General features: G+C 43.3%; 1 protein-coding gene and 1 non-coding gene across 2 annotated transcripts; both read left to right on the forward strand.

The window, feature by feature from the left end:
* The first annotated feature begins 304,880 nt into the window (after positions 1-304,880).
* Trnat-ugu (transfer RNA threonine (anticodon UGU)) lies at positions 304,881-304,954 on the forward strand. Its single transcript has one exon. It is a non-coding gene; the product is annotated as a tRNA-Thr (tRNA).
* A 114,230-nt stretch (positions 304,955-419,184) lies between these two features.
* LOC126095072 (furin-like protease 2) lies at positions 419,185-894,140 on the forward strand. The gene is made up of 20 exons (XM_049909754.1): positions 419,185-419,286; positions 639,583-639,795; positions 652,743-652,877; positions 819,864-820,023; positions 833,617-833,789; positions 838,053-838,183; positions 838,657-838,802; positions 839,037-839,201; positions 839,416-839,533; positions 842,668-842,990; positions 843,288-843,518; positions 843,869-844,073; positions 847,474-847,661; positions 851,312-851,468; positions 857,589-857,860; positions 865,948-866,224; positions 866,488-866,687; positions 877,198-877,467; positions 887,669-887,862; positions 891,704-894,140. Exons 3-20 carry the CDS (start codon positions 652,770-652,772, stop codon positions 891,866-891,868), a joined length of 3,483 nt encoding a protein of 1,160 aa, XP_049765711.1. The 5' UTR covers positions 419,185-419,286; positions 639,583-639,795; positions 652,743-652,769; the 3' UTR covers positions 891,869-894,140.
* The last annotated feature ends 124,630 nt before the right edge of the window (positions 894,141-1,018,770 follow it).

The following is a 1,018,770-nucleotide window of genomic DNA, read 5'->3' on the forward strand; positions in this document are numbered from 1 at the left end:
TAAAGTATTAAAAATCGGATATATAAAGCCCGCAAAATTATAAAATACCCGTTACTTTTTCATCGCACCTTATATTAATAAATACCATCTGTAGTAATCATTCAAACCTGTGCTTTGTACTTTCAGTCGCAGGTTGTCGACTTACAAAGTGACGTAACAGTGTGCCGTTCGACGTACATTTCTCTGTGTGCATAGCGTTACCTCATACTGACAGTGGCAGAGTTCACAGTGCCGGCTGCAGTACAGCTCGCGGCTTGGGCCACAAAACGAGAACAAAGCTCTCCTCCCAACTGGGGCGCAGCCGACGCTCCGCGGCGATTATTCGGCGTGGCTCCTTCGCGGCCCGCCCAGATGCTAACCGCTTTGCATGGAAATAAGCCAGTTTCTGTCCCGCGCGCTGGATGCGGGGGCGAGCGAATGCGCCGGCCAGCCGGCACTTGGCAGAACGCTAACCGGCGAGTTCGTAATTGCTTCATTGATCACAGGGGGAGGTCTGGGCGCAGCCTAATTCATACAGCGGCCCCTGTATCGCGGCGGGCAACACTGCTCTTCCTCCTCCTCTCCCCCTCCCTCCCACCCCCACCCGGCCAGCTTTTGTTTGATATTCCAATTACAGCGCGAACGAACGCACAGTCGGAAGGACAGAGTTGGAGCCCGCTTCCTCGGTGCCGAGGCCCCCAAAACGAGGAAAGTAATTAGATTAAGCGGCCGCTGTAAATTAACGCAACAATCTCTGTTACAAGTAAATCACCCAGCAGTTAAATTACGCTGCCAGACGCGGCCTCCGGGTTAAAATGAAACTCCGGCTCGGCTGTCTCTCACCGGTTTTGAGGCACATTGAACGGTCACTGCGGTCCGATTAACGCGCTCGCTCCGTTGGTGTTGCGGAATGGTACGAGCGAAGCACCGAGGAATAGTGGACTGGAATACTGCAGAAGACCAGGCAGATTACATTTCTGCTGTTTCTATATCCAGGAAACGTCATATATTTTAAAAAAAATTGGTTTAAGTTGTAAACACGTTACTATGTAGAAACTGATCCGACATCTAGAGACCGATCAGTACTCCAGAACACACAGTTCAGTGTGTGGTGGAAATACACAAGGTGTATAATAATTACTAGCAGAAAATGTTAAAGTTTAAAGGACAATTAAGTGACAAGTCATGTGCTAGCGATATGCACGTACAAAGATGGCGATAGTATGGTGTACACAAGGTATAAAAGGGCAGTGCTTTGACGAGGCTATCACTTGTAATCAAGCGATTCATATGAAAAGGTTTCAGACATGATCATGGCAGCACGGCGGGAATTTACAGATTTTGAACGCGGAATGGTAGTAAGAGATAAACGGATGGGACATACCATTTCGGAAATCGTTAGGGCATTCAATATACTGCGAGCCACAGTTTCAAGAGCGTGCCGAGAATACCAATTTGAGGCGTTACCTCTCACGACGGACAGTACAGTGGTCAACGACCTTCACTTAAAGACGGAGAGCAGGGACGTTTGCGTAGTTGTCGATGCTAACAGACAACACTGCGTGACGTTGCCGCAGAAATCAATGTGGAACGCACGACGAACGTATCGGTTAGGACAGGGTGGCGAAATTTGGCGTTACTGTGCTATTACAGCAAACGACCTACGCGATTGCCTTCGCTAACAGTACATCTCCTGGGCTCGTGACGATATGGATTGGACCATAAGTGACAACAAAACCGTAGCCTGGTCAGATAAGCCCCGATTTCAGTTGGCAAGAGCTGGTGGTAGGGTTAGCCTGTGGTACAGACACTACGAAGCCATGGATCCAGGTCGTCAGCAAGGGGCTGTGCAAGCTGGTGACGGCTCCATAATGGTGTGGGATGGATTTACATTGAATGGACTAAATAATGTGGTCAAACTGAACGATCATTGACGGGAAGTGATAAATTCGGCTACTTGGGGGCCATTTGCAGCCTTTCATGGACTTGCTGCTCCCAAAGAACGATGCAATTTTTATTGGTGACCATGTTTTCGCGACTGGTTTGAGGAACATTCTAGACAGTTCTCGCAAATAATTTGGCCACACAGATCGCCCTACTTGAATCCCATCAAACATTTATGAGACGTAATGGAGAGGTCAGATCGTGCACAAAATCATGCACCGGCGACACTTTTATTATGGACAGCTGTAGAGGCAGTATGGCTCAATATTTCTGCAGGGGCATACCAACGACTTGCTGAGTTCACGCCACATCGATTTGTTACACTACACGCGATATTCCGAGGTATTCCATGATTTCTGTCACTTCAATATGGATGATAATACAAAAACACGTTCGTAGAAACCTGGGACTGCAGACGAGTCGTTTCAGATAAGGCAGCAACTTTAGGGTTATGAGATGCCACTGATAGAAATACTTACTTGTTAGTACAAATCTATTTGAAATGTAAACGTTCCCTATTAAGTCCCCATCAGATCGCGCTCAGATTCCACCCATGCTCAAATTTGGGAATGCGGCGCATGTATATGAGACTGACAAATTTTGCTGCTGATACAAAACACCTTATGGGCCAGTGTAACATAAAATTTGGAGGCCGAGCAAGGCCTGTGCCTTAATCGTGAAAATCATCTGACATGAGTCATCTGTATACTCGAATTCCTGGGAGCTATACGCCCGTGAGACCTGAAGTAGCGAAGTTTGCAATCTGGTCAAGATGTCCAAGATAAGTGGTTCTCTGAAAAGGCTTTAGAAAGAAGAAAATAAATTTACGACACTTGGTACACCTTCAACATGTGAAAGACCTCTGTTGGATCCCTTTCATGTTAATTTTTTAAAACTGTTGTAATTTACGATATACATTCCACTTCTAAATTTACTATGGTGTTTCTGACTACCTGGGAGGAGACTGAGCAGTGAAACGTGAAACGTGTTACTTTTACACATAATCAAGAACGATCTGTCACACTACTACACTTTAAAACACAGTTTATATGTAATTCCTGTCACACAGTCTCATACAGAACCTACATCCGCTTTCTTTTATATACTGTATATGATAAGATACTGTCATCCACCTTCCCTTTTGTGTGAGAGGATGAATGAGCAAATGTATTTCTAGTTGCATGCTTGATGGTAGCAGACAAGCCTGTCTGCTAGAGAACAGTAGGACCAACGTCGGAACAGGTAGCTACGCTTTCTAGAAGCAAAGAGGTTCCTATTCTTAGTATGGTCCTGTCCATACCTTGTCGTGTTTGTATAGGAAGCTGCCTCTCTGGTCCCTTCCGTTTGTATCTGTTAAGCACCCTCGGTAGGGGCCCAGGTCAGTCAGTCGGCGGCGAGCGTCTGAAGTGGTAAGATCTCCGGCTAAGCGCGTCTCTGCTAAGTCCGTAGGACAATGGATTTCTTTAGTTCAGCGTAAGTAAAAATTTAATCACCTTTATTTCAGGTTTAGATCTAAAATATCTAATGTTACCTTAAATTGCAACGCAGTGTAATTCAAGTGTGAAGTTCAGAATATCTTCCAGTAGTTGCTTTGTCACTACTCTGTGAGTGAAGTGGAACCATGTGTGGATGATCCGTAACTCTAAGATCAGTGTTAAATGCGAATGTGCGTGAGACTATAACGTCTCGTCTTGACAATATTTTTCAATATAGCAACTTCTCTCTATGTTCAACCCACGTGGGGTGTACTTTGAGACCAGTACCACGTGCTTATACAATTGTTTGACCCATCAGCTTAATACTAAGGCGATAGTAACCAGTTCGAGGTTTTACTTTTTTAATTGGTTTCGATGTAATTTAATTATCAAAATTGTGGAGTTACGCTCTTTGTGTAAACCAAGTTGACCACGTGTAGCATGTGGTGTAATCATCAAAGCAGCCCTCAGCTACTCTTTTTGGGAAGATTTCACAGAGAGTTAGTATGAATTTAGTATACCAGTGTGTGGTAATTTAATGACGGACAGGATTGCGCTACGAACGTAACTTCTTTGGGTGAAAATTGAATCGGTTGGTTGTGGTTAATTTCCTTTTGCATATGTTTCAACGTTCTTCGTGTGTTATTTTATGAATGCAGTGTTGTATGCAGTCTCCCAACCTTGGCTCCATATTTGATGTGTTCCGTAGGATTACAAACGTACATTTTCACAATCCTAAATAAGGGACCAGTTTAGTTATGAATCAAGTTTAATATGCTGAAATTTTAACGGAACAATGATCAATGTTAAAATAAATGCCCAAATATAAACTGATTTCTTTTTATTTAAATTGTCATTTCATATATATATATATATATATCACCAGTTACTGTAAGATGACTCCTAAAAGATTATAATTAATGTTAGTCTGGTTGGGAATTTGGTAAGCTAGACTGGATACCTGGTGAAACAGTTGTTCAGTAATGCAAGGTTAACTTCTCCAGATAACTCACACCTTTTAACCCGTAAACAAATCCATGACGCATAGTCTGTACCGCAGAGGCACCGTTCAACGTGTTTGTTATAATCGCTCCACTTACACTCCAATGCGCGGATGATAGGCGGGAAGGAAGATAGTTTGTATGAGCTGAAAGGTGTCAAATTTATACCTCGTCGTCGTAAACAAGAATTAATATTTACTGTTTTCCTAGAACAGATAATTAAAGTTAATGGGTAAAGGCACTCCATATTTCACCGTCCTTGAGGCGGCTCTAACACTCACTCGCAGACGAACACATTGTTGTAAAATACATGTTTCTTCTTAATCTTCCGCATCTCCGCCGCCCCCAACCCCGCAGTCCTCTCGGTATTTGTGATTCTACTTCAACTGTTGCTGTTTTCAATCCAAGGACTGGTTTAATGCAACTCTGCATGCTACTCTCCCGTGCGAGCCTGTACATCTCCGGATAACTACTGCAACCTACATCTTTCTGAATCTGCTTACTGTATTCGTCTCTTGGTCTCTAATCTCCCCCCCCCCCCCAACACACACACACACACACACACACACACACACACACACACACACACACACACACAGTTCTAAATTGGTGATGTCTTGCATGTCTTCGAATGTCTATCAACCGATCTCTTCTTTTGGTCAATTTGTGCCACAAATTGCTTGTCTCCTCAATTCTATTCAGTACCTCCACATCAGGTATGTGATCTACCCATTTAATCTTCAACATTCTTCTGTAGGACCACATTTCGGAAACTTCTATTCTCTTTTTGTCTAAACTGTTCGTCCACGTTCCAGTTCCATACATGGCTACACTCCAGACAAAAAAGACTTTGTGAAAAGATTCCATAATACTTAAATCCATATTCCATATTAACACATTCCTCTTCTTCAGAAATTCTTTTCTTGCCATTGCCAGTCTACATTTTATATCCTCTCTACTTCCGCCATCATATATTATTTTGCTGCCCAAATAGCAAAACTCACCTAATACTTCTAATGTCTCATTTCCGTATCAAATTACCTTATTATCACCTGATTCAATTGGAGTGCGTTCCATTATCCTTGTTTCGCTTTTGTTGATGTTCATCCTACATCTGCCTTTAAACACTACCCATTCCATTCATCTACTCTTCAAAGCCCGTTGGTGCTTCCGTATGGATGTGTGATGTATTTTAAGGCAGTCTATCACAGCGTTTCGAACAATAAGTATTTTTTGACCACTATGTATTCCATTCAGCGTACTAGGCGTTTAGAGCTCTTGTTTGTTATCTGGCAACTTCTTGCTTCCGTATTTGTCACTGTCATCATACGCCATAAAGGGAAAAAATACGAAATGGCTGATTCAAAACTTCACGTAACTGGATACTATTATGTTCCAGGTTACGATCGTGTCCATAGAAGTATATATTTATCAAGGACATCTTCCATGAAGTGCCAACACGACAAAGAAATAAAAGAGAAAAAGGCGTGAATATTTGACGTGGCTTCTTCCATTGTCAAAAAAGATTGAGTCCTCAAATGTCCTTACTGCAGCGATTAGTGGCCAAGTTGCTTTTGAGAGAATGGTTTATTGCATGTCACAAACACTTGCATATCTCAGGTACGACGTATGGATAAAGGCAGATAAATATATGTGTGGGTAGATATCCGAAACTGTTACTTTCTTGTAAACCACTCAAATTTAATGCTCTGGAACGAAAAATTGGAAGAAAGAAGATTGTCTGGGGGGAAAGAGTGGAAGATACAACTGTTCAGTCTTCCAAAACGGTAATAAGGTCGCAATCACGTCAGGATTATTTGCAATCTGACATCAGGGAAAAAAGATTTGAATATGATGAAACATACACGGTGTATAATTTACTACTACTCTTCTGATTTAGAGGGTTCATTTTTACGAGATTTGAGAAACACCGTAAAAAATCTCAACGAAAGCTGTCTCCTACGTTAATTGACTACTGAGGCTTCGCGCAGGTAGTAGAACGTTAACATCAGTTTCGTTTAAAAAGCTTAGAGTTTCCACATAAATTGTGAGGTATTACTTTCCAGCACGCCGTAGTAGACGTACCCCGACACAAGTTACAACACCGCTGTCCGAGAAATTGGACGAGTTGCGGTAGCAATCCATATTTTTCACGACAGCAAAGCGATTGGTAGCCATCTCTGAGAAGGCTATTGTGATACTGAGGGCGCAGTGGCATCACAGTGGTACACTACATTACACTGAGATGTGAATGCAAAAATTCTTCATATTAAACGTGATGATGCGTAGATAAAACAAGAGCTAAGTGTTAGACATTTTGCGAAGTACACGCAATATTACTGCAGAGTAGTTCGACCATATCTCTGCATTAAAATTTTCCAAACTTCTAGTTCCATCTGAGCATGGACATGCGGATTAGGTACTGGTAAGTTACTTGCCTGAAATAGTATGAACAACTGTGGTAGGGTAATTTGTTGGTTCGCGTCTCTTACATCGATGATCGAAAGTTGGAGAATCGCCTCCACCTTTCATGTGGGTTTTAGATTAGTTTAAGTATGTCAACTAAAGTGAAAATTAAGATGCGAACGAGTACTCATATAGACCAGTTTCAGGAGATAATTACAGCTCAATTCAGGACACCAGCTATTGAATTCACTGGAATTTCCTTCAAAACAGAGCCTCTATTATATAGTGAAAAGACCACAGACTACGTTACTAGTTGAGTAGCAACTAGCATCTAAAAACACATCGTATTGCAATGAAGCGCTTTGGAACAAAGTTGCACGGTGGGACTCTTGGTTGCATCCGCAGAGGCTGCGGCGTTACGAGAAAGTATTCGTTGGTTACCCGCATGACGGTGCGCACCGCTTTCAACCGCCACTGATAGTACACTTTTTCTTTCCAGTCATGAAAGCATTAAGCCACTTTCACGCTGCTGCTATGGCGCAGGAGAAACAGTTCAGCGCCATCATTTCGAGTAAAATCTAGGACTAAGCTACCGCATGAAAGCTGCTGCATGAGGGCGGTATCAATGGAACCTCAAAACGATCTTCGTAACCATAGTCAAATGTAGTGGTATTTTGTTGACCTCTTAACTAAGAACAAAATGCGATGAATCGGGTCAAGTTTCAGCCTCAAACATAGTCATCAGAGATTGTAATGTCACCTGGCAATTACCGTAGAATACATCATCGTAACGGTTACAATAATATGCAGTACGGTTCTCAGGTGATAAGTCCATCAGGTGTAATGCGTAATTAGGGTTTGGTTTTCGCTGAGAAGCTGTGGGGTAGGAGTACCTGGAGTAATCTATGAGTAAAGCTCTTCTGGACCTCAGCTGCATGGGAGCAACAGGTGTAGATCAAATGTGTAAGAGTACTTCCAAGAAACTAACTGTATCTGTACGGAGCTGCAGGTTAGGGTCCCAGGTATCTCACCGTGCAGCTATTTATCTAGTGGGCCTTCATTTGAGAGTAATCTACAAAAAACGGGGCTCAAACCCACAACCTTCATTATACTAGTATCATAAATTAATCGCTGGAGTACGGCACTGTTTCTAAAACCAGGCTCTAGTGGAGAATTTATTCCTCAGGTACTCGGAAACAAAAACCCACCAGGGTGCGTAGCTGCGGAGTTAGATGCCATGGATTCTATCCTACACCACTGTAAATGTGGTTTTAAAAAGTGAATCCCACCCATGGACAGAGATCTGAATTATGTGAAATACATGTATTTCAAATGCAGAATACCTATTTTCATTCTGCGTTTGAAATACAATTCCAAAAAAGCATTTTGTTTTGACATACTTACAACTTACCTATTCTGTATTCGTAAAATGTAAGATGTTGCTCTTAAATATTTTGTCTCATACTTCGTACGTTTCACTCATTCAATGAGCTGTTTGTTGGAACAAAATAGTTCGACGACGGGTACTGATGGTGCAATAGACAGCGAAGTATACCTGTCACGTGAATATAACCATAGCCCTGTTTATTGCAAAAGGCAGTGGGACTTCAGTATATATATTCACTGTTATTGTTTGTTTAATGTGATGTGTACCGAAATTATCGGATCACGCCTTGTGATATAATAAGGAAGTGAAGGTAGGAGGGAGCGCTGTCAGTATTGCATTTGTGTGTAATTAAGAGTTAAACACAGGCAGCAGTAAGAGAATTCATTAAGTGGAATAATGACAGCTATTTCTTTTGTAAACAATGTCTGCATCTATGGAGTACTTGAAAATTGCTTTTTGTTTCCGTCGTAACAATTAGTGTCGATAGTTATCAACGGTCATCGATAATTACGATATTGTTGTTGTACTAACGATGTTAATCCAACACTAAATTGTAAGTGCAGACAATGATTTGACAGTGGTGGTAGTTCCCGAAGTGATACCATGATACCTATATCAGTTGTACAAAATACATGCACTAAGGCTCTTATTGAAGGTATGCTGTAGTCATCTGTCCCACCAAAAATTAAGTGCTGCAAAACGTGTAATAAAAAAAAACTGTAGAACAGTAAACAAAATATGTAGAGAACACATAAGGAGCTTCGGAAAAGGTTAATTCCGTACGCACCACTGCTGATATTCGGTTATTCAAAAGAAGCTATCTGCTTCTAATGACTCATGGGATTGATTTAAGGGAACATAGTTACAGTAAAGTAGCTGAACAGATTGTGTACATTCATTCCGAATTTGATTTAAAACTGACAAAAACCGGGAAAACTATCACCAACAATGGATCAAATATGTTCATAACATTTATAATACATGGAGAAGATTCGGTTACAGGAACAGCAGAAAGATTCAGCTCGTATTCAAAATATTGAAGTTGTGCAAAATAATAATGTTGTTGGTGTTAGTGTTGATTACGACAAATTTCGGGGGCATCTGAAGATTTACCCGACTTGAAACTGCTTAATCATTAGATTTGCGCCACACACATTACATTTAATACCACAAAGAGAAAAGGCCAGATCTCAAAGTAATTCATACAAAAACTTTATAATACAGCCGTGTCAATCGGTCAAGCATTTTGAAATCTGTGTTACAAGTCTCCCAAAACTTGTGAAACCTATTTGGAATCAACTGGAAAATCAACTAGTTCTCCATGTCAAACACGATGGAATGCGTACTATGTCTATTAAAGATTTAATCACAGTCAAGGGTACTTCAAATGAAACGTTAAGGAAACTCGGTTGTAAAGAAATTGAAGTACAGTTTTTTAACTAATACAAAACCTATTGCTGACGGCATCAGAAGTTCAGAAGGGGACAAAGATACATGCTATGGATGTCCACCGCCACAACTGATCAGGCTAAGAAGAATGCTAAGCAGCTTGCAAATGGATAACCCTACGGTCTGTTGGGTGCAGATAGAAATCATTCAAAAATGTTCTAATAGGTACTTTGAGAAATTCTATAGATTAGAGGAACAAAAGGCGAAGAAAGACATATTAGCATATTACCCTTTACGCAAAATGTGTGGGTAAGCTAATAGAGAATACCTTAAAGAACTGTTTACTTCAGAATTGCGGAAGATGGAGGAAGAAGAAGAAGAAGAAGAAGAAGGGAAAAACTAGCAGCATTCCGATCAAAAACAAAAAGATTGACTCTTATTATATGTTTAGAAGTCTGACCCTTCGGTGGCGGTGATAATGCCCACACAATGGATCTGGACACAATATAACGTTGAAAAGATAATTAATCATAAACAAAATGAAGACAAGTAAACGTCACTACGCGGGATTCTGAAGTAAAAGTGCGCAGCATACCTGGTCGAAATGCTGCGGAACGGGGCTAAAGGCAATAAGTAATAAAGTACAGCTAAATGGAACACCCTATATGGAAACTAAAACTGTTTCATGCGTGCCTATTGCTTTGTGAGAACCTAGGAGCGGGACAAATGTGTGCTTTTTGTGTTTTTTCTCTGTTCGAAGACTAGCTACCCAGAAGTAACATTCCAGGCATATTTAACTGACAGAATACACTAAACATTTAGACAGAGAAATAAGTTCACGATGTGTCTGCTTTGAACATTTCATGCTTTCTAACGTGCTAGACTCTAGTTATTGTGATATAGTCACTAGGTATTACTGTGGAAAGAATGGCGATTCTGACTGCGATATGGGGATGTTCGCTTTCTGCTCGGGCTGGCAATCTACACAGTCCATACGCCAACAGGCAAATAAAATCATAATTGAAATAAACGCGTTTGAAAATAACACAGTAAACAGATTGGTTTAGTTTTCTGTTGGATTTTGGGCTTTAACGTTCTGGCGAACATTCTGGCGATGACAAAGTTACTACAGCCTGTGCATAGCTCTGATACAAAAAGAATGAATACAAGATGGGAGTGGACGAGAATATAGAAGAGAAGCTGACGTGGTTTTGTTCCAAAAGCATCCTGGTGGTGGCATAACGTAATTCAGCCACTCACGGGTAAAATAGACTCACTATGATTTTAAGTAAACGGTTGATCTATAAGAGGAAAAGTCGATTTCTCTGAGAGGCACATCTCCTGAAGTGTAACACTCTTCTTGCTTTAGATGTATACTCAAGCGTAACGTGGAGTGACGTAACATTATCTCCCCCCTCCTCCTGCCACGCAACGCCACTCCTTTGCCGCCCCCCCCCCCCCCCCCCACACACACACACAGCTCGCTCATTTTCAGCGTAGTCTGAATTCCGCTCGGACTAGCGGATCGACAATTTCACGGACAGAAAATAATACCTGTAATTTCACCTGGGGGAAAACTTAATTAAAACGGGCGATCGGTAAAGAGCGCACGTTACGCATACGAGAGGCGAAACTCGCATACTGAATGAGACTTCGCAGTGAAAAGAATCGTGTTTGTTTCCTGCATGACTGACTCCATTAGGAGCGGACGAGACGACACATTGGTTGGCACATTGGACTGACATTCGGGTAGTGGGGTTCAAATTTCTGATTGACGATCATTTCATAGCCGAAGTTTCTCTAAATCAGTCAAACGACTCTGTGGTTTTTTTAAACGGACACATTCCAGGTGGTGCTTCATACCTAGTGACCTCGTCGTCGATGGGACGTTAAACCACCATTTTCGTCCCTTTACACACTGCTTAACGTATGGGTAGACGTAGACTCTACATCACAAGTAACTTACAGCTTACAATCACGAAACTAACGGGTTTGCGTGCGCGCAGCTGCATATCTCATTCTACAAATAAATAGCGTGACTTCATGCTACCAACAAAGGACCAGCGCACAAATACATTAAGAATAAATTTTACCTCGTTTCCTGTAATATGGATATGTAAAAATTGGTTTCCATGTTTAATTCTAATCATGAGGTTGCAATACAGAACTGCTGAAGTAAGTTTGCTCGGAAAATGATACTTCATCACGCCACAGTATCAGCGAAAACAACATTTGTTACTCAAACATTTTGTTGGCAAATATTGCCAGCTGAATACAAGGCCAAACAGTATTACGTTATCGCATCGGAGCAGTGCAGCCAAACTCTAATCAAACAAGTCGATTACAGCTCCTTTTACACAGTATCAAAGTTCCCCAAGTTTCATAACATACGGAGCTAACAGAACGCACAAAGTGTGGTTTGAATAGATGCCAACAGCCGGAAGTTCAATGCATATGATTCTAAAGACGTGTAATTTACCTAGGGTATTGCTTTTCAAATATAAGGGGCGGTCAAATGAAAACCGAACAGCCAGTGGTTCCATTGAAAAGTAATAACCACACGCGTTAAGACATTTATCCCACTGGGAGACGAGCCAATAAGTACCTGTTCGGTAGAAAGCGGTCGGCCGCTGACTGATCCCCAGCAGCACCCACCGTTGCACTTGATTCTCCGGCAGAAACCGATGTTCACGCATAAGTCTTCAGGTCTCCAAAGATGGCAAAATCAGATGGTGAAAGACCCGGGCTCTACAGAGGATGTTACAGTGTTTCCCAGCCAAATCGCTGAAGCGTAGCCTTCATCCAACTGGGAGCGTCACGACGGGCGTCATTGTGTAACAGGATTATTTCGTTCGACGGCATTCGCGGGCGTTTTGATTTTATTGCGCGTCGCAGGTTTTGCAAAGTGTCTTCATGCTCAAGGAACGCGACGAGCAGAGGGCCCCAGCAGTCGGAGGTGGTCCTCATGACCTTACCTGAACTTACTGAACAGCTTCGGATTTCTTCGGCGGGGATGCGGGATGTTTCCTCTGTCATTTTTGGTATTTGCCCTCGGTCTGTCGGAAAGAATCATCCTGTCGCTCGATAACGCCCGCCCCGACACTTCCAGTTCGGCGAAGGCTGCGCTTCAGCGATTTGGTTGGCAAGCGGCAACATCCTTGGTACGGCTCTGCCGTTCAACATTCCCATTCTTCGTTGTCCGGATGAGGTCTCAAAAGAATTTAGTATTGACGTAATGAAGCTAAAACAAAGCGTGAAGTTCTCTAATTCTTAATGTTTTTATACAGGGTGAGTCACCTAACGTCACCGCTGGATATATTCGTAAACCACATCAAATACTGACGAACCGATTCCACAAACCGAACGTGAGGAGAGGGGCTAGTGTAATTGTTTAATACAAACCACACAAAAATGCACGGAAGTACGTTTTTTAACATAAACCTACGTTTTCTAAATGGAACCACGTTAGTTTTGTTAGCACATCTGAACTTACAAACAAATACGTAATCAGTGCCGTTTGTTGCATTGTAAAATGTTAATTACATCCGGAGATATTGTAACCTAAAGTTGACGCTTGAAACCTCCGACGTTCAGTTGCGTGTTGTAACAAACACGGGCCACGGTCGGCGAGCAGCATCTGCAGGGACATGTTTACGATGACGACCGTGTTTACGAGTGTGGCTGTAGTGCACTGTTGTGGTTTGGTCTAGCTGTCGGAGTGTCCGCATGTAGCCCTTGCTGCTATTGTTATTCTGCATTCGTCTCCGCACGCAGACCAACTGTAGTACACCGTGTTACCAGACGACTGTGATAGTGTAGTGTTGTAGGAGCTGTGGCCATGGTGTATTCGAACTCTGAAAAGGCGGAGATGATACTCATCTATGGCGAGTGTCGACGAAATGCAGCTGAAGCCTGCAGGGTGTATCCAGAACGGTACCCGGACAGAGAGCATCCAACGTGCCGCACATTGCAAAACATCTACCGCCAACTGTATGCAACAGGTATGGTCGTAGCACGCAAACGGGTCCGTAACAGGCCCGTCACAGGAGAAGCGGGTGCAGTTGGTGTGTTACCTGCTGTTGTCATGAACCCACACATAAGTACACGGGACATTGCGAGAGCCGGTGAACTGAGTCAAAGTAGTGTCATGCGCATACTGCATCGTCACCGCTTTCACCCGTTTCATGTGTCGCTACATCAGCAATTACATGGTGATGACTTTAATCATCGAGTGCAATTCTGTCAGTGGGCATTAACAGAGAATGCGTTGCAGTTCTACCTGTTTACCGATTAAGCGGGTTTCACAAACCACGGGGCAGTGAATCTACGGAACACGCATTACTGGTCCGTGAACAATCCTCGCTGGCTCAGACAGGTAGAGCGACAGCGACCGTGGACTGCAAATGTATGGTGCGGAATCATTGGCGACCACCTCATTGGTCCTCACTTCATTGCAGGGGCCCAAACAGCTGCAACATACATCGCGTTTCTACAGAATGATCTGCCAACGTTGCTCGAAAATGTCCCACTGGAAACGCGACGACGTATGTGGTATCAGCATGATGGTGCACCTGCACATTCCGCAATTCACACTAGGCTGACCCTTGACAAGATTTCCGACGGGCGTTTCATAGTACGTGGAGGACGTATAAATTGGCCAGCCCGTTCTCCTTATCTTACACCTGTGGACTTATTTCTGTGGGGTACTTTAAAGGAGAATGTGTACCGTGATGTGCCTACAACCCCAGAGGATATGAAACAACGCATTGTGGCAGCCTGCGGCGACATTGCACCAGATGTACTGCGGCGTGTACGACATTCATTACGCCAGAGATTGCTATTGTGTGCAGCAAATGATGGCCACCACATTGAACATCTATTGGCCTGACATGTCGGCGCACATTCTATTCCACTCCGTAATTGAAAACGGAAACCACATGTGTACGTGTACCTCACCCCTCATGGTAATGTACATGTGCATCAGTGAAAAAGACCAATAAAAAGGTGTTAGCATGTGGACGTAATGTGCTGTTCCAGTCTCTTCTGTACCTAAGGTCCATCATCGTTCCATTTGAATCCCTACGTAATTCGGTGCTCTCAGATACACACGATCGAACAGCGGAGGAGTGGTACTCAAGCGTCAACTTTAGGTTACAATATCTCCCGATGTAATTAACATTTTACAATGCAACAAACGGCACTGATTACGTATTTGTTTATATGTTCAGATGCGCTAACAAAACTAACGGGGTTCCATTTAAAAAAACGTAGGTTTGTGTTAAACATACTTTCGTGCATTTTTTTATAGTTTGTATTAACCAATTACACTAGCCCCTCTCCTCACGTTTGGTCTGTGGAATCGATTCGTCAGTATTTGATGTGGTTTACGAAATATACCCAGCGGTAATGTTAGGTGACTCACCCTGTATTGTGCTGAATTTTATAAGTGATGTACTCCCTATGTTCACCTATGGTATTAACTAATATTCTAATAGAATGTCGCTTGTAAAAAGAAAGTACAGCAATGTAATTCATTCTTAGGAGTCAAGTTTTTAGCGAACATTGTATTTCGCAGTTGGACTCCGTGAGCTTTATTATTGCAGTGAGGTGGTTTCCAGACTTCTCGAAGCCATGAAGTATTCCCGGTTGCGGCCATAAATCAGAGGGCAGCCTTAACCGCGTTGTTTTCTAGTCTGGCCTGTAAACGTTATCTACGTGACTACTCTTCGTTCAACATTAGTTGCCAGGTCGTGTGCACTAATTTACGAGAGGTGGTAGCCTTCCAACTGTCAGCTCAGAAATGAATAAATTATTTACGCTGCTTCTGCTGGTGCACTCACTTCTAGATGGGAACTGGTTTGCTGGACTAACATGACTATTAGTTCTTCACTTCCATACTTCTCAAGTCACCTTATAGTGTGGAGCGGAAGGTGCTTCGGGTACAATTATCCTCTCATTCCTTCTTCCATTCGCGAGTGTCGTCAGAGAAGGCCGACTATCGTGTGCTTTCTTGTCAGTTAAGTTTTATTGATTAAACTCATCGTGCTCCTTTTCAATAGTAATTTGTTACCGGACTCACCTTATAACGTACACCCTTGTAATTTTAACAATAATCCTCTCTGTGATGCACACGCCTCTCTCGTAGCGTGTCGAATTTCATGAGAATCGCCTTTAAGCTGTTGCGTTTATCAAACGATTCCGCCACTAAATGCGCTGCTCCTAGTTGCATCCTCTCTATCTCCTTCACTGGCCCTATCAGCTCAAACCCACCGATTGATAGTTAGTATTAAAGACACTTTCGGACGGGGAACTAGTGAGTCTTGTCTGTCGTGCGTGGATCAAATGTCCTTCATATTCGTGCAATTAATCTCCTGCTGGCATCTGCTTTTTCTGCAGCTGCACTGGTACGCGAAACTTACGAACGAAAGAAACTTTCATGTGATGCCACTGCCAAGTAATGTAACTCGATTAAACGTGGACCATGCATAGAAAGAGCTGTCACAATATAGTGTAGAAGGTAACTTAGATAAATACGCAATAAGACGAAAACAAATTACACTTCATTCAAAGCGAGTAGGTACATGAAAGTCTCAGCAATTTGATGGTCCATGGATATTAGGAAGCTTTAGACATGATTCTTAATAGGGTGACAACCCACGGAAGGTAATGCATGCATCTCACGTGCTCCCTTGCTAGCTAGAACTTCGTTGAGTACTTGTGGAAGGCCGTTTCATTCCTCCGCCATCGCGAGTGACAAATGCTGGATGGTCGTATGTGCATGTGGACGCTCTGCAATCCCCAATGCATCCCACATATGCTCAATTGGACTTAATCCGAGGAAACTGGCTGGCCAGTTCATTAGCGAATATCCTCTCGCTCCAAGATAGTCTTGACATGCTGCATGCAATGTCGTATTGAATCCCGTTTTTATTAGCAGCCTTTTGGCGCATGCGACGCACGCACACCCACATACAAACTGAAGGTGGAGGGGGAGAAGGGAAGGAACTATTGATGTTAGGTGCATCGGGATCTCCTGCTTACAAGGAAGTTGGGTTAACCACTCCGCCATCCGGGCACAGTGTTAACGGCAATTGCGCGGAGTGTCTGGGCACGCCTCCCGGCCAACCCACTCTCCAACATATCGCGACCTATACTTGAAACTTTGAGATTGCCGATGGGCGTCGAACGTATTTGCACAAATTCAGTGCATATGATTCTAAAGAAGTCTAATTCACATGGGGTATTGCTTTTCAAATATAAAGGGCGGTCAAATGAAAACCAAACAGCCAGTGGTTCCATCGAAAAGTAATAACCACACGCATTAAGACATTTATCGCACTGAGGTGGTGGATTCGTTGCTCATCGAGGCAAATTAATTACATAAATGCGTGGTGCCAGTTCTTGCGGACATGTCACAAAGAACAGATTCTACTCGGGATCCGCAGCTATAATACAAATTGTGCAAATTGAAAGTGGACAGAGGAGAAGGGAAAGGAATTAACTAACGTCAGCTGCGTCGGGACTTGCTGCGGAATCAACGGCGGAGAGTGAAAATGCGTGCCAAACCGGGATCCGAACTGCCCGGTAAGGAGGAGATCCCGGGTTCGGATCACGCTCAGTACGGATTTTCACTCGTCGCCGCTGATCCTGCGTAAAGTAACGATGCAGTTGACGTCAATAGTTACTTCGCTTTCCTTTAGTTTCTCTCCTGACATTTTCAATTTCCATACAGGGTGACAATTACTGAACTACATGAAATAAAATCGTCACAACTTCGGAACAGTTCATTTTAGAATGGTCAGACAGCACAGTTGGCCGCGGGGCTTCATGGGAATCAGTATGCGCTTTATGGTTTGGTTTAGCGACGGAGCCCACTTTCATCTGGATAGGTTCGCCAATAAGCAAAATCGGCGTATTTTGCGGACTGAGTCAGCATTTCGCGATCGAAAGGTCTCTTCATTCTCAACGCGTGACGGTGTGGCGTGCAATGTCCAGCGTCGGAACAATCAGTGCCATATTCTTTGATGACACGGTGACTACCGAACGGTAAGTGAAGCTTTTGGGAGATGATTTGATCCCCATTATTCAAAGTGACCCTAATTTCGACAAGATGTGGCATCATGCAAGATGGAGCTCGACCGCATCGAAGCAGGAGTGTGTGTTTGATGTCGTGGAGGAGCACTTTGCGGATAGCATTCTGGATCTGGGGTACCCAGAGGTCACTGGCATGCGCCTAGATTGGCCGCCATAGTCTCCGGATCTGAACACGAGCAATTCCTTTTTGTGGGGCTGTATTAAACACAAGATGTACAGCAACATGCCCATAACCATGGCTGAAAACAGCCATTCAAGAGGTCGTCGACAGCATCGATGTTCCGACACTTCAGAGGATCATGCAGAATTTCGCTCTTCGTCACCGTGTAATGGTTCTTTATTTACGTGACCGTAAGGGCACTCCAACCCCAGTTCTCGATACCAGTAATATCGTACTACTTTTCTGCGAGGTAACAGATTTTTGTGACAATATTCACATTTGGTTTTATTAATGTGTAGGCACTCCGATGTATCGATATATTACAGTGATATGGTTCTTGTGTGTGTTCATTTCTGTGAGACTGTCGTAATCTTTAACTTACTTGTAACCGTTTTGGCGCGAATGCGCACAGAGTAGTCTTCGTTTCACTTTGCAGAAGTTGTTATTTCGCTTTGTAAAAGAACAGTCAAGTCTTCCGTTTGGTTAAAGTGGAAATTAAATGTACAAGACGTTTAATAAAAATGTGGACCGTGAACATAATTTCTACCATACCATTTTCTGATCTGGGATTGTTTGATCATTAAGAATTTCCTGAAAAACGCATTTGTTAGGTCTTCAAATATTGCTAAAATACAGATCTGGATCTTCTAGTAGTCAAAGTGGAATCACCCTAGAATCAACAAGATGAGCCATAACAGCTTCGACGAAATCTACGTGGGAATCCATTCAAGATAAGTGCCAAAATTAATGACTTTTTACAGTGACGTCATTATTTCCATTCTGACAATACCATCCACAGTCTATAACTTTGTTGTTGCCCGATAAAGCGAACATATGCTGCGTGAGCAACATTGTTAATGTGATTTCTAACCTACTTTGCAAATGGTGGTATTTTTAGAAGCGCCACATCATAGCCAATGATGGCAGGCATATCGAACATGTTAAATGCAAATATCAGTAGTGACTTGTAAATTTTGCATAAAGTTCGTAACTAATTAACGTTTTTTTTTCGTACAGTTCAATAATGTACCCTGTAATAATAATTTTCAAGGTGTTAGTTTTCTTTGGTTTATTTGACGTAAGAATGACTGCGAATATTTGTGGGAAGGGTATGTAGCAGTGCTACCGGCCGACCCCCGCCCCCCCCCCCCCCCCTTCCCCATGGCCGAACAAGGATGGGTATCTGATCTCAAACGGCGCTGTTGATGCCACCACGGCTGCCGGCAAGTCAGGCCCGCAGAAAGCAATGCCAGGCCGTCAGCTGTTGGTGCCGCACGCTTTCTCGCCGCGTCTCCGCTGCTGGCCGGCTACTGCGGCTCGGCTCGGCTCGACCCGACCCGTCGGGCTGGTACCGTATGCAGGCGGTGCTGCCGACGCCCTCATTCCGCGCGCCTTGCGCGCCGTCCCGTGGTCAGCTGACCGGTTCACTTTCTCGCCGTCTCGCGCGAGTCGTGTTTCGCGGAGCTGTATCCGCGTCCCTACCAGCGTCTAGCGCCCGCGGAAGGGGCACGTCTGCGCCCGTAAAAGCCCGTCTCACGCCGAACCAGTTTCGCTGTAAGAAGACGGCACGCATGACTCGGGGCTAGCGGTAATGCGTTGCTAGCTTGCTCAAGTTGCGCGCCGTGTAAGACAGCGTTTCCCTATCTGGGGGTAATTGCTCCCGTCGGATGTCGAACGTAATTTTCTGAGTGGTAAAAGCAAAAGACTTGAATTGAGTTCAGATCACAAAACTGTTCTTAAAAGATCACGACTGTCAGAACTATTCCGTAAGACTTGTGATACTGATTACATAAGTTAGCAACAATGAAATTTTGCACAGATCCTAGCATTACCGCTCTTGAAACGAATCTAGGGACACCTTCCTCATATAGTCCACCCACTACACACACACACACACACACACACACACACACACACACATTCTCTCTCTCTCTCTCTCTCTCTCTCTCTCTCTCACTCACTGCATTGTATACTACGCATCTATGAAAGTAAAATTCAGGCATAAACATGACGTACGCTTAAATAAGTCATGAAAAAGTTCCCAAAGTTGCAGTTAGATCCCGCAATGGACTTACAGTAGTTTCGTTCTTCACTTCAGTAAACTAACAAATTTACTCAACACCACTACGGTAACTACGTTAACGCTACTACACGCCCGTAGGTGTACGCTATTATTATTGACACAGAGCATTGGCTATCGGTCTTCCAATTTCTGTCACTTCCGAATTTGTGTGTTCAGCAAAGAAGTGATCCACAAACAGTAGGCCTAAGTGCAGAGCGTCCATCTTCGTTAGACTGTTAACGGGGTAGTGAATGCGGATGAAACAAGTGCCGCTAGGTAAAAAAGTGGTGCAGAGGAAATAAGTTTCGTGACAAATTTCTACCCTAATGTGGATAGTTACATATTTGAGCGGTCGCGCTGTTCCGGACTGTAGCGCCTAGAACCGCACGGCCACACCGTCCGGCCGCGCTGCAGTGAAAATTGCTTCATCATTCTGCAAAAAATAGTGTGTTAAAAAGCCGCACCAATTGCCACGCTGACAAATTAGTTCGTGGATTCATAAAAAACTTACACACTAAATATTATCTGTGTTTTGAGTTTAAAAATGGAATTGTTAAAAGAAATGGTTTTTCGTTCTAAAGGTTCGTTAGTAGCTGATTTCGACGATGTGGGAGTGCGATGGAGAACGGATGGGAGGATAGCTCCAAAAGCTGGAAACCTTTGAGTGAACTGGACCACCACTCATTAGGGGTACGAACGCCCATAACAGGAAAACGTGGGCCGAAGCTATAAAACTTAAACCATGGAGCAAAGGAAGAATGTCATTTAGTCGAATGAGTTGTTCCACACTGTATCCAACTTCTGGTCCGCAGGTCATGGTCTAGGGGCTAGCGTTATTACCTCTGAATCTCTTGGGTTCGATTCTCGGCCGGGTTGGGGATTTTCTCTGCCCGGGAGATTGGTGTTCTGTTCTCATCATCATTCTATCATCATTCATGAACGTGGCCAGATTTGAATGGTGTTCGTATTTGAATGGTGTTCGTATGGGGAAATGGTGTTCGTATGGGGAAATGGTGTTCGTATGGGGAAATGTGTACGGGCGCTGATAACTGAGCAGTTGAGCACCCCATAAACCAAACATAATCATCAAACTTGTGGCCGAGTTTACGCACCAAGAACGAAACCTTGCGGGGCTTCAGTGATGATTCGGAGAGCAGTGGTTGCATTACTGGCAAGGGTAATGTGACTGTTTTGGCTGATCAGATCTATCCCAAAGTACATCATTTTTTGCCCCAGAGGCGATGCTCTGTTCCAATACGACGGGACTCTGTTCACACAGCTCGCGTCGTCCAGGAATGGTTCTGTGAACACAAGGATGAATTGTCGAATCTGTCATGACCAGTACAATCATGAAACCTCAGTATTATTGAGCCCTTGTGATCGCTACTCACCTCAGTTATCATTAGCTGAACTTGCATTGTTTTGCAGGGAGAACGGTATAAGATTTTCTTGAAAACGATGTAAGTCTGTGTTGATCCCTTCCGCGGAGACGGGAAGCTGTCTAAACATCAACGGTTTTCCTGCACCATATGAAGGATGGTAAATAGCAAATCGGATGAGAAGCTTTCCCAAAGATTTTGATGCGTATGGGAAGAGCCGGCCGGAGTGGCCGAGTGGTTCTAGGCGCCACAGTCTGGAGCCACGCGACCTCTACAGTCGCAGGTTCGAATCCTGCCTCGGGCATGGATGTGTGTGATGTCCTTAGGTTAGTTAGGTTTAAGCAGTTCTAAGTCTAGGGGACTGATGACCTCAGTGCTCAGAGCCATTTGAACCATATTCTTGTATGGGAAGATACAGCGAAATGCAGGAAGACTTAAAAGTATCGACGACTCCGACAGGGAAGGGAAATTAACTCTGAACGTAAACACATGTAGCGTAACACTCATAGACAGGCGACGGGATCCAAAAGTGTTTGATTACAGTACTACACTATTGGCAATTGCCATGCTGGTACTTAGTGGGAGAATTTTAAAGAAACCTCGTTCACCCACGAAAGAAGTGGCTTTGTTCGACAGATTCTTGAGTATTGCTGGGGACACTTAGCCGGAAGAATTTATACAGGCAGTCCAGGAGAACCATCGAAGAGCGGCGCGTTCTGTTCCTGGCTAATCTAGTAAGCACAAGAGCGTTACTGAAATGGTCAACCAGCTCTATTAGTAGAAGTATACAGTGAGGAGTTGCCATCTCCGAGTAGTGTCCTGTCAAGTTTCTGAAGAGGTCAAAGAATCGGTCACCATATTACTAGCTTTCGCAGTCTTCTCAGGATATGACCACGACGAGACAATAGTAGACATTTAAGCTAACACGGAGGGTTACCCATAGTCGTTCTTCCTGCGCGATGTTCGAAAATGGAACAGAGAAATTAGTGAACGACGATTGTACCAGAATAACGCTCCGCCATGCACCCCAAGGAAGTAGATGCAGTATAGGTGAACGTTGAGGTGGAAGCAGTAAGACTTTTATTTGTGGCTGCTGCAGAAGTAGGAGTGCAATGCAACTTGCCACAACACATCTCAGGTAACCTTTATAGTTTCTGCGGGAGAAAGTAGATGTTCTCTACCGAAACGGCTGGCAGAGGTATTTAAAGAGAGGAGGAAACACGATCCTGTTCGGCATCTGGACCTAGGTTCTTGGGGTCCGGAGCCGAACAGTAGACTACTTCCATTTTTTATGTAGTTACTCTTTTCGCATAAATCACGCTGACTCGAAGGAGACAAAGGAAACCGAACTACGTAGTCATGTTTCCGAGCATGCGGAACACGACTGTCACATTAGGTCCATCACTCTGCACCAAAGGGAGCGCGATTTACGCGAGAAGAGTGCCTCTTAACGAGAAACGTACAAACATAGCTACAAAGATAGTCGAAAGGAATAAAAAGGTAAGAACGAAGTACGGTTGTACTGCTGCTTCTCAAAAATACTGTCCACAGTGTAAAATTTTCAAGTATTGCTTATATGATAAATTGAAAGCCCCTAAGAAGTTAACAAAAATTACGTGGCTTACCGTGTTCGTTAGTTCACTTTTGGCAGTATTACTGCGTTTCGTAAAAGTGATTCGCCCCTCGTTTTACCTCGTCGTCACTCTTGAAAATGTCCCACCCCCTCTTTCTTTCCTTTTTCCACTGTTTCTTTTTTCTTTCCTTTTTCCACTGTTTCTTTTTTCTTTCCTTTTTCCACTGTTTCTTTTTTCTTTCCTTTTTCCACTGTTTCTTTTTTCTTTCCTTTTTCCACTGTTTCTTTTTTCTTTCCTTTTTCCACTGTTTTTTTCTTTCCTTTTTCCACTGTTCTTTCGTTTCTCCTCACTTTCTTATCTCCAGCCATCCTTACAAGAAAGGAGCTCCACTGCCATGTCGCCGTAAGCAGAGTTAACGGTGTCACTGTCATGCGCGGCATTTCAAATATATGTTAATTCCTAAGGGACCAAAATGCATAGGTCATCGGTCCCCAGATTTACACACACACACACACACACACACACACACACACACACACACACGAGGGAGGACTCGAACCTCCGGCGGGAGTGGCCACGCATCCCGTGACAGGAACCGCGCGGCATTTAAAAACATTGGCGAACGGTAGTAGGGGCAAGGGACATCCTAAGTAGAATTCTAAAGCGTCTACTCTTCGGGAGTCGTGCTGTACGTAGTATTAGGTCATACATATGTCTTAGTCTTTCGCAGTTCACGTATCCAACAATTCAAACCTTCGTTGGCGCAACCATGTTGTCATTAACACGGAGTGACTAATACCGTTGTGTTTGTCACTCCACGTCTGCGCTCTGTGTTTCTTGCACAGCACGTAGCCATTATGCGCCGTAGTCGAAGGTTCTTCTGCACTAACAGTGCTCTGGATTATACAGCCAAAAAATAAAAAGAACTTAAATTCTAGGTATTGCTCCGAATTGTCAACATACTGAAAATAAATTTACTATCGACATCAATGTGCTTAGAGATGATTTAGAACTCAGGTGGACAAGGAATGAGTAAGGATATAGCCTCGGGTTTTATTGATATAAGCATCCTGTTAGCTGCCTGAACTAATGTCAGAGAAATCACAGAGAATCGGAATTAGAATGACAGGATGGGTATTTAACCATCACTCCTGAATGAGAATCCTGTGGAGGTGTACTGTGTCACTACAAGTAACATAATGTTTTGTATAGCAGTTTCATTAAGACGCTAAAGTAGTTCTGGGACGAGCACTACGAAATTTTTCGCTCGGTAAGTGACTGACTATATTGTCAACGAACCAGCTACGGTTAAGTGTCAGAGTTAGTATGGTTGCTGTAGAGTGAAGCATCCAATGAAATACCTTAGTTCGGATTCCTTACGGTAATGGTAGACTGATTAGCCAGAACGTTATGGCTCCGAATGCGGAATAATTAGTCATGACACCCACCACAAACGGGGAAATCTATTGACATAAGTTTCTTGAATAAATGGCAGATTAATACGGCCCTGCGACTGGGAACAAGCATTTCGGAAAGGGCGAAGCTGGGTACTTTTTAGCCTTCAAATATTAGGCATCTGTGGAAAGTGGTTGAAGGACAGTGAAACGGGTAGGCTACAAGGTGTTAAACAACTGTGTCTCATCACAGAACATGGAGAACGGAGGCTTACCTGCTCCTAAAGCATTATAAGCAGTTAGCTTTGGCCATTCTGACGAAGGAACAAAATACTGGGGCAGCACGAGTGTTCAGGAGCACATGGTTGGGAACAGATCCCCACGTGTTCCCAGCTAAGTCAATAACATCGTCTGTCAGGATTGCATTGGGCGTAGGATCCAAGGATAATGGATCCCGGATCAGTTGAAACGCGCCGCTCGATTGGATGAATCACTTTCCTTGCTGCAGCAGGTCAGTGATGATATTCGGCTACACCAACATCCAGACAAAAGGCTGTTCGAAACCTGCATCACGCCAAGGATGCAGGCCGGTGAGGAAGTTAAGGTGCTCTGCCATGGAGCATTAATTGAAGGCTGCATGGCAGCCGTGGACCATAGGAAAATTGTTGTGGACCATCTGCATCCCTTCGCGTTAGATGTGTTCCCCTACAGCGATGCCATATTCCTTGTCAGAAGGCAAGAATCCTGCTGCATTGGTTTGGGGAACAGGATAGTGAAAGAGATTGATCACTTGACCACCACATTCGCTTGATCTGAACTCGATGGGATACACATGGGACGCAGTGGAGCATCTGCTCCGCGCCCACAAACCACTTGCCCGCTATCTAGAGGAATTAGGTGATTCTGCAAAGAAATCTAGTGACACGTACCTCCGAAAGCCTATGTGTAATCTTCGCCACGTCCAAATATGGCCTAACACGCTCTTAAGGTGGTGGTGGTGGTGGTGGTGGTGGTGGTGGTGGTGGTGGTGGTGAACACATCTAACACGAAGGGATGCAGATGGTCCGCAACAATTTTCTTTTGGTCCACGGCTGTCATGCAGCCTTCAATTATTGCTCAATGATTGGATGGATAAAGCCATATAGCTCATGAAATTTTATGCAAAAATTTCGGTTTCGTAGCCCTTCCATGAATACGTACGCTGTGGATAGTGCTGTTAGACTTAATAATGATCAAAGTTAGTCAGTACGCGCTATTCATCCCACGACTCCAATGGTACCGTGGTGCAATAAGACAAAAACATTATCTTCACGACAGTTACACTACGATTGAAGTTCAATTATTAGAAGTCCAACAAACAGCTCTATCGGCTTACATTAAGCGTCAAACCTTTGTGTGTTTCAAGAGTAGCAAATCCAAATCTGTATATTCCTGCAGTGTTCTCGCAATACTTATCACGTGAACGTACTTGAGAGTAATCTTCGGGCTGCTGGTGATAAGTTTCAAAGTAGTCTGCAAACCTTGTTAGCATCCAACAATATAGTAACGAATGAAATACTGTATGAGTTGTCAATAGCACCGGTATCCAGATACAGCTCCATACGTTGCTCATACATTGCTTGGTTAATTAGAATGTTAGGGGACGACCAAAGAACAGTTTATTTTCCTCCCTTGTGCTGCTCAGCAGGACGTGGAACGTTCACCCTATAACTGTATATAACTACGTATCTGCTGTATTTCTGTGCCTGATTACTAGTGTATCTATACATATAGCTGTCATGCTCAAATATGTTCTTGCATAATGTTCTCATGTTTCGTCTCGCTGTTACTTACAGACATATACAAATATTCAATTCCCTATCCGCAACTTCTGAAAAATTCTTACAGGACTTACAAAAGATAATTTTATTGTTAACCAGCTGTACCGGGCCATGCTTTGCTGTGACTGTCTGCCTAAATGGAAAAGAAAGAGAAGGAATACGTTTGTAATATTATGCGAATTGGATATACTTCCCAATCTGCTTGTGTACCCTGTCTCTGCCCTTCTCCCCTCTACCCATTTTTTGGCCATCTCTTTTTTCTTCCCATTCCTTCCGTCCATCACCTCCTCCCCTTCTCTCTGTCCACCTTCTCCTCTTCCCCCTCCTCTCTCCATCTCCTCCTGACGCCTCTGTCCCTTTCTTCGTTCCCGTTTTCCATGTCCATTTTCTCCCATTCCTCTGGCCTTGTCCTCTTCCCCCTCCCCCCTCTGACCTTCAGTCTTGTTTGTTATTGCACATACGTATTTTGTAGTAGTACTTAAGTTATATATAAGATTTTGGATACCTGAAACAGGCCCGTGTTACAGTTCAGCATTGTCAAAATTTCAAAGCAGTTGGTCAGGAAGGTTTGGAGATCGACAATTTTGAGCAAACTAACATTTACATACATTTAGGTGCATAGTCATTAAGATGGATTGAACTGGGACTATCCCAAATGTGTACCAACAGCAACTGATCAGTTGTTACAGTGTCAACAGTAGGTTTCTTAGAGCATAGTATCTCTGTGTATCCCCTGTTAAATATTCGCTCGTTCACTCGCTTCAGTATAACACATACTACATGAAAATTCCTTTTATGTCGGAATCTGTCCTTCGTTACGTGTACGTAATATCGTACCAGGGTTCGACTTATACTAAAGTACACTCTGAATTGTCAAAAACAAATTGTAGTATAAAATTTTCAGTGTTCAGATGGCTGTAGAGGTACTTTCCGAAAGCCGCTAAAGTAAAAAAGTATCTGCTCTTGCGAGCTGCACAGTTCATTCTTAGAACGTGTAAGTAGGCTGTTAAAGTTTTTATATTGGTAACGCCACGTAGCGCTCTGTATGAAAATTACTGACTGTGCTGTGTGCAGTCTGTGGCTGGTTGCCGTTTGTTGGAATATTGGCTATTGTAGTGTTTGGCAGTTAGATGTGAACAGTGCGTAGCGTTGCGCAGTTGGTGAGCCGCCAGCAGTGGTGGATGTGGGGGGGAGAGATGGCGGAGTTTTAAGAGCGGATGATGTGGACGTGTGTCCATCAGAGACAGTAAATTTGTAAGACTGGATGTCACGAACAGATTATATATATATTACGACTTTTGAACACTATTAAGGTAAATACATTTTTGTTCTCTATCAAAATCTTTCATTTGCTAACTATGCCTATCAGTAGTTACAATTTTTATTTAGCTGGCAGTATTGGCGCTCGCTGTATTGCAGTAGTTCGAGTAATGAAGATTTTTTTGAGGTAAGTGATTCATGAAAGGTATAGGTTATTGTTAGTCAGGGCCATTCTTTTGTAGGGATTATTGAAAGTCAGATTGCGTTGCGTTAAAAACATTGTCAGTTTAGTGTTTATTAGAATAGGTAAAGAGCGAAATGTCTGAGTACGTTCAGTTTTGCTCAGCTGTTTGAAAATAAAGTAACGTAAGGGGGTTTATCAGCACAGTAATTCAGATTTTTCTAAGGGGATGTTTCAAATGTTGATAGCATGGTAGTGACAATTTAAGAGGTTGGGAGACGAGGTGCATCAGTGGTGTAAGTTGTAGAATGAGAGGGGGAAGAGGAAGGGGCGGAGGGGAGTTGTGAGAATGAGCAGACGGGGAAAGTCGGGAGTAGCGGTGGAGACAGAAGCTCCAGAGTCACCTTAGCAGCGAGAGCACAGCGGAGCGGAAATATTGTTCCGTGATGTATGGATCGCGTTTTTATCGGTGCTGCAGTCGGAACGTGAGATTTACCGCCCGCCGTGCCGGCTTCAGTGATTCATAACTGCGTTCTTTCTGCACAGCTTTCAAGGCCGTAAGGTACGGCGATGGAACAAAAGGAAAGTCGGGGAGTCCCAGCTTGAAAGGAGTCTGTTGACAACATTCCCTTTCATCTCGCAAAAACTACTCACGACTTAGAGATTCGCAGCTTAAAAATAAAGCACATAAAAAAAAGGAGCTTGCTTGCCAAATTTTATGTAATGTAAGTTGATTTTGTTGCTTTACTCTTTGGCAGCGGACTACTCATCGGTAGTGAGAGACGGAGAGAACCGTGTGAAGTAGTTACTTAGATTCTGCAGATGGAAACGCGGTACTGTAGTTGTACTGCGTTCACATCATGCACGTATGAGCTCAATTGATATTTCACTTGGGCCATCAGTTGCCTAACATTTCTCATTTATGTAGACGTTGCTGTGTGTTAAAAAAACGAAGGTATCTGCTGCGGTCATGTTGGACAGCCTCCGATTTGGAAATGAGTTTTCTCCAACTCTTCGTGGTTACCGTTGTCCAATATCGCTCTCAGTTCACTATATTTGCCTTCGCGGCATCCTGTCAGAAACAGTGTGTCGCCGAATGCTTTCTTGATTTGTAAAATAATGTTGGTTGACAAGCGATTTGGAGAATTCATTCTGTGTAACATGTAACTCCCTCCCCCATGAACCATAGACCTTGCCGTTGGTGGGGAGGCTTGCGTGCCTAAACGATACAGATAGCCGTACCATAGGTGCAACCACAACGGAGGGGTATCTGTTGAGAAGCCAGACAAACGTGTGGTTCCTGAAGAGGGGCAGCAGCCTTTTCAGTAGTTGCAGGGGCAACAACTGGATGATAGAGTGATCTGGCCCTGTAACACTAACCAAAACGGCCGCTCAGCGATCGACAATTTAGTCTCGCTAGAGTCGGCTGTTCGTACAGCTTTTACTCGGCGAGAACATCTAGTTGCTGTTTTCTTTGATCTCCGGAAGGCGTACGATACCACCTGGCGCCATCATATCCTTCCTACACTGCACGAATGGGTTTACAGGGTCAACTTCCGATTTTTCTACGGAATTTCCTCTCCGGTCGCTCCTTTCGGGTTAGAGTTGGCACATATTTTAGCTCTGCTCATTCAGGGGAACGGTGTCCCGCAGGGCTCGGTCCTCAGTGTTCCCCTCTTTTTGGTGGCGATTAATGGTCTTGGACTCATCGGTCTGTTCCTCTCGATATGCCGATGACGTTTGTCTTTATTACAGTTCCCCAAGCATCAGTGTCGCTGAACGGCGGCTGCAGGGATCTGTCCGTAAGGCACATTTTTGGGCATCCAACCATGGTTCTCAGTTCTCAGCCTCCAAGACCCGAGTGATGCATTTCTGTCGTCGTCGCACGGTCCACCTCCATCCAGAGCTCTGCCTTGCCAATGAACTCCTTCGTATTGAGGATACACATCGCTTCCTTGGCATGCTGTTCGATGCTCAGCTCACTTGGACACCTCATCTTCGCGAGCTTAAACAACGGTGCTGGCGGCACCTCAACATCCTTCGCTGCCTCAGTCACACCGTTTGGGGGGCTGCACGAACAACCCTCCAACATCTCTATAAGGCCTTAGTCCGGTCCCGTCTCGACTACGGGAGCGTGGTGTACGACTCGGCAGCACCTTCAACGTCGCAGATCCTCGATCCGATTCTCCATTGTGGCGTCAGACTGGCGACAGGTGCCTTCAGCACTAGTCTGGTGACTATCCTTCTTGTAGAAGCTGGAATCCCTCCCCTACGATTCCGCCGACAGTTGCTTGCGTCATACATCGCCTGCGTCCATGCCTCGCCCGACCACCCAAACCGCATGCTCCTTTTTCCATCTTCTGCACTGCCCTCCCCACGACGGCGGCCTAGAACGGGTCTCCCGATCGCGGTCCGCGTTCGTTCCCTGCTCTCGTCACTAGAGTCCTTTCCCCTTCCTCTATCCTTCCGGCCCTCTTCTTCTACCCCTCCTTAGTCCCTCCCTCGCTTGCGGCTTTGATTGGATTTGTCCTGCGACTCCAAGTCATCCGTTCCACCTGCCAGTCTTCGTCAACAATTCCTGGCTCTTTCTTGCCTCATTTCGCGATGCAGATGTAGTCTACACCGATGGTTCTGTGGTCGGTGGACGCACTGAGTTTGCTTTCATCCACAGCGACTACGTTGAGCAGCTTTCCATGCCTTGTGGGAGCAGTGTTTTCACTGTGGAGCTGGCTGCCCTTTACCGTGCACTCACTCACATTTCCTCCTGCCCTGGGGAGTCATTTGTCATACGCAGTGACTCCCTGAGTGGATTGCAAGCACCAATGTTTTTCTCGGGACCCTTTGGTGCGCGGTATTCAAGATATTGTTTTTGCTCTCGCAGAGTGTGGTCGTTCAGCGACGTTTGTGTGGACCGTGGGCCACATCGACATTCCAGGAAACGAACGTGTCGATCGGTTGGCCAAGCAGGACACCACTTCGCCAACCCTGGAGCTTGGTCTCGTGGAACAAGACCTCTGGTCAGCCGTACCTCGCAAGGTCCATGATGTCTGGAGCTCTGAATGGTCTGTCTTGAACACGCCAAATAAGCTCCGCATGGTCAAGTCGTCCACGGCCGTATGGAACTCATCCTTGAGGGGCACGCGTAGGGACTCAGTTGCTCTCTGCAGTCTCCGAATTGGACATACGCGGTTGACGCACAGCTATCTCCTTCGTCGTGAGAACCCGCCCAAGTGTCGCTGTGATGCAGGGCTGACAGTGGTCCATCTTCTGGTAGACTGCCCCCTTTTAGCCCCCTTGCGGCAGTCCTTTAATTTACCAGCTGCACTTCCTTTAATTCTAGATGACGGTGCCTCTATACCTGACTCAGTTCTACGTTTTATCCGTGCAGCTGGGTTTTATCACTTGCTCTAGTGTGGGTGCTCTCGCATGATTTCTCAGGCTACACCCACTCCAGCGACTTTTAATTGCGACGTGGATACCAAAATAGTGTCTTTTATGGTAACAAGTTGTGTTGGTACCTCTATCAACGTTATCCAGCTGGAGGTTCTTCATTTGTAGTTGAGTGGTTGACCTTTTACCTGATTCATCAACCCCTGTAGTCTGTTTTACTCTAGTCAACTATTTGCTCTGCTCCTTTTAAGTGTCCTCTATTTTGTGTTACTCCGGTGTTCATTTTAGCTCTGTACCCCTTGGTGTTCCCTCCCTGTGGGTGCAGACGTTACGCTTTTACTGTATAGGCCTTTGTCAAGTATGTCTGCTTGGAACTGGGGACTGATTACCTTGATGTTTAGCCCTCATCATACCCCAAAACCAACCAACCAATCCCTATGGGGGGTGAAACGGAGGCTGAAAGTTTTTATGGAAATATTTCATCACGCTAGGATTCCTCAAGCTAAATGTATGAAAATATGTCTTTGGCTTCTCTGTTAGAAATAGAAGAAATGGATGTCACTGTTGTCAGAAATCCATCGCCTAAGGGGATGAAGTAGGGGGTGAAACATTTTATAAAAATATTTCATTTCCAAAGCATTTTTAAAGCTAAATCTTCAAAAACTGATGTCTTGCATCTCGATTAGAGATAAAAAAGAAGTTTGTGTCTTTCGAAATTCAACCCCTAAAGGAGTGCAATACAGGAAGTACTTCGTTACATCAGAAAATTTAAAGCTAAATTCATGAAAATTGTTGCTTAATTTCTCGGTTAGATATAAAGAAACATTTGTTAGGGCATGAAAGTTTCTTTGGAAAAGTCTCCACAAGTACACAGAAGACATGATTAATAAAAACCTTGGACTATAGCTACCAGAATCGCTTTTTGGTCACAAGTACATCCGGGAAAGATCTTGCTTATATATCCTTAATTATCTTGAAAACATTAGCTGGTGTTGCAGTTAGTGAAGAACGTAAAAGCTTGATTAAATCAAAGCAAAACGTCTCTGCAGGCGATACAGTCCACGCGAGCGAAGCAGTCCTCAGCTCGTGGTCTAGTGGCTAGCGTTTGCTGCCTGTAGATCACGGGGTCCCGGGTTCGATTCGCGGCTGGGTTGGGGGTTTTCTCTGCCCGGGGACTAGGTGTATTTGTTGTCCTCATCATTCCATCATCATAATCATTTGTGACATTGGCTAGATTAGATCGTGGGAAAAAAAATTGGACCGTGTGAAAATTGGGTCTTTGGACGGGCGCTGGTGATCGCGCAGTTGAGCGCACGCAAACTAAACATCATCAAACGCGGGCGAAGCTGAGGGCGCTAAGCTGTTGTGGAATATGGCATGTAAGTGACGAGTGCGTCAGAAAGTACTTACTACCTGTTTTGCATTACATCATTTCACAATATATTTGCTTTCCAGAATTTACGTGAAACATAAATACCACAGTTCTAATTAAGATACTCTGGGAACTTAATTGTTAGATCTGTGTGTTGGCTTGGGAGAGGGAGGAGGTGAGTCATCGATGTATGGAGTTCCGTTCAGTAAGCATAAATCTGAAACAACCTGGGACATAGTAACTACGGACCTGTGTCATACCTATTCCACTGGTGGTGCTGTTCCCGAAGGAAGAATTTCTGACAGCAATGTTTGAAAAAGGGGGAGGAAGGCAATGGGCGTGAATGTTTCTCTCTGCCCTGGAGGCGTGCTCGGATAGCCAACTGAAGTCACTGCTCCCGTTGGGCAGTAGATGTGGGTTCGAATTACAGTTTGCACAAATTTTGTGTTGTTCCGATAAACTTGCTATGGAGTCGATTGATGACAAATAGAATTTATCCATGCGTCGAACGTGCCATGACTCTTCAAAAGATCTCCTTAAATCAAAGTTCTTTAATCATACCTGTGTCGGTGCGCTCATTAAATCGAAGGGAATGTCGTGACTTTGCCCCCACGAATGCTGAGTAATTCGAAGTGAGCAGCTGTATAAAACTCCATAATTTGAGTGGTTTCTTAAACTACTCCCTGCTCTGGTTTATTGTCTCAGCAATACACAATTTAATCGTAATCCAGTACGTACGTCAGTTGTAAAACTGACTTGAAAAAAATTATAAGTGCTTTACATTTGTAGAAAATAATGAAATCATTGAGACCCTTGAATGAAGAGTGAAAAATAAGGATGTAGCGATATGTTCGTCGTCCATGATGTCTATATCCTCAAGTAGAAAAATAAGATTATTGGGAAGTAATACAGAGAGAGGGAGGAAGCGTATCTGACGAAATCAGTTCTCGCATCTTCAAGAATTCTTACTGAAATGGTTAGTCAGTCTAGTTGGACCCAGGTAGACAAGAGATACGACGGCTAGAAGCCCTGAAGGCTTGGTGCTGGGCGAAAAGTTACCAATGAAAAGGTGCTGAGAACAGTACAGGGAAACAAGTCTGCCTGGAGGCACATCAAAAGACGAGTAGACAAATTTGTGGGACACATTTTAAGACAAAATATCATTCGAACAAAAGTAGGAGCTATTGAGGGAAGGAATTCGCGGGGACGACCAAGGATGTCACACTTGTAGCGTATTATGAACGAGGTGGCATTCACTACGTATACGAAAATGAAGAGCATGGCAGACATGAAGGAATTGAGTACTGCTGCAAATAAACCTCACAATTGAGAGAGAGAGAGAGAGAGAGAGAGAGAGAGAGAGAGAGAGAGAGAGAGAGAGAGACGCCACAAACTTCATATGCTTCAAAAAGGCTGTCATTCTCTGTTGCTCACTGTGTTGAAGGGTTCACCACTAGATGAGTGACAAACTATTATTGGAAATTCTTTGTGGAGGAAGTGCGAGCTTTGACGATGATTTGCATTTGCTCATCATGGAAAAACAAATGGAAATGTACACTCCTGGAAATGGAAAAAAGAGCACATTGACAACGGTGTGTCAGACCCACCATACTTGCTCCGGACACTGCGAGAGGGCTGTACAAGCAATGATCACACGCACGGCACAGCGGACACACCAGGAACCGCGGTGTTGGCCGTCGAATGGCGCTAGCTGCGCAGCATTTGTGCACCGCCGCCGTCAGTGTCAGCCAGTTTGCCGTGGCATACGGAGCTCCATCGCAGTCTTTAACACTGGTAGCATGCCGCGACAGCGTGGACGTGAACCGTATGTGCAGTTAACGGACTTTGAGCGAGGGCGTATAGTGGGCATGCGGGAGGCCGGGTGGACGTACCGCCGAATTGCTCAACACGTGGGGCGTGAGGTCTCCACAGTACATCGATGTTGTCGCCAGTGGTCGGCGGAAGGTGCACGTGCCCGTCGACCTGGGACCGGACCGCAGCGACGCACGGATGCACGCCAAGACCGTAGGATCCTACGCAGTGCCGTAGGGGACCGCACCGCCACTTCCCAGCAAATTAGGGACACTGTTGCTCCTGGGGTATCGGCGAGGACCATTCGCAACCGTCCCCATGAAGCTGGGCTACGGTCCCGCACACCGTTAGGCCGTCTTCCGCTCACGCCCCAACATCGTGCAGCCCGCCTCCAGTGGTGTCGCGACAGGCGTGAATGGAGGGACGAATGGAGACGTGTCGTCTTCAGCGATGAGAGTCGCTTCTGCCTTGGTGCCAATGATGGTCGTATGCGTGTTTGGCGCCGTGCAGGTGAGCGCCACAATCAGGACTGCATACGACCGAGGCACACAGGGCCAACACCCGGCATCATGGTGTGGGGAGCGATCTCCTACACTGGCCGTACACCACTGGTGATCGTCGAGGGGACACTGAATAGTGCACGGTACATCCAAACCGTCATCGAACCCATCGTTCTACCATTCCTAGACCGGCAAGGGAACTTGCTGTTCCAACAGGACAATGCACGTCCGCATGTATCCCGTGCCACCCAACGTGCTCTAGAAGGTGTAAGTCAACTACCCTGGCCAGCAAGATCTCCGGATCTGTCCCCTATTGAGCATGTTTGGGACTGGATGAAGCGTCGTCTCACGCGGTCTGCACGTCCAGCACGAACTCTGGTCCAACTGAGGCGCCAGGTGGAAATGGCATGGCAAGCCGTTCCACAGGACTACATCCAGCATCTCTACGATCGTCTCCATGGGAGAATAGCAGCCTGCATTGCTGCGAAAGGTGGATATACACTGTACTAGTGCCGACATTGTGCATGCTCTGTTGCCTGTGTCTATGTGCCTGTGGTTCTGTCAGTGTGATCATGTGATGTATCTGACCCCAGGAATGTGTCAATAAAGTTTCCCCTTCCTGGGACAATGAATTCACGGTGTTCTTATTTCAGTTTCCAGGAGTGTAGTTCCCTTATGTATATTCGAAAATTTCGGTCTTTAGTTTGAAATGTGAAACACCTTTCTTGATTCCACTTTGATTAAAGTTTCCTTAAATCGAACTCTAAACTATTAGAGCTTTTTATCAAGTCCCATAGTTTCAGTACTATAGTGTCCACTATACTGTTCGTTCAGGATTTCGTTAGACATTTCATGGAATTCCATGTCATCATGAATTTCATCTCAGTGAATCTAATTCTATAAAATGTACAGTTTAACTGTTTGTCGGTGTAGATGTAACATAATTCCACTAAATATCAGTACGCTTATTATGTGCTAACCTTCAGTACTTGGCCTCAGCAGATTGGCTTCACAATTTACTGATGTTGACCAGTTAACAAAAACACGTTGTTGCAAAAGTGTGACGCACAGAAAAATGTGATTAAACAGACACGCTTGCATGTCAGTAAAACCTCTGTTACCTGGCGTGTTGTTTAGGTCGATCCATTGTGTGTAGCGGCGGTTCCATTCTCTGCCGCCCATCCCCCTACTCCTCCCCCAGCCCGCCCCAGCGCTGCTAGCAGCACAATCGCTGGACAGCTTCTTATTAAATTCCACGCAGAATTCTTTTCCTATTGTCAGTGAAACTCGGCAAATTACCCTCGCCCCGATATCGATGTCGATAAGCGCCTCTGCCGCAGAGGAAATTGGCACCGTTTGCACTGCCTCCCGCTGTAAAGGTCCGGGGAAAAATTACTGCTGCCAGGACAGGAGACACTCTACTAGTTTCAAAATGTATCCTTCGGTCTATCACATGTATCGTAAAAGTCTGAAGGTGAGATATTTGTTTCTCACATTGGGTAAAGAACATTAGAAACATGACATGTATCGCGTTAAATAATTTAAAATAATTAAAACTATCACGTAAGTAAAAATAATTTATCAAACATCGTTCCTCCTGCGGACAATTCGCGACTGGAACAGGACGAGAGGAGGAGGGAAGAGAGGGGAGAGGGCGAGGGAGAATTAATTGTGTGAAATAAAACTGAGACATCACCAGCCTCCAGTTCGTTTCGCAAGGAGTAAATTGAAACACAGAAAATCTGTCAGTAGCTATAAATGGCACGGCTAACACTGCACCATAATCACTGCTGTAGCATACGGCATTGCACGTCTGACGGACACGTATCTTGCACTTTATTAACCAAGTACTGGCGTCAGATGGACAGTAAATCGCGTTCAAATACACTACGGTTTGTACATTCCTAGTACACAAACTAAAAAGCTTGCTGTGGGGACCAAGTAGGTATTGAGGAAACTACTTTCAGGAATTCATAGTTTCCGTGCTACCGTGCTGCAGAAATCGTCGCTTGAAACAATAATTTGTACATTTAAACGTCTGTTGCAGGAAAGACGTGATAGGTAATTAACTCTTCCAATCGAGAAAGTCCTTTTTGTTATTCATTCGTTTTTGTGTTTATTCTTGTTATGATCAACATAAATTTAACATAGTTCGGCAAGCTTCCATTCCTGAACTGTTCACACGTTAACGTGCTTGTTTAACTCTCGTAAATTAGTGCAGGAAGAAAACAATGATTGTGGACTTCGTATCTAAAGATCGGGAATTCACCATCATTGTCTCCTAAGTGAACATCATACTGTTTTTACCGTCCTGTTAATTGCTTAAAGCGGCCATCCGTTTGTAGTCTTCAGTTGCTTTGTGTATAAAATTTCGATAATTGTTCCTTGAAGTTAATCGTTTAATGGAAAGATAGAAGATAGTGTAGGACATGGTAGTGATCGTTAACAAAATAAATAGGTGATAGCTTATTCATATAGAGACCAAATAATGAGAGATTGCCTATGGATATGCTGTATTGGATTTCTCGTGATACCGAAGGCTTAGAGGACGATCTAATGAAAGACGTATTGACAACATAAAGAAACGACCAGGCTATACTTAAACGCGAAAAGTTGAAAATACTGATACGTGAAGAAGATAAGAAGATAGGAAGATGCATATTGCCTGCTCTGCTGATACTGATGATATGACGCCGACGATCGATTTCGAAATACATACTCTCTCATTCAGATTTATACAACGTTGAAATAAGTTTCACGTAACAGGATGTTCGCGATAGTCACTTATTTCTAGACGAAATTACGTTGCACCCTTTTTGTGTAGTCCGAAAGTTTCAAAAAATGCAGCTTAATCTGTGGAGTAGAAGAATTAAATATATGCATACACCAATCGTAAATGGAGATAGCATCTGTGATGTCGCTGAATGAGATTGCTTCACATTCTAGGACCTTTACTAGGCTCTATAACAGCTAAGCAATAACACAATCTTCGGACGCTGTACGTTTGCGCGGAGGTTATGATTCTGGGAGTGATGCCAAAAGAATTTCTTTTGTAATTTCGCAAAGCAGACTACGTCACCCAAAACACAGAATGAGATTCTTACAAAAAAATACGGAGTAATTTAAAAGAGCATTCCTGGATTCATAACGTGTCCGACGATTCACGGTAATAACAACGGCAAATTATGGAAATGTTACAAAGAATCGTATTCTAATCACAAATAACGTTTTGATCATTATACATATAAAATGAAAGGAGAAACACGTGGCAGCGGAGATGAAAAAGGGACACACACACACACACACACACACACACACACACACACACACACACAGCGGTTGGGAGAGAGGAGCACAGAAAAGGCTTGGCGGAGAGGGGAGGGTATAGAAAAAGAGTCAGGAGGAGCCTGAGGCAAAAAAACCATGGTGGGAGCGAAGGGTCGCAGAAGCAGAGAGCGTTTCGGGTAACAAGAAATGGAACACGCCGCTGACCGAGGCGAGCCGCACGGACACAAAGCAGGGCGACGCGCGGGCACACATTTCAGCGAGTTGCTGGGGCGGAAGGAAGCCCGGCTCGCGCGCGCCGTGTTAATAAAGTCTGCCCTAATGTAGTCCCCCTAACTCTGCGACGCCGAACGAAAGGAAACATTAGCGGCGCTGCCCCCGGCCGGCCGGCTTGGCTTGCCTGCCTGCCGGCTGGCTGGCTGGCTGGCTGGCTGGCTGGCCGGCCAAGCGCCTGCCCTGCGCGAATAATGCGCCCCTCTCCTTGTGACCGCAGCTGTATACATTACGTGTGTGTGTGTGTGTGTGTGTGTGTGTGTGTGTGTGTGTGTGTGTGTGTGTACAACATGGGCTACGTGACACGCATTCCATCGGCCAGAGGAGTGCTGTTCGTTCGCTCGCTTAGAGAAGTACTGTTCGTGCATTCATCAGTGAATGAACAAATTAACGTCTGAAAAATGACAGAAGTAGATAGGTTAGAATTTAAAGTCGACGACGAAGTCGTTACAGACCTAGCATTAGCTCATGTGCGCGGAAATGGATATACTGCAGGAGCAATGAGCTTAGGGCAGTGTATTACAAGCTTTTTTTGGATTGGCGACCCTTTCCCTTTGAAGAGTTCAACAGGTTTAAATTCAGTAAAACATCTGATCAACTTTATAATGTGCTTTCACGAAACGTTGTCACTTCCATCTGATATTTCTACTATAGCAGTTGAATGTCGCGAAATGTCTTACCTGCCATGCTGCAAATTATGGTTGGACCATTTGAAGTGCTTAAATTGGAGTCACGGCTGCGACCGCGACGCCCTAGGGTCGCCACCCAGAGGTTGAAAACCACTGCTCTAGAAAAACTATTCCTTTATTTCGTCACAACTGATTTGCGGAAGCAGAGGTATGGCTGGACAGTGATTTCAAAAGCACTCCAACTCGAATAGGTGAACTACATAGTCACTTCGGTAATTAGACGGAGTTACACTGGGAATGGACGATTTTGTATCCTCATCTTATTCAGAACTTGAAGATTCGTGCCTTCACAGTTAGCTTCTCTGAAGCTGTGGTCTTCAACACGTATTCCTTGTTTCATTCTTTGTATCAGATTTATAATGCTGTCGTGACTTCCTCTTACTGTTAAACCCTTCATCTTCCAGTAAAGTTCGAAAAATGAATGCGTAGCGTAAATGGCGCATATTTTAGTGCTAGCATGAACGTTTGGTGTAAGTTAAGAGTGTCATACTTCAATGTCCAGTCCCTAACATAAAAAAATTTAGAAATAAAATATAAGTACTGTCATATAAAGCACGATGAAAAAGAATTTTTTCTTTTATATGTAATGTATAATAAGCTCACATGCATTACATGGAAATTTAACAGCGCCAGAATTCCTGTTTAGTATCAATACGTATAATGTTGAAGGTACACGTACTCAGTTTGTTTCTACATCGTACCTGCGTTTTTCCTGCGACGCCCTGCTTAAATAATTTTTGAAGATTATTTTTGAGATAGTTAAGAGATATTCGTAGACGTATACACGTCCTTATCTGCATTTGAGAGCAGCAGATTTCGCATGTTCGTGTTGCTTCTTACAGCTTGCTTCGAAAACGAAATCATCTTTTCCAAGTCTGTAACGGCATTATTTCCCCTCGTAAACTTCAGTTCTTTAATCTTAAATTTTCTGCTCACGAGATTACGTTTACCTTTCGTGTTTCCTGTGTTGAAACTGTCGCTGGCGATTTTTCCTTCGGATTCTTCCACTCTAACAGTTCTTTTCTAAATTCACTCTCACATTACTGATGTCTAACCATAACTTCAGACTGATACATTCTACAGGTGCATCCACAGTCATCAGGCCACCTGACGGTGTGTGGCGGACTGTGCTTTGTGGCAGTTCGCCCCCCCCCCCCCCCTTTCCTGTTCGACTTGCGAATGGTGCGTGCGAAGGAATACCACTAGTAATATTACTTACGAGCTCGAACCTCTATAATTTTACCTCCATGGTCTTTCCGCAGTATGTATTTAGGCGATTGCAGTATTTGCCAGCACACTCTGTTTTAGCAGTAAGTAGTAATTTCTTACAGCGCCTGGAAGTAGAGTTTAATGAGGATTTCCGCAACCTCTTCGTGCTTAACAAATCAACCGTCCATGAAACGCGCAGCTCTTCTTTGATTTCCTCTACGCTAGATCCACAATAAACTCCAGCAGAGCTTTGTTAAAGCTACTTCACAGCGTACCAGGGTACGATTTAAATATAATTTATTCCATGAATTATCAAAATCAATTGCAATATATTTTTTGTGATTAGCTGGCTGTATGGACAAGTTCTGCAAGCCAAATAAACAAGAAAAAAATGGAGCAATTCGCCCTTTCCTAATGATAACTTTCTCGATTTCGGTGACTTGCTTACAAAATGGTACTCGATGTCTGCAGAATGTAGAAAATACTTCTTTTAAGGAACGAGAATTGTAAGAGACGGAGGTTGTGGCATGTTTGTGGTACATTAAGAGTTGTTCCTGTTATATCGCGGAATATGGCAGTGGGAATATCGTTGCGGTCGTTCCTTCAATACCACTAAGGAGATGATTCTTGATTGATACAGGCCACGGCATGTAACTCTGGATTGGACGCTATTGTGGGAACACCTCAACCACTTTTTCCTCAATTTTCCGCTTCTGACACAGTTTTATGCAAAGATGTTACTGTTTTTTTCTGTGTACTTCCGTGTATTTGTCTGCGTACTTCAATAACAACTCACCTGCACATTTAGTAAGATATATTTTAAGAGTTTTATAGTATTACCGTTAATTGTAGACCACTAATAGCGGATTACTGAGAAACGTGTTATTGTAGTAATTTGCCTATTGGCTATCTCGGTACAATGTTAATTCGTTAGTAACCACCTGTGATTGGACTTAGTATTAAACAAAGATCCGGATTTCAGGACATACTTTTCCGTGGAGTACCTACCTCGAGCCAGGTAATTAGCAAGATAGTTCATACGAATAGTTAGTTTTCGCATCCTCGTCTAACAGAGCTTGCATGATGGATGAAAATATTTAATACAATAAATTTAATTAATACATTATTTAGTTGTATGATGTCTTAACGCAAAGAGTCCCAAAGTCGGTCCGATATCGTCTCTACTGTTTCACAGCACTAAATGAATATCCTGGAAATACCTGGAAGTAGCGCAATCAGTCGGACGTAAGTCTCAACTTGGCATTACAGGAAGCAAGTTACACGCTACTCTAAAACTCAGCTCTACTGGGCAAATCTGCTTCAAACGAAACGGCTCTGTCTTCGAAAGAGCCGTTTGTCAACGGCGTGCACTGTCATTGTAGCTGCGTTAGTGTTCTTTTGCAAGCAGCATGCTTTCAGTGACCTTGTTCGACGAGCTTGCTACATCATGGTTTGAACGATGTTAGTTCCGAGATGGGAAGTCGGCACATCGTGGTACTTGGTTGATACGTCTACCAAGGAGACGGTAGATTGTCATACCTTTGGGGATTTGAAGGTTAGTGCCGGGACATAAGTCTCGTAAGCTGTACAATACTTCCCGAAACATTTCCAAGATTTCAGAGCGGTGGGAAGTATAAAGAACATAGATTAGTTTTAATTACTGATAGTAAAAAATGCTAGCACTAGTATTTAACAGAAATTAGGAACAACAATACGAAGCGAAATATTATTCAGAAAATAAAATACGTCATTTCTAGAGATGGCGGATAAGTACAAACACAATATTAAAAACACGATGCCGAGTTGTATCGTGGTTCAGAACCCGCGATAAACTGTGTCGACATACAACTGGCTGTGTATATCTGTTAAGATGTCGAAGGAAGGTAATGACATACAATCACAAATAGGACCATGACTAGTAAAGCAAAGTGATCTTCAAACCAAGCTTAAGACTGATAGAAACTTCATCACATTTCACATGTTGGTACCAAATTTTGTTGAGAATAGTCACATCTTCATACGACTGGAAATTAAAACAGATGTTTTATTAAAAATTATTAATATTTGTTGATACTTCAATCCGTAATAAACACAGTACACGGACGAAAGTAAAAGAAAGAGAAGCGAATCAGCATCCCCGCGATTTCAACACTAGGAAAGGCCCTGTAAAAATTACAAATGGAAGAGGGCCAGTACGTAAGGTAGCCTTGGGAATCTATATAGACCAATCGATAACCTTCTAAATGCAGTCTCTTAAATACGTCAAAGAGATGTGCGTGTGGTAGTTTGGTGACCTTAGAGACTTTGACCTCGTGAGATAAATCTATTCACGCGGTAGCTGAATGCAGCTTTCCGTTGTCGCGTGGCACAGGCGGCGGTGGTGTCCGTGATGCGGTGGACTACGGTGGTAGCTAATTAGCCGCGTCTCGTCCTCCCTCCTCACATCGAAGTACCGGCCGTGCTGCAAGACGTCTGCTCGTTCTCAGAAATGTTTACGAGCTCCCGACGCTGCACCGCTCGTTCCAGGATGCTCGCTTGCCCTTGATCGTTCTCTCGATTCATCCGCGCTCGGTCGTGCCGCTAATGTAAGCTGCGTCATATGGGCTTGCCGATTACACAAAGCATAGCCGGCTGGGGTTCCCACAGACGTTGATGGGAGCACTTACCGCGGCGCCCATTCTCAGAAGCCGTTGCTTCTGTGTATTACCTGAACAACTTCTACAAAACGTAGAGGATTGTTGGTCGATGTGTGACTTACTGGCTTACATAAGTTTCCCGTTCGCACTATTGCAGCGCTTTCGTCCTGGTTCTGCATCTCGCGTCAGAGATAAAGTGTGTGACGACAACCACTCCAGCCGTGTTCTCCACCATCTGTTTCCACTGTACGTTTGTCGTGTACGATCGAGTCATTGAAAGAAATGTAATCTTTTCTCTCTGTCGATGTTAGTGTAAACTCAAAGATAACGATTTACTGCATGGCTTGTTTCTTCGCGCCAGGTAAATATCGTTTCCTAGAACACGATCATAGGACGTCATAATTTCATTGAGTGTACGTAAGCAGCTATTAGGCAAAAGTTCGTTTGGAAAGAATTGGCATAGGTGTGACTATCAGTTCTTCGTAAAATTAATTTATGCTGTCTGAAGAGTTGTGTGCGTTGTATAAACGTTAATCCCATATCGTATCGCCGTGAAGTAGGATGAACTTTGACTGGCTGAAATTCGTGAATCAAAATCAGGTTCAAATGTAATCGTCAGTTTACAGCGTAGTGACATATCAGAACGTTTTTCTGTTATACAAATAGCAGTAACAAAGGAATTCTTAATTAACGTAACTATGTGAGTATGCCACTCACTGCTGAAGCTATAAATACATTTTTCTACCTTTAAAGTTAGGTCAAGAAAATAAGGTATATACGTAATGAATACGGATAATTGATCTCATAACAATTCTTCGAGACGTCACATTTTTTAGAGTGTTAGCTCCTCAGTATAACAGCAAGAGTAGAAAATTTGAAATATTTGCTGTGAACTGGTAAGTGTGTTGATCCGTACAGCAACCAATAATGGCTGAACATATGTTCAGTTTACTTACTCAGCTCTAGGGTATTAGCAGTACAGTGCTTATTATTACCTTTTTCTAACTACCGAAAACATGCGTAAACTGCTATGCAACTTCTTGCACGTTGATGACCGCAGCGTATGCAAGAATATGTAAGTTCCTTAGAAACACGTTTCAGAGCCTGCTTCTATTGTTGTTTCGACAGCTCACAGGTTGCGTTCTAGCATACAGTGCAGATGGTCACAGCTGCGGGCCGAAGTCGGTTCATGGAATTTCTTTTCCAATTGATACTACTTACTCCATTGTAATGATCTTAAAGATAATTGTAACAACACTGTTCTTAAACCGTACTATACTCCCGTTTCCGAAAGTTCTGCGCCACTGGTGGGCAGCATTCTGTGCGAGTGCGTACGTGCTGTGAATTACATTGTTTCCTTCAGTTTATTTTACAAATACCTGGGTATTCCGATTTGTATACTGACGTCGACAAAGGACGAACTCATTTTCTGAATTAAATGAGAAATCATTAAGCTCTTTTGCTTTGACAAAAATTCCGTCAATTAGTTAGAACTAAGGCGAAGAGCGCGGAACGTCGAAAGTACCTGCTGAAATCAAGCAAAAAAAAATCAGCCACTGACTCTAGTGTGCGTGCTACTTTCAACGTTGATTATATGTTACAAAAAGCTTTCAGACGGTTGTTTACTATTTGTTTAAAACAGACGTAGCAACAGTTAACAGAGCTGTGCACACGGTATCGGTATGCTTTATCTCACTGAAGAAAGAATGCATCGAAATGCCCTTGGAACAAAATGTGAGAAAACGCAGTGTGATTTTTACCAATAGCGGCTTTACCTGGTGACTTAGGCGCTTTTGAATGTACCCTTATCCCCATGAAATCGTCTGGTCGCGAAAGTGCAGTGATATTTAGGAATCGTCATTGATAGTTATCATTACACGTACAAGCAGTCCCAGATGCTAAGCTTAAGTATAGCGTATTGAATTTTGTACAAAGCACCACATACAAATTCAGGACGAAACTCTACGGAGAATTTGTAGTCCTACAGAAAATGAAGCTAATACGAATCTCAAAGCATTGGATACGCAATTTATTAACAATGTACATGAAAAGTTCTTCTTGTTTCATAAACAGCTGTTTTTGCATTATATTGCTTCCTCATTTAGCCCAATATGATTTCCAGCAACAGATCTTTCTTGTATGGAGCCAAGTTCGAAGATCGCTTCTCTTTCATTTTACATTCCTCCATCTTCATAACAGGACAGATTGGATTATAAATATTGTGTATCTATAATATACTATTAATCCTTTCGTTCGAAGTGCAATAATTGTGTGTTGGAAAGCATGTTTTGTGCTAACATATGAGCCCTAGCCTTAACCTCGTTCGGTCTATCCAATTTCATAACTCGGGTTGGAACGTCACGTTAATGGGCTGAGCATGTTAGTCCAAACGCTTCAGTGTTCTAAAATCATAATTTCCTTAGCTGTTGGTAAATTTTCCTTAAAATAGGTTAGGGTATCTTGGGGAGATACAAAAATAGCTTCAGTTTCAAAGGGTGCAGGTCTAACATGGGAAGAACATAGATACAGGAACCATCGCTATAACAGTTTTAAATTGTGGTAGCTGTTTTGGGGAAAGTGCCAGAGCTCCAAGCCCTTATAGAAAGCAATGACGCTCAAATCCTAATAGCCACTGAAAGCTGGTTAAAGCTGGAGATAGTTCAGCCGAAGTTCATGCGAAGAACCTAACGCTGTTCCGAAACGACAGGCGAAACACAGTTGACGGTGACGTGTTTGTTGCTGTTAGAACTAGTTTATCTCGCTGCGAAATTGAAGCAGGTAGTTCCTGTGAGTTAGTATGGTCAGAGGTCATTCTTTGCAATCGGAATAAAATAACAGGATTCCTTCACACAACGAGGTTAAGGGCTCATTGTTAGCACGAAACATGCTAGCCAACACCGCTAAAAGCGGCTATCGGTACAATTATCGCACTTCGAAGGTTCCCACATACAAGTATGCACCACAAAATGTATTGGAGAATGATAAATACAAATTATACTGGAACAGAACCATTATAACAGATAAAACACCACCACATAACAAACCTGACATCGTACTCACCAATAAAAAGAAATTAACACAACTAATCGAAATATCCATACCCAATACAACAAATATACAGAAGATGACAGGAGAAAAAATTGAAAAATACATCCAACTGGCTGAGGAAGTCAAGGACATGTGGCATCAGGATAAAGTTGACATTATACCAATTATACTATCAACTACAGGAGTCATACCACACAATATCCACCAGTACATCAACGCAATACAGCTACATCCAAAGGTACATATACAACTACAGAAATCTGTAATTATTGATACCTGTTCAATTACCCGAAAGTTCCTAAATGCAATGTAACATACACCGTACAGTTAAAAGGAAGTCACGCTTGATCAGGGTCCGCGTCACTTTCCATTTTTAACCAGACATAACGTCTGAGAAAGGAAAGAAATAATAATAATTTGGTGGTGACTTCAGTTCATAATGGACCTGCTCTCCCTTGGTACACACAGCGGGACAGAACACGGTAGCAGAAACAACAAAATCATGCCAAATTAAAAGGAACGCAACATCTCTAAGATCGACGTTCTTTTTTAGAAGCTCGAAATTCATCGCGGACATAAGTGGGATATGCTTACAGTAGATTCCCCAACGAAACTTTACCTCGAAACCTGGCAGAAAATCCGAAGAGCTTCTGGTTATATACAAAGTATGCTAGTGACAAGACAGTCAATGCCTTCTCCGCGCGATAGCAATGGAAATGCTATGGACGACAGTGCTGCGAAACTAGAGTTGCTAAACATAGGCTTCCGAAATTCCCTCACCAAAGCAGTAATACTAAATATTTGAGAATTCGAATCAAGAACAGCTGCCAACATCAGTAGCATAGAAGTAGATAGCCTCGGAGTAGTGAAGCAACTTAAACCATTTAGTAAAAGCAAGTCTTGAGGTCGAGACGGATAACAATTAAGTTCCTTTCACAGTATGCTGGTGGTCGTATCAAGGCTGACACTATTAGTGGCCGTAACGGGGCTGTCGTTGGCCATGTCAGGACTGGCGCTTTATTAGTGGCCGTAGCGGGGCTCACACAGGAAGTGCTGAGTGCTGTTATCATCATCATCATTTAAGACTGATTATGCCTTTCAGGGTTCAGTCTGGAGCATAGCCCCTCTTATACAGTTCCTCCATTATCCCCTATTCAGTGCTAACATTGGTGCCTCTTCTGATGTTAAACCTATTACTTCAAAATCATTCTTAACCGAGTCCAGGTACCTTCTCCTCGGTCTGCCCCGACTGCTCCTACCCTATACTGCTGAATCCATGAGTCTCTTGGGTAATCTTGCTTCTCCCATGCGTGTAACATGACCCCACCATCTGAGCCTGTTCGCCCTGACTGCTACATCTATAGAGTTCATTCCCAGTTTTTCTTTGATTTCCTCATTGTGGACACACACCTGCCATTGTTCCCATCTACAAGTACCTGCAATCATCCTAGCTACTTTCATATCCGTAACCTCAACCTTGTTGATAAGGTAGCCTGAATCCACCCAGCTTTCGCTCCCATACAACAAAGTTGGTCGAAAGATTGAACGGTGCACAGGTAACTTAGTCTTGGTACTGACTTCCTTCTTGCAGAAGATAGTAGATCGTAGCTGAGCGCTCATTACATTAGCTTTGCTACACTTCGCTTCCAGTTCTTTCACTATGTTGCCATCCAGTGAGAATAAGCATCCTAAGTACTTGAAACCGTCCACTTGTTCTAACTTTATTCCTCCTATTCGGCACTCAATCCGTTTATATTTCTTTCCCACTGACATTACTTTCGTTTTGGAGATGCTAATCTTCATACCATAGTCCTAACATTTCTGATCTAGCTCTGAAATATTACTTTGCAAACTTTCAATCGAATCTGCCATCACAACTAAGTCATCCGCATATGCAAGACTGCTTATTTTGTGTTCACATATCTTAATCTCACCCAGCCAGTCATATTGTTTCCAACATATGATCCATGAATAATATGAACAACAGTGGAGACAGGTTGCAGCCTTGTCTTACCCCTGAAACTACTCTGAACCATGAACTCAATTTACCGTCAACTCTATCTGCTGCCTGACTATCCATGTAAAGACATTTAATTGCTTGCAAAAGTTTGCCTCGTATTCCATAATCTTGTAGAACAGACAATAACTTCCTCCTAGGAACCCGGTCGTATGCCTTTTCTAGATCTATAAAGCATAGATACAATTCCCTGTTCCACTCATAACACTTCTCCATTATTTGCCGTAAGCTAAAGATCTGGTCCTGACAACATCTAAGAGGCCTAAACCCACACTGATTTTCATCCAATTGGTCCTCAACTAATACTCGCACTTCCCTTTCAACAATACCTGAGAAGATTTTACCCACAACGCTGATTAAAGAGATACCTCTGTAGTTGTTACAATCTTTCCTGTTTCCATGTTTAAAGATTGGTGTGATCACTGCTTTTGTCCAGTCTGATGGAACCTGTCCCGACTCCCAGGCCATTTCAATTATCCTGTGTAGCCATTTAAGACCTGACATTCCACTGTATTTGATGAGTTCCGACTTAATTTCGTCCACCCCAGCCGCTTTATTGCACTGCAATCTATTGACCATTTTTTCCACTTCCTCAAATGTGATCCTATTTCCATCATCATTCCTATCCCATTCTACCTCGAAATCTGAAACATTACTGATCACATTTTCACCTACATTGAGCAACTCTTCAAAATATTGCCTCCATCTTCCCAAGGCATCCACAGGATTCACCAGCAGTTTTCCTGACCTGTCCAAAATACTTGTCATTTCCTTCTTACCTCCCTTTCGAAGACTGCTAATTACACTCCAGAATGGTTTTCCAGCAGCTTGACCCATAGTCTACAACCTGTTTCCAAAGCCTTCTCACGATTTCTTCTTGGATGCTGCAATTATCTGTTTGGCTTCGTTTCTTTCTTCAACATAACTTTCTCTGTCTACCTGGGTTCTGGTATGTAGCCATTTTTGATACGCCTTCTTTTTCCTTTTACAGGCTGCCTTGACTGTGTCATTCCACCAAGCTGTTTGCTTCATCCTACTTTTACACACTACTGTTCCAAGACATTCTTTAGCCACTTCTAGTACTGTGTCCCTGTACCTTGTCCATTCCTTTTCCAATGACTGTAATTGACTACATACAACTAACTGGTACCTTTCTGAGATCGCTGTTATGTACTTGTGCCTGATTTACTTATCCTGAAGTTTCTCCACTCTTATCCTCCTACATATGGACCTGACCTCCTGCACTTTCGGCCTCACAATCCCAATTTCAATGAAGATTAAATAATGGTCAGTGTCATCAAAGAATCCCCTGAATACACGTGTGTCCCTCACAGCCTTCCTGAATTCCTGATCTGTTATTATATAGTCAATGACAGATCTGGTTCCCCTGCCTTCCCAAGTATACCGGTGAATGTTCTTATGTTTAAAAAAGGAGTTTGTGATTACTAAGCCCATACTGGCACAGAAATCCAAGAGTTGTTTCCCGTTCCTTTTGGCCTCCATATCCTCTCCAAATTTACCCATAACCGTTTCATACCCTTCTGTTCGGTTTCCAACCCTGGCATTAAAATCACCCATGAGCAAAACACTGTCCTTGTCCTTTACTCTAACAACTACATCACTGAATGCCTCACACAAACTGTCCATCTTATCTTGATCTGTCCCTTCACAGTGCGAATATACTGACACAATCCTAATTTTCTTGCTAGACACTGTCAAATCTATCCACATCAGTCGTTCGTTTACATACCTTATTGGAACTACGCTGGGTTCCATTTCTTTCCTGATGTAAAGCCCTACACCCCATTGTGCTATTTCTGCTTTGACTCCTGACAGGTAGACCTTGTATTCTCCCACTTCCTCTTCTTTCTCACCCCTTACCCGAATGTCACTAACAGCTAAAACGTCCAGCCCCATCTTAGTTGCAGCCTCTGCCAGCTCTACCTTCTTCCCAGAGTAGCCCCCATTGATATTAATAGCTCCCCATATCATTACCATTTGTTTGCCAAGTCGTATCTTAGGAGTCCCTGGTTTGTCAGTTAGAGGTGGGACTCCGTCACCTCCAAAGGTCCGAGGCATTTTGCTCTGATTGTTGCCAGCATCATATTTAAAGTACCAGGGAAGCAGGTTGCTAGCCTTACTTGCCCCCGAGTCCCATTGGGTTTTACCCCTAACGGCTGAGGGACTAACCGGTGGATTTGGTAGTCTTTGCCGTATGAGCACAAAGGTGACCTCGACTCAGAATACGTCCGAGATGCCCAGCCTTATTCCAAAGTAACTGGTATCCCGACTGTCGGGACTACTTACTTGGCCACTCATACGTTGCCCGTGGTTCATGAACTAGGACATGACTACAGGAACCCACACACCATGAACCACGTGCTATTGACAATGGAGTTGAAATTGATTCCACACTTCAAGATTTCCAAAAGGCCTTTGACACAGTACCACACAAGCGGCTTGTAGTAAAACGGCGTGCTTACGGGATATCGTCTCAGTAATGTGACGGGGTTCGTGATTTCGTGTCAGTTAACAGTTCGTAGTAATTGACAAAAAGTCATCCAGTAAAACAGAAGTGATTTCTGGCGTTCCCCAAGGTAATGTTACAGGCCCTCTGCTGTTCCTTATCTATATAAATGATTTAGGAGACAATCTGAGAAGCCGTGTTAGATTGTTAGCAGATAATGCTGTCGTTAATCTTCTAATAAACTCCTCAGAAGATCTAAAAAAAATTGTTAAAAGATTTAGGAGAGATGTGTGGTGCAAAAATTAGCAGTTGCCTGTAAATAATAAAAAGTGAGGTCATCCACATGAGTGCTAAAAGGAATCCGTTAACCTTCGGTAACACGACAAATCTAAAAGACCGTAAGTTCGACAAAATACAAACGAATTACAATTTAAGTTCGAAAGAAAACGCAGAAAACTTGGGGCAGGGAAACCGTTTTATTGGCAGAATATTTAGAAGATGCAACTGATCTACTAAAGGGACTGCCTACACTACGCTTGTCCTTCCTTTCTTGGAGTGCTGCTCCGCGGTCTGGGATCCTTACCATATAAGATTAACGGAGTACATTGGGAAGTGCAGCACGTTTCGTATAATCGTGAAATGAGGATGAGTGTATCACGGACATGATACAGGATCTGGGATGGACACCATTAAAACAAAGGCGTTCATCGTTGCGGTGGAATATTATCAAAAATTTCAATCACCAACTTTCCCCTCCGAATGCGAAAATATTTTGTTGACACCGACCTACATAGGAAGAAACGATCGTCATAATAAAATGAGAATCAGAGCTCGCACAGGAAAATACAGGTGTTTGTTTTTTCCGCGCGCTGTTATAGGGTGGAATAATAGAGAATTGTTGTGAAGGTGGTTCGATGAACCCTCTGCCAGGCACCTTAGTGTGATTTGCAGGATATCGATGTAGATTCAGACGTAGAGAATATTATTTTATTTTACTTTTTAGCGAGTACAAAATGGTTCACTAATCTCGATCAGACATACATGTATTCATATGTACTTGCCCCACTTCCTGTGTACCCAGTACACCAAACGAGGGTAGAGGAATGTTACGTTGCTACTAAATCGCCGTAAAGTATATTAATCCACATTTTATTCAAAGGGAGTCATACACTACGCATTAGGTAATTGCAATCATTAGATGTCCAATAGTATGTTACGTAACGAATTAAGTACAAAATGAACTGTTGCATACCCTACTGCAGACGTAGAAATTAGGGTTAAGTCTCAAAATCCAGTGTGCATTGAAACGCAGACGTTCAGGACTTTAATTTTGGTGATATATACTATTATTTCAAAGAACGAAACTTCATGGGTAACCTATAGCATTAACTACTTGTCATCAAGAGTTCCATTTTGTTCCGTCACAAATGTTTTTATCTGAAATGTATTACACTAGCGCGCAAAATTTGCGGACGGAACTAACTTCCGCATGATGTGTTAGTGCAATGTAACAAAGCTCTATGAAACTACGACCAACCATAGAAAGAACTAATTCAGTCTGGTGCCGAAGGTAACGAAAAGAAATGCACAATGAGACGAACTGTAATGACACTCGTATTCAAAGACAATTGCACTAAAGTCAGCACTATTTATTATGGTCCCTTGGACATCACAAGACTGTAATAGGGTGTGGCATCACAATGGAAGGCATTGCATGCTCTGCAAAATGTTCCCATGCTGATCACAGGGTTGGCAAGGAGTTCTTCTAGTAGGGCGATCCACTCCTTCACTAGAGCAACAGACAAATGCTGGATAGTCGTTAGTGCATGTGGACGTGCTGCAGTGCATCTTCCCAATGCATTCCAAACGTGCTCGATGGAATTAAAGTCGAGGGAACGAACAGAACGGTCCATTCGCCGAATATCCTCTCGTTCCAAGAGCTCTTCCATCTGACCAGTTTGTTGGGACTGCGCATTGCCATCAACAAAAATGAAGTCGGTGCCGAATCCACCGCTGGAGAACGCACGTGGGGAAGGAGTACATTGTCACAATAACGTTGATCAGCGAGTGTAGTGTGTTCAAAGATTTGGAGGTCAGTACGCCCATGGAACAAGCCTCCCCACACCATAGCATTTGCTGGGACCACCCAAACGATCATCTCTGACAATGTTTCTGGCTGCATTTCGTATCCTCATACGACGAGAGGTGGGATCTGTTCCATGGAGCTACGCTACTTGGAAGTGACGCAACATGCGAAAGTTACTTTCGCCCTTCAGTTCTGCACACCACTATATTTTCGGTAAATATAGTACTAATGTTAGGTTTTTGTCACAATATTTTCCCAGAATTTTGTGTTACGAGAAGATTGTCGCAGTTAAGACGACGCAGTAACGCAAGATCGATAAAAATAGACGCACGTTTAATACTTCAGAAGTAATCATGATTGAAATATTTTGTATGGTTTCATGAAGACGTGAGTGTGCGCGCGAAGGTGATGCGTGTATGCCGAAATATATTTGTGCGTGCAAGTGAAGGAAAAATACTGTTTCGCCACGGGACGATTCACATTCGTAATAGATAAAGAGCTACAGTATTCATGAAGCTGATTACATTTCTTTAATCACCATTTCGGAGATGCTTGCCTCTTTCTCCACAGGAGCATCACATTCTCACAAATTTCGACTTTACTCTATTTTTTCCCTAATTTAGAGAGAAGAGAAAAGGCATTAACCTAGCACAGACCTTATTTTAAAGACCCCTCCGTTACCTGTATACAGCGATATGTAACCGTCTCTTAGGGCCCAGAGCTTAATGTCATGACGGAGCGATACCAAAGGACGAGGGAAGATTCACCCCAAATAAGTCGAAAGTGCCAAAAATGGAAAAAAATGGAAAAACGATTACAAGTCTCTAAACAGGAGGTGTACAGAGCTTCTTCCTTTTCGTATTATGTTTAATTTATGGGTATATATCTCTGTATACACTGAACAGATACTTGTAAAGTTCGCGGCAGAGGGAACTTCTTACTATGCCATACACAATGTTTCTTTCCGTTAAACTTCGTAGAATCATGAAGACGAATTCGTGTCATTTGACATAAATGCGTCGGAATGAATCCATCCGCTATATATAACTTAACCTTCATAAACGAATTGTGGGCTTGAGAGCGCAGAGTCACTACTACGAATCATGTCGTAAACAAATATTGTCATTGTCGAAAAATGGATATGTGGTTATCAAATGAGAGCATTATTCATTGTAAATACAATGTGACTAATGAAAATGCCAGGTGGGGATTAGAACCGAATTTCCTGCTTACGTCAAGCGGTCACCTTGCTGGAATCGCGCGACCGCTACAGTCGCAGGTTCGAATCCTGCCTCGGGCATGGATGTGTGTGATGTCCTTAGGTTAGTTAGGTTTAAGTAGTTCTAAGTTCTAGGGGACTGATGACCTCAGAAGTTAAGTCGCATAGTGCTCAGAGCCATTTGAACCACTCCCATTTATGTTCCTTCCTGATACTTACGAACAAGTATGGGCGGTTTTTCGTTTCGAAATAGGACCATCATAGGGACGGGTGTGATGAAGAAACGCGGCTTACCGAACCACGAGGGATATATTAATTTAATTAAGTATACAAGCATTCGATGAACGGCAAGGATGAGAAGGAATTAAATGAAATCAGATATTCTGAGCGTACTTTGTCATAATTACATTTTACTAGTCATCCTCGAAGGTTCCATAAAGTTCCTGTCAGCGTACTAAGTTGTTTCCTTGGTCTCTGTTTTTAGTGCCAGTGCCAGAGCTGATTGAACAGTAAATCGTTAACATTTCAATAGCAGCATCACTCTCGTTGCATTCTGGCTGGTGGGCCATCTGATGAAATGTGATCAACATTGTTCGCCGGCGTATTTTCTCACCACTTAAAGCCCTCACAGATCTTGTTAACTATGTGCTGCAAAAACTTAAGTGTTATCACACGCTGTTGAACCAGAAAGATTGTAATTGAACCGCCTGCGTCATGTTTCCGTTCGTCTCGCCCGAAGATAAGCGGTAACAGCGAAATGCGGTGCCAGGAACATTGTTAATTGCACGGGTCGCCTACTGGGCCTATTTATAAACAACAGAGAAATTGCGTTCGCAAGCTAATTTCGGATGGCGATGTTTACAAGTAATGATGACGATACGCTATTTCGCTATGTTTAGAAAACTCGTTTGTGTCCCTCGGGCAAGTGGGAAAAGGGAACGGGTGAGGCCTGGCACCGGCTTGTTTATTCAGCCGAATGGGCATGCTGATGAAAAAAGTTTAAATAACGAAGCTTTTTGCACTGCGTCACTCATTGTTCTGTAAGCAATCTGATTAAAATACTGAGTCGCTTATGAGGCACAGTGCACGATGGTAAGCGCACGGGCAATATGAAGAAAGAGCAGTTTCATTGCACTGTTACACAGCAATACCCTCAAGTCTTATTTATAAAACTTACGTACGTCCATCCTATGATGCTTGTTGCAGGTACTTCACATGTAAGGTACTTGACAGGTAAGGATCACACGTCGGTGCAAGGAGATGTTAATTCGAAGACACAGAAAACGCCGTAGTCGTGATAGTGCATGTTATAGACTGTGTATTTGATGTAATGGAAACTACAGTACAGAAAATATAAATATCAAAGTAACAACTACAATATCGTATGATCTTAAATGTTTTTAACGATGGAAGGTCGGATGCCAACTTACTTCAAATAACAGCTTTACAGTACAAAATTTGCGTCTTATATCACTGCTTCGTACTTCATAACAGTTACATGAGAGGAAAAATGACATTGTTTGTATAAAGCTACTTAACTTATTTGTCAGGAAAATGCGTTGTCACATGAATCTGTTTTAAAGTTGGCAGTAAAGTCTGCTCACAGACGAAGTTCCCAGTTGCGTATTCGACGTCACGTTTAGAGAGGCATTTCCAGAGGACATTCGGATATTATGTGCAATTGGTGCTGTGATATTTACTCCCGATTATGCAGTAGGTGGCAGACGACGTTGAAACAAGTAGTAGTTTCATCGCTCAGTTCACTGCATCGTTACGCTTATCCAGTGCTCGTTTCTGCGCAGCTACCGAATTATGGAACTACTGTTTCACAGTTGGTGAGCTTGTAATTTGTGCAGTCGTTACAAGCTGTGAAAAATTTACGGATGCCATTATTTCTTCACGACTTGGGTGCTACTTACCACCGAGCACCTATTCAGACTACTTACAACATAACGTAGTTCGAACGATTTCATACTTACGAAACAGTGTTTCACGTGTTGCATACTCATTAAAGGAAAAAATACGTTTCCCAGTTTCTTCGTTAACTAGTTTTTGTTTTATGACACGGATCAGGTTTGGTAATAGGTAATATGAGGGGGTGTACCAGGTGTACACCGTACCAGGCCCAGTAGTGTCTCCTTGGTGACTGCACGACACGAAGATTTACGCCTCGCCTAAGCCTGTCTACACCGATAATGGATTGTTAACGACTGGACAACTTCGGGCGAGTCTCTTTTCAAATCGTATCGAGCGGATCGACGTGTACGAGTATTAAGACACCCTGATAATCCATGGACTCAGCATGTCAGCAAGGAACTGTTCAAGCTGGTGAAGGCTCTAATGGTGTGGGGGTGTGTGCAGGTGGAATGATATGGGACCCCTGATCCGTATAGAAACAAGACAGGTTACGCATACGTGTTAGCATCCTGTCTGATCACTGGCGTCCATTTATGTCCATTGTGCATTCCAACGGACTTCAGCAATTCCAGCAGGACATTGGGACGTCCCACACGTCCGGAATTGCTACAGAGTGGCTCCAGGAACACTCTTCTGAGTTTAAGCTCCTGCTGGCCACCCATCTCCCCAGACATGAACGTTATTGAGCATATCGGGGATACCTAGCAACGTGCTGTTCAGAAGAGATCTCCACCCTTTCATAATCTTATGGTTTTATGGACAGCCCTGCAGGATTCATGGTGTCAATTCCTCCAGCACCACTACAGACATTAGTGGAGTCCATGCCACGTGGTGTTGCGATACCGTATCAGGCGTAATTCTTACCGTACCAGGTGTAATTCTTACCGTACCAGGTGTACACCTGGTACAGTAATATGGAAAATCTCCACTTCATCGCTGCCTGTGAGATGCTGTGTCCCATCATTCGTGCGCCGACTATAACACACTGTTCAAACGCACTTAAATCTTGATAAACTGCCATTGTAGCAGCAGTAACCGATCTAACAACTACGCCAGACGCTTGTCGTCTCATATAGGCGTTGCCTACCGCAGTTCCGTATTCCGCTTTTTCACATATATCTGTATTTAGATACGCTTATACGAATTTCGTTGGCGCTTCAGTGTATTCTGCCGACCTCCCCTGGAAGCGTACAGGTAGAGCTATGTATCTACGGCTGGACGATTTGTTCCGTGTTGCGAAAGTAAATTTTACGATGTGTGTAAATGAAGTAATGACATTAACTTTTCTCCGCCCTTTTATTCCATTGGCGTTAACACTGAACATTGACTACTTTAAAGTTACTGCCTTAGGTCACAGAGCACTTCCACACAGCTGTGCCGTAACTCGGATATCGGAGTAATTCTTAGCTGGTACTTCACAGCCATTTGAATATACTGAAATGCCTCAAAGCAATGTCGGTCGACGTGTTTTTTGTCTCTTGTCAACGGTAATGACATACTTCAGAGAATATTATTGAAGAATGATTATTATTAATTTATTAAACAGCTGGCATGTTTTCCTTGATAATAAATGTATTCCTAAATGTTTTTTAGTGAAAAAACGTAGGGACAGTTGAGACAGACTGGTGGTGGTGGTCGTCGTCGTCAGTCCAGAGACTGCTCAAAGTAACTGCTGCAACCTACACCCTTCTCGATCTACTTAGTGAATTTATCTCTTGGTCTCACTCTACGATTTTTGCCCTCCGCGCTTCCCTCCAATTCCAGATTGATGGCTCAGAACGCGTCCTACCAACAGATACCTTCTAGTCAAGCTGTACCACAAATTCCTCTTCGCCCCAGTTCTATTCATTACCTGCTCATTTGTTACGTTATCTACCCATCTAATCTTCAGCATTCTTCTGTAGCACCACGTTTCGAAAGCTTCTGTTCTCTTCTGGTCTAGATTGTTTATAGTCCATGTTTCACTTCCATACACGGCTACACTCAAAACAAATACCTTCAGAAAAGACTTCCCGACACTTCAATCCATACTCGATATTAACAAATTTCTCTTTTTCAGATAGACTGTAATTTTCTGTTCCGCTCCTTTATCTAATTTCGTATGACTGTACTGCTGTGGAGATAAAATGAGAATAATAACATATAGTTACAAAAAAATCGATGCCCAAGACACTGGAATCATTATATTACGATACTAGTTCTAGAGAATGCGCGATTCTTGGAATTACGGAATCTGAATGGGTACATGACAAATTCCTAACCAAAATCATTATAGATAAATTTTTAACTCTAATTCCAGTTAGTCTTAGTAAATATTAGTGCTATTGCTATTACTGCAAATAGGTAGTAGTTGAAATTTTGAATGACGGGTAATTTCAGGTAATTCGTGTAATTCTGTGGGTTATTTACATTGCTAGAGAAAACAGGTTATTGAACAGCTGCAAGACGGTCAAGAAAATAGAACCGATTTGAAAATTCTCAATTTAAAAGGGAAAAGATTATCTTGTAAATAAGGAGTACAAACAGTCGCATTCCAACAAAATGGACAAACATATAAAAGTGTTTAAAGTGCCCTCAGTATTCAAAAAAAGTACTTACGTACAGTGGTTGAGAACAATTTCGTAAGTTTCTTGCAGTAGTATACTATACGTAAAAATACTACATACAGACTGTCTACGTAATATAAACTATAACCTATTTCAAAAATTACTTTTAAACTTGAGTGTAGTTTTCCTTTTTTATCTATTATCCCAGGAATTGACCTTATTAAAAATGTAAAAAGTTAAATTTAGAGTCCAGTTTATTTGCCCTAACAACTCTCCTTAACCATAAAGCAGCTTTCTAAGCTTCGTTACCCAACCACTGTACAAGCAGTGTTGCAAAACACCTTTTCCAATACAACGTATCAGCTTATTTTTTTTTTTTTATTAGTGCTGCTTGTCAATCTTTAAAATGCAAAAATGGCTGATCATTTGTGAATTTTGGGCATTTGCCCCAACTTAAAAATGCCCTATACAAATACAGCTATGGCCTTATCATTGTCAGCCGATGACCTGGAAGTTGTTGAAACCAAAGGCCTTCGACTGCGAGGTTCACATTCAGCTGTCTTCCTTAATTCCTTAATTCCTTCATTCCTTCGTCCAAAAAATTCATAGAAGAACTTTATTCCTGCCGTATAAGCTCCGTGAGCGCAGTAACTACGGTGACAGCTTGAACTGACAACTGTAACCACCAGGTGCGCATTCGCCCAGTAAATTATGAGCAGGCATAGTTCGGTAGTAAACATTAGGCCATAGTGTGTCAACTCTCTTGGGTCAAAAGTCGTAATGGAGCAACATCTTCTAACAGTGTTAAAGACGTTCTCCAGAAAGTTTCGAAGAATACTAACGCCCACGCACTGAAACCCAGGGAGCAGATCGGAGCCCGAAGGAGGCCAGTCATTCGGACCCCCCACCCCCTCTCTAGTCCTTTCCGATCCAACGCTCAGCAGGAAACGTCTCATGCAGAAATATGGAATCAACCCCATGAGAGTGGGGTGGGAGAAAGAGACTATCTTGCTGGAAAATGACGTCGGGAGCCATTTATGAAAATCAGTAGTTCGCTTTCTGACTTTTGCGTATGCTCCATGCGACTCAGAGCTGTTCATGAAATGGTGAAGATCCTATCTTGGATAGCGTGTCTGTCGACTGCGTATTCCCCACAAATATAAAACTTAGCGTTCCTTTGTTGTAAGGATTTCTGTCTACTTCTAGCCCGGAAACCCTGCATATCACAGTCTGACAACTGGTGCGTAACATTCTTAGTACTGATTCACGATACAGCTGTGCTTTGCAACAGCCAATTTGTGTCGAACTATAATGATAGCCATAGTTTGGTACACAGGACACTAATTAGCACTACAAGTAATATGGTTCACGGAAGCAAGCCTGGAGAGAGAAACACTCGTGCCAGCCGGATATCGCTTCTGCGCACAGCAGAGTGCGTGAGCGTCAGCAACCCTGTGCCACTCCGGCGGCTCAAGGGCTCGTCCGCGCGCTGGCCGGAGAGCACTCTGCCACCGAAGACTGCGACCAATCACAGGGCGCCGTGTTGCCGCGTATCGGCCGCGCTGCTGCCCTGCAGCGGTACAGGATAGACCGTCAAACTGCGCATCACATGCGGGCAGACGGTCTGGCGCCGCGCGCATGCAATTGTGCCAATTGCAGTGCGCCCACGGCTCCATACGGCAGTAGCAGTGTCCGCCGCGGCGGTCATCCTTTCAAGTGTGTACAAACCCTTCTTCGGAGAAGGGACCGACAGCCTGTGTGGCTGATACGGATAGGACCATCCCCTCGACTAATTGAAGCCTCGCATCCACTGGAGCAAGGGGGCTTAGATTTCAACACGACGTAGCTCATCCAATGGGCGTAGTTTACGGAATTACCTCTACAATTAATTTTCTTTTAATTTCGGTTACACGATAAATAACACAAACTTAAAAGTTTCCGATTATACAACAACGCCTGTTGGGAAAGTAAGGTCGGATCGGTCATGGAAATCAGTGAAAAATCAAAAACGTTCTATTAGCAACAATTTGCTACACGTTCCAGATACTTCGCTAGGAGGGAGCCGCTTGTGCGTACCGCGACTTCTCTACACTGGTCTGTAGTTCCTCGTCTGTACAAAAAAGTTTTTTTTTTTTTTTGTAACCAGCGGTTCACGTGAGCAGAGATAAACTTCAGAGGGAGCCAAATCTCTGCTGTGTGGTAGGCAATCAAACCCTTCCCATGGAAAACGCTACAGTGTCCGTACCCTGTGCGGCTGAGAATTGTCACGGAAGAGGAAATGCATGACAAGTACGTTATGTGGGGTTGCATGAATCAGGCGAAACCTCGCAGTGGGCACCCATACTTGGTGGGAGACACTGTTCAAGACATCTTTACGTGCTCACTGTATGCTCGTAACGGAAAAGAGCGACATGACGCTATCAACAGGCATACTAGAGACACTCCGCAACCTGACTGTGCACAGATCACTCGAATTTTTCACTGTCGTTCCCATTCCCCGACCTATCTGATCTTAGCCCTCGTAAATACCAAGATACTACAATAAACAACTACTTCAAGTATTGTAAACATCGCACAGAAAATGTTGCGGGGGAGGGCGAGCCACACTGCGTTTTATTGCCAGAACACTCAGAAGATGCAACGAGTATACTAAAGTCACGGCCTGCACTACTACTATTTTTCGTTTCCTGCGGTACTGCTGTGCGATATGGGATCTTTACCAGATGGGGTTGACGGATGACATCAATGTTCAATGAAGGGCAGATCGTTTCACTAAATAAGGGAGTGTGTATCACGGATCTGATAAGCGACCTAGGATGACAATCATTATCACAAAGGTGTTCTCCATTGCTGCGGTGAGCTCTTTTCATTAAATTTAAGTCATAACTTTATCCTCCGAATGCCAAAATGTTTCGTTGGCAATTACCTACATAAGAACTGAGCACCGTAATAAGATAAGACTAATCAGAGCTCGCACGGAAAGATCTAGGTGTTCATGTTTGCCGGCCGAAGTGACCGCGCGGTTCTGGCGCTGCAGTCTGGAACCGCGAGACCGCTACGGTCGCAGGTTCGAATCCTGCCTCGGGCATTGATGTGTGTGATGTCCTTAGGTTAGTTAGGTTTAACTAGTTCTAAGTTCTAGGGGACTAATGATCTCAGCAGTTAAGTCCCATAGTGCTCAGAGCCATTTGAACCATTTTGTTCATGTTTCCCACATGCTGTTCGAAAGTGGAACGGTAGAAATATTTCGTGAAAGTAGTTGTAGGAACCTTCTTCGAGTACGAGTGCGTGAATTGCAGTCAAATCATGCAGACGTAGATGCAATCGAATGCGCTTCCTGCAGCCGTATTGATTATTTAACACAAGGGAGGCAAGTCATTCACGTTAACAGGCTGTAAATAGCAAAACTTTTTTCTGTATATTATTGTAATTTGTTTGGTTATGGTATTTTCTGCGTCGGAGATACGAGACTAGCCCCGCATTTGTCTAGACAAGCGTAGAAAACCGAAGATTGGCAGCTGATCGTAAACATAAATAAATCAGCATGTCAGTAGACCAGAAAATCCAACACGGTTGCGATGGTGAGCATTGTCTGGAATCGGTCACAACCTTTAAGTAATTGGGAGTACGTGTACGAGGCGAGGAACTACTGCATAAAGTTAGTAGTGGAAAGGGCTGACTGTCTCCTTCCATCAGGCGCAGATACAAGGAAATGGGACGGTCATGGTGTGAAGGTAAGTAATGACCCGTCCTGCCTAACAACGTTTTGCTAAAAGCTATTTATAGTGCGTATTTAAATATACAAATACACCGCTAGTCAAAGAAGTTTCGAGAGTAGATTTGAAACAAATAGAGAAGCGTTAAAGTTGTCGTTTTAACGCTTGTCATAGTTTCCTCCCAAATGAGAAAAACGCACACTTGGTTTATACAGCCATGTCACAAGCATTTCTTTGCGATGTTTTTTTATCTCGCGCGTCACATAGGCTTGTTGTAGTTTACGTCGTCAAATCGTTGAACTTCAGAGGTGAATTTCAGCAGTCTGTCGTTTTGTGGCAAATTAATATTATCAAGAATATTGAAACTTGCTGGCAGATTAAAGCTGTGTGCCGGACCGAGACTCGAACTCGGGACCTTTGCCTTTCGCGGGCAAGTGCTCTTCCAACTGAGCTACCCAAGCACGACTCACGCCCCGTCCCCACAGCTTTACTTCTGTCAGTACCTCGTCTCCTACATTCCAAACTTTTACAGAAGCTCTCCTGCGAACCTTGCAGAACCAGCACTCCTGAAAGAAAGGATATTACGGAGACATGGCTTAGCCACAGCCTGGGGGATGTCTCGAGAATGAGATTTTCACTCTGCAGCGGAATGTGCGCTGATGTGGAACTTACTGGCAGATTAAAACTGGGTAGCTCAGTTGGTAGAGTACATGCCCGCGAAAGGCAAAGGGCCCGAGTTCGAGTCTCGATCCGGCACACAGTTTCAATCTGCCAAGAAGTTCCATATAAGCGCACACTCCGCTGCAGAGTGAAAATCTCATTCTGGCCCTCATCAAGAATATTGTTCACAGAACAAGGGTGATACATCAGCTAGATACGAGACAACAGATCTGCACAGCAGTAGAGGCGGTGACGCCTGTCATCTTCATGAACATGTGGCGTGGAGTATCGTTCAGATATCTGTCGAGCTACAAACGGTGCCCACATTGAACTGTACCAACATCGATAAAAATGTTTGCGCTTTTGTGTACAATGTTAGACAAATAAACTTACAAGGCTGGTGGTTGTCAAATTTAGAAGTGGAGAGTATTCGCGCTTTAAAAAAAAGAAGTGAGTCGCATATGACCAACGGGCACTACAGCGATGCCCTCAATGAAAACAGCTACAAACTAGTTCCTCTTAGTCGCGTTAAGTTTCAATGTGTCCTGTTGGTCATTCTCTATGGAGGCACACATTGCAACGTAAATGCATTAAAAAAAATTTTTTTTTTAGGATCTGCTATTGCTTCAAATATTGCTCAAAGGTTTTACAGTGAACAGCAGCATCGTTGGGGCTGTGATATTTGCGTTGCAAGGTAGTACTGTCATTGCTAGATAAGGCAGCACACTTTAATTTAGAACTGAGCCTTCTGAGAGTATGATGCGCCACCAGATCGACGGCAGTGCTATGATCTGCGCGAAGGACACAGCAGCGACGGGTGGAAATCCTGGACGCTGCGAATTGGGGCACCGCGGCGCTGCCAGGTGGAGTAGCTCGCCTGGGGCCCGTAGGAAGGATGCGAGCCGGCTCCCCAGAGCATCTTGGCGCCGGCAATATCCGCGCCCGCAGCCTTGTGCAGTCACCTCCACGTCCCCGTAACACCAGCCTCCTGCCGCCGCCGCGGTGATTAGTTCTACGCGGGGGAATAGTGTCGGCGGTGTTGCCAACGCGTGGCTCAAGAGGGCTGTGCTTGCAGTCAGTCCCGCCAGCCTCTTTATCCATTGTCTTGCTACTGTGAAGTTCTATTAAAGGTTTTCAGGATGTAATACGAATTTCTGTCTTCCCAAAAACATTCATGGGAGGGACGTTGAATAAGTATTGCAACACATTTTTTTTCTCGTCTAGTCTCGGTTGAAAAATACGGAATTGGTTGCGAGGCATAGTGAAATATTCACGCGTCAGCCCCCTACAATTTCATAAAGTTCAGATAGGTGCCAGTGCAATACTTATACCTCAAAACGCCGTTTGTAACGGCGGTGATTTCCGAAAAGGGAATTGTCATTGAATTTCATTTGGCAGAACATCAGAGAATGGCTGATGCTAATAGAAGATTGCAGAGTATCTACGGGTATCTGGAAGTGGACAAAAACACAATGAGTCGTCGGGCAAGGCGTCTGTCATCACAAGGTCGCGCAAACCTGTCCGATCTTCGGCAAGCAGACTGGCTCACATTTGTATCTCCTGAAACGTTTTAAATTGCGGACACCCTCTATCGAGGTGATCGACGGATTACAGGCTCGCGCGCGCGCACACCCCCCTCGCTACACAACTGGACATATCTCTTGGTAGTGCTGACCCAGTCGTCCACCAGTTGGAGGCATACAGCCCGGATCTCGCACCTTCCGACTTCCATCTTGGGCCCAATGAAGGAGGCACTGTGCGGGAAGCAGTACGTGGATGATGTGGAGGTTACTGATGCAGCAATACGTTGGCTCCGACGTCGACCAGTAGAGTGGTGCCATTCGTGTGTACAGGCCCTGCTAGAAAGGTGGCGTAAGGTCGCCACATTGACCGGAGGTTATGTATAGAAATAGTGTTTTTAGCTAAATGGGAGGGGGAACAATATGGCGTATAGGAATAGAATTAATTCAGCGCCTCTCGTATATTGTCAGTGGCCTCTCCTACAGGGTGGCACACAAAAAACCGGCCTAGAGAGCAGACTGCCTGCTAGTTAGGTTCGGATTGCTGACGGACACGGGCAGATAGAACAACAGATCTACGGGTAATAATTAGATAATAAAGAAACAACCGCTAAGTTAATACTGTCTCTTATATTACTTTGCGATACATCAGGTACTAAAAATGACAGCCTGCTGCGTCAGTGCACTATACCAAGCGTCCTGTCGCGTTAATATACATTTTGCACAACTGTGCCGCGTCAGTTTTCAAAATTTCATTACGAATATTGTTCCTAAAGTCCTCTAACGTTACTGGGTCGTTAGAGTATAATTTGCTCTCAGACTGCTCCACAGATACGTCACAAGTGGTAAGGTCCGGCGAACGCGGTAACCACAATTCTTTGCTAACAATCCTCCTCCTGTGAATCTTCCATGGATTCATGGGACTGGCTCCCGCGAAGTGTGCGCGCCCCGCCCCGCTCCCTCTCCCCCATCCTGCTGAAACCGGCATACGTAAGTTAATAGGGGTCAGCTGTGGGTCAGATTGCTTACTACTTCACATGTAGACAGCAGTGTTTACTGTTATTCCAAAAATATGGGATCCACAATCCGACTTGCTGACACCACACAATGATTTTTTTTCACCGCTAAGATGTGCCTCATAAATCTTCCAAGAATTGTTCGTTGACCAGTATCTGGTGTTATGGGTGTTCACATGTTCTTGTCAGATGGAACCAGGCTTCATCGCTCCTGATACACAGCAGCGGTTCAGTCATTCCACTCTCACTTGTTTGACATAGCCACGTACGGTAGTTTACGAGTTTTGCCTTGTCTTCCTCCTCCAGTTCTTGGACACACATCATTTAGTAGGGTTTCATCCCTATATGGTATGAAACACGTTGACAAACATTTGCGAAACTTTCACCTGTTCTGAAAATTTACGGCACGACTTCTTCGGATTCTGGGTCATTCGTGCTCGAATATTCGGAATCACAACTGGTGTACGAACGAATGGGACTCAATTCTTTCTTGCAGTTGCAGCTCACCCTGTAGTGCGCCACTTCCTCATAAAATCCTGCATTCTGCTCTTTTGCTGGTGTGGAAACGCCAGAATAGTTTCCAAAAACATGTCCGCGTGTGCTTACATCACCCGGTAAACACGCACGCCTCCACTCCTGCGATTCTTTCTGGAAGAGGATACGTGTCGCCGAGATTTTACTTCACACGTCTTAACCATATCGCTACGGATTTCGTACTGACTTTACAAAACATACTCGCAGCGGCTTTGACACAGTGGATGACAATCGGTGGGCGACAATGAACACTGGTGTAATCGGAGCCGGTTTTTCATGCACAACCCCGCATTTCACTTCGTATAGAATTGCACAAGCTGTCACATCGGCACACACGGGATGTTCATAAACGATTATCATCTCGAAAAAATAGAATTGTTTTTGAGAGTATATGTCTGCAGTTCTGGTACACATAAATATCCTCCAGCCAAACGGAAGTGACGCTACTAATTGATAAAGTGGAGGAGTGTGCGGTAATTAGTTTTCTGCATTAGAATGGGGATAATGATGTAACAGTCAAGAGTTTGACATCAGTGCACCATGGTATGACCTAGTGGTATGATGGCGGAGGCGTTCACAGTGTGGTCTAACTAGTCTGAATGACGAAGAACGGAGTGATGGACCGTCGATATGCGAAGAATCGGAAATCACAAGGAAACTGGAAGCCCTTGTGCTCCAACACCGGCTTATCGTCGTAGCCGTAATGGCAAAAGTGATCAGTCAAGGATCATTTTGCAACGTCTTGCGTGACACTTTCAACACAAGAGGTCATCGCTAACTGGAGTCAACGACTGTTCACATCTATCTATGAAATCCGCCCAAACGAGACAGCAGCGGAAATGTTGTAAGACCAATCAAAATAACTTTCTTAGCTGCTTGGTCACCATCTCTGAGAGCTGGGTTTATCACTGTGACCAAGGAAGACAAGAGCAAAGCAAGCATCGGAAAGTTACCGAAAAATGTTGAAGTAAGATACTCAATTCGGTATTTTGTTCCATACATCATCTCAGTTCATTCTACACAGGACGTAGTTCCAGTATTTTTTGTGTGTGTGTGTGTGTGTGTGTGTGTGTGTGTGTGTGTGTGTGTGGAGGGGGGGGGGGGCGTAATACATTTGAAATAACGACGAAGTGATACTCGATGTGGAAAGTTTCCTGAAAAGCTCAGATCACGACTTACACATTCAAGGTCTCCACCAGGTCATCGGTTGTTGGGGAACTGCGTCACATTGAAAGATAGGTGAATATGTGGACATCCATCTCTCAAGGTGATAACGAAGTTGACAACTATCCTTCTTATCAAGATTCTATTACGGAATTTTTTCAACAAGTTATATGGATACGCCTTGCAGTTCAACACAACTCGATTCGTTGACCCAGAATGGTGAAAAGTTTCTTTCGGTGTTGGGCAGAGAAAGAAGTCACATGTGGAAAAGACTTACAATCAGTCGAGTATGCGCGTTCAGATTAACGTAGAGCTCACCTAAGCTTTCCCCTTCTTTCAGATTTTGAAATAATCCAGCAGAAGCAAAGATGTTACTGTACACGCCTGCAGCTGCTGCCCTCTCCGTTTAAGCGTTACTTCATACTGCATAAACTAACGGACAAAGAAATAAGCACTAGCCTTTCGACAGCACTCATTGTTTTCTCATTTTTGTGATATGTACATCATCAGTAACCATCTAAACGGATGTCTGCAGAGCATATTTAGTTAAATAACATTTGTTATGTAGAAGTACAACTCCACGAGGCGGCACTTCATTTTTACCTGCTAGCTAACACGTTAATAAACTAAAAAATTAAAAATGTTCTTTGTGTCAAACTTTAGTTGTGCAGTGATCAGTGCGAATTCAAAATCGTCATACTAAAATCAAATGTAATCAGATACTCGATAACTTACGGAAGATCGCCGATCATAACGGCACTTTCGCAAATATCTTATCACTTCAGACTTGAAGACTACTTTACGTAGGAGGAGGAACCAATGGGAAGATGAATACGTCATCGATACACGGGAAATGGAAAAAAAAATGGACGAATACAGCTCTGGTTCCACACAGTTAAGGTGAATAAAATGTTTATAAATTCATAATTCACATGAGATTTAGCCATCGATCATTCGCTAGAGATTTTCAGAGTACACGTTCCATACAGTTCTTATTGTGGAAGTGAGGGTGTAATAATAGGCGGTAACGGAACATTTTTTCGAATGTAAAATGACATTTTTAAACAAATAAAACTTTACCCAGTACAATTCTTGAAAATTACCAAAGTAGTGAGACATGACTGGTTAAAAGCCATTTTAAAAACTTTCGAACTCTCTTTGACTTAAATGCATATGAAACTATGAAAGTCACAAATATTGGCGACAGATTTTTTTTTAGTAAAACTTGAATCGCATCTAATGGTTGAACAGTATTAATGAAAACGTGTTCGCCCACAGCTCAATTTCCATTTCTCGTAAGAGATTATTTCTTTCGCCTTCCTCTCGTGTTAACCAGTCCTCCTAGGTCACTAAAAGACAAGCTGGATACACTGGCAACATTAGATTCTACTTCATTCCGAATTCCTGTAGAAAGGCCTACAGTGACATGACTAAAGCATCGGTTAACACGAGACTTGAGAAGCAAAATAAATTGTCGAAGTGGGCAAACGGAAAAAAAATAACTGTGGACGAACAACTATTCAATGGTAATAGTACTCAAAAAGCTCAGTCCCAGGTCTTAGCTTACACACAGTGACAATCTGCACTTAAGTCTAGCATAAATGGAGTTACACAAGCCGAACATCCGCGTAACAGGAGAAATGAACACACTATGAATTGGTGGTTATGTTGCTCGGCCATTGGCAAGACCATGGGGATATAACTGAAATGAAGGACAGCGACCAGACAGACAGGAGGGGGATGGGGAGGGGGGCTGTTAGTCAACAGTGAAATGACGTAAAACCTGTCAAATCTGTTGGGGTTGAGAAAATGTAAATTGAGGTGTAGACTTGCAGAGCAACCAGTTGTATGAAACGCTTGAAAATATTTATCACTGGTGAAACGTTTAAGAAATGTTAAGTAGAATTCGTCCAATATGCCAAATAAATATGCACCAGAATTCCACAGACTTCCAAGAGTTCGTAAGGGACAGTAAATCATCAATCCGTTTTGTAGTACAACGGAACAGCGCAACATCCATAGGTTCTAGTGGCCGACGCCACAATGTTCTTATGCGAAACGTTTCTCTTATCACGAGTGCAGTTACATAAACTTCAAAGCTATCGTAACAAGACGCCGTCAGAAGCGAAGCTACAATGTTCAGGCTTCATGAGATGCAAGTCTTAAAAAACAACGAATCTTAAGATGCCATAGAACCATCGGGTATCCTTCGCTAAATTTGGAGAACATTATTTAATGTTCATCATCTAATTTATTTACTTAATTAATAGCAATACTTCATCTTGGTGGAAGGCGTGTACGAGGCTAACCCGAAAAGTACCACATGAATTTAAGAGTTCGTTAAAATGTCGATTAGAAGTTAAAAGGTGATGTAGGTGGGAGTGAACTGTTGATGTGTTAACCGGATGAGAGGTGTTACTTTTTGTGACAGCTGCTCAGCATACGAATTTATAGGGGATGTAACAGCGGCATTCAATCATCAAATTTCGTAGGTAAGACGTCTTTCGCTTATTACTTACTATTTGGGATATTAGCGGTTTGAGTCATTTCAGTTATGAATCAGATAGAGCATTTAACGTTTTAAAAGGAAATCTTTAATTGAAGTACAGTGTAACCAGTAAATTTACTGTGCGGTTGAGACGTGTCTGAAGGGATGGGAGAAAAGGGCGAGAGAAGAATCTGCTTTTCGAAAAAGATCTGCTCACTTTTGAGTGAACGTCTTGCGAACAGGTAAGGAAGCGACAGTACTCCAAACTTTTTTATGACCATGAAGGCTCGTGAACGCCATTTCGGTAAAAAATACTGACTATACCACTCCTTGCCCTAGTTTTAGGTTGTTGCACGTTAAACGTATCAAGAAAAAACTGATAACACTAAAGTTTCACGAAATGCGGAGGGGTAACAACTAAAAATTAAGTCACATCCATTATCGAGGGACACACACCTTCCATGTAAACAGTGACGATATTTCTTCCGCGACTGGAATATCAGGCAATCGACGCAGTGGGTACGATTAAACAAGTAAATGTTGCTGCCAGTAAAATTGCCTTAGTAAATTTTTATGCGTGCTGGCCGCGCTTCTGATGGATAATGCAACAGATTAACCATCTAAGATCTTAAACTTAAAAACGTTGGAAGCACTCCCTGGCAGATCAAAACTGTGTGGCCAACCAGGACTCGAACCTGGGAATCTGCACACATTGCGCTGCAGAGTGAAACATTAGTATCGTGATGACTGGGTGTTGTGACGTCCTTAGGTTAGTTAGGTTTAAGTAGTTCTAAGTTCTAGGGGACTGATGACCATAGATGTTAAGTCCCATAGTGCTCAGAGCCTTTTGAACAATTTTTTTTGAAACATTAGAAACTGTTCGAAACATACGGACAGTGTCTTCAACAGGTGAGAGCATATTTCGCTTTTTCGTTACCTGTCTAGATAATAGCATTTCTAATACTTTGAAAAACAGTCATATTTGTACGGGGCATTTGATAGTGTGTGCGGCTGTGTGACATTAATGCATTTCCAGTCGACCTTCCATCAGCTTGTCGTTCAGTAGTTGTCACATATATTTCTAACACGATACACTGCTTTTTTGCGTCTCCTAACGTAGATTTAGTACAATCAAATACATCTTACTTCTCCATCTGCGTTTCTGTTCTGTTCTTCCGGTAATAAGTACATTAAGGCTTTTCAATATCTAGAATGGTTCAAATGGCTCTGAGCACTATGGGACTTAAAACCTGAGGTCATCAGTCCCCTAGAACTTAGAACTACTTAAACCTAACCAAACTAAGGACATGACACACATCCATGCCCGAGACAAGATTCGAACCTGCGACCGTAGCGGTCCCGCAGTTGCAGACTGAGGCGCTTAGAACCGCTCGGCCACTGCGGCCGGCTTCAATACCTAGCTTCAGCAGCTACCAGTACCAGCCATCCGCTCCCCACCCCACCCCGATTCTGTGGATCACTTTTGTAACTAGGAGTTAGATTCTTTAAACGTATGGTTACTTTACAATCTGTTTGACGTTCAGCATGAAAGCGAGAAACAGTTAATAATATATTTGAAATTCTGTGTAAGGTTTGTTGGAAGTCGCTAAGTGCTCTCATTCTCAAACACTGGATGATTATAGTCTACGGAACTTGAATGATGTGAGTTGCTCTGCCGTAAATAATAGCCTTACTAAGTTACACCTGCTACATAAGATTATATCTCTTAAAGATCGTGACAGTTAAAATTTTTAAATTCGGCCAGTAACTGTAGGTAGTATTTAAAACACATTTTTATTGCCCCCTGGAAGCCGTTAGACACTCCGCAACAGGCACTGTGCACGATGAGCGGGGTTTGGCGTATACATGGATGTTCAGTAAGGAATGCGACTCGCAGTTTTCTGAAAGCGGTTTGACTTTATTCAGCATTACTAAGCACCATATTATTCCACATTTTTTTGGCTGCAAATCTTGTTTTTGAGCATAATCTCCGTTCAATGCAACGGCTTTAGACAACTTCACTGAGAGGGCGTGTATGTCCGCATGGTACTACTGCATTGGTTGACGTCGGAGAGAACGCATTGCTGCATCAACAACGTCCCCATCGTCTACGTACTACTTCGTGCAAAGTGCCTCTTCCATTGGGCCAAACACTTGAAAGTAGGAAGGTGCTAGATCCAGGCTGTACGGTGGATGAGGAAGAACAGTCCAAAGAAATTCTATGAGCTCCTCTCCGGTGCGCAGACTTCAGTGAGCCCTTGCGTAGTCGAGTAGTAGTAGTAGTAGTAGTGGTGGTGGTGGTGGTGGTGGTGGTGGTGGTGGTGGTGGTGGTGGTAATAATTCGTTTGCACTTTTACGGGACGAACACGCATAAGTTCATACATTGCAGGAGTTACAGCTCTGTGCGGCCGCATGGCACACGCGAGATGAGAGAGGTTTGTGCGACTTCCTTGCGATAGTGACAGACTCCTCCCCCAACAACTCACCGTGCCAAGTCCCCGTAGACATTGTCCAAGCACCAAGGAGTAACTGCGGTCTCAGGTTTCCGCCATAAGCCACTAGTTGACAACTCCGTTCGAACGTTCCTCCGTAACAGGTGTCACTCTGATGATGGCTACGTATAGCGCCGCCACGTATCGGCAATTCTTGAAAGCAAAGGGGCTGAAGCGGGAATATTCCGCTATGTCCCACAACAAACTCCGCATTTTTTTCCACCGAAACTGCCAGAGAAAGGAAACAAGTTGCACTGCTTATTGAACGCCTCCCGTAATACAGAACAATGAATTCATTTAATGCGAAATGAGGACACGAACGTTCCCATCAGTTGTCACGTGACAAAGTTCAGTTTCTTCTTTCCCCGAAATACTTCTGACTTCAAACGCTGACGAAGTATACGACGTAATTTCCAACCAAGTATTGTAAACTTCGTGCCCAATATCGTCAGCCAAATCTGAATGTTTTAATTTGTGGTACAACGCGAATGTAATTCAGTGTGATGTTGTCATATATAAAGCCCTTCGTATATGGGAAATGTGCTAAAGTGGTAACAGACGTGCGTGCGCCAGCGATTCGACAAGGTTGTCCCGATCAGTCGGACCTTTCCTTCGTCGCAGATGCCATTCTGCCCGAAACTCATGGTTGGAAAGAACTGCGGAGCGCTTTAACAGTGCTCCGGCGGCCATCTGAGCTCCACTGCCTGCGACCGACCCCACTTCCCCCCCTCCCCGCATCGAGCTGCGGCGAGTAATGCCTTCCCCGACTTCTCTGCGACTGCCTCCGGGGATAAAACTTTACTGCTCTATTTGGACTCTTTATTTAAGTAGTAAAAATAAATTGTGCCCGTGGCTCTGGTCTCGCCTCGCTGCCACAATTCCGGGCTGTTGTTCCGCCACACATTGCCCGCTATGCAGCTTGTCGTGCTCATTACCAGATCTGGTGTGTGTGTGTGTGTGTGTGTGTGTGTGTGTGTGTGTGTGTGTGTGTGCCGCCACTGGAGTAACCTCCATTCGGTTGGAATAGACAGATCATTGGTTACCCCTCGCGGCGGAGCAAACCTTTTCAGATGACGCTATCCCACGTTGTGGCGAGGTGACCAAGGTAGAATTTGCGTAGTTGGACGTCCGCACAAAACGTTAAGCTATTGCGTCTTCTCGTTTTATGCCCGTGCCGCCACAGATTTGCGCAGGCGGTGTGCCGTTGGTGAGGGCATCAAGTGGTCTCCTTCCTATGTATTTCCAACTTCCTCCCACCACCACCACCACCACCACCACCACCACCACGTTTACTCCACCGAGGTTCAGTGCAGCGTTGTTGCATTTCAATTACAAGGAATTTTATGGCAATGTTTTGCGAAACCCTTGAATAGGGGCGTCATCATGTGTTGGTTGCTCCACACAGGTGTGTAGAATATATCATACTATATGCAGCACAGTTTTTCTAGTATGACGTAGCTTGCTAATGTCCTAAGAGGAAAGAATTAACTAACCGCTTGGGCAGTTACTTCCCTGTGTAGGCTATTCATGTTAAAGTTACCATCCCTCAAGTTACTTCTTATATAAAAAGTGATGACTATAATTACAGCTGTTTCACACGCACGCAAGAAAGAACGAACACTATTGGCCATCTGCAGCTGTAGAAACTACTTCTAAATTAATTCTCCAACTGAGAATACCTTGAAATCAGCTGTGCAACGCTTCGATCTACTACGCAGTATTGGCACATCCAGATTTTTACCGGACCGGGACTAGAATAAAGATTTTCCACTTATCGTGAGGGGTCATCTTAATCACTTCGGCGTTCTGTGCACACTCCCTCCATCCAGGCGGACCAAACTTTCACATGTCACATTCTCTACGATCATATGAGGATGTATCCTGTTCGGGGAATCAAAATGTTTCGAGCGCTGGGTGGTGATTTTAGTGAACGACTAAATAAGGATGTAGACAGTGTCACATGTCGAAGTTCGGGTCAGTCTGGGGAGCGTGCACGGAAAGCCCAAGTGATAAAGGTGACCGCCAGCGATGCTTGAGGAAAACCAGGTTCGAGTGCCGGTCCAACACAAATTTCCATGTCAGTACTGGGTTGTAGAATTCGCAGGCAGCGAGTCAATATCGAAATTAAAGTTTAGACTTAACATTGATAGTGGAGGGCTGACTAATCTTGAAATCCATCGTAATGGAGACCTTCCTTCCTCACAGGGTGTTTTGTGAAATAAAACGGATATTTTTAAGACTACATAAAGTAGAAAGTCTGGGCTATTTTTAAGTTACACGTAGCTGTCCAGAGCTTTTATTTTAAAAATGACCATCCAGTTCTACCAGAGTCTCTCACTTACAAGCATACGACCTTTCGGTACTCTCAGAATAACATAATCGATCAGAGATTTGATTTACGTTTAACAGATGTCGAATACGCCCTCTAACAGTCACGAAAGACATACAGCAGGTAGTCAAGCTCGTCACATAGCTTTGCTAACATGTCTGCACTTCCTGCATCCAATGTTGTTACTATGCGGCGTCGGAGTTGATCCAAACGAGAGGCTCATAGACAGTGTTCACAATCGCTTCCCCCCCCCCCCCCCGCCTCCCAAAGTAATAAAAAACGGAAATCAAATAACCTAGGAGGCAAATTGTGCATTGAGTCATCGGTACGCTATCGTTCCTTACTTGCAGAGCCAGTGCGGTAGTGCTGCTTCCTGTCTTACGCACCGATAAGAGGTTTTTTTTTTTTTTCAGATTTCTCGAGCCATCGTCGACTGCTTAGAACTGCGGGTGATACAGTGTCGTGCACCAGACCAAAATCAGGTCATACAGTTGTAACTGAATTGTACCTGTTAACAGGAGAAAGCAAGAAGTAGCTGCACAGCCACCGTCTCTACTAAACGCACATCAGGGAGCCAGCTTGGTAGCTAGTTGCGCCAAAGAAATGGTGTTCACAACTTACAACTGGGCCACTGTAAACATTCGGGTTCTATGCGTAAGTTAAAATTTAACAGCACGTTTCTATCTCCATACATATAGAAGGTACAGTTTTATCAAATCGGCGAGTATTTTCGGAACACCTGTATAATTCGCAATTGCAAAGTGACGATGACACTGAATTACGAGTGAGTGACGCTTAGTGTGCATTTCTGCGAAGTGTCTGGACGTATTGATGTTAAAGACGTAAACACTACTGTAAACATAGTTCGTAATCATGACAATGTGGTAAGTCAAGGAACGGTAAAGATTTCTGGTAATGCACGAATCAAAGCAGTTACCTGTAAACAGCTACGTTGGTTGAAACCTTAGTGTCGCGTTCGAACTGATGCAGGAACTTGTAGTCGTGGCCATTCAGAGTGGAATTCATAAACGGATAGATACAGTGTATTACACACAGTTACATGATGTCTGAATGTAGTAATAAATGTGGTCTCGGTGCTTCTGAGGAATAATTGCGTAGTAGTTTCCATATGGAAGAAACAGTGCATTAACTTCCTGTGCATATGTGACTGTTAAGTATTCACTTGTTTGATACCCGATTTCCAGATGGTCAAACTTCGAAAGTGATCAGTTGCTACGTACCTCTATCTGCTGCAAGATGTAAACAGTCGGCGAACTGACAAGAGGAAGTTAAGTGTCAGTTGTATATCTTGAAGGCAATAGAGAAGTTTACGTTTCTAGCCAAAGTCCCTTTTTTGTCCTACAGTTAAGGAATAATCGAAACAACATACTAAACTACGGGAAAGTCCAGAGCAGCAGCAGCATCAAATGCAACTAGTTGCGTGCGGAGTAGTCGTCATCTGGTGCCGCCATAACGCTTAGATGTCTTATGCCATAGATCTCATAAGTAGTAAGTGGAGGAAGAGATCCTTTGAGAGAGAAGCTTTAGAGTACAGAGTCAAAAGTCTATCACCAGTGAGGCATATTCGCCTGAATTATTGCCATGAAATTCGGAGAGATTCTGTAATTACACACAGGGTGGTCACAAACAGTCTGAAAAGCTTGTAAGAGTGTTGCAGGGTAGGTTGTGCTAAGAAATAATTGTTACGAAAAGCATTCAGTATGTTGTGCCGTTTGAGTTTATTAGTATTGATGGTAGTCAATGAAGCCGATGCGTGTGCAAATTCAAGCGGCCCGCCAGAGATGCTATCGCCAGACACGTGCTTCGTTCGTGTCTCTAAAACCGAACGAGACAGATACAAAGTTGGGCAGGGGACGGTAGTAAGGATTCAACGTGAGCCAAAGGCTGAGCAGTCTCGTGCGCTATCATCTACGTTATGAGAACAACGCAGTATTTGTATCTGGCGAACCACTTGAACTTGGGTGTGCAACGGCCCGATTGGCTAAGCTAAATGCTAGTTAACTCTAAAACGGCGCAACGTATCGAATTTTTTCTTAACGCCTATTTCTCAGCACAGCGTATCCTGCAATATCCTTACAAGCTATTCAGACAGTTTTTTACCTTCCTGTATAGTCGTAGCAATCTGCACCGACAGCGTAACGTGAGGTATGTGGAAAGCCTCCCCTCATTGTCTTTTCCGCTGTGTGTAGAAACCAAGAAAATTACGAAGGTCCTAAAATGATTGTTTCGTAATACAGATCGTTTGTTCTTCCCGCCAGTGAGCGAAGGAATAATACTGGACATTATTTTCGATTCTGAGAATTTTTTCTGAAGAGACTACATTAAAAATATCCCCTATGTTCATGTGCATTCTAGAGGTTTTCACTGGCATAGCTGTATTTAACGCAGTCTCCGGAAATCCCAAACGCCGAGCCTAAAAAGTTTTTACAAGCGCCACCAGGAATTAGAGATACGTGAAACACGCTATTTGGTCGCTGTTGTAAAAACATTGTACGTCTCATACTAAAGGCAAAATATTCCGTAAAGTATTCGCCCATATAACATGCGTAAGTTATATCAGTGCGTTCCGAGGGTACAAACTTTAAAGCCGTCCTAGGGGGCTAGAACGTCAAACGGGCAAACTAGGAACAGGAGAGGCACCACAGGACATTCTAATTTCCACTGTCCATACTTCTACAAATTTATAAAACGTTGTCAGCATGACTACGAAGGATTCAGGATTCACACTCACAGCAGTGAAAGTTCAAAAATATAACAAACTAAATTATTTTTACATGTGAAATTTCATCATTTTTCCCCTTACTGATGGCTGCATTTATTTCTTTAGGTACAATATTCTTGGCAAGTAACTGACATTCTTCCATGAATTTTGCAGAGCATACGAACCATACATACAGGCGTATGTAACTGTAGAATTAATTTAATTTATGAAAAAATTAGAGAGTTGTTCCATTTTAAACTTCACGTGTAGAAAAAACTAAAATTTTATAGTCAATTTTCTCAATTTTAACCATAATTTTTAATAGATTCGTAAAATCTATTAAAGCTGTGCAAGGATAATGGTAGTGCACATCCGGCATTTCGGACAAATATCTGTAAAAGTTGTTTACGTCACAGTGAAATATAGGTTGGTGCATGTAAGTTCTTAGCGTTTTTTCATAAGTTCAATAAACACAAAAGATACACATAACAGAGACTTCAGTGATCAATAATACAGTCTCTAACGCTATTTTACAATCGTCTACCAATGCCGAGGTAAGTTTCAGATTCCGCGACTGTAGAAATAGTGTGGTTTTGAGGCGAAGAACTCGACGAGCCATGTTCACAGAGCATTTTCATACAGAAAGGAACTCCCTTGAAGGTTACTCGATACGGAGCAGAAAAGGTGCAAATGTGAGGGCGCAAGATGAGGTAAATAAGTTACGTGCGGAATGACTCCCATCCTAACTCCTATATAGTGTTTCTCGCCAGACTAGTGGAATGACATCGCTTAACGCAAACTTCCAGGTCGTCCTCCTTGGATTGCATCTGCAAGATGTCTCAGTTGTTGACAATAAATGTCGGCAGTGATGGTTACACCTCCGGGAAGCAACTGCTAATACACTACACCGTTGGTGTTCCACCAGATGCGTAACATAATCTTTTGTGGATGCACGCAGGTATTCTACGGCGAGTTACGGCTTTGTTTGGGGGTCAACCATTACTTTTTTCCGTATGTCAGCGTCAAGACAAAATTTCTCATAGCGTGTAACGGTACAGGGTAGGAACGGTCGGTGTCGTTCACGAGCCAACTGATGGCGGGCAAGCAGGGATACACACATGGCCATTCACTGATTCTTATGATTTTGGTTTAGAGCATGCGGTACCTATAAGCCTCTCCCATTGAATTCAAATGTGACACGATGGTGGAATGATCACAGTTCATCACATTTGCCAGTTCTCAGTTACACTGACGAGGGTTATTGTGGATTAATGCGTCCAAACGGTCATCGTCAAACACCGAAGGACTTCCTGAATGTGGAGCGACACTAGTATCAAAACGATACTCGTCAAAACGCGAAAACTATTTCCTTGTCGTCCTCGTGTACCAACAGTGAACTAGAAATGAAAAACTATCTATTAATAAACCAGTCGCAGCTGGAATCATTCAAAGTGAAAACGCTAAAAACTGAGGCACCAACCTAACATTTGCATGTGTAAAGAGACTTTCTAGCCTCCTGTAGGAAAAAACCGAAGAAAGCCCACAAGCACGAGGCCGCAACATTTGCGGTGTAGCATGAGTGAGAGAGCCTACTTCACCTGAGCCAGTGTTAGGCCGAAGACAGGCAGTTAGTTACCCTATAGCGCCTGAAGGCTTTTCCATTAGCGCCCACTAAACGCGGGCAATCTGCCCCCTGGGGCTGGGTATAATGTGTACGTGTCGCTACCGCCGCCGCAGGTGGTAATGGTGGCCTACCGGTGAAACGCCCCGGCCGTTCCCTGCTGTCGCCTGCCAGGTGACAGCTACAAAGCATCAGAGTATACCGGTGCGGTCAGTTTTCCAGGATTCAGGTTTCACCACATGCATAATATTCCTTTGATGTCATTGGTGTAGTAATTATCAGTTAAAAGAGGTTAAGAATAACAGAAAGAAGAGAACAATTCGTCCAAAGTTCCTGAATAAGATATGTCCCTAAAATAGAATGTTACGGATTCGAAGGTACTAGTTTTAAAGAAAGAAACAAAATCGAGAAATCGGTTGCTAAACAAGACAATAAAATGGCTGTCAAGAGGATTTCGTTGATCTTAACTAACGTATATGCTTAGCAGCGACGAAACATGGATTATGTTTGAGAAGGTGCAACAGCTGAACCAGCAATGCATCCACTTCCTGAAAAATATACGTGACAAGATCTGGAATAAGACAATGTCCAATGGGCCGCTTTCCGTTTTCAATATGTCCCAGATCTACCTCAAACCTTTGGTCAGTCCATGCGGCGAATATACTCACCGACATCAGATTGATAGAGCAGAGCAGTTTGATTTGGAAGACACCCATGAGGTTGCTGTCTAACCCAAATTAATCTTCGAAAAGTCTCTCATGAGTTCTTGCTTACCTCTGGGAACTAACATAATTGCCATCATTGCTTCGATTTGCAACGAAAACGTGAAGCTCCGAGCGCGCATTCAATTTGAGTCTCTTTCCACAACTTCGCTGTGAATGCACGGGCTGTTGCTTCCGTCAAGAAGCATGTGTCGACAATAATCCCGTAAACTCAAGCGAGATTAGTTTCTTGTATCATCGGTTCATTCATGCTCCAATCTCCGTTTTGACGACTCCACAGTTAATTGCCTCGTTTATGCGCTGTCGTGGTGTGGACACATACTGCCAGTCGTATAGCACACATTCCATTTCCAGAGATCTACCAAACATAGTTCGCTTTGAAAATGCTTCAGGAGCGATTAAGGAGTTCCTGTTCGAAGGCCGTAGAGTCCAGGGTATGCCAGGTATACTAATGAGGCAATATTGCCGTGAGTATTGATGCAATCATCCCATCAACGAATTTGGTTGATGATGCCCATTTTGGTAAAACACTGTGTCCTGCTGCGTGAAGTAGTCAGTATCTACTGCTCATTCTCGTCCGACAGGAATCGTAGACACCTACAGACCACATTTAATGGACCGAAGGCGTGATAATCGCATGGGGAGAGAACAGGACTATAGGGAGAGTGCTCCAGTGTCTCACAAGTGAATTTTCGTAACTACTGCGTTACGACATAAGCGGTAGGTGGACGTGCGTTATCGTGAAAAAGCAGCGTCTCTGTCGCAGTTTCCCCGGACTTAACTGCAGGCAGTTTTGTTCATTCTCTTGTGGATGGTTGTGTTTGCCCTTCTGCAACCAAGAAAAGGATAACAGCATGTTGGTCCTGTTCGGACGCATTTGGTAAGAACGTGTACGTAGTTAACATACACACATCTACCGCACGTACTCCGTAAAGACAGGAATGCCGCAAGCCGGTTCTTGCTTACCTGCATCGCCATTTCACTACGTTAAACATACGCTGCAGCAACGTTCTCAAACGCAAACTTTTCGATCGCCCCCTAACACTTAGCGCGGCAACGATAAGGCAACACACACTCACATCTCAGGACACAAAAATACTATCATCCAGCCAGAAATAGAATTGTTTTTGACAAGCTAATAGAACAAACTATTTCTCATTAGGGCCACTTGGATTCAGAGATCAAACACATCAAAAGATTTTAGGGTAGAACTATTATAGTGAATGAGATACTAAAGAAACGAAAACAAGTAAGTATTGTCATCAAGAGGTAATCAGCGTGTAGTACTTCTTTTTTTCGGAACTATATAAAATGAAATAGGCAGAGTCCCTGTCAGACAAAGCATTAAACCCGCTTTCCAACCATGCAAGGAAAGAGACGCTGAATCCATTGAAACGTCGTCTTGGTCTCAGTATTCCTAGAGTTTATGAAGTACGTTGTTAAAGCGGTAGCAGTTCAGTTCCACTCTATACGTAAGATTTCAGATAGCTGCACAGAGAATTGACGCTAAATTAATTTCAAAGATTTTGATAAATCTGTTGATACAGTTTCATAAACAAAATTAAGACAATGTTCGACGAAACACTAAACCGTATCCTATGCATCTGCTTACTGGGATTCTCTTATCAAAGAAGTCGTTGAGATAAGAATGTACTAAAACTACTTCATCTGGGACGGCGGTTGTCCATATGTGCACTCCGCAAGCCCACCTTTTCTTGCCATTATTTTTCGAGACTTAAAGGGAAGGAGGTAATGTGTTCACCTGTTCTTCTTGGAATGCAAATTCTCTAAATTGCAACTCCAAAACCTCTACATCATGGACAACTATTACTGGAGCACAGAAGCCGACCATTGTGAAAGACTACAGAAAAAAATTTATCTATCATGTTACGGAATCAGCTTCGTTACTAACGTTCCTCCGTTATAGAAGTAGACATAATCGCTCTTACTGAGTCAGTGTAGCGGTGTTCCGGAGGTATAATGGAGATGGAGATGGAGTTAGACGGTACGTTGCTTTGAAGCCGCCGCCGTGTTAATAGCTCCTAAACATTAGCAGACGACTGTTCACGAATGCTTCTTGTTCTGATTTCTGTCGTGTGTACGGAATAGTTGTTTTCAATAGTAAATGTTAAAGTGCTTTCGTGAATAACAGAGTGTCAGGAAGGCGTTTTCGGGTGTTTTTATGGGCTTAATTGCATATGTGATGTAGTGATATGACGCATAGTCCAGGTTTTCACTGTTGCACACGAATGTTTTGACTGTTTATTACTGTTTACTGTATCTGCCTCTCACAAATAAATTAGCTGAGAGTTTCTTGATCTCAAAATACAGCTTTGTCACTCTGTTCGGCGACAAGAAATGCTTTGACACTTACGGTGGGATACGTATGGATGGGAAAGAGCGAGATATGTCTTCCAACGCACCCAATTGTTACCCGTAAAATTGTGCATCCACGCAATTACTTGCTTTAGCGATTACTTATTTTAGTTGGCGAAGTGCACTTTCAGAATAAGTTTTACTTCCGAAGCAGCAATGGTACTGTGCCCTTACAATAATAGGTTTGACTTTGCCTGCAAAGTTTCGAATTAGTTCGTTCTATAGTAAAGTGGACGTAAGTCTCTCCTGTTCAGACACGTTCGTACGTCTACCACTGTTCGCCTACGCCTTTCCCCTGAGGAATATGACTGTTACGAATATTTAATCTACAAGGAACGGCATCATGAGGGCTGCCATAGTTGATAAATACAAATGAAACACTTATCTGCGTCAGTCACTTGTTTTGCTATTACACGTTTCGATGGTCCACACCGTCGTCTTGCGGTTGTTTAGTTAGCTGGTGTCTGTGAAGAGCACAGACGCACGATCATACTTGTCCTCTCCACTTGACGTAAAAAATTCAAATTTCAGTGAATTGTAAGGGGCAGCAGAGCCGTAAAGAAAGTCCGCGTATTGCTACTTTGTCAAGTGGAGAAGACAAGTATGATAGTGCATCTGTGCTCTTCACAAATACCAGCTATTCAACAAAACAATATCCACCTCAAGCTGATGATGCAAACCATCGGAACGTATAGTAGCAAAATAAATGACGGACGCAGAAAACTATTCGTTTGTAAATGACAGCTCAAGTGGCCAGGCGTTGTCCCTTAAAATATTACGTTCGCCCTCAGTACTTCAATAAGAGTCCAAACAATTCTGGCTCCTCCTTCCCTTCGTCGACATTAGTTCGCCGGCCGCTGTGGCCGAGCGGCTCTAGGCGCTTCAGTCCGGAACTGCGCTGCAGCTACGGTCGCAAGTTCGAATACTGCCTGGGTCATGGATGTGTGTGATGTCCTTAGGTTAGTTAGGTTTAAGTAATTGTAAGTCTAGGGACTGATGACCTCAGATGCTAAGTCCCATAGTGCTCAGAGCCATTTTTGACATTAGTTCATTTTTGTTACTTCTGGTCTTCGTAACTCTCACCGACACTCTCCTCCGTTGAACACTTTCGAAATCTAATGTACAGACGAAAAGTTCAATGAGTCCTTACTCCACGAACCCATTACAAAGACAACCTGTTTTCTACACTCTTCGCTAATCACTCAAAACTTTTTCAGTTCATCCACCTCTCGTAATCAGCCCCATACGTCACAGTCTGGAAATTAGTGCGAAAAATCACTTCTTTCAACAATTACCTTTACGAACACATCTAATTCCCAATTTTGAAATCCACTTTCAATTCTCTCCGTGATAGTTTTTAATTGCAAAGGCAGTATTTATCCTACTGGGTGATAGAACTACTTCTGCGTAAAGTACGAAACTAAGAATGATATAGCATGAAACAATACAGTAAAAAGTACATGTACAGGTAATATAACACGCCTTGGAATATAAGCTTTACTTTGGCATTTGTACCAAAGAAACCAGAAAACCATACGTCAGTTACAAAATACTTCCATAGACAATAAATGAAAGGATAGTATTCGAATCGACTTTGCAGGTGAGAAAACCTCCGTCATGCTGGCTTGCGAAAATAGTTTTGGAAGTAGGGAAAGTGCTTAGCGTGCGCTCTGCCTCTGAGCTGTTTCAAGCGACCTCAACAGTTTCGACGTAAAGTTTGCCTAAATTACATTGTGAAGTTCGCTAAAAGTCATCACATCGTTTACAACGTAAGTGCAAACAACGAGGGACGCTTAAGTTCCAATAAACTGATTAACACCGAGCTATCAACAGTCATGGAATATCTCCCAATATCGCGTCGGACATCCTGTTGCCTGGCATAGTGCAGCAACTCGGCGTGGCATGGACTCAAGAAGTCGTTCGAAGTCCCCTGTAGAAATACTGAGCCATGTTGCGTATATAGCCGTCCATAATTGCGGAAGTATTGCCAGTGCAGGATACTGTGGACGAAATCACCGCTCGATTATGTCCCGTAAATGTTTGTGGACAATTCCAGAGAAGTATTTGGCCAGCCATTAATGTTCTTCACAGTAACCGCCAAAAATTGTGGCCTGGTGTCGTGGCACATTGTCATCCGTAAAAATTCCATCGTTGTTTGGGAATTTAAAGTCCGTGAATGATTGCAGATGGTCTACATATAGCCGAGCATTACCATCTCATCTACAGTAAGTGGAGCACAGCTATGTACGGTAGTGCAACATGGACTACGGGAAAACAGAACGGAAGAGAATAGAAGCATTTGAGTTGGGGTGTCAGAGGAATGGTGAAAATCAGGTGGACTGATGAGATACAGTTCCGGGCAGAATCTGAGAGGCAAGGAATATGTGGAAAACACTGACAAGGAGAAGGAACAGGATGATAGGATATCTGTTAAGACGTAAGGGAATGACTTGCATGGCACTAGAGGGAGCTGTAGAGGGCAAAAACTGTAGAGGAAGACCGAGATCGGAATACATCCAGCAAGTAATTGAGAACGTAGGTTGCAGGTCCTACTCTGAGATGAAGAGGCTGGTACAGAAGAGGAATTCGTGGTGGGCCGCATCAAACCAGTCAGAAGAGTGATGACTCAAAGTACGCTGTGCATGCAATAAAAGGAAAACGCAGTAGAACGTGCGCTTGACTAATCAGATCGCTTTACTCGCGGCGCGCTGTATTGCTGGCTGTGGCACCACGGTATTGGCGGCTCCGCCCGACTGGTGTGCTACACGCGAAGTGGCCGCCATAGGTGAAGGCCGCCGTGCTAGCGGTCCCACTGCAGCCCGCTTTCCGGAACACGCCCTCAGTTGCTCGATTCAAGGTCCTGCATCCGGGCGCGAGATAAACCTGCTCCGCTTTGCTCTTGCTTTTGTCGAGCGGCAACCGCTACAGCCGCAAGGACTTCATTTTTTTCACGCAGCCGCTTTTGATAAATGGCAGATATGCCCTTAGCGCTAGTCCGCTACTACAATGTCACTCGAAGAGGTTGCAAAGTTGACAAGGGCTCTGAGACACAAAGCTGTCATATGTCGTTGTTGGCGTATAAAAATGCGTGAAACTGGTTTCTTAGTAAAAAAAAATGGTTCAAATGGCTCTGAGCACTATGGGACTTAACATCCATGGTCATCAGTCCCCTAGAACTTAGAACTTCTTAAACCAAACTAACCTAAGGACATCACACAACACCCAGTCATCACGAGGCAGAGAAAATCCCTGACCCCGCCGGGAATCGAATCCGGGAACCCGGGCGTGGGAAGCGAGAACGCTACCACATGACCACGAGCTGCGGACGGTTTCTTAGTACTTCCATTCGTTATAGCCCTACATCCATAAATACAGTCGTCCGTTAAGCTTTTCAGACGACGTATTTCCATTTAAAGCCACCTAAGATTTTCTTTTTTCGTTGAATGAGCGCGGTAGCTAAATGTGTAGCCATTCTTGACGTCGCCAGTACATGCTGCCCTGTAGCGGCTGCAGCTTAAACAGTTCCGTATGTTTCTAATCTCAGCACTTAGACGAGCAAATGGTAGGAGCAATTTTTGTGTCCATTGCACGATTGTCTTTGTTTCCACGTTGTGATGGAGTTCGTTTCTTTGAAGTTTGTTTCGCGCATGGATTAACTACAAAAAACAGTCTTGTTCGAATTCATACATTGTGTATACCGATAGTAATTAAATTTATGTACTTATTTTAGTAATTAATTTGGTCGTTGCTTCTGAAACAATGCGGCTCTGTGGGTAAGATGAGAAGCTGTGACAGGTTGTTGTATTTATAGTTTAAAACGCTGTACTGTCGCAGAATAAAGGAAGAGGAATTTCTGGCGTGCCTTTTGGAAGGGATTTCATTTGTGCCTACTCTGATCGACAGTAGCAGTGAAGGTGGAGACGACGTGTTGGCTGAAGACATTGATGGGGATTTTCGAACGAAAAACTTAGTGTTGTCTTGCATTATTTCAAGGAGAGAGAGCAAAGAACCATTAGCAGAAAATGTGAAACTTTCGTTCCAGGTCAGAAACATACAACAGAAGCAAAGCATCCACAAATATATCGCACCTCAAGGCACTGTGTGCACTGTAGCACGAAGAAAGAACGTAAAAGCAGATGCACGTGTGCTTTCTGTCAAGTAGCCCAATGACTAACTGCAGTACGGAACTGCATTTTACATTATCACCAGAAGTAATGACAATTAAAACACAGTGGCCCTAACTGAAGCCACCCTGTATGTGTTCAATTAATATATGTGGCACTTGTTTTTCATATTGTTCTGTTTCAATGTACGTCTAACAATTCAACAAAATCAAGAAAATAAAAAAAAAGAATTCTTAATATTTAGAGTCTGCAAGGGTTAAACGACCGATCATTGCCGAAGATACCGCACGGGAAATTCACATGCTTTCTTGTGGTAGCTGTTCTCTAATGTCCCTTCTCCTTTGTGAGAAAGCGAGAGAACTTGGTTATTTCTCTGACTCACTCCTGTGCTAGACAAAGGAGGCTATCCGGTTATTCTTACATGCTAACGCGAAAGTTCATGCGAGGGCGACCTACACTTCGTATTCGAATCAGCAGGGGACCGTGCTGTTAGCACGTAATAAATTATTTGCAGCGTAATTGATAACGTGTGTAGACGGAAGGAAACATAGGGGGCGAGGGGGAAGGAGAGGGTAGGGGGAGGGGGGGGGGAGAGAGAGAGAGAGAGAGAGAGAGAGAGAGAGAGAGAGAGAGAGAGAGAGAGGGGTAAGTTACTTACTTAGAACAACACAGGTCAGCTGCTTTCTGTAACTCAGACACCACAGATTGTTTAGGAATTAATAAGAATACTTAACAAATACACGTATTTTAGCAGACCAGTGCTAGATTTGGTGGAAAAAGTGCGTAGACTAAGCACCCGAAACAAGTGTCGGAAGAAACGAACGACTTACCACAACGGGAAGAGAATTGATTGCCTGAATTTTGTGGAGACAGTGTTACGAAGGGAAACTAAGTTTGTAAATGGTGGCAGTACTGTCTCGTGAAGATTCTGTCAGTAAGACACATCTAGCTACTTCTATAATTTCGGAACACCTTAGTGTGTTTCCTGTATCCCGAGACTGACGAGTTTATCGTGGCAATACAATACATTGACAAGGACACGAGACTACGAGAAGTTCGTCTTGAAGATGGAAGTGTCAGACAATACAAGAAGTGTGACTCAGTGGGCGAGTTGGTTCAACATGGTGGCCTCGTGTTTCCAGAAAAGCCCTAATTGGACAGACGTAACCAGTTACCAAATCAATACATAGGCAACTGGATATTATTCTGACAGTAACGTAGACTCCTCATTGCGTTGTATCGGTGGAGAATAAAAGTGGAACTATGTTCCCCGCCCAACACTCATATCCAGTCTACTATGGAAGTGTTAATTTATAACCGGATTGACACTTTGAGTGAAAGATGCCAACCAGGTTGAGAACTGCGTGATAGTTGTTTGTCTGACGAGAATTGACGGAAATGTGGAAGCATTTATGCAGTTACAAGAATTAAAACTAATTACTTCCAATGAGATCGCAGTGGCTTAAGAAATATGCCCTCCTGTTCGTTCAGGATTAAACTTAGCGTTTAAGTATTTGGTCGTATTTTAATTTTCGTGCTTTCTGTTTTCCAGATTGACAGCGATGTGCATTGTATCCGTATTCAGAGGTATCCAGTGACACCATCAGAATCAGAATTTGTAGGTGATCAGCAGATTCAAATCTCGAAATCGGTGCGTAGTATTATGAACAGAGATGCTTCTAAACTTAACTGGCTCTGAGCACTATGGGACTTAACATCTGAGGTCATCAGTCCCCTAGAACTTCGAACTACTTAAACCCTAAGTAACCCAAGGACATCACACACATCCATGCCCGACACAGGATTCGAACCTGCGACCATAGCGGTCGCGCTGTTCCAGACCAAGGCGCCTAGAACCGCTCGGTCACAGAGGCCGGCGCTAAACTCCACTCCTCTGAATCTGTCTAGTGGAGTGACTGTCTCAAGCTTCTGTAATCAACAAGGAATACTTTATAATCAAACAGTTTAGTTCAAAAACACTGTTTTTAATTTATAAATTTACTAGAATGTCGTCTAGTACCTTATGTCATTTCTTCCAAAGGCACTCAATCCTAGCTTGTCCACATTTCCTGTCAGTTAATATTGACACTCTGTCTCTAGGAGAGGCACAGCAAACTAAAGAATGACAAGTAAGTATTCACTCTAAATCGCTAAGAGATCAAATGCTATAATAACATTGATTCGTCATTAGACGAAATGAAATTTTTTTAGTAAGACATAAAATAAAATCTAAAAGTACTACAGCAGAATATTTCCGCGACGTCCAAATACGTATGAACTACAGATCCTAAGCATATTTGATTTACTGTGCAACAAAGTGCTGTTACAAACTACGTCAGTTTACCAAAACTGATAAAAATTAAAAACGCGGAAGTGTCTTCTTACAGTTCAGAGTGAATATTTGTTGCGTCGGTCTACCTACCATTGCTTTCGGATGTTGACTACCTGACCTCTTGTTAGACACATGACAGTCGGCTACTTAAAGTTAACTGAGCGGATTACAGTGTTGCTGTTCAACATTTGGTAGTTCTGTATTGCAAAATTGTGATAAAACAGGTTGGACTACTCACTTATCTACGCTGTGCCTCTGTACGCACAATTGTCGTCGAGCTCGGGTATTAACACATACACAAGAAGTTCAAAGAAGAATTTCTTTTAAAGAAAATTAACCCAAAAGTGTATCGTGACATGGCCCGTATCATAAGATAGGTTCCTCTGCAACAGTTGCACTTAACAGGGGTTACCCTGTGTGGGGTAGATGTCACATGTTTCATCAGAAAATAGCACTATGAGAACGCAAATAAAGCCAAAACTGTCTGTGATAGGGAAGACTTTGATTGCAAGTTCAGAAACATGTTCCGGGAGAGCAGGTCTAGCGATCGTGAAGTTAGTCATCTATGGGCAGAAAAAAGCACAGACACTTAATCGTTGCAAGACGATCACCCCATAGGATTCCTTCATTTATTCTGAGCGACAGCAAGTAATACAGGCATAGTCCTGGGCAGACAAGGTACTCAGTTTCCCGACTACCAGAGAAAGTTAACGTGGTGTTGCACCCAGTGAAAGACAGCCTTGCATCGGTGTTCCTGGAGTTAATCAAATTCGTTGTGAATCTGTTAGCGGCTATACTGCTCAGTGAGTGCGTACATTTCATAATGTTGCACAGAGCACCGCAGATACCTACCACAGCTTCATTAACAAGAATAAGGCTATGTTTGATAGAACGGAGGTTTACGCTACGGGATCCAGTTATCAAACTAGTCGTTACATCAGTATTTTGTAACTTAGGTTACCAAACAGTGGCTACAACCGTAGTGGTTCATGGAAACGGGAGAAACCAACTGAGTCATCCACCATCCAACGAAGTCACCATTGTACAATACTCTTCAGTCATTCATAAACATTGACGTGTTCGCTGGTAGTGCAGGGAAGTTCCATGACATAACTAGGCGAACTGAAAAACATAAATGTAATCGCCTGACGATGACTGCATAGTCATCGAAGGTCAAGATAGACTAATTTTTCTTGCGAAGAACTCCGTGACTCATTTACTCGAGAACATAACATAATGAGAAAGGGCATTCGGAAATGGGCAGGAAAACACGACAGTCTGCAATTCGCTCCCCAATGCTATCAGATATTTCATTTCCCAAAATTGGCTTAAATCCTCTCGCTTTGAAAATTTTTTTTTTTTTAAATGTGCACATGCGTTATTGACTGCGGTACTTAAACTACTCCTATGCGAATAGACGAGACTGCTGAATTTATTGAATGACAGTGCCACAAGGTTCCTTTAAAGTTTTCTTAAAGGCTACGGGAAATTATCTGATACCCTGTGTGGTCTAACTCACAGTTTTCAATTGAAAGTTGTGCATACGTATAGGAAGAATTTCCACTCTCCATCCATAGTGTGACACGCTGACTGACTGAGAGAGGATATGCGAAGTTCCAGGCTTACAAGGGGATCATAAGAACTTAACGTCGTTCATACTTACAGGTCGTGTAGGGCACGACTAGGACTTAAAGTGCGTAAATAGCAACTCTCAACCGCTTTCGACAAAACTGACATTCAATGTTTTAAGCGTGGTTTCATACGTAGTACGGTCATTTGTAATGGATTCCGCAGCCAAGCGTATAAGCGCTTAGTTTCATAAGCGCGAGATCTGTGGTTTCTAAACAGGTGTGCATGGTACGCCACGCAGTTGTATGATGAGCGAGAGCCGTCTACGAATGTAATCAAAGTTCGTTTTGCAATAGATACATTCAAAAAAATCATGCACGAGCAAAGATTTGCCGTTCATTATAGGCGCTGTGTGTTGCAGTAATTACTGTTACCCATAATGAGATTTTAGCTCTGAAGCGGAGTGTGCGCTGATACGAAACTTCTTGAGCAAATGGAAGCTGATAGAGCACTTGCCTGCGAAAGGCAAAGATCCCGAGTTCGAGTCTCGGTCGAGCACACAGTTTTAATTTGCGAGGAAGTTTCGCTGTTACCCATTTTTCTGTTAAAAGTACCATCCTGATAATTACGGTGCTCCATAGGTTACACGTCATACTTACCACACAGGTAGATAAAATAATATAAATAAAATAACTACTCTGATTTGATCGAAAGTTCTTGTGTATCCATGTCCGCTTGTCTCCTTTTTTCGGTATATTTCAGAATAAAGATTATGAAAAAAATAGATGAATCGCTCAATGACAGTTTGCCCAGTCATAATTTCCTGGGTAGAAGAAAAAAGCGCATGGAGCGATATTCGATCTGTAGGCCCCGCGCTCCTGAAACTGACAGCTTCACACACTTCGCTGCAGGCTTCCCGGGTAATGACCATACAAAATATATAAATACGCGTGAAAATTTCAGACTCCATGTTCTCGGAAACGGTTGAGAGCTACGTCTTCGCCTTCACAGATCTTGAAGTCGTAGTCATACCGTACACATCCTGTCAGTATGAATAAAATCGATGAGGGAAGTTCTTAAGATCCCCATGTTAGTCCGTGGCGAACACGGTAACTGTCTTCACCCGATTTCCCAGAAACTTCGCTGTGGAAGAGGAGTCAAAATGAGCGACACGTGTCTCGGCGTATCCCTAGATACTCTACAGTTTTTGGAAAAACGGCGGTTTAAGTTTTCGAGGTATTTTCGATGTGTTTAGCGTGCTCTTTAGCGCTCCATATCTTCAGTGGCTAGCGTTGTGACTCTTTAATTTTGTGTGTGTTTTCGAAACCGATTATTGTTTTTATTTATTTTTATTGCTTTCATTTACCTACCTATTTCCGTAGAAGGTTAATATGCGAATGTTTATCACATTCGGGGGATACTAGGGCGTTACATTAATTGTAAAATTATAACTGGTTTTCACATTAAGTTTCACATCTATCATATAATATGTGTGTGTGGTATGTTGAGACGTTACTGTCTTCTTAAATTCTCACATTCTGATATTTCATTCTCATTTCAGTTCTTATCGTAGTTCTTGTATCTTATTCACATGTTTGTTATTTAGGAAGATCTGGTGCATTCCCTTCGATGATACTGACTGTAGAAATATTCCGAGCACCACAAGCACAGCGCGAAGGCAGATTTGCCAGTGACGTTTCTTCGTATGAATCTCTCAATAAAGAAACGTCTTTAATGTTTCTGAAGATTTCGCGCGTTGGCAGTAATTTAGGGGCAAACCTGGGTAACGGATTACTTTTCCGAAAACTGGTGCTTGTAATTCATTATGAATGAATGAAGACACACTACAGGAATTACACAAAAACAACTTAATTTTTTTCCTTTTTCCTTTTTTCATTTATCTGACATAAACTGGTAGACAAATACACACAACGTTATAATAATATACACTGGAAAACATTCCTGTGATTATCTTCTACAGGCGTGGGTATACAAAAGGAAAAAAGTAGTAGTAATAGGGTTTAGTACACGGAGCACAAAATTATGAAGACGAGACGCTAGGCACTGTGCCATTACTTAGTCCGACGATATCGTGCGGAGTAAGGCACACAAAGTACTGGGATAATAGTGCTACAACTTTGACAGTCGTTTTTTCAGAAACGGTCTAGTATCTACGGATAAGCAGACACACGTGTTCCCTTACTTTCACCCACTTTCCACAGAGCGAAGTTTCTGGGAAATTAGCTGATACCACATACCGTTTTCTCCTCGATAGTCCTGCGATAATTGTTTTAAAAACGTCGTTTCTCCTAGGGAACAGTCCTTTGTGAATGTGGGGAAAAACAAAGTATCCCTCTGACCGGATGCGTAGGCCGACTTTGGTGCCGGAAGTAGGCGACGAGGATATACGAACTTCTATGGATCAAACCAATCCTCTTGTTGGTGACTAATTCGGTTTTATTTAGTACCCTCGGTAATCTTTCGATTAGTGAAACGTTCGCGATAAAAGTGCAAAGAGCGCGAGGTAATAACGACGTTTGGCACGCCGCGCGCGTTTCACGATTATGCTAAGGAGTTCTACGACGGTACTGTGCCGGATATTGAGCCACGCCAGGCTAATGTCGTCGTTACACTGCGGCCAAGGCCCGCGGTACGAACAGAGCATAGGATCGTAGCGCGCGTAATGGGCTCGCGGCGCGAACCGTTCGGAGCACAGTGAGATGGTGGTTGGGGGGGGGGGGGGAGCGGAGGCTGTGACGGCGCGCTGCTGCGGCCCATTTTCGCCGGGGCCGGTTTGGCTGTGCTGCAGCGCGGCAGGCACTGACTGTCGCTCGTTGAGAGCGAGCAATTAGCGCAGCACAGCGCAGCGGACCTGACGTAGCGACGGCGTCGCGACGCCTGCCTTCCTGGCCCTCGCATTTAAAAAGTGAGGCAGCGTTTGTTCCAGCTTCACACGCTTTTGTGCGACGCGCCGAGGGCTTCTCCAGGCACGTGCGCTTTAACTCTGACGCTGTTGCACTGTTAGAAACGGGACGTCTGCTTGTGGAAAAATCGTTTCGGGTTCTCGTCCCGCACGTGTTCTTGCAATTAAGTACTAGCACAGTTGGACAAAGATGGGAAAGTGTATGGCCTCCCAAGAGATGTTGTTTAGGCATTCGGCTGAGTTTCTTTGTACAAGCCACCGCTACGTAAAACAGGGTAGCAAGTCAGGGATTCGAAACCAGTTACTCTAGATCATCGACCACTGCAGGGATGCTGTATATTCAAGTAGAATAGCCAGGCGCGAGAAAGGAGGGGTCAGCTGAAGAATGGAATGCAACTCGTTGTCTTTGACCAATGAGGTCGACTTCAACTCGGAGATACTAATTTATTTTCGAGCCATTCGATAACTCTGTTATCTTTCTTGGCGAAGCGTCATTATCATAGAAATAAATGAGTGTGAGATTAACAGACAGATGTTGTGTACACTTTTTTCGCTTGTGGTAATTACAAAGCATTTGTGTATGTGTTTTCAGTTCGTAAGGTTTGGAGGTCAGTACTACTACTGTGTAAGCTGTAAATAACTTTGGTTTAATGTTGCAATCTTAATACAGAAGTACATGCATTTACAAAGTTTACAATGTGACAACGTTAAGACAGTTGTCAAACGAACGTATCTCGTCCTCAGAAAGGGAAATAATCCTAAACCTTACAGTGGTAAATTGTAACTAGACGTTCCTTTACAAATTTATTCTTAAGACTACGTCATGATGTTGGCCAGTACTACCAGAAATCATCAGATTTGGGTTCAAAGTTCGGTACTGTTTAGGATGACAATCGCGTCTATGGAGGATGGTTAGTTTTGTGAAAAGTTGAGCAAAAGATTACTGAAGATCGCTCGAGTTTACAGTGGACGCAACACGTTTACACCTATGCGCGCGGTTTTTACCTTAGCTGCGATGAGCTGTCTTCTGCATGGCTGCTCTTGTCCTCTGAAATTTCTATAAAAACTAAGTCTTTGCTGATTTTCCAGCAGAAACTCTCCCTATGTTTCTCGTTATGCTAGGAAACATGTACTCATCCCTAGTGTGGCTGGAGCAGCGTGCATATTAAAATGCCCTCTGTCCTCTCAAGGACAATTCACTAACTGGCTGGTTCTTTTCTCCACGGTGGGAGCTCAATAACGCTTCAGCTGATATCTAGCTGAATGTCGGCCAAACGCAGTGTTCACTCAAATTCGTCCTCCGCGTCGTACAGAGCATTATGCGCCCCGTTCTGCGCTTGACGCCATTGCAGTGAAGAGTCCTCGATAATTTCGCACTCGTCTTTCTCGTTTCCGAACTCTCTCCCCACCTGGGTTCTTTCGTTCTCCACGTCACGACTTTTTTCGACCAGTACGAGCATTTTTCTTATTTTGTGGAAACACTCTCTCCCAATCGGAAGGACCCTACCCATGAACTGTGTCGAAATCTCGGCACTTGACTCTTCCCTAGTTCGTTTTCGAAAATTGGATGTTTTGTGCCCGCTCACATGTGTATCATTCGCTGTTCACGTGATCAACTGCGTCACTGGTTTTGTTCATATCCATTTGGAATTCCGAAAGGCAGTTTCCTAAAGCTTCTTTCTGTCGTACTTATGGTGGTCCATTATTTACTCTGCAGTATGCGTCACCTGTCCGGTCGCTCACTACCGCCGCGGTACACACACTAAGAACTTTTGCATGGTGCATCCTGTGGTGAGGCCTATGCGTCTGCCCGCGCTGGTTACCACACACAACGTTTCCTCTCGCTGCTTGTTTCACCTTCTGATCATTTGCATGCATTAGATAGGAGCGGTGTGTTAATACCGTCGATTGTCGTCCCTTTTGCATTACATACTTATAGGCATATCTGCTCATTACCGCCGAAGTAAGTTAGGTGTCATATTAACCTTCCTGTTACGATGTAAAAAACTCTTATGTAAGGTGCGAAATTGACCTTTATTTATTCTGACACCTTACAAGTTGTACCATTGCTGATGGTGAGTCTTCTCAATTGCTGTTTACTCTGCAATTCATCCGTATCTGTTACTATGTAGAAGCTGAAGAATGAACGCTACATCGTGTTCTTCTGTTGACCTTTATAGGTCATATCCAGTACAGGGTACAAATTTTACCGTTGTCCCTTTTTTTCCGCATTGGCTAGTATTAGTTTTATGTTCTTCAGTTAACCTATATAGGTCAGTTAGCCCGCGCTCTAGCGACGCTTATTGGTATTTTGTTCACGACCAGTCCTAGCGTTTTTGACGCACTATGCATTTTACTAGCAAATATAACTTCAAACACGGAATAAAATGTCTTCTGGGATGTAGGTCAGAGGTAAGACAGGCGACCGATAAATAACTAAATACATAAATAAGAGATTGCAGCTTAGCATACTGTGGGACTGTCCTATTCATTTCAACTGTAAGTCCTACATAATGAGAGGCTGTTCCGCCCGGTTTATTCCGATGTCAAAATCACAAGCATTTACAACTCGTAAACATCTCGAGCCTTCTTGCACCCCATACACTTAGTGACACCATGTAACACTCTGCTGTGACATTCTATCCAGAGCAGCTGCCTACGACACACGCTACTACTTGTTTCATACCTTAATCAGACCACGAAGCACTTAGCTCTTTTACAAATCTTTAACATATTGCAGCGTGTCAGCAACTGTGAAATGTACAGCAATGTGAAATGTACTTAGCTCTTTCCTTTTGGTTGCACAGACCATATGAAAATAAACCAAGAAAACATTTTCTCTTGAATTTCGCGGCGAAGCGTCAACTAAACTAATATGATGACGGCGGAAATAACACACGTACGGGCGAAATGGCCCCATGTATACACATTTCAAAAGACGCGGCAAATCAGATGTTTCTGGGAAAAGCCAGAAATATTCATACACACAGGACATAACTTGTGTTCTTATTCAGGCAATAAAAAGAGTTTAAAATTTCGCTTTAATATGCATGGTACACCTCAATTTGTTCGGTTGTATTCTTAAACTAAGACTACATCATTCACAATTCGCTTATCTCTAGAGTCCGTTCTTCTGTCCTGTCAGTTACATAAGAGAAAACACCATTACGACAACCACGTGCAGCGACACGGGGGCAAAACGAACTTGACACGACTAGAAACTATCGCACAGTAGCAACATTTCTTACTTCAGGCAGGTTCGCCCCGAGAGCGGAACAGTCCCGCAGTGCCCTGTTTACTTTCCGCGGATCGCTAGTATTCCCCGCAACCGTGGTCTAAGAGAGTATCAACTGTTTCGTCGTGAGTACGGGCACGCGACGTAGTTCCACGTCAGCCTACAGAGGACAGTGTCGGCATACGTCGCTCAGTTAAGCTTCGTTCCTGCTTACGTTGTTAGAGTACTGAGTTCCAGAAAAGACACATACGACACGACTGAAGTGAACAGTGTTTATTAACTGCAGACTCGTACTGCAACGGAGCTCAGTGGCGCGCGTGTGCTTGTGCGTATGCAACGTACAGGCGGTACCTGGTAGGAACCAAATTGCTGAGGTCATCGGTCCCGGTTCTTGGGCATTAGCGTCTTAGAAACGGCGAGGCAGTTCGGCTGTTGGCGTGCTGCTGTCAAGTATCATCTATGGAAGGTGGATAAAGGGTTTGCATATGCTGTAAAACAGAACAGGCGGCGATCTGCAGCAGATCAGAGGACAGCATACAGTGCTGATACAGGCACCAGTGTTTGGGAGCACAGCGTCCAGAGAATATTAGTGAACCTGGGGCTCTGCGGCACACCATACCATGTTGACCCAACATCTTATCTGAAGATTGGAGAGCGGGATCACAGAGATGGGACCGTGGATCAATTGCAACGTGTCGTATGTTGGAATGAATTAAGTGTATTCTAAAGAAAGTTCATGATCGTGGCCGAATACGCAATCATCCAGGCGAAACACACACCATGCCGCAGAGGCAGGTCGAGCAAGGCACTATTAGGTTGCTGGCGGACTTTCGCTTGGCCTTGCAAGGGGATTGTGGTAGTAATCGAAGACACCATGGTAGCTGAGGACTACTTGATTACTTTTATGTTCGATGTCTTACCCGATGGCGACAGCATTTTGCAGAAGGATAACTGTCCTTCTCAGAAGGCCAGAATATTACTACAGTATAGTTTGAAGAGCAGAATAACGAACTCAGGTTGAAGTCCTAGTTACCAAGCTAGGCTGATCTGAAACAGATGGAACCTATAAGGAGCTTTTGGGCGGCAGCTCCGCGCCCAAAAACTACTGTCATTGAATTTTCATTTGGAATTTGAGTGCCTGAGTTAGCTCAGGCGTCGGTAATGGAGGCCTTGACCTTGCCTCCGCACCAGCTGGGTTCTTCCCTCTTTTCCCTACATTTCGTCTCGTGTGTTGAGCTGTTTAATTTTCTTTCTCTTTTGCCCTTTTCCCCTGGTGTTGTCCCTGTTGCATCGTCGTTACGGTGTGGTGCTGGTGTCTGGATGGGCCGGTGGCGCCGCTGGTTCCCCACCGCGGGTAGCCTTTCTGAGACACAACTGCTCTCCCTGTTTCCAGCCACTTCCCTTCTGTTCTTCCCAATTCCTGCTGTCCTGACGCCCATTTTCTCTCTTTGTTCGCCCGTTATTCCTTTCCCTTCTCTCTTGACTGGACTGTGCTGTTCGTGTTGTTCCTCCCTTGATTCCTGCAATCTACAGAACACACGATGTATAGGAAACAGCTTCGTAACGTCCGTAAATTACCAAATTAATTATTCCACATAGTAAAATAAGTAAAACAAGTGTGCCTGAAGCAAACTATATGGCCACAGCACAGAATCGTGAAAATGTAATATTAAGGAATTTAAATTATTGGTGCGTTTTAGATAGTCCGAAGAAAGTTGGGGGTTATGATTCGGTCTTCTGTTCAAAAATGTCCAGCTTTTTGAAGATAATTGCGAGTAGAACTACACACCGATAGTGTTTTGAAAGTGCCACGCATTTGCTTTGTTTTTAACGCCAAACAGCTGACTATAACATGAAATGGGCCTCGAATGAATGTAACGGTGCTCGGAGGAAGAATTTCAATTAGGATCGGCAATCTTTACCGGGAAGATGGTTTTACACATTAAATTATTTTGCGCTTGGATCAGTTGGAAAATAGTATTCGGTCTTCAACAAATTGAACATAGTGACGGAGCTTATTGACGTACGGCTATCTCGCCTGGTTAAACTAAATACGATTCGCCACCTGCCAAAGTACGGGGAACGGACCAGATTGTATAATGCTATTGGAAAACGACTACGGGATATTGGTTCTGACGCAACGGCAGACAAAATGTTAGGCCGTACAAGAAAGAGCATCTATTTACAAATCACCGCGAATCTCTTTCTTCACTTACGCATTCAGTGGAGTAGACCTCACATAACACGGCGGATGACTCGAGCGATCGGCTTACAGCAAAAGCTTGTCGTTCAGTTACTTCTGTTTGCGAGCTCTGGGACGGGAAAGTAACGTAACTGTTATCGCTGTATCAGTTTGCTTTCGATCGCCAAGGCGTCCGTGAAGTTATTGGCGCTCGCTGAATCACTCAGTTTAAAGCAAACGCGATTCAATATTTGCGCAGTAATGCAACCTCTCCCTTTTCGGTGTAGGACGTCGTTTCCGTTAGGGTATTCACTGCCCGCTGATACTGTATCCGTATGTCCACATTTCGAAACCTTTTGTAGGGCGGAGCGAGTGTGTGTTCCTGTCGTGTTATCATCAGTTCTTGTAAAATTGTTTGTTACTACAATGACATAAATGTAGCTTCCTGCGTCTAAATTTACGGTAACCTACAAAGTCAAGGATACAGTGCCAGGGACTGAATAAAAGACATTACTTACACTGTGGGGCGTCGTATCTAACAGGTCATTAAGTTACTGTGTTGCGGAAGGAATCCAGTTATTGTAATTCCGAGTAGTGTCGCCTGCTTATTAAAAGTCCCATCGTGAAGTAGTTTCTGTACCAAATTTAACAAGACAGCGATCAACGCCTGAACAGCTAAACAATGGTTCTCAATATCTCTTCATACTCCCGTAAACTAAAGCATCAGCATCTGTAAAAACAACAAAAAATTGCTCATCGGTTAGGAGCAGTTCATCCGAGGGCACAATCGACTTAAAGGAAAAGGATGTCACACTGATAGTCTGAAACTCTGATCAGCAAGTAATCGGGAACAACGTTTGTTAGAGACAAAGCGTGCCATGATACTTCCTGGCGAAGCTAGGCGGCCGGACGTACATACTGTGCTGCGTGAGTATGCCGTATGTACTGCGTGTGCTCCAGTCATCTGCTGCGTATGAAAGGATGGTAGGCCCAGCGAAAACTGAGTTCCTCATCTGCTTCCAAAGTATTTTTATTACTCTTAAGTTTTTGTTATTGAAAATGACTCAATTTATTTGGGTAGGTAGCATGCAGCATACCGGACTAGTATACTCTATTTCAGTGGAATCCCTACGTCGAAGGACGACGAATAATAGAGGACGTCAGAATATTTTATCTCAAACAAAATGTTTCCACATGACTGAACCGTCAGTCCTTCATGTCTGATGCAAACACTTCGAAACACCTATATAATTTAAACAGAATGTAAAGTACTTGGAGTAAACTTCCATGAGTTTTTGCAAAAATTTGCACGAGATTAACTGTGGGTACAAGAACACGGAATATTTGAAAAACTAAGCGGAGATGGGAAACTCTCGGAGACGCAATATTCTACTAAAGAGAGAGGATGCACTGCAGCTTGAAGTAGATTCTATAGTTACGTGAAACACGACGATATGATATCCTGTGGGGTATCGTCAGGACTGCTCAGAGGCATACACAGCCACCCTCTGGAGCAAAACGATGTCGAGAGAAATTTTTGTTGCAAACGGGAAGTACGTTGTCCTCGACGGCAAGGATTCATCAGAGAGGATGATATTGTCAAGAGTGTCCCGGATAAGTGTCACAGGTGTTACGGCGTGAAGTCGGCGCCGGCTCGTCAGTCGGGAACGACAGAGAAAAGAAGGCTATGAGAAGAAGTCAGTCCTTCGCACGCTGACCGACCTCCCTCCAACACAACGCGACAACAGCGGCTCCTCGGTGAAGACATCAGCGCCGCGCCAACTGGTGGCAGGCCACTTCCACTTCGATAGCAGCTTCATTGTTAACCACTTGGTTAGCTACCTCTATGTAGCACAGTCTGAAGAAGACTGATATGTGTCGCAAGCAAAGGGCGACATATAAAATGAGTACATGTCTGATAGTAATAAAACTGATTAATACGAGTTGTTAGATTGTTTGCCTAGCAAACAGAGTATGCAGGATTCCTAGACACAATAGGACCGCTGTTATTTTCTATATACATAAATGATCTTTCGGGTAAGATGGACAGCAATCAGTGTTCGTTTGCTGATGATGCTTTGGTGTACGGGATGATGTCGAAGTTGATTGATTGTAGCACGATGTAAGATGCCTTAGACGAAACTTTTAGTTCATAAGTTGAACGGCAGCTTGCTCTAAACGTAAAGAAATGTAATTAATGGAGATGATTGGGGAAAAACAAATCCGTAACGTTCGAATACAGCATTAGTAGTGTACTGCTTGACGGAGTCACGCCGTTTAAATATCTGGGCGTAGCGTTGAAAAACAATAGGAAATGAAACGAGAAACGAAGATAGTCATAGGGAAGGCGAATGGTTGACTCCAGTTTATTGGGAGGATTCGAGGAAAGGAGACAGCATTTAGGAAGCTGGTGTAGCCTGTTCTTGATCACTGTTCTAGTGTTTGGGATCCATACCAGGTCGGATTGAAAGAAGACGTTGAAGCAGTACAGAGACCGGCTGTTAGATTTGGTACCGGTAGCTTCGAACAAAACGAAAGTGCTACGGAGATGCTTTGGGAACTCAAACGGAAATCATTGGAGGGGAGGCGACGGCCTTTTTGAGAAACACTATTCAGATAATTTAGAGAACCGGCATTCGAAGCAGAGTGCAGAACGATTCGGCTGGCACCAACATAAATTTCGCGCACGGACCACGAAGCCAAGAGAAATGAGGCCTCGTTTGGAGGTACATAGACAGTCGTTTTGTCGTCGCTCTATCTCAGAGTGGATGTAGAAATAGAGCTGGGTGGGCGGGTCATGAGTAGTGCCTGGCTACTTCAGTTGGTAAGAGAGTAGCTCCGGAAAGATTGTGTTTTGGGCTCATGTCTCGGTTCGGCGCATACGTTTAACCTGCTAGCAAGTTTCATTTCTCGTTCTACATGTAGCTTCCATAGTAAAAATCAGCTCTTAAACGAATTTTTTGGTACAGGCTCTTACATATTTTGTATCTTGCAACATTAAAGGGCGATGGACTTGAACACGAGATCTCCCAGCGTTCACCGTTGTTCATGAACTTGATGCAGCTATTCTTAAGTTTCAGTTCCTTACCGGTGATTGCGAGGGGTATTTAGTACTGTACCGACAGTAGTCAGTATTCAGCCTGCCGTAAAGAGTGACACCGTGTCGCTACGAACGGGCCACTTTCCCTCCTTACGCAATGGCCTCCAGAGAGAATGTCTTGTTGCGCGGCGTTTGAAGTAGACATACGGAAACAACACACAATGCTGGAGATAAAGCTATGAAAGATGGGAAAACCGGTCTATAAGCCTCCGTAAGAGATCTAATTTCTCCCACGTTATCTTCATGGTCCTTCAGTTAAATGTAACGTTGGCGACACTAGAATTGTTCTTCAGTGAGCCTCAAATGTCGGTTCTGTAAATCTGGTCACAGTTCCTTGCGGAAAGAGCATATTCCTACCAGGGCTTCCAATATGAATTCACGAAGAATCTCATTAATACTTCGTGTGCTAATGGAACCTACCGGTAAAAAAACCAGCAGCACACCTCTGAATTGATTCGGTGTCCTACTTTAACCCGACATGCTGGGGATCCCAAAGACTGTAGCAGTACTAAAGAATAGGTTGCACTAGTTCCCCATAAGTCGTCTCCTTCGTTGCCGAGCTACACTTTCCAAAATTCTCATAGTAACACGAAGACGAGCATTTACCTTCCGTATTCATGAAACGGTGTAAGTAACAACACACTTCAAGGAGAACGAACGTTGTTACGATGCCTCCGAAGAGAGGCAGATACGCAAAACTATAGACCTATGTCTCTGACGTCGATCTGTTGTAGAATTTTAGAACATGTTTTTTGCTCGAGTATCATGTCGTTTTTGGAAACTCAGAATCTCCTCTGTAGGAATCAACATGGATTCCGGAAACAGCGATCGTGTGAGACCCAACTCGCTCTATTTGTTCATGAGACCCAGAAAATATTAGATACAGGCTCCCAGGTAGATGCTATTTTTCTTGACTTCCGGAAGGCGTTCGATACAGTTCCGCACTGTCGCCTGATAAAGTAAGAGCCTACGGAATATCAGACCAGCTGTGTGGCTGGATTGAAGAGTTTTTAGCAAACAGAACACAGCATGTTGTTATCAACGGAGAGACGTCTACAGACGTTAATGTAACCTCTGGCGTGCCACAGGGGAGTGTTATGGGACCATTGCTTTTCACAATATATATAAACGACCTAGTAGATAGTGTCGGAAGTTCCATGCGGCTTTTCGCGGATGATGCTGTAGTATACAGAGAAGTTGCAGCATTAGAAAATTGTAGCGAAATGAAGGAAGATCTGCAGCGGATAGGCACTTGGTGCAGGGAGTGGCAACTGACCCTTAACATAGACAAATGTAATGTATTGAGAATACATAGAAACAAGGATCCTTTATTGTATGATTATATGATAGCGGAACAAACACTGGTAGCAGTTACTTCTGTAAAATATCTGGGAGTATGCGTGCGGAACGATTTCAAGTGGAAAGATTATATAAAATTAATTGTTGGTAAGGCGGGTACCAGGTTGAGATTCATTGGGAGAGTCCTTATAAAATGTAGTCCATCAACAAAGGTGGTGACTTACAAAACACTCGTTCGACCTATACTTGAGTATTGCTCATCAGCTTGGGATCCGTACCAGATCGGGTTGACGGAGGAGATAGAGAAGATCCAAAGAAAAGCGGCGAGATTCGTCACAGGGTTATTTGGTAACCGTGATAGCGTTACGGAGATGTTTAACAAACTCAAGTGGCAGACTGCACGAGAAGCACTCTGCATCGCGGTGTAGCTTGCTCGCCAGGTTTCGAGAGGGTGCGTTTGTGGATGAGGTATCGAATATATTGCTTCCCCCTACTTATACCTCCCGAGGAGATCACGAATGTAAAATTAGAGAGATTAGAGCTCGCACGGAGGCTTTCAGACAGTCGTTCTTCCCGCGAACCATAGGCTACTGGAACAGGAAAGGGAGGTAATGACAGTGGCACGTAAAGTGCCCTCCGCCACACACCGTTGCGTGGCTTGCGGAGTATAAATGTAGATGTAGAAGAGAGCAACAGCGCGTGTGAAAATTTTACTAAAATGAAAACGGAAGAAATATTTTTCCAGTGTTAAAGGAATCGGTAAAACAGTTAAACCTATAATTCTTACTCTGTGTAGGCTTACCTTAGTTTTGAAAGAACTCTGTGAAATTCCATGTAACAGCTTGTTCATCTACTGGTCGGAGGATATTTGTGTGTGTGTGTGTGTGTGTGTGTGTGTGTGTGTGTGTGTGTGTGTGTGTGTGTGTGGTGACTCTACTGTTCATTAATTGCTGTAAACACTCAAAGAATTTTTGCTTCGAGAACACTTTCCAAATTTTAAAATGGACTGTAAGGTATAATTTATGTTTAACTATTAAAAAAAAAAAGCGAGGAATCATGTGGGAGTTAAGAGATAAAGTGCTGCTCTCGCACTATTCGTGATACACAAGCGGCAACTGGTGCAAGCGTGTTGTTCATCTAACTTACGTCGGTTACGTTACAATTGTGTCATTTTTTCCGGAATCTTTCGAAACTTTTCATTGACGAAAGCTTCTCAGGTAACAATAATAACTAAGTTCACAAGTATCTATGGTGGTGTGTGTAAACACACCTGTCATTATATTCTAAATAATCGTAAGGGATAAACCAGAATATTTTTACACCCACCGTATCTCCCAATTTCGAAGAAATTGTCAGTGAACGGTATGCTTTAGAGCAGAGCTTCACAACATAAGTGCTCGCGGAGCAAGATGTGAGCAGCCAGGCGCGAGCGCGGAGCAGCGCGAGCACGCTACCCCCACTATCGGACCAGAGCGGATAGTGGGGAGAGTCACGTGGGGCATACAACAGCTGCCGCCAGTCAATGTAAATACGCGGCCACCTGCAGGGATATCACCCACGAATTATTACTGCGACAAATGAAACAAATAAAGGAGAATGTACACGTGCCACATAATTTTATTAGCTTAGTGTATGCCTCTACATTCGTATTAATTTATGAACTGTTCCACAATAAAAGGTGTCACTGAAGTGTGGGATTCTCGGTTGTCTTGTACTTTTTGCCCTTTACAATTGCGTCTATGTTCGGAGTAATTGTTCTTGTGCATTGTAGGCGCAGCGTGCAGTTTAAATTTCGATCAGACAACGCGTTTCTCAGGCGCGTCTTGTTACACTTCATTGCAGAGAGCAGTTGTTCACAAACATACGTGGAACCTAGCATTGATATTACTGTAGCCGCCAGTTTGTGCAAACGAGGAAATCTATCCTGAGGGAAGTGTTTGTAGAATTCCAAAATGTTTTTCTTGTTCTGAAATTTCTCTGTATTGTCACACTGCAGGTCAATAATTTCTAGTTGCAGCTCAGGACGAATCTCTTCAATATTCGCTGAATATGGAGAGGAGAACAGATCAAAACCACTGTCTAGTGCTGTCAGATCTTCAAAGCGTTGATCAAATTCTTCCTTAAGGGCAACTAAACTATGTGAATAACGTTCAGTCTTTGTGAACATCTTGCATGGATGATAATTTAGGAGAATGAGCTAGATTTCCTGTTTCCAGCAGACTCACCCAAAGTGTCAATTTCATTTTAAAAGCTCGTATTCGATCTATGAAATGAGTAATTAGCAGATCCTTACCTTCTAGTGAAATGTTCAGACCATTCAGACGGCTAGTTAAATCTGCTAAGAACGCGAGATCACATTTCCATGAAAGCTCTTTCAATTCAGGAACACACGTGTTATTTATTTCCATGAACATATTTATCTCATCTAATAGGCAAAAAAATAGATTTAATAATTCGTCACGACCAATCCAGCGGACCTCGCTGTAATAAGGCAGGCTACCATACTGGCTTTCTACATCCTCAAGAAAGCTTTTAAATTGCCTGTGTTGTAGCCCATGGTTCCTTATATAATTGGTTGTACGAACAACAACGCTCATCACATTTTTTAGAGTAATACTCTTTGCACATAAGTTTTCCTGGTGGATCAAACAGTGAACGCCCATATTTCATTCGGCACGGTCAGTTTTTGCATTTTCCCCTTCAACATAGCAACGAAACCTGATTTTGTTTTTTTCCCTGTCATCGCTGGTGCACCGTCTGTAGACACTGAAACTAAAGAATTCCACGACAATCTTATATTTTCAACACTTTCTTCAACACTGCTTAAAATATCACCTCCGGTTGTAGTGTTCTTCATGGCTACTACATCGAAGAGCTCCTCCCTCACCTGAAGATCTCTATTAACACCTCTAATAAATACGGTAAGCTGCGCTGTTCCAGTGATATCAACACTTTCGTCCAGAGCTAGAGAATACACCATAAAATCTTTACAGATATTTGCAAGCTGGCTCTGGACGTCGTCTGCCATGTCCTGTATGCGACGCATAATGGTCATGTTAGATAATGGCACAATCCGAAACTGTTCAACTTGAGATGGACACAAATGTTCCGCTGCAACTACCAGACATTCTTTTATTAAATCGCCATCAGCGAAGGGGCGCAGGGATTTTGCTAAAAGCAAAGCAATTTTGTAACTCACTATGAGAGCTGCCTCAGTTGATTTTTTTCTTCGTCGTCCAGATCTTCTTCGGATAGCTTCCTTTTAAGTTTAATAACTTCCTGTGCACGATCTGGTCCATCACATTTTCCACTTCCATAGTCTTTCGCGTGGTACGGTATATAATGTCGCTGCAAATTAAATTTCCTAAAAGAATTCAGCGTTTTGTGACATACTAAACATTCTGCAACACCATCTTTTTCCGTAAACAGATAAAATTCCTCCCAGTGGGGGTTGAACTGCGGAAGCATAGTGGGGTTACACAAAGGCGACTTGACATGATTCTTAACCAGCGAAGTGACTGTTAGAGCTGATGGTAGTACTTTAAACGTTACACAGTCGGCGCGAATTCAATAGGCACGCTGCGGCCCTATTCAAAAGTGCGCGCGCATTTCCCCTCCCTCCCTACTCCGCGGCCTTGCACCTGCTCGCGAGCCCGTGCCTGAGCAGACGCGAGTACTCCTGCTCAAAACCGGCTAGTTGTTAAGCCCTGCTTCAGAGTCTTAAAATGCAGACCCCAGTTAAAACAGTATGAAGTCAGTACTTGTTCTGTGCCCAGCGACAGTCATCGATTACAGCTCTTGACTCCTTTTTCGCTTCGGCCGTAAACTTCCATTTCCACGGATGTGTTACAGAGCGGGTAGCTTGGTACCATATTTGTGCGAAACGGATCTTCATTGTTGCATTGCTGCTGCTGCTGCAAACGTGATCACTAAGTAAAAGCTTTACGCCGCATATTTTAATTAAAATCTACCGTTTGTTTCAGGTGAGTGCTGAGCTACATATTCGCGGGAATCCACATGGGTGAGTTAGACTGAATGGTTTTTTGAGCATGCAAATAACCAGCATACTCATTGTGTTTTAAAAACGGAGTTGGTATGTTGCAGGCTTTCACCATGCGTCGTCGCTTGCCTTTTTTCCCCCTGCCCTAATGCAAGTATTACCAGCACATAATTTTTATACATAGTTGGTGTTTGTGGCTTCAGGAAATCAATCGTGACCCATTCCGAGAACAAGATTTTTACCTTCAGTTAAAGATGCGCTATACGTGTTGGTTATTCAGTTGTTCCTGGAATGAACTCATTCTGGTAGTAAATGTGGTCTTTGAAGAGTAATTTAACTAAAATAGATTTAAAATGCATGAAAGAGAGCATCTCCAGTATTTAACGCTCTGCAAATACTTTGCTAGGAAACACGTGTTGTTGTGCACTGTTAATACCAGTCTCTACGTACATTAAAGTTCATGACAGTACAAAATGCTTGTAAGGAAATTTTTGTCATTAACTGTTTAATTCCTTCATCTTGAAGAAAACGTGCGAGACCAAACCAACACGAATTACGTTCCGTCGTGATGAGAATTCCCGTTTGAGTGTGTGCGTTAATATGTTAATTTAATGCGGAAGCTGCATTGTAGTTCGTCGGTTTTTCTGCAATATGTATGTTCTTCCATTTTCAGTTCAACTGATTTTCGAAATATCACTAATTTGAAGAGTTACCAAAGAAGCGTATTTGCATATTAAGAGCGTTGAACATGGCACCAACACTGCACGACGAATATGACGTAAGTTGCAAATCATAAATTCGAAGGATATTAAAAATTGTAAATAAAAATGTGTGTTTCTAAATTGTGTTCCTGTGTCACTTAGTTATCGAGTTGTTGTATTCTTTTGTCAAAATCTCCAGGAGGAATAAACTCAATGCCTGAACTCAATAACGTGAAATGGACGCCAAATTTCTATTGATCACTATCATGAATCGTCACTGAATAAGTATTCAGCGCACTCATATGCGAAGGATGACAGTTCTTTCTATATAGTAAGTGATATATTTTTCTGGAACACACAAACAGCGAATTCTGTAGGCTGGCTTTCTAGCAGTAAATACAACATAACAACAGAGATACGAATACGTGTAAACATTCTTCACCGGACCCAACTACCGAGTCAAAAAGAGATCTGTAGATGAAGGAAAACATAGGTGAAGGAAAATGGTTTACTTTTTGTACAAGAACCAAATGCACCAAGATAAGGTAGAAGCACGAATAATTAAAGGCGCAAGGGAAGACTCCAACTTTTCTTCACTACTGTGTAACACGCACGTGGAAGTCACAGCTAAACATTTTCAAGTCAAAATGCCTAAAGTTACAACACAGTCCGATTTGTAGAGGACATAGTGTCAGTAATAGAAAACGTAACGGATTTGGAGTGGTCACTAACGAAATTTACCAACTTATTACCTGAAATACAGTGCTTGGAAATAAGATAACCACCAAAGTAAAGTAATATGCGCGGAAAAGGAGCGGAGTTTTCGCGTAAAGCTTTAAGAGAAAAAAATTTGCACAAGTTGAAACTTCTTTCGGCGAAAGAAATAGTAGGGAAAAAAGTTGAACAAGTAGAACAGCTGAGGTATCTGGGAGGTCTTAATTCTGCTGCGAAAGGAACAAGTGGACGTCCGCTGTAGAGGAGCACTTTGTAGGTAGTGTTTTGTTACCAGTTAGGAGTTGGTGAAGAAATTCTTCTTAAAAAAGTTTATGGAGTCTAGCAACAAAAGAAACCTGTACATTGTTGGAGGATAAAAAGCACTAAAGGCTTAAGAAATTTGGTGCTGGCGCCGAATATTGCTCGTAGATGCAAAAGTAGAACAACCAATAAGGAATTAATGACAAACGCACAAGAGGGACATACTTCGTTGATAGTAACGAAAAGGGACTCCATACTTACATCATACGTTTACTGCGTCACTCATATTTGGGTGATAGAAGTAGAAATGGAAGGAAAACCAATACCGGGATGACGAAGAGCAGAACACTTACATGACGTCAGAAGACGCCACCGGTATTGACAAGTAAAATGATAAACGCAGTGAAGATTGCTGTGAGGAGATCATGTTGCCTACCAACGGTGATGAGGAGAGATGAACGCTCAACACTACCGCGATCAACAACAAAAACAACACACAGCTGCAGTATCAACAATCTGAAACAGAAACAACTCCACATAAAAATCGTGATGTGTACGTTTGGACCATTGGGCACAAAATACGTAAATTATTGTGAAAAATAAAGCATTAGTATCTGAATGTTATCAGTAAGCTGTTTCCAATACTTGAGGGTTATTTTATAATGTCTCTTGGTACGGTACTGAATGTAGTCTTCTGCACAATACAAAGGACGCAGTTAGTATTATGCGGTCGAGGTCAAAGGAACGGCGGTGTACGTGACAAAGGCGCAAATTCCTTTTCAGGTCGCTCAAACACGGCCATGCAAGCTGTGACAGATACATAAAATGATGAGGCAACGTTCACAATGACTGTTCGTTAAGTCACGTTGTGCACTTTCACACTTCATCAGGAGTATTTGCGTAGGCTAGAGGATTCTGTAGACGAATGAATATTTTGCATTCCTCAGTTGTGCAAAAAAGGCACCGGAAGTAATAAAACGCAAACATATAAAATACGAAGGGTTAGTAAATTCAAATATCTTGGAGGTCCTCAGGTTTCAAAAGCATGGATTAGGAAGGTCGGCACTGGACGAAATAATCAATAAAATGAAATGAGTTCAACTAAACGTATTTACCTGACAAGCGCATCTCCAGACACAAGACATTTAATTACTACTCTGCAGTACATAACTATGTACTCCATTCATGACGAAGTAGTTCTGCCTCGCATGGTCCAAAGGAACTTCATGAATATAGCGATGAGATAATAATCTTCATATCCCTGCAAGTGCTTAAAACTTAGTTCTAGTATATCCAAGTTGTGTTTCAAAGATTAATCAATGGAAAAACAACGGGTTCAACACTACAGAGCTGTAAAATGAGAAGTAATGAAGAGAGTTACCGAAATACACACAAAATATCGGAAGTAATGACAAAATGCAGATTACTCTTCTGTGGACATGTTAATGGAATAATATAGTATAGATCAAAAATGCAATATTTCTGAAATTTCGGAAAAGTCAGTCGGGATCTGACAAGAAAGACTCTAAATAAATAACATTTAATTATCAAACCGGCAGATCGAGACGATTTGGGAACTAAGAGCCTCGATTCAGAAGGCTACCAAGGTGGAAAAAAGGATCAGCATGGACAGAAGGAAGAAACAGGCGGCGTGGGGAGAAGATGAATGATAACTGAAAGAAGGAAACAATGAAAGTAATCGAACCGTGATTTTTACTAGGCCATAGTCAATACTAAGATGATAAAAAGGACCTATGAGGACTGAATACCCTCTTGAATAGTGGTACACTACTAAGGCGAATTTTGTGAAATAGCACTCATTTAAAATGAAAAATCGTTAAGGCAGCTTACCACGAAGTTCATCGCTCCATCTGCAGAACATACTATAGTGCACCTGGGCTTGGTGGGTTCTTAAACTTCACCAGCTGCGATCAGGTTTATGGGAACTCCGATTCAGCGATCGGAAATAGATCTGATCGCTTGGGGCCCTGTCAGCATCATATTACGTAGTGCGTCTGCTCGTGGTATATCGCATCTTCGCCCACCACGTATTCAGCCACAGGAACCCAGTTAGGCTGTAACAGGACACCGGAGGCTGCTCGTAGTCATGTCAGTGGTATATAATTTCTCTAGGTAACTTTTGGATACATCGGGATAAATTGGTTGAGTACTATTGTTCATGTAGATCAAGTTCTCAGCTGTCTCTACTGAACAATGTAATTCTGTAGTCCTTTGTAGTAAAAGAGATACCACAAAATAAGTCCTGTAGAAGAGCGAACTATTATCAAGTAGCTTTCAGCAGTAATTTTGCAACCGCGGTTAAGATAAGACTTTCGCTGAGTCGCGAGTTGATAAATTAAAGCCGCTTCGTTGGAACTGTTCGCAGAGAGTGACTAAACAATCTTCGTAGAACAGAGATAAAAAGCCAAATGTAGTTCAGTTTGCGCACATGTTACTGTATACAGGATAAATGTGGAAATACGGACAATTTACTTCTTTACATCACATGGAAGTAATAGTTTCCCGTTTTTTGACCGTTTTATTCTACTCTGTTCGAAAGTCGGTCATTTGTGTCCAGCTTCGTGTTAAGTTTCTTGAACTAGCTCCTGCTTCTCGGAGGGCATGTGACGTGAACAACCTTTTGACTGACAATGAAGACAAGCCACTAAACTGCTTATAACCAACTGGAGGGGACTGCGTTGCATATGCAAGCATTCTGCGTGGTGAAAATCTTCAGCAGCCAGGGCTCCATGTAAGTGTCCTTATTGATACAATGAATCACTGGCTCAGCGAATGTTTCCAATGGCTCTGAGCACTATGGACTTAACATCTGAGGTCATCAGTCCCCTAGAACTTAGGAGTACTTAAACCTAACTAACCTAAGGACATCACACACATCCATTCCCGAGGCAGGATTCGAACCTGCGACCGTAGCGGTCACGCGGTTCCAGACTGTAGCGCCTAGAACCGTTCGGCCACATCCGGCCGGCTCAGCAAATTTCACCAGGCGTATTTTATTACGCAGTTGTTAACTTATGTACACGAAAGATGACAAAGACTTGAATAACTATCCTCCAATTGCCTTCTGACATTTTCCAAAATATTCGGAAAAGTAACGTGCTCATAGTCCCACATTTGAATATAAACAGTTTACTTACCATATCGCAGTTCGGATTCCAGAAGGGTTGCTGGGCTGAAAATTCTATTTATACATTCATTCCTATTTATACATTCATTCATCTTAAAATAGTACTAGCCACAAATTACAAAATGTCACCAGGTCGTATTTTTGTGATCCTTCTAAGGCTTTTCGTTAAGTAAATCATGTTAATCAGTTACAAATACCCAGATTCGTATGGAATAGATGGCCTTACACACAACGGGTTTGAATCGTATTTAACAAACAGAATGAAAAATGTTGTGCTGAATAATTCAATGTTGAAACGAGAGAAAATTCTAGAGATGTGGGGAAAATCACACACGAACTCCCAGAAAGTTCAATCCTTCCTATGTTGGAGGCCCTTCCACTTAGCATTGAGCATGTGGAATCTGTATTCTTCTGTGGACGATAGTAGGAGTACAACAAATCCCATTAGGGAGGAAGCAACACAAGATTGTCAGAGACATTTTTAAAGAATGGTTTAGTGATTCTCTGAGAAAGGAATCTCCTTAAATTTTCATAGAGCTAACAAATTTGAGCTCTGCACAACGAATAGTCATTCCAGTAATTCCTGTAGCACGTAGACAGGAGTCAATAAACAGGATAGGATACCCAAAAGTTTTTGGGTGCACATACTGATAAAAACTTTGACTGGATGAAGCTTGTTACTGAGCTGTTCACATACATCATCACGGCGGCTTTTTGCTCTTCTTATAATTGGTTGTCTTGGAAAGAAACCAATCAGCCTCATAAACATATTTTGCACTCAATGTGTTGTAAATAACTTTCTGGGGTAACTAAGCGATCCATCTTGATTTGAGAAGAATACGATGTCGATGTTCACTGGATTAGTCGATAACATTACCTTTATTGCTCATTATTAAAGCTGTTACTGGCTCAGAAAGTTAAACACATTTGGCAACTGAAATTGATCATTTTTCCCAATAAAATGTCTGACAGGTAGCAAAGCAAGTTTTAAAATCATACTTCCTGTTGCATGAATAGGACTTAAAATATGTTCAGTAATGTTACAATTAATCATGTTTAGATAACCTGTAAACTGACACGTTCCACATCATATCTATGAAAGAATCATTCGCATATATAGAACATCTAACCAACCAACCATCATCCCCAAAAACAGCTACTGATGACGACGGCGATGATGACGAAATTGCTAATACCATCACGGTATATCTACACTCCTGGCTGGCTGGCTCTGAGCACTATGGGACTCAACTGCTGTGGTCATAAGTCCCCTAGAACTTAGAACTACTTAAACCTAACTAACCTAAGGACAGCACACAACACCCAGCCATCACGAGGCAGAGAAAATCCCCGACCCCGCCGGGAATCGAACCCGGAAACCCGGGCGTGGGAAGCGAGAACGCTACCGCACGACCACGAGATGCGGGCTACACTCCTGGAAATTGAAACAAGAACACCGTGAATTCATTGTCCCAGGAAGGGGAAACTTTATTGACACATTCCTGGGGTCAGATACATCACATGATCACACTGACAGAACCACAGGCACATAGACACAGGCAACAGAGCATGCACAATGTCGGCACTAGTACAGTGTATATCCACCTTTCGCAGCAATGCAGGCTGCTATTCTCCCATGGAGACGATCGTAGAGATGCTGGATGTAGTCCTGTGGAACGGCTTGCCATGCCATTTCCACCTGGCGCCTCAGTTGGACCAGCGTTCGTGCTGGACGTGCAGACCGCGTGAGACGACGCTTCATCCAGTCCCAAACATGCTCAATGGGGGACAGATCCGGAGATCTTGCTGGCCAGGGTAGTTGACTTACACCTTCTAGAGCACGTTGGGTGGCACGGGATACATGCGGACGTGCATTGTCCTGTTGGAACAGCAAGTTCCCTTGCCGGTCTAGGAATGATAGAACGATGGGTTCGATGACGGTTTGTATGTACCGTGCACTATTCAGTGTCCCCTCGACGATCACCAGTGGTGTACGGCCAGTGTAGGAGATCGCTCCCCACACCATGATGCCGGGTGTTTGCCCTGTGTGCCTCGGTCGTATGCAGTCCTGATTGTGGCGCTCACCTGCACGGCGCCAAACACGCATACGACCATCATTGGCACCAAGGCAGAAGCGACTCTCATCGCTGAAGACGACACGTCTCCATTCGTCCCTCCATTCACGCCTGTCGCGACACCACTGGAGGCGGGCTGCACGATGTTGGGGCGTGAGCGGAAGACGGCCTAACGGTGTGCGGGACCGTAGCGCAGCTTCATGGAGACGGTTGCGAATGGTCCTCGCCGATACCCCAGGAGCAACAGTGTCCCTAATTTGCTGGGAAGTGGCGGTGCGGTCCCCTACGGCACTGCGTAGGATCCTACGGTCTTGGCGTGCATCCGTGCGTCGCTGCGGTCCGGTCCCAGGTCGACGGGCACGTGCACCTTCCGCCAACCACTGGCGACAACATCGATGTACTGTGGAGACCTCATGCCCCACGTGTTGAGCAATTCGGCGGTACGTCCACCCGGCCTCCCGCATGCCCACTATACGCCCTCGCTCAAAGTCCGTCAACTGCACATACGGGTCACGTCCACGCTGTCGCGGCATGCTACCAGTGGTAAAGACTGCGATGGAGCTCCGTATGCCACGGCAAACTGGCTGACACTGACGGCGGCGGTGCACAAATGCTGCGCAGCTAGCGCCATTCGACGGCCAACACCGCGGTTCCTGGTGTGTCCGCTGTGCCGTGCGTGTGATCATTGCTTGTACAGCCCTCTCGCAGTGTCCGGAGCAAGTAAGGTGGGTCTGACACACCGGTGTCAATGTGTTCTTTTTTCCATTTCCAGGAGTGTATGTTCATGCTTAATAGTTGAGCACTGTCACTTTTGTCGGACGTATAAAAACTGTTGCCTCCCAGAAATTTCCACGACTTAAAAGAACGACGGTGAAAGTCGTGTGACTCGCCGTCTGGGCCAAGCCTTTAGATTTGACACCACTCTGGCGGCGTGCTTTTTATTTGGCCTGTGTAGGGTGAGTGAACCCATATCTAGGACTTTATACCACGGAAAATTCCATGTTCATCACCAGGAATAGAGTTTCGGAACGTCAAACGAAGTTGGCGGCCCAAAACCATTCACCATGATAGCGGCCTGAGTTGGTAGATAGGAGCAAGCGGTTGTTCAGATACGCAACTGGTGTTACCAAGTGTGAAACACCGTCTGAATATTTAAATGCTCCATGAGTAACCTAAACAACGAAAAGATCAGTTAGCAATTTCTTTTGTCGTGACTGAACGTCAGAGTGGTATGGAATATAAAAATCATCAGGTCCATAATTCCAGTAGACGGCTCTGTTCTACAACTGGTTGACGATGATCAGAAAGTTAACCTAACTACCTCCAATTCTTATTAATCATCTCAGTGGAGCGCAGAATCAGACTTCCGGAATCGGGCTCCTTCTAGATAAGCTGAAATAAAATATATACCTTCTCTTAACACTGTCATTCGATCCGTACCTAACGTTCCCTCTCTTCAGTCGAAATGCACATCACCAAGACGATGATTATAAGCATAGCTGTACTTATACATCACTATAGTCGACGTGCTCCCTCGAATGCCAGTGTGACATCGGGTTCAATAGTTTTGACGAGCGTTGTTGGGAGCAGCATAATTAGTGCAGTGAAAATCTTATTTCTGTTCCGCGGGACAGAGCGAGACTGATAGCCCTCATTAAGACCTCTCTTGGTTTAGTAATGCAGTAAATGAACTCGGATCCACCAAAAAGTTTCCTATAAGCCCGAGGAACAATGCGTCGCTTATTGGTGTCTAGTCACTAAGAAACTTGTTAGGAAACAGACTACTGCATAATAGGTGTAAAGCAACTCACTTGGCTGTCACAGAGGGTAATGCTTTAAGCCTTAAACGACTGCCGTTATGTCAACAGTGATTGTGAGACCAAAGTTATGGATTAGACATTAAAGAATGTCAAAGGCATTGAAATTAAGGATAGCAGATCAAAAGCAGAAACGCTGAAATCGATTTTCAAATGTTCCTTTACAAAGAATTATCCAGGAGTGTTACCGAAATTGAATTCTCGTACCAAGACACAGGTGGTCAAATGGATTAGTGTGAACGACGTTAAAAAACAAATGGTTAAAATTGAGGAAAGCCGTAGTTGCCGATAGAATCCCAATCACATTTTATGTTTTCACAGTTGATACATCTCCTTGATTAGCTATAATACGCTGTAGATCCCTCGGAAAATAAACACCGTATCTTTGACTGGAAGAAAGCGCTGGTCACACTCCCTTTAAAAAAATGGCAGCAGAAGTGATCTAAAAAAACTACCGTCAAGTATCCTTGACATAAATTTGTTCGCAGAATTTTAACATGCATTCTCATCTCAAACCTCATATCTCGGGTAAAAAAGACCGCCTCCATGCCAACCACTGCGGATTCCGAAAACCTTGATCTGAAAACCCACATCAAAGTTTTATCGCTTGACATGCAGAAAGCCGTTTATCAAGGCCGTCAGGTAGACCTGTGAAAACATTTGGCTCAGTGCCAAATACACGCTTATATCGAAAGTACCAGAGTATGGTGTATTTAGAAATATTAGTGACTGGTATGAAGATTTCTTGGTAGGAGGAGGCAGCTCTTTAACCTGAAAGCAGTGTCAGTAGTAGAAGTAAAAGCCTGCACAAGGTAAATGTGTCGGTACTTATGGTGATCATGTTGTATTGCCAATGACGTTGCAGAAAATATTAATCGTAGTCTGACTCCTTGCAACTGATTAAGTAGTCTATAATGAAGCACTGTCTGAAAAAACTCTGCACAATATTCAGTCAGATCTTGATAAGAATCGTAGTTGGACAAAGATTGGACGCTAGATTGGAATGTTTCAGAAACGTGAAATTATGCATTTCATAAAACGAAGAACGTAGTATCGTGTGACTGCAACATCAGAAAGTCACATTTGGAATCGGTCAACATCTGCAAATTCTTGAGTGTAACAATTTGCAGAGACACGAAATGGAAGTATCACGAAGGTACAGCAGGTGGTGGACTTGGGAAAAGCGGTGAGTCTGCAAAGGAGATCGCTTACTAAACACATGCGCGACCGATCCTAGAATATTGCTGAAGTGTTTGGACCAGTACCAAATAGGAGTAATAAAAAAAATTACAAAGGAGGGTAGCACAAATGGACAGAAGTTTGTTTGACCCATGGGGATTATCATGGAGATACTGAAAAAACTGAACAGGCAAACACGCACCCATTAAAACCTATTTACAAGGTTTCAAGAACAAAATTTACGTGATGATTGTAGAAACATGTGTGGCTCCCGTAAAGACAAGTTCAACTACAGCTCGCACAGAGACGTTTAAGCAATCATTTCTTCAGCGTTGCATACACTAATGGAACAGCAAAAGGCCTAATAACTAGTACCCTGGAAAGTCCCTCTGCCGTGCCCTTCAGCGTTTGCAGAGCTTGATGTTCATCTAGCTGTTGATGTAATGTGTCTCAGGCGCCAAGAGTGCGTGTATTCTGATCACGGTCGCTCTTTAGACGTCGCGCGACGCCTTGACCTCTCAGAGAATGCAGAACGTTTCACCATCGGTGACTTAGCGTGTGTTATGCACTGTAGAAGCCGGATTTAGAAGATGGTATCCAGTTGAGACAGCATGGGATATAAGTGTGTGAGGGGCGTAGCCACCATGTAGAGGTACCATCAAGACATGACAAGAATGTGATCAGGCGAAACAACATGGTATATTCGCAGTCGGAGCTAGACTTTTTAACGTGGCTACGCACTTCGTATGGTTGTTCTGTAGAGTCGGTTACTAAAGATACCTATCTCTCCTTTGCCATTGTCCTGTACGTGTAGTCTTTTGGGAGCGGCGCGCCAGGAAGGAGAGGCGTGGCGCGTCGCGGGCTTTAATTACCAGGCTTTTAGCATACTCTGGGGCCTGAAAGCATTCCGCAGTCGCTCGCCGCCTAGAGTAAGAAGCGCGCCGCCTAGATACGGGGCGGTGTGCCCCGGCAGTAGGCAAGCGACGGCTCCCTCCTCCTCCGCCGTCCGCGGCGCCGACATTCCCACTAATTGCTGCTACAGTGGGCGACGGCAGCGCTTCCTCCAGAAGCTGAAAGCGACCTCCAAAGAAAGACGTTCTGTCGGCGCGAGAGTGGATCGACCGGCGCAAAAAGCGCGTGCCACTTCTGAACAAACCCTCAATGTGACGCCTGTGTCGGTTGCTGCTGCTGCTGCTGCTGCTGCTAACCGCTAAGCCGTAACTACTGCACTGGAGCACTACGCCCCATTGTTCACTCTCCGCAGCGGAACACATCGTCGGAGTAAGCGAGCAGTTACTGCGTAATTACGGAACATCTCTTGTTCTCGCGTGTGATTGTGTTGGAGACGGAAAAATCCCCTGTAATAATCAACACAGATTCTGTTAGAAAGATTTTGCAAACGCGAAGTCACTCTGCTCGCTGTCGTGATCCGGAAGATTGGAAGCAGTGGAGAAGTACTTTCCACTGCGTTCCTTGTCTTCTGGAAAGCACCCTTCGTAAATAAATGGTAAAGTCACTATTACAACCTCCTATATTCGATCTGAGTGTGCAAGGGCATATAAAGACTGTCGCGGGTACGCTGCAAAAAATGCAACCGTTGTCGTAATGCGGAAAAAGCGATTTGTCTGAAGTCGATAGAGGAATAATCATCGGCATTCGGGCCAAGGGTGGGAAGAATGTGCGTAACGGCTCAGTTTGTAAGATGTTCGCGTGCAGTTGTATTTAAAATATACCGATCATGGCAAAATGCCAACATCAAAAACAAGCACCGAGGCAAATATGGTACACCACGAGCCATAGACGACGGGGGTGAAGGCTTCGGAGAAGCGTACGGGCGAATAGACGGGCAATTGTTCAGCAGCCTACAGCCCAGACGAACTAAGGGGCTACGAACGGTGTCTACTCAATGATTGATTGTTCAGCGATCGTTGTTGCACGTAGGTCTCCGCAGCAGGCGCCTGGTTCATACACAAAGGGTGACAGCCGTTGATCGGCGCCGAAGTTTGAAATTTGCACGTCAGTACTGCAACTACACGGCCACTGAGATGAATCGCGTTGTATGCTCAATGGGACAGATGGCCGTTGACGTGTGCGGCATCAAAGGTCTGAAGGGAAACACCCTGATTCAAATGGCTCTGAGCACTATGGGACTTCACATCTGAGGTCATCAGTCCCCTAGAACTTAGAACTACTTAAACCTAACGACATCACACACATCCATGCCCGAGGCAGGATTCGAACCTGCGACCGTAGCGGTCACGCGGTTCCGGACTGTAGCGCCTATAACCGCTCGGGCACCGCAGCCGGCGGAAACACTCTGCAACAATCATCAGAAGGGCTCAGGCCTGAGGACATTGTCAGGGTGATTTCAATATTCTGGATGGCGCAATGTATCAAGAAAAGTATGCATCTATCGTAAAGGACCATGCTCACCCCATCATGCAGTACCTCATTCCTCGGCACGAAGCCATCTACCAGCAGGACAATGCAAAGTGTCAGACAGCTCCCGTGTTTCGAAGAGCACCAGGGTTAGTTTACCGTACTCCCCTGGCCCCGAAACGTGCCTAATTTAAAGCCACTCGGGAGTTCTAGGACCACCTCAGTCAGGCTGTTCGCGCCACGGATCCTCGACCGAAAAACGTAGCGCAGCTGGCTACGGCACTGGATCCGGTGTGGCTTCAGACCCCTGTCGAAACCTCTCAAAATCTTACTGATTCAGTTTCAGCACGTCCGCGCTGCAAAATGTGGCTGTTTAGGTTTTTGACAGTTGGCCTCATTAATGTGGCTGGACAGTGTAGAAATCACTTGGAAATCGGAATGAAATGTCGAACGTGGCTCACGTAACTAACTATAGAGCTGATTCTTCAACTTCTCCCGACGTATTTCTTGCTCGAACAGTCCATGGGTCTACTGCCGGTCCATAGTGTCCAACGGGCACAATATTTCGGCGATCAGACTTGTCGCCATCGCATTTTTTTTGCACTGTGTTGCAAAAATGTGTGCTTTTGACCGTTGGTGGAGACCCTCTTTCAGGGAGGTGACGCCTTTCGGAAATGACTGTGATATACAGAGAGGATTGGCAGGTAATTCCCTACACCACTCTATGTAAAACGAAAAAAAAGCTCATAAACATGCTAATACGTTTCTTGATGAAACGATCACAGCCGATCGCAGTAACTGTTTGATTCATTCGTGGATCAGTGTTACAAGGATATTGGGCATGTCCTGAAAACACAGCGTAGGACTGAAAAAGATTTTCATGTAAAAGCAGTTACATACGTAGAACTGGAGGTTTATTTGGCAAGGAATGGACAGATTGTTGGCCGTAATTCTTAAAGTAGGAACCATGATGGTTACTAGTAGAACTCTCGGGTGTCCGCTGTGGTCATGGGATCCAGGACGACACCAGAGGACTCCTAAAGTCAGAAGTGTGTCAGCAAAATAATCATGTCGCTTTCGAATGAGCCTCTAGCCAACGTGCGTGAACAGGACAGAAAAGCTCGAAGATGAGCTAATCTCTACAGTCTGAGTTGCACGATGTAAATGATACATATAGTTTCGATATTATGTGATCATAATTTTTAGTTCTTATTGTCGACATTTTGCCTAAAAGGTTTTGACCGAGCATAAATTAGAACGGTCGCATATGAAGATCACCACACATGGTCGAAACTAGTCATCAATCATTATCATGACAAATAAGACTGTAAACATAAATTTTAAGTAAATAAAGAATGCACTGTTACTAAAGGGTCTGTCAGTAAATTTGACGGCGTGAGAGAGACTCTCCCAGAATGACTTTGCGCCTCAGGGATGGGCATACTTACAGATCACAGAAACGAACGTTCGTTCATAATTTGACAAACGTGTGATTTCATCTCCTATAGCATACATCTCATGTATTATCCACAACTGAAAGAATAGAGAACTCCAGGGTTATACGGGGCGGTTCTGTTGTCCCTAGCGCAGTGGTTCTTAAACTTATTCCGAGCAAAGTCTCGCAGGTAGTTACCGCAATGTCTTCGCATTCGCGAAGACAACAGTTCAAATAGCCTTCCGGCCATCGTGTTTCAGATTTTCCGTGATTTCACTAAGTTGGTTTGTTCGAAAATGACACGGTCGATTTCCTTACCATTCTTCGGTAATCAGAGCTTGTGCTCCTGTGACCTTGTTGATGTCGACGGGAGGTGAAACATTAATATTTCTTTCCTCCTGACCTGTGGGTAAAAAGGTAAAATGAGATTCCCTTAGGGGTAAAAGAAAAAAGGGTATGCTTATATTCCGGTCACGAAATCAATTTAATCTCACTAATATTAACACTATTTCGTAAGAATGTAACAGATTATATTAAGTTATAAGTAATTAATTTTTTCAAATATTGTCATTAACAAATAACACCATGTGGTGCAGGTTACAGCTTGTGAAATGACTGTATGAAAACGTACTCCTCACACAGTCCTCACCCCCTGCGGGTCCGGGGATTAGAATAGGCCCGAGGTATTCCTGCCTGTCGTAAGAGGCGACTAAAAGGAGTCCATCCCCCTCACGGGGGTAGTTAGCGCCTGCGTCCGGAGACGGACGGTTTCACGACCTATAATCGTGGTCTTTTTGGTTTCTCACTTCTCGTTTCTTCCTTCCTTTTGTTGGTTCCTTTCTTTGCTCTTCTCCACCTCACTGTCTTCCTTACTCTTTCCCTTGACTTCTCCTTGCCTTCTCATTGCCTTTTTCTTCTTGCCTTCTCATTGTCTTTTTCTCCTTGCCTTCTCATTGTCTTTTTCTCCTTGCCTTCTCATTGCCTTTTTCTCCTTGCCTTCTCATTGCCTTTTTCTCCTTGCCTTCTCATTGCCTTTTTCTCCTTGCCTTCTCATTGCCTTTTTCTCCTTGCCTTCTCATTGCCTTCTTCTCCTTGCCTTCTCTGGTCTCCGCCTCGGCGTTTGAGACGGTCTGTCCTCTTTCTCCCTCTCTCTTCTTTTTCCTCTTCTTCCTTCCTCCCTGTGCGTGTCTGAAGGCCGACCCACGCGTTCGCACGCGTAGCCGGTGACGGGGTAACGCGTAAGTCCCCGCCCTGGGTAGACATGTAAGGCACGCGCGTACCCCCTGGTAAAGGCCAGGCTCGGGGAGGGGTGATTGCCTGAGCTGATACCTTCTGACCATGCCGATTGGTCCCTCCGTCTGTTTCTCGGGAGGTGTGACCTGAGGTGTAAACATTCACCTAAGGCGGGAGTGCCCTCTGAGAGGGTCCCCACAAGGAAGGAGCGCGCCATCGGAGACGCTGGCAATCATGGGGGATTCCTCCGCAATGGATTCTACTCCATCGCTTTCGACTTCGACCCAAAAACGGAAACGTGACCAGCCAACAGTGACAAAAGTACTACCGCCTGCCCCACAGTTCCTCGTAGTTTCTCGATCTGAGGACGGAAAGGATTTTTCCTCTGTCAACCCTTTCGTTATTCAGAAGGGCGTAGATGCCATAGCCGGATCTGTCAAATCTTGTACCAGGTTGCGTAACGGTACCTTATTACTCGAAACTGAGAGTGCCTTTCAGGCACAAAAACTGCTTCGGGCCACACTCTTGTACACGTTCCCTGTCCGGGTGGAGGCCCACCGAACTTTGAATTCGTCTCGTGGTGTAGTCTATAGTAGCTCCCTCGACGGATTGACTGACGAGGAGCTTCAATCTTTCCTCGCTGAGCAGGGCGTGACGGCTGTCCATAGGGTCATGAAAAAGGTCAACAATGACCTTGTACCGACCCGGACACTTTTCTTGACCTTCGATAGTGTTAAGCTGCCATCGCGCATCAAGGCGGGCTACGAGGTTATTTCTGTTCGCCCCTATGTCCCGACACCTACGCGCTGCTACCAGTGTCAGCGTTTCAATCACACTCGACAGTCTTGCTCCAATGCGGCTAAATGTGTCACTTGTGGCAGGGATGCCCATGAGGGTGACTGTCCACCTCCGTCTCCTCGTTGTGTGAACTGTCAGGGTGACCATGCCGCCTCCTCCCGCGACTGTCCTGTCTATAAGGAAGAACGCTGTATCCAGGAAATACGGGTCAAAGAGAAAGTGTCCACCTCGGCTGCTCGCAAGCTATTGGCTAGTAGGAAGCCCACGCTGCTCCCAGCGGGGAAATACAGCACTGTCCTCGCCTCTCCTCGGACTACCAGGGAGGTAGCAACCCAGACATGCGATCTGACCTTCAGCACCACGGTCGTCCGTTCGGCCAGCGCTAAGATCGCGCGGTCGACGTCTCCTCTTCCTCCCATCACCCCACAGACACCAGCCACTTCCTCAGCTTCTGCTAAGTCGAAGACCCCGAAGTCAGATGCACGGGCCTTTAAGAAGGAACCATCCCGTGCAGACTTCCTCCGTCCCTCGACCTCCCAGCCTTCGACCGGTACTTCCACCAAACGTCCTTCTAAAAAGGCGCATAGGAAGCACAGTTCTCCTTCTCCGCCACGGCGCCTTTCTTCTCCTGCGCCACCCAGCGGTTGCCGCCCCAGGCCGTCATCCGTTTCGCCTCGCCGCACCGCTGGTAGCCGAACATCTGTCCGTTCACCGGCGGAGGAAGCTCCCCCTCCCGGCCATCCTCCCGAGATGGCCGATGACCCTATAGACCCCATGGACGATGACTGTCCGCCTACTGATAGCGGCGGCAGTGCTCGCTCGAAGCCAGGCCCTAAGCGGCCTTCGAGGTGACCCCTTCTCTCATTTTCCTTTTCCTACAATGGCACTTATTAACTGGAATATTCGCAGCATTCGCTCCAACCGAGAGGACTTGAAGTTGCTGCTCCGCTTGCATCGTCCGCTCGTCGTAGCCCTCCAGGAAACGAAGCTACGCCCATGCGATCAAATTGCCTTGGCACACTACACCTCTGTGCGTTTTGACCTACCCCCTGTGGTAGGTATCCCAGCTCATGAAGGGGTTATGTTGCTGGTCCGGGATGATATTTACTACGATCCCATCACGTTGCACACCGGCCTGCAGGCAGTTGCCATCCGCATTACTCTCCCCACTTTTACGTTTTCCTTTTGTACCGTTTACACTCCATCGTCATCTGCCGTTACCAGGGCAGACATGATGCAACTTATTGCTCAGCTACCTGCACCATTTTTGTTAACTGGAGACTTCAATGCCCACCATCCCCTTTGGGGCTCTCCAGCATCCTGCCCGAGGGGCTCCTTGTTAGCAGACCTTTTCAACCAGCTCAATCTTGTCTGCCTCAATACTGGCGCCCCGACTTTTCTTTCGGACACATCTCATACCTATTCCCATTTAGACCTCTCTATATGTACTCCCCAACTTGCACGCCGGTTTGAGTGGTATGCACTTGCTGATACATATTCGAGCGACCACTTCCCGTGTGTTATCCATCTCCTGCAGCATACTCCCTCTCCGTGCTCCTCTAGTTGGACAATCTCCAAGGCAGACTGGGGGCTCTTCTCCTCCAGGGCGACCTTTCAGGATCAAACCTTCACAAGCTGCGATCGACAGGTCGCACACCTCACGGAAGTCATTCTCGCTGCTGCTGAATATTCCATCCCTCACCCTACTTCTTCTCCACGTCGCGTACCGGTCCCCTGGTGGACCGCAGCATGTAGAGACGCTTTACGTGCTCGTCGACGTGCTTTACGCACCTTTAAACGCCACCCTACAGTGGCGAATTGTATTAATTATAAACGATTACGTGCTCAGTGTCGTCGTATTATTAAAGAAAGCAAGAAAGCCAGCTGGGCTGCTTTCACAAGCACCTTCAACAGTTTTACTCCTTCTTCTGTTGTCTGGGGTAGCCTGCGCCGGCTGTCTGGCACTAAGGTCCACTCCCCAGTTTCTGGCTTGAAGGTCGCGAATGAAGTCCTTGTGGCCCCTGAGGCTGTCTCCAATGCCTTCGGCCGCTTTTTCGCCGAGGTTTCGAGCTCCGCTCATTACCACCCTGCCTTCCTCCCCCGCAAACAGGCAGAGGAGGCTAGGCCACCTGACTTTTGCTCCTCGAATTGTGAAAGTTATAATGCCCCATTCACCATGCGGGAACTCGAAACCGCACTTGGCCGATCACGGTCCTCCGCTCCAGGGCCTGATTCTATTCATATTCAGATGCTGAAGAACCTTTCTCCTGCGGGTAAAGGTTTTCTTCTTCGTACATACAATCGCATCTGGATTGAGGGACATGTTCCCGCATGCTGGCGCGAGTCTATTGTTGTCCCGATTCCTAAGCCGGGGAAGGACAAGCACTTGCCTTCCAGTTATCGCCCTATCTCGCTTACCAGCTGTGTCTGTAAAGTGATGGAGCGAATGGTTAACTCTCGATTGGTTTGGCTGCTTGATTCTCGACGCCTACTTACCAATGTCCAATGTGGATTTCGTAGGCGCCGCTCTGCTGTTGACCATCTGGTTACCTTGTCGACCTTCATTATGAATAACTTCTTGCGGAAGCGCCCGACCGCGGCTGTGTTCTTTGATTTGGAGAAGGCTTACGACACCTGTTGGAGGGCGGGCATTCTCCGCACCTTGCATACATGGGGCCTTCGCGGTCGCCTCCCTCTTTTTATTCGTTCCTTTTTAATGGATCGATAGTTCAGGGTACGTGTGGGTTCTGTCCTGTCCGACACCTTTCGCCAGGAGAATGGGGTGCCACAGGGCTCAGTTTTGAGCGTCGCTCTGTTCGCCATCGCGATCAATCCAATAATGGATTGCCTCTCGGCTGATGTATCAGGCTCCCTTTTTGTGGACGATTTTACCATCTATTGCAGCGCGCAGCGTACACGAGTCCTGGAGTGCTGTCTTCAGCGTTCTCTTGACCGTCTTTGCTCCTGGAGTGTGGCCAATGGCTTCCGTTTTTCTGCCGAGAAGACGGTCTGTATTAACTTCTGGCGCTACAAAGAGTTTCTCCCACCGTCCTTACGACTTGGTCCCGTTGCTCTCCCAATCGTGGAGACAACCAAATTTTTAGGCCTCACCTTTGACAGGAAACTTAGCTGGTCTCCACATGTGTCATATTTGGCCGCCCGTTGTACCCGTTCTTTAAATGTCCTCCGTGTTCTCAGTGGTATGCCGTGGGGAGCGGATCGAACCGTCCTACTTCGTCTATATCGGTCGATCGTCCGCTCCAAGCTGGATTATGGGAGCTTCGTATACTCCTCTGCACGGCCATCCATCTTACGCCGCCTCAACTCCATACAACATCGGGGTTTACGACTTGCGATCGGAGCATTTTATACCAGTCCCGTAGAGAGTCTTCATGCTGACGCTGGCGAATTGCCACTCACTTACCGGCGCGATATACTGCTTTGTCGGTATGCCTGTCGGCTACTGTCAATGCCCGACCATCCGTCTTATCGTTCCTTTTTTGACGACTCTCTTGACCTTCAATACGGGTTGTATGTCTCTGCCCTGCTACCCCCTGGAGTTCGCTTTCGTCGCCTCCTTCAACACCTTCATTTTTCACTCCCTGCAACCTTTCGAGTGGGCGAGAGCCGCACGCCACCTTGGCTCCAGGCTCAGGTCCGCGTTCACCTTGACCTCAGCTCGCTCCCAAAAGAGGTCACCCCCGGTTCGGTCTACCACTCCCGTTTTTTGGAACTTCGTTCGAAGTTCATCAACATGACTTTCATTTATACAGATGGCTCTAAGACCAATGACGGGGTCGGGTGTTCCTTTATTGTCGGGGCACAAAGTTTCCAATACCGGCTCCATGACCATTGTTCGGTCTTCACAGCTGAGCTCTTTGCCCTCTACCAGGCTGTTCTTTACATCTGCCGCCACCGACATTCTGCTTATGTCATCTGCTCAGATTCCCTGAGCGCCATCCAGAGCCTCAGTGATCTGTACCCGGTTCACCCTTTCGTACACCGGATCCAACGCTCTCTTCAGTGGCTGGTGGACGTCGGTCCGCCGGTTAGCTTTATGTGGGTTCCTGGCCATGTCGGTATCCCTGGGAACGAAGCTGCAGATGCCGCGGCCAAGGCTGCGGTCCTCCAGCCTCGGACAGCTTGTTGTGTCCCTTCGTCCGATTTTAGCAGGGTCATTTGTCGGCGCGTTGTGTCGCTGTGGCATGCCGATTGGGCTGCACTTACCGACAACAAGCTTCGGGCCTTAAAACCTCTTCCCGTGGCTTGGACGTCCTCCTCACGCCCTTCTCGGCGGGAGGAGGTAGTTTTAGCAAGGTTAAGAATTGGACACTGCCGGTTCAGCCATCGCCATCTGCTGACGGCTGCGCCGGCGCCGTTCTGCCCATGTGGGCACTTGCTGACGGTTAGACACATTTTACTGTACTGTCCAGATCTTAACCAACTGCGCCTCGATCTTAACCTGCCTAATACTTTCGATGCCATTTTAGCGGATGACCCACGAGCAGCTGCTCGTGTTCTTTGTTTTATCAATTTGACGAACCTCGCTAAGGACATTTGATGATGTTGTTTTTTAATCCTATGCCTGTCAGTCTCTTTTATCGTGTTTTCCCTTTTTAGTTGTTGTTGTCAACTTGTGCCTCGCGGTGCATTCTTAAAGTAGTCAGGGCGCTAATGACCATTGAAGTTGTGCGCCCTAAAACCACAAAAAAAAAAAAAAAAAAAAATCACACAGTCCTCGCCGTACACATACACTTCTGATATGTGTCTCACAGTAAAATACACACATGTTCCGTATGCTTAAATATCTAATGAAAATGCTTTGTCTGTGTTATGGGTAGTTCCCACAATGGACAAGAAATTATTAACATCACAACAGATAAATGAGCTAATTGAAAACAATAGTTAAAATGTAACTACGTTGCGGTAGGGTCTTCAAAGTATTACTATAATTATAATAATTATTATTATTACTACTACCATCATTATTATTATCTTCATCAGTGGTCAGGTACAAAGCATTGGGGACCATAAGTCATGAAGTTCAGAAGTAAGGAGTACAGCAGTAATGTGATCTACAAACAAAAAGTGTAGTGCAGACTACTTAAACTGGTGGATTTGAAATAGGGGTCGAGAGTGTGGATTAAAAAGAAGTGTCGCTAGGGATAGTAGTGGTGGAGAAGCATGTTTCGTAGCAAATGTTTATCTCGAATGTGGATTATTAGCTTTCTTTAATGAGGAAGAGTTACAGGTACCATTCCTGATGCAGTAGGAATTACTCCAGCATTTTGTAAAAAAAATAATAAATAAAATAAAAATAAGACAAATTGATTCATATGTATAAACGTTACGTGTCTTCCGTCATTCTAAATATGAAAGTGTTACAAAAATCCTTTTCCGGTAATTATAATTAGGCACTAAGGTTGGTGGTTGGGGGGAGGGGGAGCAGTGAGAATACTAGCTAATTGATTGCAATCAGGGGTAAAGGTCCTACAAGCTTACAGCCACTACAGTAGCGGTATACTCGAGAAAAAAGAGCTAGGCAGTTGTGTGAAAGAAATTGTACGATATACATAATCAACAAAAAAATGTATAATCCTTGCTGGTGAATGCTTCAGTGAAATTAGCATCTAGAGCGATCACTATGTCGAGACGGGAGTTGTGCAGATACGGCGCGAACGCTCTCTATGCTGTACCTTAGGTTTTCTCCGCGCGTCAATTTTTAATAAAGCGTTTGTTTTACGTTTAACTATCGGATCTCTTCATCGTTCAGAATTCTTAAATTGACTAAGTGGAATTTTCCTGCGCAATCAGCGATGGATTCATTACGCAACATTATCCATCGCAGTCTTTACCGGCTAAAAGCAGTTTTCCGTATCAGTATTCGAGTAATGTTGCAAAACTGCAAATAGATCTCAGCTCTTCAGCGACGTTAGCACTAACGCTAGCTTATAGAGAAAAAGCAAGAAAACAACCAGGTCTCCTTACTGACTACACTCCGCTTCGCAAGCTACAAACGCTTACACAACTGAATCGCTGGCACGTGTCACCAATCTGTTCCTTCTGACGTAAAACACGGGTCAACTGTTTGTATTAGACCACGGTCCTTAGTAAGAGATAATTTCTTTTCCCCTTTGTGAACTACAACCCTTTACCCCTCCCACCGACCTCCTCCAAATTACCCTCGTCTGCCTGTCTGGTGAATCAAAGAGCGTTTGATACACGCTAAAAGATAATCCAGCTTTATTTTCTGCATAAACTAACCACTGAAACATTATCTGTAAATCTATTTTTAGAGTGACGGTTTATGATCTGACTCGTAGTTTGACTTCGGCCTACTACGTAATAATTAAATCTGTGCACCTTCTGCTCACTTGGAAAGTTAAGTTTTTATGGCGGGACAGATTTCCTGAAACTGAGCGAACAGTTCTCTTAGGTTTACAAACGATTTGAATAGAAATGTACGCCTTTTAGCGGAAATGAACAAGAGACGAATATACAGAAATCCAACTTTCGACGTAAACATAAATTTTTAATGTTTGGAATGGGATGTAACATATAAAGAGTGTAAGTAAATACCCCAAAAATTTAAAGATTTGATGGTATATGTGTGTGAGTAAATAAGAACGATAGGGAGAAAACTGCCGTGCAGTGTTCAGGTACTGTGCTTAACAATTTTTTGTTGCAGCGAGACATTAGTGCCTACGAAGAATCATTGAAGGAGAATTGAGGCTGGGGACAGAGGTTCATAAGGACCTCAAAGGCTAAAAGGAAAAAGAAAAGCAGTGGCGATAGTAAGATGTTAACTGGGGCGGACAGAAACAATAAATGTCAGAATTCATAAATATAGACAGACCTGACTAAAACACATGACAAGGGAAGCTTTCCGAGGGTGGAAGTATAGGAAAGAAGGATGCGATCAAAGCAGAGAAGTAGTAAGAAGAGGGGGAAGAAGGAAAGTTAAAAATGAACAAGTAAAAGATGTCAAACAGTAAAACTGTGAACTATGTTGACGGAGTAGGCCTCCAAGGAAAGGAGGATGTGTAAAGGGTTACAACCGAAACATGCGCGGCATCGTCAAAGCAATCTTCCCGATTCGTGGGCCTACCCACAGTCCCGATCTCTTCCGATACGATTTCCATATTTTTGGAGTCTTGAAAGACATTGGTAGCCGTCGATGTGGTTCGGACACAGAGGTGCACGCCTGGGTACAAACATCGTTCCGTAGGCAACCTCAGACATTTTTCCATGCAACCATTAATTCTCTTGTCTCCCAGTGAGGTAAATGTATTACGGGAATTGCTTTTCAAGTATTAAACAGTTCACTTACCTTCTGCATGTTTCTGGTTTTCATTTGACTGCCCCCTTACATTTATGTTGTAGCAGAAAATAGAATGAATATGCAGTCCATAGTTCCGAATAGTGCAATTGGGTTGAGGTTTTATTGCACCTCGAATGTCACACACCAAAAGAGGCAAACACTTACACAGATACACAAAAAGCAAGCAGACGTTTGTTTTTAACAGGAAGCATCTAGCTAGCACTGCATAAGAAAAATCTGCCGTCACTGCCACAATAGTCGTAAGATATGCTGTCAAATCTCGTGAAGTAGGTTTTTTATTAACTTCCGAGAAAAATGTCAATCTAGGGTGCTGTTGGAAAAGAAAGTCTTAGTTGGAACCACGTAAGTGCAGCGTGGTACTCTGACTCGAAATTAATTACATCCACTTTCACAGCAAACGCAAAATCCAATACTCATAACTTAAGAAATTGTATTACCATTAAAAACCGTAACCGAATTTTTCAAGCTAGCAAGCTGCAGTCTATTAATAAATACAGTTCGATAAGTTCCACATATTGTAGTGTTGGACAATTTCACATTCCAATCACTCTTTCCTAATCCCGAACCGCTTTACAGTGCACTTCTCCCTTCGTAACCACAGAAATTACACATCATTATTATTAGTTCAAGTTTTAATCGTTCACGGCCAGATGGACTCGGATCGTTTTCTCGGATCGTGTCTTACTAACCTGCGACTTCTGGTACTGGTATGGAAAACCAGTAAAGTTGCACTCTCTTAATTCCTGCCTAGATTATAAAATAGAACATTTGAATAGATTATAATTGGTTTGTGTGCTGACAAGATACCTGGGTATCGTATAAAAAAATACACGCAATTTACGAGTGGAACTCGTTAATCGTCCCCAGAGGGGAAGAAAAAGTCCCACGCTTTTAAGCGTTACCGTACGATAGGACGTTAAACACTACGTCCTCCAATTTTTTTACGATTCATGAAGTGAATGTTCATGTAATTCTGAGCAAGTGCCCACTGACGATTCTCAAAATCGCGCATGAAATTGTACAGTATTTGTTAAACTTTAATACGGTTAAAGAGTAAGGTCTCCGTTTCTGCCAGGAGACAATACATTGTCTAATGGAGAGACTGTGGCTCTCAGGGAACGTTAAGTAGTTTTCACTTGGTAAATTAAAGTCCTAAGCCGTCTGTTACTTGTGTAGTGGGGGTATTATTGTGTGTGTGTGTGTGTGTGTGTGTGTGTGTGTGTGTGTGTGTGTGTGTGTTAAATCTTATGGGACTTAACTGACTTTTGCTAAAGTCATCAGTCCCTAAGCTTTACACACTACTTAACCTAAATTACCCTAAGGAGACAAAAACACACACACACACACACACACACACACACACACACACACACACACACACACACACGGGAGGACTCGAACCTCCGCCGGGACCAATCGCACAGTCTATGACCGCAGCGCCCTGACCGCTCGGCTAATCCCGCGCAGGTGGTATTAGTAATAGTAATTTTATTCATCAATGGATGGCTTTTAAAAGGACACTGGACTTGTCCTGCAGGTAAAGTACAAAAAGGCAAGTAGTTCAGACTGGCGTAACACATTTCCGGGTCCAAATGGCCAAGGATAGGAGTAGTATTTGGCCATTACGGTGGGAATCATACCAACATAGCCTCGAAGTAATTTAGGGAAGCGAAAGAAAATAACTCACCTCACAGAGCCTCTGGTAAATTGCAACACACCTCCGGCGCCACTCGGTTCAGCTAGCAAGGCAGTGTTGTGAGCAAATGTCGCTACGACCTTGGGTGAACGCCTGTAGCAGGGTTCCACAGTGCTGGCCGACCCTGTAGCGCAACACGTCGTGTCAAGCGGCCAGGGTCACGATTCGCACGCCGCAGGCAACTCCACGCAAACGGGTCGTGCGCCGTCGTTTTGCGTGGGCAGCCAGCTGCCACCACAGCATTAGTTTGCCAACATGCACATGCACAAGCATACGATAACGCGTCCATAAGTTTTCATGTATGCCCACACTAAATGAATAAGGGACGACCGAAGAATTTGACCGGTTGTCGTGGTATGAGCTGCATCGAAGTCACTCTGTCACCAATCAATGTTTCGCTCAACTATTTGACTGGCGCGTCGGTATAAAAACAGCTGTCGTCTTCATGAAGAGCTGTTTTATTTCTAACCCACCTTTTTGTTAGTGAACAGTCAAACGAATTTTCTTCTCCATGCAGTCCACCTCAGAAAGCAACTAGGATAGTGAAACGTCACTGATTCGGAATACTTCGAACGAGCCACAATCCCAATTCCTGAAAGTCCGAATTGTATAAATGTTTTGTAAAACATTTATATGAAGTGATAATTCAGAATGTATATGGTCTAAAACTTTGCTTCCGCCGTTTTTTCTTGATGTTAGAGGCTTTATTATGAAAAACTCACAAAAATAAGTAGCTCAGAGCATTGGACATCGCTGGCCACTTACTTTCTCCCATCTTCCGGGCAGCATATGAATACTGCGACGGGAGAACTGGGCGTCTTTTGAGAAGATCCGTGAATGTATCAAATTTCGCACTTGTTCATATAGCCGAAAGTGTTGGTCAGCCACGCTGTGTGCCGTTGATCTAAATAGGACGTAGTCAGAGGGAGAAACGTCTGCAGAATACGGCGAATGAGGTAGGGTTTCCCCACTTCAACGTTTTGAAGTGTGTTGTGGTGGTTTAGCGACGTGGGATCGAGCACTACCATGCTGCAAAATCACTTTTTCGTGTCTCACTGTATTGTGGCCGTTGGTCTTTCCGTGCTCGGCTTAGACGCATCAGCTGCTTTCGATACAGATCTCCTATGACTGTTTCCGCAGCTTTCAGTAGCTTCGAAAACCTCCACTCTTCCACCGCCATACCGGTCTTAGACGGCGAAATCACCGATGTTGAAGCGTTGATACTTATGTCTGCCCGTCCCTCCACTGATAGGTGCCTCACCATAGATGTTACTCAGCATTTTCTTAGCTTCAGCCACAGGTTTCTTCATGTTAAACAGAAAATTTAAACTTAGCTGAAATTACTAGTATTGGGTTCGTAATCTGATGCATTCGGTCGAGAATCTTACTGATGCAATCACAAATCGACTAATATTTTGAAGGCACTGTGTTAATATGCCTAACTTAGTGTATGATACCTACCACCTACACCACCACTTAGGTCCGCAGCTCGTGGTCTAGTGGCTAGCGTTGCTGCCTCTGGATCACGGGGTCCCGGGTTCGGTTCCCGGCCGTGTTGGGGATTTTCTCCGCCCGAGAACTGGCTGTTTGTGTTGTCACCATCATTCATAAAAGAGACGAGATTGGACTGAGTACTGTGAATTTGTACGGGCGCTGATAACTACGCAGTTCAGTGCCCCACAAACTAAACATCACCAGCACTCGCAGCTGATTCTAGCTATTGTAAAACGGCGGATGATGAAAATTTTTAGATCTAATAACACATAGCGTATGTAGTGGTTAAATGAAAACAATACGAATTACACAAAGCGTTGTTGTTTGCGCCAACTGTACATAGAGCTATAAACAGGGGTCACATTTGCTCTAGACGTCCGTCTTCCTTTACCGGCTAGCTCATCTTGTTTTAGCACAAAGTCGGAAATTTTATTGTGATCTTTAATGTCTTAGAACGTCGGCTTTGCACTGCTAAACACTATCACAATTCTCTGGACAGAGTAGAAGCTGGAATTTCATAAAGCTCATTCATTCAGCATCTTTTAAACCTAACGCTTTATATTTCTACGTCTACATGGATACTCTGCAAATCACACTTAAGTGCCTGGCAAAGGGTTCATAGAACCATCTTCACAATAATTCTCCGTTATTCCACTCTCGAACAGCGCGCAGATAAAAACGAACTCTTTTATCTTTCCGTGCGAGCTCTGATTCACTTAATTATAGTGATCGTTTCTCCCAACGTAGGTCGGCGTCAAAAAAATATTTTCGCATTCGGAGGAGAAATCTGTTGATGAAAATTTTGTGAGAGGATTCCACCGCAACGAGAAACCCCTTTGTTTTAGTGATGCTTACCCCAAATCTTGTATCATATCCGCGACGCTCCTTCCCCTATTTCTCGGTAATACAAAACGTGCTGCCCTTCTTTGAACTTCCACGATGTACTCCGTTTACCCTATCTGATAAGGACCCCCACATCGCGCTGCAGTACTCCAAAATAGGACGGGCAAGCGTGGTGTTAGAAGTCTTTTCAGTAAATCTGTTGCATCTTCAAAGTGTTCTGTCAACAAAACGCAGTCTTTGGTTCGCCTTCTCCAGAAGTTTTCTATTTGTTCTTTTCAATTCAAGTTGTTCGTGATTGTAATTCCTAGATATTTAGTCGAATTTACCGCCTTTATATTTCGTCTATAGCGTAGCCAAAGTTCAAGGTATTCCATTTAGCACTCGTTTGGACGACCTCACACTTTCCATATTTAGAGTAAATTGCAAATTTTCGCACCGCACATATATCTCTAATACCCGTTTTCATTACTGTCACGTATTGTAAGACACGGTGATGCACCTTCAAACGATCCAGTGGAAATTTAACACAGCTCGCCCCCTTTTCGCAAGGGAAATGAGTAACCTGGGACTGCGTTGCGTGCTTTTGACCAATAACGATAAATATTCTTCGACGACAGGTGAAGAGATGAAGAGAGGTGTTGCGTTCAACAAGTCACATGAAATGAGGGTGATCGGAATGATTGCCCGTACTGTACGGTGGCTTCCCACTTCGCATAAAAAAAGTCCTAATTATGTCGAATTTTGAACCAGTGAAGTGAGTGCGGTAGTGTTCTCTTCTGACAGTGTCTCCGAGACCTAAGGCTCGGATGTGCCAATCTGTACCATTATACGAGACATCTCGTCTGTTTCTGGAGGTTTGCAGTAATAAAAAATTTCTTGGACTTCAAACTTCTTAACAGTAAAACATTTTTTGTTCTTTAAAAAATTGTCTATTTGCAAGTGTTTCGGACGTAGGTCTCCCAGTAAGCGAGTCTGCAGTGATGTATGTTGTATTACCAAATGCAAGCCATCCAGGAGTCTTCGAATATCTCAGTTACTGCAATACATGGGAAACCACACTCTAGTTTTCCAATTTCCTTCCCTACCCCTGCCCCTCTCACTGTCCCTCCCCCTCCCCTGCCCGCCCCAACCCCCACTCGATTGGAACGTTGATTCTAGTCGGATAGTCTTCATCAGCGTTCATTCTCCGATAATGTTATATCCCATCAGAGCAAGTCCTTTTGTCCTGCCGTTAACGTTACTGTAGCCTTGTTAGCTGAAATGGAAAGTGGATTGGTCGGAGTAGATAAAGATGCCGTAGGCAACCATTGTCTTGAAATCTGTCAGTCACTTGGTCGCGCACTTGTTTTGTACCATGTCGGAACTACCGCATGCTGCTTTTTATTTCCAATCGGACGTGTTGCATTGTCCCTTTTCTCGCAAAACAATGGAAGTAATCCACAGCGGAATGTTCATTGCGAATTACGTAAGTTCTGAGAGGAGAAAGTCATACGTTGACGTTGCGCCTTGCGCGCATGTAGCTCGAACGGAAAATAAAACCACTCTTCTGGCCAGCGTAGCTTTTGTTCAGTAGGTTGCTAATTTTTTTCTCTGTTGCGTTTACTGCGAGTTGCATGTACTGGATAGTTAGTTCACAAAGTTTAGCTACTCCACAAGATCTACTGGGAAGATAGTTTCGCTAATGGATTATTCGACTACTAACTTCACAATAGTCAAATTGCACGAGGTTTGTCATCATGAGAATAAACGTCGTGTATAACATCGTACTATATTACTGTCGTTCATGGATTTCGACAAACTGATCACTTCCGATAATTTACAACATACTGCCTCTCCCGCAAAGCAAAATTTTGTAGGCCAAAAACACAAGGTACGGCCATCGTAATCTGTTTTTGACAGTTAATAAAGAAAAATGTGTCTTGCACCTCTATTCATACCATTTTCAGCGACGAAGGGGCTTGCGGAGATACCTAGCAGTTTCGTACTGGCTGACTATACTAACGTTTCTCGAGCGGTGTTGCTTGGAACGAGTATGATTCTCGAGGTTGGACGAAGACAGTGTGAATAAAGAAACCAGTTGGATCACTGTCCTTATTTGGAGGCTTTAAAACAATGGGAACAGCAAATGGTGATGGTGATGATACCCTCGTTGCTAGTTTTTACAGGATATCAATATTAGATGCAATGATAATTATAGCAAAATTTTTCTTACTTGATGATGATATTCGGTTTTATATCATGCTAACATCAACATGGAGTGTCCATTGGCACTACGTAGCATCAGTAATACAAGAGTGATACTGGGAATTAACTTCTTTATTGTGTGCCCCAAATCCAGAATGTTTTAATTCTACGAGCAGAGCCCGAGCGTAAAATAAAAAACAATAAAACAAAACCTCTTCACGCAGCTGGCTTTGCTTTGTTTTCCCAGCCTTCGTATATTGTTTGCTATCCAGCTGTTTTTGCTGTGGACTGACACATCAAAAGCATCATGTGATAGAAGTACCAGATAAAAATCACGTTACAAATGTCAAGACCGCATCTAGCAGACAATAAATGGGAGAAGCTTTTAGTGCACCAGCCACGCCACGTTCCATTAACCTTATAAATGTCACTGACACTTAGTTTGGCGGTCGATGGTTGCCAGCGATGGACGTCCGCAGTATGCATGTATCGAAGCAGATAACCTGAAACGTGCCACAAACTTTGCCGTAACTGCTGACAGTGAACCACGTTTGATACGGCCGCGTTTCTCCCGACTCAGATATTTATAGTTACTTACTTCCTGGAGGTATTGCATGTAGTTGCTCCCGTTCCGTTGGCTCTCTTTACCATCAAAACACTGAACACCGATTGATCAGAAACTTGAAATATGCATCATTAGTTCAGTAATTGTTAGTCTTACTGTTATTATACTGTACTATAAACATGTTGTTGTTGTTGTTGTTGTTGTTGTCTTCAGTCCTGAGACTGGTTTGATGCAGCTCTCCATGCTACTCTATCGTGTGCAAGCTTCTTCATCTCCCAGTACCTACTGCAACCTACATCCTTCTGAATCTGCTTAGTGTATTCATCTCTTGGTCTCCCTCTACGATTTTTACCCTCCACGCTGCCCTCCAATGCTAAATTTGTGATTCCTTGATGCCTCAAAACATGTCCTACCAACCGATCCCTTCTTCTAGTCAAGTTGTGCCACTAACTTCTCTTCTCCCCAATCCTATTCAATACCTCCTCATTAGTTACGTGATCTACCCACCTTATCTTCAGCATTCTTCTGTAGCACCACATTTCGAAAGCTTCTATTCTCTTCTTGTCCATACTAGTTATCGTCCATGTTTCACTTCCATACATGGCTACACTCCATACAAATACTTTCAGAAACGACTTCCTGACACTTAAATCTATACTCGATGTTAACAAATTTCTCTTCTTCAGAAACGATTTCCTTGCCATTGCCAGTCTACATTTTATATCCTCTCTACTTCGACCATCATCGGTTATTTTACTCCCTAAATAGCAAAACTCCTTTACTACTTTAAGTGTCTCATTTCCTAATCTAATTCCCTCAGCATCACCCGACTTAATTCGACTACATTCCATTATCCTCGTTTTGCTTTTGTTGATGTTCATCTTATATCCTCCTTTCAAGACGCTATCCATTCCGTTCAACTGTTCTTCCAAGTCCTTCGCTGTCTCTGACAGAATTACAATGTCATCGGGGTGGGGGGTGGGGGGGGGGGAGGGCGTCGGCAGAAAAAGAGTACAGTCGTTATCGAATTGCGATTTATGTGGCTGCCAAAAGAACTTGATCATTGGCTTTCGGGTCAAAGGTGGGGAAGTGTTTCCGAAACGGCTAAGCTGGTGAACTGTTCGCGTGCCGCCGTAGTTAAAGTATACCGTGCGTGCACCACAGGCCATTCACAAGAGTGAACGCCGATTGCGGAGGTAAGTACTGGCGAATAGACGTGCGGCAGCAAGCGCCTGGTTCATAACCTCATACTGCTTTTCAGGCTGGAACTTGCACGCCAGTGCCGCAAGTGGACATTCGCCGAGAGGCGACAGGCGGCCAATCAGTTGGAAATTTTATTTTCTGTCGGACAGATGGCCGTTGGCGTGTACAACGTGAAACGTCTGAAAGCAAACGTCCTGCAATAATTGTTAGAACGGTCCAGCCCTGTGGAGGGAATTGTGTTGTCACCTTCTAGTGAGCCGTCGAGGGCTAGAGAAGACTTCATTCGTGCCGCAGTTCATTAGCGCACTGTATGTATTCCGCTCGTGCGTCAAGAGGGACCCTTCCTCGAAACTGATGTGAAAATCGCAATTTTCGGTGTATTATTTATTAGCAAAACTCGTGGACAATAAGTTCCCAAAGTTTCAGTGATATCACGTCCGAAAAGCGTTACTTCAATATCTCCGGGCTCACAGGGATAACAACCCCTGTATTCACAAGGAGAGGTTTTCAAATTGTATTCCGGATATTCCGGATGTTTTCAAGCACACTTACAGGTGTTTTCATGGAAATGCTTAGAATTCAAATGAGTCTCTAAATTCAACCATATGGAATCGATGCTTTAAAACATTTTCGTCTGATACAATTCTTAGAATTTCAACTTAAGATGCAGTTATTGTATTTAATGATGTGAACTTATGGAGGTTTTAGTTATTAGAGAGAACGTGCTTTCAGATAGAAAACTACTCTCAAGAAATCATGCGAGAAATAGATTCACAGCGCCTCTCTGCAGCTGAAAATTTAATTGAAGACCTGGTAAAGGAAAGAAGGCAGAAAAGAAGAAACCAGGAGAAAACTCTTAAAGTGAAAGAGGACCCTTGCAACAAATGTGGGGCCTTCTGAAGAAGGGGCAAAAGAAAAAAAAAACATTATAGTGAACTTCAAATTGCATTTCCCGAAAATTGTTTTTTACAGTTCATGTAAATTTTTCTTAGAATCTATGAAGTCCAGAATCACGAAATTTTGTACATTTATTTCTGCAACCCAATAAGTGGTACCTCAAGACTAAGTCTTCAAATGGTGCGTATAATCTGAGATGCGGGCCAAAATGCTTGGAATTTTGCATGAATGTTATGGTGTAGCCTACCTGCAAAATTACAATTAAAAAAACACTAAAGTTCTTCTATTCGATATATTCAAGAAACCTCATGAGACAAGCTTACTATGTGCAAAGAGATTAAACACACAAAATTTATAGAAATCTGTTGAATAGTTTCTGAGAAAAAGGTACATACATTATTTTTTAAATAAAATTTTTAAATTCCAGGAAAAAGTTAAATACACGTATAATCTAGGGAACTTTGATAAACATTCTGCAAAATTTCATTTACTTATCTGAAGTCAGCTGTCGTCAGGATTGCCGCGACCGTCGGCGTACTCTTTCGTTTGGAGAAAATCAATTAAATGAGTTGGTTCCACGCATTATCCAGTGTTTAGCTTTTCCACCATACCTTTTTCCACGGATTTTTTAATAGTGTAGTTAAAAAGTGATGTTGCGGGGTCAAAATTTTTATCCTTACCGTTGCGGTGGCGAAAATTGTTCTTTCCCACTCCACTGAATGTCCTGGAGATACAATGTTGAGCAGTGGCGAAATTCCGAGTGTCATAAAAAATAACGTTGGCCACAGAAACAACGTTTCGCGACTTCACAGAGAAAGCGTGGAAATATCCATACCGGGAGATCAGATGGACTGTGTAAGCGGGTCCGAGTTAGACAATCTGTGGAACCCCATCATTTCCACGGTTTGTTCAAAACGAAGACAGAATACGCCCTAAGGAAAGCTGAGTTCGGAATTCCATCGATGACGCTTTCCGCCGTGCAGTGTGATCCGTCTGTCACCGCGGTCTGCGCTCTTAACGCATCCGTGGAAAACAAACAAATCGCAGGACGAGGGAAGTCTCCTTCAGTCTTAGATTGCTTACCTGAAGATAGCTGGCATGTGACAAGTCGAAATATCGTAGAAGGCATTAGGTTGGTGTATAAGTTCGTACCGCTTTTCTGTAAGTTTAATAAATACAACAGATACACGTAACAGTGATTTGACATCAAGAATATCAACGTGGTCTTCAGGTGAACGAACACGTCGAGCCATGTTCGAAGCGTATTTCCATCCGCAAAGGAAGTTCTTTGGAGGTTTTCATGGAGAGCGGAAAAAGTGAAAATCTGAAGGCGCAAGACGAGACTAATATTTTGGGGAGGAACTGCTTCGCATTCCAACTCCTGCATAGTGTTTCTTGTCGGACTAGCAGAATGCGAGTTGGTGTTATCGTGGAGCAGCATCACTTTCCGCAGACTTCCTGGTCATTGTACTTGCATTGCGTCTGTAAGAAGACTGTTGCTCACGATAAATGTCGGCATTTACTGTCACACCTCGGGGAAGCAATTCGTAGTTCACCTCACCGTCGCTGTTCCAAGAGACGTATAGCGTTACTTTCTGTAGATGCACGTAGGTCTTAGTACGGTGAGTTACTGCTTTGTTTTGGCTCAAACAGTCCTTTATTTTCCTTATATTAGCATAAATAATTTCTAGTCACCAGTACCGGTAACGATACAAGATAGGAATGGTCTGTGTTGTTCTCGATCCAATTTTTTTTTAATCTTTTGGGACTTAACTGCTAAGGTCATCAGTCCCTAAGCTTACACACTAATTAACCTAAATTATCCTAAGGACAAACACACACGCCCATGCCCAAGGGAGGACTCTAACCTCCGCCGGGACCAGCCGCACAGTCCATGACTGCAGCGCCTGAGACCGCTCGGTTAATCCCGCGCGGCCTCGAGCCAATTGATGACGAACAAGCAGAGATGCCCATATGGCCACACGCTGATTCTTACGATTTTAGCTTAGAGAATGCGGAACCCATACACCTGATTTTTGAAACTCCACCATTGCATGCAAATGTCTCGCGATGGTGTAGTACACACAGTTAATCTCATTTGCAAGTTCTCGAGTACGCTGACGTGGACATAATGGATTAATGCTCTTAAACAATCTTCACCAAATCCCTAAGGTCTTACTGAACGTGGAGAGTCACTGATGTCAAAATGGTGCTCCTTCAAACGAGAAAATACTTTTCTTACCATGCTCTGTCCAGTGGCATTGTCCTCATATACAGCGCAACGGTTTCTGGCTGTTCCCGCTGCTATCACCTCGCTATGGAAAAATATGTCGGAAATGTTAACATTTCTCCATGTGGCACTCCATTTTCTAGCTTCCTGAGCTCCGTAAGTGGAGCATCCAAATTACTAAATTACAATATGTAAACTCAAATAGCATCACTGAACTAGAAATAAAAAAGACAATCTGTAGCAACCGTATAGCAGGATTTAAAACAAAAACGCTACGTACTTATACACTGACCTAATAGTTAAAGACGACTTACAGCAAGACCGAAACTCCCTGTGAATGAAAGTTTTTACTAGCAACAATGCAAGTTTTTGCAACGACGTAGTAATAAGTCTGTTGATGATGAGGGTAAACTAGCGAGCAACTGCAATACAGTTAGCGACTTAAGGAGCTTCAAGAGGGGCGCGGCTGCAGCCTTCGGGCGCCATCTGCTTCGCTGCAGGCACCCATACGTCGCGCCGATCAAGGGGTTAGTATGTGTGTGGGTGTGGGCCGTGTTTTATTGCCGCGGCGGGCGCGCAAGAGCGATTAACATGGCACCCGCTGCGTCGGCTTTATCGGGCGCCCGCTCCCTACCCCCCTAGCCTTTCTTGAGGGCAGAAGGGTCGCTGTCTACATGCACCTTATCGACGTGGCCCTTGTCTTCCATTTCGAAGCATCCCAAGTCACATCATCAGCTGAGAATTTAATGCGCCCAAATTTAACAGGATCCAGAACATCTTCGACGTATTGTATTGAATTTGAAAGACATTCTCTCTTACTCCACATCAACTACATACGTTTTTTTTTAGTTTTTAGTAGTACTTGTGTGGTTGTATGTTCGACACCTATTATCAAAGGGATTTAAATACATTGGTAATTGAAGGAATTGAAACTTAAATGCGATAATATTAAACGAAATGTTACTTTCAATCGAGAATTAAGATGAATGAAATTCCATATGACAGCATTTGCTTTTTTTTGTAATCCACTCAAAGATCCGCGATCAGTTTTGCACCTGAAAGGTGCATCCTCAGGTGTATTTAAGAAATCACTTCATGACTGATAATAACGATACTACGGGGTGCAGCTATAAACGAGATACTCCTGAACTGCTGTCATCAGACCAAAAGCCTGTTACCGATGGTAAGCTTCCTAAATAATATGTATAAGCTGAGAAAATGTGGGTGTGAAAGTACCAATAATCAAAGAAGTGCCCACTAAAACTCTCACAGCAACGCGTACTGTTAGCTGTACAGAAAGAGGTGTGAAAAAGTGCCAATGACAACATTCAGCTAGATCAGATGGGCCCCACAGAGAACCTAATGGATCCTGGAGATACCACGGGGCATCTAGTATAGTTTGGCCCGGAATAGTGATACAGCTGACGATTGTCATTATCAGATTTTGTACACACATTTCTGTTAAACTAATCGTGTGCGTTGCTGTGCGAATTCCAGTGAGCACTTCTCCCTCTTATCGGAATTTTCACACCCACATTTTCTCGGCTTACGGATTTTATTTAGGACGCCCACGATCGGTGGGTAACAGCCTTTGTTTGATAACACTTAAGGGACCACTCACTTTCGTTTATATCTGCGCCTTGGAATATCGTAATTACCATCGGACATAAATTGATTCCTTAAATGCATCTGACGAAGCACCTTTAAGGTGAGAAATCGGTCGTAGATCCTTAAATTGGCTACAATAAGCAGCTAATGCGGTCATATGGAATTCCATTCATTTTAGTATAATTTTCTTCTGCAGTATTATAGTACAAAACTACCAGTTTCATCAGTCACGTATTGTTTTAGCTGTGGCTGCCCCGTCTATAAAGCATAGTTGGTGACGTTGGTAATTACTCTGTAAGTAAGTTTCTTACAGCTGGCTGAGGTGACTGGGTGTTGTGTGATGTCCTTAGGTTAGGTTAGGTTTAAGTAGTTCTAAGTTCTAGGGGACTGATGACCTTAGAATTTAAGTCCCATAGTGCTTAGAGCCTTTTGAACCATTTTGAACAGCTGGCTGAATTTAAAAAAACTTTACCACTTCTATTCATGCAAACTTTTTATTGCTGTATAAAAAGTGAGGTATTATGAAAAGGATGTGACAAAATGTGTAAATCGATATCGTGTACAAACACACACAATTTTAGACCTGTATCTCCAACAGTTCACTTCAAAACGTTTATCTCAAAAAAAGCAATTTTGCCAGAAATGGCGTCCAACAACTGTTGATTGTAGTTCCAGAGAATACGAACCGAACACATCTGTATGTATGGTTTTTTTTAAAAGCAGATTTCGGCTTTCGTGTAGCTTGCTTCTCTAAATCCTTCAATTTCCTGTTAACATTCGTCTTGCTCCCACTAAATATGAATGACACAGCACTGATGGCGTATTTTCCAAAGGACATGACTATTTATTTCTTTCGTTGAATATGATAATAGCAGCATATATTGCCAAGTGTAGGGCGTAATCTCTCTCTTCTTGTCTGTAGTTCTTGAACATTTACATGGGCACTTCTGCAAACACGAGAACGAGAGCGTGAATAACGTGTTGGCGAACAAAATTCTGGCCCTCATATACATGAAATTGCGTTGCACTGGATGTCTCAGTTCTCTCTCTCTCTCTCTCTCTCTCTCTCTCTCTCTCTCTCTCTTAGCAAGAGCTGTTTCTGGTCCTTATCTGGGCTTCACGAGGTTTATTCGGCAGAATCGCACCATGTTTGCACAGAACAAACAATACAGCTGTCTTTATTTGTGTGACTCTTCGGCTGAAACAGAAGCCTGTAGTGCCATGACAGCCAACACTGGGAATATACTCATCAGATATGTTACCTGTGAAACTACTGGAAAGTTCTAACGCAAATTTTCAGAAAAATATAGATATCAGATAAATACAGAACTTGTACGTTATTTCTAAGAGGAATGTCTGTACTGTTTGTCAGAAATATGAAGCAAGAAAGGTTTGTCTTTTGTCGGTGCTAGTCCCCGTAACTGGTTTTGAAATAGTTACAGAAGCATTCACCAACAAACGTGTACAACCAGGCACGACAGGCCATAATGAGAGCAACATTGTAGCATATAGATAGTATCTCTGTCCCAGCGAGGTGGCGATGTGCAAAGATACTGGATTCGTATTCAGGTGGTCAGCTGCTCAAATCACCGTCTGGTCATACCGACGTACGTTTCATCGGCCCTCTTAATTGCAACAGAGGCCCGCCCGGTTAGCCGCTCGGTCTAACGCACGGCTTTGCGGAGTGGGAAGGAGCGCCTGGTCCCCGGCACGAATCCGCCCGGCGGACTTGCGTCTAGGTCCGGTGAGCCGGCCAGTCTTTGGATGGTTTTTAGGCGGTATTCCATCTGCCTCGGCGAATGCGGGCTGGTTCCCCTTATTCCGCCTCAGCTACGCTATGTTGGCGATTGCTGCGGAAACAAGTTCTCCACGTACGCGTACACCACCATTACTCTACCAATGCAAACAAAGGAGTTACACTCGTCTTACATGAGACGTTCCCTGGGGGGGGAGGGGGGCAACCGCACAATATCCCTGAAAGAGTGGTTCGGCGTGGGGCTGCGCAGGGGTGAAGTGAGTGGACTGCGGTAGTCGTCGTGGGGTTGTGGACCACTGCGGCTGCGGCGGGGACGGAGCCTCTCCGTCGTTTCTAGGTCCCCGGCTAATATAACATGCAATAGAACACACTACAATACGGTACCTCAACAGAGCGAAGACATGGTAGAGATGGTCACGGCGCTGTCGCGTTCGTCATACTGAAATACACCAAACGCTGTTTCAACTCTTTCCCGATGTTGTGGGAAGGTGAAACCGCGGATCCAGTTGCATGGGGTCGAAATGAACATCTACTACCCTACTCTCTGCCCTGACCTTGCTTAAAGCATCGAAATCACCGTCTACCACAGGTAATTCGACCTAGTCCCCACAGTCACAGCATAATGATACAGGACAGAAGGGTGAAGTACAACTTAGGCAAATAGATTAATAACGAAACTCTAAAAATTCAACAAGGTATGGCAGGTGCTGTAATGAAACCTCACACACAAGCAATCGAAGGACACAATCAACATGAAGTAAAACACCTAACTGAATGAACCTTCTGTGACTGTATGACTCATTTACACACTGTCAACCTGTCGCTTAAACTTCAGGACCATGTGGTATGGAGATACAGTACCAGCCACGGAAAGACACTTCGACGCCAGAAGAAATCAGGTCCCCGCGAGGGAGAACTCTTGTCGTCTGTGTTACGTAAATTCTAGGGTTTTCCTTAGCCGACCTAATGGCGCTCATTCGAACAGTTTGGGGCAGGCTGCTCGTTTCCGTTAGGTTGCCGGACACTGGGTTTGTCCAACGGTGACAACTGCCTCTCTGGAGTTCTCATGTGACAATGACTATTCAGACACAGCAAACAGGGCTCCATTACAACGGAAACGCCGTCTTGGCCAAAAGTTAAACTTAGCGATTTAGCTGCAATTACACTAGCAAAAATTACAGGCAATACCTCTGATGCATTACTGTTTATTAGGTTATTTGTTTCGCCCTTGCAATACACAGTCGCGAATCCCGTTAAAGTCATAATTAATTATTCTGTATAGGAACATCATTACCACCTTGTAAGGCGTGTTAATTAACCTAATTCTGTTGTGGTGATTATCTTTTGCCACCTCTGGTCAGTGCGGCATCACGACATCTGACCGCTGTACTCTGTGTTGCCGTTTGATAACGGACTGAATTCGACTTCCGGAACAAATAAGTTTCCTGGAAACTGAAAATGTATCGATTATCTTGTGACCACTACATTAAAAATTTTCATTTTGGAAGTCAATGGTGCTCCTTAACATTAGTTCCTTTGTGTTATTTTTCCTTTTTAGGAGATACAAAAATAAGAAAAGGCTGTACTGGTTCCAGATAAGTAACAATTTTGATGACAATCTACTTATGCATGACTAGTCACGTCCTTTGTCTACTAGTAATCGATGTGGGAGTGCTCATTTTCCATTTCGTAGAAACTGCTCACAAAAAATGACATAGCTTTAATGAAACAAACTTCCTATTTCTACATGCCACTTCAGGCAGTCTCTGTTCCGGACAGTTCCTTTTAGTGTAAACCATGAGTTTTTTTATTTTCGATGCTACTTCGTTACGTGTACGCAAATAAATAAATCTATTTCAGAGTGAGCGGGAGGTTGTTATTTGCTCACGCAGCATAAAAATCCTCTGTGAGGCGCTTAATCTACGTATAGTCCGCCGTTGGGTCTTGTAACACTGTACGTTCACCTGTGTATCTCCTTCACATAGCCGTCCATTCTCCTGCGAACGCTTCTTTCTTAAGGCTGTTTTTGTCCACTGGATCAGTTTTCGCAACCCGTGTGTGTTTGCTAGCTGCTCCTATTGTTCACTAGCAAGACAGTGCAATACTATATTGCGTGTAGGCTATCCCCCATACGCAAATCGCCTGGAGCTACATGAATGGTGCTGCATCCTTTATTTGACGACAGGGTACTATTAACTGTTGCAACTGAATCTGTAAGATGTCGAAGACGCTAGAGTTATTCAGATGACAGCGGTAAGTTACGGCAGCAGCATATCATCTCTGATCAAAATACATAAGGAAGCGGTAGTACATGTGATCGCAATATGATACTTCCAGGTAAGGAACACCTTGCCGATACAAGTAAATCCACAAGAAGTTAAAAAATCTTAACGAATATAAATGACAATTGAAAGAAAATCGGACCTCGGTCATTATTTTCAACAAATTAATCTGGTTTCGACACTGCTAGGAGTGTCTTTCTCAGAATTTAAAACAAAGAATGGTCTATTTTCTATAACATGCTCACAGAGTTATGACTAAAAATGTGTGATAGAGTTTAAGTACGGAAAAACTGGCAGTACTTAAGTCATTTATAAAACAATAAATATGCCAAAAGGGCATTAGTCACAAAGACATGTAAGATACAGAAAACTGTGATGGGTTGCTCGTTACTTGGGTTGTGCAGGTTGCAGAACTGACTGAGGTGCCCGCGTTAACAAATGCGGCCAGGTGAACATGGCACTGCAACGAGCGCGCCATCTATTAGCCGTACATACAATTAAGCTACTTCATATTGAAATATAGCAGAAATGATTATAAATAAACGGTATTTGGTACATAATAGAGAACAATGTTTGTTTAATAGTAGCATACGACATAATTATTGTCTACATCAAAGCTTATAACAGTAAGATAAAACATGAAAACATCATTATGGAAAATGTAGATAGGACTGAATGACAACTTCGAGAAAGCAATAATTAATACAAATTTAGGCAAGTCGATGTATTGGAGATCGAGACGTAACGTTTGCGGCACAGACGTGGGGAGTGGAAACGTGCACTTGCACAATTCGCTTCTTGCGCACAACTATCTGGAGGGAGGGTCACCGATGCAGTGCATACGATCGTCATTTGTCAGCGTCTTCTCGTAATTTTCAATAAAGAAGTACGGAAAATAAGTGTAGAGGAAAGCGCCTAAGCGTGCTTGCCGCTAGTATTTTTTAGTAAAAACGAACTGTACTACCTAACAATGAAGTTATATTCTTCATAAATCTTGCTTTTAATTTCCAGTGGATTTTCTCAAAGTACAAAAAAGATACGGATTTACCCTGGACTGTTGAATAAAGGAAAACAAAGGCGCCCCCGAACGACTTCAGAGCTATGACAATCAGGGTAAACGTGGATGTATTGCAGCCCTACGTGAAATTACACAAAGGTATTGTCAAAGCGAACTGAAGATATGGGCGGAGTATCAGCACTGCTGTGTTGACGCCAGGGAAACGGGTATGCTGCGTATACTCCAGTATTCCTGGAAATGAAGCGCTGTCACACCCTACACTTCTATACGCCAAAGATCTGCCATAGCACAATAGAACACTACATCAACATCTGGGTGATAACTCTGCGATTCAGAATTAAGTGCCTGGCACAAGATTTGTTGAACCATCTTCAAGCTACTTCTCTACCCTTCCACTCTCGAACAGTGCGCGGGAAAAACAAACATCTAAATCTTCCGTGCACATTGTGATTGTCGAATCCTATTACAATCATCATCTCTGTGTTTGTTCGTCGGCGCCAAAACTGTTTCACACTGTGAGGAGACAGTTGGCGATGGAAATTTCATGAGAAGTTTGTGCTGCAGCGAAAAGCGCCTTTGTTACGAGTGCTACCCCAGTTCTTGTATCATATCTGTGGCACTGTTCACACTATTTAACGATAATGTTAAACGAATAGCCATTCGTCGAACTTTTTCGATGTCATCTGTCAATCCTATTTGATGCGGATCCCACACCGCACAGCAGCAATCCAGAAGAGCCCGTAGTGCATGTAGTCTCGTTAGGAGACCTGTTATATTTTCTAACAAAATAACAAGCACAGACAGGGTTAGGCACTTCTTTCTTCAATACTGCCCGAAAATTTCGATATCTATTCACAGTGAGGTTTGTATGAAGCCACAACATGCATGGATAGCCCACTGGCCGCTTTAATTCTGATTTCGTTTGGACGTCAAAGTTTCATGTAACATGCCGTTTCTGAAACTGTATCACCTCGTTCAAACACGACTCGTTCATATTGATACCTTTCAACACTAAACCCCACAGAGACAATTTTTCTGGTAGTTCTTTGGTAGCCTTAAAGTTTCAGTTCTGTACAATAAATGCTTGAAAGTATTGGAAAAGTTGGTATTTCATGCTATTGTTTGTAAAAGTGCAGATTTCTGCCTGCTAACACATTTATTCATATTGTCAGTGGGATGTTCATTGTGTACATTTCCCTGCTGCTGGTTCTTCTTTGGAATAGATATAGGAATGCCACTAGGCTTAACTAAACACCAGTGACTTCATGAACTTAAACAGCTTGCTTGAATGTCCCGGTAGCATAGTCACCCATATGTATTTCTCATAATCATTAAATTTACTGATCTTAAATGCAAGCAATTGGTGCTGCCTACAGAGATGTTTTCAGCGACTTCTTTCTGTTGCGTACGGCTTCATATACAATAGTAACGAGATGTGCGATGCAGAATGGTGCGGCAGTTGTCGTCCTAGAAAGCTGAACATCAGCAGAAAAAAATTAGTGAACAAGTAACACAACCAGAAGATTTACGTAAATTGTATTCCTCACAACGAACGAAGACTCACTGCAGATCCTACAGCAAGAAATAGTGTTTAGCTATCACATAGGCCACGGAAGAGCCTCTCTGTACTTCAGCATGAACGATGAAGACAAAGACGCGATCACGTGACGTGTGCGTAGCATCCCATTGCGAAGTGGATCCGGGCACGAGTGGGGTGAGACGCTGCCGCTGGCCGTCCTACATTGCGGCGGCAGAGGGCGCTGGAGGTACCGAGACGCTAGAGGCGTATCGCAGCGGGCATGCTCCGTTCGGTCCGCCGGATCCTGCACGACTGCTGTCGGCATCTGACGGAATCTTAGAGTTCCTTTCCTATTACGCCCGTGGGGTGGTACCTGATACCACACTCGCGAACTTGCACTGCGAGGTAACAACGAGCACTACTTCGAACTGGACTGTGGCTAATCGTCACGTGACCAAATTAGTTTAACTTCACAAAATAATTTAAACACGCTGTCCCACGCTAACGCTGTTGTACAAAAAGAGTGGCGCCTTACCGGAAGGGAGTGGTTTCTCTGGTTGAAATTTCTCTCTGTTAGAGATTGGAAGGAGTGCTGTATATTTCCTTCGAAGGAACTTGCAATAGCCAAGACCGCATTCGGTACCATTTATTCCTGATGACTGGTTTCAATGTGCAGAGTCAAGCAATTAAACATCTAACAAGCATCAGTGGAATGTTGTGTTTCAGGACAGCCCTAGTTACACAAAGTGCTTTTATAATTGTATTTTTATTTGTGACAAACGTGTTTTTATTTTTAATGACTCTGTGGAATGTGCCACATATGCCCTGTAATGCCAACACTGCATGTGTGATACAGGCATAACGCAACAGGATATATAACAAGCTTTTTGTAGATCAGAAGATCATAAAAACTCTTAAAAACGATCAGCAGGGGTGAATAGTATAGTATTGTGATCATGACTATTAAAAACTTTCTTTGAAGTAAGTGTTCTGGGTTTCATGCTGATACAGTTCTGCTGTGCCGGCCGGGGTGGCCGAGCGGTTCTAGGCGCTACAGTCTGGAACCGCGAGACCGCTACGGTCGCAGTCTCGAATCCTGCCTCGGGCATGGATGTGTGTGATGTCCTTAGGTTAGTTAGGTTTAAGTAGTTCTAAGTTCTAGGGGACTGATGACCTCAGAAGTTAAGTCCCATAGTGCTCAGAGCCATTTGAAGCCAAGTTCTGCTGTGATACCGATGACAGATAAATCACAGTATTTGGGTGAAATGGAAAATGTACTCCAACGTGTGAAGCACGTGGAACAGTACCGTCCTCCTCGGAAAAACGTCTAAACTGCACACGGATTCGCAATAGAATTCCAGCAGTATGTGGACCAAATGCAATGTCGCGTCCAACTGTAGTGAAATGGTGCCAACAAGGCCTCAAAGACGTGGTTAATGCTGATCGCCGAGGACGGCCATCGACATCGACCGCAGATGACCATGTCCAGGCATTAGAGTAGCTGATCCGCAGAAGTTCCAGGTTTCCCGACGATTAGGACGTGCACGCATCGGTTCCCGAGTGCCTCCGCAACCAAGGAGCGCATTTCCTTCTTCGAGCAATTGAACAATTCATACAATTGTTTACAAAAATTGGGTGAAGTTCGATACCAGTGTTACGTAGACTGCCTGTGTAGTGCCCCATTTAGTAGAAGTTACAGTGAGGTGACAAAGGTCAAGGGACAGCAATATTCACACACATAAAAATAGTGATAGTATGACGTACACATGGTATAAAACGACAGTGCATTGGAGCCGTTGGCATCACTACTCTGGTGATGGATGTGGAAAGGCTTCAGATGTGATTAAAGCTGCAAGTTATGAACGGCTATAGAGGCAGCATGGTTCGGTATTTCTGGAGGAGATTTAAAACGACTTTCCGAGTCTACGACAACCATAGGTGCTGCACTACGATGGCCGAAAGGTCAGACACCATATTAGGAAGTATCCCACGACTTCTCACCTGTGTATTTGGCCTGCTATAATAATGCGAAGAGTTCTTTTTAGAAGTCTCCCTAACCGCCCGAATAGCTACGCCCGTTAGCAAATGGCTTTAGAGATTCTGGAAGGCGCTGCGGTTCCGAAACGAATCCCCCTGCCAAATTAACGACGAGGGAAGGGTTGTCGGCCAGCCTGGATGTGGTTGTCAGGTGGATTTCCACATCCGGTTACGTGAATATCCTGTTAGTACCCACATCTCGCCTTAGTTACACTATTAACAAACATTTCGAACACGTTCTCGCATTTTCACATATCACACAGGTCGGCACAATTTCTTTTCGGCGTAGGTGTGGCGACAAAAAGGACATCCGGCCACGCTTTAGGGAGGCCTACCCCTAATATGACAAATCCAGGGCAACAGGCTGTCCCTGTGTAGATACGGGATAAAAAACGCCAAAGAAAAGAAGACTTCTTGAAGTCCTGTCATACTTAAAGCTGTGACCGGGTCTTCGGTTCGATTTGACAAGTCCTGCTTGGAAAAAAAATAGCTGTGTTGTGACTGGACATAATGAACCATGAACAAAACAAGTACAGTGACTTCGAAATCGTTACGCCGTAGTAACCTCAGTCCAGGGAAATAGGTGTCCACTGACGAACTGCGATGAAATCTTCATGCTTTGAGAAGAAGCTATGGTGTGTCGTTTTCGTATTCGAAGAGTTGTAACAGTGAAACGTTACTGTTAATTGATACTCCCTTTAAGACACTTGTTAAGAGATGTTCTCTCGTGTACGGCGTCCTTAGGCTTCGAGATGAGACAGAAACAGCGACAGGGTGTAAGTGTCGCAGCACCTAGCGGCCCTCGAGATAGGCAAGTAATTTAGAACGTCGCCGACAGTGTAGCAACGCCTAACAGCGCCTGACACCTCTTAGTGAGCTGAATTGGCTCTCGGGTGTGCTCTTGTATCAAGTGATATTAATTTCAGCACCGACGTCAGAAGCAGAGCGAGCTACTCCGCATTAACTTTTAGCACGTAGCTGCTCTGGAGTGGCACGGTTAACAAGAGACAGCGCCCCCTTCAAGTGCTGGTGTATGTTTATGCATAACGGCTAATAATGCGCCGGCTGTCCTCGCATCGCCTTCCTCTGACACGCTGCTCGCGGCGCCAAAGTCTGCGAGCGCGTATTTACCTTGAAAGTATAGCACCTTGAGCAAATCCTGTTAGAAGACGGGAGTCTATTTCTGTTAACTGCTCATATTAATGCATGTTCTGTGTTTCAGCTAGAAATTAATTGTAGTTCGATGCCGGGTAACACTCACCCAACAAGACTTTCTGCAAACGTGATGTCACTTTTACGTCATATGCAATATCGACAGTCGGTGCGGAAGGCGCGGTATTCATTTTGGTACATTTATGTGTTTTTATTGTAACCTGCAATATGCCGTTTCAAAGCAATGGCGCATTGAAAATTTAATTCAAACACGGCACCATTATCATTAAATGTCAGTTAATAACGCGTCGATGATATGAGACTTCAAGTGATACAAAAAATTCGGCTGGCCCCGTCGGAGGTTAGAGTCCTTCCTCGGGCGCGCGGGCGCGCGCGCGCGCGCGCGCCTTTGTGTGTGTTTGTGTGTGTGTGTGTGTGTGTGTGTGTGTGTGTGTGTGTGTGTGTGTGTGTGTGTGTGTCTGATGACGTTAGCAGTAAAGTCCCATAAGATTTTACACACATCTGAACATCATCTGATACAAAAATTACCTCGACGGAAAACTAAAATCACATGACAAATGGATCATGTCGTGGTTTGCGGAATCGAAGGATATGGCTTCACATACCGCTACATTTTTCATCTTAGCGTTGTTAATACGTTCTGGCACTTCCTTATGAAGGTAATGCAAATATGTTCTGCAATATTCAGTGTTTGCGTTTCCGGCTGATGTGAAAATGAAGAATGAAATAAATATTGACCGATTTCCGGTTTGTGGTTAGGCGGGAACGTAAGAGGGCAGCTTAAATCGTTGTGACTGAAACGAGGAGCAGTAATACTTACATTCTTCTTTGTCTCAAAATCTAAATCAACTTCTGCAGTTCTCCATATCCTTTGTGATTCCAAAGTGACGTCACGTTTGCAGAAAGTCTCAAGAGATGAGCGTTGTGCTTGGGCGTCAAACCTGGAAGTACCGAAATAATGGCTAGTCAGATGCACTTACTGTATAGTTACTTCTTCTTAGAAGCTTTTGAGTGTGTAGTTAACAAATCTGGAACACGTTTGGATGTTAACTCAAAAGAGTCACAAATCATGGTTGGATCTGTAACAAATTACTTTAAAATGACACTAAAATATTCAAGTGGGTTTGACTATTATCTCTCTATAGCCAGCATTAGGCGAGATTGGCAGTCTTCAGCCGACAAGTTCAGCTACTAAAATATTAAATCTGGCCGTAGACTGTCAGTATCGTTCTTCAGTGTTATTGGGTAATATTATTATTCTCTATAGACTGCTCAATAAAAAGTGCAATAATGTTATGTAGTATTGAGTCTGCTTCTGCTGTGCTAATCACCGTTATTGCAAGCAGAAGAAACAGATCATCGCAAAATTTTCTTATAAGGAGCGTCAAAAATTTCTGCGTTGTCCACTTAAGGAATCAATTTTTAATATGTACTTTCCATCGTAGCTGTGATATATTAGCTGAGGGATACCGCGTACTTTATTTATTGAGCAATAACTCATTCTTAATTTTTCGGATTTTAGGGTACCGTACCTCAGTCGGTAAAAAAGGAACTCGCATCTGGATCAAATTATTGTTTGTGTCCGTTCGTCTAGTAAAATCCCATTTTTCTCAGAAACGGGTAGACGTACCATCTGGAAATTATGCCAATTATTGAGGTGTAAGGTTCTTTAGCGGTGAAAAAAATTACATCGCTTTGCCTGTGTTATATATATATATATACACACACACACACACACACACACACACACACACACACACACACACACACACACACACACAAAGTTTTGCATCACCTCGGTTACGAGAGTTCCGGAATCTGTACAGAAAATTGGAATAGAGATCTATATAAACGTCATTTCCGGATTTTTTATTGCTCAAGAAAACCACAGATTGCATGTTGTACCACCATACAGCGAGACCTTCAGAGGTGGTGGTCCAGATGGCTGTACACACCGATACCTCTAATACCCAGTAGCACGTCCTCTTGCATTCATGCATGCCTGTAATCGTCGTGGAGTACTATCCACAATTTCATAAAGGCACTGTTGGTCCACATTGTCCCACTCCTCAACGGCGATTAGGCGTAGTTCCCTCAGAGTGTTTGGTGGGTCACGTCGTCCATAAACAGCCCTTTTCAGTCTGTCCCAGGTGTGTTCGGTAGGACTCATCTCTGCAGAACATGCTGGCTACTCTAGTCCAGCAGTGTCGTTATTCCGAAGAAAGTCATTCAAAAGATGTGCACGATGGGGGCGCGAATTGTCCATGGAGACGAATGCGTCGCCAATATGCTGCCGATATGGTTGCATTATCGGTCGGAGGATGGCATTCACGTATCGTACAGCCGTTATGGCACCTTCCATGACCACCAGCGACGTCGGTCGGCTCCACATAATGCCACCCCAAAACAGGGAACCTCCACATTGCTGCCCTCGCTAGACAGTGTGCGTAAGGCATTCAGCCTGACAGGGTTGCCTCCAAACACGTCTCCGACGATTGTCTGGTTGAATTCATATGCGACACTCGCCTGTGAAGAGAAGGTGATGCCAATCCTGAGCAGTCCATTCGGCATGTTGTTGTGCTCACCTGTACCGTGCTGCATGGTATCTTGGTTGCAAAGATGGACCTCGCCATGGACGCCGGGAGTGAAGTTGCGCATGATGTAGCCTATTGCGCACAGTTTGAGTCGTAGCACGACATCCTGTGGCTCCACTAAAAGCGTCATTGAACATGGTGGCGTTGCTGGCAGGGTTCCTCCGAGCCATAATCCGTAGGTAGCGGTCATCCACGGCAGTATTAGCCCTTGGGCGGCCTGAGCGAGGAATTTCAACGACAGTTGCTGTTTCCCTGTATCTCCTCCATGTCCGAACAACATCGCTTTGGTTCACTTAGAGAAGCCTGGACATTTCCCTGGTTGAGAGTCCGTCCTGGCACAAAGTAACAATGCGGACGCGATCGAACCGCGGTATTGACGGTCGAGGCATGGTTGGACTACAGACAACACGAGCCGTGTACCTCCTCCGTGGTTGAATGACTGGAACTGATCCGCTGTCGGACCCCCTTCGTCTAATAGGCGCTGCTCATGCATGGTTGTTTACATCTTTGGGCAGGTTTAGTGACATTCCTGAACAGATAAAGGAACTGTCTGTGACACGATTTCCACAGTCAACGTCGATCTTCAGGAGTTCTGGGAACCGGCGTGATGGAAAACTTTCTTTGATGTGTGTATAAAGTAAGATGCGATGTTCCTTCAGATATGCATGCGTGTCCCAAAGAACATTTCTTTGTGCTTTTCGATAACACAGGCACTGCTACTTCGAATTTATTCTCCAAATGAGGTCCTAGATTCTGAACAGATAGGTTCCTCCTGGACGGGAGTATACGTAACATATCAGGGCAGGCTATGACACACACACACACACACACACACACACACAGACAGACAGACAGACAGACAGACAGACGACGACGTAAGGAAGTTGGGGTCTGGCCGTGATTGGAGCACGGATCGCTGAAGCGGTTAAGGCGATCGCTCGTTTAAAACAAGAAATCCGGGTTTGAAACTCGGTGTCTCTCACCTACCTGATACGATTTTCAAAACTGTGTAAAACAGAACTTCAGATATTACATTAAAAAAAAATTTGATTTATAAAATGCGTTTATTGCATTTTGAGTCCAGGAAGTTATGTTGCCAAACTCTGTACTTCAAAAGGTTTGAATGAATGTGACCCCTTATGGGCGGCTTAGCGCTGCAGCGCTGTACGTAATACATACAAATAAAATTAATTTCTTTGGCACATTACATTTACAAAGAGACGAAAACATTACTGTTACACCCATTGGGTTGGTACAGTTTACCCTGTATTTTTTACAGGATGTACTGTCTTTCACGGAGAATGTGCGTAAACATTACGTACTTTCACCATCAGGCTGTTGTAAGGCATTTAATTAATTTAATTTGCCTATCTTGTTTCAGAAAAGTTTTCCTTTTCTTTCTTGACTTCCCTATTAGACTTCATAAGTCAGTATCTAACACGTACGCTCATAGTGGATCTAGGAGCTGTTTCTGTCGTCAGTACCCTGTCTGACTCATAGCACTTCCAAATAGAGGTATGTCATGGCTCTAATCGTGTGAACTCTGATAACTATTTTCAATGGGCCGGGCTAAAGGCGAAGTACGCAATCAATGCGATCCACGCGGTCAGTAATAGGTAACATGAACTTAAATTAACCTGTACTGTTAAATAAGTAACTAGCGAAATTCTGTGATACAACCAAAGACGTACTCAGTCAAGGCCAAGACGTGGATACGTATTTCATACTTAATTTTTAGTAGGCATCACTATGGTACAGAATCGAAATGTTTCCGGAAGTAAAAACGCACCAAAACTGTGAACCCGAAGTTCCGAAGTTGTAATGTGTGAAGGACATTGGCTACGTTTTGGTATGAGTGATCCGTACAGAACTCGAAGTGGTTGTCATGGAATATTGAGTTCTTCTCCAAGTGGGTTCCCCCCACCCCTCACCTCCCTGCGGATCCGCTGGTTAGAATAGGCCCGAGGTATTCCTGCTTGTAGTACGAGGCGACTAAAAGGCGTTGCACACGTTTCGGGTATGTCGCTCCATGCAGGTTGATTTCTCTCTCTGAATTCAGTATTAACAGTGGGTAGCCTGTCACGGAGTCATCCTCTTGGCACCCGATGACCAGATACTTGTAATGGGTGTGAGGCAGGCCAGGACGACAGTGGAACACCCTCTGTATTGTGGTAGGTCATGATTTAACACTGGAAACATCAGGTCTTACCTTCTTGGAAGATAAGGTCACGGGGACCCCGAGGATATGTCAAAACCACCCGTATTTACAAGTCAGAACCGAAGAGACTGCTGTCCAAACGACGGGCTATGCGGGCAGAGGTGATGGTGTTACATACCCAGTGAGACCACAGACTTAACGCCAGACACATTCCCAAATATTAATGGCGAAAGCAGTCTGGCAAAAATTGTACTTCCCCGAGGCTCCACACTTGGGGGAGGTCCATCATGATGCTGTACGCAGAACCGTTAATCGTATGAAAAGACGACGTTCGGTCACTACAGTGTCCAGTTGGTCTTCAAGCGCATCTGTCGGCGCGCCTCTCTCTAGTGTCACGTCAAAGGATACTGCAGTGCTGAATCTGTCATAGTCATTGCAGTGTCAGTGTGGATACTTGTCTTGCTGCAAAAAAGCCCATTATTTGACTCGATGTAAGAGACGTTGCTGTAAAATTCTGCACTGCCGTGTCTTCTCTATCAAGTCTAGTCGCTTCGAACCGAGAGGACCCTGCATGGCGTGGAATATGCACCCATCGATTCCTTACTCGCGTGAGCGTCGTGAGTCCCGACCGACGTCGCATGATAATAAGCACAGCGTCAATACGCCATAATCCTGCCGATGTCGGTATCCGTGTTGTGGAACAGTGCCTAACAGGATCTCCTCACCATTCAGAGGCGTCTTCTGAATGCGAAATACACTTCTTATTTTTTCTTTCGGAACAGAATGTAGATGGCGTCACTCGCAGCTGCTTTGTGTTATTCCGCTCAAGTTACAATCATTTGAATAATCAAGAGCGTAATACTTGTTGCCAGATCAAAGTTCCTTGCATACTGCCGTCATGGCGTTGCATTTTAGTGGCCAGCTATGTAGATAAGGCGACATGCAGGGGGAGTAGTTCTTCTCTCAAGACGCCTGCTGGGGTTAATCGTTGCCTGGAATTACGCAAAATTAAGAGGTATCTACGAAAAGACTCGAGGGGCAGTTACTTCGTTCAATTATTGAACAGCCATTTATTTGAGCGTGTAGTAATGCCGGCAAATGGTGCGCGTTGCGTGTCAGCTAACGGTGGCGCCTGAAACACGGCCAACCGAGCGTTAAGCGGCCGGCGCGGTTAAACAGATCGCTCGCAAACAGCCTGCGGGCGCGCAGCACGTGCTGCATATTTCGCCGGCGGCATCCGCGAAGCGCGGCGCTCCACTCCGCTCCCAGCACGTCCGCCCCCGCACAAAGCCGGTCTTGTTACTGGAGCCCTCCCTAATGAAGAGCTGCTGCTGCCGCCGCTGCCGCCGCCGCCGCCGCCGCCGCCGCCACTGTCCGTGGCACACCCCTCGCTATTGGGAGCGTCCCTGCAGTCTCGGCGCCCCGTTGCCGGCTACCTCTAAATGTCGAAGTGGCGTCATGCGTTTCAAATGGGACGGGTCTTCCTCTAGTAGTGTCCTGCTGTTACCGTAGACCGCTGGACTACTCAGAAAGGATGCTGGGTGTCTGATCGTATTATCAGGACAGCGTTAAATTAATGCGACACGCTACAGGCGTGTAAAGTTTCTGACTAACACAAATAAGGGTGGGTCATGAATTACAATGAATCGATCAATCGTAGTTATTCTGTTGATCGAGTATGAACGTACCGTTATTTCTTTCACGTCAATTAATTTTACGTAATCGGTTATTCTTGCGACTAATGATTCCAGTTTGACCTCCTGCGTTTTAAAGTCTGAGTGTTGACTACCTGCCCATAGCCTCAATACGGGAAGAAGTCAAACTGTTCCATAGTATTCATCGTGTAACGTCGGCACAGGTTGTGACAATTCGTGACGACTCCGTTATGTTTACAATTGTTGCCGACATCAGTGTTGTAATATTCGAGCCTCTTACGTAACATGACGAAGTCGCTTGTGTGTGTGTGTGTGTGTGTGTGTGTGTGTGTGTGTGTGTGTGTGTGTGTGTGTCAATTCAGAAATAAATAAGGTAACAAGCATGTTAACACTAACGTCTCCGTTATGTCCTCCCATCAAGCCTTGTTACTTCTGTCATAATTCGTACTGTAGCTGCTGTTAGGTACGACGTATCCGAACGCGAGAGTTGTCGACCGCGGAAGGTAATACGTAAAACATGCCCCCGTTTTACGTCACCTCACCACACGTGAGCCTATGAGCCAGTCGGACTCCGATCCGTGATCAACCCTTATAGTTAGATTCGCGCTAAGTTAAATTCCTGGCAAGCAATTGCAGTATGGAACTATGCTGAGAACACTGACAGCGGTTTGTGTGTTTTAAGACGGTGAACTTTCTGGTACAATAAGAAAACGGTAATTATGCATTTCATATAACTGAGCAACTAACTTCAGTTACAAAAACAGAAATATAAGCGGGCATCACGACCTTCTTTTTATAATGAACGTTTTGATCACACAAAATAATTGAAGGGAATTGCTTTGTAGCCATAAAAATAAACAACGTTATGATAAATCGATGCATTTATATACTTGAAAAGTCAGTTGTTCGACTTTCACTCATCATCGCCCGTACCTAACACAACTTCGTTTCTCCTAAACAAAGGTATTTAGTGTCACCCCCGGAACTATACGTGGATCAGGGTAAAAAAGTTATTGCCAGCTGTTTTTTTTACACGGTAGCTGCTAAGCAATGACCAGTCAGAGAATGATCTCGGTCACGCCTTGTATTCTGTTCACCAATGTCACGTCGCTGCTACCGAAACTGATGGTTGTAACTGTTTGTTGCAGAGGGCGCATGCAACCGTGTTCGTTTTTGTTTTTGCATTGTTTCTGTGTGCGGAGCATTGTACATGGAGTAACGTCCTAAGGTATTTGCGAAATGGCAGAAAAGTTATAAGACTATTACCAACCTGCATGTCGACGGCGGCGTGTGAACGTAAGCTGAAAGGAAACTAGCAGCTGTTTGGTACCACAGCCGTATTGTGCGCGCAGATGAACGTAAGGAACAACGTCGCCCACTCCCACGTACGTCTGCTCGCTGCAGACCATTGTGAACTGCATGGCAATATGCGCCTTCCATCGCATCAGTTATTATGGCTTCTGCCGTTGCAGTCACGTATGGAGTGTGAGAAGAATGAACGCCTGAACTGACATTGTAATTAATCTAGTCTTGGCTTCGCAATCTCTGTGGGAGAGATACGTAGGTGGTTCCAGTGTGTTCCTGAATTCGTCATTTAAATTTGGTTCTAGAAACTTTCTAACTACGCTGTCATGGACTAGTATGCATCTGTACTCAAGCATCTGCCTTTGCAGTTCTTCCAGCATCTCCGTGACCCTCTTTCATCGCTCAAACTTGCTTGCGACCTATCATTCGTGTTGCACTTCCTTGTATCGCTTAAATATCAACGGTTAGTTCTACTCGGTATAGGTCCCACACGCTTGAACAATATTTTACTACTCAATCTCCTTTGTAGACTAATTGGATTTTCGTAGTATTTCACCGATGAACGGAAATCTGCGTCCGCAGCTCGTGCTCTAGTGGCTAGCGTTGCTGCCTAGATATCGGGGGGTTGTGGGTTCGATTCCCGGCCGGGTTGAGGATTTTCTCTGCCCGGGGACTTAGTATTGGTGTTGTCCTCATCATTTCATCACCACCATCATTCGTGATAGTGGTTAGACTGGACTTCTAAAAAATTGCACTGTGTAAAAAATTGGCACTGTGTACGGGCGCTGATGACCGCGTAGTTAACGCCCCACAAACAAAACATCATCCGAAATGTGCCACGTGCTTTACCTGAGACAGAGCCTACGTCGTATCCCTGCATATGGTAGCACTCAAGTATTTGTAAGAGATCAGTGATTTAACTGTGACTCACTGATACTGTGGTCATAGGGAACTACGTTTCTTCGATTTGTGATGCGCACGATTTTACTTTTCTGAGAATTTAAATAGAGTTACAAACCTCAGCACAACTTTAAAATCTTACCAGGATTTGACTAAATGTTTTTCAGGCTGTTCTTCATTATCGATAATTCCAGGCTCTGCAAAAATCTGAGGTTACTGTTACAACGTCTGCAAGGTTATGCACAACATGAACAGCAAGGACCCTAACACAATTCCCTGGGGCCCAGTTAAAGTTATTTCTACATGTGTCTATGACTCACATCATAGATAACATGCTGTCGCCACCATCAAGAAATAATCAACCCAGTAACAAATCTCGACTGACACTCCGTATTGTACTTTTGATAGTAAGATTGTGTTTGGTATGAATCAAATACCTCACGGAAGGCAAGAAAATTGCCTACATCCGACTGCCCTGATCCATGGCTTTCACGATGTCATCACAGATTCGACTGTGAGTCACTTACTTAACTTGACCCAGGTATTTCAGCTTCAAGTCAGAATTAAGATCAAAGGAGCTTCACAAGTTTCTGCGATGTCATCTATCACAGTTCTTACTGTACAAAACATCTGACTGTAGACTGCAGTTACTGTGGGTAGATGGCAGAGTAAAATTCCAGAAACACAGGGTTGAGCCACCAGTTGGGCCAGTGACTGTTTCTGGCGTTCCCTTGCCCCCTCTACCAATGAAGTCTACGTATGAAAACACGTCTAGTTGTATTGTGCTTCGCCGGCCGGTGTGGCCAAGCGGTTCTAGGCGCTTCAGTCTGGAACCGCGCGACCGCTACGGTCGCAGGTTCGAATCCTGCCTCGGGCATGGATGTGTGTGATGTCCTTAGGTTAGTTAGGTTTAAGTAGTTCTACGTTCTAGGCGACTGATGATCTCAGATGTTAAGTCCCATAGTGCTCAGAGCCATTTGTATTGTGGTTAGAGACCCCGTTAAACTGTTTGGGATGGGGCGGAGAGCGTGCCATCTCAGGAATGACGATACGTATTAAAGCTCTGTGGTTTAAATAAAAGGTAACATCGAAACTTTTCAAGTCACCGTTCTGTATATCCGCAAAATACTGATACAGTGACATAATTTCCTGTAAATGTTTAAAGAAGCAATAAAAATACGTAATGTTGCGGAAGATAAAGTGGTTCACTAACTTTGCTTTATTTCTATATTTCTGCGGCGCAATCACATGAGCATTTCACAAACTTCAGTATTGTTTATAATTCAGTGGAAACCACTAGCAAGCGTATTCCTGCAGTCTGAAGATCACCAACCTCCTGGTTTATTAAAAGTGGCAACAACATCGTGAAATGTTAATGTGACTGTGTCGAAAAAAATACGAAAACAAAAGTATTCGTCATAACCTAACCGTGGAAATGGCTTAAAAATCATGGAAAACGCTTAAAAATAATGGAAAACCCAAATAAACTGAAAAAATAGCAAATAATTTCCTGCGCTACGTGTCTGTCAGCTGGCCCTTCATCGGTAGAAGGGAGATGTTCTCGCAGGAATTGCTAACTCGGCTCGTTGCGTAACCTACCACCGTGGGAACGGCCGCCAGTGTTAAAAGGCTGTGAACTAAATACATGTACACTATAGGTGTTGAGGGGAAACAACGTAAAAAATGATTGTGGCAAGTATAGTCAGACAATTACGCTCAGACGTCAGCTTTTCTTTCCGTAGCACCGTGAGAATCACCTCGGCTAACGTATTCGTAAAGTATGTTTGCAGAAGTGAATGTCAGTCGGTTCACTCTGGAAATATCAGATATGCCTTCATCGACCTAGGTAACAAATAATTATGGTCTTTGATCCAAGCAGCACGCTGGGGACCTCATGAAAAATCGCCAATGCCTCTTTGCGTCGACTCTGAGAATTCTTGCAGGAGCATGTTATGGTCTGAGGATACTGATGACGGGTGCGAAGGTTTGATCGGATTGTTAGGTACCATTATATTACTTTCTGCAAGTACCAGTGAACGTAAACTCCATCCATCTGCTCTGGCGGGCCTGTCACTACCGGCCGACCGCCATGTCATCCTCCGCTAACGGCATCTTTGGATGCGATATGGTGGGCCTTGGGGTCGGCACATCGCTCTCACGGCAGAGTCAGTTTTAGTGACCTGCAGCCGCTAGTACTTCAAGTAGCTCCTCAGTTGATATCACGAGGCCGAGTACATCCCGTTCCAATACTCCCATCAATGCCGGCCGATGTGGCCGCGCGGTTCTAGGCACTTCAGTCCAGAACCGCGCGACCAATACGGTCGCAGATTCGAATCCTGCCTCGGTCATGGATGTGTGTGATGTCCTTAGGTTAATTAGGTTTAAGTAGTTCTAAGTTCTGGGGGACTGATGACTTCAGATGTTAGGTCCCATAGTGCTCAGAGCCATTTGAACTCCCATCAAGGAAAAATTTCTGCCAGTCCCTACATTGCAACCCGGGTCCTCCGTATGGCAGTCAGCTGCGATTACCACTCGGCTATGGAGGCGGATGCAAGAATCATTAGGCCTGTTAATTATTTCTGTTTTAAGTGTCTGTCTCTCCTGATGATTTTTCATTGCGCAGAAATTTTTTGTCGCATAGTTATTACGGACATGGTCCGGTATGTTTAGTGTGAGCATGCTACTTCAAAGCTGCCGAAAAGCACTAAATTGACCGCCAGATCTAAACGTCCTCATTCGCCGGACGAATCATCAGCAACAGCTTCCTACTTTCCAACTTGTAAAGTAGTTCAGGATTTTACAGCTTTTGGTGACAAACTTTTGTGGTAAAAAACATTGTCACGCCATCTTCTCAACTGAGCGAAATGGTATTACATCGGTATTCAGAAGGAGCATCGTTTGAATCCCCGTCGGTCCACCGTAATTTAGGTTTCCTGCGGTGTTCAGGATAATATAAGAATGGAACCCTAATGCTCCTCCATTTTCTCTCTCTTGTGTACCAGGTTACAAAATAACTGATGCAAATTCGTTCCGTTACCTGTGTTGTCAATTAGAAGAAACAAGCGTTTATTTCCACGCTAGTTTCAACCATCCGTTGACCATCTTCAGTTCTACAAATGAAAATAAAATAACGTCAAGTACTTAATTAAGTAGATAAGAATAAGAAAACATCAGAAATTTTACTATACAGTTCTACTTGAGTGGTCACAAATCGTCATCAGTCATTTAAATAGCACTAGGGCAGAACTTACATCTGTCACACCAGCCTCAAAACCGTAGTGAGAATTTGTAATGGTGCCCTACAGTTCATAAAGGCAAATCCATGATGTGGAAAAATAAACTAACAATGAAGTCGGAGCAGGTTGAAGCCATCAGGTCGAACAAAATTTTCCAAATAACGGAAAATTCGGTGATGTGGAGCAGCAGGCCCAAAACAGCGGGCAGTCACTCGTTACGTCGTGCGGATTCGCTCGACGAGCTTACCTTCTAGTTTTCTCTTTACTTCATTATTTCGCTTCTGTTCACATAAATTTTACTCCGCGTATCCTCACTGGAATTATCTACAAGTTATACCTTAAGCGTTAGTTACGAAATCGGTTCAAAAAGAAATAGTTCAGTGTAATTTTTAATGCGTGGGTACGAAGCGTGCTAGTGATTTGCCATTTGCGGCACTGTATCCTCCACAGTCTCCCTAGTAACCTCATTACTTCATACGGCTTAGACATCGTCCAGTTTCCTGGCTGTGGTGTGAATTCATGGCGACAATTGTGTGTCTAAGTCACAGGAGAATGATATGGTGAAAGGAGGTGGTAAACATTTACGGTAACGTTCGAAATTCTGAAGCAAACTGAGATATGACGATCTAGGTCAAACGTAATATTAAGAAATCTATCCGCAATTCATAAATAGGCGTCAGTCATATGAAGACCAGTGCTTTCGACCTCAAGAGGTGCCGCTCACCTTCAGAAAAAAAAGGACATCGTACGCGCCAACTGTGCGCTGTCAGTGAACTTTAGTGAGACGTTGGTATCTGAATTGGAATGTGCAGTAAGATTTTAATAACAAAATTTATTCCTCACTTGATTGATGTCCGCAATGCATAAATACCGAGTGTGGAAGGAAGGGATGGACAGAGTGGGGGGGGGGGGGAGGACAGGAGAAAATGGACAGAAGAGGAGGAGGAGGAGGAGGAAGAGGAGGGGGCGCGCGCACGCACGCAGAGAGAGAGAGAGAGAGAGAGAGAGAGAGAGAGAGAGAGAGAGAGAGGGGGGGGGGGGGGAATTGATTGAGAGGGAGGATGAGGTGGAAAGAGTTAAGGTAGGTGTGCAACGTATGCGCCTAACGTGTACGCGAGCGAAGCCGCAGGGAAAAGGCTAGTCAAAAATAAACAGAGAAACAAGGGAGGGAATAATTGTGGGTCAGTGTCTGGAATTCGTGTCGGTGTGAGGAATTTGTGTTGTTACGCGCCGGAACAAGTATGTGAAAGCAGTGCTTTGAAGGAGACAGGTAATAAACATTTATAAAATAAATGAAAACATAATTACAGGTAAATTTGTTGATCTTTGAAGATACATTGTTTATCAGCAGTGGGAAATAATAGTGTGTGTGTGTGTGTGTGTGTGTGTGTGTGTGTGTGTGTGTGTGTGTGCGCGCGCGCAATTTCATGCAGCAGGTGTATTAACTGTGACGCGAAGAATTGCAGCATTGTGTGCAGGTAGCTTCTGCGCAGCGGCGCCAGCAGGTTGCGTGCAGTGGCCGGTGGCTGTACCTCGCGGAGCCGAGCCACCCCCGCCGGAAACTGCCGCTCCCCCCTCCCCCTTCCCCCCCAAACCCAGATGTTGTCAGACGCGACTGCTGGCCGGCGGCTATCTCGGCGTTTATCGCGCCGTCCGCTGCTTCCGCGCGCCGTGGGATGTGCTAACACCGGCCGTCTTATCTGCGCATTCGCTCTGACGTACGCCGCGCCGACCTTCACAGCCCCGTCTTCCGTTTACATCGCATTCTCTTTCCTCACCGCTCTAGGGCGATTTGAGTAGCAGTCCTACATCTCCTATTTTTAACAAGGTAAGCGATAAACTAAACACAAAGGTAGAGTGGAATCACGAACGTTCCGTTGTTCTGTAGCGGATCAGATGTGTTTACAGCATACATAGATTTATCATCCGATGTTCTTGCACACTGAAAGGTTGTAACGCTAGCAAATTGCGTAAATAGGCACGTTATTATTTCACTATACGATTGTCGACCAACCACTGGAAACAGCCACAATAATTACGCACGTGGAAGTATGCATACGGAGCATATTACTGTGGAAGACAAAGTAAAACTGATTGTAGAAAACAAATTTCAGATTAAAATTCATTGGAAGATTGATCGCGGAATGTTGTCCTCCCACGAAGAAGAAAGCTGTAGAACACTCATTTGACAGATACTCAAATGTTGTTCTTCAGCTGGGGCCGTTACTCAAGTAGAACAGAGAGAGGAAACAGTGAAGATCCAAATAAGAAGGGAAAACATTACGACCCTGTGATAGCCTAACTCTAGTAGCAGATGCTTCAAGACAGGCGTTGTGCCTGCCGTGTGATTTGCTGTTTCCTAGAACGGACTCAGCTAGAAGAGTAAAGCAACATACAGGTTTCCTCTGCACACACTATCTCATAGTGTCCTTACACGTATTAGTGGTCATTAATGTGGGTGTACGCACCCTTCGCGTTTATGACGGCTTGAACTCCAGGGGGACACGTCCAGTGAGATAACTGAATGTTTGTGGAGGAATTGCAGCCCATTCTTCCTAAGGATATGAAACCAGAGAAGGTAGCGATGTTTCACGCTGTTTCCAGAAACCACTGCCCCCACATAAGGTGGTTTATGACGGGATGACAGTGTGCATTGATATCCAGATACAATCAACGTCTCCGAATTGTTCCTCCACTGTACACAATACACCCTACTATAGTGTGTGCTCATATCCTTCAGTATTTAGCATTTTCTTAAACGCAGGGGATCACACCCTGCCATGCCATGGGGTATGGCATGATTCATCTGTCCAAACCATTCGTTTGCAGTCACTCACTGTGCAATAGCGTAGCTATTACCATTACCTCAAGCGACGCTTAGCTTTGACAACAGAAGTATATGGCTTACTAGGAGCTGTTCGAGCACTGTTCCCCATTCTTTTTAACTCCCTACACGCAGTCATAGTGGTAGCTGTACGGCTGGTAGCATTTTGGAACTGGCGAGCGACTCCTTCCGCTAATTTTATGCATTTTGTACAACCACCCTCCTCAATGCGCGAGGGCCTCTGTCCTTCAGTATCTACATCATGTCTGCCTGGCCGTAGTTCAGATGTGACTGCTCCTTCGCGTTTCCTCTTTACAATCACATCACCAACAGTTGACTTGGGCGGCTGTAGAAGGACTGAAATGTCGCTGAAGGATTCTGTACTTAGGTAACATTGTGACTAGTTTACGTTTGAAGTCACTGAGCTCTCCTAACCGATCAATTATGCTCTTACTACTTTCCTGCTGACAACACAATAATCCTCGCCTCCTTTCACACTGGCAACCGTCTCTGATGACATCTAGTGGTAAATTCCGCAATACATAGGGGTGTCTGGATATTTTTTATCAGTTTGTGCATATCTATTGAAAAGACATTGAACCTATAATAAGATCAGAGTTCACACGATGTCTTCCGTCGTTATTCCCGCACAAAACTCTCGAATCGAACAGAAACGAGAGGAAGTAGTGATAGTACATGAAGAACCCTCCGCCACACGCCGCAAGGCTTGCGGAGTATAAAAGTAGACGTGGAACCACTTCTATGTGTCGTTACTCCTATAATTAAAGTAACGTAAGTCATTCAAGCGTAGCGTCCCATTTGTCAAGGGCAACAATATCGTCACCAAAGCTACCGAAGCCAGGTATCGGGCTGTTATATATAATTGGAACATTGTCTCGCGGTACGGTACACATTCGTAAGTTTATTTAAGCAACTTAGTTTTTTAAGAATTTCACTTCCCCAACGGCGTTCGTGAGACCTTGAAAATAAATGTGATACAACGCGAGTAACATAAGCAGTTAAGAATTTCGCAAAAGTAACCAGTAAATGCGCTACAGGTTAAACTTAAGTCTGGTGGTCCAATGCATAGTCACTTTTATTCGGCAATGAAACATAACTTCACGGGCCAGAAGCTCTGCTCTTCTAGAAAACGTGTTACATTGCGCATATATCCTAAATATTATCGCCTCAATTTAACGTTTCACTTGACTTCTTAATAGCCGTCGCACGTCGCTTCAGTGAAAAGAAAAGCTTAGTTTTTTAAATGTCTCAATACCAAATTTTTTTGTCAGTAATATGTAGCAAAATTGCCGTTAAGTTGACGTCAAGTTATCGGTAATTGCTTTAGTATATCGTTAAATTGTTGATACGTAGTGCATATCATATTGTAATATCAAGATGATAGTTTGTCACTTTCCAAAAGGAGAGCTGTGATAACATTTCTTTCTTTTTCATAAATATTTCGCAATCATAGCCACATATCAAAAGTAATAGGCGCAGCTGTTCTCCCGGTTCGATTTTCCAAAGCAGTCATGTTATGTATGCGTTTGTGTTTTCTGTTCAAATTGATAAACTGGAGTCTAAAGCGCTGCAGTCATGGACTGTGCGGCTGGTCCCGGCGGAGGTTCGAGTCCTCCGTTGGGGGGGGGGGGGGGGGGGCGCGTGTGTGTGTGCGTGTGTGTGTGTGTGTGTGTGTGTGTGTGTGTGTGTGTCCTTAGGATAATTTACGTTAAGTAGTGTGTAAGCTTAGGGACTGATCACCTTAGCAGTTAAGTCCCATAAGATTTAACACACTTTTTAACATTTGATAAACTGGAATGTCATGCTGTCATATGAATAGTTTGCATTTAACGGAAATAAATCCTAAGTTTGCGAAAGCTAATGAGTCCGCTCTTCCATTTCCAAGAAGTAACAAACAGAAGTCTGAATTCAAACGTGGTTATGCTATACTCAAGCATAATCAGCGTGAAGTACATCTGCACTACGCTCCGAAAATTAACATCGGGTGTGTGTTGAAAGGTACTTACGATACCGCTGTTATTACGTTCCCTTTCTTGCTTAGTTAGAGAGTGGTGCGCATGAAGGACAGTTGCCAGCAAGCTGAGCTGTAGTTTCTCTGATTCGTCCCCCCATGGTTATTTCTCGAGGTGTATATGAGAGGAAGTAATGTATTACCAGTCTTCTTGGAACGTACTCCCACTCGGGATTTTAACAGTAACTCAGCGCTTAGTGCTCCAAGCTAGACTTAAAGCGTTTGCAATGGCAAATTGATGGCACTCTAAAGTTCACGTAGCGAACTCGAAATGCGCCGGTTTTCGCCATGTACTCTTTCTCCTCTATCAATTCTACCTAGTAAGGGTCCGACACTGAAGAGCAATGCTAGAGAGTCAATTCGTCAATGGAATACTACTATATTTCTGAAGGATTCTACCAAAGAGTCTCAACAAGGCATCCGTTTTCCTACGTTTATATGTTGTCTTTCCTCCTAAGGTCGCATCGGACACTAACTACTACATATTTAACGGTTCGTAGTGTTTCAAAGGATATATCGACATTAGCGTAATAGAACAAGAAGTCAGCCCACCTATGTATGTGGGACACATTTATTCGTGTGTTTGAAGTTAAACAGCTAATACTTGCCTACAGAACAAAACCTCCACAGGTCTCCCCGCGTTCCGCTACAGTTCTGTCAATCCGATCTTAAAAGAACGAGAAAATGCGCAATTTGGTACTGGACGACCAGTAGCTGTGACAACATGGAATTTTCTTGGAAATGTAACACTACGACAAAATTTTGTGCAAGATGGGCGCTGGATTTGTTGAATGCTAATCACAAGTAACTGCAAAAACAAAATTGTGTAAATTTTTTCAAGTGCTACTGATTTTTGGCATCGATTTATTGCTGTAGGTGACAGGTGGGATCACTGCTGCAAATAAATAGCGTATATTACGCTTTCTTTCTGGACCAAATCCATGATGAAATAAGTGAAAAGAGCGTCTATTGCAAGCGGAGGCCCACCAATACTGTCCATTAGCATCCTTTCGAACATGACTGGGCGGTATAAAACAATTCTCGTATTGTGCTGTGTAAAAAGATAAGCTCATTTTCTTAGAGACCAAAATTATTTTGATAAATTTATTTTTGGTAATGTCGGACGCCAATAACAGTACAATCAAAGGAGTCCTTGTATTGCAACTACGTGTCTACAGTATAACTATAGATAATACTACGGGCTACTTCCCGTATATTTTCAGTTTCCTCGCTGTCAGTTCCCTGGCGTCTTCTTTATGGTTCTTATTCGCTGGTAGGCAGCGGGACTGAGTGAATTCTTAATTCAGCCTTCGTGTGTTGCATGCTCAATCACTTCGGGAGCGACAGCACGATGTGTGGCGAAGGTTAATTCGTGTACCGCAGTCGCTTTCCTCCTTCCTTGTTCCAGTTGCGACTGGTGCGCGGGAAGAATAAATGGTTAAACCGGAGTATGAGCTTGAATATCTCTAATTTTAACGTCGTCGGATTGTAGCGGATATGTGTAGGTGGAGGCAATATATTAGCTGTCGCTCTCTGAATTTTAAAACTAAACCAAAACGTGATGCACCAGCGCCTCTCTCGTAGTGTCTGCGACTGGAGTTGAATGAGCATATTCGTGACGCGTCCGCGATTTCAAAACGAACCTGTGACGGAACGCGCTGCTCCTCTTTCGATTTTATTTAGTCTGACAGTCCTCTCTGGTAACGATTCAACATGACGAACGCTAAAAAAGGTATCACCGGGAGGAGAGTCTTTGAAGCTACCCCCTTCGTGGGTGCACTTAAAGTCCTGATGACTTTCAATGAATCTGTCTGGCACATGCCTTCCCTAAGATTAATCTTTTGTGGTCTTTCGTCTTATATAATTCCGGATGAAACTATCTACCGTGACTGTTAGGCAATCGTGTGGTCACACAGTGTCTTTCTGCGTATTTATGTGCGATACGTTATTCTTTCCTTTGCAAGGAAAGATATAAATTTTCGTTTTTTCCGCGCGTGTTATAGAGAGAAACGGTAGAGAAATAGCTTGAAGGTGGTTCGATGAACCCTCTGTCGGGCATTGACTTGGGAATTGCAGAATAGGTGTGTAGCTGTAGATGTTACGAGCTGATTGTCACTCGCTGCCACCAAGAATCGGCGCTTTGCAGGTCTTTCTACCTTCCGCTACAATTTTACAACGCTGCCGTAGGAAACTTCGAACTTTTTTCCATTGGGTCATCTACATCTATTGTGAACAGAAATGGTACGCCCATGGCATACACCCGAAGCTATTTTTACGATTGAAGATTGCTTCCCGTTAACAACGAGTGCTGTGTTACTACGAGTATTTGTTACGTCCAATGTGTGCACAGCCTCTGTTCAGCCTGCAGTGCACGTAAATACAGCAACGCTGGGTCTTTCTGGGAAAACTGCAGGGGTCGCTTCGGCGTAGCATGGTTTGTTGCCCTCGTTTACGTTCAACGAATTAGGGAGGGGAAAAGCAGAGAAGAGGCTTGCGTCCATCCTCCGACTCGGAGGCCGCTCAACATTCGGAAATCAATTATTTCAGAATTTTTACAGTCACTGGGCTACATCTGAAGTCTCCTCCGCGACAATGTATTATTTCAACTAAGAGTTTCAGTTACCCCTTCGAAAATTACTCCAATTATACAACTTCATATACAGGATGAACCAGATCGCCACCGACAAACATCATAGGCTATTCCGAGATGTCCTCCGAATGCTATCGTGTAAGGGATCGTGCGTCTCGTTACAGAGTAATAATGTAAAAAAGATTTACTCGATTTATTACCGCATCCTTGTTCGTCTGAAAATACCTTCACAATAGTGAAACAAAGTTCGGTTGAAATGTAATTACTGGAAGTTTAATGAACATCTCTATCGGCTCTACCTAAGTGCAGCTACACTGTTTGCGGAGAGGAAGACTATCGAAACCCTACGTTTCTACTGTGTCCTCGGAATATGTACCACCTAAACCTACTTGCAAATAATCTTCGGGCCGTTGGTCATCAGTTTCCTAGCAGCCTCCAAACCTTGTTAGCATTCAACGATAAAAGCAACGTTTAAAACATTATACGAGTTAGTCAGTACTGCCAGTATCCAAATACAACAACTTGCGCTGCTGATGAAATGCTCTTGGTAATTAGAATGCCAGTGGAATACCAAAGCACAGGTAACCGACTATATTCTGAAGTGTTATCTGCAGGATATGGAACGTTCATTTTATAAATGTATATCACTACGCACCTCCTATACGTATGTGCCTGAATTCTAGTATAAATATACGTGTGTGGCTGTAACATCCAAATCTGGTTCTTGTATACTGTTCTCATGTTGTGTCTAGATGATACTTGGAGACCTGCACAAATATTCAATTCTGTATCCGCAGCTTTTGAAGAATTCTTACAAGACATACAAAAGAATGCATTATTGTTAATTTAGATATATGGTCGTTATTATGGATACAATTTGAAATTTTCCAAATGCGTTCAAACTGTAATTTATCGTTTCTTGTTCTGTTACCAGTAGGATTTTTCATAGCATACTACCTCTTTGTATCCTGTGTTACATGTTCGTCTTGTTTACTTATTTCGATATACTGTGCACGTAAAACATGTTTTATGCCGGAATCGGCCCCTTGTCAAAACTCTAACTTCACACCTGGGTACGGCTTAAACTGATGTATACGCTAAATTGTCAAAGCAAACTATAATCTGTAATACAACATTTCCATTGTTGAGATGGTTGTATAGGCATGCTTCGAAAGTCAATAAATTTAAGAAAAAAAGTACTATCGCTGTGCGAACAGCTCAGGGAAAGCGTCGTGGTGCGGATTTTCCGTTGCATTAAGTGAACCCATAGACTAATATTTTGAAGAATCAGCCTCAGTTGCACAAATTTTCTAGTCTTGACCGGGTTTCTGCTAAATTAATCTAGCCTTCTTCAGAAGCAAAAAAATTCTATAACATGTACCACAGTACTACAGGTTTTAATTTTAATATTGACTGTGCCTTACTCAGGCTTGGTATAGTAACTTCATGCTTCTGAAGGAGGCTAGATTAATTTAAGCGAAACCTGGTAAAGACCAGAAAATTTTTGCAACTGAGGCTGATTCTTCAAAATATTAGTCTATCACAGTTGCTGACGGGGCTGCAATATACTAAAAATTCTTGAACACATAGACGCCTGCCGCTGTGGCCGAGCGGTTCTAGGCACTTCAGTTCGGAACCGCGCTGCTGCTACGGTCGCAGGTTCGAATCCTACCTCGGGCATGGATGTGTGTGATGTCCTTAGGTTTAATTGGTTCTAAGTTCTAGGGGATTGATGACCTCAGATGTTAAGTCCCATAGTGCTTAGAGCCATTTGAACTCACAGACGAATTGCATATCGGTCAACTTCAGTATATCCATACTGCTTTGTATCCCTTTTACCGTGCAACGAACATCGCCGGCATAAAAAAAGAGGAAGAAGCGAGCAGAACTGTATGCAAGCTTGAGGAAGAAGACAAAAGTGGGCATTACTGTTTTCAACAGTAAGTACTGTGAGTGAGTGGAAGGGTTTTTCAAACAATAAGCATAGCGCATAACGAACCGCAGGCATCACCGTTTCAATTGCAGTACAAATACAAAGCTAAGTAATACAGGAAACTAAACGAAATGCAGTATCGGTGTAACGAGCTGCCGTAGAACGTGGGTCCCTTACTCAAAGTGGTCAGAAGGTATTGCTGAACAACCCCTGAAAGTTTTCGAGCGGTGGTCCTGATTCACCCTGTCGAAAGCGCAAACCACTGCACAGTGTACCAGTATTACCGATTTTTGTGCCTATTGCATTCACGCCTTGAACGAGTGAAAAATGTCGGCTATTTTTTCTCAGTATGCTTCCTAACTACATCTAACTTCCTCTCATGATCCCTACGCCAGAAATCCAGTGGTGGCACCACAATGGTAGCGTAGTCTTCTTTTAGTGCAGGGTTTTTTAATTTACCCGACGGGGTTTCGTGAGAATTAAATCATCTTTCTTCTAAGCATTAGAGAGCATTTGCGCTGCGGGTTGGTGTGGGCTATACCGATCCCAACAGCGCTTTTGGACTTCCTTCTATATGTCTGTCACGCCTACCTGATAAGAACTCCAAACTCTTGAAAATACACTAGAATTGATCTTACTAGCATCTCGAATGTGAGTGTTCAGTTACAGATGCATTGCATTCTCTCAGAAACCTTCCAAGAAGTCAGTCTTCCTTTCCCCTCCTCGAATACTGATTCGACACCTGTTCTGAGTACTGAAGTCTACAAACCTGTCGCGAGCGGGAAAAGTGACTGGAAGTGATGGTAACTGTAAATATTGTTTTACACTGTCACTCCCACTGTCACTCCCATTGTAACAGCATATATAGTGAAGAACAACTGTCAGCTGTTTGCAGAATGCAACATACTCTCTGTACTTCTCCATCTCGTAAGACGTCATACACACTGTTGGTCACTTGAATTGCCGCTACACTACGTAGCTCGTACGGTTCACCTATCGCTGCAAGAAGGGAATATTTTTTCACATGGTTTTGGTGAATTTTTTATTATTAGGTCGCTGAGCTGTAAACCATAACTTTTGACCAGTTAGACACAGTGATCTGTCGGTGGATAATCTGTGCTGATCTCAATAAAATGGCTATTGGTAGTTAACAGATAGGTATTACATCAACGCCAATGGTTTTCAATTGCCCACTAAGATCTTTCTGGCACTGTTGGCAGTGTGCCGAGAACTACTGGGACCCCTTTCACTGGTTTACGCCAGTCACTGTAGCTCGATTTTAAGGTCCTCGCAATTGGTGCATTTTTCCAGTTGTTTCTCCTCGATTCCGCTATCACTTGGGACGGCTGTGAGCATGATCCACACTTCATTTTTACAATTTTTATTTCTGGTATTATGTTCCAGCGTTCAAGGTGTCTGAAACCGAAGTTCAACTATGATTTGACATGTTCTTTCCGGCAGCTCTTTCAGGCTTGTGGACCCACCACTTCGTTGCCGCCCGCAGATGGTGTTTTTGGCTGAAGTTACAGTGGATCATTAGTGTCAGAGCGCTGTTGCTCTGCTTGCCACCAGTGTGGGCGATCTTGTTGCAGTAGCTCTAGATGAGGTAGATTATTTCCTGAGCTTATTTGCAGAGACATCACATCCGATCGTCCACCGATTCTTGGATTCTGGCACTGATGACGTAAGTTCTTCCTGTGCAGGAAGAATCAGTCCTTAAGATTCCTTCCGTAGGGGTCTGTTCGTCAATCAAGATTAAGTCTTTTTACTTAACTATTTACTTAACTATTTTATTCTTGGTTTACTATACTTCCACAATCATTCTGTTAAGTTTAGAGCTAATTCTTGGCTATCTTCCACATAGCTTGCCAATGCATGTTTTTATCCGTCCTCCACCTGTCTTACTTTCAAGAGCCTTGTGCGGTTAGTCTTCGTCGGCAAGTACAGGCTGTCACGTCACTGCAATGAAGTGCGCAATGAATGTCATCAGCTTTTTCATTTTTTCCTCTCCATATTATCAAACTCTGCTTCCGTCAAGTTCACAATGTCTGCTGTCTAACTGATGAAAGGTATGGCCCAGGTGTCGATTGTCTTGGTGTTGCCGCCTTCCAGTTCGCGTTCCAAAATTTTTATAACCCCTTTGGTGTATTCTTTCCTCACTACACTTCCTACACGTCCGTTCTTGATGTCGCCAAATGCAAAATTACTTGGTATTTTTGTGCTTCCGGCTGGTTGCAATTGATGGCTTGTCCATTCGGCGTTTCGATACTTACGTTTTGAAGTTTTGCCCTTCTTCAATGCCAATGTAGCGCATTTGTCTAAATCAAAATCCATGCTGATGTTTCTGCTAGACATTCGGACTGTGTTCTTCAGAGACAGGATTTCAGTTTCACATGATAAGATTATCCTTTCGCTGAACGTAATTAGATGTAATTTGTGACTGAAATAGGAAAGTGCACTTCATTTGCGTTTTGATTATATCGCAGGCATTTCAGTGAAGTAAACATCAAGCGGAACAACGGCTACGTGATGAAGTAGTACACTTTTTAATAAATTCAGTAGCTTGCATAGAAATACCCAGTTTGCCGTTAAGCATCAAGAAAACTCCATTCCCTTTCTTGACGTGAAAATATGTGTCTTCCAATGTTCACAGAAAACCTATTAGTACAGACACCACCATATTAACTTCCACCACACATTCCACCTCCCACAAAAAAAGCTGCGTATAGAATAATGCTATACCGAGTCTACAAGTTTCCACTTCAACTTACAGATCTGTAACAAGAAATAAAAACTGTAAAGTGAACTGCGATAAACAATCGCAATGGTCCTTCACTCAGTAATAAAATGTCACAAAAGATAAAAAAATAGCGTGAACAAACATCGTCAAAGTACTCTAAATGCTGAAAGCACCCAGCCAGTTAAATATGTAAAAATGCCGTACATGTTATAATGACGGATATTCAAGAACTCAGAAGTAAAAATACGGTCCAGTACCAAGAACAACGTAAATAGGAAGCTCATTTAGAGAATAAAACGAGGTACAGACCTTGATACAAATTTGAAAACATTTGGAAACGAACTACACTCTCAGAATCTTACAAAAAATTTGAGAAAGGAAAAAGAATGAGTATCATAGAAAAAACGAAAATTTTCATTTCAAATATAGACTATGGAGATAATATTGTGAATGAAAGAACCGAATTCAAGAACTCAAAATTCTTCAGGAGCCTAAGCCACTTCCAACGCAGTAGATTTAAAATGTGCCAATGTGAAACAAACGACTACCAGTCAGTATCACGAATATCATCGTAAAATGCGATACGCGATACTCAGCCACATAATGCAAGGCGGCCATACTGTATTAAGTGTTTAGTGTTTAAATGTATGTAAAAAAATTTGAGCAGTAAATTACGTCGAAAAATAGCTCCAAAATAAATAGTGCAGTAGTGCAACGTCTCATAACAGCTTCGGCAGTGTACCAGTGATGCAAACGAAGCTTCGGGACGTCAAAATCGTAGTTGAACAAAAGTCAAATAAGTATGTCACACGATTTTCGTACTGCAACAACTGGTACAAAACTGTCTTACCCACACAGACTGTCATGTCAATCTTAATAAACGAGGCACAGCTCCACGCCAGTAGAAGGCAACCCTGGACATTATTTTCGGCCAGCCACTGCTTCCCGCCCCTATCTTTCACTCCAAATACCCCAACAGCCATATCAGGTGCGAACAGTTCACAAAATCTCCTATGTTACTTCACTTTAAGACACGTCATTTTAACCATTTAATGCCTGAATACATTCATAGACGAAAGATAAAAATAAATGGTGGTGCTTTAGAGGTGCGCGAAGCACTCAGTAGATGTCAGAAACGTTGGTATTTTCATGAAGAATCAATCTATGACGACTGGCATTCAAAAACAGTAAACTTCCAGATATTAACACAGCATTGGTATGACGCCAATTCGCGACACCCGCATTAAGGGGCTAAGGCACAATTTTCTGCGTGCATAAACGCCTCAAGATGAGCAGAACGTGCTCAAAACGCGTTGCAGAGTGTTAAATAAAACATAAGCAAATAAAAGTGACTGGTAGAAAATACAAATAACTACGCAATGTAAGTTTCGTGATCTAAAAACGGTTTCTGCCTTACCAAAAGGGCTGTTGCTGCTTTTTATCGCCTCGCATGCCACTTCTTGTTACGGACAAGCCGTGCGCTTCCGAGCGGGTCCTTTTCCATATAATTACTGCCCAGCGAGGAGCAGCCGAACGCGGGCCGCCGACGCGCTGAAGCCTATTATTCGGCCTGTTAGCGGAGTATTACTTGCTACCTCATCGCACAAACAAGTGATTGTAGCGGTTGCGGCAGTTGAGAGCGGCGCGCGCGGTATTACAGCGCGGATGATTAATCGCGGCGGCGTGTAGCGCGTCCCACGGAGCATAGCCCGCTAACAGCTCTCCCGGGAATTACATACACCCCCTCGCCTCCCCCCCCCTCTCCCTCAAGAATTCGCGAGCTGCTACTGACACAAGCTCTCGCTCCACCGAGAAACGTATTAATGACGCGTGGGACTCACCGGGCCAGGTCGTTATCCGTTGCTCTCCAGGCGAAGCTTTCGCAAGTTTAGTTGCCAACTTGCCTCTGTTTTGCAAGGAAACGATCACTTCCTCGTGAACAGGAAATTGTAATTCTGTCGCAGTTCACATTTTATAGTCAGGTATTGCTTCTGGAGTGTTGTCGAATAGAGAACGTTCCTGTCCATTTCGGTATGGCTGCTCCTTAGTGGCGATTGTTAATGCATGGTATTATGGAAGCAAATTGTTGACATATTGTTAAACATACTTGCGTGTCGCACTCTAGACACACAGTTACTGCTGTCCGGCGACCGTATGTTGCCAATGCCTTACCGCTGTAGAGGCAGGTGTTCGTCCTGCAGACTTAAGTGAGCTGTACAGTGACACTAAATAATACACTGACTTAGCAGATGCCATGGGATAGTGGGGCATATATGGCGCAGGTGTGTTCTATGCGCATCACACTCCGCTATGCCAGCATTCGAATGTCGTATGGTTGTTGGTGCCCGAAGGATGGGAATTTAGAGTTTGTCAGTGGTGCACTAATTCGGCGTCGAACGTTCACCCGTGTCCAGGATGTATCGTGAATGGCTGAATGAGGGTGTCACAGTCCAAAACAGATGAACTACGGCCGTCCAGCCACCCTCGATGACTGTGACAGGTGACATCTGAGACAGATCGCGAATAGTTCAAATGTGTTCTAGTGTGTGTGAAATCTTATGGGACTTCTGTAGTGTGTAAGCTTAGGGACTGATGACCTTAGCAGTTAACCTAAATTATCCTAAGGACAAACACACACACACACACACACACCCATGCCCGAGGGAGGACTCGAACCTCCGCCGGGATCAGCCGAACAGACCATGACTGCAGCGCCTAGACCGCTCGGCTAATCCGCGCGGCTCGCGAATAGTGACAGAATGGCAACAGTGTAACAAATCACGGCTCAATGCAACACGGGACTTGTCAGACACATCTTCCAGTTGGCAGACCGTAGGAATGTAGGTCCCACGGGATACTGGAAACGGCGCCGTACAAGAGTGCCATTGTTATCTCAACGTCATCGGGCACAACGGCTTACATTTGTCGTCAGTCAGCAGGGATGGACTCTGGAACAGTGCCGTAACGTAATATGGTCGGACGTATCAAAATTTCAACTGCACCATGCCGATGGAAGGCACAATGTGTGGTGCAGACGGCATGACCCGAGGATCCCGCCTACCAAGAAGGTTGGTGCAATGCGGTGGTGTCTGTTGAGGTCTGAGGTGCATTTTACTGGTATGGAATGGGCCCCTTAGTTCTTCTGGAAGGGACTTCGAATGGTCCGGGGTATTTTGAGCTGCTCGGGAACCATCTCCGCCCCTTTTTCTTTTTTCTTTTTTCAGTACCCTGACGGTCCTGCAGTGTTTCAAGATAACGCGCCGCCACGTTGCTCCCGCTTCGAACGGGGGCCAGAAACATTCTGGGAGGTCCAAAGACGGAGACGGCAACCCAAGACCCAAGATGAGAAGCCCTTCTAGATAATCTGGGATGTGACAGAACGTAGACTCTCTAGCGAGCGACACACACACACACACACACACACACACACACACACACACACACAGACAGAGAGAGAGAGAGAGACAGAGAGAGAGAGAGACAGAGAGAGACAGAGACAGAGACAGAGAGAGAGAGAGACAGAGAGAGAGAGAGAGAGAGAGAGACAGAGAGAGAGAGAGAGAGAGAGAGAGAGAATTGCCTGCCGCTTTCGATACGATTTTGTGTCAGCTGCTCCCGGTAGAGTGCCAGGCAGTTTTAGAATCACTTCCACGGCGTCTCATTGCGTCTGCAGGGCTAGAGGAGGTCCGCCCCCACGCGAGATTAGGTGCCTATTGCATGATATTTGCTAAGTCAGTGTATGCTTATCCCAGTTTTTTGTTAGGTTTAGTTTGACAACGCATGTAACGAACGCTTTGTTCACCAAATACCGCGCACGTCAGGCATAGATAAAAAGTTTTGTTCCGTTTTCATTATAAATGATCATGCTTGTTCCAGTTAGAAGAGGTTAACAATTCACTCTAAAATTAATCAGCAATTCTGTTGGAATTCAGATCGAATCACAGTAACACATCGAATAAAAAAAGCTTCCACGGAAACTTACCTAAGGTCTTACGTCGTGTTCTTTATCCGAGAAATATGAAAATACTTATGAGTGTGCCACTCAAGAGAGTGGCAAACACTTGCCAGACTCTGGTAACTCACCTACGGCTTGCCAAACTGAAGATACGTGATTCGCAGATCAAGAGATTTTATTGAGAAAAGTAAATAACTGATCCAGTGCACAACACGATGACCAGTGTACTGTCACAAGCAGCTGAGAATAAGGCGAGCGACAGGAATGCGGAAGCTAGCCAGGTGGGTCTGGCGAGGGGAAATAGTTCACTACGTTCGAACAACATTGCCATGAATGAATAGGCTACTTTTGTTTGCAATAGATTTCAACAAATTAAATATATCACATCACCACATTCTTTTAGGGCAGTCATACCTTCGGAATGGTAGCGATCACATTTTTCAATTCTGTAGCCTGTTATGTAATTAGTTTATTAGTGCTTAATCCGTGTATGCAACCACAGAAATGATTTTTCTCCTCACTACGCGCCAATAAAAACATTGTCATTCATGAGAATAACTAGACTGTTTTTACGGGTAGCTTACAGTGAGAATGTGATGTCTGCATGTATCTAGTATTACGTCTGGTATTCATATCCAAATAATCACAAAGAAACTTACATATTTCTGATCTCGGGCGCTTTTTATCTATGGGAATACCTGCGCAGATCCCCACTTCCCGAATTTCTGTAACATCGTACAAATATGCCAGCGAAGTAGATAACAAGGAGACAAACTTGCAAAATATTTAAAACTTCCTGTCTTACTTCCTGATAACATGATATTCAAATAGTCCTGACTACTTCACTACCCACAACATGAATCATCTGTCCCTTCTTTCGATTTGAAGACACTGTACATGCAGAAGATACAGGGTGTTTCAAAAATGACCGGTATATTTGAAACGGCAATAAAAACTAAACGAGCAGCGATAGAAATACACCGTTTGTTGCAATATGCTTGGGACAACAGTACATTTTCAGGCGGACAAACTTTCGAAATTACAGTAGTTACAATTTTCAACAACAGATGGCGCTGCAAGTGATGTGAAAGATATAGAAGACAACGCAGTCTGTGGGTGCGCCATTCTGTACGTCGTCTTTCTGCTGTAAGCGTGTGCTGTTCACAACGTGCAAGTGTGCTGTAGGCAACATGGTTTATTCCTTAGAACAGAGGATTTTTCTGGTATGAAACTTCCTGGCAGATTAAAACTGTGTGCCCGACCGAGACTCGAACTCGGGACCTTTGCCTTTCGCGGGCAAGCGCTCTACCATCTGAGCTACCGAAGCACGACTCACGCCCGGTCTCACAGCTTTACTTCTGCCAGTATCTCGTCTCCTACCTTCCAAACTTTAAGCTGTGAGACCGGGCGTGAGTCGTGCTTCGGTAGCTCAGATGGTAGAGCGCTTGCCCGCGAAAGGCAAAGGTCCCGAGTTCGAGTCTCGGTCGGGCACACAGTTTTAATCTGCCAGGAAGTTTCATATCAGCGCACACTCCGCTGCAGAGTGAAAATCTCATTCTGGAGATTTTTCTGGTGTTGGAATTCCACCGCCTAGAACACAGTGTTGTTGCAACAAGACGAAGTTTTCAACGGAGGTTTAATGTAACCAAAGGACCGAAAAGCGATACAATAAAGGATCTGTTTGAAAAATTTCAACGGATTGGGAACGTGACGGATGAACGTGCTGGAAAGGTAGGGCGACCGCGTACGGCAACCACAGAGGGCAACGTGCAGCTAGTGCAGCAGGTGATCCGACAGCGGCCTCGGGTTTCCGTTCGCCGTGTTGCAGCTGCGGTCCAAATGACGCCAACGTCCACGTATCGTCTCATGCGCCAGAGTTTACACCTCTGTCCATACAAAATTCAAACGCGGCAACCCCTCAGCGCCGCTACCATTGCTGCACGAGAGACATTCGCTAACGATATAGTGCACAGGATTGATGACGGCGATATGCATGTGGGCAGCATTTGGTTTACTGACGAAGCTTATTTTTACCTGGACGGCTTCGTCAATAAACAGAACTGGCCCATATGGGGAACCGGAAAGCCCCATGTTGCAGTCCCATCGTCCCTGCATCCTCAAAAAGTACTGGTCTGGGCCGCCATTTCTTCCAAAGGAATCATTGGCCCATTTTTCAGATCCGAAACGATTACTGCATCACGCTATCTGGAAATTCTTCGTGAATTTGTGGCGGTACAAACTGCCTTAGACGACACTGCGAACACCTCGTGGTTTATGCAAGATGGTGCCCGGCCACGTCGCACGGCCGACGTCTTTAATTTCCTGAATGAATATTTCGATGATCGTGTGATTGCTTTGGGCTATCCGAAACATACAGGAGGCGGCGTGGATTGGCCTCCCTATTCGCCAGACATGAACCCCTGTGACTTCTTTCTGTGGGGACACTTGAAAGACCAGGTGTACCGCCAGAATCCAGAAACAATTGAACAGCTGAAGCAGTACATCTCATCTGACACGTTGTCAAAGGTTCCGGGTAATTTCATTCAGAGACTACGCCATATTATTGCTACGCATGGTGGATATGTGGAAAATATCGTACTATAGTGTTTCCCAGACCGCAGCGCCATCTGTTGTTGACAATTGTAACTACTGTAATTTCGAAAGTTTGTCTGCCTGAAAATGTACTGTTGTCCCAAGCATATTGCAACAAACGGTGTATTTCTATCGCTGCTCGTTTAGTTTTTATTACCGTTTCAAATATACCGGTCATTTTTGAAACACCCTGTGTAATCCCTGTGGCTAATGGCTCAACAGTCATTGAACTGTGCCTTGTCTTTGACAAAAGAAAAACAATAACGAAACAAAGCAGCAGAATTACAGAGTTATGAATAACTGAAAAGTATTATGCACTAATGAAAAAGGCAGATCTTAAATGGCTAAAAACGAGCAATACAACAACTGCCAATACGCGCCGTGTCGAAGGGACCATGGGGGGACTGCTTTCGCGCTTCCCGCTCCATTTCTCCCACCTAGCGCGGCGCGCAGGGCGAGAAGCTTTGCCACAATCACAATGCCACGCGACCAAGTATAGACGCGAGTCGCTTCCCCATCGCGCCCCGTCCCAATTTGCGCGGTCCAACTTGAACCTGTTAAGTTACAAAAATTGCCACTGCCCTGCACCGCGCCACACGCGCTGCACGTGTCAAAATTTGCGCCTGGTCTTCGAAAAGCGGTTTATGTTCGGGACAGGTGAGTCGGAACTCTGCCTCGATAGCGAACACGTCGGGGCTCGACCATGTGGATGTGTACTGCAACTGAGTCACTTACCTTGGGAAACACCAGCAGAAATTATGCAGAATAGGCGAAGCAAATCCGAGCAACTTCCCGTGAACATTTAAAAGGACCAGTGACTCTTTCATGGGAGCATAGATTAGAGATAAGAAATGAGCTCCGTAGACTCGGTTTAAACTCGGGTGAGTCTGCGCCGCTGCCTACTCGTCACCTGAATCTGTTGTCTGATGCAAGTGGCCTGGACTGGCTCGGGAAGGAGAGCCAGTACACGAGTTCTCAAGTATAATGGCGAACTAGAGTTATTCCTGCTACACAAGCAGGCTTGAAAATAATCTCCGCCATTAAACTGTAAACAACTTCTCACTTACATAGGCATTCTGAGATGGAAATTGAAATGTCTCAAAATGTCCGACCTCCTTAAATGACAGAAGTCAGTTTTATACCAATATATCGACTGATAGGTTAGCAGTGGATGTTATGTTCATACATCTATTTGTATAGATAAAACTACTTCGAAGACCACTGTGAATCTATTGTAATACTTAATATCAATTGAGATCGTGTCTTCACAGTTAGGTTGACAAGGAAACATTTCGAGGCGTTACCGAGAGTGTAACGCCCATACCAGAAAATATTACACGAGGATGAAGTGCAATTTCTAAATTTGCATGAATGTATGAGAAGCTACACAATTCTCCGTTTGCCATGACCAAATGAATACAGAAATAGCGCGTTTCTTGTCGCAGGAATGTAACAGTGACATTGCTGTCTGCCCATGTTTCGTTTGACCCAGCACGTATGTTTTCGCATGGTGAAGGCGAATAAACACGAATTCAACCATTTTGTTGGCAATGGAGGAAATCACGTTTTTCTTGTGAAGTGTGGACTGTAGCGTGAAACTTAATCCAGATACCACTCCTCAAATGGGACCCATCTGCAAATATGTACTTTGCATCAGTCAATTTTCCTCCTACAACCTCGGCAATCTCACAAAACACAGCTTCGTTAAAGGCCGCGTGATACCTGCATCAGGTCATTTCACCTTGTCAGTGCTATTTACAGCAGCAACATGGTGTACTCATCTTCCTTAACTAACATTAAGCCCGCATCTCGTGGTCGTGTGGTAGCGTTCTCGCTTCCCACGCCCGGGTTCCCGGGTTCGATTCCCGGCGGGGTCAGGGATTTTCTCTGCCTCGTGATGGCTGGGTGTTGTGTGCTGTCCTTAGGTTAGTTAGGTTTAAGTAGTTCTAAGTTCTAGGGGACTGATGACCATAGATGTTAAGTCCCATAGTGCTCAGAGCCATTTGAACCATTTTTTTTACTAACATTAAGTCAAGGACTAGCCTTACACTCGTGCCTGCTTTAGTAAGAGCAAACTAGTAGCGTGTGAAGCGACCACAGCGCCACAGTTCTCGGACTTACTATACGCGCGGAACTATAGCGGGAACGAAGCAAGCCAGTTTGCGCTGATGCAACAACGGCGCTTTGATCAGTGAAGTCTGCAACCCGAACACTAGACTCGATCTGTGTATCTCCAACATAGACCCGTGAACAACTACTAATAACGACTTAAACAATTAAACTGTAAAATTTATCGTGTGTATCGGCTGTTTTTTGAGGGGGTTCTCTACAGTAACAACTGTTGCAAACAAAATAACGATGATTGATAGCCTACACCATCTTCTGTGTGTTGTGACAGCTATCAGCATAGGCGCTTGAACCAGGCACCTGCTACAGTAACCCATACGAGCAACGTTCGTTAAATAGTCGTTCAGGAGACGTCGACTAGGTTCATCCGGGCGGTCAGTTGCACATCCATTCTCCCGTACCCATCTCCACAGCCGTCGCTCACACGTGGCGTCTGTAGTGAATGGTACACCGCAGTTTCCTCGGTGCAAGGATTGCGCCGCTTTGCATTGCACGTTATACTGTACTTTAACAACGGCGGCACACGAACCGTTCACTAACTTAGCACTTAAGTAAATGTTTTCCACCCTTGGCTCGAAAGCCGATGATCATACCCATTCAAACGTAAGATAAATCGCTCCGTTTTCGAGTTACAACTGCAGTGTTAACCGCGTCCCCTTGACACGCTTAACATAACCTACACTGCTAATGCTGTCACCTGCTGTCTGTGAGTGGTTATTCCACATTGACGTCGAACATAGGCGGTGGTCACATTAACGTATTGATTTGTGTGTAACTGGGGGTCATTCACACTTCAAAAGTATCACAGATGACTACGATTGTATTATTTATGATAAAATATGTAGAATGTTTTAATACATTATGTTTATAACGATGCTTAGAGCATCTACGAAATTTCAGTTAAGAGAGACATAGCATTTGAAAAGCTATGAACTTACGAACCATATCGAATTTGTGATTAATAGCAGGTACGTACAGTCTGGAAATCGACGCTTTTACGTCGCCAGAATGATAGCTGTCGGGTCGTAAGCCCATCCACGTGGGCAGGCTGTCAAATAAGAACCAAAAAACTATCGTATGTTACATTCAGCTTGTAATTTATATAACTCCTTGCCGTTTCCGAGACCCTTAGTTTCATTTTACTTCATTCTTTGAACGTTAGCTGTGAAACTTGCAGACTGTAATAAGTAATAATGTAAACGCTTCTGCTGAAACGGCGTTGTAAGCGGAAACTGTTCAGAGTTGTGCCATAGAACATGAATTTGTCTGAAGTAAAAAGAACTTCATAATTTGCGTTTACCTTTCAAATGTTGTAGACGTAGTATGTATTATACGACTCCGCTGTCAATAACAAACTTTTAGATTGTTTTACATTTCAATTTATCACGAAAGTGGGTACCGATCCCCTACAGATATGCTCTGTATGGGCTCTAATCATTTCCGCTGTTGAAGGTTTCATCGCCTTCTGGAATTGTGCTGTTGGAAAAGTCCCAAAAATTGCACCAAAAAAGTGCAATGACGTTCTCCTTCATAAAGTGCAGTCATCCGAGCTGATGGTGTTATCGAAGCACGTGATTCCCATTAATTGTGGTTGAACTAATGTAATTTGGGCTCACATATAGAAGAGATAAATTTACAGTACACACACATGCGCTTGAATCTGCGATCAACAGTTCCCGAAATATTTACAAAAGCCCAGGCCAATACGACCATAGGCTGGCAACCTCATTGCACTGTAAAACCCATGCGGATTGGAAGAATAATTCTTCCTTTAGTACCCGGTAAAATTTGCACATACCATTTAAATTATAGACAGACACGCAGCAGTTCAATAGCATTTCTCAAGTACAATGTCCAAAAGCGTTTCATAACCCTTTCAGGCAATGGAATACCACTATGGTTTATTCATAGTTACCTTAGAGAACATCGCCAGAGTGCTTGAACTCAGTGTGCAACACAAAAACTAGGATAACTGTGAAGGCTGTTGGGCATTGTCGTAACCTAGTAGATGTAAAATTTTGTGAGAAACACTTTTATGATGCAATAAATTGTATTCCATACCAATTCAAACTCGCATTGCATCTAGATTTGTTTCAGTGACTTCTAGGTTCTTAGTTCCGCTGAACTTCCGGTGATACTTTAATGCAGCCAGTGTTCTTCGTATTGCGTTGCTGTTCTGGATACCTTGAGACAAATCTCATTAAATACACTAAAGCGCTAAAGAAACTGGTATAGGTGTGCGTATTCAAATACAGAGATATGTAAACAGGTATAATACGGCGCTACGGTCGGCAACGCATATATAAGAAAAGAACTGTCGTGCGTAGTTCTCAGATGGATTACTACTGCTTTAATGGCAGGTTATCAAGATTTAAGTGAGTGTGAACGTGGCGTTATAGTCGGCGGACGAGCGGTGGGACACAGCATCTCCGAGGTAGCGGTGAAGTAGGGATTTTCCCATACGACCATTCCACGAGTGTACCGTGAATATCAGGAATCCCGTAAAACATCAGATCTCCGACATGACTGCGGTCAGAAAAAGATCCTGCAAGAACGGAACCAACGACGACTGAAAATAATCGTTCAACGTGACAGAAACGCAACCCTTTAGCAAATTGCTGCAGGTTTCAATACTGGGCCATCAACAAGTGTCAGTGTGCGAACTGCTCAACAAAACATCGATATGGGCTTTCGGACCCGAAGACCCACTCGCGTACCCTTGGTGACTGCACGACACAAAGCTTTACGCTTCACCTGAGCCCATGAACACAGAGATGGGAATGTTGACGACTGATAATACGTTGCCTGGTCGGACGAGTCTCGTTTCAAATTGTATCGAGCGGATGCACCTATAAGGGCATGGAGACAAGTTCACGAATCCATGGACCATGCATGTGTCAGCTGGACTGTTCAAGCTGGTGGAGGCTCTGTAATGGCGTGGGGCGAGTTCAGTTGGAGTGATATGGGATCCCTGCTACGTCTAGCTACGAATCTAAAAGGTGACACTTACGTAAGCATCCTATTTCATCACCTGCATCCATTCATGTCCATTGTGCATTCCGACGGATTTCGGCAATTCCTGCAGGACAATCAGACTCACCACCCGTCCAGAATTGCTACGGAGTGGCTCCAGGAACACTATTCTGAGTTTAAAAACTTCCGCTGGTCACCAAACTCCCCAGACATGAGCTTGCTGTTAAGAAGAGATCTTCACCCCCTCTTACTCCTACGGATTTCTGGATAGTACTGCAGGATTCGTGGTGTCAATTACCTTCAGCACTACTTCAGGCATTAGTCGAGTTTATGGCATGCAGTGTTGCGGCATTTCTGCGTGCTCGTGGGGGGGCCCTACACGATATTATACAGGTGTGCCAGTTTCTGTGTCTCTTCAGAGTATAAGGTAGAGGAAAAAGCAGTGGCGAGTGGTTATCATGTGCTAATGTGCTACAGCACTCTGACAACGTTGCACTAAAATTGTGCCATTCGTGTTTTCTCTTAGAGTACGAGCCGAAAATTGCATTAAAATTACGCCATTTCTTTTTGAAACGCACAAAAACTTGTGTTGTAGCGCTCTCTCCACAATAACTGGAAACTAGTGTCGAGTGCTGAAATTACTGTTAACCGCACGACGATCAACGAAGTGAAGGGACGCAGCTGTACGTTTTCGACTGTGCATCCTCTGATGTGACATCATCCCTACCGGCGCTCTGAGTGCTATGTTACTCGCAGCACCAGGTGAGTGTTCTTCTTTGAAAGTGCATGTAACGTATCGCGAAAGCGTAGCGTGCGAGGTTTTTTTTTTCTTTTTTTCCCCTCCAGAAGCAGCTGATACAGCGGTGCTGTGGCCCTGTGGTCAAGCGAACTCACTGCCAAGGTTAGATTTCCGCTGCTACCACCGTTTTTGCATTTTATTTCACTCCATATTAAATATATTTAAAGCGTTCAATTTATGTATGTTAAATTAACATATTCAGTGTAGTAATCGAAACTAAAGTACGGTTATCACCCGCTTAAGTCAAAGGCTACAGGCCACCACAAAATATCACACTGGTAAAATTTTCCATGAGATGCCGCTGGAAAAAAAGGCAGTTCATTTCGCGTATCTCAGCGATTGCCAAATGCTGTTTTGTGCACGCCGTTGTTAAGATAAAGGTTCTTCTATCGTACGCTGACATAAAGACAATGTTGAATACATGCCATATTTTTCTAATACATCCGTTGTTTTTGGTAGCCGCCTACACAGGAAATTGGCCGTTCGTCGTTGGCGTGCTTTTACAGCTGAAGATCGGAGCAGTGTATTTTTATCTGCCAAATGGGAAATAAAAATCCATGAATATAACGAGGTATAGGTGAATTAGAAATCGGGTTTATTGCTACGCTTTCGTTTCGTGTCGGAAGCCGGTACATACGAGATTATAGCTAGCGCTTTGATTCTGTGATGCTGCATTTTTAAATATTTGAGAATATGTTAATTTTATAATTTCAGATTTCTCTCTGACGTTGTGTTGGGTTGTAGGTAAGAATTACAAATTAATGGACGATTTTATAAGACCATATTTTGACTTAAACGCAGCTTAAAAATATGTAACTTTTTCCTATCATATCAAGAGTCCGAAGTAAGAAGATATCATACCAACCTGGTATACAAGCCATTGCAGAAATGGTGGCCCTTTCACGTCACTCTCTCACAACGTGGCCTCGCCTGGCCTGGCCTGGCCTGGCCTGATCTGATCTCATGTTATCCGTGATATCAGTAATGCGCGTTCCTAGTTCGGTCAACACTGCTGCTATTGGAAGAGGGTAAACGTGGTTATCGTACTCCAGATAGATTAGGCCAGCGGTTACAGCTGTTCTGTGCGGGCATGCGCGACCGATTCAGTTGCTTGAAAACTATCGTTTTACTTGGTTACAGAACTGCTTTCGTTGTGTATGTGCTGATGCCTTGTCCTGAAGGAAACAAAACCGCTACTACCGCTACTCTCGCTGCTCCTGCTCCATTCATCTGCAATCAACTACGTCAATAGACAGTTGTTCCGTCACCTCGAGGTATATGTGCCCAATGATTCTCAGCCAAAGTAGCATTAAGGTAATTTAGAATCTGACATGCAGTGTCAAGGACAGGGTGACGTTACTCTGTTAGAGTTGTAGATAGACAGTCTCATCACTCATGATGATTAGTCCCGACAACCATACCTGTTATGGAAAAATCCATAAAAACGTCTCGAAAGCGGTGTCTCTTTGGAGTATCGGTACGCTGCATGTATGTACCATTTGCAGTTCGTACGGAATCCATTGGAATATCTTCCGTGGAACTGATTTTTTTTAACTATTCGTATCCAGCTGCTGGCCAGCTCTGCATCCTGTTTCTATCGCACCAGATGAAACTTCTGTGTCCTTGACGGTACGCTTAAGTTTCTATTCAGTTTTACGCGCAGTGTTTCGACGTTGGGGCTTGTTTTTTTCTTCCTAACGTCTATCCCTGACTATTCTGTTACTTCCTTCCGAACTTGATAACCGCATGCAGTCATTGTGGCACATGAGGTAGGAACTAAAGCCACGTAGAAACAACATTTGGGTCACCGTGTATTTTTATGTAATGACCTGTTTTGGTCGGATGTCCGTGTCATATTCAGATACAAAACTGGAGCTGCAAAATGGGCGTTTCTGAACAAAGCAGACGATTGTGAATTAACAGCAGTGTTGTTTTCATGAAGACCTCAGGTCTTCAATTATGATAAAGGATTACAACGTACGTGAACAGTGGTTGAATGTAACGTATTATAGATACAAGCCCGTCGGGGATGTCCGGGATGTGTCGAAGAGAAGTAATAAAACACGTCTACATGCACCAATGACTGTCCAGCGGTTGTCAGCCGCGCAGGTGGAGGAATGGAACGCCCAACAACAACAACAACAACAACAACGCCGCGTAACCACCGTTGTGGCCACCATTGAAGCACGTTACAGTGCATCCATTGTTGCCCGTTTTGACCATACACCCCCTATTAAGAACCATGTCGCGTCTATTATGTCCAGGGGTCCTCCACAAATCGCAATGATTTCTGTTCGTCTTATTGCGTGTTCTTTTGAGCAACCGTTTGTAGTATACTGTAGCAATTCTATGTGCGGTCAAAGTTTCATCGAGCTACGTTACTGGGCAGTGACACATTAAACGAAAGTTGATATCGTCCGTAAGTTTTGCAACCCAGTGTAAAATGTATAATGCAAAGCCCTTACTTCATGTGATCATAGTGAAATGAAACAGAACAATACAACCACAATAACTAGGGAGCCAGGCAGCTGTTCACTTCCGACGGCGGACCTATCGCCTGTCATCAGATTCCTTAGAAATTACGAGCAATTTGCGATCGATCTCTGGGATTTCCCCGCGCACGTGATATCTACGGATAGATCGCGCGGCATTGCAGTGGACTACTGCAATCCGCCGCTCGTGTTTGGGGCGCTTTAAACGGTAGCGCGCTGAAGGGTGAGTCAGTTACAGGCAGCACAGCGGCTGGGATGCCGCAGTGGGTCTCGGCGGCGCTTTTGTGCTGCCGTCTACTGGCTGGCAGCTTCCGACAGGCGAGATGCATCCCAGTCAGTCCTGCGTGCCCATTGAGTAAGAGGCTGCGCCGCAATGCACAGGGGAGCTCGCCGGGCCGGCAGATAGGCGCGCCTCCGTGGCTTGTTTCACTGAATGCATCCACAGCTGTCACTGGAATCAGGATCCGGACGCACAGTGGTAAAAACTACGCAAGCCCTACACATAACCCGCTTCATATTGGCACCTACCTGTGTTTTCAAGGGTGTAAAAGCGCAGTCACAGTGTGTCGACATCGTAATCATATTGGTTAAAGTATGAAGCAATTAAGTGGAACTTCGGTGTTGGGGCTGACAAGCTCTGGCATAAGGTTAGAAAGATTTTCCTGACCTGCGCTTCAGAGACAAGATTAAGCCGATGAGGCAGCGGGAAACAGTTATTTGCTCAGAAAATTAAGAGTACTTCTGCCTTAAGCACCCGCCATTAGTAAAACTTGTACGGCCAACCAATAGGTTGATCTCCTCTCCTCACTATAAGTAACAAAGTGTACCCTTAAAACTTCCTGCCTGTTTAAAGTCTGTGTTGGGCCAGACCAGGATTCTGGATCCGGAACTACTGCCATTTGCAGGCAGTTGGAGTGACAGGGCTAAACACGCACGAGTCAGGACACGCTCACTCAACTTTACTTGGCGCCAGTACCGCATCTCCTACTACCCAATTTCACAAAAGTTCTCCAGCGAAACTTGGATTACTACCACTCCTGAAGAAAGGGTGTTGGGAATAAATAGGTACGAAGGGGCCTCGCGAGTTCTTCTTGGATTGCTCATCCGGTAGAGCACTTGCCCGCGAAGAACAAGGCTCGAGGTTCGCGTCCCCGTCCGACCCACCACACACACCTTTAATACGCTGTAGAATGAAACTTCATTACGGAGCTTGCCTTTTGTAGCTACTAAAGCACCCAAGATTGATAAACCTACGCAAATGCCATGTTCCACCAACAGGAATGGAGCCATACACGTACTGAAGTTCCCGATGTCCATCCTAAAGATTGCCTCAGAGGCATGTGGAAATCTGAAGGATATGGGAAACCAGCAATGACACTACTACTACTACTACTACTACTAGTACTGGGACATATCCTGTATATTTCCCAGTAAGCGTTGATACCACATTCACGCATTGCGTGCCAGTTTCGCAGCTTATTTGTAGAGGCAGCCACTCACCATGCACAAATCCTGAAGGAGCTGGGGCCTTGGGGATCAGGAACATCCCCCTCAAAAAAAAGTTTTTTTCAAAATGTTGGAATCAACTTTGAGATTAATGAAGTAGCATGAAAATGGTGGCCCTCAAAACTGACATGGCATTCTAGAATATCAAAAGCAGGGCGTTGAAAAACACAACATAGAAGGGGAAAAGCCCTCCACTAGGAAAAAAGTCGTACTTTCCCAAATATCATCGGAAACAACTAAAAGGGACAGCCTTCCCTGCCATTTACACGCTCACGTAACCGTAATCTGCAGATAGGTGTTCACAGCCGTAGTACTGAGTACACATCGTGTAAATTACGACGTTAATATTAAAGGCTTTTGTTGCTGTTAAAATTCTTAAATCGTTTGCATTAAATAACGCTTAAGTCTTTTGCACGAGTGCTTTTCAAATGTGTTTCAGTTTTGTGATTTTTTCTTTTGTTTTAAAGTGATATACTTACCACTCATCTCAACAAATTATAACATTTAAACGTCTTGTATACGAGGGGCGTTCAATAAGAAATAACACTCTTTTCTGGTTTTATTGAGGTTTACAGTACGCATATTATTCCCACAAATCATATTTTTCAACGTAGTGGCCGTTCAAGACTACAGCGAAACGCGTTGCCTCGGAGGGACTGCGTGTCCGCATGGTACCGCTCTACTGGTTCACTGTTACGCAACGTGGAAATTGGATAGTTTCGCGCGATCTTGTTCCCATGATGACGCCTCGCCCGACGACTCACCGTGCTTTTGTTGCGATGATGACGCCTCGCCCGACGACTCACCGTGCTTTTGTTCACTACCACGCGTCCGTAAACTTCCCCTAGCACCTATTGATATTAGCGATGCTGTGGTTTTTCGCCAAAAGAAACTGGCAGCTGTCTACATGTAACGCACCTCCGTTACAGACGCCATTTGCAAGGCAAGATGTCACCTATCAGAACTTCACGAAACTAAAGGGCTGAAGCGAGAATATTCTATGATGTACTACAACGTATTTCACATTTTTTGTCAATCTAAATTGACCGAAAAAGTTTTGCGTTACTTACTGAACGCCCCCTCGTATTTTATTGTTACATTATGAAAATGAAAGCCACATGTGGCATTTTAAAAGTGAAGGTGACGGCCAGTTAAGTTTGGGAGAGGGTGCGATTAGAGCCAGTAACGGACAGTGACTCCTGTCCCCACTTACAATAGAACCCTCCATTCGCGCCTGCTTCTTAACAGGTCTAACGAGGCTGAGTGGACTTCATTCCGATGTTCTCACTACAGGAAACTCTGATGTCATCAGCGGGAATCAAGACCGCGCTCTCAGCGTCAGTAGCTACCAAACGAAGGAAAGGAGGCGATGTTGATTCAATAACCACTGCGGAAAAATCTTGTAACTAGCGAAGTACGTTTGTTTCTCAAGACAAGGGTGGAAACTGCAAATTCTTTAAATAATTAATGGAAAAGACGAGTGGTGTCTCTGGACTTAGAAACACGCCATAAATTTTTTACCATCGAAATTAAATTTTAGTCGCATTCTGTGCGCTTGTGTTGTAGATAGTTTTTTCAGTTACTGATGGTTCCAGAACACGAAGGATCATTTACAGGTGTAATATTTCAACTCTCAACTTCGTACATAATTAGTCATTGAGATAATGCACCTCCTCTTATCACCGCGGAGGGTAATACCGTTGTAAGCAATTGAATAAAATACACCAGTGCTCAGTGGTCGTAGTCTTTCATTAAATAATTACCCTAAGTTCCCCACAAATTAGTTAAGTAGGATTACTACTTAACTGGAGTACGCAGTTGAGGTTACACTCAATTTAAAGTTCTAAGTGTTCTACGTTTAGGTCCTGTCCAGTACAGACAGTAGCTTAGCACTCCACGTGGTCCTCAGGTTTCGTTGTTTCCTGTTCATGGCGTAGTTACTACAAGGTGGACAGTTTCACTATTGAGCAATCTCAAAAATTATCGTCCGGCTCGTTACGGTGGGAGACGGGAAGAAAAGCGAAAGCTGCACGGGGCGACGCTTGGTTCTCGTGCCTGCCGTCGCGGTTGGAAATTGTGCAAAGAAATGATTACGTAACGTTTTACCTGTCTCGGATCCTGCTTAGTTTTCGGGATTGCGAAATCAGTCCTCCTGTAAACCCACGAGCTGAGTAACACCAGACGAGTGAACTACCATGAACATGTAATGCATATACGTATAGCCAATACGTTTGAGCACCGTAGGTTCACAGAAAAGCCTCGTTGGTAAGTTACATGAAATGATGTTGCTTCATCCGTAATAGAAATGTCGAACTCGGCGAATGTTTGTGGAATATGTAGGTAAAGTAATAATACTAGTACAGTCACTAATCACCAATGACTTTTTCGCTATTCTCAGAAGAAATAAAATAATCCATAATTAGTGACTTAATAATTGTTTTTGTTAATATAAATTCTCACTAGCTGACTCCTTTTAAAAGCTTACAAATTTTGTTGTTATAAATAGATATTGAAATGCCACCCATTCGCGACGACACGCATTGGTAGCGCCTTTCGTTGTTTACCGGTATTGTTCTGTTACAATATTTAACCGGGTTCCATTTATTCGTATAAGGCGGTTTACGAAATAAAATCTACGTTCTGCAGTTTTATGTTCGTTAATGTCGAACCAGTACACGGCACCGTTCATATCAATCACTCACTGTCCACAATGCAACAGGCCGTACCTAAAGTGTTAACTGCATAGGTAACAAGAAGAGTTCAAAGTCACATGCCACAAGATCTAAAACACAGTCGCGTGTATCCTAAATATCCTTACGTGAAATAAAGTCACACTGTACATTTGAAAACGGTTAAACAAGTTTGTGTGGCTTTAACTAATTCTAGATCTTTCGTATTGGATGAGTAAGTTAAGAATATTTTACGACTTAGTACCGCAACAAAGTTCGTAAACGTTGACACCGTTGTGTCAATTAACATGTTTCTACACAAGAGGCACAGTTCAATTTGGTAGTGCTACTGAAGCTTCTCAGTGATTGTCACAAATATCTTTATGATGATAGATGATGTGTACATAAACACACCAGGTGACAGCACATTACACTTACTAGTGGGTAAAGTCCGCTTATACATTGACTTCTCTGAAGCATTATGACGGTTTGCGTAACGCGATTTACTTAGTAGTGGTAAGCGGCGGAAGCTGTTTAAGACTGTCCGCAGACGATGCGATTCTGTATGAGGAGGTAGGAACGCCAGAGGACAAAATCTGTTTGCAGAATGACCTGCAGAGGATTGATGAATAGTGCAGGTTCTGGCAGCTGACCATCAAGGTAAATCAATATAACATAGGAGAAGTCGCACACTCCTGCACAACTACGCGGTTGATAACGAGTTGATGGAAACAGTATCTGCCGTAAAATACGTGGAAGTAACTATCCAGAGCGACCTTAACTAGAATGACCATATGGAACAAATAGTACGAAAAGCAGATGCCAGACAGAGACTAATAGGAACCATCTTCAGGGAATGTAACTCATTCACGAATGAAGTGGCTCACAAGGCGCTTGTTTCACAGACTCTTGGGTATTGTTCATCATTCTGGGACCTTAGAATTGGTAGAGAAGGTCCAACGAACAGCTGCGCGTTTCGTCACGAGATAGTAAGGTCGGCGCGAGAGCGTGACATAAATGAGAAACGAACTCCGGTAGCAGACGTTAAAAGTTAGGCGTTGTGCATCACGGAGAGGTTCACCATCGAAATTTCGCGAGACCACTTCAGTGGAAGAGTCGGACAACATACTACCTCATCCCACACACACCTCGCGAAATGACCATGACGAGAAAATTTGGGAAATTAGAGCTGATACGTATGTTTACTGACAGTCATTCCTGCATTTACATCTATACTCCGCAAGAACACCTTACGGTGTGCGGCGAACGGCTATTTTGTGTGTTACCGCCACTCCCCGTTTCCTATTCCACTTCCATATAGTGCACAGGTAGAACTAATGGGACAGTAGAATTTCCACAAGCAGATGAATTTATAGGGCAAACAGATAAATTACCAGAGATAATTGAACATGGCAGCAGTTCTTCCAACGTACCACGACCCACATACAGATCAGCGATGAGACACATTCATAATGATGTGTTCCTAATTGTAACGGGGTAGTTTGATGTTGAGTTAGTTTTTATTCGTTCAGAGGAATTCAGATACCATCTAGCGGCGTTTTATGATACTATAAACGTCTTCAAAACCCTTGGCCTATACAGGGTGAATTAGAATTTCTATTACTCAGATGTTTAGTGGATAGGACTCGCGGCAGAAATATTTGGTAATAAATTGTCTGGAACTGAACCATTCGGAAATAATTGACTTGGAACGATGGAAGGCAATACACGTTACAGAGGTTGATGTCTCGTGTCACATGATATCTTGGGTGATGTCATGTAATGTGTGATCAGAGAACAAATGAATGAATTGTAGCACATGTACATCATCAGATGCCACTGACAGGTCGAGAGAAACTAATCATCCTCGGTGAAAGTGGACGAATCGGTCGTTAAGCTTAACGTCCTTATGACGAACGATTTTCGGGTCGTGCCCGTACAACACATGCCATTTTATTGCGAGATTGGAACCAGCACTATCAGGGCTAATAGGGCTGATTGTGGTCGTGGCCGAACGCGCCGCACTGTTGACGTGGAAGAGGTGGTCCTCCAACTCTTCGACCAGAACACATCGACGAGTACCGACTTCATTTCAGGTTCCATGGCTGTGTCCCAGAGTAGCATCTGGCGAGTTCTCCTTCAACAGCAACTCTACCCATGCCATCTCCATAGGTTGCAGGCAGTGTGTCCACCTGATTTTGTGCAACGTGGCGAGTACTGTGCATGGTTCCTACACCGGTTTTTTCCGAGGTTCCAGACTTTGCTCGGGTCATTCATTTTACCGATGAATCGCATTTCACAAATTAAGGTCTGCTCAACTTACGTAACAGCCGTATTTGGGATGAGGAAAACCCTCATATCACACATCCTCCTAGATTCCATCATTATTTCGGTATGTGGGCTGATACTACGCCTGGTTGTCTGATTGGCCCGTGTATTCTACAGCCCAAAATTTACTGGTGCAGCATTTGGAGGAACTGCCTGTGCATTTCCGTTGGAGATGTGGTTCCAGCATGATGGTGCGCCAGCCCACTTTTCACGCGACGTCCGTTAGCATCTTCACCAAATATTCGAGGACAGGTGGGTAGGTCACGGGAACCGGTTTGTTAACCACCACGATCGGCCAATTTAACAACTCTGGATTTTGTCCTGTAGAGCTACATGAAGGGTAGTGTTCAGGAGACACCCATGAGGTCAAAGGTGACACACATACCCGTGTAATGTCTGCAGCGCAGGCTATTCAGGATACTCCCAAGACTTTTGAAGTGCAACGAAACTCTTAGTCGCCACTTGGAGCATATGTTGTAGTTCACGCAGGTACGAGTAGGTTTATGCACTTGCGGCTTATTTTTTGACATCCTTTCAAAGTCGTTCAGCTACCAAACGTCGCATTTCCGGCCGTGGGTTTATTGCCAAATATTGCTGTTTAGTCACCCCAAAACATTTCTAACTATGTGACAGGATTTCGGAATCACCCTGTGAAGCTGTTTAGCGGCATCGATACTAATACAGTCATATGGCTGTGCAATGTTTTTCGTCTTACCAAGAACGTATGAATAAATAAGCGTTTACAAATTTGCAATCCATAAAACTAAATTGGAGGAACATGTATCTGGAATGAAAGGTGTATATGGGTTATGGTGAGAGTTCGAGCATAATTCCTATAGATACTGCGAACTGCTGAAGGCAAACACCGCCGTTATATTTCCATAGGACTTGTAACTTACCGTTGGATGTACTATTGTAATTATATTCAAATGGATGCAGGTTTCCGTAGCTATGTACAGATGACGAGGCTTGCACAGGGTGGACTTCAGTGGAGAGATATCTCAAACCCAACAACAATACGTAACGCATATCAGTGAAAGTGGGTCATCTGGTCGTATTGGACTAGTGCTAAATAAAATTAGTTGTCGTAGTTGGTATAATCTTTATTTAAAAAAAACTATGTTGACAAGCAGTAGTACATTACGTGTAGTAATATTTCTAATTTCATTCGTTGCCGATATGTAATGAAGAACATTACTAGAACGAAATTTTCACTCTGCAGCGGAGTGTGCGCTGAGATGAAACTTCGTGGCAGATTAAAACTCTGTCGGACCGAGACTCTAACTCCGGATCTTTGCCTTTCGCGGGCACGTGCTCAACTGACAGAGCTACCCAAGCACGACTCTCTCTCTCTCTCTCTCTCACTCTCTCTCTCTCTCTCAAGCTTCTGTGAAGTTTGGAAGGTAGGAGACGAAGTACTGGCGGAATTACAGTTACGAGGACGGGTCGTGAGTCGTGCTTGGGTTGCTCAATCGGTAGAGCACTTGACTGCGAAAGGCAAAGGTCCCGACTTAGTCTCGGTCTGGCACACAGTTTTAATCTGTCAGGGGGCTTCAAAAACATTACTGTTAATAGTAGTCATTTGTCTAAGAATTAATACTGAATATTATCGGATTGTAGATAGTAGGCTACCGTATATTTCGACTATAATTAATCAGTCTTTAGCTGGAACATATCTTGACGAGAGATACGTAACGTAATTATGTTTTCATGCGTCCATCATTTGAGACAGAAGTAGATAATGAAGACAGTTTCGCTCACGTGTCTACAGGTACACAGGCTATCGCACTGTGAGCAGTTCATGAGAAAAAAATGGTTTCCACTCTGAGGGATGAATGACCACCGCTTATGGCGCGTGTTTGTGCATGACATCGGCACCGACACAGTGCGTCACTGCTGGTAGGAACTACGAATTGCCTGCGGCGTGAATGTGAAACGGGCGGGAAACAGATAAGGCTCTCTGCACGAACATTCCGGAAAGCGGGTGAGTGGGAAGCATCGCAGGCTCCGCCAGCGGAAACTCTAATGCGGTGAGGGGCGAGGGGCGTGTTGTCAAGGATGCCTTATACATTTCTCGGTACGTGGTAGCTTGCTGCGTGAGTCACTCCCTGTGAACCGATTAACTGATGCTTGAACATGGCAGTGTAAGAACAATAACGTATCCAGAACTGGGTAATTTGATAACTTCGTGTTCGCAAGGGCAACAATAGCAGATCAGTTCGCGTTAAACTGCATCGAAAGCAACCACTAGATTGGAAAATATCAGCTAAAGAGCCCACCATGTGCATTGATGTACAGGGAGCAAATAAGGAAGAAAGGAAGTTCAAAACTTTACATCCTTTCGAAGTATAGGTCGTCAGAGACGTATTTATCAACGCATTTCGCCACGGATTATTTATCGAATAGTTCGTGACCTCCGGAATTCACGTTTAAAGATTTATGTAAAACACGTAAAACCTAAATCCGATGGGGCTGTAGGCGTATATTAAACCCCATTGCCCAACAATTGAAGAGATAGAAAACGTCTTAAGTGTAATTTTTTACAAAACGTATTTTCAATGCTTTTGGTTCACGGTAGTCCGTTGCAAGTGTGTAGACTTAAAACTCGCGTCAAGCAATGGGGAAAGCCTTTCAAAGATGCACTATTTTCAGTCTTAAAGCCAAGCTGTGCTTCGATCTGGAGTTCCCTAACTTAGGATATGGGAAGTGTGCTTTTTTAATACAATTCTACTAGTTAAAAGGCTAATTCTGTGTTTCTTTACTTGTATTATGGTAAATAAAACATAGTTACTTAGTAATAATGACACTAGACACACAAACTTCCTTGTCGCTATTTCATTGAAAAACGACACTTCTGAAACCATGGCTATGTGCAAAATGCAAGTTGATTCTTTCAAAGAAGAAAACAGGACTCACCCATTATTAATAATAGCATTTATGTAGGCAAATAACGTCATAAAAGGTTTCGAACCGACAACTTCAGTTTTACACGGCTGCTGACTTTTTTTTTACATTTGTTGTGGACACTACTTGCCCGGAAAAACTGCAGACAACAAATGTATTACAAATGTCAAAAGCCATTGAAGACGGCCGCTGTCGGTTCGAAAACGGTAACGGCACTACTTGTGTAAATAAATAGTGGTATTAACAGTGACTTTTTGCTGTTTTCTCCTTCGCAAAACTCACATGATAGGAACGTTCTTCTTAACACGTAGAACCAGTCGTTTCCTGGTATGCCACTTACAACGTTCCCAAAAGTATTTGTTTTGTAATGGTCTCATTTTTTTTGTAGTGGTGCGCTGAGGAGCATAATTGTTTCCAGAAAATTTTCTCAATTTTTTTTTTTTTTTTGTACAATTTAGGTATGCACCAACAGAAACATCGTTCTTACATTTTCCACATAAATGTCACACTCGGCGTTTACAGGGGGGGGGGGGGGGAGGAGGAGAGTTAAGTCAGTCCCCCTCACCCTGAAAGAAACTCAATAAAAGCGTTAATTTAAAAGGCTCTGGGATAAATCTGGGAAATAATGTAACATAATAGTTTTGAAATGGCAAGGACTTCTCAAAAATTAAAAGCCATGTTTGTCAGTTGATGCTTACAGGGAAGAGAGGTGTTTACATGCTGAGAGATTATCCAAATTATTATAACAAGCATCTGCATTTTTAAACAGACATTTCGCCACCACCAGTTGCTGCAGATATAAAACACCTGCATATTTTACAAATGACTTAGTACGCGTGGTGGTTGGTGCAATGCGATTCTGATGCATTTCTTTAGACAGTTCCAACAGGTAATCAGTAAAAATTGAGGACTCCAGTTGGTTGGGCGTTAGCGAGCCTCCAATAAAATTTGAAGTAGTTAAACTACACCTGTTTTTGAAATAAAATTAAAGTTGAAATTTCTTCGGCACTGAGGCGTTTAAAGCTCCATTGTAAGCAATTGCGCTCAAACTTCATCTGTCTTCATTAATTTTTCGAAAAGTTAGTTGTCATTGTGTATTCGATGGTTGTTTTCTTGTGATTGCATTTCGGAGTACGATTTACGAGATTATGAAAAGTCTTTGTATTTTTCCTTACTACGAATCATCTGCACGTGTATTTCATTACGCCTTTTTCATCCTCACTCATAGAACGTAATGAGAAACTAATTATCTTTAAAGCTTAGTGTTAGTATGATGGAAATTTCAATAACGAAAGTTTGTGAAAATAAATAATAATAAAGAAAATGTGTTCATGAAGCATTATATCGAAACGCAAGTATTTCCAACATGAAATATCACAGACGAGAAAGTCTGAAAAAATACGAAACACAGATATCACTATGAAGGATTTAACATGGAGAAGAACTAAATTAATTGGCAATATTTAACTTTCATGGAGAATAAATTTTGTTTCTTGTAAGTTGGTTTACACTGAAGTAACTAACTCACAAAGAGAGAAAAGGAAAAGCAGAGCTTCAACGGTTGCTAATGCAAACCTAAAAAGTAAAAGTACGATCGCGTGTAACTATGTACCAAAGTAGTCGAATTGTTTTTTGACCAAGACGTGGTGCCGGTTGTAAACGATTTAGACAGAGATCGTGATAAATACTTCATAACATGTTGGCCGTCCGAAGTATGGATTGGTACATATCTCCACGCTAGTCCATCTAATTTGCATTTATGCGTAACAGTTGAATCCCACATCAACCTGAACCTACGCAATATACGTCCGCCAACTTAGCTGAGAGGTCAGCGCGTGTGACTGCCATGCAGTGGGCCCGGGTTCGATTCGTTGCCATGTCGGAGGTTTTCTCCTCTCTGGAACTGAGCGTTCGGTCTTGATCATTTCGTCATCATCATTGATACACAAGTCGCCCTATGTGATCGTAACTGAACTGACTTGCAACTCGGCGGCCGAAGTTCCCTAGGTGGCGACGCCGGCCGTAAATGCCATAGGATCATTCCATTTTGGTTAGTATATGCAGGCCTTGGTATCTCTCTCTCTCTCTCTCTCTCTCTCTCTCTCTCTCTCTCTCTCTCTTTCCTTCAGTCAACTTTACCATGAAGTTACTTTCTTCTCAATCAGATTAAAGTTATCTTCATTAATAACTGTTTACTTCTATAACTTTACAAATTCTTCCGCGACACGTCATTCCTGAAGCTACTATTTTCCGTTTTCTGGGCCGTTAATAGCAGGCGTATCACTTCCAAGTAAATTCCGCAGAATATTGCTCATTAAATGTCCCAGCACGAATCCATTCACTTAGAAATCACCTTCGTATCGTCTGTTTGAATTGAAAGTAATCAGAACTTCAGGGGCATTCCACGGGGAGTATGCTGTCACTGTGAAACTAATCGTTATTTTACAGCTGCTGTCAACTTAAGAACTTAATAAGAGTATTATTGTATTCTAATTAAAATGTAATTTTTGTTTCAGGTGAGTGTCGAGGTGCATGTTCTTGGGAGTCAGTCTGGGTGAGTTAAACAGCGTGGCTTTCAGCGCGCGCGCGCACGCACACACACTAACACACAACCAGCGAGGACGGGTAATCAACAGACGTCTGTCGGATGTACAAGGTTTTTGCTTTCATTCAGCCACTCAGTATGTGCTTCCCTAAAGTCATCTCAATCGTCTTATCTGCAAGAAGAACTGAACATAAATCCACGTTCGGATTTGTTGTAAGTGATTTATCTTATGCAAGGAGAATGCTGTGGGGTTAAGACCAGAGACATACTGCTTCTCAGAGTGTTTTAGTGCCCATGTCATCGTGTCGGCGCATCCGAAGGGACGTCACAATTTGCCCGAGGAAAGTCGTCGGCATCAACTAATATCGCCACTTTTCTCGTTCTGGGAATTCGTTGGCACTTTTCCCACTACGAGAATCGTTCACTTACATGCTTTTAGCGTCGATGCATTTTTCAAAAACCCGTTTTATCTGAATTGCTGCGAACGGTATACGACGGCGGCACGTATGACCTGTCCTCATTGGCAGGCGTGCTGTGCTGCTCCGAAGAGCGTCATGAAAGTGAAAGCTTCCGATGGCGCGGCCGCGGACCGCTTCCTTAATACGCAGAGCGCTAATGGTCGGCGAGCTCTCAGCGGCGCGGGTTTCGTGGAAATGCTGGCCACGGCGGACTGACGTATGAGCTATCGACCGCCACGTGGCAGCGGTAAGTGCATGGACGCGACGCTGCTGCAACGGCCGGCGTAGCCCCTCTTGGAGCCATTGAGGCGGCCAGTAGGTATCGATCATGAAAGAGGCATTGTGGACGCAGGCGAGGCCAGCAGCATTGTCGGCTGCGGACAATGCCTGCCGTTACACGCCCGCGCGATGCGGCGCCCTCCGATGGCCATACGGACAGGGAAGCGCTGCTGAGTTGCAGACCAGTTGCTTTACTCGAGCGGACACCCAAGTAGCGACACATCTCCCATTTTCCGCGTTTTGTTTCGGAAGTCACTTCAGTCATCTTAAGCAGTTCTGTCTTCAGTGAAACAGCTGCAGCGAAAATGGTCACGTCTAACTACCAAAAACTTCATATAATTAGGTTAAATACAGTGTCACGGAAGTCCATTCGGGGTTTCAGAAGATGACTGCGTGAAAAGTAAGCGGTACAGAAGAGTGACGAACCAGTGAATAGAGCAGCTTTCCAAATTTAGGTTCGAAATGCATGCCATGGTGCAGTTGCACTAGGGGCCAGGCGTGTTATAAAATGTGGAAAACCATTCGCTCCATACTGTCGCATCGAATTAGTTCCGCCTGCATCCAGGCAACCCAGTGAACACTTACAAAGCAGACTGCTGTCCAGCCTACCTGACTCATTTTGTGTAAGCGACTCCAGCGAACTGCAAGCACTCAATGACGCTTGCCGCGTCACGAACGGTGCCCACGTTGAACACACGTAATGTCAGTTAGAAACTCTGTCTACTAATATGTTGTTTTTTTTCTGTATATCTTGAAGTTTTCACGCAGTCGTCTTGTGAAACCCCAGAGGTACTTCGGAATAACTGTGTGTAGCGCATACAACCAACTACGAAAACCGCAGTTGTACTTTATTGCTCAACAGATCACAGCATAGACGACTTATTCGGGTAGAAGGTACAGTCTGACAGTTTTCCGTGTTCTTTGACTCCCCACACTAAGTTCAAAGTTTGAATTGTACTGTTACTCCGTCAGACAGTATTGTCAGTTACTAGTCTCGCTAATGCATTGACATAATAATAATAATAATAATAATAATAATAATAATAATAATAATAATAATAATAATAATAATAATAATAATAATAGGCGACGAAAAGAACAAACCACTACTAGGGCTAACCCCCCTTTTATGGGGGATTAGTTGGTTCGGGACAGAACTAATGAAGCCTCGGACAAGCGCTGTCATGGTCGGGGACGACGCTTGAACCCTATGCCCGCCCACAATGGTAACGACACTGCTAGCCAACTGGAAAATGATTTAAATCCAAATAGAGGTGTTTTGCAGGATATGCTTCCTGCAACCACCCTAGAAGGAAAACAAAGACAGAGGATGAGATGGTCAGATGAAGTTAATCGACACCTCATGTTCTGTTATTACCAAGCAACAAACCTAGGAACCAACACAACTGGATACAGATCACAAGTATACACAACATTTATTACCAGATACCCGGAATTAAAATTTTTAACAGAACAACGACTAGCTGATCAGATCCGTGTAATAATAAAAAATAACAGGATACCCCAGTCGGAATTAGAAAACATCAAACAACAAGTACAACAAATACTGGAACAAAATAATGTGCAATCAGAAGAAGAAGAGAATACAGTAATGGACTCAAACATCCCAGAGCAAACAAACAAAGAACAACACGCATCAATTAACCAATCAGAGGAAAACGAAATCTTAAGACAGCCACCAGAACAAGCACAAATACAACACGAAGTGACACACATGTTAGATATAGAAGAAAAATTTCAGCTGACGTATATAGAATACAAAGACACAAATACAGACATTAGACCATTCTTGCATAGACCGCTAAATAACCCACAAGTCGAAACAACAACTACTACTATCAACACTATCATACACAACAAAATAAATGAAAACACAACTATGGAAGAGTTAAAACTACTTGTTTGTATAGGAGAACTCGCAACACTAAATATAAACACTAGACTGAGATCAGAACCAACCAACACACAGAAGAAACCCACAAAACCAACATGGCAACACAGGCTACAGATCAGAATACAAAAACTGAGAAAAGACATCAGACAGCTAACACAATTTATAAGAAATGAAATGTCAGAAAAAAACGAAAAAGGTTAGGTAAAATCTCACAACAAGAAGCGATAGAGCAATTAAATGAAAAGAAGCAGAAATTACAAGCATTGGCCAAACGACTTAGAAGATACAAAAAAAGTGAAAATAGAAGGAAACATAACCAAACATTCAGCACAAACCAAAAGAGATTTTACCAAACAATAGATAACACACACATTAAAATAGACAATCCACCAAACATAACAGACATGGAACACTTCTGGAGCAACATATGGTCAAACCCGGTACAACATAACAGGCATGCACGGTGGATACAAGCAGAAACACACATACAAGATGATACCACAAATTCCTGAAGTGATGATTTTGCAACATGAAGTCACCCAAGCAATTAATTCTACTCACAATTGGGAAGCCCCTGGAAAAGATAAAATAGCAAATTTCTGGCTAAAGTAGTTCACCTCAACACATTCACATCTAACTAAATTATTTAACAGTTACATTGCAGACCCATACACATTCCCTGATACACTTGCACATGGAATAACCATCTGAAACCTAAAGATCAAGCAGACACAGCAAACCCAGCTAAATATCGCCCCATAACATGCCTACCAACAATCTACAAAATATTAACTTCAGTCATTACACAGAAATTAATGACACATACAACACAGAACAAAATTATAAATGAAGAACAAAAAGGCTGTTGCAAAGGAGCACGAGGGTGTAAAGAGCAACTGATAATAGATGCAGAGGTGACATATCAAGCTAAAACTAAACATAGGTCGCTACACTACGCATACATTGATTACCAAAAAGCTTTTGATACTGTACCCCACTCGTGGTTACTACAGATATTGGAAATATACAAAGTAGATCCTAAATTGATACAGTTCCTAAACATAGTAATGAAAAATTGGAAAACCACACTTAATATCCAAACAAATTCAAATATCACATCACAGCCAATACAGATTAAGCGTGGAATATACCAAGGAGACTCATTAAGTCCTTTCTGGTTCTGTCTTGCTCTGAACCCACTATCCAACATGCTAAATAATACAAATTATGGATACGATATTACTGGAACATACCCACGCAAAATCACACATTTGCTATACATGGATGATCTAAAACTACTGGCAGCAACAAATCAACAACTCAACAAATTACTAAAGATAACAGAAGTATTCAGCAATGATATAAATATGGCTTTTGGAATAGACAAATGTAAGAAAAATAGCATAGTCAAGGGAAAACACACTAAACAAGATGATTACATATTGGATAACCACAGCGACTGCATAGAAGCGATGGAAAAAACATGCCTATAAATATCTAGGATACAGACAAAAAATAGGAATAGATAATACAAATATTAAAGAACTGAAAGAAAAATATAGACAAAGACTAACAAAAATACTGAAAACAGAATTGACAGCAAGAAACAAGACTAAAGCTATAAATACTTATGCTATACCAATATTGACCTACTCATTTGGAGTAGTGAAATGGAGTAACACCGACCTGGAAGCACTCAATACACTTACACGTTCACAATGCCACAAATATAGAATACATCACATACATTCAGCAACAGAAAGATTCACATTAAGCAGAAAGGAAGGAGGAAGGGGATTTATCGACATAAAAAACCTACATTACGGACAGATAGACAATTTAAGAAAATTCTTTCTAGAACGAGCAGAAACTAGCAAAATACACAAAGCAATCACTCATATAAATACATCGGCTACACCACTGCAATTTCATAACCACTTCTACAACCTTTTAGATCACATAACATCAACAGATACGAAGAAAGTAAATTGGAAAAAGAAAACACTACATGGCAAGCACCCGTTTCATCTAACACAGCCACACATAGATCAAGACGCATCCAACACATGGCTAAGAAAAGGCAATATATACAGTGTGACGGAAGGGTTCATGATTGCAATACAGGATCAAACAATAAACACCAGATATTACAGCAAGCATAATATTAAATATCCCAATACCACAACAGATAAATGCAGACTTTGCAAACAACAAATAGAAACAGTAGATCACATCACAAGCGGATGTACAATATTAGCAAATACAGAATACCCCAGAAGACATGACAGTGTAGCAAAAAATACATCAACTACTTCCCACATACAAGTATGCACCACAAAATGTACTGGAGAATGATTAATACAAATTATACTGGAACAGAACCATTATAACAGATAAATCACCACCACATAACAAACCTGACATCATACTCACCAATAAAAAGAACAAATTAACACAACTAATCGAAATATCCATACCCAATACAACAAATATACAGAAGAAAACAGTAAAAAAAAATTGAAAAATACATCCAACTGGCTGAGGAAGTCAAAGACATGTGGCATCAGGATATAGTTGACATCATACCAATTATACTATCAACTACAGGGGTCATACCACACAATATCCACCAGTACATCAATGCAATACAGCTACATCCAAGCTTATATATATAACTACAGAAAACCGTAATTATTGATACATGTTCAATTACCCGAAAGTACCTAAATGCAAAATAACATATACCGTACAGTCAAAAGGAAGCCACGGTTGATCAAGGTCCGCGTCACATTACATTTTTAACCAGACTTAACGTCTGAGAAAGTAAAGAAATAATAAAAATAATAAAATTTGGTGGAGGTACTGTTGCTCTCGTTACCTACAACCACAAAAGTAACAGAGGCTCATGGTTTACTTGATCAGGTAAACAACTGTACCCGTGAAAAATGCTACTTGCAATTCCGTCAGAATGACCACCATGCATATCAAATCAGCATCTATTGGACACCATGGCATCGCAGTCGAAATGACGCTTAAGATTGACGCAGTACTGCCCATTGTAACAGATACCTTCAACGAATCCTTAATCAGAAGTGTTTTTCCTGAAGCATGAAAACAAAGACGACGGAACTCTCTCCCTAAAAGGTACTTCGCAATAGCATCCTCTGACAACCATTCTTTCTGCGCTGTCCAATGTCTTAAAATATATAGTCCACGACCAGCTAAAAACTGCTTAACCACAATCAATCTGCTAGAAAAATGCCAATCAGGGTACTGGAAACATCGCTGCACGACTTCTGCCGCAATAAAGGAGTCAGATGACCTGAAGCTTCGAATGACTGCACAAGAGGCGATTATCACGTACTTCTTAGTCGTCAGCAAAGCCCTCGCCACTGTCGTCTTTGTTGTTTTACTTGACAAACCTCGTAGTCTAAATTTCTCGTGCAGTGCAGTGCAGTGCAGTGCAGTGCAGTGCAGTGCAGTGCTGTGCTGTGCTGTGCTGTGCTGTGCTTTCATTCACACCTGACATCGCACCATCAGTTCGTCGTTTTCAGCACCATAGTCACAAAGGAGGCAGGTGGTATCAGGCATTCCCCAGGGTTGGATATTAGGTCCTACATTATTTTCGTTGTATGTCAATGACGTGTTATCAGTTTTGTCCTACAGCAAGTACCAAATGTTCGGTGATGATTTGGAATTGTAACTAAGTGTGAAACGTGTAAATCTGAAGACAGCTATTGTGAAACTCAATGTAGACCTATGAGCACTACCAAAATTGGCGCAGGGTGTAGGATTCAAGCTCAGCCTATCCGAGCTATCGGTTCTGGTCTGTCATTCTAGGCTCATTAGTCCGAAATATCGGAAATCAATACCGTCTTTAACCCTAAATGAGACAAATATCAAGTTCTCTCTTTCAGCAAAGAGACGGATATTACCAACAGACGAAAATCTAAATTAGACTGAGCACTTAACAGCACTGTGCAAGAAGGCATCAGCATCCCTCCGTGCCCTACAAAACATGAAAAGGTCTTCCCTCTTGACCTGAACTTGTCCAAACGCTTAGCCTTCCTATTAATGATTCCAGCGATGTTATCCTGCAAAGTGTTTCCCACGAAAGCTCACGGTGCCAGGAACCGGTCATGAATGCCTGTGCGTTACGTCTGTGTCGTTCGACGCTTACTTTCATACATTGAAGAGCCAAAGAACTGGTACACCTGCCTAATATCGTGTAGGGCCCCCGCGAGCACGCAGAAATGCCGCAGCACGACTTGGCATGGACTTGACTAATGTCTGAAACCGCGATGGAGGGAATTGACAGCAAGATCCCTGCAGTACTATCCGCAAATCCGTATGAGTTCGAGGGGGCGGGTATCTCCTCTGAACAGCACGTTGCAAGGTATCCCAGATATGCTCAAGCGGAAGTGTTCAAACCCAGAAGAGTGTTCGTAGAGCCACTCTGTAGCAGTGTGGAGTGTCACATTGTCCCGCTGGAATTGCCAAAGTCCGTCGGAATGCACAACGCACATGAATGGCTGCAGGTGATAAGACAGGATGCTTACGTACGCGTCACTTTCAGTCGTATCTAAACGATCCGTTGCAGCTATGCGGATAAGATGCCTGTCATCTCGACTGCTAGTGATACGAGGCCGTTGGGATGCAGCACGGCGTTCCGTATTACCCTCCTGAACCCACCGATTCCATATTCTGCCAACAGTCATTGGATCTCGACGAACGCGAACAGCAATGTCGCGATACGATAAACCTCAATCGCGATAGGCTACAATCCGACCTTTATCAAAGTCGGAAACGTGATGGTACGCATTTCTCCTCCTTACCGCGGCATCACAACGGCGTTTCACCAGGCAAGCCGGTCACCTGCTGTTTGTGTATGAGAAATCGGTTGCAAACCTTCCTTATGTCAGCACGTTGCAGGTGTCGCCACCGGCGACAACCTTGTGTGAATGCTCTGAAAAGCCAATCATTTGCATATCACAGTATCTTCTTCCTGTCGGTTAAATTTCGCGTCTGTAGCACGTCATCTTCGTGGTGCAGACATTTTAATGACCAGTAGTATAGATTGTGTGTATGTGTGTGTGTGTGTGTGTGTGTGTGTGTGTGTGTGTGTGAGACACAGACACACACAGACACAGACAGAGAGAGAGAGAGAGAGAGAGAGAGAGAGAGAGAGAGATTGTGTACAGACCACTAGTCTACTAGCGGCAGAGACTGAAACCCCACGTCCACCGCTGGGAGTCTCGTCAGGCAGGCTTTCCGCGTTAGCTGCCGCTGAAAGAGGCACGGCGGGTGGCCAGTGACTACCCTCGCCTATTCTCCCTCGCAGCGTACTCAGGCGCCACTGCGTCCCCCGCGCCTGCTCCCACAGGGCTGCCGTAATTGGCCGGTCGCTGGCGTGTTGTCGCCGCGCGCGCCCACGCAGCCGCACGGCGGATGATAAATCATGCACGCCTCGCGCGGTAGCCCTGCCAGCCAGGCCGAATATTCGATTTCGGCCAGCCTTATCCCGCGGCGTGTTTACACCGGGGTGTTCGCCGCCGCTGACGCCGTCTCTCATAAAAGTCTGATGAGACCTTGTTATATACAGAGGACCTGCGCACGCGCGCGCGTCATTCGTCGTTATCATAGGCCAGACATCGTATTTCCTATGAGACGTCTTGCCGGATGCATTCTCGGCTTCTCGGCTTCTTTCTTACGCGCGTCCATGTATCCGATGCACGAGAGTTGTCGGTGCATTGTATTTGCCTGTACAGAGGTTTAAAACTGTTCCCTATTTTTTCAAAATTGGCCAACTGGAAACGTAGTTAAGTCTTACAGATTATTAACGTATCGTAAACTGCAGTCCACTGAATAAATTTTTTTTCTATCTGTAAAGGGGTACCCTAAAGAAGAGAGAAATTAAGACGCACGCAATCTACGTTGTGGTTATAATTAAATTTTCATTGCTTGAGAGGGTCCCGACTGCGAACGAGTGATGGTAGGACAATGAAACTCGATGGAAAACGCTTACAAAGATATGAGGAAAAGACATAACGAATTACTCTATCTAAGAGACCCATTTTAATTTCCACGTGAGAGGGTAACACTTGATAATTGCGTACAGTGTTCACTTTACGGGTTACAAACGTTGCTAAACGTGACTACCATCTGCGTCAATGGCAACCTGGAACAGCAGTAGAAATGGCTCTACTGCTGCCCAAAACAATTGTGGACCATGAAACTTTCAGCTGTCGTCACACAGCTCGTGCACAGCTTGAAGATAGCACATTTCGTTCATTCTCAGTTAAGGCAACGGTAACGCGTACTACAGTTGGTGGCGCAGTCGGCTGTAGGCCTCTTCGAGGAGTAATCCCCAAGCCGCAGTTCAACTGTAACTTCCGTATACTGCTCAACTCCTATGCAGAAAGAGGACCTCTAAATACTCCTATGTGTAGATACTGGCGTAGAGCAGCAATGTTGCTGTTGTTTTGATGAAATACCTTTACGAGTAGAACCCCGCTTACCTGGTCCAGGCCCATGTTGAATGTTCGCAACTGTAATGCACACAGATGCTCGTGTGTCAACCCTACGTCACCGTACCAGTGCCGTCGCCTAACGGCTAGTCATGACGCTAACACTGTAGTAACAACCCACATCCTGCACCTGTAAAGTTGGATACCCACACGGTAAATAGTTTCCGTCTGCATTGACTCAGGTAGTTAATGTTTATTTATAACCACTATGTACAACAAAGTGTAAAAAATACGTGGTAGAGAAAATGATAGAGTGGCTGCTAAGTGTTCAACGTGCTTGACAGCTGTTTGGAAGACTCCCTTTCAGTACCCACAGGGACATCCCCCTGATGGGAAGAATGGAATGGGGTGCACACAACTTCGTGACCTAACTGAGGAACGACTTGAATGAGGAACAGTGGTTACAAGGTCTGGAAGCAGACAGCAGCTTGGATCGCGGTGTCCTGACCCAATTTGTCTCCATACCACATCTGAGGACGTCATTGGCAGCTGAATGTGGCTAGTCGCTGTTCAATGGATCAAGGGGGGAGGGGGTCCAATTGAGGGAATTTCTAGTCAGGCATTCACCTGAAGGTGGACCTATTCGTAATTTTGCTGTTCAAGGACAGTGTTTTCCATTTTCCCAAACAAAACTTAGTGTGTGTGTGTGTGTGTGTGTGTGTGTGTGTGTGTGTGTGTGTGTGTGTGCGTCTCTGTCGCTAAGCGGGCTCATTTTAAACATTTTAAAAACGTTTGTTTCTAACCTAATTCCATGACTGACTGAGGGGACAATGGGTACCGGAACAGCTTGTCTACCCCATCCTTGAACAAAGTTGTCGGTGGTGGTGGTGGTGGTGGTGGTGGTGGTGGTGGTGGTGTCCTACATAGGATCGTGTCAGATTTTCCAAATGTAGAATATTACATAGCCCAGCTAATGGCTAGGGGTCCGTGAGTGGATTTGGTTGCTGTTGTATCAAGATGAGTGCAGTTCTCCCGCCAAGGCGTGGTCTGTAGTGGTGGCGGTGGCTGGAGTCAAACGTTGGTCCGTCAGTGAAACATCGCTGATTAAGAACGTCTTCTGCTCATGGCAGTTACAATCCAGAAATCGAATCTGGAGAGCGGTTAGTGGCGTCTAGTGGCATAGTCGGCCACGGTCGCTGCCATGAGTCTACTAGGAGCAAACGTTGGCCTTAATTTGAGGAAGACGTTTCTAAGAATTGTGTGGGGGTGAACAGGAAAAGGAAAGGTTGAAACGTCCTGCACAAAGCATTTAGTATTATGTCGAATAACAAGATTATAAATGAAGAGGTGGTCCACAGAATCGGTGGAGAGAGGAACCTGATCAAAACAGTGACAACAAGAAGGGAAAGGAAGATACGACATGCGTTAAGACATCAAGAAGTAAATTCTATGGTACTTGATGGAGGTCCAGAGGGTAAAAACTCCAGAAGATACAGACAGGGATACATCGTACTAGTATCTACTCGAAGACGTTGGCTACAGCAGGAGAGGAATTCAAAGTGGACCGAATCAAACCTGTCAGAAGACTAAAAGCCCCAAAAAAAGATCCGGGAAAGCAACAAGTCCTGGTTCGTAATGTTGTTACCAAAATCAGCGCGACAGAGCGTAAATGTTACATAACAATAATTCGATCACTTCGACACAGATTTCTTCATAATTGATGGGCCTAAAACATCTACGACCCTCGATGTTGTTACAGTAGGAGAAAAAAGACAGTTTTCCGCGTTGTTATCAAGCGTTGGTCAGCTACAGCGCGTGAAACCCCGGCGGTTTGGTGTGCCTTCGGCAGGCGACGCCCTGGACCCAGCCGAGGTCGCAATTAATTTGGACGGAATTACGGAGGACCGGCGGCAGCGGCAGCAGCAGTGAGCGCGCATTTGCATAGGCCGCGCGCGCTGCCCGTGCCGTCACGCGACGTGGATTACCCCTACCAGAGCCGCACCCGCGACCAAAAAAAATTGCCGCCGTCCGCTGGTACGGTTGCCACGATTCCCTGCAGCAAGGAAAAAAAAAATTACCCTGGGCTGCGCCGAGCACGGCAGGTAAATTAGGTGCCGTGCTCGCATGAACGGCCGTGCGGATTATGCGAATCGGTACAAAGTACGGTGCGGGGATTAAGCTTCAGAAATCACGTGTAATGAGTAGATTTTCACTCTTTCACTAGTCGCGTCGCCAGCATGCTAAACGTTCCCCTGCTGCAGAAACGTCCTCACTAGCAGGGCAGGTCCGAGAACGTTCTTTCACACAAGCGACATATTCACCCGTCGCCACTGCATAAAAATCACGCATCTGGACGCCCTCCCCCCCTCCCATGGGTTTCGTGCCCAAAACGGCGGCTTGTCACTTGGGCCGTAAACAAGCTTTGCCTTAGACACTGACAACGTACGCAGTTACACGGGTCAAATAGACGACTAGCACTGTGAGATCTAAAGCTACGCACACTAGAATAAATATATCTGTAAACAGTAGTTGCAATGCATTCGGTCGATCAGCCGACGCAAGATAACACTAAAGCTATTCTACAACGAAGGGCCGGCCGTGGTGGCCAAGCGGTTCAAGGCGCTACAATCTGGAACCGCGCGGCCGCTACGGTCGCAGGTTCGAATCCTGCCTCGGGCATGGATGTGTGTGATGTCCTTAGGTTAGTTAGGTTTAAGTAGTTCTAAGTTTTAGGGGACTGATGACCTTAGAAGTTAAGTCCCATAGTGCTCAGAGCCATTTTTTTTTTACAACGAAGGAAGTCGCACACGTAGAGGGTACAGCTCTCCTGACGTCTGTAATACGGCGAAGTTCATTGCTTGGTCAACGTGTTTTCCCATGAGCCATGAGCTTTCATTTTGTAATTTTATTTCGCCAGTCGGTCGTAAGCACGCACTGTACACGGATTTCGTGGTAAATAACCATACGCCGCCGTGCCGAACAGTTCGGCAAAAACGATGTCAGTCGCCCGTTTGCGGGAATTCGGATGAGTTGCAGACAACAACCTAGAGGCTGGCTGAGGTGAGGAATGTGATGCTGCGATCGCTTTCGAAAATTTTGAGGAGTCTTTCTGTGCAATCTCAGATTTAGTGTAGTAGCGCTCAGAAAGCGATGTACAAATTATTTGGTGTATGCCGTGTTCGTAGTGTGCAGCAAATCAGTGAGCAGCATAAATAAACGCGTCTATCTTACTGTACATTGTTTGTGTCATTTGTTGACGACCACAGACTCCCAGGATTGAGGATTGAACCCGTTTTTTCTTCACTGATGAGACGTGCTTCCTTTCGTGTGCACTTAAATAGCCAAAACACAATATTTTGGTCAATCGCCCTGCCATATAATTGTGCTGTAGTGTGCTGTATCGCTTCGTCGTTCAGGGAGTCTTATTTTCTTTTAACTACAGCGAACAGTGTTTTGTACCAATACATTATTCTAGAGTTTCTCGCTTCTTACGGCAGTTGAAGGTAATTGTGTGAGGCAGGTGAACGTTACTGTCTGTAGCTGCATAACGGTGGCGCTTTCCACACATCTAAAGAAACAGTTCATTTATTAAGCGAAATTTTTGCTGATCGAAACATATGTAAAGCATGTAAAAATAGTATATGCACAATTTTAGTGTTTAGAGGAGTTCTGAGAAACACTTTGACTGACGTCACAGATGCTCTTGACACTGATAGTGTTAAAAGACGGTGTTAAAACTCTTATGAGGTTAAAAGTGTTTCTCGGATGTTGTTAACTTGATACGCATTTCTTTCTGCGTGGGGAAATAAAGCGTGCTGTATATGAGACACCGATACACAGCGTAGAATTGCCTAAACTGCAGTCATTATTCGTGAAACACCTGCTTGTTTCAACAATGTCAGACAATCATTAGCATAGAAATGCCATTTGTGCATTAACGTAAACAAACGAAATTTTTCAACATCATCTGTAAAACTGTGTCATCACCACGGCTGTTACAACAAGGCATCTGAACATACCCACCGTCACAACGTTCAAGGACCCCAACCAGGAAGAATGTACGTCTGTGACACTTTAACCATTAAAAAGTGTTTCTTTTTATCTTCTCTACACACTCAAAAAATTTCGTTTATGTAGAGATTTTATACAAGGTACATCAACTTAATATTTCATGTGAGCGACTTTTCGGTCACGCTGTTGTAATATAATCTGTCAACAGCAACCGCTCAGTGTGTCGTGTACTCGAAAAAGAAGTAACTAATGCCTGGCGTGGAGCTCCTGAAATTCGTTGCGGTATTTTCTTTCTTTCTTTCTTTCTTTCTTTCTTCCTTCCTTCCTTCCTTCCTTCCTTCCATTTTTGCGTTGATGGAAACTTCATACTTCCTTCAACAGTTCCGATGTCGATCAAGTACGTGTCTACTTCTGGAACACCATCGTCTCTGACCCGACATAAGAACCCAAGGTCTTAGCCAGACGTAGTAAAATAGACGTATGGTTGCACTTCTCACGTAAAAATTGAAGGTAAATATCGTGAAAAAACATTTGATTACTCACTAGCGAAATTTAATTCACCGCAGTCTTTGCGCGCAGCACTGGGATACTGATGCTTCAGGAAGGTGGCATCAGCAGAATTAAAATAGTATATGGTAGGTACTGAAACCAGCACAGAAGCTGTCTTGAAAGAATGTTCGTTTCTGAACTGCTGTCACTTATTCAACATCGGTCTCATCGGGTTAAGGAAGGACGGGGAAGGAAGTCGGCCGTGCGCTTTCAAAGGAACCAACCCGGCATTTGCCTAGAGCGATTTAGGGAAATCACGGACAACCTGAATCAGGATAGCCGGACGCAGGATTGGACCGTCGTCCTCCCGAATGCGAGTCCAGTTTGCTAGCCACACTTCTTCAACAGAAAATGTTTCTTGTGCTGTAGACATGTCGTGGAAGCATTCCGATCCGTATTGTACCTGCAGGTTCAGCTGACTTCACCTTTTCATATACAGGGAGTGAAAATTTATGACAGCGATAATGTTTACCGTGTAGATGCGAATCTTGTTGCACTGCTGAAATCAGCGCAAGCATATAAAAATAATATATGTGCACTAAACGAAATAAACGAAACGAAAAGCCAATGACATTTCGGGTGTACAGACGCACACTCAGAATCAGCGGAACGCGGAGGAGAATTTGGAAAACACTATAAAAGAAAGGTTCAAATTTTCGACGACATTATTAGATGGCCTGGCAGGTATAAGCACTTGTAGATAAGATAAAGGTTCAACAGTGGCGTACTTGAAAGAACAACAGTGTGGCCCAGAAATTTGAATTGTAATTCCGCTACGTATAATGACCCTTCTTGAAGGATATTGGGATTTTTTTACCCATTTCACGTTTGGAGAAATCTGCTGGTTTGAATTGGAACTGACGTGCAGGCACGTTAAGAAGCATCAACGTTTGATAGGAATTAGCCCAAATGTCTTCCTTGTGTAGCGGAACAGCTGTGAGTCCGATGCTACAAGATCGAGCGATGGTTGAGATTCCGGGGGGGGGGGGGGAGGTTGGAGGAGGATGAGAATACGGATACTTACTGCAAACACACATTCAGTTAGCTGTAACGCGCCAGAATTGAAACTGGGTTTACGGAACACGACACAATCCTGTCTCTGTCGGTGGTTAGGCAGCATTCTGCATTCCCACGAGACGCAGGTTTGTAATACACAGATCTTGACAGAATGTCGATTAATAGTACAGCAGAAAATAGTTGCAATAGGAACAGACGTATTTGTAACATCCATGCTACACGACACTACCCAATGAGTAGTTAAAGTGCGCTGTCCACGCACGCTGAAAAACATGCTATCAATAACAACGCTCACTGTTACTCTTTACATAAACTTTTAAAGTTTTTTAGAAGGTAATGTACTTTTGGGTCGTTACTTAGTCTTGAAATAATGGAATACCTAGCAATTACAATTTAGATTACTGAGACAGCTATTTATAAATTGACTTAAGACATAATGAAACATTCAAGTGCTAAAATAACACCAGTCGGGATCTTTGGTTATATATGGGTCGTAAGACGCTGTTAGAAGTTTACATTTTATGGAACATGTGCTTCATTGCATGCCTGGTTTAGTTCTTATTTTAAAAACAAAGGCAGATTGTTGCTCTAGGTCGTTATACTAATACCAAGAGGGATGCCACATCAATTGCGTGGGGAGAAATTACAATGGGAGACCTACAGGGCTCGATAATTGACCCACTACTGTTCTTGCCGTATGTTAAAGATCTACCATTTTATTTGAAGCAGGAGGCAGTATTAATCCTATTCAAGATGAAACAAACATTGTTCGGAAGCTGATCACAAAAGCGTCACCAGAAAAAGTAGTAAATTGAAGTTTTTGTGAAATTTACTGACTGGTTTCACACAAGTGAGCTAACTCTAAAATTTTATTAAACACGGCTCATCCACCTTTGCACAGTCCAAAAGACGCAACTTCATATTAATTCAGTGTACCAACAAGAAGTAATAAATAAAGCGGTCAGAACGTATTAAGTTCTTAGATATGCAAAACTGGGAAGAAACACGTAGCAGACCTGCTAAACCATTTTATGACGGGAAGCAAGAGTCCACGTGAGACGTCGCTGATGCTAGTGGTGTGCCCCCATCATCCTCAGTTCTGCATTTTTCAAATTTTCTGCGCTCGTATCTGGATTCAGCGCTACAGTAAAGAGTATGATATGCAGGCGATAAATGTCAGCGGTTACAGATAACGTACCTAGGAAGCAGTTCATAGAAGGTGCTACCTTCGTTAAACCCTCTGTTAGGCGCTAGCATTTGGAGCTCTCTAATGGCAGTGGGCTGCATCTCGAATCAGCGAAGCGCGAAAGTCAATCGAGTCGTATGTATTACACTTACTACTTAAGCCGATATTGAGAAGAGAGGAAAAAATTCGGAGGCATTGCTTTTCAGCATTCCCTCGTACAACTTGTATTCGAATGGGTGCAGCTAGTGAAATGTTTCATGCGGATGCTACATTCCTTCGTTGGAATGCGTGAATTATTATACAATTCAGCGCTTGCTTTCTAAAAGCCGGTGGAACTTGCTAGTTCATGGTCTGTGATAACATTTTTGATGCATTCCCTGGTAATGGTGAAACCCTTAGACAAGTGTGTTGGGTGAAGCATAATATCTCGGGAGCTAGGAACGGGTCCTACGTGTTACTTGTTGCGTAATCTATGATGCTAATTCATCAGGGATGTGGCGCAATGGTTAGCACACGGGACGCGTATTCGGGAGGACGACGGTTCAAACCCGCGTCCGGCTATCCAAATATAGGTTTTCCGTGATTTCCCTAAATTGCTTCAGGCAAATGCCGGGATCGTTCCTTTGAAAGAGCACGACAGACTTCCTTCCCCATCCTTCGCTAACCCGATGGGACCGACGACCTCCCTGTTCACTATCTCTCTCTCTCTCTCTCTCTCTCTCTCTCTCTCTCTCTCTCTACCCCCCCCCCCCCCCCCCCAAAAATCAATCTCACAACCAACCAACCAACTCATAGTTAAAGTTGACCTGTGTCACTGATCTTTATTTCGCGTCCCAGATCAAATTCTGGCCATCATTCGGTGACCGTACGGCCATGCCCGTCATTTCCTTCCAGTGCCTGAAGAAACATGCGAGGAGAAGTATGACTTAATAAACTGTAAAAGATAAAAGTTTCACTGGCCGAAAGCACTCACTTATTCATTCTCAGCTGTATCCTTATAAAGTGCGTGCCACACACTCCTGAAACAAAAAACTGCTGAAGATAACGAGGAAAGTTTTCCCACAAACATTCGATTGGCAATGACTAGTCTTCATCTTTACCGGTGATGGGGGTGACACATTTTGTGTGCCCAGCGATTCTGCGATGTAGTTACGGCACAGGACTGTCGTCCAGGAGAAGCAGGTTTTAAATTCTGGTCCATTCAGCAAGTTTTTCGTTCTCAGTGGTGTCCCTGAATGGACTGAATTCTCATCGATTAGATGTTAACTCATAAGACTCATTCCTTATTTCATGTAGTCTGATATCACGCAACAGTAGTCTTAAAACGGAGCATCTTATCCTAGTAACGCATTGAAGAGGAGTTAACGGATACGACGCTCGTTAAAGTTACAGTAAAACACAACGCAGGGAGAAGAATATAGCGTAGTTAAAATTGTAAAAACTAGATCGTCGCTCGGTGCAGTTTCTCGTGTACTTCCATTTAAACAAAATGTGACTGGGCGTTGTGTCGGCTTCTCATATTCCTTGTTCGGCATATTGAACCTTCTTTCTAGGAAACGTTTCACAGCAAACACGAAGAGACGAATGTGATAGGAATTACGCTGTGTTAGAACATTTCATCAGATTTTTAGGAAAATATTTTAATTAGGATGCTGGGTTGCCTGGCTAGCCAAGTAATTTTAGAGAGACCACGCAGCCACAGTGCTCACAGTTAATCAAGCTATTCATGGGAAATACATGTGACAGGAAGTGTGTTGCCAGTTCACGTTTGAATTGGCGCATGACTTTGTCTACCACTTCCTCCCTTGTTTGTTCCACTCGCGAATGATTCGCGGGAAGAACGATCGCCCATCAGTCTCTCTGTGGGCTAGAATCTCTCTGATTTTATCTTCATGGTCTTTCCGCGAGATACACGTAGCGGGACTCCTCTGGGAAAGTACGCTCTCGGAATTGTAACAGTAAACCACACCCTGACGCGCAACGTCTCTTAAAGCGTCAGCCACCGGGTTTGGTTGAACATCTCCGTGACATTTCCATGCTTACCAAAAGAACCTGAACGAAATGCGCTGTCTTTCTTTATTTCGTCTATCAGTTTTACCTGATATTGATCCCATGCTAACGAGCAGTATTAAACTATTGGTCGAACTAGGGTTTTGTAAGGTACCTCCTTTGTTGACGAATTACACTTCCAAAGGATTCCTCCAATCAATCTGTCTGCAATCTGCTTTCACTCCAGTTTTATGTGGTCGTTACACTTCAAATCGCTCCGTACGCATAGTCATAAATATTTTATGGAAGTAACTGCTTCCAGTGATCGCTCTGCAATCGTGTATCTTACAGTAACTGGCCTTTCTGTCTGTGTGTGCGCGGTACGTTAGATTTGTTTATGTTGAGGGTCAGTTTGCACTCCCTGCGCCAAGCATCAATCGTCTGCAGGCCTACCTGTGTTTCGCCACAATTATCTATCTCTGCGAATTCTCGCTATGCAACAGAATCGTCCACGAAAAATTTCACGGAACTTCCGCCGTTTTATGAAGTCACCCTTACTTCTGAAGACGATCCTCCGTTGAGTGACTCGCTGTGTTTCGTTTGCTAGTAACTAGTCAGTGCAGTCATACAATTGGTCTAATATTCAATACGCTCGCATTTTGTTCATTATGCGGGAGTACGGAACTGTATCTGTTCTCTTGGACGAACACAGCAAGTTGTTCCACACGATTGTTTCTTTCGGAGCCCATGTTGATTCAGACTGAGGAGATTTTCGGTGTCCCGAAGTATCATAAGACGCGAAAGTAATAAAAATCCCAAAATTCTACACCAGATTGATGTCAGAGATAAAGGTCTGCTCGACAACCCTTCTTGAAAATAGGAATGACGTCGCGTAGCCGTAGTCAGCAGGACTACGCCCGCAGTCTTAGAGCTAAGTGAACTACTAAATAATAGTGAGTACGCGGTTCTGTTTTACAACATATGAACTACGAAATTGTCAAAGTTCTGAAAGTCTGTTTTTATTGTAGTCCGTCCAACTATTACATGACACAAGTTTCGGACAAATGCTTTTCGCATGATGTACATATGTGAATTGCAATTTTGTGGTGGTTGTGCAGAAACATGTGCTAATTACTGATACGAAAAAACCATACAGTAATAATATAGAACTGTTATTTTTCATATCTTAGTATCCTGTAGCGGTTTAAAAGGGAGATTTACTGCAAGGTGTTAGTTTCCTTTTTTGTGTGTGTGTGTGTGGGGGGGGGGGGGGGGGGCTGCAGTACAAATTGTGACACGGTCAAGAACCAATCCTAGATCAGGGCCTGGAAAGCCGCCGTCTACTAGGCGTGACTTTCAGACCACACTTGCTCATAATAGGAAAACTGTCTTGTAAAGGACAAATTACAGTGTTTCAAAGACCACCTTCCACTGATGTTTCGTGCTTAGTTAATTTTTGCGTTCACACTTTCCATAGTGATAGAACGCGGGAACGCCGTCTTATAACATGATATTTAGAAAGATTTTGCACCTGATTTTACGAAAATTACTATTTAACCTTGTGTTTCACATATTAACTTCGTTAAAAACTTAAGAACAGGACTTAAGAGACTTCGAAGGCAACGTAAGGTCTGGGTAAAAGGAGACTCACCGGACACTAGCGGAAACAAGTTTGTTGGGAGTCCGCGTTGACGAGGAGACACGCGGCGCGCTGAGGGAAGCCACCGGTGCGGCAGTCGCCAGATGCGGCTAACAGGCGCGTCAGGCGGCGCGACAGGGAAGCCTGCGGCCAGGCCGCAGGAGGACCGCAACAAGCAAATTGCCCGTCCGCTGGATGTCAACAAGCGTGAGCGGTCGGCCACCGGGCCGTTTCTGCGTATCGCGCCCGGCAGCTGCGAGCAAACAGCGCCATTAGCGGGCGGGATGAGCGTTAAAATAAACCAACATCGCTAACAACTTGCGGGGAAATAACGGTTCCTGACGTGGCCGTATAGACAGAAAACTAAGGAAGCTAACAAACATTCGCGAAAGTATTTGGAACTTGCCTTCGCCACTTGGTAGGATGTTTAACAAAATCGGAGTCACCCACGGCAAATGAAGTTAGACGAAACGGGCGGCACACCGTCAAGTCACATTAATGTTAGACTTCAACGTGCAATAACCGTTCGTAGACGCAGCACTAGTAGTGAAGGGTGTGTAAAGCGTGTCGGTGGGAAGCAGACACAGTGCAGTCGAAAGCGGAGCTATGTATCTGACGTCCCAAAGGTCATGATCATTAGCTTTTGGGCCAAGGGTGGAAGCATTTCCGAAATGGCCAAGTTCGTAAACTGTTCACCTGCCGCCACGGCTAAATTATACTGTGCATGGAAAAATCCCGCTATCCAAAATTGGAGGCGAGGCAACTATGGTGCACCACAGGCCGTAGATCACACGGCTGCGAAGATGTGTGCGGGCGAATAGGTGTGCAGCTGTTGAGTGCATGACCGCCTAGCAGCAATGTTTCCTCAACGATAGTTCAGCGAACAGTGCTGCGTATCGACCACTGCAACATGTTCCTGGTTCATGCACACATGCTGTCGCGCTGTTCATTAGCGACGAAGACTCCAATTTACACGCCAGTATCGCAACTGGACGGTCGATCTTTTCACATGAATTACCTTTTATGGTCCATTGGGCAGACGGCCGTTGGAGTGTACGGCATGGAACGTCGGAAAACAAATATGGGTACATTATGGTATGGGGAGTGTTTTCATGGAATCCCCTGGGTGATCGCCTTTCAAGAAGGCACAGCTGACCAACGCAAGTATGCATCTATCCTTGAGGTTCATGCCCACACCTAAATGCAGATTGTTTTTCCCCGAAATGATGGCATCAGCCAGCAGAAGAAAGCAATGTGACACCTCGCAGTGTACGTGCGTGGTTTGAAGAGCACCAGGAGTAGTTTACGCACTCCCCTGGCCACCAGGCTTCCCGGATTTAAATCCAATCGAGAATCTATGGGACCATCTCGATCGTGCTGTACGAAACGTGCCGCAAATGAATCTTTAACTGACATTAGAGGAAGCTGCTCACGGCACTAGAGTCGGCGTGCCTCCACATCCTTTTCGATATTTTCCGGAACTTTGACTCTTTCTGCACGTCTCGCATCAGTTTTCGCTCCAAAAGGTGGTCAGATTAATATGACTGGACAGCGTGTATAGCGAGTTATTCCCATAACAGGGAAAGAAATATTGACACCTGCAGAGACCACCTTCAATACTTGGCTTGGAATGATTTTTATTGCTTTCGATGTCAACTGAATATTTACATGTAAAAATTATCCAAAAATGCTGTGGATCAAGAGAGATTCAGTACCGGCTGGTGGATTTGACGGCATGTGCCTCCATAAGGAAAGTATATGAGCGGAGGGGAAATGAAATGAAATGATCGTGTGGCATTTTGGCCGGATGGCCCCATCTGGGGAAGTTCGACCGCCGGACAGTTTCGACCTTGCGAAGGGGTTCATACACGAATATTCTGAATACACCCAGAGAAACAGTTCACGGTATTGTAAGGCGGTCTGAGGTAAAGAATTCCATACAATCTCGCATTCAAAAGGACATAAACGCAGCTAAATGAAAGAAGAAAGCAAATGATTAAAAGGAGGATTAAGCGTAATTCTCGATAAGGTGCGCGTAATGTTACAGTCTAGACTGTATGAATGTGATACTCAAGTCAGCTGTCCGGAAGGCAATCGGGAAAAAAAGGCTACAACGGAAAAGTGGCAAGGTAAAAGGAATACGCCAACAAAGTGACCCTAGGCAAAAGTTCGCACTCGCAAAGGTCCCCATTACCAAGCGGCCAGAGTGCTGGAATGATAACACATTTGCTGAGGACTACAAATTTCAGCAGACTGAATTGTGCGGCAAACTGCAGGCTAAACATTTGCAATCGATAGTAAAACACGGACGTAAAACTGCATCTGAATGGGACTTCATTTCGTCATGTGCTGTGGGGTTAATACTTGCAGTGATACTACAATAAATAAGAAGGGAAATGTCAACACCCTGAAAGAAAATTGGCACGGGAGTACCGAAAGTTGGGGGCTAGATCAACATTCAATTTTTTCGAGTTGACTCGAAGCCCAAGTCAGTCCCTCTTTCAGAAGGGCTTTATCACTGTTTCGAATTCACTCGGGCACGAACTCATTCGCAGGCCCATAGCCCCACAAAATCTTCTAGGGACTAACTCGATAGAAAGGTTTGTAAATAGTATCTCAAAATTTGCTGATATTGACGTTTGTACACAGACCGTACAATCTGAAGCAACGCCAGTTTACCTATGTTTTGTAATTCAGCTACCCTTCATAAATATCGTCCTTTTTGCTACACAGGTATTTTGATATCTGTAATTTTGGTTTCCCAAAGGCTACCTTCTTTAATTCCAAGTGGCTACAATAACGCCTGCGGAGGAGGCCAAAGATATTAAGATGATGAACGCGACGCAGTGCAGACGCTGGTCTTTGTTTTTAACAATAAACGTTGTTAACTGCTTTTCTGTTTTATTTAAAAAACTGGAAGAAAAGGAACATGCGCACGTTAGTGGGGAGAATGTAAGATACATGAAAGAAAATATATTAATATATTAGCAGAAATTGTTCAATTGTGTTAATCATGCCAGTGAAGAAATATCGTAATTAAACTTTTCCAGAGTTGCCTACCTTTTATAACGTTAGTTGAACCTGCAATATCAGAAAACAATACCGAGAACTGAAACTGGACAGAAGACGTAGAAAAGAAGCTGAATGAAAAATGGGTTGAGTACCGCGCAAAATTCGTTGGTAATGGGCAAGAGCGTTTCAAAGTGCTAATAAAGCAGATGTATCCCAAGAAGTGTTGAGTTTCTGTATTACTTCTGCATTCAAGAACAATTATATCGTCACCAAATACAAAAGACACTACACAGAGAAACTGTGACATGTTAATTAAGAAAATGTAGTTTTATGCAGCCTAAGAAATCATACGCTACACTTTACACCTATTAACATACTGTACTGAAATTATATTTGCTTAGTTTGCAGTTTGTAAAATTACATTTATTCAGTAAATGTCTGTCTACGTATACACGTGGTGTGAAAAGCTTAACGACGAAAATTACGTCGTATGGCATGTTACTGTCGAGAGAGAGACAGAAGAGTGAAATTCGTACCATACGTATAAGTGTTAAAGTATATTAAAGAAGGTAACTGAAAAATATACGCAGTGAGAGGAGCAGAAATGACAATTTCGTTGAAAGACAATAATTACACTGAATTCGTTGAGATTCACGGTGGTACCCGGGACATCACAAAAGGATGGGCACGGTTCTTAATTGGATGTGTGATCACCACATACGGCAACGTACTCTCATGCTGCCCACAAGGCTTATAGGGATTTCTTCTGGTCGGGCGTTCCATTCCTCCACCACGGCGGTTCACATCAGCTGGATGGTCGTTGGTGCCCATGCTCATGCTCGTGCTCCAATACGTTCCCCAACGCATTCCACATGTGCACGATGGGAGTTTAATTGGGGAACGGTCAGGCCAGTCCACTCGCCGAATATCCTCTGGTTCCAAGAGCGCCTTCAACTGCGCGCTTTTTGATGCGGTCGCACATTGCTATAAAGTCAGCACAGAAAGCACCCCCCCCCCCCCCCGAAAAGAGGCACAGAGGGAGGGAATCCAGTGTCAAAACGGTGACTGGTGAGCGTGCCGTGTTGAAAGATTCGGAGGTCAGCATGCCCATGCAACATTACGCCTCCCCACACCATAACGTCTGGACCACCAAAACGACCGTATTCCTCAACGTTCCTGGATGTATTGTGTGTTCACACATCTCGCCATATGAGGGTCTGTCCAGCATGGGAGCACGCTGAGTGCATGCATCTTTATTTTCCTCTGTACAATGCCGTACCAGTCCTATGTATGGTGCAAGTTACGTAGAGCTATGTTACCTGGCAGTGGCAAATCATTAATTAGTCCTTACATTTCGCATATCAGTCTCCCGCCACATTTTTTCTGTCTGTATGTGAAGGATAATCTCAGGAACTACTGTAACATTTTCGATACAGGTTTCACTAATAGCTGAGCCTCGTGATCTAGGTGTAAATAAAGTTTCTGGAAACCATGTTCGGGATGAACTCGGGCCCAGACGATGGAATTTTTCAGTCTACCTTTAGTCTCCACCTCTCGATGACGTGAAAAGGCGTCAGGAACGACACGTGCTTCAGCTTCCATGTTAAACTGTAGCTCCCCTTCTCGCAGTTGGATAATTAATTGGGGTAGATTAGGGCACGCAAGTCACCGGCTCCTCCTTGACCTGGAGGATACTTTAGCACTATCAGTCTATGGCCCTCACGAACCTACCCATATCCCAGTCAGTAATAACTGCCAGCCAGACGTTCTGGATGTGGCCATCTTCAAAAACATCACCGCTCAGTTTTCACTGGAAGTTCTCCACAAACTGGCCTCTGACCATGAGCCAGTACTCTTGCACCTCACCAATGCTGCCCTTTCATTTGATGTTCGTTCCACTGCGACCCTCACCAATTGGGACAAGTTTGCCAGGGTACTAAATAACACCACTCGACACGACCTCAATTTGACAACACCGGCCAATATAGTCCGTGCTGTGGATTACCTTACCGCCAAAATACAGAAAGCAGTGAAGCTCTCCACCTCCACTGCACCTCGAAATTTAACACCCCTGGACGACTTGCCCCCTCTGTTACGAGAGCTGAAGGTGCAGAAGAACCGCTACCGCCGGAGGTGGAAGCAGTTTCGTGACCCTCAGGACAAACGCCAAATGAGACGCCTCCAACGCGAATTCAGCCACCGGCTCGCCGAATGGAGGTCTGAACAGTGGGAGGACAGGATGTCCACTTTCCTACTCCACCAAAAATCTGACTGGGCTGTCATTCGCACCCTGCGGCGTTCTAAGCCAGCGACTGCCCATCCTATTCGCACAGCAGCGGGCTTTTCTTATGATACCCTGCAAATTGTGGAAACGCTGGCAGATGCGTTCGAGGCCCAAAACCGCCCTCTGGTCCAGGACCTTTCTCCGAACGAACTACAGGAAGAACATGAAGTCCTGACAGCTGTTGCTGCTTTCCGCAACCGCCCACCCCAGTCTGCTCCCCTTCTTACATCCATGGCAGAAATTCAGCGCATCCTTCGACGGAAATGTGGCCGGTCGGCCCCTGGATTAGACGGAATTTTAAATGAACATCTTTGCCACCTTCCCCGCACACCACTCATCTTGTTCACCAAGATTTTAAACTGTTGTGTCACATCTGGCCTTTCCCCCCTCAGTGGAAACAAGCCAAGCTAATTGCGATCCCCAAGAGGTTCAAGGACCCTACAGTCCCCACCAACAACAGGCCCATCAGCCTCCTAAACACTATGGCGAAGGTCCTTGAATCTGTGATCCTTCACCGACTTTACCAACCTCTTGCAGCAGCTGGGACGATCCGTCCTGGACAGTTTGGATTCACTTCGCACCTCTCTGCTGAACTCCAGGTCCTACGGATCATTGAACACATCAGCAAAGGCTTCAACACTGCCAAGTCGACAGCTGCCGTTTTTCTGGACTTGCAAAACGCCTGCGACAAAATCTGGCAAGACAACCTCGTACACAAGATGCTGACACAGACCCCTATACCGGATATTTATGTCAAGATCGTTGATGACTTCCTCCGTGGCAGGACTTTCCTAGTGGCTCAACGGGGAATGCGTTCTGGCATTCGCCAATTGTCGGCAGGCACTCCGCAAGGATCGGTGCTATCTCCCATCCTTTTTAATATCTATGTCAATGATATGCCAGTCATCCCCGAGTGCCACCTTGCACAATACGCTGACGACACAGCACTATACACCACTGGCCGCATTACTGACGCCGTCGTCGCCCGCCTCCAGCGACAGGTGGACGCCACTATCACCTGGTGCCAGACAAACAAAATAGCTCTCAATGCCGCCAAAACTACGGCAGTTTACTTCACGAAACGGCGCTCAGTCCTCCGCCGCAATATCTCGATTGCAGGTGTGCAGGTGCCCTGGTCCCCGACAACCACTTATCTCGGGGTCCACATGGACCACAAGTTGCTCTTCCACTGTCATGCTGAGTATGTCACCAACAAGGGGCAAAAGCTAACCAGGGCTTTGTACCCGCTCTTTCGCAGTAGGGAACTTAACCTGCATACCAAGCTCCGCATTTACCGAACAGTTATCCTGCCTGCCCTCACGTATGGATCTGCTGCATGGGCCACGATTAGTGTCACCAGGATGCGGACATTGCAGCGCCTACAGAACAAGGTGCTCAGGTGGAGTCTGCACGCCCCGCCACTCACGAGAATTGTCACTCTCCACGAGGAAGCTGATATCGTCCCCCTAAAGACGATCATACGCAACAACGCTCGGCGGCTCTATGAGAAAGTGGATGCCGTGCGGGACACTGTCCATGGGTTACGCCACGTTGGGACCACACTTCCACGCCGCTGGCATCGACATCCGGTTCCCCTAACCATACTAGAGGAATCTGATTCCGACCATGGCTAACGATAGGTCTGGCACGCCCACCACGGACGCATCATTTGGCGGGACTAGCTCCCATTCTACGTCCAATACTTTCCAATCATACCTGCCCACGTTAGGCTAACTTTTTCTGCCTGACTCATGTAGTACTGTCACTGTCAGAGGGTGGTACGGGACTACAAGTCCCACCGCCACACCTCCAAAGTGAATTGCAGTGACGCAGTCACTGTCCTGTGGATAAATTTACTGCCTCACCAACACAGTTAGACCGCAATAGACCGGTGATGCTGTATTGTAACATATCACAAAAAAAAAACGAAGTGGTGTGGAATTGAGAGACTTGTACTTCCCAATGAGGCTCACGAAAATATTATTTTAATAAGTAGACAAATTAATGAGATTTGTCGATATAAATTAATACCGCTACGCCAGAGAAGTCGTACGGTCGTAGATGCTTAATGCTACACAGAAATAATGAAACGACCGAATATAGGTGTCCCACAAAGTGCAGGCACATTAAATAGTTCATAATTGAATCTATAGCTGAAGCAGTGTTTTCAGTAAAAGTAAGCAAGGAGGACAATGGTTTTACTGTATGGTGACGGTGGTAGGTTTTTCTGGCTGCCGAGCTAAAGAGAAACTACACCTTACTTTCGCTGTAAGGTTTCTTAGTGCATCAGAGAGGCTTCAGTGTATGCATCGGCCAGACGAGACGCTCAGTCCGCCGTCTAGACACAATAGCCGCTTGACACCGAGGCCGGCGAACACCTGTGCAGTTTGCAGTCGCACGTCGAGGGACGACGTAGGTTGTTCACCCAGCCTTTGTTGTATGTCTGAACAGGTAATGTACCTATCGCTGATCGGAACACACACTATCAAGCTGGAGTGAAAGCAGAAGTTTCCAAATATAAAGGCAGAGCTGACACATGGATACTTCTACATGGCAAGCGATGTCAACACTTGACAGAAGACAAATTGTCAAACTAGGGTGAGCCTCACAGAAATAACTTTCTTTCCAGTTTTATGTGGTCCTTCAGCCATGAGAATTGTCGCTGTATCGGCGCTGACACACCTAGATGCTGCTAGCCGACCTATTCAACACGCATTCAGGCGCACCGTCCGCACCCCGACCAGCGCCCGATAAATTACTCGCACACTAGCACTCCTGTGAGCATATTATTAATCTGTTCTTTAGTTACAGTGGTGTGTAAAATATATTTGTATAGCAGTGGTCCAAACCACTTCAGTTCTTAAAATAAATGTTGCGACGAACCTCATTACGATACTGCGTCTCGTGCTCCCAATCCATTTATTTGGTATGCAGATACCACAAAGAAGCGCAAATTAAGGCATCGTAGTCACTAAATAGCAAATCGGATACTACATTGTATAGAGACGCTCCTCGTCTAGGTTATCGGCTCCATTGCTAAACAGTTACAGGTAAATGTGTAAAAGACTTAAAACTCACGAAGTTAATGAAATTAAGATCCTACTCCATCTCATTTTTATATACATTCGGAAAAGCTAGCCTTCCTGTTCATTCGTAGAATAAAAAGAGCGTGTTTTCTCATGAACCGGTAGACGTATTAAAGTTACGATTTATGTCATACACTACGGTCCCTTGGCTGTACACAAATTATAGGTTTCTGAGTCAATGTAATCAAAAGATATGGTCGTTTGTGTCATAAATTTTGTTATCGCGAACTCGCTCATCAAATCTTCGATATTAATAAACTGCTTCAGCTGCATTTAGTCCTTTACGTATAGATCACTACCGGTTTTCTGGTACTAAGAGCCATGACCATATTTGACTGGAATTAATGACTCCGACTGTTTTATGAAATGACATACTACCTTTTAGCGGTATTTTATTATTATTATTATTATTATTATTATTACGAAGGAAGACGCAATAGAAGGTAAAAGAACTAAGTTAGTGTGAGAAACGAGCAAGGTAATAGGGTTCCGTGGCACAAAAACCTATGTCACCTCTCTGCTTCCACAAGGACAGTGGTGATCACCGGACGTGCTGATTACCAAACTTGAATGTTCTGCTTCGGATATGGGGAGAGAGAAAACGGAAGTGCACTGACGGAGAAAAACAGGAAAACAGAAAGACAAAAATAATGAAAACAGTACGAGATCACACGCTAATGTAAGCGCGAGACTGTAGTCCGCGGACTGCTTTGATGCAGCTCTCCAGGCTACTCTATACTGTGCGGGGTGATCCCTTGATACCTCAGAATATGCCCTATCAAACGGTCCGTTCTTTTGGTCTAGTTGTGCTACAGATTCCATGTATCCCTAATTCCTCATCAGCTACGTGATCGATACGTCTAATCTTCGGCGTTCTTCTGTGGCATCACGTTTCGAAAGCTTCTATTCTCTTTCTGTCTGAATTGTTCGTCAGTGTTTCACTTCATACACGGTCACTCTCCATACAAATATCCTCAGAAAAGACTTCCTAACATTTAAATCTATAGTCGATATTAACAGTTCTCTCTGCTTCAGAAATGCTTTTCTTGTCATTGCCATTCTACATAAATATATCCTATAGAAATTCTCCCAATCCATATGTGGCATACAGCAAACCAGTGCTCAACAGTATTGGTTAAAAACAGTCTTGATTGCAATTTTAGTTTTTTAGTTTTCAAATACGCGTTTCGCTTTTTTAGGCATCTTCAGGTTATCTTAATTTGGTATTTCTTAGTTGAATCCTTTAGTCAGTGTAGCCAAAGGGCATCTTCGAAAAAATCAGGCCAACATTGCCTTCATTAAACTCAGTAAAAACTTTTCTAGATGGACGCGAGTGACACCAAGATCTCCATAACCCGTTCCGTTCACAGGAGCGATTAACAGAATAAGTTGGGGGCTCAGGTAGTAAGCATAATGAACCACAGCCCGGTGACTGTGGTGCAATATGCTAGGAGGAGAGAAGTGCTGTGAACTCAAGTGTTCTAATGCACGATGGATCTCCATCTCATAATCCGTGACACATCTGGAGAGAACGGAATCGTGGGACGTCGTTCCAAACTGCACGACCACAAAGATCACCAGATTAGCGCCCGCGTGATTCCTTGGGGTGGGATTACGTCGAGGACAGGGTTTATTCACGGGACACTAACGCGTTGGAGGTCAACGATGAGCATGGCGAGGGATGAAGCGAACGTTGCACATGATATGTTTCGGGCAGCAGTTGAGCAGTCTCTAGTGCCTTTCCATGTTGTCGTGAATGCAGATGGTCGTGAGAGTGGGAGAAGTTTGTAACCTGGAGGGTAAACAAGGTACGCAACGTGGAAGTTAAAATGCATATCTCCCAATTGTTTATTCGTTACCTTTCTTCCGCATGTCCTTACTAATGTTTCCACAAAGCTTCAATCTCCTACGTTCATCCATTTTGCGTCGGGACTCTGTCAGGTAGCTAAAGTTTAATTATAATCAACCTGTATGCCTTGCAGGAAAAGATCGCTTCATCGTTTCTATACAGGGCACTTAATGAAGTTCTTGTTTCATCAACGCTGTGTGCCGATATGGGACTCGAATCTGAGACTTCATCCCTTCGTTAACAATTGATCTACCGATAGAGCTATCCAAGCACGACCCGCAACTCGTCCTCACAGCTTTACTTCCGCTGGTACCTTTACTTCTACCTCTCAAAGTTCTCTTAAGTAACCTGCGGTACCCGGTCCGGCACCCGGATTTAACCTTCCAGGAAGTTTCAAAGCAGTGCATACTCCGCTGCAGAGTAAAAATTCATCCTGGCGTACACTTACTTCCTTCACGCGTGTATTGTGTACAGGATTAACTGACCGTAGTATCTGTTGGAGATAAGCTGCGTAAGCTTCTTATCACTGCACTGAACTTGTTGTCGCCGTTAATGAACAACGCTGAAAATACTGTGCTAAATTTTCTAGACTTCATTTAAAAAGAATCCGTACAGTACGTGACTACCTAGATCGACTATAAATAGCATTATCCCATTTCCTCAACCACTTCCATAGCTACAGTTTCTGCAGTGACAAAGGGGTTGCCAGGTGGGCGCTTTGCGTGTTCAGCGGTTGTTTCGGGAGTCACGTAGGAAATTGACTATAGCGCCGTCTGACACGCCGTTGGTGGCGTGATGTAAGAGGTTTCACAGTTCATTACTGGTTTACGACCAACTGCCGAACTTCACGCTACCTCTGCTGTTCGCTTCTGTGGCGAGACTTTTGAGACTGGCTATCGGCGCCATCAAGAGAGGTGTCATCACGCGAAGGCGGCGCGGCCCGGCTCGTGTGACTGTGTGTGCTCTTCTCCGGCTACTCTCACTTCCCCTTTCAGTTGTCTTTTCCCTTTCCTCCTCGCTGCCGGCGGTTGCGCCCCTGGGGAGCCTGCGGCGAAATGGCTCTTTGTACCATCCGGTCTCTCTGAGCGCGAGGCCGCGAGAACTCCCTCGGCGGCGCGACCTCGGCGCCTTGTGACGGGTGACAACATTTGACTCGGCAAGGCGCGGGTGAATTTTCAGCTCGTGACGGAGACACGCTCTGCGGCAGCGGAGAATTTCTGTCTATTAACTCAACGTGTTACTCCAACTCCCGTATGAGTTGGTTAAAATCCCAGAGATGATCGAGGCGACTATAATGCAATAATTAACTCTACATTACTTTCGCCATCACGGAAGATGTACAAAGGAAGAAATTGGGAGATCAACATCCCAGAAGAAAACTGTATTCAGGATGGTCCATTGATCGTGACCGGGCCAAATATCTCACGAAATAAGCATCAAACGAAAAAACTACAAAGATCTAAACTGGCCTAGCTTGAAGGGGGAAACCAGATGGCACTCCATAGGTCAAACGGATATCTACTGCGTTTTTTTAAAAATAGGAACCCCCATTTTTATTACATATTCGCTTAGTACGTAAAGAAATATGAATGTTTTAGTTGGACAACCTTTTTCGCTTTGTGATAGATGGCGCTGTAATAGTCACAAACATATTGCTCACAATTTTAGACGAACAGTTGGTAACGGGTAGGTTTTTAAAATTAAAATACAGAACGTTGGTACGTCTGAACATTTTATTTCGGTTGTTCCAATGTGATACATATACCTTTATGAACTTATCATTTCTGAGAACGTATGCTGTTACAGCTTGATTACATGCAAATACCACATCAATGCAATAAATGCTCAAAATGATGTCCGTCAACCTCAGTGCATTTGGCAATACGTGTAACGACTTTCCTCTCAACGACGAGTAGTTCGCCTTCCGTAATGTTCGCACATGCATTGACAATGCGCTGACGCATGTTGTTAGGCGTCGTCGGTGGATCACGGTAGCAAATATCCTTCAACTTTCCCCACAGAAAGAAACCCGGGGACGTCAGATCCGGTGAACGTGCGGGCCTCGGTATGGTAATTCGACGACCAATCCACCTGTCATGAAATATGCTATTCAATACTGCTTCAACCGCACGCGAGCTATGTGCCGGACATCCATCGTGTTGGAAATACATCGCCATTCTGTCATGCAGTGAAACATCTTGTAGTAACGTCGGTAGAACATTACATAGGAAATCAGCATACATTGCACCATTTAGATTGCCATCGATAAAATGGGGGCCAATTATCCTTCCTCCCATAATGCCGCACCATACATTAACCCGCCAAGGTCGCTGATGTTAGACTTGCTGCAGCCATTGTGGATTTTCCGTTGCCCAATAGTGCAAATTATCCCGGTTTACGTTACCGCTGTTGGTGAATGACACTTCGTCGGTAAATAGAACGCGTGCAAAAAATCTGTCATCGTGCCGTAATTTCTCTTGTGCCCAGTAGCAGAACTGTACACGACGCTCAGTCGTCGCCATGCAATTCCTGGTGCATAGAAATGTGGTACGGGTGCAGTCGATGTTGATGTAGCATTCTCAACACCGACGCTATTGAGATTCCCGATTCTCGCGCAATTTGTCTGCTACTGATGTGCGGATTAGCCGCGACAGCAGCTAAAACACCTACTTGGGCAACATCATTATTTTGTTGCAGGTTGTGGTTGACGTTTCGCATGTGGCTGAGTATTTCTTTACGTACTACGCGAATATGTGATAAAATGAGGGTTCCTATTTAAAAAAACGCAGTTGACATCCGTTTGACCTATGGCAGCGCCATCCAGCGGGCCAACCATAGCGCTATCTGGTTTCCCCCTTCAAGCTAGACAAGTTGCGTTCTTTGTAATTTCTTCGTTTGATGCGAATTTCGTGAGATATTTGGCCTGGTCACTATCAATGGACCACCCAGTATATAAGCTGCCGGTACTGAATGAAATTAAAGAGAAGACAAAACTAAAACTCTCACATTATGGATACTTTGGAATCCATGACTGTTGAATATACAGGGTGGCCCACATGCAATAGTATTTCGTTGACGCATACGTTAGTAGTAATTTTCCGTAAGTTTAATGAATGCAACTGTTAAATTTAACAGGGACTTTAGTTATCAACAACATATTCTGCTTTTCTATTTACAACAGTCTGTCAACGCTGGAGTAACTTCTCGATTCCACGAATGCAGAAATCTCGTGCTTCTGAGACGGAGAACATGTCGAGACATGTTCGGAGCGCATTCTCATCCGGAAAGGAAGTTCCTGGAGGGTTGTTCCATAGAGAGCGGACAAAGTGAAATCTGAAGGCTCAAGAGCGGGTGAGCAATGTGGGTGCGGAATGGTTTCCCAACCCAACTACGGTATAGTGTTTTTTGACAGTCTAGCAGAATGCGGACGGGCGTTATCGTTGACTAGCATCACTTAACACAGACTTCTTGGTCTGTGTCCTTGGATTGCGTCTGGAAGACGTCTGAGCTGTTGACATGATGTCAGCATTGGTTGTTCCACGTCGAGGAAGCAATTCGTAGTACACCACATCGTCGCTGTTCCACCAGGTGCATTACAAGATGTTTTGCGGATGCGCGCAGGTCTTTGTACGGGGAGCTGCTGCTTTGGTTGGGCTCAGCCACTCCGTTCTTTTCGTTGTGCTATCACAAAGATAACACTTCTCGTAAATAGTAGCGATACAAGATAGGAATAGTCGATGTTGTTCACCAGCCAATTAGCACTCGATAAACAAACCCATAACAAACGCATAACAAACTTAATACCAACGTGCGTAACAAAAACGCTACGAACTTAAGCACCAACCTAATATATTTTGTTGGAGATGTGCTCCCACCATATATTGCGTCTAACCGGACCCACAGGATAAGTCATTCAGTAGAGTTTCGAAAGTTGGGCAGTGCTGGTGCATATTCAGGCAGTGGTGGAGTTACGTCGTCCAACGTGCAGTGCGTAGTGGAAGAGACTGCCATTCCCTGGTAAGAGATATAGGTCATTTCTCAGTAAATGACTGAGAACTTAATGGGAATCTTCCTTGAACGACTTCAGCGTTGTCAGTGACGGAACCAATTTCTGCGATATACTTTATTTCTTACAGACTTCTGTTGGGCTGTTCTGTGGTGGCAATGTGTATAGGACAGTTACTGTAAATTATATTGGTGTAAATGTGACCTAACCTCATAATAATCATATGAAAATGTACTGCACCTCGTGATACTCCTTGTAAGCACAGGAAACTGTGACCAGTCACTGACTATTGGTTTACTCCAATAAGCTGGTTTTCGGGCCCATCATCAGACTGACCAGCAGACCGTGACAACATAAAGGATACACTGTACCGAGCAAGACGGCGCAGTGGTTAAGACAATGGGGAGGGGGAGAAGGGGCAGGAGGAGATCAGAATGTGGAAGAACGAAGATAAGGGTTGAACTTGGCGTCGACGACTAGGTCACAACAGGGATTATAAGATATGATAAGGCGTGGATAAGGATATAAGGCTGAATACCAGTCTGTGCATCTCTGTTCGCCTTAATTGATTCAGTGGAACCAAGGACATTGTAAATTCGGATGGCAGGATAGAGATTCGAATAGCGCTCGTCTAGACCGTAACAGTAAGAAATTTCACTCTAATCAGTGCCTCATATCGCACAGTAACACGGTCGGTGTTGAATGTTACCACATGCGAAGGAGACATTAAAAGAATCTAGTATACAGGATAATAACTAAAAGAATGTGATTAGTGACTGAAACAGAATGTTACCGGCTACAGCTTGTTACGGTTCGCTAGTCCTTGACTTTCTCGAATGTTTCCACATTCGTACCTGTTACAGTATATGTTCGGTAGGAGTCCGTTTTGGATTGGTAATAATACACTGTATCTGGTACTAAAACTACGGAAGCACCTCTTCGTCCGATGAGACGAATTTTCTGGCTTTGTCAAAGCGTAGTCGTGGTTCAGCGTATTGAGTTACCAAAGTGCATATGACGTGTATCTCGAGGCTTGTACGGGGAGAGTCGTTATATTTTATGGAATTAGGGCTGTACAACTAACGTGTACGTCGGTAAATTCCCATATACATAGGGAAAAATGATTATCATGATCAAAAGAGAGAAATCAGATAGCACAGAAAGATAAAAGTGTTCGTTTGTCCCGCGCACCGCTCGAGTCTGGAACGATAGGGAAATAGCTTGATTGTGGTTCGGTGGACCCTCTGTTACGCTCTTGATTGTGAACTGGAGAATAATTATGGAGATGTATATGTAGACGAAGGCCTGCTGTTATTATCTTACCAAATAAATCACATGTTTGGATCACGGATGGAGGTGAAGGCAATACTTCAGCAGATGTCAGTACACGTTGGCGCTAAAAGGATGTAATATTTGAACCTACTGAATCTTTATAGAATTAACATTGGAAGTTCACTAATACCAGTAGATACTCAGAAGCTTGCTGAGTTTTCAGCTATTGTACCTTTCCCAGTGGTGTGTGTACTCGTAGCCTGTTGTAAACTGACTTAGCAAATCTGAGTACTTGTGTTTCCCGTCAGTGTGTGAAAAAAATTTCACATGCTTCATGCCGTATTTCCTTTATTAATAAAAATATGTTTACAAAGTAGGAAAAACGATAATACGATGTTGTGTGTCTTCAGTCTTCTTGAAAGTGTCATATGTTTTATTTATTTTGCGTATGTGAACCACATTACCGCACTTGCCGAAGTAACTGTCCTAATGTTGTGAAAATGATCAAGTATGGCGAGGGAGAATGTAACAGTTTTAGAGATCAGCTGTGGGCATCTGCTGAAAATATGTGTTACAAATAAATTATCGCCGTTAACATAAAGAAGTGAAAGATAAACAGTGGAAATTATAACTACGGAAAGCGAGCGAACTGTTGCCATCTGTTGGTCTTGATTTTCCTTGTTGTCATAAGCTTTCGACTTGGCCAAAAAGCAGCAATCGAGACGATAGAGTGATTGGTTGGTTTGGGGGAAGGGACCATACAGCGGGGTCATCGGTCCCATCGCATTTGGAAAGAATGGGGAAGGATGTCGACCGTGCCCTTTCAAAGTAACCATTCCGGCATTAGGCTGAAGCGATTTAGGGAAATCAGGGAAAACCTAAATCGGGATGACCGTACGCGGGATTGAACCTCGTCATCCCGAATGCGAGTCCAGTGTGCTAACCACTGCGCCACCTCGCTTGGTGAGACGTTACAAAAAGCACTTAATCATCCTCAGTACGTATGCTATACAGTATATTTAGCAGATCCAATAAAGCGTTTTGTAACTGAGATTAGCATCGAGTAAATTTCTTCATTTAATTAATTTGATTATTGGTTAACGAAGAATCGTACAGTATCTAACAGCTACCTTACTGAAATTTTCAGCTAACCGTCTGGCCTGGTAGAAGGTTGTTGCAATTTTAATCCTGCTGTTGGATGCGGTAGATCAGTTTGTAATACGCAATATTCGCCGCGCGACCTATAACGAATTTGGGGTTACGTGCACCCATATTTCGATATTCTATGTAAGGATGAAGATGATGGACGGTTACCTTGCGCCCCCCCCCCCTACTCTCTCTGTCTCTGAGTCTGTCTGTCTGCCTCTGTCTCTCTCTTTGTCTCTGTCTCGTGTGTTCGTGTAATTAATCATGATTCGAGTAGCGAAGAATCTGAATGTCAACCTTGGAAATTAATTGGGCAGTAGCGAGAGTGACAGTGCTGTAGAACAGCAGCGAAAGCTTAGAGACGTGGTGTGTAGATCTGTCATAACAGTCCAAATATAAAGTGAAATAACTGAATCGCAACAAAGTGTGGTAATTAGTAGTTCGTGACGTGCAGTTAATTGAATCGCTTCATTCGAGAACACTGTTTACTGAGAGTCCAGCTATCTTCCATCTCGTTTGTTAATAAATATCTAGTCTGTTAATAAATACGGCACGAGAACACAAAGAACATCAACATTCACATCTGTTGTCTTGTGTGACACTTTACCTGAACTCCCCTTGGTTCTCAGCGCCGGCTCGAGAACATTTTTGCACACAGGCAACATCATTTGTCGCCCTCTGCCCTACCTCTCCGTTACACTTCAGTTGCATTCCTTGGGCTCTTCCTTTAAAAATGTTGCATTTGAGCGTCTCTCGCGGGCCTCTCAGCTATGTAGGCTCCCGAAGCGGCTGCCTGTGTCACTTCGTCCTTAAACGGACTCTGATTGTTGCAGGGGTACTACGTAAGGCTCTGAGCAGTATGGTACTTAACTGATGTCATCAGTCCCCTAGAACTTAGAACTACTTAAACCCAACTAACCCAAGGACATCACATTCATCCACGCCTGAGGCAGGATTCGAACCTGCGACCGTAGCGGTCGCGCGATTCCAGACTGTAGCGCCTAGAACCGCTCGGCCACTCCGGCCGGTGGGTACTACGTATCGATAGGCGTAGTATAAGATCAGTGTACCGATATTACAGTGCGAAAGGCTAGTTTGATAGATAAACTGAAATACTGACATCAGATGCAGAATCACTTTGAGGAAGCTGACTACTCGTTACACGTACCCTCACCGTCCAATACCTACAGAATCGAATTTTCGTGATCATTTGTTTTCAGGCCAAGGGTGGAATTATTTCGGAAACGCCTAAGTTGGTAAACCGTTCGCGTGCGGCCACGATTAAATTATACTGTGCATGGGAACTTTGGTGCACCACGGGCCGTAGACGACAGAGTGAACGACGGCTGCAGAGATTTGTACGGGCGAATAGATGCGCAACTTTTGAGCAACTGACGGCCAAGGTGAATAAATGGGCTACCAACAGTTCATCACCAACGACCGTATCAGTGAATGTTGCTCCGTGTAGGACTACACACCAGGCAGCGGGGTGATGCTGCCATACTGACAGTTGTTCATCGGGGACGAAGGTTGGAATGAGCACACCAATACCGGAAATTGACGTCCACCGAGAGGCGATAGGTGGCGTTTCAGATTAATCACGTTTTATGCTCCATCGGACGGATGGTTGTTGTCGTGTTCGGTCCTGTAACAATCGTTGGAAGGGTCCAGGCAAGAGGAAGCAGCGTTGTGGTCTGGGGAATGTCTTAGGCACAGTAGATCAACACAAGTATGCATATCTCCTTGGCGTCATGTCTACCCCTACACGCACTATTTTTTCCTCGGCACAAGGACATCTAGCGACAGGACAATGCAACGTGTCACACAGCTCGCAGTGTACGTGCGTAGTTCGAAGAGCAGTAGGATGAGTTTCACGTACTTCCGCGGCCACGAAGCTCCCGGGATTTTAACCCAATCTCTTCGGGACAACCTCGTTCTGGCGTATGGATCCTCAACCGAGAAACTTTGCGAAATTCGCCAAACCACTGGAGTCGGCGATGCCTTCCAGGACTTAGGCGACGCTCTTTCTGCACATCCGCGCTGCAATAGACTTTTGACAGATGGTCACATCAATGTGGTAATCTTTGTATTTGAAGTACATGCGCTCATACGACCTGATGAACAACACTACGGTTATATCTGAGGCAATCAGTATTCGATACTGATGTTTGTGGTTCGTCGTCGTACATTCGCAGGCCAGACCGATATTTACTCGAAAGTTCTGACTTAAGCTGAAATCTTTCGCACGTGTCAGTTTTCGCTTCTAATTAAAATATACCCCTGTGTACAAATTTGTTTGTGGATATCTCTGGCGCCTCTCTGTTTGGCGTCCCATGCGGCCGCTTGAGGCGCTTGTACCTCACGCCGCCCGATGGATAATGTATCGTTGCCACAGATTCAATCGTTCCCCGTTAATTAGTATGTAGAAGGTGAAATGCTGGAAATCAATTGCTTAAAGTGCATATACAGGGTGATAACAAATAATCTTTCGGTACTTCAGCCACTGTAGATGGAAAACTATTTACTGTATGGGTAGTATTTATGGGAACGATGTTAAGACCGCGCGCTGGATGATTTTCGTTGTTAGCAGTGTTAGCGTCATCACTTGCCGTTAGGCACCGTTACTGGAACAGCGACTAACGGTTTATAAACAAGCATCAGTGTGCATTACGGTTGCAGACAGATGAGCAGGACGTTATTCATAAAACTGTTTTATCAAAACAACAGCAATAGTGATGCTGCGCTTCACTAGTATTGTCACATTAAAGGAATATGGAGGTCTTCTTCACGCGCCGGGGTTGATTTGGAAATTCGGATTAGCTGGTAATTTTGGAATTGCTCCCGGGAGTGGCCGACGGTCAATTGCGCCACAGACTGTTCAAGTAGTGGCTGTCGCTTCACAGAGAATAATAGACGCACTGTCCGTTCAAGCTGTGCACGAACTGTCACGACAACGAGACATTCTGTTTAAAAAGTGCTCCAAACGGTTGGTTGGTGGTTGGTTGGTTGGTTTGGGGAAGGAGACCAGACAGCGTGGTCATCGGTCTCGGGAAGGATGGGGAAGGAAGTCGGCCGTGCCCTTTCAGAGGAACCATCCCGGCATTGGCCTGGAGTGATTTAGGGAAATCACGGAAAACCTAAATCAGGGTGGCCGGACGGGGGACTGAACCGTCGTCCTCCCGAATGCGATTCCAGTGTCTGCTGCAAACAGCAGTATATTTGACTGTTCTATGGAGATCGTCTTACATGATAAATTATGTCATGTTATACTACTAACATGCTTTTCTTTTACGTCTTGAATTTCAGCGTTCTTTTATAAAAACGGAAATGAAATGAAAAAAAATTGAACGCCCGCTAAAACGCTCCATACGAGTAATGTGAAACGTCCCCTTTGAACAGTTATACATGACTGTGCTTAACCTGACACACAATATTTTTTTAGCGCAACGCAATCTGACTTTCAGATATCCCTACAAAGGAATGGCCCTGACTAACATTAACCTGTACCTTTCACAAATCACTTACCTCACAAAAATCTTCGTTACTCAAGCTACTGCAATACAGCGAGCGCCACTACTGCCAGCTAAATAAAAGATTCTAAAGGCACTAACTACTGATGGGCATCGTTAGCAAATGAAAGATTTTAATAGAGAACAAACAATGTATTTACCTTAATAGTGTTGAAAACCATAATATACGTAGCAGTTCATAATATCCAGTATAACAAATTTCAAAACTCCGCCATCTCTCTCCTCACATCCACCACTGCTGGCGGCTCACCTCCAACTGCGCAACGCTACGCGCTGTTCACATCCAGCTGCCGCTGCCCAACACTACAATGGCTGACAACAATGCAAACTGGCCACAGACTGCACACAGCACAGCCAGCGATTTTCATACAGAGAGCGCTACGTGGTGGCGACGTTACCAATATAAGAACCTAAACAGCCTACTTACAAATGTTATGCCTGTGACGTCACTGGCTAGCTCGCTGCTCCTATTGCCATAATGCTAATCGTTATTGACGTCTCGTTCTGGAATTTACTTCTCGGAAAATGGGTTACAAATGCTATGTAGTGCCATATTGTACAAGCACATGTACAAAAAACTGCTGAAAAGTTGTTTTTGAGTGCTCCAGAGAATAAGATGATCCGTAAAATGTGGTTGTACTGTACCGGCAAATTGCCACCACGTCGACACAGAAGTTCACTAACTTCGTGAAAAGGGGTTGTACTGTGAAGTTAACATGAACTTACCTCCGAGATATGCTCTCCCACTGTTTCAACGAAGGATAGCGTCATTCGGCGAAATTGAACTCCTAGTGAAAATTGTTGTGTTACTTAACTACACCTCAGTTGGCTCTGAGCACTATGCGACTCAACATCTGAGGTCATCAGTCCCCTACAACTTAAAACTACTTAAACTTAACTAACCTAAGGACATCACACACATCCATGCCCGAGGCAGGATTCAAACCTGCGACCGTAGCAGTCGCGCGGTTCCGGACTGAAGCCCCAAGAACTGCTCGGCCACCTCGGCCGGCTACACCTCGGCCGGCTACACCTCGGCCGGCTACACCTCGGCCGGCTACACCTCGGCCGGCTACACCTCGGCCGGCTACACCTCGGCCGGCTACACCTCAGTTGGGTGGGGTTGTTTGGGGGAAGAGACCAAACAGCGAGGTCATCAGTCTCATTGTATTGGGGAAGGACGGGGAAGGAAGTCGGCCGTGCCCTTTGAAAGGAACCATCCCGGCATTTGCCTGGAGCGATTTAGGGAAATGACGGAAACCTAAATCAGCATTGCCGGATGCGGGATTGAACCGTCGTCCTCCGGAATGAGAGTCCAGTGTGCAAGCCACTGCGCCACCTCGCTCGGTACACCTCCGTTAATCAGTAGCTCACTTGTTAGAGCGATAAGCTATCGAATTTTAGCAGACAATGTCCATAAATTGCTGGTTCAAATCTAACCCGGAGAAACATTTTAACTTAGTTGTAAAACGACTCGACAGTCGTCTCATATCAAAACCAAATCACAATTACAAAATTTCACCACACCGATCGGAAATAAAATATTACTGTGCGCTTACATTTGCAGTCGATTTCGACGCACACGTCACGTTCAAAAAGATATTTTCTAATTAGTGTGACTGTACACATCTACTTCATTAGAAATTACGTTTTTATCTTAATACTATCTAGCTAGGATCCTTATTGTTCAAACTTTCGCAGTTCAATCATCTTGCATAAAGATGAATTAAGACTTCTTCAGACGCTAACGTTAGTTTACACTTACAAACATTACAGCCCTTACCTTTATGACACCTGCCTGTATTATACATTTCATGTTTCTCAAGATAACATCATGGTCCCATAGCTCGTCGTACTGTTGACACACGGCTATCTTTTCACTTCTAGAAATGCTTTCCAAAAAAGTGAATTGTTTGTTCGCAAAGTTAATGCATTTATCCTCTGTCGACCGTTTCTCAGACAAAGATTAATGTGAAGCCGTGTATAACACATCCCACAATCGAAACGACTGCTGCAGTCAGTTCTTGCTAACGCTATTTTCATATTTCGTGTGAAGCTTTCAAAAGGTATATGACCCCTTCCAGGATTCGAACATGTGACCTCTTGCACTACAGTCGTACACGCTATCCGTTGCGCCACGGAACGCCTGATAAATGTACCCCCTCTGCTGAGTGTCTTCTACACAGGAAATCAGCACGAAGTTTTACCAAGTATATTTTTTTTGTGATTTGGGTCGTAGCTCATGACTGGTATCAGACAATCCAGTTGTAATATACGGACCCATATACAAAAGATCTACAGTTGCTTAGTGTTGAGTGAGTTCCATGGCCGGCCGTTGTGGCCGAGCGGTTCTAGGCGCTTCAGTTTGGAACAGCGCGACCGCTACGGTCGCAGGTTCGAATCCTGCCTCGGGCGTGGATGTGTGTGATGTCCTTAGGTTGGTTAGGTTTAAGTAGTTGTAAGTTCTAGGGGACTGATGACCTCAGTCCCATAGTGCTCAGAGCCATTTGAACCATTTATTTTTTTATAATTCCATGATGTCCGTCGTTGCACATATCGCCACTCTATGTGGCTGGAGCATAAACGATCAACTTTCGCAAGGCTTCCACTATCAGCGTTCACAAGATTCCTTCCTAATGTTACTTAACATCTGTAATAGCGTTTGCCTTCACTGAACAGCTAAACTGGTGGGAATAAAAGTAAGTAAAAACCTCGTAACTTCGGCTAACGCTCCTATAACGCAAGTAAAGCTTCGTCTTACTCCTAGTCTGCGACGTCATCAGAGCATCAGCCAATGTGTTTTAGATAACGTGACCAGATCTTGATATTTAATGATTTTAAGCTTTATTTACATAAAAATAACGAATTGTGTGAGAGTATTGACAGTAAATGCTATTTAAATGTTGTAATCAATCAGACTAACAACAGTCCGAATCATATTTTGAACATAGGAAAATAGCCTGTTGTGAAATGGAGTCTCCAGTACGTTTCCAAGCTGTTACGGAAGCAGATGGCCATCACATTCAGCAGCTTTAGTAACCGGGAACGTAATCGTGGTACGCAGTTATCAAAGCATATAGTCTCGTACTAATGATTCTACGAAGTTGCATTCTTCTACGATCACTCATTTGTGAATGGTGGGGGGGCGGGGGGGGGGGGGGCGAGCTCTCAAGTATCGGAAGTTTGATCGTAAACAACCTGTACATGTATGCAGTTCATTACTGCTGAGCAAAAATGAGGTTAGCCTGGGACCGCTTCCTGCAGTTTCAGCTAATACGTTTCCACCGCCAGTAGAAAGTTTAGCACGCGATGCAGCCGAACTTTCACTGGCCTGCATCCTCGGCTGAATTCAACAGTCGGTCGACCCCATGCGCGTGGAACGTTCCTTAAGAGCCAGGTCTTCTGGAAGTCTTTGTATTATTCAGACGCTTAAATGGAGGATGTAGTGACAGTTACCAATGTTCCTTATACGTACATATTAAGAGGATGAATAAAATATTGCCGAAAGAAAGCTAAAAACATGGATGGAAAGTTGTTTTTTCGCATTATAGAGCATCAGTCATAGTGTTAAGTTCACAAGTACGTGGCCAGTTGGTTTCACATTCCCTACTTCCTGCGTGTTTCGCAAGTGTGCACGCTATCGAATATTGTCTTCTTCATCGCTGATAAGCGTCCCCACTCCCAGGCTTCATGGTTGGCTGGGATGTACCACGGTAACAACATAGAACTACTATTTTAGACACGTAGCACTTCTGGACGTAGTTTAATGCAGTCATAGTCAACTGGTCCCTACCGCCCACTAGAGTTCGTTCCAGCTTTCATGGTGGACAGTGGAAGGGTTTTTCATCGGGTTTTCGGAAAATATTGACATAAGGCGTTTCGTAACTTCCTGTTACTCTCCTATATATATTTCATAAGGTACAGTTACTTTCCTGCTTCGTAAATCACGAGTGCTGTGGAGCTGATACGCGGTTAGAAAATTTACCACTAACAGAAATACGAAAGTGGCCGGTAAGTAAGAAAGCTTTATTGCCCCAGTTGTAATGCATACCGCCGCTAAAATTGTTGTTGCGTCGCAGTTAGTGATGATCAAAAAGTTTGCGTTTTGACGTTAGATCATCGATGGAACGATATTGCTAATAATTCACGAGTTACTATTGTAGCCGGTCACTGTAACAAAACAATAAGCTTCTGCAGATGTAGATGAACACCTGCTTGTAATATTTTACGCTTTTGCTGAGAATAGGTGACAATTTCTGTAAAGCTGCAGAAAAGTGACAGTGGTCTTTCCATGTCAAACGGCATCACGGGCCGTGCTCACCCGCAAGGCTAGTGGCTACCATCTAGCGGTGGAAGAGAGAACTACGTGCGGAGTCAGCTGATTGGAGCGTACTCTCTCTCTCTCTCTCTCTCTCTCTCTCTCTCTCTCTCTTGTGTGTGTGTGTGTGTGTGTGTGTGTGTGTGTGTGTGTCAACAAATATGTAAATCTTGTAGGTAATTCAGGACAAGGAAAGCAACATCATATTCAAGCAGATTTTAGCGGCGTCTAATGTCAGGCGTTAAATGTTCTCCTGGTCTAAATGCATACTTTAGAAACCATGATTCCATCCTGTTCTCGTCGCGTACGGAGTGCGGAACGAATTTATAATCACAGCGTGCACAGAAGCAGTTATGCAGTGTTATCTTCTCTGGCTCCAGAACGAATTTTCACTCTTCAGCGGAATGTGCGCTTATTTGAATCTTAATGACTGATTAAAATTCGTTATCAGACCTAATCTCGAACCTGGGACCTTTGCCGTAGTTGTTTTCATCTACACCTGCAAAGGTCCCAGATTCGAATCCTAGTTCGGCATATAGTTTTAATCTTCCAGGAAGTTTGTCTTTCCTTGCCTTCCCACACTCTACGGGAATGACACATTTAAATTAATTGTAGATCAGAGTTTTTATGGGGGAGGACATTACGAGTACATTTTTGTGTTTAGGTTTATGCTGTATTAACGTTTATGTCGAATGCTGGCTTCAGTATGTTACAATGATTTAAGTGTAACGTGCCTACAAGTGGAGAATAAATTCACGAATATATACCAATTATTAGCCTTTCCGTAACCTTTCAGAGGTTACTCATATCCTGATGTACTCAGGCGATGAAATTCGGACCCCCTACCTTAAACTTTCTAGCGGTATATTTGAGGTTACCGTCGCATTTGTTGATGACTCACCAGCATGGTACGCTTCCCTCCTCCATCCCATCCTCGACTTCAATTTTACGAATATGCAGAAAGATAAACTAGTGAAAAGAAATACGTTGAGGACTTAGATTTCATCACACAGCGCAAGCTGTCAAATCAGGTGAGACAGTTGAAATGTACCCTTAACTTATGGCTATACGTCAACACCGTTCTGTTTTGTGAACTTAGTTTTCGAATTTTCAGATAAGCACTGTCGAACCAGTAGCTGCTGATGCTAAATTTGGGCAGTGCTCATTATCGCTGTCAGTCAGCTCGTCGAAGCTGTGGATGGTTGGTAAGTGGGACAAGGATAGGGCCGCGCGCTGCGACTGGCGGAGCACCGTCGCCAAGGAGAGAGTTTTGGCGCGGCGTCCTTGATGCCCCATCACGCGGCTCTGTGGCTTACTTCCGCCCGCGAGAGCGGACACTCCGGCCGGACGCCCGCGCTTCACTTGACACCAGGCGAAAGGCGGCCCGGAGTAATGTTGGGCTGCAGGTGTCTTCGAAGAAAAATCCTTAACTCTGAGGGTCGCCGAATGATGCGTCTCCGACATTGCCAATGTATTTGTTCCGTCGTTAAAACTACAAGAAGCCTCGTTTTGTTGTCGCATCAGACGCGTTTTGCTTTATTGAGGTAAAGCATTATCAGCGGTCTGAAATTAAAGATATTTACAATTTGATTCGTTTTTAAGATCGAAAAATAGTTCGTTAACAATTTGCTAGCTTGTACTTGCTGTAATTTGTTTCGTTTCTCCCCTACATCAGGAAATGCCGTCTGTTAGCACGTCTTTGGTTTCTTTCTTTTAGACACTGATATTTGTAGTCTAATTTTTCGCTGCTTTGAAAATTATGCAAATTTATTTTACACATCACACTCTTCTTACATCACTATTCATCGTTCATTTTTGTGCTGCTAAATGTGTACTGTGTTTCGTAGTGTTGCCAAAATTGCCAGTATTTCGTGTTTGACATATACTTACTTTAGAGTTAATTATGTGTGTTACTCTATTTAACATGATGTTGTGTATTTATATACTGTGTAAGATTAATGAAGGAAGTAGTGTGATAGAGAGCTAGCAAGAGTGAAACGAAATTTGGGGTGGGTGGGGGCGGGGCGTTGTGTAGGAGAGGGTGAAGGATGGAAGACACCGTTTTCTCTCCCGTGTGGTTTTTTCAGTTACTTTACATAGCGTCCGGTTTCCAGCATTTAATTAGTCATTGAGGAACTGTTTATTTTTGTTAATGCTTTGTGTATCTGGGAATTTTCTTGGAACAGGAAGGGTTGTCTGTTTCTATCCCTGTCACTATTACTTCATTTCTTGTACACAGTATATAAATACACAGCAACGTAATTAAACAGAATAACACACACATAATTAACCACAAATAGTATATGTCAAAGACAAAGTAGTGGCAATGTTGACAATACCGTAGAACACACTCCATTCTTACAGGAATAAAAACAAACAATAAATGGTGGTGAGCGAATGAGTGTGCTGTGTAAAAAAATAAAAAATGAATAATTCTGCAAAACAGTGAAGAATTATACTAAAAGTAACAGTGTCTAATTAAGAAAAAAGACGTGCTAGCAGACGATATTCCCTGATCTGGGCGAGAAACCAAGCAGAAACTACAATAAGTAAAAACCAACAAATTGTTAATGAACACTTTCTCGATCTTAAATCAAATTGTAAATATCTTTAATTACAGACCACTGATAATGACTTATCTCATTAATGCGAAACGCGTCTGATGAGAAAAACATGCATTTTCTTGTAGTTCTAAAGACGGTACGAAAATACCCTCGGCAACCGTAAAGCAACTACGGTCAATGGGGCCACACAAAAGAATAGTTCAATACACATTCGTTTACCGGTCTGAAGCACCTTCGCAGTTTTCATTATTCTTACGTCCACAGCCTTTAAACATAGGCTCACGGTTCCGCTGAGGTGTACACTCCTTTCTGATACCAGTCTCCTGACTGATTTGATACGGCACGCCACGAATTACTCTCCTGTGCCAACATCTTCATCTCAGAGTAGCTCTCGCATCAAAAGTCCTTGTTCATTTGTTGTGTATATTCCAATTTGATTTTCCCTGCAGATCTTCCCCCTCACAGCTCCCTGTAGTACCATGAAAGTATTTCCGTGATGTCTTAAGATGCCCTACAATCCTATCCCTTCTTCTAGTCAGTGTTTTCTGTATGTTTCTTTACTCGCCGATTCTGCGGAGAACCTCCTCATTCCTTATCAGCCCATCTAATTTTCAACATGCTTCTGTAGCAGCAGATTTTGAATTTTTCGATTTTCCTCTTTCTCAGTTCTCCCACAGTCCATTAACAACTTTCGTACAATGCTGTGCACCAGACGTACTTCCTCACAAATTTCTTTCTCAAATTGAAGCCGATGTTGATATTAGTAGACTTCGTTTGGTCAAGAGTGCCCTCTTCGCATGTGCTAGTCGGCCTTTTGCGACCACTGCGCTTTGTCTATTATCTGTTACTTCGCTTTCAAGGTGGTAGAATTTCGTCGTCTACTTAGAGGCCCCCGATTTTGATGTTAAGTTATTGGTGATCACATTTCTGCTACTTCATTCCATTTGAATTTCTTCGGTTTGCTCTCAGTCCATAGTACGTGTTCGTTAGACCATTTCATTTAACAGTGACATATATTTCTCTATTCTCGATTTCCCCTGAACATTGTTGGGCTTCATTCTTTCACTGATCAATTAAAGCAAATCGTCTGTTACCTAAGGTTCCTTTGTACTTACCTTCCTTGCACTTATATTCCTCTGCCTCATTTCTATGACTGCCTGTGTTAGATATGTCCATTCCACTTAAACTGAAGTTTTTCCATATTGATTCTTTTACTCGTCATTACCTACTTTCCATCTGAATGTATATCTGCTCCTTGGTACGTCTTAGATCTCTCGCTGAACATGATGTAATTCAGCTGGTATCTTCACGAGTCTCCAGGCCTTTTTCAACATACACTCCTGGAAATTGAAATAAGAACACCGTGAATTCATTGTCCCAGGAAGGGGAAACTTAATTGACACATTCCTGGGGTCAGATACATCACATGATCACACTGACAGAACCACAGGCACATAGACACAGGCAACAGAGCATGCACAATGTCGGCACTAGTACAGTGTATATCCACCTTTCGCAGCAATACAGGCTGCTATTCTCCCATGGAGACGATCGTAGAGATGCTGGATGTAGTCCTGTGGAACGGCTTGCCATGCCATTTCCACCTGGCGCCTCAGTTGGACCAGCGTTCGTGCTGGACGTGCAGACCGCGTGAGACGACGCTTCATCCAGTCCCAAACATGCTCAATGGGGGACAGATCCGGAGATCTTGCTGGCCAGGGTAGTTGACTTACACCTTCTAGAGCACGTTGGGTGGCACGGGATACATGCGGACGTGCATTGTCCTGTTGGAACAGCAAGTTCCCTTGCCGGTCTAGGAATGGTAGAACGATGGGTTCGATGACGGTTTGGATGTACCGTGCAATATTCAGTGTCCCCTCGACGATCACCAGTGGTGTACGGCCAGTGTAGGAGATCGCTCCCCACACCATGATGCCGGGTGTTGGCCCTTTGTGCCTAGGTCGTATGCAGTCCTGATTGTGGCGCTCACCTGCACGGCGCCAAACACGCATACGACCATCATTGGCACCAAGGCAGAAGCGACTCTCATCGCTGAAGACGACACGTCTCCATTCGTCCCTCCATTCACGCCTGTCGCGACACCACTGGAGGCGGGCTGCACGATGTTGGGGCGTGAGCGGAAGACGGCCTAACGGTGTGCGGGACCGTAGCCCAGCTTCATGGAGACGGTTGCGAATGGTCCTCGCCGATACCCCAGGAGCAACAGTGTCCCTAATTTGCTGGGAAGTGGCGGTGCGGTCCCCTACGGCACTGCGTAGGATCCTACGGTCGTGGCGTGCATCCGTGCGTCGCTGCGTTCCGGTTCCAGGTCGACGGGCACGTGCACCTTCCGCCGACCACTGGCGACAACATCGATGTACTGTGGAGACCTCACGCCCCACGTGTTGAGCAATTCGGCGGTACGTCCACCCGGCCTCCCGCATGCCCACTATACGCCCTCGCTCAAAGTCCGTCAACTGGACATACGGTTCACGTCCACGCTGTCGCGGCATGCTACCAGTGTTAAAGACTGCGATGGAGCTCCGTATGCCACGGCAAAGTGGCTGACACTGACGGCGGCGGTGCACAAATGCTGTGCAGCTAGCGCCATTCGACGGCCAACACCGCGGTTCCTGGTGTGTCCGCTGTGCCGTGCGTGTGATCATTGCTTGTACAGCCCTCTCGCAGTGTCCGGAGCAAGTATGGTGGGTCTGACACACCGGTGTCAATGTGTTCTTTTTCCATTTCCAGGAGTGTATTTCCTCCTCTTTTGATGTGTTCACTATTAGTAGCTGAAGTTCATTCCAGAACTCAATAGGGGTTTCCTCTCGTTCTCCCTGCCAAGCTCACATTATCCTGTAGCTATTTCGTCTATTCATTCCCCCAATACAGCATTCCGATTAGAATTATTAACTTTCCATGCTTTACACGCTGAATTACACGTTCAGTATCATCAAGTATTCCCTCTGTCGCTGTACCCTACGTTTCTGACGTCAACCCCAAAGATCCGAGCGGTGACTAATACGGAATCCATTATTAGCATTTCTTCCATATTAGGCTAGCTAACTGCAACTGGACAGTATTTTTCACTGCACGTGTTTTTATTTAGAATTTAAACGGTAGGCGAGATCGAATCGAGGATTCAGGATATTTTGACTGCTAATCAAAGACGTTATGCGGAACTACAGCTGTGTAATACTGGTAAATGCTGTTAGCAGATCGTACAGTAAATAAAAATGAAAATTGGAAAGGCCGAGGCACGTCGAAATCTGTTGTCGATCGTATCAGTGTGAAGGTCAGTATAGAAAACAGACAAGCAAATCCATAGTACCAAGCCTTTCCAAATGAAAGTAAATCGCACTGCAAAACGTAATAACAGTTCAATTTGTTCTTAAATGTAACACACAACAGAAATAAATTTTCGCGTGCCTGTGTAGGAAGTAGTTATCAAACCACTTCCCGTGTGAGAGAGATATGCCAAATATTTCACCATAGCCTATCGAGACACCGAAATATGAAGGAAAAAAAATGAAAATTGCTCTACAGAGCGGACCTAAGCGAATGCGCAGTCGCACAAGGTTCACCATTATTCACTACCATTTACTCGTGTCTGTGGAAGAGCGTTCACAGTACACAAGAGAGAATTCTCATTCGCTCAACTTCTGTTCCATTCCATGTAAAGGGGGCTTAATATGTGTTTCATAGTCACGCAGGATTGACGATGCATCTGCACTCCTCTCCTTACAATTCACTGTGCTGTGAGAAAACATGGGGCACACAATGGGTTGAGTACTCCGTAATAATTTCCTTCAGTTTGTCAGTTATAGATAACGAACTACAACTGTGATTTAAATTGGGTATTTATTTGGGTGCAAATGCAGTCAGTCGGTTTTTTGCATTTTTGTCAAGATTTATTTTCTGTACCATTAACCATTCTTCGGGCCACTGCAAGCTGATCATCAGGTGGCGGCATCATAGAACGTTATACGGACCAGCGTCTATCGCATAATGGTCCACATAATGTTCCTGTAACCCATCTGTCAGATGATGAGCCTGCAGTGGCTCGAAGAATGGTTAATGGCACAGAAAATAAACGTATCAAAAATCCAAAATAGCGACTGGTTGCATATTTATATCCAAACAGAAAGTCGCTTTCTGAAAATGGATTTAAGCTTAAAACTAGAGAGAATAAATCGTTCGATATGTGAAACTGTGACTGGCTGCGAGTGTATATCATCGGGTCAGGTTTGGTTATATACATACACGAAGAATATGCTTCTTCACAGTCAATGTGCACACATTTCTTCGTACATGCTCACCCATTTAGAAAACCGGTTTTTGCAAGAAACTGGCAACCAGACGCAGAAGCCTTAGTGAGTTCCCCCCAACATGTTGGGTCAGATGAATAGATAGCAAGCTTTGATTTCTGGGAATAAATGCTCGCTTCCCTGTCGACAGGAAAGGAACCCGGCTCACTGTCAATAATGCTTCGGTCACCAGTACGGAGTAAATTATCTAATGAGGTATCCATAGCATAAATCTATATAACAGCGTTTTCTGGAAAGTTTTGTTTCAGTTAGCACGTAAGAAACACAGCTGTTGAGTGAAATTTATATGTTGTTCGAAAGTCAAGGTCAGTAATACAGTGTTTTTAGATACGAAATGTACTGTTCATATACGACTCAAAAATTTCTTTTCCGCATATCAGTGCTTTATCATCCGTAGTGCGTTAGTAAGCTCTACGCCTATGCCTTCTTCCGATCTGTGAAATAACTTAGTCGGTAAAGATTTCTGAAACCAGCGGTTGGTTTGAACCCCAAAGTACTATAGGTGGTGATATGACGTTGCCTCCCCCCGACCTTCGAACAGACTTCAACCTAGCCAGTTATAGGGGCGACCTATTGTTTAATTCGTGGTCCGAAGCATAATACAGCTTAGAATTTTTTCACTTACAAGAGTCATTGCCAGCTTTGAAAGAAGGAATAAGTGACAGAAAAAAATGGGGAACAGACTGAGCTCTGAACCGTGGTAGCGCACATGAGAATACAGTATCCTAAGTCAAAACCTACATACAGCCAAGTAGCTTTAACTTAAACTATTTATTAGATGAAAGTTAAAATGTGGTGCAAAAAAGTCTCGGGAGCACCGGGCATCGAACCAAGAACCTCCGTATTTCTGGTTCTCGCGAAGTTCCCTTTCAGCAGCGGCTGCCAGAGCCATCTCTTGGTCGATGTTGGAACTGCTGGCGACGGTCGGCGACTGGAGGCGGGAACATATTTTTAATGCGTCCATTCGCGCTGCATAACTTGCAGGGCAAAGGGGAAACGGAGAGGGGTGGCTTAATTTAAACTTTGCGATAAATTTCTGGTGTAGGATTTATAGCGCATTTATGAAAATAAGTCTTTCCTAGAAGTTACACCGTGAAGTTTTCGCGTGTGCGGAACTCCGGAAGTAAGTAGACGTTCTCTTGCGCAAATACTGTTGCAACAGTAATACGTTGTTTCTGTCTTACATATAATTTACATACTAAGCGGCCAGAAAAATTAGAAGGATGTAAGAGTACGCTCTCATTTAGTAACGTTCCATCAAGGGAGGTGCAGTAACAGTTGGCTCTTCAACCCTGAAATTAATGGTTAACCCATTTCTCTGGAGGTGCAAATTTACTGCAGTAAGCTGTAGTTAGAAGTTTTAATAGTATCACGCAAATCCATGCAGTTTGCTGCAATATATATATAATTTTTTTTTTTGCTGGAGGTATGAGTCAGAGCTAGTGAACTGTGATTCATTAGGGGAAGACAGTCTTAATCCATAAATGCAGATGTACTTCGTTGTAAATGTGTGCTTCGGCCCTTATCCGTATACTGTTTCGTCGTAAATGAGGATTTCTAATAGCTTACATGAAACAGTTTGCAACTGCATGTGTGGAAACTCAAGAGCCCTGCTTACGAATGTGTTACTAGTGTTTCCCCAGAACTGGAACTGTACATGATTTCTTTCGTTTTTAAAAAGAAAGTGATACCTTGTTGGTAGTGAAGTGTGTTCCAGTCGTAGTCGATCGAGTGGTAAGTGACACCACCTTCATTTAATGATTGAGAGATACTTTTTTCTTTTAGGTTGTTAATTGTTCATATTCTATGCGCTACACTTCAAAACTGTCATAGACTGACTGTATTTAGAGTAAAAGGAACACATGCGAAATACTAATTTTTGTACGTCTTTGCATTTTCACGGAACCGGAAATGTTTCCAGTGCCGACTAGGCTTTTCCTAGATCCCTTGCAGGAAACGGAGTTTTACTGTCTGAAATATGACAGTTTCGTCCCTCTTCCTTTCGGTTCTGTGCTAAGACTCTGTCGGCACTGTCAAAGACAAGAAAAGGAAGAGAACGGTATATACAGAATACATGTTCCTCTTATGTCCATGTTTCTTATTCTCCTCACAACTGAATGTGATTGTTTGCGTAGCCGTGACAACTTCACGATAATTTCACTTCTTGCCTTCCGCGGTGAACCTAATAAAATTATCCGTGGACGCTTGTTTGGATATATTTACATTGCAAAGGCTGAAGCCTTTAGGATGAGTAGTTTAATCCTTATTTTTCCGCTGTTCATGTGATACTTCTAGCAGCTCTTCATTCTGTACTGTTAAGTTCGCAGAACTGTGGAAGTAAATATGTAGTTCGCCAAGACGGAGATGCACAAAATAAGATTAGTATTTTTGTTTGTGCTATAAATGGTTGTACATATTTTTTCTTTGGTGTTGACGCCACTTCCGCTGATTGCCGCTGTAATATACTGTAGTTTTCCTTGTAAAGCTGATCGACGGCAATATACGTCTTACTGGATAATAGATTACTCCTTTCTCTCCTGTAAAGGCTTTGGATGTTTCCAGCATTCCGTCGGGTCTGAAACCTGCAGACGCATTCAGCAGACCAAATGGCGTTTAAATCTATTTGTAGTACTAACCGACCAACGCGGTTCATAGTCCAAAATGCCATTTGCAGTTTCCCTATTTAACGACTTCCAGAGGCAACAAAAAATTGATTTTGTGTATTTAATATAGTTATCATATTTGCGCAAATTGCCCTGACAGTATTTACCGAGTGTTTGAGAACGAGAGCACGTACTGACTTCCAACAAACTTCGCACACAATTTCAAACCTCACGTTTTTTTCTCGCCGTCACCCTTCTCAAAACGACGAAGAGGGGGGGGGGGGGGGGAAATCGTCGCCTACGACATTTTCGCTACTACATTACTTCAGCGTACGGCATGACGGTTTAATTTATTGCTTCTTGACTACTAACACCATTCGCAACACATTTTGAAGATAGCATAGACACACACACTATTGAAAGCAGCTGCAAAATTCCATGAGCCATTGGAAGCCATATGTGTGGGAAATGGATTCTTCAAAGAATCGTGGTTGCGAAAGATGAGTGTGTGGGTTTACCAAGTAGTGAACTAAGAAAGATCGTTCATAGCGCGTAGGTAACGTGCTAGTGCGTGCCAGGTAAAAACGATTTACGTTGGTGTAATTACGTTAGGGCCTGATGTTTCCGACAATACTTGTAACTGAATTTCGTAAGATTTAGTACACGAAAGTATAAGTTCGTTCATATTTTTCCATCTACTTCAGTACTGTGATAGCACCAGAACAACAGTCGTTACAGCTCCTTTGAGTCCAAAGTCTGTTATTCTATCCATAGTCACTAAATACCTGTTCGTAACCTAGCTTATTAAATGTTCGCCTGACGAGAAATACTTAGCTGGCTGTGAATTTCATTAGAGAAATTCTCCGTTTGATAATTTTGTAAATCATTAAGCATTCATACAGTGAATCCCACCGCTATCACTTCAAGCAGTGTGCATATTCATTACATTTCGGATTGATACTTCAGGTAGTTGGCATTGTGTCTGATAATGATAAATGACTGGCGCGAATTTCCGTCCATTTTGTTACATTTGTGTAACGATGAAATTCAGCTGCCAGACGCCGCAGCGTCTGTAGGTCCTGCCGATTATTTTCCGTTGATGTGGCCCCTGTGGATAATTCTGTTGCCAACGGATACAGTCGGGGAACGTAACGAGGTGACGTATCTCTTAATTTACATACGTTGTTAATAGCAGCGATCCTAAAATAATTCATTCGGGGACACGGGAATTGGCTACCTGTTTCTGACGACCATTTGACAATGATGTAAGATGCGGTTTCTAAGATTTTTTCCGGTGTGTTTTCGGTTTCTAACAGCACTGATTGTAACATTTTTGTGTTAAAGTATTTAGACGACAGTTCGCCTCCTGACACTCTTCGGAGGACCCGGTTCAGTTCTTGGGGAGAGGGTTCTTTGGTGGGAGGACTGTAACAGGTCTGTTCTGCCTCGTCATGTTTACTGAGGAGCTAATAAGCAGTAGCGGCTGTAAGGCCTGGAAACACGACAGCGGTAGGGACAGCGGTGTGCTGACACCATGGCTCTCCGCATCCGAATGACTCCGTACGGCGAGGAAAAACGCGCGCGCGTGTGCGTGTGCGTAAGGAAGCACTCCTCTCAAGTAGCACCAAGGCGGCCGTCGGGCTTCTCGGACGGATTGGGAATATCACGTGCTCTTATTCCGTGAGACAGTACGAAGAGGAATTGGCGCGAAGTCTAGTCATGTAGAACTCAATGCTTATCATTCTCTTCCCAAGCTCAATACTGGAGAGGAAAATTTCTTCCTCTCAGATCCGAACCGACTCACCACCGAGTGGAGCGTCACATCACATAAGTCTGCATTAGTACCGAACTCAACTACGGAGGAGGACGGTGTAAAGAACGGACCCGCATTGTTAGGGACCAGTATTCTAATCACCGGTTTGCTGCAGAATTATTGAGTATATTCTATGTTCAAACGTAATTTCCTAGAAAGTGAAACGCTTCTGTCCACAGATCAGCGCGGATTGATAAGCATCGCTCGTGCGAAACTCAGGTTGCCCTTATCTCATAAAATATCGGCCGAACCATGGCTCAATGGGAACTGGCAGATTTTCATATCCCTACACATTCAGAAAGCTTTTGTCACAGTGTTCTATTGCATATTAACGAAGTTCAGACATACGAGATGCGTTCTCATATATGAAGGTGGCTCGCAGACTTCTAAAGTAACAGAACCCAGTACGTATTACTGGCGGAGTGTGTTCATCAGAAACTAGGGTATCGTCAAGAACGCATCAGGGAAATCTTACACGACCGCTCTTGTTATCTGTATACGTAACAGATGTGACGTACAGAGTAGTAAACTGCGAGTGTTCGCTGATGACGCTGTAGTATTTGGGGAAGTGTCGCTTCGAGTGATTCTGGGAGGATAGGGGACTACTTAGACAGAATTTCTATTTGGTGTGGTAATAGCAGCGTAGTCTAAATGTAGAAAAATGTAAGTTAATGCTGATGAGTAAGAAGAAAGATCGTTAATTTTTGAATACCGTATTAATGGTGTGCTGCTTCGCACAATCATATGGATTAAATACACTTTGAGGCACCACGAGGGAATTCTCCGAATGGGCTGTACATTGGGGCTCATTACGAAGCGGGACTCTTCACTGAAGACAGTTCTACTCCAGTCAATGATATTCCAGGCCGAAGAAGTGTCTGGAGACGCCCATGGCTGCAGTGGAATATAAACTTCATTGTCGCCCGTTATGCGGCCGGACAACCGGGAGTGATGGTCTGAAGTGCCACTTAATTTCATAGTACAAACCCTTTGATTGCCATCCTCGGCACTTCTGTAGCACACCGGTACGTCGACGATACTGTACGCCTCGTTTTGTTGCCCTCGGTGGCAAGCCATCCTGGTTCTACATTTAAGCAAGATAATACCTGCCCGCACGCGGCAGTTGCGAAACTTTTCCTTGGCTGTCTCCGGATCTCTCCCCAATAAGTTCGTAGCATTATGGGCAGGATCTTGCAACCATCACGGGATTTTGACGATCTAACGAGCCAGTTAAACAGAATTTGGCACGCAATCTCTCGGAAGGGCATCTAACAGTGCTCTCAGTATATTCCAAGACGAATAATTGCTTGCATAAGGGCCAAATATTGACCAAAGCGTTACTGACTAGCCCAATTTGTAAAGCTTTTCCTTGTGAAGAATTCATCTAATTTTTCTCAAAATGTAATGATTTGTTTGTCTTCACATATACACTACTTGCCATTAAAATTGCTACACCACGAAGATGACGTGCTACAGATGCGTAATTTAACCTTCAGGAAGATGATGTTGTGATATGCAAATGATTAGCTTTTCAGAGCATTCACAAAAGGTTGACGCAGGTGGCGACACCTACAACGTGCTGACATGAGTAAAGTTTCCAACCGATTTCTCATACAGAAACAACAGTTAACCGGCGTTGCCTGGTGAAACGTTGTTGTGATGCCTCGTGGAAGGAGGAGAAATACGTACCATCACGTTTCCGAGTTTGATAAAGGTCGGATTGTAGCCTATCGCGATTGCGATTTATCGTATCGCGACATTGCTGCTCGCGTTGGTCGAGATGTAATGACTGTTAGCAGAATGTGGAATCGGTGGGTTCAGGAGGGTACTACGGAACGCCGTGCTGGATCCCAACGGCCTCGTATCACTAGCAGTCGAGATGACTGGCATCTTATCCGCATGGCTGTAACGGATCGTGCAGCCACGTCTCGATCCCCGAGTCAACAGATGGGGACGTTTTCAAGACAACAACCATTTGCATGAACAGTTCGGCGACGTTTGCAGCAGCATGGACTATCAGCTCGGAGACCATGGCGGTGGTCGCAGACTTCCGTTATATTGTCTCCATCTGCAGAGTATGCTGCCCAGGCTGGATGGAAGCATGCTGACGTACGGTTGAATGCCTCTTGAAGTCTTCCTTGACCTTCATGGATACTGTGGCTGCAACGTCGTCCAATATGAACCAGGTCGAATCGCTCCTTCGTGCTGCTTTGTGATCTCGCATCCTTAATACCTGACGTTCATTACTTGCCGCATCTTCGTAGAGCGCACAGTCCCACAATGTTTCCTGGTGTGCCCACACTGCCGCAGCCGCAGCTATCGTTCATATGTATTTTGATGTTTTAATATGTGATCTTTTATTGCCTTTTTCGAACTGGTCTCAGATCCAAGCACCCTTCTCACTACCATTGATTGCCTTTCTTTAACCAGTAAAAGGCTCTCCTTTTCCTAATGTCAAAGTCCAGTGGGCATATTTCTAGAATTACTTACGAAGCATCATTCGGGGTAGGGCAGTAGGTGCCCGTTAATCTTAGTAGCACTCCTCGTTAACCAGGCTGCTTTCACGAGCTGCAGTATGTGAACCCAAACGCTCGCACGATATCCTACGACTGATTCCAATACCGATTGGTGGTATACTCTAATTGTTATCAATGGAAGGGACAATTGCCTATTTGCAGTGGTTATAATTTTATTCATCACGTTTGTATCTTTTGTGCCTCCTTTCTCTGATGTGCAACGTTACGACGTTCGTCCAGAAAAACCCTTAGATATCTCGTTACTGCACTTCTCCTAATTGTTACATAATTTGTTTTATTTCAGTGCTTCTTAATAGGTTCCCTTTTAGCAGGAAGTACGTAGTAGAATGAGGTGTTAGTGACACCAGCCCTCAAGTTCGTGGAGCGCCGCATTACATTTGTCTTCTAGAATTCTTGTGGAATTCCCACTTGCAACGAATATCATGTCGTCTACAAATGCTGCCAGTTCGTTGATATCACCGCCGTCATGTGACTCCTGTAGTATGGGCTCCAGTGTTACATCCCCAAACTCTGCGCCAAACACTGATCCCTGCGGACAGCCTTTGTTTTGGCTTCGTTATTTTCATTCCTGGGCATATTAAAGAAGCATGTCGTCCGTGACAGTAATCGCTAGGACAGTTTTACAGCGCTTCCGGACACGTCAAATCCCTAAGGCGACTAAAGAAAGACGACCACCTTAGGTTACCGAAAGCGCTAGGAATATCAGTAATCATCACCAGAGAGTATATGTCGCTTGCGAAATCGCCTTGCGTCTTCAGTTGATTTGCCTCATCTAAACCCGTACTGGTGAGGGCTCATCCATCCCTTATGGCAGCCAGTGATGATGTAATTGTGTAACATTTTGCGGCTGGTCCCGGCGGAGGTTCGCATCCTCCCTCGGGCGTGGGTGTGTGTGTTTCTCCTTAGGATAATTCAGGTTAAGTAGTGTGTAAGCTTACGGACTGATGACCTTAGCAGTTAAGTCCCATAAGATTTCACACACTTTTTTGTAACATTTTACATAGCAGTTTTTCAGATATCTTGCCGAAAAAGTTCAAAAGACAAATTTTCGGATAGATCAACATGCAGGGAGGCAGCGGACTGCGGGCGCACCAGATTTGGAGGACCGGTAAGCTGCGTAAATCACACAGCCGGCAACACACAAGGAATACGCGGCAGCCGGCCGGAGTGGCCGTGCGGTTCTAGGCGCTACAGTCTGGAGCCGAGCGACCGCTACGGTCGCAGTTCGAATCCTGCCTCGGGCATGGATGTGTGTGGTGTCCTTAGGGTAGTTAGGTTTAATTAGTTCTAAGTTCTAGGCGACTGATGACTTCAGACGTTAAGTCGCATAGTGCTCAGAGCCATTTGAACCATTTGAATACGGGGCAAGTGGTCAGAGGAATTGCCATTCATCAGCACCATCTACGGTGGCAACGATGCGTTTCCGGACACACGTTCATAGGGCCTTAAATCCTCCATCAGACCTTGCAGTCTGTCCGTTTTGCTAATGTTCATCCTGTATAGAATGCATAGTACGCACGTACTCCTCCGCCCGTATTGACGTTTGTCGCGTCACAAACGGTGCCCATGTTAAGTATTTGTAATATCGGTTAAAAACTTGCAGAGATGTACTAATCGTCGGTTTGCGTCTATTTGCTGTATGTCTTCTATTAGGTTGGTGCTTAAGTTCGTAGCATTTTTATTTTACATGTTAATATCCCTGTGGCTGTGGATTTATTTATCAATTGTGATATTTTATTTGTAGTTCACTGTTGCTATTATGATTTAACGTCCCGTCGACGAGATCATTAGAGACAGTTGCTATTGGAGTTGACATATTGTCACTCCGTCAGTTAGAGATAGGAGTGGAGCTGTGGGCGCTTCAGATGGAGTGTCAAGTGGAGAAATCGGAGTATTTCCGACCTATTCATCTGTTTGAGTTCGACAGAGGGGTTCGAGCAGCGGAGGCAATCAGAAACACTTGCGGCGTGTATGGGGATGATGCCACTGGACGGAGAACAAGGAAATTGTTTTCTCGTTTCAAGGAGGATCGTTTTGACATTAGTGACACTCCACTTTCAGGAAGACATTAGAAGTTGGATGGAGATAGTTTAAACGCATTAATCCAGAACGATCCACGTCAGTGTACTCCAGAACGCAAAAATGTGATGAACTGTGATCATTCCACCATAGTGCAACATACGCACTCAGTTGGAAAGGTTCAAGAATCGGGTGTTCGGGTACCGCATGCTCTAAGCCAGGATCACAAAAATCAGTGGGTTGCCATATGTGCATCTCTGCTTGCTCATCAGTTGGCTCGTGAAAAACACAGACCATTCCTATGATGTATCGTTACTCGTGGCGAGAAAGGTCTTCATCCTACCGTAAGGAAAGAGAAAGAAATGGTTGAGCCCAAAGAAAGCAACAACTCCCTGCCCAAAGACCTGCGCACATCCATAAAAGAACGTGTTAAGCTTCTGGTGGTGTACTACGAATTGTTTTCTGGAGATGTAACCGTCACTGCTGATACTTGCTGTCAACAACTGAGACGTCTTGCAAAGGCAGTTCTGGTGCAACGAGCGGGAAGGCTGCGTGAAGTGATAGTACTCCACTATAACGCAAGCCCTCGTTCTGGTAGACTGATAGGAAATAAAATAAGAGTTGCGTTGGGAAGCCATTCCGCACCCAAATTATTCACCCGATCTTTCGCCCTCAGGTTTTCAGCTTTTCATAACTCTATCGCACAACCTTCCAGGAACTTCTTTTCCGGGTTAAAATGCGCTCTGAACATAACTCGATGAGTTCTTCGCCTCAAAGTCACGCGATTTCTACAGTCGTGGAGTCGAGAAGTTACTCCAGCATTGGCAAACGGTTGTAAATAGTAAAGGAGAATATATTATTGATGATGACTAGGGTCTCACTTACGTCTGCGTGTTGTGTTCATTGAACTTCAGCCTAATAGTTTACGTGTAGCAGTCTTCGGAACGTTGGAGGTGAACAACCCTGTATCTAGAAGTAGACCGAGGTCTAACAAGAGAGCAAAAACTAATTTTTCTTCGATTCGACTTGATATCTGAAAATATGCGACATTGTGTTCGCTACGAAGTCCTCACTCCTATGTGTCTCATATGCGGCAAGCGCGTGCTTTGTTTACTATGAGGCACCGTGGAACTATAATGCACTGTGAGGCAGCGGCCGTGCCTTTTATGTGCCTCGCAACGTAACCCCCTCTGAGGCGGGCTGTCGCTAATTGAAGGTTTCTGCGCCGCCTGCCCTGCTCCCACACCGCGCCCCTCCGGCTGCAGAGAGCTCAGGGGTTGACGGCTTGAAGCCTCGCAGCCCTGTAATTACTCGCACGAGCGGTGTCACAACTCTGCACAACTTTCAGCATGTAGGGGCTCTCGCCCGGAATGTCGACCTCTCCTCGTTCCTTGTTTCTCCACACCGCCCTCTTTGACGGCTAACTAGGAGAAACTGCAAAGAGTCACCGCCACTCGTTGGCCTCAAAATGTCACACTCGACTGCTACATGTCGCATTAAAATGCTGTACTGGCATCAGACAGAAGCCAGGCAGTGTCACCAGATACAGTTTTACTGTCTTGAGCTGATTTGCATGTAGACCAGGAAGTTCTGAGCTCTTCAGCATCCTTGACTTAACCGCCCGTCCGTAGAAAATGAAAAGGAAATTAACTGAGCTGAATAAAGTCAGTCTTGACGGGAAGAAATTGTCTGGTGTACTAAAGATGCAGCTCTCCAAATTTCCGACATCGTGCTTACTTGCTTCGCACTTCCAGCATCTCATGAGACCACTAGACTAACGCTGCATTACTGAATTCTCCTAATTTTTACGATTGTAGTATGGTATAGGACAAGATAGTTTATACCTAACTTAATTCGAAAAATTCTGTTGGAGATGTAATAATTGTAATTCACTAATGCAGAAACAATAAGTTGCGACTTGCTTTGAATAAGTTTGGAGAAGTAAAAATTACGGTAGTTTTTTTAGCAATGTAGCATTTTTCTCCCTTCAGTGTTCTAGGGTTATGGTGCGATGAATTAAATATTTATACGACAATTACGAAAGCAATCCGTTAATTTCTGCTTACTTGTAGTGCGTTCCATATAGAGTGGGAATGCCTGGAAGGAGTTAAGTGCATTTTGGAGCTAATGAAATCGCAGTGTGTTCAGTGCGCTCTTCTTAATTTGAATTTGTGTTCGTTCTCTCCACACAAGAACAACGTTCGCGCGTAGTGTAAGAGGTTACGCTTACAACGGCACCGTGCCTAATGGTCATTCCGATTTCGTCCACATTTATGGTATATGCAAGGCCTGGCCGGAAATGAATGTGACAAGAGTGATCTCCAGATGACCAAGCTTTTTGGAAAAAAAAAATTAGCATGTATAGGGCGAGGCACGAGTCGTTTATGTGAGTGTGGTTTCCAGGCAGCGCTTGGCGCAGCGGGAAGGTTACAAAACTGTAATCAGAGGGTCGTGCGGTCGTGTCCCTCTGCATGAGCCTTTTTTATTTACAGTTCCTGCGTTACTTACACTGCAGATAAACAGGAGTAATGCTCAGTGTAATGTACGCATTAATATTCACGCAAAAAGCATGAAGAGGAAATGCAAAGGATAATTTGGGATTTCTAGGAAGGGATCGTAACGCGTACACAAGAAGTTGGTGTATAAAAGCAGATACTTCATAATTTTTCTGTTCTTTCGGAGAAAACACACAACATACATACAATTGGGGGGAGGACGGCCAACGATAACCTCAGTGCGGATGCACAACGGGCTCGAAGTGTTACGGGAATCTGTAAAATGCCGCGAGTAATGAGGAAAATGGGCAAAGGGGCACTACATTAGTAGTGTGTGGATAAGTTTAGAATTTTGGTCCGACGGAATACGTGCTAGGGTAGCCGGTGCAGTTGGGATGACCTCTATGTCCCGATGGCTTACTTGGTCAGACCATCTCCCTAGTACGCAGGAGACCCGGGTTCGAATCCCGGTACAGTACAAATTTTCAACTTTACCCATTGTTTTCGATCGATACCAACTCGAAGTGGGTTTCTGTAATTCCATTCTGTCTTAATTCACAACTGCTGCTAGTGAAAATGGTGCCCGTCCTAGCCTTCCACAAAGAACGAAGTATCCACGCGGCGATATTATTGCGGCGTGATTATCGAGCACCGCAAATATTAAACCAAATATCAGTGACTTTTCCTTGAAACGTGTAAGACCGCATCAAGCACTGCCAGTCGCACTTGTTTGTTCGATAGCGACTAACGTAGTAACACTGCCAATCACCGAGCTAAACTGGTTAATGATTAGTCAACAGTTTCCTACTCGACCACGCACGGAGCATTTTCGTTAGAGATCGCCCTTCTCCGCCAATGTTAGTCACATTACTTAGATTCATTTGTTTATCATCAGAAAGCTTTTTAGTGAATAATGTTCTAGACATGGAAATTTGTGGAAAGTTCCTGTGGGACCAAATTGCTGAGGTCATCGCTCCATAGGCTTACACACTACTTAATCTAACTTAAACTAATTTACACTAAGAACAATACAGAGCCATGCCCGAGGGAGGACTCGAACCTCCGACGGTGAGCGTCTTAGACCGTGCGGCTACCCCGCGCGGCATTTCGAACATGAAACGTCAGCATGAGTAAGGATTCCAGTATGGTGAGCTTGGTTTTTTAGTCAGTTATTTACTAATTATTATCACTTCGAGTTTTGCATGTTACCGCCAGCTCTGTGTGGGGATTTGTATGGTGTGCTGTAACTCGAGGACAGTCACCCACTAACTGAACCTTCCTCACACTCCAGATACAGGTGTCTTAACTACCTGTCACATTCCAATACGATATTGCAGTGCCTGTGTTACAGGTGCTTCGCATCGTATTTCTGAACAAAGCAGGCATTGCACTATCGTATTTATCCACAGACACAGGGCAAGCGACTTTCAATTAAAATAACTCCCCTGTATGGGAATAAACATAAGAAATGTAAGAGTACAGGTTGTTAACATATGTTTGACGACGTACGAAAGTTTGGGTCTGGTCGTGAGTCGTGCTAGGGTAGCCGAATTGTAAGGCGACCGCTTGCGATAAGCGGAAAATCCTGTTTAGAGGCACGTTCCAGCACAAATACTCATTATCGCCATTCCATTACACAGCTGATGGTTGTACATATTCGCAGCTGAGAATACGCATCATGCATCTGTCAGAGTGGTGTGTGCAATCTTCCTGTCTTTCTGACGCACACAGCTGTAGTAGTGAATGTTAATTTTTGTTAAAATTACGGCAAGCGGCATGGCATAAACTACACAGTGTGTGTCATACCAGCATTGGGCTTAGGAATACTGAGCATAAAGCTACACGACAAGCCCATACGCAGTAGAAATTTTGGCGTTAATTTCATTGTTTATTTAGGTATGGTTAAAATGGCTCCGAGCATTATGGGACTTAACATCTGAAGTCATCAGTCAATTACAACTAATTGCACCTAACTAACCTAAGGACGTCACACACCCCCATGCCCGAGGCAGGATTCGAACCTGCGACCGTAGCGGATTTAGGTATGGCGGAAGTACGTATTCACTGAATTCTTTGCGGACCGCATAAAGCAAACACGCCGGTTATTGCATTGAGCATGTAATTTTTCGGAGCATCTAATTTTTTTCTATGGCAAGCGTAAGACACAAACAGTGGCACAATTTGGAGATTAGACCTAGTGTTGCCAGTTACCAGGGCAGGCAAAGACTGGATAGTGCGGCGTGAGTCAAGGAGCACACCACTGACGTCGGAAAGTACTCTCCGTCGTGCCCACGCTCCCTCTTTCTGAATGAAACAACGGTGCGTAATGGATAGGGGAGTACAATAAGAGCGCGTTGTTAAGGAAAGTCAGCACAACTGACGGTGAGTTGGGCCTGTTGCGCAGAAGCAACAGTGCTGTGAGGCGAGGCGGGGAGACCGGTGGGAGAAAGGGTTGTACGGAAACTGAAGGTGGAGCTGCGCACCTTCACGTCCCGCGGCCGAGAGCGTCAGCGCGACTGCTTCCTTGCGTATTCAGCGAGCTCCCAAGCCGCTACCTGCTCCGCATTAACAAGAGCGGTACGCCGCCCTACCTCCTGGCTCCGGCTCAGTCACTGCGCTCAGCCTCTTAGAATAGCTGCTTCAAAATTGCGTCGAGAAGACTCGGTGCAGCCCTGCTCCATATCGAAAGTAATCTTCGAAGACGTAATCGTTAGTTAACCTATCAACAATTAAAAAATAGAGCACCGCTACATTAAAAAAAATCGTATCATTATTAAATGAAAGAGAAGCAGTAGGTGAGGAGTTAGGCAGGGTTGTAGTCTGTGCCCCATGTTAATCAATTATACATTGAGCAGGGAATTTGAATTTGGGCGACGGATTTTTCTTGATGACTTAATTCTGTCGGAGACGCCAAGGTACTTCAAAGACCTGTTGAATGGAATGGCTAGTTCCTTGAAAAAAAGGCTATACGATGAACGTAAATAAATGTAAAGCAATGGTAATGCAATGAAGTCGAATGAAATAAAACTGTGCTGAGGGAATTAGATTAGAAAATAAGACACTAAAAGTAGTGGACGTGTTTTGCTATTTGGGTTGAGAAATAGGTGGTGATGGCCGAAGTAGGGTAGATCTAAAACACACTGTCGGTAGCAAGAAAAGGGTTCTTTAAAGAGAGATGTTCTAATACGAGGGTGAGTCAAATGAAAACCTTACATATTTTCTAAAAATATTATTTATTGTGCAGAAGTGGTACAAAGCTGTATCACTTTTCAACGTAATCTCCCCCACGCTCAATGCAAGTTCTCCAGCGCTTACAAAGTGCATAAATTCCTTTAGAAAAAAAATACTTTCGATAGTCCGCGCAACCACTCATGCACCGCGTGGCGTACATCTTCACCAGAACGGACCCTCCTTCCTCCCATTGCATCTCTGAGTGGTCCAAACACATGGAAATCACTTGGGGCAAGGTCCGGTGAATATGGTGGATGAGGAAGACACTCAGAATGCAGGTCTGTGATGGTTGCAACTGTTGTACGGGCAGTGAGGGCCATGCATTGTCATGTTGCAAAAGGACACCTGACAGCGATCCACGTCGCTTTGATTTGATTGCAGGCCGCAGATGATTTTTTAAGAGATCTGTGTATGATGCACTGGTGGCAGTGGTCCCTATAGGCATGAAATGCACCAAAATGACGCCTCTTTTTTTTCCAAAAGAGTCAGCATAACCCTTCCTGCTAATGGTTCTGTTCGAAAATTCTTTGTTTTTGGTGGGGAGGAATGGCGCCATTCCTTGCCTTAGTTTCCGGTTGGTGGTAGTGAACCCAGGTTTCGTCCCCAATAACGATTCTTGCAAGGAAGCCATCACCTTCTCGTTCAAAGTGCCGAAGAAGTTTTTCGCAAGCATCAACACGTCTTTCTCTCATGTCAGGAGTCAGCTGTCGTGGCACCCATCTTGAAGACACTTTGTGAAACTGGAGTACATCATGCACAGTGTGGTGTGCTGACTCATGACTGATCTGTAAACATGCTGCAATGTCATTCAGAGTCACTCGGCGGTTTTCCTTCACTATGGCTTCAACTGCTGCAATGTTCTGTGGAGTCACAACTCGTTGTGCCTGACTGGACGTGGAGCATCTTCTACTGAAGTCACACCATTTGCGAACTTCCTACTCCATTCGTAGATTTGGCGCTGTGACAAACACGCATCACCGTACTGAACCTTCATTCGTCGATGAATTTCAATAGGTTTCACACCTTCACTACGCAAAAACTGAATAACAGAACGCTGTTCTTCCCTGGTGCAAGTCGCAAGTGGGGCTTCATACTGATACTGCGACGGTATGTGTGCATCTGCTCTATTCTGCCACCTACAGGCACGCTCTTTCTAGCACGCTTACCAACTTACAGGATAACGGTCGAAATTTCGATTTGTTATTACAAATTTAAGGTTTTCATTTGACTCACCCTCGTATCATCTTCCGTATAAATGACCGGTACAATGGTCGTGGCTGTCTGTCTTATCACGCTTCTCCAAAACTTCTAGACGAATTTCCCAAAATCGGATCACGGGAAAAAGATAATCGCAATTTCAACTTTTATCCGTACTAATATGTTACATTTTCACAACTAAAACGGCTGAGCCGATTTCGGTGAAATTTGTTATGCAGAAAATTCGAACCCAGAGGAAGAACATAGCCTATTTCAGAAAGTGCATAGCAGAATATAGTTACCCATCTGAAGAATATTATGTGAATTAGGGAAACTTATTATTCTTGCAAAAAGCTATGTACTCTTTAACTTTAAATCTTAATGTTATTTGTGAAAATTTTACTGGTTGGTGTGTGATACGTGGTACCATTCAAAGAAACAAATACAACGCATACATAACTTCACTTTGTTCAATCGATACTTCCAAGCTGTTTTTTACTTAAAGCACACGTTGTATCTGTGGCTACTTCAATAGCACGATACGTAGATGGACGGCTTGCCGTTGCGCCTCCGTATGCACTGCTCTACCGCGACGCTGTCGCTCTGCGGCCGAGTCTTTTAAAAAGAAAGGTACTGTCTCTGGTTTTGGTTCTCCTGCCCTTTCTCCCTTGGCCACTCCCTGGGAAGGAGGACAGGCCCGCCGGCTTGGGGCGAAGTACTTCCCCCGCTATTTAGTCTGTTCTCGGACCGATGGGGGGACGTTGGCCACCTCCAAGCCCATGTTCTTTGTCCAGCACATCGAGGACATCTTCGGGGAAATCGAGGCTCTCAGTAAAATGCGTTCCGGGTCCGTTCTTATAAAGACCGCCTCCGCCACACAGTCGGCGGCGCTCCAGGCGTGCGACCGACTAGGGGACATCCCAGTGTCCATTGTCCCGCATCTGGCACTGAATAGGATGCAGGGGGTTACTTCTCATCGGGACCTCCTGCTGCAATCTGATGAGGAGGTCTGGGCCAACCTGGAGCGCCGAGGCGTGCATTTCGTCCGGCGAGTTCAGCGCGGCCCCAAACACCGTCGCATCGACACCGGAGCCTTTATCCTCGCCTTCGAGGGGGACGTTCTCCCGGAGAAGGTAAAGGTGATGTGCTACCGGTGCGACGTGCGACCTTACGTCCCGCCTCCTATGCGCTGCTTTAGGTGTTTGCGCTTTGGGCACATGTCGTCACGGTGTGAGGCTGAGCCCCTTTGTGGCGATTGCGGACGTCCTCTTCGTGAGGAACATACATGCACCCCACCACCTCGGTGCGTCAATTGTCATGGCATCCACTCGCCTAGATCTTTAGACTGCCCCACGTATCAGAAGGAAAAGAAGATTCAAGAATTAAAAACTTTGGATCGTGTCTCTTATTCTGAGGCCAGGAAGAAGTATGACCGCCTCCATCTCGTGACATTGACAACTTCGTTTGCCTCAGTCGTGTCCACTCCTTCCACAGTATCCTCACCCCTCTCCTGTCCCCCCTCCACCTCCTCACCCCATCCGGGGTCTATGCCTCCGCCTCCCAAATCCCTCCCTTCCAAATCCTCCTCCCTCGCGGCCCCTGTCCTCTCTGCCCCAGGGGCCACCCTTTCTCCTCCTCCCCCTCCGCCGCCTGAGAAGCGATCCTCTTCTCAGGCGTCCATCGGGGAAACGTTCCGGACTCCGGCTTCCGAGGTCCGGCGTTCCAAAACGGACCCCGCCCTTGCAGACCTTCTTCGGGTCCAGCCCACCATCCCCGTGCCTCATCGGACTTCCAAGAGGGCCTCCAAGAAGAAATCTTTATCCCCCTCTCCACCCCGGCGCGTTTCGTCTGACGCTCCATCCGTGAGTCGCTGCTCCCGGCCGTCCTCAGTTTCGCCAGGACGCTCTGCTGCCAGGCGCTCAGCTGGCCTCTCGTCGGCGAATGATGCTGCCCTCCTACGCAACCCGGGAAAGCGGCCGCCCCTGGCGACGACTTGATGGAACAGGATCCGCGTCCCGCCGGTTGTAGCGTTGTTCCCTCGAAACCTGGCCCTCCGCAGCCGTCGAGGTGACCAGCTCTTCACCCGTTTCGTTCCCCCTCTTTTCTGACTAGCGATGGCTGTGTTACATTGGAACATAAGAGGTATTCGATCTAATCGGGAGGAATTAAAACTGCTCCTTCGCCTGCACTGTCCGCTCGTCCTTGGTCTCCAGGAAACGAAGTTGCGCCCAACTGACCGTATTGCTTTTACCCACCATACCTCAGAGCGGTCTGACCTCCCCCCTGTGGACGGTATTCCAGCTCATGGTGGGGTCATGTTGCTAGTTCGGGACGATGTCTATTACCATCCCCTCCCATTGACCACCCCACTCTAGCAATAGCTGTCCGTATTACTCTTTCTGCCTTTACTTTTTCTGTTTGTACCGTCTACACTCCATCGTCATCCGCAGTTGGTCGGGCTGACATGATGCACCTGATTGTCCAGCTTCCTCCGCCGTTTTTATTGTTTGGCGACTTCAATGCCCATCATCCCCTTTGGGGCTCTCCTGCATCCTGTCAGAGAGGCTCCCTCTTGGCGGATGTCTTCAACCATCTCAATCTTGTCTGCCTCAATACTGGCGCCCCAACTTTCCTCTCGGACTCTACTCATACCTACTCCCACTTGGACCACTCGATCTGTTCTACCACTCTTGCCCGTCGGTTCGAGTGGTATGTCCTTTCTGACACCTATTCGAGCGACCACTTCCCCTGTGTCGTTCGTCTCCTGCACCACACCCCATCCCCACGTCCTTCGAGCTGGAGCGTACCGAAAGCTGACTGGGGACTTTACTCCTCCCTGGCGACCTTTCCGGACAAAGATTTTCGCAGTTGTGACAGTCAGGTCGAATACCTCACGGCTGTTAATCATCAATGCTGCCGAACGTTCCATTCCTCGTACTGCCTCTTCTTCACGTCGCGTTTCCGTCCCCTGGTGGAATGAGGCTTGTCGAGACGCTATCCGTGCTCGACGACGTGCTTTACGCACCTTTCGCCGCCATCCTACGTTGGCGAATTGTATTGGATACAAACGACTCCGAGCGCATTGCCGTAGAGTCATCAAAGACAGCAAAAAAGCTTGTTGGGCCTCTTTCACCAGCTCCTTTAACAGTTTTGCTCCCTCTTCTGTCGTCTGGGATGGCCTGCGCCGGCTGTCGGGCATTAAGGCCCGCTCCTCGGTACCTGGCCTGACTTCAGGTAATGAGGTCCTTGTTGATCCTGTGGATATCTCCAACGCCTTCGGCCGCTTTTTCGCGGAGGTTTCAAGCTCCGCCCATTAGCACCCTGCCTTCCTTCCCATGAAAGAGGCAGAAGAGGCTCGGCGACCTTCCTTCCACTCGCTGAATCTGGAAAATTATAATGCCCCCTTTACTATGCGGGAACTCTAACGTGCACTTGCACTGTCCCGGTCCTCTGCTCCAGGGCCAGATGCCATTCACGTTCAGATGCTGGTACACCTCTCTCCGGCAGGTAAAAGCTTCCTTCTTCGTACCTACAATCGCGTCTGGACCGAAGGTAAAGTCCCCATGTGTTGGCGTGACGCTGTCGTTGTTCCTATACCCAAACCCGGGAAGGATAGACACCTTCCTTCTAGTTACCGCCCCATTTCTCTTACAAGTTGTGACTGTAAGGTGATGGAGCGCATGGTTAACGCTCGGTTAGTTTGGATTCTTGAATCTCGACGGCTACTTACCAATGTTCAATGCGGCTTTCGTCGCCGCCGCTCCGCTGTTGACCACCTTGTGACCTTGTCGACATTCATCATGAACAACTTTTTGCGAAAGCGCCAAACGGTCGCCGTGTTCTTCGATTTGGAGAAGGCTTATGATACCTGTTGGAGAGGAGGTATCCTCCGCACTATGCACAGGTGGGGTCTACGCTGTCGCCTGCCCCTTTTTATTGATTCCTTTTTAACGGATCGAAAGTTTAGGGTACGTGTGGGTTCCGTATTGTCCGACGTCTTCCTCCAGGAGAACGGAGTGCCTCAGGGCTCCGTCTTGAGCGTAGCCCTTTTTGCCATAGCGAGCAATCCAATCATGGATTGCATTCCACCTGATGTCTCAGGCTCTCTTTTTGTCGATGACTTCACGATCTACTGCAGTGCCCAGCGAACATGCCTCCTGGAGCGCTGCCTTCAGCGTTGTCTAGACAGCCTATACTCATGGAGTGTGGCAAATGGCTTCCGGTTCTCTGAAGAGAAGACGGTTTGCATCAACTTTTGGCGATATAAAGCGTTCCTTCCGCCATCCTTACATCTCGGTCCCGTTGTTCTCCCATTCGTGGAAACAACTAAGTTTCTAGGGCTCACACGGTACAGGAAACTTTGTTGGTCTCCGCACGTCTCTTATGTGGCTGCCCGTTGTACACGTTCCCTTAATGTCCTCAGAGTCCTTAGTGGTTCATCTTGGGGAGCGGATCGCACTGTCCTGCTTCGCTTGTATCGGTCCATAGTCCGATCAAAACTGGATTATGGGAGCCTCGTCTACTCGTCTGCTCGGCCATCCCTCTTAAGCAGTCTCAACTCCATCCACCATAGGGGGTTACGTCTTGCGACCGGAGCTTTCTATGCTGAAGCTGCCGAATTACCATTGACCTACCGGCGCGACGTCCTGCTTTGTCGGTATGCCTGCCGGCTGTTGTCAATACCCGACCACCCCTCTTATCAGTCCTTCTTCGCCGATTCTCTCGACCGTCAGTATGGGTTGTATGTGTCTGCCCTGCTGCCCCCTGGAGTCCGCTTTCGTCGCCTGCTTCGACAATTGGATTTTGCCCTCCCTACCACCTTCAGAGAGGGTGAGAGCCCGACACCACCTTGGCTCCAGGCTCCGGTTCATGTTTATCTCGACCTCAGCTCGCTCCCGAAGGAGGGTACTCCGGCTGCCGTGTATTGCTCACGGTTTGTCGAACTTCGTGCGCGACTTGCCAGTCACACCTTTATTTACACTGATGGCTCCAAAACTAATGATGGTATCGGCTGTGCCTTTGTCGTCGGGGCCGTCACCTTTAAATACCGGCTCCTCGACCAGTGTTCCAGCTTTACGGCCGAGCTTTTTGCTCTCCATCAGGCCGTTCAGTATGCCAGCCGCCACCGCCATTCATCGTATGTACTCTGCTCTGACTCACTCAGTGCTCTTCAGAGCCTTGGAGCTCCATATCCGATCCATTCCTTGGTGCAACGGATCCAGCAGTCCCTCCATTCTTTTGCTGAGGGTGGCTCTCCTGTCAGCTTTCTGTGGGTTCCCGGCCATGTAGGAGTGCCTGGGAATGAGGCTGCCGATGCTGCAGCCAAGGCTGCAGTCCTCCTGCCTCGGCCAGCCTCCCGTTGTGTCCCGTCATCTGACGTTAGTGGGGTCGTTTGTAAGAGGCTTGTGTCCTTGTGGTGGGATACTTGGTCCTCACTTCAAGGAAACAAGCTCCGGGCAGTAAAACCGTTCCCAACTGCTTGGTCAACCTCCTCCCGACCATCTCGGCGAGAAGAGGTCCTTCTGACCAGGTTGCGGATTGGGCATTGCCGGTTTAGCCACCGCTACCTGCTCTCCGGTTACCCAGCCCCGCAGTGCCCTTGTGGTCACGCATTAACAGTGCGCCATGTTTTATTGTCGTGTCCCCGTTTTAGTCAATCTCGTGTTGTCCTGTCTCTGCCATCTACTTTACAGGATATTTTAGCGGATGACGCTCGAGCAGCCGCTCGTGTTCTTCGTTTCATTACTTTGACTGGATTGTCCAAAGACATCTAACTCTTTCACTTATTTTATCTGCATCTTTGTAAGAACTTCCTGGTGTCCCCCCCCCCCCCTTGAGTTTTATTAGATTCTATGTGCTCTAACAATTGTGACTGGGCGCTAATGACCTCAGTAGTTGAGCGCCCTTAAACCCCAAACAAAAAAAAAACAAAAAATAACGCGACGCTGTGCATGCAAACGCATCGTGCGTCAGGGACAGCTTGGGGGAGGGGAGAGCATGGCGCACATAACGAGCTGCGCTTACCCGAACATGGAGGCAGCTGATGTTATTGCAGGTACAGTAGACCACTCACAATAATAAAACTACTGATGAGCGAGTGCAGCTGCAGGTAACAAGAAGTTTAATATGAATTTCATAGCTTACGGAGCGGGTTCAGATGGAAGTTAGTGGCAGCAGTTAAACAGAGATAGTGACTTCGTTCACGTATCCGCTAACCGAGCAGTGCTTGACTGCCTGATTGATGTATGGAAAATGTTACCAGTTTCGTAAATATTTATCACCATCAATATTGAAGAGAATTACATGCGAAATAGAGACTAACTTCTACAAACTGTGTAATGCTCTTCAGGATTACAGGATGCTGGGTCAGGATTGTCAGCAATATGAGTGGTCCATTAGCGATAGATGAACATTTCGTTCATAAAGTGCACAGATAAAAGGGCTGATACGTGCTATTTCAAGAAGCTTGGTAATATTTCTAGCCACATTACAATACTGCCTTCATTGCTAACAGCTCTCGGCGACTGGACATTTTCACAGGACATCATACCCAGTCAACATACAAACTGGGGACTCCGTGCTACCTATCGTTCGACGCACAAAGATTGCAAATTTTTCGTTGCATGCGGACGGACGGAGTCCTGCTGAAATAAAGCATTTGTAGTTTCCTCAAGGAAGGGGTAGAAAAGCTGGCTGATGTAGCGCTTGCTGTTCATATGTGGGAATTGTAGTGATTGACGGTCGTGATTTTTTACAATGGATGATGACACAGTTACATTACTCCTATGCAGCGTGCAGCAGACGACTACCACCAGTCAACGCTGACGGGTCAATATCTGTTGCAGTGCTCTCTGTCGAGCTGACACTTCCTGCGAATCGGCACAGTCATTATACCTTTCTGGGAAAGAAGGTATTGATTTTGATCTGGGAATAACTACTAGCTCGTCGCTGCTTAAGAAGCCCTTGTATCCACTGGTTCTATGCAAACTTCATTATATTAGCGGCATGCACTGTACGAACAGTAGGGTCATGTCTTGGCTTACTCCCCAGAGATAGATCAATGTGACACTTGATAACGGAAGCCTGTGCCATTACTGACTCTCTTGCCATTCGAGACTGTGACCGCTGCAGCCATTGCCTTACAGGTCAGCTGATTACTAGAACCAGTAAGTTAAAAAAATCGCGTCTACTTATAGAACATTTTCGGTATGACGCGTCAAATGTGGATAACGCACTAAGCTTTCGACGATCATCAGTGCAGTTACCGTCAGAAGCATCTGACCGATACTGAGTTGTTCCTGAGCCAGACGATGGTGGCGATACTTGAAAATTTCGACGTAGCAGTAAAGCAGAGAAGGCGGCGTACAACAATGACGTCGCGAGAAACTTCGCTCTCAAATATACATATTTGTAGAAACATCAGTCATTTGAGCAATATATAACGGAAACAGTGTTTCGATAATACCGTTGAAAATGCAATTCATTTGCCCCTAGGTAATGACTTATTCTTTTTCTCGCCCCTTAGTGTGATTAATGCTCCTTCTGTTTATTTAGCCATAAATCTAGGTCACATAGTCATTTGTTCCACCAGGTAACCGATTCAGTTTATCGACCGTTACCAATTTTTTTTTTAAAAAAAAGGGCAGGACGCAGTCTCGTCCTGTGTCGCTGCTTTTTTAAAAGCTTGTGGTGGTCGTATATACAATGTCGTGTGACTAGGGCCTCCCGTCGGGTAGACCGTTCAGCGGGTGCAAGTCCTTCGATTTGACGCCACTTAGGCGACTTGCGCGTCGATGGGGATGAAATGATGATGATTACAACACAACACCCAGCAGCCCCTGAGCGAAGAAAATCTCCGACCCAGCCAGGAATCGAACCCGAGCCCGTAGGATTGACAGTCTGTCGCGCTGACCGCTCAGCTAGTGGTGGTCGTGAAGCTGATACATACTGTCTTGTCAAATAACTCTGTGTGACAAAGGTTGCGAATCTACAGTTTATTTAGATGAAAAGTCTCTGGTCTGCTCTAAAGATAAAAGCGCTTTCATTTCATAATTTGTATCTGCTATTCTGCTGCTTTACGCCCTGATGATGATGATGATGATGATGATGATGATGATGGAGGGGGGGCGGTATGATACGATATTGAGTAAGACAGTAAGAATAACTTACATGGTATTTAAGAGAGCCATAGAGGCGATGACTAGTAGGGGCAAGCAGAGATTTGAATGTATCGAACAAATAATTCTGGACGTTGCTTGCACCTGCAATGCTGACAGATGAAGAAATTGGCGCAAGAGGAGAATTCTTGGCGGGCCGCATCAAACAAGCCAGAATACAGCGAGGATGCCTCATACTGAGAATATTGGCTTGCACGCCATCGCCGACAAATGAATAGGGGGTTTATTGGTGATCAAATTAACGAAACCAACGACAGAGTTTTCAAACTTAATGATGAAATATTGAAAACGAGTTACGTGGTTACTAAATACGCTGTCCACTTAATACTTACGTTCCTTTGATCGTTATCAACTCCGTTTGATCGACAGTGTACGCTGTCGTACTTATGGGCGTCCATGTTTCTTATTAATAGCACGACTATTAGTTTTCGCGTTGCTGAACATTTCGAAAATCATGCATTGTTGCAACTATATGGCGAGAGAGTAGTCCTGTATATAATTTGTTCACGTTTGTGTGTGTGTATCATATTTAAAAAGGAAATATAGTTTTTATTCGTCCTGTGAAGCGGTAATTTTGTCGTTCGTTAACATTCTTTGACCGACACGCTGATTCGGTACAGGACGACACTTCTTCCTTCGTTCGAGGAGTGTGCGGTTTGCTGTCCTCTTTAAAGGTGGTCAACCGATCGATGCCGCCCAACACTCGCGAAATATAAAAGTCTACCCTACCTCCTTTCTCCTCGTACCGCAGCTGCAACAGGCTCCGAAACCATCTTACCCCTTCTCCTTCGCCGCCATTGTTCCCAGTGGCGCACGGACCTTTCTTTTCGAACCGCACGCTGGTTGGTCATTGTGTTGTGTGAGGATGAGAGTCTTCCTCACGTGTGAAATTCGCTAAACGAAGTTGGCATATCTGCGTTTTCAATATGTAACGAAGAAATATTGAACATACAGTGGCATCAAACTATCTACAACACACTAGTATCTTTTTGCCGTCCCAAACCGTCTCTCTCTCTCTCTCTCTCTCTCTCTCTCTCTCTCTCTCTCTCTCTCTGTCCATTCCATCACATGCGTACGCTAGGAGCTAACACTGATAACATGATGAACGATAGGACGTGCGAAGGAACGTTGCATCGTACCTCGTGAAACCACAAGCACTGCTATTTCGTATTTATTCGCCAATACCAGGCCCTTGACTTCCAGTAAATATGTCCTTCCGGTACGGAAATGTATGTAACGTATTATTGCAGTTAGTGACACGCGGACGAAAACACGCATAAATTTCCGTCTGGCATGATTCGTGCACTGATAGCCGAAGCGGTTAAGACACCGCTCGCATAAAGCGGGATATCCCGGTTAGAGTCCCGGTCCGGCACAAACTTTCATTGTCGTCATCCCAATCTACAGCCGATGGGGGTTAATATTCGCAATTGCGAACTGACTTTCTGTAACAATGAGAGAGACCACTCGTGGCTTCGCTGCAAGTGGCCAAACCAGGGCAACCTCTGTGCTAGGGGGTAGTGACTGCAGAGGAGATACCTTTCCACCAGTATGTATAGTCACTTCAATCATTTTACGTGGGAATTAGAGAGGCGCACACAGGCTTCGTGGAACATAGTCCGATGTTACCGAAATAGCCCTACATGTGCATTCAAAAATCTGTAGGAAATAAGAGTCAGGGTATCGAAACATTCCGTATTTGATAGTTCTTGTTACGGGAAGGTGCTACAGATCCGCAAATTTAAAGGTACTTTTGCCTTCATACACTGCGCGTGTCTCTTACTACATTCTATTACGTAGTTTAGTATAAAGATATCATGTACTAAAAGTTCTGTAGCCAAGGTGAAATCACCTGCTATTTTGAACAAAAGGATCTCGATAGATACCTTAGTAAAAAGCGCTGGAAGACAGAATGTCCTGCTCCATGGACCTCTGGATTGCAAATTTCGATCACAGAGACTGCATAACCGTGAGTAAGTCGTTCCAACAAGTCACCGTTCACGAGAACAGAAGAATTTGCCAGTACTAATTACTAGCACATTCCCTGTTCTTCGTTAGGTAGCGGAAGCGAGTGCTAGTTATGGGATTCTACTAGACGATGGAAACAGCTACAGCAACAAACACAATATGCTGACTGAAAAAGTGTATGGACCGTCTCGTCACAAAATGACCATGGAACAGTTGTAAGAGAAAAAAAAAAAACTTAATTACATTGATGAATGTACCATCTGGAGGACAAGGATTGTTGTTTCCACGGCAGAAAGAAAGCTTCACTGATTGTTTATTTCTTCGATGACAGACATGGTGCCGATGAGAAATGTATCTCTTAATGCAGGAATGCTTGGCAAGCGAGAGGTACTACGATGGAACTCACATGGGATATGGAACGCGGATTTATAGTAGCAATGAGAGTACAACTAAATTTTCATAGGATGTTTCGAAACACCAGGCCAGTGAGACTTGAAGGCTCAGATACGAAATGTGCTGTAGAATGCGGAGGCTATAATGTTCTGATGAAACAGCTTTACGAGTAAAGCCTGCCCTCCCCTCTCTCTCCACTCCCCTCCACCATCCCCTCTCACCCCGCCCTCTCTACCTCCCCCTCCCCCCTCTCTCTACCCCTCCTCACCATCTCTCACCCCTCCCTCCATACCGAGCGAGGTGGCGTATTGGTTAGCACACGGGACTCGCGTTCGGGAGGACGACGATCAGGATTCCCGTGATTTTCCTAAATACGTTTAGGCGAATTCCGGGATGGTTCCTTTGAAAGGGCAGGGCAGACTTCCTTCCAATCCTTTCCTAATCTGAAGAGACCGATGACCTCGTTCTTTGGTCTCTGCCCCCCCCAAATCAACCCTCCCTACACACCACCCTCCATTCCCGGCCCCAACACCCCCCCCCCCCTTCTCTCCACACACACCACACCCCTTTCCGCCCTTCCTATCTTCCAAGAAAGTGTAGGAATAATTACAGGCATGTAATGACGGCAGAGAAAGAGAAACGTATGAAACAGCAGTATGCTTTGTTGAAGTGATAGTGTTTGGTGTTGTCTTGGTCCGGTCGTTTCCGGCCGCCGCCAGCCAGCTGTGTAACGGGCGCGGCGCTGCCAGCCGTCGTTCCCCCGGCGCTGAGGGCTGTGGGGACTCCTTACCAGCCGCTGTAAAAGCGGGCGCCGCCACCCGCCTCCTGGTGCTATCTCCGGACCGGCTGTCGCGCACGTCGCCCATCCGTCGCAGAATCGCCACGGCCATTGCATCCTACCTCAAACTACTCTCTGCCATCCTCCCCGACAATCTCACTGCGGGTGTCGCGCGCGCGGTACAAAATAGGTAGCACTAGGCCTACGGAGAAACATTAGAACCGTTAAGGTGAAATCATTTCACCTTCTTCTTCTTCTTGTGTACCTCGTGTATTACGCCTTTCCCTGTTGCTGTGCCCATCTCTTCCTTATCCTTCCCAGATTTCATAATAAACTGACAGGGGAAAAAAGTCGCAACACCAAGCAGGAGTTGTGTAACTAAAACGAAAGTGCTAACATATGAAACATGGAGTCTTTCCAAATTTCGCTCCTGTCTCTTAAGAATGGATCTAGTAGTGCCGCTATGAGGATGCAAATCAAGCTCGCCTTAAACACACGCTCTAACGTTTGTGAGCATTAGCCAGCGTTCAGATTGGACGTGGTGAGCTGACGCAAGTCAAGAATGCGTTTAAGACGCCAATATCGACGCCTCACTGAGTGTGAATGAGGTCGTGTAACACGGATGTATTGGAAGGGAGCCAATCCACCAGCAATATCCCTCCTCCATCCCAGAACACAGTCTCTCTTTGTTTCTTCACGAATAGTTCCGGGCGTGGCTTCCAGAGACAAGGGCTCCCAGTATGCTTCCACTTCCTAAGACTAACGCTTCTTTTATCGAGTCTCACGGAAGAACCCTAACTCGTCACAGTGACTAGACACTCCAAGAACTCGACTAGATCTGTACTGTACTGTACTGTTGCACCAACTGTTGGCATATATCGACACGCTTTTGTTACTGTCCAATGGTGAGGGAATGGTGCACACACCTTCTGCATCTTCAAATCTTCATGAATCCTGTTGATTGACGTGTTGCCTTCTCTAGTTCATCAAACGTGATTTGCCTGTGCCCTGTTATCAAGTCATTGACATGCTGGGCATTGTTTGCTTTGCGCACAGTTGCTGGCAGGTTAGGTTATAGGTTAGGTTAGGTTATAGGTTAGGTTAGGTTATAGGTTAGGTTAGGTTATAGGTTAGGTTAGGTTATAGGTTAGGTTAGGTTATAGGTTAGGTTGGGTTATAGGTTAGGTTGGGTTATAGGTTAGGTTAGGTTATAGGTTAGGTTATAGGTTAGGTTATAGGTTAGGTTATAGGTTAGGTTAGGTTATAGGTTAGGTTAGGTTATAGGTTAGGTTATAGGTTAGGTTATAGGTTATAGGTTAGGTTATAGGTTAGGTTATAGGTTAGGTTATAGGTTAGGTTATAGGTTAGGTTATAGGTTAGGTTATAGGTTAGGTTATAGGTTAGGTTATAGGTTAGGTTATAGGTTAGGTTATAGGTTAGGTTATAGGTTAGGTTATAGGTTAGGTTATAGGTTAGGTTATAGGTTAGGTTATAGGTTAGGTTAGGTTATAGGTTAGGTTAGGTTATAGGTTAGGTTAGGTTATAGGTTAGGTTAGGTTATAGGTTAGGTTAGGTTATAGGTTAGGTTAGGTTAGGTTATAGGTTAGGTTAGGTTAGGTTATAGGTTAGGTTAGGTTATAGGTTAGGTTAGGTTATAGGTTAGGTTAGGTTATAGGTTAGGTTAGGTTATAGGTTAGGTTAGGTTATAGGTTAGGTTATAGGTTAGGTTATAGGTTAGGTTATAGGTTAGGTTATAGGTTAGGTTATAGGTTAGGTTATAGGTTAGGTTATAGGTTAGGTTAGGTTATAGGTTAGGTTATAGGTTAGGTTATAGGTTAGGTTAGGTTATAGGTTAGGTTATAGGTTAGGTTATAGGTTAGGTTATAGGTTAGGTTATAGGTTAGGTTATAGGTTAGGTTATAGGTTAGGTTATAGGTTAGGTTATAGGTTAGGTTAGGTTATAGGTTAGGTTAGGTTATAGGTTAGGTTAGGTTATAGGTTAGGTTAGGTTATAGGTTAGGTTATAGGTTAGGTTAGGTTATAGGTTAGGTTAGGTTATAGGTTAGGTTATAGGTTAGGTTAGGTTATAGGTTAGGTTAGGTTATAGGTTAGGTTAGGTTATAGGTTAGGTTAGGTTAGGTTATAGGTTAGGTTAGGTTATAGGTTAGGTTAGGTTATAGGTTATAGGTTAGGTTATAGGTTATAGGTTAGGTTATAGGTTAGGTTATAGGTTAGGTTATAGGTTATAGGTTAGGTTATAGGTTAGGTTATAGGTTATAGGTTAGGTTATAGGTTATAGGTTAGGTTATAGGTTAGGTTATAGGTTAGGTTATAGGTTAGGTTATAGGTTAGGTTATAGGTTAGGTTATAGGTTAGGTTATAGGTTAGGTTATAGGTTAGGTTATAGGTTAGGTTATAGGTTAGGTTATAGGTTAGGTTATAGGTTAGGTTATAGGTTATAGGTTATAGGTTAGGTTATAGGTTATAGGTTATAGGTTATAGGTTACGTTATAGGTTAGGTTATAGGTTACGTTATAGGTTAGGTTATAGGTTAGGTTATAGGTTAGGTTATAGGTTAGGTTATAGGTTAGGTTATAGGTTAGGTTATAGGTTAGGTTATAGGTTAGGTTATAGGTTAGGTTATAGGTTAGGTTATAGGTTAGGTTATAGGTTAGGTTATAGGTTAGGTTATAGGTTAGGTTATAGGTTAGGTTATAGGTTAGGTTATAGGTTAGGTTATAGGTTAGGTTATAGGTTAGGTTAGGCTATAGGTTAGGTTAGGCGCTCCATAAAAAAAAATTACCCGTGCACAAGATGTGAAAAAGCGTTTTGTCACCAGCCATTCATTCTGTACGGGAGCTTCTGCCATTGAAAGGGTGGGTTTACCACCCACTATCACATCGTCCACATTAACAAACATTTTGAAAAGAAAGTAGCAACTTAACCATCCAGTGACGGTTGAAATGCGGTTGAATGTTTACATGGGAGTCAATGTCAACTGTGGAAGCTGAAGTCCGATAGCCAAACTCACATTTCCGGAATCTACATTGGAGTGTTTACATGACCAACCCGATGCGTTATTGGAAAAGCGGTTTACCGAAAACCTAATTCAAATGGCTCTGAGCACTATGGGACTTAACTTCGGAGGTCATCAGTCCCCTAAAACTTAGAACAACTAAAACCTAACTAACCTAAGGACATCACACACATCCATGCCCGAGGCAGGATTCGAACCTCCGACCGTAGCAGTCGCGCGGTTCCGGACTGAGCGCCTAGAACCGCTCGGCCACCGCGGCCGGCAAACCTAATTCGGGAGCTATGTAACCGCCGTGTATTTGAACACCGCAAAGTAAAAGAATGGCATGATACGAAGGGTAACCACAACTGTGATGGTACATTCCAATTCGTGAAAACGGCAACAGAATCGGGTTTGCGTATACTGCTTATGTGACACTAGTACAGCTGGCCGCTGCAAGAGAAAGCGGCCCACTCATGTCCGGGCTAAAATATTCTCTTGTTATTTTATTCATGATGGTGCGTACTTCGTGACGCCAATTTCATGTTGGAAGACAAGTGACTTCTTACTCTTACTGAGTTCGAAAGGTCAACAGTTTATCTGAAGATGTGACAATGTCATGAAACAAGTCGTGAATAGTAAATCATTTTGATGCACCTGTTGCGGTGTTCATAAATTAAAATGCAAAAGAATCGTTCTGACAGCTATGGCCGGCCCATACGAATACGACGTTAGCTTTACTGCTATTACTTTTTAGTTTCATAGATATCGTTCTAACTGTTATCGCATCTACTCTGAGCCTGAGGTCTGCAGTTCTGTGAAAGGTCGTCAGTAATGTCTAAACCCCTGAATGAGCTTCAAACAGGCTACGTTTTTGCTTCTGTGATTACTGAAGAAATTAACAAGTGTTACGTAGTACAAAAATTGCATGCGTTAACAGAAAAAAATATTAACACTATTCCGTCCGGCGACACCACAGTGGTGTCTTGTGCGTAGTATAGCGCAGTGGCCGGCGACAGCACATTATTATCTTTTGCATTCTCTTGGCGTTTTGCTTAGGTAACAATAAGTTACACAGGTCAACAAGTTTCTTGTTTTTATAAGTACTTGTGTCCTTTCATCATGGGAGACGAAAGAGGCGATACGATTATTTACGATGAATGCGCGGACGTCTTGTCAGACGTTCCGGACGACTTGGCCGGTTGGGAAGAAGACATTGGATATCGAAAAATGAAATTGAAGCAGAACCGTCGGAAGACAGTGAAATACGTCCAAGAAGAATTCGGCGAACGCTACGGTTGCCAACTGATTCGGATGAATCAAACGATGAAGACAGTGCTTAGTGGCCAGACTTTGATTTACCGAGGACCCCTAATAAATTTGAAGAATCTCCGGGTCCAAACATATTTCCCATAGATACACAGAGCGTCGACAATATCGTCGAATTACATGTTGGAAACGATCGATTTGAACATATTAGCAACGAAACCAACAAGTACTACAGTCAAAATTGCAATAGATGAAAACTAAATTTAAAAATGCCAAATTCATCGCCGTTACGCGTCTCGAACTTATAAAATGGTTTGGGCGTGCTATACCTGTGGGAATTGTAAAAAAAGTAATGATTGACGATTATTGGTCAACGAATCCGTTGATAGAGACACGGATATTTCGCAAAACAATGTCCCGCAACCGATTCTGACAAATATCATTTTTACATTTTTCCGACAACAGCAATAAATCGGAAATTGCCGACCGGCTTTTCAAAGTGCATTTCGTAATTTTTTCCAAAAAGTTTAAATAAACAAATATTTGAAACAAATTTTGTGTTTCTTTATGTATGTATACCTTCGAAATTTCACGGAAGTAGGGGAACAGGATTGAGAACTTAAGAGAACTAACGATGAGTTTAGTAACACTTAACACTTAAGAATTGATAATCTCCCGATCATTTCAAGAACGGCCGGCGACAAGCAAAGTAATCCGAATAAACGCTGCCGGCGCCAAGCGAATCAATTTGTACGAGACGTACGGAAGGCAAAGTGTTAATACGGTTTGAGGAATTCGGTTTTGAGACAGAGTAAGGGAAATTCCACTCCCGCGAAAAAAAGAAAGTAAATAAATAAAAATAAATGTCAGTTATAGTGTACAGTTACGTTAAGATACTGCTAGATATAGCAATTATCAAACGACAGAACAAGTAAGAGACGATAAAGTTGATTACTCTAACTGTAAACTGAAGACTGCATTATAAAAATTGCAATTCCTAATGCTCGAAATAGCTATAGACGCACAAACGCCCCTACCTGTAGGTCTGATTCTTTCAACTACATGGAAGTTCGTTCCGTTGTATGCTCATCTACTTCCGTCCGTGAAGAATCTAAGCATATATGACGATGAAAAGCAGCATTAGACCATAGGTTCTTGCTCTAGAAAACACAAGTTATGAGAGACCGTACGTACAAATGGAAGACGAAGTTAGAGGCACGAAAGACATGGAAGGTTCATCTAAAGGACAAGAAACTGCGATAGAAAGAAAACAACAAACATTAAAAAAAAGTGTTCACGCCTTTATTTCGAAACTCATAGCGCAGAATGCAAAAACTGGCTCAAAGGCAGGCGTGTAAGTTCATTTGCAATGTGTCCAGGTAACTAAATAAATGTTGTATAAAGACAAAATCGTCTGTTTCCCATGGGGGCGCGGGGGTTCTCACCATATTCCTGAGCAAAACAAATAGGTCGTGGACCGACCCCTTGTTGGAATGCAGACTTGAATTCCTCGTGGCATCCCATCGATGAGATAATAAAGCCAGCCCTGGTCCAAATTATCCCACTCTTCAATGACGAGTCCTTAATGTCGCAAAGAGTACGTGGTCGTTGTCGACGTCAAAAACAGTTTGGCGATCCCACACATGTTCGATTGGGTGAGCGTTGAGGAAACAAGAAGATAACCCCATTCTGATCCTAGCAAGCTCAAGGAACGTTTTCGCCAGAATAGCACGATGAACACGTTAACTATCATCCATAAAGATGAAATTTCCACGAAAATGTTGGCGATTCGGTTCCTGTATCGTAGAGCAGTTAGATTGTCAACAACCACCTCGAGAGCTGTATGGTGGCCCTGTGTAATGGCACCCTAGAACATCACTGTTCCACCACCTTGGTTCACGTTTGGGATACAGCGTTGAAGGCGTTCGATATTACCGTCTTTTTTTCCCAAACATGTTATCTAGAATTATCAGGGTGCGCTTAAACAGATACGAATGTCGTCCATAAACAACAGACGCCATCCCTGGTGAATTCATTTTGCGTGATTTCCTGCCTATCTGTAACGGAGTCATTGATGGTGTGATGAACGACGTGATGCTTCTTCTTGTCGTCGGGAATAGAGATTGGCATCATGCAGTCGTCTCTCAACAGTTTCATCCGGCACGTGCGCCCTGTAGGTTCTTCTCATGCCAAATTCAGTTCTCGAGCACTCAGCCCACGGTCCGTTTGTCTCAAAAGACGTAGATACCAACCATTCCGTGCACTTGCAGAACGAAGACAGCCCGTATGGTGCAGGCCCTCAACATTATCTGTCAATTAGAACAGATTCCGCGTCCGCACCAGGTGACATGGACTCCGGTGCACACGTCCAGTAACTTCCCTGGTTGAGAAGCTTTCTGCGCGTAACGTGATACTCCGGAACTGATCGTTAATCGTAATTGGGCATCGTGGCATGATGAATGTACACGATGTTTTCTCATGCTTCCATACTGGGGCTTTACTTTCAACTGAAACGCTGCAATACGTTCCCGTGCAGCGTTGTAAGATTCGGTAGCGAATTTTTTTGTGTGTATGAAATCCGAAATTAATGGAATTAAAGTATAACCCTTCTGAAGTGTGTTTATGAACTGGACTCAGGGTGAAGCAGAACTCCACTGCCAAACTTTCTGAGGTGGCCATATGGGTGTGTTTATGAACTGGACTCAGGGTGAAGCAGAACTCCACTGCCAAACTTTAAGAGGTGGCCATATGGACCAAAACAAGAAAGAAGTTCAGTAAATATGCACTCCGTCTTCAGGCCACAAGTGACCCATCGGGCACATCAGACCGCCGTGTCATCCTTAGTTGAGGATCCGCATAGGAGGGGCATGTGGTCAGCACACCGCTCTCGCGGTCGTTACGATGGTTTTCTTTGACCGGAGCCGCTACTATTCGGTCGAGTAGCTCCTCAATTGGCATCACGAGGCTGAGTGCACCCCGAAAAATGGCAACATCACATGGCGGCCCGGATGGTCACCCATCCAAGTGCCGGCCACGCCCGACAGCGCTTAACTTTGGTGATCTGACGGGAACCGGTGTATCCACTGCGGCAATACATGCCTCCAGAGCTATGAGTATCGTTCATTTTCGCTACTATGAAATTTATCGTTTCTACTCAACAAATGCTCATAGCTCCTAAGGTATGCATTTTAGGACGCATTTTACTGCACACGTTATTCTTGTTTTACTATGTTCACTCTGTACTACCAACTATGAAAGTTTCGTTGGATGATTATTTCCATACCCAATGTATTCTACTCTACATAAGTGACCGTAACGTTTTTTCTCTAGCTGTATTTACTTTTTTTTGCTCCTTACTTTTCTGTTACTATATGGTGTTAATGTTGCATTCTACAACATGTTGTTCCTTTCACGTATAGCTGACGCCGCCCCCAGCTACGCAGCATCACGTAACATGAACAGCAGATACACATTGTGTACCCCTTATTTGCCTTTACCGATGTTTTTACTGCTTCTGAGGCAAACTAAATTATAACTGAGCGAATGTTTGAAGCCGCAAGCGATGTTTCGTTAGTCAATGTTTCCGCTGCTAATCACTGCCAGTGCCTCGTATGTATGTTTAGTGCTGGCCTGCCGATGGCGTGTTTGCACGTTGAAGCATGTTCATATGTAATAAGAGGCATCACAAAGCGGTTTGCGTCGGTCAGACACGAATGTCTGCACGCAGAGGTCATCAGCTGGCCAACACGGAGGCGTAATGGAGGCCATCACTAATTCTGTGTAGGTTTCCAGTCCTGCAGTCTTTGGTTGTTGGTTGTTTTGTGCCTCCGGTGGTGGACTAATTGGTGATAAAATTAGCGATGGTTTCTATTGCAAATGGCCTTCCTAAGAAGCTTTTGCTCACTCTGAGAAAACGTCGGGAGAATTTTACATATTGACAATGCGGTAACATACAAAGAAGAACGTTAGTGACTGTGAAACGACCGCGGAGGCTCAAGCTTATATATCTGTGCGGGTTATTTTTACTTGCTAATTAAATGTTCATAATAATTACTTATCACGAAGCTACGTACCAGGGAATTGAGATTCAAATCAGTCACACCGCTAACTGATAGTTTGTGCTTACATTGTTGCAAACTAGAATATGAGTGAAACTTCCTGGCAGATTAAAACTGTGTGCCGGGACTCGAACTCGGGACCTTTGCCTTTCGCGGGCAAGTGCTCTACTAACTGAGCTACCCAAGCACGAAGCACGACTCACGCCCCGTCCTCACAGCTTTACTTCTGCCAGTTGGTAGAGCACTTGCCCGCGAAAGCCAAAGGTCCCGAGCTCGAGTCCCGGGTCCAGCACACAGTTTTAATCTGCCAGGAAGTGTAATATCAGCGCACACTCGGCTGCAGAGTGAAAATCTCATTCTAGAATACGAGTATTTACAATAACATGCAACAGTATGATTTGTTGGGTTTATAGCATCGTAGTTGCTACAATACAGCTATATTCAATTATAGTAAAGAGACAGAATTACCTGACGCTGTAATTCAACGTACAGATTTTAAAAGCCATTGTACTGTACTTGGCTGAGACCCCCTCAACACTCCATTGCTTACCGGCTCCAAATACTTCGTAAGCGAAAACTCTGACAGAGACAGTTGAACTTCTGAGTATGATGTTTCTAGTTACATTTTCTGTACTAAATTGCAGATGTATTTACATCCGTACTGCCATTACTGAATATGCTTCTATTTTTTTATTTTTCAGGTGAGTTCCAGCCTGTGGACTGTTGTCTTACAGTGAGTATATATCGTAGTACTATCTTACGTTCCTGTTTCTGATAAGGGGATATGTGAACAATGTAACTTCTGTACTTGCTGAGGAGTTAAACGTTCACTTCGTCGTGTCACCGGAGATTCCGTGGCATCGCGAGGTTTTCTACCCGCCGCCACGGCCAGAATCCAAAGCCGTCCTCACATGCAAAGTGAAAGCGTATGTAGACGAGGCGTTTGTAGTTGCCTGACGTCACAACGCGAATTTCCCGTTTAGAGCATTGCGTAACGTGAAAAACTGATACAAGTCAGATGTTTGCTTTGCGGAGACAAACGTGGCCGATGAGATGCAAGATGGCTTTCTACACCACAAGCAGAGCTTAGGGGATTCCATATTGATTACTTCGTTTTCAGTAGAATTCCACATTTGGTGGGTTCTTAACTTACGTCCTAAGATGAGCTGCTTCAGAGCACTAATACAGTAAGAATTTCTCTTCTTTAATTAAAATAGTGAAATGTCCTGTCGTGGTTCAACAATTTTTGTTATTGGCTGTAATTTGCGTGTTATAAAAGTATGTCGTTTAAAGGCAAGGGCGCATTGGAGGTATATCAAAATCGTCGTTCTTAGTACAGTTTATTTTAATCAAATGTCTGTGAGTAACGTATCAGCGGTTAAAGCCTTCAGGATACCGTGGGCCCATTCTCTCTCTCTCTCTCTCTCTCTCTCTCTCTCTCTCTCTCTCTCTCTCTTCCAGTATGGGTTAAGGCCCCGCATTTCCTATGACATCTTCCTCCTACCATTTCCTCTCTTACCTTCAATCTTCCCCTCGATTACCATTTCAAGAAAGTGACATCTTATATCTCGTATCATACGTCCTAAGTAAGCTGTTTCCTTGCGTTTGACAGTGGTTAGCAGTTATCGGTCTCCCTTTACTATTCTCCAGCTCTCTTCATTGCTGTCCATGAATTTTAAGGATTCTTAGATATAACCAAATCTTGAATGCTTCACACTTTTTCATAGTATTTACTTTCAGCGTTTAGCTTTCCCCCCAATACAAAAGTGCTGACCACTCATAGTTCTTTATAAATCTAATTCTGAGATTAAGATGAAAGTCAGTGCTTGTAAACACTTTGTTAAATTTCATGAATGCTCTGCGGGCGTTCTCGATTTTGCATTTGATTTGCAAGTCGATTCACCGATTTTCGCCTACCCACATCCCCAAGTAGTTCAGACTGTTCTTCATTGCTATGGGTTGATTGTTATGCATTAGTTCTACATTTTGATGTTCGTTTGAATTGCGAGTGACTATCATAAATTTCATCTTTTTGGTGTTGATACTGAGGCCTATATTCCTACTGTGTTGTACCACTGCAGTAAGGAGGTCTTGCAGGTCGTTTATGTTATCACAATTGTGTCATCTGCATGTCTTACGTTGTTAATCCATGGTCCATTTGCTTTGGAACCTATCGCACAGTGATCAAGCGCCTCCTTGAGTATGTGATCTGAGTGTAGATTAAAGAGAAGTGCTGAGAGCACACATTCCTGTCTAACTCCTGTGCAGATTCTGTGTGCTTATGTCGCTTCAATGCCGATTTTAATCTCAGCTGTTCGATTCCAGTCAAGATTTTCTACGCAGCGAACATATTTTTCCGTCAATGTCAAGACCTCTCAAAAGCCGGCCGCGGTGGTCTCGCGGTTCTAGGCGCGCAGTCCGGAACCGTGCGACTGCTACGGTCGCAGGTTCGAATCCTGCCTCGGGCATGGATGTGTGTGATGTCCTTAGGTTAGTTAGGTTTAAGTAGTTCTAAGTTCTAGGGGACTGATGACCACAGCTGTTAAGTCCCATAGTGCTCAGAGCCATTTGAACCATTTGAACCTCTCAAAATCTGTATAAATCTGTGGTGTTACACTCAATCAAAAGCTTTTTCGTGATCTATCAATCACAGCATTACATCGTTCTTCTGATCGTAAAACTTCTGAATCAATACCTGAGTTGCGACCAATACTTCTGTCGTATACAGACCCCGTCTAAATCCAAACAGTGAAGATACAATCTCTTTCACTCTTCGCAGTGATTCTACATTGAACGATCTTGAGAAACACCCTTCAGGGTATGGCTTATTAGGCTACTCGGTTTGTAATCTGTGCATTTTGTTACATTGCTCTTCTTGGGCAAAAGGATGAAATGTGACATTAACCATATGTCAGGAAATGTACCCGTATTATAAATCCGAGAGAACACTATTTGGAGAAGTAAGAAACTGTTGTCATCTAATAGTTTCAGCATTTCAACTGGTATTTGATCCGGAACCGACTACTTTCCCATATCTTGCCGTTCCTACTGCTCTTCTGATCTCGAAAATTGTGATAAAAGAACCCGATAGACGTGCGTCAACTTTATTTTCTACTTCAAGGCTTTCATCTGCAGAAAGATTGTTAATATAGTCCTCCCAGATAGTTTTCTTTTGCTGATCGTCCTGTTCTGTTACTCCTTGGTCATTTTCTACAAATGAGTTTTTTTTACGATGTACGTTATACCAGCCGTTTCCTTTATCTTCTTATGGAAGCTGAAGTCCAGTACTGTCGCAGTCGTTTCAGCTATTCATTGTTGTTTCAGCCAGTTATTTTTTGCTGCTCTTAACTCATTTCGTATTACTTCCTGCGTGCCCCTATATTTGTCGGACTTTCTTTAGTTTTTTATATTTTTTGAAACAATGCCAGAATTTCGTCTGTCACCCAATTTTTCTTTGGTGTTTTCTGCTTGTAACCTATTTCACTCTCCGCAACGTTTGTCATATTTGTTTATCGATTTCCTTCCATGTCTGTTCCCTCCTCTACTTGTGATTTGACTGTAAGTGTAGTTCTTTACCTGATTTTTTTTTTTTTGTGGTTACCCTGTTTTGATACCTTTCTCTTTAAGTGTTTCAGTGTTGCACACGTCTCTTGTCATTTGTAATTTTTATTTTTATTTCTGCTGTTAGTGGGACACGATCTGAGCGTACGTCGACTCCCGGATAGGTACATACTCTCATTACCGAGATTCCAAAGCACTTCTTAATCAGAATGTAACCTGTTCGCAGTACGGAATCAATCAGCAGCAGATCTCCATCTGCACGGATGTCTAGGTGGTTACTTAAACCAAGTGTTCCTTACCTTCATCTTTCCCTTTTGACAATACTGATAAAGCCATTTGCCTCGATCATTTCATATCCCTAGCCTGTATGGACTTATTAGTTCTTGGAAAGTTCCTTCCCGAATTTTAGAGTTCAAATCGCCCATTACTAAGCTCAAATCATTTTCTTTCACCAGTTGAAGATATTTCAATTCCTCGTAGAATACCTCAGTTTCATCTTCAGTTGAATCTGATGTGGGCGCGTATGCTTGGATGATATTGACAGTAATTGGAACGGTATTAAGTTTAGGTCTGAATGTGTGAAGAAATTTGACAGTTAGGATAATTTTCCCTACGGTTTTTCTGTCTCTCTTATCCTGATTTGGTGAAGAACACATTTTCTTCCTGAACCTCAAACATTGCAGCATCTATCCACCATGTCTTTGCCACTCCTAGAATAAAACGCGTATTCTGTGCGTTCCTGATATAGATCCTTACTTCGTTTCGGGGATTCGTCTTCATTTTAGCGTATATGGTTCTCTTGGGAATAATTGTCGGAGGTGGTTCCCTGTTACCTTCCTCCCACCGTTGCAAAGGAGAACAAACGCTTCCGGGAAACCGCTCATCTCGAGTCAAACGCTTCTTTTTGTTGATCTAACTGCCGCCTTCGACACTGTGTGTAGGGAAGGCCTTATCTACACATTTCTCCGCATCATATCCTGCAGAACAATGCTTCGACTGATTAGCATATTAAGTTTGGCTTTACATCTGAATATCCAGTCCTTCAATCCAGCGCACTGCATCTGGAGTTGCTAGCAGGAAATCCTCTTCAGCGCCGTGATAGGCTCGGATCCTGCATTCGCTGACAATGTGGTGAACAGTCTGGTATGCATCCCCGCAGCCACAGGCTGGATTAGGCAGCTTCTTCCACTTAGAGGGAGCATCCCTGCATCGGCCATCGCCGGTACGGATTCTGTTGAGAGTAGTCCAGGTCTTGCGTGGTAGGTCGAATCCACTTGGAAGTTCAGCACCTGAGAGGATGTTATGCAGGTGCACTCTGTCACTGCTTCCCACCGACCTTTCCATTCTTCAAGAGGTTTGAAATCCTTAGCAACCATGTCAGCATCATCGCACAGAGTTGGATGGCGTGATTTCAGTCTCTTACGATTTAAAAGTGGCAGGTCACTATGCACGGGTAGGTTAGAATTCCTGGAGATCTTGCGGAATTCCCTCATAAGGGCAGTACATCTACGTAGATAAGGAGGCATTATACCAGTTAACAGTGGAAGCCAATAAACTGGAGTAATCTGATAGCGCCAGATATTGTGCGCATTGTCGCATTCAGCTGGGGGTCAACGAGCCTTGTGTGATGTCTGTGCATCCAAACAGGTGCACAATACTCAGCACTTGAGTACACCAAGCCCAGAGCTGAAGATCGCAGGGTGGTTGCTGAAGATCCCCACGTAGTTCCGCATAGCTTATGGAGGATGTTGTTTCGAGTCCTCAACTTTTGAACTAAGTTAAGGTGTTGTTTGAAGTATAGTGTACGGCCCAGGATGACACGAAGATATTTTGGGTTCCAATTATGACGAACAATTGTGCCTTTGAAACTTCCTTCCAGTTGTACGTTCGCCAACCAATTATTTAAACACATTTGTTTTTTTACTCACACTGGGTTGGAGTTTCCAGATTTTGAAGTAATTATCTAATACAGACAGGTCATTTGTTAAAATCTCTTCTATTGTCTTCATTTCCTGGTGTTGTGCAGCTAGAGCCAGGTCATCGGCATAGCAGAATTTTCTGGACGCAGTGTCACGTAGATCAGATATAGATTGAACAGTAACGATGAGAGAACTGATCCTTAGGGAAATCCATTGTTTAGCTTCCTCTCCTTACTTAAGTTGCTTCCAGTGATTACCTGGAACTTCCGATCGCTTAGCATGCCGGTAATCAGGGTATGATGCAGGGTATGATGCGGAGAAATGTGTAGATAAGGCCTTCCCTCCACACAGTGTCGAAGGCGGCAGTTATATCAACAAACGCCACAGATGTTTTCTGCTTCATTTGGTATCCTGACTCATATGAAGGATATGAGAGACAATACTTGGACGCAGCAACTACGCCCTGGTCTGAAGCCTGCCTGATCAACTGGAACATTCTCTAGAATAGCGCTACTTATTCTGTTATATAATAGCCTTTCAAAAAGCTTGTAGCAGCAGCTAAGTAGGACAATGGGGCGATAGCTTTCTACGATGTTGCTGGGTTTGGTAGGTTTCAGAACAGATATTATCTTCACCGTCTTTAACTCCAATGGAAGTTGACCAGTCAGCAGGTTGTCACTGAAGAATTCTGCCAGCCTTTTCGTAGCTTTTCCTCCCTTATGGATAAGGAATTCTGGATGGATACCATCGAATCCAGGTGCCTCAAGAGGTTTGAGGTCCTTCGGTCCAGAGTCAGTGTCTGAAACTGTGAAGGGATGGGCATACTCAGATGAGGAAGATGCCATCTTTTTCAGGACACGAGACTGTCGTCTGATACGTCTTGTATGTTCCTTGTCGGGAGGCACTCTTGAGATAGTAACGATGTGGGAAGCAATTTCGTCTGGTGTTAAGAATTTTTTATGCATGCTGGTGCACTTCCTCCAAGTCTTCTCAGAAGACTTCTTGCTTTCCTGCTCGAGTGGGTAAAGTCCATATTTTCGACTGTTCCTACCCATTTCTGCCTCCGAGACATGTCAAAGACGGACAATAGTTCCGTAGCTGTCTTTAGGTCACCACTTGGCTGGAAGTGTTGGTACAGTGTTTCACTTTTATCATTCCATCCCGGAACATATTCTTTTTGGTATCCTCTTGGCATACACTTCGTAGTTGTTGCTGTTACTGCACAAATGAAGCGTTGATAGTTCTTATGTGACGGGGCTATCCAACGAATGGTCTTATCTAGTTCCGTTGAAAACTACGTCCAGTCAGCTTTCTGGAAATCCCATCGAGCATGCGGGGTTGATCGTTTGACAGGAACCGTGCAGCCAGTTGGTATTATTACAGGCTTGTGTTGGCTGTGAGGAAAGGCATTTATCACTTTCCTTGTGGTGTTGATGGGAAAGCCACTTCTGTTGCAGATAACAAAGCATAAGTCAGGATTTGAATTCTTGTTCCAAGCAGCTGACCTGAAAGTGCCTTGATCTTTGGCATCAAACACTAGATGAAGATTCTCTTCAACCCATTCTGCAAGCATGCTCCCATTTTCGTCATTTTGAGAGTACTTGCAAAGTTAGTGGCGACTATTGAAGGCTCCTCTGTAAATTGCGGGATGTTCTGCTGTGTGTAGGAAAAAATCGGGCCATGTTGTTTTGGGTGGTTTGTAAACATTTGTAATAGTAATACCGTGCAATTGTATGACAACTGTACGTATATCTGCCTCCACACTTCCAGAAATCAGTGAAGTTTCGTTTACGTTGTTACGGACATACGCAGCAATTCCATACACCTCGTGGTAAGTTATAACAAGTGCAGAATATCCAGGAATTCCACATCGGCTTTGGAATATTTCTTCGCTGGAAACGCGAGTTTCCTGAATGGCCAAGACAGCGATATTGTTGTCCAGCAAAAATTGTGACAGATAGTCGCACTTTGCCCTGCTAACGCTTTCGATATTCAGTTGAAAGAGTCTGATAGTTGATCCACTGTTCCTTGTTAATGGGCTCTGAAAAGAACTGTTTCTGCTATGTAGTTGATACGTCATTGCCAGGAGATCCCTATGGACAGTCTGGCTGCCTGTAATTACTGTTGCTCAATTACCATCACCCAGGAGGCACGTGTAGGATTTTAAGGATAAACTTAAGGACGTGAGCAACGCTACCTCCCCGTAACTACACTGGCCTGTCGGAATAGCATGCCACAATATGTGTTAAATGTCATTGTTGCAATTTTAGAGAGGTAGATTCCTTTCAGAAAAATGTCCTCACCAGTAGTTCCCTTTTACACATTTCGAGTATTTATTAGCACACAATGTCATAAAGTGCAGGGGCCAGTCTGTGTGGTACAAAGAGCAGCGCTTTTGTATTATCAACAGGGTGCAGTACGTTGCCGTATTTTGTAAATGACTAAAACTAACGTATTTGCCCGGTAGCTGCGCTATAAAACTTTTGTGGGCAGAATCCAGTGACATTAATACGGTTGTTAATTACTTTTTTTAACTATGTAAACAGTTCCTGGTGGTTGACGTTGAACATTTAATGTTGGGGAAGCATACTAGCACAAACCACCGTTACGACATGCACAAATTTCTGACTAGCACCTATGACAACTAAGGCTGCTGTCCTGCGCTAATTTGTACAGAGTGTACGCGTCTAATAAGATATTGTAGAACCGGAAGTTACAGTTCATTTTACCCGCGAAATGTAGAAGTCATTATATTTAGGCAATAATTCAGTTTTCTAGTAAAGGTTTGACATAACTATACTCCGGAAGACATGGGTTATGCCTCAACATCGCGTTTAGATAACAAATTGGTAGTTACTAGGAAGTACTTCATATACTTCCGTGATCATTGTTAGTTTTTTCTGTAAGGTTCATAAAACAATTTTGCAAGATCACAATTGGCTTAATGAAATAAGAGTAAATTAAGTATTACAACAAGATACGTAACATGTCCATCAAATAATTCTAGCAGCAGCTAAAAACCTACAGTCACGTGTTTTTTGAACATTTCTTTACAGCTGTTACTACGCAAATAACAAAACTTACTAACGCGCTGTGACAATGTTACATTAATAATAAATTAAGATAGCTTTGAAATATCGAAGTATTTCTAGCTTAAGGGATTCTGTTGCACAGTGTTTAGAAGACGATACAATCGCGATAGAAAAAGTTAAAAACATAAGGGAACACGGCATTATATAGCTCCAAACCATTTCGCTGCGTTTCAAGGTGTCGTGCACAATCATTTGCATTTCACAAACATGCTCACTGTGGACAGTCAGAATCTAGCCCCTCCTCTCTCTCTCTCTCCCTCTGTCTCTCTGTCTCTCTCTCTCTCTCTCTCTCTCTCTCTCTCTCTCTCTCTCTCTCTCTCTCTCCCCCTCCTCTCCCCCTCCTCTCCCTCTCTCCCTCCCTCTCTCCCCTCCTGGTATAGTGTGCTGCTACGATCCCGGCCATCGGCGCACCGGCCCACCCGGGAACCCTCGTCACGTATTGTATGAGACTGCTCGCTGTCCGCGGGCCCCATTCCGGCTTTGACGTCTCCTGACACGTCACCGAGACCGTCGGCCAACTCCATGACTCCTGGCTTTGGAAATATCTTGCGTGACCACCGGCAGGTAACATCCTTGTTGCGATGTCCCAAAAAGTCATGTCTGCTGCACTATCGACACCGTGTTAAATGATGCGCTGAATCCCATCATGTTCCCCGTTGTTGGCTATTGTGTTCATTTTACTCTCGACATAATGTCGTTAACATTTTACGTCACCTGCCCCAGTGTTCAGAAACATACCAAATAGTAAAATAGTAGATACTGTCGAAGTTCGTTTCCATGAAACGACTGTAAAGATACTGGAACGCTGCCTCGTTTTTAATTACATGATTGATATTTAGTTACCTGTGATTGTTTCTACTTTTTATGACTTTCACTTTTAGTAATTTAGTATTATTCCTTCGAGCACTATCTCTCACAATTCTTTGTCCTGGTTTCACCGTCTTTTCAATAAAAATGTTTCGTCAGTGACTGCAAACTTTTTAAATTTTTTCATGGAGACATATTACAGTAGCTGGCAACAGCATTTATCAAAACGACTACTTGCATTAAGCTGGCGTGAGTATAGATAAATCCTGTCATTTACTGAGGAAATCGACAGTAGATACAAAGTAAAAGTGATGCCATTAGAAAGAGCTCTTAATGGCAATGTATGTCCCTGACTTACGAAAGGCTTGTCAAGCAGACCGTAACAAGACGATTTTGCCTCCGTTTTCAGTGAAATGTCTTTCTGCGAAGATATAAATCACGGCACAGAATATTAAAGTTACGTGACAGTGATTTCCCGTGCACTAAGCAGTTCGAGCTCATGACCTCGTATTCGGGTGCTAGCTAACGGTACGATGTATCGAATTTTTTTAAGCGTTCCGTATGCAAACAGTTCAGGTACTTGAAATTGCAGTAAGGTAGTAAGCTACAGCATTTCATATAGGGTCTTCCGTCACGGCTTCCGTGTGAAATCGTTGAAAACAACAGGTTATCAGAGCAGTTACGAATTGGAACGTGTGGCCGTGAGTATAAGTACTCCTATGATGTGGAGAGATTGGCGTAGGATATTTAGAAAAAAGAAAAGTGTCGAGCCACATCTAAGGACTCAAAATACCTATCAACTACGGAGCACAGTAGACGGAAACAAAAATAGATTCTCATCGTCATGCAAATACGTAATACTAAATAGTTACTTGGTAGTAGAAAAAGAGAGACATCAAGACAGATTAAAGTTACTATTAATTCGTCGATATTTTGTTGTTTTATTAAAACAGTCGAATTTCTCGTGGATGTTGGTGCATCACGCATAATAGCATACGCCTAAAATTAAAGACGAGGTCAATTCGTTCAGACTTTTGTGTGTTTCCTCCCCTCACTGGACCGTTCGCTACTTACCTTTATAAGTAGTATCAATTCGACATTGTTGCAGCCTTCATCAAACGCTATCGCTGGATGCTTATCACATTACGAAAGAGCTACTGCAACTAATCGAAATTGCTTTAGAAGTACCATGCTATGCAGCCAAGATTTCCTTACACGATGATTCCCGTACGTAGAAAAAACAAGTTACACATTGGTTTGTGTTCCACGTTGAACCCCACAGCCGCAAAACGTTCTTTGCAGAAATATGCGAAGCATCCATCAATAAGATAATAGCTAGTGAAATACTGTGGTGTTCTAACAGTTTTCTCCGCTTTGCTGACCGCCGTATTTTCACTCTTCTGCATGATTCAGATGTTGTCTGCTTGACAAGGAGACACAGACAGAGGGACGAGAAAGTCGCTCCAGGACACTATTCGCTATTGCGGTCCATGGAACAGGAACTGACACGCACCTAACACGAGCGCTTTTGGGCTACAGCGATTCTGATATTTGCACAATAGAAGAGCATCGGTGAGATCTGATAAACAGTTACATAGAACACAATGGTTGCGAATATGGTAGAAACTAAACATACTTCTGATTATGGAGGTATGATTTTTAGGGAGGATGATTACTGGCAAGATATTTGGTGACTTAGAATAATATACAAATTATAAAAGTTATAAATATACAAAAGAATCCGAAGAAGAAATCGTCTACGTACTAATTGAGAATAAAGCTTAAAAATAAATCACTTCGTGCCAGTCATTCTTTAGTGAAATTAAAAATTTGGAAAAGCCAAGAAGTCTTGCTTCCAACGCAGTGGTGGAACTTCGGAACGCCTTCGACAATATTATTTGTAGTAAATGTTCCATAACGTGAGAAAAACGAGAGTAAATTAAGAGTTAACACCAGCAAGCTGTTACATGTCCAAAATCCTGATAAGATTAATGAAAGCACAAAATACAGAAAAACAACTTCCTATTAAAGAGGGCCGGCCGCTGTGGCCGAGCGGTTTTAGGCGCTTCAGTCTGGAACCGCCCGACCGCTACGGTCGCAGGTTCGAATCCTGCCTCGGGCATGGATGTGTGTGATGTCCTTAGATTAGTCAGGTATAAGAAGTTCTAAGTTGTAGGGGACTGATGACCTCAGATTTTAAGTCTCAAAGTGCTCAGAGCCCTTTGTTAAAGAGGACGCACTTGACTTGCATCTTAAAGAAGCAACAGAACATAACGTGTGAAAAATGTGCAATGCGGAAATACTATGACAGTATCAGCGAGCCATTCTAGTTGAAAGTGAGGAAGTCTTAAATGGAATACTGATAAACTTTCTTAGCATACAGCCTGTTTTGAGATAAAAACATGCAGCAGAAACGACAATGATGAATGATAGAAAATACCTATTTGCTGAAAATTCAAGCTCGAATACTTCCAACTGCTGTAGTTAATTGTTCTGTGTAATCAAAAGTGTTCGTGTCTTGGGATTCAAGGCTACGAGCAATTCGCTCTTGCCACCTCCCTAAGGTGCCCACCTCAGTCACCGAAATACTGTAGAGAGAAAAATAAATATTACCTTCCTGGATAAGATCGAACAAAATGATATTTCAGGATTGTTCCTGATGGCTGAAGAAGCAAAGACTACATCAGCATAATATTCCTCACGTGTACCAATTTATTTAACTGTATTAAGTGTATTTGTAAAAACCGTGCGGGATAGCACAGGATAAGACAGTGAACTCGCATTTAGGAGCAGGGTGTGCAGATAGTCTCCATCCGACCAATCAACTTCAGATAACTCTAAATTTCTCGTGGTTCGTCTAAAATTATTAAGGCAATTTCTGGAATGGCTCATTTCAGGAGGACATCGCTTATTTCCTTCCCCATACTTCCACATTGCTAGCTAGTGCTCTAACGACTTCATCGTCGACCGGCGTTAAGGCCCAATGTTCTCTCCCCTTATTGTGTTAGTCACGTGAAACAGAAGTAACTAGTTTTGAAAGCATATGTCCTGGGTTTGTAATTCTACGTTAGTGAAAATATTGGTCTACGTACTTCCAACAGTGTATTGGTGTCAGGATCAGCAACTCCATAGATGCGTAATTCGTGAACTACGGTTACCACGAGAGTTGCAAATAATAATAATATTATTATTATTAGTGATTCGTTCCGAACTTTTCGTTCATTCTCATACCATCACTTACATTAGAAGATGCAATGTTATTAACAAAACCAGAAAAACAAAATTTTCAAACATTTTGTGTGCACAGATTGCAGCAGTGCCATAAATCTTTTGTGACGTACTTGAATAGGTATTGTTTCACTGCACATAATGTATTTATTTTTAAGTCATTTCAGTATAATAAATTTTGCTTGTCTCTGTTACGGTTGATACATTAAAAATTTGATGGGCTTGTGTAGTGGTGTGCATACAATAATTTTGACAGGCGCCTTCAGTTGTTCGTGTGTCCATAAGATCTGTCTCTCACAGATCATAATGTTAAAACTAAATACATAGATGCTGTGTTGGTAAAAGCCTCAGACATTATCACACTGTTTTATAAACTATTGGTTTGTCGTAACCTGTTTCAATGAATCACGAATCATTTTTAAAAAGGGGAACATAATATTCAGATTCGGACTGTTGGTTCATAAATTCCATCAATTCATCTGGCTCCTTAATCTTCCGTTTGTATGTGTCCGATTCTTAAAGTATGTCTCACCTTCCGATGCCACGTGTAAAATTTTCATCTTACTGTCATATCACCTGCTGTATATTTTGTGCTTCGCAAATGAGGGCCAAAACCAGTGTTGTGTTGTGGGCTGATAAGTTCCTTGTATCTGGTTACAGTTTGGTCTACATAAAAACGATCACATGTTCTACATTATAATCTATACATACCAGGTGCATAATACTTTTTTAATTTTTTTACCGTTTTACGTCTTAGTAAACCTTAATTGACCTGCAGTTCGAAATGCTGTTTTGAACTGTCTAGGGAAAGCGTGCACTAACTTTACGGTAATATGGCCATAATATTTCATAGTAATGAACTTCTTTCCTTTCTAATGTGTTTTTTTTTTTCGCTATTCGTCATCGTTTGCGAAGCGCGAAACGTAGTGTGAGTGGGTGGTATTGACAGTACCACGAAAATTTTACACGTGGCACCTAAGCGGAATGAAGTTAGACATACCTGAACGATTCGAAATACATGAAATCAAGGTTTAAGACGGTAGACTACGTGATGAACGAACAGTCCCAATTTAAATACAATAATTGTTTCTGCAGTTTTTGAAAATAGATTCAGTAAAACAGGTTACGACATACCAACAATTTATAAAACAATGCGATAATGTCTGAGACTTCGACCAATACTGCATCTACCTATTTAGTTGCACAATGACGATCTGTGAGAGACAGAGCTTATGGACGCAAATACACAACCGAAGGCAATTGTCAAAATTTTTGTGTCCAAACTACTACAGATGGCAATCGAATTTTGAATTATCAGGAGAACCATAAGAGTCAAACAACATGTTACAGCGATCTGACGTAAAAAAGCAGATGTGTTCCCTATAGTGAAATAATACTAATGCAGGCATTTCACAAAAAATGTATTGCACTGCTGTAATCTTTACACACAGAATATTTGAAAACGTTGTAGTTCATGTTCTGTTAACGACATGGGTTCTACATTCGTAATGGTTTGCAAATGAACGAAAAGAACGAAACTAGTCACTAATAAAAACATTTTCAGGTTTGACGGAAATCTTAATTAATAAATTACGAATATTGGTCTAAGTAACAACAAAATTCAACAGTTTCAAATGTGATGCAGCTGAAGGATGTTAAAAATGCAGTGGACATTTGACGTACGAAGCGAATAGGCACCAGAAAAGCTAGAAGAGAAGCATTTTGGAAGTTAGGAATTTTTTAATATACGCGCAAACGGTTTTAATTCAAGCCCTCAATCTGCTTCGCAACTCAAAGCAGAACTGCCAACTTTCAACCTAAACAAGACCTTGGGCTTTGTTTGTCACGACGGGCCACGTTCCAAAAAATAATATACACCCTAAACATATACAGTCTTTGTTCTGCTGTTTTCTGTTTCCGTATGTACAATGTGACACACACACACACACACACACACACACACACACACACACACCATTACGTCACCGGTCAAAGCAGACGTCTAACATGGATAGGTCGAATAGAAGCCTTCGATACACTCCGCTGACTCGTAACCAGTTACCTTTCAACCTAATTTAGACATAGAGCTACGCTAGATACATCTACTTGTACACACACACACACACACACACACACACACACACACACTCTCTCTCTCTCTCTCTCTCTCTCTCTCTCTCTCTCTTAGCAAGCCGCCTGCTTATGAATCTCTTCGATGTCTTCCGTTAATCTGACCTAGTGCTGACCAGAAACACTAGAGCAGTACTCAAGAGCCGGCCGCTGTGACCGAGCGGCTCTAGGTGCTTCAGTTCGGAACCGCGCTGCTGCTACGGTCGCAGGTTCGAATCCTACCTCTGGCATGGATGTGTGTGATGTCCTTAGGTTAGTTAGGTTTAAGTAGTTTCTAAATCTAGGTGAGTGATGACGTCAAATGTTAAGTCCCATAGTGCTTAGAGCCAGTACTCAAGAACAGATCATTGCTTTACACAGAAGAATAGTAGGCGTCCTCTCACACTTCCCTGGGGGCAATCCTGACGCTTGCTCTTGTCTCTATGAACACAACTGAACTAGGTTCATTCAGATGTCGAGGAACCTATTCTGTGTGCTCGTACCTTCGTTAGCAGTCTGAAGTGGATTACTGGCCAGTATCACAACTGTGTAACATTTTAACCTTTTGTATTTGTGATCACTTGTTCTGGTGGGAAAGGAAGATTAGGAGGCTAGGCAGGCAAGGATGGGCGTATGTAAACCGTGCTAGCGAGAATGTTAGCTGTTTTAGCTGTGTACACATGTAATGCGTTATCGCGAGATAGAAGGGCGGAGTCGAACCATCCAACAGGGTGATGGGATGAAAAAAGAGGTAAAGACATTGATCGAAAAGCAGCTTGTGTGGACGATGAAAAGATGAAATGATGACTGACAACCTCAGCTGCCGACAGGTGTTGTTGATATACCTCGATGTGGACAGCTGAAAATGTGTGCCCCGACCGGGACTCGAACCCGGTATCTCCTGCTTACATGGCAGACGCTATATATATATATATATATATATATATATATATATATATGCTACCCAGCCATTGACCTTCGTCTGTGCGCATGCGCACAGTTTGCCCAAACTCTTACGGGAATCGCCAAAGCGTGCGCGAGTAATGAGTGGGTGGACAAATGTCTATAAGGTACAATACATATGTAGAATTCTGGACAGTTGGGAATGTGAGTCTCACGGGAAGCGTGCAAGGGATAAGTCCCTGCAGTCTCGCTGTTCATCTGTGTCCTCGGTGGCTCAGATGGATAGAGCGTCTGCCATGTAAGCAGGAGATCCCGGGTTCGAGTCCCGGTCGGGGCACACATTTTCAGCTGTCCACATCGAGGTATATCAACGACACCTGTCGGCAGCTGAGGTTGTCAGTCATTTATTGCAGGGAAAAGCTGCACGGTTAAACTGTTCTTTCGAGAACAAGTTACTGTCTTCATATACGAAAAAAAGAAAGATTATCTTTTTTCTTCAGCGTCTGTATGATTAGCAAATATGTGCGGATTTTCTGCGTTATCTCAGTGGAAGGTCGGGCACATAGTTCGGTTGCTCCGCTGTCCACAGAACGTGCAGCAACGGATTACGCCATGAAGTTGGGCTACAGCGGCGGCGCCAAGTTTGCCAGCGGAGCCGCTAATTGGCAGTCCAGCGCCAGCGCGGGGCTGAGGGCGCTCCCCGCCGTCTACGGGGCCCGGGTTTGTGCCGGGCCGCTGATGCGTGATTTACTTTGCTGTGTCTCCCGTCAAGTTGGTGCTGCGATGCCTGCTGCTGTATCCGCCAGTCAGCCAGTTTCCCAGCGCAGGCCGGCCCGCTAATTACTGGTATCTGCTGCTGGGACGGACGCCGCGGCGAAAGTCTGCGTGTTTCGAATTTCTCTGTTTGTCCGGCACCAAGTTCCGCCGCAGTTATTCTGGGAAGTAGCGGCGGCGGATATTACGTGCACCACTGAACTATTTAATTGCCGCCTTCATTAGAAATTGTTAACAGAGTCGTACTTTGGCAGTAAACACTGAGCTTGCGAAGTTGCTTGCTGACACATACTGTTGTTACTCCACTGTACGCCACAATGCGCCTCTCAATCGAACTTCGCGAAAGCTCAGTATGTTGTACTGGGATTACGTTGCTAACTACCGTTTAGTTGTGCCTATCCTTTTTTCGTAAAATCTTCATGTTAAGTTTCCATCCCTGTAGCATAAGCATACTGCAAATTTTTATACTGCTGATCGCACTCAGTTGGCGTCAAAACAGGGGCCACACGGTGTCTTGAGCGGAAGTTACACTGTGTCCAAAGTTCGTCTTCCTGAAATCTCGTCAATTTCAAAAGGTTATATGTGTATATACACAATGATTCAAAACGAAAGAACAGATCTAATTTGTTTATTGCAAACTATAAAAGAAACATGTGGCGCACGTCACTAGATAGAGGAAGATTTAACGTTTTAATTTCATAAACACACTTTGCATATATTCAATACGAGCGCCGTGCGTTGCTCGAGAACCACCGAAACGATAGTCGATTTCATTCCACGTATTAATCAGCAGGTCCGTCTTCGTTGAATCGCCAACTCCAACAATGCGATTTATCAGGTCGTGAAGAATAGCTGCCTCAGGTGAGATAAAGAGCCTGCCGTGCATGTAGCACTCCCCCCCCCCCCCCCCCCCCCCCCCCGCCACACACATTAAGAAGAAAAAAAAAACGCGCTGTGTGAAGTTTGGTGACATGGAAGCCCAAAAGCAATGAACAAGATCTTATTGTCCACCCATTCCAGTCCAACGCTGTGGGACGGTGGTGTCAAGATAACGCCGCACCTAAAGGTGAAAGTTAGGCGTTTTGCCGTCATGTATAAAAATGAAGTCGCTGGAGTCCTTGTCAAGTTGTGGAAACAACCAGTTCTGCAGCATATCCAGGTACGGCGTACCTGTCACAATTTCGTCCGCAAAAGAAACATCCATAAACTCAGTGAACAGAAACGGTACAGAAGACGAAGTAAATATTCCAGAATTCGAGTAAAGAACAGCTGCCAACATGAGTAAAGTAGAAGTAAATGTCCTTGGAGTAGTGAAACAACTTAAATCACTTAATAGAAGCAAGTCTTCTGGCCTAGACTGTATACCAATTACGTTCCTTTCAGAGTGTGCTGATGCATTAACTCCATACTCAACAATCATCTACAACCGTTCGCTCGACGAAAGATCGGTACCCAAAGTCTGGAAAGTTCCACAGGTCACACCAATATTCAAGAAAGGTAGTAGGGTTAATCCACTTAATTACAGGCACATTCGTTAACGTCGATATGCAGCGGGATTTTGGAATATATTTTGTGTTCCAACATCATGAATTACCTCGAAGAAAACTTTCTATTGACACACAGTCAACATGGGTTTAGAAAACATCGCTCTTCATTCGCATGAAGTGGTGAGTGCTAATTTATAAGTGATTTCAGATTCTGTATTTCTGGATTTCCGGAAGGTTTTTGACACTGTACCGCACAAGCGGCTTCTAGTGAAATTGCGTGCTTATGGAATATCGTCGCAGTCATGGGACTGGATTTGTGATTTCCTGTCAGAGGGGTCACTGTTCGCAGTAATTTATGGAAGGTTATCGAGTAAAAACAGAAGTGATTTCTGGCGTTCCCCGAGGTAAGTGCTACAGGCCCTTTACGGTTCCTTAACTGTATAAAATATTTGGAAGACAATCTGAGCAGCCGTCTTAGGTTGTTCGCAGATGACACTGTCGTTTATCGACTAATAAAGTCGTCAGAAGATGAAAACAAATTGCGAAACGATTTAGAAAAGATAGCTGAATGGTGTGAAAATTGGCAGTTGACCGTAAATAACGAAAAGTGCGAGGAGATCCACGTGAGTGCTAAAATGAATTCGTTAAAAGTCGGTTACACGATAAATCGGTCTAATCTAAAGGCGTAAATCAAACTAAATACCTAGGTATTACAATTACGAATAGCCCTAAATTGGAAGGAACACATAGAAAATGTTGTGGGGAAGGCTAACCAACGACTGCGTTTTATTGACAGAACACTTAGAAAATGTAACAGACATACTAAGAAGACTGCCTACACTACGCTTGTCCGTCCTCTTTTAGAATACTTCTGCGCGTTGTGGGATCCTTACCAGATAGGACTGACGGAGTATATCGAAAAAGTTCAAAGAAAGGCAGCACGTTTTGTATTATCGCGAAATATGGGAGAGTGTGTCACAGAAATGATACAGGATGTGGGCTGGACATCATTAAAAGAAAGACGTTTCTCGTTGCTACGGAGTCTTCATGGAATTACAATCATCAGCTTTCTCCTCCGACCGCGAAAATATTTTGCTGACAGCGACCTACAAAGGCAAAACTATCACCACGATAAAATAAGGGAAATCAGTGCTCGTACGTAAAGATATAGATGTTCGTTCTTTGCGCGCTATACGAGATCGGAATAATAGAGAATTGTGGAGGTGGTTGGACGAATCCTCTGTCAGGCACTTAAATGTGATTTGCAGAGTATCCATGTAGATGCAGATTGCGTTGCGGTGAGTCTCTTTCAGCTGTCCAAGGAGCATGCATGCCCGTAATAAATTTAACGACACCAGTTAAAAGTGCTACTATACTTTGTAACACGAATGTTACTCGCTTTAAGCAGGCCTGAAGATGACATAATGTATTGTCGAAACTGTTAGTCTAAAAATAAAACCTAAATAACGGCGATTAGTATTGTATTATTGGACATTAAAGATAAGGTGTATATGCTCTTCCACAGTCGACGATGTCATGCTGGGACGGGTATGGCAAGCATTCGATTACCGTTTTGACATCTGCCTGGTCACTCATGGTTCGCATATACATTGTCTGTAAAGAAAAGTTTGAGTTCCTCCTCAAAATGCTATATGTACGACATCTGTACAGTGTTCAGTTCTTGTGCAATAAATAATTGAAAGTGTTCCCGGACTTCATGTACACTCTTTATATATTTGTTATAATAGTCTTTCTCTTTCTGTCTCTTAGTTTTCTCCTCTGAAGATAACTGTAATAACCGAAAATGGTAGAGAATAAATATACAGTTGTACAGCTGATAAAAATACGCGTTTTTTATGGTATCGAACAGCTGTAGACGGTCACATACAAAAGAGTCTAAAAAGTTTCTGTGAGATCAGTAGTAAAATAAAATTGTAAACATCTTTTTGGCAACCTTGCGCACACACATTAGATCGCTATATAATCTTTGCATTTACGAGTATTTTACGTTATTATTGTAGGGTTTGACTTTAAATCGATTTTCGTTCGCTCTGGAGGCTGCCTGCAGAACGTACTTGGTGGATGACATCGGATGTTCACTGAGGCTTTTTGCAGATGATGCTGTGGTGTATCGAGAGGTTGTAACAATGGAAAATTGTACTGAAATGCAGGAGGATCTGCAGCGAATTGACGCATGGTGCAGGGAATGGCAATTGAATCTCAATGTAGACAAGTGTAATGTGCTGCGAATACACAGAAAGATAGATCCTTTATCATTTAGCTACAAAATAGCAGGTCAGCAACTGGAAGCAGTTAATACCATAAATTATCTGGGAGTACGCATTAGGAGTGATTTAAAATGGAATGATCATATAATGTTGATTGTCGGTAAAGCAGATGCCAGACTGAGATTCATTGGAAGAATCCTAAGGAAATGCAATCCGAAAACAAAGGAAGTAGGTTACAGTACGCGTGTTCGCCCACTGCTTGAATACTGCTCAGCAGTGTGGGATCCGTACCAGATAGGGTTGATACAAGACATAGAGAAGATCCAACGGAGAGCAGCGCGCTTCGTTACAGGATCATTTAGTAATCGCGAAAGCGTTACGGAGATGATAAACTCCAGTGGAAGACTCTGCAGGAGAGACGCTCAGTAGCTCGGTACGGGCTTTTGTCAAAGTTTCGAGAACATACCTTCACCGAAGAGTCAAGCAGTATATTGCTTCCTCCTACGTATATCTCGCGAAGAGACCATGAGTATAAAATCAGAGAGATTAGAGCCCACACAGAGGCATACCGACAATCCTTCTTTCCACGAACAATACGAGACTGGAATAGAAGGGAGAACCGATAGAGGTACTGAAGGTACCCTCCGCCACACACCGTCAGGTGGCTTGCGGAGTATGGATGTAGATGTAGATACTTCCATCATTAACTTAGAGCGTCAAATGAGAGGTGCTAAGTAATTGATATCTGACTATAGGGAGCTCTTAGGCGCTCGACACACTGCGTGACCTGAGCATAACAGATTCCTAATAGACCGTACTAGATACGACGTCCGCAATTTCGTTACGTCCTTCCAGGGCGTGCAACCACCACTGGTATTTTTCGTTGGCGGAAGCTGTGCAACTGGCTTCTTTTTTGGTGAATCAGCGTTGAAAACACTCCCTTGTTACGCCTTCTTTGAAAAGTGCTTTTCAGACGTGCCCCTGCTGTGCAGGTTCATAAACTAGTGAAATGTGGACGGCTGGAGACGTGCGCTCGAGGACTGTGGGTATTATAGCGCGGGGTTGGGAGGGTGGGCAGACGTATTCGCCGGTGCCTCCCGCGGGGCGCGCCCAGTAAGCCGGGGTAATGAGGCGTTCTTATGCGGGCTCGCGCGCGCAGGACTCTGGCGCCGCGCCTGACGGCGGCGTTAGCCCCGGTTCCCAGCACAGCCGCTCCCCACACCTCGCTCCACCGCCACTGCACTGGTCCGGATCCCGCTGTCACCGAGGGGTCAACAACGTACTCCGCAGTAGATAAACACTTTCGCCACGTGCCATTGTCAGTCAGTAACGTGTGTGTGTGTGTGTGTGTGTGTGTGTGTGTGTGTGTGGGTGTGTGGGTGTGTGGGTGTGTGTGTGTGTGTGTGTGTGTGTGTGTGTGTGTGTGTGTGTGTGTGACTACGATTTTATTTGCTGTTGACTTGAGAAACCGCCATGTGACATTAAGATGGTCCTTGTTTTTTTTTTTCGAATTTTGTGTTTATTCAGGAACCCTCTTCGCCCACACCCCCTAGTTTTTTCCCTTTCGTTTATATATAATTTTAAGACCTATTTTCTAGAAATTGTAGATCAAGAACCCACGATTTTACTTCGCGGCGAAGTGCGTGCTGTTACGAAGCTTCTTCACAGATTAAAACTATGTGGCCGACCGAGACTCTAACTAGGGATGGCTGTTATCGCTGAAACAAAATGTTTTCAGTTCTAACGGTTTTTCCAACGCCAATTCAACTTGTGTTGAAACGGCTCAAAATAACTGGCTTCTTAAATAACAGATTTTAAGGTTTTTGTTCCTATTATTTCCTGTAATGTGAAAATCGGACAAAGTTCGAAAAATTTTGACTACCTCAGTTTGAGGTACATACAACCAAACAAAGTAAATAGGCAACCAAAAGAAAACTTCGTCTGTCCACCTTTCGCTGCTTTTCTCGAAAAGTTACAACTCGTTCATTACTACAAAATATCACTAGTATTCCCCTGTTTATTGTAATTTTTCGAAACTCCACTCAAAAATCACCTTGTTAACCAGGATCAGACCACTCTTTGGGCAGAGGCAGTAGTCAGTGGTAAAGCTTCAAAACTGAATTTGAAGAGCACTTTCGTCTTAATTGCTCCGTTTTCAAGGGCTAAAAGCATATTACACGGTCACAGGCAGCAGATTAGCTGCTTTCAGTTCTTATTGTAAACTAAAAATTAGTTTTGCTGTTACGATGTTGCATATTTGTTGTGGCTCCTGCCATTCCTAATCTTCTAAAAGGAATGTAGAATTGTACTTCCGTACACATGTACCAACCAATAGCGTACGTCACATAGTAAAAGGTACATTATCGTTTCAGCAGTGCTGTATCAATTCTTACGCCATCTTTTTGTTGTCCTTTCCTGTTGCTTCTCCCATTTTCTGCAATATCGCAATATTTCCAAGGAATGGAAATTTTACGAATAAAAATCACTCATATTTCAAAAATATTTATTCAGAAACCAAAACTTTTAGTACTGGTGCTACGGTTAATTGATATTTTAGTTTCTTACACGGTTACTAGCAAAAATAAACACTTTTGTGGCCGAGAGGAAACAAATACCGAAAAATACCCTCCATTTAGAACTTAAATAGCGATATCGGTTTTAATCTAACTATAACTCGGAACTTCTGCCTTTCACAGATGAGTTCTCTGACGACAGAACAACCCAAGCACAACCCACGACCTGTCCTCAGTTTTACTTCCGCCATTACCTCGCTTTAGATCTTCAAATTTCACAGAAACATTGCTGAGAAACTGCAGGACCAGCAATCCTGAAAGTAAGGATATTGCGCAGACGTGGCTTAATCACAGCCTGAGAGATGTTTCCAAAATTAAATTTTCAATCTGCATCGTACTGAAGAGTTCATTTCAGTCAAGATTTTGGACATCTTGCAGAAGTAAAGCATAGATTTATATTTCAAATAAACCGCCTTTTTCTTGGGATTCTAACACTTCATACCTTGTATTATAATATATGATATTATATTGTATGGAACTTGGGACCTAGAAACTGACGGAGAGGCTTCATCTCCGCCGTAGCCCTCAGTGGTTCACAACCTCACAACAGGCTCAAGCAGTCCTCTCACCTCACCACCACCCCATACCGAACCAATGTCACTGTGCAGTTCGGCACCCAGTGGACCCTCTCCTTCCCCTTCCTCGCTCCCCCCCCCCCACACCCTTCCTCGCTCCCCCCCCCCACACCCTTCCTCGCTCCCCCCCCCACACCCTTCCTCGCTCCCCCCCCCCACACCCTTCCTCGCTCCCCCCCCCACACCCTTCCTCGCTCCCCCCCCACACCCTTCCTCGCTCCCCCCCCACACCCTTCCTCGCTCCCCCCCCCCACACCCTTCCTCGCTCCCCCCCCCCCCACACCCTTCCTCGCTCCCCCCCCCCCCCCCCCCCCACACCCTTCCTCGCTCCCCCCCCCACACCCTTCCTCGCTCCCCCCCCCACCAACTTCCTTGGGAACATCTCACACCAGAAGAGTGTAGCCCCAAATGTTTGCGTGGTAGAGTAACGATGGTGTACGTGTGTGTGGAGACAGTGTTTGCGCAGCAATTGCCAACATAGTGTAACAGACGGAATAAGGGGAACCAGCTCGCATTCGCCGAGGCAGATGGAAAACCACCTCAAAAACCTACCCCAGACTGGACAGCACACCGGACCTAGACACTAATCCACCATGCAGATAATCGGGCAGGTACTTCATACCTTAGTGCCAAATATGCTACGAAGAATCTTAAAGTGACACATGGTTCTGCGGGAAGAGGAGTGTAGTTAATGTGAGATTTCAGTGGACTATTAACAGCCGATGAAGAACAAAAAGAATTAATTGTGCAATGTGTGCAAGATCACCTGAAGCAGTTCCTGATCGTAAAAAAGACACAGAAAATTGTGCTGAAACTATTACTGATTTATGTTGCGTTCACGAATTTGTCTGCTTGAATGAATTTGTCTGCTTGAATGAATTTGTCTGCTTGAATGAACGAATTTGTCTGAACATATTTGCCAAATATACATACAAAGGTCGATTTCAGTTGTTTATTCCAATTAAAAAAACGCAAACACGCTTATTTCAATATATATATCTCTTACATAAATATGTCTGTTGCAGTATGCGTTGATTTTATTTAATTATAAGGAAATCAGACACATTACCAAAACGTGGCAAAAGTAAAAAGCTGGAGGGGTGGAAGGTGCACAATTCGTTTGACATATTAACGTAACCCTCTTGTATGGATCACTCTAATAATAGCAGTCAAGCACACGCATAAGCTGTAATAAACAACACTTAGTGACATGCCGCATCATCTCGGCCACTGTGGCATGGGTTCCTCGTCTTAAGTTTCAACAAAATGGGTCTTACAATTGTTCTTGAAACGAATGAAAAAAAATTCTAGTGCATGAAGAAACACTAAGTTCGAAAAAATAAGGACCAGCCTAATACCACATCAGACAATTACGACAGTTATTTACAGCCTATAGCCAGAATTTTACCATCCCACAACAACAGTCTTATCTACCCTCACACACTGTCGTACACTCATTCTTAATTTTGAACTTGTGTACGTGGGTACCCAGAATCTGCGATAATGCCCCCGTAAAAGATCATAAAGTCCCAAATCTTAATTTTCACTGTCATTTACAAATTAGTCGTATCGCACTTCTATGTAAAGCTTCCAGTTGTTTTCCCTTGGTTGGGAAACGTGCCGAACGTCATCTGGCTGAATCGTATATAAAAGTGGGTGAGATTACACTTGAATCTGTCCTACGAAACCAAAACACTGTTCTTCTAAACTTCAGTTTCACTTTCAGGAAGTACCAAAAAACGCAGCGGGCTAGCTGATACGATTTTTGGAGGATGGTGCACACTTGTCATCATGTTTTTTGGTAGGTATTCCCTCAGTCAGCGAGGGGTCTTCTGGTAAAGCAACCAATCTTCGTGCTTTCATCTCTCAGGCCATTTGCACTTGACACTCTGTCTCCTCCAAACATCGGAGTAGAAACTCCGTGCACTGTCTGACCTACATGTGTTGTTGCCAAAATGCTGGATAGGTCTCTGAAGGAAAAGTCATAGATTGAATGCAAGATAACTCTTACTAATCCAGTGTTAAGCGTTTTAGCTTTTGCCAGCATCAGGTATCTCTTCAAATAAAATAAATCACATAACTACGTATGAAATGGGTTACATAAGCAGCATAGACATACAATGAAAAACATTAGTCATAAGAAGACACACATCGCTGGAACTTTAAGTAACCAATGGACACAATAGTTAAGTCTTGTAGTGGTAACAGGCATGAGTAGATTAAAAAAAAATACTGACAATTATATGAGGATAAAATTTTTGGACAGCAGATGACGCTGCGAATTTGGGTGTGGTATGTACAAATATAACACATAAACGAAGTAACAGCAACCACAATCCTACCTCATGGAAGAAATTCCTTATAGACAATTTCGAGGATGTCTAAAGAATCATTAACGTCTCTGCCAACTTGGCACGCCTTTCTGGGACGCGAAGAGGATGATGTGTTAGATACTTTAAGGATCTTAGCAGTACACCAATGATTAATCGACAGTGATGACCCTAGACAATAGTTATTGAAGTTTTACGTGTGTCATCGGGCCCCACACGTTATAGGTTTTTAACAGGTTCAATATCGAGAAAACTGTGCCCCCCGCGAGTTGGCACGCAAATCTCCTTTACGACCCATAGTGTACCGGTCATAAATTGTTCTCCATAGACGCCGGAGGGGCGCGTTCCGTGGATACCACATGTAAGCGTGTTGCTTTATGATAATCGTGCCAAGTGTGCTGGGATCATTTCGTCCAATTCTGCTTCTGTGATACGCAGTTCGTTGGGCGCCAACCGTCTTGGTCTCCAGAAATCTGTAGGACCTGGCTTCGTCCTGGTGTTGATGGACTGTTGAGTAGCGGGGCGATGACGGCACTGCGGCGGGTCGCGTGACAGACGGAAACCCGTTTAGCAGACGGGAAACCCGTTTAGCAGACGCGTCAGTGGCGGCGCCGCGAGGAAGTGTACTGATGGTTCGCTGCACTGTGCAGGTTGACACGCGACCTTCAATCACGTGACCTGTTACAAAATGGAGGCGTTCCTCACATCCAGGATGCGGTCATACATGTGGACAGGACATCCAACCAAGCGCGGGTCACAATAGCATTAAAAAAAAAATTGAGAAGTATATGCATTGTGAAATTGACATATAAAGTATAACGCAACAGAATGAAACGACTTCAGTAATGCAGTTACATATAAAATCGTAGTTTTCCCTCACCAGTGTGAGTGCATGACCTTGCACTAAAATTGTGAACAGAGGTCTGCTGACCGCTATGCGAACGTGTAAATGAGGAGAACGTTATTTCTTACACCTATTCCTGCCTATATTTGCGACTTTAGTGTTTTTCCTTTTTACTGGTGGAAGATCTCGTTATTTCTGCCTACATGTTCAGCTACATGTGGTTTGTCATTTCTAGCTGATGAAACACGCCTCTTCAGTAACTTCTGTACAATGACTTGTCCTCTGAACAGAGTTTTGTCATTGTATGATTTGAATAAAGAAGACCGTTGCGACTGTTAGAATTCTTTAAAGGGAGAACGCGACCGGTTTCGCAAATTAAATGTCAACCTTCAGGTGCTTCACTGCATGCAAAGTGATAAAAAGGAATTACCAGGCCTGTCACTATAACTCCCCCTCCCTAACACCCCCCCCACCCATTCCAAAAAGAAGGTTGTACGGAATATGACTGTTTTTATAAGACAGAGATAAATTAATTATAAACTGGACACGAAACTGAGAATCACAAAGTAGTAGAATCTTCTGCTACCGCGAAAGCAAAATCACTTTCGACAGACGAAATACGGTTGTCATAAACAGACAGCATAGGCGAGAAATGTGGAATTCCTAGTAAAAAAAAAGTCGGCTAGTATAAAAAATACGCCTTAATTTGAACAGGAAATTTCTGATAATTTATGTTTCGAGGCATAGCAGTGTACGGAAGTAAATCATAGGCTCAGGGAAAACCAGAGACGGAGAGGATTCAAGAGATTGAGTTGTTAAGCAATAGGATGTTGAAAATTCAATGATAAGACACGAGGTTCTCCGCAGAATCGCCCAAAAACGGAATTTGCAGAAAACAGTGACCAGAGAGAACACGGCAATCAAATGTTGGTATTTTTTTGATATTTATGCTAAGTGAAATTCAGAATCTCCCATGTCAGTTCCAAGCAACTGTCAAATATTCTCGAGAAAATCGAATTTGAAATTTTTCTATCGCGGTAAATATCTTAGATTAAGGTCGATTACTGAGCAGACGGTGTGGGTCCGTGGTACAATGCTCGCTTGCTACGTAGGTTATTCAAACATGAAATTCCTGAAATAGATGCTATTTAACATAAATAGTTTCCATTTTTAATGTAACATCAACGTCTTCTTATTTCTAATTGCATATCACTAAAAAAAATGTTGTTTTCAGTGCAAATATAAATCCTTAATTACCGATTTTTTATAAAAATGTATGAATTAAAAAAATATAAATTAAAATTTTTTCGTCTTCATGTTCATCACTTTCACAGAAAGCTCGTAGAAAATACACATTTGGGCCAAAACGTACATCAGCCAGGAGTCGAACCCAGGTCACTAAAGTGACAGGCGAGCGTCTACCATATAGCCACAATGCATGTCGAAAAATAGCTCTCAGTGTAAGTATTATAAACGCTCGCAGAACTTCAAATTCGATTTTCTCGAGAATTTTTGAGAGTTACTTCGAACTGCTTCGGAATTGATGTTTCAGTTCTTAACTTCGCAAATTATAAATATTTTAAAAAGTACAAAAATTCTATTGCCATGTCGCCTCCTTGCGGTGATCAGGAAGAGGGAGGGAGGGAGGGGGAAGACAGGATGATAGGACCTGATCATAGGACATGGTAGTCGAGAGAGCTGCAGAGGCTAAAAACTGAAGGGGGGGAAGAGATCCAAATACACAGACCGAAGAATATGTCGGCACCAAAAAATAATTACTGCAGAATAATGAAATTTTGGGAATAAACATGTCGCTGAAACATTTTTGATATACATTGCAAAATCACAGGAGAATGTAACTATGAGATCAGACATTGCAAATGCGAAATGCTAGTGCAGTTAATAACTGGTGTAACTGTCGGAATGTTGAATGCAAACATTCAGAGATGCATGAATTGTCTTCTGCTGGTGCCAGGGGTCCGTTTATGGAACGGAGTTCAATGCCTGTTGCACTTGGTCGGTCAGTAGGGAACGGTTAATGCTTCTTGTGTATGACGCTGGAGTAGTCGCCCAGTGATGCCACATAGCTGGTCGATCGGAGACAGATCTGGTGACAGAGCAGGCCAAGGCGCATTGCGACACTCTGTAGAACAGGTTGCGTTACAACAGCGGTATTGGTCGAGCGTTATCCTGTTGGAAAATAAGTTGTGGAATGCTGTTCATGAATGGCAGCACAAGAAGTCGAATCACCAGAATGACGTACAGATTTGCAGTCAGGGTGCGTGCGGTAACTGCTGTCACAAGAAATCGCACCGCGGATTATAATTTCAGATGTAGGCCGTGTGTCTAGCACGGAGATATATTGGCTGCAGGCCCTCAACTGGCCTCCACCAACACACGACCATCACTGGCACCGAGGCAGAACCAACTTTAATCAGAAAAAACTACAGACCTCCACCTTATTCTCCAGGGAACTCTCGCTTGGCACCACTGAAGTCGCAAATGGCGGTGGTTTGGGGCCAGTGGAATGCACACCACAGGGCGTCTGGCTCGGAGCTGCCCTTGAAGTAACAGATTTGTAACAGTTAGTTGTCTGTGTTGTGCCAATCGCTGCTCAAATAGCTGCTGCAGATGCAGTACGGTGCGCCAGAGCCACAAGCCGAACACGATGGTCTTCCTTTTCGGTAGTTGTACGGTAGCTATACTCCTGTCAAGTCTTCTGCAGTACATGCACAACGAATGTTCAGCCTCTCGTAGCCATATTACACGACCTGATCAAACTCCGTGGGGTGTTAATAATGACGTGTTCGTAATTTTGAAGGCATTCTTGACGAACATCAGCACACCATGTCCAATATCAAATGTAAATAAAGCTCACCACCGTTAGAGCGAGTATTTAAACATTGGCGCTACTAGTGCCACTCTTAAACGACTGGCGCGATATCTGAATAGACATCTTTCAGATGTTGAAACACGCCTACCGACTTTCGTTTATGTCGCGCAACTTCTTCTTGATGTTGCGATTTTTCTCCGTAGTGTATATCCATTAACAGGAATTCGCGTGCTGTTGCTACTCCGAGATAAATATATAGGTGGAGGAGAGGAATTCGTGGCGGACCGCACCAGATTAGTGAGATTAGTGACAAGGACAAGAAACGTATTGCTACAGTGACGTCTTACGAGAGGTGAGGAACAGTCTTGGCTTGCAGGTGGCTGTGGCAGTGCGCTGTTGTGCACAGCGAGGTGGGGCTCGTGCTGTTGCGTTCCAAAGCCAGTGTTTTGGGGGCTCTTTGAGTGTTAGCGGGGTGTCGCGTTTGCAGGCGGCGGCTCGCGGCCGTGCAAATCAGATTGCTCCCGTGGCCCGGCCTGCGGGCAATCCTGCAATTAGTCGCGCCGTTCTAGCAATTACGACGAGTAGGGAGGTGGCTGCCGGCGGAGCCGACTCTATTAACTAATCGGCCGCAAGCGCCACACTGCGCCGCCCTTTTAATCTTTTACAGTGGCTCCTCGCTCCGGCACCTTTTTTTTTGTTACGCTGGCCACCCGCCGTGACGAGCGCCCGGAGGCCGTGAAAAGTGAGCCTAATTAAAACACGGCTGCCTGGCGCACAGAAAATCCCCACCGCCCAAAACGGATTACGCTCCATCCTCGCAGAGTTTAGCGCCATTCGGTTGACCCGTACCGTGTTTTACCGTAAAGATAACAGGAGCTGCAGCGTTGAAACTGCATGGCCAGTGTAAATATTAGCCGGACCAAGCGAGCCGGCGGCCGTAGGTCAGTCCACTCCCCTGCGCCAATTCGAGACCGAGCTTCGGTGACGCGTGTGCAAATTCCGCTGTGTAAATCCTTTCTAGCGTGTTATTTCGCCACGGGTGACGCACACCTATGCAGTTAAAAACGACCACCATTGTTTTGTAAAACAGCAGTAACTAGGCCAGCAATAGAACTGCTAAACTCATCTTCATTCCTTACTTCTGTCCTGTAGTGTCGGAAGGAATATAACTCTGGGCATCGTCTGTATGTAGGTCTGTTTCTGATGCGTTAATGATGGACTATTCTCTTCATAATTTCTGAAGCATGACTAGAATCTCGGAAGTATTAGCTGATTTAAAGTTCTTGAGGGACTAAATTCGTGTGCAGGGGACCGAGATGATTCACTAGCTGCCCTCGTGACTTCAATTGCGCCACCACATTTCTTGTAGTTTCCAAATTATCGCGATGCAGCACACTGTTTTAATGGGTTAGGAAGTTCGATAGCATTGCCCCCCTCCTCTCTCTCTCTCTCTCTCTCTCTCTCTCTCTCTCCTCTCTCTGTGTTGAAATGTTGAAAATTGTTTTTACACAGTGCTCAGAAAACTTATAAAACAACTCATTCACTACCAAAAGGTGCTATCGCTGGGATTAAAAGAAGTAAAACCACTGAACAACGAAACGAAAGGCAAACGGATGTGACAGGCTAACCACTTACTAAAGATATGGGTGAGCCGCTCACCCTGTTCACACACTGAGACCATCTTCCAAAAACGTGAGGAAACAAATTTAACAAGTCACTGAACCTTAAAACTCCCACTACATTCGTTTGAACGTTACGTGAAATAGAAAGCGGATCTTTCGTCAAATCTGCTGCTTTCCTCTGGTCGAAAAATAAAATAGTCCAATAGAATGTGGCGCACGGTGATCTGTAAGCCACGAGCACCACATGTCGGTGGGTCCTCTCGCCAGAGCAAGAAGACAGGCGTCATATGCAGTGGTCTCCGCGAAGACGAGTAAGGAGAATCGCCCCCCCCCCCCCCCCCGCTCATATTATGCGTGGCTGGAAGGAGGTATACCACGGCCGCGTTGTGGTCTTTACTAGAAGGTGCTTATTATGTCACTTCCAGCCAGTCATCTTCTGATTGACACATTATTCTGTACCTCAATAGCGAGACCGTAGCCTACAGGGATGGCTCACTGAACTAATAGAGGATCACGACCCGTCTCCTTAGTTGCTACATCCACCTTTGGTTCCCCGCAATACCCTTGTGCCTTGGCACCCTGCAGAAGGAAATCTCTCCTCAGCCTCTGAAGTGGAGAAGGGCGTTCCGGGTGTCCTGGACTATTCTTTCGGCTAGATAAGTACGTTGCAGAGACCAAAGCCACTTAGGGAGTCGGAATACGCGAGGTATTTAACACTCACCGTCTTCCCCAGCGACTTCAAGATCGCGGGTACTTCGGCATCTAATACAGTGAACTCTGGAAGCAACTGAGGACACTATAATGAGCCTAGTGTTATTAAAACAGCTTCTGAACGTAGGGTGGAAAGTACGCTTGGGTGACTGATATATAAATTTTTTACTACTGTTACAAATTTTTCAATCTGTGCAGTAGTCACCCACACTATCGGCTCATTTTATTATTATTATTATTATTATTATTATTATTATTATTATTTTAAGTAAACAGCTGATGGGCAAAATCAAAGAAAACTAAAAACTTCTATATTTATTTTAAAATTCATCAGTGTTCAATAAAACGGATAACTTATGCTAAGTCTGTCTCAAAGCTGGTGCCTTATTTACTATTGCAAATTAATTAAGAAAAGTGTTACTCAGAGGGAGTTCATTTAGCATAAAATGTGATTTTCAAAGAATGGGAAACCGAAAGAATAGGAAACAGGATAGGCTACCGCATTCAAACAATGACACACAGATAGTTCGAGGGTACACAAAAAGGAAACCATAACCAATCCATTCTATTTAGGCAAAGAAATTCCGCTCCTCGCGTAGTCGTGTTACCAGTGGATAACCACAGACTGGTATTCCAAGTTTAGACAAAGATCACGGTGGTTCGATATGACCATAATCTCACAAAAATGCTCTATAAAAACCTTTCTAGAAATTGTGAAATAGGAAAAACTGCTCGCGATAGCGATTAAGTAAGTTTGAATAAGCGAAATATTGTGCAAAAGAGTAGCTGAGGGCTGGTTTTGTTACTACAGCACATGTTCCACGTGCACAAGTACATTTACAGAAGATATGTAATTCCACAAAGATTTTAATGAAGAAATCAAAACACATTAATTACAGAAAACTTCCGAACTGCGTTAATAAAGCCATAGTATTGACCCGATGGCTCGTTAAACGATTTTACGAGCACGTGGTACTGTTACTACAAAGCACAAACCACATAGGTTGAACACAACGAGAAATTACTAATTTGAAGAATTTCAACGAGAGAAAACCTTACAATCACACTTGTACGCACATTCACACTAAAGAGCGATGATTCTAATTAGAATTACACCTCATGACTTAACGTGCTTCCACATCCTTTTATTGGATTTCAAACAAAGCAACTCTCGCAATAAACTCCGAAACCAACACTGAAATTGCACAGCACCCCGATTTAAAATAATACAAAAAACATATTCAATCTAAATTTGTAAGAAAAGTAATTAATATTTCAGTTAGGCTGAAAACTTCAGAATTTCATTGTGCTTCGGACTCGTCGAACACGCGCTTATCCGACGATGTTACCACATGAGAAACAGCGCGCAGACGGCTAGCGTGGCCCCGGCCGAGGAGGGTATCCCACAGGTACAATAGGAAGTGATCAGAGAGGTAGCTCCCTTTACCAACTTGACAATGGACGGACAGAACCACAGCAAGGAGACAAACCTCTTTGCCTTAGGTATCGTATCTACCTACTCAGACGTTGGTACTGTTGTTCTCTAGCAGGCAGAACTTCTCTGCTACCACCGAGCATGCAACTACAAATACTCACGCTCATTCATCCTTTCACACCAGAATGGAAGCGGATGACAATATCTTAAAAACGTCATATACACTACGTCAAGGAGGCGTTTTATACGAAACTCTCTACGATAAGAATTCCATATAAAAACGTTCGAAAGTGTTGTATGACAAGTTGCTCGTGTTTATATGTAAATATAAAATATTCCACTCCTCAGTCTCCTCCCAGATCATTTTAGAAATAAAACAGTAAATTTAAAGGTGCAAATGTATGACGTAAACAACAAAAAATCGAGCAAAATAGCATGAAAGGAATCTAACAGAGACGTTTAATGCTATTTTGCTCGAAATATTGTTGTTCACATAGTTTCGTTGGCCATCTTGCTCCCTCTGTTACAGACTGGAACATTAATATTGGTAATACTTTATAATCTAAAATGAGTGAATGAAAAGCTTACGTATCAGTACATGTCCTGCAGCTTCAACGTCTCCTCGACGTCTTGATGTTTATGTTTCGGTTACATTATGTGTGATACAGTGTCCCGTCTCAGTGTGTAAACCCAAAAAAGTAATTGCGAATGAATAAATTAGACAAAGATGTCGTTCAGTTAGGGGTGTTAGTGGAGGGTAACCTACACCCAAACAACGTCTGAACGGATGAGAGCGTTTAGATAAGCATTAAAGAGGAAGTAAATGTGAAAAGACTTCACAACTAATTATTTGTTACCGTTGTCGGAAATTACGATTAACGACAACGCACGTGTGTTCATTGATGCTAACAAAGTGGAATGAAAACAAATTTTTCCGCAAGTGTTGCATATTCAAATCACGTCCAGTGTCTGCAGTCTCTCTCTCTTTATGGAAAGAACTGCTTTAACTATCCTAGATTGCAGGAAACGTTGAAGTTGAAAAGTCAATTGCTACACTGATTTCAAAGAATTTCCGGATAAAATTTTCTGAAAACGTGTTTTCGCTGTCTCTCTTTGCTTTGTTATTGCTCACGTAACAACTAATATGAGATAAAATATGTTGCTACGAAAAGAGCCCTGAAATACTTTTTAGGGATGCTGTGCTGCGACTTTCTTTGGATGATTAATTTTCAACAAAACAAAATATATTAGGTTCTTATTATTCTAGATCTGGCTTTCTATTAAAGGAACATTGTTTCGTTACTGTAACTCGCTATAAAGTTCAACATATCTTCCTTACTTTACAGTTACTGAAATGGTTACTGAAAATTATTTCGTTATCAATACTGATGTTACAGTACGCAATGTTTGTTCAACATCAAAATTTTGCAGTGGATTTTTGTTAACACTAAAACACTAATAAGTACCACGACTAACAGGAGAACATGAGACTGTTATCAGAGAAAAAGACGTTTTTACTATAATGTTTGCCAGACCAGAACTACGCTCAGCAAGATTTCTTTTAGGTTATGAAGGTAAATTATCTTTTTGCACTGATAATAATATATCATTCGCAGACCGCGTCCACCCGTAAAACACATCATAAAATCTGCTGCTCTGCCTTGCAATTCCGAAAGCTGAAGGAAATAATTTTAGTTCACTAATACCTGTCCGCTTCTTTGCGGTATGATTGGTTTCATTTAATGCCGTTTGAATGAGCCGCGGCAGCGGCTCGTTCGTTCGTAGCGCAGCTCTGCACCACGAATAATATTTAAATAGCTGAAAAGTCTTAAAAAGATGCGATAAAATACCAGGCAAGCTTATTACAAATCATAATGCAAGTTTTCACTAAGTAACTCTATTCAAAACATTTAGACACATTAAATTATTATACACTTTTACAAATCTGTACCTAATGGCGTCCTTCTCTCAGTCTTGACAAAAGGATGCTACACAAGCATCCAATATCGCGTCACAGGCTCTTCCTGCTCACCTAACTCCCAAGAAGACGACGACAGGGAAATTAATGCACGGTCACTACTATTTATACTCGTTGTGACACATTCTCATCTTTGTTCGATATTTAATAAGTGCCGTCTGTGGCAGTTTCAGTACTCGCCGACACAGATATTATCTTTAAAAAAATCGGTACGTAATTCTATACTCAAATGTGTTTCGCTAAGAGGCGTTACAGTGTTCGAAACAAGATAGCCACTTTGTTGAACAATGACGTTACGAAAATGACGATCGGAACCGACAGTCCAGTTCCCATATATGTTTATCTGTCTACCAATAATCTACTGCAAAACAACTGCTAAACACAAGGCGGAAGAGTCAAGAGGTAGCATAACCATAAACATGCTTTATCTCTGTGGTCTAGTGGCGACTCGTACTGACGATTACTCGTATTACGCATCGACTTAGGGTTGGATTTCCAGTGATATCTCACCTTCCTTCTCTAGGGCATCCGGATAGGTACTTCATTGTTCCATAGATTATTTGAACAATTTTTTTTATCGAAGTGATGTGGAACGAGTGAGTTTACTAGATGTGTATACGTGATTAGTTTTAGGGGAAGGCTACACGTTGCCCTTTTGTAAGTTCCTCAGTGACACACTGACCAAACGGAAACATTTATGAACATATTTTCCAGTCATGCTTCTGCAACTTCACTTCAAAGTGATGTGATTTTCCACGGGCTATAGGTTTTCATCGAAGATTCGCCTATGGAGTTGAAGTTGGGCAGATGAAATGACTTTAGACTACAGATGCATATTGTGAACATGCATTTAAAATGCCTAATTCCTCGAAGAGTTACCTGTAAGTTGATTGCTTGCGGATAAACATCGCGTATTAATTTTACTGCTGCAATCGGAAATATCTAAGTGTCGAGTTACCCCAGAATATTATTCAAAAAGACATTATCCCGTGCAAATGCGCAACATATGTTACGAGGTTGATTAGTTTGTTAGTAAGACCAGCAGTTACACTAAGAGACTACGTTCCTTCCAGTTCAATCATTAATAAGTATGAACAACCAAAATTGGGCGCACTTTATCTGACTGCTCATCCCGGTTTATGTCCTGCATCAGCTGTTAGAATGACACTGTTGTTTGGAAATGAACACAGCGTGTTTTCTCAAAATGTAAGGAGAGTCCCGTTGCAGAGACGCACTTAGTAATTCTTTGAGAAACATCATTAACTATTTCTTTTCTTGTTTTTCTCTAATGGGACTTCTTATCCCTAGTATCGTCAGCAAAAAGTACCGATTCCGCTTGATGAGTGTTAAGTGGAAGGTTATTCACATGAAGAGTAGGACTAGTAGTGAACCCAAAATTGAATCCTGTGGGATTCCTTTCGTGATTACTCTCCAGTCGTTAATTTTTTTTCTCCAACCAACAGTAACTAGAGGCTGTTTGATAAGCTGCGTAAATTAAGGAACAGCTGTGTTCACCCCCATGTCGCTGGAGTGGCGTCAATTGAAATGCCACACGAACATGTTCCGTCTATGGGACAAGATTTATAATTTCAGCAGATAGTCTGCCAGATGGCGTTAAAGCCAATACTGTTTTGTGGAACAAGAACTTGGACCGTGTTACACTCGTAGCAGACGTCTGCCTTCCTGTTGCTCGCGTCAGTGACGAAACTCAACGGGGCCTGCATATGGCAAAGCGTGGAAGAGTGTGCCTGGACGAGGCAGGCACGCGGCGTGTCGCTCTGCCGGCGTAGCCCCAGGGGTCGTCGGTGCCATGTCACCCCTGCCCAGAGTACAGGGCTGACGTCACCTGGGATAGCGGCCGCTACTACATACTACTAGAGGCTCCGCAACGCCAGTGTGTGAAATTGCAATCCAGGACATGTTCACGGGCTTCCACATTCTCGCTACGCTGTCAACAATGTTGTGTTCGTTTCGCTAAATAATGATTGCCTACAACTTGAACAGCAACCAGACTACGGTTACAAGTGTTAAAGAAGACGATAGGGAGGCAGTAGTTGAGAAGCGAGCGGAGAAAATGTTGCAGCCTATTCCCGATGTTATCCAATTTCTGCATTGGGCAAGCAGTAACGGAACTCGGGGAGAAATTAGGGAAGAAAAGTAAAGTCTAGTGAGACGAAGTAAAAACACGCTGAGGTTTGCTTGTGACATTGTAATTCTGTAGGAGGCGGAAAAGCACGTTGATGAATAGTTGAGCAGAATGGATAGCGTGTCGAAAAGAGATTAAATGATTAATATCGATGAAAGTAAAACAAGGGTAACGAAATACAAAGTAAACCAGGGGTTGCTGATGGAATTAAATTAGCAAATAAAGCACTGTAGAAGTGGTTCAGTTTCACTATTTGGGCAGCAAAATGATTGAGAAGGCTGAAGCAGAGATGATACACAGTGGAGACTGGCAATAGCACGAAAAGCATTTTTTTAATAGAAAAAGAGGAATGTATTTATATCAGATATAAATTTAAAGTGTTAAAAGTATTTTCTGATGCTATTTGTCTGGAGTGCAGCCTTCGGACAGAAGTGAAACATGAACGATAAAGAAGAAAATCAAACAAACAAAAGTTACCTTTTGAAATTTGGTGCTGCAGGGGAAAACTGAAGGTTAGATGGATACATTGGCTAATTAATAAGGTCCTGAATAAATGTGGATGGGGGCACGAAGTGAACGAATGAAGCGATCAATTGATAGGGGACTTCAGACACATCAGGAAATAAACAGTTTGGTAATAAAAGGAAAGTGTGACTGGGTACAAAATGGAGAAGACAAATGCTTTAAGACAGTGTAGGATTGGGATGGATGTAGTTTGCCGTGGAAATGCAGAGATGAAGAGCCTTGCACAAAATAGACCAGCGTGGAGGGTTGCGCCAAACCAGTCTTCGGACATCGCCGGAGGTGTGGGGCCTCACCGAAATCGGACAAGAAGGGAACAGAAAACTACATTAGGTTAAACGTAACGTACCTGCCAGGCTTCTAAATCTCTGAACGTAAAAGTTTTTCAATCAGAGTTGCAAAAATAAATTAATAACTATAATGGCAACTGTTAGAAATCAAAATTTACGTTTTTATCGAAAATATAAAGTAGAATCAAACGAATAATCTTGTAACTGCAAAATCTAGAAAAACTGAATTTTGTTGGTTACAGCGCCACGAATCGAAAAATGTTTTGGGTAAACCTTAAGTATTTTTTGGTGTGTAATACAATATATGGGGGGGGGGTCATTTGAAAATAAAAAGTTGACACTATGGGAGGCGGGGAGCACTATTAAGTTTTCGTCAGAAACATTATTTTCGTAAGATGAGTATTTCTTAAGATATTTAATTGTTCTAATTTAAAACAGTCGTCATGTGTGTGCCTTGGATGGGCTTGGTGAGACTGAAAAATCAGCAGCTTGTCTATCGATCAACTTTCTTAGCTCAGCACTTTGCCTCAACTGCTTGTGGCTGCAATTTCAACATTCCCTCTCCTGGAACATTTAGTACAGCCACATGATGGTAGACCTATTTACTGCTTGTTTACCACATTTTCTGTGAAAGAATTGTTAGGTTCGGCAATTAATACTCTCGGCTATAATGTTGAGCCCCATTTCTTCCTAAATTAAACAGTAATCATATATCCAGCAACATTCTACTGTAATGTTTCGTCACGTTTTGAATAATCTGTATAATATGATCGCAGATGTTTCGCTATTTTGTACCAGCTGGATTTACTGTGAAAACCAATTAGTTTTTTCCGAGTAATGTTTGCATCTCTCCTTCAGCATGCTTCACTTCGTGTTCAGGTTAAAAGTGGCGCGTATTTCCAATTACCCCTTGCGTTTGTATATGATACATTTCATACATTCACTTAATAAAAACTAAATTTATTTTACGTCCAGGCATTCAGAAGGTATCAGATCAAATTACTATCTATATTGAATTTAGTCTGGTATTGCATTTTTGAAATTTTACTCGCTCGGATACCCGTGCATGTTAAAGCGCCGCTTCCGGGACGGAGAAGTGCACTGGCCTCTGATTGAATCTGCCCGGCAGATTAACTATGAGGTTCGGTGTGTCGGCCAGCCTGGATGTGGTTACCTAGAGTAGAATTCGAGTAGCCATCTGCTAGGGCAAAAAGTAAGAGCCACTTCAAGAACAGATTTTACTGCTTGGCTTACAGAATTGTACACTGCGGAGATGGCAAACACTAACGTTATTTCTGTATGAGCCACGACTGCAGCATCCTGTTCCGGCTAATTCACTGCCATTTGTGTCATCACTATCATTACTGCAATAGCATCAGCACACGAAATCGTGTTAACAGCACTGGTAATCATGTCGACAAGTCGGCGTCCGTGGATCAGCGGTTCCCCATGATTATATCTCCTCCATTGCCAGTAGACCACATTACGCACCATCTGGCACACATTTCCGATTTCATCGTTGACTTCAGTTACGCACACACTCACCGAGCACGCACCTCCTCGAACCAAAGATTTCTACATCCCTCTACTCCGTTGGATACCTCGCAACAACATCTAACTCAAATATCCGTCGACGTGGTGACCCACGGGTGGGGGTCATGCCCATTAACGAATCCTTCCCTCCAACGTCCGGGCAACATGGTACCAAGTCACAGGGAGAAAATTCGCCACAAATCTTCTTCACACACAGTCGGATTGTCGGACACTGTGCTTTGTACAACTTGCCACCTCGTGGACGACGATACCACACCACCTGGCTGGTGCTGCCACCAGTGACGTTTTCAACGTGGTTCGACAACTCGTTGCTTGCTACAGCCGCTTTCCGCCGGACTCGATTGACCATGTACTTTCATCCATCCTGAAGATACTCATTTCCCTCCCACCAAGAATCGTGCGATTTTATGGGTCAAGGGATGGACAATCACTTACCTGTCTACTGATAGCGATAAATTACGCGTTGACTTCTGGCGGTATTTATAAACCACTCCCACTGAAATTGATCACCGATCGCGCTACCGTACCTTCTTCGCCAATAATTTCCGCGCCATTTTTTTTTTTACATCACCTCCGCTCAGCTGGATGTAGCCACACGCGGACGTCACTTACCCCCCCCCCCATTCTCCTTCATTTCTGTATCGTGCCCCAAAGTGGGGTAGACACATGGACACCCGCCCCCTTTCTTTTATGCACTACAGCAGACGAAGCCAGTCGTTCCCCCAACTCGACTGTCCCCTCCTCCTTGGATTCTGCCGTCTTTTCGTGCGCTTCTGCCCGATAATGCTGCCAGAAAACTGTGACCAGGCGTCGCATGTTGACTCAGGCCCATACGTCCCATCTGCCGAGTGGGAGATTGCCCGCAAGTCTTACCATGCTCCCACCCTCTCTTCCATTCTTGTCTGCGGTATCACATCTTTTCGCTTATTTGTTGTTTTTTTCCCCTCACCTTGTCAATAAAGATGTTAGCACGCCTTGTTGCAGTGTAGTGTCTAACGTTGGTTCCGCCGGAAATAGGTAAACGTAGTATTTATACTTGCACAAGTATAGATATTGTGTTTAACCTGCTTCTTGTTCACACAAAAAAGTGGTTAGCGTGTCTGAGTGATAAGCGGAGGACCCGGGTTCGATTCCCAGTACTACCAACGATTTTTCCTTGGTGGGAGGACTGGAATGAGGTGCACTCACCGTCGTGATGCTAGCTAAGGACTACTCGAAGAAGTAGCGGCTCCAAGGCCAAGAAAGCTGACAGCAACAGGGAGAGTGGTGTTGGGACACCATGCCCCTGCGTGCCGAATACCCATGATAGCATTGGCACAGGGGTGACACAGTGGTTGGTTGTCCAGATTGGCCCACTTGGGCCATAAGGCGGAACCTTGCTTTGCTGCTTGTTGATGTTGATGTTGATGATGATGATGATGATGTTGATGATGATGTTGATGATGATGATGATGATGATGATGATGTAGTAATAACAGCGAAAACTTGAGAGCGAGTACAACGAAAGGAGAAGCATCTCAAACATAAAGAAGGCGCAGTTGGCTTATTAAGAGGCTAAAAAAATTCCACTTACAAAATTCTGAACAGGCGGACAAAAACAACCTTGCGTGGTAAGAGCTATACTTAAGTGGCTCAAGAGGGTTGACTGTAACAGTAAAATGAAATGTAATGTGAAAAGAACATAAATAAACGCCCACTGAGGAATTAAAAAATGTGATGGAAACATAGATAGAGGGGGGGGGGGCGGCGCACACGCGCTCACACTCTTCAGGAATTCATATACTGAGCTTTTAAATGATACCAAAGTATGGTATATCATTTACTTTCTGGAAGGAATAAACATTGAAATTGTTGGAATATGATGCTAAACGTATCTAAAGGAGCAAAGTCTAGGCACTTTCAGTGCGTCATGTGAATATAATAAAGAGCAAAACTTACTCCTTTTGTGTTAGTGTACACATCATACGCAATCATGTAACACTGCGGTGCTTAACGTGACAAAATTCAGTGCTATGAACGTTCTACGATAAGAGGATCAGAACCTTTTAAGAACAGCAAATAATAAAACTTGATGGGTATCCTGATTGTACGACTGTCATGACTCTTTCGACGATCTTTGGAGTTTTCAGTTACACTTTATGCTGAGTGATAGAGATTTTTCTTAGACTTCTTTAGTCTAACATCCCATGCATATCGTGAAGACAAACTCGTTAGAAACAAGAACAAAAATGGCTTTTGTACGTGACATCCATTTTGTCTTACATGTTGTTTTGTATATAGGATTAAAACACCCTGAAAATTGGAGTCAGTCTCCTTCTGAATACCTCCTCTGATATTGGAACAGAAATGTTGTCAGTGTCGTAATATTATATTATCTCCAAAGTATTGAACGAAAGATACAAAAAGATTTGCAGTCGAAGACTAAGGATATCCCAAGGACTGGACTTGTCCGTAAGAATCTGAAGCCACCAGACAGTAATCAGATCAGGTATCGAGGTAATCGAATGGCGTGCAAGAAATTTGCTAATACGTGTTTCGGAAACAAGAAACGTATCGGCACTTTCATGTATGTCAGTACGGTAACATTGTGATTAAATCAGGCGATCCTGAGGGTATTTGATTAGGAAATGAGACACTTAAAGTAGTAGATAAGTTTTGCTGTTTGTGCTGCAAAATAACTGATGGTGGAAGAAGTAGGATATGAAATGCACACTGGCAATAGCATGAAAAGCATTTGTGAGACAGAGGAATTTATTAACATCTAATACAGATTTGAGTGTTACGAAGTCCTTTTTTTAAAGATATTTGGATTGTAACTTTGTACGGAAGTGAAACACGGACGATAATCCATTCAAATAAGAAGAGAATGGAGGCTTTTGAAATACGATGCTACAGAAGAATAGTGAAATTAACATGGGTAGATCGCGTAACTTAAGTAAGAACTGAATCGATGGGGGGAAAAAGGAGATATGTGCCATAACTAGACTAAAAGAAGGGATCAGATGATAGGACACACCTTTATGGATGAAGGAATTGTCAATTTGGTAACTAAGGGATTTGTGGGGAGGGGAGGTGAAAATTGGAGACCTAGTCATGAATACAGTAAGAAGGTTCAAATGAATGTGGGTTGCAGTAGTTGCTCAGAGGCAAAGAGGCTTGCACAGGATAGGCTGTACTTGAAAACTGCATAAAACCGGTCTTTCAACTGAACACGACTACGACGACGACACCAGTAGAACCAAAAGCCATATTTAGGTAGAGCAGGCGAAATGATGAAACATATATATACGAGTGGGCGTTAAGTAACTAATGAAACAATTTTTCTCGGCCAATGTCAGTTAAAAAAAATTTGGAATTTGTTGTTGCACTCCTTGAAATATTCTAGTTTCAGCAGCCCCTGTAGTTCCATTATGTTCCGATTCATGACAGCGCTGGAAGTAGCTACAGAATGGCGCCTGTAACGGAGGTCCATTTCAAGCAGAGAGCTGTCATTGGGTTTCTTCTGGCGGAAAAACAGAGCACCGCAGATAGTCATAGGTGCTCGAAGAAAGTCTGAGGAGACCTGGCAGTGAACGAAAGCACGACTCCCCCTTGGGCGAGGCGTTTGCCATTGTACTGATGAGGTCGTGCAAACCTGTCCGATCTCCCGCGTGCCGATAGGCCGCACATAGCTGCCTGCTACTCTTGCAATGTTAGAACGTGCGGACACTCTCATTCGAGGTGATCAACGGATCATAATCCAACACACTGAACTTCCCTGGCGGTAGCGCTGACACACTCCTCCACCAGATGAAGTGCTCAAGGTGTGCGCCAGGTGGGTCCCTCCCTACAGTCCGGATTTCGCACCTCCCGACTTCAATTTGTTTGGCCCTATGAAGGATCCACTCCTCAAGAAGCCGCAAATGGATGATCGGGAGGTTACTGGTGCAGCAAGATGTTGGCTCCGACGTCGAACAGTAGAGTGGTACAATGCGGGCATGCAGCCCCCCCCACCTCAGAAAAAGGTAGCGTAAGGCTGTCGAATTGAACGTAGATTACGTTGAAAAATAGGGTTTTGTAGCTAAAAGACTGGGAAATAATATGGTTTATAGGAATCCTGAATGAAACCAACCTTCTTCTTTCTTTCTTTTTTTTCTGAAAACACTCAGTTGCTTCGTGAACACCCCCTAGTATCACTTGTATCAGAGTAACTTGCTTCTCAAGAAATCGTTTACACGAGATGTAAACGAAATTTACTGTCCTGTTGAACGGGAGATGTTGCTTCCGTGCACCGAGCGTAAGCGCTTACTCCAGACATAAATTTACTTTAAAGATGTTAATTACTTCTATCACGGCTGCATTTTCTGAACAAATATTTGTTTTCAGACACTTTGCCCATCAGGCTAAGAAATAATTTTTTTATTAGCGTAGGTCAACCGCATTGTTATTAAAGATACGCCTTAGGAAGTTTCGGGTACTGTGAATTAAAAAATTAAAATATTTGAGAATGTTTTTAGCTGTTTGAAATAAAGAGAGGTCGTGGACGCTGTTAAATGAAATGAAGGCAACAGTGTTTGCATTAATTAGCGTAAGTATAATGAATGCAGATGAAGCCAGCCTGGGGTCACGGACATTGCTGCTGCCGCCTCTTCCAGCGGAGATAACGATTGTCTGACAGTTGCAGAGCATCGTGTTAGTTGAGGTGGGGGTAACGGCACGAGATAACGCTGATATACCACTGTCCGAGGTCGCCATTTCAGAATCCCTGCTAGGCGCAAATGGGGCCATTTCAGTTCCTCTCCATCTCATACTACTCTTCTTGCTGAATCTACGAAGTTCGCCAGTGGACACTACAGACTTCAACCATTGGTTGAGTTTATTTGTTCTGTATGACACAACATTGTCATTTATACAACGTAGCGAAGGTTCGCTAAAGTCTCGCCAGTATGAAATGATTCCTTCCAACACTGAGCGAGGTACAATAGCACGAAGTCTGTGGGTCATGCTTGTGTACGTGGTAGTGAGTATACAGCCCGCAGTGCTACAGCTGTAAAGTTATTAATCACTGTATTAGAAAGTTTGAGGAATCAAAGAAAGTAGCGATTGGCAACTTTTTCTTAATTTTTAGCAACAAACCTCTTTCAGGCTTCCTTCTAGGATCCTTCGTAGCACCTGTAGGACACTACAATAAAACCACTCATATTTAGATTGTCGAATTCCGAAAAATTATATTTTCTGGCATTTTTCCTCGGTGATCTTTAAACTCAGTTCTGTACTGTAGTGATCATCATCTTTATAGCTGGCCTGAGATGTTTTTGAGTCAATATAAAACATATATCGCTGTTCCATATTAACCTACTTTAGACACAGAATTACTATATAAAGCTGGTGAGATAACAAAGAATTGTCAACGTGACGTCATTAGCAACAAGATAGGCTACTCTTCTGTTATCATGAAATTGCCAGGGATTTCACTCGTTGACTTCAAGAAAAGTAGTTTTCGAAAATAGGTCTAAATTTGTCAACAATATAAATGCTATCTAGAGGATAGTAACTTCATTCATGTACTCTGTAGCGTATGCTACATGTCTTGGGTCTCGCTGTCGCGGCCGTCCGTTAAAATTCGCGCCATCCAGAGACGTTATTTTTATTCAGCGGTATAGCGTCGAGTGTGACTGATGACAAGTGAATCGCGGCTCTCAGGCAGCTTCTGCGCCATCCTCCGGAGGTGCTGTTTTCGCATGATACGATTTTTCTGCATAGTGATTATTCTGTGGTGTGTTAATTACATGGTTTGCATCTTCCATGATTTTTGTTCTGTTCTTGCTTGCTGTCACCCCTGGTTACAGTAGTTATTAGCTACCGTTGTGTATGAATATCCTCCCGCTCAGGAAAGATCTTGCTGTTCTGTCAAGCTTTCCTGACCAGCTACTTCTTGGACTGAAACTATTTGCCTGTTCGTCCTAGGCAATTAAGCACCGTCATTTTCTCAAGTAAAGAAATTAAAACCAGCGCACACTCTAGTGTCAATTTGAACTTACTGTTCAGAAGTCGGTCAGACCAAATTAAGCTGAACCCGACAAATTCAAATTTCTTGTTAGAACTACTGCACAAAAACAATTAGGCACTGAGGTAACAACATGGGGTACCTCCTAATATTGTGTCAGACTTCTTTTTAGCCAGCTTAGTGCAGCGTTTCGACGTGGCATGGACTCTGCAACTCGTTGGAAGTCGTCTGCAAAAATACTGAGCCATGCTCTCTCTGTAATCTCAAATAGTTGTGAAACTACTGCCGTTGCAGGATTTTGTCCAGGGAATGAGCTCTCGATTATGTCCCATAAGATTCATGTCGGGATATCTGGGTGGCCAAATAATTCGCTCGAATTGTCCAGAATGTTGTTCAAATCAATTGTGAAAGATTGTAGCATGATGAGGTGGCACATTGTCCTCCATTAAAATTCCATAGTTGTTTGGGACCATGATGTCCAGGAAAGGCTCCAAATGGTCTCCAAGTAGCTGAAGATAACCAAGTCCACACAATGATCGGTTCTTAAGACCAGAGGACCCAGTTAGTTACAAGTAAACACTGCCTACACCATTATGGAGCCACCAGCAGCTGCACAGTGCCTTGCTGTGACAACTTGGTTGCATGGATTCGTCATCGTACCAAATGAAATCTGGACCTATCTGACCAAGCCACTGTTTTTCTGTCGTCCAGCATCCTACCGATATGGGTACGAGCCGAGGAGAGGCGCTGCAGGCGATGTCGTGTTGTTAACAAAGGCACTCGCGTCGGTCGTCTGCTGCCATACACCATTAACGCCATACTACCACCATCTGTATGTTCATATCGGTATCCCAAGGTAACGGGAAAACGTTTGAAGTTAACCTGCAGTTTCAAGTAAGCCCATTTTACGGTACCCTGGCATATGTGTCATACGTTTCATAGTTGTCTAATAGATTGTAGTGTATCTGAAAACATTTCGAATTAACGTTGTCTGCTAGTATATTTACCGCTGTAGCACTTTGTTAGTCAGCATTGCATCTATATTGCGGACACATTCCAGAGTGTCGTAATTGGTGTGTGCAAACCTTCTCCTGCAGTTTCTTCGTCATGTTTCGGCCGTGTCGCAAATGCCCTGCTACATCTGTGGAGCGTAACGGACTGTCGCTCACGAGCGCTTGCGGTGGCACTCAACGTACTGCAGACCAGAGCAGAACAGTAGCGCGGCTGGTGCCCCGGAAATAGAGCCGGCACGGGCGGGCAGGGCGTGCCCCGGTCCGCGCACAATTTCCGGACGCTGCGCGACGCCTCGCCGCCTCCGCCGCTCGCCGTGTTCCGTCATACCGCGTCATATGGCGGCTATTTGTCTCGCGCGCTGCCCGCCCGCCCGCTCGCTTTATTAAGGCACTCGCCGCCAGCTGGCTCGTACGGCTTTCTGCTGCAGCTGCTCTCTTCTGGCTGGCTTCCGCGGAAAGGAGTATCTCTCCTATTGCGGGAGCAATTTCTCTCCAGATGCTACGGAGTGTCTGCTGTGGCGAAATGCCTCTACTCAGGACTGATTATTTGTGCCATCTAAAGACAGTCTCTAGAGTGTCCAATGTCATTGGTACTGCTCTGTTTGCAGAGAGAACTCAACACGTCCCTCTTAACGGAACAAAATGATAGATAAAAAGGTCATGTGAGAAGTACTTCAAGGACATGTGATAGGACCGTTACTCATTACAATGTACAGAGTGGCCAGTGTTGTTACAATATACATAAATGACCTTGTGGATAACATCGGAAGTTCACTAAGGCTTTTCGCGGATGATGCAGTGGTATATCGAGAGGTTGTAACAATGGAAAATTGTACTGAAATGCAGGAGGATCTGCAACGAATTGACGCATGGTGCAGGGAATAGCAATTGAGTCTAAATGTAGACAATTGTAATGTGCTGCGAATACATAGAAAGAAAGATGCTTTATCATCTAGCTACAATGTAGCAGGTCAGCAACTGGAAGTAGTTAATTCCATAAATTATCTGGGAGTAGGTGTTAGAAGTGATTTAAAATGGAATGATCACATAAAGTTGATCGTCGGTAAAGCAGATGCCAGACTGAGATTCATTGGAAGAATCCTAAGGAAATGCAATCCGAAAACAAAGGAAGTAGGTTACAGTACACTTGTTCGCCCACTGCTTGAATACTGCGCACCAGTGTGGGATCCGTACCAGATAGGGTTGATAGAAGAGATAGAGCAGATCCAACGGAGAGCAGCGCGCTTCGTTACAGGATCATTTAGTAATCGCGAAAGCGTTACGGAGATGATAAACTCAAGTGGAAGACACTGCAGGAGAGACGCTCAGTAGCTCGGTACGGGCTTTTGTTGAAGTTTCGAGAACATACCTTCACCGAAGAGTCAAGCAGTATATTGCTCCCTCCTACTTATATCTCGCGAAGAGACCATGAGGATAAAAGCGGAGAGATTAGAGCCCACACAGACGCACACCGGCAATATTTCTTTCCACGACCATACGAGACTGGAATAGAAGGGAGAACTGATAGAGGTAGTCAAAGTACCCTCCGCCACACACTGTCAGGTGGCTTGCGGAGTATGGATGTAGATGTAGACTTCGTACGCAGCGGCTAAGGAGAGGTGGGCTACAGAGTGGGGCAGCAACTGTCGTCGTAGGAAAGATGGCAGGAGCAGAAATGATGAGAAACAAGTTAACACAGTAAACGTAAGAGCTACGTAACTTGCCTTTCTCCAAGTGTATGAAGACTCATTACAGATAATGCAGCAAGAAAGAGAGTTTCGCCCTCAGTGTCAACATGGATGAGGGTCTCTGTAGTAAGCACGGTTGATGGAGATGGCTCGGCGACTAGGTGGCGTCTGCGTCTCGTAGCGACTAGGCTGCAAGGGCGAGTGGGCTGTCTGACTGGCGCCGACTGTCGTATATCACAGCAGCAGAGGGCGCTCGCAATCCAAAGCCACTGGAGTCGTGGGACAGCGGACGCCCACCGTTGGATTGCCAGGTGCTCGGCGACTGCTGTCAGCGTCAGACGAAAACCTTGAATTTCGTTCCCAACTGTGACGCCAGTAGGGTGGTATCGATACTTGAGACCATAGTCAGAACCACTCTGAAGAGCTCGTAAGCGTGTGAGGGGGTAGGTTGTGCTTAGAAGTAATTGCTAAGAAAAAGATTCGATACGTTTCACAGTTTCCGAGTTGATTTCCATTGAAGATGCCAATCAGGCCGTCGGAGGCATAATTTAAAGTGGTCCGTCAGATACAGTTAGTGTCAGTTGTTCTCATAGGGTGGATGATAGCGCACGAGACTGCTCAGCCTTTGGCTCGGGTTCGATCCGTACTACAATTTCATGGCACAAATTTTGTGTCGCTGTTTTGCTTAGCTTCAGCAAACCCGACGGTAAACTCGTTTGGCGACACCGTCAGTGCCCGGCTGCTTGAATTTGCGCGCAACAGCTTGATTCGCTATCTGCAATGCTAATTAAGTAGGAAATCGCATAACGTACCGAATATTTTTCTAAACAGTTATTTCCACGCACAGCCTACGCAGAAAACCCTTGCAGGAACTTCAGACTGTTTCTGACCACCCTGTACAAATAATGTATTAGAAAATGTTCGAATCTCTCTAAGAGTGTTGTATATGATGCATTTGTGGACAAGAAGGAATCAACGCCAGAAGACAGCAGCGATTTGCAAAAGGACTATGAGCCTAAATAAATGTAAAGTACTGTGCATACATAGGAAAGAAAGCTACTACTGTACGACTACACCACTTATCACAAATTTCTGGAAACAGTATCTACCGTAAAATATCCAGTATTACCGATGTGGAGAAATGTCCAGTGGAACGGCCACATAAAACTAGCAGTGACAAAACCAGACACTGGACCGACAGTCATACGAAGAGTCATAAGGAAATGTAGCTTATCCACGAAAGAAGTGGCTGACGAAAGAAACTTTTCTTCGCCCGATTGCTGAAAACTGTTTATCAATGTGGGATCCTCAACAGGTAGGGCTGATAGAAGAGATACAGAATATCCAACGAAGAGCGGCGCGTTTCTCCCCAGGATCTTTCGGTCGGCGCGAGAGCGTTAAGAGGTACTCTACAAATTCCCGTGGCATACATTGTAGAAAAGGAGAGGAGCTGTGCGTCACGGAATGTTTACTACTGAAGTTTCGAGTGAGCATTTTTTGTTGGGAAGTGTCAGACAACATACTTCTTGCACCATACGTCTCGCGAAATGACTACAACGCTCCCTTGAGTTCTCCGCTATAGTGCATCGGAGACATAGTTTGTTGAAATTGCATGAAGCATTTTAAAGTCACTAATTCTAAAGTTCATTGTGAAATTAATGTCTCTGTAAAATGTTAAGTTTTGTGGTTGTTAACATGTTGAAAGTACTACTGTTTTAGTGCATGCGTCTCAAGTTTTCTGAAGTCACAGATGCCTTCAGTTTCCTTTTTTATGTAATAGTGATTTACTGTAATAGTGATTTACTGGTGGTTCATGGTGTGGGTTCCTGTAGTCATGTCCTAGTTCACGAACCACGGGCAACGTATGAGTGGCCAAGTAAGTGGTCCCGACAGTCGGGATACCAGTTACTTCGGAATAAGGCTGGGCATCTCGGACATATTCTGAGACGTGGTCACCTTTGTGCTCATACGGCAAAGACTACCAAATCCACCGGTTAGTCCCTCAGCCGTTAGGGGTAAAACCCAATGGGACTCGGGGCAAGTAAGGCTAGCAACCTGCTTCCCTGGTACTTTAAATATGATGCTGGCAACAATAAGAGCTAAATGCCTCGGACCTTTGGAGGTGACGGAGTCCCACCTCTAACTGACAAACCAGGGACTCCTAAGATACGACTTGGCAAACAAATGGTAATAAGATGGGGAGCTATTAATATCAATGGGGGCTACTCTGGGAAGAAGGTAGAGCTGGCAGAGGCTGCAAGTAAGATGGGGCTGGACGTTTTAGCTGTTAGTGACATTCGGGTAAGGGGTGAGAAAGAAGACGAAGTGGGAGAATACAAGGTCTACCTGTCAGGAGTCAAAGCAGGAATAGCACAATGGGGTGTAGGGCTTTACATCAGGAAAGAAATGGAACCCAGCGTAGTTGCAATAAGGTATGTAAACGAACGACTGATGTGGATAGATTTGACAGTGTCTAGCAAGAAAATTAGGATTGTATCAGTATATTCGCATTGTGAAGGGACAGATCAAGATAAGATGGATAGTTTTTATGAGGCACTCAGTGATGTAGTTGTTAGAGTAAAGGACAAGGACAGTGTTCTGCTCATGGGTGATTTTAATGCCAGGGTTGGAAACCGAACAGAAGGGTATGAAACGGTTATGGGTAAATTTGGAGAGGATATGGAGGCCAACAGGAACGGGAAATAACTCTTGGATTTCTGTGCCAGTATGGGCTTAGTAATCACAAACTCCTTTTTTGAACATAAGAACATTCACCGGTATACTTGGGAAGGCAGGGGAACCAGATCTGTCATTGACTATATAATAAAAGATCAGGAATGCAGGAAGGCTGTGAGGGACACACGTGTATTCAGGGGATTCTTTGATGACACTGATCATTATTTAATCTGCAGTGAAATTGGGATTGTGAGGCCGAAAGTGCAGGAGGTCAGGTCCATATGTAGGAGGATAAGAGTGGAGAAACTTCAGGATAAGTAAATCAGGCACAAGTACATAACAGCGATCTCAGAAAGGTACCAGTTAGTTGTATGTAGTCAATTACAGTCATTGTAAAAGGAATGGACAAGGTACAGGGACACAGTACTAGAAGTGGCTAAAGAATGTCTTGGAACAGTAGTGTGTAAAAGTAGGATGAAGCAAACTGCTTGGTGGAATGACACAGTCAAGGCAGCCTGTAAAAGGAAAAAGAAGGCGTATCAAAAATGGCTACATACCAGAACCCAGGTAGATAGACAAAATTATTTTGAAGAAAGAAAAAAAGCCAAACATATAATTGCAGCATCCAAGAAGAAATCGTGAGAAGACTTTGGAAACAGGTTGGAGACTATGGGTCAAGCTGCTGGAAAACAATTCTGGAGTGTAATTAGCAGTCTTCGAAAGGGAGGTAAGAAGGAAATGACAAGTATTTTGGACAGGTCAGGAGAACTGCTGGTGAATCCTGTGGATGCCTTGGGCAGATGGAGGGAATATTTTGAAGAGTTGCTCAATGTAGGTGAAAATGTGATCAGTAATGTTTCAGATTTCGAGGTAGAATGGGATAGGAATGATGATGGAAACAGGATCACATTTGAGGAAGTGGAAAAAATGGTCAAAAGATTGCAGTGCAATAAAGCGGCGGGGGTGGATGAAATTAAGTCGGAACTCATCAAATACAGTGGAATGTCAGGTCTTAAATGGCTACACAGGATAATTGAAATGGCCTGGGAGTCGGGACAGGTTCCATCAGACTGGACAAAAGCAGTAATCACACCAATCTTTAAACATGGAAACAGAAAAGATTGTAACAACTACAGAGGTATCTCTTTAATCAGCGTTGTGGGTAAAATCTTCTCAGGTATTGTTGAAAGGAAAGTGCGAGTATTAGTTGAGGACCAATTGGATGAAAATCAGTGTGGGTTTAGGCCTCTTAGAGGTTGTCAGGACCAGATCTTTAGCTTACGGCAAATAATGAAGTGTTATGAGTGGAACAGGGAATTGTATCTATGCTTTATAGATCTAGAAAAGGCATATGACCGGTTTCCTAGGAGGAAGTTATTGTCTGTTCTACAAGATTATGGAATACGAGGCAAACTTTTGCAAGCAATTAAATGTCTTTACATGGATAGTCAGGCAGCAGATAGAGTTGACGGTAAATTGAGTTTATGGTTTCCGAGTAGTTTCAGGGGTAAGACAAGGCTGCAACCTGTCTCCACTGTTGTTCATATTATTCATGGATCATATGTTGGAAACAATAGACTGGCTGGGTGAGATTAAGATATGTGAACACAAAATAAGCAGTCTTGCATATGCGGATGACTTAGTTGTGATGGCAGATTCGATTGAAAGTTTGCAAAGTTATATTTCAGAGCTAGATCAGAAATGTAAGGACTATGGTATGAAGATTAGCATCTCCAAAACGAAAGTAATGTCAGTGTGAAAGAAATATAAACGGATTGAGTGCCAAATAGGAGGAACAAAGTTAGAACAGGTGGACGGTTTCAAGTACTTAGGATGCATATTCTCACAGGATGGCAACATAGTGAAAGAACTGGAAGCGAGGTGTAGCAAAGCTAATGTAGTGAGCGCTCAGCTACGATCTACTCTCTTCTGCAAGAAGGAAGTCAGTACCAAGACTAAGTTATCTGTGCACCGTTCAATCTTTCGACCAACTTTGTTCTATGGGAGCGAAAGCTGGGTGGATTCAGGCTACCTTATCAACAAGGTTGAGGTTACGGATATGAAAGTAGCTAGGATGATTGCAGGCACTTGTAGATCGGAACAATGGCAGGTGTGTGTCCACAATGAGGAAATCAAAGAAAAACTGGGAATGAACTCTATAGATGTAGCAGTCAGGGCGAACAGGCTCAGATGGTGGGGTCATGTTACGCGCATGGGAGAAGCAAGGTTACCCAAGAGACTCATGGATTCAGCAGTAGAGGGTAGGAGGAGTCGGGGCAGGCCGAGGAGAAGGTACCTGGATTCGGTTAAGAATGATTTTGAAGTAATAGGTTTAACATCAGAAGAGGCATCAATGTTAGCACTGAATAGGGGATCATGGAGGAACTGTATAAGGGGGGCTATGCTCCAGACTGAACGCTGAAAGGCATAATCAGTCTTAAATGATGATGATGATGATGATGATGATGAGTGATTTACTATTGATTTTCTAATAGTTGTAAGTAGCCATGTTCAAGACTGCCTTAAACTCCGCGATTTACGGTGCATCTTCTACCACAGATCTTGTGAGCAACTGCCATCCAAATGCGCTGCTTTGGAATTTACGCATTTCCGGTACGTCCTGACCGCCTTTGCACCCAGGCTAATAGACGTCGGCGGCTCGGCCGGGCTGGAAACGCCGCGGCCTGGGCCCAACGGCTAGCGCTCAGCTGCCGAGTCGCTTGCCTTAATACAAGTAAAGTTACATCATCCTAAGTAGTTGCTGATTCTATTAACCTAATCTTCAGCATTCTTCCGGGGCGCGATATTTCAAAAGTTCCGTTCTGCTCTTGTCTGCATTGCTTAACATCTACAGTACACTTTCACTCCAGGCAGATACTTCCAGGATTGACTTCCAAAAATTATATTAGATATTTGCTTACTTTACATACACTGAAATTTTTCTACCGACACAAATTTTGGTTGGTGTTATGAATGGCAGCTCGCTCTCACTCAGAAAAATGTAAGTTAATGCGGATGTGTAGGAATAACGAACTCTTAATCCTCCGATGCAATATTGGTAGTTCCGTGCTTGACACAGTCACATCGTTTAAGTATCTGGGCGCAACGTTAGGAACTGATATGAAATGGAACGAGCATGTGAGGATTGTGGTACGGAAGGCGGATGGTCTACTTCGGTTTATTGGGAAAATTTTAGGAAAGCGTAAATCATCTGTAAAGCAGACGGCGTGTAGGACCCTAGTGCGAGATGCTTTGAGTTCTGCTGGAGTGTTTCGGATTCGCACCGGGTCGGATTGAAAGAAGACATCGAAGCAATTCAGACGCGAGCAGCTACATTTGTTACCGATAGGTTCGCTCGACATGCAAGTGTTTCGGTTATGCTTCGGGAACTCAGGTGGGAATTCCTGGAGGAAAGAAGACATTCATTTCGAAGAACACTACTAAGTTCAGGGAACAGGCCTTCGAAGCTCACGGGAGGACGATCCTCCTACCGCCAACATACATTTCGCGTAGCGACAAGGAAGATATGATAAATTAGGCCTCATGCGGAGACACATAGACAGCAGTTTTTCCCTCGCTCTATTTGCGAGTGGAACAGGGTACTCTCCGCCACGCGCCGTCCCGTGGCTTGCTGAATACGAGGGTGGTTTGGAAAGTTCTCGGAATCACCACAGGACGTCAGCGCTAGCGCAACGAATTGTTCACGTGATACTCATTGAACTGTTGCTTGTCACGTGCCACGTCAGTACTCTTAGAAGAGAGCTGTGGCGGTGACGAGGCTCTGTTGTTCCCGCGTAGTGATTTGCGAAGACGGAAAAAAATAGAGATTCTAGCAGTGATTCAGTACTTCGTAATGAAAGGTATGATAGTGAAGGACAGTCACGCCGATTTCCAGAATACAGTGGGGGACTCTGCTCCTTCATATTCAACTGTTGCGAAGTGGACAAATTTTTGTGGGGAGAGCTTCGATGATGAGCCGCGCGGTGGTCGGCCAAGATGTGTCATTGCTCCAGAAATCATTGCAAAAGTGCCCAAAATGGTGATGGAGGATCGCCGATTGAAAGTGCGTGAAATCGCTCACGCTCGCCAGATGTCATCTGAAAGAGTATATCGCATTTTCACTGAAGAATTGGAAATGAAAAAATTATCTGCAAGATGCGTGCCGCGACTCTTGACGCTGGATCAATGCGCGCACGCACTCATGTGTCGTCGCCATGGCAAAATTACACGGACTAAGGTATGAATTGTCGCCGCACCCGCCTTACCTGATATGGCGCCGTCAGACTTCCATCTCTTCCCAAAACTGAAAATTATTCTTGGTGCGCGAAGATCCACTTCAAACAAAGAATTCGTAGCCGGAGTTGACAACATTTTGCAGGCCTGGAGGATCAAGGCACTGGAACATCGTTGGACCAAGTGCATTAATGTACAAGGAGACTACATTGAAAAATCAAAAGTTTCAGTGATGTAAGTTTTTATTCCATTCGGTTCCGAGAACTTCCCAAACCACCCTCGTATGTACGTAGATGCAGACATATCTACTGGCGGTCTGTATTTTATATCCTCTTTTTCCCCAACCATTGACTTTTATTTTGGTGACAAAGTAACAAAAGTCACCTTCTTCTAGTGTGTCATTCTCCAACATAATCCTTTCAACTTCATAACTAGCTTTCGAAACACTATCCATTTAGTTTAATTGCTTTTGCAATTCAGTTGCTGTTCCCGACAGAAATTTAGTGTCATGTGAGACCTCAAGAAGTTCTCCGTTTCCAAATTCCTTCTTGCTTAACTTCACAGCTCGTTCATCGCAAACATTTAAAAATAGGGAGCATAGTGTAAAACCCTGTCTCACACTCTTCTCAACCACTACCTTTTTTTCATGTCGTTCAACTCGTTTAAGTGCAGTCTCTTTTTATCCCTGATCACTTAATAATAGGTAATTATATATTCCATTAAGCATTGTCGAAACCTTTTCGTGAATTTACAAAAGCTACAAATGTTTTCTTGCGTTTCTTCAATCTATATTCTAAGACAGGTCGTTTGGCCAGTACTGCCTCGCGTATTCCTACATTTCTTAGGAATCAAAATTGATCCTCTCCCAGGTCGGCTTTTCCAGTCGCTCGATTTTTCTGTGGATATTTTCTCGTAGTATTTTACACCAATGAGCTAACTAGTGGTACGTTAGTACTCACACCTGTCATCTGACTAGTAAAATAAACTGACTGCATTTAGTCCATCCCGGGACATGGTTGGTCAAGTAGTCACATGACCTTTCTTAGCGCTGCGATTTTATTTATGTTACCATAGCGTAACGTGTTGGGCTAGTTGTTGTGTACTGTAAACTGAACTAGTTTCCTATTCTTAATTTTCATTTCTGTTTGTGATGTTATTCCGGACAACCCAAGTGCTGTGAATGCGTAGACGCTGACAAAATGAGTCGCCTAAAGTAGTGGAAACTATATTTGATTTAACTTTTACACAAAAAGTCAGAAAACGTGAAAATATAAATTAAATAAACTGTCCTGTGAAATTCTGTATTGCGCAGTGCAGTGAAGAGTGTTACGCTGCGCGACATAGTACGTGATTCGCTGTACTCACACACGCACAACACAATAAAAATTCTACATAAAATAGCAGATTAGTTTTTGAAAGAAAAACTAAAGTGCTTCTATAACCATGCCATGTATTTTAATGTATTAAAATAGACAAAATAAAATTCCAAACGCGAGTGTAACACTGCACTGTAAGAATAAGTATGTCTGCGTAAGAAGTGAAATCTGAACTAAATCGAACGTGATAATTTCGTAATGCAAAACTTAACTGTGAATGGTTTTACTGTATCCTCACGTATTGAAAGTGGCCCCCAGCAGGTTTTTGTAACATAACTGTGGCAGCGGAAACCCTCTACTGCTCGAAAGTGACTAACATTAAAATGCAGCGCAGCATACGGCCAGCTAAAGAAAAGAAAGCCTTGCGCACTGCAATGCAAGGCCATGCAGATCATGCCCCAGTTTCAGCCACTGTGTTTCGCGCAGTGCAATGCGAAAACACACAATAACAGAATTTTTGGGAGGAGACGGTCGGAGACATAGCATGTACTGAATGATGTAGAAGAGGCTAGCATTCAAAAACTATATTGTAAAAACAATTAGAACCATGTTATAAAAGTCACGTCTTATTAACGAAAATATTACTCCGCCTTGAAATTAGCTACGGAAATGGTAAAGGAATGGAGCTTTTATAACTCTAAGTGCAACATGTGTGAAGATATAACTTTACTTGATCACGTCTTCACAATCAAACTGACTGACACAAACCAATAAAGCCAAATCACAGAAATGTTGTCTTTCACAAACTCACCATAAAACATGTGCAAGCAAACAATGCAGCTACATCACTACCTGAAAAGCTTCACGCTTCTCAAAGCAATCTTTACCAAATGACATTTCCAAAAGTCAACATTTTCTGTGTTTGCTTCTGTGTTCACCTAGCTATCTCCAGTCACTTCGGACGCGTGAGCAACACCCGACACTCACTCACTCACACACTCTCTCTGTCTGTCTGTCTGTCTGTCTGTCTCTCTCTCATTTCTAACTGAAAGCTACTAGCAACGACACCACTTCTAACAGCCAGAAATCACATTTCTTTTACTCAGAACCTGTGTGACGTAAGATATCCACTATTGAAGAATTTGTTTGGAAAATATCCAGTGTACAAATGTCACGCCGGATACATCCAATATACATAGAGCTCAAACCACTTTCAGTGAACATCAAAATTAAGCTAGAAACATATAACAATGAGCACATTTCTATGGTTATCATTATTACTGACAATACTCTGCAATTCATTAAATGAGTGTTTAGTGACTCATCCATGGCACACGCATCGCTTTTACCGGGAGCCAGTGATTTATCGGATTCTGTACGTTACGGTACAAAACACTCTTAAGGGTGATATCATCAGAATAAATCGCAATTCCACGAGGCGCTATCGCCTTAATGCGAGGGGCATTAACGGAATACTAATGCCAAATTTTTCATCTCATGGGACAGCCGCTGAATTGAGTTTTGGGTGAGCAGAAGGGAGAGGGGCGGGATTAAAGAGTAGTTAGTAAACGTAGTGCTGGCGGCCGCTATAGCACTGTGTGCCGCGGCTAGGTATACGGCTCTGCAGTGTGGCGTCCTTCAGTGCCAACACACGAGTCGGCTACTTGCAACAGCCAGGTGCCACATGCGGACGGGATAACGGCCGCTGGCGGGCGCAGACCGCGCAAAAAAAATTGTGTCCTTTATCTCGCGCCCGCTGAAAATGTCCTCTACAGGGCTAATTTGTAATCTCCATTTTCATAAAAGTTTAATGGCCGGTGATAAGCGTAATGACGCATTCGCGCAGAGACTGCTGCTGCAGGTCGCCAGATATTTTCCGCCTCCCAGTGCAGCGGACAGGTTGAAACCTCTCTGCCCTTCTCACGCAGTACATACGCGCACGCCACACCAGCTTAACTCCACCAGACAGATACCTGAATCATTCTGTAACATTGGACAATGACATCCTCCCAGTACTAGCCCTCCGAAGATGAGTATTGATGCGCTGCTCAAACTAGTTGTGAGTAAACAACATGCAGACAGTCTCGTATTACTGTTTCCTTAGCTTTTATAACAACTCAGATTTGGCTGAAGATCAATAACAGTGATTCTACTCACTGATTGGGTAGCCCATTACACCGTGTAAATCAACATCTTCTGCCCTATCGGAGCGGTTAATTTTCCATGGCAATATCATATACACTCGCCACCGACCTTGCCATTCAAGGCTGTTCGTCTTTAGATAAATTCAAGTAATTTAATTTTGGTTGCACACAGAGGGACTGAAGCCCGTGATTCAGGGAAGCAGTCAAATTTGAGGCGTGCAATATAAGCAGCTCTAATTCAGACAGGCATGGGTGTTTTGAAGGTATTTCTTTAAAACATTTTTGAAGTAGTTGATGGCTGTTAATTACTGCAAGATTAGACTGTATTCCATGAGAGATCTAAATATATGCTTCTACCGACACGAAATTGCAATGAATGTATTTCACAAGTCAAGCTGCTCAGACTACCGCTGAAAATATTACGCATGGGGGATGTACAGCAAACACTAGGCGAAAGGTAGTCAGCCACGGTAGCTGTCCTCCAGTGGCAGCTTGTTTCTTTCCGCTCTGCCTCTCATGCCCTTCAGCATTGTGAATGGTCAACTTGGTTTTTGAGGTATGAGTAACAACTTGTGGCTAGCCGAGGCTGTTCGTAAAGAGAAAGTACCATAAAGGGAACGTAACTTAATCTGCGGTGAGCTATTGATAGTGTAATTTCGAAACATTATTGTTTGTAGAGCCTCAGAAATGAAACTTCCTGCGTCTGTTGTTCCTAATCTAAAATATTTTGAAAGCATATTGCCTTATTAAACGGGTTCAGCCGTCAAGATTTCCAACTTCTCTGCCCAGTGAGTTTCAGAGCGGCGGTTGACACGTCATTGAATGCGATGTGTTTGATAGGATGGGCTCTTGGTTGCAGAATATGCTTCAGACCTATTGGCTTTGTAAAACTGAAAAATATGTACTTGCGACATACTGTTTTTTCAACAGGTTAATTACTCCATGCTGAGCACGAAATTAGAAGGCTGTTGCAAGCACAATTACTGCATCGTATTCAGTCAGGAAAGTTTTCCCAAGTTCAGTGCGTTCACGCCTTAATAGATCACACTCCCATTGTATCCGTAAAGAACACACTCGTAAAATTAATTTTGCGAGAAAATGTATTATGGGTTTTCATAATAGCACGGTGAAAAAGTCACATGGAACAATAAAATCGCTAAGGTTTCGTTGCTGCTCCCACCCCAGGGGGTCGCGGTTCTTCAGCGAGTTCGTGCATGGCGCACAGAGGATACAGATTTATTGCAGCCCACTCTTCCTTCTGGAGCTGCATTTCCTTCACTGTGCCCCTTCCTCCCCATGCTGGCTCCTTTCCCACTGCCCCTCTCCTTTCCCACTTGCTCTCTCTCTTTGGCGTTGTTTATATCGATCTGCTTATCCATGTGGTTCTCTGTATTTCTTGCAGTTCCACTCCTCTTGTCTTTCATCCTTTGTGGCGTTTTTGATCTCCCCTTGGGGTTTGACATAGACTTCAAAATTTTCTGTCTTTAGTGTTAGCCATTTGAGCGTCTACGGCGTGGATTCCTCCCCCCCCCCCCCCTTATTTCTCCTCTTTTTTCCCCCACTGTAACTCATCTGCACCCCACTAGGTCACCAGTATGTGTACCCAGTCTGTGTGGTGGGGCTGGTTCGTACCCCTCTGGCTGAGCCCCCTGCCAACTGAGGGATCACACTACTAATACGTGATCTGTTCCCTCCCCATGTATGCCAAAGACTGGTTGTCATGGGTAGAGCCCCTGATGGGAGTGTGTGGTACCAAGGTAGATACTTGGGACATGAAGCCTACAAAGCTCTAAAAATCTGGCTGTCCTCAAAAGGCCATCTCTTTGAGTGGTAACGGATCATTGAATGCTGCTTGTTATGACCTTTTGATCCTCATTTCTCCCCCCCCCCCTTTTCACCATGGGATGAAACACTTCCCCTGCTATCTGGTTTCTACGAGGACGAATGGGGACACATTCACTGCCACGAAGCTGTTGTTTTTTGGGGAAAATGTAGAGGTCAAGTTCGGTGAACTTGATTCTTTCAATAAGATGAAGTCCAGCTCGCTGTTGATCAAACCAGCTTCTGCTTCATGCATTTTTGGGCATCTGTTCTCCCTCTTTATGCTGACTGTGGCTACACTGTCCATGAGGGAAGACCCTGTGTTTTAACAACTGTGTGTGTAAACTGTCATGACCGCCACTCTCCACTCATCAAATAGCCAAGCTTACAACAAAGAAAAGGAGATCCGAGAGTGGAAGTACGTAGATCGTCTGTCTCACACAGAGCCTAGCCAAAATGTGAGATTCCACCCAGCGTCGATTTCTTCTACTTCTGCGTCTGTTACATCGATGCCCCCCCCCCCCCAAACCTACCTTTTCCATACACAAGCCCTTTCTGTCTCACATCTCCCCATCCCTTGTAGTTCCCAAAATCTCCCCTGCAGGTGCCACTCCCCGTCCCTGGCTGAAGAAATACCTCCCCTTCCTCGGCGCCTGCTGGTGATGGGGCTTCAACTATGTGACCTCTCCCCTGGGCATCTCTAAGGCCTGGGGCCTGCTTCCTAAACTTAGGCACAGGACGCACAGTCCCTGTGCCCCAAGGTCGCCCACTCTTTCAATTCCGGATCTCGTGAAAGCCTGCTCTTCATCTGTGCCCTGCCCTCTCATACTTAAAAAAAAAAAAAAAAAAAAAAAAAAAAAAGCCACCCATCGTGGCCCCAAATGTGCCATCCCTCCCTTCGAAAGCGGAGTCTGACATCTTATTTATGGGTGTCACCATATCCTCCTTGGTGACGATCACTGACCCAGTGACATGACCTTCTCTTGGCTTCTTTCTATCGAACCTGGACTCTCGACACAATAATCCAGTGCTTCGAAATGGATATTACCGCCACCTACCGGAAATACAACAACTTCTTTCCTCTTACTCTGTGTTCTCTCCTGCTCTTAAAGAAATGCTGTTCCGTGATGACCTCTCTGTTTCATGGTTATCGGGCCTTCTGTCGGAATCACTCCAGCCCCAGGATAGCGTCTGGAAGGGGAGTGCAAAAGCAGTCTACCTTTTTTAAGCAGTGTAAAAACGAATGCTGGCAGCGCAATGTCTTCGCCCTGGGGATGTATGGAGCTTTATCGCAGGTTTGGTCCAACGTGGAAGCAATAGCAGTAAGAATGTGGATGACCCCAGCAATCACCATTTGCAATGTCTTCCTCCCTCCAAGTGGGCCACTTCGTTATGTTGATCTGCCTACCTCAACACAGCACTTCCCACTCCTGTACGTGCTTCTCGGAGACTTAAATACATACCAACCTCTGTGGGGGGAGTGCCACTTTGAGGGGTAGGGGTCTTCCAATGGACCATCTTATTACAGACTTTGATTTGTCTCTCCTCAGTGATAGCTCCCCTACCCATTTCAGTGAAGCACATTGCACCTTTTCTGCTGCTGATCGTATGGTCTCCTCTCCCATCCTCATAGCTTCCATTTATTGGTCATCCCATCTTCGTGACAGTTACCACTTTCTGGTGATTTTATTGTTCCCCTGCCGCCGCCAGGCAGACAGGCAGCACGATGGGCATTCCACAGAACCAGTTGGCCTTTATATACGTCTGCTGTGCACTTCTACACCTCCCTCTGATTGCATTGATGCTGTCATGCAAGACGTCTCTGCCACTACTCTCCATGCCTCTGCCACTGCTATCCCCCTACCCAGAGGTCACACTCGTCGTCGACCGGTACTGTGGTGGACCGAGGACGTAGCAGCCGCTATCTAGGATTGCCGACTGCCGATTTAAACAACATTCTTCACAGACCAAACTTACCACATTTAAACGTCTCCATGCTAAGGCTCTCTACCTTCTTAAGCAGGGTAGAAAGCAATGCTGGGAGCGCTATATTTCCAATTTGGGAATATTTGCCTCTTCATCGCAGGTTCGGTCCAAGCTCAGACATCTGGGCGACCAGCGAGTCAACTGTTCATGGTCTTACTGTACATGGTGCTCTGTGTACTGATCCATCAGTCTGCACGGAACACCCTGCAACACACTTTGCGACAGTATCCGTGTCCTGTTCCTATCGTGCTACCTTTCTCTGGGAGAACAGCAGAATTGAAGAAACCCCCCCCCCCTTCTGTTTCAACCCTCACAAAGCTGAATCCTATAACGAACGCTTCACGGAATATGCGTTCTTGCAGGTTCTTAACTCTTCACATGAGGCTCAGGCCCAGATCCCATCCACAACTAGATGATCCAAAACTTGGGCATTTCCAGAGACATCACGTACTGAGGGTCTTCAACTGCATTTGGCTCATGGGTGCCTTCTCCTCGCAATGGCGAGACAGCATAGTTGTCCCAATCCGTAAGCAAGAGAGATCCCAATGGAGAGAAGTGATATTTATTCCAACTGGCAATCCCACCCGAGGACAGGTATCAGGTGGGAGACATCTCTCGTTTGCCAAGAGGACGGGGTACACGGGGATTGTCGAATGGTGATAGTGTAAGAAACCAGGAATTGCCTTCATTATGAACAGGGTCAAGTAGGATCAGAGTGGATGGAGCTGCAGAGCCATAAATCTGACAACCATGATCTAGTCGGGACAAACCAGAGCGGAGTAAAGATGGAGAAGAGTAGCACAGTCAGCACCCTAAGATGCGTGGGACAGGAGGCGTAGAGCGTTCAAAAAATGTGTGAAATCTTACGGGACTTAACTGCTCAGGTCATCAGTCCCTAAGCTTACACACTACGTAACCTAAATTATCCTATGGACAAAAACGCACGCACGCACGCACGCACACACGCACACACACACACACGCACAGCGTTCAGATTCAGTCTTCAGATGGCATATATGGCGCAGTCACATCAGCTTTTTATCAAAAATAAGGCCTAAGAAATGGAACTGTGCTACCACATTGAGGCTGTGGTTGCCTAAATAAAGTTCTGGATCGAGGCATACTGTGGGTCAATAGCAAACATGGATAACCGGCATTTGGGGGGGGGGGGGGGAAGAAACTGGAAGCCGTGGGAGAGGGCCCATGCAGAGGTCCATCTCAACTCACTGGAATGTGCCCTGTGTATTTCCTACCCACCCCTCACACCCACCCGCCTTGGATGGTGCCTAGACCACGGAATAGGACCGACCTGTTCCAGGGTCGTCAGATCTCAGAGATCTCTGTCGCCCCCCCCCCCCCCCTCTACGATATTCCGGCGTCTTGCACTTTCAATCTTTGAAGAGTTCCACCGTGCTACCAGCTTCTGCTCCGATGGTTCTAAAATGATGGATAAGGTGGGATACTGGCATACACTTCTACGTCTCGTACTGGCACAAAACACCATTTACTGCGGGGATCATGTAGTGTTCTCACAGTGGAGCTGCTCGTCATTGACAGAGCCCTCCATTTTGTTTCTCAGGCCTCCATCCGCAGTGTTTTAGTATGTACAGACTCGGCGAGCAGCTTGCAGGCAATAGACCAATGCTACTCACGTTGCCCTTTGGTCTCTGCTATCCAAGACCTTGTTTCTGCTCTTGGCTGTGCCACCTGTTCCATTGTCTTTCTGTGGGTCGCAAGTCGTGGGCATCGAAGGGAATGGAGTGGCTGTCTGTTCGGCTAGAGAGGCAGGTACTGACCCGCCATTCGCTTTCATTGTTCCAGGTACAGATATATGGATACACACCAGATCTGTCTTCGCCCAAAAGTGGAATGACATTTGGTGCGCGACTGCTAGTAGTAATGAACTCTGCACCATCAAGGAAACTACTGCAGTTCGGCGATCTCCTTCCGCCCCTCTCGGAAGGAGTCCACTGTCTTACACTGCGTACACATCGGTCGTACTAGGCTCACCCATTGTTTTCTCTTGTGTAACGAGCCACTCCCACAATGTGGCTGGGGAGCCATGCTGATTGAATACCATGTATTGGTGGTATGTGTTCTTATTTTGGCTCCTCGTGTTAAGTATAACCACTGGATTACTTGTCTTCAATGTTAACAGATGATTCACGGATGGTTGAACTGGTCCTCATTTCCTGCGTGAAAGTGGCTTTTATTTTCAGTTATAAGGTTCTGCTTTATTAAGGGGCGGGGTGGTTGCAGCTGGAGCCTCTCTTCGTGTTTTCTAGGTCTGGGATCCATGACCACACCCCTGTGCAAAGAGCGCACTTCTATCCCTCTGTTTTCAAGTTTTTAGATTCCTATTATGCTTTCTACTGTGTGTGTTCTTAGCTTCCTCACATTATAGTTTGACATCTCTGATTGTATTCACCCACTTTCAGTGGACCATGTATCTTACACAAGTTAGTTTTGGAACCCGAGACTGACGACCTCAGCGTTTAGTCCCATAACCTCCCTCAGTTAGTCAATCGTTGCTGCTCATTCCACTGAATCTCCGTAAAATAGCAGTTTGAAGATATTTTGCCGTACATCGTATTATTACATGTCGCAAACTTAGTCTGTTACCTTCACGCTTCTCACCTTTCTATCTATTGCGCCGTCCTGTTACACCCTTCTCCAAATGTGTACATCGGAAGTCATACTTCTATCTGATGTATCTCCAAACCAATTCGGTTGCTGCTGCACTGTGCAGAGTTTGATTCCACAGGTAATAGTGTGTTCCTCGAATTACTTTCTCCAGAAATGTGTGTTCACGGAGAAAAGTTATTTCTGCTACCATCGGCCGGTTTCAGATGTGGTCGTTTTCAAGTGTACTTCACTGTGTGAGGCCATGAAACATGTCATAAGCCATCAATGGCTTCCAAACACCGAACAGTACTGCTGTACGTAAAGAGCGTTGGCATCTAACGATGTAATGTAAGAATCTCGATACTAAGTAACCAGCACAAAACATGTTCTCCTTCGTGCTTATAAACCTATTTCGAAAGGAACGAGTGCTATGGAACATACGTCGATATTTAGAGTCTCGAAATTACTTAAAAATTGAGAAATAAACAGGAATTGCAAAAACCCACTCCCTAGATCTTCTGCTATATCCCAAGTGCCAAAGAAGTGGGGAGAGAGAGAGAGAGAGAGAGAGAGAGAGAGAGAGAGAGAGAGAGAGAGAGAGATATCCTCCTCAGAACGGAAAAGACGTGTTCGATGTTACTTAAAACTTAAACATCCTGCCTAGTTCACTGATAATCTTGGTTTGATCTCTGTGAATACCCTAAGCCTCAACACTCGTCTATACGAAAAACAGAAAACTGTTGGCAGACCAAGTGTATACTTCGCAGTAGCAGCTAGATCGAAATGCTGAACAACCAATCATTTCTCCAGTTACCTTTCAGTGACGACGTGTGTGTTGAAGGGCACACTTAGTAGAAAGTCTCTTCCGAATTCTAACAATTCAACTTACTTTTAGTGTATGATATTAAATTCGCGAAGTGTGCGGCGCACAACTTGTGAACAAGCTTCTGGCCTGACGGTAGGTAGAGTGCAGCTTTTAGTTCGCAGCGGCACTAGGAGCGGGAGGGTGGCGAGACTAACGCCGTGACCGCCATTTACCGATGTTAACGGTGACCATAATCAATTTGATAGCAGCCTAAGAGTGCCTGGGACCTTGTTAAAGTGACAACGGGAAAAATCGTCGCTTCTACCCGTGCTTGAACTCGGGACCTCCACGGCTGGAGTCTAGCGCTCTGTCCGCTAGACGGCTACTGAAACGCCAGCGAAAGAAACGTTTAGAGTATGTGAAGGAAAGCTTTGAGGCATGCTTGGAGATAAACGTTGATCAGTTTAGCACAAACTATGAGACAACACTGTTTGGCACCGCTGTATTGTAGCATGTAAAACTGACGTCATATGCTTGACTGAAACTTGTAACCAGATCTTTGCCTTTCGTGATAAATTCGGCTCTTGTGCTGCGATCCCACAGGGCCTGGAGGTTGTAGGCTTACCGTCTCTGTAAAGCAGGATAGACTTCAGATCTGAAACGCATCGCCGTGTAAGTACTGTGCTGGTGACGGCACAAGGGTTTCGGAGGACACCATTTAGCAGTCGTTCTTGAGCATGGGGCTTCGTTGCAGATGACCCCTGCGTGTTCACATGCTGACCCAACGACGTAATCGATTATGCTTGTAGTGTGCACGGACCGTGGATGAATGGAAACGTGTCGCGTGGTCAGACGAACCACCTTTCTTGTTGCATACAAGTGGCCGGGTATGTTACCGCACGGGCGAACTTCTACTCCAAACATGCCCCGCGCCACGGACGTAGCCTGTTCAAAGCAGTATTATGCCATGAGGACATTAACCTTGGCTGCCCTGGGACCAGTGATAGCTATTGAACTTAACCATAACTTTGACTACATGAACATAAGTGTATCTGTCGTACTGCGTATTTCAAGTTACGTGCAAACATATCTTTGTGGAGAGCTCAAATACTTCTGTATACTTCTATATACTTCCGTGTACAAGTATCGTAACAGTTCGCGTGCCAAAGAATAGCTTAAAGTAATATCGTAATCAAATTAAAAAAGCAGGGCTAGAACCAGGCTTCCGTTGAGCATTAGCGCAAAATTTGTAATAATTAGCTACCGTCCTTAGGTTATTTCGTGTCGTTGTCATATTCATGAAAATTTTCAACTCTGTGTCAGTGATGTTGCTTAAATAACGGCGCCCCCAGTTTCGGGGCGGTTCAGAATGAGGTCCGTGCGATACAGAGCCACCAGCCACTGCATTGCTCGCTGAAACGTGCTGTCAGCAGACCACAAACATTTAAATACCGCAGCCCGGCGCACTAAAAACAACCTGTTTAGTAGCTATCCGAATGAATGAAAGGCTTGAAACACTGAGGCCGCACTAATTAAAGGTTAAATAATGTAGGGGCTCTTTACACATGCAGCCCGTACAGCAGTGACGCCACAGAAGCGGGCCATGGCAACGCCTACACGGGCAGCTACCGTTTGCTTGCTTGCTTGCTTGCTTGCTGCTCAGTCGTAATTTTTCAAATTTACGCGCGACCGCCAAGGGCGCATTAAGCGCAAACGTTAAGAGAGACGCCGCCGCTATTTTTGCAAAATTATGGCGGAGACAGTACACAACGATCGACGCAGCTCAGGACTTTCCATGGCACGTCATCGCTCAGCGAATACAAATGAAGCTTGATGCGGAAGAGGCGGGGTTAGGTGTACCTTCTCGTCTCACCATCACGCTATTCAGTCAGTGGCGACTCGCACTGTTGCGATCATACAGTTACGAAGTACTGCAGTGGGAAGCCCAGCTATCGACGCTATAAGACAGAGCTCGGACGTGAAGGGACATTTAGCATTTATGAATTTTTAATTTTTGTGTAGTGTGGTAGATGAGTTCCGGAACTGTCAGTTCGGTAAGACACTGAAATAGCGTTCAGGAGGACAGCGGTTCAAATTCTCGTTCAGCTTTGAATTTTCCGTGATTTTTCTAAATTGCTTAATTTAATCGAAGAGGGTTCCTTTGAAAGGGTGGGGCCGATTTCCTTCCCCATCCATACCCAATCCGAGATTTCCTCTGTCTCTAACGTCGACGTCGCGAACAGGACGCGAAATCATAGTTTCTATTGTGAATAATTCGTGGTAGTAGTAACTGCTCCATCCGAATGATTTCTTACTTCAGAAAAAACGATGAAAATCTTCGGGTTTTCAAGTCAGCTGACAGTGTCATAACACATCTTCTGTTCAATTTCTCCACTAGACTTAACTCATTTTTTTTTCAGAATCTGCACATGTTAGACGCTAACAAGTTATGGATTTAACTCTGTTTTCCTTCTTTTAACTTGTGGATGACGGGGGTGGTCATGTTGGCCATTTGTCAATTAACTTAGTTCCTACTCATAAGTTGTTTTTCGGGTTTGGCATCGCGAAAGAGGCTGTCAGTTTCCCACGTCGCTGTAGCTAATCGGCAAAAAATCACTTAAGCTGACTGGTCTTCCTGACATACTGTCGTCATTCACATGGTCAGATCCATGGGGGGGGGGGGGGGGGGCGGAGAGCTTGTCTTGCAATCGAGTGATCAGCGCGTTGGAAAGGAGATAATAATCGTGGCACTGGTCCAAACGTCGCGGTATTTCAACATTGCCATCCGGCTGGAAACTCGAAAGCTTCTCGTCAGTACTAAATACCGGGAAAGTGTACATTCACAAAGAAGGTACGTCAAAAGTTTGCCTATGTACCTGAAAACGTTAAAATGGTCTACTGTGAAAGTAAAGCCTGTCTTTATTGCCAGGTATCGTGCGTTCAACTAACACGTTTCCCAGGGCTAAACACGCATCCTGTAATACTAATTACATAAATTCCCCATAATTGTATTTTTTTTCAAATATTAACACTGATGCATGATATAATACCGAGCGAGTTGGCGCTTCGGTTAGCACACTGGACTCGCATTCGGAACAACGACGGTTCAAACCCGCGTCCGGCAGTCCTTAATTAGGTTTTCCGTAATTTCCCAGATCGCTTCAGGCAAATGCCGGGATAGTTCCTTTGAAAGGGTACGGCCGACTTCCTTCCCCATACGTCCCTAATCCGATGAGACCCATGATCTCGCTGTTGGGTCCCCTCCCTCAAATCAACCAACCAACCAACCAACGAAACGAACTATGGCAGTGAAATTGAGATATGTTTCACATATCATAAATTTAAACAACATAGTCTTTCGAGAACAGCGACCCGATGCTATATTTAAGTTAAAATGAACAGTCAAGATGGCAATAATATTTATCTACCGGTTTCGTCATATGCAAAAAGCCATCTTCTAGCTTGTAGTCCCCTATGGCTGGTGCTAGCGGTTCCTCGATTGTCTCGTGATACCACAGTACAAACGAGGAGCCGCCAGCACCAGACATAAAGGACTACAAACTCTGAAGATCGCTTTTGTATATGACGAAACCGGTAGATAAATATTATTGCCATCTTGACTGTTCATTTTAACTTGATATATCACATACGCTTAAATCTCTCATGAAAATGGGTCGTAGGGAGTCCCAGCAATAGACCAGAAACTGATTCATTCCTCACTTAGCGTGGTCAGACACAAAACAATGACAGCTCGCAGTCTTCCATTTTCTGCCATTTCAGAAGTACCGAGTCCAGCATTCGACTTACTAAACATTGAAGTACAGTACGAACATACACACAATATCTTGATTGCAGATCGGGGTGTGAGTGAATCAAATGTCTATAGAGAATGGGAGTGGTGCAAAGGAAGCGTATTTGGTAACTAGTCTCTACCCCAAATGTGGGTAGTTAGCTTTCTTCTCTCCGGAGGAGTTGTAGGTAGCACTCGTGGTGCTTCATTATTGTATAAAAATCGTTTATTAGAAATAAGCAGCATAAATTGTATCGGTGACGCAGTGGTTTAGTAAAACACCTACAAAAACTAAATATCATTTATCCTGAGTCATTCTAAAAGTAAAAGTGTTCGAAGAAAATTCGTTTCCTTTTATAATGTTTAGTTTGGCGCAAATTTTGGTGTTGGCGGAGGGGGGGGGGGTCGGTACTAGATAATACCTGATTGCACTTGGTGGTGGTGGTGGTGGTGGTGGTGGTGGTGGTGGTGGTGGTCTCAAAAAGGTTGTGAACCACTGGTATAGTTCAACGCATGGATACCTAGCTTGCAGGGCACGGTGGTCAGCAGAAACGGAACCATACTCCAGGCTGGCGACAGTATGTGTGGAAGAGCGGTCAGCTTGAGTAGCGTTAAGGCGGTTTGCTACACCTGTGCAGTCTGTCCCGTTCATCTTGACCACCCCAACAAATTTTTTGTCCAATAGCAAAATGAAAATGCATTAACTAAATTCTCTTCAGCTACCAGGACATGAACCAGCATGATCACCTTTCTTGATACTTTGTTCGCGCCAAAAATATGAACAGCAATAAGTCTTGTTCAAATAGAAGCCAGTATTTTTTATTCAGTAACGCACATCTTTCCCTCAAGACCTATTTATAAACGTGTGTGTACCGTTCATGTAACTTTTATTTGAGCCCACATTACTTTCATTCTCTCTCTAAGGGCACTATCTCACTCGTCAGACCAAGCTGTTGGACTCGCCTTGGCTTTTCTATGATGCTGACTCCGTAGTCTTGAGTTTTCTGCTATTTTTCTTTCTTCGTATCAAGTTGTTGTTCCTGCTTTCTTCAGGTATTCTTTCACTGCCTCGATCCATTACATTGCTTCAATTTTAGACTTACTGTGAGTTTCATAGATTTGTATAACCTGCCTAGTTGCTTCAGTTGGTCCCATTCTTTCAGTATGCCCGTAGAATTGTAGCTTTAGTTTTTTCATGTCCTTATAAATGTTGGCACACTTTTCAATTTTTTTAGTTGCTCTTATTCCGTATCCTCCTCCTTCGGCAAAATTTAGACCTAAATTTTCTCGATTACTTTTCGTTCTGTCGTTTGGATTTCTTCAGTGTGTCACTTTCCGTTTGATATGAATCTTTCAACCACACAAAGGTGTAAAGACACGCCGGTTTGAGGACTTTATATAAAGTCTGGGATATCCTCATATTTTGTGGCAGCGAGTTCCGTAAGCGGTGTTTTTGTGCTCAGTCTCTTGAATGGTTTCGTCTAAATATTTTACGTGAGAAATTGTCCCGATTCTCTCCCGTGTACTTCAGAATTTTGATAGAGTTAATATTGACGAACCAGTCAAATAACGAAGAAACAGACAGACGGCTTAGCTGTTGCAACGACCTAGCGATTCTATGCCAGGACATTCGGACAACCCAAAACGAGAACAAACTCTTAAAGAAGCAAGAGTGGCAGTTGCCTCGGACAGGTAGTGTCTAGTGATGTACACATCATTCACATAAGGGCTGAAAATATTTATTCACTGAGGCTAGCTCTGTGTTGATTTAAATAAACACTTAAGTAAGACAAATAACTGCCACAGATGCGCAATAAAACAAAGGTAATAAAGAACCAACCAGGTCCTTCACAGAAGCCACCAAGAAGTCGGCACTGGCCACGAGTGCTGGATGGGCCATCCCACACACCTTCCGCCTAACTTCGCGCAGCCGCTGGCCGTACAACGACATCCAGAAAGGCGCTCATTAGATTACATGTAACAGTTCTACAAGAGTGCCAGTGCAGTTTCTCTGATGTTGTTTTAAGTTAAAGTGATTAACAAAATACATACAGCCAGGAACACTGGCAGTACAGATGATCTACAGTGTGATAATCACACCAGTAAAAGAAACCACTGACCTTAAAACGGGTTAATAAAAAGAGTCAAATAGTAATCAACAATGTAAACGGGACAACTAGTTGCTTGTAATGATCAAAGAACTTTGTGAAAGCCGTAAAGAAGTTAAAGTTAAACCCAGCATAATTGGCTAGCAAAGATCGTCAGAATTTTAGTAAAACAGTAATCTTAAAGGACTTTCGGACTCGAAAATCTTAAGTCACAGAAATTCACAATATAAGGTAGAACAAATTGAAAGGAGTCTCTAAACATAAAATATACTATTTAAATGGTAACACTTGAAGGACGGCAAAAAATATCTGCAACGATCCTCGCCAAAAATTGCCGGAACACGCAGCCACAGGTGTGCTTCGCAGAAAACACAGGTGTTGCGGGCAAATGTTGAGGAAGATGCTCATCAAATTCACTTGCTACTTACGTCGTCCAGCGTTAAAAAAGTTGAACCCTGCATGCTTCAACAGCCAGAGCACAGCTGCGTCCAACGACTGGTTGCGACCGATCGTGCCACTTAGCCAACTGAACGTGGAATCAAGAAATTTGCCTAGAAGAGAAACTTCACAGTAAAACTAAAGGGGAAAAATCCGAGAACAGTTAATCTGTAAATATATCACACGAAAACAATATTGTTTTTTGTCATTTGTTATCCGATTTCAAAATTGAAATTAAAATATTCTGTGAAGCCTTCGAATACCTGAGAGCTATATCTTAAGAGTATCAGTGTCGATAACAGACAAAAATCGTAAAGATTCTCGATTCCTGGAGTGGACGCGCTATCGATAGACATCAGTGAGTCTGCACGGTACCCTCAGTGCGCGAGTCCTACTCACACCTGGCCATTTTTTATTACTGCTAAGACATACGGGGCATTCCCGTTACAAACTTCGAGGACTTCTAGAGAGGAGTATGTAATATTTTGATTAGAAATCAATGTCTGGAAACGTACAGTTTCCGTTCAACGACCGTTTCAGTTCAGATGCTTATCTCATCCACTTCTGCGTGAGGAATGGAATTAGGCATGAAGTAGTACAATTATTAGATAAGTTCTTTAGTAAACTAACGAAACCTAGATTTATGACTTAGGCACACATGTTCGCATTAACACTTAACATTAGGGGCCATTTACATTATTCCAAAACAAAAAAGAGCCCAGCATACTATACACACAGGATGGTACTGATAAATGACAACAGCGGCTCGATGTAGCGACGACCAACGTTGTTACTGACATTGTACCTATGAAGCAGCTTCTGATACAGACTCTCCACCCCACCTGGTGTGTCTTCAATTTTCAGTGCAGTGGCCAGAACTCGTGGCCGGCCGGTGTGGCCGAGCGGTTCTAGGCGCTTCAGTCCGGAACCGCGCGACTGCTACGGTCGCAGGTTCGAATCCTGCCTCGGGCACGGATGTATGTGATGTTCTTAGGTTAGTTAGGTTTAAGTAGTTCTAAGTTCTAGGGAAGTTAACATCTAAGTCCGATAGTGCTCAGAGCCATTTGAACCAGAACTCGTGCCAGCGGATTCTTCTGTTTCTACAGGTGTCTGGTAAACTAAACTATGCATACGACCCCTGGTGGCCCTCTAAAGTAATACCCGTCGTCCTGTCTGCTCGGTTGCACACTAGGGGAAGTAGCTCTGAGACTTTCCTGTCTTACACAGCAGATGCGGACGCGTTACAAATCTGAATTGAAACCGTCATAAAACGGAAACTGCACTTTTCCGGACATTGGGTCCTATTCAAGATATTCTGTAGTCACTCCCCTCTACAAGTCCTAGAAGTTTGTAACGGGAATTTCCGAACACACTGTATATCTCTGCGGATTGAACAGTTGGTGCGATTCGCCAAAACAGAATGCATGCTCTAGGCTGTGTCTTTCGCAAAATAAGTATGAAACTAACGACGGTTATCGTCGCGTGACGTGCCGTCGCAAGGCTGGCCAGGAGCCGCCGCTGGGAATTGGCAGCGTCGGGGCGGAGATGAGTCCCCGCCAGCGGCGCGATACGTCATGGACACGAGGCCGTGGCGGCGGACACTGCAAGATGGGCGCCCACGCCGCGGTGCATCCATCACGCGCGCCGCTCACCCTGCGCCGCGTCGCAGGGGAGCTCGCCTCGCGCCGTCTGAACTCTCCTTCATCCACCGAGACCTCCCGCTACAATACCGGTCGCCCGCCTTTCTCGCGAGCTACTCTGCGGCGCTTGGATCCCTGTAACTGGAGGTGGTAGGTCGTGACCTCAAAGTGTAATTTGGTCTAGCGCACGCAGTACGGTCACAGTGCCACTGATATCGGTGGTTTGCGACGACGGCCGACACCGGCCGAAGACTGCTGAGTTTTTCAAACCGCTGTGCCAGTAAGTGCGAGCGGTCGCAATTGCGACAGATTTCGTCGTCCGGACGTAAAGACTTCAGACGACGATCGGTGAAATTCGGATTAGTAGGTTTCCTTAGGTAGACGTTCTCCAACATGAAACACAAGGTTAGCGAGAAGTCCCCGTATCCCTGTAACCCCTGTTTTTTTAAATGTTGGTAGCTATTTTACTACTTCCAGTTGTTGGAATAAATTGTTGGAATTCACGTTGACAAGTTTCCGCAGTCGCTATCGTGTTTTAATTTCCAGCCACGGCAGATGTGAGTGTTCATAGTTAGAATACTGAGGAAAGCTTAGTTAAAATAGTGTAGGTGCATGAACGACAACACACAGGCAGACAATGAAACAGATTACGGGATGAGTCCAAGAAAGATTTAATCAGGCTCCATCGCGAAAGGCAACCCTTTAGGATTAGGAAATACGTGTTTTTGCTTTTGGCAGTGTTAGACAGGACGCGGAGTAGAAGGAAGACGACACAAGAAAAATATGTGCCGGAGTCTCTGCGTCGACTGAACAATCTCCTATGACGTAGACATGTAAACGTGTTTCAGAACTCGTTATACCGAGGACAACAATGCGAGATCACATGAAAAAGACATTAAGGTCAGACGTTTATACCGACGTTCGTAAACGAAATAGCGGATACAGACCGAAATTGGCGTGTTTTAGCATGCCGTGCTTTGTTAACTCAGTTTCCAAATACAGTGAAACGTGCCGAGGTTATGTTATCAAATGCATGTGCCATTTATCGTAGCACACGTGCTACAAATAATGCCGTTTGGGCCAGAGAGAACCCTCTCTACACGGTAGAGTTAGAAAGGAACCCGTCTCACGTTATGATGTGGGTAGCGATGACATAATCTGCTTGGACTGTACTTCCTTGAAGCGACTGTGAATGGCGCAAATTATTTGCACGTGTTATAAATATAGTTAAAACACCAATGTGAGGAAATGTGCCTCGTGGAACGTATATGGTTGCAGCAAGACGGAGGCCTCGTCATTGTGCTCTCGCAGTGTTTCAGTTCCCAAATGAACAGGTAGTGTTCATCGGCAACACAGGCTCCCTTGAATGGGCAGCAAGAAGTCCTGATCTCACCACACCTCGACAACTCGTTACAGGGAGTTATTAAGGCGCATGTATCGCCACGTCGTTATACTACAAGCGAAGAACTGTGAAATGCTATTGAGGAAGCATTTCGCACTGTAACACCGGACACGATCAAAAATATGCCAAGACGAACATGTAAGGTATGGTTCAATTGGCTCTGAACACTCTGGGACTTAACATCTGAGATCATCAGTCCCCTAGAACTTAGAACTACTTAAACCTAACTAACCTAAGGACATCGCACACATCCATGCCCGAGGTAGGATTCGAACCTGCGACCGTAGCAGTCGCGCGGTTCCGGACTGAAGCGCCTAGAACCGCTTGGTCATCGCGGCCGGCTGTAAGGTATGTAAATGTGTTAACAGCGTGATGGGGAACATATAGATACACTTGAACTACGTACTTCTGCTAGACCAAATCAAATCAATTAGAATTCCGTATTCGAGGGTACGGGGACTTCTCGCCCATTCTGTACGTACTGTGGGTATCAGTTAAGTTCATGTAAAGAAAATAGTGGTTTATTGAATCCTTAGGATGAAAAATACCATCAGGATGTAGCTCGGAATCCAAGAACTGAAATGGCAGCTGTACTGTAAATTTTAGACGTACATTACAATCTCAAAAAATAACTTGTTGAAGTGAGAAGGGTGGCGTGTCTTCCGTTCAAAGTTACTGTAATAGATCTGTTTTGGATAGTGGTACGGGGACATCAGCTGTCGATAAATTATTATTATGGTTGTATTGGTGTTCTTATGCCAGTAGGATGGTGATACTGTTCTGTGTGGTAGTTTGCAAATCTTGTCTCTGTTTTTCCGCGTACGAGTGAAAGTTAATTTAAGGTTAATTGACTTAAGTCTGTCATGCTGAATTTATTTGCAGTTGTTCAGAAAGTTTGCAATCTGACTCTGCAATGTCATCACGAATCATCTCGATTGTGTGTGTTTAGCAGAACGTTCCTCTCTGCATCTCGTATGTTTTTTAACATGTCTGGTTATTCCAATAACTGTGGAAAGTGTTTACGGTACTCGCCACGTTCTTTTAGAGACAGATATAACTGATTCACAAGTATTCGGCGCCTTTTTTTATAGCAAAGCAGCAATGCAACGCTCGCCTCCAAGGCGTCGTGGTATCCATCCTACCCTAGGATGTAAAAATGTAACCTACTTTTTATACGTGGAATAGATTTTAACGTAACCTGCGTGGCTCTGCCAAAAACTTACGAAAGATATACGACGCACTCTGACCTAACTGTGGGCCGATGTTGTCGGGTGATCTCTGGCGACGGCGTATAACGACCGTTGTCGGTGTCACTGTGAATGCAGTCTTAAATAATGCTGGTGCAGTTTATGACGAACAATTCGAGTAGGGATCGTGGAAGTCAGCGACCGACCGAGGCACATAAACTTCTTATATTGCGTCTACTCCAATTTAAAACTCTTTCCCAATTTATTCGTTTTGCTGATACTGCAGAGGCAAATGCCTCAGACGTTAACATGTTCGGACATGAATGAGGACAAGGGGGAGTTCACCGGCCTTGCGATAAACAAGTGGTTCCCGATATTTTGTGTCTCACCGAGAAGAGAGTGAGAGTGAAATTATCACTCCCATGTACCGGAGTAATTTTGGGTCAGGTTAATTTTAACGCAACGCCGTTGAAACTGTAATGATCGGTGGCAACCAAGATGGCTGCGACTGTTACAAGCTCCTTGGTTTAAAGGAAGCCACGAGCGCAAGAATACGTTCCTGCGTGGTAGCTAGCGATTAGAAACAGCCAGGTAGTGGCAACGCAACAGATGCGGAGAGCTTCCTCAGAACTCGATTGTATGATAGATATTTCATAGGAATGGGCGTTCAGGGTGGCAGTACAACCTACTAAATACCTTGACCGGCTACTGTTGCCTTGCTGGAACAGAGTTTCCACGTAGGGCCCAGCAGTGATCACAGCCTCATTTCTGTCGGTGTCCTGCAACAGTCAACACACAAAATCCGCGTAGCCTGTGTTCATCACAGAGGCCCTCATGCCAGGCGCCATTTTAGCGAAAGTCTGGCTCCAAGGCCTCCCTCTCTTAGAGTAATGACAGCGTTTCAAAATAGTGTCTAAAGTTTTCTATTCGCGAGACGTAATGATCTACGTGTTCACGCGATCGGAAGACAACCGCCGCCCACCGTCTGCATATACGGCGAGATGATACGACTTGCAGGCTAGGAAATATCATGATATAATTCCGGATACCTTGCTCTTGCAACCGGTTTTGTAAGTACTTTATTTACAAAACCGGTTGCAAGAGCAAGGTATCCGGAACTATACGTGTCGAACCGTCGCTCTAAATGTTACTTCCGCCGGCGGCATCTTTACGACGGTCACGCTTTTGAGAAATTACTGGCTGTCCACCGTTCCTACACGTCAGCACGCGGACCGACCGACCAGAGTCGCTGCGTGAATTGGCTGGGGTTGGTGGAGTGAGGGCGGGGGTGGAGGCTGGAAGACTTGAGGAGGGCGGCGACGGCGAAACTCGACCCCGCGGCCGCTGCGCGTCTGCGGGAGCCATTGTGCTGCTCTGCCCAGCTGACGACCGCACGCCATTGTCGCTGCGACTTCGGTTTCTTCGCCGCTGATTGGCCCGGACGGGCTCCCCGCGCCCTCGCGCCGAGGCGACAGACTGTCCACTGTCCGACTCGGTCGAAACAGACACTACTGTCTGTGCGTTACGAGCATCTGTCGATTAGTACGTCGGCGGCTCATAGGACTTTTTTGAGCTACGGAGAACATCCTACTGACTCTTTGAAACTGAAAGCCCGTAAATTTTGTACTACATGAGGCCACCTTGCGCCACCTCGATCGATACGAGAGGAAATACAACCTCGGTGAGGTGCGACAATGCACTGTTAAGTATTTCAGGGTTCACGCAAAGTTTTGCGGTTGCTGGTTTTTGAGCGCGCGCTGCGCAGCTGTCAGTTTAAATGGAGTCTGCGCTTGTGGTCCGTTCCGAACAATCGATCTGGGGAAGTATTCGAAAGACAGCTGAATAGTGCGCTGAATTTAACGCTCGTGCGTTGGAAGAATACAGGGTATGTCAGGAGACGAGGTGCTGTACATGCTGCGAGGGGTACCTAAACAATGAAAATCGAAATGAAGTCCCATGCTTCTTTACAGAGCGTATGAGAACGATGCGGGAGATCCGCACCGCTTTACTAGGCAAGGTCCTAGTGGAGGTGGTTTGCCATTGCCTTCCTCCGACCGTGATGGGGATGGATCATGATGACGATGACGATGACGATGACGATGACGACACAACACCACCCAGTCATCTCGAGGCGGGAAAAATCCCTGGCCCCGCCGGGAATCGAACCCGGGACCCCGTGCTCGGGAAGCGAGAACGCTACCGCGAGACCACGAGCAGCGGACCCCTAAACAATGAGCAACTCTACAAATTCAAATGATGACGACGTTGAAAAATTCCGTAACTTGCAGTGCATTTTGCAGCTCCTATACACGGCTGCTGTGTTGCTGATCTGAATTCATTCGTACGGTCCTTTACTTTAGGACATCCATGTAGAATACGAGCGCCCCCACAAATGGTGATCCAATGGGAAGGATCGCGTGACATAGGTGTCCAAGAAATGACTCCACGGCGACCTATCCAACGTCCAGCGAGGTACTGTGTCACTAGTCGTACGGAATGAGCAGGAGCTCCTTTGTGCTGAAATTATATGCGGCGCTGTGTTGCCGAAGGAATATCCTCAAAGTTTTCTGGAAGCACATTTTGAAGGAAATCAAAATATCATAAACCGTTAAGACGGTCATCTGAAACAACTAGACCGTTTAGTCGATCATCAGTAATACTGCATCGAAATTGTCGGTAAAGACGACACTTAATAGACTTACGTCGCTTAGCTTATATTCGTATGTGAGTGCTGATGGACATGCGACTGACTCCAGTGGTTTTCAAACAGCTATGTGTCAGAGATGGCTAAGAAAAGGACAGGTGTTCATTTGAACTTCATTTTTCAGCATCACCAATACTACCACCCCTCAAAGCATGAACGGTTGCTTCCTGGCTCATCCTGTGTTGAACTGTAGCTCGCACGTAGGCAATGTCGTCGTCCAAGAGTGAACCGTTCATGAAAGTGGAAGTTTTACTCGATTCTCGTGGCACGGTTTTGTTACCGCAGTTCAAAAACCGTTTTCGATAAACGATTTAACACACTAATAGTGCCACCTCAGTCCATTGTGCTTAACAAATTCCTCCGTATCGATCATGAAATATTGCCAATGCTGATACAATACACAACTGACAAGGAGAAAATAATTATCAACTAAGTCAGGAAACGAGAGAGCTTAAAACTAAGGGCATCAACATTCCATAGTTACAAGTGGAAGAAAAAGCATTTGGAGGAAAGACGAAGTCCAATACTATGCAAAGCAGACGTAATAGGGGTCATGAGTGTTTCTGCGCTGACTGAAATGGAGTGTTACACCATCAAGCGCCAGTCTGACATACATCAAACTTCGTTGAGAAGTTCATTACGTAACGTATATTAAATGATGCTTTCATTCCAGATGAGTCATCAGCTTCAGTGTGCGGCAGGAACGCACTCCAGCGTTCCTCTAGGCATGGAATCAAACGGCGTTATAGTCGGTTTTGACCTCGTAATCACGTTGACACTGTGGTGTATAGCTGGGCGTAAATGAGAAGTGTGTGGGAGAAGTTGGGTTTAGGCTGTTTCTGGTGGAGCATGGAGGTAGGAAGCCAATACACTTTGTGTTAGGAACCAGACGTTGCATTTCGTAGTGCATATAAGGCGGCGCTTGTTTGTTTTCTTGCATAGACAACTTGAGGAAAGTAGCGATGCAGCAAGATTGATATGATGTAGTCGCTGATTCTTGGGAAACTTGCCGTTGGCATTTGGTACCAAAACGCGCTGTCAGACGGAAGGAAAGGTGTACAGTTTTCCACACCGTCGATCATTGGACATATGGGCGTTTTGCCTCCAACGTGTTGCGGAGGGCGGAAGGGGAGTGGGGGCGGCGTCAACAAAAACTTCCAAAAGTGTTTCGCCCAGGTGGGTGTATTGTTGGAAAAGCATCGTGTACATAACAAAGTTCAACGAAATAGGTGGAAATGTGAGACAACACATGAGCAATATGCGCCACACGAATTTGTGTGTGTGTGTGTGTGTGTGTGTGTGTGTGTGATGCAGTGGCCCTGGTCTGAACACCGACTCCGTCTTCTGTAGGGTGGGGGGGGGGGGGGGGAAGGGTGAGGGTCTCGTATCGGATTTTGAAGGTGTTACCCCACAAATAATAGCCTACTTCTTCTGCGTAGAACGTAATTCGTTGACGTCGGTGCTTCGACCGTAGTGGGGCGTATAAATTGATAGCCTGGGTATCAAATAGTGTGAGGACCATACCGTGTTAGGAAATGAGAACAAAAACACCTGTGACTGGAATCGCTTCCCGGACGAAGAGGGCCGCTCTGCACTCAATATGACTGCCGACTGAGGAAGACAACTCAAACCCATAGACAGTCCGAAAGGTGACGAGACACACCTTTTGTAGAAGGACGTCGTTAACTTCTGACACCGTGAGCATGTTACGAAGCAGTTCAAACTTCACTGTATTGTTGTTCACTTTGGTATTGACATTGCGAACTGGTTTGTGTGGCATGTTGGTGCTGGGAGTGGATCTGCCATCATGAGAAGCGTAGGAGGTTGGCGTCGACGGACGTCACCACTCCTTGTGTCACGGAATGAATGGAAGCTCTGAGTACCTGGCTGCATCTCTGGTTGAGGTGCCGGTTCATCCTCGACGTCGTCGCCCCACTGCCCCATGTGGGGAGGGACTGAGTAATATCCAGATGGTCTTCTCTGAAGGGGAGGGAGTCTTGTGACGACTGCCGACTGCGAGGAGACTGTGGTCTCAACCTGCCTGACGGACGGGGAAACATAGTATTCAATGGCTCCAAGATAACATCGCACAAAGGTTTTCGTTACTGTTGCCGTCGTGGTGTGTCTTTCGGCCGAACAGGATCAGCGGCGTCATGGAGAGGAATGTCGCCGGATGCGGTAACTGACCGATGGCGACGTTTCTGTCTATGTGGTGGTCGTTGTTCACGACGTGTTCTTCCGTATCAGATGAGAGCAACGAGATGCGACATCACGACTCGAAGGCCGCCATAGGCTAGAAAAATGTGTCCAGCGGCCTTGGGATGGAGTTACTTCTTCCAGTGTGAGGTGGGGAAGACGATTGTAAGGCGGCCTCCTCATTGTTAATAACCGCAAAGACGTCCAAATGATGATGGGGAGACATACGACGTTGTCGGGGTGGCCACGCGACGGACTTGGAGTTGTTGTCGCCGTGAGTGAAGCCGCATACGTCACCGGCGGGACTGTCAGTCGTCGGGGTGGCATGTCCGTAAGAGGAAGTTGCCAAATACGTCACCGAACGCATTCTGACCATAGATGGCAGCCTTTTCCGCAACCAGAACATGTGCTTTGTTGACTATCGTACAAAGTGATGGCCCTGCAACCTTCGATCCGGAGGTAGGAGCGTTCATGGCTCCAAAGGCCGACGGGAACTCTACGAAAACCGTACGGGATAGGATATGTCGTTAACTGTGCCCACTTTCCGACAAAAACGCTGACGGTTCTGAGACCGAGGCTAGCATGGTCAATGGTGACTGCTCCTACGTTGCCGTTGGACTGACAGAAGCGTATTCCACGGTGGTTCTCTCGTACAATTTCCTCATGCTGCGTCGTCAGTCATTATCAAATAGACAGTAGACTATTACTGACCATGAAAAGATTGGTCCCGATAATGTCGTTCGGGGTCATCTTCGCTTCGGCGCGCGGGTATCGTTACACATCGAGCGCCTTGGTAGGGGCGAAATCGGGGCAAAAATTAAATCGCAATGTCGCCTTGCGATAGTAGGATTCCACAGTGTATTACCGTTAGGCAAACGACGGCACGTGGCTACGGCCGCGGTAAACACACATACCGGCTAGCTGCTCCACGCTGCGGAACACAGACACGTGTCCGCCCCGTAACACCGCTGAAGGCTGGTGTGTCTCGATGATGAAATGATGGTAAGAACCCAACACCCCGTCCCCGAGCGGAGAATCGAAAGCAGGACCGCTGCACGGCAGTCAAACGCGTTGATCACTCAGCTAAGTCGGCGGACACAGACAGGATGATGAGACATATGTTACGACATGAGAGAGTAACTTTCATGCTTTCGTGGTAGTAGAACAGCGGTTCCAAACCTTGGGGGTAATTACTCCTCCCCATTCCCATCAGAGGGGTAAAATTAAATCCTCTGAGAGGTAAGGTCTTAGTTGTGTTTTTGGTCACAAAACATCATTTTTAAAAGATCGTTACTATTATTACTATTATACATGTCTGAAATTCCGACTACGTAAGTTAACAGTGATTACATTTCCTTCATATACTAGCATTGATGCGTGTCAGAATGTGATGGAGGGTACAGCTAGTGAAAGGCATGTATGAATATACTTCTCCTCAGATTGCGCAATTTATATCTTGCGGCTATGGTAGTAAAACGGAGATACGTTCAAGACATATGCTTAAATGCCTCATGAGACTGCCTTTTCCCCACTTGCTGGTAGTTCATGGAATAGACCAGGAATTGCTTCCTTACTCGCTCCACAACAATAAACGAACCAGCTGGCTCTTCAACATCAGTAGCTATTACCTTAGTGACTAATTAGTTCTTGGTTTAATACAGCACCTACAAAAACAAAATGTCATTTATCTTTAGTCATTTTAAAAGTAAATGTTCAAAGAGAAATCTCTTTCTTTCTACAGTTTAGTTAGGCATTCATGTTGTCAGGAAGGTTTGGGAGCTACTATACAAGAGAGAGAGCTGTACAGACTGTCAGAGACTGGAATGTATCTTAACAAATCATTGAGGACGTTGCTTGCAATTGCTATTATGACAGTGAGAACGCGGCAGGTGTCGTTATACGATTTCCCATAAACTTCTCTCAGTAAAAGAGGAGCCAAAATAAGGGAAAACATCGACCGTCAAAGTTTTCGACGTAATTTAGATATCTCTTATCACTTTATAAGCTCAGGCCAATTGGTGGCACAGGGGCTAGCATCACGGCTTCTCACCTTTGGCCTCCCGTGTTTGAAACTGATTATTGCTTTTACTTATTTCTTCATTTCCCTATTCGTGTCCGTAGTAGATTATTATACAAATGTTTCAAGTTTGGGGGTACAAGGGCATTATATTACTTGTAAATTTAGAGCTGGGTTTCACAAAAGTGTCATCCTCTTATTGTATAACATACTTCTATATGGTATTTTCAGGTGTTAAAAATCTTCTTAATTTTCATATTCTTGTATTTCATTCTTACATCAATTCTGAACCCTTGCGTTGTATTTGTTATGTAAATTCTGAAGGAAGATAGTGGGCATTACATTGGCTTCTACTGATAGTATAAATGTTCGGAACATCACGAAGGCAGGTCTGCCACAGCAACAGTTCTTCGTATAAATCTCACTCTGGAGAGAATCGTCATCAACATTGCTAAAGATTTCACGCGTTAGCAATAATTTCACGTATCACTTTTACGGTAACTGGCTCTCGCTATTGGTTAGGAATCACGATGAACTACAGTAATTTCATCAAAAGCAATCTGAAATAATTTTCGTTGCTCCTTTTTTTTACAATCATTTGTCAGAGGTACTATCAGTAAACGAACAAGAACAACATTATTCCAATGCTTACACCATGAAACTTCGTGTAGCAGGTCTTCTACAGGCACGGGTAAACAAACGAGAAAAAAAATAATGCAATATAACATATACCGTACAGTTAAAACGAATTCACGCTTGATCAAGGTCCGCGTCACTTTCCATTTTTGACCAGACATAACGTCTGAGGAAAGAAAGAAATAATAATAATAATAATAATAATAATAATAATAATAATGTTTCGAACACGGAGCGCAAAAACGTGAAGTCGCTGAGCTAGCCGCTAGCCGCTAGCCGCTCGCCACTGTGCCGCGGCTTCGGTTAAAGAATTTATTCCCTAACAGGCACATAAACTACCTCGCAAAATGTGACCGTCGTTTCCTCAGGAACGGTCAAGTATCTACGGATAAGTCGGACCAGTATTAGCTTACTCTGACACAGAACGAAGTTTTTGGGAAATGCGGTTACGGCACCTACGTGTTGTCATCGTGAGATGCAGAGATACGCAGGAGATGAACTCGTGGCGGGCAGCATCAAAAATAATTGCGCTGCTGCGAAGTGAAGCAGCCATGGTTCAGCTGCTGCAGTTCAAATGCCAAGATTCCCTTTAGCGTGCTCGTTTTGACTAACAGCACGTGACATCCCTTGTAGTGGCCATACTAGCAACAGATCTCACCGACTGCGGGTTTACGCGGCGTCCAGTGGCACTCCCATACGCGACATTGTGTTATAGTCGAACTGGCATTACGGGTAGCATATTGGCACATAACGAACGTCAGGCAGGTCGATTGCCGGCTCTTGCGGAGGAAGGTAGCGTGTAATACGTTGCGGTCGGCGGAGCGTTACTGTAAACGCAAATGGACTGGGCGCCCGCTGAAATGTGGCGCCCTTTCGGCGACCGCCGTGCGCGGCCCCGGGAGGAAGGCTGTGGCCGCCATTAAGGGCCGGGGTAATTAAGTGGCCAGCGCAGGTGCCGCGCAGTTTGTTCTCTGCAGACGGTCTGCGACCCCGGGCCCCGGCTCCCGAGAGGCGGCAGTCGCCTGCAGTCGGCCGGACACGCCACAATTACAACCAATTTCTGCAAACGCGCGCTAATTTTAGCGGCCGGCCCCAACTGCACGTCCGCTCGTTAACTGCTTTGCAGGCGAATTCGCTGCGACCAACTTGCCTCTGCGCGTTTCACCTTGAGTCGCTTGACCTCCTTTTCCCAACGACGATATGCAGTATTTGTGACAAAATAATGGCGACACAGTTTGTTAAGTTGTGTTACGTAATAAAATTTTATCCATGCTACTGACTTACATCCTTTTTTTCCCCTAGAGTCTTCCAGTTGTATAGGGTCCCTTCTCAAATTGACTAGCTGTGTAAGCGGCGTTGCACAGATATGTATATACTCCAGTCTTCAGTTAGTGTGACTCTTTCTTCCCCCAGACTCCGTCCATCTCCTCCTTATCACGTCTCGTCCCCCCCCCCCCCCGGGCTCGGGCGTCTGGTCTCCCCCCCCGGGCTCGGGCGTCTGGTCTCCCCCCCCCGGGCTCGGGCGTCTGGTCTCCCCCCCCCCGGGCTCGGGCGTCTGGCCTCCCCCCCCCGGGCTCGGGCGTCTGGTCTCCCCCCCCCGGGCTCGGGCGTCTGGTCTCCCCCCCCCCCGGGCTCGGGCGTCTGGTCTCCCCCCCCCGGGCTCGGGCGTCTGGTCTCCCCCCCCGGGCTCGGGCGTCTGGTCTCCCCCCCCCGGGCTCGGGCGTCTGGTCTCCCCCCCCCCGGGCTCGGGCGTCTGGTCTCCCCCCCCCGGGCTCGGGCGTCTGGTCTCCCCCCCCCGGGCTCGGGCGTCTGGTCTCCCCCCCCCCGGGCTCGGGCGTCTGGTCTCCCCCCCCCGGGCTCGGGCGTCTGGTCTCCCCCCCCCCGGGCTCGGGCGTCTGGTCTCCCCCCCCGGGCTCGGGCGTCTGGTCTCCCCCCCCCCGGGCTCGGGCGTCTGGTCTCCCCCCCCCCCGGGCTCGGGCGTCTGGTCTCTCCCCCCCCCCCCCGGGCTCGGGCGTCTGGTCTCTCCCCCCCCCCCCGGGCTCGGGCGTCTGGTCTCTCCCCCCCCCCGGGCTCGGGCGTCTGGTCTCCCCCCCCGGGCTCGGGCGTCTGGTCCCCCCCCCCCGGGTTCGGGCGTCTGGTCTCCCCCCCCCTGGGCTCGGGCGTCTGGTCTCCCCCCCCCCCGGGCTCGGGCGTCTGGTCTCCCCCCCCCCCGGGCTCGGGCGTCTGGTCTCCCCCCCCCGGGCTCGGGCGTCTGGTCTCCCCCCCCCGGGCTCGGGCGTCTGGTCTCCCCCCCCGGGCTCGGGCGTCTGGTCTCCCCCCCCCGGGCTCGGGCGTCTGGTCTCCCCCCCCCCGGGCTCGGGCGTCTGGTCTCCCCCCCCCCCCCGGGCTCGGGCGTCTGGTCTCCCCCCCCCCGGGCTCGGGCGTCTGGTCTCCCCCCCCCCCCCCGGGCTCGGGCGTCTGGTCTCCCCCCCCGGGCTCGGGCGTCTGGTCTCCCCCCCCCGGGCTCGGGCGTCTGGTCTCCCCCCCCCCCGGGCTCGTGCGTCTGGTCTCCGCCCCCCCCCCCCCCCGGGCTCGGGCGTCTGGGCTCCGCCCCCCCCCCGGGCTCGGGCGTCTGGTCTCCGCCCCCCCCCCCCCCCCCGGGCTCGGGCACTGGTCTCCGCCCCCCCCCCCCCCCCCCTGTTAGGAGGTTGGTGGTTCTTGTTCTCCACAGCTTTTCTTTCCAGCCTAATTTTGTCTTAGTCATTCCACTGATTAAGGATTAGTTTTTTATCATTCACTTTGCCTGCACACACACACACACACACACACACACACACACACACACACACACACACACACATCTCAAATGTATTTCATGTACAGTGTGATTAAAACACACATTTACAAACTTGCATGGCACTAGTGGCATTCAATAAGGATCATTTATCACATAAAAACTGGGTGTCACCAATGCTACAAGAGGGCACTACAGTCACAAGGGGGAGTTCATTAACAGACATGGGCAGAGCACACGGATACAATCACTATTCATTCTGTAGAAGCATTGAGAGTAACATGGCTAGCAACATGCACCACGAAGTTACTATGTTGCATCCAATTTATGGCGTGGCCAATTGCAATGGACAAGAAGACATTCATTTGTATTGTGTAAAATACATGGCCAGGAAGGAGCCATGCCAAACTTCAATCGCCACCTTGCATCGCTAAATATGCAAAAACATCTTGTTCCATGTGCTCAAGCTGGATCCTGGTCAGCGTATGCAGTCATAAAGTACACAAAGTGTGCCACTGATACGCCCTGGCTATTTGTCTGGCGCATTGTACATGACGAAGACTGCATCTGTTCCATTTCCAGCACGTCCAGGCGTTGCAACTGGGGAACTATGACAAACACTCCGGATTTGGTAATGGATTCTGCAGGAGTCCTCTGCAGATTAAAGCTTCACAGCAAGTGCACTCTTCACTGATGAGACTGCGTTCTCATTTGAGGGTGTGATCATCGTTCACAGCCTGCATACATTGACAGATGAGAACCCACATGCTACTTATATGCATGTCTCACAGCTCAAATTTACACTTACTGTGTGGGCTGGCATCGTTGGGATATACATTCTCTCGGACCGACTTGAGGCTCAAATTTTTCTTGTATTCTCCAAACAGGTTGTGGCGGAAATGCTGAATGATGTCCCTATGCTTGTTCATTGCTGCGTTCTGTTACAGCACGACAAGGCCCCAACGCATTTCAGCAGTCGAATAAGGACACACCTGCCGGTAACTTCTCCTGGCCATTGGATTGGTCACGGCGGACCAGTCTCATGGCCACCAAAATCACCTGATATGTCTACAGTCGATGGTTTTTCTTTTGGGGATATCTGAAGAGTGTTGTGTATAAAGCACCGGGGTATCTGAAGAGCCTTTTGTGTGAAACGCTTGTTACATCTGCTTAAACCCAGTGGGCAGGATTATCATGGCAGCAGGATGTCTTAAGAGGTACTCGAGGTATCTTTAATAGGATGTGCCGTTCAATTCAGCGTCAATGTCAGTCATGTCGCGATGCATCTGGAAAAGACACCATTTGGTAGCCCCAGATGGCATTTCGGACCCCTTGTTGCTATGCGATTACTATTCATTGTTTTGTGAACTTTTTTTAAGTCACTCTGTATAATTAACATATTTCATGCATATTTGTACACATGTTCGACATGTTTGTCTAGCGAATTTTGCCCTGCAGTTTAGTTGTCACGCAGCTGAATGAATGTTTCACGTCGTACCTCGTGACCTACATGTTTGTACAGTGATGTATGATGTGGGTGACTGATGTTATGTGACTGATTTTTATCTACCAAGTTTTTTTTTCAACAAACAGTATTGTTCCCTTCAAATTATTTCCCTTGGGCAGTTTTACACTGGTGGAGTCGTGTCCCAATCTTGGTAGCAGCGCTGAAAGACTTCAACTTGTAGGTCCCTTAACATGTCCATCGCATTCTTTTGAACATTCTCCAGATTCTCAAAATGACGTCCTTTCAAGAATTTTTTTCATTTCTGTAAATGAAAAGGTAAAAAAGAATCAGACCAGGGAATGGGGATGCTGCGGAAAACCTTTTCAGGTAAAAAATTCCGTGATGGAAGTGGCCATGTGACATGGGGCCTTGTCAGGATGCAGCAGCCCCTTGTCTGCAGTGTCCAGTCTCACTCGATTCAGCCTTTTCCTGAGCCTTTCAAGGACTTCTTTGTAAACCACTTGGTTGACATTTTTTCCTGGAAGAAAAGGGCACTCACACGTACGACTTCGTCGTCGGCTTTTGAGGTTGGTCTGCTTTAGAGAAGTTCATTGTGTTCTCGGCCTTCGAAAAAGGTTTGTACCAGCGAAAAATAAGTGATGCACACGCTGCTCTATCCAAGTAGAACAACAGAGAATTGCCAGATCACTCGCAGTATTATCAGCCTCATTACTTTCTGACACACGTCGTACTTTTGTAGGTACTTTCAGCGACAAATGCGAGTACTGTCTGCAGGAAGTGTTACGAACAGAGTTTGTAGCAACGAAATAATAAATTTAAACGTCATGTGGCAGTTTTAGTGTATGAACAGTGAAGCTGTAGTTATCGATAAACTTGTTACCTTTCACGGCTGTTCCTTCCAGACAGTAAGTGCTTCGTGAACTAGTTTTGATAGAAACCAGTCGAGTGGTTTAGAAGAACATGTGGTACATACAAACATCTTGTCCACACAGTCGTCAGTCAACATTATGTCGGTTTTCGTATTTAGGGGCTTTTAGGGGCAATGAATGAGTGGGCTTCCACTGCTAACTGTCCCAACCTGCTGTACCCGAGCGCTAAAGTTTAGTGAAAACATAGTTCTTTCGATTCCGTCAAAAAGCAGTCTAACACACAAACCTCCCATAGTGTGCAACGGATAATTGTTTAAAGTTGCCTTGGGATTCTGAATGTGCATTTCACTGCCTACATATGCGTAATTACTACAACGGTAGAAGTTCCTCTGGTCCAGGTGCATATAAATCTCAGATAGTAAAAACCCCTTTCAAGGAATAACTATATCTCCCTGTAACATCTCACACGTAAATGAAAATTAAATTGAATTGTAATGTAATAAGTTCAAACCACGTAGTCATCCAGTCGCTTAGATACTCTGGTCATATAAAAGAAACGAATGAATCGCTGAACAAAAAAATCTTTGCTATAATTTGAAAAACATATTATACTCATTGCGCCTCCTATAAACCCAAATAACTGTCATGTCTATCAAACTGTATTAAGTTCAACTAAATATTAATAAATCTGACCTGACGCAATGAGTGATATGCATCAGTCTCAAAAGAATACACAAGTCCGACTGGTGCATTACAATACCTATGGTATCTGAGCAATTCACAGGCGAACCGGTAGATTTGTTACCAGTAGTTTTGGTAAACATGGGAATATTACTGAGATGATACTACCTGGCAGATTAAAAATGTGTGCGGGACCGGCCCTGCAGCCTTCCGCGGGCAATTGCTTTGCCAATTGAGCCACCAAAGCACAACTCACGACCCATCCTCAGAGCTTTACTTCCGACAGTACCTAATCTCCCACATCGTAAACTTCACAGAAGCTCTCCTGCGTAAGTTGTGGGACTAACACTCTCGAAGAAAGGATATTGTGAAGACATGGCTTAGCCACAGCATGGGACATTGTTTTCAGGATGAATTTTTACGCTGCAGCAGAAATTTCATGTCAGCGATACTCCGCTGCAGAGCGAGAAATTAGTTCTAGAGATGTTTCGTAAACTCAAATAGGGGAATCTCTGAAAAAAAGACGTTCCTTTTCGTGAAAAGCTATTGAGAAAATTTAGAGAACCGGCATTTGAAGTTCACTGCAGAACGTGTCTACTGCTGCCAACATTTCGCGTAAGGACCACGAAGATACGAAAAGGCTAATTAGAGCCGGTATGGAAGTACACAGTCAGTCGTGTTACCATCTCTCGGAAATGACTTGGAGTGGTTCAAGGTACTCTCCGCCGTGCACCACAGGGTGGCTTGCAGAGAATAAATGAAGATGTAATGTAAATATGCACAGACATTCCTTGCCCATATATTAATGCTGAATAGAACGTGAAGCCTCATCGCCATGGTTGCTCGAGGATTTGCATCAACCTACACGTGCATATAGTGACGAAGTACTACGCCATATGTCTTGAATCCTGCTCCATCTGAAAATAAAATTCACGTTGTGAACTGCGGATCTTCAGCCCATATCTCAACACGTATTTGTTTCCGGACATATGAACACCCTTCCCTGCTGTGTATCTCGTTCAAATTTCGTCGAATTGTTTTGAACGGTCCCTAGTGATGCCAATGTGTAAATTACAGCAACATTGTGGTTGTGCAACACTCCAAAGGCGTGTGATAATGTTGGAGATCCACGATGTTCTTAGAGAAAGAATCGTCTGGAGGGTGTCAGCATTGTCGAGATGGGTCTAGAACGTCGTTCTGTTGCTCATCGCACTGTAAACTGTCGATTTGGGTGGCGAAATGTGTGTGAAATGTCGATTCTGAGTTACGACGTGTCTGCAACCCTTTCCTCGGCCACCCATAAGAAAACGGTATTTCTGGCTTCCATCACAGACGCCTAAAAAGGAGTGGAATGCGGGTAAGATGGTTATGACGACCTTCCCATCCTGTGACGGGTTCACTGTGCCGTTGCGCAGAATTGTGTTGAAATCTGGTGCCACTGTGACATCATTACCCCAGCTCTAACCACACACGGCGTTCTAAGCCCTGGCTTGTTTTCACATGAGTTGACACCTTGCTCTTTCGAAGCCTAAGGGTGACGTCGTGGCACCTATGAGCCAAAATTCAAATATCTGCGGCACAATTGGAGACAATAATGAGGTTTCAAAAAATTGTCCCTTTGTGTTGCGCAGTTTACGTTATTAGAAGAGATTGTAGTGTTGGGTTCGATGTTCCGGAAACACTTTGTTTCTATAAGAACTTCTCAGATTCGAACCGTTTGTTCCTCTTTCAGATGTCGTATTAGATACTCTTCCCGTAAGTGAACTAGTGTCACATCTTAGTTCTCTTCTTTCCTAATCTGAAAAAAAATCACTTTTTGTGATACCCTGTGTTGATGATCTTCGATATGTATTAGGAACCACATTCGATGACTGGTCGCACAAAATATGGAATTCCTATCCCCATGTGACATACCTGTAAAGGGTACGTACAATTTCCTATTTTATAGATAAGAATCAAGTAGAAGACCTTGTGTCGACAGTTACGAAGTATTTTAACATTTTTGGTTCACCTTGGGGAAATATATAAGTCACAACGTACTACCAATACCCTTACAGATACTTTTACGTGGCGCACCTCAAATGCATTTTCTGAAACTAATTTTTGGTAATAAACTAATGCGTTTCTCCAGACAAGGGAAGAAAATTACAGGACTTGGATTAGCAAAAGTCAACGTGGAACATCGGATTAAAAATGACGAAAAAAAGGAATTCACTTTATTTTGACTTGAGTGGGAATGTGGGGGGGGGGGGGGGGGGGTCGGGAGAGGAGAGATAATAAGATTCTGGCTTACCGCTGTATAATTGTGGTAAATCCGTAAATCTTCATTTGTTTCCCAGCATGAGTTGTCGCGTACTGTTACAGATACTGTACAAATTCTATGCGCTCAGCCAAGTCTGCGAACCGAATCTGTGCAGCTACACGTCGTACGTGACGTATTTATGAAACAGAGCTAACACGTGGGGTACATGAGCATACAAAGCCTTCTATCATTCGCCGTTGGATTATATCGCCAGAATACCATGTTCTTCTTCTTTTTTTTTTTCTTTTTTTTCACGTTGTGCTTCCGTAATAAAACTAATCCAGTTTTCCTTCACGGTAAAGGATGGATTGCGCCAGCAAGCAGGGTATTCCAGTACATATTTTTATTTTTGCAGTTAGTGTTTTGCTATCTTTCGCTTAAACATACGTGCCTTTGTGGTGTGCCAGTTGATCTTAAAAGTTCCTCTTCAGCAAAATGTCTATTGCTGATATTAAGAGAACAGTTACTGATATCTTGTCAATGTTAATGTTATGAACAGTGGCTTTGTGAAAAAGAAACGGGTAACGCCTTAATGAAATTAGGAAGAACGACTAACTACCCAAAAAAAGCAAAAAAAAAATACTGGTACAGGTTTCCGTCTGAAAGGTACATAATCAGACGACAATACATTTTCTACGTAGCTCATCTACAGTTTTTTGTTTACAGTAAAATGTTGATTTATATCTGCCTTTTATTTATTCGCTGGCGCTGAAGTCGTTGTTGAGAATGATGGAGCCACAAGGAAACACATCAGAATTTTTTATTTCGGGCGTAATACCGAACTATAACAACCCCTATCGTATTTATAACAAGAAATGAAAATCCTTTGACGACTAAGGTTTTTATCGTTATGCTTTGTATTTGCACGTTTGAGAATCAAAACGATACGTGTTTCTTTCAATACACATGTGGAGATACTCTCGTTGAGCTCGGCTAATACTTCCAATGGAATGGATGGATGATGTATTCAGTAGCTGTTGTTTTGCATAAATTCTCTGTTCCCAACTGTAGTGCAATGCAAACAAGTGTGGGCAAAAGCCTGAATTTTTTTTCCATTGGTAATCTTGTAATTCTTCTACCATGTCGGAATGTAGTGTTCGCGGTAAGTGTGTACACAGGGAAGTCATAGCGGTTTAAATGTTCCTCCAAGTCCTGGTAAGGAACACGTAGCAAGTACAGTAGCTTATATAATGCGTTTTACTTCACGGAAGCTTAAATACCCAAACAAGTAACTGGACTAAGTCAGTACCAACCCCTCATTCAGAGAACGCAACTGCTACTGTATTTCGAGCAAGATTACGAACTCATAAACCAGGTAACAGAAGTACACAGTAATCTAAACTAATCAGAGAACCCAATAATTAATATCAGCAATTTAGCAACCCTTCTTGAGCAATGGCCATGAGCCACGGGTGTATGTACCGACGGGTGTAAATACAAGGACTCCATTATCTGTATCTGTGCTCCTACTAAGAATAATTACAGTGAAACATACAGTTTATCAAAAGAGGCGTCAGTTTGCACGGATGGACTCCTAGCCACTCACAGATCACTATGTTACCGCATGACCGTAGCGGTTCACCATCTTGTCATTGCCACTAATTCTCTCTCTGCGGTGAAAATGCTTACTATGATTGGTAAGAGCGAAGGGAGGTATTACATATCGAATACCTCCTGCTGTATAGCAGTTCTACCTAACCGGTAAGGGATCTCGTTTGTATGGATGAAAGACAGTATTGGGATTGTGGAGAACGAAAATGCCGACCATTTGCCCAAGGACACATGAAAGTCTGATATACAGGAGCGATGCATTCCCGCGGAAGCTCTTATTGCTGTCTCAGAGGCTTGACCAAAAGCGACTGGAACGAGGTCTGGGAGATTGAGGGTCAACACAACGGCACCTGGTACAGGTGAATCCATCCATATTAACCGAAGGCCCAATGGTATGCTGTGTAGGGAACTCTTTAACTGCAACTTGCCTGGTGTAGGGACCACGAGACAGTTTTTGAGGATCGGTGCCAGGCCGAAATTCAATCACGGCTGCCGTCGGCAACATCTTTATGGGTTCCGTCTCATACCATAGCCATAACTGTGACTATGAGGGCACCAGGACATCAACCACACCGTCTTCGGCTGCCCTTGATACAGAAGGGAATCCGACTGGCTGATTACACAGCTGCTCCGCATAGATCAAGTACAGGGTTATTATAAATGACTGAAGCGATTTCACAGCTCTACAATAACTTTATTATTTGAGATCTTTTCACAATGCTTTGCACACACACATACAAAAACTCAAAGTTTTTTTTAGGCATTCACAAATGTTCGATATGTGCCCCTTCAGTGATTCGGCAGACATCAAGCCGATAATAAAGTTCCTCCCACACTCGGCGCAGCATGTCCCCATCAATGAGTTCGAAAGCATCGTTGATGCGAGCTCGCAGTTCTGGCACGTTTCTTGGTAGAGGAGGTTTAAACACATAATCTTTCACATAACCCCACAGAAAGAAATCGCATGGGGTTAAGTCGGGAGGGCGTGGAGGCCATGACATGAATTGCTGATCATGATCTCCACCACGACCGATCCATAGGTTTTCCAATCTCCTCTTTAAGAAATGACGAACATCATGATGGAAGTGCGGCGGAGCACCATCCTGTTGAAAGATGAAGTCTGTGCTGTCGGTCTCCAGTTGTGGCATGAGCCAATTTTCCAGCATGTCCAGATACACGTGTCCTGTAACGTTTTTTTCGCAGAAGAAAAAGGGGCCGTAAACTTTAAACCGTGAGACTGCACAAAACACGCTAACTTTTGGTGAATTGCGAATTTGCTGCACGAATGCGTGAGGATTCTCTACCGCCCAGATTCGCACATTGTGTCTGTTCACTTCACCATTAAGAAAAAATGTTGCTTTATCACTGAAAACAAGTTTCGCACTGAACGCATCCTCTTCCATGAGCTGTTGCAACCGCGCCGAAAATTCAAAGCGTTTGACTTTGTCATCGCGTGTCAGGGCTTGTAGCAATTGTAAACGGTAAGGCTTCTGCTTTAGCCTTTTCCGTAAGATTTTCCAAACTGTCGGCTGTGGTACGTTTAGCTCCCTGCTTGCTTTATTCGTCGACTTCCGCGGGCTACGCGTGAAACTTGCCCGCACGCGTTCAACCGTTCCTTCGCTCACTGCAGGCCGACCCGTGGATTTCCCCTTACAGAGGCATCCAGAAGCTTTACACTGCGCATACCATCGCCGAATGGAGTTAGCAGTTGGTGGATCTTCGTTGAACTCCGTCCTGAAGTGTCGTTGCACTGTTATGACTGACTGATGTGAGTGCATTTCAAGCACGACATATGCTTTCTCGGCTCCTGTCGCCATTTTGTCTCACTGCGCACTCGAGCGCTCTGGCGGCAGAAACCTGAAGTGCGGCTTCAGCCGAACAAAACTTTGAGTTTTTCTACGTATCTGTAGTGTGTCGTGACCATATGTCAATGAATGGAGCTACAGTGAATTTATGAAATCGCTTCAATCATTTGTCATAGCCCTGTACTTCTTTTTCATGTGTTAACCCCCATATCAATTTAGATATTACTAGTGGCATTTGTTTTTGAAGTTAGGTTTAAATTATAAATGTACGTGCGTTCGTTCGTGCGCCTGCCTGTGTAAAGATGTTCTTTCACATTGTTGCAAAACAATATTAATTTCAGTGGCCGATGTATTTATTTCAGTATTATTCTAAGACGTGTATCGTTCTTTTGTATTATTCGCCGTTTAATCGAAGTTTCTCATTTTTTATTTTTGTAGCTTTCTAAGACGTTCATTTGGACTGGTTGCATGGGTGCAACCAAAGTCTAATAAACACAAAAAATCATGTAGCTTTCACTTGGCCGTTGAATCTAAATTCAGCAGTGTCGAAAACTCAGATTACAATGTTAGTCTTAGAAATTATTAACATAGACATTTTGGGATGAACTGTCTGCTGGTAAAACAATTCAGAGGCCCCGTTAAAAGGCGTGTTACATGTAAAAAGACTATTGAGGCTACCAGTCTCCCAATGTGGTCCACATCTTGCCGTCATGACGGGGCTCGTCTGGACTTGGTTAAAGTCTCAAGCCTCGTACTCAGCTTCTTCTCTGTTTCATTTCATTTGCAAATTTCTTCCTTTTTGAAAATATAGTCTTCGGCCAACCACTTGCGGCAGCGCTACCTAAAAGACCTGTCAGTGGTTTAAAAAAACGTTTTCTCCCCGTCGATGAGACAGTCCTGTGACCGTAGCATTAATTGACAACTGTCCCGGTCGCAGCTCTCAGCGTCCGTAAGCACTGGTGGCTGTACAGAGAGCACTCTTTGTAGAATAGCTGAAAGTAATTAATTCCGAACTTTGTGCTTGGGCTTTTGACGCGACGCTCAGTTAAGAGCTCCACCGTCACGAAGGTAATCAAAGCACCGAGTGCGCACATTGTTTGTAGAGACCCGGGTGGTTCATACGTTGACGTTGGTCGTTTGCGTTCTGTGCGGAACTGTCGACTGTTAGGAGGGGTTGGAGGGCCCTCTGACTTGGTAAGAAGTCACTGCACTCACTAAACTCTTCCCTACTTATCTTTATGGAATTTCATATGTTTTGATGTGTGAATCAGAATTTGTATCGGCATTTATTTTGCTTCCTTCATCCTTCCAAACTGGTGGGTCTATGAAACTGACGAAAGGACAACGTTACGCTCCCATAAGACACTTACATTTTAGACAGCGACTACAAAGTGCTCCATGCAATCAAATATTTCTTACAAGAATTTGCTCAAAATAAATATCTTAATGTTTTTGGAATCGCAGGTCATGAATTTTTGAGCGTTTCCGTATCATTGTTTGTAAAAAATTCTTGCCTTACAGCGTGTTCTATTCCTTTCGACTGTAATTATGAAAACCAGTTTTTTTACTAAAGAAAACAAGTGAAAACAATGTCACAATCATTTTATTCAAAGTATACATCTTAGAGGTATTCCGTGTGGTGGTGGAACACACTTCATTTCGGAATAGCTGCTGCAATCTACATACTTCTGAATCTTCTTCGGTCTCCCTCTTCTTCCATTTTCATCCCCCACATTTCAATCCAATACTAAATCGGTGTTCCTTAACGTCTCTAAATGTCCCCTATCAACCGACCCTTCTTTTGGTGAATTTGAACCACAGATTTCTTGTCTCCGCAATTCTGTTTAGTATCTCCTCATTACTTACACGATCCCACCCATCTAATACTCAGCATTCTTCTACAACACGCCATTTCCAAAGCCTGTATTTTCTTCTTCCTAAACTGTTGATCGCCCATGTTTCACTTACATACGTGTCTACACTCCATACAAATAAGTCAATCTATATTCGATGTAACAAATTTCATTTCTTCATAAACTCTTTTCTTAACATTGCCAGGCTACATTTTAGATCCTGTCTACTTCGGCTAAGATCAGTTGTTTTACTACCCAAATAACAAAACTCATCAGATTCCCTCAACATCACCTGACTTAATTCGAATACACTCCATTATCCTTGTTATCCTTTGTTGATGCTCACCCTACATCCTCATTTGAAGACGCTGTCAATTCCTTTGAACTGATCTTCAGAGTCCTTTGCTGCCTCTTGAGGTTTGCTGACGACATTGCAGTTTCTGTTTCTTCTCCCTGAACTTTAATTCCTTCTCCAAATTTTTCTGTGGTTTCCTCTTGGTTCGGCTTGTTCAGTATATCGATTGAATAACGTTGTGGATAGGCTACAATCCTATCTGTCCCTTCTCAACCACCACATCCCTTTCATGCTCTTAATATTAAAACTGCCGTCAAATTGCTGTACAAGTTGTAAATAGCTTTTCGGTCCCTGCACGTTACCTCTGGTATCTTCAGAATTTCAGAGAGTATTCCAGTCAACATTGTCATAGGCTTTCTCTAAATCTACAAATGCTATAAACGTATGTTTGCCTTTCCGTAACCTATCTTCAAGAGAAGTCGTAGGGTCAAGTACTGCCTCCCGAGGTCGGCTTCTAACAATTTTTCCAGTTCTTTGTTAAGAATTTGTGTTAGTATTTTGCAACCATGACTTATTAAACTGTTAGTTCGGTAATATTCACACCCGTTATCGCCTGCGTTCTTTGGAATTTGAATTATTACATACTTAAAGTCCAAGGCCATTTCGCCTCTCTCGTACATCTTACACAGCGGATGGAATAGTTCCGTCGCGGCTGGCTCTGGCAATGCTATCAGTAGTTACGACGTACGGTCGTTTATTCCAGGGACCTTGTTTGGACTTACGGCTTTCAGTATTCTGTCAAATTCTCCTCTTAGTATCTTATCTCCAGTGCGATCCTCACCTACGTCGTTATTGTTTCAATAATGTTGCCTTCAAGTTGATCTTCTTTGTGTAGACCCTCTATAAACTCCTTCCACTTATCAGCTTCCCCTTCTTTGCATAGGACTGATTCCCCATCCGAGTTCTTGATAGTCATACAGGTGGTTGTCTTTTCTGCAACGGTCTCTCTTAATTTTCGTGTGGACAATATCTTTCTTACCCCTAGTGATACATGCTTCTACGTCCTTACATCTGTCCTCTAGCCATTTTTCACCTCTTGCCCGTCTCATTTGTAGACATTTGTATTCTCTTGCGCCTACTTCATTTGCTGCAATTTTGTTTTCTCCTTTCATCAGTTACATTCAGTATCTCAAGTAATACGGAAGGATTCCTATTGGGCCACGTCTTTTTACCTATTTGATCCGTTGCTGCCTTCACTCTTTCATCTCTCAAAGCAACCCATTAGTTCTACGGTATGCGATTCCCCGTTCTAGTCAATCGTTGCCTAATGCTCCCTCTGAAACTCTCAACAACTTCTCGTCCTTTCAACTTACCCAGGTCCCATGTCCTGAATTTCCTACCTTTTTGCAATTTCTTCATTGTTAGTCTACAGTTCATAACCAAGAAATTACGGTCAGGGTGTACATCTGCCCCTGTCAAAAAACAGTAACAAAAGAACAGAAAGATGCTTGAACGCTCGAAGAAAAAAAAACAACAAAGTGAATATTAATTTGGTGAGTGAAATCCGGTGTGTCTTGCGGCTTGTGAAAATCCTGTCAGGAGATACAATAGAGAAAGAGAACACGGTAATCAGGGAGGCAATTACAGTGAAAGAAAGCTTAGGAGTGATTAAAATTTCTTGCAATGGGAAGGTCATTTGAGAGGTACTTAGTGTTGTAATATCATGAAAAACAGTTGAGTAATTATATCTGTTGCTATAAAATTTTTAGTTAAAGGAAAGTGATTATTATTGTGTATGGTATGAAGAATAATTTTACTGGAAAGTGATAGGCAAATACAGGCAAGTAAGGGTGAAAGTATTAAAGTATTGCTTCAGCTGGGCGTCCAAATTCCTTGATTATTTATGATCATTTCCTGAGACTGACGTGCGTTTTGTGGGCCATCAGTATCGAACAGTTACTCACCGGTGGAGACGCGGGTTAGATCAGGGTATGGATCCCATGTGATCAAATAAACCCGTCCGCAAACCGTCCGTGTCCGCATATCGGCAGACACCGTTTGAACGGTCTGCTACGATCATGGTCGTGGAATCGTCTCCCATTTTAAGTTTGCCTTCGGCGAGACTGTTGACTGATACATGCATGATACGTACAGCCTTAGCCGGCCGCTGTGGCCGAGCGGTTCTAGGCGCTTCAGTCTGGAACCGCGCGACCGCTACGCTCGCAGGTTCGAATCCTTCCTCGAGCATGGATGTGTGTGATGTACTTAGGTTAGTTAGGTTTAAGTAGTTCTAAGTTCTAGGGGACGATGACCTTAGATGTTAAGTCCCATAGTTCTCAGAGCCATTTGAACCATTTAGATACAGCCTTACTCGCTGTCGGTGTTTCATTCGTATCGGCTATCAAAATTAATAAGTGGAAACGAGAATTAATCTTCATCTATATGACTATTCAGCACTTCACCATTGTGTGCTTGGCAAAGGATTTATCAAACCGCCTTCAGACTATTTCTCTACCGTTCCACATACTTAACCGTTCCTGGGAGGAACGAACACTTACATATTTCTGTAAGAGTTCGGGTTTCTCTAACTTATACGACGATCATTTCTCCCTACGAAGCTAGGCGTAAAAAATATGTATTTGCATTCAGAGGAGAAAGTAGGAGAACAATATTTCGTGCCGCATCGAAAAATGCCTATATATTAATGATTGTCACCGCAACTCGCGTATCATGTCCCTGACTCTCTTTCCCCTCTTTCTCAATAGTACAAAACGAGCTGCCCTTTTTTGAATTTTTTGTGTCCTCCTTCGATCCTATCTTATGAAGATCCTATACCTCAAAGCAGAACTCCAGCACAGGACAGACATATTCTGAAAGTTTCTCTAAGAAAACTCAGTCTTTGCTTCGCTTTCCCCAGTTCACTATCTGTGTCATGGTTCCACTGGAAGTGGTTTTAATCGTAACACCTAAGTATTTAGTAGAACTGACAGACTTTAAATTTTTGTTATGTATCGTGTAACGTAAATTTAATAGATTTAATTTGCTACTCGTGTGGATGACTTTACACATAGCATTGTTAAGAGTCAAATGCCCCTTTTCGCACCATACAGGTATCTTATCCAAATGATATTGGAATTGGTTTTCATCTTCTGATGACTTAAATAGTTATTCCGTCTTCTTAATTTCATAAAGGTGTTGACTTTTTAAAGTAGTTTCCATGAATGTTCTGGAAAAATCACGTAGTTTTGCGAAAGCGTTGAGCGACGTCCAGACCAGTTAACAGCTCAGAAGAAAGCAGAAACATGCGGTCAAACAACTCAAAAATTTTTACTTTCTTATTACATTTAGCGAGTGCATTTTTTGTATATTGTCAGCATCAGTTTTCCCTCACGTGTCACCAAGCTGTTGCTGATACAACATATTCAATCTGCACTCCGAATTCTTAATTGAGTTACACGCATGCCGTGCTCCGTAGAAGTAAATAGTATTATTTTTTTTACGTTCAGTGATAATGTCTTATAAAAGAAAGATTGTACAAAGAAAAATATATTAGGTATGACTTCTGTTTTGTTGAAAAAGACAATGTCGAATTGCTACAGTGTGCTGCGTGTGATGTCTTAAGAAATGAATCACTGCGTCCTCTGCGTGTGAAGGAAGGAAGGAAGGAAGGAAGATCCGTTTAACGCCCCGTCGACATCGAGGTCATCAGAGACCGAGCACAAGCTCGGCTGGTGTCAAGGATGGGGAGGGAAATCGGCCGTGGTGTCTCAAGGGAACCAAGCCAGCATTTGCCTAAGCGATTTTGGGTGACCACGGAAAACCTAAACCTGGATGACTGCACGTGGATTCAAACCGTCGTCTTCACGAGTGCGAGTGCAGTGTGCCAACCACTGCGCCATCTTGCTCAGTCTGTGCATCTGGAACGTCACCTAACAGCAGCTCAACCGGCGTTGAAAAATAACCAAAGGAGTTTGTTGTTGGAAAAAGTAATTCTTTAAATAATATGAAAGTGGGCTATCCATCGTGGAAAACAAAACACGGCAGACGCATGAACGTAGAGAGGAGGTACGTAAAGAAAAAAAATTTCAACCACTTCATTGCTGTTCAGAATTTACCTTTTGACGTTGTCTTGAAACGAAGATTAAAGGTGAACATCAACAAAAGCAAAACGAGGATTATAGAGTGTAGTCTAATTAAATGGGGTGATTATGAGGGCAGTAGATTAAGAAATTAGACGCTTAAAGTAGTAAATGAGTTTTGCTATTTGGGGAGGAAAATAACTGATGGTGGGCGAAGTAGAGAGGATATAAAATGTAGACGGGCAATGGCAAAGAAAGCGTTTCTGAAGAAGAGAAATTTTTTAACATCGAGTATAGATTTGTCAGGAAGTCGTTTCTGAAAGTATTTGTATGGAGTGTAGCCATGTACGGAAGTGAAACGTGGACGATAAATGGTTTGGACAAGAAGAGAATATAAGCTTTCGAAATATGGTGCTACAGAAGAATGCTGGAGATTGGTTGGGTTGATGACGTAACTAATGAGGTGAAACTTCCTGGCAGATTAAAACTGTGTGCCGGACCGAGACTCGAACTCGGGACCTTTGCCTTTCGCGGGCAGGTGCTCTACCAACTGAGCTACCGAGTTCGAGTCTCGGTCCGGTGCAGAGTGAAAATCTCATTCTGGTAATGAGGAGGTATTTAATAGAATTAGGGAGAAGAGAAATTTGTGGCACAGCTTGACTAGAAGATGGGATCGGTTGGTAGGGCATATTATGAGGCATCAAGGGATCGCCCGTTTCGTATTGGAGGGCAGCGCGGAGGGTAAAAATCGTAGAGGGAGATCAAGAGATCAATACAGTAAGCAGATTCAGAAGGATATTGGTTGCAGTAGGTACTGGGAGATGAAGAAGGTTGCACGGGATAGAGTAGCATGGAGAGCTGCATCAAACCAGTCTCTCGACTAAAAACAACAACAACAGTAGCATAAAGAAAACTTTAGATATGAAAATGTTGTTAAATAAGTAAGACATAGACGTTTCCTTTTCGGCTACAAAGTTCTTTGAAACACGTTACTCCTATATTAGTCCACATTCGATATCCCTCTTTTACTCAAGTGTGGATTGGCGATACAGTTTCTTCGAAAAGAAATAAACAAACGTACGGGGTGATAATGAGCTGTTCTGGGGCTGCTAAGGGGGCACGGGGTGGAAGAAAGTTGGGAACCACTCGTTTAAGGGAACATTTATTACTGGACCGGGAGTTGAACCTCACGCTTGCCATGTACGAATGCACTGTGTGAAACCACAGTTTCTTACTCCGGGGAACGACTCGTGTTCCCAGGGGCAGGCAGACACGCCGGTGCGTTACACCTCTTCCCCCCCCCCCCCCTCTTCCTTACATTCGGCTTGCCCTCCTGCTAGCGGCTGACAAAGAATTGAGCTGCCGGCTGTCGAGAGCGGCTCGTTACCGCCGACTTGGCCGGCAGGTCGCCTAGGCGCGGACCGCAGCCGACGGCGACGGCGACGGCGACGCTGACAAACGACCTGTCGCCGGCGGCGGCCTTCCGGGAGACGCGCGCAGGCGGCCCGATAGACGCCGACGAAGAGATATTGCCGCTTACTCTAAAGGATCGGTCGCCGCCGGCCTGCGCCTGCCTCGATAACGCCCCGGGCCGAAATTCAATTAAGCGCCAAAGTTTCTAAGGGCATTTTCTGAATTTTTTGGGCTGCACGTATCCTCGTTGTTGCAGTTCATTTCGAAGCCGCAGGGAAGCCGCCTGTACATTCTTTCGACTTCAGCACGTGGAAAATTGAAAAAGCAGCACTAACCGATGAAACCTTAAATCAGTTCATAAAAAAAGTCAAGCATATTCCTAACGAAGTGTAATATAGTCCGATTAAAATTGCTTGATAGTTGACATCTATCTCTTTCCGCTACAGTGATGCCACATAGACTGTCGCTCGGTTACAGGTGACGTATAAAGGATCCGGTCATAACATGTCAGGGCCGTGTCTGTGACGAGACATGTCACTAGGACGACGAAATATGCCATTGAAGTAAATGTAGCGGTCCAGACATGACCGTGCCGTGCTCGAGTTATGCAAGTGAGCCGAGTGCGTGCTGGGCGGAATTTGGCCTCTTTAATTATTCACCTGACGGACGACGCGACGGTAGAATTGTTCTGTAGGCTGTGGAACCGTGCAACGCTGTTTTGTGTACAGAAACAGGATGTGGAAAGACGAATAGTAGTACTTCGTAAGTTTCCTGTGCAAATGTAAAACACCGGAATGCCGGGTACAAAGACAGTCTGGAAGAAGACATGCAATAGATTTACAAGCAAAAGTTACGGTAAAAATTTTACAAAGTTTAATACCGGTAAGATATTCATGTAATTTTATTTCGTAAACAGATAGGGGGCTTCATGTCATTGCTGTATCGCCAAGGCAATGTTTCGTATCCCGCCTGGAAGGCGGCGCGTGGGTCTACTGCTGTATACTGAATGGGTAGACGTTCCTCTGGATCCCAGGACACGTTGGTATCTGTGGAAATGAGGCGGCCGATATAGCGGCCAAGGCTGCAGTCTCTCTTCTTCAGCCAGCTATTCGCATGATTCCCTTCGCCGATCTACGGAGTGTTTCATGTTGTCATGTTGCTCTTTTATGGCACGCACATTGGTCGACACTTCCCAATAATAAATTGCGGGACGTGAAAGCTCTTCCCTGTGCTTGGACCTCTTCCTCCCGAACGCGTCGTCGGGAGGAGGTAATTTTAACTAGACTCCGGATAGGGCACTGTCTTTTTAGCCATCGACATCTTTTAAGTGGCGATCCTCCCCCCCCACTCTGTCCCCACTGCTCTCAGCTGTGGACGGTAAGACACCTTTTACTTGAGTGCCCCTATTTTACTCAGTTACGCGCCCGTCTACAGCTGTCGGCTAGTATATCTTCCATTTTAGCAGATGACACGCGCTCAGCCGATCGCGTTCTCGAGTTTATTAGTGCCAGTGAGATGATGTCAGTCATTTGAAGCTCTTTTTGGGGACAACCAACCCCCTTCTATAGTGGTTTTTTAAGCTTTCCTTCTATTTTTAGTTTCTCCAATTTTTTTTAGTTGCGTTCCTACTACTGCTGTTTTCCAGTTTCGTTTTTTTTTTTTCCTAAGTCACAGACCGGGCGCTGATGACCGTAGCAGTTTTGCGCCCTAAAACCATATAAAAAAAATTAATGGGTAGGCCAAATGTAGGAAGTGAGTAGGAGCAGGTGAGGTAAAATTCTTGGTACAGCTTTTTACGTGAAAGTATGTTTAATAGAGAATATTAGTCAATGACATACGTAACTTTGCACTGAAGAGCCCGTAGGTGCGAAACTGTTACTTCAATGATAGTTTGTGCTACTACTAATGGCTATTAACGTCGATGCCTATCCAAAGTCAGTAATGCCCCCCCCCCCCCCATATGAAGTAGAAACCATGTTGCTAGGTCGTCTCCTTGGAATCAAATGGGCTGGATCTGGAGCGGAGCTCGTAGATCTTCACAGCGCCGGCTAGAGGGCGCTGTCGTCGGTGTCTGTCGTTGTGCCAACTTAAGAATTTGCACCTACGCCGTGGCTTCGTAGCTATCGATACCACATAATGTGTTGTCAGTCCACACTCTTTTGCTGAAAACTGGAAGATTTTAGACGATCTCGTACAGCAAATACAGCATCTGCTGATCATCCACGAATTCGGGGTAGGCTTCGAAGATTTGATAAACTTTCTCGTCCTTCAGCAGTTTTTTTCCAATCCATCCTCTTCGGTTCTAGTTCGTTTAAGACTTGGTAGAAGGTGTGCTGCGTCAGCTGAAAATATTTATAAAACTTTCTCATCATCGATGAGTTGAGGTAATAATGTTCGGCGAAAACTCCCTGTACTGGTGTTGTTCTCCAGACAACGTGGATCCACATATTTCTTCCTTATGGCTTCTTCTTCTTCTTCTTCTTCTTCTTCTTCTTCTTCTTCTTCTTCTTCCTCTATAATAAGTGCTGTAAATACTAATTTACTGTTATGAAAATTAGCGAATATATTTACAGATTTCACAAACAAAAACACAGCCCACCACTTCAGAGACAGTACAACGAACCACAGAAATACGGACGAGTCTCGGTTATGTACGGTTCCTAGAAGAACTGGACGGAGCACTGGTGTCAGTTGTCCGATGCTGAGTCCTGATACGGCCCGGTCAGGTGCGACCGGACGTAAACACGGTGGTGACCGGACCTAAACACGGTGGGTCACTTCAGAATTGCTGTTAACGTGTAACTGGAGCGATGTTGGAAGTGGCCACCACGAGTTACATAAGAAGTGTGAGATTCTTTGTCGACAGCTAATTTTAAGTGAGCAGTGAGTAAACTGCGGGAGACAATGCTTTTTGTAGCTTTGTATTTACTCGTGCCTTGAGCTAACCACAGCCTCGTCATGTGCTGTGTATCTGAGAACACGGCCGTCAGCCATCTGCAGCCGAACTAAAATCGCGATCGCTTCGTTCACGGCGATTATTGCCTACCTCTACTACCACACTCAAGACGGAAAATAATGATCGAACGGGGTAGCGCAGTGGTTGGCACACGGTACTCGCATTCAGGAGGACGACGGTTCAAAACTGCGTCCGGCCATCCTGATTTATGTTTTCCATTATTTCCCTAAATAACGTAAGGTCGTAAGGCAAATGCCGGGATGGTTCCTTCGAAAGGGCACGGCCGATTTCCTTCTCGATACTTTCCTAATCCGAGTTTTCGCTGAGTCTCTAATGACCTCGTTGTCAACGGGACGTTTAACACTGATCTCCATCTCATCCTCCTCCTCCTCCTCCTCCTCGTCCTGAAAAAAACTTTTAGGGCTAAAAGCAAACTGTAAATTCTCGCTATCATTTGCTACCTGAAATTATGCTCACACTGGCTACATGAGCTGCCGCGTTACCAACCTACGATAAATCCTTGTTGGCACTCGGTTGCATGTTACAGGCGACACAGGCAGATTCCAAACGACAAAAAGAATGACAGGAAAAAGATTAGGGCAGATAAGAAGGGCAATAAGATGATGAAAATGACCCTGCAAAGTATTAGAAATTACATTTAAACCAGTTAAATAAACATAAATAATAATAAACAAACGCTTTTCATTAGATTTAGAAGTAAAAAAAAAAGTTCCGCTACACTTGAAGAGCTTCGAACCTAGACACTTACGCATTAATTTAATGCGCTAACCACTGCGCTATGCCACAACGCTGAGCTAAATAGTTACATAACTCTGGTGACCCAATCGCATCAATGAGCCAGTCTTCAAAAAATTCTGTTTCATGCAATGTCGTGCGAAGCTTGTATAATGTAAGCCTATTTCTGTGCTATGATACCTTTATATGTGACGCTGAATTACGTCTTCTGCGGAAGTATTAGGTAGTGTTCAGTTAGCGCTGCGTGTGAAACATTACTTCATTAGCATCGTTTGTGGGCGTTGTTTTTGGTTTGGTTGTCATGCGCGATGAAACACGAAATCAAAATGCCAGATCAATTATGAGAGATCCAAACACATTACGGAAAGAAGTCGGACAATGAATTGGAAGTCAACTGACACAGTTGTTGTGGCAGTATGCAACGACGACGGTTCGGATGAGACATTTAGCGCTCTGATTGCAGGACGCGAGCTCCAAAACGTGAAGTGTGAACTATCAAGTACTTGTAATCGCACTATACTTTATGCAAACGAGGGGCGCTGCATTCCATTTCCGACGTTTGTAGGCAAGAGTGCCGGTCAGTTGGCGAGTATGTATATCTCTCCCACCGGTGCGCTCTCTCCAGTTAGCTGCAGTACTGGTAACTTGCCGATCCGCCCGTCGATTGTTTAAACAATCGAACTCCCATGTATAAAGCAGCTTCAAACTTCTGATTATTTCACAAACGAATTTCTGTGTTAAATATTTGATGAATAAATTAATTATTTTATCAATATCGTCCGCGTAATTTGCGCCCGTGAGTTCACTTTTCCTCGAGGCGTGTACACAATTCCTTACTTCAACACTTCACTTATTCCTTTAACCCTTTAACATAATATTGTAGCTCTCAATGTGTAGCTCATGACAGTATTCTAAATTTTTAAATTCCGTCAATAGTTACATCAAAGATGGAAAAACCAATTTTATTTGCCCGTGGAATCCGTTAGATAGGCAATGTGGAATTGGGATTGGAACGTTTGAGCAGTTTAGTGTTACAAATTAGAGGAGTACCTGTGGCAACGGATGGGGCTGCCATTTGACGAACGATTGCAGGACAGTGGTAGTGTGCTCACTGGTATAATTCATGCGACATACGAGATGTGGTAATGAAAAACGGTTTTTGAAGGGATCTGTGTCAATTTCATCCCTTCGAAATAGATCCAATTGAATCTTACAGACGCTTGCCAGCATTTTTTATAATCCGGAAGCTGATCTTCGGGATAAACTTTAGCTGTCGTCGTGTTGCGTTTTTAATCTCATCTGTACTCGTAAAATGACAGCCCTTGAAAGTTTAGCTTTAGGATCAGAAAAATCACTTCGGACCCTGTCATGTGGATGTGGAATCTGATGCACCATAACAATAGTGCTTTTTGTCAAAAACACGCAAACAAGCAACTAAGTGTGAGCAGGTGCGTTATCGTCATGCCATAGCCATGAACTGATTCACCACAAACCCGGGATTCTTTTTCGCGGAATCAGCCACGCAAACGGCTTTGGACCAGTAAGTAATACTCCTCAGTGATCTTTTCGAGCTGGTAGTACGAATCACGGTGCACGATGCCGTCAAAACTGAAGATCACAGAGAGCCTAACTTTTGTATTTGACCGCACTTTCCCGTATTCTGTCGATCTTCGAGATCCAGAATGCTTACAGTGTGACGATTTAATCTTTGTTTAGACGCCATATCCGTAAACCCATGATATATAGCCGTTACCGGCATCATCTAACGACTCCTCATCAACTAGAACTAGGTGCTTTTTTTTGCTCGAAATTCAGAATTCTCGATATGATTCTGCTGTCTCTCATTATAGGTCAAAGATATCCGAAAAGTAACAGGGCGCGAAACTATTTATATACCAACATCATCAGCGACTTCTCTGATTGTGAAGAAGTTAACAGAGATTTGCGGATTCTACGCTAAAAATGCATTGTTGAGGATTTCATTTGTGGTCCGAATTATCAGCTCGTGCTTCTCTGTGTTAAGGTATCCTCCGCTGGGGACACTATCAATGAGGTTTCTGAATATCTGTCGAGAGTGGCAGTACAAGAACTGAAATCTGAGAAGGTAGTGATGCTGGAGTCTGGGGCGAAGTCGGCGTTTTACCACATTCCAGAGATATTCAGTTTGGTTCATGTTGGGACCATGAGAAGGCCAGTACATTTCAGGAATTCTACAGTCCACAAACAATTCCCTCACAGATGGTGCTTAAAGACAGCGTCCACCTTCATGCTGATACATCGACTCCGAACTGTCCTCTACTGTACGTTGTACACGATACGGTAAAATGGGTTCGTATCCTTTTACATCTAGCGTTTTATTAAGAGTTGTAACGGGACACACATAACCACGGAAAACACCCCCTTACCGTAACACCAACGCCTTCGTACTTCATTGGCACTGCCTATGTTGGCAGGTAACGTTCCCCGGGCGTTCGCCAAACCTACAATCTGCCACTGGATTGCTACACGGCACTAATGATTCAGCACTGCAGATCACTCGTTTCCAGTCATCTACTGTCCAATGACGTCGTTTATGGTACCATGGTAAGCGTCGCTTAACACTGACTACAGAAATGTGTGACATCCGCTCAGCTTCTCTACCATTGTATTTCATTCTTTTCAACTCGCCACCCACAGTCATTGTGCTAGCTGGGCTGCTAGCAGCAGTTGCAAAATTGGGAGTGATTGTTGTTGCTGATTTAACACGAATTTGTGCAACCACTCTCCCAGTACTTGACGGTTCCTGTCCGTCAGTACACGAAGTCTGGGCGGTCTTGCTTTATGTACTTCTTCCTTCGCGTTTCTGCTTCACGATCACATTACTATCAGTGGACTTCAGCAGATTTAGAAGGCTTCAATCGTCTCTAATGGAACTGTAACTCATAAAAATACTAGTCCACGTTCGAAGTCACTGAGCTCTCCTAACGCACTAACTCTGATGTTACTGCTTCGCTTCTGTCAACACAATATCCTTCGCCTCCTTTTATACTGGTAGATGGGCTTCTCTTGACATCTGGTGGTCAATTCCGCGTTATTGGGGATGTTCAGGCACTTCTAATCGAAAGTTGTACAGCGGAATCATTGTCATTGTATATCAGGTAAGTAGAGAAGTACAGCAATGTTGATTTAATCTGTGGTCCTCTTAAAATGTTTCGTGTCGAGCAGTTACTAATAAGTAAACCTTTTTAAGGTCTATAATGATTTTACTGATTGAGAATTGGCTTAGGAACTGAATCAAACACAAGAAGCCGCACAGTTGACACAAAACTACTGTTCCGGTATTTGATTCGAAAACTTGAATTCGATATATTGCGGACAGTATACCGTAGCATTTCGACGTGGAAGGTGTTGGGAACTATTATTGCGTAAGATACCGACCCCGGTCAGGCCTAAACACCTCCGGGTTCGCCAAGTAGCGTTTCCGATTAATGTACTGAGCAGTACGTCGGGTAATTTGTCTCGCGCGTCGCTGGACGCCAAGAGGGCGTGGAGTGCGGCCGCAGCGCGAATGTCGCGAGACGCCGCCTGAGCGCCGACGCTCTAGCGTTACGAACGTTTCAGCCTCCGTGTGGTGTGGCATACATATTAGGGGGACCCACTTTGCTTGATGTCTGTCTACATCGAACTACGACTACGCAGGCTATAAAGACGAATCTGTTCCACTCAACTTATGATCGTGAAAACGCGGTCGTTAAAAATACGTAATTGTTCAGTTCATATGCACAAACACGGTCTTTCCTGTACAGCCACAGGGCGCGCTTGGACTTCGTTCTGTACGCGGCCATTATTTTCTAGTACAGCAACATGAATTGGGAGAATTGCCCTGAAAATATAATGGTAACCTCAGGACATATTTGTGATGCGGCTGCAGAGTTCCCATGCCAGTATATTCACTTTGTCTTCAATGAGAGGAATGTACAGAAATGGTACACAGTTAGATAAGTGTCACCGAAACTAAAAAACTAGGATAGTATGTAATTTTCCTGAGTACTCCATGGAAGCTTTGACATATCGCAGGCAATGTAACACATTGCTGCCCGGTCATGCAGTGGTAGTCAGTGTTACCCAATCGAGTACTTTTTTTAAGGCAGATTTGTTGTCTTCAGAATTTCAGTACATCATATGATTTCCCAATCTTTCGCTGCAAAACCCTATTTTTCAATGTAATCTGTCAAGTGCGACAACCTAAAACAAGCTTAATGTGTGTGCCTGTAGGACCGCATGGGTGCCGCTCTACTGGTCGACGTAGGTTCTAACGTGTCTCGCTGCATCAATAACCTCTCCATTGTCTACGTACTGCTTTCTACGCAGTGCATCCTTCATTGGGACGAACAACTGAAAGTCGCAAGGCGCGAGGTACGAGCTGTAGCGTGGATGAGGAAGATCAATCAAGTGTAGTTTCGTGATCTCCTCTCGCGTGCGCAGACTTGGGTGAGGCCTTGCGTTGTCATGGAGAGGGAGAAGTTTGTTTGCATTTTTGTGGCGACGAACACGCTGGAATCGTTTCTTCAATTTCGTGATAAACGGGGAGGGGGTTGGGGGGGGGGGGGGGCGTGCGCGACCGACGGCACACGGGAGAATGGAGAGGTTTGCGTGACTTCCAATGGTGACAGACCCCTCACTCAACGACTCACCATGCTTTTATTCACTGCCAAGTCTCGTTAAACAGTCTAGAAGCGCCTGTGAATATTTGTGATGGATTGGGTTTCCGTCGAAAGAAACTGTGACAGTTCTCTGGTTGGAACGCATCTATTTTACAGACGCCATTTTAAAGGCTACTTACAGCGCTGCAACGTATCGGAGTTCCATGAAACTGCAGGGGCTGAAGCGGGAATATTGCACGATGTCGAACAACAAATTCCGCATTTTTTGCACCGGAAGCGACCGAGAAAAAATGCGTTGCGTTACTCACTCAACGCCGCTCGTATTACAAACGATAACTAAGTAGCTCATGAACATTACATTGCCGATTTCGGGGATAACGCCTGCGCAGTTCAGTAAACGTAATTTATAGTTTTCCACCGCATTTTGCATCACTTTAATAAAAAACCGATTTGTAGCAAATCGTATTTATTGATAATTAATAAATGTAGCTCAGTTATTTTGTATTGTAGGGAAGTCATTTACCAGAATAGAACGAGGTATAACATTCCATTCATCATAATGGAAATTATTATTATCGTATGCATCAATTACAATAGCACACATTTACCAAAACAAATATATATGAACATGTCAAATTATATACAGTACACAAGTTTTAAAACGGCTCAGACTCCACTCGGATGTTCATTGACTCGATCCAGCGGAGTGCCTCGTGGGATGCTTGATGGAGCTCCTCAATGCCACCAGGGAAGTGTCTGACTGGACATTAATTCACTATGTGGCTCATTGTTTCGGTGTCACCACAGTCACACACACTGTCAGTTGAAAAGCCCCACTTGTGCATGTTGTATTTGCACCTACCGTCTTCAGTCCGATATATGTTTAACTGCTCCCACACCTCCCTTGGTTGGTGGAAGCCTAGAACTGGAACTGTTGGATTGTCTAAAAGTTCGTGGTTTGGGGTTCTTGTAGCTTGCCACTCACGTTTCCACTCTGCGTCCTGGTCGAATACGGTGGATAGCATTTGGACTCTCATTTCATATACTGGTCTTCTAGGTTTGAGGTGTTTCCTGGGCAGTGTTAGCAAATCCTCATACAGAGGGATCGGGTTGTTTTCAGAAACTTGCTGACAGAGGTTGTAAAGATCAGCCTCTCGACGGAGGTCTGGTGGACAGACGTTTGAAAGCACTGGTAGCCAGCAAGTAGGTGTAGACCGGACTGTACCACTATGTGCAAGCGAGAGACCTCCACGTGAGCAGTCACTTTTTTCGCCTTTGAATGCATCTTCATGTGCCTTGATAACTGCCGGTGCTCCCTGGGCAACTATTTGGGCCCTTCCAATTAGGGTAACTCTCTCAGAAGGCGATTTAAAGATAATTCCAACAGCGATTACGAAATTAACAATAATATGAAACCCTATACAAACGGCAGTGTTCAGAGCCAATCTGGAAACGTGTTCAGAATATGTCAACTGAATGTTGAGGGACTACCTATAAATAAGGTCGAAATACCATCCATAAATGGAACTGGAAATATATCAGTAATGGCATGTCGGTGAAAGAGTAATCGCTAACGAAGAATCGCACATTTTAAAGGAGTAACAATTACTTGCACTACTTTCTCCGATGAGAACTGGAACTTGATCAGGGTCGTTACCATAGTAAGATGAGAGTTTTAGTTCCGCTGCGGAAATAGTTGTTTCCAGTAACGACTGTACTCGTAACCCACACGTAACTGACTCTTGTGTAGGCGGCGCACCTCCGATCCTCCCCCACCACCACCACCACCACCACCACGACCACACAAACAAAATTACACGTACATCCGTACGCGCAAACGCCAGGAGAGGGACACATGTGGCAGAATAATCGCGTCAGCATACAAGGTTGAGCACACGTTACAACAATGTAATTCTGAGAGCTTCCCCAAGCATACCTATTCTGCATAGCCAACGGAGATGCACAGAAAACACAATGACCTTTTGGTGATACTCTCCCAGGTCCGTGTAAGTCACAAAATTCAGTGCGGTGTGTTCATGTTGCACTGCGTGTTGCTCTCCTTCGAACAGTATAAACACTTAGCAGCACAACAGACCAGCTGTATGCAGACTTTTCCACGTTATTACATGAAATGCTCGAAGTAGGTCACCACATTCACTTGCATAAAAGAAAGCACGCATTGAGTACAATGTAAACACGATTACTACAGACGCTTCCTAATAAATCATTACAAAACGTATGCGTTACGCACAGTGTGCGATTTGTGGTTTTACCAGGGGGGGGGGGGGGTCCGCCCCAGTAGCTGAGTGGTCAGCGTGACGGATTGCCGTCCTCCGGGCCCGGGTTCGATTCCCGGCTGGGTCGGAGATTTTCTCCGCTCAGGGACTGGGTGTTGTGTTGTGTTCATCATCATTTCATCCCCATCCGGCGTGCAGGTCGCCCAATGTGGCGCCGAATGTAATAAGACCTGCGCCAAGGCGGCCGGACCTGCCCCGCGAGGGGCCTCCCGGCCAATGACGCCAAACGCTCATCATCATCATCATCACCAGTGGGGGGGGGGGGGAGAGATGTCTTACGGGGTTAGTATAATTATATATGTTACTAGCGTGGACCGTGGCGTTACCCATGGTTAAATAGTTAATTATAAATAGATTTTAATGCCGAAGCTCACTATTCACGTGTATGCACTATCAGAAAAGCTATCCCTTGTTGTATCTTTAAAAGTACGTTATAGGTAAAGCTTATTTACAAAATCATCTACATACAGGTATACAAGGGGAATTAAAGTAAAGGCATATTTGTGAAAAGCTGTATTTATTCTGATGATAGAAAACTGAAACATGCGTTATTTTTCTACGTGACCTCCCTGGACTTCAATGCAGTTTTCCCAACGTTTTACGAGTTTTCCCAACGTTTTACGAGTTTTCCCAACGTTTTACGAGTTTTCCCAACGTTTTACGAGTTTTCCCATTTCATCAGATAATACGTTTATCGGTTGCATCTGTAACCAATTTTGCACCGCAGCAATGACGTCATCACTTCGGTCGAAACATGGGGAAAATCGCTTGGAGCCAGGTCTGGACTGTATGGTGGATGTTACAGCACCTCGAACCTGAACTCCTTTATTCCGTCGGCTGTCCGTTGGCAGAATGTGGACGAGCGTTATCTTGCTGCAGGATGACACCTCTTCACAGTTCTCCACGACGTTTGGATCTGATTACAGGTTTTAGTTTCGTACGCAACACATCACATCCACCATACAATACAGACTTGGCTCTAAAGTCTCGTTTACGCTGGGGCGACCTCTTGCAACATTGTGGCATGCTACGGAAATGTGGCGTGCGTCGTCTTGTCATTTAGTTCTAAATGTTTTGAAATGCTTAACTACTACATAACACTTTTTCAAAATTAATAAGCAAACATATTAATAGTATTAATAGTAAACTTTCAGTGTTCGGCTCCACAAATTTAAATTATATGTTAAGTTTTACTCCAGTGCGTGGGAAATGAACATCCCAGGTTGGGATGCATAAACTAAAACTAGAGGAGGGGATGGTCTGATGCAGTGGGGGTGAAATCCCCCCCCGTCCCCCCCTGCAAATCGCACACTGGTTACGCATCTATTCAGTAGCAAATGAAAGAGCCTCTTAATCATCTTTATAGTAGAATAAGCTACTTCAGTTTTATGAATCAATCGCATTGGAGACGAGACCATGAAAGTACAAAAACACTGCTTAGATACTACAGCAGTGGTTTAGCAGAACAGTTAAGATAAAGTAAAACTCCAGGCATCGCGCGTGAGTTGACAGTATATTCTCGTCATGCGCTCCATGCTAGCATGCATCAACACGCTCCTGCACAGTCAGTTCCTAGACTGTCTGGCGCTCTGCCCGCTCGCCCAGCGTGGGAACTGCTCCCTGCTGCGCGTAACATCGATTTCTACCCACAGTTAAATGCTGGATAGAAGATTTATGTAATAGAGCTTGTGAAACCTGAAATGTTGAAATGTCCGTGGAACGGAGAGGGTTAAAGCCAGTGGACTTGCTGGAGATTTTCAAGAACGAAATACTCGATCACACAGGCCGCTTCTCATAGAGGAATATTCTCAGCAGCAAAGAATCGAGGACGTAGTACTCATCTAGATCGGTGAACCTGAAATTAGTGGAGCACACTTGAGATGGTGTTAGGAGGCATGCGGCAGCTTAGATCTTTTCTTTAAATCAAGCCTCACAGATAAGGAAGGGGACCTTACGGACAGGTTCTCTTAGAATTTCTTGATAGTTATTGGATCTGAAAGCCGAACGGCAAAACAAAAAATCTAATCAAAACAAGTCACGGCAAGAAAAGATTTTCCATACTTAGTGTGTGATCCTGTAACACTTCGACGGCATACGAATCTGCCTGAGATGAAACTTCTGTAATGATTATGTATGAAAGCCACTGTCGCCTGTTTTTAAATATCTGGTCAATATTTGTCAGAATACCGTATAATTCGCGTGTTTACAAGCAAACAAGTATAGTCTACTTATGACATTGTGGCCTTATACGGCGAGGCGGTTGGAGGGATGATTTTAACATGACAGTTTCTGCAACTGATGATTTTGATCTGCGACGCCCTGCTTGTTGCGGGTAACAAACAGCATTTTCCTTTGAGAAGGCTGAGTCCCCCTCCTTCCCATATTATGGGCTTAATGTTTTGCTGACGAATATACGTTTGAGCATGTGATTTGACATCACGAAGCCGTTCGTGTTCCTCCAAATAAAGGTCCGTACACAGCTGGAAGTGGTTTATTTGCTAATTATGGATTACTTCAGCTATGGTTGCCACAGCGCAAAACTATTTGTTACGGCATTTAACCCGTGTTATTCTACGTTCTCTGAATTTTCGGGTTATCCGGATTTACGAAAATCCGAATGTCCTAAGATTCCAGAAGTCCGGACAAACAACATTTCACTTTGCACAATGCTGCATTTATGAAGCGCGCGTTCTTCTCTGTTATGGACAGGAATTCCCGATTAAACAGGAATTTCCGGTACTGAGGACTTAACGGTTTCCTCTGTGGATCAATATTTATATGTATATACAAGGGGCTTTCAGTAAGTAATGCAACACTTTCTTCCTCGGTCAATTTCGGTTGAAAAAATGCAGAATTTGTTGTGGGACACAGTGGAACATTCCCACTTCAGCCCCTACTATTCCACGAAGAGAACGCTAGCATACAGCACTCCCCCACCCTCCACCCGCCCCTTTAACGCCGCGCAAGGCTGTCGCACTGAACGGAAATTGTGTTGAAAAATAGGATTTTGTATCCAATAGAGTGGGCAATAATAGGTTGCGTTGGAACCCTGAATAAAATCAACCTGCTTTCAGAAAAAGTATTGCATTACTTACTGAATGTCCTCAGTATATTTTACATGTGATATGTGCAAAAATTCGTTTCGTTCCACCATATCCGTAGTGCAACTATGTTACGTCCTCAGAGCGATAAATAAATGAACAGAATAGCGGTCAAGTACAAAAACGATAGGTTAGCCATATTTTTGTGACACAATCGAGCACACTCTTTTGCGAAGCCCTCGTTGTCATGTTCAGATATTCTGTAGGGAAAGAGGCAGAAGTGTGTGGCTCTGCACCATAGCGTGTGTCGCTGTTGGGTCCAATACTGCACCCCCTGCCCCCCCCCCCCCCCTCTCTCTCACTCTCTCTCTCTCTCTGTGTGTGTGTGTGTGTGTGTGTGTGTGTGTGTGTGTGTGTGTGGCCACGCCCTCGGATGGCTGCGCCCGTCCGTCTCGGAGACGCGCGTGGCCGGCTGGGCTCGGCGTGGCTCGCCTGCCCTGAATACGCAATTTGGCCGCGCGCTCCTCCGCGCCGGCTACTCACATGCAAATTCCAGCGTCTCCGCGCAGAATGGGGAAACATTAACCGGACCGGCCAGCCGACTACATTGCGCAATGCATGTTAAATTGCTCGCGCGGGAATGGGATTCCCACCCGGCGAGAGTGAGCCGGGCTGAGCACAGCGGAGTGCTCCGGCGTGCGGCGGGAGGTGGGAGTGTGCCCGAGGAACGCCGCGTCCTCCCAGGGCGGTTTTCGTCGCCTCCTCTCTCCATCTGAGTGCTGTTCAGAGAACTTGGTCTGCTCGGACCTGTGACGAGCAGTATGACAGCTCTAAAGCCCGTTTCACGTACAATGTCTGATCAAAAGTATCCTTGGAAGCCTGTGTAATGCGGAATTGACCACGAAAGGTCCCAAGAGGCGGACCCACCAGTGGAAAAGGAGGCAGGGAGTACTGTGTTGTGCATGGAGAAGCATTAATTGCAGAGCGGGTCGGTCGATAGATCTCGTTGAAATACGGTAGTAATTTGTCACCTCAGGAACAATCAAACAGGGACATTTCAACTCTCCTAATACTGTCCATGTCGACTGTTGGTGTTGTGATTGTCAGGTGCAAAAGCGAAGCAACAACCACAGCTCAACCAAGGCCCGGTAGACGGCATACTGTGGCGGACAGGAACCGTCAAGATTTACGGAGAGTGGTTGCAAAAAAAATAAAGTATGGAATCGGCAGAATGAATCACCCTTGGGTTTCAAAGTGCTACGAGCGAGCATCCAGCTAGCACAACGAATGTGCGTATGTAGTTAAAAAAAATGGTGCAATGACTGAACACGTCCGCATCAGCCACACATTTCTGTACATAGTGCTAAGCGATGTACAAGGTGTAAAAAAAAAAGCGAAGCCTCTGGGTAGTGGATGACTGGAAACCATTAATTTTGAAGTTACGAATAGAACCATACCCTGTGACCAGCCGATGAAAGGGTCGTAGTTTTGCGAATGGTTGGGGAAAGTTACCATTATATGTAGTGCAAGTGCGGGATATCGGTTATGCTTGTTGCATACCACTGTGATGCTATAGTGCAATCTCTGGTTACCTACTGAGAGGGGAGTACCACATATGATCATGCTAATTAATAAAAGGAAATAATAACGTCATTTAAAGGAAATCACGTACTGATCAGTAATAGGGGTCACCGAGTGAAGCATGACAATATGCGTACCACATCACGCAGATACACACATTAAAGAGAAGAGGAGTCATGGAACCTATAACGGAAAAAAGTGGTCTCTGTTGTGGGGTCCTGCCCACTAGTATCTTACACTGTGCCTAGATTGTTGCTTTCTCAGATAGATAAACAACAATTCAAGCAGATCACATTCATGGTTTTTATTACAATACTTAACTTGGGCTTACAATGTCGTGTCGCACGCTACCGGTGACTTGCAAATAATGTCTTTCGGTATATAGAATGTACATGCAAGTAGTGTATGTGGATCACAAGTAACAGCTCTTCTAGGGCTCTCTTGAAGTACGGGTCTACTTGCATCCGTCTTGTCCAGTGCGGCCGAGTTTGGCAGGAGCGTACTTTTAGCCGACGTAGTCTCACAGCCTTCTCTGCTCCTGCGTTCTTCGTGTTCTTGTCGGCGCTCGTCGTTACGCCGGAACATCTATAACACTCAGGTTTATTAACGTAAAACAAAACACAAGTGTTATGCATTGAGCTGAACTTGTCAACATTTAATACTTGGATACATGAATTCTGATGATGGACTCTAATCTCGACACAGGTTGGTGGCGACGGTAACACCACGACTAGTAAATATAAACATAGTTATTATATTAGTGGAAGAACACAGAAAAACAGATTCGAACAATAGTGAGATCGACAAAGTGCGTATAGAAAGCAAACTAGCAGGCTGCAAAGTATTAAGAAGGAATAAATGGCTGCTGAAGGGAGTGACCTAATGTGGAATCACTACGGAATTGAAGGTTGCAATGATGACCCACTTCACCAAACTCGCAGCGGAAGTCAGCAGCAGCACAGGCTGGAGAATCTGAGTTCAGATCTCTATCTATGCTCCGTGCTCAACTAAAAACATGCTTCCGTGCAGCCGCATGGCTCGCCCCATCAACCCTCCAGCAATACGTCTTTGCTCTGTGATTTCGCAGCAGAAAGCCTTTACTCCTTCATCTCTTAGCAGCAAGTTATTACTCTTCAAAAGCGTAATGTGAAGTGTACTTTCCAGTCGCATAATGGGAAGCACCCTCTTTCTGTACGCTGTCTAACTCGGCTGTTTTTCACCAGAGCAGGAATCTTGCAGGCCAGTTGTGGCACCTATTGAGAGTTTCATCCCGTAAAACTCAAGTAAAGATGTTAAACAATCTCCTGATCTTATGGATTTACGCTGTGTTTCGTCATTAGAACCGTGGTTGGGTAGGCGGGCAGAAAATCTATCCCACTCCGTGGTAAAAGTTTGAAAGAGAACAACGAGACGGCCAACACGTAGGCACGGACGAGAACGTGTTTGCTCTACATAAAATAACAGTAAGAACCAACCATAACATAACACTGGGTTCTGAAATTTAAACCGAACGTTATTTTACTCCTGAGGTAACGGCGATTCGCACAAAAACCTGTAGGAGAGTGACACTGGCTCCTTTTCCTTATCTTCCTATAAGGCTTCTACGAACAACGTTGCATTTTTTCCTACAGGAAAATTTCTTGTCTGTAGGCTGAGTGGACGCGAATGTCAGTGTGACTACCTAAGGTTGCGATTCAGCTTGGACGCTGAAGATTTTTACGATAGTCAGTTCCTCTTAAAAAGTTGCGTATCTTACGACAGCCAGCCCGTAGGCTTTTATCTCATGAGTCCTTTCACATTACTAAAAAATACAAATGAAAAGAAGGTAGTGAAAGGGACAGTTAGAGGAGGTACTGAATGTCGACTGCATTTAATGTGTAGCGCCAGTGACCCACTGCTTGATGAAGGGAGGTGGGCAATCAGAATATTCTGAAACTTGTTCTGTGACAGTTTCAGAGTAAACTGGCCACGTACCCCAACAATGTACTGTGGCGGAGGGGGTGTTTTTCGTAGTAGTGTTGTTATCATGTTGCACTTACGAAAACGTTAATTGCGGAAGCAGATAAAGACATTTCACAGCACTGTGCATTGTGTACAGAAGAGGAACAGTTCGGAGACAGTGCCTGTATCGTCACGACAATCCACCATGCCCTAAAGCAGCATTAGTGAGGCAGTGGTTTCGGAAAAGATAACATTGGTGAAGTGGACTGGGTTTCTCAGAGTCCTGTAGTGAACCCAATGGTGTACCTGTGGGATGAGTTACAACGTAGACTTCAAACATCAGTACCTCACCTGGTTTCGTTTCTCGAGGAAGAATGGGTTATCATTCTTGCATTGACATTCAGACACTCCTTGAAATTATCCCTAGGAAACTTAAAGGCGCCGTGAGGCGAAGGGTATACACACCACATATTAATGTCCACTAATAGGTATCCGAATGTTTATCTGCTACTGTACCTGTGAGTCGCGGTGTAGATAATAATATAGCGCGTTTGTGTGCAGGGTGTAGCAGAAACAGTGACTCATTGTAAATACATTAGAAGAATTAGAATTATCTATAATTAATCAGGTGAAGATTTGAAGTCCTCATACAGTCTTCTGCGAATGTATTTGGCACTTCATTAATTGTTGAAACTTGTCAGAGACCCATTAACAGCGCAGGGACCCATTCGGCCTGTTCAGTCACAAGCACGCCGGTCGCCGTAATACCAATCGACGCTTCAGATCCTCGACATAACTGTTCTGGGGAACCTTCACCCGATGCTCCTGATATTGCTGTGATCCATGAGATTCCCAGTGGGCCGATGTTGTCCAGCTAGGATGGTTGTTATCGAATTCTGTACACGCATTTCTCTCTAACCAACCTTGTGCGTTGCTGTGTGAATGCTAGTGAATAGTTCTCCCGCTTCTTGGAAATTCCGCACCTACATTTTCGAAGCTTACGGAGTTTATTTAGGACGCTCACCATTGGTGTTGAACAACCTTTTAGTTGGGTGACAGCCGTTGGGATCAGTCACTTTAGTTTATAACAGCATCTTGGAACATCGTAATTCTCATCAGGAAAGAAATGATTACTTAAATGCATCAGAGGATGCACCTGTAACATGCAAAACCTGTCGTGAGTCAATGGATTACGGATTACAGCAAACAGTTAATGCTGTCATACGGACACTCATTCATTTTAATTCTAAAATGTTAATAACACCTTGGGTAATATTATGGCATGAAACTTCCAATTCCACCAATCATGTAATATGCGAGGGTTGGAACTTAAATAGTGGCAACTATTTATTCGCAACGGATACAAAAGAGTACATGTTTGCACCTGTTACTGTCCTTCAAAGTAGTCACTTGAGTTGTGTAGAACCCGTTACCAGCGATGTGGAAGGCGTAGTATACCGTTAGCATAGCCTGTTCTGTTGATAGTGTGAATGGAGCGGTCTACTGCCTGTCTAATCTCTGCAACAGTTCTGAAGCGAATGCCATCATCAGTGCACAATATCACTGTTCGTTTTTGGAGCATCGCCTGCGACCAGCTTTGTGAAAGAAGCGGCTACCCTTTCTGCGCAACCCACCCATCATTTTGCACGACATTGCGCGGGCTCATACAGCGCAAGCTGTGGCTGCTCTGTTCGATCGATGGGACTGGGAAGTACTGTACCATCCACCATACTCCCCGGACTTACGTCCTTGAGACTTTGATTTGATTCCGAAAATGAAGGAACCACTTCGTGGCATTCGCTTCAGAACTGTTCCAGAGATTAAACAGGCAGTAGATCGCTCCATTCGCACCATTAACAGAACAGGCTCTGATAAAGATATACTACGCCTTCCACATCGCCGGCAACGGGTTCTACACGACGCTGGTGACTAATTTGAAGGACAGTAATAGGTGCAGACACGTAACTCTTTTGCATCGGTTGTGAATAAATGCCACTATTCAAGTTCCAACTCTCGTATATTTGCTTCTTGGTAAGTCTTCTCTGAAGATATTTCTGTGGACTGTAGCCCGTTTGGGAACTGTAACTTGGAAGATAAATAGTACAGATAAGAACAGTTTGAAATGTTGTGCTGCATCAGAATGCTGAAGACTAAGAGATTAGATTTGTTGAACGTTGGAAGGGTACTGAATCGATTAGACGATAATAATTTATGGGCCAGTTATACTAAAAGAAGGATAAAGTGATTATACACATGCTGAGGCGTTGGTGAGGAATCGTGAGTGTTGTGAGGAAAGGAAGCGTCTCTCTCTCTCTCTCTCTCTCTCTCTCTCTCTCTCTCTCTCTCTCTCTCCCCCCCCTCCCCTTCTCCCCCCCCCCCCCCACTGGAATCCGGAGTACAGATCTTTTATTCATTGCAAAATTCTCAAATGCTTCCAGAAGTGATACCCCTTAACTAACATTTATGTTTGTTCGGCAATTTTGCTTGCTTCCCAGTCACCTCCTGGATAAATTTCTGCGTCTGCCCTTGGTGTGGGGAGCTGCATCACACCAGTATTCGCACAGAAGACGAAAACAACAGTAGCAACTCTGTCACTACTACACATCTCCCAGTATGTTACGGGAATTTTGGAAGCCAAACATGTATCATTGCGCCACCAAATTTCATATCTGATTCAGGGGATACACAGACCGCGTCGAAGAATGCATTTGATGTGAAAATGTAGCAATTATTTGAGGTGAAATACCCCTGGTAATAGGAGAAAATTAGTGCCGATAAATGAGGGCTGCGCTGTGAGCAAGCTGGTGACGTAACTGGTGGTGAGGGCTGGCTGTATTCTGGTGTGGCGACCGCACGAGTATTGTTTTTTAGGGAAGGCACAGCTCGCGGCCGGCCGGACGTGGTGCGGCCGTGTTGCGGGTTGCCTACATGCCGGGCGCTGCGGTACACCGCAGCCGCAGCCGCTGCTGACTGTCCAGTGCTCGCCGCTTGTGCGTTTCACCACCGCGCAAAGTAGCGACCAGCCACTCCGATGCAACAAAAAGTACTCTGCCGTTAGTGCACACTTGCGTTACCTGCGCTATACAGATTTATTTAGCTGTAGAATTGTCAACTACATAAGACTTCGTTTCTGTCGCCTAAGAAGTACAAGGTATCTCAGTTCATCCGGGTAGCTTCTACTTTTTAACTTTTTTTCATCTTCATCTTCTTCTTCTGCTTTTACGGCCTCATTGGACCACTTCAGTCAATCCTTTCTGGTCCTCTTCTTTGGTATTTTCCCCTTCCGAGTGGCCCAGTATCTCTTCATTCGTTCCGATGCTTTTCGTCGTTCCTCATCTGTAAATACCCTTTTCATTGTATGTAGTTTGTCAATTTTTGGTTTAAATCTTATTTCTGTGTCCCTCAACTTCTTTAAATTTGGCGTTTTGTTCTGCAAATCATCTAGAGTTATTTCCAGTTCTTCCATATCCTCTCTTATTTCCTTAAGCCATCCTCCTTGTTGTTTCAAATTCCAGAGTTTCTCAATAATTTTCCTTGATAATCTGGTTTCTGGTGTCCTCAGAATGTGACCACAAAAGAGATCCTTTTCTTTCGTATAGTATCGGTGATTGGCTCCAGTTCTCTGTATACCACTTCATTTGGAACTATCCGCCATTGCCCAGCTTTTTGATATTTCTTATTTATGCATGTTCTAGCAATTCTTCTCTCTACTTTTAAAATTTTGTCACTTCTGTTTTTCTGGGTGACTTTAAAAAGAGTTTCACTTCCGTATGTAACCTCTGGTTGAACCACCGTCTTGTAATGTTTTAATTTTGTTTTAATTGATACATTTTTTTATTGTACGTAGACCATGTTAGTTTTTGAGCTTTTATCATTTTATTAGTTCTTGCTCGCCATGCAGGTTTCTCGTCCAATTTATGTGTTATAATTTCACCCAGGTATTTAAATTGTTTCACTATTTTAATTTCCCTATTGTTCACTGTGATGTGATCTATTACAAGTGGATCCGTTACCATTATTTCAGTCTTTTCAAATGATATCTGGAGTCCTAATTTTTGTGCTATATTTTGTAAGCTTGGTATTTGTTTCGTGGCTTCCTGAATATTATTAGCTAGTAATGCTAGGTCATCAGCAAATCCCAAGCAATTTAGGTTTATTTTATCTTTCTTAGTTCCAATTTTAATATTCATAGGATTTTCCTTGTACCATTCTCTCATTACATATTCAAGAGCACAATTGAATAGCAATGGTGATAAACAATCTCCCAATCTCAACCCTGTTTTAATCGTAAATGGTTCAGATATTTCTCCTCTAAATTTTACTTTGGATTTTGTGTTTGTTAAGGTTAACTGTATCATTTTTATTAATTTAGGATGAAGTCCAAAATTCCTTAATATTTTCATCATTGAAGATCTATGGATGCAATCATACGCCTTTTTGAAATCTACAAAGGTTATGACTAGTTGTTTTTGCCTTCTTTTGTAGATATCCATAACTAACTTCAAGGTGATTATCTGTTCTGGGCAGCTTCTCCAGGATCTAAATCCTCCTTGATATTCTCCCAGTTCCAGTTCTAGTTGATCTTTACAGCGGTTGTATAGTATTCTTGCCATGATCTTATACGTGCAGTCCAAAAGGGAAAGTCCTCTATAGTTGTCTGGATTTGATTTTTCTCCTTTCTTATGTAATGGATGTATTATAGCAGTAGTCCAATTTTCTGGTAATTTCTCTTCATTCCAGATTTTTACTATGCATTGGTGTAATGCTATCTTTACTGGTTCTGCTACATATTTCCAAAGTTCAGCAAACGTTTGATCTTCTCCACTTGCTTTGTAGTTTTTGAGTTCTTTCAAAGCTCTGTAGACCTCATTAATTGTAGGTGGATTTATATTTTCTGCTGGTGTTTTAATTGGGGTTTCTGTGTTTATCTGAAGAAGTTCTGGGGGATCTTCACAATTTAGTAACTTGTTAAATGTTTCTGCTAGAATTTCTGTATTTTTACTATTGCTATGGGCTAGGTTATTATCTTTATCTTTTAACATTAATGTTGGAGGATCATATCTTTGTAATTGTCTGCCAAATATTTTGTAATAGTCTCTTGAGTTTGTTTTTTCACTATTTGTTTCTATCATTAGAAGTATATCTTTTTGGTACTGACGTTTAACTCTCCTTATTATTTTTTGTGTTGTCTTCCTTTGTTTTGTGAGTTCCAAATATGATTTTTCTGTTTTTTTCATTTTGATGCCTTAACCAGGCTTGGTGTCGATCCAACACTGCTTCATCACATTCATCGTTCCACCACTGGTGTTTTTTCCTTGGATTTATAGGGGCAACTTGTTCAGCTATTTGTTTCAATTTGGGAATTATTTCTTACAGATCATCTGTTATTTTTATATCCCTGGTTTGTGCTTCATAATCCTCATTTTGTATCAGTTTATGAGGGTCATAGGTTCTCTTCTTCTTCTGGTGGGATTTTTTCTTTGCTAATGGGGTTAATTTAATTTTAATTTTTATCATGTAATGATCTTATCCGATATCTGTCCCTCTCAGTACTTTCACATTGTAAATTTCCTTGTGGTAATTCTTGTCCATGCAGACATGGTCCAGTTGCCATTCTCCTTTTTTCCAGTCTGGATGTTTCCAAGTTTTTAGTTTACTTAGTCTTCTCTTAAAATACGTCGACTTTGAGATCATGTCATGGTTTCTGCAAAATTCCACTAGTCTTATGCCATTTTTGTTTCTTCTTCTTTGTGCTGTCCATTTCCCTATTATGTCTCTATATCTCTTTTCCCTTCCTAACTGCGCATTGAAGTCTCCAATTAAAATTTTGATGTGATTTTTATTAATGTTATTCGTCGTTTGATCTAAGAGCTCCCAAAATTTTTCTACCTCTTCTGTGTTCTTTTTTATTATTTTTATCATTTGTCGGGGCATGGGCATTTATTATTGTGTACATTTTATTTGCAGCTTTTAGAGTTAATGTTGAGAGCCTGGGAGATTGTGCTTTAAATTCTATTATGGACTCTCTTATTTTCAGACTCACCACGAATCCTGTTCCAAATTGTGGACACTGTTTCATGACTCTTTTCCCTGGTATTCCCTTATAAATCCTATATCCTTGTGATTCTATCGGCTCCTGATCAGTATTTCTCATTTCTTGAAGTCCGGTTATGAGAATCCCCTTGCGATCCATTTCATCCGTCAGAATTTTGAGTTTGCCTGGTTGGTCTTTTACTATAGTAACTGTACAGCATTTCCTACTGGGGAAGGAATAGCGGCAAAAGTAGACAGTGTTCGCTGAATTCAGCCAATCGCCATACGCCGATTCTGACACGAAGTCAGTTAACTAAGTCAGCTCTGAGTTCTACAGCAATGCATTGCCTCAATGTCTGAGCGTAAGGTGGCAGTGTCGAAGGACAAAAAGTTCGATGCAATAAGGCTAGCCACTTGGGAGGCCACTGGATGAACAAATACGGACTCGTCGGAGTTCGTTGAAGGTATTTGCAAACATTCCAGGATGATGCTCATACGTAGATTTCAATGAAGTAAAAAACGGTCGGATTTCTTGTAACGCAACGAGAGGTGAGTAGGAGGATGGGCTGACTACGTGGATTATCCTTCACAACACTGATCGGAAAAAACGTTCCGTAATAGTTATCAGTAAATGTCAGCAGTGATGATCCCACCTCAGGGAAGCAATTCTTAGTACACTGAAACGTCGCTGCTCCGTCAAATGTATAACATTCTTTTGTAGTTGCGCGCAGTTCTTCGTACGGGGAGTTGCTGCTTTAAGTGGGCTCAACCATTCCTTCCTTTCACACATTTTAGCGTAAAGGCACCATTTCTAGTCAGCAATAAAGATACAGTATAGGGAGGTGGGTGGTGTTCACGATACAATTGATGACGAGCAGAGATGCACATATGTCCACCCACGGAGTTTTGTGACTTTGGCTTAGAGCATATGGTACCCATACACCAGATTGAATCTCTGCACCCAAGTGTCGCACGATTGTAGAATGATCACGGTTCATCACATTTGCCAGTTCTGGAGTACGCTGAGGTGGGTCGCCGCGGATTAAGGAGTTTAAACGATCTTCATCAAACCTAAAATGTTTTAATGAACGAGAAGTCAATAAGATCAAAACGATCCTCCTTAAAGCAAGAAAAGCATTTCCTTGACGAACTCTGTCCAGTGGCATCATCCCCTACACGCCGCAAGTGTTTCTGGCTGCCGCCGCCGGTGTGACCCCTCTGTCGAAGTCAAACAGAAGAATATGTCGGAAATATTGAGATTTCTCCACTTTCCGCAAGTTTTCTAGCGTCCACGGCTGCACTCACTATCACCAAATGACAAAATGGGAATAAGTAAACTCAAATGCAAGAGGGAAGTAGAAATAAAAAATGATAATGGATCATTAAAACCATAGCAATCGGAATATCACCATAGAAAACAAAAACGATACGAAGTAAGGCACCAACCTAATAGACGTCTGTCCCATGTGGTCGGAACATGGACCCTCGTATGCTGTTCAGAAGGCAGCGGAGGCTTTATCGATATCGTGAAGAATTTAACAAACAGGTGACGTTTCGGTGTTGCAGACGGAATAGATCCCCATTACGACAGGAACAAGAGGTCCGCAGACGTCGATGCCAGCCACGGTAAGCTGATAACCGGTAGTGCAGGAGGTGGCGTAGCGACAGCGAGCGCCACACGTCTGCTCCGGAAACCCACCCCGCGTTTGTGCCTCGGCCTGGCGGGGCCGGCGTGTAAGCGGCACCGTTATGGTTTCCTCCCCCCCGCATCCCGGCGAAATTGGATTTCTATTCACTTTGCCAGGAAAGCACCCCACTTCCGTCACTCGATTGTGGTCGGGAAACCAATTTATATTTGCTACCCTGGTCTGCCCTCACGTGACGGCAGGAGGCGCTCGGCGCGCCGTGGCGGCGGCGTCTGCCGTTCCGGTCGCCGCTTTATATAAACATCGGTTTCAATTTCCCGCCTCTTCGGCTGCTGTTCGCCCTGTCCCGTTCCCGTGACGTCTCGCCTCCGGTTCTCGTAAGATCACCCGTGCCCCGTGGAGCGTCGCACTCCGCTTCCCGGGTCGCATTCCGCAGCGGGTGGTTGTATCCGTCATCTGTAATGGAGTCTTGTACCACCAGCAAGAGCGGCTGACGCAATTAATTCCTAAACGTCATGTTGGTTTGCATGTAGGATTCCTGAGTCGAGCGGTATTTCTCCTCACCAATGCACTTGATAGTAGAATCAACAGACGTGCATAGGATTTATTGATCGAAAAAATAGTTCGACGAAGTGGTGCAAGATATTCGAAAGTCTGGAAAGTAGGGTTAAGCTACAGGGATAGGCAGTTAATATATGGTGATTTTTTATTATTTGCAAACCCCCGATACTACGTAGTAGACGCTGAGGCAATATAAGACAGATGCTGCCGCAAACGTCGGGAAATACCCAAAAAATTGATGACATATGACAGTTCCTACTTTCGCTGGTACGGAACAATGTCACATTAGCGCCGCTAGGCTGCTCTGCTTTTGTAAATGTAAACCGATTAACGTGGTCCTGCATTACCACTTTCACGATCACTACCGTATCACATCGGATAATGCAAGAACGAAAACAGAGTACCTTAACAGAGCGATGTGTGGCATTTCCCCTTACTGGCGAGGGAAGGATCGACAGGCCCAACCTCTGCACGTACGGCGAGGTACGTCATATGGTCACGTCACAAGTTCAACATTCGTCATCCACTTTAGAGGTATTTCCCGACATTGGCGGCTCCATGTATCTTATATTAAATTTACTTGCCTCAGCGTCGTCTACGTTGCTTCGGGGTATTCTAAAAGTTAAGAAGACCCACCTTGTATACAATAAATACAAGAACTAAGAGAGGGAAAATAATAACTTAGGCCAAGAATGAAATTATCCGATTGGAACGGGTGTAAGATGAGAACGTATTCCTTTGCCCCATTATGTTCAAGGAAGAAGAAATGATGGAAAGAAAAGAAAGGGTCGGGAGTGGCATTAAAACTGAAGGTGACAACATCGAGGATAACACAACTAGCACACAATGCGGATAGTAAGTAAACCGAAGAGAGGACGAAAGTGATCAGGAGTAAGCAATAAACTTAATGTTAAAATTAGGGACCACGAGGTCAAGGAATTCTATTTTCGAAGCAAAGTAACAAATAACGGACGAAGCAAGGAAGTGTCATAGAAAGAACTCTATCGCAAGCAGAGAAAGCAGTACTTTTCACAAGAAGTCTACTAGTATCTAATATCAGCCTTAATTTGAGGAAAAAAATTTTGAGACTTCATTTGTAGCTCAGGATTCTATGGAAGTGAATCATGGACTGTGGGCAAACCGGATGAAAGATGTGCTCTAGAAGAATGTAGAGAATCATGTGGACTGGCAAGAGAAGACATGAGGTTCTTTGTAGAATTGGCGAGGAGATCATCAGGAAAGCATTACAACAAGAGCGGACAAAATGATAGGGAATATGGTAAGACACAAAGAAATTACTTACATGATACTTGCAGGGGCTGTAGAGGAGAAAAATGTATGGAGAAACCGAAATTCAGATACGTGTATAGCAAAGAAGTAACAATAAATAATTAAGGAAGTAGGGTACATGTTCTATTTTGATATGAAGGGGTCGGAACAGGAGATGAATTAGTGGCGAGCTGCATCAAACTAGTCAGAAGTCTGTAAAACACAACTCTTGAGAAAAACACTGTGCCGTGTAGTAGGCTCCTCGGCCTGTAACTCTACGTGGTATGGATCAGGTAGAATGGTATCGACTATGGCAACACATACATGCTCGGGTTTTTCTGTTCTGAGTAGGCATCTTTTGTGTGCTGATCATATATTTGTTGTTACTGTTTGTGAGAGACAATTTTCTTAAATTTTCTGTTCTTTCGCTTGTTGCAGATCGGAAGTTTGAAAAACTACTTCCTGTTCGAACACCAGCATGTCCACAAGAGATCACTATCATCGAGCGACCAACACCACTCCCTTCTGCAACAAGAAAAACAGGTGAGTGCGGACAGCGCTATAAAGTGCAGTTCCCGTCTAAAATAGTTGATCTGAAGTTGGAAACTGCATAATAAGGAACAGCCAGGCTACTGCTACCGTTTTTGTACCAGATTAGTTGGACAGCTTCTTCCGTGGATAAGGCGAAACCCATGTCTTCAGTATATACAAAGAAAACAAGTTTCAAAACTATTGTCACTACTGTCACATGACTATCGAAGATTTTCGTACTGTTTCGTTGTGAAGCGTTCACTAATATGAATTTTTTGCGTACTCTGCGATACTGTTGTAGGCCGCCGTTAGACCTCGTGGACTGTTCGTACGATTGGAACAGAAAGGCTAAAGAACCTACTTAAATTTCAAGATGATCCAGAGAAAGAAGCCACGTAATTAAAAATGTACGCCTGAGGCTGAGGAATAAATAAGAATTGTTTTGAAATATGGAAGTTACGAGTTACATGTGGAGACGGTGAAGGTCAGTTCAATGTCGGTCCCATTATGCTAGTTTGTGTGCTGATAAATGTAAGAATGTTTCGTCTCGACGTTCATATAATGAATTTTCGACGTGTTTTTGTTAAAATTGAATGTTAACAAGTACTGTATACAGTTTTTTATATTTTTTCAGGAACTCCAGAATTCCGTTAAAAATGTACATCACTCTGTTTAAAATCAACTGTAGTTGCTCCACTGTCCCGGTACAGAGTATATGAGAGTTTCAGTTGAGCACTAATACATCTTCCGCTTTCCTTCATATCACTTGCTGAAACGAGGTTTTAACCATCTTCAATCTTTTATGTATTAGGGGCGCGTTGTATACGTTCGTATCTTGAGCAGACAAATGAAGACATACAAAGCGTTACGCTACAGGACTCGGCGTTGTACGCAGGTGAATAAAGGAGCAGCTTTGGCACTGTAGATTACCGCCCAGGCGGTGAGGAACGCACGTCTTAATAAAGTTCTGTAGCTGATACAACGAAAACAGGTATCACATTAGCCATTGGACGAAAGACAATCTAGCTAAATCATTCAGCGCAGAATTTTTCATGCATACGTAAAGCAGAAGTTCGAGCGGTTAAGAGATGTCAGTGTCTCTCAGATGATGATAAGAAGGTCTGTGAACGGATGGAGAGAAGGCTACAGAAACTCGTAATGAGAAACACGTCAACAGTGGTATGAAGTCACAGTTAAAGAAACGTGACGCGGAGTAAATAAGTTTCTTCTCCTCAAGAAGAGGTAGCGTTTTTGTAACGTACTGGTTAAGAATGTACGACGGTAGTTGACACTTCTTTTTACTGACACGCATGGCGAACGGACTAATATATATAAAAAAAAAAACGAAATTCGCATTCAGAACTGTAAATTTAGCTTTGCTTTGGTCGTTCTATACTGCTCACACGGTGACAGTTGTCGTGTATGGTACCTGACAAAACCAGATTGCATTCGCATGTCAACAGTTCGGCGCGAAAATTACACAGTATTGTATTCGCCTAAAACTTTGTTGCTATGCTTTTCATTATGGAGGATGACGCGCGAGTACCAATTAAAGCTCTGGCACTACACAAAGGCCAGCATTATAACAGGCAAACCCTGTTTCACTGTATTGAAATAATGATTTCCTTCGATTTTGCAGTTGCAGTGCTTGCCTCTGACAGCTATTTGTTGTGTGCTTATGTTGTATTCGTGACCTCGTGGTCTGTAGTGGCTTAGTATGTACTGAAAACAGTCTTGTATTGTGATGTGTTCTCTCTCTGTCTCCTAATTTTTAAACATGAGAAATTGTGCAAGATATCCTTTCAGTAGAACGCTGTGAACGTCATGTTACTGTTACCTTAGAAAGACCAAGGAAATGTGACACGCTATAGTGCTGTCGAACCACGGAGGAAGGCCTTAACAAATAGTCGTGTCCAGGAAGTGTGAATAAGTCGCACTTCGTAAACCCGAAGGTCCGAGGTTCGGTCAACACTCAGGTGTGTGACTTTTTCTATCAGTTGTTTCTTCTTTAACCTCTGGTAGATTCAGAAAATGGCGAGTTACATCTCGCTTCGGAGTCTTCTCTAACTAACTTGAGAGGTCGGAGAAAGGTCCAGTATGACTACCGGCGAAGTATCATGCTGGTAAACCAGATTCATGCTTGAGGACTAAGTAGATATCATTATGATGATGCGGACGTTAACAGTGAGAGTTTCTAAATATTCTTCCATATAAATCTGGGTAGAGTTCGCGTGTGAAATTTAAGTTTTGAGGCGTTCATGTTCTCGCCTGACATCATCCAAGTGAATGCCAGTAATGTTCTTTAATAAGTTAGTAGAAGATTATTTTAATTTTAAAAAGTTGAAGTAATCTAAATTGAATATTATGTAATGTGCATGTGTAGTTGTAGTTGTAGTACTCGTCCTCTTATTTCGAAGTCTGCTTTCATGCTCCTCTCAAAGCTTGTTTGTCCGCTGCAAGCCTAATTCATCTCTGCATAACAGCCATATGAACATGACTGCTGTAGTAATGCGTAGGTCCCCCTTCAAAAACTTTTCCTCAAACACTTTCCTCCATTATGTATGTGGTTGGGGGGCGGGGGGGGGGGGGGGCGGCGCGCTCTTCCTTGATGCCTCAGAAAGTTACCTATTAAACGATCCCTTCTTTCAGCTTAGTTCTTCCATAAAATTCTTTTCCCCCGATTAGGTTTAGTACCACCACATTAGACATTTGATAGAGCCAACTGAACTTCAGCATTCTTATACTTGCAAACTGGGTACACGTAACATGGGTTAGCATTGGCTGAACGATGTTTACTTAACGAAACATCACTGCGAAACATTTCAAGAACACAAATTTAAAATCCTTAAAGGCTTTATTGATTGTACTGTCAACAGTTGCAGTATTTATTAGGCGACTAGTTTCAAATGTTAAAGGTCCATTTTCAAACGTGACCTACTGAGACTGCACTGACTGTGCCTGATCTTAATAATAAACATTGAGGGGCAACACATGCTCTGTAAATGTTTCAGGATGAATGCCGCAATCCACATATGCCTGTTACCAAGTTAATTTGACTTGCATTACTGATTTTGGCAATAACGAAGTGTAACAGCATCAAAATTAACCTATGTTTCAGCACAAAAAAAATTGTGTAAAGCAATTTACTGTAGCATGTAAGCAATATTAAGGATGACCTCTAAAATTGTTAATATTACCGTGTCACGTAAATCCACGTAAGCTGTGCTAAGGGGCACAAGTTAACATTGTTTATTTGCGTCAATAAATAGTGACATTCACTTCGTTAACAATAGTTTTCGTTGCGGATTTGCGTTCGGGAGAGTATTCCGCATATTTATCTGAGTCGTAGTACAAATATTACCTGAAAAGCATTTTCCTGGCGCATTCACTGCACGCATTACTACTGCTACTACTGGCAACCATGTTTTTCGGTGCTTGTCATTGTTTATGTGGTATCACCGCCAGACACCACACTTGGTAGGTGGTAGCCTTTAAATGGGGCGCGGACCGTTAGTATACGTCGGACCCGCGTGTCGCCACTGTCAGTGATTGCAGACCGAGCGCCGCCACACGGCAGGTCTAGAGAGACTTCCTAGCACTCGGCCCAGTTATACAGCCGACTTTGCTAGAGATGGTTCACTGACAAATTACGCTCTCATTTGCCGAGACGATAGTTAGCATAGCCTTCAGCTACGTCATTTGCTACGACCTAGCAAGGCGCCATTATCATTTGCTATTTATCTTGTGATGCATGTACCGTCAGACCGATGTTCACCAATTATGGATTAAAGTTAAGTATTCCAGAAGCTACGTATTTTTCTTGCTACTATAAACTCCTATAACTGTTCCAGACCTCGCGCCAGCCTGCGTGAGCTTAGACACGTGCCTTTCGGCTACCAATCATAGTGGCTTGGCTGTTTTGCCAAGTCACAACAGTTTACATGCATAATCTTGACAAATTTGCCATTAGCGTTAGTCTGAAATTAGATACAGGCTCTCAGTTCATCGTGGAACTATCAACTAATATGAATAAAGGACACTTCTTACCGTGTTTTACATGCAATAACGTTGTCTCACATTAAGTGCTCTATTCCAGTGTTAACAGCCGAGGGTCTCTCATTTGCCATACGTTTTTTATCCTACATGTCCGTATCACGTCATCTGCTTTCAATCTCTTTGGACTCCTTTGATGCAGATATGTAACATGCCATACTTTTGCAAAGTCCACCTGAAAGCTCTTTTTGCGGAATTGCAAAACTTCGACGTTAATTAGAATTTGAAGTCTGCGTGCAGAAAAATTATCTTAAAGAGCTCTTTATTCTTGTCTAAATCGCGTAAATTGTCGAAGAGTAACCGTAGGATGGCTAGCATTAATTGATGCTGTGTCATTGCTTGGGGGACATCCGAATGTCAGGTCAAGGAGTTCAGTGTGTTTTTCCCACGTCTGTTTCTGCAATGACTGCGTCTCACAAGGGCGACCTTTTACGTCCTCTTTTTCTTCCTGTCTGTCGAAAGGAAAGGACGACGGACTCTGGGCCCTCTAATGGTCGAGGGGATGAGAGACCACTGTTTGATGCGAACACGATTCGGGAGGAGACGGCCCAACGGCCCCAAAGACAAGAAAATGTTTATCGGCGGCAAAAACTTGTGTAACGATGCCCGGCGTGGCCTGAGAGCGCTGGCCAGATGAGCGAAGGGCGGCAGTTCCGCCGAGGACAGAGTTCCGCGCCCTGCGCCCTTCGCAACCCCCCACCCACAACCAACTCCCCATCCCCACCCCTCACCGTTCCGCCCACCATCCCAGGGCGCGCGTAATGACCCGACCTGCCTGATTGCCACTATCGAAAACCGTTCCGCTACTCTTGAGCCTCCGTCTGCCCTCGCCTCCGCTCGTAAATAACCTTTCGCTACCATCCTCGGTCGGAGGCGTATCCGGCAGTTGTAGTCAGCAGAGCTCATGAAGACCGATGCCGATGCACCTTTCAGCCCATTACACGACTATGCAACTACCACTGGTATCAGTTTCTTTCGGGGATTTGAGGTGCAAGGGCTGCCTTTGCCGTAGTCCATGCCCGCCGTATTACACAATGCATAAAGCTATGTATCACATTCATGCACACTGAATAAGTGATGTGCGTGACAGACGGTACTATTTTAGATCATTCTTTTGGCTTTCGTCCTGCAGGCCATACAGCCATCTCTGTTTTTAGGAATTTTCTGGGATTTTGCAGGGCAAGGTAGTAGATCGATTTCAACCAAATTTGGCACAGAAACAGCAGGCCTCACAAGCATCAGAACTGTGGGTTTTGTATCCTCATAACACCAGTAGGAACAGAGATACAGGCCAAAACATGTTCTTTTTCAGTCTCTGGAGTACAGGCTGCCCTCATGACAGGCATATTGTGTGGAAACAGTATTGGTCTGCCAGATCAACGTGTTTGGCAGGGCAGCTACTTCCTAGGCCCCGAGAGGTAGGTTCCCTACATGACAAGCATGTTGGGTTAGAGTAGTGTCAGCTTGCTATATTGACCCGCTTCACATGGTGACCTGCACGTCAGGTGTAAATAAATGATTTTTGAAGCCCCTGATGTGTGGCCTTTACTGCGTGACAGATGTGTTGTGGGAGTACTATAGGCCTGCTTTTATTGTATGGCGTTTCTTGAACTGTAGGTACTGAAGAGAATGACTGAGTACACATTGAGATGTGGGAAGGAGGCATCGGACGGAGAGAGTAGAGGGTAGATGCATGAGGTGGATGGAAGGTGAAGAGGGGTTGTGGGCAGATAGAAAAGGAAGAGGCAGAGGAAAACATGTTCAGAGAGAGGGGAGGTTGGAAGATACGGGCAGAGAGGAGAGGTTTGAGTAAATGGACAAAGAGAGGAAGAGGAGGGGACATAGCAACAGAGAGTGGGAGGAGGAGATACGTTCAGCAGTATATGTTGAATGGATACTTCTAGTAAGTAGTCAGTACTGGTTAATAATATTTGATAAACTGCTGAAAGAAATTTGTTTGCTGTTTTGAGTACTGCCTGGATGCAAAGAAAATGTTAGTCATATTTCCTGTTGTTAAACCCGTCTCACATGGAGTAAAATTTGCGGTGTTCTTAAGACTCCCAAGTAGACATCGTCGACTGCTAGATGCCTTCTCTGCTGTAACCTGTTTACGCGTGATAGCACCGTGTGGTCCCCATGGAACAGTTCAGAGTGCTACCTGCACTGGTCAGTTAGGATTTCTATCAGCATCTGACGGACCTCGCCGCAAGCGCGACTATAGCAGACACGGCTGGCAGTTCCTTGGCTGAAACATAACTTCAGTGTGTCTTTCAGCTCCAAAATGGAGCAAAGAAAGCATTAATACTTCAATTGAAGGAAATAGAGAAGAGTCGTTCCTATATGCTGCCAAAACTCTGTTATTCTAACAAACAGCTGTACTTGAAGCGGACGTTTTGCCATGAAAAAGTATGCTGCTGACGTAGCACTTCGTGACAGTTTCAGCTTCGTTCAGCTGCAGTTCAAATGGTTTTGAGCACTATGGGACTTAACATCTGTGGTCATCAGTCCCCTAGAACTTAGAACTACTTAAACCTAACGAACCTAAGGACATCACGCAGATCCATGGCCGAGGCAGGATTCGAACCTGCGACCGTAGCGGTCGCGCGGTTCCATACTGAGGTGCCTAGAACCGCTCGGCCACCCCGGCCGGCGATAGCTGCAGTGTATTCACTGCAGAGCGTGTAGCCATATCTCGTGCACTTCACTATATCCGTTCATGCCCCGAGGAATCGTTTCTTCTGTGTATTGACTCCTTCAGTAGCCTACAAGCTATCGACCGGTGCTACACTCGCCATACTTTGCGTCCATCCAGGAGTCCATCTATGCCCTGGACCGGTCCCGTCATTGAGTGGTGTTTGTATGGACCCCAGGACACGTCGACATCCTAGGCAACGAACTTGCCGACAGGCTGGTCAAACAGGCTACACGGAAACTGCTTCTAGAGATAAGCATCTCTGAACCTGACCTGCGTTCTGACTTGCGCCGCAGGGTTTTTTTTTTTTTTTTTGCTTTGGGAGACGGAATGGCGTAACAGTACGCACAACAAACTGCATGTCATTAAGGAGACTAAGATTGTGTGGAAGTCTACCATGCGGTCCTCTCGCAGGGAATCAGTTGTCGTCTGCCGGCTCCACATTGGCGACGCTTGGGCGACACACGGGTATCTGCTGCGCCGTGAATACCCATCTCAGTGTTGGTGCGGCGCCCGGTTGACAGTGGCTCATATTCTGGTGCACTGTCCCACTTTGACTGCCCAGCGACGAAACCTTGGGTTACCGGACTCGTTACCTGTAGTTTTATCTGACAACTCCTAATTGGCTGATTTAAAGTTTATCCGTGAGTGAGTGTTGGTTTTATCATTTGATCTAAGTTTTAGCGCACGTCCTTTGTCCCTGTGTACCCTCCACCCTAGTGCTCTTAGGGTGGAGGTTTTAAATGTGTTGGAGAGGGGCTGGCTTTTCCCTTTTTATTCTCGTGGTCGTCCAGCCACTGTAATCTGCTTTCATGTTTTACTCTCTTCTGTTTATAGCGTCTCTCTGTTGTTTCCTTGTCTTCTGTTCCTTTGTGTTCGTTGCCTTTCCTTCGTTGTTGTGGTTTTTCCTTTCTTTCCATTTTGTGTTACATGTCTCGTCTGTTTTATTCTCACACTACTGGCATTGTTGTATTACGAGCAAGGGACCGATGAACTCGTAGTTTGATCCCTTCTCCCCTCTTTCAAACCAACCAACCAACCACTCCCCCCTTCCCTCTCCCTCCCCCTCCCCCCTTCTCGCTCTCCCGTGAGGCCTGCGTCACGTTCCGCGGTCAACCGCTGTCACGTGCGCCCCGCCAGACATCTGCGGGCACGGCAACTGCCCTCGGGTTGTCTGGCTGAGCAGCCGAGAGCCTCTGTTCTGCTGTGCTATTAATAATATGTAAGTTACTTTGCGTACCAGCGTCCTGTCACAGACGCTGTGATAGCAGTGTTCCGTTGCGATGTAAGCGTAATCTTTGTTCTGCAATGAACAAATATTGTGACAGCTCTGTCACCATATCCATGAAATTTCTACATACATGGGGTATGCGTTCGATGAAATTACACAGACATCCACAAAGTGTTAAATTGCAAGAAATAACTTTGAAGACCACAAGGAAAAACGGGGTAAATTCGTGTTGATAAATTAAAAAAACTGAAACTGAATAATTCAAACACCAGTTTACTGTTCCAGTAACCTCATTTCATCTTTCCTAGTACGTGGTTGTGCAAGCACTTGTACTCCATATATTAGGCAGAGAAGAATTGTTACAATATAAAACTCAATACAAACTTGTGCAACACGATTCTTCTCAGATTTAAGAGACATTGTGCCAAATTACATGTACAAAATAAATGATGTACATTCTGGGGTTTTGTGTATTTACGTTGGTATGAAGATACAATGCGCTCGAACATTATGGGTTACCTCGAACAAACACAACTAGCTATTTGTTCTCAAGAAGTTCAAAAATGGTTCAAATGGCTCTGAGCACTATGGGACTTAACAGCTGTGGTCATCAGTCCCCTAGAACTTAGAACTACTTAAACCTAACTAACCTAAGGACATCACACACATCCATGCCCGAGGCAGGATTCGAACCTGCGACCGTAGCAGCCGCGCGGTTCCGGATTGCGCGCCTAGAACCGCGAGACCACCGCGGCCGGCTCTCAAGAAGTAATGAGTGCTAGTGCTATCCACAGGGGATTTCAAATTGGTTGGATAGTTTTAAAATTTCAGAAGGCTTTGGCACCGTACGTCACAAGCGACTTTTAATCTCTGGAGTATAGTCTTAGTTGTGCGACTGGATTCGTGTTTTCCTGTCACGAAGAACACAGTTCCTAGTAAATGACGGAAAGTCATAGAGTAAAACAGTAGTAATAACAGGCGTCCCCAAGAAAGTGTTCCTGATCTACATATACGATTTAGGAGACAATCTGAATAGCTTGCAGATGATGCTGACATTAGCCGTCACGTAAAGTCATCAGATGATTAAAAAAATTGCAGAACGGTTTAAACAAGATATCTGTATGGTGCAAAAAGTGGCAGTTGACTCCAAATAAAGAACGGTGTGAAGCCATCCACACGAATACCAAGAGGAATCGCTAAATTTTGGTTAGATGATAAATCACACAAATATGAGTACTGTAAATTCAACTAAAGACTAAAAGGTTGTAATTATGGTTAACTCAAGTTTGAACGATCACATAGATGATGATGATGATGATGATGATGATGATGATGATGATGATGATGATGATGTGGGGAAAATGAACCAAAGACTTAGACTTATTGGCTGAACACAGAAAATGGCATACTAAAGACGGTGCTTACACTCCGGTTGTCTCCACTCTCCTGGAGTATTGCTGTACGGTGTGGGATCCGCATCAGATAGGATTGACGGAGGACATCGATGAAGTTCAAAGAAATGAAATTCGTGTTGTATTATTGCGAAGTAGGGGAGCGCCTGTCGCTGATAGGATACGCGAATTAGGGTGGAAATAATTAAAGCAAAGGCGATTTTCGTTGCTGCAAGATCTTCACACGAAATTTCATTCACCAACTTCATGCTTAGACAAACGTTGATGGTTTTTGGACAGCAACCAGCCACAAATTTACTTTCAGTTCCTTTATTCAAATGGTATCGTTACCGGTTTCGAACCGTTGTGATTCTTCTTCAGACGATTTACACGCTTTCCTTATAACATTTGGTGTGTTTTTTACAGATTGTCCTAAAATTTAAATAATACATAATTATAAGCACGACACACACAGATTGTTGCTTTACGGATTTTCGTTCCATGTGACTTCCGTGAGATTTCGGTTTGGAGTGTTTGTTTTCATAACATTCGTCCAACAGATGTTAATATATTCCCACTGTATTCTTATTGTTGCATATGCAAATTTTTTCTCACCGAATACTTTAGATTTGTCACAGAGAAGATTTCTACCACGCACCACTTGTTTAGATACGTGCAAAGAGCTTACAAACATATGAGTATAAAAGATGCTATGATATATCGTAACATTTGAAGATGCCTGTTTGGAGAGGATGATATTTTCACTTACGCAACTGAAATGCATTTTACATTAGTACAGAGACATTGATTTTTTGAGTTGATACTGTTACATTAATTATGAAGTTTTTTAGTGCTGTAGAGGTAAAATAGTACATTATTTAATTACATTTAGCATCATGAGAATTATAGTAACATATAAATTTGCTGCTTGATCTGCAGATATTCGTACTAATATTATTTGCTTTGGAGGTTGGAAAAAATAATTAATGTAACAGTACGAACTCAAAAAATAAATGTCTCTTTACTAGTGTAAAATGCATTTCAGTTGTGTAAGTGAAAATATGATCTTGTCCAACATAGGGCATCTTTAAATGTTAAGATGTATCATAGCATATTTGATACTTACATGGTTGTAAGCTGCTTCTATGTATCTAAACATGTGGTGCGTGGTAGAAATCTTCTCTGTGACAAATCTAAATTGTTCAGTGAGAAAAAAATTTACGTGTGCAACAACAAGAATGCAGTGGGAATGTATTCACGTTCGACGAATGTTATGAAAACAAACGCTCCAAACAGACATCTCACGTAAGTCATATACCACGAAAATCTGTAACGAAACCATCTGTGTGTGGCGTGCTTATAATTATGTATTATTTATATTTTAGGACAATTTACCTGTAAAAAAACACACTAAAGTTATAAGAAAGCGTGTAAAGCGCCTGAAGAAAATCACAACGATTCGAAACCGGTAACGATACCCTTTGAATAAAGGAACTGAAAGTAAATTTGTGCCTGGTTGCTGTCCCAATACCATCAACATTTGTCTTCAAATAACAGCCACAGTCTCCAACAATGTCATCATATGACAAAATTGCGTTTACGCTAAGAGTTTGAAAATATTATGTTGGGGCTACCTACATAGGGAGGAATGATCATAATAATAAAATCAAAGAAACCAGAGCTCCCACGGAAAGATTTAAGTGTTGGTTTTTCCGTCGTGCTTCTACAGTGGAACGGTAGAGCAATAGGTTGAAGCTCGTTCGATGAATCCTGTGCCCGGCGCTTAACTGGGAATTGCAGAGTGATCCTGTAGATGCAGATGTATATAAAAATAAACCTCACGAAGTGACTCGTGCAATTTTATCATGTACTGCACATTACGTTACGAACGTACGTCATAGTTAACAAGTGACGGTGTTTCACACGGGGCCAGCAGAGTCACGATCGATCGGCGTAAGCCCGTGGGCAGCAGCTCGCCGGCGGCCAGTTTTGGGGTCGGCCCACAACAGGCGCCGGCCTGCGGTCTGGCAGTGCGTGTTCTGACATGGGGCCAGCGGCCGGGGAGGCTGGCGAGCTCTGCTCGTGACAGCGGCTGTCCGTCTGACGTCACGGGCTTGAATCACGCCCAGGGGCGGCATTAGCCGCAGCGCACTGCCTGCCGGCGCCAGTCGAAAATGTCCGTCTGGGCAGCGGACTCTGTTTGTACCCTTCGTGCAGAACGTAATGCGCCCTGAACAGTATGGGCATTTTAAAAATGTCACCTACTGAAATTTCAAACATTGCATTTTAGCCATAACAGCACCTCAAACATTAAATTTGGAATACGTTGGAGGATGTACGAGGCTGGGCTTTCGTTTCTGTTTCATCTGTCGTATTTGATTGGTTGTACTACACAAAACTATCTCATCCGATTCCGATAAAGCTATGCAAGAAAAAGACGCAGAGGAAGAAGGTGGTGTTCTAGTCCATCAAAGCTGGTTTGAAAAAAGTTACGTGCATATGTGTGCTCGCGATGTGAAGTAAACGAACTTCAAAATTAATACTGAAGGGGGAAAAGCATTGAGCTTACCGTGGGACGAGTAGCGAGACTTCCAAGAAGTTTCCAAAGTCCGTTTAGGTAGCAGCAGGTAAGCACAAGTTGCTAACTGAATGGGCCCGGGTACGATTCCGGACAGAGTCGGCGAGTTTCTCCGCTTGGAGATTGGATGTTGTATTGTCTTTATCATATCGTCATAAGTGGCACGAAAATCACCTGTATGGCGTCGCATCTAAGTCTAAGCTTAAGTAACATAGTTGGTTCAAATGGCTCTAAGCACTTTGCGACTTACCATCTGAGGTCATCAGTCCCCTAGAACTTAGAACTACTTAAACCTAACTAACCTAAGGACATCACACACATCCATGCCCGAGGCAGGATTCAAACCTGCGACCATAGCAGTCGCGCGTGTACCAAAGTATAGCTTCGCATTGATGACTGATCTGAATTCTCGAAGCACACTGCCCTTCCGTCTTTCCAATGTTGAGACGGGTGTATGGTCACGTACGGGCTTGCAACTGGTAAATAAGTTTGGTGTTTTCTTCAGCTATTGATTTTTTTTACTGTACGTATAGCAGTTTCTTCATGTAGTACCAAACTGAAACCGATCGCCTCTGTCGCTTAGATTTACCAGGCGTCTGCAGTTTACGCTACGGGGTTAGATTCTGTCGTGAGAGGATTGGCACAAATGAGATAAAGTCCAGCGATAAAATTTTATGGGCATCGTCCCATGTAGCTTCCCAGCGTGTATATCGGACGATGTGGGAAGTTTATAATCTCTGCTAGTACTTTCTTCGCCTACACTGGACAAAGTTGGCAGTCCTATGCCATTGAACCCATATTCGGAGAGGGGATTGGGTGTGGGGAACGGTTCGAATCCTCATCTAGTCATGCAGATTTAAACTATCCGTGGTTTCCCTAAAACGACTTAGGTGAATCCCCCGATGGTTCCTTTGAAAGGACCCGGTCTATTTCCTTCCCTCCATCATTCCCCAAGGCGAACTTTTACTCCGTCTCTAATGACTTAGATGACGAAGGGGCGTTAAACCCTACTCTTACTTCGTTTTCTTCTCGGACGGAGTCTGAGAAATGGTGAAAGAATTGCGCGTTGGACACATTCTAACGTGCAAGAGTACAGAATACTCTACAAACTCAACACAGTTGGGGCGTAGGAACTTGACTTATTGGGAAGAAGTGGGAGGGAAACGAGGAACAATAAATTGGCATTAATGAAACTAACGAGTCAACCTTGGTGTTTCTCATTCGGCCACATACGCTGGAGGAAGCGATTCTAAAGCACGTCGGACTAGACGCTAACCTCACAAAGGTGTCTCCTTGATATCGGTAGTTGCTTGAACCGTCCTCCACTGAAGTGATGTGCTTATGCGCTGTGGCAAGATCGCAGCCACCGTATTATCGGTTGTTCAGCTCTGTGTAATCGGATGATGCTGAATCGAGTGTGATATATTTTTAAAATCGTGTTCTATGTCGGTTAGACATCTTACACAAAGATTTAGGAAAGAGATTTAGCATGTATTCAGTGCGCTTGGTTCGTGGTTGCTTTTAAATGATCAACGAGCCACACACATGTCAAGATATTTCCATATTATTTATTTTGTAGTTTATATTTACAAGCACCACATTTCAATCGATTTTTGTATTTCGATGACGTATCTACGTTCTGCTCCGTGGCAGTGCAATCAGGGAGCATCGTTGTCATATTGGGAACCTCCCAGGAATTTATTCTTGGTGAGAATACTGGAATGGTGAGTGCTCATCGTCGCATGAAGACTAAAGAGCTGCTTGGATGCAAAGTAGGAGTCCCAAGGTATGGAAAGCTGATTAAGACGGCGAGAGCGGTGTATTGTCCTCATGCCATGCAAAGCCCCGTAGTAACGACGCCATGCAGCATAGGATGACACGACAACCGGTCGGTATGGCAAGGTCTTGTGGCCTCAGTTACGTAGTTAAGTTTTTGAAGAATAATTTTACAAGACAGGTATAAACGTGCAGTATCAGGGATGGCTACATGCTGGAAGTTATGGAATAGGGCAATCTGTTCAGAAAAATGCGTTTTAGGTTAGATTTAAAACTTACTTTACAAGAAGACATGTTTTTTCTTTGTTTTTTAATCGAAAAGGATTATGAATAATTCTTGAGGCATACTGAACTCCTTTCTGAGAAAATTTTCTTGTGGTGTCGAACGTATGAACGTCGCTTTTCCTCTCAAATCGTGATGGATAATTTATGACAAATTTCGCTAGCTGTACATTGTGATGTTGAAGTTTCGGTGCTTAACTCCTTAAGTACATAAAGTATGAGGGCACGTGAATAGCATGTAATCTTCTTTCTGCTCGCTTTGAGCAGTCAATTCTTTCTTTCTGAGTTACCTCATAAAACTTTTCCCTGTGACAATATTGAGTATAAACGTTCAAAATACGAGGGACGTTAAATAAGTAATGAAGCACTTTTTTTATGAACGCAGGCTGGTTTTATTCAGGGTTCCGACACACCACATTATTCCCTTGTTCCGTCTACAAAACCCTGTTTCGCAATATAATCTCCGTTGAGTATGACGGCTTTACTGGGAGGGCCTGAATGCTTTCATGGTACCACTCTACAGGGCGACGTTGCAGCCAACGTATTGCTGCACTGGTAACCTCACAATCATCCGTGTACTGCTTCTCGTGGAGGGCATCCATCTTTGGGCCAGGTTGATACATGTCGGAAGACTGGAGATGCTGGCTGTAGGATGGAAGAGAAACGTCAGCCCAAAGAGTTTTTGTGACCATCTCTCTGGTGACCAGACTTCTGTGAGGCTTGGGTTGTCATGGCGAAGGAGAAGTTCATTTGCATTTTTTTGTCGACGAACAGGCTGCAGTCGTTTCGGCAGTTCCTGAGGGTAACGCAGCCGTGTGCTGCCGTCGACACTCGGAAGGTCGCACAGGTTTGCATAATCTTGTTGCGACGACGACACACACATCTCCCACCGACTCAGCATGCTCCCTAGACATTCTGCAAGCGCCTATGAATATCGGCGATGCTATGGTTTTCCGCCAGAAGAAACTCGACCACTGCTCTCCGCCTGCAGCGAACCTCAGATACAGAAGCCGTTTTGAAGGCTACGTATAATGCTGCCACATATCGGAAATTCATTTAACTACAGGCGCCGAAGCGGGAATACTCCACGGTGTCCTACGACACATTCTGCATCTTTAAAACTGAAATTGCTCGAGAAAATTCACCGCCCCTCTGATGTTAAGAGGTTGATTACCAAGCAATTACACGACGTGAAAAAGTAGCTGAGCTTAATTGTGTGAGCATGTTAGTATGTATGATGAGAGACGACTGAAGTGAAGTGTTTGGCCTGCGTATATTTTTTAGTTGCCGCGCTTGCCCCTCCCCCCTCTCCATTTAATTCGGCTTACATGCCAGTGCGTTCGCCATTGTTATCTTGGTTGATACAATTCGATAGGCGCGAAGTGACTGTTGCAGCGAGCAGCAGCAGGGATAAATGTGCGCAGCTTCGCCAAGTTCGGTGCGCCGATGGCTGGGCGCAGTAATAACAGCGGACTACGTGTTTAATGATGGAGGTGTGAGCGCGGCGCGGCCGGCGCGGATCAAATCGCATGGTGGCGGCAGGCGCTAATGGAGGAGAACGGGCCGACAAAGGCGACTTGCCGCGGAGTTTGGCCGCTGAATGCCGCGCTCCGCCGGCTAATCGCATTTTGGCGGCGATTATGCGCCGCGCCGCACGTCTGCTCCGCTCGGCGCCCACCATTTTGCTGATGAGGCTCCAGCACTGCGCTCCTCGGTCTGGGGTCGCGGCGCGACTGCGCTAGCAGCATTGGGAATGTGCCCGCTGTCGACCCGCCACTCTCTGCTCCGGGGGGGTTAATGTCCGCCGCTGCTTTTGTTCTCTTCTAATTATCCTGAGGGCTACAACAATTGTCTTAACAAGGACACCGCTCTGACTGGGGACACGAAAAGGTATCAGTCTTTCCTGTTATCGAATCGAATACTTCATCTCAACAGCCATACTTTTTTACCCGAAAGTTTCCAATTTACACACCGAATGTCCCAACATATGAGTGACGAATTTCTGCGATCTGCGAGATCGTTCAGTAAGTAATGTAACAGGCTTTTTTTTCTCGGTCAGTTTCGGTTGAAAAAATACGAAATTTGTTGTGGGACATCGTGGAATATTCCCGCTCAAGTACGTGCCCTTAGCTCTAGGATTTCACCCGTAACTAGTCCCGCCCGTTCACCCCCTTCCACGCCTATCCATAGTATAAGGCCCTCCCCTCAACAGTCGGCAGTTCCACAAACTGGAAGCTACATCAAAGTTGTTATCGTCACAGTCCAACACTTGTTACACTGTGATGAGATTCAGTAATGATAAGAAATTTAAGTTTTTCTGGATAGTAAAATAATATGAATGTGCATTATTAAAGAAATAAAAGTATTTATACAGAATTGAAAGCATCGCCAGCAATACAAAACAAAAAATAGCGTGATGTTATTTAAGGGCAATAAGGACGAATGTTCATTAACTAATTCATTTATTATTATACGTTTATTTGAGGGAAACAGCAGAGCAAACATACAGTGCGAAAACAATGGTCTTGAATCTGTCAAGTCGGTAGTAAAGCCACGGATGCAGTCGACTAACTCTGTTGTCTAAAATCAACGTTATATAGAAATAAGTGAAATTCGTTTTGTTTATATAGACCTTCTTAGTAGCGCGCGAAAATTAAAGAATATAAGAATGCCATAAAGTAGAAGTGCCTAATGAAAGCAGTAAGATATTTGCTTATATACCATATTTCGTTAGTATTTGCATGGGTAATAGGTGAATTCTAACTTGTAAGTTCTTCCACTGCCATACCTGCGCATTATAAACGAGGTTATAAAGAACTGTCGCTGTTTCTGTGTGATTAGTGTCCTATATGCTGTTGCAAACGTATCAGGAAAATAATCTGTCGTTATTCTTTGGCCTGTCTGTTTTAACAAAAGATTTATTAATTTCATAAATGGTGCAGTATTTAACGGCTGTAAAACGTCCTTCATGCTGAGCTAGTTCTTCTTCCGCCCCTAAAACTTTCCAGCAAAACTATTCAGTGAATAACACGCAAAAACAGCTTGGATCGACTTAGCAAGAACAAAGTAATTTTGATGCCATCTGGAAGTATAGTGAACATTGGTGGTTGTTTCACATCTATTGTCCGAGTTCTGAAACTTAAGTGTCAAGTATACTGTGGTTCCTCTTTCTCCAAGCAAATCTTTGAGGGTAGGTTTCTCCTGTTGTAGCTTTGGGTGCTTTTTCTCACGTAGAAGTATGTTTCTTCATAGGCTATTCATCTGAATACTGATTCTCGTATTTAAAGAATTCAGTGCTAAATTGTTTTCTCTTACGTTTGCTGCGTAAGTACCTGGCACAGCTGAGGCCAATTGTGCACGTTTTTTGTAACGTGTCGTTTAACCATCTGGCAATATTTAAGACCTAGCAAGATATTAATTTAATATTCACTCCAAGTGCAGCAGAACGCGGTAAACCACGTGGGTCAACTGAAACGATGCCCAGGCGCCGAACAAAGACCAGGAAAACCGAGGGTGAGTGGGCGGGACTAGTTCCGGGTGAAATCCTAGCGCTGACAGTTCCTCGCTCAAGTCCCTATAGTTTCGTGAAGTTTCGATAGGTGGCGGCTCTATACATAGCCTTCAAAATGGCGTTTGTAACGAAGCTGCGTTTCAAGCAGAGATGTCATACAGTTTATTGTGGCGGAAAACCAGAGCATCGCAGATCCTCGAGCCGACTTGCAGAACTTTTACGGAGACATGCAAGTGAACAAAGGCACTGTGAGTCGTTGAGCGAGAGGTCTGTATCATCGCAGCGAGGTCGCGCAAACCTCTCTGATCGCCCATGTGCTGGCTGGCCGCACACAGCTGTCACTCCTCCAATGTTCGAACGTGCCGACACTCTCATTATAGGTGATAAACGGATCACAAACACCTCGCTGCACAACTGGAAGTCTCTGTTCTCACAGCTAACACACTGGTCCACCCGATGGGGTACTCATAGGTGTATGCGCACTGGGTCCCTCGCCGCCTAACGGGAGACCATCTGTGCGGAATTGCTTGCGCGTTATGAGGCTGAACGTAACATTTTTTTGTCGATCGTCGACACAGGCAATGAAAAATGGATTAATTACTTCGAACTGGAAGCAAAACGGCAATCCATGAAGTGGCGCCACACCGTATTTTCCTCCGAAGGAAAAATTTCAATGTCGCACACTCAGCCGGTGAAGTCATGACGACGGTCTTCCGGGACTCTGAAGAGATTATTCTGTTTGAAACGATGAATTCTGAAGTGTGTTGTGCTACCCTCAGGTAATAGAAGAAACTTCTTAAGGGTGTCTGTCGCCACAAAAATGCAAACGAACTTCTCCTTCCCCATGACAACGCAAGGTCTCACAAGTCAACGCACCCGAGAGGCGCTCACAAAACTTAACTGGACTACACTTCCTCACCACTCTCACACTTTCAGACTTCAGTCTGTTTCACTCAATGAAGGATGGACTCGGCGAGAAGCAGTACGTGGATAATGGGAAGGTTACTGATGCAGTAGTACGATGGCTCCGAGGTCGACCAGTAGAAGTGGTACCATATGGGCAATTTATTCCCGCCCAGTTAGGTGGCGTAAGGCCATCGCATTTAATGGACATTGTGTTCAAAAAATTGGTTTTTGTAGTCAAAAGACCGGGGAATAATACGTTCTCCTGATTAAAAACAACTTGCTTTCAGAAAGAAAAACGTTTCATTTCTTATTGAACGCCCCTCGTAGCTGCAACGGATCGCTCGCCTCTATCCCGCCACACACAACCGATTTCCCAAACAGTTTCAACATATATTACGAACGCTACTGTGCCCTGCAGGTCTGCTATGGAAAAGGAACTGCTTTGTTCAGCAACAATGGCAATTGCTCTCACTACCCGCCACGAATACTTCTGAAAATTAATGGAAAAAAGAAGGGGATTGTCATTTATTAAACTTGATTTGAAACGCTTTTCTTGGCAATCGCAAGTCACTTTACAGATACTGTATTTTCTCTGGTGCCAAGTAGTTTGTGTGCATCTTTCTAGTGTACTAATACAATTCGTTCTTTATTTATTAATACTCAACTGATCTTTCATTCGTTAGTTTCGTAGTTCAAACTGTAAGTATTGATATAGTTCGTTTTGAAGCTACCATACTTCTATAGAAATGTTCCCAGTATCAGCGCTGTTGATTACCATAATTCCTGTTACAAATTTCGTGAGCGAACTCAGCTTATGTGTAATAATGACAAGGGACTTTAGTGCCAGTCTATTATGCAGACCGAGCGAGATGGCGCAGTGGTTGGCACACTGTACACGCATTCGGGACGACGGTGGTTCAATCCCGCGTCAGGCCATCCTGATTTAGGTTTTCCGTGATTTCCCTAAATCGCTTCAGGCAAATGCCGGAATGGCACCTTTCGAAGGGCACGGCCGACTTCCTTCCCCATCCTTTATTAATCCGATAAGACCGATGACCTCGCTGTTTGGTCTCTTTCCCCCACAACCCAACCCCTATAATACAGCTTAATACTAAACATTTAAATTAAAATGTTGACTTAATATCGTCATACATCATTTTCGTTAGAAGTTAAAAACCTTAAGAATGCTTGTAGAAACAACTCAATCATCAGATGACATCCCGGTATCGTCACTATTACTATGAACTTCCCATCTACTTACTCTTAAGTCCACAGCACATGTTTCACAACGATTATCACTGCAAAATGGAAGGGTATCAGTGGTTTTTATATTTGTGTTACTTGTGAACAAAACTGGCAACTTCGGCCCGAACTTCACTCCTTAGGGTGAGTGATGGTCCCAGAATAACTATAAATTGTAATGTAAAGTTACAAAGCGTGGGCAAACCGAAACGAAACTAAACATTCCTGAAATAGACCCGCCTGCCAATAGCCCCGAACTAAAACCAGTGGAACACGTTTGGAATGAGTCTGAATATAGACGTCACCGTTTCCAGCGCCCAACACCAGTATCTTGGCTGGTTTCGGCTCTGGAATGAGAATGGACTGCCGTTCCTCCTTCAGACATTCAAGCACATTATTGAATGTGTCGCCAGCAGAGTTCAATCCTTCATAGAGGCAGAAGGTGGACATACTTCAGTTTAATGCCCACTGATAGACGTCCGGATATTTTTGGTCACATAATATTTGCTAATATGGTGTCATCTTTGCATCCTCTTCCCCTCCCCCCCTCCTCCCGCCCCCCCACCAATGACGTCTAGCGGTGGAATGTCGTCAGGACGGTGACGAATGAACGTAGATAATTACGAAACCATTTTTCGACCATAATACCAGTCTTTGTCGAATATTTTTACATTTATGGCTTCTCACCCTTACTCCCACGTAAATGTATGGTAAGGGTATATTAAGTCCAAAGTATTTTTATACAAATACTGAGTCATGTGTATAAAAATATTGGCACCTCCAACATCGCACCTTTTAGAGATAGGAGGTTCTTACTACCACATCGTTTCTATCCAGACAGTTGTTCGAAACCGATCCAGTAGTTGAGGAACGTACAGATGTGTGTTCTAATGGCTGTCCATCTATCATAATGATAATCTCTTCTTCCTCTTTGGTCTTCCCAGCATTTGAAAGTACGCTGAGGTGAGAGAAGTCACGGGATACTTCCTGACATCGTGTCGTACCTCCTTTTGTCCGGCACAGTGCAGCAACTCCACGTGGTGTGAACTCGGCAAGTTGTTGGAAGTCCCAGTAAGAGCCATTTCCAGCCAATGTTCGATTCAGTTGAACGAGAGGACCCAGTCCATTACATGTAAACACAGCCCACACCGTTATGGAACCATCACCAGCTTGCGCAGTGCCTTGTTGACGACTTGGGCCAATGGCTTTGGGGCGTCTGGGCCACAATCGAACCCTTTAATCAGCTCTTACCAACTCAGATTACCACGCCACGGTTTCCCAATCGCCTAGGGTCCAACTAATATCGTAACGAGCCCAGGAAAGGAGCTGCAAGCGATGTCGTGATGTCTGGAAAGGCACTCTCGTCAGCCGTCTACTGTCACAGCCCATTAGCACCAAATTTCGTCGCATTGTCCTAACGGACACGTTCATCGTACGTCCGACATTAATTTCTGCCGTTATTTCACTCGGTGTTGCTTATCTGGTAGCATGGACAAGTCCACGAAAATGTCGCTGCTCTCAGTCGTTAAGTGAAGGCCGTCGGCCACTGAGTTGAGTTGTCCGTGGTGAGAGGCAATGGCTGAAATTTGGTGTTCTCAGCGTACTCTTGCACCTGTGGCTCGCGGAGTATTGAGTTCCCTAACGATCTCCGAAATGGAATGTCCCATGCGTCTAGCTCCAACTACCATTTCGCGTTCAAAGTCTGTTAATTCCCATAGTGCAGCTATGTTTACTTTGCAAGCCTTTTCACATGAATCACCAGAGTACAAATGTCAGCCCCGGCAATGCTATACCCTTTATACCTTGTGTACGCGACACCACCGCCATCTGTCTATGTGCATGTTGCTATCAGATAACTTTTGTCACCTCAGTGTATATGTCACCCGGCGCCCTCCCGTCTGTCAGCGATCCGCTCTTGCGCGGCTTTGTGGAACCGGGACTCGGCGCTTTCGCTGGTGAGCACCGCCGCTGTTGGATGCGGTGGCGCCTGCTCTTTATTCATGCGGAGCGTCGTGGAGGCGCCTTGCCCCGTTATGTAAACGGTCCGCTGCGTGACTTCCCGCAGCATGGAGGGATTTCAGGCCGGGCGATACCATGCCGACGGCAGTCTTCCCCGTTCCCTTCGTTAACCTCCGCCTCACTATGGCTCCACTCCCTGCGTACGCCGAGCCCTTCTCCAGCTCCTCTTGTTCATTCTGGGATCTGTTGCGGCCTTCAGAGTATAATTAGAAATCGCGGTGTCTGGTTCTGATCAGAGCTATTATAAGACAATAGGACACAATCACACTTCCACTCGTCATCACCATATACGGCAAGTACTACGCAGATGAACTTCAACTAGTGTAATTCGCTTCCATTAAAGAGCCAAATGTAAGACAGACACTGAGGTGCCAGAAGTCACGGGATATCTATATGCGCAAGTACATATAGCGGCAGTTACGGCTACAGAAGGTATAAAAGGACAGTGCATTGGCGGAGCTGTCATTTGTAGTCATGTGATTTCTGTGAAAAGGTTTCCAACGTGATTATGGCCGCACCACGGGAATTAACAGATTTTGAACCCGAAACGATAGTTGTAGCTAGACGCATGGGACTTTCCGTTTCGGAAATGGTTAGGAAATTCAATATTTCGAAATCCACAGTGTCAAGAATCTGCCTAAAATACCAAATTTCAAGCATTACCTCTCACCACGGAGAACTCAGTGGCCGACGGCCTTCACTTAATGACCGATTGCAGCGTCACGTGCAGAGAGTTGTCACTGCTAACAGATAAGAAACTGCGCGAAGTAACAGCAGGAATCAATGCGGGAGAGTGTGCGGCGAAATTTGGCGTTAAAGGGCTACTCCACCAGACTACCGGCGCAAATGCCTTTGCTTAACAGCACGACACGCCTGCAGCGCCTCTCCTGGGCCCGTGACCATATCGGTTTGACCATAGGGGACTGAAAATTGTGGGCTGGGCAGACAAGTCCCGATTTCAGTTCGTAAGAGTTGAAAGTAGGATTCGAGTGTGGCCCAGACCCCACAAAGCCATCGACCCAGGTTGTCAACAAGGCACTGTGCAAGATGGTGATGGTTGTATAATGGTGTGGCCTGTGTTTACGTGGAATGGAGTGGGTCCTCTAGTCTAACCGAAACGATCATTAACTGGAAATGGTTATATTCGTCTACCTGGAGACTACTTGCAGCTATTGATGAATGGAAGTTTTATTAATGACAATGCTCCGTGTCACCGAGTAATAATTGTTCCCGGTTGGTTTGAAGAACTTGCTGGACTATTCGAGCTAATGATTTGGCCATCGAGATCACCCAGCATGAATCCTATCCCACCAGTCTCATTTATGGGACATAATCGACATGTCATTTCGCGCACAAAATACTGCACCGGCAACTCGTTAGCAATTGTCGACGGCTATAGAGTCACTATGGTTCACTATTTCTGCAGGGGACTGCCAACAATTTGTTGAGCCCATGCTACGTCGAGTTGTAGCACTAATCCGGGAGAAAGGACTTCAGACGCGATTTTAGGAGGTATCCCATGACTTAAGTCACGTCAGTGTAATGTAGGAAAAAAAGTTCTGCCAATTTCTTCAGAAACAATACAAATATTCCAGAATGAGATTTTCACTCTGCAGCGGAGTGTGCGCTGATATGAAACTTCCTGGCAGATTAAAACTGTGTGCTGGACAGAGACTCGAGAACTCGGGACCTTTGCCTTTCGCGGGCAAGTTTCAATATAAAGAATAGTTTGTAAACTTAATTTTTTTTCAGTATTATTAATTTACAGACATATTTGTATTTCACGTTCGCCTCTGTAGCTGAGAGGTGAGCGCAGCTGACTGCCAAGTGACCCGGTTTAGATTCCCGGTATTGCAAAGGATTTGTCATTGGTGGGAAGACTGGAACTGGTTGTTAAGCCTGGTGATGCAGGTGAGGTGCTACTTCACCACGTAGTAGCAGCTCATGCTCACCAAAACTGACGATTGCCGCGAGAGCGGTGTGCTGACCCACGACCCTCCGTACCACGTTTTTAGCGGATGACACTGCCGTCGGTAACCACTGATGAGCCAGTCAGGGGCTGTGGACGGAGGCATCTTACGAGGATTCTACTGGAATAAACAATCTTTTTGTTTTTCGTATGTTAATTTTAGATCTGGTTCGACTAACCTCCGTGCTACTGTCGCCTTCTTTCACTTCACTTAGATAACTTCGACACACACACACACACACACACACACACACACACACACGTGTCGAAATTATCAGACATCTTATTTTCCACCACTCAATTTTGCATTCACGAAATACATGATGCCAAACAATTCATTGGTCCTTCGGAACTGCTTCTTATTGATAAGACGGGGATTGTGACAATTTTTGCTGGAAGAACTGTTCGTTTGCTTCTCTGTAGACAAACAAACAAATCAAACAGACAAATCAAACAGACAAGTTTATACCTAAAATTAATCCGTCTAACAACTGCTGTGTGTATTTTTCCAGAAAAATTCACTGAATATGTCTTTCATATACGCAGGCAGTTCGGGAAGTAAGTTCCGATGCTGTCTGTTGTACGGAGGATGGGGAGTAGCGTTTTCAGCGTTGCTGTGTCGCCCAGCTCAATAAGTGTGTGGCAGTGCCGCGGAAAGTTACTGAAGTTGTTCGCGCCATAACTGTAAATAAAAGTGCGTGTCCTGTCATCGCAAATGCCGGAGCTAGTGAATTACACGCTGTAATCCGTTTCCTGTGTGCGAAAACTGTAGGTATTTATTGTGAACTTCGTGCATTGTGAATGATAATGCTGTAATAAAATAGTGCCGTTTATTTCATAAAGATCTGATGAACGTTCACTACAGAGAAAGAAGTGGGTCACCATCTATTGCAACAAATGGACTAGTTGCAAATGTCAGTGAGAGAATGTGAGAAAGTCGCCGCTTCCCGATTACGGAATTATTAGTCAGTTTCCGTCTGATAAGACACACAATTCCTCGGTGTTAGGCCTGACAAGCGTCGTTACCATAAGTGTTACTCCCTGTGGGTCTCAAAGCTGCTGGCTGATGTCCACGAAACAAAACATTGGGAGCAACATTAACGTTTGCGATGCGACGCTAAGTTGTAGGGGACGAATTTCTGAATCACATTCTGACTGTGTATGAAACGGTGGTTGCAGATGTCAACGTGGAGACAAAAAAAAAATGGAATGTGATCATACTGGTCCCCCCATGTCAGCCTTTAAAGTACCGCCAAATATTTTCTGAACGAAACCAGGTGACAATTGTTTTTTGGGACAGAAAGGGAATACTCCTTGGTGATTTTATAGAAAGAGGCAATAGAGTTACGAAATTTAATGTAAAATACTAAACAAACTCAGAAGAGGAATGAAGAACAAAAGGCATGGGAAATAGTTCTGCTGTCGTTTATGTGCACGAGAATGCTAGGTCACATACTGCCGCTCGCGTGCAAACGGCGCTTAGCACTTACAACTGAGAACTGTTTGATCATATTCCGTGCAGCTTTCATTCGTTATGCTGTGATTTTTGACCTGTTCACGAAAACGAAAGATTGGCTAGGGTCACAGTGGTTTGAACATGACGACGAGTTAGACTGGATCAAAGCAAGACCCTGCTTATAGGTTGCAGAATCGTACAGCAAGGACATCGAAAAACTAATTCCTCGAAATGACAAATCCTTTAATGTGGGAGACAATTATGTAGGAAAAAGTATCTGGCAATGTTTGCTTTAAGTTTTACACTACCGGCCATTAAAATCGCTACACCACGAAGATGACGTGCTACAGACGCGAAATTTAACCGACAGGAAGAAGATGCTGTGATACGCAAATGATTAGCTTTTCAGAGCATTCACACGAGGGTGGCGCTGGTGGCGACACCTACAACGTGCTGACTTGAGGAAAGTTTCCAACCGATTTCTCATACACAAACAGCAGTTGACCGGCGTTGCCTGGTGAAACGTTGTTGTGATGCCTCGTGTAAGGCGGAGAAATGCGTACCATCACATTTCCGACATTGATAAAGGTCGGATTGTAGGCTATCGCGATTGCGGTTTATCGTATCGCGACATTACTGTTCGCATTGATCGAAATCCAATGACTGTTAGCAGAATATGGAATCGGGGGGTTCAGGAGGATAATACGGGACGCTGTGCTGGATCCCAACGGCCTCGTATCACTAGCAGTCGAGATGACAGGCATTTTATCCGCGTGGCTGTAACGGATCGTGCAGCCACGTTTCGATCCCTGAGTCAACAGATGGGGACGTGTGCAAGACAACAACCATTTGCACAAACAGTTGGATGACATTTGCAGCAGCATGGACTAACAGCTCGGAGACCACGGGTGCGGTTACCCTTGACGCTGCATCACAGACGGGAGCGCCTGCGATGGTGTACTCAACAACGAACCTGGGCGCACGAATGGCAAAACGTAATTTTTTCGGATGAATCCAGGTTCTGTTTACAGCATCATGATGGTCGCATCCGTGTTTGGCGACATCGCGGTGAACGCACATTGGAAGCGTGTATTTGTCATCGCCATACTGGCGTGATGGTATGGGGGGGAGGGCATTGGTTACACGTCTCGGTCTCCTCTTCTTCGCATTGATGGCACTTTGAACAGTGGACGTTACATTTCAGGTGTATTACGACCCGTGGCTCTACCCTTCATTCGATCCCTGCGAAACAGTACATTTCAGCAGGATAATCCACGACCGCATGTTGCAGATCCTGTAGGGGCCTTTCCGGATACAGAAAATGTTAGACTGCTGCCCTGGCCAGCACATTTTCCAGATCTCCCACCAATTGAAACGACTCTTGATGAACCGTGGTATCGTGTTGAAGCTGCATGGGCAGCTGTATCTGTACACGCCATCTAAGCTCTGTTTGACTCAATGCCCAGGCGTATCAAGGCCGCTATTACGGCCAGAGGTGATTGTTCTGGGTACTGATTTCTCAGGATCTATGCACCCAAATTGCGTGAAAATGTAATCACATGTCAGTTCTAGTATAATATATTTGTTCCATGTATACCCGCTTATCATCTGCATTTCTTGTTGATGTACCAATTTTAATGGCCAGTAGTGTATATAATAATAAATTTTCAATGTACTGGCGTTTGTTTGATAAAATAACAGAACTTCCTTAAGTAAAAAAGCGAAGCGTATGTAGAAATGAAATGGTAATATTGGAGGAAGAAAAAGGCGTTTCAGTTTGTAAACTAAAACGTGTAAAAAAGGGCAACCTAAAAGCATACTACTGCGTCATGATCTGAGAGTCACAAGGGTGAGTGAAGATAGCTAGACAGCTCCTGGATTATATGCGGTTTGCATCGTATATATGCATGTTGTTGTACGAAGAGTGGTCGACTGAGACGTAATAGGATTTAGCTAGAAAAATTGATCTACTAAAAAGCCGAACTAACATGTTGGAAGATGTACGTAATTATTTGATGAGAAAATCTGTCGTGCTACTTTTTCCGTCAAGTGCGGTACTGGGAGACAAATACCTATTAAGGCATTATTTTGGGAGCGCTTCGGGTGTACTTAGAAACCATACGTTTATAAGCAACAAAACGTAGAGTGGACGCCAAAGCGCGATGGAAATCCTGGCATGGCAGCAACGGAAAGGGGCCGGGTGGATGCACGCTCCAATTCAGCGCCAATTGGGTCTCTTCGACTTCGCAAAAAGTGTGAACCGTTGCCGGTGGCGCCAGCTGCAGCGTAGCCGGGAGACTGTCGCTCTGGCGCAGCTGGCAACTTTGAATGTGTTTACTCGTGCCCGGTTTAAGGACGAAGGTGGAAACTCGATTTGTGAAACGCCACAAGAAAAGGAGGCGGCCGCGGATCGAAGTTTCTGGTCGTTCGCTAACTTTGTCGGCGCCCTGCATTTGTTACATTCGGCTGAGACAGCAGAGGCCGCTAGAGTCGCTGTCGCGCACGTGGCGCTCTTCTAAGTGTCTCACTTCGTTATTTCTGGAGACTCTTAATTATAATAATAATGATAATGATCAGGCTGTTGTCTGTTCCGAACTTACAGTCATTCCCATATCTTTCGAGGTCATACGTCTTTTCCCATTCGACTTGTAGTTCAGGATCTTCTGACGTTCTCGTGAGGATTTGTTGTCTCTAATGTTCACGTAGCTTGGAGTTTCTGCATGCATGCTGGAAAAAAATTCTGTTCTGATATCTTTGTTCCTAATCATATATTTCCTTGTGCAGTCCTTCGTCTTTCTGAGGAACCTCATTTCTGCTGTTCGAATTTTATTTTTTATGTTTTTTGGGAGGGGGGAGGTAACCGAGCTTTCGCTTCCATAGGGTAAGACAGGAACCGCTATTACTTTATAGAATTTCATGGTGGTTTCCATTTGTACTCCATCGATCAATGTTCTGCGAACGGCACTACAGACCGCTTGGAATCTTTGTATTTTATTTTCTGTATCAGATCAAAATCAATATGTACAGCACAGCCTAAAGAGGAGATTTGATTCGCTTGTTCCAAGTCTGAATTATCCATAGTAAATTTTGGTCTAACTGGGTATTTTCCTTCGAATGCCATTATTTTTCTTTTGTTGCTAGAAGTTTTAAAGTTGTAGTTTCTGCGAATTAGTTTAGCTGAGTTATTGATCTTTGGAGGTCATCTTCCTTCGTTTGAATAATAACGGTGTCATCAGCAAACAAAAGTACAATCAGGTATTCCTCATACGAGTACATTACCTTAATTCCTTTGTTTACTTTACATTTCCATGTGCGAAGAATGAAGCCAATATAAATATTAAAAGAGGAAGGTGATAGTCCACGCCCTAGTCTAGCAGCTTGGTTAGTAATTATTTCTTCTTGTCGATTCCTACCTGTGTCAACCTGTGTTAATTATAATGCGTTTAGTTCTGTAAAAACTTTCCACTGCCTGTATTGTGTGATAATGGCTCTGAGCACTATGGGACTTCACATCTATGGTCATCAGTCCCCTAGAACTTAAAACTACTTAAACCTAACTAACCTAAGGACATCACACAATACCCAGTCATCACGAGGCAGAGAAAATCCCTGACCCCGCCGGGAATCGAACCCGGTCGTGGGAAGCGAGAATGCTACCGCACGACCACGAGCTGCGGACTATTGTGTGATAAAGATATGCACATGCAGACAAAATCTTCCAAGGGTTATGATGGCTCACGCGATGAAAGACCTCCTCAGGGTCGATAAAGGCCGTATGGGTTTCTACATAAAACTGTCAGTGTTTTTCTGTTATGTTTTTAATGACAAAAACATTGTCTGTGCATGAAAGACATGATCTAATACATTTCATTCTTAAGAAATAATAGCTTCTGTGATATTCTTCATGCGGTTATTGGTTATCTTTGAGTGTTTAGAAGACGAATGCCGCGATAGCTTTTATAGTCTTTGGAGAGAGAGATTACTTCTGCTGTATACCAAAGGTTTGGGATATTGAAGTTCGTGCAGCACTAATCTAGTGGTAACCCTCCATATTTAATTAGTACTGAATTTTTACCAGCTGTCTACAGTGTACGTCGTGTTCTAAGACACTTATGAGTCAGTCCCACGACTGTTGATGTGCTTTGCGCAGTATTTGTTTCGCAGCATTCCTTTTTATTGTGCAGGTTTCACTGCGCTCTTGTGTTTTTGTCTGTAGAAACTTCAAATAAGTTGTTCGTTTTTCTTTAATTCTGAGTCGTTTTTTCCCGTCTGTTTTCTTCCTTTTACCAGATGCTTCTCGGGTTGCTTGAGTAAAGCAGGTTCTGATATTATTCAGTTCTATATCGATGTCTTCATTGACTGGAAGTGAAGCAAGCTTTTATTGGCGTCTGTACTGATAGTTCCCCAGCAGTATATTCCGACAGGAGATGTACTCTGAACAATTCATGTCTTGGCTTCTTTTTGATGTTCTTTGTCTTCAATTTTGATAGTAACCGTACTTTAAAGACTAAAAGGAAGTGGTCGCTACCTATGTCGCTTCCTCTATAAAAACGTATATCTCGCTTAAAATTCTTCTTTTTATCATTAGTTAGTATGGAATCAATCACGGACCTTAATCGGGCCTTAATCCTCGTGCACTCCATGTCAACTTGTGCGCGTCTTTCTTTCTGTAAAATATGTTAGTAATTCGAAAATTGTTGGATTCGAATTGGTGTACTTCATGTCGATTATCATGAAGAATCTTTTCTCCAAATATTCGTACTATTCTTGGTGTTGGTAGGTTTCCAGCTCTTGCATCTTGCATTCAAATCACCAGAGGGGGACGCCACTGTAAGCCATCCAGTAATCTGTCAAATATTTCGTTTGTTTTAGTTTTCTGTTAGTTTCTGTTCTTGCAATGCCTACATCGCCCTTGTATAGACCCACTATATACTCCTTCGACCTTTCTGCTTTCCCTTCTTTGCTTAGAACTGAGTTTCCATCTGAGCTCTTGATGTTCATACAAGTGGTTCTCTTATCTCCAAAGGTCTCTTTAATTTTCCTGTAGGCAGTATCTATCTTACCCCTAGTGAGATAAGCCTCTACATCCTTACATTTGTCCTCTATCCATCCCTGCTTAGCCATTTTGCACTTCCTGTCGATCCTTTTTGCCTGCTTCATTTACTGCATTTTTATATTTTCTCCTTTCATCAATTAAATTCAATATTTCTTCTGTTACCCAAGGATTTCTACTAGCCCTCGTCTTTTTACCTACTTTATCCTCTGCTGCCTCCACTACTTCATCCCTCAAAGCTACCCATTCTTCTTCTACTGTATTTCTTTCCCCCATTCCTGTCAATTGTTCCCTTATGCTCTCCCTGAAACTCTGTACAACCTCTGGTTCTTTCAGTTTATCCAGGTCCCATCTCCTTAAGTTCCCACCTTTTTGCAGTTTCTTCAGTTTTAATCTACAGGTCATAACCAATAGATTGTGGTCAGAGTCCACATCTGCCCCTGGAAATGTCTTACAATTTAAAACCTGGTTCCTAAATTTGTCTTACCATTATATTATCTATCTGATACCTTTTAGTATCTCCAGAGTTCTTCCATGTATACAACCTTCTTTCATGATTCTTAAACCAAGTGTTAGCTATGATTAAGTTATGCTCTGTGCAAAATTCTACCAGACGGTTTCCTCTTTCATTTCTCTCCCCCAATCCATATTCACCCACTACGTTTCCTTCTCTCCCTTTTCCTACTCTCGAATTCCAGTCACCCATGACTATTAAATTTTCATCACCCTTCACTATCTGAATACTTTCTTTTATCTCATCATACATTTCTTCAATTTCATCGTCATCTGCAGAGCTAGTTGGCATATAAACTTGTACTACTGTAGTAGGTCTGGGCTTCGTATCTATCTTGGCCACAATAATGCGTTCACTATGCTGTTTGTAGTAACTTACCCGCATTCCTATTTTCCTATTCATTATTAAACCTGCTCCTGCATTACCCCTATTTGATTTTGTGTTTATAACCCTGTAGTCACCTGACCAGAAGTCTTGTTCCTCCTGCCACCGAACTTCACTAATTCCCACTATATCTAACTTTAACCTATCCATTTCCCTTTTTACATTTTCTAACCTACCTGCCCGATTAAGTGATCTGACATTCCACGCTCCGATCCGTAGAACGCCAGTTTTCTTTCTCCTGATAACGACGACCACTTGAGTAGTCCCCGCCCGGAGATCGGAATGGGGGACTATTTTACCTCCGGAATATTTTACCCAAGAGGACGCCATCATCATTTAATCATACAGTAAAGCTGCATGCCCTCGGGAAAAATTACGGCCGTAGTTTCCCCTTGCTTTCAGCCGTTCGCAGTACCAGCACAGCAAGGCCGTTTTGGTTATTGTTACAAGGCCAGATCAGTCAATCATCCAGACTGTTGCCCTTGCAACTACTGAAAAGGCTGCTGCCCCTCTTCAGGAACCACACGTTTGTCTGGCCTCTCAACAGATACCCCTCCGTTGTGGTTGCACCTACGATACGGCTATCTGTATCGCTGAGGCACGCAAGCCTCCCCACGAACGCCAAGGTCCATGGTTCATGGGGGGAGGACAGGCAACATAAAAGTTCAATAGTGCATTCTTCCTACTAATATTGCATACAGACATAAAGTAAAATTTCGTTATTCACTATCTTCTTGGTGTTAAGATTTAATGGCCTGTAGTGTACTTCCTCTCTAAGTGTTCACAGCTATGTGACGTAACACGGCTCATAGGTGCTCTAAACTCTATGGTGAGAAACGTAAAGCTAAATGGTAATTGAAGATGTAATGTGCACTGGGCGCTACGCTCTTTTCCAATGCACAAAATGATAAACACCTTCTAGGTCACGTCTTTATTTTATTTGATAACTGATTTCGGGCCTTCTCTAGCCAGCCTCCGATCCATCAATTACTAAGTTGCTAAGCACAAGCTGTCAGTTGGCAAAAATTTAGTTAAAAATAATAGTAGTGGATTTAAGAATTAGCGTAACCCTTTGAGAACCAGTGGTTTGTCCCTGAAACCAAAATTTTGTTTTTTAAGTATCAGTGTCTTTAGTGTGAAATCACCGATGCTGTTGCAAAACAGACACATTCTGGGGTACACTAAGCTACTTCAACGAATGTAGTATATTGTAGCAGTCAGATACAGCGTTCAAAGCAACAGTCGGCTCCGACATTATGCTACGAGTTGGTAGAAAATCTATTCTGATTTCAATTTATTCGATTTTAGGCCCATTTCTCTTGTTTTAGACATTAAGAATTCATGGAAGTTGAGAGATGAGGGACTGTGTCGAAGAAAATTGCGAAATTGCTTTCAAACATTTCATGAAATGAAAAGTCCTTGAAGACTTGCCAATTTTTTCTTGTATTCGTTGCTTTATATGATAATGAAGTTTAATTTTGTGACAAATTTTAAAATTGTTTTAAGTGAAACCACCTCCTTAAAACATTTAATTGTTTACTTTTGCCATTTTCTTTTTGCTGTCATTGTTGACTGTGAGAATAAAGATCAAGTTTGTCAAAAATTTCGAAAACAATTTTTTCGTATTATTTGGACTCCAAGGGTTAAAACCATTGAAACATGTTACACAATAAAATAAAAGGAACTGTCGTTTATGCTTCTCTACAACACAGGTAAATAACGTGACATTTATTGAACATACTTGGAATGGACACCACTGATTTGTTGGAAGTATGAACTAAACGAATTCATCGCAGTTTGAGACCAGTGAAAGTGGACACGCTGTTGGCCGACATTTCCACGGTTGGACGTGAGCGGAGAAATTTGCTACGTACGGCCCGCTAGCGGGACGACTCCATCGCGCGGCCTCCGGGTGTCCCTCGGCGAGTCCGCGATGAGGAGGCAATCAGCGGGGGCGGCGCCGCTGCCATCGCGGACCGGCGGCGCGGCTCGTTAGCGCAGGAAGCTGCCGTAACGAGCGAATACAGGTGCAGCTCCGGCTCATTACGGCCCTGCTGACCTGCCGTGTCCGGACGCGTCAGCCCTCGCAATCAGGGCCTCCGTCCCCGACCCATCGCCCCTTAACCTTATTTACGCAACCAGTAAGCGAGGCAGGAAGCTGCGCACCAAACACGGAAGGAAGACGGTATAAACTATCGTCCATGGCATGCTGGGATCGGACTCCGAAACAACAGAACTTCCTACTCGCTAGTGCAAGGGTTTAATTTCTTGGTGTCTCTACCACGGCAGGAGTTCCGTAACCCGCCCGTAGACGATGTGTCGGTCTGTTTCCAGAGAAGACATACATTTTCTTCGTTTGTAAGGCATTAGGAATTTTTGTAAGCTTGAGTACATCTATTTATGCTTGTACACTTAAAGTATTAGGCCTTTGCCTGTTAAGGTGTCCATATCTTAAATGCGTTTACACCTGTGCGACTTCCCGTCTGCGCTAGGCGCATGCGGTCGTTGGACAAAGAGCCGTGCAGTCGCATGCACCGACGCGAAGTCTTGCGTGCCCCTTAATTGTGAGGACGTGCTACCGTGCGCATGCGCTCAAGTCTCCGCATACCAGACGTGTGGGGGCAAACACAGCCGCACGGCGACTAGCCGTAGGCGCACTGGTGTAAACGAACTTTTAGGAGGTAACTTCCTTTTTACAGATAATCGTCTTTCTTTGTTAAAATTGTGACATTGTTTGTACATGACAAACAATTCAGGGTAGTCTCTTCATCTATTCTAATACCTCCATGAAACTTGGCGTTCACGCCCTAAACCGCATGCACGAGGGCTGCAGAAAAGCAGTGCCTCCGAATTTTTTATGTGAAAACTCTTAAAGCTTTTATTTATAAACTTTATTAACATCTAAATCTTAACTCGTAATATCATTTTTATTTATTTATTCGTACGGCTCACGTGCAATTTAAAAATACAGGTATATAACATTAGAATATTAAAATAACAAGAATGGAACTACATATAAAACCAACTAAATGACAAAATTTAAGTTCCTAATCCTTACAATTACTTTATCATCAGTTTTCATGCGTGTCTCCTACTCCCCTGATTGTAACGCAGGGGTCATTCATCTCTTATGTGCTTGATTGTTAGTAACAAACCGGAGACTCTGTAGCACCCCATTTGTGAAGAGTGTCTGCGCATCGTCCATGCCCAGTGCGAGCTCTGTTCAGTTTGACCCATAGTTCCCTGTCGAGTTCTGCACCACCAGTATCACATTTGTACTTTCGGAATCCCTCATGCTGTTCAGAATTTTCAGGGCCGGCCATTGTGGCCGAGCGGTTCTAGGCGCTTCAGTCCGGAACCGCGCTGCTGCTACGGTCGCAGGTTCGAATCCTGCCTCTGGCATGGATGTGTGTGATGTCCTTAGGTTAGTTAGGTTTAAGTAGTTCAAAGTCTAGGGGACTGATGACCTCAGAAGTTAAGTCCCATAGTGCTCAGAGCCATTTGCTCTGCTTGCCGTAACGGTGTGTTTCTTGAACGGAGTCAGTTTCATCGTAGACTTGATACGTCTTCCTGTATGGGTAATTCCAGGTTTTCCTGTTGCTTGCTGTATTCCCAAGCAAGGCCTCGCTTCCGCAGATTGCGGTCTGATGCATGTTGCTCAGCAGAGGAAGCCAATAAATTAGAAAGCATCTTGAAAACACTGCTGCCAAGATAAAAACTCGTAACAATATTATCCAAAAATTGTGTGGAATGACAGAGGGAGTTTGAGCGGATACCTGGCGCACATCATCCATTGCGTTGGTCTTCTTGGTAGTCGAGTATTGTGCCCCGGTGCTGTTAAATAACTGCCACACAACTTGATAGACGCCAGTTGAACCATATTATGCGGTTAATAACTGGGACAATCTGAGCAACTCTGACTAATTGGCTCTTCATCTCTACATATTCATTTCTCAACATTCACCGTGGCGACGAACACATTTCTCCCAACGAGAAACCAATGTGTTGATACCGCCACTGTAGTGTGGCTGACTTGCTTGACGGAACCACAACCTAACTTCTGCTTGCAACACCTTGTCGGTGTCAAAGTGAAATCCTCGAAGGCGTTCTTTAACTTTTCGAAACAATGAAGATCGGAGGGAGCCCAGTCGTATGTAGGATGACTGATAACAGTGAGCCCAAAGCGTCGGACTGTTACAGATGTCGCAGCGGTCGTGTGTAGTCTGGTATTGTCATGCTGAAGGAGAGGCTGCGTTGTGTGTGGACGCACTCTTCTAACAAGGGAACCTCCCCATCGCACCCTCCTCAGATTTAATTATAATTGGCACAGTGGATAGGCCTTGAAAAACTGAGCACAGTTCAATCGAGAAAACAGGATGAAGTTGTGTAGAACTATGAAAAAAAATAAGCAAACCCGTGGGTAGTGTGAGCAGCTGCGGAACGAGAGGTCCTTCGTTCAAGTCTTTCCTCGAGTGAAAAGTTTAATTTTTAATTTTCAGACAATTATCAAAGTTCAGGCACTCACACATAATCAACTTCGCTCTCCAAAATTCCAGGACATATTCAGATTTGCTTCGACGTATGCAGGATTTGACGATTTACACACGAAAAAAATTGAGAACGTTAAAACATATGTTTTGACGGAGCACAGGGAAAACTGTGCGACTGTGAAACTGTTGCATTCATTTGTTGCAGTTTATGTGACAAACTCCTATGTTTTCATCACTTTTTTGGGAGTGATTACCACATCCGCAAGAAAACCTAAATCAGGCAAGGTAGAAGAATCTTTTTACCCATTCTCCAAGTGTACAAGATAGGTGGGTCGACAACATATTCCTGTCACGTGACGCACATGCCGTCACCAGTGTCGTATAGAATATATCAGACGTGTTTTCCTGTGGAGAAATCGGTTGACCTATGACCTTGCGATCAAATGTTTTCGTTTCCCATTGGAGAGGCACGTCCTTTCGTCCACTAATCGCACGGTTTTGCGGTGCGGTCGGAAAACACAAACACTAAACTTATTACAGTGAACAGAGACGTCAATCAACGAAAGGACAAATCATAACTTTGCGAAAATAAAGAAAGTAAACTTTTCACCCGATGGAAGACTTGAACCAAGGACCTCTCGTTCCCCAGCTGCTCACGCTATCCACGTGACCACTGTGCTCCTGACTTCACACTCTACTTGATGTTACCTATCTTGCGCATGGACTACTCAGTTTGTATATTTTGCTTATTTTTTTCATAGTTCGACACAACTTCTTCCTGTTTTCTCGATTGATCTGTGTTCAGTTTTTCAAGGCCTATCCACTGTGCCAACGTATAACTAAATCTGAGGGGGGTGCGATGGGAGGTTCCATTGTAAGTTGGAAAAAGCGATTAAAGCACCCTGTTTCTAACGCACAGACCTAGCAAAGTTACACACCGCCGTGTTACATGGTACAAGCCGCAGCGCTCTAGCGACAGAGGGATGCAATTATATAGAAGTTAACAATAAAGATGTAGAATGTTAATAACGTTTGTGTCATTTAAAAAACGTACAGTTTACTCATAAAATATATGCAAGCAATCCTTTTTAACAGGCACTAGTACATATTAGAAAGCGTCGGTGAAATGATTCGCCCTTCTCTGAAAACGTGTGAATTCCTAAGGGACCAAACTGCTGACGTCATCGGTCTCTAGACTTCAACAGTACTTAAACTAACTTACGCTAAGAACAACGCACACATTGAAGTGCGAGGAAGGACTCGAACCCTTTTCTGACTCTCAGTACAGTTATGAAAGAAGCTGCCAGCTCTCCGTTTACATCTTTATAAACACTCCAGAAGCTGATGTACTGTACGTGAGGAAGGGTACATCGTAACAATATTATTGCTTTTATTTCCTGTTGTATTATCGTACTGAACGAAGTAAATGACTGTACGCTTCAGTTCGCGTCTTAATCTCTCTCATCTTACACTCACCATGCGTCTGCGAGAGCGACAGTGACGGCAGAGTAATACCGGTCGCAAGTTTTCTTAGATTACAGGTTACCCGACAGGGTTTCTCAAAACTATTTTATTTTTCTTCCAATGGCTGTTTTTTTAACTTCCCAGCCCATTTATTTTACAGTTCCGCATAGATTAATCGGACCTGTTATTAGTCTACCAGCGCCTCTCTATATTGGTTCGATGACTGATTTCATGTTTACTTGGTAAAGACGCCAGACGTTTACAAAACTACGCCCGAATAGGTCACATTTGCTTCTTGAATACGATTTCCTTTATAGATAGCAGCTTCTCAGTAGCCTTCGAACAAATCCAACTCTTTTATTCGCCTTTCGTAATACTGATTTATAGGACTATCAAATTTCAAGTCGCTTCTTAACATTGCCCATGCAGTATCTTAAGGCTGAGGAAGATGGCTTCGCCATCTTGCTCCCCAAGGAAGAAGTGGTACGGTATTCGCTCCTACACACCGTACTGACGGCAACTGTATGCACACTTAAGTCGTGCGTATGGCCTAGCCTGAGGAGTCGTCCACTTCCCAGAGAGGCTTCTGCTGGCCAGCTACAACGACAGTTTCCGTGTAGCAAACTACCACAAAAACTGTGACGACGACAATAATTTTAGCAAGTCTTGGTATCGCAGGGACCTCGGGAAGCCACCACTGTAGGCGTTACTTCTGCCAACACACGGCGTTCCCGTCGATGCAGCTAAAGTGGGACAATTTCCCTCTGCAATTCTCTTGGCTGAAAGTATTCCGCGTTGTACATCTCCATCTCGGCACTACTTAGTCATTATTTGAAGTTGCATCGGCGGCAATTGCGTTGACTGCTCCGCGGTTCCCCCTTTCGAGTAACTCCCGACTAGCGCCGACGCCGCCGATCCTGGGTTGACATCTTTAAGGGGACGATCAAAAAGGTTCCAGTTGAGAGCGTTGCTGCAGCGTATGTGAAAGGTAGCGCGATTCCGATGCGGGTATAGGAGCAGCGACATGTAGGCGAGGGATTAGTGTGGCATCCGTGTCTTCTGAGGTACAGTAAATACGGAAATGTGAATTATGTGCGACGTTACTACAAAATGCGTCCGAACAAGACTATCGTGCTGGTAGGTATCAATCGAAGAATGAAGAATGTGTAAGGGGTAGCTTCTCTCTCAAAAAGTAATCTTGTGGAATGGTGCGCGACTAGGGATTCCGCGGTTCTATGGTAATGCACGTCTCCATATAGCAAATGTCTTATTCCAGAAGTTACGCCAACTTAAGTGGGAGACACTCGTGTACTCATATTGCAGTCGTAATCTCTCCCTATGCGATTATCACGCCTTTGGTCCCTTAATAAAGGCCTTGAAATGTCGAAGATTCCTATGGGACGAGGATGTGCAACAGGCAGTTATGAGCTGATTCACACAGGGTGACAAGGGGTTTTACTAAATGAGTATCTTGAACGTCAGTGGAACGATTGCCTCATGCGCACGGCGATTTTGCCTCAGTAGTATACCAGACGGTACGGCCTGCGAAAGGAAGATTCTTGATCCCTCCCATACACGTCCAGGTGGACCTGACATGCAGCTTAACTCTCTTAGGGTTTCATTACGAACCTTCCAGTGGTGTTAGTTAATACGTGTCACTTCTTTCTGTAACTCATATCAGAGCCGTACAGTAATCGGTAATGTTATCTCTTCTTCTAATTGTATCTAAAATAAACTAGTTACTATTTCTAGTCTACTTGACTGTTGTTATTCCTGCGTGTGCCTTCACGACTCGCACACGTAGGTGCTTTAGTGCCTAAATAATTATGCGATGTGACGTGCTCGAGATAGTCAACACTAATCTTGTAATTAAACTCTATCGAGATATTCCTCTTTGTTACGTTCGTCCACATTTAAAGAGAGGCGCAATTCATCACTAAAAGTGGATATTTTGTCCATACCATTGTGTAGTTACCTACAACGTGACAAGATGATACTTTCTATACACAACAGCTTCATCAGCGAACAGTCTGTGTTACTCATCACGTACTATAATCCGTTAAAGTATTTTCACAGTATAGTTGGACTATCATGGGAGGAATTATGCTACTCTCGGAATATTCTTGCCAGACTTAAAATACTGTCCGTGACATATGTTGACTCATACCTGAATATAAAGGTATAAATAGTTCTACCAAGCAGACGATCAGATAAGCAAGAGAAACGGCAAAATTAATGAGCATGCATGTGCGTCAGATTTCCACTGCCGAGTTGCTGCCGTGAGGAGCTCGCGGCTCCAGCCTGTGCGCGATTCAGTTCCCGATAACCTGCCCCGAGAATATATTAGGGTTGTGAACGCCAGCGGCCTTTGTACTACGAAATGTACTCACGTCACTAGCGGCGGGCGGCGTTCTTGATTTGCGTAGTCGGCAAGTGCAGATAAATCACCCGCGCGGCGTCCAACACCGAGCATTGTCGTTTCGCAGAAGCAGTGACAGCTGCGAGAGATTCCCTCGTTGTTTTCTCTCAGTTCCGGATTTCCTGTCCGAACGGCGGTGGCCATCGATCAGCGATTCGTCCGTCAGACGCGCCAATGACCGCGGGAAACGGCTCCAGTTGTAAAACGGCAGGACCAGGAAAGCCGTCGTTTTCTATGAGGCGCAGCTATTCACTCTGCTTTGCGCAGCGGATTAAAGCAATAACACTTTCCAGGGAAAGCGGAATAACCTTGAATTGTTTCGCCGTTCTTTGTCATATATTTTTCAACTGTTACGTAGCTCGCGTCTGCCTGGCGCTTTTATCCCACATAGTAAATCTCTCTCTTTTTTTTTTTTTTTTTCACGTCTCTTTCCGCGTTTTTTTCGCACGCTGTACGTTTCCTCTACCGGGGAGGTACAATTTCTGTTTGTTTACTAATTTCGTCACGCTCATTAACAAAAGTATTTTAGATAAAATATGTAGTGTATCGAGAAAGGATAGTCATCACTTAAGCAATTAATCAAATTTATTTTGCTTAACACAAAATAAACGAAATACTGGTACCGGTCGGGTGGGGGTGGTGGGGGGGGGGGTGGGGGGTATACTCACGTAGAAGGTCGAGATCATTGCAGGTTTCAATGATCGAAAGCACAAATAAGAACATTCTGTCTGAACTTGTTCCAGCTTCACACTTGGTAGGGCAGTGAGCTCTAGCACCACCATATAATACCCCCCCCCCCCCCCCCCATTACCCTCAGTACCTCCAACGGCACGTCTTCCAGCTGGCCACGCAAGGTTACCGCAAGAAGTACATGTATGACTCGTCCCACGAGGCGGACACAAATAATCCCTGTCTACACACACACACACACGATGAACGGGTTCCGATGGTTTGCTGCCATCGTTCCAGAGGGATTCTCCGTAGCCTGTACACTGGTGTTATGAAGCTTGGCGATACCGCTGCTCGTTACAGTACCTTCATTGGTGAAATGGGTGGATGACAAAAGTTAGAGGGCCGTGGTGGCCTGTGCGATGAAGCAGCGACAACAGGGTCGTTACGGAGATAAGCCTGTAGCTAATAAGGCATGCACGTGCTGCAAGTGATACGGAAAGTGGTACGGATAGTGGTAGTTGTTAATGGAGAACGTTCCACACGGTAGCCCGGCATAAGCCATGTTGGCAGACCTCCTGCCGGATGGTGAGATGGTCACAGTCAAATATCTATTATCTCCACCTCCAAGTGGGTGTACCTTCTTCGCAACCTATTTCCAGCTGTGTGTTCATATGACATTACTTGCTCGGGGATCGTTTACTGCTGTTTGTCCCCATTTAGCAAAATCGTATGTGTACATTTGTGTGTTATTCGCTTCTCCCCTGATAGCATCTTTCATTGCTCCAAAAATATCGCGTAGTGTTTTTTTTTCCATCCCTTATTCCAACAGCTTCTTCAGTTCTTTGTTGCAGTCCACCTTTCACAGTGTTCGGAATGACTGCATATGTGACTTTCAGACGTGTATTAAGATTGGTCCATCATATTTCGGGCTTGCAGCCGGATCACGTTGACATCTTGGCACGATATTTCGGCTAACAAACATACAGCCATCTTCAGGTGAGTACGAGACTGAAGATTACTGTTTCTTTTTTTTTTTTTCCTTTATTGAATTTCAATTCCCCCCGAAGGGGGCGGGCTGGCAGCAGCTTAGGACGCCGCTCTGCAGCCTACAGATTTTCTGACAAAGAGCAGGAGAATAAATAATAATAAAAAACAGGCGATAAAATCGGGGACTTAGTGAGTAACAAGGAGAAAAGAAAATGGGGAAATTAAAACAAACAACAGAGTGATGATGAAGCGAATAAAAATACATACGGAGCAGACAGGGGAAACAATAGACAATTAAAAAAAACACGGCGACAGTCTGGATTCTGTTCGCAAAATATATAAAATGCACACCCAGCGACAGCATGGTTTCTGTTCGCAACACAACACTGAATAGTCACTAGAACACAGCACGAAAAAGGCGGCAAAGGTGACACCACAGTCGAGAGCAGGTGGGGGGAAACTGGACAGGAGATGGGAAAACAAAAAGGGGGGGGGGAAAGGAGAGTAAAAGCGAAGGGGGGGGGGAACCGGGAAAGGAGCGGATGGAGGATGAGGACCCATAAGAGGGGTGGGGGGCAGACACGACAGGGAGGGGGGTAGGCAGAGGAGGGGAATACAAAAGGACTGGGGGGGAGAAGGGAGGTAGGGAGAGGTGTAGTGGGGAGGAAACAGGACGGAAGGGGGGGGGGAGAGGGAGCCCAGGGAAAGGACAGAGGAAAGGAGGGGGAGGGAGGATCAGAGTTGATAGGAAGGATAAATGGAGGGAGAGAGGGCATCATCCGGGAGGGGGAGTTGACGGAAGCCACCTTGGGAAAGGAGATGGAGGGTGTAGAGATGGAGGGTAGGGGGGACACAACGGTGAAGACGGGGCAGGGGGCGAGGATGGGAGAGGAGAGGAGCAACCAGGGGGTGAGGGGGTTCAAGACGGCGGGAGGTGTAGAGGATGCGGATATGTTCGAGGAAGAGGAGCAGATGGGGGAAAAGAATGAGATCATAGAGGATCCGCGTGGGGGACGGGAGGCGGATACGGAAGGCGAGGCGGAGTGCATGACGCTCAAGGATCTGGAGGGACTGATAGAATTTGGGGGGGGCAGATATCCAGGCAGGACTGGCATAACAGAGGATGGGACGGATTAAGGATTTGTAGGTGTGGAGGATGGTAGAGGGGTGCAACCCCCATGTCCGGCCAGAGAGGAGTTTGAGGAGGCGGAGGCGGTTGTGGGCTTTGGATTGGATGGATCGGAGATGAGGGATCCAGGTGAGGTGACGGTCAATGGTGAGGCCAAGGTAGGTGAGGGTGGGGGTGAGACGGACAGGACGTGCGCAGACAGTAAGGGAGAAATCCAGAAGATTACTGGTGCGCGTCGTTCTATATATACCGAGAATTGGCGCGGCGGCGCCTGCGCAGTGGAGAAGGCTAATACCGCGCCCCCCTAATTTGGCGCGCTCTGCAGCAGAAGCGGGCCGCGCATGCGTAGTGGTGTACCTACATTTGCGCTATCTGTCGTAAAGCGCCTTCGCGCAGCTGAGGCGCGGTAGTCGAAAGTATAAAATCAATTTTCGTCAGCCGTCGCACTAGATAGAGGCCAATGTCTCTGTGAAGCGATTAAAGAAATTACAGGATCCCATGCTTTATCCATCTGAAAGCCGCCGTCTCGATTAATAAGATCTGCCAATCGTGTCTCCACGGACTCCTTGTTAATGGATTCCCAAAAAGATCTAGTTGTCGCTAAAATTTTTGTTCCACAATAATCCATGGAGTGTCTCGTCGAAATACAGTGTTCTGCTATGGCTGATTTGTTGGGCTGTAGTAGACGTGTGTGGCGCTCATGCTCCACGCATCTTTCCCGTACTGTGCGAGTAGTTTGGCCAGTGTAGGATTTGCCACATTGACAAGGGATCTTATAAATACCCGCCTTCCTCAGACCCAGATCGTCCTTCACAGAGCCAAGCAAAGCCGATGTTTTCGTAGGTGGTCGGAAGATCACTTTAACACAATGCTTCTTTAAAATCCTTCCTATTTTAGAGGAGACATTACCGACATACGGAAGGAACGCCCTGGACCTGACCACCTCTTCGTCTTCTTCTTGTTTCTCTTTACATTTCTTCTTTGTTACAGCTGTGCGGATTTGGCGTGTAGAATATCCATTCTCCCTGAAGACGGATTGTATTAAGAGTTTCGTGAAGATATTTCTGCCGTTTTAAGATGTTTGAGTGAGCCTTATACAGTTTAGTTGCGTTCTGAATTGTAATTTTTTATTTTTTATTTCTTTTTGCACTGAAAGCTCACATATTTAAATTCCTTAACTTGAGCATTTGTTTGAAGTTAAACTTCAGAACTCACCACTTCTGTCAGCGAAACATCAGATGTCACCAGCTTACATAGTTCGTGTAATAAGACATGCAGAATAAGGGTGGGCTTCTGTATAGTTCCTGCAGGTCAGTATTAATTTTTGCGAAGGGAAGATAATATGATACTGTTGGCTTGTGTTCTGTTCTATAATTTATTGCCACGTAGGCTTCAGTTGGCTACGGAGGGAGTTGGTGCAGTGGTAAGAACCAGACTGATGTTCGCGAGGGCGCTGGTTCAAATCCCCTTCCGGCCATCCAGTTTTAGGTTTGCTCGTGACTTCAATAAACTGCTTTTGATGTGAAAATTGTTCTTTTGAAACGTTACGATCGCTTTCATTTCCTAGCCTTCCCCAGTCCAAGCTTATGAACCATCCATAATGATCTCGTCGTGGCCGAGAAGTTAAATGATAACCTTGCTGCCTTTACGTGCCTAATCTGGACATAGTTTTGAACTTTACCTTGTAATTGTCTTAGACACTGAACTACCCATTCTAAACACACGACCTGCCCTGACAGCTTCAATAGCTAGGGCCGTAGGAAAGGGATGTTAATCGTGCTGGGACTGGTCATCGCTTAAAGCATTGGCAATAAAGGCAAAGCACTGGGTCCGGGTCACAGTCTGGCACACAGTGCTGAACTAATTTTGGTCATCTAGAGCTAAAATGATAAGAACATGCAACTACACAAATAATGATCAAAATTATCGAGGATCAAAATTATCCAGAAGCCTATTAGTGGACACCAACGTTGTGCGTTCGCCTTTATGACAACTTAAACTCTGCCTGGGACGATTTCAATGAGATGTCCGAAAGTCCATGTAAGAATGACGGCCGATTTTTCCTCAGGAGCCGACACCAGAGTGATAGTGATATTGGACGTTGGATCTGCAACGAAGTCGACTTTCTTACTCATTACAAAGGCGTTTCATTGGGTTCAGGTGTGGACTCTGGGTAGGGCAGTCCACTTCAGGAATGTTTTGTCCACAATCCATTGAGTCACACAAGTTGCTTTATGATAGAGGGGATTGTCATGCTGATAAAATCACTGTGTACAAGCTGTTCCTCTTTTGTAATCAGTACACAATAGTGTAAAATGTGTTCAAATCGGTCTGCATATAACGTTTTCTTCAGCGGAATAAGGGGGGCTACACGCTAACCACGAAAGTCATCCCTACACCATAACACCACGTCATCCATATTTCACGGTTGGCAATACGCTTGATGGTATGTAACGTTCTCCAGGCATTCGCCAGACCCAGACGCTTCCATCTGACTTCCATAGGGTAGCGTGATTCACCATACCGAACCACTCGTTTCCAGTCATCCACTATCCAGTAGCGTCGCTCTTTACCCCACATGAAGCGTCACATGGCGTTGACCACAGAAGTGTGTGGTTTACGAGGAGCTGTTCGACCATTGTACCTACTTCTTTTTTAACTTCCCAACGCACAGTCATTATACTAGCAGGACTGCTACTAGCACTTTGGAACTCCCCATTTCGCCATAATACAAAACGAGTGCCGTTCTTTGAATATTCTTTATGTTCTCTGCCAACTGTACCTGATAATGAGCCCATACCGCGCAGCATTATTCAATATGAGGCTGACTAGCGTAGGGTAGGTCTGTTGCATCTTCTTGGCAGAACACTGCGAATAAAATACTGTCTTGGCTTCGCCTACCATACGTCACATAATTTTCTATGTGGTTATTCCAACTGAAGTTCGGAGGAGGAGCAGGAGTAGAAGATTAGTGTTTAACGTCCCGTCAGCAACGAGGTCATTAGAGACAGAACACTAGCTCTATTTAGGGAAGGGTGGAGGAAGGGATGGGGCCGTGACATTTCAGTGGAACCACCTTGACATTGGTCTAAAGCGATTGTATGGAAATCACGGAAAATCTAAATCAGGATGGTTGCACGCAGATTCGCACCGTTGCTCCCTCTCCCGAATACGAGTCCAGTGTGCTAACTATTGCGCTACATCGCTCAGTAATTTCAGTTCGTAATTCTAACACCTAGGTATTTATTTGAGTCAACAACCTTTAAATTGATGGGATTTATCGCGTAACTGAAATCTAATGGAATTGTTTTAGTATTCACACTGAGGGCCTCACACTTCTACTATTTATGGTCACTTGCGAGTCTTCACAGGATGCAGATATCTTGTCTGAATCATTTTGTAGCTAATTAATTTTATCTCCTGATGACTTTAATAGACGCTAAATGACAGTATCACCTGAAAACGGTGCTCAGATGGCCTCCTACATCGTTTATATAAACGAGGAACAGCGAGGGCCTATAACACGCCCTTGGGGACCACCACATATCAATTCTGATTTATTCGATGCCTTGCTGTCACTTGCTACGAACGCAACCTTTCTGAAAGGAAACGAGAAATCCAGCCGTACAACTTAGACGATACTGCATAGGCACGCGATATGATTCGAATCTGTGTGGGTGGAACTGTGCCAAAAGCTTTCTTGGAACCTAGAAATATGGAATCGACATTAGATCCCCTGTCGATAGTAGTCATTACGTTGAGTCAAGAGCCAGTTGTGTTCCACAAGAACGACATTTTCTCAGAAAATGTGTTTGTTGTGTGTCAATAGTTCGTTCTCTTAGAGGTCATTCATGATGTTGGATGGCACTATATGTCCCTAAATCCCAATACAAATCGATGTCAACGATATGGGTTCAAAATTCCGCGAATTGTTTGTATTATCTTCGTTGTGTATTAGTGTGACCTGTACAACTTAATTTTCTTTTAGAACTAGTCTTTCATCGAGCGAGCGGTTGTATATGAAGGCTAAAAAGAGGAACTATATCATCCGCGTGCTACGAAAGTAATCTGATAAAAAAACCTGCACTGGAAGGTTCGCCTTTGAGTGCCATAAGTGCTTCGCTACAGCGAGGATATTTACTTCCAAATTACTCATGTTTGCAAGCTGCCATGATTCTAAATTTGATATGTTTATTGCGTCTTTAGTGAAGGAATTTCGGAAAATAGTGTTTAGTGACGCCGATTTATTGGCGCTGTAGTCGATAAAATTAGCATTATTTTAAACATAGCTGCGTAACAGCAACGGTTCCACGTAATCAGATGATAAACAGCCGACCAGTTGCGAAGGATAAAGTAATCTTTACCTAGGTTTCAATAGGTTTAAACCTATCTTCTTCAGAAGACGGCCTGAGGAAAATGAACATGTTTTATATGAAAGGTATACACATAGGTCAAGTTTAGAGTTTAACATATATTAGGAGGCTCTTCTGTTACAAAATATGAGATAAATTTCTTGTACTTACAGTATTACATTAACATGGCATGATACGTCGTTGCAATTTTTACAAACATCTCCATAGCTCCATTAGTTCAAATACAATATAGCCCTAAGAGTAGGGTTCGTCAAATAAATAAAATTAAGTACATGGAGGTCGGAGCGCGTATAAGCAACTGAGTAAAATCGGCCTGCGTGGTAGCAATGCGGCCAGGGCAGGTGGCGCTCAGGTCGCGTACTATGTGCCGATTGGCGTACTGAAGCAACATGTAAAATATAAATATTAGTTGCGTCTTTAGAAGGAGTGACAGTTTCTGTGGTATCAGTGGGGAGGTTATTACTCAAAGTAGAACAGTTTTGGGAAATTTTCTTATTAAGCAGGAAACTAAAAAATTTATTTCCATCCCTTTCTTGGGTAACATATCATATAGGATTAAACGTCTTCTAACTAAAAAATATAACTGTAACGTCTCCTTTTCTACAGACAACAGTTTAAAAAGAAATCTTATACATTCAGTAGAAATTGCTAACGATTGGTTTTCTAATTCAGGTGTATACAAAATAACCTGTAGTAACTGCCCCTCATATTATATTGGTCAAACAGGCAGAGCTGTTAAAACACGATATAAAGAACACCTATTAGGAAAAAAAGGAGCTAATGTTCACAACTCTACTTTTGCTGAACACCTCTGGATAGCCGGCCATACGCCTAAACAGTTATAAGACACGGTTATCCTACACAGACAAGTTAAAGGACGGAGATTAGATCTGTGGGAAGAGCTATTTATTTTTAAACATCTAGAGCTAAAAGACGGCAATATACTCAACGATCAGTTGAACCTTGCCTATAGACAATTTTTGGAAGGCTTTAAACCCGTATTATTTAATTCATAACATTAATGTTGATAACCTCAGTAGTCTTTTTCCTCAGGAAGCTATAATGCACTTTTATATCTCTAAGCTCACTACCTTTTATGCAATGTGATTTACTCATGATGTATGGCTGCCACTACACCGGCCCTCATGTAATTCTCGCTTATCTTAAAGCCTCGGATCCCAGTGAATGTATAATAACTAAATTGTGCACCAGGTTTCGTAATTTATGTCTTAAGATGCCATTAATATTTATGCTTAAAGTTTTGACTTATATGCGTTCTGTGTGCTTCACTAATATGGTAATATAATTTTATTTTGGTTGTATATGCCACTGCATGTAACTCATGGCGTATGCGCCACCTGCCTTTTTGATGTATGTTTCTACGTTACTATTTCTAAGGCTCCCACATTGTTATAATGGGAATGTTAAACGCTTTCATTTTGTTCACTGTCACTCCTTCTAAAGACGCAACTAATATTTATATTTTACATGTTGCTTCAGTACGCCAATCGGCACATAGTACGCGACCTGAGCGCCACCTGCCCTGGCCGCATTGCTACCACGCAGGCCGATTTTACTCAGTTGCTTATACGCGCTCCGACCTCCATGTACTTAATTTTATTTATTTGACGAACCCTACTCTTAGGGCTATATTGTATTTGAACTAATGGAGCTATGGAGATGTTTGTAAAAATTGCAACGACGTATCATGCCATGTTAATGTAATACTGTAAGTACAAGAAATTTATCTCATATTTTGTAACAGAAGAGCCTCCTAATATATGTTAAACTCTAAACTTGACCTATGTGTATACCTTTCATATAAAACATGTTCATTTTCCTCAGGCCGTCTTCTGAAGAAGATAGGTTTAAACCTATTGAAACCTAGGTAAAGATTACTTTATCCTTTGCAACTGGTCGGCTGTTTTTCATCTGAAAATTAGCATTATTACGCATTGGCAGTTAATCGATGGAAATTACGTGTTTGTAATCGTTGGGAAGGATTAAGAGTGTGTGGAGCGGTCTGGTGAGACATCTCCATATCCACGGACACGCGGCCTCGCTGCGTTTGGAGCAGCACCTGTTCCCAGTGGCGCCTGCAAGTTTCGATTCACTACTATTAATCGGGCGACGGCTGCTCGCGTTAAGCCTGTTAGGCAAAACCCCCTCCAGCGTTCCGCCCTGCTCGCTTTCCAGTCTCCCGTGTCATTTATAAAGCAAATTTACGCCACTAAAGAGATTCGGAACACGGCTACGGCGGTCGGTTTAACTCGACGGTAATTGCATTATGTTTCCGCGCAGGCGACTGCAAGGGAACCTTATTTTACTTCCTAGCCGAATAGGCAAACCACTTTCCTCGGGAATTCAAGCTGTTTAAAGACTGCGTCACAATCTGAATGGCGTCGCTCCGCGCACGTTTCGCCTCTTTCGCGCTGTTTCTTCGCCGTCAGTAACTACCCCCTAGCCACTGAAAGAGGGGGAAGGCGAAGAGGCGTTAGTTTTGTGAGACTCCTTCACGAGAGGTAAGCTGATTTTAGTACGAGGCTCATTCTAAAAGTGAAGATCGAACAAGTCTCCCCCATCCCCGCCGCAGTGTTATACACCTATCTAACACTTGGCGCCGGGACACACTAACAGCGACCAGGAACGATTGTTTAAGTAGTTTATTTTTGTAACTTTGTAATGTTAAACAAAATTCACGATCCCGCCAAATGTGAGATCCCTGGTGTAACACGGTTTATGAATATAAAAAATATACTCTCTCAAAATTTGCAGACGAATAACCGATGTTTATAGAAATGTGATGAATGAAGCTTCAGTTCGAAAACGGTGCTTCATGCGTAATAGCGAACAAATATTCGTGATGAACCACCATGAGGCGGACCTTCAGTTGTGACTGGTGAAATTGAATCACGGACTGAATAAAAACAATCAGCTGAATTGGACTGAGCTGTTGCTTTCCTGAAATTTAACGATCAGTTCTTTTTCACGCTGTGGCACACAAAAACAACGAATGAGAGCGGCACTATTGTATCAGTTACGAAAACGATGACCAGCGGTTTTTAGCAGCATGTTGTCGATAGTGTGACCTACATTTCACATGAAAGTCCAGAAACAAGGTACCAGTGAGTAGGACGGCATAATTCATCATCCCAACCAAAATTAAAAAAACGCGAATAATTTTTTTAATTTCAAAGATGTTGGCCTTGTGTTTCGGCATCGAAAGGGCATACTACAGAGCAGGGATCAGTGAGTGCCGAGTCTACTGTCAGACCCTTCTCTTTCTACGCCTCGCCGTTCAAAACAGACTGTGTGGTTTGTTTTGGTCAGCGGCATTGTGATTCGTTTAGTCCCCCTTAAACATCCCAACAACAACAACAACATTGTGATTCTTAGCGATGGCGCACATTCGCATTCTGCTGCGTTGCCGAAGGATTTGCTTCAGCAGTTTAATTGGGAAGTTTTTGTACATCAGCCTTATGGCCCAAATTTTGCTCAGAGTGACTACTATCTTTTTTCCAAATTTAAGGAGGCATTGGGCGGAAAGCACTATTGAAATGACAACGGACTGAAAGAATACATGAGTGACTGATTCAGCACCTTGGCGGGAACTGAGTATGCAGAAGGTACAGGAAAACTTACGGAGCGCTAAGACATATGTCCAAATATGAGCAACAACTACGTAAGGAATGTAGGTGAGATACCAAAATACGATGTAAACTAGGTTTTCTTTCATTATCTTGAATAAAAATGACTGGAGAAAGTAACGTTTCTTACATTTAGTAGGACTCTCGCACCTTGAATTTTTTTTCCCCTTTGCTGCGATAGTTTTCATAGAATATCGTCGTAAAATTATCATATTGATCCGAATACAAGCCAAACTTTTTCCCCGAAATTCGGTCACAGTAAATTAGAGTGCAACTTCACCTTCGCGTCCCCACAAATAGAGCTACATTTTCGCACTGTAGAAATCCAATCTGTAGTGCGCATTCGTTAGTTGGAAACCGAACAACAATATCGTGACACTTCCTGACATATTAACACTTTGTTCGGGCCGGGAACTTAACCTGGGAGCGTTGCCTTTTTCCACCGAGCAATAACTACTCTCCTTCGCAGTTTTACTTCTGCCAGTGCTAATTCTCCTATCTTGTAAACTTGACAGATGCTTCCTTCCGTTCTTGACGGGACTAACACTCAATGAAGAAAGGGTATTCGTGTAAGTATAGAAATGGGTTAGCCATATTCTAGGGCAGCATTTCTCAAACGTTTTTGGCGACGGAACCATTTAAAAATAGTAACATTTTATGGAGCCTAAAATGAGCGAAACCTAGTTGTACGTTCATTCTTTAATTACAATCATCAATTAAAAATACCCAAAAAAGGCACATTACACGCTACTGGCTTCTACGAGCCTGTAGGCCATGTTGTGGACGTTCATCACGAAGTCTGTACCAAAAATCATAAAGTGACGTTGTTTTGAACAATGTTTCCATTCTTGAATCTGATACCGTTTCTAAAAATGATTCATAGATTTCGTTTGACATATTTTCTGCCTTCTGAAAATTCGGTACAAAATGATTCTGAGGTCATGAACTCATTTCTTGTTTCTTATTCTGTGCTCTTCACGAAAATACGTATCAAACGATGCGCGCTTATCTTGAAGACATTCAAGCAGTTCTTGAAGTATTTTATTTGGTAATTCTGATGTCTCGCCGACGAACACATTCAGCTTTAAAAAGCTTTCAGTTTTATCCTGCAAACGCAAACAGTCGAAAAATATAATTTAATACCGCTATTAGCATTGAAAATCTGTCTGTTTTCCTTGTAAAAGTACACTTAATTCATTATTTTTGCGAATACATCTGACATAAACGCTAGTCTCAGTAACAAAGTCGCATTGCTCAAATGGTCTTCTAATTTAAGAGATATCACTCATAAAAGTTTGTAATTCAGCTCTTAGTTCAAATAATGCTGTTAAGGTCACCCGAGGTAACCAACTAATCTCAGTGTGGAACAGAAGTGTTCTATGTCAGCTCGCATATCTTCATACATTAGTGAAAACAATCGACTCTGAAGAGGCGGTGATTTAACGTAATTGATGATTTTTAGTGCTTCAGCAAGAACCAGTTTTAGATTCGGAGGCATCTTCTGCTGGTTGTAAAAGATCCCAATGTCACTGAGATGGACGCTCACACACACACACACACACACACACACACCTTTAATTGAAAAAAAATTTAAATAAACCAAAGCTCCCTGTGTGCTTCCTTACCTACGACATGTTTGCGGCACTTATTTTCTTATTATGAAACAGTGTATGTAAATACTAGGAAGTCCTCTCTGATCTTTGTGACTACGTGTTAATAACGGCGAGAGTTCGTGCAACCTTATCATTGGTGTACAGCAGAACTATGAGACGCCAGAAAGGCAGACGTACAGCTGTTACAGAGGTTCAGAAAAAAGATACTTAGTCATTTTGTACGTGTGCTGCATGGAAATCTTCCTCCAATTGCAGTATACGTTCATACACGATATCGAAAGTAGAGTGCTATAGAACATAGCTTGTACACTCAATAGCTGGAGCTATTGTTACTGTCGTTTATACAGAAAGTCAAAGGTGTGTGCGTTGCAGCGGTGTATTGCCTATTCGTCCATGCGACAGGTCGAATGTAGGAGAGGCACAATGGGAGGCTTTTGGGACCTCCATTGTGGACACACGGTTACCGCATGGTTATGCGAGGCATTTGTATCAAATAGTAGCATTATATTCGGTGTGTCAAGTGCAACAGTGGCAGAGGTAATGGCGTCAAATACTGGCGAGATGCGTCAGAACATTCACACTCTCTCTCTTGACAGTCTGTGGCAGTTCGACACTATTGTACAGTCTCGTAGATGGCTAATAAGAGGAATGTTTTAGAGAACCAAGGACAGAGGATGATTGGAAGACGATGTTACGGCCCAGTGACTCCCTTACATATGCATTCTAAGAACAGACCATTATTTATAGAAGTCGACTGAAATATTTTCTGCTAAGTGTTGATTATTTGTCAGTGGAAGGTTGAGAAGTGTGTGGACGGTGTGGGACGCAATGTCTTTTTGTTCAAATGAGTTTGTTCTTCGGAATATAGTTGGTATAACATCGGGTTGTATGTTATTGTTGTACATTCCACGCTGCCAAGTGTCGTGGACTGTATCTCTACAAATACTACACGAAAACATAAATTCAGCTCTATTCAATGATGTACAGTACACCTAGATTTCTGGGCGTGTTTAATATGACGCCCAATACTTCTTGCTTCGTACGATGGGGTCTTCACAGTTAAGCTAGCAAAACACATTCGCTGGATTTCCGTGAGCACCACATTCAGCTTTTTCCCCCATGGGTCCTCGCTTACTCCTATCTTCTTTAATCCAGTCTTTCATTGCAAGATCGTTTACAAAAGTAGTACACATTTTATTGGGTTACAGAAATTACACGATACTCCATCACAAAATGTTTGTTCCCTGTACGTAGATAGAAATTCTTAGTATTTCTTTAATTCTTTATCACTTCTAGATCTCTCTTCTGCGGCAAAATTCTGTTAAGATTGCAAAATTACTTCTCACATTTTCCGTGCGCGTGAAACGCTCTGTACCGCTGCTGGATGTAGGTAGTGGTTGCCTTCAGGCGACAGCTGGCAGCGGAGGCGTCCCCAGGCGATATGTCGCCGGAGAGCGGTTCCATTTAGCAACCGTTGGTCGTCCCGTGTATTCGGAAATGGGTATCATTAATTCCATAGAGCGCGGCGCGCACGCACGGGCCCACGCTTCCTTCCAATTACCTTAAAAGGTCCGGAAGCGGCAGTAAGAAAGCGAGCGGCAAGCAGTTTTCCGCTCGGACGCCTGCGGCTGCTTGGGTAGGCAGCCCGCAAAACGATAAGAGCCTCGTGCAGAGAACGGTTTCCCCAGCGACTCAGCTCGCTTTGCCATGGCTTGCGCTGTAGCTTTTAACCCTGCTGTTGCGTTCGGATTTTCTACACGCATGTACTCCTCGATTCAGTATGACCTGATCTATTGAAATTCGCCACAAACTGGAAAATAAAATGACTCGGAGCCTCTTGCGACGGAGTCCTTAGATAAAATTCCAGTCGGAATTTGATACTGCAGTTTAACTGATAACTTCTTATCAATGGAACATAATTCAAGTTTTTGAAGCAGTAGGTGAATGAACAGTTCCGTATTGAGTGGCATAAAACCTTTTAATAGTAATATAATTATTACGGTTCTTTATTAACGTGATACATTACTGTTGAAACATACGACAGTGATGACAAATTGGTACATAAATTTCCAATATGTCGTAACTTAGTTTGACCATCAGTACAAGTAAGCGTTACATACACATCTGTTTCAGTTTCTAAACTGTCGGATTGCCATTTCTTGTAGAACAATGTACGGAGCGGAAGGACAGTGTACAAAGCAAACATTTTGCTCTTTGTCCTGTTGTGTCCTTGCTAGACTGAAGTAGTATTTTCAAGTTTTTTGTATAATCTTCATAGTCGCATAGTGCTCAGAGCCATTTGAACCATTTTGTGGACGGCCGGCCGGCACCTGGGAGACCGGACAAGTTTGCGTGACCTTGTTACGATGGTGACAGACGCCTCGCCCAACGACTCGGCATGCTTTTGTATTCGGCCAGGTCTGCATAGACATTTTGTAGGCTCTTACGAATATCTGCGATGTTATAGTTTCTGGCCGAAATAAAGTCTATGACCTCACTCTCCTTGGAACGCACCTCAGTTACAGACACCATTTTCGAGGCTACGTATAATGCCGCCACGTATCGGAACTCTACGAAACTGTAGGGGCTGAAGCGAGAATATTCCACGATGCCCCACAGCAAATTCTGCATTTTTAAGCCGAAATTGGTCGTGGAAACAAGTGTTGCTTTACTTGTTGAACGCCCCTCGTAGTTTCCAGAATGGATTTTTCACTCTGCAAGAGACTAGGTTCGAGTGCAGGTCCGGCACACAGTTTTGATCTCCAAGTAACATAAATGCCAAGAAAAATGAAAAGATTTAGAAGTTGTCTCCAAGGCACTAGATGTAAGAAGCATGGCAAGCATATATAGAGTAGATAGTGTCGGAAGTTCCATGCGGCTTTTCGCGGATGATGCTGTAGTATACAGAGAAGTTGCAGCATTAGAAAATTGTAGCGAAATGCAGGAAGATCTGCAGCGGATAGGCACTTGCTGCAGGGAGTGGCAACTGACCCTTAACATAGACAAATGTAATGTATTGCGAATACATAGAAAGAAGGATCCTTTATTGTATGATTATACGACAGCGGAACAAACACTGGTAGCAGTTACTTCTGTAAAATATCTGGGAGTATGCGTGCGGAACGATTTGAAGTGGAATGCTCGTATAAAATTAATTATTGGTAAGGCGGGTGCTAGGTTGATTCATTGGGAGAGGCCTTAGAAAATGTAGTCCGTCAACAAAGGAGGTGGCTTACAAAACACTAGTTCGACCTATACTTAAGTATTGCTCATCAGTGTGGGATCCGTACCAGGTCAGGTTGACAGAGGAGGTAGAGAATATCCGAAGAAGAGGGGCGCGTTTCGTCACAGGGTTGTTTGGTCAGCGTGATAGCCTTACGGAGATGTTTAGCAAACTCAAGTGGCAGACTCTGCAAGAGAGGCGCTCTGCATCGCGGTGTAGCTTGCTGTCCAGGTTTCGAGATGGTGCGTTTCTGGATGAGGTATCTAATATATTGCTTCCCCCTACTTTTACCTCCCGAGGAGATCACGAAGGTAAAATTAGAGAGATTGGAGCGCGCACGGAGGCTTTCCGGCAGTCGTTCTTCCCGCGAAGCATACGCGGCTGGAACAGGAAAGTGAGGTAATGACAGTGGCACGTAAAGTGCCCTCGGCCATACACCGTTGGGTGGCTTCCGGAGTATAAATGTAGATGTAGAAAATAGTGGATGGCACAGGATCTACAAACATTCAACATTACTATGACACCAAATATTGTTACTGGAAACAGCTTATTCTACTGGGACGGCCACGTATAAATTTTTCAGTATCAATAAAATCGCCTGGAGCCTCATTAGTTAACCAGTAAATTGCTGGAGAACAGCCTATGTCGTGCAGTTCGAATCATACAGCGGAAGAAAGGGATAGGAAAATGCCTTTATAACTGCCGCTAGCTAATAGCAGTCTCCAGACGCCAGATTCATTAATTTGCGTGACGCTTGATGCGCTTAACACTTCGCAAGTATTCCAATAACGCCTGCCGCGGTTTGTATTAATGGAAGAGTGTAGCACTTTGCTCGGGAAGATATTTTCCTGTCGTTTAAGAGCGAATTACCAAAGTTGCCGACGAATTTTATCATCAAATTCCTGCGAAGAATTTAATATTAGGCTGCGGCCGTTGCCGCGGCAGCATCCTCGCCGGCAGCTGAGTGGCTCCGCAATTTCTGGACGGCTCGGCGCCGTACTGCACTGCCTGCTTGCCGCACCTCATCTCATTATTTTAGTCCTCTGCTCCTGCGGACCAGAAGCGAGCCGGAGCCGGAGGCGGAGCCGACTAGGCTACCTGCACAGACTGTTTGCACTGTTGCTGCGAGCGTGTAGATAACGCGCCGTAATTGAATTTTAACTCTGCCGCCCGGACCGGGTCGTTCGGCGCACCGCACTGCCCATCTGGCCGCGCCCAATGAAGTTTTAATTAAGACTTGTGCACCGCTGCCACTGCCGCCATATTGCCCTCCCGTTGCACGCCCCACCCCCTCCCCGCTTTCTACCACCCCCTCGCCCTAGGACCCCTTGGTTTGGCCAAGCGCAGCGTCCAGTCGTTTGTCAGGCATTACTTGCTCTCATCATGACGAGGACAAAGAAAACTTCAGGGCTAGTTCCACAAATAGTTACGTCAGCCAGTCGAATAGGCGCAGAACCTGTGTTCGATTCTATACAGTGTCGTAGATAAATATTATTTCCCCCTGAGTAAAAATTTCTCGGTGTACATGCCGCGTCAAATCAGGATAAATGTACACCGAGAAATTTTTACTCAGGAAATACGTCGCGAAAGACTTCGTAGCCACATTATTTCCCCCTCCTTCAAATGGCGCTTGGCGAAACGCCCAATACAAAGTGCCACAGATGATTAGTTTATATGTGTAAAAATCATTATATGTGTGTACATTATCTGATCAAAAGTAACAGTACACAGCTTCGAATTGCGGAATTGACTGATAGCCGTCACAAGTGGCCGACCGCGGGTATAAAAGGGGTGGAGGGTTTTGTGTTGTCTACAGAGGAGCAGTAACAGCAAAATCGATGGGTCAGTCAAAGTCAGTTACTTCGACGGTAGGTGACGTGATTGTGAAGTGGAAAGTTGAAGGAACAACCTCAGCTGAGCCAAGACCAGGCGGATCTAATTTACTGACGAGCAGCGGAGGATACTTGCAAAATTTTGCTTGAAACCTACGGAAGGAATCACTCCTGTGATCCCAACTTCTACCAGCAGTCCAGGTAGCACAGTGACGGTATGGAGTACAATAGCGGAGAAGTTTCTCATAAGCCGCGTATTTCTCAAGTCAGTGTTCACCGACAATTACGTTGTGTAAAGAGCTACACCACTGGACAGTGGATATGAATGAATGATTTGGAGTAATCAATGAAAGCTATACCTTGTGGCCATCCATCGGAAGAGTGTGTGTTCGATGAATGCATGGAGAAAGTTCCTGCCATCATGTGTAGTGCGAGCGGTGAAGTACGGAGGAGGTGGTTTTACGGTAAGAGGATGTCGTCCCCTTATTGAACACAACAGAACGTTAAACGTCGATAGATATGAACACATTTTACAACATTACACACTGCCTACAGCAGAGATACAGTTCGAAGAAGTAGATTGTTTGTATCAGGATGACTGTGCACCGTTTCATAAAGCAGAGTCTGTGAGGCGATGGTTTGTGGTAAGCAGCATCCCTGAAATGGACTGGCCTGGGAAGAGTCGCAACCTGAACCCAATGGATACCCTCTGTGTTGAGTTAGTGTGTCGATTTCTCTCCAGACCCCAGCCTCAAACATGATTACCGTATCTAGTTTCGACTCGTGAGAAAGAAAGGGCTGCCATTCCTCCACAGACTTCCATACGCCTCATTGAACGTATCCTCGGCACAGTTTAATACGCCATAAAGGGGGAAAATTAACATTCCCCATACTAATGTCTACTAATAGGTGTAGGGATTTTTTGATCAGATACTGTATTTATTTGTTTATTTATGTACGTTCGTACGTTACACATCATGTCCTAAAGCACTGGATTGACTTCAACCAGTCATGATACACGTATCACTTAGTATGTGGAAAGAAGCGCTGTGGGGTGTACACGTACGTCTCAAAAGGTTGAGGATGCCAAGACAGTGACATAAAACACGCAACTCAGGAATGCGTGGAGCAGTTCCAGCCAAATTTTGTATATACATGAGTAATTACGTATATACATGAGAAATTACGTGCATAATTATTTGTATAAAAATGGAGGTATGTGCCCCAACCATCCCAGAGGGAGTAGAGAATGCCAGTTGGCTGAATGCCACAAATACATTTAACGTCCTTTCTGGAGCGTGGTGTAAAATGGGGAGAATCAGACAGTTACCAGCGGCAATCGTATTTCTGTAAAGGACAATCATCGTTGTTGTGGTCTTCCGTCCGAAGACAGATTTGGAGCAGTTCTCTGTGCTACTATACTTATCCCTTGAGACTCTTTTTTTCCTCCGAGTAACTACTGCAAACTTCACAATCATGAATCTGCCTTCTGTATTTATTTCTTACTCCACGATTTTTACCCTAGGTTAGAAGATCAGAGTAAAATTCCCTAGTTATTGTTACCATTCTGAGGATAGCCAATTAATAAAATTCCTTTCACAACTTAAACATCGATGCCATGGTTCTCCACGTTGATCACATCGTCTTCGCTTTCTTAGATCTGACTAACCGGATTGTGTGTTTCTGGCGCGTAGTGGTGAATTTGCTTCAGCCGTTGTCACATACCGACGCATGAGATCACCTTTGTTTTACGAAAACGAACCAAACACTGTTTGAAAGTTCTGCAAAGTCTTATCACCTACACTGTGATCAGGATCAGTATTTGGACACCGATGTTACAAAAATAGGTTTACCGCTATATACTGTATTTTGTATCAGATTTGTTTCTGACATTTTGCTATGGGCCACGCATTAAGAGTCAAGCCGGCCAGTGTGGCCGAGAGGTTCTAGGTCTGGAATCGCGCGACCGCTACGGTCGCAGGGTCGAATCCTGCCTCGGGCATGGATGTGTGTGATGTCCTCAGGTTAGTTAGGTTTAAGTGGTTCTAAGTTCTAGGTGACTGATGACCTCAGATGTTAAGTCACATAGTGCTCAGAGCCATTGGAACCATTTTGAAACGAGTCAATGATTTTCTTTAGAACAAGTAGATTTTTTTTATTTAGCAACCTAAAGCTGCGATACGTATGTGCTGAGTCAACTTCTGTAGAAGACGATGCTGCTAATACTCGCCTCCGTAGAGACTATTTAATTTCCACAAGAGCACATTAATTCCCGGGCCGACAGTTGCCAGACTTGACTTGCTAAGGACAGGGCAGTTCTTTTTCTGTTCGCAGCTCCGTACTGCCCGAGCAGGGACGGGTATCACGGTTGCTGCGGGGACGAAGCCTCATCTCTTCCTGGGGAACCAGATATGAGCTATTTGAATTGATTTCGTGCCTCTCCCACCTGCCATTTTCAATCTTATTTCCTCCTTTTTTTCCCGTTGGCTGCCCCGTGCATCCGATTACTCGAGTTCTTTATCACGATCGGCGTGCGCCCTCGTCTTCTCCCTCCTCCTCCTCCCCCCCCCCTCCCAATTCCCTCGCCGTCTCCCTTTCAACGCAGAGGCGCATCTGAGCGCAGGATTCATCTTGCCGATCTGCTTGCCATTTCTTGCCGGTGGCCCTGCATGCCTTCTTAATAAGTAAAATTAAAGAGATCGGATTCTCCAGTCTTTTCCTTCCTGCTCAGGTAGAAATAGACGTAATTCGAACACCATTTTTGGAAATAGTCTTAGGTTCTTCTCAAAGTCATATTTAGATAGAATATGTTAATTCAGTCATTAAAATGGCCATGTACTTGAGCTGCAAATTGTCAATCTCGACTACAGACGTATGGTACGTAGCGACCCTCAGTTGTCCCAGTTTCTTGGAGTTCTTGCTCCCCTGTAAAATGCAATCATTGTTTTGAGCATTATTAATTACTCTCTGCAGTGCCCGGCCTTGCCCGGGATGTTTAATATCTGCCACACAAAGTGGTGAGCCCCTGTGCCTTAATGACACTTACAGTTAATGTAACCCGCCTGGGAGACTGCAATTGGTTTAAATGGAAGGGCGTATTTAAATCGGTGGGTATCAACCGAATGCGAGGAATGAATATCTCTTCACCTGCGACAAATACCGTGATGGTGGTGGCCTCGATTATGTTCGGCAATAGATTCTTCATGGCCAGCCTTGTTCCATTGCATATATAACTACAACTAATCAGTAAATAAGAGTTTGCAATCACGTTTGTGTCGAATTCTCGAGATTGCCCTAGTCCAACGATCTAGTGACGTCTGATTGTACTACATCCAAGACAGGTATGGCCACTGTTGTTTATTCTCGCGGTAGGAATTACGGTCAGTTTACCACGCTATATCTAATGTGTTAGGCATATTATTTTTAATTAATTTTCTTCATTGTTTCATCCGAATGTAGAAATTTGAAGTAAATCAGACAAGAACTTCGAAGTATATTGGTCAGGTATTCTTAGAGATGTTCGGTAACAACGAGTTTCTGATTTATTAGTGGAACGTCGTTTATGCGGACTCGATGAGACCGTAGGTCATGCAGAGTAATATAAAACGTTGTGAGTTCTGTAAGCTGAAGTAATCAGTAAGTTTTCTTTGACCCAGATTCCTGCGTGCAGTGCCACGCAGGCATTCCACAACCATTAGATCAGTCGTAGTTGTATCCGACTGGTATTCCAGGGTAGCTGCGTTGCTGCTAATTTTGTAAGCGCCAAGGTTCTCAGTCTTATTGCATTGAGCTATAGTTTGGATGCAGGTGAAAGGCTTCATTCCTCACTTCCTCTCTTCGTGTACGGCTGGTGGTAATAGACCATTCTAGGAAGGGAGACGACATACAGGTATTCAAAGCACTGCAGAAGTTGGTCTTATTCCAAAACATGGCTGTTTCATTTTTGAATCAGATGGAAGGATACCCATGTCACAAACGCTTTGTTACATCGTGCACAATGCAGTGTGTTCAACCGTTGCTGCAGTACCATCCAGTATCATTCAGCGGTTGCTATTACAATGGCCTTAACGACTAAAGTGTTCTGTGAAGTCATGTCGCGATGCCTCTGCTTTCACGCAGAGCACTGTCCACTGACGTCTCACCAATTTTGAACTATCGGCTCTTGGTTACCAATTTACAACCTACGTGTGATATTTTTCGGTATTTTATTACACAGCTACAGGTTGTTTTTTTTTTCCTCTCTTCCTAGTACCAGTTGCAGTATAGTAGGAGGTGCTGATGGCTACCGATCTGTACGTGATGCCTGACTTTGAGAAGTGTGGTGTGGAACTTAAATGCCATTACATGCCATGATACGCAAGAAAGAGGCTGTAGATACGTGTATACGATTCTGGTGAATCTAGCACAACGAGGCTTGTTAGTGTGTCTATAAAACATGTACAGAAGTTTCTAATTGAGCGCAACGAGCATGTGGTCACAAAGTGTACCGCAGATACGCTCGATGGATGACATATTATACGAACCTGCGCGCGACGGAAGTAGGGGTCCTCGCCCTCGGATTACGACTACTCACGGATTGCTTAATTACCCAGAAGCAAGAGGCTCAACTTCTTTGAGTTTATATCTCCTGGACAGCACCAGCGGTTGCAGTCTATAACTCTGACCTCTTCCTTGCCTTCCCATCTGCTTAATACATACAGTGTTAATTTCAAGCATTTTAATTTCCAAATTTTACGATTCCAAGCATATAAAGCTGCAACTTCGTTAAAACAGATAACAACGAAATGAGCGTCGTTTTAAGTACATATACATTTTGAAATCGTGAAAACATGACTTACCTTAATGAGTTAGTGTTCTGTCGAATTCAAATGGAAACAGAAGTTATTTAGCGCTAATATATGTATATAAGATCACTCTGCAATCACACTCAAATGTTAGGCAGGGGTTTCATAGCACCATTCCGAGACTCCCTTTCGAATAGCTCGTGGGAAAAGGAACATTTCCCTCCTTCCGTGCGAAATCATTTCTATAATTTCGTTACGTTTATCATTTATCCGTATAAAGCTGGGCGTCAACAAAATTTTTTGATACTGGGATGAGACAGATTGTATCTGAAATTCCGAGAAAAGATCTCGCTGTAGTTAAATGTAACATTACTTTAATACACTACTGGCCATTAAAATTGCTACACCAAGAAGAAATGCAGATGATAAACGGGTATTCATTGGACAAATGTATTATACTACAACTGACATGTGTTTACATTTTCACGCAATTTGGGGGCATAGATCCTGAGAAATCATTACCCACAACAACCACCTCTGGCCGTAATAACGGCCTTGATGCGCCTGGGCGTTGAGTCAAACAGAGCTTGGATGGCGTGTACAGGTACAGCTGCCCATGCCACAGTATGTCGGGAGTAGTGACTGGCGTATTGTGACGAGCGAGTTGCTCGGCCACCATTGACGAGACGTTTTCAATTGGTGAGAGATCTGGAGAATGTGCTGGCCAGGGCAGCAGTCGAGCATTTTCTGTATCCAGAAAGGCCCATACAGGATCTGCAACATACAGTCGTGCATTATCCTGCTGAAATGTAGAGTTTCGCAGGGATCGAATGAAGGTAGAGCCACGGTTCGTAACACATCTGAAATCTAACGTCCACTGTTCAAAGTGCCGTCAATGCGAACAAGAGGTGACCGAGACGTGTAACCAATGGCACCCCATACCCTCACGCCGGGTGATACGCCACTATGGCGATGACCAATATACGCTTCCGATGTGCGTTCACCGCAATTTCTCCAAACACGGATGCGACCATCATGAGACTGTAAAAAGAACCTGGATTCATCCGAAAAAATGACGTTTAGCCATTCGTGCACCCAGGTGCGTCGTTGAGTACACCCTCGCAGGCGCTCCTGTCTGTGATGCAGCGTCAAGGGTAACCGCAGCCATGGTCTCAGAGCTGATAGACCATGCTGCTGCAAACGTCGTCGAACTGTTCGTGCAGATGGTTGTTGTCTTGCAAACGTCCCCATCTGTTGACTCAAAGATCGAGACGTGGCTGCACTATCCGTTACAGCCATGCGGATAAGGTGCCTGTCATCTCGACTGCTAGTGGTACGAGGCCGTTGGGATCCAGCACGGCGTTCCGTTTATACCCTCCTGAACCCACCGATTCCATATTCTGCTAACAGTCATTGGATCTAGACCAAAGCGAGCCGCAATGTCGCGATACGATAAACTGCAATCGCGATAGGCTACTATCCGACCTTTATCAAAGTCGGAAACGTGATGGTACGCATTTCCCCTCCTTACACGAGGCATCATAACGACGTTTCACCTGGGTCAGTCCCATCAGCGACGGATCCCATACCGCGGAACAGTACTCCGTGCTTCAAGTCGTGAACAGCGCCCGGAATGGTCGCAGCATGATAGTTAATTCGACGTTACCAGTTAAAAGGTTTGGGAAGAAATGGAGGAGGGTTTTAGCCGGCACGCTCGGCACAAGCAGTTGGACATCGCATGAGTTGGGTGCACTGATGTTAAGTTGGAGATCAGCTGCAGAGAGGATTTATATTTCGTAACTGCCGAAACAGCCATAGCACTGTCTTGGCGTCGTGAGCTTTGCGACGCACGATGTCAACGCGGTGTTTCCGGCCACAGATGCTTTAACCATTGGTTTTCCGTCCGTCGGAGAAAGCCGAAATAGTGAGGATGCTCTGCCGACCATTTTGTAATGAGAACATCGCTTCACATTGATACACAGACATGTTTAGACGATCTTTTATTTTTACTTTTTTACTTTTTGTTTTTACTCTTATTTTTTACGTTTTTTGTTTCTACAACATATATGCAGCAAATTATTCAACTTATTGACTTACTTCATCTTTTTATGTCTTTTTAGCGTTTTGTTAAAATCTGTGTTTCATCTTTTTCGAAGCGGCAGTCGAATGGAATCAATTCTAATTTCGAAAATAGCATTTATTTCTTACTCCATCAGCGTCTTTATCAGAAACTACACGTTCGGAAGATTTAGATTGATTGCCTTTAGTTTCCTATGCCAACCTGCGACACCATTTGTGGTCCTGTGCCGCTGGTTAAAAACATTACACATTTCATTTGGTATGCTCGGACCTTCGACACATTCACTGTAGTAATCGTCTGAGAATTTCATGATCTTTCCTACAGTGGGCACTACCTCCATAATGGTCATCCGCGCTTCATCAACACTGGTGGAAGATGGGCCATTGCAGCGCACATGCGATGAAACAATCGAACTTCTTCCCTGTAATTATATTGTCCCTTTAACGCCAGTAATTGCATTTTCAACTACAGCACTAGTTGGAGTGAACCGGAAAGGACTGTTGCGGCGAAAACTGTTTTCATAGCTTTACCTGTAGTCATTTCAAAGTGTAGCAATGTAGTTTTCGGTGATGATGAAGACATGTTATTTTTCAGTCCAGAAAAAGGTCTTTCAAGGGTACTTTGACTTTCGTCTGGGAGAAAAGCAAATAAAACAGGAAATAGTTTCGTCTCTACCTCTGTGCTCGGGTGTCAACGTGTGCGGTGTACAGTTCTTTGAACTGTGTCATACAAGTGTCAAATGTTCTATTTTCAAACACGATTTTCTCCATTTTTTCACAATACAGCATCAGAACACTTTTTGAGGAACAGATGCTTCGTCAGTTAAAAAAAGAATGGAGTAATCTCAAAATGTGTTCGCTCGGTTGAATCTCCGAACTAGTGCCATGGTTCTGGGTCGTTCCAATAGATTCCTTTCTTGCTTCTGGACTGCAGTGTTGAAGTTCTCATAATTTTACATGTTGTTGTTGTGGTCTTCAGTCTTGAGACTGGTTTGATGCAGCTCTCCATGCTACTCTATCCTGTGCAAGCTTCTTCATCTCCCAGTACCTACTGCAACCTACATCCTTCTGAATCTGCTTGGTGTATTCATCTCTTGGTCTCCCTCTACGATTTTCACCCTCTATGCTGCCCTCCAATACTAAATTGGTGATCCCTTGATGCCTCAGAACATGTCCTACCAACCGATCCCTTCTTCTAGTCAAGTTGTGCCACAAACTTCTCTTCTCCCCAATCCTATTCAACACCTCATTAGTTATGTGATCTACCCATCCAATCTTCAGCATTCTTCTGTAGCACCACATTTCGAAAGCTTCAATTCTCTTCTTGTCTAAACTATTTATCGTCCATGTTTCACTTCCATACATGGCTACACTCCATACAAATACTTTCAGAAACGACTTCCTGACATTTAAATCTATACTCGATGTTAACAAATTTCTCTTCTCCAGAAACGCTTTCCTTCCCATTGCCAGTCTACATTTTATATCCTCTCTACTTCGACCATCATCAGTTATTTTGCTCCGTAAATAGAAAACCTCCTTTACTACTTCAAGTGGCTCATTTCCTAATCTAATTCCCTCAGCATCAACCGACTTAATTTGACTACATTCCATTATCCTCGTTATGCTTTTTTGATGTTCATCTTATATCCTCCTTTCCTTTTTGCATATATGATTAGTATCCGACACCCAGGTCGATATTAGACATGAGTCGATTGTCGAGCGCTACAGGAGGCAGTGAGAAGAGTGTCCAGTGAGCAGTGGTACTGGAGAGACGGGCAAGAATGATGGGCGAGTGAGTAGGAAACGGTAAATTCACCGGAGTATGACAAACGAGCTCGTCCTCCTGATCGTCGTGGGGTTGACCCTCATTGATACCGATTCGCGAGTGATATGAAACCAAAAGTGACAAGTGCCGAATTACGTATTTCGCGTCAACCGCGTCGGTCAGCAACAACCATGGATTGCAGTGAGGATTGTTGTGAATGTTAACCATCAGCATTGCGTGTGACGAAGTACCTAAAATCAGCAACCAATAAAAGATATATCTGTAAATAGACGTGTCACAGAATTTATGTGTTAATAGAAAATACATATCAACTTGTACATCGCAACCTTTATGGTCTTTAATAATAGACAAACTTTCAATCATTAACAATTCCGTCTCAGGACAGCCGCACTCGGTTGAAAAACACCCGAAACCACAGCAGAAAAACCTATAGCCTTCCATCCGTTAAGCACATGGTCATATAATCATAATAATTAACTTTTGGCGGTTTCGGTAAATCGCACAAAACCCAATAAAGGACATAACAGGGTATTTCAAAATCCTTAAACGGACTCGGTGCTAGTTTTGTTCCGAGTTCACGCACAACCAGTTCATATACTCACCAAGTCATCACATTTGCTGTGCACCTGGTGGCGATACCATCTTTGAGAAGACAGGGCTTCCCTTTCGTTGTTATAATTATTTGCACTAATAACAGTGAAAGTAACTCACGTAGCTTACGCGTATGAAGGCATACGGAGACTTACACTGTCGGTAAGGATACTGTCTGACTGATGGTGGTGATTACGCATCCGCTGCTGGTGGACGACTGGCGTAAATCAGCTGTGGGGAAGGCCTCTGGTCGGACGACCCACTATGTAAAAACGGCTCTGTCCACGGTACCTGCGGCACCTACAGAAGGCTCGGAAACCCCGCGGCCCACAGCCCTCTGTCTCGGCCCACGTGCGGCCTGAGGCAGCGTTCGCCCCTGCCGGCTGCCGCACCGCTTCCCGCTAAGCAGTCAGCAGCAGCCGCCGGCGCTGTCGCTGCTGCTGCCGCGTCGTCGCCTTTGCGACCCGTGGCCTGGCGCGGCCGTCTGCCCGGGGCCCGCGGTAAGCGGATTAGCGGCGTCGCGAGCCGCCGCCCGGGATAACACAATCAGCCGCCGCTAATGGAGACGGCCTGCGGCTGGCCGCCGCTTCGTTACGGCGCTCCGAGCCTCGGCACCGGCACTGCCACAGGCGCCGGCCGCAGAATGTCGCAAGTGGCCGGCAACGCTGCCCTTATTGGCCGGTTGTGGCCTCCCTTGACTGCGCTCAGCATCTTCTATATATGTTACTAAATTAAAGTCCCCCAGCTGCCTATTCCTATCTCTGTGAGAAGGCTAATCTCGGGTACTCCTGTAGGGATTTTGATACGTTTTCCGCTAATAGTTAGATTCGCCAAGAGGGCTTGTTAATGTAACTAACAAACACGGCAATGCTTCGCAATTGGTAAATACGTATGGGAATCCTCTCCCCTCTCTCTCTCTCTGTTCATCTCCTCCTCACCTCTCTCTGTCCATCGTCTTCTTTCCCTCTCTCTGTCCATCTCCTCGTTCCCCCCTTCCCCCCCCCCACTCTCGCTCTGACCAGCTCCTCGTTCCCCTCCCCCCCCTCCTCTCACTCTGTCTAGCTCTTCTCACTCCGTCTAGCTCCTCGTTATCCCCTCCCGCTCCTCACGCTTTTTGGCCCCTCCTCCCAATCCTATCGCTCTGTCCAGCTCCTCGTACCACCCCACCCCCCTTCTGGCTCTGTCCAACTCCTTGTTCCCCCGTCGTCTCGCTCTGTCCAACTTCTCATCTCTCCCCCCCCCCCCCCCTCCATTTGTACATCTATTCCTCTCCTCTCTCCATGTCCATTCCCCTCTCTCTGTACATTTCTTCTTCCTCCGCTCGTTGATTTTTAGCACTTTTTTTTTCTTCTATAGCCAACGAAACCTAGACTGCTGCTACAGGCTGTTTAGAATGTTATGAATTTTATGAATGTAGTAACTAAATGTTAATTTTAATTCCGCTGCCACATCCACAGTAGCAACAAAATGTTACACTTCTATAGTTCCTTAAGGGTGGCTGATTATACAGGATGACCCACGGGAGACGGACGGTTTTGAACTGCGTAGTACTGAGGACGCGGCGGTGGGAAGTGGTCGTGGTGGGGATAGTTCTGATCCACACAAGACGCCATTTCATTTACTCAAGTCTCTATGAAGCAGTGGGACTTGAAACGTCGAGTGTTTGTCTATGACAGTTTCGTGAAAAGTGGTGAGTATTATTGCTACGCAGCGATTGTTTCGTGCGCGGTTTAATGTCGGTCAACATGGAGCTGTTCCGAGCCGTAACACAATCCTCAGATGGGTGGAAAACTTCCAGTAAACTCGAAATATACTGGATAAGAAGCATCCTGGCCCGAGACGCAGAGTAACGACACCAGAAAATGTTGAAAGGGTAAGGCAAGCGGCATTCAGTAGCCCAGAACGGTCAGCTAGACGTCATGCTAGTGAGTTACGAATCAATCGTGAATCCGTTAGACGAATTTTGCATAAAGAATTAAAACTTCATCCCTACAAAATGCTCATTGGCCAACAACTTATGCAAACTGATTTTGCTGTATGAGAAGACTTTTCTTACAGAATGCAAGTGATTTTGGGATCGAATAAAAATGAAATTTTATTGATGAGCGATGAAGCTCATTTTCATTTAAACGGGACCGTAAATAAGCAAAACCTACGTTACTAGGGTCCAGAGCATCCACACCTTATGCACCAGCGTCCTCTACACTCAGAAAAAGTAACAGTCTGGTGTGCTCTTGGCTCTGTTGGCATTATTGGACCTTTTTTTTTTTTTTTTTTTTTTTTTTGAGAGAACGGGCCACAGTTACTGTTAATTCGGTTCGTTACATTCGTATGCTTGAAACATTCTTGAAACCAGAACTAAGAAGACGTCGAGTCCCTTTTAAACGCGTTTGGTTCCAGCAGGATGGGGCAACATCGCACACCGCAAACACTTCAATAACAGTTCTTAGACACATGTTTTCTGGCCGAATTATCTCACGTATTGGCAATCTTCCTTGACTTCTCTTGTCTCCCGACTTGTCAGTACGTGACTTTTTTCTGTGGGGGTACCTTAAGAACTGTGTCTATAACCACAAACCACGAAATTTGGACGAGTTGAAGAATGCAATCATTCAAGAAATTCCTGCCATCCTTGCAGAGATTTTAGCCCGTGTGCTGGAGGATTTTGTGAAGAGACTTGAGTCCTGCAAACGAAATGATGGACGTCACCTTGACGACATTATTTTTCACACACAACTTTAACTAAAATGGCAAATAATGAGCTTTGATTTTGTGTAAATAAACATGCATTAATTTTAAATTTGGCTGAGTATTATTTCGTTAAAAACCGCACGTCTCCGTGTGTCACCCTGTGTGTTAAACATTCCTTTAACAGTGCAGTAAAACAGCAAATATGTGGCAACACAATAAGAAATGACAAATAATATGTTGTAACAAAATATTACTTAAGTGAGTAAGTTTGATGTGTGACACATGATGTCCTCAACCTAATACAGTGGTATCTAAATCACTTCGCCATCTCTTGCTGATCTATGATATTGTCACAGTAATTGGTAGTAATGATTACAGACGCTCTTGATGGTGCGTTTACTTTGTTACTTGGTAAACAAAAAAATGGTTCAAATGGCTCTGAGCACTATGGGACTCAACTGCTGTGGTCATAAGTCCCCTAGAACTTAGAACTGCTTAAACCTAACTAACCTAAGGACAGCACACAACACCCAGCCATCACGAGGCAGAGAAAATCCCTGACCCCGCCGGGAATCGAACCCGGGAACCCGGGCGTGGGAAGCGAGAACGCTACCGCACGACCACTTGGTAAACAACGACTGCTAATTCGGAAAGTAACTTTCAGGCTACTACAGTGAGCTGACTGCAGGCAGTGGACTGAACTGTGTAATTTGTAGTCCGTAATTGTCTGTGTCCGTGGCGCATACTGTTTTTTTACCTTTCCGCGGAAAGCTTTTTGTTTCTGCCAGTACTAAGCGGAAGAACTGTAGACCACGTTTTAATACCGCTCCTTCTGGTAGCTGAGCACACAATCGGCGGATGATGACGTCGTGCTGAAAGTCGTGGCGTACAAGCAGAAATAGTCCGGGTCTGGAGGCTGCTGCACGGAGCTGAGAGACGCCAAGCGGTGGTTGTTTCTGTGAGGTGTTGACCTCTCGCGTTATATGTGGTATATCTGTTACTTGGTACACAATATCGAATAAACTCCTATTCTATGTAGGATCATTGCATCGATTGAACGTGCTCTTCTAAGGGAAATATATACCGCCAAAACTACCTCTTTTTGCCCACACAAGACTAACGCAAAATATTCAGTTAGTCTAAAATGTATGTATTGAGATGCTGAGAGAGGAGGGGGGGGGGGGTGTGAGACTAGAGCCTCCCGTCGGATAGACCGTTCGCCGGGTGCAAGTCTTTCGATTTGACGCCACTTCGGCGACTTGCGCGTCGATGGGATGAAATGATGATGATTAGGACAACACAAAACCCAGTCCCTGAGCGGAGAAAATCTCCGACCCAGCCGGGAATCGAACCCAGGCCCTTACGATTGACATTCTGTCGCGCTGACCACTCAGCAACCGGGGGCGGACTATTGAAATGTTGACGAAAGTTCTGAAACTACAGTAGAAATTCTAATCAACAATTCTCTTGAAGTGAAGCATTGCGTACAGCAGATTGACAGCGTAGTTCACGGTTCAATTGTCAAGACAGGACGATGATTCGACCAAACAAGATATCTCGTGTTTCCATCTACTGTGCTTAAGTCTAATGTCTGAGACTGAATTCCAGCAAACAAAACGTGATCCGTGATCCGTGATCCTTGATCCTTGATCCTTGAACAATGCACAAGACGTAAGTGTTTGTCAACAGGTGACGGGACCTTAGGTGACAGCGAGGACGTATTTCTCGTCCACACAGACTGACTTTGCCATTTCCGCACAAACACCTTTCCTCGCAGCTTAAGCTCCTCTTCTGTCTTCTAGTGGCGACGTGTCTGCCGTGATCACAATGACCCAGAATGCAATTACGCCCTGCTTGTGCTTAAGACAGCAAGGTGAGGTAGAGGACATCCTGGCTGAAGTGGATTCAGTCGTAAACGGAACTGTGATCGTATCATGCTGGGACTGTGGATGTGTGTGTGTGTGTGTGTGTGTGTGTGTGTGTGTGTGTGTGTAAAAGAAAAAGTGGACACAAATTTTTAAAGAAATTAAAAGTATGCCAGTACCTCGTCTCCTACCTTCCAAACTTCACAGAGGCGCTCCTGCGAACCTTGCAGAACTAGCAGTCCTGGAAGAAAGGATATGTCATATCAGTGCACACTCCGCTGCAGAGAGAAAATCTCACTCTAGACATTAAAAGTAGTAACCAGGTAACGGCAATAGTGCTGCTTCTATGAAAATATAATGACATTACCGATATCAATCAGACGTCTGTTCCCGTTTATAATGACATTTATGTTAATTAACTGTGACTGTTTATTTTTCACTTTTTTACCAGAACTACCCCGCAGTTTTGTTTGAACCGAAAGACAGTTAAAACATGGACTAGCAGCGAATAAAATACCCAGGATGAGAGAGATAGCAGCGATAATAGAGATGGAAACCTGTGGACATTGGTGATTTTTATACATGTCATTGAGGAAATATGTACAGTCGTGTGGAGTTCATTTTATCAGAATTTGTCTCATTCTCACACGTTCTTCTGAGGATGCGAAAACAAATCACAGTGTGAGAATTCAATTTGATAACGTAATTGTCCATATCACATGGAAGAAACTTCGTTAAATATTGATAGGTGAGAGGAAGCGAATATCCGCTGGTGTGTCTACATTTGTTGTTGTGGTCTTCCGTCTGAGACTGGTTTGATGCAGCTCTCCATGCTACTCTATCCTGTGCAAGCTTCTTCATCTCCCAGTACCTACTGCAACCTACATCCTTCTGAATCTGCTTAGTGTATTCATCTCTTTGTCTCCCTCTACGATTTTTACCCTCCACGTTGCCCTCCAATAATAAATTGATCAGTCGATGCCTCAGAATATGCCCTACCAACCGATCCCTTCTTCACGTCAAGTTGTACCACAAATTTCTCTTCTCTCCAATTCTATTCAATACCGCGTCATTAGTTATGTGATCTACCCATCTAAGCTTCAGCATTCTTCTGTAGCACCACATTTCGAAAGCTTCTGTTCTCGTCTAAACTATTTATCGTCCACGTTTCACTTTCATACATGGCTACACTCCATACAAATACTTTCAGAAAAGACTTCCTGACACTTAAATCTATACTCGATGTTAACAAACTTCTGTTCTTCAGAAACGCTTTCCTTCCCATTGCCAGTCTACATTATATATATCCTCTCTACTTAGACCATCATCACTTATTTTGCTCCCCAAATAGCAAAACTCATTGTGTCTACATATATCCTCAATAACTACTTTCTATTCAGAAATAGAGGACAGTGTTACTATTAAGATTTTCGTTTGTTTGCTGTAGACGCACATAATGTTTGATATAAAATCATTGAATCTATCATCTCTTGTAAATATACACTGAAAAGCGAAAAAATTATGACCACCTGCTTCTTGCCCAACCGTTGCAACGCAATCCAGCAGCGATTCCGCGTAGAATGGTTTTAACTAGTCCTTGACAGCTTTCTAGAAGTACGTACAATCAGACGTTTGCGCAGAGGTCACGCAGTTCTCGTAAGTAACGGGCTGTCCTACATAGGTTCCCTATAGTTCAGATCAGACGAATTTGATGGCCAAGACATCAGTGATAGTTCACCATAGTGCTTCTCAAACCACTACATCACGATTGCAGTTTTGAGACAGAAACAGTTACCAGCTGGAAGATGCCATCGCCGTCGGGGAAGAAACCAAACATGAAGGGATGAAGGTGGTCCCCACTAATACTAAAGTTGTGGTTTCGATTACAGCCACAGATCGCATGGGAGCCCAGATGAATGTCCCCCATAACATACTAAAACCCTCACCGGGCTGCAACCGGGGCACGTTTCGGGGAGCCATTTATCTGGATGACAGGTATCCAGACACGACCATTGACGTTGTTCAACAAAACACGATTCATACGACCAGGCGACCCTTTTTCACTGTATCACTGGTCAATGTCGTTGGGTCAACGTGGAAACAGTAGGTATACGCTGCTGCAAGACCTATGTTCAACCATGTGCGCTAAATGATTCGCTGTTAAACGTCTTAAACCTGCACCAGCGTTGTACTCCATCGTCGGATTCGTCACAGATAGTTTCCCACTATCATGCTTTACGGAGGTGGCAAACCTTCGTCCTTCACGTTGTGTTGTGAGGTGTGGGTGTCCAACACCTTGTTACCTCTTCACGGGTCACCGTGCTCCAATCATGTTACGTAGGTGCTGACTATAGTAGCACGCGTACAGTGAACCAGCTTCGCCGTTTCCGAGGCTCATTCCCAGGCGCCGGGCCATAACAACGTGCCCTCTGTCGAAGTATCTTATATCAATGGATTTCCCATTTTTGAGCCCGTATTGTCGTCACAATGATTCGCCATTCGTCTCTGTTCCGTTTATATGCTCTACTTACCGCGTCACACATCCGCAACGTAATCAGGCGGCATTCGAGTTCACTGTCGTAACTCGTCATAATCCTTTCTTCATCAGTGTATTTAGAATTCCATAGCGTACTCTACAATGCTAAACAGAATTAAAGGGTCACTTTTTCGAAACCTCGTACTTACCTCCCATCCCGATGCATAATTTTGAAATTTCGCTCAGAGGTGCCTTAAACATTCCTCTGTAATGTGCCTTGCGACATTGTCCTCGGGCTCAACAATACTTCAAACAATAAGGCACAACGCGGTGAGAGGCCAGTGCTCAGAAGTACATTTGACTTGTTAAGTGGGTTAGTGACGTCACATTGGCGCCAGATTTCACCACTATTATGCCCAACGCCACCGTGGACGTGTCACACGCTAGGGAGGTCGTCATAGCCCCTGTTACCCAGATTTCGCACCTTATTTTAACGCCTCTGTGATGGAGGTCAGAACTATGACGCCCAGTGATGAAATCACGTGGTTTTCGTTTGGGTGGCCAAGGAAAAAATTTCAGACACACCGCCACTGAGAATCGAAACGAAAAGATATCAGGGGATGGCATAAAGGGCCTCCTTGCCACGTTGATACCCGCACATTTCGCGGTTGACAACGATAGTTGGCAGTGTGATGAGCCACGGCACAAAGCTCTTGGCAGTGTTCGTCACTGCTGATTCCTCCTGGGCGTTTCAACTCTTCTCGACGGACATCACGGGTTTTCTACCCTACTGAACATAATCGCACCCCTTTGGACTGCAGTGCGACGCGAGTTTTGGTGTGATATACTGGGGGGAACCACTAGGGACTACTCAAAAGCATTCGACGAAATTTGAACGTCTTCCGAAGCAGCGAAGTGTCCTCACGCTTTTTCAGTGATACTGTTTCGTGTCCTCCCATAGGCTGATCATAGAGGGTGCAATATTGACACATGCATGAATAGAGCGGTATAGAGCATCTCTATGACCCCCTCAGTTTGGCAGAACACTCGGTGACAACTGCTCATATTTTCTAAGTATTCTAAAAAATGTTCCTTTACAGAGAGAAGCTGAGAAATACTTGCAGGTGCATGCAGGCAGGCCACTGCTCTCGGTGGCATGTTAAGAGAGAGCCTACCTGCAGGCACCTCGAGCTACTGCACAGGTTTTCTCGGTAAAGGTAAATTTTAAAAATTCTCAGTAAATGTTAGCGGGTGCCATCGAGGGATTTGTCGAATTGGGTGGGGTTGGGGGGGGGGGGGTTGTCTCAGAGGAACCCTTTGCTGTTTTATTCTCGCCAGTGTCAATGTCACACTACTCGTGATCATACCGCGGGAGGGCTTGTAACAGGAGCACTGACAAGGCATAAGGAATTTTCGCTACTTTAGATCACGTTCAAATTTCGTCGAATGGTTTTGAAAAGTCCCTATTGGTTCCTATCTACACATCGGAGAAAAAACGGCGTTTGTGCTGCACTCCAAAGGGGAACGTTAACCTTCAGTGGGGATGCAGTCCCACAATGTCCATAGATGAAGATTGAAATGAACTAGTGTGTCACAAACGTTGAAGGTTGTCACGAACAGTTTTCTATCACTCTTCACACTGCGAATTGTCGTTTTCGGCCGTGAAATATGTGGGAATAAACGTCCCGTTTATGACCCGTGTTGAGGCCTTATCCTTTAGAATTTTAAGCGGCGGCGGTGAAATTTGGTGCCAGTGTATACCATTAACCCATTTTAAACGTCAAACTTGTGAGCACTGACGTTTTTTTCGCATGTGTTGACACCTTGCTGTTTGAAGCGTCATCGAACCAGAGGCGGACGTCGCATGGCGCCACGCTTTTGTATCGTTACAGAAGTAGTTCATAGGCACCTCGAGCCAAATTTCAGATTTAACGTATGGAGTGGGAGTCAATTAAGGGATTTGGAGAAAGTTATCATTTCAGTCTGTTGCACAGTGTAATTACACTAACAAATGAAATACGTTAAAATGATTTAACGTTACGCTGAATCAACGTACATTTTATGGATATACATGAAGTGAGAAAGAGTTCGAATAAGACTACATTTTCATTCCCAATGTTTCGGAATTACGAGGATGAGTTGTAACTAAACAAACTTATCAGTTACATGACAGGCTTTATTATATTAAAATATGTTCGTGATCACCCTCCATTTTCGTAGTCTATGCAACATAAATTACGAGGTACCACTTCATTGGACGAAAAATCAGACCTGGCACAAGACCTGCTTGAGAGCTGCAACGTACTGAATGGGTTACATTGCGCCATCAAATTATAATATTCACAGATGCGGTGAAGTATACAAACTTGGGGATGCGGTGCAGATGCGGAGTGCATTTCTCCTATACTGTGGTCTAACGTTATGAAATAGCTCACAGAAAGCGATCTATTAACTCACAGTAAGCATGGATTCAAAAAATGCAGTTTATGTGAAATACAACTTGCTCTTCATTCACGCGAAGAATGCATGCTATCGAATTAGTATCGCTTGTTGATTCCATATTTCTAGATTTCCAGACGGCTGTTAACATGGTTACTTATAAGCGGCTTCTAATCAGATTGCCTGCCTATGAGTTATTGTCTCAGTTATGCGACTGGATTTCCTGCCATAGGTCATAGCTGGGAGTAATTATTTCAAATGCCTCTGAGCACTATGGGACTTAACAGCTGAGGTCATCAGTCCCCTAGAACTTAGAACTACTTAAACCTAACTAACCTAAGGACATCACACACATCCCTGCTCGAGGTAGGATTCGAACCTGCGACCGTAGCCGTCACGCGGTTCCAGACTGAAGCGCCTAGAACCGCTCGGCCACAGCGGCTCGGAGTAATTGACAGAAAGTTATCTACTCAACCCAGTATGGTACCTTGTGATCCCCAAGACAGTTCGTAATGTGTACAAAGAATTAAATATTTCATCTGAGCAGTCGTCTTTGGTTATTTGCAGATGTCGTTTACTGTGTAGTAAAGTTGTAAGGAAATAAAATTATAAAATACAGCGCGTGTGGAAACACGATAAAAAGTGAGGTCCTTCACAGAAGTACTTAAAAAATTGCATAAGTTTCGGATATACGATAAAGTCACAGAAATTTAAAGGTTGATTGAAGAGAAATACCTAGAAGTTACATGCAAGAACAACTTAATTGGAACCGTTACGTGGAAATATTTTTTCCCCGCCAGAATATTTAAGATACACGAAAAATTTACTGCGGAGACAGCCTCCAGTATGTTTGTCCTCTTCTGGAATACTGCTGCACCGTGTGGGACCTTAACAGATAGAATTAACGGAGGACGTCGAAAAAATTCAAAGAAGGGCAGTTCTTTCTGTATTATCGCGAGAGGATTGCGTGTCACGAATGTAGCAAACAAGATGGGGGTGGAAGTAATTAAAAGTAAGAAATTTCTCCCAGCCTTGTATTTTCACGAAATTTCAATATTCATCATGACCCTTCGAATGTCAAAACATTCTGTTGACTTTTAACTGCATGGGAAGAAATACTATCGTAACAAAATGAAGGAATCTAGAGCTCGCACGTAAAGATTTAGGTATCCACTTTTACTGCGTGCTGTTAGAGTGGACCAGTCGATAAATGGTTTGAAAGTAGTTCCATGAACCCTCCACCCAAACACTTCAGTGTTAAAATAATAATAATCACGTCGACATATATGGAAGTACCGGTATGGATGTATTCAGCTGTTAGCTGACAACTAATCATTAGACCTCTGAAAAGCTGGATTTTGAGCCGATTAGAGACTTAGGTCAAGCGTCGTAACTAGTGAACCAGCAATAATCGTGGCTTCTCTGCGAATTCGCAGCCCTGTAGCTCCAAAATATATAAAAAAGAATTATTTTCAATTTGCGACTAAGGGGAAAAATAAACCGTCACCCTTCAGAAGCTTGGGTCAAAATCGGATTACGTGATGCTGTTGCTATGAATTATGTTTTATGAAATAAAAATTGCGACTGGAGTGCGGCGGCGGCTGCCTTGCTTATTCCGTTATTTCCGCGCCGCCGGTGCGCCGCGCATTGCCGAGCAGTGTCGAGGACCCATTGTCGCTTCCCCGTCGCAGGTCCAATTTGTTTTCACGGCATCTGCACTGCGCTGAATATGTAAGCGCCGTTGTTGAAATATTGAACTAATTTGCGTGCAAATTAAAAATAAATAGCGGGCCCTGGACGGGCGCCTGGCGTAGCCCGGGGTTTGGGGGGAGGGGAGGGGGGTGGTTACAGGAGGCGCCAGTGTGGGGAAGGGGAAGTTTCCCCCTCTCAGCCTTTCTCTTGTTCTTTGCGTGCATTTACGTAGCAGTGAGTTTCAAGAGGACGTTCGCGCGGGAATGTTGGAGATGGCAAGGAACAAACCAGCCTGTACAACGTAGCGCCGGCACTGTAAATGGGAAGTTCACCGTTCCTGGTTGCGGTATGTGACTTGCCAGAGTTACGTTGATATACTTGTTTTTGTACCGTATTTGACAGATGGAACTGGGTTTGTCTGTTCACTGCTATGCTACAACACAGTTACGTAAAAATATCGAGGAATAATTACAATATAGGAATTTTTTTCTCGACGGCTGACCAATAGAACAACTTGTTAACTAAATAACACATTTAATGTTGGGTTCGTGGAAACATTTGTAGCTGTCTGATAAATGCAGTTACATTACTATCACAGATATTCCCAACCCTGTAACGTAACGCTACTGTGTGCATATGTACATGTGGCCGAAATAAGATGGCTATGTTTCTTTGCGATCGGTCAAGAAATAAAAACCATAGTGAAAATAGGAGTTCTGAGAAAGACAGTGAGCACGTAATCATGCCTACAACAATAGTGTCTCCCGCCAAGCGTAAAGCGCGTCTGTCATTTACTTTCTTCGTGCTGAGAAGGGCAATCTAGCCAAAATTCTTCGACGAATGCTAAGGTCTACGGTGAAACTTTGAGAAGTAAAAGCAAAATGCGGCAATGGTGCTGGACGTGCAAACGTTCTTGGTGTACGCTCAAGGAAGTGAATGTCAACCGATGACCTTGTTCAGCGATTGGATCATGCTATTCAAGAAAATCGTCGGTTCATAATTTCGAGGTCACCGCTCTGTACCATTGTGAGTGTGAAAGTACTACAAACTCTATACGAGATAGCTTCCCAAGATGCTGTTCAACTATCACAAAACACACGTGACGTATTTGCAGTTGCGAGTATGGGCAACCATCAGCTGTATTATGCGTCGCATCATATGACAAAACATCAGTTTTTTTTCCTTGTTTTAGTGAAATAGTCACAGAGGACGAAACATTGGTTCATTTCGAAAATGTAAAAACAAAATAACACTCCAAACAGTGCATACATTCTCATTCTCCGATTAAGTGAAAGAAGTGCAACCGAACTTCCTCTGTCAGAAAGAGTGTGGCTATTGTGTTCTGGGACCGAAGAAAAGTTTCGTTGGTGGAATTCATAGAACGCTGTACGACCACTGCTGCAGCTTCATACAGAGTGACTCGTAAACGTCTACGAAGGGCAATTCAGAACAAGCGAAGAGAAATATTGCCGTCGAGCTGTGTCCTCCTACATGACAATTCTCGGCCTGAAGCTGCCACAAAGACGCTCCTGCAGCATTTTCATGTTGTTACATCACTCGCCATGCAACCTGGATTTGACATATTCTGATTTCCGTCTCTTCGCTCACATGAAACGATTTGGTTAAACAAAGAGTTGCAGACCACCATAGAGAATTGGCTGAAAGTACAGGCGGCTGCCTTCTATGACGAGTGTATTGGAAAAATTACCACGCTACGATTAATGTATGTCGGAGCAGGTTGTTTGTAGAGAAGTAGCTGGAAGATGTTGCAAAATGTTGCAAATAAAACATTTTTGATTTTTTTACTGTGGTTTCCATTTCACGACTGATCACACCTTGAAGAGAGAAAAACGCTCGTATCTGTGTGTGTGTGTGTGTGTGTGTGTGTGTGTGTGCGCGCGCTTGCGTTGCTATTTTCGATTGCACCACCTCTACAAGCAATTTTCACTATACATGCACGGCATAGTTCTAAACATCGACCGATCTTTATTCTTATTAAATAGCATGATTGACAGTGTTTGCTCTTTTGCCCTTATTGTAATAAGTAACCTGTAAATATATGTAAAATTTTTACTTACTAGCACTATTTTTTATGTAATTATAAGTAAAAAGAGCAATATCATTAAGTGAAGAGTGTTTGTGAAAAGGACAACACGAATTTGATTGCAACTAAATGTCCTGTAATTAGGGAAGACAAGCGCAGAAGCTGTCAGTTTGTACGGTAACAGATGAGTCAGTAGAGAATTAACGTCTTCAGCTACATTTTACCAGCGACATAATAAGACAATTTGCTAACAACTAACGATACATCATCGTAAGCATAGTGTGAGGCATGTCGTGATATACATGGTGGAAATGGATAAATCTGTTTTGTAATTTACTCTTCATTCTTTATGCCACCAAGAGAAAGGCAGTCAAAAACAGCATCGTTTATTCTGTCAGTGGCGTAAAGAAGGTGTTCAGATGTGAACAGAAAAAGTAACAGTAACTCCGAAGGAATCTGTCTACTACATATTGCATGTCAGATACAGACAATAATTAGCCGAACAAAACTGAAAAATACACCTAGACATACAATTAATTGAACATTGAATCAGATTTGGAAATGGCTCATTCTGTCGGTACAGAGGCTGAATTTAAAATCCGTAATCCATCATTTACAAATGAATTACAAAAAAAATCCTGTAAAATTTGAATTCCAAGAAGGCAGTTCGCTGTGGGGAAAATAATGCGATAATTTGGTGTTAAATCTAAAGTGGTAACTCTAGCGCGTGAAATGTTTACGGAGACATTTCAAAGACTACAAACAAAGAGTGATAATTTTTACTGAAAAATTAAAGTAATGAGATACCATAATGCGACTGAGAAAAAGTTAGGAGTATACCGAGGTAGACCGCCTGACGCATGCAGGATGAGCCTTGCTATCTGAAAATCTGGCTGTCACAGAGAAAAATAAATGGATCCCATGGAACAGGTAATCAGTAGAGCGGGTATAAGAACGTAAAAGGGAAAATTTTTTTGCTAGTATAAAAATAAACTTTCACTGACACACATTGACCGAATGGAAAAGGCTAAAAATATGATGTAGAAGAGATACTTCGATAAAAACAGATTTAAAAAAATTATATCTATAAAAATATACACAGTTGATAGAGCACCTGCGTAACTAAAAGTATTTATAATAAAAATAGCGTATCAAGAAGTTTAAGAATTTGCATTAAGCAAGGTAGTGCAAGCACAATACTTGCTTGGAAATCCATTCTAGCTCTGATTTACAAGTTTCATGAAGTGGAATTAATACAAAAATGAACTATAACTAAAATTTTTAGTCCAGTAATAATCACGTCTAGAAATTAAGAACTAACAAAGAATTATGTCAAAACACAGAAAGTATAAAAAAACAGTAAGGAAAAGTAAGATGACATACCTTTGGGTATTCACACAGAATGAATGACAGTAGGCTACCAAAACAAAGTATTATGTGAGAAAAATAAATTAGCAAAAACCTGGATCCGATGAGCTAAGACATTTAGAAGCATCCAACATAAATAAAACAAGCGGAAGTAGTAGTTAAAATGTCTTCAGCAGACAAATGCTAAAATTAGGACGTCAACTTACAAGCAGCAAGAGAAAGTTTTTGGTCTGAGCAAAGAAAACAAACATGGTGGAAAAATGATAAGCGTGTTGGAGGAAGAGAAAATACGATACAAGTAACAAGGAATTAAAATTGCGAGTGGTACATAGTTAGCGATGATGATGATGATGATGATGATGATGATGATACGTCTAGCAGAGTTCACTGTCCTCCCACAGAAACCGGTGAAAGAGAACAGTGTACGTTACAGAGCCGCACCAGTAGCTGCGCGTCCTTATCTCTGGTGCCGGCGCTTAAAATACACGTTGGATACATTCACCCCCTCCGAATAAATTATACGCGGCCCCCCGTAATGATACTTTACCTTTTATCAGCTTTGCTACTGTGCGGAATATTTCGCCTGTTACAATAGGGCAGTGGCGTGTTTTTACGCATTACGGTGCCCTCGGGCTGTTCTTTGCAGGTGTATTCAGCGGCGGCGGATTTACATGAGAATTGCAAGTAACGCGCACGAGTTGAATTCATGAAACCCGTCGTTTCCCCACACCACCTGATAAAAACACTACACACTGAGCAACGTGTCGCGGCGGTTAAGACACCGGGCTCGTATGGCTCTATTCCGAAGGATGGCGCTTCGATTTGCGGTCCGGCCATCCAGATCTAGGTTTCCCGTCATTTTCGAAAATAGCTAAAGACTATTGCTGAGACGGTTCATTTGAAAGGATCTGGCTGCTTTTCTTTCCCATGACGAACTTCTGATTAATGTCCAGTGATCCACTGCCTAACAACGAAACTGTTTGGGACAGAAAAATAACCCATCCTCATGAATTTACAACTTCTGAATAAAAAAAATTAAAATGACTCATTAGCTCTGACTCTAGAGATAATATGACGTGTCATTTTTTCCGAATCAACATTTTTAGTTTGGGAGTAATTTTGTTTTTGGAGTTTTCATTTCTGTTATATCACAAAACAACGCATTCTCAGGATTTTGTAGGTTATAAACGCTATTATTGTTGATGGGTCAGTTGCATATTGTTTGTGTTGTAATTAGTGCAGTGCTCTTGAACAGTAAAATTTTTTAAATCAAAAAATGCTACAGAACACGTTAAATCAGTGAATAATTTTTGTTACATAGTTAGTGAAATAACATTTTCGTCACAGAAACGCAGTCTGGTCCCTCTTGTGAAAACTGCATCTCATCATTGTTTTGGTATGAAGTTACAGGACTGGGATAAGTCATGGGATTCTCATACCTGGTTCCACTCTTGTTCTATTATACAAATAGAGCCGCTCAAAAATAAAGAAAAATATATGTGACTTCTGCTGTGCATATGGCTTGTCGGGAGCCTACAAACCATCCATATAACTACTATTTCCGCTTGATTCCAAGTTTAGAGGTGATAAGTGAAAAAGAAATAATGGTAGTTAAATACCCTAATTTTCCATCAGCTATCCGACTTAATCTACATTCATAAAGCCTACCGGTTCCAACACCGCTCCTAAACTTAAGAAACTGGTTCGAATAGCTCTGAGCACTATGAGACTTAACGTCTGAGAGCATCAGTCCCGTAGAACTTAGAAATACTTAAACCTAAATAACGTAAGGACATCACACACATCAATGCCCGATGCAAGATTCGAACCTGCGACCGTAGCGGTCGCGCGGTTCCAGACTGAAGAGCTACAACCGCTCGGCCACATCGGCCGGCGCTAAATTTATAACAGTAGGGAGGAAGAACAGCCCAACAAGCCTTCTTCATCCCTTGAGTATGATTTTGGTAAAAAGAAGCTACTTGTGGAATTGCCACTGATGAACATTGTGAGAGATTTCATTACCATCTTAATTCTGTAATGGAACAAATATAACAGAGTTGTTGGAATGAAGTAACGTTTGCGGATTACTGCTGGCCTTTGTATAGGGAGGCTCTGAAAGTCAGTGATAGGAGGCAAGCCAAAAGACAATAATCCCATGAAGTCATCACCTAATTCTATTCAGACCCAACCAACTGCCAAGTACTCTCCCATCAATTTAGAACTGTTGGAATATAACGGTCATTAAAAAAAGGCTAATAACTATGCTTTGGCATACGTAATTAAAATGTATAGCTTTCTTTTAATCCGTTAAAATAGAATACTGTCTTCCACCTATTTTATATCAGAAAAATTAGAGCTAATAAATTTTCTTTGCCATATTCGTTTTTCTCAACCACAAAGAAGTAGTGAAGGAAACGTTTTTTTGGTGGGTGAGGGTGGGGACAGTGTGACCTTATCGTCGAGAGACATTAAACCGTAATGTTCTGCACCTCCATCTATACTCGGCAAGACGTCTTCAGTGTATGGCGGGGTAACTTGTGTACCACTGTCGCTAAGCCTCCGTCTTAGCTAGAACATTGCTAATTTCACCATCCTTTCGCGAGGTATGTGAAGGAGGATGGCGATTCCAACAACGTCCGCGCTCTGAATTTTAACAGTGAATCATATTGCGATGAACATGGCATGTCTTGGCCGGCACTGGAGTTGAATCAACATCCACGTGACGCTGCCTCGTTTATTAAACGAACCTGTGACGAAATACGCCGCTGTTCTTCGGATCTTCTTCTGTTTACTGTTTCAATCCAGCATGGTACGGGTCCCACAGTGACGAGCAATACTTCAGTGCCGGTGATCCGACAGTTTTGTCTGCTGAATCCCGCGTAGACGGGCTACACTGCTGAAAACTATCCCAGTTTGTCTTCGTTCCCTGCGATTAATTTTATTTGGTCGTTCAAATTTCAAACGCTCCTTACAGATGCTGACAAATATTTAGTGAATATGACTATCTGCAGTGATTTTTTGACCATCTTGTGATCAAGCAATAAAACTGGTCTTCGCGCCTACTAGTGTGTATGCGTTCCGTTTGTGTGTGTTCAGAGTCAAGTGGAGGACATCTTCGAAGCGTAAGTACTGAGATGGTCCGTAAGCTGTCAAGACGTACATGGAGACGCATGATCTCCACGTAAGGATGGTATACTAAGTTCGGGTTAGACCGAGTCGACAGAAGTCAGGGATACCGAAATGCACACACACAGACGGCGGTAGTACTGCGTACACAAGATATAAAAGGGCGATGCACTGGCGAAGCTGTCATTTGTGCTCAGGTGATTCATGTGAAAAGGTTTAAGACGTGGTTATGTCCGCACGACGGGACTTAAGACTTTGAACGCGGAAAGGTAGTTGGAGCTAGGCGAATGGGACATTCCATTCCGGACATTGTTAGGGACGTCAGTATTCAGAGATCCACAGTGTCAAGAGTGTGCCGAGAATACCATGTTCCAGGCGTTACCCCTCTGAACGCAGTGGCCGACACTCACTTAACGACCGAGAGCAGCGGCGTTTGCGCAAAGTTGTCAGTTCTAACAGATAAACAACACTGCGTGAAATAATCGCAGAAATCAATGTGGAACATACGAAGACCGTACTCGTATGGACAGTGCTGCGAAATTTGGTGTTAATGGGCATTGGCAGCAGACGATCGACGCGAGGGCCAACAGCATGACAATGCCTGCAGTGCCTCTCCTGTGCTCGTGACCATGTTCGTTGGACCCAAAAGTAACGCAGAAGATCCAGAATTTGGAGGAGCCTCTGATTCAGCTTACGTACCTTTTATTTCTACATCTTCAAATACTACTGCAGTAACTGATGGGAGTCGGAGATTTTTGTGCTTTTGATTCGTTGGTATGAATATTTATCACCCGGTAACTCTTGGTGGACTTGGAAATCCATAATTACTTTTCCCAAACAGTACATACTGACATATTTTCTGTTATGTTGGATAAAACATTTTGTCCCGTAGCAGGCTAAGCAGGTGCGGTCGCCGGTACTGCTATAGAAACTTTGGCGAACGGGCGGTATTTGTAGGAAAACAGAGGGACACGTTATGCCAGTCTTACAAGTGCAACGAGAATCGTATATCTATCGCATAGAAATCACACCATTGGAGGAGGATGACACGATGGTCAGTCGCTCCCGATTGGCCCGTCTGGGCCAGAATGCAGAGCTTTGCTTCTTCGGTTTACTTTTATCTTATGACTGTTTTTGCAATCTTTCGGTGCCTGTGTGTAAAGGGTTAAAATCAGACACCCAAATGGCGGGAGCGTGACTCCTGAAGCGCGCAACTGTGGATAACATTTCTCATGTGTTTTGTTTCCTTTTCTGCCGTTCCTCAGTTGCTTCAAAATTCACGGAGGTATGGCGTGTCTTTGCAGTGAAGCGAAATACTTCTTTTTGCCATACACGTATCGCCTCTTGTATTTATGAAGCATCTGCACTGGCTTGTGATACATGTTTGAACAAACATTTCTGTAGTAGTTGCAAATATGTTACTATATTACGTTTTGCCTTGTTCTTCAGATTAGAAACAACTTTCATAGCACAAGTTTCGTGAGGTTAAATTATCTTTTGGTGTTACTCAGGATTTCCAATGTTGATAGTTTAATGAGTTTATTCGTTCGCCTTACTCCAGTTTGAAATATGAAAACAGCCATTGTATATTTGGTGAAAACTTGCAAAAACATAGACATTAACCATCTAACGTGGGTGGATTAGTGGACATGAACCATCCAACACGGAACAACAAATGAAAATTTCACAGGAAAACATTTATATACAAAGAGTCCTTGAGAGTCCTTGCAGTGAAAAAGAAAGTAATTAATGAGCAACAATATCAGCAGTAACTACCTGATCACGTTACCCAATGAAACAATAACAAAGAGAAATGTGAAACATAACTAGAATAAACAATCTCCCCCCACCTCTCTCTCTCTCTCTCTCTCTCTCTCTCTCTCTCTCTCTCTCTCTCTCTCACACACACACACACACACACACACACGCCAAATGAAAAATATCAAACCACACAAATAGAAGATGAAAGATAAACACACAGTGAAAGTTGGGAACACTACGCACTGTAAACACACAAAAGTTGATCACGCAATGACGCAATGAGTTCAATTGATGTTGTTCTCAAGGACCACAGACATGGGCTGTTAACATTGGAAAACGTAAGTAACACCAAAAGATAATTTAACTTTATGAAACTTGGGCTATAAAAGTTGTTTCCAGCCTGAAAAACAATAGGAAAACATGACAAGACATAAAACAGAAACATATTTGTAATCACTACATAGTGCATATAATACTGCTGAAGATGGTTCATAAATAAAAGATGGGAAACACATGACAAAAAACAAACTCTTTCATTTAGTGGCAAAGATGGAACATACCTCCATGAACGTTCCTTAGCTCTGTGTATTGTGTGTACTAAATCACTGTAATGATGAACTTCACTTACAGTACCTGCAATGCGAGTGATGGGTACAATATACGGTTTGACCAATGAGTACAGGTACTTCTGGGACAGGATGGAGGACCTTCACGTGAATTTGACGAGCATGTTTCTGAAATGAGTTAATTTAAGAGCAAATTGTCTGCTTCCACTTTCCTAGAGAAGAATCCTGCTGGAGGGGAGGGGGGGGGGAAGAAAGAAAGAAAGAGAGAGAGAGAGAGAGAGAGAGAGAGAGAGAGAGAGAGAGATGGGGGGAGGGAGTCAGGGAGACTACGGAACATGCTCCAAGCGAAAGAAATGGTATGGTAGCGGTGGGCAGGGCTCGAGGGGGGTAGAATTAGAGCATTACGTGAGCAGTAGAAAAGCGCACGTGGGGTCTCGCGCGTCGCGTTAACCAACTAGGGGCGAGGAAAATTCTTCCCCTTTTACGACGGCAACGGCAGTAGTAGTGTGGTGGGGCGCAGTATCGGATACGCCGAGCCGAGTGGAGCGGGAGCGGCGTATAAAACGGGCGGAACCGTGGCGCGCTGCGGTCCGGGGTATTGAATGCGCAGCTGGGGCCGTTTTGTTTATTAGAGAGCCAATTGCCGGGACAAATAAAGCGGCAGGCAGTCAGTCCTCTGCCCTGCTCAGTGCTGGCCGGGGGTCGGGGCAGCGTGATGGGTGTGACCCGCTGCGGGAAGTCTGCTCAGAACTGCTCCAGCGTCGCTTGCTTCATGACCAAACGATTGTCGCCTAACAGAGCAGACTTTTGCTCCCTCAGTTCGTCTGTCAGATAAGCTGTGTGAGGCGGCAGGAGCTAAGGAAAACTAAAACCCCTAACTCTGTCTGGATTCTTTCTACTTACTTATTTGTTGTCTGTTTACTCTGATCAGATTAAAAGCTAAAGCACTTCGTATTTCAATAATTTAATTATCATATCTAAAATTACGTTCTACAGCAGACATGGTAGCCTATGAGGAAAAAGTATTAAGAAAAATCATTTCTGCGATAATGATGTAGGTCAAAGCACTGAATTAAAATTTGTACGAACACCGGGATTCGAACCCAGGTCTTTCCCTTAGTAGGCAGATGCACTATCCTTTACACCACGGTTTTTTAGGGCAGTATTTATGCAGTGTTGCGTTTCATCAACGCAGGAAAACTTCGCATACATGCATAAAACGGTATAATTTCCCAGATGTTTCTACCAGAAAGTATAAAATAGAAGCATACGTGTTCAGAAAATTGTCAGCTCAGTCAGCTGACTTATTATTATTATTATTATTATTATTATTATTATTATTATTTTGAGCTTTTCCTCATTACAGAGGCTTATCTCCAACATAATAATTTACTTGGAAATTACAAGACAAACAATCAACGTTCTTAAACTATATTCTCAAAATGTTCCTCCAAGTGTTTCGATCTTGTGTGTCGTCTTCCTCTGCGTCCATTCTCCTCATTGTGTGCTGTACACTTTGCAGCCAGGTGGTCATAGGTCGCCCTCTTCTTCTTCTCCCCTCCGGTTCCCACTCCAGTATCCCTTTTGGGATTCTGGTTTCCTCCATTCGTCGTACATGCCCGTACCACTGTAATTTCTTCCTATCCATCACGTCGTATATTCTTTATTTTATTTCCATTCTCCTTATTACTTCGGTGTTCCTTATCTTTTCTTTCCTGGAGATTCTTGCTGATCTTCTCCAAAAGTCCGTCTCTGGAGCTTGTAATTTTTTAATGTGCTTCATGTTAATTGTCCAGGTCTCGGTTCCATACAGAACCACACTCTCTAATATGGATTTGTATATTAATTTTTTAGTTATGCTCATTACATTCCTGCTCCATCAGACTGAGTTAAGCATCCCAATGACCCTCCGTCCGCTACTAATTCTTTTATTGATTTCTGACTCTGATTTTCCCTCGATTTCTAAAATGGTTCCCAAATAACAGAAAGTGTTTATCTTTTTGATTTTCTTTCCTTCAATGTATAGCTCATCTGAATCGTTAGTCAAGTATTCTGTTTTTTGTTAATTAATCTTCAAACCTCAAGTTTTGTATGCTACTGCTAGTTGATTGCACATATAGTTAGCATCCTCCCCATCTTGTGCTACGACTACTTGATCATCAGCAAATAATAAATGACGTAGGTAAACTCCATCTCTTATTTCTAATCCCATACTACAACATTTACGAGACCATGTTATAAGGCTAATATCTACATAGATTTTAAATAATGATGGTGACATGGGACAACCCTGTAAAAGGACTTTCCTTGTTCTAAATTTCTGTGAAAGTTTATTACCAACTTTCACTTGGCAAATGTTATCTTTGTACATCTGTTGTATTATTTTAATCAAGGAAGGGTTTATGTTTGCCATATGTAGTGCTCTCCAAAGGAAGCTGATTTAAGATACAAATGACCTGGGAATACAGTTGACTGATACTCGCAACAGAGATAATCAACGGAATCCGTGAGAACTTACAAAGGAAGAGGGTATCTTCGAGTATTTCAGCATTGCGAGTTTCGTGCAGTAAGACTGGAGAAAAATAATTTACAGAGATACGAATGGTACGGCATGTTGCAGAACTGCAACACAAAACATTCTCAAATTCTATGCATGCTTAATGTTTAATAATAATACTGATTAGTACAGTACATTTGAAACCGTGCACTGTATCGTATAATACGGACTATAAGACCCACTTCTTTCTGCGAAAAATTGCCTTCAAAATTCGGGTGCGTCTTATACTCGAAATTAATATAAAAGTGTCCAGTGTTTGATTCAAAATTCCCACCAGTCTTAAAAATGGGCAGATGTCCCGTGCCGCGGGAAACCTCTCTATCTGGCAACATTGGCTTCAACTGGCAGCAGCGATGCACCGATGCGACGAACATCAGTTAGGAGAATCAAAAGCTTGCGAACGCTGTCTCCCACCCGCCCCGCCCTTACAAACCCAGAACACTGTCTAGCCTACGATACGTCATTGCAGTCATCGGTGCCAGCGTACTTGAATTGAAAGTTATTTGTGCAGTCCATTACAATACAATATTTTTGTTAGTAGCTATTTTCCTAATAGAAAAAAAAGGAATGGTATGGTGAGGGCTGCAAATTGACATTAACAGCGTATGCAGAGCAGCTGAGCGGAATTTCGGCACCCCACCAACAGAGAAAACTATTGGCGATTGGCGTGCTAGAAAAGAACTGACAAAAAATAATGGGGAAGACGAAATGTGCAAATAGAGGACTGAATGCAAAACGGCTAAAACTGGATAACGGCATACTGAATTGGATCGAAGGAAATCGTCAAAACGACATAGGAATTAATACAAAGACGGTTCAAATACACGCTCTAAAGCTAGCGCTGCATTGGAACTTAGTCTATAAGGATGGAGTTTGCTGACGCTATAGGTTTATGAAGTGTCATGGATTTAGGATGCGAACAAAACCAAAATACCCCAGGAAATGCCACAGGAGCATGAAGAGAAAATATCTCTCCATCTTTATTACTCAGCGTTGAAAGAAAACCGATGTGCAACTAAGCCAAATAGCGAATATGTACGAAACTCCTCTGACATTTGATGCGCGGAGTAACGAAACCGTTGCCATGAAAGGTGCTACAACTTGTAATAGTACTTAAATTACGAAAGTATTACGGCACCACAACTCAACCTCTCGATACTAGCAGTACTCTACTGTGTTTCTGTAAAGTAGTTGACATATTTCTGAGACAACATTCAGATTTGATTTCATTAATGTAGAGGTACTTTGATACATCGATGTGTTCATATTGCAATGATATTATTCGTATGTGTATTCTTTCTTTTGTCACTATGATCTTTGACGTACTTGTAACTCTGATTTTTGGGCGCGTAAGCGATTATTAGTAGTTATAGAGTCGGACCTTGAGAAAGTCAAGTCTTGGACGTCATGTTGGAAAGACGCATATTGTAGTCAGTTTATAAAATGGGAACTTCAACAGTGAGGAAGATATTTTCAAGTATGTTTTGTATTGTGAAGTGATGTTTTGTGTGTTACGCGATATTGCAGCAAAAGTAATAAAAAAGAAGTGTAACTTAAATTTACACCACCATTGTGCTAACTTTGAAAGATTTAGTCTTCAAGCATGGTTTGTGAAGCGCATCTAGAAAACTTTTGAATATCGCATAATAAAACTCTGGCCTCTTTGCATCCGAGCTTGGAATCACCACCACCTAGATTTTCGACGATTAAGCCATGATTTCACAACGAGACCAGCGTGGGAAACACGAAAAGATGAGTGCCTAGTTTATTCATTATTACATGAAATGACTTTATTAACTGTGCTCTAATGACACCTGCCACATAATAACTATGTTGTTGCCCGAAAATGCAGTTTTTAGCAGCATGAGCAACACCACAATCATTATTAAATTCTGACCTTTGTTGTGGTAGGGTTGTTAGAAACTGTAACTATAAAACAAGTGGACATGAAAAAATTCACTGTTGCCCTTACGTACTGTGTTGAAGGTACTAAACGTAATCCATTTTCAGGCGCAACATAATGCCAAAACCTTCTGAAATACTTGTAGGTGGTGTTCACGTATGATATGGGTTGTATGGACGACGCTGGTATGAAGTTATGGATTAACCGTGTGTGCGATAGAAGGAAAGGTGCTTCGTTGAAGAAGAGTTCTCTTCTTGTGTTAGATCTGTAGTCATTTGAAAGATTCTGTGAAAGTGAAATTAAGACAAGAAAGTACGGAGCTTGCTGTTACTTCGGGAGGACTTACTTCCCAATTGCAACGTCTTGATGTGTCGACAAATAAACCATTTAAAGTGTTTATAAGAGAGGAATGGAACAAACGAATGATGGATTAAACACAACCTGCATTCGCGCTAAAAGGATCTTCAAAACGACCTACAATCAAACAAGTGTGTCAGTGGATAACACACTGAGCTGGAGTGAGAGCAGACATATTGTTCAATCTATCAATACGTACGGCGTAAGTAACGCTCTCGATGGCAATGAAGAACGTCTTATACATGAAGAGGACAACGATGAAGAGGAGGAGCAAGAGGAGGAGGAGGAGGAGGAGGAGGAGGAGCAAGAGGAGGAGGAGGAGGAGGAGGAAGAAAGTTCAGATAACGGTTTTCAGGGATTTTAATGGTCAGATCGGTTTTATAAACTGAGAATTCTTTTAGTCTCACTTTGCAATCTAATAATAAAAATGGTAAAATGTGATTTTTTACAAATTGCTTAAAAATTAAGGTGCGTCTTATAAGCTGTAGCATCTTACAGGCTGTAAAATACGGTATCATCAGAAACGGAAAGGATAATGAAAGAGGAGACGATTGCAATAAGAGTGACAATATTTTTTTGAAAAACAATTTTCAACAGAGGACAACGTAAACAACTGGGAGGAAAAAGTGATAGGGGAGGGAAGGGTTGACAAGTGTGAGCTGCAGACCATTACGTGGAGATGGAAGCGGTAACTGCCGTGATAGGTGGACCATTAGCTGTCTTTTGAAGTTTGAAAGGAGTTTAATTTCTCCGATTTTTCGAGGAAGATTGTTCCAACGTCTGGGTCCTGATACAGGAAATTACTCAGATTGAGAACGAGTATTTCTTCCTTGACGTTCATTTAAAATGCGTGTTTATTTTACCCTGCCCGTTTCGTTTTATTCATTTAAAACTTCGTCGGTAGCGTAGAATGAAACGCATTTACAACCTAGGTTTGCTTGTAGATCCAAAAAGAGTTCATTGCAGAAGGTAAAGATTTTTTTGTAAGCGGAAATCACAGAAAAATGTTGTATAAATTTTTCATTCAATACTCACTTCAGATCTTTAAAACGATACGCTTGTAAGAAAATAAATATGAATTTTAGGAGTTGCAAAGGCACGATTTCACATACCTGTAATAAACACAGTGTGAATTGACATCGTAACGGAAGATGGAAATTTGCTTATGAGTTGCAGCCGGACATCTTTTCTTTCATCAAAAAACGTCATACAGAACCTGCGAATGAAGGTGAAGCTTGTACAAGAAAACCACTTAACGTTGGGAGTGTTCACGAAGAAGGGGTTGTTAAAATCCTTAAAGTTTGCTTGGCAAGGTAAATAGCTTAAAATGTGTGCATAGTGGTGTAGATTATTTTATGTATTGCTTTCGTTAAACGTTACTTTACTCATGATTTCCCCCTATTGGGTTAAGGAGACGGTCATTGTGCTGTATACTACTGAGGAAGAAATGGCAGCTTTGTTTTTATCGTTGTTGTTGAAAACAAGTATTAAACCTACTGTTTCTTTTACGTAATAACCCATATGTTCATACCGAAGATCATAGAGGAGGAGGAGGAGGAGGAGGAGGAGGAGGAGGGGAATAAAGAATGATGATATAAATGCAGGTCGTTGCATTTCTTTTCCCTATGGTTACTTTACTCGTCGGAGGAATACTGAGCACGCGGTAAGAGCGTACATATTTCATGAAAGGCATTGCACCGGCCCATGCCAATATTGTACAAATAGAATGAACAATTACCTCTGTGAATAGCATCAAGACAATTAGACAGCGTATGTCCGTTATGCAGTTAATTTTTTTTTTTTTTCAGAGTAGCATACGCCAGCCCCTACTCCTACATGGACGAATTAATGTTAATTATGCATTTACTATGTCCAAAAATTGACGCCTCTCTTTCTTTCTTTACAGGTATGGTCATTAGAGCTACATGTTACTACTGATAATAGGCGGTAAGTTCATACCTATAACACTTGAATTTTCTGTTTGAAATTCGTTTCTGTGGACCATGAGTTACATTAACTATTCAGCTTCCTATACAGTTAAATGTGAAATGCAATGTTCACGTGTGTTGATAGTTATCCTGAACGTTGAATGTATAGATTTTTCTTCTCATTGCAAACTGATCTTAGAGGAACACAGAATGGTAATTTATTTTAAACTTACAGAACATTTTTGGCTAACTTTAATCTGGTGTAGTGAACACGAAGTACGTGTGCAACGCTCGCACTTTTCACCTCATAGAATTACGGGAACTTGATCTTTTATTAAGGGAAGCCGTTGACTCGACGTATTTGATCTCGTCATACTAAGATTACACTTATTCGACTTAGTGGACGGACGAGTCGGGCTCGGAGAGGAAAGTGCCCTGTCTTCCTATAATGTAACATAATTTTAAATTCTACACTCCTGGAAATGGAAAAAAGAACACATTGACACCGGTGTGTCAGACCCACCATACTTGCTCCGGACACTGCGAGAGGGCTGTACAAGCAATGATCACACGCACGGCACAGCGGACACACCAGGAACCACGGTGTTGGCCGTCGAATGGCGCTAGCTGCGCAGCATTTGTGCACCGCCGCCGTCAGTGTCAGCCAGTTTGCCGTGGCATACGGAGCTCCATCGCAGTCTTTAACACTGGTAGCATGCCGCGACAGCGTGGACGTGAACCGTATGTGCAGTTGACGGACTTTGAGCGAGGGCGTATAGTGGGCATGCGGGAGGCCGGGTGGACGTACCGCCGAATTGCTCAACACGTGGGGCGTGAGGTCTCCACAGTACATCGATGTTGTCGCCAGTGGTCGGCGGAAGGTGCACGTGCCCGTCGACCTGGGACCGGACCGCAGCGACGCACGGATGCACGCCAAGACCGTAGGATCCTACGCAGTGTCGTAGGGGACCGCACCGCCACTTCCCAGCAAATTAGGGACACTGTTGCTCCTGGGGTATCGGCGAGGACCATTCGCAACCGTCTCCATGAAGCTGGGCTACGGTCCCGCACACCGTTAGGCCGTCTTCCGCTCACGCCCCAACATCGTGCAGCCCGCCTCCAGTGGTGTCGCGACAGGCGTGAATGGAGGGACGAATGGAGACGTGTCGTCTTCAGCGATGAGAGTCGCTTCTGCCTTGGTGCCAATGATGGTCGTATGCGTGTTTGGCGCCGTGCAGGTGAGCGCCACAATCAGGACTGCATACGACCGAGGCACACAGGGCCAACACCCGGCACCATGGTGTGGGGAGCGATCTCCTACACTGGCCGTACACCACTGGCGATCGTCGAGGGGACACTGAATAGTGCACGGTACATCCAAACCGTCATCGAACCCATCGTTCTACCATTCCTAGACCGGCAAGGGAACTTGCTGTTCCAACAGGACAATGCACGTCCGCATGTATCCCGTGCCACCCAACGTGCTCTAGAAGGTGTAAGTCAACTACCCTGGCCAGCAAGATCTCCGGATCTGTCCCCCATTGAGCATGTTTGGGACTGGATGAAGCGTCGTCTCACGCGGTCTGCACGTCCAGCACGAACGCTGGTCCAACTGAGGCGCCAGGTGGAAATGGCATGGCAAGCCGTTCCACAGGACTACATCCAGCATCTCTACGATCGTCTCCATGGGTGAATAGCAGCCTGCATTGCTGCGAAAGGTGGATATACACTGTACTAGTGCCGACATTGTGCATGCTCTGTTGCCTGTGTCTATGTGCCTGTGGTTCTGTCAGTGTGATCATGTGATGTATCTGACCCCAGGAATGTGTCAATAAAGTTTCCCCTTCCTGGGACAATGAATTCACGGTGTTCTTATTTCAATTTCCAGGAGTGTATTTGAAATTTTTTTAGAAATTTGTGGTACGTTCTATGGGACTAAACTGCTGAGGTAGTCGCTTTCTAGCCTTACACACTATTTAATCTAACTTAACTTACGCTAAGGACAACAAACACACCCATGCCCGAGGGAGGACTCGAACCTATGACGGGGAGAGCCGCGCGAACCGTGGCAAGGCGCCCAGTCCACACGGCTTACCCTCGCGGTAAAATCTACTTGGGAAAGTGATAGTGTGGTGCAGTGTGAGACACCGCATTGACGATCAACAATCGTATTGTATTAAGAATTAATTCGAAATTTGCGATTATGTTTCCGCATCAGCTGTATATATATATATATATATATATATATATATATATATATATATATATTAGATCAAATGAAAATTTTGTGGCTGACCGCGACTCGAACCCGTTTTTTCCTCTTTTCGCAAGCGGTGGCCTTAACCACTTTGGCTGTCCGAGCACGCCTCCAGAGCGGCTCAAATCTCCACTTATCCTGGTGTCTTCACTCCCTCGTACATGCACTATATTACCGAGATTCCTACAATATATTGTAGATAATACGAAAGAAGTTGTGCAGAACGTGGCAGGAGATTGAACTTCGAGAAGTAGAGATTCTTGTCGCAGAACACAAGCAGGAAAGTCTCCTCTGTAACGTGCACTCTCATTTGGTCGACTCCGCTTTGTCGAAGGAGGTTTAATTAGTAATTCTCCCATCTCGTTTGCTGCTCACTTTCCAGTTCACTACCTACTGCATTGTACCGTTGCCATTCGTCAGAGATTTTTCAGTCGTCCTTCATCAGTTTGCTGCTCTTTTCATACAACGCACTGCTTACTCGAAGCATCTGTTTCAGTAATGAAGTGTCGGTATGATGCATGAGACTGTTTCATCTGTAAATTTTGCGTAAATTAGATATATTAGGGAGAAAAGTATTTTATATGAATTTTCCAAACTATCTTAGAGTGAAATATTTTCTGCAGTGCTGTGTAATGTTCCGAGAAAGCTTTAATGGGAGTAACTATATCATAGTCTTTTTGGAATTTTATTTTTGCGAAGCATTAATACAATTATACCTAAAGGAATATTTCTCCGTCGCATTGTGAGTTTAACCCCTGACACTTTATGCCTCTCTTGACGCTAGTAGCGGACATACCTGCAGCATATATTAGAACCGCCGTATCGGACTGTCTGCGTGGGCGACAAGCTTAGTGGCCTGGTTGATTGACGGCTAGAGTGATGGATGGGATCATTATGGGGCGACACGGACGCACACCATTTACTGTTACAGCCAGCGCCGCGGGGAGTCGGAAGGATAAGGACCAGCAGCGCCCTTGCTGTGGATATGTCGCAATATGCAGGAAAAAAGACAATACGTCACTTCAGGTAATACAGTGTCTGATTTGCCTGTGCAGATGGAGGATAGCGTTTGCGCTGCTACCAGAAAAGGACACGTTTATTGACACCGTGATTCAGCTTGTAGTCACTATGCTTGACATGTGCTTACCTTCTTAAGACATAAAAAATGTGAAATTTCAAGACGTACCTCCTAGTCAGGTTCGGAGTGTGTTAATATTTATGTGGATTCGAGTACGTACTGCCGTGGTAATTAATCGGTGCCTCGACTGAGGGCAAGTTAGAGCTGTTTATACACTGTCCAGTCACGTTACTGTGATCTCCACCTTCTTCGACGTCAACATGCAATAACTACTCAACAGACGGCAGGAGGCACCACTAGCAGTGGAGGGTATATAAAGATTGACGGGGGGACGTGGAAAACAGCACATTCGTTCTCGTAATGCGGAAAGGGAGCGATTTATCTAACGTCCAAAAGTGCGTCTTCATTGACTTTCGGCCCAAGAGTGGAAGCATTTCCGAAAAATCTAAGTTCCTAAGCTGTTCACCTGCCGCCGTAGTTTAAATATGCCGTGCATAGCAAAATGGCGCTATCGAACAGTCTCCGAGGCAACTGTGGTGCGCTGTTTCCGGCGGAGGTTCGAGTCCTCCCTCGGTCATGGGTGTGTGTGTTTGTCCTTAGGATAATTTAGGTTGAGTAGTGTGTAAGCTTAGGGACTGATGACGTTAGCAGTTAAGTCCCATAATATTTCACACACAGCTGTGTTGCACCGCGCGCCGTAGCTGACAGGGGTGAACGACGGCGGCTGTGGAGACGCATACGGGCGAACAGACGTGCAACTGTTGAGCAGCTGGCTGTCCAGGTGAACAGAGGGGCTACCAACTTCGTCTCCTCAACGGCCGTCCAACCAACGGTACTGTGTTTGTGTTTCTGCAGCTGGCGCCTGGTTCATGCTCCCATGCTGACAGCTGTTCATAGACGACGAAAGCGGAATTTGCACGCCAATACCGCAACTGGACGTCCACTGAGTGGTGGATGTAGATGGACTTCGAAATGAATCACGTTTTATACTGCGTAAGGCAAATGACCGTTGGCGTGTACAGCCTGAAACTTCTGAAAGCAAATACCATGCAACAATCGTCTGAAGGGTCCAGTCCAGAGAAGGGAGAATTACAGTCTGGAGAATGTTTATGTGGCATTGCTTTGGTAATCTCGTCATTTTGGAAGGTCAGTGGATCAACACAAGCATGGTTTTATGCTTGGGGACCATGTCCACCCTTCTTTGCAGTTCATTTTTCCTCTGCGCGATGGAATCTACCAGCAGGACAATGCATCGTGTCACACAGCTCACAGTGTACGTGCATAGTTCGCAGAACATCAGGATGAGTATACGCTACTTCCGTGGCCACCAAACGCCTCGGATTTAAATCCATTTGGGAATCAGTGGTACCGACTCCATCGGACTGTACAAGCCATGAATTCTCAACTGGGAAAGCTTGTGCAGCGGGTCACGATAATGGAGTCGACATGGCTCCACGTAGCTGTCGGTACCTTGCAGAATCTCATTGACACTGTTTCTGCACGTCTCGCAGCGGTGTGCACTGTAAAACATGTTTGTTCAGGCTTTCGACAAGTGGTCACATTAAAATGCCTGGACAGCGTAGTTTGCCGTTCTTGTCTGATCAGCACTCGGGACAAATAATTATTCACGCCCGGGAAACATCACACAAATACTGCGTAACACTGCCATGATAATAGCCTCATTTCCGAGAGGAATAGTTGGAAAGTTCCGTCATTAAGCATTCCAGCTGAAGCCAGTCATGGATTGTTAGATTCCACAGTGCTACCAGATTGCGAGGATATAGATTTATATGTTTCATCCCCTATGGCCGATAGAGCCAGAAGATTCCTATGGCTTAAAAATGAGTGGTTTAGCGGCCCAGTCGAGGTGCGATACAGTGGCCGAGTCCGTAAAATGAAGAAAGTGTCCTTGGAGCCCTGTGAACACAGTGGTTGTCATCATCTTGGAAGACGGGAGTTTCCACAACCAAACTTACGAAGATGTAGAAGAAAAGGCGACACTTGCTCAGGGAGAATATGTAAACAGACATCCTTTTTTATGTTCGCGTTAAGCTGAGTGAGTGGACCAACGTCATGCCACCAAAATACGATTCCCAAAGCAGCACAGAATTGTCACTGGTCTGAACTGCACACTCGCCACACTGCAGTTTTAATGCCTCACTGCGCCAATGGCGCACTCTACGCATTGCATCGTGTGAAAAGCAGCAAATTCGCGATTCGCCCCATCGCCCAAACCTGCCTGAAGCCAACTACCGTCCAGTTTCGGTGTTTTTGTGGTGCACTGAAGACTGCCACCTTTGTGCTGCTCTGAACATGGCCTTTCGCGTGGCACACAACTCCAGAGTCTATTTCACACAGTTTACTATTCCGAAGAGCCGCGAATACCCATACTTCATTCATCCAGTATTTGAAGAAAAAAAAAAAAAAAAGCGCTTCGTGACTTCAAACTTTACAGATAATGTTAAACCATTGTGAAACTTTTCTCGATTTTAACCCCCCACAAAATGATGAGTGGAAAAAGTTTATCGCTTACTAAATTTTCAGTGGTCGTACAGTGAAAGTGCCGCACGGAGCATGACATTTTAATTTATCACTTCTTTAACACCCTATTCGCAACAGATTCCGCAAACAGTAGTCACACCACTATATATGCCTGCAAAATTATGTCATTTTACAGCAAATAGTTATGAAAATGGAACTGCAGAACGAAATTCGCTACACATACAAGTGAAATATGTCATCGCCTGTATGCAACTAGGGGTATTCCTTTCATTGTAATTCCATCAACAAACATTGTGCAGTGACTTTTTCAACAAACTGGTCTCTCTGTGAGCGAAATCTGTTCGTCGCCACGGTCAATATGTTGTGAAATAACTATATAGACACGAAGAATGAAGATGTAGAACATTAATAATTTGTATTTAAAAAGCTTTGAATTTTCGAGTAAAAAATTCGGAGGCATTATTTTTCAGCACGACCTCGCATTTTGTCGGGTGAGCTCATGAGGACTGGCAGTTATGCACGGAATGTGAACTGAGCCTTACAGTCGACACGCTCGACTGAAAGATCCTTCCTTACACTCGGTAGATCCGGGAGAGGTTGTTGCTTCTAGAGCTACGAGTACTTCGAGAAGAATCGCTAGTTGTTATTGCCAGGAAGGGAAAGGGTCTTTCCGCGCCCCTAGGACGTCAACACGACACAAGCGACGCTTTGCAAACGTTGAGAGCCTAACGATGTTGGCGTTATATCCTAGTGTTTGCACTGCTATAAATGATAGTGTTGCAACTCTTCAGAATAGTAAATTTATGGAATGACGAGGTTCTGTTGGAGACAGAGGTGGGCACCAAATGCCGTTTGGGTGAACAGAATATCAATTCTCGCTTCTGGATGCTCTTTCAGCCAGTGGACGATATAAAAAAAAATAATAATAATAGGACCAAATAGTCCACGACCAGCTGTACCGAGAGATGAGCGCTGCGGTTTAATCACGGAATAGGTGGGAGAATATCATTCAGCGCTAGCGTGGTTTCAAGCAGCAACGAGACGCAGATTGTCATTCTTAGCTGTGCACGGGCATCCTTGTGAGAGTGGCTTTAAAACACACAGACGGGAAGACGCTGGTTTGAGGAAGATGGTGAATAAAGGCAAGTGTTTTTTCTGGCTGTTCGCAAGTTATCCTTTGACACTTTTATCGCTATATTTGTGCCTGTCGATTCCTTCCTTTCACAGGTGTAGGTGACATGATCATTCATAATTTAGTGCCAATCGACACCGTTCGGAAATTGAATCTTATTCGGGAAGAAACTTTAAATCCTCGGTCAACCATCGCATTTGGGTTTTCTGTGATTTTACTACATCAGTTCAGGTGATGGCTGGAGTGCACCATTGGAGAAGGCAGGACCGAATTTCCGCCTCACCCTCGTCCACCCGAGCTCTGCTCAGTCTCCAGCGAATTCGTCGACGTTAAACCTTTCCGTTCCTTCCTTCACTCCCATAGAGCTCATTCGGAGCGAATCATGCAGCAAGGCGAAGGGATATCACTGTAAGGCGTTCTAGCCGGAATTTAATCCTATTGAAATCGTCAGGGATTCGCTTGAAAGACGAACTGCAGCTAGAGCAGCAGCACGACTTTTCCAGAGCCCGAAGACTGGTCTGCTTTCATTCAGGAACTATAGTAATTCAACTCCATTCCTGCCACGCTTATGCGAAGCAGTACTGGTCGTTCGCTATGCCAAAAATAATGTTAGCATGCTGTAACTATTTTGCTTCATTCGTTTATAAGCTAGTTCACTGATGCAGAATGAAAACATGACTTAACGAGTCCCTACGTACTATATTTCCGTGTATTTAAAAAGTCATTATTTTGAGAATAGTTGAATATGTGTTGTACCCAACAGTTTATTTGTCCACAAAATTTGAGGCCAGAAACATAATGGAAATGATACGGTGCAGCTGACGAAACTATCTAATTTTCCGCTATCGTACGTAGTACATATAGCCTTTTGTTTTAGTAACTAAGCCTGTCGCTATTGTGTGTTCTTGTTAACCTAAATAATTTTTTCGAAAAGAGAGGTGATACAGGCTTAATTATAAATACCTTGATAATTTCCTTCTTAAATTTATCAGGCGCTCTGAAGTCGAAGAAGCAGACGACGTGTGTAGTTACCATTCTTCGTGCGATTATTTCCATGCTTTTATCGCAGTTGCTCAAATCTGAACAATCATAAGGAGAAATATCGGCAGAACTTCGGATAATCTCATTTTATTCTATGCTTCAAAATTGAAAAACATTTCTTTATTCCTCTCCATACAGTTTCGGACTAAGGATATTATTAGCGACTTAGAAACAGCTTAGCGGAAAGTTTATGTCCTTGCGCGTAGCAAGATATTATGGAGCGAAATGTTTGTCGTTGCGTGACAGGTTGCGATACTGTTTCGTGAACAATAAATAACTGCAGTGGGGGTCAGATTGCTCTGCGTCAGATCCTTGGCTGCTTGACGGAAGTTTGATTCGGGACACAGCAGAGTTGAGTTATGCGGGAAAACTGGCATTTCACTGTTGTTAATAACACAATGTAACAAGAAGCACGTACAGAATAGTGCGTTTGTTTCTTGTATATTTTTTTTGTCCGGTTCCGCTCAACCATATGAGCCAAAACTAGTCGGTTATGGAACGACACGCTGAGTCATTCACAGAATGGTGGTTATAAAACACACAATAAATCAATAAATAAAGAACGAAACGAAGAGTTCAGCGGTAGTGTATACGAATAAGTAATATATTACAACAGAAGGTTCTTAACTATGAGGTGGTACCAAAAGTACCCGAAATTTGAATTTCGAGCACAAATGATCAGAAGTACATTGAAATACCGTTAGGTTTCTCATCATACGTCCTTCTTGATCATTGTGGTAAGTGGCTGGGAGCTATGTGGTTTGGTAGGTCGACGGTGAACATATTTTCATTTTCGTGTTTCCGTGAGTCTGCGGTTTTAAGACTGTACACGATTTCGAGCATCATTTGGAGGCGTGTCAATTGTTTTTGTAACCCATTTTATTTCGTTCTTTTAGACAAAACATTTCATAGGTTTGGAATTTTTAAACTTTCAAGTTTTTGACGACACGTATTTTTTATTCGTAAAGTAGCTTGACCTTGAAGCGATGAACTTCTTGACACAGTGTACATAGTTTCAAACAATTAATTAAATCAGTTTCATTAACTAATTGAATATCTAGGCCTCACGCTGGTCAGTTTAATAACCCATTTGTGCATTTCCCTCTCTTTGTCTCCGGTCAAAGAAAACCATCGTAACGACCGGTAGAGCGGTGTGCAGACCACGCGCCCCTCGTACCGGCATCGTCAACTGAGGATGACACGGCGGTCGGTTGGTCCCAATGGGCCACTTGTGACCTAAAGACAGAGTGCTTGCTTGTGCTTGCTTGCTCTCTTGGTATGGCTGTGAAAAATCTATCAAAAATCCCTTGTGTAGTTTCTAGGGAGTCTCGTTATCGTTCCACTTAAACATTTGACCAGGAAGTGTGCAGATTTCAACCTTACCAACTAAATGGCATTTTCCTCATAATCTTCCATAAATATATTAGCAATAATAGGTGACAGAGGGCTCCCCATCGGAACTCTGTTCGTAGAAATGGTCATTGATTAAAAAGTAAGTGAAGTCAACACATTTCAAAATAAGTAAGATCTCTCGTTGCATTTGTGCCTGTCGATATATTCTTGCAGTCATGGACTGTGCGGCTGGTCCTGGCGGAGGTTCGAATCCTCCCTCGGGCATGGGTGTGTGTGTTTGTCCTTAGGATAATTTAGGTTAAGTAGTGTGTAAGCTTTTGGACTAATGACCTTAGCAGTTGAGTCCCATAAAGATTTCACACATTTGATATATTCGTCCGTTGCCGAAGACGTCACCCATTTGCATTCCCGTCAGTTTTTTGAAGATTTTGTACTCCGAGGAGAAACTCACGCTTGAGAAAGGTTTCGCAATAACTGAAGAACACCGAAGAATACAGAAGAAAATGACGTAACCTTTTCTTTGAATTAAGTATACCAAGTTCGACCAAGCTCGCAGCAGGCTACTACTCCTCAACGACATCATTTGAATATTTTTGGATACTACCTCGTACTTAGTGAAACCCCTGTGCAAAATAAAAGGAATATAGTTCAAGGAAGCTTTTAAGTTCGATTTGATTCTCGGGAATTATTTGCTTTCAATTTTTAGTTTTTGCTGGAAACCAATGGCAAAAGAAAGTGCGTGACAGTGCGTACGTTTCTGTGAAATAGTCGAGGAAGTGTTAGCCAATTAGAAACAGTTTCTAGTTGCAGTGTTCACCGAGTGACTATTGCTGTGTCTTCTAATAATCGTGTGCTGTAAAGCACGGCCCCCCTCTAGGGGGTTTGTTTAGAGGCAGGACAGGGATGGTAGCCACCTTCACAGACTGGGACGGAGCGATTCGCGTGTTCTACATTCCAGAAGCTAATGCCGGATTTCCGTCACGGTGTTGGCATCCCGCCTTGGCTTGGACCGTGGGTGTGGAAGCGCTTATTGGAAGCGCGCACCGGAAAATTGAGCTTCACCGCGCCGGCCCGCGTCTGGGGACACGGCGGCGCAGTAATTTGTCCGCACCGACGTCGGCCGGGCGCACACAGCCGGCGAATTATCGACAGGTGCCTCCTGTCAGAGGTCCAGTGTCGAGGCGATTAGACACAAGTTTCGCCCACGCTGATTTCAGACCGACAGGTCCAGGTAGAATATGATTAACCGGGAGAATTTACAGACTGTCCATCTTAGAGTCTTTCTATAGTTTTACGATTTGGAGATAAGGTAGTGTCTGGACATAAATTCCCTAAAGCAATTTAAGTAGTACACACTGATGAGCCATCCTGAGGTAGGTATTCTGTGATTTCCGTAAATCGCTCCAGGCAAATGCCGGAATGGTTCCTTTGAAAGGACACGGCCGACTTCCTTCCATAATCCGATGATCCCGGGTTCGATTCCCGGCGGGTTCAGGGATTTTCTCTGCCTCGTGATGACTGGGTGTTGTATGATGTCCTTAGGTTAGTTAGGTTTAAGTAGTTCTAAGTTCTAGGGGACTGATGACCTCAGATGTTAAGTCCCAGAGTGCTCAGAGCCATTTGAACCTAATCCGATGAGACCGGTGACGTCGCTGTTTGGTCTCTTTCCCCCCAAACAATCCAATCCACTGATGTGCCAAAACATCATAACCACCTTATAGCAGCGATTCTCACAAATGTATGTGAAATCTTATGGGACCCAACTGCTAAGGTCATCAGTCCCTAAGTTTACACACTACTTAAACTAAATTATCCTAAGGACAAGCGCGCGCGCGCCCGCGCATGTGCACGCACGCCCGAGGGAGCACTCGAACCTCCGCCGGGACCAGCCGCACAGTCCATGACTGCAGCGCCTTGGACCGCTCGGCTAATACTGCGCGGCAGCGACGGTTCTGCATGACATTGATTCGACAGGTACTTCGTAGGTTTCCGTGTTATGTGGCACGATACACTGAGGTGGCGAAAGTCATGGTAGCGATATTCACATAAACAGATGGCGGTAGTACAATGTGTATACAAGGAATAAAACGGCAGTGCTATGGCGAGCTGTCATCTGTACTCCTTTCTTGGATATGAAAAATTTTCAACGTGATTATGAGCGCACAGACCTTGAACACGGAATGGTATTTCGAGCTAAAAGCATGGGATATTCCATTTTGAAGATCGTTCGGGAATTCAGTATTCAGAGATCAACAGTGTCAAGACTGTGTCGACAACAACACATTCAGGCATTACCTCTCACCACGGACAATGCAGTGACGGACGGTCTTCACTTAACGACTGAGAGCAGCGGCGTTTGTGTAGAGTTGTCACTCCAAACGAACAAGCAGTGATGCGCGAAATAACCGCAGAAATCAATGTGGGATGTACGGCAAACGTATCTGCGTGGACAGTGCGGCGAAATTTGGCGTTAATGGGCTATGGCATCAGAAGATGAACATGAGTATTAAATCCATCGGCGAACAGAATGAAGTAAGTAAAATAGCTTAGAAGTGAATGTGTTTGGTGCAGGCTTTCAAAATAATTAATGGTGGCCCTCAACTACGTACCCTGAGACTCAGAGTTGAAATAATACAAGGTTTGGCAGGTTTCGTTAATGCAAAACACTTATTGGTGCCGATGATCCAGCAATTAAATAAAATATAAGTTGAATAAATGGGAAACAATAGGTTCCTACCTCACGTAATTAGTTACAAACAACAACATAGCTTGTGAGATATTCACTTCTAAACGCATACTACATCTTCACTGCAGAAGCCACGGAAATCTCTCAAGTACACAAGTCGACACTACGAAATATTTCTGTCTCCCGCAACCACGCCCAACCGGCTTAACACTCTCAAAGTATTTACTGCAACCATCCGTCGCACCTTCCCGTCCAACCCGATGCTCCTCCCTCACTTCCATCCAGTCTCGTATGTTAAAATGTGTGTGAAATCTTTCGGGATTTAACTGCTAAGGTCATAAGTCCCTAAGCTTATACAGTACTTAATCTAAATTATCCCAAGGACACACACACACACACACACACACACACACACACACACACACACACACGAGGGAGGACTCGAACCTCCGCCGGGACCAGCCGCGCAGTCTATGACTCGGCTAATCCATCCAGTCTCTCCATTGACTTCTGTAGTCGCCTACCAAAAATAACGAGCGCTGTGATTGGCTAGAGCGTTCCCGCCCTGTCTTCAAACCAACGCACACTCACATACTGAGAAACACATACGAAATGCTGGATTTACATTTAAATAACTTGAAATTAAATATTCCTGTGGCTTGACCATAAACACCCTCTAACATAGCAAAGGACTTGGAAGAGCAGTTGAACGGAATGGATAGTGTCTTGAAGGGTGGATGTAAGATGAACTTCAACAAAAGCAAAACGAGGATAATGGAATGTAGTCAAATTAAGTCGGGTGATGTTGAGGGAATTAGATTAGGAAATGAGACACTTAAAGTAGTAAAGGAGTGTTGCTATTTGGGGAGCAAAATAACTGATGATGGTCGAAGTAGAGAGGATATAAAATGGAGACTGGCAATGGCAAGGAAAGCGTTTCTGAAGAAGAGAAATTTGTTAACATCGAGTATAGATTTCTCAGGAAGTCGTTTCTGAAAGTATTTGTATGCAGTGTAGCCATGTATGGAAGTGAAACGTGGACGATAAATAGGTTAGACAAAAAGAGAATAGAAGCTTTCGAAAAGTGGTGCTACAGAAGAATGCTGAAGATTAGATTGGTAGATCACATAACGAATGAGGAGGTACTGAATGGGATTGGGGGGGAGTTTGTGGCACAACTTGTCTAGAAGAAGGGATCGGTTGGTAGGACATGTTCTGAGGCATCAGGAGATCACAAATTTAGCATTGGAGGGCAGCGTGGAGGGTAGAAATCGTAGAGGGAGACCAAGAGATGAATACACTAATCAGATTCAGAAGGATGTAGGTTGCAGTAAGTACTGGGAGATGAAGAAGCTTGCACAGGATAGAGTAGCATGGAGAGCTGCATCAAACCAGTCTCAGTACTGAAGACCAGAACAACAACAGAAACAAAAGTAGGCCTAATGTCTCTGTGCCTTCAAAAACACTGTAAATATTTAACCAATTTCTTCATGAATAGTATATATCAGATATAAGCAAAGACATAGACAAATAAATATATTTAGGAGCGTGTTGCTACCGTTTTTTTTCGTGTAAATGTGGAATACTTATGGCCTGACGCGATCAATAGTAATTGGCCACTATGCCCTCCAATAACTCATGTACTACTCGAGTTACATGCCTGTAATTCATACTAATTTAGGTTTACACTAACAGCTTTCGAAAGACACGTCGATCGACAGAATCGGATGAACCGTTTAGATTTTGGAAACTCGCTGCTGGGTGTTACTTGTATAATTTACAGTCAGATACTAAACTTTAAGAATCGTCGTGCAAATAATGGTAATGTACGTGTTTCCTTTTAAGGTATCATGATTCCTGTGGCTGTCATTAATTTCTACATGAACTGTGAAATGTCTGCCATTATGGTTTCACAAAGTCTGTCATCTTTGGCACTCCCAGCATACAAATCTCCTTCATCGACACAAAGCAGAGTCCTCGACACAGCGTCAACATGGAATTCCAGCCATGCGTTCGGCCCGGACCACACGCTGGGGCTACCCCTCTTGGTCCGGCTAACGTTCGGCACCACGCGGTTGCTGACGAGCCCCGGCTTGCCGAGCGGCCCGTGCGGCCACGCCAACTCGTAACTTAGAATATTTTCAGGGCGCCACAACTCGCCCATTACCTCACATTGGTTACCCAAAAATTGATCGCGACAACTGTTGCACGTTGTGAGCTGAACAGCCTGTCACTTTAGACATAGCTTCACATTTCAGATTTTCTGCGACGTGGGCGCAGCTGTCTGGTATCTTCACATTCATATAACCGTTCAGAAGAGTTAATAGTTCAATTGACAACGCGTGACTGTTTGTAGAGCGCAGAATTTCCTCTGACCTAGAACAGTACTTGCGGAAGTAACAACTTCAGCCCTGTCCAGCCTCCTGACAGAGAGCAATTAAATAAAATTTAATGTACATTTCCGATCGCATATTCTGATTGCTCCTAAAATTACAAATCCAGTGACACACATCATCCATTAAGTGATATTAAACCAGTGTTCCCTGGTAATTAGAGATCACTGTGGGCTTGGCCAAAGGGAGAACTATCGTCTCATGGGAGCGGAGTGATTTTTCCGGACTAATAATTTGCAAGATGGGGAAATTCTGCAGAAGTTTCTGAGCCATTACTTATATTCTCAAGCCACAACTACCTCAAGGTGCAACGATACCCGCCACTTCATTCTTTCCAACTTTCGAGCAGGGAGGCCAGTGTATCTCTGGCAGAAACAAATTTTTACCGCCACCATTGTTAAGTTGGCGACTGGGTACTCTTTCTGAGCCCCTGTGTACAGATTTGGACAAATGCAGCTATAAACCTTAATAGTTACTCATACACAAACAAATGCGTTTGTATTCGTGTAGCTCGGATACCTTATACTTTATTTATTTCATTTTGTCGGCTGATAAATTAATTGTATGCCACCTATAGCTAATTTTAATATTTGAACGTTCATTTGTAGATCTGAAGATTAGATGTATTGAGCGAAACGGGTTATCGAAACAACAACAAAAATTGTGATGTGGCCTCTGTGTAATTCAGACAAGTTAAAGAAGAGATATTAATTGAAGGAAGACTTTCTGAACAAGCCACTCGGAAAGAATCAGAACCAGCTTAATAAAGCTTAGTAATACTATTATCCAGTATTAACGTCGCAACGCTTAATTACACTGACGGAAAAAAATCGCGACACAAAGGAGGTGTTACGCGACATAAATGAAAATTGGTAGGCTTTTTTTTTTACATTTGAAAGACGAGGTATATTAAAAATTCGCGCCAGTCGCATTAGAGACGCTAGTAGCGCCACTATGAGGATGCAAATCAGGTTTATTTTAAATACCCACTGTAACGGTCGTGAGCGGTAGCTACCTTAGAGATTGGAAGGATAAGTTGATTTTAATGCCTTTAAGGCAGCAAAGTTTGTACGAGATAGTGTAATGCGGCTACGTGAAGCTGGAAGTTCCTTCTGCGGTACTGGAAGAAGACTAGGCAGGATTGCACCCACTGTACATGATTGCTGACAGCGATGGTCACGAGAACGTACAGTTGCGAGAAGGCCGGGCCCCAGACGGGCGCATGCCAGTACCGGGAAGGGAAAACCATCGTCTTCGGCTGTGGCTCCGGCGCGTCGTACTGCATCTACAGCAGCAGTTCGAGCATCAGTTGGCACCACAGTGACACAATGAGCTGTTGAAATCGGTTACTTGAGAGATCCCCAGTAGCGTGCATTTCACTGAACCCAGACCACCGCCATTTGCTATTTCATTGGTGTCGAGCGAGAGCTAATTTGAGGGCAGAACTGTTGGGTTTTCTGATGAAAACTGGTTCTGTCTCGGTCCCAGTGATGCCCTTATGTGGTTTAGGAGAAGGCTAGTTAAGGGTCTGCAACCAACTTGTCTTCATGCTACACACTGGACCTATTGGCTAAAATGGCTCTGAGCACTATGGGACTTAACATCTGAGGTCATCAGTCCCATAGAACTTAGAACTATTTAAACCTAACTAACCTAAGGACATCACACACATCCATGCCCGAGGCAGGATTCGAACCTGCGACCGTAGCGGTCGCCCGGTTCCAGACTGAAGCGCCTAGAACCGCTCGGCCACTCCGGCCAGCACACTGGACCTATTCCTGGAATCCTGGTCTGGGGTCCGTTTTCTTAAGATTTCTCGTGGTTATCCCACGCACGCGAAGTGCAAATTTGTCCATCAGTCTGGTGATACGACATTGTGCTGCTATACATGAACAGCTTTCCCGGGGGTGTCTACCAACAGGATAACTCTCGTCCACATATCGCTGTTGTCACACAACTTGCTGTACAAAGTGTCAACACACTTTTTCTTGGCCTGATCGATTACCAGATCTTTCTCAAATGGAGCACATATGGGACATGGTCGGACGACAACTCCACCCCATCCACTACCAATATCAACCGTCCGTGTGTTGACCGACTAAGTGCAACTGGCATGGAGCTCCATCCGACGAACTGACGTACGTCACCTCTACAGCGCAACACATGCACGTTTGCATTCTTGCATTCCACATTCTGGAGGCTACACTTGTTATTAATGTACCAGCATTTCGCGTCTGCCATGGCGTATCTCGCACTTACATTAACCAGTGATCGTGCAATGTTTATCACTTAAATATGTTATGTAGACAAATGTATTCTCAAGATTTCATTACTCTACATTAAATAATTTTTGGTGTTGCGAGCCGGCCACTGTGGCCTAGCGGTTCTAGGCGCTTCAGTCTGGGACCGCGCGACCGCTACGGTCGCAGGTTCGAATCCTGCCTCGGGCATTGATGTGTGTGATGTCCTTAGGTTAGTTTGGTTCAAGTAGTTCTAAGTCTAGGGGACTGATGACGTCATCTACATCTACATCCATACTCCGCAAGCCACCTTACGGTGTGTGGCGGAGGGTACCTAGAATACATCTATTGGTTCTCCCTTCTATTCCAGTCTCGTATTGTTCGCGGAAAGGAGGACTGTCGGTATGCCCGTGTGTGGGCTCTAATCTCTCTGATTTTATCCTTGTGGTCTCTTCGCGAGATATACGTAGGAGGGAGCAATATACTGCTTGACTCTTCGGTGAAGGTATATTCTCGAAACTTTGACAAAAGCCCGTACAGAGCTACTGAGCGTCTCTCCTGCAGAGTCTTCCACTGGAGTTCGTCTTATCATCTCCGTAACGTTTTCACGATTGCTAAGTGATCCTGTAACGAAGCGCGCTGCTCTCCGTTGGATCTTCTCTATCTCTTCTATCAGCCCTATCTGGTACGGATCCCACACTGCTGAGCAGTATTCAAGCAGTGGGCGAACAAGTGTACTGTAACCTACTTCCTTTGTTTTTGGATTGCATTTCCTTAGGATTCTTCCAATGAATCTCAGTCTGGCATCTGCTTTACCGACGATCAACTGTATATGATCATTCCATTTAAAATCACTCCTAATGCGTACTCCCAGATAATTTATGGAATTAACTGCTTCCAGTTGCTGACCTGCTATATTGTAGCTAAATGATAAGGGATCTTTCTTTCTATGTACTCGCGTCACATTACACTTATCTACATAGAGATTCAATTGCCATTCCCTGCACCATGCGTCAATTCGCTGCAGATCCTCCTGCGTTTCAGTACAATTTTCGATTGTTACAACCTCTCGATATACCACAGCATCATCCGCAAAAAGCCTCAGTGAACTTCCGATGTCATCCACAAGGTCATTTATGTATATTGCGAATAGCAACGGTCCTATGACACTCCCCTGCGGCACACCTTAAATCACTCTTACTTCGGAAGACTTCTCTCCATTGAAAATGACATGATGCGTTCTGTTATCTGGGAACTCTTCAATCCAATCACGCAATTGGTCTGATAGTCCACCTCAGATCTTAAGTCCCATAGTGCTCAGAGCCATTTGAACCATTTTAGGTGTTGCGATCTTTATTCGTGAGTGCATTTGTGACAGTAGTAACAGGACGTGTTGGTGGAAAAGCGACAGTAAAGACGGTAAAGTTTGTTGTGATCACGGTATGCTCTTCAGCTTGATGCTGAGAATGCAGACTGTAAGTGGTAACTGCATTAGCTGTCACTACAGTCAAGCAGATTTCGGCAGGCAGAGCGGGAGTGGAGCCACTGCTTGACAGGAAACAGCAGACCTGCCCGGCGAGTACAGTACAGTACCGTACAGCGCGGAGAAGCGCGCCGGTGGCGGGCTGGTGTTGACGCTGGGCTAATTGCGAGTTTTAATTACGTGTCGCCGGGACAGCGGAGCCGGCGCACAGCCAGCGCCGGCGCTTTCTTGCGTTTACCCCGGACATAATTACGGCCAGTCGCGTCGCTGGGCGAGCGCGCAAATTTCCGGCGGGCTACGCGCCGTCCACAATGTTTCCCAAAGAATTGAAATCACAGCCGTTGGGCATTTTCCCCGCCCGTATCGATCCCGTGTCCTGTCATCAACACGGAGCACACTCCCCACTCCGCTTGCTGTTAACAACCATTGTCTCTTAGGTCTGATTGCAGCGTGTCCGAGCAATTCATCATAATAATACTGCTGTGGCACAATTACTCTTTTAGTTCAAACCTTCAACGTTTTCATCGTTTTTGTGCGGTAAACGTCACTCATTATGGCTACTTTTGCTCGCTAAATAGTTTTTTCGGAGCTGAAAGTGTACACCAAGAATTATCACGACAGGTGAATGCAGCTTACTCTCCTCGTTGGCACAGACGATTATTTGCGGAAACTCTTACTTAAAAAAAAAAGTTATCGATGTAACTCTGCCATCTCTGTTATCAAGCGACCGCTACGATTGTAGGACTTCCGAAGAATAACCTCGAGTTAGAAGTAAACTATGGGCTGGTGGTATATATTGTGTGATGTGTTGAAGGCCATTAGCTGTGTAAATCACAATATATTTTTAAGTAAATTAGATTATTACGGTGTAACAGGAAAGAGGGCAAAATGGTTTGCATTCCATCTCTCTGTCAAGAAATAAACTTTCTCAGGCCTGTAATAATGTTTTATCCATCAGGGAGCTAATAACTTGCGATGTCCCACAGGGTTTCATCTTGGGGCGGCTAATGTCTCTTGTGCATTTTTATGACCTTTCATCAGCAACGCAAGTAGATGTTAAGTTTCTTTTATTTGCAAAATGGTTCAAATGGCTCTGAGCACTATGGGACTTAACATCTATGGTCATCAGTCCCCTAGAACTTAGAACTACTTAAACCTAACTAATCTAAGGACAGCACACAACACCCAGCCATCACGAGGCAGAGAAAATCCCTGACCCCGCCGGGAATCGAACCCGGAAACCCGGGCGTGGGAAGCGAGAACGCTACCGCACGACCACGAGATGCAGGCTTTTATTTGCAGATGATTAAAAAATTGCAATCAATTGAAACTGAAGTCTAGATTTAGAAAGACTGGTAAATCAAAAGTAAGTGGTTCCCAGGAAGATTTTGCCACTAAACTTGGAAATTACGTTCATACTATATGCAGTTGAAAATTTGTGGTAGGTTAGTGTTGCCTCCAGGATAATGGCGATTTCCGATCCGTAATATTTTGGAGCGCACAGTTTTTTCATACTAATTTTCTATTCAGTTGTGTTAGTTGTTTATTTTATTTGCTGTTAGTTTCGAACCCTTTTATGACTTTATATTCAGGCAGGGAGCCACAGTTACCAAAATGAAACGCCGCACACGCTTAATACATCGTGTTGCAGAACCACAGTGGCAGCGCGGTTAGAGGCATCATGTCACTGGCTGCGCGGCCTCTCCCATCGGAGGTTCGAGTCCTCTCTCGGGCATGGGAGGAACATGCATTATTGGTCCAGCGAAAACCCACGATGGCTTAGACAGGTGCAACATCAGCGTCGATGGAGAGTTAACGTCTGGTGTGGGATGCTTGGTACTACAGTTATTGGCCCTTGTTTCATCAGTGGTAGTCTAAACGGCACAGCTTATGCCAACTTCCTCAAACGAATTCTTCCTCCTCTCCTGGATGAAGTGCCGCTAAGAACCAGTATATCTACGTGGTATCAACACGATGGATGTCCAGCACATAATGCCTTGCGTGTTGTGAACCGAAGGTATCCTGCCAGAAGGAGTGGTCGAGAAGGAACAGATACTTGGCCTGCTAGGTCTCCTGATTTAAATTCTCTGGACTTTTTTCTTTGGGGATGAATTAAAGACGTTGTCTATCGCGATATCGCAACAACTCCAGAAGACATACAGAAATGTATCGTGCTTGCTTGTAATTCTCTTCAACAGGCAACACTGGAAGTAGTAAATCATTCTTTCATTCAACGAGTGCACCAATGTATCCGTGTTCAGGGTCACCACTTTGAGTACCTTCGAATGTTCTACTCCTGGGCAATGGTACATGGGAGTCAAAGTCAATTTTGTGATGTTTTTACTCAGCTTTCATTTATTATCTGTGAACTCCAGCAAGTGGACGAGTTTGTGATCCCGGGCTTCAAGTCAGTGTCGTGTTATGTAATTAATAACATTTTGTTTCAGTGAATGGTACACTGTGATACATTTTTGAATAGATCTTTAGGAGAGTAAGTGAAATACCGAATACATCCAGGGTATCATTTAAAGAAGTCATACCGCTGTTCATATCTTTGTAAAAAAAAAAAAAAAAAAATGCAAATCTACAACGAAGGGCCGGCCGCGGTGGCCTTGCGGTTCTAGGCGCTTCAGTCCGTAACTGCGTGACTGCTACGGTCGCAGGTTCGAATCCTGCCTCGGGCATGGATGTGTGTGATGTCCTTAGGTTGGTTAGGTTTAAGTAGTTCTAAGTTCTAGGGGACTGATGACCTCAGATGTTAAGTCCCATAGTGCTCAGAGCCATTTGATTTTACAACGAAGGCAATCATTCTTATTGATGTCCCCCTGACAGCTAAAAAACAGTCATTTAGGGTGGTCAAGATAAATGGGACACTCTGTATATTGCTTGACTGAGAAACTAATAGCTGTAGTACTGGTTGGATTTAAGCCATGAAGGCGGGTAGTGACTTGCTTGAATGGCTTATTTGCTGAGAGTACTGAAAGCGAAAGACAAGGGTCTGGATTTGAATCCCCACCCGACACACTACTTAGATTTGTCGAGTAGTGTTACCGTCACTGAGAATTTGATCCCAAGCAGTAGGTCCTATTGTTGTATTCATGTTGTGACGTTTATATCGGCGATCGTAGTTACGAAGTTAAGAAGGTAATTTACAGCGAAATATTCAGCTCGTTTAAGGAGAGGGATACTTTGATATCACTCGAGAAACTTCGCAAATTATGAGCAGCGATGTCGGGAGAGCGCCCTTGGACAACAGTGTGCGAGGACACAGAGTCGGTTGATAAAACCGTTAAGTCGACGAAACAGTCACTAGTTGTGTTACCGAGCTCGGTCATAAAACCGCGCTGCATGTAGCGACAGTTTGAGTGCGTCCAAAAGCCTATTACCACGGTGCTGGATGTAAGCCCTCCCAGTAGTTCATCCGTCCTCGCCTCTACTAGACGGGTCCTCCATTTCCGGAATCTGTCAATCCGACTCGACATCTTGTGGCAGTTGGCAGTTTAGAGCTGCGAGACGGCCAAGTTCTGATGGAGTGGCATGTCGTCGAGGTCGGCCGGCGCCCTTCAGCCTGATAGCCGCCAGAAATTCAGCACTCGCGCCCTCTCTGAGGAGTCTCACGACGGCCGGGACGTGCGTTTTACGGCGGCGGCGGCAGTCCGTACGCTCCTGAGGGCTCGCCTCGTTTAATAGTACCTTATAAAGGGCCAGTAGCCGGGGCTTCCGCCCCGCAAATGAAACACGGCCCCTCCAGCAGAGTGGGAGGGGGGGGGGGGCTGGTCGCCGGCGGCACTCGGTGCTACATTGATTGCAGCTTTCCCGGCTAAGTTACGAGCTCGGCCGAGTATCAGTAGGGCAATCTCTATAAATCTGACTACCCACACGCGACGCTGCGGCGCCGGCGCCGCCTAAGGTCAGCCCGCAGGCGAGCAAGTGGTCGGCGCACTGCTGCCGCTTCTCACGTCATGCTCGATTTCGTTGGCCTTTCATTCAAAAATGACTCTGAGCACTATGGGACTCAACATCTTAGGTCATAAGTCCCCTAGAACTTAGAACTACTTAAACCTAACTAACCTAAGGACATCACACACACCCATGCCCGAGGCAGGATTCGAACCTGCGACCGTAGCGGTCCCGCGGTTCCGGACTGCAGCGCCAGAACCGCTAGACCACCGCGGCCGGCGGCCTTTCATTCCTCGATTAAAAACGTGTAATAAAAAGACATGTCTCTGTCACGAAAAGACTAGGTATTCGGAAGAGCACTACCCACCACTAGAAAAAAACACTGCAAAACAGACAACAGGTACAACCTATATGAAAACGAAGCCTTTCGTGACGACACTGTTGTATAAAACATTCTCGCACTCTTTACCGCGTCAGTTCGAGATAAAACCTCGAGCTTTTGACTATTAACTCCATCGTCTTCGGCAGGAACAACTGATTGTTAAAACTGCTGCTGTGGTGGCGTTTTTTAGCCCAAAGACGGCTTCTGATTGGTCGGTAATTACGTCGTGCTGTCGCAGATAGTGTCAACGTCTGCGCTGTTGGCGCCACCGCCATAGCGTAAACATTGCGATGAATACCTCTGCGTCTTCTTAGCATCAAGAGCTCGCTTCCATGTACCGCTAAGATTATATCCACCGCCACGTTTGAAGATTTTCTCACACATTCTTATTTCTACGTCTCTTTAATTCCAGAGTCCCAGTATATGGAGCCTGGGACAAAACTTAAAACATAGATGTACACAAACATAGGAGGGTCTTTCGATAAGTAATGCCAACATTTTTTAAAAAAGCCATTAATATACATAGAGAATCGTCCTTGTCGGTGTTTAACATTTGATGTTTTTTCTGTGCGCCGGTGAAGTTTCGAACCATTCTGGGAGTTGGCAGAGCCGTAGTACGGCCTGAAAATGGCATCTACATAAGACTCACGTTACAAGCAGCATGCTGTTATTAAATTTTTGTGCGCAGAAAAAGAGACCATGGTGAACGTCCATAAACGTCTGTGTGCAGTGTATGGCGATGCTGCAGTTGATATGAGTACAGTTGGGCGATGGGTAAAGAAAGTTACGGCCTTAGGAAATGCAGACACAGAGCTCCATGATCAGCCACGCTCGGGACGTCTTGTCACAGCCACTGCTCCAGACATGCTGAATCGTGCGGATGCCATTATTCGTGCCGACCGGCGCATAACAACTCGGACAATTGGCTCTACAGTTGTGAGTCAACATTGGAAGTGCGTTTGCAAAGATCGAAATTCTCGGATATTCAAAGAGGTGCTCAGTATGGGTTCCACGAATGCTTACACCGAAGATTCAAAGAAAGGCCATTACATCTGAGTTGTTTGAGCGTTTTGAGACCGACGGAGAGGCCTTTGTCACCCCTCGTTACGGGTGACGAAAGCTGGGTGCACCACTTTGTGCCGGAAACAAAAAGGCAGTCCATGGAGTGGCATCATCCTCATTCGCCACAAAAGAAGAAATTCAAGACAACCCCCTCAACCGGTGAAGTCATTGTGGCAGTCTTCTGGGATTGTGATGGCGTCATTCTCGTGAATGTGATGCCAAGAGGGCCAACCATTAATTCATAGGCATACATGAGGACTCTGAATAAACTCAAGAATCGTTTCCGACGTGTTCGATCGGACGAGGATCAAACAGAAATCTTGATCCAACACGGTAATTCACGCCCGCACACAAGTCTGAGAACCCGAGAGCACTTCGCCAAATTGGGTTGGTCATCATTGTCTCATACACCTTACAGTCCAGACCTGGTACACTCGGACTTCCATCTCTTTCGGCCGCTTCAAGATTCTTTACGGGGAACACACTTTGAAGATGACGAGCGTGTCAGTCATGCAGTGAAAACATGGCGACGCCCGAAGGACAAGAGCTTTTACCAGCAGGGAATACATGCTCTTCCACAACGTTAGCGTACGGCCGTAGAACGTGATAGAGACAACATAGAAAAATAGGACATAGACAAGATATGTTGACTCTTAAGAGTGAATGTTCTGAGAAAAGCAAATGGGGGGCATTACTTATTGAACGTCCTTGTACTTCAGCACAAATTAACCAACGGCGGCCAAATTGCATAAAAAATATGTATGTAAATCTATCCTCCTGAACATAAGCTGAAACACTAACAGCCTCAAACCGTGAGTAGCATTTACAGTGTGCTAAATTTTTATGGATACAAGCGAATGGTGCGCGTACAAAACAATGAAACAAGCAAATAATCTCAGTAAACATGGATCCGGAAACATATGGTTTCGCAGATACAACCCCTGTTTCTCCAGTACTCGTCCATCTTCTCCATCCCCCTCCCCAAATGTTGTTTTTGCTTTCTTGTGTCTGTGGTATTATCGATTTCATCTTTGATGTAGCTCCTTTGTAGTTCTTTCTTATTTCTGTAACTCATGCTGTTGTCGATTTCTTCTTCCAGAAACACAAGAATATTTGTTTCGGTAGTCTGTTCTCATTCATTTGGTAAAGGTGGCCAAAAGAGACTAATTTTCTTTCAGCCATTACTTATGATATTTTCTCTCTTTTTGCAGGTCTTGCATTACTACACTTGTTTCAGCCGTCCATAGTTCGTGTTGTAACCATTATTTTTCTAGTAACCCGTCTTTCAAGTACCTACGTTCTGTCAAGCTTACAGTTCGTTACGCATTAACGTCCATGTAAACATTCAGGTCGCACCACTCTGGTATAGTCTTTTAGTTTTGTTTTTCTGGGTACGCAATTCTGTTGCACATATTCTTTGTCAAACCATATGCTCTCTTCATTTTGTTAACCTTTACATCTACTGCAAATTTTTCTAGTCCATATAATTTCTGCAACATACTGAAATTCATTTACTCGCTCTAGTTCAGCTATTTGTCTTCCTATTAATTTCGGTTAATTTTTTTGTATTTGTCATGAATTTTGATTTTTCAGCTTAAATTTTGAGACTCATTCTATCTGCTCTTTGTTGTAAAATATTTGAGTAACTGCATCTGTCAGTTTATGAAAGTATTGCAAAATCGTCTGCAAAAGCAAGGAAGTTTACCTTAGTTCCATTTGTTTGCCTTCTTAGAACTATTGGTTCGATTTTGAGAACTTTTTTTTTTTGCTCCAAATTCCAGACTCTTACAATTTTTTATAGAACGCAGCTGTCTGACACCAGCTTTTATTTCAAATGACTGAGATACTTCTCCCATAAATTTAACTTTAGATATCGTATTTGTTACAGTTTCGCGAATTACGTTCGCTAATTTTGCTTTAACACCCAATCCTCTAATGATTGTGTCTATTGTTTCTGTCTCTACCGAATCGAATGTTTTTTTGAACTTAATAAACGATACTATTATAGATTTTCTAGCTAACATTCTATGGCAAATTATTGATTTTAAGTTATAAATATGTTCTGTGCTGGTTATTCTTGTTCGAAAACCACCCTGATATTTTCCCAGTTATTTGCCTAAAGTTTCTACAACTGTATCTAGAAAAATTTTTGAGAAGATTTTGTGTGTCACAGTCAGAAGTTACTTCTCTGTAATTTTTAACATTTTGTTTGTATCCCATTTTAAATAGCGGGTGGATTAATGTTATTTTCCTCTCTTCTGAAATCTTTCCACTTTATATTATGTATATTATTGTTATGATATCAAGTTATTTACTTAACCTGATCTGATTAGGGCAGTTACATCCTCTTACATCGACCAGGGTTTTACGCGTACAATACCTTTTCTACGTCATCGTTACCTGATAAATAATAATTTCAATATGACGAAAAGTTTCAAATATCCCCACATAATAAAGCCAACATTTTCTAGTCAGGGTACCTGGGAGGCCGTAGTATTGGCGGGCAACCACCTATACGCTTGGTGTCGAAACGCTATGCAAGAGGATTTAGATGTCCGAAGTGGTGACAAAATCAAACGACATTGCAACTTACGCCTCACCTGCGGTATTTCGAAATAAACGTAGCCTTAGACATTAACAGCGTTGCAACATTGGCATGACGCCACTTGGGCATACGTCGCATCAGGGAAACCATTGATTCCCGCCTGGCCTATGTTAGCAGTATTTCCTTCTTTCATTAGCCTCTACACCCGCCTCCTCAACCACTCTGCCTCTTTCGTTTGCACACCCATTTTATAGAGCCATTCAATGTCCGCTAGTGGAAGAAACCCTTCAGCTCCTTTATGCATTACTCTCTCTGCGTCGCTATAGTAACATAGTTGTTGTGGTCTTCAGTCCTGAGACTGGTTTGATGCAGCTCTCCAATGCTACTCTATCCTGTGCAAGCTTCTTCATCTCCCAGTACCTACTGCAACCTACATCCTTCAGAATCTGCTTAGTGTATTCATCTCTTGGTCTCCCCCTACGATTTTTACCCTCCACGCTGCCCTCCAGTACTAAATTGGTGATCCCTTGATGCCTCAGAACATGTTCTACCGACCGATCCCTTCTTTTGGTCAAGTTGTGCCACAAACTTCTCTTCTCCCCAATCCTATTCAATACTTCCTCATTAGTTATGTGATCCACCCATCTAATCTTCAGCATTCTTCTGTAGCATCACATTTCGAAAGCTTCTTAACATAGAGATAAAATATTAATTAACACAGTACAAACCAAAACATTGTGAATTTCACTGTTGAAGCAAAGTTGCTAGAAAAGCAGGAGTACACTTCTGTTTGCCTCCGTTCAGTTCAATGTCTGCCAAGAGAAGAGAAAAGCCTCCGCATTTCTTTCTTTCTTTTTTTTTTTTTTTAATCCTAAAAAATGATAGGTAGCAGAGATTAAATTGCTCAAGTGAACTTTTAATCGATGAAAAAGGATTCTGGTGAGAAAAATGAAGAGGAAAGCGCTACATAAAACCATGAAATTAGAGAGATATGTCATAGCAGGAGAAGTGCGATATATTACAGTATTTCTCTCTAGGCCATCTTAGATTTCGTTCCAGTTTTACTTTCGGCTTTACGAAACTATCAATGGAAGATACTAACAGCTCTGTGAACAGGAATTTACGTATTTCCTGGGTAGGAACCTCTTAGAATGAATGGGCTGCAATAAGTCGCAGCAACATTTCAAATATTTTGGCAGTGTTGAAGTGCTGTATTTCAGCAAATAGTTGCTGTAAATCTGCATAACATGGCAAAATTTCGCTCAGTCTGAAAATTTCATGTAATTTAAATCACTGTTTCTCCTCTACGAGGCATTCAAAGTCGTCAATAAATTTTGTCGCCACAAAACTTCACTAGTTTAAGTAGCTCGATTTCCTCTCGTAGCTTTTGTCCAATAGCTTACTTAAAACACGGACTGGTTTTATCACTTTTAGGGTGTATAGATTTTGAGATTTATATGTGGCTTAATTACACTTGTGTCTCCAAAGGGACACCTGAGCGATACATGGGAGTTTAGTGTTGTACAGAAGTGAAATGTGAACGATGGACAGTTAAGAAGAGCGTAAAAGCTTTGTAAATAATGAATCGAATGGGGGAAAAAATCATGGGACAATTTAACAAGGAGAAGGGACCAGTTGAATAACCTTAGGCACAGCAAATGGTCAGTTTGGTAATGCAGAGAAGTGTGAGGGGTATAGAGGGAGATGAACGTTTGACTATAGTATCCATGTTCAAATGGATGATGGTTGCAGTAGCTACGCAGAAATAGAAAGACTTGATCAGAATAGACAAGGATGGAGAGCTGCATCAAACCATTTTCGGAACTGAAGTAGTAGTAGTAGCAGTAGTAGTAGTAGTAGTAGTAGTAGTCCTCATGCAATTTTTTTATCGTTAGATGTAATGCCAGTACATAAAAATGGAAAACAGAATATGAGTTCAATATGGCACATCTACGCCGTGTGTGTGTGTGTGTGTGTGTGTGTGTGTGTGTGTGTGTGTGTGTGTGTGTGTTTGTTTGTTTTAGAGGGAGGTAGGGAGGGAGGTATAGTTGTGAATGCTTCGTTTATTTCCTCCTCCTCCTCCTCCTCCTTCGTGTCCAGACTCTAGAGAGCTGATAGTTGGCAGCCTTTGTTATTGGTGCCAACAGCCGGGCGAAATGTTTGTTTTTGTGAAACGTAGGTCTCGTAAGCCGTGGTATTAAGCAGCAGCTTAATGCTTCCAGAACTCGTCTAATAAAGGCCGTTCTGGCGGGAAATATCCGGTCGGGAACAGTTGGTCGGTGAAAGAATCTGAAAGGAGCAACTGTGTCTTGGCAGTGTTAAAGGTTATCGACTTCTAAAGTTGTGTTGTGGTGTTAGGTGCCTATATGACAACACTTACCATTTTCAGAGAACACACTCACTGAAGCATACGCATATATTATAACTGCTTACATGTATAATCGAAAGAGGGAACCAATTTTATTCCTATGTTCCGTCATTAGAGTTCAAAGTGTGACGTTCGATGCCTGTCTTTATTTTCAGATGCGTATCTGATGAAATTCATCAAGAATTTCCTGTTACATACCCGGTTTTAAAATTCGGGTAGAGATCACTTGACGCTAGATCTCAGAACTAGAGCCTGTGATAAGTAAAAGAAGCAAGTTCGTTTCATTGGCAGCGTTGATGAGTATGTCCTTGGAGTGTGTTGGATATGTTGAAGAAGGAGGGACAAAGAAAGAAAGAAAGGGAAATGTGAAATTTTCCCTTATTCAGGTAGTGCAAAAAGGATTGAGCATATATTTTTCCAAGCCGTCTTACCTCGTTGAGGCAAATATACCTACATTTTAATGTCTACTAGAATTTCGCTTATAGGATCATACACGATTGTGAAAATAGTATTGCCTCTGTTTGCACCTCACCTCCAAAATGGTGACTTTTGGGCGATTACGCTCCTGTCATTTCAGAAAAAATAAGTACTCTTACTTCATTTTCCTATTAAGTACAGTTTCGATGTTAATATGTCAAGTTCAGTAGCTGTACTTTAAGTACTTGTAAAGATACAGTAATGGACAACTCTACTTCGTTTTTAAACAGCATCACCTACACGCTGTACTGGGGAATTCGGCATTCGTATTATTTTTCTTTTTGTAGGGTACTCGCATTGTTTAAAAATGGAACAGTATAGCAGTGGATGGGTCCAAGCGAGATAATTTAAATCGTCTATTCTTGATTTCACTTTCTGTCTGTGATAGAGTTAAAAGGGCTTTCAACAACCGTGGCAGCAGGTATCACGTCACTGAAACTAGATAACTTAAAAAGCTAGGATATTAACGTTGAGTAAACAGTAATACATCAGGGCATTTCCGTAATATTCCCGTCTTTATCGAACCTACTGGCAACAAATCCTGCAGTACGCGTTTGTATTGCTTCAACATTTTCCTTAAACCATTCTGTTGAGGATCTCAACCACTCGAACAGTACTGAAGAATGGGTCACACAAGTTTTCTGTACGCAGTCTCCTACACAGGTAAGAAACATTTTTTCTAGAATTCTCCCAACACACCGAATTCGACCATTCATCTTCCTACTACCGACCTTACACGCTCGTTCAGTTTCATATTGCTTTGCAGCTTTACCTGTAGATATAGTATAAAGTCAGGGGTGCAATGACCGCTACTGGATGGTGGGAGACGTCTTTGTCTCTGTCAGGAGGTGCTCGACTCACCCGGGGCGTCATGGATTCAGAAGACAGCGACGAGCACAGTAGTGACTGTGGGGTGAAACGATGTAGTATGAAGTGAAGTGGCTGGAGAAGAACATGAGCGTGAACAAAACAGTTCGTTGTTATTCTTCACCGATCTGGGTGGCGCAGTGGTTAGCACACTGGACTCTCATTTTGGGAGGACGACTCGACTGTTCAAACGTGTGTCCAGCCGTACTGATTTAGGTTTTTCGTGAATACTCTAAACCACTTCAGGCGAATACCGTGATGGTTCTTTTCGAAGGCCACGGCCGACGTCCCTCCCCTCCTTCCATAATCCGATGGGACGATGACCTCGTTGTCTGGTCCTCCTTCCCAAATCAACCAAACAACCAACCTACCTCTTACTACTCCTACTCCTGTTATTCCATCTGATTTGGAGCATCATTTGGGTTCGCCTACGTCTCTGCTACTGCTTGACGTTGTCCTATGATTTCCTATAAGCACAGTAGGCGAGGTAGGTGTAGCAAACAGCCTGTAGGAGACGCAAGTTGCCTGGTTGTCTGGAAGGTGCGACGGCAGGCAGAGAGGATCCCTCGACTGCGGAGTACGCCGTTGTTTTATAGTTTTGCCATGGACTCCCAGGCTGTACCAGCAGAAATTGCGTCGATGACTGACACGGCAGGCGCCATGCCTGGCGCGGCTGTGCTAAGGTTCTCAGCTGGGCCGCGGGTTTAATTGCAGCTGTCCGGTGCTGGCAATGAGTAAGGAACCACTTTTCTGTGCCACAGGGGAGTGTTTCGAATACAGGACAGTGACTGAGGTACAGCTGCTTCCATACTACAGTGGGTCAAACTGCAGAAGTTTCCCGAAAGTTGGCCGCTGTCCTGGCCTTTGGCTTGCACTCGTTTGGTGCGGAAACTTCTCGCTGCTGCTGAGGTCGCTGAGTAGGCAGATCGCCCGGTGCAGTCATTGCTCAGGTCTCAGCGCGTCGCATATAGCACTGAAGTACGGATTGTGAATCAGTAATATATCACATTTGTGTTTACATTCTCCAGCTTGAGTCCATGATAAACACTCCTAATAACCTCCACCCTTGGTGTTCAAAAATGGTTCAAATGGCTCTGAGCACTATGGGACTTGACTGCTGAGGTCATCAGTCCCCTAGAACTTAGAACTACTTAAACCTAACCAACCTAAGGACATCACACACATCCATGCCCGAAGCAGGATTCGAACCTGCGACCGTAGCGGTCGCACGGTTCCAGACTGTAGCGCCTAGAACCGCTCGGCCACTCCGCCCGGCCCACCCTTGATGTCCGTTTTTCCTCTAATGCAGTTCACTGTCTGACAACACAGGGTCATTAGGTCCTTGTCTCGTACTAGTTTTCTCCAACTTTCACGTTTTGGTCAATTAGCAACAGTGTCGTTCTACATGATGGGAAGGGAATTAGGATAAAGGAGGCATCCTATCAGTGTAGGGTGAGTAGTCTTCTCATTTAATAATGCCTGCTAAAATTAGCATTGCACATATTCTCGCATTACGTACATCACATTACTTTAATAACTAACCAGAAAACTGGAAAAAACTCCTTGAGCTATACGAAGTCATTTACATCAATCTACATGCACACTATGTGCTGCCTTATCGAAAAAAATTAAGGAAGACTATCTACAAACAAAGAAAGGTAACATTGCTATGTTGGCATATTTAGACGTTCTGACAAGGAGAAACAATGTCTCAGTGAACATAATGAACTACCTGTTCTTAATACAAACTTAATCATCATGATACATCACACTTCGCGTTAAACCTCATTATCTCAAGTAACAGCTACTCCCGTCTGAAAGACTAAAAATGATCCAGTGGTTCCAAGAGCTGTGTGATACCTCTGACTTACTTCCTGGGTCACAGTCGCGTTTCAGCTACCCTTCTGTGCCCTTAATACACCTTCGAAACTTGATAAAATTCCTTAATACCATACCCGTTCGCCCATCCTGTCAAAACTCTGACCCGGACGGATGTCGTTGACACATTTTTTTACTATCGTGTGCACTGAATCTTGACAGACCTGAAGCGGTTTAATTGATGAAACCAGCTCCAGTGACTTGTCTCACATCTGTTTGCGCCTCAGCTTACTGCCGGTTTGGGTCATTGTTACGTGACTGTTGCCACACGTAGACTCTGTTCTACTTCGTCAGCACTGTACCACCACTGTTGACGTCTGCATTATCTTCTTAAGACATGGGAACTTAGTATCATTTACTGACTATTATTCCTGCGGTAGTCACACTGTCACACTACCCTGTCTTTTAACACTACTCTGTTGAATATTATGTTAAAAACATGTATGTTCCTTGATACGCAAAGATTCAAATTTTCACAAATTCCATTTGAAAATTATTTTGACCTGTAATCTGAACCCATACTTAAAGTATTTAATGTATTCGCTCTACTTCATAGAATCCCTATCTACAAAAAAGCCCTAGTGCTACTCTGGTTTATTCCTAAACTTTCTTGGCAGCTCCAGTTTCCCACATCTGAGCCAGGCACACTCCCGGCACAGAATGGTATAATGTGATTCTTGGTGGCATACACAATAAATTCCATCTAGCGACTTTGTGTATAGGACTGTGTGCCCTTGTAAATTATCTGTTGTGCATGTTATCGGTTAATGGTTGGGCTTTCTGGCCTTTACCAAGTACTAAAAAAGTAAATAAAAAAATAAAGTAAAAACCAGACATAGTTGAAAACAAGGGTACAAGGATACAAGGCTCCCACATGTGAAAAATCCCAATTTTGAGCTGCTACTTACGTGTGTTGCTATCCCAACTGAACCACCATTGAAATATCTATCCACTTTTGTCACCAGTATTAAACGGACCTTCCTCGTTTCGAAACCATTCTGTTTCTGACTACATAAATGTAGCAGTTCGAGAAATATGATGGCCACTAGTGGTTACCAATGACCTCGCTGTTTGGTCCCCTCCCCCAAATCAACCAAGCACTAGTGGGTGGTATGAGCCATCTTGGTGTTTCTCAGGAGGTGCTAGACTCCCAGCTGGGGCGTCCTGAGTTCAGATGATAAGATAGATAGTAATGGCTCCAGCATGTGGTAGCATAGGAAGTAACTGGAGAGGACGATAATTGTGAACAAAACAGCTCCGTATTATTCCGACTGATTTGGACCATCAGATAAGTGTGCGGAAGTTTCTGGTGCCGCGTGACGTTGTCTCATAATATTTTCTCTCAGCGAGGTAGGCGAGTTGAACTTAGCAAGCAACCTGTGGCATATGTATGCTGCCTGGAAGGGGGGCTGCTGAGCTTGATATTTCTGACACATTGAGCACTGAGTTGATAGGACAGTTACAGCCCACATCTCGAGCAGGTGGCCTCTGGCAAGATAGCAAAGGCATCTCGCATTGTAGCTGATGGTGTCCTAGTGGCGCGATGGCATGTAGTGCCACCCAGGGAGAGGAACCCCGGGGCTGCAGGGTGCAGTGCTGCCTTATAGTTACGGCGTAGACTTCAAGGCTGCATCAGTAGAACTCGTGACAACGGACACACGACAGGCACCGTAATTGGTCCTGCAGTGCCAGTGTTGTGCCCCGCTAGGCAAGGGGTTTAAATGCAGTTGTTTGGTGCTGACTATGCAGAAGTAGCCACGTTCCTGTGTCACATGTAATGGTCTCAGATATAGGCCAGTGTCTGAGGTCGAGCTGTTGCCATACAGTAGTTTGTTGAACCACAGAAGTTTTCTGAAAGTTTGTCACTGTCTTTGAGAAGTGTTGTGTGGAAACTTCTTTCTGCTGCTGCTGCTGCTGCTGCTGCTGCTGCAGCAGTTCATTGTCCGGCTTCAGTAAGTGCTTCGGACTCAGTGATCGTGACAGGCCCAGGGCACTAGCTGTGCTCTAGGCTGTTACAATATTTAATGAACCTGGAGCAAGCAACTCATCCCACCAAGCAGAAATCCTGGCAGTCATCGTGTATTCTCAGACTGTTACTCATCGACCAGATTTGCATCTACTCTGTAGCATCATCAGCAAATCTATTGCTGCTTGCCCTACCTATCAGATCGTTTGTCCGTATAAAACAAGAGCAGTGACGTCCTACCTCCGTGCAACACACCTGATGGTACCTTTTATCTTCTGATGAACGCTCGGCATTCAAGGTAGCGTACCAGGTTCTGTTAAATAAAAAGTCTAGGAGCCACTCACACATCAGAGAGGAATTTCGTAAGCTCAGAACTTCATTAAAAGTCTGCGGTGTGGCACTGCATAAAACACATTTCGAAAATGCAGGCATTTGAAATCTGCCTGATGACTTTCATGCATGTTTCGCAGGGTGTCGTGTGGGAAACCGCCAATCTCAGTTTTTCACGAGCAGTGCTTTCTAAATCTGTATTACTCTGTGGAAAGTTACCAACCATTGTTCCGACAATTCAGTGTCGTTAATTGTTAAGTCATCCCACTGCCCTGCCTCCTCAGAGACGAGATACTAACACACAATTGTGTAGTGGCGCTTGACGTGGAGGCAGCTGTAAAACTTTCTTCCCGCCTCGTCTTTGGACGTTCGGGAGGACGACGGTTGGAACGTGCGTCTGGCCATCGTGATTTAGGTTTTCCGTTGTTTCCCTAAATTGCTTCAGGCAAATCCCGGTATGGTTCCTTTGAAAGGGCACGGCTGATTTCCTTTCGTATCCTTCGCTAATTCGAGTTTGTGCTCCGTCTCCAGTGACCTCACTGTCGATGACGCGTTAAACACTAATCTCCTCCTCCTCCTTTGGTCTTTGGAGCTTCCGTGGCGTTACACGAAGTCCCACTCGAAGACAGCTGACAGAATCTGCCCACTCACCACAATGTTCTGCCCGTCAGGCTAGTTACGCCACTTAGTGCTCTGCAGATTTTCTTGGAAACTTTTATTGGCGGATCTGGATTAATTTGCTGCGTTTTTACATTAGTAAGTAGGAGTACGTAAAGATCGCAAACCTCACTCTGACCTACGAGAAAGAATTAAAATTGCCACTAACACTCCACCACAAATGAGTGACCTCTAGTAATCCAACTACTATCAGTAATACAAATCAGATCACTGGTTTCTAAGGATGCCCACCGATAAGCTCCTCCAGTGTTCCGCGTCCTGGTCATAGATGCGTCAATCATACCCGACCAACCGCCGTGTCACCCTCTTCGAATGGCGTTATTGGATGCAGTGTGGGAGATCATGTGGTCAACACTGTTATTCCGGTCGTTGTCCAGTTCCGTAATCCTGGAACAGCTGCGATTCGGTCGAGTAGCTACTCAGTGTGCCTCACGAGGCTGAGTGCACCCCGTATCAGTCGTCCCATCATGGAAAAATCTCTGGTAATACTGGGAATTGAACCCGGTTTCTCCGCGTGGCAGGCAGTCCCGCTGATCTCGCAGCTACGGAGGCGACAAGCCCCTACAAAACCCAAGAGAATAAAGATTCGAAGCAATTACAAGAAAAGTAACACAATAGAACCACACCGCCACGTTATCAACTGGATTTTGGATTTTATTGGCTTCACTTACAGCTCTCCAAGGCTGCCTCTAATCACTGTCTCTAGCTAAGTATTGGTTCAACGAAAATGCAATCCACACAATATTTTGCCTCATTTATGACTATCCAGTATAGCCAATTGGAGACACATTCGCTTAATCTCAGTTAAAACTTCCGGGCTGACAAGTGGTAGATACACAAAATTGTTCCCTAACGTTTCGTCTCCGACTGCGAGAGACATCGTCGGAGGTAAAACGACAGCTGCATCAAGGGTTCGCGAGTGCACCTAATTTATAGAGCTGCATAGAATGCAGTGATTCCTTATGTGATGTCGATCGCGGGATTATCTGTGGCTGACAGCGTCGTTCTCGATTGGAAGTAATCGACCGTCGTTCTGTCGGCGCAAAGTGGTCACCCATATTTTATCTAACTTAACACCTTGTTTTGAAAACCTTTATGAACTTTATAAATCTTTGCCTCCCCCCCCCCCCCCCTCTCTCTCTCTCTCTCTCTCTCTCTCTCTCTCTCTCTCTCTCTCTCTCTCTCCAGATATATAATATGTAGTACGCGCATGATAATGTGATGTCTTCGCTAAAATATCGTCTCATTGAGTTTTATTTCGTGATTTCCGTCTTGGAAGACATCTTCTGTGACGGCCGATTTGTCCGAATGTCCCAGGTGGCATTTCCTCTTGCCTTACGTTAAACGTCTATTAACACTTCTTTTTGTTGTTGCATTGTACACTTGCCTCAAACTACAAGGAATTTTGTTTGCCCCAGGTGTTGCTAGTGGATGCCGTACATCTCAAACCGTTCTTAAAAATTTCTTCTGTCTTGTTTGCGGGTCTGGAGCTGTAGCTGAAGTAAACACCTGTCGAAAGTGTACACTGTATGATTGACTGAACAGGTAAAGACACCATTCACACCCTAAACGGGAAGTAAATGACTGACTTGCTTCAGTATACGGTCAGCGATAGGAGTTCCCTTAATAAGTAAATAACACTCGCAGTAAGTTTTCGTGCCTGTAGCCTATATTAATATTGTCCAATTTCGCGTGCGTAGTATATAATGCCTAGTTCGTCACGTCGACTGAGTTTGAGATATAACGCGCTTTACGAGTCTCCCCGTTCTGGCTGGGAGCAGCCCAGCTATGTCTTCGTCAGCAGCAAAGCGTCGCTGAGGAATGGGCAACGTTGGCCCTGTGACGGGCTGCACGCTCCTCCGGCGCGGCTGCAATTAAGTCTCTTCCGCACCACTGCCTTCCAAGCTTATGAAGCACTGGTGCGTTTCAGTACTTCCAGTTAATTCAACAGATTTTCTTTCCCCCTGTGTGTTTTATTTTTCGGAAGAAGCAAGAGTTCCAAAACTTTTTGACATTCTCTTCTATCCGTAGTACTGCACTCGTTCTACCTCACAAAAAAGGAAAGATGAGAAAAAACAATGGCCCTTCTCTCCGTTCTATCAAAATTTCGTAAGTCATTCACTAAAAACATCTACGAACCGCACATAGAAAAAGAGAATTTTAGTCGGGCAAAGGAACAAGCTGGCATTAAAGTCTCCGTCTTCCAACAATTTTTATTCTTCTCGCCTATCACTATTACCAAAGTAACTATTCCTCAGGTTGTAGTCTGTCAACCATATCTCGTTTTAGTCAAATCGTCTCATGAACATTTTTTTCTTTCCGATTCTATTCAGTACTACCTGCGTTCTCGTTCACGTTCTTGCTAATGCTTAACACTAAAGTTAAAAACTTCAAGAAGGAAAAAGCTATTCTTGCTGTTGCCAGTCTACATTTTACACCCTCTTTACTTCTGCCGTTTTCATTGATTCTGTTTTCCAAGTATTAAAAAAACGTCTACTACTTTCAATGTCTCATTTCCTGTGTGATTGTTCCAACATCAGCTGACTTGGTGCTTGTACTCTCCATTACGCTCGGTTCTTTAAAACACTGAGGTCATCAGTCCCCTAGAAATTAGAACTACTTAAACCTAACTAACCTAAGGACATCACACACATCCATGCCCGAGGCAGGATTCGAACCTGCGACCGTAGCGGTCGCGCGGTTCCAGACTGTAGCGCCTGGAACCGCTCAGCCACGTCGGCCGGCCTACAAGTGAGAACCGAGGCTTAATGGCTTAATATGTGCCGTGTATATAGTTTCACTATTGGTGTGCCAGTGCCGACTTTCATAACATATTTTTCGCAATAAATACGAAGAGACTCGTGTAACTTTTTAAAACTTTGATTTTGCGTGTAAATGGTAACTAGTACACCGAAATACCTCTAGATGTCTTTTCATACTGCTGTAAGGTACCGACAAGGATGTGGAGCCATGCCAACTTCAGTGCTTTGGCCAACAGCCCGATGTAGGTGGTCCCACAGATTCACTATTGGGCTTAAATCAGGGGTGTTTCGTTGGCAGGGGAATACGGTAACCTCATCATGGTGCTCGTCGAGCCACGCAGGTATACTGTGAACTGTGTGACACTTCCCATTGTCCTGATGATAGCTGTCATTGTGCCGAGGAATAACAAATTGTCACCAAGGATAGATGCAACTTGTGTTGATCCTTTGGCCTTACAGGATGGTGAGATGGCCCAGGGAACTCCACGAAAACTTTCCCCAGTCTATATCATAAATCTCCATCCTTAACCTTGGACCCTTTCGACGATTGTTGCAGGGCCGTACACGCCGTCTGTCTGACGGATCATAAAAAGTGATTCATCTGAAAAGGTCAACGGTCGCCACACTGTTGGTAGCCCGTTCACATCTTCGCAACTGTCGTTCGCCGCTGTCGTTTACGGCCCATGGTGCGTGGCAGTTGACTCTTCTCAGGTTTTGGATACCGTCATTTCGCCATGCACGGTATACGAAATACTTCCACTTCTTTTGCCCGAAAGCTAATGATCGTACCCTTTTTCTGGGCCGTGTGTTTGAACCGCCGTTTTTCCGTGAGTTTGGGACGAATCTGGACTCTACCGGACGCTAAATCCGCGCCCCTCGCAAAATATCGGTCCGTAATTTACTGGAACTTTGTGACGTGTGAACGAACATTTGGCGCCGCATACCTCCGAAACTTGAATAGGATTTCCAGAATCCAGACCAGTATTGCATTGCAAATGTGGACCAATATACTATTAAGCAGCCGGTGAGAATGTTTCGGCACATCAGTGTATGTTGACGGGATTGTTCGTAGAGAATTCATCTGCCCTGGCCAGACGATTAGTAAAGTGTTCCATCCAGATTTTCTAAGTCTTACAAGGGAAGATCTGAGAAGGAAGCTTATGCGAAAGTAGAGTACGAGCGACTAGATACTCCGCTATGACATTACAGGACTGCATACAGTCTACATTGTTTAGAAATTTTTTACTAAAAGTAAGATTATCCACTGTACTCGCTGTATGTAACTCCACATTGTCTTCCTGATTCCAAAGCTGAAAATTAAGTGGAAGGGGTGACGATTTGCGACAGTGGAGGAGATTCCAGGGAGAGTCGAAGAGGTTACTAAGCAACCTAACAAAGACTTATCGGATGAGTTTAAAAAGTGACAGATAATTGAGATAGGTATATTCGCTTCAAAAGGTATTACCGAGTGAGGTGCCACAGTGGTTACCACACTTGACTCGAATTCCTGATGACGATCGTTCAAATAGGCGTCCGGGCGTTTAGATTTTAAGTTTTCAGTGATTTCTTTAAATGCTCGAGACAAATTACGGGATGGTTCCTTTGAAAAGGCACGACCGATTTCCTTCCTCAGAAGTTGTACTTCGTTTCTAATGATCTCGTTGTCGATAGGACAAACCATAGTCTATGATGTATATTAGTCCAGTAACGGCGTCACAAAAAACGCTTTTGCTTGAAAAAAAAATGGCCTTTGCTTGCAAAAAAGGGGTAGATTTTTTTTGTCTTACGCATACAGTTGACAGTTCGTTGAATCCAGGCTTTACTTCCAAAACCCTTGGGACAACTTTTTGTGGCCAAAAATGTAAACAAATATTGGCCATTACTATGTACTTGATTTTCAATTTAGCAACCCACTCCTACCAATTAAGGTATGGATAAAAATGAATGAAAATACAAATGAATGAAGAAAATTAAAGAGGCGCACATAGCGAACACTTATCTGCTCATTACAGAGCAGTCTTCCCGCTGGAAATTTCAATTCATTGAATAACTATGACCTAAAAGAAAAACAACAAAATGGAATTACTTTGGCTTTCAAGTGTATGAACACTAATAGTTTCTAAAACTGAAAAGCTATATGCCATTGTAACATGAAATTTCGTGCTGTATAACTTTGACAACTGATTGGCCCCCCAGGGGGTCCACAACTCTTTTGTGGATACGTGCGTGGCGAGCACGGGGCCCCAAGCCATTGCAGCCTCCTTTCTCTCCAGGGCTGCATTTCCTTTCCCTTCCCCTCCTTTCCCCTCCTTGCTCCTTTCTCCTTTCCCCTCGCCCTCTCCTCTCCCTCTCTTGGTGTCCTTGCTTATGTTGGCCCCCGCTATCCTCCTGGTTCTGTTGGTTTTCCAATTCGGCTTTGTTGCATAATCATCTCCTCCTTTTGGCATTCCTTGGCCCCCTCTGGGGTTTGACCTCCATTACAAAATTTCTACTCCGTAGTGTGAACCGTTTGGGGAAGAGTACCTTACCTAGTGTCTCCGACGTGCGCCGCCCTAGTACATTCCACCTTTTCTTTCACGTCGTTGTCTGATACTAGGGTGCATAGCCAGCACGGTAGCCAGCCCGTGTGGTGGGGTCGCTATGTACCCTTTTGGTTGAGCCCCCTGAACACACAGGGATCACACTTCTGATACCTGAGCTGTGACCTCTTCATGCATGCCTTGGAGTGGTTGCTCGTCCTCCTGGAGCATCGGAACTCCCGGCAATGGCCGCCGTGCCAGACGGCCCTTGCTGTGGCTGGGTGGCGCCCGTGAGGAGAGCCCCTGATCGGAGTGGGTGGTATCAGGGCGGACGCTATGCAAATGAAACGCATAGGGGTCCAGAACTGGCCGTTCTTCTGCGGTCGTCTCTCTGCGTGGAACTGATTCCTCAAGTGCTGCTTCTCTTGCCCCTTCGGCCTTCCCTTCCATGGCTACCCCCTGGGAAGAGGGTCAGGCCCGTCGGCTGGGGGCAAAACCTTTCCCCTGTTACCTAGTTTGCACCAAGACTGATGGAGATACTTTCACATATACCAAACCTTTATTCTTTGTGGAACACATTGAAGACAAGTTTGGCGAAGTGGACTTCCTGAGCAAGATGCGGTCGGGTTCGTTGCTGATAAGTACTGCTACAGCTGCCCAATCTGCGGCCCTTCGTGCCTGTACCCGTCTTGGCACAATTCCTGTGTCCATTACCCCCCCCCCCCCCACCAGTCTCTAAATATGGTACAAGGTGTGATTTTTCACAGGGACCTCATCCTTCAAACTGATGAGGAACTTAGGGACAATCTCGGACGGCGGGGTGTTCACTTTGTTCGGCGTGTTCAGAAGGGTCCTAGATACCCCCCCTGAGAAAGTTAAGATTATGGTCTATCGCTGTGATGTGAAGCCGTACATCCCACCTCCTATGAGGTGTTTTAAGTGCTTGCTTTTTGGCCACATGTCTTCCCGCTGTTCCCAGGCCCCTCTCTGTGGTGACTGTGGACGTCCTCTCCATGAGGGGAGTCCCTGTGTTCCCCCTCCTGTATGTGAAAATTGTCATGGTAGTCATTCTCCACGTTCACCAGATTGCCCAGTATATAAGAAGGAAAAAAAGATACAGGAGTATAAGTCCCTCGATCGTTTAACCTACACAGAGGCCTGTAAGAAATATGCACGACTTCACCCTCTGTCCATGACATCTAGTTAGGCCTTGGTTACATATTCACCCCTTCCTCCCCCTTCCTTACCCCCATCCCGGACCCCTCTCCTCCCCCCCTCCTCTGCGGCTCCCACACCTTCTCCTATGGGCGCTGCTCCCCCTCCCCAGCCGGAGAAGTGTCCCACTCCTTCGGCGTCTGCCGGTCAAGGGCGCCTCTCCCGGGATGCCCCTTCCCGGCACCTTCCAGGCCAAAGGTCTGCTGCCGCGCGACGACCGCAAGAGCCACGGTCTGTCGGCCCCCAGGTCGCCCGGTCTCTTTCTGTTCCTGATCTTGCTGCAGCTGGCTCCTTTATGCCACACACCCCTCCTCGATCTCAGCCTGAAAAGAAGAAGAAACATAAGTCCCGGGACAAAGAGACTCTGGTGTCACCAGATGTCCCATCCCCGACCTCACAACCGAATTCTGACCTGTCGTTCATGGATGTCACCCCCTCCTTGTCGGTGACGGGTGGGGACCCGGCGGTATGACTGGATTTAGCGTGTTCAGCCCCCATTTAAACCATCGTACTGTGGTTCTCGAGTGGAATTGTAATGGATACTATCGTCACCTTCCGGAATTGATATCCCTTCTTTCGTCCTATTCTGCAGCTTGTGTGGTTCTCCAGGAATCTCATTTTACTGATGCTCACTCACAGACCCTCCGTGGGTTCCGCGTTTTCTGTCGAAATCGGGTCGGACCCCTGCGGGTTTCTGGTAGCGTTTGTACGTTGGTCCGTACAGACATTGCTAGCATGTGGATTCCTCTTCAAACTACATTGGAAGCGGTTGCTGTTAGGGTCCACTTAGACTCTGCGGTCACAGTTTGCAATCTTTATCTCCCTCCTGACAGGACTCTTACACCTGCTGCCTTAACTGCCCTTCTTCAGCAACTTCCTCCTCCCTTCCTCCTCCTTGGGGATTATAATGCTCATCATCCCTTGTGGGGCAGTGCCTTTCCATGTAGACGAGGTCTTCTTATAGACCAATTTATTGCAGACCACGACCTGTGCCTTCTTAATGATGGCTCCCCTACTCATTTCAGTGCCGGTCATGGTACCTTTTCTGCCATTGATCTTTCTCTTTCTTCTCCCTCTCTCCTACCTTCATTACACTGGTCGCCACACGACGACCTTTGTGATAGTGACCATTTCCCGTTGATGATCACGCTCCCTTCCCGCTCCCCGATGGACAGGTTACCTCGTTGGTCTTTCCAACGCGCCCATTGGCCTCTATACACTGCACAGGCCGTGTTTTCTCCCTCTTTGTCGGGTTGTATTGATGACATCCTACGTGACGTGTCTGACGCGATTGTTCGCGCTGCTAGCATTGCTGTCCCGCGCTCATCTGGACCATTTCGTCGCCAGCAAGTCCCGTGGTGGAGTACGGCCATTGCCATTGCCATCCGTGATCGCCGTCGAGCTTTGCAACACTTTAAGAGGCACCCATCCGTAGCCAGCCTTACTACCTTTAAACGCCTTCGCGCTAAAGCCCGTTATTTAATCAAACAGAGCAAGCGGATATGTTGGGAACGATTTGCTTCTTCCCTTGGTTCTACTGTCCCTCTGTCACGGGTATGGGCTACACTTCGCTCTCTCCAAGGTTGCCATCGGCAGTCCATCCTCCCAGGCCTTCACCTCCCAGATGGCATTTGTACGGACCCATTAGTTCTTGCAGAACATCTTGCGACCCATTTTGCAGTGGCATCAGCGTCAGCCTCCTATCCAGCTGCTTTCCTTCATCAAAAACAGCCGGCTGAAGCTTCCACCTTATGTTTCACCCCTTGTGAGTCAGAATTTTACAACGAACCTTTTACTGAATGGGAATTTCTTTCTGCTTTATCTTCTTCTCATGATACGGCCCCTGGCCCAGATTCAATTCATAACCAACTGCTTCAACATCTCAGTGCTCCACAATGGCAACATCTTCTTCGGGTGTTTAACCGTATCTGGCTCCAGGGTGACTTCCCTTCTCAGTGGAGGGATAGCATTGTGGTTCCTGTCCTTACGCCTGGTAAGAATCCCCTATCTGTTGACAGCTATCGGCCAATTAGTTTGACCAATGTTGTTTGTAAGTTACTTGAACGGATGGTAGCCCGTAGGCTCAATTGGGTCCTCGAATCTCGGGATCTATTGTCCCCTTACCAGTGTAGCTTTCGAGAGGGACGGTTTCCAATCGATCATTTACTTCGCTTGGAATCCGCAGTTCGGCAGGCCTTTTCCCAGCGCCGCCATTTGGTTGCAGTGCTTTTTGACCTTCGCAAGGCCTATGACACGGCCTGGCGCCATCACATCTTACTTACCCTTCATCAGTGGGGTCTTCGGGGCCCACTCCCGATTTTTATCCGCCAGTTCCTGATCCATCGGTCATTCAGAGTTAGAGTTGGTACTGCTTTTAGTTCTCCACAGACCCAGGAGATGGGCATTCCACAGGGTTCTGTCTTGAGTGTCCTTCTTTTCCTCATTGCTATCGATGGACTTGTGGCCTCTGTCGGTCCTTTGGTCGCCCCCTGCCCTGTATGTGGATGATTTCTGCATTTGGGTTAGTTCCTCCTCGATGGCATCTGCAGAACGGCAGCTCCAGGTAGCTATACGGTGTGCCTCTGCATGGACCCTCTCACACGGGTTTCAATTCTCTCCTTTAAAATCGCGAGTGGTCCACTTCTGTCGCCGTACTACGATCCACCCTGATCCAGAGCTCTATCTCGATGCACAACCATTGCCTGTGGTCCCACAGTTTCGTTTCCTGGGTCTTCTTTTCGACAACAAGCCTACTTGGCTGCCCCGTATCAGACTCCTGAAGGTAGGATGCTTCCGTAAACTCTATGTCCTTCGCTTCCTTGCCCACTCCTCTTGGGGTGCGGACCGTTCCCTCCTCCTCCGTCTTTATTGTGCTCTCGTTCTGTCTCGCTTGGACTATGGTTGTCAAGTTTATGGTTCAGCTGCTCCTTCCACACTGCACGTGTTGGATCCAGTCCACCATCGTGGTATCCGTTTGGCCACCGGTGCCTTCCCTACTAGCCCTGTTGATAGTCTCCTGGTTGAAGCTGGGGTCCCCCCCCTTTCTGTTCGGCGGTCCCAGCTTCTGGTGTGTTATGCACTCAGTATCCGTTCCTCTCCCACTCATCCTTCCTATTCTGTCCTGTTCCCAGACCATGGACGTCGCCCACCCGACTCCCGCCCTCGGGCGGGTTTACCATTTGGGCTGCGCCTTGCGTCTCTTTGCCGTGATTTTCAGCTTCCTTCTTTGTCCTGTCTTCCTCGCTCCCTCCCCTCCACCCCTCCTTGGTTAGTTCCTCGGCCTCGAATTCGGATGGATCTCCGCTGATCGTTTGGCTGGGGGAGCGGTTACTTACCCCCCCCCCCCCCCCCGTTTTCTGTAACCCCTCCTGCAGCGGATTTACGGCTTCACTTCAAATCCCACTTCGCACAGTCATGGGCCACTTCTTGGGAGGCTACTCCCCTGTCTAATAAACTTCGTGCAATTAAGATGACACCAGGCCCGTGGCGTTCTTCCTTTCACCTTTCCCGAAAGGACACGACCACACTGTGTCGTCTCTGCATTGGCCATAACAGGCTGACCCATGGTTTTCTTTTGCGTGATGAGCCACCCTCACTATGTGGTTGTGGAGCCTTCCAGTCAGTAGCCCACATTTTGGTTCAATGCCCCCTTCTTTTGGCTCTGCGTGCTAAGTACAGACTCCCCCACACTTTACCTTTGATGTTAGCTGACGATTCCCGGATGGTCTCTCTGGTTCTTGGTTTCCTCCGGGAAAGTGGTTTTTATTCTCAGTTTTAAGGTTTTTAATCTCTCTCTGGTGTTGGGGCAGGGCGGTGAGTGTTTGGGTGTCTCCCACTGTAAGCAGTGTTCGGAGATTCCCGATTCACGTTCCTGACCGAAATCCTCTTTTCTTCCCCTTTTACTCTGTTTTTACCCTTTTTTTTTTTTTTTAAGGCTTGGTTAGTCTTCCTATTCCCATATGTACTTTCTACATTCTAGCAGTTGTACCTTTTACGTCACAGGTGGTCTTGCCTATGCTGCTTCAGCATAGTGTAGGGTTCGTTCTCTTGCCGACTTCCCTCATTTTGTTTTTTACCAATGACAACATGACTGCCCTTTTACGTTTTTACCTTTTTCCGTTTTATTTTTCTGACTTTACTGAGATGTCCCATTAGCGGAATGGAGCATATTTGAAACAAGGGACTGATGACCTTGCTGTTTGGTCCCTTAAACCTCAAACAACCAACCAACCAACCAACAAGCGATTGGAGCCAAACGGCTGCACCGGTTTTGACATTCAAATGGGTCATTCGGTGCAAAATTTAATGCTCTTTCATTTTGGTTTGGGTAGTGTTTTCAGTAGGATGCATAGTTTGAGTAATAAGCGAAAACCTGAATAAAGTTCCAAAATTTCTTGGTTATCCAGCTACAAAAAGCTATCCCGATGGATTTGGAGGTTGAAAACTTGGGTTCAACAAACTCTTAACTGTATACACAACATAACAGAATAAAATCTTCTACCTCGTTTCTTGCAAGCAAAAAGTACCCCGTTGCTGGACTATATATGCAGACTGAAGCGAGGAATGAAAATTTGTACCAAGGTAGGGATTCGATGGTTCAAATCCGCGTCTGGCCATCCTGATTCAGATTTTACGTGATTCCCTAAATTACTTTAAGCTAATGCCGGGATGGTTCCTTTGAAAGGGCACAGCCGGTTTCCTTCCCCCACCCTTTCCTAGTCAGATGGGACCGATGACCTCGTTGTTAGGTCCCCTCCCCTTTATCAGCCAACAATTGGGGCCTCCTGGTTACAAGGCAAATGCGCTAACCACTACCGGCACCTTGGCATAGTGGGTTTTTAGAAATGTGGGGACTAATCTAGCACCCCCTTCTCAATCCAAATTCCCCTTCACACCTCAGTCTACTTGATATTTCCCTGTTCGATGCGGAGGTGCTATTCGAATATATTTGTAGAGGCTCTGCAATGCTGTTGCAGTATATGGGAACACCAAGTGGGCTGAGGAGTGAATTGGAGTATTTATTGAAGAGGGAGGGGTGCTATGGTAGTCTGTGCATTTGTGCAAAGCCACTGTGCCAATATTGCGCAGTTGTTAACGCATCTGCCTAGTGAGTAGGAGACCTGAATTCGGATCCCAGGCTTGATAAAAACTTTCATTCGTTGCTTCTATCTGCATACAAGCATCATAGATTTTTGAGCCTTGAAAATCAGTTTCATTTGATTAAACCTTACTCGTCCATTCTTCTTTTTGAAAGGGGATTAGTTCAAGGAGATAGTGCAGAATAGGACCTAGTAATTTTTATTTATACTTCAGGATCGATCTGATACCGCCGCGTAGTTGTTCTTGGGCGGCTAGACGCATATACAGATCTTGGGGATTTATTTCTTTATCTTATTCTTCCATTTGTAACGGCGCGGAGTGCCAAGAAAGTAGGCAGAAGCGCGGCCCGGCTGAGACGTTGTTGTCTTCTCCTACCAGCTGCGCGGTCCGGTAGCTACATACAGCACAGGGGCCGGACGAGGTCGCAGGCGGAGCCGTGGTCGTAGCAACGGCGCTGCCGGTCAGCTTTACGGTCACGCGGCCCTCCATTATGCGGGGGTGGTGGCACTGTCTCGCGGCGCCGAGGAAAATATTAAGCGGCCAGTGGCGGCGCCCTTCTTTATGGAAGGACACCGGATGGGCGAGCCTCGAGACAATGGGGCCGGCGAGTGGTGGCCGGCCGCGAGTTTATAGCGCGGAACGCGGACACGTCGCCAGTGTCCCATGGCCGGGGCCACTTTGTGGAAGCGGTGCGGCGCAGCCGGCCGGAACGCTACAGCACAGTACGGCGTAGAACGGCACGCCACGCTGCAGCCGCAGTTACTTCACCTCCCTCTTGAGTCAGGCAGGCCAGTTTCCTAGCAGGACCGCAGACACTCAACTGCACGACCTGTAATGCACGCAAGCCTCCTCCCCTCATCCTCACCTCTCCGCCTTGGTTTACGTAGAGGCTAAAGGAGAAAACTTAGTGGCTTACAACCGAGTACGTATTGTAACATTACCGCTACTGATCTGTACTGTTCGTTCGATGCATTATCTAAAGTTCCTAGTACTTGGCAGGATTACACGGGGCTTCTGTAATTTCAAAATACAGTGTCCATCGACGCATTGTGTTTACTTATTCACCACCATCGAAGCGACGCATGGAACACAAGAGCAGTGTTTGTCGACACTTCCCGCTGAAGATGCAGTAGTGTTCTGTACCTTGTCACGTACCGTGCGGCTTGTGACGACGAGTTCAGTGGCATGCTGTGACTTCAAACTACACGGGAGGGAGAGAGAGAGAGAAAGAGAGAGAGAGAGAGAGAGAGAGAGAGAGAGAGAGAGAGAGAGGAGGGGGGAGGGAAGGAGGGGAGAGCACTCAGAAGAAGAGGAGGAGGAGGAAACGAAACATCAGGGGTTAAGAGGGGATGCCATGTTACTTGAGTGATTACAAACACGAGTCAAATTCACGAAGAACTTAGTATGAAAAAGGAAGAAGGAAATATGGAAGGAAGGAAGATCACAGTTTAATGTTCAGTCTCCGTCGACTGTGGGGTAAATGGATACGAAGCACGAAGCTGGAGTTCGGACTGATGGAGAAGGAAATAGATTATGCTTTCTTCAGTTGTCTGGAACGATTTAAGGAAATCACGAAAAACCTAAATCTGGTACTTGAACTGCTGTCCTCTCGAATGCGATTCGCGTGTGTTGAACACTACGCCACCTCTCCGTGTGAGTCCACTTACCAGTTTGATGGAGCACTCCCTCTGGCCTGGATGCAGGCTCTGATTCCTTTGCGAAGGACGTCATAAAGCCGTTCTATCGTCTCCTGACGCTAACTGTCCCACAACTGTCCAGATAGTTCATAGAGACACATTCCAAGCGCAGACGAGCATGTCCTGTTGAAAAAATGGCACCAAAATACTGTCGCCTGGACTGTAACATCTGAGGATTAAAGATGTCTGTTACGTACCGTTGTGTCATCAGAGTTCACTCAACGACTACTCCTATGGCCAAGTCGTTTCTGTGGCGCCCCACTCCATGGCACCAGGAGTAATCATGCAGGGTAATGCAAAATCGCGGTTCACCACCGAACACAATACAACGCCATTCATCAGTAGTCCATTAATCCATGTTTACCGGTCACTGTACCACTCATAACGTAGCCGTTTGAATTGTTGTGTTACTAGCAGTCTAAACACGGGACAGTAGTTCCTTAGCTGGCTGCTGCTAGTATCACACCACTGGTAATGGATCGCACAGTGTATTGCATGGAGTGCATTACTTCTTCTCGGAAGGCAGACGCAGATGTGAAGAGATTACGGTGTGCTTTGTGGACGGTACTAAGGTCCTCCCTTGCGGTACTCAGAGTGGGTCGACCAGAAACTTGATCACGAGTATGGCTGCCCTCACATTTCCATGCGATCCACCATGCCCGGTAAAAATACAAACTACTGTAATGCACTGTGACAGCCGTTTTACCTGTCCCACAGAATTGCAAATCTAATGATGTACAAAGTACATACCCGCCGATGGTTTGTACATGTACAAAGTTACATTGACATCCTATCATGTATAAATTATGCATGTCCTTTGGAAGTCAGACCGGGAAGCTGGAGAGATTGAATAAGAAGAGTCCCTAACCGTTCTTTCCACCACCCTGTCGTCTTCTGGAGTTGTCCCCAGCGCGGAAGACAGCTCGCCGGTCGTGGGCTCTTCTTCGGCGGAGGCTGCTATGCCGTCATCTTGCAACCTGTTACTGTGCTTTTTATGGGATGCCACTTCTCCAGGTTAGTCTCCGTATCTACAGAGGGCAAGATCTGTAGTACTGACAGTGATGGTAGGCGACATTTCTCATTACTTTATCCTGTTTCATTATTATTTAAATCTTCATATACTTTACACTGTCTTTTACAACACTCGACATAGCTTCCTTAATCGTACGGTAACTTTTCTGACAACTTCCGATATAGAGTACGAGATGTCCGGCCGAAACAGAGACACACATCCTGCTCTGAAGAACGCCCGAAACAGTCTGACGCGTCCAGTCCTCTGGAACGACCGAAACGAGCTGCGCGACGGGACCTTCAGAACGCCCGAAACAGTATGACTAACGCAGCCGAAGTACTTCGCCTCACACGAACGACCCGAAAGTATTCGAAGCACTTCGCTTGCAAATCGTTGCTCTTACGTTTCTCAAAACTAGTGAAATTTAATAAACAAAAACGGTAGACTCGTAGGATAACCACGAGAGATTGTCATACTGAAAGCTGGGTTAAATACAATGAATAGCATATACCTAATTAATAAGAGAATTTAGGAGTTTTGGCGCCCAGCAACCCTAGTTTGCCGACCAATCAGAAGCAAGTTCAGTACAATTGGCTGACTCTCCCACAGGAATGGTACATGGTGTACCATCTGACGCTTGTGCCTCACTCCATTTTTGTACCATATGCTACTTCACGTGTATCAAGTCGCATCAAGGCGAGCTTCTACCAAGATGAAATACTACTGGTTACAACCAGGAATACCACACATGTCTTCAGGATGCTTCACTTTTTCTTCTTGCCAGGCTGTGTTCGTAAGGCTAGGACTAAGGTTAATAATCGGGTATTCTACCATACTTCGTAGAGAACAACTTTTTATGCATCACACTTCATCACGTGTGTGTTCATTGCCGAAGCCATTTCAGTATTGACAAACAGTAACATGATACACGGAATAGGTATCATTAGATCACCAAAAATGATACACAGTTCTGTTTGCCTGACTTAACTAGCACGTATATTTTAGACCGAGCTGTCTGAAATAGAGCAGTTCAGTTAATATTTTGGCTACTTGTGTAGGTCCTAAATCGACTTCATTAGTTCTACGTCCGATACCTCTGGAGGCCAACGCTTTACTGCCGTAGGACTGAGTTGAACTCGGTGCATCTTCGTTAGCACTCATGGGTGATCTGTGTCGAAATACGATCCCCAGTTATTACTAGTAAAATGTGTTTTTTGTGAAGTTGTCATTGTGAAGTAATTTGATGGTTACTGAATTTCGTGTTCCTTAATTGTGAACTTTTTTTAAGTGATTATACCATACCGTTATCCATTGGGAAGCTGAGGTTACGATTACCGTTTGCTTCTCTCAACGTACGTTCCCGCGCTGGTCGTCTGTTACCCCACTCACTCGCTGCCATCTACGGCTACATTTGCGGCGGTGGCTCGTCTCGTGCGCGACTTCCAAATACCTCGCTTGCTTGCGCTCCAGGCGGTTTGACACAGTGCAGCAACTCGTTATTAAAAGGAACGTACAGTTTCTGATGGAAACGTGACGTCAGTGCTCACATCTCAGCCTAGAAACCACTTTATTTACCCGTGTTTTAAAACATCAAGGTTCATTTTCATGAATCCGTCCGTCGTTGCTTGGTGCAATAATTTCTTTCTTACTTTTGGTCTTGGGTCAACAGATGCTTTGAGTTCTTTGACTCCATGATGCCTGCGACTGTTAATTTTTAATTGTATTTTCGTACAATTGGAAATGAAATTTTAGCCTCGGGCCATTTGCAAGTACATACATACGGTTATTAGCCCTTTGATCGTTAAGTATATGTATTGACAGATATTACCAACTTAAAAGAAGTTGTTATTACGGGAAAATTGTTGGCATATTTTTTTTGTAGCAACTCCTTCCACTAAATTGCAGTATTTCTGCCGTCGCATGTGTCGTATAAACAAAGCTGTAACAAGAGTATATTGATACTTGAAAATGGCTTAAGGTCGAAACTGTAGAACTATACGAAAATAAAATATTAACTGATTAAGGCATCAGAAAGCCCTTAAAAATCGCATGTGTCGACGAGGAATGCAGACGGGGGATATTCCACACCTCCAATTGAACTCCAAAAGAGGTTTTCGGCTTGAAAGGCCGTTGTCAGACACTAACTCATTATAGTCGTCAAAAGGGATAGAATCCTACTAAAAAAAGAAGTTGTTACACCTGGTGTTTGTGATGAAAAAACAGTGCAGCGTTATGTTTGAGACTGGGGTTCCAGCGTAGTTGAAAACACATAAGCTAAACAATAGATAAATTAAAGGGAACAAATTACGACTGAAAACTGGGGGAAAATTGCTCGTGTGGGAGCGTGCGTGCGTGCTTTGGAGGACGAATATTGAGCCGCGCATGAGGGAGCGACGGGTAGCGGGCAGGAGTATGAGCTAAGTAAAATCATGCTGTACCTAAATTTGAATTTGTAACTTACACAGCTACTGCGTAAAATTCGATTACAGCACAGTTAAAAAAATTCACGTTCAATTGACCGTGATTCTACACGAAAAGTATTTGTTCTCGTTCCGAACGTTGGTCATATATGGAGACAGGGAATGCTTCGGAAAACTATAATAGAGGGGCATGTCGACGGGAAAAGACATGGAGCGAGGAATCGACTGAAGTACACGATCTCATGGGAAAGCATCCGAACGCCCATCAGTGGACGTTAACACACGTTGTGTCCACCATTCGAACAATGTTGCCCTGATCTCCGCTAGAGATAAATGGCAGCCCATTCTTAACGTGCCGAAACCAGAGAGGGTAGTGAAGTTGGTCGCTGGGGTCTGGGGCGAAGTCGACGGTGTAAATCATTGCAAAAGTGTTCCATTGGGTCAGGTTGGGGCTCTCGGCAGACGATTCCATTACAGGCATGTTACTGTCTACAAACCAGATGGTGCTTTACCAGAAGTTGGATTGTTGTCCAGATACAGACAGTTACAGTCTCCGAATTGTTCCTGCGCGCAGTATAAAATTCTGTAGACTGCATTCACATCCTTCAACATTTAACGTTCGTATAACCGCAACGGAGGGTCCAGACCCTAACCACGAAAAGCGCCCTCATACCGGAACACCACATCCTCCTTATGTTACCGCCGGCACTACACATGATGGCAGGTAACGTTGTCTAGGCACGCGGCAAACTCAAATCCTCCCAATGGATTGTCACAGAGTATAGTGTGATCCATCATTCCAAATAACTCGATTCGAGTCGTTCACTGTAGCGTCGCTCTTCGAATCACCTCAAGTGTGGCTTTGCATCGACTATAGAAATTTGTGGGTTAGGAGGAGTTGCTTGACCATTCTGTCCCATTGTTTTTAACTCCCTGCTCAATGTCATTGTGCTACCTGAACTGCTGGTAGCAGGTTGGAACTAACAAGTTTTTCCTTCCGCTGACTGCGTGCTATTTTTTACAACCATCCTTCGCAAGCTCGACGCCCCTTATCCGTCAGTACTTAAGGGATGCTTGGTCTTCGTTTATTACTTTGCAGTTGCATTTCATTATCACCAGCAGCCCACTTGGGGAGCTTCACAAGTGCTGGAAGTCCTTATGGATTTGTTACTCCAGTGACAAGCAATGACCAGTTCACGTTCGAAGCCGCTGAGCTTCCCTGACCGACCCATTCTGGTATTACGGCTTCTGTATTGACAACACAGTATTCCCCCTCCTTCTTTCATATTGGCCCGTCCACATCTCGTAACATGTAGTGCTCAATTCCGCATTTATACAGGTAACCAGATACTTTTCATCAGTTAGTATATGTAGATCAAATAATAAAATACGTCGTCTGTAGCACCTTCATACACTGAAATGAAGAAGGAACTCAAGACTGAAGATCTGCTGGTATCTGTGCTGCTCCCAACAAATTCTCGGATTGAGCACTAAATGAAAGAACGGTAACAGCAATGTTTAGCTGTGTTAGCCCAGTGCTTGCAACACTGAATATATTAGGTTGATGCGTGAGTTCGTAGCTTTTTTCCGTAAGTTTAAGAATCACAACATACATAAGAGACTTTAATCGTCAGTAATATATTGTCCTTCACTATTTACAACAGTCTGCCAACGCTGGGGTAACTTTTCGATTCCGCGAGTGTAGGAATCACGTGGTTTTGAGGCGAAGATCTTGTCGTGCCATGTTCGGAACGTCTTTTCATCTGGAACGGAAATTCTGTGAACGTGGCGTGATAGTGTGTGGAGAGGTGAAAACCAAAGGACACAGGATCAGGTGAATATGGCGGGCTCAGGTGAATAAGGTGGGCGCGGAATGGCTTCCCAACCCAAATCCGGTATAATTTTTATCAGTATAGCAGAATGTGGGTGGGCGGTATCGTGAAGAAGCATCACTTCAAGCAGTCTTCCTGGTCGTTGTTCTTGAATTGCAAAACGTCTCGGTTGTTGAAAATAAATAAGGGCCAAAGTAACTGGTATAGGCAAGGGTGTTCAAATACAGAGGTATGTAAACAGGTAGAATACGGTGCTACGGTAGCAACGCCTGTATAAGACCAAAAGAGACTGGCGCAGTTGCTAGATCGGTTACTGCTGATTACAAAGATTTAAATGAGTTTGAACGTGGTATCGCACGAGCTATGGAACACAGCATCTCAGAGGTAGCCATGGAGTGGGGATTTTTCCCGTAACACACATTTCACAAGTGTACCATGAATATCAGGAATCTGGCAAAATATCAAATCTGCTACGTCGCTGCGGCCGGAAAAGAAGCTGCAAGAGTGGGACCAGCGACGACCGGAGAGAATCGTTCAACGTGACAGAAGTGCAACCCTTCTGTTAATTGCCGCAGAATTCAGTGCTGGGACATCAACAAGTGTCGGCGTGCGAACCATTCAACGAAACATCATAGATATGGGCTTTCGGAACCGAAGGCCCACTCATGTACCGTTGATGGCTGCACGACACAAAACTTTACGCCTCGCCTGGGCTCGTCAACACGGATATTGGAATGTTCATGACTGGAAACACGTTACCTGGTCTGACGAGTCTCGTATCAAATTGTATCGAGCTGGTGGACGTCTACGGGTATGGAGACAACCTCATGAATCCATGGACCCTGCATGTCAGCACGGGACTTTTTAAGCTGGAGGATGCTCTGTAATGTTGTGGGGCACATGCAATAGTAGTGACATGGGACCCCTGATACGGCTAGATACGACTGTCAGGTGACAGGTACGTAAGCATCCTATTTGATCAACTGCATCCACTCATGCCCATTGTGCATTCAGACGGACTTGGGCAATTCCAGCAGGGCAATGCCACACCCCACACGTTCATGATTGGTACAGAGTGGTTCCAGGAACACTATTGTGAGTTTAAACACTTCCGCTGGCCTCAAAACTCCAGACATGAACATTGTTGAGCATATCTGGGATGCCTTGCGATGTGCTGTTCAGAAGAGATCTCTACCCCCTCGTGCTCTTACGGATTTATGGACAGCCCTGCAGGATTCATGGTGTCAGTACTCTCCACCACTACTTCAGGCATTAGTCGAGTCCATGGCACGTCGTGTTGCGGCGCTTCTGCGTGCCCGCGGAGGTCGTACACTATATTAGGCAGGTGTACCAGTTTCTTTTTCTCTTCAGTATAGTTAATCCCGGGAAGCAATTCGTAGTACACCACACCTTTCGTTGCTCCACCAGATGAATAACATAATCTTTTGTGGATGCTGGCAGATCTTTGCAGCCTGCCGCTGTGGCCGAGCGGTTCAAGGCGCTTCAGTCTGGAACCGCGCGACCGCTACGGTCGCAGGTTCGAATCCTGCCTCTGGCATGGACGTGTGTGATGTGCTTAGGTTAGGTTTAAGTAGTTCTAAGTTCTAGAAGACTGATGACCTCAGATGGTAAGTGCCATAGTGCTCAGAACCATTTAGATCTTTGCACGGTGAGTTGCTGCTGTGTTTGGGCTCAACCATTCCTTCCTTTTCCTTACGTTAGAACGAAGACGCCATTTCTCATCACCAGTAACGATACATGATAGGGAGGGTTCGTGTTCATGCACCAATTGGTGACGAGCAAGCAGAGATCCACACACCGCCACCCGTGCGGTACCAATACACCCGATTTTCGAACTTCCTCATTTGCACGCAAATGTTGCACGATGCTGGAATGATCACATTTGCCAGTTTTCGCGTCCACTGCCGTTATCGTTGCGGATTAATGTATTTAAACGATCTTCATCAAACCGCGAATGTTTTTCTGAAGGTGGAGGATCAGGAATGTCAAAACTATCCTCCTCAAAACGAGAAAACCAATTTGTTGACGCTCTCTGTCCAGTAGCATTATCCCCATTCACGGTGCAAATTTTTCTGGCTGCCTCCGCTGCTGTGACCCCTCTGTCGAAACCAACCGGAACGCTATGTCGTAAATGTTCCGATTTCTCCACTTGGCATTCCATTTTCTAGCGTCTGCAGCCCCACTCAGTATCTCAGAATTACAATATGTAAACTCAAATAGCAACAGCGAACTACAAATCAAAAATGGCAATCGATAAATAAAACCGTAGCAACCGGAATACCAACATGCAAACAAAAACGCTATGAACTTAGGCTAGCGGCTGTACTCAGATTTTAGTCTACCAACTGTAGTTTTGTTTTACATAGCTGACCTAAATTGCTTTTGCGTACGTGGCGATCGTTGGACAAGGTCACGATCGATTCCAAGCCTTCATTTACCCCTTCGAGCAACTTGGTAGTAGACTCGGACGGCCTCGCTGTCTCCAGGATCGTAAACCACAACTACAACAAAAAAAGTGTATTTTGCTAGACTATCGCGCGAGTTGTTTTGAGTTTGCTGTGGCGGTGACTCACTGGGCGGCGAAAAAGCGGCCGGGGCGGAGTCTTCGGAACGGCCTGTAGCTTGTGCCGGCGCAGCTGCTGTCCTCGTGCTGGAGAGCCGTTTGCGCAATGACGCAGCGCGGCGCGGCGCTGTCGCCGTCTTGGTTCGAGCAAGTCTTTACGTCCTCGGCTCACGGCACGGCTCGGTACACTACTGAATGCACGGCTGCAGTAGCTTGCCCGGGAAACGGAACACACTGGCTGCCCGGTTTGCGACAGGCCGCAGTCACAAACATGCAACGTAAATCTTCGCTCATCGCAACGAAGTTCCCAACAGTCTGTCCCCAGGCAGGCCATGCTAGCAGTAGCGCATTCTAGTTTCCTTCCGTTGGTTCACTTAAGACTGCAGCTACTTTCTGAAACGTTTTCGGAAATCTCTATAGCGGTGGGGACAACATAAATCGCTGAAACGTGCCAAACGCTGAGAACGTCAAGTATCTTGCCCACTCCGTGGTCCCAAACAGTTTTATCGTCCACCTCGAAATATTTGGGAAACAGTTCATGCATACTACAAAGTAGCGCCATATAAAGTCTTTTAACAAAATTGTCTTTTGCCCTGGTAGGAAATTGCTCATAAACTAGTGTTCAACTACGTGAACACTCATGAATCGATTCAAGCTGTTTCACAAAGTCGAGCCAACGTCTGATGGTGACAGAAGCCATCCATGAATGAACTGTTAGAGTATAGCACACATGAGTGGGACGAAGGTATAATAATACGTGGAGGAAAGTCCTCTGTCTTATTGTTTCAATGGATCACAGCACTTCTATTTCAGTTCAGTGAGCTCCCCATATTCTATTCTTCCCTCTGGTAAAAATTCTCTAGGCCTTAAACCCGTCACCCATAAGAATAATTTGTATTGAAACAGTTACCGTATGTTATCAGCTTGATGTGCGGGAAGGTTGAATTTTTTTTTTTTTTTTTTTTTTTTTTTTTTTTTTTTTTTTTTTTTTTTTTTATTCCTTGTGTATTTGTATGGTTCATCTGCCTTCAGTAGTTCCAGTGCGTCTAGTACCGGACACGCAAGGAAGGGAGGAATGTAGGTAAGAGTTTGTTTCGTCCGCAGCGAAGTCATTAGAGGCGGAGCGCTAGTTCGGAATACGAAAGGATGAGGAAGGAAATCAACAAGCCTTGATGTCTAATGGAGTGTTCCTCACACAATTCTGGCACAATTCGCTGATGATGCTGTCATTCTGAAGGTAGATGTGGGCATGGTTTCCCGTATAGTTGTTGCGTGAGACGATGTAAATCTTGAATCGCCTCGAGAGGTTCTCGGCGTACTGCGTGCGTGTACCAACGTGTTCGGCGACTTATCACCACAGGAAATCATTTTCCTTTTTGGAGCATCCAGTGGTGGTTTTCTTTTTACTTGCTTATTTCTGAGAGCCGTGACGTGTTCAGTTTCATCGTTGAACTGTAAAACAACCGCGATAGTGTGCACATGCCACGTATAAAACACCAATATCTCCTGTCCACAGAGCCAAAAGAAAGAATTTACAGGCGAGAATACCTACTCGGCGAATTAAAACATCTGAGGCAGGCTTTAGAGACAACCGGGAAAAGATGTACATACAGCTCTACAACCACATAACAGAAAGCCGAAGGACAAGGATGGAAAAAACAATGGAAGAACACATTTTCTTTCCCTGTTGTTAAAAACGTAACGAATGAAATCAGTAAGGTTTCACAGAAACATATCAGACCGGGTTTTAGATCAACAAAGATAGCGTCAAGCTCTCAGACCTGTACAGGGTATACGCATGTCGGGGCATATAAAACTACATATGCGTTTGGTACCGTTCACATTCGCACTCCAAAGAGAAGCGTGAGTACACATCTCAAGGAGTACAAAAGTCTTTGCCGATGAGCGTTAGTAGAAATATCAGCTGTAGCCGAGCGTGCTTTGCAGCCAGGATACCACGAAGTGAAGTTTAGCCAAACTAGAATTTTATCTACAACACCGAACTACTATCCACGGCAATACAGAGAAACCATCAAAATATATAAACATTGGGACGCCTGTAAGAGAAGGAAGAAACCATGAAGCTTAGTGACATACGAACAGATGCTATACATAATCGATAGATGTTTTATCTTTGAGATACAACAGTTCGATAGTTACGGTACATTTTCGGAAATGATTCTCTCTGCCGTTCACGTGCAGACTTCTACGACGCCCCGTTTTCACGGTATTAACAGGAGACAAGACTTACCGGTTCCAGGAGTATTCTGAAGGTACTAACTCAGCTTCCGACGAAACATCAGCAACAAATGAATCTCACATCTATGTTTCAGACATTATTTTTACTTTTCGTAAGTTTATCATTTGTTGCATTTTAAAGGTTCACTCCACGTTGCTTCAGATATTCATAAGAAATGTTGATTATATTTACTATAATTTCCGTAATGGGTATACAGTTTAAATTCTGTGCTTCAGTTGGGTCGTATTCTGGAATATTAGTCAGAGTGCTCTTGATATTGAGGAGTCCTGACCCTATGGCCCTAATTTTCGGGAAGAATGACAGCAGTTTCCTCGTGCCACCTATCACGGATTTCTGTGGTTCCGTTCCTGTAGTTTATCGCCATTTGAGTCTTTCCATTTGTATCATATTGGACTGGAACATTAAGAAATATTGTTGTTATTTTTATTACTGTCGATTGGAGAGACGCCGCCGCAAGAGGCGGTAGTAGTTCTGATCCATTTATTTGACCCGTAGCTGTTGTGTCATCGTATGGACGACCCAGACGATGTTTTTTACTATGCTCGATCCGAATGAAAGGGCAAATGGCAGAGCATGCGAACAAAAAGAGGTGCTGCGAGGTCGTGAAAGCGTACTTTTTCTACCGGCCGGGGCAATCATGATGGAGTGCGTAGCTGACGCATGCCGCTCGCCCTAATGAACACTTACGGAAATTGGTGCGTACCTCTGCGAATGTGGGGACATTCCACAATACCTTCCCAGTGGACCTCTCTATGTATGTGACGGGGACCTAAGTAACACCTTAATGAACGAGAAAGACTTTGCCTTTCGTTCACCAGCTGCCATGTTTAATCACTCTGGGGCCGTTGAGAGTAAGTCTGCTATCTTCAGCGGTGCTTCTGGTTTGTTCGCCCATCAGTTTCGATGCTTGTCATTGCCAGTGACATTCCTCAAATCAGTAAAGCTGTGCACTAAGTCCCGTTTCCTTTGTCTGAAGATCATCAAACTTTTTACTCTCTTATAAAATCTATGCAACGGATCGTAAGTCTTTCATTATGAAACAGGATATTACTGTAGCAAATGGCGGTGCACAGACCTGAAGGGAAATACAATCGTTTATCCTGTACGACACAAATATCTTCCCAAGAGATCTAAGAATAGATAAAAATATGTAGTACGATACGTTACGATATTGCAGTGCTTGTGTTGTTCGTAATTACGATGCAATGTTATTTCGGACTTGGAGGCATGTCTGAAGAAACAGGCACCGCGGCGATTGTGGCCGTTATAAGAAATACATGAAACGTATTCCCAGCTGCGAATATGGACAGTCATCAGCTGTGTAATGGAATGACGGCAATGAAAATTTGTGACAGAGACTCTGGGTTCGAGTCCCAGTCCAGGACAAATTGTTATTGTCATCCCATTCTACAACTGAAGGTTGTCCACATTCGCAACTGCGAATACCTTTAATGTATAAAAATACCTAGAGTTTTCTCAGCTACCTGTATTTCTTGTCTACTATGGATTAATTTCTTAAACCTCAATAACTAAACATTAATATATGACTTGTCGCATAGATGTGCTGAAGTAGTTTCATAAAAAAAAAATTGTCAGTAGGTCTCAGATGTTTTCGTATACTTAACTATTTATTCTAAGACATTTTGACAACGTGCTTCCCATCTCCAGAGCGAACTGGCCCACAATATTGTCCTGTCAAGTGAGGCTGCATAAAACGACGCGTGCAGGAGCAGCTGAATCATGCTCTATATTAATCTTGTCATTGGGTTATATATATAGTTCGACGCTTCGCATTTTTATTTCTCTTGTCAATTTCGTTGTTTCTGATGGAGAAACCCACTTTATAAGACAACGTTTCTAAGAACTTTAAGAAAGTTTAAGAACTATAAACGTAATAAACTTATAGAGGTATACAAAACCTGCAAGACTACAACGATAATTACACAAAGAGAGAGTGGAGACACTTTGGATAAGTGTGACGGAAGTAAAGTATATCTTGGTGCAAAAATAACTCATGACCACTCCTACCTTGTATTTTTACAGTATGATTTCCTTTGTTAACAGTTGCCGAATTGTTTTTTAAAGGGTGGAGCCGTTTGCATGCCACACCGACGTGGTGGGTATCAGAGAAGTTCTAAAGTCACCGTCACCTCAGTATTTGTTAGGTACTAATAGATGGCTTCAAGGGGTGTGGGACCGTGATGTTAACCGTACGTTTGGGTAGGATTACCTACTAATACGGTATTATCGAAGAGATAGTGGATGAAAAGCGAACGAAGGGTAGCGGTTAGCGGTTTCAAGGGAGGGGGGCGGGGAGGAGGAAGGTTCCAAGGCAAGCTTCTGCGATAGTCTGGCTGCGTAGTAAGAGCAGTAAAGGTTTTCTTGCTATGTGCGGCAGATTTTGGCAGGTTTTGGACGGATTAAATAAAAGGTTGCGAACGCTAGGTGTTTTCTTTGATTTAACAAAGGCTTTTGACTGTGTTGACCACAAAATGTTACTGCAGAAGTTGGACCATTATGGAGTAAGGGGAGTAGCTTACAATTGGTTCGCCTCTTACTTTAAGAACAGAAAGCAGAAGGTAATTCTCCCCAATATTGAGAGTGCTAGTGATGTTCAGTCCGAATGGGGCACTGTTAAGTGGGGCGTTCCCCAAGGGTCGGTGCTGGGGCCACTGCTGTTTCTTATTTATATAAATGATATGCCTTCTAGTATTACAGCTGATTCAAAAATATTTATTTGCTGATGACACCAGCTTGGTAGTGAAGGATCTTGTCTGTAATATTGAAACAGTATCAAATAATGTAGTTCATGAAATGAATTCGTGGCTTGTGTAAACTAATTTGATGCTAAATCACAAAAAATGGTTCAAATGGCTCTGAGCACTATGCGACTTAACTTCTGAGGTCATCAGTCGCTTAGAACTTAGAACTAATTAAACCTAACTAACCTAAGGACATCACACACATCCATGCCCGAGGCAGGATTCGAACCTGCGACCGTAGCGGTCGCTCGGCTCCAGACCGTAGCGCCCAGAACCACACGGCCACTTCGGCCTGCTGCTAAATCACAGTAAGACTCAGTTTTTACAGTTTCCAACTCTCAATTCAACAAGAACCGCTATTTTGATCAGACAGAATGGGCATATTATAAGCGAGACGGAACAGTTCAAGTTCCTAGGCGTTCGGATAGATAGTAAGCTGTTGTGGAAAGCCCATGTTCAGGATCTTGTTCAGAAACTAAATGCTGCTTTATTTACCATTAGAACAGTATCTGAAATAAGTGACAGCTCAACACAATTAGTAGTCTACTTCGCATTTTTTCATACGCTTATGTCATATGGTATTATTTTTTGGGGTAATTCTTCTGATTCAAAAAGGGTATTTTTGGCTCAAAAACGGGCTGTTCGAGCTATGTGTGGTGTAAGTTAAAGAACCTCTTTCGACCCCTATTCAATAGTCTGGTAATTCTGACATTGCCCTCACAGTATATATTTTCTTTAATGTCGTTTGTTGTTAGCAATATTAGCTTATTCCTAAGAGTTAGCAGCTTTCACTCAGTTACTACTAGGCAGAAATCAAATCTGCATGTGGAATGCACTTCCTTGACTCTTGTGCAGAAAAGAGTGCACTATTCTGCTGCATCCATTTTCAATAAGCTACCACAAGAACTCAAAAATCTTAGCAGTAGCCCAAACTCTTTTAAGTCTAAACTGAAGAGTTTCCTCATGGCTCACTCCTTCTATTCTGTCGAGGAGCTCCTGGAAGAGCTGAAAAATTAAGCAAATTCTAGTGTTACATTGTTGAGTTTCTTTATTTAAACTTACGAATTGTCGCCTGAATATGTTTCTTATATTTCATTTTATCTGTTTCTACTATCGTGTTATAATTTCATGTATTGACTCGTTTCATGACCATGGAGACTTCTCCTTAATTTGGTCCCACGGAACAATAAATAAAATAAATAAATAAATCATGCAAGGTTGAGGTTGTTGTTAGTTTCGGGTATCGTGCAGTGCTTGCTGCCGTTGTCACAGCTTTGGTCGTCATAAAGTGTGTCAGTCCTATCGAGAAGGGGAACTGCTAGGCTGGACACCAGTGTGTAACCTGGGTCAGCTGCGGCGTCTGTACCTGTAACAAGCAAAGGTCGATCGCACTCTGTAAGAGTTTTGGTTGGGTTCGTTTGCGCTTTAGTGCGCAGTACGGCTTCCCTGCGTTGCTGGTTGGTAGTCTGGTTTATAGTTGGCTGGGGCAGTCAGCTTTGCTGTGGCGCAAGGGATCACTAGTCTTTGCTGTGTCTGTGTGTTGGTCTACCTGTAGGTGATAAATTGTCCCTAATTACTAGCGCTTTTGGACGGTTACGTTCCCACCTACGATTGTGATCGTAGTTTCCCAGGTAAGGGGTGAAACGATTGTTCGAATGTATCGTTTTCTTGTACAGTCGTGTGGCGAGTCGCCCAAAGCCCTGAGAGGGAATTGTATCTATCACGTGGCTGTCGCCTGGGAGGATACCGTTTCTGATATAGACGTAGTGCTATTTGCGTAAAACGGATCGGTAGGAGCAACTGTATCACCCTGTATGTAAATTAACATATTGCTGTATCATTCAGTATTGTAGAACTCTAATCTTCCATCCTCCCAGATCTTTCGCTGATTACGACGCCACATAATGACCAACGGCCATTATATTAAATGAAAACCCAAATACATAGTGTGCGGCCATTCTATGGATGAGTGAAAGTGTGTTCCATAAACAGTGTTTTGAAGCTTTGGTAACTCGTGGAATGGATGCGTTAGGAGCTGGAAATGGAGTGCTTTTCAGTTCGTTAGCTCTACAGCGACGCCCGTAATTTAACCTTATCCTAGCCGAACTGCGAAAATGACCAGTGTTGTAAAATTATTTCCAGTTTCTGCTATTGTCACGGCTAGGACTGCAAACTTGAAGCATGTTGTCAAAATTAGCGCTTCAGTTCGTATATAAAACTGTTAGTGGTTAAGACTCAGGAAAAATCCTAAGGGTTTTTTGTTATATGTAGTTACTTGAAGCTTCTATATTTTTACTCTGCAAACAATTGTGGCGTGCATGGCAGAGGGTACTGCAACACGAGTACCGCGTCTTCTCGTTCCATTCGTATGTAGCACAGGAACAAAGACTGCCTCTGTACACGCAGTAATCAGTCTGCGGGAGCGATACGTAGCCGGTTGCCCTAACACACCTAAACTCCTCATTTAATACGGTTCTAGAAAATTCTCTAAGGTTTCTCGAAGGGGTAGTTCGCGCAGTTCTTTGTTCGAGTGACCTACGGTGTATTAAGGTTGAAGTCGGAGCTAACTGAGACGGAAATTGTGTATAGAACTTCAGTATGTTTCCGATGTCAGGTGCGTTATCGGCAAGAATGGCTATGACTGATTGGTTATGTTTAGTCTCGAAATACCTCTGGTGGACGATAAAAAGCAAGAATACGGTGCAGGAAGTGTGTTTGGATTCATCGGTATTGGCCCGCAGGTCGTCCATACCCTGCGATCTAACGCCTGCCCTTTGCGCTTGTACCTCTCGTAAATGTTGGGGATTATATAAGTTTACTCGTACCTTTCACAAATAAATCGAGGCTTAAACGTCGATAGTTAAAATAAGCTTTCGGATAAAGCTAGTTAAACGTAAATGCAACTTACTCATTACAAAGAGGAAACAGTCACTAAATCGTTTTCCATTTATTTTATTAGGGCAATTTTATTATCCGTTTCCATCTGCGTCTTCTGCATATCACTTCAGGTAAGTATTCTACAAAATAAATTTAAAAAAGTGATAGCATCAAAACCGATAGCAGTGTATATCGGACTGGTTCTAGAGTGTTACCGGCTCGCACCATTAGAGGCTGTTGATGGAATTATTGTGTTAAACAGGAAAGATAAATTTGAGTGCCATATTTTCTTGTAAATGAGGGCAGCGTATTGAGAGAGGTTCTTGGAAAATCATTTACGTCAAAGTTTATTAGAAGGCACTGTTGTATAACGTAAGAACATTGAAACAAACCTAATAACACATTCCACATCCACCATTAATGAGGGTACTAGATTCATAACGCAGTTGTACAGTGAAGGTACATGTCAGTAATCCACCACTTCTATTTGAATAATTTATGATAATTAGTCTAGAGATGTTAAATTTTCGAAAATTTGAAGGGTTCTGCAATGACAGTTTTTTCGGGCGCAGGCTGCTGACGGAAAGACTACAGCGTGAAAAATAATTACACCTCTCTCTGTGGTCTTCAATCGTTGCAGCAATAAGGAAGGAAGAAAGGACAACTTAATGTCCGGTGAACGATGGGTTCATAAAAGACGGAGGACAAGCTGTGATAGGACAAAGATGTCGGAGGAAATTGACTTTGTCGTTATCAAAGGAACCGTTCCGGCATTCGCCTTCGGCGAATTATGGAAATTGACATTTATCTTTATTGGTGATCCGTCACCTAGTTAACTAAATGAAATATTTTTAATATTACTTTCAGTTGGCTAGGGATGAGAAAATTTTAATTTAACAGAAAAAAATTGTGTTATAATGAATACAGCTTTCCTTTAAATTGTAGGTAAGAAGCTACTACATACTAAATAAATTACCTCTTGTACAAGTTGTACAAAAAGACATTTTTATTATTTCTTAAATCACCTATTATGTATGTATTTGTTATTTTAACAAATAAATAAAAACTTAAAAATTGCGTTAGATCGAGAATTTGTTAGAATTTAACTTAAGATATTTGATCAGGAAGGGAAAAACAGAAAGGATAGAATGTGTAAGGTCACATCGCCAGTGGAATTTCCATATTCAACGGCCTGGGTTGTATGCTGATTCTAATCCTGATGACTGACTGACTGACTGTAGGGAATCGTCTCCTACTTCACGCGGAGTCGCTGTCCGAAGTGTCTGCTGTGCTAGTCTATTCTAATTTCTGTTCCGTTCACTTCCGATGGATTCTAAGTCCTTGTGTTGTTCTACATGTGTGATCAGTTTATTTCATCTCGACGAGTTAACATTGTAGGCGTTAGCCAGCACGAATGTGATCCCTGCGTCCATGTCATAGTTCACATACGTTTTAGACCTTGGGGTCTAATTTTACACTACGCATAGTAAGTGTTTAACATGCTTATTTATGCGCCGTTATAACTCGTAGGTGTCCGCGGATGTTACTGTTGTCGTCTGTTTGTGGGCAGTTGGTCGTCAGTTTGAGAGCTCTTCACGTGATGCTGTACACTGAGGTGATGCTTTCTAATACCGTGTCGGACCTCCTTATCCCGGCATACTGCAGCAACTCGACGTGACATCGACCCAAAAAGTCCCTGGAAGTCCTCTGCAGAAATAATGAGCCATACTGCCTCCATAGCCGTCCATAATTGGGAACGTGTTGCCGGTGCAGGATATTGAGCACGAACTGATAGCTCGTTTATGTACCATCAAAATTTGCTGGTATTCATGTCAAGCAATCTGATTGGCCAAATCATTGGCTCGATTTGTGCAGAATGTTGTGACATCGCGCATTGTCATCCATAAAAATTTCATCGTTCTTTGGGAACATGGAATCGACTGACGGCCGCAAGTGTCCGAACATAACCATTTCCAGTCAATAATTGGTGCGATTGGACCAGAGGACCCAGTCTATCACATGTAAACCCGGTCCACGACACAGTGCTTTGTTGACAACTTGGGTCCACAGCTTCGTAGGATCTGCGCCTCACTCGAACTCTGCCATCAGCTCTCGCCAACTGAAATCTGGATTCATCTGACCAGGACATGGTTTTCCAGTCGGATAGGGTCCAAGCGATATGGTCACGAGCTGAAGACAGGCGCTGCAGCCGATGTTGTGCTGTTAGGAAAGGCACTCGTGCCAGTCATCTGCAATATTGAATTCCCTAACGATTTCCTATAGGGAATGCCCCAGGTGTCTAACTCCCAACTACCATTCCGTGTTCAAAGTCTCTTAATTCCCGTCGTACAGCCACAATCACGCCGGACATCTTTTTGCACGAAGCATTCGAGTACAGCTGACAGTTCTGCCAATGCACTGTCGTTTTCCACGTTGCACACTTGATACTACCGCCATCTGTGTATGCGCATATCGCTACCCTGTGACTTTTGTCACCTCAATGTGTGCTCCAATTTTCTTCAGCTGTGTAGCTCATTATTCATTAACTGCAACAGCTTGAGCCGGTAGACTCGTTCTGTTCGGTGTTGCATACTACGCATGGGTCAGGTTCATCTAGGGTTGTTACCTGTCTGGTTCGCCTGTACGACTTTGTTTCATTGTATTCTTCATGTAGTGTTGCGTGATGTAGTGTCAGTGACCCTGTTCCAGTCTTCTCTTTTATTTCAGGCTCTTACGGATTTGTATATGCCGTCTTTTACGAAATTTATCGGGTCCGCGTGTGTAATACACAATATACAGGTATATGATTCAGAGTGGTCTGTTTTCCATAGAAACCCCGTGTGGCCTGACCGAACTCCACTAGATGGAAAACGACGTGAAACCCGAATATGGGTGTCGGAACGCTTATTTCTACCCAGCACTTAAAGAATGCGATCCCAGTGCCTTAAACTGCTGCTTAATGTTCTGCCGTTGTACCGCCCTGAGATGTCGACCTGCCATCGATATGAACGACGACGACGACACACCACAGTCGTGCATCCTCGTCGCGAGCTCTGTTGTTAATTACTCCGGCGTAGTCAGCGTGGCCTTCTAGGGCTGCAATTAGCGCGACGTTCACTACGGGCGCCCGCTCTGCCTTCTGTACTCGCACGTGATATCCTCTGTGCGGGTGGCGCGATGCAGCTGGCGCTCGCAACACAATCCTCCTCAAAGCTAGACCTACCGGGCGGTTATAATTAAAGTGCAGGTACTCTCGGAGGTCCAAGGTGGGCTGTAATTACCGCAAGGCAGCGAAACTTGATAGCTATGCTAATGCGTTAACGCGGAACCGATTTACGCTTGAAAAAGTTTAGTTCGAATTTCGGCCACCAGGTGCAAATCTGGCGCTCTACAGCATCTCGTTAACGTCGCCAGTGCTCTTAGCGACCCAATTATGTAAGCAGCAGTCAACAATAAGATCAGCGTTATGCCTTTCCCACTTGTTTTCTGTCCATGCCCCTTCTCTAATCAATTACATATCGAAACATTTCTGTACGTCTTCGTTGCATTCACAGCGCCATATTTGCGCCAGGTTGACAGAATTGGAACTAATTTTTTTCCGACTTAAAATGGTTCCGCATTAATGCATTAGCATATCTACGAAGTTTCGCTGCCATACGATAATTACAGTCCACAATGCACTCTGTGAACAGCTGCATGTCAGTTACAACCACCATCTACGTAGTATCAGGCGAAGTGAACTGTAGACCTAGCCAGGATAACAGCACCGTCATATTTACGCCGTAGTAAAAGGGCGTGGGGCATTTGTAAGAGTATTCGTGTCAGTGGAGTGCTGCCACATTACACTCGGCTATACCCCAACGCGATGCATAGGACAACAATTTAATACTGTGACCGGAGCTTCTCTTTGACAATACTCATCTTGATTTGAAAACATTGATTAATAATGTGATATGTTTGAATAAATTGCGGGCCACTTCGATCCTGATGCTTCATTTTTTTTTTTAATGTTGTGTTACACCACTTTTGAAAGTGTATCGTCTGGAAAATGATGACTTACTTGTTCTGGTACCTTTTGAAAATAGAATTAGTAAAAAAAATTCCTCAGAATTAAATTGTTAGGTGTGATGCAATGTTACCTGCAAATAAAGCTGTGAAGTTACCGCAAAGGTGGTCCTTCTCTGATTTGTTCATAATATTGCCGAAATTGATGCCTAATAACACATTTACCCATATCGTGAAAGGGATGTTTATGGTGTGCTCTTTGCGTCTTCTTATTTGGTGTAGATACTTGAATTCTCCGCCGCTCATCATAGTATCTATTTTTTCCGTAACTTGCACAACATAAACTTACTAATCTTTAATACTTCAGTTGCATCTTCCTTTATGTTTTCCTTTAGCACTTTTGTTCCATTCTCCTTCTCATCGTCAGTAAATTAAATTATGTAAAAAGGAAGCCGAAGCGCTATCAGTTCTCGTGCTCCATTGCGAGGTGCCTACGCGTGCTACTTGGAATTGTAACGTGACTGTGACCTAGTCAAGTGACAAAATTACTCTCTCTGCTGGTGGATCCACGGTTCGCTTTATAGATTAACACAGTACTACACTTTTCTGGCAGTGTGATGATGTTTTACATGACCTGAAAAACAAACACACACGCAAATATTTTTTTATATAATTCGTATCAGTTATCGTATGTGTTAATTAAGCAAGGTAATAGCGGCGATGGCTTCACCGTGTGGGTTACGTAACAGTTTTGTGTTTTACATTTACTACATTTATTCTCTGCCTCGTGATGACTGGGTGTTGTGTGATGTCCTTAGGTTAGTTAGGTTTAAGTAGTTCTAAGTTCTAGGGGACTGATGACCATAGATGTTTAAGTCCCGTAGTTCAAAAATGGCTCTGAGCACTATGGGACTTAAACATCTATGGTCATCAGTCCCCTAGAACTTAGAACTACTTAAACCTAACTAACGTAAGGACAGCACACAACACCCAGTCATCACGAGGCATAAGTCCCGTAGTGCTCAGAGCCATTTGAACCATTTTTTCTTTTTTGCTACATTTAATGTTTTATACGCTATCATTCTCGACTAAAAATATTCTCTTTTATGCTATTTTGGTAACACTGATCGATCAGGTCATTGTAATTCATCGAAACCAGTATTCAAAGAAAAATTTTGCAATCAAAGTCTGTTACAAATTGTACAAATCCAGACACAACTCCTTGAATTTGTTGGCTGAAGTTGTGATCATAAATTTTCGCCATCTGGGTACCAAGCGGCAGGTGTCTATTTAACTAATTCTCTAATGCTACCTTGGAATGTAAGTCACGTCATCATATTAACGGGAGCACACCTTTCTGCATCTGGTTTGTTACGAAATTAGCCGATTTCTTGATTTCCGTATCTGAGTGGCACTCAGTGACGTCGCTGCTGCCCCTTAGTAGCACTTGAAAGCACAAAGAGATACGAAATGCTCAACTTCAGCTATATTTTATCGAAATTAATATCTACCTTCTTTTACTGTGTAAGAGATTTTATACTTTCCCGCTGTCTTCCAAAACGAGTTTCATGAACTGGGAAACTTAGCGGTAACTTTAACATGGTGACTGCTCGGAAACCCTTCCTATTTCTGTAAAATGTCGATGTTCTCAAGAACGTTGAGTTTGAGTGAAGCCCAGCATACAGGTTTTAATCGCTCGTCACATTGTACCTAAGTCGTGTTATGAACAGCTTTCTGTGTGCATATTCCTGACGTCCTTATATGAATAAAGGTAAATTATAATATGTAGTTTTGTAAGGCGCTGATGGATAATGTCTGTGCCTCAGATGCTTTTACTTTGTAATTGGCGTACTTTAGAGCGAGTATAGTATGCACAGGAAATGTATGCGCAAATGTGGGCTTTGCATGGGTATGTGACAAGCAGTTATAGTAAAGTTGTGTTCTATTGGTAATGAGTGGTTATACCGTGGGGCTGTGTGTGCGCTGCGTGGACAGCGCTATCTGGTGGCCGGTTGTGAACCGCTAGAACCACAGCAGGTATGCCTGCGCGGAATAGGGCAGTGATGCTGCCGTCTGGTGTTACGCGAGCAGTGGTGGTTCCATCTGGTGACTTCAGTTTTAAATTTTATGGAAAGAATGACCATGAGAGCAGTTTTTTATTATTTTTCATTATTTTTTATTGGTTGTGACATTTATTTTATCAGATGGTCTGCCTCATGTGCCATGATGTTCAATATGGTTTTATAAATGTTAATCCTCGTTGCAGGTATGTGGTTCTGTAATAATTGTAATGTACATAGTTTACTCGTGTAAGCTCTCCCTCAAACCTGTTATACCTTCACAGATTCAATGATGGCACCTTCAGAGTGCTGAAACCGGTCATCTAGTGAACGATAATGAAGCGATCGTGGCTTTTAAATTATTTTAATAACTACAAATCGTACTAGTCACAAACGATAGTATTGTACACTTACTTACTAATTACTGATTGTCAGTCTCACGTGCTACGTTTGTATCTCAGTATGGTAACTTCCTACGGTTAGATGATAATATGGAAAGGCATAAAGAAAGCGGCATTATTATTATTATTATTTCCAGCGGAATGTAGAATTACACTCAAAATCCTCAATTCTGATTTCAGTGCGACACCGTCGAACACACAAGATGATACGGCAAAACTCGAGAAGAAAGAATTAAGTCTGTCCTAGTACCCTCCGTAAAATAGAAATGCGCGTGGGCTGCAGCACTGCTTTCTCGCAGTGTGAAACTGGAGGTACCCAGCTGACTGCATCTGGTATTTATGCGCTGCGTGTACGAGAGAATACTCCAGTTGGCCATAACCCATATTAATTAGGCTAAAATGAACATTCAATTTGGGAAATACGGTCGCACGAGACGGGGGTAGTAACCAGGCCGTTTGCATGCGAGCGGCGAGCTGCAAACAGCCGTGGAATGTTTGCCAGTTGGCACCTCGCAGCCCGGCGTAATGCGGCCGTCAACTTTTTATCTGCTCCGCCAGCCCCACGCGTCGCGGCTACCACCACACCACACCACACCACACAGAGCAGCAAGCAAGTACGCCCGCCTATCACACCGCTGCAGCGAACGTTGTCGGTTGTCCGGCGGGACATGACCGATACCCCCTACCCGTCTGAACATTTTACGTGTCGCGAGGCTGATTTATTTGAACTGATCGTAATATGCAGTGTAAATGTGCTCCTGCGCATATTGTTTGCACGCTCGCTTCTGTTCCCTTGATTTGGGCCATTATTTATTATATCGGGTGGCGTGTCGTCCGAACTGTATTATTTGTAGATTTATTGTATGCAAGGTACGGACAGCGAATAGTTTAACGTTCTGTTTTGTGCAGCGTGCTGTAATAACACCGCAGTACGGTTCGGCCTACACGACATGTGAGTGCAAAACGTTAACGGGTGTAATTGCGACGGTGGTCTCATGTTCGTTCAGTTTTCAGTGGCTTGTGGGATTGAACAACAATTGCATTGTAATGTTGCGATCACAGTTCACTGCTACATGTACCTGATATTGTAAGGCACTGGAACGTTCAGCATTTTCCACGACAGAGACGTTAGGCGCAGCGAATTTAAACACTTGCATCTTTTATTATTGTTGCGAAAGGGAGAAAGATTGAGTTTAACGTCCCGTCGACATCGAGGTCATTAGAGACGGAGCACAAGCTCGGATTGTATCAAGGATGAGGAAGGAAACCGGCCGTGCCCTTCCAAGGGAACCATCCCAACATTTGCCTGTAGCGGTTTAGGGAAATCACGGAAAACCTAAATCAGGATGGCCGGTCGCGGGTTTGAAGCGTCGTCCTCCCGAATGAGAGTCCAGTGTGTTAACCACTGCGCCACCTCGCTCGGTTATTGTTGTTACGCAGGCCTTCACTAGAATTGCATCCATACACGATCCACGAGAGTTAAACTAGGTGTTAGCAATCGCAAGTGTACACCAAACAGCCATTAAGATACATCTGTTAGTATAAGCTAGTATTCAGCAATTCGCGATTCTAGTGAAATTCTGCTTTACATACACCAGTGTCCGCAGCTCGTGGTCGTGCGGTAGCGTTCTCGCTTCCCACGCCCGGGTTCCCGGGTTCGATTCCCGGTGGGGTCAGGGATTTTCTCTGCCTCGTGATGACTGGGTGTTATGTGATGTCCTTAGGTTAGTTAGGTTTCAGTAGTTCTAAGTTCTAGGGGACTGATGACCATAGATGTTAAGTCCCATAGTGCTCAGAGCCATTTGAACCATTTGAACATACACCAGTAATTACATGATTTTTAACTAGCTTTTTCTTTGAGAATAGAGTTAATTTTAGATTTCGAATTTCAAGTTTCATACTGTTATACAGATGACTGTAGTCTTCAGTTCTGCCAGTCAGAGCACAGATAAAGTGGCCACCTGCTTGATCACCGCCAGCTCTTGTAAAATTATACCGGTATGCTACAATTTGGTTGCCTGTAACCTTTTGACTTACAATGGTAGTAATCGTAACTAAATTGAAGACATTAATTTTGTTTATATATATAAATTCAACTTTTTAAATAAATTGAAGTTTTGTAATTAATAATTTAACGTTGACGAAAAAATGTTGGTATCTGCAGGAATTGAACCTGGGGCTGCAAATTAAGTCTGTGCAATAGACGACAAACCCATGGTGCAGCCATGACAACTGCTCTTTAAAAGTCCCTCGTGGTCTACGCTTGCGCAATACGCTACACTCTTTCAAAAAAAAAAAAAAAAAAAAAAAATAATTATATATATATATACTCTGACCTGATGCTGTGAGCAACGTAGCATTCTTAGTGCTGAAATGCATAACATTACAACAGAGCATGGGCAGTAGAAAACAAACAGCAGCGCCGCGCGGCTCTCTCTGTCGGAGGTTAGAGTCCTCTCTCGGGCTTGGATGTGTGTGTTGTTCTTTAGAGTCATGCATGACCGAGTAAGCGAGCACAAAATACGAAGTGGGGCGAGCACACCCTAACTGGATAGGCTACCCGCACTAGTTCTTGTGACCGAGCATAGAAGCCGTGACCGAATACGTGGCACATAACTTCAAACACATTTACACTTGTTATTATCCGCGTGACACTGCAGCCAGTACGGGCTTCTCATTTGTGGTGTGTTTCTCTCTGTAATCATGCAGCGCGAGGAAGCTAGTGTAGTAAGACGTAAGATTGAAATCAATGTTTACACATTAAAGAAACGGGAAGGTCTAAAAAGCCAAGTATGGAGTACATTTCTGTTGGTTGTAGATGGAAACAGTGCGTCTACTGGGTACGTATCGTGCATAAAAAGCTCCACTTTATTGTTTTTCCAGTCGGAACCACTCATTTAAAGAAACACAGTTGCAAGAGACCTCACAAAGATCGTTTCTTTGGCCGTCCTTCCGTGATCTTAATATGCTGGAAATAACTGAAAAGCAGGAAATTCTTAGCATTGTGCGACAAATGTGTGCTACGCACGCAGGTTCAACATGCAATCATTAACATAATCGTTTTTGCATAGTTAGTGGGAAGTGTATTACAGAGAAATGGGAATGTTGTGACTCGTATAATATTTCATTAACGCAAAACATCTCGTTTTTATGGGAACGGGGGTCGGGTTTTTTGGGCTAGAGACCAAAAAGCGAGGTCATCGGTCTCTTATGGGAACGTTTCGATCATTTCGATATCAGTTCTGTATTAGTTGTCTCTCTTGTTTATTATCATAGATCCTTCAAGTACTGTGTCATCACCACCCAGAAAGAGAGATCGTTTCAAGGAATGGAGGAACAACAGATCATCCGCAGCAGATAAAATAGATCTGTACATTTTAATGCCCCCCGGAGATGACGATGACATCTTAAAGTGGTGGAGCAGACACGAAACAGATCTGCCAGATTTGACTGCAGTTGCAAGACGTATTTTATGTATCCCAGCAACAAGCGCACCTAGTGAAAGGTGCTCTAGTAAAGCCGACATGTTACTAACAAATTGCCGCAGCCAATTAAATCCGGAACGCGTTAGTGATTTCCTGCTGATCAACAATAACTATAATTTTGTTTATGTTGCAAACAATTGAAACGTATGACAAGTTACGTCTGTAAATGTTTAATGTTCTTTGTGTGCTTTCTTTATGAAGACGGTTGTCTTCTAGATTACAGGAAAAGCACTTAATGTTTCGTATAAATGAAAGGAAAAATATCTCTTTTGTTTGGAAATGAGACTCGTCTTCTATCCGCGATTGTATTGAAATATCATTTTACTTTCCAGGTGCTTTATGAATTTAGCTGTGTCACGTACCCATTCTTGGAATTGTTACTTTTGTATTAAAAGAAAGAGAGAGAGAGAGAGAGAGAGAGAGAGAGAGAGAGAGAGAGAGAGAGAGAGAGAGAGAGAGAGAGGCGTTGGATTTGTACAGTAAAGTACAGTGCAGGGAGCCGGGGCGAGGCGAGGTGAGACGTCAGCGGTGACCGGTCATGCTCGGTTATCCGCGTGTCCGGAATCCGGACAACAGACATGGGGCGAGTACGTGACCGAGCCGAGTCGTATGGGGGCCGGACATGAGCGGCTCGGTCCCCCCGTCAACAGGCGAGCCGTGACCGGTCAAACACGGAGCGTTGCAGCACTCTATTGTCCTTAGCGTTAGTTAAAGTGAGATTAAGTAGTGTATAAGCTTATGGACCGATGACCTCAGCCGTTTGGTCCCATAGCATCTTACCACAAATTTCCGAAGAGCAGTGTCCCTTCTCTTTGATGATCCTATCGCGGCTGAAAGATTCTCAGCACTCGCCACTGGTTTCTAGTTATCTCAGAGAGAGTGCTACAAAACATGTTTTCGTCCATTTTAGTTGCATATCAGCACACATCAGCAGAGAAAATGCATAATTCTGGTGCGACGATTTGCGTCTCGCATTCGCAGCGAAAGGGAATAACTGTAGGTCACTATTTGCAGTGTGCTGTAGCACATTCGCACATCGAATCGACAGTTACTGTGCTTAATAGTTCGTTGGTTCACCTATGGAACGCAGTACATTAGGTTTTCTGCGTGGCATTCATCCTGCCTGTCCTGGGTAGGTTTTCCAAGGTTTGTGGCACCATACGTCTATGCATAGGTTACGAAGTTTCCGTTAATTAAGGGTTATTGGTGTGCAGGCAGGAAGGTAGCACCCGTAGCATCCTAGATTTGTTTCTTCCCGTTCATATATGGCAGATTCGGTGTCCAAGGCATCAACGTCTGTTCATCATCATCATCATCATCATCATCATCATCTCCTCCTCCTCCTCCTCCTCCTCCTCCTCCACCACCACCACCACCACCACCACCAACTTCGGTAGCACGATTATGGCCTTCTGACTCGAACAGTTATCTTCCTGGAAGATGCCATCGCCATTGGGAAAGACATCAAGCATGAAGCGATACGAAGTGCTCCTCAGTAATATTCATGTAGTCAACAGCCGTAACGGGATCTTCGATATCTACATCAGTATTCCGCGAGCCACTTGATGGAGCGTGCGGATGGTATTTCTGGTATTTCTGCTGACGCTTTCTACTAGATTATTTATATGCATTGTAAACAGTAACGGTCTTATCACAATTCATTAAGGTATTCCTGAAACACTCTCCGTATCTGCAGATTTTGTTCCGTTAAGAGCGATGTGTTGGGTTATGCCAGCAATGAAGTCTTGTATTTGGTCGCAGATTTGATCCGATGCTCGGCAAGCTCGTATTTTCTTCACTTAAACGGCACTGCGGGACGGTGTCGTGTGCATCCTTAAAGTCAACAAATACAACAACCTGAACGCCGCTGTCTACAGCGCTGCGGATCTCATGGCGAGGCGAGTTTCACAATATTCCTACAGAATCCATGTTGATTTTTATGAAGGAGATTCATAATAGGTGAGCGTAAACAGTGTTCCATAATTCAGCAGGTTGAAGCCAGTGCTATAGGCCCAAAATTAGTTGCGTTTGTCCTACAAGTCCTGAAACGGAAATTTGGAGCAAGCTGCAACGCATGATCTCAGTAGTACCTTAGGGGTAATTCATTTGGTCCAGAGGCCTTTCCACTACCAAGCGATCGTAGTTGCTTTTCAGTTCCCTGATCTCATTTCTCTGTGTCTGCCATTTTGGCGTTGGTACGACGATTGAAAGGAGGGACCGTATTATGATCTTCCTCGGTGAAACAATTTCGGAGGACTGAATTCAGTATTTCGGTCTTCCCTTTGTTAACTTCCGTATTGTTGCCAGCATGGTGAGTGAGTGACTGAATAGATCATTTCGAATGGCCCACAGACTTTACGAAAGGCAAAACGGTTTTTAGTTAGATAGGTTGGAAAATTGTACATTCGAAGTTCTTTCAGTGCTCCATTTACGCTCATTTTCGCTTCGTTCACCTTAGGTTTTGACTGTCTTAAAATCTCTGATGCTCTCTGTCTTTACATAGCTGTTTTCCAACACGGCTGTAAAACCACAATATCTACCCCTGGAAGCGAATAACCAACGTTAATGCCCCCCCCCCACCCCCGCGTCTCAGTACTGTAATACAGCCTCGACCGGCCTGCATCCTTGGCGCGGAGCATCCTTCGACTAATTGTTCACCTGGATGACGGTGTATCTGGAGAAGGTCATCGGCTTAGTGTATCCAAAAACGTTATGCATCTAACAAGACGACTCGTTCCAATTGATCCACTACCGAATCTCTCTGGTCCCGAGCCCACTGCAGTCCAAATAGAAATGGTACAAATGGCTCTAAGAACGATGGGGCTTAACATCTGAGGTCATCAGTCCTCTAGACTTACAAATTACGTGAACTTAACTAACCTAAAGACATCACACACAACCATGCCCGAGGCAGGATTCGAACCCGCGACCGTAGCAGCAGCGCGGTTCCGGACTGAAGCGCATAGAACCGCTCGGTCTCAACGGCCGTCACAGTCCGAAATAGACGTCGCTGTCTGGTCAACATGGGAACAGTAAGGATCATCTGCTGTGGAGCCACATGTTCAACGACGTGCGCTGAATGATGTGCTTTCAAACACTCGTACCTGCACCAGCGTTGAGCTTCGTAGTCGGGTCTGTCGCAGAAAGCTGTTTATCATGCTGTACAGAGGGGACTAGCCTCAGATAAAGTGGTTCAGAGCACTATGTGACTGAATATCTGAGGTCATCAGTCCCCTAGAACTTAGAACTACTTAAACCTAACTAACCTAAGAACATCACACACATCCATGCCCGAGGCAGGATTCGGACCTGCGACCGTAGCAGTCGCGCGGTTCCAGACTGTAGCGCCTGTAACCGCTCGGCCACATCGGCCGGCAAGCCTCAGATCACCACTTCCTGTGGTGAACTGTGGGCGTCCAACACCTTTTCTCATATTCGTTGAGTGTTGTCACAGAAATTTTCATGTATGTGAAGACAAGTCCCGCACCGTCCCGTCCAGATTTTTTTAACTATCATTCTAGACGAGAAGTACTTGGAGACGACATGTGCAAAGACACTGGCCAAATATTCCAGGCGGAGGCAATGAAATTCTTGGAACTACGACGAAACGTTTTCGGCTTTAATCGTGACCAAACACAAAGTCATTAATCATTCCGAACATTTAGTGATACTTAAATTTGTATTTAAACTAGAAGTTCCTAGTTCGTGGTTAAAATTTGCGGCTTCTTCACACTTCTCTGAAGTTCCCTTTCCAACCACTGAACCTATCTGAACGCTGCTAGTGCATAGGATCTCACACCGATCCTCACCACTGTTTCTGAGGCATTCAAGATGCGGCAGTAAAACTCTGCTGCCAAATGCGCTGCCCCAGTGTACTAGCAATAGAGCAACAAAATTGATTTTAGTAAATATATGTATGTATCTTATCGCCCTGCGCACACTCATCATTAATTTATCCTTAGATTGCCATTTCATTGGAAATGTAAATAGTTCTCGGTAATTACGTCTGCAGAGTGAAATGATAGGTCACAGCTACAAAAGTAAATGTTCACCTTGATTGACATGGTGAAAGTGAGCTCTTGAAACTGAAGGTTCAAACTTACGTTTAAGTAAATTCAGTAATTTATTTCTATGCCTTATACAAAATACAAAAATTGTGTCAGAACATGTGTTGTTAATTTTGCAAGGGCGTTCGATCCGAGTTCGGACAGTGATTTTGTACTACACTTTGCTAAAAAATAGGAAAAATGTACAAATATTAGCAGAAATTGAAGCAACATGTAGTCAAAACGCAACAACATAGATAACCTAAAAAAGTTTTGATATGTGTGTCCCAAGAGGTAAGGGACGTAGCTTGGCCCAGGAAGCGTTTGACAGTTTCGTCGAACCCGATCTATGAATGCAGATGATGCAGAAGATAATCGCTCAAACGCAAATAACCTAGCTGTAATATTATTTTTAGTATGTGTTCGAATTGTAATTACACATCACAAATGGACGATTATGGTTGGTTGGTTGGTTGGCTTGGGAGAGGACGGTTATGGTTGGTTGGTTGGTTGGTTGGTTGGTTGGTTTGGGACAGGTCCCGTCAGATGCGGGAAGAATGGGGAAGGAAACCGGCCGTCTCCATTCAAGGAAACTCCCGGCATTTGCCTGAAGCGATTTAGGGAAATCATAGAAAACCTGAATCAGGATGGCCGCACGCGGGTTCGAACCGTCGTCCTCCCGAATGAGAGTCCAGTATGCTAACTACTGCGCCATCTCACTAGTGGACTATTATGAAGTACTGTGCAGTGTAAATGCATGTGTTAGGTTTCAAATTCGTTCTTCATTCGAAAAATTGAAAACTTCTGACCATTCCTTGTCAAAGAGTTAAGATACGTGATACACGTAGAGATGAACACAAGCCGACAGTTAAGGTTTTCTTTTAAACATGAATACTTAGGTCCGGGCATAAAGTGTCCTTAAAAAACAGTGTTTGTTGGTCTTTGTAACCGTTGTTTAATTAGGCGTTTTTATCGGTTGAACGGGTTTCTTGTGTACGCTATACTACTGCTTAATTGTGACAACCTAATGGCTGTTATCTGTATGCAGATATTGAAAGACTGGCTGTCTCTTCCCCTACATGCGGTTGGAGAACCTGTAGTATCAAGTCAGTTTGAATCACTGAACTCACCTCCTTCGTTGTCTGTATAGTCGTACTACAGCTGATGTTGCTTTTCGAAATTCGTTACCAAAGAATCGGAGTCTATTTCATTATGAGGAAGCTAGTTTGACATTGTTTTGCACTCCACCTGTGCAGAACTTCAAAAAGTGGGTACTTTTAAAAATTGAAGAAGAATCCATTTAGCACACCTATAATAAAATGAATTCGTCCCTGATTAGGTGTGCGAATGACCCTAATTGACTGAAGCTGCAATCCTGTCCCTCTTTACGTACGTTATCAAAGACTCTATTAATTGTTGTACAAGATCTTTCTAAAATATTCAGGATCGATACATATTTATGGCTTTGTCGGCATTTCCAGGTGGGAGTTTCTCACTCGAAATCAGCACGCGACTCGATTAACTAGCTCGTAAACTAAACCATTCCACGGAACACTGCTGTGTCTCGCCACCACTGCAGTAGCGTGTCCTCGACTAGAAACTGCTGGGAGACTAGCATTATCCCAGAGAGAGAGAGAGAGAGAGAGAGAGAGAGAGAGAGAGAGAGAGAGAGAGAGGGGGGGGTGGAGGGGCGACGACATCCATATATGTAAATTTCTTGCAGCAGTGTGATTGATATACGTGGTTTAAAAACATGCTATGATATTGCTAACTCTTCCGCTAGTTATATTTGGCCATATTTTTAGTGTAATGAATTCATAACATAATTACGACTTTTCGTTGTGCTCTGTAGGTGATGAATGTAGTTCGACAGGGACTCCAGCGGCCCGTGTGAATAGTAGAGTTCATGCTAAAATGGCTACTGCAAATGATGTACGGAAATTCTCAAACAAATATTAATGTAATTTTCTCTAGACACAACATGCATCTTTATTGGAAACGGGTGTTCTCAGTTCTTTTGCTGTATTTACACACGCACAGCAGTTGTTGTATTGCAATAACATTACAAGAATGGGTCGAGAGAGAAAACAGTTGCTTTCTTGCCCCACTTGGTTGAACTACATTTTGTGACTTAACAACTTCTTATTCTTCGATTTATTATTCTGTGATGACAGTGAAATTTCTGAAGTGTAGTGTTTCCGAATAAATCACGTGCTGGTAGGTCGTAGTCAAATTTGCACCGTTAGAAAAATCTACTATAGCAATTGTTCTGTATTATCCCAATTGAATTCTTATCTTAAAATGTACCATAAACTAACATATAACTTGGATTAACTCGAAATGCCCGTCTCACGGGTTAGCACTTTCTTCCACCCATCACTTCGATTTGCTATTGTTGGGGCAGAAGGGTGAAGTACTATTTTCCACAATTTCACTAGAGTCGACCAACTTAAAATTACGTCTGACTAAATTTGGACTGTATATTTCTCGTGGGTATCCGTTAGGTCAAAAGAGGGCACAGGTTCGAAAACTTGAGAACCCGTAGTTTTCATCTTCGTTTCCTTTCTCAGTTGGAAGAAAAGAAAATACAAAAGAAAAATTCATATTATAAATACAATAAAAAGCTCAAAGTAGCAGACATACTTCTCCCGCAAAAATTAGCAACGGTATTCATATTTAAAACAATACTCATCTATTCTTCAGTATTACCTGCACGTTTTTAATTACGTGATATGTACTCTGATACCATACTTACTAAATTCTATATACACACAGAAACAATTTTATGACTTAAAGTAGAATGTTTCTGAAAACATCCGTTCTTAAGGTAATTGCGATGGTGAGTCAGGTATTACTTTTTTCAGAATCTCTGCCATTCATATAGTTTCAAATTCTAGAATCTCCGTAAACTGCAGAATTTCGTACTGATTCTGCAAACTATAGAAAATATTTCGTACAAACGTGTAGAAGTATGTACAGCCCTGTCAGATACTGGCATATTCCTATGGTCGGTCACTACTGATTCTCGAGCACCTAGTCAAAACAACAGCGGTGGTGTTTTAACGTGGTTCTTTACACAAACGAGATCAAACTTTAACTAAAAATTATCATCCTAAGTTGTGTTCTTTTGAGTGTAAGCCGTGTTGTGGATTCCATTTTTATGCACATTAGTTTGACAACTGACCCAATCGTCTAAGACTTCTGATCGGGAGAAGAGAGCAGTAGATGCTGAATGAGTACTGCTCTCTAACCTAGCACTTCAAGATTATTCGCTGGGGATGAGTGCGCGATGAATAATTCTGTAGCGTCTAGACTTACCCGCTTACCGTCCTACTATCTGTTCGTCAGCAGCGACTAGGTGAAAAGTTTATAAATAATCTGGCGACACTTCGATCGACATAAGTTTTGACTGAGTTTTATTCCATTTATCGTGACCCCGTATGGTCTTTCGAAGCCAGATAGCTTACGCTTGGTATCAAGAGGAATTTTGATAAAACACCAACGATAAATTCTGCTGGATTTTAAAGTTTATTTAATAAAATTATATCAGTCACTTATCGAAATTCTTGAAAATAATGAAAACTGATCCAAGAGTGGATTTTTACCTCCTGCAATATCGCCTTGACTGTGATACGGAAGTCCATAAAGCATACCGAGCGAGGTGGCGCAGTTGTTAGCACACTGGACTCTCGTTCTGGAGCATGACGGTTCAAACCCGCATCCTGACATCTTGATTTAGGTTTTACGTGATATCCATAAATCGCTTCAGGCAAATCCCGAGATGGTTACTTTGAAAGGACTCGGCCGCCTTCCTTCCCCATGCTTCCCTAATCCGATGGGACCGATGACCTCGCTATTTCGTCCCCTCCCCCAAATCAACCAGCCAACCAACCAACAATCTTAGAGCATGATTACTACTGCTTCCCTTGTGGTTCCAGTTTCTTTCGCAGAAATATCGTTCGCTACGTCGTCTTCCGTCGTTCAGACGTGTTCGGCTAAATAAGAAACGTCTGCACTAATTTGGCTTGTGATGGTACATTTTTGTTATACATTTTCGCCAACTCAGGATCTACTGGATCGGAGTTCTTTCCTTCCAAAAGCAGAAAATGAAGACTATAAGAGACTTCATTTTATCAGTGCGCTGCGCAATTTTATTTTGTCACCTGTAGGGGCATGCGACAGAACTGTGAGGCGCGCATTTCAATGTGTGCCAGCACATCATTCATGTGTCTGCAAATAAAAAATGTAAAGTTTTTTATGGCAACTTGAACTTCACGTAGGCTGCTGCCGCTGCGCACCTGTTCAAAAAACCGTAAAAAACCGCCGCAGCTATGCAGCGGGGGAAATTTTGCAGCTGTATCCGGCCAGTCAGTATGACTTTTTTAGTTGCCTTATCACAGTGGGCCAGGACTGGGTGCATCACCGCGATCATGAGACAAAATGGCGAAGCGGGCTTTCGGAACAAGTGAATTCACCACAGTCGAAAAAGATCTACACCCAACCATCGTAGGGTAAAGTGATACTGATCTTTTTTTGATTTGCTGTGGTGCTAACAGATCATGCTGGTAAGGGACAAACTGTCGAAGGAGTTTGTTACCGAAACCTCTGACGCAGTTATCGGACAACTGCCAAGACGAAACGTCACAGGAAGCTGACAGAGGGGATGATTTGGCTTCACAATAACGTCCTGGTTCATTCTGCACAGTGCAAAGTCACACACGCTGTTTGTGTTGTCGGATGTTGCCTCACCTCCCATATTTTCTGTCTGGGCGACTTTTCCTCTTCCCTAGGATGAAGAAATTGCGTTGCAATCGTTTCCAGAGAGACGACGAGGTGATTTTCGAGTTGGGACGTTATTTGAACAGCCAAAACTCAGAGCCATACAATAAAGGTCCACATCAAATCTTCCATCTGTGGGGAAAATGTTCCGCATTGAAGGGTGGGTGAAAGTGTAGTAACAACTTGACCAAGTTTTAGGATCACATCGCTTCAAAATATCTCGATGTACTAAACCGATGTAAGAGTTTCCCAGTTCGCCTGCAATTCTGTAGGAAGTGTTATGAGTGACGTGAAATGTAATTGGTCAGCCTTCCCACCCGAGACTGCGCTAGTTAAGTTAACCGTTTCATAGATTAGTGCATAAGCTTTCCTCCTCCCTCATTTCTGTGAGTCTCTCGTAGGCGATACCCCTCGAAGCAGCTCTTATAGCATGTAGGATTCTTCATAAGATACAAGCAAGCTACCTGTGATTAAAGTGGACGAACGGTTAGCTAATTCACTTGGAATAAGTCGTGGGATGCCATTACGAAGCGGTTATTAGCAAACATTGTAAAAGAGTACCAGTTCAATATTTTGAAACGATTCCTCACAAAAAGATTACTTCAATAGAGAACATGGTGAGACCGTGCCACTACGAACGGGCTCAGAGTAGGTCCTGTCGCTCATTGGCGCGCCGTAAATGAGGCAGTTAAGAGGCTTTCATCGTGAAGCCTCGTAGCGCGTCGTACATCTCCGGTACAGTATTCATTTGTCTACCGAATGAACTGGTGTAATGCATGGCGATATAATGATATAAAACTGGTGACCTGTAGGCTCCTCCTATTTTTTGCTATTTCAAAAGTGGACGCTTGTGGTTCCCCTGCTTACTGGCTACCAAGCAAGATTCGCTCTCGAGGCTCGTGTACTTGTCCCTACTCCCATGATTCACTACTGTGCCGTGTAGTCCACTTATAACTATTACCTTCGCAGCAACGACCTTCTCCCTCGCTGCCATAGTATTCTGCAGCGCTGCCTAAAGGTGGAATTTCTATTCTGCGTCTGCCGTTATGCGTCTGACGTAGTACGGCCAATGAATAGCTGGCGATTCCTATATAACGTCTGAAACACAGCATTGGTTGGTGTCTTGCGTCTGTACCGAAAGGACGAATAAGCGCGACTTGTTGTTTTATCTAATGTTGGAAGAAATTGCAGAAATTACACTACACCTATGTGAGGGAAATGTTGAGAAACATCCAATTTTGGGAACAGGGACTGTGGAATCTTGTTTTCAACAACTCGTCGATTAAAAAAAGTTAGCGAAAATTTGGGGTTACTTCAGGGTGAATATAGCGAAATTGAACTATGTTCTCGACCTCGTCAAAACAGATACCAGGAAGGATTCCTCTCTCAGATATCCATAGCCTGTAAGCGCAGACGAAAAATTAGCTTTAACACAGAGGCATGTAGAATTAAAAATGTTCCTCAACGTGGTGGTGTTCTATTAATAATGCAGACAGTATAAAAAGTATCTAAAAATTTCTGCGCTCTGTTAAGCCAAATATTCCGCTTTTTTTCTTCCCCGATCATTCTAAAGACCGCTCCATTGGTTCACGGGCATCGCGTCGGATAATGTTACGGAAGCTGTAGAATATTTCCAACGATACATCTGTTCGTCATCTCCTGGTGCTTACCGACATGTCGCTGCAGCATTGCGTCAATAAGCCCCTGACGATAACGAGCAGCTCTCTCAACGTTATCAGACGCGACGTCCGTGAACCAACGAAACGGTTATTACGTCGGGAAAATCTCAAACAGCACAATTTGGTTCTTACTTGCTGTCTACAGTAGATATACTAGTGGAGAAAAATAACAAGCCTCATAATGAACTAAACACAAATGAACCGGTAGCTTCCGAATAACTTGGAGCATTAGCAAGAAGTGGCAGTTATGTCCATGCTCATGTATATTCTGTGCGAGATTTATTCGCAGAATATTTCAACAGCCGCGCAGGTGCAGGGATAATACACTGGCAAAGTAATCAAGTTAACAGGATTCAGTAGGTTTCGAACTTCGAAACGTCACTGAACATTATTTTTTAAAAAAATGGGTCCATATATTGATACAAATTAAACTAAAACGACATCCATCGGGCTCTGAGCTTCATTTTGTACTCTCTTAATAATAATAATAATAATAATAATAATAATAATAATAATTCCCGTGGAGGCCCGGGAAAAGAATAGGCCTCCGGTATGTTCTGCCAGTCGTAAAAGGCGACGAAAAGAACAAACCACTAATAGGGCTAACCCCCCTTTTAGTGTGATTACTTGGTTCAGGACAGAACTAAAGAAGCCTCAGACAAGCGCCGTCATGGTCGGGGACGACGCTTGAACCCTATGCCCGCCCACAATGGTAACGACACTGCTAGCCAACTGGAAAATGATTTAAATCCAAATAGAGGTGTTTTGCAGGATATGCTTCCTGCAACCACCCTAGAAGGAAAACAAAGACAGAGGATGAGATGGTCAGATGACGTTAATCGACACCTCATGTTCTGTTATTACCAAGCAACAAACCTAGGAACCAACACAACTGGATACAGATCACAAGTATACACAACATTTATTACCAGATACCCGGAATTAAAATTTTTAACAAAACAACGACTAGCTGATCAGATCCGTGTAATAATCAAAAATAACAGGATACCCCAGTCAGAATTAGAAAACATCGAACAACAAGTACAACAAATACTGGAACAAAATGATGTGCAATCAGAAGAAGAAGAAAATACAGTAATGGACTCAAACATCCCAGAGCAAACAAACAAAGACCAACACGCATCAATTAAACAATCAGAGGAAAACGAAATCTTAAGACAGCCACCAGAACAAGCACAAATAGAACACGAAGAGACACACGTGTTAGATATAGAAGAGAAATTTCAGCTGACATATATAGAATACAAAGACACAAATACAGACATCAGACCATTCTTGCATAGACCGCCAAATAACCCACAAGTCGAAACAACAATAAAAACTATCAACACAATCATACACAACAAAATAAACGAAAACACAACTATGGAAGAGTTACAACTACTGGTTTATATAGGAGCACTCACTACACTAAATATACACACTAGGCAGAGATCAGAACCAACCAACACACAGAAGAAACCCACAAAACCAGCATGGCAACACAGGCTACGGATCAGAATAGAAAAACTGAGAAAACACATCGGACAGCTAACACAATTTATAAGAAATGAAATATCAGACAAAAAACGAAAAAGGTTAGGTAAAATCTCACAACAAGAAGCAATAGAGCAATTAGATGAAAAGAAGCAGAAATTACAAGCATTGGCCAAACGACTTAAAAGATACAAAAAAAGTGAAAATAGAAGGAAACAAAACCAAACATTCAACACAAACCAAAAGAGATTTTACCAAACAATAGATAACACACACATTAAAATAGACAATCCACCAAACATAACAAGCATGGAACACTTCTGGAGCAACACATGGTCAAACCCGGTACAACATAACAGGCATGCACGGTGGATACAAGCAGAAACAGACAAATACAAGATGATACCACAAATGCCTGAAGTGATAATTTTGCAACATGAAGTCACCCGAGCAATTAATTCTGCACACAATTGGAAAGCCCCTGGAAATGATAAAAATAGCAAATTTCTGGCTAAAGAAGTTCACCTCAACACATTCACATCTAACTAAATTATTTAACAGTTACATTGCAGACCCATACACATTCCCTGATACACTTACACATGGAATAACCTATCTGAAACCTAAAGATCAAGCAGACACAGCAAACCCAGCTAAATATCGCCCCATAACATGCCTACCAGCAATCTACAAAATATTAACTTCAGTCATTACACAGAAATTAATTACACATAAAACACAGAACAAAATCATAAATGTAGAACAAAAAGGCTGTTGTAAAGGAGCACAAGGGTGTAAAGAGCAACTGATAATAGATGCAGAGGTGACATATCAAGCTAAAACTAAACAAAGGTCGCTACACTACGCATACATTGATTACCAAAAAGCCTTTGATAGTGTACCCCACTCATGGTTACTACAGATATTGGAAATATACAAAGTACATCCTAAATTGATACAGTTTCTAAACATAGTAATGAAGAACTGGAAAACCGCACTTAATATCCAAACAAATTCAGATAACATCACATCACAGCCAATACAGATTAAGCGTGGAATATACCAAGGAGACTCATTAAGTCCTTTCTGGTTCTGTCTTGCTCTCAACCCACTATCCAACATGCTAAATAATACAAATTATGGATATAATATTACTGGAACATACCCACACAAAATCACACATTTGCTATACATGGATGATCTAAAACTACTGGCAGCAACCAATCAACAACTCAACCAATTACTAAAGATAACAGAAGTATCCAGCAATGATATAAATATGGCTTTTGGAACAGACAAATGTAAGAAAAATAGCATAGTCAAGGGAAAACACACTAAACAAGAAGATTACATATTGAATAACCACAGTGACTCCATAGAAGCGATGGAAAAAACAGATGCCTATAAATATCTAGGATACAGACAAAAAATAGGAATAGATAATAAAAATATTAAAGAAGAACTAAAAGAAAAATATAGACAAAGACTAACAAAAATACTGAAAACAGAATTGACAGCAAGAAACAAGACTAAAGCTATAAATACTTATGCTATACCAATATTGACCTACTCATTTGGAGTAGTGAAATGGAGTAACACCGACCTAGAAGCACTCAATACACTTACACGATCACAATGCCACAAATATAGAATACATCACATACATTCAGCAACAGAAAGATTCACATTAAGCAGAAAGGAAGGAGGAAGGGGACTCATCGACATAAAAAACCTACATTATGCACAGGTAGACAATTTAAGAAAATTCTTTCTAGAACGAGCAGAAACTAGCAAAATACACAAAGCAATCACTCATATAAATACATCGGCTACACCACTGCAATAGCAAAATACACCAAGCAATCACTCATATAAATACATCGGCTACACCACTGCAATTTCATAACCACCTCTACAACCCTTTAGATCACGTAACATCAACAGATACGAAGAAAGTAAATTGGAAAAAGAAAACACTACATGGCAAGCACCCGTATCATCTAACACAGCCACACATCGATCAAGACGCATCCAACACATGGGTAAGAAAAGGCAATATATACAGTGAGACAGGATGATTCATGAATGCGGTACAGGATCAAACAATAAATACCAGATAATACAGCAAGCACATTATTAAAAATCCCAATACCACAACAGATAAATGCAGACTTTGCAAACAACAAATAGAAACAGTAGATTACATCACAAGTGGATGTACAATACCAGCAAATACAGAATACCCCAGAAGACATGACAATGTAGCAAAAATAATACATCAACAGCTTGCCTTACAACATAAACTTATAAAACAACACGTTCCCACATACAAGTATGCACCACGAAATGTACTGGAGAATGATGAATACAAATTATACTGGAACAGAACCATTATAACAGATAAAACACCACCACATAACAAACCTGACATCATACTCACCAATAAAAAGAAGAAATTAACACAACTAATCGAAATATCCATACCCAATACAACAAATATACAAAAGAAAAGAGGAGAAAAAATTGAAAAATACATCCAACTCGCTGAGGAAGTCAAGGACATGTGGCATCAGGATAAAGTTGACATTATACCAATTATACTATCAACTACAGGAGTCATACCACACAATATCCACCAGTACATCAATACAATACAGCTACTTCCAAACATATATATATACAACTACAAAAATCTGTAATTATTGATACATGTTCAATTTCCCGAAAGTTCCTAAATGCAATATAACTTATACCGTACAGTTAAAAGGAAGTGACGCTTGATCAAGGTCCGCGTCACTTCCCATTTTTAACCAGACTTAACGTCTGAGAAAGTAAATAAATAATAATAATATAATAACAAATGAATAATCAGAAGACATTGCTAAATATAAACATACTTTTGTCCATTACAGTTCACATTATTTGACTGAAAATACAGTAAACTGACAATCAGTCTGAATAAACTGTTTGCTCCATGGATTCCGCTATTTCCCTCCAAGCATTATCGGTCACAATTCGATCCTTGTATAGTGGTAAGACACACAGTCGATGCAAGGAAATTTTGAAACCGTCTCCACCAATTTATCTGCCACCTCCGTAAATAATACACTCCTGGAAATGGAAAAAAGAACACATTGACACCGGTGTGTCAGACCCACCATACTTGCTCCGGACACTGCGAGAGGGCTGTACAAGCAATGATCACACGCACGGCACAGCGGACACACCAGGAACCGCGGTGTTGGCCGTCGAATGGCGCTAGCTGCGCAGCATTTGTGCACCGCCGCCGTCAGTGTCAGCCAGTTTGCCGTGGCATACGGAGCTCCATCGCAGTCTTTAACACTGGTAGCATGCCGCGACAGCGTGGACGTGAACCGTATGTGCAGTTGACGGACTTTGAGCGAGGGCGTATAGTGGGCATGCGGGAGGCCGGGTGGACGTACCGCCGAATTGCTCAACACGTGGGGCGTGAGGTCTCCACAGTACATCGATGTTGTCGCCAGTGGTCGGCGGAAGGTGCACGTGCCCGTCGACCTGGGACCGGACCGCAGCGACGCACGGATGCACGCCAAGACCGTAGGATCCTACGCAGTGCCGTAGGGGACCGCACCGCCACTTCCCAGCGAATTAGGGACACTGTTGCTCCTGGGGTATCGGCGAGGACCATTCGCAACCGTCTCCATGAAGCTGGGCTACGGTCCCGCACACCGTTAGGCCGTCTTCCGCTCACGCCCCAACATCGTGCAGCCCGCCTCCAGTGGTGTCGCGACAGGCGTGAGTGGAGGGACGAATGGAGACGTGTCGTCTTCAGCGATGAGAGTCGCTTCTGCCTTGGTGCCAATGATGGTCGTATGCGTGTTTGGCGCCGTGCAGGTGAGCGCCACAAATTTGGACTGCATACGACCGAGGCACACAGGGCCAACACCCGGCATCATGGTGTGGGGAGCGATCTCCTACACTGGCCGTACACCACTGGTGATCGTCGAGGGGACACTGAATAGTGCACGGTACATCCAAACCGTCATCGAACCCATCGTTCTACCATTCCTAGACCGGCAAGGGAACTTGCTGTTCCAACAGGACAATGCACGTCCGCATGTATCCCGTGCCACCCAACGTGCTCTAGAAGGTGTAAGTCAACTACCCTGGCCAGCAAGATCTCCGGATCTGTCCCCCATTGAGCATGTTTGGGACTGGATGAAGCGTCGTCTCACGCGGTCTGCACGTCCAGCGCGAACGCTGGTCCAACTGAGGCGCCAGGTGGAAATGGCATGGCAAGCCGTTCCACAGGACTACATCCAGCATCTCTACGATCGTCTCCATGGGAGAATAGCAGCCTGCATTGCTGCGAAAGGTGGATATACACTGTACTAGTGCCGACATTGTGCATGCTCTGTTGCCTGTGTCTATGTGCCTGTGGTTCTGTCAGTGTGATCATGTGATGTATCTGACCCCAGGAATGTGTCAATAAAGTTTCCCCTTCCTGGGACAATGAATTACGGTGTTCTTATTTCAATTTCCAGGAGTGTACAAGGTGAGTCAAAAAAACTATGGAATGATTTTGTGTGTGTGTGTGTGTGTGTGTGTGTGTGTGTGTGTGTGTGTGTGTGTGTGTTTGCGGTCTTCAGTCCAGAGACTGGTTTGATGCAGCTCTCCATGCTACTCTGTCCTGTGCAAGCTTCTTCATCTCCAAGTACCTACTGCAGCCTACATCCTTCTGAATCTGCTTAGTGTATTCATCTCTGGGTCTCCCTCTACGATTTTTACTCTCCACGCTGCCCTGTAATGCTAAATTTGTGATGCCTTGATGCCTCAGAACATGTCCTACCAACCGATCTCTTCTTCTACTCAAGTTATGCCACAAATTCCTCTTATCCCCAATTCTATTCAGTACCTCCTCATTAGTTATGTGATCTACCCATCTAATCTTCAGCATTCTTCTGTAGAACCACATTTCGAAAGCTTCTATTCTCTTCTTGTCCAAACTATTTATCGTCCATGTCTCACTTCCATACATGGCTACTCTCCATACAAATACTTTCAGAAATGACTTCCTGACACTTAAACATATACTCGATGTTAACAAATTTCTCTTCTTCAGAAACGCTTTCCTTGCTATTGCCAGTCTACATTTTATATCCTCTCTACTTCGACCATCTTCAGTTATTTTGCTCCCCAAATAGCAGAATTCCTTTACAACTATAAGTGTCTCATTTTCTAATCTAATTCCCTCAGCAGCACCCGACTTAATTCGACTACTTTCCGTTATCCTCGTTTTGCTTTTGTTGATGGTCATCTTATATCCTCCTTTCAAGAAACGGTCCATTCCGGTTCAACTGCTCTTCTAGGTTCTAAGGGCTGATACAGAATTTTATTTAAATAACACATCTGCCGATTCTGTAACTTATCTCAATAAATTTTTGTATCATCCCATGAAGTCCTTTTTGACTCCGCCTGTACTTCTCCCTCGGTCATGCTCACTGGTTCTCCTTCGAGACTGCGTCTATACTGCTCTTCAACCGCCTCGGCCGCAACTGCATGCTGTCCTAGCGTCACCCGCAATTAGCTGACGCAGTGTAGGACGCAGTCCCTTACAATAACCATTTGTAACAGTACAGTGCGGCAGACGCATAACGGCAGGCGCATGTGTCATACGCCGCATGGGAATACCGACTTCGGCAGCGAATTACGTGCGCTATCTGCTGAGTTCTAGAAAACGTAAGATTTAGAAAACAGAATACATCCCAAAACAGGAGGAGCCTCACACAACTTTCGGTAAGGTGCAGACCGATGTTTTACGAGCTTTGCTCAGCGCGTTCGTGAATCCGGAGGGAAGCTCGCTAGTAATGAGGCACCGGCCGGTCAGTTCCGGCCGAGCCACGCCTTCCGCCTGTAATGAGGCACCGTATTGATGACGTAATTAAAACGCGGAGGGCTGCCAGCGTCCCCTCACCCTAACCCCCGCCCTGCGAGCTGACCGGGCGCCGCTGCTCTGCCGCTTTTCACAGCTCCGTGCCCCGAATTAAAAAGGGGAGAAGTGCGGCCGCACTGCGTGAAATCGACTACCGTGTGCACCATTTCCCGTTCGCCCGTGTTTTGGTGTTTTCAGCGTTTTTCGCGCTGTGGGATACGTTTGTGTGTAATGAATCGAGCCCACTCGACTTCACGCTGGCTAAATCAAAGAACTGCTGTCCTTTATGCTTTTATTACCTTTTGGTCCTTCTCCCGCAGCTGAGCAATAAAGTGAAGCGTCCCTTCATGACTGCTTCCATTGGGGAAAAATCGTGGGAGTGAGACGGGGGAAAAATAAACTGACAAATATAGAACATATATGACCATAGTTTTTACTGCCTCATTTCATCTTTATATTGTAAAGGCTAAGTCTTGATGTAACCACTTTGTTCGGTCTCTTGCTTCCGTTCAAATACTTGCTATTTCTGATGTCGCAGTTCCCTCTTTAGACCTTCAAAGAACTGTTTCCTTATCGACGAATTAGCTTGCGGCGGTTGAAGTGGAACTATGACGGCTTGTAGCTTTGCTGTAGCATAGAGAAGAGGCCTTCAAAAAACTTCAGTTCATTGATTCGTTGTTTATTAATGGTATTGTATCCTTAATGATTCGTATCTACAGGGGGTGGACAAAAAATTGAAACTCCAAAAAACGCAACAGTGTCTTAATACGGTGAGAAAAATGTTTGTCATTCAAAACTGCTTCAAGTCGGCTCGGAATGGATAAATACAGGTCCTGTAGAGTTTTCGAGGGAATCTGTAGTGACTTTTCTACTTGAAAAATGGTGCGAAGTTCAGTTAGCGATGATGAAGGTTGATGCGATCACGAACACTCTTCTGCAAAAGTAGACTACAAAGACTCAGTAACATTGCCATGGCTGTGGTGGCCAGGGGCCATGTGAAAATGCATGCTCTTGCTCACAGAACCAATCCTGGACGATGCGAACTGTGCTAACCCGGACCCTGTCATCCAGGAACATAGCACCACCTTTACGGAATAATCGGGACAAAAAATAAAACACCTACAGCCATCCTTATGATTTTATTTTATTTGGTCGCTGGCAGTTTCGATGCCTCATTACGTTATCTTCAGGCTGTTTCGATGCGGTACAGGATGATACGACCCCTATCCATAACCCTGACATTTGATGATTGGACTGCTGACACATTATCTACGAATCCAGTAATGCTGGCAACTGATGGGTTATGGATGGGGCTCCTATCAACCTGTAACACATCTAAACAGCCTGAAGAGGACGCAATGAAGCGTCGAAACTGGTAGCGCCAAAATAAAATCATAAGGACGGCTGTAGGTGTTTTTATTTCTGGTCACAATAGTAAACGGCCGTCGTCCCAGAGACGTCGTGCTAAAAGGATGGACAAACAGAAGTTTGCGGAATAAAGTTTAGTCCATGGAATGGACCAGATCATCCTGAATGGTCCCACGATGCTTCGCATTATACGACCTTATACAGGGTGTTACAAAAAGGTACGGCCAAACTTTCAGGAAACATTCATCACACACAAAGAAAGAAAATATGTTAAGTGGACATGTGTCCGGAAACGCTTACTTTCCATGTTAGAGCTCATTTTATTACTTCTCTTCAAAGCACATTAATCATAGAATGCAAACACACAGCAACAGAATGTACCAGCGTGACTTCAAACACCTTGTTACAGGAAATGTTCAAAATGCATACATGCATCCATTCTCCGTCGCATGGAATCCCTGATGCGCTGATGCAGCCCTGGAGAATGGCGTATTTTATCACAGCCGTCCACAATACTTGTACGAAGAGTCTCTACATTTGGTACCTGGGTTGCGTAGACAAGAGCTTCCAAATGCCCCCATAAATTAAAGTCAAGAAGGTTGAGGTCAGGAGAGCGTGGAGGCCATGGAATTGGTCCGCCTCTACCAATCCATCGGTCACCGAATCTGTTGTTGAGAAGCGTACGAACACTTCGACTGAAATGTGCAGGAGCTCCATCGTGCATGAACCACATGTTGTGTCGTACTTGTAAAGGCACATGTTCTTGCAGCACAGGTAGAGTATCCCGTATGAAATCATGATAACGTGCTCCATTGAGCGCAGGTGGAAGAACATAGGGCCCAATCAAGACACTAACCTGTTGATGCTTCGTACTGATATGCTTGATGCTAGTACTGTAGAGCAATGAGTCGCACGTCAACACAAGCACCGAAGTCAACATTACCTTCCTTCAATTGGGCCAACTGGCGGTGAATCGAGGAAGTACTGTACATACTGACGAAACTAAAATGAGCTCTAACATGGAAATTAAGCGTTTCCGGACACATGTCCACATAACATATTTTCTTTATTTGTGTGTGAGGAATGTTTCCTGAAAGTTTGGCCGTACCTTTTTGTAACACCCTGTAGACTAACTGTGAGGCCGGTGAATGCTACCATACGGCTGCCGTTTCATCGTCGCACCCTCGTCATGTTTCAATATTGGAGCGTAATCTCAACCAGAAGTTGGAAAAAGGATGGAACAATACTCATCCGACCATGTGTGTGTGTCCAGCCCCTGTATTACCAAGTCGTCATTAACATAGTCAGTGATTTTGAAGTACTTCATGGCAAACTCGCCATGGGAGTTCATGAATGTAACGTTGCGTGTGAGTTGGAAAAGTGATTGTGTGATTCTGCGAGTAAACAGGTGTCTTATTATATGTTGTAAATAGCTGTGCGATTGTAAAATTCGAACTCAATAAAGTAATTTAGTAAAATTATTTTCTTTTACTACAACTTACTGTTACGTGGTCTTTTTTTACCAAGCATTTTGCCCTCAGTCACTCAATATCCAATTCATGAGCCTCAGTATATGACCCACAAGTTTTTTACCTTCCTCCTTTCTCTATCATTGCCAAATTATGTTTGTTCATTTATTCCGTTGGCAGCCGGAGACACATTTCCGTCGTTTCTGTCTGCTGTTTTATAGTTTTTTAATCATTGCTCATTTCCCTCTTCCATAGAGCGGCATGTTTTAGACAAAAAGCCGTAACTGGCGCATGCTTCGTCTTCATATTCATGTAATACCTCGTACCGCCTAATTGCTATCTTATTTCCGGAGTGCACGTTCGGCGTGAGAACTTACGCGCCATTAATGTTGGAACTGTTATTCCCTGTTCTGGTTTAGATGTTCGTAGTTCCACATTTGCAGTGATCTCTTGAGCACTCCTGTTTTGCGTATTAACGCCTAACCGCGCAAGTTGTAACATATTAGTTTCCGACTCGGTCTTTGTCACTTGCAACGATCCCGACAGTCTTCCACCGTATCAGTGAGGAACCAAACACTTGGTGTGTTCTATTGTCGTCGTCCCTTCTTGTGAGAAGGAGCCCACATCGTACTTCACACATCTCAGTGACTATGAGGTCATGTCTCCTGGTCTGTACGTCGTGCAGTGATGTAATTTTGTAGGTGCATTCAGTGGTATATTTGGAAACTCTTTGCAAAATACGTTACGAATAGAGTTGCTAGTAAATAAGCATGAAATCAAAACGTCCAGCCTGTTGCTAATGTCTTACTGCATGAACTGGGAGAGTGTGGTATGCAGTGAACTTCTTTCCTTGTGTTGTTTTGTGAGTCTGTAAGAAAAAGTTTCAAAAAAAAAAAGGGCTGAAATAATATGTAGAAGTTGGTGGAAGTCGCTAAGGCTCTCATTCTCAAATACTGGCTAGTTACAGTTTGGGCTATTTTCATGCCGCGAGTTACACTACCTCTAAACATACGCACAGGGCCTAAGTGTAGCGCTTGTGCTATTGTGATAAACCTTTAGTGTAATATTATTACTCTTAATGATCAAATTATGACAAGAATGAGATTTTCACTCTTCAGCGGAGTGTGCTCTCATATGAAACTTCCTGGCAGATCAAAACTGTGTGCAGGACGGAGACTCGAACTCGGGACCTTTGCCTTCCGCGGGCAAGTGCTCTACCAACTGAGCTACCCAAGCACGACTCGCGACCCGTCCTCACAGCTTCAATTCTGCCAGTACCTCGTCCCCTACCTTCCAAACTTCACAGAAGCTCTCCTGCGAACCTTGCAGAACTAGCACTCACGGAAGGAAGGATTTTGCGGAGACATGGCTTAGTCACAACCTGAGGGATGTTTCCAGAATGAGATTTTCACTCTGTTGGTAGAGAACTTGCCCGCGAAAGACAAAGGTCCCGAGATCGAGTCTCGGTCCGGCACACAGTTTTGATCTTCCAGGAAATTTCAAATTATGACAACATCTTAAATTTTAAAATTCGTTTGATAGTAATATGAAATACTCAAAATCAAATATTTGTTGCCATTCGAAGCTGTTAGACAACCTGCAAACGCGTCTGGATTTCTGTTTTAGTCGTTTAGTAATGCACAGTATATGGCATCACACCATAACCATCACGAAAAAGGTACAGGCTCACCTATTCTTCATCACAAACTGATGATGTAGATGGGCTACCCTTCATCACCCACAAATTGTGACAATAGTGACAGTGGGCGATGTCGTCAGTTGTTCGTCTTGCTGCTCTTGTATGTCGCTCCGTACGCTACTGCTGACCCAGGTATTTAAACGAGGTGACAGTGTCAAGTAGGTCACTGCTATACTGTAACCGTTCATTACGGGTTTGTTTTCCTTCTCATATGCATTAATTTACATTTTTCTAAGTTTAGAGCTAGATGCCGTTCGTCACACCAACGAGAAATTTTCTTTAAGTCATCTTGTATACTCTTACAGTCACTCAACTTCGGTACTTTAACGTACACCACACCATCATAAGATATCAATCGCACTCTGCTGCCCACCCTATCATTTATGCATATAGAGAATAATAGCGATCTTACCACACTTCTCTAGACCACTCCTAACCATACCCTTGTTGCTTATGAACACTCGCCATAGAGGACAACGTACTGGGTTCTATGACTTAAGAAATCCTAGTCACGCACATATCTGGGAACCCATTCCGTATGTTCGCACCTTCGTTAACAGTTTACAATTGAGCACCCTGTCAAATTCTTTCCGGAAATTTAGAAATACGGGATATGCCTGTTGTCCTGTATCCATAGTTCGCAATATATTATGTGAGAAAAGAGCAAGCTGAATTCTGCACGAGCGAAGCTTTCTGAAACCGGTCTGATTCTTGGAAATAAACTCCTCGGTCTTCAGAAGATTTATTACATTCGAACTGAGAATACTTGCATGTTCAGGGACTCTGCAGCAAAACTGATGTTACGGATATTGGTCTGAAATTTTGCGGACCATTCTTTTGCCCTTCTTACACTCAGTAATTATCTGTGCTTTCTTCCTGTCGCTTCGGACTTTGCGCTGGGCTAGAGATTCACGATAAATGTATGGTAACTAAGGGGCAAGGTCCGTAGAGCATGCTTTGAAAAACAGAGTTGGGCTCTATCCAGTCTTAGTGACTTAACTGTTTTCAATCCCTTTAGTTACTTGTATACGCCAGGGATAATGATTATTATGGCATCCATACGGGAGCCGTTCGATTGTCAAACGATGGTATGTTCAAACGATTCTCCTGCGTGAACGATTTCTTGAATGCGGGATTTAAAATTTCCTCTTTCGTTAGGCTATCTTCAACTGCTTCACCAGACTGGTCAACGAGTGAGTGAATGGAAGCCTTAAAATCTCTCCTGTTCCTCTTCTCTTCCTGTTTCTCTGCCGAATCACCAGATCAAAGCGCATTGTACGGTTGTCAATTTCTTTTTTACTCCGTAGCCTTTACTCTTATCGGCCTAAAACGGCAGCGGCAAATAAGGATACAAAATACGCGTCATCAAGCACTGTGTTCTGATGTGCGAATTACGCTTGTAGTCATCGATTAGCGTCTTCTTAGAACATTACGGCAAAGCCAAATAGACAATAGAGATAGTTATCCGAAAGATACTTTGCCTCAAACTGCAATTAAACGGTCTTTTCGCCATTATCGATATCAATGCTTTTATCAAATCGACGCGGTTCACACATTTGTAGGGTAATTGATGTCGACATAACATCGCTTCCTAGCGTACTTATCACTCTTCGATTTGATGTCCCGAAATCGATAATAGCATAATGAAATGAAGACCATTTAATTGCAGTCTGAATCAAAGTTCATTTCCCCTAATTATCGATGAAACCGCGTTCCCTACAGCCCCGTCAACAACGGAACGCTATAGTACACAAGAGAAATCGAGTAGTATGGACTGTTGGCTTCGTGATTTCAATTGGTTCTCTCTAAAACAGTTACACAAATGGCCTGTAATGCAGCATTCCTATAACCATTCTGTATCGTCATTCACACACTCTAGTTGTTCATAAGGAAGGCCGAAAGTAAGTAGGACATTACTAACAACTCGTGTTCACATTTAACCTTTTTTATGGACATGATGGATATCACCGTCCGTCACTTTGTCGTTCTCAACGTGTTCGATGGACATACCCGCCCGCAGCATTCTGTAGCTTGTAGCTACTGAGAATGAAAGGTTTAAGGACAACGGTTGTTTTAATAATATTAATTAATTTCTGCTCTACTAGCAGGCATGTCCCTTCAGCGAAGATAATGCATTCTATGAATTGTCTGGAAGCTGTTCTAGATATATGTTCAGGATTTAACTGCTGCTACTGGTGAGAACGCTCGGTATGACAGACACTGTCCTAAGGAGAATGAGAGAAATTATATTGTTTCAGAACTTACTCATGATTTGTTCCGAAAGAATTATTGTATTTACCTCGACAACTGTTGTGCTAGTCCAGATATTGTTGACAAATTAACGAGTAAGAATTGTGACAGTTGACGCAATGCAGAAAAATAGAATTTCCCGAAGAAAGGGCGAATGCGTAAGAATTTATAGAAACAAGCAGATTTTTATAAAATGTAAGAGATATATCGTGACTCTCAGCACGTTTCATAACGACGCGTTTCAAGAATTAGATTTAAAGAATGGCATCGTCCAAAAGCCAAGTGTCGTCATGGATTACAACAAGAATATGAGGTGCATGGGCAAAGGAACCAAATGGCCAGGAGCAGCATGATAATGAAAAAAAGAAAAGAGAAGTATAACAGGCAATGGTTTCAATGGAGGTTCAAATGGCTCTGAGCACTATGGGACTCAACATCTGAGGTCATCAGTCCCCTAGAACTTAGAACTACTTAAACCTAACTAACCTAAGGACATCACACACATCCATGCCCGAGGCAGAATTCGAACCTGCGACAGTAGCGGTCGCGCGGTCCGACTGAATCGTCTAGAACCGCTCGGCCACACCGGCCGGCTTCAGTGGAGGAGCTGGAAATTTTTATACAAAACAAAAATGAACGAGATCTACTTCACAATGAAAAACTAGATCGTGAATCAATTAATTTTTTTCAGATAGTTCTCGTGCATATGATAACTGTAACAATTTCTATGAACATGTACATTACACCTTAGATTGCACTTAACATCTACAACAAAATAGAAACAAAAGCATTATTTCAGTAGTCAATAATGGTAAAAAGAATTTTATAACTGGCAGCTCTGTCTAGAAACAGTTTAAGTGATGAGTTGCGTGTGTGTGACATTCTGTGTAATGGGGAGGCACGATACTTCTATGAAGAAAAATAAAAATACAATCTCTAACGTATAAAAAAAAATTTCAAGATTCATTTGTCTGATTTTTCGATTACGTTAGGTCCTCCAAAAGACAACTAGAGAGCAAGAGGGGCAGAAAATGACACAAGCAAACGTCACAAAAAATGTTTACGTAAACAAATGCATTTGAAAATAAGAATATGTTCTCGAAAGGCGTTGTACTAAGCTTGAAAAATATAAGTAACTGTTGCGGTTTCACACCATTTAAACCATGAATGACACAATTTGCGAAAAATCTTATTTATGATGAACGAAATTAGAAAAAATATTATCAGAAGATTTTTCGCCTTTGAATGTTGCATGCACGTGTCCATACCCTCTTTATGAAAAACATGACATCGAGAAAAATCTGGTTGCCATCACGATCAGTGTCGCGGAACAGTTCGCCGTACCCTCTCCGCAAGAAGGGTCACATCCATCATCAGAAGCGACTCGTCTTATTCAGGCATTACCGAGGCATTCTTATTGGTGTGCAGAATCTGAAGTTCCTCTCTGCGCAGTGCATTGTTTCAGAATATTTCATTCGGAAAACTACCTGTCATGCTCTTCTTCAGCACACACTATTCGATCCTAATCCACAATACGTTTTCTCCATAAACCAGAGAAATATCTTAATGATGAGCAAGGCTTCAGGTGCGTTTTTGCCAGCCAGCTGCAGGGGAAAGGGGAGCGCGTCCAAAAACACGCTCTTGATGGGTTAACATAAATTCTTTGTCCGTTTGGTATTTCGTGAAGAGAACGCCTTGCTGGGAATATTATGGCTCGTCGCAACGTCCTGTTGTGGTTCTGGAGCGTGTAAGTTGGTACTCGAGGAAAGGGCTAGCAGACACAGGGGCGCCCTTCTCCGGCCGCTTTCGTCCATCTGCAGATAGGACGAGTCGGCCTCCATTACGGCGGCCTTTGAAACGCTGCCGCTCGGGCGATGCGCGCAGACCGGTTTTCCGCCCGTTACTCTCCAACAGTCTGGAGCTTCTCCACTCTGCTACAATGGGGTAAGGGCAGCCGGCCTGTCTCCTGGGAAACCCGCTCCGCTCCACCTCTTGTCTCCGTGAGCCTCTTAGCCCACATTTAAGTTCCCATCTCGTTACTAAGACTTCTTTGCCAGTCAGGAAAAAAATTGGCACTCTTTGTTCGTTGCTGACATGGTGAAATGCTAAAATTCCGACATCGCTTTAGGAAGTACGTAGGAACTGGGTTGCAGAATAGTCATATAGAAGTACATCAGCTCGCCGAACAAAAAATTCACTCGAGTGCGCACGCCCCGATGACTCCTCGACCGTTTATAGATCACGCAGCGAGCGTAAAACTTCAGCGAATTGTGAGACGTGTGTGTTTTAAGTGGACATTGTACTCAAATATGGGTAAATGTAAGGACTTCACAGAATATAAAAAAATGAGCAATGGAGTTTATCCATGCCCATGGCCATGCATTGTGTGAAGTTGCAGTATTTGTTGGTTTTTCGCAGCGAAATGTGCACAAGCGTCGGTGTAACACTCGTAGCCATGAAACACATCAGAATTTTGGTCAGAAAAAAAAGCTCCTGACTTAGAGAGGCCGGAGACGCGTTTCACGTCTTGTGAAACAAAATAGCTTCCATCCCCAACAGGAATTGTTGCAATCAGTGAATGAAAGTACATCCCAACCCCGTAGCAAGAGAACATTGCAAAGGAACTGTGGTTTTCTGTAACTCCCTCACCTTATTACATCGCGATTGGCCTGCAGAATCACCTGACTTGAACCGCATAGAAAATCTGTGGGACATATTCGAACAACGGTAAAACGCCAAGATTACCAACCCCGCCGTCGGCGGAATTCCGCGATTAAATTCTCAGCGGCTGGCCTAAGCTGGATGCTACGTACCTGAACAACTTCGTGGACTCACTTCCCTACCTGAACCAGGCGTTGATAAAGACCAGGGGCGGAATTACACGGTATTAAATGATGCTTGTAATGATTTGTCTAGGGGTTACTAGTTTTTTTGTCCAGTGTGCTTTTGAGGGTGAGTGAGATGGAAACCTTCAACATTTGTTGCATGCGATCTACTGAAGAAAAGTTGAAACCTCCCCTTAGAAAACATTTATAAATGACTGTGCTGATAAACCTCTACGTTATTTGATTTTCTAAAAGCTGAGCAAAACTGAACGTACCCAGACATTTCTCTCTTTACTAATTCTGATCATCACTAAACTGACACAATATTTTTAGCGCAACGCAATCTGACTTTCAATAATCCCTACCAAAAAATGGCCCTGACTAACAATAACCTATACCTTTCATGAATCACTTACCTCACAAAAATCTTCGTTACTCGAACTACTGCAATACAGCGAGCGCCAATACTGCCAGCTAAATAAAAGATTCTAACTACTGAAAGCACTAACTACTTATAGGCATAGTTAGCAAATGAAAGATTTTGGTAGAGAATAAACAATGTATTTACCTTAAAAGTGTTCAAAAGTCATAATATATATTTTAGTTCATGACATCCAGTCTTACAAATTTCCAGATCGTCCGCTCTCAAAACTCTGCCATGTCTCTCCCCACATCCACCACTGCTGGCGGCTCACCTCCAACTGCCCAACGCTACGCGCTGTTAACAGCCAACTGACCAACTCTACGATGGCGAATATTACTCCAACAATGCAAACCAACCACAGCCTTCACACAGCACAGTCAGTGATTTTCATATAGAGCGCTACATGGCGTTACCAACATAAAAACCTAAACAGCCTACTTATAAAGTGAAACACAAATTTGTTATTTTTCCATGTTGTCTGCCTGATTTGAGGCACATTTTACGCAGGTGACATGAAGCACACGGATTCCTGTCGAAAAAAGTTACTGTGGTCGTGTACACAGCCCCCGTACGCAGTCGGGTGGACCTCTTCATCGGAAGGAAATTCCCCCTCCCCCCCCCAACCCATCCTCAGTGTGTCCATAGACTAGAAGACATGTAGTAATGACTCGGAAGTTATAACTGGGGTGCATTAATAGAAAGCAGGTGTCGGGACGCAATACAACAGCAGGTGTTACCTAATGCGAAATTAATTACTGGAACGGGAAATTATCGTTCACAGTATTTCTAAATGATACTCTTGCCGCTAATCCCCCCTGCGGGTCCGGGGATTAGAATAGGCCCGAGGTATTCCTGCCAGTCGTAAGAGGCGACTAAAAGGAATCCATCCCCCTCACGGGGGTAGTTAGCGCCTGCGTCCGGAGACGGACGGTTCCACGACCTATAATTGTGGTCTTTTTGGTTTTTCCTTCTCGTTTCTTCCTTCCTTTGGTTGGTTCTTTTCTTTGTTCTTCTCCACCTTACTGTCTTCCTTACTCTTTTCCTTGACTTCTTCTCCTTGCCTTCTCCTTGCCTTCTCCTTGCCTTCTCCTTGCCTTCTTCTCCTTGCCTTCTCATTGCCTTCTTCTCCTTGCCTTCTCATTGCCTTCTTCTCCTTGCCTTCTTCTCCTTGCCTTCTCATTGCCTTCTTCTCCTTGCCTTCTCATTGCCTTCTTCTCCTTGCCTTCTCATTGCCTTCTTCTCCTTGCCTTCTCATTGCCTTCTTCTCCTTGCCTTCTCATTGCCTTCTTCTCCTTGCCTTCTCATCGCCTTCTTCTCCTTGCCTTCTCTGGTCTCCGCCTCGGAGTTTGAGACAGTCTGTCCTCTTTCTCCCTCTCTCTCTCTTCTTTTTCCTCTTCTTCCTTCCTCCCTGTGCGTGCCTGAAGGCCGACCCACGCGTTCGCACGCGTAGCCGGTGACGGGGTAACGCGTAATTCCCCGCCCTGGGTAGACATGTAAGGCACGCGCGTACCCCCTGGTAAAGGCCAGGCCCGGGGAGGGGTGATTGCCTGAGCTGATACCTTCTGACCATGCCGATTAGTCCCTCCGTCTGTTTCTCGGGAGGTGTGACCTGAGGTGTAAACATTCACCTAAGGCAGGAGTGCCCTCTGAGAGGGTCCCCACAAGGAAGGAGCGCGCCATCGGAGACGCTGGCAATCATGGGGGATTCCTCCGCAATGGATTCTACTCCATCTCTTTCGACTTCTGCCCAAAAACGGAAACGTGACCAGCCACCAGTGACAAAAGTACTACCGCCTGCCCCACAGTTCCTCGTCGTTTCTCGATCTGAGGACGGAAAGGATTTTTCCTCTGTCAACCCTTTCGTTATCCAGAAGGGCGTAGATGCCATAGCCGGATCTGTCAAATCTTGTACCAGGTTGCGTAACGGTACCTTATTACTAGAAACTGAGAGTGACTTTCAGGCACAAAAACTGCTTCGGGCCACACTCCTGTACACGTTCCCTGTCCGGGTGGAGGCCCACCGAACTTTGAATTCGTCTCGTGGTGTAGTCTATACTAGCTCCCTCGACGGATTGACTGACGAGGAGATTCAATCTTTCCTCGCTGAGCAGGGCGTGACGGCTGTCCATAGGGTCATGAAAAAGGTCAACAATAACCTTGTACCGACCCGGACACTTTTCTTGACCTTCGATAGTGTTAAGCTGCCATCGCGCATCAAGGCGGGCTACGAGGTTATTTCTGTTCGCCCCTATGTCCCGACACCTACGTGCTGCTACCAGTGTCAGCGTTTCAATCACACTCGACAGTCTTGTTCCAATGCGGCTAAATGTGTCACTTGTGGCAGGGATGCCCATGAGGGTGACTGTCCACCTCCGTCTCCTCGTTGTGTGAACTGTCAGGGTGACCATGCCGCATCCTCCCGCGAATGTCCTGTCTATAAGGAAGAACGCTGTATCCAAGAAATTCGGGTCAAAGAGAAAGTGTCCACCTCGGCTGCTCGCAAGCTATTGGCTAGTAGGAAGCCCGCGCTGCTCCCAGCGGGGAAATACAGTACTGTCCTCGCCTCTCCTCGGACTACCAGGGAGGTAGCAACCCAGACATGCGATCTGACCTTCAGCACCACGGTCGTCCGTTCGGCCAGTGCTAAGATCGCGCGGTCGACGTCTCCTCTTCCTCCCATCACCCCACAGACACCAGCCCCTTCATCAGCTTCTGCTAAGACGAAGACCCCGAAGTCAGATGCACGGGCCTTCAAGAAGGAACCATCCCGTGCAGACTTCCTACGTACCTCGACCTCCCAGCCTTCGACCGGTACTTCCAGGAAACGTCCTTCCAAAAAGGCTCATAGGAAGCACAGTTCTCCTCCTCCGCCACGGCGCATTTCTTCTCCTGCGCCACCCAGCGGTTGCCGCCCCAGGTCGTCATCCGTTTCGCCTGGCCGCACCGCTGGTAGCCGTACATCTGGCCGTTCACCGGCGGAGGAAGCTCCCCCTCCCGGCCATCCTCCCGAGATGGCCGATGAACCTATAGACCCAGTGGACGATGACTGTCCGCCTACTGATAGCGGCGGCAGTGCTCGCTCGAAGCCAGGCCCTCAACGGCGTTCGAGGTGACCCCTTCTTTCATCTTCCTTTTCTTACGATGGCACTTATTCACTGGAATATTCGCAGCATTCGCTCCAACCGAGAGGACTTGAAGTTGCTGCTCCGCTTGCACCGTCCGCTCGTCGTAGCCCTCCAGGAAACGAAGCTACGCCCATGCGATCAAATTGCCTTGGCACACTACACCTCTGTGCGTTTTGACCTACCCCCTGTGGTAGGTATCCCAGCTCATGGAGGGGTTATGTTGCTGGTCCGGGATGATATTTACTACGATCCCATCACGTTGCACACCGGCCTGCAGGCAGTTGCCATCCGCATTATTCTCCCCACTTTTACGTTTTCCTTTTGTACCGTTTACACTCCATCGTCATCTGCCGTTACCAGGGCAGACATGATGCAACTTATTGCTCAGCTACCTGCACCATTTTTGTTAACTGGTGACTTCAGTGCCCACCATCCCCTTTGGGGCTCTCCAGCATCCTGCCCGAGGGGCTACTTGTTAGCAGACCTTTTCAACCAGCTCAATCTTGTCTGCCTCAATACTGGCGCCCCTACTTTTCTTTCGGACACATCTCACACCTATTCCCATTTAGACCTCTCTATATGTACTCCCTAACTTGCACGCCGGTTTGAGTGGTATGCACTTGCTGATACATATTCGAGCGACCACTTCCCGTGTGTTATCCATCTCCTGCAGCATACCCCCTCTCCTTGCTCCTCTAGTTGGACCATCTCCAAGGCAGACTGGGGGCTCTTCTCTTCCAGGGCGACCTTTCAGGATCAAACCTTCACAAGCTGCGATCGTCAGGTCACACACCTCACGGAAGTCATTCTCGCTGCTGCTGAATATTCCATCCCTCACCCTACTTCTTCTCCACGTCGCGTACCGGTCCCCTGGTGGACTGCAGCATGTAGAGACGCTTTACGTGCTCGTCGACGTGCCTTACGCACATTTAAACGCCACCCTACAGTGGCGAATTGTATCAATTATAAACGATTACGTGCTCAGTGTCGTCGTATTATGAAAGAAAGTAAGAAAGCAAGCTGGGCTGCTTTCACAAGCACCTTCAACAGTTTTACTCCTCCTTCTGTTGTCTGGGGTAGCCTGCGCCGGCTATCTGGCACTAAGGTCCACTCACCAGTTTCTGGCTTGAAGGTCGCGAATGACGTCCTTGTGGCACCTGAGGCTGTCTCCAATGCCTTCGGCCGCTTTTTCGCAGAGGTTTCGAGCTCCGCTCATTACCACCCTGCCTTCCTCCCCCGCAAACAGGCAGAGGAGGCTAGGCCACCTAACTTCCGCTCCTCGAATTGTGAAAGTTATAATGCCCCATTCACCATGCGGGAACTCGAAACCGCACTTGGCCGATCACGGTCCTCCGCTCCAGGGCCTGATTCTATTCATATTCAGATGCTGAAGAACCTTTCTCCTGCGGGTAAAGGTTTTCTTCTTCGTACATACAATCGCATCTGGATTGAGGGACATGTTCCCGCATGCTGGCGCGAGTCTATTGTTATCCCGATTCCTAAGCCGGGGAAGGACAAGCACTTGCCTTCCAGTTATCGACCTATCTCGCTTACCAGCTGTGTCTGTAAAGTGATGGAGCGAATGGTTAACTCTCGATTGGTTTGGCTGCTCGAGTCTCGACGCCTACTTACCAATGTACAATGTGGATTTCGTAGGCGCCGCTCTGCTGTTGACCATCTGGTTACCTTGTCGACCTTCATTATGAATAACTTCTTGCGGAAGCGCCCGACCGCGGCTGTGTTCTTTGATTTGGAGAAGGCTTACGACACCTGTTGGAGGGCGGGCATTCTCCGCACCATGCATACATGGGGCCTTCGCGGTCGCCTCCCTCTTTTTATTCGTTCCGTTTTAATGGATCGACAGTTCAGGGTGCGTGTGGGTTCTGTCCTGTCCGACACCTTTCGCCAGGAGAATGGGGTGCCACAGGGCTCAGTTTTGAGCGTCGCTCTCTTCGCCATCGCGATCAATCCAATAATGGATTGCCTCTCAGCTGATGTATCAGGCTCCCTTTTTGTGGACGATTTTACCATCTATTGCAGCGCGCAGTGTACACGTGTCCTGGAGCGCTGTCTTCAGCGTTCTCTTGACCGTCTTTACTCCTGGAGTGTCACCAATGGCTTCCGTTTTTCTGCCGAGAAGACGGTCTGTATTAACTTCTGGCGCTACAAAGAGTTTCTCCCACCGTCCTTACAACTCGGTCCCGTTGCTCTCCCAATTGTGGAGACAACCAAATTTTTAGGCCTTACATTTGACAGGAAACTTAGCTGGTCTCCACATGTGTCATATTTGGCCGCCCGTTGTACCCGTTCTTTAAATGTCCTCCGTGTTCTCAGTGGTATGTCGTGGGGAGCGGATCGAACTGTCCTACTTCGTCTATATCGGTCGATCGTCCGCTCCAAGCTGGATTATGGGAGCTTCGTATACTCCTCTGCACGGCCATCCATCTTACGCCGCCTCAACTCCATACAACATCGGGGTTTACGACTTGCGATCGGAGCATTTTATACTAGTCCCGTAGAGAGTCTCCATGCTGACGCTGGCGAATTGCCACTCACCTACCGGCGCGATATACTGCTTTGTCGGTATGCCTGTCGGCTACTGTCAATGCCCGACCATCCGTCTTATCGTTCCTTTTTTGACGACTCTCTCGACCGTCAATACGGGTTGTATGTCTCTGCCCTGCTACCCCCTGGAGTTCGCTTTCGTCGCCTCCTTCAACACCTTAATTTTTCACTCCCTGCAACCTTTCGAGTGGGCGAGAGCCACACGCCACCTTGGCTCCAGGCTCAGGTCCGCGTTCACCTTGACCTCAGCTCGCTCCCAAAAGAGGTCACCCCCGGTTCGGTCTACCACTCCCGTTTTTTGGAACTTCGTTCGAAGTTCATCAACATGACTTTCATTTATACAGATGGCTCTAAGACCAATGACGGGGTCGGGTGTTCCTTTATTGTCGGGGCACAAAGTTTCAAATACCGGCTCCATGGCCATTGTTCGGTCTTCACAGCTGAGCTCTTTGCCCTCTACCAGGCTGTTCTTTACATCTGCCGCCACCGACATTCTGCTTATGTCATCTGCTCCGATTCCCTGAGCGCCATCCAGAGCCTCAGTGATCCGTACCCGGTTCACCCTTTCGTACACCGGATCCAACGCTCTCTTCAGCAGCTGGTGGACGTCGGTTCTCCGGTTAGCTTTATGTGGGTTCCTGGCCATGTCGGTATCCCTGGGAACGAAGCTGCAGATGCCGCGGCCAAGGCTGCGGTCCTCCAGCCTCGGCTAGCTTCCTGTTGTGTCCCTTCGTCCGATTTTAGCAGGGTCATTTGTCGGCGCATTTTATCGCTGTGCCATGCCGATTGGGCTGCACTTACCGACAACAAGCTTCGGGCCTTGAAACCTCTTCCCGTGGCTTGGACGTCCTCCTCACGCCCTTCTCGGCGGGAGGAGGTCGTTTTAGCTCGGTTAAGAATTGGACACTGCCGGTTCAGCCATCGCCATCTGCTGACGGCTGCGCCGGCGCCGTTCTGCCCATGTGGGCACTTGCTGACGGTTCGACACATTTTAATGTCCTGCCCAGATTTTAACACACTGCGCCTCGATCTTAACCTGCCTAATACTTTCGATGCCATTTTAGCGGATGACCCACGAGCAGCTGCTCGTGTTCTTCGTTTTGTCAATTTGACAAACCTCTCTAAGGACATTTGATGATGCTGTTTTTTAATCCTATGCCTGTCAGTCTGTCTTTTATCGTGTTTTCCCTTTTAGTTGTTGTTTTAAACTTGTGCCTCGCGGTGCATTCTTAACGTAGTCATGGCGCTAATGACCATTGAAGTTGTGCGCCCTAAAACCACAAAAAAAAATTGCCGCTAATGGAGAGAGAGAGAGAGAGAGAGAGAGAGAGAGAGAGAGAGAGAGAGAGAGAGAGAGAGAATTCTGTGATATACTGTAGGCTTTCACAGCCGGTATTGGCGATATTCCCGATACAATTACATGCGTGCGTTTCGTCCTCGTTTGCTGCAGTCTCCATCAGAAGTTTCAACGACTTTGAAAGCTGATACTGACTGCAGACAAGCTCAGCAAGCTGAACTGGCGTTGTCATACCGTTCCGTTAAAATCACAGAATCGCGCCGACGCTATGGTGCTTGTAGTTGTGAAGAGTAGGTAATGTTTGACTTGTTTAGCATTAAGGCACAAAACTTGTCTTATTTCAATTCTCCTTCTTTTCTGTTGAAAATGTTTGTGTTTTTGAATTTCTGTTGCCTCTCTGTACATCCTAGCGTAGTAATTATTAGGTGTTGCTAATACCACAGTGACAGAGAAACGAATTTGGTGGTATCCCGGTCCTATTGCTTGTTACGCTATTGCTGATTTATCCGCCTTGCCGAGGTGACAGTTGCTCTTGTGTTCCTTGAGGCGGGTATTAATGCTTCTTTCTGTTGTCTCTATGTACACTTGGCCGCAGTTACTACGCTAGGATGTGCAGAGACCCCATAGAAATTTGGAAGCACAAATACAATTTCAACAAAAAAGCAGGAGGATTGAAAGTAGACAAGTGGTGGGCTTAGTGCTAAATAAAACAAACAGGAGCGGGAAGGACACGAAGATGCCGCGTATTCCTGGGCGACAGCGCTATCAGCACTTGACCATATTTTTGGGGCATTGCGATGCGGCAGTAGGCCTATTTTGGATAGCATAGGAACTTGGGGTCCAGCATACTCTTCGTCAAGACTCTGGTCAACTACGTCTGATCACGGAAAGAGAGGATCGGCGTATTGTGCACAAAACACATTGTAACCCTTTCAAATCTGCGCCTTTCATCCGAGGACAAGTAATGGACTTCCTCTGTCACGCCGCACCAGTAGTCAGACTAGGGAATTACCATACTCAGTACGCTACCGTTAACTCCAGGACGCTTATAGGATTACATTTGGAGTGGTGCCGTGACCTAGAAACATGGACTGCTGACGAGTGGCGTCGAACTGCGTTCAGCGATGAATTGCAATTCTGTGCTACCCCGTATGACAATCATCGGCGAGTACGGTGGCGGGTCACTTTATTCCAGTGTTTCGAGGAGGCACCGCATTGTAACTTCTGGGTTTATGATGTGAGGAACCGTCTAGTATGACTTGTGGCCACGGCTGGTAGAGATCGAGGGAACACTGATAGCACAACGGTGCATCACGAACATCATGCATTGTCTTGTTACTTCCGATGTTACAGTGTCATGGTGCCATATTTCAACAGGACAGTGCTCGTCCACACACGGCGTGTGTCTTAAAGTACTGTATGCGTCGGGCTGAGGTACTCCCCTGGTCAGCAAGGTCGCAAGATCTGTCCCAGTACAACATGCTTTGGGACCAGCCCTGACAAGACTTTCGTCTCAGTGCCAGTATCCAGTATCTCGAGGATAAGTGACAAACGGTTGTGGGCCAGCATATGTCAGGACAGGACACAACGGCGTTAAGATACCATTCCCAAATGAGTCGGTTCAGGCATCCAGGGTAGAAGGAGTGCAACGTCATAGTGATAAGTGGTTTCACACTTTAAAGTTCCTTTTAAATTTGATTCGATTTTGTAATCAGTGGCCGGCCGCTGGTGGCCGAGCCGTTCTAGGCGCTTCAGTCTGGATCAGCGCGACCGCAACGGTCGCAGGTTCGAGTCCTGCCTCGGGAATGGATGTGTGTGATGTTCTTAGGTTAGTTAGGTTTCAGTAGTTCTAAGTTCTAGGGGACTGATGACCTCAGAAGTTAAGTCCCATAGTGCTCGGAGCCATTTTTTGTAATCAGTGAAATAACATGATTCATTTCGTTTCCCACTCGCTTTCTGGTTGCTTTAGTTTCTTTCTGTGGGGCGTACGTTCGCGATAAGCGGGAAATGCAACTACGAGTCCTGGTCCAGCACAGATTTTAAGTTCCGTTATTCCACTGTACAGTTGATGGTAGCCTTTATTCGCAACTGCGAATTCATTTGATGAGCTAATGAGACATGATCGACACAGTTTTACGCTAATCTTTCTTTCTTAGTTTATTCCTTCCTTCCTTCCTTCCTTTCACGGACTAAACTTCTTCAAAATGAAAAAAAGTTAGTCGAGAGGATAGGATTTAAAAGTATGAGTGAGTGCGTGTAATCAATTTATGGCAATTTTCTGCAGTAATTACAGTCTAAGCTATAAGTTTCAGGGAAAGATATGGCTCTTTCGTCTCTGACTGAGAATAGTTAAGATCGCGAAGCGAGCCGCGTGTACTCGCAAGTTTTTTGAAACGGTTAGAGGTCTGATTATACCACCCGAGCGTTTTACCACCTTTCTCCATTGCTTTTACTAGCCTCACTTGTATATACAACGCGTGCCGCCTGAGGGAAGAAACAGGGCAGATAAACGGGGAGGGGGGAAGCGCGTAAAAAAATCTTTTTAGTTTCGAAAAGAGTGCCGCGATAGGTCGGAAAAGCAGGACGTTCAGTCCACTCGGGGCGGGCCGGGGCTAGCTAAATAATGGAGCAGCTCTCACGAAGCAGCACGTCCACACTGCCTTTCAATAATAAAGGCTGGCCGGGCGCTCCGGAGCGCGAAAACAAAGCTCTCCAGCTCTGTTTTCCCACCGAGAGAGCGCAACAAAAAGGAGCAGCAGAGTGCCGGGGGTGGCGACGGCGGGCGGGCCGACCTGATCTGGAACGAGCTGCCAAAGAGCGGGACCGAGGTCCAGGGCCGGGGCCGCGGGGGACTTCTGGAGCCTGCCTCGCGGGCGGCCGCCGCGCCAACGCCAGCGTGCCGCTCACGTGACCGCTGGGGCTTCTCTCCTGCTGAGCGCATACCCCACGATTCAAACCGTTCAGGGAACTGGGCATTATTAACACAGTCGCCGGTAGCTGGTTGCGTTGCATAAATGTGTGGTAATCGAAAAGTAGGTGGTTCGAATCTCTTTAATAGCAACTTTCATTCCATATTCATTAACAAATAAAAATGTTAATTAACAAAAACTCACATTTTTAATACTCGTGTCTTTATTTTAATAACTTTTCCCCCGGAGGTCAGAGTTCAAAAATTTGGTACAAAATTCGCAACAGCAATTGGAAAATGAAATAAATGTTGGTTTACGTATATTGTTTGTATATGTATTTTCACTATTCATATCTGTATCAAAACTTAATTTGTTACACACTATCTTGTATGAAGGGCAACCACAGCCATAAGTAGACATCTTGAGCATTAACTGCCTGGCTGCTCCTGCAAATAATTTTTTAACGACCAGTTTCGTAGGTTAGAAGCCAGATATTCGCGTTAGATACGTTAAATCGTGACATTAAACTTGCGACATTGACGGGACCGAAAATTCCTTGTCTATGACTAAATGACGCAATTAGCGTTTCGTCAGGTAAGCAGAGGGCTTGGGTCAACGATTCCTCTTGTTGCTTAACGGTTTATGTTCGGCCTCCTGTCGCAGTTTCGGGATTCGTGGCACGCTTGAGGAATGGTGGACCCACGCTTTCTGCTTATCTGACGAATCGCTAATTTTTTCATACACAAGGATGTTCGGTCCCGTCCATGTCACAAGTTTGTCATGACTTAACGTATCTAAGCTAGGATGTGACTTCTAAGCTACGAAACCCGTCGTTAAATAAGTTACTTAAAAGTGCAACTAAGCGTTCAGTACTCAACAAATCTTAATTAGTTTCCATATGAAGAGTATTTGAAAATAGAAACGTTTTTAGTAAAAAAAATTGTTACCGGTTGTTAATGAATAATATCTTTTGATGATAAATTTGGAATTTAAATAAAAATAAAAAAGCTGTCTCTCACGATCTCTGAACCAGCGACTTTGATTACTGGCGTGTTACCCGCGCTCTACGCTACCGGAGATGGGCAAAGGCGACTTTTTCGAAATATTCTTAGAATTGCAGCATACTTTTTTACTGAATTTATGGCCCGGCACAGAATTTGAAATCTAGGGATAAAGAAAATCGAAGAGTGGCCAGTGCGTATCCTCTCCTTACCAAATAGTAGTGTACAGTGATTGGATACAAAGGTCTTCGTTCATGCAGTGTTATAAACGTTGAGCGGAAATAGTAAAATTGAGCTCGTAAAGGTTATTAATGCTCTTAACTGCACACGATGAAGAAAACCAGCTAGATAATAAGATCAGAGCAGAGCAACGCATGTAGAATTGAGAAAAATTTTCCAGGCAACCGAAGACCGGAAATGCGCATTGTGGAAGTACGGCCATAAAACGACAGCCAATCAACTCTTTTTGTTTCAGTGTTTTGTGAAATATTTACAGATCATAAAAAGAAGTTCTTTGACGTTATATTCAGTTCTTTGACGCTGTATTCAGTTCTTTGACGTTGTATTCAGTTCTTTGACGTTGTATTCAGTTCTTTGACGTTGTATTCAGTTCTTTGACGTTGTATTCAGTTCTTTGACGTTGTATTCAGTTCTTTGACGTTGTATTCAGTTCTTTGACGTTGTATTCAGTTCTTTGACGTTGTACTCAGTTCTTTGACGTTGTACTCAGTTCTTTTAGTGACAGAAAAGTAAACTCAAACTAATATGGACAATCAGCATTGTCTTTCTCCGCAATGTGACAAGACATAATTTGCAAAACTGGTTTTCCTGGATTCCTAGTGCAATACTGTTTAATTTAAATGAAGGAAGGCTAATTAGAATACTGAACACATGATTGGTAGTTCTCCCTGATCGCCAACACACTGTTATGATTAGACACAATGAAATATCTGCATAGCAATAATTACTGAACTCGAGCTGGCCACTAACAAACTCGGCATAAATTAGATTTTTCAGAAGTTCTGTCTCTTTATGTGATAATTATAGAAATCACCCTTCATCTTGAGGTTACACATCACGCAACGTCTCAAATAGCAATCTCTGTGCGGCACATCTGCTATCCAAGATGCTCATTCTGCGAAGGTACACAACGTCCTATGTCTACGACACAACTACTACTACTGCCCAAGCTGCGACAAGACTCGTCTGTTACTTTCTTGCCCGCGTTCTGCTCAATAATGCGAGCTCTGGAAACCAGAGAAGGTGTATCACTCATCTGTTCAGCATGAAAAGATTTTAAAAGTGGCAACATTGCGAATAAATTGATAATTTTCGTTATGTTTGCATTCAAAGATGCACGAAGTGGTAACATACCAAACTATCTGTGATTTACTACCATTTCATTTAGTGTATGAATCTTTCATTGTTCGCATTAAAGAAAAAAGTAATTGAAGAAGCTAAAAATGCATTCAGCTGGATTTTCAAAGCTAGGCGAGCTTCATATCCATGCTTGGTTGAATTTTTTGTTACGTGTACTGCGTAAAGTTTGACCATTAAATCAGTCACGCTTACACAGACATAAAGCCAAGAATTTGGTAAGATATTAAGCTATATTGCAGATACAACGCTGATGTGTGGTAGTCAGTATATGGTACTGTAAAGCGCAGCTTCTTTTTAGTCCTACGTCTTACGACTGATTCGATGCGACATTTCCTGACTCGGGACATCTTCAACGCGGAGCAGCACTTGCAACGTACTTCCCTCAGTTATTTGCTATATGTATTTCGATCTCTGCCTTCTCCTACTGTTTTTACTCTCTACAGCTCCCTCTAATACCACGAAGATTATTCTTCGACATCTTAACACATGTCGTGTCATACTGTCCTTTCTTCTTGTCGTTGTTTTCCATAATTTTCATTTCCTCGCCGATTCTGCCGAGAACCACCTCATTCCTTGCCTTGTAAGTCCACCTGATTTCCAACATTCGTCATTCTCTTCTGATTTTCCTGAAGTCCATGTTTCACTAAAATATAATGCTGTGCCCTAAAAGTAAGTTCTCAGAAATTTCTCCCCAAATTAAGGCCAATGTTTGATACCAGTAGATTTCTTTTATCCACTGTCCTTTTTGCCAGTGCTAGTCAGCTTCTTGTGTCGTCCTTGCTTCGTCCGTCATGGGTTATTTTGCCTCCAAGGTAGCAGAATTCCCTACCTTCGTCCACTTCGTCATCCAGTTTTGATGTTAAATTCATCACTGTTCCCATTTTGCTACTTCTCATTACTGTCGACTTTTCTTTGCTTTACTATCAGTCCTTAATTGTGCTCATTAGAATGTTCATTCCATTCAGCAGATATTGTCATTCTTCACTTTTTCTGAGGATAGCAATGTCATAAGCGAGTCTTGTCATTGATATCCTTTCACCTTGAATTTTAATTCCACTCTTGAATCTTTCTTTTATTTCCGTCACTGGTTCTTCAGTGTATAAGTTCAACAGACGGACGAGAGGCTGCATCACTGTCTTACACGCTTTTTCATCTGAGTACTTCCTTCTTTGTTCTTGTACATACTGTAAAAAAAAACCACCGTGTATTCAGTTCCACACTCTCAAGCTTGCAAGCAAGCAAGAGTTTAATTCAAAAAGGGTCTCTGACATGGATGTGCGATACATTTCTATCATTGATGCCGATTTCGATTTCAGTACCAGCAGGGAAACATCGATAGTCTGACATGATCGATCCCAAACATCGATATTAACTGATGAGTTTACTGCACAGCGGAAAGAGCAACATACAAATATATTTAAGAGATTTATTAATTTACAAATACAGAAATAAATAACGTTACAGATCCCACAGCTTTTTCTATACAGACTATCAAAATAATAGTTTCAGAGAAGTTTCACTTTCAGTTTACTGTGTTGTTGACTCGGAGCATATCCTGCTTCTAAGTACAGTCTCTGTTAGGCTAATGATGCGGACTATGCAGCTAAAATACTGAAGTGCAGTTTTTTGTACCTTTACACTGGTAGTACCGATGATATTCTTCCACACTAGTGATGCACCCTGTTTAAGATATAGATGGCGATCTTTTAGATAATAACTGAACTGCACTGTTCCAGTTTCCCAGCTATTCTTCTCTTGTGCTGCTTTACAATGTTTACTTTGTAAATCAAATTTGGTTTCTTTGTTCTCCTGTAATCTATTAAGGGAATGCTCATACTCACGCCGTCGGTTCAGCAGCTGCAGCAAATTCTTGACGCGGGTTCCCGGGTTCGATTCCCGGCGGGGTCAGGGATTTTCTTTGCCTCGTGATGACTGGATGTTGTGTGATATCCTTAGGTTAGTTAGGTTTAAGTAGTTCTAAGTTCTAGGGACTGATGACCATAGATGTTAAGTCCCTTAGCGCTCAGAGCCATTTGAGCCATTTGAACCATTTGAATTCTTGACGTTTACACTTGCCGAGAAGACTGAAGTCGCATGGGCCAGGCTCTGGATTTTCCTCCCAACATCACCCACGTCCGTGCGGCCTTGGTCAAATAGTTGGTACCATTTCGCTACGGCTGGACGCGGCATTGCATTTGGTCCACATGCTGCTGGAATTCTACTGCGAATCCGTGCGGAATTTAGACGTTTTGCCCACATGAATCGTATTGTAACGCGTATTCCAACTTTTGGAGTATGTTTCCAGTCGCCATGCCGTTTCAATCGCACACTGCCATCCACCTATTATCCGTACCGCAAGAGAACTGTTCATGCGGGAAACCTGGAACATGTACTCGCTTCTGAAATGCGACACTTGTTGCGCAATGTTCTTACCGTAAGGCGATATCAATTTCTGATATACTCTGCATTAAATGAACCAACAGCTACATTTTGATCTCTGATTAATTACAGAGGCAACCGGTTTCGGCATTCCATTATGTCACATCAGGCCTCCTTTGGTAACATGGCTTAACTTGTTACTGGCAGGCAAAATACCACGCAAAAGTGAACCAGTATCCGCACCAGCGTATGTAACACGGCTCTGCACTTGCAAAGAATTTCATATGGTTAGGAAGTGACTTGGCAAGGTTTTTCAGGTACGTCGCATCGAAGGTAAGCCACCCGCCGAGGATTTAATCGCGAAATTCCACGGACGGCGGTGTTGGTAATCTTGGCGTTTTACCCGCTGTTCGAAAATGTTCCACAGATTTTCTATGGGGTTCAAGTCGGGTAATTCTGCAAGCCAATCGAGATGTAGTAGGGTGGGGGAGTTTTCAGAAAACCAGTCACATATTTGAGCGTTCAAATTATTTACTAGTTTATAGCCGTATTAAATACGCTGTTGCGGATATTGGTTCGCTTTTGCATGATATTCTGCCTGGAAATAAAAGCTCAGCCTCTATGTTACCATAGGAGGCCTGATATGACATAGTGGAATGCCGAAACCGCTTGCCTCTGGAATAAATCAGAGATGAAAATACAGCTATTGGTTTGATGATTAAAATTCTTCTGGATGTGGTACTGGGTCATTGCATAAAATATTTTAACTATAAACTGTAAACTCATCGTTTCGATCGTATTAAAACGGACTTCTAAAAGCCAAGTATTACGCAAGTTTTGAAGTGTTTCATGCAGTGACGCGTTACGACACCCAGAATTTCGATCATCATGACGCTGGCCGCGGACGCCTATGTAGCTGCTTATTTATTTAATGCTGGTTATATGTACATCGGCTTTCGTCTCTCGTGGTAAGGATGGATGAAGTGAAATTGCTTTCTGAAGTCCGTACATGTGACTTTCTTCCAAATACTATTTCTAATTTTTCAACCACTCCACTAATGTTGTGAGACGTGTTTAGTAAAAAGATTCGTTTGAATAAAACCAATTCTTGACAGTGGTAAGAAGTAGACTGTTTTTTTTTTTCTTTTGCCAGCATCAAATGTGAATAGTTCGTATTAAACTTCGATTTTATGATGTTTCAGAGACGAGAGTATCGATGTTTAAACATCGTATTTCACGACAACGACAGTTTGCAAATATCGATGATCATCGAACATCCCTAGTTTCGGGTAGCTATACGTAGCACCCAGCTCTGCTCACTGCACGAGTCGGAGATACAGATGCACAGTGTTCAGCGAGAAACAGTGCGTAAAATGAAATGTCGGGACTCGAGAGGTCGGCGGTGTAGACGGCCTCGCAGAGAGTGCTCTGCCCCCACTGTGCTAGACAAAAGCGAGCTGTCGCGGCGTGGGTGTTCGCACCAGCGAGCTCTGAATTGGCCGTGAAGAGACGCATGTGATTCGAGTTAGGCAGCCTTTTGATATGGAGATGTAATTCAATTAGCGCAGGGCAGAACGCGGCAGTGCAAAAAGGGCTGCAGGGCCCTGCGACCTTCGTCTGGTGCCGCGCCATTAGCGGCCGCTGAGCGCAGCTGCACGCGGGACGCGAGTTGAATTTCCCCCAGACGTGCACCGCCGAGCACGAGTCCGGTGAGGCCACTACGTGTGCTAAACCAAACACTATGGCCAAGTGCCATTCCGGTCGTGGCAAAAACTACACGTTGTACGTTAAAATGGCAGCAGAATGAAGACGGCATGCAACAAACGTCAAATTGGTGTGTAGTGTAGTATGTGCTTGAATAGGCAAGTGATTAGCAGGTCTCGTAGGAGTGTAGTCAGGAATTTTCCAGATAAAGGTGCAAATCGTTTGTTTTAAGATGTAACTTCATAGTGATACGTAAGGTAATAAATTCGAGCACCTTCTGAAAAAAGCCTGATTTGAGAAAAAAAAAGTTAAAAATTTACTGTTTTTTAACCATTGTCTCAGTTTTCACTTTCATGAACTCTACTTGTAAGAATATTATAAGGTAAAAGGCACCAGAGTGGCACTTCTGATGCTGCGCTTCATAATGGAAGCAAGAGTGAAGAAAAATGAGTCATTGGAGTTGTCGACCTGGAAACAGCGTTCGACGTGGTAAAATGTTGCAAGAAGTTAACAATTCCGAGAAAAATAGGAGTCAGCAATAGGAAGGTGTGGAACTGAATGCACGGTCGATTTTTTTATAAATTTTGGTCCGTTCGTATACGAGTCTAGATACGATCATACAATGGTGAAAAATGGTTCCAGTCCAACCTATAGTTTATTAATGCCATTGTAGAATATGAACTGCATAAAATCACCGGTAACGGTAAACGGCTATCCTGGTTCAAGATTCGTGGTTCAGAGTTTGAATTCCAGGTTGCCTATCTAACGGCATCCACGAGCAGCAAGAAGCTGATTTTCGATACGTAGCGTAATTAATAATTAAAAAATTTAAAATGCTGTCATAGTCTACTCGTTTTAAAAGTATAATCTTATATGAAAAGCTTGACACAATAAGACAAGTATTAAATTTAGAAACTGGCTATTTGCATGTAGTGAGTTACGCTGCACCAAAATAGATACAGACTATATTTATCCAGTATTTATGAATGAGAGCATTTAGCGACTTCCTACAAACTAAAAAGATAATTTGAAATTTTTATAACTTTCCTTGCTTACGAGCCTAACGTCAAACATTTAATCCATTGATCTATTTGTACAGTGATCATAGGTTTGAAGCTCTTCTGCGCGTGGACGTTAGATTGGTTAAAGAATCAGGGGTTTGCTAGTCATATAATTTCTGGAGTGAGTTTGAATTACTTCTGTGCGGCAATTAGGTAAATTTTGACTCGAATTGTTTACTTCTCAGACATTCACATATTTCGCGACAAATAAATTTCTAATGCGGCACTCTGCTGTTGATAGCAGTGCGCAAGGTCTCAAACACTAAGCTGCTTCGCAGTATACATCACCAAGGTAGCTAAATATTTGTGAATTAATAAGTATAGCAACTTGTGGCTGTATGTCGCCCGGAAAAACTACATCCAACACGTCTTCACTGTACTACGCTCTAGGTGCAAGCTCTGAGTCACCAACAAGTGATCGGTAGTAAAGAATAGCTTGCCCTCCGAAACAACAAAATTTGGAATTCCAACCTAAAAAGTCTTGGTAGCATTCCTTGATACAATAAAATCTCCGCATCGCGTAATGTCGCAAGATCTAAACACATCTGTCGTTCAAGATAACGACACACCTTAATACTAATACTTCACCAGTATTTGGTCAACCAGTTACTGTGTGTTCGGTGGTCGCGGAGTGTGTGTACAAAGTTGACGTCTCTTTTACGGTGTCATCTTGATAAGCATTGTTGTTATCTCTAAGGATTTTGGCAGTGACATTAGCAGCTAGACAGTACTGATAATACTTCAAGCATTTGGAAGGGAGGCAGATTTTTTTTCTTCATCACTGTTCGTGACTCAAAACGTTATCTTTAAAGTGGAAAGGGAAATGACGATAACTCTTGACATTTCATACTTACAATTCGTGCATTTAGTTAGGTTTCGGTTTAATTTCTCTAAATAGTTAGTTTGAAAAGAACACTGCCGATTACCTTTTCCAATCCGAGCTTGTGCTTGGACTCTGAAGGCGTTATTTGCGACGTTAAACGCCTATCCTTCCTCCTCTTAATGGTACGGTTTTGTCCATCATCGTTGCAAACAACATAATATTCTTTGTGGTGTCTTATCTGTAATTGAGATTTGTTCCTTCAACGTAGCTTCTTTTGAAACCCTGTGCAATCTCCTGTGAAACAGGAGGCAGTGCGTGTAAATAATACTAGTATGTGGGAATTGCGTCGTTGAAAATTTTCCGTACAGATTGTTTCTCTTTTTCACATTGAGCGCGTCGCACTGTCCGACCGTGCAGGTTCTAAGTAAATATGCTTAATTACTTTATGCAAAAAAGAAGATTAAATATTCCGGACACGTTTGTCTCCACTCCGCTAGGAAGCTGCAGCACCAAACAAAAACTACGGGGGCACTCGCAGAATGAAGCAAATAACGCGAAAATAAATACGCTGTGAAACTGCAGCTGTGTATATCCGACGTCTGAATGGAAGATGAGAAAGTTTCATCTCTAAGAAGTTGCTTGTACAGCTGGTGATGTACTGAGATTGTACTACTATCATTTCGGCGGTCCTAGAAAATTAAGTGCGTTCTGTAGCTTTATCAGTTTTTAAAATAATAATCATTTTATTGATCACATTATTTCGGTAAACATAGTAACATTAGTCTTAGTGGAATCGCTTTCTTCTGATCACTGTTGGCACAATTTTGCCTTTGGTAAAGTAGGGACGTCAGCTGCCTGCTGCAGACGTGAGCTTCTCAAACTGAAATAGAGAGGTCATGGAGGGTCTTCCAAAAGGAAATAGAGTGCTCTCTTGTACGGCTATTTATTTAACACTAAACTAAATTGACACAGTATTTTACAGTTAGACTGTTACGTTTCAGTGGAGTTTGTTGACTCTCGATCGCTATGAAACGCACAGCGGTGACTTCGCCGTGATTGTTTATGTAATGACTTTGATGTGAGATAATCCTCCTCCCACAGCTCTTCTTCTACAATCAATCCTACTTCTGTGCATCGATACGAATTATGTTGCTGTTGATGCCTTTGACAAGATCTGCTTCGTGAGGGATTTCCACAGAGCACAATTTCTAGTAAGACAACCTTTCTGTCTCCAAAGAGAACTGTGTAAAACTTTCGGAAGTCTAAAGGTGCAAATATTATTGCATAATTCACGTAATAATGGGGGGGGGGGGGAGGAATGCTTATCAATTACGGGGTACTTAGAAATTCTAGACGAGCAGCCTCGACGTTGCATTTGCACTACTGAAATTACTTCGATTGGTCCTTTGACGTAACATTGGTGTTACTGCAACTTAATTTACGACCTAAAATATGAAATCCTCGAAACGGCCTCTCCTCATGAGCCCTACACAAGACACACATACGTGAACTGTCGACGAGGCAGGAAGTGGATCGTATACATAGCATCATGTATGGTACGCAGCTACAATCCAGAAAACTGTTCTGTAAATCGCTTGTCATGTAGTACGGGGTTAAACAGCTACCTCATCCATAACAAAACATCTATGTTCCCTCCAAGTGTACTCTCCTAAATTGTGTCCAAAGGGAACTTCAGCCATTTTTGCTTACTATGATAACCACATTAATAATAATTTCTCATATATCATTCCTTCCACGATCAAACGCCCTTCATTGTCTCGCCAGCATCGTCTGTGTTCATGGTCCAACTATTATGTCTCCACAATAAACACCTCTGCTAAAATTCTCCCGCAACCACAAACTCCAGTTAATCTTTGAGGTTTGTAGGAAATTTAATGTAGTTAAATTTTCTGTGAAATATATTTTTGCAGGAGAGCAATTTTCGAGTTAATGAAGGAAAACGTATTTGAAAATGTATCCCAGTGCAAAAAAAATTTAACTACACACGTCAAAAATGGTTATGCATCACCTCGGTTCCTAGAGTTCCGGAACCTGTACAGAAAACTGGAATAGAGATCAACATAAACATCATTTCCGCCCTTTTTATTGCTCATGAAAACCACACATTGCATGTTGAACCACCATACAGCGAGACCTTCAGAGGTGGTGGTCCAGATTGCCGTACACAACGCTACCTCTAATCCCAGCAGCACGTCCTCTTGCATTGATGCATGCCTGTATTCGTTGTGGCATACTATCCACAAGTTCATCAAGGCACTGTTGGTAGAGATTGTCCCACTCCTTAATGGTAATTCGGCGTACATTCCTCAGAGTGGTTGGTGCGTCACGTCGTCCGTATACAGCCCTTCCCAGTCTATCCCCGGTTCGATAGGGTTCATGTCTGGAGAACATGTTGGCCATTCTAGTCGAGCGATGTCGTTCACCTGAAGGAAGTCATTCACAAGATGTGCACGATGGGGACGCGAATTTTCGTGCGTGAAGACGAATGCCTCACCAATATGCTGCGGATATGGTTGTACTATCGGTCGGAGGATGGCATTCAAATATTGTACAGCCGTTACTGCGCCTTCCATGACCATCAGCGGCGTACGTCGGCCCCACATAATGCCACCACAAAACATAAGGGAACCTCCACATTGCTGCAGTCGCTGGACAGTGTGTCTAAGGCGTTCAGCATAACCAGGTTGTCTCTGAACACATCTCCGGCTATTGTCTGGTTGAAGGCATATGCGACATGCATCGGCGAAGAGAACGTGATGCCAATCCTGAGCGGTCCATTGGGCATGTTGTTGGGCCTATCTGTACCGCGCTGCATAGTGTCGTGGTTGGAAATATGGACCTCGCCATAGACGTCGGGAGTGAAGCTGCACATTATGCAGCCTATTGCGCATAGTTTGAATCGCAACACGACGCCCTGTGGATGCACGAAAAGCATTGTTCAATACCGTGGCGTTGCTGTCAGGGTTCCTCCGAACCATAAGCCGTAGGTAGAGGTCATCCACTGCAGTACTAGCCCTTGGGCGGCCTGAGTGAGGCATGTTATCGACAGTTCATGTCTCTCTGTATCTCCATGTCCGAACAACATCGCTTTGGTTCACTCCGAGACGCCTGGACACATCTCTTGTTGAGCCCTTCGTGGCACAAAGTAACAACGCGGATGCGATCGAACCGTGGTATTGAGCCTCTAGGCATGGTTGAACTACAGACAAAATGAGCCGTGTACCTCCTTCCTGGTGGAATGACTGAAGCTGATCGGCTGTCGGAAAAATGGCTGACATCGACATAAGCGTCAAAGGAATAGAAAAACAACTGGTAACACTCAACAGAGGAACGTCCACTGGACCTGACGGGATACCAATTCGATTCTACACAGAGTACGCGAAAGAACTTGCCCCCCTTCTAACAGCCGTGTACCGCAAGTCTATAGGAATGGAAGGTTCCAAATGATGGGAAAAGAGCATTGGTAGTCCCAGTCTCCAAGAAGGGTCGTCGAGCAGATGCGCAAAACTATAGACCTATATCTCTGACGTCGATCTGTTGTAGAATTTTAGAACATGTTTTTTGCTCGAGTATCATGTCGTTTTTGGAAACCCAGAATCTCCTCTGTAGGAATCAACACGGATTCCGGAAACAGCGATCGTGTGAGACCCAACTGCCTTTATTTGTTCATGAGACCCAGAAAATATTAGATACAGGCTCACAGGTAGGTGCTATTTTCCTTGACTTCCGGAAGGCGTTTGATACAGTTCCGCACTGTCGCCTGATAAACAAAGTAAGAGCCTACGGAGTATTAGACCAGCTGTGTGGCTGGATTGAAGAGTTTTTAGTAAACAGAACACACCATGTTATCAATGGAGAGACGTCTACAGACGTTAATGTAATCTCTGGCGTGCCACAGGGGAGTGTTATGAGACCATTGCTTTTCACAATATATACAAATGACCTAGTAGATAGTGTCGGAAGTTCCATGCTGCTTTTCGCGGATGATGCTGTAGAATACAGAGAAGTTGCAGCATTAGAAAATTGTAGCGAAAAGCAGGAAGATCTGCAGCGTATAGGCACTTGGTGCAGGGAATGGCAACTGACCCTTAACATAGACAAATGTAATGTATTGCGAATACATAGAAAGAAGGATCCTTTATTGTATGATTGTATGATTATATGATAGCGGAACAAACACTGGTAGCAGTTACTTCTGTAAAATATCTGGGAGTATGCGTGCGGAACGATTTGAAGTGGAATGATCGTATAAAATTAATTATTGGTAAGGCGGGTGCCAGGTTGAGATTCATTGGGAGAGGCCTTAGAAAGTGTAGTCCGTCAACAAAGGAGGTGGCTTACAAAACACTAGTTCGACCTATACTTGAGTATTGCTCATCAGTGTGGGATCCGTACCAGCTCGAGTTGACAGAGGAGACAGAGAAGATTCGAAGAAGAGCGGCGCGTTTCGTCACGGGGTTATTTGGTTACCGTGATAGCGTTACGGAGATGTTTATCAAACTCAAGTGGCAGACTCTGCAAGAGAGGCGCTCTGCATCGCGGTGTAGCTTGCTCGCCAGGTTTCGAGAGGGTGCGTTTCTGGATGAGGTATCGAATATGTTGCTTCCCCCTACTTATACCTCCCGAGGAGATCGCGAAGGTAAAATTAGAGAGATTCGAGCGCGCACGGAGGCTTTCAGACAGTCGTTCTTCCCGCTAACCATATGCGACTGGAACAGAAAAGGGAGGTAATGATAGTGGCACGTAAAGTGCCCTCCGCCACACACCGTTGGGTGGCTTGCGGAGTATAAATGTAGATGTAGATGAACCCGTTTGTCTGATAGGCGGTGCTCATGCATGGTTGTTTACATCTTTGGGCCGGTTTAGTGCCACCTCAGATCAGTCAAAGGGACTGTCTGTGATACAATATCCACAGTTGACGTCTGTCTTCCAGAGTTCTCGGAACTGGGCTGATGCAAATCTTTTGTTCATGTGTGTTCATTAAATTTCCTACAGAAAGATCGTGCTGACTTGTCTGTAGGACACGTAACAAAGGAGAGAATTTTAAAATCTTGCTTGTAGTATTTGAAAATGTTGAGGGTTGCATAACACCCTTAGGTAAGGGCAGGTAAATGACCCTGTGTGGTTGCATTGTGCTATCACCACCTCTCCCAGCCATCAGAGTAAAGCAGCAGGACCCACCTACTAACGACAACAACAACAACAAATGGCTCTGAGCACTATGCGACTTAACTTCTGTGGTCATCAGTCGCCTACAACTTAGAACTAATTAAACCTAACTAACCTAAGGACATCACACACATCCGTGCCCGAGGCTGGATTCGAACATGTGATCGCAGCGGTCGCCCGGTTCCAGACTGTAGCGCCTAGAACCTCACGGCCACTCCGGCCGGCTAACAACAACAGCAGCATAAGTTGTTATATACGTATGAATCAGGTGATTCACAGTCGTGATTTTTACGAGATTTCTGTACTCGAAGTAGCTCTACGTATTGTAATATATCTGCGTCCTAGCATTAAAAGAGCATCTTTAGTCATTATGTGAAATACCTTAGGCAAACCCTTCTTTCGCGTGGTCAGTTGGTTGGAGCACTAACGTGTCAACGAGAAACACCCTAAAAAGAATAATAAACAACTGATAATAACAAACATACGAAATACACACATGGGAGAATCATAATTGAAAACAAATTCAGGTTTTTGCCAAAGTATCGCGAGAAAGCTTCGCTCTTAGCCCACTTCAAGGAGTTGGTTGCGCTGCTGATAGGTTCGAGAGATACGTTGGGATTCAGATGAGTATTAGCAGAAGCTGCGATATGTTGTTACGAACTGCGATAGCATTAATCGTAACGTGTACAACGCTGCGGGGCCACTATAGCAGACGTGGCGTATTGTGTTGGTAGCATCTCCGCTGTCGCAATCATTCCGTAGCACTGAGCGCGCCCTTGTAGGGGGCGCAAATTCAGGGCCGCCGGTTGCGGAACAGATAAGTCAGCGGCAAACCCCCGTCCTGTCGCAGCTGGTGCACAGTGCAGTTTAATCAACGAAATCGCCGTAATATCTACTACGCAGCTTGCGTCATACCGGCTGAAGTTGCCGACTGGAAATGAGCTCTGGATTACAGCAGCTACATCAGTAGTTGGTTTAGTACTAGGCTGACTGACATAAAAAGGCCCATATACATCATTGTGACTTACGAAACAGAAATACAGTAATGGAGTATTAGAAAAATCTGCCACTGTATTAACGCAGTGAAGGCAGAAAAAGAAAAGGATGTCAGGGATTTATTTAAGTACATGAGTGACGAAAGTAGTTAGTGGTTATACAATATGCTTGGAGATAGTCACCAGCAACCTGACTTCATTAAGATGATCTACATCCGTGCAGAACAGGAAGTAGACGCAGAAGAGAAACAGAAGATCCTTCAGGAAGTAGAAACTATACCAGAGAAACTGTCCATCAAAATGTGTATGTAACACAGGACAAAACAGTGGCATTTTATTTGTATAGTAGTTGTTTTGTTGTTTTTATTTTTGTTATTTTTGAAGATCCCTTGATCGTAGGTATAATTATGTATAGTATTACTGTTGATTTTAATGTTCGTTTGAGGGTTAAAATAACATTTGAAAAATGAAATATTCTTGCTCATTCTAACCTACTGACACCGATTTACGGGAAAAAGTCCTATAAATTTTTAAGAGAAACATTATTTTTCACATCGAAAACATAGATTAAAACACGTAGTATGACGGGAAAAAAAATTATTTTTTGAAAACATTATTGGAGATATCAGCGATCAAAATGTAATCTCTGAAATTAATAGACCAAAATATGATCTCGGATATTAATTACAGAAGTCTAGATTTCAAGACAAGATTTATAAGACGCTGACCCGTTTCGATAATCACATGATCATCGCAGCTGGTGCACAGTCCAGTTTAATCAGTTCAGACCTACAACCACTTTGATCGGCAATTGCTGTGCATGGAACAGCTGACTATCGTCATTCAGCGGTTTCTGCTCCATGGACAGCCATCGTCCACCAATAAGGCTGTAGGTCTGGAGACTATCATCTGATGATCGAAACTGGTCACCTTTTAATAAGTTCGCCTTGCGATCTACACTGCTATAGTTAATTTCAGAGACATAATGGAAAAATTATTATGCAAATATATTAAACGTAAGTATTTACGCTTCTCTATCTCTAATAATCGTTCTGTTATATGAGCCTTTGTTCCGGAAAATGCCTCAATTATCTGTGTCTTCATAGACTTGTGTTTTAGCAATTCTAGCAGATACATGATGGTAGAAAAGGGACATCTTCGTATTTTAAAACCAGTTTTATTCGGTTTTAGCAGTTTGACCTGGTGTACTTATCTTCTTCTCAGTGGAGTGATGGATCAGTTAGAAATTCTGCACTTTATTTATTGCGAAAAATGCCTTTGACGTCAAAGCCTGGACAAGTAATTTTTAGCGCCATCTCATACGAAAACGTTTCTTTGCTGCGCCGACGTATTGACGGCAGAGAAGTTGAGAGTACAGGGGTGTTTGCGTGTGCTGTGCAGGTGGCGTGGGTGCAGCAGCAGCACGAGAAGCGACGCCGGAAGCGAGACTACACGGAGGCGCGCTTCGGCGGCGGCTTCGCCGATCTGCCGTCGTTTCTGGGCGCCCGCTCGCAGGCGCAGGCGCAGACGCAGACGCAACACCGCCAGCACTACCGCGGCATCGGCGTGCAGAGCCTCTTCCCGGACCCCCTCTACAAGGAGCAATGGTACCTGGTGAGTGCGGTGTGTGGAACTCAGTGACTGTTCAATTAAAGCGCAACTGGGCACATGAGTTGACGCTGTAGCTCAACGAACATAATATTCCGTTACCACACAGTCTGACGTGTTCTAATGAGACAGCATGACATTTTCGTAGCTGAATTCCTTTGTGTACTTATGCATCCGAGATGTAAATAAGTGCATTCTCGTATGCGTATTGACAAGTGAACGATGATGTCGTCCTCAGACCGAGGAATAGTTTGATTCATTTAGTCACCCTAGCCGAATCTTCTGAAAGCCTCATCATCCCTGCATAGATACTGCAACCTGCATCCATTTAAACCAGCTTCCTGTAGTCACATTTCTGGACCCCCTCTAAAATTTTTACACCCAAACCTCTTTCCGTTACCAAATTAACTATTCCTTGATGGCTCAGGATATGTCCCCTCAATCGATCCCTTCTTTTAGTCATATTGTGCTACGAATTTTTCTTTCTTACCAATCCATTCCAATTCAGTACATGTCTATTACACTGTACAGTCGGATTAATGTCACCACCTGTCTAAAGCCTGAATAACCACCTTTCGCAACGCGGTCCGCTGCGAGACTTGCAGGAAGAGTGTCGATGACGTTGTGGAAGGTACCGAAAGGTATGTGGAGCTATGGGGACTCCATTGTCGTGGCCAGCTGCTCTAGGTTTCTCGGTTGAGGGTCCATAGCGCGAACAGTACAATCGAGGTGGTGCCACAGACACAGCGAGCTGTGTGTCACCGTGCATTGTCTTGCTGGTTAAGAATGGCGGTGGAACATTCTGGAACATTCATGCAGAGAAGAACTGGCCTCGCAACATACGTACTCGGAGTGTAGGAGACTCTCAGAAGCCAAGTTCCGAAAAACCGAGCAATGGGATGCGTGGATGATGTAAGGGGTCAGTGTCGATACTTCTATGAAGTAGTTAGTCATCACCAGGGCTGGAACGAAAATATTTCTCGTCTCAAGCAACCTATCATTTGGCACCCTCCTTTCGCCCCCCCCCCCCTCCACAGCCCTCATTTTCTTCGTACGCTTTCACCCGTATCAGTTTTTGCTACTAGCTGGATATCCGTTATATTCAAATCTTGCGTTGGCACCCCCTTGCCGATGTCATTGTGATACTTCCTGCATAGAAATCCCACAGTTGTGGCGCTTCTGTCAGCATTGGGCCCCACGCGGCGAATTATATCGTTTGGGCCCTAAACCGGCCCAGATAGTGCACCCTACAGAATCAATACCTTCACTGCACGATAACAATGGTAATGTTACTATGGACAGTGCCACAGAAGCAGAGTGCCTAACACGGTTTTCCGAAATTACTTGATAGAAGATAACGAAGAAAATGTTCCAGAATTCGAATAAGTTACAACCGCCAACGTAAGTAAGTAACTACCGAGCGAGGTGGCGCAGTGGTTAGTACACTGGACTCGAATTCGGGAGGATGACGGTTCAAACCCGCGTCCGGCTATCCTGATTTAGGTTTCCTGTGATTTCTCTAAATCGCTTCAGGCAAGTGCCGGTATGGTTCCTTTGAAACTGCACTGCTGACTTCCTTCCCCATCCTTCCCTAATCCAATGGGACCGATGACATCGATTTGGGGGGAGGTGACCAAACAGCAATCAATCAATCAATCAACCAACCCACCGACCATAAATAACTTAGAAGTAGATTTCGTGGGTTAATCGAAGCAGTTTAAAACACTTAAATAAGGCAAGGCGTCCGGTCCGGTACGTATACCAGTCAGGTTCCTTTTACAGTATGGTGATACAATACCTCCTTACTTAGCAATGACACACAACCACTCGCTCGTAGAAAGATCCGTACCTAATGACTGGAAAGTTGCACAAGTCAGACCAATACCCAAGAAAGGAAATAGGAGCAATCGCTGGCTCACTGACCCGTATCAGTAACGTCGATTTGCATTAGGATTTTGGAAAATATGCTGTGCCTTAACATTGTGAATCACTTCCAAGAAAACGATTTTTTGACGAGTAGCCAACACGGATTCAGAAAATACCGTTCTTGTGAAACACAGCTAGCTCATTATTCTCACGCAGAAATGAGTGCCGTCTACAGGGAACGCCAAGTTGTTTCCATGCTTTTAGATTTCCAGAAGGCTTTTGACACAGCTCCTCACAAGAGACTACTAATTAAACTGCGTGCCTCTGGAATATCGTCTTAGTTGTGTGAATAGATCCATGATTTCCTGTCAGAAAGTTCTCAGTTCCTAATAATTTACGGAAAGTCATGGAGTAAAATAAAAGTAAAATCTAGCGTTCCCCAAGAAAGTGTTACAGGCCCTTTGCTGTTCCTGATGCGCGTAACTCATTTAGGAGACAATCTGAGCAACCCTCTTCATATGTTTGCAGATGATGCGTCTTTTACCGTCATGCAATGTCATCAGATGATCAAAATGAATTGCAAATTGATTTAGATATCTGTATTGTGCAAAATGTGGGAATTTACTCTGAATTATGAAGTCCTCCACATGAGCATAAAAAAGTATCCGCTAAATTTCAGTTACATGATAAACCACGCGAGTCTAAAGGCTGTGAACTCAACTACACACGTTGGGATAAGATTAAGAATAATTTAAACTGGAGCCATCACATTCGTAATGTTGTGGGGAAAGCAAACGAAACACTGCGATTTATTGGCAGAAAACTTGGAAAATGCAACAGGTCTACTAGACAGACTGCTTCCAGTACACTTCAACACTCTTCCGCAGTACTGCTGTGCGGTGGGGGATCCATGCCAGATGGGATTGACAAAGGACAGCGGAAGAGTTCAAATGAGGGCAGCTCGTTTTGTATTGTCGCGAAATACAGGAGAGTGTGCCAGGGATATGATGCGCGAACTGGGGTGACAGTCTCAAAGAAAAGGCGTGTTTCACTGCGACAGGACCTTATCATGAAACTGCAATCACAAGCTTTCTCTTCAGAGCGTGAAGATATACTTTTGGTGTCCACCTACATAGGGAGGAATGATCATCATAATAAAATAAGAGAAATAAGAGCTCGCACGGAAAGATTAAAGTGCCGCGCGAGATAGCCGTGCGGTCCAAAGCCCCTTGCCATGTTTCGCGCGGCTCCACCCGGTCAGAGGTTAGAGTCCTCCCTGTGTGTGTGTGGGGGGGGGGGGGGGTTGTTGTTCTTAGAGTAAGTTTAAGTTAAATTAAGTGGTGTGTAAGCGTAGGGACCGATGACCTTACCTGTTCGGTCCCATAGGAACTTACCAAAAATTTAAGTGTTCGTATCTCCCGTGCGCTGTTAGTGTGGAACGGTAGAGAAGTTCGGTGAACCCTCCTCCAAGCGCTTACCTCGGAGTTTCACACTGATCAAGTAGATGTAGATATAGAACGGTGCATCTGTGAAGCATTCGGTGCTGAGCGCGTCTTTTACGGCAGGGAGATCGTCTTGTTGTTTCGTTCACCAATGGCCAAGCTCTACCATTAAGGCGAATTTATCCGAGGCGAAGGCAGTTCTTGTTCGCGTTCATGTTTCGCATGATATGGTCTTACACGATCAGGTCGCGCCAAAAATAAATGAAGTCTGTAGATGGTGATAAGGTATGAGCTTAGATGTTTTGGTTCAAATGGCTCTGAGCACTATGGGACTCAACATCTTAGGTCATAAGTCCCCTAGAACTTAGAACTACTTAAACCTAACTAACCTAAGGACATCACACACACCCATGCCCGAGGCAGGATTCGAACCTGCGACCGTAGCAGTCCCGCGGTTCCGGACTGCAGCGCCAGAACCGCACGGCCACCGCGGCCGGCTTTAGATGTTTTCCGTCGAACGGTAGGCAACAGTGTGTTATTGATAGGTTTATACACGGAATTAAACACGAAATCACTAGACAGGTTAGTATCGTCTCTCTTAGTACCATCAGAGTTACACTATTACTTCAACGATTGTAGGGGCTACCTGTCTATCTGGAAAAGCGATACAACAGTGGCAGTCTTCAGTGTGAAAATGGAACTAAAGTAAATGCCAATATGAGTGTGGTTGGGTCTCGCCATTGTTAGAAAGTGCGTGTTATTTATGAACTCAAAATTATTGAGTGGTATAAACTGTTAGGCTTTAATAAAAACCTTTTCACTTACAATTGAAGAACTTAAATATTCGTAAATAGAGACGTTTTGTTGTATTACATAGCACGGCCAGGTTTCGTATGAAGCATGCTTGCACTCTTCACATCCGTTTCCTACGTACTATCGCCGCAAAGAAAACTGTTTCAATTAAGAATCTGCTAAAGATTAGTGGGAAGTAGGTTACAAAGAAGGCAGTTTCAGATGGTCAGAGTTAAAGAGCAGACGTGTCATACAGTCAGTCTGCGTGATAGTTGTGCCATGTAATTACTCATTAAACTTATCCATTATGGACACTGTGGACCAGCATGCCCGTATGTTAACTGAACATAAAAGCAGGTAACTACAACTAGCTCCGTGAATTACTTTTCGAGCTTTTTCAGGCTAATCTTCAGTGCTGGAGGTGTCTCCATGTGCGAGGGTGGTTAGTATTGGTGCCAATATTCACCAGGGAGCCTATCGGCTACAGAATACTGCACTGTTCACTAAAGATATGGAGTATTGCCAAAAAAACGCCCAGCACCCAGTAATGCTGTAAAACTGATAATACCGTTGCAGTTCAAATACTTAAAAAAACTAGAATACAAAAAACTTATTAGCAAGCAGTCCCGGAAATTTGATGACTGCATCATTAGAATATAGCGATCGTTGTAGCGTATATTAATGATAATGGAACTGTACTTAACTGCAAGGTTCGAAACATAGTAGGTCGACGTAGCACAACGGGCGCAGTCGTTTCGATAGAAGTCTTAAGCCGAAAACGATTTCAGACCGATAATCACTGTTTCTGGCCTCCACTAACGTTAGATTTCAATACTTCGTACTAATAAGCTAACATTATTGTAGCCATTCTAATACAATGTTAACTGCAGCCCGTGATTACGATCATAAACAAGGAACACCCACTTCATCCCATTTGTAACTAAACTGCTGTCAGTTGAAATTGGAACGCCATGAATGCAGTGTGCAACGAACGTCGAACTGTGATGAAGTGCTGTAAACTTCATATTTGGATAAGCGACTGACAAGCATTCAAAGTAGTTTTTTTTTTTTTTTTTTAAAATGTAGGAGTAAAGCAATTTACATTCTGTAAATAAAGATTATGCTGCGAGTTTCTCATTCAGAAACTGCGTTAGAATGTTGGTTGTTTGTGACAACATCGTCTTCTGTGTCTAGTAAGTAAGAGAGACGAGATTGCAATTTAGCGTTCCGCGGTGTTGCCTTAGTAGGAATCACAGGATTGCCATACGAATATAGAATTAATGAAGTCAGGAGGGCCATACTCGTCGCCATGCAGAACCTTCGACAGCCGCACTAGACTAGCGCCCGAGAGGACAAAGTGCAGGACCGTACAGCAGCGTCACGTAACTTCAGTTGCGAAATATGTTTGTTTGCAACAATGTAACTACCTGTATGGATAGTACGACGACGTCTAGAGCGCCACTGACTGTCAGCACGATTTTTGCTGCTTGCCTTGACGCAGCAGCAGAGGAGAGCGCGCCGATTGTAATGAGCTCAAAGCTCACACTGGACACAGAAGTGGCAAAACGTCGTCTTTTCATATGAATCCTAGTTTAGTATCACTATGAAGGTACCATGTGCGGAGCGTCTGAGAAAAAAAGTTGCCTGATTGGAGTCTACATACTTCTCTGCTAGTTAATCAACTGATATGATGGTACGGGCTTTCATTCGGACCGCAACAAGGTCACCTCTGTTTCTCATAGCACTGAATTTGGAAAGGATGCGTCACATTACTGACGTTTATGGCCGGTGACATGCCCTATCTTAGAAGGCTATGTGATGTTACCGTTCGACAAGATGACACAAGACAGCATGTCACCATTTTGTCCTGGCACTACTTCACATCTAGCGTATTGAGCTGTTCCTGTGGCCAGAACGTTTTCTAGACCTCTCGCCACATTAAAAATGTGATCGTCGTGATCACAGGTTGCCGAAAGACTGACACCTACCGTTTTCCAGCGTCTAGGATATATTATCTCCGTCAGAATCGAACCAGCTTGGAGCGACGTACCTGCATCTGTCTTCCAAGATTAGTAAGTCTTGATGTCCAGCAGTAATCATTGTTGCTGCTAGAAATGAACTGAACTACTTACTCTGTATACCCCAAAGCACCTACAAATCTGATCAACTGGAATACATAAAAAGAATACCCCCCCCCCCTTCACACACACGACTCGAACCTCCTCAGAGGGAGTTGCGCGAACCGTGGAAACGCGCTCGAGTTCTCGCGGCTACCCCGCGCCGCAAAGTTTTGCTATTTGCTACCGACATTGGTGTTAAAATTTTAAGGGGTAGCAACGCAATAATATGGTTCAGTACACTATCGAAAGCTGACAAGGTTGGCAGAGACAAGAAAACTGCACTATTGACTAAGGCCATTGGACTTAAATCGTCTGCCACCTCGTCGTGAGACTGCTTAGAGCGGATGATAAACACCAGTCCAGCCACACGTACGTGTTAAAAGGTTTATTTGCTGCCATCTCCCTGGTGCAGAGAAACTAACATAAAGTGGTGTTGAGGACAGCGCCCGAGATAGCAGCCAACAGTAAGGAGCGTGATGGCTTTGGCGCGACATTTATTTTGCGGTCGTACTATAATGCCACCATCGTTCCCGGAAAAATGCTTTCATCGGTTGGCGACCGTGTGAAGAGTCCGCAGACTTACTTCCGGACGTGGCGCGGTGATAACGAGCGCCCTCCAAAAGCCGTGAACGCGGCCATGCGGCTATCTTTATATCTGGGCCGTATCGCCGGCGCTGTCGTCCGCCGAGAAAATAAAAGGAAGGGTGCGTCGCGACGCTCTGCTGGGCAGTTTCCCGCTCTGCCGGGCCGTTCGTCACCAGACGACCGCTATTGCTGGTTGCCCGTCGCTGCTTTACGCCTTTCGGCCCACCGTTTGATTTGCCGCCGTCGCTTCCCCTCCGTTAGGTTTAAGCGCCTCTGGATGATGGCCGTCCGGACACGGCGTCCGCTCTTCGTTTCTCGCTGCTTCAGCTGCTCTAAACGGTGCAGGGCCCCGGCAGCACAGGCAAGCTGCGCCGATGATGGACACAGTTGGTTGGTTGGTTTAAGGATTAAAGGGACCAAACTGCAGAGGTCATCGGTCCCGGTGGACACAGTCTCTCTCTCTCTCTCTCTCTCTCTCTCTCTCTCTCTCTCTCTCTCTCTCTCTCCCCCTCCCTCCCTCCCCCTCCCTCCCGCTCCCACCCCCTCCCTCCCTGCATTCGTCTCACTACCCCCCTCTCTTTCACTTCTTCCCTCCCTTCCCCGCCTATCTCTCGTCCCCCCCCCCCCCGCCCCCACTAATTCTAGGAGTATCTCGTATACCATTCCGTTGATTCGAGACGCTGAGTTCAATTTTTTTTTTAATTTCTCTATTTTCAAGCCGTTTGATACGATTTTGTTTCTCGACATGTCCCGTCCAGTTATTAGCCGTGATACTGTCCTCCACCAGTTCCGAATCCTCTTCTTTAACAGAATCTGAATAACTAAATGCTTCTCTTAGTTCAATAACCCAAAGAGGCAGGCCGGTGTGTTCAGGAGAGGATACAACTTTGTACTCCTCCTTCAGATGTACCAAAATTTTATTATTATTACAGGATTAATCAATACAAAGATGAATTAATAACAACATTTTGTTGTATTCCTGTTACCCTCCGCTCAGCCTCCTTATCCAGCGCATCTTCCTAGTCGATTCTGCGATGTTCCATTACTCCATTCATGTGGTCTGTCCAAGAACGTCGTGGTCTTCCGCACTTACGTCTGACAGGTGGTTTCCATTCATAAACCTTCTTTGGCCGCCGATGATCTGGCATTCTCATAAAGTTCGTACCATTTTAATGATTTTCTTTCAGTTCTGTCACTGTATCACTTCATTCTGGCTCTTACTTCAACATCAGTTTTCCTTTCGATTCTTGAAATCCTGGCACTCCTACGCAAATAATCCATTTCCACAGCTATCAGTCGGGTTTTAGATCCGCACTTGAGATCCATAGTTATGATCCATAGCATAGCACTGATCCAACCCTTATCTTACCTACTGTTTTGTTATTGCTGTTGGAAATATTCTTATCCCACAAAAAGAATTCATACAACCTAACACATTTCTGCTTTGCTGTTTTCTATATTTTATTCCTGTTTGGCCCAATCCATTTTTGTCAATATGTGCACCGAGATACTTAAATTTCTCTATCTGTCTCATAACTGCTTTGTAATTGATGTGTACTTAAAATTTAGCATCACTATTCACCACCAGATACTCTGTTTCTGTTAGACTCATTTGTAGTCACCATCTGTTGTATTGCTGATATAATCGTCGTATAATGAACTCAAGGTCATAATCTTCTTGTGCTATAATAGCTTGATCGTCAGCAAGACTTAATGACAATATCTGTCCGTCGTTGACGGTGATTCCCATTCCTCTGCAGCTGCTCTTCCAATTTCTGAGAGCCAATTCTACATATAAATTGAACAAGATGGGTGACATACTGCAACCTTGTCACAAACCTTTATTGACATTAATAGGTTCTGATAACTATGAACCTCGTTTAATCTGTACCACATTATCTCTGTACATTTCAGTAATACCCTGTAAAAGGTGATCATCCATACCTACATCTTTCATTCCTTCACACAGCTTAGATCTAGGGACTGTATAGTAAGCTTCTGCTAAATCTAGAAAGGCAATGTGCTGCTCCTTCCCTACTGCTATAAATTTCTCCTTTAGTTGTTGTATAAAAAATAGGTTATCTGCACGGGATCTGTACGGCCTAAGTCCACTCTGGTCTTCCCTAATGTGGTGGCCAACATTTTGTCTATTTTTTTTTTCAAACATCTTGCCAAAGAAGCGGTTCATTGTACAGTTAGCACTAATGCCTCTATAGCAGTTTGTGTCTTTTCTATTCCCTTTCTTGAAAATAGAAACGATATATGACTTTTCCATTCTGAGGGAATTTCAATCCTTTTAAAACATTTGGTCAGCCAGGTTATTCGTATCTTCAGATACCTTCCTCCAGTCTTCAATAATCTAACAGGAATGTTTCCTGGACCAGGTGATAGGCCATACATCATTTTAATTAATGCGCAATTCACTTCCTCTTTTGTAATGTCCAGACTTCGATCAGTTACTTCCATCTTATCTTCATTCCCTTGCCTGTAATAGGGTTTATCTTCAGTTAAAAGGTCTGCATAATGCTTATTCCATTCCTTCAAGGCAACTAGGTTGTATACTGCTTTGTTTACTTGTGTTTCCTTCATACTGGTAATTGTCCTTTTGTACTTTTGTTGTTTCTGATTCACCTATTAGACTCTAAATTTTAATACATTTGTTCCCAAATCTTGTTATTTTCTAATTTAATTCTGTTTCTTAATTCGTAATTTGTTGTCTGGTAGTTTTGTCTGTCCTGTAGTGATTTAGTTGATAACCATTTTTGTAGAGATTTTTCTTTTCCCTAATAAACATCTTTAGGCCATCAGACATCCATGGAGGATCCCGTTTACTTAGACTCTTACTCTCTGTTCCTAGTGCCTCTAGAGCATTTTTTGTGAGTAGTTTTTTAATATTTTCATATTCTTCTTCAACATTCTCATCTTCTGGAGTAGCTTTTAGTTCATGTTCTAATTTACTCTGAAACAAATCCTTGATGCTGAACTGCTTCATGGGAAACAGATTATACCTTCCCTGCTCTAATTTCTCGTGATAGCTGTGGTCAGCCACTTGTCCAGTTGTAAATGACTTTCTCCTAAATGGGTATGTCAACTTTGCTAACACTAAGTAGTGATCAGACCCACAGCTGGCTCCCCGCATGACTTTGCAGTCCTGAACTACCATTTTTTGCCGTTGCTTGGTAATGATGTAATAATTTATTGATTTCTGTTTTAATGATGATCTCACCCATGTATATCTGTGGATATCTTTACGTGAATAGTGTGTGTTCAGAATTTTCAAGTCACATTGGTTACAGAATTCTAAAAGATTTTCTCCAAAACTATTAATGATGTTTTCTCCATATTTAATTGGTGTTCTTTTAAAGATTCTTTGCGATAGGCTTAATATAAATGACCACACATCATACGAAAATTTCTTCGTAAATAATCTTAATCTTCTTTAAAACGAAACTCATTCCAATTTCTATTAATGATTTCCAGTAAGTCTTAGGTGTTGTACAGGAATTGCTCTTTCGTTCTACTGAAACAATGACACATCGACTTGATAAAATACGATCGGTGTCAGATATTCTTTAACATCGAAAGATTTCGCGTTACAAGTATTCCATCCATAATGGAAACAGTTGAACTTTGTGACCTCCTTCATAGACTGTAGAATAATAACGACCCGTCACAGCACGTGAGTTCATCTGAAATACGATCGGTCTCGGGCTTGTGCCCATTTCAGGTGGTTTAGTTTCATTCACATGTTGCCATACTCAGTGCTGGAGGTCACTGTTTAAAGAAAAAAAAATGCAATCATGACTTGTTGTTGCTGTGGTCTTCAGTCAGTCATTGGTTTGATGCAGCTCTCCATACTACTCTATCGTGTGCAAGCTTCATTTCTGAGTAACTACTGCAACCTACATCCTTCTGATACTGCTTACTGTATTCATCTCCTGTTGGTCTCCCTCTACGATTTTTACCGTCCACACTTCCATCCAGTACTAAATTGGCAATCCCTTGATGCCTCACAAAATGTCCTGCCAACCGTTCCCTTCTTCTAGTTAGGTTGTGCCACAAATTTCTCTTCTCCCCAATTTTATTCAGTATCTCCTCATTAGTTACGTGACCTGTCCATCCGATCTTCAACATTCTTCTCTAGCACCACATTTCGAAAACTTCTATTCTCTTCTCGTCTAAATTATTTATCGTCCATTTTTCACTGCCATAAATGGCTACACTCCATACAAATACTTTCGAAAGGACTTCCTGATTCTTAAATCTATACTCGATGTTAAAAAATTTCTCTTCTTCAAAATCGCATTCCTTGCCGTAGCCAGTTTACATTTTATTTCCTCTCTACTTCGACCAACATCTGTTACTTTGCTCCCCAAACAACAAACCTCATCTACTACTTTGTGTGTCTCATTTTCTAATCTCATTCCCGCAGCATCACCTGAATTAATTCGACTACATTCCATTATCCTCTTTTTGCTTTTATTGTTGATCGTATCATATCCTTTCAACACACTGTCCATTCCGTTCAACTGCTCTTCCAGGTCCTTTGCTGTCTCTGACAGAATTACAATGTCATCGGCGAACCTCAACGTTTTTTTTTTTCTTCTCCATAGATTTGAATTCCTACTCCAATTTGTTTTTGTTTCTTTAACTGCTTTCACAAGATACAGGTTGAACAACATCGGGGATAGGCTACAACCCTGTCTTATTCCCTTCCCAACCACTGCTTCTCTTTCATGCCCCTCGGCTCTTGTAACTGGCATCTGATTTCTGTACAAATTGTAAATAGCCTTTCGCTCCCTGTATTTTACCCCTGCCACCTTCAGAATTGGTAAAAAAGTATTCCACTCAACATTGTCAAAAGCTTTCTCTAAATCTACAAATGCTAGAAACGTAGGTTTGCCTTTCCTTGACTGATCTTCTAACAAGTCGTAGGGTCAGTATTGCCTCGCGGGGGGACCAAACAGACACAAATCAAACATTTAGTAGTGGCTAAACGAGACGTGTTTAAAATATTATAGTACTTATTCACGAATGAATACAGTCCGTCTTTCGGCTACATAATTTTGATTAATACGCTTACGCAACACATCTGAAAGAACATGAGTTCTCAACCACAGCAGTTAAAGATAACCCGCAGGTACTAAACACTGTCACCAACGGAAATATTATGAATCTCCGTGAAGAGCTCGAAATCTACATACGTAGCTCCAAATCACCACACACAATTCTCAGTGAACAAGTACACCTTTCAAACAGGTCATTTCTACGCATCTTTAATGGAATATTTTAAAAAACCAAAAATGTGACTCGTGGCCTCCTCACAACTAGCAGTTTCTTGAAGAATCTTCTGCAAAAAATTAAAAAAAAATAGACTACTGTGTGAAACTTTTTTAACGCCCTTGTACATTTTAATTGCTTGTTTTGGACATTTCTTGAATGTCTATATCCATTATGTGAAGTGTAATACATACATCCCATAGAATGTTACACTCCTATGTCGCCCTCCGGATGCGCTTGGTGAATCAGTGGCATCTAATATTTTTCCTGTCGTAATTGTTAACACAATTCTTTCAGATGAGCTTACCGGAGACAGAACTTCCCACCTCACAATCAAGTGGTTCCCGATTAGTATTTCTGTGAGAAATATTAAAATTATAGTCATTGCATATCTTCACTAACCAATGCATTGCCCTTTGCACATCGTCATCGCTCTCTTGTAAAATATTTGGGCTTTACAATCATGCAACCATCTCAAATACGCGAGAAACCCTATTTTCACTTGTATAGTCACAGTATCACACGTTGAAGTTAGGTGCGTAATTCCATTCACAGATCTGCATGGACGATAACATGTAAAAATAATGCAGCTGATATAAGGTAATAGCTTTACACATTCTATTTCTTCCTGGGAAATCAACGATAAAACTGCGAAACGTATACATGATAATTCCATCCGCTCAAAAATAACTTGAAGTAGTTAAATTATTAGCCGTAAGTAATGGGATGGAGAAAACGGATTGATGTGCTCAGGTGTTCAACTGAGTTTCTTGGTTCCGCAGAGTAAGAACTGTATTAGTATTAATCGATCTTTGTCGATTCGACAAACATTTGCCCAGCAGGTAATGTCTGATTACATGTGTTGCAGAATGGTGGCGCTAAGGACGGCTTTGATATGAACGTGGCTCCGGCGTGGCAGAAGGGCTACACCGGCAAAGGGGTCGTCGTTTCCATCCTCGATGACGGTATCCAAACCAACCACCCTGATCTCGCCCTCAACTACGTAAGTACCGTGGTCTTCGTGACTGACTTCGAGGCTACTGTAACTCAACACGGCACATTATGTGCCGTGTAAAGCATTTTAACTGTAGTAAGCAAGCTCGCCGCACAAAACATTAGCCACCGCCTAAAAGAGCACATTGGAGCGATGTAAGTATTGTTGAAGTGGTACCAGGCGGTCACGTGACGCTCCACTGCTGACGTAAGCCAAGGTGGTTAACACAACTCCATCAAATAAGCTTACTGAAGACTGAACTTCGCACCTTACACTCAAGTGGTTCCTTGTTAGTATTTCTGTGAGAAATATGAAAATTTGTAGTCAGTGCATATCTTGCTTGCATGTATGGAATTACCGCAGTAAGGTGTGGAGACGTGACAGAGTGACAGAGACCAGCTGTCGTGTCTGAACGTACTGGTGACCACGCAGTGAATAAAGCTGCTCAATCTATTGGTATTTCAACGCGGACTGACCGGCGTTTATACTAGGACTGTTGCATCGCTCGCAGCCAGGTAAAACTGCCTAAGAACGGCGGTCGTGAAAAGATACAAACCGATAGTTCCCGGAGAGGAGTGTCTCGTGTTGTCACTGACAGTCTGATAGAAACCCTACAGACATTACTACTTCTAAATGATCCATTCCCATAGTCTAATTAAACAACGTGGTAGTTAAGTGACTAAAATTATTTCGTCGACGTTACTGTCTAAATCATTAGGCACAGAAATGTTTATAGTTCACTTCATCGGACAAGGATTGTAGACACACACCGCTTATGCTAATTGTTGTAGAAATAAGAAGTTAAAAAGTTCTACGCATCTTTCTTCTCTTGCTGTCGAAATACACGTTATTGCTCGTTGTCCTGTAGTAAAACGGGATTTGTTCGCGGTGAGATGGGTAAGGATTCGTCATGCTTCAGAACAAAATGTAACTCTTCCTGGAATGGATCTTTCGAAATTATCCAGTTATCAATCAATCAGCTTAATAAAGAAATTAATTTTCATTTTAGAAATAATGTAAATGCATAAACTGGAAATATTCTTCTATAAAACACTGCAAAACACCACCTTCTATACATTACACATAGTTAACAGATCTCAGCTTGAGTGCGGACGCTTCGTGTACGACATAACTTTATAAACGGATGCAGTGGAGACAGTTTTCAGTCTGGCCTCCTCACGTCTGTTGTAAGTTGACTTCAATCTCCACCAACTCAAATATTTTAAAATTTTGTTAACAGAATGAAGACGGTGATCCCCGATTGGTATTGGGGGTGGCGAAATACAGTATATGGGCCGATTGAATTTCACTAGATATAATTTGCATATCGCGATTTATTAGTCGCTGTATGGTGTATGATTGATTTAAAAAAAAAAAACCTCTGACTTCTTTTTCTGAATGACTGCAGATTCCACGCATACAGTAAGTAAGAATGGACGTTACAAAATTATAATGAAATCACTCCAGTGACGGGTCGGGGCAGCATGTTCCATCTTCCCTGCTAGAAATGCTGAAAAATAAAACTGATAATACAATGTATAATGAAACAAGCATGTGGACTGGATTATTAATAATAAAACAGCACTTAACAAACTCAAAGCCGGCCGAAGTGGCCGTGCGGTTAAAGGCGCTGCAGTCTGGAACCGCAAGACCGCTACGGTCGCAGGTTCGAATCCTGCCTCGGGCATGGATGTTTGTGATGTCCTTAGGTTAGTTAGGTTTAACTAGTTCTAAGTTCTAGGGGACTAATGACCTCAGCAGTTGAGTCCCATAGCGCTCAGAGCCATTTTTTTTTAACAAACTCAAAACAAGTTAGTATACTGTCAAAACACAACTGTCCACAGCTCGTGGTCGTGCGGTAGCGTTCCCGCTTCTCACGCCCGGGTTCCCGGGTTGGACTACCGGCGGGGTCAGGGATTTTCTCTGCCTCGTGATGACTGGGTGTTGTGTGATGTCCTTAGGTTAGTTAGGTTTAAGTAGTTTTTAGTTCTAGGGGACTGATGACCATAGATGTTAAGTCCCATAGTGCTCAGGGCCATTTGAACCAAAACACAACTACAGCCCACGACTCTTATATTCTGGAGGTTGAAAGCAGAAAGAAAAGCGCGAACCGTCAGACCTCTCCTACCTAGTTTGAAAAAATATTTTGAAGTCTGCGCCTTCTTTTATTATATGGATAACACAGATATAAACATCGACTCTTTCGTCGCGAACACTTCTACACCAATTTGTAGACGGAATATAGTTTTTTAGAAAGGAGTATTATAGTATCCACAATAAACATTTCATACCGACTCTCTTTATCCTAAGTGGACATCAGAAAGTAAAAAAAAAAAAGTTGTTACGTTTAAATAGTTCAGGAAGTTTCTCAAATATCGATACAATTCAACTGCGATAACTTTCGAGTAGAAAATAATATTTGAATGGCAAGTCAGTTTTGTAAAACATAAAGTGTTTGTCAATATTTCAAATATATCTTTTATAACGAATTTTAATACTTCATATTTGGCAAGAATAATTTTATCTTCTGACAGCTGGCATAGAAAACAAGGCTGATCACAAAAGGTAATTAATACTTTCAGTAAATAGGCGAAGAAACGGATATTGAAAAATCTAATGGAAAAATATCATAAACCAATTAAAAAAACTGCCATACATCATAATGGATCCGCAAACTCTTACAGTAAAAATACGTTTAGCAAATGCTACGAAATATGGTTAGAATATGACGGGTTTCGAGAGGTTCACATGGCAACTCTGTCACCTGCTACTGCACAGGTATCATAAAAGTAAAGGGTAGTTTCATGCTGTGAGTTAATGGGGGTCCGTCTGAACCAGCTTCCTAGTTACCATTGCGAAGGGAACTGCATGCATTGGACAACTGGAGTAGGTTACCTCCCAAAAGGACAGCGGGACACAGAACTGCACGTCGTTAGTGGAACAAACTTCACAGAAACTGCCTCTTCTTAAATGGCGCAAGGGTTATAGTTCGCCAAAGGCTCAGCGAGGCATTTAAATCACAGAGTATGGGAAGTGACGTTCAGGACAGATTGGTTATGTGCTGTTTTGAGGGCGTTTTTCATGCCTTGACTTGGATCCCAGTCACTCATTTTACCGTGAACATGAACGAGAATGTTTGACATCCTCGGTGATCAGGTGTTGGTTTATGTTGGACATATGCATTGGGGGAAGTCTATTACCTACGTGAGCTCAAAATGGGCGGGTGGGTGGGTGGAGAGATTCGGCAAAATCTCATTTAAGGGTGGGGAGAGGGAGGCAATTAAAATCTCTCGTCAGCTTTGTAATTCAGATAGTACACATTATTTTAACGGATAACATTTTGCTTTGTATAATTAATCACAAGTGTATGCAGTACTAAAGTGCCCACCAGTCTTCATGGCCTCTCTGAATTGAACCGAATGCCTTACACGTGTGCATGCAGGGTTTTGGGTTTATTTGGGGGAAGAGACCAAACAGCAAGGTCATCGGTCTCATCGGATTAGGGAAGGCTGAGGAAGGAAGTCGACCGTGCACTGTCAAAGGAACCATCCTGGCATGTGCCTGAAACGATTTAGGGAAATCACGGAAAACCTAAATCAGGATGGCCGGACGCGGGATTGAACCGTCGTCCTCCCGAATGCGAGTCCAAAGTGCTAACCACTGCGCCACCTCGCTCGGTACATGCAGGGGATTTCCTGATTTGAAGCAAGTGCCACACCAGTGTTGTATTTCATTTGGGGAGTTCTTTGCCGCGCCGGTCGAAATTACTGCTTATATGTCAATCAGTCGTGATACACAACGCACAGAAATCCTATGTTATTGTATTCAACTTGAATCTGTACCAAAACTTGCGAGCAAGAAGTTGATTTCTTGTGGAAGGAAGCTAAGCTGAAGCTGACCGACGAGAATTCCCTTAGTGACCATGTAAATGAAGAGATTGAAAATCAGCGTAATTTTGCGGTTAAATGAAGGTACAAACAATTTCGTCTTTCATCTGCAAAGTGAGTAAAGGTTCGATGAAATTGATGTAAATAAAATACCAATAAAAGTTCAGTTTTAAGGGATCCCTCGAACCGTTAATACTGCCTCCTCGAAGATTTCTTGCCCGTCTGTTTCTGTCTGTCCGTCCGTTCGAATACTACTCAGGTTTGAAATGTTTAAAATAGTGTTTTTAATCACGCGTTAAAAGCACTGTGTAATGTCCTTTCTAAATGAAACGTGTTTCTATTAAAGTATTTTAATGAATGTTTAAAACAAATAAAAGGTTTTAATATTTATGTATTTTTACCTGAATACGGGGTAAACCTAACGTGAGGGTTAGGGAGGTTCAACCATACCTCATCAAATCTCAGCAAGGGAGAAGGGGCAGGGAGTACAAACTTCGAAGAAAACCTCTCACGGAATTAATGGACGTCCCCTTAGAGTTAACATGTTTAAAATGCTTTCAATAACGTGTTAAAAGCACTGTGTAATACGCTTTGTAAATAAAATATACCTTTATTGATGGGTGTAATCAGTTTTTAATACAAAAAGGTTCCATTTTTACGTTTTTTACCCCACCTGGGAGCAAACATCACGTGAGAAGGGTCACAAAGCGTGGAGGACTCTCCAGCTTCTAAAGAAAACCCCGCGCGTAATTACTGGACATCCCCTTGAGAGTATGCTGAGCATCTCCCTTTTTCAAAGATGCCAGCCTCATTCTCGGGCAATATGATGCTCCTTCACTGGCCCTCCAAATAACCCAATCATAATACCACAAAGTGTCTGGATCTGTTCGGAACCGTAGATCAAACGTAGAAGTCGACATATCTCTTAGTTTCCCATCTCTACGGGATCTAACCATCAACTAGAGGCTTCAGCTGGATACTGCACACCGGAAGAAATTTGTGTATCCCCTTCCTCGGCGAAATGTCATTATCAAGGCAGGGGTGGAGTGTTGGTGTGATGCCTCTGCGGTGTAACTTAATTATTTGTCCACTGTGTTTGTGGTGGGTTATTTCGCCGATGAAGTAGATGTTAAATTGAAAAAATAAATCACCGGACTTGACAGTGATTAGTATTTGTTTGAGAGAAGAAGAGTATTGGAAAAAATGACTCCGTGGGAAGGACGGACCGAAGGGATAAACAGGTTGCCAAACGTCGTTGCTGGTTATCAGGAGACTAGGTGACGTACCGGTAGTCCCCTGGCTTCAGTATAGCAATGGACGGTGCTGTGATACCATAGAGCCTGAGGCAGGCGCACTGTGGATCCGCCAACTAGGGACCACGCCGCCGACGTCGTGCCCACGCATAATTGAGGCCGGGCCGTTGCCTGTTTGCACTGGTGCGGCCGCCGCCGCCGCCGCTGCCGAGGTTGAGCGCGCCAACTCATTAGCCTCTCCCCCCACCACCTCCTCCATCACCCCTTCCGCCCTGCCTCCGCGTCAACCGCAACCTCCTCCTCTTATTCCTCCAGACAAGCCAACGAACGCCTTGCTCCAGATTAAGCGGAAGATGGTGTGACCCCAGGTACGATGTATAAGGTTGCGAGTTCTGGGAAGTGCATACAATGTACGCTGATTATGTGTTTGCTTGAACGAAAGAGCTGACATTGAAGATAATACGGAATCTGATGCAGCATCAGATTCCTCCCACGTTTGGTGGAATTAGTGAGACGGCAGGTAATAGTGATACACGAGAGGCTAGTATTAAATAAGTCAAACAATGTCTGAAGGGGGAAAAAATGTAAAGACCGGGGAGAAATCAAAGAGTGCCACACGGTTCAATGTCGGGTTCACACTTACTCCTTGTAGGTGTGTGTGACCGACCTTCCACTTAACTAACGGTAGTTGGATTGATACTTAATGCTGATACTACAAATGTTATAATAAATACCATTAAAGAGAAAGCTGCGGAAGTAATTGTTAACGATGTGTTTCAAATAATTATTTACTAGTTCTCTGAAAATGGATTCTCCTTAATTTTGGAAACATGCTGTTTTCAGTTCCGTAAAACATACTCACATCAGCAAATGGAGTAGCACATTGACAGCAAACACAGTAGAATGTTGCAAAGTTTTGCTGATACCCACTGATGAAAACTTCAAGTGGAAGAAATGATTTTCTCTACTGCTCAAACAGTTGTCATCTACTTGTGCTCTTCGTGTAGTTGCTAGTCTTGGAGACGAACTAATTAGCCTCTTAACATACTCAGCGTGTTTCCACGCAATAATGACTTATCAAATAATTTTCTGCGGTAACTCACTACTCAGAAAGAAAGTACTGATAGCACAACAACAAGCAGTAGGAAAAATGTGTTCACTCGCAGTTAACTTGAAAGTACGTCTTCGAGGAATTAAACATTTTTAACTGCTCCTTCACACTATATATATTCACTAGTGAAATTCGTCATAAATAATGAATCACAATTTGAGAATACAAATGTCTATACATACGACGCTACATGGAAAAAAATTGCCTTTATTGCTCATTAAATCTGTTGGTGGTTCAGAAAGGAGATCAGTATGCATCGACACGTTTTTGATCATTTGCCCAATAACATGAAATGTGTGAGAGGTAGCAAAGCAAGTTATAAAAAAATTCTCCTGGCAACTTCGTCTATTGGAAGGGCGAATTTCTAATTAAAAACTGATAGGCTTGACGAAAAATTAAGTTTTTAATACATTTGCGTTAGTAGATATGAAAAATATGTTAATAATGTTAAATTTAGTCCAGTATGCCACTTGAGTACTTAAAAATGGCTATCATATAGCCGTGTACTGAAACTAAACGTGTTTGACTTGCATATCCTATAACCAGACACTGTCCACATCTTTTCGACCTCAAACAAATACTTCAAATGAGCTGTGGAACATGTAACTAACTGTAAAGCAGAAGCGATAAACAATCTTGGTTGTTAGGCGATGTATATCGCTTGAATTCACTGAAATCAACTCTCCAATAGTCTCAATAAGAAGTCAGTTGTGCACACTCTAGTCCACTTCTTCACAACGACATTCAAATTGTGTGTCATCAGATTCTTGTTGACTGGATCTGCCAGCTGTAAGCTGGAAGGCGCCATTCTCGTATACAGGATGCACAGTGGATGATGGGACGTGAAACAGGCCAGATTTACCTATTTGTTGGAAAAGAAGTCTGTAGTTGCACCGTGTCGTGGTGAGTATCGATAGCTTCCGGATTACTGTACAATGTCTTTCCATTAATGACTTCGTTCAGCTTCGGGAACATCTAATTGTGCCGCAAGCTAAAACGATGCGTTCATTATCCACAAAACCAGGTAAACTGTCATCTTTTGAATGACAAACAACTGTCACTGTGATTTTCTGTAATGATTCCAAGCTATTACAACTTGGAGAATATTGTATGAAATGAAGTTTAAGGGAAAAAAAGGTTTCCTATTATTCGTGAAGTGCCATGTAAATAACGCTCACTTCGAATGTAAGAATTACAACTGTTGATCACAGTTCGTACATTCAGAAACGAGCTTCACTTGACAAAAGGCCGGCAGACATCCACTGTGCTGTATGTGACATTTGGTCTGAGTTAGTAATGGATCACAATACATTTTCTCATTGACCGTACCATTCTTGTGTTGGTGTAATTCTTGACTGGAAAAAGATAACGTATCTGTGAGATGACAACGTTTGAACAGAAGCAGTTACGGCTGACCTCAGTAACTTAGAGATTCAACCTAGAGATCAAATGTTTTAGCGTCAAATTTTTGCCATCGGTGAAATGTGGATCACAGACTTCCAATCAGATTTGAAGTAACAGTCCAACGAGAGAAAATTCTTTCCGAAACCAAAGTAGTTCATACCAGTGACGATCTTGGTCTTTCGTAAGGAATTCTTGGTGTTCATAAACGGGTCCTGTTGTGCGACACGTGCGTAACAGTTTTCTGTCGTGACGTGAAGTGAAATATGCACAGAAAAATACACAAGTCGTGGGCCAAGTTGCCCTAAACTGACTGACTCAGTCTCCACGATAATGCATGCACACACACGTCGGAAGTGTACACATGAAGCTAGGGGAATGTGATTGACATTGGTTACTTTCTTTTATTGGAGTGTGGGTACACCAGTACAGCCAGTCCAAATTTACAGTGCCGACTGTTATTTGAAGGCATTAGTCTTTCCGAAAATTTCTGAGGTTTTTGTAACATATATTTCATTGACGCTGTTGATAGCACATAATAAAGTTCATTAGTCTCTTGGGTTAATAACAAAACAGGCACACGCCCACGCAGAGAGAGAGAGAGAGAGAGAGAGAGAGAGAGAGAGAGAGAGAGAGAGTTGCCGAGCGGCACTAGGCGCTACAGTCTGGAACCGCGCGACCGCTACGGTTATTAGTTAGGTTTAAGTAGTTCTAAGTTCTAGGGGACTGATAACCTGAGAAGTTAAGTCCCATAGTGCTCAGAGCCATGTGAACCACTTTTTAGAGAGAGAGACAGAGAGATAAATTGAACGGTTACAGTTTAATCCCGATTTACACAAAGTATTCAAGAAATGTTGTCAAGAGTAGTGACACATTCGAGGAACGTTCTTGACTCATGTGGGCCAACTCCGTAAGTATCCACTCTGATTGTCTTCTGTATCTAGGGCAGGTCGAAGTCTGTGTGGTTGGCGTCCTTGATCTCCCCACCACAGGCTGTGTGGTGCTGGTATGATGTGCATTCTATAGAGGTATTGTCGGTAATAGCTGCGGCTGAATGTCAGCCTGTCACTGGTCCTTACGGGCTGCCTCTTGTCTACAGTATTTGCGTTAACAGTACACATCACACTTTACAGGGTATAGTTGCGCCTTCAGTCAGTATGGACAAATCTGTTTGGACCTGGTGCTATTAGGCAGTTCTTTGGTCTCGCACGATTTGGTCCATTCGCTGTTGGCCGTGACTCTGGCTGCAGCCATTAGATCAACAGCTGAAATGAATCACTCCTCTACTCCATTCTTGGCTTCGTTTTTTGACAATTGGTCGGCTTTCTCATTCCCCACAATCCAAGCATGCACCTTGTTACGCCTTGTTTCCTACAGTCTGAACATTACGATCGTTGCTTTTGTGACTCTTCTCTGCCGAACAGTTGGAGAGAAAAGCCGAGATGACTTCATATTACCACCTCCTACGTGTTAGAACTGGCTAATTGAGAACTAGAAAGGCTTTATTGGAGCGTTCAAAAGCTGTAATGCGAAATAGATAGATATCTAGGTAAACAAAAGCTGTGTGCATCGTTCATGAAATGGCCCCAGGCAGTTGTGATTGCCTATGTAGTGGAGAGTACGAGCGCTCTGTTCGCTACATCAACCGCCTGGAGTGATCATTCAGTTACAAGGCAATTTTCCTGCGCATCGCAATGAACATAAATGCTACGTTCACACGCTGATGGTATCTTTATAGTGCAGTACACTTTGTTTATGACGTTGGCTAGTGATTGGTCGTCCTCGGCGGGACTGGGATGGCCCACGTAAACCCGAGAGCTGGTTCTCTTTTTGTATTACACACCAGGCTGTCAGCTGTGCATTTTGCTGCGGCGCCGACACGCCTGTCGGCGCGTTCTGCCCATAATCGCATTACGGTTATTTTCCCTCACGCTGCAGGATTAATGCGCTGCCACTACATGTTGCTACGTATAAATCCTGACGCTTATTGTTGGCTGCGTGTGTTGGCCCTGTGGAAATATTTAGCATGCGCAACGTCGGCTAGCATGTCCATCTGCGATTGACGTTTTGTACGGTGTTATTTTCGCGCTGCAATAAGGGGCAAATGCTATGCGCGCATTTGGTGGCACGGGGCCACATGTGCGCTGGCTGTTCGCTCGCTGTAAATACACGCCGCAGTTAACGGGCTCGTAGCGGAAACTTTTTTTTTAATATGTTGAGGGATTTAGTTTTTCTTATGAAGTCACCAAAGCCACTTCATTGTTAAGGAACATAATTAGGACGTTTATCTTTTTCTGTGCGATTCTGCTGTGATATAATTTTTTTATAGAATAGTGAATTTCCATGCAAATAGATTGTTTGACTTCAAACCGGCTCTAAAATAGGCAGGCCTCATGTGTTACGCTGAAAATGTTATAGCAAGTTCCCGTTTATGCGGCTTGGTGTGAATCCATGACTGCGCGGATAACCGAGGAACGTGGGCAAACCAAAATAAACGGGGTTTTGCCGGAAGCTGCTTGGGTATACTGACAGTAACTCTCTAGAAAATAAGACCTTGGTGCGGATTCAACGTTCGTCTCGTGTGTGTGTGTGTGTGTGTGTGTGTGTGTGAGTGTGTGTGTGTGTGAGAGAGAGAGAGAGAGAGAGAGAGAGAGAGAGAGAGAGAGAGAGAGAGGGGGGGGGGGGGGTTGTTTCGTTACATTCTCCGTGCCTCCATCCCATCAGAAAACATTGCTTACGGTGAGCCACGCTTTTAAAATGCCGTAGATATAGATAAAAACGAATTCAGTTTTGGTAACAATAAAATATATAAAATGGTTTAATATTGTAAGAATATTTTGTTTGTGTAATTCCTACATTGCCTTGGGATAAAAGACCAGCTACTGAGTTTATTTAGTTTTCCGTCATCAATTGCATGTAACCTTTAACGTTGATAGTTTCGAACGGTTGCTTACACTTCGAATCCATTGCCTCCGTTTCAATATTTGACCGTAACGTAATTACAATCGCACACTCCAAAGACTTCTGTGAAACAGGTGTGCGTAAGTAATGTTTGAAAGACTTATTCAGTGGGAACTATGTTACGGTTAAGTATAAAAGGTGAAGGCAGTGATTCGAAAATGAAAGGAAGCGTTCGAAACTTGTCACCATTAAATATTATAAGCAATTGTGAAACTAAATAAGTAATAAATAAATTTTTTGTCCCACCAGTACATAGTATGTCGCTTTAGAATAATATAAAAGAAATTCCATTCTTACGAAAGTTTGAGAACATGTGACAATTATTTTAAGAACTACGATAATAATGAACTCTCTTAACTCTGACAAGGACGTAATTTACGTCGAATTCAATCGTTCCCACCTACATTCGAGAAGACGGCGTCTGTGTTACATATATTTATTTATATATGCTGTTTCGGTTGTTAGTTTTTTCTTGTTTGGCGGTCTGCCTCAACCTGAAGCGAATTTTGAACCATACCGGGTTTGTTGTCGTTAGCCTAAGAAAGTGCTCCGTTATCTGGCTGGAATGTTGCAGGTCAGGACCACGTGAGTAGGCCCTCACACAAGCAACCAAATAATATCCTACGTTACTTGTGGCTTCTTAATTAAAGAATTTCTTGCCATTTTCGTGACATTTAATATTCATGATTCTCTGGAAATTAGCTGTGAAACTTTGAAATTTGTGTACTGTATGTCAAAATATAAATGCATATACTGAAATGTGTTTTGGAGGGAGGGGGGTGCTTTGGATCAGTGCATGTGTCAGGAAAGGGTGGATGTAAAACAACAGAAAATGTTGGAAAATTATACTCGTAGGTGAACTGAAAACGAGTGATACGAAATACAATTTGTTTTAAGTGTAGTTCTGTTTATTACTCGTCAGTTTGCAGTGAGCAACCCATAAGCAACGTAGGGGCTTTCAGTTGTGGCTTGTAGTATGTTTCCGTATCAAAACAGAGGAAGAATTCTCAACAGAATTGTCCCAGAACGAAAACTAAATCGCGTTCTTTTACTATCTGCTTCAAATGAATTGAAAAGTGTAGATTCTTTTTTTCTAGGTTTAGGGTTTGGCAAACACATAGACAGGAAATCGACCACAGACATCTACAAGCGAGCAGTCGCCACACTTACCTAACGATGAAATGGGGAAACCACGGAAAAATGCTTCAGTAATGCTAGACGGGGGAATTTAGACCCGCATTGTCTTCCGTCGGTTAAACGCGAGTCACACTCATAATAATGTATTCTAAAACAGTAGCATTCTTCCTAATTGTAACAATGTTTCAAGCTTCGTTTCGTAATTTTAAAAAAAATTTCCGTACCGTTCACGGGTAATCAACAAATGGGGTAATCAATATCCTCATAATCGGGAGCCTGCTGTAGTTTCGAAATCACGCTCCTACTTTGTTCAACAAAAGGTGAGGGTAACGATGGAAATCAGCGAGCAAAGTAAAAAAGTGCAGACTTGTCGACGTGCTCGCTTCATCATCTCCTGCGTCTACTGTTGTCTTAGGGCGCACCACTGTCTGAATGCCTTTCTGTGCTGCATCGTCTAAGGCATTTCCACCGTGCTCCAGAAATAGTCGCACACTGTACTTGTTTATGCTCCATATTGGTTCATTTCCACTGTAGTCGACATAATAGTTTTGAGAGATACAGCAAATGTGCAGATATTTTAGATAATTCTCATTTATTGTTCCCTCTCAGTTGCACATTTTTAATTAGATTACATATTTCGATCACTGAGGATCATCTTCAGATCTAAAACAAAACAAAACTTAATACGTACCATCTCATATTTTATAATGAAAATGAAAGATAAGAAATTGACATCAACGTAGAATTTACCCAAATGGTTGCGTCACCAAACTGTGTTTTCTACTCAGAGCCGCATAACTGAGTACTGTGTTATCCAGTTGCAGCAAGTGTTTTTTGGAGGTAGTGGGGAGAGGAGGAGGGGAAAGAAAGCAGGGAGTGGGTGGTGCGAATGTCATGAGTTTAGCAAGAGACGTCGCGCAAAATTATAGAACGTATAATTAAATAAAAATTTTTGTTGAAACGCTAATAGTGTAGAACAATGTGTGTGAAAAGTTTGAACGGCATATAATAGCGAAATTATAAAACGGATCGAGGGAGGAGGGGGAGAATTGAGAGCGGGCAAAGAAGGTAAGGGTGGGGGAGGAGAGGAAAGAGGGGTAGTGGCAGGATGTTCTGAGTTTATAAAGTGAGGGTTTTACACTAAAATTACAAAAAGTCAGTAACGTAAAAAACCTTACTTCAAGATACCAGAATGGATGCGCAAAACTGTAAAAGAGGGATAAAATAGAAAATCACAAAAGTATAAATGAAGTACTGATAACTAAATTAGTATGCGAAGATACTCAGTGTGAAACTTCGGAAGTATCGTCGTAAGTTTCAACTCTGGTGTAAAAACAATATTGTATGAAGATTTTTTCGTTAAAATATTAAAAGTATAGGCCTAGAACTGTGGGTGCATGAATAGTGAAATACATAAAATTACAGAAATGGAATTATGCAGAAGACGTAGGACTGCATCACTAAGTATTATGAATTTTAAGGAGCATTGAAAGTAAAAAACCGTAAAAATCTAAAACGATATATTACAAAAGTGAAAGTATGTGCAGCAACTAAAAGTACAGAGAACGGGGTGTGACAGTTAAGTTTAACTGCGTTTGCTTCTCTCTGGTGGCGTTCTACAGCGCGCAATTTTGTTGTAGGTTAAGGCAGCCAGTCTGCACGCCGGTCTGCTGCTAAGACGGTGTTCTACATATTTAGTTTTACTTCTAGATCCTAAGATGATCCAGAGTGATTGAAACATGTAATCTAATTAGAAGCATGCAGCTGAGACTGAACAGTAAATGAGAATTGCCTGTAACGCGATCATTTCCACGTGAAGGTACGCGGCGTAGTCGAACGATCCTGCACCCTGAGAGAACAACGTACCTGTGCTGTCGAGCGCTAGTCGCGTGGGGCTGCCGAGAACCGTCACCGGGGCCTGAATGTAGCTGTCCTGAACCCGACGATTCCGTATTCTAATGGCAGTCGAGGGATCCCACACAACACGAGCAACAAATATTGCGAAACGATAACCCGCGTCATCGATCCCCATGTCGAGTTCCGGCATCTGGTGGTAGACTTTCGTCATCGTTAGACGAGGCATAACAGTGTCTTCTTACAGACAGCTGACATTCTAATGACATTACTGAATTAGCAGCTCGCTGCGTAGTCTTTTACGCAATAGCTGACATTTCTCCTGCATACGCTGTCAGATTACCCTGAAATAATAATCACATCTGCATTTCCAAGCCACTTCGTGACAATTTGGCATTCCTTGCATTCCGTCTTCACGGTGCTGTGGTTTTAATGGCCAACAGTGATTCAGGCGGACTTAGAGGTGGTTTTGTGAGAGAGGAGAGCGCTGCTCAGTGCCGCTTGTCTGTGTGCGGGTCGGATGCACGTGGGCGCTGGGACTGCTCATCCTCCTGATGGCACCCTCGCCCACACACAGACGGAGTGCTGAGGCGGTGCTGGGGCTTTGGTGCTGCGTCCACCGGTAAACAGCGCGATCCATTAGCGAATCGATAGCAGCCGTCAGCGGCGTTCGTCGGCGCGCGCGGCCCGATCTGCGCTATGCCCTAATAGCCCGCGGCCCTGGCTGCCCGCCGACGGGGATTACGGGAAACGACCGCCTCTCTGCTCTTCGTCGTTGGCGGTCCTCGAGGCGCGTATTGATACAGGTGCCACGCTAGGTGAAAATCTCGTCCACAAAGTGGTTTTTCGCCTCACGAATGTAACTCAGTGAAACCTTTAATGCACAGACAAACTGACAAAGGTTGTGTATTATTTATTAGGTTGGCGCGTAAGTTCGTAGCGTTTTTCCACAAGTTCAATAAGCGCAACAGATAAACATAACACACACTTCAGTAATCAATAATGTATTCTCTTTCACTACTGTCTTCTAATCCTGGGGCAACTTTCTGATTGCGCGACTCTAGAAAACAGGTGATTTTGAGGCGAAGAACCCGACGAGCCATGTTCGGAGCGAATTCTCATTTCGAAGGGAAGTTCCTTAAAAGTTTTTCCATAGAGAGAGGGAAGGGTGAAAATCTGAAGGCGCAAGATGAGGTGAACAGGGAAATCGGTGCGGAATGATTTCCCAGCTCATCTACTGTATAGTGTTTCAGTCCAGAAGAATGCGGGCGGGCGTTTCGGTGGAGTAACATCACTTCAACGCAGTCTTCCTCGTCGTCGTTGTTGGATAGCGTCTGCAAGACGTCGCAGTGTCGACAGTAAATGTTAGCGGTGATTTTTATATAGTCAGTGTTCCACCAGAAGCATAACATCATCTTCTGTGGATGCGCGCAGCTCTTACTTCGGGGAGTTTCTGCTTTGTTTGAATGCAACCATTCGTTTCTGTTCCTTATGTTACCATAAAGAAACCATTCCTAGTCACCAATAACTATACAGGCGCCAGTTAATAAATGAGCAAGTAGAGATGCACATATGACCGCCCGCTGATCTTCGTGATTTTTGGCTTAGAGCATGAGGCGCCCGCACGCAAAATTTTTGAACCTTCTCCAATGCATTCAAATGTCGCACGATGGTGGAATGATCAAATATCGTCACATTCGCCAGTTTCAGAGTACACTGGCGTGGTTATTCTGTATTAAAGCGTTTAAACGACCTTCATCATACCCCGAGTATCTTCCTGAACGTGGAGAGTCACTACTGTCAAAAAATGTTCAAATTCGTGTGAAATCTTATGGGACTTAACTGCTAAGGTCATCAGTCCTTAAACTTACACATTACTTAACCTAAATTATCCTAAGGACAAAAACACACACACACACACACACACACACACACACACACACACACACACACACACGCCCGAAGGAGGACTCGAACCTCCGCCGGGATCAGCCGCACAATTCATGACAGCAGCGCTTTAGACCGCTCGGCTAATCACACGCGGCCACTACTGTCAAATACGATCCTCGTCGAAACGATAAAACCGTTTTCTCGGCGTGCTATGTCCAATGCCACTATTCCCATATATGGTGAAAATGTTCCTAGCTGTCACCGCTGCCTTCACCCCTCTGAACCCAAAGAGAATAATGTGTAGAATTGTTCAGATTTCTCCACTGTCCATTCCATTTTCTGGCGACTACTGCCCCACTTCCTATATTTAGAAGATAACGATACGTAAACCAAAATAGCAACAGTGAACTACAAATGAAAAATGGCAATAAATAAATAGACCCGTAGAAACCGGAATATCAATATGCAGAACAAAAATGCTACGAACGTATACACCAACCCAATATTATCTGCGTACTTTCTACCAGTAGTTTATAGCAGGTCGCTGGAGAAATGAAGGATATCTAGCGACTGAAAAAAAGCTCTAGTCATCCTCATTTACAAGAAAGGCCGTAGGACAGATATCCATAATTATAGTCCTATGTTGCTGACGTTTTAGAACTATGTATATGTTTTATGCTCACCAATTTTAACGTTTTGGAGAAAGAAAAATCTGTATAAAAATCAGTACGGGACCCGCAAACAGAAATCATATGAAAGTCGGCTTGCTCTGTTCGTCCATGAAAAGTATGCCACCTTTCGGTAATTTACACGCGCGAAGAGTTCGTACACACACAGATTTATCAATAAAAAGTGTGATCGTTTGTCACCACTTCAGATAGAGTAATCATGAAAGTTCTGCAAGCAATCAAATGACGAAGTCGAAAACATTTCAAACTTGTACCCAATGAACGTAACGCAGAATCACCCCTAACAGTTGAAACAGAAAACCATGCTGTTCCAGGAACATCTTGAACACGATTGAAGCAGTTATGATTCTGCATTGTTCATTGGCTACAAGTTTGGGTAGTTTTCCACCTCCTGATTTGATTGCTTATCAAACTTTTGTGTTTACTCAATCTGAAGTGGTGACCTGCAGGACTGAATTACATGCTTACTTAAATTATTCCCGCTGGTTCTAATAATTGTTGGGCTGTGCGCCTATTCACGCTTTCCTTAATCTGGCGGCCCCGCTTTTCCTGTTTGTCGCTGTGGCGCAGCAATGGTACGCCAACTCCCAAGGCTACTAATTTAATATATTGATCTTTTATTTTATGACATAATTCGATTGTTTTACAACAATGAGAGGTCACACAAAATAATTTTACTATAAATTAACCACAAATTCGGAGATTTATTTAGAAATCTGTATTGTTTAAGGTTCACACAAATTGTATTCAGACCTGTTCGTTGCGCCTGGCTTATAAGTTGTACATCATACGGTATTGTGTTGCTGGTAGCATAAGCGGTCGAGTCGAGCGTTAGCCACGGTCGTATACGCCGCCTGATGGTAGTAGGCTCTAGCACCTGTGGTACACGCCGGCTTGAAAGTATTAAGGGGGGACGTTCGTGGAAACTGGCAGAAAATGACAGTTTTCAATACATTTTTTGTTTTTAGTCGAACTCATGGACAGCAAGTTCGGAAAGTTACAATGATGAAATCGCATCCGTAGTGCCTGAAAGATGATTAAATGTGTGACGCGACATTCCTGCCACGGCCACTTTTTGAGGAAAGCAATACTAGCTTGGTGAACAGCGATTCCTTGGATTACTTTCAAGCAAACTTGCACGGGATACATCTAGAAAGCTGCATTGAACACTGCTTAGTTTTGTTGCACATCGGCAGTGGTTCTTGCAGTCCCTGCAGAGTGAATAAGTTCCCGCTTCACCATGTCCCACACATGTTAAACTGACCGGAGATGGGGTGATATTGCTGACCTGGGCGGGTGTTACGTGGGTTGCGTTGCCGCGACCGTATGCAACCCTGCATTGTCACGCTGAAAAACTGATCGAGAAGAGAATGGGCTCTACATTAAGGAAACGTGTCAGTGATGGAAGGGCAAAAGCCTGGAAGACGGGAAGGACATTGGTGGATGAAACTTAAAATGGTGATGATAGACACCCTTCAAGCTTGTTACAGCAAAGCTGTTAGACATGACCAGTCCAGCGTAAGTGACATGAAAAGCGCAGTGTGGACTACATATTTCAATATATTGTTAACAGAGGAAAACCTCACTTATCATCTATGCCACATTAGCTGGTGTACATATCTGCAGGATCAGAGGTATAACAACCACTACATTAACAAGGAGAGGCTTCCAGATTGTATTACGAATGAATGTTGTCAAGCCCATTTAAAGGTTTTTGGCCGATCATGAACTTTTAAGAGGCTGTTCATGGCATAATCCAGAATCCAAATGAGTCTGTAAGTCCACCTATAAGAAAACGAAGCCTTTAAACCACATTTCAGCTGCTACAGTTGTTTCACGATGCAGTTCTGTATTTAGTGACTGGAACTTAGGGTGGATGAAGTTACTAGAGAGAGGGCGCTTTCAGATAGGTAACTGCACTCTACAGCACCTCTCTGTAGCTGAAAAGTTATTTGAAGACCTGGTGAAGGAAACGAGGCAGAAAACAAGAAACGAGACGAGAAGCTTTCAAAGCAAAGAGGACCTTGAGTAAAAATCTGGGGCCTTCTGAAGAGGTGACATAAGAAAAAACGTTAGAATCGTTTCTGAGGAAAGGTATATACATCACTTTTAAAAAAATTTTGAATTCCATAGAAATGTTAAATATATTAAATCCAAGGAACTCAACAATAAATGTATTAATTTCATGTAAAGCAGGGTACAAACTTTAATTACTGTGTCGTCACAATTGTGGATTTGTTGCATCTTATAAATTGTGTGTATTCTTCATTAACCTTACCCCGTAAGCTTGTGGGTCGCCTTGTCACGCGACAGCAGCGGTCCTAGCGCGTTAAGTCAGAACTATTTATTGCGTTCGTAACGTTAACGTTAATGTTCATGGTGTAATGCAACGATATGAAGGGCATCACTTTCTGGACGCTCCAGTGCAAAAAACTATGCATCTAAACACGGTTTTAGAGGAAACCTTAATTTTATGTTCACCCAAACTTAAGATGTTTACATTTATTTACGCGCCGTGAACATTGTATCTTCACTTACGACTTTTTACAATAGCTGTATTAAAAACTTCAGTTACAAAATTCTGCAACGTCGTTGTTAAAGACATAATGTTCACGATACATAAATAAATTTAAATATCTGAAGATAAGTGAGGGGGTGGGGGGGGGGGGGAGAGGGTGTTGCTGGTTGGTATACTTGGCCATCGTCTCTCAGCGCTCCACTGCACAACACACGTTCGCACCAGAGTAAGTCGGCAGTAGTAGTGCGATGGAGCGGATGCTCACTATTACCGAATGTGAACGCTCTCATGGACACCTGGTCTCTGGAGTGTGGAGACAATATACTGGCACAGTCGAAACATTGCCACTTCGTTACCAACGTGGGGACAATACAACACCCAGTCCCCGAACGGAGAAAACCTCCGACCCGGCCAGGAGTCGAACCCGGGTCCTTCGCTTGGTAATAGGCCGCGCTGACCGCGGAGCTACCGAGGCGAACGAAGCATTCCCACTTGCCTGTTACGTTCTCGTGTGTGCTTTCAAACACTGAAGCCAACACTGTCGAAGATCTTTTATCTCCACGTGCAAGTGAGTGTACGTCGCTTTGAACGCATTTCCGACCACAAGGTCATATGACCTTCTTGCTCTTTATCCTCTCAGGAATTGTTTCCTGTCGTTTTTCCCCATTCAGGAAAAAATCACTGGAATTACCAAGAATCATTTTTTCCTCCTGTTTGATTGATATTAATATTTACCACCCCACACCTTATGGGACACAAATATAAATAATATATTTAGCAGATTTATTCATTAATATTACAAAATAAACTTTCTGACATGTATTTCATTTCTTGCGCGAAGAAACATATTGTCACTTTAAAGGTTAAAGCTCTGACAGTCACTTTCAGTACGATATTTTAATCCACTCTCCCTACTACGGTATTAAAGTTCAAATTTTAGGATATGGTAGTATGAATTAGGCTAATCATCGCACCCATCTTTGAATATAAGTGATATTATTCCACTTCAGGGCGATCTGCATTGAAATGAATCTGTATGCGACTTCCAAGCGATCATAAGCATGTATGGTGCTGTGTGTATGATATTTTATATAATGATTGTTTACCTTTCACATGCCGATGCAATATGCCATTTGTTTTCGTGAAATATCTGTTTATTACGTGACACAAATTATTATAAATATGGAAGAGCTACTTCTGATGTGTTGTTTATAAGATCCGATCACGGCAACGCAGTTCTTCCATAACCGGTCGTCTGAAAACGATGCTCTGCTGAAGCGATCGTGGCACTTCAAAGATTTTTGCTTATGGTTTCTCGTATCTTTGAAGTAACACATAATAGTATTCGTTATGTATCGGAAATAATAATATGTGTATTTAAAAACTAAAGGATACTTGTCCTGAAGGCAGTGAGAAGACGTGCAGAATTAGATATCGTCGACTAGGTAGTCCATGCACCTTCTCCGCACACCATGCAGTCTCTTCCACTTTATGGCTCATACACGCCTTTTGAAACCCAATTTCAGCTTTTAATGGAACCCATTGCCACTAATAGTTGTCCCATTGATACACTAATACTGCCCTTCCCGGGTTTTCCATCATTCATCTTGCCTCAGCTTAGCAAATTAGCCTCTCTCAAACGGTGTCCTAATTCGTTGACGGCTCTTGTCCGACTGACTTCGCAGTGGCTTGGTCTGCACTTACCTTAGGTCTTCCAACATTTTCTTTTGCCCCTCCGCCCATTCTCGACACAGAGGGTCTTAACTCCTGCTTTTCCCTATATACTTAACATTCCTATTGCAGGTCGACGTTGTAAACGTGTATCACTTTCTTTTCTTCAAAAAAAATATACATTGTATTTGTACAAATTCTATCATTCATTACAAAACTTCATTTACTTATATTTACAAACTTTCGTTGCATAAAAAATCTAAAAATAATTTTCTGTATTCTAGAACATTAGACTATCATAAATTGAAAACTCGCTTTCAAAAATCTAGCTTCGTTCAGATTTTAAGTGCAGAAAACAAGTTCCTTGCGATTATTTTTACGCGCGCCACTTCTGAGTTTGACTTCCGCGAATCTGTTCAAATTTGGTAGAAGGTAGACAGAACATGTAATAAATGGTCGTCCTGTTTTGTAAAAGTTTAGCCCTTTGCTACTATATAGCGATGTCAAATTTGACACAAATAAGATTTTACATAAATCGCACGTGCTAAGACGGCTTAAAGTGGTACGAATGACAATAAAAATATTATTTTACGTTAATTAGAAGCGTTTGCAAAATCTTTAATCGTTCGGATTTTATGTGCGAAAAACTTTAAGAATGCTTTTTTATTTTATTCATTTAACCGTTTCCGCGCATTCAGTTCAAGTAAGAGCGAATTTTATGTGCGAAATCAAGCTCGACTTTAAACCATCGTATCTCGACAAATCTCGTTTTACTTCAGTTAGTATCTGCCTTCGTAGAAAGTTTGAACAGATTCGTACAAGTTTAAAATGTAGTAATGACTCCAGGAAAACAGGTATTTTTTGCGCGTGAAACTCAAACTAAGAAAGTTTATCAGACGGTTAAAACTTACATGAGGCCATGGTCGGATATGTAGGCGGATAAAATTTGAACCATCTCTCTCTCTCTCTCTCTCTCTCTCTCTCTCTCTCTCTCTCTCTCTCTCTCCAGTCCGGAGTTGTTTAGGGGTAACTGATTTTGCGCGTAAAATCCGAAAAGTGCACGTGCAATTGATGCCATTGGGTGAGCTTTAATTTCAACCCAATCAACATCTTTTAAAAAGGAATTAATTAGGTCGCACAATTCAGGTGGGCGCCGACTCCGGTTCGTCGCTCAAACTGTGGTTAATACACTGTAACATGCTACAGTAAATATATGTTCGAATACCTGTGCAAATGGACGCTGGTTCGGGCTAAACCAAAAACTTTTTACCCCATGTTCCTAGCTCAAATGGGACCGAGCACCAACACCACCACCACCACCACCACCACCACCACGCGAAACTGCACGCGGCCTTTTCATTCATATTTACAACATTTCCGCGCTGTAACGATTGTGGCTGTCCTTTTACTTTTCTTGTAAGCTCTTCCCAGTCTTCGTTTCACCGTTTTTCTTTCGTGCTGAATTTTTTTTCTCAATTTCGCTAATTTACGTAGTCTTATCTCCACGTTTATACACTGTCTAAGCAAAGGATTGACACGCTTTCCCGGCCGCTTATTCTCACAGTGCTCAGTGGTAAATCTCTTTAACCGGTACGAGAATTGCTGTACTTCGGGTAGTAGAGAAGTCTGCTGCTTTTATGAGCTGAAAGGAAACACCCACACATGCCTCACGGGACGAGTGGCCTGCTTGCCGCAGAATTTATGTGGCGGAGGGAGGCAGTCGTGTGCCTCCAGACAACCTCCTCTTGGTTTCGTCCTGCAGTCCTGCAGCCCTGTTGCGGAAACCGCGTCATTGCTCGCTTACTCCTTTCGGTAAACCAATCCTAGTCAATTTCCGAACAAGTCGAGTAAAGCAGATTGTAGTCCCATTTCCTTTGCAATATCTTCACAATTACCTCTTGGGCGCTGAGAGACAGTTCCGTTACGGTTTCGATATCCGAAACTCGTAAAGCGTAACAACTGCAGGCAACAGTATTACGACCAGTTTCCGCTGTGCTCTACTTCTTTTATTCTTTCTCCCGCCCTTTTAAACTGTCGTTGGTGATAGCCTTGGTTTCTCTGAGCTGAAGAGCTGGAAGTTCCGTAGCATTAAGGATTTCAATCTACAGCGAAGGAAATAAAAAAGAACGTGCTAAGTATTCCTTGCTTTACGCGGCGACATCAATAAAAACAAGTGTAGGATGAATTTTCGTTATTCAGACATAGATACGTCAGTAAGTAAGTGACTGATGAGTCTACATATATATCTGTTTGGAATATTTCCGTCTTTAATTTTGGTTTATTATTTTCAGAATGGTAGTCTTCAGCTCAATGAAAGTTTTATACTGCAAAATTTCAGGGGAAATATTAATTGTTCCGTCCTGTTCTTCAGCCACAGTAAACACAAATAATAACTAGAGATGACAGTAACTCGGTTATCTTCGAAACGGGAATCAGCGTGTTTATTTTATTTATTTACCTACGCTTTTGTTAAATTACTCGACTTGGCGAACTGTAGAATTGGCCGTAGCTGGAACTAGCTTGGTAATATGACAAGGTAGAGCCACGTTCCAGTACAAAGTAGAGCACATTGTAACCTTGCAACCGAGCAACTGAGCGATGTGGCGCATTGGCTAGCACACTGGACTCGCATTCGGGAGGACGACAGTTCAATCCCGCGTCCGACCATCCTGATTTAGGTTTTCCGTGATTTCCCTAAATCGCTGCAGGCAAATGCCGGGATGGTTCCTTTGAAAGGCACGACCGACTTCCTTCCCCAATCCGATGAGACCGACGACCTCGCTGTCTGGTCACCTCCCCCAAATAACCCAACACAAATACCTGTTGTCGTGGTAAATAGAGCTATCGTAACCTCCCAGTGTCAAGACGGAAAGCGATCGTAGAAAAATGCATTCTCCGGGAGCCGCGACGGCTCGCTTTTAACGTGATTATGTTCATTGACTATAGGAAGGAGACACGACAGAAGATGCTGGCGAAGACTTTGACCAAACGCACAAATAATCTGTTAGAATTTAGTAAGATCGTGTGCAAATTACGATTGGAGGGACATAATACAGAACGAAGTGGGTTTCCAGTATCCATCAAAAAGATCAAGAAACAAATGGTTCGTTTGCGGCCCTGTGTTTACTGAGACTTTTTTGCTTGTAGTGTACTTTATACTGTATGTGCTTACGTCATTAGCTATGATACACCCTTTATTTTCGGAAAAGACTGTCAACGTCAGATTTTTACAAGAAAACGAATCGTCAGCAACCAGTGTTTTTATCAGACGAATGGTGGAGTCATGCATATTACACTGTGAATAAATTTATCATGGTAATTGTTTCGAAGGAGTATTATAAATCAAAACTACTTGTCAGAGTTCAGTTGTTGTGCCATGCAGGGCACCGACGTACCGATGTGTATCCTGTGACTTTGCTCCCCTTGTAAGAATACTACAGAACTAGTTGTTACTGCTTCCTCTCTGTTTCTCGGATATGAACACGATGCAGCTACCGCACTATCCAGGACTTTAAGGTATCTGGACACCTATTAGTGGACATTAATACGGGTCGAGTCCACCATTCGCTTTTTAACGGCTTTCACTCTGCTGGTACACTTTCAGTGAGGTGTTTGAATGTCTATGTAGGAATGCCACCCCTTTTTCCTCAAGAGAGGAAACCAGAGAAAGTAGTATGTTGGAGGGTAAAGTCTAGGGCGAAGAAGGGATTCCAACTCATTCCATAGGAGTTCCACTAGGTTCAGATCCTGACTCTTCGCAGGCCAGTCCATTTCAGAAATGTCATTGTCCACAGAGCTGCTTCATCACACAGTGCACTGTCAAGCTGATATAATAGGAAAAGTCATCGTCTCCGAAATATCCCTCTACTGCAAGCAGTATACAGGATGTTGCAAAATTTAATTCCTACCGTATCTAGCGTTTTCTTATTGTACTTTTAAAATTAGCTGCGACTTCTAACGTTTGGCTGGCCGGAGGGGGACGTGACGCCGTTGCCCAGGCAACACCAGTGACGAACCGGCTTTCCCTACCACGCCGCCAGCGGGTTGGCTGGTAACGCGCTTCTGTTGACAGACCACGAATAAAGAGTGCGCATTAGATGAATCAACTTTCGTCACTCCTCGTTGTAACATTGTATTTTCTGGCATTGAAGTGTTCTGTCGTCGTGAGGTATTGTGAACAAGTATGTCGTGTTGGTGTTGCATTAACAACAGTGCAATACATCTGAATGCGAGATTTTCAATAAAAGTGGCGTCCGAGAACACCTTCATTGGCTGGGAAGATAGTTCTACTGCAAAACATACCTCGAGATTAGATCATAGTAATGGACAAAACACATTACCACTCTGTTGTGATGCATAAAGCTCCAACAATGCAGTAAAGGAAAGCGAGTATTTTGCGGGTACAAAGAAATGCTCCGCGAGATGAAGGTGAACCTAGCATGTATAAGGCGAAGGTAATGGAACTTGTAGTGCTGTACAAGCAAAAACATCATGCTGCCGGATCAACGAACTAGCTGACTGTAAAGGGAATAGTTTAATCAGGCTTCCTCCGTACTATGCTCATTTAAACCCGACAGAGTATATGGGCCTAGGTGAAAAGTAATGTCGCAAAAAAGCAGTTTACGCCCAGTGAGTTTTAAATGCTGACCAGAGAAACCACTGGTTTTTTTTGTCAGCTATGCCAGGAAGGCAGTTCAGGAGACATTGATTCACGAAGGACTGTAAGAATTTTGATGGATACGTAACTTCTCTTGTTGTCACGTTAAAATCCGCTTCTTTTGTCAAAACACAGCAGAGTACAGAAATTTTCATCTCACTAACATTCTAATGCAGTTGAAATTGCGACAGAATCCTGAATTAGTGTATTATTAAACTAACGACTGAGTGCTGCTAGTCAGGTCAATAGTTTATGAAACGGCCCTTTTCTAGTATAAAAATAAACTTGTAATTTCTTCAGTTATACTGTCACGAAACGCACGGCAGTTCCCGTTTCACCAGCTATCGATGGCTGTCAATAGTTACATTATTGCACTGAAAAAAATCTGTAGTCGTTTGAATATCTCGGTAGATACGGAAGAATCACATAAACATTCTCGTCTTTGCGCACTATCATTTCCCAAAATCTTTGTTTGGATATCTCAAACCATTTATGAGTTACGAGGAATTTATGAATATTTTATTCTAGTTTTTTCAATGGTGCACGAGTTCGTCACGGAGCGCTTTTAATACATCAAATTTTCTCGAAATTGGGAACAGTCGGTGATATCCTTATAAGTTTGAAGAATAATTCAATACATCTTCTACATTTAATACGAAGTAATAGGTGACCTATCACGCACGAAATAAAAACTCATAGCCATGCCTATTTTTCATTGTAAAACTAAGAATTTCTTACAGTAGTTTACTTACTATGAAAATCTCACAATAACTATGGCCATTAACGAAATGATAACCGGTTCATTATGAAGCTGACAAATTAAACTGTAAGATGTGCGAGAATTAAAGTTTATTACCGAGTAGTTTCTTTAAAAAGTTCGAGGAAGATCGCAAATCGGTCCGCTTGCGCGGCTTTCTGTTAACGCTGTCAAGCGAGCCCGACAGGTTCCGCACCTAGTAGGCCTGGCATTATGCTGTGGTCGCCTGCTGACGCATCCGGCACACGCTGCCAGCTACGCTTCCCTCCATTCGCTCCGTACTGAACTGTAAAAAGTAGCAACTTATTTTAAACACTCTATAAGTACAATTAGGGGACCATTGCCTGTTGTTGTTGTTGTTGTTGTTGTTGTTGTTGTTGTTGTTTTCAGTCCTGAGACTGGTTTGATGCAGCTCTCCATGCTACTCTATCCTGTGGAAGCTTCTTCATCTCCCAGTACCTACTGCAACCTACATCCTTCTGAATCTGCGTAGTGTATTCATCTCTTGGTCTCCCTCTACGATTTTTACCCTCTACGCTGCCCTCCAATACTAAATTGGTGATCCCTTGATGCCTCAGAACATGTCCTACCAACCGATCCCTTCTTCTGGTCAGGTTGTGCCACAAACTTCTCTTCTCCCCAATCCTATTCAATACTTCCTCATTAGTTATGTGATCTACCCATCTAATCTTTAGCATTCTTCTGTAGCACCACATTTAGAAAGCTTCTATTCTCTTCTTGTCCAAACTATTTACTGTCCACGTTTCATTTCCATACATGGCTACACTCCATACAAATACTTTCAGAAATGACTTCCTGACACTTAAATATATACTCGATGTTAACAAATTTCTCTTATTCAGAAACGCTTTCCTTGCCATTGCCAGTCTACATTCTATATCCTCTCTACTTCGACCATCATCAGTTATGCAAAACTCCTTTACTACTTTGTGTCTCATTTCCTAATCTAATTCCCGCAGCATCACCCGACTTAATTCGACTACATTCCATTATCCTCGTTTTGCTTTTGTTGATGTTCATCTTATATACTCCTTTCAAGACACTGTCCATTCCGTTCAACTGCTCTTCCAAGTCCTTTGCTGTCTCTGACAGAATTACAAAGTCATCGGCGAACCTCAAAATTTTTATTTCTTCTCCATGGATTTTAATACCTACTCCGAATTTTTATTTTGTTTCCTTTACTGCTTGCTCAATATACAGATTGAATAACATCGGGGAGAGGCTACAACCCTGTCTTACTCCCTTCCCAACCACTGCTTCCCTTTCATGTCCCTCGACTCTTATAACTGCCATCTGGTTTCTGTACAAATTGTAAATAGCCTTTCGCTCCCTGTATTTTACCCCTGCCACCTTTAGAATTTGAAGGAGAGTATTCCAGTCAACATTGTCAAAAGCTTTCTCTAAGTCTACAAATGCTAGAAACGTAGGTTTGCCTTTCCTTAATCTTTCTTCTAAGATAAGTCGTAAGGTCAGTATTGCCTCACGTGTTCCAGTATTTCTACGGAATCCAAGCTGACCTTCCCCCAGGTCGGCTTCTACTAGTTTTTCCATTCGTCTGTAAAGAATTCGTGTTAGTATTTTGCAGCTGTGGCTTATTAAACTGATTGTTCGGTAATTTTCACATCTGTCAACACCTGCTTTCTTTGGGATTGGAATTATTATATTCTTCTTGAAGTGTGAGGGTATTTCGCCCGTTTCATACATCTTGCTCACCAGATGGTAGAGTTTTGTCAGGACTGGCACTCCCAAGGCCGTCAGTAGTTCCAATGGAATGTTGTCTACTCCGGGGGTCTTGTTTCGACTCAGGTCTTTCAGTGCTCTGTCAAACTCTTCACGCAGTATCATATCTCCCATTTCATCTTCGTCTACATCCTCTCCCATTTCCATAATATTGTCCTCAAGTACATCGCCCTTGTATAGATCCTCTATATACTCCTTCCACCTTTCTGCTTTCCCTTCTTTGCTTAGAACTGGGTTTCCATCTGAGCTCTTGATGTTCATACAAGTGGTTCTCTTATCTCCAAAGGTGTCTTTAATTTTCCTGTAGGCAGTATCTACACTCCAGGAAATTGAAATAAGAACACCGTGAATTCATTGTCCCAGGAAGGGAAAACTTTATTGACACATTCCTGGGGTCAGATACATCACATGATCACACTGACAGAACCACAGGCACATAGACACAGGCAACAGAGCATGCACAATGTCGGCACTAGTACAGTGTATATCCACCTTTCGCAGCAATGCAGGCTGCTGTTCTCCCATGGAGACGATCGCAGAGATGCTGGATGTAGTCCTGTGGAACTGCTTGCCATGCCATTTCCACCTGGCGCCTCAGTTGGACCAACGTTCGTGCTGGACGTGCTAACCGCGTGAGACGACGCTTCATCCAGTCCCAAACATGCTCAATGGGGGACAGATCCGGAGATCTTGCTGGCCAGGGTAGTTGACTTACACCTTCTAGAGCACGTTGGGTGGCACGGGATACATGCGGACGTGCATTGTCCTGTTGGAACAGCAAGTTCCCTTGCCGGTCCTGGAATGGTAGAACGATGGGTTCGATGACGGTTTGGATGTACCGTGCACTATTCAGTGTCCCCTCGACGATCACCAGTGGTGTACGGCCAGTGTAGGAGATCGCTCCCCACACCATGATGCCGGGTGTTGGCCCTGTGTGCCTCGGTCGTATGCAGTCCTGATTGTGGCGCTCACCTGCACGGAGCCAAACACGCATACGACCATCATTGGCACCAAGGCAGAAGCGACTCCCATCGCTGAAGACGACACGTCTCCATTCGTCCCTCCATTCACGCCTGTCGCGACACCACTGGAGGCGGGCTGCACGATGTTGGGGCGTGAGCGGAAGACGACCTAACGGTGTGCAGGACCGTAGCCCAGCTTCATGGAGACGGTTGCGAATGGTCCTCGCCGATACCCCAGGAGCAACAGTGTCCCTAATTTGCTGGGAAGTGGCGGTGCGGTCCCCTATGGCACTGCGTAGGATCCTACGGTCTTGGCGTGCATCCGTGCGTCGCTGCGGTCCGGTCCCAGGTCGACGGGCACGTGCACCTTCCGCTGACCACTGGCGACAACATCGATGTACTGTGGAGACCTCACGCCCCACGTGTTGAGCAATTCGGCGGTACGTCCACCCGGCCTCCCGCATGCCCACTATACGCCCTCGCTCAAAGTCCGTCAACTGCACATACGGTTCACGTCCACGCTATCGAGGCATGCTACCAGTGTTAAAGACTGCGATGGAGCTCCGTATGCCACGGCAAACTGGCTGACACTGACGGCGGCGGTGCACAAATGCTGCGCAGCTAGCGCCATTCGACGGCCAACACCGCGGTTCCTGGTGTGTCCGCTGTGCCGTGCGTGTGATCATTGCTTGTACAGCCCTCTCGCAGTGTCCGGAGCAAGTATGGTGGGTCTGACACACCGGTGTCAATGTGTTCTTTTTTCCATTTCCCGGAGTGTATCTTACCCCTAGTGAGATAAGCCTCTACATCCTTACATTTGTCCTCAAGCCATCCCTGCTTAGCCATTTTGGATTTCCTCTCGATCTCATTTTTGAGACGCTTGTATTCCTTTTTGGCTGCTTCATTTACTGCATTTTTATATTTTCTCCTTTCATCAATTAAATTCAATATTTCTTTTGTTACCCAAGGATTTCTACTAGCCCTCGTCTTTTTACCTACTTGTTCCTCTGCTTCCTTCACTACTTCATCCCTCAAAGCTACCCATTCTTCTTCTATTTTATTTCTTTCCCCCATTCCTGTCAATTGTTCCCTTATGCTCTCCCTGAAACTCTGTACAACCTCTGGTTCTTTCAGTTTATCCAGGTCCCATCTCCTCAAAGTCCCACCTTTTTGCAGTTTCTTCAGTTGTAATCTACAGGTCATAACCAATAGATTGTGGTCAGAGTCCACATCTGCCCCTGGAAGTGTCTTACAATTTAAAACCTGGTTCCTAAATCTATGTCTTACCATAATATAATCTATCTGATACCTTTTAGTATCTCCAGGGTTCTTCCATGTATACACCCTTCTTTCATGATTCTTGCCTAGCACCTAAAAATACCCTCGTGCCTCCTGTACACTTCACATTTGGCAATAGACATGATGGAAGGTAACGTTCTCCAGGCATTGGCCAAACCCAAACCCTTCCATGGGATTGCCTCAGGTTGTAACTTGATTCATCGCTCCAAATCACACGTTTCGAGTCATCCACTATCCAGTACCGCCGTTCTCTACACCACTTCAAGCGTCAATTTGCATTGACTGCAGATGTGTGTAGCATACGTGGAGCTGCTCGGCCATTGTACATTATTCTTTATGAGGCCCCAAGCACAGTCATTATGTTAGCTGAACTGCTGATAGGATTTGGAACTCAAGAGTGATTACTTCCGCTGATTTCACGTGATATTTAAGCCACCTTTAGCACTGCTCGACGGACCGTGTCCGTTAGTACGTAAGGTCTGCCTCGTTTTGGTTTAGCTATGGTTGTTTCTTTACGTTTGCATTTCTCGTCACTTTGAGTATCATTAGAACTGTTTAAATATCACTGATAGATTTGTTACTCTGGTGACATCCAATGACAAGTCCACGTTCGAAGTCACTCAGCCAACCCATTCTGCTGTGACAGCTTTTCTACTGAGAACACAAATCCCCCTGCGTCCTTCTTACACTACCGGTTGTGACATGTGGGAGCCAGTTCCACATTACGTGTGCGTGTACGTATACTTTAGATCAGAGAGTGCATTTCCTGTAGCGCTGTAGTGATCATTCCTGTGTGATGTGTTTGCCGTAACTCCTCTCAATTGGCCACCGTTGTGGAAGATGAACTATGCATGAAACCACGATTATTTCGATCGACGTGGCAGCGTTTATTCGGGATTCCTGCCATCGGTAGAACTGGCTGCGCCTCATAACGTTACACGGCATTTCCGTTATCTGAAATTCGAACTGCGAAGCTCCTGTCGGCTCCCCGAGATACGTGAGATATGGAGTCTGAATCTTTTGTACTTGGAATGGCAACAGTTTTATAATGACTAGCCTAACGTACAAGTGCGCAATGTGCATTCATAGAAAAATTGTGAAGTGCTGTCGGAAACAAAAGGGTGACTTCTTTCATGTTACACACTCGTAGTGAAAGCTGCAAGAATCAAACTTCATGCGTCAGATTCGAGGGATAGTGTTAGTTGATAAGACATTAGAGAAGATAGATGTTAGGGAAATATCTGCTCTTGTCTGCACATAACCAGGATAGCTGTGCAGATGATCGTGATATGTGATATATAAGAGTCGAATATCACAGATCTAACAAACATAGAAATTCATAACCAGATCCAGGCGCCGTTAGATTTCCTGAGGAAGGCCTTGCAGGATAACATCGCCGTAATCAATAATTACAAGCATTAGTGTTTGTACATGTTTCTTTTTCAGGCCAAGAGGGAAGAGCTTTTTATACTTTCGCAGGGAATGGAGAGATACTGATGCCCTTTCGTACACTAAACTTAAACGTTCGGTCCAATTTAAGATTTTCAACAGTTCTTATTCCTTGGCTCTTAGATGAAGTAAGGAAGTTGGTATTCGGTATTTAGAGCTAATGAGCCTGCAACGATCAGCCAGTATCGCTCAGGTTATGAATGGGTTAGCATTAATCCTATATCCTGCGCCCATTTTAATACTGCACACAGGTCGGTACTGAGGTTCTCGATTTCAGTCTCCAGACTTACAGATTTTGCAGTTAGTTACAACTGGAGGTAATCAGCGTTTTTGCGGTATTTGCAATAGGACAAGAGTAATGACACTTCAGTTACAGACAATGAAAAGATTATAGGACCTAATACCGGACCCTGGGGGGAGCGCCGGATACTAAACGCTTCCATTGTGGTTTTATGATGCCGGACATAACGCATTGCTAGCGAGACGTAAGGTATGAGCGAAAACGTAGCATTCCACTTGTCGAGAAATTTAGGATGCTACGTTTGGCAAGTAAAATTTTATAGTCGATGGTGTCGCAGGCACTGACATCTTCCTTCTACAAAAGCCCACCCATGCGTCACATTTCGAATTACCGTAGACTGCCAACAGTACGTTCATTTCGATAGTATTCGTTTCAGCGAGTGAAAAGTTTAGTCTTACGCGCTGTACGTTTCTGAAACACAGCGAATGACCATCCACCACAAACGCTGCTCTGCCTGCAATGCAAAAAGGTTTACCGTTCTCAATTGGCCACCGTAGTGGAAGCTGAAAGACGTCTTTTATATTTAATTACTAATAGCATGAAAGTGCCAGTATTCACAATGTATTAAGAGTTCGTGGCAAAATTTGAAACGACAAATAGAAAATACTTCTCTTTATTTGTAGAGTTTGAACGGTATTGTTGATGTATGTAGGCCTACATATTGTTTTCATTTAACAATAAGGTATTTCTCAAAACTGTCAATAGTTCATCATGCGACCACTAAGTGAAAATAAAGGACTACTCGTACTAAAAAATTGTCTGTATATTGTTAATTAACTTCGCTGTTTCTTAATAAACGTTAAATTTAAATGATCAAAAAAAAGTTACTACTAGCGAGATTCGAACAAGCGATAATAAAATTGCCGGACTTCTACTCTGTGCACTCGAACAACTGACTTCGTAGTCTGTTCACCACTAACAAATTTTCCGTGATGGCGTGGTAACCCATCGCCATCCCCCAACCTGGAGGACCAGGGTATTTGATTTTGGGGTAACCTTCCCCTGGCTGAATTGCTTTCTCTGCAGCTGTCGAGGTTCATCTCTTCTTTTCTTACAAATGTGAAAGGATGAAGTACAGGGACTGGAAAGATAGGTCGCTGTGAGACATACTTGGTCTGCTTCATCGAGCCACGCGGGATTAGTCGAGCGGTCTAAAGGCGCTGCAGTCATGGACTGTGCGGCTGGTCCCGGCCCAGGTTCGAGTCCTCCCTCGGGCATGGGTGTGTGTGTGTTTGTCGTTAGGATAATTTAGGTTAAGTAGTGAGTAAGCTTAGGGACTGATGACCTTAGCAGTTAAGTCCCATAAGATTCCACACACAGTTCAACAGTTGGTTCATCGACTAAGACCTGTCCGGCTTTGGAGGCCCTGCCAGTGGCTACGCTACCGCCGGCATAGCTCTTAGTGCTATCGGAACACGCAAACCTCTCCACTCACACGGACAGTGCTTCTTTAAGGCGGTGCCTCCTGGAAAGGCACTCTAACAACTACATAAAGAATTACAAATGTTTTTTAGCAAACCACATTCGGAAATTTACTACACTTCAAAGGCTATTTTTTGGTTGTTCTAAGAACTTCGTCGTACTTCTTAAGGAAACTGCTGTCCCTGCAATGTCTTGGTTAGAGAGAAATGGATTTGATTGGCTTGTTTGAACGAAGAGACCAAACAGGGAGGTCATCGGTCTCATCGGATTAGGGAGGACGGGGAAGGAAGTCGGCCGTGCCCTTTCAAAGGAACCATCCCGGCATTTGCCTGAAGCGATTCAGGGAAATCACGGAAAACCTAAATCAGGATGGCCGGACGCGGGATTGAACCGTCGTCCTCCCGAATGCGAGTCCAGTGTGCTAACCACTGCGCCACCTCGCTCGGTAGAGAGAAATCTAGGAATGTATATGGGGTGATTTTGTTATGATGATACAGATTTTCATGGATGATGGAGAAGAGTAAATGTCAGTTTGAGGTAGTGGACCTTGTCCGATAATGACCGAATCGAAAGTTGTGGGCGAAAATCGTCTTACTGGTGGAATACATGTACTGGCAGTATTTTTCGTAAGATCGTAGGCTAGGAAACTTTTAGAGGCGATAGTGCGGAGAAAACAAAAGTCCAGTAAATAAGGCCTCTAAAATGCATACCTTAAGAGCTGTGAGCTCTTGCTCAATAGGAGAGATGTGTTTCACAGTATCGGAGATGAAAAAAGTGCTCATAGCTCTGAAGATATGCATTTTAGGGCCCGTATTTATTGGACTTCCTTTTTCTTGTTTTGGTCTACACCGCCAACTCTGAAAGCCTAGCTTATGGTCGTATAAGCAACAGTACCGGTACATGTATTCGAATGTCAGAGATTCCGGCTTATAACTTTCGACTCGGCCGTTTCGACCTACGTCCTTTGCCTAAAATTGATACATTTAACCTTCTCCATCATCCCTGAATGAATGTTCGTAACATTATCACGGAATTACCCTGTATACTAGTTGGATCAGCTGTAAATGTAGGCTGAATATTGATATATGTGTGGGGAGATAAAGGAAACTGATTGATAATTGCTGCTTGAATAAGTGGAAAAAATTGTTTGGAAAGAATAGTTGATATTGGAAGGTAATTTCTTTATCTGTACACAATCCTGGATGACGTTAACTGATGCCAATATCAACAGACCTCCAATATCAATACATTCAAGCTCAATAAAAATGGTTCAAATGGCTCTGAGCACTATGGGACTTAACATCTATGGTCATCAGTCCCCTAGAACTTAGAACTACTTAAACCTAACTAACCTAAGGGCATCACACACTTCCATGCCCGAGGCAGGATTCGAACCTGCGACCGTAGCGGTCACGCGGTTCCAGACTGAAGCGCCTAGAACCTCACGGCCACACCGGCCGGCTTTCAAGCTCAATATTCATAATTTGCATTACGTACTGCTTCACATTAATTCCATTGTATGTGGTCTCGATTAGATTATAACAATGCCGATGCAGGATAGCTTCTCCGCTGCTCGCGCAAATTCCTGTTGTCTCCTCCGAACCTCCTTGATCCAGGATCCCGACGGTGGGCGAAATGATACACACACATTTCACATACGCGAATTAATTTTACATTTCTAAAAACTTTTTGTAAGTGTTTCATTGTACGGTTGAGATACACATTCTTTTCAACAATACTGGTACGACGGATCTAAGTATACGTCTGCACGCTACCACTTACAGAAACAAACAGTTGAAGATACAGGAATTCATAAATTGAAGAGCGTACTTCGTTTTTCATGCAGATGTATCAAAACATAATCCTTAGTACAAAACAACTCGTTAACTTACCTTTCGCGTTGTGTATATCACATTCAGTTTGAGTATAATTACGTGTATCAAAATAAAAAATAAAAACATATGATTCAACACAAGGTGGCGCACTTACCGCAGTTGAGAAGGAACTTAAACTTCCAAGAAGCCATCTAGTCCTGATGTTAGGTTATCTAAACAAGATTGATCGTCAAGGGTGAACTGTAATGTACATATGCATCCTCCAGGCTGTTCAACCATCACAATTCTTCCATGATAAATGTTGCCAGTATTAATTATCCCGCAGTTTTGACGTCCGAACAGCCAAAAAACGCATATTATGAGTTGCTGCAATAACGTAACCTTTGTTATTGTTAATCATTTCTTTCAACTTTAATTATAAACGATTTACTAAAGATTCAACATCGTTTTTTTTTTAATTGGGTTCTTGATAATGCCGTAAGCCGCGAAATATTCACTAGTGCATAAATAAATTACAGCCCATCAGTTGCAGGTGGAATGGGGGTCTTTTAAGAAAAACATTTAATATTAACAGTGTGTCAGTCACGCGATCGGTGACCGTGCAGGGGAGGAACTACAGACGCATTTGCGGAATCATGACATGGAGTGGCAACAGATGAAACGTATCACCTAGATTTGGAAAAAAGTGTACAACAGAATTACTTGAATACCTTGTTTTTATATCTGCAAAAAAATAGTGAATACTGCTTTTAAGCATACGCTTTTTTTCAATCATGAGATACGATCAAAACTCTGATGCTGCTTGTTGTCTACCTTTTAAAAGTATTTTAATATATGAGTAGCAGGCATTTGTGTGCTCTTGAAATATTGAAAACTTTGGTGGGGTAAGAGGACTGACAGACAGTAGTTTCTCGAAGTATACTACCTTACGTCGAGCCGAGCAGCTTCTGGGGTGAAAACTCAATATTGGACCGTATTCCTGGCTTTCCGGCCTCTTGCCGTACCCTTTTTCCGCTTTTAGTAACTGTCGTGTCGCTGTACAGATTGGTGGCCCCGGGTAAATGGACGGCAGCCAGAGTTTTGTAATTTACATCCTAACGAGTTCGCTAATAGATTCCTTTCAGTACAAGGGCCGTAAGTTGGCGGCAGTGGAAACTTGGCGGGGCCGTCTACCTGTTGACTGCTCTTCCCTAGGAGTCGGTGTTACTGCGGCCGCACGTTTGTTGACGCCCTGAATTGCTCTTGCGGTAACAAAAGAGCGCCCGCGGATAAAAAGGAGCTTTCCGCTGGGGGAAAAAAAACGGTTCCGTTTCTGAGTTTTTTTCTCTGCCCTGGTTTTGCCAACTGCAAAGTACCAGTAGTAAACAAAGCCAGCAGAACACCAGCAAAACACTTATTCCTTACAGTTGTGCAACATCTAGCACTAACTATTCAGCTTCAGGGATAGTTCCGCTTATCGATAAATTAAGACATTACAGTTTTCAAACAGAGCGAAGAGAGAGCTGGCTCGTAAGTGGTTACACGACGGCATTTACCTCAAACTTCGTTAGTAGTCCCGGTCTAAAAGTGTTTTGACAGAAAAGTAACGAAACTGCTCGCATTCCTTAGGATTTACTAACGTAACTTTTAGTGCTTGTCTGTTGTTCAGTTTCTGCACCGTGCACGGACCGTTCCAAGGCGCCCCAGACAGCGCGGCAACCCCGCGCGTCCCGTGTCGTAACACTGTGAATAATTTCACCGAAATTGATCAACTCGGTGGCAGTCAATGAGATGTTTCCATCGGACATGTCCTTCCGTTTCGCCGAAAAATGTCTTATAGTGGGTCTGATACTAAAGAAACGAGACCATGGCTGGAAATCTGTGCGTCCTGTTGTTGGTGGTAGTAGTCTCCTTCTGAGTAGGGTCCATTTCAGTCCACGGACTTCCAGATCGTTCATCCTACCGCTTAAAGCAATTTCTCATTTTGTCCTACTTGAGGCTGCGCAAGAAATACAATGGTTTTACCTTAGGCCGGAGTGTGAGAAAGCATCTGTAGTAAACTCCTCGCTCTCTGCTACTGATATCATGAGTCTTAAAGGAACTTGTCACAGTTTAAGCATACAGCACACACTGACGGGAGGACTACTTGTACTGTAGAACAGAGATAATCTATACGTGGATAATATTCGTAGAAAATGTAAAAGTGGCTGTAAGTGTAGATTATTTGCCTACTGCATGCAGGAAAATGTCAGACATACCGGTGTAGCCACATACCAAATGGCAATAAAAGGAACCCACGTAGTTGAAAACATTATAAACAACGTATACCGGTATTGTGTTTAGCTAATTATTTTCAGTTCAGATTCTTTCTAGATAATCATATAATCCACCTACAAACTTTCAGAGGAAAAAAAGTCCAGTGAACTTGGGCTCTAAAATGCATACCTTTGCAAGCTGTGAGCACGCGAAACACACTTCTTCCACTAAAGTGCTGATAGCTGAAAAGGTATACGGTTTAGAGCCTGTTAATTGATTTTTTCCCCTTGTTTCGGTTCATAGTACCACAGCTGAAAGTTAGTCGCTGGCGTTCTGGTTCAACCTGCACATTTACAGTATGCAATTACTTTAAGACCATGCGACGTTTTCTTTTCTTTATACTTGGCATCTTTAGGTATTATGACACTCCAAGAAGCCGTAGAGTGCTGTAGGGAGAACAAAACTGAAGGGGTTGTCGAAGACGCCGTCTGCGATCGATAACGACTGGACACAGTAGCTTGTCGAGTAAAAGTTAACAGTGCACTGATGCAAATATTATCGTCGGTGTTGTGCTGTAAGGAAATCGTGTAGGCTGCTGCAGATGCCTTGAAACTGCAGATTCTAGTTCGCGCTGTCTTCGTGTTTAGAAAATTCTTAAGTTTGCAAGAGGCACCTACAGGATACTAATTGAAGACTGCTAAAAAAAAAAAAAAACTGATCGCGTTCACAAAAAGGGGCAAGGAGTCCCTTTGATGTATAGCTTATCCCTTGTGCGTTGATTGCACAGACAAGTCAGCTAATTCTGTTCATAAATTTTTCTGTCTGCTTTGACAAATGAATGGAATCTTTGGCCTTCGCATTTCGCTCTGTGTGTATTGGAGCGTTTCTTTATATTTTTAAATAAATGAGGACAGTGAAACCTCCTGGTAGATTAAAGATTAATAGATTTGGAAGTTAAACCCTGTGGCATGTCTCCCCTGTGCATCTCTTGTCAAGTGAATCATCAGACCACTCTTCCACAAAGTAAACTACCTAAATCAGTTAACCACTCCCTCCACTTCAAAAACGTAACTTGTTTTTACTTAATTTTGGTCAAACCAGTGTTACGTCACGGATAATATATAGAAAGCACTCCCAGTCAAAAATCAGAATACTGAACTTACGGACCGATAACATTTAGGTGAGCCACAATATTGCCTAGGATATAAAAAATATCTAGGTACCTACTAAGTACATAATAAAATAATGAAAATGGTACACATCAACACGGTATAATCACAACTGCAAATTCGTAATGAGCAAAGAAGCGTAAGGAATATAGTGTATTTGATAATTCTGATAGGAGAGCGACATGATGTAAGTCATTTGTGACATAACCTTCGCCGGTTTGTCTAGGAATGCTTCCTTTGTCCACTATACTTCCGAGAAACCGCAACTGTGTTAAAATGTCGTAAAAGGTTGTCATGAGCCGTAACTGGGATTTCTAAAACGTATTTCTGTGCAAGTCAGTTGAGAAAAGTCCTTGGTCTAGACGTTCTCTACGAGTGGAAATCAAAGGAGCCGATAGGGTCGTAGACTGAATATCAGCGAGTTGGCCTCCCTTGTAATAAGACGTGACATTCCGTTCTTATTTCCAAGCAGAAGCCGACCTGTCTCGTAACCCACATCTACTAGCGCGTGATCAAAGGCAATGTCTCTGAATTTTTTATTCTGTTCTTAATATCGGTTGAAGCATTACATGTCATACTTACTACTCGGTCGACTTTCCTGCTTCGCTGACCCAAGATGCAACCGTCTGCGGCTAGAGGGCTTCGAATTGTAGCGTGTAACATGGCGGTGTGTAACGTCATTGTGTCGTTGCGTGAGAAAAATCGTGCTGTAATGGAGTTCCTCATTCCGAGAGTTTGCCCACACATGAAACACACTCTGCTTCAGCATTATGATGCCAGGTTAGACACGAGATCAGCGACAGCTGCAACAACTCTACGTCTCATGTTCGTTGTCATCGATCATCCTCCGTACAGTCCCGATTTGACACATCTGATTTTCATCTGTTTCCAAAACTTAAAGAACACCTTGTAGGACTGCAGTTTGATAGTGATGAGCCGGCCGGTGTGGCCGAGCGCTTATAGGCACTTAGGTTAGTCAGGGTTAAGTAGTTTTAAGTTCTAGGGGACTGATGACCTCAGATGTTGAGTCCCATAGTGCTAAGAGCCATTTGATAGTGATGAAGCGCTGGCGGCAGAGGTGAGATTCTGGCTCCGTCAACAAAGTCAAACAATATGCAGTGACGTTATCAGCAAGCTGATCTCTCGTTGGGAGAAATGTTTTCGTTGGCGGGATGACTGTACTGATAAATAAAATGTAGACATTAAGAATAAAGACGCAGAATGTTACTAAAGTTAATTTTATTTTGGTAGCATAGAGAGTCTTAATGTAAAACGTTCAGAGGCTTCACTTTTCACCACGCCCTCGTTTACCCGTACTCCGCAAGCCACCGTATGATGGGTAAGTATCTGTGTGCCTTCGAACTTACTGGATGGACCCGTGACGAAAGGCTTTGGATCTTTTTGTGATCTTCTCTATTTGCTCTGTAAATCCTATCTGGTCTGTACCAGACGCACATGCAATGTTCAAGTATTGCTCGAATAGAGAATTAGCTCCTTTTTAGTAGTATTGCAGCTCAAGAGCATTCTTACTATGAATCAAGGTCAGACATCTACCTTACCCGAGATTAGTTTAATATAGTCATTCCAGTATAAATCGTCCTTACGCATACTCCCAGATATTTAATGGAGGTGACCGCTTCCAGTGATTGTTCTGCAATCGTGCAATCATACAAAAATAGGTCTATCTGAATATTTATGAGCAGTATGCTACATTTGTGTGTATTAGGCTGGTGCATAAATTTGTTTCTATTTTGCGTGTTAGTATTCAGATTGTTATGGATTTGTTTGTTTATTGCAGTTTATTTATTTACAGTTCACTGTTACTGTTCGTGTTAAGGTATTGTCGTTATGTCATTTGGGGATAGTGACTGGAGCTGTGGACGCTGGAAAAAGGATTGCCAAGTGGAAAAATCGGAACACTTGTGGCATTTTTTCTGTTTGAGTGTAGTAGAGAAGTGACAGCACCGGAGGGATAGCCAGAAACATTTGCGCCGGGACAGAGCACGGCAGGAAAACGGTTTTCTCGTCTTGAGGAGGATCTTTTTGCCATTAGTGAGTCTCCATATTCAGGGAGACCTTCTGGGTTTGATGAAGATCGGTTAAAAGCATTAATCCACAATGATCCAAGTCATGTGAATCTGTTGTGACAATTAAACTCGTGTAAAAACGCTTTTAACTTACGCGTCAACCTAATATTAAGGGTAACTGCTAATCCCCGCACCGCACGAACTGTAAATCCTCATGATTTTGTAGCGTTGCGATTTCTGTGTGTATAACAGCGTCGTCCGCGAAATACCTCATAGAAGTTCGGACGTTTGTTCAATAGATAGTGTATATATATAGTGAAAAGTAACGGCCCCGTAATACTCCCTTGCAATACTCCATAAGTTACTTTCACATTTGAAGATTTATTTCCGTCAGTGACATGCTTTTATCTGTGAACGGGAGTTCTGCACTTCGTACTAATCCCATACGGGCTTGCCTCCTTAGGAAGTTCATGAGCACGGTTATCTCTCACGACACCAAAAAGTTCTTTTATCCAAATAAGAGTTAATGTTTTTAGTGTAACTTGACAAATTCGTAGTAGACTGCACGAATTTGAAAATACGAACAGCTGTTCTGCCTTTGTGGTATGTCTTTAAAAGTCCGAAAAAATAAATCAAGACCTGCCATAGGCTGAAAGAAAATTTGCGGGTCCCTTGTTAACAGATTCTGTGTGGTCATGCAATGAAAATTGAGATTTCTGGAGTTTAAATTACCTTCTATGACGTTTGTTTGAAGCGGCAGATCTTTGTAGAACTGCTGACTGTTCTAGTCGTGTTGCCTATCTCGATGAAGTCTACGCCGGGGTAATCTATGGAACTTCGTACTCGTTTGTGTGGGCTGCATCGATCTGCGGGCTTCCAGTCGAACAGCCACCAGATGACGCACTTTGCGCTCGATTTGCCATGGTTCGCCAGCACAATGCGTGCGCGTATTGCGAGAGCACCAGTTCTCGAGAGTTAGGAGACACGTGAAACCGTCTGCAGAGTGTGCGGAAAATTTTCGGCGACCACTGAACCCTTAAACGAATTGATATTTGTGAGTATTTTGGAGGTTAGTTAACATAATACCGAAAGAAAAATAAAAAGTCTAAAATTATCATTGACTTAGAACATTCTCTTCTATTTATACATTTAAATTCGTACTCTGGAAGCCACCGCACGGTGTTCGGTGGAGGGTGTGTTGTGTATCAACATTGATGACCTGCTTCTTGTTCATCTCCCGAGTGGTATCCAGAAAAATACGTTGTCGATATCTTTCTATACATCTGAACTTTGAAATGTTCCACAACGACGAACAAGTAATCTGTAACTGGTCAAACAACGGCTTGGTAGGCTGAAACATTTGCGGGTGAATTACACTCTCTTCCATTTATGACATTTCATCTCTCCTACCCCCACATCACTCAAGTGAGAAAAATTATGGAAAGTAAATAATACGTTACTGGTACTAATTGCGATATTCGAACGGAAGAAGTCAGAGACTTCTGCAGTTTCAGATTGCATACAGTACACACAATCTCTAATAAGACTGGAGAAATAAATGGAACAAAGGCAGCATTAAATTACTCCCATCAGCAAGGTAAGACTGTCATCAATCGGAAGGCTGGTTTGACCACCACAGATACGCATATTTACTGGGCGTAGTACTATATCATCTTCCTACGGCCTTTGAACCAGGTTTCTCAGCCAGGGGGACCTACAATTCCACTTTTACTCCCAAGCATAGTGCAAGTTGGCATTTTTCACTTCGACGATCATTGCCAGATGTGAAAGAAGCAGTAAGTAATAGGTAAAATCACCTTAGCGAGACCTGGCATGAAACTCAGGATCTTCAGTCATGCAGTGTAGAGCACGACACTGCATATACAATACGTTGGTGGTGCTCCACCACTGAGATACCGAGACGCACATTTATGAAGGCTAAACGAGTTTGCGTAATTGGCAGCACATTTTCGCACCAATATAATTTGCTTTAAGCAAGATAGGCGGACCCCTAAGTTAAACGTAATAGTTATTCTTTGTAGCTACATAAGAAGTCAAATCAGTCGGTCCTTGGTAAGCGGGAAGTGGTGTGTGTGCGTGTGTGCGCAACACTTGGGCAGGGATCTGAAGTATGGATCTAAATAGATACCATGTGTTCGAGAGATGGGATGCTGGGTAAAAAGTTTCTTTATCGTAGAACTTTGGGGCATTAAATGTAATAGGTAGTTTCAGACAAAAGTAGTAACTTGACTTGATATTTTGCTAACATTGTTTGAAGTTACGAAATAGCATCATATCGAGAAAAATTTTTGTATGCTATTAAGCATTACTAAGAAGCTTAAAAATACAGTCAGTCCCTCTTACAAGGCAACGAATAAAATCTGAAGTGGACTTCCTCTTAAGTCATGCGTGCCGTTTAGTAACAGAAATTGCTGTGGCTGTGCCCTCTTGTAATTTTTGGTAGCTCTTAGCTGGATGAGGAGAGGGTGCTGTGATAGTAGGGTGGCTGATTTCCTCTCACAACACCACAAAAAGCAGACGTGGTTAAAATATACTTTATTGTAGGAACCAATTGAGTACTTAACTTCTATGGTGTCCTATCTGAAGTTTTGTGATTAACAGCAATCAAATAACATTTACTTGAATCTTGTCCGTGTCCATACACAACTACATACACACATCAAAAAAAGTTTTGCATCACCTCGGTTCCGAGAGGTCCGGAACATGTACGAAAAATTGGAATAGACATCAGCATAAACATCATTTCCGCTCTCTTTATTGCTCATGAAAACAACACATTGCACGTTGTACCACCATACAGCGAGACCTTCAGAGGTGGTGGTCCAGGTTGCTGTACACACCGGTACCTCTATTATCCAGTAGCACGTCCTATTGCATTTATGCATGCCTGTATTCGTCGTGGCATACTATCCACAAGTTCATTAGGGCACTATTGGTCCAGATTGTCCCACTCCTCAACGGCGATTCGGCGTAGATCCCTCAGAGTGGCTGGTGGGTCACGTCGTCCATAAACAGCCATTTTCAGTCTATCCCAGGCATGTTAGATAGGTTTCATGTCTGAAGAACATGCTGGCCACTCTAGCCGAATGATGCCATTATCCTCAAGGAAGTCATTCACAATATGTGCACGATGGGGGCGCGGATTGTCATCCATGAAGACGAATGCCTCGCCAATATCCTGCCAATATGGTTGCACTATCGGTCGGAGGATGGCATTCAAATATTGTACTGCCGTTACGGCGGCTTCCATGGCTACCAGCGGCGTACGTCGACCCTATATAATGTCACTCCAAAACAGCAGGGAACCTCCAACTTGCCGCACTCGGTGGACAGTGTCTAAGGCGTTCAGCCTGACCGGTTGCCTCCAACGATTGTCTGTTTGAAGGCATATGCGACAATCATCCGTGAAGAGAATGTGATGCCAATTCTGAGCGGTCCATTCGGCATGTTGTTGGGCCCATCTGTGCCACGTTGCATGGTGTCGTGGTTGCGAAGATGGACCTCGCGTATGGATGTCGGGAGCGAAGTTGCGCATCATGCAGCCTATTCGCACAATTTGAGTCGTAACACGACGTCCTGTGGTTGCACGAAAAGCATTATTCAACATGGTGGCATTGCTGTCAAGGGTTTCTCAGAGCCATAATATGTACATAGCGGTCATTCACTTGAGTAGTAGCCCTAGGACGAGGCATGTCATCGACAGTTCCTGTCTCTCTGTATCTCATCCATGTCCGAACAACATCTCTTTGGTTCACTCAGACGCCTAGACACATTCCTTGTTTGAGAGCCCTTCCTGGCACAAAGTAACATTGCGGGCGCGGTGGAGCTACAGGAGGAGTTAAAATTAATGGTAATAAAACAGACATACTGAGAGTTGCTTAAGATACTGCATTATTACGTGAAGTTGCAAAACAATTAGAAGCGATGCTGGCCCTGATGGAAACAGTCATCAGCTCTTCCTATAATATGAAAATTAAAAGGTAAAACAGAAATCTTACTACATGAAATGTATTCGTAGGCGCTAATATGGACAACTATCAGATCTATAACGGAATGACAATGAAAATTGGTGTCGGACCAGGACTCGAACCTGGATTTTCCGCTTATCGTGAGCGTTCGCCTTACCATTAGACTATCCGAACACGCCACTCGGCCAGACCCATACTTCCCTATATTGTTAACCATGTGTCTACAACCTGTACCCATACATCCATTACGTATATAGCCGTACAGGGGACATATGTTACTACTTGACGGCCAGTGTGGCCGAGCGCTTCTAGGCGCTTCAGTCTGGAACCGCGTGACCGCTACGGTCGCAAGTTCGAATCCTGCCTGGGGCATGGATGTGTGTGATGTCCTTAGGTTAGTTAGGTTTAAGTAGTTTTAAGTTCTAGGGGGCTGATGACCTCAGATGTTGAATCCCATAGTGCTCAGAGCCATTGACATATGTTACTTGAAAGTCGCTTGCCTGTTGTCGACGGATAAATACCGTATTACAGTGCCTCTGCAGTATTCATTCGCACATGCTGTTGGTCGTCCATATTCGCAGCTGCCAATATATGTCATAAAGTTGTAATCGCCGCAGTGCCTTTTCTTCTCGACATGCATGTTTGTCCGAAGAGATATTGTAGCGTAATTCTTGCAACACACTCACTGAGGTAGCATAAGAATCTTAGTGGTGAGCAGACAGAACTACGTTGCCCAGTGCTCGCTTAGCAATGGACGACTGGAGACGGTCGAATCCTTTGCTTACTTAGGGAGTAAAATTACATCAGACGGAAGATCAACGAAGGATATTGAAAGCCCAATCTACCAAACAATAGCTGCGTTTAACAAGAGAAGGAACCTTTCCACATCCAACAGCACAGACAAACAGGTCAGGAAGACCGTCATGAAGAACTTTTTTTGTGTATGCTGCGGTACGGAAGAGAAACCTGGACACTCGGAGAAGCAGACAAAAGTAAAACAGCAGCCTTCGAGATGTGCGCTACCGTATGTGTGCTACCGTATATCTTGTATAGACAAGATATCAAACAAGGGGTGCTCCCCAGAGCGGAGGAAGAAAGCAATGTCTCCTGAAGGTAATTGAACACAAAGGAACACATGGCTCGGCCATCTTTTGAGGCATGATGGTATCATTAAAAGTATCATTGACGGGACAGGAGGAGGAAAAAATAAAAAAGGCAGCCGAGCCCAGAATACATCAGCCATATCAGGGAGGATACCAGCTGCACCCCCTATACCGGTATCAAAAGGAAGGCCGAAGACAGAAGTCAACCTGCTTGATAGTTGCAGACGAAGAAAGAGAAGAAGATTACTCTTGCGGCTTCCTTTAGAACTATCCACATCTTTCAGTAATACGAAATTGAAAAAAAAAAGTGCATTACAGTGGGTTTTGAGCATCATGCTCAGCTCGGCTATCAGTAATTACATTCTTGGAATCTTGAAGCCTTAAAATGAAATGGTGAAATGAGGAATACGTCGAAGCCTGGAGTGAACTGGATACTTGGCGGTTCGGTAGAACTACTGGATGGGGAGGGGATGTGGGGAGGACGACGGGGAGGGTGAGAGGACAAAGAGCAAATTTCTCGTGGAGTTATTTCTCCTGTACCCGTTTAACGAGAGCAGAGTGTGCTCGTCATTGTTGAAGGGGAACAGAGCAGTGGCGGAGCTCACGCGGCAGCAGTTTTATATGCGTTAGGCGCAGACAGTGGGCATTCCTGGGCGCGCCTTTTGATTGCGGCGAGGAAACGCCCAGGCAGCTACAGCGTTACTCAAAGGCCCGCGCCCGCAGAATTTTAATCTGGCCCGCCGGGCCGCAGCAACCCGAGCGTACTGGAACGCCACTGCCGCAAAGGCGGCGGACTCCGGCGCCGCCGTCGCCCTCTAGCTCTCATTCTAGCTCTTCGTGTGCGTCACAGTCACACTAAATACGACATACATTACCGTCTTCGCCACCGCATCCACGTACACTGAGGTGACAAAAGTCATAGGATAGCGATACGCACAAACACACATGGCGATAACATCGCGTACACTAGGTATGAAGGGCACTGCATTGACGGAGCCGTAATTTGTACTCAGGTGATTCATGTGAAAAGGTTTCCGACGTGACTGGCCGCACGACGAGAATTATGACTTCAAACGCGGATTCGTAGTTGGACCTAGACGCATGGGACATTTCATGTCGGAAATCGTTGGGGAATTCAGTATTCAGAGATCCATAGTGTCAAGACTGTGCCGAGAACACCAATTTCAGGCATCGCCTCTCGCCATGGACAACGCAGTGGCCGACGGTCTTCACTTAGTAACCGAGAGCAGCGGCGTTTGCGTAGAGTTGTCAGCGTTCAACAGACAAGCAGCACTGCGCGAGATGGCAGCAGAAGTTAATGTGAGCGGACGGCGAATTCATCCGTTCGGACAGTGTGGCGAAATGTGGCGTTAAGGGCTATGGCAGCAGACGACCGACGCGAGTGCCTTTGCTAAAAGCACGACATCGCCTGCAGCGCCTCTCCATATCAGTTGGACCCTAGACGACTGGGAAACCGTGGCGTGGTCGGATGAGTCCCGACTTCAATTTGTAAGAGCTGATAGTAGCGCTAGTGTGTGGCACAGACCTCACGAAGCTATGGACGCAAGTTGCCAACAAGGCAATGTGCAAGCTCGTGGTGACTGTATAATGGTACGGGCTGTATTTAGAACCAATCATTCACTGGAAGTGTTTGCTTTGCTACCTGGAGACCATTTGCAGCCATTCACAGATTTCATGTCCCCGAACAACGTTAGAATTTTGATGGATGACAATGCGCCATATCACTCGATCACAATTGTTCGCAATTGGTTTGATGAACATCCTGTACAGCGATTGAATTGGCCACTCATACCCCTCTGTATGAATCTCGTCGAAAATTTAGAGATCAGTTAGTGCACAAAATGCTGCACCACCACACTTTCCCAGTTAAGGACGGCAACAGAGGCAGGCAGCAAGGCTCAATGTTTCTGCAGGGGACCACCAACACCTTATTGAGTCCATGCCACGTAGAGTTGTTGCACTACGCCGGACAGCAGGACATCCTACATGATACGACGAGGTAACCCGTGACTTTTGTCACGTCAGTGTAAATGTACGTCGGAATATGGAAATAAAGAAGCAAAAATTCTCATTGAAACAGTGCTTTAGAGATCTGCAGGAACCGCTAGATACTGCAACTGCACAATCGAGAGGATAAAGAAGAAAAAGGGAAACATAACTAAGTTCTTCTCAGGGATTCACAACGTGGCAAAAGCGTGGAAGGAGGACAAGAACATTTCATTTGTAGGTAATATTGCCGACCACGTACTTTTGTGAGTGACACATATTTTCGATATAACCCATATTCTATATTTTACGTTGTCAATATCATACTCAGCGTATAAGAGTGTCTGTTCAACACAGTGACGTCACCGATCAGTCGTAGTTGTTCTTGTAAATTTGTTTGTGTTGAGATCGATCGTGACAGTCCAGTAGTAGATGTGTTTCTGTCATTTGCAAGAGTTCATTGCTTCGTCCGGCTGTGTTCGCTGGAATAGTGAGGTACACTTACTTGAACGTGTTCTCATTCGTTTGTGCCTACCTGAACAAGTTGTCATTCGCTGATGCCATAATGTAACGAGTAGCTTTAAGAGGAGGAACAAGGAGTTACTTTTTAAAAAAAAGACGCTGCTCCACGATACTGATACATCGTTATCGTCAAACGTATGGACACCCTCCAGGTAGATGAATTGCTCGCGCCTGGTCGCCGACAAGACGTCCTGCGGACAGTTGTCACCTCTCCCAACAGGTATTCCAGTGTTTCCCTTAATAAACTCCAAAGAAGAAAATAGAGGTTACATATTTCCACTTCCTAGAGGTTATTAGAACTGAGACGGCGCGTATATACAAATAAGGAGCAAGTCTTGTCGGAACGGCTTAAGATACCTTCTCGTAATCAATGCATGCCTATTATGACGAGCACTAATGGTTAGTTCCATTCTCATCGACTACATATCAGGTCGGTATGCAAACTTCAGTCTTTCCTTAGTGGAATTGTGGTGATAAGGTGTATGTACATTCAGCATTGATGGCACATGCAATACCATCACGCTAAATTTTTTTTCTGTTGCTTCTCGAATTTACATACTCCATTTTTGTGTGTTCGTGTCTACCATTTGAAACTATTGTACTCGTATATTTCCTGCCGTTCAACGCTGTTCATTTTTGGAACACAACCTGCGATCAGCTTGGAGACAGAAGTGATGACACTTTCTGCAGGACCTGACCATCATTTTGCCGGACAATGCTCAAGCACGTACAGTTCAAGCTGTTACTGATTTATTTGACGGGGGCTGCTAAGTGCTATACCACGTACTGAACTCCCCTGACTTAAGGCCTCGTAAATTCAACTCGATTTCTAAACTGAAGGAAACACTTCACGACATTCGCTTCAGAACTGCTACAAATTCGTCGGGAATTGACCGCGCCGATCGAACTGTCAACACAACTGGCACTGCTAAGAGTGTCCTACGACTTCAACATCACTGGCAACGGGTCATACACAATACTGGTGACTGCTTTGAAGGTCAATAACACTTTGAAACACGTATCTATTTTGTGCGAGCTGTAAATAAATAGTCACTATTGAAGTTCCAACCCTTGTAGAGGTTGTTACGACATGTTGCAGTTTTGTTTTAAATGACGACCTGAAGGCAAATGTGCGTCTCCCACAGGACCTGCTCTCTCTTTAACTGATAATGAGAAGAATTTGGTTCCTGTTTTAAGGTTTCATGTGATGTCAAGGCTCCTTCCTACAATATCTGGTGTGAGATTTTAACGGGTCGTAGAGCGGCTTGGTCGCCCATTATTTCTAAGTAGTTACCAAGTCACAATAACCTCAATCCTTTTCGTTATATCTGTATTGCTATTTTGTCATTAATCCTGTCTGGTTGTTCTGCTCTTTTATGTGAATTCTATGATTTTTTTTATTAACCTCACAATGTGTTGTTTTTAAATTCTTATTTGTTGATAGTAATTGGCTTTAGAATTTGTTATCTTTCGATATTTTTCACCAGCTTGTTCTCTACTTATTTCTTGAAAAGAGCGCAGATAACATAGATGGTTAGCGTTCTAAAACTATCATCATCATCGATACCATTTAAACTGCCCCTCGTAAAGCACTCTTGTGATTGCCTTCGGTTCGCATAATGAAACGGCACCTGTCACGTATGGGAAATTCCTTCGGCTTTTATAGCGTGAGCACGGTGAGGAGTTTGTTTGCTGGCCTGCCTTGGACGACGCTGGCTGCCGAGACGAGAACACACACGGTGGTAAAAAGCGCGACCGTGGCTCAGCAGCGAACGCGGGAAATGAAGTTCCAGGCGGTCGTCAGGCGCCGGAAATTGCGTCTGTGCAGTGTTCTTCCGCGGTTGCCGCCGCCTTTCTCCTCACGCGCCAGCGAAACAGCCCGAGCCACGGGAAACAGAGATCCGGTTCCCGCCGATTCCCATGCCGCCCGCCGCAGCCCCATGTTTTCGAACCACTATGATCAGAGCAGCCAAAGCTCCCCTCTCCTCGTCAGTCGTGTACTGGTCGTCATGAAACGAGTATTGGCATTGCATCTGGACGTAATACCGGGAAAAATGACCCCTACTTCGCACTGACGAATCATCAGAACACATATATCCTGCAACCCCTATAGCAGGTACTTTCGCATCTGTTATACGTACACAGTCGGCTGTTGCTAATTCGAACCCCCAATAAATCTAATCTTCCTGTAAGTCAGATTTCCTTATAATAAGTCAGGTTTCCGGATAAGTCAAATTTATCAATAAACCCAGTTTGTCGGTAAACATAATTAATATCTCGATAAACATAACTTCTCGAAAAATCGAAGTTTTCGAGATGTAGAATTTCACATTACATCAAATCTTACGTTAAATCGAATTTCTCGATAGACTGAATATCTGGATAGATCGTATTTCTCGAAGGATCGTATACACCGATAGACCGTATACCTCCATAGATGATATACCTCGATAGACGTCGTACGTCGTAAGACAGCGCTCCTCGAAAGACAGTGCTTCTCAATACATCGTGCTTCTCGATAAATCGAACTCATTGTTCGATTAATCGAAGAAATCCGGTGTGTTTCGGTACACTGCTTAAGTCAAATCCACTGTCACGACTGACGGCACAAAAACGCTGCTATGTGATACTCAGTAATTCGAATTGCTCAGATTGTTTCATTACTAACAAGGGAACCTCCCCAACGCGCCCCCCCTCAGATTTAGTTATAAGTTGGCACAGTGGCTAGGCCTTGAAAAACTGAACACAGATCAGTCGAGAAAACAAGAAGTAGTTGCGTGGAACTATGAACAAAATAAGCAAAATATACAAACTGAGTAGTCCATTCGCAAGATAGGCGACATCAAGGATACTGTAAGCTCAGGAGCGTCGTGGTCCCGTGGTTAGCGTTTGCGGCTGCGGAACGAGGTCCTTGGTTCAAGTCTTCCCTCGAGTGAAAAGTTTAATTTTTATTTTCAGACAATTATTGTCTGTCCGTCCGTCCGATGCGAGGTACCTGCGCCGTATTATGGGGACGCTACACCTAAACAAACATCGAAACACACGTCAGTCGACTACAGTGCACGGAAGAAAGAGTATTCGTGCCAACGAGGCTCCCTGGCTGGCAGTTGACTGTTCGCTACTTTGGACGAGAGCGCATTAAGTACGTGGGATGTATTCCGTGGGCAATATGATTCCAGCAAATATAGCTCGCGACTTCAATAACAAGGCCAATGAATATTTTCGGAACTGTAAGGAATCGGAAAGTTCCTTAAGGGATCGAACTTTGCGAAAATAAAGAAATTAAACTTTTCACTCGAGGGGGACTTGAACCAAGGACATCTCGTTCCGCAGCTGCTGACGCTAACCGCGGGACCACGGCGCTCCTGAGCTCACACGATCGTTGATGTTGCCTTTCTTGCCCATGGACTACTCAGTTTGTATATTTTGTTCATTTTTTTCATAGTTCGACACAACTTCTTCGTGTTTTCTCGATTGCTGTGTGTTCAGTTTTTCAAGGCCTTTCCACTGTGCCAACTTATAACTAAATCTGAGGGGGGGGGGGGGGGCGCGATGGGGAGGTTCCCTTGTAAGCTATTCCATACACTTGTTTGTTTCCTCACCCATGCATAACTTACTCCGTCCGACCAGAGCTCGGAAGGCCCGACGGTACCGACCTACCGCCACGTTATCCTCAGCCGATAGGCGTCAATTGATGTGGATGGACATGTGGAAAGCACACCTCTCTCCTGGTCTTTGCTGGTCTTTGTCAGTGTTCATGACTGGAGCCACTCCTCAATAAGCGTCACGAGGGCTGAGTGCACCCGGTCACCCATCGGAGACCGACAGTGCTTAACTTCGGTGATCTGACGGGAACCTAGGTTAGCACCGTGGCGAGGCCGTTGGCAATGCAGAATTTACCACACTACAAAAATCTGTTGTAAAAATGACTCCAAACAAGTGCTAGACTTTCGCAGAATAGATGCAGGTTATTGATGCCATATTATGTGGAGTGAATAAACAAAACAGGTGTAAAAAAAAGATTTTCATGATTTCGTCATCACTGGTCTACAGTCCTCGAGTAGAAAGATAAGACTGCTAAAAACATCAAAAAGAGACAGCAAACGGATCGGAGGAGGCGAGCTACCGCCTTTCGACAAAACGTACCTGTGGGAGGTTATATGATTTTTAAAAAAATCATTCGCTGTTACCTGGGCATTAAAGGATTCGCCGAAGTGAGAAGTCGCTCATTAATTCGTGATAAAGATATAATTTCGTTTTTAAGATGATTTGTGAAGAGAATGTGGGCTTTGATGAGTGCTCGTCCAGAATGGGGAAAACGAATTTACAGAGTCCTCGTGGATTCTTAGAAATTTGTGTGCGCTTTAGTTTGGAATACTAGAACAAACAAAAAATAATAAAACTGATGAAGAACGAACATAGAGTTGTGGTTATTATTTTGTTTCCCTTTGTATAGAAACAGATGCGCCATTGACACTACATCACCATGTGGTAACTTATATTTGGACTATTTCCTAATTCCATAATGATCAAGTAATCTTGCGGTAAATCGAACTGTCATTTGACCTTACGTTAGGTCCCTTCAACTTGGAATTAGTGGCACCTTATTGTATTTGATTAGTACAGCCTACTGTTAACCTCTTGCCTCTCGAATGTTCATAAACGTTTAAAGATTTCAAAATAACGGAGAGAGGTGTCATTTCTTACCGTGTACTCACTTGTAAGTTTTTAATCGCAAGAGGATTTTTTTTTAGATAGCCGTAGTGTATTTATAACATTATTCAAGACTTCCTATGCTAGGTTTACCTGAAAAGTAGCACTGTCGACTGCATTGGTAATCACATTTAGTTCTTAGCATCTCCCTCTTTACGCGAACAAACTTATTGAATAAATCAACCACTGCTATCTAGCCGCGTGGGCACGTGTCATACTACAAATCCGAAGGGTAGTTTCCCGTGTGCTCCTCTAACTTTCTCTGTCAATAACCGCATCTTTTACGTACTTTAGTGATTTGTAACTTTTGTTCGTATATGATGGATTAACACGGTGAACACGCCTTTTAAAAGGCATTTTTCATCTTACAGGCGCTAATTTTTTACTAACTCATTTACTACTGGCCAGTTTCGACTTCATGCAGATGCAGACTGTGGATTTCTAGCCATTGGTTCTTAATGAGGTTCGTGGGCTGCAGTACAAAGGTACTTCAGCATCAAGGATATATTGCCGTAACAAGTGAGCAACAAGACAAATAAAACCATTATAAACAATTCGGGGATCGAGTGATAGTTACTGTATGAAAACAGTACAACGAGCCAATATGAACTAACCTCATGGCATTGCCAAACAAAATTATTTTGTTAAACCAAAACGACTTCGCATTACAGTCTATTACTAAGATGAAGGAAGACGCACATTATTACTGGTAATCACACTGTAGCGCTTGCGTAAAGACCTAATTTTATTTTTAAAGTCAGTGTTTCCTTTGAGGATATTGTTTGAGTGTTTACTGAAGACACTGTAACTTCGATTGTTTCCAATCCATTCATAAATTCGTATTTACCATTCGAATCCAAAATTTTAAGGTGGTTTTCAGCATCACTAGTATTACGATTATTTGTGCGAAGGAGAAATGTCGACTGCTGTCATTAAAGTTCATATGGCGCCCAAGCCGCACAGAAAACATACCTGTGCCCATCTCTTGGTTTATGCGTAACATATGAATGCAGGATGAAAGAACGATATTGAATACAAACTAAGGGGAGTTCTACATATTACATATACTTCGTATGTCTTGTGAATTTTTTTTCTCTTCTTGCTGTGTTACATGTGTAAGAGTCCACTTTTACAGCCATGTCATTTATATAGTAAGAACTATTTACACTTCAGTTTTATATAGAAAACATCACTAGCAGTTGACGTTGGTTTAATCCCATATTAATTTGGGACGGAGATGTCATGAAGACACGGTTTCTCAGCTTCCAGTATCTTTTTCTAGAATTCCATGCAGCAACTTTTTCCCATCGTGTTCCTCACTGAATTCGTACGGCCGCGAATAAAAAAGCATTCTGACCAAACAGAGCTACGAGAGGAAGTGAGACACCTAGCTCTATCAAGCAGTGGGCGGGACATTCGTATTTAACGTAGGCTGAGTTATTATTTTGAGGGGGACGACAGGCGCAGAGGTATTCCAACAGCACTGGGCATAATGGCCACATAAAATGAATCGAATAGAAACCATTCGGCGGAGGCGAGACATTCCGCCATAAAACAGAAGTGCCGCATTTATGTAAACAGGTGTGGAAAATAGCCAGCAGACCACTGTCGTTTATCCGGTGCGCGTATTCGATCAGGAGCTGACCTACTTTCCGCTATATCGCTAGCCAACGGCGCACGCTTTGCTCTATGCCAACGGATCGAAGATACTTCATGTAAAATGAGAAACCTAACTGATCAGCAGAGAATGAAATGTTGCAGTTGGTCCACTGGTCTTATTTTCTGCTATGGGAATTGGTAAAAGAAGGATGCAGCAGCAGCGGTTATGGGATCACAAGAAACAGTGCCTCGAAAGAAGTTCAATAGGGGTAAGATCGAAGCGGACATATTGCAAGCGGGGAAGTGGAGCGCTTACACGCCCGCAATTCCGTGTTAACCCTCACAAAAGAAAACTGTCACGTCTGCGAAATGGTTAACTTACTATCTTGGATTCATGTGATGCGTGTCAGCGAGCGGTGTTATGCCCACATCTGGGTGCGATCACCTATTAGTGTGGTCGCATGTGCGAGATAATAGGCGGAAACATTAGAAGGGTGGACGTATAGAGCAGAGAAGGGGGAAAAAACGCTGTGGTGGATGATAAGGGTGCTGGTGGATTATGCAGCCAACAGTGATATTTGTGCAAGGGTATTAAGATTGTTAGCTATTGGGAGGTACTGTTTTGTTAGGATCCGGTGATGTCTCCTGGACCAACCGCAGCTGTCTCAGTCCTTTACACTGCCAAGATCTCCATCAGAAAGATCGATTTGATTGTAAAATCGGCCGATAAGTGGGAGTTACCGTGTGAATTTTGTTTGTGTCTTGTTTTCAGTTCTCTGATTCTAGGCTTTATAAGTGTTGAGAGGTCATTTGTATGTTTGAAATTGCTACAGGTGGCCAGTTTTCCCAACAAGAGCATGTTTGGTCTGCTGTGTGTGCATCTGTGGTTATCATCGCAGTTCCTCATATACAGGATAAAGAGATCATTCCAACATGTCAGATTCCTGTAAAATCTTTGGCGAATTTCTTGAATAATTTTCTGAGGGTCTCGAGGCAGTATTAATTGTGCACGTTGTCGTCCTGTGCGTGTATCGTGGAACGTTGCTAATGATTCGCAGTATCTTGTTGTCTAAGAGTTGCAGGCGGCGCAGTTGTGTTGGAGTTGGATATCCCCTGAATGGAACTTCGTACGTCATCGGCAGTCTGAGTTTCCTGTATATGGACCTAGACAGCCTCTCATCTAGAGTACTTCGCCTGCGCCGCTTATAGTTGTTTGAGCCTCGCGTGTGCTCTGTTGGCGACGTCCCGCAAGCCAGTTTTCGGTCCAGCCAGACGCCGAGGTACTTAACTTTTTCACGGAAGCGTACTAATCATGTATGTAGTGTCACTTGTCTAGAGTGTGAAATTTTGTGCTCTTTTCTTTCGGTTTGCGTATCAGCAAAACTGCTTCACAGATGTCGCGTTTGCTCTAAAACACCATTTTACCAGCCAAGGCTCGACAGTTTTGAATGCAGTCTGTAGTCTTGAGCTAATTTTCGATGGTTTCCAGTCGAGTTCCAGGATACCTGTGTCGCCAGCATAGATGGCCACTATTGTGTTAAAAATCGTTACATAAAGGTGAAGTGGAGGGGGCCGTAATATGCTACTTTCGGGAACTCAGGTCTGTACATCGTGTACGGTTGACAGTTTGCCCTGAAAGTCAGCGTTGATTGTTTTGTGAGGTAAGATTGTTTGAGACATTGGAGCCCGTCGGGGCAACAAACGACGCTCAGTTTGCGGATGAGGGCTTCCTGCCGGAGAAGGTAGACAGCTTTTGGATGCGTATGGACACTGGCCCTGTTGTGTTGTTTGTATTGTAACCGTCTTTTATGTATTCCATTACGCGGAGGGGGAGTTGTACTATTGAGTGGTGATTCCTGAAACCAAACTGACCCGGACTCAGTGTGTCATTGTTGATGCAATGCCTAGTGAGACGTTTTACAATCGCTGTTAGAGTAGGCTGACTAGTCGGCCATTTTGTGGTAGTGTGTGGTCTTTCACAGACTTTCCGAACATCAGGACCCGTGGCCACCTTCCGCAATGCAGATAAGTGTCACTGTTGGGATATAGCACTGATGTGGGTTAGGAATCGTAGTAGTTCGCAAACCATCCAGCCTTCATTGTATATGCAGTAGTTATTAAAAATACATAATCAGATGTTGTCCTGTCACTTCTAGAATAAGTCGGATGGTGATTATGATCGTGTGAAAATCAGGCATCAGTCATGTCGGTAGAAGTGTTACTCAGCCTCACTCTACGTTAATGACTAGTGAATTCGGTATACAGTTAAATCAAAGGATTTTAAGTACAAATTTCACGTGGGATGTTGATGTATGTGAGCGAAAACAGATATTTACTGTAGAAGTACTCTTAGCTGAAAGCAATCTACAGAAAATACACTCAAAGCAACAAGCGTCCTTAAAGTCAAAAGACTAACGGATAATTTAAAGTTTCCCACAGAACACTGATCACTTACTGTTAATTAAATCGTTAGCAAGTTCAGCACAACGTAAGAGTCAATAAAACGTAGTACTGTTATAATTACGTAACTTGAAACTATTAATACAGTGGCAAATCACTGTTTCATGTAGTTCGTATAGTCTGGTACTGGATGCATAAAATTAGTTACACAAGTCAAGTGTAACACTTCGTAAAAAAAGCTCTATTATGTATTATGGATTAAATAGATCTGTGTTGGACATTGAACAAACATAAACGTTACAGCCAAGTGTTTTTCTCTTGCTGTAGTCTTTTGAAATCAGAGTGGTAGGTATGAACAGTACCCGACTAAATCACTCCTGATAATATTAACAACATCAACACTACTGCCGCGCCTCGCAGAACACTTTGAAATCTTGATTACAATTTTAACTCCTCGTCTATGCCGCGTGGTCTGAGGTGCCTTGACACGGTTCGCACCTCCCCTCCCCCCCTCCCCCCTCCTCCCCGAGGAGGTTAGAGTCTTCCCATGGGCATGGGTGTGTGTGTTGTCCTTAGCGTAAGTTAGTTCAAGTTAGATTAAGTAGTGTGTAAGCCTAGTGACGGATGTCCCATAGGAACAAATTTTCACCTCGTCTATTCGTTCCTGTGAGTAAAAACTTACGGGTCTTCCTGGCGATTTTAGCTTAAGTGACTTCCTGTTGTTTAAAGTTTTGCGTCCATAACCCGATTGCATGTGCCGATGGTAGAGGATCGTTCAATTTAAAGTTGAAATGACGACGGTGCTGCCATCTAGCAGCAGCAACACAGTGATCGTTTTTGTAAAAGGCTTTCACGACCACAGTACGTTTAGATCCGTTCCAGCGCTCCATCTCTGCAAAAGGTGTCCTCACCTGAAACGTATTACAAATGTTCATGGTTGCCAGTAATAACATTTCAGCTTTAGAGACTAATTGAAACAGCCCGTTTTTATGCCACACTCCGTAATTATAGTCTTAAACCACACAAACTTCAGGGAAACTCGAAAAACTGTGCAGAGTATACGTCTTCAATACCGGTATACATTTATCACAGTTACACATCTTCGCGACAAATCTGTGCGGTACCCGGATGCAATCTTCCTCGAAAGTCTCTGTTTTATGAATTAATAAGGCGATTAAAGAAAATCAGATTTAATTACACATTATCGATTTATAAACAGAATTGTATTAGAAACATATGAAGTTACAGTGCAATGTATGAAAGAATCGCTAAGAGTACAGACATCATAAATGATAAAATTGTTAGTTCCAAAAGTTATTCTAAGGAATTACAATAAATTTTTTGGTATGTTCCGCCTGTAATCAGCTTCGTTGGGCAGAAATCACTTCACCAACCTTTGAAAATAGTTTTTCTGCTGGAACTGAAATCCCTGCAACAGATAAATAATTCCTAGCTATCCGATAGAAACTGGAATTGGTTGAGACATTTCCTTCCAGACTGTGACTGAGTTATCTCCAAACTGTCCCGGCGCTGATATTCGTAAATGTACTGATAACTGTGGAGAAGTGTTCCATGTTTACAGTTAATCTTTATTTTTTCTGGCTTCGACTTTGTTATTTCTGCCAGCGATCCTTCCGAGTCACAGGGGTCTACGAAAATACGCAATTGACAGAAGTCAGAATTTCCGTAAGAACTTAAAACTAAAAAAAAACTGTAGACACCTTTCTTACGTTGTAAATGATTCAGTACTACGAAGAAAGTAGTGCTGAGTTTTCTCTGTTACGAGTTACATCTACATCGACATACATACTCTGCAAACGACCGTAGGGTGCTCGATGGAGAGTATCGTGTACCACTGCTAGTCATTTCGTTTACTGTTCCACACGCATACAGATATGGCAGCAGGCCTCCGTACGAGCCCTAATCTCACTAAACTTACCTTCATGGTCCTTACGCGAAATGTATGTTGGCGGCGGTAGAATCTTTCTGCAGCGAGCCTCAAATGTTGGTTGTCTGTTTTCTCAAAAGTGCTCCACGAAAAAGAAAATCACCTTTACTCCAGTGATCCAGTTTGAGTTCCCGAAGCATCTGTGTAATACTTGCGTGTTGCTCGAGCCTACTGATAACAAATCTAGCAGCCTGCCTATGAATTGGTTCCATGTGTTCCTTTAATCCGACCTGGTGCAGATCCCAAACACTTACTCAGTACTAAAGAATAGGACACACTAGCGCACTATATGTGATCTCCTTTAAAGATGAACCACACTTCGCTAAAAATTCTCCCAATAAACCGAAGTCGACCAGTAGCCTTCCTACTACACTACTGGCCATTAAAATTGGTACACCACGAAGGTGACGTGTTACAGACGCGAAATTTAACCGACAGGAAGAAGATGCTGTGAAATGCAAATGATTAGCTTTTCAGAGCATTCACACAAGGTTGGCGCCGGTGGCGACACCTACAACGTGCTGACATGAGGAAAGTTTCGAACCGATTTCTCATACACGAACAGCAGTTGACCGGCGTTGCCTGGTGAAACGTTGTTGTGATGCCTCGGGTAAGGAGGAGAAATGCGTACCATCGTGTTTCCGACTTTGATAAAGGTCGGATTGTAGCCTATCGCGATTGCGGTTTATGGTATCGCGACATTGCTGCTCACATTGGTCGAGATCCAATGACTGTTAGCACAATATGGAATCGGTGGGTTCAGGAGGGTAATACGGAACGCCGTGCTGGATCCCAACGGCCTGTATCACTAGCAGTCGAGAAGATAGGCATCTTATCCGCATGGCTGTAACGGATCGTGCAGTCTCGATCCCTGAGTCAACAGATGGGGACGTTTGCAAGACAAGAACCATCTGCACGAACAGTTCGACGACGTTTGCAACAGCATGGACTGTCATCTCGGAGACCATGGCTGCGGTTACCCTTGACGCTGCGTCACAGACAGGAGCACCTGTGATGGTGTAGTCAACGACGAACCTGGGTGCACGAAGGCCAAAACGTCATTTATTCCGATGAATCCAGGTTCTGTTTACAGCATCAGGATGGTCACATCCGTGTTTGGCGATATCGCGGTGAACGCACATTGGAAGCGTGTATTCGTCATCGCCATACTGGCTTATCACCCGGCGTGATGTTACGGGGTGCCATTGGTTACACGTCTCGGCCACCTCTTGTTCGCATTGACGGCACTTTGAACAGTGGACGTTACATTCCAGATGTATTATGACCCATGGCTCTACCCTTCATTCGATCCCTGCGAAACCCTACATTTCAGCAGGATAATGCACGACTGCATGTTGCAGGTCCTGTTCGGGCCTTTCTGGATACAGAAAATGTTCGACTGCTCTACTGGCCAGCTCATTCTCCAGATCTCTCACCGACTGAAAACGTCTGGTCAATGGTGGCCGAGCAACTAGCTCGTCACAATAAGCCAGTCACTACTCTTGATGAACTGTGGTATCGTGTTGAAGCTGCATGAGCAGCTGTACCTGTACACGCCATCCAAGCTCTGTTTGACTCAATGCCCAGGCGTATCAAGGCCGTGAGGTGGTTGTTCTGGGTACTGATTTCTCAGGATCTATGCACCCAAATTGCTTGAAAATGTGATCACATGTCAGTTCTCGTATAATATATTTGTCCAATGAATACCCGTTTATCATCTGCATTTCTTCTTGGTGTAGCAGTTTTAATGTCTAGTATTGTATAATCCTCAAATGCTTGTTCCATTTCATATCGCTTTGCAACATTACGCCGACATACTTAAACGACGTGACTTGTCTGGCAGGACATTAATATATATACTTTAACGTAACAGGATTGTGTTTCCTACTCACGTTCATTAACTTATTTTATTTCTACATTTAAAGCTAGGTGCCATTCATCACACCAGCTCTATGGCAATAATATTATGCGATTTTATTGCCGCAAAATATCGATAAAACGTGTCGCGTTAATAATTCCGACATAAATATATTTCAATATATCGCCATCTGATACCCCAACTCTATGTGCAGCACAATTAACTTCAGACGCCGTTCATTGACACGTTTCAGGTTACTGTGCGCTTCCGGAACCCACTAAAATAGGAGCAAGAATGGTCTGTTTTTAAAGGGGCGAAGGGCCGGCTGCGGCTGACATGAGTGAAAAAGTATCGCCGTTGATACGCATTAGCGAGCAGCGATACGGCGAGGGATGATTGCGCCGGACGCGCGAGCGCGCCATATATCGCGTCCTGGGCGTGTCTGGGGCGACTGTGGCGGCGCCAAGTTGATGCGCGCGCCTGACGGATGGGCGCGTCATTTTTCACGGGGCTCTTCGGCCGCGGTGAGCTATGGACACGGAATCAAATCTAGACCGTGCGCGGGCGCCATAAATCGCCGCCCAGAGGCAGAGGCAGTTAATTGGGCGCTGTCTGGCGGGCCGCGCCTCGCCATAACTCGGCCTGTTTATCGCGGCCGGCCAGGCCGAGGGCCCGGGCCGTAGCCGGCGCCGCCGGATCAGTCCTAATCACCAGCAGCCGGATCAGCGCCCGCTGCGCCGCCGGGGCAACGCCGCCTCCCCCTCGCTGCCAGCCTGCACTTGCCCTTGGCGCTACAGATAGCGAACCATCCACATCTCGTGCGTAGGTCATCTGTTCTATCCATCTAGCGATCTGTCAGTTTATACATACACTGAGGTGACAAAACTCGTGGGATAGCCATATGTACATATACAGACGGCGGCGGTATCACGTACAAAAGGTATAAAGCGGCAGTCCATTGGTTGAGTTGTCATTTGTGCTCGTGTGATTCTTGGAAAAAGTTTCCGACGTGGCTGAGGCCGCACGAACTTTGAACGCGGAGCAGGAGTTTGAGCTAGAAGCATGGGACTCCATTTCGGAATTCGTTAGCGCATTCAATATACCAAGATCCATAGTGTCAAGAGTGTGCCGAGAACACCCCTTCACTTAACGACCGAGAGCAGCGGCTTTTGCGTAGAGTAGTCAGGGTGAAAGTTTACCGTCTAACCTCCTTGCTTAGGGACGCCAGATGAAAGTTGATGTCGTCAAGCCCTGAATGAAAATTGCGCAACGGATAACTGGGGAGGGGAGCTTGAGAGCGCTACCTAGAGAGCGTGCCCTTTCTGTACGATGCTAGGCAAGGGGCTGGAGGGCTCACATGCTGATGTGTGGGTCCCTGCATTCTATAGCTTTTATTTTAAATAAATTCCTTTAACTTGACTACTTTGTGATTTTTAAGGTATGTTAAAGATTGATGACAGTTGATTACCCATTTATTTTAAACATTATCACTCGACTTTACAGCGATTGCAGCAATTGTTTCGGTTTACACATATTACAATTTTACAACTTATAGCTCGGGTATATTATATACTAGTCTGCACGCACATTCCTAGAGGTAAGACGGAATTGCGTTGGCCAAATGTATACCACCAAAGTCTCCCAATATTTTTCGTAGGACATTCACTATGTGAGGAGGATAACGGGCAAACTGGGGACCAGATACATTAACACAGGGGGTCAAATTTCCTAAATTAACGAGATCATTCATTTCCTTACACAATCCGAAGCTGAAAATAAAAGAATTAGTACAAATATTCAAATACCTCTCTTCCATGCGTGAACATTGAGACAGACGCGCTGAGGGCACGTCTGCTCACTTACCCGTCTTCTGTAACACCCCACGAATATGGCGGGCACCCGGAGGTCTTCCTGGGCCCCGGTGGAGGGGGTGGTCGAACCACTTGGCCGTGACCAACCTCTCCACCCCAAATCTTGTGACACTGGAAAGTCTTTGACTTTTACCTGCCTGTGCTGTCTCTCTGATCCCCTACCCGAGAGTAAGGTTGGCACTACTATACTACAGAACTGCTTCCCAACATAGATTTGGCCACGCTTTACGGAAAGGTGTGAGGAGGATTAGGAAAGTTCATGTGCAGATTCACATTCACGTACAAGAAATGCATAATACATGACACATATAAATACCTATTATGAAGCCTGACACATTTCTTTCCACCCGTCCACATGGGTTCTGTTGCACCCGCGGCCGGCCGCGTCGTGTAATAAAATTGGCTGCGGAGCCGCCTCTGTTTCTATTTCCCGGTGCGAGCGAGCAGCTAAACCTGCTGTTTATAGAGCGGAAAAAACTGTACTGTTTCAAGTACTAACAGACAAGCAACATTGCCTAAAATAACTGCAGGAATCAGTGTGGGACGTACGACGAACGTATCCGTTAACAAAATGCGACGAAATTTGGCGTTAATGGGCTATGGTAGCAGACGACCGACACGAGTGTCTTCACTAACAATACGGCATAGCCTCCAGCGCCTCTTCCGAACTCTTGGATCGTTGACGACTGGAAAACGGTGGCCTGGTCATATGAACCTCGATTGCAGGTGGTAAGAGGTGATAGCAGGGTTGGAGTTGCAGCGTTGCTCTGTGGGGGCAAAAAGAAAAAGAATTGTTATTTATGTTTTTTTTAAAAAAACGTCGAAAAAGTGAGTATTTCGGTGGGCCACTTGGCAACAGAATCGGGGATTGATTACACTATTATAATAACATACGTTGAGCATTAAATACCTGAATAAGAGAAACATTATCATTTCTGTGCATTTTTATATTCGCGATGTAATCATACCCGGAACAACACTAAGGGACTAGATGATTTATAGACTTTAAAAGAAATGCAACACTACACAATTAAAAAAAAGTTGGTTCAGAAGTAATAGGAAAACGATAATGTTCCTTCTGCCTCATGCTGCGTTCGGCCCATCAGCGTGATCGTAATTTCTGGTGATGAACTAACGCAAAATAATTACTAATTAAGTAAATGAGGAGATGGAAATCATCAAGGTTAATTTACTAAAATAAGCACACTTACCTTCAACACACTTTTTTTAATGCTACGTACCTTTTCATATTAAATTACAATAGATGACCATTGTGGTTAAATACTTTATACATAAGTCAAAATGTCCTCTTGATGCTGTCTGTTCGTAATCAGTTACAAGAAACTACATGTTTTCTGATTGGAAAAATAACAATTAGCATATTTACTCAATATTTTCACATGAAATATAAAATACCGTTGCGGAACGCAGCAAGTCCGCGTCCGCCTTTCATGGAATACAAACAGTAAAAGGTGAGGCGCCAAATGCCTCATTTGTCTTGAAACAACAGAATTCTTTTTTTTATATCTTTAACCGATACATGTACATAGATATTTACAGGAACTGCGCAAGAACGGCAAAGATAAAGAATAGTAGATTCTGTCGCTGCTATGCGATGGTTCATTTCTTTTACTTTACAATTGTTCCATAACTTTAGGCCATCAGGCGTGTACTATTGAGCGTATATTACTGTTTGTGAGGCGAAAATTACTAATATTACAGTGTGTGGCGCACACCCCACGAAGACACGAATCCAAGTTGTCAACGAGGCACTGTGCAAGCTGGTGGTGGCTCCTTAATGGAACGGGCTGTGTTTACATGGAATGTATTGGGTCCTTTGATTCAACTGAACCGTTAATTGAATGGAAGTGGTTATGTTCGGCTTCTTGGAGAAAATTTGCAGCCATTCGTGGACTTAATGTTACCAAACATGCTCAATGTTACCGTGCCACAACTGTTCGCCATTGTTTGAAGAACATTCTGGACAATCCGAGCGAATAATTTTACAGCACAGATCGCTCGACTTGAATCCCATCGAACATTGAGACATCATCGAGAAATCAGTTCGTGCACAAAATGCTGCAGCGCCAACGCTTTAGCAGTTACGGACGGCTATAGACACATCGTGGCTCAACATTTCTGCAGGGTATTACCAGTGGCTTGTCGAGTCGATGGCACATCGAGTTGCTGCACTAAGACGGGAAAAAGGGGGTCCGACACAATATTAGGAGGCATCTCATGACTTCTGCCACCTCCGTGTAATATGAATGAAACTCTGCAACTGCGTTTTTCTGTCTGTATGTTGTTCTCTCACGTACTACTGTAGGTACGAGGCGAGTTTCGAAACCAAGGTCCGTTTGGTCGTAAAAAAATAAGTTTTGAAATAGTTTTTATTGACAGTAATATTTTACTACGTATCTATTTCACTTCACCTCATAATCCCCATTCACATACATACGAGGGTGAGTCAAATGAAAACCTCAAATTTGTAAAATAGAAATTTCGCGCCGTTATCCTGTAAGTTGGTAAGCGTGCTACAAACAAGGTGCAGAATGGCCTGTCCGTGGCAGCATAGTGCAGATTTACACATACCGTCGCAGTATCAGTATAAAGATGGCCGCCCCACTTGCGACTTGCACCAGGGAACAACAGCGTTCTGTTATTTGCGTTGTGAAGGTGTGAAACCTACTGAAACTCATCGACGAATGAAGGTTCAGTACGGTGATGCATATTTGTCACAGCAGCAAGTCTACGAATGGAGTAGGAAGTTCGCAAATGGTGTGACTTCAGTGGAAGATGCTCCTCGTCCAGGTCAGGCACAACGAGTTGTGACTCCACAGAACGTTGCAGCAGTTGAAGTCATAGTGAAGGAAAACCGCCGAGTGACTCTGAATCAGATTAATCATGGGTCAGCACACCACAATGAGCATGATGAGCTCCAGTTTTACAAAGTGTCTGCAAGATGGGTGCCACGGCAGCTGACTCCTGACATGAGAGAAAGACGTGTTGATGCTTGTGAAGAACTTCTTCGGCGCTTTGAATGAGAAGGTGATGGCTTCCTTGCAAGAATCGTTACTAGGGACGAAACCTGGGTTCACTTCCACCAACCACTTCCTCATCCACCATACTCATCAGACCTTGCCCCAAGTGATTTCCATATCTTTGGACCACTCAGACGCAATGGGAGGAAAGAAGTTCCGTTCTGATGAAGAGGTGCGCCACTCGGCGCATGAGTGATAGCGCGGACTACCAAAAGATTTTTTTTCTAAAGGAATTTATGCACTTCGTAAGCGCTGGAGGACTTGGATTGAGCGTGGGGGAGATAATGTTGAAAAGTGATACAGCTTTGTACCACTTCCGCACAATCAATAATATTTTTAAAAATATTTAAGTTTTTCATTTGACTCACACTCGTATATACGTTTTTTTGTAACTTTGCTCCAGCTGCTTTAACTCCTCTGCATAGAAATCTGCCGCCAGGGAACTGAACCAGGTGGTAACGACAGTCTAGAGTTCATCGTCGTTTTGAAATAGTTGTCCATCCAGCCGCTTCTTCAAATGCAAGAAGAGGAAATAGTCGCTTGGTGCAAGGTCGGGATTGTATTTAGGCTGATCAAAAAGTTCCCCACGAAAATCTTGAGATCTTTTCCTTGGTTTTTGCGGCGATGCGAGGGCGTACGTGTACGTTGTCGTGGAGGAGGATTATGCGAGACGACAGTTTCTGGCAGCGTCTCTTTGATTGCACATCTTAGTGTGCATAGCATTTCATAGTATACGTGAGCTGTAATTGCGGCCCATGAAATCAATCAAAAGGATGCCCTTTTCGTGCCAGAAAATGTAGCCATCATTTTTCGACTCGAGGCCGGAGATTCCTTAAACATTTTTTATTTGGTTCAGCTTCAATGGCGTCCATGCATTGACCGTTAGTCCAATTCTGCGCTGGTGTGCGATATCCACGTCTCGTCGCCTGTAACTGTGTGAGAAGAAAAGTCATCTCCATCTTGTCTAGCGCTCCAGAAACTGTCGTGCGCTACGCGTTTTTAATTTATTGTGGTGATTAGTGAGCATTTTTGCAACCCACCTCGCACACAGTTTGACATCCAAGCTGTCCAATGACAGGGTTGTAAATTGAGGTTCGAGCAACATTATGGAATTCATTAGCCAGACCATTAACCGTCAAACGCCTCTTACTTCGAAGTTTTTGGTTCACTTGATCAACGATGTCCTCTGTCTGAATACTGGGCCCGCCACTCCGCTGTTCAACATTCGGGCGGTTATTTTGAAATTCTCGACGCCATTTTCGAACTTGTATATCACTCATTATTTCAGGACCGTGCACTAGGCATAACTCACGGTGGATTTCAGCAGCTGAAGATGCTTGCGCTAGCAAAAATTTAATCACACCTCGCACTTGACAACTGGCGGGATCTACCATTGTCCCGGCCATTGCAATCTGCCCTCACCGACTGGCAGACGACGGCTGAATCATACCAACACCGCAGTAGTTTCCTAAAAAGCCGGTAGACACCGCTGCTTGCGTGGAACTTCGGTTAGGCCTACCATCAGTTAAATATTGGTCATCGGATATTATATTTGGAATACACCTCGTATTTTGATACGGCTTTCACTGATAGATAGGTGCAAAATATGTAATTAGATGAACATCTGCAACTGCGGAACGTGTTACTAGAATAAAAAGAAACCTCTTCAGTCCCCATTAATTTCTTAGTTATTGCACGATCGGTTTCGAAGCCTAAAGCTTCACCTTCAGGTGCCACCAAATGCGAACAGGAGGAGGAGCTACCAGCGTTGGAGAATGAAGTTCACATACAAAATGAAGACACCCATGTCAGACAAACGCAAGGGACTGGGACAGATACGCTAACGTAGAAAGAGGGATGCGGACAAAAATGAACACAGTAAATGAGTAACTAAATAAATAATTGCACTACCACATAGGACCAGCAACCGCGGCGTCCGCCTCGACATTACGACACGGAAGTGGAAAGTACACAGTGCCGCTGGCCAGGAAGTCAGCTGGCCGAGGGGGTGGAAGCGACTGACGTAGGAGCCAGTGAGATGGGGAACCGAAAAAGATAGCCGAAAAGTGCGGGAAGCAGGGGCGGACTGGCCCTTTCGCGTACGTAAGTGTGGTTCACAGGATCAATACAAAATGAACTGTAAATACAAGAATAAATATAACATCTTATAAGTATTAGCAAAAATGCCTAAAAGTGCATCAGGATAAAAAGCTGAAAGATAAAAATACAACTAAAACAAAATTCAGTGTATAAACTGAATAAGAGTATAGTGGCACACAAGTTCAGGTATTTCCTCAGAGATACTTCAGTTTTTACCAGTAGTAAAATGAAGCGTCATGGAAATACTGGTCACAAGCATCGCTGTCAGGCGTCAAGACTTAACTGACAGTCAAATACACTCTGAACTGATTGTCAGACTCAATTCACATCTGGTGCCGAGGTCATCGATTGTATAATTCGTCGACTGGAGATGAAACTGTTTTCGTAGTTGTCCTCAGGGCACTGATCACAGGAATGAATGCGTGATGCTGATTACAATGGTGCGAATAGGGCAGTTATTGGGGCAGCGATCTGTGGAACTCAGTCTTATACTGTGATGAGCGTGCTGGGTCCTCGATGATGGCTTGCGAACTGTATCGACTTGTGTTCAAGCGCCCTCGAAACTTTGGTGGCAGTGTCTGTTATTACTGCATTGGAGATACCAACTTTTGTAAATACCGAGACGCTTAAATCCACATAACTCCTTGCGTTCGGCTGTATCGCGAACCATTGTTCTATACGTAAAACATTTTGTAAAGTACAAATGCGTATAAACTTAATGAGTATCATGTCTCGGTGTTAAATGCCTGTTTGTACGTTAACAAAGGGAAACATAGTTTCCTCATAATACTTTTTTCATTATTTACGTATGTCTTCAGTTAAAATAGATATTTGTTGCACGTAACTCTAATGGATAAAATAATAGCAGTGAAAGTGCTTAACCGTTAAGTCCTTCAATTGGCTGTATTATGTCACGTAGATGTCACGAAGTTACGGAACTTTGGTATGGTACCAGAGATTGTGTGGATGCCTGTGACTGAAGAACGTTAGTAGCGGTGATGATTACGTTTAGAAGGTGGATGACGCGGCTGATTTCTCCGTTGCCTTTCAGAATCAACGGGCCATTCCTACACACCACTAAGACCGCAACCAGTCTCCTGGTTAAGGTTGTTGTTACACATTCTGATCAGCGTCTTCTTTGATGACAGATGCACGGGCTAAGTCTCTGTTTCATTAAACATAATCGTATTTATTGGGAAAAGGCTTTATTTGTCGAAATCGCGAAATTTAATGTGGCGTCGATGCTCTTCGTAGCGTTCCGGAGTTGCTCGAATTAACAGACCACTGTAACTGCTATCACGTTCACAAGGTATTAGGGGAGATCAAAAAGCTTCTGCTTGCGGAAGTTTCTGCTGCCTGCATGCAATGTAGCGCAACTCCAACGAGGGTGTATAAGCACCGACATGTACACAAGAGATTAATGTGGCATTCGTGTCTTCCCGACGTGCGTGCATTAAATGCGGAAACGTGAATTACCTGATGCGTGCAAGCAGGACCAACGTGCTGATACTCATCTGTTGTGTAGCGAAGGACAAACACTGGTAGACATCCATCGGAGAATGAAGAATGTTTATGGGGCAGCATCTCTGTCGAAAATCACCGTTGTGGAATTGTGTGACAATGTGACTTCTTCTGTGTCAGCATGATAATGACGCTGTCCAAAAAGCAAGGGTCACTTTTTTCTGCTACTGAGGGAATGGGGTGGACATTTTGGACTGGCCTGTTTCAAGCGCCGAGCTGAACCGCAATGAATTTTTTTTGTTTTGAGGATGAACTGGGAAGTCGGCTGTGTGTCCTGTCAATACACCCAAAAACCGAACAACTACTATTGACTGAGCTTAAAGAAGAATTCAAACAAATTCCACATTCCGAGAGAAAGGACTTGATGGAAAGCCGTGAAGGTTCGTCGACAGATTGTTGTCCCGTTTTCAGCTTTGCACTTGCAACTGAGGCTGTCTACACCGCAAAGAAGGCTTGCATTTCGTGAATACATGTTTCGTTGAAATAGAATGATGCACGTCTTAAACCATAGCTCCCGTCATTGGTAAAAATCTTAGACGGTATTTGACCGATAGTAACCAGATGTGATCAGCAGTTCAAGAAGTGCTCACGTATTTCGTAATGGTGTGATAAACGTTGTCCTTGGAAAATAAAGCGCGATGGTGTTCTTGTAGAACGTTTAGTCCCGAAATCCCAAGTTTATATCAATAACATCATGAAATCAAATGTATAAATACGCCACAAACGAAGAAATTTGAAGTCCAGTAAACTGAAAACACATAATATAATGCTAATGAACAGTTTGCAAGTAACACGTGTTAAACTATGATCAACATTGGCTAAGGTTATATAATCTGTAATGGGAGCTGATGGCTGTAGATGCCAACGAGGAAATTATTCGGAAAGTTAACGGTCGAGTCTCTTCAACACATTTCCCCAACCCGGCTTGAGCTCAATTGTCGTCGACGGAGCTGATTGATGTAGGAAATTCTTTTCGTAGTCGGTTCATTTGCTTGTAACGGTAAACAGCCACGTTAAATGTACTATTTCTTTTCCGTTATAGCCAAATTTTCCACTCAGTGTGCGCTGTGGGAACGTATTTTTCTTTTTTATGTCAGCATTAAATAGCGTGAAAGAACGCAGTGCAAAGCGTGGTGTGTCATTTAACGAGATGGTGGGAGACAGGTAATTTACTAGAAAGGGGATCAGAGAGAGATGGGTATGTGTCGCTAAGTCGGCGAAGCATAAAACAAATCCTACAGTGTGTGCCAAAAACACGGCAACGCTGTTCGGTTCCGAGATAAGCGCAGGAAGAAGAGGCGATATATTTCCCGGATCCATACCCTATCAGCGGGGGCTTAACGGGCGACACAGCCAAGCTTCGGCACAGTTCCGCAGAGATACGCTAGTCGCGGCGGGGCAGCAGTGTGTTTTATCACGAGCCGGGCTGCGGCGCTTCTTCGGTTGTGTATGAACGGCGAACGTCAGTGCTCAACTTAGGAAGGTCACTGTCTCCCAGGGCTTAGAGCAGTCACTACCCTACATTCTTTTTCACTCGTTAATCACTCATGTCTTACAGAAGAATGGAAAGAGAAGGCAGAAGCAGACCTTGGGTATGATCGTAACACAAAATACGATACCAAGCTACGACATCTCTTAGGAGGAGGTTAACGGGAGGCAAACCTAGGTTTATAGCATTTGTAGGTATAAAGAGAGTTTTTGACAAAGTTGACTGGCTTACACTCGACGACATTCTGAAAGTAGCAGGTAGCACAAGGTTATCAACAACTTGTACAGAAACAAGACAGCACTTCCAGGTATAAAGGAAATGAAAGGGAAGCAATAAATAAGTTACTCGGTCTGTACAATGAGCAAGCAGCGAAGGAAACCGAGGAAATTTAGGAAGTGAATTATAATGCAGGTAGAAGAGAGAAATTTTGACGTTGGCCACGACATTGTAAACTTAACAGACACAAAAAACGACTTGTAAAAGCAGTGACTGGAGTGAATGGTTTTTAGCTTATAAGATGAATACCACAAACATAAAACAGGGGTAAAGGAATGCGGTCGAATTAAATCAGGCCGAGGGAATTGGATTAAGAAATAAAACATAGTTTCCCTATTGACGTGTGTGCCCATTGCAGACACTATAGGTTAGCTGTCCCCGATTTTTAACGACACCATGGTTGATTAACTGAACATACCGTGACATCATTCGTATTTTTTTACATGGTGTAGAATATTTCAACCGGACGGACGGCGTCGCGATGGGGAGCCCGTTTGCTCCAATTGTAGCCAACCTCCTTATGGAGCATTTCGAGGACATCATCTCGTACGCGGCTCGTGCAAAGCCTACTTGTTTTTATCACTACGTCAAAAAAATGGTTCAAATGGCTCTGAGCACTATGGGACAACTTCTGAGGTCATCAGTCCCATAGAACTTAGAACTACTTAAAGCTAACTAACCTGATATCACACACATCCTTGCCCGAGGCAGGATTCGAATCTGCGACCTAGCGGTCGCGCGGTTCCAGACTGTAGCGCCTAGAACGCTCGGCCACTCGGCCGGCTGTCACTACGTCGACGACACCTTCTTCGCGTGGCCACATGGCAGAGTTCCAGGAACACAGGAGCCGCGTCCGAGATGATGTCCTCGAAATGCTCCATAAGGAGGTTGGCTACAATTGGAGTAAACGGGCTCCCCACCGCGACGCCGTCCGTCCGGTTGAAATATTCTACACCATGTAAAAAAATACGAATGATGTCACGGTATGTTCAGTTAATCGTTTATTAAGCTATCCTAGATGCCGTTGGCCTGTTTAATAAAAGAAGTCTCGTCGAACAAATTCGGTGTCAGTTTTCCAGTGCATGTTCAGATACAGCTGATTTTTCGCGATAGCATAGGCACAAACGCCTTTCGTATTCTATTCGGCGATATTCAATAGTACGGACAGTCTGACCGATGTTTAACTGCTTGCACTCAAATGGTATTTTGCATATTCCAGGTGTTTGGAGTCCCTGTTTTTTCACAGGCTTCGTTAGTTGCCGGATGTTTGCTGGGGGTTCTGAAAAATGTCGATTTTATGTCTCTTCAGGACCCGGATTATCTTACCTGTTACTGCACCACAAAACGGAAAAAACGCCATCTTCTTCGTTTCTTCCTCGGAGGCCTTCTGCTTTCATGGCTTGGGTGGAACTGCTTGGGGAATTTGTTGTTGTAACCGCTTTCCTCGAAAACTTTATGTAAGTGGTTCACTTCTCTCGGCAGGTTTTTGGCGTCAGACAGTTTCAGTTCGACGTACCAAGGTCCTCACAACAGACCGTTTCCGTGCTGGGTGGTGGTAGCTGATGGCGTGCAGATACCGATCGCTGTGAGCAGGCTTGCGGTAAATGCTGTGACTGTCCAGGAACGGCAAGGAATCATTCTTCTCTACTTCCATCTCGAAGTGCATGTCGTCGTTTTTCATATTAGGGGCAGTGTGCTGCCAGGTACTCCATAACAGCGACCACAGTAGTCATTAGACATCGCGAGACAGTAAAATGGGGCGCTCCGCGGAACTCACGGACATCGAACGTGCTCAGGTGATTCGGTGTCACTTGCGTCATACGTCTGTAAGCGAGATCTCCTCACTCCTGTATACTCATATGCCCACTGCTTCCAATGTGATAGGGAAGTGGAAACGTGAAGGGACACGTACAGCATATAAACGTACATGCCGACCTCGTATGATGACTGACAGAGGCCGCCGACAGTTGAAGAGGGTCGTAGTGTGTAACAGGCAGACATCTATCCAGACTATCACACAGGAATTCCAAACAGCCTCAGGATCCACTGCAAATACTACGAAAGTTAGGCGGAAGGTGAGAAAACTTGGATATTATGGTCGAGCGGCTGCTCATAAGCCACACATCACGCCGGTAAATGACAAACGACGCCTTGCTTGTTGTAAGGAGAGTAAAAATTGGACGACTGAACAGTGGAAAAACGTTCCGTGGAATGACGAATACCGGTACACAATGTGGCGATCCGATGACAGGGTGTGGGTACGGCGAATGCCCGGTGAACGTCATCTGCCACCGTGTGTAGTGCCAACAGTAAAATTCGGAGCCGGTGGTGTTACGGTGTGGTAGTGCTTTTCATGGAGGGGGCTTGCACCCCTTGTTGTTTTGCGTGGCACTATCACAGCACAGGTTTCCAGCACCTTCTTGCTTCATACTGTCGAAGAGCAATTCGGGGATGACGATTGCATTTTTCAACACGATCGAGCAACTGTTCATAGTGCACGGCCTGTGGCGGAGTGGTTACACGACGATAACATCCCTGTTATAGACTAGCTTGCACAGAGTCCTGGCCTGAACCCTATAGAACACCTTTGGGATATTTTGGAACGCAGACTTCGAGTCAGACCTCACCGTCCGACATAGATACCTCTCATCAGTGCAGCACCCCGTGAAGAATGGGCTGTAATTCCCCAGGAAACGTTCCGGCACCTGATTGAACGTATGCCTGCGAGAGTGGAAGCTGTTATCAAGTCTAAGGGTGGGCCAACACCATATTTAATTCCAACGTTACCGATTGAGAGTGCCACGAACTCGTAATTCGTTTTCAGCCAGGTGTCCGGCTACTTTTGATCACATATTGCATATGATGCGGGATAGAGCACCAGTGACGTAACTGGCGACGGCGCAGCTATATAAGCTCTGCAGCGGCACCCCCAAGACAGTCTAATATTTGACAGTGACAGAGGACAATCATCTCGAGAGATCGTGGACATTTAACCACTTGTCGCGGCTTGAAACCCGAGAATATTTTATTAATAAAAGCTGTTACTTGAGTACCAGAATAACCGAAAGTGGTCGGAATAGAGAGGGTATGAAATGCAGACAGCCGACAGCAACTCACGAGTTTATGAAAATGATAAATTTATATTGTGTGGTAACATATTTAAGTTCTGTGATTTCTTTTCTGAAGATCTGTCGGTAGCGTAGCTTTTTACGGTAGTGAATCGAGGACTACGAGCAATTCAGAGAAAAGAGGAGAATAGGAGAGTCTGAAAAGCGGTGATACAGAAGAATGCTGAATGTTGAATGAATGGGTAGATCTAATTAGTAATCAGGTGGTATTAAATAGAACTGAAGGCGAAAAGAAATGCGTGGTAAAACTTGACTAAAGGAAGGGATCAGTTAATAGGACACATCCGTAAGCTTTAAGAAATAGTTACTTTAGTAATTGAGGGAGCTTACGCAGGATAAAGGGTTGACTACAGGATACAGGTTGCCATTCGTTGCCGTCGGGCCCACGGATATGCTTGACGCACTTGATTTCCGTAAATGTTACTAAATTATCTCACGTTGGTCTCTTAATTTCAAATTTAGTACGTGGGACATTACCATCATTCTGTGGTTCAAATGGCTCTGAGCACTATGCGACTTAACTTCTGAGGTCATCAGTCGCATAGAACTTACAACTAATTAAACCTAACTATCCTAAGGACATCACACACATCCATGCCCGAGGCAGGATTCGAACCTGCGACGTTGCGGTCGCCCGGTTCCAGACTGTAGCGCCTAGAACCGCACGGCCACTCCGGCCGGCCATCATTCTGTGAATGGAATTTTTTTTTGTATGTCGTAGATGGTACACACAGCACTGAAAATAACAGAATAACTGGTAATTACATCCCTCGTCCAAGCATACAAAGAAGTAGAAACATGGAAGCGACGATTTTAACTTTGCTGGTATATAATAGAGAAATTTAAACTTCAATATAACCTTAAAATTTGTGAAACGTAGTATAGTACAGTGCTGTTTGTGATACAGATCTCAACCACACTTTGATCATTGATGATGCTTCAAAACAAACCGAGATACTTTCGGTCGAAATAAATAATTATTGTCTCTTCAAAAGACACGACAGTGATCTCGCCCATTTGAATTGAAGCTACGCACGTAAGGCCTCAAACGCAATCTTGTTTAGAGTCCCAAAGCAAACACTTTACGGGTGTGTTAATGAGTGAGTCAAAGGAGGAAGAAAAGTATCCTGAAAACCGTCCACAAATTCAACGTGGCTAGGTGACAAAACTCTTAATTCTTCTGTATGAATTTGTTAACTTAGTTTGTTAAAGTGGTTCTGCACGCGTCATCGCATCTGTAGTTTGGTTTCAAACAGTGAACTGCACTGCTTCCTACGAGTATAAAGTTCATGCACGCCTTTACTGCAAAAAAAGTCATGTCTCTCAGTACCTCTTGAACAAATGTAAATATTTTGTTTCAGTCGTACCATCGAACGAGTAAGCGAGGCAACTTGAATGCTGCATTTATATTCTAAACGAAGGGAGTTCAAATACGCGTTGGCCGTTTTGCTTTAGGTCTTCCGGATCTCAGCTTAAGTGTTGCTTTTTCGAGAAGTCATGACCGATTTCCACCACCAAATTCGTTCAACTGAACTGTACAAAACCTATGTTCTTTCGATCTACCCGACAGTCCAGAACGGTATCGAGATTGAATTAATTAAAAATAGAGAAATCGGATAAGTTAATGCTACAGTGATGGAAATACTGGAAAACACTATTACGTATTGTCTCCCCGACGTGAGTACAACGTACAGAACATTCATTCTATTGTTATGTGAGCTCTCTCTCTCTCTCTCTCTCTCTCTCTCTCTCTCTCTCTCTCTCTCTCTCTCTCCTCCCGGTGTGTGTGTGTGTGTGTGTGTGTGTGTGTGTGTGTGTGTGTGTGTTGTTGTTGTTGTTAGCATAAGTTAGTTTAAGTAGTGTGTAAGTCTAGGGACCGATGACCTCAGCAGTTTGCTCCCTTAGAAATTCACACACATTTCCACATTTTTATGTGGGTTTAACTGTCGGTTATGTCCTCAAAGCGTTGACCATTTATGTACATTCTGCATGTCGTCGTATTGTGGTAGGTTTGCATTAATAACGCAACTCTTGTCACCCGGGATAATTATTTCGCGAATTATCTACGTTTCGCATTTCAATGAAGTCGCGGTTGGTGTCCACGATCGTTGTTTCTGTTCGGCAGTCAGGGTGTGCAGGACAAACACACTTTTTTGATGTTCAAAATGTTATGGGAAATGTCTCCTTTACGATTCCACACACGCCAGAGGCTCGTTCGCTACTTAACACTGCTGCTCACTAGTGACTGCTCGAATGTACATCAGTTGTGTACGATTGTTAATTCAAACTGCGACCGTACTGTCTGCGCTAATCCCCTACTCTGTTTCCAGTTTGTCTTAACTCGCAGTAGATGCACCTTTCAAAAATTCAGCTACGCGATATTAAAGGTGGAAATAACTGCCTCAACACATCTCCTGACTTCCGTATTGCATCTCTTAGAATTGTGATGCTAGCGATGATCTCTTACTGGGATAGAATTTTTTTGGACGATGTGAACTATGCTATGACATATTGAAAGGTCGGTAGACTTACTGCAATATTTGGATAACCGGGTATGTTAATACTACGGTAATGAAATGAAAATACTGGCATGTTAGGGAGCTAGGATTAGGTACAGAATCAGTGCTTTCTGTTTATTTACAGAGCCGATCGTAAGATTGCCACATAACTGGACCACAAAACTTTTTTTTTCCAGTCTCAATGTCCTGTTCTCCACATCTGATGTAAAAGTCGTAAGTGAAGTTTGTTGATAATGTTAATTTAATTCAAGGAAAATTTTCACATTCTTCACAGGTCCCTGATATTGTTGAAGATGAGGGGTTACGTATTTCCGACTTCCGGTCTGAAAATCACTATGCAATTGCTGAGATATACTCTAGATACTTTCGTTTGCGAGAATTCGCCGCCTCCTTTTCATATCCGCAGCAGCCAAACCTCCTATTAATTACGAGACACCTGCTCTCTAGTGAAGTGAGATGATCACCTCATTATGAAAGCAACGTCAATACACGAGTGATGTAATCGCAGAGAACTAGGCGTCATTACTTCCATTTTGTCTTCGAGGATTCTTGCTGCTGGCTTCCAGTGCCACTGTAAGAGGTAACGTAAAACACGTGCACATTTTTCTTCATTCATCCCGTTAATTGGGTCATAAATAATCTTCTAACAGAAAGGCCATTAATTACTAGAGACAAATTTGATGCTCCGTTCTGGCAGTAAATTAACTTTCTTGCTTAACAGTCAATGGTTTTTGTACCGCTTGATTCCTTTATGCACTACGAAGTCATTTCCAGATTAGTACGCTGTGTGTCAATCACGGATTGGAAATAAACGCATCAGTGAAAAACATAACGTTACAGAGAATAAGTGGTGACACAGATCAATCTACTACGTATTGGGTAGTTGTTTAGATGAAAAACGTAGCACTCTTGCCGTATAATTATATTCGAATGTTACAGCTTCGGAAAAAAAGGTGCTCGGTGCCTTCTTTGGACATAGTAGTAGCATTGACATCATTCTAAAAACTTCAAAAGAACAGCCGTTTAGTCGCGTTTAAATATTTTGTGTTGTGATCGCACCATCAGTCTCAAACGACAGCGGTACTGACATCATTAACAATAAATTTTCGTCCGCGTGCATTGGTTTGCCTGAGGATATACCTTCAGACACACTTGATGGCTAACATAAAACGAAAAAGCTAAAATGCAAATCTCGCTTGAGACTTCACGATCATAGACATTTGGTGCTCGACTGCGACGACTTTAATTTTTAGGAAGTGCATCATTAAAGGCTGATTTGTAGTCACATTCTCACTCATCAGTCGAGAATCGGAAAGCAGTTTCGCATCCTGAAGAACGTCTGAGTCATCTGGTCCATATTTAATACGTCACATGTTTATCGACAGCGGCTGGTAAGCTCATTTACAAATAATGAAAGCCAATAAAGTAATTCCTCCATTCGTTTTGAATTTCGAATGATCCTTACAACTACGAACAGCAAAAACAAGTAAAATTAATGAATTTCGTTACCTGCTACAGTTTGTATTCCAAAGAAATATTTTTTTACAGTGCTATATGAGTGTTGTAAGCTTCACTGTTTAAACACTCTCCTTGGAAACACTGTGTATCACTTTAAATTTTCCTAATACTGTACTACGCAATTTACGTAGAAAATGCATTTGTGAAGTCGTTTTCCTTGAATTGTCTTGTGACCAAGAATCTAGGGGTTACAGAGACTTTCTCGTTGCGAGTGGTAACTGGTACTTATCACTGTGCAGTGCGCTGCCGCAAGTATCCCCCCCCCCCTCCCTCCAGCGCAGTCCATCCTCTTTCCTGTACGCAGATCACTTGGTTTCTGTTGCGCTGGAAAGGAAATTATAGGCAGGAATGATAAGTATTTTGTTAAAAAATCTACCCCAGCACTATTCGTCTAAAACGACGAAACCGTAAATAAAGTGATAGAGACAATGTTGTTTGTATATGTGCTCTTACTTCGTCTTGTATGTGATCTCTTACTTCGACGTGTGCAGTTCATTTTCAGGGAGCCGGTGGCTCATGTTTATGTAGTAGTCATTGAAACGAGGATCGGTATTCAGTCTCATAATCACACACAAATTTCGTCCCTCCCCCTGGAGACGTTACGCTAGCACCGTATGAAACCGTATTTAGCCTTAATAATGGGCTCAGTTCGGCGAGGAAGAGATCCCGCAAGTTTCTTCAGGTGGGATATATCCAGCAGCAGCCGATCATTGGTGATAAGATCCTCTAGAACTACCGTATTGATGTATGTTAATTCCTACGTTTTACTGCCTTTTCCAAATAGCTCCAGAATGCCTTTTGCGAGGTACCCAATTGCAGAAGTCCATTACGTGCAGTTCCATTCGCAATAGGCTATTTCCTCATCTTAAACATATGGTTCGGATTGCCGTTACTCTGAGTGATCATAGCATGAAAATAGTACTTTCGGTCAATATTTTCACGAAATACGCTATTTTTATGTACTTAAAGCTTAAAAATCATTACATTTCGAGATTGAAAACGCTCTGTTATCGGCTGAAGCCCTTGTGTCGTCACGGACTAGGTGTAAGACGAAGCTATACGTGTGTAAAAGCAGTGTCAGCCAAAGTTACTACTTTTTTCCGTATATTTCTGCAAAAAGTTCAGATATTTAGAGATGATGGGAAACACATTTACAACTTAAGTAACAGTAGAAAGGAATTTTGTGAAAGCTGATGGAGCACAGTGAATGAGCCTTAAGACAGTCATAGCAGCAGCAGCAGCAGCATCACAATGTAGCCAGTGGCGTCACAAGCATTACGTGGTTCAAATGGAGCGCTTTAGCAGGCTTTCAGATTATTTGAAGATCATTTGTGTTACTTTGAAATACTGAAATTCAAGAGGAATAAAGTTGATTAAAGCATAAAAGACATAATTAACCATTTAAGACGATTTACAGAATTCAAATACCCTGATGTCGCTAGGAAAGTGGTTGAGATCGACCTGCTTTAAACTGCCAGCAGCAGCTCTCGCCGGTTGTCACCGATAAGGCGTGACACTCGTCTCACGTCCCTGTCGGCTGGCATGATTTTCCACCGGAGTTATTACGCCATGTTACGTGGCTGCAAATGGTACACCGTTGCCAGTACACAAGCTGAACAGTCCACATTGGTACACCAACAAAGTGGGCAACTTCATTCAAGATTCAGTCCCGGGCGCGCTCAAACACGGTAACTTATTTTTGCCACCCGTTTCCATGTTGACCCGTCTTACTGTGCCGATTCAATAGAACAGACTGGCGTGTACACACTGCTTAAGTGCCATGGCCTAAGTCACCAGTGGAGGGTCACCTGACGGCTCTTTACCATCTGTAACGCTCCAAAGCGACCAGTGTGCTTCAAAGTCAGAGGAAGGGGTGGTTGAACAAATACTTTCACACTTGGACATTCTACAGAGAATTAGTAGACAGTATGCTGATTGATATTTTATTTTTGTATGTGAACTTGTTTCGGCTTTATTGCTGTCATCAGTATCTCTAAAACAATAGCATTTATTTATATCTTCTATAATATACAATTTACACTGTTTTTTTACACTGGATATTTTACTCACGTTCTGACGTTACAAAAGGACATTCACTGTTAAGCCAAAATATTATGACCGCTGCCCACAGCGACGTTGGAATCCGACTTGTGGCGTTGCGGGCACTTGCCGAGGTAATAAAAACGGAGCAGACACGGACGGGGGCTCACCATAGCGAAAACAAGAGTTCAAAATGGGTAAATCTACTGAGATAAGCCACTCTGACAAAGGGTAGATTCATGTTACGCAGAGCCTGCGAACGAGTATCTCGAAAACGGCGAAGCTGGTCGAATGTTCACGTGCTACTATCGTGAGCATCTATAGAAAGAGGTAGGACACTAAAACTACCGCTAAGCGCTAAATTGTTTAACGTCCACGACCGTTCACAGAACGTGGGGTTAGGAGGTTGTCCACTCTGTAAAGTAGGATAGATGGTGATCTGTGGCACGTCTGTGGAAAGAGCACAGTGGTGGTGCACACACAAGTGTTTCGGAGCGCACCGTTCATTGTACATTGTTGAACATGGAGCTCCACCGCAGACCGCATTTTCGAAGGCTTTTAATAGGCCAACGCCAACGGCCTTGCCACAGTAATTAACACCAACTCCCGTTAGATCACCGAAGTTAAGCGCACTCGGACTTGGCTAGCAGCTAGATGGGTGACCATCCGGGTCGGCCTGGCGCTGTTGGCAAGCGAGTTGCGCTCAACCCTTGCGAGGCAAATTGAGAAGCTACTTGATCGAGAAGTATGGCGGTTCCAGTCTCGTGAACTAAGGCCTGGAGTGCGGTGTGCTGACCACATGCCGCTCCATATCCGCATCCATTCACGCCTCTGAGCTGAGGATGACCGACAGTCAGGCGATACCGTTGGGCCTTCAAAGTCTGTTCGGACGGATTAAAATACTTTGAATGTTTCTTAAGTTCTGCTTCCGTTAGTAAGCGCAACGTTCCTAAAGCCATCTGGGTCGTCTTTTAGCGGATCTTTCTCATCTTATTCTTGTCAGCAGCTTGGAATCCCGGCCTGTTAAACTTGTAGTGCGACAGTTCTAGCGCTTACCTGCCCTTGCTGTCTTCAGAATTGCGTGGACGAGGTATTTTACGACAGTCTCCAGACACGCAGATTATAGGAACTTAACGTGTTCCTCCCTATCAGCGGTGTGTTTGACTTGGGATAGACTCGGTTGACGGGTTTGCGGCGAGGACGGGGCGTAGTGTGTGCCGACGGCAGCGTCACGGCCGCAGCTAGTGGGTAACCTCTGAGGCTGCTGCTCTGCTATATCTTGGCCCCTCGCCGCGCTCCCTGGACGTCAGTGTAATTGGCTGCCGTTCGGGCCGGCTGTTTGCCTTCCCAGGGGCAAACACCGGTTGGCAAACTGACTATGCAGCCGCCGCCGGCAGCCTCGCCTACCTGCTGATAAATAATTAGCCTACCGCCCACCGGGCCCTTCTCTCTCTCAGCCGCCATACTGATAGGACCCAGCATGCCGCCGCTCTGTATCAACTCGAGCGTGCCAAGCTGTCATTTCTTCACGTCTTCTCCCGGTTGAGCAGTTGACTACTTCAGTGAAAGCCATACCTTCACTTTGATGCGATCCCCAGAAACCAGATTTTGCATAACCTCTGTCAAATGCCGCAGGAAGTTCTCTAAAATTTAAAAACAACAATGATAATTTGACGAAAAAAAAGGTCCCAGCATCAAGAAATAATTAATGTATACCAATGATATTTCGGGAATTCATTTTCCTGGGTAACATATTTAAGTGATCAACATCGCAAGATCATACGTTGAGGTAAGCACGAGAAAAGCCATTGCAAATGTCAAATACTGGAACATTAGTAACTGGTGTAACCGCCAGAATGCTGAATGCAACCGTGCATGCATTGTATTGCGCATGTGCTGGATGTCAGTTTGGGGGATGGAATTCCGTGCCTATGAAACTTAGTCAGTACGGCGACGGTTAATGCTCCTTGTGGATGACGCCGGAGTGTCGTCCAGTGATGTCCCATATGTGCTCGATTGGAGACACATGTGGCGATCGAGCTGGCCAAGGCAACATGTCGGCCCTCTGTAGAGCAAGTAGGGTTACAACAGCAATATACGAGCGAGCGTTATTCTGTTGGAAAACATCCCATGGAATGTTGTTCATGAATGTCACCAAAGCAGGTCGACTCACGAGACTGACGTATAAATTTGCATTCAGGGTGCGTGGGATAATGACGCTAGTGCTTGTGCTGTTTCACGAAATCGTATCCCAGACCATTACTTCAGGTGTAGGCCAGTGTGTGTACCACGCTGACAAGTTGGTTGCAGGTTCTCACCTAGCCTCCTCCAAACCAACACACGGACGTTACTGGCACCGAGACAGAATCAGCTGTCATCAGGAAACACAACAAGATCTCCATCATGCCCTCCAATGAGCACACCCTTGACGTTGATTTGGCGTCAGCGGAACTCTACAGGGCGCCTGACTCGGAACTGTCCTTGGCATAACCAGTTTGTAACAGTTCGTTCTCTCACTGTGAAGCCAACTACAGCTCAAGTGGCAGCTGCAGACGCAGTATGATGAGCAACAGCCAGGCGCCCAACACGATGGTGGTCTTACCTCTCGATAGAGCCAAGTGACCGTCTAGAGCCCGGTCGTCTTGCGTCTATACATTCTCGTGACTACCGCTGCCAGCAGTCATGTGCAGTGGTTACAGTCATGCCAAGTGTTTCTGAAATACCGCAGAGGGAACATCCACCGTCTCGTAGCGCTATTACCCGACCTCATTCAAAGTCATTGAAGTTTTGATAGTGACATCTTCGTCACTTTAAAGGCATTCTTCATTAATATTAACTCACCATGTCCAATCTCAAAGGTTATTAACGCTTACAACTGTTACAGCGTATTTAAAAGAAACCAGGTTTACATCGCCATTGTGATGCTATTAGCGCCGCTCTTACGTGACTGACGCGAAATTTGAAGAGAAATAATGTTTGAAATGTAGAAACACGCCTACCAACTGCAGTTTATCTCGCGCAATTCCTTTTCGGTGACGGGATTTTTTTCTGTCAGTGTGATGATGATTATGATGGTGGTGGTGATATAAATGTTTTGAAATAATAATAATAATAATAATAATATAATATGTTCTGCCAGTCGTAAAAGGCGACGAAAAGAACAAACCACTAATAGGGCTAACCCCCGTTTTAGTGTGATTACTTGGTTCAGGACAGAACTAAAGAAGCCTCAGACAAGCGCCGTCATGGTCGGGGACGACGCTTGAACCCTATGCCCGCCCACAATGGTAACGACACTGCTAGCCAACTGGAAAATGATTTAAATCCAAATAGAGGTGTTTTGCAGGATATGCTTCCTGCAACCACCCTAGAAGGAAAACAAAGACAGAGGATGAGGTGGTCAGATGAAGTTAATCGACACCTCATGTTCTGTTATTACCAAGCAACAAACCTAGGAACCAACACAACTGGATACAGATCACAAGTATATACAACATTTATTACCAGATACCCAGAATTAAAATTTTTAACAGGACAACGACTAGCTGATCAGATCCGTGTAATAATAAAAAATAACAGGATACCCCAGTTAGAATTAGAAAACATCAAACAACAAGTACAACAAATACTAGAACAAAATAATGTGCAATCAGAAGAAGAAGAAAATACAGTAACGGACTCAAACATCCCAGAGAAAACAAGCAAAGAACAAAACGCGTCAATTAAACAATCAGAGGAAAACGACGCCTTAAGACAGCCACCAGAACAAGCACAAATAGAACACGAAGTGACACACATGTTAGATATAGAAGAAAAATTTCAGCTGACATATATAGAATACAAAGACACAAATACAGACATTAGGCCATTCTTCCATAGACCGCCAAATAACCCACAAGTCGAAACAACAATAAAAACTATTAACACAATCACACACAACAAAATAAATGAAAACACAACTATGGAAGAGTTACAACTACTGGTTTATGTAGGAGCACTCACTACACTAAATATACACACTAGGCAGAGATCAGAACCAACCAACACACAGAAGAAACCCACAAAACCAGCATGGCAACACAGGCTACGGATCAGAATAGAAAAACTGAGAAAACACATCGGACAGCTAACATAATTTATAAGAAATGAAATATCAGACAAAAAACGAAAAAGGTTAGGTAAAATCTCACAACAAGAAGCAATAGAGCAGTTAGATGAAAAGAAGCAAACATTCAACACAAACCAAAAGAGATTTTACCAAACAATAGATAACACACACATTAAAATAGACAATCCACCAAACATAAAAGACATGGAACCCTTCTGGAGCAACATATGGTCAAACCCGGTACAACATAACAGGCATGCACGGTGGATACAAGCAGAAACAGACTCATACAAGATAATACCACAAATACCTGAAGTGATAATTTTGCAACATGAAGTCACCCGAGCAATTAATTCTACGCACAATTGGAAAGCCCCTGGAAATGATAAAAATAGCAAATTTCTGGCTAAAGAAGTTCACCTCAACACATTCACATCTAACTAAATTATTTAACAGTTACATTGCAGACCCATACACATTCCCTGATACACTTACACATGGAATAACCTATCTGAAACCTAAAGATCAAGCAGACACAGCAAACCCAGCTAAATATCGCCCCATAACATGCCTACCAACAATCTACAAAATATTAACTTCAGTCATTACACAGAAATTAATGACACATACAACACAGAACAAAATTATAAATGAAGAACAAAAAGGCTGCTGCAAAGGATCACGAGGACGTAAAGAGCAACTGATAATAGATACAGAGGTGACATACCAAGCTATAACTAAACAAAGGTCACTACACTACGCATACATTGATTACCAAAAAGCTTTTGATAGTGTGCCCCACTCATGGTTACTACAGATATTGGAAATATACAAAGTAGATCCTAAATTGATACAGTTCCTAAACATAGTTATGAAAAACTGGAAAACCACACTTAAAATCCAAACAAACTCTAATAATATCACATCACAACCAATACAGATTAAGCGTGGAATATACCAAGGAGACTCATTAAGTCCTTTCTGGTTCTGTCTTGCCCTCAACCCACTATCCAACATGCTAAATAATACAAATTACGGATATAATATTACTGGAACATACCCACACAAAATCACACATTTGCTATACATGGATGATCTAAAACTACTGGCAGCAACCAATCAACAACTCAACCAATTACTAAAGATAACAGAAGTATTCAGCAATGATATAAATATGGCTTTTGGAACAGACAAATGTAAGAAAAATAGCATAGGCAAGGGCAAACACACTAAACAAGAAGATTACATATTGGATAACCACAGCGACTGCATAGAAGCGATGGAAAAAACAGATGCCTATAAATACCTAGGATACAGACAAAAAATAGGAATAGATAATACAAATATTAAAGAAGAACTAAAAGAAAAATATAGACAAAGACTAACAAAAATACTGAAAACAGAAATGACAGCAAGAAACAAGACAAAAGCTATAAATATTTACGCTATACCAATATTGACCTACTCATTTGGAGTAGTGAAATGGAGTAACACAGACCTAGAAGCACTCAATACACTTACACGATCACAATGCCACAAATATAGAATACATCACATACATTCAGCAACAGAAAGATTCACATTAAGCAGAAAGGAAGGAGGAAGGGGATTTATCGACATAAAAAACCTACATTATGGACAGGTAGGCAATTTAAGAAAATTCTTTCTAGAACGAGCAGAAACTAGCAATATTCACAAAGCAATCACTCATAAAAATAGATCGGCTACACCACTACAATTTCATAACCACCTCTACAACCCTTTAGATCACATAACATCAACAGCTACGAAGAAAGTAAATTGGAAAAAGAAAACACTACATGGCAAGCACCTGTATCATCTAACACAGCCACACATAGATCAAGACGCATCCAACACATGGCTAAGAAAAGGCAATATATGCAGTGAGACAGAAGGATTCATGAATGCGACACAGGATCAAACAATAAATACCAGATATTACAGCAAGCATATTATTAAAGATCCCAATACCACAACAGATAAATGCAGACTTTGCAAACAACTAATAGAAACAGTAGATCACATCACAAGAGGATGTACAATACTAGCAAATACAGAATACCCCAGAAGACATGACAATGTAGCAAAAATAATACATCAACAACTTGCCATTCAACATAAACTAATAAAACATGTTCCCACATACAAGTATGCACCACAAAATGTACTGGAGGATGATGAATACAAATTATACTGGAACAGAACCATTATAACAGATAAAACACCACCACATAACAAACCTGATATCATACTCACCAATAAAAAGAAGAAATTAACGCAACTAATCGAAATATCCATACCCAATACAACAAATATACAAAAGAAAATAGGAGAAAAATTGAAAAATACATCCAACTGGCTGAGGAAGTCAAGGACATGCGGCATCAGGATAAAGTTGACATTATACCAATTATACTATCAACTACAGGAGTTATACAACACAATATCCACCAGTACATCAAAGCAATACAGCTACATCCAAACGTATATATACAACTACAGAAATCTGCAATTATCGATACTTGTTCAATTATTCGGAAGTTCCTAAATGCAATGTAACATATACCGTAGAGTTAAAAGGAAGTCACGCTTGATCAAGATCCGCGTCACTTTCCATTTTTAACCAGACATAACGTCTGAGAAAGAAAAGAAATAATAATAATAATAATATGCTTATATTAATCCTTAGTAATTCTCTGTATCATAATTACATAAGAATAATAATTGATACAATATAAAATCGAAGCGTAGATTCACATTAATAGTATCTCGGTATTATCATTGTAAACACAGTTCGTCGGACTGCGACTACGCGAGCTTATAAGTGAGAGTAATTCTGTTCCTTTCAATCGTTTTCCTTCACGGCCAGAACGTCAGTGTTTTTATCTTTCTTCCCTTTTTTCTTGCTGTGCTCAGTTTTCTGTGGTTTGCTGGTTCTGCATGGGGACGAAAAAAAAGTGTCAGATTTGTTCTCAGTAGATACGGCCATTCTGCGAATAGGCTGGCGTGCTTTGTTTTCAGACATGTGTATAAAAAACTAGAATTCTGTTATACGAGCATGTACAGATAGTAAAGAGCGGTTCGCCTGTTGTTTAGTGGAAAAATAAAAAACCCACTGATGATACTGTAACTTCAGTGAAACATCTCTGGAAAAACAGTAAACAAATTGTGCTTGTTCAAGGCGGAACCTATCCAAAAACATGTTTGTCGGTACTTTGTATTGCACATGTACTGTAAAAATTGTAATGTTAACTCACTATGTGCGTTTAGATGTAGGAGAAGTCATGAAGGCCCTAATCGTAACAGGTGAGATAAGTGCATAAGTAAAATAAATATTACGCGACAAACTACAACGTTAACTCATATTATTAGCTGGGTACGTAGTACAGCCATGAACGGACGCTTATTCGGATGTAGCGTATCGAAAGTTTGTTGGCTGTCTTGCAGTTAAAAAGTCTTACGGTATCATGTCTTTGTTCCGTGACCAAATACTACCGGATAGAACGACTGCCTATTCGTACTAATGGCAATTCCTTTTAGAATTGCTGCTGGAATCAGTTCTTTGTCGGCGTGTGTCACAGTTCCTCAGCATCTGCCATATTTCGGTTAAGTTAGCACGTCGTTAGGGGATGAACTACATCAAACATCTCCACTTCCTTTGTTCTTTTAATTTTGCCGTGTAACGTCGGCACTTCTGTCCGCCTTTTGTAAAAGAGTGAAAGCCAGGCAAGGTTTGTGTCGAAATAAAGAACTAACGTGAGATGCCGAAGTTATTTTACTCCATGTAGGTCATGCTTGGCGATCAGCTCACCTGTGCTGCAATTATCCTTTATCGTTCGTATAAACCAGTTCGGAGACTGACCGGAACTGCATGGCAGCGTATTGCGCCACAGTCAGCCGATGAAGCTGCTATGTACGTAGATCAGGATTTGATTTAATGGTCGTTTCGTCCGGTCGCTAAGGCATGTTTTGTTGTTGTTTCTTAGATCCCCCATTCTTTCCCCTGCCCGCTACAAGAACTAAATATGATTGTACCGTGTAGTAAATCCGATAGAGAGCGGCACGGCGCACACACACACTTATTTTTACGAAGTCTCGTTAATAACATTGATTGCACAGAATACATTGCTTGTAACGAATTTTCATTCCTAAATGCAATGCGCATATAAAAACGGTATCTCATTACGGGTCCGCAACGTTCGGTCACCGACACTATGCGAGTTCATGTATTGTATTCAAGACTCAGTTAGAGATTACTGACTGGAATTAAGCAACGAACAAAAGCGAACGTCGACGACATGAGACCAATGATCGTCTCTTAAGTTTTTAAACCTCTACCTTTTGAATAATACAACGTTTTTGCTTTATTTATTCTTTACTTTTATGTTTCAACATCCGTGTGTCCCCTGAAGATTAGACATAGGTGTCGAAACAGGTTTGAGAAAACAATAAAAAAATGGAAAATAAACACTGTGTTGTGCAGAAGGGGAGTTCTAAAAACCAAATGCCTTGAATGCATACGAAGAGTGCGCTTCTATCAGCAGAACGAAGTTCTAAGCGTTGATGATACTTCTACTTTGTCTCAAAAACAGTTTAAGTGAGCAAACTGGTTTTGCAGACTAGCTTGTAGCTAGGGTAAGCACAGCTGTGAGTAATCATGTTGTGTAATAATAAATGGCTTCACCTGTTGTTGTTGTTGTTGTTGTTATTGTGGTCTTCAGTCCTGAGACTGGTTTGATGCAACTCTCCATGCTCCCCTATCCTGTGCAAGCGTCTTCATCTCCCAGTACCTACTGCAACCTACATCCTTCTGAATCTGCTCAGTGTATTCATCTCTTGGTCTCCCTCTACGATTTTTACCCTCCACGCTGCCTTCCAATGCTACATTTGTGATCCCTTGATGCCTCAGAACATGTCCTACCAATCGGTCCCTTCTTCTTGTCAAGTTGTGCCACAAACTCCTCTTCTCCCCAAGTCTGTTCAGTACCTCCTCATTAGTTATGTGATCTACCAATCTAATCTTCAGCATTCTTCTGTAGCACCACATTCGAAAGCTTTTACTCTCTTCTTGTCCAAACTATTTACTGTCCACGTTTCATTTCCATACATGGGTACACTCCATACAAATACTTTCAGGAACAGACTTCTTGACACTCAAATCTATACTTGATGTTAACAAATTTCTCTTCTTCGAAAACCCTTTCCTTGCCATTGCCAGTCTACATTTTATATCCTCTCTACTTCGACCATCATCAGCTATTTTGCTCCCCAAATAGTAAAACTCCTTTACTACTTTAAGCGTCTCATTTCCTAATCTAAATCCCACAGCATCACCCGATTTAATTCGACTACATTTAATTATCCTCGTTTTGTTGATGTTAATCTTATATCCTCCTTTCAAGACTCAGTCCATTCCATTCAACTGCTCTTCCAAGTCCTTTGCTGTCTGACAGAATTACAATGTCATCGGCCAACCTTAAAAGTTTTTATTTCTTCTCCATGGATTTTAATACCTACTCCGAATTTTTCATTTGTTTCCTTTACTGCTTGCTCAATATCCAGATTGAATAACATCGGGGAGAAGCTACAACCCTGTCTCACTCCCTTCCCAACCACTGGTTTCCTTTCATGCCCCTCGACAGTTGTATTTAGTCCTTTATTTTTATATCACTACCGGTTTCATGACACTAAAAGATAAATATTCAAGTGAACATATTACTAAAACATTAGAGCTGGAAAGATTGTAAATTGTCTCGAACATTCGTTGCCCGTAGAACCGGTAGTGATCTAAGAATGAAGGACTAAATAGAGCTGAAGCAGTTTAATAATATTCAAGGTGTGTTGTTATTTTTATGTCTTCAAGTGTTAAGTGTATTTTAAAATTTCCGTTTTGTGTTTTTGTCCGTAGTTCCTGAATTGGAGCGTTGGTAATTGGGTGATGTTAATTTTTTCTTCTACGTCTTTCGGCCTCCGGGGATTGGATCGTGGATGTGGGGGCCGTGTGTGTAGCTCTCTACGCTGCCGCTGCACGTGAATACACCTGCTTTAACGCGGCGTGCGGGGTAATGAAGCTCGTCTCCGGAAGACTCCCGCCCTTTGTGCTCCATTTACTCGTGCTTAATGACAAGTGGACCCGAGTGGACCCGTTAATTACTGTTTGGAGAAAGTTATGGCGGCGAAAGGGCGGTTTTATTTTTAATGAACTGTCGTCTTTCGCTCCATTTGAGCCGTCCAACAAATTACTGCAGCGCAACGAGGGCGCGATTAAAGAAAAATGTTTACCGTGTGAGCGAATGCAGCTCGAGAACACGAGAGGTTCAAAAATGGCTCTGAGCACTATGGGACTCAACTTCTGAAGTCATTAGTCCCCTAGAACTTAGAACTAGTTAAACCTAACTAACCTAAGGACACCACACACATCCATGCCCGAGGCAGGATTCGAACCTGCGACCGTAGCGGCCTCGCGGTTCCAGACTGCAGCGCCTATAACCGCGCGGCCACTTCGGCCGACAGAACACCAGAGGCCCCCCAGTAAATCTGAGTATGTGCAAACTGTGTCTCAGGATGCTCACTACAGCCTGCACGGAAGTCTCTAGTATGGGACGAATAGCTTAAAAGTTTGCACCTCTTAAATTTCGTGAGCGATTTAAGATATCGAAAATAGTGTCTCGGCAAATGATAGTACACTCAGGCGCACGTGATTTTGTCGAACGAGTTGCACTCTTACGCTGTTTTTCCACATAATCACCAATCAAATTGAGGCACTAATTGTACCATGGCACAAGTTTTTCAGTACCGTCTTCGTAGAAATATGCCGCCTGCGATTGCACCCACTGATTTATATCGACATGCAGTTTGGTGTCTGTATCAAAACGTTGCGTAGCCAGCCATGTCTTCATTGCTTGGAAGAGGTGGTAGTCCCTCGGCGTCAAATCCGGACTGTATGGTGGATGATCAAACACCTCTCATCCAAAACTCCGTAGGAACTCTAGAGTACGGTTGGCCGTGTGTGGGCGCGCGTTGTCGTGAAGGAAAAAAAGGAGATTTTGCGATAAGTTGTTTTGTATCGCCCGCCTAACTGTCAGTGTTTGACAATACATCTCAGAGTTAATTGTTGAGCCACGTTGAAGGAAATGGACTAGGATCACTCCCTTAGTGCCCCAAAACGCAGTAGCCATGAACTTCGTTGCTGACAGTATTTGCAAACACTTCCTTGGTTTCTTGGGAGAACTTGTGCAACTCTGAAAACTTTTCGAGAAAATCGACTCCGGATATTTCCAAGGGAATTTAGTAAATTAAAGCTGTTCTTAGGGTGGGCCGCGTGGCTCAGTCGATAGCGTCGGAGAATGGCAGCTGGGCACTCTAAGGGTTACTGGTTCGAAACTTGCTGTGGTCTTGCTTTTTGTTTTATTTTTCTCGTTCAGTTCGAATACACACAACTCCTGAATATAAAATTCTCAAACATATGCTAATTAACACTTAAGTAATCATTAATTACTAAGAAAAATGCGCATCATCTTGTTCCTAATTACATAGCACACGCATTGCAAATATAAATTTTTAATTATCGATATTTTATAAAAGACTGTTAGTAAAGATGGTATGAATCTAAAAACATTACAAATTCATTAACAAATCTTTTTATTTGCAATGAAAACTGCACTTTTGTGTGCGTTACGCAATTAAAAAGACGTGCATTTTTCACAAAAAATGATTTAATACGCGTTATTTATTATATATTTGATGAACTTCAATTTCAAATGACTGAGACATTGGAAATGAAACGAAATAAGAAACGAAAAAAGACCAAAGTGAGATTTTTACCAACGATCCATTGAGTACCATTTTCAAACGCTACCGAGCGAGCCACACGCCCACTCGTGATAACAGCCTATTTTCAGAGAGCTCGTACATCTTCAGCTTTCTCCAAAATTTTCGAGAGTTGTGTCGAACTACTCCGGAATACTGGTATTTGAGTTCTGAACTTCACATACGATAAATACAAAAAACTATAAAAATCCAACTGCCTCATGGTTTCTTTGTAGCTGTTCTATCAAACCTTTCGGCTGATTACTTCTTTCCAGAAAAACTGTTCATTGAGGCATACGGGTAAACATAGGAAATAATTTCACAAAGCCTCTTTTACGAGCTACAGTTTCATTCACAACAGTCGTAGCTGAACCTGTACCTATGTCGTATATTGCACGGCCAAAGAGGGAAGTAAGTTTTATCTCAGTAGTATAGGCCTGTCGTCTTGCTGCATATTACGACGTAGCTTGGCGTGAGAGCCAAATATGGCGGATATTATACTGCAAAAGCTGATACCGGGCTCCGTGCCTTTCAGATTTAACCCGTTTCTCGGATACTTCCGCAAACTGTTTCATACTAACGTTAACGAGCGTTACAGCACTACGCTTGTCTTCCCAAGAGTTTTCTAATGCCGTCAAAAAAGTATATCGTTCAATTTTTTTAAAAAAAAGAGCTTCCTTCACTATATGCAAAATTAGGTGCCCAACTGCCTACTATAATCTGCAGAACGTAAACGAAATAAAAGGGGGTTAAAGTTTGGTACGCTGCTGCTTGCTGAGATACCTGTCGGTATAAGAGTAACTTTCATAAAGGAATTACATTAACATGAATCATCTCGTTATGACATACTTTTTAAACAGGCTACATGTACTTCACCAATGCTGAATAAGACAGTAGTAAAACAATTTGTTTCGTTCCGAAGCTGAACGGCTCTGTAGTGCGAATAAAATAACTTGGCTCCTACCTGGATTCGCGAATCCCGTTGTGAACGGCCATAACGCTGTAGGCAAAGTGCGCTTCGACAGCCAAAGCCATAGCACAAACGCATACTCTCATGGTTTCTAAGGTACAACTGTCGAGCCAGAAGACATTTGTATTGACAGGTTATGTGTGAACGATTACAATTTGACAAATACAGGCGTACAAAATCAATAATGCCCGAGTAGAGTGCCGAAAACCATCATCACGCTCACAACGTACGAAGCAGAGTAGCAGGCGACGGCGACTGGAGCGGCCGCCCTATCGGAACTGGGAGACAGACTGGTCTAGCGGCGAGTCCGAGAATATGTTACTGCGCCTGGGCCAAGTTATCTTGAGCCTCCTCTACTAAGAGATACGTTCGTGATACATACATACATGCACAGCTGATCACATTTTTACTTCTAAATTTAATTTTTTATTAGATCGAACAGTTCACAGTGTTTGTCAGTGTCACAGTAACCTAAACTGGTCAGTCATTTACCCACATACTATTGATGTATGAGATCACTTTTTGGCTGTGGTGGGTCACTCAAAGCAAGTGTGGTCGTTACTGACAGTTGGGATATGCGTACATACAGGTTGAAAAGGGTGTAAGTCCAGGTATTTGTATTGGTGACTGAGGAAGGTCTACTGAACAACATTAGATCAGTATTTCCGTCAGTAGATCAGTAGGTCATTAGGTTGGTTAGTACTGCCAAGTACATGTGGCAAGATGAAGCCATTAATGCCTGTTTTCCTCTGGGCAGCAGGTCAGGTTTTGAAGTTCGCACGCGTGGACACACAACGTTTAGTCTATACTGAGAGTTGTAGTCCGCTTAGTGGTGCAATACGACCGTGCAGAAAACATGAGGTAGTAAAATTTGTGACGCGTTTGTTGGAAGACTGTTCCATGCAGAGGAAAGCAACTAACATAGTGGTATGTGTACATATTAAAGTACCACATACAAAAATATCTGAATTTACACCCGTTACACCCAGCATGTGTTTAAACTATCAAATTTATTGAATACTAATTTAATAATAACCTGCTGTTGATACGTCTACCTCTAAGATCGTTATAATTACACTAGACATAGTCCGAAACTCTGATGAACATTATTCACTGTCGTTCTGCTCTTAATAGCAATCGTTGATGGGCGCTGTTTACCTTGTCTGCACTCGCTCCTGTTCTTTCAAGTATGTTTAATTATGCACAGACGGTTATAACTAAACGTTCGCTACTTCCGTCAGTGTAGGCGGAAAACTATTTGCCATATGGATACCCAACTTTATAGGAATGAAGTTCAGTGTGTGCCGTGGACAATTTTCGTTCTTAGTAATGTTAGTGTTTGGACTAGCCGTTAGGCGTCATTTCTGGGACGGTGACGTAGCGTTCGAACACAAGCATCAGTGGGCATGACATTTGCACTCTCCTAAAGCTGTTTCATTAAAACAACAGCAACAGTGTTGCTGCTCTTTGCGAGTATCGATGCATTTTAAGTCCTCATTTCCGCACGGGGGTTGAAAAATACAATTTGGAAGTTCGAATTAACTGGCGATTTGGGAATTGCTCCTGGGAGAGGCCGGCAGCCAATGGCGCCACAAATTCTTGAATGAGTTATGCTGCCGTGGCTGAGAATGCTGGACGCAGTGGGTTCACGAGCTGTTCCACGACAGCTGAACATTACATAGTCCACCTTAGATGATTCTGGCAACAGTAGAGCAATCTAGTGCGGACCAGACTGTGGTGGATGCAGATGATCCTAACCCTGTCCGTCCCTGGTAACTGAGTGGTCAGCGCGACGGAATGTCATACCTAACGGCTCGTGTTCGATTCCCGGCTGGGTCGGAGATTTTCTCCGCTCAGGGACTGTTTGTTGTGTTGTCATCATCATCATCATCATCATCATCATCATCATCATATCCCCATCGACACGCAAGTGGCGTCAACTCGAAAAACTTGCACCAGGCGAACGGTGTATCCGACGGGAGGCCCAAGCCTCACGGCATTTCCATTTCAGTCATAACCCTGAGCAGCGTTTGTAACCTGGAACCTAAGCGTTGTACGCGGTTAACAAATACCACCCTCTCACGCCGAAATAAATATGTGTTTGCCAGTGTTACTCGTATATTCGTTACTTCTCTTCCACATGTCCTTAAAAATGTTTCCACAAAAATTTCATTGTCCTGTAAACACTCGTTTTCCATGGCAGCCCCTCTCCTGTATCGAAAGTTTAATTTTAACAACCCTATACTATAACAATAGTTACGTTAACTTATACTAAATGTCCACAAATTACACAAAAAGAGAGGGGCCAGATGGAGGCTATATCTACTTCACGTATTACGAAAAACCACCACAGTGTACCTTACACAGTTCGTTGTCTAGGCTTTTTGCGGACGAAGTTTCTCGCACGCTTGTTGGTCTGCTCTGCAGAAGCGAGCAGACATGGCATCTTTGTTGTGACGTTTTGGCGCCCTCCTACTACACGGTCCTCAGCGACATTTTATTCGCAAAATTGCACAACCGTGCCTGACTTTAAGCGGATGCGAACGGGGTAGAAGAAAATATATGCAGCGAGGTGGGGATGAAAACTCTTGAAACGCAGACGCGTCGCCGCTTTCTTCTCGCACCTCCAGGGAAATGAGTACACCAGATGTAGAGCTCTTTACGACGCAAATTCTGCCTCGGAAATTTTGTGTGCGGGAACGCCAACACGGGAAGACAATGGCGGTGCCGGAATTCTCGACCGCTTTGTGTTCGCCGAGCCGCTCAGATTCCTTAAAAGTTTCTACAGCTGACTGTGCTGCTTGTGTAGATGTAGTATTTAATGGCAAACAATAAAGAGAAGATTGTATGTGCTCTGCCAGGGACTCCGATGAGCGACGTTGTGTAACTGGAGGACGTAAATGGAATAAGTTTCTCTTCATTCGAACTTTTCACGTGGTTTCGGTCAGAGTTTTCGAACTGTAGGCTTAATTTCAGTTGTTCAGGGACAAAACAATGATACAGTCGTTGCCTTCTGAATTTAGTAAAGAAAGTACAGATTTTCCTAACTTTTTGGCCGTAGATCACTAAAGAATCTTGGCAACCGTTTTCTCATGGCTGGTTCAAAAAAATTTCTCCACGCAGGCCAAGTATAATATGGTGCTGTTTCATCCTTCCCTCCCTCCCTCCCAAGTTACACTATTGGCAATTAAAATTGCTACACCAAGAAGAAATGCAGATGATAAACGGGTACTCATTGGACAAATATATTATACTAGAACTGACATGTGATTACATTTTCACGCAATTTGGGTGCATAGATCCTGAGAAATCAGTACCCACAACAACCACCTCTGGTCGTAATAACGGCCTTGATACGCCTGGGCATTGAGTCAAACAGAGCTTGGATGGAGTTTGCAGGTAGAGCTGCCCATGCAGCTTCAACACGATACCACAATTCATCAAGAGTAGTGACTGGCGTATTGTGACGAGCCAGTTGCTCGGCCACCATTGACCCGTCGTTTTCAGTTGGTGAGAGATCTGGAGAATGAGCTGGCCAGTAGAGCAGTCGAACATTTTCTGTATCCACAAAGGCCCGTACAGGACCTGCAACATGCGGTCGTGCATTATCCTGCTGATGTGTAAGGTTTCGCAGGGGTCGAATGAAGGGTAGAGCTAAGGGTCGTTACACATCTGGAATGTAACGTCCACTGTAGAAAGTGCCTAATGCGAACAAGAGGTGACAGAGATGTGTAACCAATGGCACCCCATACCATCACGCCGGGTGATACGCCAGTATGGCGGTGACAAATACCCGCTTCCAATGTGCGTTCACCGCGATGTCGCCAAACACGGATGCGACCGTCATGATGCTGTAAACAGAACCTGGATTCATCCGAAAAATGACGTATTGCCATTCGTGCATCCAGGTTCGTCGTTGAGTACCCTATCGCAGGCGCTCCTGTTTGTGATGCAGCGTCAAGGGTAACCGCAGCCATGGTCTCCGAGCTGATAGTCCATGCTGCTGCAAACGTCGTCGAACTGTTGGTGCAGATGGTTGTTGTCTTGCAAACGTCCCCATCTGTTGACTCAGGGATCGAGACGTGGCTGCACGATCCGTTAAAGCCATGCGGATAAAATGCCTGTCATCTCGACTGCTAGTGATACGAGGCCGTTGGGATCTAGCACGGCGTTCCGTATTACCCTCCTGTACCCACCGATTCCATATTCTGCTAACAGTCAGTGGATCTCGACCAACGCGAGCAGCAATGTAGCGATACGATAAACCGCAACCGCGATAGGCTACAATCCGACCTTTATCAAAGTCGGAACCGTGATGGTATGCATTTCTCCTCCTTGCACGCGAGGTATCACAACAACATTTCACCAGGCAACGTCGGTCAACTGCTGTTTGTGTATGAGAAATCGGTTGGAAACTTTCCTCATGTCAGCACGTTGTAGGTGTCGCCACCGGCGCCAACCTTGTGTGAATGCTCTGAAAAGCTAATCATTTGCATATCGCAACATCTTCTTCCTGTTCGTTAAATTTCTCGTCTGTAGCACGTCATCTTCGTGGTGTAGCAATGTTAATGGCCAGTAGTTTAGATGCCTATCGATGGGCTCTTGGTCACAAGATAAAAATAAATGTCAATCTAGTGACAATGGAAACTGCTTGTTTTCGCTGTTAATTGGTACATCATCTGTACAAACATTGCAATAGGGTCGCCTGTGGTGGCCCTCCCATCCTGACGCCCAAAGCGGCCGCTTGTGTCACTTGGACCTCAAAACGACCCTGCGTTATCGTCTGTGATCTAAGTAAAATGCCGTTTCGCAGCAATTACGATGTATGAAGATGGAATCTGTGTGGTATGACATTTGTATAAACGGTTCCGCAGCGTATTACGCAATTGTAATGAGAATCTTAAGACAAACGCGATTCGCATTGTTCTAAAGCATCTTCGCTGATCACTGTAACCGTGTTTTTTTTTTTCGGCTTTGTTTGTTAGGATTATGAACAGTCCGCATTCTTTACTTTCTGCTACAAACAGGGTTAATTCTTATCGTTACTCCCGCTTTTTTATCTCTAGTTCGAAATGATACTAGCAAACAAAAGAGAGGAAAAAAACCATGTTGCAATGAACACTGAAGATGCTTAGGATAAAGCTAAACGCGTTTGGCCGAAAAAGCTGGTGTTAATCCGTACATCTCAAATATCTGCAATTCCGGAGAACAGAGACCGAAAAACGAAGAAAACATGCCTTCGTATAAAACTTGATAAACGCTTCACCGACCGATAAACGTGTGCCTTTGTTCTGCTTAATTTGAGGTAAAATGAAATTGCCGACTTGTAGCTACAGTACTAGCAAATTGTGATTAGTCACGGTAGGAGGTCACCATCGCCCAGTCCTTTACTCTCTGAGGTACTATACCATGACAAATTGTGCTACGACATTAGAGACGTTGTCTCTGTTCGTTATTATTTTCTCTCTCAATCGTTTTGTTTTTCGAACCACGTAAACACGAGGTAGCCTGAAAATCAGCATTTTAACGCAAAAGTGCTATGTTTACAAAGGGCGCACATTATAGAAATGTTAGTAAATATGCTGAAAAAGCATTTATTCTTCAGTCCCGCCAGTTTTACTGCATCTCTGCACCTACTGTGCGATTTCGCCTTATTTATCTGCTTGTCAGATAGTGTCCGCCCCGGCAACAACTCCTGCGGATTGTTGATATCTGATACAACGTGCCGGAAGGTTTATTTTTTCGCTAGAGTTTGCGTTTAAATACGGTAATTCGCTTTAAATACGGTAATTCGCTTTCCACAATCTCAGTTAGGAATTTTTGTACTCATTTGTTGTGTTACACGAAGAAACAAAATAAACTACCTTCGTGGTATCCCTTCAATCGGGGGAACTAGGATTGTAGTTCAGAGGGCACTATGTATGGCATGTATTGGAAGGATCGTTTTGACGAAAGTATTTGCTGCGCTTCTTAGTGAGAAATATTCGACGCGAAGAACAAGTAAAGATTCTCTCTCTCGGAGGTAAAAGCCATTTTGAAAACATGAAAAAATCTGGCTGCGGTGCCGCTAATAGAAGTATTAGAAACACAGTAGAATGTTCCGTGTAAATCGTTATTTCAGTAATAAATACGTTTACGGAAAACTTTTGGCAAAATAAAGCAGCGGAGAAAGGTTAAATGTCGCCTGAACTGATATTTTCGATGCTTTTTGTTCGTGCTTTTGCGATGGTTGTTGCAGTGGCAGCTGGTGAGTATACATTCTGGGTCTTCACAAATTTTTAGATTCAGATAAATCTGAGAGTGTGAAATTAATAGCATGTACTGTATAATAGTTCTGTTTACCAACAAGTTCATACAACTACAGCCACTGCCAATAATAATAATAATAATAATAATAATCCCCGTGGAGGCCCGGGAGAAGAATAGGCCTCCGGTATGTTCTGCCAGTCGTAAAAGGCGACGAAAAGAACAAACCACTAATAGGGCTAACCCCCCTTTTAGTGTGATTACTTGGTTCAGGACAGAACTAAAGAAGCCTCGGACAAGCGCCGTCATGGTCGGGGACGACGCTTGAACCCTATACCCGCCCACAATGGTAACAACACTGCTAGCCAACTGGAAAATGATTTAAATCCAAATAGAGGTGTTTTGCAGGATATGCTTCCTGCAACCACCCTAGAAGGAAAACAAAGACAGAGGATGAGATGGTCAGATGAAGTTAATCGACACCTCATGTTCTGTTATTACCAAGCAACAAACCTAGGAACCAACACAACTGGATACAGATCACAAGTATACACAACATTTATTACCAGATACCCGGAATTAAAATTTTTAACAGAACAACGACTAGCTGATCAGATCCGTGTAATAATCAAAAATAACAGGATACCCCAGTCAGAATTAGAAAACATCAAACAACAAGTACAACAAATACTGGAACAAAATAATGTGCAATCAGAAGAAGAAGAAAATACAGTAATGGACTCAAACATCCCAGAGCAAACAAACAAAGACCAACACGCATCAATTAAACAATCAGAGGAAAACGAAATCTTAAGACAGCCACCAGAACAAGCACAAATAGAACACGAAGAGACACATGTGTTAGACATAGAAGAGAAATTTCAGCTGACATATATAGAATACAAAGACACAAATACAGACATTAGACCATTCTTCCATAGACCGCCAAATAACCCACAAGTCGAAACAACAATAAAAACTATTAACACAATCACACACAACAAAATAAATGAAAACACAACTATGGAAGAGTTACAACTACTGGTTTATGTAGGAGCACTCACTACACTAAATATACACACTAGGCAGAGATCAGAACCAACCAACACACAGAAGAAACCCACAAAACCAGCATGGCAACACAGGCTACAGATCAGAATAGAAAAACTGAGAAAAGACATCGGACAGCTAACACGATTTATAAGAAATGAAATATCAGACAAAAAACGAAAAAGGTTAGGTAAAATCTCACAACAAGAAGCAACAGAGCAATTAGATGAAAAAAAGCAGAAATTGCAAGCATTGGCCAAACGACTTAGAAGATACAAAAAAGTGAAAATAGAAGGAAACAAAACCAAACATTCAACACAAACCAAAAGAGATTCTACCAAACAATGGATAACACACAAATTAAAATAGACAATCCACCAAACATAACAGACATGGAACACTTCTGGAGCAGCTTATGGTCAAACCCGGTACAACATAACAGGCATGCACGGTGGATACAAGCAGAAACAGACACATACAAGATGATACCACAAATGCCTGAAGTGATAATTTTGCAACATGAAGTCACTTGAGCAATTAATTCTACACACAATTGGAAAGCCCCTGGAAATGATAAAATAGCAAATTACTGGCTAAAGAAGTTCACCTCAACACATTCACATCTAACTAAATTATTTAACAGTTACATTGCAGACCCATACACATTCCCTGATACACTTGCACATGGAATAACCTATCTGAAACCTAAAGATCAAGCAGACACAGCAAACCCAGCTAAATATCGCCCCATAACATGCCTACCAACAATATACAAAATATTAACTTCAGTCATCACACAGAAATTAATGACACATACAACACAGAACAAAATTATAAATGAAGAACAAAAGGCTGCTGCAAAGGAGCACGAGGATGTAAAGAGCAACTGATAATAGATACAGAGGTGACATATCAAGCGAAAACTAAACAAAGGTCCCTACACTACGCATACATTGATTACCAAAAAGCCTTAGATAGTGTACCCCACTCATGGTTACTACAGATATTGGAAATATACAAAGTAGATCCTAAATTGATACAGTTTCTAAACACAGTAATGAAAAACTGGAAAACCACACTTAATATCCAAACAAATTCAGATAACATCACATCACAGCCAATACAGATTAAGCGTGGAATATACCAAGGAGACTCATTAAGTCCTTTCTGGTTCTGTCTTGCTCTGAACCCACTATCCAACATGCTAAATAATACAAATTATGGATACAATATTACTGGAACATACCCACACAAAATCACACATTTGCTATACATGGATGATCTAAAACTACTGGCAGCCACAAATCAACAACTCAACCAATTACTAAAGATAACAGAAGTATTCAGCAATGATATAAATATGGCTTTTGGAACAGACAAATGTAAGAAAAATAGCATAGTCAAGGGCAAACACACTAAACAAGAAGATTACATATTGGATAACCACAGCGACTGCATAGAAGCGATGGAAAAAACAGATGCCTATAAATACCTAGGATACAGACAAAAAATAGGAATAGATAATACAAATATTAAAGAAGAACTAAAAGAAAAATATAGACAAAGACTAACAAAAATACTGAAAACAGAATCGACAGCAAGAAAGAAGACAAAAGCTATAAATACTTATGCTATACCAGTATTGACCTACTCATTTGGAGTAGTGAAATGGAGTGACACAGACCTAGAAGCACTCAATACACTTACACGATCACAATGCCACAAATATAGAATACATCACATACATTCAGCAACAGAAAGATTCACATTAAGCAGAAAGGAAGGTGGAAGGGGATTTATAGATATAAAAAACCTACATTATGGACAGGTAGACAATTTAAGAAAATTCTTTCTAGAACGAGCAGAAACTAGCAAAATACACAAAGCAATCACTCATATAAATACATCAGCTACACCATTGCAATTTCATAACCACTGCTACAACCCTTTAGATCACATAACATCAACAGATACAAAGAAAGTAAATTGGAAAAAGAAAACACTACACGGCAAGCACCCGTATCATCTAACACAGCCACACATAGATCAAGACGCATCCAACACATGGCTAAGAAACGGCAATATATACAGTGAGACGGAAGGATTCATGATTGCAATACAGGATCAAACAATAAACACCAGATATTACAGCAAGCATATTATTAAAGATCCCAATACCACAACAGATAAATGCAGACTTTGCAAACAACAAATAGAAACAGTAGATCACATCACAAGAGGATGTACAATACTAGCAAATACAGAATACCCCAGAAGACATGACAATGTAGCAAAAATAATACATCAACAACTTGCCATAAAACATAAACTAATAAAACAACACGTTCCCACATACAAGTACACACCACAAAATGTACTGGAGGATGATGAATACAAATTATACTGGAACAGAACGATTATAACAGATAAAACAACACCACATAACAAACCTGACATCATACTCACCAATAAAAAGAAGAAATTAACACAACTAATTGAAATATCCATACCCAACACAACAAATATACAGAAGAAAACAGGAGAAAAAATTGAAAAATACATCCAACTGGCTGAGGAAGTCAAGGACATGTGGCATCAGGATAAAGTCGACATTATCCCAATTATACTATCAACTACAGGAGTCATACCTCACAATATTCACCAGTACATCAATGCAATACAGCTACATCCAAACTTATATATACAATTACAGAAATCCGTAATTATTGATACATGTTCAATTACCCGAAAGTTCCTAAATGCAATATAACATATACCATACAGTTACAAGGAAGTCACGCTTGACCGAGGTCCGCGTCACGTTCCATTTTTAACCAGACTTAAGTCTGAGAAAAAAAAGTCGATAATAATAATAATAATAGTGGTGGTGAAGAGGATGATCAATTATCTGACGCCTGCCGGGGTGGCCAAGCGGTTAAAGGCACTACAGTGTGGAACCGTGCGATCGCTACGGTCGCAGGTTCGAATCCTGCCTCGGGCATGGATGTGTGTGATGTCCTTAGGTTAGTTAGGTTTAAGTAGTTCTAAGTTCTAGGGGACTGATGACCTTAGAAGTCAAGTCCCATAGTGCTCAGAGCCATTTGAATTATCTGACAAAACAAAGAATAGTTCTGTGGTATTTTGTTGTTTTGTGTATAATTAAGTACAGTCTAGCGCAGTGACGAAGTAATCTATAAGCTTTCGCAACTCTCCATTTCGCATTTTTGTGTACGTGGGAGTTTCCGTGACTATTTTTCGGACAAATGTGCACGATCCCTAAAGGATGTATTACTCCACGAATTTACTTCCGGGCTGAAAATGAGATATTCTGAGGCTGCATCCACACAACGACTGGTGCTAACTGTACACTTCCTTGTTAAATGTTCACTTGTAGTCACGCTTATTTGATTTCGTCACTCTCTCAATCAAAGGATCCGTTCCCGGAGGGCCTGGTTCCTTTGTGGATAACTTTTCCTGGTAATTTACTTTTTCTTTTTCCACAATGAGATTTTCGCTCTGCAGCGGAGTGTGCGCTGATACAAAATTTCCCGGCAGAATAAAGCTGTGTGCCGGACCGAGACTCGGACTCGGGAGCTTTGACTTTCGCGATCAAGTGCTATACCGACTGAGCTACCCAAGCACAACTCAACGACCCGTCTTCACAGCTTTACTTTTCTGTTAGCATGTAAAATAGTTTTGACGTAGTTCATGTTTACATTGCATATGAAAGCAGATTCCCGCACAGGAGACAACCAACTCCAAGCACGAAGTGCCGTTTTTGGAAATGATTAATAATGTCTGCCAACATCCTAATTGTACGAGAATACAAATGAGGTGCTGAGATCCGTAAGGGTCTAAAGCACACAGCCGTCGATCTACATTTAAGTGAATATCAGAGAAACCAGTCACATAGCTTTTCGTGGATTTTCATGTATACAATGTGGCCTACCGCACAGATAAACTGACTCACGATAAGATCAACAGATTTCAGAAGCGTCAATAAATGCTACAGTCTGGCAATCGACGATGATTTGCCTTAGGCTCTTAGCATTCCCAGCGCCTCAGCTGGATTACTGTGTAATAAAATTCATAACTCAGTATAGCATAACTCATTCAGAAACCCACACAATAGATTTGCTGTCAGTACAGCTTTAAATATACTAACATGCAGTCTTATTTTATTGCAATATATAATAAGTGAACTAGAATATCTGAGGAGTGTGCTATCATCTAACAGGATTCATACCGAGCGAATGAAGATAAGTCTGTTTGTTTGGGTGTGGGTGTTAAAGGGACCAGATTACAAAGGCCATTGGTCCCAAATAAAAGTCTGCCGCAGTGTGTTACCACCTGGTGGCACTGATGCAAACTTCTAGTTGAGTGGCAAAGGCTAGCTGTGCACATCGTGAACTGTGCACGCTGATTATCCGTACATATTGGCCCATGAGGCAATTACGTCACGCGAGTCGCGCATGCGCGAAAGCTGCTTAAAACGTGCACAACTGAAGGTGTGCTCGCCACCATGACACCTAGTTTCATAGTCTAGAGGAGCAGTAGCGCGGTAACCTTTCAGATTGCAGCATCTACCTTACATTTAATAGCTTTCAGAGAAAAATTATCAATAAATCCGCAAGGTGTCGAAAGTTAGGTTGTTCTTGCACTCTTCCACAGCATCCGGCATTGGGTGAGTGTTCAGAACTAGGACTTCAGGACGAAGGCCTACGAATGTGTGGTCGTTTGATAGGATAATGTGAAGCTTATGAGTGAAGACGTGCTAGCTGTCATTGATCATTTAGAACCAGGTGGTAGCTTTGCACGAAATATTTGTTTAGCAAAAGTGCTTCCAGTAAGAGATGTTATTTCCCCTTTGTTAGCCTTCCATCAGCACATGTTCAGCAAAAGATGAATCCGACTTGCGGGATATCCAACAACGTTCATGTTCACTTAGTATAGCTGCACACATTAGTAGAACAAAAACACAGTTTGTTTCCGGTCTTAAATTATGAAGAATACACGTAGTTTCTTCACCCGCTGCTTTTCAGTTAGAAAGTAAAGGCTCATGCAGTCACAGTCCTGGGGTCGCAGCTTGAAATGTAGTGTACGAGAGTGGTTGTAAGAACTTCTGTATCTCAAAAATGTAAGAGTAATGCAATGCAAATAAACAGAGCATTTATTCCGGGGAAAGGAAAAGTACAGGGTGCCACTAAATAATGTATGCAGTCTTGGAAATGTATACAGTCTTGGAAACTGAATATCTCTTTAATTAAAGCAGATAGAATTGAAACGTTTTTGGTGCCGTATATAGTAAGGTGTAATTTAAGGTGACGTTAACTCAAAATGACAACCTGTCACCGCAGTGTAGCGTTGACAACGGTTTACAACAGACCAATATACCAGTTATACTGTTGAAGTGCAATGCAACAAAGTCACAGGCTTGGCCAATTTGCTTAGTAGTTCATACAGTGTTCATGGTTTTGTGGTGTGTTATTTCTTCTTGACAGTACCCCAGATATAGGAGTCGAAGGGGGGGGATAAATCTGGTGTTCAAATTGTATACTACACAGCACTTTCTCCTTTCGATCTCAAAGGGATTGAGAGAGTCCGTCACATCAAATTGGAAAAAGAGGCGTAGGACGTAGCCCCATCGTCTTGAAAATAATAATCTTGATCGTCAGAAATATCATTTGCAACATTCCTAGGTAAGAGAGACCTATGATGATCTCTTCAAAGAGTATGGTTCGATTAGCTCTTCAGATGACACACCGCAACAGACTGATGCTTCTGGTAGATAACTATGCCTTTCTTCTGTTACGTTTGGATTTTCGTTAATCAAGTACACGCAGTAATGGCGGTTAACTGTTCCGTCAAGTTTATGGGTCGCTCCAACCTACCAAAGAACCAGCTTTTTGTATCGTTCTTCTTCACTCATGTTGATGAACCACTCAAAAAACTCAGTTCGCCTATCGGGATCTTACTCGCTCAGACCATGGAAAAACGGCAGAATTGAGGGGTTCCACATCTGAATCCGCAAAATTCTGTGTACACTGGGTTTGCTGATCTCATCCCAGTCTCGGCAAAGCTCTGCTTCACAGACTTGTTCGGTGACAGTGTGTACGCCTGAATCAGTAAACAGCGCTTTCGTTGTCAGTTCCGCCATGTCCCTTTTCCACATCATGCACCCTTCTATCGACTTCAGACTAGTCTCAGATTGTTCGTAAAGGCGGTGGTGTTCCAAATTCAACTCTCCGACGTCGAACCTCACAAATTCTCTGTTTTCCAGTAAAACTAAGGGACCCTCTTCTGTTTTTGAAACGCAACAAAAGGAAGCGTTGCTAAATTTTTCGCTGTCCTATGGAGTGACACTCACAAATAATTATTTCTGATTAGAGGAAGTCTGTTTCAAAGAGCATATGCTGGGTGCAGAAGACATTCTACTACTCGTGTGCCAAAACTCGCCGCGAGCCCAGCTGTCTCTTCAGAGCTGACTGAGTACCAGTCATCATGAACACCTGCAATAAGTTGGTCTCTGTCGCGTTGACGAAATTCTCTGAAGACTGCATTCTGAAGTCTGGCCAACAGGGCGGTATAGGTTTTAAGTCTGGACTTTTTCCAGAACTCTTCTTCAGGATTGGCATCGCAGGAAGCGTCAGACATAATTCCTTTACAAAAAGACTTCTGGTAACAGTATTTCTTCTGACAACAAGGGTTTTGTTGTTGGAAATAACCATGTTTCCGCAGGACTGTCTACCAGTAAAGACTTTTACAGTTGTCCTCCGAACTCTGTTGCTGTCACTAACATCAGCATCACCTTTATCTACCCAAAAGTCTAACGTTCTGTGGATCAACACCCACTGCTTGAGCAGTTTTGGTGTTAGACATTCCACTGGCATGGAGGCCTTGAATCTGGGAACGAATGTGTTCACGTTTCGTTCCCATTTTTTAATGACGCCCTTAAAAAAAGACGAAAAGCGCAAATAACCACAGTACAGTATACAATGTTAAAAATTATTTAAATAAGCAATATGTAAAACCATTAAATTGAGGGAAATTAAACTGTTACAGCACTGGCTGTATATGTATCCCCTAATTAAAAATTAGAGAATGTTAATTATTTTTCTGTTCTTTTATTAGGTGAAAACATTAAAATACGTAAAAACGTAAGTGAATGACAAATTTTCGTTAACTTATCAGCTACAGGAGTGTTAAATATGCGAAAATTATCTACTTAGTAGTGCACCACTACACCATCACTTGCCAGCAGTAAACTACTATCCGAGCGTGTTCACTATGATTCATCAGGTAATACAGACTGGCATTAAATTCATACAGCGAGCCTCATCAGTTGATTTAAAGTTTAGTATCTCTACATATCAGACCTCGGTGGGGCTGTTAATAAAAATGGGAGAAACTTCCTGCTCATCTTATAAATTTGTTTGAAACACCGTGTAGTAGCAGCGATCACGGTATAACTGGCAGAGCTTCGCTGTCGCAGCACCGTTGCAACGTCGGGAGAGAGATTAAAAACGCACCTGCCAGCACGGCTGGAGGTGTCACGTGCCAGATTCAGGGGGTGGCGCGGAGAGCGCAGCGGAAGCCGTGCGGCGTGCGATCTCGTTGTCTGTCGCCTGCCTTTCGCAGGGGGGTCGCTTGTCGCCGGCACGGACAACGGACACGACAGGCTCGTGGGGACATTTGCAGGTGAGCGCGACCTTTTCACGGAGGCACACCGCGGCCACCTGCCAACGTGCGACTGCCGCTTTCGCCGATCACAGGCGCCGCCGCTGTGTGCGGTGACACTGTATTCAGCAGCCGCTGGGTTTTGGGCCTGTTCTCTGGAGAGCAGCCAGAAGCATACGGCTGCCGCGCGTCACGTGGCGTATCGCGAGGGCGGACGTCCTGCTGCGCAATTCACAGCAGTGCTGCAATTACTCCGGCCAGGTACATCACAGACCGGCGAATAGCTCGGCTGAGACGCGCATGTGGCGGCGGGAACATTGCAGCGACCTCCGGCAGTTAGGCTGTCCTCCCGTCGTGAATTTACCCTGACTCTGGGATTGCCGAAATAGCTGACGGCGGCCAATTCGATTCCTTTGCTTTGCCGCTCGTCTCGGAAACATCAGATGATTTAAAATGTCACCCACCTTTTCGGGAACTTCGCATCGGCGGTCAGAATTCAGCACATACATAATGAACCACAATACTGTGATCACGTGCTAATAATATGATGCTCCACCTTTGAAACACAGTAGAGCAGCGATTATGCGTGAAATACGTTCGGTAAGGATTCTAATATTTCTGCCTTTAGCAGCCGTCATATCTAACACGAAGATTCTTTCTTCAGAGCAGTTGAGAGCGCAGCATTAAGCAGATGACGTAGTAAGTAATGTGAGGTACCTTTAGTACAGGGCTTCACAACATACGTGCTCGCGGAGCAAGCTTTGAGCAGCCAGGCGCGAGCACGGAGCAGCGCGAGCACGCTACCCCCACTACCGGACCAGAGCGGAGAGTGGGGAGAGTCACGTGGGGCACACAACAGCTGCCGCCAGTCAATGTAAATCCGCGGCCACCTGCAGGGATATCACCCACAAATTATTACTGCGACAAATGAAACAAATAAAAGAGAATGTACACGTGCCACATAATTTTATTAGCTTAGTGTATGCCTCTACATTCGTATTAATTTGTGAACTGTTACACAATAAAAGGTGTCACTGAAGTGTGGGATTCTCGGTTATCTTGTACTTTTTGCCCTTTACAATTCCGTCTATGTTCGGAATAATTGTTCTTGTTCACTGTAGGCGCAGCGTGCAGTTTAAATTTCGATCAGACAATGCGTTTCTCAGGCGCGTCTTGTTACATTTCATTCCAGAGAACAGTTGTTCACAAACATACGTGGAACCTAACATTGATATTATTGTAGCCGCCGGTTTGTGCAAACGAGGAAATCTATCCTGAGGGAAGTGTTTGCAGAATTACAAAAATGCTTTTCTTGTTCTGAAATTTGTCTCTGTGTTCTCTGTCACACTGCAGGTCAATAATTTCTAGTTGCAGCTCAGGACGAATCTATTCAATATTCGCTGAATATGGAGAGGAGAACAGATCAAAATCACTGTCCAGTGCTGTCAGATCTCGAAAGCGTTCATCAAATTCTTCCTTAAGGGCAACTAAACTATGTGAATAACGTTCAGTCTTTGTGAACATCTTGCATGGATGATAATTTAGGAAAATGAGCTAGATTTCCTGTTTCCAGCTGACTCACCCAAAATGTCAATTTCATTTTGAAAAGCTCGTATTCGATCTATGAAATGAGTAATTAGCAGATTTTTACCTTGCAGTGAAATGTTCAAAGCATTCAGATGGCTAGTTAAATCTGCTAAAAACGCGAGATCACATTTCCATGAAGCTCTTTCAATTCAGGAACACTCATGTTATTTATTTCCATGAACATATTTATCTCACCTAATAGGGAAAAAATCGATTTAATAATTCGCCACGACTAAGCCAGCGGACCTCGCTGTAATAAGGCAGGCTACCATACTGGCTTTCTACATCCTCAAGAAAGCTTTTAAATTGCCTATGTTGTAGACCATGGTTCCTTATATAATTGGTTGTACGAACAACAACGCTCATCACATTTTTTAGAGTAATACTCTTTGCACATAAGTTTTCCTGATGGATCACACAGTGAACGCCCCTTATTTCATTCGGCACGGTCAGTTTTTTCATTTTCTCCTTCAACAGCGCAGTGAAACCTGATTTTTTTCCCTGGCATCGCTGGTGCACCGTCTGTAGACACTGAAACTAAAGAATTCCACGACAATCGTATATTTTCAACACTTTCTTCAACACTACTTAAAATATCACCTCCTGTTGTAGTTTTCTTCATGGCTACTACATCGAAGAGCTCCTCCCTCACCTGAAGATTTCTATTAACACCTCTACTAAATACGGCAAGCTGCGCTGTTCCAGTGATATCAACACTTTCGTCCAGAGCTAGAGAATACACCATAAAATCTTTACAGATATTTGCAAGCTTGCTCTGGACGTCGTCTGCCATGTCCTGTATGCGACGCATGATGGTCATGTTAGATAATGGCACAATCCGAAACTGTTAAACTTGAGATGGACACAAATGTTCCGCTGCAACTACCAAACATTCTTTTATTAAATCGCCATCAGTGAAGGGGCGCAGGGATTTTGCTAAAAGCAAAGCAATTTTTTAACTCACTCTGAGAGCTGCCTCAGTTGATTTTTCTTCGTCGTCCAGATCTTCTTCGGATAGCTTCCTTTTAAGTTTAATAACTTCCTGTGCACGGTCTGGTCCATCACATTTTCCACTTCCGTAGTCTTTCGCGTGGTACGACATATAATGTCGCTGCAAAATAAATTTCCTAAAAGAATTCAGCGTTTTGTGATATACTAAACATTTTGCAACACCATTGTTTTCTGTAAACAGATACAGTTCCTCCCAATCGGGGTTGAACTGCGAAAGCATGGTTGGGGTTACACAACGGCGACTTGACATGATTCTTAACCAGCGAAGTGACTGTTAGAGCTGATCGTAGTACTTTAAACGTTACACAGTCGGCGCGAATTCAATAGGCACGCTGCGGCCCTATTCAAACGTGCGAGCGCATTTCCCCTCCCTCCCTACTCCGCGACCTTGCACCTGCTCGCGAGCACGTGCCTGAGCAGACGAGAGTACTCGCGCTCAAAACCGGCCAGTTGTTAAGCCCTGCTTTAGTAGATGCTATGACCGGCATCCCTTTCTTGGGAAAAACGCCCGAATTGTTGTCCATCTCTGTGACTGGCTGCTGTGTTCGGAGGCGGCGTACCAAAACGCTTATTTTCTATCTTCAATATTATAAAACCTATGCATTAAATTGCTGCCGGCCGGGGTGGCCGAGCGGTTCTAGGCGTTACAGTCTGAAACTGCGCGACCGCTACGATCGCAGGTTCGAATCCTGCCTCGGGCATGGTTGTGTGTGATGTCCTTAGGTTGGCTAGGTTTAAGTAGTTCTAAGTTCTAAGGGACTGATGACCTCAGAAGTTAAGTCCCATAGTGCTCATAGCCCCATTAAATTGCTTTGACATTCAAATATATACATGTTTAAATAACAGGCTATTGCCCACTTATTTCAGCAGTCGTAATAATAAGCAACACTAATAATAGAAGTTAAACGAAAAGGCAGGCAAAGCATTTCAGCGCCTAAACTTCGCGCCCATGCTAATTGGTTTGCGCTGCCTAATAACTCTGGAACGAGCAGTCTTGAGGCGCAGACGCACTGCCTGCTGCGATCGGTTGTATTTCAGTTCCACGTAGAAATTTTAAATTCAGAACTGTTAAAAGGGTAAGTAAATCTGTTATCTATTACTGGTATTTAGAGAAAACTTTGAAGTGAGTTGCGAAATGATTTATAGATGATGGGTACAAATTGTAATTAGTAGTTTCTCGTGTTCTGTTAGAACAAATACTAGTGGTATCCGAAAAAAGGGAAAGAATCAGTCATTTAAGTAGAAACAGTTCGTCGCTAATAGTTCATGACAGCCTCGAGACAACGGGTCCACGACCTACTTGCTGTTCTGTGCGCAGGAAACCATGGAACATGAGAGGACGGCACGTTCGTGAACTAAATCAGAAACCCCCATTCATTCCACTGTCAGCAATGAAAGCGGCTAAGCACGTCATGTGTACTGCATTCTCAGTTAAAATGAGAACAGTGACACGTAATCTGTGGTAACACAGTGGAGGCAGATACTTGGGGAAAAAAAAAAATAGCCTTTCTCAGAGGAAGATTCTTCCCCGCCGTAATGTTTCCAGAGATACATTGTACCAAATGTCCACACACAGGTCACGCAATTCCCGTAAATTTGTGGGTACGGGCTTGGTACCCGAGAGCGTTACTGATGCGTTCCACTAGACAAAAAAAAAATTAATTTGGTGACTGAACCTACCTTCCGGGGTCTCCCAAGAAACAATGCCATACGACTTTTTTTTCAGTATCTCAGTGGAGCTGTGTCGTGCGTTAAAAAACTGTTACCAGACGTGTTGCCCTTCTTTCTATAGGTTCGATATCCGGAGTCTGCCCTTTTTGATACGTATCCCGCATTCTTGATCAGTATTCTAGGATGGGTCGTACGTGTGTTTCATAAGCGATTTGCTTTTTAGATAGACCGTATCGTCCCAGTGTCCTGCCAATGAATTTACGAACGACGGTGAGTCTATGCGACCATTAGTTTCATGCACCTACAAATTATTACATCTGTAGTGATGCACTACCAGAAGTAGATTTTCACTTATAAGCCATTTTACCTTCCTGCGCGATGAAAAGTTCTTTATTCTTCATCGGCCCAACGAAAGCAAGTGGAGCCGTGGTTAAGTCGTTGGGTTGATAAGCAAAGGGAAAGCGGCTTCAAATGCCCGTGTTGTCATCCAGCTTTAAGTTTTCCGTCATCAAGGGAATAGCTTAAAGCTGGAAGTCGGGATGGTTCCTTACGCATTCTTCTTCAGTCAGAGCTCGTGCTCTGTTAATAATGACATCGTAATCGACAGGACGTTAAACCTTGATCTTATTTTCTCCTTTCCTCCCCGTATCACTTACCGACGAGAACAGGGAGGTACGGTATAAAGGACGACGGCCGTTTTCCAACCGTGCTCACCAGCTGAACAGTTCAAAATTCAAAAGTGTGTGAAATCTTATGGGACCTAACTGCTAAGGTCATCAGTCCCTAAGCTTACACACTACTTAACCTAAATTATCCTAAGGACACACACACACACACACACACACACACACACACACACACACACACACACACGCCCGAGGGAGGACTCGAACCTCCGCCGGGACCAGCCGCACAGTCCATGACTGCAGCTCCTAAGACCGCTCGGGCTGAACTAGTCCCAATAAACTCCCTACACAGGCGAAATGCAATTTTGGGTATCACTTCATTTCCGGTAAGAGATACACACAAAATCTGAGTATGTTCCTGGAGAATTTGTCGCCCTTCGTTCCGTGCACCTGCGTTGTGCTCCAGTTACGTTTTCTTGCGTCCACAGACATGCAGTACGTTAGGGCTCTAGATGTCAAATGACACAGAAGGTAAAACAGTGGTAAATGAGAGTGCAGTATTGACATGAATTCGATAGAATTATTATATGAAACGCTACGCCCTACCCAATACACGTGCGGGAGTCACAGCTGGGTGTGGCCGACCGGCACGCGGGAGATTAGACAAGTTTTGCGTGACCTTATTGCGATGATGACAGACGTCTCACGCAACGACTCACCGTGCTTTTGGTCACTGCCAAGTCTCCGTAACATTCTGCAAGAGCCTTTGAATATCTGCGAAGCTCTGGTTTTCCGCCGAAAGAATCTCAATTATAGCGCACTGCTTGGAACGCATCTCCGTTACAGACGCCATTTTAAAGGCTACGTAGACCGTCACCACCTACAGGGACTTCATGAGGCTACAGGGGCTGAAGCAGGATGTCCCACAGCAAACTTTTTGTCGACCAAAATTGGCCGAGAAAAAAATGTGTTGGGTTACTTATTGACCGCCACCCATACGTAAATATTGTTGGCAGGCGGGCGATGTTCTTTTCAGAGGAAAGAATATTTATTGACGCACTTCACTTCATAGTGAGCTTCTTGAGAAAGGCTCAAAAGTCGAAACTGCGATCGTAAATACATTTAAATTTCGCAAATCACTGTGAAGCTCATGGCAGATGGTACGTCCCACTGTAACAGTTACTAGGGCTCATTCCCGTTCCATTCCGGTATGGAGCGCAGAAAAAATGATTGTTTAAACGGCTTTCAGCGTTCTGTAATTAAACTAAGCTTGTCGTCAGTATTCCTGCGGGAGCGATATGTAGGGGCTGTTTCATATCCAAGCCGGTTCATGAAACTTTGTCAATAGACTTGCTCGGCGTAGTTTACGTTCATCTTCAGAAGTCTACCAGTTTTGTTTGTTCTACGGTTCAGTTTGTTCTCCCGCAGGTCAAACAAACCTGTGATCATAAGTTAGATACCCCTGCCAGTCCTATTCGGTACGGATCCTTCGTGCTTAAGCAGTATTCTAGGGTGGGTCGCACGAGTAACTTGTAAGGAGTCTACTTTGTAGATTGATTGCGTTTCAGTGGTGTTCTACCAGTAGTCCGAAGTGTGCGGCCTCTTTACCCACGACTGCGCCTATTTGATTGTTCAACGTCATGTCCCTTCTAAGTGTTGTTCTGAAGTGTTTGAGTTCACGAATTCCAACTGTGACTCACTAATTTTATGTTCATAGGGCACTATGGCTCTTCGTTTTGTAAAATGCACAGTTTTACATTTTTGAACTCTTAAAGCAACTAACCAGTAATTGCACCATTTTGAAATCTTACCAACGTCTGACTGAATATCTGTACAACTTCATTCAGATTGTACTTCGTTGTAGATCATCATCTGCGAGAAGTCTGAAGTTACTAACAATTCTGTCCTGAAGAACACTAATATGCACCATGAACAACAAGGGACGCAATGCACTTTCTTGGGTTCACCCGAAGTTACTTCATCATCTGGCGATGACTCTCCATCCAAGATAACATGCTGTGTACTCCCTGCCAATAAATCCTCATCCCAGCGACATATTTCGTCTGGTATCCCGTATGATCGTATTTTTGATAATACGCTTAGGTGTGGTTCTGAGTCATATGCTTTCTGAAAATCGAGAAATGAACCCTTGAAAACAGAGTTAAGCATTTCTGCTTGTGCTTTGCTGCTCTGTTTGTTTCTTTCCCGTCCATGGGTGACTCATATCATTTGTAGTGCCCTTAACTGTTTCAATGCCGACCGCGGTGGCCGAGCGGTTCTAGGCGCTTCAGTCTGGCACCGCGCCACCGCTACGGTCACAGGTTCGAATCCTGCCTCGGGTATGGATGTGTGTGATGTCCTTAGGTTAGTTAGGTTTAAGTAGTTCAAAGTCTAGGGGACTGATGACCACAGATGTTAAGTCCCATAGTGCTCAGAGCACTGTTTCGATTAGTATAACGCAAGATAACTGCAAACCCGAAGTAGTTAAATGAAGGTCGCTGATGAATATATATTTCCTATTGCTGCCCTTCAGATGTAGTAATTTGCTTAATGTTTGCCCCGGTAACAATCCATATACAACAAAAAAATGTTTGTCTTCTAACGTATGGGGAACATTGGGGCGGTCTCATCGATTTGTAAATGTGTGCATGAGGCAACACGTCTTTCATGTCTCATACGTGTAAATTCAGATTTCTCAAAAATAATATTAATCGACATTCCTATCTCTCCAGTGTATATATATATATATATATATATATATATATATATATATATATATATATATATTGCGGAGTACTGGTTCAGGGTCTCCAACGCATGTATTTTATTTAGATTCCTACTTTTCTTTATTGATTTTATGAAAATTGTTTCCTCTCCAGTATGCAACAGGGAGTAGGTGGCCCGTTTCGTGACGGCACTTCCCTTACTCTCTTTCCTGAAACATAGCTAAAAATGAGAAATGTGCAACTGCAATAGATCTGTGAATTTTTAACCTTCAAAGCTGACTCCCTTAGCGTACCCGCAACAAGTTGTCAGATAGAGGCTTCCGGAAAAGCAAGATGACTTTTAGTCTCTGGCCACGGTTTTTTCTCGGATGTTTTCTCAGATGGCTTGGGCCGGCCGCTTCAGTGACAGGCCACCAATACGAGACAGCTGCGCCGTTGCAGCTTTCGACCGCCTGTCTTTGGTTAAGCTGGGGGAGCCGGCAAAGGACAGTCCAACTGACGTTCTTTTAACGTGACGGCTTACGTTGTGCGTGAAAGCTAAAAATTCTAGAAGATCCTTGTAACTTCTGTGCTCGAAGTATATGACAGAACTGGAATTCCGTAATTCCTTAAAAACTGTATTGTGTCGCCAAGTAATAAACAGTCAGATAATTCTTAAATAAAAATCAAACAAGTCATCGAGATTCACTCTCTTCAGGCGCTGAAATAAAACAAAAAAAAAAAACACGCACACATAACAGGAATACTATTCTCTCAGCAATAGGTTAAAATACATCATATATCGCAGCCAAAAACAATGATTCCGCGCGAGATATTCTTTCGCTTTGTAAAGCAACTGCCGGCGCTGGAAATCACCTCTGAAATATTCCCCATGTGGAGTTCACTTGCACCACTTCCGGTTCACGGGGATGTGTCGGGAAAGAATAAATATTTCTCAAACAGCCTATTTGAGTGTCTGGTTATCGAATGAAATGTGCTAAAAAGATACAAATAGAAATGTTAGCGATGTCTCCTTCCTCCCTCTCCTCTTTATGCTCTTTACTTACCAAAATTACTCAACACGAAATCGGCCTACATTGCCCAAGGACTCAGACGTGTGCTCCACACAAATGAAACAGCAGTTTAAATCAGAATATTGTAACTGTTTTCCCGATTCAGTGTAACAGTTTCTACCCGGCAAAGCGAACTAAAGACCGGGTGACGGTGGCAACACAGTCGCTTTTACGTTAGAAGGACGGGGAATAAAAGTGGAGCGCTGTAACATGTCTGTACGCTATTGCCCGACAAGCACAACAGATAATATTTTGAGCAACAATTTCGTTTGATAATAGTGTTCACACCCTTTGATAACATATGTTCAGAGTGTTATGAAACTATTCGTTCAAATTAATATGGGAGGTAGAGCACGTCAAAACAAATCAATTTCGATAAGGAACATACGGTATCTGAATCAACTTGTAATGTTGGTGAATATTTTGTTAGTTGTGCTGACGTAAGCTGTTGCGTCGTTGTTGGTAACCGGAAATGTCTGTTTCAATATCCATATTTAGCATGTTTGACCACATGTGAATCCACGAGACACTCGACCTCGTGCTCATCAACAGCGATACTGTGTTAATGTGTGGACTGGCATTATCTGTAGTAGGTTGATTGTACCATACATTTTTCCAATCCACCTCAACGGACAGACGTATTGCATCTTCGTGGAATGTGTATTGCTAGAACTGCTGGAGGATGTACCTCTAAATGTTGGACAAAGGATTTAATTCTAGCACGGTGGGACGCCAGCCCATTTCAGCAGTTAGCTCCGCAGCCCGCACGCAGTGGACATATCTCAGACCTTGTAGCTGCAAACAGGCCACACTTATCGACAATGTCAGTATAGAAACTGTGATTAGCGATCACGATGTCATCATAGCAACTTTGAGTACGAAGATTAATAAATTTGTCAAGAAGGCTAGGAAAGTGTTTGTGCTAGGTAGAGAAGATAAGCTGTTGTTAGCATCTCTCTGAGACAGTGAATTGCCTCATTTAATTACAGTAAGATTGATGTAGAGGAATTATGGACAGAGTTTGAGCAGATTGTAAAACGTGTTCTGGACAGTTCTGTGCCTACTAAGTGTGTGAAGGATGGGAAAGATCCAACTTGGTTTAATAACAAAATTAGGAAGATCGTGAGGAACCAAAGGCTGTTGCATTATCGGTTCAAAAGAGAACGCGCGTAGGACGACAAGCAAAGGTTAGTAGAGAGTAGTGTGTCTGTGAAAAGATCTATGCTGGAAGCATACGTCTACCACCACCGTCCACCTTAACAAATAACTGGCAGAGAACCCAAGAAATTCTGATCCTAAGTAAAATCGCTAAGGGTTCCATTCAGTATCTTCTTGACCAGTCTGGTGTGGCAGTGGAAGATAGCAAAACGAAAGCCGAAGTTTTAAATTTCATGTTCAAGGAATCGTTCACACAGGAGAATCGAGCAAACAGACCGTCATTTGACCATCGGACAGACTACCGTATGGACCGCATAATAATAAGCATCATTGGTATGGAGAAGCAACTGAAAGATTTGCAAGCAAGTAAATCATCAGGTCTGGATGGAATCCAAATTCGGTTTTACCAAGTGTACTCTACAGCATTAGCCCCTTACCTGGTCTGCATTCATTGTGAATCTCTCGCACAGCACGAAGTCCCAAGTGATTGGAAAAAAGGAGCAGGTAACTCCGCTATATAAGAATGGACCCGCCAAATTACAGATAAAATATCCGTAATTTCGGTTTGTTGCAGAATCCTTGAACATATTCCAAGTTCGAACATATTAAACTTTATTGAGACTGAGAAGCTCACGTCCACGAGTCAGCAAGGTTTTAGAAAGCATCGTTCGTGCGAAACTCAGCTTGCCGTTTCCTCATGTGATATACTGCGAACTATGGATGAAGGGCAATAGACAATTCCATATTTCTAGATTTCCGGAAAGCATTTGACACGGTACCCCACTGCAGTTATAAGCATATGGAATAAGTTCACAGATACGCGAGTGGCACGAGGATGCCTTAAGTAATAGAACCCAGTATGTTGTCCTTGACGCGAGTGTTCATCAGAGACAAAGGGATCGTCAGGAGAGCCCCAGGGAAGTGTAATAGGGCCAATGTTGTTAACAATATACATAAATGATTAGGCGGACGGGGTGGGGAGGAGTCTGCGGTTGTTCGCTGATGATGCTGTGGTGTACGGTAAGGTGTCAAAATAGTGACCGTAGGAAGATACATGAGGACTTAAACAAAATTTATAGGTGTGATGAACGGCAGCTAGCTGTAAATGTAGAAAGATGTAAGTTAATGTGGATGAGTAGGGAAGAGCAAACTGTAATGTTCGGATACAGTATTACTAGTGTCCTGCTTGATGCAATCCAGTCGTTCAGATATCTGGGCGTAACGTTGCAAAGCGATGTGGGATGGAACGAGCATGTGAGAGCTGTGGTAGGGAAGGCGAATAGTAGACTTAGGTTTGTTGGGAGGATTTCAGGAAAGAGTGGTTCAACTGTAAAAGAGCCCGCATGTAGAACGCTGGTGCGACCTGTTCTTGAGTACTGCGCCACTGTTTGGGATCCATACCAGGTCAGATTGAAGGAAGACATCGAAGCAGTTCAGAGACCGGCTGCTAGATTTGTTACTGGTAGAGTCGCACAACATGTTACGGAGATGCTTCGGGAACTCAAATGGGAATCTCTGGAGGGAAGACGACGTTCTTTCCGAGAAAGACTATTGATAATATTTAGAGAATCGGCAGTTGAAGGTGACTGCCGAACGATACTACAGCCGCCAACAAACATTGCGCGTAAGGACCACGAAAATAAGATAAGAGACATTGGGGCTGGTACGGAGGCATAAAGACTGTCTTTTTTCCCTCGCTCTCTTTTCGAGTGGAGCTGGAAAGGAAATGACAAATAATGGCACAGGGTACCCTCCGCCATGCAACGTACGGTAGTTTGCGGAGTATCTATGTAGATGGAGGTGTAGATTGCTATGAAGAATCATGAGCCACCTTCAGTAATGGGTGGACTGGCCGAGGTAACCCTGTGGCTTGTCCACCCAGGTCACCTGACCTCCATGTGTCTAGTGTTCTTCCACTGCGGACATAAGAAGCAGCTGGTGTGTGAGACCGTTCTGGAAACAAGACGACCTCGTAGCTAGAACTGCCGTCGCTCCAAGTACCATCACGGACTTGCCAGGAATTTTCGATCGGACATGACAATCAGTGGTAGAGACATACTGCATGTACAGGTCAGTGGTCGAGCATTCGAGTAGTTGCTGTGAATGTCACTGCTATCATTAGCATACTAAACTACCTTCTGTGTAAATCGTCCCTATCATCATAAATTGCCATCGGGGACCACATGTACCGTAACTAAATATATTTGTGTAATGTTCCCTACCTCCTGTATTAATTTCAACCAATAGTTTCGGAAAACACTGCATACGGTGTCGTGTGCATTAGTTTGTGTTTCTTCTGAATAAACCACGAGCCACTTCCGACGCTTCATTTTTACGCAGCATTAAATGTAGTATTCCTTCTTTTAAAACCAGATCTCATAGGACGACTAATTTTTCTCTAGTTTCCTTGCTAGCCATGAAGACCATTTCTATGACATAAAAGCTGTGAAGTTGGTATTTCATTGTAGTTTTTATATCATCACGGCAATGGATGCCTGATAGCACATTTGCGCGTATCGTCACAGCATCGTCCCCCTCTTGTCGTAATTTACACACCATTGATTTACTCAGTTTTGATATTTTGTTCGCACATTAAGTCAACTTCTCCGTCAACATTGTCACGTCTTTCTACTTCTCTCTTCATGACTGTTCAACTTGTACCTGTTTGACTTACCTGACAATTCGTCCAGAAAATTCTGCCATGCCCACGACCTGGCTTTTGGCCGTACAACTCCAAAAAATAGAGACAATAGAAGAGATCCTGACCAGACACTGGTCTGACTGGACAATTAATTCAAAATATGGCGAACTCAACCCACTGTGAGTAAAACAGATGTATTTTGCCTAGGAAAAAATGTTTGGCGAACGTGAATTCGAATATTAGTTTCTGAGGCAGAATTCTTCGTCACAGTGGGAACCCAAAATACACTCCTGGAAATGGAAAAAAGAACACATTGACACCGGTGTGTCAGACCCACCATACTTGCTCCGGACACTGCGAGAGGGCTGTACAAGCAATGATCACACGCACGGCACAGCGGACACACCAGGAACCGCGGTGTTGGCCGTCGAATGGCGCTAGCTGCGCAGCATTTGTGCACCGCCGCCGTCAGTGTCAGCCAGTTTGCCGTGGCATACGGAGCTCCATCGCAGTCTTTAACACTGGTAGCATGCCGCGACAGCGTGGACGTGAACCGTATGTGCAGTTGACGGACTTTGAGCGAGGGCGTATAATGGGCATGCGGGAGGCCGGGTGGACGTACCGCCGAATTGCTCAACACGTGGGGCGTGAGGTCTCCATAGTACATCGATGTTGTCGCCAGTGGTCGGCGGAAGGTGCACGTGCCCGTCGACCTGGGACCGGACCGCAGCGACGCACGGATGCACGCCAAGACCGTAGGATCCTACGCAGTGCCGTAGGGGACCGCACCGCCACTTCCCAGCAAATTAGGGACACTGTTGCTCCTGGGGTATCGGTGAGGACCATTCGCAACCGTCTCCATGAAGCTGGGCTACGGTCCCGCACACCGTTAGGCCGTCTTCCGCTCACGCCCCAACATCGTGCAGCCCGCCTCCAGTGGTGTCGCGACAGGCGTGAATGGAGGGACGAATGGAGACGTGTCGTCTTCAGCGATGAGAGTCGCTTCTGCCTTGGTGCCAATGATGGTCGTATGCGTGTTTGGCGCCGTGCAGGTGAGCGCCACAATCAGGACTGCATACGACCGAGGCACACAGGGCCAACACCCGGCATCATGGTGTGGGGAGCGATCTCCTACACTGGCCGTACACCACTGGTGATCGTCGAGGGGACACTGAATAGTGCACGGTACATCCAAACCGTCATCGAACCCATCGTTCTACCATTCCTAGACCGGCAAGGGAACTTGCTGTTCCAACAGGACAATGCACGTCCGCATGTATCCCGTGCCACCCAACGTGCTCTAGAAGGTGTAAGTCCACTACCCTGGCCAGCAAGATCTCCGGATCTGTCCCCCATTGAGCATGTTTGGGACTGGATGAAGCGTCGTCTCACGCGGTCTGCACGTCCAGCACGAACGCTGGTCCAACTGAGGCGCCAGGTGGAAATGGCATGGCAAGCCGTTCCACAGGACTACATCCAGCATCTCTACGATCGTCTCCATGGGAGAATAGTAGCCTGCATTGCTGCGAAAGGTGGATATACACTGTACTAGTGCCGACATTGTGCATGCTCTGTTGCCTGTGTCTATGTGCCTGTGGTTCTGTCAGTGTGATCATGTGATGTATATGACCCCAGGAATGTGTCAATAAAGTTTCCCCTTCCTGGGACAATGAATTCACGGTGTTCTTATTTCAATTTCCAGGAGTGTACCTAGTTGTCATCGTGGACCGTATCCTGTCTTTCAGACAGCACCGTCTGAACCTGGCTCAAAAGTTGAGAACTCGAAACAATATTCTCTGTAAGGCTATGCGGAACTAGCTGGGGATCTTCAGCAACCACCTTGTAATTTTCAGCCTTGGATCTGGTGTACTCACGTGCTAAGTATTGTGCACCTGTTTTGAAGAACAGTCATCATACAAGGCTCGTTGGCAGTGTTGACACGCAGCTGAATGCTAGAATGTGCGTCGTATCTGACGCAGTCAGATATACTCAAGTTCACTGACTTCCACAGCTAACCTGCATAATGCCATCTGATCTGCGCAGATCTACTGCCATTATGAGGAAATTCCACAAGTTCTCCAGGAGCCGTAGGTTACCCGTGCGTGCTGCCCTGCCATTTCTGAATCTTAAAACACTAAAATAGCGCCACCCATCCCCGCGTGATGCAGCTGACATGGGTGCCAAGGATTTTAGACGTCTCGATGAATGAGGTCGTCGGTGGGAGGCATTGACAGATGTGCGCCTGCATATCATCTTGAGAGGTGCTAGCCTTCAAAGTGGAGCTTGGCATCCATACACGATAAGGACTGCCTTGAACAGAAGCAGAACTAGTCATGGCCGGTGCAGAGATGTTGTTCACAAGTGGAAAAAAGTGCCTAATCGAGACAGTGATTACGGTGCTCCACGCCAGACTACCAACATAGTTCAAATGGCTCTAAGCACTATGGGACTCAACATCAGAGGTCATCAGTCCGCGCCAGACTATCCAGCGCATTGTCAGTGACGGCAAGATTAGAGTCCATCACGGTGAGGAAGTGGACTTCCTGCTGGTAATCCTAGATGCTGTGCATTGGATTGAAGGACTGGATATTTCGTTGTGAAGCACAACCTTTACAAAGTTTCTCACCTGTAAATACGTACATGTAAGCACTGATATGTCTGTATAAAACCGGCCCATGCTTGGCTAAGTGAACGTAATGTTTGTTTCTTCCACGCGACTTCACTGGGGTCTTAGAGACTCAATTTATATGAACTGTTATAACAGAAAGTGGCCCAGTTTCTTAAAGAACTAATGCTTGCTTCCGTATGGGACTTCAGTTTATAATATGAATGAGAAAGCTATGTTGTTTGCCTTACTGTTGACTGCATACATTTACGATGTTATTAAAGTTGGTATTGGTAGAGCGTGCGTTATTTCGCTAACTAATTAGTGAAAATCACAGTTCCGTAATAAATCACTTTCTGTTTAAAGCCTAGTTTGCAAAAATTCTTGGGTGGGCTTGTTTCTTTATTACTTAGAAAAGTTTCTCAGCAGTGAGAGATGATATTCCCTTGTAGTCGCTGCGCGTCAACGCTCAAGAATGCTTGGTACGCCTCTTGACTTTTCCTTGCGAATTATTATTCACAAAAAAAGATTCCTAATCTGAAACTGTCTTAACCATTTGCTTTAGTTCTTTAGCTTGGGATTTCTTTGAATTAATTGCTTTTTGTAATTAAGCGCTTTCGCAGAGAAGCTGTCTTCTAAGGTTAAGTTTTCTAACTATTCAGAACACGATAACACCATGAAATACTTCTCTGCAATATATTTTAAGATCACTTCACAAGACATAAATGGCTCACAACGAGGACGTACATTTGGCAAGGAGCAGTACTGGTAAGCATAATAGTAGTAACGATACTAGCTTAACCTCCAAAGAGTTTTATATTCAGTATTCGGTTACTTTGACCTTCATCATTTTTGGTAATTGCGCTATATTTATTACTAAAATATTACCAAAGTCGTTCAAAAATATAAAAAAAATTATAAAGAAAATGTTCGTAAAAACTTCAGGGTAATCCCCAGTCATATAAAGTGTGGTTACATGTACTAGCCATACGCTAAATAAAATAAACTTCTCATCAACAATAGATTCACCGACGTTTACAGCAAACCATCGCGGTTGCCTGTGAAGCCATTTTCCACGATCGTTTAGCATTTGCACTTCGAGGTGCACTATTTTGAACTGGAAAGTGTTAGTCGCTAGTGACTGAGTTCGGTTCCCTATGCGGCCTGGTCTATGCTTCGATCTGTCCAGTAACACTGGCCGAGTGCAGCACTCAGTTTTACCACTCGTTGTATGTCAACAAAATAATCGTAAATAGGTCGCGTTGGTTGGGACGGTTAAGGAGGCAAAAATGAATACACCTTGATTGCACAAGGAGAGACGTCAAAGGAAATGTGCTGCAAACAAGACGTAGTTTGGGGAAGAATCACTAGTACATGTACAGGGCTATTACAAATGATTAAAGCGATTTCATAAATTCACTGTAGCTCCATTCATTGACATATGGTCACGACACACTACAGATACGTAGAAAAACTCATAAAGTTTTGTTCGGCTGAAGCCGCACTTCAGGTTTCTGCCGCCAGAGCGCTCGAGTGCGCAGTGAGACAAAATGGCGACAGGAGCCGAGAAAGCATATGTCGTGCTTGAAATGCACTCACATCAGTCAGTCATAACAGTGCAACGACACTTCAGGACGAAGTTCAACAAAGATCCACCAACTGCTAACTCCATTCGGCGATGGTATGCGCAGTTTAAAGCTTCTGGCTGCCTCTGTAAGGGGAAATCAACGGGTCGGCCTGCAGCGAGCGAAGAAACGGTTGAACGCGTGCGGGCAAGTTTCACGCGTAGCCCGCGGAAAATTGGCTCATGCCACAACTGGAGACCGACAGCACCGACTTCATCTTTCAACAGGATGGTGCTCCACCGCACTTCCATCATGATGTTCGGCATTTCTTAAACAGGAGATTGGAAAACCGATGGATCGGTCGTGGTGATCATGATCAGCAATTCATGTCATGGCCTCCACGCTCTCCCGACTTAACCCCATGCGATTTCTTTCTGTGGGGTTATGTGAAAGATTCAGTGTTTAAACCTCCTCTACCAAGAAACGTGCCAGAACTGCGAGCTCGCATCAACGATGCTTTCGAACTCATTGATGGGGACATGCTGCGCCGAGTGTGGGAGGAACTTGATTATCGGCTTGATGTCTGCCGAATCACTAAAGGGGCACATATCGAACATTTGTGACTGCCTAAAAAACTTTTTGAGTTTTTGTACGTGTGTGCAAAGCATTTTGAAAATATCTCAAGTAATAAAGTTATTGTAGGGCTGTGAAATCGCTTCAATCATTTGTAATAACCCTGTAGATTGAGCAGCTCGCGTCGTGGGCAGTTGGTTGTCGCTGGGGGTACGTTGCGGGCCGCCCCTCTCGCACTCATGCGGCAATGGGGTCCCCCCCATCCCCCCCCCCTTCCAACCACCCCACTGCTAATTGCAGCGTACTGCTACTGGCGCCTCGGCAACTCCTCTCGAAATAAAAGAGCGTCGTTGTAGCGCCTGTAATTTAATAGCGAGGGCGCTCCCGTTGTTTGGCTTATTAGCACTGCTGATGCAGTTTTTGCGTCGCTGGGTCCCAAGTCGGACCGGCGACGTCGTCGCGTGCTCTGCAATCTGGGACGGTACTAAACTCCGGGAGATTTCTGCCTATGTTTTCCTGGTTTCATTTTGTGCAGTTGCGTCCTAGCCGAATCTAGAATCAACGTCTGCAGTTACACTCTTCAAAATGACCCTAAAATGCGTGGCAGAAAAGGTTTTTCTCGTTGCAGCGCCAGATAGAGAACGCGTGCCAATTTAAAACACTTTTCATTTGCTGGTATCGATTCCTCCACAACATCTTTTGACTTTCTCTGAAGAAGGGAAACGTAGACAAAGTCACACATCAGTCCATGTACCGCTCCGTCCTTTAAATAATCGTAATTTTATTATTTTCCTCCGGGATACATTTCTCTGTGCTGTTTCTTCTACTGTACTGCGTAATACTAAATATTTTTTTAAGCTTTTTGGAACCAGCTTGTTAATTTAGGTAGCTCCAGAACTGATGCGGAAGATACGTTATGTTAGCCATTTGCAACGCACGTAACATACTACTACTTAGCAGTTGGTACTCCTCGTCTTCTGGTATATTTCATCATTACTTCTTGATTTCAGACTTCATCGGTTCTTATTGCACCTAAGATTTTACTAATATATTTTCTCTGTAATGTTAGGAGTTTGATTTATAATTAGTGCTGTATACTCGCTTGCTTACAAGCAATTTAGTTACTTCCGTGTTACAGTGTGTTATTTTCGCATTTCTAGATAAGCACAATTTGTTGTAAATTTTGTGAATCTTTTCGTGTAAGGCAGTTTTCCCTAATTAGTTTTTTTGAATACCCTCTCCCAGATACTTGAACTTCATACGCTTCTTTATCTGGCCAAGATTCGGTACAAAAAGCTTGAAGTATTTTTTTACGATCAAAAATCTAGCTTTCTGTTCAGAGATTCGTTTTTGTTCTCCACAGAGATTAATTAATCTGATATACTAACTTCTTGAAGGCCAAGCGTCTACAAGATAAATATAGTACTTAAAAATCATCTGCAGACGCCAGTCAGTTTACTGTAATATAGTGTTTTGTTAGTGGAGCGTTTCTTTCTCAGCAGTGTCAGACACCTTGAAAGCTGCAAATGTGTTTATGGTATTTAGTTTCTGTGATGTGTTAGGGATTCTAAAACAAATGTCTGCCCAGGACATGATACGCTTCTTTTACATTAATCTTTATATTCATTTCAATTTTTATAAACAGTTTTCTCATTTTTTTCATTGACCCTACGAGCGACCAAATCATTCGTTTCTTCATCGGAGCGTAACAACTCACGTACTTAATTACGCACGTGTCGGTATCATCGCTAGACCTGATGTTTTTAATGAATACAATAAACACTCGGGCACCTTGCAACAGTGACTTGAATTTTTTACTGTGTTAAGCCTTGTGTCCCTCCCGTACTTCCTTCACGGACGAAGCTCAAGAAGAATTGTTGCTCATAAATGCCACACTAACCGATTTTCTCCGTCCGATAATACTCTCAGCGACGACGACTGAAGTCGTGCCACACTCCAGACGACTATATTCGTGACCTTGGGGTAGACGAAGTGGCGCCAAAACAAAAACAGTGTAGATACACTTGCGGCAAATGTATATGGATTTTGCAGATGTGTTGCAACCAGTCTAAGAGATACATCTTGAAAGACGAGCTGTCATTCTGTGTTTAAATATTTAACTTCTGTCGTTCGTCGTTCTGTCGTTCGTCGTCGCATGGGACGTATACGCTCATGAAAATGATGGATTTATCCAATTAATATGAATCGTTAGAGTGAAGGAAAAGAAGTGTCGTTACCCAAGAAATTTAGGTATTACCCGGAAAAATCATTATTATTAAAAATTCTTTGATTATTATTGATCATATTTATACCTAGTGTCGTCCGTTCTTAAACCAATTTACAAATGAAAAAAAAGTGTTTCGTGATTGTGTTAGTACGGAAGAAACACTTCACTTATCATTAGTTCACTACAAAAATGTTCCATCGGGACGATATTTAGTACACAGTTTTGAGAGTTGGAACTGACGACCACGCAGCGCTCCAGCCAGCGACGAAAACAGCTAGGCCGCACTGCATGTGGCCCTTACAGTCAGAGAACATGAGCTGATTTGGACAAGAGCACAAAATAAAGTGGCCTCTTACATCGTTTAAGAAACAGGCCATTGAGAAGAGATGAAGATCGACCAATTTAGAGCACTGTGGTAGATGTTTGTGCGGATTCGAGCCGTGTGTCGCTGACTGTTCTTTCGGGAACAGATACTACCTTCATATGTAGTTAAAATATGGCCATCCGGCCATTGACCTTCTTGTGCGAACGCGCACACTATGCCCCAACTTGTACGGGACTTGGTAGATTAATCTGCCACAAGTAATGAGTGTGATGGGCAAACATCTATTAGGCGCACTACGAATGTAGTAATGTGGACATGTTGGGAATGTGGGGGTCTCACGGGGAGCATGCAAGTGCACTATCCTTTGCGCCCTCGGTGGCTCAGGTGGATAGTGTGTCTGCCATGTAAGCAGGAGATCTCGGGTACGAGTCCCCGGTCGGGGTACACATTTTCACCTGTCCCCAATGACGTATATCAACGCCTGTTTGCAACTAGGGCGTCGATTTAACTATCTCAATTTCTCGATTAAATTCCAGTTGAAAGCGTCTCCATTGAGGTCGATTCGCACTTGACGGAACTGAACGTCCAAACATTCCACAGTGCATTTCCAGTCACGACATTCAGAAAAGGTCGTCGGTGGAACGAGACGTTGACATTGGTGGGGTTGGTGGATGAGGAGTGGGAGGGTAGATGGTGACGTCTAATAATTAAACCTGTTCTCGCCGCTGTGTGTCATACTGTCCCGGTACATTTTGTACTTCAGTTTATTCTTAATTATAATTGTTTAAGTTCTTTGCGTGTTACAAGGGCTCCATAAACATGGCTCTTTCTTCTAAGTGTGCTTCCACAAGAGAAATTAGATTTCTCAACGCCGAAGATGATTCAGGTTTTTCAGTGCCTGGATAAAGAAAAAGTCTACAATGTTCGTAAATAACATACAATCATGGAGCAATTTTTCTTAAATATCGGTTTCTTAACAATGTACAGGGACGCTCCATTGAAGGATAAAAATAGTTGTTTCTGACATTACTTGGTACTTCGAAACAAAACTACAATGCGATAGGAAAATAAGCTCTGGTATCTGTTCTTTCGAACATGTCCGAAAAAACAGACACCACATACATAATTCAACGCGATGACGGCCAGTGATCCCTTCAGTGCAAATGCGCAGAAGGCTCGAACTCTTACGGGAATCGGCGAGATACCGCAAGTAATGAGACTAACGTGCAGGGACACTACATTGGTAGTGTGTGGATAGGTTCAGAATCTGGTCGGATGGGAGGCGTGCACGCAGTTTTAGTGACCACTGTGTCCGCATCGCGTACTGGGCAAGGCATCTGCGCATTACAGGGGACCCGGGTTCGCATCCAGGTGTATCACAAATTTTCAACGTGCCCCATTGATATAAATCAATGCCCATCGTTAGTAATGTCTTTTAATTCGTTATACATTGCCGTTGTCTTAAACATTTGGACGACACTTTACTGTTTTACTTCCCAGGGGTTAACCGTACTGATTTTGCCAAGAACATTATTATGAATTTTTGGTTGGAATAATCAGCAGAAAGTTGCACAAAAGAAATTTCATTCCTTCATCGGTTTCAGGCAGCGAATGCCCTTCTTCAGAAGACTATAATTATCGCATTATTTGCGAGCGTCAAACGTAAGTAGACGTATAACATTCTGAAGAGGGTCACTAGGTGCCTGAAATCGGTAAAGGAATAAAACTTCTTTTGAAGATGGATACAATACTAAATTACGAATTTTGCTTCGCCATTAATATTCATTATCACAGCTTGTTGCTTAATTCTGATACTGTGTGGCAACTTCTTGCATCATTGGTGGTACCTCTTCATGACGCTTTCACTGTTCGTTAATCTTCTTCTTCTTCTTCTTCTTCTTCTTCTTCAGTAGCTCTAAAGCCCTTGGTGAGCCTTGGCTTCTTTAACAATCTTCCTCCACACTTCCCGGTTATTTGCTGCTCTTTTCCACCCCCGGACTCCCATATTGCTGATACCCATTATTACCTCATCGATCCATCTTCTTCTAGGTCTCCTTTTCACCTAACTGAATGGATCATGCTTTTCATCATTTTCTTTGGAATCCTCTGCCATTCTCTCAAAGTGTCCTAGCAAGGTGTGAAGCAAGGGGATAGTGTCTCCACTGTCCTATTCAACATAGCCCTGCATAGTGCAGTAAATAAAACCAACAAAAGAGGCACCATATTTATGAAAACTAGCCAGATATGTGCATACGCTGATAACATTGCTATAGTAGGAAGAAATACCAATACACCCCTAGAAACATACCGGGCAATGGAAAAAGAAGCCTTAAAATTGGCCTCATAGTAAATGAAAACAAAACAAAATACATGGTAATGTCACAATCTGAGGCCAGAAGAACCCCTAAAAACCTAAACATCAATGGGAAATGCTTCAATGGAGTGTCCTCTTTTAACTACTTGGGTGCCCTAATAACAAATGATAACAGTATTGGAAGGGCTATAAGGGAAAGAATACAAGCAGGAAACAGAGACATATTTTGCAAATATGCAGCTTTTCAAAAATAGCCTTGTTACAAGAAAAACTAAACTGCTAATATATAATTCCCTAGTCCGCCCAGTTATCACATACGGCTTAGAGGTATGGACATTGACAGAACACGATAAAAATACTCTAAGAAGCATTGAGCGGAAAATACTACGCAAAATCTATGGGCCAATAAGGGAGGAAGAAGGCTGGAGAATACGCTACAATGCCGAATTACAAGAGATACAAGGCAGGGACATAGTAAAATTTGTGAAATCACAGCGAATACGATGGCTAGGACCGTTCGGTAATGGGCTAAGGGAAGTGACGTTGTGTTAAGCTTCTGTCTTAAAGTCAACGCATCACCATTTGACGGTGACGTCGCGTTCGGTTTCGTTGTCGACCTTCAGTGCCTCTCCTTCCCAGAGAGAGGCCGAACACAGCCTCGTTGTGGTGTGCAGTATGCTACAGGCGACATTGTCGATTCTGTGGGCGGTGAAGTCTCGCCGGAGGCGCACTGTGTGACAGGTGCGTAAATAAGGAGCGGGCAAGCTGCAGCGGCTAATTAGGTCGGGCGTCTGCGCAGATTGAATTAATAATTGCTCCCAGTAGCGTCTGGCATTGGGCTTTACTGTTTTCATTATGCGGCCCACATCGCCTGCAGTTGCCGCGGTTTTGTGTCCTATAATGGGTAATTACCAGCGGCTGTACTTCGCAGTCGGGCGTTAATTGAGCGCGCCGTCGGCCGCGGCTTTTAATTATCAAAGTTTTCCAGTCTCGCAGTGCGCCCGCTTCGCCGCCCCGGGCCACAAAGCGGAGATGAAAAATTACCGGCATTAGTCACCGCGGCGTGATTTTTCTGATCCTCCTTATCACAAAGCCGCGAGACGCGGTGCGGGAACACGAGACGCACGCATCCACCTCCCCCTCCCCAGGCGGGAAATCTCTGCCATTCTTCACCCACTGTTCCGCGGCGCCTCCGCACAGTCCATTTCTTTGTTGTTCCTTGCGATGCGATATGAGGCCAGGCATCTTCTGCGACGTCACAGAAACTCTGCTTCGGTAGGCTCTCGTTAGGGCTGTTTCTGTAGTAAACCTGTGAGCGCGAACCCTCTTCGTATTCTTTTTTAGCCGCAGCTACTTTTGTCCACAACAAGATTGTGTAATTATCTCGTTGAGACGATAAAATTTTTCTTGTTTGAATTCTGTGCGTCAAACTAGAAGACAATGGCGCGGCGTGATAGAGATACTGGTTACGTATACAGGAAGAGCGGTTTGGGGCCGAGAGAAAGAGCCCGTCATTCTCATTTAAGGTTTTCGTATTTTAAACACCACTACAAGCAGATGCCAGCCCTGGCCCCTGAGTAAGACGATCGTCAATTCCTCTTTGTCTAATTCAAATTAGTGGGCAATCTCCAACCTCGATGTTAGTGAAGAGTAAAACGTTAAACTTCGTTTTTCTTCGGCATCAGCCCTGTGTCTGAGTGTAGGTAAAAACGTAGACAGCGGCTCCTGGGTGATTCCGATCCGTTGGACAAATTTCAGGATCTACAAAAGGACGAAATTAATAAAATATAAACGATGACGACTAACTCCAATTTTGTGTTCATTTTGTGTGTGTGAAGTGTCTATGAATATCCTATAAGTCCTGCGTGAATTAGACATAAGAATAAACATTGTTCTATTAGGTCTTACGGTCAATCCCTGGGAAAGCAAACCTATGTTTATTTCAAATGTTTATTTCAAATGAAATGAGTCGTACATGGATTAAAGGGAAGAGTGTAATTACCCTGAGTGACACACACACACACACACACACACACACACACACACACACACACACACACACGCAGCGGTCTCCTGAGTATTGTCGCCCTGCAGTGCTGTCCGAACACAGCGTCGGCCGGACAGTGGGTGGCGCAGCGCCTTGTCAAGAGGGCCTACGAGAAATATGGGCCTTGTCCACTGTACTTCACGAACGCTCGGCTCCTTACATGGCCCACAGAAAATCAATATGTAATTGGAAAGGTACACACTTACTCTGTCATGCTACCCACAGCTTGCATGTATTTAAATGTGCATTCAAGAAATAAAGTAGTTTCCCCGCAGGACATGGCTGCTGACACTCGTAAGTCCTAGAGTGTCACGTACTGTGACGTACGCGCCACAGCCTGTTGTGGGCCCCTGTCAGCGGAGACTCCGGGTCCGGACGGTCTCTGCTGATACCGTCCTCGTGTGTTGCGGCACTGCCCGTAGACTGTGCTGTCCAGCCGGCGGAAGATAAGTGACGAACGGCAGTGTCCCGCGTTCGTGGCGGGTAAGCTACTTCCCAGGGCCAGTGCTGCCCCGATGTGGTGTCGGTTCCAGGTCCCATGGTTTTGGGCAGACTGCCCTAACCCTGAGTCGAACTGTGGTCCACGAATACCATTCCGAATGGCGCCCAGGCGTCACATCCTCCTGGCAATATAACAGCAACACTGAGAGAAGTTACTTCAGTGTAGAATGGCAAGGTATATATATGCTTCCGAGCTGCAATTGCTGCGGCTTTGCTTTGCGGCACGGAAAAGGCTTCTGCTCTCCTCCAGTTAGGTAATGCTGTGTTATGTGATTCCACACCTCACCAGACCAGCTCTCCTCGTAACGTTGTGATAGATTTGTTATATTTTGTAAGGCATAACACTCGAGACTCCCTCAAGTTCATAATGTTGTAACAAAATCTTCATGAAAAATGGGTGAGTTAGTAACATGTCCTGTCTCGCAGCGGTCTGCTAAATTGTAAGCCGCGAACCAGCCAGAAGTTCTTTGGGATAGGTATGTTGGCACAGGATGTGCATGTGTTCAAGATTTGTGCATACTCTTAATTTTCTCTATGCGCGTTATTTTCATAGTTTTACCACTATAAAAACTGACTTCGCTCAGCAGTCGTATTATTCATGTGCGTGGCATGCTTCATTATGGTCGTAGCAAGTCCTTTCGCAGAAGTTTCTCGTAATGAATACGCAAACCAGTAATGTTATCCTCCGATTAGAATGCGGCTGTTGGCCTCTGTTGGCGAAAACGTTAAATTTTCCTGTCTCTCTCGTTTTACCAGATGGACAGAAGACGTTCCTACAGGTATGACGCAGCTTTACACGCTGGTCTATCATGCGCAAAGTTCATCATCTCTTTATGACAACAGTAAATTACATTCATTTGAACCTGCTTACGGTAATCAAGCTTTAGTCTCCGTCCCTCTACAATTTTTATCCCTCGCACTTGCCTCCAGTACCAAATTGATGATTCCTTGGTGTCTCAGAACTCACCCCACCTACAGGTCCCTTATTTACTCAAGTTGCGCCATACGTTTGCTCTTTCACCAAATCGATTCAATAACTCTTCACCAGTGCTGTCTAACCACGCAGTCCTCAGCAATGTAGTGCTCTATTTCAGACGCTACTACTCTCTGCTTGTGTGAACTGAACTGTTTCCGTGCAAGGCCACACTCTAGACAAACACCTTCAGAAAAGACCCACAAAAGTAGAAATTAATGAATGGTGTCAACAAATTCTTTTTTTTCCCAGAAATTTCTTGTTCTACAGCCACTCTGCATTTTACATCCTCTTTTCTTCACCTTCACCTACATCAACGTCTTTATTCCGCAAGCCACTTGACGGTGTGTGGCGGACGGCATTTTGTGTACCAAAATAACTTCTTTTTCGTGTTCCAGTCTCGTATGGTTAACGGGATGAACAACTGCAGGTGAGCCTCCGTGTGTGCTCGAATCTGTCCAATTATCGTCATGGTCTTTTCGCGAGGTATACGTAGGAGGAAATAACGTATTGGTTGACTCTTCTAGTAACGTACGCGCTCGGTACATTAATAGTGTTAATAGACTATACGTGATGCAGAACACCTCTCTCGGAATCTGTCACTGGAGACGAGTGAGTTTCTCCGTGAAGCTTTAGCGCTTACTAGATGAACCTGTAACGAAGCGTGCTGCTCTTCTTTGGATCTTCTGTATTTCCTCTATCTGGTAAGGATCGCAAACTGACGACCAAAATTCGAGTATAGGTGGAACGAGTGATTGGTAAGCTACTTCCTCCGTTGAAGCACTTTGTTTCCGGAGGATCTCCCAGCTAATTTCCGTCCGATATATGCCTGACGCGGGAATACTTCTGTGTGGCCGTTCCATTTCAAATCGCTTCGTACACTTACTCGTAGACATATTATGAAAGCAGCTGCTTCCAGCTACGTGTAATCATTAATGCGTTTTGTGTGTGTGTGTGTGTGTGTGTGTGTGTGTGTGTGTGTGTGTTTGCAACACGTTAAATTTCTTTATATTCAGGGTCAATCGTCGATACTCTCCAAATCTTCCAGCATTTCACTGCAATTTTTCAGCATCATCCGCGAAAAGCCTCATTGAACTTCCGACGTTATCTACTAGGTCGTTCATCTACACTGTGAAAATTAATCGTCCTATAACACTCCCTGTGGGCACGCCCAAAATTACTTCTCTCCGTTGAGAATAACAGGAAGCATTTTGTCTGCCAGGAGCTCTTCAACCTGATCACGTAGTTGGTATGATTTTGCGTAACTCGTATTTTTTTCATTAGACGACAGTGCGGAAGTGTATCGAACTCGTTGCCCGCGTATGTAAGTATCCACCCTTCTATTGCTCAATCTCCTCCTCCCTATCTCCCTGTCCATCTCCAACACCCCCTCTCTCTCTGTCCACCTCCTCGTACCCCTCTCTGTCCATTTTCTCCTCTCCCTCTCCTCTCCTCTGCCTATCTTTTTCTCCCTCCTGTGTCTGTACATCTCTTCTTTTCTTTCTGTGTGCATCTCCTCCTCCTCCTCCTCCTCCTCCTCCTCCTCCTCCTCCCCTTTCTGTCCTTTTGCCCTTCCACATCTCTCTTTCCTCCTTCCCCTGTCACCCTGGTAGAAGGCTCGTGGTTTTTAACCTTGAATATGTTTATGCAGATTGTAAATAATATGTATACCAAATTTGATTTAAATGGTTCCATGGTTTTGGCATGAGCTTTCTACCCGTGGCTTTGCTAGCATATGTACAGTACTGGCCATTAAAATTGCTACACCACGAAGATGACGTGCTACAGACGCGAAATTTAACCGACAGGAAGAAGATGCTGTGATATGCAAATGATAAGCTTTTCAGAGCATTCACACAAATTTGGCGCCGGTGGCGATACCTACAACTTGTTGACACGAGGAAAGTTTCCAACCGATTTCTCATAAACAGGCAGCAGTTGACCGACGTTGCGTGGTGAAACATTGTTGTGATGCCTCGTGTAAGAAGGAGAAATGCGTACCATCACGTTTCCGACTTCAATAAAGGTCGGATTATAGCCTGTCGCGATTGCAGTTTATCGTATCGCGACATTGCTGCTCGCGTTGCTCGAGATCCAATGATTGTTAGCAGGATATGGAATCGGTGGGTTTAGGTGGGTAATACGGACCGCAGGTGCTGGATCCCAACGGCCTCGTATCACTAACAGTCGAGGTGACAGGCATCTTATCTGCATGGCTGTAACGGATCGTGCAGCCACGTCTCGATCCGTGAGTCAACAGATGGGGACGTTTGCAAGACCACAACCATCTGCACGAACAGTTAGACGTCGTTCGCAGCAGCAGCATGGACTATCAGCTCGGAGACCGTGGCTGCGGTTATCCTTGACGCTGCATCACAGACAGGAGCGCCTGCGATGGTGTACTCAACGACGAACCTGGGTGCACGAATGGCAAAACGTCTTTTTTTCTGATGGATCCAGGTTCTGTTAACAGCATCATGATGGTCGCATCCGTGTTCGGCGACGTCGCGGTGAACGCACATTGGAAGCGTGTATTCGTCATCGCCATACTGGCGTATCACCCAACGTGATTGTATAGGGTGCCATTGGTTACACGTCTCGGTCACCTCTTGTTCGCATTGACGGCACTTTGAACAGTAGACGTTACATTTCAGATGTGTTACGACCCATGGCTCTACCCTTCATTCTATCCCTGCGAAGTCCTACATTTTTCCAGGATAATGCACGACCGCCTGTTGGAGGTCCTGTATGGGCCTTTCTGGATACAGAAAATGTTACATTGCTGCCCTGGCCAGCACATTCTTTAAATCTCTCACCAATTGAAAACGTCTGGTCAATGGTGGCCGAGCAACTGGCTCGTCACAATAAGCCAGTCACTACTCTTGATGAACTGTGGTATCGTGTTGAAGCTGTATGGGCAGCTGTACCTGTACACGCCATCCAAGCTCTGTTTGACTTAATGCCCACGCATATCAACGCTGTTATTAGGGCCAGAGGTGGTTGTTCTGGGTACTAATTTCTCAGGATCTATGAACCAAATTTCATGAAAATGTAATCACATGTCAGTTCTTGTATAATATATTTGTCCAATGAATACCCGTTTATCATCTTCATATCTTCTTGGTGTAGCAGTTTTAATGGCCAGTGGTGTATTTCACCCGTGTTTAACGTATTTAATGCGTACAAATATTATATTCCACCTGAATGTCCAGCGAATTTCGTACTGCAGATTCATTTCGACGCAGCCCAATGTTGTGACGTTTCTCCTGAACTATGCGCTGTAGAATGCTATGATTTTGCAAGTACATCCAGCAGTATATGTGAATACAGTCTGCGAAATGTGTTGCAATACAGTTAGTTGCGAAGTAACAAATTAAAACGTCATCCTTAATGTGGCAGTTTTACTGCATGTACAGCGAAAATGTAGAAGGCGATAAACTTTTTTCCTGTCGTCATTTTCTGGGGGTCGTTAGCGAGTAAAAGTTTTGTAAAGCTTAGAAATAGTGTGTAAAGTGCAAGTCTCGAAGTGTTACCATTCTCGAATACTGGATGACTAAATTATGGGTATTCTCGCGTTGTGGGCTGCACTGCATTTTTACCCCACCTACATCGCTTTCTTACCATCGTAGTGATTCTTTGCAGACTGTATGTCTACCAGTTTTGGTGAGATCGGTGCCGTGCTTTAGGAGATGCGGAAGGTACATTTCTGTAATTTTTATGGATAGTTTACTAAAGTCCTTAACAGTAATAGGAGATCGATGTAACGTAAACTGAAATGTGTTTCGTCTTTGTCGATACTCGTCGCAGGACGGCCCTGACTACGGCCAGTAGACGCCCCCACCCCTCCCACCCCCTCACGGCGGACCATTGCACTGCACCGCGTGGTCGGGCTACGCGGCGCTTTTACTACGGCCGCCCCGCTGCTCGGTACACAAAAAGGCTTTCAACGGCCGCCCGTGCAGCGAGCTGGACCGCTGCCGAGCGCCGGCCTGCCAATCACGTCCGTCACTGGCCGTGTACTGCGCTGACTACGCCGCCAGGCCGGCTGGGTCTCATCACGTAACATCACTTCTCAATTCGGTCAGCTGCTGGCCAACTTGTACCGCGATTGAAGGTCCAGGGAATATAAAAGATCTCTGGAAAGAACATTTTAAGAAACTGTTAAATGCTGAGGAGCAGGTACACGAGGAAACAACAAATAATGGAGAAATTGAGAGAAGTTGGGTAGCAGAATTAGGACAAATTACGCGGCAAGAAATGGAAAAAGCTATGAAGATGATGAACGGGGGGGAAGCCCCAGGACGTGATGAAGTATCAGTGAACGTGATAAGAACAGCAGGTCCAGTGGGAATGCAGTGGCTGTGTAGAGTACTATCAAGCGTGTGGAGAAATAGTACCATACCTGACGATTGGAGAACAGGAGACATTGTTCCCATCTTCAAGAAAGGCAATAAAAAACTTTGTAAAAACTACAGAAGAATAACCCTTATGAGTCATGCAGCCAAGATTTTTCAAAGAATTTTACTAAATCGAATAAGTGAAAAGATAGAAAAGCAGTTGAGTGAAGAACAGCATGGGTTTAGGAAAGGAAGAAGCACGATCGACCTGATATTTTCTATCCGTCAACTGATGGAAAAAAGTCGGGAGTATAACAGAAGGGTGGTAATGGCTTTTATAGACATAGAAAAGGCAAATGACTCGGTTAACATGGAAAGACTCTGGGAAGAAATGAAGAAGATACATATAGAAGATGGTTCCATTAATGTAACAAAGACAATGTACACAGGACACAATTATAGAATTAGAACACCATTGGGGAACTCTGAATGCTTCGAAATAAGACGTGGACTTCAGCAAGGAAGTATTCTATCTCCTGCACTTTTTAATGTTGTGATGGAGGTAATGAACAGGGCAGTTCAAGATATAGTAAAAGAAAATGACAAAAAGATGATTTTTGCAGATGGTATGGTAATATGGGGGTGATAAAGAGGTAGATGTACAGTTACAGCTTGATGCGTGGAAGGAAATAATGAAAAGGTGCGGATTAAAAATAAATAAAGATAAGAGTGAAGTAATGGTATTTGGAAGAGAGAAAGGGATCAACCGAAATATTACCTTGAATGGAGATCCCTCAAAGTGGTAGGAAGTTTCACTTATTTAGGGAGTGAAATATCTAGGAATCGAAGAATAACTAACGAAATTAATAGGTTACAGAGGGGAGGCAATTTTTACCAAACAATAAAACACCTGATTTGGAATAAGGAAGTTTCAGAAAAAGAAACTCCTTATGTATAAGAATTATTACTTCCCTATTGTCACTTATGGTGGAGAAACATGGACAATGACAGAAAAGGACTGGAGCAGACTGCAAGAAGGGGAAATGAAATTTCTTAGAGCAGTTCAGTAAAAAAACAGGAATGGACAGAGTAAGGAATGTACAGATTAGAAAGGACCTTAAACAAGAAAGTATGAGAGAAGAAATTGAAAAAAAAGGAATTAAGATGGTATGGGCTTGTTAAGAGGATGCATGGGCAGAGACTCCCCAAAATTATGGAAGAACTAAAGATGGATGGGAAAAGACCTGGAGGGTGCCCAAGAACACGATGGAAAATGGGAGTGAGAATCTCTGTAGAAAGGAGAGGTGTGACCTGGCAGCAAGTGGAGGAAGAAAAGTGGTGGGAGGACCGAGCGAAATGGAGAGTACTCGTCAGCAACCGGACCCGGCAGTAGCTGGAGCGAGATTCGGTGAACGGCAAGTGCGCGCATATGAAGGAACAAGTAAGACCGGAATTAGGTGCCAATAGCTTATGCTCATTGCAAACGTTCTAGCCATAAATAGTCTCGTTCACGCGATCTCTACCCGTGCGATTTCTGGTTGTGGGGCCATCTCAAAAGTATCGTGTATACAGAGCCCATTCTAGATGTGGAGACACTGCAGCAGCGTATTCGTTCTGCCTTTGAGTCTGTTCGGATGCAGGCTGGCCCATGTAAACGTGTGAGACAGAGCATGCGTTGAGGCACATGGAAATTATTTTCAACACATACTGTAACTGTGACTGCATGGTACAGCGCGTATTATGCCGCAGTCTACATCTACATCTACATCCATACTCCGCAAGCCACCTGACGGTGTGTGGCGGAGGGTACCTTCAGTACCTCTATCGGTTCTCCCTTCTATTCCAGTCTCGTATTGTTCGTGGAAAGGAGGATTGTCGGTATGCCTCTGTGTGGGCTCTTATCTCTCTGATTTTATCCTCATGGTCTCTTCGCGAGATATACGTAGGAGGGAGCAATATACTGCTTGACTCTTCGGTGAAGGTATGTTCTCGAAACTTCAATAAAAGCCCGTACCGAGCTACTGAGCGTCTCTCCTGCAGAGTCTTCCACTGGAGTTTATCTATCATCTCCGTAACGCTTTCGCGATTACTAAATGATCCTGTAACGAAGCGCGCTGCTCTCCGTTGGATCTTCTCTATCTCTTCTATCAACCCTATCTGGTACGGATCCCACACTGCTGAGCAGTATTCAAGCAGTGGGCGAACAAGCGTACTGTAACCTACTTCCTTTGTTTTCGGATTGCATTTCCTTAGGATTGTTCCAATGAATCTCAGTCTGGCTTCTGCTTTACCGACGATCAACATTATATGATCATTCCATTTTAAATCACTCCTAATGCGTACTCCCAGATAATTTATGGTATTAACTGCTTCCAGTTGCTGACCTGCTATTTTGTAGCTAAATGATAAAGGATCTATCTTTCTGTATATTCGCAGCACATTACACTTGTCTACATTGAGATTCAATTGCCATTCCCTGCACCATGCGTCAATTCGCTGCAGATCCTCCTGCATTTCAGTACAATTTTCCATTGTTACAACCTCTCGGTACACCACAGCATCATCTGCAAAAAGCCTCAGTGAACTTCCGATGTCATCCACCAGGTCATTTATGTATATTGTGAATAGCAACGGTCCTATGACACTCCCCTGCGGCACACCTGAAATCACTCTTACTTCGGAAGACTTCTCTCCATTGAGAATAACATGCTGCGTCCTGTTATCTAGGAACTCCTCAATCCAGTCACACAATTGGTCTGATAGTCCATATGCTCTTACTTTGTTCATTAAACGACTGTGGGGAACTGTATCGAACGCCTTGCGGAAGTCAAGAAACACGGCATCTAACTGTGAACCCGTGTCTATGGCCCTCTGAGTCTCGTGGACGAATAGCGCGAGCTGGGTTTCACATGACCGTCTTTTTCGAAACCCATGCTGATTCCTACAGAGTAGATTTCTAGTCTCCAGAAAAGTCATTATACTCGAACACAATACGTGTTCCAAAATTCTGCAACTGATCGACGTTAGAGATATAGGTCTATAGTTCTGCACATCTGTTCGACGTCCCTTCTTGAAAACGGGGATGACCTGTGTAACAAAGTATGATTGAATAAATGGTCTCTAGCTCGGAAACCACGCATTTCGTGACACAAGCTCATTAGACCCTTTTGTTTCGCATCCTCTCACCGATCAGTCCATAAAGTGTATACACGGTGGAAAAAATCACCCTGTATTTACTGATTTTAGGAACTACGTTTTCCAGCTGATGTGTTATTAAACGTATTTATTTGTTTGCTTATTTTTGATCGCAGTTTAGACTACACAATTCTCAAGTAAGAGCCCTCTGTTACAACCGTCACTGCATAGTCATTCCTCTTAAGAGGAAGGTGTACTTGTGTCAGCGATGTTTGCGTATTTTTGTGCATAATACAGTAGAATTCCCTGTAATCTGTGTAAAAGGAACTTTCTCTCCATATAAGTATTCCTATCGATTTCACGTCACACTACCCTCTTATTTATAACTCTGCGATCTTCAGGTCTGGCATTTGGCTATTTAGAATGCTTCCAACGAATTTCTGTCGTGCCTCCGCATTTTGTGAGTTTCTTGAGGCCCTTTACGCTAGTTCGCTCCGGAACTTTTCTGCAAGAAATTTTACCGTTGGTATTGTTTCCAGTGGTTTATTAAAAGTGGCACTTACCACTTGTCATGCAGATCGTAATAATATAAAATTATTTGTGTCGGAGATAAAGTTTGTCTCTGGACGAAACGTCGATCCTATGCACATCTTTCTGTATGTCCTTAAAATTTCCAAGCGTTATAAGTTTCTTATATACAACAGCATCATTCACGAAAAACCTCACGGAGCTTTAAACGCTGTTCACGAAATCATTTATATACAAGCTGTAAAAAAAAGATTTACACGACATTTTAGTGTTTCAAGAAGAGATCAAAAATTGATCAGGTGTGAGTAGGACTCGCACTCTGTGGGTTCCTTACAAACTCTATTAATATAGCCAATTCATCAATACACACAATGCATCGATCCCGGGAATCGAGAATATCGGTGAGTTTTGCCATTTGTCGGCATCGACATTGGCAAGATTTTTCGTTACTCGTACTGTGAAACCTTGCTTCTTGCCAAATTGCATGATTGAAGGTCAACGAGAAGTGCCCTATAGGTTCTGATGAGAGCGTTTCCGAGTATCAAAATATATGACGTCTATGGCCATATCTTTTGATTTCATTGACTTACAAGCTTCAGTTTTACACTGCCAGGTTTCCACACGCCTTAGTATGCGGCATGAATTTCTACTTCATACATCTGCCCGTTTACGAGGAAAAGGGTTCTTAATAGTCGGACAGACAGACTACAAAGTGACCCTGTAAGGGTTCCTTTTTTACCGTTTGAGATGCTGAAACATAAAGAGAGAAATTTTTATGTGATAGTCACCGGTTCACATTTTCCCCTCCAGGAATCTGTGAAGGTTTTGGCGCTCGTGATGTTGAGAGAAGCTGTTCAAACTACCGTGTGGTGAACGTTGTTTCAGAGACGTTTCTGAAGGTGTCATTCGTTTACATAAAAGCATAATTGGCATATTCGTGCTAATTATTGTTCGAAACTCCCACAGCTGTAGTGAAACGGACAAACAGCTCTTCTGGATCGTGTATTAGTCTCTCTTACAGGAAACGATTCATTCCTTCCCCTCCCCTTCCCCCCCCCTCTCCCCCCGTCCCTCAGTAAGAAATCCATTGGCGTAATAGTGGCCACGGTACTGGCCCACCCCTCCCAATCCAACAATTGGAGAATATATTGCCTCAGCGTTTTCAATCATCATGTCTCCATAAATGAGGCGCGTGTCAGCAATTAGTCGTCAAGAACCTATACACACAAGAAAAAAATTAAATGAAAAGAAAAAAATAACACAAACAATATTAAAGTAATGGTTTATCCAGTTACGTGGACACTGTTAAAAGTAGATGTAACTTTTTGTTGCTGCCACCGTCCTTATACGGCCGTGGCGCCAGCTGTGACATCACTGACGCTGGCTCTAGTGTTGCAAGGTTTTCGTTGCCACGCCTTACACCGCGCTTGAGCGAGCACCAGTGACGTCACAGAAGGCATCACGGCTATGTAAGGACAGTACCAGCAACCAGAAGTGAGTCACCTCTTAACGATGACGAAGGAGTACTGGGTCGTAAGCTCGTGGGTTTTAAACCACTTTACGCGGCTTGAAGCTCGAGAGAATTTTATCAGTAAAATGTAATCGTGTATCAAATCAATTACAAAATCGACTTGGTCAATACGAAGCAGTCGAAACAACAGTGAACATTGGTGTAAAGGAAGTCAAACACCAAATCCTTCAAGGACACCTACTGGCAAAAAGGTACGCCTGTGACATTTCAATCACATGAGAAAAAAATGGCTCTATGCACTATGGGACTTAACATCTGAGTTCATCTGTCCCCTAGAACTTACAACTACTTAAACATAACTTACCTAAGTACATCACACACATCCATGCCCGAGGCAGGATTCGAACCTGCGACCGTAGCGGTCGCGCGGTTCCAGACTGAACCAGCTAGAACCGCTCTGCTACAAGGGCCGGTCCAATCACATGAGAAAAGTATTACTTGGTATCTCCTCTAAACACTCTAAAATTTTAGTACATACTTTTTTACACCCTATATATCGCAAACAGTGACGATCATGTGACACTGCGTGCTGTTCTCCCAAAATTACTTCTACATCCGGTAGTATTCTCCAGTTACCTACTACGTGTTGAGTACTCGAAAGTCTTCTTTTAGAATTCGTTGCACCGTCGTTCCTTAAGGTCAGCTAGAATATTACGACTTTGAGTAAAGAAGGCAGTATGCGATATTTTGGTGATGGAGTAGTTGTCAAAAAATACAGCCAGTCTGCTTTTCTTTAGAATCAGAGAGCGCGTTGTAGGGACGATAGAACTAAAAGTTCTTCTTCTTTCACTTCCAGTTTTAGCTGGAGCTATTACTATATTATTAACAGACCGAAACCTAAATACATCATTCTTTGACCCTGCAGGAACTGCAACGATCCAAAGCCTTACCTTGTCTCGGTAATTAATTTTTGTGCTGAGACTACTATTGTTCGTGATCCCTGGAATACCAGATTTGGATGCCGTTTCCCCAAGTGAGTGCTAGCGCCACCACGCTCGATTGAGTGGAGTATTACGAGAAGAGTTAAATATGTAATGCGACACTTTTTTTCTGAAAGCAGGTTGGTTTTATTTGGGATTCCAATACACCATATTATTCCCCACTCTTTTGGCTACAAAACCCAATTGTTTAACGTAATCTTCTTTCAGTGCGACGGTCTTGAGCCACCTTACCAGAAGAACCTATATGCCATCATGGTTCCGCTCTGCTGTTCGACGTCGCAGCCAGCGTCTTGCTGCATCAATGATCTCCCCATAATCCACGTACTGCCTTTTGATCAGCCTCGTAACGCGCAAGCAGTTCCACACAAATGGTCCATCGTTGTTCTTTATAGTCTTCTGTTAGGCGGCTAGGAAAAGAGCTGGGACACACCTTTGAAACCCCATCCGGTAGCAGAGTGTGTCAACACTACCAACAGAGACGTCCAGTTGAGCAGCGAGGTGTTTGTGAGTGCTCCGTCGATCACCTCGAATGAGGGTGTCCGCACGTTCCAACATTGGAGGAGTCATAGCTGTATGCGGCCGGCTGGCACGCAGGTGATCGGACGGGTTTGCGCGACATTGCTACGATAATGACAGGCGCCTCACCCAACGACTCAGTATGCTTTTGGTCACTGCCAGATCTCCGTATACATTTTGCAGTTGCCTATGAATATCCGCGCTGCTCCAGTTTTCCACCAAAAGAAATGCTGTGACGACTTCACTTGAATTGCACCTCTGTTATAGATGCCATTTATAGCCTACGTATAGCGGCGCGACATATCGGAACTTCTTAAGACTCTATGGTCAGGAATATTCCACGACGCACCACAATAAATTCCGCATTTTTTCAGCCTATATCGGCCGAGAAAAATGTTGCATTGCTTATTGAAAGCGCCTCTGAGTTTGAAAGGGTGGTTGTCTTCAGATAATATTTAATGCTTGATGCTGCAAGTATGACGGAAAACGTTATAGTAGTGGTTGGATATGAGAATCGGTTGATTATCACTGTTGGAGGCGAGACGTTCTTGAATCTTTGACGTAAATTATAAAGCTTGTTTCTCAAGTCGATCTTGACTTTCGTGATGAACAAATCGACCATTGTAATATTCTGCTCTTCTTTCAGCCCTCATGCTCATTGTCCGTGATGGAGCGTTAGTGCCGGCCGGAGTGGCCGAGCGGTTCTAGGCGCTACAGTCTGGAACTGCGCGACCGCTACGGTCGCAGGTTCGAATCCTGCCTCGGGCATGGATGTGTGTGATGTCCTCAGGTTAGTTAGGTTTAAGTAGTTCTAATTTTAGAGAACTGATGACCACAGCAGTTAAGTCCCATAGTGCTCAGAGCCATTTGAACCATTTTTTTTTAGCGTTAGTGCTCAAAATACTATAGCTGCATCTATATTTTTTTTCAACACATTGTTATTACATTAAAGACTTGCTGCATTGGCATAAAACCAGTCAATACTCTTTGAAGTACTGATCCCTCTGCGTTTTAGCTACGCTAGACGGTTTTTGACAGCTGTACACTTTTTTCCCTTGCCGTAACTGTCTCTACATCTGCCCGGAATCCTGTTATTTCCGCTTCCACCGCTGGGCCGCACGCACCGCAGCGTAAAGATACCGGTGGGCGCGTGGCGTTTGACGTGCTTCTTTGATTCCTGACGAACCGCGCTGCAGTATTCCGAAGCAGCATTTTTGCCTTTGATCTCGTGCGGTCTCCTTTTCATGGCGTCAATCACGCGCGAACAAAACAGTCCGGAACAAAGCCGCACTCCACCACCTGTGGGGGAAAGTATGCTGCTTTGATGTGTCAGTAGTACCGATATTAACAGAAACAAAAATGCCCGAACGCTTGCGTGTGCTCTCTGGACTGCGAAAATCGCTTTAATCATCTTCAGATTATAAAGCTTCGAGTTTTACTCAGCCAGAGCAAAATTTTCAATATACCGCAAAATCTGGTACATACCTAAACTACATGCGAAATACTGATTGACGTAGTATCAAATATTGTGCCACAAATTTAATTGTTCTTGCCCCGTCTGTTTCAGAAATACACACACAAAAAAGTTTCATGTCACACTTCTGCTATCCTCGCGCCGTTTAACAATTGGTGTCTGATAAACCTATATCTGGAAAAAATACATGTGCGTCTGGGACATATTTCCTGTGTCACAAGGAAAATCTGATTAAATTCTGTCAGTCTCGTATGGTATTTTTCCTTCAAAATTGAATCCACAGAAATTCACTTACCGCATCCGTAACTGGTTGATGTCAATTACATGTCTGTTGTTACACTGCATGTAACTTTATCTTTCCCTCTTGGCCGTGGAGCGAAGATCGCTGGTTGCTTCATTTCTCTATGCACAAACGAGCGCCGTTCTGCAAGTAATGCAACAATTTTTTTTCTCGCCTAGTTTCGGCCGAAGATATGTGGAATTTGTTGTGGGATATGGTGTAACATTTCTGCTTCAGCTGCTACAGTTTCACGAAAGTCCGATAGGTGGAAGCTCTGTATGTAGCCATAGAAATGACGTCTGTAACGGGAGGTGCGTTCTAAGCAGAGAGCTGTCATTGAATTTCTTCTGACGGAAAACCATAGCATCGCAGATACACATAGCCGCTTGAAGAATGACTACAGAGACCTGGCAGTGAACAAAAGCACGGCGAGTCGCGCGGACCTGTCCTGTCTTCCGCGTACCGGCCGGCCCTACACAGCTGTGCTACCCTCAGGAAATTGAAGAAACGATTTCACCGCGTTCGTCGCCACAAAAATGCTAAAGAATTTATCTTCCTCTGCAAGCCCTGACATAAGTCTGCGCACCCGTGCGGAGCTCACGAAACTTCGTTAGACTGTTCCTCATCCACTCTATAGCCGCGATCTCACACTCACACCTCGACTTCCGTCTGTTGGGCCCAATGAAGGATGCATTCTGCGGAAAGCACTATGTGGCTGATAGGGAGATTACCGGTGCAACAAGACGTTGGCTCCGACATCAATCAGTAGAGTGGTACCATGCAGGTGGTATGGAGCAGGAAAACAATGTTTCTAGGACTGGTTCCTTAAAAATTTTTACTGGGGGATCCTGACAAACGATGATACGAAATGTAACGCAAAAGCCTTTTTATTTATGGATTCCTCCGTCGCTTCTTGATAGAAAAATTCCGTAGTGAGGGTTGAATAACACTTACGCGGCTTTTTGTTCTACTGATTTTTATTTGTATGAACTATTTTTCGGCTTATTAGGCCATCTTCAGATAACTACTGGCTATTATTTACAAGGAGCTTGTATTCTTACGAAACAAACATTCTGGACTAAGATACAACGCACTTACATACGTTCTTTAGCTGTGGTATTGTCTTCGGACTTGTCAAACGGGTCTTTCGACTTTTTGTGCTGTAAAACTCTTCTTTAACATAAAGAATCACATTTTATGGTTTGTCAGTATCATGTATGACAAAAATTAGAATTATGTAGAGCACACGTTATTAGAAATTATTACAAATTTACACTTTTTTGGTATTTGTTGTGAACAGTTGCACTGGACATTAATTGTTGGTTGTACAACAGCGATGTTTCCTTTGGCGGTTACATTTTATTAGAAAATTGTACATTAATATATACCAAATATTACATTGTTACAGTTAACACATAATGGATATTAACAAACACTTAGCCCTAAATCCCCAGCTGGTCCTAAATGACCAATTGCAACTGAGCACATCACCACTCTTAAACTTTACACAATAAAGTTATCCAGCTACTAACCACAAAGTGTCCCAATAGTAAACAAATTCACACCCCAATATAATGTAATATCCCTTATGTGTTTACATTCCTAAGTGTAATATTTGGTATATATTAAATGCACAATTTTCTAATAACAAGATGTATCCGCCAAAGAAAACATCGCTGTTGTACAACCAACAATGTCCAGTGCAACTGTTCACAACAAATACCAGAAAAGTGTAAATTTGTAATAATTTGTAATAATGTGTATTCTAAATAATTCTAATTTTTGTCATACATGGTACTGACAAACCACAAAATGAGTTTTTATGTTAAAGAACAGTTTTACAGCACAAAAAGTCAAAAGACCCGTTTGACAAGTCCAAAGACAGTACCACAACTAAAGAACGTATGTAAGTGCGCTGTATCTTAGCTCAGAATGTTTGGTTCGTAAGAACACAAGCTCATTGTAATCAATAGCCAGTAGTTATCTGAAGATGGCCTAATAAGCCGAAAACTAGTTCACACAAATAAAAATCAATAAAAACAAAAAACCGCCTAAGTGTTACTCAACCCTCAACAAAAGCCTTTCTTTTTGTAAAAAGTAAAAGGCGAATGTCCTATTCGTACTTATATTCACACGACAACCCACCATATATGATAGGAGAAGTGCATGTTCACATTCCGAGGCCCGAACGAAATAATTCAGCTACGAAGTTCAGGGGTAAATGTTCAACACGCTATGTGGTGTGCACAAAGCGATCGTATTTTGAATGAGGCTACTGTGTCTGCTGTTAAGCACTCTCGTTGAAGGAGCGAAAAAGGCTTTTGCCTCGCCGTATCGACGCAAATAGCTTTCGGTGCACTGAAAAACGATGAACACACACATTCGTAAGCAGGTAACCTCTTCGCTCGTTTCAGGAGGAACAGCAACTTGCATAGAATCCAGCGGGACTGAAATCAGATTATGGAACAATATGCACAATAGAAAAGATCATGCAAAAAAATTAAGTTTGCATTTAACGCTTCTAGACTATAGAGTTCCTCTGAGAAAAAGGAGCGCTTGCTGTCGGGAATGAGAGCAGAAATCGGTCATAGTTTATTCATGGTATAAAACGACGAAAATGCGGGCCCAGTGTTAACTTCTACCGGACTATATATGCCGAAGAATGTAGAGATAAGAAATCAACGATGAATATTGATGGAAGCTCTGCACTGCTCGTACTCATAGTAACCGGTTGTGATGTGTGCGTCGTTTCACAGCCTCGATTAGTTTTTCTCTCGTAGGTCACTTGCCATATTCGTTACGCTCCGCATGTCCGTATATTGGATGCGTCGCTCGATACTTACTAGTGGTAATTTTTGCACCGCAATAGAGGTACACGCTAAATTTTGGTGATTCGTCCTTTAATCAGTGCGTGTTTCTTGAATGTTTCGGGATGTTCCGAAATATTTATTTTCGTGTAGAAGGCGTTCACAGGCGACACTTTTCTGCAGAAGGAAGATGGGAGCGAGTTTCGCTTTTGATGCCTACGGCGTAACATCTTACGGGCGCAGGAGAGCGCAATTGATTTGATGGCGTGGCTCTTTTACGGTTTCTTCTTCAATCGCTAGCCTGCCTTAGAGGACGGAAATGTGATTACACTCATTGTGGCCGAGGTTGAAGCACATGTGCACCTTTATGGCTGTAGGATGCGAAGACGCCTTTTCACTTCCTGCCAGGAGAGATACTAACAAAAGTGGTGTGGTAGGACCGTCAGTCGCGCTAAGGTAGTTCGGTCTGTAAGAACATTGCGTTTCGTGGGCAAAGTCCCAGTCTTTCACACAATTGTGAACTGTGAGCAAATTTCATATGATAATTCTGACAAAGAAACAGAATGTCACATCATCTGTTTTCGACTCTGGCGTCTGATGAAATTTGGCAGCAGCAACAGTTGTTCCGGTATCAACTGTGTTCTAAGAAGTGGAACAATTTGACTGTCGAATCATTTCCAGAAAAGATTTTATGTTATGCTGTCCATATTTCATGTGCTAAAAAGTTTTTTTCCCAGTCACCAGTTTACTGAAAGGTTTGATGTGGCCTACCACCAATTCCTCTCCTACGCCAGCCTTTTCATCTGAGACTTGCGCTTGCACCCTACATCCTCAATTATTAGCTAGGTGTATTCCAGTTTTTACCCTCTGCAGCTCCGTCTAGTGCCAAGGTGATTATTCCTTGATGCATTAACACCTGTCCTGTCCCTTCTTCTTAGCTGTGTTTTCCATACGTTCCTTTCTTCGCCGATTCCACGAGGTACGTTCTCATTCCGTATCTTCCCAGTCCACGTGATTTTAAACATTCTTCTGTAGAACCACACCTCAAATGCTTCTATTCTCTTCTGTTACGGTTTTTCCACAGTCCATGCTTCGCTACCATACTGTGCTGTGCTCCAAACATAAATTCGTCGACGTTTCCTCGTCAAATTAAGGCCTATGTTTGATAGCAGTATACTTCTCTTGGCCGATAATGCCCTTTTTGCCAATGCTAGTCGGCATTTTATGTCGTATTTGCTTCGTCCGTTACGGCTTATTTAATTAAATACTCGGAATTTCACTTAGCCGCCTTCGCATGCCTGTGAGCATAGTGCTTATTTTACAGCTGTAGAGATCATTAATGGTGCGTAACGTGTTCTTGTATATAAGTAAATTCGGAGGAGAGCTTCTGTGAAGTTTGGAAGGCAGGAGACGAGGTACTGGCGGAATTAAAGCTGTGAGGACGGGGCGTGAGTTGTGCTTGGGTAGCTCAGTTGGAAGAGCACTTGCCCGCGAAAGGCAAAGGTCCCGAGTTCGAGTCTCGGTCCGGCACACAGTTTTAATCTGCCAGGAAGTTTCATATCAGCGCACACTCCGCTGTAGAGTGAAAATTTCATTCTAAGTAAATTCATGTCGAATATAGGTAAATGTGCATATATTAATGTATATCATGTAGAATATTAACGCATATAGAATATTGTTTCGACTCAGAATCATATGGCTACCAGTAGCATCTGTTTGCGGCAGGTAAGAATCTGGCTGTGGAATCAGAGCTAACATTTTACGGGCAGCGCGACGAGGGTATCATACAGTTGTGAGCCATACGTCACGGATAATTGCTTACAAAACAGACGATGAAGTAATTTTCCAGCCCTTAGCATGTCATTAGAATGTTGACGTCACATTTAACCCATGCACTGACTTCTTTTTTCCGCAGTGAAAGACATTACTGTACGACTGTTTTTAATTCACGTCGTGTCAGAAGTAATAGTTCGAAAAAAAAAATATTTTTCCACCATTTATTTTCCAACGCGGGAAGGGTGGGGCATAATGACATAAGAACCTCTGGCATTTTGGAAGACGACTGCCCAAAAATTGGAAGACATACAGAAAACAGATACATTCTTATATCAGTGGACAGAGAATCTCTCCAGGTTCTTAATCACTTTACAGGTAGTCTATACATGGGCACTGTGTGTGTGTGTGTGTGTGTGTGTGTGTGACGCTGCAAACGTCGTGCTTGCAATTCGCTGACATGAACCACCTAGGAAGGCGGGGCAGCAGCCCGCGTTGCCTATTTGCAGGCGTGAACTAGTTCGATGCGACGATACGGAGCGATTGATTTGCCAAATTTTGTGCCTACAGGTATAATCTGTAATTACGACGACTTACGTAAACACCAACAGGCTTCCCTTTACTAGTAGGACATTATACATAATAAAAACATGCAACAAATTCCTACTGTGATAATCTACCGTGGGACGCATACGTCCCAGAGGTGGTGAAAGAGTTACGGGGGGGGGGGGGGGGGGGTATAAAATGACCTACCCCGAATTGAGAGAGAGAGAGAGAGAGAGAGAGAGAGAGGTACGATCTCAGACAGTCGTGAGCAGCTACAGGCAGAAGAAGATACGGACTGCAGTGAATTACGGTGCATGTCCAGACGTACGGATACCATGTACGCAACCACTTCAGTTGTGGGGAAACTGTCGTACACTGTTCGGCACCAGGACAAGCAGCAAGACATTAAAACATGCTGACTATGACCGGCTGGGTTTATGTGCAGTTTTCCACTGTAAAAAGTGAATCCTCTATTATTTCATATGGTAGCCGGAACAAACTGCACCTCAACACATTTTTCTCCGATGATTAGAATTGATGGTTAAATCTGGGCTGCTCCCCCATCTCTTTGTGATTTTTTTATTCAGTAAATGTTGTGTTGCACATAGATAGATAAAAGGGGCGATAAAAAGTTTCCGTTTGAGGGCGTTGCTACACCGTATATGCAACCAGCACAACTACGTTGCCGGTATATAAGCACCGACATGTAGGCAAGGAATTTGTGTGGCATTCGTGTCTTTCGGAAGTGCATTAGGGAAATGCGGAAATATGAACAATGGCGGCCTTATTATCAGATGCGTCCAAACAGGACCAACATGCTGTTACTCTTTTCTCGGCTGCCGAAGGACAAAGACAGGCAGACATACACTGGAGGAAGAAGGTGAATGGGGCAGCATGTGTGTCGGAAATCACAGTTGTGGAATGGTGCACCAAAGGGTGCTGCTGCTTCATAACGCACGTACCAATATCGCAAATGTCATAACGAAGAAGCTAGGCCAACTCAAGTGGAAGACACTCGAGCATCCGCTCCATGCTCCTGATCTCTCCTCACGCGACTATCTCGCCTTCGATTGCTTAAAGGCTTGTAATGGTCGACGATTACATTCGGACGAGGATGTGCAGCAGGTAGTTACGGACTTCTTCAAGCAGCAGGACACGGTGTTCTACCAAACGGGTTTCTTCATCTTGATGCATCGGTGGGACGATTGCCTCAATGCTCATGGGTATTTTGCTGATTGGCTTGCCGATTCCGGACTAAAGTCTTCGAACAGAAACTTTTTGGTCGCCCCCTTACACATACATACATAATACTCGATAAACTGATCCCAGAATTCCAACTAAGCGCACTCCCTTCTACTTTCAGCTTCCATCTTCCCCGTTATCTTACAGCCCTGATATCTTACAGCGACGTAGGAACTCCCCTTTGCGCCCCTAGTCCGTAATGTTAAAAGTGAGGCGTATTAACTTTCGTCCTCTAGACGGAGGAGCGAAGTCGATAAATAGTTCTGTGTATACATGTGAGTACAAGCATAACGGGTCCGGGGTACGACAACGTTGCAGACTCGTTCTCGCCTGTTCACTTTCAAGATCAAAATGTTTCTCGTCATTACCCTACAAAGATGTGTTTTCATGCCAGTGTGCTTTGAAACAGCGTTTCTCAATTGTTTTCTTCTTTTCTACATATTTCCTTGCTCTACGTTCCGAGGAAGTTTTTCTTCCTTCTCCGCCGTACTAACAGCGTCGCAACCTCGCTGCAGCTTTCCCCTTGATGGTTGTGCCCTCTCTGCGGCCAACCGTAAATTTCCTTGAAATAACGTGCCTGCTACCTCTTGCGATGGGGTTTTACGTTATTATAAAAGGCAGCGGACAGGAAAGCATTGTGTCGTGAATTCTGTGTCAGAAAGAAACGTTAAAAATTATGGCGCCTGTTTTGGCAGTAAAATATTTCTTTTACGAGGCGTGTAAAGGCTTTACGAGGCGGCTGTGGCGTCCTGCGAAAAGTGTGAATCGCGCCTCCGGACAAGTCAGGTCGCTGATAACTGCAGCATTCGGAATCTGTGAGCCGACGAGTTACTGCCTGGTCCGCTTCTTGTGTTTCCTCCGCAGTAACACTTCCCTGTATGCTTTCCTTGAAGTAACTGCCGAGGAAGCAGAACCCCCCGCCCCCCCTTTCTTCCCCTCTCCACAGGTTTCGACGGAGTTTGGAACGTAGTGACAGTTCAGTATGAGTGAGTGCCATCTTTGAGTGCACTCTCTGACGTCATACCGTGCTAGTACCTCGCGAGACAGTCTTTGCAGTCTGTGTGTCGTGGACGGACTAGAGTATCCCGAAGTGAGTGTTCTCTCGACAGCGACCACGACTCCAAAGTTTTATTTATTTGACTTACACCACATTGGGAATTGTCGTCGTCGTCGTCGTTTCGAGGACTGATTTGAGGTAGCTATCCATGGTAGTCAATTCTGTGCAAGCCTCCTCTTCCCTGCATTACGAGATTGGAGCACATGAGCGTGGCAGAGAGAAGAAACCAAAACTCCCTCAGAAGATAGACCAAAGAAATAGCAGAACGTAAGACAGAAATTTAAAAAGTAATGCATGTAAATCACTCTTACCGGGGTAATCACGAGAAGTATTTCCGACCCTTTTATTACCAAACTGACGTTAGCCTCGTGCCTAAGGATGCCTCCTATTAACCGATCAATTCTTTTAGTCACGTTGCTAATTAAATTTAATTTTTTCCCCCATTCGATTCACTCTATTCGTTCCATCCCTCTAATCTTAAGCATTCTTCTATAGCACTACATTTCAAAAGCTTCTGAACTGCTTCCTGTCAGCATTTAGCTTGCATACAAGGCTTTTCAGGTAGATTAACATTCGGTGTTTGCATATTTATTATTTGCTGAAACACTTTTCTTGTCCTTGCCAGTCTGTGTTTTTTATCGTTTCTACTCGGCATCGTCAGTTATTTTCCTACACAAATAAACAAATCTTCTGTACTACTTTTAGTTTTTCATTCCCTAATCAAATTTTCTTGGGTAAAGGTGATTTAATGCGACTACATTCCATCACTATCGTTTCACTTTTTGTTGATGTTCATCTTTTTCTCTCTTCAGTATCCATGCCTTTCAACTGATTTCCAATCCATTGCCGTCTCTAACAGAATTACAGTGTTGCTGGCAAACTTGAAGGTTTCTGTTTCTTGTCCTTGAACTTCATTTGCCACACATCTCTTTGGTTTCCTTTAATCTTTGCTTGTTGTACAGCTTGAATAACATTGTGGATGCGCTACAACCCTGGTTCATCTCCTTCTGAACTAATGGTGCTCCATGTTCATCCAACCTTGTAACTACAGTCTCGTTTCTTCTTAGGTTATAGATGGCCCTTCGCTCCCTGTTGTTTTATCCTTGCTGCCATCATAATTTGAGTGTGTCTGTTCAAGTGAAGACCGTCAAGAGCTTTCTCCAAATTGACAATTGCTATAAATGTAGGATTGCTCTTGTTCACTAAGACTGGTCGTATGTGTTCAGCAAGAAGTGGCATTGTGCGATCTGGAACATCGTATGCAGGTAAGCAATTGTCTCGTCTATGGTGTGGCATGTATCACTGCATCGCTGAAACCATCCATTGTCCATGTCCAATTTTCGACTGCTGTGCCCACAAAACGCAAGGAGTCTTTTCATGCTAACGAGTTCTGTTCGCCATGAGAGCTTCCCCGTCGTAAAAAAGGTAGCGTTCCAATTGCGGCTGGGGTCTACTTTATGTGAATGTCTAGGATTTTCTACTTAACAGTAACAAATGTATGTACGTCTTGTCAAGGAAATTACCCATTTGTACCATTTATTAGAATCGACTCAATAAATTTCATCCGTTTGTTGTGTACAGTTGGTTTCTATAAATTTGTTAACTAACCTTTGTACACGGCCAAGTAGGAATGTTTCATCAGATTACGCTGCATGGCTGCTCTCTAGGAGCACAATGCCTCAGAGCGACAATTAATCGAATTGTGCGAAGCTGAAGTAACTGTGCCACACACAACGTCATTCTTGACCATCAGACTAGCGGTTTCGCAGACGCCGATGACTTTTGGTGTGTGTGTTAAAACCTGCCATTCAGTTTAACTCTGAAGTAAGTCTCTATAGTAACTTCAGACTCCATGACTCGTTTGTTAAGAACAGCCATACTAAGATCAATTTATCCTGGGTACATGCGTAACATTTAAGAATCATGATAGAAGGTTGTATACATGGAAGAACCCTGGAGATACTAAAAGGTATCAGATAGATTATATAATGGTAAGACAGAGATTTAGGAACCAGGTTTTAAATTGTAAGACATTTCCAGGGGCAGATGTGGACTCTGACCACAATCTATTGGTTATGACCTGTAGATTAAAACTGAAGAAACTGCAAAAAGGTGGGAATTTAAGGAGATGGGACCTGGATAAACTGAAAGAACCAGAGGTTGTACAGAGTTTCAGGGAGAGCATAAGGGAACAATTGACAGGAATGGGGGAAAGAAATACAGTAGAAGAAGAATGGGTAGCTTTGAGGGATGAAGTAGTGAAGGCAGCAGAGGATCAAGTAGGTCAAAAGACGAGGGCTAGTAGAAATCCTTGGGTAACAGAAGAAATATTGAATTTAATTGATGAAAGGAGAAAATATAAAAATGCAGTAAATGAAGCAGCCAAAAAGGAATACAAACGTCTCAAAAATGAGATCGACAGGAAATGCAAAATGGCTAAGCAGGGATGGCTTGAGGACAAATGTAAGGATGTAGAGGCTTATCTCACTAGGGGTAAGATAGATACTGCCTACAGGAAAATTAAAGAGACCTTTGGAGATAAGAGAACCACTTGTATGAACATCAAGAGCTCAGATGGAAACCCAGTTCTAAGCAAAGAAGGGAAAGCAGAAAGGTGGAAGGAGTATATAGAGGATCTATACAAGGGCGATGTACTTGAGGACAATATTATGGAAATGGAAGAGGATGTACATGAAGATGAAATGGGAGATACGATACTGCGTGAAGAGTTTGACAGAGCACTGAAAGACCTGAGTCGAAACAAGGCCCCCGGAGTAGACAGCATTCCAGTAGAACTACTGACGGCCTTGGGAGAGCCAGTCCTGACAAAACTCTACCATCTGGTGAGCAAGATGTATGAAACAGGTGAAATACCCTCAGACTTCAAGAAGAATGTAATAATTCCAATCCCAAAGAAAGCAGGTTGACAGACGTGAAAATTACCGAACAATCAGTTTAATAAGCCACAGCTGCAAAATACTAACACGAATTCTTTACAGACGAATGGAAAAACTAGTAGAAGCCGACCTCGGGGAAGATCAGTTTGGATTCCGTAGAAATACTGGAACACGTGAGGCAATACTGACTTTACGACTTATCTTAGAAGAAAGATTAAGGAAAGGAAAACCTACATTTCTAGCATTTGTAGATTTAGAGAAAGCTTTTGACAATGTTGACTGGAATACTCTCTTTCAAATTCTAAAGGTGGCAGGGGTAAAATACAGGGAGCGAAAGGCTATTTACAATTTGTACAGAAACCAGATGGCAGTTATAAGAGTCGAGGGACATGAAAGGTAAGCAGCGGTTGGGAAGGGAGTAAGACAGGGTTGTAGCCTATCCCCAATGTTATTCAATCTGTATATTGAGCAAGCAGTAAAGGAAACAAAAGAAAAATTTGGAGCAGGTATTAAAGTCCATGGAGAAGAAATAAAAACTTTGAGGTTCGCCGATGACATTGTAATTCTGTCAGAGACAGCAAAGGACTTGGAAGAGCAGTTGAACGGAATGGATGGTGTCTTGAAGGGAGGATATAAGATGAACATCAACAAAAGCAAAACGAGGATAATGGAATGTAGTCGAATTAAGTCGGGTGATGTTGAGGGAATTAGATTAGGAAATGAGACACTTAAAGTAGTAAAGGAGTTTTGCTATTTGGGGAGCAAAATAACTGATGATGGTCGAAGTAGAGAGGATATAAAATGTAGACTGGCGATGGCAAGGAAAGCGTTTCTGAAGAAGAGAAATTTGTTAACATCGAGTATAGATTTAAGTGTCAGGAAGTCATTTCTGAAAGTATTTGTATGGAGTGTAGCCATGTATGGAAGTGAAACATGGACGGTAAATAGTTTGGACAAGAAGAGAATAGAAGCGTTTGAAATGTGGTGCTACAGAAGAATGCTGAAGATTAGATGGGTAGATCACATAACTAATGAGGAAGTATTGAATAGGATTGGGGAGAAGAGAAGTTTGTGGCACAACTTGACCAGAAGAAGGGATCGGTTGGTAGGACATGTTCTGAGGCATCAAGGGATCACCAATTTAGTATTGGAAGGCATCGTGGAGGGTAAAAATCGCAGGGGGAGACCAAGAGATGAATACACTAAGCAGATTCAGAAGGATGTAGGTTGCAGTAGGTACTGGGAGATGAAGAAGCTTGCACAGGATAGAGTAGCATGGAGAGCTGCATCAAACCAGTCTCAGGACTGAAGACAACAACAACAACAACACATGCGTAACGCGTTAATGTTCAGCATTATGGAGAATTTAAAAATGGTTTTAGATCTCAACAAAATGGGGTATTGGATTAGTTGTACACGGCCACTTGTAGTTGTGGTTCTGTCTGGTTTAATGGAAAAGAAATAAACGCGAAAGTGGACGTTCCTAATTTGGATGGCAATTGGATATACTTCTCAACACCCTCTCCCTCTCTCCCTCCCTCCCTCCCTCCCTCCCTCCCTCCCTGTTCCTGTCCGTCTCCTCCTCCTACCCCCTCTCAGTGCCCATTTGCTCCGTTCTGTTCTGTGTGTCTGTTTCCTCTCACCCTGTTGTCCATCTTCTTTTCGCACTCACCTCCACCCACGCACCCACCCTTCAGCTTAAGCCTTGTTTGTTGCTATTGCAGTTTCAGATTCTGTGGTAATATTCCAATCTTAAGCCGAGCAGCCAGAAATACTACTTCCCTGTTCTGTATGAAAACCGTCTATGAAAAAGAAAACAGTACATTATTGTGTATACAGTTCATTTTAAAAATACACTCCTGGAAATTGAAATAAGAACACCGTGAATTCATTGTCCCAGGAAGGGGAAACTTTATTGACACATTACTGGGGTCAGATACATCACATGATCACACTGACAGAACCACAGGCACATAGACACAGGCAACAGAGCATGCACAATGTCGGCACTAGTACAGTGCATATCCACCTTTCGCAGCAATGCAGGCTGCTATTCTCCCATGGAGACGATCGTAGAGATGCTGGATGTAGTCATGTGGAACGGCTTGCCATGCCATTTCCACCTGGCGCCTCAGTTGGACCAGCGTTCGTGCTGGACGTGCAGACCGCGTGAGACGACGCTTCATCCAGTCCCAAACATGCTCAATGGGGGACAGATCCGGAGATCTTGCTGGCCAGGGTAGTTGACTTACACCTTCTAGAGCACGTTGGGTGGCACGTGATACATGCGGACGTGCATTGTCCTGTTGGAACAGCAAGTTCCCTTGCCGGTCTAGGAATGGTAGAACGATGGGTTCGATGACGGTTTGGATGTACCGTGCACTATTCAGTGTCCCCTCGACGATCACCAGTGGTGTACGGCCAGTGTAGGAGATCGCTCCCCACACCATGATGCCGGGTGTTGGCCCTGTGTGCCTCGGTCGTATGCAGTCCTGATTGTGGCGCTCACCTGCACGGCGCCAAACACGCATACGACCATCATTGGCACGAAGGCAGAAGCGACTCTCATCGCTGAAGACGACACGTCTCCATTCGTCCCTCCATTCACGCCTGTCGCGACACCACTGGAGGCGGGCTGCACGATGTTGGGGGGTGAGCGGAAGACGGCCTAACGGTGTGCGGGACCGTAGCCCAGCTTCATGGAGACGGTTGCGAATGGTCCTCGCCGATACCCCAGGAGCAACAGTGTCCCTAATTTGCTGGGAAGTGGCGGTGCGGTCCCCTACGGCACTGCGTAGGATCCTACGGTCTTGGCGTGCATCCGTGCGTCGCTGCGGTCCGGTCCCAGGTCGACGGGCACGTGCACCTTCCGCCGACCACTGGCGACAACATCGATGTACTGTGGAGACCTCACGCCCCACGTGTTGAGCAATTCGGCGGTACGTCCACCCGGCCTCCCGCATGCCCACTATACGCCCTCGCTCAAAGTCCGTCAACTGCACATACGGTTCACGTCCACGCTGTCGCGGCATGCTACCAGTGTTAAAGACTGCGATGGAGCTCCGTATGCCACGGCAAACTGGCTGACACTGACGGCGGCGGTGCACAAATGCTGCGCAGCTAGCGCCATTCGACGGCCAACACCGCGGTTCCTGGTGTGTCCGCTGTGCCGTGCGTGTGATCATTGCTTGTACAGCCCTCTCGCAGTGTCCGGAGCAAGTATGGTGGGTCTGACACACCTGTGTCAATGTGTTCTTTTTTCCATTTCCAGGAGTGTATATACAATGAGAATATATGCGTTGCGAGGCTAGATAATTAGCTTCATTGTAACGTAGGAAGTAAAGCATAACTCATACGAGTGCGTTAAATGGCACATTAAACAACAGAATAAAACATATATAAAAACAAAGAAAACATGTCAGTGATGAGCCAAAGGTAACCATTAAAACAGTTACCAATTCCGCGTAGCATAACACAGCACATAAAACAGCACTCCAGATGTAAATGGGAGAAAAATTTTTCTGATGGTTAAAACACCCCGCCATCGTAGTGAAAACCGCAAAATCTGAAATAAATTGATCCAGAACTTTTTGAGATTTTTAGTAACAAAGTTTTTTCTTTATATATTACTCATTTACATATTACATATATTTTAAAAATAAGTATGTGAGAAAGTCCGTATTCGAATGCTGCGTGGTTCAAAATTTCAAGTAAATCGACTTTTCGAGATTTAACAGTACAAACACCCTCGGACAATAGGATAGCAACGGTCTGCTATTATTTTTATTTTTTAACAGATCAGAACAACAAAACCGGTAACGACTGAATATAGTCCCGCGAAGGGAACAGAAATACTGTTGACCAGTTAGGCGCACCATTATTTATGAGTATTGTATGCATTTTCCTAACTATTACTTTGTAACTTTTATTTCTTGTATATCATCCTCGCACTCAACAATCGATGCGCTGTTGTGTACTTGTATTCGATCACGAATATCGAAGATTTCAGTGGCTTTACCTCATTATCGCAAAATATACACACGCCTAAATCCTGACAGGCAGTGTTTTTTGAAAAGCACTACCCCATCATCATTGAAAAATGCCAGTTACACTAGTGCGTGTCCTCTTATCAGCGAGCTGAAGAAATATTGTCTTATTAGGTCAGCGAGCAGAGACTATCGACACTAGTCTACTTCTGAGCAGGACACTACTTCTGTAGGCTGTGTGTAACGGCACTTATCAGATGTTCCAAAGAGGTATCCGTAAGATAAAAAAGGAAGCAACGCGCTGAAGCAGAGATGCTGTTAGATGAGATGTGACTGTTAATTTTTTAAGTTGGCAGAAAGAGAGGACGCGAACATTTTATCGCTCCTCCTATTGTAACAGTTTCATTAATAATATTGGATTTTGGGTTAATATAAATAACTTAATACGAAATGTAGTGTCTCTATATTTATTTGACAAACAGCCCATCTTACCACGTCGAAATATGAGTTCCTTTCATTGGGCGACACGGTCAACAATTAAGCAACTTCTACGGGTGCTGCATTCAGGACGACCATCGCAGCAGAAAGAAGGGAAGAAATTCCCCATGGACAAGATAGTACAGCTGAGAACATTTACTGTTAATTATCCTAGAAAGTTTTTCAGGTATGTTCGATGGTATCTGTTCGGTAGCCGACCGTAAAAGCATTTCATTAACTTCGATTTAAGACTTCACAGTTAAGTCACTAAACATTTCCAGTTCAAAAACTCTAATTCACTATCCAGTCGGTAGCGAAAATAGAACATCATACATGTGTTAGAGCTGATGTATAAGAGGCTGCGTTGGACTTCGAAGTGAGGCGCATTGTTCGGGTCATCTGTTATAACCGATGCCCAATGACGGATCTCATGTGTATAAATCCGGCGGGCTTGTGATTTTATCGGTAGGTGGAACTAGTTAAAAGTGAAAATTGCATGGGCTTGAGGCTGCTAGAGGTATTGCTGATAAAGTCTTAATAGAACGTATTATCGCGTTTCCGTGAAAGGCGCCTTCATCTGCGAACAGTGCAACATGTGGGCCCTTCCAATCCCGTGCTCGGGTAATTACAAGAGTTGGGCAGTTCTCATTAGCGAAGGCTGGGCGCTCGTTTAATCCGCTGTGCGGAACTGTGCGCGTTTGTATTATGGGCGCAAGCAGCGGCGGCACAAGCTGGCCTTTAGGAAGCAATCATCGCGGAAACGCGTCCCTTCCTCAGACCGCCACACCAAAGCATGCCGGCCTTTTCCTAATTATTTCGGTGGAAATATTTTAATTAAAATGATTACTTTTTAATAAGTTAGATCTGTTGAATATTTTCTGGCAGACTTCTCAACTTTTATATACCTCGCCTTTAGGGAACTCGTTTGTTAGCCATGTAATTTAAATTAGTATTCATTTGAGAGCAGAGCGCGGCACACGGAATGTCGCACTGAATGGGAAAGAAATCGTTCCGTGTATTCAAGTGAAGAAAAGCGCCACAAGCGCATCTCCGGTGTGTGCACTAGCAACAGACGAGGCGCATACTTGCTCGCAAGCATTGCTACAGTCTCATGATGATTCGCGATGCATCGTCTGCACTCATGCTTTATTTTAATTGTGCCTCTTCACATTGTCTTTTCCTTTGTCCTTTTTTGTTTAGGGACCCTTAACGTGGCTTCTTAACAAACAGAACCGCATTGTGTGCACTTGCGTTTCAACTGCGGATAACGTTACTTATTTACAGTGAAAAACACACACACACACACACACACACACACACACACACACACACACACACACACTGCTGTTGCTCCACCCAAATTTTGACAGCGAACCGACTCCTTTTTGTCATTATCTTGGGACATATTTAAGTGATGGCCATAGGAATATCGTGCCAAAGAGACAAAGGGGGTGTTATGAGGCTAACTGGAGTGTTCAGAACCAGTCTAGTTGAGTTACTGCTTGTGATTTCATGCGTATTACCAATTGATACTACCACAAGATATCTTGCTGCCTCACATTTGCTCGAGAATGGCGAGCTGGACCAGGTCGAGGCGTTAACCTCGAATGGAATGCGTACACGTTATAAAAATGAATGTATGTGTAATTGTATGTTCCACATCTCCTCCAAAACTGCTGGACAGTTTTCAACCAAACTTGGTACATATACCCCTTACTGTTTGGAAACAATCCCCATGGAGGTAAGAACTACTTACCTATCATAGCTCAGTAGATACGACGTCATAAACACAGAGACGCGTGAAAATCTGCCTCATTATGCATGACGATTGAATTTACTACTTGTTTGCTACTAACTCTGTTCGCATCATATTTTGCAGACAGTATCCACATTTGCCGCTGAATGTACGTAAACAAATACAATATTCAAATGAAATTATAAGGTTCCAGAGATTTTTTTCAAGTTTCATACATCTGTTCCGTGTACAATCAGACTGAAGCGACGAATGAAAATCTGTACCAAGTGAAAGTAAATTTGGATTGAGGAAGGAGGCCTGCTAGAGTAGTCTATGTAGTTCAGCAAAGCCAGTGTGCGAGCGTGGCGTAGTGGTTAGCGCATCTGCCTAGTGAGCAGCAGAACCGGGTTCGAATCCCATCCTTGGTACAAATTTTCAATCGTAGCTTCAGTGTGCACGTAAAATATATCATGTACGACTCATAGTTAAAGAGCCATGACGCAATGAACTTAAGTGTTGCGTGAAAAAATTACGCATCATGTATGAAGCTCTACTACATTCATTCTTTACTGAGACAACTACAGTCCAATAAAATTAAGGAATCTCTGACACCTGGCAGCACTTTAGACAGCTTTCAACTGCGGAGCACAAACTGCTGTAGGCGAAAGCAATAGCCAACTGTAGAGTTATAAGGAGGCGTTGCCATAGAGACGTTTACAAAATCGCGAAGTATCTGCGCCCAACATACCGAGGCTGTCAGAGGTCTTTGTACGACTGTTCGCAATTTCAAAGGTGTATCCACGAATACATGGAAATGAAATTTTTTCTTTATTACACAACACACACATTTAATTTTGTTTTCGCTTCTAATAGAAAATTGACAAAAGGAATACCCGGGTAGTGCCTGGTTTGACAGCTAGTTCGCAGTAAAGATCAGCTGAGATGTTGGCAGGTGGATACGTGGAAAAGCGACTGAAATTCACCTGATAAGGGATGGCGAGTCTGCGAAATCATCATAAACACCCGGGAACGGCTAAAGCTACACCATATTTCACTTAGTAGAGGCATGATTTAATTATTGACTGGGCACGGCACTTACAGCACCCATAGAATTCGGCGCCACAGGGGGGAGCGTGTGACTGGAGAACAGTAGGCTCCTCAGAACACACAGCACAACCTGCATAGATGAGAGATAACACAAGAAAAGCAATAACACTTTTTTCATTCTGTAGTAATGTGTTTTCTGTAGTAATGTGTTGTAATGGTTTCGATTATTCAGAAAATATGAGCAGAGCAGATTAAGTGCCATTTAGGATCGTAGTTTTCCTTAGGCACCACTCCTGAACTTCACAAATTTTGCGGAATGTACTCGGTGGCAGTAATCGTAGTCGCTGCTACTTAGTTTATTCCTGTTTCTAGGCTCGAGTTCAATTACTAGTTCTATATGTTTTGTTAATAATAGGTTTTTATGTACATTTAGTTGTAAGTTAGACTAAATAATTAAAGTATATAATGTGAATTTCTAAGGAACATTTTGTAGATTGCAACCCATTTTTAGATAATAAGACAGTGGGCTTAATATATGTACCAATAAATAAGGGGAAATAAGTAAGGCCATAGTGCATTTCGCTCTTAAGGTAAAGGCAAACAATAACACTAACACAAGTTTTTATTATTTTCATCAGCCTTTTGCGTAAGCAGCTTAGAATGCTAAACGAACTTCCTTACGTGACTCCCTGCACTGCGCCATACCGAGCGAGGTGACGCAGTGGTTAGCACACTGGACTCACGACGGTTTAACCTGCATGTGGCCATCCTGATTTAGGTTTTCCATAATTTGCCCGAATCGCCACAGGCAAATGACAGGATGATTTCGTTGAAAGGGCACGGCCAGATCCTTCCTCATCCTTCACCAACGCGAGCTTGTGCTCCGTCCATAATGACCTCTGTATCGACGAGACGTTAAACACTAATCTCCTCCTTTACCGCTATGTCATCAGAGATAGTCGCACGACTACAACAGGGAAGAACTCCCATCTGTAGCCGACGTCACTAACAGAGGTAGACAGAATGAATCCTGTTGTCCTAAAGTCTTTAATCACTTGTATTTCGTCAGCAAGGACACGTCTCCTAGTTACCGTCCTTCAGTTTCCTGGTCACAATTCCAAACTCTCTCAAGCAGTCTGTGGTGATAAGGATGATGGGCTCGGCAGCACACTTGGTCCTAATTGACGGTAGCGGCACTGCACTACTACTGGTCTATTGCCACCCCCCCCATCTCCTCTCTCTCTCTCTCTCTCTCTCTCTCTCTCCCTCCCTCCAAAAGCAAGGAATGAATTAATGTTGTAACCGGCACGACTAGGACTGTTGCGTACAGTATGTATTTGTTACTGATTAACGAATACTCCACTACACTGGAAATATGGTTTCCTTACTAAAATGTTTACTTCCCCGCACGCAGTTTGTGCTCCGTGGGGCGGAGTCGGCAGTTCGGTAGTTTTCGTATTCCTCCAGTTCGTCGCTCTCTGCGGAAACGGAGTAACGGAAGCGTTTCCTCTCAACCTCCTGTCTTACTTCCCGCACGTTTGTTTCACGTGATACTTCTGTTCTGTACGTTAACACTAACTCTTGTCCCTTTTTGACATATTTTCGTTATTCAGTATTTCAAACAATACTCCAGAACATAAATTTGTGCACACAAACAACGTTTTAATGGGAATTACAATATTCATGGGCGTCTTCAGGTGTGACTTCTTCTAAAAGAATGTAGTATCACGACGCCTAAACGTATATATTGTTAACAAAAAATGTAATTACAAGAAGAAATGCTGCCCTTCAACGAATTTCTAATAGGAAAACACCTTCAACTTTAAAAGTTGTAGTTCTGAATGGGTTGGTAGATTCGGAAGCATTGTGGCAGATGCAACGCCACTTCACACTCCGTGATTCCCACGTCGTTTCGCTTGGAACTTCGTGTTTCATGCGAACTTTGAACATCTTCGTTGTGTTTTTTTTTATTTTAGGTATCAGATCGATATGTTTTGGGAAAAAAGTCGAAGAGGTATTTCACCTAGCGGTGATTTTCCTCACTTCTGTGGTTCGGCAGTTGGACATTTTTAAAAATTATCAAATTATCTCTGCTATATTTATTCGGTAATCAACATATGGTTACTTCCTCTGAACGTGTACTTACTTTTATAGTGTACGTTTTGAATAGACCCATATCCGACACACACACACACACACACACACACACACACACACACACACACACACACACACAAGTTGTAACCGGCACGACTAGGACTGTTGCGTACAGTATGTGTTTGTTACTGATTAACGAATACTCCACACACACACACACACACACACACACACACCACACACACACACACACACAGACAGAAAAGTTTAGCCCAACTTATTTTTCTACGAGTGTGACCGGGGATGTTTAAGTTTGGTCCGTTCGTTTGCACGAGTCGGACTAGAGTACGGCAAGGGATTAACAGATTTGCGGGAAGTGCCCGGAACACAGCTACCGTACATCGCTATGCCGTGCTACTGCAGTGGTCGGTCGCCGTACGGCAGAATTGATTGTAGTGGCATATGTGAGGCAGTGACATAGCGATTCGGTTTCTAATTATTTTGATGAGGCAATCAGTTTAGTTCTTATAACTACGTCAGCTGTTAGTCGTAATGCCAGTATCGTCGTGGTGGCGACTGTTTATCAGCAAGTAGGAGAGGAAAAAGCTGCTCAGGAAAGAAATCCCACTCAAAAGACCCTTTCAGGAGCACGATCATAGCCACAGCTTGAGTGGTTAATAAAAAAGTGTACATTTATAATGACTGCGCCAGTAAAAACTTGCCGTTCCCTTTCACAGCTCTACACTGCGCACAGATAAGCATTTCCTGTCATCTGATGAGGAAAGGATCAATACACTTCATTTCATATTTCTGCAAATCCTAGTACAGTGATGTACATGGGTCACGACTCCCGGACATTCTGTTAAAGACTATGGTTCAATTGGTTCTGAGCACTATGGGACTTACCTTCTGCGGTCCTCAGTCCCCTAGAACTTAGAACTACTTAAACCTAACTAACCTAAGGACATCACACACATCCATGACCGAGGCAGGATTCGAACCTGCGACCGTAGCGGTCGCGCGGTTCCAGACTGAAGCGCCTAGAACCGCTCGGTTATTCCTGCCGGCTAAAGACTATGTTTGAGGTGATAAAGACACTACTAATTTACACTCAACAGCTTTTTTGCAGATCCCGAGTTGACGGTATGCAAATTTTTTCGCAAGGGGACTATTGTACGTGTGATAACGTTGATGTAAGATTACTTTTTTCTGCCACAGGACCCGCACGCCAGCACGGACATCAACGACAACGACGACGACCCGATGCCGCGCGACAACGGCGACAACAAGCACGGCACGCGATGCGCGGGCGAGGTGGCGGCCGTCGCCTACAACAGCTACTGCGGCGTCGGCGTCGCCTACAACGCCAGCATCGGCGGTGAGTGGCCCTGTCTCTCCACCTGCCGCGCACGCAGCTGCCAAGACCCCCACACACAGGCGGACGAGACTGCTACCAGGTCTGCCCCGACCATTCGCCTGTGTGTGGGGAATGGTCTTGCTGTTGGGTCTGTAGCATGGGTCCGTCGGTTCGACCGGCGGATCTCCACCTGCTTGCTCCCATTGTTACCTGGGAGCCCACATTCCACGAGTGCAGGTAGCTAGCGTCCACCAAGGAGTCGCCAGTGTCCACACACAATCTGACGGGTCGGCGGATTATTCGCGCTGCTTCTGCAGTTTTAGCTCTTACCAGTGCAACCAGTCAGCCTTGCTGTTCATCTTGTGCAATTTATTACATTGCCCACTTTGCAACCGATTGTAAGATCTCGTCAAGCATTTACATATACAGACGGAAAAAAATGATCTTTCATTAAATTATTTTGTGCTCGTACAGAATCACCTGAACAGTTCGTATTTTAGAAATGTGTACATTCGTGGATTACGATAGATGATACAATCGAAGCTTTCACAACCACTTGTCTTAGCTGCTGTTCAATCTTCCAGGTTCTGTGTTTGCGATCCATGAAGCTACGCTATCTGATGAAAAGTATACGGACACACATTAGTCGACATTAATATGGAATTTGTCCACTCTCTGCCTCTGTGACGGATTCAAGTCTGTTGGGGACACTTGCAGCGAGGTGTAAGAGTGTCTGTTGAGGAATGGCTCCACATTATTCCTCAAGAGCCGAAACGAGAAAAGACGTTGATGTTGGACTCTCGATGGCCCGAGCTGAATCGACGTTCTAACTCATTCCAGGTATTCTGTCAGTTTAAGGTTGGGACCCTGGCCTGGGCCAGTCCATTTCAGGAGTCTTATTGTCCACAAACCATTCCTTCGCAGGCAGTACCAGGATTTGTTTTCGTGCTGACTCAATTACCGTCTGCGAACTCGTCCTCTACTGTATGCACTGTGTTCATATCCTCCCCCATTTAGTGTTAACTGAAGTGCAATAAGCGGATAATGCCATAACCACGAAAAGCACTTCCACGCCACAACACCACCTCCTTTCATCGGAGTGCCGCAGGGTATAGCACAGTTAATTACTCGTTTCTAGTGATCCAATGCTCAGTGACGTCGCTCTTTCCACCACCTCAAGTGTCGCCTAACGTTCAGTACAGAAATGTGTGGCTTACAGGGAGTTGCTCAACCACTCTGTCCCAGTTTTTTCAACTCTCTAAGCATAGTCTCCCTGCTAGTTGGGCTGCTGATACCGCTTTGAAACTTAAGAGTGATTCCTTCCGATGATTGCATGCATTTTTTACAACCACCCTCCACTATACTCAACGGTCCCTGTAAGTCAGTAGATTAAGTTCTGCGAGGTCTTAGTTTATACCTGTAGTTTGTGCTTTGCGTTTCTGTCACTGATGGATTTGTTACCAATGTGACATCCAGTGACTAGTTTAAGTTCGAAGTTTGTTGGCCGACTCATGCTGCTGTTTAAGGAGATTGCAACGATCAAACAGTTCATCAGACGTACGTAGTTTGTCGAATTCCTTGGCTGTGCTGGTCATTGTTCGACATGTTTCTCAAACATGGACTGTCCGACGTATTTGAGAGAAATTTTGATTGACGGCTATCTGACAAGATCTCGGACGTTGTGTTGTTTCGCCCCGCATGTTTAGGGAGAAAGAGCTTTCCTCTCTGTATCGTGAGTTCCCACAGTTGTGGAAACTACTATCAAGTGAGTATATCGGTAAAAATGAAAGAGCACTGGAAGTCACCAGAACATCAGAGCTACTGCGTCTTTCCCACCTATGTATTATGTGGTAAGACCTTAAGGACAAAAGCGGCATCGCACAAGATAGTTCTCCGGTTCTTCCACAGATGATGATTGTTCCCACATCGTGTTCTTTTAACGAACTTTCATTAGATTTTCATATGTATATTTCTTATTTTATACCACTCAATGGACCAGGGTCTTGTTTCCTTGTTCGTCTTCATACACATTGTTAAAGAATGCAAGAAATGCTTTGTCTGCATTGGTAATTGTTCTTTTTAGTGTCAAAATAGTTTGTGACAGCTGTTCCAAAAGTTAAGTCAAATTTGACAAACTACGTTGGTGATGACGGGTGTGCTTTTTTGACAAACCTGTGGACAGGAAATAGCCTGTTTGACAAACAAGTTCGGTAGTTTACAGGGACCCTTTGCTGCTTGTCTACTGACAAGTGACAACAGAGTAATCCACGCTTCCTTTTATACTGGCGAGTCCCCCGCTCGTGTGATCTAGTGGCCAATTCCGCATTACATAGAGATGTACGGATGCTTTTGACCATACAGAGTATTTGTTCCTGTCGTTACGTCCAGAGCTGCGTTTCTGCTGTTTCTTACCGACGGTCTGGTCGGATATAGGGCAGCGAGATGATTGCTGTCAGAAGGGAAAGTGATAGTTTCCAAGTGATCGGCAGAGAGAATCCTTGTCAGAAGTAAAACTATCAAACTGTCATCTGATGAAGGTAACTCGGCCTTAGAGCTACTGTCAAAAAAAAATGGTTCTGAGCACTATGGGACTCAACATCTGAGGTCATAAGTCCCCTAGAACTTAGAACTACTTAAACCTAACTAACCTAAGGACATCACATACACCCATGCCCGAGGCAGGATTCGAATCTGTGACCGTAGCAGTCCCGCGGTTCCGGACTGCAGCGCCAGAACCGCTAGACCACCGCGGCCTGCAGAGCTACTGTCCATATGGCACTAAGTTTCATAGCGTCTTCTTTCTGTTGAAGTTGACTCATGCTTATATATTTCAGTGGGTTCTGTGTGCTGCTATATCGGCTACTTCCCTCGTGCAATGGGCAGTTACGATGAAATTTTCAAGTAAGGAAAAACAGAATAACAATCAGTAGTAAGTAGAAAAATACAAGCACCTCATAAACGTAATCCACTCGGAGCGAGATTCACTGCCAAGTAATCACTGTAGTGCGTAACCCTCGTAAGTAGTATCCGACCGGTATTCAGTGGACACTAGCAGTTTGACAGTAAGCACTACGAACTTCAGGATACCCGACGAGCAACTTCGTTCTTCCCGTGCTATGTCGAGGTTCAAACCTAGGCTATGTGCCTCCCTTACTGATCGTGATGTTGGGTTAGCCTCACCTATGAATACGAATTCCTTTTGGTCATTCATTGACAGTGGGATAGCCATAAGTGCGCGCGCGCTGACAAGTAGTGGTACAGGGTACCCTCCGCCACGCACCCTACGGTGGCCGCAGCGCCTCTCCTGGACTCGTGATAATGTCGGTTGGACCCTACACGACTTGAAAACTGTGACCTGGTCGAACGAGTCCCAATTTCATTTGGTAACAGGTGACGGCAGAGTTCGAGAATGGCACATACCCCACGAAGCCATGGACACAGATTGTGAGGGCACTGTGCCAGACACCAAGAAGCCGTGGAGCGAGATTGTCAAGGCACTGTGCAAGCTCGTGGTGGCTCCATAGTGGTATGGGCTGTGTTTACATGGAATTGACTGTGTCCTGGTTACGTTCGCCTACGTGGAGACCATTTGCAGCTATTCATGAATTTACTGTTCCCAAACAACGGTGAAATGAAATATTTATGCTGCGCCATGTCACCGGGCCACATTTGTTCGCAATTGGTTTGAGGAACATTGTGGACAATTCGAGCGAATGATTTGGCTACCCAGATAACCCAACATGAATCCAATCGAAAATTTATGGGACAAAATCGAGAAGTCATGTTGTATACAAATCCTACAACACCGAAACTTTCGCAGTTGTGGACGGCTATACATGCAGCATGGCGCAATATTTCTGAAGGGGACTTCCGACGACTTAGTGGGTCCATGCCACGTCTAGTCGCTGCGCTACGCCGGGCGAAAGGAGCTCCGACACGATATTAGGAGGCATTCCATGACTTCTGTCACCTCAGTGAATATTACTCTGTTAGAGTGGTTGCCAGCGGATCGGAATAGCATATGGTGCGTAATCGAAGTGCAATCTGTCCCAATGTGCAGATTTTCGGACTCTGTGACTGTCGATTTTTCAGTTTTGAAGGCTGGTGCGTGGTCTGAAACTTCTGAAAGGTCGTCTGGACCATTTCCAGCCAGTGTAGCTCTTCAAGGGGGATAGACGTAGAGCGAACTTCAATGTGCGATTTTGAAAAAGTTGAAGGCAGCTAGTTGGTTCGGAAGTTGCAACACCTTCTACACTTTCAACAGTTATTAAGGCCATAGAAGCACGGTCGTTTCCTAATGTACTTCTGACCAAAAACAGATTCTTGTAGCGGGAGTAAAAGGTTTTTGTTAATCATGCCTTTCGCGTTCCTGTGGATTAATTTCCATTGACTCTTCCATTCCCTAGGGCATATTTCTAAATATCTTAAGCAATTTTCGAAGATTTAGCTTTAAAAAATTTTTACTATAACGTTATTCCAAAAAACAGTGAAACACGTAATTTTTTATTTCTAACAGACAAGCCAAACACCAACTTTTTTAAGGATTTAGCTTTAAAAATGGTTTCACAGTGAAATAATTTCGTAAAAAATTTCACCCCCTTAGTGCTCGAATTTCCAAAAACCTTGACATGCGTGTGTTTTAATTTCCAACAGAGAAATCAAATTCAGATTTTCACGGAGTTAGCTTTAAAATTGCTTTCATAATGAAATATTTTCATAAAACATTTCACCCCTTATTTTACCCCTTAAGGGATTGAATTTCCAATAACACTGAAAAATTTAATTTTTTTATTTGTAAATAAATACTATTTTCATAGATGTCATTTTAAAAATAATTTATTAGTACTTTAATAATGATTTATTTTTAGAAAAATTTTTATCCCCTTATCGTAAATCCTTAGGGGTGGAATTAAGAAAAATTCCTTCTCCGACGCATACAGTATAAGATCAACACTTTCTTAAAATTTCAAGTTCCTGCCCGTAGCGGTTTGGGCTGGGCGTTGATGAGTCAGTCAGTCAGTCAGTCAGTCAGTCAGAACGTTGCTTTTTATATGTACAGGGTGAAGGAAAAATTCATGTACTCAGACTTAGCAGCGCAATTCCTCACCTACTGGCAATGCAAAAATGCCTGTCATAGAATTTCACCCTGCGCATATTTCGGGCATTAAATGGACGTCAAGGAGGGGTTGTCTGGTAACAGTGATTACATGTACGGTAACTACCTCTGTCAGCACATAAAACAGTGCTGTGCACTTGGTGCAATGGATAGCGTTTTGGTTAGCAAGCAGGAGCTCTAGGGTTCGATTCTGGGTCGAGGTTGATTTAGTTTTGTTTGCTAAGGTAATCTGCGTGATACGGTATAGGGCTTTTTAATCGTCATACTGAGATTACTGTGGGTCTTCTACAAAAAAATTGCAGTTACGTACTAAGAACAGAGAAATGGAAGTACAGTAGTTTCTACTGATAAGCTTTTAAAGAAGCCGTTTGCACGATGTGGACGCGAATTGCTCCGCGCCACAGCATCTTCTAGATTCCGAACATGTTTTCTGTGTAACCTCGCCCAAGGGTCAGATCGAAATCGTTTGCAAACCACGTTGCTAGCCTTACTGGTGACATCAGGTCGTAACGAAATGTAATGGTCCTGAACTTGGCAAGAATAATAGTTGCTACTAATCGATGGGGCCATTGGGGTGGGAGACACAGAAAAGCAGGTTTGGAATCTAGTAGATGCAGTGGCGCGAAACAGTTCGCGTCCATGACGTGCAAAAGGTTTTTTAATAGATGACTTTCGAAAACGATTGTATTACCATTTCTGTGTTTGTAGTATGTAACTGCAAATGTTTTGTAGAATATCCACTGCAATCGCTGTATGGCGATTAAGACACCTGCTACCGTACCATTCAGACTACTTCTAGCAAATGTAAACAATAACCCTCGACCCAGAATCGAACCCTCGACTTCCTGCATGCTAACGCAAAATCCATTCCACCAACATAACAGCACTACTGCTATGTCTTGACACAGATAGTTACTGTACACTGGATTACAGTGTTGCCAGATTGCTAGTCTTTAACGTCCATTCACTACCCGAAATACACACTGGACGAAATTTTATGAGAGACATTTTTGTATTGCTAGTATATATAAGAATTGCGTTGCGAAGTCTGAGAGCGCGAATTTTTCTACATCCTATATATAGATACCATCAGCATTGTACTACCTTCGGTAAGGGGCTATATGGAGTGGCATGACCTTCTTTTCCTAATCGCCCTGGTACAAAATTCGTGATCATGTTAGTAACATGCTGAGGATCATCTAGCGACAAGGATGAGAAGTTTGTTTATTCGGTAGCCCACCGATGTTTCCTTCGCTTCCCTGTCATTTTGCACGAGGTGCTAGTCATAAAAATACACTGTGGTGAAAACATGCAGCACACAGGATTATTTTATGTAACATGAAGGTATGGTAGATTAGCTCTGGATGTCATTACGGGTTGCTGAAATCTGATAGTGTGTGTTGCTGTTGACAAATACGCTGCTGTTCTGGGGTGTTCTTCGGCTCTGTAATTAATTATTAGCCGACGGACCGACGGTCTTCCCTCTCCCCGCCTCCCATTTCGTCTCTCTCTCTCTCTCTCTCTCTCTCTCTAACGCGCTTGCGCGCACGCACACACACTCGTGGTGGGTTGTTTGGCGTCCTGACCGTGCAGCGGAAGCTTGGCTGCTGCAAGTGTTTCGTGCTCTGTCCTGGCCTTCCCTCCCCGCCGCCGTTCTTTGTTTCCGCGAGATTACGCGACGTACCAATTACTGCCGGCGTTGATTTATGGCGACGGAAATAATTAGTTCCCCGGTTATCTTCATTTTGCCGGCCACGGCAGCGGGCCACTTAGTTTCGGCGATATTTCCCCCGCTGGCATCTTACAGCGCGTGGTCAGAATATCCTGTTGCAGAGTTATAGATTTATAACGGGGAATAAGAAGGCAGGGGGAAAAATATTGCGAAGTATGCCCCTACAAGAGAAACATACACACGGTGATCAGGACCGTAATTAACGTAAAAAAAAAAAGAAAACCAACAAATCGCGCATACCTTGTCACCAATCTCCATTCGCAGTGTTACTGTCTCAGTAGCTGGAAGCAGCTAATTTCATATTTATTTATGTATTTATTTACGTACTTACTTGCTGTGTACGGTTTTAGTCTTCTTTGCGTTAAGCAGATCGGCAAATTAATTTGATTTATGATTTTCATACAAAAGCAACCTATTCAATACTCGATTTTATAATTTCGTTACGAATGTAAATTAGACAAAACAGAATCTAAAAAAAAACTGATTTGTTCTCGTGCGTTTTTTAAATTTTTTTATTTATTTTTTCGGAGAAACAAGTCCACCGAACAGTCCTGCTACCCGTGCTTGCCTGTCCCAAGGCCCTAAGGAACATTGCATGGAATTATACCGACGCTCTAAAATACAGACACTGCCCTACTGTATTTCATGCCAAAGCATGGCAATGTAACAAAAACAATGTCTCTCCCTGTACGGCAATCAAACGATTTGTATGCGAGTACTGTATAGGACGTAGACACTAGGATATGGAAGTTTGGCTCTGGCCGTGAGTCGCGCACGGATAGCTAAATCTGTTTAAGGTGAATGCTCACGTAAAGCGAGAAATAAGTGTCCCGGTCCGGCACAAATTTTCATATGTTAGTAGTAAATTGTAGAGCCAGTGTACAATCGTATTCGCAGTTTGCAAATACGTTTCATAGTTTAATAGGGCTGTCGATCGTCAGCAGAGCCCACGGTTCTTCCATGGTTTTCACAAATTATGTTCCGGGAGGTGGTGGTGGTGGTGGGGGGGGGGGGGGGGAGGGGGGGGGGCATCCGGCAACACACTACCACTAAAATTGCCAGATCCAATAAGTAACACGCCGCCCCGTGAAGATGCTGGCTAAAGATCTGGGAAAAAAAGAAAATTTCATACTAAGGTACTTCGCACTCCTTTCAAATTTTAATTTCTTTTCATCTGATCAGTAATGAAAATAGAGATTTTATTTTATTAAAAATGATTTAGTTTTTGTTGAATAACATTTGCATTTGTTAATGAAAGTGGAATTCAGTTAAAAAAAAATTTGGTGTCAACAAGAGTCGACCCAACAACTTTAAAATTTTAGACTTCCACACTAAGCATTCAGCTACGGCGGACTTCGTTAATTAGCTAGAGATTTTTTTATTTATCAGAGGTAGGAAATCTTCCAATTTTCAACATACTTATCTGTGCAAAAAATTCTAATAGCCTGGATCACACTAAAAAAATAATAAAACTGCAATTTGCTGATCTCTCCCTCTCTCCCTCTTAATCTCCCTCCCTCTGTACCTCTCTCTTCTCTCTTCCCCCCCCCCCCCCCCTCAGGGAGTTTCCATCAGTCCTTAATGTCTCCTTGTAAATAATAGCGGATCCTTAGATTGTTTCATTGTTGGACTTGGCTGTGCAGAAACTAGGTGGGAACAATAAGATGAAGACTAGCAGTGTCGTCCAAGAGAGTCCGTCGAGATCTCAGCGCTGAGACTACCTGGCGGATGCGGGCTTTCATGTGTGGACCACGAGAAGTCCCAGGGGCAACCGTCGCCGCCGGCCGATATTGGAAAATTTCTTTTCCAAGAATTTGCAAACAAAATATGGCTGCTCCTGCATAAGGTACGCTCGACAGGGAACCAATAACTGGGCACACGGCCTGCGCTGCCGAAGAGATGCGCGGAGATTCAATAAGGGAGTCTCAGCTGCAAGGGGACAGGACGCAAATCTCATTACGAAATTCTTACAGCCCCGCCGTCACTTTTAACAGAGTTTGGAGGCGTCTTGCTCCGAAGACGGCTGGACACCAGCTTGCCATGTAACTCCAGATGCTGCTCTGTGTGTTTGTAAGTTCACTGGTCTCCGACTTACATTTTGCGTCGCGCTGTACTTAATTTTATGATATTTGTCTGCTACTATATTCCAACTTTTGTCATGAAACACTTTAGCTTAAATAAATTCAAAGGAGGAATTCCTTTCTCGTAGAAGAAAAAGGACATTATCAGTAGGTGTGTCAATAGCATCTCAGTGGTCGTAGTTGTCATAGAAGATCATAGAGGGAAGCATATCGCGGGGTGGAGGAAGTGGTATGGAAAAGTGGACGAGAAGAACCTGTATATAAAGGCATAAGTAACCATTGATCCAACTTGCTGACAAGAATAATGTGCAAAAGAATGGAAAAGAAGATGTAGTAGCTGTTGCATGAAGATCAGTATGGCTTTAGGAAAGGTAGAGGCGAATAGAGAGGCACACCTGACGTTGTGCTTAGTAATGGAAGCAAGATTTAAGAAAAATCAAAATACGGTTCATACGATTTGTCGACCTATAACACGCGTGCCACACTAAAATTGTGCAACATGCTCGAAATTCTTGGAAAAATGGGTTTAAGCTGTAGGGAAACACGAGTAATGTAAGAGGACGTGCTGAGAAGTAATGCGCTTAATATTTCAGATGAAAACTCTTACAGCTTTTTAAATTAAGTAAACATTTTTTAATATTCCACAACTTCATTCTATTTTGTCCATACATTGGCTGCCCTCTGCCGCTAGAATTCTACGAATTCTGGCGTGTAACATAGCAGCGTGTAACGTAACTACGAGGGTTGAATGAAAAGTAATGCCTACACCTTCGTTAATTGGATTGGGATGGGAATGTTTTAATAAATCAAAAGCAGAAATAATCCTTACAATGTGATCTTTAATTACCATTATTCACTTTTCCACATAATCACCAGCCAATTGGATACATTTCTGCCAACGATGAACAAGTTTTCTGAAGCTGTCACGGAAGAAGCCGACACTGTTTCTGCAACCACAATCTCACAGTTCTCTTAACGTCTTCATCAGGAGCATAATGACGTTCCTGCAGATCGTCTTTCATTATCGGGAACAGATGCAAGTCAGACGGTGCTAAATCTGGACTGTATGGAGGATGCCGTACGGTGGTGAGATTGTCTTTGAAGCTCTGCCGTGGTTGCGCGTAAAGTGTGTGGTTTGGCATTGTCATGCTGCAGGAAAACAGTTCCCTTTCCTTTCGGACCCTTTTTAACCGTCGTTTCAGAGTTTGCAGTGTTGTGATGTAAGGCTCTGAGTTTATTGTTGTTCCACGATCAAGGAAATCAACATGGATTACACCATCTGCGTCGAGAACAATGTGGGCTTCGTCTTGAATTTCTTTTTCTGGGGGCGAGTCTTTGTGTCGATATTCCATTGACTAACGTTTCGTCTCCGGGTCGTAATGGTATACACACGTTTCGTCTCCTGTCATAGTTGAATGGAGAAAGGCGTTACCTTCATTCTCATATGGTAATGCTAGAGGAGTTCCTGGCAAATTTCAAGTCTGTGCTCTTTCATTTCAGGAGTCAGCATCCTGGATACCCATAGTGCTCAAATCTTCCTACAGCCAAGCACAGCAATAATATGACCCACACTTTCTTGCGAAATGCCGATTGTGCTTACAATTTCTCTCTGAGTGATACGACGATCGTACTGAATCAATCTGTCACCATGTTGCTTGTGAAACTCGGTGGTTGCTGTCACAGGACGTCCAACTCTTCACCACGCAGGTCAGATCTTCCCACCCCAACATCTGTAAACATACTCGCCCAACGACGCACAGTACTCGCATCAGCACAACTACCATAAACTGCTTTCATTCTGTGGTGTGTCTACTGTGGGCTGACACTATCTGCTGTCAAGAATACAGTGACTGCACGCTGCTTTAATCGGACTGACCGACAGTCTGCGCAGGGTTCCATACTTTACACTGTAAAAACACAACCATTTAAACCATTCAGTGCTAAGGCTTCCCACCAACTGGAGCTGTAGAGAAGAAGCTACGGAGCAAGCCATTACCTGCCACATACCAGTGCTGCCAACTGTTGAAGAGTTATGGAGGTGAAGGCATTACTTTACAGTCAACCCTCGTATTTTGGTGCATGAGGAACAGTGTGCTTGAAATTCGAATAGTTCGTCCTTGCATGGAGCATCCTCTCCTTCAGTCTGGCAATGCCAGGCCCCATACGAGTGCTGCGACCCCTGCAATAATCCGAAGGCTTGGGTTCACTGTCACTTATCATTTTCCAAAATTCGGAGGCGTTACTTCTCAGCACGCCCTTGTACAATATGTACAAGAATAAAGAATGGAATACCTAGTAGAGTATATATGTAGATGGGAAGATGTAGATGGGGTGCTATAGTAGGACACTGAAAATCAAGCAGACTGATACGGAAAGAAATGAGGTGGTTCTATGCAACATTGACGAGGAGAGGAACATGGGGCAAACACTGACGAGGAAGGGATACAGAATGACAGAACATGGGTTAAGACATTGGGGGAAAACTTTCACGGTACTAGCGAGAGCTGTAGAGGGTAAAAACAGTATGAGAAAGCAGAGATCGGAAAATATCCAACAAATAAAACTGATTACCACATAAAAGCCACTAATGACTGGACAACTCTAGTAGCTGAAAATATAGTGAACATGAACATGGAAGTAAAATATTGGATTTAAAGTTAAGTTATATTATTTCCAGATTGCCTTTTTAATTTTGTGAATTTCAGGAAGTTAATGAAATGCTTCCATAAATACAGCAAATATTTTTCACTATTTTGCATGCTTGTATGAATCTTCATTCTGTTGAAATATTCTTGTAGCTTGAGAATTTCATAAAGTTTCTGAGTGGGTTTTTATTTTTGGTGCGCACTTTGTAGTGTGGACAGTGAAAAAAACATTTGGAGAAAAGTCATGAACTACCTGAAATTTCTCTTTTCAGTCACAGTATGACGTCTCTTCAGTTGCTCTAATTTGACTGTAAAGTTTGTGTCACTCAAGGGTAACACAATTTTTATTTGTTGATTAAACCAGTTTTGAATTTTCAATCATTATTCATAGGCCATAATGTTTCTTGGCAGATGGCTCTTTCTGAATGTGGTGGGAGTGAACAACTGAACATACACTTATGGTTGTTACTAGAGATTAGCACACAAAAGCTTACTAGAAGACAACATTTTGCACGGCTCTTACTTACAGAGTTAAATAGAAGTATGTACAGGCTATTGTTGAAAGCTATATGTTAACATGTTTAGATTGATGAAGTGTCAGTACCTGAGACTTGAGATGGTGCAGTGTTAGACAGATTCACTGTATCAAAAGATGAGTATACATGTCATTGTAGACATGTCAGAGGTGTTGAGATTTTCATGATATAATTTGCCTTGTGTCTCCCCTAGTGCTTACAATTAAAAAGTTAAAGCAAATGAAAAGAGACTGTTCTTAGTAGACAACAGCATTATGACATGGTTATCTGGAATTAATTTTGTAAGAAGTCTCAACTTGAAAGACATCTTTGTGTGTGGTTGAATTGGACAGTGGAAATAATAGTTTCTTCTTCTTCTTCTTCTTCTTCTTCTTCTTCTTCTTCTTCTTCGTACTGTGACTAGTTCAGTATTCCAGAGGGTTGACAACTCCTGTAATTTTTTTTACCAGTTACATGCTTTGATTATGGTAGTTTCCTTTGTCTTTTGTCTCTCTTAAACATATTCAAAAAAATAAAGATATTTAGGGCTCTAGGTCCAGTTCTGGCAACACTCCTGGTGGAAACGTGACTGAAAGATAAAATTTCTAATACGCGAAATTTTTGACCATGAGAAGTTATGACTAAAATAAAAACTGTGGAATGTAGTTATACAAAATAATTAAACCTAAATCTGTAACTTTGAAAATGATTTTACAATAATTCAAATTGTTTGTGTTGTCTAGAATATCATAGTGGTTGAACTAGAAATATGAAAACATGTAAACCCTGTGTGTTACCAAATCTTGATCCCTTATATGCTAAAGTATGTTTTAGTACTTTGAGTCATGAATTATAAAAATTAGAAAGTCAAACTTCACCATGAAAGTATTCTGAAGTTGTAACTGGAGTATTGAAAATAACAGATTTTCTGTTTCCATAAATAGGGAGGTGCCGTGGTTCTTTCCTTACTGTCATGGTGTGACCAGTACCATCCCCCCTTAGTAAAAAGAAAAATATTTTCATTTAAAAGTTAAAGCCATAACACAAATACTAACCTGAAAGTTCTCACAGTTGTACGGTGGTGAATGTTCTCAACTCCTACATAGAATTTTGTAAAATGGATGACACTAAACAGATTTATTTCCTTCCTTCTTTTTTAAAAAACAGTTGGTATTTCACCACAGAACAAGAAAACTTTATTATGAACACTTTAAGTCGTCCTTAGAAGTTGGGGTAAATTGAGGCATTTACCTGGAAACTGACATTGATGATACTGCATCATCAACATGCTCAGACTCCCATTTGCACTAAAAAACATATTTCAACTTTTGCTTTACATTATGTAAATCATTATGATAATTTATCGTGGACTTTTCCACTAGTGTAAAAGTTAAGTGTCTTTCATTAATTGCTGTTCATCTCTTCATAGTTCCCAAGTGACACAGGAGATTTGTGCAAAATGCTTTTGCATCTACATGCTTATCAAGAGGTGTAATATTATAATAATGAAACTATATGCTTGCAGGTGTACGTATGTTGGATGGAACGGTGAATGACGCAGTGGAGGCTCGGGCTTTGGGTTTGAACCCTGACCATGTGGATGTGTACAGTGCCTCGTGGGGTCCAGAGGATGATGGCAAGACAGTGGACGGCCCGGGACCACTTGCCAGGAGGGCTTTCATCTATGGTGTGACCAGTGTGAGTAACCACTAAATGCAACCTTAAAGATTTTGTGTGATCATGGTTATTTAGCTGTACAGCAACTACATTAACATTCAGAAAACTTTATTACTTTCATTTTGTAATACTAAAAGAAATCTTAAGAGATGCAACAACAGCTATAGAGCTATAACAACAATGGAGATACACTTCCAACAATACTGTGTATTAATAAGAATTAATTGCCACCAAACAGGTCTGTAAGCAGTGTGCCCACTTCCCAGCACCTCATGTTCCATATTTGTCACCAGTGCAGACAGTTTTCTGATTACAGGCATCATCTGTGAAAAGGAAGTGTGAGTCCACAGCAAAACACTGAATGTATTTTACTTTTATGTGGTGTGATACTTTTATGCCATGGATTACCCTGCTGAAGAGGTATGCACAGATATTTCCTTTTCCATCATGATATTTGCTCAGGTTAGGACTAAGCATCTACTGTGAGTTATTCATTCCACCATTTTCTCAGCAAGGTAGCAGGTTACTTCCTTCCTTTCTCCACATCAGCCAGTGTCCGGGAATGCTCATTATTCACCAAGCAGTTCCATTTAAGAAACCATTCTGGCCTCCTGGGGACCCTGTGCTGCTGTTGGCTCTAGTCATGACATTCAATACTCTACAGCACAGTTGCATTTATCAGTGAGAGTCAGCCACACTCATCACCCACAAAATCCTGAACCCCACTGTAATGAGTATGAGTGTGTGTCATGACCAGTGAAAATTTGTGCCAGACAGGAACTCAAATCTCAATCTCCTGCTTGCTGTGAGCAGCATATTTCACTAACATTATATAATGCTATTGCATTTGATTCAGTGATCTTCATCAGTTCCACCCATTTGATACCAGTGAATTTGACACAGTCTGTATAATATGCCATGTGGTAAGATAAATTATCATCATCCATACTGTTTCACTGGTGGTCCTATTCTGCTATGGAGACAGACAAGGTTTTATTTGGAAGTGAGAGGAGTAAATACAAATGACAGTGAATGTTTGGACTGGAAAGGTGCACAGGTAGCCTAACTTATTAAGATGACAATTCATGATAACCAAGAAATCTGGGTTTAGTTCCCAGCCCAGCATAAATTTTGTTTATCTTCATTGGCAAAAATTATGCTGTATTCAGTTATCTATTTCTAATGTGTGTAGCATCATGTATATGTTTAGTTGCTTCTTCAGAGTAATTGTAATTTTTTTCTAATAACGCTTGCTATCAATATCTTGATTCTTGAGACCCACCTGCCTCGGGTATCTCGTTACTGGGTATTCCGCAATCAATCAAGATCACACTTAAGTCAATCTTAAGTATATTCTTGCTGTCAAGACTAGAATTACGTTAATAATGAAAAGTTTTACAATGAAACATAACATGCATGCTCAAATATGCACCACTACTTTTATCCTATTGTAAGCTATGTTCCTCCTTGATAGATAATAAGTAGTTTGTTAGTTCTTGTGAGACAAGTCTTTTTGAGCTGAAAGCATGTGTAGCTAGGTGTTCCCAGTCAACCACAATCAGTACCTCCACAGTACCATACCATCTCAAGAAGTCTCTTCTGTACAGCATTGCCACCTGTGGCTACTGCATTTGTGGTGGAAAGCAGGGGGTGTTGAAATACTCTTACAACCTTACCAGGACCTTTATTGACAAACAATATCTCACCCAGTTCATCCATAAACAAATCTCCTCTGCCATTAACTCCTCTGACACAAGTACTCCAGTAATCAACCAGTAATCAACCAGTATCACTCTGATCTTGAAATGCTCAACCACCTCCTTCATCAGGGATTTGACTATCTTTGGTTGTGCTTTGAAATGGGGGATGATATACCAAAAATCCTACCCACATCACCTAAAGTAGTGTTGCGGCACCTACCCAAGCTACAGAATGTCTTACCTATTCCTACCCCAATTCTGCTCTGTCTTGTATCCCTTGTGGTTGACCCAGGTGCAACTCCTGTCTCAGTCAACCAACCACCAGCTCCTACCGCAATCCAGTTGCAGGCATCTCCTACCCAACAAAAAGCAGAACCACATGTGAAAGCAGCCACGTTATGTAGCATCTATACTGCACTAACTGTACAACATTCCATGTGGGCATGACAAGTAACAGATTATCCATATGCATGAATGGCCACTGTAAAACTGCACACATGAGTGTGCACCTGCTGAAAATGCTGTGCACCACCACAACAGCTGCTTCACTAGCCATCCCATTGGCAATTGTTACTCAGAACTAAAGGTTACGAATTCTGTCTCATCATAACCTATACTCTTGCAATCCCCCTTGGTCTAAATCCATGCTAACGTATTTTCCACTGCCTCACCTTAATGTTTTCCTTCCATCTTCTGCCCACACAACTTCTTCCCCATCCAGATTGTTCTCTCTCTCTCTTTCTTTCTCTCTCTCTCTCTCTCTCTCTCTCTCTCTCTCTCTCTCTCTCTCTCTCTCTCTCTCTCTCTCCCCCTCTCCCCCCTTCTCTCTCTCTCCCCCCCTTTCCCCCCTTCTCTCTCTCTCTCTCTCCCCCCTTCCCCCTTCTCTCTCTCTCTCCCCCCTTTCCCCCCTTCTCTCTCTCTCTCCCCCCTTCCCCCCTTCCCCCCCTCACCCCTTCCCCCCTTCTCTCTCTCCCCCTTTCCCCCTTCTCTCTCTCCCCCTTTCCCCCTTCTCTCTCTCCCCCTTTCCCCCTTCTCTCTCTCCCCCTTTCCCCCTTCTCTCTCTCCCCCTTTCCCCCTTCTCTCTCTCCCCCTTTCCCCCTTCTCTCTCTCCCCTTTTTCCCCCTTTTCCCCCTTCCCTCTCTCCCCCTTTTCCCCCCTCTTCTCTCTCTCTCTCTCTCTCTCCCCCCTTTCCCCCCTCTTCTCTCTCTCTCTCTCTCTCCCCCCTTTCCCCCCTTCTCTCTCTCTCCCCCCTTTCCCCCCTTCTCTCTCTCTCCCCCCTTTCCCCCCTTCTCTCTCTCCCCCTTTCCCCCCTTCTCTCTCTCTCTCCCCCCTTTCCCCCCTTCTCTCTCTCTCCCCCCTTTCCCCCCTTCTCTCTCTCCCCCCCCCTTTCCCCCTTCTCTCTCTCCCCCTCTCCCCCTTCTCTCTCTCCCCCTCTCCCCTTTCTCTCTCTCCCCCTCTCCCCCTTCTCTCTCTCCCCCTCTCCCCCTTCTCTCTCTCCCCCTCTCCCCCTTCTCTCTCTCCCCCTCTCCCCCTTCCCTCTCTCCCCCCTTTTCCCCCTTCCCTCTCTCCCCCCTTTTCCCCCTTCCCTCTCTCCCCCCTTTTCCCCCTTCCCTCTCTCCCCCCTTTTCCCCCTTCCCTCTCTCCCCCCTTTTCCCCCTTCCCTCTCTCCCCCCTTTTCCCCCCTTCCCTCTCTCCCCCCTTTTCCCCCCTTCCCTCTCCCCCCTTTTCCCCCCTTCCCTCTCCCCCCTTTTCCCCCCTTCCCTCTCTCCCCCTTTCCCCCCTTCCCTCTCTCCCCTTTTCCCCCTTCCCTCTCTCCCCCTTTTCCCCCTCTTCCCTCTCTCTCTCTCCCCCTTTTCCCCCTCTTCCCTCTCTCTCTCTCCCCCTTTTCCCCCTCTTCCCTCTCTCTCTCTCCCCCCTTTCCCCCTCTTCTCTCTCTCTCCCCCCCCTTTCCCCCTCTTCTCTCTCTCTCCCCCCCCTTTCCCTCTCTTCTCTCTCTCTCTCCCCCCCTTTTCCCCTCCTCTCTCTCTCCCCCCTTTTCCCCTCCTCTCTCTCCCCCATCTATTATCACCATCATCTTTTTCACATTTTATCCACTCCCCTTCTCCCTATTTCCATCTGTTATGTGCTCTACCTTCTGAACTTGTTCAGTCTTGTTGTGCAGCCACTGAGGCATCAGGTGAAAGACCATTTCACACTACCCTGCTACCACTTCCTTGCCTCATGCATCCTTCTTGATTCCCTCCCTACCCATGGAAGTGCTTTTGACAACTAATGTTGACTATCAGTCTCACTGCTACTGTGAGTGTGTGCATGTTTTGTTGCCTCCGTGGTTTTGAGTGTGATGTATGTGCTCTCATTAGGCCAAGGACAAGAGCTCAAAAGCTGATATTATCTGTTTTCTATTACATGATTCTGTGCACCACATGTCAGTCCTTTGTAGGCAATGGATGCCTTTCAGTTACTGTACATATTTTTCAATCCACGAATTTCCACCATTGTTATAAATTATCCATTGAGGTTGGTAATAGTCCATAGTTGATCAAATACAGTATAATTTTATATTCTCAACTGATTTGATTTATAGGGACGGAAAGGAAAAGGCTCAATTTTCGTTTGGGCCTCTGGAAATGGAGGAAGACACACTGATTCCTGCAACTGTGATGGTTACACGAACTCAATATTCACTCTCTCCATCTCTAGTGCAACACAAGGAGGGTGAGTCCTTCTAACAGTGGATTGATTTTCATTATTGAATATTTCCTGAATAAAAAATAATTCTGATTATTCTCTCAGGCTGCTAGTCTTCAAAATTCACCATGAGTTACAGTTTGTATGAGACTGTATCGCATCACCATATTTCATATCAAAAACTTCATTGCATGTTTTTTTACAAGCATATACAAGAAACTGTTAACAATTTTTTTGTCTGTAACAAATGTGTTGTTAATGTAAATTAATTTTATATCTTTAACAAGATGCGAAATAATTGGGATAGAAAAATACATGTTAATCATTCATGATTTGCAAGATCAAGCTCTACACTAGTTAAAGTGGACTGTTTGCTGCTTAGCTCCACCTATGGAACACAGAGTTCTTTGCAATGCTCAATTTTGTATGTGTATTTTGTTCAAATGCTGTAAAAATAAAAAACATGATTTTGTTCATTGTAGTGTATTTTGCATTTTTAGATACAAGCCATGGTATTTAGAGGAGTGTTCATCAACATTAGCCACTACCTACAGTTCTGGTACACCTGGTCATGACAAGAGTGTTGCAACTGTTGACATGGATGGTAAACTAAGGCCAGATCACATATGCACTGTGGAACACACAGGTGAATATATGATGTTAATTTTTATATTTGGAATGAAGATCAAAAGAAAGAGATGAATGGTGTTAATTTTTGAAGGTAATGAAAGGGTGTAGTTAAGACTGGCGTAGGGCTTGTAGTAATAATGAAGTATTAATTTCTGATGTAGCAAATACATTTAGTTTTCATGTGGTTTACAGGCAGGAATTTTATTTTTGGCTGTATGAAGGCACATGTATAATTAATTTATTTCCACAGGTACATCAGCCTCTGCACCACTGGCAGCTGGCATTGCAGCTTTAGCACTGGAGGCTAATCCTGACCTTACATGGAGAGACATGCAGTACCTTGTAGTGTTATCATCACGATCAGGGCCATTAGAAAAGGAATCGGGCTGGATAATTAATGGAGTGAAACGGAAAGGTTAGCACCACAAGGCTGCTTTTTTATGGCCAACTTTTTAGATTGATGAAATATGTACTTCATTTCTGATTAGAAAGAATCTATGGTAATTCTTTCATGTCATTAATTTCTTTTTTTTTTTTTTGTAATTGATTCAATATTTGATGAATTGTTAACATGTGACATTTATTTTCTTTTTGCCAACACAACTTCAATATCTCTCAATGTTTTCCAGTGAGTCACAAGTTTGGGTATGGGTTGATGGATGCAGCTGCCATGGTTAGCTTTGCAGAGCAGTGGACTAATGTTCCTCCACAGCACATCTGCAAATCACATGAGATAAATGAAGAACGGTAAGTGCAAATTATCTGCTGTGATAAGACAGTGGCTTACCACTAATTTAGAGGACAATATGTGTTGTAAAACTAACTTTATAAGGCATTGGTCTTAAATTATAGCCTCATGATACATGGTTGTCACAATCTCAGTATTCTGTCCTCAATTCAGTATCACAGATATGAATCAAGAGAAATAACTGGAGTGTGCCATGAAAATGTGTACCCTGGTATTATTTGTGTAGTCATTACACATAAGTTAAATGGGTCTGCTTGGTAAAAGAAAAGGAATAGGGCCTACTTACAATATAGACTTACCTGCATCCTAGAAATTATGATGCAGCTTGGTAAGAAAAAGACCTTTTACTAGTAGAGTGACAAATATTGCTGTACGATAGCTTTCAATATTACAAGTATTTAAACTTCATGGTGAACCAAGACTTCATCACAAAGGAGATAGTGAGCTTACAGTAATTTGTTGTTGTTGTTGTTGTTGTTGTTGTTGTGGTCTTCAGTCCTGAGACTGGTTTGGTACAGTTCTCCATGCTACTCTATCTTGTGCAAGCTGCTTCATCTCCCAGTACATACTGTAGCCTACATCCTTCTGAATCTGATTAGTGTATTCATCTCTTGGTCTCCCTCTACTATTTTTGCCCTCCACGCTGCCCTCTAATGCTAAATTTGTGATCCTTTGATGCCTCAGAACATGTCCTACTAACCGGTCCCTTCTTTTTGTCAAGTTGTGCCACAAACTCCTCTTCTGCCCAATTCTATTCAATACTTCGTCATTAGTTATGTGATCTACCCATAATAATAAATGAAAAGCACCAGTATTGCTTTTGTTCTACAATATTATTTTTATATATGCAATAAAAATAATATTGTAGAACAAAAGCAAACTGGTGCTTTTCATTTATTATTATAATGTTGTTCTACCAAGAACTGACGGAAGATTCTGTTAATATGATCTACCCATCTAATCTTCAGCATTCTTCTGTAGCACCACATTTCAAAAGCTTCTCTTCTCTTCTTGTCCAAACTATTTACTGTCGGTGTTTCACTTCCATACATGGCTACACTCCATACAAATACTTTCAGAAACAACTTCCTGACATTTGAATCTATCCTGAATGAGATTTTCACTCTGCAGCGGAGTGTGTGCTGATATAAAACTTCCTGGAAGATTAAAACTGTGTGCCCGACTGAGACTCGAACTTGTGACCTTTGCCTTTCGCGGGCAAGTGCTCTACCATCTGAGCTACTGAAGCACGACTCATGCCCAGTCCTCACAGCTTTACTTCTGCCAGGCAAAGGTCCCGAGTTCGAGTCTCGGTCGGGCACACAGTTTTAATCTGCTAGGAAGTTTCATTAAAATCTATACTCGATTTTAACAAATTTTTCTTCTTCAGAATTGCTTTCCTTGCCATTGCCAGTCTACATTTAATATCCTCTCTACTTTGGACATAATCAGTTATTTTGCTCCCCAAATAGCAAAACTCCTTTACTACTTTAAGTGTCTCATTTCCTAATCTAATTCCCTCAGCATCACCGGATTTAATTCGACTACATTCCATTATGCTCATTTTGCTTTTTTTGATGTGCATCTTAAACCCTCATTTCATGATACTGTCCATTCCATTCAACTGCTCTTCCAAGTCCTTTGCTGTCTCTGACAGAATTACAATGTCATCAGCGAACCTCCAAGTTTTTATTTCTTCTCCATGGATTTTAATACCTACTACAAATTTTTCTTTTGTTTCCTGTACTGCTTGCTCAATATAAAGATTGAATAACATTGGGGAGAGGCTACAACCCTGTCTCACTCCCTTCCCAACCACTGCTTTCCTTTCATGCCCCTCGACTCTTATAACAGCCATCTGGTTTCTGTATAAATTGTTAATAGCCTTTCGCTCCCTGTATTTTACCCCTGCCACCTACAGAATTTGAAAGAGTATTCCAGTCAACATTGTCGAAAGCTTTCTCCAAGTCTACAAATGCTATAAACGTAGGTTTGCCTTTTCTTAATCTAGCTTCTAAGATAAGTCGTAGGGTCAGTATTGCCTCATGTGTTCCAATATTTCTACGGAATCCAAATTGATCTTCCCCGAGGTCAGCTTCTACCAGTTTTTCCATTCATCTGTAAAGAATTTGCATAATTAATTAATTGAATAAAATTTTTTAATGAAAAAACTGCCTACAACTCAGTTTACATTATACAATTAAAACATGATGACTAGTTTCAGTTGTGCACAACCACCATATTCAAATCATAAAAATGAGTTCATTATACATTGAAAAATGTCGTCGATTAGCAACAGTCATGCAATGACATGCAGTTGTATCATGGGCCAACAAGATGAAGACAGTATGCTGTTGAAAACATCATCTAGAGTGAGCCTGGTTGTAAACAACTACCATCTTGTGAGATTATGCTTTAAAACTTGGCTCACTCTCGGTGATGCATTTAACAGTTCACTGTCCTAGTCTTTAGGCCCATAATATGAATGCATGCCACTGCATGACTGTTGCTACTCAACAGTGTTTTTCAGTGCCTATTCAACTTGAAACATCCTGGCAGATTAAAATTGTGTGCAGGACTGAAACTCGAACTTCGGCCCTTTGCCTCTTGCGGGTGAGTGCTCTACCCACTTATCTACCCAAGCATGACTCATGACCTGCCCTCACAGCTTTACTTTCCCAAGAGCCCCATCTCCCACCTTCCATACTTAACAGAAGCTCTCCTGCGAATCTGCTAGACTAGCACTCTTGAAGACAGGATATTTTGGAGATACAGCTTATCCACAACCTGTGGGATGTTCCCAGAATGAAATTTTCACTCTGCAGTGGAGTGTGTGCGCTGAAATGAATCTTCCTGGCAGATTAAAACTGTGTACTGGGCCAAGACTCAGACTCGGGACCTTTGTCTTTCACCAGCAAGTGGTCAGCTTGTTTTTATGATTTGAATTATATGAGGTTGGTCTTTATACACAACCAAAACGAGTCACAGTATTTTAATTGTGTAATGTAAATTGGGAGTCTATGCAGCAAAAATATTTTATATTAGAAATTTGTATTTAATAAATTACTTAGTCTTGCTCAATGCTTTTGTTTTATCATACTAAAAACACGTCTGTTGCATTTTCGTGTTTTAGGCCAATTGATCCAGCACCAGGTTCAACCCTGCAAGTGCAAATGGATGTGGATGGTTGCAGCAAGACACTAAATGAGGTTCGTTTCCTGGAACATGTGCAGTGCAAAGTGTCTCTCCGTTTCTTCCCTCGTGGTAACCTGCGTATTCTTCTTACTTCACCAATGGGAACTACATCTACACTACTCTTTGAACGTCCACGAGATGTTGTCAGTTCCAATTTTGATGACTGGCCATTCCTTAGTGTCCATTTCTGGGGGGAAAAGGCAGATGGCCGCTGGACTCTTGAAATTATTAATGGTGGAAATCGGCGAGTCAACCAACCAGGTACTTCCTTTTACATTCAGATCATTAAAGCTTCAAATTTGTAATGCAATTTGATAGAAAAATTAGTATATTGTTGCAGTCATTTATGTGCTATACTCATTTCCTTTGTCACCTGCTTTAAAATTTGTTTCTAACATGTGTAAAAATGAATTTCCCAGCAGATCAGAATTGGGTGCCAGGTGTTTTGTGGCAGCATGTGAATGTTGAATTCTGATATGTGAAAGTAGCAGTAAATAATTAAAAATTTTTAAGTGCAGATATTGGCTAATACAGTTTACTATTTTTTGTTTGTTGCAGGCATCTTGAAGAAGTGGCAGTTGATTTTCTATGGTACAGCAACAAATCCCATCCGCTTACGACAAAGTTTACGACTGGGTAGTGCACCTGGTATTCCAGTTTCTCAGGCTGCTGCTTCACAAAACTCCTACATCTTCCCAGACTCTCAACCAACCGGATCTCCTGCTGATGACTACTTCAATGGCTTCAATCCAGGCTTTCAAAATTTTCCCAACATCTATAGTGTATCAGGTATTACATAGTACACTAATGGCCTTAAATATATTGAAGAATGCACTGGACTCTTAAGATTCTGAAACTGAAAGAAGAGTTTGGTCCATTCAGTGCTTTACATGCAGTACTTGAAGTTTCATTGTCAAAGAATGTAACACCCATTTATCCAGAAAGAAAAAAATTAGTTGATAGGGAAACACTATTTTCAGTGTGTTGAGTTTCTTGCACTGAACTTAACCCATGAAATCCCAACCATACAAAACAAAAAGTGATAATTATCAAAGCTATGGACTTCTAAATAGGGAAGTTTGATTTCATGTTCTAGAACTATGTTTAAATAATAATATTTATTTTTATTATTATTTCAGGAAGCAACCCAGAAGCATCAGTAGCTCCACTTGAAGGTGATGAGATTCCAGATAATGCAGTGCAAGTAACATATGAAAAAGATAGTAGCAGCATTGCAGGTAGTTTGAAGGTGTTGCATACGTGTGATCCAGAGTGTGACTCACAAGGCTGTTACGGAAAGGGACCTACACAGTGCATTGCATGCAAACATTATAAACTGGACAAGTAAGTCCTTGTTTTCCCCTTCTTCCATTTATTTTTTTGCACCATTTTTTTTATGTTTCTCATATAAGAAACTGTTAATGTAACAAACTAGTTTGTTCTCGCAAGCATGATAAGTCTATCAGGGATCTTGGTCATTATAAACTATACTATTTGAAGCATTTCACTAATTATCTAAAAGATAAGTGTGTTATACTAATTTACTACAACCTTCATTCAATCTGTTTCAAGTGATGATAGAATTCTGTACACCACAATAGAACCCATAAAAGCATAGTATTGTTCACAAATCACTGAAACATTTTCCGGATTCTGTTGTGCTAAACTGAAAATAAAAAGCTTTTGTACATATCGGAAATTGGGAGGGAGAGGCGGAGGCATGGAGAGGCGCAGAGAGGGAGAGGGTAACCTGCAAGATGCACAAGAAAGGCGTGGCAGGAGGGAAATATAAAGCTAAACATCAATCTAGCAAGGTGATACATTATACTCACAGTTAGGACTGAGTGAGATGGTGTAGTGATAATACAACTGACTTGCATTTATACCAAATAAATTAACAAACGGCAGAGCTGTTCCTCCTTGGTATGCGAAACAGGTTAGAACACTGTTGCAGAAACAATGAAACAAACATGCCAGATTTAAACAGATGCAAAATCCCCAAGATTGGCGATCTTTTACAGAACTATGTTAGTGGCAAGGAAAAAATCAATGCCTTCTCTGTGTGATAGCAATGGAGATACTATCAAATACAGTACTGCCAAAGCAGAGTTACTAAACACAGCCTTGCGAAATGCCTTCACAAAAGAAGACTAAGTAAATATTCCAGAATTTGAATCAAGAATAGCTGCCAACATGAGTAAGGTAGAAGTAAATATCCTCATAGTAGTGAAGCAACTTAAAATCACTTAATAAAAGCAAGTCTTCTGGTCCAGGCTGTATACCAGTTAGGTTCCTTTCGGAGTATGCTGATGCATTAGCTCCATACTTAAAAATCATATACAACCGTTCGCTCGACAAAAGATCCATACCCAAAGACTGTAAAGTTGCACAGGTCACACCAATATTCAACAAAGGTAGTAGGAGTAATCCACTAAATTACAGGTCCGTACCATTAATGTCGATATGCAACAGGATTTTGGAACATACATTGTGTTCAAACATTATGAATTACCTCGAAGAAAACGGTCTATTGACACAAAGTCATCATGGATTTAGAAAACGTTAGTCCTGTGAAACGCAACCAGCTCTTTATTCTCATCAAGTGTTGAGTGCTATTGACAAGGGATTTCAGATTGATTCTGGATTTCTGGAAGGCTTTTGACACTGTACCACACAAGCGGCTTGTAGTAAAATTGTGTGCTTGTGGAATACCATCTCAGTTATGTGACTGGATTTGTGATTTCCTGTCAGAGAGGTCACAGTTCATAGTAATTGATGGGATGTCATTGAGTAAAACAGAAGTGATTTCTGGCGTTCTCCAAGGTAGTGTTATAGGCCCTTTGCTGTTCCTTATCTATATAAATGATTTGGGAGACAATCTGAGCAACTGTCTTGGGTTGTTAGCAGGTGAAGCTGCCGTTATGCGACTAATAAAGTTTCCAGAAGATCAAAACAAATTGCAGAATAATTTAGAAAAGATATCTAAAAGGAAATCGTTAAACTTCGATTACACGATAAATCAGTCTAATCTAAAAGCTTGATACGTACGTATTACAATTACGAACAACTTAAATTGGACACAACACATAGAAAATGTTGTGGGGAAGTCTAACCAAAGACTGTGTTTCATTGGCAGGACACTTAGAAAATGTAACAGATCTACTAAGGAGACAGCCTACACTGCAGTTGTGTGTCCTCCTTTAGATTCAGCTGCGTGGTTTGGGATCCTTACCAGATAGGACTGACGGAGTACATAGAAAAAGTTCAAAGAAGGGCAGCACATTTTGTATTATCAAAAAATATGGGAGAGAGTGTCACAGAAATGATGCAGGATTTGGGCTGGACATCACTAAAAGAAAGGCATTTTTCATTGTGATGGAATCTTCTCACGGAATTCCAATCGCCAACTTTCTCCTCTGAATGCGAAAATATTTTGTTGACACTGACCTACATAGGGAGAAACAATCACCATGATAAAATAAGGGAAATCGTAGCTCGTATGGAAAGATATAGGTGTTTGTTCTTTCCGGTCACAATATGAGATTGGAATAATAGAGAATTGTGAAGGTGGTTCGATGAACCCTCTGCCGGGTTTGATGAAGCCTCTGCCAAGGCACTTAAATTTGATTTGCATAGTATCCATGTAGATGTAGAGGATGGCAGTTGAAGTGCCTTTTCAGCCATTCAGATTTAGGTTTACTGTGATTTTGCTAACTCACTTTCTCACTTGAGACAACTATAAGAATCTTAGGCATCTGCAGTCAGCAAGGAAACTGGATGGTGATGGTCGGGGTGGGTTTAAATGTGGCAAGAGGGGGCATTTGGTTGCTGCCCCAGCCCTCTCCTCCCCTGGAATCCAGATTACAAACTTTCTTTCATTACAGAATTATCATACACTTCCAAAAAATATGAAAAACCATCAATTCTCTGGGGTGTAATAATATATTTGTGTCACCTATAAAATTTAGTTTTAGTGGCATAACATGTCTTAAAACTGATCAACCAGTTTGTACATAATTTTGCAATTTTTTGAGTCTGTCCCCCTTCACACAGGTAAATTTCTGTGTATACCAATGGTCAGGGTTGTTCCTTTGAAAAGGATACAGACTATTTTATTCCCATCCTTCTTTACTGTGAGCTTGTGCTCTATCTTTAATGACTTCATCACAAATGGCAAGTTGCACATTAATCTCCCTTTCCTTCAAATTTGGAAGAAACATAGTTCCAGTCATTAAAAAAATGTGTGTTAATGATTTAAATTTTCTGTACTTCCCATAAATTACCTCAGGTGATTGCCAGGATCATTACTTCACAAAGACCAATTCCTTTCACTGTTCCTCTTTTTCTCTCAGGCTAATCATCCTGACATGCATTGTTGTTTATTTTTTCTGGTCTGTGACATGTAAATTCTAGTAGGATAAGACTGTAGTGGCGTTACAGAATGTTTCCCAGTTTGGTAACTGACAATTTGTTTAAAATTTGTTGACTGTCAATTTCAAAACTTACTTTCTTAGTGTCTGAATTGAATTTTTATGTATTTGAAGTGGCCTTTGTAGTTATTGCACCATTAACATTAAGTAACTCTTCTGAAAGGTACAGATGTTCGATTTCATTTCCTCTGTGGAAATTGTGTGTGGGAATAAATGCATTATCTCACAATATATTAGTATTTAATAACTTAAGATATTTAAAGTGCTTAATGCCAAACACTGTTGTTCTGATTACACTGTATGATTTATTCCAGCACCTGTGTTAGTCGTTGCCCACCTCGCAGTTTTCCTAGTCAGGGTGGTATCTGTTGGCCATGTCATGAATCCTGTGAAACATGTGCCGGTGCTGGCCAAGACAGCTGCCTTACATGTGCACCTGCTCATTTAAGAGTCACTGACCTTGCAATTTGTCTACAGCAGTGCCCTGAGGGATATTACGAAAGTGAGTTTTTCGACAAATTAATATGAATAGAACGTTACTGTTTTTACATAATTATAACCACCATTTTCAGTGAAATAATGGGTAAATATACATCGTCCTATGTTTTTCTTCTTTCTTGTATCAAAGTTTTAGGTTGTAGTTAGGAGTAGTGTACAGTCAGTGTTCCAAGGAAATTCAGGAAGTTGTGTCTTACCTGTATTATTTGAGGAGAGAGAGAGAGAGAGAGAGAGAGAGAGAGAGAGAGAGAGATCGATCTTCAATGTACAGTTGATTTCTAAGGCAACATCACCAGTTGCATTGGTTGTTGTTGAGTCTCGGCATTTAACCAGCAAGGAAGACTGTAAAACCAGTGAAGTCTTCATTGAAATCTACTCCATATTGAAGACTGCTTGTGCATGTTTGATGTGCTCCAAGCTGAATACACGAAGCATTAACTTTTAGGGTGAGGAAACTATGAAGAAGAAAATTTAGATTTGATGTTTGTTGACTTCCTAATTGTATTAAATAGATGTAAGTTAATGTTCTGGATTTTTTCATTTGGGACAAATGAAATTCATAGTCACTTTGAGAATTGCAGTTCTGTTTCCTCAGAAGTAAGGGAAACACTATACTCATAAGCAAATGAATTAAGACACAACTGTGTAGGGGTGTGTTGCGTAGACCTGATTTTGACTTAAGAGGCAGATGAAACATCATGGGATCGACTCTTAGTGTACACCCAGAGCATTGAGTAATCAACCTGTTCCATGGTAGTTCAACCACTATCCACTGTCAACTCTTGGCGATTGCTGAGAGTTGTGCCTTGGGTGTACATTTATCATACAATTGTCTCATAGGTTTGCTTGATTAGATGAAGGTCAAAGTATGGGGACATGATGAAAGTACCTAATGTCTGTGGAGCATTGATGAAGCCATTTTGACACATTTTGGGAGCAGTAGGATAGTGGTGCATTTTCTTACTGAGGGTGTAAGTTGTCTGCCAGATGCATAAGGCAAACAAATGGGTGCATATGATAGCAAAGTAGGGTCATATATAATTATTTGGTCTGGGATTGTGATAATTTTATCAGGGTCCCATTTCAGTGATGTAAATGTTCCCTGAATGAGAATGCCTCCACCACCTGCCTGGATGTTTTCTTGATAAATGCTTTATCCCACATGAATTTTTTTTGTCATTCTATATCAGGATATTTCTGTGACATATTAGTTCAGGTAAGTTTTTTTCTATGCTCTTGTAAGATATGTGGCTTGATTTCCATGATCACAATATAGCACAGGAGAGCATATTAATTTGTATTAACAATATAAGAAATAACTGTTTCAGTGTTAACAATGCAGGAATATATGAGTGGCATCTAGTGCTGTACGCCAGCCTCACTTCTACTCAAGCTCTCATGTGTGAACTTTCACTGACTGTTGTCTTGGCCTGAAACACTCTTGTTCTAATGTTACAATCACTCTCTATAATCTTCATGAAGTGAAATGTTATCATTGATATTGCTTCTAGATATTCTTACCAGTGGCTATTGAAATGCCCATTGAAATCTCAGCAACAAGAAATTAAGTCGAAGCTGTTACACCACTTCTGATGTACATAAAAGTGTACTCGGGGAGAAGGGGGACCATTTTCCACTCAAAGCATTTGTTTCATCTCATAATTTCCTTTTCATTGGTATGGCATTACATCCTGATGTAGCTTCTTTCATAAGTAAAATCCATATTTGATCATTAAATTCTGTGAAAATGTGTCCTATTGGCTTGGAAATTGTGTTATTTAGTGATAATGATAGACATAGGCAGAATAACCACAAGAACATGATAGGCAGGCAGGAAAGGAAACATATGGATTGAGAAGGGTTAAAAGGAAGAATCTGGACTGCAGGAGGCAATATGTGAATAGTGACTGAGGTGGAAGAAGATAATACTGAAAATAACAAAAGAGATGACAATGTGATGTGGGAAGTAGGATGTCATTTGCCCATCAAAATGTGAACTACGTATTTCCTTCCATTTGTCATCAATGATAAAATCCACTACAGATGTAAAAATTATTTGTTTGTTAAAAAGGAAAACAGTACCCAGTTGTAGGACGTACGTCCCATCTTTGGGGGCATTTGCAAAATTTATAAAATGAATAATAATTCTGATGCAAGTGGCTAAGGTAATCCAGGATAAGCAAAACCAACAAATTCTTTGGGGGGGGGGGGAGAAATCTCTATCCCCATATTAAAATATGAGTCCACAAAGGATACATAACTAACGTTAAAATAGCTTAAAAATGTTAAAATAGTGCAGTCCTGAGCCATGTACTCATAATGTTAGTGAGTAGACTGCTCATGACACCTGATGGTCTAAATTTAGATTAATGTACCCACCAACAACAGGTCTAAGAAACCACAAACTATCATCCACCACAGAGAAAGCTAACCTCTCTCATGTACCAGTGAAGCACTAATAATGGATTACTGTGTCATTTTAAAAATTTTGCAGATGCACCTGAATATGGGACTATATCCTGAAAGCAGGTAGTGCTTTCCTTTTTTAGAAATAATTACCATTGAAAGTGAATAACAATTGTGGATGTCTCATGAACAGAAATGTGTGCCTTCCATTTCTGATAGATAGAGACGTAGTTAATGTTAATACTGTAATTACAGTTCATGTTAAGACCTTAATTAACTATCACTGTTAATGAAATGTATTGAATTCAAGAAAAATAGAATGTGATGTGATGATAAACAGGTAATTCTTTCATGGATCTTTTGTGTGGGTGGGAATAGACAAATGTTGAATGCAGGGTTATTCCCACGTAAGCTGACACAAATAAGTCAATGTAGTCATGCCAAAACTTGAAAATTACCATTAACTGTGACAGAAAATATTTGAACAAAGCCATGAATTTTGAACAACTCATTATAATCGAAAATGGCCACTGGAAAGATCTGTGCAGGAAAGAGAACTGCTTCCAAAAATTAAAATTGAGAATATAGTGTTTGTTGTGAGCAGTTTCATTGAACACACTGAATGTATGTCAGAAAAGTAAGAAATATGGTATGACTACAGAATATTTTAAATAGATATTAAAAATTTTGCTTTCACATTCGTGAATTTTTCATGATCTCTGTACTAGAAATCTCTTTCCTTCTGCAAGAGACTGCCAAAGCTCATTCTGCAGCTATGAATTACCTGTGCTATCTCTGGATGACATATTATGTATGTCAAAATGTATTTACAGCAACTGATCTTCTGAACTAGAATTGCACAACAGACCTACCTGTTACTCCATGCAGAAGTTTGAAACATGTTGTAAATGAGGCATTATCTCAGACTGTTCTCGTATTGTGTAAATAACCTGTAAAAGTAGAAATGGTTTGGGTTTTTATGCAACACTGTGTTAGTTTGTGGAAGACATACTATGTTTGAAAGTAGTATCTGTGTTTTCATATCACTTAATTTACATCAACTGTGAATCCGTGCTAATTAGGCTGTACAAACAGCACGAATTATCAGTTCACATTCACTGCTTTTTTTATGTTGTGACATCTGTATGTGGAAGTTTAGTGTCAAAAATTTCACTGAAAAATGAGAAGTATGACTGGACATTATTTTTAATAGATGTTGATGTACAGAAGTTTTTTTTTCAATTTCAGATGCTGAACAAAACACATGTGTACCATGTGAACCAAATTGTGGTAGTTGTCAGGATCGGCCAGATCATTGCACAAGTTGTGACCACCACCTGGTGCTATACAAAAACAAATGCTATGCTGCCTGTCCTATTTATACATATGAAATGGAAGATTACACGTAAGTACTGATCTGTAGCCTGTTTAAGATGACCACTGTGAATGTTTCCAGACCTTAAGAGCATTTCAGTTATGCACTTATAAATGATTAAATCGCTTTACTTTAAAAGTAATTTTGGCACTAACTTATGTTACAATGGGAATGCTGTGATACTGATATTGTTTTATTATGTTCATAAAAAATTTCTATTAATTTTTGTTTCTATTAGTTAGCTACATGTTCACAATAAGGAAAGCTTCCACTTTGCTGGATTATATTTGTATAGTGAACTAATTGGCAGTGTTCACTGAGCTACTTCATAAAAAATGAAAAAAGCTGAAAGTAATCAAGAAACTGTTTTGTATGTTTGTGTGGCAGATGGTAGCCATAAGCTAGGCACTTCTCAAACATACATTTTGTTGTCTTCACAAATGGCTTACTTTTGATTATAAAGGAATTATTTGTGTCATCTTAAAATAGCTCTGATTTGTCATTGTGACTAATGCTCATGTGGGGATATCGAATGTTTCATTGGCCATTTTTTTGTTTTGTTTGGTTTTTACTGTCTTACACTGTGCAGTGGTAGGCACATAAATTGCTGTAGTTGACAAGTTAACACTTTCTTGTTCACAATAGTCGTAGTTGAAACCTGAGTTGGCCTACTTTGTAATTAGGGAAATGCCTAATGTTCCCAAGATGAGAAGATCACTAAGGCTGAATTGTGAGTAATTTAGGCTGCTGTCTCCTTGTGGTACATGGTAGTATCTCTGGACCTGGAATATTATATTGCAGTTGAATTTAAGTCCCTTGTATTTAGAACTGTCACATTTAGGCAGTTATTGTTGTCATGAAGCTAAATACAGCTTCTTCTTTCTCTAAAACACAACCTAGCCTTTAATGGGCTTACTAGACATAGGGATGCTCATACAAAAACCTGTTATTCTTTCACAGTAATTTTACAGACATTAAATGTCCTGACTAGTATTGTATCATTGGCTTAATTAAAAAATCAGGCATTGGGTTTGCTGGTCTTGCTGCTTGTACAGTAAAAGCAGCTGAAGCTATCTTGTCTCCTTCAAAAAGTCTGTTTTCATCTGGATTCTTCAGTGGTTTAGCATTAGACAGAGGTTTAATTGATGGTTGGTGTATTACATTGTTGAGTATAAGTATTTTTGTTAGTGTTTCTTCTGAATCGTGCCATAAGCTGCCATCACACCAGTATTAACTATTGCTGTGAGTTAATAATTGCTTAGTGAGACATTGAGACATTAATCTATAAACTTTATTTATAGGCTTGAAGAAAAAGGATATTTCAGTTAAATGAAATTTACAGTAGCGTTAAGTGTACTTCCCATATTAATTACAGCTATGAGTAGGTGGTGTAACCATCTGTCACTCATTAATGTTCATCCAGTCTCATTTTTGTGATTGCAGATAATTAGAATGAACAGTTCCTTCAAAATAACATTTTGACTAATTCCTATAATACTACCTTTAACATAGGCCTTAATATATGTGCAAAAATATAGTCATAACCTATAACAGATATAAATACAGAACAGTAATTATGATAAGTGAAAAATAAGGCACACAATTTTAGAGTGCAAATATAATTCTTAATTGGAGGATAGAGAAGTGTGAGAACTATCGGCAATCAGCTTAGCAGCCCATGCATGCAAGTTGCTGACAGGGGTAATATACAGAGGAATGGAAAAGAAAACTGAGGATGTGTCAGATGGCAATCAGTTTTGCTTTAGGAAAGGTAAAGGCAAGAGAGAGGCAGGTGGATGAAATTGTGCTTCATGATAGAAACAAAGCTGAAGAAAAATGAAGAACTACTCATAGCATTTGTCAATCTAGATAAAGCTCTCTATGACATAAAATGGTGCAAGATGTTCAAAATTCTGTGAAAAGGAGGAGGTAGCTGTAGTGGATGTCAGGTAACGTACAATATGTGCAAGAACCAAGGGGGAACAATGATATCAGAAGTGCTGAGATTAAAAATGGTGAGAGATGGGGATGTGTTTCACTTCTACTTTCCAGTCTGTAAATAAGAAGCAATGATGCAATAAAAATAAAGGTTCAAAGTGCTGTTGAATGGAATAAACAATCTAATGGGTACAGAATATGAATTGAGAATATACAAGAAAAAAAGACAAAAGTAATGAGAAGTAGCGGAAATGAGAATAGCAAGAAGACTAACATAAAATTAGGTAACCATGAAGTAGATGAAGTTAAGGAATTCTGCTACCATGGACAAAGCAAAGAGAGCATGAAAACAGTATAACATAGGCAAAGAGAGCATTCCGGGCCAAGGGAAGTTAAATGTTATCAAACACAGGCCTCTGTTTGAGGACGAAATGTCTGTGAAAGTACTTGGTTTGGAGCACAGCATTATATGTAGTGGGTCACGGGCAGTGGGAAAACTGGAACAGGGGAGAATGAAAGTGTCTGGAATGTGGTGCTACAGAAGAACGTTGAAAATTAGGTGAAGGGACAAGATGAGGAGTGAGAAAGTTCTTCGCAGAATCAGTGGAGAACAGAACATATGGAGTGGAGAACAGAACATATGGAAAACAATGACAAGAAGGAGGTGCAGGATGGTAGATCATATGTTAAAAGGTTGGTTGGTTTGGGGAAGGAGACCAGACAGTGTGGTCATCGGTCTCATCGGATTAGGGAAGGATGGGGAAGGAAGTCGGCCGTGCCCTTTCAGAGAAACCATCCCGGCATTTTCCTGGAGTGATTTAGGGAAACCACGGAAAACCTAAAGCAGGATGGACAGACGCGGGATTGAACCATCGTCCTTCCGAATATGTTAAAACATCAGGGAATAATTCCCATAGTACTAGAGGGAGCTGCAGAGTGTAAAATCTTTAGGGGAAGACACAGAATGGAATACATCTAACCAATAACTGAGGACACAGGCTAAAAGTGCAAAAGGTATGTGCTTCATTGGTGACTGCAGTTTGGTCTGTTAGCTACAGTGGAGACTAAGTAAAATATTGTATTAAAAGGGGTTTTCCCTAGGCCCATCATCTTATTTTTCATGTCCTGAATATATTAATATTTAATGTTTTCACACCTACATTATGCAGTGCTCATTGTGGCACACAGTGGCGTTGAGCAGATTTGAAACTTGAACATTTTATGTGCATGTAAGTATATTAATACTTTAAAGAGACACATGTCTGCACACAAGCAGCATTAAGACTTCATTCACTGGTTAACTTTCATAGCATTATCATCATCTAGTCAAACATGCCATATTGATGAGTCATTGTCATCTTGTATCATTAATTTTTCAACATTATAAGCATCATACACTCATCGTAAATGACTAGTATGACTTAGTTCTCACCAGATTATCATAATACTATTGAAACTAGTTGTTGAGTGAAATAAAGTCGTACATTAACTTCCAAGTGGCCAAGTCTTCCTTTTTGAAATACTTAAAAGCTGAGGAGCACCATCTGCACACAATATACCAATATTAATATCAGTTAATGTTGCAGAAGTAGTCCATAAATGATTTATAAGTAAAGTAACAATGTACCAAATAGCAGAGGCACTGAGCTGTGGACAGGCACATAAACAAGATTGAAAACTTTGCTTGCTTTCGGGTGAATACTTTTTTAAGATGTAGGATTCTTCATAAAGTTAGCAGAATTTTCAGTCTTGTTTATTTGCCTGTCAAAGACTCAATGCCTCTACTATTTGGAGGTTTGTTACCTCTACTCCTAAATTATTTATATTCTGTGAGAACTTTCCATAGTATATTTATGAAACAAGTTCCTTGTGCGTTACGCTGATCAGGCTTGCTATATTTGACTCTCTTCAGGATGATGCTGCAAGCATTGTGGGCTACTTAATGTATTCCACTACAACAAAACCAACTTAGCTTCTCTTTTATTTAGTTGGTTGCATTGATCTGGTATGCTCTTCAGAATCATCGTCTACAGGACAATAATGATGTACAAGAAGTTAGAACAGATGAATCTTCATGGCTCTCTTTGATGAGTTTTCCACTAGACTTTATCATTTTTTATTTGCTAGCATATGTATTGATGAACTCCAAAATACACTTCAGTACAAAACATGGTAAAATAATTTTATACTGTAGAAACGATACCATGTAACACCTTAAGCTGCTGCTGAAAGTATTCTTCAATTTGCTACTGGTTTCAGTCAAAGACCATTACCCACCACTTGTTACACAGATATCACGGATACTGGAAAATTTCAAGTGGTAAAGGACACTTTGAAATTGTGGTAAAAATAAAAACAATATTTACAGTTTAATATTATTGTTGGTATATTTTGTGTTGGAAGTGCTCTTCATCTTCAAGGATTTAAAAAAAGGAAGAATTGACCACCTGGAAGTTGCTACACAACTTGATTTCATTCAGCAACTATTTCAGTAGTATTATGATAATCTGGCAAAAAATAATTAAGACATACTGGTTAATTACAGTCAGCAAACAATAAAAAATAAAAAGTATCAGATAAGTAGGAGAAAAATAGAATTAATAAAAGAAGAGCTAAAACCAGAAATGAAAATATGTGGTCCTACAATGTGCTACTCGAATAGCCAACAAGATTAGATAAATGTTATATGAAACATGAGTAAAATATTTTTGTGACTGAAAATACAGTTCAGTCCAATTCAGAGCATAAATCTGAATCAATATTCCACGACCATCTTTCAGGCTGCAGTGCAGTTGTTGCAGTATATATTATATTGGACAAACCATCATAAAAATACATACACAACACAAAAAACATTTTAAAATCAACGAAAGCAATCCATTGATGTTTACTGCACATTTAAGACATGAAAAACACAAAGCAGATAAAATTGATATTAGTGTTGTTATTTTATGAAACACAGGGAAAGGTGAAGTACATGGACCTTCTGTAATAGCTTGAAATTTTTTTCATCAACATACTAAAGAATCAAATTCCATTTTGAACAGATGAATTAAACTGAAAACAATATCACAAATTTCTGAGATATGTTGTTACTAAGGTACTTCTAGAATTAGGGCCAGTTGATTAGAATCAAGTCTGCACAATTTTTGAGTTCTTGATATTTTATGCTAAATAATGTTAATGATTCTTTGATGTTACACAGGATGTACATAAAGTCTGGGAACACATTCAATTTTTGCCTTCAGTCATTTGCTTTGCCTTCAGTCATTTGCTTTCAGTTACTTATTGCACAAGAACCAAACATTCTACACACATCATACATATGTCATTTCGAACAGAAACCCTGAAAGTTTTTCTACCCCCCCACCCCCCACCCCCCTCCGTGTACACCGCCACAGTGTGGTTTGGTAATTTGCCAATAGTCAGCGCTAGTTGCAAAAATGGAGAGTTTAGGTGCAGAGCGAGCTGTTTCATAAAATGGTCTCCCTGATCACCAAATCTCACTCCATGTGATTTTTTTCTGTGGGGGGACACATCAAAGATCTAGTGTGTGTACCACCTCTACCACATGATGTAACAGAGCTCCGGGAGAGGATAAGGGAAGCGACTGCCACAGTTGACGATGCCATGCTGGGATGGGTATGCAAGAATTGACGTCTGCTGGGTCACTTGTGGTTACAACTTGGGCTGTTAACAAGAAATTGTTGTATTGTTCTGCAGTTCTGAAATAATCTGTTCACCTGAAACTTTCCATATCCACTACATGTGTACAACAGGTGCTCATTGCACATTAAAGAGCACTTTTAGCAGCAGTTTGTGGGTTCGTGATACCATTTCTACAATTTGTCAGAGCTGAGAAAAACAATCAACAAAAAATATTTTACAATTTTATACATTTGAAAGACAGGAGAAATCAGTTTATTGATCATTTAGAAATAAAACCATGCCATGTGAAATAGTTTCCTCTTTGATACACAATGCGGCTGTGTCAGATGGAACATAAATGGAGCAACTGGTAGTAATTTTGGAAGGTGCTATTCCATGGCTTTCAGTGTATAGTTGTGTGTCTATTGTCACTGAAATACCTTAAGATTGCGAATCTTGATACAGTTAGACTAGCTCATTTGTATTTCACATTCATTTCCAGAGATATAAAGAATTTTCTTAACCAGGAGATCAAAAATGTATATTTCACACATTTGTTAACAGATGTGCACCATGTCATGCATCATGTGAAACATGTAATGGGTCAAGTGAAACACAGTGCTTGACCTGCCGACCTGGCAGATTTGAGCTGGCTGGAACATGCCTAGCCAGTTGTCCTGATGGATACTATGCTGATAAGAAACGACGTGAATGTGTTCGCTGTGCATTTGGCTGTGCCAGCTGCAGTGGTAATGTTTGCTTGGCGTGTAAGGAAGGCTGGACACTCAACCGCAAAGGCAGATGTGTTCCTGAAGGAAACGTTCATTGCACTAGATGTAAGTATCAATGAACACAGCACTGTGTGTAACTGTTTTACATTCTTCTAGATTCTTTGTTTCTTCTTGCCCTCACAAAAGGTGATTGTCTCTCATCTTGGGGTCTGAGTGTACTTTTTTTTAACCTTCCCCAACTTCTCCCTCTCCCCTTCCCAATGAAAGAAGTAATAGTTCTGAAGGCTAGGGTACTGCCATGTAGTTTCATGTGTTTTAGTGAGCAGTACTAAGTATTTTGCCTCCTGTAAGTATGTACTTATTCTCATAATAATTGTTACTGTCGAAAGGCACACACAAAAGCACATGACAATCTCTTGGTATTCAGAACTATTGTTTCTTTTCTTGGGCAGGAGAGAGGGCTTGTGTGGAAGCAGGTTAAAAAGGAAGAGCAGGTCACTCAAACCTCAGGATCAGAGGAGACCCACCTCTATATTTCTTTCCATACTTTCATTTTATGTATGAAATGTATTCTTTAATCATAGGCTATAAGCTATAGTATGTATTCTTGCATATTTTAAAAGTGCCCCTCCCCCATTCTTTTGGCTAGTTATCACACTTCAAGTAAAATGTGTATCTAAGTGGTCACCGATATTTTCCTTAGGTTCTATGATCATTTGTTTCACCAAAAATTCCTAATTGGGGCCCCCTGTTGCTAATTTCATAATGCAGAACCACCTGTACAAGTAAAACTTGTTCACTAAGCACAGACACTTACATTAATTCATCTCCCTTTATACAGTGGATATTTACTGCATATGGTTTTTCTGATTTAAGTTTTTATGAAGACTTTCATGTTCATATTTGTGGTTTATAGAATCTCTAGCACATACTTCCTCGATAAATTTTTTGCATCAGTGTTGTTTGATTTTAAACTGCCAGTGCAGCTGCCACTATATTTTAGGGAATTGAAGAGATTTTCATGTGCTATTGTGAAAACTAAAGCAAATCTGGCTTGATATTGAAGCATATATTTCATTATGTAGAACAATAAACGAAGTTGATACTAAGCACAGTGCATCCCATTCTGAAAGCTATTCACAAATGTGAAATGAACAGGTTTCCAATCATGACAGTTAAAAGAAAGTTCATCTTGTATAGTGGTATCAGAAAGTTGCTGCAAGTGGTTGTGTCCTAAGGGGCAACTGTAGCAATGTTCCTAAGGCACTAACTGTATATTGTGTAGATGCTGCTTACTCTACGTATATGAATGATGTTCTAACTGCCCTCCCCCGTTTTCCCCGGACCTCCCCCCTGAATGCAAGATGTTCTGTCCAGGAAAGGTAATATGAAAGGAGAACTTTGGGCACTACACTCATCGTACTTCCAAAACATAACAAGTGTGTTAAACATGACAATTACTGCTATTACTACATCTAATTCCACATAGAATATGCATAAGGATTGTTATCATTTTCTGTTAGGATGAAAATAACTGCAAAGGACTCTTGCATTTCCGTTACACCACAATAAGTATTGGTAAGAGATATCATCATCATCATGGTACTCATCTTACTTTCCAAAACTGCTTCAATTACATGTTGGTTACTGGAAGCTAATCAAAGCAAGGAAGCTGTACCAGGGATCTTTTTCAGTTGAAGCTAAAAGTCTACAAAAAGGAGTGTTCATGTGGTATGGAACAATGATGTATTTTTAGCAGTATAGAGGAAATATACATACATTTAAGTAAAAATAGTGTCTAAATGGAGATCATTTGTAGAACATTAAATGGCAATGATAGAACAAAGAAAAGTCATCAGTTTGCTGTCATGTTTTTGTTTTTGAATCAGTGCTTATCCATAATTTTAACAAATCGTTTCCATCATTTAAGTGCGGACTTTATTATTCTGAAACTGGCCATAAACAATAAAATCTTGTTAGAACAACTCCTCTTGTGGTTTTCTTCATTTTGTGAAAATGTTAATGATAGAATGAAACACATAATCAAAACCTTCTGCTGTCTGCCAGCCTCATGTTTAGACATAACTAAAGACGTCAGAATTTGTTATTGTGAGTCAGATGTAGCAAAGGCGATCACTGTTGAATAAAGGATTACAAAGGCAGTAAAGTCTAATTAATTCATAAGGTAGACAAGTATATACCGTATTTGTTGATATAAAAGACGCGCCCCAATTTTTAAGACTTTCTTTTAGGGTAATACATCTACTGCAAAACAATTTTAACACATGCACACACACATACATCAGATATCTAGGCAATATATGTAGGAAAAAGTGACCATCTTTTAACTTTTGTCCCCAAATCAACAAAATTCATCATCACTGATGAAGAAAGAAATACTTGAAGACACCATGTCAGAATCTGAATCCTCATACAGTAAATTATCCTGTGTACCTTCCAACGCATTACTGATTCTACACTTCTTAAATAATTTAATAACTGTTTCAGTTTTTATACAGTCCCATGAAGCTTTGAACCACTCACAAACTTGAGAAATGCTGGGTCTCTTCCTTCTTCCTGACAGTGTAGTTTCAAAACCTGTAGATTGAATCTGTCTGTTCCACTCCTCCTTCATAAGTCCCTTAACACTCTGCTATCCGGTGACAACACAATGGTGTCATGCATGAAATAGCGGTCAACAGCCGGTGACACCACAGTGGTGTTGTGAGCATAGAATCGCGCAGTGCACGGCGACAGCACTTCAATATCTTTTGCATTCCGTTTGTGTTTTTTTTAGGTAACAATAAGTTACACACGTAAAAACGTTTTTTGTTTTTATAAGTACAGGGTTATTACAAATGATTGAAGCGATTTCACAGCTCTACAATAACTTTATTATTTGAGATATTTTCAAAATGCTTTGCACACACATACAAAAACTCAAAAAGTTTTTTTAGGCATTCACAAATGTTCGATATGTGCCTCTTTAGTGATTCGGCAGACATAGAGCCGATAATCAAGTTCCTCCCACACTCGGCGCAGCATGTCCCCATCAATGAGTTCGAAAGCATCGTTGATGCGAGGTCGCAGTTCTGGCACGTTTCTTGGTAGAGGAGGTTTAAACACTGAATCTTTCACATAACCCCACAGAAAGAAATCGCATGGGGTTAAGTCGGGAGAGCGTGGAGGCCATGACATGAATTGCTGATCATGATCTCCACCACGACCGATCCATCGGTTTTCCAATCTCCTGTTTAAGAAATGCCGAAAATCACGATGGAAGTGCGGTGGAGCACCATCCTGTTGAAAGATGAAGTCGGCGCTGTCGGTCTCCAGTTGTGGCATGAGCCAATTTTCCGCGGGCTACCCGTGAAACTTGCCCGCACACGTTCAACCGTTTCTTCGCTCACTGCGGGCCGATCCGTTGATTTCCCCTTACAGAGGCATCCAGAAGCTTTAAACTGCGCATACCATCGCCGAATGGAGTTAGCAGTTGGTGGATCTTTGTTGAACTTCGTCCTGAAGTGTCGTTGCACTGTAATGACTGACTGACGTGAGTGCATTTCAAGCACGACATACGCTTTATCGGCTCCTGTCGCAATTTTGTCTCACTGCGCTCTCGAGCGCTCTGACGGCAGAAACCTGAAGTGCGGCTTCAGCCGAACAAAACTTTATGAGTTTTTCTGCGTATCTGTAGTGTGTCGTGACCATATGTCAATGAATGGAGCTACAGTGAATTTATGAAATCGCTTCAATCATTTGTAATAGCCCTGTACTTGTGCCCTTTCATCATGGCAGACAAGAGAGACAATAGGATTATTTAAGATGAATGTGTGGACGTCTTGTCTGACATTCTGGACGATTTGGCCAGTTGGAAAGAAGACATTTGATAACAAAAAAATGAAAGTGAAGCAGAATCGTCAGAAGATAGTGAAATACGTCCAAGAAGAATTCAGTGAACTCTACGGTTACCAACTGATTCAGCTGAATCAGATGAAGAAGACAGTGCACAGTGGTCAGACTTTGATTTACCGAGGACCAATAATAAATTTGAAGAACCTCCGGGTCCAAACATATTTTCCAAAGATACACAGAGCATTGAGGATATCATGGAATTAAAAAAGGGGAACGATCTATTTGAGTATATTAGTAATGAAACCAACAAGTACTACAGTCAAAATTGCTATAGAAGGAAACTGGATTAGAAAAAATGCCAAACTTGTCTATGTTACGGGACCTGAACTTAGAAAATGGTTTGGTCTCGCTATCCTTATGGGAACTGTAAAAAGAGCAAGGATTGATAGTTATTGGTCAACAAATCCATTGATACACACACCGATATTTCACAAAACGATGTCCCGCAACCGACTCGGACAAATATTATCATTTTTACATTTTTCCGACAGCAGCAATAAACTGCATAATGCCGACCGGCTTTGAAAAGAAATTTGTAATTGATTATTTTTCCAAAATGTTTAAAGAAATGTTTAATCTATGTTAAAACATATCAGTTGATGAAGGAATGATACCATGGCATGGACGGTTAAATTTTAAAGTTTACAATCCGTCGAAAATTATGAAATACAGCATACTCATTCAGATGCTGTGTGATTAGAGTATGGGATACATTTCCTCATTCAAGATATATCCTGGCACTGGACACCCTTCAGCAAAAAAAAGTGATGGAACTATTGACAACTTCTGATGGAAAGTGGCATTACCTCTTCATGGATAGTTATTATAACAGTGTTGAACTTGCAGAGAAGTTACTAGAAAAGAAAATTAGTTTGTGGAACGATACAGCAAAATAGAGGATTTCCAGAAAATTAAAGTGCGCAAAAGTCCATGTGTTTGAAGCCGGTTGTCGACAGAAAGGTGACAAGCGGCCGGCAACAAGCCAAGCAATCCAAATTAGTGCTGCCGGCACCAAGCGAATAAACTTGTATGAGTTGTGCAGACTGCAAAGTATTAAATGTTCTGTTTATACAACATCTAATGGTTGAAGTAAACTAGTTAGCCCATCTGGAACTACAGCTAACTGAATCTTCAATTCATTCACTCTGTTTTTAACATCTTATGTTCTGTGAGAACAAAACTGATCCCATACTAACAGAATGGCCCTCTTTAGACAGCCTCCAGGTCACCTAGACCAAATTCTATTTATCCACAACCTCATTCCTCTTCCATCCAACCAACTTCTATTGTGTACATGTACAAATACTCCTTTTGGCAATTGTTCCTTAGGAAAAATCATACTTGCAAAAATTAAAACTGACAGCAGTTTTGTTACATCTCTACACGAGGATAAATAGCTGCATAATCAGTCTTTTTGTACCCCAAAATTTTAACAATGTGTTTTGTGCCATTAGATTCCACAGTTCCATTAGAAGACATATCATTAGCACATATTGTCCATCTTTTCTTGCATTAATGGTAAGTTGATGAAATTTGACAATTTGTTCTTCGTACTCGGCTAGCGTCTTCTGTGATATTTGTGTCTTGATCCACATTGGAAGCCGGGACCTCTTAATAAATCTTGAACACTGTGATGTTGATCCAGTTAAGCTGACAAACCCTTTGTTAATGGAAAATTGCTTTCTGTTGCTGAATTATCATTTTCACAGAAACAAATTTTCACTTGTCTACTTTCCAAAATCCTTGTATTGAGTTCTACTTCAAGTTTTTGCCAATTAACTGTTCCATTTATCTGATTATGTTCACTATGAGATGCCTTTTTTGAAACATCTTCCTGATTTTGCCAAGTTCTTATCATTTCTTTCAGCTGGAAGTGTCCCAAAATTTGTTTGTGCAGCCCTGTTTATGTGCTCTTTAGCATATGCAATCACTTGCAGCTTAAATGCAGTAGTATAGCAATGCCACTTTTCAACTACAGTCTGCAAATAAAACCACAATATAGGTGTAACACTAGTGAATCTCCACACTAAACACAACAATGACTGAAGCGTGAACGAACAATATAAGAACTTCTAATAATTTCCGGGTATGCAGCCGGATCCCGTCGACATTCTGCCAAGATATTTCGGCCCAGAGACGTCCGGCCATCATCAGGTGAGTACACACAGTAGTTGTGTACTCACCTGATGATGGCCGGACGTCTCTGGGCCGAAATATCGTGGCAGAATGTCGACGGGATCCGGCTGCATACCCGGAAATTATTAGAAGAAGAAATACGCCGGGAAAACTTCAGAAGTCACATCAATATAAGAACTGTTAATGCTGGCACATGTGCATCCATTGAACTCTGTACAACTGGTATGCTCAAAATTTGTAAGAAAATTAACAATGAATTGCTCACAGCTGAAATGTAGAAATTTTGAAGAAATGGTTCTTATAGCTACCTACCTTAACGTATTTACTGGCATATGAGACACATCCAGTTTTTGGGCCTGTTCTAAAATTTAAATGCCAGCAGATTCAGTACCTATGTTGATGTGAACTATTAATTTCACAAAGGAAGTGAAACAAGTATAGGTAAATACTTACTACAGCTTCACAGAAGCAAGTGATCATTAGAATAATTAAAAGTGATAGATAAATTTCTTTATGTTGTGTGAAAAGATTGGGCATTCCTCTCTCTTCTCTCACAAATCTGTGAAGAAACAATGAAGAAACTCCAAAATGGTACAGTAGAATATATACTCTACTGTGCGCATTGCCATAGCGAAGGAGGCATTCAATGGAAAGAGGAGACTGTTACGAGGCAAGTTAGATAAAGGTCTAAGGGAAAGGACTGGCAAATGTTTTGTCTGGATTGTGGCAGAAACATGGACGCTGAGATGAGATGATGAAAAAAGGTTGGAAGCATTTGAGATTTGTATGTGGAGGAGAATGGAGAGAATAAGCTGGATGGAAAGAGTGAGTAATGAAAGAATATTGGAAAGGGTTGGTGAGAGATGATGTCTGCTGAAAGTTAAAAGAGAAAGGAAAAAGAACTGGTTAAGGGAGTGCTTGCTAGCAGATGCTTCGGAAGGACTGGTTTGTGGGAGAAGACTGAGAGGAAGAAGGAGACCAAGATGATAGAAAACATAAAGGGAAGAGGAAATAATGCAGACCTGAAGAGGATGACACCAGACCGGACAGCCTGTAGAACTACCATGTGAAAACCTGCCTTTTGGCATAACGACGACGACGGCCAGTGCAGATTATATCTTTCAAAATGTGGAAATTTGGCTGTGGTTGCCCACAATTTAAAATAACATGCTTGGAGCACTTCTGCCGGCAACGACATTGTACTCTGTCATCAGATGGGCTACAGACCCTACTTCAGAGTGCAGACAAGCCTCTGACCCCCATCTTCTGAGACAAGGTATGGGTTTCCAAATCCTTGTCACCAACTCATGGTTTCACTGGCTATCAACCACTCCCCATGTATAAATGATACTTAGTTGAAACCCTCAGCTGCCGACAGGTGCTGTTGATATACCTTGATGGGAACACCTGTCGGCAGCTGAGGGTTTCAACTAAGTATCATTTATTATAGAGAAGCTGCACGGTCATCAATGGTATCTGTTCTTTCAAGAACAGTTACTGTCTTCATATACTTTCCATGTAGGTTCACAACAGTAGTGCGCAAACAGTTGATCAGCTTTATCGTTTCCAATATTTTCATTTTCAGTTGCCAAGAAATAACAATTTTCCCATTGTCAAAGTCGTTTATGTTACTGGATTTTCCCACTTGTTTCGTATCACTGCTAAGTGATTCCCCATTTGTCTCTACTCACTTCATAATATGTCCTTACAGCATCATGTGCCTCCCAGCACTACCAGGGGGGCATTTAGTCACACGGTGGGTGGTGGTCATAATGTTTTTGCTCATTAGTTTAATGGGTGCATGACATTAATTCCAGTGACACCTTGGAAGATCTTACATGGAATGTACCTATTAGATATTAATATTGCACGCAGTGGCTTTATTATGTTAGTGGATTTTGAAGAATAGTGCTAGTAACAGACAGTGCACCAAAATGGGCTACCAGTTAAAAAGAATGAAGTGTGACTTTGACTCAAGTTTTATGTACGTTTTGATGTAAGTTGCTTGGTTCCAGCTGGCATTTTGTCAATTATTTCAGTTTCAGGGATTGTAGTTTACTGGAAGACTTGGATTTGTTTGTTGATTTTACCCAAGTCGTAAGTCTGAGATGTAGTTACTAATGTTCACTGTTTTTCTTCAGCTGAATACTACACATCTGGGCTGTGTGCACGGTGTCACGAGAACTGTGATACCTGTTCAGGACCTGGAGCAGATCGCTGCCTCTCCTGCGTGTCCCCACTGCTGCTGCAAGGAGCCTCCTGTGTGGTACAGTGTGAGGAAGGAAGGTACCCTGAGAGAGGAATTTGTATGCCTTGCCTGCACACATGTACAGCCTGCGAGTCACGTACCAACTGCACCTCTTGTCGAGCAGGACTCCACCTACAGAGTGGAGAATGCAGGGCAACTTGTGCTGATGGGTAAATTTCTTACGTGGAAATTTTCCACTGAGAAAGAATTTTTTTAGTTACATGTGATCAAAAAGTGTAGATGTTTTACCACAAGACTTAAAGAATGGTTGAGATGACGTAGAAGTGATAAAGGTAGTATTATGCCACTACTGTGTGTCTACAGATGTATTTCCCTTGTAGTAGTTACCTTCTTTACATATTTGTACAAGATGTGTGAAAAAAAGTGTGACTATATTTGTTGCTTCAAAGATGCTACCATTTCTTTTTTTCAGGTATTACAGTGACAGGGGTATCTGTGCTAAATGTTACCTCAGCTGCATGACTTGTAGTGGTCCTCGCCGTGATCAGTGTGTGACATGCCCATCTGGGTGGCAGCTAGCAGCTGGAGAGTGCCATCCAGAATGTCCAGAAGGCTTCTTCAAATCAGACTTTGGTTGTGAGAAGTGCCACCATTATTGTAGGACTTGCAAAGGTAATAATAACAATTCAGTATATTACCACACAAACTATGTCACAGGTCTAAATTTAAGCAATACTTTGGATCCAACACTCATTTTATTAAGATCTTACCAGGCAACAAATTTTAGAGGTGATAATTTGTGAGTTTTAAATGCTGTCATCAGGATTTAAGTAATTCTCAGTTAGTATCTGAGGGATTTTTAATGACAGGTAGCAATGTATGTGGCACCTCAAGAGCTCATTCAGATGGCTGTGTGACTATGTAGCCACTCAAAAGTGAATATAGGAATCAATAAATTATGTATTCTTTAATTAATTATTCAGAGAAGTCCAATACTGTTTTGAATCTATGTCTTGTTTCATGTCACTGTATTGGATGGCTAGTGAAGTGCAGTTTTCTGCCTTTAATTGTATGATAAATATGTTCTAGTATGACCACTATATCTTGTCATTGTGAAACGTAAAAGACTGACAGATACTGTATGCAGTCAGCATGTTTCTGGTGAGTCCTACATGGAATATTAACACTTCAAACCGGTAGTTTCCGGGTGCGTGCCTAGCCTACTGGTGGTAGTTTATGTGGCTGGCTGGCCCCAGAATGCCGTGTTTCAGTGAAATTGCTCTAGGGTGGGAATTACTTGTTCAAATGTTATGAAAATTTCAGGAATTGGTATCAATACATATTTATTGCGATTAAAACATACATTGTCACTTCAAATGAATTTTGAGTGTGGTATATTTTGAAACAATCTTCAAAACGAAGTCCTACACCACAGTCCTTGCACCAGAATGATGTTTCCTTACGTTTACCCATCTTCTTGCAGCAGACTGAACATCTCTTTGTAGGCTTACTCTTCTTCTCTGTGGGTGGGATCTTCTCAATAAAATGCCTTGCTGTGAGCCGTTCAGACACAGGAGGTTTTGAAGGTCACCTACATCGAGGTAAAGTTACATTCTTCCTGTGAATTTCCAGCACTTGTGTTATGAATAGAAGCCTGAAATTTATGTGTGTTTCCTCCTTTGTTTTTTCACTAGCATTGTAAACAATAAAAGCATTATTCACTGCAACATTCATCAGCCTTCTAAACATTTTCATATACCACTTTACACCTTTCTTCCTTTCCATGAGGAAAGGTTGTAGTTTCTGATCCTTCAAATCTACACCGCCCATAAAACAATTGTACTCTTTTATGCACTGAGGCTTTCTTACCTTGTTGATCCTTTTGGTTTCTGTAACAATTGCATTATTATGAAATATGGAAATTAAGGCAACCTGCTTTTTATCCATCCATTTCAGTACCATTACGCCATGTGAATGATATGCTACGAGTTCACCTTTCCTCCGTTTTGCACATTTCAAGGCATCAGGTACATTCTTCCTATTCAGTCGAAGTGTGCCAGCTACATTCATACCTCTTTCCTTCAAAAAGTGGCACAAAAGGACGCTGTTATATTAATTGCCCATCCAGAGCATATGGCCTAAGTTGAAAAGAGGCTCAACAAGTTTCACTACAATCTGACTGGTTTTCAGGGTATCTGCACAAAGAAATTTCATTTCTATTTTTGTGGAACTTCATGTATAAATAATAAATTGCCATAAATAACCTGTGAAAGATTAGCAGATCTCACAGGACTTTATACCAAACTCTGCTGATTTTAGAGGTAGATAGGTTTTTATTTCCAGTCTTCCTTTCCATAACGTAAGAGATTCATCAATAGAAATGTTTTCTCCCACGTTTTATGTATTTCTAAATGTATCATTCAAGTGCTGAATGATGGAACCCAACTTGAACAATCTCTTATTGCCTTCAAATGTATTCAGTTCTTCATTGTTTACAAAATGAAGGAATCTGCGAAGTAGCTCAAACCTGTCTTGCTGCATACTCTGGTAAAAAAAATCAGCTTGTTCAAAAGCGGATGCTTGCTGAAGTACAACTTTATGGATGGCTTCTGAATAATTCCATCAACATCTGCAGTGCAATAAACACATAAAGCTCATCTTTGTCAGTACGTAGCCTAGACGTTACATAGCCTAGAATGAGGTTGTAGAGCAGTCTGTTTTTGTATACAGTTTTCAGCATAACGGTTAGTTTCACACATGATTGTTTCTACGATGGTTTCATCGAAATACAGCTTGAACATTTCAGCTGCAGCATTTACCTGTGTCACAGGCCCACATTTACCAAAGAATGGTGTTTTCAAAGAGACGTAAGAGCTGTCAATTTCTTGCCATTTCCAGTCTTCATTTCGTACGCGTTTCACTGGTGCATCTTGTTCAATGTCATCGTCACTGTCCGCCATTTCTTCTTCACTTCTTTAGAGTGTTTCTTCCAAACAGTCAAAATCACTTTCATCATCAACATCTAGATAACTCCCGCTGTCATTTATACTATCTAAACCATTCATCAGTTCATTGAGAATTGCGAGAATTTGCTCTGAAGTAAGACCGTGTGAAGTGTTTGGCTGCATCATTTTGCATTCGAGAGTGTCGCTTGGACTGTAAGACACAAAATGTTACTTCTCCTGACTGCCTCACCTCATGACAAAGATCTTCGAAGCAGAGCAGCACAGATATGTTTGTAGTTAGCTGACGAAGTAGTATCGGCTGTCATCAACAGATGGCAGAGCAATACAGTTTTACCTCAGAGATTGCAACTGGAGAGTATGTGGTCAGGATGCCACCAGTGCGGACATTCGCAGCGTGTGAGTACGTACTTGGGCTCCCGGCTTGAGGGTTTAACCACTGAAGAGGTAAATATACCCCACACCCCTTGCAACTGAGTGGTTGACAGGATGCTAAACAAAACTCAAAACATTGTTAATACTGTAGATAACTACCTAATTAGGAGGGGGGAAAAATAAATACGTTGTCCCAACTCAACTAGGCTGAGGGATGTGTCGGGTGGAGTTGGTAAGTGGAGGAAGGACCTGGAGAGGGAAAGAGATGGGTGGAAGAAAAGGAGGGAGAAGAAGCAAGGGAGGGTAGTAGGAATGTGGAATCCCTCCCTGGCACAGACAGTGGAAATTGCTTGTTCATGCGATAAAGTGGAGGGATGGGATAGAGAGGAGTATGGACAATAGGTTAGATCAGAGGATCAGGAAGACGGCGGGGGCAGGGGGGGGGGGGAAGGAGGAAAGGTTACACGGGTGCAGGTGGTTTTGGGACAGGTGCTGACAGAGATAAGACCAGGAATGTGGTGAGACCAAAGGATTTGTTGTAAGGATATGATATTAAGGAGGGGGGGGGGGGGGTAAAAGATAGATTGAGTTGTGAATCAACAACTGAAGTTGGAAATTTTGTGCTCAGTGACATGTTCTGTCACTAAGTGACCAACGTTATTCGTTGCCTCAGTTGAGCAGTGGCCAGTCATTCAAGTGGATGAGTTGTTGGTGGTCATGCCAGCAGTCTCCCCCCCCTGCGGGTCCGGGGTAAGAATAGGCCCGAGGTATTCCTGCCTGTCGTACGAGGCGACTAAAAGGAGTTCAACCGTTTCGGCCTTCCATGTGATGGTCCCCCTTGGGGTTTGACCTCCATTTTTCTAAATTTCTACAGAAGTACGAGCCTTTTGGGGAAGGACACCTTACGTGGTGTACCACTGGTCCTCAGTGCACTCAGACCTTGGCACTCAGCATTGCACCGGCGTTGTAACCATACCCACTATTGCTCAAATTGGGCCTAAACGCCTTTTGGGTTGTCCCAGTTACGCCCATAGTGCGTCTCCATCTGCACCAGCGATCATGATGGACTTTCCATGGCACCAGAAATCCAGCACGGTAGCCAGCCCGTTGTGGTCGGGTCGTCATGTACCCTCTAGGTTGTAGCCCCCTGACAACACAGGGATCGTACTGCCGATACCTGAGCTGCACCCTCCCCACGTCGGCCAAGGAGTAGATGCCCGTCTCCTTGGGGCATCAGGACTCCCGGCAATGGTCATCCTGCCAGGTGGCCCTTGCTGCGGCTGGGTGGCGCCCGTGGGGAGAGCCCCTGGTCGGAGTGGGTGGTATCGGGGCGGACGTTTCGCAGATGAAACGTCACCACGTATCGGGTCGCTCTGCGGCCGAGTCTTTTAAAAGAAAAAGTACCGTTTCTGGTTCTGGTTCTCCTGCCCCTTCCCCCTTGGCCACTCCATGGGAGGAGGGACAGGCCCGCCGGCTTGGAGCGAAGTACTTCCCCCGCTATTTAGTCTGTTCTCGGACCGATGGGGGGACATTCGCCACCTCCAAGCCCATGTTCTTTGTTCAGCACATTGAGGACATCTTCGGGGAAATCGAGGCTCTCAGCAAGATGCGTTCAGGGTCCGTACTTATCAAGACCACGTCCGCCACACAGTCGGCGGCGCTCCAGGCGTGCGACCGCCTAGGGGACATCCCAGTCTCCATTGTCCCACATCTGGCACTCAATAGGACGCAGGGGGTTATTTTTCATCGTGACCTCCTGCTACAATCTGATGAGGAGCTCAGGGCCAACCTGGAGCGCCGAGGCGTGCATTTCGTCCGGCGAGTCCAGCGCGGCCCCAAAGACCGTCGCATCGACACTGGGGCCTTTATCCTCGCCTTCGAGGGGGACGTTCTCCCAGAGAAGGTAAAGGTAATGTGCTACCGGTGTGACGTGCGACCCTACGTTCCGCCTCCTATGCGCTGTTTTCGGTGTTTGCGCTTTGGGCACATGTCGTCACGGTGTGAGGCTGAGCCCCTCTGTGGCGATTGTGGCCGTCCTCTTCGTGAGGAACATACATGCACCCCACCACCTCGGTGCGTTAATTGTCCTGGCGTCCACTCGCCTAGATCCTCAGACTGCCCCGCATATCAGAAGGAGAAGAAAATACAAGAAATCAAAACTTTGGATCGGCTGTCTTATTCTGAGGCCAGGAAGAAGTACGACCGCCTCCATCCCGTGCCATTGACCACTTCATTTGCCTCAGTTGTGTCCACTCCTTCCGCGGTATCCTCACCCCTCTCCTATCCCCCCTCCGCCTCCTCCGCCCATCAGGGGGCTCTGCCTCCGCCTCCCAAATCCCTCCCTTCCAAATCCTCCTCCCCCGTGGCCCCCACCCCCTCTGCCCCAGGGGCCATCCTTCCTCCTCCTTCCCCCCACACGCCACCTGAGAAGCGATCCTCTTCTCAGGCGTCCATCGGGGAAACGTTCCGGACCCCGGCTTCCGAGGTCCGCCGTTCCAAAACGGACCCCGCGCGTGAGGACCTTCTTCGGGTCCAGCCCACCGTCCCTGTGCCTCCTCGGCCTTCCAAGAAGGCCTCCAAGAAGAAATCTTTATCCCCCTCTCCACCCCGGCGCGTTTCGACTGACGCTCCATCCGTGAGTCGCCGCTCCCGGCCGTCCTCAGTTTCGCCGGGACGCTCTGCTGCCAGGCGCTCAGCTGGCCTTTCGTCGGCAAATGATGCTGCCCCTCCTACACAACCAGGGACAGCGGCCGCAGCTGGCGACCAGTCGATGGAACCGGATCCGCCTCCCGTCGGTTGTAGCGTTGTTCCCTCGCAACCTGGCCCTCCGCGGCCGTCGAGGTGACCAGCTCTTCCCCCGTCTCGTTCCCACAACTTTTTGACTAGCGATGGCGTTGTTTCATTGGAACATAAGAGGTATTCGATCTCATCGGGAGGAATTACAACTGCTCCTCCGCCTGCACTGTCCGCTCGTCCTTGGACTCCAGGAAACCAAGTTGCGCCCGACTGACCGTATTGCCTTTACCCACTATACCTCGGAGCGGTATGACCTTACCCCTGTGGACGGTGTCCCAGCTCATGGTGGGGTCATGTTGCTCATTCGGGACGACGTCTATTACCATCCCATCCCATTGACCACCCCACTTCAAGCAATAGCTGTCCGCCTTACTCTTTCTGCTTTTACTTTTTCAGTTTGTACCATCTACACTCCACCGTCGTCTGCCGTTAGTCGGGCTGACATGATGCACCTGATCGTTCAGCTTCCCCCGCCGTTTTTATTGTTTGGCGACTTCAATGCCCATCATCCCCTTTGGGGCTCTCCTGCATCCTGTCCAAGAGGCTCACTCTTGGCAGATGTCTTCAACCATCTCAATCTTGTCTGCCTCAATACCGGCGCCCCGACTTTCCTCTCGGACTCCACTCATACCTTCTCCCACTTGGACCTCTCAATATGTTCTACCACTCTTGCCCGTCGGTTCGAGTGGTATGTCCTTTCTGACACCTATTCGAGCGACCACTTCCCCTGTGTCGTTCGTCTCCTGCACCACGCCCCATCCCCACGTCCTTCGAGCTGGAACATACTGAAAGCTGACTGGGGACTTTACTCATCCCTGGCAACCTTTCCGGACCGCGATTTTCCCAGTTGTGACAGTCAGGTCGAATACCTCTCGGCTGTTATCATCCATGCTGCCGAACGTTCCATTCCTCGTACTACTTCTTCACGTCGCGTTTCCGTCCCCTGGTGGAACGAGGCTTGTAGGGGCGCTATCCGTGCTCGACGACGTGCTTTACGCACCTTTCGCCGCCATCCTACGTTGGCGAATTGTATTGAATACAAACGACTCCGAGCGCAATGCCGTAGAGTCATCAAAGACAGCAAAAAAGCTTGTTGGGCCTCTTTCACCGGCTCCTTTAACAGTTTTACTCCTTCTTCCGTCGTTTGGGGTAGCCTGCGCCGGCTGTCGGGCATTAAGGCCCACTCCTCGGTACCTGGCCTGACCTCAGGTAATGCGGTCCTTGTTGATCCGGTGGCTGTCGCCAACGCCTTTGGCCGCTTTTTCGAGGAGGTTTCAAGCTCCGCCCATTACCATCCTGCCTTCCTTCCCAGGAAAGAGGCAGAAGAGGCTCGGCGACCTTCCTTCCACTCGCTGAATCTGGAAACCTATAATGCCCCCTTTACTATGCGGGAACTCGAACGTGCGCTTGCACTGTCCCGGTCCTCTGCTCCGGGGCCGGATGCCATTCACGTTCAGATGCTGGCACACCTTTCTCCGGCGGGCAAAAGCTTCCTTCTCCGTACCTACAATCGCGTCTGGACCGAAGGTCAAGTCCCCATGCGTTGGCGTGACGCCGTTGTTGTTCCTATACCCAAACCCGGGAAGGATAGACACCTTCCTTCTAGTTACCGCCCCATTTCTCTTACAAGCTGTGTCTGTAAGGTGATGGAGCGCATGGTTAATGCTCGGTTAGTCTGGATTCTTGAATCTCGACGGCTCCTTACTAATGTCCAATGTGGCTTTCGTCGCCGCCGCTCCGCTGTTGACCACCTCGTGACCTTGTCGACATTCATCATGAACAACTTTTTGCGAAGGCGCCAAACGGTAGCCGTGTTCTTCGACTTGGAGAAGGCTTATGACACCTGTTGGAGAGGAGGTATCCTCCGCACTATGCACAGGTGGGGCCTACGCGGTCGCCTGCCCCTTTTTATTGATTCCTTTTTAACGGAACGAAAGTTTAGGGTACGTGTGGGCTCCGTATTGTCCGACGCCTTCCTCCAGGAGAACGGAGTGCCTCAGGGCTCAGTCTTGAGCGTAGCCCTTTTTGCCATCGCGATCAATCCCATTATGGATTGCATTCCACCTAATGTCTCAGGCTCTCTCTTTGTCGATGACTTCGCGATCTACTGCAGTGCCCAGAGAACATGCCTCCTGGAGCGCTGCCTTCAGCGTTGTCTAGACAGCCTCTACTCATGGAGCGTGGCAAATGGCTTCCGGTTCTCCGAAGAAAAGACGGTTTGTATCAACTTTTGGCGATATAAAGCGTTCCTTCCGCCATCCTTACATCTCGGTCCCGTTGTTCTCCGATTCGTGGACACAACTAAGTTTCTAGGGCTCACGTTGGACAGGAAACTGTGTTGGTCTCCACACGTCTCTTATTTGGCGGCCCGTTGTACACGTTCCCTTAATGTCCTCAGAGTTCTTAGCGGTTCATCTTGGGAAGCGGATCGCACTGTCCTGCTTCGCTTGTATCGGTCCATAGTCCGATCGAAGCTGGATTATGGGAGCTTCGTCTACTCGTCCGCTCGGCCGTCCCTCTTACGCCGGCTCAACTCCATCCACCATCGGGGGTTACGTCTTGCGACCGGAGCCTTCTACACTAGTCCTGTCGAGAGTCTTTATGCTGAAGCTGCCGAGTTACCGTTGACCTACCGGCGCGACGTACTGCTGTGTCGGTATGCCTGCCGGCTGTCGTCTATGCCCGACCACCCCACTTACAAGTCCTTCTTCGCCAATTCTCTCGACCGTCAGTACGGGTTGTATGTGTCTGCCCTGCTGCCCCCCGGAGTCCGCTTCCGTCGCCTGCTTCGACAATTGGATTTTGCCCTCCCTACCACCTTCAGAGAGGGTGAGAGCCCGACACCACCTTGGCTCCAGGCTCCGGTTCATATTTATCTCGACCTCAGCTCACTCCCGAAGGATGGTACTCCGGCTGCAATGTATTGCTCACGGTTTGCCGAACTTCGTGCTCGACTTGCCGGTCACACCTTTATTTACACCGATGGCTCCAAAACTGACGATGGTGTCGGCTGTGCCTTTGTCGTCGGGGCCGCCACATTTAAATACAGGCTCCTCGACCAGTGTTCCAGCTTTACGGCCGAGCTTTTTGCTCTCCATCAGGCCGTTCAGTATGCCCGCCGCCACCACCATTCATCATATGTACTGTGCTCTGACTCACTCAGCGCTCTTCAGAGCCTTGGAGCTCCCTATCCGGTCCATCCCTTGATACAACGGATACAGCAGTCCCTCCATTCTTTGGCTGATAATGGTGGTTCTGTCAGCTTTCTGTGGGTTCCCAGACATGTGGGAGTGCCTGGGAATGAGGCTGCGGATGCTGCAGCCAGGGCTGCAGTCCTCCTGCCTCGGCCAGCCTCCCATTGTGTCCCGTCTTCCGACGTTCGTGGGGATGTATGTAAGAGGCTTGTGTCGTTGTGGTGGGATGCTTGGTCATCCCTCCAAGGAAACAAGCTCCGGGCAGTAAAACCGCTACCAACTGCTTGGACAACATCCTCCCGACCATCTCGGCGCGAGGAGGTCCTTCTGACCAGGTTGCGGATTGGGCATTGCCGGTTTAGCCACCGCTACCTGCTCTCCGGTGACCCAGCCCCGCAGTGCCCTTGTGGTCAGGAATTAACAGTGCGCCATGTTTTATTGTCATGTCCCCGTTTTAGTCAATTTCGTGTTGTCCTGTCCCTGCCATCTACTTTACCGGATGTTTTAGCTGATGACGCTCGAGCAGCTGCTCGTATTCTGCGTTTTATAACTTTAACTGGCTTGTCCAAGGACATTTAATCTTTTTACTTATTTTGTCTGCATCTTTGTCGGGTCCTTCTGGTGTCCCCTCCATCCCCTTGAGTTTTACGAGATTCCATGTGCTCAAACAACAGTGACTGGGCGCTAATGACCTCAGCAGTTGAGCGCCCTTAAACCCAACCCAAAAAAAAAAAAACCAGCAGTCTCCATCTTACTGTGTTCTATCTTCCCTGCACAACCCTCTCCTTCACTTGTGCCTGTGCCATGGAAGGCTCACTAGTGCCACATTCTTACCTGTTTACTTACTGCCTCTGTCTGAGATCCATTATCCTCCCTTCCTTCAGTCACCTCCATCCCATCTTTGCTTTCTTGTTTCACTCATGCCACCTGGTACACTCACCAAAGTTGGACTGCATAACCAGGGCAATGGTCAGCTGGAGCATTATTTATCTGCATGCAGCCACTCAGTGCATCAGCCATATGGTGATTGGTTAGCTGTAATCCTTCCAATAAGTGTACATAGCTATTGTTCTCATTCAAAGTACTGAATTATCATTTCGCCGTCAATCTCCCCCCCCCCCCCCCCCCCCTTTTCCCTTTCCCTTTCCTTCCCTGTAGTCTTCAACTATAACATTTTTACCCTCCTCTTGCAACTTTTTATTGCAGTTTTCCTTTATTGCCCAAGAAATACCAAAGTTCCTGTGGAACTAAAACATTTTTTGTTGCCTATGTTTTGGCATTGTCACTGAAAAAACAAAGTATGAGGATTTTATCTTCTGTCTTTCATTTATTATAGCCACCAGCGTTAGGAAGAGCAAAACTTGCTACTCACTGTAGAGATGACATATTCAGTTGCAGACAGGCAAAATGAAAAGAGCTGCTGGTGGTGGTAGTCATGTGTGCTTACTTGTGTGAAAGTTTTCTTTTGAATGCGCGCACGTGTGTGTGTGTGTGTGTGTTTGTGTGTGTTTTTTTCTCTTTGCTCATTTAGGCTTTGGCTGAATGCTGTAATGTTTAACACTCTTTTTGCTGTGTCTGTCTGCAGCTCAGTGGGTCGTCTTTACAGTGAATAGCAATTTGTCCTTCTCTTAGTATTGCTGGTATTCCAACCTGGAGTTTCCATTGTTTGATTTATTGTAACCAAATAGCCATTAAAAGCTATGAAAATCCTTTCAAGAAAAAAGATATCTTACTCATTAGTAGCCTTCAAATGAAGTGATAAGTCAGATAAAAAAAAGGTCATATTTATCTCAGCTTAATAAAGCTGTGAGTGTGTGTGATCACTTGCTGTAGCTTTCTAATTTGCATTTTCAGGTGAAGGACCACTACAGTGTACCTCATGCCCTGCACATGCCATGCTGGATGGTGGATTGTGTGTGCAGTGCGTTGGTACTCAGTTTTATGACCCACCCTCACAGACATGCCGCGGGTGTCATGAATCCTGTAAGAGCTGCTCAGGGCCAGGAGCCTTCAGCTGCTCAACTTGCAGTCCTCCGCTGCATTTGGACCGTCTAAACAACCAGTGTGTGCCATGCTGTGCTGCACCTGGACAGCAAAACTGCTGTACTTGTGACAACAACACTGGTAAGGACTGATTAAGGGTTTTCAATTTGTTATATACAGGGTGGCCAAAATAAAACTGTCCGTTGACTACATCACTTGGCTGCATTCCTGGAAGTTATTTGAATGTGTCCAAAAAAGTGTTTCCTTTACAGTGTGGTATAAGCAGCATTAATAGTTGCTACACACACACACACACACACACACACACACACACACACACTCTAACTTGGTATTAGAGTAACCAGTGCAATTTTAGAGTTCGGTTACTGCTACTGATTTTGCACTTTGGCAAAGTTTTTAACACTAGCTTTATTGTGTCTTCTGTGCCTAAATCATATCCTCAGTAAATCACCTGGCCTCAAAGATTACCTAATACCCCATACTACGATTTTTTAATTTGTGGAATAAATTGTTCCATTTATCCTCATACACTGGATGAATGACAACAATACATCAAACACGTTATTGCTGTAACCCTTCAGCCAGAGCTGCTAGTGTGTCTCACAGGATAATGAATTCTGCCCCAGGACATTCCCAGAATTTCCTGTAAAGGGCAGTTCTCCAGTGATTGTGTAGATTTTCCCAATGTCTTAAATGTTTGTGCTCCTCATGGGTATGCTGCCAGATATGATCATCTTCAAAACACGATGTTTTGTAATGAGGATGATGTAGTTTGTCACACACTTACAACTATTTTCGGCAGAATTTTTATTTTTGCCTTCCTGCATGTTCTCATAAATAAATTTGCTAGAAAATACAAATAAACAAGCTGAAAAAGCACAATGTACACCATAGAATTAAATGATGAACAGTGAGCTTCATATCCTAACTAGAGAGAATAGTCCACCTGTCTTCTCTAAATTGTTGTTCAGCGATAACTGTGAAGGGGGTACAAGTTCAATTTTTCCGTATCATTTATAAAAGATAACATGCAGAGTACTTTTAAACATTTTCGTTTTAATCATAATGGTTGCATAATGGTATTTCTATAAAGAGGTTCACAAATTGTTTCAGAACATTTTTAAATTTTGAAATGCATAAAAACACTTATCCAGCATGCATGCAGAGGACATACGAAATGTTGAAAGGTGGATGATCACATAAACAGATGCAGTGTATTAGTGCTCTGATTTGAGCTTGTGGTATTACTCAAAAGGCATGCATGCATAACCCCCCCCCCCCCTCTCTCTCTCTCTCTCTCTCTCTCTCTCTCTCTCCGCCCCCCCCCCCCCCCCTGCGGGTCCGGGGATTAGAATAGGCCCGAGGTATTCCTGCCTGTCATAAGAGGCGACTAAAAGGAGTCCATCCCCCTCACGGGGGTAGTTAGCGCCTGCGTCCGGAGACGGACGGTTTCACGACCTATAATCGTGGTCTTTTTGGTTTTAAACTCCTCGTTTCTTCCTTCCTTTTGTTGGTCCCTTTCTTTGCTCTTCTCCACCTCACTGTCTTCCTTACTCTTTCCCTTGACTTCTCCTTGCCTTCTCATTGCCTTTTTCTCCTTGCCTTCTCATTGCCTTTTTCTCCTTGCCTTCTCATTGCCTTTTTCTCCTTGCCTTCTCATTGCCTTTTTCTCCTTGCCTTCTCATTGCCTTTTTCTTCTTTCCTTCTCATTGCCTTTTTCTCCTTTCCTTCTCATTGCCTTTTTCTCCTTGCCTTCTCATTGCCTTTTTCTCCTTGCCTTCTCATTGCCTTTTTCTCCTTGCCTTCTCATTGCCTTTTTCTCCTTGCCTTCTCATTGCCTTTTTCTCCTTGCCTTCTCATTGCCTTTTTCTCCTTGCCTTCTCATTGCCTTCTTCTCATTGCCTTCTTCTCCTTGCCTTCTCTGGTCTCCGCCTCGGCGTTTGAGACAGTCTGTCCTCTTTCCCCCTCTCTCTCTTCTTTTTCATCTTCTTCCTTCCTCCCTGTGCGTGTCTGAAGGCCGACCCACGCGTTCGCACGCGTAGCCGGTGACGGGGTAACGCGTAAGTCCCCGCCCTGGGTAGACATGTAAGGCACGCGCGTACCCCCTGGTAAAGGCCAGGCCCGGGGAGGGGTGATTGCCTGAGCTGATACCTTCTGACCATGCCGATTGGTCCCTCCGTCTGTTTCTCGGGAGGTGTGACCTGAGGTGTAAACATTCACCTAAGGCGGGAGTGCCCTCTGAGAGGGTCCCCACAAGGAAGGAGCGCGCCATCGGAGACGCTGGCAATCATGGGGGATTCCTCCGCAATGGATTCTACTCCATCGCTTTCGACTTCGACCCAAAAACGGAAACGTGACCAGCCAACAGTGACAAAAGTACTACCGCCTGCCCCACAGTTCCTCGTAGTTTCTCGCACTGAGGACGGAAAGGATTTTTCCTCTGTCAACCCTTTTGTTATTCAGAAGGGCGTTGATGCCATAGCCGGATCTGTCAAATCTTGTACCAGGTTGCGTAACGGCACCTTATTACTAGAAACTGAGAGTGCCTTTCAGGCACAAAAACTGCTTCGGGCCACCCTCCTGTACACGTTCCCTGTCCGGGTGGAGGCCCACCGTACTTTAAATTCGTCTCGTGGTGTAGTGTATACTAGCTCCCTCGACGGATTGACTGACGAGGAGCTTCAATCTTTCCTCGCTGAGCAGGGCGTGACGGCTGTCCATCGGGTCATGAAAAAGGTCAACAACGACCTTGTACCGACCCGGACACTCTTCTTGACCTTCGATAGTGTTAAGCTGCCATCGCGCATCAAGGCGGGCTACGAGGTTATTTCTGTTCGCCCCTATGTCCCGACACCTACGCGCTGCTACCAGTGTCAGCGTTTCAATCACACTCGACAGTCTTGTTCCAATGCGGCTAAATGTGTCACTTGTGGCAGGGATGCCCATGAGGGTGACTGTCCACCTCCGTCTCCTCGCTGTGTGAACTGTCAAGGTGACCATGCCGCATCCTCCCGCGACTGTCCTGTCTATAAGGACGAACGTTGCATCCAAGAAATTCGTGTCAAAGAGAAAGTGTCCACCTCGGCTGCTCGCAAGCTATTGGCTAGTAGGAAGCCCACGCTGCTCCCAGCGGGGAAATATAGTACTGTCCTCGCCTCTCCTCGGACTACCCGGGAGGTCGCAACCCAGACATGCGATCTGACCTTCAGCACCACGGTCGTCCGTTCGGCCAGTGCTAAGATCGCGCGGTCGACGTCTCCTCTTCCTCCCATCACACCACAGACACCAGCCACTTCCTCAGCTTCTGCTAAGTCGAAGACCCCGAAGTCAGATGCACGGTCCTTCAAGAAGGAACCATCCCGTGCAGACTTCCTCCGTCCCTCGACCTCCCAGCCTTCGACCGGTACTTCCACCAAACGTCCTTCCAAAAAGGCGCATAGGAAGCACAGTTCTCCTTCTCCGCCACGGCGCATCTCTTCTCCTGCGCCACCCAGCGGTTGCCGCCCCAGGCCGTCATCCGTTTCGCCTGGCCGCACCGCCAGTAGCCGTACATCTGGCCGTTCACCGGCGGAGGAAGCTCCCCCTCCCGGCCATCCTCCCGAGATGGCCGATGACCCTATAGACCCCATGGACGATGACTGTCCGCCTACTGATAGCGGCGGCAGTGCTCGCTCGAAGCCAGGCCCTAAGCGGCCTTCGAGGTGACCCCTTCTCTCATCTTCCTTTTCTTACGATGGCACTTATTCACTGGAATATTCGCAGCATTCGCTCCAACCAAGAGGACTTGAAGTTGCTGCTCCGCTTGCATCGTCCGCTCGTCGTAGCCCTCCAGGAAACGAAGCTACGCCCATGCGATCACATTGCCTTGGCACACTACACCTCTGTGCGTTTTGACCTACCCCCTATGGTAGGAATCCCAGCTCATGGAGGGGTTATGTTGCTGGTCCGGAATGATATTTACTACGATCCCATCACATTGCACACCGGCCTGCAGGCAGTCGCCATCCGCCTTACTCTCCCCACTTTTACGTTTTCCTTTTGTACCGTTTACACTCCCTCGTCATCTGCCGTTACCAGGGCAGACATGATGCAACTTATTGCTCAGCTACCTGCACCGTTTTTGTTAACTGGAGACTTCAATGCCCACCATCCCCTTTGGGGTTCTCCAGCCTCCTGCCCGAGGGGCTCCTTGTTAGCAGACCTTTTCAACCAGCTCAATCTTGTCTGCCTTAATACTGGCGCCCCTACTTTTCTTTCGGACACATCTCATACCTATTCCCATTTAGACCTCTCTATATGTACTCCCCAACTTGCACGCCGGTTTGAGTGGTATGCACTTGCTGATACATATTCGAGCGACCACTTCCCGTGTGTTATCCATCTCCTGCAGCATACTCCCTCTCCGTGCTCCTCTAGTTGGACCATCTCCAAGGCAGACTGGGGGCTCTTCTCTTCCAGGGCGACCTTTCAGGATCAAACGTTCACAAGCTGCGATCGTCAGGTCGCACACCTCACGGAAGTCATTCTCGCTGCTGCTGAATATTCCATCCCTCACCCTACTTCTTCTCCACGTCGCGTACCGGTCCCCTGGTGGACCGCAGCATGTAGAGACGCTTTATGTGCTCGTCGACGTGCTTTACGCACCTTTAAACGCCACCCTACAGTGGCGAATTGTATTAATTATAAACGATTACGTGCTCAATGTCGTCGTATTATTAACGAAAGCAAGAAAGCCAGCTGGGCTGCTTTCACAAGCACCTTCAACAGTTTTACCCCTTCTTCTGTTGTCTGGGGTAGCCTGCGCCGGCTATCAGGCACTAAGGTCCACTCCCCAGTTTCTGGCTTGAAGGTCGCGAATGAAGTCCTTGTGGCCCCTGAGGCTGTCTCCAATGCCTTCGGCCGCTTTTTCGCCGAGGTTTCGAGCTCCGCTCATTACCACCCTGCCTTCCTCCCCCGCAAACAGGCAGAGGAGGCTAGGCCACCTGACTTTTGCTCCTCGAATTGTGAAAGTTACAATGCCCCATTCACCATGCGGGAACTCGAAACCGCACTTGGCCGATCACGGTCCTCCGCTCCAGGGCCTGATTCTATTCATGTTCAGATGCTGAAGAACCTTTCTCCTGCGGGTAAAGGTTTTCTTCTTCGTACATACAATCGCATCTGGATTGAGGGACATGTTCCCGCATGCTGGCGCGAGTCTATTGTTGTCCCGATTCCTAAGCCGGGGAAGGACAAGCACTTGCCTTCCAGTTATCGACCTATCTCACTTACCAGCTGTGTCTGTAAAGTGATGGAGCGAATGGTTAACTCTCGATTGGTTTGGCTGCTTGAGTCTCGACGCCTACTTACCAATGTCCAATGTGGATTTCGTAGGCGCCGCTCTGCTGTTGACCATCTGGTAACCTTGTCGACCTTCATTATGAATAACTTCTTGCGGAAGCGCCCGACCGCGGCTGTGTTCTTTGATTTGGAGAAGGCTTACGACACCTGTTGGAGGGCGGGCATTCTCCGCACCATGCATACATGGGGCCTTCGCGGTCGCCTCCCTCTTTTTATTCGTTCCTTTTTAATGGATCGACAGTTCAGGGTACGTGTGGGTTCTGTCCTGTCAGACACCTTTCGCCAGGAGAATGGGGTGCCACAGGGCTCAGTTTTGAGCGTCGCTCTGTTCGCCATCGCGATCAATCCAATAATGGATTGCCTCCCAGCTGATGTATCAGGCTCCCTTTTTGTGGACGATTTTACCATCTATTGCAGCGCGCAGCGTACACGTGTCCTGGAGCGCTGTCTTCAGCGTTCTCTTGACCGTCTTTACTCCTGGAGTGTCGCCAATGGCTTCCGTTTTTCTGCCGAGAAGACGGTCTGTATTAACTTCTGGCGCTACAAAGAGTTTCTCCCACCGTCCTTACGACTTGGTCCCGTTGCTCTCCCAATCGTGGAGACAACCAAATTTTTAGGTCTTACCTTTGACAGGAAACTTAGCTGGTCTCCACATGTGTCATATTTGGCCGCCCGTTGTACCCGTTCTTTAAATGTCCTCCGTGTTCTCAGTGGTATGTCGTGGGGTGCGGATCGAACCGTCCTACTTCGTCTATATCGGTCGATCGTCCGCTCCAAGCTGGATTATGGGAGCTTCGTATACTCCTCTGCACGGCCATCCATCTTACGCCGCCTCAACTCCAGACAACATCGGGGTTTACGACTTGCGATCGGAGCATTTTATACCAGTCCCGTAGAGAGTCTTCATGCTGACGCTGGCGAATTGCCACTCACTTACCGGCGCGATATACTGCTTTGTCGGTATGCCTGTCGGCTACTGTCAATGCCCGACCATCCGTCTTATCGTTCCTTTTTTGACGACTCTCTTGACCGTCAATACGGGTTGTATGTTTCTGCCCTGCTACCCCCTGGAGTTCGCTTTCGTCGCCTCCTTCAACACCTTAATTTTTCACTCCCTGCAACCTTTCGAGTGGGCGAGAGCCACACGCCACCTTGGCTCCAGGCTCAGGTCCGCGTTCACCTTGACCTCAGCTCGCTCCCAAAAGAGGTCACCCCCAGTTCGGTCTACCACTCCCGTTTTTTGGAACTTCGTTCGAAGTTCATCAACATAACTTTCATTTATACAGATGGCTCTAAGACCAATGACGGGGTCGGGTGCTCCTTTATAGTCGGGGCACAAAGTTTCCAATACCGGCTCCATGATCATTGTTCGGTCTTCACAGCTGAGCTCTTTGCCCTCTACCAGGCTGTTCTTTACATCTGCCGCCACCGACATTCTGCTTATGTCATCTGCTCAGATTCCCTGAGCGCCATCCAGAGCCTCAGTGATCCGTACCCGGTTCACCCTTTCGTACACCGGATCCAACGCTCTCTTCAGCGGCTGGTGGACGTCGGTCCGCCGGTTAGCTTTATGTGGGTTCCTGGCCATGTCGGTATCCCTGGGAACGAAGCTGCAGATGCCGCGGCCAAGGCTGCGGTCCTCCAGCCTCGGACAGCTTCTTGTTGTGTCCCTTCGTCCGATTTTAGCAGGGTCATTTGTCGGCGCGTTGTGTCGCTGTGGCATGCCGATTGGGCTGCACTTACCGACAACAAGCTTCGGGCCTTAAAACCTCTTCCCGTGGCTTGGACGTCCTCCTCACGCCCTTCTCGGCGGGAGGAGGTCGTTTTAGCAAGGTTAAGGATTGGACACTGCCGGTTCAGCCATCGCCATCTGCTGACGGCTGCGCCGGCGCCGTTCTGCCCATGTGGGCACTTGCTGACAGTTAGACACATTTTAATGTCCTGTCCCGATCTTAACCAACTGCGCCTCGATCTTAACCTGCCTAATACTTTCGATGCCGTTTTAGCGGATGACCCACGAGCAGCTGCTCGTGTTCTTTGTTTTATCAATTTGACAAACCTCGCTAAGGACATTTGATGTTGTTTTTTAATCCTATGCCTGTCAGTTTCTTTTAGCGTGTTTTCCCTTTTAGTTGTTGTCCACTTGTGCCTCGCGGTGCATTTTTAGAGTAGTCAGGGCGCTAATGACCATTGAAGATGTGCGCCCTAAAACCACAAAAAAAAAAGTCTCTCTCCGCCTCCCCCCCACCGCCTCCCCCTCTTCCCCCCTCCCCGACTTTCCCCCTCCCCTCCCCCCTCTTTCCCCCCTCCCCTCCCCCTCTTTCCCCCCTTCCCCTCACTCCCCCCTCCTAGAGAGAGAGAGAGAGAGAGAGAGAGAGAGAGAGAGAGAGAGAGAGAGAGAGAGAGAGAGAGAGGAATCAGTCAAGGTATCTAGTGTGGATTGTTGAGTAATAGACAGGCACACAACCAACAACTTTGTCCGCCGCTCGTGGTCTCACGGTAGCGTTCTCGCTTCCCGAGCACGGGGTCCCGGGTTCGATTCCCGGCGGGGTCAGGGATTTTCACCTGCCTCGAGATGACTGGGTGTTTGTGTTGTCCTCATCATTTCATCATCATCTAGGAAAGTGGCGAAATTGGACTGAGCAAAGACTGGGTAATTGTACGGGCGCTGATAACCACACAGTTGAGTGCCCCACAAACCAAACATCATCATCATCATCATCAACCAACAACTTGTAGCCATAATACATCTGGAAGGGTTTTAATGAAATTGATACAGTCATGAAAGCCTACTATGTGGTCTTGTTTGTAAATAAGTCCTATAAAATCACAAAGTTAACACTAGTTTTATTGTCTCAATGGTTTTTGGGATTTGAAAGAAAGACAAGGGTAGTTTGAGAAGTTTTCAGAATGGATTAGAACAAAATGACTTACCTCAATGAATGATTTTTTTTTCTCCAATATAGTCTTTCTGTACACTAATGCATTTGTTTCAGTGATGTTCTAGTACGTTGATCCCATCTTTAAAATTGCATTCCTTATGACTGCAAAATACCTATCGACTTCAGCTGTCAGTTCTTTGCCTCAAGAAAATATCCATTTATCTAGGAAAATTTTGAGCTTTGGGAAGAGATGGAAGTCTGATTTAGCCAAATCAGGTGAAGAAAGAAGGTGTAGCAACAAGTCATGTCTTAGTTCATGTGTTTTTCCCATGGCAACAACACCTGTCTATACCTTCCTGAAAGATGACCTCCCTTTTTGCCAGTCTTGGCCCTTTATATGGGTTGTTTACTGTAATTGATACATAAGATTATTGTCTCATAATTGTTTGCCCAGTGGGCAGATAATTTATCAGCAGAAACCCTTTCACATGCCAGAAAATGGGAAAATGGGACCATTCTTGCTGACAGTATTGACTCTGCTCTCATTGATGTTGGCAAATAAACATTTTTTCATTGCTTTGACTCATGTTTTGTCTCCGGAGTTTAGTAGTGGACCGAAGCTTCACCTGTGGTCACAAACTGGCACTGTTGTTTGTTTCCATTCTGATGTGTTCCTGATCATGTGTTAAGTCACAGCACCCATTTGGAATACAGTCTTCTCATATCGAATTCCACTGTTAAACTGGGATATGGCCTTTCAGAGGACATGCCTACAGTTTCAAAAATTTTTAACATTTTGGCAGCAATCAGCCATGACCACTTTATGCCCTTTTACAATAATTTCTGGGGTAGTGGAACACCTTGGTCAACCGCTACATGGATCATCATTTAAGCTGTCCTGACCAAATTTAAACTCATTTGTTCACTTAGCAACAGATGAATATGATGGAGCACAGTTCCCTGATGTGAATTTGTTTTCATAATTTTCTTTGTGAAGTATTTAATGGCTGCTTGAACATTGATTTTTTTTGCTATCGTCACAAATCACTACCTGGGAACAACTAAAAGACATTCACACTACAGATGTCTACCCATTTCATTGGTGTGTCACATGTTTACCCATGAAGAATGACTTGTTATTAAGTGGGAACCTCATTGTGCTAATGCTGATATCTTGTGGTGATTCTGTGAACATTTCAAACTACCCTCATTTGTCTTACAGTTCTGTGTTTTCACTGGCGTGGATGTAGAATTCATCTTATTATAAAAGGGAGACTGTGACAAGAACAGCATGGGGAGTATATTAATAGCTACACAAACTGAAATAAAATTGAGTAGTGGGGAGTGTGTTGATGATGGAGGAACAAAAGAAGGGGCAGACCTGCTGTTTGCAAAGATTGAGGCCATTGGCACTGTATGATTAAATTCAACAGGGACTTACCTGGGAATGCTATAGATATTGTAAGGTAGTTTAATTCTAAGACAGGAGTAGAAAGACATTAGATTTGAGGTGGCATGTGGAATGCTGTTTCAGTTGTTGCCAGGCAACAGCATCGTAACCATTGTATTATGTGTAAATGTTAATGTATATGTAAACAGTGTTAAAAATAGCTTATTATGGAAAGATATATTAACTATGTGAGAGAGTGTTGGTTTTAATTCATTTGTCTAAGCTTGTTTCATGTAGGGATTCTAATTTGTCATAGGAAAAAGCAAGCAATTTTTGTTAAAGCATTTTCATGCTGAGAAGGGCTTCTACTTTATACTTTACCTTAATGAAACAACAGTGTTGTTTCAAAGCAACAAAGAGAATGACAAATAATCTTATATGTGTAATTGCTTCATTACAATAGTGGAATGCTTATGCTTTCAAAAGTTAAGCTGAAGCTTTGTTTTTTAAATAAAAAATAGTAGGCATTAATTTTTTTTATTGTACTTAGCCTTTGAACAAATTTGTTTGGTTATGGCTTGACTGCTTTGTGTAAAATGAGAAGTATCTCGGATTCAGAATAGTTAATTGGTAATCACTGAAAATAAGGATAACACAAAAAAATTAATTTTGTTCTCTTGTAAAAACCTAAATTTATCGTTATTGCCAGGTGACTGCCAGAATGCATCACCTGCTGGGAAAAGAAGAACAGCTGCTTCTCGTGCTGAGCCTGTGGACATCAGTACAGAACAAGAAGGGACCTCGGTACATCCGCCAACTCCCTTTACAGCTGTAACAATACTTGCTGTTCTAGGCTGCATATCTGTCGTCGTTCTGTTTGCTATTATCTTTACTGTACTGCAGGTAAGAAATTCCATTGTTCTATTACTACTTTGGAAGTCTTAGTAAAACACTATGTAGATGATTTTCATTTGATGTGCATCTAACAAAAGAATGAGCTAATGTGACACAGTCCTTTCACTATGCCCTATTCCTCATTGCACTCCTCCCTCAGTATCTTTCTTCTATAACTAGTGGATGCATGTGGATAAAAACAGAGCTAACAGTTACAAAGAAAATTAAGAAAAGCAAAAAAGTTAGTTTTGCTCTGTTCACTGAACTTTTTAAACAATTTTTAATACTTTTGAGTACCAGTCATTGTTTTGAGTAGAACTTTTTTAAAGTTAATGATAATATATACCAAAGATTGCAAACTGCTTCTTCAATTAATGTAAGATAGTCTATAAAATGGGATGATGGGTATGTACATCAGGAAGATAGAATATTTGTCCCTCAGAACGTTTGAGTTAATTAGACAGTGTAGCATGTAGTGTGTGGCTGCATGTTGCCACGAAACAAAACTATACATGAGTTTACTATTTTAGAACCTGTACAGCCATGTATTGATTCTGAAATTGTTTCTGTGATTTTTCTCGTCAGTGGTTAATGTTTTTGTTCTAAACTTGCTTGTAGTACCAACAGACACTATCAAACACAAAGTCAACAGTCTTCAGTGAGAGATTAAACTAATAGTCCAGAAAATCAAACAATAATAGTTTCAGATCGAAATTAAAGAAAATCCAAGCACAACTACTTCATTGTGCAATGAGAAAATTAAGCACAATTCTATATAAGTCTTACGGTGGTGAAAACTATATGCTCATCACATTGAAGCATTATATGGAAATATTATACTAGCCCATGGGGTGTAAATAACTGGCCCACCATTCTAGTCATGCAGAAGTCTGGAAGCATGCCACCTCTATCCAACTAAAGTGCAAGTAAACAGCAACAGCGGTCAAAGCTTGCTTCATTGAGGCAGCTAGTGAAGGAAAAACTGAGAGCAAGGTAACTACTGGTTAGCCTTATATTGTCCTGTGCTGCAATTTTCCCACAAGCCATGGACCTTGTTGAGACAAAAGACTTGTGTGCCTCAGCAATACAGATAGCTGTATCATTGTTGCAACCACACGAGAGGGGTATCTGTGAAGAGACCAGACTAGTCTGTAGCTCCTGAAGAGGGGCAGCAGTGTCTGTAGTAGTTGTAGGGGCAACAGACAAGGTGACAGACTGATACGGGTTTCTAACATCAGCCAACATGGCCTTGCTGTGCTGGTACAGTGAATACTTGAAAACAAGGGAAAATAACAGCCATATTTTTTTTTCTCAATGGTATGAAACTCTACTGTATGGCTTAACAATGATGTCATCCTCTTGGGTATAATAATTTGGAGGTAAAATAATCTCCAACTTGAATCTCTGGTTAAGAACTAATCAGGAGGATGTCATCAGCAGCCGGCCGCGGTGGCCGTGCGGTTCTGGCGCTGCAGTCCGGAACCGCGGGACTGCTATGGTCGCAGGTTCGAATCCTGCCTCGGGCATGGGTGTGTGTGATGTCCTTAGGTTAGTCATCAGCAGCAAAAATAAAACTAGCATTCAGTGGGTCAAAGTGTGGAATCTTAGATCCTTAATGGAGTAGGGAGGTTAGAGAATTTAAAATGTGAAATGGATATGTTGAAGTTGGATACAATGGGAATTACGTTAAGTGAATGAATGTTCCATTGGTTCGTATTAGAATACCATTATAATCAATGAAAAGTGCTAATTTGCTTTTGTTCTACAATATTAATGTATTGTGTTAACCAGTTTTCAGCTTACAATGCCCTCATTAGTTATTAAATGACTTGTGTAAATGTCTGACGATGGCCTTATAAGCCAAAAACCAGGTGACACAATAAATTAATACTATAGAACAAAAGTAAATCAGCACTTTTTGTTTATTGTAGTGCGAATTAGCGAAGTTGAGTGGCAGGAGGAACAGGTCTTTCGGTCAGGTGGGTATAGGGTTATAAATACAAAATCAAACATGGGTATTAAATAATGAGTGGCATTAAGCTACTATGGCCAACTTACCTGTTTGATTACAGCTAAAATAGACACAAAGCCAACAATCGTCACAATAGTACATGTTTATATCCTCTTAAGGTGGTGATAAAAGAAATCATTCAGGTAGTTAAGGGAAACAAAAATCTGATTGTGATGGTCAGTGGAATTCTATAGTAGGGAAAGGAAGAAAAGGGAAAATAGTTGGAAAGCACGGGCTGAGGGAAAGGGATGGAAGAGGAAGCTGCCTTGAAGAATTTTGTGCAGACCATAATTTAATCAATGATAACACTTGCTTTAAGAATTGCGAAAGAGGGCTGTATATGTGGGAAAGACCTGGGCACACAGGAAGTTTCCAGACTGATTGTAATGGTAAGGCAGAGGTTTGAGATTTTAAATGGTAAGACATTTCTAGGTGCAGGTGTGGACTCTGACCATAATGTATGTATTGGTTATGAACTGCAGTGTAATATTGAAGAAATTACAAAGGGGTGGGAAATGGAGGAGGAGGGACCTGGATAAATTGAAGGAACTACATACTGTTCACAGTTTCAGAGGGACCTTTAGGGAATAATGAAATGAGACAAGTAAAAGGAATACAACACAAAACAGATGGGTAGCTCTGAGTGATAAAATAGGGAAAGCAGAAAACCACAAGGTCTAGTACAAATTCCTTGATAACCTAGGAGATACTAAATTTAAATAAGGAAAGGAGAAAATATAAAAATACAACAAACATAGCAGGAGAATGGAATACCGTTGTCTAAAAAATGAGATTGATAGGAAGTGTAAAATGGCAAAGCATGAATGGCTAGAAGTCAAATGCAAGACAGTAGTCTTAATGGTACAACTTGACTAAACAAAGGGAACAATCGATCAGACACATCCTGAGGCTTCAAGTAATTGTCAGTTCATTAATGGAAGAAAGTGTTTAGGGTAAAATTTGTAGGAGGAGAGAGAGGGATAAATAGTGTAAGCACCTGCCATTGGACATCAGCTGTGTTAGTTATGCAGAGATGAAGATGCCCATCACCACCACCACCACCAACAACAGCAACAACAACATGGAATTTCATTTTTTGGCCTGTGATATCAGCACCTCCCCAATCAGGGGTGGTCTCATCAGATATGAGTATGATTACTCAAAGTGATATGTTTGTATCTTCCATTTGCACATCCAATGGGATCACTGAAGTTTTCATATCCATTGATACGGTTTCAAATGTTTTAAGATCACATGCACTGAAGCTGAACTTTTAGAGTGCTATTTATATATTACAAAAGATCACATCAGACATTGTAGGCTGTAGAGTAATCCAAAAATTAGTGATAGGCTTTTTATTGAGCATTTTCAGTCATAATCTAAAAATTCACCATGCTACAAAGTTGTGTATGTAATTTTTGTTTCAAGATTATATTGTGTGCAAATATGGATATCTGCTCTGAACAATTACTTATCAAGTGCATCCTAAATTTCCAAAACAATTAAGCAGTTCATACACATCATATATAATTATGACATCCAATGAACAACTTACTAGACTCACCATATTGCTTTCATCAGACAAGTTGTCAATGAGTATTCTGCTTTAATTAGTACCAATGCCCATTCTCTGCCTGTCTCCTAAATGTGTTCATCCCTCTGTTGACTGGGTTGCCATAATATGTGACGGTTAGTATAAAGAAGCAAAGGAAAAAAAAAATTTACTTGTTTGTTTAATGCAAACATGTTGTAAAACAGTTCAGATAGCAATCATCATCATGTAACAACCACAGATTTATTGTTGTCATGGCTTCAAAATTGATGTTTACTTCTTTTCAGATAAAATCACAAACATGGAATGGTCTGAATAGATGCAGCAGTGGATATGAGAAACTTTCAAAACGGAAGTGCAAAGTTGGTGTAAACAAGGTATCTGTTGTTCCTGAAGATGGTGATTTTACAGAGGATGACGATGAGGAAGTACAGCTATTCACTAAAACGTAGTACTGAATTTCTGCTACTTCTAAGCAACTCGGGCGACAAATTCCTAAATAATAGGGGAGACTGTGAATATGTTAAAAGTCGAGCAGTTACCTCCTTTCAGGAGGGGGTAAATTACTGGGTGTATTATTGCCTCTTTTAGCTGCAGAAACCATTCTCCCCTTTATTTTACATTGTCACAACTGATATGAAGTGTTGGCTGACTCGGTAACTTCAATTTGGTCCCTGGAGTGATTAAATCTCTTTGGATGTCATCATTTACCTTCCTCATAGTACTGCCTGATGATGCTAATTGTTATTTTATGGATTGTGACTTTAATTATACCAAAATGACTTCCTGGTATTTTAGCATAAAATTTTATTTGAAAGAAACTGTTTTGTAAGTGGAAGATGTGAAGGTGCCCTACATACTCAAAAGTAAATCTGATGTGTAAAAACAGGAGACACAAAAATTTGGAAGTGTGTTAAGTGCCTATAAATGCATGTATCATCCTCAAGGATAAGTGTAGATCTTAGGAATAATAATTAAGCAGAATATGCCAAAATTTTTTTAAACAGTTACGTGGGATCAGACGAGCTGCTGCTCTTCCTAGCTATGTTTACAATGGCAGCAATTAGAACTCCAGGACTGGTCACTGTGAAGTTGTGTTTCTCATGGAGCAACTGTACTGTACTGGAACATCATTGGCTGTAGAAGAATCTCTTTTGTATGAGCAGTTTCCATAACCCAATAATATTTTTATTTTTATATTTTGCTATCATTTATTTCTTTAAAACCTTACTCAAGATAGCTTTAAAACAGTATGTTATTGCAGCTTACTGTTATCAAAACATAGATGTGCAAAAATATATTTTTATTCTTGTGATTGTAGTTTGTACATTGAAAGCAGGAATTCATTTTTATAAAAAGTCCAAATTATGAAATAAATGGAAATATATTACATTTACCTTGCAGTTTGAAATGTGTCTATTAATCCTTTGTTGTCATAAATAAGCGTTCCAGTGGAATAAAAAGTTTTAATTTATCTGTTGTCTGTCTAAAAGTTTTATAGTTCCAAACTTTAAATTAGTAGTGTATGACCAAGGTGAGAAAAGTATCCCTAGTGCTAAGAAAAAAGAACAGGTGAAAAGTGGAAATGAGTGAGTAGTTGTGATATTTGTGTGTTTGTCTATGGAAGAAATCGGATATTGAGTGTAAGTGTTAATACCAAGTGTGATCATTTGCTTTTACCATAATGATACAGATTGCTGGTGGTACTTTAAATTATTGTCTCATGAGATGTTTCATGACAATGGTGTGATATGAGCTACTGATGGAAAAATTAAAATAAATCATTTATTCATCATGGCTGTTAGGTAGTAAGATAATGAAGCAGTTTACCAGCGGGCAAATTGGCTTTCCTAAGCATGTACCTTGCAGTGCAGGTAATATAGTTACATAATAAATGTGTTGATCTTTATGTCAAGGTGTGTTTTAAATAACAAAACATAAATCGTAAGACTTTATGTACCATAGCCTTGACATGTAATAAAATTTAATAAATTATATTGATATTTTTATTAATAAAATGATTTTTGAATATAATGAAAATAAAATAATAATATATGTAGTTTTAATTTTTTCTGTAATTTTCTGTGTTACTTTGTTTCATCTTGATACTAGTATAGCTTCCAGAACGTTCACAGATTGAATTAAAGAGTACAAGTAATGTAAATTACTGTGTACATAAATGTAAAAAAGTGTTTGTACATGAGTGAGATAAAAGGCTTAAATATTTATATACATATATATATATTTGTATTATGTGAAAAATACTGTAACATATCATTATGTGGTTTAGGGTTCCAGTGAATGTATGATGCACACAATGGAAACAGAGTATGAGATGAAGAATTGAAATAAATTGAAGCTTTAAAACATGTATTTTATGTGGATGCATGAGTTGCTTGTAATTTTGTTCAAGAAGAATCGAATTTTATTCTTTCTCATGCACCACAATCCACCAGACATTCCATAATTGTTATATTATAAAAGTCACTCTTTAGGTATAAGGAAATTATTCTTAACCATTATGTCAGTAATTTTTTTTTTTTTTTTTTTTTGTTCTGTTGTGTGCTAAATATATTTTTGTCAACCTTAAATGCATTTGCTTTACTCATTCATTAATGTTGAGAATTATAATGGTTAAAAAAAAAACTAAACAGTGAAACATCTAAGGTGGAACACTCAAGTAATTAAATCTTACATGTGGCATTGTAAATAATGAATGGAAGAGACCATACTGAATTAATGGATTCTTTAACAGTAACTCTCATAAAAAGTTGTATGAATGTGAAAGTGGTATCAGTTCGAACTTCTCTGGTAACTCATTGTCAGCTCCCTCTCCATTTAGAGACGATGCACAATTCACTGTCATGATGTGGCTAAGGCTAACTGATGTAGGGGCCTACCTCATTTGGCAAATTGTTGAGGAATGCTTAGTTGACAGTCCCACTGCTTGCAGCGATTAAACTTGAAATTGAAATTATACCCATGAACATCTTTCTATTTCAAGAAGAGAGAGAAGACTGTTGTAACCAGAGTTGCTGCTGTGATCCATTGTCATACCTCCATGAATAACACACATAAGTAGTATTTAATACAATTTGTTGCTGCAAATTTCAACAGTGGATAACTGTTAGGACATCACTAACTACAGGAATGACAACAATTATTTTACTTTACATGATAATTAATAGTAAGTTATGGAACTGGTACAAGTGCATTTTTGTGTAATGGTTTTTTTATGATATTAAAATGATATTTAATAAAAAAAAATGGAGATTAGAGAAACATAATTTTCATATGTGGATTCATGTCCTGCCATTACCGTGCCTGCCGACCATGGTATTTTATTGTTTTAGCAGTTTCACACATGAAACAAATTCTCCTTGAGATGAAAGGCAATCTGGGAATCCACCAGCAACCACTAATGAATAAAACCTGTTCCTGACATGCCTGTTGATGCTCACTGTAAGATCTTTGTGCTGATTAGTGGCTTTTGTGATGTTTCATGAGCCCACATGACAAGCAGAGTCAAATATTCCTCCTACATTGCTGGAGTATTAAAGATTCACCCACCATTGCTAGAGGGTGAAACTTTGATGGTGCCATTCACTCGTGCTAGTGAAACGTCAGAAACCCACAAAATGCTGAAGACACAAAGATGAGCTCCAACAGGCAACATGTAAAGAAGTGGCTACTAAAGTTTTATAAACACATTTCCACTTCAGAGACGCATAAAAGCAGGTGCATTTTGCACTTAACAGAAAGCATGTGTACGGTTAAGACTTGAATGATAGTAATATCTGAAATCTTACACAGTTTCTTCAGTCAGGAACAACGTAACCTGCGAATTATGAGACTATTGTCAGAAGGTAACACTGAATAGAGAAGTATATGTAATTTAATACTTTCCACTTTATGCATGGTTATTTCTGAAATTAAAATCAGTTCTAAGTAAGAAAAAACTATGAATACATTGATTTTAAATCCAGACATTGGGTTCTTGTACACACAAGTAGCAAATTCAGAAAGCAAATCACCTAAACAGCTTCACTGTTTTACTTATTTGTTTATATAACATGACCAAATTAGGGCCTTCTGATCATCTCTTGCATCATACTGAGTACAGCATATTAAAGGCAGGAACAATTGTAATTCACTTTCAGTGCAATAATAAATGGTATGTGGAATGGCAGAAGCAACAAAAATGTAGTGATAGTGATGGTAGTGGAATCAGTAGCAATAACAACTGTAATAATGGTAATGTATAATCATGGGGAATGGTACAAAACTAAGTATTTTATGTCATCAGAGAGTTCTATGAAAGAGAAATACAAACAGGCTGTTTCAGTTACGAGCATTGGGATATGGAATGGGTCTGATGGAAAAAGTAGGTAGCAGGTTGTGGTGGGATAAAAGGTGCATTTAAAAGCAAGAGGGGACTCGTAGCATTTTAGGAGAAAAGTCATTAGCTGTCTTTCAAAGTCAGAGAGATGATATCGAGATTGGTCACATTCCAGAGTTAAATTTGTGCTATGGATAAATATTTTGGAAAGATGTTTGTAGATAAGGTGGGTCATAGAAGATTTTACTGACAGACGGTGGTGTTTCTGCTACAAATATTATAACTCCTTAACGGAACAGAAGTAATGGAAGGAGTAAAGGTGACAACTCACCATAATGATGAGTCAGTGAATGCTTAATAGGCAACATAAAACAAAAAAACTGAAAACGTTGCCAAACTTGTAGATGAGTTTTCCGTTAGAGTTAGCAAAATACGCATACATCTGCATTACTACATATGTAGTCCTGGCTGACAACATTGCCAAAAAAATTGTAAGGAATTTAAAAGATTCATGGATGACCAAACCAATTCTTGAACTTTTTAGACTCCTTTATTTTATTCATCATCACATTTCAAGCTCTATCCATATTTAGATGACCAGATAAAAATGCAGTAACAAATGTAAAGTTACACAGTGTACATGAAACACACTTGTCTTAAATAAGCAATGTAGTTGCAACATACTTCCACAACAATTATTTTCAATAGATGAGTACATACCATTTTACACAAGTTGTAAATATAACTTTGTCAAGCGCATCAAAAATCACCAGGAAAACTATGGTTAATGTTGAAAATGATGCATGAAACAAAATACATGCCTATAAAACTTTAAGAGCTATTCATGCATGCCTATTAGGCAAAAACGCTTACTTTCCATGTTAGAGCTCATTTTCTTACTTCTCTTCAAATCACATTAATCATGGAATGCAAACACACAGCAACAGTATGTACCAGCGTGACTTCAAACACTTTGTTACAGGAAATGTTCAAAATGTCCTCCGTTAGCGAGGATACATGCATCCACCCTCGGTCACATGGAATCCCTGACGCGCTGATGCAGCCCTGGAGAATGGCGTATTGTATCACAGCCGTCCACAATACGAGCACGAAGAGAGTCTACATTTGGTACCGGGGTTTTATAGAAAAGAGCTTTCAAATGCCCCCATAAATGAAAGTCAAGAGGGTTGAGGTCAGGAGAGCGTGGAGGCCATGGAATTGGTCCGCCTCTACCAATCCATCGATCACCGAATCTGTTGTTGAGAAGCATACGAACACTTCGTCTGAAATGTGAAGGAGCTCCATCGTGCATGAACCACATGTTGTGTCGTACTTGTAAAGGCACATGTTCTAGCAGCACAGGTAGAGTATCCCATATGAAATCATGATAACGTGCTCCATTGAGCGTAGGTGGAAGAACATGGGGCCCAATCAAGACATCACCAACAACGCCTGCCCAAACGTTCCCAGAAAATATGTGTTGTGATGACGTGATTGCACAACTGCGTGCAGATTCTCGTCAGCCCGCACATGTTGATTGTGGAAATTTACAATTTGATCACATTGGAATGAAGCCTCATCCGTCAAGAGAACATTTGCACTGAAATGAAGATTGACACATTGTTGGATGAACCATTCGCGGAAGTGTACCCGTGGAGGCCAATCAGCTGCTGATAGTGCCTGCAAACGCTGTACATGGTACGGAAACAACAGGTTCTCCCGTATCAGTCTCCGTACAGCGACATGGTCATCGTTACCTTGTACAGCAGCAACTTCTCTGACGCTGACATTAGGGTTATCATCAACTGCACAAAGAATTGCCTCGTCCATTGCAGGTGTCCTCGTCGTTCTACGTCTTCCCTAGTCACGAGTCTAGGCCGGAATGTTCCGTGCTCCCTAAGACGCTGATCAATTGCTTCGAACGTGTTCTTGTAGGGAAACCTTCTTTCTGGAAATTTGTCTTGATACAAACCCACCGTGCCACGGCTATTGCCCCGTGCTAATCCATACATCAAATGGGCAGCTGCCAACCCCGCATTTGTAAACATTGCACTGACTGCAAAACCACGTTTGTGATGAACACTAACCTGTTGATGCTACGTACTGATGTGCTTGATGCTAGTACTGTAGAGCAATGAGTCGCATGTCAACACAAGCACCGAAGTCAACATTACCTTTCTTCAATTGGGCCAACTGGCGGTGAATCGAGGAAGTACAGTACATACTGACGAAACTAAAATGAGCTCTAACATGGAAATTAAGCGTTTCCGGACACATGTCCACGTAACATCTTTTCTTTATTTGTGTGTGAGGAATGTTCCCTGAAAGTTTGACTGTACCTTTGTGTAACACCCTGTATAAAAGGAATTTTTTTTTATGTACACAGCTTAATATTGTTAATGTCAAATGAATAGAAAGAAATGACACACAATGTGATTAATGCGAAATAAACAGGAGAAGTGTTTCTCTGTATTTTTTAATTTCCTAAAATCCCATAAGAACAAAACTGTAAGTGTCAAGTAGATAACATTTTTTCCCTCCGATCTCTCTCTCTCTCTCTCTCTCTCTCTCTCTCTCTCTCTCTCTCTCTCTCTCTGGGTTTGCTCATTAATTGTAAGGTTGTGAGCTAGTCAACTGTTGGTATAGTATTCCAGTTCCTCAAGAATATCCAAAATATTGCCCTTTTTTTTCAGGCTTTTACATGGAAGGGCTATTTTAAATTGTCATGAGTTGATGGTTCTGCTCTTTCAAATCATAACCTAATGCATTGTGCTATAACTGTGTTCTCTGAATTTCTCTCTGTTTGCCCAGTGTAAAAATTATCGCAAGATCCACATTTAGTCCGCAGCTCGTGGTCGTGCGGTAGCATTCTCGCTTCCCACGCCCGGGTTCCCGGGTTCGATTCCCGGCGGGGTCAGGGATTTTCTCTGCCTCGTGATGACTGGGTGTTGTGTGCTGTCCTTAGGTTAGTTAGGTTTAAGTAGTTTTAAGTTCTAGGGGACTGATGACCATAGATGTTAAGTCCCATAGTGCTCAGAGCCATTTGATCCACATTTAATTTTGTATACCCCTGGATTACAAAATTTGACCTTTGGCACATCTAAATTATGACATAGTAGCTTCCCTAGTTTGTTATTTGTCCAAACACTAACCTAATCCTTAAATTTTTAAATGCACGAGATATTTCTTGCGAAACAGGGCCAATGTATGGTTTATTTACATTTGTACTTTTGTAAATATTTGTTTCCCCTAGTGTAAAACTGCTGTTTCTGCAGAACAATTTGCTAGCCCAACTTGAATAACTGTATTAATTTCCCTGTCTATTGCTTCTTTGTCCAAGTGTAGTTTTGGTACCCTATAAAACATAGATGTGAAGTGGACTCATTTATGCACATGTGGATGATATGAGTCTACTGGAATGATCAAATCTGTTGCTGATGGTTTATGGAAGACATTCAAACTGTATTTTTAAACCCACTCTAGTGATCTGGAGATCTAGGAAATTCAGAGAACCCTACCTTTCAAATTCAACAGTAAAGTTTATATTATCATTCATAGGGTTAACAATATGAGCAAGTTCCTGGATTTCATCAAGGGTGCCTGAATTGATGACAAAAACATCGTCAACATACCTTCAACATAAAGATATTTTTCTGACACAGCTCTTTGTAGGTATTAAAAATCTGTCTTCCAGGTCATTCAAAAAAATTTCTCGTAAGATTCCCCCAAACACAGGATCACATTCCTTGTCCTTCTCTTCGACAGAAAATTTTCTGGTTAAAGGTAAAGTAATTGAAGGACAAGGAAAATGTAGTAAATTCAATTAATTCAACTGCATAGAGATATTCTACTTTCCCAGAACTAATAACATTCTTTGAAAACAATTTTATTGTTTTTTTCAATATGTACATTTATGTAGGTTAAAAAATGTAGTTTGACATCTTATGTAAACCAACGGCAACAGATTTGATTATTCCAGTAGACTAAAGTCATCCAGATGCACATAAATGATCCTACTTTGTATCTCTATTATGAGAAGGAAAGTTGCTGCTCGCCATATAGCATCACAGATAGGCACAACAAAAAGACTTTCACAATTAAAGCTTTTGGCCATTGGCCTTCTCCATCAACAACAACAACAACAACACACACAGACGCGCGCACAAATACGTTGCTACTGCATTGATTTTTTAAAACGTGTTTCATGTACATAGTATAACTCTATATTTGTTACTGTGTTTTTATCAGGTCACTTGAAGATGGGCAGAGCCAAAAGGCATAATGAGGAATAAAATAAATGGATCTAGATAACATCTAGACCCTGTTATTCCACAATCATTCAGCTTTTTAAAAATATTTTAATGTTCTTGTGATGCTAATGGTCTCAAACCTCTACCAAGACTTTAAGTCAAATTTATGACTACAATGTGCTGGCATTGCAGATTGACTGGGAGGAAGGGAAGAAGGGAAAGTGGATTCAGTTACTCACAACCCAGGTTATGAAGCAACAGGGGAAAGGTAAACAGGGAGGGTAGCAAAGATGGAGGTGCGTGCGTGTGTGTGTGTGTGTGTGTGTGTGTGTGTGTGTGTGTGTGTGTGTGTGTTTTAGCAGGTCTACTACATGGTTTTTTCCACTTCAAATTTTCATCAGTATGCACACCTAAGTAATTGAAGCTTTCTACCCTCTTTGTTATGGCTTGTTGTTATACTAGGCAAATTGGAGGCAAGATAATTTTGACTGTACAAAACTGACTGAGCTATGTTTGTCCAAAATTTAAAGTTAGCAAAACATATCGGCACCTTTCAACAGAAACTTCATTTACCATTTTCTTTGTTGATACTTGTTTTCTTGGCTGCATAACAATGCTGGTTTCATCTCCAAACAGGACTGATTCCATTTCCTGATTCAAATAAAACAGTGGGTCATTAACACAAAGCAAGATCAGTAGTGGGCCAGTTACTGAATCTAGTGGGACTCTCGTTATAATTTCTCCTCATGCAGATAATGTGGCAACCCTCTTTGTACTCCATGTAAAAGAACTGTCATGTGCTTTACAAAAAGTTTTTGAAATGTGGAAGTTTCTACGAGTGGCAAAGTTTGAAACGTCTTATAAGATTATTGTTACTGGAAAACATACGTTATGTTTTCCTGAATAATGTGTGCACCAGGAACAAAGCATGAAATACTAATAACTCCATATGACTCCCTCAGTGCTGCAAACACAGAATAAATATGTACCATCTGATGATGAATTGCTAGGTGATTTGAAACCAGTCATGGTAAATAAAAATTGAAAAATAAAACAAAAGGCAACAGGTTGAATTAATTTATGGAAACCTGTATAAATAGCAGACTCAGTAGAGTGCCTGCTTTTGAAATTCAAATAATGATTTGGTAAATATCCCATTACTACATGGGTAGGTGGCAATCCTGGAGTACACTACCTTCTCAAAATTGTAAGAAAACGATGTAAGGAGTAACACCAGGCAATAGTTACTGAATCCTGCGGAGTCATAATTCTTATAGAGAGGTCTAACAGTGGCACATTTAAATGTATCTGGGAAAGTGCCCTGAACTGAAGATGATATATATAGGTGATTAAGAATATTACATTTTGTAGAGGCTGCTCAACCATAGGATTTTTATCTGTCATTTTCCATTGTTTCACCTCTGGCAGTGTTTGCTAATTTGAAAAATGCTTAGTCGCACTGTGGTTTGGACTACTGGGTAATCTGTAGGTCCTCTATAACTGGCTGGGGTAGTCACCTCAAAGGTCAGAGGAAGGCAATTGCATACCACCTCTAACAGGACCACGACTAGTGAAGCTCGGTTCAAACCAATGGTTGAGCTCATGATATCTTTACTTTTTTCCTTTATTGGAGATGATATTTACCACATATGAACGTTCACCATTTAGAGACATAATGTTCTTGATTTCAGATGGGGATAAAATTAATTTTTATTTCATTAAATGTCTTTTGTATAAGTTCTTCAATGTACAGTTTTCTGTATCTTCTGAATTATTTGCGCCAATTTTATTTGAAATCATCAGTTACTTTATCTTTAATGAGCCTCACTGTTGTCTTTCAGTGTCTTGTGTTTCACAACTCACCCCCCCCCCCCCCCCAAAAAAAAAAAAAAAAATTTTTCACTCTGCAACAGATTGTGTGCTGCTATCAAACTTTGTGGCAGATTAAGACTGTAGCCACGTTTGGGTTTGAACTTAGAACCTTAACTTTTGCACTTGGTGCTCTTACTGCCTGAGGTGCTAAGTCAAGTACACAATTTGATCCTGCCAAGAAGTTTCACTCTTCTCTACTCTGTGGTGTTCTCTTCATTTTTGGCAATTTTGTCACTTTGTTACTTCAAATAGATCTTTACTATTACCTTTTTTGGTCTCTCATGGGTTTTCCTACCACTACGCTTGTTTAAAACTTATTGTGCCTAAATATATGCCCAAAAAGCGCCCTTTTTCTGGTTCCTACAAGTTTTCTTTGCTCTTTGATCTCTTTCAAAAGACCTTCATTGGATTTTAGTTTTGCCCAGCTGTTACTCAGTAGCCTTCTCCACAGCCAAATTTCCATTGTTTTTAAGGCTTTTGTATCTGCCTTCAACAGTGTTCGTCTTTCAGTAGAAAATCTCTGTGAAATGCACTGCATTGGGTATTTCCTATTTAACGAGTTACTGGGGCTTCTTCGAGTTCCATTCACACATGGAGTGTAGACAGAGAGAGTACTTAAACTCCTCTGGGCGCCCAAACAAGTTTTCTTTAACTGGGCATTCTGCCAGAGTACATGAAAAGAGTGATCTAGAATCACAGTTCAAAAATGTTTAGGTTGTATATAGACTAATTAATTAAAAAATTGCCAACATCCTGTGCTACAAATTTACATGCAACGATGTAAATCGCGAGTGTGATATTCCTGTTAGTAAACAAAGAAATTGCGAGAAAATGTGTGAAAAGTGCAAATAATTGAGTGTTTATCGAAATAACATGTGCTTGGTGTGTCATATTGCTGGAAAAACAACCGAAATAAAGAGTAAGGACGTATAAAAACGCTATAAAGACAATGTCTGCATAGCAACCACGTCCTACAACAGTGATATGAACGTATTTCTCGGTTCCGGTTATTGCTACTGTGAAAAGCGAGCTCACAAAGGAATAACATGTGTGAAATGTAAAACAATATTTCATTTACAATGTGCAAATGCGACTTTGAAATGGAAAATATGGTTATGTGCAAAATGTGATCAACATGAACTGAATAGTAAACTGAAAAAGGACTGTAAAAACGAAATTATTATGGCGCTAATAGAAGAAATACATACATTAAAATACAAATGTGATGAACTTTCGTATATGATAACAGAAAATCGTAGTATAACTCACACTGATAAGACTAGATCCTAGCACCCAAGTCTCAAGTGATGAAATTTCGTCTCGTTGTAAAAGATGCAAGAAAAATGTGAAAAGTGGTGTGAAGTGCAATGATTCTGTCTGCTATTTCACTTTAGATGTGGAAAAGTTGATCCATCCCTTACAGAAGACATGAAATTGTTGACAAACTGGAAATGTGAGGAATGTAGGACGAGATCTAATGCTATAAGCCAACAGGAAGTTTACCATAGAGAATTTACAACAACAATAGACACGCTAAATAATGAAACACCATCCCAGTCCACTGGGCAAACACATTTTCAGAAAAGTGGCACAGTATGGATTATGCCTCGACCGCCTCGTAAGGTAACAAACAACACAAAAGTGAATAGTTATCTTAATCTTTGTACAAACCCTGAACATGAGAATAGATACTCAGCTCTAACTCTTGTAAACAATGACAGTGATCATCAAGTGACAGCCCAAAGAAGACTTACCCCAAACAAAACTGCGATAAAACAATCTCGTCAAACAAACACAAAGGTACTACGAAAAAATAAACGCTATAATAACCTAAAAGTTTTCTCAGTTTTGGAAGAGGGGTTAGCTATAAAACTGAAAACAGATGATGCAGCAGGAAGGTTCAAAATTCAGTGACTAGTAAAACCAAATGCAAAATTAAGCCTAGTTGTTGATAGTGTTGAAGAAGAATGCAAGAATCTATCATCAAAGGACTATCCAGTAATTATAGGAGGTGCTAATGATGTGTATCACAATGAAACAGTTGCAGCAACAAAAGCACTGAAAGAGTCACTGGGTAAGCTAACACATACCAATGTAATAGTGGCTAAAATACCTCACCGTTATGATCTAATAGAACAATCGTGCGTGAACAACGAAATTAAAAAAGCAAATAACCTCTATGATTCAGTATGTAAACATTTCAAAAATGTAACAGTGATTGACATGAACGATATTTCAGACTGCCGCCACACCACAATTGTGCCCCTTAGCAAACCTTGTCACTGTAACAGAGCTTGTCATACAAGCCATGGTCAGCATCTAAATGGCTTAGGAAAGTCACTTCTAAGCAAAAAAATACTTGGGATTGTAAGAGAAAAATTAAGCTCTGCTAATAAAACAATTTATAGACTTCAGTTCAAAGATATGGTACAGGGAAACTCCCAGTGGTGACCAAATCTAACACAAGTTGGATTTGGTCACAACAGCCTGCAAGGGACAGTAAAGATAATGCAACAGAAAAAGCAACAAGTATTTCTCGCAGAAACAAAAACGATTTAATGTTATTTCATGTTAATGTACAATCCCTAAGACATAAGGTTAATGAGTTACAGTACTTGGCAGACAAAATTAACTGTAGCATACTGTGTATTAATGAGCATTGGTTGCATGACTCAGAAATAGATTTGTGTGTACCTTATGGCTACATATTAGCCACAAAATATTGTAGAACAGATATTGCACATGGTGGAGTTGCAATCTACATCAAAGAAAACTTAAATCTGCAGCATTCATTGATAAACCTACACAAACATTGCATTGAAGGTGTATTTGAAGTAGCAGCCATAGTACTGCATACCCAAGAAATTATCATTGCTTCAGTGTACCATAGACCAGCCTCTGATGAGGAAGTTCTTATAGAAAAACTAAATTCACTAATCAAATTATTCACCAAACACAAACATCACAAAATTTTTATTGCAGGTGACTTCAATATAGATGTAAGGGAAAGTAGAAAAAATGTAAATGACATGGTTAACAGCCTAACGGCACTAAACTGCTACTGTATAAATAATAAACCTACTAGACTAGATGCATGCCTTGACAATGTAATTAATAATGTAAATCAGGATCAACTAAAGCATGATGTGATTAAGTTAGTTATCTGATCATGACGGGATATGGGTCAGAATAGGCAGTATGAACCTGGAGAGAACTAAACAGTTAGTCACTTTCAGAATACTAACACACAGTAATATTGTACAATTGAAACATGAACTGAAGGTGGTAGATTGGCCAAATACACTATACAATGTAAAATGTCTTGATGAATGTTTCTCTATATTTTTATATATCATTTAAAATGCAGTAGATAGTCACTGTCTACTTATCACAAAAAGATGCGCCCCTAACAACAGAAAAAAACCTCAGCACTGTAACAAGTGGTACACTCCAGAGCTCAAGAAAATGAGGACATTGCTACTTATACTAAAAAATAATAGTGATAAAAATGAGGAAGCCAGGAAACACTATGTGACCCTTAAGAAGTTGTACAAATATGATATAAAATCAGCTAAATGTAAAGTAAATGATGACTATATTGCAGGCTCAAAAAATGCCTGTCAAGCAGCTTGGAATATAATAAAAAGTGAAATCAATATGAGTAAACAGGAAGCCACAGTGCCTATATATTGCAACATCCTTAATGAGTATTTTATAAATTGTGCCAGCTCTCCTTCTTCTTCTTCTTCTTCTTTTTCTTCTTCTTCTTTTTCTTTTTCTTCTTCTTCTTCTTCTTCTTCTTCTTCTGGTAAAAACAGTTCTGATAATATTTCAGCTGCTGTAACCCTTCTTAAACAACAAGCACCAGCAACCAAGAAATTCTCTTGGTCAAACATCACCTCCGGCCACATTATCAAATCTATAAAGAAACTTAAAAACTCAAAAACAGAGGACTATTACGGACTTAGTAACAGTATTGTTAAACACATAGCCACTGCAATCTTAATGCATGCTAACATATCTGATGAATCGCATACTAGAAGAAGGAGTATTCCCTGAACGTCTGAAAATGACAGTTACACTGTCAATCTATAAGAAAGGTGACAGAAAAATGACAAATAATTAAACACCTATATCAATTGTTCTCATTAAATCAAAAGTAATAGAAAACTGCATACATATCCAAATTTACAATTATTTTGAAAGTAATAAATTATTGAGTAAGAACCAGTTTGGCTTTCGATCAGAACTATCGACAACCAAAGCAATTGAATGCCTCCTTAGTAATGTATATGAAGGATATAAAAATAAGAAACTCACTTGTGCTACACTGTTAGATTTAACAAAAGCCTTCGACTCAGTCACACATGAAATAATGATTAATAAACTAGAACGTTATGGTATTGTAGATAAACCATTACAATTTGTTCAATCATACTTAAGCAATAGGGTACAATTAGTAAAAACAAACTATCAAAAGTCAACACCCATGAAAGTAAAGAGAGGAATTCCACAAGGTTCAGTGCTTGGCCCTTTCCTGTTCATTGTTTACATCAATGACTTCTCAAATTATATGGCATGCAACAATGTACTGTATGCTGATGATATGACACTAATAACAGATGGAGAAAATCTGCAAGATGTCATGGAATACAACAAAGTAGTAACTGAAGTGAACAGTGACTGGTGCAGAGTCAATCTTTTATCAATAAACAAATTGAAAACTGAAGAAATTTACTTCACCCTGAAACCAGTTGAATGAATACAAAAAATGTCAAGTTACTAGGTTTACATATAGATCAAAAACTTACATGGGACAGACACACAAATTATCTATGTGGCTAACTTGCTCGAACTCTCTTTCTATTACACAAGCTGAGACACATTATCAGTAAAAATCTGCTAATCTCCACATACTTTGCTTTTTTCCATTCACAACTGCAATATGAGGTACTTCTTTGGGGTAACTCAGTGGGTTCAAGTACCATCTTCAAGTGGCAGAAGAAAGCAGTCAGGTCCATTTTAGGACTAGCACCAAGACAAAGTTGCAAAAACCATTTTAAAGAACTAAAGATAATGACACTACCTAGTATATACATTTATAATTGTTTAATATATGCTAAAGAGAATGTAAAGAACTTTAACTTAAGATCTGAAGTGCATGTTCATAATACTCGAAATAATAGTAACATAGACCTACCATACACAAGGCTGATATTGACACAAAAGAGCCATAGGGGAGAGTGGGGCACTCTGAACCACGGGGCACAAGGAATCAGGTAGCATAATATCAGTATTGTAAGTAGGCTGTTTATGTTTTCTTATTGGCAACGTTACATAGCGCTCTGTATGAAAATCACTGGCTGTGCTGTGTGCAGTCTGTGGCTAGTTTGCATTGTTGTTGGAATATCTGCCATTGTAGTGTTGGGCAGCTGGATGTGAACAGCGCGTAGCGTTGCGCAGTTGGAGGTGAGCCGCCAGCAGTGGTGGATGTGGGGAGAGAGATGGGGGAGTTTTGAAATTTGTAACACTGGATGTCATGAACTGCTATATATATTATGACTGTTAAGGTAAATACATTGTTTGTTCTCTATTAACATCTTTCAATTGCTAACTATGCCTATCATTAGTTAGTGCCTTCCGTAGTTTGAATCTTTTATGTAGCTGGCAGTAGTGGCGTTCGCTGTATTGCAGTAGTTCGAGTAATGAAGATTTTTGTGAGGTAAGTGATTTGTGAAAGGTATAGTTTAATGTTAGTCAGGGCCATTCTTTTGTAGGGATTTTTGATAGTCAGATTTCGTTGCGCTAAAAATATTGTGTCAGTTTAATAACAGTCGTGTATAATTGTTCAAAGAGGACGTTTCATATGTCGACCCTTAGCCGAGGATACCTCACTGGAATCTTCTGATTTTTTCTTGTAGTTTGTGTAATTAGTGTAGATTTTGTTTATTGCTAGCGCGTAATTGTAGAGAGAATATCCTTTGTAGTTGCAGTCTTTCATTGTTGTACAGTAAAACAGTTGTGGCATGCATGTAGATTTGCACCAAGTATTTCGCAGCTGCGCTTGCAATTAACGAGATATTATTTTCAGTGCTATGTTAATGTGTTCTCTTATTTTTGCTCTTCAAATTGTGTTTTTCTGTGTTATCGTGTGAAATATTGTGACGATAATGGCGTGTGAAAAACGTAATACTAGGCTCCAAAGTAAACTGAGAAATAACAGTGAAGACGAAAGCAGTGTGTTAACGCCACCATGTAAAGAATTAACAAATATTCAAAGTAGTAATTTGGTAACTGTGCATAGGGAAATCGAGCGGGCGTCAAATAATGGTGTAGGCAGTGAAATATTTAGTGAACAGGGAAGCATTATCGATCGATCGGTCGGCAACAGCTCGCCTCAGGATTCCGAAATGACAGGACACAATCTTGCAAATACTATAGATTCAGGTTTTGCGTCCTCACCGTTTTCTCAAATATATCAAGACACATTTTCTGCTTTTCAAAATGCACTGCCGAATAGCACTGAGGAACATGTTTCAGACACCAGTGCACTGTTATTACAGTTAATGCAACAAATGGGACAAAGGCTACAAAAGTTAGACACAATGCTTGAACAAAATCAGAAACAAATGGGACAAAATCTTCTAAAGTTAGACGCAATGGAACAAAATCGTCGGGAGTTAGACACCACACTTGAACAAACACGTGAAGATTTAACTACTGAGTTACATAACATCGAATCGAAATGTCAAAAAGTCTGTAATGACGTAAAAACACAAATTTGTGAGCATTTCCAACCTATTTTTTCGCGCCATGAAAATGCATTACAGAATCATGAAGCAGCCATAAAAGAACTGCAAACTATTGTTCATGAAAATCATGAGACCTTGCAAGCTAAAATTGACTCAGTTGCATCTACCGATTCGGTTACACAACTTGCAAAAACTCACGAAAACTTAAAGGACACAGTAGATACTCTGAAAATTGGTTCAGAAAGACACATCGAGGAAATTAGTTCATTATCTGAGAAAGTAGTTGAACTTTCGGATCAGCTAAATAATTTATCTACGAAGGTAGATGATAATCTGAATGACACAAAACGCGTAGTCTTTAATGACACAGGAGAGTACGAACAAATTACAAAATTCAAACAAAATCAGAATCAAATTAATACGCAACACCAAAGAGAAATCCGGGAAGTACAAGATCAGCTGACACAGGTAATAAAAGAATTACGTATTTCAGAGGCCACTTGCGCTCCAATACGGGAAGAGGGACATAGAAATACGGAACAGCCACAAAATAATAACTCAGGGCACTTCGGAAATCATGAAAGAAATTGGCAAGGTACACCGAATTTTGAGATGGGACCGCCGACACGACGTAACAATGACCGATATGCTACTCGCCGACACGATGATTTTGACTATAAGCTGTTCATTACTACACGTAAATTCAAAACGTTTAAGAATTCTGCCAACGACATTCATCCACAAGCGTGGCTCCATCAATTCTCTCATTGTTTTCCTCCCAACTGCTCATTGGAGCACAGGTTAGAATTTATGTGTGGCTACTTGGAGAATGAACCAGCTGTAAGAATGCGATCGGTCATTCACGATTGTCACAGTGAAGGAGAATTTTACCATGCGTTCCTCTCGGCATATTGGTCTCAAGCTACACAAGACCGAGTAAAACATAGCATCATGATGATGAAACACTTTGAACAATCTGAATTTTCCAGTCTTGTCAAATATTTTGAAGACATGTTGCACAAGAATGAGTACCTGTCAAACCCATACAGCCCCTCAGAACTCATCCGCATGTGCTTAATCGAATTACCTGAACATTTACGACATATTATTTTGGCAGGACGTTGCAAAGACGACATTGAAGCTTTTCAGGAACTGTTACAACGACTGGAAATTGACACAGACAGTCGCGGGATGCGAAAACAGGAAAACAATCACTACAGGTCACAACCGTCACAATTCCGTGACGACAGAAACAATAACTGGACACGACAAGTTTATTCTTACAACACAAATCGTGACCAAAACAGACACCACCCATATGAGAACCACAGGCACAGTAATAGTTACAGAGAAAGATTGCATTTCCGTAGTAATGAATATGACAGAGACAATCATAGAAACAGACAATTTGGCAACCAGAACTATTATTATCACGGGAGACAGAATAACTTCAGATGCAACAGTCCACCGTGCAGTGATAATTCAGGGAGAAATTCTCCACCACTTAACCGACAAGAAAGGAACTACAGGAACTACCGACATGACGACAGACGATATAATCATAACGACAGTCGTGAATTGCATCAGAACTGGCGGGATTCAAACAGAGCGGGGCCCTCTCGACGAGGCGAATTTGTAGAAGTTAGGTCTCCAAATCCCAGTAACGACGCGCGCCAACAAAGAAACAGATAATGACTCGCACCGCAGGCAGCCACGTGCGCCCGCTGGCTCAGGGAAAAATAACATAGACGCTAACCTTGAGAAAAATTCCAGTGTTCTTTACTGACGTATACCACATGATAATTGTGTTGAAGTTGAAACTCTGCGTACTAGGAAGAGTAAAGGTTTACACCACATTTCACATGTAAAACCGTTTATTCAAAGATAATCTGCTTTTTAACTTTGTCTTTGCCATAAAACGTTTCACTTCACATTTCTAGTATGCATTGTCAGACTTAGAAACTGTTGCCATGCAACAATGTTTGAAGTTAAATATCCAGTCAAGAACCAAGAGAACTTATTTAAACAGAAATTACAAATGCATTGTTATTGTGAACAGACGACACAGTGTTATTGTGTGTGTGCATTCTTGCTTGTTAGTTGCACGATTACGTAACGACTATAAGGCTCACATACTTAGAACATTTAACAGTACTGCTAATGAGATTTTAATGCAACAGTTTGGTTTACTTGAAAATACATTCTGAATTAAAGTACTTTCTGAGAGATACCAGATGACACAGTGGTTAGTTTATGTGACAGCTACACGATTATATCACGACGTTACTAATGAGTGACAATTTACAATGTTGCTTTTGCGGTGTATCTGTTTTATATCTGCACAGTTTTTCTGAATTCTTCTGTAAAGTAAAACATGTTTTAGTAGTAACTTTTGTGGTATAGCTACAAGGAGACAGCCTTTTCCGTAGCACAACAATACGTTACAGAACAGTACTTTCATCATCACAACAATAAGCGTAATAACTAAGATATCTCTACGCAAAGCATTTCACTTTTGTTTATCATGAGGTAAGTACATTGGCTTCTGCAGAACTTAGCTTTCGGAGGACGATAACTACGACACTTCCACAGAGATTACCTTACAGCAAGACGCACATTTAGCGCTACAGGACACGTATTTGAGTGATTAATTTTGTACTTAAATCATTTATTTTTAAAGATATTTGAAGTACAATGATACAAAGGTTTTCCATTATACATTTCATTCCATTGCTGTAATCTGTAACACCTGAGGGTATAATTACATTAATCCTCAGGGGGGTACACGCCTACTTTGTGTACTATGTGTTTGGCAAGCACAAGGGGCCCTAGCTAATATGGTATTTGCTTATACAACTTTAGACATCGGTACCAAATTTCTCTAACACATGAATTACACAGCTAGCTGATCATTTAACTGAGAGAGACAAACATTTTTTTACTACATCAGTGACACATGTTTACGCAATTACACAGTTGGGTAACTTCACACTTACGAAATTGTATTTTGTCTGTACTTTATTAACTGTTCATATTTTTTTGGACCTATTGTGATATATTGAGAGCTTTGAATGATATATTTGGTATGGGATCACGATTTTTAAAGTACGTTTGAGGCAGATGACGCTTTTGACATGAGCAGAGAATTTTTTTTAATTATTTGAGGAAGCTACGATGATTTTGAGAGTTGACTGAGGTGCTATGAGGTTATTATTACGATGACTTTGTGTATTATGCTGTTGCGGTATGTTTATGATCAATAAGCTGATGCTATATATAATAGCTGATGCTATTTGATTATGCTACGTAGCTGTTATGATGAAATATTGAAGAAGTGTCAACGAATGAGGTAAGGAATAATGAGTAGTGTTTAGGGACTCTGGTTTGTGAAAAAGGTTGTTGGAAACCAAGAATCGTACTTTAAGAGTTATGAAATGTATGTAAATGCGTGAATGTATCACAATGCCGACGAAAATTTTTTGGACACTGTTATATCAATAGGATTTTGTTTCTACAGATTTGTAACGCAAATTCTTGACCTGTGAAATATTTTTATATGAGACTGTCACTGTAGTGGAAACTGCTGTCGTAAATATTTCCGTAAGAAAGTTAAGTGACCACCTGCACGTAATGCGTCATAGGCACCCAGCTGTGTCAGACGCCTGGAGAAAAAGCCATTAGTGTGTGCCTTTTCAGAGCGACAGGTAGAAAAAAAAGGGGGAGGTCATTATCCTCGTTATTGACATTCCTTTGTAGAAAGCATCGCAAATACGACACGCTCATTACTTGGAAAGATACTTACATCTGCACACCTGATTATGACAAGCGTCTTTCTACGAGAGTTGAGAGAATTTCTACTAACTTATGAAATGCCTCATGACTACTGAATGATGTTCTTATGGTTTACTTTGTACATAATTGCTTATTTCATTTGATATCTGGTTTCCAGCTGTCTTGCAGCATTGATTTCATAAAAAAATTAACTGCATTTGCTAATGTGAACACTTTCTGTCAACAGATCTATTAAATAATTATTTTATGATCCACATTCTTCGAAAAAGGAGCTCTTGGAATGGAAGGAACAATAAGAAGGGACTAATGACAGTAACTGCATATATAATTTTCTTTTCACATACTTGGTAATTTCTTTTGTAGAATAATTTGTGGTGTACCACTTTAATTACATAAACATTAAGATGTGAATATACATTTCCCTTGTCTGCACTGTTGTCTTTAGTGTAATATTTTTTTCTGCTTGAGCTTTCTCATGTTTAGATATAAGTTATTGCATTTGCTGTGGCTGTTTGCCAGGCATAGTGCTACTAAATTTCACTTTGTATTACTCTGTTAAGCTAGTTTTACTAGTAATTTATTTTTCTTGTTTGCTGCACAGTGCCTTATATTACTTGTAATATTGCAATTGCTTTGCCTATTTAAATTTTTTGTCATTGATGTTTGTGTTAATTGTTTTGTGCTGCTGCATTGCCTCGTCCCTTAGTTTAGCATCTGAGCTCAGTAGATTTAAGTTAGCTTAAGAGGGGGTAGACTATAAGAGAATGAGTTGCGATGAATTGGAAGAAATGCATTGAGAAGTTATACAAAAAAAGTACAGAAAGCAGGTATAGGTAGGATTTTCTTGGAAATAAATGATGAGGTAAGATAATGGAAAATAAATAATGACGTAAGAAAAATGTGAACATATAAATACAGAAAGCATGCTTGGATAGGATTTTTTTGGTGGAAACAAATGTTGAAATAAGACGAAAGATATATGGAATGAAGTTTTAGGTTGGACTGCAGTACCAAATGTTACAATGAAAACAAACCCTGTCCTTTCCTCCTGTCTTATCCCTCTATGTGTTTGAGTACCCTTGTGTATTTGTGTTTTTCCTGTCTTTATGTGTTTAGCTGATGTTGTTATGTTGTAGAATTTTTCTAATACTATGTTATTTATTTTGTAAAGATGTTTAGACATTATTAATTCTGTTCTGGTTTAATGCTCATGTGTGAAGTTGATGTTTCGAAAGTTATTCTGATCTTTTATGTATGTACTTATGTCATAATTCCTGTAACACTGATGTATATGTTTATTTCTATTCTTTTGTAAAGCCTGTGTTACTACAAATGTTATCTGTACTGTTATGTTCTTTAATGATGTATTTTGTACCATTGTAATTGTATTCTTATGTTATAAAATTGTAATTGACACCAGTTCATCATATTATTAACTTGTAAGTTCCATTTCACTGCACACTTTTCTGTTGGTCATAGTATATGGACAACATGTGAGAAGTAGGAACTGATAGTGTTTGCACGTGTGTTAATAATTCAGCAAGGTACTGGATAACAGCACTGCTGGTTCTAAGCACATTTCAAACAAGTTTTTTGTGAGTGGATAAGTGGTGGTTTATGGACTTGCTATATTCTCTGCAAGACTCTTCGATGGTGACTGTGCACCTGCACAGTCGCAACAGATGGGTGCTGGCCGTCTCTACAAGGACTACAGGGGGTCTGCACCTTTGACGACCCACCAGTACCATTATTTCTACAAGGACTGCAGTGGATCTGCACCTCTGGTGGCCCACCAATACCATAATCTCTACCAGGACTGCAGTGGATCTGCTCTGTGATGACCTACCTACCAATATTCTTCAAAACTTCGACTGACTCTGCTGTGGGTTTGCTCTGTTGTGGACCAATACCTGTCAGCATGTCAAGAGTCAACACTGTCTTTCCGTTGGAAGACAACACTACTTCTTCAAGATTGCATGGAAATCAACTACATCTGTGTGCATTTTCTTTTACTGCTCAGACTTTGAGAAAAAAAACACTGCTATTTTACTGTGATGAACAATCTGGACTGTCTTTAGGGACTGTGAGAAAATTTTAGCTTTTGACCAACATTGTATCAATAAGTGTGTGCCTTTGATTTCTTTGTTATTGTAATTATGAAAAATTTTATCAAATCATTATTGGCCATTGCCCAAACAATTTGTAAATTTTTTTGTGGGGAGCATTGGGGCTCTGAAAGCAGGCTGTTTATGTTTTCTTATTGGCAATGTTACGTAGCGCTCTGTATGAAAATCACTGGCTGTGCTGTGTGCAGTCTGTGGCTAGTTTGCATTGTTGTTGGAATATCTGCCATTGTAGTGTTGGGCAGCTGGATGTGAACAGCGCGTAACGTTGCACAGTTGGAGGTGAGCCGCCAGCAGTGGTGGATGTGGGGAGAGAGATGGGGGAGTTTTGAAATTTGTAACACTGGATGTCATGAACTGCTATATATATTATGACTGTTAAGGTAAATACATTGTTTGTTCTCTATTAACATCTTTCAATTGCTAACTATGCCTATCAGTAGTTAGTGCCTTCCGTAGTTTGAATCTTTTATTTAGCTGGCAGTATTGGCGCTCGCTGTATTGCAGTAGTTCGAGTAATGAAGATTTTTGGTGAGGTAAGTGATTTGTGAAAGGTATAGTTTAATGTTAGTCAGGGCCATTCTTTTGTAGGGATTTTTGATAGTCAGATTGCGTTGCGCTAAAAATATTGTGTCAGTTTAAGCACAGCCGAGTATAATTGTTCAAAGGGGACGTTTCAGTATAACGTGGTAAATTATTTTTTCCTATGGGCATATTTCATCAGTACTGCTCTACCAACTGCCATTTGTTTTCTGCAGGATCTAGTTCCCGCCATTAGTGTTGTACTGGTGATATGTTAGTTTTGCGACAATGGAGTAATTTTTGGAGACATAGATAGACTGAATTTTGTTCAATCCTTTGTCACCAAATTTTAGAGAAAGTAAGTCACTGTAACAATATCAATACTGTATTTTAATTATATAGATTTTCAAATATTAACAATGTTCATACATAACCTCACATGAGGTTTGTTTGAAATATGTACTGTTGGGGCACATTGAACCAAGCTCTCGCGGGGCACAATGGTCCATGGTCCATTGTGCCCCAGGGTGGTCCATTGTGCCCCAGGACTCTGTCCAATGCAAGCACTCTGTACTTTATTTCCTGAGCAAGGGTAAAAATACATGTGTCTGTATTTAAGGCTTGTGGATGTGTCTGGTGAAACTGAGTACAACTTTGAAGACTTGGACAAATTACCAGAAACAGATGATTTTGTTTTGACCAAATTTGAACTGGAAAACAAAACACCGGTTTACTATGTGGGGAAGATTTTGAAACTGAAGGATGATGCAGGAGAATATAAGGTATCATTTTTGAGAAAAAGTGAAAAAATGGGAGGGAAGTTTTATTTTCCTCAGGTAAAGGATGAAGCTTTTGTTCCAGCTAGCAACATACTTTACATGCTTCTATGACGTGCTACTGATGGTGTGTGAAAGAGACAAAAATCGTATTTAAAATCTGGAATCAGCTTCGAGTCCATTGATGTTTGGTAATTCCAAAATAATTTACATGATTGTGTGCCTACAGATTTAATTATATGATTCACACGTGTAATATATGTAAACATTATGTTTAAAGTACATTTACACTTATTTTGTCTGCTAAATAGGTTCTTTCAATGAACCTGTTTAAAGTGGTTCATTGTACCCCACATGTGGGGCACAATGAACCATTTACCAAATTTTCTTCAAAGGCATGTAGCTAAAAAGCAATTAATGACAATGCAATCATAGAAGGTCATTTGATACTTGAAGGATTAAACTGTAACATCTGTAAATCACTACTCTGTAATAAAATTATTGGATGAGTAACACGGGGAAATATTTTTTATGGTTCAATGTGCCCCACTCTCCCCTAAACACCTTAGCTTAAAATTTTATAACAAACTCCCAAATGCTGTGAGCGATCTACCGATGAATAACTTTAAGCAGACAATAGAAGTGTGGCTCAAATGTACGCCAAATTACTCACTTGATGAGTTTCTAAACAGTGACACAAAAGAGATATGCTACATGAAACAAAAAACTGCCATGTGAATTATACATATATTTTTGTGACAGTAATATACATGGATACATAAGATGTACCATAAATATATATTGATACTATTGTATATTTAACTGTTATGATGTATTATTATTATTATTATAACTATTGTGAATGAATAATTGTGATATTATCAATATTACTTTAGCATGGTATATGCTTGCCCTACACAGGTACAATTATGTACAATAATAATTATTGTAATTTAAAAAAATCTATTGAACACACTGACGATGCTAATTGTATGGAAAACATTTTGAAAGGCAAATAAAGATTCTATTTTATTCTACTAAAATTTCTACAGAACACATTCTTTATTTTCTTAAATTAATAAGTATAGTTTTTTTCATCTTTACAGCATATTGTAGTGAGAGAAGTCATCACTACACCTGGTTGATAAAAGTTAGAATTCTTTCATCTACATTAAAAGAGAAAAATAAATTCCTGACAGTATCAACTCCTTGCACAAGAGCAGTGGAACTGGGTGCAACGCCCTTCTTTTTTTCTTCTTCTTCTTCCTCATTATCATAAGCATTTAACTTGCATCAATGTCAGGTATGGAAGTCAGGACATCATCACAAAAACTTGCTGCAATCTCGCATTTTCAGAAATATCAAATTTGCTATTCCATCATTCTTGCAGAGCAATGCCACCTTCAACTGCAACTGATGTACCACAGCCACCCTTTGTGAGACAGTTTAATACAGATTGTTCTGTCACAGAATTCCTGACAGCCACAAACACATTAATAGCCTGTACAACGCTGGCTCTTGTACATCCTTCCTAAAAAAAGAATAAAGTTAGTTTCTGTACATATGCTGCTACTCTGTATTTGGGTTTAACACCCAGGCTGCAAACGACTTGTGCTGTTCACGTGAAGGAACGCAACATTTACATTCCCAAAAGTTATGTTTCCCTGGAATGTAAAGGGCATAGGTAAATAATAAGTCCAATTTCTTTCTGCTGCTCATTTAAATTCGTGAAAGTCGTTAGGATTTCTAAAGTCTCCAGGATCTGCTGTTGTGCTTATATGTATAAAGTTGGTTTTTTTGTTTTTTGGAAACACCTGGGAATTAATAGTGAAAGCAGCAGCATTTCACTTGCATCACTATTTAAACACAATTGCGTCGTCACCTTGATTTGCCTTTTCTTTTTTACCTCCGTGTGATTTTCTCCCTTGACGGGATAAGATTTTGCTGTATACAATCTATAAAAGACGCCAGTTTCATCAGTGTTGGAAATGTATCTCGGCCCATAGCCCTGTTATCAGTTGTAATAATGTAATGTTCCTCCACTGAAATTTTCAGTATCGATCTTCAAAGCGATTTCACGACGTTTCTCTCGCAGTATTTTTCCACATATAGGAATGCTTCCACTTCTCAATCTTGAAACTAAATTAGAAGAATATTTTCCAAATCACTGAATGTAGACATACGAATATTCCTCCTTTTTGGATCTTTAGGAATCATTAGCTTCGACATTTATGAACGCTTCCTTATGCGGGTGTTGGAGAAAACAGTTCCTTTATTCTCAAATATATTTAGCAATAACTTAACACTACACATATGAATGAATTGTGTAGACATGAACAGCACGGAAAAACTAACAAAAGCTAAGTCAAAGAATAACTAATTCACTGCACGTAAATTAACACTTCACGGAATGTTTATGAAGCACTGTACACTTGTAGGGATCGATTGTCAGAAATAGGTCACTACATGACTCCCCCCTTTAATGCTAACGATACCGCAGATTAAATTTCACACGCCGTCCAGCTCTTGTAACTACTTCTTTCTTGAAACCGGGTGGTGCGTCACATGTGTCAGTGGTTGTGTCAGGGAGTGGTGTAGTAGTCCTCGACGTCGCTCTTGGTGTTGCAGTGACTGGTGCTCGCTGAGCATTGTGGTGTTCATGGGGTACAGGAACACATCTTGTAGCTTCTCCTGTCTTCTCTGGTTTGTGTTCAGTGGTAGCTGTGGTGTCTGATGCGGCCAGAAATGCAGGCCTGATACTGTCCACTGCAACTGTGGTGGGTGTACCGTTAATCATTATGCGGAAAGTATTGGTATCCCTACTGACTACCAGATATGGTCCGTCATATGGTGACTACAGTGGTTTACGCACAGTATCATTGCGTAAGAATACATGCGTGCACTTTTCTAGCTCCACAAAAACGAACGAGTATCTTCCAAGCTGGTTTCTGGGCATTGTTGGTCGCAATTGGCGTATATGCTCTCTTAATATTGTGGCGAATTCTGAGGCTGTGATTGTATCATCTGCCATGCTGTGCAGAAATTCTCCAGGTAGGTGTAACGTTTGTCCATACACCAGTTCTGCTACTGTTGCTTTCAGATCACTTTTGAATGAAGTTCGTAGACCCAAAAGTACGATAGGTAGTGTCTGTCCAATTCGGTGTTGTGTGACATCTCAGTGATGCCTTTAACTGTCGATGAAGACGCTCAACCATGCCATTTGATGCGGGGTGGTATGCCGTGGTGCGTATGCGTTTCGTACCTAATAGCGTAGCCAATGCTTTGAAAACGTAGGCTTCAAATTGTCGTCCTTGATCAGTTGTAATTCTCAGTGGAACTCCAAACCAGGCAATCCAACCACAAAAAAATGTTTGAGCTACAGTTTCTGCAGTGATGTCTTTCATTGGAAATGCCTCAGGCCACCTAGTAAATCTATCAATCACCGTGAGGCAATAACTGTAGCCTTCCGATGTCGAGAGTGGGCTGATCATGTCAACATGCACATGGTCAAAACGCTGATTTGGTGGAAGAAATGTGCCTAATGGTGCCCTGACGTGTTGTGTGATTTTGTTACTCTGGCACGCCAAGCGTTGCTTCACAAATGTTTTACAGTCTATGTGCATACATGGCCATACAAATTTTTGTTTGACCAATCTGAATGTGGCTCTTACTCCTGGGTGTGGAAGATTGTACATTGATGCAATTTCCTGTGTTCTGAATTGCTGTGGCACAAATGGACGTATCTTTCCTCTTGCTACGTACGTCACAGTACAACTCAATGCTTGCTTCAGGAACTGTCACGAGCTGTAGCTTCAATCCTTTCTCTTGTTGCAATAGATCACGCAACTCACTATGACATTGTTGCGCCTGCACGAGGGCGTCGTAATCAATGGCCTTTGTCACTGCTTACACCTGTGCGATGTCATCTGCTAGATTAGATTAGATTAGATTAATACTAGTTCCATGGATCATGAATACGACATTTCGTAATGATGTGGAACGAGTCAAATTTTCCAATACATGACATAATTAAGTTAATTTAACAACATACTTAAGTTAATATAACAACATACTTAAGTTAATATAATAACTTTTTCATTTTTTGTGTTTTTTATTTTTATTTATTTTTATTTTTTAAATATTTTTTTAAAGTTATATCTAAAAATTCCTCTATGGAGTAGAAGGAGTTGTCATTCAGAAATTCTTTTAATTTCTTCTTAAATACTTGTTATCTGTCAGACTTTTGATACTATTTGGTAAGTAACCAAAGACTTTAGTGCCAGTATAATTCTCCCCTTTCTGTGCCAAAGTTAGATTTAATCTTGAATAGTGAAGATCATCCTTTCTCCTAGTATTGTAGTTATGCACACTGCTATTACTTTTGAATTGGGTTTGGTTGTTAATAACAAATTTCATAAGAGAATATATATACTGAGAAGCTACTGTGAATATCCCTAGATCCTTAAATAAATGTCTGCAGGATGATCTTGGGTGGACTCCAGCTATTATTCTGATTACACGCTTTTGTGCAATAAATACTTTATTCCTCAGTGATGAATTACCCCAAAATATGATGCCATATGAAAGCAACGAGTGAAAATAGGCGTAGTAAGCTAATTTACTAAGATGTGTATCACCAAAATTTGCGATGACCCTTATTGCATAAGAAGCTGAACTCAAACGTTTCAGCAGATCATCAATGTGTTTCTTCCAATTTAATCTCTCATCAATGGCCACACCTAAAAATTTGGAATATTCTACCTTAGCTATATGCTTCTGATTAAGGTCTATATTTTTTAATGGCGTCATACCATTCACTGTACGGAACTGTATGTACTGTGTCTTATCAAAATTCAGTGAGAGTCCGTTTACAAGGAACCACTTAGTAATTTTCTGAAAGACAGTATTGACAATTTCATCAGTTAATTCTTGTTTGTCAGGTGTGATTACTATACTTGTATCATCAGCAAAGAGAACTAACTTTGCCCTTGTGGAACCCCATTCTTGATAGTTCCCCAGTTTGAGGAATGTGCTGATCTTTGCATATTATGAGAACTACTTATTTCAACTTTCTGCACTCTTCCAGTTGGGTACGAATTAAACCATTTGTGCACTGTCCCACTCATGCCACAATACTTCAGCTTATCTAGCAGAATTTCATGATTTACACAATCAAAAGCCTTTGAGATATCACAAAAAATCCCAATGGGTGGTGTTCGGTTATTCAGATCATTCAAAATTTGATTGCTGAAAGCATATATGGCATTTTCTGTTGAAAAACCTTTCTGGAAACCAAACTGACATTTTGTTAGTACTTCATTGTTACAGATATGTGAAGCTACTCTTGAATACATTACTTTCTCAAAAATTTTGGATAAAGCTGTTAGAAGGGAGATTGGACAGTAATTGTTGACATCAGATCTATCCCCCTTTTTATGCAAACGTATAACAATAGCATATTTCAGTCTATCAAGGAAAATGCCCTGTTCCAGAGAGCTATTACACAGGTGGCTGAGAATCTTACTAATCTGTTGAGAACAAGCTTTTAGTATTTTGCTGGAAATGCCATCAATTTCATGTGAGCTTTTGCTTTTAAGCAAGTTTATTATTTTCCTAATTTCAGAGGGAGAAGTGGGTGAGATTTCAATTGTATCAAATTGCATAGGTATGGCCTCTTCCATTAAAAGCCTAGCACCTTCTAATGAACACCTGGATCCTACTATATCCACAACATTTAGAAAATGATTATTAAAAATATTTTCAACTTCTGACTTTTTGTTCATAAACTTTTCATTCAATTTGATGGTAATACTGTCTTCCTGTGCTCTTGGTTGACCTGTTTCTCTTTTAATAATATTCCAAATTGTTTTAGTTTTACTATCAGAGTTGCTGATTTCAGACATGATACACATACTTCCGGATTTTTTAATAACTTTTCTTAATATAACACAGTAGTTTTTATAATGTTTGATAGTTTCTGGGTCACTACTCTTTCTTGCTGTCAGATACATTTCCCTTTTCCGGTTACAAGATATTTTTATACCCTTAGTAAGCCATGGTTTGTTACAAGGTTTCTTACGAGTACATTTAACTATTTTCTTGGGGAAGCAGTTTTCAAATGCATTTACAAAAATGTCATGAAATAAATTATATTTTAAATTGGCATCAGGTTCACGGTACACCTCATCCCAGTCTAACTGCTGTAGGCTTTCCCTGAAATTTGCAATTGTTAAATCGTTGACTGAATGTACTACTTTGGAGGACTGTTTAGTATTGCTGAATGGAGCTATGTCATATACTGTAACTAGCTGTGCACCATGATCAAAAAGACCATTCTCAACAGGCTGAGCATTTATCTGGTTAAACTTATCTTGGTCTATAAAGACGTTATCTATCAGTGAGCTGCTATCCTTTACCACCCGAGTAGGAAAATCAGTAACGGGTGTCAAATTGAAAGAACCAGGTAATACTTCAAGGTCATTTTTCCTATTACCCTCTTTCAGAGAATCTACATTGAAGTCCCCACAAATAATAATTTGCTTCCCCCTGTCTGACAGATAGCACAACAAGGAGTCCAAATTTTTCAGAAATAGATGAAAATTTCCTGATGGGGACCTATATACAGTTACAATTATAAATGTGCCTTTATTTAATTTAAGCTCACAGGCACATGCTTCTATATGTTTCTCTACACAAAACTTTTTTGTTTCTATACTTTTTGCACCATGATAACTTTTGACATATATGGCAACTCCTCCTTTCTCTATATTTTCTCTCATTACATGTGCAGAGAGCTTATATCCACCTACATTTACCTTATCCATATGAGTAACAATGTGATGCTCAGACAGGCATAGTATATCTATTTCATCCTCAGCTTCTAAATCTTCTAAACAAACCAGAAGCTCATCTATTTTATTCTTTAAACTCCCAATATTTTGATGAAATATACTTACATTATTTTTAATTATACTTTTATGAGAACCTTTCCTTATTCTAACATTTGCAGTACTCTCCTGTCTGAGTTTCTCATTGTGCTTAGGCCTAGTTGCTATACCAGTGGTCACATGGTGTTCAGAGAGGCAGATTATGTCAACTGGGTTGGGTGACTTTAATTCATCAATGCAATTACCTAGGACTGAGATACAACTTGGTGGAGATAAAATTTCTGGTGATTGGTGAAAATTTATAATTGACAGCTGTGATTGGTGATCCAATGTGCTAGAATTGTGCTGTTTAATTTCTTTCCTAAACTGAAGATTTGTTTCAATCCTGACCTCTCGTAGAACTTGACATCTTTCTGTCTTACCTATCCTAAAAAAGGTGCTGCTCCAACACCTGTAACCACTGGTATTTTACCATTCATGGCAGTGCCTCCCCCCCTTAAATTTCCTGCTATTACCCCAGCCAGTTTCCCCTTCCCTTTCCTGTTGAGATGTAGGACATGCCTGGTATAGTCCCACCTACTGAGAGAATCAACAAGAACCACACCAATATGAGCCCCCGCACCAGACCCAAGCAGCCATTCCAACTCCAAATTAACTCTCCCAACAGAAGAGTTCAAATGAGGCCGGTCATGGCGTCTCAGGACAGATACAAATTCAACATTGGTGTGTCTCGATGCCGACGCAATCTGTACCAGGTCACACTCTATACTGTACCCAGGATCTCTGTCGATGCTGTTCCCTGGCCCTCCCACAATAACCACGGTGTCTTCCCTGGTAAATCCTTTACAGAGTGAACCTAAATCCTCTGTCACCTGATCCAGACTAGCACTTGGTTTGAAAAAATTTGTGACCTGGTATTCTGGTCCTAATTCCTCCTGCAGGAGTTGGCCTACACCTCTGGCATGAGAACTGTCTAACAACAAAACTTTCTTCCTTTTTGATGGCTTTCCTACATTCTTTTTCAATTTCCTATTGAAAGTTTGTTGTGTCTTGTCTACACCTACCTCTGCTTGAGGCTCTTCAGTTTCTAACTGAAGCAACAGGTCAAACTTATTTTTGACATTCACCACACAACTGTCAGACTTAGTTCTAGGCCTGTTCCTTCTGCTACCTGTTGCCACTTCCCACCTCTCTTTACCCTTCTCCCTCCTTAACCTGTCCAGATCTTCCCTAGCCTGATCTAGCTGAGCCTGAAGGGCAGCAATTTTCCCCTCCTGTACCACTATCTTCCTATCTCTGCTGCAAATCCTACATAACCACTGATGAGCCTGATCCACTTTCCCGACACCCACGCCACTGCAGTCCCCCCAGTGAAAAAAACTACTGCATCCATCACACCAAATCCCGGAACTAACAATTCTACGGCAAGTCAGGCACTTCTCACTCATGGCAAAAATAATACTTTAGCTAGAACAAATCAATTAAATTACCGAAAATCAAAAAAGACGTTACAAGAATTAAGCCTATTCACAAATGTATATAAGCAAGTTTCTGATTTAAAATTCCGCTGTTTTTCTGAGATCTGTATTAAAACAATGAAGGTATACGCTATTTATTTTATATTTCAGTCGATGGAATGAAAAAAAGGACAATTGAACGAGATACTTTAACTTTGATTCTCCAAAAACGTTACGAGAATTAGGCCTATAAACAAATGTATATAAGCAAGTTCCTGATTTAAAGTTACGCTGTTTTTCTGAAATCTGTATTAAAACAATGAAGTTATACGCTATTTACGGTAGTTTACTTATTTGTTACCGAGAAATTAGTTAAATTGCCGTGAAACAAGAAACAAACACGTTTACAAAATTTAAGCCTAAGCGCGACTTCGCGAAGTTACGATCTTTTCGTGTTTTCTGAAAAAATAAGCAAAGAAAAGTCAAACCTGTAACGGCAAGACTAAATGATACACTAATGCATGTATTTCATTTGTTGTCAGCGTAAAACTAAATTATATTCCTGTCTAAATCACTTAACTTTCTGGAAATGGTTTCTGGCGTCACTTACTCGGCGGCCATCTTGGAACAAACAGACCTGTGGACACTGCTCCTATGCGAGAAAGTGCATCAGCTGGAACATTTAGCTTCCCTTCCACATACACAATGCTGGTCGTGAACTGGCTGATATAATCTAAGTGTCGCAGCTGCCTGGGCGATGCTTTATCTCGCATTAACTTAAAAGCATAGGTAAGCGGTTTATGATCTGTGTAAATCGTGAACTGTCGCCCTTCTAATGCGTGTCTGAACTTTTTTTACTGCCGCATAAGCGGCGTACAGCTCACGGTCATATGTTGCCCAACGTTGCTGAGATGGTGACAACTTATGACTATAGAATGCAATGGGCTGCCATAACTGATCCATTTGTTGCTGAAGTATGGCACCAATGGCAGTGGACGAAGCATCAACCATGAGCGACTGGGTGTGCTAATTGTGCGGCCTCTGCTATCGCTTTTTTTATAGCGTGAAAAGCGGTGTCCGCCTCGATAGTCCAATGCACACTGTGGTTAGGCTTAGGTGCGCCTTTAAGTAGTTCATTCAATGGTGCAGTTACCAGTGCATGATTGCGAATGAAGCATTGGTAGAAATTCACTACTCCAATGAACTGTGGTAATTCTCTGACTGTGACAGGGTGGGGGTATTTGTTTATGGCCTCTACTTTACCGTGTGGCGGTCGAATACCCTGTGCATTCACCAAATATACTAAAAATTGGACCTCTTTCTCACCAAAAACACACTTGGCAGGATTAATTACTAGTCCATGTGTGCGTAGGCGGTCAAACACTTGTGCCAAATGCTGTAAGTTCTCCTCTTCCGATGCAGACATCACCAATAAATCATATATATACACATAGCAAAATTTTAAATCTCTTGTAACTTCATCCATAAAACGTTGGAAGGTCTGAGCAGCATTACATAGTCCGAATGGCATTCGGGTGAATTCAAATAGACTGAATGGTGTTGTCACCGCTGTTTTAGGAATGTCTTCTGCAGCTATAGGGATCTGATAGTAATTTCAAACTAGATCAATGGTAGAAAATATAGTCTTACCGCGAACATTTGCAGAAAAGTCTTCTATATGTGGAACTGGGTACCGGTCTGGAATGGTCCTTGCATTGAGTTGGCGATACTCACCTCAGGGGCGCCATACATTCTTCTTTTTAGGTACGATGTGAATTGGGGATGTCCAACTGCTACTAGAAACTCTGCAGATACCTTGTGACAGCATGCTGCGAAATTCCTGCTTTAACACTTTTAGCTTTTCGGCCGTTAAACGTCTAGGCCGAGCGTGAGTTGGCGGCCCTGGCGTGGTCAAAATGTGGTGGACGGTTGTATGCTTGACTGGTGGGAGAGTAGGCGATTGCTGTGTGATCTCGGGGTATCCTGTCAGTAATTGTATATATGGTGTGTCGCCTGTGACTGTGCATACCTCTAGTGGTGTGATACAATGGAATTTTCCTGTTGTATGCAGACTACTAGTCAAATCTATCAGTCGCTGGCGTCGCAGATCTGGCAGTAAGTAGTAGAAGGACAAAAAATCTGCTCCGATAATGGGCTGTGGTATATCTGCCACTGTAAATTGCCATTCAAACACACGGCGTAGCCCCAAGTTAAGGAATAATGTTACTCGACCGTATGTTCTAATTTTGTAGTCATTGGCGGTGTATAGATAACAGTCGTCGCAGCTCCGGGGTGATAGGCGGTTTGCTTGATATACGGACACTTCTGCGCCTGTATCGACAAGAAACTGTAGTTTTGTTTCGCGGTCTGTCACAAAAAGTCGGCGAGTGTTTGCACTGGAAGTAACGCTGCTACGGTGTCTGCTTCATGTTTCCACTTGCAAGGTGGCGTGCACTTTCGTGCATCATTACCAAATGTCTTGTGGTACCAGCATAAATTCTGTAGTGATGGTGATCGACTGCGACTTCGTGACCTTTGGCTGCGTGGCCGTTGGCGGTTGTGCGTTGTTTGTAATGCAGCTACCTGTGCGGTCAACCCTGCCGGTTGCGATTGTAGGGAGACTAGCGTCACTGTGGGCGAATTTTCTTGTTGTGGCGTTAATGTAGAGACGCTTAATGTGGGATACATTTCAATTAACCTATAGGCCGTTTGTGCCAGTGCGTTTAAATCGCCTGAACATACCGTGAGAATTTTTTGAGTATTGGCGGCAACCGAGACAACCATATATTTCGTAGCGCATCATCAGTTACAGTGTTACTCGCCAGTGTGCGCAAACGTCATAAGAGTTGTGATGGAATGCGATCTCCGAGTTCTTCAGCACGCAGTAGCTTCTCTAGCCGTTTTGCCTCTGATTGTGACAAACGTGTTATTAATGCGTTTTTAATGGATGCATAACGATCGGTATCCGGTGGTGTGGCTAGGATATCTTGTACTTCTGCTGCTAGATCTTCTGTAAGTGCTGCAACCACATAGCTGTACTTAGTTTCGTCCGCCGATGTTTGTGCGAGGACGAACTGGCTTTGTAACTGGGCAAACCACAATAGAAGATTATGTAACCAGAATGGTGGAGGTTTTATCGTCACCCTTTTAATTGGACTGCTGGCTTCACGTTGAATTGAGTCTGACGAATCGGTCATTATCGTGCTGAAACGAGCGCGACGCGACTGGCGCGGAAGTTGCAAACGTGAACGTCCCGGTACTTCGTTAAACGCTGAAGCCGACGCGGATGTTTCGTAGTTCGTCCGGGTCTCCAAATGTGGGTGTTGGAGAAAACAGTTCCTTTATTCCCACATATATTTAGCAATAACTTAACACTACACATATGAATGAATTGTGTAGACATGAACAGCACAGAATAACTAACAAAAGCTAATTCAAGGAATAACTAATTCACTGCACGTAAATTAACACTTCACGGAATGTTTATGAAGCACTGTACACTTGTAGGGATCGATTGTCAGAAATAGGTCACTACACTTATTTTTGAATATGCTGCACATGTGAACCAGAACATCCTCTTAAATAAATTAGAATTCTATGGTGTCATGGGCAGTGCTGCAAAATCGTTCAAGTCATACCTCGCTAACAGGAAACAAAGTGTGTCAGTGCAAGGGACTAGTGAATTAAGTTATCAATCATCAGCAGAATGGGAAGAAATTACACGTGGTGTCCCACAAGGATCCATCTTAGGGCCATTGCTTTTTCTTGTGTACATTAATGCCAGAAGCAGAGTTCGTTTTGTTTGCAGTTGACACAAGTGTTGCAATAAATAGTATGTCGAGTGTAGTTCTAGAAAGATCTGCTAATGATATTTTCATGGATATTAATAAATGGCTTAAAGCCAACTCACTGATATTAAACTTCGAAAAGACTCACTAAATGCAATTCAGAACCTGTAAGAGGTTTCCACCCAGCATATGCACAAAGTATGAACAAGAGCAGATAGAAGGGTTTGACAGTCTTAAATTCCTGGGATTACAACTTCATAATTAATTCAGTTGGGAGGAGCACACCACAGAACTGCAGAAACGCCTTAACAAATCTATATTTGCAATTCGAGTGTTAGCTGGCATAGGCGAATTAAAAAAAAAGCTTGCACACTTTGCCTATTATCATTCCATAATGTCATATGGTATAATATTTTGGGGTAACTCTTCAAGTCAAACAAAAATTTTCAGAGTCCAAAAGCGTGTAATATGTATTATTTGTGGAGTAAATTCACGGACGTCCTGTAGAAACCTCTTCAAAGAACTGGGTATACTAACTACTGACTCTCAGTATATTTACTCCTTAATGAAATTTGTCCTAAATAATATATCTCTTTTTCCAAAAAACGGCTCAGTTCATACATACAATATCAGGAACAAAAATGATCTGCACAAGGACTTAAAAGCACTTACTTTAGTTCAAAAAGGGGTCCACTACTCAGGAACACTCATCTTCAATAATTTGCCAGCAAACATAAAAAAATTAGTTACAAATAAAGATCAGTTTAAAAGGAGCCTGAAAGACTTATTAGTGGCCAACTCCTTCTACTCCATTGACGAATTTTTTAATAGAAACAAATGATGTATATATTTATACTATTAGTATTGCTATTTCAGCTCAGAAACAAAAAAAGAATTGACGTGGCGACATCCACGAGGATCTCCTCAGCACGGATGTATGGAACGAAAAACTAATCTAATCTAATCTAATCTAATCTACGTCACTTAATCGTATTTCTTCGCCATGTCGGAAACATTCATGTTAAGATTGTCATCAATGACGCGGATAATCGTCATCTTTCAGCATCTGCAGGCCATAACCCCACAAAAACAAAATTCAGATCTTCGACAGTTCATTCGGCAAATGAACTACTCTTTTTTCCGCTTTATTCTTAATACTCATAGTGACTCTGATGTCACGTCATGTCACGTGACTGTAGCCGGGTCAGCTGAAGAACGGGATACAACCCGTCGGCTTTGACCAATGACGTCATGCGTTACTCATAGATATTAATGTCTTTACTGTCGAGCCATAGGTAATAAATGGGTTGTCTGCTGTGGATAAGCTCCATAATTGTAAATTGACATAAATGAATGTGTTTTTAAAAGACAGCACAAGACATCGAGTAAGATTTTTTTTTGTTTGCATTGATTTAAATAATCGGTTCTTTCCCATTCTTTCGGTACTTAATTTCATTCTTAGTGAGTTTGAGGTAATTTGGAAGAATAGTTTTCCATTTAGAAGAATTTTTAGTTTTTGATTTTCGTTTGTAGTTATGGATTTATCTATTAGCATGAATGTGAAAGACTTAAAGCAGGCTTTGTGCGTAGACATAATGGCAACCATTTGATTTTTTCAAAGTCCTGGTCTTCTTGCTGATTACGTTTGATGTCGCGAGTGCAGCGAACTTATGCTTGTCATACTCTCGATGTATTCATTTGGAGGTGTAGCAGGGATCGACTAATAAGACGAGGAAGATAGTATCTGAAATCGAAGTTGGCCTTGAGGGATATAATAAAAATTACATACTGTTAGTGTTTAATGTATCCAGTGTGGTTGTGTGTAAAATGAATGTCGTGTGAGTGAGCATACTGTTTTAGACTGGTATTCATTTTGTAGTGACATTTGTGAGGAATATTCAAAGTATAGGGGGCCTTTGGGGAGGGGGGGGGGGTTTATGGTCGAAATCAATGAGCCTTATTTTGGCAAAACCAGTTACAACAAGGGGGACCCTATGGAGGGATTATAGGTTTGGGGGGGGGGGTTCTAATTTCAGGTCCAGACTGTGATGATGTAGTTCCTATATAAACAAAGAAAGTTTTGGTGAAATTAATTGAAGATCATGTTGCAGAAGGCTTTGTAGTTATTTCTGATGGTTTTTCTTCATATAGGAATTTGCGGAATAGGGGTTTTCAGCATCTTGTCGTCAATCATAATACTGAATTCAGATCTTCATCAACTGGTGCTTGTACCAGTAGTATGGAAAGTTACTGATCAGCCTTAATATCTGTTGTAGGGAAGGGGAAACGACGCATTTCGACAATACAGTTCCATGTAGATGAATCTTTATGGAGGCGTGGTGTACCCGATATGTATTGCCCATTTAAGTGTTTCCTTAAACATGTTGGGCAAATGAATCCTCCATAATTTGTTAGTTAATTTCAGCTTGAGATGGGGGGGGGGGGGGGGTGGGAGTAACTGATAATTAAGGAGAAGTGTGAGTATGGTTGGGGTGGTTAAAATATTGATTTGGATTTTTTGGGGTTATCCGTCATTCATTTCGATCATGAGAACTTCTGTTTATATATTCTCATGTATGTGTGTGTGTTTTTTTATTTGCGATGTTGTGTTTCTTGTATATGTGCGTATCTCATTTTTCTTGATGTCTTGGTTTTTTGTGGAGGAGTTTGCGTATGGTTAGTTTAGCTTTTTATTTGTATGTTGTACTGAATTTGTCCATTTTTATGTATTTCGTTATCATATTATATTGCTCTGTGTTAAGGAGGAGTTCGCCAGCTGCAGTACGGGATACAAATTTTGCAGTTGTTGCTCTTTTTCCCTTTCTTGGTACTGGTATAACTACAGTTCTTTTAGTCTGTACTAGCACTACTGAAGGCGAAATGACAGACATACTCAAAATTTTTATCTCGTTCTGCATATACAGATCAACTGAAGTATGGGATAATGGTGCTAGCTAGAAGAAAAAAGCGACATATGTAATATTGGTATCATTTACATCATACAGGATACAAACGTTATGTATGTCGCTATTTTTCGCCTTCGCTATCACTAGTTCCCTACGCTTCAGGTGACCTACATAGGTCAACTGAAGTACGAGATACACATGTTATAAATGTCGTTATTTCCCCATTCGATAGTACTAGTATCCTATTCTTCAGTTGACCTATATAACTTAACTGAGGAATGGGATGCAAATTTTACTGTTGTCACTTTTTTTTGTCGTCGCTAGCAACACTATCATAATTTTCAGTCGATACTAATAGTATCGAAGGCAAAGAAGAAGAAGAAAAAAGTGTCCCATGCTTCACTTTACCTATGTAACTCAACTGGAGGATGGGACACAAATTTTGTGTGTGTCTTTTGTTTTCGCCTTTGCGTAGTTCAACTGAGGTACAGGATGGCAATGTTGCGTATGTTGATTTCTTCGTGTTCGGTAGCACTACTATGGGACACTAATTTTACATACCACGGTCTTTTCGCCTCTGCGAGTAATACTATCTACCTAAGAACAGAATGCTAGTAGTAGCGGAGGCCAAAACACAAACACTTGAAAAGTTTGTATCCTGTACTTCAGGTGACCTATATACAGGTCAGCTGTAGAGTAGGATAGTAATGCTAATGAAAACGAAGATACCGACTTACATTAAATTTGTAACCTGTAGTGCAGTTAACCTATACAGATCGACTGTAGTTCGAGATGCAACTCATATATATGTCAACTGAAATATTTCGTACTCTCCCCCTTTTTTTCTTTATTTTTTATGCAAGTACTAGGATTCAAACAAGCGATATCCTCAACATTATGTTCGAAATGTTACTGCACATGATATACGTCTACCATCCATTTTCTCTTTACTGCATTCCTTTGTTTATGAACAATCGCCTTTGCTGTTAAATCTGTGTAATAAATCATCTCTGGCAAAGTCTGATGTCATTGCTCAAAGCCAATGGGTTTGTGGGTGTTGGAGAAAACAATTCCTTTTTTCCCAAATATATTTAGCAATAACTTAACACTACACAAATGAATGAATTGTGTAGACATGAACAGCGCGGAATAATTAACAAAAGCTAAGTCAAAGAATAACTAATTCACTGCACGTAAATTAACACTTCACGGAATGTTTATGAAGCACTGTACACTTGTAGGGATCGATTGTCAGAAATAAGTCACTACATGACTCCCCCCTTTAATGCTAACGATACCGCAGATTAAATTTCACACGCCGTCCAGCTCTTGTAACTACTTCTTTCTTGAAACCGGGCAGTGCGTCACGTGTGTCAGTGGTTGTGTCAGGGAGTGGTGTAGTAGTCCTCGACGTTGCTCTTGGTGTTGCAGTGACTGGTGTTCGCTGAGCATTGTGGTGTTCATGGGGTACAGGAACACATCTTGTAGCTCCTCCTGTCTTCTCTGGTTTGTGTTCAGTGGTAGCTGTGGCGTCTGTTGCGGCCAGAAATGCAGGCTTGATATAGTCCACCGCAACTGTGGTGGGTGTACCGTTAATATTTATGCGGAAAGTATTGGTATGCTCTCTTAATCTTATGGCGAATTCTGAGACTGTGATTGTATCATCTGCCATGCTGTGCAGAAATTCTCCAGGTAGGCGTAACGTTTGTTCAAACACCAGTTCTGCTACTGTTGCTTTCAGATCACTTTTGAATGACGTTCGTAGACCCAAAAGTACGATAGGTAGTGTCTCTGTCCAATTCGGTGTTGTGTGACATCTCAGTGATGCCTTTACCTGTCGATGAAGACGCTCAACCATGCCATTTGATGCGGGGTGGTATGCCGTGGTGCGTATGCGTTTCGTACCTAATAGCGTAGCCAATGCTTTGAAAACGTAGGCTTCAAATTGTCGTCCTTGATCAGTTGTAATTCTCAGTGGAACTCCAAACCGGGCAATCCAACCACAAAAAAATGTTTGAGCTACAGTTTCTGCAGTGATGTCCTTCATTGGAAATGCCTCAGGCCACCTAGTAAATCTGTCAATCACCGTGAGGCAATAACTGTAGCCTTCCGATGTCGAGAGTGGGCTGATGATGTCAACATGCACATGGTCAAAACGCTGATTTGGTGGAAGAAATGTGCCTAATGGTGCCCTGACGTGTTGTGTGATTTTGTTCCTCTGGCACGCCAAGCGTTGCTTCACAAACGTTTACAGTCTATGTGCATACATGGCCATACAAATTTTTGTTTGACCAATCTGAGTGTGGCTCTTACTCCTGGGTGTGACAGATTGTGCAGTGATGCAATTGTCTGTGTTCTGAATTGCTGTGGCACAAATGGACGTATCTTTCCTCATGCTACGTCACAGTACAACTCAATGCTTGCTTCAGGAACTGTCACGAGCTGTAGCTTCACGTCACAGTACACTCAATGCTTCCTTCAGGAACTGTCACGAGCTGTAGCTTCAATCCTTTCTCTTGTTGCAATAGATCACGCAACTCACTATGACATTGTTGCGCATGCGCGAGGGCGTCGTAATCAATGGCCTTTGTCACTGCTTCCACCTGTGCGATGTCATTTGCCACTGTGGACACTGCTTCTATGAGAGAAAGTGCATCAGCTGGAACATTTAGCTTCCCTTCCACATACACAATGCTGGTCGTGAACTTGCTGATATAATCTAAGTGTCGCAGCTGCCTGGGCGATGCTTTCTCTGGCTTTACCTTAAAGGCATAGGTAAGCGGTTTATGATCTGTGTAAATCGTGAACTGTCGCCCTTCTAATGCGTGTCTGAATTTTTTTACTGCCGCATAAGCGGCGTACAGCTCACGGTCATATGTTGCCCAACGTTGGTGAGATGGTGACAACTTATGACTATAGAATGCAATGGGCTGCCATAACTGATCCATTTGTTGCTGAAGTATGGCACTAATGGCAGTGGATGAAGCATCAACCATGAGAGCGAGTGGAGTATGCGCGACCAGATGTGCTAATTGTGCGGCCTCTGCTATCGCTTTTTTTATAGCGTGAAACGCGGTGTCCGCCTCGATACTCCAATGCACACTGTGGTTAGGTTTAGGTGCGCCTTTAAGTAGTTCATTCAATGGTGCAGTTATCAGTGCATGATTGCGAATGAAGCATTGGTAGAAATTCACTACTCCAATGAATCATCGTAATTATCTGACTGTGACAGGGTGGGGATATTTGTTTATGGTCTACACTTTACTTTGTGGCGGTCGAATACCCTGTGCATTCACCAAATATACTAAAAATTGGACCTCTTTCTCACCAAAAAAACACTTGGCAGGAATAATTACTAGTCCATGTGTGTGTAGGCAGTCAAACACTTGTGCAAAATGCTGTAAGTTCTCCTCTTCCGATGTAGACGTCCCCAATAAATCATCTATATACACATAGCAAAAATCTAAATCTCTTGTAACCTCATCCATAAAACGTTGGAAGGTCTGGACGGCATTACATAGTCCGAATGGCATTCGGGTGAATTCAAATAGACCGAATGGTGTCGTCACCACTGTTTTAGGAATGTCTTCTGCAGCTATAGGGATCTGATAGTAAGCTCGAACTAGATCAATGGTAGAAAATATAGTCTTACCGCGAACATTTGCAGAAAAGTCTTCTATATGTGGAACTGGGTACCGGTCTGGAATGGTCCTTGCATTGAGTTGGCGATACTCACCTCAGGGGCGCTATACATTCTTCTTTTTAGGCATGATGTGAATTGGGGATGCCAAACTGCTATTAGAAACTCTGCAGATACCTTGTGACAGCATGATGCGAAATTCCTGCTTTACCACGTTTAGATTTTCGGCCGTTAAACGACTAGGCCGAACGTGAGTTGGTGGCCCTGGCGTGGTCAAAATGTGGTGGACGGTTGTATGCTTGACTGGTGGGAGAGTAGGCGATTGCTGTGTGATCTCGGGGTATCCTGTCAGTAATTGTATATATGGTGTGTCGCCTGTGACTGTGCATACCTCTAGTGGTGTGATACAATGGAATTTTCCTGTTGTATGCAGACTACTAGTCAAATCTATCAGTCGCTGGCGTCGCATATCTGGCAGTAAGTAGTAGAAGGACAAAAATTTGGTCCGATAATGGGCTGTGATATATCTGCCACTGTAAATTGCCATTCAAACACACGGCGTAGCCCCAAGTTAAGGAATAATGTTACTCGACCGTATGTTCTAATTTTGTAGTCATTGGCGGTGTATAGATAACAGTCGTCGCAGCTCCGGGGTGATAGGCGGTTTGCTGGATATACGGACACTTCTGCGCCTGTATCAACGAGAAACTGCAGTTTAGTTTCACGGTCTGTGACAAAAAATCGGCGAGTGTTTGCACTGGAAGTAACGCTGCTACGGTGTCTGCTTCATGTTTCCACTTGCAAGGTGGCGTTCACTTTCTGCATCATTACCAAATGTCTTGTGGTACCAGCATAAGCTTTGTAGTGATGGTGATCGATTGTGACTTCGTGACCGTCGGCGGCGTGGCCGTTGGCGGTTGTGCATTGTTTGTAATGCAGCTACCTGTGCGGTCAACTCTGTCAGTTGTGATTGTAGGGAGACTAGCGTCAGTGTGGGCGAATTTTCTTGTTGTGGCGTTGATGTTGAGACGCTTAATGTGGGATACATTTCAATTAACCTGTAGGCCTTTTGTGCCAGTGCGTTTAAATCGCCTGAACATACCGTGAGAATTTTTTGAGTATCTGACGGCAACCGAGACAACCATATATTTCGTAGCGCATCATCAGTTACAGTGTTACTTGCCAGTGTGCGCAAACGTCGTAAGAGTTGTGATGGAGTGCGATCTCCGAGTTCTTCAGCGCGCAGTAGCTTCTCTAGCCGTTTTGCCTCTGATTGTCACAAACGCGTTATTAATGAGTTTTTAATGGATGCACAACGATCGGTATCCGGTGGTGCGGCTAAGATATCTTGTACTTCTGCTGCTAGATCTTCTGTAAGTGCTGCAACCACATAGCTGTACTTAGTTTCGTCCGCCGATATTTGTGCGAGGACGAACTGGCTTTGTAACTGGGCAAACCACAATAGAAGATTATGTAACCAGAATGGTGGAGGTTTTATCGTCACCCTGTTAATTGGACTGCTGGCTTCAGGTTAAATTGAGACTGGCGAATCGGTCATTATCGTGCGGAAACGAGCGCGACGCGGCTGGCGCGGAAGTTACAAACGTGAACGTTGCGGAACTTCATTAAACGCTGAAGGCGACGCGGATGTTAACGTAGTTCGTCGGGGTCACCAAATGTGGGTGTTGAAGAAAACAACTCCTTTCAATTCCTTTATTCCCACAGGTTGTATCCCGTTCTTCAGTAGTCCAAGAGTTTGGTAGTTCCTTTATTCATGAATATGTCGCACTTTATCGTATTTCTTCGCCATGTCGGGAATATTTCATGTTATGATTGTCATGGATGACGCGGATAATCGTCATATTGCTGCATCTGTAGGCCATAAACCCACAGAAACAAAATTCACAACCTCGACAATTCATTGGGTAAAAGAAATACGGTACTCTTTTTCTGCTTCGTTCTCAAAATTCTTAGTGACTGTGACGTGACATCAAGTGACTGAAGCCACACGGAAATCGATTACTGATTCTTTCTATTAGGAAGTCGTGTTAACGATTACGACCTATGTACGTGTCATCTGGTTGAATCGATCGCCATTTACTGCATCTCACGACAATAAACGACTTGTGAAGTACAATGGGAAGAAATCAGTAACTAACACCAAATATTTTTCCTCTTTAGGGCCAGCAGCGTAATATACGCCTGATAGCAACATGATTATTAGAGTAGATGCACTGAATAGCGTCGTTAAGAGTGGAACTGTCAAACTACTATCACATTTTATTTGTCCTTGATAATCTTTTCATACAATGGTATTGGACATGTCATGTTTACAGAAAGTTTACATATATGTAGCGAAAATACAGTGATATATTAATTTATGAAGGAGTGCATTTATAAACTGACTGTTACATATAATTGCTAGTAACAAAAAGATAGTAAATATACACATATTTTATAGAATTTTCACGAAAAATGTCATTAAAAGTACATTATAAAAGGCACTAATGATAATATAGTTCATTTTTCTGTAAGTCCTTGGTCTTCACTCATCACTGCCAAGAAAAACAGAAAAAGTAGAAGAGAGCATTATTGGTGTTTTGACACGAAATATTATTTTGTACATCTTAGATACTTCAAGTGATTGTATACACCATTTTACATTAGTTGCAGTTTCCCTTTGCAATGTATACTGACATACTATTTAATTTTTTGTTTCAAGATATTCTTTAACACTGTAAGGGAAAATATTGATCAGATGTCTTTTTAATTTTCTTTTAAAAAGAGGCATACTTTTTGTCATCTTTATACATTGTACAGTAGGCGTCCAGCATTTACAGGTTCTTTTTCTGTTAATTTTAGCCTACTTCCTTCTATATGATAATCATTTTTTCTTGTTGTATTACATTCCCGATATTCTCCATTTAGCAGTGTAGTACAGTACAGTTAGTTTTTAAGTAGATAATTGTTTCATATATATGAGGGTAAGTCATTTATTATCTGCGAAGTATTTATAAAATTTTATGGTAATCAAATAGGAAACTTACAAGAACATCATTTTTCGACATAGTCTTCTTGTGTTTCAGTGCACTTGCTCCATCGTTGTACAAGCTTCCTGATGCCTTCATAAAAGAGGGTTCTTAGTTGAGCTGCGAGCTAGGAATGCACTGTTTCTTTAACTGCTTCGTCCGAGGCAAATCGATGGCCCCTTAATGCCTGTTTGAGTGGACCACACAAGTTATAGTCAGAAGGGGCAAGATCAGGACTATATGGAGGATGATCCAGTACTTCAAATTTGAGTTTTTGGAGCGTTTCAGCAATGTGGGCAGCAGTATGCGGACGCGCATTGTCGTGCAACAACACAACGCATTTTGACAGCAATCCTCGTCATTTGCTTCGAATTGCAGGCTTTAACCTGGCAGTAAGCATCTCACTGTAACGTACACTGTTTATTGTTGTGCCCCTTTCCCCATAATGTTCCAGTACTGGACCTTGTGTGTCCCAAAAAACCGTAAGCATCAGTTTTCCTGCAGACTGTAGGGTCTTGAACTTTTTCTTGCATGGCGAATTTGGATGTTTCCATTTCATACTCTGCCATTTACTCTCCAGCTCGTAATGATGGATCCATGTTTTGTTACCAGTAATGATCCTGTCTAAGAAGTCGTCCCCTTCATTACTGTAGCAGTCCAAATGTTTTTTGCAGATGTCCAAGCGCATTTGTTTATGCAACTGTATGAGTTGTTTTGGGTTCCATCTTGCACAAACTTTATGAAACCCAAGTCTGTTGTGGATGACTTTATAGGCAGAACCATGACTAATTTGCGGACGATGTGCCACCTTGTCAATTGTTAATCGTCTGTCTAAGAGAATCATTTCACGTGAACCCTCAATGGTTTCTTCATTTGCGGCGGTAAACGGTCGTCCAGCTCCTTCATCCTGCATAACACTTTTGAGACCATTTCAGAATGTTTCAATCCATTCGTAGACACTCCATTGTGGCAAAACACTATTTCCGTACTGTACCGAAAGTCTTCAATAAATTTCGGCCCAATACGCCTTCCGACCACAAAAAACGGATTACTGAACACTGCACTTCTTTGGTACAAATAGACAACGGAGCAGCCATGATTAACTGCACGGTAGCGATAGAGAAAGTAACCTAGCAGCACAGTCTAACGTAACAGTCGCGACATTCACTGCTGTAAAAGTTGTTACCGTTTGACAGATGGAGCAACACTAGCGCTCCAAGCGGCGAGTAAGATGAAAGTCAGACGTGTCGTAAGCATAATGTTTGTTTTGCATCCATGTCCTACGTAATTTACGAAATATTTGAGTTATTTTCTTTCCTCTAAGGGTTTGTGTATTATCAGAAGGCATATGTTTCTAAAAATGATTCTAAAATAAGCGCAAGTATGGACAAAAACCGTGAATCGTGTGGAAAAATTCAACAAATTCGTGAAAAAATACTTATGACATTGGATAGAACTGCAGTTTACCACGTTGATATCAAAAGAATATAAACACACAGATTCACACGTAAGAAGCACAGACATGTATCTCTACATGCATAAACGATCGACAGCTCATTTATCGTTCTGTAGGCCTACTGTGTTTGTCATTGTTGTCGCCTGTTGCCACAAGTATTATTCTAAGTGGGACAAGCAACTGCCAAATAGTGGGAGAAATATGTTGAAAACATTACAATGAGCTGATTACATTACATTTCACGCGAAACCAAATATTTGAATAATTTTCAAACAATCTGTCAGTGAACAAGGTGCTAACAAAATAATGTCATCACATGAAGGAAGCAAGGAAAATTAAGTGACTAACAACAGAAGTGAATGAAATATATACCTAACGCTTTTGTAAGAAACGAATAACTCCACTTAATCTAACCACTTCATCGTCAAAGCATGTCTGTGTTGACGATTAACACGAATTTGGCACTGATACATGGAGAGTTGAACTGGCTGCTTCTGTGTCATAGGACTGTTTTACACCTTTAGATGGATTGTCGAATCTTTGTGGCAGTATCCTCTTCATTGTCAGTTGAGGTGGCTTATTTGGGATGTCAAACAGTGTGGGTACTGCATTCTACATGAGTTTATTACTGTCTGCGTTCATGAACTGGTTTTGTTCGAAATGTAGCGAACAAATCGTAATATTATTATACAGGTAAACTGGATCTTTTTTCATAAGGTCTTCTCGTTTGCTGCTAACCTACCATCTTCTGCTACTAAAACGAAACATTTATCATTAATACACATGTAGTTTGCAAGTGAATCCTGACGATATTGTTTAGTAACGTGATGGTATATACCTCTCAGGATCCGTAGGAAACGTAAAAAAGACAGCTGTGGTGTGTTCTTCCTGTTGTTGCTGCCATTTATTGCACTACAGGGAGGTAACGTTGCTCACGTCCGTTGGTTTAAAATACCCTACACGTGCCTCCTGGGTGGCGCTAATTGAGCAACAGTGATTACAGGCAGCCGGACTATCCATAGGATCTCCTGGCAATGACATATCAACTAAATAGCAGAAACAGGTATTTTCAGAGCTCATTAACAAGAAACATTGGACCAACTATCAGACTCTTTCAACTGAATATCGACAACATTAGCAGGACAAAGTGTGACTACCTGTCAGAAGTTTTGCTAGACAACAATATCGATGTCGTCGCCATTCAGGAAACTCGTGTTTCCAGTGAAGAAATATTCCGAAGCCGAGGTCGAATTTCTGGATATTCTGCACTTGGTGTAACGTACCACGAGGTATATGGAATTGCTATGTATGTCCGTAACAACATAAACGAAGCGTCACTGATTTCTGTAAGTGTGGAGGCAGATATACATACAGTTGTCATACAATTGCACGGCATTACTATTACAAACGTTTATAAACCACCCAAAACAACATGACCCGATTTTGTCCTACACACAGCAGAACATCCTGCAATTTACATAGGAGACTTCAATAGTCACGACGAACTTTGGAAGTACTCTCAAAATGATGAAAATGGGAGCATACTTGCAGAATGGGTCGAAGAGAATAATCTTCATCTAGTGTTTGATGCCAAAGATCAAGGCACTTTCAGGTCAGCTGCTTGGGACAAGGATTCAAATCGTTACTTATCCTTTGTTAGCTGCAACGAAACTGGCTTTCCCATCAACACCACAAGGAAAGTGATAAATGCCTTTCCTCACAGCCAACACAGACCTGTAATAATACAAATTGGTTGCACGGTACCTGTCATACGATCAACTCCGCATGCTTGATGGAATTTCCAGAAAGCTGACTGGATGAAGTTTTCAGGGGAGCTGGATAAGACCATTCGATGGATACCTCCATCACATAATAACTATCAACACTTCATTGGTGCAGTAACAGCAAAAGATAAAAGGTGGATGCCAAGAGGATACCGAAAAGAATATGTTCCAAGATGGAATGATGAAAGTGAAACACTGTACCAACACTTCCAGCAAAGTGGTGACCCAGAGATAGCTACGGAACTATTGTCCAGCTTGGACATGTCTCGGAGGCAGAAATGGGCAGAAACAGTCAAAAATATGGACTTTACCCACTCGAGCAAATTGCTTTCCACATCATTACTACCCAAGAGTACCTCATGACAAGAAACATACAAGACATATCAGACGACAGCTTCGTGACCTGAAAAAGAAGGCATCTCCCTCATCTGAGTATACCCATCCCTCCACAGTTTCAGACATTGACTCTGGTCTGAAGGACCTCAAACCTCTTAAGGCACCTGGATTCTATGGTATCCATCCAGAATTCCTGGTCCATATGGGAGGAAAAGCTAAGAAATGGCTGAAGAATTCTTCACTGACATCCTGCTGTCAACTTCCATTGGAGTTTAAAAAGGCGAAGATAATATCTGTTCTGAAACCTGGCAAACCCAGCAACAAGGTAGAAAGCTATCGCCTCATTGCCCTACTTAGTTGCTGATACAAGCTTTTTGAAAGGCTAATATATAACAGAATAAGTAGCGCTATCCTAGAGAACATTCCAGTTGATCAGGCAGGCTTCAGACCAGGGTGTAGCTGCTGCGACCAAGTATTGTCTCTCACATCCTTCATAGAGTCAGGATACCAAATGAAGTAGAAAAGATCTGTGGCATTTGTTGATCTAACTGCCGCCTTCGACACTGTGTGGAGGGAAGGCCTTGTCTACAAATTTCTCCGCATCATACCCTGCAGAACAATGGCTCGACTGATTAACAGCATGCTAAGTGATCGGAAGTTCCAGGTAATCACTGGATACAAGTAAGGAGAGGAAGCTGAACAACGGATTGCCTAAAGGATCATTTCTGTCACCCTTACTGTTCAACCTATATCTATCTGATCTACCTGACACTTCGTCCAGAAAATACTGCTATGCCGATGACCTGGCTCTAGTCGTAAAACATCAGGAAATGAAGACAACAGAAGAGATTCTAGCCAATGACCTGTCTGCATTAGATAATTACTTCAAAATCTGGAGACTCCAACCCAGTGTGAGTACAACAGAAGTATGTTGCTTCGATCTGAATAACCGGTTGGCGAACGTAAAACTGGAAGTAAGTTTCAGAGGCAGAATTCTTCGTCATAATTGGATCTCAAAATATCTTGGTGTCATCCTGGATTGTACACTATGCTTCAAACAACACCTTCTTAACTTAGCTCATAAGTAGATGACTCGAAACAACATCCTCCATAAGCTATGCAGAACTACCTGGGGATCTTCAGCAACCACCCTGTGATCTTCAGCTCTGGGCTTGGTGTACTCAAGTGCTGAGTATTGTGCACCTGTTTGGACGAACAGTCATCATACAAGTCTTGTTGATACCCAGCTGAATACGACAATGCACATAATATCTGGCGCAATCAGGTCTACTCCAGTTTATTGGCTTCCACTGTTAACCAGTATAATGCCTCCTGATCTACTCAGATGTACTGCCCTTATGAGAGAATTCCACAAGATCTCCAGGAATTCTAACCTACCCGTGCACAGTGACCTGCCACTTTTAAATCGTAAGAGACTGAAATCACGCCATCCAACTCTGTGCGATGATGCTGACATGGTTGCTAAGGATTTCAAACCTCTTGAAGAATGGAAAGGTCGGTGGGAAGCAGTGACAGATGTGCACCTGCATAACATCTTCTCAGGTGCTGAACTTCCAAGTGGATTCGACCTACCACACAAGACCTGGACTACTCTCAACAGAATCCGTACCGCCTATGACCGATGCAGGGATGCTCTCTTTAAGTGGAAGAAGCTGCCTGATCCAGCCTGTGACTGTGGGACCCCATACCAGACTGTTCACTACATTGTCAGCGAATTTAGATTAGATTAGATTAGATTTACTTTCATTCCAATTGATCCGTAGTGAGGAGGTCCTCCAGGATGTGGAACATGTCAGAAAAACAACAATACATGAGAAATATTTACAACTAAAACAAATAAGCTCATGTATCATTCCACAGGTCCCAAGTGGAATGATCGTCATTTTTAATGAACACTAAGAGTCATTTTACAAATACTAATGCACTGAATTTAAAATAAAAAAGTTTTTTATTTATTTATAAGGTAATAAACATGTAACACAACTACTGTAATACTTATTTACAATGAACACATTACTGCACTGAAATGGTGCAGAAGTTAGATTATACTTACACACACACACACACACACACACACACACACACACACACACACAGAGAGAGAGAGAGAGAGAGAGAGAGAGAGAGAGAGAGAGAGACACACAAATTTTCAATGAACACATTACTGCACTGAAATTGTGCAGAAGTTATGTTGTACTTATATAAAAATCTGTTAGTTTACTAAGAAATTCATCAATGGAGTAGAAGGAGTTGGCCACCAATAAATCCTTTAGGCTTCTCTTAAACTGAATTTCATTGGTTGTTAAGCTTTTTATGGCTGCTGGCAAGTTATTGAAAATGTGTGTTCCTGAATAATGCACACCTTTTTGTACAAGACTAAGTGACTTTAAATGCTTGTGAAGATTATTCTTATTTCTAATATTGATTCCATGAATTGAGCTGTTGGTTTGAAAAAGTGATATATTTTTAATGACAAATTTCATTAAGGAATAAATATATTGGGAAGCAGTAGTTAGTATACCTAGTTCCCTAAACAGGCTTCTGCAGGATGTTCTTGAGTTCACACCACATGTAACTCTTACTGCACGTTTTTGTGCCCAGAAAACTTTAGCTTGGCTTGATGAATTACCCCAAAAAATAATCCCATATGACATTATGGAATGAAAGTAAGCATAGTATGCCAGCTTTTTCATTTTTATATCCCCAATGTCTGACAAAATTCGCATTTCAAACAGAGATTTGTTAAGACGCTTCAGCAGTTCAGTGATGTGCTCCTCCCAGTTGAATTTATTATCAAGCTGTAATCCCAAGAATTTAACACTGTCCACTTCTTCTATCTTCTTGTCATCGTATGTTAGACATATACTCTTGGGACACCCCTTACAAGTTCTGAACTGCATGTAGTGTGTTTTTTCAAAGTTTAATGACAAAGAATTGGCTAGGAACCAGTGATTAATGTCCACAAATATTTTATTGGCTGATCTTTCTAAGACTACACTTGATTTGCTATTTATTGCAATGTTTGTATCATCGGCAAACAAAACAAACTTGGCATCTGGTAATGTTACTGATGAAAGGTCATTGATATACACAAGAAAAAGTAAGGGCCCCAAAATGGAACCTTGTGGGACCCCACATGTAATTAGTTCCCAGTTGGATGATGCCTGATAGCTTGATACATGTCTCTTTCCTAATAACACCCTTTGTTTCCTGCCAGAGATATAAGATTTGAACCATTTTGCAGCATTTCCTGTTACACTATAATATTCTAGTTTACTTAAAAGGATATTGTGATTTACACAGTCAAATGCCTTTGACAGATCACAAAATATACCAGTTGCCTGCAATTTTTTGTCTAATGAATTAAGCACATTTTCACTGTAAGTGTAGATAGCCTTCTCAATATCAGAACCTTTTAGAAATCCAAACTGCGACTTTGACAGTATGTTATTTGAGATAAGATGGTTATAAAGACGACTGTACATTACTTTTTGGAAAATTTTTGAGAATGCTGGCAACAGTGAAATTGGACGGAAATTTGATGCTATTTCTTTATCTCTCTTCTTAAACAGTGGCTTAACTTCAGCATATTTCAGCCATTCAGGAAATATTCCACTGATAAATGACTAGTTACACAGATAGCTTAATATGTTACTTAGCTCAGAATCACATTCTTTAATTAACTTTGTTGATATTTCATCATACCCACTAGATGTTTTTGATTTTAAAGATTTTATGATGAACATTATTTCTGTTGGGGTAGTGAGGGTCACATTCATATTATGGAAGTTACTTGAAATGTCTGGTCGAAGGTAATCCATTGCAGCATCTACCGAACCTGACAACCCCATCTTTTCAGTAACAGTTATAAAATGTTTGTTAAAAAGTTCTGCAACACTATACACATCTGTCACCAATGTATCATTTACTCTTAATGCTATTTGTTCCTCTTCACGTCTGGTTCTACCGGTCTCCTCCTTCACTATATCCCATATTGTCTTTATTTTGTTATCTGATATGACTATCTTTTCCTTGTAATATATTTGCTTTGACATCCGTATTACAGTCTTTAATATTTTGCAGTATTTCTTATAATGTGCTATAGCATCAACATTGGAAATGTTTCGGATTGACAGATACAGTTTTCTTTTTGTTTTACAAGATACCCCTATTCCTCGAGTAATCCATGGCTGCTTTGTAGACTTTGCTCTAACCTTGGTAAGTTTTGGGGGAAAGCAGCGTTCGAATAAGGTAAGCACTTTATTAGCAAAAATGTTATATTTTTCATTCATGCCATGAGCACTGCAAACATCAGTCCAGTGAATGTCTCTGAGGAGTGTCCTAAAATAATCAATTTTTGGCTTACTGATTACCCTCTTGAGCTCAGATTTAACAGATTTTATATCCTGTTCAGTATTAACATTTAACAGAAGGAACTGCATGTCATGGTCTGAGAGGCCATTGACTATTGGTTTTGTAATATAATTTTGTTCATTGGACTTTTCTATAAAGATATTATCAATGGCTGTTTGTGAGCAAGTGGCTATCCTAGTGGGGAACTTTACAGTGGGAATTAAGTTGAATGATAGTGTTACTAACTCAAATAAGTTCTTATTGGGAGAGTCTTTAAGAAAATCTACATTGAAATCACCAGCAACCACTATTTCTTTGTTTTCGGTTGTTAAATGAGCCAGTACAGCTTCAAGGTGGTTTACAAACAGATTAAAGTTACCAGCAGGTACTCGATATACACTTAATATTATGAAGGATTTTTTGTGAAATTCTAATTCTTTTGCACATGCTTCCATATGCTGTTCTAGGCAAAATTTATGAATGTCTATGTTCTTAAATTTGTGACAGTTCCTGATGAATGTGGCAATTCCTCCTTTCTCCATTTCTGATCTACAAAAGTGAGATGCTAACCTAAACCCTGTAACACTTAAAAGTTCTATACGAGTGGTCACATGATGTTCAGAGAGGCAGATTATGTCAGCTGGGTTTGAAGACTCTAATTCATCTATGCAGATAGTTAATTCATTAATTTTATTTCTCAGTCCTCGAATATTTTGATGCAATAAAGATAGCTGACATTTCACATTGACTGAGTTAAAATTGGGTGGAGTTAAAATATCTGCTGACAGTTGAAAATTCTTAACCAATGGCTGTTTATGCTGATGTAATAAGCTGGAATTATGTTTTTTGATTTCTTTCTCAAACTGAAGGTTTGCCTCAGTTCTAACCTCTCTTAAAATTTGCTTTCTTTCTGTCCTCCCTACCCTAAAAAAGGGTCTTTTCTGAATCCTATAACCACTGGTATTTTACCACTCATGACAGTGCCTCCCCCCTTTAACTTTTCTGCTATTTCCCCAGCCAATTTACCCTTCCCCTTCCTGTTGAGGTGAAGGACATGCCTAGTATAATCCCACTTACTGAGAGAATCAACATGAACCACACCAATATGTGACCCTGCACCCGACATGAGCAGCCGTTCCAGCTCCAAATTAACTCTCTTGACAGAAGAGTTCAAATGAGGTCGGTCATGGCACCCAAGAACAGATACAAACTCAACACTAGTATGCTTCGATGCTGATGCAATCTTCGCCAGGTCACACTCTATACTGTACCCAAGATCTCTGTCAATACTGTTACCTGCCCCACCCACTATAACCACGGTGTCTTCCTTAGTGAAATCTTTGCAAAGTGATCCTAAATCCTCTATCACCTGCTCCAGACCAGCACTAGGTTTAAAAAAATTGGTGACCTGGTATTCTGATCCTAGTTCATCCTGCAAAAGTTGGCCAACACCTCTTCCATGGGAACTACCTAACAACAACACTTTCTTTCTCTTTACTGATTTCCCTACATTCTTACTTTTCAATATGCTGCTGAAAGTTTGTTGTGCCCTGTCTACACCTGCAACTGCTTGAGGCTCACCAGCTTCTAACTGAAGCAGCAGGTCAAATCTATTTTCCACATTCACCATAAAGCTGTCAGACAAAGTTCTAGGCCTGTTCCTCCTGTTGCCTGTTGCCACTTCCCACCTCTCTTTACCCTTCTCCCTCCTTAACCTGTCAATATCTCCCCTGGCCTTGTCTAACTCAGCCTGAAGGGCGGCAATTTTCCCCTCTTGTTCTAGTATCTTCCTATCTCTACTACAAATCCTACAAAACCACTGATGAGTCCCATTTACTTCCCCTATTCCCAAGCCACTACAGTCACCCACATGGAAAAAATTACAGCACCCATCACACCAAAGCCCCGACCTAACAATTCTATGGCAAGTCAAGCACTTTTCACCCATGATAAACGTAATAGTTTATTAAGAATAAGTCAGTTAAATTACAGATAAACACGAAAATATGGTTGCACAAATTTGGCCTATACGCAACTGTGTGTAAACAAAAACAAAAGTGCAAAGTTTCTGAAACAACATGCAGGATTCGAGCCTATCACGGCACCAAAGAGGACTTCCTGCTAGCAACTACAGATGCAGTGCACTGGATTGAAGGACTGGATATTCAGTTGTAAAGACAAACTTAAGTTACTTGTATGTCAATATGTATGTATGTATATGTGATTTAATTTCATGATATGTCTGTATTAGTCATACGCTAAATAATAATTGCGCTACAAACGCTCCAGCTTGTAAAAACCATTGTAGAAATCAACATAAACAACCACTATTCGCTTTCACGATCGCGCCGAAATCACAGTTTAAGTTACTGGCCGCTTGGAGCGCTGCTGGAACGGTAGACAACAAAATCGAGGCGAAGTGTCGTGACTGTTATATTGGGCTGTGGTACTACCAAAATAAACAGAAATATAACTAAATTGCGGAGAATAATTGACTTACCCTTGTATGTAGGCGCTACTGCTAAAAATTTTAACTCCCTGAATTTATTTCTGCAGGATTCTCTAGGTGATACTTTTGCGATACTTCGTATGGCTCTCTTTTGTGATCTTAACACCCTTTGTGTGTGCACATTGGATAGCATTCATCTCACGCTAGGTCAACACCTTCTGATACACAGGCCTCACGGCGGAACTGTGACGTCATCAGCGCTAGGCTAACACCTTCTGCCGCTGCAAGACAGCCTGTGCGATAGAGCCGATGAACGTGTATTTCTTTCGTGAAGCCATAACAAATTCACTGATCGTTAAATTTGCCCTTTACAGAGAAATTGTGCCGCCCTTGCATGATATCGCGCGCAATGTGGCACACTGATTACAACACAGTGTGATCTCCTTCTGTTGTGTTTAAAATCATATGCAAAATCTGACTTACTTGTTAAAAAAAAACGTCGCTACAGAAACGTGGATCCATTAGTCAGTAAATGACACTAACGGAGATACTTCGTAACAGTTAACAGACAGGATGACGAAATTATTGTAGTGATCATAAATTTATTACTGGGACAAAAATGTAATTCACTGCGGCATGAATGGCTCTTCAATGATCGCATAGATATTGGAGATATTGTCACAGTGAAAAGTTTAATTACAAACGCTCTTTTAACCAATGCAAAAGCGTGAAATAAGACTCATTTGTGGTATAAATTCAAGAACGTAATGTATAAATCTACTCAAAGAACTGGGTATTCTAACCACTGCTTCTCAGTATATTTATTCCTTAATGCAATTTGTTGCAAACAATATGTCTCTACTTCCAACCAATAGCTCAATACATAGTACCAATACTAGGAATAAGAACAATCTACATAAAGACCTAAAATCACTTACCTTGGTCCAATATTCGGGAATACACATTTTCAATAAATTACCAGCAACCATTAAAAACTTGATTTAAGATAAAGCACAGGTTGAAAAGCTTCTTGGTAGGTAACTCCTTTTGTACTCTACAGATGAATTTTTTTAACAGGGACTGTTAGAACAGCTGAAGTAAAAATGTCTGTTAGGTTTAAGCTCTGACAGCACTTGCCACAACAGTCGAGATTAGGTAATTTGTGTATGATATATTGAATAAAAGTGTATAATTATGTTTCGTTCTGACTGTGTACATTCTGTAGATATTAGCAGTTTCAGTTTACTGAAAAAGTATCTGGATATCTTGACAATCTACTGGCAAAATGATCAGGGAAGTATTATATTAAAGTGTCCTATGTTCTTATGTTATATCTTCTGACATGTCCCACATCCATGAGACTCATATCATTTTTGAGTCTACAGTACAAAAACTGAATCTACTCTAACCTTTAACCCACAAAGCAAAATCAGGGATTTTGTAAGTTTGACACCTTTGTCTGTCTCTCTCATCAAAACTCTCAAATATGTAACAGAATATTCTTGATAATGATATGACATCATTGTAAATAGAATATAGGCCTAATTTTATGCACATTCATTTTAAGCAATACAGTTACACACATCAAGTAGAGAAAAGTAGGAATTAGGAGAGAATGACAAATGTAAATGTTTGTTAACCTGTCACAAAATTTATTCTAAACTGCTTTACAGTTGACAGTTTTCTCTTTTTCATTTTACTGCCAATACGGCTGTCATTAATTTTTTAACATAATTATTGAGAAATATCTTTGACGTCTATTAGAACAAAAGTTATGGAACTTTCTGACTTTATCAGATGCCAGTCATTAGGCAGCTTGATACCCACTAAACACTTAACAAAACCATTAAAGTCCACAAAATGTCTTCCCTGTTCATACTGAGCATGAGTTGCTACACTAGCTGCAAGAGCTATTTCTAAGTCTCTATTTTCTAGACCCTTTCATCTCTCATCTCCACTTTCCCTCGAACAAGAAGCTGACGAAAGATACTTCGGACAGTTAAGCAGAATGGAAGGTATGGCTCCTGTTTTAAGGCGAGGTTTTGTAAGTGGCATTGAATATTTCTTCCCTGTGAAACTGTCGAAATATTCACTATGTTTCAGAATGAGGTCTTCTGTGAAGTGGAGCTCGCAGACCTTGAAATAATGATAAAATCTTTTATCAGCTACTTGTAATAATCCCAAGTGGAACTAATGCTAACACATGCGATTAGTGTCAGTTATCTTCAGATCAAATCGATTATTGTTCGCTCGGTATTTCAGGTTAAAAGGCTAAAGCTATTCTTGCATAAATAAATCAGTTTTCCAGTGACTCAGTAATGTATGTAATATAGTTGATCTTGTAGAGAAGGGCATCAAATCAATCGAATTCACGTTGTTAATGAACACCTAAAGAGCGTGCTACTTAAATATGTGATTAGTTGCTCCCACTCTCTAAATTAAAGAACACACACCCTGAGACAATCTAACTGAATTGTAAAGAACCTGAGCTTACCTTCGAATTCTGTGTAACCTGGAAATTTTCACGATGTATTGCAGATATCCATTTCTGCTGTAGTTCAGTGCTTTTAGGAAAAGAAAACACCGCTAGTCGTGGCCCATTTTCGTAATTTCCTCTGCAATGTGGAGCACAACACTTATACACCATTTCGAACGATTAAATCAAATCTCAGAGTTAAACGGAGATGTAATTTCGACGAATCAACCACTATACTTTGAAAGTAAAGAGAACACAAGTTTTGTTTCCCGGGTAGGTTAGCCAACAAAAACACAGAATTTCGAATTGCTTTTAAAGGTAAATCCACACAAATTAAGCACAGCATCTCGCAGTGCAGATTTATTATCGTATATTGCTTTGTAAACGGCGCTACTTTTTCTTGCAGTGCTTCATATAATCATTTTCAACTAAACGAACAATGTATTCTACCGGTGCCTTTTGTTGCATGGTTGGTATGGCTATTATATCCAGTTTTGGCAGCCAGCAGCGCTAGTTGTAGCAAAATCTGTCTTTCCACCACTGGCCTAGTGGAAGTGACGTCACATGGCCTACTCGTCTTGGCTGGGAGGCCTGTATGTTAGAAGGTATTGGCTAGGTGAGGAGAACCCTACGTCATAAAGACGTAACGCCACGTCATTGTGATGTAAATAACCTAAATCGATTAAATGAGTACGTATATCGATCTTTACAGTTGTACCGATATCGCCAATGCTAAATGTAAATACATGTGTACAAACGAAGTGGCAGGAGTTGTGTGATATGCTCATCCCAGCTGAATGAATTGTTAAATGTAATCCCAACAATTTGCGATGTTATTGTGTATTTCATGAACATAATTAATGTCTGAGCGAAGGAGCCATAACGAAATAAGAAAAATGCTTTTCATTCTTTTTAAATCCGATGAATCCTGTGGACAGAAAAGTGGAGTAATTAATTATTAAGCTGCAATCCAAAGAATGTGGGATGTTATTGTGTGTTTCGTGAACGTAACGAATATCTGAATGAAGGAATCATAACCATAACGAAAGTTAAAAAAGTGTCTAGTCATGTTTTCAATCCCATTAATATTGAATAAATCATGTGGATAAAAACGTGAAACAGGAAGAAATTAAAGTGTTTCGTATCTTTATAAAATCCAATGAATTGTACATAATTGATGTGGGCAGAAACGTTAAACTGAGAAATTGAAGTGGTTCTGAAGAAAATTCGGAAGGTTGCTAGAAAGATTAAACCATCTAGTTCCATTTAATTTTTCCTTCGTGTTGTAAATCAACTAAGAAAGATAGTGAAATCTTTCAGACTATCTTCATGGATCTGCTCGAAAGTTCTCTCATCTCTGTTAGAGCCCATGTTCAGAACGACGTACACCCTAGCAACACCGGACAATAAGAGAATGAAAGCACATAAACAAATAACAATGCAGATTCAAGACGCACACAACAGTCGATATATACAGAATGGACACAACAGTCGATACGACAGCTCTTGAAACTCATGATGTCGCGTGGCTACGTCACTATGACGTAGGGCTCTCCTCACCTAGCGTGGGATTAATGCTACCCGTGCGCATTTGCAACATTTCCCCAAACCAGGATGCCATAGAAGAGGTGTGAATGGACTGGTCCATAGTACATTGTAGTGTGTGTTTATTTACAGACTTTGTCATTTTTATCATCAGAAATATACCTGAACCTACTTTGCTGCAAATCTGTGATTCTCACATGTTATAAACCTATCCACTGTAACAACTATTAATTTATAGCTGTCCGTCTGCTTAAGTTTTAGGTCTCCAAGCCTGACATTAGTGTTGTTCGAAGTGTGTTTTGTGTTTGTATGTATCTGCGTATATGTTCTTTTGTTTACATTTATAAAGAGATTGTTTTCCCTGAAATAATTGTTTCCACTTTTCATATTTAGCGAAGCCTTCTCTTACAGGTCATCGTAATTAACATTTTATTTTCAACATACTGACATCATTTGCCATCATATTAAAACAATGTCAGCCCACTAACACCGTATTACCACAGTCTAACATAGACTGTATTCAAATAGACGTCACATGAATTTAGACATACTGTATTTGAAAATGGTCATAAACTTGAAACAGTCTGTCGTAAATAAAGATTAGTTATTATAAGTAGCTGTTCGGTCCATCTATTCCAAAAACCAGTTGAATATGTTAGGAATTACATGAAAACTTAATTTCAACTTGCAAAATTCATGTTTATCCCTTAAAAGCAGTTCTTATGTTAAAGCGAGTTTCGTTGAACTTGGGGGAAATAACATTGTCCTTACGGGGTTTCCCGGGGACCGACAGAAATATTTGTTAGAAGCGGGGTTTCCCTAAAAGTGGGTTCGTTGATTCGGGATTTTACTGTAGTCTAATCTTGTCTTTGAACCCAACATGAGTGATATGTAGTGGGTTGTAGTATATTCCTAAATTCATCGCTTAAATTTGTTTCTTGAAAATTTGCAAGTAAGCTTTCATTGTGTAGTTTGCATTTATCTTCAAGACTCAAGACTTTGCCAGTTCAGTTTGTTCAGCATCTCCCTGATGCCCCCACCCCCTTTGGATCAATGAAATCTACGGCCATTTGTACTGCTGTTCTTGGTATACGACAACTATCCCCTGTTAGCACTGACACCCACGAGGAGGACGAGGTGAGCAATAGCCCCCCCCCCCCCCCCTTTTCGTGAGTTTCTAGCAATCATTGTACGCTACTCCACTAAACCAAAGATGTAACCTTGCTGACTGTGATGAGAAATAGTGCAGCTTTAGCAATGTCTATATATATTTTTATTAGTTGTCACTCTGTTCATGGGCAAGTATGCTGATTCCTCTGTGTAGCTGCAGTTTTGGCACTCATCTGCAATCAAGTTGGATACAAAGCTTCACAAAATGTGCCAAAATAATTTCTTCAATCATTGTTTTATCACTTCCTCATAATTTGTGAGCAAGAAGGAGCCAGTCTAACACCATGGTGTACAAATTCCACTGCCAATTCCCAATACATAAATATAACATAAACAGTATTCGTGCCAGTCATTCACACATCAAATTCCCATAAGGATGTCCCTTCCCCTGGATGCACAACATAATCACAACATTAGTTTATCAATTGGGAAATACGGAAGCGTCCGATCCTGCCCGTCTGCTTTGACCCATGACGTCACAAATATGGCGGAAACGAACATAAACCACGATTTCAATATGGCGCATATAAAGTCATTATGTACACATTATGAGGACGAAAATACATCGAAAAACACACACACTTAACACGGGGCAAGGGTGGGAAATGGGGTGTTTTTGGGTGGGGGGGGGGCAAACTAAATATAAACAAATTTAGACACCCACCCCCATACAAAACCACACAAAAACACGAAAAAACCGACATCACAAAACTCCCCAAATACAACTAAACACAATATCATCTGGAATCGGACACTTCCCTTGCGTTTATAGCTCAACAGCAGCTCCCGATCCCATAAATTAGGATCAAACACTTCCCTTGGCCTATATAGCTCAAAAACATCTCGAGATACCATTACCAACATATACAGCCACACATTGGGATTGAACACTTCCCTTGACCTGCACACTGTTAATTTTAACCGTCATATCCATTCGTGAACAAAATCAACAACCGATTAATTTTACTAAAATTACCACACGACTCACAGCAAACAACACTAAATTAACCTTCACACAAAATCGTTAACTCACTGAGACGAATTCCACTACAAACACAGCCGACACTAACAATTCTGGATAATGAGCAAAAGCAAACTGAGCCCATTACACCACACAAACGAAAACCCTGAACATAGCACCAGAGAGCACAACAAACCACAACACGACGGTAATATACAAACACGCCACACTCACATTTCAAACTCCTCGCCGTCATGACGTCACACACGACAACACCCTTACATCACGGGTCAAAGCCGATGCATGGGATCGGATGCTTCTGTTGACCCATCATTTGTATGTGGAATAAAAAAACTCATTATGGCTAGCTGTCTCTGCATTAATTTTTACATGACTTCACTATTGTAGTACACTCAGAAGAACACAGTCAAGCTATATTGTAGGTGTGTACATGTCTACTTAACCCCGAGAACGTCACTTGAAAAAATGAGAATACCTTTCCTAGAAGAGAGGAGAAAAAAGCATGAAATTTCAAGGAGGAAAAAAAAAGAATTATCTCTAGGTTTGCGAACTTCTTGAAGTCTCTTGGTGAAATGCTGCATCACATGTGGCAAATTCTGTATTTCATGTGGCATACTACCAAGCAGTGTGACAAACTAGTGAAATGAGCATTGCCTTGGTGCAATCCTAGGCTGCTGAAAGTTGTTTCTATCGGCATACTTGAGGATGTTTTTAGGGGGTTCCTGCATTCATCTGTTTGTACACTGGTTTTGGGGTACTTTAGCTAAGCAGCCAAAATAAATGTTGCTTTCAAAACATGAATTGTTCAATTTCATTCATGATAACTGACACTCAATAGAAATCATAAAAGTTTATTTTTTTGTTTCTTTACTTTGAGGAGTATGTGGCACTTTTTTTTACATTCAGCAAAATTTGTCAGTCATTCTAATCTTCTTTTTCCTATTTCAGATTTTTAATTTTCAATTTAAACTAAAATTATGAGATTTTGAGTAAATTGTTTCTGTGAATATTTCCTAGCTTTATTTTATAACTTGTTGAATACCCAGGATTTAATCACATGATGATTCAATTTCCCCTTACTGAACAATAAAAGTGTCATTCGTACTGATATTAATAACATAAAAATGTGTGCCTTGCACATTCTGTTGTAATATGCTTATTGTTTGGGTACAGAGATAATGTACTACCTTAAGATACTAAGTAGGTAGCTGTCAGTCAGTTGAGTAAAATGTTTTGTGTACTTTGTATCAAAAATTTAGTTCTTGGGGCATGATGCATTTTAAAGCTCACTGAAACAGTTACATGCAAATTTGCAAGTTTTGAATCTTGCCCCCCATTTGGAAAAATTTGTGTAGTTGCGCATGCCTGTCAGTCTTGTCTGATATTGATCTGACATACTGGAGCAATATTCTAGGATGTGTGGCATGTTTATAAGTAATCTCAGTTGTAGAGTAATAGGATTTCCATAATATTTTACCAATGAACTTAACTCTGCCACCTGCTTTTCCTAAGACTGAGCCTATGTGATCATTCTGTTTTATATCCCTACTCAGGTATTTGTACGAGTAGACTGATTCCAGCTGTGACTCATTGGTATCGAAGTCATATGGTACTACAGTTTTTCCTTTTGTGAAGTGCAATATCCTGTATTTCTGAGCATGTAAAGATAGTTGTTAATCTTTGCACAACTTTTAAAGCTTATTAAGATGTAAGAGAATATTTTTGCAGATTTATTTCAGACATTACTTCCATATACAGGGTGTTTCACAATTCATGTTACAATCTTCTAGAGGTTGTAGAGGGGACTTAGCAGATCAGGTTTTACGTAGGAACCCATGTCCGGAAACAGTTTGTTTCCATGTTACGAAGAAAACAAGATGTACAGATTTCACTCCTTTTTACTGTGATATTACTACAGCTGTTCAATATGATGACCACCAAGTTTGGTGCATACAGTGTATCGACACAGTAAGTTTGCGTAAACTCTGTCCCACATGCATGGTATATGGTTAATCATTTCTATCACAGCCATGATCCGTGCAACCAGGTCTTCCTCTGAGTGAACAGGGGTCCTATAACCAAGAATCTTCGTGTGGCTGCACAAGAAAAAGTCCAAAGGGGTTAAATCTGGAGGTCTTGGTGGCCAAGCATGTGATCCACCTTGGCCAATCCACCTGTCCCTGTAGACAATGTTCAGGTGGTTTCAGATGCGAATTGCAAAATGTACTACTATGCCATCATGCTGGAACCAGAATTCATGCTGAATGTCCAGTGGCACATCTTCGAAAACTCTGTCAGCATTTGTTGCAAGAATATCAAGTAGCTGGCACCCATTAGGTGGGGAGGACATGCCAATCACACAACCATTGCAAATACCTTCCCAAATATTGATACCGAAGGTGTGCTGAAATCTTTATGTACATGTGGCTTCACTGTTGTTGGTGAACAAAGTTCACCTTGGAAACTGAGGAAACACCACACAACGGTGTAAAAGCTAAGTACAGAAATTGACATGTAGCACAAAATTCAGCGGAGCATGGCATGTACTTTCTGAAAGTAATATGGCTGAAGTTACTGTTCATGGAGAACTTGCCAGACAGATGAGTGAGACATATGCAAGTCACCTGCAGTGGCTCGAGTGCTAGTCGATGGGTTCTCTTCAACATGATGAAGCACTTTCTCTTCCAATATGACGGTGCGCTACCTTCTTTGAGCATCACAGTTTTCTCTGTCACTTGGGAATTTCCCATGTTCCTGCAGCCATTGTTGTACTCTGGCAAACATGAGATGAGACTGAGTCTGATGATTTGGAAAGCACTTGTGGTACAGCTTCTCTTCCATTATGGCGAGCTTCATGATAAATTAACAACATATCAGTATACCCTGCGTACTCAAGCATCCTGTTACTACAGCACTAGTCACCGTAATGTTAACTGGCACACTACCAGCAAGCATGAAACTAAGGGAGATGGAAACAGATGACATCATGTGACATTGCGGTATTGTACCATTCATGAATGTGGGTAGCCTACCGTAACAGGCAAAAGGCATAAGAAACATGTAGTGTGCAATTGAGTAGTTATTATTTTCCTTGTAAACTGGCAATGAACTCCTTATGGACATGGCTTGCTACATAAAGCTTGATCTAATAAGTCCCCTCTACAACCTCTAGAAGTGTGTAACATGAACTGTGCTATACTCTGTAGATAACAGCATTATCTGCAAAAACGTCTGAGGTTGCTATCAGTACTAACTGCAATATTGTTGATATAACACATAATTAGCAGGGACCCAACACACTTTCCTGGGACATACCTGAAGTTACTTCTACATACAAAATTGTTAAGGCTTTCGAGGTCACTTGTTGACAAACTGCCTGTTGGCTTCTGTCTCGGGTTCTTTGGCCGACGTTTGTCTGATGATTTTTCTTACATTTTGCCAGCACGACTGGCTGGCATTGTCAAAGTTTCACCCTCCATTGCTAGTGGTGGGCTGGAGCCAAGTTCACGGCTGAAAAAATTTGCCAACACAGAAGTTCTGGCTGTAGAGAAGAACTATCAGACCTGCTTGTTCAGAGAAGCTGTAGAAATACATGGACACAAGAACAGCTTCAACAAGAAAGAAGAAAACCTCAAGGTAAATGGATCCTGTCTTCCTGTGCTACAGCAAATGAACATCGCAGGTAGCAAGAGAACTGCTCTGGAAATGACTGCGGAGAAGCCCCTTGGATGTTGGTGCGCCAGGTACATACAGTTTGCAGCCGCAAGCTCAGTTCCAGTCCACCACCAGCAATTGAGAGTGAAACTCTGACAATGCCAGCCACTCATGGTGGCAAAATGTCTAAAAAATCATTAGATGCATGTCAGCCGAAGAACCCAAGACAGAAGCCAACAGGCAGTTGCTTCTACATCTCTCAGTGACTCACCAGCTGAGATAACATTCTGCATCCTTGCTAGCAAGAAATCTTTAATCCAGTCACAAATTTTATTTGATACTTAACATGAATCAACTTTTGATAATAAGTGTAAGTGTGGTACTGAGTTAAATGCTTTTTGGAAATCAGGAAATACTGAATCTACTGGATTGCCTTGATCCATGTCTTCCAGGATGCAATGTGAGAAATGTGCGAGCTGGGTTTCACACGACTGATGTTTTTATTATCCATGCTACTTGGCATGGAGGAGGTTATCCTGTTCTATATACCTCATTATGTTTGGCATCAGAATATGTTGTAAGGTTCTACAACAAATGGATGCCAAGGATGTTGGATGGTAGCTTTATGGATCACAATTGCTACTCTTCTTGTAGACCAGTGTGAAATACATGCTTTCTCCCAACCACAGGGTTCAGTTTTTATTTTTATGATCTGTGGCAAATTATGGTTAAGAAGAAGGCTACTTCAGCTGAAAATCTGGTATAGAATCTGACAGGAAATTCACTGGGTTTGGGAGCATTATTCAATTTCAGCTGTTTCTCGATGCTACTGAGGCTATTATTTATTTCACTCTTCTTTGCAAAGATGTGTGAAATGAATTGGAACAATACTTCAACCATATTTTGATTTACAATGTTAGAATTAGATTCAAGATTGATTACTTTGCTGTCATTTAAACTGTGTACATTTTTATGAACATGTGAAATTTGCTCCTTCCATTCATTTCTAGACCTTGTTACATTTTTAACCTAGTCTCAATACTATTACTTAGTTCCCTTAGCTCCTCTCTATTCATCTGAATTTTACACAGTTTACTTGTATTCTCTATGGTTTTCAATTTGACATGATCAGTATTGGCTTGCATTTTACACTTAACTCCATTGTTTATTAGCTAGTATTGTCAAGTTAATGCATTGCATTTCAGGCTTCATTTAATTTGTCTGTGTTGACATTCTTTAATCTAACAAGGCTGCAATTGATTGTAAAATCCATTATCTCTGATGATTTAAGTCAGTTGCTCCCCTCCCCCCACTGAACTAGTGATCCAAAAATGGAGGTTTTTTATCCACAGAGTTTTATAAAACACTGTGACCAAACTAAAAATAGTAACAATATTGTTAATATTTGTAGCCATTTCCTTCAGATGTTACTTCAATTTTGTTCATCATGTAGGAAAAATCAAACAATGGAAAGTCCAGGCTGGAATGTAAAAAATTATGAAAAGGCTAGATTGTTAGTTACCATAAACATGACACATTGAGTTGCAGACTGTTATACATTGGTCTTTTGCCAGAGCCTTCTTCAGATAAGATTGGAAAACACCCCCACCCACACACACAAGCACACACATTCACACAAGCAGGCACACCTCATGTACTCATGACCACTATCTCCAGTCACTCCCCACACAGCCCCAATCCTGCCATCACCCCCATGAAACAGTTACAAAGGGGTACCCCCTTTGTCAACCAATACCAGCCCAGGCAGGAACAACTGAAGCATATCATTCATCAGTGCTCTGGCTATCTATCATCATGCCCTGAAGTGAGGGACATCCTATTCAAGATCCTTCCCATCCCTCCTAAAGCAGTGTTCTGTCACCCCCACGAAATCCTAGTGCATTCCTATGCCACTCTGAATCACAGCCCCTCATTAAAGGGATTGTATCCCTGTGGAAAACCCAGGTGCAAGATCTGTCCAATCCACCCACTCAACTCTTGCTATTCCAGTTCCATCACAGGCTTCCTGCACCCCATCAGGAGCTCGGCCACCTTTGAAAGTACTCATGCCATATACCAGCTTTGTTGCAATCATTGAACAGCAGAGCTTTTTATATTGGTAAGATTACCAACCCGCTGTCCACCAGGATGAATGACCACCGCCAAACTGTGGCCAAGAGCAAAGTGGGCCACCATGCGACAAACATGCAGTTGAACATAACATGCTTGATTTCAATGACTGCTTCAGAAATTGGGCCATCTGTATTCCCCCGTCTCTCACCATCTATTCTGAAGAATGCAGATGAGAGTTATCCTTAATACACATTCTCCACTTCTGACATTATCCCTGTCTCAACCTACGAAACCCACTGTCCCCTCACATCCCATCCAACAGTTTCCACCCCATTTGTTCTATTACCTCCTCCAAATTCATGACCCCTCAGTCTCACTGTGTGCCACTCTCTGCTGATGCACCCACCAGTGTTTTCCCCTCTCTGCTCCTCTCCTTTCCCACTCCCTGGACCCCCCCCCCTTTCCCCCCACCTCTGCCTCGCCCACAGCCTCCTGATGCTGTGCCTGGCAGTCTTGTCCTGCTGCCACCTAATCCCTGCATGCTCTGCCAGACAGTGCTCTCCTCCCCCACCAATACCTTGCTAATCCCCCACCCCTCCTTCCCTGTCCCACTTGGGATCACTGCTTTTGTTGACAGTTGCAGTCTGGACAGAGCAGTCAGAGATAGTGATCATCTGTGTGTGAGGTGTGCCTGCTTGTACGAATGTGTGTATGTTTTCTTTTCTTTTCTGGAATGGGCTTTCGCTGGAAGCTCAGTGAGTAACAGTCTTTTCCTTGTGCCTGTCTGCAGCTCGACATGTCATCTGTACTGCAAGTAGCAACCTATCCTTCTCATATCTGTTATCATGTAGGTAAGAAATATTGGGCCTTCAGTGGCTGAACGTTTATTTCACATGCGTCCAAACATGTTTTGCCTAGGCATCGACCCTACAGCAAGTGGGTAAGACCATGGACATTGTAGAACAGGATAGGGTATGTGTTGCAAATTATCTAAATGTGACCTAGTATCAATTGTAAGCCTGTACTGGGTGCATCTAGTGCCTATAGAACAACTGATGGGTACATGACAAGAAAAGAAAAATGAAAGCTGGTAATGATGCCTAGTATGAATAGGCAAAATATATTTGCTTGGAAACAAAATAAACATTCAGTTGTAAAAGCAAGTTTTTTTATCTAGGTGAAAAACACTAAAATAGTCACTATGGGCCCTCACATAAAATAATAAATAAATGTTTTTACAGTACTTTTCTTTTTTGGAAGATTTATATGCAGTCCAATTCATGACTCATCCTTTGCATCCATATATTTTATCACATTATTGTTGCAAGAATTTTGCTTCTGTCTCACAATTATGTTTTATTTCTTTTTCTCACCTTGAAATTTTCTAAAATTTGTGAGATATCGTCAGTATTTTATTCCTAGCTTGAGGATATCCTGATAATATTCTTACATACACCTCAATCAATATGTAAATAAAGTATTGAAAAGTGCCAAAATATGTAAATAAAGTAATGAAAAGTGCCACAAATTATGTACTTACCTTGTTCATTTTGACTCATCCTGATGCTCTTTGATTTTCAGTTAGTATTAGGACCAGGTGCACTTCTCAACTAGTTAGCAAAACATTGTATTTCATATTGTGTAAACTTTACTTGTCATATCATAGGACACAGTATCAAAACTGGTATGTACCTGTCACAAAATCTGCTACAAAACTGATGAGATGTGCTACAAAACTGCCAGAAAGTCTGTTACAAAACTGTCTCACAAACCAACCTAGAACCAGCTCCTGTATATATGAATAACAACAAGAAAATTTTTACACATTATTGTTATAGTTGTATTAGAGAACTACAATACAATTGAAATAGTCACAGAATTTTAAGCGTGTCAACAAGTTTGATATTGACTAAGAAAACATTTCAAACAATTTGTTATGTCACATACTGATTCCTATTATATGAAAACTTGTGAGAAATTTTATGTCAAAACAATAGCATAAGAAATGTACAAATTATGAATAGACCTATGGTATTGGGCTCTGCAGAAGCTGAATGTCTGCCAGAGGAAATGGACCTTTATGGCTGTTAAAGGGCATAGTATCACCATAGTGCCTCACTCATCTTGCCATGTGCATAAGCCAGCCAATGTAAATATGGTCACCCAGTGGATGGTCGTCAGTTCTGTACTCGTATGTGATATTGTCGGTTACTGTCATTGCTCGACTGTTGACTATTCACTTACAATCTTGCAGGGCACTTGATTCTTCTCTCTGGTCATGATTTGGACTCTCTCTCTGTGCACTTGGCCTGCTGACATAACATGGCAAAGGTTTCTGCTTTGCACCTCTTTGTTGCATGTTGCTTTGGGTTTGTCCTAGACTGTGTCTCATCTGCCATCAGTCAGCTGTGTTTAGCTGGACTACTGCTTGGTGTCATTTTCTGTTCTGCATGCAAGCCCTTCCATGTTGTGGCTGCACCTATTTTTCTCATGACTGCCGATGAGTGCACTGACATGTGGCTACTCACAGATGTAGCATTGGCGATAAGGACAAAGGAAGTTGTTCAGTAGCACAGACGCTAAGTTGGTTTGTGTACAGGAGCAACAATAGCAGCTTCTGACAGACTTGCTACAAAAAATGCTTCATATTTGGCTTGTCAAACTCCGAGCATACAAGGCCACTTTTCTCTGGCCTCAGTGCCCTCCACAGTTGATGCCCCCATACATCCTCCATAGTTTCTACCTTCCAGTGATGCTAAGGAAACTAGGACACATTTGCATTGACTGAAGAAACATTTCATGGGATTTCAAGTTATGGATGATACATTGCAGTGATCATTAGATCGACTTATTATTTTCCAGCGATATCATGTGGTTGCCTCCAGGTCGGAGTTTCACCATAAACAGCCTGGACAATCATGTCAATCCTGGGTTACTGACTTGTAGGGTTTCAGCCACAAGTGCTATTTCACTTGCACTAATCAAGGCTGCAAGGCTGTACAGGGTGAAGCGAAATTCATGCACTTGTGGCTTCGCAGTGCGACTCATCACATGCCAGTGATAAAAAATGTCTGTCACAAAATTTTGTCTGGCGAGTACATCCAGCAGAAAAAAGATGTTAAAGAGTGGCAGTCTGGCAACACTGTAACCACATATAAGGTAACTACCTCTGTCAGTGCATATTATTATCACTGTATAGTTGGTGCAGTGACTAGAGTTTTGAGTTAGCATGCAGGAGGTCGATGGTTCGATCCTGGGTTGAGGCATATGTTTTTTATTTGGTAAATGTAGTCCAGGTGGTGCAGTATCTGGCATCTTAATAGTCAACAGCGATTGCAACGGGTCCTCTAGAAAAAATTTGCACTTACATACTACAGTCATGGAAAGGGAGGATTGGTCAGCTTGAAAAGAAGCTCTTTCCACATCGTGGGAGTGAATTTATTTGCACCACTTCATCTGCTAGATGCGAAACCTGTTTTCTTTGTGCCCTCTGCCAATGCTCTTTGAGAGTTGCTTTCCATTAGAACATTCTAAATGGGGTACTAGCAGTAGTAGGCAGCCCGGGTGGCTGACTAGTGGGATGAGGATATGTTGTAGGACAAAATGGGAATTATATCAAAATGTTAGAAATAGTCACAATCAAGCTACAGTAGCCCATTACAAACAGTATTGTAAGGTGCTTAAAAACGTTATTAGGAAGGAAAGGAGTATTTGGTATGCAAATAGAATAGCTAATTCAAAGGATGAAATTAAAACCATATGGTCAGTTGTGAAGGAAGTGTCTGATCAACAACACGAAGTTGATGATATAAAGTCAATTGGCAGTCAAAATATTTCTGTTACTGATAAATCAGATATATTATAGTATTTAACAATCATTTTCTGAGCATTGCTGGTGAATTAAATAAAAATTTAGTTTGTACAAGGAATGATATAACTTTCTTGGCAAATGCCTTTCCAAGACTGATGTCTGAAATACTCCTCTATGATACAGACAAGAGGAAGATTTGAGTCAATAATTAAATCACTGAAGACTAAGGACTCTCATGGTTATGATGGAGTGTTTAGCAGAATATTAAAGTACTGTGCTGCACATGTTATCCCTGTATTTAGCCATATTATTCCTTTAGGAATGGTTGGTTTCCTGAATGATTAAAGTACTCACTAGTAAAGCTGCTTTATAAAAAGGGAGAAAGGGATGATGTAGGTAATTTTAGACCTATTTCTATGCCATCAGTGTTTGCAAAAGTTTTTGAAAAGGTTGTGTATGTAAGGATAATTGATCATTTTATATCACACAATTTGCTATCAAATGTACAGTTCGCCTTTAGAAGTCGTTGTGAGGTACTTGATGGGTTAAACAAATACTTTGGCATATTTTTTGATTTAACTAAGGCATTTGATTGTGTTGATCACAAAATATTGCTCCAGAAGTTGGACAATTACAGAATACAGGGAGTAGCTCACAATTGGTTCGCCTCATACTTTAGCAACAGACAGTAATAGGTCATTATTCACAATGTTGATAATGGCTGTGATGGAGTCTGAATGGGATATGGTCAAGTGGGGGAGTGCCCCAGGGATCAGTGTTGGGGCCACTCCTGTTCCTTATTTCTATACATGATATGCCCTCCAGTATTACGGGTAACTCTAAAAGATTTCTGTTTGCTGATGACACTAGCTTGGTATTAAAGGATGTTGTGTGCAACATTGGCTTGGTTTCAAATAGTGCAGTACATGATCTAAGTTCATGGCTTGTAGTAAATAAACTAATGCTAAATCACAGTAAGACTCAGTTTTATGAGTGTCTAACACACAATTCAACAAAACCTGACATTTTAATTTCACAGAACGGGCATATGATTAGTGAAACTGAACAGTTCAAATTTTTAGGTGTTCACATAGATAGTAAGCTGTTGTGGAACACTCATGTTCAGGATCTTGTTCAAAGACTTAATACTGCCGTGTTTACTATTTAAACGGTATCTGAAGTGAGTGATTGTTTGACACGGAAATTAGTCTACTTTGCTTATTTTCATTCACTTACATCGTATGGTATTATATTTTGGGGTAACTCTTCCCATTCTAAAAGGATATTTTTGGCTCTAAAATGGGCAGCTTGGGCAATAAGTGGTGTAAGTTCACGAACTTCTTGTCAACCCTTGCTCACGAGTCTGAGTATTTTGATATTGGCCTCTCAATATATATATTCCTTACTGTCATTTCTTGTTAACAATATTACTTTATTCCCAAGAATAAGCAGCTTTCACTCAGTTAATACTCGGCAGAAATCAAACCTGCATTTGGATCGCACTTCCTTAACTTTGGTGCAGAAAGGTGTGCAGAATACTGCTGCATCCATTATCAATAAGCTACCACTCAAATTCAAAAATCTTAGCAGTAATCCACGTGCTTTCAAATCAAAAGTGAAGAGTTTCCTCATGGGTCATTCCTATTCTGTCAAGGAGTTCCTTGAAAAGTTAAGCTGATTCTTGTCGTATTGTTGATTGTGTTTACTTAAACTTATGGACTGACTTTTTTCAGGTTCATAAACATTTATTTATATTTGTTATTACTTTTATGTTGTAATTTCATGTACTGACACGTTCTATGACCTAGGAGATTTACTCCTCAATTTGGTCCTACGGAACTTGATGTGTAAATTAAAAGAAAAAAAAGGTCCCATAGATTAGTAGCAACTATTATTCTCGTCTCATTCAGGTCCATTACATTTCGTTAGGGCCTTACATTACCAGCAGGACTAGCAAGGTGTTTTGCGAATAATGTCCAAACTCGGTTACTATTTATATGTGTTATCACCAAGGTCCCACTAATTATGTCTATCAGAATTGAGTCTGGTAACCACATGCTGTTCAGTATGTATATCAATGCATTATTATTATTATTATTATTATTATTATTATTATTCTTTCTTTCTTTCTTTTCTCAGACGTTATGTCTGGTCAAAAATGGAAAGTGACATGGACCTTGATCAAGCGTGACTTCCTTTTAACTGTACGGTATGTTATATTGCATTTAGGAACTTTCGGGTGATTGAACATGTATCAATAATTATGGATTTCGATATAATAGAGGGAAACATTCCACGTGGGAAAAATATAATTAAAAAGAAAGATGATGAGACTTACCAAACAAAAGCGCTGGCAGGTCGATAGACACACAAACACAAACATACACACAAAAATCTAGCTTTCGCAACCAACGGTTGCCTCGTCAGGAAAGAGGGAAGGAGAAGGGAAGACAAAAGGATATGGGTTTTAAGGGAGAGGGTAAGGAGTCATTCCAATCCCGGGAGCGGAAAGACTTACCTTAGGGGGAAAAAAGGACAGGTATACACTCGCACACACACACATATCCATCCGCACATACACAGACACAAGCAGACATTTGTAAAGGCCAGACAAATGTCACAGGTGTAGGATGTCCCCCAGGTTATAGCAACATTGTGATTTATCATTGCCTAATATCTCTACAGTGTCGAAGCCTCTGGTTGCCACTTGTCAACACTCATTGGGGCCAACTTGGTACTTGCAGTATTTTTCCACTCACTCTGGAGCACACTGTCTGTCCAGATCATGAGGGGCCTGCACACACTGTGGCAAAGAGGAGCATCTTGACTCAGTGTGCCACAGCTGCCTAACCCACTCCCATCCTGCTCCCTGAATGCACCTGCCCCTGAATTCTCATGAATGACACTGTACATGTGCTCCAGTTGGTAGTCCCTCCAGATGACCCCTTCATGTGGAAATCATTTCTCATGCTTCGAATTTCCCACCAAGACAACTGTTTCTAGGTGGACACAGGACCTCCCTTTCTTTGACAAATAAGGTGATAACTGCATGACAGGTTGTCCCCACCATTGTCGCATTTGGAGGCCTTACAAGAACACCCCCCCCCCCCCCCCCTCCTCTCTTGTGCTAGACCTCCAGAAATGTTTCAATTTAACCAGTGAATCTACAGAGGATGGTGTAAGAGACATACAGTATGACTGGCCGTGCTTTTCCATTATGACTGGCTGTGCTTTTACATTCATGTTTTGTGGAGATTAAGACAATCCATCCTTGGACTGTTAGAGATTCATTGTGTAAGATTCTTTCTAGCTATTTTGCTGAGAAGCTCTCAAAATTTTTGTCCCTCGCAGAGGCAATATCAGTGCCATCATGTGAAGCAGGAAACTATATTATTTGGAATATTGTTTAAAAGGGATGCTATTATGGTGCATTTATTTACTAAACACCATAAACTGATAATATTGACATATTTGATAATGATTAACTGAAAACTAACAATTTTCTGATAGCAAACATAAGTGAGTCACTGTTGGAATCAGCCGATTCACACAAATACCTGGGTGTAACACTTTGTAGGGGTATGAAATGGAATGATCACATAGGTTCAGTTGTGAGTAAAGCAGGTTGTAGACTTTGGTTTATTGGTAGAATACTGGGGAAGAGTAATAAGTCTACAAAAGAGATTGCTTACGTATCACTCATGCAACCGGTTCTAGAATATTACTCAAGTGTGTGGAGCCTGTACCAGAGAGGACTAACAGAGGATATTGAATGTATGCAGAGAAGGTTTGTTTAATCAGTGGGAGAGTGTCACAGAGATACTGAAGGAAATGAACTGGCAGACTCCAGAAGACAGACATAAACTATCCCGTGAAAGTCTATTAACAAAGTTACAAGAGCTTCCTTTAAATGATTATTCTAGAGATATACTACATACAACCTCCTATGTATTGCTCACATAGTGATTGTGAGGATAAGATTAGAATAATTACTGCATGCACAGAGACATTCAATCAATCATTCTTCCTGTGCTCCATATGTTGCAGAGTATAGATGTAGATGTAGATATAGAAGGCATCTTATTGGTGACTCATGAGCAGCCTGTACCTCTTGCTTACTCTCCTGGTATTTTGTAGCCATTCATACATTTTTGTTGGCCCAATGCCAATGCCATATGCTCTACCAGCTCCTTCAGCCAGTGAGGCTGAATCTGTAGCAGCCTGCCACAAATGTCATTCATGCAGGCTGCTTTTGCCCTACCCTGCACCAAGCTGCCCTGTTGTCACACCAATGCAGGCAAATTTTAGAGAATGGAGCATGTCTTCTTTGCCTTTCACTTGTCGTAGTATTGACAATATTCACTGTATTGTAAATTTTAACTAGGAGCGGTGGGTATGCCTGTAATTTTCTGACATGTTGCACATGATGATGTGGCTTTAGGCTGTAAAACTGGTTGTGTTTTAATAAACAACTACTTTACCAGCTGACTGCAGAGTTCTTCCAAACATCATGCTTTTCAACAGCTGGCAGTTGCCTGGAATATAAAACAGTTTGTGAAAAACTTAAGGTTTGCTGGATACCATTAACTGTTTGTTGTACAACTGCCAATGGTCGTATTGCAGGTGTCAGTAGTGATATACATATTGTCTGCAGGTGAGATGTGAGTCAGTGTCATAGTGCACTGTAATAATTATTTGGTCAATTCAAAACCTTGTAATATTTCCTCTTAGCATGATGCACCTTGATTTCCTTTCACATTCTTCTCAAAAAGGGCATTGGTGAGAGGTGCTTGGAACTCCATGGCCTGTGGAATGTGATGCCAATAGAAGTCAATCATGCCTATCAATCTCATACGTTCATTTAAGTTGTGGGCCTAGGCATCAGCTGAATTAGTTCTTTTTTATCCTCCATCAGCCTAATCCACTCTGATGATACAGAATTACCCAAAAATGTTACATTATTTTATCATATCTGATATTTCTCGATATTGTAGTACTGTAAGTAATAAACATGTTGGGTGTGTTCTTCACTCTCTTGTGGCAAAGAAGAAAAAACAAGAATGTAATCCAGTATGGAAAACAAAATTGAGCTTGTACAAAGCAGAATCTATGAATCTCTGTGGCATCTGTGCTGCATCTTTAAATTGGAACAATTTGTCTAAAAATTCAAATAACGTAAGAAGGTAATAATATCAGTTTTAGGAATGTCATCTGTTGCATTGGTATTTGCAAGTACACCTTCTGCCAGTCTATAATGCTAGAGACTAAATCACTGGATAAAGAATGTGAAAAGTCTTGAATATTTGGTACCAGATATCAGTCAGGAATGTTCTGAGCAGGAGGGCCATATATTCTCCACAAATTTGAAATGCACCATCTTTTATCAGAACTAAATAACTCGGTGATGCAAATACCAATGGCAACTGATGGCATTCGTAAAGTTGATATTATTACCACCTTCAGGATATTGAGTAGGATGTCCCTGATTTCACAGCAGGATGAGAGAGAATCTCATATCCATTCAGGAAAAGGAAACTGTCAATGGAATTTCAGCAGACTTGTTGTGCATATGAGAACATCACATGGAAATAAACGAAATCAAAGAGATTCATCTTGATGGACGCATGTTAATATCATACTATTGTAGAACCAATAAAAAATGAGGGAGTGGCTATATATGCAAAAGATTGAGTTAAGTCCCAGGCCCCTCAGGTTAAAGAGTATTCTGTTAAACATGTAGTACACAAACTTGTAGTACAATTTGCCAGTTGACAGACCACTGGCTTCATAAGGCAGCTGTTGTTGTTGTTGTCTTCAGTCCTGAGACTGGTTTGATGCAGCTCTCCATGCTACTCTATCCTGAGCAAGCTCCTTCATCTCCCAGTACTTACTGCAACCTACATTCTTCTGAATCTGCTTAGTGCATTCATCTCTTGGTCTCCCTCTACGATTTTTACCCTCTACGCTGCCCTCCAATGCTAAATTTGTGATCCCTTGATGCCTCAGAACATGTCCTACCAACTGGCCCCTTCTTCTTGTCAAGTTGTGCCACAAACTCCTCTTCTCCCCAATTCTATTCAATATCTCCTCATTAGTTATGTGATCTACCCATCTAATCTTCAGCATTCTTCTGTAGCACCACATTTCAAATGCTTCTATTCTCTTCTTGTCCAAACTATTTATTGTCCATGTTTCACTTCCATACATGGCTACACTCCATACAAATACTTTCAGAAACGACTTCCTGACACTTAGATCTATACTCGATGTTAACAAATTTCTCTTCTTTAGAAACGCTTTCCTTGCCATTGCCAGTCTACATTTTATATCCTCTCTACTTCGACCATCATCAGTTATTTTGCTCCCCAAATAGCAAAACTCCTTTACTACTTTAAGTGTCTTATTTCCTAATCTGATTCCCTCAGCATCACCCGACTTAATTGGACTACATTCCATTATCCTCGTTTTGCTTTTGTTGATGTTCATCTTATATCCTCCTTTCAAGACACTGTCTATTCCGTTCAACTGCTCTTCCAAATCCTTTGCTGTCTCTGACAGAATTACAATGTCATCGGCGAACCTCAACGTTTTTATTTAGTCCTCATGGATTTTAATACCTACTCTGAATTTTTCTTTTGTTTCCTTTACTACTTGCTCAGTATACTGATTGAATAACATCAGGGACAGGCTACAACCCTGTCTCACTCCTTTCCCAACCGCTGCTTCCCTTTCATGCCCATCGACTCTTATAACTGCCATCTGGTTTCTGTACAAATTGTAAATAGCCTTTCGCTCCCTGTGTTTTACCCCTGCCACCTTTAGAATTTGAAAGAGAGTATTCCAGTCAACATTGTCAAAAGCTTTCTCTAAGTCTACAAATGCTAGAAATGTAGGTTTGCCTTTCCTTAATCTTTCTTCTAAGATAAGTTGTAAGGTCAGTATTCCCTCACGTGTTCCAATATTTCTGCGGAATCCAAACTGATCTTCCCTGAGGTCGGCTCCTACCAGTTTTTCCATTCGTCTGTAAAGAATTCGCGTTAGTATTTTGCAGCTGTGACTTATTAAACTGATAGTTCAGTAATTTTCACATCTGTCAACACCTGCTTTCTTTGGGATTGGAAGTATTATATTCTTCTTGAAGTCTGAGGGAATTTTGCCTGTCTCAAACATCTTGCTCACCAGATGGTAGAGTTTTGTCAGAACTGTCTCTCCCAAGGCTGTCAGTAGTTCTAATGGAATGTTGTCTACTCCCGGGGCCTTGTTTCGACTTAGGTCTTTCAGTGCTCTGTCAAACTCTTCACGCAGTATCGTATCTCCATTTCATCTTCATCTACATCCTCTTCCATTTCCATAATATTGTCCTCAAGTACATCGGCCTTGTATAGACCCTCTATATATTCCTTCCACCTTTCTGCTTTCCCCTCTTTGCTTGGAACTGGGTTTCCATCTGAGGTCTTGATGTTCATACAAGTGGATCTTTTTTCTACAAAGGTCTCTTTAATTTTCCTGTAGGCAGTATCTATCTTACCCCTAGTAAGATAAGCCTCTACATCCTTACATTTATTCTCTAGCCATCCATGCTTAGCCATTTTGCACTTCCTGTTGATCTCATTTTTGAGACGTTTGTATTCCCTTTTGCCTGCTTCATTTACTGCGTTTTTATATTTTCTCCTTTCATCAATTAAATTCAATATTTCTTCTGTTACCCAAGGATTTCTACTAGCCCTCATCTTTTTACCTGCTTGATCCTCTGCTGCCTTCACTACTACATTCCTCAGAGCTACCCATTCTTCTTCTACTGTATTTCTTTCCCCCATTCCTGTCAAATGTTCCCTTATCCTCTCCCTGAAACTCTGTACAACCTCTGGTTTAGTCAGTTTATCTAGGTCCCATCTCCTTAAATTCCCACCTTTTTGCAGTTTCTTCAGTTTTAATCTACAGTTCATAACCAATAGATTGTGGTCAGAGTCCACATCTGCACCTGGAAATGTCTTACAATTTAAAACCTGGTTTCTAAATCTCTGTCTTACCATTATATAATCTATCTGATACCTTCTAGTATCTCCAGGATTCTTCCATGTATACAACCTTCTTTTATGATTTTTGACCCAAGTGTTAGCTATGATAAAGTTATGCTCTGTGCAAAATTCTACCAGATGGCTTCCTCTTTGATTTCTCTCCCCCAATCCATATTCACCCACTATGTTTCCTTCTCTCCCTTTTCCTACTCTCGGTTTCCAGTCACCCATGACTATTAAATTTTCATCTTCCTTCACTACCTGAATAATTTCTTTTATCTCATCATACATTTAATCAATTTCTTCATCATATACAAAGCTAGTTGGCATATAAACTTGTACTACTGTAGTAAGCATGGGCTTCGTGTCTATCTTGGCCACAATTACGCGTTCACTATGCTGTTGGTAGTAGCTTACCCGCACTCCTATTTTTTTATTCATTATTAAACCTACTCCTGCATTACCCCTATTTGATTTTGTATTTATAACCCTTTATTCACCTGACCAAAAGTCTTGTTCATCCTGCCACCGAACTTCACTAATTCCCACTATATCTAACTTCAGCTTATCCATTTCCCTTTTTAAATTTTCTAACCTACGTGTCCAATTAAGGGATCTGACATTCCATGCTCCGATCTGCAGAACGCCAGTTTTCTTTCTCCTGATAACAACGTCCTCTTGAGTAGTCCCCACCTGGAGATCCGAATGGGGGACTATTTTACCTCCGTAATATTTTACCCAAGAGGACGCCATCATCATTTAACCATACAGTAAAGCTGCATGCCCTCGGGAAAAATTACGGCTGTAGTTTCCCGTTGCTTTCAGCCATTCGCAGTACCAGCACAGCAAGGCCATTTTGGTTAGTGTTGCAAGGCCAGATCGGCCAATCATCCAGACTGTTGTCCCTGCAACTACTGAAAAGGCTGCTGGCCCTCTTCAGGAACCACACGTTTGTCTGGCCTCTCAACAGATACCTTTCCGTTGTGGTTGCACCTACGGTATGGCCATCTGTATCGCTGAGGCACGCAAGCCTCCCCACCAACGGCAAGGTCCAGGGATCATGGGGGTAGATAAGGCAGCTACAAACACTTTTAATAAGGTTATGCAGACTGAACTGGTAAATCATTGTTTGTGGAGACCTTAATGTTTCCTGTCAGACGGTACTGACAGGGCACATAGGTTTGTTAATGCCCAGCTTTTCATTATTTTCTACAGTAAAATTCCACACGAGCATTGAAAGAAATAATGCAACAGCTATTGACACTGTGTTTTTGGATCCAACACCCTTCACTGAATTATTTGCAAAACCAATACTTTTCCCCCTGTGGGTGTGGGGGTTAGAATAGGCCCAAGGTATTCCTGCCTGTTATAAGAGGTGACTAAAATAAGCCTCTCGTTTCGGCCTTTATGTGATGGTCCCCTGTATGGTTTGACCTCCATTTTCCAAAATTTTCCCGAAGAGTGAGCCAATTGGGAAGGGTGCCCTACATGGTGCATAGTGTCCATCATATGCTGAGACCTCTCTCATCCTTCTTCGACGTGGATCTGCACTTCCGCTCATTCTCCAGCTGCTGGGTGAGGTCACCCTCCTGGGTGCATTTTCTCCATCCTCTGTGCAGTATTGCTTTCTGTGCTGTTGACGATAATGGACTTCTTAGCTCATTCGTGTCTAATATCCAGCACGGTAGCCAGTCTGTTGTGGTGGGGCCACCATGTACCCTGTTGGTTGTAGCCCCCTGACCACACAGGGATCGATCTGCTGATACCTGCGTTGTTAACTTCCCACGTATGCCAAGGAGTAGATGCCCGTCACCCTGGGGTGTCAGGACTCCCGGCAATGGCCATTCTGCCAGGTGACCTTTGCTGCGGCTGGGTGGTGCCCCTGGGGAGGGCCCATAGTCTGAGATGACATGCCATGAAGTGTACTCCGTCATCTCTTGCTGGTGGTCAAACACCAGCAATCTCTAAGTGGTCAATGCCTAAGTTCAATGCTAAGAAATATGACCCCAAATTATCCCCCCCCCCACCCCCTGGCCACACCATGCAAGGAACACCAGGCTAAGGATGACAGCAAAGCTTATTCACCCTGAAACCTCGTATGTATGAGAGTTGATGGGGAATCTTTCTTGTCAGAGTTGATGGGAAATCTTTCTTGTCAATGAAACCTCAGTTTTTTGTGGAGCGTTTAGAGGACAAGTATGGGGAGCGGAAGGGCTTGTCCAAACTGCGGTCATGGTGAGTCTTGATCAAAGCAGAATCCTCTGTCCAGTCATGGGCACCACTTGCCCGTGACAAGCTGGGGGATGTTTCTATTTCCATCGTGCCCCATAAGAGCTTAAAATGGTCCAGAGTATAATGTTTCACAGGGACCTTCTTTTGCAGTCTGACGATGAGCTGCGCACCAATTTAGAGTGGTGAGGTGTCCAATTCATCCAGTGCGTCCACTGGGCTCTGAGGGATAATCAGGATGACACCAGTGCCTTCATCTTGACCTTTGAGGGTGACATGTTACTCAAGAAGGTCAAGGTGATGGTCTACCGCTGTGACGTAGAGGCATATATCCCTCCCCCCAATGCAGTGCTTTAAGTGCTGAAGTTCAGCCATATGTCTTCCAGCTGTACTTCCAGTGTCACCTGTCAGGATTGTGGACGTCCTTCACATCCCAATACTCCCTCTGCCCCCCCCCCCCCCCTCCCATCTATGTCAACTGCAGAGAGCACCATTCACCTTGCTCGCCAGACTGCAGGATTCTCCAGAAAGAAAGAAACATAATGAGAAAAATAATGGAGTACAAGACCCTGGACCATTTGACCTACACTGAGGCTAAGAGAAATAAATGAGAGGCTACATCCTGTTATAAGACGTCAATCTACGCCACCGCTATGACAATGACTCTTCCATCTTCTGTTCCACCATGTACAGTTGGCTCTCAGAGCTGTCAGACTCCACTTGCCCCTTGATGGTGGGAGGCACTTCCCTCCCTGTTGCTCCTGCACAACCTACTTCAGCAGCAACACACCCCCAACCATCAGGGATGTCAGTCAGTCTTCACTTCTCAGCCAGGAAGGGATCCTTTGGGACACTCCCTTCCCAAGTTCCTACCAGTGGCAAAGCTGACACCTGCCAGTGGCTGAAGCAACCACAGGTAGCTGGTCGAAGGGCTTCATGGTCTTCCTCAGTCCCTGAGACTGAATCACTGAAGCCCTTCCAGCCGTACAAAGCTAAGGAGCAGTGAGAGAAACCTAAAAAGAAAAAGACCCCCAAGAACCAAGGCACTGTGGTGGTACCCACACCACCACCACCACCACCACCACCACCACCACCACCACCACCACTACCTACAAGCTCTGTGAGTGAGGATGAGGTGGAGATTCTGGCAGCCGCTGAGGACCTAGGTCTCGCTGAGCCCTCGGACACAATGGATGTCGTTTGCACAAGTACTCATCTGGTGGCAGCAGGTGACCCTGAGGCGTATACTGCCTCATTGAGTGTTTCATGCTGTCCCAGTCTCACGATCACGTAACCTCCAGTGGAACTGCGGCAGTTTTTTCCACCACCTGGCTCAGCTATGGCTTTCTACCTCCTTTCTGCATTGCCCTCCAGAAAACCTGGTTCCTGGCAATGTGGACCCCTGTCCTCCACAGCTATAAGGGATATTACAGCAACCGTAGCGACTATAATAGAGTGCTAGGTGGAGTTAACGTCTATGTCCTGAACTCAGTATGTAGTGAACCTGTGCTCCTTCAAACCCCTCTTGAAGCTATGGCTGTGAGGATAAGGACGTTGCAAGAAATAACTGTCTGCAAAGAATATCTTCCTCCAGATGGTGCAATACCCCTGAACGTATTGGCTGCACTGATTGATCAACTCTCTAAACCTTTCCTACTTTTGGGAGACTGTAACGCGCATAACGCCCTTGTGGGTTCCTGGCTGTGGTACAGAGGTCGAAAATTTAGTCACATCTTGACGTATTAAATACAGGTGCACCCACACATTTTGGTGTGGCACATGGTGCATATTCGGCCATTGATCTCTCGGTTTGCACTCCTGGCCTTCTCCCTCTATACACTGGAGAGCACATGACGACCTGAATGGTAGTGACCACTTGTCCATCTTCCTGTCTCTCCCCTGGCGTCATGCCCACGGGGATGCCTACCCAGATGGGCTTTAATCAAGGCAGACTGGGAAGCCTTCACCTCTGCTGTCATCGCTGAATCTCTCCCACATGGTCCCATTGATGTTGTCGTTGAGCAGGTCACTACAGCGATCGTTTCTGCAGCGGAAAACACGATCCCTCGTTCTTTGGGGTGCCCTCTGCGAAAGGCAGTCCCTTGGTTGTCGCCAGAAGTTGCTGAGGCAATTAAAGAGCATCGGCAAGCTCTACAGTGACATAAGCAGCACTCTTCCCTAGAGCACCTAACAGCCTTTAAGCAGGTCCGTGCCCACGTACGCCTCCTTATAAAATGATGGAAAGTACGTGTCGACCATTGGGTGCCATACGTCACCTTCCCAAGTCTGGACGAAGATCAGACGTCTTTTTGGGTACCAGACCCTGACATGTGTCCCTTGTGCTAACATCAATGGCGTGTTATCTACCGATGCAAAAGCGATTGCCGAGTACTTTGCTGAGCACTATGCTCGGGCCTCTGCATTGGAGAATTATCCCCAGGCTTTCGCACCCTCAAACGGCTGATGGAAAACAGTCCTCTCCTTCACTACGCGCCACAGTGAACCCTATAACGCCCAATTTACAGAGTGGGAGCTTCTCAGCGCCCTTGTAAATTGCCCCGACACATCTCCTGAGCCAGATCGGATCCACAGTCAGATGATTAAACATCTCTTGTCTGACTACAAGTGACATCTTCTCATCATCTTCAACCAGATCTGGTGCAATGGCTTCTTTCCATTGCAATGGCAGGAGAGCACCATCATTCTGGTGCTCAAAGCCTGTCAAAACCCGCTTGATGTGGATAGCTTCTGGCCCATTATCCTCTCCAACTTTCTTTGTAAGCTGCTGCAACATATGGTGTATCGGCAGTTGGGTTGGGTCCTGGAGTCACGTAGCCTACTGGCTCCAAGTGCCATCTGAACAGCCTTTTCCAAATGCCAACATCTGGTTGCCATCTTTTTTTACTTATGTAAAGCATACGACACGACCTGACAACACCATATCCTTGCCACATTTTATGAGTGGGGTCTCCAGGGCTCACTCCCAATTTTTATCCAAAATTTCCTGTCGCTCCTTACTTCCCATGTCCAAGCCAGTGCCTCCCATAGTTCCCCCCCATGTTCAGGAGAATGAAATTCAGTAGGGCTCCGTATTGAGTGGCTCTCTATTTTTAGTGGCTATTAACGGTCAAGGAGCAGCTGTAGGGCCGTCGGTCTCACCTTCTCTGTATGTGGATGACTTCTTCATTTTGTACTGCTCCTCCAGTATTGGTGTTGCTGAGTGGCGCCTACAGGAAGCCTTTCACAAGGTGCAGTCATGGGCTCTAGCCCACATTTTACAGTTTTCAGCTGAAATGTCACGTGTCATGCATTTCTGTTGGCGTCACACCGTTCATCCAGAACCAGAACTTTACCTTAATGATGATTCACTCACTGAAGTGGAGACATATCGATTCTTAGGACTAGTTTTCGATGCCCAATTGACTTGGCTACCTCACCTTCTTCAGCTTAAGCGGAAGGGCTGGCAGCACCTCAATGCCCTCCGCTGCCTGAGTAACAGCAACTGGGTGCAGATCGCTCTATACTGCTGCAGCTGTACAGAACCCTTATTCAATCCCGCCTTGACTATTGGAGTCTGGTTTACAGTTCAGCATTGCGTTTACTTGACTCAGTGCACCACTGTGGCATTCACCTAGTGACGGGAGCTTTTAGAATGAGTCCAGTGACCAGTGTCCTGGTGGATGACAGAGTCCCTCCATTGAAGGATAGGCATGCACAACTGCTCGCCAGTTATGTTGCACATGTTTGTAGTTCTCCTGCTCATCGGAATTACCGTCTCCTTTTCCCAACCATGGCAATTCATTTCCCACATTGGCGGTCCTGGTGAGGGCTTATGATTGTGGTTCACATGGCGTCCCTTCTGTCTGAACTGGAGTCCTTTCCATTACCACCTCTCCTTGAGGTCCATTCACGTACACCTCCATGGTGTACACTAGGCCGAAGATTCTTGTGGACCTTTCGCATTGCCCTAAGGGCTCCATTAACCCTGCGGCTCTCTGCTACCACTTCCTCTGAATTCTCAACATGTACCAGGGCCATGAAGTGGTTTACACCAACAGCTCAATGGCTGATGGTCAGGAGGACATATTGAACAGCACTTCTCGCTGGATGGCTGCAGTATTTTCAGTGCAGAGCTGGCGGCCATATCTCGTGCTCTTGAGCACAACTTTTCATGCCCTGGTGAGTCATTTCTCCTGTGTACAGACTCATTGAGCAGCCTACAAGCTGTTGACCAGTGCTACCCTCACCATCCTTGGGTAGCATCCATTCAGGAGTCCATCTATGCCGTGGAATGGTTCCGTTGTTCAGTGGTGTTTGTGTGGACCCCAGGACACGTCGGAATCCCAGGCAACGAACTTGCTAACAGGTTGGCCGAATAGGCTACGCAGAAACTGCTTCTGGAAATGGGCATCTCCAAAACTAACCTGCGTCCTGTCTTAGCTGCAGGGTTTGTCAGCTTTGGGAGATGGATTGGCATAACAGTACGTGTCATTAGGAGACTACAAATATGTGAAAATCTTCCATGTGGTCCTCTGCTGGCTCTGCATTGGCCATATGTGGCTAATGCTTGATTATCTCCTCCATCATGAGGACCCACCTTGGTGTCACTGTGGCTCACAAATGATGGTCATCCACCTCTTGCTGGACTGTCCACTTTTAGCCCTATGAGGCGGACTTTTAACTTTCCCAGCACCCTACCTTCGGTGCTGGGTGACAATCCCTCAACAGCAGCTTTAGTTTTATGTTTTATTCGTGAGGGTGGATTTTGTCATTTGATCTACGTTTTAGCGCATGTCCTTTTTCTCTCTATGTCCTCCACCCTAGTGCTTTTGGTGTGGAGGTTTTGATGTGTTGCAGTGTGGCTGGCTTCTCCTTTTTGTTCTTGTGGTCGGCCAGCCATGGCAATCTGCTCTCTTGTTTTGATCTCCTCTACATGTTTCTTGTATCTCTCTGTGGTTTTCTTGTCCGATTTTGTCCATTTTGGTGTCTGTTGCCCTTCGGTCATTCTTGTGGTTTTCTTCCTTCTTCCAGATGTGTTTTGTATGTCTTGATTGTTTTACTCCTATCCTCATGGAATTGTTTTGTTCAGAATGACGGACCGATGACCTAGCAGTTTGGTCCGTCCCCTCGCCTCTTTTAAACCAACCAACTAACCAATACTATTTGGTTTATCTGATAAAGATAATCACATGTTAAAAATAAAATTTACTGACCGTTTAGGTGCAGATCTTGGAGGAAAAGTGCTGCATCATGGAATTTTAAACAATGATTCAATCAGAGAGTTTAGAGAGAAATTACAGGAAGAACACCGTGGAGAAATTTTTAAAGAAGACAGTTTTAATGGAAAGTTAAACTTGTTCTTGAAAATATTCTTACTATACTTTGAATCTTGTTTTCCCGTAAAACAAACAAGGGCAAAATTGAACAGAAGTTAGCATGAGGATTGGATAACTTGTGGGATTGAAGTTTTACTATATAAAATGAAGGTGGAGAGGGGAAAAAAGAAAGGAAAGGGAAGGAACTATTGATGTCAGCTGTACCAGGATATTATGAGGAATCAGCAGTAATGAGAGAAAACATGTGCCGGTCTGGGATCTGAATCTGGCAGGCAGTTGCATTAACCTCTGCACCACCTGGACACAGTGTTCATCGCAATTGCACGGACTATCTTGGCACACTTCCTGGCTGACCCACAGTCCCAACATTCCTAGTGCCACATATCTGCAGTCCTGTGCATGCTCTCCATGCTACTTTGAGATTACCACAGGAGGTGGGACATAAGTATTTGTCCATTCACACTAAAGGTCGAGAATTCACTGCTCATCGAGGCGAATCAATTATATGAGTGCATTGCATCTGTTCTTTCAGACAAGTCCGATAGAACAGATACCATGCATTCACATAAAGGATTAAAGTTTCTCGTGTTATGAAGAGAGACACCTCTACGTAATTCAGAAAGCAAACATTAGTCAAGATTTATATTCCATTACCACTAGCACTGTAGAGTCCTTAACACTGTCATTAAAAAAGCAAAATTCATGTAATATGTTCAAAAAATAAAACACTCCAAGCATAACACAAAAACCATTCAGAACATTATTGAATAAGAAACAAACAAAAGTAGTCTTCCAAATGAAATACAGCCTCCAGAAAGTAGCTTGCAGTGATGGTGATGCATTTGAATCATTGGCCACCAAACTCAGGTATGAGTTTTTCACAGTGGCTGTAAACTCTGCACCCAGTAATAAACAACCATATACAGATGTGTTAAATTTACTTTTGCTGACACTGCATGTAGGGCCAATTTAAGAACCAAGCGATACAAGGGGCTGCCTGCAGTGATAAACTGAGAGGGTGCCAGAGGTACCCTAGTGCAATATTTGTGCAATTAATAATAAAAAGTATATAATGATAGAAGCAAAATATTTTCCAGTATCATGGGTACAGAAAGGAACCATCTGTGAGATAACTGCAAATGTTTGACGAGAGCCGCCATTAATTTCAGCATCAAATATTGTCCTAGATAGCACACATTTATTTGAAATGTAAACTTTTTGATGAAGTCATCATATAATTGGGTTAAAATTTCTTCCAAGGCCCACCCTATATTGTACAACTTGAGGAATGTTGTACATAAATGATGGCGTACATTGATAAAAGGTGATGTCTGTCGTGCCAGTATGATCCGAGATGGATATATCAAAATAAACTTAGATAATATTTTTGTAATTTTGTCCTACTGTTTCTGATGAATTGTAATGTATTGTATTGCATTGTATTGTATTGTATGATAACCAGGGGCCTAGAAATGACGGAGAGGCTCTGTCCCCACTGCAGTCTCACAGTGGTCCACACAACCCCACGACGACTACTGCAGTCCACTTCACCCCTCTGCTGCCCCACACCGTACCACTCTTGCAGTGTTATTGTATGGTTCGGTCCCCGGTGAACCCCCCCCCCCCCCCCAGGGAATGTCTTGCACCAGATGAGTGTAACCCCTATGTTTGCGTGGTAGAGTAATGGTGGTGTATGCGTATGTGGAGAACTTGTTTGCGTGGCAATCACCTATATAGTGTGGCTGAGTTGGAATAAGGGGAACCAGCCTGCATTCACTGAGGCAGATGGAAAACTGCCTAAAAACCATCCATAGACTGGCCAGCTCACCAGACCTTGACACAAGTCTGCCGAGCAGATTCGTGCTGGGGACCAGGAGCCACTTCCCACTCCGGAAAGTCATGCGTTAGACTGCTCAGCTAACCAGGCAGGCTTCTGATGAATAGTGAAATAATTTGTAAATTATAGGTTTTAAAAGTTCCACTATTCATCTAAAAACAAGAAATTTTATATTTTCATTCTCTCCACCGAGATAAACAGCACATTTTTATTAAAGCTAGAACAGTACAACAGGTATGTCTGCTTTCACTAAAAGTTTTCAAGGCTCCCAGGAATTACCTTAAATGTAAATATGTAGCACTGGAAAAAGATTCAGAAATTTTAATGTGCTGCAGAGGAAAATCTGTGTACCAGTTATTTTAAAAGCAAGAAACAACACAGTTGCATTATCACTAGATTTAGATTAATTTATTTAAAGATTTTACTGAGAGCCCAAGAAAAGGCAAATGATAATGGGGGGGGGGGGAGGGGTGGATTTGGGGGGGTTACTAGGTGATATGCTGTTTACATGGAAAAATGTTTTGGAATCAGTCCTGAGTGACTGCATGCGCTACCAACAGATATTATTAAAAAAAAAAAAAAACCATAAGGAGATTATAGAATTCATTAGGTCACCAAAGTGTGGTAGTTCAGCTGGCTATGATGCTGTTTCTAACAGTGTATTAAAATCTTGTACTGTCGTGCTGTCATGAGGATTAATCCCAGCTGCCTATGTACTTGGTCAATGACTTGGTTCTTATTTCCTGACAGGCTAAGATGTTCTGTAGTAATGACCATCTACAAAACAGGAGATAAGCCTTCCATCTCAACTTACAGACCTATATCATTTCTTTCAGTCTTTTCAAAAGTATTTGAGAATGTGCCTAAGACACAATACTGACTGAATTAACTGGCCAGTTTAGCTTTTGTAAAGGGTTCTCCATCCATAAATCAATAAAAGTCCTCACAAAAGCTAAAAAAAGAAAAAAAATTCCTGTTGGTAAGTTTTGTGATCTTGCCAAGGTCTTTGACTGTGTGGATCACAAAATTCTACTTAGCAGACTAAGGTGTTTCAGCGTTAATGGCATGTCTCTTATATTATGGAGTCTCATATCTGCAACAGAAAGCTGAGACTAGAAAGCATAGAAATGATGTTCCATTGACTTTAAAGGGCAGTTCATTTTTGCTGATGACACAAACACACTAATGAATGGTTGAAACTCAAAAGCAAACACAACTCAGGAACAGTTGAACAGGCCTAAAATTGGTCCACAGCTAATAGTTTGTCATAGTGCCCAAAGATTCATATTATGTAGTTCCAAACAAGCTGTAATGACCTTTTAGCCCCAGAAGTCAACATTAATGTTCATACACTGAATGAAGCACAGAGTGCAAAATACCTTGTAGTCCAGTTGGATGACAATTTAAAATAGAGTCAGAATGTGAATAACTAATCAAGAAGCTCAGTGCAGCATGTTACCATGTCTCATTGTGTTGGCCTAATACATGAGTGTTATCATATTTTCTCTCCCTGTTATCTTATGGAAATATCTTCTGGGACAGTGTTGTACTGATACATCTCATTCCTGAATGAGAGGTATTACATCCTTTAAATACACACGTCAGAGAAAAGATGTTTGTGACAGAGAGTAGCTGATAAGTGGCCAGCAGCTGACTATTGGGAGGTGTTTTAAATTGTAGGTGCTGATACCAGAGCTATTGATCCATTGACTGTAAGGAAGTGGTTAGCTGTCAGACGACCCTACTGTTGGGAGCAGGCACTGTGAAAGAAAGAGCTCAACATAATTTAAGAATGCAAAATGTCAAAGATAATAAGTGTATTATAATTGTTAATTATCAAGTTGAATATTAGTTCTGTTATGTATGTAGTGCAAAAATGAAATATACAAGTTGGTAGCTGTCCTTATTTTGAAGGTAATATAAGAAGGTGAATTGAATCACACTTCTTATTTATGTGGTGGAGTGAATGAGAACGAGAATTTAATTTTCAGGAACTTTATCAACAGCCTGTAAGGAGGCGAAGTCCGAGCCAAGTTGGAGGAAGAAGGCACATTGGTTCTGGGCGCAGACTAGCATGACCCTTATTAATAATAATACTCAACAGTGACTGAATATTCAGTAAACAACATTCATTGTATATAAAAGGAGTGTTCAGGGGGCAACTTATTTAAGAATTTGGTGCATGAGGTGAAGTATAAAAAACCGCCATGCAGCACAAGCCAACCTGAAACACTTCACATGGCAATCTTAGCAGCTGAAACACAGAAAAATGTAATGAAAAAGTCAAATCTCCAGAAAATTTTGTAAGTTCCAAGAAGAAAAAATGTTGCCAAGGGCAAGACTACAAGATGTTCTGTATAGTACAGACATCAAACTGAAACTGAAACAAATAATAAAATCGAGTGAAGAAGGAAGAGGAACTATGCTGGGGAGAAATGAACCAGTATTCACCCAATGACTGTACACAGTTTACAAGCAGTCATCAAAAGACTGCAGCACACACTCAGTTGTCGGCACATTGCAGCCTACACACAATTTCTTGGCAGCACCTAGTCGTCCACAAATTGCAGATCACACACAGCATGTCGGCAGCACGCAGCCGTGAGCAACTGGCAATCAACAGTGAACTGTGCTTGTGACCAGTTTAAAAAGTTGTGTGTGTTGGGGGTGATACAATAAGACAGGTGTAAAATACAGTTAATTTAGAATTAAAAACATCAATATAGACGATACACATGTTGAGACAAGAAGTAAAATATTTCTTCATGCCTATGATCACAAGAAAGATGACCACGTCATCAGTTTCGAATTCAGAAATAATTCTGGAAAAATTTGATGAATTTACTAAGAAGATACAAATTCTTAATGAGCAAAATAACAAGAAGATACAAAATCAACGTAAAGAGATTAATAATGAAATACAGTCATCCAAGGAGGAGGTACTAAACAGTAACAATGACAGATTTCCTCGATTTGATGAGAAGCTTGAACATTTGGAGGACCATTTAGCGAATGCACTAGACCATAAATTAAATGTTTCTAAAAATGAAATTCATACTGAAATACTTCAACAATGTGACCCTGTACATAATGAAATTCAAGAAAATATTAGGGAAGTCCATACTGATACATATAGTTTGTGAGACTTTGCAGTAAGGTGTGTAAACTCATAAAGTATCAGGTCCCAGATGCACAAAATCAATTTGAACTTTCAGAGCAAAGGAGCAAAATAGAAATTCTGTTTCTTCGCATGATGTCTTTACAGGTTTGGAGAAACGAGCACAGGCCTTAGTAGATAAAAAAATTTCAAGAGAGTGCACAAACTTTAAATAGTGTACGGCTTTCCAGGATGAAGTAGCTCATCCAAATAATGAATTTAAAATGATTGTAGGATGAGATAGCGAAAATGAGACAAGTCACAGAAAGCCTGTGTAGAGGAAAATCTTCAGATACAAATACTTTATTAGAGGAACTACAATTAGGCAGTAGCTTGAACTTAGACAAGCATTTCCCAAAGTTTAAACCTGACGGAGATGTACATCCAACATACTTGTTATGAGTTTTTTCAAGATCTTTACCTCAAAAAAATTCTGAGAAAATAGATTTTGCATTGAGTTATCTAGCAGGAGATGCTGCTGAGTGGGAGAATGATCTCTCTGAACAATTTACTTCACGGAAGAATTTTCAAGAGAAATTTAGATGTAAATACTGTCGCAAATGATACAACATGAAAAGTTAACTTTAGAATTACTTGATCCAAAGCACTACAAGGTTCATGGGGAAGTTTTAAAAAGCACATTGAGTGACATTTGAAATGGTCTAAATATTTAGACAACCTGCTGGACAAAGTTCCTTTAGCTAAAGTATTAGAGAGATGGATACCCTGTTATGTACTAAAGAAATTTTGTTCTGGGGTTGGGCTACCATAAACAAGTTATCATCATTTGTGGAAAATTTAGATACCATGGACAATGAAAATAATAGAGTAAATCAGGAAGATAAGGGTCATAAAAATAGTAAGTTGAACTAAATGTTTCAAAAGAAACGAGAAGTAAATTATTGCTAAATGACCAAATATCCGAGAGGAAAGTTGAAGCAATGACATGACTTAAGAAATGCAGACACACAAAAGTTTAATAATAATAATAATAACAATATTGACAAGCAAGAAGAGGCTGTGATTGTTCAACCCTTTACGTCAATCCAAGAAGTTTTAGGGATGGAAAATGACCAACATTCTAGGATATGTCATATTGGATATAGGCCCATAGAGGAAAATAGTTTATAGCTTTTAGTGAAATCACACTGTTAAAAAATTGGCTATTAGCAGAAGATGAGCAACAGAGATGTACCAAAATTAGAAAACCAATAGTTGTCCGTATGATGACCAGTTGTGAAGTAAATGTATAAGTAGACTCGGGAAGTGAAATTTCTATTATGAGAATCATTATTTGATTTTTTAAGACAGAAAAACGTTTATCCTTTACCTCCTGTAGCTGGTGTATATGTAGTAGGTAGTACAGGAGTTAAAGCTCGAGAGGTTAAATAAGAAGTACAATTACCAATAATACTGAATAATTTTACATTTTTGCAGATCTGTTTAGTGGTACCTGATGCAAATCTGCAACTGCTATCAGGGTGGATTGTCTGATGACATACAGAGTAATCCTTGATTTCTCTGCAGCAATTGTAGAGACAAGTATACATAATACCCTTTAAAGGAAACACTAGTGGGTAATACAGACAGAGGTAACATCTGCTTAGTAGAAACTAGTATTGTTATAAACTTAGAGTGCAATTGGAATGCAAGGTGAACTACAAAAATAAATTAATGCTAAAGCTTATGAGTTTGAGTTATTGAATGGTTTACAAAAAGATGATTTGTACAAAATATTACCAAAGTACATTACAATATTTTCAGATAAGTCTGTAGTACTGGGTGATTATATATATAGTTTTAAGATGAAGGATGAAACTCATTTCTTTTGTAAACCATATCCTGTACCCTTGAGAGGAATAAAAATAGCTTTTTTTAAGGAGTTAGTCTTGTCACTTTTTCAAGGGGAGGAGTATAAGGGCCAGGTGCCAGAATAACCCAAGAGCTACAAGCTAACATCTAGAAGGGAAAGAGTTTTGGAGGAGAGTAGTGATAGGAAGAACAGTAAGGCAGGATAACTGTCCAGAGAAATCAGGAATCTGTAGGAGTCTGGCGGGGGATTTAGAGATAGGAAAAAGAGAAACAGAAGGGAGTAGTACTGGAGTACTCAAAATAATAGTAAAGAAACTATACGATGCACTATGATGGGTAAGTTATCAAAGAGAAGGGAACTTATACCAGATTCGCATGAACCCAAAGAAGGGAGAAGCCGACCACTTTGTAGGAATTTATGAGTAAGCTGCCCCAAAGAAGGGAACTTATACCAGGTTCAGGTGGACCCAAGGAAGGGAGGGCCCCAACCATTCAATGGGAAGAGAGGTTAAATTACGTTAGTAACAGTACAACATTATGGAAAGAGTACTTAAACCTTGGAAGGGCAGTATTGAGAAATGTTTATGAGTATCATTATTTACACAAGGGTAGAGACCCTGGATAAGGTAGAATTTCCTCCACACTGATTAAATAAATTTATGAAACATAAGTAATTTACTCATTTCTGAGGACACAATGTAATCTCAGAGTGCTCTGACATTTGATCCTAGAATTATAGATAATATTTACCTTCTCCAAGAAACAAAGAAAGATTTTTGTGACAAGATGTAATGAAATATGTGTTAATGGTAAAACCAAAAACAAAGAAATACTTATTGCAATTGTAAACTTAAAAAGAAAAACTGAAAGTGATAGCAAAACTAACATGTCTATTTATGTAACATTTGTATAATAATTAAAACTGAATGTGTGGTCATGACATCTTTCCTCTTAATGGAGGGATGTGCAGTGATACATCCCATTCCTTTGAATGAGAGGTATTACATCTAATGTGTCCCAGGCACAAAGTAACAAATGGAAAGTTGGAGTTAATTACAACTTAGAAGATTTATTCTGAAAACAAGGTGGAACATAATTCAGCATAACCACTTGTGTCCAAGTCCATAGCCAAAGTTTACCTCCCATAAACACTATCACAGTAACAGTGTCATGACTGAGTGAAGAGGAGACCTGCTCCCTACTCCAGGAGGCCCACCAGAGGACTCTCCTTCCGGGCTGCCATGACGTGACTTAATCACACGGGCCTGTATCCTGATTGGCTCCGTCGACCCCAGCAGTATGACTGCTGCATCTCTTGTGTCACCGCTCCTGTGAGCAATTTGAAGTATGCTGCGTTGCTGCCACTGGAGCGTCGGTACACGGGGCTTGAGAAGGCTGTGGCTGCATCTTATGTGCAGCGAATGGTTTGTATGACAGCATGGCACAACAACATCGTTAAATACATATGTCAGAGAAAAAATGTTCATGACTGAGAGTAGCTGATAAGTGGTAAGCACCCCACTGTTGGGAGGTATTTTAAATTGTGGGTGCAGATACCAGAGCTAATGATCCAGTGACTGTATGGAAGTGGATAGCTGTCAGACAACCCTACCTGCTGAGGTGGAGATAGGAGTTCCATGGAGCAGATAGTGCAGAAGAAAGAACTCCATGAAATCTAAGAACGCAAAATGTGAATGATAATAAATGTATTGTAATTGTTAATTATCAGGTTGAATATCAGTTCTGTTATGTACATAGTACAGAGAGGCAGTATATGAGTTGGTAGCTGTCCTCATTTATCACACATTGAGTTGTAATTTTGAAGGTAATATAAGATGAAGAATTGAATCTCAATTCTTATTTATGCAGCGGAGTGAATGAGAATGAGAAGTTAATTTTCAGCATCTTTATCTGCAGCCCGTAAGGAGATGAAGTCTGACCCAGGTTGGAGGAAGACAGCACACTGATTCAGGGCACAGGCTATCTAGACCCTGATTAATAATGGTGAATGGCAACTGAATATTCAGTAATCAACATTCATTTTATGTAAAAGGAGTGTTCAGGCAATACCTTATTTAAATGTTTTGTGCAACGGGTGAAGTATAAGAAACCACCACACAGCCTGGACCAATCTGAAACACTTCAATACATTTGAAGTAACTAAAGTGTTCATTCAACAGAAACAAGCAGTAAGAATGTTGTGTGAAATAGACAACTGTACAGCTGGCAGAAGTCATTTTAAAGAAATTCAAATGCTTACATTTGCTTCCCAATAAAGTTAGTCCTAAATGGTTTTGGTTCTGATAGTAAAAATCAGTTTCAGCTGATCGATGTTATACATTGTCATGAGTCACAAAAGTAATATTCATGTAGATTTTGTCTCGTCCAGGGTTGAAAATGGTGTTATTTACTAAGGTAGTAAGATACCACGTAAACTCCCATCTAACTTATCTGTAAAGCAAGGAATTGGGAACACCTACCAATTAAAACAAAAAAATTTAAAGCACATCTCTTTAGCCACGTTCTACAGGTTACATGGATATCATAGTCAATTGCCTGAAAGATTCAGTTAGCTACACTGAAATTAGCAATGTCAGGTATGAAGCAGTAAGTAGTAAGGTTAAGGGATTCTGACTCATGGTTCACATATAAGCTTAGTGCAGTACAGTCCTTAACAACTACTCTGTCATATGCCCAGGTTGCCCACATGCAGTGCACACACCCTCTCCCCCTCCATATTTACACAGTCACAACCCAATATTTTGTCACTATAAAAAAAAGAAACATTGAATCAGTATATACCCAACTCAGGTATCTGTTCTCATAGTTCTATCTCTTCACCCCAGAGCTGGCATCTTATCCTCATGGTTTGATCTCTGTATCCCAGAGCCATCATCTTGTTCTTGTAGTTCAATCTTCATGTCCTATAGATGCCATTTTGGTCTCATCCAATCTCTGTAGCTTGGAGCCACCATCTTGATTCTCATAGTTCCATCTCCGTACCCCAGAGCTGCCATCTTGCTCTGTTAGTATGATATCTAGACCTCTGTCATCTTGTTTTTGTAGGCTGACCTCTGTATCCCACAGCTGCCATCTTGTTCTTGTGGATCAATCTGTGAATCCCACAGGCGCCATCTTTGTTCTTGCAGCTTGATCTCTGTCTCCCAGAACCACCATATTGTTCTCTAGTTTGATCTCTGTACACAACAACTGCTGTCTTCGTTTCTCCATCTGTGTACTCCATTCCTTATATTGCCCTGCTAGTTTGATCTCTGTATCCCAGAGCTGCAAGCTTGTTCTGCTAGTTCAGTCTCTGTATCCCAAAAATATTACAATGTTGTCTTTGCTTCCCCCCTCCCCCCTCCCCACTGCTCTGCCATCTTTGCTCTAATAGTTGTTCTACTTATTGAATAAAATTACACTCTAAAAATTGGTGAGTAGCTGTCATCTGGCTTTCAAGGTTCACACAGGCTCCCTTCCTCATACTACAGTGTCCACTTTATTGTCGAGTATGAAGCATTTATCATCTTTTGCTGAACAGTCAATTTATCAGTATTATCTTATACCTAGTCTGAGTGCTAAATGGCATAATGACATTCTTGTACTTCTTTTCAAGCTCACTCCTAACTCACCTTAGTTAGTTAATACCATTACACCACTTGCCAGAGCCCAATGATCAGGACAGTGCATATCTGGTGATCAGAGCCTGCTTCCCCACTACTGGAACCTGCACAGTGCCAGACACCACACTTGGGTCATACATGTGACACCCTACACAATGCTCACCTGTCAGATTGCGATAATCAGAGCACATCATAAGCATCCCTCTTTACTAGGCTTTCAGTTTTTGATGTTGTAAACATTGTGTACTGAAACACATGTGTGTTAATTTTCCAAACAGGTGGTAGCTTTCTTTCATACTTATTAGACTAAATGTTAAGACTGGTGAGAATCCGAGGTGTAATAATTTACCAAACAGTACAAGTTTATGGGGTGATGCTAAGCTATTGAAGTGTAGCTACAAACCAAGAAATACCAGTAGCAGTAAACTCCGTGTGTTCCACCAAAACATCAATGGTCTCAGAAACAAACTGGAGCTTCTAAATCTCAAAATTATTGACACTGAATCTGTAAACATGCGCAAGTAATATGTCTTACAGAACACCATGTTGATGGATACTCATTAGCAGCCAGCTATTGTAGATCCATAAAGGAGAAAGGAGAGACTGCAATCTATGTTGAAACTAATGTAAAATATAAATCCCTAGAAATAAGTACTTACAGTGTAGATTCTCACTTTTAAGCCTGTGGAAATGAAATTACTACAAATAATAAGTCAGTTATAATTTTGGCAGTTTACAGGGCCCCTGCAGGGAAAATACGTATCTTTCTGAACTATATGGACACTTTTGAACTATATATAATCAAAACACAAGGATTTAATTATCATGGGTGATTTTAATATCAACTTCTTAAATACAAAGAACAGCAGAAGAGAACTAGAACACCTGATGGAATCATTTAACCTAATTTCAGTAGTTAACATCCCCACTAGAGTAACTAGTACTTGTAAGAGCCTAATTGATAATATATTCCCAGACAGATACAGAAGCAGCAGTATTAATGTAAGTCAAATTCTCAATCGTCTGTCAGATCCTGATGGTCAGCTGCTTACAGTAAATGATATTGAACTATGTGATAAACCTAAACAATCCTTTAAAACTGTAAGGCCAGTCAATAATGGTAACTTAGTAATCTTCAACCTTCTCTTACAGCACATCGACTGGACACCTGTATTCATGAAGAGGAATATTAATGAAAAATTTAATCTGTTCTGTAATGAGTTTGTGTCATTATTTGAAACTGTATTTCCAAAAATAATCTTGAGAAACAATCCACAGGCTGCAAAATGGAAACCCTGGATTACTAAAGGAATCAGAATTACCTGTAGAACTAAAAGAAATTTATATGAATCCCTAAGGGTATCTAATGATCCCATCAAAAAGGAGGACTATAGATTTTACTGTAATATTTTAAAAAGAGTAATAAAAATCCAAAATTATGTACATAACATCTGAAATTGATAACTCGAACAATAATTCAAAAACCATCTGGCAGTGTGGTAAAAGAGTAGAGTACATGACTGACATAGAATTAATTCATGATGGAAATATTCTAATATTGCTAATATCTTCAATAAACATTCTTAACAGCTTCAGAAAATTGGCTGTGGAGGCTCAGTGGATGATGTGATAGCCCTTCTTCATAAAGCTAATAATGCCAGGGTTTGCCAGACGCAGATACTCCCATAACAATTAGTGAGATCAATAAGGCAATCAGAGAGATGAACTCAAAAAAACTCTTGTAGAGTTGATAATATTTCAGCTAAGATACTCAAGCACTGTCAGGGCTATATAACGCAGTTTTGTGTCACATTTTTAATGAATCCCTAGAACAAGGTATTTTTCCACTTAGACTAAAATATGTCTGTGTGAAACCACTTTTCAAAAAAGGTGAAAAAACTGATGTCACAAACTTCTGCCCAATACCCCTGCTAACACGTTTTTCAAAGGTCCTCAAGAAACTGGTATACAGGAGAATTGTTAATCACCTAACAGTCATAACATACTCAGATAATTGTTAATCACCTCAACAGCCATAACATACTCAATCAATGTCAGTTTGGTCTCCGGCAAGGCCTATCAATTGATGATGCTACTTTCTCTTTCACTGATCAAAGTCTTGAATCTCTTAACAGAAAATTGGCACCAATTGGAATCCTATGTGACCTATCCAAAGCTTTTGACTGTGTCAACCACAGAATTCTGCTAAATAAAGCAGACTATTGTGGGTTAAGTGTAATAATGGGAACACGGATTAAATCCTACCTTACAGGTAGGAACCAAAGGGTAATAATTACTGACAGTAGTGCAATCCCAGCTTCATCCAAGTGGGGCATAGTCAACACTGGAGTGCCTCAAGGCTTGGTACTGGGACCGTTACTCTTTCTTGTATTTATAAATGACCCCCACACTGGACCACCACTTAGCTGCCTAGTACACTGCTCCTGCTTTTTACCATTGCCTGAATTTACACTGTTTTGCTCTTGATTGATGTTTAGATCAGGGTCTGGATGCACTCAGTTCCTTCACTTTTATCCTAAGCTCATGTTTCACACGTTTTCTTAATAAACTGCACATTGAATTCATAATGCGCTGTTCATAGATTTGCACTGTGCTGCAGTTATTCATAAGAAAATAAAACTCACTACAACTCAGGCACAATACAGAAACTTGTTAGTAATTCACTTTTCCTGCAAACGCCGTCAACAAGCAAAGAAATTGAGGGCAACAGTACATATTTCTCACGTTTATTTCGTCTAATGATTTGTGAGACTGTCGCTAGGTGGTGAAACTTACGTTATCATATTGTAGTGCACACTAATGACATTTTACAGATTTATTCATTTAGCGGTTACAATTGCCAATTCCACAAAAAAATCTAAAACACAAACAAAACATTAATACCAAATGTAGATTAATGACACATCGAAGCATAATAGAGATATAGAGACATAAAGCGGGGGGCATTCGATAACGAAATATCAGCCATTCTGTTGAGTCCTTTTCGACGTAAACAGGAGAACATGAAAATCGTATGGAAGTCGTTAGGACGTCCTTAAGGTTTGCTAGGTGATAGAGTCTTCGGGAGGCCCATTAGAGCTGCATTGCATCGAGGCCATGCCCCCAAACTCCTACTATGTAGAACTGACAGACATTTCAAGATGCAGCCTTCAGACTTGCTGGTTCGAAAAACATCATTTGGTATCAGCAGTTCCAAAACCTTTGACCCTCATTAGTCATGTGGGAAATATTCGAAATGGTCCTGATAATATAAATTCTGTATTTCATTATTGGGAATTATATTTTATACAAATGTTGAGCCGGCCCCGCCTCAGAACCTTTAACAACAAACTGCAAATGTGTAACTGTACACCGGCCGGAGTGGACAAGCGGTTCTAGGCGCTTCAGCCTGGAACTGCGCGACCGCTATGGTTGACGGTTCGAATCCTGCCTCGGGCATGGATGTGTGTGATGTACTTAGGTTAGTTAGGTTTAAGTAGTTCTAAGTTCTAAGAGACTGATGACCTCAGCAGTTAAGTCCCATAGTGCTCAGAGCCATTTGAACCATTTTGTAACTGTACTGTGAGGAATGATGTCCAGGACTGAGAAAAATTTGTTTCTCCAGCTATAATACAATACGTACATTGTTGTTGTTGGAGTGTGAGTCATCTATCTGTGTATAGCTTACACGTGAATAATTAAGCTTCTAGCCTTCGAGGTGGCGATGAGGCGTTACATATTGGAGGAACAATATATTTTCGTTAATATTTGAAAAGAACCAGTCTCAAGTACATGTGGAGAGTGGAAATCAATAACAGGCTATGTGCCGAAAGACTGATTCCGAGTTATTCAGTTTTTTTGTTTTGACAAAAATATTTTAATTAAAGAACATCAACAATTTTTTTTATTGTCTACAGTAAGATTAACACAACTGTTGCAATTTTTTTTTAGTTTCCTTCCTTTTATCAATGAAACTAAATATTTTATTCTGAAAATGCAGAATGTGCCAAGTGCCATAACGGTATGGACAAAAACGAGGTAAATGTCAATGAAAGAAAAAAGTAATTTATCATTCCTGTTAATAATAAACATTTTACAGATACGCTATCCTACGATTAAATTATTTTTAATCTTTCTTTTAATTTTTTAGAGCACAAAGCAATTTTAATTGATTAAAGGCAGGTTCTCATTCAAATGAACAGAAAACAGGCGAAGTACGGATTTTTTTTTTGAGAAAATGAAATTGACATAAAAGGATCTGTTTGGGGGTTATGATTGATCATACTTTGAAATTTTGTTGAAAAACGCCACTATGTCATAGGGAAACATGATCGTTATGAAGGAGTGCAAGTGGTCTGCAACCAGTGTACAACACTCCTTGGCCGTCATGGTACCTCGCACGAGCTCCACTGGACCCATGGACGCCCACTTGAATGCTACCCAGAGCATAACGGAGCCACCGCCAGCTTGTCTCCGTCCCGCAGTGCAGGTGTCAAGGAGCGGTTCCCCTGTAAGACAACGGATTCGCGGTCTCCCATCGACATGCTAAAGAAGCTATCAGGATTAATCAGACTTTGCAACTCTCTGCGACTGCGCCATCGCCCAGTGTTATGGTCACGTGGCCATTACAGCCGTAGTTGCCAATGTCATGGTGTTAACTTTGGCACTTGCATGGGTATCAGCTGCTGAGGCCCATCGTTAGGAGTGTTCGGTGCACTGGGTGTTCAGACACACTTGTACTCTGTCTAGCATTAAAGTCCGATGTTAATTCCGACACAGTTCACCGCCTGCCCTGTTTTACCAGACTGCCCAGCCCAAGACATTCGAAATCAGTAATGAGGGGTTGTCACCCAACCCCACGATCTCTGAACGTGCTTTCACCGTGGTTTCGCCGCTTGTTGAAGACACTCACGACAGCACTCCTTGATCACCCGACAAGTCATGCTGTTTCCGAGATGCTCGTGCTGAGCCTCTGAGCCATCACAATCTTCCCTCGGTCAAACTCAGATTGATCACGCTCCTTCCTCATTCTACTCATGGACAGCACGTCCACTGATACTACATGCACCGTGCGTGTGTGTGACTAGCAGTCACTCGTTGCTAGGTGACGCTACTATCTCCTGGATGGGTTTATATCGACAATAGGTCGGTGGTCAACTGTTCTGGCTGATCAGAGTACATGCACTGTTTTCTGCTACTGTTGGTTGCTGTGTCGTGACGGGGCGTCTGCTTCATCCACTGGCTCGCCAATTGGTCCGGTTTCTTCTTTGTTCTTGCCTGTATCGGTCGCCACGGCGCATCCGAATGTTTGGAAACTGCTGCTATACTCGTTACACTTTTCCCAAGATTGCCTGCGAAAGTCCACCTGCTTAGCTGGGTGGTAAGTGAGCCCGGGTTCGATTCCACCAGGTTGAAGATATTCTCTGCTCGGTGACTGGGTGTTGTGTTGTCCTCATCATCATTTCATCCTCATTACTGGCGCGCAAGTTAGTTACGGCGTTAAGACTTGTACTTGGTGGCCGAACTTCCCTGAATGGGGCCTCCCGGCCAACGATCCCAAATGCTCATTTCCATTTTTTTACCTCCAAAAGTTAAAGGAGTTCACATTCTGTCAATCAGCGAAAATCGTAAGCTACAGGCCGCTCCTCCTGTTTTATTGTAAAAATATGCTATTACTAGGGTATCTGAAGCAAGTAGGTGCCGGACTGGTCAGTTCTGGCAGGAGAGGAGGGCAGACTTAACACACAAGGTGCATGTGTCCGTTCGTGAAAGTCTCTCACCATGTGCCTACTAACACGTGACCTAAGCGTCCATAATCTGCACCAAAAATACTAGTATTAACATATTAGGTTAAATGATGTTAACAACGATTTAATCAACATTCAATTTAATATACCTCACGCACAAGCTAGCAAAAGAAAAGCTGAAGTTTTAAATTTCGCATTTAAGAAATCGTTCACGCAGGAAAAACGTACAAGTACACCGTCGTTTGACCATCGCACAGTCCCGTATGGATGATGTAGTAATAAGCATCTCTGCCATAGAGAAGAACCTGAAAGAGTGGAAAGCAAGTCGCCGGGTCCAAATGGAATCCCGCTTCTTACAAACAGTACTCTACGGCTTTGTCCCCTGACTTAGCTTCCGTTTGGGCTTGGGTGTGTGTGATGTCCTTAGGTTAGTTAGGTTTAAGTAGTTCTAAGTTCTAGGGGACTTATGACCTAAGATGTTGAGTCCCATAGTGCTCAGAGCCATTTGAACCATTTTAGCTTGCGTTTATCCCGAATCTCTCGCCCAGCGCGAAGTTGCAAGCGACTTGAAAAAAGCAGAGGTGACTCCTGTATATAAGAAGGGTAGAAGGACGGACCTTCAAAATTACAGACCAATGTCCCTAACTTCAGTTTGCTGCAGAATTCTTGAACGTATTCTCAGTTCTATTATAGCCGGCCGGAGTGGCCGTGCGGTTCTAGGCGCTACAGTCTGGAACCGAGCGACTGCTACGGTTGCAGGTTCGAATCCTGCCTCGGGCATGGATGTGTGTGATGTCCTTAGGTTAGTTAGGTTTAATTAGTTCTAAGTTCTAGGCGACTGATGACTTCAGAAGTTAAGTCGCATAGTGCTCTGAGCCTTTCAGTTCCATTATAATTAAGTTACTTGAAATGGAAAAGCTCCTGTCCACGAATCGGCATGGATTTAGAAAGCATCGCCCATTCAGCATGCCCTTTTCTCAGTTGATATACTGCGAACTGCGGATGAAGTTTAACAGGATGATTCCATGTTCCTATATTTCCGAAAAGCTTTGACACGGTGTCCCACTGAAGACTTTTAACGAAGGTATGAGCGTACGGAATAGGTTCCCAGATATGTGAGTGGCTGGGAGACTTCTTAAGTAACAGAACCCAGTGTGTTGTCCTCGACGGCGAGTGTTCATCAGAGACAAAGGTATCGTCAGGAGTGCCCAAGGAAACTGTGATAGGACAGCTATTACTTTCTATGTACATAAATAACCTGGCGAACAGGGTGAGCAGCAATCCGCGGCTGTTTGTTGAGGATTCTGCGGTTTGTTGGGAGGCGTCGGCGTTGAATTGACTGTAGGAGCATACAAGATGGCCGGCCGGAGTGGCCGTGCGGTTCTAGGCGCTGCAGTCTGGAACCGAGCGACCGCTACGGTCGCAGGTTCGGATCCTGCCCCGAGCATGGATGTGTGTGATGTCCTTAGGTTAGTTAGGTTTAATTAGTTTTAAGTTCTAGGCGACTGATGACCTCAGAAGTTAAGTCACATAGTGCTCAGAGCCATTTTTTTGATACAAGATGGCTAAGACAAAATTTCTAGGTGGTGTGATGAATGGCAGCTAGTTCTAAAGTAGGAAAATGTAAGTTAATGGAGATGAGTGGAAAAAAGAAACCCGTAATGTTCGAATGCAGCATTAGTATTGTGCTACATAAGACAGTCAGCTATATTAAATATTTAGGCGCAACGTTGCAAAGCGATATGAAATGGAACGAGCATGTAAGGGTTGTAGTGGGGACGCTGAATGGTCAACTTCGGTTTACTGGGAGAGTTTTAAGGAAGTGCGGTTCACCTGCAAAGGAGACCACATTGAAAACACTACTGCGACTCATTCTTGAATTCTGCACGAGTCTTCATCTACATGGATACTCTGCAAATCACATTTAAATGCATGGCAGAGGGTTCATTCACAGTTCTCTATTATTCCAACCTCGTATAGCGCGCAGAAAGAACGAACATCTGTATCTTTCCGTACGAGCTCTGATTTCGCTTATTTTATCGTGGTGATCGTTCCTCCCTATGTAGGTCGGTGTCAACAAAATATTTTCGCATTCGGAGGTGAAAGTTGGTAATTGGAATTTCGTGAGAAGATTCCGTCGCAACGAAAAAGCCTTTCTTTTAATGATTTCCAGTCCAAATCCTGTATAATTTCTGTGACACTTTCTCCCATATTTTGCGATAGTACAAAACGTGCTGCCTTTCTTTGAACTTTTTCGATGTACTCCGTTAGTCCTATCTGGCAAGGATCCCACACCGCGCAGCAATATTCTAAAAGAGGACGGACAAGCGTAGTGTAGGCAGTCTCCTTAGTAGGTCCTGCCAATAAACCGCAGTCTTTGGTTAGCCTTCCACACAACATTTTATATGTGTTCCTTCCAATTTGTTGTTCGTAATTACAATACCTAGGTTTTTAGTTGAATTTACGGCTTTTAGATTAGAGTGATTTATCGTGTAACCGAAGTTTAACGAGTTCCTTTTAGCACTCATGTGGATGACCTCACACTTTTCGTTATCTAGGTTCAACTGCCACTTTTCGCACCATACAGATATTTTTTCTAAATCGTTTTGTAGTTTGTTTTGATCTTCTGATGACTTTATTAGTCGATAAACGACAGCGTCATCTGCAAACAACCGAAGACAGCTGCTCAGATTGTCTCCCAAATCGTTTATATGGATAAGGAACATTAAAGGGCCTATAACACTACCTTGGGGAACGCCTGAAATCACTTCGGTTTCACTCTATGACTTTCCGTCATTTACTAGGAACTGTGACCTCTCTGACAGGTAATCGCAAATCCAGTCACGTAACTGAGAAGATATTCCATAAGCACGCAATTTCACTACGAGCCGCTTGTGTGGTATAGTGTCAAAAGCATTCTGGAAATCCAGGAATGCCGAATCGATTTGAAATCCCTTGTCAATAGCACTCAGAACTTCATGTGAATAAAGAGCTAGTTGTGTTTCACAGGAACGATGTTTTCTAAACTCATGTTGACTGTGTGTCAATAGACCGTTTCCTTCGAGGTAATTCATAATGTTTGAACACAACATATGTTCTAAAATCCTGCTGCATATCGACGTTAACGATATGGGTCTGTAATCTAAAGGATTACTCCTACTACCTTTCTTGAATATTTGTGTGACCTGTGCAACTTTCCAGTCTTTGGGTACGGATCTTTCGTCGAGCGAACGGAATGATTGTTAAGTATGGAGCTAATGCATCAGCATACTCCGAAAGGAACCTAATTGGTATACAGTGTGGACCAGAAGACTTGCTTTTATTAAGTGATTTGAGTTGCTTCACTACTCCGAGGATATTTACTTCTACGTTACTCATGTTGGCAGCTGTTCTCAATTCGAATTCTGGAATATTTACTTCGTCTTCTTTTGTGAAGGCATTTCGGAAGGCTGTGTTATAGTAACTCTGCTTTGGCAGCACTGTCTTCGATATCTCCATTGTTATCGCGCAGAGAAGGCATTGATTGGTTCTTGCCGCTAACATACTTCACAATGTTTGGGATCCCCACCAGGTCGGATTAAAGGAAGATATCGAAGCAATTCAGAGGCTGACTGCTATGTGCTAGAGTAATGGTGGTGTACACATACGTGGAGAACTTGTCTGCGCTGCAATTGCCAACATAGTGTAGCTGAGGCGGAATAAGGGGAACCAGCCCGCATTCACCGAGGCAGATGGAAAACCGCCTAAAAACCATCCACATACTGGCTGGCTCACCGGATCTCGACACAAGTCTGCCAGGCGGATTCGTGCCGGGGTCCGGGCGCGCCTTCCCATTCTGGAAAGCAGTGCGTTAGACCACTGGCTAACCCGGTTGGCTTTTGTTACTGGTACTTTCGATCAACATAAAAGTATTTCGGAGATGCTTCGGCAACTCAAATGGGAATCGCCGGAGGGAGGGCGACGTTATTTTCGAGGAACGCTTTTGAGAAAATTTAGAGAACCGGCATTTGAAATTTCAAATGGCTCTGAGCACTATGGGACTTAACTTCTGAGGTCATCAGTCCCCTAGAACTTAGAACTACTTAAACCTAACTAACCTAAGAACATCACACACATCCATGCCCGAGGCAGGATTCGAACCTGCGACCGTACCAGTCGCGCGGTTCCAGACTGAAGCGCCTAGAACCGCTCGGCCACCCCGGCCGGCTGGCATTTGAAGGTGAATTTAGAAACATCCTGTCGCCGCCAACATACATTTCATGTAAGGACCACAAACTTAAAACATGAGATGTTAGAACTTAATAAACAGTCAAGACACAAGGGAATTAAAGACATTAGTTGCCAGTGGGCATTGATTTAAAGCAATGGGACAATGTGCTGGGTTGGGGTTCAAACCCACGTGTCCTGCTTACTTGGCAGCAGCGCTGACCACTACGTCATTCGGACACAGTGGCCACATCAATCGCACCGATTACCCTAGCACGCCTCTCGTCAGATGCAAATTCTCAACCTACGCCACACACTACTGACATAGTGCCCCAGCGCATTAGCCTCATTACTCGCAGCTTCTAGCCGACTCCCGTAAGAGTTCGAGAATAGAGTGCACCTGTATTGAAGAGGTCATTGACCGTCATCGCCTTACATATATGTGTGGCGTCTGTTCTATTGGACATGTCCGAAAGAACAGACACCACAGATATATAGACAGTCCTTTTAGCGGTACTCTATTTCCGAGTGAGACAGGAAGACAGTTGATTATCAGTGGTAGAGGGTGCCACGCAGCTTACGGTGGCTTGCAGAGTATGTGCGTAGATGTAGATGTGGCATATGTCCATACGTTCCTATTCTAACACATTCTATAACGGCAGTCATTCACTAAAAACAGCTGGTTTGTTTGCCATTACCTTTAGCTATTTTACATTCGCTGCTAAATTAAAGGTAATTGCTTGAGTTATAAAATAAAATTTGTTCTGCAAATTACTAACTTTTTTCTGAACTATTACGAACTCCACGCTCCCTCGCGTCCGTTCTCCATGGGTACTTCACTCGGACTGTGAATATTCAGAACTGCCTCAATTAATACGGAAATAATATTACTTCATCAGTGTTAACCTCTCTGCGAAACTATTTCACTTACATGCGTGGGTTCCCGGGACCTGTCTTGCGGGCCTGCCTAGGCTCAGCCGGCACTGGTGGCCGAGCGGTTCCAGGCGCTTCAGTCCGGAACCGCGCTGCTGCTACGGTCGCAGGTTCGAATCCTGCTTCGGACATGGATGTGTGTGATGTCCTTAGGTTAGTTAGGTTTAAGTAGTTCTAAGTTCTGGGGGACTGATGATCTCAGATGTTAGGTCCCATAGTGCTCAGAGCCATTTGAATTTGCCTAGGCTCAACTTAATAATAATTTCGCACCAAAGATCGGCAGGTACCAAACTGCACCCTTCCTGTAGAATAGGGCTCCCTGTCAAAGACGCCGCCTCGCTAGAGCAAATTTTCTTGAGGATAGGTTCGTTCTGTTTGACATCGCAGATAGTAATATCAAAACAGTTTATTAAAACAACAAAAGAAAACAAGCAGCGTCATTAAATATGTGGTCTCAGGGCTCTTGTACTGGACAGACACATATTAGCGATGGGACATCGGAATATTCGATATAATCGGTTTTGACGTTAATCGAACTAAAAATATTGCCGTTTCGATATGTCATTGCTAAAAATTACGTTTTAAAATTAAGATTGTAACTTATGATTGCGAATGCACATGTTACTTAAAATTGTGAGGAGTGGACTTTATGAACGAATTAAGAATTAAAGAAAATCAAATGTAGTTGTACACTGTTTTACAGATAAATAGAGAAATATTAAGAAAATAATAGAGAAAGTTACACTACAGCATATGGAATAGAGAGAAAAGAATAGATAATCAAAATCATCTAAAGTAAAAATAATATCAATAAAAATGATGAGTTCCAAAACTTGTTTTATAAGGATCTTAAAAAATTAATTTGTACGCATGTTCTGCTTTAGCCTACTTCTATGAGCAGGAATAATTTCAGCAGCTTTTGAATAAAAGCACTGGACGAAGCCGAAGCAACTGCTGGACTAGAACTGGAACGGAGACGGCTGCTTTCTATATCAGCACTATCAGGGTTTGTCATGACGCCGTTTTCCTTAACGAGCCCGTTGCTGTCATCCTTGATCAAAAGTTTTCGGATGCTGGAATTTTTAATTAGGTGTTTGTGGTGTTACCAGAGGTTCAGAGTACCTTCACACAATAACTACCCTTCGCATTTTTACTGCTGTTTCACTTAAAGTGCTACCACACATTCTGTTTTTGCTCTTCATACTGCAAGTCACTAATACAAACACACGGTGATTAACGAACCACATGAACAGAAGAGGTTTCGAGGCTTATATTTCAAACATTTCTACCACACTTACTTTCGAGTGAGAGGAGGTTACGAAAATACACACCTGACAACAGTCAAAATTTGTCTAAGAAGTTACTGAGTGAAAAACTACAGTATAGATGCCATTCTTATGTTGTAAATATTTCAATGTTAGAAAGAAAGTAGTGTTAATTTTTCTCTTTTATGTGTTAGATTGTGATGGTAGTTGTAGTGGACTGGCCCGACAGCCAATCCACTATGACTGGTAGCCGAAAGGCACGCGTTTACGCTCACGCAGGCTGGCGTGAGGTCTGGAACAGTTATAGGAGTTGAGTCTAGTAAAAAAAGGAGGTAACTGGTAGAATACTTAACTTTAATCCACAATTGGTGAACATCTCTCTTGACGGTACATGCATCACAAGATAAATATCAATTGATAGTGGCGCCTTGCTAGGTCGTAGCAAATGACGTAGCTGAAGGCTATGTTAACTATCGTCTCGGCAAATGAGAGCGTAATTTGTCAGTTCCATCTCTAGCAAAGTCGGCTGTACAACTGGGGCGAGTGCTAGGAAGTCTCTCTAGACCTGCCGTGTGGCGGCGCTCGGTCTGCAATCACTGACAGTGGCGACACGCGGGTCCGTCGTATACTAGCGGACCGCGGCCGATTTAAAGACTACCACCTAGCAAGTGTGGTGTCTGGCGGTGACACCACAGTAGTGTTATCGGATTGTGTCGCCACAAAATAACGACGTTACCGATATGTCGGCTGGACAAATATCGATTACAAATACCGCCTAACGAGTTCCGACATCTCCATTATTCGATATATCTCTGTTAGACTTCAAATCCTAGCAGAGAAGGATTCTCTGAGGAGCTGGCTTATTAGTTAGATCTCACCGCTCTTAAATCGGCTGTCAGCAACGCAGCGTTGGTTGCCGGCTGACATTGATCCGTGGCGGCGTGTATGTTGGGCTCTTATCTTGTCCATCTCTGCGAGTGGGCACTGCGTGCGGATGATTGATAGCTGTCGACGGTTGAAGGGTCTGTTTCCTTTGTGCGGATCGAGAGGATTAGCAGCGCAACCCGCTGGTGACATCTACACGGCCCGACTGTCGCCTTACTGGTGTCGGCTCGCCAGCTGGGATGAAGTTCTGTATGCGGGTCGGATTTAGAGGCAGCAGCCGAGGAATCAGATTTTAACTGGATGACGGTGGTCACGAGAATGACTCGTTGGCAGCAAAGCCAAAACTCAGGCTGCAAAAGCAGCATCAGATGAGAGACTGGCTTCAGGAAAGTAGCGCTGGTGATAATAATCGTCGGACTGGAATGAACTACAGCGAAGATTCGAAAGACAGTGAGAACAACACGTAACGAAATTCATGGATGCAGAGGTGGTTTCCGGAGTACCCCAAGGAAGTGTGATAGGACCACTATTGTTTGCAATGTATGTAATTGATCTAGCGGAAAGCGTCGGATGCTCATTTACGACTGTTCGCTGGTAACGCGGTTGTCTATAACAAAGTGGCAACGGAGGAAGACGGTATTTCCAGAATGACCTGCAGGGAAATGATGAATGATGCATACTGCACATACATAGATAAAGAAAGTCACTGCTGTACAACTACACTGGTTATGAGATATTGCTGGAAATGGTACCTAGCACAAAATAACTAGGCGTAACTATCCAGAACGAATGGAATGACTACTTAAAAAAGTAGTAGCAAAAGCAGATGTCAGTCTGAGATTCATAGAAGAAATGTAACTAATTCACGTAAGAAGTGGCTTATAAAGGCGTTTGTTCGCTCCATTCTTGAGTACTGTTCACCAGTATGGGATCCTTACCAGGCAGGCCTGAGAGGCAGAAGATACAATCAAGAGCGGCGCATTGGGTCACGGGATCGTTTAGTCTGCGCTATAGCGTTACCGAGATGCTTAACGAACTCGATCGGCAGTCTTTTCAAGAGAAACGTTGTGAAATTTCGAGAGAGCACTTTCCAGGAAGGGTCGGACAACGTGTTACTTCCTCCCACATACATCTCGCTTAATGACCAGACGAGAAAATTCGAAAGATTGGAGCCAATGCAGAGGCTTACCGACAACCATTTTTTCTTCGAGCCATTCGCGAACGGAACAGGGTTGGGGGGATCAGTTAGTGGCACCAGAAGTACCCTCCACCACTCACTATTAGGTGGCTCGCGAAGTATGATGTACATGCAGCGTAGACTGAAGTCACCCTGGGATAGGATCAGCACCAACAGCAAGTGCAGATCTAGTCCAGACCATCAAGTCTTGTGATGAAATCCCAACACGAAGTCTCCCGAAAGAATCCTCATGAACTGTCTGTCATCACCTTAACGAAGAAAGTACCTCCATCCTCCGTCTCGCCCTGAATAAAGAAAAGTACGAAGTTATTCACATGAGTACTAAACGAAATCAGCTAAATTTCGATTACGCGATAAGTCACACAAATCCGAAGGCTGTAAATTCAACTAAATACTTAGGGATTACAATTACAAATAACCTAAATTGGAACGATCACATAGATAATATTGTGAGCAGAGGAAACCAAAGACTGCGCTTGATTGGCAGAACACTTACAAGGTGCAACAGGTCTACTAAAGAGATTGCTTACACCACGCTTGTCCGCCCTATTCTGGAGTATTGCTGTGCGGTGTGGGATCCGCATCAGGTGGTACTGACATCGAAAAGGTACAAAGAAGGGCAGCTCGTTTTGTATTATCGCGAAATAAGGGAGATAGTGTCACAGACATGATACTTGAATTGGAGTGGCTATCATTAAAACAAAGGCGTTTTTCGTTGCGACGGGATCTTCTCATGAAATTTCAATCATCAGTTTTCTCCTCCGACTGCGAAAACATTTTGTTGCACCAACCTACATAGGGAGAAATGATCATCATGATAAAATAAGAGAAATCAGGGCTCGCACAGAAGAATTTAAGTGCTCGTTTTTTCCCCGTGCCGTTCGAGAGTGGAACGGTGGAGGGACAGCTTGAAGGTGGTTCATTGAACCCTCTGCCAGGCACTTTATTGTGAATGGCAGAGTAATCACGTAGATGTAGATGTAAATGCCAGTTTTGATCGAGTTGTCCCATCATTTGAGCTTTCAGAGCGGTGAAAGTTTGTCATCACCTCTTATCACGTCTTATCAGTGCCAGCCGAGAGACGAATCCTCCTGGGTAGTTCTGCTGCTCTTGATTCCTTGTTCCAGGACTCTTACAAAATTCCCTAAAATGTTTCATTTGCGGCGAGTTTGTGTGTACGAACTTATACGCACACTCGTGCAGCAAGCTTTCTGCGAGATGACGGTTCGGGTGTGTCGCAAACAATCTTATACCCTCGAGGAGTCTTCGGGTGGTATCAAGGTGACTACTTACCAGCAATAAGGTTAGTTCCCCTATCATATTACTCATGAGGGAGATGTTTGTTGAAAGAATGCGTCTTCCTAGCACAGAATGCCCGCTGCGGACGAGACACATCTGTCAATCACAAGCCATGCACAGGGAAGTCTCCCCAGTGGGGAACAGCGCTCTTCGCTGCATGTCCGCAGTCGCTCGCGTTTCAGAGAAGAGTTTCCTCTGACCAACAACAAGTTCTCACCGGTTTCTTTTGTGTGTAAAGATGGTACATCCCATTCATATAAAGTCTATTATATCTTGGAAGTCACTGCAGGGTGTAACGTATCGCGTATTGCGCCCGTTAATATTTGCTTTAATTTCTAAATATGGGCCCAGGTTGAAAGGTACACATCTTAGGAGAAATGGTTATAAAAAGTGCATATATCATGAGAAATGACAGTTTGTTTGATACATACGACAGTTAATTTGGAATGTTTATCATTCTGAGCTTCTTCGCATGTCTGAACAAGAGAGTGATACGTTTTCTTTGGCTGTCAGAGGTTGTAATATCATTGAGTAGAACGCGAGCAAGCGAGGGACACAGTATCAGTTGTCAGCCAGAAAGGGAGAGAGAGTGTTTAGTCACGACTGAATAAGGAGCTTGGATGGCGGACGTACCGCACAGTCAATGGAATTTTATTTGAGATGGTCCCCGATGTGAGATGATTTTGATAGAGACAAGACACTTTGGAAAAAAGGTAATTTGCATTGATTTAGCTAGCCGAGCAATTATTGTAGTGCAAAGATTTAATCGTGTTTAATAATATATACGTGTTGGTATACAGGGTTAATTATGTCATGTATTCCGTATTATAATTAGTTTCCTCCTATCCTCGTGAGTTACAATTTTTTCGTTAAAAAAGGCAAAGAGAAAATTTTACTTTATTTAAATATTCTGTGTAACACAAATTTTATGGTATACGCCAATGCTGAGAGAAAATTATTGTTCATGCTAGCTAGTTTTTTTTCTGTTAGTAAAAGAATTATAAGAGGGTTCTTAAAAAAGCCATGACAACTTTTTGTCTCGGAAACAGTAACAAATTAAAAATTCTGAAATGTGCAAATGCAAGGTTACTTCATATGTAAACTGTACATGTAGGGAGATGGATGAACACACACACCGCCATAAAGATATAACAGGAGAGAAAAGACGAAGAATGGTTTGTCGTTACTGTCAATTGCAACAGTACACTTCAAGGCATCAGGAGTCTCCCTAAGAATCCTCAATAACGTGACACGACGCTAGATGGCAGTCCTTTCCAGGAGAACGAAGTATGAAGAGAGACCACAGTATGAGTTGAGCAACCATTCAGGATGGACGTTACCCGACTTGGACTGCAGTTTTACGTAAAGATTGCAGTTCGCCGGGGAAGGAATGCACGATTATGTCACGAGGAGCTTGCGGATACGGTAGAATATCCTGCTCTGCCGTACCGAACATTTGCTCGGTGTGTAGATGGATTCAGGCGTAGCAGAACTGCAACGGCCGACATACACCGATCATGATGAGGCCACGGGTATTCGGCGACTTCCACAGTGTTGGCAGTTTGTGGTGGATTCGTTGGGAGACTATTTCGAGGGACTCTAAGATGTCACATGCCTGTGTTCCTGCCCTGTACTACTGTGTACTGTTGCAATTGTCAGTAAAACATGTTTGAAACGACAGAATTCGTTTCTCGTGCTGTATCTTTAAGGCGGTGTATGTGTTTATCCACCTCCCTACACGTAATTTTTACATATGAACTAACCTTCCAAGTGCATGTTCCAGAAGTTTTTAATTCTTTACTGTTTTAGAGACGAAAAATAGGTGCAATTCTTTTGCAGTGATCCTTATATATATTTACTTATAGTTTCTTATTATTACTTATACTTTCTATTAATTTATAAATATTTCATGAAGCATATCTCCACTATTAGATGAAAAATAATTGCTGTAAAACCTTCACTGTCACGCCTTGCAGCACTGCGCGGAGAGTGAACCGTATTTTCGTGGAGAGATCAAAAGTTTAATTTTCTAATGCAGCCTGATAAAGTAACTAAGGTAAGTCATTTTGCCGTGCAGTGGGATTTATTTCTAGTACATGCAGTTCAGCATTTCACATTGTTGCAGTGTGCAGATAGAGTGGAGCTGAATTATCCGTCGTAAGGTAAGAATCTGTATTCATTTGCAAAATTGTCATATAAATTCAGTAGACGCGTTTTCTAACGGGGCACAATTTTAATTATGTAAGAGAATGCCATATGTGTGACTGTTTCATGTGGAAGACATTCTGAGTATTACTAATAATTGCTCTTTATATTCAATCTTATTTACATATAGTCTGATGCAGTTGTAATTAACGAGTTTGCGTGGCCATCCTCCGCAGCAGGCGTAGAAATACTTGTTTTGTAAATAAAAAACGCCTTCCCTTACTGCATTGTATTTTATTCTTCAAGACACATTTCGCCTTTTTTCACTTTAAGGCGTCATCAGTGGGATCTAGAATGCTACATTTATGATACTCTTTTGTTCTGATATGTATTACTCGTACATTATAAAACAGTTCACTTCTCGCTTTTTATGTAAATAAGTGACTACTTACGGTTCTTCATGGTTTTGGTCGGCATCGGCGTTTTCTCTCATTTCGTCACATGGAGCCTGCACTACCGCTCTGTTTACGAAACAAGCATATTTTTCTGTTTCGAACGTTTTTCTTCCCACTTTTCATTTTGTTTGCCCTTGCTGCTGTGATGCACTCAGTCTTCCGTCACTAATATACGTGTTGTTGTTGTTGTGGTCTTCAGTCCTGAGACTGGTTTGATGCAGCTCTCCATGCTACTCTATCCTGTGCAAGGTTCTTCATCTCCCAGTACCTACTGCAACCTACATGCTTCTGAATCTGCTTAGTGTATTCATCTCTTGGTCTCCCCCTACGATTTTTACCCTCCACGCTGCCCTCCAATACTAAATTGGTGATCCCTTGATGCCTCAGAACATGTCCTACCAACCAATCCCTTCTTCTGGTCAAGTTGTGCCACAAACTCCTCTTCTCCCCAATTCTATTCAATACCTCCTCATTAGTTATGTGATCTACCCATCTAATCTTCAACATTCTTCTGTAGCACCACATTTCGAAGGCTTCTATTCTCTTCTTGTCCAAACTATTTACCGTCCATGTTTCACTTCCATACATGGCTACACTCCATACAAATACTTTCAGAAATGACTTCCTGACACTTAAATCTATACTCGATGTTAACAAATTTCTCTTCTTCAGAAACGCTTTCCTTGCCATTGCCAGTCTACATTTTATACCTTCTCTACTTCGACCATCATCAGTTATTTTGCTCCCCAAATAGCAAAACTCCTTTACTTCTTTAAGTGTCTCATTTCCTAATCTAATTCCCTCAGCATCACCCGACTTAATTCGACTACATTCCATTATCCTCGTTTTGCTTTTGTTGATGTTCATCTTATATCCTCCCTTCAAGACACCATCCATTCCGTTCAACTGCTCTTCCAAGTCCTTTGCTGTCTCTGACAGAATTTCAATGTCATCGGCGAACCTCAAAGTTTTTAATTCTTCTCCATGGATTTTAATACCAACTCCGAATTTTTCTTTTGCTTCCTTTACTGCTTGCTCAATATACAGATTGAATAACATCGGGGAGAAGCTACAACCCTGTCTTACTTCCTTCCCAACCACTGCTTCCCTTTCATGTCCCTCGACTCTTATAACTGCCACCTGGTTTCTGTACAAATTGTAAATAGCCTTTCGCTCCCTGTATTTTACCCCTGCCACCTTTAGAATTTGAAAGAGAGTATTCCAGTCAACATTGTCAAAAGCTTTCTGTAAGTCTACAAATGCTAGAAACGTAGGTTTGCCTTTCCTTAATCTTTCTTCTAAGATAAATCGTAAGGTCAGTATTGCCTCACGTGTTCCAGTATTTCTACGGAATCCAAACTGATCTTCCCCGAGGTCGGCTTCTACCAATTTTTCCATTCGTCTGTAAAGAATTCGCGTTAGTATTTTGCAGCTGTGGCTTATTAAACTGATTGTTCGGTAATTTCCACATCTGTCAACACCTGCTTTCTTTGGGATTGGAATTATTATATTCTTCTTGAAGTCTGAGAGTATTTCGCCTGTGTCATACATCTTGCTTACCAGATAGTAGAGTTTTGTCAGGACTGGCTCTCCCAAGGCCGTCAGTAGTTCCAATGGAATGTTGTCTACTCCGGGGGCCTTGTTTCGACTCAGGTCTTTCAGTGCTCTGTCAAACTCTTCACGCAGTATCGTATCTCCCATTTCATCTTCATCTACATCCTCTTCCATTTCCATAATATTGTCCTCAAGTGCATCGCCCTTGTATAGACCCTCTATATACTCCTTCCGCCTTTCTGCTTTCCCTTCTTTGCTTAGAACTGGGTTTCCATCTGAGCTCTTGATGTTCATACAAGTGGTCTTCTTATCTCCAAAGGTCTCTTTAATTTTCCTGTAGGCAGTATCTATCTTACCCCTAGTGAGATAAGCCTCTACATCCTTACATTTGTCCTCTAGCCATCCCTGCTTAGCCATTTTGCACTTCCTGTCGATCTCATTTTTGAGACGTTTGTATTCCTATTTGCCTGCTTCATTTACTGCATTTATATATTTTCTCCTTTCATCAATTAAATTCAATATTTCTTCTGTTACCCAAGGATTTCTACTAGCCCTCGTCTTTTTACCTACTTGATCCTTTGCTGCCTTCACTACTTCATCCGTCAAAGCTACCCATTCTTCTTCTACTGTATTTCTTTCCCCCATTCCTGTCAATTGTTCCCTTATGCTCTCCCTGAAACTCTGTACAACCTCTGGTTCTTTCAGTTTATCCAGGTCCCATCTCCTTAAATTCCCACCTTTTTGCAGTTTCTTCAGTTTTAATCTACAGGTCATAACCAATAGATTGTGGTCAGAGTCCACATCTGCCCCTGGAAATGTCTTACAATTTAAAACCTGGTTCCTAAATCTCTGTCTTACCATTATATAATCTATCTGATACCTTTTAGTATCTCCAGGGTTCTTCCATGTATACAACCTTCTATCATGATTCTTAAACCAAGTGTTAGCTATGATTAAGTTGTGCTCTCTGCAAAATTCTACCAGGCGGCTTCCTCTTTCATTTCTTAGCCCCAATCCATATTCACCTACTACGTTTCCTTCTCTCCCTTTTCCTACACTCGAATTCCAGTCACCCATGACTATTAAATTTTCGTCTCTCTTCACTATCTGAATAATTTCTTTTATATCATCATACATGTATGGAAGTGAAACATGGTCGATAACTAGTTTGGACAAGAAGAGAATAGAAGCTTTCGAAATGTGGTGCTACAGAAGAATGCTGAAGATAAGGTGGGTAGATCACGTAACTAATGAGGAGGTATTGAATAGGATTGGGGAGAAGAGAAGTTTGTGGCACAACTTGACTAGAAGAAGGGATCGGTTGGTAGGACATGTTTTGAGGCATCAAGGGATCACAAATTTAGCATTGGAGGGCAGTGTGGAGGGTAAAAATCGTAGAGGGAGACCAAGAGATGAATACACTAAGCAGATTCAGAAGGATGTAGGTTGCAGTAGATACTGGGAGATGAAGAAGCTTGCACAGGATAGAGTAGCATAGAGAGCTGCATCAAACCAGTCTCAGGACTGAAGACCACAACAACAACAACATCATACATTTCTTCAATTTCTTCGTCATCTGCAGAGCTAGTTGGCATATAAACTTGTACTACTGTAGTAGGCGTGGGCTTCGTATCTGTCTTGGCCACAATAATGCGTTCACTATGCTGTTTGTAGTAGCTTACCCGCATTTCTATTTTCCTATTCATTATTAAACCTACTCCTGCATTACCCCTATTTGACTTTGTATTTATAACCCTGTAGTCACCTGACCTGAAGTCTTGTTCCTCCTGCCACCGAACTTCACTAATTCCCACTATATCTAACTTTAACCTATCCATTTCCCTTTTTAAATTTTCTAACCTACCTGCCCGATTAAAGGATCTGACATTCCACGCTTCGATCCGTAGAACGCCAGTTTTCTTTCTCCTGATAACGACATCCTCTTGAGTAGTCCCCGCCCGGAGATCCGAATAGGGGACTATTTTACCTCCGGAATATTTTACCCAAGAGGACGCCATCATCATTTAACCATACAGTAAAGCTGCATGCCCTCTGGAAAAATTACGGCCGTAGTTTCCCCTTGCTTTCAGCCGTTCGCAGTACCAGCACAGCAAGGCCGTTTTGGTTATTGTTACAAGGCCAGATCAATCAATCATCCAGACTGCTGCCCTTGCAACTACTGAAAACGCTGCTGCCCCTCTTCAGGAACCACACGTTTGTCTGACCTCTCAACAGATACCCCTCCGTTGTGGTTGTACCTACGGTACGGCTATCTGTATCGCTGAGGCACGCAAGCCTCCCCACCAACGGCAAGGTCCATGGTTCATGGGGGGGGGGGGGGGGGGGGGCTAATATACGTATAGCACTAATATAGACATAACTATTTTCAGTTCACTGTCTAGCTCATTCTGTTTGGTTTGTTTACGTACACATACATGTTGCCATCCTAAGGAAGTGAATGCTGAAAAATAACGTCTATTAATTTCTGTTCTCTCTCTCTCTCTCTCTCTCTCTCTCTCTCTCTCGCCCCCCCCCTCTCTCTCTCTCTCTCTCTCTCTCTGTGTGTGTGTGTGTGTGTGTGTGTGTGTGTGTGTGTGTTTGTGTGTTTGTACATATGAATGGATTTTTTTTCATTTGATTTGAGTCTTGGTTTAAATGTTTTGTGGAGAACTTCATTGACAAGTGAGTGGACAGGGAGTTAGGTGGTATTATTATTATTATTATTATTATGCTAACAGTCCTCTATTGCAGTGTTACTCCGTTATTTTATCTATTAGTGTAAACAATGAGCTGTTTGGTATAAGTACGTGATCATTCAACAGAGTTTTCTGTTCTGCTTTGGTTTTCTGTATGTGGAAATTTTGTTGCAGTGTTAGATGTTTTTTATTGTTGATTTTAATTATTTCCATGTCTTCTTCGCTAGTGATTGGTTTGTGATTGTGTCCTCTTAGGAGTTCTGCAAATGTCGAGTGGTTTGTCCCATACTTCCAGGCTCTCATGTGTTCTTCATGTCTGACATCAAATGCTCTGCTTTTTTGTCCTACGTATCTGCCACCAGAAGTGTTACACTGTAATTGACATAGCTGCTTTCTGGTATATATCTTTGTCTTATTGTCAGTTTTTGGGTGTATTTTTGGATACAGTTGTGTGTTGTGTGTGCTATTTTTATTCTCTGTCTTTTGAAAATGTTAGCGATTTTATGTGAGAGTGTATGTTTATATATCATTGTGTGCCATCTTAAGTTTTCTTATGTTTTACAGATAATTTTGTTCAGTTGTTATGATGCTGTGTAATTCTGATTATGTTTGGTTGTGTTGTGATGTTGGCAATGGTTTTGTGCCTTCTACTTTTATTTTACTTTTAATTTTGTTGTTTAGCTTTGTGACTAGGTTACTACTGTACCAACTGTTTCAGGCTATCTTCATTATTATGTCCAGTTCTTTGGGTAGTTTTCTTTGTTGAGTGGGACTGTGTTGAGTCCATGAAGCATGTGTCGAAGTGCTGCTTGCTTTTGTGGGTGTGGGTGGTTAGAGGATAGGGGGATGATAATGTCAGTTGATGTGGGTTTACGGTAAATTTCAAACATATGTTTACTGTTTTGCTTTTTGATTGTTATATCAAGAAACTTATTTGGTTATTCTGTTCTTTCTGCAATGTGAATTTTGTATTTTTATGTACCTTGTCGATGCCAGTATGTAATTTTTCAATTTTTCTTTGTGGTCCATCTATTAAGCAGAGGATGTCATCCATACAACTGAACCAGTATAGTACGTTTCATTCTTTTGCTACTATTTTTGTGAAAATGATCTGTTCAATGTGGTTTATAAAAACTTTTACTAAGGCTCCTGACACTAGGGACACTATTGGTAACCCTTCTTCTCGTAAATAAAATTCATTATTGAATTGGAAGTAATTTTGTTCTGTTATGAGCTTTGTTAATGTATTTCCTTAATCTTATCATCAGGGAGTTGACTATGTGTTTTCAGGGTCTTATCTATGATTTCAATTGTTTCTGGTACTGGTATGTTGGAACACATGCTTTCTGTATCAAATGAGAGGAGTGTTGCTATGTCTGGGATTTTTATACAGGTGCAGGGGATTAATCTGTGTCAACTTTCTGTGTTATCCAATGTGATGTCTATATTTTTAAGAGGGTTTCTTACTTTTGTCTGGAATCTGTCTGTTGGGTCTGATTTTAATTTTGTAGTGTTATTTTGGGACGAATTATTGTGTTTTTTCAATGTATTGTTCTTTGTCTGTAAGTACTACTTTGTTCCCCTTATCTGCTTTTGAAATGATGACATTTTCATTTTGAGGATTTTTCCTAAGATATTTAAGTGTTATAGCTTCTGCCTTTGTGCTGCTTTTGAGTTGTTGTGTTTTCATATTGCTTAATATATTATGGGTATCTTTTTTTGCTAGTTTTCTAGTGAAGCCAATGTTGACACTGCTGTTTTCTCTCCTACCTCCCTTGTCAATGCACTTTCTGCTCCTACAATAAGATGTTTTATGTAATGATCTATTTCTGAATTTACATTGTATTTTAATTCTTTCTCCAACAGTTGTCTTTCTTTACTGTTTCTTTGTGTGTCTGTAAGGTTCACTGATCACGGGAAGAATTTGTGTGTGTGTTTTTGTCGACTGTATGTACAACTATCCTGTTGCGAATGAAGTTTTTGAGTTGACTAATCTTTCTTCTACGAACAGTTTCCATTCTGTGTATGGCAGTATTGCTGTGACTTTCGACCTTGTTGACCAGATGGGAGAAAACTGCCACATTATTAATGGTGTCTGCAAGTTGCAAATGTGTCATATACAGAAACGCCAAAGAAACTGGTATATGCATGCGTATTCAAATACAGAGATATGTAAATGGCAGAATACGGCGCTGCAGACGGCGACGCCTATACAAGACAACAAGTATCTGGCGCAGTTACTGCTGCTACAGTGGCAGGTTATCAAGATTTAAGCGAGTTTAAACGTGGTATTATAGTCGACGCACGAGCGATGGGACACAGCACCTCCGAGGTAGCGATGAGCGATGAAGTGCGGATTTTCCCATACGACCATTTCGCGAGTGTACCGTGAATATCAGGAATCCGGTAAAACATCCATCAACTCTCCGACATTTCTGCGGCTGGAAAAAGCTCCTGCAAGAACGGCACCAACGACAACTGAAGAGAATCGTTCAACGTGACAGAAGTGCAACCGTTCCGCAAATTGCTGCAGATTTCAATGCTGGGCCATTAACAAGTGTCAGCGTGCAAACCATTCAACGAAACATCACTGATATGGGCTTTCGGAGCTGAAGGCCCACTCGTGTATCCTTGATGACTGCACGACACAAAGCTTTATGCCTCGCATGGGCCCGTCAACACCGACAATGGACTGTTGATGACTGAAAACATGTTGCCTCGTCGGACGAGTGTCGTTGCAGATTGAAACGAGCGGATGGACGTGTACGGGTATGGGGACAACATCATAAAAACATGGAACCTGCTTGTCAGCATGTGACTCTTCAAGCTGGTGGAGGCTTTGTAATGGTGTAGCACGAGAGTTGTTGGAGTGACATGGGATCCTTGGTAGTCTGTACACGGCTCTGACAGGTGAGACGTACGTAAGCGTCCTGTATGATCACTTGCATCCATTCATGTCCATTATAAATTCCGATGGACTTGGGCAGTTCCAGCAGGACAATGCTACACCTCAGACGTCCAGAATTGCTACAGACTGGCTCAAGGAACACTCTTCTGAGTTAAACACTTCCACTGGCCACCAAACACCCCAGATATGAACATTATTGAGCATATCTGGGATAGCTTGCAACGTGCTGCTCAGAATAGTAGATTACCCCCTCGTACTCTTACCGATTTATGGACAGCCCTGCAGGACTCATGGCGTCAGTTCCCTGCAGCACTACTTCAGACGTCAGTCGAACCCATACCACGTCGTGCTGCACCACTTCTACGTGCTCGTGGGGGCTCTACACCATATTAGGCAGGTATACCAGTTTCTTTGGCTGTTCAGTGTATAATTCGTAACTTAGTGTAAATAATTGATGTACGCAATCAAAAGTAATGTACACAGTTATGTTCGTGTTCAAAAGTAGATATTGAAGGCTATTCAAGATCAGAGTCTTAAAAGGTACTTGCTTTTACGTTACTGATGGGAGTTTTTGTCATACACAGTTTCCTATTACTAAGTTTTAAGCGTATTCGTTTCAAGGTTATCAGAATATTAATTACTGATGATGCTGGGGGATCAAACGATCTTCAGGTGAGGGGAATTTTATGTGTGCTGACAATGGAGATGAAAATGTTGCAGAAGCATTTCTTGTAAGAGCCACGCTGTCGCGGCCGGTCGTCTACAGCGTGCGCCGTGACGCTGAGGACGGTAGCCAAGCAGCGCCCGACTGTTCTCGCTGAAGAAAATGAATGCAAGTTGATAATGGTATCTGTTCACTTCTTATTTGAATTGTAACTACTATAGACCGATGCTGCAGGGCAAGGCTATTTTAGTAATTGGGTACTGAAACAGAATTTGGCTCAAAGTAAGATAGGGAAATACGGCGCAGCCAGTGTGTGATAAAAGGGGCAGTCAAACGAAAGCGAGACAGACAGAAAGAAAAGGAAGCAAACAGTTTCTTATTTCAAAAGTAATCGCTATAACTATTAATACTGTTATCCCAACGCGAGAAAAGACGGTCAAGACATTCGTGGAAAAATGTTTGCGGTTGCCTCCGGAACCATGGTTGTACCTAGGCGTGCACCTCTTCGTCCGAAGCAAATCGTCGGTCATTAATGTTCTTCTTCAAGGCTCCAAATACATGGAAAACGTATGGGAAAAAATCAAAACTGCACGGAGGATGTGTAAGAGCTTCCCATCGAAATTTCGGCAGCGCCGTTGAAGCAGGCACGCCAACTCCACGAAAGTCGTGATGAGCTTTTTTTTTTCTGTGATTGCAAGGGTCCGCTGCTGACTGACTTTCTGGTACACGGCGTCCCAAGTATCGCACAGCGGTACATGGGCTCCGCAAAAATTGCAGCGCGTCATCCTCCACACGGTCCCAATCACTTCCTTTGCGATTTCCTTATTTTTGGACCTCTGAGGAAAGACATTTGCTCCAGATGACGAGCTGCACGCCTGCTTACAATCGTGGTTCCATTTGCAACCACAAACATTTTCCCACAGAACGATAGATGAATTAACATTTGCGGCGATTTATTTTGAAACAATAAACATTTTATTTCCTTTTTTCATCTGTCTCGTTTTCATTTTACTGTCCTTTATATTTTGAAGCATTTATCTACGTTACAGTGGAAAACTTATAGTCCTTGTTCTATCCAGAGTTTTTGAGTGTAATTTGATCTTTGTGTGATGGTCACAGTACTGATGATTAACGTGAGGCAAAGCATTTCAATGTACTCCGTTTTACGAAAAGCGATTAATTAGTTATTTCATGGTTTTAAATAAATTCTATCGGTGTCGGACTTCGAGCAGACGTATGTAGACGCGACCTCGAAATATAAACCCGATGCAGTCAGATACAAGGAAGACTTGTCAGGACTTATCACTTGCTGAATATAACATTTAGACCCATTGTGTGTGGTATCTCCCGGGGCCAGTATCAGAATTTTATTGCATCCATATACGGGAAGGCAGGAAAGGGGACATTTAAACTATCACAAAGTATGACTGTTCCCGATAGGAAAGACACCACAAGCGTTCTTCGTATTGTCAAATTTGCTCGTCCCATTTAATGAGGAATTCTGCTTACTGGGCCTTTACCTCCCTCACTCGAACTGTTTTTTCCTCCATTCTGCCTACAGCTCGTGCATCATTACTAAGACCGCGTGTATATATAGACTCACTTGTCTTCCAGTACTCGACTGGTTGGCCTCCACTTCTGTTTTGCTTTGGATTGGTATAATCCGAGGTCTACGTTGTACTGGACGGTGATAGTGTGGTTGTGAGTTGGCGCAGCCGACAAACGTGAAAGCAATGAACCTGGTTGAGGTGACAGGTAGATCTATAGCTTAGCCCGAGGTCGAAGTCAGGTTGGAAGGTGACAGTTTGATTTGAGTTAGGGAAGCTACCGATAGGAAAAAAAAAATGGTTGTGGTGACAGACTGAGCCTGAAGTTTGGGTTGGACTAGAATGTAGCAATCTGGTTATGATTTGGTGGAGCCACCGAATATGAAATCAAAAAGCTGCCAGAGCTGTCTTAGGCTCCGCACAAATGTCAACACATCCAATCTCCGCATTGGTGTCCCTCCACAAAACTGCTACAAACTCCTCTTCCTTACTTTGAAGTTTTTTTTTGCCACGGTCACGAAATAGGTTTACCTCTATTTTTCGCTTCCACTCTTCTGTCCATTGAAAACGACCCTATCCAGTAGTTCCTGACATTTATGAGCTTCCTGAATCTGTCCCTTCCCACTTCGTTTCAGCTACCAGCGGCGCGCACAGATGAAAATTCTGTTCATTACCTATCTCAAGTTGTTCCTTCGTGGTCTGTACTGTTTTAGCTTCCCTTGACATCCCATATAATAAGCGTGTGTGTGGTTCTGAGTCAAATGCCTTTCAGATGTCAAGAAACACTGCATCTGACTGCCCTGATACATGGATTTCAGGAAGTCATGTGAGAAAATCGCGATTTGGATTTAACATGATCGATACTTTAGAAATCAATACTCGCTGGCACGGAGGAGGTCATTCTGTTCGAGATACATCATTATATTTGAGCTCAGAATATGTTATAAGATTATACAACGAACTGTTGTCATGGATATTGGAATATAGTTTTGTGAATCACAACTGCTACCCTTCTTGTAGGTGGGTGTGACCTGTGCTTTCTTCCAGCATTAGGCACAGTTTTTGTTAGACAGATCTTCGGTATGTTATGACAAAAGGAAGGACTAATTCACTCAGAAATTCGGTGAAGAAACTGATAGGTATTCCCAACAGCTCCTGGAAGAACTGAAATAGTCAGTTTTAACTACACTACTGGCCATTAAAATTGCTACACCACGAAGATGACGTGCTACAGACGCGAAATTTAACCGACAGGAAGAAGATGCTGTGATATGCAAATGATTAGCTTTTCAGGGCATTCACACAAGGTTGGCGCCGGTGGCGACACCTACAACATGCTGACACGAGGAAAGTTTCCAACCGATTTCTCATACACAAACAGCAGTTGACCGGCGTTGCCTGGTGAAACGTTGTTGCGATGCCTCGTGTAAGGAGAAGAAATGAGTACCATCACGTTTCCGACGTTGATAAAGGTCGGATTGTAGCCTATCGCGATTGCGGTTTATCGTATCGCGACATTGCTACTCGCGTTGGTCAAGATCCAATGACTGTTAGCAGAATATGGAATCGGTGGGTTCAGGAGGGTAATACGGAACGC

The sequence above is a fragment of the Schistocerca cancellata genome, chromosome 8 (genome assembly GCF_023864275.1).
Source record: "Schistocerca cancellata isolate TAMUIC-IGC-003103 chromosome 8, iqSchCanc2.1, whole genome shotgun sequence".
Classification (NCBI taxonomy): domain Eukaryota; kingdom Metazoa; phylum Arthropoda; class Insecta; order Orthoptera; family Acrididae; genus Schistocerca; species Schistocerca cancellata.

What these genes read in the sequence shown, in the direction of transcription:
- LOC126095072 (XM_049909754.1), top strand. Translation starts at nt 652,770, where the DNA reads ATGAACGTGGCTCCGGCGTGGCAGAAGGGCTACACCGGCAAAGGGGTC. An exon ending in CCCTGAGGGATATTACGAAA is followed by an intron (nt 847,662 to 851,311) that starts GTGAGTTTTTCG and finishes TTTCAATTTCAG; the next exon opens with ATGCTGAACAAAACACATGT. An exon ending in AGGGCAACTTGTGCTGATGG is followed by an intron (nt 866,225 to 866,487) that starts GTAAATTTCTTA and finishes TCTTTTTTTCAG; the next exon opens with GTATTACAGTGACAGGGGTA.